Source organism: Trichosurus vulpecula, chromosome 4, assembly GCF_011100635.1.
Source record: "Trichosurus vulpecula isolate mTriVul1 chromosome 4, mTriVul1.pri, whole genome shotgun sequence".
Lineage (NCBI taxonomy): Eukaryota > Metazoa > Chordata > Mammalia > Diprotodontia > Phalangeridae > Trichosurus > Trichosurus vulpecula.
In genome coordinates this window covers 121,341,617-122,391,616 of record NC_050576.1, presented here as the reverse complement: position 1 = coordinate 122,391,616, position 1,050,000 = coordinate 121,341,617, and the positions used below count along the sequence as shown (strand labels likewise).

The 1,050,000-nt window shown below is 37.1% G+C and overlaps 2 protein-coding genes across 4 annotated transcripts; one reads left to right on the top strand and one right to left on the bottom strand.

Moving 5' to 3' along the window:
• Nucleotides 1-443,535: 443,535 nt before the first annotated feature.
• On the bottom strand, nt 443,536-721,944 carry SPATA17 (spermatogenesis associated 17). Its single transcript, XM_036754828.1, has 10 exons — nt 721,877-721,944; nt 689,909-689,998; nt 688,926-689,007; nt 651,290-651,340; nt 641,459-641,562; nt 577,800-577,923; nt 534,003-534,209; nt 527,976-528,124; nt 498,935-499,070; nt 443,536-443,616 (listed from the first exon to the last, which is right to left on the bottom strand). Exons 1-10 carry the CDS (start codon nt 721,942-721,944, stop codon nt 443,536-443,538), a joined length of 1,092 nt encoding a protein of 363 aa, XP_036610723.1.
• Nucleotides 721,945-722,251: 307 nt separating this feature from the next.
• GPATCH2 (G-patch domain containing 2) lies at nt 722,252-985,377 on the top strand. 3 transcript variants are annotated; one of them, XM_036754825.1, is made up of 10 exons: nt 722,252-722,437; nt 738,945-739,658; nt 758,423-758,484; nt 762,049-762,231; nt 762,731-762,810; nt 890,719-890,786; nt 914,482-914,521; nt 929,610-929,680; nt 962,858-962,946; nt 981,805-985,377. In XM_036754825.1, exons 1-10 carry the CDS (start codon nt 722,382-722,384, stop codon nt 982,023-982,025), a joined length of 1,584 nt encoding a protein of 527 aa, XP_036610720.1. In that variant the 5' UTR covers nt 722,252-722,381; the 3' UTR covers nt 982,026-985,377. The 3 variants fall into 3 exon arrangements, with proteins under 3 accessions (XP_036610720.1, XP_036610722.1, XP_036610721.1); XM_036754826.1 differs by lacking the exon at nt 722,252-722,437 and adding an exon at nt 734,604-734,620; XM_036754827.1 differs by lacking the exons at nt 890,719-890,786; nt 914,482-914,521; nt 929,610-929,680; nt 962,858-962,946; nt 981,805-985,377 and adding an exon at nt 762,942-763,560.
• The last annotated feature ends 64,623 nt before the right edge of the window (nt 985,378-1,050,000 follow it).

The window sequence follows — 1,050,000 nt, the reverse complement described above, 5'->3', positions numbered from 1 at the left end:
TTGGTGGAAATTCCCTCTATCTGTTATTCCCTCAAAATATAAAGCACATACATTTACACATAAATTATGTAATTAGATTAGAGAGCCCTATCATTAGAGAATGACCTTGATATTAGGACACATTGATATTTTAGGCGATGCCCTTTTAATTTTTGCAAATTTTTGACATTAGTTATGGTTCAGTACCAGTACCAAGATCATTAGTGTTAAGTCAAATACTTCTGTAGTCACTAGGCAGTAATTACAATGAATTTCCCAAGTATTTATCTATGTGTTTCATCTACAATTTGCCATCTCTGCACTCTCTTTCCCTTTTTCTTCTCTCCTTTTTCCCTTGTTTGGTGACATGGGGAATGTTCATTGACATTCTGTATGAAAGGACCATAAAGCCATAAGAAATGGAGGTGGAAAGGAACTTAGAGATAATCTAGTACAATTCTGTCATTTTATAGATAAGGAAAATGACATAAAGAGCAAAGTGATTTATTCAAGGTCAATTAGGTGGAAGTGTCAGATGTAGGCTTCAAACCTATGTTCTTTGATTTCAAACTTAACTTGCTATCCACTACACCAGTGATTAATCTACACAAATGACTAAGGGAAATTTACTGTTGTCATAGGTGTTTTGTGTGCTACATCAAGGGAAATTTACATATTTGTTGTTTTCTTTCAACCATAAAATTTAGACTTACAACCATAAAATTAACCCTAGGTTAATTTTTTTTAAATAGTTTTTATTGTCACTTATTTTTACACCACAACCATTTCCATTTAACTTGTCCCCCACTGAACCCTTCCTCAAGGAAAGTCAGGGGGTAGAGGGAGAAAACAAGCATTTATTAAGCACCTATTATGTACTGTGCCAGGCATTGTGCTAAATGGTTTATGAATATTACCTCTTTTGATCCTTACAACAACCATGGCAGACAGGCGCTATTATCATTCTTAGTATATAATTGAGGAAAATGAGGCACAGAGAGGTTAAGTGACTTGCCCACGGTCACACAGCTAGCAGGTCTCTTCCTGATTCCAGGTTCGGCACTCTATTCATTGTGCCACCTAACTTCCTCAAGAAGAGGATTTCAGAGAAGTTGACAAACACGAAACTGAATCTGATGATATATAATGCATTAAGCATCCATGACCCTCTTTTTCTATCAGGATTAGGAAGGTATATTTCCTTATCAGTACTCCAGAACTGAGATTGTTTTTCATAACTCATCATAATTCAGCTGCTTGGTACTATTGTTATCACTTACATTATTATAGTCATTATGTATTCTTGGTCCTGTTGTTGTTCAGTTGCTCCAGTCATATCTGACTCTTTGAAACCACATTTGGGGTTTTCTTGACAATGATACTGGAGTGTTTTGCTATTTCTTACTCCACCTCATTTTATAGATGAGGAAACTGAAGCACACAGGGTTAGGTGACTTGCCCACGGTCACACAGCTAGGAGGTGATGGAGGCCAGGTTTGAACTTAGGAAGAAGAGTCTTCCTGGTACTCTATCCACTATGCTACCTTGCCACCCCATTCTTGGTTCTCCTTTCTTCATTTCTTTATATATAATTTCTCTTGTTTGTCTGAATTCCTTATATTTGTAATTTCTGATGGCACAATAATATTGCATTATGCTCATATAGCACAATTTGTTCAGCCAGTTTCCAATTAATTAGCATTCATTCTGTTTCCAGGTTTTTGCTCCAGCAAGGAATGCTTTTTATATATAATGTATCTGTCTTTGATCTCCTTGGAGTATATGCCCAGTAATGTGATCAGTAGGTTAGGGAGTATGAACAGTTTTAGGGACTTTTCTCATAAAATTCCAAAATGTTTTCCAGAAAACAGAACAATTCAGAGCTTCACCAACAATGTATTTAGTGTGCCTGTGTACCGACAAACTCTCCAACATGGACTATTGCTATTTTTAAAAAAATATATATTAATTTATTTTTAGTTTTCACCATTCACTTCCATAAGATTTTGAGTTTCAAATTTTCTCCCCATCCTGCCTCTCCCCTCCCTCCACCCCAAGACGGCATGTAATCTGATACAGGCTCTACGTGTACATTTATATTAAACATATTTCCACATTAGTCCTGTTGTAAATAAGAATTTGAAAAAGACTATTGCTATTTTTAAAGTCATCTTTGCCATTTTAAAGGTGTCAGGTGAACCCACAGAGGTATTTCCATCTGCCTTTCTCTTATATCAGTGATTTGGGACAATCTTGTATAGAATTTTTGATCATTTGCATTTGTTTTTATGAAAAATATTTGTTCATATCATTTGACAACTTATCTGTTGGTGAAAGATGATTTAATTTTTTAGTGAGCATGTAAGAAGATTCTAAGATTATTAAATGTAGAAACATACAGAAATACAATTGTACGTAAAAATAAACTAATTAAAAATAAAGAGCTTTGTCATTTCTACACATGCTAATGTCTACTGAAGAGAAGGATAATGAGTGATTTAATTTATAAGGGTCCTATTTAGGACTCTTATATTTTACCAGACTTTTCTGGTAAAAGATAATGCTTTCTTAAAATGAAGCTTACATCTTGATTACAGTTGTTGCATGAAAATACTATGCTTCTCTTTTCTGTGAACATTACCTATGATGTATGACTATAAAGCAATAAGATGGATTTTTTTTAAACAAAGATAATTGAATTAAAGTATCCAAATGAAAATTGTTTTTGAAATGATCTTTGACTTGGAAGATTATTTAAAGAGGAGTTCCAAAAATGTCCTGAACAACGCAAACATCATTGAAATAAGTTTATGTAACTATCCAAGGTAATTTCTTTGATGGGGCAATGATGATTGGGATATATAAGTTTTTATATGTGTATTTAAAATCAGCCTCTCTACTTGATTATTTAATATACTTGTGAAATCAAAGCACATAGAAAGATAGAATGTCGGAGCTGAGAAGGACCTTAACTTCCTGCCCAACAAAGGAATCTCTACTACAATTATCTCTGATTAGAATGGTCATTCAGCCTCTTTTCATCAAAATAAGTTGCAGCTGTCATCGTTGATTAACAACGCAATTAGCAGCCTGAAAAAATATATGGCTGTAGGGTTATACCTTGAGTAAAGAATTCCAACCCTTTTAATATAGCCTTGCTCTACATTATAGTTGATGCTCTGCTTAAAGTTCCATAAAAAATGTTACATAGAATTATAACCTACTGCATGACATAAGATGTCTTCCTTGCTGGGTCCCAAACAACTATGGTTTGGAAAACCAGGAAGCAAAGGCAATACCAGAGACTAGAGTTCCAAGTGTCCAGAGTACTTAATGCCCTTTTTCCCTAAATTTGCCTAAATTTGATGCTTCTAGGCAGGGGAGAGATCATTGAATGAACTGGTGCAGATATCTTCTTCAACCTTAAAGACTAGTTGCCTTCTTAGGACCAAAAAGTGACCCCGGATTAGGCCAATTGCTAGGGTTCAACTGCTTGGCCTAGGTAGCCCCTGGGAAAGCCCCCACATTCTTAGAGCCCTAATGTGGGGGAAAAGAACTAATAAAAAGACTAATTCTTCACTGATACGCTTGAATAGCAAGGGTTAGAAGATTTTAGTTTAAAACAAAAAAGGTCTGAGATGACAATGGAAGTGCAAAAAGGACCCTGATAACAAATATTTTATTTATTCTTACCTGCTATTTAATCCTTATGCAGATGAAGATTTGATTTGCACATGATCCAGTGTAGCATGTATTTTCTCTGGAAATGCTCAAAATCTTTTAATTCTTATAGTTTGCTCTTTTAAATAGAAGAAAACTAAACTTTGAATGATGCCACTTCCTACCTGGAATCCTTTGGACTCCATTATACCTCCAGGAACCTCCTCCTTAGGAAACTCATTATCCTGATGGATTACATCATCCTTGGTACATATCTTATGAGTCCCCTCTGCCCTTCTGTTTGGAGGGCAGAGCAAAGAACTGCCCTCCCCCCCAAAACCTCTATTTAAAGAGGGTCCCCAGGACAACCAGCTCTTCATTTCCCAGCCAGCTATATACTCCTGTGGCCTGGAATCTATTATGTCCCTGTCCCAGGTACCTTCTTTCTACCTGCTTTTTTAGTTTCCTTTTGTGTGATGTCTTTCCTCATTAGATTGTAAGCTCCTTGAGGGCAGGAGTATCTTTCTTTTTCACATTTGTATACACACAGTGTCTAGCACATAGTAGGTCCTTAATGTTTATTGATTGCCTGAAAATGTCAATATGTTTATTTAGCATGAAATGAAAGCCAGTGGATAGAACTCATAGCACTTTATGAGCTACAGAAGAGAATACAGGGCTTGTTAGGAATGCTTGTCCCCATCCACAGATCCAAACTAGGTATTGTGCACATGAAGATACATATTTTCAATCATCTCAAATCTTTCCCAGCACTTCACAGTTAGACTTGATCCTCTTGTCTTTCAATACAAAATTCTAACAGAAAGGGAGGTCTCCAGGCAGAGGAAGTCTCACCTATCTCTCCACAAGAATTGGACTTTGCAGTTTAGACACACTGCCAATCACAGAGGTCAGTCAGTGTCATTTAATGTACCTTTAAGATCATCTGTTTACTGAATCACAGAATCAGAGCATTTCATAGCTAGAAGGGAAGCCACCTAATCCATCTCACAATGCTGACCAAAAGTTCCCTTCTACAATGTTCCTTTTAAGTAAGTCATCCAGCCTTCATTCGAAAACCTCCAGAGAAGGGGAACCCATTCATTACCTCATGAGGCAGCCCATTATATTTTGACAGCTCTTATGGTTAGGAAGTTTCCTCCTTACATCAAGTCTACATTAGCCTTAATGGAACTTGTACCCATTGCTCTTTTTTTTCTGACTTAAGGATAATGAGTCTAGTTCCTTTTCCCTATAACTTTTCAAATTCTTGTAAAGGTTGATCATGTGGTCTAACCAGGGAAGAGTAGCAATATTACCTCCATCATTCTGTATACTAGCCTAAAGTTTACATTAACTTTATTTTTGGTTGCCATGTCATCTTTTGGCCAGTTTTGAACTTTAGTCCATTAAGATCCCCAGATTGTTTTCAATGAATTGAATTGTCTACTTGTGCCTCCATTATATACTTCTGAAATGCAATTTTTTAATCCAAGGGTAGAATTTTTAAACTTTCCTTATTAAATTTCACCTTATTAGATTAGTCTTATCATTCTAAACTGTTGATATCTTTTCAGATTCTGGATAATTAACCTTAATCTTTCTTTATAAAGGCTAAGCTGAGGTTCTCCTTTCTTGTGAAGATTTTCCTTCCACCCCAACTATCAATAGTACTCTAGTACTCTCTCTCTTGTCAATTTATCTTTTCTTTATATAAGAGTAGAATAATTTAGATTAAGACTTGGACAATGAATTGCAACTGGTGAATTCTTGTTCAGTGTATTAGTTATCCCTCTCATCTTAACATTGTACATGCCATGTATGCCATCATCCAAAATCATTAATAAAAATATCAAACAGAACAGGGGCAAAGACAGATGATTAAGGCATTCTGCTAGAGACCTCCCTCTAAGTCAACACTAGCTTATTTGTGACCTGTTGGTCATTCAAGTAGTGTTGAATCTACTCTGCTATGCAATTATCTAACACATTTCTCCACTGTGCCCATTGAGACAGTGTGAGATGTCTCATCAAATCCTTTGATGACATCTAGGTATATTATGGTTCTCAACATATGAGCTACAAAACCTTAGGGAGCTACAGGGTAATTGTGAGGGGTCCATTGATTCATTTACACACCAAATACTATTATCAATTTCCTTAGTCCACACATACTAATTGTACAATTATTATCATGTAGAGGACCAAATTTTTTTGAGGGAACCTTAAAAGGAGTGCCATACTAAAAAAGATTAGGGAGCATTAATTAACAACATTCCCCTAATCTACCTAATCTATTGTCAATATGGTGAGACTAGCATGATGCGTTTTTGATGAGGCCCATGTTGGCTCTAGTGACCATCACATCCTTTTATACATGAGCACAGATTTTGTCAGGAATTTAAGTCAACCTTGGTATATCACCTGTGATGTGTAGGAATTATCTGCTTTCTGTTTTCAAACATCAGAACATCTGTCATTCTCCAATCCTGCAGAGCCTTTTTCTGTTTTCTTTGATCTCTCTACAATCATATGTCCTGGTACTTTCCAGATTCCAAGCTGTAGTTCATTTGAGCTCGGTCACTTGAATTAACTGAAGGCACTATCTCAATGCCTTGTCACACATGTCCTGGGTCATAACTTTTAGGCATTTTTCCCTTATCTGAAGATAATTCTCCTTGGAAGAGAAAGCAAGCAAATTTAAGAGTTGAATATTTCTATCTTCACCACATTGCCTATTATCATCCCTTGTACCAGGTGAATGGTCTTATTTCTTAAGAGAATCTCTGTACTGGATGGGACCTTAAAGGGCCAACTAGACCAATCCTCACTGGAACAAGTTTCTTCCTTTTCTAAACATGTCTGAAAAGTGGCCTCTGCTTGATCATCTTTTGGCTCCTGACAAAAAGTATTTTGTGGTTGTTGATATCATGGAAAGAGTGATGGATTTAAAATCAGAGAACCTGGACTGGAATCTCAGCTCCACCACTTAATACCTGTGTAACTTTGGGTAAATTACATCCCCCCTCTGGGACTCTGCTTCTCTGTAAAATGAGAGGGTGGGACAAGATGCTCCCTAATGCCACTTCAAGTTTGTAATCTGAGGGTTGTTTTCTTAGTGGTTGTAGTCAATTGAAGCTCGTTCTGGGCTTTTACTCTTTTTAAAGGATATGTCTCTGAGATCAGCCCTGGAAACAGCCTCTTTTTTTTTAAATTTGAAAATGCTTTTTCAGAAAAAGAACAGAAAAGCCATTTACCTTAGTCTTATAGCTAATAACTATGATCTTTCTGCCACAATTTGACACACTAGTTATCTTCTCTGAAATTCAATTATGTTACTTGTATATTTGATCCTATCCTTTCTGCCTCCAGAGTTGTACGTAAGAAGCAACTAGGTTATTTTATGCCTTTAACCTCCTTAGTTAATATCAGTGGGGCAGTCCAAGTGACTTAAAAAATGCAATATACAAAATTAAAAGCTTTTAAAACTTCCCTCAATAGTTTCCTTTTTGAGTGTCATGAAAGCTTTGAAAAATAATGGCATGCTCATATAAATTAGACAATATGCAAGCTTTTCTGCTCAACTCTATCAACGCATGTAAATATTGCTGACTATCATATCTCACCTGGAGCCTTACTAAAGTGAAATCTTCATTCAAGAAGCAACTTTGTGATGTGTCCAAGAGCACATTGAGTTGAGAACCTCAAAATTATTTTCATAGGTCACCTAACTGGAGATTTTCACCAAGATTCATTAATGTAAAAAAGTGAATTTATTAACAGCCATACTTTTTATTGCTGACTAAAAAAAAATTTAGCTCTTAAATCATTAGAGAGATGATTTTATAAAAATTTTATTTGATTACCTGCAAAAGGGAAATAATCCTATGTGATGGCAAGGCTATAGGGCAGGAGGTAAATAACCTTGCAGGTGCTCAGCTGGAGCCTTGCCCATTGTACAGTCTCTTTCACTGGAGCCTGGCAGTCACAGCTGGGAGACCAAGTGAGGATGAGGGCAAAGGCTTACAGGGAGTTGAGAACAATCCATCTGACACAGCTGGGTTTGTATTTTCATCATCTAATATCTTCCCCGAAAGTATTTAGCCTAGCGTCATATTTACCAGCATCAGGAACTCCTCTGATTCTGGTGATGTGATGGTCTCCTTCATTGGGTTGCTAGTGAAGGTTATTAATAGAGTGAGAACTCTATGTTATTCCATAATTAGAAATTTGTGGAGTACATTGTGTCCTAAAGAGTTCTACCATTAAAGATTCTAGTATTCCTTCCTCAACTGACTTTAGGTAAGTTAATGTGTCTTCCATTGAGTTAGAGTCTGCAGCAATGACACCAGAGATTTGATTCATATTTGTATTTCCAGGAGAATAGCAATGGCTAAGTCAGGCCTGCCAGAATTGAGCTGGTCATGTTGCTGGGGCCTATGATCAGTGATGAAAAACTGATCCTTTGTCTGATTGAAACCATGGTAACAAAATCATGACTCCAATACCCCTACCCCATATCCCTTTTTTAATAATTGAGGAGAAACACCCAGGGAGGACAATGTCTTCCAAGCAAACTAGCTAAGCTTTTTACCTTTGTCCAAGTATGTTATGTCCTCTACAAATCCTTCCCTGTCCAACTGGAAAAGAGGCAGTGGATATTCCCGATCTCCAGTTTTCTAAACATGTAATCCTCATACTTCTTTTTACTCAGTATTCTAAGATCTATTTGTGTATTACAGTAATACTGAGCTTATTAAATAATGAAAATAATTATTGTTGTTGTTCAGGTGTGTCTGACTCCCCATGACCCCATTTGGGGTTCTCTTGGCAAAGATACTGGAGTGGTTTGCCATTTCCTTTTTCCACTCGTTTTAGAGATGAAGAAACTGAGGCAAACAGAGCTAAATGGCTTGCCCAGGGTCACATAGCTAGTAGATATCTAAGACCATATTGGAACTCAGGTCTTCCTGATTCCAGGTGCAGCATTCTATCCACTACACAACCAACCATCGTAATGATAGTAATACCACACATGAAATAAATTCTTGCCCTTCTATTTTATCAGTTCATCCTTATGAAATCATTGAGGGAGATAATTATTACTAATCTATTTTACAGATGAGGAAGTTGAGGACCAGAGAGGTGGTGATTTTCCAAAGTCATGAAAGAGATTCCTAACAGAATCAGGATCTGAAACCAGGTCTCTTAAAACCCACTTTTGTCCTAGTGTTCTTTCTATCACATTTTACTGTTTTCACTTAATAGTTACTTGATTGTATGTTTGTGAGGTAATCAGGTCAGCCTTCCTCCAGGGGGAGGAGGGAGATATAATGCCAGAGGCAAGATAGTACAGTGCAGGTAACACCAGATGTGGCATCCTATTGCTTCTGTGACCTTAAGCTTCTGTGACCTTAGATCTCCAACTGCAAAATGAGAGCTAGGGATTAGATAATTTCTAGGAACCCCAGGACAGCTGGATGGCGCAGTGGATAGAGCACTAGAACTAGAGGCAGGAAGACCTGAGTTCAAATGTGGCCTTAGACACCTACTAGCTGAAGTCTGTGGGAATAAAAATGAAAGTTAAAAGTAAAGAAAGAAAATAATCTTTTAGTACCAAAAGAACCACTGTGTTATGGAATCAGGAAGCTGTGACAGCAAATATGGCCTCAGATATTTACTATCTTGTGACCCTGGGCAAGTCACTTAACCTGTTTGCCTTAGTTTCCTTATCTGTAAAATGAGCCAGAGAAGGAAATGGCAAACCATTTTAGGATCTCTGCCAAGAAAACCTAAAATGGGGTCATGAAGATTTGGACTCAGCTGAAAAGACCCAACAACTGGAACCCTTCCATCAGTATGAACTATGAATTACAATTTAAATATTTCCTGTAGAATTCTTCTTTTCCCCAAACATATAGAAAAATTCATTTACATTTATCTAGTGCTTTAAGTTCTCCCCAGCACTTCCCTCACCATAATACCATGCGGCAGGTATTACATGTACAATTATCCTCTTCTCTGGAGGAAGAAAATAAAGCTTGAAGAGGTCGTATCTTGCTAATGATCACTCATCTTCTAAATGGCAGCCTCAGGACTCAAATCCAGGTGCTTTGACTCCAAACCCAGTTATTAAATCATTATGGCCATTATTATGGGTAGGATAGAACAGGGGAAGAAATAAAGAGAGAAGAGAGCAAGTGAAGAGATTTCTTTTTCAAACTGAATCATTCATGATGAGGGAAGAATATTGTAGAGAAGACCCTAGTTATCCTATTTATTACTTAATGACAACAATACCAACAATTATATGGTACTGGGTGCCAGATGCTGTGCTAAGCACCTTATAATTAGTATCTCATTTAAATCCTCACAAACACCCTGGGAAGTAGGTGTTAGTATCTTTAGTTTACAAATAAAGAAACTGAAGAAACAAAGGTTAAGTGACTTGCCCAGGGTCACAAGATAATAAATGTCTGAGGCCATATTTGCTGTCAGGTCTTCCTGATTCCATAACACTAGTTCTTTTGGTGCTGAGAGATTATTTTTTTTCTTTACTTTTAACTTTCATTTTTATTCCCACAGACTTCAGGAATCAAGCAGGAATAGGCCTCAAAAAAAATGATAGAAAGAATATCATGTTTAGATACTGAATTACATAGTTTAAACTTAAAAAAAAGTCCATTTGGGCAAATTAGCATACTCAGGTAAACGGCAATTGAAATTAATGTTTTTGCTTGTAAAGTGGTAAAATCCTATAGTGGGTATGATTTGTAAATAACACCCCAAAATATCCCAGATAAATGGGGATAAACACAAGATAGTGCATTTTTTCCTTTCAGGGTGATGCTTAATCAATATTGAGAAAGACAGGGAATAGAATGTTTTCCATTTTGTTTGATTTAAAGTTGGAGCCATCTTGAAGTGCCTCCTCTTGCCATTAAGATAAAAAATTGGACAGTACAATCTCCTGGTCACCATATTTTTGACAATATGTTTCACACCTCATTTACCTGAAATCTATTGATATTTCAGAGTCAATATTCAAAGACTAACATCACATTTTTCACAGATATTTATCTGTATTCTGTTCTGTTACTTTTTGCCTTGCTGTTGAGAATAAAAAATTTAATTGACGAATCTTCCTCTCCTCCCTCCCCGCCCCCCAGGAGTGGAGGGATATATATATATATTTATGCATTTGCATGTGTACACTCACATAAGCATGCATGTAAGCATGCAAGCACTTTGGAGAATGCATTAGCTATTTATCTTTGACTTTATCTGGCTCTCAATGGATAATATTAATTCTTTTGAAGAACAGGTATCACTTGAATATTAACTATTTTTAATGAGATATAATACATTTGCTTGAGTTCCAAAATTTTTTGACATTAAAGGGTGTTAATTTGGTGATCATAAGGTACCAATATTATAATGCACTGTGAATCCAGAACAAGATTCTAATTCTGTCACTAATTGTATCTGTGATTATGAGACATCACTTAATCTCTCTAGGTCCTGATTTCCTCAAGAGAAAAATGAGGAGGTGGAAATAGATAATCTCTAAGGTCCATTTCTGTTCTGGAGCTATGATCCTATATTCTCTGAGGTCACTTCTAGCTCTGAAATTCTATGATTCTATGGATGTTGCAAATTTTTGTAAGTTTCTCTAAGATTTTATCTTTATGGCTAATGTTAAGATTTATGATACTGTGATGTTCCAGCGTTTGCATGTGTTGACTTGGATTTTTATATCCATTTGCTTATAGGAAAATGTGGATATTTGTATCTATGTATGTACAAAGATATATTTATCTTTACATCATACCTAGGATCCAGTTCTCCTACAAAGCCCTTCCCAGATTCTTTTTTCCTTCTATAAATCTATATAGGATCTTCCCCAGTGAATTTATAATAGCAACTTTTGGTAATAGAAGATGATTGATACATAGTTATAGACACACATTGTTTGAATTTCACTTGCTCCTCCAAAACTTGGAGGATCCTAATTCATATGAAGACAGAGAATAGACACAGAAAGATTGGTCACAGGGCAGGAGCAAAAAAGAAATCTGCATTCACGCTTAAGTCAACATGCATTTATTACATGCCTACTACGTGCCAGGTACTATACTAAGTGTAAGGACAAAAATATAAGCAAAAATAAAACCTGTCCTTGCCCTCAGGCATCTTTCATTCCAATAAGAAAAACTACACATAAAAGGAAGTTGAAAAGCCTTGACGCAGAAGAAGGGAGAAGATAACTGTGAAGGAGCATGATGATAGAAGTTTAGAGAGTCAGGACTGGGGGGCAGGAAAGGCCTTGAAGGATTGAGAATGGCTCCTTAGGGCACTTCCTCAAAATGGTATCCTCAGGAGGAACTCATTAAAAGGAAGAGAGGGCAACAGGAGCAGAGGGACCCTCCAGGGTAGGAAGGCAATGAGGCCGAGGTGAGAAATCTAGAATGCAGGGGTGGGGAACCTGCAGCCTCCAGGCCACTTGCGGCCTTCTAGGTCCTTGGGTGTGGCCTTTTGACTGAGTCAAAGTTTTACAGAACAAATCCTTTTATTAGGGGGATTTGTTTTGTGAAGTTCGGATTCAGTCAAAGGGCTGCCCTTGAGGCCACATGTTTCCCACCCCTGGTAGAGAGTCAAGAACAAGTGATGCCTCATTATAAAGTGAAAGTGGCCTTGGGTTTTCTGGTATTTTATTAAATATTTTTTCAATTACAAAGCATTTATTTTTTCTCTTTCGGACCTTTCCTTGCCCCAATGGAAAAGAAAAAAAGAAAAAAAAAACCCTTGTAACAAAGATGCATTGTCAGGCAAAACAAATTCCCATATTGGCCATATCCAAAAATGTGTATACTTAAATGGTAAAATGTATAAATGGCTTGATAAAGGAAAAGGAGATAGAATTTCTCTAAAGGAGACAATAACCCTCTTGTGTTAGCACTTCTACCTTGTTTTTTTTTTCCATCTTCAAGGCCATTTACTAACATTAACTAATTAGTATTCATAGCACCCCTGAGAGGTAAATATTATTATCTTCATTTTATAGGAAATCAGAGAAGAGAGGTTAAGTGACTTGCCCCAGGCCATAGAAGAATTCGGAATTCAAGCTGGAACTGAAATTCAAACTGCTTTTCTTAGCAAAGGAAAGAGTAAGTGAAAAAATTAGCAACATTAAACTTCTGTCACCTGTAAAATGGGGATAAAAATAGCTCCTACTTCAAAGAGTTGTGAGATTCCAGGGAGATAATTTACATACTAAGCTTTGCAAACCTTAAAGTGCTCAATAAATAAGATATATTAGTAGTAGTTGTAGTATATTTCTTTCTTCCTATATATACTATATAGAGCTTGTTTAACATACTGTGCCATGCACAGCAGTGCTTAATAATTCTTTGCGGATTTATTGCACATACAAATTTTATATATTTTTAGTATGCTTAGCATTTTAAACCTCATTTTCCTCATCTGTACAACAGAGATCATAATATCTGCAGTACCTTTTCCAGAAGGCTGTTGTTAAGGTCAAATGAGGTAATATATGTAAAGCACTTTGCATGTTTTAAAGAGTTTAAATTCTAGTCATTATGATTACTATTGTTGTATTCAATCACTGATGAAAAGAACCAAAAATCTCTTTGAAAAGCTGAACATCTAGTCTATCTCTCTTCTTCCAAGGGAAGACTATATATACATACATATATAAAATTCTTTCAGAGAAGAAGGTAGTTATCACATTGTTAGAGGTCTCCACAGGCTGAGATTTTAGATTCTTTCCAGTGACTAATGCCACTCAGGCTGTCTTTATTATGTTAAATATCTGCCTAATTCAGAAAAAAAAAAAGCTGATTGGCCATTAGTTTGCATAGCATGATAATTCCAAACAAATATTTTAAAAGAAGCAAATTTTTTTTATTGAATTTATTAGTGTTTTGATTATTGTATGCACAGGAAGTAAATACGTAGCTTAATATCTAAATTAAATTCTTCGTGTTTCCAACCTATTTTAATTTTTAAAAATTCAATTTTATTTTATTTTTCAGATCCACTTTCTTTCCTCTCCAACTTCCCTTTTCTTCACAACAGAGAAAATGACAAAAATAAAATTCCTCTTACAAACATGTAGTCAAGTTGTTGAGGGCGGAGTTTTGAGAGAGCATGGTTCAGGTGTGAAAGAATTCATCCAGACCTTCTTTTTTAGCCAATGGGAGCTTTTCATTTTACGTGAAAAAGCATCATGGTGCTCCTTAGCAAGAAAGCTAAATGAGACCCTGATATGGGGGAGTTATGCTTATATAGAGATGTTCAGGATGATGATGTAATTTTTAGGATTTCTTAAGGGGGTTGAAGATTAGGGACAGGATAAGGACAAACAGGATGAGGAAGATGGCTGCTTACAAGATAAGGAGATGAATGACAGGATAGGGAACACGGGATAAGGGAGACAAAAGCAATTCTTTTGGTACAAGTTGTATGGTATTTCAAGATAAGGGGAAAAGGGCTTTAAGACTCCCTTAGGTTACCGGATCTCAAGTTGCAGGATGGGCTACAGAACGAGCCTCAAACCTGCCTCAGGGGGCCTGTGAAAGTAACCCTTAACATTTCTTTTAACCCTTAGAGAACCATTTGTATTCACATCAAAGTTAACAAATTCATGCAATGGACACATTAAAAAAATGTCTTATCCTGTACTATGAGTCCACACCTCTTCATGAGGATATGAGTGGAGTATTTCACTATGCATTCTCTGGAATTTTTTTCCAGAAATTTGGTCATTGTGTTGATCAGAATTCCTAAGTCTTTCAAACTTGTTTGTCATTCATTCTTAATGAATACCCTTTGTTGTATCTGGCTTGGTGATAATAGATGGATAAGTTTTCTCCTATTTGCATTTTTAGTGTAATTTACAAAAAGATGTCATATACATTTCTTACATTTGGTGTCTTATTTTTGTTTGATAGTGGTATTCGTAAAACTTGTTCATTGATGTACTGGAAAAAAATCAGTGTAGCAATGGATAGTACATAGATTTGCAGTCAGGAGACCTGCTTTTTATCTCTCTCCCTGGCATTTACTTGCTATTTGATCCTGAGTAGGTCAAATAGCTTCTTGAAGCATCAGTCCCTTCATATTTAAAATGGGCATAAAGTATCTTCCCTATCTTTCTTACATGTAATTATGAGGATTTAATGAGATAAATTATAGGAAATCACTTTATAAACGGTGAAGTACTGTGTAATACAAGCTATTATGAAGGAAAAATCTATATTAGTCAAATATAGAAAGAGACAATTTCCAGATAATCAAGGTCAGAAAAAATGCCTAAATCCACCAGAATTATTGGAATACACATATAATGTGTATATGTATACGTACACACTCATATCTATATACATACTATATATATGCATAGTCTTGGTCTTCTGAATAGTATGGAGCTGGTAATTTCATCATATAGAGAAAGAGTTCTTAACTTAGAGTGCTACGAACTTGTGACACTATTTTGATAACTGTATTTCAATACAAGATTCCATTGCTTACAGTAAATATGCTGTGAATAAGTTCACTTACCTTGGCAGTATCCTTTCCAGGGATGTCCACATAGATGATGAGGTTGATACACACATTGCCATAGATAGCTCAGCATTTGGGAGGCTCTGAAAGAAAGTGGAGAAGAGAAGAGGTATCAGGCTTCATACCAAACTGAAGGTCTACAGAGCCATTGTGCCAACTGCATTGTTGTATGTCTGTGAAAACTTGACACTCTATCAGCACTGCACCAGAGATTGAACCGCTTCCATCTGAATTGTCTTAGGAAAATCCTGGGGATTACCTTGCAAGATAAGGTCCCAGACACTGTCTTGAGTTGAACTGTCAATATCAAATTCTTCTACAGAGAGCATAACTCTTATGGGTTGGTCATGTAGCCCGAATGCCAAATGTATGTTAACCTAAAAGACTATTTTATGGAGAACTCACACAAGGCTAGAGCTCACACAGAGGTCCAAAGAAGTGGTACAAGGACATTCTCAAGGTCTCTGTGAAGAACTTTAATATCAGTTGTGAGACAAAGGTGATGCTAGCACAGGACTGCCCAGAATGGTATGCCCACATCAAAGAAGGTGCTGTGCTCTATGAGCAAAAATGAATGGCAGTAGCATAAAAGAAATGTGAAATGTGCAAATCTAGAGACATCTCCATCCCAAATGTTCAAGCAGACTATTTATGCCCAACCTGTAGTAGAGTCTTCTGAGCTCATATTGGACTGATTAACCACAGTGTTTGACTGTGGGCAACATTGTGATGTTATTGGTCCTCTTCAAGTACAAAGGATAACAACAATCCTTTTTAATCCTATGCATTTTATTTTATAAACTTGAAATTATTATTCTGGAAGAAGTCTAAAAGACTTTATCAAACTGCCAAAGAAGTACATGACACAAAATGTTTTGAACCCTGGATATATAAAATTTCCAGGGTGGGAATTGCAAATCAGCAATTTCTGTACAACTTAGTTTTTTAGAGTTGACTTATTTGGAGGCATTGAAAGAAAGTTATATGCCTAATGTGGCAAGACTTGAACTCAAGTCTTCCTGATTCCTAAGACATCTCTACTCTACACTATTTCTCCTGTTCAATTTAGATAACTGATCAATTTCTTCGTTTCATTGTCTTATAAAGTCAGGTCACCAAACACTTTTGAGTAGATTCATCCTATCCCCGATACTGACATATAAAGCATTCTATTTCTCAGGCCATCTATTCCTTTTCCAAGGAGTGGGCCATTGTGGAGTTGTCCACACTCAGAAGTCAACTTAGTTGCCAGGCAGTCAGATAACAAGTAAAGGCAGCCTAGTTGAAAGAAAAGATAGTCAAACTGGTCTGACTGTCTTAAAGGTAACTATATGAAAAAAAAAAACATTTTGGACATGACCATCACCAAATCATTGACTCAACCAAGTCTTCTCTTTCCATTTCCAAAATGTTTTCAAGGATGTTTTGTTTCTGTTTTTATTTTAAAGCAGAATATTGCATATTACAAATTAGTGCTAAAGATAATCTAAAAGGCAAAGTACTCTAGTAAAATGGCTTTGCTAGTTCTAACTCACTAGCATAGCAGCTTTAGCTCACTTAAAATATGTCCCTTCAATGTAAAAAAAAAAAAGAAGAAAAACGATGGGTATTCACATGATTGACAGCCTTTCCAAATAGAAGTGTTGCTATAATTAAGCAATAATGTATGAGTGAGTGTACATTATGACAAATTGGAAGCTTGGTTGATTAGATTGAGCATATAAGCTGTCAGTATAATTATCATATTTTAATCATTTTTCTCCATTTTTTATAACAGCATTGTCTTCAGCCCCATTTGGTGCTTATTAGATTGATATTCTAAGAGGAATTGTACAACATAAAACATGTCCTTTAACAGGATGAACTTTAGATAAGACTTCAGTTATGTCTATAAACATTTATAATGATTGCTGTTGTGCATCTACTTTCTTCTGTGTGGTGCATTTCATTTTCATCCATGTTGAATTTTCCTTTCTAAAGAGAAAATATTTGAATCTGAGAATCTCCTCTCTCTGTGTATATATGTGTATATTATATATGTATAATATACATGAATATTATGTACACATATGTATATGTATATATTTCTTTTTTCCAAGGAGAAACTATTTTAACCTCAGAATACCCTACCTTATATATGTATATATCATTAGCATTTATATACATACATACATACATATTTACTACCCTATACACATATACAAACATACTTATACACCACACACCACATACACATACATGAATGCCTACATAATGCAAACCACATGGTAGGTATTCTATATACAGACTACATACCCTCCCCTCCATATCGGCATGTGTGTGTATATATACATACATACAATACATATATACATATATATGCATACACATAGGTATATGCGTATGTGCATATATATATACATATTTAGGGAGTATGTATATATGAATATGCACAAATATACATAGGAGAAAGTCTGGAATATGATTTTATTAATGTGGGGCCTTTCAGCGTGGACACTCCCTCTATGGATTTGGTTCACCGGCACTTAGGATATGAGAGAACTATCTGTTAGACTGAGCAGTTAAGTGACTCACCCATGGACACATAGCTAGTCTGAGTGAGAGGTAGAATTTGAACTCAGTGTACTCTTAGAATTCTTTAACAATGGTGCCTATTCTATTCCCTCCCTCTCCCCTTTCGGGTCACTCTTTTCTTCCTGAATTTTTCTGACACTATTCTCCTGAATCTCCTCCTACATGTTTGACTGATCCTTCTTATTCTTATCCTCTGCAGGGTCATCATTCACATCCCGCCTCCTATGTATAAGGGTACTTTGGAAATCTGTCATGGGTCATGCTTTATTCTCTCTTTATTGGTGATCTCATCAGGTCCATGGGTTCAAAGGTCATAGGAGCAAGGGACCAAAGATTTAGAGCTTGAAGGTCAGCTAGTTTAACCTTTTTCTACTAATGATGAAACCAAGGCCTAAAGAGGTTAAGTCACTTGTTGAAGGTCACACAAGTTGTAAATGTTTGAGTTGGAATTTGAATTTGGGTCCTAACTCAAAGTTCAGCAATCATTCCATGGTATTATGTCACGTCTTTTAGTTCAACTTTAATTTTTATGCAGATGACTTCCAAATAAGTATGTATATCACACCCCTTATCTCTCTTCTCTCCTACTCATCTAACTTTCCCAAATCTATTAAAGGCATCATCATTCTCTAAGTCACTTCAGAATTACAACCTTCAACTTTGACTCCCTCCTTCCATAATGAACTAGTTGCCAAGGCTAATTGATTTTTCATCTATAATATCTCTCCTATCTGCCTCATTTTCTGTATTCATACCACATATACCCTAATTCAGGCCATCACCTCTCACATGAACTACTGTGATAATCTCCAAATAGGTATCTCTATATTTATCCTCACCCTTCTGTAACCTGTTCTTCACAAAACTGCCCAACTTATATTTTGTAAGCACAGGTATGACCATATCACTGTGATGTTAATTAGGGTGGGACTTTTTTGTTGTCTTCTCTTTTGGAATGCTAAGGCAGTCATGTGCCTTTAATAAGTCTTGCCTTCCCTTGAATAGAGCAGGTAAAGGCAGACCTTTTGTTGTCTTTGTTTTGGAGTGCTTCTCAGAACTAAGGAATCTTTGATTGAATTGGGAGTCTTTGATGACCTGCTTACATTGAGGGAAGGCCTAGTTCACATGGGTTTGGGTCACATGGTTGTGATGTTGTGATGCCCTTTGACCCTGAAGAAGAGTGTGTGTGTGTATGTGTGTGTGTGTGTGTGTGTGTGTGTGTGTATATATATATATATATATATATTGTGTGTGTGTGTGTGTGTGTGTATATGTGTGTACACTCAGATGTTGGTATTTTGCCTTTGGGGGTTTCACCTATTAGAAGAATGTTGGTGATTTGGCCAGACAAGAGTAAGACTCTGTGTAGATGTCAAGAGCCCCCCTACCCCCTGCTTTGAAAAACCCAAATGTTGGTGTTTCTCTCTGGTAATTGTGTGTATTTCTACGGACAGGTAGAAGCCTATCTACTGATTTGTATTTGTTCCGTTTGTATAATGTATGCTTGTAATTTCTGTTTGTATTCTCTCTGAAGTTCAAAGTGCTGGCTTTTCCGCCTGAACTAAGTGAATGACATATATATGTTTAATTAAAGTAAGATTGTTAACTCCTTTAAGTTGCTTTCTTTAGAAAAGCAGATCAGAGAACTTGCGCTAGCAGCCCTCCTGTGTGTTGGTGTCACTGGCCTTACACCTCCACAGCAGCTTCTAGCAACATTGTTGTTACGGTCACTCATCTGTTCAATAAACTCTGCTGGCTTGAACAAAACCCCACATAAGTAATTAATTTTTGTAGTAATTGTGAAAGCCTAGTATGGCTTGATGGCTGGGATGGGAATGTAGTCATCTTTTTTCTCTAAATCACAAGTGTCTTGAGACAATTTTGGAAGTCATCTTGAACAGGGCTGACAAAAGCAAAATATTTATTATGTATAGGATACAACACAGTCTCAGATAATAGTATATGTATTTGTGCTTTGCCTGCTTGAACCACAGGAGGTTATATTGGCATAAAATACAATGGAAATTGGTAGAAGTCATTCAGTAAACAAACATTAAGTTAATCTTACTATGTGGCACATGTTATGCTAAGTGCTGATGATATAAATCAAAGAAAAAAGAGCCTTTGTCCTCAAGAAGCTTACAGCCTAATGGGAGAGACAACATGTAAATAATTAGGTACATGTAAGATATCTACTGAATAATTTCATAGGGGATGGCACTAAGCTGAGGCTTGAAGGAAGCCAGGGAAACTTGGGCACAGAGATGATGGGTCAGAGCATTCCAGCCAGTCATTCTGGCCATCCAGTAGAAAGGCATGGAGCAACGGTTCACAAAACAGCAAGTCGGACAATGTAGCTGGATGGCAATAGGGTGAAAAAAATACTCGAAAGATAAGAAGGGGCCATGTCATAAAGGGTTTCAAATGCCAAACAAAGGAGTTTATTTTTGATCTCAGAGTTTGTATTTTTCTACTTTGACTAGTTATGAGGGGATGTATGCAAAAAGAAACAGAGGCAAAATGATCTCCCTTCCATTGTGGCTACCTTCTTGTGCTCAAAGGAGAGAGCTGCGACTCTCCAGGTATGTTCTTATTTAAAAGCTTCAGGGCCTACATTAAATGTTTCCATCTATTAATTGACTACGTTGTGACTATGTTGTGTCGGTAGCTCAAAAGAAATGTGAGATGCACAAATTTCGAGACATTTCCACTCCAAATGTTCATATGGGCTATTTGTGCTTGACCTCTGGTAGGGTCTTCTGAACTGGTTCTGGTTTGGTCAGCCACACTCAGAAACACTGTACCTTAACCCCAACATAGTGATGTCATTTTGATCCTCTTCAAGCATGAAGGATAATAACCGTGTTGTGAAGGAGAATATTGCAAGAAAGTCAAGAAAACAATTCTAATTAATAAATTGAATTGAATAGAAGAAAATAACTTAGTAACTCTCCAGCTAAACTTCATCATGGGCTAATCATGGGAACTTGGTGAAAAAAAGTCCAAAGTTGAGGCCAAGATATAAGAAATCTTGAGAAGATCTTAAGACCTGTGTTCAGAAGTTGAATAGAGTTGGAAAATACTTCTTTGAGTAATCAAGTATGAATATAGAGATTTAAAGGACCCTTTCTATCTGGGGAAGGGTAGGACAGAGGCACAGGATGAAGAAAGTGAGTATGGCCAACAAAAATACCACACTCTAAGACATTTTGTCATTTGGAAGTTTTATTCTTTTAATCACTTACCTGAAGCTGTTATCAAAATATAGAGGCAATCTAGCATGAGTTTTACCTGAAAAAATAAAACCATGGAGTGGGACTAACAGAAGTCTAAACCCAATGGGGAGAGTTTCTCTTCCCTCCTCCTCCCTTCCACAGAACAGGCTGAGTAGGTACAAAGCTTATGAGAGAGACAGAAGGAGAGGGAGAGAGGGAGGGAAAGGGAAGGAGGGAGGGAGGGAAAAAGAGAGGGAGAGACAGAGAGAGAGAGAGAATGAATATAAATATTTGTTATTAAAAATCATTTGCCAGAGTGCATGTGTATTCAGGCATTTTTCTTAAGGAAAATAAGCCTTAAACAAACCTTTTGATCTGGGCTGTTGGTACAGTTTTTTTTAAACCAGAGGGCACCTTGGCACTGCATCTGCTACTAGCCTTGTTGGTCATTGAGGTCACTTGGTGCACACACACATAACACCTTCCTGGGGCTTAGATAAAGAAAGATTCTATTTTTTTTAAGCACATTACACTCAGTAGAAGTTATCAGAAATAACTGTATATTTTCCCCTGTTCTACAAATGGTACTTTTAGGTGGAACAATTAAAACATTAGTTTTGTCTTCGATAGAGTGCCAGAATGTCAATACAATCATGAAGAACTGAAAGTTTCAAAAGTAGAATGCAAGTCCTTATGTCTCACTGGGGAACATTTCTAACTTGGGTTAATAGTAAATATTAATAAATGGGTTAATTTTCACATCGAGGTTATAAAAATCTCTGCTCAAAAACCTTTAGGATTTGTCTATTGCCAATGCAAAAGAGTTCAAATTCCTTTGCCTGGCATTTGAAGCTCCCCACAATCTGGAACCATTCTACCTTCCAGCCTTCAATTGTACTATGTATTTTTCCTCTAATCCAATTGGACTTTCCACTATTCCCAAAGCATGTCCTATGCTTTGTTACCTTCATGAGCATTCTGCCTCCTCTGCCTGTAACATTCCTGTCTCCCCCTCAACTAATCACTCACTCAGTCAAAGAGCATTTATTAAACACGACTATGTTTCAGATGCTGAGGATGTAGACAAAAGTGAGATAGTTCCTGCCTTCAACTACTTTACATTCTGTAGTGGGATGCAACATTTCACAGAAAAAATAAATGTAGGATACATACAAAATAAAAACTAAGTATACTAATAGAAGGAATTAGAGCTTCTCAGAGGGTGACACTTGAACTGAACCTAGACTGTAGATACCTAGACAGTCCCAACAGCTGGAGTTGATAAGTTGATTTTAGGAAGGGAAGAGGATGTCTGTGCAAAGGTGGAGAGGTAGGAGCTGGAACATTGTGCATAGGGCACAACAAGAAGGCTGAAGCATTGTGTCTATAAGGGGCAAAAATGGACAATCACCTTAGAGAGGCAGACTGGAACTAGATTTTGTAGTATTTAAAATGTGAAACAAAAGAATTTGTATATTATCCTAATGGCAATTAAAGCTCTGTGAGTAAGAGAGAGACATGGTTAGAACTATGCTTTAGGAATATCAGTTTGGTAGTTGTGTGGAGGACAGGTTGGGGAGAGGAGAGGCCAGATGCAAGGAAGACCAATTATGAAGCTATTGTCATAGTCCAGGAGAGGAATGATAAAGGGTAGAAACAGGGTTCTGGTGGTGTAAGTAGAAGAAAAGGGACAGATGTGAGAAATACTGAGGAAGAAAAATCACCAAGCCTTGTGCCAACTGACTTCAAAAGGGCAGTAGAAGGGAAGTCAATGAGAATGAAGAATCCCAAGTTTTGAACCTGGGTTCCTCTCCTCTCCATTCTTTAAAATCCAAATGAGATATCACTTGCTCCATAAACCTTTCTCTTTTTGGATTTCACATAGAACTTTACATTTTTTAAAAACTCTTATCTGTATAATTTTGTGCTAGTTGTATCTTTATGCATTATATCTAGTCCAATTAGCTCCATTAGAGCAAGAAGTCTGCCTTATATAAACCTCCTGTCTCTGTCAGGATCTTGAAGAGGGATTTCTTATATGTCTACTGAATAGAGAGCAGTACGGAGATTGTATTTAAAGTGTCTTAAAACCTATAAGAATAACAAAAGAAATGAGCATAACTCAAATCAATGCAATGAAAAACCAATGATTCCAGAAGACTATGGATGAAGCACCCTACCCACCTCTGCCAGAGTAGTGATGGATTTAAAATGAAGAATAAGACATATTTTTTTTGGGACATAGCCAACCTGGGAATTTGTTTTGCTTAACTATGCATATTTGTTATAAGGGTTTCTTTTTCTATTTATTGTTCAATTGGGATGAGTGGGAGAAGGAGAAAGTAAATGCTTATTAACTGAAGAAAGAAGAAATAAAGATAAAAACACCTTCCAAAGACTGTGGACACTTAAAATGGATTAAATAAGCTAGGGAATAAAATCTAAAAAATTAAGCAGATTCAATCTGCTAATTTTTTTAAAAGCAAAACTATTATATTTATCACTTAATGAATTTTAATGGAAACCTGAAGCTAAATATCTCTTTTTTTCCTCCTTTATATCTTTATGTGTTTTACTAATAATTTACTCCAGAGCTGATGATATCAGTTTTGTGGCTATCAAAGCTGGAGTGTTCAGAGAATATAGTTGAAGTAAGGTTACACCTTTTAACATTTTATTAATATTCAACAAATGAACTTGCTAGACACCTCTTCTATCTCTTCTTTGACTCTCCTCCTGCCTCCCCTCAGCATTTTTATTCTGTTTTCTTCTTTATCATGTTTGATCTACCTTCCATTGTAGTTATTTATAGATTCATCTTACTTTCCTCCTACCCCTATGTGCTTATAAGCTCTTTGAGGGTACAGACTAAGTTTTATTCCCTTCTGAATCAGATACATTGCCTAGTACAGTGCCTTTATTATAGGTGGCATTCATTAAGTAGTTTTTGAATGTGTTCCATTAGCTTGCTGAAAATTTATAAGTTCTACATTTTGAAAACAAGTTTTCTGTCTATTCAGGATCACATAGATTCTCTCTGCAGAACTGAGTCTCAGTGTGCACCTTACAGTTCTATATTCAATAGAAATATACTTCAATATTTTTATTGACAATTTTTGCTTTGAAGCAGCAGAAAAACCTAAACATGAAATCAAAAGCAGCCCACAAAGTATAGTCCCTCAAAGTTATTATGCAAAACAGCATTCAACAGTGACTATGATCAATAGTGCATGTAACCTTACATTATGGTTTTTTTGTTTGTTTTTTTTTTGTTACTTGTTAAAGGTAAGGAAGGGTATGTTGTTTAATTGAAATCAATTAGCACCAACATTTTCTGTGGTATTTGACCTGAAGGTTTTGGTAGCTATTGTGTAAATTTGTTGGTTTTTTTTGGCTCTGCTTTCTTCACTCTTTGTCAATTTATATGAGTCTTCCCACATTACTCTGAATTCTTCCCATTATTCCTTCCTTATTGTTCATATTCCATTACATTAATGTCACGATTATTCAGTCATCCTCAATTGTTTGGTATAGTTTGTTTTTGACATGAAAATAATGCCATGAAGTGTATTTGAACAAATGAGTCTTTTTCCCTCTCATTAATTTCTCTAGGGTCATAAACCTTTAGAAGGATTATAGGGTCAAAGGGCATGAACGATTTAGCAATCTACATAATTACTAATTGCTTTCCAAAATAATTTGATTTATTCATACTTTACGTCCACTGAAATACAACCACAACCTTCCTCTACCACAATTTTAGGAATGATATGGATCATATCAAGTTCTCAGTATTTACAGTATTGATGATGGCTTCTTTCTCACTATTGCATAAAGGATACACATACACACATATACACAATACACATATGTAATATATATCTAAAATGTATATACATCAGCATTATAATGGGATTCATCACTTCCCTCATTTTAGAAATGAATACTCAAATAAGGTTGACTAAGGCACATGGCTAGTAGGTCTTGCAGTTGAGTTCTAAACCTAGGCATCTTAACAACCAGGCCAGTGTTCTTTCTTTTCTATCTCCTCTATAAGACACTTAACTGAGTACACACTTAGGGAGGACTATGTTTAGAATACTTTGGGGGGGGGGCTAGGTAGCCAGTGGATAGTACCAACCCTGGAATCAGAAGACCTGAGTTCAAATCTGCCTCAGACACTTACTAGCTGTGTGATCCTGGGCAAGTCATTTTACAATTGCCTCCAAAAGAACAAAGAAAAAAAGAATGCTTTAGTATGATTTTTTTCTTCTGCAAAGTTTAAGGCACTACATGATAACTTTTAACCCATATAACTTCTTAGCAGTAAAGACTTTAAACATTACTATCATGAAAATAGTAGGAAGAATGGAATCAGTAGGAAATGAAGGAAGGTGTGTAGGAAGAGGGAAATGTGCTTCAAATAAAGGAGATTCATGAAAGCAAGGAATTGGAATTTCACGTAGCAATAAGCAAAATATACAGTTATTTTCTGTCTATAACACAGTTAATTTAGAGTTAATGAAGCCAAAAACATAGTTTCAGTTCTTATTCTGTTGACTTTGGTATTTCATAGATGCGGAAAGCATTCCTGAACAATCAGGCACTCATAATAAACCTCACTGGTCCAAAGAGAACAAGTGAGGTAGTGTGGGTAATTCAAGACCCATCCATCGCTCCATTGGTGGAAAAAAATAACCCAGAAGAGCCTTCATTATAGCCAATTGCACCACCTTAGAGATGACAAAACAAGTTTGTCGAATAATTGGTCACCCCCTGAAAAAGTCAGTCGAGATGGTTGGTTGGTATCACATCGGACACATTAGTTAATCAACTGAATTTTTGACTCTTCAATCTAGGTCTTGGTTTCATTGTTGTAGAGAGTGGTGAGTGAAGAAACTCCTTCTACCAAAACAAAGAGAGAACTTTTGTGCAACTCAAAATCTTAGCTGTCTGGGAAGCTGAGAAGTTAAATAGCTTGCTTGTGGTTAAACAGTCACATGTCACATGAATCTTGACTCTGAGCTGGCTTTCTGCCATGTTGTTTCTCCCTTCAAATAGAAATATATTGAAGAGATACCACCTTGCTAAATCGTGAGCTCTCAATCTTACAGGAAGCAGAAAAAGTCATCGATTGTAAAGCCTTTTATCCCAGGACATTTATCAGGAAGAGGGAAAGCAAGCCATGCAGTTTTCATGAAGCCCACAGGGTATAGCATTAAAGAGACTGCTCATGGAGTGGTTCCCATCTCATATTGAACATTGACTTAATAACATTTTATATTTTTCTATGTTTGAATAAACATATATGTCATGTTCATCAGGTTGTAGGGGAAGCTAAGTGGCACGATAGAGTGCCAAGCCTGAAATCAGGAGGCTCATCTTCCTGAATTTAAATCTGGCCTCAGATACTTACTAGCTGTGTGATTCTGGTCAAGTCACTTACCCTATTTGCCTCAGTTTCCTCATCTGTAAAATGAGCTGGAGAAGTAAATTGCAAACCATCCAGTATCTTTGCCAGCAAACCCCAAATGGGGTCACACAAAATCAGACTCAACTGAAAATGAGTGAATAACAACAGTAAAAATAAAAATCTACTGGATTTCTTCCTGTATGATTTCCTACAGTTCTCGGTTCAGTGATTGAGAGATCAATAAAACATCATTGACAATAACAAGGTGAAGAATTCAGAGAATTACATAGCTTTCAATTTCACTTCACCTTATAGAACTGATCCAAGAGTATTACTGAATATAGTCTCACAACTTCACAGTAAACCCAAAGTTGTTCACCATTCATAACTAAAATGCTAATCAATTCAATCCCACAGCTCTAACTGTACAGCCTAATCCTTCAGCAATGGGAGGGAACAACATAATTAATAGTCAAAGGCCGTAAAAGTATGCTTACAAGTTAAGACTTTTTTTTAAGCATGAGACAACTAGGTGTTGCAATGGAAAGAATGGATCAGGGAGAAACTGAGTTCAAGTGTCGCTTTGACATTTATTAACTTACTATGACTCCATATATCATGAGTAGATGAAAGGTATCTCAGTGAAGGAGGCACTAGTATGTGGCGGGACCAGCAAAGGTTTTCTATAGAATGTAAGATTTGAGTCAAGTCTGGAAGGAAGCCAGGGAAACTTAAGAGGTGGAAGAGGTGAGGGACAAAGCATTTGCAGCATCGGGGACAGCAAGTAGAAAGGCATGGAGAGTCATGTTCAAGCAATGCAAAGTCGGCCTGCATATCCGGATTGTAACATAGAGGGGAGTAAAATATAAGAAGATTGGAAAGGTAGAAAGGAAATAAGTATTAAGTGTCTACTAGGTGCTACATGCTTGCTACAGTGTATTGAGCTTTACAAATCTTATGGGATCCTCACGACAACCTTGGGAGATAGATGCTATTTTTGTCCGTCATTTTACAGTTGAGGAGCTGGAGGCAGAGAGAGGTTGTGTTGCATAGAGCTAGTGTCCTGAGGTATATCTGAACTCAGCTCTTCTAGACTCCAGACTCAGGGCTATATCCGCTGCTGCACCACCTAGCTGCCTCACATTCTTTTGTGAATCCCTTTTGTTTTGTTTTATTTTGTTTTTACATCACATTCCTTTCTTATCCAGCAAGCTTCCCCTTGTAATAAAGATTTAAAAAAGGGAAAGCTGAAGAATTATGAAGATCCAGGATCAAGTCACACCTTTGACACATACTGTTGTATGATCCTGGGCAAGTCTCCTAATGTTTTAGCAGCCCATGGCAATTATCCAAAAACTATAAATTGCCAGTCTTTGTTGGGTGAAGACATTTCCTCACCAGGAATTTATATAAAACCATAGGTTTTTAAAAGAAAAAAAGGTCAAACATAATTCAACATACTAACCAATTTACCTACCATGTCTGACAGCATACACAAAATACCAATATTATTCTTATTCCACACGTCAAAGCTTTCTTCTTGGTTAATTCTTTGTGATTATTTTTTGAGAAGCCAACACCAGCGATATAGAAAAACTCTTCAAATGTCTACTGAAAGATTTTGATACTGAAAACTGATAGTTTCCAGATCTTCTGAGTGACCGATCAAAGCAAAAATTGACATTGCCAGTACTCTTAGAATATTAAGGACCTTGGGAATAAAAGCCTGCTTAGACCTCATATGCTACTGGTATTGTGACACTTAACTTTCCTGCCTGTAGAAAACCAAATGACGAGGTATCTCCCCCTTCTCCCATATCACTAAAAGGTGTCCTCTGCATGCCTTCTAAGAGAATTTAGGTTTTTCCAGAATTGGGGGACAGATTCCTCTTTTCCAAGCAGTTTCCTATGTCCTCCTAACAACATTATTCCACAGATTTGCTATTGAAATGAAATACTGCAGTGACCTTTTAATTCCCCTGACTTTTTTACAATCTTGGAAATTTAGCACAACAGCAGGAGTTTAATCATATTCACTGATGTAAAAGACAAAATAAGGCACCTTTAAATTCTGATAGAGATATGACCTCCAAGGTGTCAGAACCTTCAGAGACTCATTGGATGTCCCCAAGGACAGCTCAAGATGTGTTTCATGTGTTTCCCCATGCTGAATCACTATATCTCATAACAGATCTATTGAATTTTTATGTGCCCCCTCCCTCAATAGTCTTCCTAGGATCTGAATTAGAAGTAGAGAAAGGGGACCGAAGTTTTTTTTGTCTTATGATTATTTCCAATATTCACTTTTTCTATTATAGGAATGCTACTCCTGACTTAATACAGAATAATATTTGCTATGAGGTTTCAATGCTTTTGATTAGATTATGATAACCCTTTAGCCTGAAGTTGCTTATGTATGTTCTTTGTTTCTACTTCTTGAGGCTGTATCTATCTACATGAGGTTACAGCACCAAACTAAAGTCATAAAAATGGAGCCAATCTACTTGTTCTTCTGACTGCAAAAAACAACAGGTTTGACTGAATTTTTATTTAATCCAATTGTTACCTTGGTGCCTTGTTGACCACCTTAGTCTGTAAGTTTAGCTGCTTAAAAAGTTTCAGCCAAATACTGCCACATTTGGTATTTTTTTCATTTTAAAGTTTCATTGGCTGTGTCATTTCAGTTGATGGATGAGATGAACTAAGAAAAGGAAAAAGAAAAAAATTGTTCTTCACATTGCCCAGAGTGACAGAGCAGATCAGCTCTCTTAAATCCTCTGTCCATACAACAGCTGTGATCAGGGTGATTGATGAAGAATCCAATCAGCTCTGAGCTGCTTTTAGTGTCAAACTCATATGGAGAGGTGGTACATTCTACAAACACTTTTGACAGGTCAAAAGCTAACTGTTCTCTGTGTCTACATGTGTGTTTCCCACCCTTAGATGAACGTGGGTATACATCATTTTACAAGTGTTCTGGGGATTTTGAGCTTGAAAATGTCATTAGTAAAGCTGCTTATGAAAAGTAAACGACTGTGTATAATTTTTCGTAAATTATGTTCCCCAAATTTTTGATATTGATAATGCTTAAGTCTTTCCTGGAAGGGCTTATATCAAGTTATATTAATGGTGCTAAACCAGTTTGTGCAGTATTAAGAAAAGCCTAAATAATATTTGAGTCAGGAACACCCCTGCCCCAAAATCTGTATTATTCTTCTTGAAGTATAAATGTCAACATTATCCACCATCTTATTTTCAGTCTCACAACCTCTGATCCCTATATTACTAGTAGAAAAGAATATATGTCTCTTGACAGAAAGGTGATTGACTAGAAGTGTGGAATGAGACATACATTTCACAAGTGACCATTTATTTTGCTTGACTAGATATATTTGTTACAGGGGAGGGCTTCTGTTTGAGGGGAATGTCAGTCAGTGGGACTGATATGCAAAAGAAAGAACATCAGGGAAATATTTTAAATTGCATAGAATAGAAATATATACCTATAATATTTCACCAAAACTATGTAATACTTCACAGTCTTTTATTAATCAATTTCTTCTTTGTATATTAGAATATTTGTGTTTATTGAAGATTAAGTTTATAATAAAGAAATTTAAAAATAAAAAAGAGGACCTACACCTGCATACCACCTTCAGTACTTCAAGGATGAATGATATCATCATGATGTGTTCTCCTTTCATTGCCTCACCACAACCCTTCTATGCCTTAGTACATAGGCTTCACAAAAAAAAAAAAAATCTTTCACACTAAAGCCAATTTCTAACAATATCTCTCTGAATGTAGCTAGACTTTTTCTAGAGAATACTAACACACACAATTCCCTACCATCTCCTCCTTGAAGCCTTTCCCACATTGGAAAGAAATGTTTATGCCCTATTCACATAATTGTCAAGAGCCTCTCACCACACAAGTAAGACTAATAAAAGGTACTACCAATACACTTAGAATTTTATTTTTTTTTGGAGGTAGGGCTGGCAGAGGTCCAGGCAGAGAGAGCTGAACCAGTGATTCACTTCCTCTTCCAATGCAGCATAGCAACTGCTCCTCAGCTTAGCATTTTAGAGAGTTCTTGGGACACCATGTTAAGTAACTTGCTTAGAGTCAAATGGCCAGTATATCAGAAGTAGTATTTGAACCTATGGCTTCCTGACTCTAACATCAACTGTCTATTCACTGCCTCATGATGCCTCTATGCTTAGAGTTACCCTCTCTCCCCAAAATATTTCCATAAACCACTACTACAAATAAATGGTCTTTGGTTCTTAGTAAGATCCAGGTGTGATTTAAATGCCCTTTGCCTAACCATATAGATTACCATTTTTCTTAGTCAATATTATCTTTCCTGTTTAGTTCAATGAATCAAATGTTATTCAGATCAAAATAAACCAATGATGATATCATTGATCCACGAAGCATTCGAAAAGTGGTGGTAGGAGGTTAGGTAGTGTAGTGAATAGATAGGTGGAACTGGAAGTCAAGGTGGTTAAAATCCAGCCTCAGATACTTCCTAGCTGTGTGATTTTGGCCAAATTACATAACTTCTGTTTGCCTCAGGTCTCTCTACTGTGAAATGGGCATGATAATACTACCTTCTTCCAGGGTTGTTGTTTAGGATCAAATTAGATAATATTCATAAAGAGTTTAGCACAGTTCCTGGCCCACAGTATTCACTATATAAATGCTAGCTATTATTATTATATTATTATTATCATAAGCAGCTGTAATAGTATGGTAACATATTTAGTGAATTTATAGTCATCTTGATCTACGATAAATGCTTGAGTTTGATCTCGATTTTTCACATAAGATTCTGGGTCAATTTCAGATGAGCAAAAGACCATCTGTTCCCCTGGAAAAAACAAACAAAAACAAACCCCTCACCAAAATTAACGACAAGGCTGATGCTATTTTTAAAAAAGGCAACACTAAGGAAATGATGCCTCTATTAAATATTAAATAACAAAATATGATAGGAACAAAAATATTGATATTTTCAAATATCTGTATAAATGACATTATAAAAGACAGAAAAGCTGAAAGACTCGTGGATGATATTTGGAGTGCCACTGTTTTAATCACAATCTACTACTCAGAAATTTAGTACTGATTTAGATCCAATTCTATAGTTGTTCCTTATTTGTTTATTCTACTTTCAGCACAATGTATTACTTTACTTATAACTCATAGTAATTTTTTGTGGACTTGAGAAATTAGTTACTGATTGTTATAGGAATCCAATTAATTCCACATCCTTCCTTTCAAAAATTCACAATTTTTAAAAATATTCTAGTTTAAGGATTATCTTATCTATGCTTAGTATGCTTATCTATTCTCACAAAGTTATTTCTTTAAATCTAGGACAGTTTACTATCATCAATTTTTTCTCTGCTTGATTCTTCCCTTTGAGTTAGAATTTGCTAGCTGTGTGTGTGTGTGTGTGTGTGTGTGTGTGTGTGTGTTTCCTACTTCTTCCTTTCCTCCAAATCACCTATATCTGTGACTGGATGACATGGAGAAAGCTATTGTTGCTACATGAAGCCACTGACCAGTGGCATAAGGCGAGCTGAGGTTAATCAATCATACAATTTCAAAGGAAGCCCAAATGAAATCTTCCCAGGAAGTACAGTACCTGCTAGTCCCTCCCCAGTCCAGACACTACTGTAGATTATTACCATGCAGTACCTGCCCTTTACAATTTTAATTTTATTGCACAATGGGTGAGAAATTTTACTCACTTCAGGAAAAAAAAAGTTTCTGAGTACTTATTTGTGTGGCTTCCCCCAACCCTAACTCCCCAGGGAGAAGATTCAACCCTTGGGGTATTATTCAATCAAAGGGGATAGCATTAAACCCCTTGTCACTTTAACTGTTTTACAGGCTCAAAGATGTAGAGCTGGAAGGAACCTGGGAGGCCATCTAGTCCAATCCTCTAATTTTACAGATGATGAAAGTAAAACCCAAGGAAGTGAAATAATTTATCCAAATTTACATAGGTAATAGGCTTCTAAACTAGGATTTGAATCAAAGTCCTCTGATTTCAGAGCCAGTGCTCTTTCCATTCTCAATAACTCAGAATTTGACTTACAGAGAAGGGCTGGGGTGGGGGATACCAGAGTTAAGAGGGAGAGGGTCTAGGTGATTGGGTAAGGCATACCTGAACCCTCAGCATTTGGACTCCAGACAGGAGGAGAAATAGAAAATAAAAATGGGGGAAATGGCCTGGGGAAAGTGGACTAAGATCTGAGACCTCAGAAAATGCTACCTAGAGACAGAAGTCTTAGTGGAGTGAAAGAAGAAGTATAAAATCAAGACCTGAAAAAGAATAGGAAAGTTGAATGGAATACACTGAGATTTGGGACCCGGATCAGGGAGGGAAGGGGAGAAGGAAAGGAGAAAGAAAGAGAGGAGGAGGAGAGAAAGGAGGGAGGGAGGAAGAGAAGGAAGGGAGGGAGGGGAGGAGGCGAGAGGAGAGAGAGAGAGAGAGAGAGAGAGACAGAGAGAGAGAGAGAGAGAGACAGAGAGAGAGAGAGAGAGAGAGAGAGAGAGAGAGAGAGAGAGAGTAAGAGACAGACACAGAGAGAGAGACGGATAGAGGATTGTGAGATGTGCCTGAGTAGGAAGAGATAATTAGAAAATTTCCCTTTAGACTGAGGTTCTGTCTCTGGAGAGAGTTACCTTATTCAAAAGAAACACACTAGGTAAAAGGAGTTGGGGTAGGGCAGCTTTACATATTAAGAATACACACATGTCAGGCAGACAATAAATACATATTAAGTGCTTATTATGTGCCAGGGACTATGCTAAGCACAGGTGATATGAAGAAAAGTAAAAGATAGTTCTTGTTCTCAAAGTAAATCCAGAAACCGGAGGGGTATAGCCTGTTGAATATATGGGAGAAGGTTAGAAAAGAGAGAGAAACGAGTGATTTCATCACTGGATTACTATGGACTGGGACATAGAGAGAAACATCACAAATAGGCAAAAGAAATGCTGTAGTGATGATGGGAGACTTCAATTATCGGATATCTACTTGACTTCTATCCCTCTCTGCCAGAAAGTAGAGCAGCTAATAATTTTTTCACTTGCCTTCATGATTAGTTTCATCCTTTAAAATGTGGATGTCCGAAGGAATGTTATATTTTATATCTGATAACAAGGATGCAATTGCAAAGTAGAAGTGATGGGAAACCTGTGGAGAAGTGACCAAGCCATTCTGGAATTCCTGACAGAGAGAAGAAATTTGGGAATAATCTGACATTTACTCTAGATCTGGAAAAGGCAGATTTCAAAAGGTTCAGAAGAGAGATTGCTTCAGGGGAAGTTAGCTCAGGAGGGATAGGAGATGCTCAAAGACAAAATTCTGCTGACACAAAAGGAGACAATTCCAACAAGGAGGAAAAATGGGATTCTTCTGATAAGACCAATGGGTATTCACCAACTTATAATGTAAAAAGAAACATACAGAGGAAGGAAGCAAGGATAAGTAACAGAAAATGAATATTAAATGTGGCGCAATCCAATAACATATGAAGAATGCTAAAACCCAGAATAAGCTCAAGTTGGCAAGTGAAGCTAAAGACAACAAAAAAGTTTATTATTTTAATTGCTCCATTAGGAGGAAAAGGAAGATCAAAGAAAGGATAGGACCTCTGCTTGTGGTGGATGGCATAATGATAATTGACAACAGAGCTGCTCTGTTGCTTGATTCTTTTGTTTGTTTCTGTTTACTTTGCATAGAAGAATGGCCTTTATGCTATAGATGCTGAACAAAATGACTAACAAGGAGTCCCTGCCCAAGAAACACAAGGAGATAGCAAGAGAGCAGTTAGCTAGAGTGGACAAATTCATCCAGATCACCAAGAATATCCTCCTATCTTCAAAGAACTGGCATATAGAATTGCTGATCCACTGTGAGTAATATTTGAAAAACTGTGGAAAATTGGAGAGGTACTACAAGATTTCTGTTGCCACTGTTCAGTCATTTCAGTCACTCTTTGTGACCCCATTTGGGGTTTTCTTGGTGAAGATACTGAAGTGGTTTGACATTTTCTTCTCCAGCTCATTTTACAGATGAGAAAACTGAGGCAAACCAGGGTTAAGTGACTTGCCCAGGGTCATATAGCTAACAAGTGTCTGAGGCTGGATTTGAACTTATGTAGATGAGTCTTTATGCTTCCAAGCCCAGTGCTCTATCCCCTGAGTCACCTAGCTGCCCCTACTACAACACGAGAGAAGAGCAAATGTCCCAATACTTTTTTTTAAAGAAGGAATAGGACAGAGTCTGCATACTAGGCCAATGAAGTTTCCTTTAATTTCTGGGAAAATTCTAGCGCATATAATTTAAAGAGATGGTTGTTGAATATCTAGAAAGGAAAGTAGTGACAGAATAGGCAATTAATAGCAGTCAATAAATGATAGACTGATTGACAAAAAGCCAGCCAGCATGGCTTTATCCAGAAGAAGTCATGCCAGATATATTCATTTCCCTTTTTGACAAGATCACTAAATTAGTAGATGAGGGAAATTCTGCGGCTATTGTTCCTAAATTTGAACATAGCTTTGAATAAATAACTCATACTATTTTCATGGAGAAGACAACAAGAGAAATAGATTAGACACTGACCCAATCAGATGGATTCAGAAAACTGGTTGGCTGGCCAGATGCAAAAAGTAGTTATTAATAGTTCAGTATCATTGTGGCAGGAGGTCTCCAGTGGAGTACCACAGAGATCTGTACTTTTCTTTGTGCTGTTGAAATGTTTATCAGTACCTTGTATGAAGGCATAGATAGTAATATTAGTCAAATTTGCAGATGACACCAAGTTGGGAGGAATAAACTGGATGACAGTCCGGATCCAAAAGCATCCCATAGCTTAGAACACTGGGCTGAATCTAATAAGATGAAATTTAATAGAGACAAACATAAAGTATTGCATTTTTATAAAAAAAATCCATTTCAGAACTATATGATGGAAGAAACATGATTATGTAGCAGCTGTGAAAATATCGAGGGTTTTTGGAATACTACAAGCTCAATATAAGTCAACAATGTGATATGACAGTCAAAAAGCTAAAGTAATCTTGGGCTAGATCAAGCTACATAGTTTCCAGGAATAAGGAGGTAAGCACCATTTTATTCTGTCCTCATCAGACATCATCTAGACTGTGTCCAGTTCTGAGCACCATGGCTTGAGGACATTGATAATTAACAGACCGTCCAGAAGAAACAGGCAATTGGGATGGTGAAGGACCTTGATTCCATCACTCATGAGGAGCACGAGAAAGAACTGGGCGTATTTAGCCTGGAGATAAAAAAGACTTTGGGTTAGAGGACAATGCAAGATCTGTGTTCAAGAGGTTGAAGGGCTGTCATTTCGAAGAGGAGTTAGATTTGTTCTGTTTGGTCCCAGTGGATAAAAACAGGAACAATGGGCAGAAGGTTCAAAATTCAGGCATGATGTCCAGAAAAAATTCCTAAGTATTTAAACTATCTCAAAGTGGAATGGGCTGCCTCAAAGTGGAATGGGCTACCTCCTTCTTCTGGTAAGTCCTCAAGAAGAAACGGCCAAAAAATTTTCAGGATATTATAGTGGGGACTCCTAGTATAGATGGAATTGATGGATCCTGAGATACCTTTCAATTCTCAAATTCTGTGATGCTGGAAAATTAAACTTGTATATGACCCAAAGAAGATTTTAGGCCAAGCGGAGCCTATGTCAACAGAAGGGAGAGGGAATTGGAAAGATAAAGCTGATACAGGACAATATAGAAGAAATGTAACTGCACTTAGAATGAGAAGCTTGGGTCTGATTCCTTGACTGCCTATTCAAGCCTTGGATAAAGCCACTTATTTCTCTTGGATTTAGTTTGCTCATTTGTAAAATGAGGTTTTAATTAGAACATTCCTATGGTCTTTTTCAGCTTTAAATCCTTTGTTAGTTATGGGGAAGCTACATCCTAAAATGTGTTAGTTTATAAGAGTTTATAGATGGCATAGAGATGTCTTTAAGGGAATGTATGTTAAAAGGAAGAAGGAAGTATTTTTAATTTATAATAAATGTAGAAATAAGGGAGAACATCTGGGAAGCTGGTATTTGTAACTATCCTCCTTGATGGTCATTTGACAAACTATGATTCACTTAATCAAATAACTTAGCAGTTATGGCATTGCTTTGTGAGTTTACAGTTGATTATCAAAGATTTGATATGGACTTTGGATGATATGTATTGTTTACTCTAAGTTGCTATTCAACAGGACTAATGATTTAGGCATTTAGAAAGAAAATCTTTACAAATGGATATTCAATGCAAATTCCTGCAATACACTGGTATAAAATTTCCAAAAAGCATTGGCAAAAATTGCCATTGAAATTGCATGACTTATGAAAGGATAATGAAACCAAATGAGCAAGGCCAACATATCCTCTGGGAGGCTGTCAGAGAATGACAGCAATACCAAGATCTAGAGAACAATGAAATCCTATGGAGCAGAATCAGTGTCATTGGCTTATCTAGTATATAATTACAAGCTTTGGACTTCTTTCCAACATATTACTGAACATTTTCATTAATATCACCATGGATACTGGTAATATACTTATGGAAACCATGGATTTCAACTACTTTGCCAACATTCATCAACATCATCAAAAACATAATTTAAAGGCCTAATTATTCATTGATGCAGCATAAAAAAAGATCCACTTTTTTATTTCTAAGAACTTGGAATATATTCTTCTGCTACTGACCTACCTGTCTCTCAATATTGACCAGTGCCATCCACACATGGTCAAAACCTCATTGCCCCAGATCTCCAGATTTCATACCCATCAAGCCCTGGAAAAGTTAATCCATTTGTCTTTAGTACTCTTATCTAGAGCCCAGATATTTTGGTTGATTTAAAAAAATCTTTATATTTATTAAGACATTCAGCTACATCTGTCAACGTATACAAATTGCTACTAAAAATAAATAACGTCACATCTCACATTAGGAATACCAAGGCAGATAACTATAATGCTCACAAATATGAACAAAACACATGGACAGCAGAACAACAACAGTAAAGACGTTGACAGAGGTTCAAATACTGCCTTTATAAACTATGTAAGTTAAGAGTAAATGCATTTTAGGAGAGGAAGCTAAGAGTAGTATGTAAAGGGGTGGAGATAAGTCAATAAGCATTGATTAGGTTCTTACTGTGTGCTAGACACTATACTTAACCAATAAACAAGAATGACAAAGAAAACATACAAAATAAAACATCCCACAAACCAGATACCAAAGTAAATATTTACATTAGAAAAACCAACAGGTGATTAGCAGAGACAAAGGGAAGAAGAAGAATACATTTTTGCTGGGTAGTGAAGGGAAAGGTATTCTTCATTCTTCACGTGGGTTGGGGTCTGGAATCTGACGATGATATTGGGTGGTAATGACACAGCTCCTTACAGATCAGCCAATGTAGGATATATACAACTTCTAAAAGAAAGACCATCTCTGCCCTTGAGAAATTTATGTTCTTATAGGTAAAGACAGTACACATAGGAGAATAGTGTCCAGGGAAGAGATTTTCAGTCCAAGGAGTAACAGGTATGGTGAACTGATGCAGTCAACTGGCACAGTCTTCCTAGAAAATCAAAACTATTGTTTTGCTTAATGGCCCCAGAGCAAGATTTGCAAAAACAAGTCTATGTGGGGGCAGGGAATAAAGTAACAAGCATGATGGCAGATAGATGGTAAGTTGGCCTGTATGGACAGCTGGATGGAATGCAAAGTTGAAATGAACTTTGATGAGAGTCCTGAAACAAAAATTATTTTTACATCACAAAAAAGAAAAACAATTAAAAAGCAAGTGCTTAGGTTATATTTCATATCAGATTAGAGATGTCTATGATGCAACCATGTAGGCTTGTTGTAGACTTACAAGTCTCCCATGCATGCAAAACATATTAGTGCATGCTAAATATCTTTCTATTTCTGAAAATGCATACACTTCACATGCTCTGTATTTTTTAACCTATATATAATCCCTGAAGATATAGCTGGGTTAGTGTCCACTTATAATAGAGTTCTGTAATAAGGACCTGGAGGAAAATCACCTTAGAGTGAGATATCTGTGTACACAGCTCTTTTTTTCTTTAATTTCTTCATGAAGTATTATAATTGTCAAAACGATCTATTTTGCTTTTGTACTAATTTAATCTATTATGAGCTCTAATGTTTAGAGGTATGCTATTTCCATTATATTCATTATAGTTCACAATTATCTATTTTCTTTGGGGGGAAAGTCTTTCACACTCCAAGAAGTATATAGCCAGTGAGCCATTATATAAACTGCGAGCTGGTAGCTACACCAGTCCCATGTGAGAACTAGTGTATTGTAGTGGAAAAAGCACTTAAATCTTGTAGTCCCGGCTCCATTGATTTTAGGCAATTCACAACTTCTAGTCAGTTTCCTCATCTTTAAAATGGGAATATTAATAGTAGTTGTATTATTTTGAAGATCAAACATGAAGATGGGAATGTTTATCTGCAGAAGACAAGACTCATAGAGGCCATGATTGTGCCCTTCAAGAATTTGGAGGACTATCAGGATTAATTGACTATTAATTAATTAAACATTGTAGAAGGATTAATATTGTTCTGCTTGGCCATAGAGGACAGAGGTAGGGATAGTTGCAAAGAGGCAGGGTTAAGCTTCATGTGGGGAAGAATTTGCTGATTAGAGCTAATCAAGAGTGGAATGGGCAGCCTTTAGAGGCAGGGGGCGTCCCCAATTGGAAGTCTTCAAGTAAAGCCTTGATGGGTATTCTAGAGGAGATTTTTGATCAGATATGGGTTGGAAGAGATTGTTTCTGACATTCCTTTCCCCTCTGGATCTATGATCCTATGACCCTGCAACATGGGAGTGCTTTTAAAATAAAGGTTTTCACAAATCTATGTTGTTATCATTTTTATGGGGGTTTTTTGGGCTTCCATGATTATGTTTGCTTATATACTCCAGCCACCTCTGCCCTCCCCTCTCTAGTCCATCCTCCACTCAGCTGTCAAAGTGATCTCTAAAGTGCAGGTCTGACCATGTCACCCACCCCCACCCCACCCACTCAATAAACTCCAGTGGCTCCCTATCACCTCTAGGATCAAATATAAAATCCTCTGGCATTCAAAGTCCTTCATAACCTACTCCTGCCTGCTTTGCAGTTTTCTTACACCTCACATCTTCCCACATACTCTGTGATCCAGTAACACTAACCTGGCTAGTTTTCAAATAAGGCACTCTGTCTCTTAACTCTGGGCATTTTCACTGACTGTCCCCCATGCCTAAAATGCTCTCCCCTCCTCATCTCTGCCCCTTGGCTTCCCTGGCTTCCTTTAAGTCCCAGCTAAAATCCTACCTTTTATAGGAAATCTTTCCTGATCCCTCCTAATTTTAGTACCTTCTCTCTGCTGATTATTTCCAATTTGTCCTGTATATGGCTTGTTTGTACAAAGCTATTTTCATGTCATCTCCCCATTAAATTGTGAACTCCTTAAGACCAGGAACCTTTTGCCTTTCTTATCCCCAGTACTTAGCATGATACCTGGCACAAAGTAGGCACATAATAAATGTTTATTGATCTGCTGACTGATAAACAATTTATCATTGACTTCATCGATTCATTAAAACATTTAGGTACATGGATTTTTGGGATTATATAGATGACATCAGAATAAAAAAAACTGAATATCTTAACTTCTGGATGTGGCATCATTCTAGATATTATCTCTAAACAACTTTATTCAGTAGCTAAAGGAGTCTTGCAGCAAAATGGTATGAAATTCAGCCCTCTAGTCTGATAATCTGGTATTTTATAGGATAGTTCTTACATAGATTTGAACCTTAATTGTAGGATGCCAGTTTGTGAACATGCCCATCCAGTAGTGGAAGAGTACTCTTTGCACTAATTGCACATCTTCAAGAAAGGCACTCAGCTGCACTATTTCCTCAACAGCTCTGGGCCTGGAGTCGGGAAGTTCAAAGATAGCTGCAGACATTTACCAGCTGAGTGATGCTGGGCAAATCACTTAACCCCTGTTTGCTTTAATCCACTGTCGAAGGAAATGGCAAACCACTTCGGTATCTTTGCCAAGCAAACTCCATGGACAGTATTGACATGCTATGGTCTACAGGGTCACAGAGTCAGACACAATTGAACAAAAACAACGGTCTGTAGTATTTTACAATTCACAAACTACTATACTCATAGGAACCTTGTCAAGCAGCTAGGACAAAAATTATCTGTCATAGATAAGGAAGGCTTGGGGCAGCTAAATGAATTGGCTGTGGTTTCATCATTTGCAAGTGGTACATTTCAAACTCTAAATCAGTGCTTCTGACTCCTAATCCAGTGCTATGTCCCCTATACTATTTACATCTCAATAGAAGACATGGTCTAAATGGCCTCTAAGCTTCCTTCTAACTCTAAAAATATCTAAAAATAGTTCCATAATGGAAATAAGAGAGGCAATGTCATATAGTAAGTAGAATATTGACCTTGGAGTCAGGGAGACCTGGGGGTCCAAGCCCTTTGGTACATACTGGCTACATGGCCATGGGCAAGTCACTAAACTTTTCAGTTCCTGAGACAACTCTCTGACACTATAATGTGCAGAAAGAATTGCTGATCTGCAGTATTGGAGAGGGTTTCCACACAAGGAGTCCCTAAGCTGATAAATCCCAAGTCCGAACCAAAAAAAGAAAATAAATATTGCCAAGAATATTTATTTGGCTAAAAACCTCAAGAAAAATTTGTTTCTGTCATAATATTTGAAAATAAATGTTTCTGAAATATAACTATATGCCCACGAATGAGAGGTAGCAAAAAGCTTATTTCCAAGACAAAAAATAATTTGTTCTGCTGAGAACAAAATTTTTCCTCTAAAAATACATCAAGAAGTCAACATAAGACACAGAGACACATAAATTTGCTTTATCTACATGCCTTTTGGCTGTTTTTCAGTATTATTTTAAAAATATTTACTGACTGATCACAGGATGTGTCAAGTTCTGCCATTAAGGAGCTTATGAGATAGAGAAAATGTTTCTCTAGAAATGCAAAAGGAAAAAACACAATTGACTAAATGTAAACTCACAGAGAATTAAAAATGAATTAGTAAAACATCAAGAGACCTTAAGTTTTCTTTTATGACTATTAAATATTCATACAATTAACTTTGATATAAGAAGAAACAAAAGCTACATCAGAACTGAAAAAATTCACTATTATTTTTATTATTCTTTCAGCATTCTGCTTTAACATATGAAAAAAATTACATCTTCTTAACTGAATTATTAGAAAGATGTACATATGGCATACTGGGATAGAGAGGTAAGAATTCTCTCCCTCTACCTATTTAATGTACATAAGCATCTGAAATGCCCTTATGAAAGTTCAGTCTGTGAAGTCCCAATAAATTATGAATGCAATCTCCCTTGTTATATACATGGCGTAAATGTAGGAGACCAATAACACAACACAGCATATGACCATCTTCTCCATACACTCATTCAATTTAGAGCAATGGGGAAATGAGAAACAACCAGATGTTGAATCTTATGATACTATTACACATCTGCCACGATAGAGGGATTTATGAAATCCTAAAATGACAGGATCCTTTTCAAACACCAGCAGCATACTATATTCAGAGTGTCATTGTGCATCTTGGAAGAAAAATCAAACCACTACCACAAGAAAAGAAGAAAAATGTAGAGCCAAAGCTGTTTCTATACTTATGAAGTAAGATGTAGAATTGAGGTCATTACCTGGATTTTTGAAAATTGCCTCTAATTTTTATGATAATTCAGGGAAATTTGGGGAGATTTTTTGGCACAGATTATCTGATGGATTTTTTCACTCAATTCTTAAGTTTTCAGACAAAACACAGTTATTTTTTCCCAAGTGTAAGCAAGGCACTTAGTTTCTCTGATTCTCAGTTTTCTCATCTTTAAAAAGAGGATGTTAAGCTGGAAAATTTCTAAGTGATCTTATGATTCATGTGTTTGATAACCAACAAAATATAAAACTAGAAGTTAACAGTTAAAGAAGTTTGCTGTCCCTGATACTAATGATGTTAAAATAGGGTATTGGTATAATTTCTTTTAAAATAGCAATATGCGTAAATTACTCTTAGAAATTTGTGACATATTTTGGAAAACCTACTTTAAAAAATGGTAGCATGACTAAGTGTAGTGTCTTTAAAAACATAAAAATTTATTGTACAGGTGTCCTTGGTATTACTTTGTTTCACAGGAGTAGATTCTTGTTAATACAGAGTTTGATGTGTCACAATAAAAGGAAGCTTTGATTGACCATTTAAATAAGCTATATTTTGGAATGGAGGAGGCAATTCTCTCTTTCCTAATTCTATTGAAATTCCTTTTTGTTTTTATGAAAGGAAGGAATTAAAATTACATTACTTTTAAAAATCAAAGTTCAATATTGGTTTCTGAATGCTTTAATTAACAGAATATTTTGCTTGTTTATTAAAATAAACTATGAATTTTAATTTATTCTTTTGCGGAAGACATTAAAGTAATTCTACCTCAAAAAAAGCTGGTATAATGTAAAGAATGCTTGATCTGGACAAAAAAGATCTCCGTTTAAATTGTGACTACTACTTGTGTGACCCTGTACAGGTCACTTAACTATCTGAGCCTCAGTTCCCTCATCCATAATATAATTGTGTCAGATTAAACCCATGAGGTCAATTCCAGCTCGAAATCTATAGCTCTATTATTTTTCCTAAAAAAATAATCGATGTCCAAACAGATGCATATCCATTTTAACTTGGGAAATAACTACTGATAAATTCATTCTATTTGAAAAAGAATTTTTGAAACTAAAGCAATACTTAGAAAATTTGTTGTACGAAAGTCTGCTTTTGTGAGAAGTGCTATAGTAAATTCATTAGAAAAAGGGAAAATAAAATACAAAAACTGCTAAATAAGGCACAAGAAAGACCAATTTAAACACCTTAAGAAAAAAGACAAAAAAAATCCTGTATCCCTAGAGTGTAGCATACAGTAAGCATGCAAGTGGATTCTCCATAAATATTTTTGAATTGAATTATTATATGCATTAGTCTTAGTTTTGTGTTTGAAAGGTCAAATTTTCTTCCTCCTAGCACTTTTCCCTCCTATATGTGCTATACTGCATTCAGACCACCAGATGCCAGACTTCTACTGCAAAAATTCATTCAATTTGTACATGAAAACCTTTATTTTTTTTTATCCTTAGATTTACCCTTATTCTTTATTTATCACTCCTACCTCATAAGGCATGATTTAAAATGTTAATTTTTTGTATTTAATTTCCCAATTTACACATATTGAATTTCATTTTTGATCAACTATAAACCATATTTACAAATTTTATGTTTAATTTTAGAGTCCTTTAAAATTTGTGTAGCTCTGACAGACTTTATATCTAAGAAAATGATACAAAGCAGAGCTCAGCTTATATAATACATATTAATATTACTTCTAACCATCAAATCTAACATGAAGAAAGAGCTATGCTCAAAGTTGTGTGACAGGATTACTGAAATATGGGAAAAGAAATGGATAATTAACATGTACTAAATATCAAAATTATATTTACCCCTGATTCTAACAAAACAATGAATTTTTCTTAGTGCTTGGCCAAGAAAACATTAACTTCACATTTTATTAACCTGCTTCTTACATCAAATCAAATAATTTCATGGCCATTTTATTAAACATACATCATCTTCACCGAAATGGCAATTTATTGGTATTTAAGTCTATGTATTTTTGAAAAAAAATTTAAAAGACTATTGTACTTCTTCTTGTCATTTATTTTCATAAAAGCTTATGTCTTTCATGAAATATTAACATAATTACCTTTGTACTACAACTGTTTAATAAAGTCAGTTTTCCTGTGCTAAGTTAAACATGAGGGGTTTATTAATTCTTACATAATTTAAATCAAAAATCTTTTTCATATATATATATTTACATTCTGGTTTCTTTTTTCTCTGACCTAAAATATCAATGCATAATATGAGTATTTTAATAAACAAATACAGAGAACAGTTACATAATATTATACAGCAAAATATTAATAAACTATTAAATCCTATTGAAGTAAGAAATACATATATAAGCTATTTTAAAATACTCACCTTTTGCCTTTCCTCACTGAATAAATGTGCACTCAGTAGTCATCTAAGCTGGAATAAGATAGTCATTTTAAGAAATTTGTAACCCCATCTAGATAGGTAAATGGGGAAAAATTAAATTCTGTTCATATAATTAGGAAACATAAAGCACACATAGTCCTAATACTTGAGTTTTTAAAAATAAATCAGTAATCTTAAAAGCAAAATAATAAAACCAATGTTTCTGATTTGTGCTATGCACCTGTGAATTAGTAAATTGTTCTCTATATAAAATTAATTTGTATAATGTCATTCAGAAATGGATAAAGAAGGAATCTGTTAATACTACATTATGCTGGGTTGTGTGGCAGAGAAATATTTTATTAAAAATCAAATCTTAATCTTTTAAAAACATATTTACATTTTAGCAATGCATCAAAATATTTCACAGGACATTTTCCATTTCATTTTCTTCTCACCTGAAAAATATTGAATATAGAGAATTGCTAAGAATGACATTGAGTAGTTTTTATACTTTTTACCATAACCCCATGGTGTAGAATTAAGATTTATTTGGACTTGACCAGATTTCCTGTAGGCAGTGCAAATCACTGTTTGTTCTTAATTCAAGAAGGAAGTCTTTTTCTTGACATAAAAATGTCAAAAAATGTTCATAATGATATTTTATAGCATTATTGTAATTATTCTTTAAAAACAGTATTATAGAATTTTCTTATTCTTTCCCTTTCCAAAATAAGGAGTATATTTATAATTGATTTCTTCCAGACCCCCCCCCCCCCCCCTTAGCTATTGGTCTTGGATGCCCTTTTTAAAGTACCTCACTTAATCTGACCTCTTTTAATGATTATTCACATGTTCCTCAGTAAGTGAATAAAACTTTTCTTTCACTTGCTGGTGGGTACTTAATCCTCATTATTGAGAATATGCTGAAACCTTGAATACTTGTCAAAGATTCATTTTATAATCCTGAGGTTGGCTTGGCATTCCGTGATTTACACAGGGGCTTTGCTTACAATAATTGATTCATTCCATACTTAAAACCCACTGATCTCATTAAAATGACGGTAAGAGGTTTCCACTGTTGCAATTTAAACTTAAAAGAGAAAAAAAAGAGGGTTATTTTTTTCCCCTTGTGGAGTATTCAACACATGAAAGAATTAGGTCATACTATGTGTCAAAATAAAATCCTTCTAGCTGACCTTTCTATGTTCCAAAGGATGCCCTGGAAATATAAAATAGTGAAACAATTTTTTCCCTACATTTGCATTTTCAGGCTGCAGAATGTAAATATCACCAACCATGTTTTCTTTGTATGTGTTTGACAATAAAAATAAAAATTATTTTTTTTCAACATGAAGTGACCAAAGCAAAACTTTAGAGCCCTTATTCTATCCTTATTTATTCTAGTGAAAGAAAACAAATTACCTCTAAGAATATGAAGAACTGTAATTATAACTATGCAAAATAATAATGCTGAATATTTCCAATAACTGAATCATTTATGGAAGTACTTTGCCATATTCCTTTATTATCCATAGTAGTCTATAAAAACAAGTGAAAATGAATATTTTGACCAACTCCTAGCATTAACAACTTAATCTGTAAATTCAGTTCTTTTACTTTACACAAATGGAATAGGCCCAGTAAAGAGCATTTACATGTTTTACTTTAAGGTCCTTATTTTGTTGCACATAATAAGAAAAAGAAAAGGTACTAAATGAATGCACTAATTATTGCCATGCAAACTGGTTCTAGTTTTTATTTAATAAAAAAATTAAAAGATTATAAATAAAAAAGGATTTTATACAGCTCTTCCAGTAATATCATGTCATGTTAATTTTAATGATGCTTCATTAAAGTTCCAAGATAAGAAAAAAAAGGTAATTGTGGTTCATTAATATTGTAGTTCTATGCACAGCTGAAAAACATGCTGTAAAAAGTTAATAAGGAATTTTTTTTTCAAGAAATGGATCCAAATCCTTAAGACCACATAAAATAATGACTAGACAGAGGGGAATAAAACTGAGGAATCTCCTCCAAAGTTTTTTTTTAATTTTTTAACACCTTAGGGTTAATAACTATCCATACAAAATATTATATGTAGGTAATGAGCTGTATTTTGGTAACATTGAATTTTGAATATTCTTTCCAATTTTTAAGTTTATTTTCTTGTTTTGGATGAAATATTAGCTTTCCCATATCACTTAGAACCCAGAAGTCATCAAGTACTATACCTCATAATGTTTTAAAAGTTTACTTTAAAATATTTTGACTTTTAATTTCTCAAAATACTAACCCTCTAACCTTTTATGTCAATAAGAAACATAATACAGAATAATTGGTATCCTAGTATGACTGCCTTCTTTAAGGGCCAAGTACCTCTAAAGAAAATAATTTGCACTTTAACAAATAGACCTGCTTATTACCATATTCAGAAGCATGCTAACAATCCATATGCAATTATTTTAAAATATTTCAGTGTTTAAAAATGTAACCATAAAATAACTTCCTTCAAAGCATGACTATTATATGTTAAAGAATACAAATTTAAAGCCCTATCTTGTATTTTTCTCTCCTATTTCTGTTTATACTATTTATGAAGCCAAAAAAGTGCCAATATTTCTATTTTTCCCTCTAATCACTTCATAATTTTCTGGGAAACATTTCTTAAATCTTTATCTGCTTTAAGAAAGTTAATATTTATGTATACATGTTCTCTTTACTGAACACTTATGCAACAAGTAGACATTCAACATATGATGTTATTGCTACTTTCCAAGAAAAATCGTTATCACTGAGATGGATCTTTCTGAAATTCTCAAGAATTTTTGGTCATAGACTCAATCTCTCCATCTCATATTTTAAAATTTGCTCTTTTTATTCCTAAATAAGAGGAAAAATAATTGTTATAGCTATTTGTAATACAAATAAAAGGATAATTTTCCAGTAATAACAAACCATAAAATTCAATGATCATCAGGAAATTAGAAGGGTTTAGAAATGTATATCTTTTTCACATATAAAATACTGTCAAACAATTTTTCTGAAGTGGTCTAATAAGTTTTATGCCATCTCAATTTTTTAAATTAAAAGATCACTGATTATGATTTTTAGTATTTATTAAATACTATTAAATACAATTTGCTTTTCTTCTATTTCACAAAACTATATTGTACAGGTAAAAAAAAAAAGAATTACTAGTGTTACTGGATTGTTTTTGAAAGTTGAGAAAAGAATTGTAAAGACCTGCATTCAGTGCTGGTTTCCTTTTCCATCCTATTGATATGATGAGGCAGAAAGTAAACCTCCATGAAATGCTTTCAGATGTGAGAACAAAAAATCTTTCATGTAATTTATTTCTTTGAGAGAGAATATTCATGAGAAAGCCTATGGTTGCAAAACCTAAATAAGTACATATAAACTTAATCTATTAAAGAGTACAGTTATCTACTTACAAGTATACTTAAGATCATGACGAGAAAATTAAAAACAACTACACAACCTATTATTTGCTATCCTTGGCACTAATATCATATTCAGAACAAGTATTGTTTATAAAAATGTGAAAAATATATATTATAGTTATATCCCTAAACATCCTTATTCAATCAAATATTTCTAATTGCAGAATTCCCTTAGAAGTCACTTCAAAGTGGGAGAAGAGATACAAAATCGTTAAAATAAATATTAAAAAAATAAACAATTCACCAATAAAACTGCTTCCATTTTTTCAAACAAAATATGGGTAATCACACTTTTTTGTGCCTCCTCTTCTAGGTTTGGTTCTGTCCTATTCCTTCCCACACTCTTTAACATTATTTTTCCCTTAAGTACACTTTTAAATAGACAATCATAGGGATTAAAATGACAAAATAATAGATCAAGAAACATTAAATACCCAATGTTTAAGAGATCTTGGATTTGTTTTTTCCTTTCATGGCCACTTCTTTATTTTTCTGATTATCTTAATTCTCATCATCCCTTTAACTCTTTTCATTATCCTAGATACTATACTTCTCTCTCTCTCTTTCTCTCTCTGTCTCTCTGTCTCTCTCTCTCTCATTCTCTGTTTCTCATCTGTCTTTTATTCCATTCTTTCTGTATAAACTGTGTACATCAAATACGCAGTAACTCATGAATCTTACACTCTCTATGGAGAAATGTCACTTGTAATAAAAGTGTAGATTTCCTGAACAGCTCTTGGCTTTGTGGTTTGGTTTCTCTCTCCAAACCTTTGCCTTAGGCCTTAGGAAATTTTTTTTTTCAGCTTTCCTCTTTGCCTTCCCATGTTAATACCCACAGTAAAGTGGGTTGAATATTTTTTGATAACTCCAGGCTCAGCTAATGCTTCAAGCACTATGCAAAGTAGAAGCCTACTTTCTGAACTGAATTCAAAAGGGGGAAAAGTACCCCAAAGATGGTAGCCCCTAAAGGTGGTTATTAAAGAAGAAAATCTTTACTCATTTGCATAGCAAGATTTAATTTCCATCCCTTAAATATGACGAATTGCTGAGATTTTCTTCAGTTAATGCTTTTAACAGCTCCCAATAAACTTCATTAATCAGGCAAGCTCTAGGCCCAATGTGCAGCCTGGAAGCAGCTAATTTGCTTGATGAGCCCCCGACTTTAGTGAATAAACAGGTGGATAATCTGAGGGCTTTATGGCCTTAATTAGACTCTAATCAGTTCAGCGGTTGTTGGGCAAAAAAAAAAAAAAAAAAAAAAGGGAAAGAAAGAGGCCAGCGACTATTTCCCCCCCAGTCTGTTACTCTTTTCATTGTCTTGTCCACATCCTTATACAGGATGATGTGTAAGTCACAAAGTCACAGGCTTTGCTACTGGGCTTTTCCCTCCTTCAACTTAATTCATCTTCCTTCCCCCTCCCCCCCCCCCCCGAGTTCCAATACCCTCACTTTCCTCTCCTTGTCCCCCATTTTCACTCTCTTCCTTCCGTGTTTTCTGCCCAACCCCGCCTTCTCGGATTCTCTCCACTTTTTGCCTTCCTCTTATCTCCTTTTTCTTCCCATCGTGAGTCCTTTCTTCTCCTCTTCCCCCATCCCTTCCCTTTCCTCAGCAGCGCTCTCCCTCTCTCTCTTCTTCCTTTTCTTCTGGTATGCCTCTCTGGTCTCACTCTCCCTCCCCTCTTTCTCTGCCACATATTCTCCCTGTCACAGTTAGGCCGCCTGACAAATCACTTCAAGGGCAGCCTAACTTTGAAGGACAAGACAAAGCTTCAGCATATGGTCCAATCCCCAGATGTTTGTCTTTCTTTCTCTTCCACTCCCCTCTAACCCCCCATCCCCCCCCTTCACCAAGGTTGGTTTGGAATCCTTGCAATTCCTGTTATTTTCGTCTTCCTCCTACTCTTCTCACCTATCTTGTCCTGTCTTTTTCTACATATCTTCTTCGTTACTAACACCCCCGCCCCCAAGTTTGGCTTGGAGATGAGGGGTAGCTGTTACTCCCTTTATAGTCTCTTTTGTTTCTCCCTGCGTCTCTTCTTAACAGATGAAGGGGAGGTGGGGAGGAACCATCGGCTTTCTTTTAATGACTTTTAAACTGCACTGTTAAAGGAAGTCCCTTGGCCAGTTAAGAGGACTTGGATGTGGAGTGGGGTTGGGGGCGGGGGAGCAGGGGCAGAAGGGACATAGCAGCCGCTATTGGTAGGACGGGAGTGGGGGGTGGGTGTTCTAACCAGCTTGTGGAAGGAGAGTGAGGTTGGGCAAGGTGGAAAGCACCCCTAGAGGGGTGTCACTTAAGGCACTTTCGCCCCACACGACTGAATCAGTGAGAGCGGCCATTACCTTAGGCAATGAGAACTAACTGGCTTGCAGCCTCTGGGAAAGAAGCTCAGCGCTAGGACAGACAGGACAGGCTGTCTAGAAGGAAGGCGGCTGGAGAGTCTTAAGGCTGTCGGTAGCCGAAGCTGCGGCTGGATTTATGACGGGCATCCTCATCATTATTTAGGAGTGTACTACTAACATTACTACTACTAATAAAGAGCTCCCCACTAGCCCCCTCTCCTTGGGCCCCCATGAAGACAGACAAGGCAGCAGCAAGAGCTCTCCATGCCAAGAGAAATAACCCAGTGCTCCAAGAAGGAACTGCTAAATGACCACCAGCAGGAGGGGGGGAAAGGGAGCCCAACTCTGCGCTGTCGGGCGCGGCTTTGCAACAGCTGGGGGCTGCTGCACGCGGGGTCTGGGGTAGCACGGGCAGGGAAAAGCTGGGGTGTGATGTTTAGGGAGGGGAAAAAAGGAGGGGAGCTGTCCACCTGCCCCAGCACAGGGAGGTACGAGAGGAGAGCAGTCGCTGAAGAGATGCAGCGCTCACGTTAGCGCAGAACCACGTCTACACTTTTATCCCCGAGCCCGGGGGTCCAGATCGATTTGCCCGCGTTGCCCCTAGTAGCTCGGTCCTCCTAGGAAAGTCTTCCCGTTTCGGAAGTCCTGATAACAGCTGGGGCAAAGGGGTCGAGAGTGAGATCACAGTCCTGAGCCCAACCAATATGCAGTTACTTTGTTCCCCTTCTCTCAGACCCCTCCCCCACCCGCACCCTGCCAGTGATTGATCCATAAGCTCCAACTGAGCATCAGTTTTTCTTCCTAATCAGCTGGCTCTATCAATCTATTTATAGCCACATAACTTTACTGGCTAGGTCATCAAAGATAGGAGACCAACGACAATCATTTTCAGCAGTGGGGAACATCAAATAAATGGCATTGGGGTGTATGCTTGTATGCATGTACATTATCTACTGAGGTCTAATAGTCCTGGCAAAGCTGCCCACTTCCTAAATCCTTCGTTTTATTTTTCCAGAATTGTATTAATTGTATTGAGTAATTGTGGAAGATAGCAGTATTGTAGAGGAAAATAAAAGGACACCAAGATACGGAAAAAACAAAACAAAACAAAACAATTTGCCTTCTCTGACAATTTTCTGGACATATGACAGTGCTGAATATTGTAGAGAGGAGTTAAGAAACCACTGAGGGTTCGATATAATCGGTTCGATTTGATTTTTTAGGTTTCACATTCAAATGTATTTGTTTTTAATTTTCTCTCTCTCTCTCTCTCTCTCTCCTTCTCTCTCTCTCTCTCTCTCTCTCTCTCTCTCTCTCTCTCTCTCTCTCTCTCTGTCTCTCTGGATTGAGTTTACAATTAAATATGAGATTGTTTTTATTTTTTAAACTTTTGTTGGTCAGCCTCCCCCAAAATACCCATCCAATCCTTACTATTTTCTTAATTGATTGCCTCATTTAATTCAGTCATATTCAGACCAGTAACTAAAATCCTGTATAGGCTCAATGTGTACCATTAGCTAGATTTCCTAGATTTTATTCTTTACTACAGCAACAGAAAAAGAAAAAATGTCCATGGTTCTATACAGGAAGATTCAGGTAAAACATTGACTGTATCATAATAGACACCCTTTTACCACTTACACAAATTTTCAAGAAGTGGCTGAATTAGCAGAAAATTATTTAAACTGTGTTATCCTTTAATTGCAATTATTCAAAATTAGATTATAATATTAAATCAAGCATTTAAAAACGAGATTACTATATTAAATCAAGTGTTTCCAAAAATGAGAAGAAAGGGGGAGGGGGTGATTCTTTCAAAGATGAGGTAAATTATTTTGCACTGCAAAGCTAAGTTAGACTGTACAATATTTTAGGGCAAATAGGTTTGCACTGGCCTTTTGTTCTTTTTATGTGATCTAAAAGACCAAATTTCTGTTTGTAGCCAGAGAGAACAAGACATCTCAAAGGGATGACAATAGCTAGCATCCTCTACCTACCCAAACAAAATTACAGCCTAATAAAATTTTAGCTTGTATAGCACTGGCTCTTGAAGACCTCAGGCAGTTGTCAGAATCTGCTGCTTAATTTCAGGCCAATTGATTGTGATAGAATTTAATAATCAAACTGCATTTTTTTTTTCAAAATACAATGGGAATTTTCACCCCCACCCTCAAGTTCTGAAAATTCTCAAACTGGCCCTGGAGAAATACAAATGCACAAAGCGACGGGCGAAGCAGGCCCTGTGTTCAGCACTCAATCATTTCCTGTCACAGGTGCAACCACTATGCATTATCCTGCCATGATTGATAGAGTGGGTTTGTGCAGACTGGGGGAGCTGGGTAGACTCAGATGGGGTCCTGTCATTTGGGCTCCATTTCATACTACCTGTAGGGAAAAGGAGGGGAAAAAAACTTTCCTGGTATTGGTTCCTTAGGAAGGTTTGGGGAATTTTAGTTCTTCACATAGAATAGAAAGGTCTTATTTCATACAAGTTAAATGTATCACCCCAATTTCCTTATATTAATCCCTGTGCCTGGGAAAGTACTCACATGTACACCATCCCTCACTCCACCAACTGAACACATTAGATAACAGTCAATATGAAGCTATTACAGCAGGCATGGTGAAGCTATTAGCACTAGGAAGTTGAGACTTTTACTTAAATTGTATTCCTTTTAAATGATAACAAATAAAATTGCTTAAATGCACATTTCATGTATATGCCAAGGAGGATATATAAATCTAAACTTATGTTTGATTTATTTTTTACTAGGGAAAGAATCACATGCAAGAATGTACATGATCGTATTCCATTTTACCCATTAATAATAAAATCATTTGATGACAGATACTAGTCTCATAGCAGGTAATCAAAGAGGATAGGATACAATAAGTATACAGTTGAAATCTTTATCATATTTTTACTTCATCTGGAGACCAAATTTTTGAGGTTGCTGTAATCATTGAAGATCCTAACTAATTAATGTAAGAACAAAGATAACCACAATCTCACCAGTGTTATATAAAATTACTAAATCCACCAGGTCCTTTCTTTTGCAAATGGCTAAAGGCAAAATGATTTGCATAAGAAGGTTTCAGATTTTTCATGTGTAGAATTTCTTTCATTGGGACTATTAAGTGGTCTTCAATGATATCCACAGATGTTCATGTACCAAACTCAGCACTTTAATATTTTTCCATGTGGTTTTTACATGCAACCTGCTGGAATGCTTAAAATGATGGGAGGAATAAAAGGAAAATGAAATCACCATTTAAAATTTATGTTTAGATGCTGGAGACAATTTATTTTTCTTTCAAAGAACAAAATTTCTTTATCAATCAGATTGCCACTTTAAAATTGTAACATACAAAAGAAAATGCCTGTTTTAAAAAAAATTCAGCAAAATAAATGTCTCATAAGCACCAGTTTATAAATTACTTCACTTTCAATACTTTTCTAGGGATATGAAAGAAAATGAAGACTTTTAAAAAAACTAACAAATATTTTTATGAAAGAACATACCTGGAATGAGGGGAATACTTTTATTTCCTCCTCATAGGAGCAAATACATAATGGAGAAATGAACTCTAAATATAATGATTAAATGTTAAATAGTGAATATTTGGTTGCTCAGAGATTATTTTGAACAGTTCTGGAGAGATTTCTATCAGGAAGAATTGTACAAATTGATTTGGGAAGTTTGTTTACACACACTTTTTTCCCCCTTTCCATAAGAATTCAAAGTGTAAAGGGGCATATAATTGTGAATATTTCTAGTTACTTTTTCAATGATATGAAAACTAACAAATGCTATGTGATTGTGAATAATGTAATTTAAAGTAGTTAAAAATAGTATTTGTGGATAATGGCAAGTGTGACTATAAAACCATTAACTTCTGTCTTTTAAAACTAAAAACTTTCAAAATTTATTTGTACATTGCTTGTGTTCGCTCCTGTCTTTCAAAGCAGTAACACAAGGGAGGGGACTTCAGCTAAGTAAATTTTTTTTTCTACAATATCGCATCTGACGATGCAGTTCACTGTAAGACACTGAAATGTAAATTCATTACTTAAAAGTGCTTATCAGTATATCATAGCACACTGCAGTAGTACATCCCAGTGAATGGGATGTGAGTTCTGATTGCATTAACTCCAAAGCACAAAGCTATACTTAACAAAGAGCTCACAAATCAGGATATTCCTTTAACACCTCATTTATTACTGTAACATGAAAAATATCCCCTTCTATGAATTATGATATTATGGCATTAAGGGTCTTAGTCAAGAAGGAATAACTTTGTATACATAGTGAAATAATTGTGTAGTTTTCCTGCACAACAGAGAGACTTTTATGGATATTGTGTTGTAAGTTTACAATGCAAATAAAATAGATATATATCAAAACTAAGATGACTGAAGTTTAGGTGAGAAATATATAGGGGGGAAAATGTGGCAGGAAAAGGAAGAAATTTTGATTAACATTGAGAATACAATGCCAGGCATTCTTTTCACAGGGATTCATGAGCAGTCTTACTTGTGTCCGTTACAGACAAAAAAAGTGACTGAAAGACAAGATGAGACACAAAATAGGGAAGGCAGTGCAGGTTGACAGGCTATTGCCTTTATAAACATACAATAGACCCAGAGGCAAACCTAAAGCTGCCAACTTAACTACTAAATGAGTCTGCCAAATAGCCAGATGCTGCATCTGGAAAAACATTTTCATTGTCTTAGCAGCTGCTTGCTGTGAAGACCATCCCAAAAGGAAGCAAAAGAACAACTGATTTGGTTCTGATAATCATTATGGCTTTGCTAATGAAATGCTTTATGATTTTGTACTTGTGTATATTGAGAAACAAAAAAAAATACAGTAGTGCTTGATGAATGAAATCTTTGCAGAAAAGCCCTGTAAAAAGCTAGAGGAGAGAGATAAAGCATGGGAACTCTGTAGTTCAAACATAATTTTATTTAGAGTGCATTTTGGGTCGCATTACTTTATTTGTAATTTCTACACCTTGAGGCTCACACACTGCTTGTTTTTCAAGTTATTCGAGATTTCTACAGCATCCTGCTTTCAAAAGCCAGTATCCTAAATTTTGAAAGTAATCCTTTCTCCTGGTAAACTGGGAATGTTTCCTGCTGAAAAATTGACCATTCAGTAAGTTCTGACGTAACTTTATCACTGGGGCATCCAGTTCTCTCAACACGTCTCGTTGTATTACACTGTTTCCTGGTGGCAGTCACTTCTAATGTCATGGCTTACGGATTTGATTTCCCTAGGATTTGCAGGTCTATCTACCTGTCTAATAGTAGCAATACTAATAATAACCAAAGTATTGTAAGGCATTCTGCTCATCGCCTGCTGCTAACCAAACTTTCTAAACTTGACAGGCCTATTCATTTATTACCAATAGAAGAGCTGATAATAATATACACAGCATTATTTCCCAAGTGACAGCAGCATAATTAGCAATATATAGAACACAAAAAAGACATGACTCAAGCTCTATGACTTACATTCTAAAGAAAGGTAGGTGACATATCAGCAAAGGGAAATGTCCCCAAATCACAGCCATGGACAGACCTGGAGCATTAGTTTCTTAACTTCCCTGTCTCTTTTGCATTTTATCATTTTCCTTTCACCCAAGGATTACAGCAAGACAGTTACTCCAGATTTGCAATGCTGAATTATTGAGACATCAAAAGTAAAATAAAGTGGACTTCGTTGGAAAATAGTGAAATCTCAATGGCTGGATAACTGTCCTTTATAATCCCAAATGAACTGCCATGGTTATAACCTCATTTGGCAGAAGAGTACATCATATGTGTCTGATATGACAAAAAGATTCTAGGAGGGATTCATAGAGTATATCAAGACATGTCTCTTCTTCTAAGGAGACATTTTTTTCCTTGAAATACTTTATATGTATTTTTTTTGCATTGACATTGTTTAAATATTTAAATTTGAGCAAAAAATGGAAAGCTGATAAAATGATTAGAATATTTGAATCTCTATTTACAATTAAGTACAGAAGGCTTCCATACAAATGACTTAAAATGAAGGCTTTGAAATATATATAATATGTATGTATACATATATATATATATTTGTACGAGCTATCATGCCCTATATTTTTCATAATATAGAACACTGACCAAAGACATAGCTGCAAGACAGAGGGGTTTTCATTCCACTTCATATACTAAAGTACATTGTATGACCCTAGACAATTCACTGAATTTTTCCTTCTACTTCCTCATCTACAAAATGTGATAATACCATACTGCCAGATTCACAGTTGTGAGGAAACTGGTTTCCAAACACTTAAAGCAGCATACAAATATGAAATAGTATAATTTTTTATTATAATGTCCAAGAGTTTTGTATTTTTTTAGATTAAACTCTGTCAGAGGGTTTTGCTAGTTATGTGTGTAGATCAACATAATACAAAATTGTGTCCACAAGCCCACAGAAACAGATTCTATGTAAATGGAACCACATCAAGTACATAATAATTTTATTTTTAAAAAATTCAGGGTATATAGAAAGAATGAAAATGTGAAAAAATAAACATGCGTCAATTTATTGGGGAAACATTTTCTACATGGCTGTCTTGCAAGATTGATCAGTCCCAAAACAATTCACTCTTGGTTACTTGCTCATTTCAATGTTGCTGTATGTACTATCCCTATACATTCCATGGATCCCCTTTTTCTGTACTTTCCCTTTCCCACAAATGACAAAGAAGCAGGACAGATGGTCAGAAAGTAGCATGCACAGTGGGAGAATAGGATAAGTGACTTTGGGGCTAGGCAGATGTGAATGGTGTGACTGGTCACTCAGGGACTCCTTTACCAATCAGATGAAACCCAGCAGGCCCTGGCCATTAGACAACATACTCAAGGAATGGGGGGGGGGGAGAGTCTAGATGGGCTGCCTGTTTTGACTGTTTTCATGAGCTCTACTCAACTGGTTTGTCTGTAAATCTCCCATTGATTTGGCAAATCATGACAACTTTTACAACATAATTTACAACATAATTACAACATTCCCTTGGAGGATATGGTTTGGTCATTGAGACATCAGTCAACAAATGAGTATTTATTTAGTGTCTAACATGTGCCCAGAATAGTGCTTAGATAGTGAAGGGGATACATGAGAATTATATGCCCTATCTTTGACCTTGAGGAGTTTATAGGCCTGCTGTAGAAAAAAAAGAAACAACTAAAAATAATACATGGCAGCATACAGTTAAGTGCTAAATTGTGTGGTAAGGATTATAAGTATTAAAAGAGTTCAAAGAAAAGAGAGAAGTTAATATAAGCTGAAAGAGTCATGGAAGGCTTTTGGTAGAGAGCTGGACTTATACTGGGCTTGAAAGTATTTGAATAGTAAGAGAGGCTGGGGAGTGAGGTAGGGTTATTAGTATTGAAGGCTTTCCTAGAAAGATGGAGTTGAGAAAGGGAATGAAGTGTGATTGAGGAGACATTGAGGAGGTTGACCTAACTGAGTGGATTGGAGCCTTTAGGGGAATACTGGAAAGTAAGGCAAGAAGTGAAGGACCAATGATCTTCAGCAATGTGATAGGTACTAGGGAGTCATTGGAGGATTTTGGAGGAGGTTAATGACTTCAGGAGATTACTTTCTCTCAAACAAGTTGTATTCCGTCATGCAGATCCATATGGAAATAACTGGTATAGAATTGAGACATAAATCTGTCCCCTTTATTAAGTTTATATTTAACATATCAAAAAATGTTTGAGTGTACCCTCTACTGATGCAAGTCATAGATCACAATCTTCTACTTTTTAATGACTATGAGTTATTGTGACTGAAAAACTTTATCACTCAATGGATAACCTTTTGGTGACAAGCTTTCCCAAACTTAGTTTGGCTGGTCCTTGCATGACTGATATCTATTCTGTCATTGAAACTCTATTTAAAAGTCTTTCCAGCTTAATCAGAACTATCAGAGGTTGATCTTGGCTGGCATGGCCTTTAAGAACCCAAGCTAACATGTAAGGAATATAAAGAAATGATATTTAGAGCAAAAGGGAGGTGTATGTTTCCAACCTAAACTGTGTTGTATGTAAAATTTCAGGAACCCTTTGTATACAGAAATCTGTTATTGATATGAAAGAGAACATATGGCCTACCGGGTAATTTTTCACTGGATAATATTTCTTTCACCCATTTGGTAAATCATATATATGTGTATATATACATATGTATATGTATGTATATATTTTCCCCCTTCTTCCAAGATTCTGATTTGAAGTACTTGATTCTATTTATTCTTGGCCATTATGAAATTACCTATGCTGCAAGATGTGAGAATTAAATGAGCCGGTCCAAGTCATGAGTGGAAAATAGTCATAATTATTAATAATAGTAATAATACAACCTTAAAAATGCCCTACAAAAGAAGTTGCAAGGTAGACAGAACTTTGGTTTGCTGTTGGGCAGAATAGTTGTGTCTCCCAGTAGGCCAGGCAGACTGGCTGATACATCCAGAGGGGACGGGTGTCAGGCTGGTGCAGGTGTCACTGGCTGCTCGTGAGTGATTGCACCATCAGCCTCCTACCGCGATCCATCATGCGGCCCCAGCCGGTGAAGAATCACAGCCTCAGCAAGGTGCTGAGCCCAGCAACATATCATTAAACAAGGTTACCACCGGCAGATTTGTTCCCATGATCAATCTGGTCAATAACCGTTCCACCTCACGGTACAATTTTTTTCAACCCTCCCCCGCCCCTTAAAACATAAACAAGTATTATGAAAGCACTCACAGAACAATGTGAAGCTTTATGAGAACTTCATTTCTCCTGTGGCATTCTGCAAGCTTCTTTAAAAACCCTTATAAATCATGAAAAATAACCTTTACTACAGGAGATATCCTCAGGCAAGTGCTCTACCCTAATTCCATATTTTATTACCTGATACTTACCTTTTTTTCCAATTGATTACTGAATAGCAGTGGGGTAATTTTGTTAAAAAAATTATCCTGAAGTCTGCAGACTTTACTAGCTTCTCCTACTATTTCTACTTCTTCACCTTTTTTTTTTTAGTTTAAAGAAGGCCTTCTATGTAAGAGATAGCAGTAAAATATCTACTGCTTACCTTTATCCTAGTGTTTTCCTTTTAACTCTTCACATGCCTCATGCAGATCAACTGATTAGTCACATCATACAGTTGAAAACATTAGTTATCAGTGTTGAAAGCTTTCCTAGAAAGGTGGAGTTGAGAAAGGGAATGAAGAGCGATTGAGGAGACATTGAGGAGGTAGACCTAATAAGAGCACATCTTTCATTCTGGGGGATACTGGAAAGTAAGGCAAGACTAGAAAGGCAAATGATTTTCAGCCATGTGATAGGCATTAGGAAATAAGAAAGTTTCCTGAATTAATTTCAATGAAGTGATACAATCCAATTAAAAATGTCAACAAGGATTTGTTAAGCACCTACTAAGTGCCTGGCACTATCCTAAGCACTGGAGATACAAAGAAAGGCCAAAGATAGACCCTACTCTCAAGAGGCTCACAATCTAATAGAGAAGACAACATATATATATATATATATATACACATATATATATATATATATATATATATATACACACACATATATATATATATATATATACACACACATATATGAAGAAGGGATTTTTAATTTATTTAAACAGTTAGAATTTAGAAAATTGAACTGGAGCCTATTGGAGCATTACAAGGTCAAGATGGTCAGAATCAAGAACTCCTGAATTACAAAGATATGCTTCAATTGAGTCCAGTCCTAAATGTTGTAAAGAATAGCAAAGTCCAGAAATATAAGAAAAGTAGGGAAAGGGAAGGAAGGGGCAGCAATAAGTGAGTACTTTTCCAACTTGAAAGAGGCTTTCATGTTGAACTCATTTTGAGGTTTGGCTGACTTTCGACTTGACCTCAGGTGATCACTTATTCCTATGAAAAAGATGGAGAAACATGGGTACTACGTTGCTGAAAGGACATTGTTAAGCTTGAGGCCATCCAGAGAAGGGCGACTATGATGTTGAATGTCTTGGAATCATGACAAATAACTCTAGATTCAAGGAAATGGGGATGTTTAGCATGGAGAACTAGGGAAGCCAAAATAGCTATCTTTGGATGGATTATCACATAAAAGAGAAATTAGACTTATTTGATGACAGAGACACAACTAAGGCAGAACGACTGGGGCATTGTCCCAAAGTCTCTGAATTTAGAGAGTGAGGACAGGTGATCCCATCTTTCAGCATCATAGAAACAACAGAGTTTGGAACTTAATAAGAAACCTAGTTAAAACAGAAGGCTACCAGATATTATGCTGAGGTGGTGTCCTCTCCTCTCCCTGTTATCTCCTCTCCTCAGCACTGTGGTAGCCTCTCACAAGACACCAAAATCTGTCTCTCTGACACAGAATGGTATTCCTTCCTCCCCACTTCCTACCCTAACACTCCTTGTGCTACAATTAAGGGCCATTTGTTTCCTGGGTCATGGTTTGTGGAACTTGCCCCAGGCACCCAAATTCCTAGTTATGGCTATGACAGTAGGATTTACAATATAGGAGATTCTGCATTTAACCAAAATTATTCATACTTCATGGAAAACGCCTAGCACAGAGATCAAACAAACAGATGGTGAATAGATGAATCTATAGATGGTGAATCTCTCCAGATGTTCCTATTAGTAGATGACACTGTTGATTGCATGAAGATTCAGAACATTTTAAAGTCTGTCAAAAGAGATCCACATTTACTTTTAACTTTTACAAAGGTGTGTTTACTTAGTAATATACTAACATTTCCCCATTATTTCGAGGGCATGTTCTTTCCTACTACAACTTGATTTCTGGGGTAGTAGGTTAAAAATTTACCTTAACTTCTACATAGCATTTATCCTACCAAGTTCATGTCTGATGGGGCATGACTGCTGGGTGAGTCCTTCTTATTGACTTGGTTTCCACAGACTGCTCCTTGATCCTCAAGGCTTTAAGGCTATGCTGGCTATAAAACACCACCTGGATTTAAACTTCCAGATTTCTATGGCTTACCCTCTGAACCTTGAACTCTATAGAGGGCATAGATAAGATGCCATTAGTGAAATGTGTGACTAATAAAGGACATTGGCTGGCCATGTATGGAGGGCAAGAGATAATTAATGGACAGTCTTCATGATCTGATATCCAAACAATGTCAAGAGAACTTAAGAAAACCCCTCCACCACCACCCTAGCATATTGCTTGGATTCCCTGTGGGGGATATATGGGAAGACATGGACAAGAGACACATAGGATGAGAAGGAATGAATGCGTTACAATCTGCATCACTGGAGGTAGTAACCATAGTGATGAGATCCCCAATTTATTGAAGCATTTATGTGACCTCATACTCCAGATCAGGTCCAGTTTCCTTTCTCCCTGCCCTTAGTAGAGATGGGCAATAAAGGCGATCCTTCTTCATGTAAAAGTTTATCCAATACTTGGAGACCGCTATTGATTCTTTAGTGGCATAAGTAGATAGTTTCAATAAGGTGTCTATGGAAGCAAATTCATCCTTTTATTTCCCCAGAGTAGCACTTACTGTATTTCCGTCCTTTACTGAACTGGCCATCCCATATTAATTTGGCAGTTTGGAAGAACAGAACTCATTGTTTATTTTAAAAGCTCTATGTTATGTTTCCCCCCTTCCCCACCCTTTAATTAGTGTGACATATTTCCTGGCTAGGCATTGTAATTCAATTATTATGGGTCTTGGAGAATGCTCTTCAATTCACTATGAATTGTTATAGTGGTTTATATTTTTTATAGCTCAGATTGTTGCAGCACTTTATATAGATTTATCCTTTTCCTTTAGTATATTCTAACTCGTACTTATTTGTATACTTATTTGTGTACATGTTCCATGAATCCTATTAGATTATAAGCACCCCAAGGACAGGGATTGTGTTGTTTTTCTTCTCTGTATTCCCAGCACTTGGTACTCAATGACACTTTACATGCATGATCTCCTTAAATTCTGCTCCAAATTTTCCCATCTTCCAAAAGAGGAAACTGATTGCTTAACTTCCCATCCTCACATATGGATCCTATTTGCTCTTCCCTTACCTCATGCATCGTCTTACCTCTTGTTTACAAGGCTTTGTATAAACTGTCCTCTGTGTATACACTGTTCTCACCTCTGACTTCTGATCTTGGTTAACTCATGTGCACTAACATATTTTTTGATCATCCCAGATGTTAGGGCTTCACCTACATACCCAATGCCATCTCTCTCTCCTTTCTCTCTCTCTCTCTCTCTCTCTCTCTCTCTCTCTCTCTCTCTCTCTCTCTCCCCCACTCTCTGTATATATAATATATATGCATATTTATATATTTTATTTACTTATCTATCTATATTTTGTTTCCTCCAAATAGTAAGCTTCTTAAAAAACTATGTATTCAAATTCACCCCAGCACCTTGCACATAATAAATACAAGTTCTTATAAATTATGAATGAATGAACAAACTGACTTATCCAAAGTCACTCAGCTAGTAAGCAGCAGACCTAACATTCAAACTGGTCTTCTGACTCCAAATTCAACGGACTATCTATGCCATACAGTTTTTGAACCTTATTGGGATACATTTCTAGAAAGCATGCATCATGAACTCATTCACCTGGTCTTTCAAATCAAGTCAAACCAACAAATATTATTCCAGGCATTGTGCTAAATTCTGGGAATAAAAATGCAAGCAAGGTGAAAGACAGTTCCTTCCCTCAAGGAGTTTACATTCTAATGGAGGAAGGTAATACATAAAAAGAAGCTGAAAAGGAGGGAGTGGAGAGAAAGAAAAGAAAGTACCCCTGGTGGGGGGGGGGGAGGGGAAGTGACATTACAGAGAATCTGAGAGAATGAGTACAGCCCCGAGAGGAGTAAAGACATGATTGGCCTGGGTGTCCTTCTTAAAATGGGAGGAACCAGCCAATCAGAGAAAGAAGTCACAAGGGTGGAAGGTACTTCCACTTTCTAAGTCAAGGGGCAAAATGAGCTTCCAAGGTGAAGAGGTTTCTGGGGCATTGTAGAAAAAGCCTGGGAAAGTTGGAGTCTTCCAGAACATGGAGTATTGTCTTTATTGATACATTCATGAGGTGCTTGAGTCACTGCTGATATAGTTGAGAACATATATTATTCTTTCAGAAGATGTTATGTTTTAGTCTTTTCTGGTTAATATGATCTCCAAATTCTGCCCAGTAAGGCAATTTTCATAGATCAAACTAGGTGACAAAATGAAAATGTTATATATTGGTAGCTCTCAATTCATGATCATTTGTAGAAATTGGGAAAATTCATAATAGCTCTAGGTGTCATTCTGATATCTTCACATTTTTTTGCCCTGTGTTTTTAGTTTCCTTTTTTTCTTACAATTACCTTCATGTTGCAGATTACATTTTTATGTTAAGAAGAGGCTAAATTTGAGTCATGTCGGAGATATTTAATGTGGTTAAAACCTAGATGACTTATGGCCTAGATACAATAGCCATGGCAGCTTTGTAATAGGCCTAGGTGGTTTTCATAGTACAGTAATGTGAAAGATTGAAGGAAGCTATTGCTTCCATAGCATACTATAATTTGACTCAGGCACTGGATAGATAAAGTCATCAATAACTCAGCAAAAAGAATTTCATATCTAAACATTCATTATACCTGCAAAATGCCTGAGCTCCTTGGAAGAAAGGTGATATAAATACAAAAGCATTCTTTCTATTCTCTATTATTATTTTTCTTTGAGTATTGATATAGCTAATTCATTAATCTGGAATACAGAAAAAGAAATGCGAGAATGTATAAATGTGTTATAAATACAGAGGAACTAAAATTGTTTTTCCACAGTACTTGGAGGGCTGTTTGTAAAATTGTCTTGTATTCTCAAATACCCAAATGCTATTAGAGAATATTATTATTTCCTTTTAACAAAATGAAAATGTACTTGTAGTTTAGGGTACACTTGTCCCCAACTCAGGGTCAGTGTGAAAGTTCTCCTCCATTTCTCGTTTTTTTTAATATATGGAAAACAGTATGCTTATTCCCTTCTGTCCCTGGTGTAAACCCTAGTAGTGTGCCTCTCACAAATTAGAAAATGTTCTAAAGCAGTCCCAATTCATCTTACATAAGCTTTATTCTCTGTGGAAATCTTGTAGGAGAATCAAAGTCCTTTAAAGATTCCATAATGTGTGCTATATATTTAACTCAGCTCACCAAATATTTCTCATCATTTTGTCTGCTTTGATAACAGGGAACTAAATATATTGGTGAGGGTGGTTTTCTGAGGAGACTCTCCTTTGTCTGTGATAACTGCATTTGGCTCTTTTTACCCTGTGCTTCCTGAGTGATTGAGCCATCAGCAACACAGGCAAAGTTGCCACTGACCTCTGACCTTTACTGACTTGTTACAGTCTGCATTTGACACTTAGCAAATGCTTATTATTTTATTAATCTTCATGTATATGTCTTAGCTCCCCAATTAGAATATAATCCCCTTTGTGGCGGGGACTGTTCTGTGCCTTTCTAGTATAGTGCATTGCATACAGTAGGCTGGCCATCAATAAGTATTTATTGTTGATGCTGCTGCTGAACCAAATAGTTCACCATCCTCCTTAGTGTAGTTACCTCCAATTTGGGAAAATGTCCAGATGATCCAGACCTTTCTGGCCCAGACACTGATAATTCATACTCTGTAATTGATAATTCTAGAGAATTTTTTTTTAAGAAATTGAGCTGTCATTTTCCCATAGTTGCATAGCTACTGTATGTCAAAATAAACAAATCAATAACTACTGCCATGTGCTAGGCACTATGCTAAGTCCTGGGAGCACAAAAGGAAGCAAAAGACAAATTCTGTCCTAAAGAAGTTTACAATCTAATGGAGGAGAGAATGGGAAAACAAATATATACAAACAAGCTACAGGATAAATAGGGAAGATTATACAGACTGTTCCTTTATCTTCCTCTATATTCTTTGCACCATGTCTATTAGACAAAACATTCAAAGATGTCTGGTCTTGCTCCTTCTTGGGCTGTCACTAAGCAATCAGGGGGCCTTCTGGGTCCCCTAATTCCAGCTGGAAAATTCTCCCACAACCTAGCCCACAGCTTTTTCATCTCTTTCCTGCTTGCTCAGACACTCAAACCAAACTACTCCTATTTCGTCCTGAGCAGCGGGCACCGTTAGCAGCGAGGGCCACTTCCCAGCTTTCTGAGCTGGTCTCGGGCCTCTGTACATGATTGCAATGAGAACAGAACTCAGCAGACAAGATTAATGATTGTACTTATCTGTCAGAGTTGAAAAAACTTTAAATATATGTATGTTGGTTAGATAAGTTTAAGTGATATTTGTGTGGTTGAGAAACAAGGAATCTTTCATGTTATACTTGTCATAATCTAAGAATATTTTTGGTATGACCAGCTCATAATTCTGGTATGTGCCATATACCAAGGAAATAGTTAATCATTTAGTCATGCGGGGCTGAACTGAAAGCAGTCCGTTAGATCTGAGAACACTAAGAGAAAGAATTTGGTTTATGGTAATTTTTTCCTCAGCTAAAATGTTAGGTGACTACTGACCTTAAGGAGAACTAGTTTGTGCTACTTCATACATAAGATAATCTTTATAGTCTAATAAATACACCTTGTTTTGGCATGTTTATGAATGTACATCATCTTTAATAATGAAAGCTTATACTGAATATAGTGGGGATCCTGGTATAAAGGAATAAAAGAAGTTGATTAGTATTTTTTTAAAAAAGTCTTCATATGATAAGAAAAGTCTTTATGCTGATTTTTCAGCCTTTTGGGTTATTCTTTCTGAACCTTATATTCAAGACAGCTGAACAATTAACAAGTGGAAGATGAAAATATACAAATTTAGGATTGATATCAGGAGGGGAAAAAATTTCCTAAGATTTGGAGCAGTCCAAAAATAGAATGGGAAATGGTGGACTTGTTTTGTGAAGTGGTGGAATTCTCCTTATGGGATAACTTTAAGCAGAGCTAGATGAGTATTTGATTCCTATGTTAGTGGGGCAGTAAGTTTTTGGATGTGGATGCACAGTGACCATTGAGATCCCTTCCAAACATAAAATTGTAAGATTCCATAATTCCTTCTAAGGTTCTAATAATTTCTCCTTTAACATCGAATTCCACCTTATTGGTCAGAATCAAGTCCATAAATGCAGTTCACCTTGCTTTCATTTCTACCTTTTGAAGGGTACATTTATCATCAAAGCAAGAGAAAGTAGATTTTTTAAAAAGATGATACCAAAAAAATGAAGGAAAACACAAGCCCAACTGTCATAGCTTTCGATGCAAATAGATTAAATAATCCAATAAAAATGACAGAATAGATAAGAGAATAAAATTCGCAATCTAAAAAGTAAAAGAGACTGAATATGAGAGACCTATTTTGTTTTGTTCTTTTAACTATGCACCAGCGAAATCTTCAAAAACAGGAGTTGAGTTATGTTAACAAAGTAAAAATAGAAATTCACAATATTGATAAACAGAGGAATTGTACTATGCATAAATGAATTTAGACGAGTCAACATCAATACTAAATATATATGCCCCAGATGACAAAGCATCAAAACCATTTCTTTTCTCCCTGTCTCCTTTCCCCCCTCTTTCTTCCTCTACCCTTTCTCCCAACCATATTCCTTTCCTTGGAACAATGTATTTTATTCAAAGACAGAGCTACATGCTGTGTAATTATATTGATCAAGTAGATGGAGAAAGGAAAAGAATGCATCTTCCTTTGCAAATGCACCTCTACTCTGGGTATAGAGCAACAGCTATACTGTCAGACATGGTTGAATTGTTAGCTAATTTTACTGAACTGCTTTTAAAATTATCATTCTTTGTTACATGGGATAGATGTCTGAGTAGGGGAGGGTAGATGGATATATTTGGAAATGAAGATGATATAAAACCAAAAATTATAAAAAGGAAAAAGCAGCAAACAATTTAGAGGTGGTAAAACTCTGTTAACAATTGTGAATTAAAATATAATTTTTATGTTATAAAATAATATAAAAATATGTTACTGAGTTTTTTTTCTGAAAAAAATTCTTTAAAGCAAGTCATGAATTTTTCAGCTGCTTTGCTTTTAGCAAAAAGACATTCAGTCAATGTCTGGGAAGCTGAAATTCTCCATCAGTACTGTATTCTGCCTCAGGGCCAACTTTGTGATCTGTTTCTACAACTTATCCTCCATTGCCTTCTTCTGGTCTAGTGGTTGGCAATATGCCCTCATCACAATATTTCTTCTCTCCATTGACCCCTATTCAAGTGTTCTGTTTTGATATTTCTCCCGTGTTTGTTGATTTCCATGGAGAAATAGATCTTCTTAAAATACAGTATTACTTCCCCAATCCTTTTACCTAATCTAAGAATAAGAGATACACTTCCATTTTGCTGTACTGACATTTGTTGCATTCCACCAAGTCTCAGCTGTTCCTACAAAGTGGTAGTTATATCCTGACATTAAGATCTCATGTTCACTGTCCAATCACCATGCATTTGAGTAGGTTACACTCAAGAAAGTCAGGTAGCTAACAAACATTTATTGTTTATTCTGTGCCAAGCACTAGAGATACAAAGGAAGTCTGAGATAAATATTCTTCAAACAAGGACAATGAGGTATAGTGGGAAAAATAAGAACAAGGGCTCTAACAGTGTGAACATACCCCAGTTTTCAACTCTTTTTTTTTTTTTTTTTTGCTTTTTGGCAGGGCAATCGGGGTTAAGTGACTTGCCCAAGGTCACACAGCTAGTACATGTGTCAAGTGTCTGAGGCCGGATTTGAACTCAGGTCCTCCTGACTCCAGGGCCGGTGCTCTACTCACTGCGCCATCTAGCTGCCCCCAGTTTTCAACTCTTACACCCATCACTTGGGGAAGCAATTCCTATGGAGAAGGAGCCAGGCGTCCCCTCCAATGACCAACCAAGTGCTTGCTCATAGGGCAGGCAAGCCAATCTAGCTGGAGACAGGAGAGAGACAGGAGGCAGCATGTGCCAGGCTAGTAATACCACTCTTACTTACTAGATCACTACTTTACCACCATGTCCCCTCAGGTTGCAGTAAAGACAACCCAGGACCCTGAACCCAAGAGCCTTGAGAATAGTCATATTTTCTCCATAATGCCTGAAGACATTATCCCGAGAAACAATCCCTGTGGAGATGATGCAGGGCAACTATTCCTACAGGTGATATAGTCATTGCCACTGAAGACCCAGAAAAAAGTTCTTGCCTCCAGAGTCCTATCAAATGGTTAAACAGCAGAAATATGTAATTTTATTAGTGGAAATTACATTAAAGAAGAGGTATTACCATCTGCTTTTATGCTGCATCCTTGGGACCATGGGACTTTTCCATCTAAATTCATAGCTGAAAGAAGGCCATATGTGTTGTCTCCTCCATTAGAATGTGAGCTCCTTGAAAGCAGGGGCTGTCTTACTTTTCTCTTTCTATCCCCAGCACTTAGCACAGTGCTTTGCACACAGTAAGCACTTAAAGTGATTTTTTCCCCATTAATTCATTCAATCACTCCCTCAAAAGAGCATAGCTCTGGAATCAGAGGAACCTGGTTTGCAACATATCTCTGACAATGACTACCCATGTGACCATGCATATATCACAACTTTCTGGGGACTCTCCAATTTCTTCATTTACAAAAATGGGGAGTTTTAATAAATGACCTCTTGTCTAGGTCTTGGAGACTATAAATTGTCTATTTTTCTCTGTCCCAACTTGTAAAGGCATACATTTACCTGAGTGACTAAATGAGTAAGTAGGAGAACTTGTAATAGTGATCAGTGCAGTGCACTCATGCTCACACAGTCACAGAAAAAAAATTCACAAGAGGGAATATTAAAACTCAATTCCATGATGTGTTATCTAAACACAAATATACAAAGTTTAAGCAAGAAACAAGAGGAAATAGAGGTCCTAACACAAAGAGGCAAATTCGACTTCATGTTGATTGCTGATTCATGGTGGGATTAAATCTTTGACTGGATGATGATGCTAGATAAGTATGTTTTATTCAAAAGAAATGTCATAGATAGAAGGATGGGTTGGGGTAGCATTTATTAGAAGGTATACCCATGTAAAGCAATCCAAGAACAATTAAGCAATTACTATATGGCTATGTTAAGCTTTGGAGATATAAATACAAACCAACAAGGTAGTTATTATAATTGGTAAAAATAGTATCTAAAGGAGAGAGTCAGGGCTGATTGGTAGCTGAAGTAATTTCCTGCATTGGAGAGAATGCCTACTTTCCAGGAGGAGAAACTCAAGCCCTGTGTTGGCAATCAAAATGGGCTCTTAGCACTCAGTTCAACCAAGTGCCCTTGAAGAGTTTGGCCTTTGTTTCCTTGATTAGATTGGGAGTCCTTGGTGGCCTCCTTGCCTCAGGGGAGGGCCTAGTTTACATGGGTTTGAGTGGCATGTTTGGGATATCAGAGGCTTTTAGACCACGTGGTTTTAAGTCTCCTCTTTGTGACGATTTTAGGTCATGTGGGTGAATCGCATGTGTGACTCACCCTTGACCCCGAAAAAGATATAAAATGAGGGGTTGGCTTTCTCTTTCTCGGAACTCTGAGCCACAGGAGGAGTGGTGCATGACTCCGGGCCAGTCTTTGTCGAGCTCCCTGGCTTGTGAACTCAGATGTTGATGCTTTTTGGTAACTATGAATTGAGATTTGGTCTGTTTCTAATGTATCTTTGTATTTGTATTTGCCCTGAACTGAGTGATATTTGTATGCTGGATTAAAGTAAACTTGTCAACCCGTTAATGTTGCTTTCCTTAGTAAAGCAGGTCAAAAGAACCTGGGCTTTTGCAGCATTCTGTGAGCTGGTTGTTGTTGATTTTACACCCCCTCACAGCAGCTGCTAGCTGGATTGTTAAAACACCACCTTGAGGTCACATGTGGCTTTCTAGGTCCTCGGGTTTAGCCTTTTGACTGAGTCCAAGTTACAGAACAAATCCTTTTATTAAGAGGCTTTGTTCTGTGAAGTTTGGACTCAGTCAAAGGGGCTGCACTTGAGGACCTAGAGGGCCACCTATGGCCTTGAGACTGCAGGTTCCCTACCCCTGGGTTAGGGAATAAGTCTCTAGTGTTATCCAAACAGGTTTGACAGTCTACTTTGGCAGGGCGAAGCGGTATTATTGCAAGAGGGATAGCTGTAATTAAGCTTCCATATGAACAAACCAAACTGACAGATCCAAGATTCAATCCAGGTCTCCAGGCTATCAGTCAATAAACATTTATGAAGTACTTTCTATGTGCCTGGCACTGTGATAAGCACTGGGAATAAAAAGAGAATTTAAAAAAAATAACGAAAATAAAATAATGGCCAGTTCATGCCCTCGGTGAGCTCACTTTCTAATGAGGGAGATAACATGTAAATAACTAGATTTATTCAAGATATATAAAGAGTGTACATCACTACCATTACCACGTTGAGGTCCTTTATGGATGACTTCTTATGTAACTCTCTTGGCTCCTTTGTAGCATTTCTTAGCAATAAGCTGGAGAAGAAACTTAGTAGGTTACCCAACAGCATGTATGTATGTTTTCCTAGGGCATGGTCCTGGAAAGAGTGCTCATCTTGTCTGTCTAAGGCTATAGAGGAAAGTAGTACGGGGATGTGGGCAAGCAAGTACCCAAGGGAACTGATCAATGATGAAATAAATATATAGAGAACTAGGTGGCTCAGTTGATGGAGTGCCAGGCCTGGGGTCAGGAAGACTCATCTTCTCTGGGTTCAGATCTAACCTCAGTCAGACACTTGTTAGCTACATGACCCTGGGCAAGTCACTTAACCTTGTTTGTCTCAGTTTCCTCATCTGTAAAATGAACTGGAGAAGGAAATGGCAAATCACTCCAATATCTTTGCCAAACCCTAAATGGGATCACAAAGACTCAGACACAACTGAAAACAACTAAACAACAAGACCCAAAGGACTTTTTGAAGTGATTTTTTCTCAAGCACAAATTTACAACTATGCTTATATAATTCCCCTACTCAATAACATCCCAGCAGTTTCCTTTCACCTCCAGGATTAAATATAAAGTACTCTAATTGATAATTAATGCACTTCACAATCTGGCCCCATCTGACCTTCCCAATCATCTTACATTTTACTTTTCTCTATATATTCTACTATCCATCCATACTGGCCAACCTGCTGTTCCACATATATAATGCTCTGTCTCCTACCTCCATGTCTTTACACTTGCTGTCCCTCATGCCTGGAATGTTCTTTCTCACTTCCACCTCTGAGCTTCCTGGGCTTCCTCTAAGACTTAGCTCACATCCCTCTTTGTGCAGAAGGTCTTTCCGGATCTTCCTAGCCCTAAATGCCTTCCCCTCTGAGGTTACCTTCCATATATTCTGCATATATCTGGGTTATACCTAGTTATTTACATGTTGTCTCCCTCATTAGAATGTGAGCTCCTTGAGGGCAGAGAATGTTTTTGTTTTAATTTATTCATATTCCCAGTGCCTAGCAGATAGAGAGTGCTGAATAGGTGCTCATTGACCGACAGTCTGGGGACCTGATTTGAATCCTGGTTCTGCTACTACCTAGGCAAATATGGGCAAATCATTCACTTAATCTAGGCTTTGGTTTCCTCGCCTGGAAAGTTTAAAAGAGCTGAAATAGATACTCTCTGGGGTCCCTTTCCATTCTAAATGCTATAAAAAACTGCCAGTTGCTTGTCTGAAGCCTTATACCAAGTTATCACATCCTTTTTCTTGAGGATGTGAGTGCTTCAGAGGATTTTAACTTTGACATTGTTGAAGGAGAATTAGGGAACATAACACGGAGTTGCTATAGCTGGATCCAATTCCTGTCCTTTTTCTCCTTTCAGAAATCATTCCAACCCCCACCCCCAGGAGCCAGGAGATTTCAAAGGAAGAACATCTCTTTTCCTATCCTCTCAGTTTCTTCTTCCCCCATTTATCCATCCATAGCTTATTCTACCTTGGGTTACCTTGGCAGTCTTAGGGGCACAGATCAGGTTAATGGCATATTATATCAACTTAATGCAATTTATCATTTGTACGAAATAAAAATATCAAGACCATTCCTTTATTCAATTCAATTGTTTTGTAAATGGGATAATTTTATTTCCTAATATTGATAATGCCCAGAAGAAGACATTACCCTGATGGTATTTATTTTAGCCCTATCTCTCTGCCCAATTATACTAGTCTGAAGTTAGAGAGGTAAGACCACTGAGCTGAAGGAGCAGTTGCTGCTATCGGCTGTCTTAATGAGGCCATCAACCTCTCTTTTACTACAGACTCATTTACTCAAAAAGACCTTACTATATTCCAGGTACTCTGCTAGGTACTGGGAATCAAAAAACAACAACTTACATTCTTTGGGGGAGTTAGGAGTTACATTACGTACAACAATGAATATAAATGCAAGACAATTCAAGGAAAAGGAGAACACTGAAAACTCAAGAGCTAAAGAAAGGCTTAGGATGAGAACATAAATATAGAGTTGGAAGAGACCTCAGGGTCCAACCTCCTCATTTTATAGATGAGGAAACTGAGGTTTGAGAATATTCAATTACTTGTCTAAGTTACACAGAGAGTTATCATCAGAGGCAGGATTCAAACTCCAGTACTCCTAGAGTTAGAAGTTCTCTCCAGTGTATCATGGTCTCAGAGTTGTTCCTTGAAGGATCCTTAGGATTCTACAAGGTGGAATTGAGAAGGGACTATGTTCCAGGCATAGAAGGCTATAGAGAAGGCAAGAAGATGGACTAAGAAATGGGGCATTTGGGAGACAAACTAGTAGGCTTGTTTGACTGGAGTATGGAGTGTATAGCAGAGAAACATAAAATGTCTGGCAAGGTAAATTGGAGCCAGACTTTGGAGCTGATAAGTCATCCAAAAAGTACTAGAGAGCTGGTGAAAGTTTTTGAGTAGGAGGGTTAAGTTGAGAAGAACTGAGTGTTAGGAAGATTGTTTTGCCAACTGTGTGGAGGATGGTTTGGAGAGATTATAAATTGGGAGACCAGTTGTAGAATATTGTGGTAGTTTAAGTGAAAGATGAGAAACCTGGACTAGGATGGTGACTTGTAGAGAAAAAGGAAATGGATTTAAGTGATATTTGGTGGGGAGGGTGGGTAGAATTAACAGTTCTTGACAACTAATTGGATAGAGTGAAAAGGAAAAGCCAAGGACGATTCTGAGATCATAAACCTGGGCAGCTGGAAAGATTGTGGTGTCCTCAAAAGAAGTAAGTAAATTTACTGAAAAAGCATGTTTAAATGGAAAATAATGAGTTCTGTTTAGGACATTTTGAGTTTGAAATGATAACGGCACGTCTAGGTGGAGACATCTAGCAAGTGGTTGGTTTTCAGGACCTAATCTTGGAAGAGAATTAAGACCTAGATATTTAGATTTGGGAGTCATCTACAGAGAGAAGAAAATTGAGATCGATCACTCAGGGGAAAAAGTAAAGAAAGAGAATAGAAGACCTACAATAAAGCTATGGTGAATGTCTGGAGTTAGCTATCAGAGAAGAACAATGATTGAGAGAAAGAGACAGAAGGAATGTTCAGAAAGTTTTAGAGGATTGAACAATGTCATACAAGCCAATCTTTTCATTTTCTCCCTGTCAGCTAGTTCTTTCTCTCTTACCTGTAAACCCACCATACCTATGCTCCATTTCAGGCAAACTCCTAGAAAAAACTAGCTATACTAAATACTTCCACTTCCTCTTCTTATATTCATTATTAGCCCTTTGCAGTTGAGCTTCCAATCTCATCCTTCACTCCTTCACCTGTATTCACACTCTCCAACATTACCAATAATCTTTTAATTGCCTAATCTGATTTAAAAAAAAAACAGTCCTCATCCTTCTTGACTTTTTTGCATCTTTTGATATTGTTACTTACCCTCTTCTGGATGTTCTCTCTTCAACTCTACCAAAGCGATTTTACTTAAGTGCAGGTTTGAACATTTAATCTCCTTATTTAATAAACTCAAGTGACTACCTATTGTCTCTATGATCAAATATAAACTCCACTGTGGGGAGAGAGAGACAGAGAGACAGAGAAAGAGAGAGAGAGAGAGAGACAGAGAGAGTTGAAAAGACAGAGACAGAGAGACAGAGACAGAGAGAAAGAAACAGAAAGACAGATAAAGAGAAACAGAGGAGAGAAAAAGGGACACAGAGAGAGAAAGAAAAAGACACGGAGAGACAGAAAGAGACACAAAGAGAGCTGGAACCAGATACAGGGCCAGAAACAGACCAAGGGACAGAGAGACAGAGATAATGATCAAAAGGGCTTCTGGCAGAGATAAGAAGAAATGGGATCAGGGCACAAATAGAGAGTCTGGCTTTCTCAAGAAGACAGGGCTACTTCTTCCTTAGAAACTGGAGGAAAGGAAGAGAGAATGGAAGCTGATATAGGGGGTTTGTTGAGGTATACAGAAGGGCGGGAAATTGGCTTTAATTTCGTTACTAAAGGAGAAGGCAAGGTCTTCTCCTGAGCAAGGAAGGGGAAAAGAGTGTTGTAGGGGACTTGAAGGGAGAAGAAAATGTTTGGAACAATCACAGTGGGTAATGTGATAATGAATCAGGGTAAAATAAAAGCACCATAATGTAGGAGTGATGCCCTTTTTGAGATTAGGTAATGTAAATTTGTAATGGACCCAGTTAACACTGTTGTTGGACTCCCTCAGCAGCATGGGGTAGAAGTGGAAGAGGCGGATGGTGAGGATAACCCAGACTTGGGGTTTGGCAAGGCCAGAATAGCAGCAAGACAAGGGTACAAAGCAATAACAGAAGTTAGAAGATAGTCAACTCTAGGGTTAGACTGTGAACAAAGTGAAATGACAGACAAGGGTTGATGGGACATGAGAAAGGAGACGGTTGCATAAATAAAAGAAAATAAAACCAGAAGCTCTTGGATGATATTTCTGAGAAGTTGTGAACCATTACATTATCATTTTAGAGTTGTTTGTTTAATAAGGAGAGAGAGAAAGGGAGAATCAGGTGAGTCCTTGGGCAGTTCAAACTTCTTGGGTGCTCCTTAATCCCTACATTACTTTTCAATGTGTGTCCCAATGGAGCTCTTACTTATCAGGTCATGCTGTGAGTTGCCTGAAGTTTTGGGCACAGAAAACTAGGGGTCTTGAACAATGATGACTTTGTGTAGTATAATCAGTACTTAAGAGTGTGTGCTATGTTCTTGACAACACCTCTACTTTCTTTGTCATGCCTGTTTCGAAAAATCCAAGGACCCTAAAGCATAGTTATGGTTATTTCAAATTATTTGATATTTCAATGGCTCTGTTATTTCATTGAAGAGGGCCCTTCCTCTAGTAGTATAGACAATAACAAACATTTATATAGCATTTAAGTTTTACAAAGTGCTTTATGTATATTATCTCATTTGATCACAAGCTCATGTCTCCGTATAGGTCAAAATGCATCTATACCTTGTCATTCTACATGAGTTTATTTGAGGCAGCTAGGTGTGGTACCATAGATAGAGAGCCAGGCCTGTAGTCAGGAAGATCTGAGTTCAAATCTAACCTCTGACACTTACTAGTTGTCTGACCCTGAGCAAGTCACTTAACTTCTGTCTGCCACAGTTTCCTTGATTATAACATGAAAATAATAATGGCATCTACTTCACAGAGTTGTTGTGAGGATCATATGAAATATTTGTCAAGTGCTTAGCACAGTGCCTGGCACATAGTAGATGCTTAATTAATGCCTGTTCCCTTCCCCCATATGACTCTTTTCCGTGTGTCCCATAAATCCTTTATAGGGAGTTCATCAAAAGTAATGGTGGCTTTTCTCTAGGCCTCCTAACATTTAATGGGTGTCAGAGGAGTCCATGGGCAGCAATGAAGTTTTCTCTTCCTACCTGACTGGCCTACCTTCTTTTACAGTCATTTCCTTGAGAATAACTTCCTATGGATCTATTAGATTTTACAGAGAAAAAATGTACATTCCTAAAGAAGCACATGTTTCTAAAGATCTTACTAGGTTCCTATTTTTGAGTTTCCTTTATCTTATTATTTTCCTTATTGTGTGAATAGTCACTTTATAATAATAGCTAGCATTTATACAGCACTTTGTGGTTCACAAATGTGTTATGCACATATTACCTCATTTGATCCTTAAAACAACCTGGTGAAGTAGGAGTCATCTTTATATATCTTTATAAGACCAATATGGTAAAAGAGAGTGGATTTTTAAAAAAAGGGAAAAACATAACTAGAAGCAGAAGCAGGGTGGGGTAGGGAAGCCTGGGATATAATTGAAATCTGTTAATTCCCAAACCAAACCAGCCATTCAAACCTCTTCTTTCAACAGAAACTTGTGAGACCTGATATTATTTTGAAAAATACAATAGTTTTTAAATCCTTTTAATTTCTACTTTGGAGGGTTAAAAAAGCAGGAAATGGCTAAAGATCAGGAAGTCAAAGGAAAAGGAAATGAGAGAATCTGAAAACTCCCTAAATTGGATAATAATTTTCTTATTAATGAAAAAATAGACTGATTCATGATAGCTTATGGAGAAAGTTTGAAAATAAGCCAGTTGTTTCCAACATTTTTGAGCATAAGGATTCCTTTTTAATATAAAAAAATTATCAGCACTCCCATATAATTGTGCTATTAATATTTCTTTATTAAAAATAAGTAATAAAGAAATGCTACTATAAATTCAGTAATTCTTTTGAATGAATTTAAATGTCTAAAAGTTGTAACAGCATCTGTATACATTTTAAACACCTATTTAGCTAAATAAATAGCAAAATGATGCTTGATGGGCATATGGATTTATGGAATCTCTTCCAATAAATGCATGGCCATCCAGGGGTTTAGAACTCATAGGCTGGGGATCACTGGACTAAAGGGCTTAGAAGCTCTTAGGCAATAGAATAGGAATTCCCCAAATGCCTCAAATTATAGAATAATTATAAAACAGCCTTTATCCTTTTAACTATGATCTCTTTATGTTAATATGAAAGCATAAATTTATAGAGTTGTACAAAGCTCCATTTAAGGAAAAACACCTGATTGTAGAAGAAGTTTAGTACTTAACAGCTTTCTACTCTAAAGCATCTGCTTTCATTTCAAGAACAAAATTTTTGTATATGTGTGGAATAAATATTCATAATTACCTTTAAATATATTAACAAAATAATCCTGCTTACTCTCCATTAGGTCTATTCTCTCAACTATATCTAACTGAAAGTGAAATGAATTTAGTGAATTCTGCATAATCTCCTGTGGTTATTTGTCACAACCACCTCACAATTCAGCATGACTGTCATCCTCATCTTGGGGGAGGCTGTGCTGGAAAATTAGAGGGATGTGTCAGGTGGGGATTGAGTTCAGCACCATGGTCAGAGGTAGACAAAACCCATATACAGCCCTTTTCTACCCTAGTTAGACCTCCCCGAACTCACAGCATCTGTGAGTAGAACCATTCGGCCTACTCTGGCTTTAAAGGTGAATTCTGTAATTTTTGAAAAGGTCCTTAGAATCACATTGCAGAATTAAAGGGTGTATTATAATTATCAATATCAATAGTAATAAAAGTTTATTAAAGGTCATTAAAATGAAAGGGGATGGCTATAGATCCCATCAATCTGAATTGACTCCCTCCTCTTGTGTTAATTAGAAAACTCAGATAATGGTTCTATGGGGGAGTACAGGGGAAATTTAATTACGAAAGTTTAATGGGCCACTATCCACTTCCTGCCAGATTAAAAACTGATGATTTACACTATTTTAGATACTACCATGGGCTTTTCTAACAAAACATGTTGCAGAGGAAGGTAAGAGTTTGTTGAGAGTATTTTCCTCATTTTAAAGCAATGATAGCAAAAGCCAGATCGGCATCTTTTTTTTTCATAGAATAGAATATCATAGCTATGAAGCGCCTATTAAAGTATACAGACACCACTGCAAGCTGAGCAACAGTCGGTAAATAGGACATTTTTCACAAATTGCTCTGTTAATAGTAAGGTACATTATTTTGTTTTGTTTGGGGGGGGTTAAAATTTATTGATTCTAATTGGCTGATTTAAATATACAGGCCAAGTATAGCTGTATTTTTTGTCTTGTTTTCAGTTTCCTTTATATACATTTAATGAGTCTCTTTGCTTTTATCTGCTGTGTTATCACCTCATCCCCTTTTTTATCAATAAACACAATATGCCGTATATTCAGTGTTATGGTTGATGTCAAGCCTATGAGAAATTATATGCTTAAGTGAGCAAAAATCTTTGTTTACCCTCCTACTCTTCCCCCTCCACCACCTGTCCCTGTCCCCCAAATAAAACCAGACAAAATATTAAGCTTTGATGTAGAGGCCACAACTAGTCCCCAGACTATCACTGACTTCTTTGCTCTAAGACTTGGGGCAAGTCACTTTTCCTCAGACTATTCTTCTTTTTTGCTAAAATGACGGAATGAAGCAAATGATTTATAAGGTCTCTTCCAGCTTTAACACTCTTTGTGTATATAATAAATTTTTGTTGGTGTTCAGTCGTGTCTGACTTTTTGTGACCCCATGGACGATACTGTCCATGGGGCTTTCTTGGCAAAGATATTTGAGTGGTTTGTCATTTCCTCCTCCAGTGGATTAGAGGTTGAATGACTTGCCCAAGGTCACACAGCTAGCAAGTATCTGAGGCCAAATTTGAACTCAGGTCATCCTGACTCCAGACCCAGCACTCTTTCCACTGCATCACCTTCAATTTAGTTTGTATAGCTCTTGTTTATACATAGTTTGTTTGCATTGTTCCCTGCTCTCTGTCTGTCTATTAGGTTGTTAGCTCCTTGAGACCAGGGTCTGTTTTTTCTCTTTTCTTTTTTATTTAGTACAATATAGTTGCTTGTTTAATAAATACTAGCTGTCTATTAACATCGAATGAGGCAGCAATGAATGCTCACAGAATGTGTCTCCTCTGCATCGAAATATATTGTGCACAGAGTATGACGAGGCACTTAATAGATGCCTGCTGACTGATCAATTGATTGAAGAGGAAGACCTGTAGGAGATGAGGTACTCACAACAGCATTCATTGGTGTTACATGGAGGGATGGCATGTGCAGTGCAAAGTGCACATGCTTTGTATTCAGAACCAAGGCTTCAGTGAAGCTGTGCGATGCAACATGGGCAAGTGCTGCAAGAACAACCTCGGATTCATTATACATTTGATTTTAATTACTTTTTGGTCATTGCATTTTCAGAAACCTTTTATTGTTGCCAAGCTTTTTGAGACCCCATGGGGTTGTGACCCACAGTTTAAGAAGTGCTAGAGTCTAGATGCACCTACTTACAAATGATATTGTGCTTATTGCAACAAGACCTAAAATCCTACAAAGCCATCTCAATGACATCCACTTCTACATGAATTGGATTGACCTAGCAAATCATGTAGGGAAAACAAGTGTGTGAAGAACCCTATTGTCCAAAATAGGACATGTAATTGTATTGGCATAGTCTGTCTGTCTGTCTATCTATCTATCTATCTATCTATCTCTATTTCTCTTTCTATAATTATACACTAGATATACCAAAAGTCTTATTGCACTTTTAAGGTATTGAATCATATACATACAAATAATCTGAGTTAGCAGTCCATTTCGAATTGCATACCTCTCTCTCTCTGTCTCTCTGTCTCTGTCTCTGTCTCTGTCTCTCTCTGTCTCTCTCTCTCCCTCCCTGTCCCTCTCTCCCTCTCTGCCTTCCTCCCTTCAGATATATATTGCAGATGGATAAGGAATAAGGCCCAGAATTGAATGAGAGGAAGAGAACTGACTAGACATTTCTGAAAGCACAGAAGCTTTCAATAATCCAGAGATGCGCCCTGGTGCAAAATGCCATCTTTTATTGCTGGCATTCTTCATGTGATATTTGAAATTGTAAAACACCATAGACTTTAAAAAATAAAAATTGTAGGTACCTAAGGGTACACAGAACTATATGGTAGGCATAAGTTGTCTGCAGTCTTTTATCAATGAAGACTTCTGTGCAAGAAGTACTCTTTCTCCTTCTCTCTCTCTGCATGTATATATGCATACATACATATGTGTGTACGCACATGCATATACACATACACATACACATATGTACATATACATATAGATACATGTATATGTATACATATATACCTACATACCCATATCTACCATATATCTATTTACCTATATGCCTACATACCTATATACACATATATACACACACATATACACAAATACATATATCTATATCTCTCTATATACATACATACATACATATGTATGTGTGTATATATATACACACACATTTATACACATATACATACACACACAAATGTGTGTGTGTGTGTGTGTGTGTGCGTGCATGTGTGTATGTGTGTGTGTACTCTTTGATTTCATTGGTGTAAACTGATTTGCCCTTGGTGTAATGGCAAAGTGGGACTTCTTGTTGTCTTTTGTTTTGGATTGCTTCTCAGCACTAAGGCAATCAAGTGCCTTTGACTGAGTCTTGCCTTTGTAGGAAGGCCCACACTCTTTTGCTAGTTAAGTCATGTGTGTTGGTAACCAAAAATGGGCTCCTTAGCACTTAGTCAACAAGTACCCTTGACTAGTTTGGCTTTTTCCCCTGAACTGAATGCTGTTTGTACGTTGGATTGGAGTAAGCTTGTCGGCCCCTTCACCTTGCTTCCCTTGCTTAAGCTCATCAAAAGAACCTGTGCTTTCCCCAGTGTACCTTACACCCCCGCAGAAGCCGGATGGTTAAAAACAGCTTCCGTTGGAGCCAGAGGCTGCTACAGCTACAGCCACAGCTGAAGCTGAAGCAGGAGCTGCCGGTAGCAGAGCTGACCTACGGGAGGAAGCTGAACAAGGACTTGAGGCCAGTGGGTAATCTTTTTACCATAGAGGGGGAAGCATGATTTTGCTTTACACCATCATGCTTCTCTGTAGCCTCCTGGTTACTCTTGTGAAGCATACTTATTGGGCCTGGAAGCTTTTGATCAATATGTCAAAATGGGGATGCTGGTTCATGGGTTGGTTACTGTGGAGCCTAAATATATGCTTTGATTCTTCTGCCTCTTATCTTGAGAATTTTTTATATCCAGCGGTTCCGAACCTTTCAGACATATATATGATCCTCTTTGAGATTATAAACTCTGCCCTCCTAATACATCATGAGAGGTATGAAACCCTCAAGAGGTGTAAAACCCTCAAGAGGTGTGAAGCTCTCGGACTCTGAAGAAGTGTATATGTACTCTGAGGTTAGCATTTTGTTTGGGGCTCACTCTTTGGAAGGGTGTTGGTGTGGAGACTCTGGGTAGCCATTAAGGAGCCCCCTGGTTTTGAAAACCCTGATGTTGGTGCTTCTCTCTCTGGTAACCCTGTATGCATAGCTTTGGTCAGACAGCTAGAAGCCTGTCTGTTGATTTGTGTTATTTGATCTGTTTATATTTTCTTTGTTTGTAATTTCTGTTTGTATTTGCTTTGAAGTTCAGGGTACTGGCTTTTCCCCCTGAATTAAGTGAATGATATATGTATGTTTAATTAAAGTGAGATTGTAAACCCCTTAAAGTTTCTTTCCTTAGAAAAGCAGATCAAAGAATCTGTGCTAGCAGCCCTCCTGTGTGCTGGTGTTGTTGGTCTTACAGCTCCACAGCAGCTGCTAGCAACATTGTTGTTACACTTGACTGTATAGCTAGTATATGTCCAAAGTAAGACTTGAACCCAGGATTTCCTGACTTCAAGGCCAACCTTTTAGCCACAATAAAATATACCTCTCTCTTATAAAATATGTCATTAAGGAATCATATCATTAGAAAATGTGGTGAAAAAGTTGTTTAGCAAGAGGGGGGGATAACCAGTCATCAGCCTGAGTTCAGTGCTTGTACCCACAAAATGGTAAAAGATGTAGAGCAGGGTATCCAGCACGTTGAAGGAGATACCCCACGGGTGATTTATAGAAGGAGATACACAACAATCACTCCGGATATCCATGGTGGCAATCTGTGCCATTGCAGGGTATTTTCACATTAAGGAATTCACTGATTCATTGAATTATTTAAACTGAATCCCATGCTTTTATAAATCTCAAACAGGAGTGTAATCCAAGTATGTCAAGTTTTGGCCCTTCATGTGGATTGGGAGACAGGAGGGCTTGGTTTGAATCTTGACCCTGTCATTGGTGTGATTTTGGGCAAGCCACCTATGCTCCTCAGGCCCTCAGATTATTCATTTTTTAAAATGAAAGGACTGGGTTACATAATCCCTGAGATCTCTTCTACCTTCTAACATTCTACAATAGTAACTCTCCCTGCTTTAAGGGGAGAAAAGGGGTTTTTAGGTGGTATGCTCCAGTATAATGTTAGCTCCTTGAGGGTATCCCCAGCACCTAATCATCCCTCATGCCTAGCAGGTATTTAACAAATGTTGAATCGAACTGAGTTCCATTGTAAATCTTCATAGTGAAGCCCTTGGACTGTGTATGAATGAGAAAAATAAATTCTCCTGTACCAGATCTGCATATTTCTTGGATCCCTCACACTTGTGAGAGACTTGGACCTATGTAAGGAAGATGAGAAAAGGGAAAACTCACTCAGAAAAACCTTTTTTCAAAGATATTTCTCAGCCAGGAATTGATTTGTAGTTTTCTAGTGGTACTTTGTTTTTCTTGTGGAAGCAGATAGAAAGAAATGAGTATATAATTTTTAAAAAATATCAATTTAACTTAGCAAAACAAACGTAACGTTCATTTGGCAAACAATTCTAATTTTACTAAAACAATCAGGTTGTACCTGATTATTGCACAGTATTTTTGAGAGGGGGAAAAAAACTTTCCACCTGAGTTATATAGAAATGGAAGACGAGGTTTCTGTTTTGTTTTTGGCTTGGCACTTAGTCTATATAATTATTTCAATTTTCAGTCAGCCAATAACCTTTCTTGAGTAGCCACTGAGTGCATATCCCATTGTATTAGATGTTTTGGTGAATTAAATGGATTATCCCAGAATAGCATGTGCTTAAAAGGTGAAAGTGGATTAATCGAATGGCAAAGATTATGAAACAAGGTATAGTGGGAGATAGCAATTTGGTAAGTGGATATCAATTAGTGGATGACCTTAAAGGCTAGGATTAAGAGTTGATTCTCATGGGAAGGAAGAACTATTGCAAGGTTTGAAAAAGAGATCACATAGTTTTTAGGAATATTAAAGCTTAGAATGAGCTGGGCTTGGTGAGGAATTCTAAAGACAAAAAGTGGGGTGGGAGGGTTTTTCACCCCAATTAGCCATGTTGTGGAAAAGAGGAAGCTTAAGGGACATCAGAGGCTTTTTAGTCTAACCTTGTCATAATATAGATGAGAAAACTGAGGCCCAGGAAAGTCAAATAATCTGTTCATGGTCACACAGTTAATAAGCATGAGTGATAGGTATGACTGTTGCTTGGGTTGAATAGAATGCTGATAACCAATAGGGTGTAGGAAGGATAGAATCATAATGACTAATAGGGAGTTAAAAATAAGGTAAGAAGAGCGATAATAAGAAAGCACTTAAATGCCCTCGATTAGTATGTCACCAGTCCAGAACAACTACCTAGGCTACTGAAAGAATACAATTTTCAATAAGTGATATGACTAGAGGACAGGAGGACTGCCACCTCCTTTATTCTGAATCTTATGGCTTTCCCGATGTAAGATAAAATGACATAAGCCTTTGTGGCTACCATATCCCACTGTTGACTCATATTAAGATTTTAATTCAATAAAACCCTCAGATCTGGTTTTTAGATTTTTGTAATAAACTGGTAATTAGTGTCCTTGCCTCCAATTTTCCCCCATCTCTAATCCATCCTTTATAAATGTCAAATAATATCCTGAAGGAATAGGTCTAACCACATTATTCCCCTGCTAAAAATCCTTCAGTGACTTCGTACAGCCTCTAGGAAACAAAAATAAACTGTTTAGTCTGTCATAGAAGGACCCCTCCTTTACTGCCTAGTCATGAACCTTCCATCTTGTACTTTACTGATGTTTAAATGTAAGAATAGGACTTTGTATTTTTTTCTCCATTCAATTTCATTTTATCCTGTTAAGTACTTCATTCTAGCTTTTTGAGATCTTGACTCCATTAACTTGTGTGTTAGCTATACCTCCTAGATTCATGTCATTTGCAAATTTGATAAAGATGTTAACAGTAGCATCTCTACCTTCATTAAAGTCATTGATAAATATATCAAACAATAGAAGGACCAAGCACAGATTGGGGGGTGGAGGGGGGGGCGTTCCTGGAGAGACCTTCCTGACACCGTCTCATTAATGACTATTCTTTGAATCTAGTCATTCGACCAGTTCCAAATTCATCTACATATATTAGATGATGGAGGCATAAATGCTGGGAAGAGGCAATAAAATTATCTGGGTTATAAGGTTGTTAGGACATTAGACCTCTGGGTAGGATTTGAATAAGCAGTAAAGATAGGGAATAGAGACAGGTATTCCAGGAAGCGGTGGGGGTGGGGAAGCTATTCAACAAGCAGGCAACAAACATGTTTTAAGTACCTACATTGTGTAAAGAATTACATTCAGTCCTGGATACGAAAAGAGAAAAATAACCCATTTTCTGCACTGAGGAACTTACATTTTACTTGGGAGGATATGGCATGTACACAGATACATGTAGTACAAGGTAGGAAGTAGAAGAGATCCAGACAATGTTCCTTGGTAATCTATGAGAAGGAAAATTAAAAAAAAACTCCACTTGCTAGGAGGATTAGAGAAGGCTGTGAGAAGGAAGCTTGAAGGAAGATGAGGATTCTCAAAGACATATGTAAAGAACAGCAGGTTCCATTTATGGGGGGACAACCTGTGAGAATACTTGAAGGCAAGAGATCCAATGCCAAATTCAGGGAAGAGTTAGTGATCCAGTTTAGCTAGAACAAAGAGCTGATGAAGGTTGTAATGGGAAATAAATCTGGAAAAGTAGTTTGGAGCCAGACTGTGAGGAGGGGTGCTTAAGGGCCAGTCCAAACAGTTTATATTTTGTCCTATAGGCCATAGAAACCACTGAAGAATTTTTAGCAATGTTGTCAGACCTGTGCCTTCAGGAAATTATTTGACAGGTTTATAAAGGATGGACTAGAGAGAAGGAAAGATTGGAGGTAGGGACACCAATTGGTGGTTTATGACAATGGGACAACAGTGAGAAATGTTGAGGGCCTGAACTAGGATGTTGAGTGTGTAGATATAAAGAAGGGGAAACGAGTCAAGAGATATTCGAGAAATGATAGGATTTGGCTACTGATTTGATATGGAAGTCAGGAAGAAAAAAAAACCAAGATGACTCTGAGGTTTTGAACCTGGATAATTGAGAGGACAGTGATGCCAGCAACAGAATTTGGGAAGTTTGGAGAAGTCAAGGATTTAGAGTCATGATTCACACCCATTATGTCCAAATGGAAAAGGAGACTATCCAAGGAATGATGCAGAATAAAGAATTAGCAGAGCATAGTGACTGACGGGATGCAAAGGCCAAAGGGGAGAAGGAAAATCAATCATTCAACAAGTACTTGTAAGGGGTTTGCCAATGCAAGGCAGGACTAGATGCTTTGGGAGACCCGGAAAGACATGCCTACAGTAAAGGAGGTGAGATATAATCATATCAAAAGCTAAAGAAAACTTTAAAATGGGAATAACTTGGTATTAGAAGAAATGGTACATGGTTAAAAGACAAATTAATTCATACAGACAATAATTCTAAAGGAGCATGGAAGAAGAAGAGATCAGCTTTACTAAGCTTATTGCATAGTGCATTGTATTACAGGGCACCTACATGGCACAGTGGATGGAGGTTGGGCCTGGAGTCAGAAAGAACTGAGTTCAAATCCAGCCTCAGACAGTCACTAGCTATGTGATCCTGAGCAAGTCACTTAACTCTGTTTGCCTTAGTTTCCTAACTAGTAAAATGATCTGGAGAAGAAAATGGCAAACTACTCCAGTATCTTTGCCAAGAAAACCCCAAATGGGGTCATGAAGAGTCAGACACAGCTGAAACAAGTGAATAACAACAACCCTCTTCTGGCCCAAAGTCTAAGGAAAGATGAAAAGCAAATGATTAAACAACAAATTGTATTATACTGAGTTATATAAAACTCATCTCCTCTACTATCTCACAGGTTCCTTGAAAGAAGGAAGAGGATCCTTTTCATATTTATATCCAATCCACCAGAGTACCACCATAGTACTTTGCAGAAGGTAGACACTAAATACTTGCTGAATGAGTGAATCAAATTAGTTCACCAGAAATGTCTTCTCTCTAGCCTTTAATTCACTACCAAGCAGCTGTGTTTACTCATCATCAATTACAGAACTTTATATTAGCCTTGCTTTTAATTGTCTTTCAATAGGATGAGGGGAAAAATCATTGAGCTGCTTTGGCATCAGGTTTCTTTTCTTAATGTTGTGTATTTGTTCTACCAGCTTGGCCCTCAGTTCCTTTCATTTCTGTAGCTCCCCTGGTTGCTGGTTGTATGGGATTTGTTTCTCCTGCCTTTCTCTGCCCTTTAATATTTGTGTCATCTTGTTATCTGCCTCTGACGCATTGCTATATTGACCCTCCTGTTCATGTATGCAATGCTTCCCTAGTCCCAGTTCTATGTCTGGTCCACTTATGCCACTTAATAGATCTTTTTGTAGTGGTAAAGAACTGGATACTAAGAATCCATCACCGGGAAAGCCTGAACAAATTATAGCATGTGAAGACACAATGGAATAGTATTGTGCTATAAGAAATGATGAAAAGGTTTCTGAAAATCCTTGGAAGATTTGTACAAGCTGATGCAGAATGAAGTGGGCAGAACCAGAGAACAATTTATACAACACCACAAAGACAAACACCTTTGAAAGACTTAAGAAGTCTATTCAATGAAGTGACCAACCACAATTCCAGAGCACCAATGGAATGGATGGGTACAGAATGGGACACATATTTTTTGGACAAGGCCAATGCAGAAATTTGTTTTTTGATTGACTTTGCATATTTTTTTCAGGGTTTGTTTGTGGGGGCCAAGGTATGAGAGAAAAATAGATTTTTGTTCATTGAAAAAATATATTAAATTAAAAGAAAAAGAAGACAGCATCATGGCAGTGAAGGGAAAAGGAACTGGGTCACTGAAAGAACAAGCTGGGTCAGCACATGTTAGTGGGAGCCAAGAACAAAAGGTGAATTGATAAATTGTCAGTGCAAGTCAAAGGGTCAAGTAAATTGAAGATAAACCAAACAGGCAGAGAATAGATTGGCAGCTGAATGATCTTTTTCATGATGTCTACACAACTAAGACAGTCCTTTATTATAGCATTTGCAGGTGCAGGCCACATCCCTCTTCTGTTTCTTAAAAAGAACTTATTGCCCTGAAGTTGGAACAACTCAAGGTTGGTTGGTATCATAGTAAATGTATCACTTTGGCAAGAGTAGAGGATATGGACAGGAAAGTAATGAAAGATTGGACTGGAAAGGTTGATGGCAGTCAATTGTAGAGAACCTTAAATGTCAAGCTAAGTAATTAGGCCTTTACTTTAGGGGGCAAAGGCGAGTCATTTAAGGTTTTTGGTAGGGGAGTAAGTGATAGTTTAAGAATATTAGTTTGGCAGCAACATGCAGGAAGGAGGATGGACTGGAGTGGGAGAAATAAGAGGAAGGGAGAACTGTAATAGTTAAAGTATGAAGTGATAAGAGCCTGAGCTAGTATGATAGTAACAAAAAAGAAAAGCAAGAAAGAGATAAGAGATATTGAAGAGGAAGAATCAATAGAACTCGGTAACTGACTGGATAGTTGAGATGAAGGAAAAAATCAGAATGAAAGATAGCTCCAAGATTGGGAGAAATGTTGCCATTGAATGAAATAATACAGTTGAAGAGGAATGAGGGAAATTCAATTCAGCATCTATTAAGCAGAACTCTATATTAGGTGTTGACTGAGGAAGATTTAAATAAGTAAAACAGGGTTCCTAACACATCACAATGGGATTTATAATCTACTAAGGGGAAGATAAAGAGCTCAGCTTTTAGAGAAGAGGAGCAATCTTAGGTGATAGTGGAGCATCAACAGGGAAACTTTAGCAGGTCATTGAAAATGGAGAACTGAGGTCTGAAAAGGAGATCCTAAATAGAGAAAGAAGTTTGCAAATCATTTGCATATCAATAATAACTGAAGTCATAAAAGTAAAAGAGAGATCTCCAGTGGAGGCACATGGGAAAAGAAGAGAAGAAAGAAGATGACTCCAAGATCATATAGTTGCAAGACTGGTTTTTCCAATGGAAAAATTTTGAAAGTGAACTTTCTTTTGCCATGCTCATTCTCCATTACATTTTGCTAGTGTAGACCTTAAATAATCTCCTTTTTTTTTGCTTTTATTAACCATATTTCTACTCTGTCACCATTTTTATATCATTAATGTACACTTGGCATAAGCCATGACATAGTCAATAAAATAAAAAGTTATAATCATACATCAAAAGGACTCTTGTTTTATAATTGACCTGCATATTTATATAACCTAACCTTTCCAGGGCATCACTTATCCCACATCTCCAGCATTTCTGTAACACTGCATGCTAACGAGCACACGTTTACTTTGAAAATGCTAATTTGTAAGTTTGGTATCTCTACAAGGGTAAAGATGACTCTGCCTTTTCTTCATAAAGGTGAATTAATGTTTGTGTACCAAATGAAATAATTTAAGAATTCTTTTCATCTTATCCCATTACTTCTAATTCAGGTCACTTTGAAACATCAAAATCAATGGACTATTTTATCTTAACATAAATGCCTTTTAAAAAAATGAGACATTAAAAAAACTGAAAATTTCAAGATATGAAAAATGCAAGGAAAAGAGGATGTGCTAAAGTGAAACAAACAAACAATGTAATGTGTGCCATTTCCTTTCCTTGATAGGTTCTGAAGTCTCAAAGTTAAGAATTCTGCGTTAAAAATCTAGGGCTAGGTGTCAGTTCTAATTTAGGTGCAAGTAGACATTAACTATACATGCATACAGCCGCTTTCTGGCCTGAAGCTGTCTGTCTTGCTATACACTCCACTGTGTCAATTGCATGCCCTTGAACATTTCAGGTAGAAGGTAAAGCTTGGTATTACCACCAAAGAGGACATTAGGTGTGTAATTGAGATTGGAATAATATCCAAGCCATAGGATATACACAAATAACCTAACCATTCTGTTTTTTAAAAGAAATTTGGGTTACTTATGGAAAATGAAAGGTCTTCATGGAACACAATAAAAACAAAAACAAAAATGGTGCTACACTGGATGAATATGGTACCTGAGAAATTGCCTTTTCAAAGATTTGCAATATAAGATAATCACATTACAGAGTTTTTGATTTAAAAAATACTCAGTAATAAGAAAAAATATTATGAATTGAAGAAAGTATAAACAAGGGAAATTAATGAATAAAGCACCAGAGAGTTCCTTTTTTACAGGCAACCCAACCAGAATGAGGCAGGCAGGTCTCACAAAGTCAAATCAGTTTACCTTGCTTTGATTGTGAGACATAATTTGAGAATTTACTCTTTAGAATCACCTGCTAATGTTTATTGTTGCTGTTTGCCACCTTTCAAATACATTAAGCTTTCATTTGTTACAATGCAATATGATTTTGCTTTGCTTTTTCTCAGGTACATTTCTTTGAAATATTTGTTATAGTAGCTATCTAGTTGGTTGATTCTATTAAACTGTCTTCTTCTTTAAAATACCCTTTGTTAAAAAGGAAGTCTTTCAGGGTAGGGGAGGAAGGAAGCTACAAATTCATAAATTAATGTGATGTGAAAACAAAAAGCATCAATAAAACTTTTACTTTTCAAAGAGAAAATGAAGGGACAAGGAATCCTAATGGAGGACTTAAAGGAAGTGCCTAAAAATTGTTATGAATGTAATTCCAGTCCCAAAGACCCTTGGTAGGGGATTCTCTTCTTACTAGTCGAGATCAATTTCTACCACTTGGCTGATTGGAGTAATGTGTCATTTGTGTATTGAAATTAATTAATATAATTATAAGCAAGTTCAGTTCATTGTACTAATGTTCAATGTTAAATTTTTAATACAAATTTAATTTAAAAAACTGGTCCTGCTTTTTAAAAAATATGGTTTCAGAACTCCAAAACATTATGATAAACATTTGGAAGAGATTAGAAAGAAAATGTCTAATAACAAAAATTAAGAAAAATAAGAGTATAATATATAATAGTGAAATCACTTGATAGTGAAAATATATCTTTTGGTTTAAACCCCTGCAGAGAATGGGAAGGGGTGTGTGTGTGTGTGTGTGTGTGTGTGTGTGTGTGTGTGTGTTTACAGAATGTGATTTCTTTATTTAAGATGGTGTTTACAAAAAATATTGAATTCCTTCAGTTACTTTTGCAATCTGTGTATAATCATGAAAAAGAAGTGGATAATTGAGTTAGAATGGGGGTAGGGAACCTATGGTCTTGAGACCACATGTGACCTTAAATGCAGTTTTTGATTGAGTCCAAGTTTTGCAGAACAAATCCTTTTATTAAGGGGATTTGTTCTGTCAAGTTTGGATTCAGTCAAAAGGCTATAGTTGAGGCCCTAGAGGGGAAAGAAAACAGTTTAGCAAAACCAACCAATATGTTGAAAACGTCTGATACTTCATGCTCTCCGTTCATAGTCTTGTGTCTCTGAAAAGAAGGGAGAGGTACCTTCCCAAATCTTCCTTGGGGCCAAACTTGTTCATCACAATTTCAGACCATTCAGCGTGAATTGTTTTGTTGTGGTTGTTCTTTCCATTTATTTTGTTATAATCATTTTCTATATTGTTTTCCTGGTTCCACTTACTTACTTTACATCAGTTCATATATGTGGAGTGAGGCCTTATTCAACAAAAGGGATAGAAGCAATTACAAAAGATAAAACAGATAATTTCAATTACATAAAATTATATGAACTGATGCAGAGTGAGATAAATAAAATGAGGAAATCAATATATGCAGTGACTATAACAATAAAAATATAAAGAACAGCACCAATAACAAAAAACCTCCAACAATCCTGAAAGTAAATGACATGTAATTATAATGGCCTGGTTTTTTTCCTGAGATAGAGAGGAGAAAATATAACTCTTTCCTGCCTCTCCTTTTTTTGCAGAAGTAGAGCCTATGGATGTGAAAAATTGCATATACTTTTAATCTTGATTGACATAGTGGCTATTTTTGCCCAATTAATTTTTTTATCTCTTTAATTTTTATTCTTTGTTACAGAGTTTCTTTTGGTAGGTAAACGATTCAGAATGGATATATTTGGAAATAAAAGTGGTATCAAAAGATATTGATAAAACAAAAGCATAATAAATGTCTACCTATTCTCATCTTAGACACTGCTATGCTGCATACACATATATATTATATATATTGCATATATATAAAGCAGAATGAAGAATGCTATATCATAGCACAAGATAAGCACAAAGTTTTGGGTGAGAGCAGAGGAAGAAATGCTCTAGTTAGAGTAGGGAATATATAAGCAAATAGGTAGGTGAGTAGATAAATAGTTATAGATTAAATATAAACTCTTTAGCTTTTAAAATTCTCTAAAATCTGGCCCCAATATTCCAGCCTCTTTGGACATTACTACCCTTCTTATACTCTGCTATGTAGTCACAATGGACTTCTCTCTGTTCCTCAAACACCACTGGCCATTTCTAGATCTTTGTGCTGGCCATCTTGCTTACTCAGAATGTGCTCCCTTCCTCCTTCAACCTTATAGAATCTCTTTCTTCCATTAAGGTTCCTCTCAGGCACCATCTTCTGCATGAAACCTTCCTGGATCCCTCTCATTGATAGTGCCCTCCATCCCACACTACTTTGAATTTATCTGCTTTGCATATATTTGTATTTATTCATTCTGTATATATTTATATACATCCTTATTTTCTCATTTCCCATTAGAATATAAGTTCCTTGCAAGTAGGTAATATTTCTTTCTTTGTACTTGTATCCAGGGGCAGCTAGGTGGTACAGTGGATAGAGTCAGGATGATTCATGTTTCTGAGTATAAATTCTATCTCAGACACTTATTTACTATCTATGTGAGCCTGGGCAAGTCACTTCACCCTGTTTGTCTCAGTTCCCTCATATGTAAAATGAACTGGAGAAGAAAATAGCAAACCACTCCAGTATCTTTGCTAAGAAAACCCCAAATGGGGTCACGAAGAGTTGGACACCACTGAAATGACTGAACAACAATTTGTATGCACGGCGCCTAGGACAAACTCTGACATACAGTAGGCACTTAATAAATGGTTATTGATTGACAAAAAAGCATTTATTAAGGGGCTTACTATGAGATAAATGCCATATAATAAAATATGATGAGATCTCTACTCTTAAGAATTTACAATGTCATTGGGGCAATAAGACTGACACACATGAAACAGGAACATATAGTATATAATTACATACTGAGTTATATGATAGTAACTCTACTGTAAAGGACCATTGGTTTTTTTTGTTCTTTGTTGGTGAAGAGGGTGGTGGAAGAGGAAGAAAGGGAACAACATTTGCCCAATTGGACAGCTACTACAGCTACTCACAGATTGTTGTTTGTCCTTCATTCTAGAAGAGGACCAATGGTATCAGGAAGGTGATGTCCTGACTTGCGAGTGAATTGGATTTAAGTGAGGAAGGGCTATGTAAAGTCACCACTCTCACTCTCTCCTCCAGAGCCATCTTGGTCCAGTGGCAAGATATAGATCAGGAGTCCTGGAGATGGCCCCGACTGTAATGGCCAGGACACCCAGAGAAGGAAAGGATCATCAGTGGGATATAGTTATGAACTCTTAGGAAATGATCAAGACTGACATTCATTCTCCCCAAATAGAATATTCACTCACTTTTTGTGTGTAAGGAATACCAAGGACAATGCTGTTGTTCAGTCATGTCTGGCTCTTTGTGACTCCATTTGGGGTTTTCTTGGCGGAGATACTAAAGTGGTTTGCCATTTCCTTCTCCAGCTCATTTTACAGATGAAGAAATTGTGTTGAACAGGGTTGAGTAACTTGTCCAGGGGCACGTAGGTAGTATCAGGCCAGATTTAAACTCAGGAAGATGAGTCTTCCTGATTTCAGGAACTCTATCCACTGTGCCACCTAGCTGTCATATTAAGGACACGCTAATCAATAGCAACATTTTGAGTATGCTTGCTATGTACCAGGCACCCTACCTAAGCGCTTTATGATTATCACCTCATTCGATCCTCACAATAGCCCTGGGAGGTAGGCGCTATTATCATCCCCATTTCATTGAGGAAGCCTAGACAAACAGAGGTTAAGTGAATTCCCTAGGCTCACATGAGCTAGTAAACGTCTGAGGCCAGATTTGAACTCAGGTCTTCCTGATTCCAGGCCTAGCACTCTATTTTAGTGAAGCAGAATGATGTCTAAGAAGTCTGGAAAGATAGTTTGGGATGAAGGACTTAAAATGCCAAGCAGAGGAGTTTATATTTGATCATGGAAATAATAGAGTTATTGGAGTTTATTGATCAGAAGAGTGATATGTCAAGCCTCTGTTTTAGAAATATCAATTTGGTAGCTTGGTGGAAGATAGATTGGGTAGGGCAGAGAAAAGCAACAGGGAGACCAATTTGGAGGCTTTTTGAATGGTCCAGGGACAGCTAGGTAGTGTAGAGGATAGAGTGGCAGGCCTGAAGTCAGGAAGACTTGAGTTCAAATCCAGCCTCAGACACTAATGTGACCCTGGGCAAGTCACTTAACTATATTTGCCTCAGTTTCCCCATCTGTAAAATGAGCTGGAGAAGGAAATGGCAGACCACTCCAGTATCTCTGCTAAGAAAGCCCCAAATAGGGTCATGCAGACACAACTGAAACACAACAGAAGAGGCCAACTCATCTGTCCTGGTTTTGAATCTCTTTAGCATCCTGTTGGCTATCAGATTATCAATGTCCCTCCTAAAATATAGTGCCCAGAACTGAACACAATCTTGTCTGAATAAGGTTCAGCACAAGGAGAACTGGCGTCTCTCTTATTCTGAAGACTTCCTAGGAATGTTGCCTAAGACAGCTTCCATCTTTTTAGCAGCTGCTTTATATTGTTGATTCATATTGAACCAGTCTTTGTCCACATCAGACCATGTCTCCCTGATTCTGTACTTTGACAGTTAGATTTTTCTGTAGGATTGTCATTTCTCCTTATTAAAGTTCATCTTCTCTGGTCATTGGCTTCTTGTCTGCTGAGAGGGTGAGAGCTAATAATAGCTAGCATTTACAGAGTGATTTGCAAAGCACTTGATAAATAGAGTTTCATTTATTCTCATGGCAATCCTTGTGACATAGGTGATATTAGTAGCCCCATTTTAAAGATGAGAAGTTAAACCACTTGTCCAGGGTCACACAGACAGTGTCTGAGACCTCATTTGAATTTAAGTATTCTGGACTCCAGTTCAAATGTTCTATCCAGTGAGTCACCTAGCTGCTTCTGGTTAGAAAGAAGGTTCTCCTTAGGGCCATCTTCTCAGACAAGAGCCTTCTGAGCCTGGCTATCACTGAGGGCGATTGGCCACTTCCTCCAAGCTTCTTCCTCAGTCTTCTTCAGTCTTTCCTACCCCTCTGTTGCATCTAGACAAGATATGGCTCTTTGGACATAGCTTTAAGGAGTAGATTCTGAGACAGTAACATGCACAATTGTTTAATGAGAGCTTGAATCCAACCCTGTATGAGGTAAAATTCTCAGGTCATACTTTCCTAGGAGCATTCCACGTAAGAAACCAAACAGCATTATTCATGATGACAGTGTTTCACATGAATGAAGCAAAATGCCCTGTAATAGTAATTAAGATGGGACTGTTTGCTGTTCTTCTCTTAAGTACCTTTAATGATTCTGGCCTTTTTTTGAATGGGGCAGGTAAAGTGGGATTTTGCCTTGGAGTCATTGAATTGTATATGACATGACACTAGGGATGGGGAACTTTCACAAGCCCAGCCTGGGTGAGGTCAGACCCCTCAGGGCTCTGAATAGGATATAATTGAGGTGAGCTTCGTGTTCGACTTTTGGGCCATGCTCATAGAAGGAGTGTTGAAACTATGCGCAAGCTATAACTGTCCCCCAGCTTTGTAACCCAGACAGATAAGATGTTGGTGCTTCTCTGGTAACTATGAACTGTGATTTGAATCAGACAAGGTCTGTCTGTTGATGTTTGTAATTTCTTTGCATTTGCCTTGAAGTTTGGGGGGTTGATCTTTTCTCCCTGAACTAAGTGATCGGTATATGTATGTTGGCTTAAAGTGAAATTGTTAACCCCTTAAAGTTACTTTCTTTAGTAAAGCAGATCAAAGGACCTGTGTTAGCGCCCTTCTGTATGCTGGCATTATTGGTCTTACGCAGCCACAGTAGCTGCTAGCCAGATTGTCCTTACATGCCCATGAGAAGGTAACCAGCCATGGGGGTGGGAGGAGAAGGGGCAGTGTCCCTCAGACACTGACTAACTCTCAGACACAAGACTAACTAAGGTAGGGTGGGGTCAGTAGCATTGGCTAATGAGAACCTGCTTGTAACTGCATCTTAACAGCTATTTCCTTCTTACCACCTCCAGGATTTTGCTTTGGCCTCTTCTCTTTTGCTGGAGTGTTTGATCCTGAATTTGATAATAAAATTCATGGGGCAGGTATTATTTTTTTTTCTGAAGGATGTGGCTTTATTCATTAGATGCTAGTTTCCTAGGTGCTCATATCAGTGGGTGTTTCCTTAGGCAGCTAGATGGGACAGTGGATGAAGTGTGGGCTCTAGAGTCAGAAAGACCAGAATTCAAATCTGGCCTTAGACACTTAGTAGCTGTCTGACTCTGGGTAAGTCACCTAACATGCTTCTGTCTCAGTTTCCTTGCCTGTCAAATGAGAATAATAACAGAAAAAACAAGATCAAATAAGATACTTGTAAAGCACTTAGCATAGCGCTTGGCACACAGTAGGCACTTAAATGTTTATTCCCTTCCTTCCCCTTGTAAGCCATGTTTCACTGATCAGTTTTTAGGTTTAAGCTCATCATCTTAGCACGATGAACTCTCTGTGGATATGAATTCCGTCAATATTCTGCCATATGCAAATAGATTATCTGTCTGATGAGACAGAAGCTATGATGACACAAAATGGACATAACTGGTTGCAAAGTAAAAACTTCAAACATTTATGTGTGTGTTTATGTGGGTATATATGTTGCCAATGATAGATTTATATAATTTTTTCATGAATTATTTTCTCTCCTCTTTCCAATCCATTCTCCACAGAGCTGTTAAAGTGATTTTCCTAAAATGCAAATCTGACCATGTCACTCAGTAAAACGTCACTTGAAGCCCTTTATAATTAGGCTCTGTCCTAACTTTTAATCAAATTATTCATTACTCCCCTTCGTCCTTTCTGCAGTCAAGCAAACTGGTCTTCTTACTGTTCCTCATACACAACACTTCATCTCCAGTGCAGTGATTATGCAAGAGTACTGCTCTTCCAGGGTCAAGCAGGCTCCATCTGTCTCTCCTGGTTCTAGAGTACCCTGAGGGATTTGTGAGTGTCTTCTCTAATTTCATTGGCCCAAGCCCCCACTGGCTGTGTTTCTGCATTACTGGGCATCAGTAACTACTAATCTCAGTTTCATTATAACCACTTAACATCAATTAGCTTTAACAAAGATATATTTACTTCCAATATAGAGCAATAATAGAAGTACAAACACTCCGCACCTCCCCCCCCCCCCCCCCCCCCCCCCCGCCAGTACTTGGTCGGCCATTCCCTCCTATCTTTGGTCTCCAGGAAGTGTAGACTCAAAACTTATATTCTTACAAAGCATTGGTGTCACCTAGTTCATGTCCAAATGTGTCATTGCAGCGGCTGCTCAGACATTGTAAAGACCAGATGGTTTACAGACCAGAACTAGTAACAGAGTGTCTACACATGATCCAGTCTCTCCAAAGCATTTCCATTCCATATCATCATGACTCACGTGGGAGTAGACCCCTCAATATCTCCTCATGTGGCATATGCACCAGCCAAGCATTTTGATTCACTCTCTGTACATGCACAAGTTGTCCCCATTCCTGAAACAAACTCCCACCTTCCCCTTCATCTCTTATAATCCCAGTTTTCTTAGCTTAAGTACAATCTTCGTGAGGCCCCTTCCTGATATCTTCAGCTGTTAGTACCTTTCCAACCACAACTGATCTTGTGTTTATTGCACAAATATACGTGTGCATGTATGCTCGTCTTCCACCATGGAATTTGAGCTCCTTGAGGGCATTTTCTCTGACTGTCCCTCATTCTTACAGTACTCTCCCTTTCCTACTCCACAGGCTTCCTGTAAGCCCCAAACAAACTCCCACCTTCTATAGGAAGCCTTCCTATAACCCCTCTCACTGTCAATACTTTCCTTCTTTTAATTATTTCCTATTTACCCTGTATATAGTTTGCTTCATATATATTTGTTTGTATGTTGTTCCCCCTGCTTAGATTGCAAGCACCTTGAAGGTAAGAACTGTCTTTTCTCCTTTTCTTATATCCCAAGTGCTTAACACAGTGCCTGGCACAGAGCAGGAGCTTTATAAATGTTTACTGAATGAATAAATGAAGGTAAGGATTGCTTAATGTTTGTGTTTTTATCATTAGTGACTATCACAGTACCTGGCCCATGCTTAACAAATGTGCTTAATAAATGTTTGCTGATTGGTTGATTTTGGTGTGGTAGAGACACTTTCTAAGAGTATATTAGATACTTATCTTGTTACTCTGGCCAAGAGAATGATTTTGGGGATAAACGAGACTAAAGCTTTGAGGAGAAATACTTAGTTCATACCCCAACACTCTCTTTATCTTGTCTCCTAATTTACTAACCATCTGTGAACTTTGAATCTCCTGGAAGTCAATTTCACACTTTTATCTCAAACCCTCCTAGTCTCTGGTGCCCTAAATAAATCCTGGTGCCTTCCTAGCCAAACTTTTTGATTTTTACCTGCCTGGACTGTGCTTCAGACCCTTTCTCTCTCCTTAATAGTGATGGCCTTTGCTTTGTCTTGAAGCATGACCGACAGAGTGGGCCTACCTAAAGGTAGAATATTGCAATATTTCCTAATACCGCAGGAAAAATCTGGCCACCAACAAGGACTGAGCTCCTCCCTACCCCTACCTCTACTCCAGGAGGGGGGTCCAGAGACTAGAGAGCTCTGGTGGCAGCTGGTACAGACATCTGAGGAGTTAGGGGGCTTCATATGCTTTGTAGAGTGGAGTAAGAAGCTGCTACGTGGTGCAATAGTGTGCAGAGTGCTGGGCCTGGAGTTAGGAAAGCTCATCTTCCTGAGTTCAAATCTGACCTCAGACACTAGCTGTATGACACTTGTCAAATCATTTAACCCTGTTTGCCTCAGTTTTCTTATCTGTAAAATGAGCTGGAGAAGGAAATGGCAAACCACTCCAGTATCTTTGCCAAGAAAACTTCAAATGGCATCATGAAATAAGGACATGATTGAAAAAAAAAAAGGAACAGTAACTGATGGTTCATGTAGCAATTAGAGTGAGCAGCTATGGCTGCTTCCTCCATCAGATGGGTGCCAATGTCCCTTGGCACTCATAGCCTAGCACCACCAATTTCTTCCTCCCCCTTCCCCACCTTCTTTCTGTGGTCAGGCATATCTCTCTGGGATTCATGGTTCAGTGAAACTTATATAAATTGGTCATGCTTGTTAATACAAACAAAAGGTATCCTTTGTGGTTTTTACAACTCCCTCTCTCACAAAGATACCTTGGACAATATGGAGGACTTCTTTCAGGATTTCAAAACAAACAAAACAAAACCCTGTTTTAGAGATCAAGGTAATATTCAGATTTTCTGGGTCCAAGAAGGGCAAAGGATCATGGTAGAATATGTCAACATTCAGACCCTAAGTCAGCACTTGGCATGGAATAGCTTTACTCTGATGGTTCTGGATCAGTTTTTGAAAAGGTTGACTTTGCCCATCTTCATTGTGCCCAGGTGACTGCCAACTGGCCAAAGCTTATCTGGCAACATGTGCAAACTAACTCTTCCTTTCAACATGGGCCAGACTTTAGTAGACTTTCTAGCATTCTCCAGTCCTTCTCTAGAGCAGGTTTCATGACAATGACAACTGGCCCAATTCCCTCACTACTATGTTTGGCTCACCTTCGTTGCCTAGGAAGAAAATATTACCTGGGAATAGAGCTACCTTGACAGTCTGCCATTATGGTTAAGGGAGGAATAACATTCCCTGTGTCCATGCCCAGATCTGCTGCTTTTTTCATCCTACTCTTCAGCCAAGCTATTTCTGACTTAGGAATTCCTAGACCCTCCTGAATTTCTGGTCCTAGCTATGGTGGGCCTGGGGAACTCTGCAAATTTTATGGAATTAGTTCTGATCAGATCTCTACAATGAACTCCTTCAGGAAGACCTGCTCTACGTTAAGGTGAATCAGGTCATTAAATGTAGTTTTTATATCTGGAAAGCCTTAGGGAATTTGAACCATTCAGTGAGAGGTACCTGAGAACCTGGGAGTAAAATAATACTTCAACCCTATAAGATCAAGGAACCACTGCAGATCTTCTTTGGAAGCAGTACATTATTTCCTCTTACATTCATGGTTCCATACAGACTTATCATAGGCCTGTCATGTATCACAAGAGTACTATCTACTTTACCTCAAATGGATGTTCTCCAATTTGTCAGATAACTATTTTCTGGCATAGGCTGCATGGTTCAGGCCAATATGGCATGCTGGGTGAGATGCTGATATATTAACACAAACCAGGAAGTTCTGCTTTAGCAGGTTTTGAAATGCCAAATTAACTAACCTCTAAAAGACAGTGGTAGTATTACTAAAAAAACAACAACAACTAAGTGGCGTAATCAGAAGCCATATAGAAGTAGAAGACCATCATTTTCTTCTCACTCTTTCATATTTTGAGCCAGGCTGAATGCCCTCCAAAAGATCTCATTTGGTGATTCACCCTTAGTAACTGATCCATCTCTCTCTCTTTCTCTCTCTCTCTCTCTCTCTCTCTCGATGTTTTATCTTCTATTTTATTGACAATAAAAGACATCCATCATAAGCTTCCTCTTCTTCCCTACTTCATATGTTAAGTCTATATTTTTATCTATCCTCTTTTCCTTTACATCAGTCTTTGAGGAAGAAGGAGTCCATCTTTTCTCCAAGGTCAATATCTCTATCTCTACCTTCAATTACTTCCTCTCTTGTTACTTTAAGGATCTTGCCCTATCTCTCTTTCCTACTCCTTTAGGATATGCCCACCCTCTAGCTTCTCCCTCCCCCCACCTCTTGGAGACAGAATCAGGAATATCAGCAGTTAGCTGCAGGCAGTTACATTTTCAGTGTGAGAATTTATGCATTGGAAACTGGCACATGCTACAAATAAAGGTTTTGATTTATGTATTGATTATTGTCTAGAATTTAGAAAATCATGGATTAGCTCTTAATTACACAGATTAAACTTAAAAGTGTGTTTGTACATACATTTTCTGGGCAGAGACATGGTTGTTAAATATTTACTAGCATATCCCTGTTTGTACCCCACACATTAAAAAATCACTTCACTTAAACTCTGGTATCCCCTCAAAGTATTGTTCTATATAAAAATTCCCCTTTTACAGTCAGACTTCTGGGGATGGGGCGGGGGGAGAGGGGAAGACACATTCTTGCACAAACCAGTCATTGTCTCCATTTTCTCACTTCCCATTCACTTTATAACCTCTTGTACTCTGGCTTCCAACCCCAACATTCAAATAAAACTACATACTCACTTCAAGGTTATGACAATTCTGATGGCATTTTCTTAATTTTTATCCTGTATAAGCTTTCTGTATTTTTGGTTAGTCTTCATGTTCCTCCAGCTCCTTTCTTGAACCCTCTTCCCTTACTCTTGGCTTCCATGACACTATCCTCTCCTGGTTCTCCTCCAACGTATGTGACTGTTCCTTCTTGGTTGCCTTTGTTAGACAATGAATGAATGAAAAAAGCATTTATTAAGTATTTAGTTTGTGCAAAGAACTGTGCTCATAAGTTCTGGGGATACAAATAAAAAAAGTAAAACATTCTAATAAGGGAGACTGTGTGTGTGTGTATACATATACACATACATTCACACACATAGTATATATACATACACACATATATACATACAGTATGTACATATATACACATACAGTATATATATACACATACATATATGTATATATAGTATGTATACAGTTTATTAGAATGTTAGCTCATTGAGAGCAGGGACTGTCTTACTTTTTTATTTGTATCCCCAGAACTTATTAGCTCAGTGCTTTGCACGAACTAAACACTTAATAAATGCTTTATTCATTCATTCATGGTCCAACAAAGGTAACTAAGAAGGAACAGTCACATATGTTGGAGAAGAACCAGGAGAGGAGATACACACATATGTATGTATATGTATGTATACACATGCATACACACATATATACACATGTATGTGTATATATGTGTGACACACACACACACAATGACAGCTGGGCTGAAAGCAGAACTAGTGTTTCTGAGGGGTGATGCCACTTCCATGGCTTCTATGCTTATGATGGCCCATCTCTTGTCCCACGGATTGATTCTTTCCTACCCTCACCCCCCACCCCCATCCTGGATTGTGATACTTCTGTCTCTTTCTCTGAATTGAGGTGATCTTAGTTTCCTATGGATTTGACTGTTATTTCTGTACAAATTACTCCCAAATCTATATTTCTAGCCTTAAACTTTCTAATAATAATAAACAATATATAACATTTACATAGTACATTATGGTTTGTAAAATACTTTACACATATTATCTAATTTGATCCACAATTGGAATTCTACTAAATTCCAGTTTTTGTGCCATCAGCTGCCTACTAGACATCTCTTCTTGGACATCTGGTAAGAATTTATTAAAAAAAACCAATAATACAAAATGGAACTCTTGTCTTCCTCTCTAAACTGGTCCCTCCTTCAAGTATTTCTATTTCTAGTGAGGAAATCAATCAACTCATTGTTATCCAGGTTTGTAACCTTGAGATCATTTTTGATTCTACCTCTTTCCTGACCCCCCATGTCTAATCAGCTTCCAAATCTCATTGATTCTGCCTCCACATCTTTAACATTAATCCTCTTCTCTCTAATCACACAGCCACTATCCACCTTCAGACCTCTATTGCCTCTTTCTGTACATAATATCATTCATCAGTCCCTCCCATCCCCTGCCCCAACCCCACTGCCTTACTTTTTGGTTGCCCAGTATCTGGTGTCTTTCCCTTCCAATCCATCCTCTACATAATCAATCAATCAACAAGAATTTATAAAATGCCTCTTATGTACCAGACACTGTCCCAAGTGCAGGGGATTAAAAATGAAAGCAAAACCAGTGTCTGTCCTCAAGTAACTTAGGTTTTAAGGGAGGAGATGACATATACAAAAAGCAGTATTTACTGGACACGTGTAACTTTTTGAGAAGGAAAATGATATGGTTAGATCTTTTCTTTAAGAATATAAGCTTGGCAGCTGTTTGGAAGATGATTTAAAAATAACCCAAGCAAAATTTGCTTGCCCCAGAATTGGTAGAAGCTTCCCACAAATGCCATCTTGACTTGTCACTTATTCAAGGTCTAGTGAGGCATACTGGCAGAACAATGGTATCTATCCACTACTTTACTGGTACAACTGAATCAGTATGGGGTATAGTATACCTGACCTGTGAAAATACTGATGCAGAAATTCTTGGTGAGATCAGGAAATGTCCATAGCCACTGTAAAAGATGAAAGCTTTTAGGAGATAGGTGAAGAGAAATAATCTGCTGTTGGCACTCCTTGCTTCTGATCAAAAACATATCTATTGTTCTTCCAACTCCATTGCTGCAGCTGGTTTTCTGCTTAAATTTCAACCCTTTAGATTTATGCATTCTAGATGAACTCTTGTTCTGACCTGGTTGGCCTTCTTATTTACATTTCCTCAGATCCTTATTCAGACCCTTTTTCTTTCTCCAGGAGAGTATTGACCTTCTTTGGCCTCGAGTTGGTGTTGGAAGAAGATTTTCTAAGATACTGATGAATGAATAAATGAAAAAGCATTTATTAAGTGATTATTACGTGCAAAGCCCTGTACTATACACTGGTGATGCAAATAGAAAACCAAGTCAGTCCCTGCTCTCAAAGGGCTCATATTCTAATGGGGGGCAACAAAACATATAGGAGGTTTCAGCTGCAAGTCAGATGCGAAGGACCTGTGATCCTTGGGGTGTAGCATAAAAGCAGATGGTAATTCATTTTCTTTAATGTAATTTCCATTAATAAAATCATGATAGTTCTGAGGACTGTGGTGGCAAGAACAGAGAAACATCTTAGATGAACATGTATTTACTTCTCTAAAGCATTCCTTGATATCAATATTCAGTGGATTTTTGAACAATATAATATCTATAGCTGTGAATACAATAGTCTTGTGTATTTTTGCATAATGCATGATAGGACCTTGTCCGAACAATGCCTTTAAGACTGAATTTTAATCTACCAAATCACATGTGCAGCAAGTAAGAAAGAAAGGAAATCTTGAAGGAGAAAGATATCAAGGTGAGATATTTGGTTAATTCCTAATTATTCTTTAAGACCCAGCTTTTAAAATCTCACCTTTTTCATGTAGCCTTTTTTATCATCTTGGCCTACCCTAACTATAAATCTTATTGTACTCCAAATCTTTCCATCTTCTGAATTCTTAAAGCCAGGAGTGGGGAACCTGAAGCTTCGAGGCTACATGTAGCTCTCTAGATCCTCAAGTGCAGCCCTTTGACTGAATCCAAACTTCCTTATCATGGGATTTGTTCTGTGAAGTTTGGATTGAGTCAAAGGACTACACTTGAGGACCTAGAGGGCCACATGTAGCCTTGAAGCCACAAGTTCCCCACTCCTGCTTAAAGCATTCATTGTTGGCACCACACCATTAGGACTATGGAGTAGCTCCAATGTGGCTTCATATTCTTTGTTGTCCTTTATTTATGAGAGTCTGGTCTTCCCAATAAGAAGGCCATGACCATATGTGTATATGTAATTATAGAATTTCATGGCTAGAAGGGAATATAATAATTTAATATATTAGTATATTTAGTATATATATAATACATGTTATATAGTATATGGTACTACACATATTTAGTATAAATACATTTAGTATATGTAATATAGACATAATTTAGTTCAACCTACTTTTTGTCTCTCCCACATTGCCTAATATAGTATCTTGTACATACAGATATTTTTAAAAAATCATAAATCTAAAGCTATACAAGACCTCAGAGGCCATCCAATTTTTATTGATGAAATTATGGCCCATTGTGGCTATATGACTTGTCAAATGAGGAGCTGAAACTGAACCTAGGTCCTCTGACTAAGTCCTCGTTTAATGAATAAATGGCAGCTGTGGTGTAGTGGAAATATTGAATCATGGGTCCCAACTCTACCACTAATTACCCATGTAACCTTGGACAAGTCACTTCATCTTGACAAACCTCAGTTTTCTTAACTATAAACTAAGGATTTTGAACTCTTAAGATTGGAATTTAAGATTAGATCTCTTCTAGTGCTATGACTCCATAAAATGTTTGTTGGTAGATTTGAATTCTTGAAAGAATTAGAAACATTTTTCTTAGGAAATTTGGGAGGTTGATGTCTTCTCTATAGATTTTAGATTGTCTGGTTGCATTCTTCTTGTGAGAGAAGAATGGATTAGTTAATCCTTTGAGTTTTTTTCAAGACATAATTTTATACTACTATATATCAATTACTTTTGAGAGCTGATTGAAATGAAAATCCTTTGCTGAGTACTAAAGGATTATTTCTTTTTTTTTTTGTGAATTTCAGAGGAGCTGTCCCATACATGGTATAGAGGTTTCATTGGAATTGTCTCTAAGTTTTCGATGATTGTAACTAGAGTAGGTGCTAAATTGATTGTCACCAACTGACACTGACTAATTTTGAGTCAGGCAATTCCAAGCTCATTTGCTTAGAAAGCCCTGGAGTGTTTCACTCCACAAAAGTGTTGTTTTCACAAAATCTTGATAGGGAGGCCTTTCAACTAAAAACAAACCTCAAAGGCCTACCAACTGGCCTATCTGAATCCAACACAAAACATCATAATTGGACAGTGTCATCAATTGTCAGTTCTGATTGCCTTCTTTGCCTCCGGGTGCTACAGGAAAAAGGGGAATTTGTTATGGAAAGGGTTAACTGGATTTTATTATAATGTGCTCCTATTTCATTTCCCTCCCTTCAGCTCCTTCACAAAATGTTAATCTAATTGTGATACTATCACTTTGATGACAATATGACAAGACAGACAAATTTGATTTTATTCTCTACAGAGCAAAGCATATGCTGCTTGGGAGACTTTGACAGAGAGAAGGACATAAAACAAATGGAGTTCATGAATATACAATTTTTATTGTACACAGTAGTGACATCCAAACTTCAGAGAATAGGTGGGTGAGACTTATGCTTTACTATTGAGATTAATGGGTACGTAAAAAAGTGCCAACAGAGAGTACTACAGTTTATGTTAAAAATGTCGAAGTGGATAAGAATAATTTTCTTCTCAAGATGAATGATGCATTTAATGGCTGGAAGACATTCAAGCCCAGTAGCAGCTCTTCAAAAGTAATTTTTTGTTGTTATTGTAAATTATATAATCTTAACAGCAATTATAGGCCTGTTTAGGTAAAGGTCAAGTTAGTACAGAAGCTGGTTATAAAGTAGAGGGGAAATTGGTAAATGTATTCCCTTGTTGATAGCTTATGAATGATTTCTAGCAAGATGATTTTTTTGGGTAACTCTATTTCTAGTTTAATGTAATAGAGCAAGTAAAGATGGGCACACATTAACAAAGAGCAAATTAAATTTATCTAAGTAAACATGTATCTTCTAAAGGAGAAATGCTGCTGAAGTAAGGACAGCCTGAAGGTTAAGGAAGAATGCTGGGTAAACAGGACAGGCTCATTTCCATGGAAAGCAAAAAGAATGAGGAGAATAAGAAAAAATGTCTTGGATGGGTTGTAATTTCTCTCTCTCTCTCTTTTTTTAGTGTGGCTAATTATTGAGAAACAGATTCTACCCCTTTGGTCTCTAGGATACAGAAGAAATTGGATAGTGGTCTTCGGTTTCAAAAGTCCTTTGCTATCCAGCTCAAGACCATCTTTACAGACTGGTCTCATATTAATCCTCTCATGAATCTATATTTTAGCCAAACTACACGACTTACACGAAGGTGTGTGTTAGAATTCATGTCTCCCAAATCAGGAAACACTACAAAATAGGACAAATTAGGGCTTGACTGGTTGTTTTCGTGACTGTTTAGGCTTAAGAAAGGAAGAAAATGTTAATAATGCAGATTAAGCTTAAAAGTTTGTCATGTGTGCATTTTTTTATCCCTTGAAGAGACAGTTGTTAAATATTTACCAAAATACCAAAGCTTGAATGAACACCATACTTCCTATCTCCATGTCTTTGAATAGGCTATCATCTTGCAGGCTTGGAATATTCAACGTTTTCACCTCTGCCTCATAGAAATCCTAGCTTACATCAATACACAACGCTGGTGTCATCTTCTATAGGAGATGTCTTCTGGTGTCTTTAATTGCTAGTTCCCTCCCGCCCCCCAATTGCTTTTTATCCTGTATATCTATCTATCTATCTACCTATCTATCTTTCTTATTTATGGAATAAAACAAGTATTTCTATAATATAGTATAGTATACTATATTATAATATAATATAATATAGTATAGTACAAAACTGCAAATCTGTTATGTACAACTTGCTATTCCTTTTAAATATATAATAAAGTTATCATGTAATTTTCTCTTTTTTCTTTTTTTTCCCTTTTTTCCTTCCCTCCCCACCCCACCCTAGAGATAGCTACCACTAGATACAAATAGGATGTAAGCCAGGCCATCTCCAGTCATCCTGATCTGTATCTTGCCACTGGACCCAGATGAGGCTGGCTACCTTGCACAGCCCTCTCTCACTTAAATGCAATTCACTTGCAAGTCATGGTATCATCTTCCTGATGTCATGGTCCTCTTCGAGAACAAAGGACAAACAACAACAACAACTCTGGATGCAGATAGCATCTTTCTTTCTATGTCTTTTATAGTTAATTTGGGCATTTATAATAGTCAAAATGACTTGTTCACTCAAAGTTGTTCTTAAAACAATATTGCCATTAAAGAACTTCATCAAATCTATGATCCTGTGTATCTTTTGTACATGCTTATTTGTTTACAGGTTGTTTTCTTCTGCTAGAGAGCAGGCTTCTTGAGGGTTTCTGGCTGCTATTTTTCTTTGCATCTCTAGTGCCTACTAGAGTTCCTGACATATAGAAGGTGTTCAGCAAATGCTTATTGAATTAAATATAAAACTCTACTTCGAGAAATACAATCTTCAACCCACTGTCTACATGTAGGGACTAAAATGATCTAAATATCACAGTTAACAAGCCATTGTAGGTCAGGCTTGGCTTGGGTCAGACTGGTGCTTTAGGTTTGGAATTAGAATGAAATAAAGTTGTCAACAATCAATCAAGAAGCAGTTATTAATTACTTCCTATATAAGTGGCACCGTGCTAATCCCTGGTGATACAAAGAAAGATACTCATAGACTAGCTGACAGTTTTAAAAAGGAGCTTTGCTTAGTCATAGCAAGGAAAAGAATTCAACAAGAACAGGACATTAATTTAGTTGGGTCTAGCTTCCCTCTGTGTTGGCCACACTGGCTCCCCGGTCAGAAGGCTGAGGGAGAGCAATCCCAAGTTTTCTGACATCCAATATAATGATGTTCACATTCTACCCATGCAAATACCATATATTTGTCTATAGCCTTTCCTGCTTCATTTATGTAGGGGAAGGGGAAGGAAATGGCCATTGATTAAATGCCCACTATGTGCTAGGCTCCATGCTAAGTGCTTTACAAATATTATTTCATTTCGTAGTAGTACTTCTTTCCCACAGTGCCTTCTTCAGCGTTGTACATGGATAGCCATTGCAGAGATCCCCAGTTACAAATTCCATGCAGGTAGGTACAATGTTTTCTCATTACTGATTTTTGCTTGTACCTGATAATGATAATCAGACTATGATAACTCTTGCCCAGTATACTTCCTTTTAATTTTGCTTTCTTTATGAATTCTCTATTGACCCTCTCTCCTCCCTCCCCACCCAGTGCCCCATCCTACCAACTCCCCCCAGCAAAGTTTCCTTCTCTTCACTTCTGATCACCTACTAAGCAAAGTCTTCTTTATCTGGGTCCTCTGGTTTCACCACTAGATTCTAAATCAAAACTCTTCTCTGTACCAGCCACAGAAACCCAATTGGGTAATAAGAGCCATGACTACAAAATTGTAAGACTGATTTTCTGAATCAGAATGCCCAGATACAAACATATGTTATTCTTTTGAAAATTGGTCTTCCTTTTATAACATTGCCAGTAATCTGTATTTTTAAAAGTCTTTATATTATAACTAGTAGAGGCTTAAAAACCTGTTTGCAAGCATGGGTGGATGCCTATAAGCAGCCTAAGTTCTGGACTTTGTTGCAGGAAATCAGGGCATTTAATTTTTTTTTTGTTTCCCTAAAATAAATACAGTGATTTAATTGAAAGCATAACCTTTATAAAACTTGCCTATTTGGATCTATTTGCTTTTAGAGGACTGCTTGGTAGTTATTTCACAATCCCTCTGAAAGATTAGAGTGGGCATGGGGAACCTGTGACCTTGAGGCCACATGTAACCCTCTAGGTCCTCAAGTGTGGCCCTTTGACTGAATCCAAACTTCAAAGAACAAATCCCTTTAATAAAAAGATTTGTTCTGTAAAATTTGGACTCAGTCAAAAGGTCACACCCAAGGACCTAGAAGGCCACGTGTGGCCTTGAGATTGCAGGTTCTCCACACCTAGAACAAACTCCTTTCCTTGGCCACCACTCCCTGATTTGTGTCATATCCCCCAGTAGAATATAAGTTTCTTAAGCAAAGGGATGATTTCACTTTTGTAAACGTACCCAGGAACTTAGCACAGTGCCTAGTACATAGCAGGCACTTACTAGAGGCTTGTTGATTAACTGACTATATATTTTAGATTAAAAGGTAATTTGGAACTGTGATGGGGATTAATTAGCATAAGCAGTGGAAAGCTCTTACTCTAGCCTGGTCTTACATATACAACACAGTATTTTATGGGAAAGATGACATTCAAATGAAGCCTCAAGACACTTGCTTTGCTCCTCCATAGCAGTTTCATAAACAACTCGAGATTTTTCCTCATTGCAGATGCCACATTTTTCATATGGAAAACAACACATAGAATTGAGCAGTCAGTCAGTCCGTTAAGAAGAATTTTTTTAAAACTATATGCCAGGCACTGTGCCATGGAGTTATGAAGAAAGAAAAAAACAACCCATAACCTCTAGGAACTTCCATTATAATGGAGGAGATACCATGTAAACATTTAAATAGGCATATGTAAAATACAAATGGATTAAGGGAAAGGCAGTCTTAGAGGAGAAGGCTCAAGGGGCTGGGGAACTGGAGGTAGGCTGGGGTAGATGGGAAAGGCTTGTTGCAGATGGTAATGTTTGGTTGCCTTGAAGGAAGTTGGAGTTGCCAAAAGGTGGAGGTGAGGAGGGACAACATTCCTGTTATGGGAAACATTCAGTACAAAATCATGGAGATGGGAGATGGAATAGTAGGAGAAGAACAAGCTGGGTTGCATTTGGGAAATTGTACAGTGCTTTTAATGATCTCAAAATGTTGACTGCCAAAAACAAAACCTCTCTTTAACACCAATATTCTCCCACTCAGTAGAGATGGTTACAAACCATGACAAACTAAGAGGAGAATCAAAACTGAAGGTAAGCCAGAGGACAATGGGGAAATTCCAGGTGGGTATAAGAACACTGTTACCTATAATAATACATTCAGGAAATGGCATAAAAAGACATCTTCAGCATGTATGATTTTTTTTAAATACTTCAGAATTAACCTAATGACTAGGACTCTGTTAAGGATAGAATGGCCCCTAATTATAATGTATATTCAAAGTATGTATTGAATAGAGGACAGTCTTTACTTCACCCCATGGGAAATGGAAAAATCCCAATGGCTTTATAGAGCTCACAAACAGTTGAAAAGAGAGGAAGCAGTGTGGTTCAATGGAAAGAGCACTGAATTAGAAGTCAGAAAACTGGTTCAAAATAAGCTTTGCTCCTTACTGCCCCTGTGATACTGGGCAGGTCACTTAACATCTCTGGGTCTCTTTCCTTATCTATAAAATGGACAGATTAGAATAGATGACCTCTAAAGTACTTTCCAGTTGCAAACGTATGATCCTGCTTCTCCAGGGAGTCACAAAGCCCTCCAGTATTAGTGACTGGTTATATCTCTAAGGAGTATTGGCATCTTTGAAGAGCACTTTCAGAGAGAGCAATCCCTAACCCAAGACTCTGAATCTCAACTGGCATAATTCTAGTTATTACATCAGCCTGATGGCAAGGAAGCTTTATTTTAGCAAGCAGGCAGGTAGGGGCTATTCTATTATTTATTACTCAAGTGGTATCACTCAAGTTACCCTCTTTCTAAGTCTAGAATTTCTTGGATTTCATCAAAGGTTTGGGGGAGGGACAAAGAAAAATAAATTATAAATATACTCCAAGTAAAATAATAAAAGGGTCAAACTTCTAAACAATTAAACTGAAAATGGACTAGGTAATACAATTTTAAGAATAGATTTTTAATCAGCACTTTATGCATCACAGGCCCATTGGCATCATTTCACCACTGACTTTTTAATACTACTGTTTGACAGAAGTTTTGAAAGGAGAGGTGCATTAGACGGATTTTGTGAGAAATTATGAGTTGAATTCTCCTGATTCATCTATATGATCATTTCATGATGTTATTATCACATTTTTGAGCATTGTCATATAGCAGTGACTCCTAACCTTTGAGTTCTTTAAATTTCTCTGCTGTTCATATTCTCAGTAGTAGTTAATGCCCTTCACACACATGCACACTCCTCCTCATTTATAGGGAAACACCAGCATAAGAAGAAATTGCCTTCTCCCCCTGCTCACATTGCTGGCTGCCCCACTCAGATCATGTATACGGTCTTGCTGCTTGTTTCATGAACTGGCTTTAGCTCAGATTCTTAAGTGCCAAAGAGACAAATTTAGACTTTATGTGAAGAAAAAAACCCCAGACTTTCTAACTATCAGCAGTGGCCAAAAGTGAAATGGGCTAACTTTTCCCAACCTTCTCCATGGCATACTGTCTCTGTCGACCACCGCTTTCTGATAAACTGGATTCCACCCAGGGTTATTTCAGTTCTATAAGTCAGATTTTATGGAAACCAGTTGTCCATGCTATGTCCTGGCCTTTTTGACTCTATGCTAAAGCAGTGTGCCATCTTCTCCTTCACTCAGTGCCACCTGAACCTGCCTTTCTGTAGCTCCCCTTTGTATATTGCCTTTCTCGATTAAAATGTAAGCTCTGTAAGAGAAGGTATTCTCTTCCATTTGTATTTGTTAAGGTCTCTCTCTCTCTCTCTCTCTCTCTGTCTCTCTCTGTCTCTCTCTCTCTCTCTCACACACTCACACACACACACACAAAATCATTTATCTATTGGTGATAGGTTTTCCATCTCTGGAGATATTAGATAAAACCTGGATACTTACTGGTTATGTTCTATGGGGAATTTTTATTATGTTTGAGTTTAACTAGATATTCGAACTCTCTGGGGACCATTTCTGACTCTCACTTTTATGGAGCATTTCATTTTAAGTGGGAGCCTTCTCTTCACCTTGCTCTTTGCCTTTGGCCACCCAAGCTCATCATGCAGTGCTTTTTAGCATCACTGAAAAATATTGGTCCTGTATTTCATCTTCGAAGATCAATTAGCTAGTCTAATAAAAATAACCAGTATTAATGTGCTACCAGAAGAAGACTAGAGGAAGCGCTAATATCTACTCTTACCCAGGGCTCCCGTACCCTCACACATAATCACATACATAGAGTCTCAGAGTGTGAAGGAACCATGCAGATCACATAGGGCGACCTGCATGTGAACTCCTCTACAACATACCCACTAAGTGGTCATTCACCTTCAGGGCTTGTCATGAGGCTCTAATGAGATAGATGGAAAGAACTTTGTGAAAACTACATAAATTCTAATGTTGTTGTTTTTGGTGATGATGATGATCCAGCAGTCACTGGAACTGCAGACTGGTAATGACTTCATTCCTTGAGCCTTCCTTTCTAGCTGAGCTCAAGCAATATTTATGGAGCAATACAGGGAGGTGCTTGTAAATATTTAACAGATAGGCCCCCCAAATGTATACACGTGCACTTTAAAGTTTAATTTGCATTATTAATACTGTTTTTAAGTCTAAAAATCAACAAAAGAACAAATTAAGCCTTATTTGTAGTAACTGCTCCAAATTTCTAAGGTATAAATGCTCACAATAAGAACTGAACAATTGGCTCTCATGAGAGAGAAAACTAAACAACTGGCTGGTTAGAACTCACTCTAGACCACCCTTGCCCAAATTCTGCTTAAGTACCTCTGGTAATGGGGAACTTACTACTTCCTGAGTCAATCCATTCCAATTTTCACAGAATTACAGAATTTGAGAGTTAAAAGGGACCTCCATCTCTTCCAACCCATATATCACCACAATAATGTTCCAGATAAATGCTGGAACAACCTCTTTTGTTTTCATACCCAAATTTTACATTTATCCCTATTGGATTTCACCCTAATAGACTAAGTCCAGTGTTCTAGTCTGTCAAAATCCCTTTGTATTTAAGCTTTGTCATTCAATGTGTTATCTATCCCTCCCAGGTTGGCACCACCTAATGATTTTATGAGTACAAGCTATAGGCCAGCTAGGTGGTACAGTGATAGAGCACAAGGCCAAGAGTCAGGAAGACTCAACTTAATAAGTCCAAATCTGGCCTCAGACACTTATAGCTGTGTGAACCTGGGCAAGTCATTTTAACCCTGTTTGCCTCAGTTTCCATATCTATCAAACAAGCTGGAGAAGGAAATAGAAAACCTGTTCAGTATCTTTGCCAAGAAAGCCCCAGATGGGGGTCATGAAGAGTTGGACATGAAATGATTGAACAACAGCAATAATCTAGGTGCTAAGCACAGATTTCTGGGGTATTTCACTGGAAACTTCTTGCCTTGTTGACAATGAACCATCATCAAGCTCTTTGGGTCTGGCCATCCAGTTACTTCTAAATCCATCTGACTGTATTATTGTTTAATCATATCTCTTCATATTCTAAGGAGAGTATGAAAAACTTTATCAAAAGCTATGCTAAAGGTAGATAAACTATACCCACAACATCCCCCTTATATCTTAATTTAGTAATCTCATCAAAAAAGGAAACGATATTAGCCTGGACTGATTTGGGCTAGGATACAACTCTTCCGGCTCTTAATCATTGCTTCCCTGTTAATACAGTTTGGTCTTTTCAGAAAAATCTGAATTTTCCTCCTTGTTTCTCTCTTTGTTTTCAGAATTTTATTCTTGAGTTATCTATCACTTCTGGTCTGACTTCAAGTCATTTATTTTACTCCATGAGCCCCTGCCTATCTTTCCTTCAAACTCATCTATTTTCCCCACATCTAGGACACACATCAAACATTGCCCAGATTTCTTCCCCATCTCTATCATGAACTGTAGTATGGAGTGGTCACTTTCCCTCAGACTTCCAATCTTTTACAGTGAGTCAAGCAATCAATATTAAATAAAAGCACCTACTATGTGTCCCACTCTGTGCTAAGTTCTGGAAATGTAAAAAGAGACAAAACACAGTCCTTGTCCTCAAAGAGCTCACAATAAGCAAACAAATATGTACAAACAAGCTATGTACAAAATTAATTTGTTATTCACTTATTTGACTTGTATCCTACTCTTTGTGACCCCATTTGGAGCTTTCTTTGAGTGGTTTGCCATTTCCTTCTCTAGATCATACAGATGAGGAAACTGAGGCAAATAGGGTTAAGTGACTTGACCAGGGTCATCCAGGTGGGGTGGGAGAGAGAAGGGGAGAGAGAGGGGGCTAGGTGGGGTGGCTGGATAATTCAAGTCCTCCATTACTTGTATCATGCCTCTGTGCTAAACTTGGGATCTGTTTCCCAAACTCCTCACCTAGTTCATTTTTTCTCATCTAGGTAATCTGCAGTATACTATAGTAATAAAATAATTTCTTTTTCTCTTTCCTTGGTCTCACCCAAATATTCTGCATCGTTTCTCCCCCTTCCCTTTCTTGAATTTCTTCACATGAGTATGCCTTCTCAATATGCAATGGTACCCCAAACACATTCTTTTTATTTGCCCTTTTTTTCTTTTTAATATGGTACATCCACCAAGAGCCGCAGTCCTGTAATAAGTTTTATTCTACCAAGTCTCAGTGATACTCTCTTTCATTATGGCTTCTAGTTCCTCTCATTTGTAGCCTAGACTTTGGGCATCTATGTATAGCCACTAGAGCCCATGAGTTTTACTACTGACTCCTTTTTTTGGTGTGGTGGGGGGAGTCATTTCTTCCTGTTAATTTCTTTGCTTCTCAGATGCTATTCTTCCTTCTTTGTAGCTCCTCATACAAAATCTAACTTGCCATATACATAGGCAGTCTTCTCCCTTCCAAATCTTTTTCATTTAAAAATCTTTGCATTAGAATTGCAAGACACCTGGGTAAAAACATTTTACTTGCCTCTGTTAGTTATATTCCATCACTAGCCAGAAATCTGTCAACTCTGTATTACAAGCTGTGACACAGAAATCCAATTTGTATTATTCTTAGTCACAAGCTTCTTAGTCAAATGTTGCCTTCCCAAATTAATTTTTTTCTTCTTCATCTCTTTTTCCTCTTCTGATCTACCTTTAATGGTCAAAAGAAAGAAACACAACCTCCTTTCCTGTGGTCTTCAGCTTCTTGCTCAAGATGCGATTAATAATTGGCAATTCTCTTTAGGTTCCTTCAAGAGGTATCATTTGTGCCCATGTGAATCACAAGAAGTGGGTAGCTGTTAACTGTTTTGCTAAGTCTTAGGAGGCTCTCTATTACATGTTGCGCACTTTTTCCCAGAAAGACAACAAGCTTCTCTGTTATTTATCAGGCCAACCTACCTCACTACCCTTCAGCAGGAGGAAATCACTCATTACTCTTAGTCTTCTTCTACCCTTTATTGGGTGATTTTGTGCCCTATTATTTCTGTGTCTTAACTATATCATTTTTGGTAGGCTAAGCAGCTTCTCTCTGTTCAGACCAATCAATTTTAAAACTACTTATACATTCTACCTTTCCTTCCCTTTCTCTTCTGTATCAGACATTTCTATTTTCTATCATCCTGATAGGCATCAAGTCAGAACTCTTTTTTTCTACATTGAAGTCTTGCTCCTTCATCTTCCCTAACAGCCATCACTGTGGAGAGTTCTTCTCCAGGAACTAGATAAGCTTACCTTGGGAATATAGACAACAGCCTTTGACAGTGGCAGAAATACAAACATCATACACCCATTTCCTTGCCCTCCATAATGGTTGAGATTTTTAGCCTTGAATCTAGAAATGACTTGCAGGTGTTTATACCAAAACCCTAAATTTTTCATTTATAAATCATAAAAACCCATAGCTATTTATAGCCAATTTATCCTATACCAATTCACTCTATAGTTACTTAACCCTCTATTTCCACTTATCTTTTTTTTAGGTACCTTCTCTTCATCCTTCTTGAGTCTCCTTCAGGTTGTACTTACTAATCCTCTTTAACATTTTTATATCTTCCTCAGTTGTCCTTGATTTTGCTTCTCTTAACAACTTGTAAGTAGAAGCTACACCTGGTGATTTCTCTCCTTTAAATTTGCTTCAATTGGCCCCACATTTGGTCAGATTTCTCCTCCCTCAATTTAACCTCTGAATTATTTTCACTTGTCTAAACCCCTCCATGGGGTTTACACATGGCATTCTTTTCCTTCTTCCTTCATTGAAGCCCTTCTGTCATCTGCAGCTCTTTCTTTCACAACTTTCACTCTCAGAAGTTGGAAGCTAAAAAATTATTAATATTGATTACTTCTACCCAGTAAAGTGTATGGAAAATAAGATCAAGGTTTTCAAACTGTGAATTTCCTTAGAGTAGAAATGAGTGTAATCCCTATTATCTTAGCAGTGGAAATTGTTGGACATTATTCTGTTCATCATACATGGCCTTCCTTATACTTCCTCATGCTCCTTTGCACTGGCTGTCCCCTGTGCCTAGATGGCATTTATCTCTGCCTCTTAGAATCCTTCATTTCCTTCAAGACCCAATTCAAATGCTACCTTCTCCGTGAAGCCTTGCCTGATTCTTCCAGCTGCCAGTGCCTTCCTCCCATTAAAAAAATCACCTTAGATCTATTGTGTGTATACTATATTCATACCCACATACACACTTATATGTATATATGTGTATGTGTGTGTATGTCTATATCCATTTCTCTCTCTCTCTCTCTCTCTCTCTCTCTCTGTCTCTCTCTCTCCTCTCTCTCTCTGTCTCTCTCTCTCTCTCCTCTCTCTCTCTCTGTCTCTCTCTGTCTCTCTCTGTCTCTCTCTCTCTCTCTCTCTCTCTCTCTCTCTCTCTCTGTCTCTCTCTCTCTCTGTCTCTCTCTCTCTCTCTCTCTCTCTCTCTGTCTGTCTGTCTGTCTCTCTCTCATCTATAGTGCATGGTCCACAGTTGTTGTGATCGTTGAGTTGTTTTCAGTCATGACTGATTCTTTATGACCCCATTTTGGGGTTTTCTTGGCAAGGATACTGGAGTAGTTTGCCATTTCCCACTCCAGCTCATTTTATAAGTGAGGAACTGAGACAAAACAGGTTTAAGTGACTCACCCAGGGTCACACAGCTAGTATATGTCTGAGGCCAGATTTGTATGCGTGAAGATGAGTCTTCCCCAATTCCAAGCCTAGTGTTCTATCCACTGCATCTACAATCTGTACTTGATAAATGCTTGTTGATTGATAATGGCAGAATGTAAAGATTTTTTTCTCTATAAGAATTTAAATCTACTCACCCATCTTGTCTGGCATGATTTTTGTAAAGACAGATGGATAGACTAAATGACTCTGGAGCTTCCTTTCAACTCTATTGTTCAATTTTTTTCTATCAACAATTTCAATTTAAAAGAAGTAAAAAAGAATCACTTGACATGTAGGTGGGTCACGGCTGTGTTTTATATTCTTAGCAATTAATATTAGATTTTACTTTACTTTCATGTTAATAAAAATGGCTAATTAACTACTAATAATGCTCCACCCCCCATATTGATGTGCTCCTGTAAATGTCATCAGTGAAATACACACCTTTCTTAAAGACTGCAAGTTACTCTGACTGCAGCTATATCAATACTAGTTCAGCTAATCAATAGATTTTTATGGAATAAAAGCTGTTGTTTTCACATCTATAAGTCAGGGTCAACGTGTTTTTGGTTGGGGATGACAAGTAATTGAAGGGCTCTCAGCAGATGTGAAAAGGAGCCATTAACAGATGGCTTAGATAACTCATTGTAATTTTCTTAGCTCAATAGTGGTGGCATAGCAGTGAGGACTTTTTCTTTTTCTCTTGAATGTATGCTATCTGACCCATCTCCTTTTTTCTGATTTCTGAGCTAGTCTCTTCACCCTGAAGTAGGAAAAGTGATTTGTCCTACTATTTGCATATTTTAGAATATCCATCAATATCCGGTGCAGAGACAACTTTATATTTCAGCTGTGACAGAACTTTAAAAATGTCAGTTACATCAATCAACATATAGTTGGATTTCAAAAATGACAACTCCGGATGCCATTTCCTTTCCTTTTATGCTGCTCATTTTCTCCTCTTTGGCTGCCATCAGTTTCACATGTGCATATTCCCATTAACCAGGAGGTGTTCAGGGATACAGATGTCATCTTGTTGCTGTGAGATTTTAACAACCAGAGCAGACACCAACATGAGAGTGAGGAAGCAGAGGAGCTATAAAGGTGAATTTATGGAAGTATCCACAAGTATGTTTGGGGCACCAGAATAAATCAGCAGATGATCTGACATTTAGAATAGGGAGTTTCAATAAGCTCCTTGAGGACAGGGATTGTTTAATTTTTCCCCGTGTATTTTTCGCTCCCTTGCCCCTCAGCATCTCGTTCATAGTAGGCACTTGATGATTAGTTGCCAAATTGGGCAACTTCATGGTGGAAAGGTGATAATATATGTAAAGTGCTTTGCAAACTTTTAAGTGTTATATTAAATGTTAGATATCATTATTATTGCTCAGTTCATATTCTTGAACCACCCTACTCCTGCCATACATGCCTGGAGCTAGGTGGAAAACACTTGGACTGTTCAATAATATATTTGAACACGTTTAATAATCTCTGCCAGTGTATAGGGGAATAATAGGGCAGAATCTGACTTAATCGATCTAATTTAGGAGAATTTACATAAGCAGCCTGTGCATGAGTGAAACAAATCTTTGGCTCTGTCTAGGTGACGTCACAACATCTGATGATAAGTAAAAAATTCAGTCAATCATTCATATATTTGGAAACAACCATATGTTTTTCTCTTTCATTCCTTAATCACAAAATATCTACAGATTTTGTCAGAATCCTTCTAAGCTTGACTTCTGGCTTTACCATCCCAAATATCTGAGATGCATTGAAATAGTTTTGTAGGTTTTTTTTTCCTTACTCAAATCACCCAGTTTGAAATTTTCACACTTTTGAATGAAGCAGAGTCATCTGGCTTAGTTATAACATGAACACTGAATTTACTGTGTAGAAAGAACTCATTTCAACAATCCAGCCCAACATTTTGCTCACTATGCACAAGCACTGTGCTGGGTCCTGGGGATTAAATGACAAAAAGGAAACATTCCTTGACCTCAAGAAACTTACATTCTACTACATGTATACAACATGTACATTACTTAAGAATTACAAGCACTGACAATTAGGAGATGAGGAGAGGTATAGTGAGGTCATGCCCTGAAGGAAATGAGAGATTCTAAGAGGCAAAGCTAAGGTGGGAGTATTGAAAACTTTATACCCATTTATAGGAACATTATTGAAGTCATGGTCAATTCAGCACCTTTAGTCATCTGAATAACCCATTAAGTTTGCCCTCAACCCGACATTACAAAAAAGGAAAGAAAAGAAAAAAATACAGCTAAATATATATCCTAACTCATTCGATGAATTAGTCTGATTGATCCTAGTTTAATACATTTCTGTACTTAGAAGACATCTTAAAGAGCATCTATTCCAAACCTTTCATTTTACAAATAAGAAAACTAATACCCAGAAAGGTGAAATTTCTCTACCAATGTCATAGAAAAAGGTAGTATGGTAGAGATTCAAACTCAGGTCTCCTGACACCAGTGTTCCTGCACCCTGCTTTTGCATTTGAATGGAATTTTGTGGATTTAGGGATGAATGGAAAGGCACTGCTCTACCATTATCTTTTTCTTAGAAAATAACATCCAAGATAATTTAGGCACTTGGAAAAAGTACCTGGGGAGAAAAAAATATTGAACAGTTGTAGGATTGTTTGAAGAACTCTTCCTCTCCCCTTTCTCTGTTCCAAATCAGATATACATGGGAAACAGTGTAATATTTATTTTAAAATGTTTGCAGTTTAACAGATGGCTATGGCATTAACTATAAAGAGGACAGTTTTAAAACCCCAAGTAAGTGGGGTGATGGTGTTCTAAATCTAATGAAATGTGAAATGAGACATCAGAAAAAATGATCTTCTGCCAACCAGGCCAGTAAGCTACTTTATGTGACACTTTTCAAAAAAAAAGAACATTCTCACAATGTCTCCTAACAGTGTCTGAAGGGGGTGAAATGTCATTTAGGGGATATGAGTTCAGATGGAGAGAAATTCTGCATCTGTGACATGTTGTCTGCTTCTGTATGGTGGGATGCCACCTTCTCTCTGTTATTATGAGACCTGAGGCTGGTAAGTGATGAAATTCGAACCGCTTCCCCCCACCCCACCCCCATTATCCCTCAGTATTTATCTGTCTCAAGTTTTGTTTACTAAAGCTTAGGGATCATTTGAATGAAAGGTTATAAATGTCCTAATTAATTATCATTTCCTCCTCAATGCCATTTTCTATTCCAGACCATCCCAGTTGGATGGCTACTTCTTGAGCCAAGCTACCCAGTTAAATGGGAGTTTAAAAGGCATTTTAAAAAATTAGATAAACTCACAGTTGGTAGAGACCTTGGAAATTATGTTATTTAGCCCACAGATGACAAGTGTACTCTAAAGTGTTTCCAACAGGTGGGCATCTAATCACCATTCAAAGACCTCTCATGATGGGATCATTATGGGAATTCTCTGTGCATACATATTCTTTCAAGTCCGAATTCCCTTTGTTTTCTCATTGGAATTGTGTGTGTGTGTCATCAAAATTTCAGCCTTGAGAACATTCCATACCTGTTGGCCTGACTTCTATAAAATTTTAGACCTGGATCTTATCTTTTCCTTGAATGCTTTGAAGTCCACTTTCTTCAAGTTTACCTCTATATCAGATAATGTCCCAAACTTTTCTCTTCATCTATCATGAACTTTAAGAGGGAGCAGTCACTTCATGTCAAAGTTTCATTCATTTCTTCTTCAGCTACAAGATCCTCCTTATTGTCAGAAGAGAGTCCAGAACAGCACTTCTCATTTCTTTCTTTTAAAGAAAGTGAGGAAGATTTGAAGAATCTTTGAAGGATGTAACTTTCATTTGGGGAAGGTGAAAATTTATCATTCTGCTTTTAGAAGAGAGCTAGAGAAGATATGAGTAGTTGGAGACCTTCATGATAACATCATGCCTCCATGCCTCCATGCAATCCAGGTTTGTAATATATTTCCTGAACTTATCTACTTGTTACCTTTTTACTGGTTGAGCTAGAGTATACATTCACTATAGTATTTCCATTTATTCTTCCACTGATCATGATCCCAACATTACACCATTTTCCCATCTTCAAGTTGGTAGTTTCCCTCACACGAATGTAGCCTTGATATGCAATACTACTCTTCTACTGCTTGGTTCTAATCTAATTTGCTTCTTAAAAAGATGTATACTTTTATACTAATCTTCAGTCCCATTCTTTCAGGTCTCATTGAAACCCTTAAATTTGAATTTATCTCCTTGTGTTAAACTCTCTAATCTGACTTATTACCCCATGCTTTGTTCATAGGTACCTATGTCACCAGTTTAAGTGATCCCCTTTTTGGATATTGTCTGTAACGAATGTCTCTTCACTGTGATTCATAGGATCATGAATTTAAAGCTAGGAGGGCCATCCAGTCCAACCTCTTCATTTTACAGATGAAGAAATCGATATGATCACACAGGTAGTAATGATTGGCGGGGGGGAAAGGCTGGGGGCAAGCTATAAGGGAACTCTTCATTCAACTACATGTCATAATTTGGGCAATTTACCTTTTTATCTTTTATTTTTTCATTGTGGACCATTGAATCCTTCTCTATTGAACAATCCCTAGTTTCACCAAGGAGGCTCCATAGCAGCATTCAGGGTCATACTATCACAGAATCACAGAACGTCAGAGTTGGAATGGATCTGAGGCCATCTAGTCTAACCCATGTACAAAATGAACCCCCACTATAAAGCACCTGAGCAGTGTTCATCCAGCCTCTGCTTGAAGACCTCCAAGGAGGGTCTTCTTTCTATGTCTCATTTGGTGTTCTTTTTGGTTTATGATTTTAGTGGATATGCGTGAACAGTATTTTTTCCTCTCCTTGCCTTTTAAGTTTCTCTTCAGATTCACCAGTCTCTAGACAAATATAATTTGACTACACCTTATTAGATACCTTTTATCTCTGGCCAAGGGACTATTGTTCTTATCTATTGTTAGTCAGTCAACAAGAGATTATTAAGCGCTGACTTTGTGCCATCTATGGTCCAGAAATTCAAGTCTTATTCTCAAACATTATCTTCTAAATCAGCTGCTCACTTTATAAATATGTCCTTTTCTGAAACTCCAATATTTATTTAACAGCAGTGTTGATACCAGCACCTATACTCATAAAGTCTTCAGTTTTATGCCCTGATCTTTCTAGACCCTAGCAATCATTTCTAGGTTACACCTGGAGGTATCATGTTTCCTTACATGAATCACCAGAAGCATAAAATGGAATTTAGGATTGACGAGTCTGAAGAGACTCACCTTCACAGCCTAGAAAATTGTTCCAGAAGACAGCATATGTCCCTATTGTTTCTGCCATGTGAGCATACAGATAGATATATGTCATCCAGCTTACTCAACAATAATTGCTAATATTTTTATATAGCTCCTTAAGGACTGTAATGGACATTGCTTGCATTGATCCTCACAACAACCCTGCATAGGAGGTGCTACCTGTTTTGTAAAGAAACCAAAGCTCAAAGGAGTTAAGTAGCTGACCTAGGGTAATATAATGTATTCAATATATTCAAATCTAGGCCTTCTTGACTCCTTATATGGTGCTCTATTCACAAAACAACATAGCCTCTTGTACAACTTAGTAGGGAGTCTCACAAGCCACCATAATCTGTCTATTTTTCACTTGATGAATTCCAGACGGGCTCTTACCTGGCAGCCCTCATGGGTCCTATGATGTTCCTCCTCATTCTGCAGAGCACAAAAAGCTGCTTTCTCTTTAGAGGTTTGATCTCTATCCTCTCAGAGAAGAACACTCCAAAAGTTAGCGGTTGCTTCTCTTCTCCTCACCATCACATTCCTCTACCCTGCAGTTTCCTCACAAAATTAAGAAGATTCCTCTCTGCCATTTTACAGTTTAATTTTTTCTTCTATTTTTCTCTTTAAACCATATTTTTCATTCTCTAAAGCAATAATATATTCTCCCTTACAATTTGAATAATTGAAAAGCATTCTGCCAGCTCTTTCAACTTCTCCTTTAGCAGAGTGAACAATCTGCATTTCATGGATGTGTCATTATTTCTTATTGTTGGGCAGAATCACAAATATAGTACATTTTCTGTAGGTTACTTGAAAATTCACCTTGCCCTCCACCTTATTAAAACTCAGATGCTCTTTTTGCTGTGGCTCTTCTTCATAGTTCTTACAAGGTTAGAATTCTCCTGGCTAGCTACCATGTCAAACTCCCTCTTTCAAGTGCTTACTCGTTGCTCTGTGTACTTTGTTGCTGGGGGTTTCTTAGCAAGTCTTAATTTATAACTTATCTTCTTACCTTTCCCAGGATTTCCCCCAATTTTTCTCATGCTGTGTTGCTATTTGCTCAAAAGCATTTGAGCTACAATTAGAAAATTCACTCCAAAGCCAAAACGCAAACAGCAGCTGTCCTCCGTTGTCTGTTAGGTGTTTTTTTTTTGACAGAAGTACAATTTCTAACCAATTCTTGCTTCTTCCATTCCTTCCTCTCCTCTCATCATTGACCATTTTTCAGTTATTTGATCTACTTGCATCTCACCTCTTTGCCACATCAGCATCTTTACAAGCAAAAAGGGCAAAATTTGTAGTTATAACTAGTTACAACTGCAAAGCAAACAGCAAGCTTTCCCCAAACATAACATGTAGGGCGTACTATATTTTTACAGTCCTATTCAACAAACGCTCATCAAGTGACTATTGACAAGACAACAGACCAGGTCAATTGTTGGGGATTCAAAGAAGAGCACCTTTGTTCTGTTGAGCCGTTTCTCCATCCCAATATAGGTAGTGACTAGTTATAAGTACATCTTTAAAAATGCAAGGTCACTTTGCAAGTTACCTATTCTGTGGTAAAGTTTATCAGAAGACTGAGGGACATAATGTGTGGTAGTGGAAGAATCGTTAGATTGTCAATCAATCAATCGACTAGCAAGCATTTGTTAAACACTTGCTATGTGCCAAACACTCATCTTGGCATTGGGGTACAAGTACAACAATTAATCCTCAAGGAACTTAAATTATATTGACAAATACACATATTTTATATATGTATATTCATATATGTGTATATATGTTTATATAAACACACATGTTAAACATATATGTATTTATGTACATGTTATATATACACAATACCTATATAAACACTTTTACACTGTATGTGTAAAATTAATATAAGGTAATGGTGAGGTGGGGGGAGGACTGAGAAAATCTTTGTTTCATGTAGAAGGTAGTACTTGAGTTTTATTTTGAATGACATAAGGAATTCTGAGAATCAGAGGTAAAAAGAATGCATTATAAGTATAGGGGATGGCCAGAGTAAAGGAAGAGCAATAGAATATGGAATATCATGTGTGAGGAGCATCAAGAAAGCCACTTTGGCTGGTCCGTAGATGATGTGAAGAAAATATAATGATATATAGCATAATTTATATTATATCATAATATAAGAATATATAGGATGCATTCTTAATGTAATATACAGTATATATAATTTTATATTGTATTATGTTATGTAACATAATATATATATAGTATATAAGTATATATATTGTATATATGTATATAATTCTATATAATATGATACAACATATTGTAACACAATTCTATGTTATATATTAGATATTATAATATAATATGCTATAATTGTATATCTATCTATCTATCTATCATCTAATTCTGGGGCAGCTAGGTGGTACAGTGGATAGAGTCCCAGGCCTGAAGTCAAGAAGACTCTCAGATACTTACTAGGTGTGTGGCCCTAGGCAAGTCACTTAACCCTGTTTGCCTCAGTTCCTCATCAGTAAAATGATCTTGAGAAGGAAGTGCCAAAGCACTCCAGTATCTTTGCCAAAAAAATCTTAAATGGAGTCACAAGGAGTCAGACATAACTGAAATGACTGAACAACAATATATAATTCTATATTGTATGTAGTGTAATTATATTACAACATGATGTAATACAGTAGTATATACAGTATAATATAACAATCTAATACATTATTATATTATAGTAGAGTATAATGCAAGTTACATTATATTCTCTTATATTTTCTCTGCAGGACCAGCCAAACTGGCTGTGTTGCTACTCCTCATATGTGACATTCCATCTTCTCTTACTGTTCCTTTACTCTGGCTATCTCCCATACCTACAAGGAACTCTATTCACCTTTGACTCTTAGAATTCCTTATGTCTAATATATATGATGTAACATTTTATTATGTTACATTATATTATAATTACATTATTTATTACATATGAAAACATATAAGAAGGCTGGAAATGAAGGTTGGAGCCAGGTTGTGAAGGGTATCGAATGTCAGAGGAATTTGTGTTTGATTTCAGAGGCAGGAGAAAACTACTAGTATTTATTGAGTAGGTGAATGACATAGTCAGAAATGTACCTTATAAAAACACTTTGGCAGCTACGTGAAGGATTGATCAGAGTGCCAAGAAGACTAGTTAAGAGTTACTTCAGTAGTACAGGAGATAGATGAGGAGAATTTAAGTTAAGGTGGTGAAGCGGCTGAGCTAGCATGGTGCCCACGTGAAGAGAAAGAAAGAGACAGATATAAGAGGTGATATGAAAGTAGAAACAAGATTTGGCAATTGACTGGACATAAGGGATAAGGGCTTGTGGGAAGTTGAGGATAATGATGTGGTTGCAAATCTAGGTGACTAGAAGGATGGTGATTGCCCTCAATAGAAAGAGGGGTAGTCCTGACTATACTATGTGACCTTGGGAAGATATATAGGCACTCTGGAACTCATTTTTTCCCTGTTGAAAGGAGGGGATTAGACTCTAAATGTATGGAAAAATTACAACAAATATTTATATATAGGAAACTTTCCTTTCCATTAAAGCCATCCCAAAGTGGAGCATCTACTCTTACACTTCACTGGAAGTACCCAAATGACTAAAGTCTGGGTAACCATTTGTTGGAGATAGTGAAGAGGAAATTGTTGATCAGAAATGGTTTGGACTATGTTATCTGTGAAATTCTTTGTGTCTAGTTCTACCTCCAACCACTTTCAGCAATCCGTAAACTGAAAAGACTTTGACAACTGAGTTCTACTTCTGGCAGTACCATTAAGTTGCAGTGTGACCTTGAACAAATCACTTAAAGTCTCTAGCTTTCAGTTTTTTCATCTATAAAAAACCAGTTATTTTATTAGATGATCTCTAAAGTCTCTTCTAACTTTTTTTTTCATTCTGTTGCTCTTTGCCTGTATCAAAGATGACACACAAGCAGATATTTAGAGTTTCATGGCCTGGTTACTGCTGCTACATCCTCCACTTACTTAATCCCATTCCTCCCTGACCCCTGACCCCACCACCTACTGAGAGAGTCAGCAAGAGAATAACCACCTCTTGAGAGAGTCATCAATCTGTGTGTGGTTAAACCCTCCTTTCCACCCTTATTCATGAGAGTGGGCACCAAGTCACTGCCATCCTTCTCTTCACACACCAGAAGAAAAGGGGTCAGAACCTTGGCACATGCTGCTTTTGAAAGGTTGCCAACCCCTGTCTTAAAGTGTTCTTTCCACCCATCATCTGGCACCTTCTGCATGTGATTATCAGTCCACAACACTGCCCTGACTCTAGAAAGTGGTTCACAGTATTTTACATGTCTTTCTGAATGTGAATATCATGATCCCATTCATCAGCTTGCAGCAGCCCCTGTTTTGAGAACTTTAGATCATACTATTAGTCTGTTGATTAAAAGACCAATGTCATCATTCATTCCTTCATCCACCATTTATCATAGGATCATAAGAATTAAAGCTAGAAATCACCCAAAAGGTAATCTAATTCAGACCCTGAACTAGGGTCTACTTCAGAGTCCCAAACCTCAAGGAGCTTGTCTAGTTGGGGAGACAAGAAAAAATACAAGGGAATAATTAAATGAGTGTCAAATAACCACAAAAGACAGAAATACACGAGATGGCAAAAGGCAATGTATAATTAGGTGCCAAATGAATGGTACAGATAATAATTGTTATGGTTCATAGGAGAACAGATCACTGTGGGTTGTAGTGGTCAGGGAAGTTAATCTAATGACAGTGTTTGGATTTTTTTCTTGTGCTCATTAAATAATAGCCTAAAAGAGATAAGATGAAATTGGAACAGTTACATAACTTGCTTTCCTCTATTGGTGAAGGGTGGTATGTAGGACAGGGTGCTATCAAATTTCATGTGACCAGCCATACAGTTAAACCCCAGGACAATAAAATAAGCGTTATTACAAAGAGATGTTCCACACATTAAAAAAAAGATTTCTAAGGCCCAGCTAGGAGCTTTCTTATTTCAAGAAATATTTAAGATCAGAGGGTTAAAGTAGGAAAGGACCTTAGAATTCATCTAGTCCAGTATCCTTATGTACTATATCATATAGGAATAGCTTTCTTTAAAGCAAACCCAATATAAGTTTAATGGGGATTACCTACTTTGTATATGCTTTAGAAAGATCATTTTGGCAGTTAAGTGAAGGAGAGACTGGAGTGGGGAGAGACATAAGGCAGAGGAGACCAAGACATAAAGTGATGAGGGTCTGCATTAGGGTGGCAGTTGTGTCAGAGGAAAGAAGGAGCCACATACAAGAGATTTTGTAACAGTAGAAACAATAGGATTTAGCAACAGTTTGGATATGTGGAGGTGGGTGTGAGTGATGAGTCAAGGATGATATCTAGGTTGCAAGCCCAAGTGACTCAGAAAATGGTGGTACCCTCAACATTAATAGAGAAGTTTCAGAAGGAAGAGTATGGGAAAGAGAATAAGTTCTGTTTGAGATTTGTTGAGTTTGCATTTGAACATCTAGTTTGAGATGTCTAGTAGGTAGTTGGTGATGGAAGACTGGAGGTAAGGAGAAATTTAAGATCTAGACACATATATTTGAGAATTATCTGCATGGAAATGATAAATGAATCCATGGGAGCTGATAAGATTACCAAGTAAGATGATATGGAGGAAGAGAAGAGAGCCAAGGAGCAAGCCTTGGGGACACCCATGGTTAGAAGGTATTTGAATTTGTAGGAAACTGTCAAAAAAGGGAGGTGAAATTAATTGGCATGCCCTATCCTTGATGCAGCCATAGTGGCTCTTCCTTATTACTTAATTACTTTTCTTGATGTTTGACAATATCTTTAGTGATCTATTCTACACTCTTTTTCCTGAGGAACTGAAGTCACACTTACTGGACTATAGTTTGAAGATTCCACTTTCTCCCTGTTTTTTTGTTGTTGCTGTTGACAATTCAGACATTTATTCTTTTTCCAGCCATGTGGCACCTCTTTTATTTTCAATGATTTTTAAAATATATCACTGACAATGGCCCAGGAATCTCAGCTACCAGTTCTTTCAGAACCCAAGGAAATCATTCATCTGGGTCACATGTCTTGAATTCATTAAGGTTAGATAGGACCTTTCTTGTTACCTCTTTTTTATCTCGGGTATCAACTTCCTTTATTGTAATACTTCCAGGGTGAAAGTCATACTTTGAAAAAAAAAACCAGGAAAAAAGAATTAGGCAGTTCTTCCTTCTGTTCCTTATCAATTATCATCATATCATTCACTTCAAGTAAAGAATCTCTACCTTCTTAGATCCTCTTTTTCTTCCAAAATAGCTAAGAATTTTTTTAAAGACCATTTATGTTGTCTTTAGATTTTCTTTCACTCTGTCCCCTGCAGCTTTCCCCACTAACCTTCTCTGTTGTCTTTGGTGTTTGTGGGTTGAGAAGTCTGGTAACTATCACAGCTCACTGATTCAGGGTTCTAGGGCCTGTTCCACCCAGCTCCTGGTCTGGTTAGTCCTGCCACCGCCCACACTGGGCTCTGCTCCCCTCCACTCCCAGCTCTGTGTGCGATAGACCTCACCTAGCAACCATCCAGGCTGTCCTGGGCTGGAGCCCTGCTTCCCTCTGCTATTTTGTGGGTTCTGCAGTTCTAGAATTTATAGGTTTTTGGAGGGACCTGGTGGGGAGCTCACGCAAGTCCCTGCTTTCCAGCTGCCATCTTGGCTCTGCCCACCAGAATTTTATTCTTGACCATCTCCCATTCCTCTTTAGCTGACTTCTCCTGAATTACTTTATTCCATTGGATACAACCCAACTATCCTCTGAATCCTTTGAAATCTGTTTTCTCAAAATTCTGGGTACACGAATCTATGTCTAGATTTCCTCTCCTTTATCACAAACTTTAGGATAGCACAGTCAGTTCCTTCAAAGATTCACATCATTTCCACCACAGAAACCATTTCCTCCCTATTAGTGGAGATTCAAAATCTACCTTTAGAAGGATGAAATTTTCATTAAGTCAAAAAGTTATTCACTGCTCTGCTTTGGGCAGAGAGAGATGGAGACAGAGAGACAAAGACAGAGAAGGAGAGACAGAGATAGAAAGAGATAGAGACAAAGGCAGACACAGAGGGTGCTCCAGCAGATATTTGGATGTCAAGATGTGAGCTCTTTCCCAAACTCATCATCTATTTCCTTTTTCTGTACAAGTGGCCTGTAATATATTCCCATGACAAAAATCACTTTTGTATTCCCCACTTTCACCCGAGATATTCTGCATCATGCTTCTTCTCCTTTCTTATATTTCCTCAATTGAGTATGCTTTCTTAATATACAAAATACAATGTAGTAGTATGACAATGTAGTAGTCCAATACGGTAATGCTCTAATAACCCTCTTTTTATTTATCCCATTTTTTGGGATATGGTATTCCCATCAAGAGCCATAATCTAGTCATAGTTTTCACCTCAATAAATCTCTTTGGCCTATGAGATCAAATTCCTTTCCTTTTATCTTGTTTGATGCCTAACCTTTGAGCATTTATATATCTTTGCCATCTTTTGTTTTGTTTAAACCCTTTTTAAATTTGCAAGGCAACTAACAAATGCATTCTTATCAGCTTCTGCTAGGTATGCTTCAGCTTCTGCTAGGTATGCTTCATTTCTTTATCCTATATTGTAAGCCATGATCCAGAAATCTAAATCCCATTCTCAGAAGCCACATTCTTAGCCAGTTGTTCATTCCCCCAGATGAACTTTTCTCTTCTTCATCTCTTGTTGTCAATGGGCAGTGACAAAAACACCACCAGTCCCCCATAGTCTTTAGTTTCTTGCCTAAGATTTGAATAATCATTGGCTCATATCTTATTAGGATTCTTCTGGAAGTATCCTCTGTTCTCACATGAATCACAAGAAGTGGGTAGTTGACATCTCTTAATAAGCCTTTAATATCTTGGATACATTCCCTAGGAAAACAGTGGATCTCTCTGTTGTTACCAGATTTACAAATAGATACCTGAGAAAGGAATCATTACCAGGCAATTATCTCTGCCCATGAAAAGATAGGTCGAATACTTCTCCCTATCCCAATTCTTACTTATTGCCTAATGTTTTATTGGGGAAGTCCACAGGACAGCATTTGAACTGAACAACATCCCACAAAGACCTTTTCCTTATTTAGAATATCTTTTATAATTTTATAGTCTGCACCATATTATTACATACTTGTTAATCTAATATCTTGAAATGGTTCTCTAGTTGTTTTGTTGATAATTACACAATCCCCTCCCTGTAATAGGTTTGAAGCTCCTTAAACCATCATAAGATTATAGAATTAGAACTAAAGGGAGCTGCAGAAGTTATCTTGTCCAATCACCCTCAGCAAATCGAGGCTTAGAGAAACTGAGACTTGAATGAAGTCACACAGATAGCAAATCTCTGAGCTGGGATTCAAACCCAAATCCCCAGACTCTAAAAAGCTACTTCCACTTTAACATGTTCCCTCTCAAAGGTGGGGGCCTTGTCTTGGGTTCTTTTTAAAAAAAATCATCAAAATGGTAATAGCTAGCATTTATTTAGTGCTTTAAAGTTTGCAAAGCATTACATAGATATATGTGTGTGTGTGTATATATATATATATAGTTTTATTTGATCCTCACTAACTCTATGACTAGGCACCATACTTATTCCTATTTTACAGATGAGGAAAGTGAAGTTGAGGGGGTTTAAATGACTTGGCCAGGGTCATAGAGAGAATAAGTGTCTGAGACAGGATTGGAACTCAGATCTTGGTAATTCCAAGTATGGTACCCCATCCATGACACCACATAGCTACTCATTATGGTAATAGGTAGGTACTGTTTGAATGTTCATTGAATTACAAATATTCTGCAGAGTTTAAATCAGTGATTGAACTGAGAGCATTCCTGCCAGTAAAGTGAGACATTACACCTTTATGTATAAATCCTTTGTGTTTCAGTGCAAACTCCTTCACCTAGATGGGCTATCCATACTTCAGTGCTCAGATCTGTGTGATGCTGGGTTGTGGGAGGAATTCAAGGATTCCTTTCTTACCAAAGCTGAAACTGAGTCATCTTCCTTCTTCACTAATGCCAAGGTGGTTTACTACTGGTTCAGCCATGGGCTACTCTCAGTAGACAGTCTTGGAGAATATGAAAAGCTGACTTGGATGTCAATTTACAGCTTCTCCATGATAAAACTCATTCCAGCATGCAGTCTTCTCTGACAAAAGGATTCCTTAATTTTCCCATTCCCAGGTGGATTTGACAACATGCTCTTCAGGCCACATTTCCTTTGCTCACCTTATATGTGTGATTGGTGGCCAGCCAGAGATAACGGCTTATAAGCAAAAACTTGGTGCTCTGACTTGCCTAACTCTGATTGTTTCGAACCAATCTCCATCGAAGATTTTCATTTTACTTTTTATGACCATTTTAATTATAGTTTCCCTATCTCGGTTCTCCTAAATATGAATGAAGCAGGTGAAGTGTAGCCCAGTTGGAGCATTATACTGCTCAGTGCTGGTTACTATCTTTAGCAGAGATGCTGGAATTCATTCTCATCTCATTTGCTGAGCGCTCTATCATTAAAGTGTCATTGAGAACTGACACCACTTAATTTTAGCAGCTTTCAATTCTCGTTTGCAGCAAGAATAGCTTTAAATGGAGAGGAGTGAAAATTACAGGGAGAGGGATATTTTTACACCACACTCAGCATTTTATCAAACAAAGCAGCCTCTCGGGGAATAGGGGACAATACATTATAAAACCAAACTCTCCTCTGATGCTGGTAAATGGGTATTTAATCTTCCTATTGCAGGCATCCACTCTGATGAGCCTGTAATGAATATACTGTCAGGGACATTATCTGAGCTGTTGTGCTTTCCTATTTCCCAAAATATCTTTGGTTTTTATTTCGGGTGTGGTCAGAGAGAGAGAGAAAGAGGAAAAAAAAAGAAAGAAATATAACAAGCTTCCATGCTCAGCTGTCCCCTGCAGGCCACAGCCAAACCTGTACCTTGCTGCAAATGAAAGAGCCCTAGGGATTTTTCCCCTATTAATTGCATAATTGCTTTTCCTGCCAGTGTAATTTGAACCCTTGGGGGTTAAGAAAATCACTTACTGTGAAATAGTGGCAATTTTTAACCCATTCAGCTGGTGTTTCTTTGCCTAATTAAATGTAAAATGGCTGTCTGCTGGCCATGTGTGTGTATGTACTTCTGGGGTTACTCTGCTTCCTATGCTGATAAGGTAATCAAAAAGGCACCAAGTATTAAAATGTGGAAACGATTTTTCCACTTAGCCCTAGAGCACGGTGGTTATTTCTATCACTACTGTGTGCAGAAGAAAACTTCATTTAACCACAAGATTACCTTTACCCTCCTGCATTTCTCATACTTTAATATATTCCAGTGGGTGTGTGATCTCATCAATGTGGTTATTCCCTCCATCGGTGCAGATCACAGCCCATCCATGCCTTCTCATCCTCTCCAATTTGTGTACCTACCCTTTCATAGATCCTCCACAGATTATTCACCAAATGTACTAGAGGCCATCCTGTAGAGTGCTTTTGTAAATATTTCATGGGTGCCATTGGAGCGCTTGAGCTATCTCTCTGTTATCCCTCACTGTCACTACTTGATTGGCTCACCTCCTCCGAATCAATATATCCTAGTCTTGTAGGCTACACCTTACATGAAGCTTATCACTGGAAATATACTGCAGCCTATTTGAATCCACCATAAATGTCTCCATCATTCTTTGGGTCACTTGCAACTTAGATTCTGTGGAAATTGTGGTAGCTTAAAACTACACTAAGACTTTTGGGACACTCCATATTTGAAGATAAGTCCATCACCATTTATACATCTGCGGTTTCTGGGAAAATTAATTATTACATTTTATATTATAAAGCAACATGAATGTATACATATACCATTTCTATTATAATACACTATTATACTAGCCTGGTGAACTTCTTAAAGAATTTTATGGAAGTCTAAGGTATTAGCTATGCATGTATAATAAAAATTTGGACCCAGAGGCTGACTGACTTTCCAAGACTATATTAAAAAATTATTCAATTTATTCACTCATTCACTCATGCATTCATTTAGTCACTCCCTCATTGGTTTAACAAACATTTATTAAGCATCTACTATACTAGAAGCTGGGGCAGCTAGGAGGTGTAGTGGCTAGAGTGCTGAGCCTAAAGTCAGGAAGATGAGTCTTCCTGAGTTCAGATATGGCCTCACACACTTACTAGATAATGTCATCCTGGGCAAGTCACTTAATCCTGCTTATCTAAGTTTCCTCATCTGTAAAATGATCTAGAGAAGTAAATGGTAAATGACTACTATCTTTATCAAGAAAACCCCAACTGGGGTCACAAAGAATTGGACAAAACTGAAATGATTGAACAATAAAATCAGAAAGAAAGAGAGCTTGGAGGGAGAGATTGAACTTGGAAAGATCTGCTAAGAAGCTGCAGTAATTGTTCATATGGGTGGTAATGAGGGTCTTTAGGGAGCAAAGTTGTGGAACTCTGGGAATAGAGAAAGGGATAAATACTAGAGATGTTATGGAGGTAGACCTTATAGGCCTTGACAATTCATTGGAAATATGAAGTGGGGAACTAGAAGACTCAAAATTAGCATTACGGTCATAGACATGGGAGCCTGGGTGAATGGTGGTACCAAAGGCATAAGGAAGTCAGAAGGAAGATCATGCTTAGTGGAAAGAACAATTTTGGTTTGCGACATGTCAAATTTGAAATGCCAGTGAGACATACATGAAGATCAACATGTCTTTTTTTTTTTGAGGGAGATAGGCAGGGCAATTGGGGCTAAGTGGCTTGCCCAAGGTCACACAGCTATTAAGCGTGTCAAGTGTCTGAGGCCAGATTTGAACCCAGGTCCTCCTGACTCTGGGGCCAGTGCTCTATTCAGTGCACCACCTAGTTGCCACATCTTATATTCAGTTAGAGATGCAGTCTGGAGCTTAGAAGAAAGAACTGAAAATATAGAATTGGGAGTCATCTCCCAAATAGATACTCAGAGATTTGGCAGTTGAAGTAAAATTTCAATGGTAGGAGTCTGAAATTGATCTTGAATTGCCAACTTTTTTGGCACTTTTCGAAGTTATATCTTCATTCTATCAACAAAGGGTAGGAAGTAACTTCAGATCAAGTCATTTTTTCTGTTTTCCTTCCTTTATTTTCTTTCATATATATGCACATTTGTAGTTGTAGTCTGTGTATGTATGTTTCTAATTCTGCTGATTTGGTTTGAGTGTCAGTTTGGAGAGTTCTTTCCATATTTCCTTGTATACTTCAATCAGTAAATCAACATGCATTTATTACATGCCAGGCACTGTACCAGGTGCATTCTATTATGGGCAGTGACATATATATATATATATATATATATATATATATATACATATATATATATATGTATAAGTAAATAACATATATGGGTATGTATAGATGTGTATATGTATACACACATGTATACATACACACAAGATAATTTGGGAAGAAAGGATTTACACCTGGGGATAGAAATCAGGAAAGGGTTTGTGTTGGATATGGCTCTAGTGCTGACACTTAGAGAAAGTTAAGAGATTCCAAAAGCTGGAATTAGGGAGAGAGACAGAGAGGAAGAGACAAAGCTAGAGAGAGAGACAGAAACAGAGACATACACAGAAAGAGAGCTAGAGCCAGGAAGAGAAAGAGAGAGAGAGTGAGAGAGAGAAAGAGAGAGAGCATGCATTCCAGGAATGGATATAAGAGATGGAATGTCATGTTTGAGGAACAGAAAAAAGCCAAGCTGGCCAAACTTTAGAGGGCACAAAGAGACATTATGTTTAACAAGGCTGGAAAGGCAGGCTTGAGCCAGGTTGTGAAGAGTTTTAGCTGCCAAGCAGAGAAATTTGTACTAGGAGTTCCTGGAAGTAAGGGGGAGTGATTGGAGTTTATTGAGTTGGAATGTGACATGGGGAGAGCTGTGCTTTAAGAAAACCGTTTAAGTAATTGTGTAGTGGGTAGATTAGAGAGAGGAGAGACAAAGTAGGGAGACCACTTAAAAAAAAACTATTGCAATGGTCCAAGTGAGAAGTGATGAGAACATGTGAGTGCAAAGAGCTGGGCAGATCAGAGAGAGGTTATCAAGGTGAGACTGGTAAGACTTGATTCTTGTCATTTTATTCCATTAGATAATATTCCATTATGTTAAGTTAATTATGCTATAGTTAGCCAGCAATTGCTAGATATAGAGGTTATGTTTTTGCTACTACAAACGTAGCAACTACAGTTATGTTTTTACATGCAGGTCCTTTTTTATTTTTTACCTTTCTAGTATTTTTGGAATAAAGCATATCTCCAGCCTTTTGGAAGAAAAGCATAAAAATCAAATAGTTGGAGTCAGTATATAGACAGTTCTGGTTCTGTTGATTTTTCTTGGCATCAGCTTGTGAAGTCTTCCCACATTTCCTTTTGTAAGAGGAACATCCCATACTCCTCCCTCAATAATTATAAAAGACTTAGACTTCTCAATTGAATCAATCAATCAGATTACAAACTAGGTGGGAATAAAACCTATGTAAGACATCTCTATTGGATCCATCCATCAATCACAGGCATTAAACTAAATCTGAGCACCTGAATTAAAGTTGTTGGGAAGGAGTGGAATGCTTCTAGCCACTGGATAAGAAGAGGTGATTCTAGGTGTTTTTGGATTTCTTGAGGAGACTCTGTCCCTAAGGGTTTTAGATAAATAGCAATCTAGTTTGAAACTTGAGTATTCTAGTCTGACTAGCATAGAGAAAAGAATAATTCCAGCCAAGTCCCTAAGAGGGAATCCCTTGAGGTCGAAGGGAGAAGAGCCTCTGTATTTTCTCTCCCCTCCTTTGGCCAGAGGAAGACTTCATAAACTTTGAAAAGTCTGGAAGATTTTAAGCTGTCCTTAAGTGCCCCGGACATGTACTTGAAACAGTCAATGGCAATGTTCATGTTGGTGGCCTAATACAAATAACAATGAAGAAAAACAGCTTCATGATTCTACACACAACCCAGAAGGAAGCTTCACCATACATAATGGAAACTTTATGAGTGTCTCCATAAAGTGTGGAAAAAGGTTTTCCAGCGAAAGTACTTCCAGATCTACGAGTTACCCCATTTTGCCACATATCCCATAAACTCGAGCTCCCTTTCCTCTGAACACTCTATCTACTTGAGAGTACGTCCTTGGTTTGAGGGGATGTTTTATACCAACTATTTTTATTATACTACTTTAGCAAATACCAGTTTCTAAAAACTAATTAGGTCTCACTGGCTCATTTATATCAACTGATGATCATTGGAGGAATCACACTGGTGGGAGCTCATGAGATATAAAACTAAAAACTAGTCCCCAGCCCCATCAGTTTCCCCCAGAATACTTGTGTGAGAAGTAGTATCCACACACTGGGGACTTGACCTGCTGGTCCAGGTTTGGTGAGACTAAAAACTGGCATTATACTTGTATACTTCAATCAATCAAGGTATATTAAAGGTCACCTAGTTCCAATCCCTCACTCTGCAGAAGGGCAATTTGAGGCACAGAGTCATTGAATAATTTTACCAAGGTAGTAAGTAACAGTGCCAGAATTTTACACCAAATTCATTCATCTTTGCACACACAACATTTGCTTTAAATGCCTTCCCTTCTGTCCTCTATCTCTTGGAATATTTTGCTTCTTTTAAAACTCTTCCAAAGCCTTCCTTTCTAAATCAAGCCTGTCCTGATCCTACCAGCTGCTAGTGCCCTATACTCACAAACTTGCCTTTATTTATTGTATTTATATTTTGTCATAGGAAGGCAGTGCTGCAGAAAGCTAGAGAGCTAGCCTTGCAGCAAGGAAAGGACCTGACTGGCTCAAATCCCACCTCTGATGTATCATGCCTTTGTGTCCCTGGATAATTCACTTAAGAAGGTGCCAATTTACATTGGTAAAGGGAATTTCTTTACCGGGGAATTCCTTATAACAAAGAAAATCACAGGTCCAGTCCCTAAATCTAAATTTTCTTTTTTATGATTTAATATTTTATTTTTTCCTCAATTACATGTAAAAACTATTTTAACATATTTTAAAAAAATTTTAATTCTAAATTCTCTCCTTCCCTTTCTTTCCTCTCTCCCTCATTGAGAAGGCAAGCAATTTGACATAGGTTATACATGTGCAGCCATGCAAAACATATTTCCACATTAGTTGTTGTGAAAAAAAAACACAGGCTGGAAAAACAACAAGAAAAATAAAGTAAAGAAAAAGTATGCTTTCGTTTGTATTCAGACTCCACCCATTCTTTCTCTGGAGGTGGATACCATTTATCATCATAAGTCCTTCAGGACTGTCTTAGATCATTGTATTGCTGAGAATAGCTAAGTCATGCATTGTTGATCATTGTACAATATTGCTGTTACTGTGTTCTTCTGGTTCTGCTCATTTCAATTTGAATCAGTTCATATAAGTCTTCCCAGGTTTTTTGAAAGCATCCTGCTCACCATTTCTTATAATATAATAGTATTCCATCACAATCATATGCCACAACTTGTTCAGCCATTCCCCAGTTGATGGCTATCCCCTCAATTTCCAATTCTTTGCCACCATTAAAAGAGCCACTATAAATATATTTCTACATGCAGATCCTTTTCCTTTTTTTAAATCTCTTGATGATATAGACCTAGTAGTGCAAACCTATATTTTCAATATGTTCATTTATGTCTATGTTGTTCTCCCATCAATAGAATGTAAGCTCCTTGAGGGCAGGGATGGTTTCATTTTTGTCTTTGTATCCCCAGCACCTAGCACTATGCCTGACATACATACTTAATAAATTCTTGTTGATGGATAGGGCCTTTCTTTCACCATATGCATTTCATTTTTTTGTTAACACCTTAAGGATATGAGAAATAAGTATATATTTATCAGATTAAGAAACAGAGATGGAAAATTGAAGTGACATGTCAAAGGCCAAACAGTAAGCCATCATCAAGGCTAGACACAGAATCCAGTCCCATTTTGCCACCATCTAGTTGTTGGTTCACCAGAATGCATAAATTAAAACTATGCAATCCTCTCAGCCTCCTATGCCTTCTATGAAGTTTAGAGGTGAGCCTATAATTTTAACAATTATTAGCCATGTCAGAATTTTGGTATAACTTTTTCTAAGTCTCTAAAATGTTGGTATGGTGACTTAAAGCTAGTTAGAATGTTTCTGTTTCTGATCAACATACTGTATATCACTCCCACCAAGATTTCTTTTTCTTCTTTAGAGTAAACACTGTCATTAATCCTGTTGGAAGGATCCCTTAATACTTTTTGTCATCATGAAAATCAGAAGTTTGATAGCCTTGACTGCTATCAGGCCCTGCTATAGATACCCTATTTGGAGAGAGTACATAGTCAGCCTTGCCTTTGCATTCTGCACTGGCAGGCCCATTGCTTTCAGGATGAAATGTTTATGGTGACTAATGCAGAATCCTTTTCATCTCTGCCATCTCTCTTTAAGGGCTCCACCTGAATGTCACAGATAAGTTTCTTCCAAAAATTGCCTTGAATCAATAAAAGCCCCCTGTCATCTCCTTCCTGGGACAACATTGCTGAGGGAAAAAAAAAGACTGAACAAGCAACCTAGAAATCAGCACATTACAGTTACAGTGACACTGTACAAGTAGGACTCATGTCTCTGGACCCCCAGCTGATTAAACTCCACCACTTAATCCCTACAATCCATGCCAAAGGTAAAATTCACTATACAACACTCACTACCACTAGCAATTTTTTCCCATATAAATATCTGAAATGTCATTTTCTGCACGAAGTGCCTTCCTTCTGCGATTACCTTCAATTTAGTAGCTATATATCTTGTATGTCCATAGCTGTTTGCATGTTGTCTTCTCCATTATAATGGGAATTCTTTAAGACCAGGGGCTGTTTTTACCTTTATTTGTATCCCTAGCACTTAGCACAGTGCCTAGAACATAATAGGTGCTTAATAAATGCTTGGTGATGACTTGACTAAATCTTTATAGTACTTAATTCATTTCAGTGTGTGTGTGTGTGTGTGTGTGTGTGTGTGTGTGTGTGTGTGTAAAAGGAATCTGAACTTCCTCCATCTAAAGATGTTAGTATCTTATCTGTAACCTAAATCTTAATCTGAGAGATTAAATTACTTGTCCATGGTCACTGCTGTGATGTATCACGGCTACAGTTGGAACTAAGTCCTTCTTAAATCCAATACTGTTTCTCATCCATTATCCCATGCTGACACTCATTTTTTATATCTATATAGCTTACTCAAAACTTCCTTATTCAATCCTTGCTATGGGCATGTATAGAATATGGGCCAAGGAAAGCACCAATGGTAATGTTCTTTGTAAGCTGTGTTGGCACACTTTAACTACATTCTATGGATGCCTATGGCCCTTATATAGATTTTAACTTTAAGCTAGAACCTTTATTTTGATGTGTGGTCTAGCTTAATTGGAGCTTTCACAGGATTGAATGAATGATGATGTTCTCACTTTAATCTCATTTCTCAAAAGAAAGAGAAAAAAACTATTTGAAGAAAGTGCCTCCTCTGTGGTCCTATAAAACTCTGTACTAGTTAAGTCCCCCTCCTGGATCACTGTGTTGTCATGGTAGAGGGGCCTGCATAGCTAAATAAAACTATGAGCTATGTCATGTAAGATTATCCAAGACAGACAGGTCACAGTAGAGAGTTCTGACAAAAGGTGATCCTTTGGAGAAGGAAATGGCAAACCACTCCAGTATCTTTGCAAAAAAAAAAACCTCATGGACAATATTAAAATGACAAAAGATACTACTCTGGAAGATGAGTCCTTCATGTCAGAAGGTGTCCAACGTGTTACTAAGGAAGAGAGGAAGACAACTACAAGTAGCTGCAGAACTAGTGAAGTGGTCAAAATGAAAGGAAAAAGGAAGCTCATCTGTGGATGTGTCTAGTCATGAAAGGAAAGTCCAATGCCATAAAGACCAATATCATATAGGAACCTGGAATGTAAGATCTACAAACCAAGGTAAGCTAGATGTGGTCAAACAGGAGATCGAAAGATTAAACATTGACATCTTGGGTGTCAGTGAACTTAAATGGATGAGAAAGGGTGGATTTAATTTAGGTGATCATTATATATACTACTATGGGCAAGAATCACTTAGAAGAAATGGAGTAGACCGCAATAAAAGGGTGTCAAAGGCAGTAATGAGGTATAATCTAAAAAATGACAGAATGATATCTGTTCAAGTCTAAGGCAATCCATTCAACATTGCAGTAATCTAAGCACATGCTCCAACCATTGATGCTGAAGAGACCAAAGTTGATCAGTTCTGTGAAGACTTGCAACATCTTCTAGAAATAACACCCTTCCCTTTCCCTCCAAGAAGATGTCATATTCATCATAGGGGATTGGAATGGTAAAGTAGGAAATCAAAAGGTAATTGGAATAACTGGCAAATTTTGCCTTGGAGTACAAAATGTAGCAGGACAGAGATTAATAGAGTTTTGTCAAGGTAACTCATGGGTCCTCTCAAAAGGCACCTCTACATACAGATGTCACCAGATGGTCAATATCAAAATTAGATGAATTATATGCTTTGCATCCAAAGGCGGAGAACCTCTTTATAGTCAGTTAAAACAAGACTTGGATTATGAGTTCTTATTGCAAAATTCACTTTTAAATTGAAGAAAGTAGGGAAAACCATCAGACCATACAGAGATAACCTAAATAGCATCCCATATGAATATGAAGTGGAAGTGATGAATAGATTTAAGGGATTAGAACTAGTAGACAGAGTGCCTGAAAAACTATGGGTAGAAGTTTTCAATATTGTACAGGAGGCAGCCATAAAAAAAAACATCCAAAAGAAAAAGAATAATAAGAAAGCAAAATGTCTGTCTGATGAGGCTTTACAAATAGCTGATGAAAGAAGGAAAACAAAAAGCAAAGAAAAAGGGAAAGGTATACTGAACTGAACACGGAATTTCAGAGAAGAGCAAGGAGATATAAAAGAGGGTTTTCTTAAATAAGCAAAGAAAAGAAATAGAAGAAAACAACAGAATAGGAAAGGCAAGATATCTCTTCAAGAAAATTAGAGATATCAAGGGAATGTTTCATACAAAAAATGGGCATGATAAAAGACAAAAATGATAGACACTTAACAGAAGTAGAAGAGATTAAGAAGAGGTGTTGGCAAGAATACACGAAAGGACTACACAAGAAATATCTTAACATCACTGATAACCACAATGTTGTGACTACTGATCTAGAGCCAGATACCTTGGAGAATGAAATCAAGTTGGCCTTAGGAAACATTGCTAACAATATGGCTAGTACTGATGACAGAATTCCAGTTGAGTTTTTTAAACCTAAAAGATGATGCTGTCAAAAATGCTGCGCTCAATACGCCAACAAATTTGGAAAACTCAGCAGTGGATACTGGATTGGAAAAGATTAATTTACATCCCAATCTAGGGAAAGATAATGCCAAAGAATGTTCAAATTAACTTATACTTAAGATTCTGCAAGCTAGGCTTCAGCAATATGTGAACCAAGAATTACCAGAAGAGCAGGATTATGAGCATTGGATTATGGAGAAAGCAACAAAATTCCTGAAAAAGACCTAATCTCTTTCTGTTTCATTAACTACAGTAAAGCCTTTGACTGGTTGGATCACAACAAAAAATGTGGCAAGTCCTCATAGAGATGGGAGTGCCACATCATCTTACTCATCTCTTGAGTAATCTGGATGTGGGTCAAGACAACAGTTAGAACCAAACATGGAACAGCTAATTGGTTTAAGATTGGGAAAGGAGTACAACAAGGCTGTTTATTGTCACCTTATTAATTTAACTCATATGCAAAGTAGATTATGTGATCAGGCTTGATGAATCAAAAGCCAAAATTAAGGTTGCCTAAAGATATATCAACAATCTCAGTTGTGCAGGTGATACCACTGTGACTGCAGAAAGTAAAAAAAAAGAATTATCTTAATTTTTAGCCTCTTAATTAATTAATTAGCCTCTTGACAAGGGTGAAAGGAGAATGTAAAAGCTGGCTTGAAGCTTAACATAAAAAAACAAAGATCATCCCAACTGGTCCCATCACTTCCTGGCAAACAGAGGAAGAAGAAATGGAAACAGTGCCAGTTTTTATATTCTTGGGCTCAATAATAACCACAGATGGAGACTGCAGCCATGAAATTAAAAGATGCTTGCTCCTTGGAAGGAAAGCTATGAGAAATCTGAACATCATACTAAAAAGCAGAGACATCACCTTGCTGAAAAATGTTTGTACAATCAAAGCTGTGGCTTTTCTAGTAGCAATGTATGGCTGTGTTAGCTGGATTGTAAAGGAAAGCTGAGCTCTGCAGAACAACCTTTTCAAACTGTGGTACTAGAGAAGACTTCTGATAGTCCCTTGGACAGCAAGGAGGTTAAACCAGTCAATACTTAAAGAAATTAATTCAGACTGTTCACTGGAAGGTCAAATACTGAAGTGAAAGCTGAAATACTCTGGTCACATAATGAGAAGCTAGGACTCATTGGAAAAGACCCTGATGTTGGGAAAGACTGAAGGCAAAAGGAGAAAGGGATGGCAGGATGAGATGGACGGATATTGACATGGAAGCCATAAACGTGAACTTGGACAGATTTTGGAAGATAGTAGAGAATAGAAGGGCCTGGTGTGCTATGATCAATGGTATCATGAAGAGTCGGACAGGACTGAATGACTCACCACTCACAACTAACTAGTTAAGTCCTATTTCTTTGAAGAGAGCACTTAAAGTGATTTTAGAGAAGCAGTAGTAGTTAGGAATTGTTTTTACCCTCTTAAGAAATAGGCCTCAGATGTGTCATTAGATTTTTAAACCCACAATTATAGTCACCTTAACTTGGAGGATTTAATAGGGAAGACCACATCTTCCATTTCTTGCATTCTATTATCTGGTATTGTCTGATCTCAAAGCCCAAGCTGATTTACTTTGTGTAGATCTGGCCACAGATGTTCAGCTATGGAAGAGGATTTGGAAGAGGAAGAGAACTGGACTAGCAGATAAAACACTGGGTCAGCAGATGAGAGGACAGAGATAAACTATAAGAAGGTCCTCCTGCTTTAGAAGGTTGAGTTCAGCATGCCACACAGTGGAATTTAATGGGAGCCCCAGTATGTTTACATGCATAGGGGCTCAAGAGGTTGAAGGGACCTTGAAGGCCATCTAGTCCTGAATAAGAATCTCTTCCATGACATAGGAGAGAGTCTTCTAACTTGTGTTTGCAAAATTACGATGAAGAGGATCCAATGACCCTCAACACAGACTGTTTAATAGATTTTTTCCCTCGGAAATTCTGGAAAGCCATGGCTATACAGGGGGAAAAGTATTGTCTCTGGACTCAGAAAACTTGGGTTCAATTATGCTGTTGCATTATCCTCACCATTTCTATATGAAAATAATAACTTAAGGACTCCTTATAGCATCTCAGGGCACTTATGGATGGAGGTTACTTGAAGAGATAAAGAAAAAAATGGGCCTCCATCATGTTCTAGAGAAGAGGCCACAACAACCACTGTCTCTGAAATATTCAAATACGTAGATTTTAAGTTCAGTCCTTCATGTTGAGGTTGAATAACATTGGCTCTCTTAACCCAAGATTTACATATGCCTCCTCTCTCCCACCTCTGTTTTTTCAAGCATTAATTGGTGCATTAATTCTAGAAGATTTTCTCACATATAAATGCATTATGGGTAATATGCAAACTTCATTAACATTTCTACTTTTGACCTAGACAAGAATTGGGTCAGAAAGGACTTCTAGGAAATGTTTTTCTGACCCTAAATGTTTTCCAGTCTTCATTCATTCATTATTTTACTCTCCAGTACAATGCATGAACACCAACCGCTGGTGAAACATGCTAAAACTAAAGGGCTGAAAATAAATATTTTCCCCTCGTGGGCCAGAAAGCCCAACACAGCCCTAATTTCCTTCCATTCCTCAAAACCACTTCCTAATTTCTGAAATGAACATCTGTTTGGAACAGCAGGATCAGCTCACATACCCTGTTGCACTGTTTTTCATCGGTCATAGAACTGCAATCAGAGAAATCTAAACAACTTGTCTGTCCAACCCCTTATCACAGATTAATCTGCATAGTTAAAAGGTAGATTATACTATGCTACAACCCATACTACCCCTCTTTGTATTTTTCTTCATTTAAAAAGGTGGTGATCCAGTAAGATAATACATGCTGAGCTATTTGTCTTCAAGCAGAGTGCCTTTACTTTACATTGATCCATCCATTCCTTCTCAACTGCTCCCATTTTTGATCAATGGTATAGTTCTCTCTGAGAGACGCTTAAAGGTGAGGGTAGGGGGAAAGGGTACAGACCACAGTTACGGGATGAAGTTAATAGACAGAACTAGTTACCCTGGCCTGATTAACACTCAGTTCTAACCAGCTGAGCTCCCCAGTTAACACCAGTACCACAAATAAATGACTAAGCCATCCATCCACTTGGGATATTCTAAACTCTACTTGTTGCCTCAGTGTTGTACTGAATACTAAATCTGAGTTCAGCATTTCCTGTTTCATTCTTTTTGACTGCATCTGGCATCTGTGCCCACTACTCCTTTCTGAGCATACCAAGGAAAAGAATTCATTGAATTTTTTTTTAGCAATATCTACATTTTCTCTCAATTAATTACCCTTGCCATATGTTGGAGGTCTTACCATCTCTTTCACTGACCTTTGGCTCCTCGGATTCTTCAATTTTTTCTTTCTATTTTGTGCAGTCATCTTTTCATTAATATCTTTGCTTTTCTTGTCACTTCCTTCCATTCTCTTCATTTTGTTCCAGAATAATTTCAGTTCCTTGATTTTTTTTCATTTCAGCAGAAGGAGTGGCAATATATTTAGCCTTTGTCTTTCCTGTGGAGGGGAAGCATAGTATAGTGGGTAGAGAGTTGGCCTTGAAGTTAGGAAGACCTGGGTTCAAGTCTTGCTTTTGACATATACTGGCTATGTGACTCTGCGGAAGATGTTTAATCTTTCATTACTCTAGCCCAATGGTGTGAAATTCTAACATAAATAGTTCCCTGCTAGTATAGCAGGTTGACTTAGGAAACCACAAATTAACATGACCTATGTTATGTTTTGATTCATTTGCTTAAACATTCTCCAATTACATTTTAATTTGTTAGGGGTTTCACTTTAGGAAATGCAGCCCACAGGCTGAGGATTGGACACCTCTGCTTTAGGCAACTCTCTACGACAAGCTAAAGCAAAGGTATGTTGGAATTTCCTATATCAGTGAAGGGCAGCTAGGTGGAGCAGCAGTTACAGCACCAGGGCCTGGAGTAAAGAACACCTGAGTTCAAATTCAGCTCTGGATACTTACTAGCTGTGTGACCCTGGGCAAGTCACTTAACCCTGTTTACCTCAGTTTTCTCTTATGTAAAGTGAACTAAAGAGGAAAATGGCAAACCACTCCAGTATCTTTGTCAAGTAAGTCCCAAAGGCGATCACTGAGAGTCAGACACAACTAACTGACAAAACAACAAATATCAGTGAAATCATAGGATTAGTACCTATCCGTTTCGCCTGAGGATTTAAAAATAAATACATTAAAAGAAAGCTCTAGATTTCATTATTGGACTCCTCTGAACTGCTGACTGGATCAAGCCCTGGGAACACTACAACTATATCAACATTTATTATTTGCTCAAGAACATCCATGACTGCTCAAAAAGGGTTATGCTTACAATTGACACAAGCAAAACCAAATGGATGTTGGGCACCTATTGATTACACTATGACATACACTATGACATGGATGGGCAGCCCATTGAGACAATCTACCAGAGATTCTATCTTGGGTAGGCACTAAAGAGGGACAGTAAGGTAAGCGGTGAATTGAATAGGAGAGAAGAGACAGAGACAAAGGGAGAGGGACCAAGAGGGACAGAGAGGGAGAGAGAAGTTAGATTGTATTTGAGAGGTCATTGTAGAACTTTCAAAGATCTCAATCTAACTTTATATTTTTATTTTTTTAAATTTATTTATTTATTTTTAGTTTACCACACACGGTTCTACATAGTTTTGAGTTCCAGATTTTCTCTCCTCCCTCCCCCTTCCCTCCCCAAGACGGCATGGAATCTCATATAACTGTCATGTATAACTTCACATTGAATTAATTTATGCACTAGTCAAGTTGTGGAGAAGAATTTTGACCAATGGAATGAATCATGAGAAAGAAGAAACAGAACCAAAAAAAAAAACAACCCAAAAACAAAAACAAAAGAGAAGAGAAAAAGGCTAGCATGTAGTGCGCCTCGATCTGTATTCAAACTTCACAGTTCTTTCTTTGGATGAAGATAGCATTCTCCATTGTGAGTCCCCTGGAGTTGTCCTAACTTTATATTTTTAATTCAAAAATTCTTCTAATTATTTTTATGGCTGTGACTTACATGAAACGTGGAATCCCACAGTTTCTGAAGAATTCAAATTGCTAGGAACCCAAAGAGCTATGTAGGTATGAGCAGGTTGCAGTGTATGACCAATTTTGATTTGCGAATAGGAAGTGGTATAAAAAAATTTGAAAATACTATCTAAAAATATGTATATTTCAGAAAAGGAGGTGGTGCAGTAGTGTAGTGAGAGGGAACGAGGGAGGGATAATAAATGTGTATGTCTGATTCTCCAACAATGTTATACCCTATAACTGTGCTACAGATGGAATCTACAGACAAAATAGGGTATAAATGTCTATAGCACCAGTGACTCAGTCTCTCAGCTAGGCCTGTGAGAATCCCCACCCTTTCTTTGCATTTTGGCTCACTCATCCAATCTGCTCTCACATTAACAAGTTGCTAATTAGCAGACAACCATCACTACATATCTACATTCATACTCTCTTTGGGTCCCAGGAATAACCTTGTTGAAGAGAAATATACTTTCCCTACTCACCACTCTAACTCTTGAGCCTGCATCAAATGAATTTTTTGTATATACAACCAGCCACCCACAATCATGACACTTAGATTTTGAATATTTACTAAACAATTTTGAATTCTGAATATTTACTAAGCAGTAAGGCAAAACAAATAATATGATAGTTATTAATATAGTAAAGCAAATTTATAAATAATTTTTAAAAATATATCACAGTACACATATGGACCCACAGTACACATATACACATACACATATAGGCCCAGATCATACTCTCCTTCCCGCCAATGCATTCAATAGCTATGGCCAAGATTGGGCAAATATTAGTAGGAACCTTATTAATATAGAGCTTCAAGTCCTTACATCTGTATCACTGATCATTTTCTCTCCAAAACAGTACAAAATCCCACCTGAAAGCTGTGTTCCTTCATATATACATTGTAACAGTATATATTAAATCAAAATTCTTTTTCTATTCATACCAGACATTAGAATATTTGTCTATAATGGTGGCAATAACCCCCATTGTTTGGCAATCAATAAAAAATCTTCCTTTGCACAAAAAACATTTTTTTCTGCCCTTTTAATCATTTGCTGCTCCTAATGAAAATGGCCATATCTTACAGATGGATACCTTGAGTGTGACATTGGTACCTATCATATGTTACAGGACCAAAAAATTGATATCACCACTAACTTTCATAACAAAACATGGCTTATATATGTATATTCAGGCACTATATTTTTGAGTATTTCTGGGGGGGGTAAGTATGTCATGTGAAGTCATGTGAATTTTAAAAAATAACACATCAGAATTTTTTTACATATCCAACTGAGTGTTATCCCCTTCAAATTAGTCACGTTGGAGGCCATGCCCTATTTCCAATGATGCTACTATTGCTTTCTGATACTATGCCTTTTTTTTCTTTAGGAATTAATTTAGCATTTGGAATAGTTATTCCAAGTTACTTGGAGCTGAAAGTGGCAACTGAATTGTTAAGTTGGGTACTGGGCCCAAAATGACCATAAGGTAATAATTTTTGATGTGATATAAATTGGGTCTAAAGACAGTTCCCAAAAGAACTCAGATATGTTTTGAGAAATGGAAGTGTCACTGGACTAAGTACATACTTTCCAAGTACAATACTTTGAAGACTATATTCTTTTGGATATTTAAATCCTGGTTTGTTAATTTATTTAGTTTGTGGTTACCCAGAAATCTTTTTTTTGTCCATTTATAAGGTTCTGGCTTTAAGTAAATTATCCTCTTCACTTTGTCAGTGTAAAAGTAGGACAGACTATTTAAAAGGAAAAGGCCTATTCTTTATCTCTAGTCCTATACAAAATCTTTGTCTAAATACAGATATTAATCATCATTATTGTAAAAATTTTTATTATACAGATTCATTTGCCAGAGCTTCTTCTCTACCTTTCATTGTCCAGACCTAGGCTCGTATGACTGGGCCTCATTATTATTTATGGTCTTGTCTATTGGTAATAAAGAATAAACATGGAAAGTATGGTCAAAACCACACTAGTTGGGACTCCCGGGCAAGGGAGATAGTCATTCTGAATTAGTAACTAATAGCTACAATAATTCTTCCTAAATTTTATGCAGTTCTTTATAGTATGAAAAGGGCTTTACATGTATCTTTTAATTTGATCCTCACAACAACCCTGGGCTACAGATGCTATTATTATCCCCATTTTATAGAAGAGGAAATCAAGACTGATAGAGATGGTATAACTTGCTAAGTGGTAACACAACTAATAAGTATCTGAGGTGGTCTTTGAACCTGGTCCTTACTGACTTCTAGTCTTTATGCCACCTAGCTCAAATAGTTGGGGTTACAGAAGTAATTGAATGTAATTGTATTACTTTGGTTGTGTGTTTGTCCCTTGTTCTGGAAGAGGACCATGACATCAGGGAGATGATGACATGACTTGCAGTTGACTCCGATTTGAGTGAGGGAGGGCTGTGCAAGGTCACCAGCCTCACTTTCTACTCCAGAGCCATCTGGGTCCAGTGGCCTGATGTTTACCAGGATGACTGGAGATGGCCCGGGATACATTAGGAGACCCTGGCCCCTTCAGGATAAGGTCTCTTCAGGTTCTCACTTTGAGTGAGGTAACACCCATTAAGTGAATAGAAGTTAATCAGGGGATGGCCCCTTTAACCAAAAACTCAAAAAAAAAATCAAACTGGGAGGGGAAGACCCTCACGATTCCTGCCCAAAAGAGAAACAACTATTATTTAGTATTTACATTCACTCTGTGCTTGGAGAACAGGGATCTATTGTCCAATCTATGAGCTCCAGAGTAAGTTGGGTGTCCTCCAGTAGTTGGAAGAAATTAAATTTTGGTAAATAGAAGCTATGAGGCTCTGCTTTAATGAAGAGATAATAAAAAATTTATAATTATCATTTCAAATTGTATATTAAAAGACTATAATATACTTGCAAAAATGTTCCTTTAAGCAGGTTTTATATCTTCCCTTTTCCCAACACAATCCTTTTTACCCTATTCATTCGCACATAAACTACTCAAAATGAAACTTAAGCTAGACCCCTATCTGCATGATCACAATTTCTGAGTTTGCTATGTCTTATTCAATGGGCTTTTACAGTTTAGTAATTTAACAGTACTTTTCTGGGCTCTTCTCCATTAAAAAAATACAAATTTGCCTAGTATTTTGTCTATTTTTCTCCAAACATTTCATTTGAATGCTAAGTACATTCCATAATTCTGTCTTATCCCATTGTCCTTAAGAAAGCAAAAATGAATAGTAAATTTTTTGATTGCTCCCACCATCTCTCTATTTGCCATTAGTTCTTTGTGTGTTCCTTCAAAAATGCACCACAAGCAGATCCCTGCTCCCAGCAGATGGACATTCACTCCAAAGGAGAATTCTTGACCATTTGTTTCATTTATTTTGTCTTTCTGCAGACCTTTCAACTTGGATTTCGGTGGAGAAAATCATCCTTTATTACGAGTTGTTTCTTTTTTAATGCAACATTTGATGCATATTTTTTTGACCTCTAGAGTCAAGTATTTCTATTCTGACCCATCTCAAAAAACACTTCCTCTCTACATAAATAAATAAACCTGAAAAGTGCCTCAAGAAACCATCACCACGGAGAGTTTAGAAAATCATTTGTATTATCTATCATTCCTTTAAAAAATCAGTATCATCAGGAAAACTCATTCCTTGCCAACAGGGTTACATATTCTACCTCATTCTTCCAGACAAAACAATGCTTTCTATCTGACTGATTATGTTTTTTCATTGTGAAATTTTGATTTCCAAAATCAGCTTCTCTTCCTATAGAGTGCCATGATTTCAACTTTTCACCTAAAAGCATCTACTTTTCCCTCCTCCTTTACATTGCCCGTGATTTGATATAAATTGTGCCTGCTTTGTGATGAATATATCGTTGCTTAATTTTGGGTAACATATTTAGATGTTTGAACCAAGTTTTAAATGAGCTCAGGATATCTAAGCTCCCTCCCTCTTGACCCCTAGCTCCTTCTCTTCATTTTTTTTATCATGCTGCTGTTAGGGCATATTAGATTTCCCTTGGACCTTTTATGCAAAGGTTGATACATCAAACACGTAGTGTGCTGGGACTTTTCTGCATCCTATAAAAATGCACTTTGGTATTTGGAACAATTCATTAAAAAAAAAAGATGGAAACACACATAGGTATAAAGCCTAAGTGTCTCCTTTAGACTTTACTTTTCAAAGAATCCAAAAAGTAGCTTGGAGTGGGGGGGTGGGGTGGAAAGACAGAAAATTGAACTTTCCAAGATCAGTACTTAACATAAAAATTTCATCACAATCTTTATCATCTTGCAGTGGTTGCAGAAAAGGCCTAGGCTTCCTCCACCTTTAACTTCCTAAAGTCGCCAGTTTTACCTTCAAATCTGATGAAGTGTCAAAGTCATTTACCAGTAATGAGTTCTGCTGCAAATTTTATTTTGCTTGGAATTTAATTAATGGGCCAAAGACTTTCCATTGTGATTTGAGCAAATGAATAATAAATCAAGAAAGGAGATTTGTCAGGGAAGGAACATCTGTTTCTTACAGGCGTTACAACATGACTACAGCTTGGCTGTGCATTACCAGCACAAAGACAGTAGGAGTCCTCTCCAGTGAAGCTCTCTTCATTTATTGCTCCACTGAAGGTGAACAGAGAGCACTCTAATGGGCCTCTGGTGTTAATAAAAGCTTTGCGCTTCTCCAGTTTTGCTGTAGCTTCTTCCTGTAGGGTGCTACTGTCTGTCCTTAGTCCATGGTTTGCTGGTCCACGTCAGGATTCTGCAATGTCAGTACTTTATTGGATGATTAATAAGGGAAAGACAAATTCATAAGCAGAAACAATATGAAATTACCATCATATTAGTGTTCGCTGTCATGCTTTTTATTTTGGGGGGGGTGCGGTTTGTAAATGAGATCGTGATTGAAGTTAAGTACTTTGACTTGCACTGTCAAAAGCAAAAATAGGTCACTGAACCTGTTGGGCTCTGTCTCGTTAACCAATAAAAGACTATCTGGCTTAGTTTTGCTTTTTTCCATGCCTCCGTGGCACCCCGAACAAGTATCGGGGAAAAAAGAGAAAAATGAGAGTCGGATCTACCAAGGGCTTGCACTCACATGCGTGCAAAGGGGAGAGAAGGGGCGAAGCCGCTATAGTGCTTTCTTGGCTATTTATTGCCCGAACACATTTTGCTCCTATACACAAGGGAGGTTTAAGTACCCACTGGGTAGGAATAAATCGCCTTATGAAAATTTGCACTGCAGGGTTCAGGATGACCCTTGTGTAATGTTTATAATGTATGCAGAACACTAATGGCCGCTAATGTCATGCAGGAATAACACTCTGTCTTATGTGCTACACTTTTTTTAACCTTTTTTTGGGGGGGTGAAGCAGGAGAGACAATAAGAGGCATGTGTAATTTAACGATTTTTATACATTCCTGTGAGATGCCTCTGAGGAACGGTGCCCTGATGAAGAAAATATTTCACATCTCTGTCACAACGTGCAGCCCCCTAAACGATCCTTTCTAGCATGCAGCACAACAGGGCTTTGTTTGATATGGCATGCTTCCTGCAATTTGTATCGAAAATGGCCCTATGGAGGGAAATCAGCCAGTTAAAAAGTTTAAAACTCAGCCGAGTGAGAGAAGAATTAAGACACAGACAGCAACGGGAAGGGAAGTTTGTCTTGGATTGGTGGATGAGAGTATTTTTTTCTCAGTTTGTCAAAGGTCTTATGTCACCTAGGAAAGTAAAATTATTTCTGAAATGAATGTTTTGAGGGAAATATTTTCACCCTATAAATAACCCAAAGACCATGCCTTCCATCTCTTTCTTCTTAACACAGAAGCAACAAGGAACTCATCAGAATAAGGCAGAAGAGTGGGACAATTTTTGATGAGATATTCTGAATCTTACCTGCTACATTTCTTAAATATATTCCCTCCTTTCGATTCTAACACAGGCCCCCATGCCACCGGCCTGGATTATTGCAATATGACCTAACATTTACATAGCTCTCTAAGGTTTTCAATGTGTTTTACAAACATTATCTAGTATCTGCCCAACAACCCTCAGAGGTAGGGGCTATTATTATTCTCATTTCACCAATGAGGAAACTCAGGCAGACAGAGGTCAAGTGACTTGTCCTGGGTCACACAGGTAGTAAGTGTCTGAGAGAGTATTTGAACTCAGCTCCTCCTAACTCCAGGGCCAGTCAGTACTCTATCCACTGTACCACCTAAGTGTTCCTGCAAGATATTTTTAATAGTTCTCATTTCCATTCTTTCCTGTCTACAATCTCACCTTCATAATATTGCAAAACTAATCTTCCTTTTTTTCAGATTTTGTTAGGTCACTCATCTGCTCTATAAACATCAATGGCTTCTTATTGCTTTAACAAGTAATGTTTAAACTCTTTTATTGCATATTCAAGGACCTCCAAAATCTGATGCCACATTGTCTTTCTAGGTTCATCTTGTATACTTTCTCTACTACACTCTACACCTTAAACAAACTGGACTACCTCATGTTCTTTGAACATACCTTGAACTTTTCTGCCTCTGGGTCTTTGCTCATGCTGTTACCTGTGACTGAAATGACAGCACCCACTCCCCTCCTCTTGATCTAATGAATATTTTACCTATTCTTTAAAACTCACTTTAAATGTCATTTTCTGCATGAAACATTTCTTAGTTCTCTTTCTTAGTAATAAGCTTCCTGTATCTTTACATCTATAATAAGTTTTCCTCTAATGCACTTAGCATGCATTATTTTGCATCATAGTTTATAGATGCAGAGCTGGAAGGTATCTCAGAGGCCATTTATGTCTTTCTTGTATTGCTTACCAGATTTTGAGCTCCAGGAGAATAGCGTGAGAACCTGGATTCAATTCCTGACTGTTAGTTGCTACCCTCTTAACAGGACAGCTAGGTGTTGAAGTACGTAGAATGCCAGGCCTGGAGTCAAGAAGACTCATCTTCCTGAGTTCAAATCTGGTCTCAGACACTTTAGCTGTTTGATGACCCTGGGTAAGTCACTTAACTCTGTTTGCCTCAGTTTCCTTATATGTAAAATGAGCTGGAGAAGGAAATGGCAAACCATTCCAGTATCTTTGCCAAGAAAACCTTAAATGGGGTCATGAGGAGTTGAACACAACTGAAAAAATGACCCAACAACAACACCCTTTTGACACTGGCAAGTCACTTTTCAGGGTCTTGGTTTCCTCATTTGTAAAATGAAGAGGTCAGGTAAGATGATTTCTAAGGTCCTTTCAGCTTCACGTGACCTTTCTGACATCTAACACCACAATCGGAGCATAATAAATCTTTATTGAAATAAATTAAATCAGATTTAAATTCTTAATTTGTTCTAGAAACAAAAGCACATATATGTATGTATACCTATATGTTATCATGTTATAAACATTACTATTTCAATACACGAGTCTGTGGATCAGAAATGGTTCTGAAACTAGGCTTTAAGAATCATTACTATGAGAAGTTTAGCACAGATAAGTGAAAGGAAAAATTTATGGTCTTTTTGTTTCAGCTTATATTCAGTAACAGGTAAATATTCAACAGAAACTGAAGGGGCTGATATATTAAAAAAGGAAATACTGACTTAAACAGATAATAATTTGGAATTACATTTCTTTAAGATTTACCAATGACACAAGCTCATTCATAATGTCAAAAAAAAAATAAACTTAAGAGGAGGCTCATTTGCATTGCTAAACAATGGTAGACTAATGTAGCAGAAGGGGTGAATATGTACAAAATACACACAAAAACCAATAGATACAAAATGATTTGAGGGAAGGCACTTAGAGCTAGGGAGGGATCAAGGAAGACTTCATACAGAAAGAGGAGTTTGCATTGTGTCTTCAAGAAAGGAAAGGCTTCTAAGAGATGGAGGTAGGGAGGGAGTGAATCAGCCTCTGCAAAGGCATGTAAATGAGACAAGGAGTGAAGAACAATAAGGTCGGTTGACTAGACCATAGGGTTCATGAATGGGAGTAATATGTAATAAAACTGGAGAGGTAGGATGGGGACAGGTAATGAAAGTCTTTAAATGCCAAACAAAGTAAGCTGTATTTGAGCCTTGAGGTAATATGGAGCCAGCAGAGTTTAACTGAGGAAATGGTAAGTACATTAGAAAAATCACTTTGGTAGTATTTGAATTGAAATAGAGAGAGATTTTAGGCAGGCAGACAAATTAGCAAGATATAGGATAGGTGAGGGATGATACAGTTCTGAATTAGGATAGTGGGTATGAGAGGAGAGAAGGAGGCATATTTGGGGAATATAGAAATAGAAATGATGATGTGGGGGGGGGGGTTAGTGAGAGTGAAGAATCAAGGATGATGCCCCACTTAAAACATATGTATGACTAATTTTCACTGCTTAATCACCCGATAATCCCATTTGCTTTCTTCAGTGTGAACTACACCTGACATTAACCTATTATCTCAACAATTTACCCCATTCAGCAAACTATGAATTTACTCACTAATTCTTCTACTTAACTTTTCTCACTTACTTTTTCTTGCCAACTACATTCTCTTTTTCCATCTACTTCCTACTTTACTTCCTACTCTTTAATCCAATGGTGGGCAACCTGCAAGTGCTTAACATTTTCTATCCCCCTTAATTATTTTTGATTATCTCCAGCCAAAAGTAGAATCTGGACCAGAATCTGGGCCTGGATATGATTCTCCCTTATATTTTCTTCAGTTTCTCTCAAATGTCACCAAATTTCTCTTCCCCAAATTTAACACCAGACCTACTTTCCTATTTGAAACCCCTGCAAATCATATACATAATTTTCTTCTTATTGTTCAACTCAGTCCCTTGTCTCTTTTCCTATTCCTCCCACAAACTTATTTCACAGAAATCTAGACATATCTCCATTCTTAAAGAGCTTTTGTGCTTGTTAAAAGTTTTTTTTTAAAGATATAGTGCTTCCCAAAGCTTAAAGCAATCAAGGAACATTTCTAAAAGTTCTCCTGCATGCTATACACGGTGCAGGTCCTGGGATACAAAAGCAATAATTAAAAAGTCCCTGCCTTCAAGGACAAGAATTTATAGGCCCCAAGGCATTTCTATTCTACTTTATAAGATGTCATTTTGAGTAATTTTGTTATACTGCTACTAGGTACCTATGGAGAGCCACACAAGCAAGTACTTTGGGCAGGGATTGTTCATTTTTAAAAAAAATTTATTTAAAAAATTTAATTTTAATTTAATTGAATTTTAGAATTTTCTTGTTCTTTACAGACTGCATAGACTTCCACAAAAATCAACATTTCAGTCCACAAAGAAGAGCAGAAAAAGAGGACTGTATCTTTAGATGAATTACTTGGGGATAGTTTTCTGAATCAAAATGGCTCCTAGCCCTAATTATTAAGCTATAACTGTGATATAAATGGGATCTGCTTATTAGGGGTAAAAGGGAAAGAGGGATAGAGGTAAAAAAATAGGAAAGAGGGGCTTGGGAGATCTGGGTTCTGGTCCTTCCTCTGCTTCTATCTATCACTAATTTCTGTAGGCCTCAAGTTTCCTCATCAAGCCCTAGGAGGTTTATGAGTCTGCATCTTGAGTAAACCTCAGCTAAACACCCAAGCAGATGAAACAACTTCAGATCAACTTATTAACAAACCCATAGAGGTAAATTGCTATCTTTCTTATTTTTCAGCCTTTTTGCTTCTTTTTACACTTATCTGGCTTAATTCAGGCTCAGCTCCTTCCCCAGGCCTTGTGCAGGGGGACTCATTTGTCAAAACCCCCTTATAACATATTTCACAGGCTTAACTCATTTTCTTTTTCATCAGCTAAGCAATGAGGATGCGAAAAGAGACTGAAGACAGTCCCTTGCCTTCAAGGAGATTCCCATCTAATGACAAAAACCAACACATAAAAGAAAAGGTGAGTGAGGGTGGGGGAGGAAGGGACAAGATATTTGATTGGGGTTGAGAGAGTGTGGAGTCAGGAGTGGAGCCCAGAGAGAAATGAAGACATTGCTGGCCTAGACACTTTCCAAAAAACTGGGAGATCTGGGAAGAACCAGCCAATTAAAGGAAGGGCTATAGGATTGGCGTGCATTTTCAATGGAGTGAGAAGTGCAGGAGTGGAGTGAATTTCCAGGGTAAGGAAAGTCTCAGGGAGCAAAGTGAATTTCCAGGGTGAGAAAGCTGCTTGTAATCCTTGGTTTTTAGTCTTTTCCCCAAAATGCAGTCTAGTTCTGTTTTGCTCAGAGAAGAAAAAAATCCTTTCCCTTTGTAGTTTTATATAGGGAACCCATGTTTTTGAGGACTTGGACTTTCTTTAGTGTAAAAGGTCTATTTCTCCTTACCTTCAAGAAATATACTTCTTAGCCATGGCAATTACTAGGTTGAGCAAGAAGCTGATTAAATTCACCTTGGTGAGCAAGCCAGGTGTCTTCATGATCCAAGATGCTTCAGACTCAAGTTGGTTGTTTTAAATTTGAACTTAGACCTGTTTCATGGCTCCATCTTCCTGAGCCCCTAGACCTTTCCCCTTGGACCAATCCATCTTCTCCAGCACTTTTTTGGGCCGTATTTGGAATCATCACTTATCACTGAAGAGAATTTTGAACAGTAATTTGCCTATTTTCACCTTAAGCTGTTATAATTATGTTATTGTTGTCCTTTGTTTCCAAAGGGGATTAATGACATCACAGGGTGATGTCTTGACTCATGGGTAAATTAGATTTAAGCGAGAGGCAGAGCTGCACAAATTGGCAGCCTCACACTTTCTTCCGGAGCCATTTAAGTCCAGTGGGAAGACAAAAGTCAAGACGACTGGCTATGGCCCCAGCTGCTGTGGATGACGTGGGTGTCTTAGATGTCTCACCAAGCTCTAAGCATTCTACAATGCCTGCTTCAGCTGCCTTCATGGCCATTGGAACAAACTGTTCTCATCTATCCATTCCACTGGGGAAAGTCTTCATACACTCGGGGTAGACATCCTGTTAACTCAGCGATAGGTTTGAGGTTTCTTGGTTACCCTCAGTCTGGCTTACCCTGTCTGCTGTGATTGCTGCATGTGCCACAGGTGAGAGCTGAGTGCCAGGTGGACACCAAAGGTAGATGAGCTACCCTGAAAAGGACTCAGCGAGCCTTCACACCAGAGGTACTCATCCTTCTGGAACACCTCACACACATCATTTATGCTATAGATGATGTAAGATGTACACTTGCTTTGTGCTTTCGAAGACATGTGTCAGTGTGATACAGCTATTGGAGGGCTGGACTTCGAATCAGGAAGAGGTAGCTTCAAATCCTTTTTCAAACACACCATAATCATCATAGCTAACACTTATATGGCATTCTTTATGTTCCAGGTACTACGCTAAGCACTTTACAATTATCTCATTTGATTTTCAGAACAACCCTGGAAGGGAGGTTTTATTCCCATTTTGCAGATGAGGAAATTGAGGCAAATACAGGATAAGTAACCTGCTCAGCATCACACAGCTATTGAGTGTTTGAGGCTGGATTTGAACTCAGGTCTTCTTGACTCTAGTCCCAGCATTTTTTACCCACTGTGCCACCTGGTTGACACTTACAAGCTATGTGATCCTGGGCAAGTCACTTTTACCTCTCTGAAATTGTAATGTGTAAATGTGTAATTTGGGGATATTGTAGTAATATGTAATTAATGTGTAAAATGGGAATATTGTAGTACCTCATATTGTTCAAATGAGATGCAAGGTATTATTATTATTACTGTTGCTGCTGTTATATCAAATTCATATGATAATAAGCTGCATCATGATGAAGCTATACTTCAGGAATTCAAGGATCTGTGATTTCATCTGGTTAGGTTCCCTTATTTAAATAGTTTAAGACCCCTCTGCCCCTTATCAGGCAGTTTTCACAAGTTGTTTTAGCTGCAAAAACAATCAATTTGCCTAGAGCCAACCTGGTATTCGTTGCCTTCCACATAGTGGCTGCTTAATAAATACTTGTTGCATAGAGTAATGAGCCACTCCAGACCTGGCTAGGCTGGCCTTCAGAAGAAAGACTTATAGTTTATCCTGACACCCATACTTGGAACATTTCCACCTGGGCAGAATTTACCAAAGCTTGCCCTCTGCTGACATGGCCTTCAAGATGGCAGGATTATACTCACAACCCAGTGAATCCTCAGACTAGGCTCTAGTAGAGCAATTGAAGCAGTGCAGTATGAATTAATGGTAACCAAAGGGTTCAAAACATCTGCAATATCTCAGATACTTTTCTTGTGTATAGGACCACAGTTCAAGCAAGAGTATAAACTTATATACTTTCCGTGATTGTATATGAACTCCAGCAAATTTGGGACCAATTTGATTTTCCTTTCAACAACCCTTTTTGGCTAGTTATATTGCCATTTATTTCCCAAGATTTGGATGATAAGATTGAAAGTCACTTACATGGATAACAGTCACATTTATGCAGGATTGGGGATTTAGGAAAAATATTTTGCCAAAGGAGCTTACAACCTATAGTCCTTGATCATAGAATTTTAGAACTAGAAGGAACCTTAATGATTATCTAGACCAGGGGTGGGGAACCTGCTGCATCGAGGCCACATGTGGCTCTCTAAGTCCTCAAGTGTGGCCTTTTGACTGAACCCAAACTTCACAGAACAAATCCCCTTAATAAAAGGATTTGTTCTGTGAGGCTGCAGGTTCCCCACTCCTGAGACCAATCCAAACTATTTTAGAGATCAGGAATTAAGGATCAGAGTCATGGAATGTTTTGCTAGTTAAGCAGTAGAGATAGGATTTGAAGCCAGATTTTGATACCAAATTCAGCATGACTTTGCTTGAGTCATATAAATGTCAGTGATGGACTAATAATATTTCATTTCCCAACAAAATTTCCTCTGCACTGCCAAATAACTCCATTGGTGATCCTTTGGAACAGGGAGTTAGTGAGCTTTCTCCCTCCATGGCTGCTTGTTTGTACATAGTTGCATGTTTTTTTCCATGTGGTCACCCCCATCAGACTGTGGACTCCTTGAGAGAAGGACTGTATTGTAACTTTCTTTGTATCTCTAGCACTTAACACAGTGCCTGGCATATAAGGAGCCACTTAATAAATATTTATTAACTGATTGCCCCTCTGTCACCCACAAATCAGGAAGTCAGTCTAGTTGAAATATCGAGGCACCCTGAGGGAGAGACAGGAGGTAGCATGTGCTAGGTGACTCTAACCATCACCTTGACTGTCATCTTCCCTCATACTCTGATGTAGACACTGAATCCAAGAGCCTTGAAACTGCCAATTCTTCCAGCACAGTGCCCTCAGGTATCACCCTGGGAAGCAATCCCTGTAGAGATGCTACCTCACGACAGTTCCTGTAGACCTATAGCAAATGAAGACCTAGAAGAGAAAGCACTTGCCACCAAAGGCTAGCACTGCCATGTGGTTCAACATCAGGGAATGCTATCATTTCATCAGTGAAAATGGACATTAAAGAAGAGACGTTCCATCTGCTTTGCTGCTGCACCCTAAAGACCATGGGATCTTTCCCTCTGATTTGCAGCTGAAACCTTCTGTAGGTGTTGTCTTGCCCATTAGAATGTTAGCTCCTTGAAGGTAGAGATTGTCTTACTTTGCTGTTTATATCCGTAGCCCAGTGTTTTGCATATGTGAGTACTTGATAAATACTTCATTCATTTATTTATTTGTTAAACACATATTATATGCAAGGCATTGTGCTAAGGATTGGGGATAGAAAGAAAATGAAGGAAACAATCCTGGTGCTCAAGGAGTTTACATTCTGCCATTTAATAGGTATGCATGCCATGGGAAATCAATCAGAAAAGATAGGCTGAAGTCAGACTGTGTAATTCCAGGCAGAGCAGTATGTATTTTATCCGAGAGGCAAGAGGGAGCAACTGAAGTTTCTTGGGCATAGCAATGACATAGATTTATAATTTAGGAATAATAATTTGTATCTGTGTGGAGGCTGAGTTAAAGAGGGGAGAAAATGGGGGCAGAAGACCAGTCAGGCATTTATGGCAATAGTTCAGGTGAAAAGTAACAGAGACCTGAGAAGGGGTATTGTCAAGATAAATTGACAAGGTTTGGCTACTAATTTGAAATGAGTTTGGGGGAAGAGTTGAGGATGGCTCTAAAGTCATGAAGCTGGATGACTGGAAGGATGATGGGTCCAACAACAGAAATAATATGTGATGATGAATGAATTTTGGAAGAAAAATCTTGTTGAAAGATATGAATGATAAATGTTATAGCATAACTACTATTGCTACTCCTATAAATTGACCAAATGATCATCATGTATATTTTCAGCACCTACTATGTACCAGGCTCTGTTGTAAGCTCTGGGGATACAGAAACAAAGGCAAGACAAAGCTTGGAAGCTTGGATATTCTTAATGGCATACTGGAGGCAGATGGTTATTTAATTCAGACCCAGGAACCCTACAGTAGTAAGGCTTGGAGTCAGCTTCATTCACAGGTAGCACAGGTCTTCAAATAGAAACTATTTAGAGAAGGAACGTTAAAGGGACAGAAAGAGGACTAAATTATTCAATTAATATCTGAGACTTATTGTTGAAGTTCTAGGCAAACTAAAGAAATGGTAGGAGGTTATTTTGGGATTTATACCCAAGAGTTCCTCCTTAGGCTAACAGAACTGACTTAAAACCTTACTTTAGGAAGCACCTTTGACAAACCCTGATTATCTGTTATACACAATAACTTCTGAGTTACTTTTTATACAAACTTCCTTTATGCCCACTTTATGTCCAATAAGGAAAGAAGAAGATGATATGGCGTTAATGTAGCTAAATATTGATGGCGCACTTTAGGATCATCAATACAGCAAAGTTAATATCCATTTGGTCATGGAAGAAATATTTAATTGGTATTCCAAGATTCCTCATAAATTGTGGTGTTCAAAGATCTGCAAACATACAGCACTGCCAGGAGAATATTTGTGTGAAGTAGATTGGTGTTTGCATGGAGAAGCAGCTTGAGATTGTTAAGAGCACTGTATGATTTCCTAAACTCTATCCAGCTCACTGTCTTCTTTCTATTTAGTTCTTAGATCAACTCATTGTCCACTGAGAGATGTATGGCCCGCATAGATGTATGGACTGATTCAATGGACAGTTCATCCTACCACATAAAGTAGCTTGGACAATAGATATATTTCATCCTTGTGCTTTTCCCCTATGTGGATTGTTTATATTTACCTCCTTAGATCCGCACAGCAAGCATGTAACATAAGTATGATTATTATCTGCATTTTATAGATGAAGAAATTGAGGCTGACATGTATTAAATTACTAGTTTAGGCTTCCACAGATAATTTCTGAGAAAAGTCTTCTAACTCAGGTCTTTTGGACTCTAATTCGAGCATTCTATTCACTATACTACCTACCTGCCTTAAGAAAGAGCCTGACTCCTCTTTTTAGAGACCAGGCTTTCCAAGAGCTGAAGCTGGTCTACATGTATGGTCTGAATCCTGAGATAGGATACACCTCCCTCATTCCAATAGTGGTTCTTGTTACACTTGTATGCTGGTTCTTTCTCTTCATTTAGATGGTATGTTAGATCATAAACTCCTTAAGTTCAGAGGATCATATTGCTTCCAACTTCCACAGCATCCAAGATAGATGAACAATAAATATGAATGCTTAGTCAAGTATATGTTTCTATTATTTTGTGAAAAAATATTTTGACTATCAGGAGAATCACAGTATGATTTCATTTTGGCTCTATTTCTAAATTTATATTGCTTCAATGTATAACAAGAAGAGTGGTATTGAGACACACAAGAAATTACATGATAGCCCTTTCCCCCAAGATGGTGCTAGAGGTGAAGAAGGAAGCTGCTATCCCGCCCCCCCCAAGACAGAAGCCAAATCCAAGGCCTTGAAGGCCAAGAAGTAGGTTCTGAAAGGTATCAATAACTACAAAAAAGAAGATCCGAACAACCCCCACCTTTCAGCAACCCAAGACACTAAGACTGACAGCAGCCCAAATACCCTTGGAAAAGTGCCCCTCAGAGAAACAAGCTTGATCACTGTGCCATCATTAAGTTCCCCTCGACCACCGAGTCTGCTATGAAGAAGACTGAGGGCAACAATACCCTAGTCTTCATCATGGACATCAAGGCCAACAAGCATCAGATGAAGCAGGCAGTAAAGAAGCTGTATGACATCGACATGGCCAATGTCAACACACTGATCCAGCCTGATGGAGAGAAGAAGATCTATGTCTGACTTGCTCCAGACTATGATGCTTTAGACGTTGCCAACAAAATTGGAATCATCTAAACTGTGTCCAGCTATCCCACTCCACCTACAATAAAAAGTTTTCCAGTAAAAAAAAAATAAATTATGTGATAAAAGATTTTGAAAAATCCACTGATTTAGTTATATTGACCATAATGCATTCAGAGCCATAGCTAACTGTAACTGCACTTGGGGCAACTTCAGTGAATAGAAGGATTGGACATGGAGGTACAAAGAACAGTTAGGTAGGGACAGAGGATATTGCACCACAAAACCCATTCCAAGAAGATGGATGTGGTGGCCTAGAAGATACTCTCACCATGATTCATGGCTTCCATGGCAGCTAAGTTGCACAGTAGATAATATAATGGCCTTAGAATCAGAAAATCCTGAGTTCAAATCCAGTCTCTAGGCAAATTATTTAACCTCTGTCTCAGTTTCTTCAACTGTAAAATAATTATGATAATAATAGCACCAACCTCCCAGGGTAGTTATGAAGATCATATTTGTAAAGTTTTTAGCATAGTCCAGGACACATGATAGGCACTTAATAAATGGATAAAGGCATAGATATCATACTGATTGAATTTTTATTTCTCACCAAGCAGGTAGGGATAACTAAGACAATGGATGATAATTTCAATAGCTTTGAAACCCACTATGATCCTGGTGATTTTTGAAATAATCAGTGGACGAAGATGGCAGCTGGTAAGCCGGGAATAGCTTGAGCTCCACACCGAGTCCCTCCAAAAACTTATAAAAAATGGCTCTGAACCAATTCTAGAACGGCAGAACCCACAAAACAGCAGAGGGAAGCAGGGCTCCAGCCCAGGACAGCCTGGATGGTCTCTGGGTGAGGTCTATCCCACACGGAGCTCAGAGCTGGGAGCTGGGAGCTGGGAGCTGGGAACGGAGTGGAGCAGAGCCCAGCCTGAGCGGCGTGGACCAACAAGACCAGCTACCGGGCAGAGCATGCCCTAGCACCCTGAACCAGTGAGCTGCAGCAGTTACGAGACTTCTCAACCCACAAACACCAAAGACTGCTGAGAAGGTTAGTGGGAAAAGCTGCAGGAGTGGAAGGAGTTCACGGTTGGCTTCCAGCCCCGGGGGCAGTGGAGGTGGGGCAGCTACGGCTGTTGCTGCTTCCGGCTCCCGGCCCACCTGGTGGGAGGAATTAAGTGGCAGATCAGAGCAGGGGTGCACAGCCTGCCGAAGATCTAAGCCCAGTTCGGGTTGGGGGTTCTTGGGGAAGGAGCAGTGCTGGTGTGGCAGAGCTGGCACCTACCCCCCAAACGTGGAACATAGAACTCGTTAGTCTACAAGCAATAATACCCCACTGAAAAACTCAAAGGTCAAGTTAGCTGGCTGGGAATATGGCCAGGCAGCGAAAATGCACCGAGATTCAGTCTCAGACTTTGCATTCTTTCTTTGCTGACAAAGAAGACCAAAACATACAGACAGAAGAAATTAATAAAGTCAAAGAGCCTACAACAGAAACCTCCATGAAAAACATGAACTGGTCCCAGGCCATGGAAGAGCTCAAAAAGGAGTTGGAAAAGCAAGTTAGAGAAGTAGAGGAAAAATTGGGAAGAGAAATGAGAAGGATGCGAGAAAACCATGAAAAACAAGTCAATGACTTGCTAAAGGAGACCCAAAAAAATACTGAAAAATACACTGAAGAAAACAACACCTTAAAAAACAGACTAACTCAAATGGCAAAAGAGCTCCAAAAAGCCAATGAGGAGAAGAATGCCTTGAAAGGAAGAATTAGCCAAATGGAAAAGGAGGTCCAAAAGACCACTGAAGAAAATACTACTTTAAAAATTAGATTGGAGCAAGTGGAAGCTAGTGACTTTATGAGAAATCAAGATATTATAAAACAGAACCAAAGGAATGAAAAAATGGAAGACAATGTGAAATATCTCCTTGGAAAAACCACTGACCTGGAAAATAGATCCAGGAGAGATAATTTAAAAATTATTGGACTACCTGAAAGCCATGATCAAAAAAAGAACCTAGATATCATCTTTCAAGAAATTATCAAGGAGAACTTCCCTGATATTCTAGAGCCACAGGGCAAAATAGAAATTGAAAGAATCCATCGATCGCCTCCTCAAATAGATCCCAAAAAGAAATCTCCCAGGAATATTGTCGCCAAATTCCAGAGCTCCCAGATCAAGGAGAAAATACTACAAGCAGCCAGAAAGAAACAATTTGAGTATTGTGGAAACCCAATCAGAATAATCCAAGATCTGGCAGCCTCTACATTAAGAGATTGAAAGGCTTGGAATACCATATTCTGGAGGTCAATGGAGCTAGGATTAAAACCTAGAATCACCTACCCAGCAAAACTGAGTATCATGCTCCAAGGCAAAATATGGATTTTCAATAAAATAGAAGACTTCCAAGCTTTCTCAGTGAAAAGACCAGAGCTGAATAGAAAATTTGACTTTCAAACACAAGAATCAAGAGAAGCATGAAAAGGCAATCAAGAAAAAGAACAAGAAAAAGAAATTGCAAGGAACTTACTAAAGGTGAACTGTTTTGTTGACAGTCCTACATGGAAAGATGATGAGTATGATTCATGAGACTTCAGTATTAGGGTAGCTGAAGGGAATATGCATACATATATGTTTATGTATATATATGGGTGAATGTGTATGTATGTATATATCTACATATATATATAAAATATATATGTATATACACACACACATATATATATATATATATATATATATATATAGAGAGAGAGAGAGAGAGAGAGAGAGAGAGAGAGAGGACACAGGGTGAGTTGAAGATGAAGGGAAGATATCTAAAAGAAATAAAATCAAATTAAGGGATGAGAGAGGAACATACTGAGAGAGGGAGATAAGGAGAGATAGAATGGGGTGGATTATCTTGCATAAAGGAGACAAGAGCAAGCAGTTCTGTGGGAAGAGGGGAGAGGGTGGATGAGGGGGGAATGAGTGAACATTGCTCTCATCAGATTTGGCCTAAGGAGGGAATACCATACATACCCAAAGGAGAATCTTACCCCACAGGAAAGAAGAGGGAAGAAGATAAAAATAAATGGGGGGGATGATGGAGGGGAGGGCTGATGGGGGTCAAGGTAGTCAAAAACAAACACTTTCGAAAGGGGACAGGGTCAAGGGAGAAAATTCAATAAAGGGGGATGGGTTGGGAAGGAGCAAAATATAGTTAGTCTTTCACAACAAGAGTATTGTGGAAGGGTTATACATAATGATACACATGTGGCCTATGTTGAATTGCTTGACTTCTTAGGGAGGGTGGGTGGGAAGGGAAGAGGGGAGAGAATTTGGAACTCAAAGTTTTAAAAACAGATGTTCAAAAACAAACAAAAATGTTTTTGCATGCAACAAGAAAATAAGATACACAGGCAATGCGGTGTAGAAATTTATCTTGCCCTACAAGAAAGGAAGGGAAAAGGGGATGGGAGGGGAGTGGGGTGACAGAGGGGAGTGCTGACTGGGGAACAGGGCAACCAGAATATACGCCATCTTGGAGTGGGGGGGAGGGTAGAAATGGGGAGAAAATTTGTAATTCAAACTCTTGTGAAAATCAATGCTGAAAACTAAATATGTTAAATAAATTACATATGTTATCTCAAAAAAAAAAGAAATAATCAGTGGACATTCACTTTGGTTCAAACTAGTGACTTGGGAGACCATTGCCCTGAGTGGAGAATCTTTGAAATTCACCACTAAAGCAGCCAATACTACCTTTCCTATTAGTTCTAGGAAATGATTGGTGTTATTTCATAATTCAGTCACTTCCTGGGTTTTAGTAAAAAGGTATCCTTCTCTTCCTCCTTCTTCTTTCTCTTCCTCTTTTCATATTAACACATTATTCCATTAAAGTGAAGTAAGATTGAACTTGGTCATATTCAACCTAATATCCAAAAATAAGAAAATGAAGTTTTTCTTGATTATTATTAACAACCAAACCTATAAAATATTCCTTTTATATTTAATTAGGAATGAATATCAGTCATTAAAAGTAACTTAAATGAAATAGTTTGTTATCACTTGGCAGCAAGAGACAGGCAGTCATGATTTTTAGACTGAGAAATAAATAAAGAAACAAATTTTAATCTCATGATTTTGAAGATTTACCTCAAGAAAATTATTTTGGGCATAGAAGAAGAAACTTCATTTTGTTGCCATTTTTACTTTGGTAAATCTAAAATTATACGATGCATACTTCTATTTATCAGTTCTTTCTCTGGAGATAAATAGCATCTTTCTTCATAGTCTTTTATAGTTGATTTAAATATTTATAATGTTCAAAAAACGTAGTCATTCACAGTTATTCTTTGAACAATATTGCTATCATCATGTACAATGTTCTCTTGGTTCTTCTCACTTCACTCGTCGTTATTTCATTCAAGTCTTTCCATATTTTTCTAAACTCAACCAGCTCATCAGCTCTTATAGCACAGTAGTATTCCATCATAAATGGCGGATATTTGTTAGAGTCTTGTGCTTCTAGTTTCTTATTGAAAGACACACCTAGCTCTAATGACTGCATCACATACCTGTGCTAATTCACATGAATAGGCAAATTCTCCTGGCCCAGGGGTTTCATCAATTTCTCTCTGAGGGGCCTTCTCTTTTAGCATAATCTCCAAGTACCAATTCTTGCTTTGCAGAGTACTACTTTGGAATTAGAAAAAAAAAAAAGATAAATGGCACTATTCTTTCCTGGTTCTCCTCCTTTAAGTCTGATCTCTTCTCAGTCTCCTTTGTTGATTCTTCACTAAATGGGATGATCCCCAATGGTCTGTCCTGGATCCTCTCCTTTTTCCCCTTTATCCTAGTAAGAACTTGGTGATCTTTTTAGTGCTGTGGATTTAATGATCATCTCTATGCAGAGGATTCCCATATTTATATATGTCCAGACCTTATCTCACCCCTAAGACCCAGTACCTTATCACCAACTGCATTTTGGACATCTCAAACTCAATGTCCTGACAGCATCTCAAAACTCAGTGTCCAAAACTTAACATCTTTTCCCCAAATCTTTTGTTCTTCTGAACACCAATGGCATTACCATCTTCCCAATTATCCAGGCTTACAACCTTTCTGCTTTCACGGTATTTCTCTCCATTCACAGTCTCCACCCTAGCACATACATTGGAATTATAACAATAACCTTCTAATGGTCCTCCCTGGTTCAGGTCTTCCTATTTCAATTAATTTCTCCCTTCAGCTGCCAAAGTGATTCTCCTAAAGCCTAGATCTGTCCATATTACCTTCCTGCTCAAACATTTCCAGTGGCTCCCTATCATCACCAGGGTCAAATAGTGTCTTCTTTTTGCCATTTGGCCCTTTCTACTCTCCCAGTCTTCTTTCACTTTACTCCCCTCTAAAATGAAGCTGTACTAGCTTACTTTTTCCTCACACATGGCACTCCATCTGTCATTTCCTTGCCTTTGGACTGGCTGACCCCCAGGACTGAAATGCTCTTCTGGCTCACTTCTAGCTCCAGGCTTCCTTCAAGACTTTGCTCAAATCCCAACTTCTGGAGGAGGTCTTTCCCTCCTAAATTACCTTTCATCTACTTGGTATGTTCCTTGTATATCCTGAATTATTTACATGGCCCCTACCCCCATTAGAATGTGAGCTCCTTGAGAGCAGGATTTTGCCTTTCTTTGTGTCTTCAGTGCTTAGCAGAGTGCTCAGCACAGAGTAGGTGCACAAAAAATCCTTAGTGTCTGACTGACAGTGTTTTATTGGTCTCTGACCACTTTTATGCCATGTCTCCTCACCTGTAGCTCCTACCTTAAGGATCTTGTTTACTCCTAATTAACAAGCATTCTCCATAACTAGATGGAAGATAGCCATCTGCCACCCACCTTCCTCCCCTACACATACTTTCTACCTTTAGATATTGGAACAATAACCAACTTAACATTGTAATTCCTGGAAAGGACAAATAAAATAATTTCTCTATGGCTTCTCAGCTATCCCAGTGACTTGCCAGACAAAATTGTCCCTCTGGCTACTATTCCTTTATTGGTGTTTTCTTTCATTTTTTAAAATGTAAACTCCTTGGAGGCAGAGACTATGTTCGTTATGTGTTTCTCCGTGATTTAGTACAGCGCCTGGCACAATGCAATAAATGCTTATTAAGAAATTCATTCAGTCATTCCAAGTTTCATGAAGACTTACTGGATCAGGTAGGGAGACAAATCTTCATCATTTTTTCACTTCCTCCTGGGATCTTGCCCAGCATATTAAATTATTCTGAGTCATCTTGCATCATCTGCCCTAGAGTGAACTCTGTGAGATCCGAGAAATGCCAATTTGATAAGGAAGATAATGGACCTAATGGGGACACATAATAGGATGGTGGACCACAGAAATCCATGAGAAGTGGAGGGAGTATTTCATTGGGAATCCTAGCCTTTAAGAAATATTTGTAGGCATTCCTCAATTTCCTGGGGTATTACCTCACTTCGTCCTCAAGTTGTCCTAAAAGCAACTCTTAGTGACTTAGCATAGCACCCTAAGACTTCACAGTAATGACCAGAGGGAGCAAATACATTTAGCAACCTGAAGAACCCAATTGTTTCAGCCCTTCCTCCATCAGCAGAAATAGTTTATTATGGAGACTGACACCTCCAATATTGCCAATGGCACTATCCTTTTCCATGCCACATTGAACCCTTTCATGTTCCAGTCAATCAATCAATCAAAGTATTTATTAAGCACTCACTATATGCCAGGCACTATGAGAATGAAATAGATTCCAATGTTAAGGACCTTACATTCTAATGGAAGAAATAGCATGCACACACATTTCTTCTTGTTCAGCCGTTTCAGTCATATCCCCTTTGTGACCCCTTTTGGGGTTTTCTTGGCAGAGATACTGGAGTGGTTTTCCATTTCATTCTCCAGCTCATTGTACAGAGGAGGAAACTGAGGCAAACAGGGTTAAGTGACTTGCCCAGGGACAAAGTGTCTGAGGTTAGATATGAAGTCATATAGGTGAGTCTTCCTGACTTTTTCTTTGAGTTTTGGTTTGGGTTTTTTTCTGGTCTGTGTTTTATTTCACAACATAACTAATATGGAAATATGTTTTGCATGACTTCACTTGTATAAATTGCTTGCCTTCTCAATGGAGGAGAGGGGAGAGAGAGGGAGGAGAAAATTGAGAATTCATAATTTAAAAAAAATTAATGTTAAAAATAGTTTTTTACATATAATTGGAAAAAATAAATATTTTTTAAAAAATAAAAGAGACCAAAAAGAGGAAATGAAGAAGCAGATCATTCCAGGTATGATGGCTGGCCAGTTCAAAAGCACAGAAATGGGGGATGAGTGCTAATATGCAGGAGAGCAAGTTGTTTCTTGATCCTAAGTGTTTTTTTTTCAGGTGTACTCATTTCATTTGCCTTTCAGTGTTGGGAAAGATGCAGAGGGAGAGATTTTCCTCTCTAGGTCATAACCATTCTCAGTGATGAAGGCCTGTCTAGGTAGGAGAAAATGGCACACATTGCTCCTTACTCTACCCATTCCATGCTGGGCACCATTCTTTCAGCCCTCTGTCTTCACATTTAATTCAGTCCCTCCTATGAAAAACCTGGGCAACTACATCATGTATGGATACAGCACCACATCTGGATTCAGGAAGACCTCAATTAAAAGCTGGCTTCAAATAGCTACTAGCTGTGTGATCCTGGGCAAGTCACTTAACCCGTTTATATCAGTTTCCTCATATGTAAAATGAGCTATAGAAGGCAATGGCAAACCATGCTAGCACCTTTGCAAAAAAAACCTTAAATAGAGTCACAAAGAGTCTGAAACAACTGAACAACAATAACAAATGACAAGCGTATGCTCTTTGCTTTTTCTATCATTAGCTATCCTTGGAGCCTCATGGGCTAGGCACAGTGGAGTGGAGTAGGCATTGCATATAAATCAAAATAATTTTAAGGGTAAGAAAATACTGGCAAACAAAGAGGTAGGGCTCACAGAGGCTTCATGGAAGGGGGATATGAGATGAGCCTTAAAGTAATATAAAGCCCCACAAGGGTAATTTAGAGGACATTCTAGGCATGGGGGCTGTTGCATAATCATTTTTCAGGCATGTCCAACTCTTCATGACCCTCTTTGGGGTTTTCTTGGGAGAGATACTGGAGTGGTTTGCCATTTCCTTCTCTGGCTCATTTTACAGAAGAGGAAACTGAGCCAAACAGCATTAAGTGACTTGCCTAGGGTCACAAAGCTAGTAAGTGTCTAAGACCAGATTTGAACTCAGGAAGATGAGTCTTCCTAACTCCAATTCTAGGACTCTCTCCACTGAGCCACTTAGCTGTCCAGGCATTGGGCTACCTGCATGAATGGACAGAGTAGGGAGTAGAATCTTGAAAATTTGAAGGGTTATCATGTGGAAAAGAGATTAGACTGGTTTTTCTTAATCCCAAAGAGTAGAGTTAGAAACAATGGGTGAAAGTTGCCAAGGTAAATTAGGCTTTATGTGAGTAAAGCATTGAAGCTTCCTTAGAAGGTAGTGGGTTTCCTTTCACTGAAGACCTCCAAGCAAAAACTTCATGATAACTTGTTGGGAATTACTAGAGGGATTCTTCTTCAGATATTATTTGGATTAGATGCCTTCCAGAGTCCCCCTAACTGGAATTCTGTAATTCTGTGGGAAAAGAAGATAATCTTGTTTTTAGACATAGAGAGTTTGATGTATAGGTGGGTCTTCTAGATGGAAATGTCTTCAAAACACCAAGCAGGTCTAGAGAGTTGTGTCTTAAGGGGAAAGAGGGAATAAAACATGCATTTAAGTGCCTACTCTGTGCTAAGCTATTTATTTAACACTTTATAAAGCACTTGGCAAATACCTCATTTGATCCTCATAACAACCATTGGAGTAAGGTGCTATTATTAGACCCACTTTATAATTGAGGAAACTGAGGCAGACAGAGGTTAAATGACTTACCCAGTGTCATAGAGCTAATAGATATCTGAGGTTAGATTTTAACTCAGGACTTCCTAATTCCAGGACCAGAGCTCTATCCATTGCATTACCCAGAAGGTTCTGGTGCCCTGAAGAGAAGTGACGTTTGGAGAAATAAATCTTGGAATCAAATATAGATGCAATAGTTGAAACACTGAGATTGAATAAGATTAATAAGTGACAGATTGTGGAGAGAAAAAAAAAAGAGGATGACATTCAGAAACGTGGGAATCAGGTTGGTTTGACTCTAATTTCTACCAAACTGCTTTCCAATTTGCTAGTCCTTGTCAAAAGGATGATATTATCCCACTTATTTGGGTTTTTGTGTTTATCAAATACTTGCTATTGTCTTCAATTGAATGTTTTCCCCCTTATTTACTCTGTCCCACTGATCTTTTTGGTTTTTGGTTTGTTTTTTTTTAACCAGCACCAAATAGTTTTGGTGATTAATCTTTACCATATAGCTTGAGATCTAGGACTACCATTAATCACACTTTTAAAAATTCTTTTTCCTGAGATTCTATACCTTGTATTTTTCAAATGCATTGTTGAGTGTTTTATTTAGTTCTATAAAGTATCCTCTGGGTAATTTGCTTTATACAGGATTGTATCTTCCAATTAATTCAGGTAAACTTTTAATTTTATTATATTGGTATAGCCCAACCATGAGCAATGAATAACTTCAATTATTCAACTCCATTTATTTCATTAAAGTGTTTTATAATTATATTTATAAAATTCTTTTGTTCATGTTAGTAGGATGACTCCCACATATTTTAGGCACTTTGTAGCTTCTTTAAATGAGATTTCTCTATTTTCCTTTCTTCTTTGTTTTTATCTGTATCGTATAGAAATGCTAATGATCTGTATGTATTTATTTTACATCCTAATACCTTGTTGAGGACATTAGTTGCCTCAGTTTCTTTAATGATTTTCTTCAATTTGCTAAGCATACCGTCATAGGGATAGAGATAAAGACTGTGCCTGTCATTTCATTGTTGTAGGGAACTCTTAGATGAGGAAAATCTATCTACCAATGCAGGTAGGCTCCCTCATTCCCACTTATCCTCTTAGAGAACTGCCTAGAACACTAAAAGTTTGTGAGTTATTTAGGATTAAACAGTCATATGTGTCAGAGAGGACACTTGATTGAGGTATTGCTGACAAAAATAATAATCCATTATACTACTCTGTCATCTATTAAGAGGGAAATGTTTCCCTCCTTTTTGCTCATATTGATACCTTCATTTTTTCTATTATCTTATTGCTTTAGATAGCATTTCTAGAATTAAAACAAGCAATAGTGGGAAGGGGAGCATCCTCACTTTATCACTGTTCATACTTGAAAGAATTCTAGTGTTTCATCATTGTAAATCATGTTAGCTCTTGGCTTTGATATATGCTCTTAATATTTAAGAAGGACCTTTTCATATTTTGGGGTTTTTTTTAAAGATTTTTAGCATAAATGAGTGTTATATTTTGTTAAAGTTTTTTCCTGTATCTACTGAAGTATTGTACCACCTCCAAGCTGACTTCATCAATCATCACTTGCTTTGGAAGACTTGGTCCTCAGAGAGAAGTTGCTACTTCTTCCTTCATTGTTTGGGAATTAAGCCTGAGAGGCTGAGGTTCTCAGTACCATCTCTGACAAGCCCGCACCAGTGCAGTTTTCATTGATTATCAATCAGAGTTAATTAGGTCTTAGAAAAGGTATTTACTAAGCTGGAATAACAAGGACAATTGTTGTACAAACATCCCTCAAATGGGAAGTGCATCTCTCCTTGCATACACGAGGTCTCTGGTAAAAGTGGCATCAAACATCGAGAGCATGTATAGCCAAATGGTAAACTAAGCTACTGATTACTAGAAGTCCTTTAAAACACATTTTGGGGAATACTCATGAATTTCTCTTTAAGCGTTGCTATCCATTGGACTGTCTGAGGGTGTGTGCCTCTTTAGAGTACTGCAGCCATCTTTCTCTATTGGGACTAGTTCATCCTCAGTGGGTCCCTCAAGTCCCAATATCGATGGTGCCAACATACACTGAAGCTTCAGAGATACTGCTATTGATACCAATAGGAACTCCTGACTTTCTGACCTTTTGAAGTTCACAAGGTTATCACCTGGCCAATGACAATGGAGGAGAAAAATTAGCTCCTAGTCCCAAAGAGAAATTTCCTCTCTAGAGTCTTCGCTGTTATATTTGACCATAACTTGACTGGCCTACTGTTGGAATGTGGGCCTCTTAACTAAGATGCAATTAATTCTTTAAACCAGTTACAAAATACATCCCATGTGATTGCACCCATTTTCATTCAATGATAAAATGACATTATTCTTCAAAAGTTGATTGAAAACTTTTTTTCTATACATTTGATTTTTTTAAAAAATTATTTAATCCAGATGTCTGAGACTTCTGTGATTATATTCATTGAGGTTTCTATTCCCCTCCCTTTATATTAACCCTTAAAGCAGAAATAATCTCTTTTTTTGTCACAATGAAAGCATATAGCAAAACATTTTGTAAAGCTGGTGTATATATTATAGGATAATAGGATTCAGAACTTGGAATGATCTTACAGATTGTGTAATCCAACTGCTTTATTACAAAATATAAGGAAGCTGAGGACTAAGTTACTTGACTACTTTTTTTGAGGGGGGAAGGCAGGGCAATTGGGGTTAAGTGACTTGCCCAAGGTCACTCAGCTATTAAGTGTGTCCAGTGTCTGAGGCCCTATTTGAACTCAGGTTCTCCAGACTCCAGGGCTGGTGCTCTACTCACTGCACCACCTAGATGCCCCTAATTGACTACTTTTATTGATCTCTACTCATGACTTCCCTTTTTCTATCAAATCCCAGCTAACTTCTTATTTCCTACAGGAAAATTTTACCCAATCCTCCTTCCTGCTAATGCTTCCTCTCTCTTAATAATTTCTAACACCATATGTGTGTGTGTATATATATATATATATAACATATATATACATATATATGCACACACACATACAGATACATATATGTATATATACATACATATGTATATATGTATATACACACACTATATATACACATATACACACATATATGTGTATACGTATATATATATATATGAAAACAATTATATATATAGTTTATACATAATTGTTTTGATGTCGTCTTCCCCATTAGATGGGGAACTCATTAAGTGCAAGGACTGTTTTTTGTCTTTTTTTGTTTCCCCAGTTGTTGGCACAGTGCCTAGCACATAGTAGGTGCTTAATAAATGCTCACTGAGTTCATTCAAGTATTGGAGTCATGCAGAGATATAATTTAAATCTCACATGTCAGATTCCAGATGCATTATTGCTCTTTCTATTATGCCATATATGTTCTATTATAGATTTCCCAATGAAAACAATTAATACCTAATGATAAGAACATTCCTTTTGCCACAAAATGTGTAAAGAGTGAACAAAATTATAGCTTGAGATAAAAGGGGATTAAAGACAAAAGAGTACATCAAGCTTAGCTCTTGGTTCACAAGCGTTCATTGTGGAGCACTTCCCTACCAAAGCTCCCTGCTTCTGCCACTGCTAAACTTGTGTCCCTTTACTTTTTGAGGGGGGAGGGAAAGAAAATTGGGGTTAAGTGACTTGCCCAAGGTCACCCAGCTATTAAGTGTCAAGTGTCTGAGGCCGGATTTGAACCCAGGTCCTTCTGAGTCCAGGGCCAGTGCTCTATTCACTGCACCACCTAGCTGCTCCTAATTCATTTTTTTATGATGGGAACACAGTCTCATGGGAACTAGAACTATAGAGTCCTAGAACATCAGAGGTAGAGTCACATAAGCAAGAAAGTATTTATTAAGGGTCTACTATGGGCCAAATACTACACTAGGATCCAGAGATATAACTACAAAAGATGAAACAATCTGTACACTCAAGGAGCTTACATTCTAACAGAGGTGAGGTAGAGGAGGGGCTTAGAAATCATCTAATCTAGCCTCATCATGGTACCTCCTCAAGAAGTGGTTCAGTTCAAATATGCAAGGTGGACAGTCTGAATGTTCCAACGGTACCCTCACAATGGAGGAAGAAAACACGGAAGAAATTGAAAACTTTTGGGTAGACTCCCTGAGATGAAACTATGAGAGGGAATAAGCAAGAGTAGCATAGACTGAGCAGTCATGGATGGGTTACAATCTGTATATTTGAGGTAATATCCAAATCAAGCTAGGTGGTCTATTGGATAGAGCATAGAACTTTAAGTCAAAGTCCTGAATTCAAAACCTGCCTCCTGAGTAGGCAATACAGTCAATAAAAAATTTATTGCACCTATTTTATGCAAGGTACTATACTAAGCACTGGGATACAAAGAAGGTAAAAGTCCCTATTCTCTAGGAGGTCACGATCTAATGGGGGAGACAACATGTAAATAACTACACAAACAAGTTATATACAGGACAGATTAGTATGCATCAGCACAAAGAAGGCACTAGAATTAAGAGGGATCAGGAAAGGATTCCTTTTAGAGAGTAGAATTTCAGCTGGGACTTGAAGGAAGCCAGTTAAGCCAGGAGTTGGACATGAGGAAAGAGAGCATTCCGGGCATGGAGCAGTGGGAGAAAGTCATTGAGAAATGTTGTGAACTGGGAGATGGATTAATCTTGTTCAGGAAGCAGCAAGAAGGTCAGCATCACTGGATCAAAAGGTATTTGTCAGGGTGTAAGGGTAAGAATATTGGAAATGTAGACTGAGGGCCAGATTATGAAGGGCTTTGAATTTCAGAGGATTTATACTTGCTCTTGGGAGCCACTGGAATTTATGAGGGACAGAGATAGAGACAGAGACAGAGAGAGAGAGAGAAAGAGAGAGAGAGAGAGACAGACAGACAGACAGACAGACAGACACAGACACAAACACAGACAAAGAGACAGAGAGCTGGATGGTAAAATTTGCAATTTAGGAAGATCACCTTGATGATTGGGTAGCAGATGGTAGGTAGGGAGAGAGAATTTTGGGAGGCAGATCAGCCTGGAGGCTTTTGAAGTAAGCTAGCTATGAGGTGATGAGGACTGACACCAGGGTGGTGGCAGTGCCAGAGGAGAGAAAGGGGTATATGCAAGAGATGTTACAATGATAAAATTGACAGGTCTTGGCCACAGATTGCATATGGCAGTGGGAGAGGGTGGTTGTGAGGGAGAGTGAGGAGTTAAAGAGGATACCTAGGTGGTGAGTCTGGGTGACTGGGAGGATGGCAGTACCCTCAACAATAAATGGAGAGGGTTTGAGGGGAAAGATAATGAGATCGATTTTGGACATGTTAAGTTTAAGATGTCTACAGTAAATTCAGTTTGAAATGTCCAGTAGGCAATTAAAGACAGGAAAATGGAGGTCAGCAGAGATGTTAGGGCCAAGGAATGATCTGGATAAAGACATTTAGCAAGAGACTGAGAAGTTTAGTTTCCTCATTTGTAAAAAAGGGGATAATATTAGCATCTATTTCACAAAGTTGTTGTAAGGATCAATGAGATATAAAGCACTTTGTAAAACTTAAAGCAATATATAAGTGTTAGCTGTCTTTCTGTCTCTATCTCTCTCTGTTTCTCTCTTTCTCTCTCCATAGATGCATACATATATATCATATACGCACATATGCATACTCAAAGCTAGGTGGCACAGTGGATAGAGTGCTGGGTTTACAGTTAGGAGGACTCATCTTCTAGAGTTCAAATCCAACCTCAGATACTTACTAGCTGTGTGACCATAGACAAGTCACTTAACCCTGTTTGCTTCAGTTTCCTGCTCTATAAAATGATCTGGAGAAGGAAATGGAAAGCTGCTCCAGTATCTTTGTCAAGAAAAACCCAAACAGGGTCATGAAGTGTCAGAAACAACTAGAAAACTACTGAGCAAATTCTCAAATATATAGATGAGATCTACGTGTGCATGCATGCACTTGCACACACATATACATATATATACACTTCCGAGTATGTATATAGGTATATACACACACATATATATATATATATATATATCTGTACACATATATGTACGGATACACATAGGTATAGTTGTGTATGTGCATATGTATATGCTTTTATTTAAAGCTGAATACCAATAAAGGCTTAGTTAGATTAATAGATATCCAATAGAGAGTAGATACATAGCTCTCCAATAACAAAAAGTAGATAGATAGTAGATAGATCTCCAATAACAAAAAGAAGATAGATGATAGATAGATAGATAGATAGATAGATAGATAGATAGATAGATAGATCTCCAATAACAGAAAAAGGAGCATTTTGGTTATATCCCTAAGCTTTTGTGGTGAAACATCAACTGGATCATAGGACTATAGTAGCTGGATTGAGGAAAGACCTTAGAAGTCATCTGGTCCAGTCCTATGGAACTTTGTTAGCAAGAGAAAATTGAGGCCCAGAGTGGATACATCACTTCCCCAAAGTCATACAAGTAGCAAATACTCTAGTTGAGGTTGTTAGAAAATGAAAACTCCACTGGATTGATCATCATTGGTCTGACCCCTTGAGGTATTTTGGGTTGTTCTTCAGAACAAAGATTTCTCTGTATTTCTACATCTAATCTAGTGTACTGTCTTTTGACTCAGTTAAGGTTAAAGTTTAAAATGGTCCATCTTCTTAAGGCTTTAGACAGTGGACAAGAATTCATTTTATAGATGTCTATTTTGGAAGAGAACTTTATTGAGTGAGAAGTTTGTGTAATCATAAGCAGAAATTTTGCACTGATGGGGACCCAGTAATAGTTATAGGGAATATTAAAATTCATGGTCATGGTGGCAGGGATTACCATCTGGGCCCTGAGTGTCCCCAACATGAGGAATGCCCCCAGATTCCCTTGGGTTATGACCCTGGGTTAGAGTTATCTTTTCTATTTCAACCATGTCCTATTTGGAAGGGGATAATAGTGCCCGACAGATCTTTTGTTTAGTGCTTCTTATATATAGTAAAATACTGTAATTTAACAGCTTGCTAGGGGAACAAGAATTTGTTCCAGTTCCTGATTTAAATGTTTATGCTAATTGCTATTTATTGGCTCAGATGCAAATGATAGGTTGGCCAAAGTGAAATTTTATGACGAGCAAACTCCCCCCTTTTGTGCAAATTGAAAAAGTGAAACAAGAGGAGGATGAAATGAGCCGAAGATGGTCTTAATGGCTGCTTTTTAATGGGGAAGATAAAATTAAGACTGATTTACGTGGCCAACTCCCCTGTTTTCTCTTATCAGCTCATTTGGCAGGAAAAATGGAAAAGTAATTGTTCCTCTTTCAATGTGGGCCTCAAACCATTATTTATTGGCTGAAATTAATCGCTGTTTATCCTTCATTCACGTGGAAACCGCTCTATCAGCATTATGAACCCCAGCAACCCAACTAGTCCCTTGCAATTTAGTCGACAGCAAGCTCAGATCCTGATGAGGCGTGCCTTAATTTTCTGGGCTGTGGGAGTTAATGAAGACTCCTTTCTTAGGTGGACATATTTGTATTTCTACAACATTAATAACAAAGACCCACACTTTCTCTTCAGCAGAAAATAAACTTTTTTTCATCTAAAAATGGAGGGAAATGTACCTGGAAAAAAATTGGAGGAAGAAAGGGTGAAGCTGGGAGTTCACTGCTTCGAAGATATATGAAACATGAGGGATTTAGTAACCACAGGGGGTGGAGAGAGAAGCTCCTTTGGAAGTAAGATATCTTGAAAGCTATAAATTGGAGGAGACACTTTTCTTGACTGTTTCAGTCTTCAGTATTGATTGATTCATCTAATTGACAGCCTGCGGTTTATGTGGGACACCAACTCCTAGATCACCTCCCATTGTGCTTCAGAAGATCATCTGGGATTGGCAAGTCATAGTTTGGGACTCAAATCTTTGCCTGCTCAATCAGCAGCTTCATTGAATATTTACAGACCCAGTGTTTCTCCCTTTTGAGGTGGTGAATAAATAGAATGATAGCTTTATTCTGTGTTCAACTGGCAATGCAGTTGAACTGTTAGAGGATTATATTGACTCTAGTGAAAAGGGTATATTTACCCAATGTGGTTAATACAGATGTAGTCATTATTAAAGTTGATCTCTTCCATGTATTTCTAAACAAGTGGCTCTGATCGTAATTTTTGCCAAGACCTAATTCTTTTTTCATTTTAATTTTTTTCAGGTGTGGGACAGACCTGGGATTTCCTTGATATAGAGAACTTTCAGGGAAGAAACCCCGTGTCTCAAATCAGATCTGCAACTCATAGTCTGAGAGAGTTGTCTGAGGGGTTAAGTGACTTGCCCAGGGTCACACAACTAATATGTATCGGCAATTGGACTTGAGGTAAAAATACCCTGAAAATGTTTAGCAACCAGCTCTCCAGAAGAAAAAAGTACATGTGACATAGTTTTAAATTTAATCTGAACTATTAATATTTTCTCTATCACTTTCTTAAGTTTAGACAACCAATAAAACAACTGAAATTCTGATTTGTAATGTTTGGTGATTTCTGAGGTCTGAATACTCACTGAAAATTTAATAATTAGCTAAGCTCTCACAAACTGGCAGAAAAGCACTCCTGAATATATTTATTGCCTCCAAGATGCTGCTCAGAACTTTCTCCTTCCACCAAATTTTCATTCTTAACTTCACACGTATACTATAATAAAGTGAGATGCAACATAGTATAATGGAAAGAATGTTGGATTTGGAGCAAAGAAGATTTGAGTTCAGGTCCTATGATTGGAAGGAACTGTGTTATCATGTGCAAACCACCTCACATTTCTAAGGCTCAGGCAACATTCTAACATAAGCCTAAGTAAAAGAAAGGTGCAGTCTTCCTTGTGGCAGAGAAAGCTCCCACATCATTGAAGTCACAGGTTATAGTGTGCTAACTGTAATAAAACCATTACATTATAAAGAGCTTATCAGTATGGGCTCTTTCTGTATTGTTAACTCTTCTTCCTAACTTTGCTAAGCTCCATTTTCTTGCTTAGAAAAACTGCAAGGAGAATAGCAGATAGTTTAAAAGCGGTAAGGGGAAAAAAAGCTCACTCCTGCCCCTGTAATTCTCGACTTTCCCTCGGAAAGATTTTCTTGGGTTATACTTCACTATTGATTTTAGAGTCTATGGATTTTATAGGTTATCACTTTCTTTAAACTGTGTCCATTGATTGTCCATTAGAGTTTTACTGGCCTGAAAAACAACAACCTTAAAGCCTCTTTAAATCATTTGAAGCTGGCCGTTTTGATAAACAAAACCCAATGCTCAAGCCAAGTTTTCTCTAATTTAATGAAACAGAGAATTCCTGACTCAAAAGGAGAAGTTAAAGAAGAAAATACCACTGAGAAATGGCTTCCCATAGGAGATAGAGTAATCATACTTAAGTCACATTTTATGGTCACAAAGTACTTTCCCATGATTTATTTTACTTGAGGCTGATGACAGCTTTTTGTTAAACAAGGAATTAAAGCAGTACCCCCCATTTTACAGATGAGGAAATTGTGGTCCAAAAAGTGAAACAATTGACTCAAAAATCACACAACAAGTGAGTGGTAGAGTTGTGACTCATGCTTATTCCTTCAGACTTCAAATCTGGTGTTCTTTTCACTATATCACACCAAGATGTTGAATCCTCGCTCTTAAAGAGATCTTCAAGAACATGATGGATAGGATGCTCTTGAGAGGCTCAGTCAGATGACCCTTGGGAGGCCCTGTCAAAACTTGTTATCCTGTGATTTCATTTATTTATTTTTGTTGTGTACTTCTTTTGCAAAAGGCTAAATGTATGTAAGTCCTTCCCCCCTCTACTTAAGAATCTCTTGAAATGGGATTCAAATATTGACATCTATTATGCTATGCCTGTCTTGACATTATATTACCTTTTTCATCCATAGTTCTTCAGCTTTGGCAGAAGAAACCCTGCAGGTGACATTTATATCAACATTACTTTGGCTTTTCTTGCCTTTTTCCAGTTATATCATTAAATCCTCCAAGACAGGAATTAACTAAGAATCAAACTTTTTCAGTTATAAAAAAGCTTCTGTAATATCATTTTTATGATTAAAATGTTATTATGATATAAGATTGTTCTTAGCCATTTGAGCTTATTCTCATTAGTTTTTGTAATTATTAGAGTCCACTTAAGTAATTTATAGTTGGATCCTTAATGCAACCTGGCTAATAATTTAATGCTCTTTGGCCTTCCTGATGTTAATGCTTTCGACCTAAATTTCATGGATAATAGGGAATACACTCTGATATCACCACTCACAGAAGACACCAAAATTGTGAGAGACAGCATAGCATGAAGGAAAGCCCACCTCAAGCTCAGAAAAATCTTAGGTTCGATTCTTGCCTAGGTTAGATATTAACAGTGTCACTTAACATTTTAGTGCCCTAAGCAAACCATTTAACCTCTGAGCACCCTGGCAAACTTCTAAGCCTATATGCTAAAGAATATTTGCCTAGCTACATTGGTAGAAGGCATTCCCTTAAGAGTTCCCCGCACCAAATAAAACATAGGTCTGAACCATTAAAAAGTTATTTAGAATTATTGGTTGGATTTATAGCAAGTAATAATCAAACTGCCTTTCTGTAGAGGCTCCATAAAACTGAAGTTATCTTTTGAATTTTCAAAACAAGATTACTAAAGTTCAACATTCATTTCTTGAAATTGAAATTGCTAGTTATTCCCATTTTATGAATTATATTTATGTTCATGTATGCCTATCTGTTCAATCACTCAGTCATATCTGACTCTTTGTGACCCCATTTGTGGTTTTCTTGGCAAAGATACTGGAGTGATTTGCCATTTCCTTCTCCAGCTTATTTTATAGATGAGGAAACTGAGGAAAATGGTCTTAAGTTAGTGCCCAGGATCATACAGCTAGTAAGAATCTGAGGCCAGATTTGAACTCAGGTCTTCCTGAATTCCTCTGATGCAATACATTGCCAAGTCCTTTTTTGGGTTACTCATTCATCTTTGGTGTTCACCTTCATCCAACTCTCACCTGTGGCTCTAAGAAACTGTAGCATGAACAGCAGCCACACCCCAGTGAACCATCTAGGCAGAAGGGTAAACCATATTGAGGATAGCCAACAGGCTTCAAACCCTTTGGTAAGTTAGGGGAATGTCTACCCCAAGCTTATGAAAGTTCCCTGGTGGAATGGGTGGATGAGAACAGTTTGTTCCAACAGCCATAAAGGTGGCTGAAGGAGGTGCCATGGAGCACTTAAAGCTTGGTCAGGCATCAAAGATGCCAAGGTCATCCATTACATTCTGGGTCATCATCAGTCATCTTGACTTTTGTCTTGCCACTGGGCTTTGATAACTCATGAAGAGGGAGCGAGGCAGATAACTTTGTGTAACTATGCCTCACTTAAAGAGAATTCACACGCAAGTCAAGATATCATCCAGGAAGTTATTCGTCCTCTTCAAAAATGAAGGACGAACAACAAACATTTTCATTTTAGTAAATCTGTAATGCAAATTTAGTCTCATTTACTTATCAAACCACAGACAATCTTTCAGTGGATTCAGCTGAAAACTATTAATGCTGAAGGACTAAAGAAGGTAACCAGTCTGGGGCACACTGAGGTCTATGGTATACCAGCAAATCACAGCAAACCCATAAATCATGCTCACCTAGTAATCTGTTTGTTGGGTAAAGTGCTTAGTAGTGCTTTATCCATTCCTTTTCACCATTATCCTATACTTATCCAGGCAGAGGAGGTACTTAAAAAGCCTGTAGATCATCGGATATCACATTGAGAACTCCCAGGATTTTACTGCCCTTCTTTTCTGTAGGCCTTTATAATAGCCAGGAGAGCTTAACTGCAATATCACATTTTGCCAGTGGACATCATCAACTAACATACAATTAATTCCACCCTTAAAGCATACATAAATAACGTTTCTTCTATACTCCTGGCATTTCTATGTGTTAAAAAGAGAGCAATCCTACGGTAGGATCCAAAGACTAAGATATGAATTCTTCTGGTTTACTCCACAATCAGACATGGAGACCATTGGAACCACCTGTAAACCAGTATTAAAATTACTTAGTATTTCCGGTAATTTTTTCTTCCCCTGAAATCCAGGATCTTGACATTAGGAGCTCAGAAGGTCCTTAACGCAATGAAGTACTAGCTTGGCAAGCCAATCAATATCAATCAATACAGCCCCTACTAAATGCCAAACATTGTGCTAAGTGCTAGAGATACAAAAAGGAGCAAAAGACACTTTCTGCCCTCAAGGAGCTTACAATCTAATAATTAATTAGTTAGAAAAGATTCAGAAGACCTGAACAGAAGTCCTGGCTCTGAAATTGCCTGCTAGTTGGTCTACCTGCCTCAAGTCTCTCCTCACTTTAGGTCAATCCTCTACTCAGCTGTCAAATTAATCTTCCTAGAGCACAGATCCCCTAGAGCATACCTCCTATTCAATAAACTCCCGTAGCTCGTATCATTTCTAAGATCAAATACAAAATCCTCTGATTGGCCTTCAAAGCCTCCTCCTACCTAAGAAGTCTTCTTGATCCTTATCGCACCCACATGCTCTGTGTTCCAATGACACTGTCTTCCTTGCTGTTATTCATACAAGACTATGTATCTGCTGACTCCAAACCTTTTCAACAGTTTTTACCCCTGCTGTTTCCCTCCTTTTCTCTACCTCAAAGCTTTCCTGGTTTCCTTCAGATTTAAGCTAAAGTCTCACCCACTACAAGAAACCTTTCCCAATCATCCTTAATTTTAATGCCTTCCTTTTGAGACTACCCCCAATGTATCCTGTATATATTTTGTTTGGACACTGTTTCATCTATTAGGCTGTGAGCTTCTTGAGATAAAGGACTATTTGGGGGGATTTTTTTCTTTTTTTTCTTTCTTTGACTCCCCAGTGCTAAGCGAAACGCCTGACACATAATAGGTACTTAATAAATACTAGCTGACTGACTAATGTACATATGTATTGACTCATTATAGTTAAAGCCCACACAGACACCAATAAATCTATGTTATGTACACTGGAAAGATTTTTAGGGAGGATCAATTACAATCTCTCAGGGTGGCTTTTTTCCATGTGTACTCATTTTTCTTATTTTCGTGTGTGTGTGTGTGTGTGTGTGTGTGTGCGCGCGCGCTCTTGTTTATCTCTTTGAATACTTATACTTGTCAATGAAAGTTAAAATAATATTTATATTAAATAGTCAATAAGCAGCTATGGTGTTCTCTTCTTCCAATGGCTATTACTTCTTAGAAATAAATTCCTTAGACGAGTAGGGAACTGTTTATCATTTCATCATGTTTGAAAGGGGTAACATGACTTCCAAATCATTCAGTTTACTACCAGAGATTTAATGCCTTTGGTAACAGGGAGAATTTTGCTTTCAACAGGCTAGCCTTTTGATTACCCTTCTTTCCGAAAAACTTACTATTTCTGTTCTTTGTAAGTCCTCACTCTATGGAATATGATCATCTCAACAACCACAGCAAGCTACGAGAAGTGTTATTTCCCCACATGGTCTGAGATTTCACTGCTCCCATTCATATGGGATTATTTTGGCTATAGTCTCTCTCAGTTCTTCATGGCTGCCCTTGTAAGGTCTAATAATAGGAGATCAAAAAGAGAGGTTGTACTAGAGAATTAATATGTTTCTAAAATTAGATTTCTAGTCCATGCAAAACCTCAAAGGAATAGGGACAAGTGAAGGTGGTGAAGAAGATAAGCATCCATTTGACTGAAGGCCAAGAGGAAATGACGTGTTAAATTACAGATTTCTAAACAACTCCCTGACAATGATCAAACGTCTATTTTCAGTTTACAAAACCAACTATGACCTGAAGAAGTGTCAAAAGATGAATTCCATACATACAGGGAAGGTAGCTAAAAAGGCAATCTTCATTAGTCAGAACTCTTACTGATGGGTTCTATGTATCTTTAGCTCTCTCTCTCTTTTATAATCCTAGGAACTGTTTCTTTGACTTGTTTTATACCATTCACCATACCTACCTAGAAAAATGGTAAAGAATGCCTTGAGCCTGTTGTTTCCCAAGGAAAACCTGCAAAAGCATTGCAAATGCTTGGGAAAATGTATCCATTTTCTTCAGGGATATTTATAATTAGGAATTAGTACACTGAACGATAATGTCACTAGTAAATCCTAATGATTTTTTGAGGTAGTGAGATTACACAGTGAATAAAGATTTGAGTTCAAATCTGGCTTCAGACACTTACAAACTCTGTGACCCTTTGCAAGTAATTTAATTTCTGCTTGCCTCTGTTTCCTCATATGTAAAATGGGAGTAATAATTACTCTCCCAGGGCTGTTGTGAGGATAAAATGAGATGGGAGATTTGCCAACAGTAAAGTGAATTATACTTGCTATCATTTAAAAGAATGAGTACTCTGTACTTTCTTTTGCAGACAAAAATTAGCCAGTTATTTTAGTCCTCTATCTCTCCTGACACTTTTTAGAAAACCATAGCCTCTTCTCTTGAGAAGGTGCCAGTTCCTACGAACTGTCCACTGTTCAATAAATGTGATAGAATATTTAACACTAATTCAATCAAGCCTACCTAAGAGCCATATGTGCCCTGTCCACTGGACTCCATTCAGTCATCCTGATCATGGTAACATACTTAATGATCCACACTATGAGGGCTCAGTGGCAAGATCTTCAGGAAACATTGGATGGTGTATGGCCCAGATGTTACTGCAGTGAAACACAGAATATTTTTGTGATTTGCTTTGTGAAGAAAAATGGTAAAATCAGGATTAAATGTTTCTACATTTGAATCTATAATTGAATTATAAGATTGTATATTTAGAGTTAGAAGGCTAAATTGATAAAATGGCTCAGAAGAGACAGTGCGGTGCTGTGGATAGAGAGTTTGTCTCAAAGCTGGTGAAAGCTGGGTTCACCAGCTGTGTGACTGGGCAAATCATATAATCTCAGTGCTCTAGGCAACTCATTAAGACTCTAAATTGTGCGGAAGATGTGCCTTGCATTGGTAGGATGTATAGTCCCTTGGAAGTGCCCTATACCAATGAACTCACTAGCCTAGTCCCAAACCCATTTCCATCATAGGTAAATTATTTAGGCAGATATTGTTCTTCCTTGAACCCAGTTGATTTCTGGATTGGAATCATATGACCTAGGTTTGAATCTTTGCTTATCAACTTACCTGTGTGATCTTAAGAAAATCACCTTCTCACTCTCCATATCATTTTTCTCATCTGTTGAGCTAGATGAAATTTAAGTTCCTTTTCAGCTCTAAATCTATTGCCTTGTGGTACAATTAAATATTTTTGGACTGATGCCTTTCTATTCAGTACCACATGTAGCAATAATAGGCATATCAAGAGAAAACAAAAATTTGGATGAGAAAATAGATTTAAAAAGAACTTTTAGAAAAAGAAATTGAACAAGCATGAAGAATTTATGACCAAACAAGAGACAGAGAACATTACAGGACATAAAATAAATAATTTTGATTATATTAAATTAGAAATGTTTTGCACAAACAAAACCAATGCAGCCAAGATTAGAAGGAAAGCAGAAAATTGGGGAGGGGGGGTTACAGCAAGTTCCTCTGATAAAAGCCATATTTCCCAAATATGTAAGAACTGAGTCAAATATATAAGAATATGAGAAATTCTCCAATTAATAAATGATCACAGGATATGAACAGGCAGTCTTCATATAAAGCAATCAAAACTATCTATAGACATATGAAAAAATGCTCTAAATCACTACTGATTAGAGAAATGCAAATTTAAATAACTTTGAGGTAGCACCTTATACCTATCAGATTAGCCAACATGAGAAAAAGAAAATGACAACTGTTGGAGGGGATGTGAAAAAACTGGGACACTAATGCACTATTGGTGGAGTTGTAAACTGATCCAACCATTCTGGAAAGCAATTTGGAACTACACCCAAAGGGCTATAAAACTGTACCTACCCTTTGACCCAGAAATACCACTAGTAGATCTGTATCCAAAAGAGATAAAAAAGCAGGAGAAAGTACATATATATGTACAAAAATATTTATAGCAGTTTTTTTGTGGTGGCCAAGAATTGGAAATCAAAGGGATTTCTATCAATTGGGGAATGGCTGAACAAGTTGTGGTACATTATTGTGATAGAATATTATTGTGATAGAATACTATTGTGCTACAAGAAATGATGAATAGGATGCTTTCAGAAGAACCTAAAAAGACTTAAATGAACTGATGGAAAGTGCACTGAGCAGAACCAGGAGAACAATGTATGCAGTAAAAGTAATATTGTATGATGATCAACCATGAAAGATTTAGCTATTCTCACCAATAACAATAGAAAGACCCAAGAAAATTCCAAAGCATTTATTACAAAAAATGCTATCTGCCTCCAGTGAAAGACCTTAAAGAGTCTGAATGCAGATTGAAGCATACTTTTTCTACTTTATTATTTTTGTTTTCTTTGGTGTTTTCTTTGGCAACATGGCTAATATGGAAATGTTTTGCATTATTGGACATGCATGATGGGAGGGAGAAGGAGAATTTAAAACTCAAAAATTTTTAAAAATGAATATTAAAATTTTTGTTTACATATAATGAAGAAAAAAAATAAACATAAAAAATTACATTGTTGGTTTGGTGTTTCAGATATACCACACAAGTTTAAGATCTATTAAGGCTCTTCCTAAGAGGCTCCCACAGTAGGAGTTTAGAGGATGTTCTCCTTTCCTCAGAAGCCATATTGGCTTAGCTTATTCTTAAGTTGAGAAATAGATTTGGGTCCTGGGTTTCCTATCTTATTAGTATGTCAGAAGCCTATCTACCAAAAACAAAGAACTGAAATGTCTTTACACATTCAGGGGATGGAGAACCCTGGGTTAAGTAGAAGGTATACAAGAAAAAGTAAATAAAATTTCCTTGAATCTGGAAAAAAAAAACAAAGCTTAGAACAAGTTCTTCATTCACATTTCTCTATGAAATATTACTTATAATAATGGTACATAATAATGACAACAACAAGAATAACAACAAAAATTAATGTCTATGGAATACTGGTCTTCAAGTATAATTTTGGAATTATAAAATAGATGACATTTTAACAAAGATCTATACAATATCCAAAAAATACAGGGTCCATCACACTAAATTAGCAATAGGAAGATTAACACTTCTCTAGAAAAGGAGAAAGAAGATTGATGGACATCTTCAGAGAACGTAGTAAATGAGTCAACAGCTTATAGAAATAGTTTTGGGATAAGCAGACACAGCTTCACTTAGAAAAATTAAGGGAAAATATCTGTACATTCTTTTGTTGAATATATATTGTTGAATATAAGGGAAAGTGGCTTATCTCTGGATACAGCCTTTGAAATGGCTAAGATCCAATAATGGAATCAAAAAGCCCCATTGGGTAATAGCCACATGAACCCAGTCAACAAAACGTCAACAAAGAAATGTAAAACAAATTTTCTTCCCAGCTCTGTCCCCAATATTCTGGACTTCCAAATTATGTCTCTATTGATCTCTTGTATTGGAATTCCTGTTAAGGACTGGAGTCTCTTCACTCTGAATCATCTTACTACCCCTGTGGCCTGCTCACCATAGAACATCCCTTCACAAAGTGCTCTCTTTTCTCTCATTGGTGAGTTCCTCCTGGAGACTCCATTTTGTGAGGAGGAGCCACCCTTCCTGGACTTTAAAATCATGTGGATTATACCATCTTTTCCCACTTTCCAATTATCTATTCTTCATTATAATATAAACTCCTTGAGGGCAGGGACTGTCTTTCTTTTTGCCTGGCACTTAGTAAGTACTTAAGAAATTCTCCTTCCTTCCTTCCTCCCTTTCCTTCCTTCCTTCCTTCCTTCCTTTCTTCCTGCCTTCCTTCTTCCCTCCCTCCCTCCCTTCCTTCCTTCTTTCCTTCCACAAATTTGCTTGCAAAAACAGAAAAATTTCAGGACCAGATTGTTAACACCAAAAATTACAGTAAGGCTATCCTTAAGGAGGCTAGACTTAGTAGTTGATGTAAATTATGCAAAGACACAGTAAGAACTGTCCAGCACATCACTGCAATCTGCAAAAATTTAGCTCCTACAAAATACCTAGCAAGATATGATCTGGAGGCTAGAATTACACATCGACAGCTTGCAATCTTTCATTGACTTTCAAGACTAAAAAGTCTTCATGCTATAAATACAAACTTCAAAATATCCTGGACAATGTGACCAATAAACTGCAATGACATTGGGCCATAATTGCAGAGCCAATAATTGTTCACAATTGCCCAGATATATCTGTGTGACCCTGGGTAGATCACATAACTTTTGCCTACTTTGGTTTCCTCAACTATAAAATGGGGGAAATAACAGCATCTACCTCTCGGGATTGTTCTAAAGATTAAATGAGATAATATTTGTAAAGTGCTTTGGAAATCTTAAAGGTGCTATAGAAATGGTAGCCATTGTTGTTTTTCTCAGTGATATGGATACTAAAAAATTCCAAGTTATAAAAACAACTTTTTATTTACTCAGTAATTACTAAGCAAGATTCCCAAACATGCTGACATATTTCTGCTTCCCTTACAGATTATCACATTTTTTTAATTTAATTCTCCACTCACAGATTATTCATGTGCTGCAAACATAAAATAGACCCAAGTTTAGTGAGTACACTAGAGTATTTGACATCCCCATGGGAAACTTCCTACTTTAAATCATTCTACTATAAGAACAACCTCAAAAACAATTAATGGAATTTTTTTTCATGGACACTGTTTAGATTCCTATGGTTCTGCCTAGCCTTTCATCCATTATCATCTTTGCTAACTAGAACTGAGTATGGTTTCCAAATTAGAGAGTCAAATTAAAATAGCATATTAATCACTTGATATACATGTATAACATTAAGTTATATGTTCCTCTTTAAAAAATACATTAATTTCCTCATCTTGAGGAAACTTCCTACGGATTTCAAACTTTCACTTGTACTTGAAAAGAATAAAATTATTAATGTACTCAGAGGAAAGATATAGACTGAACGAAATCTTGGAGTTTGAATCTTGGAGTCCAGTGGAATAAACTGACGAAGGCAAAGCTTAAAAATATCTCAAGAAATATAGAGCATGAATCTATCAAATATAAATCTGTGGCTAAATATATTAAGCAACTTATTGTTATCCTAAGATGATAATTCAATGGGAAGAACACATTTAAAACAACTAAAAACAGATTAAAATGTATTTTCAGAACTGTAAAATGAACTAAAAGAGTCCTGGATAGTATACTAAGAAAAACTTGTACAATATTAACAACACAGAGAACCCATTGCCCCAAGGCAAGTGTAGAAAAATTGATAATTCACCAAAAATAAAAATGACAAAAATTGTGAGAACATATGATAAGTTGGTCACAAATCTAAAGAAATAACTTTGGAATAAAAAAATCACTTTAGTAAACAATAACAATTCTGGTGACAAGAATATGCTATTGGATTTGTTGCATGTTGCTAAAAGTGGTTTACCTCCAAGTCAAACCTATGACATGACTCAGATCCAACAGTGAAATAAAAATGCACTCTTCCCCTCCCCCTTACCACCATGGGTAATATTCATGTGAACTCAACTAATAATATGTTGACAAAGAAGCACTGAATAAAAGGCTGAGTAACATGTATTTGTTTTTAATGGAAACAAATAGTTGTCACATAAATTTTTTTGTGGAAATAGAGGAATTTTGTGGTGGAAATTCAGGACCAGGTTACTGCCACCAGAAACTACAGAAGAATTATCTTTAAGGAATCTGTACTACCCAATAGAGATTATTTAAGAAAAAAATAGAAACTGTGTGACACATCATTATAGGCTGCAAAAATTTAGTACCTTCTCAATGCCTAGCAAGACACAAACATTTGGATAAAATTAGACATCAAAAGCCCCATCTTTCATAAACTAACAATAATATTCTAGAGGATTCAGCAAATAAGCCACTAGATCTAGGCTGTTGTTACAGATTGAAGTATTGCCCACAAAAACCCAGACAACACATTTTTCCATAAAAAATTTAGAACATTTTAAATAGATACCACTATACCTAATACTCATAAACTCAAAATACAGAAATGTAGCAGAAAAGATCAGAATCATGTGGGAATGGGATAAGTTCACATCACACTTTATATACTTCTGCCATGAGAAATATTCTGCAGATGCTTTCAGTGAGCCTATAGAATATATTTCTTACATCTTGATACTGTTATTTAATTCCAAGAGGAAGCTATTTTATCTGCTTGGTCAATAGTTCATAGAGCTTTAAATATAAAAGAATAATAGCAAGATAGCAACTTGCACCAAGACCATTTCTATCTCAACATTATCCTATAAAAGATAATAATATTCTAGTAACTTCAATGCACATGATGCTTTAAGGTTTGCAAAGTGCTTTCCATACATTATTTCATTTAATTCAGGAGCCCAAGATCATACAACTGACTGTGATCTGAGTATGTAGTGTTTTGCATACATTACCTCATTTGATTCAACAGCCTTGATCATACAATCTTATCAGAGCTGCCAAGGTTATCCTTTGAAGCAGCTACTGAATATCCACTGCCAGAGGAAAGGATGCAAGACTTTAGTATTCTCTTAAATTTGTCATTTTCACAAACCGAAGGACTTTCAGACAAATGAAATTAGAGTACTACATCTGAAAAGAGACACTTGCTTAGAAATTATTTCAGAGACGGCCCACTAAATTTTAAAAGATTTTATTTGAAAGTACTTATTAGAGGGTTTGAGGGCATAAAGCATTATATTTATTTAGGCAAGTAGGAATAAAGAAAATAAAATCTAAATTTCTCTCAAGCGACACACAAGTAGTTGGATTATGGACAGATTTAAGCGTGTGTCCAGGTCACTTGGTGTGTTTCACCTTGAATGTTTGAGACCCAATTGCCCTTGACTTACCTTTTCTCCTGCCTCCTCATTTTCCTTTTCCTGGGCAGTTTAAACAAAACTTTTTTCAAATTTTTTTATTGTTTAAAGATTGCATATAACCTATACATTTCATTTTTAAAACCCTAGAATTTGGTAATTTCTTTTCTGTAATATGAAGAGTTATAGAAAATCAATCTAATTACAGGTGATATAGGGATGAGTGAGAAGCATTGAGGTCAGTACATTTGAATTAATTATAGGCTAATAATAATTAGTCTATAATAAGATCTATGACTAGATTTTCTCATTGGTTTCACATTCAACCTTCTGGAAGGCAATGCTTAATTTTGTGTCTTTGCTAAAACTTACCCTATTTGTAAAACTCACCATTTTTAAAGAGTCATTTTGCCCTCTCAAAAAGTCACCAATGGCCTCTGAATCACTAAATTAAATGTCATTTTCTTAGTCTCTATTCTCTTTAGTGTCTCTGTGGTTTTGAAACTCTCTTGAGTGTAATGACAATATTATCTTGATTTTCATCAAACCTCTGAGATGATGCCTCTTTCTTTTTTCCTTTTTCTATTCTACAAAGTTCTGAATTCAATTCCCTTCTCATCCCTTTCTCCCCTGGTGATTTCATCTACCTCCGTTTCTTTAATTACCTCTAAGCATGTCACTCCAAAAATATGTTTCTATATTTGACTCCTCTCTATCTCAATCCCTCCTCTACCCTGCCCCATGATATTCAATCATTTGCTAAGGTCTACCATCTCTTGAATATACCACCTTCTCTCATTTAATACTGCCACTACCCTGGTGCAAACCCTCATCTCCTCATGCCTGGAGTGTTGCAATAGCCTGTTGGTTGGCCTGCCTGCCTCAAGTCTCTATCCACTCCAATCTATCCTCAGTTTAGCCAAAAACAAAAGATTTTTTCTAAAGTAGAGATCAGATCGTGTCATGCGCCTATTGGCTCCCTATTACCTCCAAGATCAAATACAAATCCTCTGTTTGGCATTTAAAGCCCTTCAAAACCTAGTCCCTAGACCTTTCCAGTCTTCTACCTTCCAACCTTTGCACATTGTCCAATTCAATGACATTTGATCTCTTTGCTGCTCCTTCTCCATCCCTCAGCTCAGGGCATATTCACTGGCTATCCTTCATGCTAGGAATGTTCTCCCTCCTCATGTCCACCTCCTGGCTTCATTCAACTCCCAGCTGAAGTCCCACCTTCTATAGGAAAACTTTCCCAATCCCTCTTAATTCTAGTATCTTTCTTCTGTTGATTATCTCCTATTTTATCTACTTATAGCTTGTTTGTACATAGTTGTTTCCATGTTATCTCTTTCATTAGACTGTGAGCTCTTCAAGGACTTTCTTTGTATCCATAGAGTTTAATACAATGCCTAGCACATACTAGATACTTAAATACTTTTTGACTGATGCCTACCCCAAATTCTAGTCCTACATTTTCAATCGCCAAAGTCTACATTTAACAAATGGAACTCATCCTATTGCTATCCCCCAAATCATTTTTTCCTATTTCTGTTTAAGGTAACAGTGATCATACCATTAAAAGTAACACCATTCTCCCAGTGCCAAAGTTGAAAACCAAGGAGTCATCATTGGTTCTTTCCTCTCCCTATTTGAACATCCAGCCAGTCTCCAAGTCCAGTGGACTCCATCTCTTTATATCCTTCAAATGATACTGCCCTAGCGTAGGATCTCATTACCCTTCACTGGGATTACAATGTCCTAACTGGTCTCTCTGCCACCAGACTCCCCTTTTAATCCATCATATGCAATATCCCCCGATTAATTTTCCAAAAGCATGTTCCTGCTTCAAAATTTTCAATGATTCAGTAATACCTATTGAATAAAATTCAAACTCATTAGCCCAGCATTTAAAGTATCATGATTTGGGCCAAACTACTTTTAAAGGCTTATCTTTCTTTCTGCATCTGTGAGAACACAATCATCGCCCACTCAAAAAAAGAAAAAGAAAAAAAATAACAAACCCTGGCAGCAGTAAGGAGCTGTCCACAGCTGAAGCTCATTCAGAAAATTGAGAGGGGATGGGATGGAGTTATGCCCAAATAACAGGGCTCCAAAGGATGTTGGCATGGTCCCTGTGTTGAGTGAGTCAGATTGGAAATATAGTACTTAATAGAACTCAAACTAGTTTTAACACTTAGTTTCTTGGATTCTTGCCTGACTATAGACTATGTTTTCCTCTTTAGTTCTTTGGGATCCCAATGCTGCCTGCTGCATTACTGAAACTTCCAGGTCTTAGTCGTACTCTTGTCTCTGCTCACTACTTGCTTATTACCTTATAATAACTGATGATTTTGCTTTAAATAATCCCAGCAGTTGATTCTGACCTCTTACCATTATAATCTTTAATGGTGCAAACCACTATGCACAGTCCAAACTCTTCCCCTGTTACTGTAATTTTTAAAGGCCTCAACTGACATTCCTGGAAGTACTAACTCCTATGCCCAATCCTGAGAAAGTATATATTTTCCTTCTCCCAATCACATTGCTATTCCCTAGCCAAACTGTATTACTTGCTATTCCATGAACATCCACTTTCTTTTCCTTCCTCTAAATCTTTATTCACACCATTCATTCTTTCTGCCTTAACTTCTCTCTTTCCCACTTCCAGCTGTCAAGATCCTACCCACTGTCATGGCCCAGCTCCAAAACTACTTCCCCAATGAATTCTTCCTGCATACCCCAGTTAAAAGTGATCTATTCCTCCTCTGAACTAACACTGAACTTTTCACCATTCTTATGAAACATCACAAACTCAACTACATTTCTTGCTCTTTGTGTACATAAACATCTTCTCTATCCTCTACTTGACTACAGGATGTTTGAAAGAAGGTACTCTGCCCAGTTAATTTTTATGGCTCCCACAGTGCCTAGCATAGTGCTTTGCTTTGTTAGTGTACAAAATAAGTATTTGTAGAATGAGCAAAAGAGCAAGTTGTTTACTGACTTGAAATAAAAATTATAGATATTGGGGGTTACACACTGAGGTGAGCACATTTCCATAGCTCCATGATGTAGTCCTACTGAAAACAGTAGATTCCAGGCCCAAGAATTATCATTGTGAGCAAGGTTACTTGAACCTTTGCTTGTTAGAGATCCTAGACACCAGGCATGGAATGATATGGCTCAGTATTTTTCCAGAGCTTGTGCAATGCAAGGGAAATGAAGACTAGCCTCAAGGGAGCAGTCAATTGTCCTTGAAAAGTGTGAATCAACTTAGGTATCTCCAGGCTTTTTCAAAATTGTCGTGTGTGTGTGTGTGTGTGTGTGTGTGTGTGTGTGTGTGTGTGTAGATTTAAAATCCATCATCCAGTGGGTATTAATGGGTGCAAATTTGTGAAGGTAAAAGCACCCTAGATGGGGTAATGTAAGGTTGCAAGTAGCTATATGGAAAAATACTATGGTAATTTAAGACCTAAATTCAACAAACTTCATCCAGAATAGCTATACAGAGAAAGGAGGCACAGGGGAAAGAGGGGTTAATTTCTTCCAAGGACAAGAAGTCAAATTCAGTGTCTATCTCAGAGCCTGATAAGATAAGTGGTCACTAATACACCTTATTTGGTTGTTAAATGTCATCCCATTTAGAAGGCTTTTTCCCTATTGGTATTTTAAGTTTCTGAGAAATGCTGTTACTGAGACAACATGGAAGAGAAAAATCAAAGCATTTGCAAACACCTTGGAACTAATAGGGTGTAGGTGTGAAACTTTCCCTGATAACTTGCCCCATCTCCCCATCCCCAAAAAAGTATTATGAGAATAAGAAATGTGCCTAGGTCAGTTCTGTGTAAAGAAAACCGAGAAAAAGAGGCAATTATCTAAGTCCTTAAAGTTTTCTAAAATATGTTGCTTGAAATATCTAGATGTCTGAAGCCAAATTACTTTGGGTCATGGAGTTGGAATTATTGAGGACAACTGCCTCAATTTAACAAATTGTACCATCCATTCAATTCAGCAGAAATTTTTTAAGGGCATATGCAGGACATCATTAAAATATGTGTGTCAAGTTTCTTTTCACCTCCTGTACTGCTGCTCATCATATTTAGGAGCTGGGCATCCATACATCTGTTGTACATTACTAACCAATGTGGTCTTGCTTCTAAGCCACTGGTTTGAATGACTCCTAGTTGAACTGCCATTTAAAATTAAGTATGGTCTTAGGTATTTTTTTTAGTTCTTTATCTGTTTTTATTTTTGATGAAAGCGCTAATCTATTTAGGGAAACTGTAGGATACAGTGGAATAACTATCAGTTAGGAAACCTACTTTGTAGTCACCACTAAGGAGCTATGTAATTTTGGCAGTCAGGTGGTGCAATGGATAGAAGGACCTGGAGTCAGGAAGACCTAAGTTCAAATCCTGTCTCCTACATTTACTAGCTGCATAACTCTGGGCAAGCTATTTAACCTTTGTCTGTCTCAGTTTCCTCGTCTGTAAAATGGGGATAATATTAGCACCTACCTCCCAAGGTTGTTGTGAAGATAAAATGAGATATTTATAAAGTGCATCTCAATCCTTAAAGTGTTCTAGAAATGCTAGATATTATCAAAGTCAACTTATCTAACCTCTCGGGGCCTCAGTTTTCTCATCTCTAGAATATAGGTAGTAAAGGAGATGGTCTCTCATAACAATTTATGTACCTTCTTGCTTTCTATGGTAGTTGTTTCATAGCCTCCAGTTGATCTGTGATTGCATTGATTTTTATGTTTCCTCCAATGATGCAGCCCAAAATAGAATGATTAAATAAGTCTTTATTGATGTTGACCATGTCACTGGACCACAGAGTAAAGGAAGATACAAACTCACAGAAGCTAGAACTAGAAAAAAAATAACAAAGAAGTCCATACAAAAATGTCTCATTTTCTTATACCCCATGAGACATTTCTTGTAACTTTCTAGGGATAATGCATAGCTGTATAAGTTGGGAAAATGGCAACAGCTGGCTATGCCATTTGGGAGGGAGCAAAAAAGAGGTGGCTGGGTCTTGCTGAAAAAGGCAAGGAATCTCATAACAAGGAAGATGAATTAGCAAAGTTTCAAGTAGGAATAGATTCTTCAGACATTCTGTAACCTACTAAACCATTTTCAACGTATTCCACAGAAATCCAGCTGTGAAATGTACTAAAAAGGCAGGTAAGCTTTGAGAATAGCATTCTGTAAGATTCAAGGTGATATAGTGAGTTGTTGTTGCTTTTTCAATATATATATATATATATAATATTTCCCCTCATATCTATTAGATTTTCCAGTTGAGTGAAACATCAAGGTAGCATTTCCTAATTTAAGAACTGTTGTAAAACTTCAAACTCTGTCTTTATCTCAAATAAACAGTTGAAGGGTTTTATCTTTGTTATTTTCCAGTTCATGGTCTTTCAAAGAAAACTCAAATCTCATGGAAAATAAATACTTTTTGCACTTATTTCCGCCTTGTTTCAAAACTAATGCCTTCAACACTCTTTGGATCCCTGCATGGTATTCACCTTGCTCTCCTAATTTTATGTTAATTGAAAATATTGTTTTTCAATATTCAGAGGATCCCTTGTCACAACAGGTATAAATGCAACCTGGAAGAATGCAGACTGCAACCCTTTAGTGTCCACTTAGCAGACAGGTTTATTAATTGCTTTGGATGAAAAAAAGCTGTCATCGCTTATTGGCAAGTCTTCATGTAGTGAACTTCCCCAAGCTTAGTAGGCTGACACATGGAACAGTGTTGAGCCTATACCAAAATCTCTCTAGCTTGCTAGGTCCTCCTAGAGTTTATACTCTCTTGGCACAATAATAGAGAACCTAGGATTACCTACATACCTTAACCAAATGTGCAAGTAGTTCTTTAAATATTTGTTCTTATCTCAAATAATCAGGATTCCTTTGATCTCTAAATCTAAGGCTCCTAAAGAAGTAAGTTTGACTCTTTAAGAAAACTTTTAGGGTAAAAATTAGAACCCAGGAAGCCCACAAATTCTCCTCTCCTAGGTCAGTGATATCAAACTCAAGTATAGGGAGCCACCAAACCATAAAGGTCCCTTCAGGATGCATATGGACTTAGAAAACTATGTATTTACATTATCTATACTTTATTGTATTTTTATTTATTTTGGTAGCTATTTCCCAATTCCATCTTAATCTGGTTCCCTGACCCATGGGAGTGTTGTGGGCTGCATGTAGCTGCATGTGTTCTGCTAACTACCATTTGATACCTCCGGGAATCATCAGTTTCCTGGAGCTGTAAATCCAAAAGTTCAAAAGGAATGAATTTGAATGAACCTGATAACCAGTGGGCAGAAGTGAAAACTCTGGAATAGAAATTCTTGGGGTGGTACAGAATTATGTTACTGCATCAGGAACTCTGCCTTGATCTGACCTTTTCTGGGATGGAAGAATTCTTCCAAAAGCAGGGAAAGGTCATTGTGGAGAAACCATTCCCAGCATGGTTTCTCCCTGGCACCCTTCATTCAGGGTCTTTCCATTTCATTAGTTGGTACGCATCTAGTAAGAGCAACTGATGAAAATAAAAAAACCAGCAAACCAAAACAAAATAACAATAAAAATCTCCCTAAGTGGATACTCACCTTAGGGGAATGAGTTGGATCCACTTGCCTTTTGCAATTTGACCATGGCATTTTCATTTCAGCTAATGACTTAATTTTCTAAAACACAGGTTAGCTCACCCTTCAAGTTTGAAGATAACTGAACTCTGGCGAGAGTCAGACTTTCTCCCCCCATCTCCTTCTATCTGATGCAAAAGGTGCTCTAGTTAATCTTCTTTAAGGTCCTATTCACTTAATGGAAATGCTTAGCTGCATAATTGCTTCAAGCCTATTGCTATTGCAAATGGAAAATATAATAATCTAATAGTATTGTCTCTATAAGCGAATGAGAATTTCAGGAGTGGATGTTGGTGCCACCCATGTGATCTAGAGAGGTTAATGCAGTTAAAGTTATTTCACAGTCCATTAAGGAGCTTACGGTGACCCGGTGACCTTTGAGCCAACAACACGGAATCCATTATCATCACAATGGAGGAGCCCTGGGTTCGGCTGACTTGTCAATGGGCCCGGGAAATCCCAAGTTAGTACTTGGTTTAAAAAAATGCACTTTTCTTTCTGCTTCTTGGGTATGGCTATTAATATGCCCTCCTATAATTTGTAACATTAACATTGCTGAAGGTACAGAAAAGGACATTGAAATGAAGATGTCAAAACTGCTGACTTAGTTCAGTGCATGATAATATTGGCTATGTATTGAAGGGGCAGATATCTTAACAGGAAAGATCAAAATGAAGGTAGTCAAGGAACTGGGGGAAATTGATGAGAAATTATCACAGGTTGTGAAACTCATTTAGGCAAATAATAGTTTTATTCTATGTTTAACATTACATGCTATTTTAACGTTGAATATATGATTTAGCTAGAAAAAAACCAGGGAGTTTACAGGAGAAAATGATGTTCTAGCTTTGAAAATGGAAGTAATTATGATAGTTTCATTAAAACACTAACGTTTTATCAAACTCCCTCAGAAATCTGACACAAGATTTACAGAGAAGCGCATCTCAAACTGACAAATAATACCTCTAGACTGTAATGGACCATTCATCTTTCTGTTAGATTGGATTTGATGAAAGGTAACACTGTCAATCACAAATTAGAAACCTTATTTTGGACAGTCTCAGCTAAAAAAAAATAGAAAATTAGAATACAATATTTGTAGCAGAAAAGTCAGAAGTCTATTAGCATTTAGCTTTCCAAGGTTTGCTTTATCACATCTTTGTTGCTGTTTTTCATCCTACCTTCTTGATCTTGAAGACATATAATTCTCCTTTGGAGAAATAGCAGGCATAGGAAATTAAATGAATTTTGCAGAATGCTATATCACTGGAAAAGAAAGTATAGATCAAATAGACCTTATGTTAAGAAGCCATAAAAATAAAACCATTTGTGGGTATGAAATTTGAAAATGTAAACATAGGCACTCATGGTGCAATTTATATCCCTAGAAATCAAAAGGGAAATATTTAAAAATAATTTAAGAAAAGGCATTTAAAGGTAATTAAAGACTCCTGCAGTACATTTCATAGATAGTTATTGCTGACATTAGTTAACACATCTTACCTCATTTAAACACAATAAGGTTTGAAGCACTTATTACTGCTCCAAATGTCTGTAATATAATCACAGTAAAATGGGAAGCATACATATCTAGTTAATTTTCAAGAAGACACTGTAATGATTTCTTTTTATGGTTTGCTATCTGAGCAAATAATTGAAAAAATGTATTACCTACTTCTGATGATTCAAAAGAAAATAGCATGGTCAAGGAGTACTTCCTAAATAGATTTCTACCAGGGAACTTGTGTTTGGAGAAAATTATTCATGGAAAATATCTATTCTTTGAAACCTCATTGAAATATGCATTTTACAGTTTGGGGAGTTGAGAGAAAAGTACATAATGGTAGTTTATAGAAAGTTGAAATAATCATAGCAACTGAGGCATTTTAGACATGTCTTTCAGGATGCTAGAGTTAACTGAGTACTACTCCTATCATAATCTGAAACCTACCAGTTTTTACAATGACAACAACAACATTTATATAGGACTTTATTTGCAAAATGCTTCACAAACAGTAACTCATTTTATCCTTACAATAAGCTTGGAAGGGAGATGCTTTTATTATCTTCATTTTAGAGATGAGGAAACTGAGATAGACAAATAAAATGATTTGCCCTGCATCACACAGTTGGTAATTAATTGTCTGAGCCTAGATTAAAACCTAGGTCTTCCTAAATGGTAGCTTTTAATTTTTGAACTTCCAGTTTGTTAACATGAATTTTTAGCTATCTTTCTGATTCTTACATGTTTAGAGCTTTATTTATAGAATTTGAATCCAAGATTGTAAATAATTTAATAATTCAGTAAGTGATGACAGGTAACTCTGGGTAATTAGATCTGTAAGTCTTTATTGATTAGAAATATTTAATAATATATTTTACATTTATTGGAAGATATCTTTCATGTGTTAGCACTAAATAAAAGGGATGCTTTTAACTCCCAGCTGTCAGATTTTTTTTTAAATGTCAGAATCCATCTTTGATCTGGTTGTTTATTTTATCAAGTTCTACCTTAATGAGTTAAAATAAGCAGAGAGAAAGGAAAATGTCCTGCATGGCAGGATATCAAGAAATCAAGAAAGAAACCATTATTGCTAGATATCTCACACTAATTATATTTTTGAATGAGTAAATGACATGAAATATTAGTATGATTGGTAAGAAAGAATCAGTTGCCTACAAGAGGCAATAATTAATATTCCAAATAATTTTTAAGAAATACAAAACACTTGATGCTCCCCTCAAAAATCTTAGTATATATACTAAAGTTTATGCTTCTCACTTTCTATAACTGACAGATTGGGAGTACTTGTGAGAAAATGTAGTCAGACAATGAGTTTGCTTCTAATGCTTATTTTTTTTAATGCTGTCTACATTGGAGGTTTAATTTCCCCTGTGTTTTGTTTTCATGTAGAACACTCCACTAAGAATTTTCTATATTTTGAGGACTAAAAAGCAGTTAAATTGGAGACCCTGCCATGACATAAAAAGGGGGCTCTTTGCCAGATGAAGTATCTAATCTGCATAGGGGGAGGGGTTGGACTATAACTAATTGTCTATGTAAAAATCCTTGGAATTGCCTGAAGAGAAAGTTATCCCAGGAAGCATGGTGCATAAATGCTGCTCTGAAGTGAGTTTCAGACTTCAGTCGCCAAAAATAAACTGGTTCTTGGCTGAAAGACCTAAGTGCTATTGTGAAATAGATATCTCTTCTTGGCTTAGTCCCAGACAATATGTTCCCTTTCTGGGGGCTGATCAATGTGATTGATGGGATGTGTGAAATCCAGGAGGGAGCTCCCCTTTAATCAAACCCACTGTCCTCAACAAAAAGGCAGCTGTGGACTAACAAGTTCTTTAAGCCTTTCCCTCCAGGTCTCTGTAGAAATCTGACAACCCCAAAGAAGAAAGAGGTAGTTAAGTGACAACCACTAAACAAACAAACAAGCCTACCCACCCTGGAAAAGGAAAGACAACAGGCTGGGTGAGACATATGATGGCAGAAAACGAACAGCTGATACACTTTCCAAAAGAAACATTGACTTCTTTTAATGTCATTACCAATTCGCAAAAGACATCTTCATTAGCTATTTGCTTCTTGGACGTATTAATAGTTTCTCTCCTTCTGGCAGTAATCTACAGTAATTTACAGGCTTTTCTCTCCATCCCTCTCCCCCAATCATTTTCATGTTTACACAATAAACTGCATAAGATATGGTACTTTCTCCCAATCCTAACATATGAAGATAAAGTAACAGTGAGAGAAATAACCTGACGACTTCTTGGAAATGAAATTAGCTTTGTTGACATAATGCAATTATCTGTATAGTAAATTCTAAATACCAACTCGTTCGTTTTACATCACTGGTTTATCATCTTCTGATTTTTTTCCCTGTGCTACTAGTAAATGAAGACATAGATGTCAAGTCAGAGATTTTTTTGCCTTTCCTATGACACATTTCTTTGATCAGATAGCAATTAAATTGTTAATTCTCATTTCTTCTGCAAAGTAAAATGAATCAAATTGATTTCAGCTTAAAAGATTGACACCAGAGGATGATCTATTATTTTTAAAGGCTTCTGTTAATCATTGAAAAGGCTTCCAAAGTACAAATCTAAATTGGTTCACCTTACTACAATTTACTGCATTATTGTAGTACTTGCACATGATATTTGGGTGCCAGATTGTCAGCTAATTATGTCATAAGCAATCAACTAACAAAGCACGGCCCATTTTTGCCTGGCAAATGAACCTTGTTTTAAAATTATTCAGGGAAGAGGAAAAAAAAAAGAAAAGAAACCAAATCCTTCAAGAAAGACAGAGTAAGAGTTTTAGCTATGAATTCCATTTTAGAATTTTTTTAATTGATAAGTGTTGATTGGTAATGACATCAACTTTTCTATTTATAATATAGATATATACACATAAATGTATACATATACAAATTTATAGATTATAGAATATAGATAATGTAGATAAATATATTCATACAGATATGAATATACAGACCTATATACACATGTTTATGTATACAATATAGATATGTGTACATATTACATATTACAGATATGTTACATATGTATTTATATATTCATGTATGTATGAGCTTCATTCACAGACTTGCCATGTCCTGTAGTGATACAACATGGAATGGAGTCAAGTGGAAGATGGTATTATTTGGTGAATTTACAAAGCTGAACTGGATAACACAACCCCTCCTCCTCCTTCAATCAACTTTTCTTTCCTGCACCCTCCAGAGAATTGCTATAGCCAGGTGCAATGGAAAGAGTACTGAAATGCTGAATTTAGTATCACCAGACCTGAGTGGGCCTTCATTTCCTCCTCTTTGAAAAGGCCAAGTGGGTCTAGAAATTTAGGTCACCTGTAAGTTCCCTTCTACCTTGAGTAATAGTAATAGTATAACCTTGGCTCATATCTATGAGGCAGATTTATAAAATAAGGCCTGAATGCAGAATAATTCAGCACTCAGAAGGATAGTTATGAAATGACTTGTGCTCATGTCCTCATTAAGAGAAAACAACTCTCATACAGTGGGCTGGAGGTTGAACTGCCATCCCTGTTTTAGAAGAGGTCTGTCTCTATACCTTTCATGTGCCATTGTATCACAGATGAAGGGACCCCAGACAACACAAGGATAGGAGTTTGTGAGAAATAATATTTTGTCGAGCCAATATATTCTTTAGCAGCACACATTTAATAAAACAAAAGAAAGTCTGGGGTCATTCCTCTTAAGTTGTTCTCATTACTCTTTGTACTATAGAAAGGGCACATGATAACACATACAGTCATGCCTCCCATCTTGTTTCTTTAGATAGAGGTAATCTCCCAGAGTATTAAATAAGAGAACACTAGAGGTAGCAGACACCCAATGTTATCCTGGTTGCACTGCTGCCACGGGATGACTGCCACTTCATTTTCCTTGAGAGTTCCAAACTTCCTCCACTGCTGTCTGTGACAATTTCTGCTAACCGATCCTCTCCACCCCCCAAAAGCTGATCTTGACTTGGTTTCCTTACTTCCAAAACTGGGAAGAACTAAAAATCCCAAAGTGTTTTGTGGCCAACCAATCCCTTCTCAGAGGATGCTACACTATCATTTATATAGTTAAAGTCTGTGAAGTGCTACATATATTTTGTTTTTTAAGTCTAAATCATTATTTATTTAATATTTTTACTTTTCAGCATTAATTTTCATAAGAGTTTGAATTACAAATTTTCTCCCCATTTCTACTCTCCACCCCTCCAAGATGGCATATATTCTGATTGCCCCATTCACAAGTCAGCCCTCCCTTCTGTCACCCCACTCCCCCCATCCCCTTTTCCCTTACTTTCTTGCAGGGCAAGATAGATGTTTATGCCCCATTGCCTGTATATCTTATTTCCTACTTGCATGCAAAAACTTTTTTTTAACATCTTCTTTTAAAACATTGAGTTCCAAATTCTCTCCCCTTTTGCCTCCCCACCCACCCTCCCTAAGAAGACAAGCAATTCAACAAAGGCCACATGTGTATCATTATGCAAAACCCTTCCACAATACTCATGTTGTGAAAGATGAACTATATTTTGCTCTTTCCTATCCTATCCCCCTTTATCCAATTTTATCCCTTAACACTGTCCCTTTTCAAAAGTGTTTGCTTTTGATTACCTCATCCCCCTATCTGCCCTCCCTTCTACTGTCCCACCTTTTTTATCTCCTTTCTCCTTCTTTCCTGTGGGGTAAGACACCCAGTTGACTGTGTATGTTATTCCCTCCTCAGGTCATATCCGATGAGAGCAAGATTCACTCATTCCCCCTCACCTGCCCCTTCTTCCCTCCCAAAAGAACTGCTATTTCTTGCCACTTCTATGTGAGATAATTTATCCCATTCTATCTCTCCCTTTCTCCCTCTCTCAATATATTCCTCTCTTATCCCTTAATTTGATTTTATTTTTTTTAGATATCCCTTCATATTCAACTCACCCTGTGCCCTCTATCTATCTATCTATCTATCTATCTATCTATCTGTATATTCCCTTCAGCTACCCTAATACTGAGGTCTCATGAATCATACACATCATCTTTTCATGTAGGAATGTAAACAAAACAGGGACTTTAGTAAGTCCCTTGTGATTTCTCTTTCTTGTTTACCTTTTCATGCTTCTCTTGATTCTTGTGTTTGAAAGTCAGATTTTCTATTCAGCTCTGGTCTTTTCACTGAGAAAGCTTGAAAGTCTTCTATTTTATTGAAAATTCACACTTTGCCTTGGAGCATGATACTCAGTTTTGCTGGGTAGGTGATTCTTGGTTTTAATCCTAGCTCCAGTGACCTCCAGAATATTGTATTCCAAGCCATTTGATCCATTAATGTAGAAGGTGCTAGATTTTGTGTTATTCTGATTGTGTTTCCACAGTACTCAAACTGTTTCCTTCTGGCTGCTTGCAGTATTTTCTCCTTGATCTGGGAGCTCTGGAGTTTGGCAACAATATTCCTAGGAGTTTACTTTTTGGGATCTATTTGAGGAGGCGATCTGTGGATGCTTTCAATTTCTATTTTACCCTCTGGCTCTAGAATATCAGGGCAGTTCTCCCTGATAATTTCTTGAAAGATGCTATCTATGCTCTTTTTTGATCATGGCTTTCAGGTAGTCCAAAAATTTTTAAATTATCTCTCCTGGATCTATTTTCCAGGTCAGTGATTTTTCCAATGAGATATTTCACATTGTCTTCCATTTTTTCATTCCTTTGGTTCTGTTTTATAATATCTTGATTTCTCATAAAGTCACTAGCTTCCACTTGCTCCAATCTAATTTTTAAGGTAGTATTTTCTTCAGTGGTCTTTTAAACCTCCTTTTCCATTTGGCCAATTCTTCCTTTCAAGGCATTCTTCTCCTCATTGGATTTTTGGAGCTCTTTTGCCATTTGAATTAGTCTATTTTTTAAGGTGTTATTTTTTCTGTATTTTTTGGGTCTCCTTTAGCAAGTCATTGATTTGTTTTTCATGGTTTTCTCGCATCATTCTCATTTCTCTTCCCAATTTTTCCTCTACTTCTCTAACTTGCTTTTTCAAATCCTTTTTGAGCTCTTCCATGGCCTGAGACCAGTTCATGTTTTTCTTGGAGGCTTTTGATGTAGGCTCTTTGACTTTGTTGACTTCTTCTGGCTGTATGTTTTGGTCTTCTTTGTCACCAAAGATTCCAAAGTCTGAGTCTGAATCTGAGTCCGTTTTTGCTGCCTGGCCATGTTCCTAGCTAACTACGTGACCCTTGAGTTTTTTGTCAGGTATGATTGCTTGTAGAGTAGAGAGTACTTTGTTCCAAGCTTGAGGGGATGCACTGTTGTTTTCAGAGCTATTTCTCACAGACAGCTAAGCCACACCAGTACTCCTCCTCCCCCAAGAACCACCAACCTGAACATGACTCAGATCTTAAGCAGGCTCTGCACTCTTGCTCTGATCTGCCACTTAATTCCTCCCACCAGGTGGGCTTGGGGCAGGAAGCAACTGCAGCTGTAGTTCTGTAGCTGCACCACCTCCGCTGCCCCTGGGTGGTGGCTGAATGAAGAACTCCTTTCACTCTGTCCCTACAGCTTTTCCCACTAATCTTCTCTGTTTTCTTTGGTGTTTGGGGTAACTGTCACGGCTCACTGATTCAGGGTGCTAGGGCCTGTTCTACCTGGCTCCCAGTCTAGTTTTTCCGGGTGCAGCCCACGCTGGGCTCTGCTCCACTCCACTCCCAGCTCCAAGCACAAAAGATCTTACCCAGCGACCATCCAGGCTGTCCTGGGCTGGGAGGACAATCCTAGTCTCTGTCTCATTTCCCACCTGAGTTTGGCTCTGATGTTGGATCTTTGCATAACTGAAATCTCAACCAAACTTGAGATGATTTTATTTGAAGAATTATAGTCCATACTTGTCTATTCTTTCTGTCCTTTGTTTTGGTTAACCTTGTTGCTAGTTTTGTTTCCTTCAGGCTTAAGCACCCTGCACTTTCCGGTGACTGCCTAAGCATGTAGCGTTCTTGGAATTCCTGCCAGCTTGTTAAAGAAATGACTTCTGGAATGGGACTTTTTGGGGGCAGGGCCATCTCTACATCCAATTTCAGCATGAAGAAGCTATGGAAAATGAGACCTTCACCCCTCACCCCAAGATTTTGAGCCCCAATCGTTCAAGGGGGGTGGAAATGATGATAGTGTTCTGTTTACTTATTTTGTGTTATCCTTGCTGTGTTGTTTTATTGTTATGATATTATTGATCCTATGTAATGGATACAAGGATTTAGGGGTGGACATTTGAATTATTAATAATTATTTTGGGGATGATTGATTGAAGAGATTATCTTGCTGGGACCTAGGGGTGGATCACATTTGAATCGTAAACCAATATTTAGGAATGTCACCAAATGATATGTTTTGCTTTATAATGAATGATATGTTTTAGTTTCCTTTGTAATTGGATCACAATGTATGTTCTAGGATACATGGCTGATTAGATTATGTATCCTATAACAAAATCCATTGTGCTATGCACGCGTGGGTTCGAATCCCATCCTCGTCGCCAAATGTATTAGGAGGGCAGAGTTTATAATCTCAAATAGGATCATAAACATGTCTGAAACGTTCGGAATCGCCGGATATAAGAAACTCTCAAAGTAGAAGGCAGAAGAATCAAAACATTTATTTAGGCTCCACAGTAACCAACCCATGAACCAGCAACCCCATTTTGATATATTGATCAAAAGCTTCCAGGCCCAATAAGTACGCCTTGAAAGAGTAACCAGGAGGCTACAGAGAAGCATGATTGCGTAAAGCAAAATCATGTTTCCCCCTCTATGGTAATAAGATTACCCACTGGCCTGAAGTCTTTGTTCAGCTTTCTCCCGTAGGTCAGCTCTGCTACTGGCAGCTCCTGCTTCAGCTGTGGCTGTGTCTGTGGCTGTAACTGACGTAACTGTCGTAACTGTCGCTGTAACTGTCGCTGTAACTGCCTCTGGTTCCAACGGAAGCTGCTTTTAACCATCCAGCTTCTGCGGGGGTGTAAGGTACGCCGGGGAAAACACAGGCTCCCCCAATCCACTGGCCTGAAGTCTTTGTTCAGCTTCCTCCCGTAGGTCAGCTCTGCTACTGGCAGCTCCTGTTTCAGCTGTGTCTGTGGCTGTGGCTGTAACTGACGTAACTGCCGTAACTGTCGCTGTAACTGTCGCTGTAACTGTCTCTGGCTCCAACCGGAAAAGGAAAAGAGGATCTTCAAGCTGTCCTCTCCCCTCTTATAGAGTTTTTTGACATCATCAAGCACCGCCTGAACGACCAGGGCCGATTGGTTCTTGACTTGGCCCCTCCCCCTAGTGTAGCCGTTAACACCTCCCCTCAGCCAGCCCCATGACTCATCACACAGGAAGTTGTCTGGTCCTGCCCCGGAAGAGCAAGCCCCAGCATCCAGGGAAGCTCAATGAGGTAAGCTGAGTCATTCAAAGAAAACAAAGGCCATTCTGGCTACAGAGCCCTGCTTCCCTCTGCTGTTTTGTGGGTTCTGCAGTTCTAGAATTTGTCAAGAGCCATTTTTTTATCCGTGTTTGGAGGGTCCTGGGGGAGAGCCCTAGGCAAGTCCCTGCTTTCTAGTTGCCATCTTGGCTCCGCCCCCCTCTCAGATTCGAGATATATATATATATATATAAATTCATTTTATCTAGGATCTTATGAAATCTGTTTTTCATATTTGAAATATAAAGCAAAAGAAAAATTACAATGAATTTTTAATGTAACTGCTTCCCATGACACAGTTCTCCAAATTAGAACATATACAATTCACACGTACTATAAAAAAATGATGACAACAAAAGTTTACTAGAGGCCTATAGTGGATTCTGTGTCATTGACTTTATGTAATTTTATGAAGGCTAATATTCAAAATAATGAGTTATTCCATAACCTAGCCCAGCAGTATCTTACATATAATGCTTAATAAATATTTGCTGTTAAGTTGAATTCCTTGTATTCCTTATACCTGTTTGGTGATAGATGAGGAGGAAACAAATTTAGCCCTAGACCTACCTACATGCTGCTGGGGTAATTAAGATTTGAAGATGAAATTTGGGAGGTGACTATACCTATGTATGAACCACATTAATGATCAATTTATGATAAATTATCATTGTCTTCTAAAGGAGTAAAGGCACTGATGGTCCTGTTGAGGAAAGAATAAAATCACATATGACCACATCATAAATTCTGTTATACTGACAATAAATGCAAATGAGTTTCAGAGAATAGAGAGGTTTTTTACTAGACTGTACCTCAGACATGTAAGGGAAGTTACGACATTAGAAAAAGTTGGGTGGGAGGCATAGATTCTCAGAGGAACTAGCAAATGTAGGATTTCTTAACCTGTGTTGCATAGTTTTAATCTATTAAAATTTTTAATGTATTTTAAATACACACACATACCTTATTTTAAGAACTGTAATTCATTTAGTTGGTTTCCTTATGCTGATAACCCAAATACCTTGCTATAACAGGAATCTAAAATTCAAATTATGATTACATCTGATGAAAAATAAAATTTCTATGGGCAGCTAGATGGTGCAGTGAGTACAGCACTGGCCCTGGAGTCAGGAAGACCTGAGTTCAAATCAGTCTGCAGACACTTCACACGTTTACTAGCTGTGTGACCTTGGGCAAGTCACTTAACCCCAATTGCCCTGCCTTCCCCCCTCAAAAAAAAAGAAAAGAAAATTTCTTAAAACTCAGCCATATATAACATTTTGAATAAAATAGGCTGTCAATTAATACTTTGTTGACTAGAATGAAAGAAGAGAAAGAATCAAAAAGCATTTCTCAGTCAATATGGATTTGTTAAAAGCCTGAACAAGGCTCTGTCCTAGGTACTGGGGATTAAAAACAAGAAAACAATTCCTACTCTGATGGAACTTACATTTCCCTAAATATAAATAACTACAATGTAATTGAATACATGGAAGTTGGGGAAAGAGGAGAATCCAGAAAGGCTTCATGGGGAAAGTGATGCTTGAGCTGCATATTGAAGAGAAGGGGAGGCTGAAATGCAAAGGAATGGAGATGGACAATGGAGTGCTACATGTGAACAAAAGAGAAAAGCCCCATTTGGCTGTACCCCAAGAGTATGAGAAAAGGAGTATTACATAGTGTGGCTAGAAAGGTGCATTGCATCCAGGTTAGGAAAAGCTTTAAAAGTTGAACAGAATTTATTTTTTGTTCTAGAAGAAACAGGGAGCCACTAGACTTTATCAAGTAGTGGAATGATATGCTTGAATCTTCTCTTAAGGAAAATCATTTTGGATGCTATGTCAAAGATAAACTGGAGTAGAAAGAGACAAGAGGTAGGAAGGCTAATTAGGAGTTTATTGTATTAGTCTAGGTAAGAGGTAATGAGGGCTTGAGCTAAGGTGACTGTGACGGGCCTGGGGAGAGGGATGTTGTAGAGATAGAGAAATCTAGGTTTTGAGTTCTTATTGAATATATGAGGTGAAAAAGGAGAAAGAACTGATGATAATGCTAATGTTATAAACCTAGGAGACTAGAGGAATGCCCTGGACAAAAATAGAGAATGACCACATTAGAAACAGGGCTTTTGCTTGACCTATCTATGGGCTTTAATCCATTATATTCACAAAGGAATACAGTTTTTCAAGGTAATGAACAATTCCCTTTAAGCTAAAAAATACCAGTTTGCTTAAGGTATTAATGAGAGCTTCACTGAAAAAAAGTGAGATTGAAAAACAGTAGGGAGCAAATTTGGTTTGTAATGAGAGCAAGAGGAGAATTAACTGTGTTACAAAAATAATCAAAGCATTTTTGTAATGCATACTTTACACTCAGCTTCATTGAATACATCAAGCACCTTTGACCAAAGTGTTTCCATTAAGGACAAATAAATCTGGAAAGATGAATGGCAGCTGGAAGAGTGACTGGTTATACATAAGTCATAATCAATCAATCAATAAACAGTCAAATAAATGAATAAATAAAAAGAATATACTCATAGATAGGAGTTGTGCTTAATAAGAAATTATACAGTATGACAAGCAGAATGCAAATCAGCAGTGTTTACAAAGCAAGTTGGATGTTGAAATGCATAAATCAGATTAAATATGTAGAAATAATATATTAACCCTTTTATACTTGAAATTGGTCAGACTCTTACCTGAGTCTGAGGTTTAATTCTAGGGTCTCTAATTTAAGTGGGATCTGATTTCATTCCAGGGATACCATTTCAGAAAAATTGCAGGCCCTAAATGCCTTTCACCAATGTGTATCTTCAGTTTTCATGTTATTGAAGAATTCTTGAGAATGGTGTAGGGAACAGAAAGGTTAGGTAAGTTGCTGTGGTCACACAGCTAGTTTGTGTGCTAAGGAAGCCAGACTGGAATGCAGCTTGCATCTCTAGGTGAATTCATAGGTTAGGACCAAACCTCAAGTGGGATTTGTTAAACATAATTAAGTTCTAAGTAAAGCCAAAAATGCTATGCATGTATGTGACAAAAGCCTACAAATCAATTAAGGTTATTTGGTGAAGATAAAGCAGAGAGATGTTTATGATCAATAGTCAAGAATATTAAAGGTTATATAAAGAATAGTGTTCAAATGTTCCACCTACCACTGAAAATAGAACAAGAGGAAATGGGTTTAAATGGCATCAAGGAGAAAGGGGGTTAAATATGAGAAAGCCCTCCTTGACAGTGAGGAATTGTTATAATGCTAAAATGGATGAGTGGGAAATATCTGGAAATATTCTTCCCTGGAGAGCTTTGAAAATAGAATAGTTGCCTCTTGGTCCCCAATGGTTTTGATGCAGTCCTGTCCTGAGGCAAAGGGATAGAGTAGATGACCTTACAAAGTTTCTTCCAGACTTCTGAAACTGTCATTATTATGAAGCTTGTGCAAATTGTGCCAGACTATCAGCATCTAGAAAGAGATGATTTTTTTTGGATGGAGAAGTGAGCTGAGAATTTTTCTTATTTATCAATTGTACCTTTCCATTATATTTATCTTGGGGCCCAAGGACAAACATGTAAATGGCCCATAGAGACCTCCATTATACCTTGAGTCTAGTTGCTTGGGTATTTGATGCATATGTGTGTATATGTATACTACTACACATACACACATATACATATATATACATATATATGTATATATTTATGTCACATCTCTGAAACTGGGTTTCTCAACCTTGCCTTTACCCTCCTTAAACTTTTGAGATTTGATCTTTGGAAAAGAGTTAAAGGCATTATGTGAGAAAAATGTGTTGGTACTTTGAGTCACCTTAGATTCATGGTATCTTAACCTTTTTTGTGTTATGGACCTCTTCCGCAATTTGCTGAAGCCTAAGGAACTCTTTTTGAAATGATGCTTTTAAAAAGATATTTTATTTTCCCTCAATTACATGTTAAACATTTGTTTTTAAAGTTTTAAGTTTCAAGTTCTATTTCTCTCTCCTTCCTTCTCCTCCCCTCTCTCCGAGATGGTATACAATCAGATATAGGTCATACATATGCAATCATGTGAAACATGAAATGATGTTTCTAAAAGTATAAAATAAAAGACACAAAATAACAAAGGAAAAAACTAATTATGCTTAAATAAAGTTATCACAATACAAATTTTTAAAAAACGTTCATTAACCCCAGGTTACGAACCCCTGCCTTAGTCAAAACAAATATAGCAGATACAAAATACTATGTAAAATAAAAAGCACTTGCTATTATTTAAAGTTATAATCTGATTACCAAAACCAGAGCTTTGATTTCATGAGTTTAGCTCTTTTCTGATAAGAAAAAAAGTAACACAATATGGCATAATGAATGTAATTTGGAGTCCGGACCTGGTTTCAAATAATTAATCTGCCACTTCCTGCTGTAAAGTTTGGGTGTCATTTACATTCTCTGGACCTTGGTTTCTTCATCTATAAAATAATGGCACTGGATTAGATGATTTCAAAGTTCCCTACCAATACTAAATCTATAACACCAGGACAAGAAGAAAGCATTTTATGAAACTTTATGAGAGGAAATATTTGTTTGTTGGTTTTGATGTTTCTTTTTGAAGGAGCAACATTGATGTCAATATGGAAGGAAAAATCCCTTTGTGTGCTCAAATTTGATATAAATCATGTAACAGAGGTCAGAGCAGATTTGGGGGACAGGAACTCTATTGTATTAATTGTTGGAAAAGCTCAGGATTACTTAGCTTCAAAACATAATAAGGCAAATTTTTCCTGGTGCCTTATTTTATTTTGCTAATATTTGTTTTACATATGTAACTTCAATAAAAGACTATTTTAGCTTCATTGCTTCCCAGAAATTTTGGTATGTTCTTTTGTGATTATCAATTCCTTTCACATAATTAATATATCTGTGATTTGTTCTTTCATGTACTCATTATTTAGGAATTCATTTTTAAGTTTCCATTTAGTTTTTTTGAATTTGTTTTGTTTTTGAATTTTGCTTATGATCCCAGAGCTGATTACTATTTTTATTGCATTATGGTCTATAAAGGATACATTTAATATTTCTGTCTTTTTACATTTATTTGCAATTTCTCCATGCCCTTATGTATGGTCATTTTTATAAAAGTTCCATTTGGCTCCAAGAAATATGCATTTTTTTTGTGGTCCTTTTAAGAAAATGATGTAAGTCTGTTAGCTCTAACTTCTTTAGCAATTTGTTCAATTCTATATTTTCCTCTTTTCTAAATCTTTTTCTTTTATCCAACTCTGAGAGAGGAACATTCAAATCTCCTATTAATTTTTGTGTTAATAGCTATGTCTTCTTGTAATTCAGTTAATTACTCCTTTGTGAATTTAGATGCTATGACATTTGAAATATATAAATTTAATATTTATATTGATTTATTTTCTATGTTTCCTTTTAGCATAACATAATTTCTATGTTTATTTCTATATTGTGAATTTTTGTTTTTGCTTTGTCTGATTGTAACTTCTTCTTTTATTCACTTCATATCAGCAAATTTTGTTCCATCTTCTAATTTTATTCTGTGAGTGTCTTTTTTTTCCCAATGTGTTTCTTATAAGCAGCAGATCATGCGCTTTTATTTTCTTATCAATCTGTCATTCCCTTTTGTTTTACTGAATTGTTTAAGCTGTTCATTTATTTAAAGTTATGAGAGGTTAGTATTTTCATACATTTATGTATTCAGTGCTTTTTTAAAAATTAAGATTGTTTCTCCTCCTCTTTTAAAACAATACTTTGTCCCTACAATTATTTTTGCTTAGGCTACCTTAAGGCAACCCTATTCCCACAGGCTCTGTTCTTTTTATCTCTACCCTGTGCCCATGTTTTTGTTTTTGTTTTGTCATCTTTTTCTCTTGTTTGGAGTTTTACTTCACTTATTGATTCCATTTTTTCTTTCTTTGTTTTAAATTTAGTAATCTATTTTCCCTTTCTTTTTTTTCCTTCTCAGTTAAATGATTAGTCCAAGATCTTTCCTCTCCAACTGCTTTGGCTTTTTTCATTTTCTGCATCTTTTTCTAATAAAGGATTTCTCTACTTTGTTCTCTTCATTACTTTTCTTCCTTTGCTGTCTATTCCAAACTTCATTCTTTGACTCATTGTCCTCATATATATTTTGTTAGACTACATGTTCCTTGTGGAATGAAAGCTTCTAAAGTACCAAATTTGAGTTCTGTATTCTAAATCTAATGTTTTATTTTGGTCTCTTAGTATTAAAGAATAAAAGTCAGACCTTCCAGCATCTGACTCACTAGACTTGGTTTTTTCGAGTCGTCTCCACCTCTTTCCTTTTAAAACCACAACACACACGCACACACACATACACACACACACACACACACACACACACACACTTACTTTTCTGGGCACTGTGTATCTTGAATCTTACACCAACATTTAAAAGCTGTTCTTTTTAGACTCTGTCAGGTTCTCTCATTAGAATGTGAATAAATTTAATAAACATACAACTGCACTAAGTATGCATTTACCTCATTTGCATGTTCATTGATAGCACTAGGTAGTCAGTGTATCTAAACAGCTGTCTGCTCTCAATTTGTATTTGGATGTAAGTGAGGCTCATCTAGAGAAGTAGGCTGGCTCAGTAGCTAGAGAGATGACCTAGGAATCAAGAAGACCTGGGTTCAAATTTTGCTTTTGCTACATAGTGACTGTCTAACTCGAGATGTCATTTAACCTCTCAGTGCCCTCTCAGGTCTGTGAACTTAATTAATTTTATTTCTTATTATTTTAAAAACTAATTCAATATGATTGGTTTCCTTTGCAATTTGTTTTTCAGTCAATTTTAGTTTTGTCTGACTCTTCATGACACCATTTGTAGTTTTCTTGGCAAAGATATTATCTCTAGCTCATTTTACAGATGAGGAAACTCAGTAAAACAGGGTTAAGTGACTTTCCCAGGGGCATATAGCTAGTAAGTGTCTGAGGGCAGATTGGAACTCAGGAAGATGAGTCTTCCTCTGACTCCAGGCCCAGCATTCTAGCTACTGATAACTATTTATATCTATCTATTACTGTCTATCTGTCTTTCGATCTATCATCTATTATCTATCTATCTATCTATCTAGCACTGATATCTATCCATATTACCACCTCACAGGGTTGTTGTGAAGATCAGATGAGATACTAATTATAAAAAGTGCTTAGCATAATGCCTGGCACATAATAGGTGCTATATAAATGCTTATTATCTTCCTCTTATTTTATGCGTTTAAAACCATTATTTTGAGAAGGGTTTCATATACTTTACCAGTTTGGCAAAAGGGTCTGTAACACACACAACAAAAAGGGAAGAATCCTTGCTCTAGGCAATTCTCTACAACTACAAGCTACAGAGAAAGTACTGATCTACTTTGGTGAAGAAAGTACCTCAACAGGAAATTCTTCTGCTGATAAAATCTCAGGGGTGTGTGTGGGGGTGGGGTGAGGAGGGGCATGCCAGGGGAGATGTAAGTGAAGCCCCTTGGAAATGTCACTCTGAAAATAGAGACAAGGCAAACTCAGGCCATTAAGTCCATTCTCCTACTTTTAGGTGGACTTCGTTGAAAGCATTTCAGAGGGGGGGGGGCATTAAGCATTTTTTATGACCTCAAGGAAGGAAATTTTTTATTCTATAAAAAAAGAAAATAGATGTATGAAAGTGGAAAGTTGATATATTGGGGAAAATGTATTACTTTTAACTGAATAGAGATCCTGTTGAAATAACTTTTGCCCTTACAATATTCATTTTCTAATTGACTTTGGAGTCAGGCCGACTTGGCTTGAAGTCCTTCCTCTGATCCATACTGAGCTGTGAGACTCATGCAATTTTTGAAGACTAGTTATAGAGAAGCTGATGATCTACGAGGGTGAAAGGAATTTCATAGGTCTGGACCATATAAGTATGTATAAATGTACACACACACATATACATATACACATACACATATATCATACGTGTATGTATTATATATATTTACACATGTATATAAACATATGCCAGTGTCTGCTTACATGCATATAATAAATGTATATATTGAAAGAGGTACAAATTTGGGGGATAAGGAGCCCTTGGAAATATATACCACATTCACTGAGATTACATCTATTTCGAAAGGGCACCTAAGCCTCAAATGCAATCTATAGCGCTTTTTTTAATGGATTCTTTCTAAGTCCTTAAAGGCCAATGTCAACCTTATTCTATAAGGGTTAGATTCAAATTTTCCTGGATTGCTTCACTTTTTTTTAAGGGAAGGAAATGAGTCATGCAGATCCCGTTTTTTTTTTTAAAAAAAACATTCTATAATTTTATATTGTCCAGGATATGAGGAAAAGATAGATTTAAAAAAGAAAATGTATTCTGTCTATGTGTGTGTGGCCAAGGGGTGGGAGGGATTGTATTTAATATTATGAGCGATCTCATAATAGTCATATAATAAAATGTTTTACAAGGTAAATAAACATTTCAAATGTGAACCAGTTCACTAAACCACATATGAAGAGTAAGTTGGCAGAATATGTTTTCAGTGATTGTATGTTAATAGTAATGTTCACCGCGCAGTTAATACAGATTCATTGAAAATGCTTTCTGGGTGAATATCCCATTAAATCCAGTTTCAATAGAGTCACGCTGAAAGATTCCTCACTCTGATATGAGGTGGCACACTTGGGTGTGTGCTACAGATAATGTCTAAGGCACAAAAGCTGAACAGTGCATAGATTGCCAAATTCCTATTTGTCCTTCACATGAAGCCCATATTGACTGCTTCAAAAACTCTTTGTATGAGCCATTATTTTCAAATTGTTTCCAAACTTATACCCCAATTGAAAATTGGACAGCTTTTCAATTGTTCTTGTATTCCAATTGATTACCAATATAGTTTTTCAGAATTAAGAATATTGCTCCATTCTCTTCCCAGGCATCATGTTGACTCTGTGCAGTATTCATTTGAATATTGCAGTACAGTTGGGGTCTGACTCCAGTGTTAAGATAACACATGAGGAAATCAATTAGATTTATTATCTCTTCTCTTGACTCTACAGTATGTTTCAATGTGAAAAGACAACCCCGACACATAATGTTGCCTTAGCTTCAAGGACTTGTGCGATTAGCATCCAGACGTGGTTTGTGCTGCCACAGACAACGGGCTCAAGGTTTCAGATTTCTAGTCCAGGAAAAGGCAATTGTTATATGCTGGTGACATGTGTTTTCTAAATAAGAGTATACAAACACCATTGGGATGGATAGCAAAGCAAGAAATTTTTATTCAACACTTCTTAGATGCAAGGCACCTCACTAGGTGCTATGAGGGGCACAAAGGGGAATATTTTGTATCTCATAATTGGAGTAACTCAGAAATTGCTCTGAAAGTGGAATAAATAGTAGACATTTGGGATGGTAGGTTTGGGGGTTTGGGGAGTCACTTAACATTTCTAAAGCTCTTCTAAAATTTTTTTCAAAGTACTTTAAAAATCATTCAATAACCCTCGCAGCAGTCTGTATGTACAAATAGTAGCCACAGTTTATTGTGGGGGCAATTGAAGAATGGAGATTAAATGCCTTTTTCAAGGTCACAGCAATACAAATGCAAAGCTGTGCCTGCTACTTTTAAGTTTCCTGCTCTTAGTTCTGTGTTTAATCAACTGAACTACCTTGAAATAGTGTGTGTGTGTGTGTGTGTGTGTGTGTGTGTGTGTGTGTGTGTGTGTTTTTCCAGGGTCTCATTTTCTAGGAAAGAACTGGCCATGCTTTGTTAATTGGTTGTTTATGATATAATTAACTGATATAAAACTGCTGGAGTTCAGGCTGAAATAATATAACTGGGCTTCCACTATAGGCTTAATGTTGGTTATGTAAAAATGATTTTAATTCCTCTGTTATTGGTTTATTAAAGAACAGAGTAGCCTTTTATGAAATAGCTCCATTTAAAGAGTGAGGTGTTTTTAAATAGTGGGGAATGTTGTTGATTTATGAAAATATTTTTCCGGCAGTTCCCTACCCTTCATTTCTTCATGACCCGTAACTATTAAGTTCTTCAAGATCACACTGTTTTTTAAAAACTATTAATATTTTATGGAATCATAGAACATCAGAGCTGGAAGGGACTTGAGAGAGAATTTAGACCAAACTTTTTATTTTATAGATGAGGAAACAGACCATGCATATTACCCCTGCTGCTTTTTATAGTATGTAAGTATGACATCACTGATCCTGTTATACATGTGTGTGGTGTGGTTAAGAATCAGGTCATGATTACTAATAAGTATGCAAGGAGAAAATCATACATAGGCAGCTGGTTGGTGCAGTGGATAGAGCATTGGACCTGGAGTCAGAAAGACCTGAGTTCAAATTCAACCTCCAACAGGTACTAGCTCTGTGACAACCAGTAAGTCATTTAACCACTGTTCTCCTCAGTTTCCCCATTTGTAAAATGGGAATAAAATAGCACCTATCTTGCTGAGTTGTGAGGATCAACTGAAACAATCATTTTAAAACCCTTTGCAAATTGTAAAGTACATAAATATGTCCTACATATACCAAAAAGTATATAAACATATACTATATAAATACTACCTGTTATTAAGAGTGTCCTATGGCTTTTGGCTATATCATTGTTTATGGTATCTGTCGCGATGTTCCAGTTCTCTCCCTCCATATACTGCACAAACCTTTTACTCAAACAACACTCAACATTTATTTAGTCATAATAACAGATTCAGAGGTGGAAGGGTTCTAAAAGATCATCTAGTCTGATACCCTCATTGTATGGACAAAGAAACTGAGCTTTAGAGAAGTTAAGTGGTTTTCCCAAGGTCACACAGGTAATAAGTAGCTGAACTGGGACTTGACCCAGGCCATCTGGCTGCAAATTGAACAATCTTTCCAATGTGCCACACTGTGATTTTCAGGAAGCTTTACTCTATGTTGTCTTATTTAACTCTGACAACAACTTTCTAGGTAGGAAGAGAAAGCTTCATTTTATATATTAAGAATCTCAGACTCAGAAGTTAAGTAATCTGCAAAAGGAAATAGACTTAGTAAGTGGAAGAACTGATACCAAAAATCAGCTTTCCAATTCTGAGGTCATTACCTTTTCTACCATACATTGCTAATTTATTGTCATAATCCCACCAAAGGAGGGCTAATATCTATAAATGATTAGACAAATGATGACCCTGAGGAAAAGATAGTCCCACCTGGAGAGAGAGAGATGGAGCAGGGTCCAAAATGGAGTCAAACAAGCATAAACCATGAGGCAAAGATAGGATAGTACCAGAGGTTTTTCAGGGGGCTGACATACAGGGGTTGAGTAGAATGAGAAAACTGGTCATCACAGTAGAAATTCAAGTCAGAAATCAGTCTAAGAACTGCATTCAGATCAAGATGTTCAATGCCTCTGCACAGGAAATGTCAATGGACTGTCCTATTATTTCACTCTATCTCTGGAACTTCTCAGACCAAACAACTCTTCTTTGGCCTCTACTCTTCTATACGTGTTTCCAAATTAGATTATAAGCTCCTTGATGCCACAAGAAGTCTCATATTTGTGTTTGTATCCCCAGTATTTAGCACTGTTTTAGGCACAGAGAAATTAAAAATCATTTTTATTCATTTATTCATTCATCTGTTCATTTATTCACACATTCAATTATTCATTCACTCTCTTGTTTCCCACTCAATACGAATATACTTAGGCCCAATCTGGTTCTCTCTAATCTTTAATGTCCCCCTGTCTTCTTGCTCCTTCCCTGCTGCCTACATCCATGCCCTACTCCCCATCTGTTAAAAATCCTTTCTTAATCAATCGACCTCCTCTTGTGTAATTCTCCTTCCTTCTTGGCTAAGCTCCTTGAAAAAGCTGCTTACACTAGGTGCCTCCACTCACTTTCATCATTTTTTTCTTAACCTCCTACAACCTAGCTTTTGAACTCATCATTCAACTCATAGCAATGATCTTTTAATTGCCCAATCTAATGCCCTTTTGTCGATACTAATCTTTCTTGGGGACAGCTCAGTGTCATGGTGCATAGAGCTTGGGCCCAGAGTTAGGAGGACTCGTCTTCTTGAGTTCAAATCTGGCTCAGACACTTATTTGCTACATGACCCCGACCAAGTCATTTAACCCTGCCTGCCTCAGTTTCCTCATCTGTAAAATGAATTGCAGAAGGAAGTAGAAAACCACTCTAGTATCTTTGCCAAGAAAACCCCAAATGGGGTCATGAAGAGTCAGACATGACTGAAATGGTTGAAACAATCCTTCTTGACTTCTCTGCAGAATTTGACACTGTTGATATTCCCTCTTCTCTGGGTTTATATGACACTCCTCTCTTCCCAATCTTCTCCTACCTGTTGGACAAGTCCTTCTCAGTCTCTATTTCAGAGCCCTCATCCAGGTCATGCCTACTAACAGTGGGTGTTCCACAAAAGTCTGTCCTTGTCTCCCTTCCATTCCCTTTGTTTTTCCTTCCCCTCTTTTCCCTTATGTTTAATAGAAATAGGGGAATTGAGAAGATGGGAATTGAGAATATGGTTTGTGGGTAAGATGATGAGCTTGTTTTGGGTTACATTACATGTTATGGGACAGGGTGATATTCAAATGTAAATACTAAGCAACGTGTTATAGGTATAAAATTAGAGCTTGGTCAGGGTTTGAAATACAATTAGTAAAACTGAAGGGGTTATGGGACCTGAACCCCTAAAAGGAAAAGACCCTCAGTCCCTGAACTTTCTTACACATTTCAGCAACTGGGTCCTTGCCATTTGCCTAAAGCATTCACCCCATCCCAGTCTACACAGACACTCAATAATCCTTTTAACTGTCCATTAATTGTGGCCCTACCACTTAACTCTTTTCATTGTCTTTACCTGGCCCACCCCAGGCTACTTGCCACTCTTTAATCCCATCCAGGACCCCACCCCTGCCCTTTACCTCCAGACCACCCCAGGCTGCTTGCCATTCCTGAATCCCATCCAGATCTTCCCACAGTCTTTTTCTATATAAAAGAATAATCTTACCCCCATTAAATTGTGCAGATTCTTAGAACCTTGTCTGCTCCTTTTGGTGACACAATAAATCTTGTCTCTTGACTGAAAGAAGACTTGAATGGTCAAATTCTTTCAAGGTAGACCTGCCCTGTACCCTTGCATCTCAGAGTTTCCAGAACACCAATCTGCAACATTTCCACTCCTCCAGAAAAGTGGAGTTTCAGGAATTCTACCATAATGTTTTTCTCCTAGTGCTATTCCCTAACATTCTAGAGCTGTAGCATGTTATCTGATAATACATATTAGATTATTGTCATAGTATTGCTTCTGGAGTGTTTGTAGTATCCACCTCACCTGAAGCAACTATCTTCTTGCCCCCATATAGCCTCTATTCTGTTAATTCTGCCAATTTTTAGGTTTGAACCTCTTGCCCCCAGAGATAGCAGCTATGATCAGCATGACAATGTTAAGAGGTCTTGAACCCCAGCCTTCTGGAGGAATGAGAATTCAGACTGAACCCTAAAACAAATGGCAAAATTGGTATTACCACTGAGTTCTCTTGATGGCCTGTGTCCAGTGGAAAGAAGATTGCATCTCTAGCAACTCTGATTCTGTTTTATTTTGTTTTCTTCTAAGAGTCTAAATCCTAAGGGAAGTACTGTAAGGATAGAGGCTTGGATAGGTCAGTCAGTAAATAAGTGGTTATTAAGGACCTTCAGGCACTATCAGGCCTATCAAGCACTGTGTTAAGCACTAGGCCCACAAAAAGAGTAAAAAAACACAGTGCCTGCCCTTAATGAGCTTACAATCTAATGGAAGACACAACAAGCAAATAGGAAATTATTAGTTAGAATTAAGAAGGGATGGGAAAGGCTTCCTATAGAAGATGGAATTTTAATTAGAACTTGAAGGACACCAGGGAACCCAGGAGGTAGAGATGAGAGGGAGACCATTCTAGGCATGAGGGAAAATGCCCAGAGGTGCATCTTTTTTTGTCTCGCTTCTAGAACAACAAAGAGGCCAATATCACTGGTTTGCAGAATATGTGAGGGGGTATATTACTGTATTTCTTGGATGTAATTACTGACTTATTTTTTTTAATTCAAACTTCAGCTTTAACTCTAACTCTTACAAAATCATTTGAGACAATATTACAAAGAACGTTGTAAATGAAATTGGAAAGGGAGATTTGGCTTTTAAGCAACTTAATATAATGGATAGATTGTATTTGAAGTTAGGAAGGCCTGGATTTGAATCCTACCTCAGATATTTATTAGCTGTATGACCCCAGGCAAATTATTAAACTTATATGGGTCTGAGTTTCTGCATCTATAAAATGAGGGGATTGTATTCAATGGCCTCAAAATCTCTCCTAGCTCTAAATCTAAGATGCTATGAATGTTCTTTGTCTTTTCCTCATTTTTAAGTAGCAGATCTGTAGGGTTTTTTTGCTCAATCCATGACAGCTACATAATGAGTCATATTCATGATATTCCATCATAGTGTCCAATTTTTTATCAACTGATAACACTCCATATGCCTTAGCTATTTGTCTGAATATCCTGGGGTTTTCCTTTTTTTTTTCATTTTCAAAATTCAGAAGGCCATTTAGAACACATGCCAACCCAGATAAGGATCTCTTCTGTAACATCAACAATGGTCATCCAACCTTTCCTTGAAGACCTTCAGTGAAATGGAGCCTTCTACCTACCAAGGTCACAGATATGTAAGTTCATTAGGTCAATCAATGACAGCTACCTAATAACTCATATTCATGGTATTTCATCATAATGTCCTATTTTTAGCAACTGATAATGTCCCATATATGTCAACTACTTGCCTGAATCTCTTTTCTATTTTTTTATACCTATTAAGGCACTCTGTTTCATTTTTGGATAGCTTTAATAAGGTTTTCCTTATATCTATCCTAAATTTGCCTCTTAGGTCTCCACCGTCACCTCTATTTATGCCTACCTGGGGTCAAGCAAAATGGATCTAATCTCCTTTTCCTTGAGAAACCTTCAGATATTTATATTATCATATCTCTCTTACATCATCTCTTCACCAGGCTAAATACCCTTAGTTCCTTTGGCCAATCACAGAACGTCTTGATCTCTAAATAATTTACCATCCTCTTCTCCCTCCTCTTGCCCCCTTAACAATGTCCTTCCCAAAATATGGAATGCTACTCTAGATGTTATCTGAAAAACACAAGGTACGAGGAAATTAACTCTCTCATTTCTGGAAGTTTTGACTACATATGAGTTAAGGTCACATTAGCTTGTTTCATACCATTTCATGGGTGGCACAGTGGATGGAGTGCTGGACCTGGAGTCAAGAAGACTCATCTTCCTGAGTTCAAATCTGTCCTCAGACACTAGCTGTGTGATAGAAATGAACTAGAGAAAGAAATGACAAAGAAAATGGCAAACCATTCCAGTATCTCTGCCAAGAAAACACAAATGGGGTCATGAAGAGTAGGATACAAGTGCAAAATACCTAAAAGCAGACTACCATTTCATACTTTTTATACATATTGAGCACTTAGTACACTATTATCTCTAGATTTTGCTATCCAGCTGAACTTCCTCCATATTTTACTTATGAAGTTGATTCTTTGACTCAAGGTGTTAGACTGTGTACTATTAAATTATATTTTATTTCATCCAAAGTTCTAGTTGGGGAGCTTTTTGGAGCCTAACTCTGACATCAGCTGTGTTAATTTTGCCCTTTTACAATTTGTATCATTTACTATTTTATATTCATACTAATTATGCCTTTGTTCAGGTCCTTCTTAAAAATATGAAACAGCAAAGTCTTGGACCAGCCTCTGGGACGCTCTTTTAGATACCTTGTTCTATGTTAATATCAATCCATTAATGACTAATCTTTGGATCCAACCACTTCTGACATATCCTACTATTCAATCCAACTCCCCTCTTTTCTATTACCTAACTATAATATTGTCTCATCTAATTCTCTCTTTCCACAGGAGTGACATGAGAAATATTTTCGAATGATTTGTTAAATTTTAGTGAAATGATTTCTACAACACTCCCTTGATCTTAAGGTTAGTAAACTTGTTAAAAAAAATAAATGAGATGAGTTTGGCAAGGTTTTTCACTGATGAAATCATTCTGGGCCTTTATGATCACTTCTTCCTCTTCTATACGCTCACTACCCATACCTTTAATATGTTCTGTTTCTCTCTCCAGCAAAGTTAAACTCACTGGCTTATAGTTTGCATATTCTATTCTCTCCCTTTAAAAAAAGGCTGGATATTTTTCTACTTCTGTCAAGCCTCTCTCATTCTCCACAATCTTTCACAGATCACTGATAGTCACTCTTATATACTCTCATATATACATATATGTATACATATATACACTCATATATGACAGTCACATATATCATTTCTTTCAATACCCTGGGATGATATGAGTTAGAACCAGGCAACTTGAATCCATCAAAGGCAGCCAGGTATTTTCATCTCCCTGCTGACCATGAGTTTCAACTCTGTGTTGGCTATTTTTATTTTGTACTTCCCAGTCCAAGGATCATTATCCATGGCAGAATGAAAAAGAAATGTAAGTATTAGTTCTGCCTTCTCTGTCATCTTTTGCCACTATCTCATCCAATAGAATTTAAGGTCCTTGGGAGAAGGAACTTATATTTTTATTTTTGTATTCCTAGCACCTCACTTAATGCCCTAAAAATGTCAATTAAAAAAAAGGTCTGTGATTTCATAAACATGTGGGAACTCCCTCTACCACTGTAGACTGCAACCTATGAATGACAGAGGATAAATCCTAGAGTTACCTGGAGCATTTAGAAATCGAGTGACCTGCCCAGCACCTAAATCACTAGTAGGTGTAAGGAAGGATTTGAACAAAAGTCTTCCTGGTTTCAGACCCCGTTTGCTACCTCCAGTGAATAGCTAAAGAAATGTTTTGTGAATGGAACTGAATCTAAGACCCTGTACCTTTTTTGATGTTATTTTTCCCCTCTTACTTAAAAACAACCTTGGGGATGGGGAGAGTGGGGGAAGGGAAGGGAAGGAGAAAGAGGTTCCTTAACATTCTTTGCCAATTTCAGTCCTTTCTGAACTTTAATGCTCCTGACATTGTTCTTATGAAACCATAATACACCTTATCACCCTCTTTTCTCTGGGTTCACCTTGTTCTCTCTCTCTTTTTTAAAAGTCTTTTTCTTTGGAATTTTTCCATGATGTTTTCAGAATTTCATTCACGAGAACTTCCTATACCTCCCGGAATGACTTGTCCTGAAGAATTTTAGCCCATGGGATCGTACTACTTTTCTCCAAAGCCTTTACCATTGACTGTCCTCAAATCTAGTATCAATTAATGCCAGAGCATGCCCAACTTTCTTCTATTTCTCTATCATAGATTTCAAAATGGAGTAGTCATTTCCTGCCATCAGTTCCTTCTTGTTGGTAAGAATCAGTTACAGAATATCATTGCCTCTCATTGCTTTCTTCATTCTTTGAAGAAAGAAACTAGAATTCAGGAAAGCCAAGAACTTGTTAACTGGATGAGAGGAACCTCTATAAGATAACTAGATTAACGAAGTCCTATAATATTGCTCTATCATGCCTCTGTGACAGACTCATGAGAGACAGTGTAATGTAGAAGAAAGAGCATAGGATTTGGAGACAGAAGACATAGATTTACAACCCAGCTCTGCTACTTATCTGTCACATTGATAAAGCCACTTAAACTCTATGGACTTTTGTTCCTTATCTATAGAATGAAGAGTTTGGGCTAAATAATTTCTAAGATGCCTTTGAGCTCTACATTCTACTTTATACATGTTTCCAAAATCCTTGATTATTTTTCTTATATTTAGGTGGTCTGTAGTAAATTTCAATGACAATATTGCTTTGGGGTCTCTCTTCCATGATCTTTAGCCCAATGATCAACACTGTGCTTCTCACCTTCTGGTTCCTAGATTTGCTCATGCAACTTTACCTTTTTAATATAAAATGCTATGCCAACATCCTTTTTGAATGAATGAATTTAAAAAGCATTTATTAAGGTGACAGGCCCTGTACTAAGCACTGTGGATTGAAATCCAAAAAGAAAGATCATCCCTGCCCTCCTAGGGCTTGCATTCTAATAACAGAAGACAACACAAAAAAGAGAGTAGTGACCATTTAGGGGTGTTTTGGACAAGAAAGTCACAGAAAAGGTGAGTGTAGCCATAATATACAACTGACTGGCACATCCTTTCCAGGAATATTAGTGCTGGTTCCAGTATGAGTAGTGATGCTTTCTGATGAAAAGGGAGTAAGGAGAAAGCATATATAGGAAGCGGCATGGCATCAAGACGGCTGGAGAGAATTACCTTGGTCTGTCTTTACTCATTTGTCCTGTTACCTTTAAATAAGATATAACCTTCCTGAGACAGTAATAGGGTTGTTGTGGTTGTTAGTAGCTTCAATCCTGTCTGACTCTTTGTGACCTCCCTTTGGGGTTTTCTTGGTAAAGATACTGGTCTGAGCTGCCATTTCCTTTCTCCAGTTCATTTTACAAATGAGGAAACTGAGGCAGAGTTAAATGACTTGCCCGGGGTCACACAACTAGCAAATGTCTGAGGCCAGATGTGAACTCATGTTTTCCTGACTCCAGGTCCGGTGCTCTATTCCCTGTAGCACCTAACTGCCCACAGTAATAGGCTGTATCCTGTTTAATCTCAATGAACCCTATGAAGTGAAATTTGTATGCTTCCTTTAGGGTCCCCAGTTAAGCTGACATTATTCATAATTGGTCACTTATAGGTAGGCATCTGAGACTCAGGAAGGTTAAATGATTTACTCATGGTCACACAGCCATATAGAAAATGGTGAAAGCAGGATTCAAACACTGGTTTTTCAAACTCCAAGTCCAGTCTTTTTTAAATTACATTATTCTGCCTTTAATATTTAGAAAATAAATATATCAGTCCTCTATACGATCTACAATGCTTTTGCCGCTTTCTTTTCTTACCCCTGAAGTATATTTTCCAACATTCACCTGCCTCTTCCTATTTCTATCTTTGCATTAAAGTCACTGGACATTAAAGTCTGTGATGATTTAATTTGGAATATCTGAAAAACTTTTTCATAGCATTTCTCTACCTTATTATCCTCTGCAACAGATGCTGGCAAACAATTATCTTCATGGTAGTTTTTTACAGATGTGTACCATGAGCACTGCAATTGGAGGTGACCAAATATCCTATTCGATGATGCTCTTATGTAGCCAATAAGTATTGGGACAGGATTTGAACACAGAATTCTCCAGATGGCAAATCCACACTCTTTCTACTATATCCCACTTCTAAGGTACCTTCAAGTCAACTAAATTTTTCACCAGACCACATTAGTCAATGTGGTCTCCTGGACTGAAGGAATGTATGGTCTGACCTATATTGCCTAATTGATGAGAAAGAATAAGTACAGAAGTGTTTTAACAAGAACTGCTGTGTGATGAGCGGTGCTGGGACATTTACCTTCTCTCTTTCCACTATGGCACCCCTCTTATCTCCGAACCCATGCATGAAGACCAGATTCAGTCCTGGGGGAGCCTGGTCCCTTAAAATAGAGGCCTGATGGCTTTTTCTTAAGGCATCTAGTTGTTCAGAGTTGGAGTCAGAAATATCTAATTTCAAATCACCCCTGATAGACTTACTAGCTGTATGCTCGAGCAAGTCACTTGGGTTCTCCTAGGCTCAGCTTCTTCATCTGTACAATAGATATATTAGCACCTGTCTCACAAGGTTGTTGTTAAGATCTAATGAAATAAAATGCTTTAAAAATTTTTTAAATTTCTATAAATGCTAGCTATTATTATTGTCACTAATTATATGACAAAGCAAATCACTTAATTTCTCTGGGCATCAATTTCCCCACCTATAAAAGGTGAACATTTGATCAGATGTCTTGCAAGGTTCTATTTGGCTCTAACATTCTCTGATTGTAGGATCTCAGAAAAAAAATAATTGACCAACCAACCCACCTCTTGGTAGGCCATGTTTTCTCTCTCTGTTCTTGTGTAGTCATTTTTCCATCATGTTTGACTCTTCATGACCCAATTTGGGGTGTTCTTGGCAGAAATGCTGGAGTGGTTAGCCATTTCCTTCTCCAACTCATTTTACAGATGAGAAAACTGAAGCAAACAGGGCTAAGTGACTTGCCTAGGGCCACACAACTATTAAGTGTCTGAGGCCAGATTTGAACTCGGGAAGAGCACTCTATCCACTGAACCTCCTAGATGTTGCCTTCTAAGTTCAAACCTGGCCTCAGACACTTACTAGCTGTGTGACCCTGTGTGTGCCTCAGTTTACTTTTCTGAACTGGAGAAAGAAATGGCACACCACTCCAGTTTCTTTGCCAAGAAAACCCCAAATGGGTTCACAAATTTTTTTAGAATCCTTAAACATAAGGGTTTTTATACTCATTTGCTATAGAATAAGGACTGGGAGCTGATCTGTGATTGCAGTGGTATAGATGCAGCGCTGTCCAAAATGCTGCCTGCCAGCTACATGGGGCCCACAGTGCGATTTATGCTGCTGCCTACAAACATAAAAATTTACATAAACACTTTAGTAAACAAAGCCGAGCTACCGCACAGCTCTCACTAAAATGGAAAATCAAAATGTATTGTCTATCATTTCAATAAAAACCTAAGGTTGGACAGCTCCGGTATAGAGAATTCCAAAGTGACAAAATTCCCATCATCAATGCAATTCAGCATATTCTCTACAACTTATATTCTTAGAGTTGCCTAGAGCATTTAGATGATAAAAGTAATGCTAACAATTACTAGTATTTATATTTTAAGGTTTGGAAAGGATTTTACAAATACTATCTTATTTTATCTTCACAGCAACCCAGGGGCTTAGGGGCTATTATGGTCTCTATTTTACTGTTGAGACTGAGAGAGGCTAAGTAATTGGCCCAGGGTCACACAGCTAATGTGTGGGGTGGAGTTTGAACTTAGGGCGTCCTGATGCTAGGTTCACTTCTTTATCTTCTGTGACACCTTTATCTCCTGAGGCACCTTCCGTGCCTCATGACATGCCCAGGGTCACACAGCCAGTGGGTCTAAGAGGCAGGGCTTAAACCCACATCTTCCTGGCTCCCAGGCCAGCTCTCTCTCTGCTATATACACTGCCCCTCTCTTTAGCTGCTATAATTATGATAATTCATAACTATCAGATACTAATAAGTCTGGTCCCTATAACTAAAATAAAGCAAAGAATCAAGGATAATTAATTACATAGATAACTAAGATGAAACATAGATTGTTTTAGAGGGGTCAGATTTAAGGAGAGTAAGGGAGAAAGACAGAATTACTCAGATGAGTAGATAGTGAATTGGACCTGAAGTAACCAAGATTTAAATTCAGCCTTAGACTCTTGCTTAGCTGTGTGATCCTGGGCAAATCACTTCACACCTGTCTGCCTCAGTTTGCCTCTTTGTAAAATGAGGTTAATAGTACCACCTACCTCCCAGAGATCCTACGAGGATAAAGAGACACTATTTTTTGGACACTTTGTAAACCTTTAAGTGCTTTGTAAATGCCACTATTTTTATTATTATTCACAACTCTAGGCTGTTGGATCTTGTGAGGAGATATACCTTTAAAGTATATGATTAACTGAAGTGACTTCACTATCATCTGGATTTAAGTAATGACGGCAACCTGAAATCTTCCAGTTTTGTTTTTGTTAAAGGCCAAGGGAAAAGGAACAGGAACCTTGTCTCATAGGAATCCAATAGATTTTTTTTTTTCAAACCCACACTAAATGTTTATCAAGTAGTAAAAAAATCAGCATGGATAGCTAGGTGGTTCACTGGATAGCATTCTGGGCCTAGAGTCAGGAACACCCAAGCTCAAAGCCAGCCTCAGATGCCTGCTAGCTGCACCACCGTGGGCCAGTCACTGAGCCCTGTTTGATTTAGTTTTCAGAAGGAAATGGCACACTACTCCAGTTTCTTTGCCAAAACAACCCCAAATGGGTTCATAAAGAGTCTTACACAACTGAGAAATGACTGAACAGCAACAACAGCAAGGAAAGAAACAGAATGGTACAGTGGAAATGACTGGGTTTGGAGTCAGAGGACCAGAGTTCAGGTCTCACCTTGGCCACTGGCAACCTCAGATCCCGAATATGTAAAATGAGGGGATTTGACTAGATGATCTCCGAGGTTCCTTTCAGCTCCAAATCTCTTAAACTAGAAATTGCAAGTGGCCTACAAAGCCAGGAAGGCTTTACCTTCCCTTTTCAGCAATAAAGAAAACATCTTTGTCCCTGGGGAGAAAAAATACGGCACTTAAGTGGGGCTGTCTGGTAAATGGATTCCAAATGGCAACAACTGGTTACATGAGTAAATCTTAGATAACAGAGTTGTTGTATTTTGGGGTTTTTTAGTTTCTCTGTGATCTATACTACAATCTGTTTCGTCTGTTGCTGCTGACAGTATCACAAGGAACCTAGCCTGGTGAGATTGATTGGTACCTCCAACTTCCATTCCCTTACATAATGGATGCTTTCTTCCCTCTCCCCACTTTTTCCTTTTCTTTCTTTCTTTCTTTCTTTCGTTTTTTTTCCCTTTGCCTAATGATGTTACATTTGTCCTGCGGATGATGTAGAGCACGCTGCCCAGGATGAACAGCCCTGCTCTGCTCACTCCTTTCTTGGCAAGCTCTCACACTTCACACCAGCCCTCCTCGGCACCATTAATATTATATATAGATACCCTTGTCACAGATTTACATTCAGGGATCCGAAATCAGGACAGGAAGGGGAAAGTGTGCTTGTGAGGAGGGGGTGGAGGAAAGCCGGCTGATTTATCGAGAGGAATGTTGGAGAATAAAAAGGAGGTGATCAAATTTATATTAATGCCCTGACCTATATTCTTAAAATTGCCTTTCGTTCATTTTTGCCCTGAACATTGTGCTGCCTGCAGGGGAAAAAATTAAACACCATGGTGCCTTGGTATTTATTTATCCTTCTTATTTTCTGGAAAATCATTCAAGCCATCATCATTTTGTACGCTTATAAGCATGGGATATAGAGATGGATTACAGAGATAGACTGATAAGAGGTATATCTATCTATCCTCGTGAAGACATGTGCTAGATGGGAACGTGCTAGAGCTGGGATGAAACTGTCTGAGACACAGCCTTACTAAATTCTGTTTGCTCCTCATTTTACACAGTCTGTTTTATCTATATCCCACTATGACCTTTTGGTCGGCCAAAAGGATCTTGTAATCTCAAAATGAATCTCCGATGGAAGGTGACCTGTTCCAGGTGTGGAGAGGTATACTTACAAACCTTCAAAGCATGTCATCAATATTCTGGACCACACGTCCTCCACCCCTGCCCCACAATTTTCAAACAATTCAAAACTTAAAAGGTGTGTATTATTTATTGTTGGATTTTTTATGTTTTAAATCAACACTGATCTTAGGGAACCTTAGAGGCTATCTGGTCCATTCCCCTCACTCTACCAATAAGGAACTGAGTCTAAGTAGGGTTAAGTGTCTGGCTGTGGGCCACATGGCTGGTAAGTGTCTGGGGTGGGATTAGAACATAACTCTTCCTGATTCTAAGTTCAGTACTTTGTCTAATACATCATGTTCCTTCTCAACACCCTCGTGCCAGTTGAGGTTGGCAGGCAGATTTGGGTGTAGATACGCAGTTTTGCAAACTTAAAAGTACTACATAAATGTGAGCTATTTTTAAAAAAGCAGCCAAGAGGCTCAGTAGATGGAATGCCAGACTGAAGATGCATCTTTCTGAGTTCAAATCTGACCTCGGATACTTACTACCCATGTGACCCTGAGCAAATCATTTAACCCTGTTTGCCTCAGTTACTTCATCTGTAAAATAAGCTAGAGAAGAAAATGGTGAGCAACTCCAGTATCTTTGCCATGAAAACACAAAAAATGGGGTCATAAAAAGTCCGACATGACTGAAATTACTGAACAACAACAATATTTTAAAAAGACTCTCTGCATACATTTAAGTGGTGAGTCTATTTTGGTACCACTTCTTATTTGCCAAAGTAATAAATGCTGACTTCACAACTCATTTCACCATCTTCAGTCCAGAATCATTCAACATGGTGACTGTTTTGGCAAACTTTTAGCTAAATTGGCAATTCCTAGCATCCCAAAGTTCTGGAACTGAATGCCTAACACTGCCAGCTGTAGACTGGATTTCTGAATCTCATCGAGTTGTTACTTATTATTCAAAACTATTTCTTAAAACCAACCACTGAGTTCAGAGAAAAACTGAAGTTTTTTTTTTAAACTTCATTAAATTGTTTGGAGAAGTTCCCAGCTCTCATTTTCAGAGGTGTCTGTGATATTAACTCCCCCAATGAATCTCTGTAAAGCAGAAACATCAAACTCTGCCCTGCATGCCTCAAGAAGCTAGTAAAACTCCAAACTGCAGCCTGAATCAGATTAAAATATTACTGAGAAATGTTTAACAAAATAAATAGAAATGCAATACGACAACAACAAATGAAATTTTTTAAAAAATACAGTACAACATAATGTTAATATGTGGTTTTCTAAGTCAATATGTGGCCCACATATTTCTATTTGAGTTTGATACCACTGCTGTAAAGAGTCAGAATTCAAGTGAAAAGAATTAATGATAAATCTATCCAAGTAACTGATGCTAGGAGAGAATGCACAGTTTGGCTCAATGCTAAGAATGTTATAATCATTTTGGTGCTTCAGTTTTTCCCTTTGGGGTCATTTTTCAGTTGTGTCCAACTCTTCATGACCTCATGTGAGGTTTTCTTGGCAAAGAAACTGGAATGGTTTGCCATTTCCTTCTCCAGCTCATTTTACAACTGAAGCAAACAGGGCTAAGTGACTTGCTTAGAGTCACACAGCTAGTAAGTGTCTAAGGTCAGATTTGAACTCACAAAGATAAACCTTCCAGATTCCAGGCCCGGTGCTCTATCCACTGTGCCTCCTTGCCACCCCAAGAATTAATGCAGTCCCCAATCCATTCACACCTCCTCATATTGTGTAACTCTTTCCTGCGTTCTCCTGTGACTCTTTCACAAAAATGTGCCCAAAGTAATAGAGGACTTTTTCTAGGCCTTTCAATGTTCCTTTATTACCAGTTCAGAATTTCAGCAATTCATCCATGTCTCTACATGACCAGCCTGCCTCCTTTCCTGGTCCTACATTCCCTTAATGATATACATATACATATAGTTTCAGTAGTTGAATAGTTCAATAGTTGAAGACTGGACAGCAATGTAATGTTAGAGGTGTCTATTTGGAGTTCCCAGGGTGAGTTTAAAGGCAGGAAGCTAATGATTTTGGTATTCTGGTCAATGAGGCAGCTAGAGTGTTCAGTGGATAGAATCCTCAGCCTGAAGTCAGGAAGACTCATTTTCATGAGTTCAAATCTAGTCTCAAACACTTAGTACCTGCGTGAGCCAGGGCAAGTTTCATTAATTGGGGGTGGAAAAGTCTTCTTGCAGAAGGCAGCATTTAAGTTGAGTCTTGAAGAAAACCAGTCAGGACAGGGAAAATTGACTTTATTTTATTCCTTTATTTTCAATATAGTATTAAAATGTAATGTTCATGTTATTAAAATTTCCTAAATATTTAATTTTCTTTCATTTTAAAAATGTTTTTGATATATTTAACTAATTGTATAACAATGTTATCTTCCTTCATACAATTTCAGATTGATATCTAGGATGGTTAGACTGATTCACAGCTGAATTAGCAATATGTTACCATGTCTGTCTTTAAATAACATCTCTAACATGGACTATGCCAATTTAATGAGTGTGATGTGGAGCTTGGTTGTTTTTTTAATTGAATTACATATTAGTGATTTGGAGCAATATTTCAAAGAGTTGCTGATAATTTGCATTGTTTCTTTTGACAACTAGTTGTTCTTATCTTTTGACTACTCGTCTTTTGGGAAATGGCTCTTTGTCATATATTTGTATAATTTCACTATTGATTTTGAATGTCAAAAATTTAATAGAGCTATTTTACACAAAGATTTTTTTCTTAAACTATCATTTGTCTTTTTATTCTAGCTGCATTAATTTTGTTCATGCAAAAGATTTATAATTTTTTTAATAATCAAAATTGTCTATTTTGTCCTTTGTAATCACTTTTATCTTTTGCTAGTTAATGACTTCTCTTCCTAGTCATAATTGTGAAATATATACCCTTCCATTTTTATCTTTTTTAAAATTGTGTGACTTTTATTATTTGCATCATTAAGCAATTTGTAATTTAATGTAGCATATAGGGTAAGATGATGGTCTAAAGCTATCTCCCACCAAAGTACTTGCCAGTTTTCCATTGTTTTTTGTTGAATATGGAATCCTTCAACTAGGAGTTTGTGACCTTAGGTTTACTGAATTCCGAGCATTTAGGGAGCAGATTTTTGCGTAGTCCATTCCACTATACTATACTGTCTATGCTTATTATATGTGTGACCTTCGATAATTTACCTAATCTCCTTTGACCTCAATTTTCTCATCTATAAAATGAGGGGTTTGGATTACTAGATAACTTCTTAGGTCTAGTAAGCTCTAGATCTATGATCTTCTGAATGTAATCATGAATATTATTTCATACTGGTAAAAAAAATAGAAAAGCAGGCCAGTTAAATAGACTAGGTTGAAGCAAGTGAATATTGTAGCCCCATTCTATAGATATGTGTAGTCAGCTAGGTGGTTCAGTGGCAGGTCTGAAGTGCCAGGTCTGAAGTCAGGAAGACTCATCTTCATGAGTTCAAACCCAACCTAAGACTTACTATCTGTGTAACCCTGGGAAAGTCAATTAATCCTGTTTGCCTCAGTTTCCTCATGTATAAAATTTGAGTTGGAAAAGAAAATGGTAAACCACTCTAGTATCATTGACAAGAAAACCCCAAATGGGTCATGAAGAGTCGGATATAACTGAAATGACTAAACAACAACAACATGGATATTTGTGTATCTGCTTTATGACATAATTTGAGATCTATTTGTAATATGTTCCCTTCAGTTCTATCTTGAAAATTAGACAGTTTGTTCCTCTGTATGAATTTTATTATTTTGTCTAGTTCTATAAAGTAACGCTCTGGTAATTTGTTGTAGCATTTAATATATACATTAATTTAGACTGTAAAATTTTAAAATTATATGAGCATTTTCTAGTCATAAACAAAAAACAGGCCACCAATTATCAAATTTCATTTAGTTATATTATAAAATATTTTATAGCTGACTATATACAAGTCATGTTTTTAGTAAATAAATTATCTATGAGATTGTAGCTATTTTGAGTGGAATACCATTGTATTCTTTTTTGATCTTGCTACTTTGCTTAAGGTATTAATTATCCTGATTTGTTTCTTTGCTGATTCTTTGAGGTTTTCTAACTGAAACATCACATTGTCTGTAAACAGGAATACTTTTGTGGTTTATTCCTTTAATTTATTTCTCTTGTTTTACTACCATATTTCTCTTGTTTTACATTTACTACTACTACTACTACTACTACTACCATTTATAATGAAAAAGCTAACATGTATATAACACTTTAAGTTTTTAAAGGTGCTTTACACATGCTATTTTATTTGATCCTTCTAAAAACACATTGTGGTAGGTGCTATTTTTATCCCCATTTTTCATATGAGGAAATTGAGGCTAAAAGGAATTAAATAATTTGCCTAAACTAGTAAGAGTCTGAGGCTGAATTTGGACTGCTGTCTTCCTTAGTCTAATATCTACACTGCCACCTAGCTGCCTATGTCAAATAATAACACAGACAAGGCATACCTTTGCTTTACCATTTAACTTATAAAGGAAAAGATCCCAGTTTTTCTTCGATGTAAATAATACTGGCTCTTGATTTTAAATACATGATTTTCATCATATTAAAAAAGGGTCATTCAATGCCTATACTTTTTTGAGCTTTTGGCATAAATGAATAAGAGAGAGCATTGCACAGTAGATAGCTGTTTATGCATCCCTGGGCAAGTCAATCAACTCTCACTGTCCCAGGCAACTATTTCCATGACTACTATCCATTATGCCAATCTGTATTGATACATGGAGTTTACTCACAAGGTATTCCTTATACCATGAAAACACAGGTCTATCAAAAAAACATAAATGTTAATTTTATTTTATTGATGACTTTTCCTTCCTCTATTGATATAATCATGTTTTTATTGCCTTTTTTGTGATTAAAATACACTATTTTCTTGACGTTGAATCATATTTATATTGCTTTTTAAAATACAACTTGTTCATAACGAATGTTTTTTGTTATATTGCTTTACTCTTATTGCTAAAATTGCATTTGAAAATTTGGCATCAATAGTCTGTTGTAATAATGGTCCATAATTCTCATTCATTCCCTCTCTCTCTCTCTCTGTCTCTCTCTCTCTCTCTCTCTCTCTCTCTCTCTCTCTCTCTCTCTCTCTTTCTCTCTCTTTCTCTCTCTCTCTCTCTCTCTCTCTCTCTCTCTCTCTCTCTCTCTCTTTCTCTCTCCCCACCCTCCTCACATTCTCTCCTATATTCTTTTGTAGTTTGGTTATCAGGAAAAGAATTTGACAGAGTGTCTTAGTATTATAAAGAACAATTTTAGTAAAATAAGTATTAATTGACCTTAAAATGACTAATAAAGATCACTTAAAAATCTACCTTAACAAGTGTTTTCCCTCCCTTTTGGTAGTTTTTTTTAAACAAATTAACCGATTTCTCTTCCCAAAATGGGGTTTCTTATGGTCTTGTTTTGTTTATCTGGATATTTTATGGATAATTACCTTTAATATATCCCTCAGAAATCACCATAGATCTTTCCCATCCAATTTTCCCAACAATCTCTGGAGCTCTATATTTTCTATATTGTTTAGGTATCTGTTAGATACATCCACATCTGAATAAGGAATATTAAAATCTCCTGAAATGATTGCTATTATAAACCAGAGCCATAACATTTGATGCTAGCACCCGAGTCGACTGCTAAGTGGAGTAAAAAACATGTACTGGTGGTGAAGAGAACAAAATGTATTATAAAGTCAACTCTTGCAATTCCTAGTGAGAAAATAATTTTATCTACATGTAGTTAATAAAGATACTATTTCATTGTCTATGCTGCTTTTAAGCATTATATGATTCTTCATTTAATCTCTCTCAATACTATCAATTTTAATTGTTTTATTTTAAATAATGTTTTCAACTCTTCCTTTTGGGGAATCACCTGATGCGTAGTAAAGCTATTTTTCCCCTCACTTTATTTCATTATATATCTTTAAGTTTAAAGTTTATTTCTTACATACAGTACACTTCTAGATTTTATCTTTTCCTTTCTACCATTGTTTTTCATTTTATTGAGACATTTAATCTATCCGCATTAAAGAGTATGATTGTCAAGTTTCTATTTTCCTACAATAAGTTTTGTTATATTAATTTAATTTTTTCTCTTTTAAATCAGCATTTAGTTCCAGTGTTTTGTATTGCTTACTTTAATCGGATCATAGCCTCCTCTCATAGACTTTCTTCTCTTCTATTTACCCTACTCTAACTCAAATTACTCTTGTTAAATCTTGTCACTCTTTTCCATTTTTTTCTTTTATTCATTCTCCCCTTTCTCAATCTAGGTAAGAATGCAGTAGCATAGATTCTCTCTCCCTACTCCCATCATCCAATATCTTAGTCTGACTAACTTTGCCTGTAGAATCCCCCTCCAAAATTTTTTTAATTCATTTCCTTCTTTAATACTGCCTCTTTAGAGACACTAGAGAATCTAACCTCCCATTCAAAGGTTTTGAACTTATATATTATTTCTTTATTCTCCATATGACTCTCAGACAAATTGGGGGCTTCTAGGAGACAAAAGTCCTTTCTATCAATTCCAACTATTAAATCAAGCAACAAACATTGATTAAATGCTAACCAGTCACTGTGCTAAGCACTGGGGATTCAAATACAAGTAAAAATAGTCCCTGCTCTAACTAGCATTTGCAGCATTTAAAGTTTGTAAAATGCTTTTACAAATATCTCATTTCATCCTCACAACAATACTATAAGGTAGATGCCATTATTATCCCCTTTTTTACAGATGAAGAAATTGAGGCAGGCAGAGGTTGAGTGAGTTGTCCAGGGTCACACAGAGAGTACCACAAGATGTATGTAAATCATTAATGAGCTCAAAAAGAAGTCATTAAAATTAATTTCTTTCTATACCTGTTAAAAGAAGAAATATATTAAGGGTAAAGATCCAGAGTAAAGACTAGTTTCAACAACCTAACCATAATGTTTCATGAAAACCCATAGTTTTAAAAAAAACAAGCCACAAATTCATAAATCCCATTGAGATGTCCTTTTCCATTGCATGTCTTTGCACCTTTGCCTCCCATTGACATTTAATTTCATCCAGTTTTTTTAAAGGGTTGGATTCCAAAGCCCATATAATTTCTGTACATTCTAATAAATTCATTAGCCTCCAAAATCCGGAGAGGATTTTAGACTATTTGCAAAATATCTCTTCACTCATCCAAAAAAATCAACCGTAAGAACAACATAATAAAGATATTGAAAAGGAAAAAGGTTCACAGTAGGCAAGAAAACTATCAGTAAATGGATCCCCAGAAAGAAAAGAATACTTGAGGTGGGAAATTAATTCCCTGTAAATATAATAAAATAATAATAATAATAAATAGCTACAACTTATATAGCACTTTAAGGGTTGCAAATTGCTGTACAAAGTTATTTAATTTTATCATCACATTTCATTTTATCATCACAAAAAGCCTGGGAGTTAGATGTTACTATTATCTCCATTTTATGGATAAGAAAATTGAAGCAGACAAAGGTCAAGAGACTTGCCTAAAGTCACGCTGTTGGTAAGTATTTGAAACAGGATTTAAATTCAGGTCCTTTTGATTCCAAGTCCCACATTTTATCCACCGTGTTACCTAGTTGCCTGGCTCTTAGAATTGCCTTCCTGCCTCCCTCCCTCTCATTCTCTCCTCCTTTCCCTCTCTCCCCTCCACGCCTGGCACTTATTCTTAGAAATATGAATTCACATTAGAAGAGGTGGTGGTAGAAAGGTCTCTAGATAAAAATTCAAAGTGTCCCATCTCACTCTAAACACCTTCACAAATACACTCAACTTCCTGAAGCCAGATCCTTGTCCTTCTGAAACTGTCTTTCCTATACATTCACCCTCCATTCCGACTGTTTGTTGGGATCAAAATGCATACCCCTGCCCCTTAGAGTGGGAGGTAGTCCTAGAAAGCAAGATCCCTGAAGAATGAAACTTTCTTGAACTCACCACTAACTCTGAATAGATCCAACTGTGAAGTTCCATTGCACCCCTCAACTCTTAGGGAAGATGTCATGACACCATCCAAACATTCCACCTGAAACAGCGGAATCTAATTCCTCTTCTCCCTAGTTACTGTCAGTTAGTGATCCTTTTCTCCTCTCCTGAAGTCCCCCAAGCATGATATGTCATGCCCTCCCCCCAAGTCCTATCTCCTCTTAAGACTGGACCACACAGTCAGCATTATCTGTATTCCCCTTATAGCTCTCTTCTCTCCTCACCTGAAAAGACTTTCCTCTCTAATTTCCAACCTGCAAAATATTATTCTGTAATGAGCAAATGTAAGTTAGAGTCCAAAGACATATTAATTTAATTCTTACCTTACTATTGATGTGATTTTTTTACTCCCTTTGATGTTTCTCTTTGTTGTCTCAATGGTCCTCAAAGAATATGAGGTTTTCTTTTTAAAGTGACAGCCTTGTCTAGCCCTATAAACATGAAAGTATCAATTTTATTGCCTATTTTTTTGATTATTGTATTTGTTTACTTTGCTTATGTTTCTTTTGAATGATGAGCTTGAATTCCAAATGCTTTGATCAATTCTAATTTCTTTTGAAGGAATGGCTCTAATTCCTCCCTTTTGCTAAAAGTTCATCCTTTTCCAAATGTTAATTAAGCTCATCTTAGTATGTGTTATTTTGGAGTAGAAATTAATCTTCTTTGCTTTTTTTGGAATATTCCAAATTGTCCTTTGATGTCTCATAAACAAAGTATAATATTTTTATATGAAAGTCATTCCTGTGACTGCCTGTAATAATTATTGTGTGATGTCAAGGTCCTGAAATTTAATTCTGATGTTTAGGGGATTAAAATGGGTGCTTCCCCATGTCTGTGCCCTGTGGAGTTGTAACCAGAATGGACTTTGTTTTCTTTGAATGACTCAGCTTACCTCATTGAGCTTCCCTGGACACTGGGGCTTGCTCTTCCGGGGCAGGAAGCCCAGCGACCATGCCAGGAATCAGAGATCTTCCTGTGTGATGAGTCATGGGGCTGGCTGAGGGGAGGTGTGTTAACCTGGTCTATGCTAGGGGGAGGGGCCAAGTCAAGAACCAATCGGCCCTGGTCATTCAGGTGGCGCTTGATGATGTCAAAAACTCTATAAGAGGGGAGAGGATAGCTTGAAGATCTCCTTTTCCTTTTCCGGTTGGAGCCAGAGATGCCTACAGCCGAAGCTGAGCTGCCGGTAGCAGAGCTGACTGGAGGCCAGCGGGTAATCTTCTTACCGTAGAGGGGAAGCATGTATATGATTTTGCCTTATACTATCTCACTTCTCTGTGTTCTCCTGGTTACCCTTGTGAGGCGGACTTATTGGGCCTGGAAGCTTTTGATGAAAATATCAAAATGGGGACACTGGTTTGTGGGCTTGTTACTGTGGAGTGTAAATACATGCTTTAGTTCTCCTGCCTTCTGCCTAGAGGATTCCTTATATCCTGCGGTTCCGAACCTTTTAGGCACATATGAGATACTCTTTGAAATCATAAATTCTGCCTTCCTAATATAGGAGTCTATCAATCTGTCTTTTGCCCTCTACTGCCAATTTCTCAAGGGGAGTGTGGTGGCAGATAATTTTTTTCAATAACTTCCAAAATAATATATTCCAAATTTTTATCCCATGAAACTTTTCTTGAAGACTTGAAAATTCAAGATTATCATGTTGCAACTTATTTTCAAATTCAGTTTCTTTGACTAGTAGAGCTCTAATGTAAACTTGGAATCTTGTTGTCTCTTGTATTTGTTTAATTTTCTTCCACTTCATTTCAGGTACAAATTTGCTTTACTATTTTTCAAAGAATCTTTTTTTTCCAGAGTGGTTTTCCATCAATTTAGATAAATTTCATACTCTTTTTTTTTCCTTATTTGAGAGGATAATGATTTCTATACTTACTTCTATTTTGAATATTTTCCTTACTATTCTGAGTCATTCCAGAGGTGTTTTTTCAGTTCTTCAGTTATTATTTTGGTGAGTTTCTCTGTAGTTCCTATACTTCTCTTTTATCAGTGGTATTATGGTTATTTTTTTCAGTCCACTATATTAATTAGTTTTACTGCATACTTTTTGATTGTTCATTTTCTCTTATTATCTCTCTGTTGGTTTTTCTATAAAATTTTTCTTATGAGTATTTCATTACTATTGTTTCTTTTTTTGTTTGTTTTTTTTGGTGAATTTCTTGCTATTTTTAGGTGGTAAAATGAACTGGACTTAACTCTAATCTCTCACTCTGCTTTCATGTGAGAAGGTCCCCTCCTTTTTCATTTTAGTTGTTACAGTACTCCCCCTTTAGCTCATTTGGTGCCCTTTTAGCTATTAGAAAGTGCTGAGGGTTGGGATGGTGGTACTCTCAGTCTGTACCTAATTATTAACTCTACATTCTTACTGATAGAACCCACTACCAAGTCTCTCACTAAATTCAAATATGTAATGATTCACCTTTGAACTACTACCCATATTTTCAAACCCACTAGAGAGAGGACAGGTCTTTCTCTAGATTCAACTCAGTAAACACACATTAGGTATGTATTATGTGAAAGACATAATTTATTGGTGCTGGAAGTTGCAAAGATGAACAAGATAGAATCATTGCAGATATAAGACAAATTTCTATACTGCAAATAAGAATGCAAAAAAGTACACGGTAAATGTGTAAGGAGGAGAGACATTTGAGGTTTGTTGTGTGTCATGTGAGCTGGCCATTGAAGAATAAGATAGATTTCAACAACCAGCATTGGAAGAAAGGAAGGTGGGGATGAAGTTGAGGCATATAAGCTAGCATAAGCAAATATAAGGAAGTGAGAGAAAATGTGATGAGTTCATGGCACCATTATTTATCTACCTTTCTTAGAATACTATATGTACAAAGTAGAGTATAGATAAATTCCTGGTAAGTTGCAGCTGGAATGTAGTGGGACGGAAAGTAGTTTATACCTTTATTTATAGGAAATTAAAAGTCATTGAAAGTTACAAATTGATGAGTTTATAGGTATTTAGTAGGATGATCAGCATATAGGATGAAATGAATTCAAGAAAGACTCTAAGTAGAGAATTCAGTTAGGAGGCTGTTATAATAATTTAAGTGAGAGTTAATGAGGGCTTGACTTAAGTTCTTGTAACAGTGAAAAAGATACCATTGAGGAATCTTTTAATGACTCCCTATTAGGTACACAGTAAAATTCAAAGTTCTGAGCCTTCCATTTCAAGTTGTTTATAACTTTGGATTCAAGGTTTTATACACACACACATACATACATACATACATATACACATATGTGTGCATGTGCATATATGTGTACATATCACATAGATATGTATTGTGTATATGCATATCGATACACATGTATATATGTATGTGTGTACATATATGTGTATACATATGTGTGTATGTATGTATGTATTCCCTGACCTATTAATATTGGTGAGAGTAGGGACAGTTTCTTAAATAAATCTTGTACCTTCCCTGGTGCACAGCCCAGTACTTGATAGATACTGGTTGAGTTGAATTGAATTTTTGAGGTAACAACTCATCACACATTTGCGCATATTGTAAGACAGGAAGAATGTGAATGATAGCATGAAAAAAATACTTTCGTATTTCCATTCTAGGTTCACCTAAATGAACCCTATTTTAAAAAGCCAATGAAAAGAATTTGCAAATGAGTAAATAAAGGACTGTAATCAACCAACAGATTACTAGACTTTTTCAAATACTAGCTCCTGGTCTATTAACAAGTTGCCCCCATATACCTAATTTTGGTTTGTTTTAAATTTATTAGTTAATTAACAATTTTAATAAGCCTTTATTTTTTCTCCCTTCCCTTTCCCCACCTTGTTGATCAATTAAAAAAATGAAAAATGAAACACCAGCAAATGAATTCCCACAATGATCATATCTACCAATGTATGTCTCACACTGCATTTTAAGTTCATCATCTCTCTGTCAAGAGATGTGTTGCATGTTTCATCTTCAGTTCTCTGGACTCAGTTTATTATTGCATTGATTAGTGTTCAAATGTCTTTCAGAGTTGTTTTTATCTATCAAATTGTTATTGTACAAATTGTTCTCCTAGGCCTGCTTACTTTACTGTGTATCAGTTCATACAGATCTTCACTGTTTCTTTTGAAACTGTTCATTTTCATGATTTCTTATGGCATAATAATTTTCCACTGTACTCATATACCGTAATGTGTTTAGCCATTCTCCAGAGGGCACTCCCTTAGTTTTCAGTTTGGGGCTACTATGAAAAGATTAGCTATAAATATTTTTGTACGTATAGGTCATTTCTCTCTTTCTCTGATCTCCTGGGGGTATATGCCTAGTAGTTGTATAGCTGGGTCAAATGGTGTAGTTCAAAACTATTCTCTAGAATTTATTTACCAATTTATGGCTCCACAGGGTGATTAGTGTGCCCGTTTTCCTGTAGTCCCTACAATAATTATACTTTTTCTCTTTTGTCATCTTTGCTAATCTGATAGGAGCAAGGTAGAACCTCATAGTTGCTTTAATTTGCATTTCTCCAATTATCAATGATTTGGAGCATTCTGAATCGTTATTGATATCTTAGATTTCTTCCTATGAAAACTGCCTCCTCATGTCCTTTGATCATTTTTCTATTGTGGAATGACTCAGTCTTTCAAATTTGAATGAATTCCTTATATATCTTGCATATGAGATCGTTACCAGAGGAACTTGCTGCAAAGATTTTTCTTTCCCTTCTCATTTTAAATGCATTAGATTGATTCAAAAACATTTAAATTTTATAGAATCAAAATAAAAAGAAAACAGGCAGTCCTCCTTTTCACTGCTTCATATTTTGTTGCCCAATATTTCACCACTGTGCTCATTTGACACTACCTTAAAAATGCGACAGGGTAGTGAGTCAGCACAGTGGATAAAGCACCATGCCTGAAGTCAGGAAGATTCACCTTTGTGAGTTCAAATCCAGTCTCTGACACTTACCCTGGGCAAGTCATTTAACCCTGTTTGCCTCTGCTTCCTAATCTGTAAAATAAGCTGGAGAAGGAAATAGCAAACCACTCCAGTATCTCTGCCAAGAAAACCCTAAATGGAGTCACAAAGAGTCAGACACAACTGAAAATGACTGAACAATAACATATAATGTGATATCAAGGAAGACCAAGGCTACAACAAACTACCAAAAAAGGAGACTATAGCATCTCTACCCCATAGCAATGCATTGCACTATGATATATATATAGCTGTGACATCAGTTAGACCATTCTGGATCTAGTTCTCTTTTGATTGTATCCAAGATTGTCCATGAACATGTGAAATGTAACTCCAACTCTCAGACCAGATGTGTGTCTGTAATAGTAATTAAGGTGGGACTTCCCGCTGTTGACCTTTAATGATTCTGGCCTTTGTTTGAATGGGGCAGATAGAGTGGGATGTTTTTGTATTTCTCAGCACTGAGACAATTGGGAGTCATTGATTAATTTGTATCTGATGTGATATTGGGGGTGGGGAACTTTTCCACGCCCAGCATGGGTGAGGTTGGGGCCCTGAATAGGATATATAAGCACAGAGGTTGGCGTTCTCTCTAGGAGCTCTGAGCCCCAGCAGGAGTGGTGCATGACTCTGGGCCAGCTGTTATAATGAGCTCCCTGGCTGAACACTCAGATGTTGATAACTACGAATTGTATTTGGTATGTAATTCAGGGTACTGGTTTTTTCGCCTGAACTAAGTAAATGATATTTGTATGCTGGATTAAAGTAAGACTATTAACCCTTTAACGTTGCTTTCCTTAGTAAAGCAGATCAAAAGGACCTGGGCTTGCAGCATTCTGTGAGCTGGCTGTTGTTCTATGAGCTGCTAGCTGGATTGTTGAAACAATGTCAAATGACAAAGATTCTTTTCTTTGATGATGCTAGTGTAGTGACACCGCAATATTTTAATTATGGATTTGAAAGAGATTTTCTTCAGGATAATTGTTAATAACTTATAACTTGTAACTTAGTAACTTGTTAAGAAGCCCTTCATTACTGGGAAGCAAGTGACAGTTAAGTTGTAAGACCTAAGAGGCATTTCAAGAAACAGTCATCCTACCTTTAATATGAAAAAGCATTCACTTTAAAAATCAATAAAAGTTAAATTCATCTGCACTTGGAAATATCAGTTGATTGCCACTAATGCAATTAGACATACATTAATATTATATAAAATTGTACTGAGGATCCTATAAATGCATTTTTTAAAAAATACATGATGATTGTTTTATTAATCCAGCAATTCCAGATTAGGGAGTTATACTGAATTAATTTCAATACCCAGAATTCTTACTGGTCAACCCCGGAGTTGTTTTTTCTTTCCCATTTTATAACTACCACTAACTGCAGGTCTATAAGTTTACTCACTTCATTCAAGACTGCTTATGCCTTGAAGCATAGAAGAATACAGGAAACATTTGAACCTCTGGCTAAGAAAATTGAGGGACTTTTGGTTAATTTGTTATTGTAAATAATTCTTCCTTTAAGCAATAAAATATTGTGCATCATCAGAAAAAAACAAAGCTGTTTTAATAAAACTTCTGAAGCGTAATTTAAATTCGCTATCCCTATTTATGTCTCCATATCCCAATTTTCAGATTCTGATATAATAATAATGAAGTGATATTCATTCCGAAAGCTTAGCTTTTCCAGCATCACATGCTAACGTGAAGGCTACCAGAAAGTTGTAGGACATTTTCTGTTTCTGATTCTCTCTGACTGGGGTAGGGAGGTACTGTTCTCACCTTTTCCCCCACTTTAGCATCACCCGCATAATTCGTAAAGAATAAGAAAATTCAAATTCAATTTGATATTTAGTAAATTTCTGCTATTTACTTAATTCCCGTGATCTAATCTTTCATGTCACTTTAACTATAAATAAAAATGGTCATACCATTGATCTTACCTTTGCCTATAAGTATTCCACTTCCTTGTTCATGAACACTAAAATTCCTTTATCTGAACGTAATTTTTTATCAATCTATCTTTCTGTCTACTTTATGACACTAATCTCTGAGGAGAATGGAGTTGCCTCCAGCCCAACCTCCTACTTTCCCTCCTGGCAAGAATAAAAGTCTCCCTTGAAGAAGGGTGGGTGAAGAAGAGGCTAGAGATGTCTATTCTGCCTCCCTTCAAGCCACACAATGACACTCCCGTGCTACAAACATGGAGCCTTGCTATGTGCCTGGCCTCACCTCTACACATAGTGTCCTACTTCTAGCCTCTTCCCTGCCCACCCTTCACCAAGGGAGGCTTTCATTCCTGCCAGGAGAGGAAACAGGAGATTGAGGTCAGAGGCCACTCTGGTCTCCTCAGAGAGATGACTAGAAGTATATCTATCAGATCCCTTAAATATTCTAGGGGATATTTTTTAGTTCAAACTAACATCTGATCACTTTGTCATTATTAGAGAAGTGGACACCCATGCTCTATTTCCAAGGCCTGAATCCTTTTTCCATCAAACACCATTTCCACAACGAACACACGTAGTATAGGGTCAAGAAAGCCATTTATCAACATCATGGCAAAACAAAAATCAGAGAAGACCTACATAAAAGAATATATATTAGACAAGGCACAGTGAAGGAGCTCTCCTATGGGGAGATAACTCAGCCCAAGAGAGAGAGAGAAAGAGAATTCTAGATCTCACTTAAGGGTAAACTCCCCCAAGTCTCTATTGGAGCAAAATAGGGATAGGGTTCTGATGTCTCCACTAGCTCCTCTTGTGTCTGTCTTCCCAGAGTCTTCTTCAACAACCTGAAGTGGGGTAAGCTTCTTCCATCTACTCTCTCAAAGATGGACGCCAAGAGAACCTGAAGCAATCGACCCTTGAAGAGTCCCAAAGACGACTTGAAGCTGAGGAATCCTGAAGAGGACTGGAAAAAGCTGGAGTTCTCCCACTCTCTCCAATTCCACCCTGCCCCTCGCATAGGGCAGGGCAGTCATCTCCACCAATAAGGAGAGAGTTCTATAGTAAAGGGCTTTAGGACAGGGATTACATTTCCGTATTACCTTCCAAATATATTTCATATCTTGAGTGTATCTAGTTATTCCCTTGTTGTCTCCTCTATTAGAATGCAAATTTCTTAAGGGAAAGGGATGTTTTCTGCCTTTCTTTTTATCTTTAGTTCTCAGTACAGTGCCTGGCACCTAATAAGTGACATTCTTGTTGACTGAGTGACTGACTAACTATAGGCACCATACTGTGCTAGGTGATGGGTTGTAAAGAGAAAAGCATTCCCTACACTCAAAGAGTGTTAGTTCTACTTGGGGATACAGCATGTAAACAGATGAGGAAACACAATCTTGGTTATTATTTATGATTTCCAAAAAGCTTTAAACACTTTAGCTTATTTGATCTTCAAAACATCTTTGTGAAGTTTGTCCTACAGCTGGTATTCTTCCCACTTTACAGATGAAGAAACTGAGGTTGAATGACTTGCCTGTGGTCATATGGCAGTAACAATCAAGGAAAGGTAGGAACCTGGGTCCCTCCTGACTACAAGTACAGCATTACCATTCCTGCAACCACCTTTCATTCCTTCTAGGATGCAGTCATTTCCAAAGCCATAAACAGTCCTGGATTCTTTCAAGGAGAAATGATTCACAATGACACAACACACTTATTAAAAGAATGTGACATTTTCCTTGGTGCTTGGCAAGACATATATTTCAAAGTTTGCTTGAGTGTAGCTATGATCTTTAAGAAGTCTGGAGGAAGATTAACGTGTATTTGCTAAATATTTCTTATAAAATTAATTTTTCAATCGTGTTCTTTATATCGCTACAGTCTACATAACATGATTTAAAATTCTGGTCTCACGCGGCTAGTTCCAAAGTAGAGTTTTGATTAATCAGAGAATTGGTTTTAATCATTTGTTGCAAGGAATAATAAATGAGTGCAGCTGAGGACTCTGCAGCTGCTTCATGAGCTCTATTGGCCTCGCCCGGCTTCTCAGAATTTGACATACTGTACGCGCTGTGTTACTGTGTTCACCTAGTATTTAATTACAGGGAAGCTCAAGAATGAAAAGTAAAACAATGGTTTGGAAATGAGGAGTAGGAAAAAATACAAATTCAATTAACTTGCTAGTGTTCAGTCTAATGTAAAAAGAACAAAATGCAAAAATGGTGGCAAAATTCCAGAAGATGATTTTGTAGTGTTTTGGGATAACCAGGTCTTGAAATCAGTCTTTAGACCCTGAGGATCTCTGAAGCACATGGGATGTACCATGCTCATAAAACTAGCAGGCCCAACATTGTTCTAGCTCTGATTTACCTACAGGCACCTGCTATGCAAAAGAGAGGCTGTTCTTCTACATAAAGGCTATAAACCAATTTAACCAGCATTCATTAATTGCTTACTGTATGCAGAGTACTTTGCTGAGTGCTGAGGGAGAAACAAACTTAGCTAAGACACAGTTCTTTTCCTCATAAAACCTAGCACTTAAAACACAGCAGGACACCTTCTCAAATGCCTATGATAATTATTAGCATTAAATAACAACAAACATTTAAGTACAAAAATTTATTAAGGTAAGCTTGTCATTGCCTTTCTTTCCTACCTGCCTTGCTTTTATTTTGTATTTATTCTGCATCTATTTATATACATACATGTGGTCTCCCTGATGGAATGTAATTTCCTTTCATTTATTCTATATGGATCCCCAGCACCCAGTACAGTGCCTGGTAGATGTTGATTAATACTCTGCAAGGAGCAATTTACGTGCGAGTCAAGACATCCCCCTTGTGATGTCATTGGTCCTCTTTGAGAATGAAGGACAAACATTAACAATAATTTTTCCTCACAACATATCCAGTGAGGAAGATGGTGTGTTATTATATCTATCTTAAAAGGGGAACGAGATCAAAGGATCATGGATTTAGAGATGGAGGGACCTCAGAGGCCATCCAATCTAAGCCTCTCATTTCACATATAAGTAACTAAGGTCCAGTGGTTTACCCAATGTCACAAGAGGACCTTGGCAGGTCTACAATTTGGGCTTGGTTCCTCTGACTCCAAATGCAGCATTACTCCCAAAGTACTCTGAACTACCATTTTAATGAGATTATGCTGTACCTTGGATCCTTTCTTTTGTGACTCTTCTAGAACCTAACACTAGGTCACAGAAAATGCTTTTTTGGCTTTATAGTGTGAAGGGGTGACAGGTGGCTGTGGGACAGAGAAGGGAGGGGTAGATTTTCTCTGGGCTGTGAGCTAAAGAGTGATAACATTGCTTCCATACCCAACCTCTGGTCAGGCTCGCATGATGGGGTGATGCTTCTGAGTCTATATGGCTCCTCACACCTGTCTAGTGGAGAAAAGTTTCCTTGTAAGTTTCTAGGTTCCTGTTAGAATGGAGTATGACTGCTCATGGCATCAGGCTCATAGCTGGGTAGGACCTCAGAGACTAGTGTGTCCCAGTCCTTCATTTTATCTTTTAAATTAAATTTTATTTTATTTTATTTTCAAGGAAAGATCAGCCTTTTCTCCCTCCTATTTGTCTCCTCTCCCTCCCCCACCCCAACCTTGAGAAAGCAAGAAAAATAAAATCCCTATTACAAACATGTGTAGTCAGGTAATACAAAATTTCTCATTGGCCATGTCTAAAAACATACATCTCAATCTGCATTCTATGTCCATTACATCTCTAACAGGAGGTGGGCAGCATATTTCATCATTAGCCCTCAGGAACTGTGATTGGTCATTGTCTTGATGAGAGTTCCTTAGGTTTTTTTAATTTGTTTTAATCGGTCAAGATCTGTCTTTTCTCCTTCCTACCCAAATCTTCCCCTCCTCTCCATTAGGAACACAAGAAAAAACAAAACCCATTATAAACATATATAGTCAATCAAAACAAATTTCTACATTGGTCATGTCCTAAAAAATTTTGAATTCTGACTTCTTCACTTTTCTATCAGGAGGTAGGAAAAATGTTTCACTATTTAATCCTCTGGAATCCTGGTTGGTCATTGTGCAGATGAGAGTTCAGCATAATAGTATGCCATCAAATTTACATACCATAGCTTGTTCATCTATTCCCCAATTTCTGAGTACCCTCTCAGATTCTCACAATTTGCTGTCTTAAAAAGTTCTACAAATGTGTTTTTACATTCTTAGAATTTGTTTTACTTATGACAAATCCCTCCCTTAATTCACATCTAATTTCCTCCCCGCCTCACCCCCTTCTCCTTTTTCCCTCCTTCTTCCCTCTTGAGTGTAGGGAATCTAAATCATAATTTCATACTATGAGAATCATCAGTATGATATAGGGAAAGGGGAAAGGAATACACATTGGTTTAGTGCCTACTATATGCCTGGCACTGTCAAATATTTCATTTGATTCTCACAACAATTCTGGGAGGAGGTGCCATTATGATCCCCATTACAGTTGAAAAAACTTAGACAGAGGTTAAGTGACTTGTCCAAAATTACTTAGATATTAAATGTCTAAGGTTGGATTTGAATTCAGGCCTTCCGAACTCCAGGATCAGCCAGCACTCAATCCACTACCCTACCTTGCTGCATTGTGAATGGAGTCAGGAAACAGTGAGCTCATGTCCTGCCTTTCACATATACTGGTTATGTGATGATGGTCACATCACTTAACCTCCAAGTATCCTCAAGACACTCTCCAAAACAATCTCTCTAAGGTTACAGACAAGTTTCAGATTAAAAATTGCATAAACTGCCAATCTGCTTTTGTAGATGGAATTCTTTGCACGAGAGTTGCCTAAAGCAATGAAATCACAGATGAAAAACAAGGAAAAAAAGTGCAAGACACTGTTGTACATGTTGAGGATGTAAGAACAAAATGGAGGGGAAAAAAAGTAGCTACCCTCTTTTGGGAGGTAGGAGGGGTGAAGGAAGGAAATACAACATATTCACAAATATCAGGGACTGGCCAATGGAAATCCAGTCCTAGGAGCATGTTCAGGGGCCTGCATGAATGTTTGGTGAGCCTGCTTCCATGGACACATAATAGAGAGAGTTATTCTCAAATTCAAAGCATGTGCAAGTATTTTATGACTGTTTACTGTCTGTTTACTGTGTAGTGAAGAGGAGCCTTTTGATTCTCTACTGAGCTGGAACTGAGTGCGCAATTAGGCCAAAGCTGGGGAACTTGTGGCCTTGAGGCCACATGTGGCCCTCTAGGTCCTCAAGCGCAGCTCTTTGAATGAATCCAAACTTCGCAGTTGTTTTGCCGCAGAGGCATTTTGACGATTATCATCTACACTGTTATTATTGCCTTGCTGGTACAATTCCCCACCCCTGAATTAGACTGTCTCATTCCTCCCTCTTCAACTGAGAAGGAAGAACAACTATGGGCCTCTGAATGAGACAGGAGTCTTGTGTTCTTGCTCCCCTGTTAGCTGTCATGAACATGCTGGGTAAATGGTCTCCTAGGAAAGCCTGTCCATCTGACATTGGGCCACCTTCTGTTCATGCCTTATTTTTTTTGGTACAGAGCTCTGTGAGAGTTTGAAAAGTACAGGGACTGGAGTCCATACCAGCTTGTTACCCACCAAGCCTAGTGAAGAAGACAGTTCTGAGAAGTGACCTTCAGGATCCAACCCCAACTATGAACTGACCTGGCAAGATAGAAGCTCCATCTTCCATTGGCTATACTAGGAGTGAACTTGGGGGGCCAAATGCTTTGCAGTAATAACCTTAAATTGGAGCCCATATTTCCCCAGGTCCAAAGTAGTTAGAGGGGAAAGTGTCTTACTCCCCTTTCTCACCCCAGTCTGCTGACACATATTTGAACTTCTTGCCATGTCTTCTCAGTAAATATCACCTTGTAAAAAGCTAATTGATGGTAATCGTTCAAATTGATAGTGGTACACTAATCACTGGGTCACTGAATGATATAGAAGAGATATATAGCAAGACATGCAACTAGCCATCCCCCTGGGGACCTGACTCAAGAGTGAGTGTGACTCAGTATAGGTAACCCCTCCAGCTGATAAGTATTCCATACAGAAAAGTAAATAGAAGGTAATTAAAAGGGAATAAACACTAACAACTGAGAGGAACCAGGAAAGTTATTTCTTAATGGGAAGTAGAACCTGAGCAGAATTTTAAAGGACAGCTATGTATTCTAAGCAATAGAGGTAAGAAGAAAGTACTACTTTCTTGATAACAGTGCCCCACTATTAATTCAACCAATTACCATCAATTAGATTTTTACCAGGGGATATATACTGAGAAAATTGAGCAAGAACAGAAGTTCAACCTTATGCAAAGGTACAAAAGTAGGAGATAACGATTTTCAGGATTTTCATAGACTGGACACTTGAGTGCCAAAAAAAATCTTTGAAACCAAAGTTATTGGCATGTTACCTCATGCTTTGGCATCATACTAAAAATGATATGTTAATGCACACACATCAATGCAACCATCTTTTGAATTTTCTTTATAACAAAGGGAAAAGCCAAGAGGTAAATTCCATCACGGTATAACAACAATGTCGCTAGCAACTGCTGCGGAGGTGAAAGACCCAACAAGACCAGCAACAAGAGCTGCCAGCACAGGTTCTTTGATCTGCTTTTCTAAGGAAAGCAACTTTAAGGGGTTTACAATCTCACTTTAATCAAACATACATATATCATTCACTTAGTTCAGGGGAAAAAGCCGGCAGCCTGAACTTCAGAGAGAATACAAACAGAAATTACAAACATACATTATACAAACAGAGCAAATAACACAAACCAGTCTATCCATAGCATTATATAGTTACCAGAGAAGCACCAACATCTGGGTTTCTTCAAAGCTGGGGGGCTCTTAACAACAGCTACCCAGAGTCTCCATACCCACACTTCCAGTGAGTGAGAACCCCAAACAAAATGCTAACCTCTGAGTTTTTATACCCTGTTCAGAGTCAAAGGGTGTCACAAACATGCAACTCAAATCTATGTGAACTATGCTTTCTTGTTTCTTAAGCAGGTCATCAAAGACTCATGGATTTAATGAAGGAAACAAAGGCCAGACTCATCAAAGGCACTTGATTACCTAAGTGCTCCAAAAGAGAAAACAGCAAAAAAGTCCCACTTTAATTACCATTACACATGGCTCCCTCCATCACCCCCAAGATAAAAAGAATCATTCAGAGGACCATAGTACATAATTAAATTCTCTATCCTGAAAAACCCACAATTCCTTAGTTTACTTAAGTCAAACAAACAAAAAGGTTGTTCCTCCCAAATAAATTTAAACTGTCAATTCTTAGTGACTTGCCACAGAAAATGAATACCAACTGATGTTATACATCAGATACCTTTTTATAAAGAATTTTGTTTCCTCTGATGGGTCAAATCTATAGGAAAAAAAAGGACAGGAAATCAATGACTGGAGTAAGAAATGCAATAAAAAGTCACCTTCATCTTCAGCGTAGTGTTCCTTCACTTTAATCTTTGCTATCAGTTGACTTCTTATAATCTGTGTCCACTGCACCATGCACCCTAGAACTTGGTTGTATTCAAGTATAGTCCAAAATTCTCCAGGAACTATCTGCCTGGGTTATAATCAAGAGATCTGTTACAAAGGTACAATAAGGATCCTGTGCTCCAGATTCTCACCATCCTTACTTGGAACCATTCTCTAGAAAAATTTTGCCTGCTGTCCTACACTGCTCATAATTTCACCAGTCACCATGAAACCCCTAGTATCTGTTTTCCAATGATAAGCCACTTAGCACTTAACAATAATAAGTGACACTTGTGTAGAATGTCCTAAGTATTTTATATACACTATCTTATTTGATCCTCATAACAATCCTAGCAAGGGAGATGCTACTGTTATCTCTATTTTAGAAAGAGAGAAATTGAGGTTTACTGAGGCTACATGACTTGCCCTACAAGATCACGTAACTAATCAATTAACGTCTCAGTAGAGATTTGGACCCTGAGTTTCCTGAGTCAACTCCTGCATATTTCACCCCATTGACTCTAGATAGATGGACTAATTGTAAGTTACTACAGGTATCAGGTACAGGTACAGCCAATCTACAGGTATATCTCAGAGATACTGCAGGTTCAGCTCCAAACCACTGCAATAAAGTGAATATTTCAATAAAGTGAGTTACACAATTTTTTTGATTTCCCAGTGCATATAAAAGACTATAGTCTATTAAGTGCGCAATAGTATTATGGGTAACAAACCCAATGTACACACCTTAATTAAAAATATTTTGTTGCTAAAAAAAAAGTACTGACCATTATCTGAGCCTTCAGTAAGTAACAATCATTTTGCTGGTGGAAGGACTTGCCTTGATGTTGATAGCTGCTGACTGATACATAGCTATACATAGTTACCAGAGAAGCACCAACATCTGGGTTTCTTCAAAGCTAGGGGGCTCTTAACAACGGCTACCCAGAGTCTCCGTACCAATAGTCTTCCAGTGAGTGAGATCCCGAAACAAAATGCTAACCTCTGAGTTTATATACCCTTCTTAGGGCTTGAAGGCTTCACCCCTAATCAGCAAAAGTGTATGGGCCTAGGGCTTCACACAGAGTAAGACTTAATCAAGACTTGATTACTTTAGCATTCTCAAAGAGAAAACAGCAAAAAAATGTCCCACACTGCTTAACATTACACTCTACCCTTTCCAGGATCCTTGACCTTAGATCTTAATCTAGTCTAGTCTAAATGGCCATGGATCCTGGAACAAATAGAGGCATTATACCTGTGATCACATCAGGGAACTAAAGCATAACATTCACAACAACATAACAAAACATGTCATTCAGTGTCATTCCCCAAAATACTTGTTTGCAATACAAACTAGGTCACAGAAAGTTACAATCTTCTTTAGTAAATACAGAGTATCCAAGTAAAGTCCTTCTTGAGGGTGTGTTCTTCTCCACACACTGCCATTGAAGGTTTCTTCCCTGTACCCTGAGGTATGGGCATGCTTTAATTAGCAAAGTCCTAATGCAGACAAAAAAGTCCAAATAAAGTTCTCTTGGGGATATGTCCTTCTCCCCACACTGCTCAATAACTACAACAGTAACATCAAAGATCACTGATCATAGACCACATAATAGATATAATAATAATGAAAAAGTTTGAAATATTATGAGAATTACTAAAATGTGATGCAGACACATAACAGGAGTACATGCTGTTAGAAAAATGGTACTGACAGATATAGTTGATACAGGTTTACTACAAACTTTAAATTTGTAAAAAATGCATTTTCTATGAAGCACAATAAAATGAAGTGCAATAAAATGAGGAATATCTGTTTCTCAGAGCATACCTCAAAGCTTTTCTCAGGTTGGCAGAAACTACCAAAGCTTATATTCTGCCATTATAACTTTTGAGAATCCAGAGACACTTCCATACCATCAGGCATCAGAGTAGGACTTTTCTGTTGAAAATTTTAATTTAAGGCATTTTAAAAATTGAAAAGCTTTACATATAGGTCTGGAGAATTTTTTAGTGTATGCCTTCCTTCTCCTGAATTTCCCAGTGTTGTCCTAACATATGCAATATATACTCATTTGCTTCCTTTGGCTTTCTATCTTAAGTAGACTTTGGGCTTCATTTAAGACCTGACTTCCCAGGGTGTATTTTAAGCTATGTAGTATAGTAGGTGTGTTGAGGGAGTGGAAGTTGAAGGGAGGAGAGGAGGCATGGAGAAGTAAAGAGATGAGTGGTAGATTCCAGAATGATTGTTGGGTTATTACATAGTTTGGGCAACCCAGGAAGAGATGATGGTGGACAGACCTATAGACTAGGCCATTGGTTTCTCATACTTGAAATAGGAATTTCATTCACAGTCTGTAATGACTTTATCCAAATTTGATTATAACTTAAAGTAGCAAAATTTTTAATATGAAAAGTTACACTTCAAAGTTTCAGTAAAATGACTTCTGTTTTATCATATTACCAAATTAAGTAATCATACAGAGTATTGGATTTGAGTTCAGGAAGGCTCAAAGTCAAACCTCAGATACTAACTAGCTGTGTGACCCTGAGCTACTCACTTAACCTGTTTTGTTTTGTTTTGTGTTCCTCAAATGTAAAAGGGAGATAATCATATCACCTACTTCACACAGTTGTTGTGAGGATCAAATAAAATATTTGCAAAGTGCTTAGAACAGTGCCTGGCACATAGTAGGCACTTAATAAATGCTTGTTCTCTTCTCTCCACAAAAGTTACAATTTTCTCACAGCTTTCATGAAAGATCTTTTTCTATTAGCATAGAAGGCTCTCTCTTTTGCCATCTGTCCTCCTGAACTAAAAATCAAATTAAAAATGGAGGGAAATACATTAAGAAACACCTCCGGGGGTATGTGTATGGGTGAGGGGATGCCTCAGTGTAGAAGATATTACTTAGAGAATGATATTTCTTAGAAATCGTAATAAACAGCAGCCCTGTTTTAGAAATATAGACAGTCAAAAGAGTTAGAGGAAATATATCTTTATGAAACATTTAGAGATGGAAAAGAAGCCACTGAAATTTCCCGAAGAAATCTAATCCTGCTTGAGGTTTTGGTTGTATTTTTTTTTGAAAGGGGGATTAATGTGATCAAATTGAGTCTTTAAAAAGTGAGCAAATTTATTTTATTCAAAAACATTTTTAAGTGTGCTACTCAAAGAAATTATCCCTTTTGGAAATGGGGGGAGCAGTTTAGCATAGCTGGGATTAAGAGGAACCTATGGCTGGCTATCTGTACATGTATTAGTTTGGAGAGTCTTGAGAGGATAAATGGATAGCTCATCAGTAACCTTCATTGAGATTAATTCGCTCTAGAAGCCAGGGCATTTTGACAAACTTTTCGTTAAGGAACACATCAGGAAAAAGTTTTATGTGACAAGCAGCAGGAGGCTTTCATAAGCCTCTGATTTTTTTCTTTGGTTTTCAAGCCATGAATGGCTGAGCTTACTTCTGATGTTCAGAATCTCAACAGCACCTCAAAGAAGAATGAATCTTTCCCAAAGTCTACTTCTATAAGATTTCATGAATTCATCTCCCATATACCCCAAATTCTAGTAGTAAAATTAAGGAAAAATCTTTTTGAATAGGAGATCACCACCAGTGTATGTTAAAAAAATATGACTGGCATCCAAGAATCTTACTAATCTCTCACTGTGCTACAACTTCGACAAGGTAACTCAGTCCTCTGCCCCTCCTCTTCTCCTCTCTATCTTGTTTTCTCTCCTCCTTCCCCTCCACCCTAACTTTCCTCCCTGTCCCTCACTTTGGAATGTTCAGTAAAGCCCATTAAGGAATGCTTAATCCAAGAGGGTCTAGATGATCAAGAAAAATTAAGCTCCTAATAACAGCAAAATCGAAAGAAATTTGGACAAAATGACTCTCTGCATCACAGATTTTGTTTACTAGTGGGTAATTAATTCTCCACATATGTTGGGAACATCTGTCGCAGTGACCTGCCATCGTATCTGCGAAATGACTGCTGTGCTGTTCCCCCGCAGGTCATTAGCAACACTCTGAAAGGAAGCTTCTTTTTCCTGCCCCAAGCCTGGGCAACTTTCTTTTAGCCATGTAGTTTCTCCATGTAAGCTCTTTGGCATGCTTGCCCTCTACCAATTTCCTTTCCTGTCCCCGGCATCTTCCAACACCTCCTATTCTAAAGGCTATAGATTCTGAGCCAACAAAATATGCTACCTGGCCACCGGGACAGAACAGGAAATAAAAATGGGCTGGTAGATGAGAAGCCCACAGATTTTTTGCAGATGTTTACAACTTTGCTGAAGCCTCTTTAAATCCTATCAAGCATGGTTAACTTGGAATGCTTGCTGATGCTTCTAAATATGGTTTCTACATCTAATTCGAGAAAAGCTGACCCCTTGTACCCAGATGTTTTTAATGACCAAGGAGGTACTTTATATTTAGGGACAAAAGTAACCAAAATTGAAAAAAAAAGAACAGCAGTAAAAACGAATGAATTATAAAACGCATGTAAAAATGTTTCTCTTTCCACCAGCCATTCCATGGTTGGAGATTGGGTAACCAGAAACCAGGAGAGGGAAGCCTCAAAAGATCAATGCATTCCAACCCACACTTAAATAAGAACATTCCCTACAACATATCTGCCAGGTAGTCATCCATCCTTTCCTCAGAGACCTCCAGGGAAGAAAACCCTCCCTTCCAAGGCAGCCCACTGTCCTTTTGACTAGCTCTAAAACTTGGTAGTTTCTCCTTAAATTGAACCCATCTTTAACTCATTACTTCAATTCTTCCCTCTAAAATTAACCCCCTCCCCCAATTCTATTCCCTTTCTTCATGACAGTCTTTCAGATGTTTGAAGCCAGCTCTCATGCACTGGTTTCTTCTCTTCTTCAGGCTAGACACTGCAGTTCCTTCAACAAGTCCTCATATGTCAATGGTCTCAGGGCCCTCATTTCCCTGAGCCCCTCTAGATACTCTCCATTTTATCTATGTCCTTGCTAAAATGTGACACCCAGAACTAGACACCCAAGTTGCGGCATGGCTATGACAGAGTACAAGAAGACCAAACCTAGAAGCTATAGTATCCCTCCCTAGGTGGAATTTAAGAGCACATTAATTTTATTGGCTGCTTTATCACACTCTTTACTTATATTAAGCTTTCTGTTCCTTGAAATCCTGGTCATTTTTCATATGAACTCTTGTCCAGCTATAATTCTTCTATCTTGTACTTGTAAACTTGATTTTTTTTAACCCAAGTACAAGACTTTACATTTATCCATACTGAATTTCATCTTGATGGATTTGGGTATATGGTTCTAGGGTTGTTGTGTACTCTTTATGGCCCCCTATTGTAGGAATGACTACTGTAAGCATCACTAGGGATGAAGAGCTCTCAAGGTGGGAAGGGGTAGAATTTTTTTTAAAATTTATATCATCATTCAGTGGAAATTGTGAAATGGTAGTTCATAACTTGAAAGAAATGGCTTAAGAATATGGATTAGCCATTCCTTGAGGTTTTAGCTTTGAGCTGTTCTGGTAACCTGCCTCATTAGCTTGTCAAAATGGCTTCCTTTTCCTAATAAGACCTGGCTTTCTCTCTGTAGAAAGTTTCCAGGAGACTCAAAGAAAAAGGGTAACATAAGCACCCTGTTAAAGAGACATGCCTCCTTATATCATTCACTATCTGTCCCTAGTTCTGTCCTTTTGAGCAGGCAATACAAATCTAATCTCTCTTCTTTTTTTTTTTTTTTTTTTACATTTTTTTTTCCTTTATTTATTTTTAGTTTACCACACATGGTTCTACATAGTTTTGAGTTCCAGTTTTTCTCCCCTCCCTCTCCCCTCCCTCCCCAAGACGGCATGAAGTCTCATATAACTGTCATGTATAACTTCGCATTGAATTAATTTATGCTCTAGTTAAGTCGTGGAGAAGAATTTTGACCAATGGAATGAATCATGAGAAAGAAGAAACAGAACCAAAAAAAAAACAAAAAAAAATACCCCAAAACCAAAAACAAAAGAGAAGCAGAAAAGGCGAGCATGTAGTGTGCCTCAGTCTGTATTCAAACTTCGCAGTTCTTTCTCTGAATGAAGATAGCATTCTCCATCGTGAGTCCCCTGGAGTTGTCCTTGCCCCTTTAGGTTGCTGAGAGAAGCGCAGTATGTCAGGGTTGGTCCTCACGGAATCCACATATCTGTGGCTGTGCACAACGTTCTCCTGGCTCTGCTCCGCTCACTCAGCATTATGTCGTGTAGGTTTTTCCAGGTTGTTATGAAGTCTGCATCATCCCCATTTCTTATGGCACAATAGTATTCCATCACCTTCATATACCACAGCTTGTTCAGCCATTCCCCAATTGATGGGCATCCCTTTGCTTTCCAATTCTTGGCTACCACAAAGAGAGCTGCTATAAATATTCTTGTACATATGGGTCCTTTTCCCGCTTGCGTGATTTCTTTGGGATACAATCCTAGAAGTGGTATTACTGGGTCAAAGGGTATGAACATTTCTATAGCCCTTTGGGCATAGTTCCACACCGCCCTCCAAAATGGCTGGATCAGCTCGCAACTCCACCAGCAATGCAACAATGTTCCAATTTCCCCACATCCTTTCCAGCATTTATCATTCTCCTGATTTGTTATTTTAGCCAATCTGACAGGAGAGATGTGGTATCTAAGAGTTGTTTTGATTTGCATTTCTCTAATCAGCAGCGATCCAGAGCATTTTTCCATATGCCTGTAGATAGCTTTAATTTCTTCCTCTGAAAACTGCCTGTTCATATCCTTTGACCATTTCTCAATTGGGGAATGGCTTGTATTCCTATATATTTGGCTTAGCTCCCTGTATATTTTAGAAATGAGGCCTTTATCAGAGATACTAGTTGCAAAGATTTTCTCCCAATTTTCTGCTTCCCTCCTAATTCTTGTTGCATTGGCTTTTTTTGTACAAAAACATTTCAATTTGACATAATCAAAATTATCCATTTTGCATTTTGTAATGCTCTCTATCTCTTGTTGGGTCATGAATTCTTTACTTTTCCACAAATCTGATAAGTAAACTATTCCTTGCTTTCCCAAATTACTTAGAATATCAACTTTTACTCCTAAATCATGAACCCATTTTGACTTTATTTTGGTATATGGTGTAAGATATTGGTCTATGCCCAGTTTTTGCCCTACCATTTTCCAACTTTCCCAACAGTTTTTGTGAAATAGTGAATTATTAGCCCAGAAACTGGCTTCTTTGGGTTTATCAAAGAGTAGATTGCTAAACTTGTTGATTTCACCTACTTGTGTACCTATCCTATTCCACTGATCCACACCCCTGTTTCTTAACCAGTACCAGGCAGTTTTGATGACTGCTGCTGTGTAGTACAGTTTAATATCTGGTGTGGCTAAACCACCATCCCTAGCATGTCTTTTCATTAATATCCTAGATACTCTAGACCTCTTGTTTTTCCAAATGAATTTTGTTATTATTTTGTCCAGCTCAGTAAAAAAAAATTTTGGTAGTTCGATTGGTATGGCACTGAATAGATAGATTAATTTAGGTAGAATTGTCATTTTTATTATATTAGCTCGGCCTAACCATGAGCAACTGATATTTCTCCATTTATTTAGATCTAATTTTATTCGCGTGAAAAGTGTTTCATAGTTATGTTCATATAGGCCCTGGTTTGTCTTGGCAAATAGACTCCCAAATATTTTATAGTGCCTTCAGTAACTTTGAATGGAATTTCTCTTTCTATCTCTTGCTGTTGGGCTTTGTCAGTAATGTATAGGAATGCTGAGGATTTATGTGGGTTTATTTTATATCCTGCAACTTTGCTAAAGTTGTTTATTATTTCAAGTAGTTTTTTACTTGATTCTCTAGGATTCTCTAGATAAATCATCATATCATCTGCAAAAAGTGATAATTTAGTTTCTTCTTTTCCTATTCTAATTCCTTCAATTTCTTTTTCTTCTCTTATTGCTACAGCTAATGTTTCTAGAACCAAATTGAATAATAGGGGTGATAATGGACATCCTTGTTTCACCCCTGATCTTATTGGGAATGCATCTAGTTTATCCCCATTACAAATAATGCTTGTTGATGGTTTTAGGTAGATGCTATTTATAATTTTGAGGAAGGTTCCACTTATTCCTATGCTTTCTAGTGTTTTTAATAGGAATGGGTGTTGTACTTTGTCAAAGGCTTTTTCTGCGTCTATTGAGATGATCATATGGTTTTTGGTAGTTTTGTTGTTGATATGGTCAATTATGCTAATAGTTTTCCTAATATTGAACCAGCCTTGCATTCCTGGAATAAATCCTACCTGGTCATGGTGTATTATTCTCGTAATGAGTTGCTGCAATCTTTTTGCTAATATTTTATTTAAAATTTTTGCATCAATATTCATTAGAGAAATTGGTCTATAATTTTCTTTCTCTGTTTTAACTCTACCTGGTTTAGGTATTAGTACCATATTTGTGTCATAAAAAGAATTTGGTAGGACTCCTTCTTCCCCTATTTTCCCAAATAGTCTGCAAAGTATTGGAATTAGTTGTTCTTTAAATGTTTGATAGAATTCACATGTAAAACCATCTGGCCCTGGAGATTTTTTCCTAGGGAGTTCGTTGATGGCCTGCTCAATTTCTTTTTCTGATATGGGGTCATTAAGAAATTTCACTTCCTTCTCTGTTAGTCTGGGCAGTTTATGTTTTTGTAGATATTCATCCATATCTCTAAGGTTGTCAAATTTATGGGCATACAGTTGGGCAAAATAATTCCTAATTATTGTTTTGATTTCCTCTTCATTAGAGGTGACCTCACCCTTTTCATTTTGATACTGGTAATTTGATTTTCTTCTTTCTTTTTTTTAATCAAATTGGCCAAAGGTTTGTCAATTTTATTGGTTTTTTCATAAAACCAGCTCTTTGTTTTATTTATTAATTCAATAGTTTTCTTGGTTTCAATTTTATTAATCTCTCCTTTGATTTTCAGTATTTCTAATTTGGTATTTAATTGGGGGTTTTCAATTTGCTCTTTTTCTAGCTTTTTCAGCTGTATGCCCAGATCATTGATCTCCTCTTTCCCTATTTTATTCATGTAGGCATTTAGAGATATAAAACTTCCCCTAAGAACTGCTTTTGCTGCATCCCATAAGTTTTGGTATGTTGTTTCATTATTGTCATTCTCTTGAATGAAATTATTGATTGTTTCTCTGATTTGATCTTTGGCCCACTCACTCTTTAGAATTAAATTATTTAGTTTCCAATTAGTTTTTAGCTTATTTTTCCATGGTGCTTTATTAAAAATGATTCTTATTGCATCATGATCTGAAAAGGATGCATTGACTACTTCTGCTTTTCTGCACTGGATTGTGAGGTTTTTATGCCCTAGTACATGGTCAATTTTTGAGTATGTGCCATGTACTTTTGAGAAGAAAGTATATTCCTTTTTATCCCCGTTCAGTTTTCTCCAGAGGTCTATCATATGTGCCTTTTCTAAAATTCTGTTTACCTCCTTAACTTTTTTCTTATTTATTTTGAGGTTAGATTTATCAAGTTCAGAAAGGGGGAGGTTGAGGTCTCCCAATATTATAGTTTTGCTGTCTATTTCTTCCTGTAACTCCCTTAACCTCTCCTCTAAGAATTTGTATGCCTTACCACTTGGTGCATATATGTTAAGCAATGATATTGCTTCATTGTTTATGGTGCCTTTTAGCAGGATATAATGTCCTTCCTTATCTCTTCTAATTAGATCTATCTTTACTTTTGCTTTGTCTGAGATTAGGATTGCTACACCTGCTTTTTTTACTTTAGCTGAGGCACAATATATTTTACTCCAGCCTTTTACCTTAACCCTATGTGTATCCCCCTGTTTCAGATGCGTTTCTTGTAAACAGCATATTGTAGGATTATGGTTTTTAATCCATTCTGCTATCTGCTTCTGTTTTGTGAGAATGTTCATCCCCTGCACGTTCAGGGTTATGATTTCTATCTGTGTCTTTTTCTCCATCCTAATTCCCCCTGTTTATGTTTTTATTTCTCCCTTTCCCCTTCTCCTCCCCAACAAAGTTTTGCTTTTGACCGCCGCTTTCCTCAGTTAACCCTCCCTCTTTATTCCCCTCCCTTATCTAACCGTTACCCACTTGCTACTTCTCCTCTTCCTTCTGCCCTCCCCCCTCCCTTTTTCCCCCCTTTCCCTCCCACTTCCCGTAGGACAAGTTAGATTTCTAAACTTATCAGAGTATGTTATTCCCTTCTTGAACTAGATCAGATGACAGTAAAGCTCAAATACTGCTCTTCTCCCTCCCTTCTTTCCCTCTACTATAATATGTTTTTTTGCCACTTCCTTTGGTGTAATTTACCCTTTTCTACAACCTTCTTACCACTTCCCTCATAGCCCTCCCTTTATATCTCTTATTTATATTTTATATCTTTACATCAGTTAATTTATACAGGCATTCACAACCTATGTATATCCCTTTCATTTGTCACAATAGTTGTACCATTCACAAGAATGACTTATATATGTATATGTATATATATATATACATAAAAAACATACATAAGATGATATAATCCCACATAAAAATGTAAACAACCTAAGCTTATTGGTTAATGAAGTTTGTGGGGTTTTTCCCCCGGTTACCTTTTTATGTCTCTCTTGAGGTTTGTATTTGGAGATCAAATTTTCCATTGAGTTCTGGCCTTTTCATCAGGAAGGTCTGGAATTCCCTTATTTCATTGAATGTCCATCGCCTTGCCTGGAAAATTATGCTTAGTTTTGCTGGGTAGTTGATCCTTGGTTGTAGTCCCAGCTCCTTTGCCCTTCGGAATATCATATTCCAATTTCTCCTGTCTTTTAATATGGAAGCTGAGAGATCCTGAGTGATCCTGACTGTAGTTCCACGATATTTGAATTGCTTCTTTTTGGCTGCTTGCAGTATTTTCTCCTTAAGTTTATAGCTCTGAAATTTGGCTGTAATATTTCTTGGTGTTTTCAGTTTGGGATCTCTTTCAGGGGGTGATCGGTGAATTCTTTCAATGACTATTTTGCCCTCTGGTTCTAGGACCTCTGGGCAGTTGTCTTTGATAATTTCTTCGAAGATACTGTCAAGGCTCCTTTTTTCATCGTGGATTTCCGGTAGACCAATAACTCTCAAATTGTCTCTCCTGGATCTATTTTCCAGGTCAGTTGTTTTGCCAATCAGATATTTCACATTTTTTTCTATTTTTTCATTCTTTACATTTTGTTTTATTACTTCTTGATGCCTCATAGATTCATTAGCTTCCACTTGCTCAAGTCTAATTTTAAATGAGTTAGTGTTTACATTTTGCTTTTGAGCCTCCATTTTCAATTGGTTGATTTCACCTCTCAGGGTGTCCTTTTCTCTCTCTAGATTCTGAATCTCCATAGCCATTTCGCCAATCTTATTCTTTAGGGACTTGATTTCGTCAGTGGATTTTTTCTCCCTTTTTTCCATTTTTTCCATATTTTCTTTTAGCTCCCTAATTTGGTTTTTAAAATCCTCTTTTAGCTCTTCCAGCAGTGCTTTTTGGGCTGGAGACCAGATCATATTAGCTTTTGAGGTATCTGATGTATCTACCGTATCATTACTATCTTCTTCTATGTCGATATTTTGATCCTGCCTGTCTCCATAGAAAGAATCTATTGTCCTCGGTTTTTTTGTGTTCTTCTTCATGTTGGTTTGCCTTTTGCTGGCTTTACAACGAATTTCTATCTGTGAGTCTCAGGGCTTTCTGTCCCAGCTTTCTTATTCTGGGGGTTGTGAGTCTAGAATTATAACCTTCAGTTCCTGAGGTGTGGGGGAGGGGTCTGGCTCCCTGGCATCTCACTCCCTGTGGGTGCTCTCCAGCACTTGCTTTTCAGCAATGGTCTCAGCTGTTTGTTGTTTGAGCTGATGACTGGCGCTTCCCCTGGGGGATCAGGGTTAAGTCTGGGCTCCTGGCTTGGCCCCCTGCCGACTCTTCCCCTCTGGGACTAATGAGCTTCTAGTATTTGTCCTGTGAAGCCCCGCTACTCTCTCCTCTGTTTCAGTTCTCTTTTTTTTTTTTTTTCCCGAGGAATTCTCTGGGTGAGGGGGGGAGGGGTTAGAGCCGCTTACCTAGCCATTGAGTCTTCCGGAAGTTCAAGAGGCCGAGATCCTGGGTTTTGCAAGCGTCAGGACTGGGTGTTTTCGCGGCTGGTGGCGTTGCGCTGCCTCTCGTCGCTCCCAGAGACTGCCGTCCTGTGTTGGGAGGCCTGGGGATCTCTGCCGGTTTCGGCTGCCCAGCTTTCTCCCAGCCCGTCTCCCACGTGGATTTCCCGGCCGGCCGCTTCCGCCTTGGTCTGGAGCAGCTCCGCACCGAGCACTCTCTGCGCCAGCAGATTCGTTCCTCTGGCCTTTCAGACTCTCCCGGCTCAGAAATTTGCCCCACGCAGACTGCTCGCGGTTTCTGACTCTCTCAAATCGGCTCAAATTCACTTTTTTATGGGAATCTGACAGACCTTGTGAGAGAGCTCCGGTAAGAGGCTGCCTTCATGCGGCCATCTTGGCTCCGCCCCCATCTAATCTCTCTTCTACATGATATTTAAATACTTCAAGACTATTAGTTATCACATTCCACTAAGTAAGGAGTTCTTGATCTAGGGTCTATAAATCCATAATAGATTTGCAGTTTCATGTGCAATTATCTCTTTTTTATTCTACTATGTTATGGAAATGCTTGTTTTATTTCATACATTAAAAATGAAATCAATAAAAAATAAAAAATTTGATAACTTTCAATATAATTGGTTACCTTCATAATCCTCTGTATTTTATTTTATGTATTTAACATCCTTATTCTGAGAAGTGGTTCATAGACTTCACCAGAATGCCAAAGGGATCCATAATCCAAAAAGATTAAGAGCCTCTTCCCTGTCTTCTCTTCTTTAAACTAAACATCTCCAATCCATCAACTAGTCCTTGAACAGAAGGTATTCTATTCATTCTGCTCAATCTTCTTTTGATGTATTCCAGATATAAATGTCCTTCCTAAAACTTGGTCCCCAAGTTAGCATAACCTTAAATGTTCACCTCTCTTATTCTGGATGCTATTCTTCTATCAACATTGTCCAGGATCAAAATATTATTTTTACCAATCACATCACATTGCTTGCTATATTGAGCTTAAAGGCCCTTAAATTCTGAGGTTTTATGCACATGAACTGTTGTTTCGCTACACTTTCCCCATTCTGTCCTTGTACATTTCTAAAAATACCATATTTAGGACTTTGCATTTCTAGTACTACCCTAACCTTTACTTTTCTAACGGCCCATGGTATTTTCAATATGACACAGTTCAATTTGCACAATTATAATTTCTGCTTTGGCAAAGAAGTTCATGCTTTAAACTTCTGGCATTTTGAAAACAACTTGAGATTTCTTTCATCATGACAATGATGACTCATTATCTCTACCATGGAGTAAAAGTCTTTCATTTATTTGCTAAGATCCTTTCACACTCTACTGTTATGCTTTTGCTCCCTAGCTAGTGAGTCCAGGACAAAAATGACCACAGAGAAAACTAGATGATTTGTAGGAGTTGTTTAATTGAGTTGAATTGAGATAAATGAAACTAGAGAGAGCAAAAGAAATAACTTGAGTGAATTTCAGCTTTAAGCCAGGTGACAAAGTTACGGACTTCTGAGATGGTATTAGCAGTAGGGACAACAACCCAACATATTATTAAAAATGGAGGAGCACTTTTTGAGCAAGATGTTGAAGCCAATCAGAAATCAAAGAGCACATTTGCAAGTACGTGGCGGGTACATGGATTTTTGCTCCTCCCTTCCCAATTATTAACACGCTCTACCTCTTAAAATACCTTGGTAATGCTTTATTTTGATTTATGTTCCACTTCTATTCCCCCAGTAAAATGTAAGCTCTGTGAGGGCAGGGACTATTTTCTTTTTGTCTCCAGTGCTTAGCACAATGACATAAACATTGTAGATTGTTAATAACTATTTGTTAGATTGTACTGACCTTTTAGTGGGCGACTAAGTGCCACAATGGCTACAGTGCCAGACCTGAAGTGAAGGAGACTTATCTTCCTGGGTTCAAATCCATCCTCAGACACTTATTAGCAATGTGACCCTGGGCAAGTCACTTAAGCCTGTTTGCCTCAGTTTCCTCATCTGTAAAATGAGCTGGAGAAGGAAATTGCAAACCACTCCAGTATCTTTGCCAAGAAAATCCCGAGTGGGGTCATAAAAAGTCAGATACAACTGAACAATAACAACAATAACATTGGTCTTTTTCAGCCATATGTACACATAGACTACAATCACTTTCAGGTTGGATACAGGATCATAAGCTCATAGATTTACTACTAAAAGGAATGGCAGAGGTCATTTAGTCCAATCTTCACATTTTACAGATAAGGAAACTGAGTTTGAGATTAATTGACTTGCCCACTGTCATTGAGTAACAGAAATGAAATTTGAATCCAGGTCCTCTGACTTCAAAACAGCAATTCTTTCCTATCTTACACTGTTCCTCATCTTTGAAAATAGACAACTAGCGAACTACTTAATGTATAGCAATGATCTGCAAATGAGTTAGCTGTGATGAATAGAAAACTTCTGTTCTCAAATGAGTGGTTTATTTATTCAGATGACCACTTTTACATTCATTAAGTGTTGCTAATATATCAAAATGGCACCTGTTAAGCCTACATGGTAATAAATTATTTATTCACTAGATTTGTTCTCACTCAACAGGAATACTAGGACAAATCCAGCTAACAACAAAATCAACAACCTGGAAGGGTGAAGCCAAGATGGTGGAGTAAAGGCAGGGACTCACCTGAGTTCTCCCCCAAACCCCTCCAAAAACCCCTCCAAATTTAAAAAAAATGACTAAACAAATTCTAGAGCAACATGGAGTGAAACAAATTTCCAGGCCAAGGCAACTTAGAAAGTCAGCAGGAAAGGTCTGTTGCACCAGGGTAAGAAAAGAACACAGTCCAGCACAGGCTGCACCAGCACTGCCTGGCCACAGCAAACCAGGAGCAGTCACTGACTGAATCAGCAGCAGCAATGGTGGCAGCAACTGCTTCCAGAGCTCTCAGACTGCAGATGGTAAAGGGTCAAACTACTGGTCAAAAGGTGATTATAGGGGTCTTTTTGCTAGCACTGAGGCAGGACTCTGTTGCTTTGCCCATACTCAGACCCAGGTTGCAGTCCTAGGTGGAAGTACTAGGGTGAGGAGGAGCACTAAGCATAGCAGAGTTTGTGGCCACAGTGGAGGGGGAACCCTCCTCACAATTTCAGAGCAGAAAAGAGTGCTTGTGGTTGCTCACAGACTAGAGCACAGGCCAGGAGAGTAGCAAACACCTCTCCTTAGACTTATAGCTCCCTAGAAGTACCTCTGAAAACAGTTGTACAAAACCCTTGAAGCTTGGTACAATATGCCCCCCACCCTGGCAGCAGAGCCCTACCTTAACAAAGAGTTAAAAGTCAACTAATAAGCTAAGAAAATGAGGAAACAATAGGGAAAAAACTGACTAAAGTTACTATGGTAACAAAGAAGATCAAAACATACTCAGAAAAAGGTAATAAAGTCAAAACTCCTACATCCAAAGCCTCCAAGAAAATATGACTTTACCTCAGGCCATGGAAGAACTCAAAAAGGATTGTGAAAATCAAGCAAGAGAGGTAGAGGAAAAATTGGGAATAAAAATGGTAATGCAAGAAAATCACAAAAAATGAGTCAATAGCTTGCCAAAGGAGACATACCAAAAAAAATACTGAAGAAAATAACCCCTCAAAAAACAGATTAGACCAAATAGTAAAAGAGGTCCAAAAAGCCAGTGAAGAGAAGGATGCCTTAAAAAGCAGAATTGGCCAAATGGAAGAGGAGGTCCAAAGAAAATAATTCCTTAAAAATTAGAATGTATCAAATGGAAGCTAAAGATTTTGTGAGAAATCGAGAAAGAATGAAACATAACCAAAAGAACAAAAAAATAGAAGACAAAGTGACCTAGAAAACAGATCCAAGAGAGATAATTTAAAAATTATTTGACTACCTGAAAGTCATGATCAAACAGAAGAGCCTAGACATGATCTTTCAAGAAATTATCAAGGAAAACTGCCCTAGTATTCTAGAGCTAGAGAGTAAAATAGAAATTGAAAGAATCCACTGATCATCTCCTGAAAGAGATCCCAAAATGAAAACTTCCAGGAATTCTATAGCCAAATCTAGAGTTCGCAAGTCAAGGAGAAAACATTGCAAGCAGCCAGAAAGAAACAAGTTAGCTGTTGTAGAGTCATAGTCAGGATGACACAAGATTTAACAGCTTCCACATTAAAGGACGGGAGAGCTTAGAATATGATATTCCAGAGGGCAAAGGAGCTAGGATTAAAACCAAGAATCACCTACCCAGAAAAACTGAGTATAATCCTTCAGGGGAAAAATGGAAATTCAATGAGATAGCAGACTTTCAAGCATTCTTGGTGAAAAGACCAGAGCTGAATAGAAAATTTTACTTTCAAATACAAAACTCAATAGAAGCATAAAAAGGTAAACAGGAAAGGGAAATTATAAGAGACCTAATAAGTTTAAACTGTGTGCATTCCTACATGGAAAGATGATATTCATAACTCATAAGATGTTTCTCATTATTAGGGTAGTTAGGAGTATATATAGACAGAGGGCACAGGTGTGAGTTGATATAAAGGGATGATATCTTAAAAATAAAATTAAGGGGTGAGAGAGGAATGTATTAGGATAAAGGGAAAGGGAGGGGTAGAAAGGGGCAAATTATCTCAATAAAGGAGGCAAGAAAAAGCTTTTCAGTGGAACAAAAGAAGGGGAAGTTGAATGGGAGTGAGTGAATCTTACTCTCATCAGAGTTGGCTCAAAGAGGGAATAATACACATTCAATGGGTATAGAAATCTGTCTTATCCTACAGGAAAGTAGAAGGGAAAAGGGATGGGAAGGTGATGTATGTGAAAAAAGGAAGGGCAGACTGGGGAAGGGGTTAGTCAGAAGCAAAACATTTGTGAGGAGGGACAGGGTGAAGGAAAGAGACAGAATAGAATAAATGGGGGGGTTAAGAGGGAGGGAAATACAGTTATCAATAGTAACTATGAAAAATTTTGAAGCAAGTTTCTCTGATAAAGGCCTAATTTTTCAAACATATAGAGAACTGAGTCAAATTTATAAAAACAAGAGTCATTCCCCAATTGATAAATAATCAAAAGACATGATCGATTTTCAGATGAAGTAATCAAAACTATCTATACCCATATGAAAAATACTCTGATTGGAGAAATGCAAGTTAAAACAATTCTGAGGTACTATCTCATACCTATTAGATTGGCTAATAGGATAGAAAAGGTAAATGACAAATGTTGGAGGGGATGTGGGAAAAATGAGACTTTAATGTACTGTTGGTGGAATTGTAAACTCATTCAACCATTCTCTAGAGTAATTTGGAACTATGCCCAAATGGCTATAAAACCATGCTTATCCTTTGACCTATCAATAGCACTGTTAGGTCTGTATCCCAAAAGAGATTTACAAAAAATCAAAAAGGAAAAGAACCTATATGTACAAAAATATTTATAACAACTCTTTTCTGGGGGCAAAGAATTGGAAATTGAGGGGATGCCCATCAATTGGGGAATAGCTGAACAAGCTGTGCTATGTGATTGTGATGGAATAATATTGTACTATATGATATGATGAGTGGAACGCTCTCAAAAAAAACCTGGAAAGACTTGCATAGGCTGATGCAAATGGAAATGCACTGTGTACAAAGTAACAGCAATATTGCAAGATGATCAGCTGTGAATGACTTTTCTCAGCAATACAACAATCGAAGGCAGATCTGAAGGACTTAGGATGAAAGATATTATCCATCCCCAGAGAAAGAATTGTTGGTGTCTGAATACAAAGTGAAGAATGCTTTTTTTTTTTAAATTTTATTTTTCTTGAGGTTTTTTTGTTTGTTTTCTTTCACAACATGACTATAATGGTTATGTTTTGCATGACTACCCATACACAACCCCCATGAGGAGAGGAAGGAAAGGAGAGAATTTGGAACTCAAAATTTTAAAAATTAATGTTAAAATTTGTTTTTACATGTAACTGGGGAAAAATAAAGTACCAAATGAGGAAAAAAATAAACAACTTGGCATTTGCCCGTTTTCATATTTATCTGAACAACTGGGACTTTGATTCATCACACCAAGTACCTAGCTTCTTTGTTGGCCACTTATAGCCCATGCAATCCAGTCTATAATATAGGCAGCTCATCATTCTTGCCACATGATCCACCCAGTGTCTTTCTATAGGATAAACTGTCTCCAGCATGTCTGCCTCACTTGACCTGTACAGCTATCATGCTAAGAAGTTTATGAAGGGTTAAATAAGAAAATAATTAGGCTAAAAACAGAAAACAGAAATCTCTGAGTAGCCATCATCTACTAGAGAAGCAAAATACTATAGTAGGGGGAAAAATCCTTGCATCATCCCAAGACTTAGATTCAGATATTAGTTCTGCCACCGACTACCTTTCCTAACTTAGGAAAATAACAACTTCTTTAGCCCTCAGTTTCTTATTTGTAAAATTGAGTACATTGAATTAGATAATCTCTAAGAGGCCCTAAGTCTTAGGAATGTGTTGATCACTGACAGTTATGTGTTGTGACATATGTGTTCTAACACAAAGGGGCTATTGGATTGGTTTTCTTTCACAAAGCTTCCTTAATTCATTCAAAATAACGTTGCATAGCAAATGACCTTTAATGTCATTCATGGGTGAGGTTCCTATGCAGTTTCTCTCCAGCTGCCCTGCCATCAGTGGAATATCACGTGGGTTTCCTCTTCAGTAATAGCTCCATCTTCTCTGGGGATAACTCCTGTTTGTTTCTTGTCATGTGGACATTTATGTTGCTTCCCTCATCTTCTAGCATTCTTCATGTGGTGCCAGCTGCAATAGGAGCTTAGAGGATATCTCACTTATAGAGCCAGAAGTGAAGGCATGACGTCAAAGTTCTGTTATTCTTTTGCCCAAATTCTTCCTCTTATTTCCTCTGGATAGGAAATGTCCCTCCCTGTTCTATGGACTAGATTCATGAAGCTTTACATTCTATATGGCTCCCTCTGAATATAAAAAGGCCACCACAAAGGATATTCTGAGATAGTATTTCCCATCTTTCCCACCTTCTCCCAAACAGAGCTTTAGCCAAACTAAATACAAGATCATGCATTTTAAATTATCTTTGTGTTCAAGGGTATTCATAGAGCATTTATTCTGTCATGAAGTACTTCTCCTTTCCTTTCCCTCTCCTTGACTTTCCAGTAGAATTAAATAACTGAGCCAAGGCAAAAATATTTTAGTTTCCTACTCCATTTTCAGTTTAAGTTTCTTCCAGTACAATTAAAGACTGCTGTTCCCTCAAGTACCAAAAACTTAGGAAGAAGCTGTATGGTACGATACAGTGTGTGGGTGGGGAACTGACTTCAGAAGACCAGGGTTCAAATCCTTAATCTACAACTTATTAGCTCTGTGATCTTAATCTCTGCTAAATCTCTCTTGGCCCCAATTTCCTCATTTGTTAAAGGAGACAGGTGAACTGGATGACCTCTAAGGTCCCTTCTTATGTTCCTATGGAGATTCTAGGTCTCATTGACAGTAAACATAGTATTTACCAAAAAGCTGTAAACCCTTCATACTTCATGCCCATATCGTCATTGTCCATACTGAAACATTCATTATTTTAGAAACTATTCCTTATTTAATTTTTGAAGCCAACCACTCTTCTGAAGCATATATGTTATCCTTCTTTCTGTTATTAACACTCAAGTGTTTTTATCTCTTCTTGAAGAGTATTGCTTTTAATTGATCCTTTGAGTTCTGCTTCTATTCACTCTTCATCCCTGCAATATGTTTTAAGGACTTTGTAGAGGGCATGGATCCTCAAAGCTATTTTAACAGAGCACAATGACAGATCCCACCAGGCTCAAAAGGATTTCAGTTTGGAGTCTGTTATATATCTTGTGGGCCAAATTCAAAGACTCTACCTATCAGATCCGGACTCAAAATGCCTGTATTCTAGTCCAGTGGTGTCAAACTCAAATAGAAATGGATCCCTGTGGGCTGCATATTGACTTAGAAAACCATGAATTCACATGATCTATGTTGTGTTTTATTTTTATTGATTTTGTTAAATATTTTTCAATTATATTTTCATCTGGTTTAGCTACTCTATGAAGTTTTGTGGGTATGCTTGCTGCAGGCTGGCACTTTGCTACCTCTGTTCTAGACCCATAGTTCTGATATTTAGTGGCTATGTAACATTAGGCAAATCTCTTAACCACTCTAAATTTTCCTTAGTTGTAAAATGAGAGGTAGGACTACTCCCACTATCCACCTCACCAGCACAGGATAATTATGATGATAAATAAGAAAATGTCTGTATAAAGGGCACAGCTATTTGGACATAGTCACCAAATATCAGCGTAAGGTTTTCCTGACTCTTTCCATCACTGGGACATTTCTGGCATAGCTTTAGCTTCAACATGGCCTGAGGAGGTTGGTTAGGCAGAAGTGACATAAGAGGAATGTTGAGGAAAAAAGAAGAGGAAGGCTAATGTCATTGTAGCAATAGAACACACCACTGCAGCCTTTGAATTTATCCCTTTCAACCCAAGGCACTCCTGAAGCTTTGGCTTATGAACATCAAGTATACTATTTCTGTCTCTCCACTAGACTGTGGCAGTCCTCTCAGAGCTCACTCATCCCTCTTGGCAAGAAGCTCCTGCCAAGGAGAGTTTGTTCTTATGCACCAGGAAGGCTTGCCCTGAGATACCCAGGAGAGCACTAGATTTTCTAGAACCATGGGGAAAGAGCCAAAAAAAACATGCCTTGAGATTGTATTTATGCCTAGTGGCTTTTCCCAGGTCAATCAATGGAACTTCATGCATAGAAACCAAAGTTCTTGCTGCCATTCTGCCATGAGTTACCAAGTAATTTAAGCCTCTATCTGTGCTAGAGATAAGTTTTATGAAGGCAGCAAAATTCCTGATTTCCAGTTCTGTCTCTTGAAAGTAAAAAGAAGGTTAGTGGAGAGATGGTATCCTACTCTCTTGGGGAAATAGGTGGAGGAGAACTTTGATGTTAGGAGATAATGGAGCCTAATGTAATTTGAATCTACCTGTGATGGATATTTGAAATCATCATGATTTTCCTAAGTTAATTACTTGGTTTACTTTGCATTGCCATGTGAGATCTAAGTTATTAGTTAGCAAAGCTGGATCTAATGGAAGGAAGATTTATAGTGGAAAGGGGTAATATAAGGTAACAAGAATCTTAAAGTCTCGAATATTCTTGGCGAGTCATGACATGAAAACTCTGTCTTCATGGATACCATCTTCATTTCCTATTTTATTGTTGTTTTTTTCTGTTGTGTCAAGAGCTGGAAAAAATATGGTGGTACCTTTTCCTCTGTCTTTACTATTATCTCTAAAGTCCCTCTGAGCCTAGAAACGAGACTTTTTTTGGGGGGGGGGGAATTGTTTGTTTTGTTTTGTTTTGCCTAAAACATACTTAATCATGACAGAAACAGGTTATGAAACCGAGGGCAGGAAGTTTGCCTTCATTTAGATTCTTAATCTGAGAACAAGGACAGTTTTTTAGTCCCTGGTACACTGCTTTGTACATTGGATACAGCTGCCAAATGGTTATCGAACTTAATTTGTAGAATTATTTGGTTCAACTCTCTTTGCTATTTGAGAAGAGACTTTATGTCAGGCTTTCCTAACAGACATTTGTTGTGGTTTGATAATTTCTCATTAAGAATTAAATTAGTATCATATTAAAAAGTAATGAAACCAGTATTAATGCATAAGCCTTTTCTGATAAAGGTTTGATATCCAGGATAGATAGAGAGATAGGACAAATATGTAAAACTAGTAGTCATTTCCCAATGGATCAGTGGCCAATGATTCTGAATAGTTTTCAAGAAAAGAATAAAAATTATACATCGGTCAATAAATAGTCAATCAGGAAACATTTATTAAATGCTCATTATGTGCCAGGCACTGTGATAAGCTCTAGGGATACAAAAATAGGCAAAAGCTAGTTCCTGCTTTCAAAGAGCTCAAAATCTAACGTGGGAGACAACAAGAAAACAAATATGTACAAACAAGCTATATATAGGATAATAGGAAATAATTAATAATAGGAAATAATTAATAAAGATAAGGTACTAGGATCAAGACAGCTTCAAAAGGCTTCCCACAAAAGATGAGACTTTATTTGAGACTTAAAGAAATCCAAGGAAACTAGTAGACAAAAATGAGGAGGGAGAACATTCCAGGAATGAGGGGCAGTCAGAAAAAAAGCCTAGAGATGGAAGATGGAATGTCTGGTTCATGGAACATCCAGGAAGCCAGCATCACTGTATAGAAGAATGGACTGGAATGATAGAAGGAAGTTAGGTTATGAAAAGTTTTGAATTCCAAACAGAGGATTTTTATTTGATCCTGGAGGGGATAGGAGCCACCTGAATTTATTAGGTAGGGTGATGACAAAGTCAGACTTGTGCTTTAGGAAGATCACTTAGGTAAATGGAGGCTGGACTGGTGTGGGAAGAGACTTGAGGCAGGCAGACTCACCAGCAGGCTATTGTGATAATCAAGGCATGAGGGGATGAGGGCCTTTACTAGAGTGGTGGCAGTGCCAGAAATGAGAAGGAGGAATGTTTGAGAGATATTCCAAAAATTAAACAGATAGGCCTTGGCAACAGTTTGGATGTGGGTGAAGGAGAAGTGAAAGTTAGTGGAGCTAAGCACGACACCCAAGTTGCCAGCCTGAGGGACTGGGAGGATGGTGTTGCCCTTGACAATAATAAGGAAGGTAGGAGGTGGAGAAGGCTGGAGGAAAAGGTTATGAGTTCAGCTGTGTACATATTGAGTTTAAGATGTCTACTAGACATGCATCTTGAAATGTCTGAAAGGCACTGGAAATGTGAGATTGAAGGTCAGAGCAGGATAGATAGAGTTGAGAATCATAACCACAGAGATGGCGATTAAATCCATGAAAGCCGATGACATCACCAAGTGAGATAGTATACAGAAAGAAGACAAGAGGGCCCAGGAAAGAACCCTGCTGGATATGTACTCTAGATGAATTTTCACCACAGGAGACTGAGTGGTCAGATAGGTATGAGGAGAACCAGGAAATAGTACCTTCCTGAAAACCTAGAGTAGAGGGTATCAAGGAGAAGAGGGTGATCAATGGGGTGAAGACTGCAAGGAGGTCAAGGAAAATGAAGACTGAGAGAAGGCCACTGGATGTGTCAATTAAGAGATCATTGGTATCTTTTTGGAGAGTAGTTTTGATGGAATGATAAGGTTGTAAGTCAGATTGTAAGGGGTTAAGAAGAAAATGAGAGGAGAGAAAGTGGAGGCACCTATTGTAGATGGCCTTTTCAAGGAGTTTAGCCACAAAGAGCAGAAGAAATATAATCAAGTGAGGGTTTTGTTTTTGTTTTAGGGGATGGACATGTTTGTTGGCCATAGGGAAGGAGCCAGTAGATTGAAAATAAGTGAAGGAATGAAGGTGACAGAGGGGGAAATCTGTTGGAAGAGATGAAATGAAATGAGATCACTTGAGCAGGCATCCTTGATATGAATAAGGCCACCTCATCATGTGAGACAGAGGTGAAGGAGGGCATGGTGACAGAAAGCATATGAGTGATTTGAGATGAACCATATGAAAGATTGTTCCAAATCACAAATAAGAGAACTGCAAATCAAATAACACTGAGTTTTCACCTCACCTGCAGCATATTGTTTAAAATGATAAAAAAATAAGAATATTTCATGTTGGAAGGACTGTGGAAATATAGAATAACTTATACACAATTACTGGAATTATGAATTATTTCAACTATGTGGCAAAGCAACTTGGAATTATGCTGAGAAACTGAGAATATCCATACCCTCTGAGTGAGATTTCACATATACTCCAAGGAATCCAGGGAAGGGAAAGTCTTGTGTATAGCAAAATATAACATGACTTCTTATATTAGCAAAGAACTAGTAACATATTACATGCTCATTTAATGAAAATGACTAAACAAATAGTGGTAAATGAATGTAATAGAATATTAATGCAAAGGAAGAAATGATAACTATGAAGAATACAGAGAAGCATGGGAAGGCTTGTATGAAATGATGAAAAATGAAACAGAACCAAGAAAAAATACATCATGACTACAACAATGTGAATGGAAAGAACACCAAAAAAACAAAACTGAAGACTGTTCATTTGTTCATCGTAATGACCAACCTGGCTTAGAAAAGTTACATGAGAATATCTATCTTTTCTTTTGCAGAACAGAGGGACTACGGGTGTAGAATGTAGAACATTGCATATACTATAGGACTTGGTTAATGTGTTCCTTAGCCTTTCTGAATTATTTTTCCTTTTTTAATTTTGTGTGTGTGTGTGTGCGTGTGCTGGTGGGGGGGGGTTGGGGAAATTAATATAGGAAAATAAAGGTGATATGAAAACAAAAGATAGTAAAATATTTTTTAAAAAAGAAGAAAAAGTGTAAGCTTTTAAAAACAACTAGAAAAAGTAATGCTTGGTTTTGTGGAAATAACTATTGAACATTTCTTTTAACAAAGGAGTTACCTAACTATCATACTCTAATGACTTATTTTGTCAATGTTTGCTTTTAAATGACTAATATCCTCAGAGAATCTCTTTACAAATTAAAAACCAAAATATTTCTATAATGGTCCCATTAAAGAGCAAAAGAAAATGTTCACCATCATCCCTACCCCCTACCCACCCCCATCCCACCCCCCGCCCCACCCCGTGCCTGGTGTCTCTACATCTCCTTAGAACCATCAAAATATGAAACATATGCAGACTGTAGGAGTGTTTTGGTCAAACACTAGGTTTCTTTTTTTTGGAGTGGGAAGGCAAAGCAATTAGGATTAAATGACTTGTCTAAGGTCACATGGCTAGTAAGTATCAAGTGTCTGAGGCTGGATTTGAACTAGGCTCCTTTTGAGTCCAGGACCAGTGCTCCATTCACTGTGCTGCCTAGCTGCCCCTGAAACCCTAGGTTTCAAAACAACATTCTGGGTGCTATTAAAGTCATGTGATTTGATGTCTCTTTTACACCACCCCCTCCATAAGGCAAGGGCTGTATTCCCCCTCTTCTGTACTCTCCATATGGACCTCTGACAGACAGTCCCTCAATCTTGGCTATTCTCTTCCACACAGTTCAGCTATAAATAAAATGGGATTCACCATTCCTGTTTCTTGTTCCAGTCTCATTGCCTCTTTGAAGAGCCCATCCTTCTTGAAGTATGGAGGAATTAGGTGACATTACCAAAAAGGGCTCCTGGGCTAAAACTTGAAATTTTCATTTTTTTCAGGGCAAAGGTAGCTATATCATTGATTGCAGGGATGTGGGAGAGGGAGTCGCCAGTATGGAGACAACAAACAGCCTTCAAGACAACTCTCCTGTCAGAGAGACTGATGATAATACCCAGGAGGCCTGTATATAATTAGCTGTCATCATTTACTAGGCAGGTTTTCTTTACCACAGACAAAATATACATAATTACAGTTCAGTAAGAGAGGATTCATTTTACTGTATTTATGCATCTGTCAGGACTCTTAGAGCCCACAGAAAGCAAGAACCATTAGTTTGAGCTACAGAGAGGCAGTGGCTGGACTGAAATGGTCTAAGTGACATCCTCTTGGCCCTAAGGAATGGCTCATCGAGCTCTCAGGAGTCTGAAGAGTCATCTGGTTTATTAAGCCTATCCAGATCAAGGAATCTCTGTTCTACACAGAGGATCTTAGCAAAGAACAGTTCTTACGACTTGGAATCAAATTTATTCTAAGAAAGCCTTAGAGTCCATGTGGTACAGTGGAAAGAACTGGAGATCTTGTTTATAATTCCGACTTTGTTACCAATGGATTGTATGGCCATGGTCAAGTCCCATAAAGTCTTTGTAAGATCGGGTTCTCACCTGTAAAATATGGAAACTGGACTAGATGATCTTCCAGGCTCTCTCTAATGCTCTGTGATTATGATACTAGATTCCAGGATATGGGATCCTATGGCTCTTCTTCCTTTATAAAAGGAATCTAAGAAATGTCTCCGGGTCATCTAGATTTTTCTGGAGGCAGTATGGTAGAAGCAGGTAACAAGCATTGCGAAGCCCTTACTTAAATGTGTCAAACATCTATATTAGGAATGGAGGATACAAAGAAAAGCAAAAACATGTTCCCTGCTCTCAGAGAGCTTGCCTTCTAATGGAGGAGACAACAAGCATAGAACCATGTACAGTGTAAATGGAAAATAATCTCTAGGGAAGGCAGTATGGGAGGGGAGAGGGGAATGGAGAGGGATGTAACAAGGACCAAGGGGAATGATTTGGAGTCTGGATTTGTAGTTAAAGATTCATTTGAATCTCAAATGTAGTTTATTACTTTCATGACTTTGGACATCACTTGATTTTACTAGTTAATTTAACAAATTGAAGGCAGTTTTAACCCTCCTACAATCTCAGGCCTTTGGGTTGGGTAGTATTTCCAGACCATAGATACAGTAACTGGTGTAAGGAACATGATATAGAAAATAAACTATTATTATGCCATCATTAGAAGTAACATGGAACACCGGAAAAAGCATTGGATCCTCTGGAGATGTGGGATTAAATCCCACCTCTGATGCTTAATAACTATGACCTTGGGCAAGTCATTTTAATCATCCTGGACCTTAGTTTCCTCATACATAAAATAAGGTGGTTGGACTAGAGAGCTTCTGAAGCCCCTTCCAGGTCTAGATCTATAATCCTAAGTATTTCTTCTCCCATATGTGTACTTAATAAATCCGTAGGGTCTTTTTTTCTCTTTATTTTGGACAAAGCACAAGGGGGAAAGGATTGAGTTTCATGAGCAATAGATTCTCCCAATGACTCCTCAAATTCCATATGTACAAGTGTATTCAAAGCTCCCCAAAACCTGGGAGGATGCATTCTCAAGATAAATCATTTCTAATTAGTCATAATTTTGCATTAAATGTTGGATAAATGTCCTTTGTTTCATACTTAGACTGTCAATGACTATCAGTGAGAGTTGCAGACTGGAGCTTGTCATTAAAAGCAAAGAAAAATCAATACAATTTTTAATTAAAGGCATAATCAGATGAGGCTTCGAGACAAGGGATTCTTCTTGTCAGTTCATTTCCCTTTTAAACTCTTTCAAAAGTCCAGCTTAGAAGTTAACGGACAGTAGGAAAGAAAGAAAATTTTTATGTGTCTATTTGGGGGGAGAGGAGGGCAGAGACAGGTGGGGAAAAGTTGGAGATGGTAACCTTGTGTAGCATTTCCTCTTCGCCCATTCCCAAGGTGGATTTCACAGGAACAGGATAAGATATACAGATATTGTTTCTGCATGATATTACAAGGGAAACTTTTTTATTTGCAGACTAAGAAACAAGTGATGAACAGTTAAAAGAAACATTTTTGCCAGTCATTTTATTATGACTTGGAAACAAGAAACACAGATGAATTTTTCATGTTTTCCAACATGCTGCTTCTGATAATCTCAGGCTCCCTTACCTTGTGTTTTCTCTTTCCTGATCAGTTTAGTTTTCCCCTTCAAATTCAGGTTAAAACTGTAAGAAAGGCTATTGTAATTTCTGATTTTTGCCACTGATTTTAGACTTCAGGGCCAACTCTGATGAAATGTTGTTGCATCAAACATTTGGATTAGTCAAGCCTGAAAGTGATAGAAAACACATCTGGATCCCTTTCAAAATAACAAGCATTCCCTAAATATCTCCTATTCATTCAATCAATCAACAAGCAATTATCCAGAGTACTGTGTATGGGGATCACTGTGTTAGAGGCTGGGGAAATACAAAACACAAATGAAGCTTGGTTCCTGCCCTCACAGAACTCCCCTCCTTCTAGGAGACAAGATGTACAAACAGGTAGTTCTGTTATTTTCCAGCATTTGAGCATTTCCCACTTTCTCCTCAGCACACTGTGGGGCATGAGGGAGAAGGGGGAAGGCATATTTCAGATAATTTCAGTAGGTCCTCATCAAGCCCAATAGAATTGGCCAGCTAATAGTAATGCTTTTGTATTCTTCCCAGTGGCTAGTCTATTATTATAATATCAATATATCAATATAACATGAATATATTATATTATACTATTTTAATGTACTATATCATTATAATGTAACATATTATAAAGGTATTATGGGCAGCTAGGTGGTGCAGTGAACTTGGAGTCCAAAAGACTCAAGTTCAAGTTCTGCCTCAGACACTTACTGTGTGACCCTAAGCAAGTCCTTTAACCTCTTCCTGCCTCAGTTTCCTTATCTGCAAAACGAAGATGATAATAGCACTAACCACCAAGGGTGTTGTCCAGACAAAAATGAGATAATATTTAAGTGCTCTGCAAACCTTAAAGTGCTTTATAACTTCTAGCAATGATGATGATGATGATGATGATGATGACGACTAAGCACTTTTGAATAAATGATGAACAAATATTCCATTTGTAATAAAGCAGAGGCAGAGTGATTGAACAATGCTAGGGAAACTCAGCCCCCTTACGATGAACATAACCAGTTGGTTCAATAGTTCCCAGTATCCTCTGAGTGGTCAAGGTAGCTAATCTGTTGACAGATTTCCCATCCACTCATCACCCCCATGATGAAGGATTATTTCTTGTTTAAATCTCAGTACTTGTAGTATAGCCAACTTGAGTAGAAATAAAGGGATATAAAAACAAGATAAAGAATATGTGTACCTCATATCGAATGAACAAGTACCCATATGCAAAGCAGAAGCATAATGCACTAAACATCCAGGGGTGGGGAACCTGCAGCCTCGAGGCCACATGTGGCCCTCTAGATCCTCTAGGTCCTGACTGAATTCAAAGGGCCTAACTTGAGGGCCTAGAGGGCCACATGTGGCCTCGAGGCCACAGGTTCCCGTCCCCTGAATCCAATGACATCAATAGTACTCTTTTTTATTTCTTTCACAAAAAATATCAAGTTTTGAGATTTCCTCCTGCTATTAGACATGAAAAGATGCTTTGTGGTGGTAGTGGCCTCCCTCTCCTTTTAATTTTTAAGTGGATGGGTTACTCATATTCTTGAAACCACCTCATAGCTTGGGCAGACATTTGGACTCTACGGAGACAAATGATCTTTGAGACCGTAGACTATCACAGCACAGAAGTTTGAAATCTATTCAAACTCATGCATTGGTTCTATCTAGTATGCTCCAGGAAGTCTGTTAATGAAGTCATAGGATAAACTGTGGCTTAATGTTTGGGATAGCTTTAATGTTCAAAAATCAATGGCTCCCCATTGCTTAAAGGATAAAATCCATTAGCTTGTCACTCAATGCTATCCACAACCTGGTCTCAACCTATCCTTTTAGATTTATCTTTGGCTACTTCTACTAATCTACTCTGGTGGGTTCTGCCATATCACAGTGAGGAATGTAGTATCAAACATTTAGAGTTGGAAAGAATTTTAGAGGCTGTCAAGTCAAATCATCTCCCTTTTAAAATTCAAATGTTATTTTTTAATTGACAAGCATTTATTTTCATTCTCTCCCATTTATCCCTCACAATTAAGGAAAAGGAAAAGAAAACAAAACTTTTCCAAAAAATATGCATAATTAACAAAAATATTTTCATATCGATCCTGTCCAAAATACATGTCTCATTCAGTATAGTGAACCCATCACCTCTAAGGAAGCATAGCAACTCTTTTTGTGAAAGTGAAGGGGCTGCCCATCCACTGGGGAATGACTGAGCAAATTATGCTATATGAACGTAATAGAATATTATTGTGCAGTAAGAAATAAAGAGATGGTTTCAGCAAAACCTGGGAAGACTTGTATGAACTGATCCAGAGTGCAATGAACAGAACCAGGAGAAAAACTTTTGTTGTTTTTATCGTTACTGTTATTGTACAGTTTTTATTGCTATTGTTCTATGATAAATTCCCTCATTTTACAGATGATAAAATAGAAACTGATCGAGTGGCTTGCCTTTATCACAGTGTCAGAGGTGAGATCTGGACTAAAGTCTTTCTAACTCCAAGTACAGAACTCTATCTGCTAACTTGAACCTTACTCCTACTATGTATGATTCTACAACAGAGACCAGCAGCCAAAAATCAATTAACAGCTGAGCATTTATTTATGTGGCAGAGATCAAAGAGATGCAGAGGGAATAATCTAGCAAAAGCTCTCCAAAGAGGAGTTCCTAGCAAGTATCAGGAACTAGAGCTATCAATGACTTGTTGGAGCATCTTGTATACTAAGTGGGCTGAATATGCTTCCCCTTTCTGCTACCCTTGACTTGAACCTGAGAGCTTTCTTTTCTACCCAAGCTGATTTATTCATTGTTTTTTTCTTGGGCTTGGTGAACTTCCTGTCTCCCCTCTTTGTTCCCTTCATGCTTCTCGCTTGGAATAATGCCCTCCTCTTCACCCATTCAAAGCTGATACATTTTTATGATTCCTCAGTGCCTTTTAAGCCCTCCTGCCTCCATTAGAGCTCTCACCCTCCTCTCCACTTGCATCATCATCATCATCATCATCATCATCACCGTCGTCATCGTAATTCATATCATCCTTTAAGGTATGCAAAGTACTTTACATATGCAACAGCAACAACAGTAGCCAGTGTTTACATATAGTGTCTACTATATGCCAGGCATCATGCTAAGTGCTTTACAGATATCACATCATGTGACCCTCACCATGACCCTGTGAGGGGCTGTTTTTATACTCACTCATTTGGCAGATTAGGAAACTGAGAATGAGAGAAATGAAGTAACTAGCCCAAGGGCACATAACTAGTAAGCGTGTGAGGTTGGATTTGAATTCAGGTTTGCTCACTTCCAAATTCAGCACTCTACCCACTGTGCCCCTGAGGCTTCGTTATGTCCCCATGAGTCACTGGCTGTTTAAACATGTACTTCCTTGTGCCAGCTTCCTGGCATGGTACTGGTATACTGTCCAGGTTTCGCAGGCATACAACGATGAGGTCAGTACGACGACTCTGGAGACCTTCAGTCCGGTAGTCAAACTGAATCTGAATCACTTCCATGTGAATTGTCTTAGGATGATTTCTGAAGTTCACCTGGCAGGATAAGGTGATAGACACTGAGGTCCTTACTCGAGGACCTAAAGTGCCAAGCATTCAAACTCTGTTTCAGAGAGCGCAACTCCAATGGACTGGCTACACTGTTCGAATGCAAAATGTATGCTTGCCACAAAGACCATTTTACGGAGGACTCACATAGGGCAAGTGTTCACATGGTGGTCAGAAGTGATACAAGTTCACTCTCAAGAACTTTGGAATTGACTGTGTGACGTGTGAGACACTGGCACAGGACTGCTCAGGATAGCAGACCCACATGCCCATCACAGATGAGGCGCTGTGCTCTATGAACAAACCAGAATTGAAACAACTCAAAGGAAACACAGGATGCACAGATTTAGAGAATTCACCCCAAATGTTCACACGGACTATTTGTGCCCAACTTGCCGTAGAGCATTTCGAGCTCGTATTGGTCTGATCAGCCACAGTTGGACACACTGAAACATGACTCTAGCACAGTGATGTTATTTTGGTCCTCTTTGAGAACAAAGAACAATGACCCACCAAGCCACCTTGTGACATCTCTTGGATTACTAGTAATACTAATATTTAATATTTTGTTTAATAAATTATAAATTTAATATTTTTGTTTGTTTTAAGCTACTTGAGTACATGAACTGATTTTTATCTTTTCCCTCTTCTATCAAACAGTAATGCGTACATGGTAGAAGGTCAGAAGATATTCCTTGATTGATTATACCCAATTTTTCTTTCTCCTTCGAATTGATTCCTGATGTGCATTCAGAATTTTATTCTGAAAGAAGTATCTCATCTCTTTTCAGGTTACTTCCCCTGTGGAATTTTACTCACCAGGATGGTAACCTTCCTTCCTCTGAATATCACAAGGTCTGCTCTCTCAAAATCCAGGGCACATGTTAGACAAAGCCTGGCTTTCCTCTTCTCTATCACAAACTTCAGGAGAAAATTGTCATTTTCCCCTCGAGGTTTTTAGGATTTTCACACTAGCAAGCAGTTTCCATCAAGCAAGGCAAGGCAAGACTCCTAAATTATCTGACTCTAGCACGGTAGATATAGTGTTGAGCATGGAGTCCAGAAGACCTGAATTCAAATCCTGCTTGAGACAGTTACTAGCTACATGACCCTGGGCAAGTCATTTAAGACCTCTTAGTCCCAATTTCTTCATCTATAAAATGAGAATATAAATATTTGCATTCTCTTCCTCCCAGGGTTGTGTGAGAAAGAGACTCTATAAAAATCATTTATTAATATAAGACTTTATTACTAAGACAGAAACACATACCATCTTGATATTTTAAGATCCATCAGGGCAGGAATAAAAAAACACTTTGTATTCTTCCCATACCCTGCACTGTTCTGGGCCTGGAGGAAGTGCTCTATAAATGTTTATTGAGGCAAACTGAATTAAACCTAGCCTAGGACCTAACCACTTGGCTTTACAGCCTGCTCCTCTCATCCTCTTGTCTCTTTACCGAAAGATGGGAAGAAGAAGGGATTCCAATAATAGTGAGAATTTGTGTGTGCGCGTGTGTGAGCGTGTGTGTGTGAGCGCGCATGTGTGTGTGTGTGTGTGTGTACATGTTTCATCTTACGTAAGGAGCAGGATTTCTTAAAATTTCAAAAGCTAAGCTGACATACCAAACTGAGTTCAAGGGCCTTCCTGTAGGTTTCCAAACTAGAAAGAAAAGCTTTCCTTTTCTGACCACCTTGGTCTTCTGGACCCAACCTCCCACTGTGAACATAAAATAGGATGTTGGACTGGGCCTGAAAGAAGCAAAGAAAAGAACTGAGCATGGTTATATGTAGTAATTTATGCCATGGTAAGTCACTCTAATTACCTTCCCACCCCTACCCCACTCTACTCCCAATCTCTTACTTCAGACAATGAATAGCAGCAGTTCCGGAGAGTTTTTGCCTTTTGATCTCCTCTCTGATCTAATGCAATTGTCCACTGGCAGAAGCGCTGTGAGGTGCAGAATAAAGTAATGAAGTTAATCTGATTTCCACCCCACCCCCATTCTCAGGATCTACATGCCCTTATTGCATTAGCCTTCTAATGAGATTCTGTGCTTGCACTCTGGCAGTAGGACAGAGAATGTGTGTATGGAAGTGGGGGGGGTGGTTCAGTGCGTGGAGAGCATCTTCTCACTGGAGATTTCCCCCATTTACATCCCATCTTTAATGGATACAGACCTGACTGCCCTTGACTTGTAAGGTGCTCATCTCCCTTCCCAAATTGTATTGGGAAGAGAAATGGGAACACATACTCTGCTGGAGTAGAGATGGAAATACAGAGTGAGGCAGAACTGCTCTTTCCTCTCGTTTCTGGCTAAATGTGAGGCCCTGGTACAGCTTATTTCTACCCAATATAATCTGCTGCTTACAGAGAAGCAAAAAAGAGAAAATATCCTTCCATGCTTCTTGCTGCATCCTCCCCCAGTTCAATTCTTAGGGTGCTACATATTACATAACAATACTAGTCTCAAAAGATTTCTTTCAAGTTACTACATTTCCCTGCATGGGAAACATTCCCTATGGTTCCTCAGTCTGCCAAACAAAGGTTGTGTCAAAGGTTGAACTGAATAAGAGCCAGTCCTCGGAACTGAGCAGGACAAATAGAGATGCCTTCTGAGACATCTGCCCCCTTCTGATTGAACCCTAATTTATTCTCCTTTTTCCTGGGTGGTGAAAGAATTAGGCCTCATCAGAAAAATCCTTCACCCTGTTCCTCAAATCCTGGGTTCTTACTGTGCTATTTCCTCTTGCGATGTCTGTGAGGAGAATTCTGGTATTGTTGTGTGTTTTCCAGCAGTCTGGGGATTTTAATTCAGCTTCCCCAAATCACCCTGACAAATTACAGTGAAACACTTAGTATACTGCCTCTCTCAAGGTGGAAACGACTAACCAGACTGCTGTACCGTATTGTGGCAAACTTTAAAACTACCAATAAGACGCACGTATTTATAGAAATTGTTACATAAAATAGGTATCACTGCGTATTTAAGGGGATAACTGGCTCATCTAAAGAAACAAGGCTGGCCATCATATAAGAGATATACAGGCATATTCTAAAATCAGCTAGATGGTACAAGGAATAGAGTACTGTGCCTGGAGTCAAGATGATCTGAATTCAAATCTGGCCTAAGATATTTACTAGCTGTATGACCGTGGGCAAGTCACTTAACCTCTGTTTGCCTCAGTTTCCTCAAATGTAAAATGTAATTAATAATAGCTCCTACCTCCCAGGTATCAAATTTGATAATACTTGTCAAGTCCCTGGCACATATTTAATATTTAATAATTTAATTTAAGTATTTAATAAATGCTTTTTTCTTTCCTTTCTTTGCTTGGTGAGACCTCTCAAAGCTTACATTCTACTGGTGTAGTCTTCAAGAGAAAGAAAGGGAATAAGCATTTATTAAGTACCTACTATATGCTGGCCACTGTGCTAAGCACTTTACAAATATTATTACATTTGATCTTCACAACAATCCTGTGAAGTATGTGCTGTTATTTTCACCATTTTACAGAAACTGTAACAGGCAGAGGTGAGATGACTTTATTCAGAATCATATGACTTGTAAGTGTCTGAAGCTGAACTTGAATTCAGGTCTTATTGACTCCAGATCTAGCATTCTGGAAAGGCAGTGGACTAGGACTTCAGTGAAAGGCAAAAATGTGTGTGTGTGTGTGTGTGTGTATGCATATGTATATGTATGTATATGTGTATATATGTGTGTGTGTATTATATGTGTGTATGTGTGATATATATACATAACACCTTCTCCCCTTCCTCCACACCCCCTCCTCCCACTTAAAGGGTTCCCCCTTGAGGGACCTCTTAGGATTGCTAGAGAGTCAAGCAAACTCATTCCTATGAACAAGTAGTATATCAAGATACACAAATGTAAGCAGTATAACAACAAAAAATAAGAAAACAATTCTCAGTTAACCTCCCAAGAAGTAACCCACTGCCCAGGTCCCCCATGCTTAGGTTTATATAGTCCAAGTCTAATTTCAAAGGTTATCAAAAAAAATTCATTTTCTCTTTGGGGAAGAAAAAAAGAGGTGGAGGGGGAGGAGGAAGAGGAAAAAGGAGAAAGAGGAGAAAGGAAGAAAAGGAGAAGAAAGAGAAGCAGAAGAAGGGGGAGAAGGAGGAGAAGAAGGAGAAGGGGGAGAGGAGGAGGAAGAAGAGAAGGAGGAGAAAGAAGAGGAAGAGGAGAAAGAGGAGAAGGAACAGAAGTGGAAGGAGGAGAAGAAGATGGAAAAGGGGGAGAGAAGAAGGAGGAGGAAGAAGAGAAGGAGAAAAAGGAGGAGAAGAGGGAGAGGAAGAGGAGAAGGAAGAAAAGGAGGAAAAGGAGGAGGAAGAGAAGGAGAAGGAGGAGGAGGAGGAGGAAGATCTACAAAGTACTTTACATTCTATCTCTTTTGATCCTCACAACAACCCTGGAAGACAGAAAAATATCCCTATTTTGCAGATAACAAACCGGAAACAAAGTGAACTTAAGTGACTTACCCAGAGCCATATAGGTAGCGTATGTCTGAGGCAGGATTTGAACTCAGGTCTTCTAGACTCCAAATCCAACACTCTCTCTACTGGCCCACCTAGCTACCTATTACTATCACCTGGAGTTTACTCTGGGGAATTTCCAAATACACCTCATGTCAAGCTCTGAAAAAAGTGGATAATACTATCCCTTTCTCACCTCATCCCCCAACTCCTATAAACACTTGAAGTAATAATGTAAATACTGAGTGCAGAACAGCCCTCATTTTCCCCCAAGGAAAATGCAGAAAACACATGGAGGAATCCTGATGGCTCATCACCAATTAATAAACTTTTCCCTTAAAAGTAATTTCCATTTTTCCACTGCATCCAAAAGTCTACCACATTACAATTTTAGTCCTTTGACCTGTAGCACTGAGGGTCATGTGCACAATTACCTTCTCTCAACAAGAGGCTTAGGAAGTTCTTCTGTGAAAACACTGATTTCTAACCTGTAAAGTTGCTGTTACACACACACACACACACACACACACACACACACACACACAAAATCCCCCTTCTCTGTGTGCCTTTAGTCAAGTCACTTAGAGTTTAGTTCCTCAGCCAGTTCTCTAGACCTATGTTAACAAAGATATATTGATCATAATTGGTAAATCTCTCACTTATCACATAACTGGTAAAAATCACACACACACACACACACACACACACACACTTCCCTGCTTTATAAGCTCAAAGAACTACAGCTGGAATGTTTTCTAGGTCCAGTGCCCTCACTTGGCACAATGCCTGGCACATAGTAAGCGCTTAATAAATATGTATCCAAATTTTGATTACATTAAATTAAAAAGGTTTCACACAAAGCCAATGCAATCAAGATTAGAAGGGGAGCAGAAAGCCAATGTCTCTGATAAAGGCCTTATTTCTAAAATATATAGAGAACTGAGTCAAATTTTTAACAATACAAGTCATTTCCCAATTGATAAACGGTCAAAGGATATGAACAGGAAGTTTTCATATAAAGAAATCAAAGCTATCTATAGTCACATGAAAAAATGTTCTAAATCACTATTGATTAGAGAAATGCAAATTAAAACAACTCTGGGGTACCACCTTGTACCTATCAGATTGGCTAACATGACAAAAACAGGAAACTTATAAATGTTGGAGAAGATGTGGGAAAAATTGGAACATTAATGCATTGTTGGTGTTGTAAACTGATCCAACCATTCTGAGGAGCAGTTTGGAACTATGCCCAAAGGGCAATCAAACTGTGCATACCCTTTGACCCAGCAATACCACCACTAGGTCTGTATGCCAAAGAGATCATAAAAATGGGGAAAGCACCCACATGTACAAAAATATTTATAGCAGATCTTTTTGTGGTGGCAAAGAATAAGAAATTAAGGGTATGTCCATCAATTGGGGAATGGCTAAAACAAGTTGTGGTATATGAATGTAATGGAATACTATTATTCCATAAGAAAGGATGAGCAGGCAGATTTCAGAAAAACCTGGAAAGACTTCCATGAACTGATGCTGAGTGAAGTGAGCAGAACCAGGAGAACATTGAACACAGTAACAGCAATACTGTGCAATGACCGACTCTGATAGACTTAGGTCTTCTCAGTAATGCAATGGTCAAAGACAATTCCAAAAGACTCATGATAGAAAAAGCTATCTACATCCAGAGAAAGAACTATGGAGTCTGAATACAGATCAAAGCATACTATTTTCTCTTTTTTTGTTTTTTCTTTCTTGTGTTTTTTTTTCCTTTTGCTCTTATTCTTCTTTCACAACATGACTAATGTGGAAGTATGTTTAATATGATTGCACATGTATAGCCCATATGAGATTGCATGCCTTCTTGGGGAGGGAGGAGGGAAATTTAGAACTCACAATCCTATAAAAGTGAATATTGAAAACTAAAAATTAATGAATTACTTTTTAAAGAAAATGTGTATCTAAAGTCATACATTTAGTATCAAGTGGCAGAACCAAGATTCAAACTCAGGCCTTATGGCTCCAAAAGCAATGCTCTTTCCATGGTACCGAAAAGCCCCAGATGCTTTACATCATTCATAGTTCCATATGTATACGTAGCTGCATAAACAGGTTAGGACCAGCTGATCCAAGTCCATTTTCAGGCAGATGTGGCTCAGTTTGTTTTACCCTTCCTATGATGCTTAAAATCACACTCAGAGGAAAACAGTGATTGGCATTGTGGCTAAGACTCTGGGAGTGGTGGGGGGGAGTTTATATCTAATCTAAGGTCTTTAAGAGAAATCTATCAGCTTTGGTTTGGTCCTCAGTGGACAGATGTCTGTATCATAGAAGTACCATACATAATTCACTGCAAGAGAGCCCCAGAACTTAGCAAGAAGGCTAAATTACCTGTCACTTCCAGAAAAGGTGTTCCTTTTAGGTCAAGGTTGAAAGCATTGGTAAACCAGAGTGAAGGCAAGCTTCTCAGTCTACATGTGGATGCCAGCTCCTCTCATGGCTGTGGAGAAATTCAGCGGGGCTGAATATTTGCCCCTTAAAGCTGAGGGTCTTTTGCACAGCTAATTAACACATGACTGTTCTTGACTCTGATGGAGAAGAGGGAGATGGGGTTCATGTTTTTTAAGACCCCAGATTTCTTTGTTTCTTTGAGCTAAATCAATTGATGTGTGTAGAGGAGTAGTATTCTGTTCACAGGGGGGATTCTGTCAGAAGTATGAGGCATTATGGCTTACACAGAATACAAAAGAAAAAAAAGCCTCATTATTGCACAGGATGGGAAACTCGGGCTAGTTCTGGGCTGTGATTCTGACTTAGGAATACAGTTCAGGAAAAGCAAGTGCCATCTGGCTGTCGTTAAGCGGCTGATTGTGCCTCTTTCTCTGTGATTGACTAGTGATTGATTGACAGGTGGTAGAGAGGGAAGGGATAGAGCATGTGTCACAGAGGCACAGAATGCTTTGGATTTTACTCCTGGAGTGTTTTTGGAGCGTGTGCAAGGCATAATGCAGAGATTTCCCTTTTAATTCATCTCCTGCATTTCAGGGACTTTGCTTTTGTAGGAATGTGTTAAAGAATCAGTTGCACATTGCATTTTTTTATTGATTCTGATTTCACTAAGGGAAATTTCCCAATATTTTTAGTTCTATTCATTTCAACACAATTTCTCCTAAAACTATGAAGTGGGATTTTTTTCCTTTCAATTCAGCAAAACTTTTTAAGTGGCTCTTGTGCATAAGGTACTGTACTAGAGGCTAGGTGAAGCTAAGAACTTAAATAAGATGTGGTCTTTGTGCACATGAATGGACAACCTAAGAGGGAGTCAGGTGAAGAGAGAGGTCATTAGATCATAAATTTAGAGCTAGAAGCAGCCATTGAAGTCATCTAGTCCTGCTCCATCACTTCATAGATGAAAAAACTGAAGCTCAATCAACAAACATTTATTTTTTAAATATTTTTCCAGTTACATGTAAAAATAATTTTTAAGATTAATTTTTAAAATTTTGAGTTCCAAATTTCTCCCTCCCATTCTCCCTTCTTGAGAAGGCAATTTGAAAATATATTATACTGTACAATCATGCAAAACATATTTTCATGTTAGCCACGTTGCAAAAGAAAACAGACCAAAAATTAAGGAAAGTAAAAAAGAATTCTTTGATCTGCAGTTAGACTCCATCAGTTATTTCTCAAGAGATGGAAAGCATTTTTCATCATAAGTCCTCCAAGATTGTCTTGGATCACTGTATTGCTGAGAATAGCTACATCATCAACAAGCATTTATTAAGCACCTACTTTGTGTCTTGGATCCTGAGAGTAAAACAAAAACAAAATAATCCCTTTCCTCAGGGATCTCATAACTTATTTGTTATATAAATGGACTTGCACAAGGTCACTTAGGTGGTAAACTGGGAGAGCCAGGACTACAGCCCAGTTGTAGCCCTGTGTTGCGATACATAACTAGGTCCAGGAAGTAGAAAGGAATACAAAAACGAACTTAGTTACACTTCTTACCTTCAAGATCTCACAGGATGATGGGGGGAGTGGGTTGGACACATACACAAAAATCTGTAATCCAAAACAGATTGTGAAAAGTAAAAAGGAAAGGTCAAGAAATCCCATGATCCAATGCTATGAGAGCATTTGAGCTGGGGTTGGGAGGGTTAGGATAAGGGAAGGATATATGAAGGAGGTGGTATCTGAACTAGGTCTTGATTTTCAGTTTTGATTAAAAGATTGGAGTTGATTTTTTCCTTCACTTCTAACAAGGAAGAAAAATTTGAACACTTAGGATTTCAGCTGAGCTCCTATTGATTAGGATGTGGAAAAATTCTATCACACTGCAAAAATCACAGCACATCCCTGAGATCACTTCTGTGCTCGTGGAGGGCTCTCTTAGTTACAGCAAGGTACAGAGGAAAGAGAATTAACTCTACAGAGTATTTGGATTCATATCTTATCTCTGATTCTTTCTACCTGTGTGACCTTAAACGACTAACTCCATCTTCCTGTGTCTCAGCTTCCTCATTAGAAGGAGGTGAGGGGGAGGGTGAACTATGTGGTTTCTTGAGGTTCCTTCAGGCTTTAACTCTATGATACCAGGTGAGAATGTTTAGCCAGTTGTTTGAGGTGTGGGATTGGCGCTCAAGAGAGAGAAGGGTTGGATAGGTAGATTTTGAAGTCATCCACATGAAGTCAATCACAAAACCCCTAGGAGTTATTGAGATTACTGAGAGAGTATAGAGAGAAGAGAACACAGGACTGAGCCTTGAGATACCACCTGTGCATAAGGGGCTATATATTGACAAAGATCTCACAAAGAAAACTGAGAAACAATAGGTTCATTGGTGGATGGAGAACCAAGGCAAAGTAGTGTCATAAACCCTATGAGAGAGAGAGTGTGCTGATGGAAAGGGGACTCAAGTATCAAATGCTGCAGTTGTCAAGAACAGGACAGAAAATTGGACATTAAATTTAGCAATAAAGAAGTCATTTGTGATCTTGGAGGGGTGGTTTAAGTTAAGTAATAGGAATGGAAGTAGTATCTCAAGGGTTTTCAAAATGAATGGGGATGAGAAAGTAGAGACACAAAGTAGAGATAGTTGTCTTTTTCCATCTCCCTTAGGAGTCTGGCTATTTAAAAGGGAGGAGACATATGGAATAGTTTGAAGAGAGCAAGGGGCCAAGTGAAAGTCATACTTGCAGCCAATGGATAAAGAAAAATGGAAAATTAAAGCTAGTGAATGCTGGAATGGACAGGCTTCAAGAAGGTAACCTTGGAGAGGGGCTGGGTTCACATCCTATTTATGTCATGAAACGTGTCATTTAACCTCTCTATTACTTAGTTTCCTAATTATTTCAGTAAATTTACACCAACTTAATCCAACAAACATTTATTAAGTACAAGGCATTGTGTTAGATGTTAGGGCTATAAAGACAAAAGTAAATATGGCTAGCCCCAACAAATTTAATTCCAATGGAAGAACACTGTAATGGAAGGCTTGCACTAGGTGACCTCTAATGTCCCTTACGATTCTACATCCATGATCCTTAAATCCTATGACTTTAGCCTATGACTGAGGATTTTCATCATGCCATGGTATAAGCACCATGTCAATTGCTCCAAACAGGCCCTAGTTTTATATTAATCACAAAACATGTGATAGGAAAAGGAAAATAAAGGTGACAGGATTCATTTTTAAAAACTACTTCACTAAAAGTAGGGAAGAGGCAATGTGGTGACTAAATATCATTTTTGAGACTTTCAATTCATTACTTGGGGATAAGAGTTTTCTACCTGGGACCAAGATGATGACTGCTTCTTTAAGAAAAGAAGGTCTCCAAACAGTTTATGAAGTGATAGATCATATATAAATAGGTTGTTTGCTCTCCGTACAGATGCCATCATTACTAAGTACTTTCAGGCTCTTTGAGAGCTAAATAATTTCGTAATGCATCATTGAACATTTAGTTGCTTCGATAGCAGATGGTTTCAGGGGTCCATCTGCTCACAGCAATGTTTTCAACAAGCCCCCTTCACCTTCACCAAGAGGTTCAGAAACATTAGAATATTCATTCTTCACTACAGGTGCTGTTCTTTTGCTCCCTCTATATGAGGGAAAGGGGTCACTGTCTTTTTACAGAGAGAAGAAACCGCTGCTTTGGATACTTTCAGAAGGATGCCAACTATCAATGGTATGGGGACACTATATAATGGACACTAGTGGTTAGGACATAGTCAGACTTACCTGGATAATCAGTCTTTTCCTCTTTTTTTTTTAAGTGGGCAGACTCTGTTAAAAATGAGAAACCAGTCAATGACCCTCTGCTGAGCTCCTGCTATGTGCCAGACCAGGACCAGGTGCTGTCAGGTTTACCAGAGGATGTACATTTCCTGCTCTTGAGGTCACATGCTGAAAAAGGATGGAGATGTAGGGGGTCGGGTGGGGGAAGGAGGAGCACATATGAAGCAGGCATAAGAACACAAACTAAAAAGACATATGGAGAAGAGCAAACTGAGTGCCTAAGTGCCTGAGTGCTGAGGGGGATGGAAGGAAAAGTGCTGAGGGACGCAGCTAGATATGTTTCAAGAGTCCCTAATGTCCCATTACTTATGTGGTCATTCAATATGCAGGCAAACTGCTGGAGAAACATGATAGTACCGTAGCATGAGGTGAGTATACAGGCATCATTCTCTGCACATGCAGAGTTTTCTTTTTCCAAACTGGTGGGGGTGGGGGAGCCAAAGAGAGACACAGTAAACAAGAAACACAAAACATTAAGCAGAGGAGTTTTTAAAAACCCACAAACGGATAAGTTAGTTTCTTAGGGTGAGTCAATTATGCCCTCTCCCAATACTCTGGAATTCATAAATTTTATTTAGTTAACTATATAAATATATTTCCAATATTGGCTAATTAGGGACATATCACTTAATCACTGGTATGTCGGCTTGGGAAGCAATGAAACAACTGCTAACTCTGAGAGTAGACATGTCTGTGGGAGGTGAATTTTGTTCCTGTCTCTGCTAACCACTGGGGACAACTCAGGGAAGCAGAAAATAGTCTCTATTTTATGCGAACATAGGTTCTTGAATTTTGAACCTTGGGGCAAACCAATTAATACTGAATTCTGGTGCCTTGGGGAAAATCAATGTTCTGAACTTCTTTGGCTATGGCTTCGTGGATAGAGTGCTGGATAGCACCAAGTCAGGAAGACCTGGGTTTGAGTTCCATTCACTAGTTACAAGTTCCAACTTCTCTGTCCTCAGTTTCCTCAGCAGCAAAATGAGTAAGATGAATACCTATACTAGCCACCTCAACAAGATTGTTGTAAGGCTCAAATTAGATAATCTATATAAAATACTTTACAAATTTTAAAACACCATGTAAATGTCAATTATTACATTTAAGTGGTGATGTTTCTGGTGATGTTTGCCCTATAGTTATGATTATACAAACTAGTTTGATATTTTTGAAAATCTGAATTCAATCAAATAATCTTTTATTTGGGTAAGAGTCATGGATCAGTGATTTCCAGCTCTTTTGTGATAGTAAAAGATACCTCTGGTTACTTCAAAGGATGTTGTGGAATTCTGAACAAACTACAAAACAAAATTTACAGAATCATAAATTTAAAAATTGGAAGGGACCTTAGGGGTCATCTCATCCAATCCACTCCCCACTATATCTGACTAGTGGTCCTTAAGATTAAACTCAAAAGTCTCTGAGGAAGGAAATATATCTTCGTTTGAGGCAACCTACTGAATTGTTGGACAGCTCTAATTATTATCAACATTTTCTTGACATCAATCCCAAAATTAGCCTGTTTGCAAATTATAGGCTTGTAGAATTAGAGCTGAAAGGGACCTCAGAGCAAGACTAGATTCTAGTCCAATCCTTTCATTTTACAAATAAAGAAATTGAGGCTGAGAAGAGTTAAGTGACTGATTCCAAATTACGTAGATAATAAATGACAACGATAGGCTTTGAACCTCTGACAGCTGACTTCAAATCTCTATTTACACTGAACCATAATGCCGCCACCTACTGCTTATGATTCTGCCCTGTTGGGCCAAACAGAGCAATTCTGATCTTTCCTCCACGTGACAGCCCTTCAAAGGTCTAAAAAGAATTATCATCACCACTCTCCCACCACCACCACCACCAAGTCTTTTTTTTTCAGGTTAAAAGTCCCCTGTTCCTTCAACCAAACTGATTTTATCAAGAATTTTACCCTTTTTGCCCTTGTTTGGACAATCTGTAGTTTATCGATGTCACTTTCATTTTCTTTAATTTTAAAAAGATGCATAGGGATAGTGAGTGGGCCTGTTATTTCATTGGTGTACAGAACTCTTGGATGAAGAGACTCCCTCTAGCAATGCAAGACAGCACCCTCTCTGTGACCTAGAGTCTCAAAGGGTTGTCTAGTCATCCAACTCTGGTTAGGCTGCACGTGGCCCAAAACTCCTATTTGTGGTCAGATCCAAAGTAAAATGTAATTTAGAAATGTTTAACAGAAAAAAGAAATATACTATATCAATAACATTAATTTGTGGTTTTCTAATTCAGTATGGAGCCCACAAGGATCTATTTCTATTGTAGTTCGACGCTACTGGCCGTGGGCAGTGAGGTTGAATGACTTGTCCAGAGTCATACAGTATGTGTAAGAGGTAAGATATGAATCAACATCTTTTTGGCTTCAAGGTTAGCTTCCTATCTACTATATCATGCTTGCCTGGAGCCATCTCCAGTCATCCTGATCTATATCTTGCCACTGGACCCATCTGGCTCTAGAGGAGAAAATGAGGCTGGTGACTGCACAGCCCTCTCTCCCTTAAATCCAATTCACTTGCAAGTCATGGCATCACCTTCCTGATGCCATGGTACTCTTCGAGAATGAAGACAAACAACAACTCCATCATGCTTGCCTCTTTGAAAAGATGCAAACAGAGAAATAGAGATGGAGATATGGAAATGGAGATGGATATAGACAGATGGATGGATGCATGGCTAGGTAGCTAACTATAGATAGATATGGATAGGTAGATAGATGTGAGGTCTGATATCTATAATCAAACCTGTGGATGGGTAAATACATATCAGATGTGATATCTATCTACTCATCCATCTATCTATCTCACCACAGGATTGTAGTTCTAGAGCTCAAAGGTACCAAAGGGCCATCTAGTCCCAACCCACTTCTTTTCCAGATAAGGAAACTGATGCCCAGGTGTTAACTGATTTGTCCAAGTCCACTAGGGCAATAAGTGATGAAGCTGGTTTTAACACCAGTCTGAATTGAGGGCTTTTCCCACTGAACCATGATACTTCCGATATTTTTAGGAAGAGGAGCTAGATGTCAAGTGTGACAAGAAAAATAGTGAAACAGTGTCACAACTTCAAAAACACTAGAATCATGGTGCTAAATAACTGTTTTCTCACTTTAAAATCAGTTTCTTGCCATTGTTGTACAAAAAGAACTTAATTAGAGCTGCTGCTGAGGGCATCTGGGCATTCTACCAACTTCTCTCTTTCTACATGAACATACCTGTATTTTTTTTATTTCACCCTGTACGATAGATAAATCATCGCTTTGTATTTATCTTTGATAAAAATAATGTAAAATCATTCTGTGCAAGATTTTATCCACATTGTATTCAAGATTTAATGTTTTAACTAAAAACAATTATTTGCCTTTAAACACTCCAAATAAATGCTGTCCACTTGATTGGAGCCAGCCCAGCATTTGCCTGTCTGGTAAGAGAAAAGCAAGAAAAACACCATTTCTTTTCTGATTAGTGTAATCAAAGAGACAGTATATTTAATTAGATGTTGATTTTCTCTATAACCTGGAATGTGAGGCTAGCAGGTTATTGACTTGTTATTTTTATGTAGATAGTATAAGTATGAAAGGGCAGCTAGGTGGTACAGTAGATAGAGTGCCAGGCCTGGAGTCAGGAAGGCTCATCAACCTGAGCTCAAATCTGGTCTCACACACTTACTAGCTGTATGATCCTGGGCAAGTCACTTAATCCTGTTTGCCTCAGTTTCTTCATCTATAAAATGATCTGGAGAAAGAAATAGCAGAGCACTCCAGTATCTCCACCAAGAAAACCCCAGATAGGGTCATGAAGAATTAGACACAACTGAAAAACACCTTGACAACAATTAAATAAGTGTGAAAAAGACACGTGATAAAAGAGGCATAGGATTGTATTTAGAATATTAAGAAAACTCAAAACAGACTTTTTTTTTTTTTGCTTTTTGGCAGGGCAATCGGGGTTAACACAGCTAGTACATGTGTCAAGTGTCTGAGCTCGGATTTGAACTCAGGTCCTCCTGACTCCAGGGCCGGTGCTCTACTCACTGCGCCACCTAGCTGCCGCGTAAAACAGACATTTGATTAAAAAATTATGTGGGGTTTAAACCTCAGTCAAGTAGAAACCAACAAGCCAGGACCTTCAAAAATATAATTAAATGGGGGTTGGAAATTAAGACACCAAAGATCTTATCAAAACAAAACAAAAAACAAATTCAGGAGGATGTCTAAGAGTCAGTATGAATATAATTTGAATCTTCTAGATTATCTACATCCACAATAAAGCATAACATGGTTGGAAGAGAAAAGGGCTTAGCATCAAAAACTAGAAAATTCAATTAACTAAAATCTTACAACTCAATTCAATGCACATTTATTAAGTATCTGTTCTGGTTGGCACTGGGGAGATACAATTCACCTAATTGATTTGTTAAGCTCCTATTATGTATCAAATGAGATAATATTTATAAAGCAGAGTGTCTGGCACATAGTATGTGCCATATAAATGCATATTCCCTTCCCCTTATCCCCCTACCAGGCATTGTGTTAGGCACTGAGAATCCAAAGACCAAGTAAATCAGTCCCTGCTCTCAAGCAGCTCACATTCTATTAGGGAAAGAACTTGACCATTTGGAAGTCAATACAAAATACATACAGATTAAATACAAGGTATCTAGTAGCTAAAAAGATTAAAGCCCAGCCTTGATTCCCTTCCCAGCTCAGATCTTTCAAAGCCATATCCCAGTTGGGGATGCCTTCACCTCCCTCCCTGCTGCTTTTAGATTTCCTTTATGTGTTTTCTTCCTACATCAGAATGTAAACACATGAAGGGCAGACTCTATCTTCCTTTTTGTTTCTGTTTGTATCCCCTGTGCTTAGCACAGGGTATAGCCCAAAGCAAGCATCTAATAAATGCTTGTTTCCTTTATCCTTCCTTTTTCCCTCCCTCCTTTCTCTCCCTTCCTTCCCACTGCTCTGTCACTCTCAGCTCAAAAAACTTCAGCATCTCTCTATTGCTGCTAGGATTAAATAGAGATTGCTCACCCTGGCAACAAATGTTCCCTATAATCTCACTAGCCCCTCCTTTTCACGGCCTTATTTCACAGTACTCCTCTTTGTTCACTCCACGTTCTGGCCAATCTGGACTATGACATGTTTCCCAAACTTCTCATTCCATCTTTACCCCCTGCAGCAGCACAAGTCATCCTCCACGCTTGGGATTCCTCCAAACTTATCTCTGCCTTTGAGAATCATATCATCCTGGAACGTTTAGTGCAGATGAAAATGTCCTTTTTAAAGCTTCTTTGTCATGAGCCCCCTTTTCCTCATCAAATTACTTACATGTATTTGTGTAATTGTGTCCTCTGAGTAGAATGTAAGCTCTTTGGTGGGCAGAGTCTGTCTGGTCTTTCCTTTGCTATCCTCAAGACTAGAATGCAAATAGTAGGTGCTTCCAAAACATTTCTTAGACTTACTTAGATTGATTTGAAGATGTAGTACATTCCGGCAACTGGCCAGGGGTTACCTGAAACACAGAGGAAATACAACCTCATCACATCCAAATGCAGGAATTCCCTAAATATTGTGACAAAAAGCAGCTATTTCAGAGCCATAGTATTAATACTCTATCTTATTCCACACCCAGACTTGAAGTTAGGATTAACCTCCATCAAATCTTGCCTCTGACATTTTACTAGCTGTGTGACTCTGGGCAAGTCCCAACTTCTTTCAGGCTGTGAAACAGGCATTAATAATAGTCCTTAATTCACGAGGCTGTCGTGAAGATCAAACGAGATAAAGTAGCTTAAGGGCTTTGGAAATATTAAAGCACTGGAGAACTGATAGTTCACACCTTCTAAATGGCAGAAATATATTTACTTAAACAAGAGAACTTCATATTTAGCTAAAGCCAAGGCTTAATTAAAGTCAGTCAGAAGTTAGTTGGGAAACATTTCTTAATCATTTATAACCTGTCAGAAATTATGTTAAAAGACGGGGACATAAAGTAAGGCAAAAACAGCGGCTCTGCCCTCAAGGGGTTCACAATCTAATGCCGAAGATGATCTGTGAAGTCAGTGCATTTTAATGGCTACATCCAACACTAATGCCAGGCTTTCTCAAACCAGTTTCATGCCTCAACACCAAGTCTTAAAGTATTTACCGTATTGACTATATACTCTAGGAAGTGCATACAATTATGTAGGCTAATTATGCCATCTTTATTTGACTTCTGACCAGTGCAAGAAGGGCAGAATTCTCTAACTGCACTTTCCTGATCAACACATATCCATTTCCTCTTGGAAAGAGCTTCAAATCCTCTTATCTCTGGGATTATGTTACTTGAGATACAGCATAACCTCCAGCACCAAAAAGGAGATTAGTTACTGACTTCCAAACCATAATACCACACTTGGGAGATCTGATGACCTGATTCAAAATATCTTTACTTCAGAAGATGGGGAAAGGAAATGTTCCCTTACTATTGTCTGTATTGGATCCAGTGCCAATCCCCGGTTCCCTCCAGAATCCTTAGTTCTTGTTTGTCCCTGTGGCCTGAAGCAGATTACTCCACAGGATGGAATTATACACATAAAGTAAAAGGCAGAATGATGAAAGACCAAAACAAGTGTATCTGAAATAAGTAACTGAGCCCTCAACGCCTCTATCAGATCATTTTAATTAAATGAAGTTCTTCACTTTGCTTGCATAGGCGTAACTTTTGCCACAAGATTCAATTAGTGACAGTTTTGTCTATTAGCTATAATAATAATGATAACGGCAACAACAACTAATATTTATATAGTCCTTTACAAAGTCTCATTTGTTGTTATACCTGCAACAACCCCGGGTGGAGAGTGTTATCATTACTATGCCCATTTTACAGATGAAGTACCTGAGGCAAACAATACTTGTGTGACTTATCCAGGATTACACACAACTAGTAAGTGTTAGAGGCAGAATTTGAACTCAAGTCTTCCTGCCTCCAGGTCCACCGTGCCACTTGTCTATTGCTTCCTGGTAAAGAAAAGAGGAAAACAATGGAATGATGGTACTGGGTTTTTATGGCTTCAAATATCTGTGTAATTTAGGCTACAACCAATGTTTTGCCCTTAATTATCTATGCAGTTACAACTTTGTAGACCTAGCCTTAACAATGACGTTATAAAATTGTTTTCAGAAAATGTTTTCTAGATATTACAATATGGAAGACATTATCAGAAGCCCTAATTATGTTTATGCTTCATTGACAATTTTACATCAGAATGAAGCAACTGCAAATTTGAAGGTCATTAATGAAAAAACTATTTCTGCCCCTTAAATGAAAAGCACCATTGCCAATGCAGGGTTGACCTATAATCACAAAATGACTAAATTATAGGGATTAAATCAGAGGTAATTTAAGCATTCGGTTAAAAAATTAAATTGAACCACCCACCAATGTTTGTTTGGTTCTGTACTTAACTACTTGCTTTGGGCTTAAAATCATCATTTCTATATTTCAGTTACAATTGTATTTTTCTTATCATTCAAGATGAGAGGCCCACTGACAACCTCATCATACTAGTCATGAAACATATATCTAAAAAGTTGAAGACAAGTCAGCCATTAAGCAACATTTGCAGATATTAGGCAGTGGCAGTATATTTTTAGATGCTGTATCTTCTTGGATTTGAGGTTGGATTTTTCTTTTCCTAATTAGGTTCTGATCCGCTGCAAAAAATACCCTCTGAGACTTGCTAATAGTAATTGGAATCTTAAGATCTACATCATGAAATAATCTCTCTCATGCCTGCTTCACTTCATTTCTATATCACAGGAGTCCAACAAATCTCTCCTTCACAATATTTCCAATCACCCAACGTAAGGAGTCAGGATTACTTACTCTTCTGATGCCTCCAGTGCCACCCGTGTCAGACTTTTGCTTGAGTAGGTGATACTTAGAGAAGCTGATATCTAATCTCAATGGCCTTTGGGCCCTTTTTTTAAAGAAACAGCAAGAAAACATGCCAAGTTCTATATACATATGAATAAAAGTGGGATGTCAGTGCTTTGAAAGTGACCCGACAACCAGTTCTCCACGTGGGGTTTGGCATTCAATGTGGAAAACCACCAGTGGCAAGAACAGTTGCTACTTTGGATCTTAGGTCTCCTTTATAAGACAGCACTGAGAAATGGGTAATTAAGTTTTTAATTCCTTCCTGCAAAGGCATATAGAGGTCTAAGTTAAAGTGAATCAAATATGCTAGATCAATAACTATTGGAATAGAGAGGCAAGTTTAGGAAAATCTACCATTTACCAGGCAGTCCTTTGGAAAAGTAACAAACACACATCAACTTTTCTATGACAAAGACAATTCTTAGCCAAATTAAAAAAAAATAAGGACTGTATACTCCAGATTTAAACACAAACTATCTAGTATTAGTCTCTGGATACAAAAAAAAACAGTGGGTTTTTAGGCGCATTAAAAATGACCATAATTTTCATTAAATGATGCAGTTTTTATTAAAGAAAAAAAGTCCTCGCCGTGATAGTGTGAGGGGCAAACAGCATGGCACTTTAAGAGCATGAGTCTTTAACTGTGAAGTCGATGCCCTTTTTGCTGCTACAGTTTTAATTATCCCAGGAGTACAAACCAAATTTTGTTTTGCAGGAGTAAAAGGAGACTGCATTCTGACCTCTTCACAAAAGAAACGCATCAGTTGTTTCAGTGAAGTAAACCCGTTCGTCTCCTTATCTAAAAGTAGACCCTAGCAGCACAGAAACACTGGAGTCTAAGTAGGACCTAAGTCACCAAGAGTTATTCATTTCTTTATCCCTGCCCACCAAGTGTATTTGTTAATTGTCAAAGAGAAAGTCTACTAAAACAAGTCCAGACATCAAACTGTGGTTTCTATAAGACAAATAAAATTTGTGGGGTTTTTGAGAGGAATATTCATTTTCACAGTGCTAATATGGTTTTTTTTTTTGCTATAGAAAAATATTCGTTTAAGAATTTACTTACGGCAAAAATATTCCATGTCAATATGAACTTGGAGTTTAAACTGGCTAGTATTTTTGTATGGTATATAATATATTAAAAGGAAAAACTATAACCTTGTATTGAAAATCTGTATAACTGCCCATGTCCCTGTGGCTCATGGCAAAACCAAATTGCCAATTTTAACTTGTAACCTGATTACTTTTACATTTGGGGGGCTATTTTGCATCTGATGCTCTGTAACAAATTACTAATATTACTCAAAAATTCCTCTTTAAATAAAAGGAACATAATTTCATTTTGCAAATAATTTTAAGGAATCTTTGTTTTTACAAAATTTTATTGTATTCTGTGTGTATGAGCTTGCACAAAGTGCCCAAGTGGAATTCTTGAGGAGAAAATTACAATGCTCATTATAAAAAATTATGAAAACAGCTATCAGAGGTATTTAACAATTTAGGTTTTCTGCTTTGTTAAACAGAAAGGGACTATATGTTTTCAAGTCCCAATGATGCTTTAAACTTTACTTAAATGATTTGGGCTTGGTTCTACTTTATCTTTTCTTGGGAAGAGACATTATATTAGAATCTGTGCAATAGCCAGCCTCTGGTTCATTGCCTCCACATCGGGCTTCAAGTTCTTGGGGCAGGGTTCTGTTTTGATTTCTTTTTATTAATGGGAAATGCTGTTCACCTTTAGGTGCCATCACTCTCGTTCTTAAGCAGTCCAGCACACCAGCCTTTGCAACCCTATAACCTCAATTTTTAAATGGTGTGCTGGCTTCCCGTCTGAGTTGGGCGGCTACATGATTTTCTCTGCCTTCTGAGTTAAGAAAATTACTTGGTGCAGGTCATGGTAAAGTCAGAATTATGACATAATTGGAAGCAGCATGTTCAATTTGGGGGTAACCAGACTGTGTTAGGGGGAAAGAAGCGGGAGGGGTGTTTTTCTTTCTCTTGAACCATTTACACAAGTATTCTGTTGTTCCTTTTGGATAGAAACGAGACTTCTCAGCACCCATTTCGACTCCAATTTAATGAAGTTGTTAAAGTAGCAAGACTGACAGGTTAATTATCCTTTATAAAAGGGGGACAAATTGAACTGTGTCTTTCCATCATTTTTTGATATATCAAGAAGCTCCAGAGGTGCTCAGATGCCACTCTGGTGAATAGCACAGCTAATCCACTCTGCAATTCTGTCTTGACCCTGCTCTCCCCACCGGGGCCGCACTCGATTGCAGTTGGTTTTTGTTTCACATTCAACAGATCCCACTTTATTATAAATTCAGAAGGATTTTTTTCCCCTTCTCCCTCCATATGTTGGCTGACAGCTCCCCTGAAATAACTGATGGCTAAATTTAAACTCTGATGAAAATTAACCCAAGTGTTAAATGCAAACAGGAACTGCTTGGAAGAGAAAAGAGTTATCATAGTAGATGCCAAACAGTGGAAAATGTGTGTAAATTAATGGAGCCTCACTGGTGACAAGCTGTCAGGCAGTTTGATGGCTCTTGCTCTCATTTTAGTCCCACTGAAGTTGGCCAGAGGGCAGCATGGACAAGTCCTGCTTTTCAAAAAGACCGCGGGATGCTTGACAGTAACGGCTAACTAGATCATCGAAAGTTCATGGTCAAATAAGAGATTTTTTTTTTTTTTGCGAAGCTTTGCACTAAACAGAGTTCACAGACAGATGAGCTCTGAATGAGATATTAAATTGCAGGTGCAGCAAAAAATGGTCACAAAAGGAAAGGGGGGCCAGGGAGGGAAGGCAGAAAAATCACAGGACTGGACTATCGCTTTCAGATTTAAGTTAATATTCAAGAAGCAGTCTTGTTAATCCCAAATGAGCAGTTGACTTGAAAAGATTTTCCTAGTTAGAGAGCAATGTTTCACTTAATGGACGCATCTGGCGAAAAAAAAAATCATATTTTTCAGTTTTTCCAGACTAAATACATAATTTTCCTGGAAGCTCAATAAAAGGAAAAGAAAATTGAATTAATGTAAGTTCTTGTCCTGCAAATATTCCTATTTGAAATAAATGGCAAACCAAAGATAAATTCAACTCATAGATTTACAGAATATTAGAAATGAAAAGCCTATGGATTTATTATCTTTTTTTAATCAATGACCGGAAGGAAAAAATATCCTTTCTTTTTGTTTCTTTACAAAATGAAATGCAAAAGCTAACCGTGTGCTATTGTAATTATCGTTTTACATTTATGTTGTAACCTTAGCATGCTAAAACATATTTATGAATTTATAATTCATTATTTGATATTTATTGTTTATGAATCATATTTTATTATCATTAATTTAGTAACTAATAATTGTGAATAAAATGTTGTTGTTGTTCAGTCATGCCTGACTCTCTGTGACCCTATTTGGGATTTTTTTGGCATAAATAAATACTGCTAGAGCAATTAGTCAATTCCTTCTCCAGTCTCATTTTACAGATGAGGAACTGAGGCAAGCAGGATTAAATTACTTGCTCAGGGTCACACAGCTAGTAAATTTATGAGGCCAGATTTGAACTCAGGAAGATGGCCTGGACTTCTATCCATTTCACCACCTGGCTGCACTTATAAATAAAATAGTATATAATGAATTTTATCTTACTTTTCATTATTAACAAAAACAATAATATACACTCATATGAAAATTAAATTTTGTGAAGAGCTATTTATTATCTTAGTTAGCAACCCCTTGGGGTAGGTGTGAACAATATCTTTATCCTTATTTTATAAATGTGGAAACTGAGAATCAGAAAGGTTAAGCAATTTGCCTACAGTCACACAGCTAGAAACTGTCAGATGGAAGATTTGAGCTTTCCTAACTCCAAATGCTGCCCATCACCAACAAAAGATTTTTGTTGCTTTTATGCAATTAATTAAAATATCACAATTCTAATATTAAAAGATTGTCATTTGATATTGTGAATAGAACATTGAACTAAAAATCAGACTTGTGTTCCAGTCCAAATTCTGACCATGGGACCTTAAAATTAACCTGTTTCCTCAACTATAAAATAAATAGGCTTTAACAATACTCTGTCCACCTCATGGGTCTATAACAATGATCAAATGAGATAACATGTAAAATCGCTTATATGACAATATTTTCTATACTATTTGTTGAATAAAAAGCATTTCTTTTTCAGAAGAACATCCATTTGGAGTCAGCAACAATTGAGTCCAATTCTCAATGTTTCAGTGAAGAAAACTGAGGTCTAAAGGGTTTAAGTGATTTGTTATTGGTCATTAAGGTAGGAAACAGTGGAAATGGAAGTCCTGCCAAGATCCTCAGCCTCTAAATCTAATACTGAATATCACACCATGGGGCTGAGAATACTGCCCTACAGTAATCTTTTATTTCCTTTCTTCTCCCTTGCTTCCTTCCTCCCTCTCTTCCTTCCTCCCTTCTCTCTTCCTTCCTCCATAATTTCCTCTCTCCCTTCCTTATTTTTTTCCTTCTTTCCTTTCCTTCTTCCTTCCTTTCCTCTATTCTTTCCTCTCTTCCTTCCTTTCTTTTTCTTTTCTTTCTCTTTCCTTTCTTTTTCCTTTGTTAGCTTTTTCTTATCTTTGTCCCTTTCTTTTATTTCTTCTCCTTCCTTCTCTTTATTTTCTTCCACCTCTTTTACATATTTTCTTTCACCCCCTCCATGTCCTATTGGTCTTCCTACTTTTCTTTCTGATTTATTATCTTTTGGGGCTCCTATTCTGATAGGTATGGGAGGAGGAGGAAGAGAAAGTGGGAAGTTATAAGCATTTATATAGTGCATACTATGTTCCAGGCACTATGCAAAGTGCTTTACAAATATTTTCACATTTTATCCTCACAACAATCCTTCATGATAGGTGTTAGTATTGTCCCCATTTTACAGCAGAGGAAACTGAGATAAGCAGAAATTAAATTATTTATCTAGTGTTACATAACTAGTAAGGAGGAGAAAGGAGGGAAGGAAGGAGGGAGGGAATAAGAAAGGAAGGAAGTAACAAAGGATGGAAGGAAAAGGAGGTGGAAAAAGAAGAGGAAGGAAGAGGAGGAGAAAGAGGAGGAAGAGAAAGAGGAGGAGGAGGAGGAGGAGGAGGAGGAGAAGGAAGAAGGAAGAAGGAGGAGGAGGAGAAGAAGAAGAAATATATACCCACTATCTCAAGATAGAAAACACACCATGCCACTGTCTGGTTTTAATGATTTAAAATCTCCTGAGCCTTTTAGGTGCTATAATGTCCCATTGTTATTTCTTTGATTTGAAGATACGTCTCACTACAATGTAGGAATGTTGTTTGTCTCAAACATTCCCAATGATCACTGTCATTTATTCCTCCATGAACACTTCTGATTTTCTCAACATCCTCTGCTTTCTTAAACCCTTGGACTAACTGAAAATTTGAGATGAGGACTTCCGTATCTCTGGTTTTGTCACTTGTTACAGAGGACATCATAGCTGCAGCAAGGTACCTGCTTCTGGTCTTGGGAGATCCAGCAGTCAGATAAGGACTCATAGCCAAATCTCTCTCCCTGCCCATTTTCAAGGACCTACAGAGAGGTGATAGAAAGCTCTGTCCTTAGAGTATGTCCACAGGCCCCCTATGCATCCCCTGGCCATAGGCTCAAAAATACAGTAGCTGAGGTTCATCATCACAGTAGGGTACAATGTAAAGAGCATTGACCTTGAAGTCAGAATACCTGAGCGAAAATTTTAACTTTGACATAAGCTGTGTGACCTACTTCAAGCTGCTTAACTTCCTTATGCCTTAATTCTTCATCTGTAAAATGCAGATAGAAATAGCTATACAACCTATCTTGTAAGGTTGTTGTGATAATTAATAATTGTAATTATTATAATGTAATAATTATATAATATAATATATAGATTATATAGTATATATAATATATTATATAATAATATGTAATAATAATTATAATGTAATAATTAAAGCAACTTATTCAAAGTTTAAAATACAATATGATTGTGAATTGTTGCTACTATAATTTTCTTAGATTGGTGCAGGGTTGGGGAACCTGCGGTCTTGAGGTCTTGTGTGGCTCTCTAGGTCCTCAAGTGCAGCCCTTTGACACCCCTGCTAGGCTCTCCACCTTCTACATCACTAGAGTGTCTTAGAGTGTCTGACTTCTTTAATCTCCCCCAATAGCCCTGATCATTCTCTCCACCAACACAAATGTTCTTACCTTCTAGATTTGGAATTAGAATACCTTTGTACAAGGACTCATGATGGAAAGAGCTATCTACATCCAGAGAAAGAACTATGGAGTCTGAATGCAGATTGAGGCAAACTATTCACTCTCTCTCTTTTCTCTCTCTTTTTTTTTGGTTTTGTTTCTCCTTTCTAATGATTAATTCCATTGGTCATAATTCTTCTTAACAACTTGACTATTGTGTAAATAAGTTTAATGCAAAGGTATATGTAGAACATATATGGGACTCCATGCTGTCTTGGGGGGAGAGGGAAGGGGAGGGAGGGGAAAATATTTGGAACTCAAAAACATGCGAAACTGAGTGTTATAAACAACAAATAAAAAATTAATAAAAAAAGAATACCTTTGTACAAATCCTGGCTCTATGGTAGCTTCATGATCATTATGTAACCCCTCAAGGCTTCATTTTGCTTCTCCAAAAATAAGGAAGTTGATCTATATGAACTCTAAGTCTACTTTCAACTCTAGCTTTCTGCGATTTTGCAGTGTTTCCACGTCTCTTCTCTTGCCATGTTTTACTCCTAGAGCACCCTTTCTTTCTTGCCTTGTCAAATTATTGTATTGCAATGATGAGGCCTCTAAAAAAAACCCACCACTACAAAGAAGTTGTCCCCAACTAACGAGAAGAGATGAGGAATTCCTGCTAACATGTCTTTGGTGGTGATGGGAAAAGCATCTGCTATACCCAAACCCACATTTCAGTATCTGGGCAGAATTTAAGCATTTTTTGTATTGAATATGACACTCTAGCATATAAAGTGAATTTTATTTTTAAAAGATAAATTTCAAGAGCTGTCTACTAGGACTAAGAGGTGCAAATTATGATCCTGAGTTAGCCACTAGTCGGTTAGCTTTGTAGCACTGACCAAATCATTTCCCTTCACGGCCTCAGTTTCCCCATCTGTAACTTGACTAGATGATTTCTAAGAACTTTTCCAGTTCTAAAAATATATGCTTCTAGTACCTGTATTTAAATTTATTATCTAAAAAAGACAGCCTGTACAGAATTTTTAAAAGTCCCATAGAATAATTATAGGTTTATTATAGAGTAATACTATCTTTGTTCAGATCAGGAATTTCTAGATGCAGAGAGGTCAGTTTACACCTTCACTTTGCCCAATGAAGTTTCTTTTGTCTGTTTTTATTTTTGTTATTGTTGTTGTTTGGTGGTACCAGTGTATGGCTAGTTAGGATGTGAGAAAATTGTCACCAGCCTAGGGAGGTGATGTCCATAACTGGAAGTTGAATAGTACAAAGTCATGCAATTTTATCTTACATCTCTTTTATATTTTCTATCCAAGAAATACCATGAATCTGTAATGTAACAGATAAAGGCCAATATCCAAGGATAGTGCAATGTAAAAAAATGTCTTCTGTCAGGCGTCATTTGCTCTGCACATGCTAGGCTCCCACTATCAACAGTACCATCATCAAATGTGTGGGCTTTATTCACACATTCAAACACATAATCATATGGTTCTTTGATATCTCTATTATTTCATACTTTACTTTTGTCTACCCAATGAGATTGGAAGATCTCTGAAAGCAGAAACTATGTACTGTGTTTCTTCCAAATCCCTTTATGGAGCCCTCACTATTCTGTGCACAAGGGAAGTGTACAATAAATACCTGTTGATTTATTGATAATTTGAAAGGCAAATCTGCAAAAGGATGGGAAGGGGCATATACATATATATATATATATACACACACATATATGAAAATTAATTCCTATGTAAAATGGAAATTATTTTTAATCTACTGTTTTGTATTCTCTTCTTTAGTCCATTAGGGAAAATTACAGAGGCCTGATTTTATACAAAGAGAACTGTTTGATTACCTCTGAGTGGCTGGTTATCTATGGTTTATTTCTAATCCTAAGGTTGTGGTTGTAGTTCATCCTCCATTCTCGAAGAGGACCATGAGATCAGGGAAATGATGCCATGACATGCAACTGAATTGGATTTGAGTGAGGGAGGGCTGTACAAAGTCACCAGCTTCACTTTCTCTTTCAGAGCCATTTGGGTCCAGTGGCCATATATTGATCAAGATGACTGGAAATGGCCCAACTCTAATCCTAAGACAACTGTTAACAAATCTCCACATCGTACTAAAATATTACCCTCCTCAGTGATAATGTATATTCATAATTTTTATTACTCTAATCATTAATCTAAGAACAAGAATTTTTAAAGCACCCAATATTTGTCAGGTACTATGCTAAATATTAGGGGTTAGAGATAGGAATATGATTAGGGATAGTGAGTTTTTACTGGTATAGGTAACTCACAGATTGCCCTCTACCAACGCAGGAGGGCATCTTCTCCACAACTTGTAGTTTTACAGAGTTGGCTAGGACATTAATGTGGATTAAATAGCTGGCTCAGGTTCACACACTGGGTATGTGCCAGAAGTGGAACTTGAAACCGGGTCCAAAGCAAGCTCTCTACCCACCATGCCACCCTGTATCTCAGGGGACACAAAATTAAAAAAAATGAAATAGTTTCTGCCTTCAGAGTTTACATTCTATTGGGAGCATAGAACACTTAAACAAGGATGACAGTTTTTCTTCTCTCTTTCTCAAGCCATGTCATAGATTCTAGAACCTTATAGAAAGAATTTTTGGATTATCATCCCTATTAAAATTGATCAAATCAAGAGTGGATTGTTTTTTTAAAAAAAGCAGAAAACATGTACCATCATTTAATAAAGTACCCTTTTATAAAAGCTTACACTGGAAAGGCATCTCTTGTACCAAGATAACAAATTTGTTAATATTTCAAAATCACTATGACTAGACCCTGTAGTTTCAGATATTCTGCAATCAGTTTTACAAGACTTGACTACACAGAATGGAATGCTGTAAAGCAACTTCTCTTTCAAATACCGTGAGTCAAAGGAAGGATATGCTATCTCTAATTTTATCAGGTGCTGAATTCAAATCCTGCCTGTCACTACCTGTGTGACTGGACTAGCAAGTCACTTTTATCGCTCTGGGTCTGTTTCCTCATCCGTAAAATGAGGGGTTTGGAGTAGACAATGTTTGAAGTTCCCTTCAGTTCCAAGTTTTTGACTCTGTGATCTGAACAAGACATCCATAAAAATGGCAAGGTCATTCTCCCACTCAGTGTTCTCTTATGTGAATATAAACAGAATGGGTAGAAATAGAAATCAATAGGTTTGTTTTCTTAAAGAGCTTCTTATAGTATAGAGTCCTGCTTTTGGATTAAAAGAGTCAAATATTCTGTTCTTCATCGTGTCCTTTCATAAAAAAGATTGGAGGGAGTGAAGGGCAAAGGGGTCATGGGGATACTCTGATTCCTGGGAGATTTGGGGAAGAAATTGCTGGAAACAGACTGGGGCTGGGCCAAGTATGGGGGAAGCACTCCAGAGTGGGTCATGAATGATGGAAAACTGTAGACATCTGACGGCCGTATGGATGGCCTCTGCCATGCTAGTCAGGGAGGGGTTCGTCCTCAGTGGACCCATCTCCACATCACAGTTTGCACTAATTGGTGCTCTCATTGGCTGTCTCAGCAGGGAAGCAAGAGATTGGCATGGCTTCTGCAGTGCCTGGGCATGAGAGGGGAGTTCCCTCTGGCTGTCTCCAGTGGTGCTGGAGGGGCTGCCTGGTACAGCAGATGACTATGCTGACAGTCAAGCGCAGCCCTTACTCCAACCGTCCAGTGTAAGAAGTGATAAACAAAGTGGTGCCTTTCTTTTAGGCTGGCGTATTTCATAAGTGGGCATTGTTTTCTTTCTTAAATCCTAGCACAGGGAACTGAGGAAAAGGAGTATCTTACAAAGGAAAAAAAAAGATGAAAAGAAAGGAGAGGCAGAGGAAGGAAAGGAAAGGAATCAAAGAAAAATAAGGGGGAAGAACAAACATATCAAATGCCTACTATGGGTCAGACACCCTAAGCACTTTACAAATATTATTTCATTTGATCCTCACACCGACCCTGTGAGGTAGGTGCTGTTATTATCTCCATTTTACAGTTGAGAAAACTAAGGCAAACAAAATTAAGTGACTTACCTAAGGTCACATTGCTAGTAAGTATCTGAGGCCAAATTTGAACTCAGGGCTTTCTGACAACAGATCCACTATCTGCTACTCCACTTAGCTCTCAGGAAAGGGGAAAGGAAAGGGGATTGTTGTTATCTTTGCAAAACTGCTGTGAGGAACTTGCAAACAACTTGGAAAAACATCTGTTCAATGCCTCACTTGAGGTCCATAGTCAATAAATTGTTGAACGAATTCAACTTATTAGCCATAACTATCATAGGATCCTGTATGTTTCCAATGGAAGTATAGGAGATCTTTTACAAGAAGACATCCTTCAAGGATGCATTTTGTTCTGCAGGGCCAAATGTTATCTTTTTATTTGCCCATCTTTCCTCATTTACTAAAAGAAAAGGCCTTGTGAACCAGAACAATAAATATGGCAGAACAACTGGGCTGTTGTCCTAGGCCACTGAATTTTCAAATGTGGAAAACTTAAGTACATGCTCTCCTTCAGCAATATAGAAGTCATTATATTAACCAACTCATCTCCCATCTCCTTCTGTTCAACCGAATTTATCTTAATTACTTCTTGGACCATTTTCCCATTATACAACTGCAAAGTTGATGTGAAGCCATGTTGCAGGTTGCTCGATTCAGGTACCCAAATTCCTAGTAATGCTCTGTCAGGATCACTTAGGTGGTAATGTGGACAATGCAGCAGGCAAATGCCAAGGAATAAACATGTACATTGTTGGTTTTAGATGGCAGAACCAGAGCCCTGTGTTTCCATCTTGATGTAAAAAAAAAAACAAACAACTTTGCTTCATCTATACTACCTTTGTGTGCTTGTACAAGTACCTTCCCCCACCTAGACTTCAGTTTTCTTGTCTGTGAAATAAGGGGGCCAGTCACAGTTGTCTCTAATTCCCGCTACTGCTTGGCTGAGGGTGGTGGATCTCTCTGAGCTTCGGTAAGGCTAGAGCTGGTTGGGTGTCCTCACTAATTCCAGTACTAATATGGTGAGCCCTCACTCTGAAAGGGGATAGTGGGGAGCATTGGTGCTTAAGGTGGAGTATAAATAGGCTTAGGCCAGAAACAGAGCAGGTCAAAGCTGATCAGCAGTGGGATCAGATCCATAAGTGCCCATTAAACCTAGGTAAAATGGGAAAGAGGAAGAAGAGGAAGAGGAGGAGAAGAAGAAGCAAGGAGAGGAGGAGGAAGAGAAAAGAAGAGGGAGGAGGAGGAGATAGAGGAGGAGAGGGAAGGAGGAGGAGGAAGGAAGAGGAGGTAGAGGTGGAAGAGGAGGTTGAGGAGGAAGTGGAGGAGGAGGAGAAACTGGATTAGTGATCTCTATGATTTTTTCCAACTCTAAATCATATATTCCTGTAACAGGATTTGTACAGATCAAAACCTCCTGCTATTTTGTCACTGGAACAAGTGTTTGAAAGACAGTGTGGTGCCATGGAAAGAATGCTGAGCTTGCAGCTGTAGGACCTCAATTTTTGACAAATCCTGGCTCTGCCAGTTGCTATCTGCGTCACCTTGGGTAAGTCGTCTAAACTCTATGAGCCTTAAATTTCTTCTTCCATAATATGAAGGAGTTCGACTAGATGAGCCTTAAAGTCCTTTCTGACTCTAGGTCCTTACATCTGTGTTTACCCTATCTCTCTCTGGCTCTGGGTAGACAAACTTAATACAGAAGAAAATGGTTGCGGCTAAACAATTTGGTATAATTCCACAGCCATTTTCTTCCTTTACTATAGAAAAACCAAGTAATGGATCTGTTTATTTCCTCCATGGTGAGTCAGGAAGTAGTTCTATAAATTACAAAATGATCTTTATGCCTTAAAGTGTCCCCTATGCCTGAAATGCACACACTCTCTCCTTACCTCTTAGAATCCTTAGCTTTCTACAAGTCCCCCCCACCTCCCCGCACCAGAGGTTCTGCCTATGACATACAAGGAGTCTTATCTGATGTTCTTCATTATTAGTGTTCTATGCCTCTTCAAATTATGTTATTATTGTCTTATATTTCAACTGAGGAGGGACCTAAAAGGTCATTTAGGCTAAATAATGAGGATGATAAAAATAACACCTAATATTTATATAATGGCTACTATATACCAGGCACTGTGCTAAGCACTTTACAAATATTATCTCACAACTCTCCTGGGTGGTAGGAGCTATTATAGTCTCCATTTTACAGATGACGCAACTGAGGTTGTCTTACCCAGAGGAACAGAGCAAATAAGGATCTAAGGCCACATTTGAACCCAGATCTTCCTTACTTCAGAACTAATGCACTATCCACTGTGCCACCCAGTTGAGATACCAGACGCTCCACCTATCACCCAGAAGGAAGGTTAGTTGATGTACCCACGTTGTGCAATTAAGAAGTATTTAGAAATGTATTTAACCATTGTATCCCCAGGATGAATTAAGTAAACTCATTGAGGGCAGGGATTTCTTGTCTTTATTTTTGTAACCCCCCACCAATTCAAATAAGTAGATGTTTAATTAATGCTTTTTGAAGGAATGAAAGGACTACAGATATGTACATATACAGTAGAGCCTCACTCAAGAACCTAGGAAAGAAAGTGCTTTTTGATGCTGCCAAAGTAATAGAAACTACAGGTTTTGCTTCTGGAAGCCAAGACAGTGGAGTAAGTGGTAAATCACTATTACTCTCCCATATTCACCTACAATAGGGCCCCCAAAATAGGGGCCCCCAAACAAATCCTAGAGCACCAGAGCTGGCAAAAAGATGGGGTGAAACAATCTTCTAGCCCCAAAAACGTGGAAGATAGATGAGAAAGGTCTGTCTCACTTGAGTAAAAGGGGAATGCAGTCCAGGAGAGGAAGCATCCAAACATGCCAGCAGGAAGCCCCATCACAGCAAACCAGTGGGAGAACCTGAGCCCCAGTGTGGTAGAGCAGGCAAATGCCAACACCAGTATCCCCCCCCCCACTCCCATAAACCTCAGCATAGCCAGGGGAACCTGCAGACTCCAGCTCTGAGAACCACCATGTGCTTCAGCATAGCCCCAGGCAAACAGGCAACCCCCAGTGTCCAGATCAACTCCTGCTTCATTGTAGCCCTGGGAAAATGCAGAAACACTGCCACCAGCCTCAGCACACAACCAGACACTAGCAGTAGGGACCCAACTCAGCACCAGGTAAGCTGCCAAACGCCTACAGCCTCCAGAAGTACCAGCCACTCCCATCCCAACCCCCCCCCAGCACAGCAGCAGACACTAGGGTTCCCTGTGGGCCACAGGGCAACATCAGTGCAGCATGAGGTAAACAGCCAGGGCCTGCAGTTCCTGGCACAAGAAACCTGAGGCAGTGCCGCCTCTACCCTGGGATCAGAGCTCTAATTAAAAAGAAATGGAAAAGGCCAAAAAAGGATGAGAAAAAAAAACAATTGGACTATAGGAAGTTATTATGGTGACAGGCAAGATCAAGACACAAACTCAGAAGAAGACAACAATGTCAAAACACGTATGGCAAAACCACAAAGAAAAATGGGAAGTGGTCTCAAGCCCACAAAGAACTCCTAGAAGAGCTTTAAAAAAAGGAGCTTAAAAATCATACAAGAGAGGCAGAAGAAAAACTGCAGAAAGAAATGAAAGTGATATAAGAGAATTATGAAGAAAAGCATCAACATCTTGGAGAAAGAAAACTGCTTAAAAAGTAGAACTGGACAAATGGAAAAAGAGGTACAAAAGCTAACTGAGGAAGACAATTCCTTAAAAGTTAGAATTGGGCAAGTAGAAGCTAATGACTCTATGAGACATCAAGAATCAATCAGATTCAAAAGAATGAAAAAATAGAAAAGGTAAAATACTTCATTGGAAAAGCAACTGGCCTGGAAAATATATCTAGGAGAGACAGTGTCAGAATCATTGCACTTCCTAAAAGCCATAATCAGAAGGAGGATCTGGAAAGCATCTTGCAAGAAAATAGCAAGGACAATTGCCCTGATATCCTGTAACCAGAGTACAAAATAGGCACTGAAAGAACTCACTTATCACCTCAAGAAAGAGATCCCAAAATAAAAACTCCAAGGAACATTATAGCCAAATTGCAGGTCAAGAAAAATATACTTCAAGTGGCCAGAAAGAAACAATTCAAATATTGGGGAGCCACAATCAGGATTACAAGGATTTGGCAACTACAATATTAAAGAATCATTGAATGTAATATTCTGTAAGGCAAAGAAGCTAGGACTACAACCAATAGTCACCTACTTGGCAAAATTAATCATAATACTTCAAGGGGAAAATAGTAATTAAATGAAACAGAAGGACTTCAAGATTTCATAAACAGACTAAAATTGAATAGCAACAACAAAATTGAACTCCAATATCAAAAACCAAGAGAAGCCTAAAAAAATAAAAAAGGAAAAGAAAACATAAAAGACTCAATGAAATTAAACTGTTTACATCTCTACATGTGAAGATGATACCTGTAATTATTAAAAATTGTATCACTAGTAGTACAGCTAGAAAGAATATAAATAGAGGGTATGGCTATAAGGTGAATTTGAGGGAATGACAGAAAAATAATTAAAGGATGAGAAAGGACTACTTTGGGCATAGAAGGGAGAGGTAGAATGGAGTAAATTATTTCAGATGAAGAGGCATGAAAAACCTATTGTAGTGGAGAGAAAGATGGAGGGTGGGAAAGGGCATTTCTTGAACCTTACTTTCATCAGTATTGGCTCAAAGAGGGAATAATATACACAATCAGTTGAATACAGAAGTTCATCTTACCTGACAGGGAAGTAGGAGAGGAGAAGATTAAATAAGATGGGGGTGCTGACAGAAGAGAGGGCAGAGCAGTGGAGGTGGCATACAGAAGCAAAACACTGTGCGGGGGGGGGGGGGAAGGGTGGAAGGTGAGAGAGGACAAACAAGAGGAAAAATAGGATGGAGGGCAATGATACACAATTAGAAATGATAACTATGAAAGTGAATGGGGTGAACTCTCCCATAAAATGGAAGTGGATAGTAAGGTGGATCAAAAACCAGAATCCTACAATATGTTGTTTACAAGAAACAGGTTTGAAGCAGAGAAAGACACACAGAACAAACATAAGGGGCCGGAGTAAAATCTATTATGTTTCAGCTAAACTAAAACAAAAAAACCCAAAGGTAGCAATCCTAATCTCAGACAAAGCAAAAGCAAAAATGGACCTAATTAAAAGAGATAAATACATATTGCTAAAAAGTACCATAGACAATGAAGTAATATCAATACTAAACATATATGTGCCAAGTGGTACAGCATCCAAATTCTTAAAGGAGGAAGTTATGTGAGTACAAGTTCATGACCAAACAACAGATAGAGAGCATTACAAGGTGTAAATAGAGAATTTTGATTATATTAAATTAAAAAAGCTTTTGCAGAAACAAAAACAATGTAATCAACATTAGAAGGAAAGCAGAAAGCTGGGAAACAATCTCTACAACAAGTGTCTCTGATAAAGGCCTCATTCCTCAGTTATATAGAGAACTGAGCCAAATATCTAAGAATATAAGCCATTCCCCAGTTGATAAATAGTCAAAGGATATGAACAGGCAGTTTGCAGATGAAGAAATCAAAGCTATCTATAAGCATATAAAGACATGTTCTAAATCACTTTTGATTAGAGAAGTGCAAATTAAAACAACTCTGAGGTACCACCTCACACCTATCAGATTGGCTAATATGACCCAAAAAAAGGAAAATGATAAATGTTGGAGGAGATGTGAGAAAATTGGGACACTAATGCACTATTGGTAGAGTTGTGAACTGCTCCAACCATTCTGTAAAGCAATTTGGAACTATACCACCAAAGGGCAACCAAACTGAGCATACCTTTTGATCCAGCAATACCACTCTGTATCCCAAAGAGATCATAAAAACAGGAAAAGGACCTACATGTGCAAAAATATATATAGCAGCCCTTTTCATGGTGGCAAAATATTGAAATTGAGGGATGCCCATCATTGTGGAATGGCTGAACAAACTGTGGTAGATAAATGTAAGGGAATACCATTGTGCAATAAGAAATGATAAACAGGCAGATTTCACAAAAACCTGGAAAGATTTGTACAAACTGATGTGAAGTGAAATGAGCAGAAGCAGGAAAATACTGTACACCGTTATCAGCAACATTATGCGATGATCAACTATGAATGACTCAGCTCTTCTCAGCAACACAATGATCCAAGACAGAACAAAAGAGTCATAAAGGAATATGTTATCTCTATCTAGACAAGAACTGAGGGACTCTGAATGCAGATCGAAGCATACTTTTTTCACTTACTTTATTCTTTTTCATGTTTTCTTCTTCCTTTAATCTGTTTCTACTTCACAACAACTGTGACTAATACGGAAATGTGTTTATATGACAGCACATGTATAACTCATATCAAGTTCCCTACCATTTAGGAAGAGGGGAGGGGAGGGGAAGGAGAAAATCTAGGAACTCAAAATCTTGTAAAAATGAACGTTCAAAATTGTCTTGACATGTAGCAGGGAAAAAATGAAATGCTATTTAAAAAAACTATAGGCTTCCTCCTGATTTTTCATCTTCAGCTTCTGTTACCCTGACAAGAGAACTGTAATCCTTTCCTCCTCTCTTGAGTTTCTCCATACTACCCTGGCTTCACCACAGCTGCTCCCAGAGTGACTAGTATCAGGGAAGGCAAGGCCTCAAGTATAATGACCTACCCAACAGATACTGTCACCCTGAATCTGTATCTGGGTGCACAGAGAGTGCTCTACTCAGACTCAAAAGGTTTTGTTTGACTCTGCTATAGGGGGCATTTATTTTTGTGACCTTGAAAAACTGTGACATTTTTATGCTGTAAGAAAATAAGAAATTTGTGTTTTAGAGCAGTAGGAAATGTGACATTCTGCTATTAGTCCTTTCTTCAACCTATTACTCCCAGGAACCTCAAATAGAGCAAGGAAAAAAAGCAAGTGAAAAAAATGTTGCTAGGAGAGCTCCAATTTCTGTGCAGGCTCAACATATTTATTACACGAAGGCAACGTCTACATCAAGACAAGCATCAGCGTGAAGGCTGAAAAAATAATTCTAACACAATGCTAGTATGAACTCACATTTAAAGGGGTACAACCTTGTGAAAAATGAGGCAATATCTTGCCATAGACATAGCTTGCTTAAAATTCCCTCATCTTGAGAAAGAATAGGATCCCTGAATAGGATAGGACATGGCATCTGGAAGTTGAAATGTTCATTGGTCAGTTTGGTGTGGGAAAGAGAATTGATAAGAAGAAGTATGAATAAGAGATGGGTAAGACCTTATCAAAAATCTAACCTCTTCATTTATCCATGAGAAACTGAGGCCCAGAAAGCTTGACTGATTTCTCTAAGTTCACATAGCCAGGACTATTATTATAATAGTGTCCTAACTGATCTCCCTCCATCCAATCACTTTCCTCTCGAGTCAATCTTCCTCACAGCTGACAAATTAATATTCCGAAATCACAGATCACATCGCTTCAATCTCCTGCCCAAGAAGCTTCAGTGGCTCCCTATTTCCTCCAGGAATGAAATACAAAACACTTAGCCTTGCCTTCAAAGCCTTCCATATTTGATTCACACCTAATCTTCCCCATCTGCTACTGGACCTGGAGTCAGGAAGACCTAGGTCAAATCCAACCTCAGACATTTACTACCGTATGCAACCTGGGCAAGTCACTTATGTCTATGTCCCTCAGCTTCATCTCTGTAAAAATGGGGTACTGAGAGTACCTACCTCCCTGGGTTGTTGTGCCAATATAATGAAATCATGACTGTAAAGTGCTTCCCAAACCTCAAAGTGCTAGATAAATTCTAGCTATCATCAACATCACCATTGTTACTCCACAAACATTTGTTACAACTAACTGGCCTATTTGTGGCTGATTCCTGCCTTCTATTTCTTGGCTTGGCTATAATAGTCATATCAAATCATTACTAGTATTGCTTCTGGGAAAGAGAATGTCAGGCACCACCCTGCAAATCAACTCACTGTGTCTGTGATTCCCCAGACCAAAACCCTTCTCTGGCAATCATTCCTTATACAGACATTTCTTGCTTTACTAACTTTGTAGTATGCAAATTCAACTTTACTTTAAAAATTCTGAAAGAATGGCGGCATCCACCCAAAAAAATCTATGCTAACTTTACAGGTACAGCACTGAGCTGTCTCTCTCTCTGACTGTCTGTCTCTCTCTTCCTGTCCCTCCATTGCTCAACCATAACAACAAACAAACCAAAAATTACCCTCCAAGCGAAAGTAGAACTGAATACTGGGAGAGACCACCTCATCAGGTTAGGGGCCTGGCTTGGGACGTCCTGTGCTAAGAGAGGGGACATTTACCCTACTCGCCACCCACACATATGTCTGTTCCTTCTGTCCTTTCGTCAGTCTGGCGATGGGGTACCCACACGTTGCCCATCCTCTCCTGTCTGTGTTGCATCTGGCGCCCTACTGTCACTCACCACGTGTTTCTCCTGGTCTCGCTCCTCTGTCCACGGCGCCCATGTGTCAATGAACCTGTGCCTGCCCTCCTCCGCCACACATAACGTGGCTCCCCTTCTGCTTCCTCGCTCTGTCCCTTCCCCACATTCTGGGGCAGACTGGCCAAATGCATAGATCTGCAGAACCCTCCATTAGGTGAAGTGGGGACTATCTGTATTGTTGTTCCCCTCTATTAGGAACAAAGACTAATATATACATTGTGGGTGCCCAGTACTTTTCACAGTGCCTGTCACAAATTAAGTACTTAATAAATAATTTCATTTATTTATCCATTCATTCCCTAGACATTCCTTTTCCCTCCCCTCAGGCCTTTGCACACTCCATCATCCCTCTTGGTTGGAATGTAATTCTCACCTCACTGCCCTAGTCTTAGAAAGCCTAGCTTTCTTCAAAGCCCAGCTCAGGTGCTTCCCAATTATAGGAAACTTTTCACCTTTTCTATCCACCTGATTCTTATTGAGCTCCCTCTCCCTCTCCCTCTCGCCTCTCCCTCTCCCTCTCCTCTCCCCTCTCCTCTCCCTCTCCCCATGTCCCACCCCCTTCCCCTCCTTCTCATCCCCCTCCCCCTCCCCCCTCACTTCCCTGTCTCTTTCTCCTCCCTCTCTCCCTCCTCATATTATTATGAATTCACTTATGTTGTCGCAATGTCCACCTCTTCAGACAGGATATAAGCCCTTGAAACCGGGGACTGCTTTTTGTTTGTTTATTTATCTATGTTCTCTGCCTTGGTACATAGAAGGTACTTAATAAATCCTTCCTTTAAATTTCAGGCTCCACTGCCTTCTCCTACCAGAGACCTTTCTGGTAGCCATTGTCCTTGAAATTACTTGGTACTTACTTTTTATATTTCATATTTATTATCTATTAAGGTCTTCCCAACTCCTTACCACAAGAGTTCTCACTATCCTTAATTTCTTATACTCCAACTATTCCATCCCAGATTGGAGCCACATAGATTGTTCTTACAATACCAATAAGTCATTTTTGATGCAACTGGGAATTCAATTGTAGAGAATAATTATCTAAGCTAACAGAAGAAGGGCTATTGATTGGACCAAAAATTATGTTGGAGGGGGTGGAGAGTTCAAGATGGCAGATTAGAGGCAGCAACCCAGCTGAACTCTCTCAACATTCCCTTCCAAACAACTTTAAAATAGCACCTCAATCAAATTTAGAGCAGCAGAGCTAACAAAATGTTACGGTGAAACATTTTTCTGGCCTAAGAAACTTAGGAGGTTGGCAAGAGAGGTCTGTGACCTGGGAGGGGGCCCATTTAAAGCATGCATATGGGGCAACAATGGTAGCAGCAGCGGCAGCTTTGGGGGCTTGGATAACTTGTCAGAAAGAGTCTACCGGACCTGTTGGCTGCACTGTGTGCAGCTGGTACTGATTGGCAACACTATTGCTCACAGGCAGTTCTGGGCCAAAGTTCTAGGGCAGAGAGGAGTGTTTGTGGTGGGTTATAAGAGAGCAGGGACCCTGGTCTCAGTTCCAAGGCAGAGAGAAGTGCTAGCACTTGCAGCTGCAGGAGAGAGAGGCCCTGGTCACAGTTCCACAGCCTAGAGGAGCACCAGCGCTATAACAAAGGCTACAGAGGAGCAAGGGCTCTTCTGGATAAAGACCAGACTACAGATCAGGAGAGCAGTGGCCATACCTCTTCCCATGTCCTACCACCTTGGAAGCACCTAGAACTTCCAGACCTCCAGAACTAACTGAAAACAAGAACACAATAGAGCCTGAAGCTTGGCAGAGTGCCTCCCCACCCCCAGGTGAGCAGAGACCAACTTTAACATAAAGTTCAAAGTCAAGAAATAGGCTGGAAAAATGAGAAAACAACAACAAAAAGAACTTGACCATGATTAACTACCATAGTGGTAGGAAGACGAAATACAAATTCAAAAGAAGATAGTAATGAGAAAACAGCTGTAAAGAAAGCCTCAAATAAAAATTCTCATTGGATACAAGTTCAACAGAATTCCTGGTAACATTCAAGAAAGAGTGAGAGTGGTAGAGGAAAATTTGTGGAAAGAAACAAGAGTGATGCAAAAAAATTGTGAAAAAAGAATTAACGGCTTGATAAAAGGGCACAAAAATACAAAAGAAAACAACACCTTAAAAATAATTGGTCTAAATAGTAAAAGAGGCACAAAAATTTACTGAAGAAAAGAACTCCTTAAAAGCAGATTAGGTCAGACAAGTACTAGAGGAGATGAGGGAAAGTAGGTACATTAATGTCGTGGAGTAGTGAACTTGTGCCAAACATCCTAGAGGACAATTTGGAACTATGCACAAAGGGGCTATAAAATTGCACCTACCTTTTGACTCAGTAATACTACTACTAGGGTCTGTATCCCAAAGAGATCAAAGAAAAGGAAAAGGACCTTATGTACAAAAACATTTTACTGCGGCTCTTTAATAGTGGCAAAGAATTTGAAATTGAGGGGATGCTCATCAATAGGGGAATGGCTGAACAAGCTGTGGAATAGAATTGTGATGGAGTACTATTGTCCTGTAAGAAATGATGAGCAGGAGAACTTCAGAAAAACCTGAAACGACTTACATGAACTGAACGCAAAGGGAAGTAAGAAGAATTGAGAAATCATTGTACACAATAACAAAAATATTGTAATGATGATTAACTGTGATAGACTTGACTACTCTGATCAGTACAATGGTCTAAGACAATTCCGAAAGAATCTATGAAAAAAATGCTATCCATCATCAGAGAGAGAACTGATGAACTCTGAGTACAAATTGAAGTATAATTTTCTCATTTCTTTTTCTTTCTTTTTTGCAATGCGGATCAATATGGAAATGTGTTTTGAATGATTTCATATAATTTATATCATATTATTTGACTTCTTTGTGAGTGAGGGAGTGGTGGGAAGGAGGGAGAGAGAGAGAATTTGGAACTCCAAATTTAAAAAGGAGGGAATATCAAAAATAAATAATGTTTATCAAACGAAAAATCCTTAAATAAAACTGACAAAGTATACAAAATGTGTGTGTGTGAGACAGACAGAGAGAGAGAGAGAGAGAGAAAATTAATTAAGTACATGCTGTGTGTGCCAGGCCCTATTTAAGTCCTGAGAATATAGGGGTGGAAATGGTGGTGGGGAGATAATTTCCAGGAGGAGAGGTAGAAGTGAGGATCCAAGTGGAGACTTCATGACAGGAGATGACCAAGGTGAACTGTGGAGGCCTAGAATTGAGCAAGATAAAGGCCAAAATTGGCCTATCAAAAACCAGAAAGCTGTATTGCTGTTCAGTAATGTCTGACTCTTCGTGACCCCATTGAGGTTTTCTCGGCAAAGCTACTGGTTTGCCATTCCTTCTCTAGCTCATTGTTACAGTTGAAAGAAACTGAGGCAAAAAAGGTTAAGTGACTGGCCCAGGGTCACACAGCTAGTAAATGTCTGCACCCAGATTGAATTCAGGAAGATGAGTCTTCTATTTGGAGCTACACAATCTGTGAAAAGAAATTGTTAGCTCCTTGAGCATGGAATCTGTTAGTTTTTGTCTTAATATCACTACAGTTTACACACAGTGGTGTTCAATAATTTACCTGTTACGTAAATAGCTATCACATGAATAACGAATAAATGAATGAAAGAATGAAGGTAGCTCAGTTATTATTTGAACCTAGATTCCAGATAGGTTGGAGCCAGATTAAGAAGGACTTAAATGTCTGCCTGAGGAGCTTATAAATCTTCCTGGAAGGAGGGAGTCGTGTCTAGACCTGTGGATCAGGTAGTAGCACCATAGGCATATTCGAAGCCTTCTTCTGCTGTGCTTCTAAGTTCTTTATGGGATAAGCAGCAGGAGATTAGGTATTCTTTGGGGACCTCAAGGGGCCAGGGTCGGCACTATAGTCCCCTACGGGCTCAATTTGATGAGGATAGAAAAGACTATTACATTCGATGGCTAAAAACTCCCTTCAACAGCGGCTGCTTGCAGAAATAACAATAGCTGAATTTGAGCAACCACCCAGGGCAGCATCAGGAGAAAGTTGAAAGAATTAGTAGCCTAGCTGCCATGTCAGTCTGTGAACATGGCCTTCCTAGGAGGCGTCACAATAACTCCGACACTGGGAAAGTGAATTAAACAAAAGTGGGAGCCAGCTAATGTGCTGTTAGCGCACTGTGACAATGCGGTGTGACATTTACTTTAAAACTCATGTCGAAGTGGTTAACAAATTCTATTATAGCATTTACAGAACTGCATCACAGCTGGTCTTTCCGAAAATGACTTGTAAAGCTATTCTAAAAACGATGGAAATGGCGGCAGGAATGCCTTTGCCTTGGCCTATTGAAAATTACAGAGCTGAGTGGAAGGACCTCATTTCTCTTTCTCCTTCCCACCTGGACAGATCATATGACTTTGGTGAAATCACTTACCACTCTACAACACATATAATTCTCATTACCCTGTATTGCTCCTTGAAGTTCATGGGGATCATAAGACCCCAGATTTAGAGCTAAAAGGACCTCTGCAGTAACTTAGTCCCAGTCCATCAATTGTATTGGTTTTAAACTAACAAGCATTTATTTTTTCTCTTTCCTGCCTCCTCCCCAAAATTGTTGGAAAATGAAGAAAAACAAACCCTTATAATAATATGCATAATCAAGTTAATAAATTGCCACATGGGCTGTGTCTGAAAAAGATAGATCTCATTCTGTGTCTCGAATCCATCACCTTGCTGTCAGAAGGTGAGCAGCACCTTCATCCTTGATCTGGATCAATCACTGCATTGATTGGCCATTGCTTGGTTCAGGCTTAAGTCTTTCAAAGTTGTTTGTCTTTACAGTGGTGACATCATATATATTGTTTCTACTTCTGTTCACTTCATTCTGCATCAGTTCACACCAGTCTTCTAGGTTGCACTGAAACTATTCCTTTCATCAATTCTTCGAGTGCAATAATAGTCCATTCTATTCATATACTCTAATTTGCTCATGTGACTGAAGCTGAGAAAGGTGAGAAGAGGAGCCAGAAGAGATGCCTTCCACCTTCTGCTGTATGTGTTCCTTGAGGGAAGGCATTAAGGGTTTGGGCCAATTCCCATCTACCCCAATTTAACTTCCCTCTGCAGTGTGACATCTACCCCCTGTTGTATCTGCCTCATACCCAGCCTCAGGTTGGAAGAGGAGCCAAACCTTCCTCTGACTTCAACGCCTTTTGTCTCCTGCTTCACCCTTGCCCAGAAGGGAGGCTTCTAGGGACTGGTGGCTTGACCTCTATCTGTGCTAATGCAAGGCATCTTCTCCCTTCTGCTGCCAGCCTCATTTTCTCACTCCCACCCCCAACCCTAACCCACTACCATTGTGGAGAGCAAACCAGTGAGAAAAGAACAACTTCCCTTTTGTCTTCAGGCCTTCATCTCCTGCTGTATGAGAGGAAAGTTGGTGGAGAGCAGGACTTCCATCTCCTATTGTGCAAATTTGACTTCCGCCCCCTACTAAGCCATCTCCTTCCTGCCTTATCTCCAGCCTTCAGAAGGAAGAGGAATTGTGAAATAGGGAATCCTAATTGACCAGCTGACTGTATGCCTTCCATTGCCCATTGTGTTGTTTCCTGGTTTGATCTTCAGTCTCCTCTGTAAAAAGAAGTCGCAACCCTTCTATTCAATGAAAACATTGTCACATCTGGAATACTCTACACATCCCAGTGATTCTGAAACCCTGTAGGTCATCATCCAAACCTCATTCCCCATCCTCTACCTCCTGTTTCCTTATTCTCATCTCCCTCAAACTTCCCAACCCCAAAATTCCAACCAAACTCTACCTACCCCTTCCACTGTAACCTCTGAATGCTGTTCCATAGGTAAAAAACTTCCCTTCATCCTAAGCCTTAGTCTCCCATTCTTCTACCATCTAGTTAGTAATCACTAAAATCTGACTTCCTTGCTGATGGTACCATTTCCCTGGCCACCTTCTCCAGTACTAAATACACTTTCACTCATTCTCCTAGGCTTATTGGTTGAGATGAGAGAGTTGAAATAGTCTTTGCTCCACATTGCCACTTCCAGTTTCTCCTCCTACCTCCATCACACAGTAATCTCTTCTCCTTTGAGGTTCATGCCACTCATATGTACTACCCAGTCAAAATCCTGGTAGTTATTATTTACAGACCACTAGGTCACATCACTCCTTCCTTCCTCAATGAGCATGGTACCTAGCTCACATTTTTCTCTCCTCCCCAGCTCCTGCTCACAATAGAAGACTTCAACATATATATGACTCTCTTTCTAACACTCTACCACTCAGTTTCTCAGTGTACTCACTTCCCATGACCTCCTCCATCCACCTAGACCAAATACAAAAATGCTCATATCTTTGATCACGTCATCACCCACAAATGCACCAACTCCAGGTTCAAGAATTCCAAAATCCCCTTATCTGCCTATAATCCATTGACTTTCCACCTCTTGCTCTACCTTCCCTTATCACATCCTACTTTTTATCTATAACACAACCTCCTATTCCCTTAGTTCCTCAGTTCTCTCCTAGGCCATCTCCCCCACATTAGCCACTCCCTCCTCTTTTTCCCATTTTGAATCTTTGGTGAACCATTTCAACTCTATACTGTTCTCTGCTCTTGAGTCCCTGCCCCCACTATAATTCAGACAATTGTGGCCTGCCCACCCTCAGCTTTGGATGACTCTCACTATCCAACACTTTTACCCGTATACATGTACTGCTAAACAAAAGTGGAGAAAATCACACAACTGTTCTGACCAAATCTACTACAAATTCGTCTGACGTAACCTCAGCAGAGCCCATATTGCCACTGGGCAATTCTTCTATACCTCCCTTATCAGCTCACTATCCCATTCTCCACAGCAGCTCCTCCAAACCTTTTCGTCTCTCCTCAAACTTTTCATGTCTCCCCCTTCCCCCTCTCTCTCTGCTGAAAACCTTGATTCATGTTTTACAGGAAAAAAATGGGTCATTCTCCATGAACTCCCTCTTCTCCCTGATTCCGTGTCTCATATCACTCAGATCTCTTCCATTGCTACCTCCTTCACCCCTGTCTCATATGAAGAGGTGGCCTTATAGCTTACCAAGGCTAACCTCTCTACCTGCAAAAGTCATCCCATTCTATCCCAATTCCTCTAACACAGGGGTGGGGAACCTGCAGCCTTGAGGTCACATGTGGCCAGCTTCAAGAGATTGTCCTTCCATCATCCCCACCTTATCATTTCATATCTTCTGTCTCCTTCCCTACTGCCTACAAACATACCCATATCTCCCTCATCCTCAAAAAAATCTACCCTTGATCTTTCCATCCCTACTATCATTCTAGATCTCTTCTTTTTGTGATCAAACTCCTCAAAAAGGCCATCAAAAAGGGTGCCTCCACTTCCTTTCCCCTCCCTCAATTCTCAACCCCTTAAAACCTGACTTCTGACCTCATTCCACTGAAACTGCTTTCTTCAGTTATCAATGATGTCTTAATTGGCAAATCTAGTGGCCTTTTCTCAGTCTTCATTCTCTTCAACTTCTTTGCAGTCTTGCAATGTCGATTGCCTTGTGGAAATCCAGTGGCCTTTTTCTCAATCTTCAATGATTCAAATTCAATGGTTCAAAATGTCAATCACCCTCTTCTTAATAGTCTCTTCTTTCTAGGTTTTGGGAAAGGAAGGTAGTGAGGTCAATTTTGGACATGATGAGTTTAAGATGTCTATGAGACATCCAGTTCAAGATGAATTATGGTCAGTTGAAGATGTGAGACTAGACAGCCTTGCTCAGGTTCACACAGCTATTATGTCCTGGAGGTAGGACTTGAACCCAGGTCTTCATTGCCTCTAAACCAGCTCTCTAACCAGTGCACCACAGTCTCTCTAAATTTGTGTATAAGACAAGATTAATCTCATGTGGTGTGCAAAGGGCAGTATGGAAGCAGAAGTGAATAGAGGAAGGAAGACCTACATGGCAATGGTCCAAGTGGGTGTAAGAACCTGTTCCCCAGTGGCACCTGTGGGAATTCAAGAATATTTAATTGGCATGTACACCCATATTTACTTTTTAAGGTGAACATTTATTGAATATTCAATCATAAAACACATTATTTTATTTATCAAACCAGCTAAGACAATGAAAACAGCTTAATTTTAAAAACCCAACAAACTTTGCCTAAAAATATACAAAATTTAATCAAACCCTTTCTCACCACCTAAAATACAGAATAACCTTTTCAACCATTTCTTCTTGGCTAGATAAATAATGAAGTATTTTTTTTTCAAAATGGACACAGTTCCACTAGCCCTGCACTTGGACATGAAGGGCACGTTGTAGTGTTTTAAAATAAAATAATTTAAATTTCTTTTTCTGTACCACTTAGAGCTCTGGGTCCACATATAGACTGAGCCATACATGCAAAAATAAAATTAAAAAAAATTTCTAAGTGGACAGAGGAGTCAAAACCCATATGTTGGGGGAACAGTTTAGTTGATTTTTTTTTCCTGACATAACTGAAGCTGGCTGCATACCCTGGGCAGGAGTTAATTTGAGTCTCTTGGTAATGGGAAGGAATAGGACTTGTAGTCTGCTTGTCCCAAACCAAAATCCCAGTCTGCCAAATGGAAAGGCTATGTGAAAAACTGAGGCAGTTGAAACAGTATGGAAAAGGATCTTATGAGGGCCCAAATCACGAGACTGGCCTCCTTCCTCCCACACCAGAGCTCCTAGCATGCTGTAGAGAGGAAGAACTAGTGGGAATTAGGAGAGAAGCCTGAATAGCCATGGCTGCTGCCCACCCAACCCCTTCACCAAACTGAGAAAGCTTCCCCTCTACTCTAAGTGAGTTCCAGGTCCCATACAGTCCACCCTTGGGAGAAGGCTACTGGCACATTACAGTCACCCTGTAAGCAAGTCTATAGAGAGGAGGGAATACATGTAATAGGTGTCACAGTAGAATTGGTAAGATTTCCTCACTCCCACACATCTACCGAGAAACAAACCAGCAAGAGGTGTGGCAGGTCAGGGGTGAAGGTGGAGAGGAGAGACTGTAATGCTTTAGTCCCACAAAGAGCACAGGGGCTGAGTCATGTCAATAGGGTAAAGTCTAGATGAGCTCTAAGGTCTCTTCCGGGTCTGTAATCCTGATCCTGTGAATTGGTTTGAGGTCAGTTTCATCCTGTCTCTGTCAGTGATGTACTCCAGAATATCAGCCTTACCTTCTTTTGTTTAACCCCTCATCTATCTGACAAGTAGTGTGACGCTAAAAGGAGCCCGTAGGGTGTAGGATTAGAATGTATTTGCCCACAACTCTAGAACTGGCTGGCACTTGTATCCCATCTCACAGGTGAGAAAACTGAGGCAGTAGGGGGGTCAAACTGTCCTGTCCTAACACAGATATATCGCTGCATGGGTTTTTGATGTTCCTAGTTAACAGGAGCCATTCCCATGAGGCAAAGACAAGTAAGACTATTAGATCACTGTGGTCATTGAGAAATCCAATAACAGCAGATACTTTCATTAGAGATTTAATGTTTATAAGGCACTTTATGTACATTACCTCATTTGAGCTTCCTAACAACCCCATGAAAAAGCACATAGCTATCGTTATTCCCCCAGCTCCTAGTACTTTGCCCACCACTTACCTCATATGTACATTTTTTGTCTTCCCACCCTATACGATATAAGCTGTTTAATTTGCACCCTCAGCCCCTAACATACAGGAGGCCCTTAATAAATACTTATTGATTATCCACATTTTACAATTAAAGAAGCTGTTTAATTTGCACCCTCAGCCCCTAACATACAGGAGGCCCTTAATAAATACTTACTGATTATTCCCATTTTACAATTAAAGAAACTAAGGTTGACAAAAGTAGCTTGTCATACACACAAGTCAGAATGTGGATTCAGGTCATCCTGACTCTTGGTCTGCCTACAAGACAGAGGTGGATCCCTTCAGTTCCCCCAGGGACATGAGATTGCTCCTTCTGTCCTCTCTTGTGAGTCATTTTCATCAGGATCCAATTTCCAACCAAATATTGGATGTTGGTTCTCTTTTTTCTCAGTTGTATGAAGGATGAACCTTATCTATAACCACTGTCCTCCCTGACTTCTTTCTCCCTTTCTTCAGAGGAAATAATAGTATTCTTTTTGATGAATAAAAAGATGGTATAAACTTTGAACAAGAAGGAAGAGAAATTTTGATTTAGCTTCACATGAGCTGGTTCTAATTGATATTGGTAGACAGTGTCAATTAAACTGAATTTAGTGGCTCCATTTGATCTTAAGTAACTCACTGCACTTATGAAGTGTGAGAGTTTCCGCACTGTCCTGTGCGCAGGCTCTGCCTGCCCCACCAACTGACACTCCACCTTCCTCCAGTCGCTACAGCAAGTCGGGCTTCTCGATCTTTTTAGCTTTCTTGCCATCTGTTCCTGCTGTTTCAGCAGCCTCCCTGCTCTCTTCCCGCCAGGGCCTGTCTAAGCGAAAGGCTATGAGGGCCTCTGATGAGGTAGGCCTCAGGCCCCTCCATCATTCTGAGCCACAAGGAAAGCACCAGCTGTCTGGCTTCATTTGCATTTTCTCTCCCAAATAATGAAATTAGCCATGAGTTTCCTGAGGTGATGCAAGGCGCAAATTTCAGCTAGATGTGTCAGTGTGTGATAGGGAGAGAAGGGGAAGGTCAGGGAAGCATTTTGAGAACCATTCAAAGCACTCAGATGGACAAAACAAACACAAATTTTTAAGTCTTAGAAGTCATTTTAAAAGCACATTTGTTTGGGGGAAGTTGAAGTAGCCTTTTAGAACTAAAAGAACCTTGTCGTATCTCTGCTGTTTGTTACCTATGTGAAATTGGGCAAATCATTTATCCTCTCCAGGACTCAGTTTCCTTATCTGTAAAATGAGGGAGTTGGACTAAATGACCTCCAAGGTCCTCCCAGCTCTAAATATATGATCTTACATTCTTTTTTTCTGTGAGAGCCACAGGTAGCTCTTTTAGGGTATGTTAACAAATTAAAGAACACGGTAAGGTTGGGTCAGTTCTAAGTTACTGTATGTTGAATTGGTTCTATCAATTCACTAAATATTGGTCTGTGTGCAGAAATGTAAAGGGGGGAAAGGGAGTGGAGGGGAGGGGAGGAGAGGGGAGGGGAAGGAAGGGGGGGGAGAGGTGAAGAGAGGGGAGGAGAGGGAAGGGGAGACATGTTGTGTGGGTAGAACCAACACTTCGTACTTTATACAAAATGCTACCTTGAAGGCTCTTCTCCGGTGAGGTGACCCCCATGCATGTGTTAAAATCATACGCTATTCCTTGAAAGATGTAACAACAGAAATAATTCTAATTATCAATGTTGAGCAAGGCACAAAAGAGAAATGTGCTCACTGAAGTAATTTGTTTCTCTTATGGAGGACTTCTGGAACAGAGTACAAGTGAAAAAAGGATTCTCAATAGGTGATAAAGTCCTCCAGACATTCTTGTTTGTAGCTGACATTGTGCTGATTGCATCAAGTCCTAGAACTTTGCAGAGCTTCTAATGATATTTAGAGCCATTCAGAAGAGTTTGGCTTAACTATCCACACAGGAAACCCAAGCGGACGAAAAATGCCTGCTGTCCAGAGAATGATATGTAACTGGACAGAAAGCCCATCAGGACACATATCTTTTGTTATTATCATTGTTATTAGACAACTAACTAGGCCCAGAACTGAATATGAAGAGAAGGCTGAATTATATTCGGGAAATTTGTATGGTACCTTTAATGACCTCAAGTTTCTCCCTGAAATGACATATCATCTTTTAAATAATCAGTATTATGCTGGTGACACTATATGGGTTATGAGTCATAGAGTACTACAGTCTCTGATAAATTAAAGTTGTGAGTCATCCAAAGGGTAATGGAGAATTGAATCTTAGATATGAATAGGTGACAGCATATTAGCAACAAAAAATCATACAGGAGAAGCAGTACAGAGAGTATCATCAGGGAGATGTATGTTCAGAAAAAGAGGCAGGATGATTAGGTAGAAAGAGTGAAACAGAACCAATGGAGACACCTCATGTTCTGTATGAGTTTCCCCAAAAAGCAAATCAATCCAGAGAAAGGCTTCCAGCATGTCAGGTGCACCCCTTGTGGAGGATTTCCAGAAGAGCATGCTCATGACTCACGGAAGATGAAAAAAAAAAGAATGAATTGTAGTCTGGACATTGGGGTAACCACAGAGATGAGACCATAGGTCTGTCAGTATAATGAATTAACTTTCATTCAACTCATAGATGTAGATTAATTGTTTAGAGGAGTTAATTGATTAGTCCAAGATACATCTGTAATAATCTCAGAGCCTCCTTTGCACTTCTAACAAGAGAATTGATACAAAGAGGGAGACACAGTTGTTGGATTTTGAGGTTGGACATGACCTTCAAGATTATCAGCTTCATTTCATTTATTCTTCATTTTATTTATCCTTCATTTTAGAAATAAGCAGTCTGGAACCCAGGGAGTGGCTTACCCAAAGTGATTCAAGTAATACAGTAGTGGCAGAGCTGGGAAAATCATATGTCTATTTTTTTTGGGGGGGGGAAGCAACAACTCACTAAAATCAAGACATTCTCAAATGAACACTTCATGTGAATAAGAACTACCCCAGCGTGTCTTGAAGTGTCAGAAAACCACACGCACAAATAACACCAAAGAACCTGGCTCTCTCTCCCCTTGCCTATTCCCTTTGCTTCTTGGTAGTGATGTGGTCAGGACCACCCAGCACTCTCCAATCTCCTCATAGCAACAACAGTGGTGAGCTTCTCTGCTTCCAAATAATAGGATCATAGGATTAGGGCTCTAAAGAAACTTCAAGAGATCATAATCCAACATCATCATATAAGAGGAAACTGTGTTCCATAGCAATGAAGTAATTTGCCAAAAATTAGTGATAGAGGGGATTAAAATTTAGGTTCTCTGGCTCTAAAAGACTTCATCATATTCCTCTGGTTGTTGCCATTTGTCAAGAATCAGAATGGAAAAACCACCAAACCTCCTTGCCAAGGTCATCAACAGAAACATCAGTAGAGATCTGAATCAGAAGTCATAATTCAATGAATCCTGGCTTTCCTGGCCACATACACTAAATATGATCAAGAATATACTCAAGAGGGAAGAAGATAAGGACTTTGCTCTTCAGCTTAGCTTAGTACCTTTTTCCCTTCCTCTCACTGGGAGATGACAGAAAAAGTTTTAGGGCTGAGAAACTGAGGGACCCCAAATTCCAGAGCCCTTGATAATTTGCTAGAATAAAATACAATAAAATATTTACATGAAAAACTTCATTATTAATATTAATAATTTCTATTGTTAACAATAAATATTTAATAATTATTAAGCAATTGCTACATGCCAGGCTCTGTGCTAAGCATTGAGGGCACAAATAAGAAAAAGAAAGAAAAAGAAAGGAGCTTAGGCTTTAATAGGAATAGCTTCTATAAGGATAGTGACTAAGAATAGTTTAGCTACTAAAAATGAAACAGAAAGTGACATGGAATGCTTAGAACTTAGCTACAGAAACAGTCTTTGGTCCAAGCCGCAACGACAAGGAACTACAATTTTTAAAATGCAAGCAAGTCTGAGAGCACTTGCTAGCTAGGAGCAGATCTGTTCCATGTTCCAGAGAGTTTGATGCTTGGGGGAAGAAGTCTTCTTATGGTTAGTGAATCTCTTCTATGAAGGTTCTGAAAGAAAGACACACCATTCTTGGTGGGAGGAAAAAATTGAAAATAGTCATGGAGATGGGTCATTTGTTAGTTTTCCCCTGGGATTTTGTTTTGTTTTGCCCCTAATCAGATGAATGGGCATGCTAAGGGTTCATGTTTTCCAAAAGAGCAATAGAAATCCTCAGGAATTGAAAGCAAGAACATATGGGGAAAAAAGAGCACCCCACATAAGGACTCTAACTGAAGCCAGAATCTAGAAGCAAAGCTCCACAATGCCATGTGCAGTGGAACTACACTTGACAGAAAGCAGAAGCAGTCATGGGACCATCCTAGTGTTGGTGAGCAGGGGCCACATGATGACAGCAAGGAACCCTGCCCCTCAGAGATCCAACAGGGAGTGCACATTTGCAGAAGCTACACATCTGGTGGGGTTAGATGTCTGGCAGACTTGTTTGAGACCAGCACAATGACATCACCAGAAGACATAGGCAGTCCTACAGCAACTGAAGCTGTTTGTTTGTTCCCTACACATGTCCACTCTTCCTACATGTGTGTGGTGTGTGAGTGCGTGTGTGAGTGTGTGTGTGTGTGTGTGTGTGTGTGTAGTGTGTGTGTGTGAGAGAGAGAGAGAGAGAGAGGCCTATAGAGACTATTCTCTAGCTTAGTTCTAAGAAGTCTATGTCACTCTGTTTAATTTTCTGTTGCTAAACCATACCTAGTCTCTATCCATATAAAGGCTACTCCCTATTAGATTATAAATTCCTTGAGAGCAGGAACTGTCTTTCTTTTTATTATTTGTACCCACAGCAGTTAGCACAGTGTCTGACACATAGCAGGTCCTCAACAAATGTTTATTGTATTATATCGTATTCCAACAAATTGTCAAGGGCTCCAGAGTTTGGGGTCTCTCGGTTTCTCAGAACATAGATTTACAGCTGGAATGGATTTGGGGGTCACTAAGTCCAACACTCTCATTTTACAGATGAGGTAATTGGGGTCACTGGTTGAGTGACTTACACAGCTAGTTAGTGGCAGTTAAGAGTCAAAATTAGGTCTTCCTGACTCTGGGTGTACTTCTCTATCCCTTGGATATAGTTATAATGTAGTGTATATAACAATTATATTAAAATATTGTATAAATATAATAAGCTATGCTATCTATACATATCCTTTACTAATAGAAAATAGCAATGGTATGTTGTGTTTTTAAAAAACAGTTAATTACAAAGTAATTGCTACTTGGCTTGAGGAAGCATTATAGGATTCTGGGTAAGGATAGGTAGGCAGATTTGTCCTCATAGTTGCATTTCTTTTGGGCTTATAAGAAAATGAGTCTTGCTTCTAGAAGCAAGTGAGTAGAAGGAGATAGCCATGGAAGATATTGGTATAAGGGATAATCTGGCCTACCACAAAATGAAAGTCCACATATGGTTAATTGGGAAGTGACTCTCTAGGAAAGTAGGCCATTGTAAATGAGTCCTAATGGCGCTTACCCATTGCTTCATGGAACGTGGTACAATTTCCTTCTGGACATATGGAATACCTGGGAGCAGGTGTATAATTTGGTGCAAGGCATATTGTCTCAGGCATTATTTGTTTTGCCCAGGCCTTGGGCCCTAAGGGGTTGATGAGGCTCCACATTGTTAATGATTTAAAGCCTATACATCGTCCTTAGTCATGGAGACCTGGAAAGAGGATAGGATAAATGTACTACAGCCTGCATTGGGGGCAATATTACATAAAGCATTGTCGTGAAGGAAAGGGAGCTCTTCACATTTGATGAACTGTTTATTCCTTCATGGGCTGTTGTGGTTATTGACTCCTATGTTTCTGGTTCAGCAGGCACCTGGAGAGCTGCACCTGTATATCTTTGGTGTTCACTTATGTGCAGTGTGACCATTAAAAGAAAAAATTATGGGCCTCGATGAGTTGATCTCTTCAGATCCTCAACTTGCATTTGGGGCTAGTGTGCTGTTAGCCTAAGACACATGTCTGCTCATACTCCATTTTCAGATGTATTATTTTCATTAGTGTAATACCTTGACTTACTGATGATCCTGAAGATATGTGAGGTTGTAATACATGATTATCTATTCTGTGGTTTTACATCCTGAATAATCACTGTATACCTGATAGGAGCTGATTGGTAGTTAAGCCAAAGGCAACAGCTAGGGCTATCATAATTCTTATTGTCAGAATTATCACTTAACAGTATTATCATTGTGATTACCTTCATAGATAAAAAAGACTGGCAGGCAGGTGGACAGAGAGATAAATAACTTAGGACAGACAAGTAGACACAGAAAAAGCATTTGTTAAGTACCTACTATGAGACAGGCATTGTGCTAAACACTGAGGATGACAGTATAAATACAACTTAAACTCCCTGCCCTCAAGGTGCTTACTTTCTAATGAGTGAAAACAATATACCCAAGGGAAATGGAAGGGGTGGAGATGTGTGGGTGATGGTATGGCATGATGTGGTAGTGGCATGGAAGCAGAAGAGGCCTGGAGCAGGGCAAAATAAGATTCTTATGGGTCATAGGACATGGATTTAAAATTAGAAGGGACCTGAGAGATCATTGATTTTACACATGAAGAAACTAAGACCCAGAGAGGCAAATTATAAAGTAACATTCTATAAGTACTACTGTATAAAATCAGTTAAACAAGTATGATCTATACTGCCCTATACACAAAATCTTTCCTAGTTAATTCCATTCAGCAGACATTTAAGAACTTCAATTATGGGCAAGGCATTTTAAAAGGTGATTAAAATATAAACACAAAAACCAAGGAATCATCACCCTCCCTGGAGTTTACATTTCGTTTCATAGATAAAGCAAAAGATAAGCAAATCTAAGGTAAATCAAAGAGGGAGAAAACATGAATCATGGGAGAATCAGAGAAAGTTTTGGTGGGGAGGGCAACACCTGAACTGAGCCTTAAGAAAGACAAAACCCCTCAAAGTAGGCCATGAAGAGAATGACATCACAGGAGGAGGGTAGTTGTTGGGGTGGGGGATGGAAGGTGGGACATCTACTTGTTCAAATGCATGGAAGCACAAGAAAGAGTAGTAATATTCAAGAATATCTAATAGTACAATTTGGGCCCAATGTAGAGCCCATGAATTGAAGTAATGTAGAATAAGGCTGGAAAAGTTGATTGAAGCTAGATCATAGAGGGCTTAAAATTCTATACTGAGTAATTTGGATATGGGATGGATATCACAGTCATAGAATTGATAAGGAATCACTGAAGACATTTGATAAGAAAAGTGGCATGTTGAGATGAATTCCTTAGGAGAATTATTTTTGCAGTTTTGTAGAGAATCAGCTTCAGCAGGGAGAGCCCGGAAGCAAGGATACTAATTAGGGGGCTCCTCCAGTGATCCGGGTGAGAGGTGATAAGGGCAGTGACAGGGTAGCCACATGATCAGAGGGAAGAGAATGAATAAGAGTGATGTTATGGATTATAATCAGTACGGCGTCAAATTGTTTGGATGTAGGAAGTGAGGGGAAAAGAAACATCAAGAGTAACACGAAAGTTAGGTCCTCACTTGTAGTGGTGGTGAGTGGGAGGATGGTACTGTGCTTGGCAAAATTAGATTAGTTTAGAAGAGGTGTTGGTTTAAGGAGAAAGTGGATGAGATTTACTTCGGCTGCATTGATTTTGAAATACTGGTAGCATACATCATGCGGGCCTGTTAGGTTCTACACATTCTCTAAAATAGAAACTCAAGAGTACTTGTTCCTGACATAATTGCCCATATTTTTTCCCCTGAAATTCTCCCTCTTTGTTGTTGTTTATTTTTTGTTGTTTTTTTTTTTTTTTCTGATACTTCTGATTATATCACAGAGAAAACTTCCCTTAGCTAATCTATTCTTTCACATTGGGTAGGTAGGAGTAGCTGGATGGTGCAATGGATAGAGTATGGGGCCTGGAGCCAGGTAGACTGATCTTCCCGATTCAAAACTGGCCTCAGACACTTCCTAGCTATGTGACCCTGGTCAAAGTCACTTAACCCTGTTTGCCTCAGTGTCCTCATTTGTAAAATGAGCTGGAGAAGAAAATGGCAAAACCGCCCCAATATCTCTGCCAAGAAAATGTCCAATGGGGTCACAAAGAGTTGGATACAACTGAAAAAAGATTTGAACAACAATAACAGGCGGGAATGTGCTAGAGCTAGACTGGTGAAAGCTGATTGTTAAATTTTCATTTATACCTGGTAAGCATTTATACCTGGCAGGTGACAGGTATAAATTGCCAGATGAACAAATCAGGACTTCATTTATTGTTTTGTTGATTGTCCACATTTCAAAAACTAATGGAGATAATGTTAATAATAAATAATAAATTAGAAGTGCCCCTCCCCAAGAGCTGATAGTTAATATTTACCAGCATACTCCAGCTTATAGTTCCAGATTCCAAAATTGCAGAGTTGCTAATCTCTCTTTAACAAGCAGGTTCTACCCTAGTAACATGAGGATAGGATTGAAATTGGGCCAGCACAAGAGAAAGAAGCACTTGGATTAATAATTAATAATAATAATAGCTAACATTTATATAACACTACATGCCAAGCACTAGTTGCTAAGGGCTTTACAATTATTATGTAGTTTGATTCTCACAACAACCTTGGGACGGAGGTGCTTTATTATCCTTATTTTACAGATGAGGAAACTGGGGCAAACAGAGGTCGAATGACTTGCCCAGGGCCACACAGCTAGTAAGTGTCTGAGGCTGCACAAAATAGGCATTCTAAATGTCTGCTGCATTGCATTAAATAGGAAAGACACTGTATACTAATTTATTTTCCAATGAAAGTTGGGTGGGCAGCATGGATCATGTTTGTTTAACTGATCTTGTATACTCACATGGAACAAAAATGAAACAAAGCCCTCTCTGGGTCTCTGTTTCTTCATGTATAAAATCAAGACCTCTCAAGTCTCTTCTAGCTTAAATCCATGTCCTATAACTCCTAAAGGTCTTATCTCACCCTGATCCAAGCCTTCTCTCTTCATGCCATTACCACACCATGCCATACCGCTACCCACATAGCGCCCCTTTCCATTTCCTTTTATGTGTCATTTTCACCCATCAGAAAGTAAGTGCCCTCAGGGCATGACCTAGTCTTCTTGATTCCACACCTAGCACTGTGTCTAGTGTGCCATCTAGCTGCCCCAAGCACCCATGATGCCATGATCCATGACAAATTGTCATCGTCTATAGCATATGGTGAAAACTGAGGAGCCTGAATCTTTCAATTTAGAGGAATGTACATGTGTATGTATGCACACACACACCTATATATCTATATCTATACATACATACATACATACAAACATACACATATATGGCTAAATAAATACCTTTTCAGGCATCCATTAGATTATATACATATATATGTATGTATATACACAAGTATATATGTATGTATATACATACATACATATATACACACACCTATAGCTAAAGAATACCTTTTCAGGTGTCAGATTATATACATACACATATGTATATGTATATATGTATGTATATACTTGTGTGTGCATGTGTATTATATATATATATATACACACACACATATCTACATACACACACATATAGTACTATATATATATATATATATATATATATATATAGTATATATATATATATATATATATATATATATATATATATATATATATATATATGTCTTCTTGGAAAGTTCATTCCCCAAAGCGGTAATAAAACAATCCCTAGAGTATGGAGTAAAAGCATTTCTGCATATCACTTCTATTAAAGTCTGTGTGGCATCCCAGCGTACTTTTAAAGACAACAACAATTGATGGATGTAATTGCTGAGCCATTCTCGATGATATCTGAAACATCAGAGAAGAGAATCCAACTGTTAGGGATACACCAGGTGTGGGGAACCTGCAGCCTTGAGGCCACATGTGGCCCTCTAGGTCCTCAATGTGACCCTTTGACCAAATCCAAACTTCATAGAACAAATCTCCTTAATAAAGGATTCATTCTATACAATTTGGACTCAGTCAAAAGACCACACCCAAGGACCTAGAATGCCACATGCAGCCTTGAGACTGCAAGTTCCTGACTCCTGGGATACACCAAAAGGATGTCAAATAAAGATACACTTTGCATACATCACAATGCTGATGGCAACATTTTTTATAGTAGCAAAGAATTGGAAACAGAGTAGATACTCATCTATGAAGGAATGATTATATGAATTGCTATATACAAATGTATTGGAATATTACTATAGCATATGAAACAATGAATATGCAGAATTCAAAGGAAGACTTGTATGAATTGTTTCAGGGTGAGAGAAACAGAACTAGGAAAGCAGTATGCACAATGAGATAGCTGGGTGGCATAGTGGATACAGAACTGGGCCTATGGTCAAGGAGACCTGACTTCAAATTCAGCCTCAGGCAGTTACCAGCAGTGTACTATGGACAAGTCACTCAAAAACTGCCTGCCTCAGTTTGTCCCTCTGTAAAATGGGGATAATAGTAGCACCTACCTCCAAGGGTTTTTGGGAGGATTAAATGAGTAAATCTTAAAATTATTATTATCATACTACAGTGCAAGTGGAAGAGTTAGAAAACCAAAACTACCTGAGCACCATATAATTAGAATAACCACCCTCATCCCTGAAGAAGAGATGAAAAAACAGATCTCCCTTCCTTCTTTACAGAAGAGACTATGGAATAAGATATTACATATACTGTCAGACTTGGCTGAAGTGTTCATTAGACTTGTTGACCTACCTTTTCCCCTTTCACTTTTTTTTATAATTGTCATAATTTTAGCTTTGGTTTTGGTTGTTAGCTTTTGTTATTTTTGTTATCCAACAAGGCATAAAGTGTTATAGAACAGAAAGACTGAGAAATTAAGGTGATGTAAAAACAAAAACTATCCATAAAACTTTAAATTAAGAAAAGAAAGAAAGAACATAGAGAATAGGAGAGGTCCAGCATGACTAGAGAAGGGCAAATGTCCTGATTTTCAACAAAAAGAGGAGGCACTGATCTACCTGCTGTTCCTCAAACAAAGTACAATGCCTACTGACTCTTTTATGCTTGGAGTGATCTTTCTATGACTCTTCACCCCCAGCTTCCTTTGAGTCTCCACTAATATACCACCTTCTACAGGAGGCCTTTCCTAATCTTAGTACCTTAATTCTAGTACCTTCCCTGTGTTTAGTATTTCCAATTTATCCTGCCTATAGTTCGTTTGTACATTGTTGTTTGCATGTTGTCCCCCCATTTAGATTGTGAGCTTCTTTAGAGGATGGACTATCTCTTATCTTTCTCTGTATCTCCAGTCCTTAGCATAGTGCCGGGCACATAGTAAGTGTGTAATGTTTATCGACTAGAACTGAAAGAACAGAATACAAACTTTGGTATAGTGAAATTGACTTTTATTACTGACAAAATTCTATCTTATATTATTAGGAAGATTGTTATAAGCATTTTAAAAGAGAAGTAGTGTTGACTAGACACTTGTATAACTTCATCAAGAATAAATTCCAAAAGAAGTTATTTTCCATTTTTGACAAGGTCACTAGGTCAGAGAATATGCTATAGACACAACCTACTTTGACTTCAAGAAAGCATTTGATAAAGTCTATTGTGATATTCTTGTGGACGAGATAGAGAAATATGCTAGAAGACAGTATGGCAAAGTAGATTTAGAATTGTTTGAATGGCCAAACCCAAAAGTAGTCAAGTCACGTTGATGGCAGCTTGGAAATGGATGTCTAGTGGAGTGTCCCAGTCATCTAAACTTGGTTCTGTGCTCTTTAACTTTTTCATCAATGATAAATAAAGTCATAGATACTTAACAAATCTAAAAGTTTCAGAAAACAAGGAGAGATGGCTAACAGGTTGAATTACGGAGTCAATATTTTTTAAAAATCCCAATCATCTATGACATTACTTCTAAAATAAACTTTAATGATATCTTTTGAATTTTTTGCATCACCAGAATTTCTCCCAGTATGCTTTCTTTTCCCCTCCCCACCAATCAGGGACCCGGCTTACATAAACATTTTTCATAAAGAGCAGAAAAATATCAAAACTGGTCAATATATCAAAAAAATCTGAAAACATAGGCAATGTTTTGTACCACAGACCTCCTGCCTCCACAAAGGTGTGAGGTGGAGGGGTTTTTTCATGTTTCTTCTTTGGGGCCACACTTTTCTTTTGTTATTTTGCAGTATTCAATATTATTTTTATGGTTCTTTGCATTTCCATTTGTTATGATCACGTATATTGTTTTCTTAGCTATACTTGCTTCACTCTGCATTGTGTCATATAAATCTTTTACGTTTCTCTGTTTTCATCACATTCATTATTTCCTACAGCATAATCATATTCTATTATATTCACGTACCGCAATTTGTTTTGCCATTCTCCCAGTCAATGGACATCTAATTTGTTTCTAATTCCTTCCTACTACAAAAAGTGCTGCTAAAAAAATTGGAGGATTTTAGTGAATTGTAAACTCACTATGAGTCAACAATGAAATCTAGCAGGCAAAAAAACTAGTGCAATCTTGGGTTGCGTTATGAAATAGATAGAAGAGATACGTATATAAATTATAGTACATTATTGTGCTCTGCCCTTGTCAGACTGTCTAATTTTCTCAGCGAGTCAACATTCAGTCAGTAAACACTTATTAAGTGGCCTCTATATACCAGCTTCATTTTCACATCACATTTTAGGAAGGGGACTAATCATCTGAAGATCATCCAGGTAATGCAAAGGTGGAGTAGATGAGACTTTGTCTAAGGATGCTGAAATTGAGAGAGAATTTATGACGTTTGAATTACTTAAGAAGATAGATCCATTTTGGCATTATACCGAATTAGCAAGAATTAGTTAAAATAAGAAGTTGCTAGATGACCTGCTTCTTTCTCTGTAACATCCCAGGTGAATGCTTCCCCAACCAACCCTAGTAGACTTAATTCTACCCTAGGGGTCTCTCTTCTCATAGAGCAGCTAGGTGGCATAGTGGATAGAGTGCCAGGGCTAGAGTCAGGAAGAACTGAATTCAAAGTTGGCCTCAGACACTTACTAGCTGTATGACCTTGGGCAAGTCATTTAACCCTGTTTACCTCAGTTTCCTCATGTGTAAAATAAGCTGGAGAAGGAAAAGGCAAACCATGCTAGTATCTTTGCCAAGAAAACCTCAAATGAAGTCACAAAAAGTCTAAAATGTCTAAACAAAAGCAACAACTGCCCTCATAGCGAGCAAGACTTTGTCCCTCCAACATATGGCAATGCTGTTGGGCTCTCTTTAGTCATGAATCTTGTGTTCTAAGGCCTCTCCCCTCTCCTATCCTCCCATCCCCCCTAAAATTAATTTGCTTTTGAAAGTTTCCTTGACAATGTGGTTTGTGTTCCATGTTTCAGATATAACATGAAGTTTGTGTTCCAGTGGTTAGAATTTCTAGTCAAGGCTCCAGTAAAGGAAATCAGGATGATATCACATGTGGATTGTTAAAAGGACCGGGGAAAAATAAAAAGAAAGAAAAAGAAATTTACAGATAATTTTGCTGTATATTTGAAAGGAATAGCCAGCTATACGCAGTAGGTTTGCAGTTTCATGTGCATCTTTTTATTGCACAATGTTATGGAAATGCTTGTCTTATTCCATAATTTAAAAATAAAATAAATAAACATTTCAAAAAGAACTGGGGATTTTTAGCATAAAGATGGGAGACTTAAAGGGAGAGAGGCAGCTACAACAGTTGTCTTTCCTTATTTGAAGGGATTACATATGAAAAAGTGATCAGACTTGTTCTGTCTGGCCCCAGAAGGTAGGACTAGCAGCAATGGGTGACAGTTACGAAGAGGCCAATTTGGGATTGGTTTTTTACGGAAAAGCTCCAGAACAATTACAGTTATCCCATTATGGGATGGTCTTTTTGGAGCCCTTAACCTTGTTTGTGCCATGGAATTCCTTGGATAGCTTGGTGAAGTGTGTGGTCCCCTTCTCAGAACAATATTTTGAAATGTATAAAATAAGATAGACAGGACTACAAAGGAAATCAATCATATTGACGTGAGATGAATTTTTTCCCATCTAAGACCATAGACACCCTAAAACCTATGCTTGGGAATTAAGAACCCCTGCTTTACAGTCAGTGATTTTGCTTCACTAAATGACTTCAAGAAAAGCCTGACTAACCACTTGCAAGAATTATGGAACAGACTCATGTTCTAGTACAGATTAGACTGGAAAGCTTCTGAGGTCCCTTCCAATTGTGAGATTCTATGTGTCCATTTCTTTACCAGATTCCTAATTTGCCTGAAATAACTACTTGGGAGAATTTTGTCCTCAATAGCCTATGTAGTTATAATATTCTTTACAGTTTATAAAAGACTTCTACAGACACATTTCGAAGAATTTGTTAAAGGGAATATGAATAATAGAAATATGACTATAATAGCAAAGCATTATTGGTTCAAATTTGAATTCTCCGAGTTCACAAACTTTTAAATTTTCAGACTTGATTGTAAGCTTCATACCTTTCTTTCCAGCAGAAGTTTTTGTTTGGGTATGAGTTGGGCATTTCATCAGTAGGGGGGCACTCCCAGTATCGAAATCTCCTTTCCCAAATACAGATTAGGCATGAAACCCTCTCTGAAATTTGTTTTTCCGAGTTGCCTGAGACCCTGAGAGGTTATATGACCTTACCAGGGACCCATAGCTAGTATATGTCAGAAGTGGAACTCAAACCCATCTCTCTCTCCCAAGTCTGGCTCTCTGTTCACTCTCAGCCACTGCCACTTTTGTGATGAACACTCAATGTATCATGTATAAGTATGTACATCAGGCTTCTATATGTCTCTGGATATTTCTCCCTTTTGCCTTTCCATTTCACAGTCACCACTGGAATGTAAGATTTCTTCTTGACAGCTCTTCATGTCAGTCAAAAGTCTAGGTCAGACACTTATCAATTGACCCAGTGTTAAAGGTAGACACTCATTTCAGCATCTGTCAATAGCATCTTTTGATCCATTTATGCAAGTCTGCATCCCTGCCGTGATTTATAAGAGAGCGTGTGTGGACTTATAAAGGCAGGGAAACATTGCTGCAACTCTGAAAATCACCTGGCATATCTATTTGATGAGGAGGATCATTTCAAATAGAGAACCTGAAAGGTCTTTTGCGGTTCTTGGGGTACTGATGGTAGGGAACAAGAGAATATCTAACCTTCACCCACCTTTATTAAAGTATTTGAACATGAAGCCAAGTCATGAAAGTTAACTTTTTATACCTAATTCCCTGCGTCATTAATGCTCTAATCTTGTTTCTGACTGTCAAGTTAGGAAGACCTCCACCTGGCATGTTGGGCAAATTCCCAAGATATTCAGTTACTAAGCAGAGTTCTCAAAGTCTGTAGGCCACCATTGTCCCTTCTACTCCCAGGAAAAATACCCACACTCCAAGTCATCCAACAAACCTGCCGAGAGAAATGCTTCATGTCCCTCCAGGAATGTCCAGCCTGTTCCATCATCCTACTTGGGAAAGTACCAAGGGGCCAGAAGGGTCTCCCACTTGAGCTCAGCTGTGTCTTCACCTCAAGACCCCCATGATCCCTTACAGGGATAATGCCCATTTTTCTTTCCCAGGTGTTTGTCACAAAGCTGCCAATCCTGACCTCCTTGCAAGACAGGAAAAGAAATGTGAACATGTAAGAAATTCAGAGGGGCCTATGAAATTTCCCTGACATGCTCCTGCTGTGACACCACGGCAGTTGAAGAAGGCCTGTCATTGGGCTGTCAACCTTTAACCTCCCCCAGACGTATTTTGAAATGATGTGAAGAGAATTGCCGTGCAGTACCGCTGGCTCCTTCCAGCTTGGCGTGTCTGTCCTTGATGTCAGTCAAAAGTAGTTAACTGGCACCCACAGAGCCTAAAAAAAACTCTCTGAAAAATATCAGTAATGACTTTAGTTAGTAAGACTAGCTCTTGTCAAGTAATGACTTTTTGACATAAGGTATTGTTTACCTAGGCAACGTTCTCTTACTTGCATTTTAATGAGCCTAATTAATAATAAGTTAGGAGTCCACAGCTATTGCTTCACAGCTGGACCATATGCACTAATTACACTGAGTGTGCAAACTTCAAATAATCCGTTTGGTCAGAAGAAACATTTTAATTTTGGAAAAAACCTTGGTGTGTGGATATTTCTGTCTGATCTCCCTAAAGATGTCAATGCAGCAGTGGAGCAGATTTGCAAAGGATTAAGGCAAATATTGCCTTTTAAAACTCCTGCATGCTCTTTCTTCATCCCCCCGCCCCCAGTTGAAGGTTTCATTTTCTAAATGTTTCAGGAGGTTCAGGAGAGAATAAAGTAATAGACTTGCTTATGGTATAAAAGGAACTCTGTGCTTAGTAAAGCAGGATCCCTCTCAGGCTGAAGGATAATCACCAGTGGTTGTGGAAGGTCCTTTATTAATGGATTTCTTTCATTTATAAAGAATAAATAACCTTCAAGGGGCCATTTTTTAAGCTTATAAAGGCTGCTTTTATTTGTGGTCTGGAGCACCCTTTATTTCCCTTTTCCAGACCTCCAGCTCTCTTATTGCTTTTTTTCTTCTATTGCCCCTCAAAATATAGAATTAACCCTAAAGAAATCAAATGATTATCTGTCATCAATATCAGATTACCTCTCCCAAAGAAGGAGAAAAATGGCAGACCACTAGTCGAGCTGTCGAGGGTGTGATAGTAAGCTCATAGGAGCACAGCTTTAGAGCTGGAAGGGACCTTCATGGTCATCTCATCCAATCCCTTCATTTTACAGATGAAGAAATTGGGGTCACAGAGGTTAAATCATCTAGGTAGTACACAAGCAGAAGAACCAACAACAGCAATTGTAATGTTGATAACAATAATATAATAAAAATAACTTTTAGAGAGTATTTTAAGGATGGCGAAGTGTTTTACATATATTAATTCTCACAACAATCCTAGAAGGTAGGTGTTACGATTGTCTCCATTTTACAGGTGAGGAAAGTGAGGCGGAGATAAGTAAAGTGCCTTTCTCTGGGTCACATAGGCAGTAAGTATCTTAGGAAAGTCCTCTCACCCCAAAGGGGGCAGGGTCCTGTTGCCTCTCTTACCTTTCTTCCCTGGAAAAGTGTAAGTTATCCCATAGGCTCAGCATGATTGTTTTGGAGAAAATTCAGCCTAGTTTATAACCAATAAAAGTACTAGAGGAACTCTAGTTTTATTTATGGGAGCCCAAGGGTGAAGGCTTTGTGAGTAAGTCACATATAAAATCTAGAACATAAAGATCAGGCATTTTAGCTCCAGGACTGGCCGGAGGTACTGTCTGTACCCTAAAGAGCCAGACCAGGAACTGAGGGTAGAAGTCGAAAAGACGTGAATTTAGGCTGTAATATAAGGAAATACTTCCTGACCAGTAAAGGTGTCCAAAGTGGAAGAGACTGCCTGGGTCGATAGTAGATTCCCTCTCACTGGAGCTCTTTAAGCAAAGGCTACTGTAGAGGGAATTATTTTTCAGACAATGAACTTGGATTAAAGGGCTCTTAACCTGGGGTCCATGAACTTATTTTATTTTACATTTTGATAAATTGCATTTCAATATCATTGATTTCCTTGATAATCTTGTATATTTTATTTTATGTATCTAAAAACATCATTCTGAAACTAGTTCACCAAAATGCCAGAAGTCCAGAATATCCCCCCAAATGGTTAAGAAACCCTGGACTAAAACTTTCTGGGATCTCTTCTGACTCAGAAATTCTGAAATAATCTAGGAAAGTATGATTCAGTTGTATTTCCTCATAATTTGTAGGTTCATGGCATTTTAGATCTAGAAGAGAATTTTGAGGTCATTGAGTCCTTCACTCCTTGTTTTACTGATAAGAAAACCAAAATTCAGAGAGTAAAATGACTTCCATGAGAATGGCTTCCATGAAATGGAAAGAAATTCTTCAGTGCTTTTCTCAGGTAAGTTAGTCATTGGACTCCAACTGAGGTCAAAAGGAATTGTGGACAGGAAGTATTCAACCTGTGACCACCACTGAATAAAGGACAGGAGGGAATCCAAGACATCAATGCTACTTTGTTCCCTTAGTATAACTTTTGGACTTTGCCAGAGTTCCTTCCACCCATGTATTAACAAGACACAGTTCAAAGCAGAGTCGTTTTGGGCTAATTGGTCGATTCAGCAAGAAATGAGGGAAAAGGTGATACCGAGGCTAGGAGGAACCAGGCTGGCAGGGGAAGCAGATGCTCCCAGGAAAGGCCCTCAGCGTGGAAGTGCACCCTGCAAGGCACCATATGTGTGATGGATGTGACGGTGAGAGCACAGAAAACCTGAATGAAGGTGACAGACCTGCAGTAATTTGTTCAGGGAAAAAGAAAGAAAAATACATTCCCGGCATAAGACAAAGTGTGTGATAATGCCCACAAATACTCCCTCAACCACTTAGGGAATGGGTAAACTGTGGGGAGGGGGCTGAAATCTCCACAAGCCACCTGTCCACAGCCTAACTCAGTGCCTGGCACACAGTAAATATTTAATAACTGCTTATTGACTGACTGACTGATGTGTCCTGATCCTGTTCTGCACCTCCTTGCCTATAGAGAAGGAACCCCCTTAATCTGGTGACATTAAAATAGTGTAAAAAACTGAAATAATTGAAGCAACATAGAGAAAGTACCAAATCAAGATCGCAGAGTTGGAAGGGATTTGAGAGACCATCTATCCTCTGAGCTCCATGGATAGATTTCAAGATGTACATAAATTTGAATGGGAAAAATCACATTTTTATTTCAATATAATTGGCTTCCTTTGTAATCCTATATACTTTTGGCATTTAAAACATAAATATGAGTAGAGATCTACAAGTTTCATCAGACTGCTGAAAGAGTTCATGGAACAAAAAAGAAGTTAAGAATCCCCAATCTACTCCAACACATGTCCTAGACAGAATTTCTTCTACAGAATCCTAGTCATTCAATAAGCATTAATTCCTGACTACTTTCTAAGCACTGGTGATACAATAAAAGGCAAAAGATAGTCCCTTCTCTCAAGGAGCTCATAGTTTATTGGGAGAGATAACATGCAAACTATATACAAATAAGATATAAACAAGATAAATTGGAGATGATCAACAGAGGGAAGGCAATAGAATTAAAGTGGATCAGCAAAAGCTTCCTATAGAAAGTGGGATTATAGCTGGGACTTAAAGGAAGCAGGGGAAGCTAGGAGGCAGAGACAAAGAGGGAGAGTATTGCAGGAATAAGGGACAGTGGATGAAAATGTCCAAAGTTGAGAAATAAGAATCTTGTGTGAAGAACGGCCAGGAAGTCAGTGTCACTGGATAGCAGAAGGTGTGGATGAGTGTAAGGTATAAGAAGATTGGGAAAGTGGGGGAGGGGACCAGGTTATTTAGGGCTGTGAACACTAAAGACAGGATTTTATATTTGATCCTGAGCATGATAGGGAGTCACTGAAGTTTATGGAGTATGTGAGTGGTGGGGTGGGGAGAAGTGGTACGGTCAGACCTGTGCTTTAGGAAGACAATTGATAGCTGATAATGGAGTGAGGAGAGACTTGTGGCAAAGAAACCAACAGGCAAGTTATTGTAATACTGTCCTAATATTAGATGACACGAGTCTGCGCCAGGGTGGTGGCAGTGTCAGAGAAGAGAAGGGGGCATGTGCAAGAGAAGAAGGTAAAATCGACAGGCCTTGACAATAGAATGGATATGGGGATGAGAGAAAGTAAGGAGTTGCCATTCCATTTCTGTTTGCCCTTCTCCAGCAAGAGGGAAATCCACTATATGCTAAGGCATGTCACTGGATAACTCTAGTTCTTAGAAAGGTTTCTACTTTACAGCAGGCCTAAATCTACTCCTGCAAGTTATATCCATTACTTCTGGTTATTACCTCCAAGGCCAAGCAGAAAAAGTCTGATCCCTCTTCTACGTGATAATGACCTTTCAAATGCTTGAAATCTCCTTTCCACCCAAAGAGCTGCTACAAGATTTGAGATCTAGAAAGAAAATTATCCACAAGGGCGTAAGAGTCAGTTCAATTCCATTCAACAAAGATTACTAGGTACCTGTTAAGAGAGGCAGTGTGGTATAGGAGAGTCAGGAAGATGTAGACTTGAATCTAGATTACATACCAACTGTGTGACACCAGGCAAGTCATTTAATCTGCTAGCCTCAATTTCTTTCTTTGTAAAATGAAGATAGATAGCACCTACCTCACAGGTTCTTGTGAAGATCAATAGAAATAATAACTTAAAGCATTATATAAATGTAAGCTATTGTCATTGTGTTCAATATGTGGCCCAACCCACTTTTAAAGCAAAGAGTTGGCAGAGGAGAAAGGCTGTCTGTAGAGTAAAGGGTTCACTTTCATTCACATAGAGTTACTGTAGTTCCCCCTAAATAGCTCCTTTCTTTCCAAGTGGTTACCACATTGAAACAGTGAGTCCATTCCCTAACTGAATTGCCAAGAAACACAGATTGAACTCTATGAATAGAAAGACATTAACTAGATTTTTATTGAAGTAACTTGAAATAATAACTCAACCTATTCTTAGTAAGGTACATCATATATAATGGTGTATCCTTGAGAAATAAGCACAGCTTTTCTAATGTTAGGGAAAGCTAATCATATTACTCCTTTTCCTCTCTTCTTCCAACTACTCCCTTTCACAAATTGAAACATCTCTCTCTCTCTCCCTCTCCCTCTCTCTCCCCTTCTCCTTTCCCTCTTCTTCTCCCTCCATCCCTCCCTCCTCTCTCTCTCTGTGTCTTTGTTCCTCTCTCTGTCTCTCTTTGTCTCTGGCTCTCTAGTGCTCTCTCTCTCTCTCTCTCTCTCTCTCTCTCTCTCTCTCTCTCTCTCTCTCTCTCTCTCCCTCTGTCTGTCTGTCTCTGTGTCTCTCTGTTTCTCTCTCTGTCTCTTTGTCTCTTGCTCTCTGGTACTCTCTTGCGCTCTCTCTCTCTCTCTCTCTCTCTCTCTCTCTCTCTCTCTCTCTCTCAATGGTGGAAATGAAGGCTTCTCTACTTTACACCAGAGGAAATCTTTCCTGAGACAGAATTAAATGGACTTGAGGTTTCTACTCAGTGGTGTTCACTTAGATGTCTGAATGCTATTGATTACTTGTCTAATTTGTATTATTTCTCTTGGTCTCCCCAGACAAACTGAGCTGTTTTGCCATCTGATCTGCCCTCAATTATGCATTTTATGTTCTAATCCTTTTAGCCTCTGACAATACACAGAGGTCTCCTTGCTCAGTTCATCCTGCCCCAGCTTCCTTTCATAGAAGTCAGTGGGTTTGCTAAAGAAAGGCTGGAAAGTCATTGGCATCCCAATGCCCCTGCATCCTACTTACCCTCATGCTGGGCCTTGACTCCTTAATGCTGAGGTGAACTGTATTCCCAGTGGATGATCCAATTCAAGCAGATTTCTTTTTTAAGAAGTGACAGACAGAGGGAAAGAGAGGAAAAGGGAGTGGGTTAAGCCTCATCCTACAAAGAGAATGCTTCTTAAGGTCTGCTTCTTATATATGCACAAGGTTGTTATATATTACACATATATTATATACATTGTTATATTTATATATACATTATTATATCATCCGTCATGCATACTTATATACTTACATGTCTATATGTATATAGACACCTTGTATGTGTGTATAGACATACACTAGATATAATTATATATATTTATTAGTAGGTGGATTATCTTCTTTCTTTCCTACCTCATTTTTGCTAGTTGCTTAAGGGTCTCATTTCCAAGGAAGCAAGTGACGCATGCATCAGTTACTTGGACCAGTCCTAAGGAAAGATTTGCTGGACGAAGAAATTGAGACTGGGGGGAATAAACTGAAAGTTTGAGTAGAGAGAGGCTGTATTCACTTCACCTTCCCCTCATGACAGATAATCAGGAGCTGACAAAACATTTCTCCTTTTTCTTTCCCTCTCAAAAGCCAAGCTGAAGGAAGAGTCTTGTAAGCTAAAGATTTATTTGAGGTGGGGGTAGGGAGAACAACTGGAGCCCAGGAGAGAGGAGATGTAGCATTTGCCATCAGCCAGTAGGCATTTATTGAGCACTAGCAATACGCAGAGGTCTCTGCTGAATACTTTCAGAAAATACAACAGGAAGTCAAAACATATCTTTTCCTCCCGAACTTTGTTGAATTTACAATCTGATTAGGGAGACAGTCTATTCACAAATGGAATAGCTTAAGAAAAAAATGCAAAGCTTGTATCAAATTCAAACTAATATTATATTGACTAAGTGATTACATACACAAGGATTACTTGTGACCAGTGAGTAAGTGAAAATTGGTTGGGACTCAGCATGATACACTGGAAAGAGCAGTGGTTCTAAACTCAGAGTTCCTAGGATCTTGTTTCTGGTAAGTATGAAGGCAAGGGGAAATTTGCAGTGATTTGTTCCCTGCAGTTGCTAGTTCCTCCCCTCTTCCAGATCACTTTATATCTATTTTCTACATATTATCTATGTACTTGTTGCTTTAGACCATAGTGTCTTGAGAGTAAGGACTGGCTTTGCTTTTGTCTACATATCCCAGATGCCTAGCATAGTACCTGGCACATAGTAGGTATGCAATCAATGCTTGTCGATTGACCAGCTGATCACCTGCAGGCAACTATTATCTAAGTTCGTGATGATATGACAACAATAACAACAATAATCCTAACAACTAACATTTATAAGGAAAAGTAAAGAGATTTGAGGAATATCTCTCCACTGTCCAGGTGCTCTAGCTTCATTTAGTTTCCTGCCATCAAAATCCATACCTTGGTGTCAATCAGTTTCATCCTTCACAATTCTCTACCCCTGAATCCCTGGTCCCTTTGTTCTATTGCCACTCATACCTTTCCAAATTCCTACTTTTGTTTCTCCCTTTATTCTCCTATTCTGTCCCTTTCAAGCATGTTACTAAATGACAATGGAGGAAGTCATGAAACCATGCTGAACAGATCCACCAGAAAATTATGTTATATGATCTCAATGTGGCCGTTACTTCAGCATGCTAATCTTTTGACTATTCCACTCCACTCAACATCTTCTCCAAAGCTTGTGTTCTCCAGGCATATAAACAATAGCTCTTTGAGCCTCTATCCCAGCAGAATACCTTGTTTTATGCTTCATTTCAAATCACTTCTACATGATTTCCTAGTTTTATAGGAAGAGGTGGTCCTTCTCTTTACAAACATCAACCTTTCTACTTGTACCCTTCACTCTATCTGCCCCCATATTCTTTGGGAACCTGCCTCTTCTATAATCTCCATTCTGTTCCTAATTTATAATCTTTTCTTGTACACTGGTTCATTCCTTAACTGCTTAAAATATGCTCAAATGTCTACTAGCCTTTAAAAAAAACCTTCAGTCGATCCTGCTATTTCCTTAAATTATTCTCCAATGTCTCTCCTCCCTTTCACAGACAAACTATTCGCCGTCCACACTGGTTGCCTCCAATTTCTCACCTCCCACTCCTCAGCCCCTTGCAATCTGACTCCTTTCTCATTATTTAACTGAAACTGTTCTCTCCAAGGTTACCAATGATATGTTAATTGACAAATTTGATAGCTTTTTCTCAGGCATCATCATTTTTTTTAACTTCTCTGCAGCATTTAACACTGTTAACCACTCCCTCCTTACAGAAACTCACTCTGTCCGGAGGGCTTTTTTTTTTAATGACATTCTATTTCTATTGCCTCCAATCCACCTGACCACTATTCAGTTTCTTTTGCTTGCTCATCACCCATATTCCTCTCCCCATGTTTGTATATATACTTGAGATCAGTGTAAGATTTCTTCTTTTTCTATATTCTCTCAGTGATCTTATTTCTCCCATGGGCTGAACCATTACCTTTACACAGATAGCTCCAGAATCTATATATTCATCACTATATTCTCTTCTTAGCCCCAATCTTACCAACTGCCTATTGAACATTTCTAACTAGTCATCCTATATGTAGGTCAAGCTCAACATGTTTCAAAAAGAAATCATTGACTTTGCTCAATGAACCTGTTCTCTTCCTAATTTTCCTTGTTGTTGCTATCATTATTTAGTCATGCCCAACTCTTTATGAGCCCATTTGGGGTTTTCTTGGCAAAGATACTGTAGTGGTTTGCTATTTCCTTCTCCGGCTCATTTTACAGATGAAGAACTGAGGCAGATAGGCTGAAGTGACTTGCCCAGGGTCATGCATCTAGTAAGGGTCTATGGAAAGATTTGAACTCATGAAGGTAAGTCTTCCTGACTTCAGGCCCAGTGTTCTATCCACTGCGCCACATTTCTAGTCAGCTCTGGGGTGACTCCTACTACTCTTTCTCTTTCCCCTCTCTCACAATCGGTTGCCAACACTTGTGGATTCTACCTCTACATCTCACATCTATCTTCTTATCTCTACTGACATGGCCACCACTGTAGTTAAGACCCTAATTACTTATCACCTAGGCTACTATAATAGCCTGCTAATTGGTCTCCTGTTAGCCACTCTATCCTCCTGACAACTGCTAAAGCACAAATCAGTTTTTACTCAAGAAATTCCAGTAATTTCCTATTTTGCCTAGTAAAAAAAAATATTCTTTTACATTTAAAGTCTTTGCAACATGATTCCAACCTACCTTTGGGGGTTCCTTATGCTTAATTCTCCTTCACACAATCCAGACAGACTGGGTTGTTTGATATTTTCTGTTCACAACATTCCATCTCCCATCTGTATTCTTTTTCATAGCTGGACCCTCACCCCAAACTTTGAATATATTCCATCTTCACCTCTATCTCACAGAATCCCTGACTTCCTTCCTACCTTTCCAGTCTTCTCACGCCTTACTCCCCATCTCATATTTTATGACTCAGTGACACTGGCTTCTGAGTGGGAGGTGAGGACCTCTCATGGAATCTGGGTCTCAGCCTTTCTGTGAGTTGAGCGGGATGAATGGGGGTGGGGATTTTTTGACATAGCTTCTGATTGACGGCTAGGCCTAAGTTTCAAGTTACTAAGAATCACCTGAACTGGGTCCTCACCAAATAAGGATAAAAGTGTTCTTAAGAGTTGTTATTGGCTACATTAGTGTTTTTTTGTCCCTTGCACCTGGGTTAGGTTTCTTGTGAGATTGTGAGCCTGAACTCCACTAATGAGAGTGAAATTCAGTGGTGGGAGGAGGATGGAACAAGCTACGGTATATTATCATGCTTTACTTCCTGTACTGCACCTCTCCTACTAGTGGTGATGACATCCTTTCTCTCGAGATCGTAATAAAGAAAGTTTTCGTTTCTACTTTGAGAGACCTCTGATTCTTTAATTAATTGCTGGTGGGTGGTCCCACCCCACACACTTCCTTGCTATTCCTAGGACAAGACATTACATTTCCCAACTCTGTATTTTCATTGCTTGTCCTCTATGCCTAGAATTCTCTCCTTCCTCATCTCAGCCTCTTGTTTTCCCTGGCTTCCTTCCATGCCCAGATAAAATCCCACCTTCTACAGAGCCTTTCCTGATGCCTCCTTATGCTAGGGCCTTCCCTCTGAGATTATCTCCACTTTGCTTTGTATAGATCTTATTTTTACATAGTCGTTTGCATCTTCTTCCATTCCCTCAGCAGCTCTCTTAGATTATGAGTTCCTTGAAATCAGGGACCAGAACTTAGCACAAAGTCTGGCACATGGTAGTCACTTAATAAATGCCTCAAATTCTGCTGGATATTGGGGGTGAAACTCAGTCCAGGAGTTATGGGAATCTCTGATGAGTTAAACACTGAAGAGATAAACTAGCTGTTCTAATGACTAAGAAAATGAGGACTGCTTAAGGAATCAAAAGACTTCCCAAAAAGAAGGCCCTGGGAAGAACAGTCAGGATCCAAAAATGTCTTGACAATTTAGAATCATAAGTAATGCCTAATAAAATGAAATTTAATAAGAATAAATGTAAAATCTTATACTTCGAAAAATCAACTCAATAAGCATAGAATGGGGAAAATTTGGCTAAATAATAGGTCACATGGGGGGAAAATGAGTGTTTTAAATAAGGGTATCATAAGGCTTGAATGAGATTATGGAAAGCACTTTGTAAACCTTGAAGCACTATATAAATGTCAGTTATTAATAGTAGCAGTAGCAACAGCAGTAGTAGTAGTATTGTTGAGGTTTGGGGGTGCTTGAGACCCCAAAATACCAACACTCTGGGTCCTGCTCAAATGAATTTGACCCAAGCCTTCTTATAGCCAAAGAGAAACAACGTTTATTAAAGATTCTCCATATTAGGTAGACTTTTAGGGAGCCTCAGCATTTGTGATGCTAATGCCAGCAGGCCAGATTGAATCTGAGCTGAGCTAGATTAAATCTGAGCCCCTTCATAGAGGCAAGATGGATCTTATACACAGAAAGATTGTGGGAGGGATCTAGGGTAGTCAAGGAGTCTGGGGTGATGGGAGGAGGGGCTTGGGGAGGACTGAGGTGACTGGGGGACTGAGGTGAGGTCAGACTCCAGGAATGGGAATAAGGCTATAAAATAGCTGCAGGCCACCTGGAGAAGACTGACAATAGAGAGCTTTGGTGTAGATATTCTGATAGGATCAAGGGCTGGAAATGACTGGAGGCAATCTGGAGTTAACCAGATAATGGAGGTAGCAGACCAGAAGATTTGGGCATGAAAAGCCAGATCCAGTAGGAAGAATTCAGGGAGAGCTCAAGAGGGTTCCCACAGTCTATACTCCATCAGTAGCAGCAGCAGTAGCAGTAGTAGTAGTGGTGGTGATGGTGACGGTAGTCAAGAAGTAGTAGTAGTAGTAGTAGTAGTAGTAGTAGTAGTAGTAGTAGTTATTGTAGTTGTAGTAGTAGTAGCAGCCCTTGCTGCTGAAAAAAAATGTGTGCACACATACCTATTAGTTTAATCTAATTTATTAACACTTTCTTGAGTCTAGACAATCAACAAAACAATAAATCAAGCCCAGATTTCTGAGGTGTAAATTCTCACATTGAAAATTTAATAATCTGTTCTGGAAAGCCATTAGTTAGAACTGGGTCCAGTACACAAGCAGTTTAAATGTAATTAAACTTAGAGAGTCAACAGCACAACATACTAGCCAAAAAAAAAAATAAAAAAGCTAAGGTGATTCTAAACAGCATTAAGAGAAGCTTAGTCTTTAGAATAATGGAGGTAAGAGTCCTGCTGTATTCTATACCAGTTGGACCACATCTGGAGAATTGGTTTTGGTTCTAGGTACCACATTTTAAGGAGGACATTGATAAACTAAAGAGGATGGTGCCAGGATAGTGACTATGCCATGTGATGATCCACTGAAGGAACTAAAATGTTTAATTGGTTAAAAAAAAGATTTAACAGAGATAGATATGAATATCTTTCGTATAAAAGAGAGATAAGACTTATTGTGCTTGATCCCACAGGGCTGAGCCAGGAATGGTGACTAGAAATTGCAAATTTTAATTAAATGGAAGGAAAAAAATCATCCTCACTAGCACTATCCCAAAGAGCAAAGGTCCTCCCTCACTAGAGGTCCTCCAGGAAAGGATGAATGACTACTTTTCAGAGATGTTGTAGGAGGGATTTCTATTCATATACATACAGGTTGAACTAGTTGGCCTTTCAGGTCACTTTCAACTTTGGTATTCTCTAAAATTGCTATATCCAGAACAGAATCATGGGAAACTAAGCTCCTTTCCATACAAAACTTATTGAATTATAGAAGATTATGTGGGGTTTTTTTTGTTTTGTTTTGTTTTCCTGGGGCCAGGGATTGGGGGGAGGTGGAGAAGAGGGAGCTATCTTTTCACAAAACCAATTTAAAGTTTATTCAGCTCTTGTCCCTTCTGAGAGTGGTAGAATATGGGGGTACAGTTGTTCTGTGCATTTATTTGTTTCCCCACCTAGATCTTCTTTGAGAAACCTACTGAGGTCTGCCAGAAGAAGCTCGTGACATGTTGTAAGTTTAATTATGTTCAATTCATTAACACAATTAAAGCCATGAACAAATTTATTGACACAGCCAGAATTGCTTAGTAACAGCCAGTAAGTCATAGATTAAAGAAACGGCTTATTGTAGGTGTCTCTACTCTGGGAAAAAGATTGGAAATTCATCCTTCATTCTCTGGAACAGGTTTTGGGAGGCCAGACTGAAGGTGACTGCTAATAATTCATTGCAGTGATGGTTCATTTAAAAAAAAGATATTCTTGTCTCTCAGAGCATAAATGAAATCTTTGTGATTGCAAATTTAATTTTAAAACAATCAGTGAACCCAACTTGAGGAGAAGGTGATGAATGGCACACTTATCATGGCTTCACCTAGCCAGGAAATCCCAGGCTCTGCAGATGAAGATTGACTATTCTTTTTAGGGAAAGGCCCAAATAGGTAAAGCAATATAAAGTAACATAGGTGAGGTAAAGTTTACACTAAGTTTCAGAAAAGCAACTTTAGGGGTTGGGGCAGAGCCAAGACAATGGCGTATAGGCAGCAACCCAGCTGAACTCTCCCCACATTCCCCACCAAACAACTTTAAAATAATTCCTCAAATCAAATGATATAATGGCAGAGCCAAAAAAAACCAGAGTTGAATATTTTTCAGACCAAGAAAACTTAGAGAGGTCTGTGGAGGCTGGCCTGGAGCATGGCTGCAGCACCAGAAGTGGGCCCAGAGACAGTAAGGGGTCAGAAAGAGATTACAAGGGACCCTTTGCTGGCACTGGATGTAGCTGAGGCAGATTGGCAACTCTATTGCCCATACACAGTTCTAGGTCACAGTTCCAGGGCAGAGAAGAGTATTTGTGGTGAGTCATAAAGGAACAGGGGCCCTGGTCACAATTCTAAGGCAAAGAGGAGCACTAGCACTTGTGGCTACAGGGGGTCATGGCCCTTCCTGGGTAAAACCATAACACATACCAGGAAAGCAATGACCACACCTTTCTCCACACAACATCACCTAGGAAGCACCAAAAATTTGCAGACCTCCAGAACTAGCTCTGAAAATATAGGCATGAAAAAGCCTGAATCCTGAAACAATGCCTCCCTGCTCCCACGTAAGCAGAGCCCAACTCTAACATAAAGTTCAAAGTCAAGGAATAGACTGGAAAAATGGTCAAACAATCTTAGAAAGCTATTGAGGTGGCAGGGAAAGCCAAGATAAAAACTTAGAGGAAGAGAACAATGTGGAAAATGGCTACAAGCAAAACCTCAAAGAAAAATGTTAATTGGATACAAGCCCAACAAGAATTGCTAGATTTGTGGGAAATGGTAAGAGTAGTAGAAGAAAAATTGGGAAAAGAAAGAATGATGCAAGAAAATTATTAAAAGAGAAGCAACAACTTGGTAATAGAGTCACAAAAATTCACTGAAGAAAATAACCCCTTAAAAACAGAATAGGCAAAACAGAAAAAAGTGGTACAAAAATTCATTGGAGAAAAGAACTTAAAAAGCCAAATTGGTCAAATGAGGAAAGATGTACAAAATTTCACTGAAGAAAATAATTCCTTAAAAATTAAGATTGAGAAAGTGGAAGCTAATAACTCCATGAGAAATCAAGAAACAATAAAAGTCAAAGTCAAAAGAATAAAAAAATAGAAGTAATGAAATGAAATGGAAAAATGTGAAATATCTGATTGGAAAAGCAAATGACCTGGAAAATAGACTGAGGAAAGATAATTTAAGAATTATGGATCTGGGGGGCGGAGCCAAGATGGCAGCTGGTAAGCAGGAACTAGTGTGAGCTCTGTACTGAGTCCCTCCAAAAACCTATAAAAAATGGCTCTGAACCAATTCTAGAATGGCAGAACCCACAAAACAGCAGAGGGAAGCAGGGCTCCAGCCCAGGACAGCCTGGATGGTCTCTGGGTGAGGTCTATCCCACATGGAGCTGGGAGCTGGGAGCTGGGAACGGAGTGGAGCAGAACCCAGCCTGAACGGTGTGGACCATCCAGACCAGAAGCCGGGTGGAGGGGGCCCTAGTGCCCCGAATCAGTGAGCTGCGGCAGTTACCAGACGCCTTAACCCGCAAACACCAAAGACTGTGGAGAAGGTTAGTGGGAAAAGCTGCGGGAATAGAAGGAGTTCGTGGTTCGGCTTCCAGCCCTGGGGGCAGCGGAGGTGGGGCAGCTACACCTGTTGTTACTTCCGGCTCCAGGCCCACCTGGTGGGAGGAATTAAGTGGCGGATCACAGCAGGAGTGCACAGCCAGCTGAAGATCTAAGCCCAGTCCGGGTTGGGGGTTGGGGAAGGAGCAGTGCTGGTGTGGCAGAGCTGGCACCTCCCCCCCAAATGTGGAACATAGAACTCTCTAGTCTACAAGCAGTCATACCCTGCTGAAAAACTCAAGGGTCAAGTTAGTTGGTTGGGAATATGGCCAGGCAGCGAAAATGCACCGAGATTCAGTCTCAGACTTTGCATTCTTTCTTTGCTGACAAAGAAGACCAAAACATACAGCCTAAAGAAGTCAATAAAGTGCAAGAGCCAACACCAACAGCCTCCAAGAAAAACATGAACTGGTCTCAGGCCATGGAAGAGCTCAAAAAGGATTTGGAAAAGCAAGTTAGAGAAGTAGAGGAAAAATTGGGAAGAGAAATGAGAAGGATGCGAGAAAACCATGAAAAACAAGTCAATGACTTGCTAAAGGAGACCCAAAAAAATACCAAGAAATACACTGAAGAAAACAATACCTTAAAAAACAGACTAACTCAAATGGCAAAAGAGCTCCAAAAAGCCAATGAGGAGAAGAATGCCTTGAAAGGCAGAATTAGCCAAATGGAAAAGGAGGTCCAAAAGACCACTGACAAAAATACTACTTTAAAAATTAGATTGGAGCAAGTGGAAGCTAGTGATTTTATGAGAAATCAAGATACTATAAAACAGAACCAAAGGAATGAAAAAATGGAAGATAATGTAAAATATCTCATTGGAAAAACCACTGACCTGGAAAATAGATCCAGGAGAGATAATTTAAAAATTATTGGACTACCTGAAAGCCATGATCAAAAAAAGAGCTTAGATATCATGTTTCAAGAAATTATCAAGGAGAACTGCCCTGATATTCTAGAGCCACAGGGCAAAATAGAAATTGAAAGAATCCATCGATCACCTCCTCAAATAGATCCCAAAAAGAAATCTCCCAGGAATATTGTCGCCAAATTCCAGAGCTCCCAGATCAAGGAGAAAATCCTGCAAGCAGCCAGAAAGAAACAATTTGAGTACTGTGGAAACCCAATCAGAATAACCCAAGATCTGGCAGCCTCTACATTAAGAGATCGAAGGGCTTGGAATACGATATTCCGGAGGTCAATGGAGCTAGGATTAAAACCTAGAATCACCTACCCAGCAAAACTGAGTATCATGCTCCAAGGCAAAATATGGACTTTCAATAAAATAGAGGACTTTCAAGCTTTCTCAGTGAAAAGACCAGAACTGAATAGAAAATTTGACTTTCAAACACAAGAATCAAGAGAAGCATGAAAAGGTAATCAAGAAAAAGAACAAGAAAAAGAAATTGCAAGGGACTTACTAAAGGTGAACTGTTTTGTTGACATTCCTACATGGAAAGATGATGTGTATGATTCATGAGACCTCAGTATTAGGGTAGCTGAAGGGAATATGCATACATATATGTTTATGTATATATATGGGTGAATGTGTATGTATGTATATATCTATGTGTGTATATGTATGTATATATATATATATATACGGAGAGAGAGAGAGAGAGAGAGAGAGAGAGAGAGAGAGGGAGAGAGCGGACATAGGGTGAGTTGAAGATGAAGGGAAGATATCTAAAAGAAATAAAATCAAATTAAGGGATGAGAGAGGAACATACTGAGAGAGGGAGATAAGGAGAGATAGAATGGGATGGAGTATCTCCCATAAAGATGGCAAGAGGAAGCAGTTCTGTGGGAGGAGGTGAGAGGGCAGAGGAGGGGGGAATGAGTGAACATTGCTCTCATCAGATTTGGCCTAAGGAGGGAATACCATACATACCCAATTGGGAATCTTACCCCACAGGAAAGAAGAGGGAAGAAGATAAAAAAATGGGGGGGATGATGGAGGGGAGGGCAGATGGGGGTGGAGGTAGTCAAAAACAAACACTTTCGAAAGGGGACAGGGTCAAGGGAGAAAATTCAATAAAGGGGGATGGGTTGGGAAGGAGCAAAATATAGTTAGTCTTTCACAACATGAGTATTGTGGAAGGGTTATATATAATGATACACATCTGGCCTATGTTGAATTGCTTGACTTCTTATGGAGGGTGGGTGGGAAGGGAAGAGGGGAGAGAATTTGGAACTCAAAGTTTTAAAAACAGATGTTCAAAAACAAACAAAAATGTTTTTGCATGCAACAAGAAAATAAGATACACAGGCAGTGGGGCATAAAAATTTATCTTGCCCTACAAGAAAGGAAGGGAAAAGGGGATGGGAGGGGAGTGGGGTGACAGAGGGGAGCGCTGACTGGGGAACAGTGCAACCAGAATATATGCCATCTTGGAGTGGGGGGGAGGGTAGAAATGGGGAGAAAATTTGTAATCCAAACTCTTCTGAAAATCGATGCTGAAAACTAAATATGTTAAATAAATTAAAAAAAGAATTATGGATCTGAAAGCCATGATCAAAAAATAAACAGAGCCTAGACATTAACTTCCAAGAAAATTTCAAGGAAAACTCCCCCAATATCTTAAAACCAGAGTATAAAATAGGAAATGAAAGAATCCACCAATCACCTCCTGAAAAAGATCCCAAAAGGAAAACTCTCAGGAATATTATGGCCGAATTCCAGAGCTTTCAGGTCAAAGAGAAAATACTTCAAACGGACCGAAAGAAACAATTCAAATATCATGGAGTCACAGTCAGGTTCACATAGATTTATCAGTTTCTACATACAGGAGCAGAAGGCTTGGAATATGATATTCTGGAAAGCAAAGTCACTAGGATTATACCCAAGAATAATCTACACAGTAAAACTGAGTATAATCTATTGGGGAGGAGGGTAGGGGAAGAAAGAGATGGATGTTTAATGAAATAGAGGAATTTCAAGCACTCCTGATCAAAAGACCAGAACTGAATAGAAAATTTGACATTCAAACACAAGGCTCAAGAGAAGTATAAAAAGCCAAACATGAAAGAGTAATCATAAGGGACTCAATAAAGTTAAACTGTTTACTTTTCCACATGGAAAACTGATATATGTAATTCCTAAGTACTTTATCATTATTGGGGCTGTTACAAGAAGTCTACATAGAGAGAGGGCATAGTTTTGAGTAGATTATGTTGGAATGATCTTAAAAAATGAAGGGATGTGAAAGAGAGAAGATGGAAGAGAGAGGTAGAATGGGCAAAATTTTCTCACATAAAAGGGGTACACAAGGAAGAGCTTTTAGCGTGAGGGGAAAATGGAGGAGTAGCAGGAAACACTTAAACTTCACTCTCATTGGAGCTGGTTCAAAGAGGGGAAAAATATATATATACACACTCGGTTGTATGTAGAAATCTATATTACCCAATAGGGAAACAGGAGAGGAAGTAGAAAAGAGAAAGGACCATTGACGGCAGATTAAGAGGCAGTGGTTAGAAGCAAAATAGACTTTTGAGGAGGGACAGGATAAAAAGAAAGAGAAGAATAAAGAAGAAATTGGGATGGTAGGAAACACAGAGTTAGTAATCATAACTGTAAATGTGAATGGGAATGAGATGAACTCACTCATAAAATGGAAGTTCATAGCATAGTGGATTAGAAACCAGAATCCAAAATATGTTGTTTACAAGAAACACACTGTGTGTCTTGTAACAAAGGGCTGGAGCAGAATCCATTATGCTTCAGATGAAGTAAAAAAAAAACCGGGGATAGCAATCATGATCTCAGACAAAACAAAACCAAAAATAGATCTAATTAAAAGAAATAATCAGGAAAACTATATTTTGCAAAAAGGTACCGTGGACAATGGAGTGATATCAAAAAGTTTTACAGCAAGTTTCTCTGATAAATGCCTCATTTCTCTAATATATACAGAACTGAGACAAACTTATAAAAGGAAGAGCCATTCCTCAATTGATAAATGGTAAAAGGATATAAACAGGCAGTTTTCAGAAAAAGAAATCAAAGTTATCTATAGTGATATAAAAATACTCTCAGCGTTGTTTAAAGAGATGTAAATTAAAACAACCCTAAGGTACTACTTTACAAGTATAAGAAATGACAAATGCTAGAGAGAATGAGGGAAAACAGGTACATTAATGAACTCCAACCATTTTGGAAAACAATTTGGAGCTATGCCTAAAGGGCTATAAAGTTCAGTAATACCACAGCTGTCTCCCAAAGAGATCAAAGAAAAAGGAAAAGGTTCTATATGTACAAAAATATTTATAGCAGCTCTTTTTATGGTGGCAAAGAATTAGAAATTGGGAGGATGCCCCTCAATTGGGGAATGGCTGAATAAGTTGCGGTATATGATTGTGATGGAATATTATTGTGCTGTAAGAAATGACAAGCTGGTGCTTCCAGAAAAACCTAAGGACACTTATATGAACTGATGCAAAGCGAAATGAGCAGAACCAGGAAAACAGTGTACACAGAAACAGCAATGTTGTATAATGATCAACTGCAAATAACTTAACTGTTCTTAGCAAATAATGATCCAAGACAATTCCAAACGACTCATGATGAAAAATGCTATTCACCTCCATAGAAAGAACTGATGGAGTCTGAATGCAGATTGAAGCACACTTTTTTAAACTTTTTTTTATTATTCTTGTTTTTTTTTTAAATCTGTTTTGCTTCTGCAACATGGTTAATTTGGAAACGTATTGCTTGACTGCACATCAATTTTTTTTTTGCTTTTTGGCAGGGCAGTTGGGGTTAAGTGACTTGCCCAAGGTCACACAGCTAGTACAAGTGTCAAGTGTCTGAGGCCGGATTTGAACTCAGGTCCTCCTGACTCCAGAGCTGGTACTCTACTCACTGCACCACCTAGTTGCCCCTGCACATCAAATTCTACAAATACTCCACAGTCTAAATCAAATTCTTTGTCTTCTCAAGGAAAGGGGAGAGAAGAGTGGGATGAAGAGAATTTGGAACTGAAAATTTTAAAAAATGAATATCATTTTTTTGTTTTCATGTAATTGAGAAAAAAATTTAAAACAAACAGCATTAAAAGCATTTATGGCAGCTCTTTTTGTGGTGGTGTAGAGTTGGAAATTGAGAAAATGCTCATCAATTGGGGCATGGTTCAACAAGTTGTGGCATATGATGTACTATTGTGCTATAAGAAATGACTATGGTGGTAGTTTCAGAAAAGTATGGCAAGACCTACATGAACTGATACAAAGTTAACTGAGGAAAAAAGGGGGGATCATTGCATACAGCAATGGCAATTTTGTAATTATGATCAACTGCAAAAGACTTGCCTACTCCAATCAATACAATGATCCAAGACGATTCCAAAGGACTCATGTTGAAAAAATGCTACCTACCTCCAGAGAGAGAACTGATGAACCTTGAGTACAAATTTGAGCGTAATTTTCTTGCTTTATTTTTGTTTTGCTTTTTTTTTGCAATATGGCTAATACGGAAATATATTTTGCATGGTTTTGCATATATGATTGATATAATTTTGTTTAACTTCTCAGTGGGTGGGGAGAGGGAGGGAGAGAGAATTTGGAACTCAAACTTTAGAAAGAAAAGAATGTTAAAGATAATGAATTTTTTTAAAGAGAAAAGCAACTTGACAAGTACAAAACAGGGGAAGCATGGTTAAATGTGGACTTATCTGAAAAGGATCTGGGAGTTTAAGTGGACTGTGCACAAATTCATTATGATCCAGTAGTGTGATATGGCAGCCAAAAAGTGCTAATGCAATCTTGAGCTGCCTTAAGAGAATGAGAGCTTCTAGGAATAAAGAAATGATAGTCTCTTTATGTTTTGCCCCTCTCAGACCACATCTGGTATACTGTGTTCAGTTCTGGGCATGAACATTTAAGTCAGACACTGATCAATTTGGTGAAGGCAAGCAGTTAGGTGGCACAGTGGAAAGAGTGCTGGGTCTACAGTCAGGAAGATCCCTACCTCCCAGAGTTGTTGTGAGGATCAAATGAGATAATATTTGTCTAGGCTCTTTTTTTGATCACAGCTTTCAGGCAGTCCAAAAATTTTTAAATTATCTCTCCTGGATCTATTTTCCAGGTCAGTGGTTTTTCCAATGAGATATTTCACATTGTCTTCCATTTTTTCATTCCTTTGGTTCTGTTTTATAATATCTTGATTTCTCATCAAGTCACTAGCTTCCACTTGCTCCAATCTAATTTTTAAGGTAGTATTTTCTTCAGTGGTCTTTTGGACCTCCTTTTCCATTTGGCTAATTCTGCCTTTCAAGGCATTCTTCTCCTCATTGGCTTTTTGGAGCTCTTTTGCCATTTCAGTTAGTCTATTTTTTAAGGTGTTGTTTTCTTCAGAATATTTTTCAGTATTTTTTGGGGTCTCTTTAGCAAGTCATTGACTTGTTTTTCATGGTTTTCTCACATCCTTCTCATTTCTCTTCCCAATTTTTCCTCTACTTCTCTAACTTGCTTTTCCAAATCCTTTTTGAGCTCTTCCATGGCCTGAGACCAGTTCATATTTTTCTTGGAGGCTTTTGTTGTAGGCTCTTTGACTTTGTTGACTTCTTTTGGCTGTATGTTTTGGTCTTTGTCAGCAAAGAACGAACGCAAAGTCTGAGACTGAATCTCGGTGCGTTTTCGCTGCCTGGCCATATTCCCAACCAACTAACTTGACCCTTGAGTTTTTTAGCGGGGTATGACTGCTTGTAGACTAGAGAGCTCTATGTTCCACGTTTGGGGGGAGGGGGATGCACCAGCTCTGCCACACCAGCACTCCTCCTTCCCCAGGAACCCTCAACCCGGACTGGGCTTAGATCTTCAGTAGGCTCTTCACTCCTGCTCTGATCTGCCACTTAATTCCTCCCACCAGGTGGGCCTGGGGCAGAAAGTAACTGCAGCTGTAGTTCTGTAGCTGCCCCACTTCTGCTGCCCCCGGGGCAGTGACCAAATTGTGAACTCCTTCTATTCCCGCAGCTTTTCCCACTAACCTTCTCTGTTGTCTTTGGTGTCTGTGGGTTGAGAAGTCTGGTAACTGCTGCAGCTCACTGATTCAGGGCACTAGGGCATGCTCTGCCCGGCTCCTGGTCTGGTTGGTCCACGCAGCACAGGCTGGGCTCTGCGCCGATCCACTCCCCTCCGCTCCCAGCTCCGTGTGGGATAGACCTCACCCAGAGACCATCCAGGCTGTCCCGGGCTGGAGCCCTGCTTCCCTCTGCTATTTTCTGGGTTCTGCAGTTCTAGAATTGGTTCAGAGCCATTTTTATAGGTTTTTGGAGGGGCTCAGCGGCGAGCTCACACTAGTTCCTGCGTTCCAGCCACCATCTTGGCTCCACCCCCATGAGATAATATTTGTAAAATGCTTTGCAAACTTGAAAGAGCTATATAAATGCTAGCTATGGTGATAATGAGGATGATGTCTCCTTCAGCAACTACTTTTCCGGGGAAAAGATTGTCTTTCAAGATAAGTAAGACAGACGTTCATCATTAGCACTCTCTCCTAAGCAACACATAAATGTTTTGTCATGGCATCGAAAGTTTCCCTGTTGATAAGCTGTTTTCATAGTTACTCTATAGATTTAGCCTGGAAGTCAGCAGTTGGGGTCCTATAATTCTGTGTCCTTACATGTGTCCTAAGACATATGCAAGAGAAGAGGGAAGTATTCAAGAAGGCGTCACAAAGGACATAGTTGTCACTGAAGTTCTTAAGTCTCACCCATTTGGGGTGGGGATATTGTGCCTCTAAGATTCCAGCAGCTTATAGTACCATCCACTGCATGAGACCTCCCTAGGAAAACACACCATGTTGGGAATACAGACCCTTACAAATAGAAACACCCAGACTTATTCCCCGGAGCTGCAGCTCTTCCACAAGGAAGTCTCCCTTCTGTCAACCTAGTCATCAACGCAGTATGTGGGCCAATTTAGGAATGGAAGCCTACATTCATTCTTAGGTAAGCTGGCTATGAGCAGCCTTAGAAAGAGAGAAATTCTGGTGTACTTCTCAAGGTAAGTGGCAACAACTACTGTCTTTCCGACCCAAAGATGCCCCTGCCTTCCTGATACTGAAAAAATGATCAAGAAAAGCTTTCAGCATGTAAGCCTGAAAATCCCTATACTAGTATTTTAAAGAGTATTTACAAATGACTATTGCCTCCCTAAGAATGAGATTGAGGGATAACTCATTGGAGAAAAAAAGCAATCTTATTTCTCTGCAAAATCAGGCCTACAGGTACAAACTAATATTCATTGTGACTCAGCAAGGAATTAGACATCAGAGGACCCTATGATCTTACTGAAAAGTTAAAAATGTGAGACCAAAAGACTGGCTTGGAAATAAAACAAGTCTTTTAATTTCATGAAGTCAATTCAGTAGGACTGTATGATTTAGAAGCCAATCAATCAATTGATTATCACGCATTTGTTAAGAACCTACCATGTGTCAGCCACTGAGCTCATACTTAGGTTGGGAATACATGAGAAAACAAAACAAGACAAATCCCAGTCATGAGAAGCTTATATTCTCATGAAGGAAACAACTTTCTCTCTCTCTCAATCTCTCTCTCTCTCTCTCTCTCTCTCTCTCTCTCTCTATATATATATATATATGTATGTATGTATGTATGTATGTATATGTATGTATATGTATATGTATACATATACATATATACGTATATATGTACATATACATATATACGTATATATACGTGTATATATATGTGTGTATATATACACACATATATATATTTGTATGCACGTACACATATACACATATAGCCACACAAACCATATATGTGCATACCAAATACACATACAAACCACATATATGTATGTATGTATTTGGATTTATTATATATACCTCTTCTGTGTATATGTATATATTTATATACCTGTATGTATATGGATGTATATATTTATATGTATGTACACATATGGACAGATATATACACAGATACCACATATATGTATACCAGATATATATATATAGATAGATAGATAGATAGATAGATAGATAGATAGATAGATAGTTAGATATAGATATATATACTTTGTATATGTATATAGCTACACATAGCAAAGACAAATAAATACAAAGTGTTTAAATACAGTGTAGTTTTGCAGGGAAGGCACTAGCTGTTGGGGGAAGTCAGATTGAAAACACAAGAGATATAATAAATGTAGGAATGTAAATGTTTCCTTTCCCTTCAATGATGATACCTTATCTGCGATTTTGTAACTCTACCACATTGTGTGGGTGAAGTTGGAGGAGAGAAAGTTGCCTCTACTTTGAGTACTGCAGCACCCTGTCCAAGGTGGATGTTAGGTTGGTATTATTAGTTGATGATGAAGGTGAGCCGATGCAAAGAATTCTTGTTGTTCAGGAGTAGATAGGTACCATCACATTAAAGGAAATTCAGGGGAGATCAATAAAAATGATTAAAGGACTGGGAGGATTGATTTTTGAGAAAAGATTAAGAGAAATAAATGTGTAGTTTGACACATGGCCAAGGAGGAATATGATAACTCCGGTGGTTAAATGAGGTATAACTGTGGAATAAATGAGATGTAAGAAACTGAAAAGATTTCTTTTTCAAATGCATACTGAAGAAAATTTCAAAGCTAAGACCCTTAGATGGCAGAGGAATTTTCCTAGGGAAGGAGTAAAGAGCTATTTCTGGAATCACCTCTTATGTGGGCAACATGTATTTTGAAAAAAGGTATCAGTCAGTAGTTGTGGACAACATGACCAGGTAAAACTAAAATGTTTTAATTCTAATATTAAAAAATAACTTCACAGAATATCCAGACAATAAGCATTTATAAGCACCTACTATGTGCCAGGCATCGTTCTAAGCACTGGGGATACGACATGTGAGAAGACAAAGGTACAAATTCAGCCAACAGTCAGTTTTCACATTTAGATCAGGTACTATGAAATGAGGAGGAGGAGGAAGATGAATAAGATGAAGATGATGGTAATAGTGATGATGAAGATGAGGATGAGCATAATGAACAACAAAAATGTTTAATGTTCTGTGTTCAAATCCTGATTTTACCACTTGGTCCTTTGGTCTTTCTGGGCCTAAGTTTCCTCATCTACAGAATGAAGTAGATGGGCCAGGTGACTTCTAAGGTCCTTCCCTGGTCTAGAGATATGACTTATAAACCCTATGAATGAAAAAAAACTAGAAAGTTATCAGAATCCCTAAATCTGACTGCAGACAGGTTAGGTTCATGTAGGTGCTGAGCCAAGGAATGTAGTTCTATAGTTTTTATCAGTTGATCAATAACCACATATGAAGTGTCAACAACTTTATAGGCACTATGCTGAGTATTGGGGATACAAGTCCTTGTCCTCGAGGAGTTTATATTCAACAGTTGTCCCATATAAAGCCACTAAGCCCTTAAGCAGTGTGCTAGGTCTGCCCAGCTGGTCAGTGAACCGAGAGAAAAGATGAGTCAGTCAGTTTAATATGTTGGTGAGAACTTAACACATGTACCAGATAGCACTTTGCTGTATCTTTTTTTTTTTTTACTGTTTTTCATGTTTAGTTATGTCTTTTTACACTAGTCATCAACTAGCCTACATTTAATGTTCAACCAAATCTGCCTACTCATAATTGACTCTAGTTCTAATTTCCAAAATCAAGCACAAAATGTCTCATCCTTGTCCCACAGAACACCCCTTCAAATATTTGAAGATAACTGTTATGCTCTGCCCTAATCATTCATCCTTAACCTGTATTTGCAAAATTCAACAAGAAACATTTATATGCAGTCATTGTGCTAGGCCCTAGAGATATACAAAGATTTAAAAAATGACTCAATCCCTGTCTTTAAAGGGCTTACAATCTACTAGCAAGAACAGATACACAAGTACCGTACTTCACCGCATAATGTTGTCGTCGCATAATCATTGCACCTTGTTTTTTCAGTCCAAAAATTGGTTTACAACCTTTCATCGTGTAATCCTCACATGGCATAATTCTGTTTGTCACATTGCTTAAAAGGTAAATAGAGCAGAAGTGTATTCACCAGTGGCATATGGATATGCATTTATCTCTCTTACATTGTGAGCCATGAGTCTAGAATTCTCAGCATGTAAGTATGCATTGTCAGTATTCAATTTTCATATATATTCATGAATATTCCATGTATCCTCGCATCAAAGACAGCTTAGTAATAAATGATTTTAAGTAATACCAGCATAAATTTTTTTAAGCTTCATATAATGGTCGCACCCACTTTTCTGCAAAGATTTTGGCATAAAATCTGCAACGACTATGTGGTGAATTACAGTGAGCATAATACAAGATTGATTGTATTGAGGACAAGTGTAAGAAGTAGACAAAGTGTTCCTAGAAGAGTTAAGAAGAAAGGACACAGTTTTAGCTGTGAGGATCAGGATATGTTTCATGGAGAAAATGGCACCTGACCTAAGCAAGAAATGTAGCAGTAGAATCAATAAGATTACAAAGACAGATGACAATAAGATGACAAAGTAGGCAGCCACCTAAGACACAAAGTAGAAAGAAACCAAATGGACACAATTCAACATTACTTTTTATAAATGTATTCATTTTTAGTTCCAGTATAGCCCACTGGGTCCTCAGAGCATGGCTACTATATCCAATCAGAACTCTCGAGTTAGACCTGAGTGTAACATCTTTTTAATTCTATAGCTCACCAGCCCTCACCAGTGTGCTCCTTCCCATGATTATTGGTTGATTCAGTCAGTCGTAATCAGAAAGGATATTTACTAATGTGGTATGATGAGAACAGTTAATACAAAGCATCCCCTCCATGACACAGACACTGCTACCATCTACTGATCCTGGGCATGCTTCCTAGGCACCAGATGCAAATTACAATTCTTCTAGACCCTTTAAAGTTTAGAAAAAATCTCTGGCCAAGGAGGCATGGGTGCAAGAGAGGAGGGGTTGGAGTGGTGGGTGAGCTCCATCAATTCCTTCTCAGGCAGTTTGATGAAACACTCTCTTCTTTACATAGTCAGGCATTAGACTCCCCATTCCAAATAACACAAGGGCTTTGCACAGGCACCAGAGGACATGATCAAGTCTCTTAACCAATCTGAATAGGCTTCCCCAACTCACCTAGAGAGGTAACTATGCCTTGTTCACACCCAGTAAGCAATCTAAACATCTTCTCACCTGATAAATATATATGGGCTAAACATCTGGGATTATTTATATGAGATGAAGTGATTTGATCGAATTTACTCACTTAACCCCCACCCTTAGGCCAGAGAAAATAATTCTTTCCTAAAAATGTAGGATTTTATAACGTGTTGAAGCTTCTGTAGTACCACAGAGTGGCATGACCTTCAGTAACAGTAGTTTACATTTATAGAGCACATTACATCTCAAAAGCACTTCATCTACACAACTTCCTTTGATCCTTACAACCCTATAAAGTTAGTCAAGGTAAGTGTTATGGCATCCATTTTTCATATGGGGAAACTGAGACTTAAAGATGTCAAGTGATTTGTACAAGATCTCATAACTAGTAAGTGGTGGAGAGAGGGGGGGTCCTTTAACCAAGGCCTCCTAATTTCAGGTACAGTACTCTATTACCTCATAAACACTGCCTTGTCCTAATGCTGGTAGGAGAGTAATCAATTGCAGCAGCCAATTTGCTTTTTCTCCACCCATTAAAAATAATCCATTTCTATTAGTGCAACATGTGGATTAAAGAAATTGTATTTTGGGATGCTCGATAAGTATTCAGGCCCATCATTCTGACAGCAGATTGGATGATGAGGGAGCCCGCCAGTGAATTACCGCATCGTCTTCTGTTCCGGTGGCGTTTCCAGAAACGGCTTCTCAGCCAAAGATGAGTCATCTTTTTCTAGCACTCAGAGTTGTTTTCAGAAGAACCCCACATTTCAAGGCCATCATTCTTAGACTTCCTAGCTGAGGCAGCAGAGGAAATGACATCATCCCACCCAGGTCATTCAGACTGGTGGGTGGCAGGTCTGGCATGAATTTCATATCACCTGTGCAGTCACCTCCATAGGTCACAACATTTCTTTATCTTGTGTTACCCACATCCCCCTGTCCTTTACTATTTCCTTGCTAACAGTAAATTGGAAAAAATGGCCTGAACTATACCCAGCAGTTATAAACCTCCTTCAGCATATTTATTGCAATAATGAATGTATATAATCATAGAACAGAGGTACAGGCTCTATCTTTAATTATGACATATACATACATACTGTGTAGCTCCTATTTTTCACAGTATCTTCACGGTATTTGAGACCCTTTAATAGCCAACATAATAATAAAATGTGTAGAGGATAAAGTGACTGTGAAAACCTTGGAAAAGAACAGGGGTCTTTTTTATGATGTTGCTTTTCATTCACAGAATGGTGAGACTTAGATTTACTTTCTACTTGATTGAAAGGATGCAGTGGGTTAATATGCCAACTTTCTACTGTTCAAAGACTGACATAAAAAGATTCCAGTCTATAATAAACTATTTGTTGACCTCCACTGGGCATCGGTTAATGAGCAGGGCCTGGTATGTTTTCCTTACACAGAGATGATTTGGCATATTTTTAGGTGGAACTGGGCCATGACATGATTGGATAGCCAACATAGCACAGCTGGTTTAATTGATGGGGAGCTACCTGGGGGTAGCTGAGCAGGCCTTTGGGGGACAGCATTCACACTTGTTTTGGTAAAAACAACCACTTCTTTGAATACTGTGGTCCCAAAAGGTCCATTTGTGCCAGATAAGAAAGGAAGCTTCATAGGGACTTTTCATGTATTTTGGTAGGATCTGGTACAATAGCCTCATGGTTCAGGTTGCTGTGGTCTAGCCATAGGCAGTGCTACAGGCCCCAGAAGAGGCAGCAACAATCAGTATAGGCATGACATGAGTACGAGTGTAGGCAAAACAAAGCTCATTTGTGAGGGCTCCAAGGATGAAAGTAGGAAAGGCACCCTAACTAATACACGTGATTAGTGAAAATGGATACTAAGAAGATGAGAGTTGGTATCATTTGTGGCTCTGACTACCTTGGTCATGATTGTGGTAGATTAGGATGCTATGTTAAATAACAAACATAGATTAGCTGGGGCTTTCTGCAGATAGACGGTCTGGGGAGTAATGTAGTTGGACATTTGTCAAGGAGAGGTCTCTCCTTGGAAGATATAGAGGTTGTCCCACTACCCCTTGGTAGCTCTACAGATCTGACAGAATGTCTTAAAAGTCACTTTTACCCAGGGTTCTTGATGGAGTCTTGAAAAGTAAAGTAGAACCGTGCTCGATGTGTATTTTTGTAGAGGGAACTAGGTGGTGCAATACATAGAGTGCTGTACTTAGAGTTAGGAAGACACATTTCACATAATGTGTCTCCAAGTGTTCCATGTGTGCCAGAGTAGAAGCCATCCTAGAAGCGTGCTTCAGTCTAGTTGACACAGAGCTGGAAAGCATATGTGACAGGTTGTCTAGTCCAAAATCCAGGCATGATTACACTTTGCACTACATAGAGAACATATATAGTAGAGGTTGGAAAGGGGCTGAATTCCCAGGACAGGAATTCTCATTGGGAGAATGAAGACTCATGAAGCCATGTATATCCACAGTGTGCATGTATTTTTGTCCAGGATGGTAGAATTGGTGATAGAAGGCCAAGAAATGGTGGAGTAATGGAAGTCTCCAATGGGATTCCAGAGGAAGAGACAAGCCAGGGCAGCATGGAAACACATATGACCTTGAACCATTGTTACCTGAGCAAGCAAAGTAAGGAGAAGCCTGGAGTCTGAGAATGACTTGAGGAATGATCAGCAGTGGACAGTAGATACTGTCAAGAGCAGTTTCCAAGCAGTATCACCAAAGCCATGTGAATGGAAGGCTCTAACTGCTTCCCTGTGGCTGCCTATAGCTATTCCTGTCAAACTCATGAATCTTTTGAAGGACCTCATTTCCCAGACTACAATGAGGGTAAAGGATAAGAAGCTATATGTACTTATTCAGAAATGTGTGTTCTTTTACTATGCGTTTTTATTCTTATTAAATAATTTATTTTTTCAATGTTGTTCTTGTGTACCCAGGTGCACAGGCAGGTCAAAGGCTATAAGTATTTAGTAAGCACTTAGTATGTGTCAGGCAAGGGTAGCTAGGTGGTACAGTGGATAGAGTACTCAGGCTTGGAGTCAGGAAGACCTGAGTTCAAATCCAGCCTTGGATACTTACTAGCCATGTGACCCTAGGCAAGTAGCTTAATCCTATTTGTCTCATTTTCCTCATCTATAAAATGACTGGAGAAGGAAATTGCAAACCACTTCAGTATTTTTGACAAGAAAACCTCAAATGGGGTCACAGAAAGCTGGACGTGACTGAGAAACAACAATAAATGTGTCAGGCACCATGCTAAACTCTAGGGATTCACCCAAAAAGATCATACAAAAGGGAGAAGGACTCACATGTACAAAACAATATTTAGAGAAGTTCTTTTTGTGGTGGCAAAAAATTGGAAATTGAGGGGATGCCCATGAATTGAGCAATGGACTAACAAATTATAGTATATGAATATAATGGAATACTATTTCCATAAGAAATGATGAGCAGGTGGGTTTCAAAAAAACTTGGAAAGACTTACATGAACTAACACTGAGTGAAGTGAGCAGACCCAGAACATTGTACGTAGTAGCAGCAACATTGTATGATGACTAACTTTGATAGACTTAGCTCTTCTCAGTAATGCAATTATCTGAGAAAATTCCAAAAGATTCATGATAAAAAATGCTATCCACAGCCAGAGAAAGAACTGTGGAGTCTGAATGCAGATCCAAGCATACTATTTTCACTTTCTTTTTCTTCTTTCTCGTGGTTTTCCCCTTTTGTCTGATTCTTCTTTCATAACATGACTAGTATGAATATATGTTTAACATGATTGCACGTGTAAAACATATATCAAATTGATTGCAGTCTTAGGGAGGCTGGAGGGAGAGAAGAATTTGGAACTCAAAATCTTATAAGAAGTGAATATTGAAAACTATCTTTACATGTAATTAGAAAAAAATACAATATTATTTACAAAAAAGGGTCCAAGGTATAAAAATGGAAAGCATTTATTAACTATGGAGTCTGTGAGTTGGTGGTTTAAGGAAATGGAATGGAAAAGCAGTTATTAAGTGATTGCTATATAACAAGCCCTGTGCTAAGGGCTGAGGATTAATTTAGCTCAGTGCTAAACTGAAGACAATCCCTGCTCTCAAGAAGTGTACATTCTAGGTAGCTGAGACAACAAATAAAGGAGGATTCAGTTTCATGACAGAAAGGAAGGCGGCAAAAGGTTTGGTAGGCAAAGTAGTACAGCAAACAGTGAGGCTCTGAGGTCCTTTGTGAGTAATGGGTGGCGGAATCATCCTCAACCACTCACTGTTGGGGAGAAAGTAATAAGCCTAAGAATCAGAGTGAAGGGAGGATTTGGAGTTCTCTCCAGCAGAGGTAAGGATGGGACAGAGAGTGCGGAGGGAGGAGCATCTAGCATACTATATTCCATCACTCTGTAGGTCTGTTAGAAGATTTTTCTGGATATACTCTGTCTTTGGTAATGCCTATAGGGAGCAGAGAGACTTGGGGAAGGGGCAGACCTGCTTAATGGATGGATTTCACCGTATTCCAAAGCATCCACTTTTTGATCATTAAAGGAGCTTGTGGGAGGAAGATGAAAGATAAGCAAAGAAGGAAGATGCCTCAGCAAGAATCTATCTTGTCAAGTCATGCAAAACTGTGAGGCAAGTTTGCTGTGGTAGGTGGGCATGCCCTGTCGTCGGTGGTTTCCCACCATCTTCAAGGCCCCTGTATACCCAAAGAGTGGAAGGTTGCTTTTGTGAATGACGGTGATTAGAAATTGAGCAACAACCCCCTTTTTCTGAGAACTGATGAGTGTACTACAGGAGTAAGAGTAAGCTTTCATTTCTTCCTTTTGGCTATTAAAAGGTGGCCTACTCAGTGGTAATATCCCCAATAAACTACTGGACTATGTCTTGCAGTTCTCATTTCAGGAGAAGGGAGGAGTTATGGGGAAGAAGCTTTATTTTATTCTTATCAATGTCACCTTGAAGGGACCCTTTTGTTTTCCTTCAATGGTCTGTTCTTCAAATTCTTACTGTCTTTGTTACTTATTAATAATCCCTCTTGACATAAATAAGAATTCAATAGCTGCCAACCCTGACTTGGTTAGCTAATGATGGTATCAGAAAGTATTGTAGAGGGGGAGATGTCATTTCTTTTGCTTTTAAGGAAATGTTAGTCCCTTAGCCAGAACAGAGGAGAAGGTTTTGTCCCTTTTTAAAGGGGCTGAAGACTACTCCTAATCAAATTGTGTTGGGGGGGGTTGGGGAGTGGATGAAGAAGGCCCTCTGATTTCCCAATGAGATGAGGAAAAGTATGGATTTATCATCACACCTAAACCCATAAATGTAGAGAATGAAAGCCATAAAGATAAAAGTTTTAACAAGATAAGGATGGGGGAATTTGGCATTGAATGCACTGGGGGGATTTCCACTATTTTTTAGCTCAAGGTACTGATACTGTACCTGCTGAAGAGCCCTAAGGCAACTTAAGGCTACTGCAACTGGTTCTCTTAACACCTGAGTGAATTTACGGCTTAGCTTCATAGCAAATTCTCCCCTTCTCTTCTATACATATACATATACATGCATATGTATATGTATATGTATATGTATATGTATATGTATATGTATATGTATATGTATATGTATATGTATATGTGTATGTGTATGTGTATGTGTATGTGTATGTATATGTGCTTATGCTAACCTACTACTCTTAAATGAAACCTCAGTTTGTTTCTGTATAACTCTCCCCCCACCCCATTTGCTCCCGGTTCTACCCTCTGGGGCCAAGCAAAACAAGTCTAATTACTCTTCCACATAAAGATTATTGAGAACTTAAAGCCGATTATAATTTCCCCCCAGTCTTCTGTTCTTCGGGCTAATGCGCAAGTGGGTCTCCATCCACCCTAATTAAGTATAGCCGGCCCAGATCTCTTGATGGAATTGGTCAATCAATCAAAGGTATAAACTAGATATGAAAAAGACTTAGACACCTCTAATAAATCAATCGATCAATCAAAGGCATAAATTAAGTTGGAACAAGTCTTTAATCAGGGAGCGAAGCACTTTTTTGAGCCACTGGATAAAACAAGATGACCACACACATGAAAAGTAATGGGGGAAGGGAGCAGCTAGATGGCCCTGGAGCCAGGAGGACCTGACTTTAAATCCAGCCTCAGAAATTTGACAATTACTAGCTCTGTGACTCTGGGCAAATCATTTAACCTTGATTGCCTCGCCAAAAAACAAAGAAAGAAAAGAAAAAGAAAAATAATGAGATTTGTGGAAAGAATGTATATACACTTATACATATACATGTATACACATACATATGTATGCACACATTTTTACGTGTGTGTGTGTGTGTGTGTGTGTGTGTTTGTATGAAAGGAGTCCGGGAGAAAGTCAAGTTTCACTATGAGGAGGCAGACTCTACTTGAACCTGCAGGTAGAAGGCAGCAAATAGAGGTACGGGAGGACAACTTTGCGAACTTCAAAGTCATAAGTTTTGGACTTCTCATCTGAGTCAAATCAATAATGGCTAATGACTCACACCACAGACAAAAGAAAGGCAGCTTTAGGCCTTTACAAGAGAACTGGTCCTCAGAGCCCAACAGAGAGCTACACCTAAGGGGACTCCATGAAGGCAGAAAGCAACTTGAAATAATCAGGAGATATGAATTTACTCTTTGGCCATATTAGATCTCTAAGTTTAGACCCATTGTCATTAGGGCCCTTGCATGTGCAAAGGGGTAATCTTTCCAATTTTGGGAAGATGTTTCTGTAGCAACTGTCACTTCTATTATTGATTAGTAAAGATCCTTTTCTGACAGATAATTAACTTTTGGTAGTTACCTGATAATCAGTGGGAAACATACCATGTAGGAGCTTGTGAGCAACAGTACCAGAAAATCTCCAGGCCTTTAAAGTAATTTTTAGAGCTCTGAAATGAGAAGTAGTAAGGACACAACATACCAGCACAAATGGGGGTTGGGAGAATGAGTCCAGAGGGATGGCTAAAAAACATTTCCTTCAACTCATCTTCGTATCTGATAGATTTGAGGCCTTTAACCACTGTAGTTATGCAACACTGGAATATTCTTTAACTTAAGTTCCATTCTAAAATGTTTTATCCAGGATTAAGCATACTATCTTAATGAATGAAGAATTCAAGGAAGACTTCCTGAAAGAGTTGGGACTTGAACTTTGATCTTGAAAAAGACAAAACTTTTAGGGGACCTGAAAACTATCTTCAAATGTTTGAAGAATTTACCTAATTTAATGTGGCCCCACAGGGCAGAAGTAGAAGCAATAGGTTCACAGAGGCAGGTTTTCATTCAATATAAGGATAACTTCCTACCAGTTAAAGCTGTATGAAAGTCAAATGAGCTGCCTAGAAGTGAGTTCCCCATCAGAGGAGGTCTTCCAGGAGAGGCTGAGAGACCTTAAAGGTATTAATGCTTAGGTATGGGTTAGACTAGATGTCCTTCCAACTGTAAGAGCATAAGTTCGTTAGGATCACATATCTAGAGATAGGAGGGACCTAAGAGGCCATTTAATCCAACCACATCATTTTTCAGATATAGAACTGAGACCCAAAGAGGTTAGTGACTTGCCAAAGGTCACACAAGTAAGAATTGGTAGAGTTGGTATTATTCTTTGATCCTATGACAAAGGAGGTTGAAAGCACTGAGGTGAGAGAAACTAGTACCATTTAAAAACTCTGGACATGGACTTAAAAGGATGAATAGGCAAAAAGGAAAGAAAAAGGATATTCTAGTTAAGCCACTAGGGGTTAAAAAGGAGTAATATTTTAAAAAGTAAAATGAAAGGATGTGACCTACATATTCACAAATTTTATTTGTGGATGAAGACAGAAAGATTGTGTGTTAGAAGGGATATTAAGCATTTTTTTAAGTCAGGGAAGATCTGTGTACATTTGAAGGTAGAAAAGAAGAGATCATCAAAGAAAGAGAGATTCATGATGTTCATGAGTCCAGTGTTATGCTAGCCTTCTAAAGTGTAACATGATGCTACTAACTCCTGTTTAACTTATGATTCATGATAAGATCCCCCTCCTCTACAGGGAGAATTTTTGTGGTATTAGTGTCCAGTCAGTCATTGCCCATTCTTGTAATCAGAACATTTCACTTTCTCAAGCTCTAAATCATGCCACCTTAAACCTGTCTCTACCGAACCCCACCTTTTTTGATAGCTCATTTGTCAAGTTTGCTTTTTATTGGAGTCCTATTTCCTAGGGGTACCAACATCCCCACAAACAGTGCCAACTATAAACATGACAAATACATTCTCAATTCCATCACCTTGACACATATTAAAAAATATTGTCTCCAGGACTGCTAATTAAGGAATTACCCTTGAATTTCTCTTTCTAGTTTAGCTATAGGCTACTGGTTCCAGGGGGGCAGCTAGATGGCACAGCGGATAAAGCAACAAACCTGGAGTCAGGAAGAGGTGAGTCCAAATCTGGCCTCTGACATTTACTAGCTATGTGACCCTGGGCAAGTCACTTAAACCTGCTTGTCTTGGTTTCCTCATCTATAAAATGAGCTAGAGAAAGAAATGGCGAACTACTCCAGTATCTTTGCCAGGAAAACTCTAAACTGAACAGACTGAAAGGACTCAACAATAACAACAAAACTAATTGGGGGAGGATTCTAAGCTTGTTGTACTTATGATCCAGGCATATGTGTAATGTGTAAATTCATGGTCTGCTAACATGTTCCCAAAGATAGAGACTGGATCCATTTTGTATGTTGTCTTGCATGACAAATATAAATTACAGGCCTCATCAAGGCCTGAGAAAAATAAGAAGAAGAAAGATAAGAATAAGACTAACATACATTTGCATCTGCCAAGCTATTTGCTTATGTTATCTCATCTGACTTGCAGCAGAAGCAGAGCATGAGTTTAAGAAGATTCATAGCCTGGGACTCAGGTTCAAGACTCAGCTTTGCCATTTGGTAGGCACATTGAGCCACAGGACTAGAGCTGGAAGGGACCTCAGAAACCACCTAATCCAATGCTCTTAATTTACAGATGGGGAGACAGAGGTCGCGAGGTGTTAAATGATTTACCCAAGGTCACAAGGTCGTAAATGTAAGAGGTGAGATTTGAATCCAAATCCTCCTATTCCAGAGTCATTGTTTATCCCACTGTACCGTGGGAAAATTACTTCATGATTTCACTTACAGATAAGAAAACTAAGATTCAGAGAAAGTTAAATGACTTGCTTAGTCACAGCTCCTTAAGAGTTAAAGTTGGGATCTGAATGCAAATTTAACACCCTTTCCTTTCTATGATACAGCTTCAGACAAGAGCCACAAACATTAACTCCAGTTTAAGTTAAATAAAGAGAGGCATGGGGCAGCTAGGTGGTGCAGTGAGTAGAGCATTGGCCCTGGAGTCAGGAGGATCTGAGTTCAAATCCAGCCTCAGACACTTGACACATGTACTAGCTGTGTGACCTTGGGCAAGTCACTCAACCCCAATTGCCCTGCCAAAAATAAAAAAAAAATAGAAATATAAAAAATAATGAGAGGCATATTATTAGAAATGACAGGGATGCTACATCACATGTGTTTTGCCCTGGTCGGACAACACTTAGGATAATGTGTTCAGTTCCAGGTACCTTGTTTTAGGAAGGATATCCTCATATCCTGAGGATGATGACCAGGATGGTCAGAGGAGTAGAGAGCAGACCTTAGAAGGGTCAGTTAATAGAAAGACCTCTCCGCACCTCCATTTCCTCACCTATAAAATGGGGATAACAACATTTGTACTACCAACCTCATGAGACCGTTTGCAATGAGCATGCTCTTTAGAAGGCATTGACCTATAAAGCACACTATAGATTTGAGCTATCTCTAACTAAAGGATCTATTTCTTTATAACATACTTGTAGATTCACCCTACCAAAAGATGTGGACATACAAAGTACTGATGACCAAGAGCCTCTCTTAAGTTGTCAAAGGGCTGCCTGGGCCTGCCTAAAGTGTTGTGGCCATGTTACAAATATCATGCTATCATAACACCTAGACCTCCCCAGACCTCATGTACCTGACTTTGTGCACAGTCTGAATAATGGGAGACTGATTCAGTCTACACTCTATTGAGTAACACCTAGTTGGCAGATAGTCCAGCTGATCAAATACTAGCCAGCAGGCCTTTATATCTTTAGGGGGGATGTCCAAGTCATCATGTACTGCATGTCACCGCCGGACTGCTCCATGCCGAGAGGAAAGGCCACGGTAATGCTCCAGCTGTCAGACTGTGCCCCTCAGCTCTTAGGCGGTTAGTTCCAGCTCCTTTTTTTTTTTTTTTTTTGCTTGAAGCACAAAGACTCCATCTATTAGCAGTGGAGTGGCTTGAGCTGACTCACATGCACAGAAGCTGATTGATGGAGCATGATGCATCCCTTAATTAAGCAGAAGCTACTAATAAAAAATGAACTTGCTGAATGATTTGTGGGGTCCTTGCAGGGCAGCCATATGTGCCTCACACAGATAGAAGGAAGGCGTGCCCCATGGCCTATGCTAGTTGTATGTGGAGATAAGAATAGTGTTGGGGAAGGAGAAGTCTTAGGTGGGCCTATTATTGAGTCCTAGCAAGAAGAGAGGAAAGAGGCAGACATCAGAAACAGATTCTTACATATTTTGTTGCTTTGATTTGCTCCTATTTATCTTCTTTTCTGCCTGGAGACAGAGGCTTAGGCTAGATGATGATCTGAGCTGCCCTAGAATCTTGTAAGTCCATGAATCATCTGGCTGTGTCTTTAAAGGGTCTCTATGGAGGTGTCACCTTCAATATTCAATTGAAACTCATCTCTTCCCAAGCAAATACACTTTCATTCCTAAGGAAATCCTAAAAGGTAGTAGGACTACATTAGCCTTCTCTCCTTCAAGGTTCTTCTTAAAGCCCCTTCTCCTTTGAATGAGAAGCATCAAGGTTGAGTGGAAAAAGTGCTAGATTTAGAGTCATATGACCTGGATTCCAATCCTGATTTTGCCATGTATCCCTTAACTTCTCTATTCCTGAATTTTCTTTGTAAAATGATAGGGTTAGAACAAACAATTTCTAAGATCCCTTGTGTCTCTATACCAATGATTCTGTGATCTTCACAGAAGTATTCAGGATCCATGGGTCCTAGATTCCAAGGCAGTGCATCTCACAACACTTCTCCATATTACACATGTTCATGTCTATTAAATTGCCCTTTATTATGATTCTATATAACTCTGTGTCCCTTTTTCATGCTATATAGACTTGTTTTCTATCCCCTTCCATGTTAATCATTTTAGAAGACTAGCCCCTACTGGACAGCACCATGGACAACTTGAAAAATAATAGGCATGTTTTATTCTGTGCACAAACTATTTGCCTATAGTAAATGAAGGCAATGAAGAAAGATAGGAAACCTCATCTAACACTTCCACACCTATCTAGTCAACTGTAGCTTCATTCTACTATCTAAACAAAAAAATGCTTCTGTTTCTGGTTGCGAATTACAGGTCTGTGCTGTTTTTAATCTGCCTCAGAGGTTATTGGGAGTTGCAGTGCTTCTAGTCACACTGTATCACAGATTTAGTGCTAGAAGTGACTTTAGAGGTCACCTATTTCTCCCCTCAGGTTTCTTGGGGTAATCCTATGAGGTTAGGATTTTCTAGTGCTATCACTCATAAGCCCCAGCATGATCCCCAAAATTAATTAGCCAGTTGATATAAATTTATTTTTATGGTGGGATATTTATTTATGTGGTAGAACAAGTGGTACAAAAACAGCCTCCAAAAAAATCTGGGTCACAATTCTCACAAGCAACAGAGTCCAAGTGAAAATTGGTTCAAGCTTAGAGAGTTCCTTTGGCAAAGGAACAGTACAGTTCCTGATTGGAGGGAAGTCCTATTCTCCTTCCAAGGAGTCTTCATGAAATTTCCCTTTGGCAGAGCTCTCCGCACTCTGCTAGGTTCTGAGGGGTTGCTGCTTTTCCTCACTGTGTCTAGTTTATTTTCAGGCCATTGCTATCCCTGGTACATTGCTACCAGAGAGAGCTGTGTGGTCCAGTAAATAGAGTACTGAGCCTGCGGTCAGGAAGATAGGAATTCAAATCCAGCCTCAGCAACTTAGTAGCTGTAAAATCCTGGACAAATCATTACCCTGTTTGCCTCAGTTTCCTCAATCATAAAATGAGGATAATAACAGCACCTACCTTGTAGAGTTGTTGCAACGATTAAATGAGATATTTGTAAAGAGTTTAGCACAATGCCTGGCACATAGTAGGTGCTTTATAAATGTGTACTCCCTTCCACCCTACAAGCTATGATGGAAAATCCAAATCTTCCAAGCTTTCAAAGTTCACAAAGTCATCTTCTGTTCAATAGTGGGGGAGCAGTGAGGATGCAGAATTCAATCAATCCTCCTCTACTTTTTGCCCTCTGGTTATAGATGTAAGAGTTCCCCTCCTCACAGTGTCCCTGAGGCTGGACTATTAAAAGAAATTGCTGGACTACTTCTACTTCTGTTGGAATCACCTTCCCTGATAAACATAGCCTCCAGATTGTGTCTAATTCTTTCCATCAGTCATCAAATGGCTCCAAAAAAAAATATTCTTCCCCAGCTGATTAAGGACTCATTTGCACCCAGTTCATGCCTTTGATTGATTAATTCAATCAAATTGTAGAGGTTTCTAAGATACATTCACACTTGGTTTACACCTTAGATTGAGTGATTCTCTAACTCGGTCAAAGAGATATTCTCACCTGGTAAAGTTATCAGGGTATAGAACACCTTGTCAGCTATATTTGGGAAGAGGGGAATGGGATGCCCCACTCACATTGTGACTCTGATCTATCAAAATAGGACAGAAATACTTGTACTACCCATTTCTCTGGATTATTGCAAAGAAAGTACTTCATAACATATAAAGTCTTAACAATGGAAGCTGTTATTATGGTCCAAGTCTTTTCTTCAAGAATATTTCTGCATAGACCTCTACTGCCTTTCCACAAAGGAAGTATTAGTAAATCAAAGCCTATCAATTTTTACCCACCCTCAAGATGAGACCATCTGGCCCTGTGGCTCATTGGGCGTCTAGATGATGTCCTGGGTCTAACTTAAAGTGGATGCTGTTTAGAGCAGCAACTCTGTTTTGTATATTGATGAGCCCGTAATTGGTGACTAACAAACAATAAATATTCATAAAAGCTGACACGGTGATAGATCTGACATGGTTTTCCAAAGAGCAGCAGGACAAGTATGGGTTAGGAAATGGACAGGCCGTCTGGAACTGTGCTCTGCAGTCCCCTCAGGGAAAGTATCTCTTTGGGCCATTTCTTTTATGACAGCCACTGCAAAGTCGCATTGACGGCCACAAACTTGCAGCTTTCAGGTCACTCTGATTTTTGGTAAATGTGGCTTTTTCCAAAACAATGTTCTACCTTGTGTTTACAAAGTACCTACTATGTGCAAAGCACTGGGATACTTGCCTTGTCAATAATATTAGATCAAGGGCAATACATATATATATGTGTATATAGAGATATATACAAACATATATACATATGTGTATATATACATACATATACATACACAGAGACATATATATAAACATACACACAATATATATCAAAATATATCATTTAATTTATAAATTAACACCTAAGTGTTTTGTGATTACATACAAGAAGGAATGAATAAGACCTATCTCCCCACCCAAAAATAAAGATATACATGCTCCCTTAATTTAAATTCAAGTTAATTCAATAAATATTTATCTAAGCACCTACTATGTACAAGATGCTGTGCTCAAGGGCAAAGACTATAATATTTCTGTTTTTTTAACATCCAAATGAACTACCACAATGGGGATATATATATATGTATATATATGTACACACACAAAACTATATCATATATTACTTTATATATTAATATACACATTATATTATGATATAGCATATGCCGTAATATGTACACATACATTATATAGAAGATACATAGTAGTATATATAATGTAGTGCATAGTGTATATATATAATGTAGTATATAGCAGATATATATGTATGTATATGTAATTATGTCATATAATAAAAAATTATAACATACCATAATATATCTACTAAATAACATATTATGTATTAAAATATATAACATGATATATATTATAGTATATAGTGGATATATTATATATACAATAATATAAATATAATAAAATATTATAAAATACCATAATATATCTATTATATGTTATATATTAAATATATTTCATGAAATATAATGATACATGTAGTATATGTATCTATCTATCTATATATATATTTATGTGTGTATATGTATATATATACTTTGCTAATTAATGTGAGTGCCAGAGTGTTGGAGATGCATATCTAAGCCTGGACAGAAGAGAAGATTTTCTATCATATCTGTCCAAGAGTAAGGTGGTGTACCATTGGAGGAGGCCCGATGACCACTCATCCAGTATATTGTAGAAAAGATTCTTTTTTGCTATAGACTGGACATGGAAGTCATTTGGAGCCATCTCCATTTGGAGATTCTGTGAGGAAGTAGAGGAAGGAACAGATGTCATACCTAGGAGATTTGCACTTAGGGCAATTAAGGTGGATACAACCAGAAGAACTCACCGGAATAGGGTAAATCAGGGCCTTGGAGAGAAGCTTAGTTAGTGGAACCACAGCATTTTGGCAGATTTACTGAAAGGAACTTGCACAGGCTTATTTCCCTCTGTACCCTGTGAGCTCCGTGAGCTCATATATTTAGGACGAAGCTTTCTGGTTGTAGTTTAATTGTCTCTGAATACCTCTGTGTTCTTGCTCAGGTTGTGTCTGTGGCTGGAAGGTCCTCTCCCTCCTGGAGGGAGCTGGAATGTGAATCAGGATTCTTGAGTTCTAATCATGTCTCGGGCAGCTTATTAGCTGTGTGACCCAGGGCAAATCACTCAACCACTCCAACTCTCAGTTTCCTCATCTGCAAAAGGACTGGGGATGGGAGGGTGGGAAGTGATGATAAGAGCAGAAGGTTATTATAATAATACCACAGGATCATTGTGATTATCAAGTGAAATATATGTTATTTGCACTGTGTAAATAGATGTCTAAATGCCATCATCAATTAATAAATATTTATTAAGCCCTTACTCTATTCCAGGTACTATGCTAGGTGCTGGGGTACTGGTACCAAGAATGAAATAATTCCTAACTAAATTCATCATTATTCAACTGTACAGCAGCAGTTTCTAGATATAAGTGATTGAACTGATTTTCTGGTATGACTCAATTTCACTTGCTGTGGGCAGCCTGAGGTTTGGCCTCATCCCCAAAGTTCTAGAGAGCTGAAAGTGAACCTTGGAGCACATCAGGAAAAGTCTCGAACACAGCCTTTGCCTCATTCAGGTACCTCTTTCCCTTTTGTCCCCATCTCATGGTAAGTAGTAATATTTGGGTAGATTGCAGCTCCTTAAAATGAATCAACTACCTTATTTTAAGAAAATGCTTTCCTTTACCTCCTTCATCAATCTTCAAAAATCCTAAATCTGTGTTATGATTAATCCCTGAGAAGCAGTTTCATTGGAGTTAATACACTGTTTGCTTGGATCAAAAGAACTGCCCCCCTGGTGAGATCGTCTGTTGTTTTCTCACTCATTTTGGTAACAAATGAGCCCTTTAACTCCCTGGGATTAGCCTAGGATCACACAAACTGTGAGCTTAGGCATCAGACTCCCAGCCCTTCCTGTAGATTGAAAGGATACCCAGTGCTAGTCCACTCCAGGAGTAATCATTGCCATCTACAGCCTCCGCTGACATCTGCAAAGGGACCTCTCCATAGGACAATAGTGGAATGAGCAATTAATAGGAAGGAATTCACAGGTGCAGCCTCTAAATTGCCACTGCCCAATGCTGATTCTAACCTTGCCTTCACAGCTAGGGACTGATTGCCTGGTTCTTTCCATACAAAGCCTCTTTCTCAGAAGGCACAGCAATTCAAATGGGCATATAATGTTACTAGTGGAGGGGTTCTTAGAGACCATCTAGTGAAACCCTCTCAATTTACAGATGAAGAAAATGAAGTCCAGGGAAATGACCTTCTCAAGGTCACATAGGTAATAAGTAGCCGCTATAGAATTCATTGGAGTTCCTTTGAACAATAGACTATTTCGACTAAGAGAACATCAGCTGAAAACAGAATACCAGGTTCAAGTATTTCTTACAACATGGGTACTTTCCTCCAAAATGAGTCAGCCTCTAAGCAATTTCAAATTAGAATATAGGCATGAAGGATCAGAGCTCTCATAAAAATCTAAATCTCATAAAAATCCCCTGTCGGCTAAGGCATCATTTTAGCCTTAGATTTTAGGGTATGCTAATAGGATAAATACAGTTGGAGTCCCATCTTACCAGTCCTGAATGGTCAAAATTGCCCTTTAAAAATCCTCAAACTGCCCCAAAGTCAAGTCAGCAAGTATTTCTTAATCACTTACAATGTACCACACTCTGTATGAAGAGCTGTGGGCACAAAGAAAAGCAAAATCATTCTAAGGGGGAGAGATAACATACAAACAACTATGTACATGCAAGTCAGTCGATAAACATTTATTAAGCCAGGTACTGTGCTAAGTTCTAGGGATATAAAGCAAAGGAAAAGATAGTCCTTGTTGATGAGGAGCTCACAATCTCATAGGGAAGATAACATGCAAACAACTATGTACCAACAAACTAGATAAAAGATTGGGTGATCACTGCTGTACTCTGGCACAGCTGCTGAAGCCACACCTACTGAAGACCCAGAAAAGAAAGGTCTTGTCACCCAAGTCCTTGGTACCTTCCGATGGTTCAACATCTAAAAGCAATATGGTTTTATCAATGGAAAAGTCACTGAGGACAATGCATTGCCTTCAGCCTTGCAATTGGGCTTTAAGAACCATCAGATTTGCAAATGAACCCTCCTTTTTATATATTTTCTCCCCTTTCTACCTACAGTATGCCCCCAGTTCTTAGTATGGTGCTTTGCACATAGTAAACATTTAATTGTTGCCTTTTAATTCATTCATTCATTATACCAAGTCGCCTCTCAAACAATAGAATAAAGGTTACAGAGTGTACATTTGAAGAGTGGAATAGAATTTGATGGAGACATCAGAAGGATGGGCCTAACAAGAATGGGTTTGGGGTATCAGGCAGTAGTGGTAAGAGAGAAGCTCTGACTTAGGCAGCCTGAGGGAAGCCACAGTATAGAAAATTTGTAGCAATGTTCGGGACTGGGCTGTCCCTGGATCTGAGTGGTGGTCAAGGCAGGATCAGGGAAGTCCAGGGGTCAGCCTGATTCTAGAAAAATAGAGCCTGTTTAGGGGTTTGCTGGTGCCCGTTCTAATCTGCTTGAAGAACTGATTATTAAAATTTCAGTGTGAGCATTTACATCTCAGAAATCTGCAGTATCTACAAATCAGGATATGATTTACCGTTTTGTTGATTGCCTAGACCTCTAAGAAAGTCTTAATAATGTAGATTAAATTTAAAAGTATATACATACTCTACCCCCACCCCATATCCAGATTGTTGTGCATTTCCCAGAACTCCCCTGTATTACTCTATAAACTTTGCTTGAACTCAGTAGAAATGCAATAGAACGTTTAGGAAATGAAGCCATCATCAAACTGCAGGCCTGGTGACTACAGGATATTGATGATGACGATGATGATGATGATGATGCTAACAATACCTGGAATTTACATAACGTTAAGGTTGGCAAAGTCCTTTACATTTATTATCTCATTAGAACCTCACAACACCCCTGGGCCTAGTTGAGATACTCACTATCAGCCAGGCTAGCTTTTCCCCAGAACTCTGTCCAGTACTGAGTTGATTAACTTTCCCTATGGAAAACAATAAAATAAATTATTCTGTGTCCAAGAGCTGGTGGGTCAGATCTGCTTACTATAAAAATAATCCTATTTTTTTTCACCTCAGACTTACAAAAGAAAAGGAAATGTTTTTTTCTGCAAACAGAAACAAAATAAGGATGGAGTAGTTCTGCCTTCTTTACTATCCACTCTTCTCATCCTAGCCACTCCCAAGCAATGTTTCTCTCTGTGAGGCTAGGAGGGAATTTATTCCTAGCATAGAATATACCCTCTGCAAAGCCATAGAGGTCAGAGATGCAAGCTGAGTTTGAGGAGGAACAGCATGGAGGCCAGTTTGGCTGTAATTCATCCAGTGTGAGGAGGAGTTGTATGAAATATGTCTGGAAAGATAGGCTAGAGACAGGTTATGGAAATCTTTAAATATCAGTGTAATAAGGCAGCACGGTATAAAGTATAGGACACTGAATTTGCTATCAGAAAGATGACTTCAATACCACTTTCGACACTTAGTAACTGTGTCGCCCTGGGCAAGTCACTTAACCTCTGGGTTTGTTTGCTCGTCTGTAAAATGAGAAGGTTGGACTCAATGGGCTTTAAGTGTTCTCCCAACACTAAATCTAATCTATGAATTTTAACTTTATCCTAAAAGTAATAAGGAAACAGTAATAAAGTAATCAGTCTAATACTTTGTTCTGTGGCATGCCCAGAGTTTAAAGAGTTTTTATACACAAAGGCAAAATATTTCTACTATACCCCCAATATATGTATGTATATATACACATATATACATACATATATGTATATACATACACACATATAGACTTGTAGACAGCAACCAAATTAATAAATGGAGACAGCTTCTGGATAATGCACTAGGACTAGTTTTATCATCCAAATGATAAAATGCTTCCAACGGTTGCCATGGTCCCTTAGTAGCAATACCTCCCACAGCTTATCAGTCAGGCTGCCATCGTTTCTAAGTAAATGACTGTCCCTCTCCAGATGCCAGGGTCACCTATCAGGATCCTTCAGTACCATGGCATGGATCAAACCTCCTTTCTCACAAAGAGGAAGCAGTGGTTCAGGCCACACAGCCAGTCAACAGGCATTTACTAAGTGCTAGGCACTTAGCAGGCTAGTAGTAAGGAATAATTCAGACTATTCATGGTTGATAATGAAACATATATTATAGGAGGTAGCGAAAGATACAGGATAGAGAAAGTTGTTAGTAATTCAGTTACTCTGGGCTCCAGATGTTTGAGATTCTGGGATGTATAGTGGGCTTGAGCCAACAGAGAGAGGTTTATATAACCCAGGACAATAGTCAGAGATGACTTTTAGGTGGATTGTAGCTTTACGCAATTGGGGAGAGGGATTATGTGACAAGAAGAATAACAGTTAAGCAATACCTTATACTATATTGAAACAATGTCTGAACATTTTATACTGTAACAGCAGAGGAGCAGGAGATGCTGGGGCAGAGTTGCCCTCATCTGTTTCCCTCTCATATACCAACAAGGTCCTCATTACCACTTGACCTGGGACTATATATTATATGGTCTGGTCTGTGTGATCACGGGAGCGAATGGCACTTTTGCTCTTCTGAATTGATCAAGTGAGTCAACTAATTTGTGCCATATACCCAATTATCCTGGAATTGAATTAGCAAAGATTGTCTTATTAAATTACATTTAAGAGATGGAGGTTTGGAACACAGAGAAGGAGCTAGACAGAGACAGGCACACTCAGAAACCACAAAAATTAAAAAGAATGGGCAAGTCCCTGAAGGGGAGAGTGGGGTTGGGGGAAGGGGGAAATTTACAATTATTTTGCAAATATTAAAATCACATAAAGTTCAATATATCAAAGTTTGAGGAAGTAGGAAAAAAAGATATAGGCATGTATCTTGGGTTGTCAGGGCACAAAGCTAACAGTTATTCACTGGCCCTTTTACTGGCACCTTGGAAAAGAAGTAGTCTTCTAGTCCAATGTTCATCATAGAGCAGTTGGAAATTGAAACTGATGTGGTGAAAGAAAGAACACAGATAAGGACTGAGCATTGGGACAAAATCGTATTTGTGTTGGATGTTTTGTATATGAGGGCTGGTGTGGCAAAAGTCATCACTTGAAGAGACATTGAAAGTGAAGATTCAACAAAGGGCCTATAAGGGAGTGCACAAGGTCAGAATTTATTCACCTCATCTGTGTATTGAGCCTTGACCTAGGAGCAGGGCTGTCGGAAATTCGGGGGCATGTGGCCTACAGTGTGATTTATGGATTTATGCGGCCTGCCTACAAGCATAGAAATTTACATAAATGCTTTAGTAAATGAAACTGAGCTACTGCAGAGCTCTCACTAAAATGGCAAATCAAAATATATTGTCTATTGTTTCAATAAAGACCTAAGGTTGGACAGCCCTGATCTAAGAGTGTATGCAAGGCTCGAGGTTCAAATACTGCTCGACCACACAAATATAGCATATGTAGCATCTATGACAGTGGAAAAGCAGTAATGAGATACTGCTAATCAGATCTTCTATCACTTCTCTTTCCGGATTTTTCAGAAGAAAATAAGTACTTTGGGAGACAAAGGGGGTGAGTTACTATAACATTTTTATTTCCAAGTTTGATTCCAAAGAAGAACTATGAAAATATACCTCCCTCTCTTATTTCCAAAGGTAGGGTAGGGAGGAGGAATTGGAGTATGGATAGGGAACACTCAGGCAATGTAGGACTTGGTGGATATCCTAGTTAGTTTTGCAGAACTGTCCCCCCTTTTTAATCTATAAAAAACCATTCCTGTTTTAAGAATTATTCTATCAGAGTGGGATAGCAAAGAGTTACATTGGGCAACAAAGGTAATATAATAACTTAAGAGCTAAAAATAACCAAAATTAGTTTTGTGACTAAATGAAAGTAAGATAATGAAGTCGGGGGAGGGTGGGAGGGGAGGAATGGTGTATGCTAAACTGTCACACAAAATAAAATAAAATCAAATAGCTGAATATAGAGATGAAGGGGGCCTTAGATATTGTCTGGCCCACCCCTCTTCTTTCAAAAATAAGTAATTTGAGGTCCAGAGTGATCACTTAAGATCACACAGGTAGATATTAGAGGATACAACCACATTACCTGTCACATAGTAGGCACTTAATAAATGCTCGTTGATTTCATGCCACACATTTTCAAGCTCTGTGTCTTTTGGAATTTTCCTGAATGCTCTCTCATTTCCCCCAAAACCATATTAATCAAATATGGAACATCTTGTGACCTTGGGCAAATCCCTTAACCTCCCTTGGATTCAATTTCCTCATTTATAAAATGAGACGGCTTTTGAAGTGCCTTCTAGCTCTAGGGCTCTGATCCTATGAACTTTACTTCAAGCAGTCCAGGGAAGAGTAGAAACAAAACCCATACACAGAGAAGCAGGCTTTACCAGCTCTAGAATTAGGATCCTGTGAGGTAACTAACATTGTTTTCTCCAGACTCTGGTACTGATGAATCATTGAAAGGTGACATATCAGAGGGTGGGTTTTTTTTGGCATTGCTTAATTGCTTTCTTTTCCAATGAAATAAAGCTTCAGTATAAACTGAAACTTTTCCTTCCACCATCTAGCCTGCTATTAAAAATGCCACTCTCAATGATGGATCAGATTTGTTGATATATTACCATAGAGCTTCATTGCGAAGGTTCCTTTCAAACCCCTGCCTTTCATGAAATCCAGCTCTGAAGCCAAAATGACTTCACGGTACAAGCCTCTTTGCAAAGCATTATATCAGAGAGCCTATAACTGCTTTGGCAAAGCTAGCCCATTTATTTTCTCTATCTAATCAGCATCATCTCACCAGACAAATTCTGAAAGGACTTTTCATTTTTCTTCTTCATTTAGTGTGTCTTCAAGGATGATCATTATTGTATTGTATTGTATTGATTCCTGTTGACAACTCCAAGGAGAAACAGGAAAGACCTGAGCCTAGCATCCTAGCCAAAGCCTAGGAACATGATGGAGAAACTTGAATTTGCAAAGGACTTTAGAAATCTCTTGACATCATTCTTGGAGCAAAAAAGGGATTACAGGAGCGATGAGGTCACATTATGAAAGAATATCCTGTCCACAAAAAATATATAGGCTCCATTCACGGAACTTGTAAAAATGGTCTGAGGTGCAGTGTCAGGGGAAATGCAGACTAGATGTCCTTGTGTTTTTCTGAATGAGCCAGCAAAGGGCTCCCTGACCACGTCATCTATCTATTGTCTGGGAGCAATCATAGTTATGGTTCAGGTTTGGACCCAAGGAAAACATCTACATTCACCACTCAGATGGCACAGTGGATAGAACACTGGGCCTGGATTTAGGAAGACCTGAGTTCTGAGGCTTAGACACTCGCTAGCATGTGACCCTGGGCAAGCCACTTAGCATCTTCTTGTCACAGTTTCCTCACCTCTAGACCAGCGATCATCATAGCTGGCAGAGTGGTTGTGAGGGTCAAATGAGATAATACCTATAAAGCACTTGGCACAGTGCCTGGCACATAGTAGATGCTATATAGATGCTTATTTCCTTCTTCTTTCCTCCACCCCTTAAAAAGGTCATTTATTGACCAGTCGACTCCGCAGAAACATGTGCACTTTGCCTTCAGTCATCTCCAGAGGCCAGATTCCTGAAAGTACTGTGGAACCTTTCCGTACAGTATCTGCCGGCAGCTGTTATCACATCTTCTACAAAGAGAGGGAACGCTCAGCCGGACGGCTGGCTGACAATGTTATAGTTCATCTAGGCTATGTTACAGGGGCCTCTAGGTGGTGCAGTGGATAGAGTGGTGGACCTGGAGTCAGGAAGACCTGAGTTCAAATCTAGCCTCAGACAATTGGGCAAGTCACTTAACCTGTTTGCTTCAGTTTCCTCACCTGTAAATGAATTGAAAAGAAATGGAAAATCACTCCAGTATCTTTTGACCAAATAACAGCAACAGCAAAGGCAATGAATGTTACAGCTCTCCTGGAGTCGGCTGCCCTTATGGATTATTCTCTGGCTTTTAAACCCAGTGCAAGAATCTGCTGTCCAAAGCCAGGTAAGTAATTGAATACACACTTTTAGCTGAAATGCCAATCCTTCCATGAAGTTTTGCCTTATCCTCCCAGCTATTAGGGTCTCCTCCTAAGACTACATTGTATTTTTAATGTATTTTGGTCATAATTATATATGCTTATGTTTTCTCCCCCCATTGAATGTAAGCTTCTCGAAGGCAGGGACTTTTACATTTTCTTCTACTTTTATAGACCCTGAGCTTCGCACAGTGCCAAGCCTGGAGTAGGTGCTAACTTATGAATAGCAACATAAGTCAGCAAAGTTGTAGATCTGAACATCATAAAGCAGACATCATAAAGAGACACATCTTACAGAATTTACTAGTGGGGTCTCTCAGATAAAGTTCTATATACCCTTATAGTCATGTTACCCACAAATCCATCAGAACATAAAGCACGCGAAGTAAGGTAGATATTATATCAAACTACTTCTACCAAATTTGTATCTTAAGGATTGTTTCTGTATTGCTATATACAAGGCTTGAGGACAGCTAGGTGGCACAATGGATAGAGTGTCAGGCCCAAAGTCAGGAAGACTCATCTTCCTGAGTTCAAATCTGGCCTTAGACATGTACTAGCTGGGTGACCCTGGATGAGTCACCTAACCTCCTTTGCCTCAGTTTCCTCATCTGTAAAATGAGCTGGAGATGGAAATGGCAAATCACTCCAGGATCTCAGCCAAGAAAATGCTAAATGAGGTCACGGAGAGTCAGACACTTCTGAAATGACTGAACAAGAACAAACAACAACAGAAAAGACTTGACATTGTCACAGAACATTAGCATAAAATCTTGGAAGTATCATACTGTTTTATTGGTCTGAATGTGGCTATTATTACCCCCATTTTATAGATGAGAAAACTGAGGCAAATAGGGGTTTAATAATTTGCCCTGAGTCACACAGCTAATGTGTGTCCCAAGGTAGGATTTGAATTCAGGTCTTCCTGACTCCAGGCCCAGGGCTCTATGTACTGTGCTACTTACCTGCTAGTACTTTGCATGTTCTCTTCTCTATTAGAATGTAAAATCCTTGGGGGCAGTGACCATATATTTTCCTTTCTTTGTATCCCTAGCACTTTTTTGGCCAGGAACCATGAGGGTTTTCCCCTCCCAGTTTTTTTTTAATTAAAGGGGCCTTCCCTTGAGTAACTACTTAAAGAGGCCTATTTGCTGAATGGGTGTCTTCATTGCATCCTGGGCCATCTCTAGTCATGCTGATGAATATCTGGCCACTGGATCCAGATGGCTCTGAGGAGAAAGTGAGGCTGGTGACCTTGCACACCCCTTCCTCACTCAAATCAAAGTGAACTGCAAGTCATGTCATCAACTCCCTGATGTCATGGTCCTCTTCCAGAAGGAAGGACAAACACAAGCACTTAGCACAGTGCCTGACACAAAATAAATGCTTAATAAATGCTTGATTGATTGACTGACTGAAAATCATCAGATGCCTCTTTTATCCTTCCACACAAAAGAAATGCTTAAAAAATAAAAGATTTGCAAACACTCATTGACAAAGACTTAAATATAAGGAAGCAACTTATAACTCTTATACTCTCCTGGGAGATTATTACCTATGATATTAAAACAAAAAGTTTTGTAAGACTGGCGAAGAAGCATTTCACCTTCCTCCCCACTCTGCACTGTCAGAGAAGTTCCTTGAAGGTAGATGTCTTCTGGTAGGCCAGGCCTACTTATACTCTCCTGGGAGATTATTACCTATGATATTAAAACAAAAAGTTTTGTAAGACTGACGAAGAAGCATTTCACCTTCCTCCCCACTCTGCACTGTCAGAGAAGTTCCTTGAAGGTAGATGTCTTCTGGTAGGCCAGGCCACGGGTTTCCCTCCTCCTCCTGTCGGTGGCTATCTTCTCTAAAAAGCAATATAGTCATTACAGGGGACTCCTCCCAGAGTGTAGCTAGCACCCACAGAAACTCCCAGACACCTGAGGTGGCCACTCTTGAAAAGCATGTCTCTCAGATCACTGTTCAAGCATGAATGCCCAGGGAAAGAAACACGAAACAGAAGAGGCAGCCAGGGGCCGGGCTCCCAACTCAACCTTGCAGAAGAAGAGCATGTATCTGAAAACAATGAAAGTGTCAGGATAGGCAGCTAGACCCCATCCCTCTCTGAAAGGCCTAGAGAGTTATGTGCCATGACATAAGTTGCAAAGTGAGGAAGGGAAAGAGTACAAGGAGGCTGAGTTGCTCTCTTTAAACTGGCACAGGCCCTCCATTGGCCACCGGCAGCAAGCCCGCCATGGATTTGATGCATCATTCCAAGGCACCAAGTTCTTCAATACTAAGCCAAACACACATGGCCCACCAGAAGTGGATCAAGGTCTAACAGATCGGGGGTTGTGGGGGGGGAATCTCTTCCTTGTTCCTATTACACACACACACACATGCACACACACACACACACACACACACACACACCACTCTATGAGGATATATGTATATGTGCACTTATTTTATTTATATACATAATACATATATGCATAGATACACATTAAGTTACTTGCCATGCCAGGTAGAGACAAGGAAAGGAAGAGGGAGAATTTTAATTCAATTTTTTAAATGAATGTTAAAAATTGTTTTTACGTGTAATTGGAAAAATAGATATTATTCAAAATTCCCTTTGAATGGAAAAAGGCCCAGAAAAGTTCTATTTAAATGACCAGAATGTTAGAGAAACATTTGTACCAGGGTATAGTAAAACACTATCCATTTGCAAAGATGAAAACCTAGGTGATATGATGGAAATTCATAAAATCTTAAAGGATGTTGCTATAGTAACAAAGGGATTGTTCGATTCTTGAAGCATGGAGAGGGTAAATTTAGGGAAAAAAAGGCAAATACATAGCTAATAGTAAACATATGGAACTCATTGGACTCAAGGATGGTAGTGGCTGAGAAGACATGGTTTCAAAGAAAGTTTGGATTAATTCATGGTTGATAGCTCTGTTCATGGGTTTAGTGGGAGACAGAGATCTCAAGGGACTCTAACTTTTTACAACCCTGAAGTCAAGGGGTGCTTTTGGGTTTGGTCCAATTCTCCCTAGAGCCATGAAGATGTATTACAGTCCATGGTTATTTATTCTCCCACACTTCCAGATGTTCTGCAGTTCTAGGGACTTTTTAGGCGAGGATCATTCAGCTAGTTGCTTTTTAAAGTATATTCACGTTTCAGACTTTGTTACCACAATAATTTAAATATGTTGCTTACTGCCAAAATTAACTCACTGCTTCACTTCTTCCACACTGTTTCATTTAATTAAGTTTTCCAATTAATCATCTCTGAGTATTACACCACGTCCAGAAGTCCATATTAATAAAACTTCTGCTTACTTTTAAGGACTCAGTGGCGAGTTCGATTTCAGGGCATCGATCCATCTGGCCCTTCCTACCTCAGAAGAATTAAGTTGGGGAGAAAGTGAGTACCATCTGTTTCTGAACATTTCTTTCATGATTTCATGGTGGGAAGAAAGTTGATTCTAAGATCTCATTGTTAAGGTAGATTAAAGGAAAATGACTAGCTGGCCTACCACCTCATTCATGAGAAAACTGGTCATGAAGGAGAATGTCACTTTTGGGACTAAATACACAAGAGAAATAGAGGAAGAGAGAAGTTCATATATTTAGTCACAGAAAGAGGCACAGAAAGAGTAGAGTCAAGGTTGAAGTCAGTATTTCCTCTAGTTTAAATGAAATTAAGGAATAAAGCTGATTTTCAACTGTGTCCTTTATAATGCAACATCTCCATTAAAAAAAATATGTCTCTGGGAAGATACCAGGGATGGACAATAGTAGATAACTGGCCTTGCCAATGGATTTTTTAAAGATTTGGAAGTGCTCAATTAGTCACTTTGGAGAATTAGATTTCCACAATCGGGGCATGTGCTTTTCCACTTTGGGAAGGGAACAAACTGGCGATGGGGAATAGCTATGATCCTGTTCGTCTGAAGATTTATCTCTTGAAAACTATTTTGCCCATCCATCACAAGCCATAGGGTCATGGGTTCTAGCCTGGAAATCCAAGGGTTCCCTTTTACCTCACGGGCCAAATATGAAATCTTCTGTTTGGCTTTTCAAGCCCATCATGACCTGGTTTCTTCCTACATTTCTGGTCTTATATTTTATTCTCCTTCACATATTCTATGATTCAGTGACATAAGCCTCCTTGGTATTCCTCACAGAAAAAATTCCATCTTCTAACTTCAAAGCATTTTTATTCACTGTTTTCATGCCTAGAATAATTTCTCTTCTCATCTCCACCTTCTGGCTTCCTTCAAGGTTCAGTTCAAATCCTACTTTCTGCAAGAAGCCTTTCTCAGGCCCCCTTAATACTAGTGCCTTCCCTCTGAGATGACTTCGAATTGACCCTGCATGATGAGCTCCTTGTGGGTAGGGACTGCCTTTCTTTGTATCCCCAGCACTTAGCACAGTGCTGGGAACATAGTAGGAGCTTTACAAATGTTTATTGACTGACTTACAAAAACCAATAAGCAGGAACAAGAGAGAAAGAACAAAAGAGAGAGAGAGAGAGTGGGGAGGAGTTAGGAAATCTGCCTCTTCAGTTTTATATTCACTTTAGGATACAGATTACATAGATATCATTTTCCAATGGGAATAATATATTAAAAGTATTCTTTGTTCTTTCTTCCCTTTTTAGTCTGCCCTTATAAAAACATTTGTTCCTTCCCATTATATATATATCCTAGATAGTTGTGCAAAATGTTATTATGTGTGTGCATTGGGTTTAGACCAATTCCTTCCCTCAACTCTTGCAATCTACTGGAAACTGCACTCTCAGAAAATATAAATTTTCCTCTTTTCACCAAATCTGATGGTCTTTTCTCTGTCCCCATGCTCCTTAGCCTCTCTATAGCACGAAGCACTGGCATCTTCTCCTGCCTTCTCAAAAGATTTTACTTCCTTAAGTTCCATGATGCTTCCCTACCTTGGTCCTCCTGCCTTTCACAATATATCTTTTCTGTACGTTTTGTTGATTCTTCTCCAACATTCTACCTTCTAACTGCAAGCAAATGTCCAGAGTTGTTATCTCAGCCTTTTCTGGGGTCTCTGTTAGCTGAGGTGAGCTTTATCTTGCCTAAGACCAGATTTACATTTAACATCTTCCCAATTTCCCCTCCTTCTATGGGAACCTGAGACTGAGCTCCAGGGATTCTAATCTCAGATGGGTAAGATTTTTCTTTATGTTGCCTGGAAGCTGGCCTCCATAACGTTTCCAAGACATCTTTAAACCTTGCCACACTAAGTCTCCACCTTTCTAGTTCCTTAATGTGTTGTCTTCTTCTTATCAAAATGTAAGCTCCTTGAGGACAATGCCTGGACACAAAGAAGACACCAAAAACACTTTTCCATCTATCTATTGCTTTCTCTATCATTTTATCTATCTTTCTATCTATCCATCTATTATCTATAATTTTTCTATTTTATCTATTATTTTCTCTGTCCATCTATTTCTTCTCTTAACATTCTCTCTTCCACCAAATGAAGCCTTTATTTTGGAAATCTTTATTTCCAACCCTGAATTCTCCTCTGACTTCCTTTTCTAGGTCTCCGGTTGTCTCCAGGACATTCTTACTTGTATCATGGTTACTTTTAATTCAATCCTGAACAAGTAGTTTCCTCAAGTGAAAAAGGAGGATTGAATTAAGTGATGTCTACCTCCCAGCCCTAATATTCTACAAATAAACCAATTTCATATCCTGATAGAAAGGAGGAAGGGAAAATAGGAGTAACACCAAGGTGTTACCTACAAGTAACACCAGGATGACAGCACGTTGCTACACCACTATACCAGGATTGTATAGAGGCTAGGGATGCTACAGGACCCACTCCGTAACATCTATGATCATTCAAAAAGTAGGAGGTGAAATGAGAAATGACTTGGACTTGACAATGATGCCTACACTACGTACTTCATAAGGTTTTAGCGAAGAGAGTGATACTCAACAGGAATTGGCCTAGCCATTCATAGAAGAAGCCCTAAGTGGATGAAAAATTCATCTTTCCTGTACTGTACCTGAAGTTGGACAGGTAGTCCATTGATTTAATCCATTAGGACATATCTTTGACAGACAGAGTAGGTAGATAATAATAGATTAAGCCCCAAGTTGAGTATAGTGATAAGATATGAATAGATTGCATATGTCAAACTGCAACATTTTCAGTGATACATGGCTGCTCATTTCTACAAAAGCACAGCTTTTCAATGAAATGATTCTTCTAGTGATGCTATGTAGAGAAGCAATGTAGGGTAGGGATAAAGGGTTAACCTTGGAGCCAAGAAAATCTGGATTCAAGTCTGATATATAACACATGCTAGTAGGGTGAGCATGGTTAAGCCACCTAACTTCATACAACTAGAAGGATGGAGAGTAAAACAAACAAACAAAGAATACACACACAAAAAGACCCAAATCTCTACCTTCCCAATACCTACAGATTACATCATCTATTTCTCTCCTCACCCCTATAGAGCCCAACACAGTCCTCATCCTAGTGGACATCTATAATAACTGAGGTAGCTAGGTAGTACAATGGATAGAGTGATGGTCCTGGAGTCAGGAAGACCTGAGTTCAAATCTGGCTCCAGACACTTATTAGTTATGCAATCCTGGGCAAGTCACCTAACCTCTTGCCTCAGTTTTGTGAACTATAAAAAGGCGATAATAACAACACCTACCTCCCAGGGTTGTTATATCAAGTGAGTTAGCATTTGAAAACAAAAAAAGCACTTAGCATCGCGCCTGGTATATAGTGAGCACTTTATATATGTTTATTCCGTTCTGCTGAATAGAATCTCAATGTACCTGAATAATGTAGAGCATGTGCCCCCATATATGAAGAGAGGCATACAGGTCAGATGGAAAGGGATAAAGTTCTCTTGACAAGCGTCAGGAATCAGTGATTCTGATATTCCAAGAGGAATGGTCAGTAGACCCAGTTCTTGTTTTTCATGAACAGGATACTGTTTTTTAATGTTCAAAATCCAGGCAAAACTGGTAGTCAGAAGTTCCATAAAGAATAAGGTTAGTAAGCCATTCTTTCCTTACAAGTCGCAACCTGATTTCCTGGTGCTGACAGATGGATGGAAAGTATGTGATATGAGTGGCATTTTTGTAGCTTGGCAGTGGTTAGGTGCAGCTTTCACAGACCCAAAATATACCACTACCACTGTTTCTTTCCATCAGCAGGAGATGTTCAAGCTTCCAAGGAACAGGAATAAATATTCTTTTTTATTCTGAAGATCTTACTTTTGGCATTTGCTGAAGAGACAGAGCACATCAGGAAAATCTGCCATATACTAAGGTATAAACTACTGTCATCTAAGACCTTTTTGGATTCTAGGTGTTTGGTAACAGCTGTGAGATAACGTAGCCAGAAATAGAAATGTATGAGAGCTAAATCCTGTATTCCTTATTTTGTGAACTAGGTCAGACATTAAGTTCTGTCTTGCTGTTCATTGATGCTGCTCAGACTGTCAGGGTTACCATCGTGTCTGGTCGGTGCTCTACCATTGAGGGGCTAGCAGTCTAAGGGCAGTTTCTGTTCCCTCTATCTGCCCAGCAAAAGCTTTTAAAAAATGGAAACATTGCATCATAAAGGACACGATTGACAATCTCTTTAATTCCCTAATTTCATTTAGAGTAGAGGAAAGGATGACATCAACGTTGGGCCAGAACCCAAACCAGAGCATGCTCAAATTATTAAAAAGGTTAAGAACGTTTCCTTTCTCTTTCTCCGCTGTACTTCATCATGTAGAAATCTGTATATTCTTAGTTATAGCAGTAACCACAGAGGGCAGTATGGAATAGCCCATGAAACCAGAGTCCTGTGGCCAAGTTCCAAAGAGACTGAACTTAAAATCAGAAAGCCGGGTTTCAAGTCCTAGCTTAGGTGTGATTTTGAACAAGTCATTTTCCCTCTTTGGACCTCAATTTCCTTGTTAAATGAGAGGGAGTTGAGTAAATGACCTCTAAGTTTCCTTTCTTCCCTAGTATTCTGTGATTTTGTGTTGGATCACAAAAGAACCCATCTTGAGTAGCAGAATTCCTATTACCTTAAACAAACCTTCATTCGATAAATACTTGCTGGGTAACTACTATGGGTAATACATTGTGCTAGGCATGATAGAGATGCGAACATACATAAGCTATGGCCCTTGACCTCAAGAGGATGCACTGTAGTAAGGGTAATAAGACATAAGTACAAATAACTAAAATGCAAACTAAATGTTAAATATGTGAGAGAAGTACAAAGGAAATATTGTGTAAAATTTAGAGGCAGCTCGGTGGCTCAGTAGATAGAGTGCCAGGCCTGGAGTTAGGAAGACTCATTTTTGTGAGTTCAAATCTGGACTTAGACACTTACTAACCATGTGGTACTGGGGAATTCACTTAACCCTGTTTGCCTCTATTTCCTAATCTGCAAAATGAACTAGAAAAGGAAATGGCAAACCACTCCAGTATCTTTGCCAAGAAAATGCTAAATGGGGTCACAGATAGGCATAACTGAACAACATTAAGCAACAACAAGGTGGGGTGGGGAGGGAGATTTCCAGCTGGAAGAACAAGTGGAAGTTAAGTTCCTTGAGGACAGAAAGTATTTTGTTCTGTCTTTATATCCCCAATGGCTTTGAACAAAGCAGGTATTTTAAAACTGGTGTATTAGGGTTTAAGCATTATGTAGTGGAAAGTATATATATATATATGTATGTATGTATATACATACACACACACACACACACACACACACACACACACACACACACATATATTAGTGGAATGCATAGGATCACAGATCTTGATCCTAAAGGAACCTCATAGGCAATCTAGTCCAATACCCTCATTTTATCAATGAGGACACTGAATTCCAGGAAGATTAATTGACTTTTCCAAGGTAATATAGAGATTAAAGATCAGAGGTGAGTTTGTAGCCAGATCTTCTGACAACAAAACCAGACCTCTTTCACTGTCATATAACACCTACTGAGAAGGATCAAAGGATTTCAACAAGTAGAGATGGGGACATTGGCATTCTAGGTGTGAGGCATGATGTCAGCACAGTCATAGAGGTGGGGAAAAAAGGGGAAAATATTCAAGATATGTTGATTAGTCTAGTTTGTATAGACTGAAGTAAGTTGGATCCAAGTTGTTGTGAACTTCAAATGATGAGTTTAAAGAGTTTTGGCTTTATTTAGTAGATAATGATTCTACTGAAGATTCTTTGAAGAGGGATATGAGAAATTGCAACTCTGTCCCTTTATTTCAAAAGTAGGAGATTACAGATGTGTGAATATTACATATACTATCACATCTGGTCAATGTGTTGATTGAATTGGTTAAACTTTTTTAAAAAATCTCTATTAAAAGGAAAGCCTCCCTGATTAGGTGGGGGGTAAGGGATAAAATCAGAATTTAATGTAATGTAAAATTAAAGGCATCAATTAAAACAATTAACAGGGACATAATATAAAATCATTCATTTAGATTTTAAAAATCAATTACACAAGATGGTGGTGACATGGATTGAAACTAATTTGTATGAAAAAAAAAACCCAGTGGATTTTAGATGAACTTAAGCTCAATATAAGCAAATGTGTGATATGGTTACTAAAAAAGCTTAAGTAATCATAGACTTTATTGTAAAAGTAATACAGCCAGATCATTGTGAGTAATCATTGCACTATACTCTTCAGTGAACAGACAAATCTTCATTTTTGTGCTTGGTTCTGAGTGCCACATTTTAAGAGGGACAATGGGAAATGGAAGTGATGGGGGTATGGTCTCTGGGAGCCCTGTTGAACCTGATGGGGTACAGTCTCTTGAACTCTCCTTGAATCTTACCACTTGATCTGGCTTTTGCCTAAGGCCATAAGCCTTTCATTATCTAGGCCCAAATCTCTACCTGGACTAGCCCTCAATTATCCAGCTGCTTCCCACCCTTGATCCCATCAAAATCCCATTTTCTTGTTTCCTGAAGTCTTGGCCTCTAGTCACCCTGGTCCCATCAAGATCCTCCTTAGACTCCTCCTCAAGACCCTCCCTAAATCCCTCCTCTAGTCACCCCAGACTACTTGACCCCCCCCCTCAATCCCTCCCACAACCTTTCTGTATATAAGTCTCATCTTGCCTCCAAGAAGGCGCTCAGGTTCAATCTAGCTCAGTAGACTGAATCTGGCCTGCTTGTGAAAACGAGGATCACAAAGGGTGAGATTTCTTAAGACTATCAATTATGGGAAATCTTCAATAAACTTTGTCTTTTTCCTCGGCCCACCGAGAAGCTTGAGTGGAATTCATTCAGCAGGAATGGGCGTGTCAGTGTTTTGGGGTCTTAGGCACCCCTAAAAACACATGGTTCCCCACCTCATCATTTTCTTAAACCTCATCAGAAGCAAATCTACAGATGGGGCACTGGATGGTGAGGAGCCTGAAAATCATGGTAAATGGGAACATTTTGCCTGGAGAAGAGGAAAACTAAGAGGGACCATGTTGCTGATTTTAAAATGTTTGAAAAGCAGCCATGTGGAATAGAAGATAAGGCTTGAACCAATATCATTAAGTTGAAGTGAGGTCAATTTCTACTCTAGTAGAAAAGAGCTTCCTAAAACTTAGAGCTATCATAAAGAAACAGGCCATCTCATAAAGGAATGAACTTCATAACACTGGAAATATTTTAAAAATGTTTTATGATCATCAGTAATCTATATTTTAAAAGGTATTTTAAAAAGTGGAAGGGAAAGAGCAATTGGATCTGATGGCCTCTAGGAGCCCTTCTAACCATGATTCTGTTAAATAAAAGTTCAGACAACTAGGGGACAGCACACTGAAGACACAAGTGTGACCAGACTAATGCAAAAACAAAGTTTAAACAGTTCAAAAAGTTAGCTTAATGTTTGGCGACTCCAATGAAATGAACATCCATGTTTATGATGAAATGAGATAATTTGTGAAGTACTTAGCACAGTGTCTGGAAAATAGTAGGTGCTTAATAATTGCTTATTCACTTCCCCTTTCCTTATGACAGTATTCCCCTCCCCCCCTCTGCAAACTGCTATAACTGTCTAATAAAGAAAACAGCTATTGTGAAAAGGGGCAATGAAATTGACTTGGGCACTTGCCAACAGTGCAGGATTCAGGATTTGCCAAGGCTGGCTGTGGCAGAAAAAATGAAACACCAAAACATCCACATCGAATGTTGGAAACCAAACTGCCTGGGGATGTTTGGTGTCTGTTTGATGAGCTAATATCTAGTCAGCCATCAACATCTTTGCCATACAGTGAAGGAGAAGGGAAGAAAATCACACAAGATGGGAGATGAAAGCTTTGTAGCAAGAAGGGGGGAAAAAGCTCCTTGATTATACTGTGGGCTTTCTGCAGTCTTTAATTCTCCCTCCAGCCCATCTTTAAGCTGGCATGTGGGACGTACTGTAGATGGATGGTGATGCTCATCAGGAGAAGCACACACATATATCTTGTGGGTTGATTTTTTTATTTGCCAGCTCAAGAGGAGCAGGGAGATTTATTTGGAAGGATGGTAATGAAGGTGGGAAGCGGTAGTTATACTGCAGTTTCAGTTCTTGGTAGGTTATCCTCATATTTTCCCCTTCTCAAAGCAGAGTTCTACCCTTTATTTCCCATTATTTTCTTGAAGTGGGAAGCAATTCTTGGAGGAGCAAAATGTAGGCAAGAGGGGTGTCTGGGAATATACTACTTCAAAAAAAAATAATACTTTCTGTACACCCTCAAATGCTTAGCATGTTTCTATATATACTGGTAGTTTCCCTTCTTGCATACCTGAGGTCGAGGAATTAGATTTATCCCCTAGATGCAAATGGCCACCTGGGAATTAGGCCTTTTTGCTACTGAGCATGCAAATAGTAATCTGGAGATTTTAGCCAATCATAAAAAGATTTTAAAATATCTGAATCCATAGGTGGGTAGAGTGTGAGCTAGGTGCCCTGATGGATTCTGGGGAAGCTGAGACACTCTGGAGATAGATATTCCTTGAAGGGTTAAGGAAGATCCAAAAGGAATGCTCCCCCAGAACGTATAGCTTCCCCCCCAGGGTATATGGTCTATGCTGCCTGTAAGCCTACTCTACATGTATGGGTCTTTGGGGTCATATAGATCAAATATCTGAAAGTTTGGTGATTTTTAAAAACTTTTGGTCTAGGTATTTTGGTATTCCATTGGCATACCCAAAATATGTCTTGCCTTCTCTTATTTTAGGACCAGGAAACATTTACACACATGTATACATATATGTGTATTTATATAAGTATAGTTATACCTATATGTATACTTACATGTATGCATGTATATTTATGTATATTCTTTTACATATATAAATGCTTTAATGTTTGAAAAGTGTCTCATATACATTATCTTATTTGATCATCTCAGCAACCTTATGAGGTGATAATTATTTTCATTATTATCCCCATTTTACAGATGAAAAGACTGAGGCAGAGAGAAATTGATTTGGCGCTCCTTCCTAGGACTTTTTCAGCTTCAAATTCCCTAGTTAGTCAATTCTTCTCTTTTCACTTTCCATTCTTCAAATTCTCTAGGACCCCCTCAGTCTATTCTTCTAACTCAGACCCTACTCCAAAGTTAGAATTACCCTTGCCCTTGCCATTGCCTTAGGGTTTTACTAATTCCTTACAGAGCATACTTAATCACTGAACTAGGCAAGGAATGACACTGTTGTCATTCTCCAAGGACAGATAATCTGTGGCCCAACTATATAAGTGGCTTGCTGTACTGCCAGCACAGAAAAATCTAGAGACTATAGAGTTGTGTTTGAAAAACTAGTTCCATTACAAGGTGCATTTAAAATGCAAATATCAGAAATTCTTGATTTGGACATATAATGGAGGCAGTGGGCCTCTCCCCAGAAAGCATCTGAAGTCCCTTAGTCCTTTATTCCAGGTAGATAGAACACCTTTCAGGGTTCCTGGCTCAACGGATTGCCACCCCTGAGAATTATAAACTACCATAGTTAGAAGGGACCAGAGGCCATCTAGTCTAATCTATACCAAAAAAATAAAAAAGAAGCCTCTCCACAAAATTCCCAGTAAGTGGTCATCTGGCCTTTACTCGAAGCAATAGGATAAATTGGAAAAAAGGAAATCCATTCCATTTTTTTTGATAGCTCTAATTATCATGGAATTTTTTCTTTATATTAAACTTAAACATTTCTCTACAATTTCTACTGTATTCTATAAATTCTGCTCTGTGGTGGGGAGAGGAAGCAGGGCATATGTAAGCTCTTTTCCACATGATAACCCTTCAGATTCATGATTCATTCTGCCCCCCACCCCCGCCGCCCACAAACACACAACCCCTGGAGATCTTCTATTATCCAGACTGCAACAAATAAATATAGTCAAGCAAAACAAATTCCTGTAGTATTAATGTCCAGAAATATATATATATATGTATATATATCTATCTATATATATATATTTTTTTTCATATGTTAGCCATCATCTCTTTGTTTGAAGATGAATAACATTCTCCATCATTTGTCTGCCGGACTCACGGTTGATCATGATTCATGATATTAATCAGAGTTCTTAAGCCTTTCAAAATAGTTCATTTTACAGCATGGATGTTATAGTGTAAATTGTTCTCCTTATCCTGTTTACTTCAATCTGCCTGTGTTCACACAAGTCTTCCCCGGTTTCTCTGAAACTATCTCTTTCTTGATTTCTTACATCTATTTCTATTTCTATTACCTCCACTCACCACTCATAACCCAATTGACAGGCATGCCCTTAACTTTCAGGTCTTTTCATCTACAAAAAGATCTGCTTTAAATATTTTTGTACGTGAAGGACCTTTTCCTCTTTCTTTGATCTTTTTTGGTTGTGGACTTAGTTGCAGTACTGCTAAGTCAAAGGGAATGCACAGTGTAGTAACTTTTAGGCATGGTTCCAAATTGTTTTTCAGTTGGGGGACTAATTCATAGCTCCACAAAGTGTATCAATTTGAATGTTTTCTCATAGACCTGTCAACAATTCTCACTTTCTTCTTTTGTCAGCTTTGCCAAATGATGGACTGGTTTTCCAGGTCAGTTATTTATTATACAAGATATCTTAACAGTTTCTTATATTTTTCAATTTTTTTACTTTGTTTTAATATTTATTGCTATCTAAAGAGGCCATTAACTTCTGTTCAATCCATTCTAATTTGGGGTGAGTCTGTGACTTGGGAAAGGTTTTGTACCTCTTGCACTGAATTTTTAATTCTCTTATAAGTCTATTCTCCATAGCTGTCATTTATCCTCCAATTCTTTCCTCCAGTGCTCACATTTAATTTACAATATAATTTTAAAACTTTTTAAAACTCTTGTTTTATTTCTTTAATCAATTCTAATTGATCTTTTGGCTAAGCTGCATTTTTCTTTGAGGCTTTGCTTGTAGGTGTTTTGGTGTTGCCCTTCTCTTCTAGGTTTGTTTCTTTCTGTTTGCCAACTCATTCTTACTTACCAAATTAGCCCTTCTGCACTTCTGGCAGGACTGTCTTGGCCTTATATTGTCCTGGCCTGTCTTGCCTGGTGGCCTGACAATGGGGTCAGAGCATCAGTACTAGGGGCCTGTTCTGCTCTTAGGAGCTGACTCCAAGATCCCCTCTGCTATGTTAGAATGACAACACTGACAACACATTTGTCTCTGTGCCTGGGAGCTGAGTCTTAGACCTCGCCCCTGGATCAGTGATAAGATTCTTTCCTGTTCTGCTCTGTTGGCCTACCTCTTAGATTTCTTTGCCTGGGTTAGAGCAATAGCACCATGATTCCTTAACCCAGGAGATTAGCCCTAGGTGCTCCCTCCTGGGTCAAAATATAAGTATTACATTCCTGTTCTGCTCTCAGGATTCTGACTCCATGAAATTGGTCCACCTATGTTCCACAGTTCTTGCCCTGTTCACTTGCTTAAGAGTTGAATTTGTGATATTTTGCTGGAAAGATAAGCCACTGTAAATTCTCCTTAGATTTATGATTATCACTTAGCTTGGTGTTCACCTAAGATCTTTGTTCCTGAAGTTGTCTGAGGAGTTGGACTGCCCTGCTTTCTCTTCCACCACCATTTTTGCCAGTCTCTCTTGAACTTTGTTTTAAATGAAAGATAGGGACTTTCTGTGGTAGAGCTAAGAAGGGAGTACATTCTAGGGATAGGGAACAGGCAGTGAAAAGGCACCAAGAAATGTGTGAAGAACAGATAGAGCTGGTTAGGCTGGATTGTAAAGAGTGGATATAATATCTAATGAGGCTTGAAAGGTGATTGGGTTCAGATTACGTATTTAAAAGCTAAGTAAAGGAGTATATATTTGATCAATAGGAAGCTCCTAGAGTTGGTTTAGTAGAGGAGTCACATAATCAGACCTATGTTTAGGGAAAGTTACTTTGGCAACACTATGTAGGATGGCCTGCACTGGGGAAAGAAGTGACGCAGGTGTTGCTATAATTGAGATGAGAGGCAATGAGGGAGGGACTAAGGAGGTAGCTACATGAGTGGAGAGAAGAAGATATCTTGTAGGTAGAAGTAGCAAGCATTGACAACTGATTAAATATGTAGGGTGAGGTTAAGGGAGAAGTAGAGGATAACATAGGGGTTACAAGCTTAGGAAACCAGAAGGACAAAGGTGACTTCAACAGAAATAAGGGATTTTAGAAGAGAAGGTTTGGGAGGAAGATAAAGAGTTTAATGTTGGACATTCTGAGTTTAAGATGTCACTAGCATATCCAATTTGAAATATTCAATAAGTGACGTGGGACTGAATCTCAGCAAAGAGACTGAGACTGGATATAGTGATCTGGGAGTCATCTATATAGAAACAATAGGTAAAACTATGGAAGGTGATGAAGTTATTAAGAGAGAGTAGTAGGGGGAGAAGATTGGGCCCAGAACAGACCTTGGGAAATACTTTCATTTAGAGGGATGATGAGGGAGCAAAGAAGACTGAGAAAGTGCTATTTTGCACGTAGTTGACTCTTAAATGCTTTATGAATAAAGGAATGATTGCTGAATTAACAAATGAGTGAATGGCTGAATGAGCAGTCCTTCTGGTCCAACTTTTCTCTCCTATATGTATTCTATCAGACCATTACTCAGGAAGATTGATAAGCCACATAGGCAATTATGAAATAGGTCTCTATTTCTCCTACTCATATTTCATGCTTCTTCCATATAATCGTTTCCCTGCAAGAAGTACAAAAATCTAATTTCTGTTAGTAACTTGGGAATAAAATCCAAATGACCCCACAATACATTAAATAGCACAGGCTCATTGCAAGCTGGGAAATAAGTTAAGTGTAGAGCAATCCAAGCCTAGTAAATAACTATTATTACATTTCTTAATAGGGACTAGAGACTGGTAAGATTTTATAATCTTCTTCTCACTCCCTCTCCCTCTGTTCCCACAATGAGGTAGCAAATTAAGTTTACCCAAAAGCACAAACTGTACATCCTCCCTCTTCTCATCCCATTCTTGCTTCCCCTTACTCTATGATTTAGTCCAACAGGTATGTGTGGTTGACTCATTTCTTAATTTCATGATTCCTTAACATGGAATCTTAACAGATCACATTTTGCCAGGCATTACTTGAAACAGAGTGCTAATGAACTGCTCTGTCTACATCCTGTGGTTGTGAATATGAATTGGAGTCCTATCAATAGAGCTCAATGCACTGAAAAGTGATGGATTCTAATAGTATCAGCCCAGAGGTGATTTGCTCATTTATGAGCTAAAGTGCTAAACAGTGGTTGAAGGATAGTGCTATTTCTTAGAAGAGGCAAATAGAGCTCAAATACAGGAGCAAATATAGAAATAAACACAGTTAAATCCTGAGGCGGCAAGGCTTTATTATTTGGATATTGCAATCAGGAAAACAGGATAATAAATTTATGAGATAAAAGTGATGTAAGAGATCATTGAGTCTAACCTCTTCATTTTGCAAATGAGGAAACTGAGACCTAGGGATTTTCAGTGACATTCCCAAGATGGCATAGGTAATAAGTGACAGAGATGGGATTTGAACTCAGGTTCTATAACTTCAAGTTTAGAACTCTTTCTACTTCATAACACTGTCCCAACTTAATACAAAGTGGTGGCCATATAGGGTATAGCTTAAGATCTTAGTTGAACACATACCTGGAGGGGTGAGCAGAATTATACATTTAAATTGACTTAAGAAAGGGAGGTAAGTCAGATTTTCTAATGATGAAAAAGCACTTCAATTTAAATGAGATATTACTTATTTATAACAACAGTGGAAAAAGGGTTAGGTGTTGCCCTAAACCCAATATATTTATTAAGTATTCAGCAATAAATACTATATTTGCTAAGTACCTTCTTATGTGCAAGGGAGTGTGCTAGGGAAAGAAATGGTGTTAGGATTTCAGTAATATGGGGAACTTCCTCATGATGAAATACAAGAGAGGTCAAGTGATTTGTCCAAGATAAAATAGCTAGTATGTGTCAGAAATTGTCCTGGAACTGGAACTCTAAAGCCAGTTCTTTCATCACTACACCAATTCTTCTCTATGGGGCTGTGGAGAGCTTGAGGAAAAATTTTACATAGGAGGTGACCCCTAAGTTGAGTCTTGAAGGAAACCAAGGGTTCTAAGGGGAAGAGGTAATATGATCATGTATTCAGGATAATATAGAACTAAAGCCAGAGCTTTCACATATTAGGTAAGAGTATAAAGTATCATTACTAAAATTTTTAAGCAAACACAACAAGGTATACACATTCAAATAAATGTTTTCTCTTTAGAGCCTTAGGAAGCTAAACACTTGTCTGACTGTCACGTAGTTGACTTGGATCAGGAAATTGAGTTTGAATCCTGCCTCAGACATTTACTAGCTGTGTGGCAATTTGCAGTTGATTTAAATTCTTAGAGTGTCAGTTTCATCACTAATAAAATAGCTATGATATTAATGATGTATTACCTACGTCACAGGTAGGTAATTGTGAGGAAAATGCTTTACAAACATAGAAAATGGGAATTCTTGCCATTCCGATGCTGCTGCTCAATACATTCTCAGTACTCCTTTTTAAGGATTACTTTTGGGAGCCTGAATCACTTTCTTTCAATAGCCCCAGTGATAAGTTTTATTTTTGGAAAGAAACAAAGTAATGTGGAGCTATCCATCTTGAAATGGACAGTAATGGTTTTAGTCTAAAACAAGATGTAATGTAAATGAAGACATTGATTTTCATATATATCTTGATAAACTCGTTGTAAGGGCAATTTCAAAATGTTTGAACCAATAATAGCCCTAACAGCAGGTAGAGAGTATATTCCATGCAAACTCCTCTACTACCTCTTGTGACTTCTTAACAATGTGTGCTCTAAATAAGGTATCTTTATAACTAATACAAGGATAAGTCCTCACTGACCCACTGATGAGTACTCGGTTCTGTCGCTGATACAAGTTCATTATCTGTTTATACAACTGAAGTATACTCTTAGAGATTGACTTATATACAACGTCTCAAGAGTGCTAGAGAGGGGAAGGTGGGAGGGACTGAATGAAGACAGAGACTCAGTTCCTTGGAGAGGGGCCTACTCAATCATGATGCCTCTTTAGGGAAACACACATCCCTCATGATGGCAGTGATGGAGTAGAATGGAGTTTCTGGACCAGTCCAAGGACTTGGTTTAAACCAGGAGCTATAAGAGGTAGAATTGAGGAGCAATGAGTCAGAGTCATGATGAAGAGGAGAAATTCAGGACTTCATTAGTATGGTAAGTTGTGTGGACTTCACAGTCCCAAAGGGGAGAGGATAGAGTCTCTTGATTGTTATTGACCCTGAGTTCTTTTCCTGCTTAAGAATTTGACAAGGTTGGGGCTTAATCCCAGGATAACATTATGACTGCAGCAATTGTCCATGGAGAAGGGTGGTTGCTTGATTTCTCTAGCAGCAATGAGTGTTTTCCCCATGTTGGGTAGAAGACATATAGGATAATAAGTATTAGAAAATAATATGTAAGTTAAGTAGTATTATAAGTTAAAAAGATTGTGTAAGTCCCTGTCAGAGGGATTTTTGTGTGTTGATCCACTAAGAGAGATCATGCTTCTGTGTGATTTTTCTTCCTATTCTAGACTGAAATTTTATCACGCAATTATAGAATTTGCCTCCTAAATCAGTGAATTTATCAGTACTGACTTTTTTTTTTCCTCCTTAGCTGTTTAGTTCAGTTGGTTAGAAAGCCATACTAAAAGCACATTGAACATAGTCCTATAGGTGCTTGAGAAATGTTTGATGAACAATTGTTTGTTGAATGACAGAGAATAATGTCAAGCATTCAATCCCCGTGTAGGTCACACAATTCCAACTGTCTCTTTGCCGCAAAATTTTACATTTAATCTCAATCAAAAAGTCTTACTCATTTGTTCATTGGTTAGGAGGGGAAAAAGGTTAGAGATTCAAACTAAGATTGATTCTTTTAAAATTAATTTTTTAAAATTAAAAATTGATACTTTTTGTTTAACATTACAATCAGGTCCTGATATAAATGTTGAGCTAGCCCCATTTTTGCATATATATACACACATAAAATATAACCCACGTATTTTAAGGTAGCATTGGGTTTTATTATAAAGAGACTTGTAATTCTTAACAATTTTTCTTAAGAGTTCTTAAGAATTTGCAGTTCTTAATGCTATGTAAATATTAGTGATTATGCAGATCGAGCCCAGCTCTAGTCTAACTCCCAGCCTACCCTCTGTCCAGTACCCTACACTGCCTCTCACAAGTGTGTCAGAAGGAGAAATATCCTTAATTGCTTTTGTTCTGGTGGCAAGAGGAATTTCCATTTTGAGGGAAGCCAGCAGAAATGATTGAAGAAAAGAATGACCTGAAGGGAGAAGGGGGAATAGTGAACTTTCAAATTGGACCTGAGCATTCTGTACTAATTAAAATCCCAAAGAGAAGATCCTGAAAGATTGGCATTTGGGTTGTGAAAGAACCAGTTCAAGCACCAAGACTTTGATTAGAAGAAGTTGTTATTGAATTCATTAGAAATTCTGAGAAAATAAAATCAGAAAGATATTACTTGAGAACTGATAAAATAGGGGCAGCTAGGTAGCACCGTGAGTACAGCACTGGCCCTGGAGTTAGGAGGACCTGAGTTCAAATCTGACCTCAGACATTTGACACACTTACTAGCTGTGTGACCTTGGGCAAGTCACTTAACCCTAATTGTCCTGCCTTCCCCCCCTCCAAAAAAAAGAGAACTGATAAAATAATTAAATACAAATTCTAAATCTGGATGGACTTTCAAGCTAGGATATTTGAGTAAATAAAAGATTGAAAAGTTCAAAGTCTTTTGTCTTCAACATTTTTGACTCTAAAGCAGCATTGCTCCAAGTATGGTACACTGACTCTTAGGTTCAAGACTTTTTCAGAGGATCTATGAGGTCAAAACTATTTTCATAATATTACTCAGATGTTATTTGCCTATTAAAATACTCCTTCCTTTGCCAACTATATATCTGTGTGAGACCAGGTTTTCTTTATATACTTCCACCAAAACAATGTATCCAAACAGATTGAATTCAGAGGCAGATATAAGAAACTAGCTGTTTCCATTAAGCCAAACATTAAAGAGATTTGCAAAAATTTACAAAACAATACCACTCTTGCCACTGAGGGGAGCAGGTTGAAAATATAGTTATTTTTCATAAAATTATGTTAATATAAAATTAGTTTATTATTGTTATTTTTAAATGAATTAATAGGGGAAGGAGGTTGAGCCAAGAGGACAAAATAGAGAAGCACTCAGATGAGCTCTCCCAAACTCCCCTCCAAACAACTCTAAAATGATGCCTCAAATGGAATTCCAAAGTGGCAGAACCAACAAAAGGCCAGGTGAAACAATTTTCTAGCTTAAGACAATTTAGGAGGTCAGCAGGAAAGACCTATGTCATCAGAGTGATGGCTGAGCCTGGAGCCAAGGCACACATATGATGCCAGCAGCATGCCCTGGAGGCAGCTATATTGGCAGCAACAGAAACTTCTAGAGCTCTCAGCCATAGATGGTGGCAGTGTTGAACAACCAGTTGAAAGGAAATTGCAGGTGACCCTTTACTGGTGATGAGTTCAGGACCCTGTTGCATTGCTCACACACAGTTCTGGGTTGTAGTTCTCAGACCAGAAAGAACAATAGCACTTGTGGCAAAGGGGTGCCAGGATCCAGGTCACAGTTGAAAGGTGGAAAGAAGTACTTGTGGTAACTCATGGAGGGAGGAGTGACCTTGGGATGGACTCCAAGACAGAGGGGAACATGTACAATTGCAGCTGTGGGAGAGCAGAGGGCCTGGTCACAGTCCCAGCACAAGGAGGAGTGCTAACTCTGGTGGCTACAGGGGAACAAGGTCCTTTCCTGGGAAAAGACCAGAACACAGGCCAGGAGAGTAATGACCACATTTTTCCTTAGTTCATCCCATCTTGGAAGCACTGAAAACCCACAGACTCCCCCATAACTATCTCTGAAAACAGCAACAAGAAAGGCCTGAAACTTAAGACAGTGCCCCCTTCACCCTGGGAGTAGGGCCCAACTTTAATATAATGCTAAAAAGTCAAGAATTAGGCTGTAAATATGAGCAAACAACAGCAAAAAAGAACCTGACCATAATAAGTTACTGTGGTGACAGGAACATCAAATCACAAGCCCAGAAGAAGACAATAATGTCAAAGAAGCTATAAGAAAAGCCTTAAAGAAAAATGTGATTTGGATACATGGCAGACAAGAATTCCTAGAAGAATTGAAAAAGATTTTAAAAATCAAGAAAAGTAGTGGAAAAATTGGGAAAAGAAAGGAGAGCAATGCCAGAAATTTATGAGAGTCAGCAGCTTGGTTAAAAATAAATACTGAAGAAAATAACACCTTAAAAATCAGAATTGGCCATATGGTAAAATTAATAAATAATATTTAAAATTTATCAGCTTTAATTTCTAAAAAGTAAGTATCAATAATGTAAATAAACAAAAGCTCTTTGAAGTACTTAGTAATTTTAAGAATGTAAAGGTATGCAGAGACCAAAAGTTTGAGCAATGTTGCTCCAAATCAAAGAACTGAGGTCTAAAAAAAAATAAGAGATCTTAATTTCAAGTTCTGTTATTTTTTTAAAAGTGGTAGGGATAAGAACTTAATAAATAACACTTTAAAAACTCTGAAAAAACACCAAATGCTAAGAATTGTTTTAGATTATGGATCAGACAGAAAGAGGAGTTGTTACTAATAATAATATTAATAACCTCTTAATTATTAAACCTGTGACTGAAACATCATTAAGCATGCTGAGGTTAGTACTAGAGTGGAGATTTCAACTGTACCTTGACAAAGGGTATGAGGGTGAGGTAGGCAGTTCAGCCTTGCTAGGGATTTGGTCTTGGAATCAACACCTCAAAGAGGCTACTGATTTTCACAAATTCTCTCCTTCCTCCCCATGATACCTACTTCCTAAAAGCTTCAAATTGTTTCTTCTCACCACTTCTCACCCTCCCTCCCTACCCCATTCTGTTTCAACTATTCCCATGATAATGGAAGTATGAAGAGATCAGAGCAGAAATTGAAGGGGGGAATTAAAAAGAGGTAAATGAGATAAGTATTAAAGTCAGAATCAAAGAGATGAGGAAATGAAAAGAGGAAGGAGGGAGGGAGGGAGGGAGGGAAGGAAGGAAGGAAGGAGAAAGGGAGGGGAGGAAGGAAAGAAGGGGAGGAATGTGAGGAGAGGGAAGAATAAAAGGAAGGAAAGAAGGAAAGGAGGGTGGAAGAAAGGAAGGAAGGAGAGAGGAAAGGAGGAAAGAAAAAAAGAAAAAAAGGTAGGAAGAAAGAAAGAAAGAAGAAAGGAAGGAAAGAAGAAAGGAAAGGAGGAAAGAAGAAAGGAAGGAAGGAAGAAGGAAGGAAGGAAGGAAAGTCAAGAAAAAAGTGTCACCTAGAGAGATGCTTAGCTATGCAAGAAGACTAAGAGAAGATAGAATGGAATGGGTTTAAGAGATAAAAATGGATAGATTCAAATGTCACCAAGAGAGAAACTATAGATAACGGAGTTCTTTACAGAATAGTTTCAGAAGCAAGAAAAGGTAGAGAAAGAGGGGCAAGGACATGGGCTAATGCCAGGGCATCAATCAGTGAATGAAGAAATACGTGATTTAACAGCAGACATTACAGCTTAAGAAGTGAGCAGCATGATCAAATTGCAAAAGAGGGCAAGTGCTCTCATTGGCTGCCTGTAGCTCGCAGTGACATGTGGGAAAAAGATGATGTGCCAAGCACAGTGAGTATTAATGATGATTTTTTTAAGGGAGAGAGAAATGATTTTAGAAACTGGAGGCCACTGAGCTCACTAACCATAGATTATATACATTTCACCAGACTCTCAATTAGTTCTTCAGACTTTGTCCTCTATGTTTCCACCTTCTCCAGTAACTCCTTTTTCTAGGTTACTATGTTCCATTTCAAAATGCCTTTCTTTTTTATAGCAGAATGTTCTCTACCCACACGTCATTTCACCATGGGCATTTGGAAATAGAAGCTTCTCCCCACCCCCCGCCCCCACTCCCCTCCACTCCATCTTCCTTCTCTCATTATTGTCATATTTCTGTCAAGGTCATATCCATTCCTCTAGACACCCAAGTTTTCAACCTCAAGTCAACCTTGATGACTCTCTCCCTCACCCCACACATACCTGAGCAATTGCCAAGTCTTGTTTCTACCTCTGCATCCTTTACATCTGTCTCTTTATCTCAAGCATTCAGCCACCACTATCCTACTTCAGGCCCTCATTGCCTTTCACCTGGACTATTACAACAGACTTTTAATTGGACTCTCTGATTCAAGGCTCTGTCCCCTCTGTCCATCTGCCAAGATGATTTTCTTTTTTTCCCTTTTTTTAAAAAAATTTTATTTTAGACAAATACTAAAACTTAAATATATAATAAGAAAAAAGAAACATAAACAAATAAAAAATAAAAGAAAAAACTTATGTGCACAGCAGAACATGGGAGAGGATTTAAAATATATAACAATAACTTATCATTTCTATAAAGCTTATATATTAAATACTGTGCTTTAAGTTGAAAACTGTTCATCTTTCCTTTGTTTCCTTGTAGGTTTTCTTTTGTTCTCTGCTGTACACTTTTTACTTTGCTCTTTTTTTCCCCTTTCCTACCCACTCCCCACCACCTTAAGGCTACAACTGAGCATAGATATGTTTATGTATAGGTATTGATACATACATACACATATACATATATACACATGCATACATATATACACATGAACATATACTTCCCCTAAGAGATGATACTCCTAATCTTGTTTTTATCTTTGTGCATGTCTCTTCTTTCCTATTTCTCCTACCTCTTCTACTTTACTTCTACCTGCTACTTTGCCCTCCTATTACTTAACCTACCCCACTCCAGCAATCCCTCCCATTACCCTAAATCTAAACACCCCTTTGACCTGTTCCATTCCCCTCCCCTCTAAAGTTCCCTCCCTTATCCTCCCATTCCTCTAAATTTAACACTCTTCTATGCCCCCTTTTAACCTATTCCATCACCCTCCCCTCCAAAGATCCCTCCTTTATCCTCTCCCCCCTCCCTATCCCCTTAGAGTTTTATTTCTTTTTTTAAATTTAGAAGACTTTTATACTCTTCTAGATGTATATGTATTATTCCCTCTTAAACCCATTCCTGATGAATGTAGGTTTCCAGAACTAACAGCCCCCTCCCCCATCTAATTCCTCTGTATTGATTCTTCCTCTTGCACCTCCTTTGTATAGGATAATTACTTTTTTTATTTGTTCTTGAACAGTTTCACTTTTTAAAGTCATGTCATACTCAAGTTTACCCCAATCTTTCTTATAAGCTACCTAATTACTAGTAAAAATCTTAGACATAGTTTTACATTTTCCATACATAAAAGGTAAACATTCTATCTTTATTGAGTCCCTTATAATTGGTCATTGGTATGTACCTTATATCTCTCTTGGCTCTTGTATGTCAAATCTTCTATTGAGTTCTGGGTTTTCTTTTAACAGAATCCTGAGAGTCTGACAGTTGATCAAATGTCCATTTTTTCTGATCAAAATTATGCTTACTTTCTCAGCCAGAGGCCCGGTTCTTTTGCTCTTCAATGTATAGTGTTCCAAGACCTGCCATCTTTTAGTGGTGCTAATGCTAGGTCTTGTGGGATTCTGATTGTGGTACCATTATACGCAATTTCTTTTTCTTGTTGCTCATAATATTTTGTCCTTGATTTGGGGGTTTTGGAATTTAACTATAATACCCCTGTGAGTGTTCCTTGTAGGATCTCTTTCAGGTGGTGATGAGTGGATTTTTTTTTCTGTTTCTACTTTCCCCTTTTGTTCTAATGCTTCAGGACAATTTTCTTTAATTATTTCTTGTATTATTCCTTTTTTTTGGTCAGAACTTTCAGGTAGTCCAATTATTCTTATGTTTTCTCTTCTTGCTCTGTTCTCTAGTAGTTTTTCTTATGAGATGTTTCACATTCTCTTCTTTTTCGTTGTTATATATATATATATATATATATATATATATATATATATATATATATATATATATAATTTCTTCATCTCTTATAACTTCTCTGGCTTCCCCTTGCTCAATTCTGATTTTCAAGGAGTCATTTTCTTCCTTCAGATACTGGATCTCCTTTTCTAATTTGTTGACTTTCTTGTCATAATCTTCTTGTTTTTCTTATAATATTATTATTTTTAATTTTTTCCTCAATCTCTCTCATTTGATTTTTAAAGTCTTTTTAAAGTTCTTCAATGAGTTCTTTTTGGGCAGGTGACCATTTGACATGACTCTTTGGGATAGAATAGGTTTTATTTGTTTCAGTATCCTCCTGTGAGGATGAACCCTGGTCTCTTTCTCCTTTGCATGTGCATTTTTCAGTAATAACTTAGTTTTTATAATCACCTCTAGTCCTGGGATATGGGGGATGGGGATGGTGCCTCTGATCTCTGATCTTCTTCAGTTCTCCCCTCTGACCTTGAACTCAAACCAAGACCTCCAGCCTCCTGTAAGTGCCCACAGCCAGCAGCATCCCCACCCCACTGCTTCTGCACTCACTGGGGGTGTGTTGGCTCCTTCTCACCACACAGCTCTCTGCAGCACATCTGGGTCTAGTGTTTCTTGTCAGCAAAGGTTTCCTAGATTTTCCCCAGGTCAGATGCCCAACTCCCCTCACTGTCCCAGAGGTGAAAGTTTCTGTGGCAGCCCAGGCAGTCTCCCAACCCAGCTAACCCCAGGGATCGCCTCTTGTTTAAGCAGCTTGTGTAAGTTTTTACTCTTTTTTTGGCAGGGCAATTGGAGTTAAATGACTTGCCCAAGGGCACACAGCTAGTACATGTGTCAAGTGTCTGAGGCCAGATTTGAACTCAGGTCCTCCTGACTCCAGGGCTGGTGCTCTACTCACTGTGCCACCTAGGTGCCCCAGGTCTTTACTCTTCACAGGGAGGAAATCTAGTACTAGGATTTTTTCATCAGGTCTTCTCCAGTTGTCCCAAGATGACCCCTGTTCCACCACTACTTTTATTTGTTTTCACTGCTCTATGTTCACACAGAGGTGCTATTTTATCTCTTTTGTGAAGGAAAATCTTGAGAGCTTGAAATTTTCTGACCTACTCTGCCCTCTTCCCAGAATCCTCTCCCCAAGATAATTTTCTTAAACCATAACTCTAACCATGTCTGTCTCCCGCTTGATAAACTCCAGTGGATCTGTATTATTTCTGGGATCAAATACAACTCCCCCCATTTGGCATTAAAGGCTTTTCACAAGCTGACCCCAACCTACTTTTCCAGCCAAATTATGTAATTTTCTCCTTCACACATGCTAGGTCCCAGTCAAACTGAACTTCTCATTATTCTCTACACAGAATGCGCCATTCTGTTATGTTTTCACTGGCTGCTCTCCATGACTGGAAGAACCCCCTCCTCTGCTCCACCTCAAAAAATTACACGATCGCAGAATTTTAGACTTGGATGGAACCTTACAGGCCAATCCATGTAGACAAGGAATCCTCGTCATAACACATTGTACAAGCAGTCACCTACCATCGTTCTGAAGGCATCCAAATATGGGAAACCCAGAACCTCTTGAGGCCTTAATGGAGAGGAAAGTTTTCCTTTGACACTAGGTGATGCAATGGATAAAGTGCTGGACCTAGAATCAGGAAGACCTTGGTTCAAATCCAGTTTCATGCACTTATTGTCTATGTGACCCCATGCCTCAGTTTCCTCAACTGTAAAATGAAGATAATAATAGCACCTACCTCAAAGGGTTATAGTGAAGATAAAATGAAATAATATTTGTAAAATGCTTAGCATAGTGCCTGGCACATAGTAGGCACTTTACAAATGCTTGTTTGATCAGTTGGTTGATTTTTACCTTCCTAATACAGAAATATAAAACTAGTAGCAGTCTAGAGATGCAATTTCAGGTTGTCCAACTCCAAATCCTGTATGTTTTCTGATGACAATTGATTTGCATACTCCTGAAAAACAGAACTGGAAGGAATGGGTAGATATTTCTAGAGATGCATATTAGGCCTGAGGCAAGGAAAAACTACCAATTAAGAGCTCTTAAGGAGTAGAAGTTAGCACTTGAGGGAGCAATGGATTCCCTTCTTTTAGTCTTCAAACACAAGCTCACTGGTCACTTGTCTAGTTTGAGCTAGAAGAGACTTATTCTTGGCAATTTGGAACAATTGGCCTCAGAGTTCCTCGAAACTCTGAAATCCTATGATTCTATACATACTTGCTTTATTTTCACTTCTCATTTTTCCCTCTGTCCCTTTCAAGGTGTATACCATGATTTTTCACTAAAAAATCCTACACTTCTCCATCTTCAATGGTATTTCTTCTTTTTCTGCCACTCTTCTAGGCTCTCTGCTTTGTTTTGCTGGCTCTCCCTTCTGGATTCCTTCATGTATTATTTATATATTATAAAAATTAGTTCTGTTCCTTCTGTTATTGTCACTGCTGTCATTTGTATATGCAGTAACTGGACTAGACAGAAATTCTGTGAGAGAAAAAAAGATCTTGGGGATTTAGTAGACTGTATCTCAGTATGAATTGATTGTCATATGTTAGCTAAAAGAATGGGATAGACTGCTTCAGAAGGTAATGGGTATCCTCTCATTGGAGGTCTTCAAACCAAAATTTAGATAGCCACTGGTCCTGTGTGTTATAAAGGTGAGTCTTTTTAAGAAAACCGGGAAACAGGACACAGTAATAAAACAACAAATTGTTTGTAGCCTGTCTAAGAAAAGACCAATAGTTTAGTTTTTGCAGAAGTTTGTAACTGAGGAAAGAAATTCAAATGTATGTAAGCCCTTATGGCCCTAAGGAATTATGCATTCCTGACCTTCTCTTTATGAACTCTTCTCTCTTGGCCAGTAGTGCACAATTTAAATTATTCCAAACAGTTTTGAACTTCTTGGTCTGCTTTGCCCATGTTGTTATCTTGCTAAAGTTGGAACTTGAAGTACTTGCAGTCTACTCCTCCTCAATCTTCAAGACAATTATATTGTGTCCTTCACTTTATAGATGAGAAACTGAAGCCCAGATAAGTAATTTGCTCAAGGTCTCCTAGAGGATGATGGGTCAAGGCTAGAACTCAGAACTCCCATTTTCCAGTCTAATGACTTTTTCGCTACACCACTCAACTGTAACACCCCCATCCCATTAACTCGAGTATTCTATCTTCTCCCTCAATCAGAATGTCCATCCCGATCGGAAATCTAGTACATAGTCTCAGAGAACTCTCAGCCAATTAAGAATCACTTCTCATAAATTCATAGTATCCAAGGGCTGTCTTTCAGAAAACCACCCAGCCAACCTGTGGTCTTATGCTACCTCTCAGACTTATTTCACTTTTAACTTTAATATTGCTTTCAATTTTAAAATTTGATTCATAATATTTCATTAAAACAAAAGAGCAAGGTAGAAAAATAAGCTACATAAAATAGTGAAAGGGCATCTTCAAATTTTATTCTAGTTCTTCTAGTTCACTTAGGAACAGTTGGATAGGATATGTGATTACTGATATCAAAGTCAAAGGTTGCATCTATTTTGCGGGGCTGCTCACTTTGTTCTCTTCACTAACTAGTGACTGATCCACCTTTACCTGGTCAGCCATTAAACATGAGCTATTGGTCACACACAGGGACTGAGTGGCAAGATAGAGGGTAAGATTTAAAATCATCTTCATTCTGAAAAATAAAAATTCAAGCATACACATCCCACTCCTCGTTATATCTTCTTTATATATGAAGGACAGTTCTCAGCTGGTGAAAAAAGTAGAGGAAGGTACAGTAATTTTTCTATCCATTTTACTTTTGAAGATAGCTATATTTTTAGTAACAGTTTCTGTTACTAAATTAAAAATTTAGAATATAATAAATTCTTATTGTTAATTAAAATGACAAACCAATGATTCTAAATTTTTTCCTAATCTTATGTTACTTGCAGCATAGGAAACATTTCCATTCCTCATCCTTTCCCTATCTATTTTAAAAATCTCAAGGCTTGGGGGCGGAGCCAAGATGGCAGCTGGAAAGCAGGGACTAGTGTGAGCTCCCCACTGAGTCTCTCCAAAAACCTATAAAAAAAGGCTCTGAACCAATTCTAGAACTGCAGAACCCACAAAATAGCAGAGGGAAGCAGGGCTCCATCCCAGGACAGCCTGGATGGTCTTTGGGTGAGGTCCATCCCGCATGGAGCTGGGAGCGGAGCAGAGCAGAGCCCAGCGTGGGTGGCACGGACCAACCAGACCAGAAGCCAGGCGGAGTGTGCCCTAGCGCCCTGGATCAGTGAGCTGCTGCAATTAGCAGACTTCTCAACCCACAAACACCAAAGACAACAGAGAAAGTTAGTGGGAAAAGCTGCAGGAGTGGAAGGAGTTCGAGGTTCAGCTACCGCCCCGGGGGCAGCGGATGTGGGGCAGCTATAGAACTACAGCTACAGTTACTTCCGGCCCCAGGCCCGCCTGATGGGAAGAATTAAGTGGCTAATCAGAGCAGGAGTGAAGAGCCTGCTGAAGATCTAAGTCCAGTCCGGGTTGGGGGGTTCTTGGGGAAGGAGGAGTGCTGGTGTGGCAGAGCTGGTGCATCTCCCCAAGCATGGAACATAGTTCTCTTTAGTAAACAAGCAGTCATACCCCACTGAAGAACCCAAGGGTCAAGTTAGTTGGTTGGGAATATGGCCAGGCAGCGAAAATGCACCCAGATTCAGTCTCAGACTCTGGAATCTTACTTTGGTGACAAAGAAGACCAAAACATACAGCCAGAAGAAGTCAACAAAGTCAAAGAGCCTACACCAAAAGCCTCCAAGAAAAACATGAACTGGTCTCAGGCCATGGAAGAGCTCAAATAGGATTTGGAAAAGCAAGTTAGAGAAGTAGAGGAAAAATTGGGAAGAGAAATGAGAAGGATGCGAGAAAACCATGAAAAACAAGTCAAGGACTTGCTAAAGGAGACCCAAAAAATGCTGAAAAATACACTGAAGAAAACAACACCTTAAAAAATAGACTAACTGAAGTGGCAAAAGAACTCCAAAAAGCCAATGAGGAGAAGAATGCCTTGAAAGGCAGCATTAGCCAAATGGAAAAGGAGGTCCAAAAGACCACTGAAGAAAATACTACCTTAAAAATTAGATTGGAGCAAGTGGAAGCTAGTGACTTTATGAGAAATCAAGATATTATAAAACAGAACCAAAGGAATGAAAAAATGGATGACAGTGTCAAATATCTCATTGGAAAAACCACTTACCTGGAAAACAGATCCAGGAGAGATAATTTAAAAATTACTGGACTACCTGAAAGCTATGATCAAAAAAAGAGCCTAGATATCATCTTTCAAGAAATTATCAAGGAGAACTGCCCTGATATTCTAGACCCACAGGGCAAAATAGGAATTGAAAGAATCCACCGATCGCCTCCTCAAATAGATCCCAAAAAGAAATCTCCTAGGAATATTGTTGCCAAATTCCAGAGCTCCCAGATCAAGGAGAAAATCCTGCAAGCAGCCAGAAAGAAACAATTTGAGTATTGTGGAAATACAATCAGGATAACACAAGATCTAGCAGCTTCTACATTAAGAGATCGAAGGGCTTGGAATACAATATTCCAGAGGTCAATGGAGCTAGGATTAAAACCAAGAATTGCCTACCCAGCAAAACTGAGTATCATGCTCCAAGGCAAAATATGGATTTTCAATAAAATAGAGGACTTCCAAGCTTTGTAAGTGAAAAGACCAGAGCTGAATAGAAAATTTGACTTTCAAACACAAGAATCAAGAGAAACATGAAAAGGTAATCAAGAAAAAGAACAAGAAAAAGAAGTTGCAAGGGACTTACTAAAGTTGAACTATTTTGTTTACATTCCTACATGGCAAGGTGATGTGTATGATTCATGAGACCTCAGTATTAGGGTAGCTGAAGGGAATATGCATATATATATATATATATATATATATATATATATATATATATATATATATATATGCATATGAGGGCAGACACAGTGTGAGTTGAAGATGAAGGGAAAATATCTAAAAGAAATAAAATCAAATTAAGGGATGAGAAAGGAACATATTGAGAGAGGGAGATAGGGAAAGATAGAATGGGGTAAATTATCTCACATAAAAGTGGCAAGAAAAAGCAGTTCTATAGGAAGGGAAGAGAAGTCAGGTGAGGGGGAATGAGTGAATCTTGCTCTCATCAGATTTGACCTGAGGAGGGAATATTATACATATTCAATTGGGTATCTTACCCCACAGGAAAAAAGGAGGAAGAAGAGAAAAAGGGGGGGATGATAGAAGGGAGGGCAGCTGGGGGTGGAGGTAATCAAAAACAAACACTTTCAAAAGGGGACAGAATCAAGGGAGAAAATTCAATAAAGGGCGATAGGTTAGGAAGGAGCAAAATATAGTGAGAATTTCACAACATGAGTATTGTGGAAGGGTTATACATAATGATATGCATGTGGCCTATGTTGAATTGCTTGACTTCTTAGGGAGGGTGGGTGGGAAGGGAAGAGGAGAGAGAATTTGGAACTCAAAGTTTTTAAAAACAGATGTTCAAAAACAACAAAAAAAAGTTTTTGCATGCAACTAGAAAATAAGATACACAGGCAATGGGGCGTAGAAATTTATCTTGCCCTACAAGAAAGAAAGGGAAAAGGGGATGGGAGGGGAGTGGGATGACAGAAGGGAGGGCTGACTGGGGAACAGGGCAACCAGAATATACACCATCTTGGAGTGGGGGAGAGGGTAGAAATGGGGAGAAAATTTGTAATTCAAACTCTTGTGAAAATCAATGCTGAAAACTAAATATATTAAATGAAAAAAATAAAGTTTAAAAAAAAAATCTCAAGGCTCCTCAGACTAGAATTCTGTTTGTTTGGAGGCACTATTCAGAGCCTTGTTTTCCTAACAACATCAACAACATAAGATAATGCAATTTCACTACTCTCCCCACCATTCACCTGCCAATTAGGTATGAATTCTTTTTTAAAAAATGTTTTAAGAGGTTGCCTGGCGTAGTATTAATGCCCGCTTTGAAGCTGGGAAGATCTAGATTCAAGTCCTGTCTCTGAAGCATATTGGCTGTGTGACCTGGGGCAAGTCACTGACTCTCAGTGCTCTAGGCACCTTTCTAAGACTGGTAGTAGAGAAAGTGCCTGAGCTGGTAGATGGAAGACTCTATATGAATAAAATCATAGGTATAGTCTTTATCCTAAATTCAAATTTTTGGTTTTGGTTTTGTGTGTGTGTGTGTGTGTGTGTGTGTGTGTGCATGCATGTGTGTGTGTGCCAAAATTCTTATAGGAAATTAGTAGATGTATATTGTTTGTTATTGATTATTTTATTGCTATTTATTATTTATATTAGTAGATGTATATTATTTACTATTTGTCTTACAGAGAGTTAATGTATTTAGCTCAAATTATGCTCATTTTTAAGTCTTTCAAAAAATTGAATTATTTTTGGCATAAAACTAACATTGACTAAAATTCAATCCAAAAGGAAGAATTTTAGGAGATATTATGTGGGGAGGGGTGGTCTAGATCTGTGATTTCTTAGGGTAAGGAAAATCCAATGAGGAAAATCCCTCTCCTAATGCAAATTGACAATTGTTGGGCAATGTGTTTGGTTAAAGAGTTGCCTGGAGGCACCTCACCTAGGATCCTGCAACCAATATAAGTCAGAAGCAAGGCTTGAACCTAGGTCTTTTGTTGTTGTTGTTGAGTCATTTTCAGTCCTTTCTGACTCATTGTGACCCCATTTGGGGTTTTCTTGGCAGATACTGGACTAGTTTGCCATTTCCAACTGCAGCTTATTCTACAGATAAGGAAACTGAGGCAAACAGGGTTAAGTGAGTTGCCCAGGGTCACACAGCTAGTAAGTATCTGAGGTCAGATTTGAACTCTGGTCTTCCTAACTCTGAACCCAGAACTCCATCCACTGTGCCACTTAGCTGCCCTGAACCTAGGCCTACCTGATTTCAAATCCCACTCTCTATCCACTATACCACATTGACTATCTGGAAATTATAGGGAGCATGGTAATCATTAAGGAAACTAAAATGTTGGTGGGCTTGCTTCTGGATCTAAGGTCTTTCATTTCATTTCAATAAATTCTTCTAAACCCTAAAAGTAGTTTAGATAATCTTGTCTCTTTAAAGGAAGAATCTTAATGGTTAAAAATGCTTTTGTGATTTAGTAAATCCAGATGCATACAGTATGAAACAAAAGTATGTGAAAGGAAAGTGGTCAGTTTAAGAAGAAAATTAGGACGATAAAAAAGGGAGCGGGCTGATGTGAATAAAATCATAAATTTAAAATGTTCTTTTAAATATTAGTTCATATTGAACACTATCAGTGACTGAGACCCTAATGTTTTCAGTGATAGGTGGTTGGCATGGGTTCTGTTTATCTAGGCTCAGAGAGACAAAAGGAAAAAAGAGAATAATTAATCTGATAATGGTATTGCTATTTCTAATCGGAATGATGGGGGAATGTAGTCTAGCGTTTAGAAGGAAAACAGGGTGAATTATGGTGAAATAATGGACTACCTTCAATCAGGAGCAATCAAATAGATAGCTCTGAAAAGGACAGGTCCATCTTTATTGAACAGTTTGGTGCAGGTGTCCCTTCCCTACTAGCCTCCTCAGCACTGAGTGACAGTACTTTGTGTTATTTGGTGAAATTAAATCTCAACAAGAGGGTCCTCACTGAGGGTGAGTCTCTTCACTTACCAAATTAAAATCCTGGATATCCATTTTCTGAGGCAGTATGTAAAGACAGGTTTGGCCACTTTTTGCTACTTAGGGCACTTTAAAATGCAAAGGAACAATGAGCTATCATGATTTTCACCTTCTATCATCCATTGTTGTCTTTGTTAGCGATAATAATAGCTAGTATTTATATAGCTCTTCAAGGTTAGTGAAGTACTTTACAAATATTATCTTATTTATCCTCACAATGAGGATTATCCTCATTTTACAGATGAGGGCACTGAGTCAGATAGGAGTTAAGTTACTTATCATGGTCATACATTAAGGAAGTTTCTGATGCTAGTTTTGAACTCAAGTCTCCCTGATTCCAGGTTTATTTTGCTATCCCATATACTACCTTGTTTCTATAAAAGCAAGTTGAAGGCTTGATAACTCATTATTTTTCACTATATAATTGACATCACTAGGAATTATAATGTCCTAGGACAAATTAATTGCTTTTAAATGACCAGAATTAGAATAGTATAAGTCAAGAAATTGCTCCAATGAAAAATGAAGTATGAGGTCTCAAGTTACAAACTTTTGTTGTATGTGTTGTTTGAACTTGCACTTTCAAAGTTACCTTGAACTTCAGCTAGAAAGCAGTTAGGTCATATACTGAATAAAATGCTAGACCAGGAGTCAGAAGACCTGAGTTCAAATGTTGCTTCAGATATGTACTATTCAGTACTATACATAGTAGAGATATGCACTAAATGTACTAGTTGTATAACTCTAGGCAAATGACTTAACCTTTTAGCCTCATTTTCTTCATATATACAATGAGGCTGATCATTATACCCATCTCACAGGATTGTTGTGAAAACTAAAGAAGATCATATATGTAAAGTACTTTGCAGACTTTAAAGCACTATATAAATTGTTCTGGGCTGGGCCCGATGCAGGCCAATCCCCTGTTAGATTAGGCTTGCTATTAGAATAAAATAAGATACTCATAGGTTGTTTACCAGTTAATAATGAAAGGACAACTTCCCATTTCAATCCAGTAGCCAATCATCGGAGACCCCTGCAGCCCCTCACAGCTGTTTTATACTCAGGTGACAAAGAAGTGATGCCCATAGTCTGAGCCCTTAGTCCCCAGAACCAACCAAATCTTAAGGAAAAAATTATTTTGACTTGTATAGGGAAAGGGAGCAGGAAGAGTTTAGGATAGTGCTCCTATTACCTGTTAGCTATTTTTACTAGTATTATTATTGCTTTTGCCATTCAAAATCTTGTTCATACAGTCTCTCCTTTCACTCACTCAACTCCTCAAACCTTGAACCCCCTTCAGAACAAAGCATTCTGGTTTGGGGAAATTAGTTACCCAATGTCACATTCCAACAAGACAGCACACTTCTTCTCTCCGCTCAAGGATTTGAAACTTGAACTTTAAAACTACAAAGATAGATGTTTTAATTGGTTTGAGTACTCCCTCCATCAACACAAATTGTAATCCCACTATGCTAGAGTAAAGACTTTGTGAGTTGCTGTGGCCAAAATAATTGATGACCTAGTAGCGAGATTTCTCGTGCTGTGTCTTTCTGACCATAACTAAGCTGTGGTCTTCAGATAACGGACAATACATCCCCCAGATTGGCCTCAAAATCTTTCCAACTAGACAAGATTGGTCAGAACTTGTACCTTGTTGCTAAGATCTTTGACGAAAGAGGGTCATCTCTACTGAAGGAGAACTTTAATAGAGTCATGCATGTGCTGCAACATTCTGTTTTTGTCCATCATTTTACACTTCAACTAATTGTAACAACATGCTAACTGCAGACCAGCAATATGGCTGAGACATCCATAGACACTGAGACGGAGAAAGATCACTAGCTGTGAGGAATCAGTTTAGGCATTTACTGGTCTTCTCTGTTCCATCTGTAATGAAGCAATTGATCATGAAGCATTTCTTAGATACCTACTTTATCTAGGTCACTGGGGATTCGAGGACAAAAGGAAACAGCATGATCTCTTCCTTTAAGGAGTTTTACATTCTACTTGAGAAGGCAATACATATTCATAGAAAATAAACTTGAAAGGGGAGGCACTAGCAGCTATGGGATTCAAGAAAAACATCATGTTGGAGATCGTATTTGAGCTGAACTGTGAAGAAAACTCAAAGCCCAGATGAGAAAAGAGACAATTCCAAGCATGATGGTTAGCCTGTGAAAAGCCACAGAAATGGGAGATGGAATGTCAGCTGTGATCGACATTCCCATGCTTAGCACAGTACCTGGCACATAGTTGGTGCTTAACAAATGTTTAGTGGATTGGATTGAAGGCAGAAAAAGAAGTTCAATTTACTTGTATCATACAGTGTGTGAAGTAGAGTATTGGATAACAAGGATGGAAAGGTACAATAGTTTTAGCTTGTAAAGAGCTTTAAAGGATAGGGGAGCTTGTCCATATTCCACATAGCTACCAAAGAAATTTTCCTAAAGCACAGGTCTGACTGTGTCAATATCCCACTTAATAATCAATACAAGGTTCAAAGACAGCTCCAAAGGACTCATGATGGAAAGAGCTATTTATATACATGGAAAGAATTACAGAATCTGAATGCAGATTGAGGCAAACTATTTGCTCTTTTTTTTTCTCTTCTTTTTTGGTTTTGTTTCTTCTTTCTCATGATTCATTCCATTGGTCATAATTCTTCTTGACTATTGTGTAAATAAGTTTAATGCCAAGGTACGTGTAGAACATATATCGTATTCCATGCTGTCTTGGAAGGGAGGGAGGGGAAGAAAATTTGGAACTCAAAAATTTGTGGAACTGAGTGTTGTAAACTAAAAATTAAAAAAATCTAAACAATTTTTAAAAATAATTAATTCCAGTGGTTTGCTATTGTTTCTAAGATCAAATATAAGCTCTTCCATTTAGTTTTTAAAGACCTTCACAACCTGATCCTGACCTGCTTTTCCCACAACTTAACTCCTTGAGGGTCAGGGATGGTTTCATTTTTGTCATTTCTAGAACCTAATACAGTGGCTGGCATATAATGGGTGCTCAATAAATGTCTCTTGTTTAATTAAGTAGCTGATCGATTGATTTGAGAGGCAAAAAGGAGCCATCAGTGTTTACTGAGCAGGGGAGTGATGTGCTCAGACCTTTGCTTTAGGTATTATCACTTTGGCAGATATGTTAGGGATAAATTGGAAAAAGGAGGAACTCAGGCCAGGAAGATAAATTAGGAGTCTGTTGCAATAGTACAAAAGAGAGGCTATTAGGGCTGACCTTGGTTAGTGCTTTGGAGGTAGAATTGACAAGATTGAGTAACTGATTAGGTATATGTCATAAGGGATAGATTGGAGAATCAAGGCAAAGCTGGGTGACTGGAAGAATGGTTGTAGCCTCAGAATAAATAGGGAAATACAGAAGATGGGTAGATTGGGGAGAAAAGATAGTGAGGACATAAACTCCTTGAGAATAGAAACTGTCTGTTTTTCTCTTCTTATCACCAGCACTTAGCACAGTGCTTTGCACACAGTAGGTGCTTAATGCTTTTTTCCCCCTCATTCATTCATTCGTTCATTTATTCATTCATGATTGGGGGAAGGGTGACAATCTGTTAGAGAAAAACGGAAGGGCGTGGGCTCCAGAGTACAAGTAGAGAAGTTGATCTTGGTAGGAAAAGCACCACTTCATCAGACGTTGGAATGAAGGAAGAAGCAATGGAGAATAATACCAAGGGGTTTTGAAATGTAGAGTGGAGCAGAGGAGGGAGGGAGCATCTAGAAAAACGCCTCCATTTTTTTTCAGTTAAGTGTGAGATACGGCCCTCTGCTGAGTGGGTGTGGGGAAGGGGTATTGTGGGAGGTTCATGGTTTGGAACAGCTGCTGTGGGGAGTGTGAGAATCATCCTGGGAGGACTTAAGAGTATCACCTTGCTGTAGTCAGGGCCCAGTTAAGATTAATTAACATAATTATGTAACAGACCCAATCAGCACAGATGTATGATTTTGTTTCCAGGATATACTCTTCGCTCCCCTTTTATTCTTTCTCTACAAGGCTGCAATAACCTCTCTACCCCAGAAGCTCACACCAGGCCTGGTCTTCACTGGAAAAACTCCATGCCCCTTTTGCCTCTGCTCTGATTGTCTGGTCTATCCAGAATCTCCATGTTAAAGGGGATATCCAGACCACTCATCCACATTTTCCTTCCTCTCCAGACGACAATCCTGACTCTCCTCCAGTACATTCATATATGCGTGTGCTGGTGTTTAATCACCCCTTCCCTCCTTTCCCCCAAAAATTCCTCATAGAACACTTTTAAGTTTAATCAACATCATTAACACTTTAAGTCTAGACAATGAACAAAATAAATCAAACCCTAATTTGTAGCATTCTCTAATTTCTGAACCGTAAATGCTCACACTAAAAATTTAATAATTGGCTCTCGTCAGCTAGTTTGAACTGTTTTCTAGCACACCCCTGCTAGGTGTAAAAAAAAAGATTAGAGGATATTCTTTACAGACAGCTGCAGTTGGTAGGAGGAGGGTTGATAAACTCAGCCAACTCTGCATCCAGATGGTGGTGCCATAATAATCTTTGTACCTTCATACTGGTTGTCCCCATATCTGGAATGCACTCCCACCTTCACCTCTGCCACACAGATTCCTTCTCTTCCTTCAAGGTCAAGCACCTCCTTCCAACAAAAGTATTTCTCGAAACTTCTAATTGCTAGTGTCCTGTGGTAAATCAGGGTTTGCCAGTTTCATGGCAACATGGATTAGTGTTCCCTTAAATGCCATGGGACTATCACTATTTGATTGAACCCCATCTCCCTTGATATAGCTTCCTGGTCAACTAACAGCAAGGCAGATCCCACCTGTGTGGAGTCAGGGCCCCTGGATTTGGTTGATTTCCAAACTCACCATATCTTGCCCAGCTGATAGAGATGAAGAGACTGTGCCTAGAGAATGCTACAAGGACACAAGGGCTGCTGTATCTTAGTTGGACAACCTTGTTCTGTTAGGGCAAAGTCAACCTTCTATGAACTTCTTGATGATTCATGAGCTCCTCATTTTATCCCAAGATCAAGCTTAATAGGATGCCAGAGTTAAGGCCACCTCTACCACCTTCCATCTAGACTACATTATATTTAACTTGTATTTAGAATACTTGTATATATTTATATAGCATAATATATTTGTCTTCCCTCCTCCCTACCTCTTATTAGATTAAGTTCCTTGAGTGTAGGAATTATTTTGTTCCTGGTATTTTTATCTCCAACATCTAGAAAAGTGCCAGGCACATAATAAGGCTTAATAAAGCTCATTGATTCAGTCATAAATCAAAGAACATTTCCCTTTTCCTTTTGTACAAGGGAATAGTCCCTTATCTGTTCCCTTATCTGATGTGTTAGAAATACTCCCTTGTTTTTAGAGGTTCCAGGATAGTGACTGGTGGGAATGCCACAAGATCTGGGTTCTAGCCCTACTTCCTTCATTTATCACCTACGTGGCCCCTCTCAGACTCATTTCCTTCAATTGTAAAGTGGGGATAATGATGTCTTTACTTCTTGTAACAGAATTCATATAATTGTTATAAAAGCTCTTTGAGAACTATAAAGCACTGTCTAAACACAAGGTATTATTATAAGAGTACTGCTAGGTACTCATCATATCCATATCAAGGAAAATAAAGTCCATAAGTTTTGAAGTAGACCTGGAAAAAACAAAAACTCAAAAACAAATGCCATCAATCTCCATGGTGATTTTATTTATTAACGTTTTAATGGATTTTCCATCATTACCATCTTTCAATACCCTCTCCACAACAGAAACCTCTTTTGTAACAATGAAGTACAATTAAGCAAAACAAAGTGATACATTGACCATTTCTGTTAGAAAATGTCTTGTTGTCCACCTGCCTCCTTTTTAAGTAAAGTCCCAGCCATTTAGAGCTTCTTTGAGTATATGTTTTAAAATGCTGGTCTAAGACTAATTTCTGCCAAACTATTTTACACTTTTCACCAAAGTTCTGGGTGAAAAGGACGTTCTTCCCCTAATGGTTTGTTTTCTTGGATTTACAGAAAATTTGTTTGCTATATTCAGTTGTTTCTAGATTTGATTTAAGTCTCTTCCACTAATAGTTTTGATGATCATTGTTTTGTAATATATTTTGAAATCTGGTGATGCTAGAGCTTTCCTTCATTCCTTGAGATTCTTGAACTTTTACTCCCCCAGATGAATTTTGTTATTATTTTGTCTAATTCTATAAAGTAGGCCTTGTCAATTTGATTGGCATAGAACTACATATGATGACAAATTTAGTTAGTATAGTATTTTTATCCTATTGACTCTAGCAACTATAAACAATGGATCTCTCTCCCATTTGTCTTCCTTTGTCCTTAGAAAGATCATTTTGTAATTGTATTTCTATAAATTGTGAGTGTGTATTGGCAGATTCTCAGATAGTTTTTGCCTTTTAGTTATTCTGAATATAATTTCTTTCTCTCTCTGTGTGTATATGAATATATGTGTATATGTGCATGTGTGTGTGTGTGTGTGTGTGTGTGTGTGTGTGTGTGTGTGTGTAATCTCATTTGATCCTTACAGCAATCCACCAGTTAGGTGGTATTATTATCTGTTTTACAGATGAAGAAAGTGAAACTAAGAGAGATTGTGACTTGTCCTTGCTCACACTGCTAGTAAATGTCAGATGTGGTATTTGAATTCAGGTTCAAGCCTGGTAATCTTTCCACAACAACACACTGCTTTATGAGCAAGTCAATCCTATAGTCGGTTTCTTCATCTACAAAATGGATGTTAGTCATATTTGCAGCCTATACCTTAGGGGGTTATTGTGAAAATAAAGGGGGAAAAATGTATGTTAAGCATTTTTCAAAACTTACTGTACTAAATAAATTCCAGTGTTTGTGTTTAACCAACGGTACCTATGGGAGAATTAATTCCAAGTTCCAAACAACTGTACTACAAATTTTTGAAAAAACAACTTCTTTGTAAGGAGAAGACTCTTTAAAGTTGGAGTTAGAGGTCAATTGCACTAAAAAAAAAAACCCACTCCTTTTTCAGACACCACTTTGGCCCTGTCCCTAAAATCCTTATATTCTTTGTCGATATTGTTACAATGATTTGACATAAACCAACAAGTCTAAAACACCACAGGTATATTTGTATGTATGTATGTACATAGCTAAGTGACACATTGGATACAGCGCTGGGCCTGAGTCAGGAAGACCTGAGCTCAAATTGAACCTCAGACACCAGTAGCTGTATGATCCTGGGCAAGTTACTTATCCTCTGTCTGCCTCAGTTTCCTCATCTGTAAAATGGGAGACAATAATAATATCACTTACCTCGCAGGGTTGTCGAGAGGATCAAATGACATAACAATTGTAAAGCATTTAGTGTAGTACCTGGCACATAGTAATACTATTTCAATATTAGAGTATGTATGTGTTTATTGTGTGTGTGTGTGTATTATATATGTATGTGTTTGTGTGTTCATATGCACATATATGTCTGACTATAAAATTATGAAACTGAATTTTTAACCATCACTACAAAAACTGATGAATTTCGATGTCCATGTTGTTTTGAATGCAGTCACTTTGGAAAACTGTGAATTTATCTCAATGAGGCTGCCATTTCTCAAAGCCCTTTCGGAATTCCCTTTTTTGGAACTGCCTTCAGGGTTATATAAGTGATCCATTCTTGTTACTTGTTGAACCTTTTAAATTGGTATAGCCCACCTTGGCCACCCATATTATTCATGAAAATTGGCTCTGAATTACTGTTGGCTGTTCCGCCAAATCAAATTGACTCTGAGATAGTGATGATTTGTCACCAATTAGGGTATTCAAAAGCACATGCCACATACTCTGAAGCCAATCCCCAAAGAGGCATTCCAAAGATGCTTTGAGCAATGGCAGCATTGTTGGAGTAAGTGTTTAGCCTGCCAAGGTAATATTTGTTAATCTGAATAGGGATGCTATTCATTTGGAGGTATAAGTTCTGGTACGTTTGTCAAAAAATCCCTTGTCTTACTTTATAGTCATATCTTATGCACCTATTACTTTTTAGATTATTCCAGATCAAGCCAGATGGAATACACTGTAAAAATATTAGCCATTATCATCAGGATAACTTAATTATTGCCATAAGCTACTGAATATACCCATGTATTAGAGTATGTCATAAAAGGCTTTAAATAACCAAAAAGATGAAATCGTCTATGCCACACTAAAGACATTTAGCATTTAGTCTTTATATGATTATAATATGGCAATGAACTACTTGCTAATGATTTCCCTTCTATAGCAACAGTAAAATGTGTTCATGCAGGCAACTTTAAAAGTGAATGTGTTTATATGTAGTTAAGAAAGAATTGTTACATGTATTTTTTTTAACATAACCACACTGCATTGGCATAAGGAAATGGCTCTCTTCAATGTTTTCAACATCAGCTTTCCCCTGCTACAAATCTCAAAGAATGTAGGTCAAAATCCAACATTTCATGAATACAGGAAATACTTGCAGGGTCTCTCAAGTACTATCACTTAAAAAGACTAAATGCAGCTAAGTTTTCCCATGAGGACACATTATGAGCCTTCATGCTACCAGTAGTAGACTGTATCCAGAAGAAATGGTAATAACTAACTTCCCTAGGTACAGTGGGCGTTTGGTCCTCCATGAGGCCAATACATCAAGGGGTTCTGAAGGGGTCAACATGAGGCACCCAAGTAAAATTCCTTTCTTCTACCTGCCTCCACATCTTTAGGTGCCATTCTCTCCACACACAACGTTCCCCACACTCTTTCTCTATCATCTCTAAAACCTGGAACAAAACCATGTTAGGAAATTTCTCTAAGCCAATTCCATTCTATGATCATTTGTCTATCCTGTAGCTCTTGTTAATCACACAATTTTCTACCTACTAATATTCTGTATTATAAGTATTTTAAAAGTAGTTACGTGTGGGTATCTTTGGTCTACCTACCCAGACTGCATAGTTGCTAAAGTCAAGAAACACAGTTTTGATTTCTTTGTAATTCTTCCTAAGTCCTTAGTGCAGTATTCAATACTCAAAAAATTAGTTTGACTGATTTTATTGTTTGAGCCACCATCATTGTTTTCACTGTATTTTATAAACTATATTACCTAATATCTTCCCTCTGTTAGGATGAAGGATGGATTGGTGCCTTTAACTTTGTTCTAGTTCTATGCCTCCTTTAAAGTATGGTGAGGTCCATATAATTATAGATGAGTATATCTCTGTCAGTAGATAATCTGGAAAAAAATGCATGCCTCCATTAGGTTGGATTCTAAGAGGTGTAGGAAGCTTCTTTACTTAAGAATGTGATGATGACGTGGCTTTTAAAATGCATGGTAGACTGATCAATCAACTTTATTTGTGGCTTTGTGAGTTTATTACATTTTGAAGAGTTCTTCATGTAGAAATACACACCCTTACACTATCTCTCCAGCCCGTGAGTATGTTTTTCCATACTTCTCAAAGAGAACAAATGGTGGAAACACTGTCTGGAAGTTCTAGGAGGAAAAAGAGAGAAAAAAGGTTTAAAGTAGTTAGACATATTTGTGCTGTCTAAATTTGTTTCGATTACAATGAAAAGGCATAAAGATACAAATTAATTTTGATTTCAAAATTACAATCCTGCTCGCTAATGGATAGCAATAACATTTCAAGATCAGAAAGTCATTAGCTGAAAGCAAGTAAATAATCCATCAGTTCAATAAAAATGAAGAATACCCACAATGTGCAAGGCACTATGTTAAATTGTGTGATGATACAAAGGTGTACAAAACAGTTTTTCTCCTCTCAAGGGACCTACAGTCTATTGGAGGAGGCAAGACAGAGAACTAGGATATAGAATAGGACCATTATCATCATACCTATATTTGCAGGAATTCTGATCCAAGATGGGATACACTTCCATTCAAGATGAAGAGATGTTTCTATACCTCTCTATAAATGCTCTGTGTGTGACTTTTTCTTTTTCTATCAGCTAATTAGCAATAAGCCCCTCCCTTCAAGGAGTTTATATTCTAAGGTGGAAATGGACATGAACATATGAAGGTATATAAAAAATTTGTGTAAAGTAGATACAAGGTAACCTTATAAGAGAAAGCACTAAGAGTTGAATGATGGAAGAGGGGGTATAATCAGGATGGAGGGAGGAGAGGGAGAACCCACATAGTACCATCTATCAAAGGATATTATTTTCCAGCTATTTTGAAGGGTCTTTGTAGCTGTCTTCTAACCATCTTTCATTGTCTACATACCTTTCTGGGTCTAAGCAGTCCTGAGTGCATTCAAAAGATTACATTGAGCTTCCTAGTTACTATATCTTCAATGTTATTCAGTGTTTCTAGACTACAGTAGTGCATTGCTGACCAGCCTTGAGCATTTCCAATTCTTCCCCAATTTTATTTATGTAGCTTACTTTTTTACCCCACTGGTATTATGATTAAGAATATGTCATAAACATTTTCCTTTGGGAATATTTTCTTCGAATATTTTCTCAACTACTGCATTGATAAATTGTATGGCAGAGTAGAGAGTCAGCCCTGAAGCCAGGAAGTCTGGGTTCAAGTCCTACCTTTGACCCATACTGGCTATGGCGCTCCCTCTGTAGGTCACTTAACCTCAGTGCCCTAGGCAACTCTAAGATTTGTAAATTGCAGAGAGGGTGCTGACTTGTGTTGGTAGAGTTTCCTCACCTGGGACTTACCCACGACAATGAAATTACAGACCCAGTCCCTAGACCTCAGTTATAATCTTAGTTATGAATAGGCCTTATATATGGCTGAATTTTTTATTGCAGAAATACTTTAGAAATCATTTCAGCATCAACTATAGAAATCCAAAAGGTACAAAGCATGAAGGTACTAAAAGTACTTACTTTATTATGTTACAGCACTGAACTCTCTAATATTTGGAACCTGATCTATGATTTGTTTTGTGTAGGAAGCTTCCTGTGTGAAAATTCCTTCCCTTAATGTTGATCATCAACTCTAATCACACTTACACTGTTGCTGGAGGTTAGTGGGAGGTTCAGTCCTATAATCTAGTATTTTATCAGGGGTCAGTGGGACTTGTACCCAAGCTCTCCTGTTCTTAATGCAAATCCTCTGTCCACTAAACTATGCTGCCTCTTACCTCCTAATATATATATAATAATAACAATATTAAACTTAATCAGTTTTAAAATGAATCTTTATTTTAAAATACCCATTCCCACACACCTGCTATTTCCTTTTAAGGATACAAAGGTACTTTATGTTTAGTCCTTTAAAGTTAAGAAGGCCAGTGTGCTCTTCGTTCCTATCAAAATATCCCAAAAATGTGATGGTAGAGAAGGGTGGTAGTATTGCTAATTTCCATAGTATATTACCTCTATTGTTTAGTTTCATGTTTATGTTATAGTCTACAGATAATTAGGTATGAGCTGTCCAGAAATCCCTTACTGTCCTTGATACTGTTTGTTTTTTCAGTTTGAATTCCTATTTTCTTGCCCAGGGAAAATAGCCCTCTCCCACAGTGAATCAATCCAATTGGTATTTGATGTGAGAAGAGGGGGATGTGCCACAAGGGCTCCTTGGGCTTCATGAAAGCTTGCACTGATCACCATTTGCTTAAAATTGATTCTCATAGAAATGCAGGTCATTGTGACATGAGGATGTGTGTTCACTAGTGGCAATGAAACAATCTGGCCTGTGTTTGTGTTGTCTTGCTCATAAATAGAATTCTCTCTCTCTTTTTTGTCCAAAAAAAAAAACCTCACCAGCTTTTCTGAAAAATAACTTCATCAGGAGAGAAAACAAACTGGAAATGGTAAATCTAAATACTGCTGAAGCCCTCATTTGCCAGAGCAGACAGCTTTTACTATTAGGATGCCCAGCCAAACACAAATAATCCACTGCCAAAATGAGCTCCTTGGGACAATTTAAGAGTCTTTTGAAGTGAACGGCTTTTTGAGCTGGAATGAAGCCCAGGTTCATTTTCAAACCCAAGTCCAAATGACAAAGAGTAAATTTCCTGTGCCCCTCACCCCCTTAGTGTAAGATTACTTTGAGCGGAGCGCTGCACTGTTTATCTAGTTATTCAAAGCTATTTTACCAGTTACTCACAACTGAGCATTTAAACAACTGGCTAGGATGTCAAGAGGGAGGAGGGTTGGTTCCCTTTGACCACATTTTGAGAAACTTCCAAGAGAGAGAATGGGATAGGATCAAGATGTATCTTATAAATCTATTTTATATGCAAATAGTTTTTAAAAATAAAGGTTTTAGGTTTAAAAAATCAAAAGTTTTCCTTTAAGTCTAAAAAAATATTAATGACCTCCAGTGTCTGAAGCATACACACACACACACACTCACACACACACACACACACACACACACACACACATATATATATATATATATACATATATATATATATGTATTCAAAAAACTCTCCAGCATCTGAACAAAAGTTTTAAAGTTTGGGATCTTCAATCAATCAGTCAATCAAATAAGTATAAGTGCCTATTTATGTACCAGAAACCATGATAAGCACTGGAGATATAAAGAAAAAGCTAAAATAGTCCTTGTCTTCAAAGACATTAAATACTTGAAAGAAATTAAAACATTCTTACCAGGGTTTGAGTTTCTTTAGATAAATCTGAAATCATACCTGATCAGAATCTCTCTACTACCATTGTCTCCCAAATAAGTTTCTAAACTAGTCAGCACCCCATTAGCATCAAAGGTTCTTAACCTAGGTCCATGAATGTGTTTAAAAAAATATTTTGATTAATATAATTGATTTCCTTTGTAATCCTATGTATTTTACTTTATGCATCCAAAAGCAATATTCTTAGAAGATTTCACCAGACTACCAAAGAACCTCAGTCTCTCTCTCTCCCTTCCCCACCTCTGTCTCTGTCTCTATATCTCTCTCTACTCCCTCAATCCCCTCTTCTCTCTCTCCAGCTTTACCCATACTTTCAATGATGGAGGGAGCTCCTTGTAAAGAAACTTCTTCTAAAAATCCAGAAAGCAACTGTTATGAATAAAAATTTTAGTCACCTGGGGCACTGAGAGGTTAAGTCATTTCATTTGAGTATCATACAACCAGTAGGTGTTAGAGATGAAATTTGAACCAGGTCCTCTTAAGTCCACTCTGCCATGTTGATTCTCACTTTGCAGATAAAAAATGAGGCCCAAAGAAGGTGGATTTTCCCCAAGTCACATAGCTAATAAGTAGCAGGACCAGGACACAAATCCAGGACATCTTGATTCCAAAGCCAATATCTTTTCCATCATACCATATTGCCTCTTTGAATTGTGGTGCTGGAGAAGACTTTTGAGAGTCCCTTGGACAGCAAGGAGATCAAATAGGTCAATACTTAAAGAAATTAATTCAGAGTGTCCTCAAAGAAATATGGTTTGGCTTGCCATTAGAATACTGAGTTACATACTTGGATGTGAAAAGATATTTTCTGCCCATATGTAACATGTGAATGTAATTTGCTTCTGTTAAAAACTAGATGACAGTCAACTCTTGCTTCACTGGCATTATTAGAAGATCAATATATTATAGCATGTATTCTAAATTGTAGCTGGTCCAGAAGGCTTTGAAATGCATTTTTCTACTGATATTTAAATGTATGCAATGTTCTATCTGGGAACTTACAGCACAATAAAAAAACTACACTGTAAAGACTCAAAATAAACACACACACACACACACACACACACACACACACACATACACACACACACACACACTCCCCAGTCTTCTTAGTGCTTTACTTTTTGGTGTTTTTTTCTGGATGTAATTTTTCTTTCCTTTCACTTTTTTTGTACCTTTTCTTCCTTCTCTTTTCCATTAGACTTTCTTTTCTCCTGGAACTTTTGAAATCAGAGACAAGAGAATGCTATCATTTTCTTCACATCTATTCAATTTTAGAGAACATCAGCTCCATATCTCTCCCCTCCATCTGCAGCTCCACTTGGTTTCAACTCCACAGAACGAGATCCTGAGATCCTCTCTCAGGATAAATTGGTCACTTCTAATCTCATCGCCAGGCTACTAACTCAGACTTGAATACTCAGCTTCCCACCTCCTTCAGACTCTTCTCTCCTCTGATTGGAGGTCTGGAGGGTGGAGTACTAGACTCATCCCCAAACCTTCCTTTATATAGGGCAGACATTGGACTTCCAGACAACTACAGCCCTCCTTGGTTCCAACTCTATGGAACAAAATGTCTCTCCAGGTACCCCCTGGTGTCTCTACTTCATCCCCTTCCCAACTTTCTTTTGTGTGTTGTTTTCCTCCAGATTTTAAGCTCCTTCAGGTCAGGGGTTTATTTTTCTTAGTTGTATCCATGGCACTTGGCACAGTAGCTGGTACAAGTGCTTAATATGTGTTTATTGAATTGAGCTCCAAAGTATCAAAGTCTAAAACTAGGGCATCTAATATATCCTTTATATATAGTTTTGGCAAATACAGGTGGACATGATTTCACCTCTCTGAGAGCTACAGCCTTAGGAGCAAACACAAAAATAGCACTAGCTTACTTTTACACAGTAATCTGAAAGTCCAAATCTTTACGTATTGGTCGAATCAGATTTGGGATTTAAGGATGACAAACACAATTGATACAGAATTTTTAAAAATCAGATGCTTGTTCCATTGTTATGGGAAAAGTCTTGTGAGGAAATTTCCTCTGAATACAGATTAGCACCTGCTCTGCAATTTAAAAACTTAGAGATTTGCCTCAGACACTGAGAGGTTGAATGTCTTGCCAGGGCCAACTGGAACTCAGGTCTTCTGATTCCATGCCCCTGTCTACTATACAACACTATCTCTCCACAGTCATATTAAGTTGTTAAAGGGAAAAATGGCAAATACACATGAAGAAAGAGGGGAATGGGAAAAGAGAGGGAGAGGAGACAAAGACAGAGACAAATTGGCAGTCATCTAATCCAATATGTACAGAAGATGGAAACACTTGGGCTATGTATTTATACAGTTATATGTGAAACCTATTCTCCTTCTGGTTAGGGAATACTCCCATAGCATTTAGTAGGATTTAAAGAGCTTGATTGAAGAGAGTCTAAGTGTATTGTGATCTGCATGGAAGATAGTTATGGGAAGCATTCCTTCATTTATTCAACAAGTATTTATTGGACATTTCTTATGTTCAAGACACAGTGTTAGGCATGCAGGAAGATATGAAGAAGACTACACAAGTTGTGCTTAGAATTCAGGGGTTCTTTTTTACTGAATTTATACATACACACATATATAATTATTTAAATATAACTGGTTCCCTTTGTCAAGTCAAATCAACATGCATTTATAAAGCACCTACTATGTGCCTGGCACTATACTAAGTGCTGGGGATTAAAAAAAAGAGGCAAAAAAACCACAGTCCCTTCTCCTAAAGAGCTCATGGTCAAGTGGCGGATACAATCCGTAAACAACAATGTATAAATGAGATAGGAAAAATTTGACATAATCTTAGAATGCAAGCACTATCATTGGAAGGAAAGACTTTCTTTAAAGTTGGAATTTTATCTGGGACCTGAAGAAAGTCAGGAAAACTAAGAGACAGATATGAAGGAGAGAATTTAGAGCCTGGGTGAGTACACAGAGTGAGGAAATGTAGCCTCTTGTGCAAGGGATGCCAAGGAGATCCGTGTCACTGGATCACAGACTAATCTTATATATTTTATTTTATGCATTTAAAATCATGGCTCTGAGAAAGAATCCATAGACCTAACCAGACTGCTGAAGGAGGCCATGATACAAAAAAAAGTTATGACCCAAATTAGATAATTGTATAAGACTGATCAAATGTGAGGTATTAAGGAAATTTATCTGGAGGGAAAGAAAGACCAGGCTGAGGAACAGGCAAACTAGTAAAAGGCTTTGAAACAGAAAATGAGAATCTTAAACTTGATTTGTAAAGTGAGAGGCCACAGAAAAAAGGGAATAACATTAGTCAAAGGGAAGATAATGATCAGTCAAAAATTTTAATTAAATATAACATCTGCAGTATATTATATGCTTACAGTATCATCAACACTCTCTGACATGGTAAAAACAAAATATGCTGGAGATTTCACAACAAATAAGTATTTACTAAGCACCAACTATGTTAGGTGCTGGTAATGTAAAGAAAATGTAAAGAAATATAAAGAAAAAATGAAGCAATCTCTGCCTTCAAGGAGCTTACATTTTATTGGGGGATAATGACAGATTTGCCATGAGTAAATGCAGAGATGATATGAATTAATATAGAGTAACTTCAAGTAACTAATAACTTATTAGGAAGGTGTAGTGTAGGAAGAGACATAGATACTGTGCTTTGACTTCAGCAAGGGATTGTGGGAAGTGGTGGTAAGGTACAAGAGCCTTGCAAACATGACAAGAATGACTTAGGCAAAGGCAGAGGACAGAGGTGGAAGATGCTGGACACAAGAATACTTATGGCAGTAAAGCCCAGGATCTGAGGCTTGTGAAAAATGCATACGGAAATAAAGTGGAATTTTTTGTTATATTTTGGCAAGAAGAAGAAGAAAGATCCATTTTCTGTGGACAAACAATGACATGAAGCATAGGTATTCAATTCTAATGGTGCTTCATCATCTCCATCAACTGAACAAATATACAACGGGGAAGATATGCCTCATTAGCCATTCACATGAAAGACTTAGAAGACTAGAAGTTCTATAACTGAAAATAACACCATCCTCCTAGATATCTCAATTGAGGCTTTATAGTTGATCATTCTACACTCTTCCCTCTCACTCAAACTGCCCCTCCATATCCACTAAGCTGCTAAGCCTTTTCAATTCTATCCCCACAAAATGTCTTGCTTCTTTCTGTTTCTCTCCGTCCATGGCACCACCACAGTTTTTTAGGACTGATTCTTCTCAGTATTATACCATTGGAATAATCCAACCGATCTCCCTGCCTCAAACATCTTTTCTACTGCAGTCAGTTCTTTCCTGAGGCAGAAGTATGGCTGTATCATTCCGTTGCCCCTCCCCCAAACCTTCAGTGGTTCCCTTTTGGGACCAGGACAAAAACGGAAATCCCTCAGCTCAGAATTTAATGTCCTCTAACCTTTTTTTTAGTTTAAATCTTCAATCTAGCTTTCTGGCTTAATTTCTTATTACTTTCTACATTCACTCTACATTCCACCCAAACTAGAATGTTAGAATATTTTTCAACAACTTAGCATTCTATATTCAAAAGTTGTTCCCTCCGCCCCAGCCTGATATATAGTTGTTCTTTATCTCTCACTCCCAGAATTATTTATTTTAGAAAGCTTAGGTAGGGTGACTCCATGAACACTTCCATGCTCTCCTCAATTGTTTGTGATCTCTCCCATCTAAAATTTGTTGTTCTTGTTCAATAGCTTCTGTTGTGTCTGATCTTCATGACTCATTTGGGGTTTTCTTGGAAAAGATAATGGGGTGGTTTGCCATTTCCTCCTCCAGCTCATTTTATAGAAGAGAAAACTGAGGCAAACAGGATTAAATGATGTGCCCAGGGTCACACAGATAGCAAGTGTCTGAGGCTGGATTTCAAATCAGGTCTTCCTGAATCCAAGCCTAGCATTCGATCCACTGTGTGTGCCACCTAGCTGGCTCTGCTTCTAAAATTACCTTGCATTTAGTTTATCTGTGTGCATAGTTTATCTTTCCAGTGTAGTGTAAACTCCTTCAAGTTTTTTTTTTGACCTTGTAACTCCAGGGTTCATGACAGTACTTTGCACAATGAGATTTTTTTTCCCTTATTCGACCTGTGATTTCATTTGGTCTACAGAAGTCCTCATGAGCTCTGCAACTTAGGGAGTTTCTTGGGGGCCCTGGAAATTTAAGTGACTTGCCTTAGGTCACATAGCAAGTATATAGGAAAGGTAGAATTCACGCCCAGGTCTTCCTGATTCTGAAGACAGCTCTCTATGACTATGCCATGCAGTTTCTTAACACCTTGTACATATTAGGACTTAATAAATGCTTATCTGATTGAACTAAACTGAATTATTAGAAATGTTTCCCTACAAGCCAGTAAGTTTGTTGAAAGCAATGGCTATATCCAAACTAAACTTTGCATTTCCCTTAGTATCTAGCATAGTGTTCTCCATATAGTAGTTCTTTAATCTTTGTTGACTCATAGATCATCTATCAGCTTTGTTATGGAAGCATCTGTTATAGGATGTATCAAATTAGATGACTTCCATCACTCAACTTCTACAATTGTCTGTAGAAGAGGAGATTGACCATAGTTACAAGAGAGTTTTTGAAAAATATCATAAAGGAAAAATCAGCACATTGTATATTAAGCTCAAAGGAAAATGTATAAAGTTTTTTGATTTGAAGAATTTCATTTGAGAAGTTAGTGATACGACAATTTTTGGTTGAAGTAGAGAGGGGATTTTGGCTCAGATATGGTTGGAGATTCTGAGGTTCTTGTCAATCCTTAGATTCTGAAATTTTCACATGACGGTGTTGTCCACAGCCATGGGGAAACAAAGCACAAAGAAAGATCAGAGGAAATATAAAAAAACTGCTGCTTTATTTCATATTAACAAATATTTATTGAATGTTTATCATGTTTAAGACACTGAAATGAGACAGCTCAGGAGATGGCAGATTTTCTCACTGGAGGTCTTCAAGCAAAAACTAAATGATACATTGGGCAAGTTATACAAAGAATTCCTCTTAAGATACAAGGTGGACCAGATGGCCTTTGAGGTTCCTTCCAACACTGAAAATCAGCGTTATCTATTTGAAAATGCATTGTAGACAGAATGGTTATGTGACCTATTGGCTCGTTAGTTTGAACACAAGTCCTGGTTATAATTTTTATCTAGTTCACTTCATTCTTTTAAGATCATATGTATTCCTATTTCTATTTAATCTTCTTTCAAATGGTCAACAAAGGGGATTTTTTTCGAATCCATTCCCAATACTAGAAAAGCAATACAAGAAATAATGCTGTTTAGATGATGGGTTGATAATATCATCTTATATATTACACATTTTTGTATATGTATTCCTATGTGAAATTACAACCATAGGGAAAGATTAGGGTCACAGGTGTTTAGTCTGACTGTATTATAAAGGATAACGTATCTATACGTATGGGTACATCAGCTAAAAATAGGCTTGGTAACCACGTTTTGTCAGTGAGACCACTAATAGCCTAAATACTTTGGCTATTATTGGGCCTGAGAATACAGTTTCAAAATGTTAGTGTAAAACATTTTTTTCTTTTGAATTGGTTTTATATTAGGATACTTTGGTTTTTAGTTGTTTGGACCACCTATGTTTTAGCTGTAACTCACTAGAAATTATTTATTGTTGGTTAACTGTTGCATGAACTTATGGATTTGGATATACCACGGTCCCCAAAATAAATTAACTAACTTTTCTATAATACTTAAAAATTCACAAAGCTCAGTCATCACCCCAACCCTATAAGGTGAAAGTGACAAGTAAAGTGAGGCTCAGAGTGGTTAATTGATTTGCCTAGTATCACACAACTAAGTGTCAGAGCCAGGATTCAAATAAAGGGTTCTCCTAACTCCAAGCTTAGTGTTCTTTCTAGTATAATACACTAATTTCCAATAGTCTATGTAACATGTGTAGTCCCATCCCTCACCCTTTACCATGTTTGGCATTATAAAGTAGTTCCAACATATACTAATTTCCTGCCATTAACTAAGTGACATTAAATGAAAAACATCCATTCAATGCATACATTTCAAGAACCGAGCTGGTAGAACCAAAGGCAATTGAAAATAATTTATGTTAATTTGACTTATGATTTTGTTTAGTCTCTACAAAGGCAATCAATGGCATAATATAATATTGAATTTTCCCAAGCATTTATGAAAATAACTGTCATTTCATATGGGGCTTTATGAGGAAATATTTACACATCTAAGATGGTGATGCTTCACAAGTATAAACAGTTGTAAATAATTATTTTCAAGGAATTCCCATAATGTTCTAACAAACCTAGACCTTTGAGGTCATTAAGAAGAGGTTAAACATTAATCCAACTAATTTCTCCCTTCATAATTTTACAAGTACTGGTTGAAAACTTTTCCAGCTAGGACAAGAGCTCTGATATGCTCCAAACGACTACAACAACCACTTCTGTCAATACAGCACAAATGTCATTTTAAGTGCTCAAAATCTACTCAACTCCTCTAAAAAAGATTAATTTCTTAGCTCGAATGTTTCTTTGGGGTAAAGTTTTCTAACAACTGATACCAATTAGTGCACCTGGCACTTGTAGTCCAGAATGTAGGTCAGCATCAAGTAATAAAAAAGTATTGACTTTTCTCTGTCTGTAAGCAGCATGAAAGGGGTTTTGTGGCCTTGCTGTATATGAAAAGGGCTCCATTAATTTTACTTATTTCAACAAGGGCTGTCAAATTCTAATGCTTCTATTGCACCTTTCATACGAAGTGCATTGACACCAATCCTGTCCCTGTAAAGCTAGTTTACAATATTTCAGGTAGTGAATAGGGCTTGTCCCATAATTTTAATTCTCTCTCATACATTTAGCTCCCTTAAGCTGCCTTCTCTAGAGTGACATTTATAGGAAGAAAGTGATGGTTACCTATGTCTTCCATTGGTAATGCAAATGGTGTCTGGTTTCAAGGAGTAACTAACCAGACCAAAAAAAAAAAGTCACACAGAAATACTTAAATTTTTTTTCCTTTTAGCAGCTGGTGATTACAGAATGCTTTGGATGGGCACCAATAGCTAAAAAGATATTCATAGGGCATAGAGCCAAAATGGTGGTTTAGGGGCAGCATTCCAGCTGAACTCTCTCAATAAACTCCTCCAAACAACTCTAAAAGAATGCCTCAAATCAAAATTTGGAAGAGCAGAGCCAAAAACAAAAAGGCAAAGTGATACACATTTCTGGATTAAGAAAATTTAGGAGGTTGGCAGGAAAGGTCTGTGACACTGGGGTAGAGGCCAGTCCAAATTACACTCCTATGACAGTGGCAGAAACTATGGGCCTTATAAGTGGCTCCAACAGCAGCAGTAGCAGCTTTGGGAGCTGTCAACACAGTGACAATAAAGGGGTTTTCAACTGATAAGAAGGAGATCACATCAGAAGGAGATCATAAGGGGCGGAGCCAAGATGGCGGCTGGTAAGCACGGACTAGAGTGAGCTCCGTACCCGAGTCCCTCCAAAAACCTATAAAAATGGCTCTGAACCAATTCTAGAACGGCAGAACCCACAGAACAGCAGAGGGAAGCAGGGCTCCAGCCCAGGACAGCCCGGATGGTCTCTGGGTGAGCTCTATTCCACACGGAGCTGGGAGCTGGGAGCTGGGAACGGAGTGGAGCAGAGCCCAGCCTGAGCGGCGTGGACGATCCAGACCAGAGGCCGGGCGGAGGGGGCCCTAGCGCCCTGAATACGTGAGCAGTTACCAGACCCCTCGACCCACAAACACCAAAGACTGCGGAGAAGGTTAGTGGGAAAAGCTGCGAGAGTGGAAGGAGTTCGCGGTTCGGCTTCCAGCCCCGGGGGCAGCGGAGGTGGGGCAGCTACAGCTGTTGTTACTTCCAGCTCCAGGCCCACCTGGTGGGGGGAAATAAGTGGCGGATCACAGCAGGGGTGCACAGCCTGCCGAAGATCTGAGCCCAGTCTGGACTGGGGGTCCTTGGGGAAGGAGGAGTGCGGCTCTGACAGAGCTGGCACCTCCCCCCCAAACGTAGAACATAGAACTCTGTAATCTACAAGCAGTCATACCCCACTGAAAAACTAAAGGGTCAAGTTAGCTGGTTGGGAATATGGCCAGGACGCGAAAACGCGCCCAGATTCAGTCTCAGACTTTGGATTCTTTCTTTGGTGACAAAGAAGACCAAAACATACAGCCTAAAGAAGACAGCAAAGTCATAGAGCCTACAACCAAAGCCTCCAAGAAAAACATGAACTGGCCCCAGACCATAGAAGAACTCAAAAAGGATTTGGAAAAGCAAGTTAGAGAAGTAGAGGAAAAATTGGGAAGAGAAATAAGAAGGATGCGAGAAAGCCATGAAAAACAAGTCAATGACTTGCTAAAGGAAACCCAAAAAAATACTGAAAAATACACTGAAGAAAACAACACCTTACAAAATAGACTAACTCAAATGGCAAAAGAGCTCCAAAAAGCCAATGAGGAGAAGAATTCCTTGAAAGGCAGAATTAGCCAAATGGAAAAGGAGGTCCAAAAGACCACTGAAGAAAATACTACTTTAAAAATTAGATTGGAGCAAGTGGAAGCTAGTGACTTTATGAGAAATCAGGATATTATAAAACAGAACCAGAGGAATGAAAAAATGGAAGACAATGTGAAATATCTCCTTGGAAAAACCACTGACCTGGAAAATAGATCCAGGAGAGATAATTTAAAAATTATTGGACTACCTGAAAGCCATGATCAAAAAAAGAGCCTAGATACCATCTTTCAGGAAATTATCAAGGAGAACTGCCCTGATATTCTAGAGCCACAGGGCAAAATAGAAATTGAAAGAATCCATCGATCGCCTCCGCAAATAGATCCCAAAAAGAAATCTCCTAGGAATATTGTTGCTAAATTCCAGAGCTCCCAGATCAAGGAGAAAATACTGCAAGCAGCCAGAAAGAAACAATTTGAATATTGTGGAAACCCAATCAGAATAACCCAAGACCTGGCAGCTTCTACATTAAGAGATCGAAGGGCTTGGAATGCGATATTCTGGAGGTCAATGGAGCTAGGATTAAAACCTAGAATCACCTACCCAGCAAAACTGAGTATCATGTTCCAAGGCAAAATATGGATTTTCAATAAAATGGAGGACTTTCAAGCTTTCTCAGTGAAAAGACCAGAACTGAATAGAAAATTTGACTTTCAAACACAAGAATCAAGAGAAGCATGAAAAGGTAATCAAGAAACGGAAATTGCAAGGGACTTACTAAAGTTGAACTGTTTTGTTTACATTCCTACATGGAAAGATGATGAGTATGATTCATGAGACCTCAGTATTAGGGTAGTTGAAGGGAATATGCATATATATATATGCATATATATATGTTTATGTATATATATATAAGTGAATGTGTATGTATGCATATATCTATGTGTATATGTATGTATGTGTATGTATGTGTATATATATATATATATGTAAAAGAAAGAGAGCAGACACAGGGTGAGTTGAGGATGAAGGGAAGAGAGCTAAAAGAAATAAAATGAAATTAAGGGATGAGAGAGTAACTTACTGAGAGAGGGAGATAGGGAGAGATAGAATGGGGTGGATTATCTCCCATAAAGGTGGTAAGAGGAAGCAGTTCTAGGAGAGGAGGGAAGTGGGCAGGTGAGGGGGGGAATGAGTGAACCTTGCTCTCATCAGATTTGGCCTGAGGGGGAATACCATACATACTCAGTTGGGTATCTTACCCCACAGGAAAGAAGAGGGAGGAAGATAAAAAAAAAAATAAAAGGCAGGGGGATGATGGAGTGGAGGGCAGATGGGGGTGGAGGTAATCAAAACAAACACTTTGGAAAGGGGACAGGGTCAAGGAAGAAAATTCAATAAAGCGGGATGGGTTGGGAAGGAGCAAAATGTAGTTAGCCTTTCACAACATGAATATTGTGGAAGGGTTATACATAATAATACATGTGTGGCCTAGGTTGAATTGCTCAACTTCTTAGGGAGGGTGGGTGGGAAGGGAAGAGGGAAGGGAATTTGGAACTCAAAGTTTTAAAATCAGATGTTCAAAAACAAAAAAACTTTTTGTATGCAACTAAAAAATAAGATACACAGGCAATGGGGCGTAGAAATTTATCTTGCCCTACAAGAAAGGAAGGGAAAAGGGGATGAGAGGGGAGGGGGGTGATAGAGGGGAGGGCTGACTGGGGAACAGGGCAACCAGAATATACGCCATCTTGGAGTGGGGGGGGAGGGCAGAAATGGGGAGAAAATTTGTAATTCAAACTGTTGTGAAAATCAATGCTGAAAACCAAATATGTTAAATAAATAAATTGTATTAAAAAAAAAAAAGAAGGAGATCATAAGGGACCCATTTCTGGCACTGGATACAGCTGGCACTAATTGGCAACTTTATTATCTATATGCAGTTTTGGGTTGCAGTTCCAGGCAACATGGGCATGTCTGTGGTCAGTTACAAGGAAGCAAGGGCTCCGGTCACAGTTCCAAGGCAGCACAGAGTGCTAGTATTTGTGGCTGCAGAGGAACAGGGGCTTTTCTTGGGTAAAGACCAGAGTATGGACTAGGAGAGCAGTGACCATACCTCTCCCTGGATTACAATACCTTGGAAGCACCAAGAACTTGCAGACCCTCAGAACTAGTTCAGAAAAAAAGTTGCACAAAAAAGCCTGAAGCTTGAGACCTAGCCTCCCCACTCCCAGGTGAGGAGAGCCCAGTTTTAATATAAAGTTCTAAGTAAAGAAATAGGCTGGAAAAAAATGAGCAAACAGCAAAAAAAGATCTTCACCATAAAAACCAACTAAGGTGGCAGGGAAGAAAGAGAGACAAATGCAGAGGACAATAACATAAAAACAGCTATAATCAAGCCGCAAAGAAAAATGCAAATTGAACCCAAGCTCAAGAAGAATTCCTGGAAGAGGTCAAGAAAGTTTTAAAAGAAAAATTGGGAAAAGAAATGAGAGATATACAGGAAAAGTATGAAAAAATTAACAGTTTACTAAAAGAGGCACAAAAAGTACTAAAGAAAATACTATTTTAAAAAACCCAAAATTGGCTTAATGGAAAAAAAGCACAAATATTCACTGAAGAAAATAATTCCTTAAAAACCAGAATACAGAAAATGGAAAAAAGAGTCACAAAAGCTCACTGAAGAAAAGATTTTTAAGAATTACAATTGGTCAAGTGAAAGCTAGTAACTCCATGAGATATCAAGAAACAATAAAATAAAGTCAAAAGAATGAGGGAAAGGAAAAGAAAATGTGAAATATCTCACGGAAAAACAATTGACCTAGAAAATAGATCAAAGAGAGATAATTTAAGAATTACTGGACTATCAAAAAGCCATGCTGAAAAAAACAAAAGAACCTAGACATCATATTTCAAGAAATTATACAGCGATATTGCCCCCAATATCTTAGATACAGGAGGTAAAGCAGAAATTAAAAGAATTTACTTATCACATCCTGAAAGAGATCCTACAATGAAAACTCCCAGGAATATTGTAGTCAAATTCCATGGCTCTCAGGTGAAGGAGAAAATATTGCAAGCAGCCAGAAAGAAACAAATCAAATATTATGGAACCACAGTCAGGATCATCCAGGATTTAGTGGCTTCCCCAGTAAAGGAGCATAAGGCTTGGAATATGATATTGTAGAAGGCAAAGGAACAAGGATTACAACCAAAAATAACCTACTCAGAAATAGTGAACATAATCCTTCAGAGGTAAAAAATGGACATTACTAAAAAGGGCTCTCAAGTATTCCTGATGAAAAAAAAAACCCAGCTAAATAGAAAATCTGACATACAAATATAAGACTCAAGAGAAGCACAGAAAAATAATTATGAAAGAGTAATCATAAGGGACTCAATGAAGTTAAATTGTTTACTTTTCCACATGCAAAGTTATTACATATAGCTCCTAAGAACTTTGTCACCATTAAAGTAGTTAGAGTCTACATCAGGAGTGGGGAACCTGCGGCCTCAAGGCCTCATATGACCCTCTAGATCCTTAAGTGTGGTGCTTTGACTGAATCCAAACTTCATGAAACAAATCTTGAGATGAAGTTTGAATTCAGTCAAAGGGACACACTTGAGGACCTAGAGGGCCACATGTGGCCTTGAGGGTGCAGCTTCCCCACCGCTGGTCTACATAGACAGAGCAGATGAATGTGACTTGGATGACTCCAAAAAATAAATGAAGGGGTGAGAAAGAGGTCTGCACTGGGAGAAAGGGAAGGGAGAAATAGAATGGGGAAAATGTTCTCACATAAAAGCCATGCAAAGAAGAGCTTTTACAGTGGAAGGTAAAATGGGGAGGGAGATGGCAGGTAATGTTTTAACCTCATTTTCATTGTAATTGGTTCAAAGAGGGAAGTATACACACACATACATGCATATATATATATATCATGTATATGTGTATGCATGTATATGTATATATATATACACCTACATATATGTATGTATATATGCACACACATACATAAATACATTCAGTTGGATGTAGAAATCTATCCTACCTAATAGAGAAATAGGAGGGGAAGGGGATAAGAAAAAGGTGTCTGTGTGGGGGACTGGTTGATGAGAAAAAGGAGGGCAGATTAAGGGAGGCAGTGGTCAGAAACAAAATAAACATTTCAGAAGGACAGCATAAAAAGAGAAAAGAATAAATTATAAGAAAATGGGAGTCAGGGAAATACACTGTTAGTAGTCATAACTATGCATATGAATGGGATGAGCTCATGCAAAAAATGGAAGCAAATAGCAGAATGAATTAAAAACTAGAATCTAACAATACATTGACTACAATAGACATGCTTGAAACAGAAAGACATACACAGAGGTAAAATAAATGGCTGGGGGAAGAATCGAATACGTTTCAGATAAACTAAAAAAGGTGGAGATAGTAATCATGATTTCAGACAAAGCAAAAGCAAAGATACCCAATTAAAGAGATAATCAGGTAAACTACATTCTGCTAAAAGGTACCATCGACCATGAAGTTTATATGCATGTGTGTCTGTGTGTGTGTATTTATAGCAAGTTTCTCTGATAAAGACCTCCCTCATGTCTCAAATATATGGAGAACAGAATAAAAATAACAGCCATTCCGCAATTGATAAATGGTCAAAGTATATGACCAGGCCGTCTTCAGAGGAAGAAATCAAAGCTATCTATCATCACATGAAAAAATGCTCTAACTCACTATTGAGGAGCAGTTAGGTGACACGGTGGATAAAGCACTGGCCCTAGACTCAGGAGGACCTGAGTTCAAATTTGACCTCAGAAACTGGACACCTACTAGCTCTGTGACCCTGGGAAAATCATTTAACCCTGACTGCCTAGCCAAAAAAAAAAAAAAAAAGAAATCACTTACTGATTAGAAAAATGCAAATTAAAACAATTCTGAGGTGCCACCTCATACCTATCAGAAATGATAAATGTTAGAAGGGATGAGGGAAAATTGCTACACTAATGCATTGTTGATGGAGTTGTGAACTGGTCCAATCTGGAGAACAATTTGGAACTATGTCCAAAGAGCTACAGAACTGTGCATACCCTTTGACCAGTACTGGCTCTGTAACCCAAAGAGATTAAAGAAAAAAGGAAAGGACCTATATGTACAAAAATGTTTATAACAGCTCTTTCTGTGGTGATATAGAATTGGTAATTGACATAATTGGTAAATACTCATCAGGTGAGGAATGACTGAACAAGCTGTGGCACATGACCATGATGACGTACTATTGTGTTATAAGAAATTAGGAGAGGGATGGTTTCAGAAAAATATGATAAGACCTTTATGAACTGATGAAAAGTGAGGCAAGAAGAACCAGGAAATCATTGTGCATAGTAACCCCAATGCTGTAATAATGATCAACTGTGACAGAGTTGGCTACTCTGATCAAAACAGTGATCCAAGACAATTCCAAAAGACTCATGATGAAAAAATGCTGTCTTCCTCTAGAGAGAGAAATGATGAAATCTGAGTGTAAATTGAAGTATAATTTTCTCACTTTATTTTTCTTGCTCTTTTGGCAATATGTCTAATATGGAAATATGTTTTACATGATTTTACATGTATAATTGATCTCATATTGCTGGCTCTCTCATTGGGTGGGGAGGGAATGGGAAGGAGAGAATTTGGAACTCAAAAAAAATTTTAAAGGAAACATTAAAAATAGATAGTAAATTAAAAATTAAATTACTCAATGTTCACAAAAAGATATTTATAAAGTGCTATTAGCATAGTGCTTGTCACATATTAATTGATATATAAATGCTTATTCCCTAAAGAGATTAAGGATAAGGTTTTCTTTTACCATTTTGGATTCCAAAGTAAAATATTAATGAGAAGAAACACGGCATAGCAGGATGTGTGCTGGACCTTCAGAGGATTTGGAATCAAGTTCTGGCTCTATCTCCTATTAACCCTCTAATCCCCTGGGGCCAGTCATTTTAAATTTTCTGAATCTCAGGTCTCCCTCATAGTCAAACAGGAATAATAATATTATATTGATTTGAATACAAAGGATGTCGGACTATTGACCACATCTTCTAATACATATAAATTTAGAAGTGGGCCATAAATTTAGAGCTGGGAAGAACCTCAGAGGTCATCTATTCCAATCAAGGGTGTGCAAGAGCCACTTCAAGTCATGAGAGCTGATGTTTAATTCTGAGTGTGAGCATTTACACTTCAGAAATCATCAAATGTTGCAAATTAGAGCCTGTTATATTTATTTGAATTATCTAGATTTTTGAAAAAGTGATAGAGAACATGTTACAATGCAAATTAAACCTAAAAGTGATTTATAAGAACGTTTTAAAAAAATCTGGAGAGCCCATTGATAAACATTTACCTGTACGCAAATGAGTTCAACCCCTTCATTTCATAAACAAGTATGTGACCCCTTAAAAGTTAATGTCTTGCCCAAGGTCACAGAGATAGGAAAGTGGCAAACTTGGGATTTGAACTGAAGTTGTGATTTTATGGAAAGGCAAAAATTAGACACATCCATGCTGAAAAATGACATTAATTACAAACTAACTCAGACTTTATAGAAGCCAGATTTAGAGGAAATATTTCCTGTTAGAAACAGTATCTATACACATTAGCGTTGTTATGAGGATCAAAATAAAGTGCTTCCAAACAGGAAAGCACTAAGTAATTGGAAGTTATTGTTATTAAAGAAGATATGCATGCAACAAGTATTGCTATTTCTCTTCCTCTTTCTTGAAACTATGCATTTTTAATTTACTATGACGGGATCTAATGTCAGTTATTGACTGACTCGAGAGGAGGCCTGGGTGCCTGATATGTGTTCCTCATTTCCTAATTACCTCCTGTATATCCAAACAACATTGACAACAATAAACTCTCTAATTTAAAAAGACGACTGATTAAAATGAAGGGCAATTTTCTACTTACTTTAATGACTTTAAAAGTGCAAATCTTACCCTTTGAATCAACTTGTCATTAGATCTTAAAATAAAAAGTGATATTGCCTTGCCATCATAAAAGCAAGTTTATATCCTTCTATATGACACTTTCATCAAACAACTTTTTTCTACTTGTTAGTTTACTCATTTATTGTGGGAATGCATATGATAATGTGCTGTATAAAAATTGAGAAATTATTCTCACAGTGGGAAGTCTACTAACAACACTATTTTAATCTTATCTCTCAAACAGAGGCAGAAAACATATTAATTGCAGTTTAATTTATGCAACAAATATTTCATTTTAATTATGCTTAATTTATTTGTCAAGCTTTAAAAATGTGAATGACACTGACACAGTTCTTTCTCAGTTTTAAATGAAAGAATTGAAATCAAGTAGAGCTTCCACAAGAAATTGCAAAAGACTCTAATTACTGTGTATAGGATTTGAAAAATTGCTACTCTGACAGCCACAAAACAACATCTGGGAACATATGGACTTGAAATCTTATTTCTAAATATTTATAATTCTTAATAACATACAAAGGCATCATTAATAAATAGCTGAATTCTCACATGAAGGGATTTTTTTCTCCCCTAATTGGGCTATCAACAATTCTATGTTGAATTTTCTCTATCAAAATGTTCTTAAGTGGTCTCAGAAGGCTTCAGAAAAAACAGCTGTAAATTGATTGCTATTGTTATTACACGTACACATGTGTACACATGCACATACATTCATATGTTTCTAGAAAAAATGGGGCAAAAAATGTCAAATCACAAAATCTGCCCAGTATTATCCTTACTTTCATACTTCCAAAGATTTCATATGTATGGATACTCTACAAATTCCCACCATCCACATCTTAGTAGGTCCTCATCACTTGCTTTGAGCAAAAATATTCAGAGCCTGATGGCCAGCCTTCTGACAATAAGTCTCTGAACTAGTTCATTACAAGCTTGAAGGGCCTGCCAGAGTTGGAGTTCTGTTGATATGACTTCTAGAGCCCAGAGTCAACCTTCCCAATACAGTGAGGACTCAACATGGAATTACGGTGATTATCAGTTAAATTATTAATTTTTTTAAAAATGTTAAACTCATAAGAATTCTTACTTTTATGTACTCCAAGAAAAAGCAACGAAGTTATAGAGGAAAAGAAGATAATTAAAATAACTGAAGGGAAAGTGAGGCTAAAATAATCACATCATCTCCTTCCTTAACCTGGAGCACATATTTTAGGGCCAGTGGGAAAAATCATTAAGAGGTATTTTCCAGGTTATTGGGTTTCTGGACTTTTTGTATTTCAAAAACTTACTTTCAAAATGCACCTCTCTGACTTTAAAGTGTTTGAAGCGTGTTCTTCCTGGACCAGAGTAGCTGGGCCAGTGGTATTTGGCTTGACTCATGCTAAGAGAAATTGCTCCACAAGAAGTTTAGTTGTTTCCCTTCTGCACATTCTTTCCTTAATGGAATGGCCAACAGACCAAATAAGAAGACTTAGGGACCAGTGAGAAGGATTCACTGGTCTCCAGGAGTGAAAAGACTCTGCATCCTCAATAATCTACTATCAGCTAACTGCTAAAAATAAAGCAACTTGTTTAATGATCTATAAGTTCACCAAACATTTGGCTCACCTCAGACTTAAGGTGATCCTCCTTAGTGATCATTCTCATTTCTCAACTAGACTATTCGTTACACAGTTCCTTATTTCATTTTACTGTCCTTTCCTCCTGTCCACCCATTCTTAGCCATTCTAGTATCATTTTAACCATCCCTTCCTATATCACAGCTACTTTATGAGTTTTGCAAGTTTTGCTTATAGGCCATGCTTGGCAACAAAGAGCAACTAGACCACAAAACTGAAGCGACGATGAGTTGAGATAGGTTCCAGCACACAGGACATTTTGTGCAGGATGGAGCCTTTAACATAGTCTTCTTCTCATGTTCCATTGTAGTGGACACTGGAAATTCTTCCAGCCATGCAGATCAGCAACCTCTTCGTGACTTAAACTTCTTTTGTAGATATTCTCTAGTGGTGTCAACCCCAGTTTGTTAAAGGCTATTTTGGTCTAGTTGTTACTATCTATATAGAGAGGTTTCTTGCATGAACATGGTGATGGACTGTGTGTCTGTTTTTAAGGTCCACCCTAGCCAAAGTCAGAGGCCCATTGCTAGGCTGGTTATAAGATGAGAATTTTGCTAGCCCCAGCAACTACTGAAGGCTATTTTTCAATGGGACGTGATCTGCACTGGTGGAGGGAATTCCTAATCAACTGAACTGCACATCTTTAAAGTGTTGGAAGTATGATACTTTTCTTATTACTTCTTACTATTTCTAATTACTTTAGTAATCTGAAGTAAGTCGTTACTCCAAAGAGGGAAGAAGAAATAACAAAAGCATTGAAAATGAAACAGAAAAAACAGCACTGACAAAATGTAAACAAAATAAAAAATAATGTAATGGTTTACTCTGTATGAGTATGATAAAACCTGAAAGAAGAGACCAAACAAAATAGTGACATATCCTTAAATTGATAGTTTAAAGAGCTAATCAAAGTGCTAATGGCGTCTATAGAGTTTGGGGTAGATGGTAGGCTGCCTGTGTGTGTGTGTTTGTGTGTGTGTGTTTAGTTACTGCTGACTCTTTGTGACCCCATTTGGGATTTCCTTGGCAAAGATGCTAATTTGCCATTTCCTTCTCCAACTTACTTTACAGATGAGGAAACTGAGGCAAACAGGGTGAAGCGACTTGCCCAGGGTCACTCAGCTCAAGTGTCTCATGCCAGATTTGAACTCACAAAGATGAATCCACCTAACTTCAAGCCCAGCACTCTATCCACACACAACCTAGCTGCCCTTCTGCATTTGGGACATAACGTAAATTTATACCTGTTTGAGCTTTGTAATATATTGAACCACAGACAAGATAGTTGATGAAAAATCATGTATTTCATAATGTCAAAATTCTTCTCAAAGTACCAACACACACACACGCACGCGCACCCACAAAATGTTCTACCAATGTATTTTACTTAATATCTGTATTTGGATCAAAATTATAGAAGATGATCTATTTTCAGGCATAATATTCTTCCCCCACCCAAACTAAATTAAATTAGGAAAGCAATATGAATTTTCCCATAAGCTATTTCATACTTGGATGCCCATGAACTTTACTGAGTTTGAACTAAAAAACAAATGTGTGGGTGAAATTCTTGGAACGGTATTCAAAGTCTCCAGGGATGTTTACTTGCTGTTACCACTCAAAGCTCAGCTTTCTGCAAAACACTCTTAAATGAAGACCTGGAGGTGACTTGCATTTACTTAAGGCATGTAAATTAATGATGTTTATCAAATGTGACAAAATATTGATATATGATAAACCTAAGGTAAGAATTTAAAGTCTCAAAGGAAACTGCACTTAATACAAGTATTAGATAATTACTACATACACTGTAGAAATAAAGTACAAAAGTTTGAAAGGCTATAATAAAAACTGAAATAAGCTATCAATGTTTATTGCATTTTTAAATTGGGAGTACACTTGGCACATACTTTCAATGAAGGGAAAAGAACTCTCATGAACAAAATTGTATTCAAGTGCGTAGAATATTGACTTATTAAACCACACATCTTCTTTATGTTAAATCCTTTCATTGTTTAAATCACTTACTCAGAGTCATTCACATGCATCAGAAACAAAATCAAAAACCAATTATAATCACAGTAGCCAACACATAGCAGCCGATGACTTCCTGAGACTGTTAAAAATACTTTCTAGAATGGTTAGGTCAAAATAATGCAAATTGGTTCATACTTGGCAGAATCTATAGTAGAGTAAAACCTTTCCTGTGACAAACTAAACTGAGGGGAAATTTTAAATTACAGTAAATGTTCAAGGAAATCCTGTTTGGGATGTGTTGCATTTGTTTAATTTCCAGGTATATTTTGTTGTTGTGGTTTGATTAGTTCCTAAGATTTAATCTAAGGAAAGAGTTCTCCCAGGTTTGGAAACTGTTTCCAGCCATGCAGATCAGCAACCTCTTTGTAACTTAAATTTTCATAGAGTTTCTCCAGGCTCTCCTAGGTTAAGTGAATTTTTCTATAGTCATATAGGTAGGATATGTCAAAGGGAGAATTTGAACCCAGGTCTTTTTGATTTCAAGGTCAGTTTTTTATTTTAAATTATATGGAAAAATTCAAAAGACAGTTAACCAAATAGAGACTTTTGGTTACCAACTGTTGAAGAGATAAGAATGATTTAGAATTTGTACATCAACTGTATGCAAATTCTAAGCTGATTTAAAACAGCTGATTTCTTTAGGTAGGTCAAACATGCCTGGCACAATATTGTTTACGCGATTAAGATGCTTAATAGACCCTTATATCATGGATAACTTGGCAATTATCTAACTTTTATTGTTCAGTCTTTTCAGTCCTGCCTGACTCTTTGTGACCTCATTTAGGGTTTTTGTGGTGAAGATACTGGTGTGGTTTGCTATTTTCTTCTCCATCATCTCACTTAATAGAGGTCAAATCAATGATTTTTAAAATTCTACTTCTAGAATTAAGTCCTAAGGAGTTCTGATGGTCTTAACACCAATAGGCTAAAATATTTTACTAGGATATTAGTATCTTAACTTACATCTATCCCTTGATATCTTGAAGGTTAAAATGAATGATTTCAGTAGGACAAGCCTTTGAATTAAGCCTAATAGGGTAAAAGTATTTCTAAAAAATGGAAGGCATTATTGGTAATTCTTGGCTTAATGATAGCAGATTAGAGACAGCTTGATCATACCTCTATTTGAATTAGTGGAGCATGATTTATACTGATTGGAGATACATTTTCATCTTAGTTTAAGAGAAGAGAGGAAGAAAGTCATCAAAAAATTAAATAACTAAATTCTAAAGTTCTGATTTTCATTATAGATATATTTGCATAGAAAACAAAAATAATCTTTCCCAAGGAAGACATTATCTGTTATATGTCCATTTCTGCATTTTCCAAGTATACTTTCAGTACTCTAGTAAATTTTATTTTATATAGTGGGTAACAGAAAACCATATGTTCTGAGAGTAGAGACTTGGATGTCTGAAATTATTGTTAACGATTTCAGAAATTCATTCATTTCTGGGGAGCATGGAAATTGTCGGGGGAAAAAACCTCAAGCTCTTTCTGATTGGAAGGTGGCATTAAAGGGAAATGTTACACCAAATTTTTATTGCAAAAGCATAGATCTTGTCACTTCTTTACTCAAAATTCTTCATTGGCTCCCTGTTGCCAACAGGATAAAACTTCAAAATCCTTAACCCAGCACTTAAAACCTTCCTCCTCGTTGTTCCCAAGTCTGACCCACATCTTCTTCTTGGCCCCTGACCCCATACTCCCTCTTTGCTCCTGCCAGATGCTAGCTGTTCCCCATGCACAGCATTCCATTGATCTCTGCACATCGATCAGCACTGTTGGGTCCCCATGTCTGCAGTGTTATCGCTCCTTTCCTCCCCTGTAGAATCCTTCATTTCCTTGGAAGCCTCCAGATAAGCCTTCTTAAACGAGTCTTTGGCTCACCTCAGTTATTGATGCTCTCTCACTTTGGCCATTGCCTTGCATTTTGTATTTACTTCTCCAGGTCTGTGTTAGATGCCCCCAGCTCCATGAGAGCAGGCACGGTCACATTTTTGTCTTCGTATCGCCAGGGCCTTAGAGCATCTTGCACGAAGGAAGTGCTGAATATATTTTTTTTAAATGAATTGAAATTTCTGGGCTATTGCTAGGCCCATCAAGGAGGCTGGAGAAAATTTTTTTTTGCAGAAGATGAGACTTGAGGGAAGCAAGGGAGTCCAGGAGGTGAAGATGAGGAGGGAGATCTTTCCAGGCATGAGGGACACCCATGAAAATGCCCAAAAGCAAGAGATGGAGTGTCTTGTGCAAAGGAAAACCCAGGAGGCAAATATCACTGGACCAAAGAATATGGAGAGGGAAGAGAGAGGGACGGTGTAAAAAGGCTAGAACAGGAAAGGGCCAGGTAATGGAGGGTTTGAAAACCAAAAAAGTGTTATATTTAATCCCGAGGTAATAGGAAGTCATTGGAGAGGCAAAAAGATTCTGGAGCTAGCAGTGGGAAAATCAGTTTAGTCTTAGGGGCAATTGGTGTATCCAGAGTTCATTACTATAGACTGTGAAATTATGATATCACCTAAGCATTTAAATACCAAATAGAAATGAACAGTAGACTATTTGTTCCAGATTTCCACATGTGAGTATATAGATAGGTACATATATATATATATGTATGTATGTATGTATGTATATACATATACATATGTAGATATAGATATATGCATGTTTTATTATATAAATATTTGGGGAAAATGATCATTTTCCTTGTAAAATGTCAATTATCAGTATTATAAAGACTGAATTAGACAGGCAGAGTTACCTTTCTCTGGGGTATATGAAATAAACAACACTGAAGTGAATGGCATTGAGTACATGCAAAAAACTAAATACTGATGTCATAAAGACATAGAGGTCAAAACTTCAAAAATTCTGGATGTCCTTGTACAGTTGCTCCATCCACTGGGGTACAACACAATCCTTGTATAGGTTTTGTGATTTTCTGTGGCTCGACAACACTGTATATATATGCTGAGCCTTTAGAAGACACTTACAATTCACACTTACAATCTGATATCAGTCTCACTAACCTAGGAAAAGGCCCTGTATGTATATAAAAGATATTCAATACATGCTATAGACTAAAGATCTGTATGGGAAAATAGACATGTAAAATGATCTAGTTCAATTTGCTTATCCACTGATTAGATAAGAAGAATATGAGTTTCAAAGTAAAATTTGCCTTAATTTTCCAAGTCTGACTTTCATTTCTATTAGCAGTTTTCAAAGGTACATAGTGAAACCTTTGGATGTAAGGCCTGCCAGAGGCATGGAACTGTGCAAAATCCATGAATCATGCCAAAAGTGTGTTGAATGTTATAAGAAGAGCTATAGTCCATGAGAAAATAAGTGAAGAGCAAGACATTCATTACATACAGTGGAATTTGTCCCCCAAACCTAGTTCATATGACTGTAGCAGATATACAGTTCACAATAATAGTGATTCACATACACGCATGTGAATATGCTTTATTGCTACCTTTAGCTGGATTAAAAGCAATATATCAGGTTTTATTCTGGTGGTCCTTTTATTAGCTTTTTACCACTTGATCAGCTGATAGGGGCAATAATGAAATGTTTTTTTATAAACTAGAGTTTGCAAGTCCTGTTCTGAGGTTGTAATATTTCAAAAAACAGTCTAAGCTTTGGGGAAAAAACCAATTACAGAAACAGCATTAAAAATGCCAAGCACCGGGCAGAAGCAATTCTGGATCAGTTTAAAAAAGTGATTGATGAAACTCTAATCCAAGCTGAAGGAACAGTTTCACGACAAGCTGTGACCATTCCACACACTTCATTAGCTGCCATAATTAGCCTGGTGTTTCAATTTGTTAGAACTGGTGGGGACAATTTTCCTCAGAATGCAAACATCAAAAAACAGGGTCCCTCAGACTTCAGAAGGGGCTGATGAGAGGCTTTTCTAGTCTCTGTTAACTAAAAGATTAATTATAGCTGATGGGAGGCTGTGCTGTGATTGTCTCTCTGTCTCTGTGCATTACTTTTAGCATCAGAAGAAAGATATGGTTGACACCGCACTACTCAATCAAGCAGTTCTGCATTAGAGTACAAAGTATGTTTAATACACAGTTTGGCAATTGGGTTTGGGTTTTTTATTGATTTCTTTGTTCTTTTGTTTTCTGAGTTGGAGACCCTCACACCTATTTTGTCAAATCGGTGACATTCTCATATGTTGAGTAAGGGGCTGGGCTGAGGAACTTAAGGAAGCATTTCCTTTTGCCAGCCTAGATTGGTTAGAAAATTATTTTATGCTTATCTGTTACTATACAACTTTTTTTTGGATAGTTTTGTAATATCTTCAAGTCTATAACTAGTTTGTTTGTCATGTAATAAACAGTGGTTTCACCAGTATTTACAAGTGCAGCTCACTACCAAGCTTAAACAACCCAAATAATTGCCTATCCTATACCATGCACATGCAAGCAAGCATGTATATACATAGATATAAAACATATATGTATTGAACACATACACACATGTGTGCGCATGTATAATTCAGGACTTGGACATATAAATTCTTGAAAATCTAACCAAAATGGAAAAAAAGAACTGATGTCTCTACCTAACTTCCTTTGGAAATAAATGATTTAATTTACAATATGGATACATATGTGCTAATTTATATCAGTGGTTGGTAAGTTCTGTAACAATAATAATAATACTTTAATGTTTGTAAAGTCACCTACTAATATTGTCTCATTTTATCCTCACAATGTTCCTGGGAATGTAGGTGGTATTACGAATGACATTTTTACAGATAAAGAATCTGAGACAGATAGAGGTTAAGTGATACACCCAAAATCATACAACTAGTAAGCATCTAAGGCTGAATTTGAACTCAGTTCTTCCTGACTCCAGGTACAACTTTATATACCCTGTGCCACCTCGTTATCAGACAGGGCTACTCATAAAAGAAATTAACAATCAGCTACTGTTCAATATGGACCCATCAGAAAAATAAGGTTTTTCTCAATTGGCATATTATTTATCATTTAATAAGATTTATTAAAATCATTCTTTTTAATCTAAAACACTTTTTCCTTTGTATCTTAGCTTCCCAAGACTTTTGTCGTCACTATCACCTAGCCACAATTCCATTTGGAAATGACCAGATATGTTCTCAAAACATAACTCCTGTGATTCATTAGCAATCATCTCCAAAACAGTCTTTGATGTGTTCAGAATAACTTGATTAGAACCAAAGATGTTTCTAGATGATTTAACTGTGATATTGAGCTTAGATCAATCCTTCAAAAACTACCAAGGATTGTATGGAGTTTTAGATTATTAATTGTTTAATCTAAAGGAACAACATTCTTTTAAGTCAAAACACTTCATGCTTTTTATATGTGAAGAAGAAATGTAGGTTTGGAATTCATTTGAAAAATCTTTTCTCATATTCATTGATTATATAAAATAAAATCTAAATAAAATAATGGCAAATCATAGGATTTAGTATAGGAAAGTTTCTTAAAAGATAACATATTCCAATTTCATTTTGTAGACATGGAAACTAAGGCCTAGAGAGTTGAAGTGATTCGATCAAACTGGGAATAAAAAGCAGAGCTGGGATTCAAAACCCAGTCATTTGATTCTGAAAGCAATGCTCCTGTCATTATACCCTGGCTGCTTCATTCAAAGGCATTCTGAAATTCATGCTACTTTTTCATTTTGATTGCATAGGAAAAGTACAATGAAGTGGTATATGTGCATGTATGTACATCTACGTATGTGTATATGCATACATATAAAGCATGTGCATACACATCACACGTGAGTGCATATGTACATGTGCATTATACACATGTAAGTATATATACATATACACATATATTGATATCTACATACATATATGCACAATATACCTATACATACACACATACATATACACATACACACACGTACACATTGAGTGTTGAGGAAGTGGCTTCCACAGACGTTGCACAGTGGAGGGGCCTTTCTCTCCACATCAGAGTAAGTGCTGGTACTCTGTCACTGCTCCTTGTTTGCTTTGTGTATGGTAAAGAAAAAGCCTTCTGATGGCTGAGCCAAAACTGCACGTACATATGAAAGGTACCAACTGGCTGATTGATTTGTCTTCTCCTGGTAATTGAGGCAAAGAGTGCTTTAAGCCTCCAGATGGGTAGAGAGAAGTAATACCAGCGACCCACTCCCTTTGTTGTTGTTGTTGTGCAGTTGTGTCCCACTCTTTGTGACCCCATAGACCATGGCATGCCAATATTGTCCATGAGGTTTTCTTGGCAAAGATACTGGAGTAGTTTGCCATTTTCTTTTCCAGCAGATTAAGGCAACAGAGATTAAGTGACTTGCCCAGGGCCACACCGTCAGTAAATGTCTGAGGCCACGTTTGAACACAGGTCTTCCTGACTCCCAGACCCAGAACCATATCTACTGAGCCACCTAGTTGCCTACTCTCTTTACCGAGGCCCATATAAATCCAAGAGCACACAACACGGCTGTTTTTCTGTCCCTCTTGTGTTTCATTTTTCCTGATCTTAGGTCAGTGAGTTTTGGAGAAGAGTGAACTATGCTATGACTTTGTGACTTTCAAAAGATCAGAAAAGTGGCTAGACATCCAGGAACTGATACACATACCAGGGTTTTCCAGTAGCCAAGGTTGAGGAGAAACATAGGCCTAAGGGGCAGCCCATGGGATCCAGCCCAGCAATGAATTGATCCAGAACTAAGATGCTGTTTCCTACAAGCAAAGGAGCAACTCTGTCACTACTGCAATGGGAAGTAACCCTGTAAGAAAGTCGTACAGGTCGGGTCCTGCTAGCAAGGACAAAAGCAAATGTCATGTGGCAGATTCTTTGCGGCAACCTCCTTAAGTCTGATCCCACTGTCTCTGGTGCCTGAGATGGTGGAAGGGAAAATGTGTTCCCAGTTTGGGAAAAAGTGTTCATACTCTTCTTGCTACATATTTTTCAGTAAATATCTCTTTGTAAAAAGCTAATTAAATGGCTAATATTGGTGTGCTAATCATTGCTATTGATATTAAAATAATTTTAACTGGCCCAGACAAATAATATTGGGGCAGTAATAGCTGTCAATTGATATTGGCGAGAACTTGCAATGGAAACTCAAGTCAATAACATTAGAGAAACACTCATGACCCTTTCGGGGTTAGCTCTGGAGCCCTGAGGAGGAGATTCAGCCAGCCATGCTCTCGGCAGCCCACTAACATGAGTATGTATTGGAGTGTAAGTCCAGAATCTGGTGACATCAGGATAGGGAAATGGAAATAAGTTTGTAAGTAAAGGAGGAATCAGTGGCAACAGAGAGATTTAACATGCAAGAGAGAGAAGATGACTCTTTGATCATTATCATCATGATATATAGGTGGTACATGGCAGCTGACCTATTAAGCACCTCTAAGTTCGTACCATCTAAGGGCTAACAATCTAAAACTGATATTAATCACTGTTTTAAAATTAGAGGACGCAAAGACAAAAGAATAAAAATAATGAACAAATACAGGCACTACTAAAGTTTTCACTCTGTGTGCGTGTGTGTGTTTCCTTCCTAACGCCTCCAGTTAACCTCCTCCGTAAAATTGTAAATCATGGACCCTACCTATACTCTCACTGAACTCTTTGAAATTTGTTCTCCAGAAATTTAGGATACAAGATTAGAACTGCATATAATAACAATGGTGATGATAATGATATTTACGTAGAACTTCACTATTTGCAAAGTTCTTTACCAATATTTCCTCATTTAATTCTCACAACAACCCTGGGAGGTAGGTGCTATTATTTTCCACATTTTATAGTTAAATACTGAGGCAGACAGTGGTTAAGTGACCTGCCCAGGGCCATATAGCTAGTAAATGTCTCAGGTCAGCCTTGAACTTGAGTACTCCAAACTCCAGGCTTAAAGCTCTAGAACCATCTAATTATAAAACTAAAAATTAGTGCTCACTGAACCACCTAACTCCCTCTATTATTTCTTTCTCCTTATTATTTTCAATCAACCAATAAACATTTATTAAGTGCCTAATATGGGCAAGGCAGCATGCTAAGTGCTAAGGATACAAAAGAGACAAAATATAGACCCTGTTCTCAAGTAGCTTACAGTCTAATGAGGGGGTAGATACGCAAACAAATACACACAAAGCAAACTATAATCAGGATAATAGGAAATAATTTTAAAAGGGAAAGCACTGGAATTAAGAGAGGTTAGGGTAGGAGGGGTTTTAGTTGGGAAATCAGAAAGGGCAGTAGTCTGATCAGATGAGGTAGAATGTTACAGGCATGGGGGACATCCAGATAGCTGAAAGGTGCAGTCTCTTGTTTGAAGAACGGCCAGGGGATCAGTGTCACTGGATCAAAGAGTATGTATTGGGAGTAAGAAATGAGAAGAATGCAAAGTTAGAAGGGGGCTAGGTTAGGAAGCATTTCGAATGCCAAAGAGAGCATCTTATATTTGTTCCCAGAGGCAATAGGAAGCCACTGGAGTTTATTGAGTATGGGCCTAGACATGATCAGACCTGAGTTTTAGGGAAAATCACTTTAGTGACTGAATGGTGGATGTATTGGAGTGAGGAAAGAGGAGGCAAGCAGACCCATCAACAGACTACTACAATAATCAAAGTGTGAGGTGACGATGGCCTGCACCAGAATGGTGGCAGTGACAGAGGGAAAAAGGGAGCATATTTGACAGATGTTGCAAAGGTGAAATCGAAGACCTTGACAGCAACTTGGATATGGAGAATGTGAGATAGCGAGGAATAGCAACACCTAGTTTGCAAGCCTGGGGGACTAGGGTAGGGGTGGGGATGGTGTTGGGAGGTGGGACAGGGGTTAGGGGGAAAGATAATTATTTCTGTTTTGGACATAATGTTCATTGGATATCCAATCAGAGAGGTCTGAAAGGCAGTTGGAAATGTGAGATTGGAGGTCAGCAGAGGGACTGGGGCAGCAAAGGTAGATTTGAGAATTATCAACATTGAGATGGAAATTAAACCTATGGGAACTGATGAGATCACAAAGTGAAGTACTTATAGAGGGGAAAGAGAAGAGGGCCCAGGACAGAGTCCTGAGGGACACCTCCAGCTAGAGGGTGTGATCTGGAGAGGGATCCTGCAAAGGAGACAGAGGAGAGGTCACATGGGTAGGAGGAGAACCAGGAGAGAGTGGTGACCCAAAAAACTAGAGAGAAGAGAGTATTGAAAAAGAGAATGATCAACAGTGTCAGAGACAGCAGAGAGGTTGAGGAGAATGAGGATTGAGAAAAGACCACTGGCTTTGGCAACTAAGAAATGATTGGTAACTTTTAAGAGAGTAGTTTCAGTTGAATGATAAGGTTGGCAGTATGTGAAACAGGGGTGAAAAGAAGAAAGTGGCAGAAGGTACCTGAGTAGTGGGCAATGAGGAAAAGGAGAGAAGAAGTTCACAGTGAATGCCCTCAAATTTTTCTGCAAAATATGAAGGAAAATTCTCTTCTTTTGTACTAGGCATCCTAAGATTCACTCTCCATCCCTCCACTTTCCAAAGTCCCCACCATTTCTATTTCTGGAATCAGGCTATCCTTTTTGGTTGAATCAGATTCAGAATAATAGTTCTTACTCATTTTGAAGGATTAAATTATCATTAAGGAAAGTCAAGTATTATGGTGTTCTGCTTTTGACAGAAGAACTATAAGAGGTTTCAAAATAACTGAAGTCCTCCTATATCACTTTTCTACCATGGCTATTTCAAGGTTCTGGCAGTAATTTTGCTTCCAGAATTTCTCATTTATTTCCTCTTTCTGACCAGGTGATCTACAGCATGGTTCCAAACACTTTTATTTCTCCTTGCACTTATGTTTATCCAAACATTCACCACCATGTTTCACATGATGTTCCTGGGATCTCCAGGCTACCTTCATTATTAGTAATCTAATAAGTATTTATTATGTGTCTACTAATGCCAAGCAGTATCCTAGTGACTAGTGATATAAAGATAATTTTTAAGCCCTAGCCCTCAAGAAGCATACACTCTATTGTGTCAAAATAAGTCTATCGAAAATTAAAACCAAATATATACAGAGTAATTTCCAGAGGAGTGGCACTAATAAGTAGAACAGGCTTTGTGTATGGGGTGGCACCTGAGCAGACTGAACACTTTGAAGGAAGATAGGATGAATGAGGTATGAGGTGAAAAGGGAGTATGTTCCAGGCATAGGGAACAGTCTATCCAAAGATGTAGAGCTGAGAGATGGAATGTCATGCATGGATAACGGTAAACTGAGCAGCTTGGCTGGAATATGGAGTGCACTAAGTTTAATAATGTGCAGTAAACCTGCAAAGATAAGTTTTGGCTTCAGTCAAATTGTGAAAGGCTTTAAAACCAAAACAGATGATTTTCTATGTTATCCTAGAAACAAGAGGAATCATTGGAGTTCTTGAGCAGGGGACTGACATTACAAGAATGGTGATTTAGGAAAATCAATTGGGAAACTGTATGGAGGATGAATCAGAGTGGGGAAGAGATTGGAAATCACTTAGGAGACTCTAACAATAGGCTAGACAACAGATTATGCGGGACTGAGTTAAGGTAGTGGCTATGTGAATGGAGAGAAGGATAGATGTGGGATATATTCTGGAAGTAAAACTGACAAGCCTAAGCAAATGGCTGGAAGGGAGGGGTGAGGAAGAAAGAAGAATTGAGGATGACTCATAAATTGTGAATCCGTGTTCACAGGTGGAGGTGACCTAAACAAAAGCAAGGAAGTTAGAAAGAAGAGAGGATTTGGGGGGAACGACAATGTGGTTTATCTATAAAATATTGAGTTTGAGATATCAATGAAGCCCTCTTTTCCAAATGTCCAATAATGTAGTTTGTGATGTGGGATTGGATCTCAGGAAAGAGACTGAGGCAGGATACTACTGTTACTCTTCTCACAATATGATAGATCTCAATTTAATGTCATATTAATATGCACCTGCCCTCATTGCCATTAAATTTTTTTAAACTGTGAATTCAATTATTATGTTTTGCTTTTTTAAACATAAAAAGTTCAGGCATGAAGACTGCTAAAATGGAGAATGATAATAATTAGGAAAGCTAATATATTTCTAATTCCTAATTCTTTTTTTAATTTTAAATTTATTTATTTAACATATTTAGTTTTCAGCATTGATTTTCAGAAGAGTTTGAATTACAAATTTTCTCCCCATTTCTGCCCTCCCCCCACTCCAAGATGGCATATATTCTGGTTGCCCTGTTCCCCAGTCAGCCCTCCCTTCTGTCATCCCACTCCCCTCCCATCCCCTTTTCCCTTCCTTTCTTGTAGGGCAAGATAAATTTCTACGCCCCATTGCCTGTGTATCTTATTTTCTGGTTGCATTCAAAAACTTTTTTTTTTGTTTTTGAACATCTGTTTTTAAAACTTTGAGTTCCAAATTCTCTCCCCTCTTCCCTTCCCACCCACCCTCCCTAAGAAGTCAAGCAATTCAACATAGGCCACATGTGTATCATTATATATGACCCTTTCACAATATTCATGTTGTGTAAGACTAACTATATTTTGCTCCTTCCCAACCCATCCCCCTTTATTGAATTTTCTCCCTTGACCCTGTCCCCTTTCCAAAGTGTTTGTTTTTGATTACCTCTACCCCCATCTGCCCTCCCATCCATCATCCCCCCCCATTTATTTTTATCTTCTTCCCTCTTCTTTCCTGTGGGGTAAGATACCCAAATGAGTATGTATGGTATTCCCTCCTCAGGCCAAATTTGATGAGAGCAAGATTCACTCATTCACCCCTCACCTGCCCTCTCCCCTCCTCCCACAGAACTGCTTCCTCTTGCCACCTTTAAGTGAGATAATCCACCCCATTCTATCTCTCCCTATCTCCCTCTCTCAATATATTCCTCTCTCATCCCTTAATTTGATTTTATTTCTTTTAGATATCTTCCCTTCATCTTCAATTCACCCTGTGTCCGCTCTCTCTCTCCCTCTCTCTTTATATATATATATATATATATATATATATATATATATGTATACACACACATACATATATACATACATACACATTCACTTATATATATATTTATATATATATATATATATATATATATACATAAACATATATGTATGCATATTCCCTTCAGCTACCCTAATACTGAGGTCTCATGAATCATACACATCATCTTTCCATGTAGGAATGTCAACAAAACAGTTCACCTTTAGTAAGTCCCTTACAATTTCTTTTTCTTGTTCTTTTTCTTGATTACCTTTTCATGTTTCTCTTGATTCTTGTGTTTGAAAGTCAGATTTTCTATTCAGTTATGGTCTTTTCACTGAGAAAGCTTGAAAGTCCTCTATTTTATTGAAAATCCATATTTTGCCTTGGAGCATGATACTCAGTTTTGCTGGGTAGGTGATTCTAGGTTTTAATCCTAGCTCCATTGACCTCCGGAATATTGTATTCCAAGCCCTTCAATCTCTTAATGTAGAAGCTTCCAGATCTTGGGTTATTCTGATTGGGTTTCCACAATACTCAAATTGTTTCTTTCTGGCTGCTTGTAGTATTTTCTCCTTGATCTGGGAGCTCTGGAATTTGGCAACAATATTCCTAGGAGATTTCTTTTTGGGATCTATTTGAGGAGGCGATCGATGGATTCTTTCAATTTCTATTTTGCCCTGTGGCTCTAGAATATCAGGGCAGTTCTCCTTGATCATTTCTTGAAAGATGATATCTAGGCTCTTTTTTTGATCATGGCTTTCAGGTAGTCCAATAATTTTTAAATTATCTCTCCTGGATCTATTTTCCAGGTCAGTGGTTTTTCCAATGAGATATTTCACATTGTCTTCCATTTTTTCATTCCTTTGGTTCTGTTTTATAATATCTTGATTTCTCATCAAGTCACTAGCTTCCACTTGCTCCAATCTAATTTTTAAGGTAGTATTTTCTTCAGTGGTCCGTTGGACCTCCTTTTCCATTTGGCTAATTCTGCCTTTCAAGGCATTCTTCTCCTCATTGGTTTTTTGGAGCTCTTTTGCCATTTGAGTTAGTCTATTTTTTTAAGGTGTTGTTTCCTTCAGTGTATTTTTCAGTATTTTTTTGGGTCTCCTTTAGCAAGTCAGTGACTTGTTTTTCATGGTTTTCTTGCATCCTTCTCATTTCTGTTCCCAATTTTTCTTCTACTTCTCTAACTTGCTTTTCCAAATCCTTTTTGAACTCTTCCATGGCCTGGGACCAGTTCATCTTTTTCTTGGAGGCTTTTGTTGTAGGCTCTTGTACTTTGTTGACTTCTTTAGGCTGTATATTTTGGTCTTCTTTGTCACCAAAGAAAGAATCCAAAGTCTGAGACTGAATCTGGGTGTGTTTTTGCTGCCTGGCCATATTCCCAACCAACTAACTTGACCCTTGAGTTTTTCATCGGGGTATGACTGCTTGTAGACTAAAGAGTTGTATGTTCCATGTTTGGGTGGGATGCGCCAGCTCTGCCACACCAGCACTCCTCCTTCCCCAAGAATCCCCAACCTGGACTGGGCTTAGATCTTCAGCAGGCTGAGAACTTCTGCTCTGATGTGCCACTTAATTCCTCCCACTAGGTGGGCCTGGGGCCAGAAGCAACTGCAGCTGTAGCTGCCCCACCTCCGCTGCCCCAGGGGTGGTGGCCAAACTGTGAATTCCTTCCACTCCCGCAGCTTTTCCCACTAACTTTCTCCACTCTCGTTGGTGTTTGTGGGTTGAGAAGTCTGGTAACTGCCACAGCTCACTGATTCAGGGCGCTAGGGCCCCCTCCGCCCGGCTCCTGGTGAGGTTGGTCTGTGCCGCTCATGCTGGGCTCTGCTCCGCACCGCTCCCAGCTCCCAGCTCCCAGCTCCGTGTGGGATAGAGCTCACCCAGAGACCATCCAGGCTGTCCTGGGCTGGAGCCCTGCTTCCCTCTGCTGTTTTGTGGGTTCTGCAGTTCTAGAATTGGTTCAGAGCCATTTTTTATAAGTTTTTGGAGGGACTCAGCGGGGAGATCACGCTAGTCCCTGCTTTCTAGCTGCCATCTTGGCTCCACCCCCCTCTCTAATTCCTAATTCTAAATCCATCCATATTATCCTAAGGGAAACAATGGATGAAGTAACAATGCAAGATCTTTTCCCAATGTCACTTAAATTTAAGTTTCATTATTAAACGAGTATGGTAGAGAAAACCAGATATTCAACATGAAACAGTTAAATGACAGTGCATTGCTAGTTACACAATAAAGTACATACCATCAGATGTTCTCTTTAGAATGAATTTATTTTTCAAAGCTTTCTGGATCATTGTCAAGGAACCATATTTTCGCAGGGAGAAATTGCAGAACTAAAAAGTCAGGTTTTTGTGAAATGGTCAACTAATTATTGACAAACTCTTAAAAATAACTGTGAGAATGGATTTTGTTCCCATGAAAATATTATCATAGAATGGGTACACCCCATTTTGTTGCTTTCTAGTACTTTGTCAAGGTCCTAAAGCTTACCAGCAAAATTTGCCTCAATACTGTTGTATTTCTTTTTACATTCCTGACGATCTATGCAATTTCTTACACTTAATGTTTAATGTTGGTTTTTTTCCTAGTTTCAATCATCCTTATGATCAGAGTTGGGAAGAGGGATAGGCAATATGAGTAATGTAACACCCCCAGGATGCAATGTGAAGGAGAGCACAGGAGACACTTTTAAATAATACTTTTTTATTAATTCATATATTCTTTATGACAGAAAATTCCACTCTCCGTGGCCCATAGATTTTTATTTTGTCATAAAGTAAATGATAGGATTTCAGGATCATCAATCAATTGACACATTACATGGGTCACTGTGTTCAGCACAAGAGATGAAGAGAAAAAGCAAAAACCATCCCTGCCTTCAAGGAGTTTACATTCCAATAGAGGACACAACTCATACATAAATTGGTATATCCAAGATTGATGAAGAGTAGATAGTAAGCAACCCTAGAGGGTATAGCACTAGCAACTATAGGGACTGAAAAAGGCCTCCTAGTCTTGAAGGAAACAAGGGCTGCTAAGAGGTGAGATAAGGGAGAGCAATTCAGACACTAATTCTCTTTGTACAAAGACAGGAGATACAGCATCATGTGTGAGGAACAGCAAATAGTACAGTTAGACTATAGAGTGCATGGAGAGTAGTGATATGTGGGAAGACTGGAAAGATATGAAGAGATAAGGTCATGAAGAGCTGCAAATGCCAAACAGGGGAGTTTTATTTGATCTTAGACATTATAAAGAGCCAGTGGAATTTATTGAATGGGGGGGTGACATGGTGACAATTATGTTCTAGGAAAATCACTTTGGCAAATGTATGGAAGATAGAGTGCAGTAGTAACTAGCACTTATATAGTGCCTCAAGGTTTGCAAAATACTTCATATTTAGTATCCCATTTGATTATTACAATAAGCCTTGGAAGGAGGTACTATTATTATCCCTCTTTTACAGATGAGGAAACTGAGGCAGAAAGTTTAAGAGACTTGCCCACAGTCACATAGCTAGTAGGTATTTGAGGCTGGATTTGAACTCAGGTCTTCCTGACTATAGACCTAGCACTCTATTCAGCATGCCAATAATAGGTAATTGAAGACATGAGACTGAAGGTCAGAAGACAAGTTTGGCCTGCAAGAAGGACAGTTAATATTTCTTACTGTGTTATGGAGTTACTGTATTCTTCCTGACCTATTTTAATTTTCAGAGAGTATATTACTTAGGTAAGATTTCGTATCTCTCATATTAAGCCTTTATTCTCCTTCCAATTCTTCTTCTACAACTCTTATTTATCTTTTTTGTTTTAATATCATTTAATCTCCTTGGGGAATTCTAACAGACATTGTGGAGAAGTCATAACTATGAGGCTCTCCTCATAGCTCCTATGAAGTTATTCTCAGAACATTTACAAAGTTCATTTCCAGTTCTTTGTTATTAAAAAAAATACCGCTATATTTTGTGTATGTGGGACATTTCTTTTGATCTTTTTGATTTCCTTGGAGTGTGGGCTTAGCAATGGAATCTTTGAATCCAAAGGGTGTGGACATTTTAGTCACTTTCTGAGGATAATTCAAAATTGCTTTCCAGAATGGTTGAACCAATTCACAACTCCACCAGCAAGCATCCTTGTGATCATCTTTCCCTAACACCTCAAACAATGACCATTCCTATCTTTTGCCATGTTTGCCAATTTGCTTGGTGTTAACTGCTGTTTTGGGCTATGCTTTTCTTACTATCAGGGATTTAGACATGATATTCTTCATATAGTTTTTACAGCTACTTGACTGTGCCTTTAAATCCAAATCACTCTGGCTCTCACTGATTGGAAAATAATAGGTTCCAGTCCAAGCCTCACTTACTATTGTTTGGATTTTGATGGTTCAGAGTGAGTATAAATAGCAATTGTTTCTGTTCTGGACAGAAACTCTGAGGGTCTTCTCCTCCCCAACTGATTTTTTTTGTGAAGGCAAACTTTTGCCTCATTTCTTAACTACCTTAAATTACTGAATGGGTGTTGCCTCAGACAAACAGACCTGGGAAAGACTTTGGCTTGGAAAAGCCAAGGTTTCCCACCACATCCTAGACCATCACCAGTCATCCTGATTTACGTCATGGCATTGGATGATGTTGTAGGAAAGAGTGAGGTTGATGACTTTGCACAGCTCGTCCTCACTTAAATTTACTTGCAAGTCAAGATATCACCCTCCTAATGTCATTGGTCCTCTTCGAGAAAGAAGGATGAACAACAACAGTTGTTAAGTTAATTGAGAACTATTTGTTCATATTCTTTGACAACTTAATTATTAGGGCTTTTAGTCTTACATGTTTGCTGTTAGTTGGCTAAATATCTTAGTGATCAGACCCTTATTAAAGATATTTGTTACAAAAATTTGTTTCCCTCCTTATCTTAGCTGCATTAATTTTGAGCTGCAAAAGTTTTCCAATTTCCTGTAATCCAAAGTATCTGTTTTTATGGTTTATCATCACCTTTATTCCTTTTTAGTGAAGAATTAAACCCTTTGCCATATCTGCCAGAGGCACTAGATCTGGTTCTCTTTGTTTTTTAAAAAAAATGTATGGTCTTTACTATTCACGTCACCTACCATTTTTAGTTCATTGTGGCACACATACTACAATGATGTTGGTCTTAGACTAATTTCTGTCAGAAAGAAGACTGCCTTTCAGTTTTTTTCCAGCAAGTCTTGTCAAATAGAAAGTTTTTGCCTAGATCATTTATATTTTCAAGTTGACTATACAGTGGGTTGTTTGCATTTAATTATTTTTGATTCTTCCTTATCTAGTCATTTGTTGTTCAGTCATTTCAGGCATGTCTGACTCTTTGTGACCCAATTTGGGGTTTTCGTGACAAAGATGCTTGAGTGGCTTGCTATTTCCTTCTCCAATACATTTTAAAATGAGGGAACTGAGGCAAATAGGGTTAAGTAATTTACCGAGAGTCAAGCAACTAGTAAGTGTCTGAGGCTGGCTTTGAACTCTGGTCTTCCTGACTCTAGGCCTGGAGATCTATCTACTGTACCATTTACCTATCTTTCATTGATCTATTTTAAAACTATGACTAATACTTTTGATGATTCCTGTTTTATAATAAAGTTTGTCTGGAATTGCTAACCCTCTTTCATTTCTAATATCTTTTCATTTTTTCCTTAGTGTCTAGATGTTTTATTCCTACAAATGAATTTTGTTATTATTTTGTCTAGCTCTGGAAAGTGTGCCCTTAGTAATATGACTGGTATATCACTAACTATATAAATTTAATTTAACTAATGTTATTCACTTTCTTACTGGTATAGCTCAGCCATAAGTATGTAATCTACCTCCAGTTATGTAAGTTTTTCGTTATTTCTTTGAGGAACATTTTGTAATTGTATTTACACAGGTATGGGGTAGGCTTGGCAAGTTTACTCCCATACATTTTATACATTTCCTATTATTCCCTTCTGGATTTTCTTGTTGCTATTAGTATATATGTATTTTATTCTCATAAAGATTTTGTACAAATAAAAAATATTCAGAATGCTTTACAGTTATTGGTATTCATTCAGCTGCCTTTTTAAAAAATTAATACCATCCATGATTTTTCCCAATTTTTGAGAAGTCATATAGGCTTGGGTTCAAATTTTACTTCTGACATTTACTAACTTGGTGACTATGGGTCTCTCTGAGCCTCAGTTTCTTTCTTTGTTAACATTTCCATTCCATTCTTAACCCTCTCCCCCACATACACTCTCTTTTGCAGCCAAACTGGCCTGATAGCTTTGCACTTTCTATATACCATTCCATCTCACACCTCTGACCTTTTGCATATGTGGTTCCCCATGTCTGGAATATTATTTCCTCAACTTTGCTTTATAGAATCTTTAGCCTTCTTCAAAGTACAGTTTAGGTGACGATTCCTACAGGATGCCTTTCTTGGTTCCCCCAAGTTGATTGGGCTCTTTTCCTCTTGACATTATATTTCTTTGTATATATTTTGAATTTACTTAACTACATACTTGGAGTAAACCCCTTAGAAATCTAAAATCCTTAAGGGGAGGGATTATTTGCTTTTTGTTTTCTTTGTCTCTCCAGGACAATTTCTGGCACATAGTAGGTGCATATATTTGTTTGACTGAATTAAATTTCAAGTAATTCTTCTGGGACTGGTGTTTGAACCACCTTGTAACAAAAGGATACAAGCTACAAATAAAACTGAAACAACTTCTCTCAGAATACCTATAATATTTAGGTATGCCACAAACATCACTTCTTAATCTCTTTAGGGATAATCACGGATGAATCCTATTGAACATTAAATTGCATGATCACCAATAATTAAATCCTGTTGGGTTGCCAGTCTACCAGGATTGAAGTAATGCTCATTGGCACATAATTTGACTGAATGACACATTGTTATAAATAGTAAATAGCAAGATATCCAAGAATTTGTCTTATAGTATGTTAGGCTAAAGCATAGTAATTAAAAACAGTATGGGCGGAGGAAAGATATTGTAACACAGATTAAAATAATGAAGCAGAACTATGGCTCCCTTGGTACCAGGTACATCAAGTGAATATTTGGGCCAAGCAGGAAAATGTGCAGTTTTTGCTTTTGGTTTTGATTTTGTTTTGTTTTGATGAGTAAAAGCTAACTGCAGATCTGCCATCTCCTTCTACTCTCTTCTATGTTTTCCTCTCTTTTCCCTCTGTCCCCCTCAAAGAAAAAGATGGTGAGTGTGCCAAACAGTGGAGAATTATAAAAGTGTTATTTCTGTTTCATTGCCCTGTTCTCCTTCTTTTACCCATCATAGGATTTTACCCTTTCTTTTCTTTTAATCCCCCTTTAAAGCTCCCCCACCCTACCAACAATGGAGTTTTTTTTGTTTATGAATATGCACCTTCTTTATTCAAACCTCTCTCATCATCCACTCCCCCCATACCCACTCCGCTCCCTGTTAAGTTTAACATATCTCTATATCAGTTCTCTAGATGTTTTCTTCCCTCCTTTTTCTGGTTTGGATGAAAGTGAAATTCGTATGATATCTGTTCCCCTTCTCTGTGTTTGCATTTTCTTCATCTCATGTAACTAATCGTGTGAAATAGTAAGTTTCCTCCTCTTGCTCTTCCTTTCTTCCCTAGTATATTTACTTTTCTTTTCCTTGTCTTTCTTAAGAATATAAACACAAAACAAAACCATTCCCAGGTCCTCTATTTACCTTATTTAACTCCATAATCTTTGAGGACATTAGGCAATCCAAAGGGACACTTGGTTCTTCTCCCCGATTACAAAGTATTGTATAATCATGCAGTCCTATCCAAATGTCCAAATGTATTTATACTTCTAGTTTTCTCTTAATTCTTGTTTTATATTTTGAAGCTCGCTCTATTCAGCTGTCTTTTCATTAGGAATACCTTAGAGCCTTCCATTCCATTAAAGGTCAATTTTCCTTCTGTAGGAATATACTCAGAGAGTTGATATTTTATCATAGAGGCAATAGTGAGTAATGGAAGTTTACAGGGTAGAAGAGTGACGTGGTAAAGACTTTCACCTCGCTGAAATCATTTCAAAAGCTTTGTGGTGGACAGATTAGAGTGGGGAGAAACTTGAGTCGGGAGACCAGTTAGGAGGCCACTGAAATAGTGCTTGAACCAAGGTGGTGGCTGTATGAGCAGAGAGAAAGCATCGGATAAGAAACTTAGGAGATATTGTGGAGGTAGAAACAGCAACATTTAGCAACTGATTGTAGATGTCAGGGGAGGGAAAGTGATTACATGATTACAAACCAGGGAGAAGAGAGAAGCAAAAAAGTCGATGTAAATAGGCTGCTTTAAAAAAGACAAATAGTCTAGGCACAGGGGTAAGGAACCTGCAGCCTTGAGGCCACAACCCTCTAGGTCCTCAAGTGTGGCCATTTAAGAGCTGCACTTGAGGACCTAGAGGGCTTTGGCCTCAAGGCCTCAGGTTCCCCACCCCTGGCTAAGATGAAAAAAGTGGCATTTTGCCTTGGCTATCTTAAATCTGCAGTATATGTTCAGGATGCTCCTATAATCATTTTTGCTGTTTGATTCTGGAAATTCTTCAACTTTCACTAAATAAACTAAATAAACAAAAGACAATATTAAAATATTAAATACTACTGGAAGGAGGACACTGACGCATTTGAGGATACCAAGGTACTTGGCTGAAAGATCCATGCCTTCCAGCTACTGAAGAGGTGACAAAGGGGAAAACAAGAAGCCAGCTGAGGATGTATTCATGGTTTCCTAATCATCACTGTACATATACATATTTTCTCAGATTATGAATATTGTCTAATATTACAAGAAGTGAGAGAACAGGGGAATAAGATATATCCAGCTTCCTTACATATTCTGATGTCTTCTTCCTCCATTTGATAGCTGATCTACCAATAAACATCAGGTCAGCCAGTGCCAATAAACCAATTAAAATATGGCTATCTAGCCAGACAGACGTTTGTGGAAAGAGGAAGAGAATTCTCTTCCTTCTTACATTCTTACATGTCCCATAACAATTACTGAATCCATATTATTATAAAATTTCTGCATAAGCTTTCATATGTATCTGAAGATACCATCCAATAGCAGAAGTTGGGTAGAAAATAGAGTAGGTGAAGAAATGTACATGAAACCCCTGATATTATGCGATACTTGTCGAGAGAGAGAGAGAGAGAGAGAGAGAGAGAGAGAGAGAGAGAGAGAGAAGGAAAGATAAGAAGAGAAAAGAGAAGAGAAGGAGGAGAAAGGAAAAAAGAAGGAAATGAGGAGAGAAGGAAGGAAGAAAGGAAGGAAGGAATGAATGAAAGAAGGAAAGAAGGAAGGAAGGAAACAAGGAAAGAAGGAAGGAAGAAAGGAAGGAAGGAAGGAAGGAAGGAAGGAAGGAAGGAAGGAAGGAAGGAAGGAGGAAATCTGTGTAAGTGAGGAGGTGCCAAAACAGTTGTAGGCTATCTTTTACTATTCTAAGAAAAACCATCTTAAATTAGAAAACTAATTGCATAGAGTTTATACAGATGCTAGATTTGGTGGCCTTTGCTAGACAAAGAATTTAACTGCTTTTGCTCTAAAGTCAAAGCACAGCAGGGAAGATTGGTGGGTGTGGGATTTTCATAGACTGAGAAAGTTTAAATACAACTTTTCATAATTTCAAGAATCACAGTCTAGCTCAAAAAGTTCTAGGTGAATTTTATAGTGAGGTGATAAAACCTTAGGCTGTCAAACAAAAGTCTTTGTCCTCCACAATGGTGTACAGCTGCATATCTAGGGCAATCCTCTCACCTAGGGTAATGTAAATCTTACAGGCCTCAGAAGAATACATTTCCCTTGGTCTCTTTAGGGCTGTAGAGTTATTAATAATCAGATGTAGTGATCTTGCCGTTTCAGGCTTAATTGCCATTTGAAAACCAGAGGTTTTCAAGCTTGCTGTGCTTCTTGATGAGAATGTGTACACTCGTGTTTGGCCACCATCACTCCCAGTCCACAGTCTAGAGGCAAATGTATACAGGGATGTCCAGCTAATACATTTTGACTAATATTAGTTAGATTTTTCTTTAATTTTGGATATAATGCACCACATCTACTTTCATCCTCAGGTTCTAATCCAAGAGCACTAGACTTTAAGTCAAAAGAGCTGACAAAGTTGAAGTGCATTATTTATTAGCTACATGACCTTGGTAAAATTACTTAACTTCTTTGAATTAACTTCTTTGAACCTCAGGTTCCTTACCTATAAAATGGGAAAAATACTTTGGTGGGATTAAATGAGTAAATATATTAAAAGTGCATCATAAACCAATAAGGGTTATATAAGTGTACATTGTAATATAGTATAGAATTGGTAGGAAACATACACATGGGTGTATTTATGTATATGTGTATGTATACACACAGAAATAGGTCTGCATCTTTATTTTTTGTATACATGTGAGTGTATGTTTTTCCTGGAGCCTCCTATTGACTTCTGGCAAAATCAAAGAGAGGTGATCAGTAATAATAGGAAAGTGAAGTCCCCAGTGTGTTGCAGAGGAGAGAAAAAACATAAACTGAATATTTGATTATTGAAGGCCATCCTCATAAGAAAAATATTTTCCCTCAATTACATCTAATTATTTAATTGTTTACAGTCACTAATGAAATGAAACCACTCAAAACAAACAACAGTATGGTCTCTTTTTCAGTTAAGTGCATAATCATCAATCCATATATGTAGAAAGCTTCCTAAAATTATATGAAGCTGGTCTGTTGAAATAGAAAGGCATATTTTATCCCAATCAATGCATAAAAGTAAAATTATCCATAACTAAGGCATGTTTCTCTGCTGTACAGTTCAGCTGTAATGATCCCCACACACTGCACTTGCACATCAATTATGATAATCATAATCACGGTCGTTAAGCTGAATGTTCATTATTATCAGGATGCTGGTGACAGCAGATTCAATCATCGGGTGCCATGGGCAGGCAGTCACAGTCCCACCCAAGTTTCTGCAGACAGCGTTGTGCCACATTAAATCTATGATGTGTTCCACATCCCACTCCATCCCAAAAGCTGTAGACGGTAAAGGTCAACTTTATGTTCTGTGCAATATGCTTAGGTTCTCTAAATTAATTCTTTGGAGTGCTGGGTATTTTTATGCTTTGTAGATAATAAAATCCTGTTTGGGGCCAAAATGCCTGTGAAAATAATGAAACAGTGCTGCAGTCGTGTTGTAATTCACCTATAATAAGGCATAGGAGGAATCTATCAACAAGGACTATCTTAAAATGTCACTTCCTGGATTTTGCAAACAAGGAAAAAATGAAATATACTGTTAAAGGTGGTTGTCTAAAATGCATATGCAAATTCATTCCAATTCAGTTAAGGCCTGTAGACTATCATTTCTGCCTCAATAAGTACGAACATATGTGAGTGTTTTGATAACCAAAAGATTATAGTTAGTGCATTGGATCCCTAGCTTGTCCAACTGTTGAGACCTCTCAAAACACATTAGATTTGTGGCAACTGGTAGTACCCTTACTATGTTTATGCTTATTTTGAAATACCAAATGATAACACTAATAAGAGTTAACATTTATATAGCACTTACTTGGTACAAGTCACTGTGCTAACGCTTTCTAATTATCTCATTTGATCCTCACAACAACTCTGGGTGGTAAGAGCTATCATTATCCCCTTTTTAAAATTAATGAAACTGAGGCAGACAGAGAGTAAGTGACTTCCTCAGGGTCACAGAGGAAGTAAATGTCTAAGGTGGGATTTGAACTCAGATATTTATCAATGAAAAACTTTTTTATAGCCTTTGAAAATGTGACCTTTGATTAAGACATAGACCTATAATTTAAGCCATTTAACTTAAAAACATTTTATAAATGGAGAAACTAATCTGAGTAATGCTCATGACAGTTATATTATTTTCCAGGATTTTTGTTTTATATTTTAGGGGGGAAATTAAGTATCATACAGCCAATTTCCTCAATTTGCTGGATGTAATTTCTTTTTTAAATATTCATTTTTTATCATTGATAATTCATTGTGTTTTTAAAAAGTAAATAGAAATATTATCTAATACTTTCCATATTAATTGCTTTTATGAGGATGTGTTAATTAGGAAAAAAAACCTGAGACCAGCAAAGATGGCAGAATAGAAGGAAGCCATACAGCCTAGCTCTCCCTAATTACTACTCCAACAGAGACCTAGAAAGAGTACTTTTCTGAGTCATGAAAGCCAAAAAATAAATAAAATAGAATGAGTCATTTTTCTAGCTGACTATCAATGTAGGGCAATACACAGAGGTTTATAAATACTAGGGACTAGGTCTAGCCAAGAAGGTGTCATGATAAGGCTTATAGAACTGGGACCTGCTGCTGTGTGTTATGGCAAGAAGCAGTCAGAGATCTAGCCAGATGAAGCTTGAGACTCTCAGTGATCACGAAGAGGGGATAATTGGCAACTTTATACCTGTAAGTCAAAAGCTGGATCACAGGTACAGTATGATCACTGAGCAGTTAACTGCCACCCAGCAGTCTACCTAAGGATGCATACCAGGTCAAGGAATTGTCCTGGGTTTGAGGATATATTTTGGGAAAGGATCAGGAACAGAAGCTAGCATCAACCATGTGACCCTGGAATAGGGTCTTGATTTCAGGCCCCAGCCTAGTATGAGGCTTGTAGCTAAGTAACTAGGGCAAGGCACTTAGACAGACAGAACATGTAATTCTATCACTCTGAACCTGCAGATCCTTCAAGCTAGCTGATAGGAGATGGGGCCAGCAGGAGTCTCCCAGAGAGTTAACAAAAGGCAAATCTATAATTGTATAAAACAGATGCAAACTGGGAAAGGATCCTGCAAAACTCAGATCAGAAGGCAGCAATCAGACTTTGCCATAGATGAGACTGCGTTGGGTACACTGAAAATTTGTGGGTCTCTGGCCCAAACTACTTTTGAGATTCTTAAAAAAAATATAGCACTCAACATCTGGATAAAGCAGTATCAGGATGACAAAGGATGTAAATCAGGGCCAAATGAATCCCATGTATTACTATCAGAAATGCGCACAGCCTGGCCCCCATACAGAACCCCAGTTTGAAAAGTAAGATTGGAAGAATAAATGAAAAAACATTCCTACTATAAAGAACTATTATGTTCCAAGGATGCCCAAGACACACTCAGTAGAACAGAATGATTCTAAAACATTTATGAGAAAAGTCTCAAAGAAAAAAGCCAGCTTGGACACAAGGTCAACTAGACCTCCTAGAAGAAATAAAGCAAGAAGTTTTTTAAAGAATTCAAATTTTTTTTAATGAAACAAGACTTACTAAGAAAAAGAAACAGAAAAGAAATAAATGCTTTCAGGGAACAATTTGAAAAGAGGATAAATAGCTTAGTATAAGAGATATAAAACCTTATCCAAGTAAGAGACTTCTTAAAAATCAGAATGGGTCACAGAAAAGATAGTAATTCCATGAGAAAAAATTAAAAACATTAAGAAGTAAAAAAAAACTGAAAAATTAAAAATATAAGGCACCTCACATAAAAAACTGTTCTAAAAAATAAATCAAGGAGCAATAATTTAAGAATCATAGAATACTGGGAAGATATAAGAGAGACCCTGGATATCATGTTTCAAGACATTTAGAAACATAGGAGAAAGCGAGAACAAAAAGAATTCAACAATCAGCTCCTAGAAAAAGTCCCAAAATGAAAATTCTGAGGAACATCAAAGCCAAAATTCAGACTCCCAAGTCAAAGAGAAAATCTTGAAAGAAGCCTGAAATAGTTTAAGGACCAAGGATCTACAGTGTGGATTACACAGATTTAGCAGTTACCACTTTAAAGAAATGGGGAGCTTGGAGAATGATGATATTCCAAAATAAAATAATTTATAGGCTTACAATCAAGAATAATTTACCCAGCAAAACTAATTATAATCTTACCAAGGAAAAATGAAATGAAATATAAGATGTCTAACTTTAGGATAGAGTAGAAACTTTAAAATACATGTTTGGGTATCAAAAGAAACACAGATGGGTCAATATGAGTAAGCAATTGAAAAAGATTAAACAAAGACAAAGTAACATTTACATTCTAATCAGCTAAGATGATACAAATGTCCCTTCAGAAACCTGTCATCAGCAGTCAAGAATGAGTTAAACAAGAGAAATTGCCTGGGAATGGCTTTTGTTATATTTTGATTATCTTTAAAAAAAAGGAAATGGAGAGGAAAAGAATACACTAGAGAAGAAAGAGCTAAGAGGGTGGGGAAAAATCATCTTGTAATTAGCATGTGCATGTAGAAAACTATGAAAACATGGAAGAAGGAGTGGAAGGCATGAGCAATAATTTCATCTGAACTGGTCAAATGAAGATAGAATATACACATAGAGGATGATAAAGAAATAAATTTAACTTTACAGGGGAATTAGAAGAAAGAGGGAAGAGGATGGAATAAGAAGTGTGATAGATTTAGAGAGGCATTAGTCATAAGCAAAGAAAACTAAACACAAAGGGTAGATTGCAAAGGGAAAAAAATAAAGGAAATACAGAATTGAGGCTGTGATTGGCTTCTAGATGAGGGGGAGAAAGGGAGGGCAGGGGAGTATGAGGTGACTGCATGAAACATAGAGCACTGATGTTGAGCACAATCCTTCTAGCTCATCACCAGGAAGCAACAAAAGGGGAAAAAATGTAAGAGTATAAGATAGAGGGAAACAATCATAATTGTGAATGTAAATGGGATAAGATCATGAAATAACAGACTCTTCTTTAGAAGATTCTTTAGAATATATTGAATATAGAAAATATAGAATATATTGAAAAACAAAAACAAATAATATGAAGCTTACAGAAAACACACTTGAAACATAAATATTCACACAGATTAACAATAAAAGTCTGGAAGAAAATTTATGGAGCTTCTGCTAAACTCATAAAGGCAGATATAGCAATCACGATCTCAGACAAGGTAACCACAAAAACTGATGATTTAAAAAAGATAAACAGAAACTATATTATATTCAAAGGTACTGTAGACCATTAATATCAATATTTAACATGTATATACCCAATAGCATAGCATCTAGATAATAAAGGGAAAACTCAGTGAGTTACAAGAAAGAATGTAAAAATTTAATAGTGGAGAATTTCAATATCACCCCTTACAGACTTAGACAAATCTAACAACAACAAAAAAAGTTGAAATAAGTTTAGAGTATGTTTTCATGGAAACCTCATAAATAAATGAACAAAAGGAGAAATATTAAACACATCACTTACTGACCACAATGCAATAAATATTATATTCAACAAGGGCTGCTCAACAAACTACCACAAATTATGTGGAAAGAAAATATTAAACACCTACAATGATCCTGGGCAAGTCACTTCACTTCACTTCACCTGAAGAGTAGGAATAATCCTTATACAAATTACCTTATAGAATTTACCTGATTCGAGTAATAAATGAGATAATATAAGTGAAATGCTCTGTAAGCCACAAAGTACTACTTGAGTGTCATTTATTGTTACTATAAATAAGGCTGGTCTGCTGTTTGGTTTGTAATGCTAAATTTCTCAATTTAAATGTTCTTTTAAAAAAATTAATAATTTCTTAAAATGATTGGTATGATGATATTCTATATAAGCCGAGCTGTTCATTTATGTACATAAGAAAAGGATGGTTATTACATTGTACAACTTCAAACAGGAAGCAACATGCCTATTAAAGTAAATTATATCTAGCCTGAGAACTGGAAAAATTACATCATTAGAAGGAAAAGTATTAACATTGATTGTATATTTGTGACAAGGGGATTTTTAAAGGGTATTTCCAATAATATTTAGATTTAACAATCAGTTACAATCATCAATCAGATCTTTTCAGTCATTATATTATTTCGTAAAGGACACACAGATGTCATTTAGAATAGTGGAGGACTAATTTGTTAAGTGGAAGCTTAGCAGCCTCAAATAATTAATTAATTTTCAAAAGTAACCAGCTCATTCTAAAGTATAACTTACACATTGCCAAAATTTAATGAAAGCAAGGAATGTCCTGAGGAAAGGCTGCTAAAGGCCAGGTCAGGTCTTCTGTCTGTGCAGGAAGTCTATCACTTCCTGCCTCTACCTTATAATCAGCTTCCTCAGATGGAAAAACTTTGGATTGTGGTTACACTAGTGCCCTGATCGCCCTGAGCCTTCCTTCTCCTGCTGGCACAGTGTGTTTCCTGAGGAAAGATTGCTAGGGACCAGGCCAGGCATCTTCCCCCTGTCCCAAAGTAACTTCTTTCATCTATACCAGCACAAGGCATTTTCCATCTCCTGCTCTAGTCCAGCTTCCTAACTGGGATGTGGAGAATCTCCAGTGCAGAGAAGAGCAACCCTCCCTTCAACTTCAGGTCTCCCATCTCCTGCTACACCTGTCCTTTAAGGGTAGAGGAGAATGATTAACATTCTCACACCTGGTCATATCCTTCACATCCCAGTGACTCTGAACTCCAGTAGATTACCATCCAAACCCAACTTCATACCCCCTACCAACTGATTCCTCATTACCAGCCCCCTTCAACCTTCTCACCTCAAAGTTTCATCTTACACCCATTCAGCCCTTCCACTGTATTCCTCTGCAATGCTTATATGATAGGCAACATACTTCCCTTTATCTTAAACCTATTTCTCTCCCACTCCTTCCACCTATTAGCTCTTAATGAAACATGGCTTTCCTCTGGCTACCCTTCCCCATACTGGCTTAACCTTCACTCATTCTCCTCAGCTCATTGCTTGAGTCAGAAGGAGTTGGAATACTCCTTGCTCCCTATTGCCACTTCCAGGTTCTCCTCCTTCCTCCTTTTTGGTAACCTCTCTTCCTTTTTCTATCACCCAATCAAAATTCTGGTACCAGTTATCTACAGACCACCCATGTCACTCCCCTTCTGTCCTCAATGAGTCTGATATCTGGCTTGGAATATTTCTCTCCCTAAATCCTATCCTCATACTAGGAGACTTCAACATGCATATTGATTCTCTCTCAAAATACCCTAACCACTCAGTTCCTCAACCTACTTTCCTTCCATGAAGTACTCCTTCACCCCACTTCAGTCACACACAAAAATGGTCATATCTTCAACCTTGCCATCACCCAAAAATGCACCACCTCCATGTTCAAAAATTCTGAAATCCCTTTCTCCAATCATAATCTTTTGGCTTTTCATCTTTCTCTTTGCTTTCCCTTATGTAACCCTACTCATCATCATTACCATGACCTCCAACCATTGACCCCTCATTCTCTCCCAGGCTATCTCCTTTTCTCCCCATCTTGATTCCTTGGTGAAACAATTTAATTATACATTGTCCCCTCTCTTGAATCCCTAACCCTCTTATCGTATCACCAATTAGAACCAGCCAAGCCTTACCCTTTGATCACTCCCACCATTCATCTCCTTTGTGACTACCCATACTGCTGAAAGATGGAGAAAATTGCACAACTGTTATGACTAGTTCAACTACAAATTTACATGACATAACTTCAACTAGGCATTTATTGCTACTAGGCAAGCCTACTATATCCTCCTTTTTCACCTCTACCCCATTCTCCACAATGGCTCTTCCAAACCTCTTATGCCTCCTCAAACTTCCCATGTTTCCCTTGCCTCTACCCTCTCAGCTGAGGGCTTTGCTTTATATTTTACAGAAAAAAAAATTGCAGCTATCATCCATGAACTCCTTCTTGACCATTCTTCCTCACTTCCTATTGATCAAGAGCCTACCACCACTTTCTCCTCCTTCTCCTTCCCGTTTCATACTCCTTACCAAGGCTAAAGCCTCTATTTGTTCAAGAGATCCTATTGTATCCCATCTCCTCCAAATGTAGATATCTTAAACTCAATATGTCCAAACAGAACTCATTTTGTTTCTTAAGTTCTTCCCCACCCCCACCTCCACCTCTACCCTATCACTGTAGAAGCTAACACTCTTCCCCCACAGTTCCTCAAGCTCACAATCTAGGAGTCATCCTAGATTCCTCACTATCTCATTGTCTATATCCAAGCAATTGCCAAAGACTGCAAATTTCACTTCTGCAAAATCTTTCCTCTGGCACCACCAGCCCTCCAGGGCCTACCCTGATTATCTCACACCTAGACCATTGTATACAGTCATCTCACCACTCTAACCCATTCTCCTTTCTGCCACTAAAGTGATTTTTCTAAAATGCAGATCACATACACTCACACAAACACACACACACACGCACATGCACACACACACGTATACACACACACACACACACACACACACACACACGAATTTCCAGTGGCTTCCAATTTCCTATAGGAGCAAATACAAAATTACAAAATGCTCTGTTTGGCATTTAAAGTGCTTCATAATCTACCCACCTCCTACCTACCTTTCCAAGCTTTTATACCTTATCCCTTAACATGTATTCTTCCATTTAGTCACACTGGACTCCTGGCTATTCCACAAACAAGACACTCTATCTCTTGACTCCAGGCATTCTCTCTAGCTGTCCCCCATGCCTGGAATGCTCTCCATCCTCCACTTTCACTAATAATCTCCCTCACTTCCTTTAAGTACCAACTAAAATCTTACCTTCTTCAGGAAGCCTTCCCTAACACCTCTTAATTCCAGTGTTTTCCCTCTCTTAATTATTTCTATTTACCTTGCATATAGCTTCCTTTGCATGTTTTCTTTCCCATTAGATTGTAAGCTCCTTGAGGGCAGGGATGGCCTTTTGCCTCTTTTTGTACCCAAGAACTTAACACAGTGCCTGGCACATAGTAAGTGTTTAATAAATATAGAATTTACTGAATGCTTAATTTAAAACATATAACCATGTTAATAACATGTACAAGTGAGTGTATTTCTTTCAAGAAAATAATATTTCTACTACTCTATTAAATATTCATTTTGCATTTATAAAATAATTTAATTGCAACTTCTTATAAACTTAGTTAACAGGCTAAAAACATGGAATGAAGAATGTTAACCTTCCCCCCCATCTCCTTCAAGGTATCTCTGTGACTATAGAAATTTAAAATGTTTTCATTTAAAAAGCCAACAATAAGATATGGAATAGTCAAGAAGTAATTAGCCAATTGTTTACTTCCTTTTTGTTTCATGATTCATGACAAATATTCTAAAATTGTGAAGCCTTGAACTCCTTGACATAATATTCTATAGGACTGAACTCTTTCATTAGATATATACTGTTAAAAATATCGCAATGCTGGTAATAGAAATTTTTAGAAAACTATGCAGTCATTAAATGTCTTTGGAAGATAGCAATTTCCTCTATGATTTTTAACTATTTTTCCCCTTTGATCTATTCAATGGCTGATAGATATAAAGTACGTACATATATACATACACCTATACTAATGTACATATGAGTGTATAGAAAAGAGGTGTATGTGCATGTAGGTATGAATAATGAGCTTAGATCAGCTGGTAACAACATGATGCAAATAATAATATGAAATAGTACAAAGGACAAAGGATTTGGAATCAGAAGACTGGGGTTTGGATCTTCTGCTTATTATTTGTATGACCTTGGGCAAATCACTTAATTTCTTTGGGTCTCAGTTTTCTCATCTGTAGAATGGATTAGATGACCTTTGTGGTCTAGTCCAATTTTAATGCTTCTGTGTCCATGATCTAAAATGTTGAAGATACCAGTATGATCCCCATATGTGGGAAAATTGTCCTTTTTCTTTTCGTTGTTTATAGAGCTCATCTTCAACTTTCACACGATGACATTGCCACTGATCACAAGAGACTATGTGTCAAGTTAAGATCAATACCACAATACTAGGAAAAACAATTTCATTCATAGGACCTAAGAATGTGGATGAGCGATTGTGCATTATGAAAGCAGGAAGTGTGAATACATTATTTTTCAGTTATTTTTCAGCCTGTATGTTCTTTAAAAATGCTCTTCTATATTCTCACATTTACTTACTTTGTTACTTATCCATTTCTCAGGTTCTTCATCGTGGAATTGTTTTTGTCCATAAGAAATGCCATTATACTTGGTTGAAGAGTGAATCATTGGGATGTACTTTTCATTCTTATTGTAATTGGAAAACGGCAAAAATCTGAAAGAGAAAATATTTAATTTTGTTATTAAACAAGGAATCATTGAGGGGGCAGCATGGTATAGTGGAAAGCTTATTCAGCTTGGAGTCAGGAAGGCCTGAATTTGAATCTTGCCTCTGTCACTATCTGCCTAAAGTAGGAAAGTCACATAAGCTTTACATGCCTCAAGCTACTAATGAAACAAAAAGGAAGAAAACAATTGGATAATTACTTCTTGACCATCCCATATCTTATTGTTGGCTTTTTAAATGAAAACATTTTAAATTTCTATAGACACAGAGATACCTTGAAGGAGATTGGGGCGGGGGAGAGGTTAACATTCTTCATTCCACGTTTTTAGCCTGTTAACTAAGTTTATAAGAAGTTGCAATTAAATTATTTTACAAATACAAAACAAAGACTTAATAGAGTAGTAGAAATATCATTTTCTTGAAAGAAACACACTCACTTCTACATGTTAATAATATGGTTATATATTTTAAATTAAGCATTCAGTAAATTCTATATTTATTAAACTACTGTCTCATCTGAGGCAAGTATTTTCACCCCTCTGGGTTTGAACTGCTCATCTATGTAAGAATGAGATTAGGATGAGTTGTTTCTACCATCCTTTCTAGCATTACATTCACAGGTAGGTTGTGATCTTCATTGGTAAAAGAAGTAGGCACGCTGGTGGTTCCAACACTAATGAAATCATAGATCCTTCATTAAGGAATAATAAGGGATTGAATGAAAAATTGTCAACTATTGAATATTCTTAGTAAGAGTAAAACTTTTCTTCTTTTCAAAATGCCACTCCAAAGGAAAATGGATACACATGGTGTGGACAATTTAGCTAACAAAGATGCTCTGCTTCAATTATTTAAGTCATTCACCCAAGATTATAAGGAACATGAAGAGATCATACATATTATTCAGTACAGACCACTGGTTTTGTATGTATATTGACTATAGGACTAAACTTATCCAATATAGTGGTAAGGACAAAGAGCAGCACTTAATCATTGCTAATGATGACAATAACTTTGATGATTGACTAAATAATCACTTCCTTTTTCTTTTAGTTTTATTTATCCTAAGAATATCTGTATTGATATGGTTTGGTTCTTAGAAGAGTATGTCAATTTCTTTGGTTATTGACAAATATTTCACATTTTGAATAGCTATAGTTAAATTCATGTTCATAAAACTGTGTGATTCTCAAGATACTTTCGTCCTTTTTTGCTATTCCATCAATGTCATTGTAGAAAGAGAAGGGGCTGCAGAAGATTGAGGATCTTTTTCAATTTTTTTCTTTATTTCATGGATTGACATGGCCAAAGGATTCATCACCTAATGGCTACCTCTTGGTGATGAGCTTTGCTGCACATGGCTGGGTTTGTTTTTGGATAGCAGATTCAGTCTATTGCCAAGACTGATTTCAAAGCCTTTTTAACATGGTATGAGGTGGCACAGCTTGTGCTCTTTGATGTAGCCTTGAGAAACAAGTATCAACGTTCACAAGTCAATGAGGTATTAAAATAGTATTCCTTGGAAGATTATCTCTGAATATTAAAATAAAAATATTCTTAGACCAAGAATGTAGTGATAGAACTATACCTATTAAGTTTATTTAGCTCTTTTATTAGGCAATATTATTTAATATTTGGAGATACCTATATTTTGTGAAATAGATCACATAAATTCTGAAATCACATTGTCTTTTTTTTTGCCTAGATCATGCTCTAGACATTTTATTGTTGTGAAAATGAGATAAAATTCTTTGGAAAGCTCTTTGTAGTTCATTTTCTAGTAGAAAATTTTTTCATGCAAGCTTTAAAGGGGTTCCTTTAAGTTTATGTATGGGAGAATTTTTTTACATTAGACCTTATTTTAAAAAAAAAGGTTAGGATTTTCTTCCCAACTTAAAGCCTACTATGAAATTGACTGAGCAACATGAGGATTTCTGTCAAGATACAATCAAACATCAAGTTATATTTGTTTATATGATATGAAATGGATTTAGAAAACAACAAATTTAGGAAGAAATAATGGTTCCTTCAAATCTATTCTGCCAGTTTTCTCTCTTCTCTGAAACTATTTTAAGAGCAATCTATATTTGTAAATGATATTTTCTAAAAATGTCTACATGCTTAACACTACTTAAAATAACACAAATCCACACATACAGAAAACAGATATTCAAATTAAGCAAAGCTATGGAAGGTATGTTCTCTTGGGTCAGCTGACTCATATATGACAGATTATGGTACTTGAAATGCTAATTTGCACATGGGATAGACATCACACACATACACACACATATACACATGCACACACAAAATTAATGGGGCCCCAATGTCCCAGAGTATACAGAGGAGGTGCTATGAACCAGCTGCTCCATGTTCAGTTTTTATCACTTCTGAATTGAATTTTAATAGTACATTTTTCTTCTTTTTGGACACAAAAGAAATTTTTATTGCTGCACTAGATGGCTTAAAAGATAAGGCTAGCAGTTTGGGGATTTTCCCACCTGTGAATGAAATTTGGTTTGATTTTGCCCCAACATTTTATAACTGAATACGAATTCAGACTTCTGGAGTATATATTAATCATTTAAAATATTTAAATATGTGTTTTCAAATAAACTTTAAAGATAGAAAAGCAGTCTCTTTGAAGAATCATGAAATTTTATCCCTTTTAAGTATAATACATAAAATGATAGAATACATCCTTACCCCTTAAACAAATATCCTCATAGGCCTTTCACTACCCGAGTCATCTTCCTCTGGATATGATCCTTCTTCTCAATAGCCTTTCTAACATGTGACATTAGACTAGACACAATATTCCAGACTATCCTACCAGGGCAAAGTACAATAGAAGTCTCTCCTTCCTTGTTACAGACCTTACACACTTACATTAATGTGACCCATGATTGAATTAGCTTTTCAGTTGCCACACTATTTTACTTACTCATAATGACCTTAGAGTATACTAAAACCCTCAGATTTTTTTTCCTCACATAGGCCACTCTCTACCAAGTTTTCCCATCCTGTACTTTTGCATTTTATTCTTTGAATCCAAGGGATATCTTTATATTTATCCCTTTATAATTTTTAAATTAGATTTAGTCTAATGTTCCAGGCTAAAATATTATTTTGAGGTCTTTCTAATTCTATCATCCAAGAAAGGAGCACAGATGTAGCTTTGTAAAGGAGTTCAGTGGCCTTCTAGTTAATTTCTCTCATTTATCAGATACTAGCTACAAATCTCACCTCTATCTTATTTGCAACTAAATTCTGCAAATTCATTAGATTGTGAGCTCCTTGAAGGCTGGGACTGTTCCAGGCTGTTTTTATCTCTCCAGCTATTAGCTTAGTGCCTGGAACAAAATAGGTGCTTAATGCTTGTTGACTTATCTACTTAACTTGAATTTAGAGTGACCTACTTAATTAGCAATAGTAAAAAATTTCATAAGAACCTGGAAATATCCTTCATAATAACATTTTAGCAAAAATTTCAATAATTTTTTTGTTAACAGTCACATAATCTTAGGGCATTTAGCAGTATTAAAATACATATTTAGCTGCATTTTTAAGTTTTTTCACAAGTTTTCTTTGAGTCATCAGCTCAGTCAATAGCATTTATTAAGCATCAAGTTGTATAGGACTTTATTAAAGGAAAAAATTTAAATGATATAAAATATAATCCCTCCTCTCTAAAAAGTTTAGAGTCTTATCCAGAGACACCACAGGAACAAATATGCAAAAATATATAAAAGGAAAAAAAGACTCTTTATGTGTGTATTCATATTGGATTTATCCCTAGTATATACAAATATTATGGTAATCTTTTGAAAGTCTATCCAATGAAGTTTTTTTTAATTATCTCCACTAATAGAGATGATAGAAAATTATGGGTAAAGATGAGTAGGTTTTCATGTAGATGAATATTAGGGCATATGGGAAGCTAAGTTGTGTAGTGGATAGAGCACTGGGCTTGAAGTCAGGAATACCTGAGTTCAAATCTTGCCTTAGATACTTAATAGCTATGTGACCCTACGCAAGTCCCTTAACCTCTGTTTGCCTCAGTTTCCTTATCGATAAAATTGAGATTAAGAATAGCCCCTACCTCTCAAGTTTGTTATGAAGATCAAATGAGATAATACTTATAAAACATTTAGCATAATGCCTGGCATGTAGTAGGCATTATATAAATGTTGATATTTTTATCATGATTATATTTATTATAAATGTTGATACTAAAAACATTGTTTAATGTATATCAAATAAATGTCTCTCCTTTTGCCTTTTTTTCCTCTCTCCAAACTCCCAAATAGCCTGCCCCTTTTCTCCTCTCTATCAGCAGATGTCCTAGGGTCCTATTTTATTGAGAAAACCAAGGCCATCCCTCATGAGATCCTCTTTATTTCTCCTAATTCATATTTCAAAATGCCTTTACTTCTTCCTCCAGCCTCTTCTCTTTTACTTCTGTCTCTGTGAAAGAAGTGACTTTCCTTCTTGTTTGGGAGGCACAGGATAGGGAAGAGTATCAAAGGAATATTTTAGGGTCTAAGTTCAGGCATATCTAAAACAAAACACAAAATGAAACTAAAACCAAAAAAACACACAAATGAAATAGAGTTATTGACACATGATGTTAACAATTTGGTTTTTTTAAATTTTATTTTAGACTCAAAGGCCAGAACACAAATAAGAAACAATACATATAAACTTAAATATTGAAACTTAAATACAACATAATAAAGAAAAAAAAGCATGTCATGTGCATAGCAGAAGATAAGAGAGGATTCAAAATATGTAACAATAAATTTTCATTTCAAGAAAGCCAGTATGATAAATACACATTATGTTGAGAATTGTCCATCTTTTCTTTGCTTCCTTATGAGTTTTCTTTTGTTCTCTGCTGTGTACTTTTACTTTGTTCTTTTTTCCCTCCCCCTGACCCCAGAAGGCTACAATAAAGTTTAAATATGTTTCTCTATAGATAGAGTTGTATAAATATACATATACATATATACATACGTATGGAGACATATATTTTCCCAAAAAAAGCTGTACTCCTGATCTTTATTCTTCTGTTTGTGCATTTCTCTTGTTTCTTATCCCTCTTGACTCCTCTATTTTATTTCTACCCACTACCTTGCCCTCCTATTACTTGCCTACCGCCCTCCAAGGATCCCTCCCCTATCCTCCCATTACCATAAATCTAAACACCTTCCTATACCCCCTTTTGCCTACTCCCTCATTCTCCCCTCTAAAAATCCCTCCCTTGTCCTCTCCTCCCTCCCTATGCCCCTACCATTTTATTTCTCCTAAATTTAGAAAACTTTTATACTTTTCTAAATATATATATATGTATACACACACACACACACACACACACACACACACACACACACACACACACACACACATATATATATATGTATGTATGTATTCCCTCAAACCCATTCTGGATGAAAGTAGGTTACCACAACTACCAACCCTCCTCCCCCATCTAATTCCTCTATATCCATTCTTCCTCTTGTACCTCATTCGTATAAAACTATTACTCTTTCTAGCTGTTCCTAAATCGTTTTACTTTTTAAATTCATATCATAGTGAGGTTTAACCCAATCTTTCTTATGAACTTGCCAATTACTAATAACCATCTCAGACATACATTTTATATTTTACATAAAAGGTAAACAGTCAGTCCTTATGAGTCCCTTATAATCAGTCTTTGGTATGTATCTTATGTTTCTCTTGGTTCTTCTTCTTGGTCCAATCTTCTATTAAGTTCAAGATTTTTTGACAAATTCTTGAAAGTCTTGAGAGTTTGTCAAATGTCCATTTTTTTTTCATTCAGAATAACACTTAACTTTGCAGGGTATGATATTTTCAGCTGGAGGCCCAGTTCTTTTGCTCTTTGATATATTGTGTTCCAAGACCTGCAGTCCTTTAATGTCTCTGCTGCTAGGTCTTGTGTAATTCTGAGTGTGGCACCATCATATTTAAATTGTTTTAATCTTGATGATTTTAATATTTTATCCTTAAGCTGAGAGTTTTAGAATTTAACTATGATATTCCTATGAGTTTTCCTCATAGAATCTCCTTTAAGTGGTGATGGATGATTTTTTTTTCTATTTCTACTTCCCCTCTTTGTTCTAATGCCTGGGGACAATTTTCTTTAATTATTATTTTTATTATTATATCAAGATTCTTTTTTTGATCATAACTTTCAGTTAATCTGATTATTTTTATATTTTCTCTTCTTGATCTATTCTCCAAATCTGTTGTTTTTCTTATAAGATGCTTCACTTTCTCTTCTATTTTTCATTATTCATATTTTGTTCAATTATTTCTTGATCTCTTATAATTTCGCTGGCTTCACTTTGCCCAATTCTAAATTTCAAGGTGTCATTTTCCTCCTTAAGATTCTGGATCTTCTTTTCTAATTGGATGACTTTCCTTTAATAACCTTCTTATTTTTCTTGGATTATTCTTTTTTTAATTTTTTTTCAGTTTTTCCTCCATCTCTGTCATTTGATTTTTACAGTTTTTTAAGATCTTCTATAAATTCTTTTTGGGCAGGTGACCATTTGACTTTACTCTTTGGGGGTTTCTTTACTTCAATATCCTCCTCTGAAGATGAACCCCAGTTATCTCTATTCTTGTAATAGCTTTCTATGGCTGGATTCTTTCTCCTTTGCCTGTGCATTTTTTGTGGTAGTAGCTTTATTTTTGTAATCACCTCTAGACCTGGGGTAGGGGAAACGTTGTCTCTTACCCCAGATCTTCAGTTCTCCCCTCTAGCCTGGAACCAAAGCCAAATGTCCAACCTCCTGTAAGTGCCCACAGACAGGGGATTTCTGCCCCACTGCTTCTGCCCTCACCTGGCCTGTGCTGGTTCCTTCTTGCCCCCTTTGCTCTTTGCAGCACAGCTGGGTCTGGCGTTCCTCATAAGCAAAGGTTCCCTCAATCTTCCTGGGCTCAAATGCCCAACTCCCCTCATTATCTTGGGGTGAAAGTTCCTGTGTCTGGGGCTGGGGCAGCCTCTCAAACCAACTAATCCTAGGAAGACCCTGGTTGTGCCCCTGTTCTTCTTTGTCTCCACCCACACTTTGTTTGCCCTAAGGTGCTATTTTAACTCCTTTGTGGAGGGAAATTTTGAGAGCTTGGAATTTTATGACCTACTCCCCCATCTTGCCAGAATCCTCTCCCAAGAATTTGTTACAAAAGTACCCTGTACTACTACCTCAACTGAGTCCTTCCCCTTTTCTTCTTCAGCTATCCTTTTAAATCTCATTTTATTCCCTATTCTTAACAGAGGATTGACAGTCCTTCCAGATAGCAATCTATCCTCTATGCCTTTAAGGCATAGCCTTAAAACAAAAAGTTATTAAGTTTTACTTTGGAAGCTTTTTATATTGTTAACATCACGAATTCTCTCTTCCCCACTGATTTCTCTGAAATTGTTTTTTCATAGTTTCCCTCCTACTAATGTGGCACACTATCTCAGTTTTCTTTGTAGGATCATCCCTCCTCATGAGCATGGGTGTCTCCCAGGTATCTGTCCTGGGATCTTTTCTCATTCTCTAGTCTCATGGGATCCTCATCTGCTCTTTTTGACTCAAGTATCACCTCTGTGCAAATGATCATTCCTTCCTCATCTCTTCTCATAATCTTTATCTTCCCCTAAGCTCAGCTCAGGTACCACCACCTTTGGGAAACCTCCACTATTATTCCAGTTTTGAGTAATTCTCTCTATCCTCATGTTTCATTCTATTGTATTTATTTGTGTGGACATTGTATTTTTCTAGTGCTTAACCTGAAGGAAAAGAAGAATTTGGGTTTGTCCTCATATGCCCTACCACCAGGTTTAGTGCTTTTCACACAGTAGGTGCTTCATAAATAATTGTGCAATTAAATGGAGCTGAATTAATCATTATCATTCCAATTCATCCCTCATATTACCCTTCTTAATTACAGATTAATAGTCCTAAAATACTGCTTTTATTCTATGAAAAATCTACATTGGCTCTTTACTGCATATTGGATCAAGGTTAAACTTGTAACTCTACCATTCAAAGCTCTTAATAACATAACCCCACTTTATCCAACCTTATTTCATATGTTGTCCAACATAATCCTTCTAGAGCATTCTTTCTTCCTCTTACTACTGCCCACTCTAATACCACTCATCCCTATCAACACACACACACACACACACATGCATGCAAGCATGCATACACACACACACACTGCTCAATATGAGTGAGGGTGCCATGAGAGGATAGAGAAGGTTCAGAAATTGTCATTCAGTGGCTCTTATTGACCTTTTAAAACATGTTAAACATTTTTAAAACATTTTAAAACATCATCATCCAACCCTAAGGTGTTTTCTTCCCAAGACCCTAATAGAATGAAAAATACTATAATGCACAAGACTTATAATCCTAAAATGCCTGACAACATAAACTCAGACAACAAGGAAGACCACTCAAGAACACTAGATCTCCAGAATCTCCAAGAACACTATGCTCCGCCATTCACCTGCCTCGTTTGCTTTCCCTCTTTTCAAATCAAGTAGTGTCATTATGGAACAGAGCCATCCCAAAACACAAACCAAGACATTATAGCTCTATCTTTTTTTAATTCATTCCAGTTCTACAACATTTATTAAATACTTAGTACTTAGAAACTGTAGTTTTAGGAACTAGAGATATAAAGATAAAAAATGACACTTCATGTTCTCAGGAGTTCATTATTTACTATGGGTAAATTAAACATGAACACATACTCATAACGGCATAATACACATTGGTGCATAATAAGTGCAAAGAATTCCAAAGTACTCTAAGAAAATTTGAGGAGAGAGTGAATATTTTTGGATGAGATCAGAAAAGGTAACAGCGAAGAAATAGCTCCTGACCTAAAGCCTTCTGTCAGGATTTTATGATGCTGCAGGGTTCATACTTGCACAAAAATGTCTTCCCCATCCTGTAGCTACAGAGGAGAATGAATGATGAAAATTCCATGGCACGCATTTGAGGGCATTAGGAAGTAGTCAGCATATTTGTGTATATGGTTTTGAAGTGGCTACAGGCTGGCCTGGGTTCTTTGAAAGCAATATAATATAAGACTGTGGGATCCTGTATACATCCTTTTGCATACATTACTGTGACAATAAAATGAAAAATGAGTACTTAGGAAAATCAATGATTAGTTTACTTTATATGCCACATGGAATAGGAATCATGCCAAATTTGTATCTTCTTAGGAAAAAAATGCAAAGTCCAATAAGATCACAAACTTTATTAATAAAGAACGCAGCTTATAAACAACTCCCCCTCACTGCAATCATCGATAACATCCTTGGTATATTTATAGGATAAATTAACTTCTTTTTCATGTAGGCAGGGAAATCATCTGAGCTAGAAACTACTGCTGCTATTCATGTAAGGAACTTTGGGGGTAAGATGATATTGCCAAGGTGGTAAGGAAGGATGGAATAAGTATAACTTCCCACAGTAAAGATAGGAATAAACAGTAGAAGACAGAGGGCATGTTTCTAAATTCTGCAAAGGAGAATTGGGGAATCATTTTTTGAGGAGGAGGCAAAAAATGAGACAGTTATAAATTATTTACGTTGGAATAACAAAAGGAGAAAGACCTAAGGGAATTTTATGTGAACTAAAAATCTGTACAATTTAATTTCATGCAAATATGGCACCTGAGGAGAGAAATTTGGGAACTATCCAGGCAGTCAGTTATTCTATTAGTCTTTCTGTCTGTCTGACTGATGACAGATCTAAACCTTAAAAGAGTAAATATAACCATTAAATCCAAACTGGTCAAACAAAGGTTCATTTAATCTAATAAGTGATTAATAAGTCACAAGATATTTTCATAAATTTAGTCAAAATATTTTTTAAATTACAGTACTTAATCATTTCTTTTTTGTTTTGTTATTTATTAATTTTTTTCTTTTTTTAATTTTAATTTATTTATTTAATATATTTAGTTTTCAGCATTGATTTTCACAAGAGTTTGAATTACAAATTTTGTCCCCATTTCTACCCTACCCCCACTCCAAGATGACGCATATTCTGGTTGCCCTGTTCCCCATTCAGCCCTCCCTTCTGTCATCCCACTGCCCTCCCATCCCCTTTTCCCTCCCTTTCTTGTAGGGCAAGATAAATTTCTACGCCCCATTGCCTATGTATCTTATTTTCTAGTTACATACAAAAACTTTTTTTTTTGAACATCTGTTTTTAAAACTTTGTGTTCCAAATTCTCTCCCCTCTTCCGTTCCCACCCACCCTCCCTAAGAAGTCAAGCAATTCAACATAGGCCACATGTGTATCATTATGTATAACCCTTCCACAATACTCATGTTGTGAAAGACTAACTATATTTTGCTCCTTCCCAACCCATACCCCTTTACTGAATTTTCTCCCTTGACGCTGTCCCCTTTCCAAAGTGTTTGTTTTTGATTACCTCCACCCCCATCTGCCCTCCCCTCCATCATCCCCCCCTTTTTTATCTTCTTCCCTCTTCTTTCCTGTGGGGTAAGATACTCAATTGAGTATGTATGGTATTCCCCCCTCAGGCCAAATTTGATGAGAGCAACATTCACTCATTCCCCCCTCACCTGCCCTCTCCCCTCCTCCCAAAGAACTGCTTCCTCTTGCCACCTTTAAGCAAGATAATCCACCCCATTCTATCTCTCCCTATCTCCCTCTCTCAATATATTCCTCTCTCATCCCTTAATTTGATTTTATTTCTTTTAGATATCTTCCCTTCATCTTCAACTCACCCTGTGTTCGCTCTCTCTCTCTCTCTCTCTCTGTCTCTCTGTCTCTCTCTCTATACATATATATATATATATATATATATATACATACATATATACACACACACACACACATATATACATACATGCACAATCACTTATATAAATATATATACATAAACATATATATATATATGCATATTCCCTTCAGCTACCCTAATACTGAGGTCTCATGAATCATATACGTCATCTTTCCATGTAGGAATGTAAACAAAACAGTTCAACTTTAGTAAGTCCCTTGCAATTTCTTTTTCTTGTTTAGCTTTTCACGCTTCTCTTGATTCTTGTGTTTGAAAGTCAAATTTTCTATTCACCTCTGGTCTTTTCACTGAGAAAGTTTGAAAGTCCTCTATTTTATTGAAAATCCATATTTTGCCTTGGAGCATGATACTCAGTTTTGCTGGGTAGGTGATTCTAGGTTTTAATCCTAGCTCCATTGACCTCCGGAATATCGCATTCCAAGCCCTTCGATCTCTTAATGCAGAAGCTGCCAGATCTTGGGTCATTCTGATTGTGTTTCCACAATACTCAAATTGTTTCTTTCTGGCTGCTTATAGTATTTTCTCCTTGATCTGGGAGCTCTGGAATTTGGTGACAATATTCCTAGGAGATTTCTTTTTGGGATCTATTTGAGGAGGCAATCTGTGGATTCTTTCAATTTCTATTTTGCCCTGTTGCTCTAGAATATCAGGACAGTTCTCCTTGAACATTTCTTGAAAGATGAAATCTAGGCTCTTTTTTTGATTCTGGCTTTCAGGTAGTCCAAAAATTTTTAAATTCTCTCTCCTGGATCTATTTTCCAGGTCAGTGGTTTTTCCAATGAGATATTTCACATTATCTTCCATTTTTTCATTCCTTTGGTTCTGTTTTATAATATCTTGATTTCTCATAAAGTCACTAGCTTCCACTTGCTCCAATCTAATTTTTAAGGTATTATTTTCTTCAGTGGTCCGTTGGACCTCCTTTTCCATTTGGCTAATTCTGCCTTTCAAAGCATTCTTCTCCTCATTGGCTTTTTGGAGCTCTTTTGCCATTTCAGTTAGTCTATTTTTTAAGGTGTTGTATTTTTCAGTATTTTTTTGGGTCTCCTTTAGCAAGTCATTGACTTGTTTTTCATAGTTTCCTCACATCCTTCTCATTTCTCTTCCCAATTTTTCCTCTACTTCTTTAACTTGCTTTTCCAAATCCTTTTTGAGCTCTTCCATGGCCTGGGACCAGTTCATCTTTTTCTTGGAGGCTTTTGGTGTAGGCTCTTGCACTTTGTTGACTTCTTTAGGCTATATGTTTTGGTCTTCTTTGTCACTAAAGAAAGAATCCAAAGTCTGAGACTGAATCTGGGTGTGTTTTCGCTGCCTGGCCATATTCCCAACCAACTAATTTGACCCTTGAGTTTTTCATCGGGGTATGACTGCTTGTAGACTAAAGAGTTCTATGTTCCACGTTTGGGGGGGATGCGACAGCTCTGCCACACCAGCACTCCTCCTTCCCCAAGAACCCCCGACCCGGACTGGGCCTAGATCTTCAGCAGGCTCTTCATTCCTGCTCTGATCCGCCACTTAATTCCTCCCACCAGGTGGGCCTGGGGCCAGAAGCAACAGCAGCTGTAGCTGCCCCACCTCCGCTGCCCCGGGGGCGGTGGCTGAACCTCGAACTCCTTCCACTCCTGCAGTTTTTCCACTGTTTTTGGTGTTTGTTAGTTGAGAAGTCTGGTAACTGCCGCAGCTCACTGATTCAGTGCGCTAGGGCCCTTTCTGCCCCGCTCCTGGTCTGGTTGGTCCAAGATGCTCACGCTAGGTTCTCCTCTGTTCCGCTCCCAGCTCCCAGCTCCCAGCTCCATGTGGAATAGACCTCACCCAGAGACCATCCAGGCTGTCCTGGGCTGGAGCCCTGCTTCGCTCTGCTGTTTTGTGGGTTCTGCAGTTCTAGAATTGGTTCAGAGCCATTTTTTATAGGTTTTTGGAGGGACTCAGCGGGGAGCTCATGCCAGTTCCTGCTTTCCAGCCACCATCTTGGCTCCACCCCCCAGTACTTAATTATTTCTAAAACCTAAAAAAATATTATTTTAATATTTTGGCTAATGCATTCTAACCGGTGCAAACATGGTCTTGCAATCAGATAGACTTCTTATCAATGAATCAGTTTTCTTCATACCAAGACATTTTATAGTGATATTTAACTGTGAATGTATAAATTATGTATGTCAAGTCATTTTTGAAAAATCTTCATGTGAAATTTTTTAACCTTGTATGACAAAGAAGAGACCTCTTACTAGTTTTATAATATGTGTAATTAATAAATTGCCAATGAATTTATTTCTAGCATTTATAAAAATCTTTCTACTTCTAACTATTCAATTCACACTAATGGACTATAAAATGCTGTCAAATATTTTCATTTGTAATACAGAATAGTTTCATTTTCGAATGAAATGGCTGGTGAAAAAGTTTCAATACATTTTCACTCATTTCAATATGATACAGAAAAACATTTCCATTTCATACACTGACACATTTTTTTTCAAATTCAGGGACATAATAAGTAGACATAGATAAAAATGCCACGCTAAATGCTATGATAATATGAAAAGAACAAAGGCTTTGGAATTGGAGGACCTGGATTCAAACCCCTCTTCTAATGCTTACTGTGTGACCTTGGGAAAGTCAATTTACTTCCCTGAGCCTCAATTTCTTCATCTGTAAAATAAAAAGGGAAGGTTGGACTCATTGATCTCCATGGTCCCTTCCAGCTCTAAATCTATAATCATAGAATCCTACAGATATCATAAATACATCTACAAAGAAAAAAAATTATACAGTTGTCTCTACAGTCATTTGAAATGAATGCCAACTTTTTAAGGTATCTTTCATGGACTGAGCACTAACTGCAAATGTTCAACTGATAATCCATTCTCATTTCAAGACTGAATAGCTCTTTCATATGGGAACAGGAATGATTTGAAAGTGCAGATATTTTAAAAGTCCACAAAAACTATTGAAAAAGATTTTTGTATACTGTAATTAGGAAAATGAATTAATTATTTAAAGTAGGAAATTTCTAGATAATGATTGCATTTGTAGGATTATGTATGAATGCCAACTTGAATTCTAACTCCATGCATGCATTTCAGAATTATGGTCGGTGGCATCATTCCTCTCCAGGCTACACTAATGATTCATCTTACCAGGATTTTCTCTAACATGCCATAGAAAGCTCTTCATCCTGGACATTCACTCTACACATGGATGACTTCTCACATTGGACATACCTTTTACCTCTGTGTCCACTCACTCTGATTAGCAAGCTTCTCTGAGAATCTCCAATTTAGGAAGAAACCCTTCATTCTTCTCAGACTGTGCTGCTGGCTCATCCAAACAAGACCTACTTACATCTTGCCCTCATGCCAAGTACCTTCACCATCACCCCTTGAGGGAAGGGACTATAATTTTTCTGTTTGTGTTTGTATTTTCAGGGCTTAGCATAGTGCCTGGCACATAATAAACACTTAAGAAATGCTGACTGGTACAGTATAGAGTCCCAAATTTAGAGGTAGAAAACCTAGGTTCATATCCTGGCCCTGTCAATTGCTGAGTGACCTGGGAAAGTTCATTCAATATTTTTCCTGGGCTTTGGTTTCTCCGTAAAATGAGGAGGCTGAAGCAGATAACCTTTTTCTGGTTTTTGCTTTGTTTTGCCTTGCCAATGTTTTGACCATTAATATCAATGAAATTTTTCCATCATTCTCTAATCAAGACTTAATTTAACTGTCTGTGTCTGGCTTCCATTTCAGTGAGGAAAGTAAGGTTTATCAGATTCTGAATTTCCAAGTAGCTCTCCTCCCATCCGACACTGTAGCTATAGGAGACTAAAGAGAATGAAATTTTACTATGGCCAAAAAAGGGTTATAGCCTTGAGGAAAGCCTGAATTCCAGAAGTTAATTAACAGTCTATGTTACATGTGATTAATGCTTCTGTTTTTATTATGCATTTTACTAATCTGATTAAACCATGTGTTTAAATTATAACTTCAGGTGAAGCAATATGAATGGAAGGCAAAGAGAGAGCCTATGGCCAAGTAAGCGGGTTCTGAGACACGGAACAAAACAGACTTGTTCCTATGTAAGAATACAGATCAAAACACTGATTTAGCAATGGTGAGGTGAATGCTGGTTGGTTGAATATCATATAACTCAGGGTTAAGACTGTTTGCCCTTGATTATACTAATTATAGCTAGCAATGTAGCTTCACAATTAAGGATACTGAGAGGAACCTCTTTCTTCCTCCTTTTTACATTTTCCACAGCTGAAGAGTTCTCAAGTCAATAGAAGTAGTTCTGCAACACACAATAGTGCTATCATGCCTATTTGATAATGCGATGGTGTGTGCTATTTCATGGTGACTTGCAACATTTCATTCTCCTTCATATATAGACTGGGCACAGAGATTCAGTTTTATTTTGCTCAAGCCTGAAGTAGTTTATGGTAGATACAGTAAATTCTGCTCTTATGCATGTTTTGAAATCATGTATTTGTTCTAATGTGATTGATATGTTTAGGGAATGTTTTGAGCAAACTTGAATTTAGAATTTTTTTCTAGGTGATTTCTTCCAGGAGAACTACAAGAATGCAGAAAACCACAACACTTCATAGTAGTAGTTCATAAGCTACAAACCTTCTGGAGATTCACTTCCACAAATAATTTGCAAGTCCCTTTCAAGGTAAAGTGTCATATTTACTGTATATCTTCCAGTGCAATAGAAGCTGTGAGCAGAGAACAGCTGATTTGCACCAACTCCCATATTCACTTCCTTCCTTCATGGCCTCCTGGAAGTTCTGAGTTTTGCCTTGCACAACTCATTCCTGCTGGCCAAACAACCGCATGGCCACTATTTATTGTAGTATTTCTGTATTTGTTTACCATTTAATTCACTCCAATCCAATAAAAATTTATTAAGTGCTTACTATGTGCCAATCATAGTATTAAGTGTTGGGGACACAATTAGTAAAAAGAAAGACCATCCCTGCCCTCAAGGATCTTGTAATCAAAAGAGGGAGACAGCACTCAGAAGGAGACAGGGGAGGGAGAGGATCAGATAGGACACTAGGAGGCATCTTAATCCATGGAGATGAAACCAGCCAGGGCAGCACATACAAAATGGAGTGAACTGAGCCCAGTTTTTGCTCTCTATAAAGGAAGGCATTGGGAGGAACTTGATACTTCTCCACTCCAGCCTTCTGATCAAAGGGGAGATGAGGCAGAGGGAGTTGGTATCATTCAGGGCCCAAGTTTAATATGTATAAAACTGTACTATCACATTTTATTATGTCCTTAACTTTTTTTAATGTTTCACTGATAGTTTTTGAGTGTGGTGCCTCTAATCCCATGTTCCCCATAAGTTCTATGGTTTTTAATGTGGCATTTTGCAAAGAAGTGCTTTTTGGGAACACCTATGTCACATTATAATAGAACTGACTTTACATTTAAAGGTCCTAAGCAAGTAGCAGCCATATAAGTCTTAAAGGAAAAATAGGATTTATCTCATAATACATTCTTGTTAAAACTGGTAAGTTCCAGAAAAAGATAAATCATTTTTTCTCAATAAGACCACTGTTAAGCTCCTTTAAATAATAACTAATGCCATGCACAATGTAGAGAAAGGGGGAATGGGAAATAATGTATCAATAGAAGAATAGACATCATGAAAATGTTAGCACAAAAGTTAAAATATTTTATCCACAGCCTCCTTATTTCTAAAAACCTTATATACTATTTCATGCAAAGAAAATTCCAAATCTCTTTCAATAAGAGCAGTTCTTTTTTTCAGTTATGGTATAGGTATTTAGGGCTAAAATGAAGAAGGGACATAACATATTCATCCAATAACTCAGAAACATTTATGAGTCAGTAATTTTGGTCAAGATTTCAAGAACTATGTTCTTAATCATCACTTATACTTTGGCTATGGATACCTGGTCACATGATCACAAACTACCATGATATTGTGTGAAATTTTAAAAACTTCTCACAGAATAATTAATGGAATGGTCATGTCTAAGCCCAGCTTTTTTCAATACTACAAAACTACAGGCAATATACCAAATAAAGTAAAAGAACAACAACAGCAAAAGGTGAAGATGAAAGTTTTCTGCACAATGAAAACCTCATAGAAAACAAGAGTAGAGAGGTTAAAGAAATTAGGAGGCAAAAAGCAAGGTCCCAATGCTATGAATGAAAACATTGTGACAACTAAAGTTAATGAAAATCTCCAAAAGTAATAGAAATAGTACTACAATAACACCAACTAGTTTGCAAAAAAATGAGACTTTAACAACTTACACAAACTTTCAGTGGTTTAGAAATTCAATAAACAATTAAAGGAAGATATAAAGATAGACATTAAAGTTCTTAAATAACATTTAAAGGAGATAAATGAGGGAATGGACTATTTAAAAGAGTGAAAATCCAAAGAAGCAGAAACTATGGAAAGAAAGAATTGCAAAATCAGAATCCAACAAAATGCAGAGATAGAAAAGATATCAGGATAACATTAAAATATAATAAAACTAGAATTCTTCAAGTTTCTTCAAAACAAAACAAATGACCTTGAGAACAGAGCTAGATAAGATTAAGTTTGTCAAGTTCAGCTAATTAATGGAATTCAGATGTAGCAATATTTAAATCAACTGCAAAGTTTATTAAATAGTATATAAGACACTAATGGGATATTCACAAATACTCAAATGATGTGTCAGACATACTGTTCACTTCACTGCTTTTCCCAGATCTCCTTTTTGGCCTGGAATTGAAAAGCAAACTTGTGCATATAAGGAACTGAATGGTGGAAAGCTATTTGGTGTCCCAGAGAGCTAAATGATTCTGCCTGGCTCAAGGCTCTTTGAGAACATGGTCACAATGAGGTAAATGAAAAGAGGTTGCCCTGTTACCACAGACCCTAATTTAAAGTAAAAAAAATTCAAATGTTAGCATGGGCATGCCATATAGAGAAAACATTATATTTAAGTTTTAACAGTCTCTTCTCTCCTGGTTGTTATTCCCTTTGTACTTAATATTCATAGATGTGGATACTGTACTATTAAATCTTTTTCCTTCACTCTTCCATGGGTCAATAAAAAAGTCTCAGCCTGAAGAAGCCTGCATCAAAGACCATCTAAGAATTATTGGTCTCCAAAAAATAATAAAATGAAGTCTGAACATCTCATTTCAGCAAACATATAAGAAAATTGCCCAGAAGTATTAAGAAAAAAAGGGCAAGGTATACCTTGATGGGCTATAATCAGAAAGGGACCCCAAATTTAAAACACTCTGTAATGTAGTCTCTAAGTTCCATACTTTCATTATCAAATAGACTTTTGTAAAAAAAAAAAACTGAGGGAAGCATCTCAACTATCAAAAACATAAGCCTACTCATCAATGATAAGAAGTAAAATAAATCGCTATGACATATCAAAAAATCAAGAAAATTGGCTTTTACCCTCCAAATGACATATTCAACAAAGCTGAACATACTATTCTGTCAGTCAATAAATATTTATTTAGCAGTTATTATGTAGGAGCCACTATGCTAAGTCCTGGAGGTACAAAGAACAATAAAAAAAAATCACTGCTCTCAAGGATCTCACATTACAATGGCAAAGACAAGACATCAATAACTAAATACACCCAAAAGAGATGCAGGATAGATGGGACAGAGTAGATATAGATACATACATACATAGATATAGATATCTCCAGCAGAATCAATGAACTATCATTCTTTCAAAGAAAACAAGAGAGTTGGGGCCTTTGATATGCAAATTAAACAAATAACAAGAATGAAAAAAGTCAATGAGTATGAACAGACCAAGTGACAAATGGGTATTTATATGTGGCAGAGAGAACACGAGTCCTTTTGAAGCTCTTTTAGACTGAGGAGTATTGAGAGAGCAAAGATAGGTTTCTCTCTCTCTCTTTCTCTCTCTCTCTCTCTCTCTCTCTCTCTCTCTCTCTCTCTATCTCTCTCCCTCAGAGTGACAGCCTTGACATTTCTAGTGGAGAGAGGAGGACAGTGTCACAGATGATGGCAACATGACCACCCAGGATAGATTTTATCTTCCTGGTAAATGTTTGAAAATGAAGAAGATATTATTCAGACATAAGATGATGGTATGGAGTGGATAACTGAACCACATTTTTACCTGAGTTGGGAAACAAGGGAAGGAAAGAAGGAAGGAAGGAAGGAAGGAAGGAAGGAAGGAGGGAAGGAGGGAAGGAAGGAAGGAAGGAAGAAAGGAAGGAAGGAAGGAAGGTAGGAAATAAAAGGACCTGGATCTGGGTCTAAATCTGGGGTGATTGGAAAGGGAAGGGAAAGTATAGATGTATATGATAATGACAGTTGAAATTGGATTTCTCCAAGAAAAACAAACTGCTAATACAAAGTGCTGATTTTTTGAGGTTAAAAATTAATAGGATTTCATGGAGGAAAAAAACAAAGTTAACAACTATAACCTTCATTATGAATTATCTAAACACACATAGGATGTAATAGAATTTTATAACATGATTAGAAAATAGAAACAACAAATTGTCACATACAAGAAATGAACTTGAATGTAAATATACACAGAGAGTAAAAGGGAGGGACTTAAAAAATTACTTTTTAGCTGAATTTTAAAAATTGGCATTATAGTCATGACTCTAGATAAGGCATAACTGAAAAATGGATGCTGTCAAGTAAGACAGTAGGAAAACTACACTATGATTAATGGCACTCAACACAATGAAACAATTTCAATGTGTATATTACAAATAGTACAGCATTGAAGTCCTAAAGGAAAGGCTAATTAAACTATAAAAAAAAATCTAGATAAGAAGATGACAACTATAGCGGACTTTAATATGACTCTTTCAGACTTTAACAAATCTAATAGATGAAGAGGAAGGAAATTATAGCTCTGAATTGAAGGTTAGAAAACTAGATTCAACAGACCTTTTATGATTATTCAAAGAATATAATTTTCTTTCGATATTGACAGTACCTTTTCAAAAACTGATCATGTGCTAATGCATAAAAATTCATAAATAAGTGAAAAAGGCAGAAATATTAAATATATTCTTATAGGTAATAAAAATTAAAAACTGCAAACAATGAAGCAAATATGAGTAAAAGATGAAGACCAAAGTGAAAGATAAATAATGATAGTGTGACTAATTAGTAGATCAAAAATAAATTCATAAAAACAACATACAATTATATTGAAGAGAATAATAACAGTGAGTCAACATATCAAAATTTATGATGTTAGCTAAACACATTCTTTAGAGGACAAGTCATATCTTTAAATACCATCATTAACAAAGGAGAAAAAGAGAAGATTAACAAATGAGCATGCAATTAAAAACAGAAAACCAACAAATTAAGAATCCCAAAACAAGCATAAAATAAAATTTAAAAATCAAAGTTGAGAGGAAAACAAAACTGGGTATGAAAAGGTTATAAAAGTGTTATGCAAAATAGTAGCTGAATCATTAACTTGTTAATTAAGAAAAAGAAAAAACAAGATGAGAAGATCAAAAGTAAGGGTATATTCATGGAGTAGATTTTTTTTTTAAAAATCAGAAACTGCTATACTCAACTATATGTCAATAAAACTGAAAACTTAAAGTGACTGAATATCTACAGAAATATAAAGTACCCAAATGGATCCTAAAGAAAGTCTAAATAATCTTAATCCAAAAGGAGAATTTGAGGATGCTATAAAAAAAATTCCCAAAGAAGAAAATGAATGGGTCATAGGGGTTTAGTAGTAAATTCTACCAGGTACTTTTTTTAATAACAAATAATTGGGTTTTGAGGAAACAGACTGATTAATTCTTGTTCTGGGGCATGTGCCTCCTGTGTCAAAATAAGCTTTCTTAATAATAATTTTTAAAAAGAAATTTAGGAAATTAAATTCTTGGATTTTTAGGATCTTACAATAATTCTTATTTAATATTCTTTACAGGGAAGATTAAAGGTGGAAATGCTGACACAACCTTAACTCTACCTGGTAAACAGCTCTGCTATAATTTTGCCTAAACAGGGTCTATGCACTAGTGATTCTATCTCTTGTCTTCTTGTTCCAGCTCAGATAAAACAGAATTTATCTGCCAGTCTAAAGAGGACCATGAACAATTAGCTCCACACAAACTATACTATACCATCTGGCACATGTTTTGCAGAGCAACACTGATTTCGAATTTCCAAATTGCCTTTTAACTTCTATATTAATTTCCTACTAATAACTGATCAAAGTATGAACACCTGAGAAAACATATATACACATGATTAAAATCACAGAAATAAAAAAAGATTGCCATAAGGATATCTAAGCTTATTTTCAATGTCAAAAGAGAGTGATAAGGTTAAATTCCTGTAATTACTAAATTCAAGAGGATTTTTTCCTATAACTTTTTCTATATCCCAGGAAAAGAAACAGTTTCCACACTTTTCTTCCTATAGACAGTTTAAGAAGCATACCTATCTTTTAATCTACTAAAGTAGGTCTTACGGTATCAAAGAATTATGTGCATATGGCAGGGGCCTTATAATGTCCGAAGGCTCTCGAGGAAAATTAATATGGAACTTTGATTGGAGGAAGAAAGAACCTGGAGGATGCTAGCTCCATTCTTCCTCCCCAACTCCTATCCTCTTTCATCAACTGCAGCACTTTGGTGAACACTCTTCAGAATGGAAATTAAGTAGGGATTCCCTAATTTTTCAGGAGGGCTAAAAAATATTCTACAATTCCCCAAAGTCATAAAGAATTTCTGATACTAACTTTCCCCTCCCCTATTAGCTGCACAGTACCTAAGAGGGGCACGGTGCCAGGGGACACAAAGGACTGAGAGCAGGGTTTAATCTCCCTATGTTCTCCTCTCCTTTATCCCTGTCCCAAATGCCAAACTGTATTCTGAGGTCTATGCAATCAAATTTGCCTTGGAAATCCCAGTTGAATGGGATACTGACTGAAGCTACTAATTTAAGAAATTACCTATATACCCAAATGGGCAAATTCAAGTAATAGTTGGTGCACAGCCATGCTATGAATTATATTCCACAATCAGGATTTTAGATGTCACGTAAGACCATTATAATTTAGGTGGAATAGCTAGACATTATGCCTGGTATTTTGACTCAGAGGATTTTGTCTGCAATGTCAAGGCTACACTAAAAATGTATGATAGTCATAGTTATGCCACTAAAAATGTTCAAATGCATAGTTATGCTAATCACATACTTATACTGTAAACTTTTTTAATGTTCTGATGTCAGGAAACAGAGAAGTCCATGTTCACATTTTAAAACTAGGGCTGCCTTAAAAAAGAGTAGCGGACAAAAGGAGATCTAGTTCTTATTGCAAAGCAAAAGTGATAAAGGACTCTTTTGCAGACAAATTCTAGAAGTTCTTAATTATACACAGGCTTATTATCTGCATCCCCAGTGTTATAAAGTACCAGAACTTCATTAGAAAAATTAAGCTGGAAAAATGAAGGCACCACTTTGTAAATTTCCACTGGAAATTAGCTGGGAGAGGCAGAGGAATACTGGATCAAAAGAGGGTAATCATGCTTAACTGTGCCCTAGAGCACCCGCATGTATAATACGATTTGCTCAGTAACTACCTCTCCTATTACCGCTTGTTTGGAGTATTCTGTGTTAATGGGGTTAGCTAATTTAGTATTTTAACTTAAAAAGGCTCTGCTGATTAATAAATGTTGCACACTGTGCTAGTAATTAAAATAAATGGAAGAGTTACAAATAGAAGTTGAATTGTTAAGAAAACATTATCTGAAAATATATGATAATCCCTGTTTATCATAATACAGTAACAGTCCAGAAAATATGCAAATTGGTAAAATTGCAAAGTGTTTAAAAAACTAGACCTCTCAAAAAACTTTTGATATGTGTTAGATTCACAGGACTTCTCAAATATTCTCTCTCTCTCTCTCTCTCTCTCTGTCTCTGTCTCTCTGTCTCTATCTCTCTCTCTCTCTCTCTGTCTCTCTCTCTCTCTCTCTCCTATATATATATATATATATATATATATATATATATATATATTATAGATAGATAGATAGATAGATATAGATATAGATATAGATATATATTCATACATAGAATACATTTTTAAAAATAATACTTCTGATTATCATTTAACTCTGCAGAATAACACAACTTCTAAATCTTTCCCACAAAACTTATACTATGGTAATGCAATGAATCAAATATTGTATTTAAATATTGACTGACCTATTTGAATAAGACAGGATTAAACAGGCATAAAATCACTCACCCAAATATATTTTACTGAGTGTCCACTATATGCTACACTGATAATCTAGAGATAATGGTAGTAGAAAGTAAGCTTTGCCTTTACTGAAGGTGGAAAATTCTTAGTTGTCCTGGCTCCTGAAATGCTTTCACTAAAGTAACAGCCAACTGGCACACAGAAACAGCAAGCTTTTGTTTCTATTTTGTTATTGATTATTTAAAAGAATTTCCCACCTAATCTGTGAATATTTGTACCACATCATTAAAACATTAAAATAGTATACTTCATATACATATGTACATACATTTATATATATGCGTACATATACATATATACATACACATGTATATAGTCAAAAGTGCATTTTTGTCTCACAACATCACCATGAAGAAGGTAGTGAAAGTACTATTATCTTCATTTTACACAAGAGAAAACAGAAGTTAAATAACAAATCAAAGGTCACTCATCTAGCAATAAGTTAAACCACTTTCTGAGTCCAAAGCTCCTACAGTAATGCCTCTCAGACCATGGAACAATGCATGTTCAAAAGGATTCATAAAAGTAACATTTATTTGTGTTCAGAGTAATTAGAAATTCTTAAAATAAGAGATATTTGCATTTAAATTATAGAATAGAGAAAATACGCTTTGACAATGAACTTCATCGATTGACTAATGTATTTCCTAAAAAAAATTCCTGCAACTTGGCTCAGAACCACAAACTGAAAAGTAACTGAAAATCCCAGTGTTCCTCAGGGGTTTAGGACAAACAATTCTGATAATCTCATTTACACCCCCATCAGACATAGGAACTAGAACTGATGTGATTTCATTGGTACAGGAAACTAATGGGTGTGGAAAATTCCTCTACCAATACAGGTCAGCACCTTAAACTTAATATTTTCTTTAGTATATCTCTTGAATCCACCTCTTCCTTTCTATTTTACAAATATTTCCCTAGTTCAGGCTCTTATTCTTTCTTATAGAGTCCCCCAGGGATATGTATTTGGCTCTGTACTAACAGTCAGTCAATAAACATTTATTAAGAACCTACTGTGTCCCAGGAACTGTGCTAAGCACTGGGAATGCAAATACATATGGTAGTCCCTACAATCAAGGAGCTCACAATTTAATGGAAGAGACATCATTCAAACGACTACATACAAACAAAATATATTCAGGAAAATTTAGAGATACTCAACAGAGGGAAGGCAACAGCATTCTTAAGAGAGACTAAGAAATGCTTCTTGTAAAAGGTGAAATTTTTCTAGGCAAGGCTTGAAGAAAGCCAGGGAGGCCAGGAGGTGGAGATAAGGAGGAAGAGAATTCTTAGTACGAAGGACAGCCAGTGAACATGTTCAGTGATGTAATGTTGTACAAAGGGAACAGAAAAGAGGCTGGTGTCATTGGATCTCAAGATCTGGAATGGAAGGAAAAATAAGGTGTAAGAAGACTGTAAAGTTAGGGAAAGACAGATTATGAAGGGCACCAAAAGGAGTTTTTTATATTTAATTATGTTTGATTCTAGAGGTAATAAGGAGATATTGGAGATAAGGTGTGTATATGTGTGTGTATCTCTGTGTTTGTGTGTGTGTGTGTGTGTGTGTGTGTGTGTGTGTGTGTGTGACAGAGAGAAAGAGAGAGAGAGAGAGAGAGATCAAGAGTGAGAGAGAGAGATGTTCAGACCTGCATTTTAGGAAGACTGACTCTAAAAGATAGAAGACTTGAGGCAGGGAGAGACCAACCAGTAGGCTAGATCAATAGTCCAGGCATGAGGTGATGTGTAGTAGTTTCAGATGTGAAAACAATAAATAATATGGATAAAGAAAGGGATTTTTAAGAAAAAAAATATCAAAAACAATTTCTCACTTGAGAAATGATCCTTAAACTCAAGATATATACATAGACTTTAATTTCCCTTGTCTCAAATAAAAGAATACCCCTTAATTATTAATATTATGATTATTGATTTATTTTTAAGGAAAATTAGTGATTTGGGAGAGATTAAGAAGATACCACTAACCTACCCTTTCATGAGATGGGAGATCAATGGTTATTATACATCACATATGTTTTCAGACTTTTTCAGTTGTGCTGACTTTTTTTTCTCTCTAAAAAAATATTATTTGTCATATGGGTGGCTTTCTGGGAGGGTATAGAGGAAGGATACATGGGATACTATAGTGATATAAGAAACAGTAAATATCAATAAAATACATAAAAAAGAAAATTAAGATTTGGATGAGGATGTAGGTGGCATTTTGATCAAGTATTCAGATGACATAAAATTGTAAAGTTAGTAAACACATATTAATAACAGAGTCAGCATCCATAAATATCTTGACAGGCTAAAACAAAATTTTTTAAATAAATTTTACTAGTACAAAACAGAGGAGGTATGACAATTGATTTTTAAAAAATCTTGGGATTATAGCAAATTTAATATCAATCAAAAGTCAATATAGGAGCCAAAATAAAAAAGACCATGCAATGAGTTGTAGTAAGAGAATCAAATCAAGAACACTGAAAGCAACGGTCTTGTTCTCTGACCCAGCCAGACTACCCCTTGGTCATTATGTTAAACTCTGTCAAATGTTAGGAAAGACATTGATCATTCATAGAAGAGTGACTATGATGGTGTATCTCAAGACCATGTCATAATAGGATCAGGGGGAAATGGGGATGTTTAGCTTTGAGAAAAGGATACTTAGGGAAAGCATGATAGCTTTCTTCAAATATCTGAAAGGTTGTCAAGCAGGAGAGCAATTATGCTTAGTCTGCTTGTCTCAAGAGGGGAGAACTAAAAGCAGTAGGTAGAAACTGAAGGGAGGGAGATTTAAGGGAGATGGAAGGCACAACTTTAGAACTAAAGCTATCTAAAAGTGAAATGGGCTTCCATAGGAGGTAATAGTTTCCTTACTATCTGTTTATAAGGGAAAGTTGGATGACCACTTTGGGGGGAGGTTGTAGACAGGATTCTTGCTCAAGGGTGTGTTGGGTTGGATGGACTTGGAAAACCTTTCCAATTCTGAGATTCTGTGAATCATGCCTGATTCTAAGCATGTTAGAAGGAAGTGATCTCCCTGCCTCTAGACTTTCTCCTCTCCAGTCTAATTTGTACACTGAATAAAAAAAAAAGTTATAAAAAGAAATAAACATGAGTAAGTTAGTTGGGGCCAGATTGCAATGTAAGGCCAAGGAGTTTAAACTTTACCATGTAAGTCAAAGGCATTTAAAGATGTGAATAGGACAGTGATGTAATGAAAGGAACATGCATAATCTGGTCCCAACCAACTTATTCAGACTTATTTCTTTTGATTGTTGTCTCTTCATTCAAACTTTTCTCCCCCTATTTCATTACAAAACCTCTGCTCAAACCAAACAAGTCTACCTGAACATGTTTTGTCATTCAGACCTTAAAGGCTCATATCAACTCCCTTCTTTAAGAATTCTTCATAAACACTGGAGCTCACAGTTGTCTTCCCCTTCTCTGAATAAATAACACATTCTCAACCACACACCTTTGGCAATTACTTATTTACTATGCTATAAGATACATAGCCTTCTGAGCTCACATTGGTCTCATCAGTCACGGTCAGACACTTGATCCCAACATAGTGATGTCATTTTGGTTTTCTTTGAGGATGAAGGACAAGAACCCTTGAACTGTTCTTTAATATTTCATATAATAACAACACGTCTCCCCCAAAAGACTGAAATCTCTTCGAAGGCAGCCTATGGCTGTGTCATATACTGCTCTGTAATTCCTACATCATCAGAGATAGCATCTTTTGTGTGCAATGTGTGCTTAATAAATATTTGTTGCTACATTGATTAATGTGACCCTGGGCAAGTCCCTTGACCTCTTTGGTGTTCGATTTCCAGGAAAGGTCTCTTGCAACAGGTAAGATTTGGGCTGAGTCATAAAGGAAGGCAGGAGGTGAAGGTGAAGAAGGACAAAGTTCCAGGCATGGAGGAAAGACTCTGAAAAGGCACAGATTTGAGAGATGAAGAACTGTGTGACAGGAAGAGCAAAAAAGCTAGCACTGCAGGGCTGTGGAGTTCCTAGAAGGGAGTAAAGTATAAGAAAATTGGAAAGATAGGAAAAAGCCATCTTGTGCGAGATTCTAAAAGTCAAAGTAATATGTGATAAGGTCTTGAACTAGGAAGGTGGCAATGTGAATTGAAAATACTTCATGTCTTATTTTATTTTGTCCCGGGGATAGAAGTATGTGTTGCTATGCTTTAAAGCTAAGTAGCAAAATAGTTCTGGAATAGTTCTGATATGAAACATCAGTGATTGGTTGGAAACCCTATGAGCAATAGTCATCTTTTGAAAGCTGCAGGCCATGAGTTTATTAACTACACTTTGGAAAGTGAAAGCATTTACAAGTATTCCCCAGAAAGTAAAAAGCAGCTCACCCTGCTTTGGGGATAGCAGTGATAGCTGACCTTGTGCTTATCCATGAACATGCTCAAAGAAATTTAGATAAGTTTGTGTGTTATAATTGTTGAAGATAATAGCCATTTCTAGCAATACGATTTTATTTATTTTGATGCTTTATAAGCCTTTCAAACATCACAAAATAAGAAATATATTAATAACCTATCTCCTCAGATATTCATCACCAAATCAGACATTTTGCTTCATTCATTCAACCTTAATAGAATTAATCTGGTATAATCGTTTCTTAGTAAATCAAACCTAGCTATATAAAACCTTCATCTAATAGGAATTTTAAAAAATTACTCATCAAGTGAACTCAGTTATTTCCAAAATCATTTGCTGAACACTATAGCTAATTGGTACACTTCAAATAATTGTTATAAAATGAAAGTTTCATTGAAAATTACTTTAGCTATTTACCAAATATATTTAAAATATTATTTTATGAAAAAATTGTATTGATCAAGGGCCTCTTCAAAAAAGATACGTAATAAAATATGATTTTCTACATACCAGATACTAACAGAATAAAACATATTCTAAATGCATGCTGTCTGATAAAGTGCTCTCAAATGCAACTGTACTATATAGGAAAACTATTATAGATGGCAGAAAGTGGAGGAAAAAGGTTTTTTTTCCTTTTTCTGAAGGCAACAAACCACATTTTGTAATCTATTGTCATCTAGAGATGATGATAACAGTAATAATAAACTCATCACAAATTTTATAATTTTTTGTGAACTGTAACTATCCCTAAAATCCTTAAGAGAGGCCCCTGAGAGCTCTAAGCACACGAATTGAGACTACCTCGATGAAGCTGACAATAATTTGAAATTTTTACATGCCACTAGTTCCTCCTTTGTCTTTCTCAATTATGAAGGAACCAAACTCTCCTATTGCTTCAAACTCATAAAAACTATCATGTAATATCAAGTTGACCAAGCCAAAAGCTAGCTGCCATAAGGAATAATGGTACTGAGACTGTTTTTAAAATATCGTAACTCTGCCTTCACTCAATTATCCGAGGAAACATCGGTTTAATAATATAGACTAGATTTCTTTTTTGCCACTTAAAAGGCAACACTCTCTGCAATTTCTCTCTGAGTTGGGAGTTAGTGATTTAGCTTTGATATCCTCACTCATCTCATCAATGACATTTGCATCTTGAAGAATGCCTTCTGCTAGAAATATCAGATATGACAGTCGGTTTCCTTCTCCACCACAAGAGGTTCCAAGACTCGTTAGAAAACACAAGGCATTAGAAAGCACAAGGCACCAAACTGTGTTACGAAATATTGAAAACTCACAGGTTGTCATTGACACGGTTTTTCCATTCCTCCCTTTTGAGTTCCTCCTGGGCCTCTTTTAACGAATTGATTGATGTGGTCACCCGCAAGGTTGGCTGCAAAGGCTTGTAGCGCTGCTGCAATACTTCAGCGATATCTCGGAAGGGCCCCTGACAGGTACAGGATAAGGTCAGTGTTTTATTGGGGTGGGTTTCTTTTGACATATTATTGATGACCAAGGATGGAGAGTGTCTGGGAAGTACAATAAGTTTTCTTAGCTAAATAATTAATAAAATCAATGGCTTTTTATACAAATAAGGAAAAAACATGAAAGCTGATGTACTTTCTTACAGCAATGAGGAATGTTCTCATGGCTTCACTGTGGAAGTGGACATTTCCAAGAAAAAAAAGTCTGAAATAAGATGGAATTGTTTATTTCACTTAATCCCATAGTAACAAAAGGTCTTTTAACTGTTGAGTTGTTGTGGTTCAACTTGTGGCTTTACATGGCTTCATTTTCTAATTTAAAGAGCTGTTATTTATTTTAATTACATAAATATTTCTCTTATTTTTAATCTGTGAAGCCTTTAAAAAATTCTGAGTATGACCTTCAAAAATCTCTCCCATAAATGACAATAAGGCAAAAGCATGTGGATATTCCATTAGCTGAAAGCTTTAGAAGGAAGCTCCAATCTTACCTTTAACTGATAATATACAAAAATCTATCAGTATCATAATTTCTCAATAATTTTACAAATTCTTAATGGAAAAATCTATAGCTATATTGTTTAATTACTTAGATACTGATATTTACCATTTCATTACACACACATACATATACACACACACACACACACACACACACAGAAGAAAAGCCTATACGGCATTTAAAGATGATTTATACCATATCTTATTTTAAGTAGTAATAGTAATAATAATTCTTATAATAATATAATAAAAGTAGTAATTGGTACAAACCCACTTGTAGTGTAATTAGTACTACATTAAGCTCAATACAAATCAGTGGAAACTCAAGGTTTTGCAGTGTCACTAATTACACCTTGTTTTCTCTCCGTTTTCTTCCTTCTCCCCTTCCCCCCCCCCCAGCATTATTGTTGTTCTGTGAAAGAAGTAGTAAAACATTCTGAAAATATGAATGGACAAAGAATTCTAATCATGTTCCTTATTCTTAAAGATCTCCTCTTTAAATAGGTTATCACTAACAAGTCACAGCTGGAGTTACTGCAAGCACTGAGTGAAGACTGTGGGGCTAATAAAAAGAAATGATTCACGCCTCATTTATGTTCACTTATGTTTTACATTAATAGAAACCAATAATAGGAACCAGTTACCATAAAAGTCATGGACCGTAAATAACACAAATGGCAAATAAGTATCATCTAGTACTTTTCACAGCTGGACAGAAGGATTGCTATATTTGAAAGTAGTTAATGGATTTGTATTGGAACTTTACTTTTTAAAGATACAGGGACATGATTCCATGTCTCCTTTCAGAAGCATTGAGGAATCAAATATCCATATTTTTGTGCTTTTACAAGCTTTTACTTTTCTTAGTTCTAGAAAATATATGGGAAGATTGAATATATTTTGGGGATACTACTGACCAGACTTTGAAAATAGAGGGAAACAAGTTTCCCCAAGAAGTAGATATGACAGAATATTCACAAGCCACTTGTTAAGAATATCAGTTATTTAATTCAACAGTTGCCATATTGCCATATATAAAATATAATTTTCTTTAAAATAATTATTGAAATCACCTCAATGTAAGAAATTGACAATATAGTGGAAGAAAAAAATGACTATCAAGTGGCATAATGTGCTATCAAAGGATCATAGGTGTCCTGAGGAAAATTAAAATACAGATTTTTAAAATGTCCCACTCATCATACATTTTACAGTATGTTTTTCTTCTACAGAAACGGACCACTTCCTTAACATCAACCAATATTAAAAAGGAGTTTTCATAGCCCCCCCTTTTTTAAGGGGGTGGGTTGGTATGTGACTAAATCTGGAGCACCCAAATAGATCTGACTTCTTTTTTAGCATTCTTATTCTAATAGAGAACTAAAGTCAAGTTTTGGCCCACGTGTTATTTATAGTCTTTGCTGCAAATAATTGCTCTATCTCTTCTATTAAATTATGGCTATTCTAATATCTTAAGGGTTTAGGTGGAAGCAGTATGCATGTTCTTATTAATGTTCTTTAATGAAAAGACTAATTTCACTACTTTTGTCAAACTGTAACTCTACTTAATACAGCAATAAAAATGATAAATCAGATATATCAGATGCATTAAAAATTTTTCTTTTATATACATTATCTTACATATATAGTTCTTACCTATAAAATGTGAAACACCAGTGTCCTTATGAGAAAACTTATGGATAGTTAATTTTTCTACTTTTAAAGAGCTATAAATCTCATCATCATTTAAACACTACCCATAAGAACTAAGAACATTTTGGTTATTTAAAAAAAGTGTTTTAGTAACAAGAATAATTATTATAGTGCATGATATAGAGAAAAGCCAAAGTATATTATGTAGGCATTGTTATTATAAAGAAGTGAATTATGGAGAGAGAAAGTATATGCATTACTACCACCTTCTAGCTAACAGCCCAGACTCTGAATTCTTAGGAGTTTTCACTTCTGATTTCCCTCAATAACATCTTTAGAATATACATTACAGTACAAATGCCATCTGTCTGGCAAATCCATATGTGAGAAAGATAACTAATCCAAGTGAAGAAATTCTATTCAAGTTGATTTTTCAAAGAGCAATAAAATGACTAATAAAAACAATTTATTGAGTTAAAAAGACATGAATTGAATTCATCCAATGTGTATTAAATACTTTCTATGTGCCTGGCACTGTGCTGGATTCAGGGGATATAACATTTCTGCTTTCAAGGACCTTACATTATAGTCTAAATGTTCTATGCAATAAGGTGTTATTGTCGTTGTTTTTCAAATGAACTCTACTACTTTGTTTTTGTTTTTAAGAAGTAACATGAGCCATTGTATATAGGTCTGGTCTCTGAGTCAGAAAAACCTGGTCCCAAGTCCCATCTATGACATACTCTGGTAGACCAAGGGCAAGTCACTTAATTTCTCCATTCCTCTGACTTGCCAATCTGCATTGATAGATGGCTTTCCACACCAGGAGCTCCTCCATGCTTATGAAATCATAGGTCTGGACAAAAAAAGTTTTCTGTGAAGTGTGACTATAACATAATATTTTATAATCATGTTTTGTGTTTAGCAACTATTCAATACATATTTGTCAGATGGATCAGTGAAAAGACAAATACCAGATTTATATATTTAAATAAGTACAGTCCTTCAATGATAGACATATTTATTCTAACCATTCCACTAAATTACTAAATACATACATTTCATACCTCCTATTTTGAGACTAACTTCAGAGTTATGTAAGAAAATAAGTTGCAATGGTACTTGTGTGTCATTTTTAAATAAAAATATTAACCATAATCCATCAACTTATTAACTAGATATTACCATCAGCTTGATCATCCACTTTACTCACTAATTGAGATTCTAAATGGCTTTTATTTCTAATAAAAAAATCACTGTCTTCAAAAGGTCCAAGAGTCAAGATTTGTCACTATGAAAACACTCAAAATAAATATGCCAGAAGTTCCAATGACAATTTCAAAAAAGAATTCCAAATATATCTTTATCAAAGGCATAACATGCATATATTTTCCTAATGTTATTTTGAAAGGGATATAATATAATGGTCTTTTGGATCTCTACCTCCTGCATCTCTCTTATCTTGTCACGTGTGCCACTAATTCATGCCATGAGATCAAATCTAATCCCATGAATGGGATATTGAAAAAAAAACTCTCATGCAGCAGGATTGATTCATCCATAAATCATTCTTGTGGCTGGTCCTGTTACCACTTTGTTAACCCCAGGGACTAGCTTTCTTCTCTTGAACCCTATTCACTTTCTCCATTAATATTTTAGTATCCTAGATAGATTCTAGTATCCTAGATATCTGGTCTTAACATTGGTGTTTTCAACATTCTGGGTTTCAGGCCCTGATATCTACTGCCAGATTGGACCTTAACCTATCATCAATCCTTCTCATCTGTACTGATACTCAGTCTTAGACTTTGCTTTGTCTTCAGTTTGTTTTATTTTTGTTTCACTTATCCTTTCCCTTTTGATGGATCTCCAAGTCTTGAATATGTTTATCAGAGTCATACCCCCTACTTATTTCTCTCTAAAGTAACACCTTTGTTTATTCACCCTTATTCAGTCTAACCCTAGAGACCTACTTCAACTTTTGATCCTGGCTTTCATTGCTCTGAACTGCCCTGGTCAGTTCTTGGTTATGATATTGAGGTGTATATATTCTGGTATGTGTTTAAAATAAAATGTCACATTATTATTTTAATAACAGCAGAAAACATCCAATCTTTAGAATATCACTTCTTAAAAACCTAAGTCAACTCTTAAAATAATGAAGTTAACAAAAAAATCAATAAGATTTTCTCAACATGCTTTTGTACAGTATTGTGTTGTAACACAATGTCCAAGTCATACCATGCTTGGACAGGACATCAGACAAATAAGATGGTTATATTGTACTTAGTCTATCTACACATTGCTAAATATTGCTGATATCGCATGAAGGTTTATCTATGACTCTATGGTTAGAATTGTTTAATGTTCCAGACATTTGGTAAATTCTCTTTATTACTGTGTAATGCAAAACAACAACAACAACGACTGAATAAGCACATGAATTTCACCCCATCACACTACTGAAGACATTGTGTACATGGTCAAACTATTCCTATGAAGGGTGTGCAACACTAATTGCCACACCAATGAGTATGAAATGGCATGTGACCTGTTAAATATTCATTTTAAAATATTGTGCTTGATACACAGGTTGTAATTGGATTAACCCAGTTATTTCTTTTCCTTGAAATATGAATTCAATTGTGATAATCTGATAATGAAATATAAAAACAGGTAGTCAACTTTCCATCATTTATACCCATGAAAAGGAATAGTGGTATGGATAATTCCAAATAGCAAAGAATACAAAAGCAATTCATATGTGCCTTTAGAATTAATTTTTATATTGACACTAAGATATAGGTATTTCCATATCCTGAAAATTTACTTAAGAAAATAATGAATTTATATTGTGACTATCTAGATAAGAAGAAATTTGAAATCTCTCCAGGTTCTCTCTTTTGGTTCCCTTTCCAAATATTCTGTATTCTCCATTCTGACCTTTTAGAATATCAGATTGGGCCAGAGATATATATATATATATAACTCTCTCTATTCTCATAATTTACTTTGTTAGGAATAAGTAGTGAAGTATTTTGGATTTTTAAAATATTTATTCTCTTAGCTAAGTCTGTGTTGGAAGAAGTTCTAGTGACAAAAGTAACACTATTAATTGCAAATCTCCTTTCTTACAAACTTACCAGACAATAGCAGAGTTGAAAGAATAAACAAGGAATCAAAAGTTCAATAATAAATAGCTGGGAACCATCCTACAAACAACAAATGAAATAATCCGATGACCTTGTATATTTTGGTTGTGGATTATGCTTTGTCTTGGGCCAATCCTGATATTATCAAATTTTCACTTTTTCCTTTACTCAGACCCAATCTAAACAATATGTACATGAAGAATGGCTTACAAAATGAAGAGTGAAATTAAGTGTAATTTGACAGAAAATATAAACTCTTTGAAAATAAATCACAATAGGAAAAAATAGCATTCTAACAAATTTCTAGAACCTGACTGATAGTACACTTACGCAATTTTCGATAAAACAAAATTCCACCACAACAAAATAACTTGGAAAGTCCCTTGTAAAAGTTAATTATAAAATGATCTGACATACTTAATTTAAAATTAAAATTAGAGTATTTAAAATTAGCCAATCCTCCTAGCATGTTGCAAAGACAATGAATATTGGTGATGCAAATTAATAGAATTGTTACAAAAGAGCTATAAAGTACCTGGCACTGCTTCCTGTTAATGGGTGGTAAGATGTCTGATCGTGGAAAAGAACGCTTACTCGTGCAAGCAAGCCAGGAGGAAAGGTCTTCATAATCTGTCTGCTGCATTTGAGGGGCTGGAGATGTCATATGAAATGCCCTCACCTTCCGTAACTCAAACTCCATTGGATCTGGATCTCTAAATGGTGAGTTGTATATACCTGGAGTCTAAGATGAAGAATATTGTTTAATATTGTTAAACATATTTAATCAAAGGATAACTATACTCTAAGACCCATGTAAAAACATAGAGCTATGTTTAAAGCTATTTTATCCTATATAAATTGTTACATCCTAGAATTGGTGATACGCTGTTAAATTTTTAACATCTGACTTTCTGAAGGAAAAAATAATGTACAGAAGACAGACTTTTAAGCTTACCTCACATTATTGACATTTTCTCCCTTACTTTTCAAAAGTCTAGACAATCAACAAAACAATAAATTAAGACCTGATTTATAGTATTTGACAATTTCTGAGGTGTAGATGTTAACCCAAAAAATTGAACAATAGGCTTTCACAAACCCATAGGACAAGTCTCTAGCACAAGCTTTTCTGGAATTCTTTTCAACATCTGCCTCCCCTTGCTTAATATAAATTTCTTGAAAGTAGAGATTGTTTCACATTTTGTAATTCTATTTCTATTCTTGACCATGGTGCTCTGCTTTAACACCATGTTGCACGGTGTTAGTATTTGCAAAACAATGGACTGGAAAAGACTCTAAACTAATCATTAATCAGTTCCAATCACATATTGAAGTTATCAAGCCACAATAAACAAATCATAAGGTACTAGTCAGTCATATAGTCTATTATTATGTATAACCTTTAGGGATGAGCACAGTGTTGAGCACATAGTAGTCAATGAATGCTTGTTAATTAAGTGTTCATTGCATACATTATGCCCGCTATTTTTTTAAAAATTAAAAACAGTGATTAAGTCTAACCCTCTGCAATCTGGCTTCCAACCTCATCAATAAACTGAAATTGCTTTCTCCAAAGTTACCAATGATTTCTTAATTGCCAAATCTATGGCCTTTTCTCAGTCCTCATCCTTTTTGATCTTTTGACATCATTGGTCATCTTCTCCTGGATATTCTCTTTTCTTTGGAATTTCATATTACTTTCACCTGGTGTCCTCCAAGCAAGGGTGTGCTGATAAATGTTTAACACCCAGCTCTCAAAAAAAACCATACCATGACATGTTTTTATGTTTAATTTACATTATTGACACTTTCTTAAGTGATAACAATCAACAAAATAATAAATCAAGCCATGAATTTTTAGTGTTTGCTGATTTCTGATGTATAAATGTTCATACTGAAAATTTAACAGTAGACTCTGGAAGTCAGTTTGAATTAGCTCCAGTACACCTTTATCCCAATCTCTGTGTGAGGCCTTCTTCTCTAATCTCTACATATTCATCTGTTTGGTAATCTCATCATTTCCAATGGGTTCAATTATCTTCTCTATGAAAATGGTTCTCAGATTTAACCGACCTAACCTAGCACTTATCACCAACTGTCTATTAGGCATCTCAAACTGGATTTACATAGACATCTCAAATTCAACAAATGTCCAAAGTAGAATACATTATCTTCCTTGCCCAAAACATTCATCTCTTCTCAACTTTCTTATTAATGTTAAGAGCTCCACCAACTACCCAGCAGTTAAATCTCAGTAGCATCATCAATTTTTTGCTGGTACTAACCCCATATATTCCACCTGTTGCCAAGCACTGCCATTTCTATCTTCACTATATTTGTTTTATTTTACTTTAAAAAAAAGACCAAGTCTCCTTATGTCAAAATGCAGTAGCTACTCACTGGCCAGTTATAGTACTTACTGGTCTAGGAACTTTGAACCACTCCTTTTGGACCTTCCCCTCTTTAGGCAATCTAGTGGTCCCTGATCCTGGGTGCTCACTATACTGATGACAAATTTAGTGTAGACATCCAATCAGCTTAGACTACTGCAGCTCAGAATACCCACAGTCAAGCAATCTATTAGCCTCAGCCTCTGCAGCAGCAGAGACTACATGAATGTGATAGAGCATCTCTTGGAATCCCTTCTTCATTCACACAGTGACCACCCTGAAGACAGCAATTTAAGTTTACAAATGAGGTTGGAAGACAGATTGCAGAGAGTTAGAGTTAAGTGCAATTTGCAATTTTTTTTTAAATAACAAGCATAATAATATGCAATGAGCAATCAAACAACAATATTCATTGACTATGATATGTTCACAACTATGCTCACTACCACATGCCTGATCTGTTGTGATAGCCTGCTGGTTTGTCTACTTATCTTAAGGTTCTCCCCATTCCAGTTGATCCTCCACTCAATTGCCAAAGCCATTTTCCTAATGCTCAGGTCTGAAAAATCTTATTGTCCTGGGTATAGGGAAGTTAGAACCCCTGGAGGTAACTGGTACCAGGAGGAATGGGAGAACAGGGACACAAGAAGGAGATTTCTAGGCAAATGAAGAAGAATCAAAAAGGTCAACAAGAGAGGATATAGGCCATTAAGGTTGGGGAAAGGGGCCCTACCATGGGACAGTGGACTACTCTCTGACATCTGCCATACTTGTCATTGTTTTGAAAGTGAGGCATAATGGAAAAGGAGAATCCATGGGGTAAGTCCTACAAGGCAGCAGCAAAAAGCATCTCGAAAGTAGATCCTAGAATGGATACCTTGGAAGCTTCAATTGTATCCAGAATAGAGGAAAAAGAGACCAGATTGTAGATGCAATGAATCAGAGAATGAGGGTCTACAGTAAACAAAAAGAGAGGATGAATAATGAAGACAGTAAAAGAAATTCTTTTTGGAAAGGGGTATAAAAATGAAATAAAAAGCAAAAGGGGAGGAGAGGAAAGTACAATCAACTTCACTGAGAGGAAAAAAGAGGGGAAAGAAATATGTAACCAATAAAATAGAAGAGGAATAAATAAACAAAACCCTAAAGGGAAAAGGGTAACAAGCAAGAAAATGGGATCAAAAGAAGGGGAAAAGAGCAGTGGGAACAGTCACCTAAAAATTTTGAAGTAAAATAACTGAAGGAACATAATGCTGTGCTTACAAGCAAAAGAGGGGGAAAGTATGATTTGAAAAAAATTAGAAACAGATGGAAGAAAATATAATCGTAACTCATAACTTTATATGTTAATAGACTGAACAATCCAAAAAAACAAACAAAAAAAAGAATAGTACATTTGATAAGAGAACAAACATTATAATCTGTTGCTTACAAGGAACACATTAAATATAGGTATATATGTATATACATATACTTATATACACAAAATAAAACTGAGGGGATGGGAAAATTAATGAGCATCAAATGAATTTAGAAACCCAGGAGATGCCATCTTGTTCTCAGTCAAAGTAAAAAAATTTTTAAAAATAAAAAGGTACAAAAGTAAACTATATTATTTTGAAAAGAACCATAGAAAACAAATATCAGTAAAAAATATATATACATATATGCTCCAAATGCTATAGCATCCTAATTCATAATGGAAACATCATTTAAACTTTAAGAAGTAAAACAGTAACACAATAGTCACAGGAGACTTCAACATTCCTCTTTCAGTTTTGGATAAGTCTAACAGATAGATAAACAAAAGCAAAAATATGTAACTGAACAAATTTTCATAGAAACTAAATAGGACAGCAAAAGAATACATACAGCACCACATGAAACTTTTACCAAAAAATGATGTGTACTAGGGCACGGAAATACTAAAAACAAAAGTAAAAAGGCAGAGTCAATACATGCTTCACAAACCATAACGCAATAAGAATAAAAATTGGTTCAGGGATCACAAACAAAAGATATAGACCTAAATGGAGACTTAACAATGAAATCTTAAATAATGAGTGTGTCAAAGAACAAATCATAGAAAAAAATTAAATAATTATGTAAAAGAAAATGATGATGAAATAACAAGTCCAAAATTTCTGGGATGCAGCTAAAGCATTCCTCAAGGGTAAAATCATATCCTTACAATTACACATTAACAAAATAGACAAAGAGAAGACTAATGAACTTAAAATGCATTTTAAAAGTTAAAGAAACAACAAATAAGCAAACCTAAAATAAGCACCAAGATATTTTAAAAACTAGAGGGGAAATTAAAAAATTAGAAATGGAAAACCATAGAAATGAAAAATAAAACAAGTTGATTCTTTGAAGTGACTCATAAAAATGATAAACCCTTAGCTAATCTGAGTAAAAAGAGAGAAGAAAATCAGTTCAACAAATTAGAAAATGAGAAAGGTGAAATCACAACAAAACCAGAAGACAGAAAAAGAATAACCACAACACATCATGCACAGTTACATGATTTTTTTTAAATGCAATTTATTTATTTAACATATTTTGTTTTCAGCATTGATTTTCACAACAGTTTGAATTACAAATTTTCTCCCCATTTCTGCCCTCCCCCCCCACTCCAAGATGGCTTATATTCTGGTTGCCCTGTTCCCCAATCAGCCCTCCCCTCTATCACCCCCCCTCCCCTCTCATCCCCTTTTCCCTTCCTTTCTTGTAGGGCAAGATAAATTTCTACGCCCCATTGCCTGTGTATCTTATTTTTTAGTTGCATACAAAAACTTGTTTTGTTTTTGAACATCTGATTTTAAAACTTTGAGTTCCAAATTCCCTTACCTCTTCCCTTCCCACCCACCCTCCCTAAGAAGTTGAGCAATTCAACCTAGGCCACACATGTATTATTATATATAACCCTTCCACAATACTCATGTTGTGAAAGGCTAACTACATTTTGCTCCTTCCCAACCCATTCCGCTTTATTGAATTTTCTCCCTTGACCCTGTCCCCTTTCCAAAGTGTTTGTTTTGATTACCTCCACCCCCATCTTCCCTCCACTCCATCATCCCCCCGCCTTTTATTTTTTTTTTATCTTCCTCCCTCTTCTTTCCTGTGGGGTAAGATACCCAACTGAGTATGTATGGTATTCCCTCCTCAGGCCAAATCTGATGAGAGCAAGGTTCACTCATTCCCCCCTCACCTGCCCTCTCCCCTCCTCCCATAGAACTGCTTCCTCTTGCCACCTTTATGCGAGATAATCCACCCCATTCTATCTCCCCCTATCTCCCTCTCTCAGTATGTTACTCTCTCATCCCTTAATTTCATTTTATTTCTTTTAGCTATCTTCCCCTCATCCTCAACTCACCCTGTGTCTGCTCTCTCTCTTTTACATATATATATATATATATATATAAACACATATATATACACATACATACACATACATACATATACACATAGATATATACATACATACACATTCACTTATATATATACATAAACATATATATATATATATATATATACATATATATATATATACATGCATATTCCCTTCAACTACCCTAATACTGAGGTCTCATGAATCATACTCATCATCTTTCCAAACATACAGCCTAAAGAAGACAACAAAGTCATAGAGCCTACAACAAAAGCCTCCAAGAAAAACATGAACTGGCCCCAGGCCATAGAAGAACTCAAAAAGGATTTGGAAAAGCAAGTTAGAGAAGTAGAGGAAAAATTGGGAAGAGAAATGAGAAGGATGCGAGAAAACCATGAAAAACAAGTCAATGACTTGCTAAAGGAGACCCAAAAAAATAATGAAAAATACACTGAAGAAAACAACACCTTAAAAAATACACTAACTCAAATGGCAAAAGAGCTCCAAAAAGCCAATGAAGAGAAGAATGCCTTGAAAGGCAGAATTAGCCAAATGGAAAAGGAGGTCCAAAAGACCACTGAAGAAAATACTACTTTAAAAATTAGATTGGAGCAAGTGGAAGCTAGTGACTTGATGAGAAATCAGGATATTATAAAACAGAACCAAAGGAATGAAAAAATGGAAGACAATGTGAAATATCTCCTTGGAAAAACCACTGACCTGGAAAATAGATCCAGGAGAGATAATTTAAAAATTATTGGACTACCTGAAAGCCATGATCAAAAAAAGAGCCTAGATACCATCTTTCAGGAAATTATCAAGGAGAACTCCCCTGATATTCTAGAGCCACAGGGCAAAATAGAAATTGAAAGAATCCATCGATCGCCTCCTCAAATAGATCCCAAAAAGAAATCTCCTAGGAATATTGTTGCCAAATTCCAGAGCTCCCAGATCAAGGAGAAAATACTGCAAGCAGCCAGAAAGAAACAATTTCAGTATTGTGGAAACCCAATCAGAATAACCCAGGATCTGGCAGCTTCTACATTAAGAGATCGAAGGGCTTGGAATGCGATATTCCGGAGGTCAATGGAGCTAGGATTAAAACCTAGAATCACCTACCCAGCAAAACTGAGTATCATGTTCCAAGGCAAAATATGGATTTTCAATACAATAGAGGACTTTCAAGCTTTCTCAGTGAAAAGACCAGAACTGAATAGAAAATTTGACTTTCAAACACAAGAATCAAGAGAAGCATGAAAAGGTAATCAAGAAACGGAAATTGCAAGGGACTTACTAAAGTTGAACTGTTTTGTTTACATTCCTACAGTTACATGATTTAAAAAACCTGAAAACACAAAAGAAATAGAGAAATATCTTCAAAAATATAAAATTCCCAAACTATCAGAACACCAGATAGAGAGCTTAAACAAACCAGTTTCAGAAAAGGAAATCAACCTAGCTATAAAAGAACTACCAAAGAAAATAGATTCATTACCTGATGAATTCACAGGAAAGTTTTATTAAGTTTTTTTTTAAAAAAAAGAGTTAGTACCCATACTTCACAAAGTATTCTCAAAAATTGAGAAAGAAAGAATTCTATCTTGAATCCTTTTATGAGAAAAATATAGTTCTAATATCTAAAGGGGAAAATAAGACACAGAAGGAAAACTACAGTCCATTTACATTAATGAACATTAACACCAAAATTTTAAAGAAAATTTTATGAAATGGACTACAGAGATTTAGTAAAGAAATCATTCATTATGATCAAGTAGAATTTATAATAGGGATGCAAGGATGGTTCAACATTATGAAAACAATCAATATCATTAATCATATTAAAAACCCAAACATTCCAAACCACATGATTATCTCAATAGATTAAAAAAATTTGAAAAGTATAACACTCTTTTATGCTAAAATACCTTCAAAGTAGACATAAAGGGAGGTAGCATAATTAAATTAGAAGAACATGGAACAAATTACCTGTCAGATTTATGAAGAGAAGAATTTATAAATAAAAAACAGAGAGCATTGTGAGATGTAAAATGGATAATTTTGATTACACTAAATTAAAAAAAAAGTTTTGCACAAATAAAACCAATGTAGCCAAAATTAAAACGGAAGCAGAAAATTGAAGAAAATTTTTATAGTTTCTTGGATAAAGGTTTCATATTTCCAATATATAGAGAACTTTGTCAAATTTATAAGAATATGAGTATTCTCCAAATGATAAATGGTGAAAGGATATGAACATGCAGTTTTTGGATAGAGAAATATAGTAGCAATACAGATTTGAAGATCTTTCTCACCCATTAATAGGTCATGTGACCTGCTTACATCACAGAAAGCCTAAGTCACATGTGGTATGAGGAGGTTCCTGACAGGAAAAGGAAGTTAGGTCACAGGAAATGCTGAGAGAGAGACAGAAAGTGAGCAGTTATGGCTGCTAATGGCTGCTAATGGCCACCATTGTGATAGTTAGAACTGAACAGACTGTGACTTAGCTGTATTGTGAGTTTATTTTGGGGAAGACCCCAGCAGGGAGTCAGAGAGGTTTTGGGATGGCGAGGGTCCATGTTGCGATATCATGCATTGAATGTTTTACTGCTCTGATAGATTAGATAAATGGCTTGTGGGATATGGTTCTCTGGTGTCTGAATATATGGTTTACTTCTTCTAACTTCTATGTGGAGAGTCTTGTATACTTTGTGATACAGAACTACATAGGCATTTTGACAATTATCATCTATATTTTTATTATTGCCTTACTAATACAAGAAATTAAAAATATATCTATATCTATACACATATAAGCTATATTATACATAATATATGAAAATATATATGAAAAACATAAATGTGAAAAATGCTCTAAATCATTATTGATTAGAGAAATGCTAATTAAAGCAACTTTGAGATATCATCTCACACCTAAATATTGGATAAATGATAGAAAGGGGAAAATGATAAATATTGGAGGAGGTGTGGAGAAATTGAGACACTAATGCATTGTTGATGAAACTGTGAACTGATACAACCATTTTGAAGAGCAATCTGGAATTGTGCCCAAAGAGTTATAAAACTTTGTATACCCTTTGACACAGTAATACCACCATTTGCTCTGTTTCCCAGGGTGATTAGGGAAAAAAGAAAAATAACCAAATATTCTTAAATATTTATAGCATCTCTCTTTGTGGGCAAAGAACTGGAAATTGGGAGGATGACCCCAATTGGGGATTGGCTAAACAAGTTGTGGTATATGATTGTGATGAAATACTACTGTGCTATAAAAAAAGGATGAGTAGGTTGATTTTAGAAAAACATGGAAAGACTTGCATGAAATAATGAAGAGGGAAATGAGCAGAAGCATGGGAATGTTGTATACAGTAACAGCAATATTGTTCAAAGAATAACTGAATGACCAAACTATTCTGAGTATTATAAATATTCAAATCAACTACAAAGGACATATGAAGGAAGATGATTTCCAGAGAAAGAACTGATAAATAGATGTATGCATAGTATGGTTTCACATATATATGCATAATGTATGTATATGCATACACATGCATATATGTATACATGTATATGTACATGTGTATAAATACACATATATGTTGAATGATGGCTTTCTCTAGTGGGGAAGGAGAGAAGGAGAGAGACAGCTTGAAACTTAAAATATAACAAAAAATTAATTTAATTTTTAAAAAAATACCAAAAAATAAATGCAAAGAGGGACATTTAAAAAACATCATAAAAAGTACCCATCTAAAACCAGAAGCAAGTATCAAATATAATTGGGATACATTAGAACCTTTTCTAATAAATACAAGAGTAAAGTAAGGTTGCCCACTATCTTCACTATTATTTGACGGAGTTCTGGAGATGCTAGCAATAGCAACAAGATAAAGGAATAAAGGGAACAATGATAGATAAAGAGGAAATAAAACTATCTATGTTTGCCAATAATATAATGGCTTTCTTGGAAAAACCTAGAAAGTCAACAAAAATATTCATTAAAAAATTACTAGTTTCAGCAAAGTTTCAGACTTCAAAATAAATCCTCAAAATTCAGCAGCATGTCTACATGATAATAATAAAGCAAATGAAGGAACAATAAAAAAGGAAATCCCATTCCAAATAGCCACAAAATTCATAATAAAATGGAGGATCAACCTCCTAAAGCACACAAAAGACTTGTGTAAATTCAATTACGAAGTACTCCTTATAGAAATGAACAACAACCAAAATAGCTAGAGGAAGATTCAGTGCTTGTGGCAAGGCAAAGGTAAACATAATAAAAATGAAAATACTATCAAAATTAATTTACACTTTTAATGCTATACTGATTGTATTATAAAGGTGATAATTTGCAGAGTTTGATAAAATAATAATGAAATTCATTCAGATAAAAAGATTTAGAACATCAAGGGAAACGATGAAAAGAATAAAGGATGAAGGGGGAATAGCACTTCTAAACCTTTATAATTATATTATAAAACAGCAGTCACAAAAATCTGATTTATGTGTGTGTATATACATACATATATCTTGGATATCAGACCCTTATCAGAGAAATTTCATACAAACAGTTTTCCCATTCTACTATTTCCCTTCTTATCCTAGGTATATTAATGTTATTCAGAATCTTTTCAGTTTCAAGTAATCAAAATTATGTATTTTATTTTTTGTAAGTGCTACTATCTCTTGTTTGGTTAAGAATATATCTCTTGCCCATAACTATGAGAGGTATGTAATCTGTTTCTCTTCTAATTTTAATAGTATGATCTTTAATACTAAGGTCATGTATCCATTTAGAATGTATTGTGGAGTGTGGTGTAAGATATTAGTCTAAGCCTATTTTCTGCCAGAGTGCTTTCCAGTTTTCCCAGAAATTTGTATCATATAGGAAGTTTTCCCCTAGTTAACTTATGCTTTGCACTTCATCAAAAACTCAGTTACTGAATTCTATTGCTTCTGAATCTCCTCCCTCTAGTCTGTTCCACTAACCTATCCCTATTCTTTAACCAGTAGCAGGTGGTTTTGATGACTGCTGCTTTATAATATAAATTCAGTTTTGGAAAGGCTACTCCCCCTTCCTTCATCCTTAATTCTTTTTGTCATTTCCCATATCTTTTGGTTTTTTTCAAATTAAATGCGCTTTAATTTTTTCAAGCTCTGGAACATATCCCATTGATAATTTGATTGGTATAGCATTAAAAGTGTAATTAACTTCGGTGGTATTATTTTTATGTCACTTATGTGTGTGTCATTAATAGTCCTTTCCTTACAAGTCAAAGGATATGAATAAATAGTTCTTAAAAGAACTGCAAAGTATTCACAAGCACATGAAAAAATGCTCCACATCACAAATAATAAGAGAAATGCAAATCAAAACAACCACGAGGTTGTATATAACACCCTGCAAATTGTCAAAAATGGTGAAAAATTGTAACAATATTGGAGGGATTGTGGGAAGATAGACGAACAAGTATATTGTTGGTGGAGCTATGAAATGCTGCAACCATTTTGAAAAGCAATTTAGAATCATAAAAATAAAGTAACTAAAATGTCCATGGACTTTGAACCAAAGAGACTCAGTTACTAGGCTTATATTCCAAGGAAGTCATTGATAAGAAAAATGTCTCCATATATACCAAAATATTTATAGCAGCATTTTTTGTGATAGCTAAGAATCCAAAACAAAATAGATAGCCAACAATTGGGGAATGTCTAAACAAATTGTGGTACACAAATGTAATGGAATAGCATTGTGCTATAAGTAATAATGTGTATGAGTGGTTGATCAATGTAATAGATTAGGCATATAACATACAAAAGTAAGTGCCCACAGTAACCTAATATTTAATAAACCAAAAGACCTAAGCTATTTGGGTAAGAATTCACTATTTGACAAAAATATTTCTGTGAAAACTAGAAAGCAGTATTGGCAATAATTGGCCATAGATCAACATCTCCCATAGTATACTAAAATAAGTTGGAAGTGGGTACATAAATGGTGATACAATAAGCAAACTTGAGAAGCATAGGAAAAAACTACCTGTCAGATCTACGAATAAGGGAAGAGTTCATGACCTATTAAGAGATAGAAAGGATCATGTGAAACAAAATGAATAATTTTGATTTTATTAAATTTAAAAAGTTTTGCGCAAATGAAACCAGTTCAGCCAAAAGAAGGAAAACAGGAAAGTGGGAGGGGGGATTGCACAGCAAATTTCTTTGCTAAAGGCATCATTTCTCAAATACATAGGGATCTTAGCCAAAAATGTGAAAAAATAAAATAAGAAGCATTCCACGATTGATAACTAATCAAAAGATATGAACAGGCAGTTTTCAGAAGAAGATATCAAAGCTATCAAATTCATATAAAATGTTTTAACTCACTAATAATTATCAAAATGCAAATTAAAATAACTCTGTTGTACCACCTCATACCCATCAGATTGGAGAAGATGACAGAAGAGAAAAATGATAAATATTTGAAAGGATGTGGGAAAATTGGAACACTAATAAACTGTTGGTAGAGTTGTGAACTTATCAACTATTGTGGAGAATGATTTGGAACTGTGCCCTGAGGGCTATAAAACTGTGCATGCTCTTGGACCCAGCAATTCCACTCTTAGGTCTGTACCTCAAAGAGTCAAAAGGAAAAGAACCCACATGTACAAAAATACTTATAGTAGCTCTTTTTCTGGGGGCAACGGCTAGAAACTGAGGGGTTGCTCATCAATTAGGAATGACTGAACAAGTTGTGGTATCTGATTGTGATGGAATACTGTTATGCTTTAAGAAACAATGAAGGGGATGGTTGGAAAATCCTTGGAAGACTTATATGATCTGATGCAAAGCAAAATGAGCAAAAGTCAAAGAACACTGTATGTAGTAACAAGTACTGTAATGACAATCAATTGTGAAAGACTTAGCTACTCTGATCAAGACAATGATCCAAGATAATTCCAAAGAACTCATGGGAAAAAAAAAAGCTATTCACCTCCTGAGAGAAAACTGATGCACTCTTGAGTGCAGAAATAAGCATTTTTCTACTTTTCTTTTTCTTGCTTCACCCTCCCTGCCACTTCCCACATACACACAACATAGCTAATATGGAAATATGCTTTGTATGACTTCATATGTATAATGGGAATCATATTTCTTGCCTTCTCAATAGGTGAAGGAGATACTGCAGCAGGGGGAGGGGAATTTGGAACTGAAAGGAATTTTTTAAAATGATACATGTGATGAATACAGAGAAGCATGTAAAGATCTCTATGAAATAATGCAGAGAGGGGGGCAGCTAGGTAGTGCAGTGAGTAGAGCACCAGCCCTGGAGTCAGGAGTACCTGAGTTCAAATCTGGCCTCAGACACTTGACACCTTTACTAGCTGTGTGACCTTGGGCAAGTCACTTAACCCCAATTGCCGTGCCTTCCCCCCTGCAAAAAAAAAAGAAATTAAAAACAGAAATAATTCAGAGCGAAGTAGAGCCACAAAAACAATATTACACAGTAAATGCAACATTGCAGATGGAAACAACAATGACATACCAAAATATCCAAAGTAAATGCAACAAAATTATAAAGATCAAGTGGGACTTGAATGAAGGGACATGGCAAAGACATCCCCAACCTATCTCTTCATGGAGGTAGGAGGTCCATAGATGTTATATTGTATACATGTTTTGGAACTTTTTTACTCTACTGACCAATGTTTTTTTTTCCTCTTTCTCTAAAAAGATTCTACTTGTCATATGAGACGGCTCTCAGGGAGTTTCAGGGAGAGAAATACATCAGACACTATGGCAATATTAGAAACAGAGAATATCATTTAAAATTTATTAAAATAAATAAACAAATCTTTCACAACAACTTGGCCCCTTTCTACTTTTCCAGGCTTTTACACTTTACTCTCCTCCATTGCCATCTAGTAACACTGGCCTTTTTGCTCTCCTTGGCACATAGCACCACATCTCCAGATTCCACACCTTTGAAATGTCTCTCCTTCATGCCTGTAGGGTGCTCTCCTTCTCTCTCCTGCCTGTTGGCTTTCCTGGCTTCCTTCAAGACTCAGTAGTCTTTCCCTAATCATGACCAACATCACCATCACCCCACCAAGTCTCAGTGCTTTTCCTCTGAGCTTTCCTTCTGTTTACACTGTACATATCTTTTCATCTCCATTAGAATATGAACTCTTTGAGGGCAGGGAGCATTTTTCTTTGTTTTTATCCCAATGTTTAGTAGAGTGACTGGAACACTAAATGTGTTTACTAAATGCTTGTTGACTATATATAAAATATAACATTTAATGGTAATTTTATTGATGTGCACTTGTCATAAAATGGCATTAGTGTAAGTGCTTATGTTCAATTTCTGAAGATAGATCTTAACTTTTAAGATACCTGGACTATAAAATTCAGCAGGCTCATAGCTAATAGGTACATGCACAATAGAAGTCCCCAGCTGTATCCTTTAGTACCTGCGTGACCTCAGCAAAGTCACTTATAGTTTCTACATCTTTAAAATGGATAAGCTAGACTAAATGATGTCCACCTAAGACAGGAGTAAGGAACCTGCAACCTCAAGGCCACATGTGGATCCTTGGTTGTGGCCTTTTGACTGAATCCAAGTTTTTTTTTTTTATTTGGGGGTTTTTTGGAAGGAGGAAGGCAAGGCAATTGGGGGATTAAGTGGCTTGCCTAAGGTCACACAACTAGTAAGTGTCAAGTATCTGAGGCTGAATTTCAACTCAGGCCCTCCTGACTCCCGGGTCGGTGCTCTGTTTACTGGACCGTCTAGCTGCCCCTGAGTCCAAGTTTTACAGAACAAATCCTTTTATTAAGGGGATTCTTAATTTCTAGATTCTAAGGTCTCTTTGGTCTCTACCGTGACATGTGAATTATATACTTACAAAGAGAATGGTAGAAAATGACAGCCTCGCTTGCCTTTTATTCTCTGCATTACAATTTAGACTAACATTAAAAGTTTTCTTTTTATCCTATTTCAAAAAATACTTGTGGAATTTCTGTGTGATGCCACCAGTGTGCTGATGAACACTTAGTTGTTTTTGCCATGTTAAACTCAGGGGACCAAAAGTGCTAAAGATTCCCTAATTAGAATGTATACTTTTTTAAAAAAAAGTTCTGTTAAAACCCTTAAATTGGAGGCTTCAAAATTGTCATGGGGCTAACCTTTCATGGATACTCAGGGAAACAAAAACCTTCAGAAATTTCCATTTGTTCAAGAATTTATATTGAATTCTAAATTAGGTTTTTACTTCCAAAAATGAACACAAATATTTTCTGCAAAATATTTAAGATTTGTTTCAAAATATTGTTTTCAAAGCACTCCATTAAAAAGCCTTTTAAAAATTCTCTTTCTTAACACAGTTTCAACTGGCTTGCAAACACTTTGTGACCTCCTAGGATTATATTACCATAAGGACAATCCAATCACCTCCAACCTCTACTTGTTTTCTTGGACATCAATGGATTAGATGTCCTAAATAAGTAATGAAATTTACATCTTTAGAATTTCATCATATTAATAAGTTGGGTTTTCTTTGAGCTTTTAAATTTAATTTTGTAAAAGCACACCATCTAGAACAGTATTAAAGAACATAATCTACATCAATTTATATTTTGAAACTTCTTCACAAGCATTTAGTTCAAAGTATTGTTAATTTTAAAAAAAATGTCATTAAGAATACTCTAACTCAAAACTAATAGTAAAACTAAAGGACAAATCCATCTTGATTAATGATAGCTTCAAGAGACAGAGTTTGTAAAATGGGGATAATACTTCTCCTATTACCTCACAGCATTGTTGTGAGGTGAATGCTGTTAGCTATTTTTACATATTAGCTATAAACTATAGTAATCATAGATTATCATATTGATTTAAATACAATTTAACCTGGTTATGACTTATCTTTAAAAAAGAAATCTACCTTCCTGAACATGTTTTGATAATGAGTAGTAATTAGTGATTTATTAGCCACAATTAGTAATTTGCTCATTAGTAATTCTGATGAACAATCTTAGCCTTGGAGAAGTGATGAGGAAATGTGCTTTCCTTCATTCACTGGAGAAATAGAGAACTGTGGGTACAGAATGCTGCTCATACTGTCGCATACAGTTGATGCGCTAAATGTTTTTGCTAATCTTTTTTTCTTCCTTATTACAATAGAAAGCTCCTCAGAAGGAAGAAAGAGACAAGGAGGGTGGGAATCCAGGAATATACATGATGTAAAAACAAAATTCATGAATGAAATTTATTTTTAAAAATATTAGACAAATTAAAAGATGTTATTGTCTACAATACTATAACTGGACACTTTGTATTTTCATATTTACCTGTATACACAAATGATTGCTATGCACTAAATGCAAATAGACCTATAAACTCAATGCCTTCTTGTCACTGTATTTTAGTCTACATGGAGACATCACCTGGCTTCTACTTCTAATGTCTATTAGAGGCTTTTGTTGTGTGTGAAACCAAAAACAAGAATATGTGATTTTTATTGAATTTTTAAATGTATCAAAATTTTCCAGGGCTTTTGTAATAATTATTTCACCAATTACTAACTTAGGTCAAAGAAAACATTCCAGTCATCAAACCCTTTAGACATAGTTCCCATTGTTTTCTTTTTGGAATCATAGACAATGTATTCATTTTACTATAAAATTTATAGAAATTTTAACAGTAGAAAACAATTTCAAAGTAATAATGCCTCAGTTGCCACATTTCACAATGTGTTCTGCATTTTATAAATAGTGGTCTCTTGTTGCTTTTAAATATTACTGTGGATCACACAAGTCATAGTTAACCCTTTGGGACTACGACAGATTTTTCAGTTTTCACATTTTTCACAACTTAGAAGGGCTACTGCCATGCTAGCTTTCTGGGGACTTCATTTTTAGCAATAATTTTCTAGAGTGACCAACACTGTGGGGAAATCTGCGCTAACTGTTAAAAAAAACCTACAACTGAGTTATTTGCAGTACTGTCATGCTAACTTCCAACTCAATAAGACCAAAGAAATCTCAGGAGAGAGCCCTGCTAATAGCTTCTTACTGACCTTCTTACAACAGACCCTATTGCTAACGGGTGGCTCAGTGGTGACGATGGCAAAGGAGGTGTGAAAGTACTGATTTTTTAAAAGGCTATGATTCTGACTCATCCAGAGGAGAAAAAAGGAAATTAATTATACTATATAAATATATATGTGTGTACCTACACATATGTGTATATATGGGCATTATATATATATCTGTGTGTGTGTGTGTGTGTATTCTTTATTGTCCCCCATAAAAACCTCTATGAAGGGAACTCATGCATGTCCTGGCATATTAATTATGCTAAGTTGAGCAATTGCCAAATCTATCATTTGTTGCCCAATCATCCCTAGCATTATATTAATATTTTGCATCATTCTATGCTTTTAATAAGCTATGCTTTGTTTTTTCTCTTCCAACTAAGCACAGAACATAAAAGAACAATAAAACATGATTGATATGGAAAGAAATTTTGGAACTTGATATCATTCATAATGTTTCATGTCGCTCTTCTTGTTATTTTATGCCCTTTTCCCACTGATATATTTTGTGTTGCCCATGGAGACAACCACAGCGTCACTTTTCTTTCCTCTCCATTACTGAAGTTCACTTCTAAAAAATTCTATAACATTTATGCAGTTTCAAACTGTAAACTATGCTCCTTCAATTTCCAAGCATGGTCAATGGTGTCTCATCATTTCACAATATTCCACAAATGCAAAACTACACATATACTATGTGGGAATTATATTTTGGAATACAAAGACTGTTGTATGAGGTAGGAGACTGACTGATTAAGGGAAGGCTTGAAATGAAAATTTGATTTCTTTCATCATTTTAGTTTGCCAGGAACTGGGTGACTTTCTCCTAGTTCAGAAGTGATTAACTCTCAAAAACTACTGTTATTGTTGTCTTTTGTCCAAGAGGACCACAATATCACAAAGGTGATGCTACGACTTGCAAGTGAATTGTATTTAAGTGAGGCAGGGCTGTGCAAAGTCACCAGGCTCACTTTCTCCTCTGGAGCCATGTGGGTCCAGTGACAAGATACAGATCAGGATGACTGGATGTGGCTAGCATGCAGTGGGAGACCACATGGTATTTTTAAGCTAAGGTCTTTCCCAGGTCTCAGTTTGACTGAGCCCCATTCAGTGATTAAGGCTAGGCAAGAAGTGAGGCAAAGAATGGCCTCTATTACCTAGAGAAAAAAATAAATTTGGGAGGAGAAGACCCTCAGGGTTTCTGGCCAAAACTGAAACAACTGCTATTTATGTTCAGTCTGAGCAATCAAGGCCCAAACAATGGCAAGTAAGTTAGCCAATCAACAAGAGTCAGAGTGATTTCCGTTTAAGGCATGGTCCTTAAGAAAGAAGTCTAGCCCACAAACCCCAATATCTTACAAGGTTTCAGCGATCAAAATTAATACTCCTTTGGCTATTATTATTGCCTTTTTATAAATGAGGAAACTAAGGCTCATAGGGGTTAAGCAACTTGTCCAGGGTCAAAAATATATAACTGTCTTGGGCAAAATTTGATCTCATGTTTTCCTAAACTCCAAATTCATGAGGAAAACAAAGACAGGGAGAAGATAAGGTGAAAAAGAAAAGGAAGAAGAAAAAGAAAGGATGAGGTAGAGGAGGGAGAAGAAAGTAGGAAAGAGGGGAACAAAGGAAGAGAAAGTGAAGAAGGACTGGGAAACAGAGAAGAAAAGAAAGAGCATAAGAATAAAGGGAGCCAGACATAGGTTGTCCCTCTTCTGAGGCAGAGAAGGTCAAAATACATAGTATTATTTAACGTATCTGAAAGACCCTCTGTGTCTGAAAATATTTCCACTACCAGTATGCCAAGATTCCTGGAATTACCACTATTAACTTGACCAGTGCTAAAAAAAATGCAAATATGTTACCTGAGCAGGGTAACACCTTAGCTTTTGTGTTTATCAGTATTTATCCCCCAAAAGTAGTGTTTTGGAGGAATTAAGCAAAAGACAAATCTATTCTGATGGGGGATAGGAATTGGAAAAGAGTTCCCTAGGGAAGCAGGGGTAGAGTGGAAAGGAATGAGATTAGAGGCTGGAAGTCTTCCTACACAATGCATGCTGAGGAAGTATAAATAAAACAAGTGACAGTCACACAAAGACATAATTCCAGTTTCTAAAAGGAGATAAAAAGCCAGGCAAAGAACATAGAGCCAACCATAGACAAGTGCCAATGGGACATGAAGCAATAGAATTGTTAGAACTCTGTGGGATTAATTAGGGAAAGTCTCTCTGAAGCTATGTAAGTTAAAACTAAAAGTTTCTAAAAGGAAACTTCCTTTTAAAATATTTGAATTCTAAGTTCAAGGGAAACTCATTTAAGAATAAAGAAAAAACTAAGAAATCTAAGAATAGAAGTAAAAGATCTTTAATAACTAGAAAAGTAAAAGGCATAATGGAGAGTTGTGAATGAAATATTTTCTAAAGAAGGGACTGCTGAATCAACACTGACCAGTGCACTTCATCATAATTATCAGGACATAGTAGTGCCAAGGGATTTATAAAAATCCCACTCAGCAAATAATTGCCCTGCTGTTAGGAGATAGTCAGAGTGTTAACACACTGTCACAGTCCAGCGTTTAGTAAGATATTCAACATTCAACTACTCTTGCTGAAAACCAAAAGGAAACACAATCATTTCTCAGCTGTAGCAGTTTTGCTTCCACATGAATTCTACAGAATAGTCTTATTAACCCTCATGCATTGTTTCTCTGGAAGGAATAAGAACATCTTGGTAATATTTGGAATTTGCAAAGAAAACACTTGCAATAGATTTTTATCTGTACAAAACAAGTACTTTCCAATTATGCAAACCTCAAGTGTTTTTCCCCCTTCTTTTCATTTTTCCATGTAAGCAAAGTAATGAAATGAATATTTTGGGACAAATACTGGAAAAATTCAATCAATCAACAAGTGTTTATTTGGGTTTTTTGTTTGTTTTTTTAATTGTTACCGATTTTCCATTTTTCACTGTAACTGGCAGCAAGGTCTCCCACAGAAAGAGATGCAAGTATACAATTTCTTTCCAATCAGCCTAGCTCTGAAATAAGCATGCATACTTTCTTTAGGGCTTCTTATGGTTATTAAAGAATAATTACAGAGGCTACCAAAGAGGAGTTAAAAAGTAAAAAACAAAAGGAAAAAGCTATAAAGTCCAATCCTACCAGATTTTATTATCCACTTACTATGTACAAGGCATTGTGCTACATACCGGATGACACAGAAATTTTTAAAAAATTACAGTCCCTCCCCTCACAAAGCTTACATTTTACTGCAAGGCTAATAATTAAATACAAAATGTGTACAAAGAAATGGGGTATGGCATAGGGAAGAGTAGAGGTCAGGAAAGATCTTATGTAGGGGGTAGGGCTTCAGCTGAGCATTGAAGGGAGTGGGGAATATGAAGAGTCAGAAGTGGGTGAGGAAGAAAAGATAAAGTTCATTAAAACATTAAAGAGTCAGTCTGGACCTAGCTCTTATTGAGCCAATGGTCAAGTCAGTTTGAACTAGAGAGGATTTTAGCATTCTCAGCACCACTCAGAACTGGATCACAGAACCCCTGATAGAGGAAGGTCATCTCCCATCTGGACCCAAATAAAGCCTCCACTGGGCTTTTGACTACCCTTCACCCACTTTTTAGATGTGTCCTTCCCCATTTTCCTGGAGGTTCATTTGTTGTTATTCAGCCTAAATTTTTTAGAAGAGGATCAATGACACATGACGGGGTGATGACTTTGATTTGTGTGTGCATCGGATTTAAGGGAGGCAGAGTTGTGTAAAGTTGTCAGCCTTACTCTCTTTTTCAGAGTCATCAAAGTTGAGTGGCAAAAGCAAAGACAACTGGCAATGTCCTGGGACACAGTGTATAACCTCAGCATCATTTTTGTGTCTTACCTAACTCTAAGCACCTTACCACCTTCATGGTGATTGGAACAAATTTTTCTCATCCACCCATTCTGCCTGGAGAAATCTTCACATGCTTGGGATAGACATTCCCCTAACTCATGGCTTTGAGGCCTTCTGGTTACCCAAAGCCTGTTTTTCAGTCCATCTACTGAGATAGTTTTACTGGGGTGTGGCCCCTGCACATGATACAGCTTCTTGGAACCATAGATGAGAGTTGGGTTGACATGTGAACACGAGAGGTGGACGAACAGCCCTGAAAAGGGCTTGGCAAACTCCCATCAGAGGTACTGCTCCTCTCTGAATACCCCATACACACCAAAGTCTTATTTATACAGCACTGTACCTGCCTATGAGGCAAAATTCTCATTTTGGCCATATCAACCAGAAAGAGTCAATCTGTCCCCAAAGATTCCTCCCTTAGGCTTCAAGGAATCCTGCATCGCTCTTATTACTGTTCCTTTACATCCCAAGTATCTTAACGGCTTTGAATAGGAGGTAATCAACACCATGAGACCACTCATTCCTAATCTTCGATGAGTGCTGATACCTTGGCCCTACCTGGAGGTGGTAATAGGCAAACATTACACAGAAGAAGCAAAAGAAATTGTTGGTCCAGGGAACAAAATAAAGGTCAGCAAAATTAGATAATGAATAGGGAATAAAGAAAGGGAATGAACCCAAGCAAAGGGCTGTTAGAATTTGCCATTGCCCTTTCTTTCCAATCTCCTGGTTAAGTTGCTGATTGTGTCTGGCTGGCAGTAAATGCAAATAAATTCTGCCTACCTATATTATTTATTTTTACTTAAGCAAATTCATTAACTACTTATACCTGATTCCACTCACATTGAAGCTCAATTCTTCCACCTCTTTCTCTAAGTAATATCTTGGCCTAGTCCTCCTAAAGGGACTTCATAGAGCCGGTCTCTCTCATGCTCCATGGATCAGCACAGGATTGTTTTCTCTTTTTTCTTCTTTCTTTCCCTTTTTTTCATTCCCTTTTTTCCCTTTTCTTCTTTCATTCCCATCTGAGAGATTCTTTTAACTCAGTTCATCTGAAGATCTTGTATGACTGATATGCCTTGAGTCCAACATACATACATATATATGTATATATGTCCATATGTATGTATGTATTTATGTATTTTATAACTTTTAAAGGTATCACTGTGCTAAAATTTCCTTTACTTTTCATGAAAATCATCCGAGTGCCACCTCATCAGGCCTTCCCTCACTCCTCAGCTGGAGAAGCTTTAAACTATAACATGTAACTCTTCTATATTTAACTTCTAGCAGATCTTTTTTAAAAAATTTATTTAATATATTTAGTTTTCAGCATTGGTTTTCACAAAGGTTTGAATTACAAATTTTTTCCCCATTTCTACCCTCCCCCCACTCTAAGATGGCACATATTCTGGTTGCCCCGTTCCCCAGTCAGCCCTCCCATCTGTCACCCCACTCCCCTCCCATCCCCCTTTCCCTTCTTCTCTTGTAGGGCAAGATAAATTTCTATGCCCCATTGCCTGTGTATCTTATTTCCTAGTTGCATGAAAAAACTTTTTGTTGTTGTTGTTGTTTTTGAACGTCTGTTTTTAAAACTCTGAGTTCCAAATTCCCTCCCCTCTTCCCTCCCCACACACCCTCCCTAAGAAGGCAAGCAATTCAACATAGGCCACATATGTATCATTGTGTAAAACCCTTCCACAATACTCATGTTGTGAAAGATTAACTATGTTTTGCTCCTTCCTAACCTATCCCACTTTATTGAATTTTCTCCCTTGACCCTGTCCCTTTTCGAAAATGTTTGTTTTTGATTACCTCCTCCCCCCATATGCCCTTCCTTCTATCATCCCCCCTTTTTTATCTTCTTCCTCCTTCTTTCCTGTGGGGTAAGATACCCAATTGAGTGTGTATAGTATTTCCTCCTCAGGTCAAATCCAATGAGAGCAAGATTTACTCATTCCCCCTCACCTGCCCCCTCTTCCCTTCCTACAGAACCACTTTTTCTTGCCACTTTTATGGGAGATAATTTACCCCATTCTATCTCTCCCTTTCTCCCTCTCTCAATATATTCCTCTCTTATCCCTTAAACTGAATTTTTTTTAGATATCATCCCTTCATATTTAACTCACCCTGTGACTTTTGTGTGTGTGTGTGTGTGTGTGTGTGTGTGTATATATATATATATATACCTACATATATACATACATAGACACACACATATGTGTATATATATATATATATGTATACACACATATATATGCATATTCCTTTCAGCTACTATGATATTGAGGTCTCATGAATCATACAGATCAACTTTCTATGTAGGAATGTAAACAAAACAGTTCAACTTTAGTAAGTCCCTTATGATTTCTCTTTCAAGTACCTTCAAAGGTACCCAAGTACCTTTTCATGCTTCTCTTGATTCTTGTGTTTGAAAGTCAAATTTTCTATTCAGCTCTGGTCTTTTCACTGAGAAAGCTTGAAAGTCCTCTATTTTATTGAAAGTCCATATTTTGCCTTGGAGCATGATATTCTGTTTTGCTGTGTAGGTGATTCTAGGTTTTAATCCTAGCTCCATTGACCTCTGGAATATCATATTCCAAGCCCTTCGGTCCCTTAATGTGGAAGCTGCCAGATCCTGTGTTATCCTGATTGTTTTTCCACAATATTCAAATTGTTTCTTTCTGGCTGCTTGCAGTATTTTCTCCTTGATCTGGGAGCTCTCGATTTTGGTGACAATGTTCCTAGGAGTTTTCTTTTTGGGATCTATTTGAGGAGGCGATCTGTGGATTCTTTCAATTTCTATTTTACCCTCTGGCTCTAGAACATCAGGGCAATTCTCCTTGATAATTTCTTGAAAGATGATATCTAGCCTCTTTTTTTGATCATGGCTTTTAGGTAGTCCAATAATTTTTAAATTATCTCTCCTGGATCTATTTTCTAGGTCAGTGGTTTTCCAATGAGATATTTGACATTGTCTTCCATTTTTTCATTCCTTTGGTTCTGTTTTCTAATGTCTTGATTTCTCATCAAGTCACTAGCTTCCACTTGTTCCAATCTCATTTTTAAGGTAGTATTTTCTTCAGTGGTCTTTTGGAGCTCCTTTTCCATTTGACTAATTCTGCCTTTCAAGGTATTCTTCTCCTCATTGGCTTTTTGGAGCTCTTCTGACATTTGAATTAGTCTATTTTTTAAAGTGTTGTTTTCTTCAATATTTTTTTCAGTATTTTTTTGGGTCTCCTTTAGCAAGTCATTGACTTGTTTTTCATGGTTTTCTCACATCCTTCTCATTTCTGTTCCCAATTTTTCCTCTACTTCTCTAACTTGCTTTTCCAACTCCTTTTTGAGCTCTTCCATGGCCTGAGACCAGTTCATGTTTTTCTTGGAGGCTTTTGGTGTAGGCTCTTGCACTTTGTTGACTTCTTCAGGCTGTATGTTTTGGTCTTCTTTGTCACCAGAGAAGGATTCCAAAGTCTGAGACTGAATCTGGGTGTGTTTTTGTTGCCTGGCCATGTTCCCAGCCAACTTACTTGACCCTTGAGATTTTCGTCAGGGTATGACTGCTTGTAGAGCAAAGAGTACTTTGTTCCAAGCTTGAGGGGATGCGCCATTGATTTCAGAGCTATTTCTACACAGCCAGCTCTGCCACACCAGGACTCCTCCTTCCTCAAGAACCACCAACCCGGACCTGACGCAAATCTTTAGCAGGCTCTGTACTCCTGCTCTGATCCACCACTTAATTCCTCCCACCATGTGGGCCTGGGGCTGGAAGTAACTGCAGCTGTAGTTCTGTACCTGCACCTCCCCCGCTGCCCCTGGGGCGGTGGCTGAACCACAAACTCTGTCTCCTGCAGCTTTTTCCCACTAACCTGCTCTGTTGTCTTTGGTGTTTCTGGGTTGAGAAGTCTGGTAACTGCCACAGCTCACTGATTCAGGGTGCTAGGGCCTGTCCTGCCCGGCTCCTGGTCTGGTTGGTCCTGCTGCCTCCCACGCTGAGCTCTGCTCCCCTCCACTCTGTGTGCAATAGACCTCATCCAGCAACCATCCAGGCTGTCCTGGGATGGATCCCTGCTTCCCTCTGCTATTTTGTGGGTACTGCAGGTCTAGAATTTGTTCTGAGCCATTTTTTATACATTTTTGGAGGAACGTGGTGGGGAGCTCACGCAAGTCCCTGCTTTCCAGCTGCCATCTTGGCTCCACCCCACTTCTAGCAGATCTTATGCCAGAGAACCAATCTATTCTGTTTAATTTAAAGTTTCCCTCATGACTTCTTAGTAAAACGATGGAACCCATATATATGGCCAGCCAATCTTTTCTTTCCAGTCATATGTCAATAAATAATTGATTAACAAGCATTTATTAAGCATTTGTCTATTAAGCAGAGGTGAGGAAGGAGTGTATTCTAGGCATGAGGGACAGCCAGATAAAAGGCAAGAATGACAAGATGACTATATCACAGAGTTTAAGAAAGGGAGTAATATGCAATGATGTTGGACAAGTAAGTAAGGGCCAGATGGTGAAAGACTTTAAAAACCAAGCAGGGCAGTTGATATTAAATCCTGAAAGCAACAGGAAATTATTGGAGTTTATCTAGTAGGACAGTGACACGTACTTTAGGAAAATCACTTGAGCAGCTCTTTGGAGGAAGGATCGGAGTGGGGAGAGGAGATCTGAAGTAAGGAGCTATTGCAATAGAATAGATGAGGGCTTGAACTAGGGTCTTGGCTTGTGAGTAGTGAGAAGGTAATAAATGAGAGTTGTTGAGGAGGTAGTCAGAAGTGAGAAGATGTGGTAAGTGACTGGATATATGAGGGAGAGTGAGGAGTCAAGAGTAATGTGGCAGTTGGGAACCCAAGTGACTCATGGGATGGTAATAACCTTGAGAGAGATAAGACAGTTCAGAAGATGAAATTGTTAGACAATTCAGCTTCTTTATTCAATCTGGAGAGCTATTAAAATTTCCCAGGTGGATAAGGACATATTGTAAAGCCAAAGAGTTTCAGCAAAGAGAATTCTGTAATATCCTTTAATAACCAATTCCAGTGTTTTTTTTTAAATAAAAGCTATCACTTACATACTGCTTTAAGAATTATAACCACTTACTTTCATCCTCACAATAAGTAGGTAACCATTATTAACATCCTATTTTACCAAAAAGGAAACTGAGGTTCAGAGAGGTTAAGTAACTTATCCAGAGTCACACAATGAAAAAAACCTAATGAAGACTATGAACAACATAGGTAAAGTTGTAGGATATTAAATATTTTGATGTTGTTGTTGTTCAGTTGCTTCAGTTGTGCCTGACTCTTTGTGACCCCATTTTGGGGATTTCTTGACAAAGATACTGGAGTGGTTTGTCATTTTCTTCTCTAGCTCATTTTACAGATGAGGTGACTGAGGCAAGCAGGATTAAGTGACTGGCCCAAAGGCACACAGCTAGTAAGTATCTGATGCCAAATTTGACCTCAGGAAGTTGAGTCTTCCTGTCTCCAAGCTCAGTGCTCTCTCTACTGTGCCACCTAGCTACCCAGAATAAATATTTACTAAATTGAATTATCTTCTTTGGTATTCTCATCCTCCCACATTTCTTACATGCACACATATGTATTTATACATTCACATAAAATGCTGAAAAATACATGCTGAAAAGAGGTTCTGTGTTAGAAGAAAAATGGAAAAGTGTAATGTGACTTTATTCTAATTTGTATAGGAAGCATGTATAGTTGTTGGATATGTATTTTATTTATGACTAAAGCAATAGATGAATGATGAGTACTGTATTTCTATATAAGCATAATTAACACTATGCTAATGATATATATTCAAGGGAAAATAATATATGTAAAGTACTTCACAAACTTTACTGTTACATAGTGTTAGTGTCTATTTCTGTTATTAAGTAGCTTAGCAAAATGAAAGCTTAATTAGTGTTGTTTTAATTTTAAATGGTGGTGTTTGCCATATTTATTTTCATTTATAGAATGGTATATTTAATATTAAAATACTCATATTGCTATTTCATAGATCAAAATTATAGTATTTTGTTTCTAGATGTGTAAGTCTACATACATTACCAGACAGTAGAGCTATTTTAAAATACATGTGGGTTTGACAGCATTTTTTCCTGTTAGACAATAGGTTCATTTAAATATACATCCAATTTCAGATTCTATTGGAGATAAGTCAGGGTAGTAGGAATTAAGGCCCTACCTATTAATGAGGCCCATAGGAATAAAGTTATACCAGGACAAGACCTAGGCAAAATACAGTTTTTCTTTGGCACCATCTTCCTTTGCCTTCTTTAAAGATTCCTTCACCTCTCATGGGATCTCTTCCTTCCCAAGTTAATTGGGACCCCATACCTCTGTAAGCTTTTTCACATTGGTCTCTCTTCCTGAGGGCAGGTCATGTGTTTTGGACCTATCTTTCTGCTATTCCACCATCAAAACCTGCTTCAAAGTAGTTTGGAAAGAATCTGACAAACATGAAGCTTAACAGTGGATAATGCTTAACATTTTATACCTAAATTATTTACCTTTAATTTAATTGAACCTAAAGGAATATAAATCTAAGGGTGTAATCTGAGGCACTAGTGACAAATAATTGGGGAAGATACTCTGGAGTTGAGTACCTTCTCAGAACCCATATCATATCATGGAGGCAGATTCTTATTCTGTCTTTCTATAATAACATCCTCACGGTAGTGGTTATGGTAGTACTATTACCAGTTCAAATAGTAGCCTATATTTAAATGTGTATGAATATATTTATACTCATCATAAAACAATTATTAGTTCTAATGTATGCTATAAAATTTACATTAAAAACTAGAAATTCAAGGGGAGGGCTAAAAGCAGAGAAGAGCTAATAGATTTAAAATTTTAAAAACAGAATCCTCACATCTCAGATTTGAAAGCCACCATTTTCCTTCCTTCTTTTATCTTTCCTCCTCTCTCTTTTCCTTTCCTTTCCATTCCCTTCCCTTTCTTTCCCCTTCTCCAACTCTACATCCCATTTCTCTCCTCTCATTTTCTCTTTCACTTCAGATATGATATTATATGGATAACATAAGTCATTGTTGAGTAGAATACTACTAAATGTCAAAAGTAGGTAGACGATACAGTGAGTGGAGAGGCACAGCAACTGACATGACTATTAGTTATATGGAAAAACTGCCATTTCATATTCAAACTACTCGTAACAATGTTCATTCCTCCAAAATGAAACCAGTACAAACCATGCTTATTTACATTCTCATTTTTCTATCTCACTGTAAATCCTTTTTGATTGCACTACCTCTGTGAATCTAGAAAAGACAGTCAAATATTGAGTATACTTTCTGTTTTTTCTAAAAAATTTACCTACATTATATATGGCATAAAACCTTAAAGGCATTGGAGAAATTTGTTGTGCAACACTAGCCCTTAATTTACAGACCTAAGAAATATTCATACTAGTACTAGAGATCTTAATGACTGAAAAAGATTGACTGTTCAAAGAGACAATCTGCTTGGAAATAACCCATTTGAATGGTTGAATTGGTGCACCATATGGATACAGCATCAATCTTTAACATAGCTATGGGATACAGCATGCCTCAGTAGCTCAGCCATTGACTAGATTAAGAATTCTGTTTGGGATAGTATTGGGAATGTAACCATTGTGGCCATGTCCTTGAGATAAATAGTGGAGGATTAGTCCCAGGACTGGGAGCTTTCAAATGAGCCTTCAATAGCTCAGATTAAAGCATTTTAAAAATTCTCTAGGTCCTGAGGTGGGGCCTAAATATAAAGGACATAGGGGCTAAATTTGGAGGATTAAATACCTGGGAAGTAGGGATTTAAAGAATATAATATTTCTAGATTTATGGAAGACTGAACTACAGCTGGGCCTGACACATTTCATATTTGACAGTTAGTTTCCACATCTATATGCATGTGTCAGTTTTAAGATAAGCTAGTAATAGCATTCTATTTCATAGAATTATTGCATTCAATTTAAAATGTTAGTAAAGTGTTTTAAAAATGCACAAGTAGTCTAATAGAAGGACTAAAAAAAGTTCTCAATCTAAAAAACTGCTCATGGCTCACAACATTTGTATTGGCACTGGTCATACTTAAAAGAATAGCAGTAAGTATCACATACAACTTCCTCCTCAACACAGTACCAAAGACATAAGACAAAGAAAGAAATTGCTCATCAAGGACTTGGTAATCAGCAAAGCCTTGGGTCATTGTATCATCACATATAGTTCCCATGGTAATTTACGTCACTATGGGCAGATAATAGGATCATGAAACACATCAGACCAAGGAGAACTACAACTCTGTCCACATCAAGACCATACCTGTGCCAGAAACAGCACTGAAACTTCAGCTAGACTAAGAGGCAGAGCCTTGACTTGGAATGTTCTACTCACCCGCCGAGATTAGTGGAGTTGCTCCTATAACCTGATTCTTTAATCTGGACTCATTACCCACTCATTGTCCCAGTCCCAGTAATACTGAATTCCCCCTGTTGCTGAATTATAAACAAACTCTTTCCCAACTCTTGCTGCCTATTCTTATATCCCCACCCACCTAAGTTCTACCTCTCTAATCTAGTGTTCAAGGTCTGCTCACCCTTTTCTGCAGTGCCCTTTAGAATTCTCATTCTATCAGTAACAAACCCCCCTTCATTTTAGACTTGTTCCTTTAACATTCCTCCTAGTCATAGAGACCTACTACTCCCATACCCTTGCATCCTTGGCCATCTGCATTACTAGTTACACTTTCTCTCATAATCCCTGACACACGGTCCTGGAGGGGGAATCCAGTATTTATTGCTACTTCAAGATATCCTTCTGCCACCATCACTCAGCACCTTCTTCTTCGTGGTTCACTTTACCCAAGTTTATCACCTAATTCAGCTCCTGATGGCTATTATCTATGAACTCCCAAGACAAGCTCTTTCTCTCAATGATTTCAATGGCTTAATAACCATTTTTTGCATACTCTAATGCCTACTATACCATGGGACCTCAACCTACATATTGGTTTTCTATCATATACCCTAACCTCCTAGTCCCTCAACCTGCTCACTTTCCATGATCTAGACTGTTCACTGACTCATTTATGTACAATTATACCCTTGATTTTGCCTCACCCACAAGTGTTCTGCTTCAATGATAAAAAACCATGATATTCCTTTATATATAATAACCTCCTATTATTTGATCTCTCCTCATCTCTTATCAACCTAAACTGATTCTTCATGACCTCCTCTCTCCATCCCTCAGTTCTTTCCCAGGCCATCACCCTTGCTTCACCAATCTTGACCTTTTAAGTGAAGCTGTTCAACACAGCCTTATCTGTTACTCTCAAATTCCTTGTTCATTTAACACACACTGCCAAATCCCAACCCGGGATCAATCCCACAATTTACCTCCTTCACTTCTGCTTCACATGCTAATGAATGAAACTGGAGTCATACAATTATGTTGACCAAATCCACTAAAACGCATATTTTGTGATCTCAACTGGGCTTTCATTGTACAAAGCATATTTTTATTCACCCCCTTAATGATTCTTTATTTCAGTCACTAGAGGAGCTCTTCCAAACCTTGTCTTCTCTTTTTAAATTTCCCACATGACCCTTTGCTCTCCCCTCTCAGCTGATAATAATATTAATGACAATAATATCTAATATTTATGTAGTACCTATTATGTGCCATGCACTATGCTAAATACTTTACAAATGTTTTCTCATTTGATCCTCACAACAATCCTGGGAGGTAGGTGCTATTACTGTTTCCATTTTACAGATGAGGAAACTGAGGTTGTTACTTGCTCAGAGTCACAGAGCTAGAAAACATATGAGGTTGGATTTGAACTCAGGTCTTTATGATTCCAGGCCACTGCATGGACTGTGCCCCAAACTTTACCAAAAAATCAAATCCAATTGTCGTGAGTTCTCTCTTCTCTCCTTCTCATATCATATTCCTGTGACATCATCCTCTACCAGTTCCTCCTTCACTCCTGTCAGATGAAGGGGAAGTCCTTTTTATCGAGATTAATTCCCCTGTATGTTCCCTTGTTCCCATCCCTTCCTATTTTCTCCAGCAGTTTGCCTCCACCACCATTTCCCCTATCTCTCTAACCTTCAATCTCTCCTTGTGTTCTTTGTTTGTTTGTTTTTGGATGGGGAGGGCAGGGCAATTGGGGTTAAGTGACTTGCCCAAGGTCACACAGCTAGTGTGTCAAGTGTTTGAGGCCAGATTTGAACTCAGTTCCTCCTGACTCCAAGGCCGGTGCTCTACTCACTGCGCCACCAAGCTGCCCCTTCTCCTTATGTTCTGGTTGCTTCCTTGTGGCCTATTAACATGCCAAAGTTTTCCTTAGTTCTTAAAGAAAAACAAACCCCAACCAGACTCTGCCATTCTTCCTGCCTTTTTCAACCAAATTCCTTGAAAACACTACTTAAACTCATTACCCTTCATTTCTTCTCCCTTCATCCTTTACCAAAATCTCTGCAATTCGACTCCCAGTCTTAGAATCCAAGTGGAAATTGCTCTCTTCAATCTCACCGTCACTCCTTGAATTGCCACGTTTAATGGACTTTCCTCAAGTCTTTCATGCTTTTTGACATCGATGACTACCCTCTCTTTCTGAATACTCTTTTCCCTGGGTTTTTATGACATTACACTCTCTAGGTCCTCCTTCTCATGAGAGGGCAATTTTTCTGTATCTTTGGCAGCCATATACAACAGCCTGACTGTGGGTGTCCTCCAAGGTTATATCCTGGTGCTGAGTGGTATATAAGACACAAAGAAAAAAGAAAAGATCTGAAACAGGCTCTATGAAAAATGTGATAGGAGTCAATCATGGAAGAGTTAGAAGATACTCATGAAGCAATGAGGGCCCAGGTGAAATGACATAACATAAATCTGTAGTGAATTCATTCAACATAGTTCCTCTTGTGTTACCCAGCATCACACAAGTAGAAGTGGAGAAGACAAATGATGGGTGATAATTCAATTAGTCAATCAATAAACATTAATTAAGCACCTACTACATGCCAGGTGCTATGTTAATTGCTAAGGATACAAAAAGAAGCAAAACACAGTCCCTGCCCTAAAGGAGATCACCATATATTTCAGGGCTGAGGTTTGCAAAGGGATGAGAGAGCAAGACATCAGACAGCACAGAGTGAAACTTGTTAACTGTAATGTCAGGATTGAGAAGGAAAGAAAGTAAGGACATAACAGAGAAACTATAATGGAAAAAGCATGGATTGATGGAATGTTGGAGGGTGTGGTAAGGACCAAGCATAAGTTTAGAAGGGGGGAGATGCAGGATAAAAGATAACAGAGAGAGGAATTTCAGAGTTCTGGATCATGAATAAGGGGGAACTAAGTTGCATTTTGCACAAGTTGAGGACGTTGATAAGTCAGTAAGGTAGAGTGAGGGGATATTATGTATAATGAAGTCCCCAAGTACAAGGTGTTAGGCATCAGAAGAAAACCAAACCTCCTTACAGAAAGTCACCCAATTCATTAAAAAAGTCAAATTACAGAGCAAGAAACCATCTGGGTATTGTGCCTGATTCCTGGACAAGGTATAAAATTATAGCTACCAAAAAAGCATTAAAATAATGCTTCCACATAGTCTGCCTGAGCAAAAGCACTGGGATTAGTCTTGGCACAGACTTGTATATGTTGCTTGCAATTACTCCCTGGAAATGAAATTACTGGTGGCTGACCTCAGATTAGAAGTATGCCTCTCTCTGTACTTTTGTATTCAATACCTTATTCTGACAACTGCTATGCTAACATAGTGAATGACCTTACCCTCGATTCTACTCACTTATTTCAACCCAGATGATTTATACAGTCACAGGGATCACAAGGACCGTGGAGAAGTATCTTACCTGTGCTGTGCAGATTTTATTTTCAGTCACACTTTTGTCTATAACTGAATTTCTTCCTAATCCAAAAACGTCTGGGTTTCTCTTGTTTTATAAGAAAAGAAACAGGGCTTTAAAAAAGGCTTAGAATTAACAATAACAGAACCAATCATCAAGAAGCCAACTTTTAATCTTCATTACAAAATGATGTGGTGATTTGTAGGAGAGCTAAAATTTCTTTTATCATATACTAGGTACACATGGTAGATAAGCAGGTGACTGAATTTTAGAGTAGTTGGTCTAAAATGTGAAAAGCAATCATGGTAGAGCAGAAAGAGAGCTTGACTTGGAGTCAAAAAGACATGTTCAAGTACTGCCTTTGATACACACTGGCCATGTGACCTTAGGCACGTCACTGAATCTCTTAGTGCTCAAGCAATTCTCAAAAACTGCAAGCTTCAGAACCAATGCCAGTATGCATTTCTTGGTACAAGGTTTCCTTACTAGGGGTTCCCTATACTGGAAAAAAAAACAATAATTTCATTCAGGACAAAAGCAAAATTTCTAAAATATGCAATAATTTAAATAATCTTAAACAGGAATAAGAGGGAAACAAATGCCAAAATACTATGAAATTAATGAATGGGCATAGCCTTTAATATATATTTTGTCTTAGCTACCTCTTATTTTACAGTTTTTTCTTAAGTAGGTAAATAATTCATATAATTCATGCTCAAGAAAGATCAAAAGCATGATGTTGTGCAACAGTATTTGTTATATACCCAGGTATTTCGGCTTCAGAGATGGGGATAGGGGTGGGAGAGCAATGAGAGCTATTTAAATGTCTTGATTTCTTGATTTTACATTCTCAAATCATCCTCCCTTATCTAGCACTTAGTGTATTGAAAGAGAAGTAATGTTAATATTTAGGAATAGAGGAATATTTATGAGAATAGCAGGGCTTCCTGCAAAATAAATATATGATTGCTTTGAAAGCAAAAATAAGAGATATAGTCATAGATATGGATATAGATATTTTAACCATGGCATAAGGACACAAAGTACTAAAAGGAAGGTTGTCCATTACAGGAGATAATACATAGAATAGGTAGCTACGTGTCTTTTTTGTTTGTTTTAGCATTCTCTGAGTTAATTTAAATTTAACTTTTGCTAGTTATTCATTAGGAAATTTTTTTTGATTCATGGTGGCTAAAAGGTAGTAAAATTTTGGGGACACAGTAGAATTTTTTTTAACTTCATTGTTCTGTCTCCTGCAGGAGTTCTGAAAGTGAATAATAATTCCATCTGTACTATGTATTAGACAGGATAATAAAAACTATAATGTTAAAGGGAGAGGAAATAAAATATAAAAGGTAATAGCTAATTCATTCTCCATGCTAGTTCAGTCCTTGGCCTTTCCTGAGACTGCCACTAGAAACAAATTATATGGCAATTTTGTGATGCAGGCTGTTCAGTCTGGAGTAAACACAAACGACCAAACTTGAAGCCTTATCACTTAAACTGGGGATCCACAGATCAAAAGGTAAACTCTTATTCACTGAGTCCTCGCCCATGAAAAATTAAACATTTCTGACACACTATAAATGCCAACTAATGTCATTTTAGTCATCAGGAGAGATAATAGCTGGTTCTGCTTACCTCACAGTTATGTTGCAGGGATAAATATAGCAAAAACCCTTTGAGTTTTTCATATGGATGGCACGATATAAATCCAGTCATGAATTGGCTTGATTTCTGGCCCTGAAATTTCTTTGAGTATTTGTAAGTCAGTCCTCTTGGAGATAAATAATCTAATTCCACTTTTCTTATAATCATTGACCAGTTAAAGGACCATGCAGTAACACTGCTTTCATATAACTATAACACTTAAAATTTTTAGCTGTGACTAAATGTTGAATTTTTATAAATCTATGATAGTTTCTTTTCAGCTCAAGATAGAGAAGAACCAAGAAATGTAAAAAAAAAATGCTCATCTCAGATAACACAGTTATGAGGGTAATGAGAGATGAGTTCTCAAGAGATTTGGAAATAATTGTCAATCTTATTGTTTCTGGAAAAAAAAGATAAACTACCATTCTGTGTGTCTATTTTTTCCCCCTCTATAAAATCTTCATAAGAATTATCCACAGGGGGCAGCCATGTGGTGCAGTGAGTAGAGCACCAGCCCTGGAGTCAGAGGGACCTGAGTTCAAATCTGGCCTCAGACACTTGACACATTTACTAGCTGTGTGACCTTGGGCAAGTCACTTACCCCAATTGCCCTGCCTTCCCCCCTCAAAAAAATTTTTAAAAAAACTGTCCATAGATATATTGAGAGTTTCCTTGAAAAAAATTTGAGTAGGGAACAGGTGGACATTCTGAACGATAGTTCAGAGCAGACCATATTTTTATAGTACACAATTGACTAAAAGGTATAGAGAATACATGATTCTACTGTGTTCGTTGTTTTTCTTTTTGACCGTGGAAAGGAACAAGTATTTACATAGTACCTACTATGTTCCAGGGACCATGCTAGGTGCTTTATTATCTCATTTGATCCTCACAACAACCCTATTAGATAGATGCGATTATTGTTCACATTTTGCAATTGGGGAAACTGAGGCAAACAGGTTAAATGACTTGCCCAGAGTCATACAGCTAGTAAATGTCCTGACTATGGGCTCAGCACTCTATCTGCTGCACCCCCTAGCTGCCTCTATAAAAGCAAGTGAAGTTAGAAAAAAGTAAACAACAGTAAAGCAAAATGTTGCCTTAAAGCCTCTTCTCCAATAGGGGTCTTTGATAGATAGAGAGATAGATGGATAAATAGATAGATGGATAGATAGATATAGATAAGCTATAAGACTAGTCCTTCAGTATACATAACGTGGATAAACATCATGGACAGAATGAATTAGGCTCAAAATTAATCAAGAAGACAGTAAGTTGGGTTATGTTTGGGAAATTGCTCAGTGTTCTTTAATGTATAATGCTTTTAACAAAGGATCACCTTCAATGCCTTCCAGGGTTGCTATGTGGCTACAAGTCATGGAATACTATAATCAGTCTTTGAAGGGTTAAAGTTGCAAGTCACCTAAAAGATAATGCAGAAGACATGGGAGATTAACTAGCCTGCAACATACTAACATAGAATTGTACAGGAGAATTGGCAGATTTTAAAAGATGCCATCAGAGAGATGAACAACTAATTGAAAAACTAGTTGAGCACATTATGTAGTCAGTCAGTCAATAAACATTAATTGCCTACTACATTCCAGTGCTGGGGGCTCAAAGGAAAGCCAAAGAGAGGCCTTGCTGTCAAGGAGCTGATAGTCTAGTGAAGTAGTTAAGTCATAAAAGATGCTGAATGTTAAGGTATGGAGATGGGGTACCCAACATCGAGGCATGATGAAGTCCAGAGGAGAGCAGCTGGGTAGAAAATGAAAAGATGATTGATTGCACTAGGTGCCCTCCTTAAATGGAGGATCTGAAAGGAGCTATCTGTTGTCCACCCTCTAGGGAGGAAGACAAAGGTTAAAATTATAGTCAGATTATCTGTTCCACAGGTATTTATGCAAGGTTCAGCAATCTACTATAAGGGCCCTAGCACACTGTGTACATCCCTTGTGGAACAGCTATGGAAGAACATGAATAAAAGCTGCATAGGATGAGAAGGTATGGTTTATTATCTGATTGTTGGAGGGAGCAACAACATTGATGAGATCACAGATCCATTGGTATATTCAAGTAATATGAAAGCATTAAAAGATTAGGGGTTGGTCTAATTTGACATTTAGCCCAATTTGTGAAGCAGAAAAAAATTGCATTTAATAATGCTTTCCAACTTTTCTTGTAGTACCCTCATGATATCCACTCTCTTCCCAAGTACTCAAGATTAGCATACCTTAGGTATCAAGTACCCTAGCTTCTTAGAGCTCACTAATGGGTGCCCCACTCAGGAAAATCCTCTCTAGGAAATACCCCCAATACTTTGAACCTATTAATCCAACCTTTCTGTCATTTTTTTAGTCTCTGATGGAAGAATTAAGAGTAATGGATAGAAGGTGCACAGAAGCAAATTTCAGATCAGTAAAAGAAAAAGCTTTCTAATGACTAGAACCTTATATGATTTTGCCATCACTCAATGTCATTAAGAACTAGTTAGATGACCACTTCTTAAGGATATTATAAAGATGATTCCTATTCAGATTAGATTACACTAGATGACCCCTACAGTCTCTCCCCCTAGCTGTCAAATTGATAAACATGTGTAGGATGGAGCTAAACTACCTGGTGAAGTAGTTTAGACTGAATGGGTAATAGAGAAATGTTAGAAGTTTTTTGAGCAGCAGAATGGCATGTGAAGGAAGTATTTTGGGAAAATTCATCTATTGATCGTATACCCACTTAATTGGAGAGGGGAAAAGATTGAACATAAGGCATGAGTTAGGTAGAGCAGTTTATTTTATTTAAAAGTAACAGAAAGCTGTTGCAGTAAATTTTACTTAGAGTAGATTAGCTATTAAGACATGAGCATTAGAAATAGGAAGGAAGAGATTGCCTGTGAAAGACATTTTATTTTATTTCTTTAATTTATTTTTTATTTTTAGTTAATAACACTCAGTTCCACAAGTTTTTCAGTTCCAACTTTTCTCTCCCTCCTTCTCCTCTCCCCTCCCCCCCCAAGATGGCACATAATCCAATATAGGCTCTACATATGCCTTCACATTAAACTTATTTACATAATAGTCAAGTTGTAAAGAAGAATTATAACCAACAGAAAGAATCATGAGAAAGAAGAAACGAAACCAAAAAAGAAGGAAAAAAAGAGAGAGCAAATAGTTTGCCTCAATCTGCATTCAGACTCTGTAATTCTTTCTCTAGATGTGCATAGTTTTTTCCATCATGAATATTTTAGAAATGTCTTTGAACCTTGCATTGATGAGAAGAGCCAAGTCTATCAAAGTTAGCCCTTACAGATACCATGTGTCTGTATTCATGTATAATGTTCTCCTGGTTCTGCTTGTGAAAGACATTTTAGAGAAAGGATTAGCAGAATTTGTTCAGTGGGTATAATGAATGAAGATGATCATGAAAGATGACTCCAAAGTTTAGAGCCTAAGGAGAATGGAAAATGGTTACTACCATTAATAGTGGGACAGTTTGGAAGGAGAGCAGGATTGAAACTGTGGAAGCCATGAGACATGATCTGTTGCCCACAGGAAAGAGTATGGATGGAGAAGTGCAAAGGTGAGGGATACCTCAATTTTGGTGGCAAGAGGAGGAAGAACTAGAGAAGGAAACACAAAAGGAGCAATTAGAGAAAAGAGAAGTAAGCCAAATGCAGTGCAGATCAACATTGTGGAAACCAGGGGAGAAAAGTGTTATAATTATCACACTGTAAGGTTGCAAGTTATACCACTTAGAATCATTCTCATGAGTAGTTTTACTTAACTGTTTTCAGGAATCATAAGGAATTCAATTGGAGTGTGCACTATAAGGTTTCCAAAGTGTTTTTATTCATTATCTCATTTAAAACTCACAGTGAACCTGGAAGGTAGGTGGTATTATTGTCATCATTTTACAGTTTAAAAACTGAAGCAGAGAAATTAAGTGATTTAACCAGAGTTACACAGAAACAGGATTTGAACTCAGGTTTTCCTGATTCCAAGTCCAACATTCCATCTACTTTGGATGACCACATTGCCAGCTAGTTATGTATGCCATCTGCTTATGTCTGGGAAGAGAGAGCCAAGTTTAAGGTTTTGAATAATGTAATTTACTAAATTACATTCAATAATTAGCTTATTCTCTGGTAAGATCTGGTTTTATGACCATTGTTAAATATAAAAGACCAATCTATTGTAACCATATTATCATCAAAATAAACATAAAGTCTAATTTTCATATTTCAGAATTATCTTTCTTTACAAAAAGTGTATATAATTTAATTTAGGAAAGTAGTGGGTATCTTCATTTTTAAGAACCCTGAAATATCCAAAGCACTTTTTAACTGAAATAATAAAAGTTTCATTCAAATTAAGAAGATTGAAAGGTTCCATTTCTGGCAAATTAAAGAAATGTAAAAAACAATTACTCTACTAGAGCTCAGTTTCCTTATCTTTAATATGAGTGAAATCTCTAAGGGTCCATTCCAGCTTTAACATTAGGTAATCCTTTGGGAAATCGGAATTGTTCATTTAAAGAATAAACATCTCAAAACATGATAGTAGCATGAAAATAATGTCCAAAATTTGGGTTAACATTTTCATTTTAAATATTCACTCATTTACAAATTACATTTTAATTTATAAATGTATATATACAATTTACATTTAAAATCCATGTGCCAAATTAATACAGATATACATAAGAGGTGTTCTGCAATATAACCTGTTGTTTATATTTATTTATATTATATGCTATCATGTCAAAATAAAGGAATATCCAAAATAAGTCATTCTTTTAAATAATAAAGTAATTGTTATTCTGGGCTGTTCTGTGCAAGATACTACATATACTTCTGCAAACACTGGTTAAATTTGGGAACATATGGTTTCTCATTTTTAGTTCAGATCTTTACTTTTCCTAAGTTAAAGATGTTTCTCTAAAATTCTGGCACCATTTTAGAGGTAGTGGCTTTTGTTTTTGTTTTTTAAATGAAACTAACAATAAGCTTCTTTGTGCATTGCTACCAGTAGGTGGAGCAGACAACATAATTTATTACTTAAGAACAAGGGCATGGAAATCAAAGTATAGCTTTTTAAAAATAAATAAAGGGAAATCTGAAAATGAGATTTTCTTCAAATATCCCTGTGCATGCAACATTCTTTAAAATGTCTGCAATCATTATTTATCTTGACTTTTTAATTTCTTCACAGTTCAATGAACAAATTATTTGAAAAAACTGTAACAAGAATATCACCAATGGTCATATATGTGTGAGAAATTTAGTTTGACAAATTACTGAATTGACATAACTTTGCTAAATTATCAATTTTAGAATAGATATTTAAAGTTTAAAAATTTAGAATGGTATAGAGTTTTGAATATTAACTAGTTTCATTCAAGTAAAGATGATTTCTTTTCAGAAAACATTTAGAGGGACAAAAATTCTTCATGTGCTCATTTAATAATGGAATTAAATTCAGTCATGTTTTTACAGGCAAGGAGTTGCATAACAAGCAGTATTTTCTAAGAAATATAATTGACTAATTCTATTAAGTCTGTAGCAACAAATTAACCTTATTATTACTAGTAAATGATGATTGATTATTTATGCAAATATGTTAGTATGTTCAGTTGTCGCACTGAAATAAACATATACGAAAAGTATTTCAATATTACTTTAACTTTTTTAATTAATAAAGCCCCAAGGGATCTATTAATTCACTCATTGCAATATTGGTTATTTATTTGTGGTAACTTCTATTAATGTTAAAGCATTTACATGCATAAGGAAAAGATAATTGATACCAGTAACAACAAGTGTAGAATTTTGGAAATATTTCATTAAAAGAGGGCTAAATTTGGAGTCAGAGGATTTGGGTTTGAATCACAGAGTTTCTGCTTACTACTTGTGTGAACTTGGGCAAGTCACTTGTGGCATTAGGTCTATTTTCTTCTCTGTAAATAAGAGGGTTGGTCTAATTTTGAGGTCTCTTCCAGCTCTAAATATATCACCTGTGATCATTTGTATATTTCATTAACACTAAAAATAGAGTGAAAATAGAGTTTTAAAATCTAGTGCCAGTGTTATTGTTCTGGCTTTCAAAAATATGACCATATAAACTTCCAACAATAGATAAGGCATTACTTATTATAAAATATAGGTAACTTTGTTGTTTAAGATTTGCATAGCTAAATAAACTAAAAGAGGTATCATTCAAAATTCAGTATTCTTATGTTAAAATTTGAGAATCAGTCATTATTTCAACTACTTTGGAATTTATTCGCTGGGGGATAAACCCTTTTCTTATGCTGGACTAGTGAAATGATAGACTTTCTTTTTTTAAAAAGAAAGATTTAAAATTTGAAAATCCAAGATAGGGCATAGTAGAATATTACTTAGTTGAGTATAAAAGATAAATGTAAAATCCTGCACTTGGGTAAAAAAATTAAAAATACAAGATGTGAGCGATATGACTAGATTGTAGTCTACCTGAAAAAAAAAAGATCTTATTTTAGTGGACTGGAAGTCCAATGTGAATCAGCAGCAAAATATGTAAACAAAAATACTAATGTATTCTTGTCTTACATTAAAAGAAACATAGTATGTAGAAATCCAGAGGCAGCAAATCCCATTATACTTTGTTCTGATCAGTAAATATCACCAATAGTATGTTCAGTTCTGGACATTATAATACTAGGGAATCATTTCCCTTGTCCTCATTCATAGGGAATTATCAGCTCTCACTTGTACTACTGCAATAGGCTAATTTCTAAACCTGTTTCTAAGCCTCTCCTCCCTCCAATTCATTCTCCATATTAGTGCCAAAATTATTTTCCTAAAACAAGGATCTGGCCATATCACACTCTTACCAATAAATGAATGAATGAATAACTAACGAAATAAATAGGTGAAAATAAATTGTGGCTCCCTATTGCCCCAAGGAAAAAGTTAAAAAAAATCATTCTAACATTTAAAATCTTCCACAATCTGGCTCCCACCTGCTATTCCTCCTGTCTTGCTTCATATTACTTCCATTTCCACACTCTTTAGTCAATTCAAATCATCCTGTTAGCTCTTCCCTTTCCACAACATTGCATCTCCCACTGCCTTGTATGTCTTTGTGCTTATAGCCACCTGGAATGTATTTTCTCCTCATTTTTTAGAATCCCTAGCTCCCTTCCAAGCATAACTCAGGGACCACTGCCTCCATAAAAATCTTTCATGGTGCCCTCAATTCCTAATGCTATCTCTCTCTTGAAATGAATTTGTATTATTTACCCATACCTATGTTGTATTCCCCCAGATGAATGTATGCTACTTGAGAAGAGGAGCTATTCAGTATTTGTATCTGCCTCCCTAGCATCCAGCCCATCCAATGTACACAGAAGGCATTTAATGTTTGTTAAACTGAATCTAATCTCATGTCAAGCATTTCTTATGTGTTTACAATATGCCAGGCACTGTACTAAGCACTGGGGATACAAAGAAAGTCAAAAACTGTAGCTTCTGACCTCAAGAAGCCCATATTTTAATGAAGGAGCTAATATGCAAGCAACTATGTACACACAAAAAAGAGGATGAACTGGAAGTAATCTCAGAGGGAAGACACTGCCACTGGGTTGGTGTGTAGGGGAAATGGAGGAAGACCAGGAAAAGCCTCTTGTGGGAGGTGGGAAGGGAGCTGAAAAGTACTGAATGCTTCAAGAATTTGCATGTTATATTTGAGCAGAGGCCATGATGATTTTTACCATGTTGTTCCATTTTTAGAATACTTGTAGCTAAAGTTTGATGAACATGCAGAGCAGGATGACCTGGGTGAGAAAGGACCTTAAGATCATGCCATGTGAGGGCTAGTTGGAGGAACTGAGGAAATTTGATCTAAAACAAAAACATTTAGGGAGAACATGATAGTTTTCTTTAATGATATAAAGGGCTATCTTGTAGAAGAGGCATTAGTTGGATTCTGGTAGGCCCTAAAGAGGCAGATTTTGGCTCTATGGGAGAAAAAATGTCAAGAGTTACCCCAAAATGGAAATGCTGTCTTGGGAGACAGCAATTTACCTCATCAGCTAGCAAAGCCTGGATGATAACAAAAGATGGGAATACTAGAGGGGTTGTGGAAAGACAGGCACGCCAAAGCTTTATTGGTGGGACTCTGCCTCAGTACAACTGTTATGGGAAGCAATTTGAAATTGTTGTCATAAAGTAGTGAAAACATCCATAACTTTTAACCCAGAGATGCCACTGCTAGGTATATATGCCCAAAGAATTCATTACCAAAAAAGTTCCATACATCAAAATATTTATAGCAACAATATTTATGATAGCAAAGAGCTGGAAAAAATAGATATCCATCAATCAGAGAATGGATAAACAAATCTGATTACATGAATGGGATGGGATATTACTATGCTATAAGAAACAATGAATGCGATCAATACAGAGAAGCATGGAAAGACTTAAATGAACTGATGCAAAGTGAAACAGAGTAAGAACACAATGATCACAACAACAACAACAATGTAAGTGGAAAGAAAAACAACCACAAAACAATCTAAAATTAGTGTTGCAAAATTATACACAATAAGTTTTGTCCATTCTAAAGAAGAGACATGAGCCCTGGAGAGAAGGGGGAAGAGGAAGTTGAGGAATACTACATAAAATGTCAGTTTTCCACTCAATGTATTGATTATTTTAGCTTAATGCTTTATTCTCTTCTTTTTCTAAAATTTGCTATAGGGATGGTGAGGGAAGGGTGCAAGTGGAAATCTAGGTGATATAAAAACAAAAACATCAAAAGATAACTATTTTTCAAAAAAATAGGGCTAGATGAACATTTCCAGGGTGTATTGTAATGGGATTCTTGTTCTTATATAGATTGGACTTAGATTGTCTCTCAAGTCCCTTCCAACCCCAATATTAATTGATTCTATTCTGAAATCTTTAAGATGCCTTAGGAGCTCTAACATTCTACTCTTCAATAATATATGAACTCTTACCTTCATTTTAAATGTTCAATTCATTAAAATACATTATGCCTTGAAAGTTCTTACTTATTAAAAATCATATTCTTTAAGTGTTTTGTGTAAAATATTAAGAGGAAATATGGTGTGGTGGATAGAGTGCTGGCCCAGGATTCCAGAATACCTAGGTTCACATCTTGCTTTTAACACATACTGTGTTCAACTGTGTGAACACTGGCAACACTTTTAACCCCTTAGTTCCCCAAACAACTCTGTTAAGACTATCTGTTACAGATGAGTTGCAGATCTACAGTACATCAGTGGGGGGAAGTTTTCACACCAGGAGTTCCCAACACCAGTACAATCACAGATCTTGGTCCACCCATCCCACTTATAAAATAACATTGCCTTTTTACCAACAAAACTAAAACTATGGAACATCACCATTTTCCTGAATGCAAAGGTAATTCATAAATATTCAAAATCTGATAGTCAAATTCCTCTGTGAAAACAGAGGAAAAACTTGGATGAAGCAAACAGATCTGAGAAAAGCTTTACTTGAAAACCTTCCTTAAAACCTATTTGGAAACACAGTGAAAGGACAGAGAGACTCAAGCTCAGCATTAGCTCAATTAAAAAGAGAGAAAAGAAAGGCATCTTCCACTTAAGCACTCATTAGTTCTAGACAAGTCCAACAACACAACAATAAACCAGTCAAAATGAGTTTTGAAAGTAAGGTGATGCCCTTTTGTGTTGCGTTATCACAGTGGCAGATCAAACTGCTGACTTGGACGCTTTTTGCGAGCACCAGGCTCCTGCCTCTCTGAATCTGCTGTCACAGAATAGTCATGGTGCCTGCTCTTGCCTAGAGAAAAGCCTGAAATTGAACTCGAAGCAGTGTCTTTGTGATATCTTTCCAACAAGTCATGTCCCATTCAGCCTGCTAGTTTATCTCTGTCAGACTCGGGGCTCCAGTGGCTTGTGAGAGCTGCCAGGGACAGGTATACCGACCTGCTTTGTGCTGAGAAGGTAATGGATCTTTCGGGCTTGGTACTGCTTTCTCTTCTCTTCCTTCTCTAGGTCAGCTTTCTTCTTTTCTCGACCTTTCATCTCTGCAAACTCCTCCAGTGCTTCCCTGCATCAAAACGATTCTCTGTTACAATCAGTCAAGTACTTTTGAGGACCCATTATGTGTAGAAATAAGATCACATCTGTATTGTGCTTAACAGTTTTTATAGTGCCTGCAACTGACAATTTACTCAATAAAGTTAGGAAATAGACAGTTTGATTGTAAAGAAAATTATGAAAATAGACCTTACCTGAGATGATTAGATGACATAGTGATTTTAACTGTTCTAAAACAGATAGTTAAGCTACTAAAAATGTGAAGCCTTGATTTTATACTTAGGCACCTCAAATCACTATTTCCACAGGCAATGCCAATTTCAAAATTGGGCATCTATTTTTTGTACACATAATTTATTACCACTTAATCTCGATTAGCAATTATAATAATATCAATAAGAAACAGACGTTGTACATTAGCCAGCATACAAAAGATTGACACTTGGTTCAGTGATGTGTACAGACAGAATAAATGTTAAACTAGATGAAGCATTTCAAGCCTTTCTCATATGTTCAATAAAATTAAAATAATGAAAATATTTTACATTTGTCTCTCTGACAAGTATATATTCATATATTAATAGATCAAGTATGGATCAATAAACATGATGAGACTGGTATTTTGACACAATTCTATGTGTTTTGAGTTATCTAGAATTGTGAGCCCCAGGAAGACGAGGCCAGTGTTTTTTCTCTAGTAAACATTGAAATTTTCTCTGCACCTAGTTGGACCTCCATAAATATTTGTGGAAGTTTAAGTAGCATACCTAAATCAAACTTGCTAAATAAAAAATGGTTTGGAAAATTACTTACTACTTTTCCCAGGTCATGATATCTTTTCAGGTTTTCTTTCAGAATATATTTTTAAAGGTACATAATTACACACAATAGTAAATGAGCACATTTTAAGTAAATCACCCATGCCTTTGCCTCAAAGGTAGTACAAGAAAAGAGAATGAAAGGTGGAAAAAAATTCATGTAAGAAAAAGACATATACATCTATTTCAATCTGTAGAATTTTTTTCACAGTTTACTGTTAAAGGGTACTAATACAATATTTCATACAAGGTTACTTATGAAACATACTGACGTTTAAAAATCACCATGCTATGCTTTTGCAGCAGTGTAATTTTTTTTCAACATAAGATTAAATTGCAAAATAAATGAATTACTTGGAGTGGCATGGCCCCCATTTTGCTACCCTTCTCTTGAAAATTGCTTATTAATATGAAAAAGGAGTTAGAAAATAGCCTGTTTTACTTTATGCATAGTGTTTTGGGGGCCTCCAAGCCTGGAGAACTGGACTAGCTGCACATTTAGATTGTGTTGGCAAGCTGGTACAATGACCTTTCTGACCTGCATCTCAAGGCTATTATTAATCGCTAAGTAACCTGGTAAAGCCAAACAAATTTGTTTCCATTGAAAGGATCTCTATCTGTGTCTGAGAATTTGTGCTGTACCAAACAAACCTCATTAACTGTGTCCATTTTTGACAAAGAACTAGGAGTTGGAAGGATTGGTGACCTTTGTTTGTCCTTACAGTACACTATCAGGGCAGTTACATGTGAGCAAATGAGTGTTTTTAAAAGGAAAAAATCACTGCCTTTTGTTACACACAAATAATAGGTGAAGACATTACATGTTTTAATTTTTGTAAAACATTTTAAATGATTCTTTTGATTCTCATCATTATATCTATTTTTATGACCACTGAAAATAAAAAATAAATTTACATTATAAATTTAGTTTCCAGAAGTATACTTTTTACTGCTATCTGGCAAAGACAAAGAATTTTTGTTATCACAAAGATAAATATCATTATAAATTCCCAAATAAATACATAGATTAAAAATATATTTTTGCTTATGTAAGTTATAGTAATTTCACTTTGTAATATCATGGGATTATAAATGTGGAGTCAGAAGAACCTTTAGAGCTAGCTAGTCCAATTCCCACATTTTACAGTTGAGGTAACTGAGACCCAGAAAGGTTTAGTTACTTGTCCAAATCATAGTCTTTTCACTGAAGTAAATGTGATGAGATTTTAAATTCTTGGAAGGTTCTCCGTAAATATCAGATTTATATAATAATTGTGGATGAACCAAGGACTCAAATTCTAAACCATTAAGTGTATGGAAGCCAAGATAGCCAGAGAATTCATGTTCAGGAGGTAGGAAAGTTACAGAACAGCGGAATATACCTGGGGGATAGTAATATATGAAATGAATATGGTTAATGTGTCAGCTTACAGGACACACAGTACAAAAAAATGGGATCAATGCTTCAATATCATTAAATTCACAAAATACAATATGATACAATATAGTACGATACAGTTCACGCATCCAGAAATAATTTGTATAAAAAATAGAGGCAGGAAAGCCAGGAAATTTAAATACATTCATATATCAGTTAGTGCTGGTTGAGGACTCACTATATTCAAAGTCATGTTCTATTCCTTTTGAGAGACACAAAGAAGAATGAGACAGGATCTCATTGCTCATAGAGTTTATATGATTTAGAGGCAGCTGGGTGGTACAATGTATAGAGTGCTAGCCCCAGAATCCAGAAGACCTGAATTCGAATCTAGCCTCAGATGCTTATATATGTGACCTAGGCAAGTCTTTTAACCTCTGTCTGCCTCAGTTTTCTTATCTTTAAAATGGGTATAATAATAGCACTTACATCCTAGGGTTGTTGTGAGGATCAAATGAGATAATATTTGTAAAGCGCTTCACAAACCTTAAAGCATTGTAAAATTGCTTAAGTATTATAATTTCAGTAGAGGAAGCTATGATCATAACACAAGGTAGAATGTAAACTTCTTGAGGGCAGGGACTATTTTCCCTTCTCTCTTTGTATGGGAGATGAGGGAACCTATCAGAGTGCCTTGCACATAGTAGGCATTTAATACATTTATGTTGGATGAAATGCTTGCTGCAAACATAGTGTGGCAGGAATTCTGAGGAGGGATCAGAGATAGCACTCAGTAAGGAAGTGACATTTGACCAGGGCACTTTCCCTTAGATCTTGTTATAGTCATCATGATTATTTAGGTATTTTATGACATGGTTATTGAATTATACCATAAATGAAAACTTTTTGTGGACTACCCAGGCAAATCAGGAATTAATGCTAAAAATAATGGGCCTTTTATTAGGGCAACATTTCACCTCACACAAGGGAAGTTGTGTACATTGGGAGTGAGGGGAATGAGAATGGGCGGCAAGGTAAGGAAGGGGGATGTGAGGGGAGAGACACACTAGGATTATCGCAGTCACATGAAAGGCAAAGATTCAGCCAGATTTCTAGAGGAGAAAATGTATATAGGGTCCAGGTCTTGGATGCACTGATTTCCAGGTCCTGAAGAGGAGGTTTTGTGATCTAGGCAAGATGTACCCTTGTGTCTTCACATCCAAATTAGGTCAAGTTTTCAGTCACTCTTGCAGTTATTAAGTTTGAGATAACTGAGATGTCTTCTGCAACATGGCATCATAGTGGTGTAGAAGAGGGAGGACCAAGTGTTTTAGAGGGAGGGTGAGGCCTCACTTAAGGGTTTCTGACTGGTTTCCCCCTTGTAACATCACAGGCAGGGGGGTACAAATTGGCAAGAATGAATGGGGCATGGAAGTTTCCATCAAAGAATATTCCAAATATTGCTGGGAGGGAATTCCAAAGAAGGGGAAGGCCAGGAGTTTTAGGTAGGAGAAGGGACCAGTTCCAGAGTATAGAAAGGGGAGAGGAGGGAAGGGAAAGAGAGAATTTTTCTAGTTTTACCAAAATTTTGTGTTGGGAGATCTTATTGTGAAACTACCATGAAACTGTAAGACCTTGGACAAGTCCAAACCTCTCTGGGCCACAGTTTCCTCATATATAAAATAATGGTGTGGGTGAGATGATCCAGAGCTCTTAACCTTCTTTGTGTTATGGACCTCTTTGACAATCTGATAAAATCTGGGGATTCTTTCTCAGACTAATACTTTATATGCATAAAATAAAATGCATAGAGTTATAATGGAGATCAAGTACAGTGAGATATGGTTATCAGCATTTTCTAAATATTTCTAAATATTTTATAAAGTTCACAGACCCTAGATTAAGAACTTCCAAGTGACCAGACAACTTTTAAGATCCTTTCCAGGTCGTCATTGAGCCAAAGATAGCCATGTAAAAACAGTGTTTTACCAGAGCTCTCTCACAAGTTCCATCAAGATACCTCTAAAAAAGTGAATCTGAACAGATTTGAGAGAGTTAGAAGCCACTAGTAGACTAAGTGGGTAAATTTTCAAGCCAGGAGAGTCTGCAAGGTGGTCAGGATGGATCTGTAGGCTGAGAGAGTGCCCGGTGCGTGGAGCTGCACCAGACCACACCAAAGCTGAAGCAGCCGCAGAACCCAGCCAGCAATCCAGGCTGGGAGAACACTGGGTGCGTTAAACTGGTGGTGATCCCCAGGCCTCCCAGCCCAGGACTGGAGTCTGTTGGAGCTAGGGGGACAGCAGTGCAGTGCCTGCAGTCATGAGAACAACTACTTCTGGGGCTTGCAGCCCACAGTCTAAAGTTTTGAAACTCACCCTCTTTAACTTCTGGGAGCCATAATGACAAGGTAAAAGGGCTCTCACCCCACCCTTCCTCAACCAGATAATACTTCCTCAGGAGAAACCCTGAAATAGAGGAGCCATAAGTGGGCTTCAGTAGCCTAACAGTGGGAGTTCCTGAGCCCCACAGGGGTGGAGCTAGGAAGGGTCAACACTAGGAACCCAGAGGTGCCTTTGCATAGCCAGTGGAAGTGGAAGACACCAGCACAGACAATGGCTGAGACCACCAATGCTCTAGTGAAGCACTAGGTGAAGAGGAGACTTCTAGCTGCCAGACCACCCCTCCCCTACACCTCACAAAACCAGAGGCCATAGCACACAAAGCCAGTAACTAGGCCCACAATTCCCAGAACAAGAAGCCTAGGACAGAGCCCCCCTGAGACCCAGAAGCAGAAATCCACTTTAAAGGCAGGAAAAAGTTAACCAACATGAAAAAACTCTTGAGAAAACCAAGGACCATTGATTCTGTTTATGGAGACAGGGAAGATCTCAAAAGGGAATGTGAACTGGTCTCAAGCCCAAAAAGCATTCCTGGAAGAGCTCAAGGGGGATTTTAAAAACTAAATTAGAGAGGTAAAAGAAAAAAATGGGAAAAAATCACTGATGAGAACAAATCTTTAAAAGGTAAAATTGGTGAAATGGCTAAGGAGATTCAGAATCTAATTAGAGAGAATGATGCCCTGAAAAGTAAAATTAACCAAATGGAAAAGGAGGCTCAGAAGCAAAATGAAGACAACAATTCATTAAAAATTAGCATTGAGCAAGTGGAAGCTAATGACTCTATGAGGCATCAAGAATCAGTCAAACAAAATCTAAAGAATGAATAAATAGAAGAAAACATGAAACATCTGATTGGAAAAACAATTGAGCTGGAAAATAGATCCAGGAGAGACAATCTAAGAATTATTGGCCTACCAGAATGCCATGATGAAAAAAAGAGCCTGGACAGTATCTTCCAAGAAATCATTAGGGATAACTGCCCTTAGGTCCTAGAACCAGAGGGTAAAATAGTCATCAGAAGAATCCAATCAACCCCTGAAAGAGATCCCAAATTGAAAACTCCAAGGAATATTATAGCCAAATTCCAGAATTATCAGGTCAAGGAGAAAATACCGCAAGCAGCCAGAAAGAAACAATTGAAATATTGTGGAACTACAGTCAGGATCTTGCAGTTTCTACATTAAAGAACAGGAGAAATTGGAATATGATATTCGAAAGGCAAAGGAGCTTGGACTACAACCAAGGATCAACTACCCAGAAAAATTGAGTATAATTTTTCAGGCAAGGAGATGGACATTCAATGAAATAAGGGGTTCCAGACCTTCATGATGAAAAGGCCAGAGCTCAATGGAAAATCTGATCTTCAAATACAAAACTCAAGAGAGACATAAAAAGATAAATGGGGAAAAAAACAATCCTTGTTAATCAATAAGGGCAAATTGTTTACACCTTTACATAGGATTAATATTGTTTTATATATGTTATATATATTTATATATGTATGTGTGTGTGTGTATATATATATATATATATATATATATATATATTTCAATCTTGCAAACAGTACAGTTATGACAATTGAAAGGGATACGCATAGACTGTGGGTGTCAGTATAACTGATAAAATGATTAAAAAAACATAAGAGATATAAAGGGATGGTTCTGGGAGAAGAGGTAAGGAGGTAGTAGAAAAGGGTAAATTACATCACATGAAGAGGCACAAAAACATATTATAGTAGAGGGAAAGAAGGAAGGAAGAAGAGCAGTACTTGAGCTTTACTCTTATCATATTTGGTTCAACAAGAGAATAACATACTCTGATAAGTAGAGAAATCACGCTTGTCCTACAGGCAGTAGGAGGGGAAAGGGGAAAGAAAAAAGGGGGTGGTCAGAAGGGAGGAAGAAGTAGCAAGAGGAAAAGGATAAGATAAGGGAGGGGAATCAAAAGGAAGGGTAAGCTAAGAAAGGTGGTGGTCAAAAGAAAAAACTTTTGAGTAGCGGAAGGGAGAAGGGAGAAATAAAAGCATAAACGGGTGGTGGGGAATAGGATGGAGAAAAAGACACAGATAGTAATCATAACTGTGAATGTGAATGGGATGAACTCTCCCATAAAACGGAGGCAGATAGCAGAATGGATTAAAAACCATAATCCTACAATATGTTGTTTACAAGAAACATATTTGAAACAGGGGGATACACAGAGTGTAAAGGTAAAAGGCTGGAGTAGAATATATTGTGCTTCAGCTAAAGTAAAAAAAGCAGAAGTAGCAATCCTAGTCTCAGACAAAGCAAAAGCAAAGATATATCTAATTTAAAAGAGATAAGGAAAGATATTATATCCTGCTAAAAGGCACCATAGACAATGAAGCAATATCTTAATTTAACAGATATTCACCAAGTGGTATAGCATGCAAATTCTCAGAGAACTTAAGGGAGTTCCAGGAAGAACTAGATGGCAAAACTATACTAGTGGGGGACCTCAATCTCCCCCTCTCTGAACTTGATAAATCAAACCTCAAAATAAACAAGAAAGAAGTTAAGGAGGTGAATAGAATTTCAGAAAAGGCAGGTATGACAGACCTCTGGAGAAAACAGAATGGAGATAAAAAGGAATATTCTTTTTTCTCAGTGGTACATGGCACATACTCAAAAAATGACCATGTTTTAGAGTATAAAAACCTCACAATCCAGTGCAGAAAGGAATAGTCAACGCATCCTTTTCAGATCATGACACAATAAAAATTATTTGTAATAAAGGACCATGGAAAGATAAACTAAAAATTCATTGGAAACTAAATAATCTAATCCTAAAGAATGAGTGGGCCAAAGAACAAATCATAAAAACAATTAATAACTTCATTCAAGAGAATGACAATAATGAGACAACATACCAAAACTTATGGAATGCAACAAAAGCAGTTCTTAGGGGAAGTTTTACATCTCTAAATGCTTAAATGAATAAAATTGATTAATAGGAGATCAATGAATTGGTCATGTAACTGAAAAAGCTAGAAAAAGAACGAATTGAAAATCCCCAATTAAATACCAAATTAGAAATACTGAAAATCAAAGGAGAGATTAATAAAACTGAAATCAAGAAAACTATTAAACTAATAAACAAAACTAAGAGCTAGTTTTATGGAAAAAACAATAAAACTGATAAACCTTTGGTCAATTTGATTTAAAAAAAGGAGAAAACAAAATTACCAGTATCAAAAATGAAAAGGGTGAATTCATCTCCAATGAAGAGGAAATTAAAAAAATAATTACGAATTATTTTGCTCAATTGTATGCCCATAAATTTGACAACTTTAGGGAAATGGATGAATATTTACAAAATTATAAATTGCCCAGGTTAACAGAAGAGGAAGTAAAATAGCTAAATAACCCCATCACAGAAAAAGAAATTGAGCAAGCCATCAATGAACTCCCTAGGAAAAAATCTCCAGGGCTAGATGGTTTTACATGTGAATTCTATCAAACATTTAAAGAATAATTAATTCCCACACTCTATAGACTATTTGGGGAAATAGGCAAAGAAGGAACCCTACCAAATTCTTTTTATAACACAAATATGGTACTAATACCCAAACCAGGAAGAGTCAAAACAGAGAAAGAAAATTATAGACCAATTTCCCTAATGAATATTGATACAAAAATTTTAAACAAAATATTAGCAAAAGATTGCAGCAACTTATCATGAGAATAATACACTATGACCAGGTAGGATTTATTCCAGGAATGCAAGACTAGTTCAATATTAGGAAAACTATCAGCATAATGGAACATATCAACAACAAAAATAGCAGAAACCATATGATCATCTCAACAGATGCAGAAAAGGCCTTTGACAAAACACAACACCCATTCCTATTAAAAACACTAGAAAGCATAGGAATAAATGGAGCCTTCCTTAAAATTATAAATAACATCTACCTAAAACCATCAACAAGCATTATTTGTAATGGAGATAAGCTAGATGCATTCCCAATAAGATTGGGGTGAAACAACGATATCCACAAACACCCCTACTATTCAATTTGGTACTAGAAATGTTAGCTGTACCAATAAGAGAAGAAAAAGAAATTGAAGAAATTAGAATAGGCAAAGAAGAAACTAAATTATCACTTTTTGCAGATGATATGATGATTTTCTTAGAGAATCCTAGAGAATCAAGTAAAAAACTACTTGAAGTAATAAACAACTTTAGCAAAGTTGCAGGATATAAAATAAACCCACAAAAATCCTCGGCATTCCTATACATTACTAACAAAGCCCAACAGCAAGAGATAGAAAGAGAAATTCCATTCAAAGTTACTGTAGGCATTATAAAATATTTGGGAATCTATTTGCCAAGACAAACCCAGGGCCTATATGAACATAATTATGAAACACTCTTCACACGAATAAAGTAAGATCTAAATAAATGGAAAAATATCAGCTGCTCATGGTTAGGCCGAGCTAATATAATAAAAATGACAATTTTACCTAAATTAATTTATTTATTCAGTGCCATAACAATTGAACTACCAAAAAGTATTTTACAGAACTGGATAAAATAATAAGAAAATTCATCTGGAAGAACAAAGGTTCAAAATATCAAGGGAATTAATGAAAAGAAACACCAGGGAAGATAGCCTAGCCATACCAGGTATTAAACTGTACTATAAAGCAGCAGTCATCAAAACTACTTGGTACTGGCTAAGAAACAGAGTGGCGGATCAGTGGAATAGATTAGGTGCACAAGATGCAAATATAGCAATCTACTCTTTGATAAACCCAAAGAATCCAGCTTCTGGGCTAATAATTCACTATTTCACTAAAACTGCTGGGAAAATCGGAAAATGGTAGGGCAGAAACTGGGCATAGACCAATATCTTACACTGTATACCAAAATAAAGTCAAAATGGGTTCATGATTTAGGCATAAAGGCTGATACTATAAGCAATTTGGGAGAGCAAGGAATAGTTTACCTATCAGATTTATAGGAAAGGGGAGAATTTATGACCCAAAAAGAGAGAGCATTACAAAATACAAAATGGATAATTTTGATTATGTTAAATTGAAAAACTTTGTATAAACAAAGGGAATGCAACAAAGATTAGGAGGGAAGCAGAAAATTGGGAGAAAATCTTTACAACCAGTGTCTCTGATAAAGGCTTCTTATCTAAAATATACAGGGAACTGAGCCAAATTTATAGGAATACAAGTCATTCCCCAATTGAGAAATGGTCAAAGGATAGGAACAGGCAGTTTTCAGAGGAAAAAATTAAAGATATCTATAGGCATAGGAAAAAATGCTCTAAACCACTACTGATTAGAAAAATGCAAATCAAAACAATTCTTAGGTACCACATCTCTCCTGTCAGATTGACTAACATGACAAAACAGGAAAGTGATAAATGTTGAAGAGGATGTGGGAAAATTGGAACATTGTTACATTGTTGGTGGAGTTGTGAACTGATCCAGCCATTCTGGAGAGCAATTTGGAACTATGCCCAAAGGGCTATAAAAATGTGCATACTCTTTGACCCAGTAATACCACTTCTAGGGCTGTATCCCAAAGAGATCGAAAAAGTGGGAAAGGGACCCATATGTACAAAAATATTTACAGCAGCTCTTTTTGTGGTAGCAAAAAATTGGAAATCAAGGGGATGCCCATTAATTGGGGAATGGCTTAAACAAGTTGTAGTATATGAATGTAATGGAATACTATTTTGCTATAAGAAATGGGGAATATATGGACTTCATAATAACCTGGAAAGACCTACATAATATGATGCTGGTGAGGGGAGCAGAACCAGGTACACAACCACAGACATATTACTTCTGTGATGACTAACTTTTCTAGACTTGGCTCTTCTCAGCAATACAAGGTTCAAAGACAGTTCCAAAGGACTCATGATGGAAAGGGCTATCTACATCCAGAGAAAGAACTATGGAGTCTGAATGCAGATTGAGGCAAACTATTGGAACTCTTTTTTTTTTCTTTCTCTTCTTTTTTGATTTTGTTTCTTCTTTCTCATGATTCATTCCATTGGTCATAATTCTTCTTTACAACTTGACTATTGTGTAAATAAGTTTAATGCGAAGGTATATGTAGAACATATATAGGATTCCATGTCATCTTGGGGGCGAGGGGGGAGGTGAGTGAGGGGAAGAAAATTTGGAACTCAAAAACATATGGAACTGAGTGTTGTAAACTAAAAATAAAAAATCTAAAAAAAAATGATCCTTTCCAGGTCTAAAACTGAATGATTTCATAATTCTATAGTGTAGGTGGTACCAGTTGAAACTGACTGGTGAATCAGACCAGTCAAATGATTATGTAAAATGAAAAAGCATTTTTCCTGGAAGTTTGGAAAAAGTTTTCAAAGGATGATTCAAGCTCTGTAGTTTTGAGTTATACTCAAATATACTTTTACTGAAAAAAAATAATTTCATATTTTCTTGTATTCACCTTTGCTTTCTCATGACATAAAGATTTTCTTTTCTTGGTGCTTTATAATGATATGTATCATCTATCAGAAAAGTGGGAAAAGATTATTTTCCTCTATTGCTATTTTTTTACTAGTATCCTCAGTTCAAAATTAATTTTCTTCCTCAAACAAATACTGCTAGTAAAAAAGGGAAAAATTATCCAATTTCATAATTATTCTTTGGGGGTAATCTTTATTCTACTAACTATAAATATTAATGACATCATTCTATTATTTGTCCAATATCAAGTAAACATCAAATACTTCATTCACTATAAAATTAAATTAAAAAAATCTCCATTCAAGTAATTCCATTGCTAACCTTTGTTAGCTTTTTTTTTCTAAATCTTTCAAAAATTGATATAGCTTCCAACAAACTGTAAGGTTTTACTTTTTAACATCTCTTTCAGAAAAAAATTCTGAAAGTAAATTCTAATACTGATGGTAATATGCTATATATATAATAAAATACTCTGACCATTTAGCCCTAACTATTCATTGGATCTGTTGTTCAGTCATTTCAGTTGTGTTCAACTCTTTGTGATCCCATTTGGGTTGTTTTGGCAAAGATACTGGAGCAACTTGCCATTTCCTTCTCCAGTTAATTTTACAGATGAGGAAACTGAGGCAAACAGTTAAATTACTTGTCCAGGGTCACATAGCTACTGTCTGAGGCTGGATTTGAACTTGGGTCTTCCTGACTCCCAGCTTGGTGTTCTATCTACTGTACCACCTAGTTATCCCATTGATTGGATGTATTAACAGCCAATGTTTTATAAGACAAGATTTATTATAGAAGTAAAGAAGAGGTACCAAAATAAAAAAGAAGAAACAAAAAATTCTTGTGTTATTGTTTGAGGGAAAAGATACATTAATGTACTATTGATGGAACTGAATTAGTCCGAACATTCTGGGAAGCAAATTGGAACTGTAATTTGAGCATACCCTTTGACCTAGGAATGCTACCACTAGATGGTCACACCGTGTTACTGCCCCCAAATGAACAACATCTATGTTCAAGAAATCTGAAATCCTCTTATCTGACCACAATCTATTGACTTTCTCCCCACCCCTCTGCCTTCCTATAACAATCTTCCTCTTCTTCCACACTGTGATCTCTAATCCCTAAACTCCTCAGTTCTCTCCCAGGCCATCACCTCATACTAGCCACTCACTCCTCTTTTCCTCATCTTGACCTCTTGATGAATGACTTCAACCCTACATGGAGTCCCTAGCCCACTTACCATATGTCTGTGCTTTACCAAACCTCAGCTTAGGATCACTCCCACCTCTTGGCCTGCATATGTGTTGCTGAACAAAAGTAGAGAAAATCAAATAAGCTTTCAGACTTAGTCTACTATAAATTTAGGTTATAGAACCTCAATTGGGCCCTCACTGCTTCTAGGCAATCCTACTATACATCCCTTATCAGCTCACTACTCTACTCTTCACAGTAGCTCTTCCAAACTTCTCCTTACTCCCTCAAACCTCCCACCTTCTCAGCTAAGAACCTTGTCTCACATTTTACAGAAATAATTCAGGCCATTATTCAAGAGCTCTCTCTTTTAGCTCCTTCATCTCATATCATGCAGATGTCTTCTGCCACTATCTCTTCCTCACTACTGTCTCACATGATAAGGTGACCTTATTCTTCACTAAGGCTAAACCCTCCACCTACACAAGTGATCTCATTCTATCTTCTTTCCTCCAACAAGTTTGCTCTCTCTGTTATTCTCTCTACCACTCATATTCAGCCTCTCCCTGTTTATTGGCTCCCTTCTGCCTGAAATATGCCTATGTTTCCCCCATCTTCAAAGAACCCTAACTTGAACCTTCCATCTCTACTATCAGCTATATTTATTCTGTCTTTTGTGGCTAAACTCCTTGAGAAGGACATCTGTAGTAGAGGCCTCCATTTGCTATCCTCTCATTCTCTTCTTAAATCCTTACAGTATAGTTTCCAGAACCTTCATTTAACCAAAACTGCTCTCTTCAAAATTACCAATGATCTCTTTATTGCCATATCCAATGGTCTTTCCTCAGTCATCATTCTTCTTGACCTCTCTGTAGCCTTTGACCTGTTGGTCACCTCTTTCTTCCTGATATTCTCTTTTCTTTAGGTTTTTGGAACATCACTTTTTCCTGGTTTTCCTCTTACCTATTTGATTAATCTTTCTCAATTTTCTTTGCTGGATTCTCATCTATCCCATGGCCACTAATCATAGATGTATCACAGGGCTCTGTCATGGGCTCTCTTTTCTTCTCTCTCTAATCTACTTCACTTAAAAGATCTCATGAGCTACCATGGATTTGCTTATCATTTTTGTGTTGATGATTTCAAATCTAACTATCCAGTGCAGCCCTAAGCTCTCTGTCGACTTCTAGTCTCACATCTCCAACGGCCTTCTACTCATCTCAAACTGGATGTAGACATCTGAGACTCAGAATATCCAAAAGTGCATTCGTTTTCTTCCCCCAAACTCTCCACAAGTCCAAACTTCCCTCTGCCCTTGAGAGCACCACCACGCTCTCAGTCCCCCAGGCTCCTAACCTAGGTGTCATACTTGACTTGTCATTTTCTCCCACTCTCCCTCTGTCATATACAATCTTTCACCAAGATGCATCAATTTCACTTTCCACAACATCTCTCAAATATCACCCAGCATGAGCCACACCTGGACCAACCAGACAGGGAGCCCAGCGGAAGAGGCCCTAGTATCCTGAATCAGTGAACTGTGGCAGTTACCAGACTTCTCAACCCACAAACACCAAAGACTACAGAGAAGATTAGTGGGAAAAGCTGCAGGGGACAGAGTGAAAGGAGTTCAGGGTTCAGCCACCACCCCGGGGGCAGCAGAGGTGGGGCAGCTAAAGGAACTACAGCTGCAGTTGCTTCCGGAGGGAAGAGGGGGCAGGTGAGGGGGAATGAGTGAATCCTGCTCTCATCGGATTTGACCTGAGGAGGGAATACCATACACACTCAATTGGGTATCTTACTCCACAGGAAAGGAGGAGGAAAAAGATAAAAAGGGGGGATGATAGAAGGGAGGGCAGATGGGGGAGGAGGTAATCAAAAACAAACCCTTTCGAAAAGGGACAGGGTCAAGGGAGAAAATTCAATAAAGGCGGATAGGTTAAGAAGGAGCAAAATATAGTTAGTCTTTCACAACATGAGTATTGTGGAAGGGTTTTACATAACGATATGCATGTGGCCTATCTTGAATTGCTTGCCTTCTCAGGGAGCGTGGGTGGGGAGGGAAGAGGGGAGAGAATTTGGAACTTAAAATTCTAAAAACAGATTTTCAAAAAAAAAAGTTTTTGCATGCAACTAGGAAATAAGATACACAGGCAATGGGACATAGAAATTTATCTTGCCCTACAAGAAAGTAAGGGAAAAGGGGAAGGGAGGTGAGTGGGGTGACAGAAGTCAGTGGGGCTGACTGGGGAATGGGGCAACCAGAATATATGCCATCTTGGGGTGGGTGGGAGGGTAGAAATGGGGAGAAAATTCGTAATTCAAACTCTTGTGAAAATCAATGCTGAAAACTAAATGTATTAAATAAATCAAAAAAGAAATAAAAAAAACTGCGTGAAAAAATTTTCCATATCATTAATAATTGGAGAAATGAAAATTCAAAAATTCTGGGGTTCTACCTCACAACCAACAGATTGGCAAAGATGACAAAAGAAGAAAATGATAAAGGTTGGAGGAGCTAGGGGAAAACAGGTACACTGATTCATTGCTGGTGGTGATGTGAATTGGTCTAGCCTTTCTGCAAAACAACTTAGAACTATGACAAAACACAATTAAATTGATCATTCCTTGTTGCCTGTTCCTTGATTCAACTAGATATACACCCCACAAGAGACCAAAGAAAGAGGCAAAGGATCTGTATGTACAAAAATATCTACAGCAGCTCCTTTCATCCAGATAAAAACTGGAAACTAAGAATGTTGCCTATCTATTGAGGAATGGCTACACAAATTGTGGTATATTGATATAATGGAATTGCCCACAAGAAATGAAATGGACAGTTACAGAGGAAACCAGAAAAACCTCTTTGATATGAGACAGTGTTTAAGTCAGCAGAATTAGAACAATTTTCACAATAACATTATAGAGAGAGGGAGAGAAAAAAACTTTAAAATTTAGAACTCTTATTTATGCAATGGTAAATCATGAGTGCAAAGAAGTAAAGGTGAATCATGCCACATACCTCCTGCCAGAAAGGTCATGGACTACAAGCATTTTGTTGTTATCATCATTGTCATCGTCATCATCATCATCATCACACTGAGGTCAATGTGTGAAAGAGATAAATGCTTGCAAATTTTTTAAAAGGAATTTCCCTAGAGTTACTTTGAGTTTCATCAATAGCCAAAGAGTAAAAGATGTATGACTCTCTTCTTTGGGGTCAGCCTCTCTACTTCAAGATAAACCTGGTTGATATAAATCCAGAGGGGAATTCCTTTGTGGAAAAAGCCCCTTGGACCATGAGTTGGGTGTTAAATGTATGAGAAAACTTCCCTTGCAATTAATATAAAAGAAAAACAGACTATTTAAAAATATATATTGATCATTTACCTAGGAATGAGGGGACATCTTAGAGGTTCATGAGTTGTGACAGGTTTCTCTTTAACTGATCATGTGTTTCCTCCCTTTTTGAAAGGGCCATCCATCTTTGTAACTCATATGAGTTTGTTCTTAAAAAAAACTTATATGCCTGCCCTAGTGTGGGCTGAGTCTGGGCATCCATTTAGATTATCTTATATATTGCAAAGATCCATTTTTGAAATTTATAGATTGCCCAATGGGCCTCTACAGGGACCCTTTGGAAGAATTTTTACCTCAGATATTTTGTTCACCTGAGAGTGAGAGAGTATCTTCCAGGTTATTCCAGGTCCTGAGTCCTTGTTGGGAATGCCCCATATCCCTTGATAGCCAATTTGGGACTAGATTTTTCCTCTGGGGGAGGAGTTTTTTTCTGTCCTTTTCTTTCTCCAATGGAAAAACTATTTTTAGTTCTTATAAAACTTGGTAAAATTTTGTATTCTTGTTAAGTTTGTATTACTATGTATTAGGATGTGAGTATAATCACAAGGCTGGCTATTTGTGGTAGGTTTGCATCCTCACAAAAGAATGATAATTTGGGAACCAAGGATAGTCTGCATGGACTTCGTTAGAATATTTTAATGGAAGGCACTGGGAAAGACAATCCAAAAATGACAATGCTTGGGCTTCTGTAGGTCTCTGGAGAGTTAGCCAGGATGGGAAAATTAACCAATATGTTCAATAGCATTCCAGTTTGCTTTGCTGGCACAGCAAATATTTAAATGGGATGATGTGGGGAGAATGTAGCAGCAGTAAGTAGAACACTGATCAATCAGATGAGTCCTCCCAATCAACTCAATGATATTAAAGCAGATGTACTTTTGTCAGAAGGGGCCACATCTCATACTGTCAGACATGCATTCTGGTCCCCTGTTGAAAAAAAAGGGCCCTACCTCCTTGATGATAATTCCTGAGATTGGTCCCTAGTTATTGGATTTCATTCCTGATGATTGGTAGACTATGGCCAAGTAGGACAGATTATTGTTAGAGGAAGTTCTCATTCAATCCCTTCACAACAAGGATTGAACTATGACCCCTATGCTAACTATGGCCAACAGACCAAACTGAGCCCACCACATGTTTTGGTATAGCGTACTAGCTAAGAATGGAATAATAAGAAAGACATTCTACCATTCTTAGCTCACAAGCCATACAAAAAAAAGAGCTGGGGCAAATTTGGCTCACAGTCTATAATTGGAAGGCTGCAATTTCCCAGTCTCTGGTCTATAAGAATGAAATGTGGAAATAGCTATGTCCCTCAGTACACTTTGCTTCTGCTCTCACCCTTGCCCTAGGATTTCCAAGCTGGAATAAAACAAGGAGAAAGGAGAATCTCTACCCTTATTCAGTAGCAACAGAAATGACAGCAGGAGCACATGGCAGTGGAACACTTGTGCTTACTCGGGCAAACCTATAACTGGAGTCCCTAGACCTCTCAGTTCTGGTTGCCTTCTTCTGTCTTTAGGTTTCTTTTTTTTGTTTTTCTTCTTTTTGAGAAATGTATAGTGAGTAGTGATTTGGGGATATAAGTGTTTCAAGCCTAGGGGATTATTTTGTGCATAATGAGTTTTAAATTGGGGTATCAACTACATAGAGGGAGATCTCCTTAACAGCATGCTTCTTAGAGAAGAAGAGACTCAGCAACAGGAAGACCATCCTCAAAGACTGAAGCCTTGTCAAAGCTGAGATCTGAACCTTGCTTATCCTTAATGTTAATTACTGATACTCACTTACACAGCACAGGTCTGGAATGGGGAATGTCTTTTCAGCCATTACTCAAAAATATCTTTGTATCCAATGACAGCATAATAAATGTAATGGGTTATGTGAGTGCATCTTGTTTCCTATATTTTCATGTGCCTTTTTGAGTTCTTTGGATGGTACATGATTAAAATGCTGCTCTGTAAGCTGAAAGACCTGAGTTTAAATCTTTCCTCAGACACTTACTAGCTGACTCTGACCAAGTCATTTAATCCTTATCCAATTCAGATTTCTTACTTGGAAAATGGGGATAATAATAGCACCTCCCTCCCCAGCTCACTGTGAAAATAAATTGAAGTATTATTTATTATTAGCTTTGCAAAACTTGAAGTATTATCTAAATGCTATAAGGATTTTATGGTGGAGGAGATAAAACTGTCCCATACCTGATACTCATATTATCCACTGAATAACTTCATGGAAGGAGACTATACTACTTGTACATATCTGTCTTTTGTTTTAGAGATTTTCCTGAAGAAATTCAGGCAGCAACATTAATGAGCCAAAAAGAACTTGAAAACTTTGGAGTCGAGTTCCCAGCATAGTACCAGTCTGAATGAACACATTCATTTTAAGGGGATAGGGGCTGTGCAGTTGGGTGTCTCTCTAACTCTTTCTCATCTAAAATCTAACAGAACTTCACAAATGAGATTTTCATAAACATAAAGAGATTAAAGTTAAACAATGAATTACTAGAATATCCAAGAACCTGAAATGGAGCGGCTCATTCCTTAGTTGAGTGGTCTAACCATCAGAATCTATTCCCCGGGGACTCAAAGAAGTTCCTTTTAACTGAGAGAAGAATTGAATAGCACTATCAGATGGTCACTGGATTAACTTTTTACTCTCAGGAAAATCTGACTGCTATTGATGAGAATATTACTAAGAATATGTAATTATATGGTTCCTGGAGGGTACTTATAATTGAATTATAAGGTGCCTTGTGAGCATTCTAGGCAGTGAGAGGACACTTTACAGATTTGTCACAGTCCAGAATGTGAACAAGACACCTCATAATTCATACATAAGTACACTTAAAGAAACAATAGGATTATATTAAAATATTCTTCTTTTAAAAGAAAATGAAATGAGGTTTTTTCAAAGAGGTTTTAACATTGTGAAATTTCTTATTTTACTTAACTCCATCATACCTAGGCTGTTAACACTTCAGAAATAAAGAGAAAATATGAGAAGAGAAAGCAAAAGAAAATACACCAAACAGGTAACCAATAAAATCAGATTTGTATAATTATCTAGTCCATCATGGGCACCTAGTGATATTTGCAGACTATGACATAATTCATTACTTTTTGCTAGCTAAAAAAAACCAACAGAACTTTGACTAAATGCAAGTACATATATGTGCAACAAAATGTATGTGAATTTTATTTTTTACTTCAAATTTTTATTTATATGTTTTCTCAGGTATAGAAGAAAGTTCCCTATTGTGCCATCCTTATATATTCTCTCATGCCACAAGCTTTTCACCCGGACAACAGCCTGCAACTTCATACTTGCTACTCAGCAGTCATGATGGCAAAACTAGGCAAGTCCTTACAGTTCAACAATATGCCAGACTTGGCACTTTTCACAGCCTGATTCCAGTATTGTTCCAGACTAATCCCATATTGCTCTCTTTCACATACTTTATGTTTCAGCTAAACTAGCCTGCTCACCATTGTGTAAACTTGACATTCCATCTCTTATTGATGTGCCTTTGAATGGGCTGTTCTCCATATCTGGGATGCACTCAAAGCTTTCCTCACCATTCCTCTTAGAATACTAAGCATCCTTCCCAGCGAAATTCAGGTACCACTTATTAGCTTTTTCTCATACCCCTATTAATCAGTGCTACCTCCTTAATAATTTATCTAGTATTTACTAATCTGCATACTTTTTGTGTCCCCCAGTTAAATGTAAGATTCTTGAAGGCAGGAAGTATGGGTTTTTTTGTCTTTGCATCCCCAGCACCTAGTTAGGTGATTTAAAAAAAGCTGGATCCACTACTTTGTAAGGCATTTAATTCTATTTCAGGATAGCTGTAATTATTAGGAAGTTTTATTAAGCCCAAATCTGCTTATTTGAAACTTCTACCCATTGCTTCCAGTTCTTTCAGAATACATAACATCCCTATGACTACAGCACTCTCCTGATATACTCTCTACTTACTGTATGAAAAAAGTAACAAAATTAGTCTGGCAAGTACTATTCTTTTTATGTTTAATTATATTTTTATTTATTTCATTAAATATTTCCAAATTACATTTAAAAATTTTTAACATTTATCTTTTAAAATTTTGAGTTCAAAATTCTCTGCCTTCCTCCTACTAAGAAGGCAATGTGATACTAATTATTAATGTAAAGTCATGCAAAACATATTTCCATATTAACCATGTTGCAAAAAAAAATACAAAAAAGCAAGAAAAAACAAAGTGAAAAAATATGCTTCAATCAGTATTCAGAGTTCATCAGTTCTCTCTCTGGAAGTGAATACTGTTTTTCATCATGAGTCCCTCATAAATGTCTTGGATCATTTTCTAGATTACAGTAGCTAAGTTTTTCACAGTTGATCATCTTACTTGCTATTACTGTGTATAATGTTCTCCTCATACCGCTTACTTCACTTAGTATCAGTTCATATAAGTCTTTCAAGGTTTTTCTAAAACCATCCTGCTTGTCATTTTTTATAGCACAATGCTATTCCATCCCAAGCACATAATAGAGTTGTTCAGCCATTGCCCAATTGATGGGCATCTGCTTAATTTCCAATTCTTCTTCACTATAAAAAGAGCTGCTATAAATAATTTTGTACTCATAGATGCTTTCCTTTCTCTTTGATCTCTTTGGGATACAGAATTACTAGTGGTATTATGGGGTCAAAGGGTATACACAGTCATATAGTTTTATGAGCATAATTCCAAATTGTTCTCCAGGATGGTTGGACTAGTTTACAACTCCACCACAAGTACACTAGGGTATCTATTTTTCCCACATCTCCTCCAGGGTTTATCATTTTTCTTTTCTGTCATCTAAGCCAGTCCGATAGGTGTGATTTTGTTGTTTTAATTTGTTTTTTAATTTAATTTGTTTTGTTTAAATCCACAGTGATTTAGAGCATTTTTTCATTTCACTATAGAAAGCTTTTATTCCTTTTCTGAAACGAATTATTCATATCCTATGACCATTTATCAATTGGGAAATGGCTTTTATTTCTAAAAATATGGTTCAGTTCCCTATATATTTGAGAAATGAGGCTTTTGTCAGAAAAACTTGCTGTAAAATTTTTCCCACTGTTTGTGGAAGCCTAATTTAATGTAATAAAATTAATCATTTTACCTTCTATGATTCTCTCTCTTTCTTGGTCATAAATTCCTTCCTTAACCATAGATCTGACAGGTTTTTTAATTCTCCCTTAACTTTAACCTCTAGTACTAGGATCTCAGGAAAGTTTTCCTTTATAATTTTTTGAAATGTGATATTTAGACTCTTTCTTTGACCATGGCTTTCAGAGTGTCTAATAATTCTTCAATTATCTCTCCTTAATCTGTTTCCCAGGTTACTTGTTTTTCTGATGAGATAGTTCCTATTTTCTCCTATTTTTCATTCTTTTGACTTTGTTCTATAGTTTCTTGGTGTCTCATGGTTTCTTAGCTTCCATTTGCCCTATTCTAATTGTTTTCTTCAGTGAGCTTTTCTTCTCAAATAATTTTCTTCAGTGAGTTTTTGTACCTTTTTTTTTTACCATTTGGCCTATTCTGTTTTTTAAATCAGCTGTTAATTGTCTTTTCATAATTTTCTTGAATAGCTCTCATTTCTTTTCCCAGTTTTTCCTCTACCCCTCTTATTTGACTTTTAAAATAATTTTTAGCTCTTCACAGAATTATTTTGGGGCATCTGTCCAATTCACCTTTTTTTTTATACTTTGAGGCTTTGTCTGTAGCTGTTATTATATCATTGTCTTCTTTTGATTTTATGTATTGAACTTCCCTGTCACTATATTTGCTTTTAATGGCAAAGTTCTTTTTTAGTGGTCTGTTAATTTTTCAGCCTATTTCTTGACTCTGAACTTTATGTTAAAGTTAGGCTCTGTTCCTCAAATTAGGGTGGGGAAGACTGTCCCAAGCTTCAGGCTTTTTTTGCACTGATGTTTTCTGAGCTAGCTCTGGGGGTTTGGAAGTTTTCAGTGCTTCCAAATCACATGATCCAGGCAGAGGTGTTGTCCCTGTTCTTCTGGTCTGTGCCCTGGTCTTACCCAGAAAGGTCTTACCCTATACCTTTGAGACTGGAAGTGATACTATTTCTCAGGGTCTCTGTTGCCTTATAACCTAAAATACTCCCCTCTGCCCTTGAATTGTGATCTGGAAGTGGGTATAGGCAATGAAGTTGACAAACACCATCCAGTCCTGCACCCAGTGCTAGCATATAGGTCCCCTGCAATCTCTTTCTGACCAATTGCCTGATCCCCTTACGATATTTGATTTGAGAGCTACCAAAGATGCTGCTATTGTTACCATCACCAAGACCTACCACTAGTGTTGCATCCATATGGGCTCCAGGGCAGCTCCCCACCCCAGGGTCACAGATCTCTTCTGACCTCTTAAGTTATCTCTGGGTGGAAGAATGTCTTACTTTACCTTTTGTGGGCTCTGCTATTCCAGAATTTCATTTGAGGCCTTATTATAAAGTTGTTTGGAGGGGAACATTGGGAGAAGTTGGATGAGTGCTTCCTCTACTGAACTATCTTGGCTCCACCCCCCAGAAGCCATAAGTTCCATTCTTGTGGAAGTCACACTGGATACTTGTGATTATAAGCTCCTTTACTCAGTCTTCAAAGTCTACCCTTTTAAAGATAGGTCCTAGAAATAAACACTTATTATGGGCTATGCTAATCATTGGGCAAACAAGAAAAAGCAAAAAATACAGCGTTCAAGGACCTTATATTCTAATCAAAGTCTAATTTAGTGACTTATAGCTTTTAGACTCTGTTATTTGCACTTCTGTAGTGCAATATAATTCTTCTTAAACACAAAGTGAAAGAAAAATTAATATTGCCATGGTCATGCAGCTGCATGGATATAGCCAACTAAGTCTGCATTTGTCTGTCTATATTTCTACCTTTTTCTCTGTTAGACATTGCTAGACAATTGCCTGGACCTACAAGTGAGTAGTAAAAGATCGGGCTGTATATCATTTGGGAAAGGATTACACTGTGCTTTCTCAGATATAAGTTATCTGCTGCTGCTGCAAAAGGCCATCCTTTTAACACCATCACTCTATTCCACTTGTGTTGAGCATAACACAACCCCACTATACCAGAGGGAAAAATTGTAAATGACTTAAAAGATAATGGAAAAATGCATGGTGTGTTAAATTACCAAAACTTAGTTGGAAATGAAAAATGGTATACAATCAAAGGAGGTGGGGAAGGAATTCTTAGAGATGTAAAAGGAAAACCAAGAGATTATGAGTTGAATGGACCACTAAGCCATTCCATCTGTCCTGCAGATGAACATTCCTAAAAATATGTTGCCTCTCCCGATTAGAATGTGAGATACTTAAAAGCAAGGTCTAGCTCATTTTTCTCTTTATATGCCTGGAGCAAAGTATTTGGTGCCTAATAAGTACTTAAACTTATTAAGCCCAGAGTTTCTCCCACTAGGCTACCAATGTGATTTTTCACAGTGAGTGGCACATAGTAAGTGCTTAATAAATGTTTGCTAACTGACTTGCTCTCTTTCAAGAATTATCCATTGTTTTGTTTCTGTGCTAATATTTCTCTTGCCTTCTCCCCCCAACTCCTGAAGCAAGATCATATAGTAGAAAACAAGATGAGGTTTGAAATCAGGAAAACTGGGTTGAAATTCTGCCTCTCTGAACCAGTACCATAATTATGTGACTTTAGACAAGTCACATAATGACTCTGGGCCTCAGTTTCCTTATATGTAAAATGGGAAAAATTTGACTAGATAATTTCTGAGGACATTTCAATTAGTAAATTCTATGATCCTCTCACCCTTCTTTCTTTCCCTCTCCCTCACCAATCTCATCATCAACCATGACTTCATTGATCACATTTATAGGGATGATTCTCAAAACTCTATCCCTTGTCCCAAATTCTATCCAAAACTCTAGGCCTACATTTTGAATCATCTTTTGGATTTTTCACTTGAATATCCTATCAGTACCTGAAATTTAACAGTCAACAAGCATTTAGTAAATGCTATGTGCCAGACACCATGCTAACGCTAAGAATACAAATAGAAAGAAAAACAGTTCTTGCCCTCAAGGAGCTTATATTCTATGGGGTATATGGGGTGTTAGGGGAGAACTAGTACCTCTGGTGTGAAGGCTTGCTATGCCCTTTTCAGGGCTTCTCATCCAATTTTGGTGTCCAACCAGTCACCCAACTCTCACTTGTGGCTCCAAGGAGCTATAGCATGTGCAGCAGACAAACCCCAGTAAAACTGTCTTGGCAAATGGGCTAAATCAGATTCAGGACAACCAGGCCTCAAACCCATCATGAGTTACAGGGATGTCTACATCACACATGTGAAGATATTCTCTGGAAGAATGGGTGGATGGGACAATTTGTTTCAATGGCCATGAAGGCAAGTGAAGTTGGTACTGTGGAGTACGTAGAGCCTGGTCAGACATAAAAGATGCCAAGGCCATCCATTGCATCCCAGGCCATTGCAAATCCTGACTTTTGTCTTGCCACTGGACTTCAACGACTGGAAGAGAGAATAAGGCTGATGACTTTCTGCAACTCTGCCTCACTTAAATTCAATTCATGCTCAAGTCAAGACATCACCCCATGAAGTCATTGGTCATCTTCAAAAACAAGCAACACCAAAACAGCCCAAATGAGGAATATGGTAGAAGATGTCTGGAGTACAGTCTGGAGAGGAATAAGAATGCGGCTGGCCTGGTAACTGTCTTTAGGCTCTAGAAGAAACAACTGAATTAGGGGATATGGACACAGGGGCAGATGGTACTTCCAATATGTGAATTTCAGGACTAGAGTGAGGCTAAAGAATGAAACACTGGGATATGGTGGAGGTGCAGCCAGAGTGGGACCAGTATAAGTGCTGTTGACTGCTTAGTTAACCAGATTCCCTGCTCATTAATGTGTTCTTCGATCTTTACTTTTTAATTGTTCTTCTAGGATGCATTTCTTCAGAAATTCAGCTCCCATAGGATCTTTGTTCCAGCGAGAGAAGGTTCTTTGAGTTGTCCAGCCTAGCATCCTTATACAGCAGCAAAGTGAATTTATAATCATTCAAATTTGCCTCTTCAATATATTTCTAATCTGTCTTCTCATCATCCTTCATTTGCTCTATTTTAGCAGCTTCTTACCTGGTCTTCTTGCTTTCAATTTCCCCTTTCAAATACATCCTTCTCACTCTGCCAGCACCATCTTACAAAAACACTGCTTTAAACCTCTGCTCAAAAACCATAAGTGGCTCTATACTGTCTGCCTAATAAAATATATAAACTCCTTATCTGGGAAATCAAAGCCCTCCACAGACTGACTCAAATCTTTTCAAGCTTTGTTTCACACTATTCTTCATCATCTCTCATTATCTTCTTACATTTTTTCCATTTGATACTTTTGTTCCTGCCATCGTTCACATGCTGAATGGCTCCCCATCCCTTCCTTCATGCTGTAGCTCAGGTGTCATCTCCCAGAAAATCTTTATTGTTACCCTCAGGTGAAAGTGTCTTTTCTCATAAAATTCCTAATGACACATTCTTTTTGTTCTCTTCTTTGTACTTATTTCATTCTTTCTTGTAATATCTATATCTATATATGAAGCTGCATATCTTGATATATAGACATATACTATAATATATGTAATACATCTGTATATTACAATATACTGTATATGTAATATGTCTATATCTATACAGCTTATCTCTCACCTCTATTACATTGAAAGTTTCTTAAGAGAAGAGATAGTACCTTATGTTATCATTGTACCTCTGGTGCCTACTGGGACTGGGACTTGAACATAGTAAGCACATAATAAATATTTTCAGCACTGGCACAATTTGGACCATAGTACTTTCTAGATTAGTAACTTCATGTCATCATCAAAATGTTCTTGGAATTGCAAAGAGATTTTAGATTCAAAATAGTAGATCAATAATTATATTCATTGAATAGTATAGATAAGTACAGATAATGGCAAAAAAGGCCTTTGAATTACATTAATTGATTATGTATCATTGACTGACACTTGTATAAGCAGATTGTCACTTATCAAAAATAAGGAGATATGTAAGAAAAGTGGTTAAAAAAAGAATGTCATCAAGGAAATTTGAGAGAAAAAGATGGGCCACCCACATGGTAAGAATGAGGACATGTAGTGTAGACAACCAAAACTTATCTTTGATGCTGTTACAGAGGTATGCAGAGCCAGCTTGAACTAGACAAGAGCCAATTGTAAAACTTTCAGTGTGAGCATTTACATATCAGAAATCAGTGAAGAATACAAATAAGGACTTGATTTATGGCTTTGCTGATCATCTAGCTTAAGTGATGGGGGAAATGTTAATAATGAAAATTAAATTTAAAAGTTATAAGTGTGTGTATAATCGGTTTTTTAACCAAAAGCTGGTTGTTAAATACTTATCAGAATACCATTGCCAATGGATTATATGAGCACTCTATGACAGTGTGAGTAGAAAATCAAAGATAAATAAGGGTGAGATACTATAGAGACAAAATTGGCAGGACTTGAATTGGACATGGGATATGAAGAAGAGAGAAGTACCTAGTATGATTAAGGTCACAAACCTGGATGACTAAAATAGAAGCACCTAATGCAGAATTAAGGAGGTTTCGGAAGAGAGCAGGTTTAGAGGAGATGATGGGTTTTATTTTGGGCGTATTAGGCTTAATATTCTAATAGAATTCCCATGTAAAAATGTCTAGTAGGCATTTGGTGATGTGAGATTGGAGCTCTGACAAGAAAATAGAGTTAACTATATAGACATGGGAATGCAGATGTGATTTATGAATCTCTATGAAAGGATGAGATCATCAAGGGAGACATTATAAAAGGAGGAAAGAAGACAAAGTGCAAAGCCTTGAGGGACACTCATGCTTAGAGGGTAGAAGATGAATGCTGACCCAGCAAAGGAATCTGAGGAACAATTAGATAAGGAGAAAGAGATCCAGGAGAAAAGAGTATCACAGAATCCATGAGAGGAGACAATATTCAAGAGGGAAGTTGATGAATCATATAAAAAACTGTAATGAGGTTTAAGGAAGATGCAGATTGAGAAGATACCATGGGATTTAGCAATTAAGAGATAAAAGTAAATCTGAGAGAATGAAATGGTGAAATCAAAAGTTACCTTGCAAGGAAGTGAATAGAAAGTGAGATTCAGAAGTGATGAGTGTAGGTTACCTTTTGCAGGAGTTTAGCAATGGAGGGGCAGAAAGATATAGGATGATAGCATGAGGGAATTGCAAGATTAAATGCATGTTTTTTTAAGGATAAGGGAGAATTGACTATGTTTGTAAGCAACAGGAAAAATATCTAATAGGGGAAAACTGAACAGAAAAAGAGAGGGAATGATATGGTCATAGTTGTATAGATGGACTGGAGAATTGAGAAACTAAAAGTAGGGAGATAATTTGGATGATGACTTAGCATGGGTCTTCCCCAGGATAAGAAATATCTCTTAACTGGAGACAAAGGAGGAGAGAAAGAGTAGAGAAATAGAGGCATTTTGAAGTTTGCTGTAAAGGATATGAAGGAACACATGATAACCTTAATTTTCTTAATAAAATAGGAAATGAGATTGGTCATTTGATGTAAGATATAGGATAGAGGTAAATTTTGAGCCTTGAGAGAAAAGAAGTTTTAGAACAGCTACTATGATGAGTGTGTAAAGTACTTGTCAAGATCATAAAAGAGATGTATAACTGATTCTCAGTTAAGGTATGTGTTTGTATATTCAGTCAACATACACAACTTAGATCCCTAAAAAACTCATTATATAGGATATATTCGGGTATATAACTTCTTCCAAAAACATTCACAAATTCAAAACTAGCACACTGAAGGTAGATGGTAGGGATGACCTGTGTTGAGAATTAGTTGGGAGTAAAGAGCAGAAAGAAAAGAGGAGTAGATTCAAACTACTACATACATAGCTACAATATCAAAACTGAAAAGAAAATAGGAAGGCCAGAGAAAGGGCAATTGAATGGGAGAAAAAGGAAGTTTGAAGGGACTAGAGGTTGTGACAAGAATAAAGAATAGTTTAGTAAGAGTAAAGCAGAAGAAATTAAAGGCAGGAAATTGTTGTTAGAAAGAGGAATTTCAGGATTTGGTGTCTTAGAGTTAATAGAGTCTGGAGTCCTGGTAAGGTCAAAAGTTTGACCACCCTTGGGACAGCTGAGGCAAAATGAAGATGTAGTTCATGGGAGTTGGGAAGACTAAAGTGGGAGGCCAAAATATTCAAAGTAGCATTAGCACAGTCACTGAAGGCCCCAAGTATATGGGGAAGAGTTGAGCAGAAAAAGAAGGAAAAAAAAGATGGGTCAGATACCTAATTTCTTGTGAAAGAAATTTCCCTCCTGGGAAAGACAAAGAAGACCTGAACAGAGTGATATAGATGGATTAAGAGAAGAGAACTTCAGAAATGCTTAGTTATTGTAGCAGAGAGATGATTTGGAAGTGGCACTGGAGTAAGGAGTTTTGTAGGGAGGGCATGGAGGGGGAAAAGAGAACAAGACTAGAAAAGTCTGGCAAAGGATGAGATAATATGCAAAGAAATTTGGGTTTCTGTGAACATAAGAATGTAGAAAGTGTGTGAAAAAAAGAAACTTTAAATGAAGGAAAGCTTGTTATAATGGGTTATATGGTCAAAAAGGTACAGTGGATGGAAGAAGAAAAGAGGGAGGAAAGGGACTGGGGGGAGGAAAATTTTGCCTTTGCAAATGATAACAAACTAAAGGAATTAGGGTAGTTCTTAGCTCGTTTTTGTATGTCACAGAACCCTTTGGCACTCTGGTGAAATCTATGGATTTACGGATCTCTTCACTGAAGAATGTTTTCTAAAAACGTTAAAATAAAATATGTAGGATTACAAAGGAAACCAATTATATGTAAATACAGATGTCAAACAAATAATCATATATGTATATATGCATGAATATAATAAATATATCTATATACATGAGAGACGAGAGAGAGAGAGAGGGAGAGAGAGAGAGAGAGAGAGAGAGAGAGAGAGAGAGAGAGAGAGAGAGAGAGAGAGATCACCAACCTCTGGATTAAGAGAATAGAAAGTGGAAGTTTACTAGCTATAGGACAGGGAGGTATAACTTGATTGGCTACTCAGTTGACCAGATCAATAGTAATGGCTATCTTGAAGGTCATATAAAAAAGACAGCCATTAATTCCAGTCAGTATATGGCTAGAGTGGCTACTAGTGGGAGTAGCAATCATGATCTCAGACAAAGCAATAGCAAAAATAGATGTGATTAAAGGAAATAATCCAGGAAACTACATTTTGTTAAAAGATACCATAGACATTGAAGCAATATCAAAAAATTTTACAGCTATTTTCTCTGATAAAGACCTTCTTTCTCAAATATATAGGGTACTGAGTCAAATTTATAAAAATAAAAACCATTCCCCAATTAATAAAGTGGTCAACAGATATGAACAGGCCATTTTCAGAAGAAAAAATCAGAGCTATCTACACTTAAACAAAAAAAAATGCTCTGAATCACTGTCGATTACAGAGGTGCAAATTAAAACAGCTCTGAGGTAGCACATCACAACTATGAGACATGACAAATGCCAGAAGGGATGAAGGAAAACTAGATACACTAGTGATTAAATGCTCTAATAAACTCTTAGTGGGATTGTGAGCTGGTCTAAACATTTTGGAGAACAATTTGGAACTATGCATTATAATCTGAAAAGGATGAGTTTAATATTTTTGCTTTTCTGCATTTAACTTTAAAGTTTTTATGCCCTAATATGTAGCTAATTTTTGTAAAGGTAAAGGTAAAGGTGTATTCCTTTCTATTCCTATTCAGTTCTCTCCAGATATCTATCACATCTAGCTTATCTAAGATTCTGTTCATCTCCTTGGCTTCTTTCTTATTTGTTTTTGCTAGATTTATCTAGTTCTGAAAAGGAAAGTTCAAAGTACCACACTATTAAAGTTTTGCTATTTCCATCTGTAATTCATTTAGCTTTTCCTATTAAAATTTTCCTTTAAAAACTTGATGCTATAGTATTTTATGCCATTTTTTGCTTTTTTTTACAATATGGCTAATACAGAAATGCATTTTGCATGATTTCACAAGTATAATTGATATCATTTGTTTGCTTTCTTAGTGTGTTGGGAAAGGTTTGGAGGGAGAGAATTTGGAACTCAAAATTTAAAAAGAAAAGAATGTTAAAAATAATTAACAAATTTATCTTGAAATATTAAAATAGTAATGACTGGACTTGGCAACAGATTGGATATGGTAGGTGAGAGAGAGAGTGAGGAATCAAGGATGATACACGTTGTGAGTCTGGGTGATTGGGAGGATGGTGGTACCTTTGACAGTGATAAGGAATTTGGGAAGAGGGGAGAGTTGGGAGTAAAGATCATGAGTTCAGTTTTGGAATTATGGTTTTAAAATGTCTATGGGACATCTAGTTTGAGATGTTTAAATAGTAGTCAGGAAATGTGAGACTGGAGGTCAGCAGCTATTGGCAGAAAAGTTAGAGTAGATTTGAGAATCATTAGCAAAGAGATGACAATTGAAAACATGGGAGCTGATGATATCACAAAGTGAAATAATATAGAGCAGGAAAAGACGAGAACTCAGGATAAGCCTTAGGGGAATCCCACTGCTATTAGGAAGGACCTTGATGAAGATCCAAAAACGGAGATAGAGAAGGAGTGGTCAGACAGGGAGAAGAAGAATCAGAAGAGAGCAGTGTCATGAAAACCTGGAGAGAAAAAAAGTAACAAAGAGAAAAGAGTGGTAGATACTATCAAAGGCTACAGAAAGTTTAAGATGGATAAGGATTGAGAAAAGGGCATTAGATTTGGTAATTAAGAGATCAATGCACCAATGAACCCTGAATGCAGATTGAAGCATACTTTATTTTTATTGTTTCATTTTGTTTGTGTTTTCTCTTGCAAGATGGCTATTATGGAAATATGTTTGGTGTGACCTCACATGTACAAACAAAATCAAAATTGCCTTCTCAAGAAGGGGTGGTGAGGAAGAAAAGAATTTGGAATTCAAAATTTGAAAAAAAGATTGTTAAAAATTTTTCACATATAATTGGAAAATTTTTAATAAAATAAATAAAAATGATTAAGAAAAAAAAAAACAAAAAAGAAATCATAAGTAACTTTGGAGATAGCAATTTCAGTTGAGTAATGATGTCAGAAGCCAGACTTCATAGAGTTCAGAAGTGAGAGGAAAGGAGGTGGAGGCATCTATCACAAATGACCTTCTCATGGAATTTTGCCACAAAAGGGAAAAAAGAAATAGGATGATAGCTAGTGGGGTAGACCTCATTGAGGATGTACATGTTATGATTACTAAAGGCAAAAAAAGAGCTATAATCAAAACAGGTTTGAGAACAACTGATCTAGTTGAATAACTGTGGAGGGGAGATTTCCCCTTGAGTTAGCCCTGAACTTCTTTTAACTTAACACAAGGAACTGCTGTCCCAAGGAGCCAAAAGCAGCGGTCCATAAGTTGGAAGTGTAACCATACCAGACAGGTGGACAATTGGAGCAGGAAGCTGATAGTGCAGACCTTTGCTGCTTTTATTTTCCCTTTTGAGCTGTGCCTGGGGCACCAGTGTTGGTAGTAGTATGTCTACCCTTAATTCAGCAGTCTGGCCACCTCCATATAGTGGACTCTTGGTTGTGATAAAAGGATCAAGTTTTTTAGATAATAGTTTTTTAGATAATAGTTGCTGGCAGCAGGCAGTGACAGAGAATAAAGGGTTCTGTGTTGAAGCAGACTCTTAACCCAGGTCCTGGGAGGAACTGGAGTGAGTTATAGAGCCCAACACCTATTCTCCTGAGACCACGGATGATGTAGGGAGACATAGGTGTCTCAGTAAGGGTCAATTATTTAATGTGTCAGCAGGACTTCCTCTTTTCTCAAAAGTGGGAATCCCCACCTATCTGCCCTTTTGGAGGCAATAAAGAGTTTAAGAACACTTTTCTCTCTCCTTACTCATAAGTGTTTTTGTGATTTGATTAAGCTACTGACAGGTGTGGCAAACCCCATCAGAGAAACACTATGTAAAAATATAGCTTAAATATAAGAAACTCCAAACACGTAGACACTAACTTTAAAGCATTCTAGGTTAGTTGCCTGAATAATTTATCAGATTATTCAGAGTCCATGTAGATGGGGATATAAAGTTTTCAGCAGGTAGATAGTTCTATTTTTATGATTTTGCATTCGTGGATTACCTACCCCCAAATTCTACTAACCCCAATAATAATCTGGACTATTTTTAATAAAATATTTGAGCTAATAAATTCCTGATGGTACCTTAAACAATTCCTCTAGGAAAACTGTTAATTATTTGTGGAAGAATTTAAAAAGAGGATAAACACAGTTCATTGAGCGCTGGAGTCAGAACCAGGAAGACCTGGGTTTGAATTCCATGCCAGACAGTGCCTGCCTGTGTGACTGTTTGGAAGTCACGTGGCTTCTCTCAACTTCACTTTTCTCATCTGCAAAATGGAAATAATAATAGCACCTGCCTTATAAGAGTATGGGGAAGAATAAATGAGCTAACTTACATAAAGCACTTTACAAACATTAAAGTGCTATATATGGTCAAAGGATATGACTAGTTCTCAAAAGAAGAATTGTAAACGACTAAAAATCACATGAATGAATGCTCCAAATCACTAATAAGAGAAATGCAAATGACAACAACCATGAGGTTTCACTTCACACATTGCAAATTGGCAAAGATGACAAAAGATGGGACTACTCAATGTGGAAAAGGTTATAGGAACACTGGTGTATTATTGATGGAGCTGTAAATTAGTGCAACCATTTTGAAGATCAATTTGGAATTATGGAAATAATTGTGACTAAAATGTCCTTACCCTTTGATCCAGAGATTCCATGATTGGGCATATACTCCAAGAAGGCCATTGATAAGAAAGTCTCCATATAAATGAAAATATTTATAGCAACATTTTTGTGATAGCAAAGAATTGAAAACAAAGTAAATGTCCATTGATTAGAGAATGACTAACAAGTCAGGCTACATTAATTCGATGGAATATTATTGTTATCAGAATGATGTGATGAATACAGAGAAGCATGAAAACATTTATATGAACTGATATAGATGAAGTTAAGAAGGGCCAAGAAAACGATATACACAATGACAGCAACAATGTAAGTATTATAAGCACATAAAGACAAAATCAAAAGTGAATCTGCAAAATTATAAAGAACAAACATAGCTTGAAAATAGATATATGAACTGATACATCTACTGCAACCCTCCGTAGAAATGGAAAGTCCACAAGTTTTAGATACTGCACATATTTTCAAACTTTTTTTGATATATTGGTCAATTATACTTTTCTCCCCTCTATCTTTTTGTTTTAGTCTTTAAAATACTATTTGTTATATGTCATGGCTCTGGGAGGGGAAGGAAGAAGGGAACTAGGGAAAGCTATGATGATATAAGAAACAAAAGACATCAAAAACTTATTTTTAAGAGTAATATAAATGCTAGCTCTTCGTATCAATCACGTATTTCAGATGACTTACATATATAATACTTATGTGACCTTGGGCAAGTCACTAAATGTCTTTGGACTTCAGTGTCCTTATCTGTTTAAAAGGAAGAGATTGGACTATAAATCTTTAAATTCCCTTCAAGCTTTAAATTCTATGATTCTATTATCATAACAAAACAATCATTATTATTATACTATTTCATACTCTGTAAGAATGTAAGCTTCTATCCCTGTAAAGGATAAAATTGTTCATCTGATGTGTGTGTATGTATGTGTGCATGTGTGGTCTTGTAGGGTTTGGCTACCAATAGTTGAAACTGCACTGGATCTCAAAAATGTTTGTTAATTAATGTTCCATAGACTGTATTTTTGAAGAATTATCAAAAAAAAAAGAACTAAGTATTGGGGAAAATAATAACATGACCTCCTTTTGATCACAGAAAGAAATATTCCAACTGCCACATTATTTTTGCAACCTATTTTGCATAATCTTTAAAATGATCAGATGCTACCCACCATTCGAAGTATGCTCAAGAAAATAAATTTTCCTTCTAGATCTAATCAAACAACTTAGGTAAAAAACATTTTCTTTACAAGATTTTCCACTGAAGATAAAAAGTTTCTCCGCAAAATGACTTTAATTTTTACTATTTTAGACTATTCTTTAACAAGAAAGAATAATTATATAAACATTAAATAATGATCAATTAAAAGAGACACCAAGTACAAGAGGAATAATAATATCTTGTATTTACATAGTACATTCCTTCTAAGGGGCTCAAAGTGCTTCACAGACATTAATTCATCCTCACAACATCCTAGTGAGGTTGGTAAGGGGCAGGTATTATTAACAAGGTCCCTGTTCTTCTTTGTGAAATGAAATGACTTTACAGATGGTGACTTTGAGACACAGCATGTGGGCTGTCCTGCTTGAAGGTAGATCAAGACACAGTGTTTTCCATTTCATTTGCATACTTTTGCAGTGATTCAGCTGTCCTCTACATTACTGTACTTGTGTTTTTGGTTACTTTCACAGTTGGCTAAGATTAAGCCAAAATTCATGCTTTTGCAATTCAAAATTGCTACAAATTTCTTTGCAATTGTTCAAAAATCACAAAATATACCATATAAATGTTTTACCCTTATTTTAAAGTGATATAAACTCTGCTTTTGCTTGAAATCTATTCCATATGGTCCAGTGACACTTTTCAACTGAACTTGATGTTAGCGTAAGAACATGCCAAAAGTATTTGAAATCTAAAGCATGATGTCAGTTCATTTTGTAGCATGTACTGTTTGCAACCTTAGGAAGAATCCACAGTAGCTCTGGAAATCAATGAATTAAACAATTATTTTATAAAGAAGTCTAAAAATCATTACCACATAAATCTAAAGACCCAACCCTATTTCTAGATAGGCTAATCAACTGATCAATGAAACAGTGCTACCAGGAGTCTGAGATGAAAGAAGGAAAAGGAGTTAGTTTCCTTCTCTGTCCATGTCAATGTCATATCCTAGGAATGGAAGAAAAGATCACGAAAGGAAGTAAAGTAGGAAGGAAAACAGAAAAAAAAAAACTATTAAGAGTATTTCAGAAGGCTTTTTAATTTACTCAGAAATATAAGGAAATTAATTTCCTTCATAAGAATTACTATAATTACTGCATCTGGTATCACATTGTCAGTATAAAAGCTTCAACTTTGTCACTAAATACCTCTTGATTCCCCGATAATAAAGACAATGAGGTTTAGTTTTTGTCTATGGAATAAAATGTAAATGGAATTTGCATTCTCTTGCTAATACTGTGATTAAAATTGGTTCTAATCATATATTTCTCAGTGATGGGTTTTTCTTAAGGATTAAGATGATTTTGAAATATAAATCAAGATAGTTTGATCCTTTAACATTTTACACCCATCCATTAGGATATATTTGAAAGGCTAATCCTGTTCTTTAGGACATAGCTTTATAACTTATTTGCAGTAGTAACATTCTGTTTTTGGAATTACAAAGGAGGAGTTCAGCACAAATAAAAGATGCTGAAATGAGATATAATGAAAATAAAAATATAATTAATATAAAGGAAAACAAGTGATAGTAAAATGTTAACCTGTTAATTTCTTTTTTGACTGAAAATCCAACTTCACATTTTGCATTTTTGCAATAAAGTGAATATAGTATAGAGAGAATTTTCTTTATTAGTTCCTCTTTGAGAAGCCTTTTTCTATGTTTACTTTACTTTTTACTTTATTTTTAATGTTATAGTAGATGATTAATTCTTAAAAATAATCAAATTCTATATACACATACAAAGTTGTCTTGCAAAACAGAAGCACTGTTATTGTTAATAAATTCAATATGGTTGAACTATATACATATATATACATATGCCTATATTTGTTATCATACAGTAATTTAACAGGATTATACAACATATAAAATTATGACTTACAAATTAAAGTCAGCATCTTTTAAAAGTGAAGAAAACATGCTAAGTTTTAAAAATAAGATAGTCTAGCTAAGTTGTGTCTTATGTAAAACCTACAAATAAAATCTGCAAAAGTTACTTCAGCCTCTTAAGCAAAATAATGCTTATGGAAAAAATATTAGAATGTATGTTGACATTTGGGGCCTCAAAAACTGAAGTTTAGTAGCTTTTTAGTAGCTTTTTTTAAAAAAAATCTTACAATAGTATTTAATATGTATAATATCAGACAGGCACAGAGAAAATCAAATTGTGATCATTAAATCAGTGGCAATCAGAAACTTATATTTTGAAAATTAAGTTTATTAATATGTAATCTTTAGGTAATCATATTTATTCTCCTAATTTATACAATATTTATGATGTTCCACATGTCCTTGAAATAGGGAACAGGGACACTATAGTATGAAAAAGTAGCCTAGCTGCTGGAGTTCATAAATTTTGTTCAGCTTTGGATGAGTTCAAAGAATTGCCATGTAAGAAAAGCCTTACAGAGGGAATTTATCTGATTATGGCAGTAATAATTACCCAGCTGTTTATTGCAGATAGAGAAATAATTCATGTAGGCAATAGGCCGTGGTGGCAATGACACTCTGCATTTAGTAAATATGCAAACTGTTCACTTCTAATTAACCAAGCTAGAGGATGCCCTTATTAAATGTATAAACTAAAAGTGCCTTCCTGACAAGTGATGAATTGTTACATTGCACAAACTCTTGCCACAGAATTATTGGAGTGAACTTGGGGCTTAACTTCATTAAGAGATCTTGTGGGATAGTTAAATGAGGATGGACAGCATAACAAGGCCTACCTGACAGCCAATGATATGTGAGACCTGAATGAAACTGCACCTTTTATTTTCTTCCTACTTTACTGTTAAGATGGACTATAGATAACTTGTGAAACTGCAAAGTTAATTTGAGTTTGATCAAAGAAAATAAACCAAAAACCATAAAAGCTAATTTCCTAAGAATGTATGTTGAAAATATATAGTTGAAAATTTACTTTCCAAGTTAATCTAAATGACCACCATATTATGATCATGGAGATATGAGTTGATTTTTAAAATTATTTTTTATTTCATTAACTATTTCTCAATTACATATAAAAAATCAGTACTCTTTTTTAAAAAAAAAATTTGAGTTCCAAATTCTTTCCCTCTGTTCTGCCCCTCCCTCACTTTGAGAAGGCAATTTGATGATTATACATGGTAAGTCATGAAAGACATATTTCCATATTAGCCACATTGTAAAAGAAACCACAAATAAAACAAAGCAATAAATATAAAGAAAGTTAAAAAGTATGCTTCACACTGCACCCAGAGTTTATCGGTTCTCTCTCTGAAGGTGGAGTTCATTTTTCACCATGGGTCTTTTGGAATTATCTTGGATTATAGTCTTGATTAGAGAAGCTAAGTCTTTAACAAATTGATCATCCTTAAAATATTGCTGTAACTGTATATAATGTTCTTCTCATTCTGCTCATTTTACTTCACATCAGTTCATATTCATTTTCCCAGGCTTTTCTGAAACCGTCCTGCTCACTATCTCTTATAGCACAGTAATATTCTATCATAATCATATACTACAACTTGTTCAGCCATTCCCCAATTGATGGGCATCACCTCAATTTCCAATTCTCTGACACTACAAGAAGAACTGCTATAAATATTTTTGTACAAATAGGTTCTTTTCCCTTTTCTTTAATCTCTTTGGCATACAGACCTAGTAGTGGGGTTTTTAGGCCAAAGGCTATGCACAGTTTTATAGGTCTTTGGGATTAGTTCCAAATTATTCTCCAGCATGGTTAGTCTAGTTCAGGACTCCACTAGTAGTGAATTAGTGCTTCCAATTTTTCCACATCCCCTCCAGTGTTTTTCATTTTTCTTTTATGTCTTATTAGCCAATCTGATTGGTATGAAGTACTATTTCAGAGTTGTTATAATTTGTGTTTCTCTAATCAGTAGTTATCAAAAGCATTTTTCCATGTGATGATATAGCTTTGATTTCTCCTTCTGAAAACTGCCTATTCATAAACTTTCACCATTTTCAACTGAAGAATAGATGTTATTTTTATAAATTTGGCTCAGTTCCTATATATTTGAGAAGTGAGGCCTTTATCAGAGAAAATTGCTATGAAAAACTGCCTCCACCATTTTCCTACTTTCCTTCTAATTTTTGATTCATTAGTTTTGTTTGTGCAAAAGATGTTTCATTTCAGGAATCAAAATGATCTATTTTACTTCCTGTAATCCTCTCTATCTCTTGTTTGGTCATAAACATTTCCCTTATCCATAGATCTGAAAGGTACCGTTTTCATGTTTCCCTAGCTTACTTAAAATATTATGGTTTATGTCTATTTTATCTATTTTAAACTTACTTTTTATAGAGTGTGAGATGTTGATCTAAATCAAGTTTCTTCCAAGTTGCTTTTTAGTTTTCCCAGCAATTTTTGTCAAATTGTAAGTCCTTACACCTGAAGTTTGGATCTTTGGGTTTCTTAAACACTAGGTTACTATGGACATTTATTACTGTGTATTGCATACCTAATAAATCAAGTACTGCTAGGCCACCTTTCTTAACCTTTATTTCATTGATTCCCTTTATATTCTTGACCTTTTATCCTTCAAGATGATTTTTGTTATTTTTTTTAGTTCTCTAAAATAATTCTTTCTTAGTTTGATTTATATAGCACTGAATAAGTAAATTAGCTTAGGTAGAATTGTCATTTTTACTCTATTGGATCAACCTACCCAAGAGCAATTAATATTTCTCCAATTGTTCAGATTTGTCATTATCAGGGTGGGAAGTGTTTTATGATCATGTTCATACAGTTCCTACATTTGTCCCGGTAGATAGACACCCAAGTATTTTACATTGTCTCTGGTTATTTTAAATGCAATTTCTCTTTCTATCTCTTGCTGAAGGGTTTTGCTGGTAGTTTATAGAAATGCTGATGATTCATGTGGATTTATTTTATATCCTGTAACTTTGCTGAAGTTGTTAATTGTTTCAACTACTTTTTAAAATTGATTCTCTACTGATGGAAGAGCTCAAAAAGGAGCTTAAAAATCATATAAGAGAGGTAGAAGAAAAATGAGGAAAAGAAATGAAAGTGATGCAAGAGAATTATGGAAAAAAGACTCAATCACTTGGAAAACTACTTAAAAATTAGAATTGGCCAGATGGAGTAGGAGATACAAAAATCCACTGAAGAAAACAGCTCCTTAAAGAATATAATTGGCTGAATAGAAAAGAAAGTACAAAAGCTACTTGAGGAAACAACACCTTAAAAGTTAGAATTGGGCAAATGCAAGCTAATGATTCTATGAGATATCAAGAATCAATCAAACAAATTCAAAAGAATGAAAAAAGGGAAGAAAACATAAAACACTTCATGGGAAAAACAACTGATCTGGAAAACAGATCCAGGAGAGATAACATCGGAATCACTGGACTACCTGAAAGCCATAATTCAAAGGAGTACCTGGACAGCATCTTTCAAGAAATTATCAAGGAAAACTGCACTGACATCCTGGAAGCAGAGGGCAGAACAGGCATTGAATGAATGCACTGATCACCTCAGGAGAGCAATCCCAAAATAAAAACTCTAAGGGATATTTTAGCCAAATTACAGAATTCTCAGGTCAAGGAAAAAAATACTGTTAAGTGGCCAGAAAGAAACAATTCAAATAGCACGGAGCCACAATCAGGATTACATAGGACTTGGCACCTGCAAAATTAGAAGATCATAGGTTATGTAACATGATATTCCAACGGGCAAAGGAGCTAGGACTACAAACATGAATCACCTACCTGGCAAAATCAAGCATAATACTTCAAGGCAAAAAAATGGTCATTCAATGAAAGGAGGATTTTAAACTTTCATAAAGAGAAGACTAGAATTAAATAAAAAATTTGATTTCTAATATCAAGACCCAAGAGATGCATAAACAGGTAAACAGGGGAAACAAAACATCAAGGATTCAATAGAGCTAAACTGTTTACATCCCTACATGGGAAGATGATACTTGTAACTCTTAAAAATTGTATTACTAACAGTACAGAAAAAAAGGAATAAATATAGACAGAGGGTACTGGGTATAAGATATATCTGAAGGAATGACATAAAAGAAAAATAAGGGATGAGAAAGAGAAGTAAAGTGGATGTAGAAGGAAAGGAGAAGTAGAATGGGGTTAATTATCTCAAATGAAGATGTGAGAAAGACCTATTACGGTGGAGGGGAAGATGGCAGAGCGGGGGAGGCTATGGGCATTACCTGAACCTTACTTTCATCAGTATTGGCTCAAAGAGGGAATAATATGCACAATCAGATAAATATAGAAATCTATCTTATCTGACAGGGAAGTAGGAGTGAAGGAGATTAAATAAGGTGGGGGAAAGGTGGAGATAGAGAGACGGGGAGGGCAAATCAGGAGAGGCGGTAGGCAGAAGCAAAACACTGATGATGTGGGAAAGGGTGAAAGGAGAGAGAAGACAAAAAGGAAGAATAGGATGGAGGGAAATACACAGGCAGTAATCATAAAGATGAATGTGAATGGGATGAATTCTCCCATAAAATGGAAGCAGATAGCAGAATGGATCCAAAACCAGTGTTCTATAATATGTTGCTTACAAGAAACACACTTGAGGAAATACGTTTAATATGATTGTACATGTATAATCTATAAAATATAGCATGCCATCTTGGGGAGAGGGGAGGGGAGAGAGGGAGAAAAAAATTTGGAACTCGAAATCTTATAAATGTGAATGCTGAAAACTATCTTTACACGTAACTGGAAAAAAATGCTATTAAGGAAAAAAGAAATGCACTTGAAGCAGAGAGACATACAGAGTAAAGGAAAAACTAGAAAGACTTGTACCAACTGATGCAAAGTGAAATGAGCAGAACCAGGAAAACACAATAGCAGCAACATCATGTGATGATCAACTATGAATGGCTAGGCTTTTTCTTAGCAACACAACGATCAAAGACCAGTACAAAGGACTCACAAAGGAAAAGGCTATCCATATCCAGATAAATAGCTGATGGACTCTGAATGCAGAATGAAGCATTTTCTCCCACTTACTTTATTCTTTCTCATGTTTCTTTTTTTTTTTTTACTTTTGATCTGTTTCTTCTTCCATGACTATGACAAATATGGAAATATGTTTTACATGATAGCATATGTATCAACTATATCAACCTGTCTACCATTTTCAGAATAGGGAAGAGGAGGGAGGCAGAAAAATTTGGAACTCAAAATTTTGTAAAAGTGAATGCTAAAAATTTTCTTAATTTGTAAAAGTGGGAAAAAATAAAATACTATTTAAAGCAATAGAAATGATTCTCCAGGGTTTTCTAAGTATAAAATTATATCAGCTGTAAAGAGTGATAATTCTGTTTCCTCATTGTCTATTTGTATTACTTCCATTTCTTTTTCTTGTCTTATTGCTACAGTTTGCAGTTCTTGCACAATATTGAATAATAGTGGTGATGATGGACATCCCAGTTTCACTTTTGATCTTACTGGAAAGATTTCAAGTTCATCCTCATTACCAATAATGCTTGCTCTTGGTTTTAGTTAGATAATATTTATCATTTTAAGAAAGGCTTCATTGATTCTTATGCTTTCTCATGTTTTTAATAGTTGCTATATTACCATATTACTATGTTATTATATTATAGGGTATTATATTGTGTCAAAGGCTTTTTCTGCATCTATTGATATAATTATGTGATTTGTATTGTTCTTGTTACTAATATGGTCAATTATGCTGATAGCTTTTCTAACATTGAATCAGCCATATATTCCTTGAGGATATGTTGCTGCAATCTCCTTTCTAGTACTTTATTATATATTTTTGCATTGATATTCATTAAGGGAATTGGTCTAGAGTTTTCTTTGTCTGTTTTTGCTCTCCCTGTTTTAGGTATCAAAATCATATTTATGTCATAAAAGGAATGTGATAGAATTCCTTCTTTACCTCTCTTTTTTTTCAAATAGTTCACACAGTATTGGGAGTAAATGTTCCTTAAATACTTGATAGAATTCTTTTGTAAATCCACTTTTTTCTTAAGGAGCTCATTGGTGGCTTGTTCAATTTCTTTTTCTAAGTTAGGGCTTTCTATTACCTTTTCTGTTAAGCTCAGCAATTTATATTTTTGTAAGTATTCATTCATTTCACTTAGATTATCAGCTTTATTAGTCTATAATCAGGCAAAATATCTCCTAATGCTTTAATTTCATCTTCATTGGTGGTGCATTCACCTTTTTAATTTCTGATATTAGTGATGTGGCTTTCTTCTTTCTTTTTTTAAATCAAATTAACTAATGGTTTATTTATTATATTGAGGTTTTCCTCCCTATAAAATCAGCTCCTACTTTCATTTACTAGTTCAATTTTTTAAACTTCCAATATTTTGAATCTTTAAATTGATTTTCAAAAATTCCATTTTGGTGTTTAATTGGGGTTTTTATTTTTATTATTTTCTTGGGGTTTTTTTGGTCGTATGTCCAATTCCTTGATCTGTTCTTTCTCTCTTTTATTAATGTGCACATTTAGAGATATAAATTTTCCATTCACTACTATTTTGGTTGCATCTCACAAATTTTTGAATGCCCCATTGTTTCATTCTCTTTAAGGAAAAATTGATTGTTTCTATGAACTGTTTGTTATTTGACCCACTCATTCTTAAAGATTAGATTATTTAGAATCCAATTAACCTTTAATCTAGGGTTCTATGGCCTTTTATTAAATGTAATTTTTACTGCATTATGATCTAGAAAAGGATGCATTTAATATTTCTGTGGGGTTTTTTTGCATTTGGTTGTAAGGTTTTCTTGCCCTAAAACATGGCCAATTTTTGTGAAAGTGCCATGTACAGCTGAGAAAAAAGGCATGCTCCTTTGTATTTCCATTTAGATTTTACCAGAAGTCTATCATATCTAAATTTAAAAGATTCTATTCATCTCCTTGACTTCTTTACTGTTTATTTTATGCTTAGATTTATCTAGCTCTGAGAGAGGAAAGTTGAGGTCTCCCACTAATATAGTTTTACTGTGTAATTCTGCTTGTAGTTCACTTAATTTTTCCTTTAAGATTTTGGACACTATGCCATTTGGTGCATATATCTTTAACATTGATATTACTTCATTGTCTATGGTTCATTTTGGAAAAATTTAGTTTCCTTGCTTATCCTTTTTAATTAGGTCTATTTTTGCTTTTGCTTTGTCTGAGATCATAATTGCTACCCATCTTTTGAAATTAACTGAAGTAGAATAGATTCTGTGTCAGTATCTTATTTTAGCTCTGTGTATTTGTTTCAAGTGTTTCTCTTGTAAACAACATATTGTTGGATTCTGGTTTCTAATTCATTCTGCTATCTACTTCCATTTTATGAATGGGTTCATCCCACTCACAGTTACAGTTATGATTACTAACTATGCATTTTCCTACATTCTATTTTCTTCTGTTCATCCTCCTCTCTATCTTTTTATCCTGTCCCTCCTTTAAAGTCTGTTTTGCTTCTGATCATTGACTACTTTTATCTGCCCTTCTTTTTATGATCCCTCCCCCTACCCCTTTCTCTTATTCCCTTCATCTCCTCCTTCCCTGTTGGGTAAGATAGATTTATATTACCAATTGAGTTTATGTGTGTGAATACATACATATGTGTGTATGGATGTGTATGTCTGTGTATGTGTGTGTGTATTCCCTCTTTAAACCAATTTAGATGTGAGTGAGGTTCAAGTGCTGGTCCCCTCCACCCACTATTTTCCCTTCCACTATAAAAGTTCTTCCTTGTGTACCTCTTTTATGTGAGATGATTTTCCCAATTATCTTTTTCCCTTCCTCTTTCTCCTAAGGGATCCCTCTTTCTTGCCAATCATTTTTTATATGATCCCAACATAATCAACTCATTCCCACATCCTCTTTCAATGTAGAATCCTTCCAACTGCCCTGATAATGATAACATTCTTAGAAGATTCATGTATCATGCTCCCATATTAAAAGGTAATCAGTTTAACTTTATTGATTTCCTAATGATTTCTCTTTCATGTTTGCCTTTTTATGCTTCTCTTGAGTCTTGCATTTGAAAGTCAAATTTGCTATTCAGCTCTAATCTTTTCACCACAAATGCTTAAAAGTCCTCTATTTAATTAAATAACCATTTTTCTCCCTTGAAGGATTATATCTTGTTTTGCTGGGTAGCTTATTCTTGGTTGTAATCCCAGCTCTTTTGCCTTCTAGAATATCATATTCTAAGTCCTCTTCTGTAATGTGGCAGCTATTAAATCTTGTGTGACCCTGACTGTGGCTGCATAGTATATGAATGGTTTTCTTCTGACTACTTAAAATATTTTCTCTTTGACCTTGGAACTTTGGAGTTTGGATGTAATATTCCTGGGAGTTTTCATTTTGGGATTTCTTTCAAATGGTGATTAGTGGGTTCTCTCAATTTCGATTTTGCCCTCTGGTTTGAGGATATTTCTTAAATTTTCCTTGATAATTTCTTTAAATATGATGTCTAGGCTCTTTCTTTAATCATCACTTTCAGATAATCCCAAAATTCTGAAATTATATATTTTTTCTACTTTCCAGGTCAGTTGTTTTTCCTAATGTTTCATGTTCTCTTCTATTTTTGTTCATTCTTTTGACTTTGTTTTATTGTTTCTTGCTGTCTTGTGGAGTGATTAGCTTCTACTTGCCCAATTCTAATTTTTAAGGAATTATTTTGTCCAGTGAGATTCTGTACCCTTTTCCTATTTGGCCAATTCTGTTTTCAAGGTGTTATTTTCTTTATTATTTTTTGTACTCCTTTTACAAAGCTGTTGTCTTTTCATAATTTTCTTCCTTTGTTTTTATTTCTTTTTCTGTTTTCCTCTACTACTCTTATTTGATTTTGAAAATCCTTTTTTAGCTCTTCCAGGAATTCTTGTTAGGCACAGTGTGTCCAATTCACATTCTTCTTTGAGGTTTTGCTTGTAGCTGTTTTGATTTTATTGTCTTCTAAATTTGTTTCTTGATTTTCCCTGTCAACATAGTAGCTTTTTTATGGTCAGGTTTTTTTTTTGTTATTTTCTCATTTTTCCAGTCTATTTCTTGATTTTGAACTTTATGTTAAAGGAAGTAAGGAAGGAAGAAAGGAAGGAAAGAAGAAGGAAGAAGGAAAGAAGGGAAGGAAGGAAGGAGGGAGAAGAAAGGAAGGAAAAAAGGAAGGAAGGAAGGAAAGAAGGAAGGAAAGAAAGAAGGAAGGAAGGAAGGAAGGAAGGAAGGACGGAAGGAAGGAAGGAAGGAAGGAAGGAAGGAAGGAAGGAAGAAAGGAAGGAAGGAAGAAATGAAAGAAGAAAGGAAGGAAAGAAGAAAGGAAGGAAAGAAAGAAGGAAGGGAGGGAGGAAGGAAGGAAGGAAGAAAGAAAGGAAAGAAGAAAGAAAGGAAAGAAGAAAGGAAGGAAGGAAGGAAGGAAAGAAGAAAGGAAGGAAAGAAGGAAGGAAGGAAGGAAGGAAGGAAGGAAGGAAGGAAGGAAGGAAGGAAGGAAAGAGGGAAAGAAGGAAGGAAGGGAGGAAGGAAGGAAGGAAGGAAGGAAGGAAGGAAGGAAGGAAGGAATGTAGGAAGGAAGGGAGGAAGGAAGTGAGTAAGGAAGGAAGGAAGGAAGGAAGGAAGGAAGGAAGGAAAGAAGGAAGGGAGGAAGGAAGGAAAGAAGGAAGGAAGGAAGGGAGGGAGGGAGGGAGGAAGGAAGGAAGGAAGGAAGGAAAGAAGGAAGGAAGGATCATTGAAATGTTTTTGTTTTTGAATTGCACATCAATTCTTCCAAACAAAATCTTCCCCATATTACTTCCCATGACTTCCATTTAATTCTCCAAATGATTTATTCAACTTTATATCATCAAATGATAGACTCTTACAAGTTCGAAGGGATCTCAAGATATGTGAAATATAACTAAATGGGAATTTATTTTACATCACAACATACTCTTCTGCTGGAAGACCTCCAGTAAGAAGGAATCTAATACCTTCCAAAGGAAGGCAGTTCATTTTTGAATAGCTTAAGCCGTTAGGAAGTCTTCTCTTACAAACTGGCTAAATCAGCAAATTGCACCCATGGCCTCTGGTTTTATACTCTAGGAGAGAGATGCATTTTCTCTGGCTGTCCCAAATACCTGAAATGCTTTTTCTCCTCATCTCTGCTACCTGTCTTACCAGGCTTCCTTCAAGTACCAGCTAAATTCCACCTTCTACAGAAGCCTTTTCCAAATCTCTCTTCATTCTTGTGCCTTCTTCCTGTTGATTTTTTATTTTAATCTTATCTATAGCTTATTCATATACAGTTGTTTGCACATTGTCTCCCCCATTAGATTGTGAGCTCCTGGAGGGCGGGGACTGTCTTTTGCCTTTCTTTGTATCCTCAGTACTTAGCACAGTGCTTGGTACATAGTAGGTACTTAATAAATGCTTATTGACTGACTGACTGATTAAAATATGATGTTCAGTCCTGAACACACTACTGAAGAGCTCTTCCTTTGGTACCAGTGCATCTGGATTTTCCTCTCAGATCTGCTGCAGGCATCACCTCTTCGGCTCTAATTAATACAATGAAGGGATAATGTTGAAAACTAAAAATAAATAAATTAAGGGACTAGATTAGATGACCCTGAGATCTCTTCCAGCTCTCATCCTACAATACAGACATGATCCAGATATGACTAACTTAGTGCTGAATGTTATGTTTCTCTGAAAGTAGCCTAAGATGACATGAGCTTTTTTGGATGAAGTATGGCAATACTAACTAGTACTGCATTCACAATTCACTAAAATCCTCACTTTTCCCCCCAAACAATCCCATCTCCTGCATTTTGTATTTGTGAGGTTGAGTTTTATACCCTACTATAAGACTTTAGGTGCAACTACATCATAACTCATCCAGATTTGTCTCATCTAGTCTACCAATCAATCAATAAGCATATAGTAGGAGGTGTTCTAGAGGTTGGAGATGAAAAGGGGAAAAAATCATCCCTGCACTCAAAGACCGTATTTTCTATCAAAAGAGACAATATATAAATATATGTGTATATACAAAATAAATACAAGGTAATTTGCTAGGGGAAGGAGTGAGCACTAGCAGTTGGAGGGATCACAAAAGATAGTGATACTTGAACTGAACTTGGAAAGGAACTAGAGATTCTAAGAGGTGGAGGTGACATGGGGAGTTCCATCCCAGACATAGGGAACAACTCGAAGACATAGAGATGAGAGATGAAATGTCCATGTGCAAGAAGCAATAAGAAGACTAGTTGGACTGGACCACAGAGTATGAGAAAGGCAGTAATGTGTAATGAAGCAGTGAAGTTAAGCCGGAGCCAAATTGTTGAAGGGACTTAAATGTCAAACAAAGGAATTGGAATTTGATCCTAGAGGCAATTGGGAGGCACTGGAATTTATATATCAGGGAAGTGACATAGTCAGACACAAGTTTCAAGAATAGCTTTTTTTTAAAAAAGTCTATATTTATCTATCTATTTATCTATCTATATCTATCTATTAAATTTTGTCAGCAAATGTCAATAATTGGCTCACAGGCCAATGTACAGTTTGCAGATTCCATCTGCAGGAAGTTTTTGGACATTAGGACATCATTTAGCCTTCTCCAATTCTAAGATACCCCTTTAATTCTCTAGTATCTTTCAAAGATCACTAGTAGTGGCTACGCAATGATATCTACTGGGTTTGTTCTTCATACTTGAAGATGTAGTTCATAAGGACTAAGTGAGCTGAGGGCATCTAGGGGCTCTCTTACTAGCTTCCTAATTATCTTGGATTTCAAAATTCTCTATTTGCCATTTTGGAAGCATTTGTAGTCCAAGAATCATTCTCCCTGGCAGAGATTACAGAAAGAAAAAAGAGTTGAGCAGTTCCAGCTTTTCCCAGGTGTGGATATTACCGCTTAATCTCTCCAGATCAGTGGCTGTGCCCCTCTCGTCAACGCTTTTCTTAGAACAACCTTTTATTTGGTTTTCCTTAGGTTTCCTAAGCTCATTCAGAGCTTTAGCATTCCTGACACTATTCCTCCAGGATAATGTCATACTTTTGAAATAAGCTTCCATTTTTCTGCCTTTGATCTGTTTTCTGTAGCTGTCTTTTAAAAATCCAGTTCCTTTTTGAATTCCCTGCATGTGTGTGTTGATATCTGGAAAAGCTTCCTCTTTTCCTTCTCATTGGAATTGGTTCTCTTTCTGTCTTTATATTTTTTTAACTGAGATTTTCATCCTTCCTGGACTATGTGTATTGAATTTTAGTCCAGGAGAGCCTACCTGTGTTTTCTCTGAATTCTTTGAAATCTGCCCTCCCTAAAATCTTTGGGGTATATTAGACTATACCCATCTTTTTCAATTACCAAAAATTCTGAGAAGGGAACATTACTTCCATTCAAGTTTCTCATCCTTTCTGTCCTCCAAATCAGCTTCTCCTTTTTAGTGACTAAATCTAGAACATGATTTCCCCCTTTTGGTTCTTCTACAATGGATGCATTTATAACTAAGGCAAGTCAAGAAATTATTAGCTACTCTGCTTTTGGCTCAGAAATCAATCAGCAATTGTCCAGATAACTGAAATCCCCTATCATTACTATATCACGCCTCCATGACTGGCTTGCTATCTCTTTACCAAACTCCTCATCTACTTGGGTTGTGTTCTTAGGTGGAATTTTAGTTCATGGCAGTCTTCCTATCCTCTCTCTGAATCCTTTTAAATTTTTGCTCCTCAATCTATGATATACATCAGACTATTCATGGCTTTCCTTTCCTCTATCACAAATCACAAGGTGTAATGGTCATGATTTCACTGAAAACCCCTTGCTGGTTTGGCAGGTTTTCAGAAAACAGTGAATTATCTAAAGATCCATATTTGTATTTTCATTCATTTTCTCCTACCCAAAGGGGATCTCAGATAAAAACACAACTTAAAGGCAATTCCTAGACATAATGGGATATTCTTCTTTATCAGTTATAAATGTAATTTTTATATACCCTTTAGTGAAACACAAAAAGGAGTCTGAAAATAGCTTTTAAAATTAATTACCCCACAGAACTTAAAGCATTTTCAGAGATGTTTCTTATCTATATTGGATACTCAGGCATTCTGATTTAAATGACTGCAACTATGTTAAATACACTGTGCAAAGTGAAAGCCCAACACATGTTTTTGTGCAACTCACTGAATGAGTTAGTTGTCCCATGTTACAAGATCAGATTATTGGGCTTAAGCCCATTTCACAGTCATAACAATTCTATGACTCCCAAAACCTCTGGTAATTTATATGACATGAACCACCCCCTATACACTCAGAAGCACTTCACACTTGCCACCACTTATCTATAGTTATAAAATCTACAAGTTGAAAGGAATTTGGAGATCATCTTTTCCAACCCAAACCTGACCAAGTATCCCTTTTACAATGACCACAATAAGTAGCATTAGGTCCATTTTTTATGACTTTCAATGAGAGGAATTTATCTCCTGAAGCCAACAGTTAATATTCAGTCAACAGTCAGACAATAAGCATTTATTAAGAGCCTACTATGTGCCAGACACTGTGATAAGCAGCCATCATACTAGTGTGGTACATTTACTTCTCCTCATGCATTTTTCTTTCCCATGTGCAGATTACTGGGTCTTAGAATAATAAATTAAATATTTACATTTATCAAGATTTTGTCCTGGCAGCTTCCCCAGTGAAGATATTTCACGAGAATTAGTTAGAGCTTATAGCCTTTTTGGACAGCCAAACAGGTGATAGTTGTAAACTTCTGCCTGGCCCTAGAAGCTGCTGCCCATACACCCAAAATCATCTTTTCTGGGTACTCTCATGTACATCGGTGTTCTACATTTCATTCAGGTTTGAACAGGAAACAGTTCTAAATGTCAGCACTTGGATGTCCTCTGTTATTGATACGACAACCTAGCATTGTACTTTCAATCTGCATGTACTGGAAAACTAACCCATAATCCATTATTTCCTTTGCATTCTACTTCAATCTCTTAATAACCATTCTATGCTCCATCAAAAAGTCTAGATTCTACTTCACTCATTGAGTAACTATATTACATTTCATCAGAAACACATCTAGGGGCCAGATCTCACAGCAATGTCCAAACACAATCATCTCCAGTATGTCTCCATGCTGGAACAAGGGTAGAATTAATGAATAGAGAGAGTTATAGTTTAGCATTGGGATACAAATCCAGAATTCAAGAGTTTTAAAGGTGAGTAGGAGGTGAGAAAGTAGAGGCAATGAATGGATTATTCCAGAAGTTTGACAGTGAAAGGGAAGATAAATATATGATGGGTGCTTAAAAGTAAACCAGGGCCAAGTTATAGTTTTTAAGAATGAATTATGCCTAAGCAACACAGAAGGGAAAGCCCCAGTAAATGGGAAGAGATTGAAGAAGAGAAAAAGAATGATCCAATTAGGAACAATCCTAGAAGATCCAATAAGGGATATGATTGAGGAATAGGAAGAAGGATTAATCTTGGAAAGGAGAAAAGCCATAACTTCCTTCAAGATAAGGGTAAAGTAGGACATGATGGGTGAGGGTGTGGAGGGATTTTGAGGTATAGAGTAGGAGAGAAGAAGGAAATAACAACAGATGACCTCTATTTTCTCAGTACAGTAGGGGTAAGGACTGTGGGTGGTAAGGAGTAGCACTTGTAAAGTGGTAAGGAGACAGGGTGGGGTATAGGAGAAGCATTGGGGATTTAAGGTTAGAAGAGGAAGTCTCTAACAGTCATTAGAGAGGGTAAGACAAAGGGTCAATCAAAGAATAAAGGAAAGCTTTCCTGTCTGTCAGTGAGAATCCAGCTGAGATTAAATAATTCAAATTTGTAGTAGTCCCAGTTGGTATAATGGTATGACTTCCTCTAGCTCAAGCGTAGAGGTTGGAGAAGATAGGTGACTAAGATGACCCAGGGTTGATGATTGTTATACAAGGATGGTAATAACCCAGAATACCTTTGGAATTACCCCATTGGAAGGCAGGATTAGGCCCTAAAACCTTACATGGTTCCAGATTAGAAATCAGGATGTCTTGGTCATAAAGTACACCATGCTAGTTCTGGCCTAGCATTCTAGCTTATTGAGATCATTTAGAATCTTAATTCTGTCCTGTATATTAGTTATCATTCCCAGATTTATTAGTATGTTCTATTCTGTGCTCACTTTCTAATTACCTGGAGAAAAAGAATTGACCTATGGTTTAAATGCCACAACATGTAGATAGCTTTAGTCAAAGAATCAAAATTTAATCATGCAGTTGGCAATTGACATTCTGTGTAAATTCTTATGATATAATAGCACCAGCAAGCTCATTCATGAGAATTGATGTCCATTTGCTTACCAAAGATTGAAAACTGCCTCACATAAAATAAAATGCTAATGCCACTCTATCATAGGGAGTTATAGCCCATGTTAATTGCTTTTGATACATCTTCTCATGTTTCCATTTTGCCAACCAACACAACTTTTACATATTTTCCATAAGAATTCTGGACATGTTTAACCTTATTCTTCAAATTAAAAGAATGAAGCTATTTCTTTAAAACACTGTATCAAGAAGTTAATTCACTCTTTTATTACCTGAAGACCATGGGAACAAATATACATAGTAATAGAATATATTAAAATTAACAGAACTGTTTTTAGGTTTTAGCCTTAGATTTTTTAATCTACTGCTAGTAGAGGCTGTAGTGTTTGAAAACCATTGCTAGAATATCTTGAATTAAAAAAAAAACTAAGAAGAGTTAAGGCCACTGGGTAGAATTTATTCATGATTTCATTCAACAAATATCGATTGAGCATTAAATATTGTATGCAATCCTTGTGAACAGCCATAAGGGTGATACAAAGAATAAGCCACACCTTCTGCCTTCACAAAACTTACAGTGCATCTTAGTATTGGGGGGAGGGGAAGGAAATGTAGAAGAATTTGTCACAAAGTAATTTTCCCCCAAAAATAAATAAATAACTGAAGACCAATTCACTAGCCTTTTGTTTATGGTGCTACTGGCCCCAGTTCCTCTCCTCTCATCCACAGCTTGCAGCCATCATAGCTGCTGAGCTACTACAGTTTTAAGTACAAACTTTTGGAGTTAATGACTTGGGGTGTCATGAGCAAATTCTAGCCCCAAGACAAGTTGAGCTTCTATCTCTCCTATCATTCCTACTCGTAGTTCTACCTTTTCTATAGCCTATGGTTATGTAAACCCAGGAAGCTCTGTATCCTTGGGGACTACTGAAGTTTTAGGCACTGAGTATTGTAGTTAACCTCTTGGCACTGTCTTAGGTTGGACTCCCTTCCCCCTAAGTAGGAAGAGGGTAATGAATCAGACTAGCCCAATGGGCTCAAGAGAGAAGGAAAAGGGACAATTGTGGAGAAGATTTGACCCCGGAGTACAAGATTTTTGAAGAATATGAGAAGCATGATCCTGCTTATAAATGACTAATATGATACAAAAAAAAGTTAACAGAAGGGGTCTTAGAAAAAAAGTAGGGAAGAACCAATTGTAAAGGTTTCTCTCAAGAGTCTCCTTGGGGACTCCCTCCAACACCTTTCCTGATCAGTCCCCATAAGGCATTCTGGAGACTAAGAAATGTCAGTGTCAGAGAAGAGGGTGAGGTGCAAAAGAGCTGGATTGGTACAGCCAATCAACAGTGGGCTCTTAATCTTCCTGACATAGTGTCCTAGACTCATTCCTTGAGGGATAGCAACATACTGTATTCAGCTGATGATGGGAGACACTATAGAACAGGTAACAAGGGCTGGGGAAATAGGGTGGGCATTTAGTATTAGACTCTCAAGAGGAAAAGGGTTAGTGAATAAAAGTACATTTACAGTAAGGACACCATGGAAAAATCAGCAGAGAGATCGATATAGAAAGACAAAAAGATGTTTGAAGAGAAAAAAATAAACATTTTAAGGAAAAAGTCATGAAAATCCCTTGCAAATATGAAATTATTACACCAGATTTTTCAAGTCCCTTTAGAATAACAATGAAGAACCTCTAGAATGGTTCTGAAGAGCTACTAAGAATAAAACAAAACTATCAAAGAAATAAGGATAAAAATTATAAATCTACAGGGGACAATCAGTAAGTCTAACAAGAAACTAGAAAATCTAAAACAGAAACTCCTACTATTCATAGTCACAGTAATATCTGTATGTCTACATGTAGATATATTTCCTTGCAATAATTTTATTAAAATTGTTTTATCAATATTCATTAATGAATTTAGTTTATATTTATCTTTCCCTACTTTGTACCTCTCTGATTTGCATATCAGGACCAATAAACAAACTTTATTTAGAAAAATAAAGTTCTTGGATCTCAAGGAAAAGAGTGGGGGAAAAGGAGACTAATAAAGGGGACATAGCATTACAAGATCTCAAAGTATATTGTAACAGTAGATTCTCTTTTTTTAAAGGAATGCTAGAATTACAACACAAAAATTCATAAAAGGAAAAAAATGAGGAAAGAATAAGATTAGAAAAGCATATGAAAGCTCTATAAAACAAGACTGCTGAACTTAAAGATGGGATACTCAGAGATAATAACCTAAGATTAGAGATCTTCCTAAAACAGTCATGAAAAAATTACAAAAAGAACTCATAAAGAAAAATTGCATAGAAAATACGGGAAGCTTACAGTTGAGTATAAAACAAGATAATTGGGAGGAGACCAATACTAAGAAGCAACAAATTTGACACAAAACTTCATAGTTAAGCCTCAAAACTACAACCTCAAGGAACAAACTTTGCAGGTGGTAGGGGGCGGGGAGAGGCAGGGAAGGCTTCATACTTCAAGGTGAACCAATCAGAATAATTCAGGGATAGTCTGTGTGTAAAAGAAAAAACCAAAGGGGAAAAAATAAATATGAAAGGTTTCAGAGCAAAAAAGATCATTCAGCATGTAATAACCTCTCAAAAAGCAGAGCTTAAATATCAAAGAAAGTAACTGAGAATTCAGATAAATGGAAGAATTCAAAGATTTCCTTAAAGACAATCCACAAATCAGTCAGATATTCAATGTGCAAATTGACCAAACAGATGAAAGTTAAATACTTTCAGATAGCAATGAAAGATTAAGCAATGAAATCTTTGTTTTCATGTGGCCAGGGCCACACAAGGCTGGGAATATAGGATAGGAGAGTCTTTTTGTTTGTTTTTTCATTGTCTTAAAAAAATGTTAACATCTAGAATGTAAGGAGTAGAACAATGGGTTCAAAAACCTAAGAAGTAAATGGTACAATGGGAAAAGTTACCAAAATACAAAATGAACAAAATGAATTCACAATGACAGGAAATTTAAAAAAAGAATTAGCATAAACTACCTATTTACCAACAAAATTAGGAGTTTGTAAGTAGTTGATAATTACAAACAAAAATATAAAATACCCAAACTAATAAAACAAGAAATAGTATTCTTAAATAACTCAATCTCAGCAAAAACAAAAAAGTCATAAATGAATTGCTGATGGACTTTAAAATGATTTGTCAAACATTTAATATCAATACTAAAAAACATTCTCAAAAATATAGACTACCCTACCAAACTCCTTCTACAAGACATGTATGGCCTTGATTACCAAATGTTTGATATCAAACCTGGGAAATATAAAGCAGTGAAAAATAACTATAGACTCATTTCACTAATGATTATTGATACAAAAATTTTAAGTAAAATCTTTGCAAGATAATAAGCAAAAGAATTTACTAAGCATTTTCTATGTGCCAGACATTGTGCTAAACACTGGGGACATAAATACAGGCAAAAAAGAAAGTCTTGTCTTTGAAGAACTTACCTTCTACTGGGGGACCACAACACACACAAAAAAAGCTGAAAACATGAGAAGGATGGAGAATAGAGAATAGAGAGAGGAAAAGTATACAAATGAAGGGAATGGTAATGTCCAGAAAGTCAGAGCAGCAGCCTTAATGTAATAGATAGTTTTCAAGTATTGGAAAAGCTATTGTGTGGAAGAAGGAATGGATTGGCTCTTTTTGGCCATAGAGGGTAGAATCAGAAGCCATAGGTATAAGTTGCAAAGGGGGCCATTTTGACTTGATGTTAAGAAAAACTTCCCAGCAATTAGAACTGCCCCAAAGTAGAATCAACTACCTGGGAAGATCATGGGTTTCCCGTCATTAGAGGTAAGACTTGGGTGATTTCTGGCCCAGAAATCTCTCTATCATGCCATTCTCTCTCAAAGCATGGAAACAGGAGATTAACTGTTTCATTTGGGAAATAATTTATCTACAATGTAGAATGTATGGAGTGGAAAGCAAAATGAAATAACTCTAGACAGTAGCTAAATTGGAAAAAGATTTGGAGGACTTTAAATGACAGATTGAGGAAAGTGTATTGATCCTAGAACCAAAAGGGGGGCCCAGAAAGCTTTTGATAATGGGAATACATGGTCAGATGGATTATCCAATAAAAATACTTTTAAATATGGTAATTAATTCTGTCAAGATCATTATAAAATTTAAAACTGCTAAATACATAAAAATTGAGGTAAAATTCAATGTCCAGAATATTTCATTATCTAAACTCTATTAGAAAATTAATGTGTCCAAAATATCAACCTAGTTTTTATAAGCAACAACTTCAAAGCACAGTTACCATTAGGAGTTATTAACAATCAACAACTACATTTCTTTAAACACTAAAGGAATGTTATATTCATTTTGAACTTCCTTCAGAAGTAAAGAATGTTAGTTTTTTTCTGTACTCCAAGGTAATAATATTTTATTAATGTGACCTATCTGTAATTCTGTACCTAATTTTTAATTTCATATCATCATTTTCTTGTTCATAACCTGGGGCAGTTTTTGCATATCAGGCTAGAGGTTATGAGTGTACATGTCTACCAAGTGCATACTCAGCCTTTAAATTAATCAAACCAATTTATCTTTGTAAGAGGCCCAGTCTTTGTAAGAAAATATCTTCTCCGAGATATGTTGCATAATTTACTATACTATTAACTATAGAGTAGATGAACTATGGCTTTTAACTATACAAAGTTTAAGTCCAAGGTCGATGGAGGCTTGCAAAATTTGAATAACCTCACAGAATATACTTAAATAGGGCAGCTTAGTGGTGCAATGGATAGAGCATGGGGCCAAAGTCAGAAAGACCTTGGTTCAATCTGGCCTCAGACACTTACGAGCTGTGTAACCTTGGGCAAGTCACTTAACCCTGTTTCAGTTTCCTCATCTGTAAAATGAGCTGGAGAAGGAAATGGCAAACCATTCCAATATTTTTTCCAAGAAAACTTCAAGTGGGGTCACAAAAAGTTGGACATGACTGAAACCACTGAAAAACAACAACTGTTGTACCAGAAGCGAGAGAGACACACCACAGAGTATAAGTTTTAAGTGGAGAATTTATTAGCCGGCAGCCATTGGGGTATGGCACCACAAATCAATGGCAAATGTGTTGAAGCGAAAGGGTAGTTTATATAGAGAATTTACATGCCAAGTCACAGGGTGGTCTGGGGGTACAGGAACAAAGGTCCTGGCTGATCAAAGATTCAGTCAGGTTATCCTACTAGTGGGATAATCTCATTTACATTCCTTGGTGGAGTCATGGAGCCCCAGGGATATCTGCTAGAAAGGGTCTGCCAGGTTATTCTTCAGTGGGATGGTCCTATCTATTGACATTCCTTGGTGGAGTCATGGAGTCCCAGGCGGTTTGCTAAATGCCAAAGATACCTGAGTCCATTCTTTCTGGGGGTGCTTGTCAGTAGCTAGGGGTTTCTCAGAGTTTCCTAATTTTCCTTGTATTACACAACAATATACTTAAATACTTTCAAAGAGCTATAGCTTTACCAAGACTATTACTTTTTCCACCAATGTAGGTTGTAACCCCTCCACATGATAGAATGTGGTTTCAAGAGCCACAGTGGATAAAAATATTTACCACATGATCACCAACCTTTTACTCGTAAGTCTCCCCACACTTAGTCAAGCTTCTCCTTTGATAAAAACAGAATCAACCATTGCTTCAGAATTCAAAACCTTTCCACTTGGTAGGATCACTAAAACTTGTGTTCTTCAGGCATGACCTTTGAGACTTATGCCACAAAATGGCATTCTATATGGAGTTGAGTAGAGGAAACTCTAATTTAGCCTATTTGCCCCTGAAAATTACTTATATTTGTCCAAAGGAAAGAGGCTGGGTTAAGTTACCTCTCGAAAGCACTTCCAAATAGTTCATTTTATAATGTCTTAATACTTGCTTACAGCTTTTAAAATATTTTCAGTTATAAACAAATAAAAGTGACCAGCATAAACAACAGATCTGGCCTGAGATGAAAGGTTGAGCAATAACCAATCAATAACAACAAGGAGCATTTGTTAAGCTCTTAGGCCCTGAGTATACAAAGAGAGAAATGAAATAGTACCTGTCCTTATGGAGTTAATATAGCATCAGAGGAGACAAAAATGTACATGTAAGAGTATGCCCCTTTCAGACTTCAGCAAATTTATAGGATATAAGAGGCAAGTAAGAGGAACAATAACCTATAATGGCAGGACTTACTCAGAATGCATCTACACCTAGTGGAGGATGGGATCTTTCGCATGAGTGAATCATTTTTCATGCTTACTCTGAGTAAGCTCATTTGTGTCTCATAAGAGATAGGCTACTTTGAGCAGTTCATTTATATGTGAAAATACTAGAAAAGACATTGAACTTGCCCCCAGGTGATCTTTTTCACAGTCATTCATTTGCATGGACCACAGACCATAGACCAATAAGAGAAACTTACAGTTTAAAAAATTGGGGAACACTTAACCTCAGAGTTAGTTAATGATTATTGGGCAAATGGCCATTGCCTGGTTATATAGCCTACCCTGCAAAGATGAAGACTCGGAAAACGTGCTGTATATTCACCGTAAGTTAGGGTGATGTCTCTGACTGAGAACCAAGAATTATTAAAAAGAAAAAAGTGAAAATTCTGGTCAACTCCTCCCTAGAAAATGGCAAGCCTGTGAACCAAGACACTAAGGGATCAGGTTCTAAGAGAACAACAGTATTCTAGCCAAGGTTTGCAGCTCAACTATCTGTCCAGGAAAGATGCCATACTCTGTGAAGGGCAAGCCCCATTGAGCTAACCATACAGAAGAAGTATCCACTAATATATTTAATGAGGACTTAATAAAGAGAGGAAACATATTGAGGACAAGTATAATCCTTATACACGTGCTCCACTGCAATAATCTGTGCTTACTCTCCCTTTTGGCATGGTATGTATTTGCGGGAGCATATGCACTGAGTTATATGGGAAGGCAGTTTGTAATTACTGTTCTTGCTACGCCATTGGAATAAAAAACCTTTGTTAGCAGCTAGCTGAATCTATCGGCTAACTGTTCATGGGGAATATACCAGTGTAGACTTCTGAGATACAGTTTTAGAAGTAGCCACCCTAAGAGAACACTTGAACTTTCCAGTTTGAGTACAAGTTTGAGGGAGTAGCCAGAGAGAGTGTTTATGCAAGATAGATATAAAATAGACACAAGGTGATTTTGTGGGGAGAGCACTGGCAGCTGGGGGAATCAGGAAAGACCTCATGTAGAAAGTAATGCTTGACCTGAGTCTCAAAGGAGGCTAGAAATTTTGAGAGACAAAGATGAGGACAGAGTATATTCCAGGCATGAGGAACCCAAAGGTACAGGTGGAGTATCATGTATGAAGAAAGTGTGAAGTATGGAGGGGAGCAAAGTGTCATATGAGTGGACATATAGGTTAGGGATAGTTTGAGAAGGGTTTTAAAGGCCAAACTGGAAAGTTTATATTTGTTCCTCAGTTTTCTGAGCAGGGGATTGATATGGTCAGACCAGACCTTTAGGAAAATCACACTAGAAGCTATGTGGAGGATGCATTGGAGTGAAAAAAGATTTGAAGCCAACAAGATGCTTTTGTAACAGTCCAAGTATGAGATGATGAGGACCTAAACTAGAGTGGTGACTAGATGAGGGGAGGGAAGGAGACAGAGGCAAGAGGTATGATTTGGCAACTTACTGGATATGTGTGCTAAGACTGAGGAATTGGTGACCACATCAACTTTGCTCACTAGGTTTGTGGAAGGATGATAGTACTCTCAACAGAAACAGAGAAGTAAGTCAGCATTTATTAAGTGTTCCCTATGTGCCAAATACTGGGGGTATAAAGGCAAATGCTAGTCTCTTCCCCTGAAGAAAATCATATGTCAAGAGCTAAGTACACACGGAATCTATACAAAGTAATCTGAAAGAGAAGGCAGCAGCAAAGGCTGAGGGCACTGGGAAAAGCTTCCTGACCTAGATGGGGTTTGAGCTGAAAATTAAAGAAAGCCAGGAAAACTCCAAGGCAAAGGTGAGGGGGCAGGACATCCAGGCATGGGGGGCCATCAGGGAAAAGGAGGGTGGGATGGTAGATGAAGTGTTATGCTCAGGGAACTGCAAGCTTCCTCATGTACTGAATCATAGAGGTCTCGGGAAGGAGAGAGAGGTACGGAAAAAGATTGGAGAGGTAGGAAGTGTCTTAAGTTATGGAGAGTTTTAAATGCAAATAGAGGATCCTGGAGATAATGGGGAACTACTGGAGCTCATCGAGCAGAGGGAGTAACATCTATGCTTTGGAAAAATTACTTTGGCAGCAAAGTGGAGTATGAATTGGGGGGTGGAAAAAATAGGGTAAATGACACTAGTTAGAAAGCTATTGCAGTAGTCCAGGCAAGAGGGTGCTGAGAGCCTATACGATGGTGGTGGCTGTATGAATGGCGAGAAGATGACATGTATGAGATTTTACAAAGGCAGAAGTAACGATATTTGGGAGTGTATTGGACATGTGAGAGTGAGGAGATGAGGATGTCACTGAGGTCGCAAGCCTGGGTGATTAGGAGGATTATACTGCCCTCAGTAGTAAGTAATAGGGGAAGTTTGGAAGTGGGAAAGCTTTGAGAGCAGAGATAATGAGTTCTGTTTTAGACATGTTGATTTTGAGAAGCTTCAGTGACATCCAGTTGGTAGGCTTGAAACTCAGCAGAGAGATGAGGACTGAATAGAGGTCAGGAAATTCTTCTGCATGGTGATATTAATTTAACCCATGGGAGTTTATACAGTCACCAAGTGAGAGAATGTGGGGGGGAAGGGGAAGAGAAGAAAGCCTAGGATAGTGACTTGGGTTATAGCCTAATCTCAGTTAGGGGTACCTTTAGAATACAAACAGGACATAAAATAACCATTCCCTCATATTAGGGGGAAAAAACTGAAAATAAAACACCTTAACATGGTGCCTTGAAGCCAATGTTCCACAAAAAGAGGAGGAGGGGAGCTTGCTTTCTTGGACCAGCCCTCGGCAGCACTATAGCTTCAGTCGGGTCATTCTTCCATGGAAAATCTAAATGGGCCCTGAATTCAAGTTTTAAATTTCTATTTGGGAGAGTTATACAATCACTCATAAAACTAAACTCTGACTCGATAACCCTCAAAGAGGACTTTTAAAGTCCTGTACCAGAACTGCAGAATCCCAGTGTGAATCATCTGGGAAATCAAACCCTTCTGTACACTCATCTCAAGTAACGGCATACCTACAGATAAAGGGAACAAACTGGTTTTTAAAAGAAGAATTGGGGCTACAAACCATTAGCAGAAGTGGAAGATAGCAAAAATGACCTTTCTTTTAAGGGCTCAATATAAATATTGAGACGGAGAGGAGGGGAGAAGAAAGGAGACATTTGTCAACCATTTGGCATCACAGCCAAGGAAGGAGCATGAATAAATTCATCAAGTCCCAATAGCAAGGTGAAGGAAGTGTTGTTATTCAGTTACATACAACTCTTCATAACACCTTTTGAGGTTTTCTCAGCAAAGATACTGAAGCAGTTTGCCATTTCCTTCTCCAACACATTTTATAGATAAGGAACCCAAGGCAACCAGGGTTAAGTGACTTGCCCAGGGTCACACAGCTAGTAAGAGTCTGAGTTCAGATTTGAACTTAGGTCTTCCTGACTCTAGGCCCAGCACTCTAGCTACTGTATTGCCTAGTTGTCCCAAGTAAGGGAAGGGCATTCAGACAAATAGCAAGTTCTGTCTATACAGATTATGCCTTAGGCAGATCAGTGAACAGAAAAGACTCCCTTGCTTGTGGTTCTATTTGATTTTCGTAGGTAGCAGTACCCTTGCTGGGGATCAGCTCCTCCCTCTTCTCACCTAGATCTGCCATCCCAGTCTTCCCCATATTGTGTGGCTCCTGCCTCTCATGGTGTTTCAGAGTCTCCCCTCAGCTGGGAAAAATCCCCCTTCCCGACAGCTCCCCTGCCAATATGAGGTACGCATATTTTGCATGGATCTGTGATTTCCATGATATGGAGAACTACCCCCATTCACGCATGTTGGCAACTCCTCTTTAACTTACAATCATAGTGTTTGTCTGGGACATTGAGAAGTTAAATGGGTTGTCCATGGTCACACAGCTACTGGTGTTAGAGGCAGGAATTAAATCTAGGTCTGCCTGACTCCAATCCTGATCTTCTAGTGTTCCATACTGAACAAGATATAACTGATGAAGATGACAAAAACAGACATGAAAAGCTGTCATCTATATGTTCATGTTATTTGAACTCATGAATGAGGAGGAACTAGAGTTTGTTAGCTAAGCAAATAATTCAAATCATCTGATTTGTATAATTAAGCTGAATTTTCAGTAAACACAAATTAAAAGTACTAGCATATCAAATTGATAGCAACTAAGATATTCTCTTTTTGGCCGCTACATGATAGTTGGTAAAATGCAATGGAGCCTCCTCACTGTAAGACTGTCCTGGGTGCAGGTGCTATTTGCTCTATAGGTAAGTATGTTATAATGAGGTCCCTTTCATAGTTCAGTACCTAAGCCACAAAGTCACAGAAACATAGAATCTCAGACCTCAGACCTCAGATCAAAGACATCTAGAGTCATCCTAAGCTGAAGAGTCAGTCATTCATTTTTGCTTGAAGACAGAGTGAGGTGAGATTCATTACCTCCAAAGCCAGACAATCCTACCTTGTAATAGTTACAATTGTGAGGAAAATTTTTTCTTATTTCAAATTCAGATTTGTTGTTCAGCAACTTTCATCTATTGCTATTAATTCTGTTTTCTGAGGCCACACAGAACAAATCTAATCCCTTTTCTCAAATGTGTAAAGGCAGCTATAACATCCTCCCCTAAACCTATTCTTTTGCCAGCTAAACATCTAGTTCCTTTAAATGATACTTGTATGGTATGATCTCAGGCTCTTCACTTTCCTAGGGGTGCACACGAGAGGCTCTCCAAGTTATCAGGATACTTGTGAAAATGTGATGCTCAGAGCTTAACACAATTTTCTAGTTGTGCTACAACCAGGACAAAATACAGAGGAACTCCCAGCTCCCTTGTTAGAGCCTAAAATTGCAGTCACGTTTTTTGGCAGTCATGTTACCTTAGTAATTTGTATTAATTGTATAGGCCACTGAAATCTCCAAATCCTAATAATATTAAAACTAGTGATCTAAGTTGAGACTCACTTTTTAAAAAATTACAATAAAGCTGATTGTGTTTAGTATTAGCTATCTGTGGGGAGTAAAACTGGTTCTCCTAGGGATTTTGTAAGATAGAAGTGATGACTGTGTTGATATCTAAACTAAGTATTCTGAATTTTCCTAATACTGAATTAAAAGTCATTTATAGCCAAGTTTTACCTGCAGGAGGTAGTTAGGAGTAACTAGACCTCTTATGTATCAAAGAACATTAAGTGTTACATGTGTATATGGGAAGGAAATAAGCATTTGTATAGTACTCACTATATGCATAAGTGTGTACTACGTGACCCTAGGTAAGTCATACAAATGTTCACTGCCTTAGGTAACTCTCTAAGACTATAAATTGTAGAATAGTTGCTTGTCTAAATTGGTAGAAGAATTTTCCTCAATCACAGGTCTGAATTTACGCACACAGGCACACACACACACACACACACACACACACACCCCTATAAAATGAAGCGTACACCTCCTCCCCCCCCACACACATATTCAATGCAATTCAAACCTATCAACCAAATTCTTTTAAAACAATACATTTTATAAACCAACATTATATTATATGTTAATGGCATGTTAATGATGTTAACGTTAATTTTATCTTTAGGCTGATGACAGAATTAGAACTTCCTTAAAGCATTCTTAAATTTTTATTGAGCAATTATTCAAAAACAAAATAGATCATATTTAGTATTTTTGAAATTTCTATATAGGTAATAGGAAGGAAACTAGGCAGGACAAAGTGAAATTCTTGTTGTTGTTAAGTCATTTCAGTCATGTCCAGCTGTTCATGACCTCATTGGGGGTTTTCTCAGCAAATGTACTAAAATGGTTTGCCATTTCCTTCTCCAGCTCATTTTACAGATGAGGAACTGAGGCAAACAGGGTTAAATGACTTGCTCAGGGTCACACAGCTACTGTCTGAGGCTGCATTTGGACTCAGGTCTTCCTGACTCCAGAGTCTGTACTCTATGCACTGCACCAAAAAGCTGCCCTTAAATTGAAATTACTATTATGATTTACTTTTTTTTTAAACATTTTTTTGCATGGTGGAAGGCAGGGCAATTGGGGTTAAGTGACTTGCCCAAGGTCACACAGCTAGTACATGTCTCAAGTGTTTGAGGCCGAATTTGAACTCGGGTCCTCCTGACTCCAGGGCCGGTGCTCTGCTCACCACGCCACCTAGCTGCCCCTATCATTTACTTTTAAATAAGATTTCACTACTTTGCTTTTGTTTTCATCACCTGATTGCTTGATTGGTGTCAGAAATAGCTCTCAGATATTCCTTCAAGTAATAGTAATTAAAGCAGTACTTCCGGATCTTATATCCTCGCCACCGCTTCTGAATCTGTTTATATAAAAATGCAAATTTTATTACATTCAATACTGTTGGGAAAATAATGGTGCTCAAATATTTATTATGTTGAAACAAAGTAAAAATAAATGTGGATTGGAATTTACATCCAATATAATCATGACTTTTCATTTATAAGGTAGTATATTAATTTGACCAAGGTTTTAATTAGATTTATTAAAAATATTAGGTGAATTATTGAATATTATCATGCATTCAAAATATTTTTTGAATAATAGTTTCATAGTATTCTAAATTCCTAAATTAATCATTGAAAGTAAGGAGGAGGAGGAAGAAAACTAATACTTATATAACACTATGTGCCAGGCACTTTGCTAAACACTTTACAATTATTATGTCATTTGATCTTCACAATAATCCTGGGAGGTAGGTACTATTATTATGCCTATTTTGAAAATGAAGAAACTGAGACAAACAGTGCTAAGCAACTTGCCCAATCACATAGCTAGTAAGTGTCTGAGGCCAGATTTTAACTCAGGTTTTCCCAAGTCCAGACCAGGCTCTCTATCAACTGCACTGCCTAGCTGCCCCAATAACAAATCGAATGCAGCAAAGATTAGAAGAGGAAATCAGTTAACAGGTGAGGGAGGGGGGGAGGCCAGAAATCTTTGTAGAAAGTTTTTAAAAAGGTCTTGTTTCCAGGATATTTCAGGAACTTATTAAGATTTATAAGAACGAGTCATTCCTCAATTGATAAATGGTTGAATGATATGAATGGTTTTCAAAGAAAGAAATTCAAACTATCAATGGCCATGTGAAACAGTTCTCCAAATAACTAAAAATTAGAGAAACATAAATTAAAGCAATTAAACGGTTCTACTTTATATTCATCATATGGGCAAAGCTGACAAAGAAGGAAAATGACCGATTTGGGAGGGGCTGTGGGAAAAGTCATATTAATGCACTATTGGTTGAGCTGTGAATTGCTACAGCCATTCTGGAAAGCAACAATGCCCCCAAATACTAAACAGTGCATATCTTTTGATCCAACAATACCACTACTAGCCCTATACCCCAAAGACATCAAGGAAAGATCCAAGCTTGTTCTCAAAGCAAACTCCAAGCTTCTCCATAGATTGGATCACAATAGGTCCCTGCCCAAGCTCCACTTAATGGCTGTATTTTGGGCCCTCTTGGCCTAGAGTGAATGTCAATGGTAACTGTTTCTCTTTGGAACAGCAATCCTGAGGGTCTTCGCCTCCCAGCATGATTTTTTTTGTTTTTTTCAAATTAAAAGGGCCATCCCTTGACGCACATCTTAAAGAGGCCTATTCACTAAATAGGCCTTACCTCACTCTAAGTGAGTACATGAAAAGGTCTTAGCCTAAAAAGGTCCAGGGTCTCCCATGCATCCTGGGTCATCTCTAATCAAACTGATGTATATCTGGTCACTGGATCCAGATGACTCTGGAGGATAAAGTGAGGCTGGTGACCTTGCACAGCCCTCCCTCACTCAAATCAAAGTCAACTGCAAGTCATGTCATCCATCATTTCCCTGATGCCATGGTCCTCTTCAAAAACGAAGGACAAACACACGACCTGTGATGAAGTAGTTTCTAGCTCTGGTTACCTAATTCCTCTCATTCAGAATACGATCTACAAAGGCTTCCAAAATATATTCTACTTCTCTTGGAAATTCATTCCTTTTCAGTTTAGCTTGACCCCATATTAGCTTGACCCTGTCTTCTCCTTGCTCCATTTTGGGAATGAGCTTGGCTCCAAAAAAGAAATATGAGAAGAAATCTCCTTTCCACTCCTTTATAAAAGTGGCATATCCATCAGTGTGAAACATTGCATATAATGTCATATTTTTTTCAGTGTATTAGTTGATGTTGCTGAACTCTTTTTCTCTTAATTTTCTTTTTTTTAAAATTCTTTGTTATAAGAAATGTTTCTCTAAGAGGAGGAAGTGGAGAGAAATAAGAAAAAATCTAGGCAATGCAATAACAAATTATATCAATAAAACCTATTAAAGATAAAATGTTAGTAGAGAATTCTTTGAAAGTGCTTCTGCAACACTCAGGTGTGCTGCCCCTGAGTAAAATAGCATGGGAGACATATGAGAGGAACACTCTACCGAAATTCACCCACATTAAAGTGCAAGCAGACAATCATCAAGTGAAAAAAGGTATAACAAGGTCTTTGTTTTGTTATATGGGACAGACGAAGGGACTAGGGGGACAGAGAGGGGCACACGAACTTAGATGATATCGGGAGTAAAAGCATAGAAAAAGGAGTCAAAAGATAAAGAAAAAAAGCTGAAAACTTCAAAACTTGGCCTAAGGTTTTCCTGTTTACTTTTAACTGTGTAAGGCCCAAAAAGTTATATGTGGAAATGTTTTGGACTTTTGTGAATTTGTATAATGATAGTTCTGTTTCACAATATTTATGCATTTTAAGGAAATAAATACTTGACAATAAGGTAGCATCTTTTCTTGAGGAGACATTCAGGGAGGCAATCAATACTATTGTTTGTTGTGTTTCAGAAGACCTGATTTATCTAACAAGATCTAACCTGATGCCGTATTATGATAAGGAGTTCCCCCTTATGACAGAACTTCTACAGCACTAACTGTACTACTTCCTTTAACAATGTGTGGCTTCTTGGACTTTTAATACATGTTCTTATACCATTGATATTCGAGTATTGTGTCAACATTTGAATATAAATTTTACTTTTGCAAGACAGTGCAAATTTTAATGATATTTCTTTTTGATTCCAAGGTGAATAAGTTAGTACTTCCAAAAAATGACTGGTGTGCATGCCCTTCAAAGTAATTAGCAACTTTCAAAAGTGATTGGTACAAAACAATTATTATCATTGATCAGCACTGAATAGATAATTTTAAACAAAGTCATTGTGTGCTCAGCAGATTACAGCTTGTTAACGGGCAAGTTCTAAATGACCTCTTAAGCTAGTCAAATCAATGATGCATATTCCTCATTAAGTAACATCAAAATGTAAGTGGTCTTATAAATAATGTTTATTTTAAGCGCTAAAACAAATGGCAAAACCTTGATACACCAAAAGCCATCTGCTTATAGAAAGATTCCCTCCCTCATTGAGTTTAGTTTTGTTGCTGAAAATTCATAATCACTAACTCATGTGAAAGCAAAAATGTATCCTTCCAATATTAAAATTATTAAAGTAGAAAATTACTCTTTAGCAATACAACTAATATTTACAACAACGCGTACAAGGTCAAAACCAACAACAAGGGATCAAATGCTAGATCTCTCTCTCTCTCTCTCCCTCCCTACCTCTCTCTCTCTATCTCTCTCTCTCTCTCTCTCTCTCTCTCTCTCTCTCTCTCTCTCTCTCTCTCTCTCTCTCCTTACTTCTATTGATTGCTGCACTCTCCATCTCGAATTGATTTTCTGTGACTTCTTTTCCCCTTCAAAATTCTTCTTGAATGGGATGGTGGTGGCAGGAGAGGAGAAAGTGAAGGAAAAAGAAAGAAAACTTCTGATTTCTAAATCCTCATGAGTAAAGTCCTTGTTGTTGTGGTGGTTTAATCATTCAGTCACATCCAGTTTTTTGTGATCCCATGGACCATAGCAAGGACCCACGATCCCAAGGACCATGGCCTTCTATCCTCCACTAACTCCTGAAGCCTGTCCAGGTTCATGTTTCTTGTCTCTATGACACTATCTAACCATTTTATCCTCTGCCATCCCCTTTTACTTTTGCTTTCATTTTGTCCCAATATCAGAGTCTTTTCAAATGAGTCCCATCTTCTCATTATGGAGTCAAAGTATTTAAGCTTCAGCTTCAGTATTTAACCTTCCACTGAATAGCCAGAATTAATGTCTTTAAGTATTGATTGATTTGATCTCCTTTCTGTCCAAGGGACTCTCAAAAGTCTCCTCCAGCACCACAATCCAAAACCGTAGATTCTGTGGTGCTCAACTTTCCTTATAGTCCAACTCTCCTAGCTATACATTGCTACCGGAAAAACTAGAAGGTGATGTCTCTGCTTTTAGTGTGTTGTCTAGATTTGCCACAGCTTTCCTTCCAAGGAGAAATAATCTTTTAATTTCATGGCCGTGGTCACTGTCTGCAGTGATCTTTTAGCCCAAGAACATAAAATCTTCCATTGCTTCCATGTTTTCTATTTGGGGTTCATTGCTCTTTCTTTTTTTAATGTTAAGCTTCAAGCCAGCTTTTATACTCCCCTTTCACTCTCATCAAGAGGCTTCTTAATTCCTCTTCACTTTCTGCCAGCAGAGTGGCATCATCTACATAACTGAGATTGTTGATATTTCTCCCAGAAACTTTAATTCCAGTTTTTAATTCATTCAGCCTGGCATTTTTCATGATGCACTCTGCATATAAGTTAAATTAAAAAAAGGTGACACTCTATAGCCTTGTCATACTTCTTTTCAAACCTTAAACCAATCATTATTTCATATTTGGTTCTAATTATTGCTTCTTGGTGCTAATATAGGTTTCTCAGGAGACAAGTGACATGATCTGGCACTCCCATCTCCTTGAGAACTTGCCACATTTTGTTGTGATCCACACTGTCAAAGGCTTTAGTGTAGTCAATGAAGCTGAAGTTGATGTTTTTCTGGAACTCCCTTGCTTTTTCCACAATTCTGAGAATGCTGGCAATTTGGTCTCTAATCCCTCTGCCTCTTCTAAAGCCAGCCTCCTCTTCTAGTAATTCTCAGTTCACATATTGCTGAAGCCTAGTTTGTAGAATCTTAAGCATAACCTTGATGGTGTGTGAAAAGAGTGCAATTGTTTAGTAATTTGAACATTCCTTGGCATTGCCCTTCTTTAGGATGAGAGGGTAGACATCTTTTACAATCCAGTGGCCACTGCTGAGTTTTCCAAATTTGCTGGCAAAATGAGTGCAACACTTTAACAGCATCAGCTTTTAGGATTTTAGAAGATCAGCTGGAATTCTATCACCTCCAATAGCCTTATTGTTAGCAGTGCTTCCTAAGGCCCACTTAACTTCATTCTCCAGGATGTCTGGCTCTAGATCAGTAACCACGCCATCGTGGTTAGTGGTAATATTAAGATCTTTCTTGCAAAGTTCTTCTGCGTATTCTTGCCTCCTCTTCTTAATCTTTTCTGCTTCTGTTAAGTCCTTAGCAATGTCTTAAATGAATGTTCAATATTCAGTGGTATGATTTTTACTATTCTGTTTTCTACAGAAAAATGTAACTAAGCAAAGAAGGCTTTTTTTCAGTCTTTCTAGTCAATGTTTTTAAGTCATTGACTATCCATTCTTTCTAAATTCTAAGAAAGCAAGTAAAGTCTGAACTTCAAATTCACTTACAAATGCACAGAGAGTTAAACTAAATGATCTCTGAGTCCTCTTTCAACCCTAAAATTCATGAAGCTATGAGAAACTATTTTTTGCTGATTAAATAATTAATTAATGTTTGCTTTAGATAGTTCAAGTTAATGATACACTAGAGTTTTTATTGCTGCATTTACACCTTTTTAGTTCAGTGGGACCCCCATGTGTTGTCATAGGAACGTAGGGTTTAGAGTTATACGGAACATAATAAGTATATAGTCCAGTTCCTTAATTTTTCAGACGAGGAAAATGTGGCTCCAGGAGGTTAAATGACTTGCCAAAGGCTACCCAAATATTGTGCAGTGGCTCTGAGATTTGAATCCAGGTTTTCTGATTCTAAGTCCAGGCTACTGTCTCTTGTGCCCTGCTTCTAACAGATACTATACACAATACATGGATGCTATAAATTTATGCCCATTTTATAGGATTTGGAGTATAATGTTGACATTCCAAGTGACTGTAGAAGTTTATAGCTGTATCTTTGCTTTACAACATTCAAGGCCATGTCTCTGGTTTTGTTTTTTGGAGGGGGGGAAGGCAGGGCAATTGGGGTTAAGTGACTTGCCCAAGGTCACACAGCTACTAAGCATGTCAAGTGTCTGAGCCTGGATTTGAATTCAGGTCCTCCTGACTCCAGGGCTGGTGCTCTACTTACTGTGCCACCTAGCTGCCCCTTCTGATTGTTTTTGATGTTGAATTCCTTATCATAAATTATACAATCTGTATTGTGATGATCTTTATATTAGGATTTATTAGAATTTATTGTTATCAAAAGTGTGAGCTATTTTTTTGCTTGAACATAAAAGAATTTAATTTTTCCTATGTTTTTCTGTCATTACCTGCCAGGTTCACTTTCAAATGCCCACATTCTTTTTTTTAATATATATTAGTCATTTATGTCAGCATCTCAGTGCAACTCATGTCTATTAATAGAGAGAAAAGAATCAAGTTCTTTGAGATCTCCTGAGGAGCGTGAAATGAGCATTTGGAACAGCTGTTACAACTAACCTATCACTGACTGACTAGGTCAAATAGCTTTATGTTTGTTTCTTCTTAATTTAAGGGGATCCGGCGGCCTCAAGGCCACATGTAGTGGCCCCTCAGTGTAGTACAAAGGTTCAGAGGGCCTGGGTTTGAAGCCCAGGCCTGCCACTGTCTAATTGTGACATTTTGAGTAAGTCAATTCATCTCTCTGGGCCTCAGTTCCTCATCTGAAAATTTAGGGCAAAAAACTAGATGACTTCCAAGACCCTTCCAGCCCTGCATCTATCATCAAATGATTCTATGTATTGAGACATCATCAGAACTTTCAAAGGCTTGTAAGGAAGTTTCACAAGAAAAAAAAATCTCCAGAGAAAACAAAGACAGGAGAAATAATAGGAAGAAACACAGGGAGATCGAGGGCAATCTGATCTAAGAACCCTGAAGTTCTAGTTCTTTTCTTAAAAAAAATTATTTAGTACTTTATTTTCCCCTAGTTATATGTAAAAATAATTTTTAACATTTGTTTTTAAAACTTTGAGTCTCAAATTCTCTCCCTTCCTCCCTCTCCACCCCACCCCCTTCATTAAGAAGGCAAGCAATTAGATATAGGTCATACATGTGTAGCCATGCAAAACATATCCATAATAGTTATGTTGTGAAAGAAAATATAGACAAAAAAATTCAAGGAAAAATTTTAAAGTTTTTTAAAAAGTATGCTTTAATCTGTATTCAGACACCATCAGTTCTGTCTCTGGGGACGGATAGCATTTTTCATTGTAAGTCCTTCAGAGTTGACTTAGATCTTCGTATCGCTGAGAATAGCTGAGCCATTCAGCACTGATCACCTTATAATATTGCTGTTACTTTGTGCACAGGACATTTCACTTTGCATCAGCCTGTGAAAGTCTTTCCAGGCTTTTCTGAGAGCATCCTGCTCATCATTTCATATAGCACAATAGTATTCCATCATAATCACATACCACAACTTGTTTAGCCATTCACCAATTGATGGGCATCATCTAAATTTCTAATTCTTTACTCCCAGAAAAGAGCTGTGAGATGGTATGTGAAATGTTGTTTTCCTATAGTTCCATATATATATGAAATGTCCTTTTCCTATAGGTCCTTTTCCTTTTTGTTTTTTATCTCTTTTGGGATACAGACCTAGTAGTGGTATTTCTAGGTCAAAGGGTATGCGTAGTTTTATAATCCTTTGGCTATAGTTCCAAATTGCTCTGCAGAATGGTTGGATAAGTTCACAACTCCACCAACAATACATTAATGTCTCATTTTTCCCACATCCTCTCCAACATGTCATTACCTTTTCTGTCCTATTAGCCAATTTAACAGGTATGAGGTAGTACCTCAGAATTGTTTTAATTTGCATTTCTCCAATCAATAGTGAGTGGGAATATGAAGCTCTAGTTCTTAAGAAGCAGTGTTTTCTGGGCCCAAGATTTCTCTAATACAATCTAGACCTCACCAATAACAGTAAAGCGACCAGGGTTTCTATGTTCTTTTCATGACCATGCCAAGAAACCCAGGATACCCTGCGCTAATACAGATACTACCCTAACATCCTGCCTGCCATGGATTAGGTGGTTTTGAGAAATAGGTGGTAAAAGTATTTGCAGCTGAACTTTAATTCCTTGCTACTTAGATTCTATTTTAATTTGGTTTTTTTTTTTTTTTGCATTACATATCATTTTCCTATTTGGTATACATGGGGAAGATTCAAAGGAAAATAGATAGATAGATGAAATAAACTTAAACACCTACTATGTGCTAGGCATCGTGCTAAGCACTTTTTACAAATTTTATCTCATTTGATCCTCACAACAATCCTGCAAAATAAGTGCTATTAGTATCCCAATTACACAGTTGAGGAAACTGAGACAAACAGAGGTTAAATAACTTGTCCAGGGTCACACAGTCCTTTGGTTCTCTCCTATTCAGTATCTTTGTCAGACTTGCATGAAAATACAGGTGACATTTATTAAATTTATGGAAGACATAAATCTGGGTGTGATAGATGACACACTGAATGATTTTAACAGGATCAAAAAGATCTCAACTAACTGGAACAATAAATAAACTAAATCAAACAAGATAGAATGTCATGGGGATAAATGTAAATAAGGTTTTGTTCCAAGCTTCAAAAAACCATTTATACAAACTGAGTTATTAAGGGTAAATTAGAATTTTTTTGAGACATGGCCAGATAGTTGATGAGAAAATTATTTTGTAGTGTCAAGTCAGTGGAACAACAGTTTCATTTAATAATGTGAAGTATTAAAAAAAAGAAGGCTGATTTCAAGACCAACAATACTTGTGATCTTTGTATTTAGCTGCGTGGATATATTACAGCAGAGGACAACTCTTCAGTGCTTTCAAGTTGGTCATTATGAGTTGATGTAGTCAACTTTACCACTATGCAGCCAAACTTGTAATGACGCTACTTGAACTTAGGCTATTATTCAGACAGAACACATGAAGTCCCTCTGTAGAATGCATACCCAGTCTTTCCAGCATGGTAGGACCCATCAGAGCTGACAGTCTACTGACATAGCCTTCAAGAAAATCGGGTCACCTCTGTACCATACTGAATCATAAGAACAGATTTTTAGTAGTTGGTCCAGGAAAAGTAGGTCCACTATAAATTGGTCCTGGTTTAATAACTTCTGGATTATTGCATTCAGTTTTGTACACCATATTCTATGAGATACATTGAACAATTGTAGCATGGCCAGTGTAGGTTGACCAGGATAATGAGAAGACTTGAAATTCTGCATATACAGAATAGTTGAAGGAACTAGGAATATTTAGCCTATAGAATAGAAGACAAGGATAAAGATAACTTTTCAAATATGTGAAGAGTTATCATGTGGGAGAGGGATAATTTTTATTCTGTGTGACCTAAGTTATATGCCAGTAGGTTGGGTCCAATATAAGAAGGAACAAACAAGCAATTAGAGCTGTCTAAAAAGGGTTGCCTTGTGGAATACTGTGGTTTTGCCACTAGAAATAACCAAGCTGAATGATACTTGTCATGAATGTTTTGAAGGGGACTTATATATTTAGTAGAATTTGGAGCCTATATGACTTTCTATTTCTTCTATTAAAAGAAGCTTTATTTCTCATATCTAGGGTATTTCTCTTACTATGTCTTTGAAACACAACATATTAAAACACATACATTTATATGATTTATATCTTGCCATAATTTTTAACAACGCTCAGATTATTTAGTATAACTTTAACTTTTTAACTATATGATATTTCCTCTCCTTACCATCAGCATATCAATCAAGTTTATATTATTCTAGTTTGCTCATTTTATTAAAAGCAAATTCAGAGCACAATTGACTTTTCATTTGTTTAACAAGTGAAGAAATATTTACCCTGACAGCCATTTCATTGTAGAAATTCATCTTCATAGTCAAATATGCTGTCTGTGAATCAAGAAAAAAAAAAGATGGCATACATTTCAGTTACACAGAGACAGTGCTCTTATTTTTACATATAAAAGATAAGAATCTTTATACATAATACATAATAAGAGTTCTAGGCTTAGAGAGAATAAAATCAAACTTTGTATTGAAGAGATAGGCTTCGTAATACATAATGCAGGCTTAACCAGAAAAATCTATGGTAGTCAAACTAGGAGCTAATGGAGATATATGATCATAAAATGCTCTCCGCTGAGTTTGATAATCAATGGTGCTCTACTGAGAATAGAATAACAAAGCAGAAATATTCACAAGTGCTGGTGACATGTAGTATTGTATGATTTATTCACTGGGGTTCTTTTAGCCAAAACTCACAGAAACATAAAAGGAATTCATATTTCAAGACGTCTGGTTTAATGAAAAATTCAAAGAAATGCTGTCTTCAGTCGAAATCGTTCAAGGATACGGATGCAGTGATGGAGCAAAATTGTGCCTTCCAACCATCTGTACAAAATGTTATGTACTTAGCTGCCTCCTGAGTAATCCTTGGGAATTTTGTTTCATTTAATATTCATTTTAACACCATAAAATCATAAATACACTGATATCATGTTATAGTGAATCCTCTGATATAGAACACTTCCTAAAGTCCCAGCTTCTTTCTAGTAAAATCAGATCTTTCTACTGATGTAAAAAAATCATGGGGATTGTGAATATTCATTTGGTAACATAAGTTTTTCTAATGGCTATATATCTTTAAACTAAGTCTCAACATCTGTTCTACCTTCTAATTACAGATATTAAATTAACATAATTTGCAACTGTATCATATAAAAGTAAGACATAAGTAGTTAAACTCTTGTGTCTGTCCTTTTCAATGCTATATACAACTTTATACATTTTCCTTCATTCAGTTTTTGCTCACTCAACAAATTAAATGTCTAGTATGTGTCTTAGGTGTCTAGAAATAATCATAGGGGGAATGCTTTAACTCATACTGAGGTGCTCCCCCATGGCAAACAAGAATTCACTATAAAAGGGTTTCACTATAATTAGTGTTATTTGAATTGCCTGGTCTGATCGAAAGCAAATTGTCTGTGGAGAGCAGCAGGACTGGATTATTTATCAACAGTCTGGGCAATTAAGAAACAGTTGGCTGCAATATGTTATTTACAAATGAACACAATGATGCTACTTCATTTTAAATTCTCTTTCTTCATTACATCAAGCAAAGCATAATTCTTGTAGCTTAATTAAGGTGAATTTAAAATACTCCCTTTAATATTGTATTACTTCAACTAATATTACTGCAAACATAAAAAAATGAAATATTTTTAAAAGAAGAAGCTTATTGGAAATCTGTGCTTATATGTATTTTTTAAAGTTGTGTAATGCTAGGAAAAAAAACTTAATAACACCAGCCTTTGTTTCTTGTCCTTCTGACCAGAGCTTACCAGAGGTAACTGCTAAATTCCAATGTGTGCGTCTGGTGTGTGTGTGTGTGTGTGTGTGTGTGTGTGGGTATGTGGGTGTGTGGGTGTGGGTGTGTTGAGAGGGGGTAGTATTCAACATTTTTGTGTTTTAAATGTAAATGTAAATATGTAAATATCTGCAAATGTAAATATGTAAAAATGTAAATGTCCACTGAAAACTCTTAAATTCTGAAAAGTATAAAATGCTCTTGTATTCTATACTACTAAGACTAAAAGGTGATATGACCTTGGAACTTTGGAACTCTGATTTTTTCCTGTGCTTATAGGTTGAAAAGGAAATTTTATTTCAGCATATGTTTCTAATATCAGTACCATCACAGAGTAAAAGAAATATCCTCAAATAGTTCTTTAGCACAGATGCTTTGGGATGAAGGCAGCTTTGGGGGAAAATAATTATTAACTTTATTGAATAAAATATAAGTGAGTTGTTCTGATAAGTAAGAAATCATTCATTCACTATTCCAGATACAACTCTCATTAAAAGGGAAAAAAAGAATAGAAAAGAGATTTCCCCTCTGCAGCTTAACAAAATGGTATCAAAGTAAAAAGTAGGAAAGCAGGAAAGACAAGTAACAACTACATTTCCTTTCTACCTTCTGGTAAAAATCTAATAACTTACAGTTATGTAACACTTGAAGCATTTTTCTCACAACAATCCTTTTTGTGTAATTGTTTGTGTAATTATTAACTCCATTATACAGATGAAGAAATTGAGGCTCAGAGAGTTTAAGGTGAAAGTAGGATTTGAAGTAAGTTCCTGATTCCAGTTACACCATGTACAATTCACTTACAGTGAAAACATAATTCTTATTTTCAATATCTCATCATACTTTTTCTTTGGGACTTTGTCTTCCTGACTGAGTCTTCTAGTTTTCCCAACTGGAAGTACACATTACATTAATGAGGCATGATCCCACTGATGAAGCTCTGGAACCTTTGACATGCTCCAACTGTGAATGGTTCATACCTTCCTTAGTCAATATGTCTTATCGCCACCTCCATCCTGGAAGCCCATCATATTGAATTCAGTATAGACACCCAATCAGGTTTAGCCCTACTGCAGCTCAGAACTCCCCAGTCCAAGCAATCTACCAGCCTCAGCCACTCTAATACCCAATACCAGGGATTGTAGATATGTGCCACCACACTTAGGAATATCTCATACTTTTTCAAATTCTTCCTTCGAATTTGTGTACTAAATGTTCTCCATTCCACAGTGTCAATTAGATAAAATGTATACCAGCCATTAATACATAACCAATTTCTCCAAACAATAAAGATATTTATATCCCCAATAAGAGACAGCATAAACTAGTAAATAGTCTCAGAGTAAGGAAAACTGGAGTCCAAGTCTAGCCTCTTACACATGGTGGCTGTGTGATAATGGGACAAGTGACTTAACCTCTTCAGTACTCTATGCAACTTTCTAAGACTATGGGTTGCAGAGAAGGTTCCAGACTGCTTTGGTACAGGGGTTTTTCTCTTCTCAGAACTCCTATATGAATGAAATAATAGGTCCTGTCCTAATTTCACATAAACAAAATATTCAGTGTTTTTCTTTCCAGATATTCATTGAATTACATGTTGCAGAGAAGAATGAGTTTCACAGGCCATCTATAACAAAATGTCCCTCATTGAAAATTCCCTCTATATTATTACCAAGTAGTCATCTTGACATCACCCAAAGACCTAGAGTGACGGAAGAACATACTAACTACTTCTTGAGGCCATTCATTTTATTTTTGAATAGCATAAATAGTTAAGAAGTTTTCCATACATCAATGTTAATTATTCCTTTGTGTAATTTCCAACTATCGCTCTTGATTCCTCTCTCAAGCAGAACAGTCTAGTCTTTTCTACATAGGACACTTCTAAAACTTGAAGACGACTATCGGATCTTCCTCTCCCTCAAGGGTACTCATTCAAGGCAAACATCTCTTTCAACTTAGGTTCATGTGGAATTTTGGGCTGTTTCCTCATTACCTTAATTCCCTCCTTCTGAATATACTGCTATGTCCCCTCTTAAAATATAGCACTTAGAACAAAACACAATACTCCAGAGAAGAATATAGTACAATAATCTCTGTGTGGGCATCCCAGAAAAGTACAACCTAGCTTTCATTTTAGGAACTCCAGTGATAGGGTCCTAATTACTTTCTAAATCCATTTGTTCTGATTTTGGACAGTTCTGTCAGGAACACTTTTCCTTACAGAGACTCTATCTGCCTTTTTGCAACTTCTACCCATTGCTCTTAGTTCTACCAAGAAGAAAAGTCTGATTCTTGAATGTGAAAATCCTTCCATTAGCTGAAGACAGATATCTTCCTCAAGCTCTTCCACAAATCTTCTCTTCTCCAGAATAACTATCACCACTATCACCACTCCCAGTCCCCTATGCCCGCAGGCTATCAACCCAGGGTGTCATACTTAACTCTTCACTGTCTCTTCACACACCCCCTTCCCACCCAGTCCAATCTGTTGTCAAGGACCATTGATTTCACCTTTGCCTAAATCAGCCCCAGATGTTATTAAGTTGGGTTTTTTTCCCTGCCATATCACACATTTTGAACTTTCATCCCCCTGAAACACTCTAATTTTTTTAGATGAAGTATAGTCTAGCCATTTGTATTGGCAACCAAAAATGGGCTCCTTAGCACTTAGTCAACAAGTGCCCTTGACTAGTTTGGCTTTTTCCCCTGAACTGAATGCTGTTTGTATGTCGGACTGGAGTAAGCTTGTCGGCCCCTTCACCTTGCTTCCCTTGCTTAAGCTGATGGAAAGAACCTGTGCTTTCCCAGTCAACCCCTTCACCTTGCTTAAGCAGATTGAAAGAACCTGTGCTTTCCCCGGCGTACCTTACACCCCCGCAGAAGCTGGATGGTTAAAAGCAGCTCCCGTTGGAGCCAGAGGCTGCTACAGCCACAGCCACAGCCACAGCCGAAGCAGGAGCTGCCAGTAGCAGAGCTGACCTATGGGAGGAAGCTGAACAAGGACTTGAAGCCAGTGGGTAATCTTTTTACCATAGAGGGGGAAGCATGATTTTGCTTTACGCAATCATGCTTCTCTGTAGCCTCCTGGTTACTCTTTCAAGGCATACTTATTGGGCCTGGAAGCTTTTGATCAATATATCAAAATGGGGTTGCTGGTTCATGGGTTGGTTACTGTGGAGCCTAAATATATGTTTTGATTCTTCTGCCTTCTACTTTGAGAGTTTCTTATATCCGGCGGTTCCGAACCTTTCAGACATGTTTATGATCCTCTTTGAGATTATCACACATTTTGAACTTTCATCCCCCTGAAACACTCTAATTTTTTTAGATGAAGTATAGTCTAGCCATTTCAACCTATATTATATCCTGTGAAGATCCATTCATAAAACCTTACACTTAGCATTATTATTACATTTCATCTTACTAGATTTAGTTCAATGTTCTAGTCCGTAAAGATGTTTTTAAATATGATTCTTATTTTTTCTGTATATCATCTATGCCCTCCCCAGATTTGTGTCAGTTATGTGATAAGAATGACACATAATAGGACTTTACCCAAGAAATTGATGAAAAAAAAATATTTAAAAGTATAGGATTAAGCCCTGGAAAATTCTAATGGAGACTTCCTTCTACTCTGACATAAAACTGTTAATGGCTAGGTCTTCAAGTATGATCATTCAACTATTTCTGGATTCATTTCACTGTATTATGTTCTTCCCAATTGTGCATCCTTTCTATAAGAATAGCATGAGAGATTTTATCAAACACTTTCTAAAACGAAGGTAAACAACATTACTTTTATCTATCAGTTTAGCAATCTTTCCAAAAAAGAAACTGGTTAGTCTAGCACAATATAACCCCATTATACTACTGGGAGCTCCTTGAGAGTAGGGGCTGTCTTTTGTTTTTCTTTGTATCCCTAGTATTTAGCACAGTGTCTGGCACATAGTATGGGCATAAGAAATGCTTATTAATTGATTGACTAATGAAGTTATGATAGATAGCTGGGACGCTACTTCTACTTCTTGATTCTGTAGTAAAAGATTGTGATAGGAGTGAGAGAAATAAGGACTTGAGCTGAATAAGAAGGAAATTGTGTAGATGATTTAGATGGATTTATACTAGTGAAGGAGTCAGGAGTTGAATTTGGGGAGGAGAAATTTGGTGAAACCTAGGAGAAACTGAGGAAAAATTAAGGGAGAAAAAGGCACAGATACTGGTCCATATTCTAATTCCAGGTTGAAAGTTGAGTTGGATACTGGACATTTAAAGAGAATATAGCAAGATTAAGGTGGTATACAGCAGATCAAGATTAAATGGGCAATTTTGTTATATAAAATTTTAAAAGTTTTTGCACAAAATTAAAAACAGGGCTCTAGTTGTGAAAAGCTCTTAGACTTAGCTAAATAAAATAAAAATTTTGCTAATACAAAATGTTATTTCTATGGTAAGCATTTCTAGGACTATGTTGAATAATAGTAGTGACAAAAGGCATTCTTTATTACTAGTTTTATTAAGGAAAGCTTATAGTGTCTTAGACAGATACTTCTGTTCATATTAAGAAAAGATCCTTTTACTTTTAGGCTTTCTATCAGTTTAAAACTATGGCTTCCTTACAAATATTTTATTTGAAATTGTTGTATTAATGGTTTTCCTGATAATGGTTTATACATTTTTCTGCCTTATCCCACCCTGGTTTGAAAATGAGGCCCATATCTATATCATAGAAAGAGTTTCCTAAAATGCCTTTTTTACTCTCATTTTTCACAAACTGTTTAGGCAGCATAGCAAGTAGGAGGTGTACTGAATAGTGTTAGGCTTGGAGTCAGGAGGATCTGGCTAAATTCCTGTTTCAGACACATTAGTACACTAGCTCACTTGTAAAATGTAACCTCAATCTGAAAAACTAAAATAATAACCACCTAATTCACAGATTTATAGTGAGGATCAAAGGAGATAATGTATAAAAAAAGTATGTTGAAAAACTTAAAGCACAATACCAAGCAGCCAATGGCAAATCGGAGAAAAACCTGGAATTTTGAGCACTCTATGAGGGGAAGCTATGAGAGGAGTTTTTTTGCTATGGCCTCCAAGCTGCCACTCAGAGGGACAGAAGCGACTGAGAGTACTGATGAAGTTAATCTAGGAAAGTGAGATTTTGGATGGCTGAATCAGTCATGCCCCTGTGGTCTTAAGAAGTAAGAACAATCACTGAAGTCATCATTCTTGGAAGTTAAAATGAACAAGCTATCTCCATTGGTTTTTTCCTTTGCACCTTCTCTAGAAAGCAGCAAGGCAGAGAGCTGTGTCTATCCATTCCCACCCCCCACCAGTAATGGCATCTTGAACTGAAGCAATTTAGCTTCTTTGCCCAACAGAGAGCAAGTCCAGAAAATCTAGCTGTGGAATTAGGTTTAGTTGCAGTCAAGAAGTAGGCCCAGGGAACCCAGCAAAGTGATATGCCCAGCAGAGACATCGCATCCAGGGAGAGCAGCATAAGGATACCAGAAGAGAAAATCTATAGGAGTCCTAAAGTGTAAGAAAAGTGACTTACTGTAGACATGTGTTCCCTGTGTCTGTGCCTCTCTACTAGTGTGTTCTTTGTGCACCCATTTTTCTCACTGGGTTATATATATTTATGGAATAATATGCCCATGTTTATAGGGGACATGTTTTATTCCTAGTTTATGCTATGTCATTTTGGTAAATGCCTCTGCTTCAAGTTAAGTATGTCAAATGTCACACTATGAAAGGTGAAAATACAGTGGGAGGGTGTGGGAGGAGGGCGAGAGATAAATTTAGGATTGTAGATTCACAGAATATCTCAAATATGGAGAAGTCACCCAATGGGCTACCCAACAAACATCAGCTGGGGGTGACATGCAGAAATAAGAATAGCAACAACAACTAGCATTTGTATGGTGTTTTGAAGTTTGCAAAGCACTGTGCATGTGTTATCTCATTTGATCCTCACAATGACCCTGTGATGCAGGTGCTATTATCATCCCTATTTTACAAATTGGGAAACTAAATGGATCTTTATGTTTTAGTACCTTTCTTATAAGCAGCAACTTACTGGATTTTGCTTTCTAATTTAATCTGTACCATCTTCCATTTTATTCACAGGTTCAGGTAATATTCAAGGTGTTAATTGCAAATTTAGTCTCCATATAATCCTGCTATATTTTTCTCTATGGCCTGTTATTACACTGGTATTCTTATTCAATGCACGTTAACTCTTACTGCGGGAACTCCAGGTGGGAAAAAAAAATGCCCTCTATTAATGCAGATCAGGATCTTCTGCAACTAATACTCTTATAGAATAGCCTCAGGCATGAAGAGTTTAAGTGATTTAATTAGTCAAGTACCCAACATGTGTCAGAGAGAAGAGTTGAAGCTAGGTTGCCCTGACTCTAAGGCCATCTCTCTATCTACTATGCCACATTGCTTTCCCTTTCTTTTCAATACTTAAGATATATGAATCAAATGACACAGCTTCTAAATATTTTATAGAAAAACAAAATAAATTATAAAAAGAAATAGAATAAAGATATAATAGTAGGGAATCTCGATCTGTTACTATCAGGACTAGATAAATCTAGAAAAAGAAAGAAAGAATTTCCACAATACTCAAGTTGTTTCTTTCTGGCTGCTTGCAGTATTTTCCTAGGAGATTTCTTTTTATGAGAAATCAAGATATTATAAAACAGAACCAAAGGAATGAAAAAATGGAAGACAATATGAAATAACTCTTTGGAAAAACCACTGACCTGGAAAATAGATCCAGGAGAGATAATTTAAAAATTATTGGACTACCTGAAAGCCATGATCAAAAAAAGAGCCTAGATACCATCTTTCAAGAAATTATCAAGGAGAACTGCCCTGATATTCTAGAGCCACAGGGCAAAATAGAAATTGAAAGAATCCATCGATCGCCTCCTCAAATAGATCCCAAAAAGAAATCTCCTAGGAATATTGTCGCCAAATTCCAGAGCTCCCAGATCAAGGTGAAAATACTGCAAGCAGCCAGAAAGAAACAATTTGAGTATTGTGGAAACCCAATCAGAATAACCTAAGATCTGGCAGCTTCTACATTAAGAGATCAAAGGGCTTGGAATGCGATATTCTGGAGGTCAATGGAGCTAGGATTAAAACCTAGAATCACCTACCCAGCAAAACTGAGGATCATGTTCCAAGGCAAAATATGGATTTTCAATAAAATAGAGGACTTTCAATCTTTCTCAGTGAAAAGACCAGAACTGAATAGAAAATTTGACTCTCAAACACAAGAATCAAGAGAAGCATGAAAAGGTAATCAAGAAACGGAAACTGCAAGGGACTTACTAAAGTTGAACTGTTTTGTTTACATTCCTACATGGAAAGATGATGTGTATGATTCATGAGACCTCAGTATTAGGGCAGTTGAAGGGAATATGCATGTGTATATATATATATGTTTATGTATATATATAGGTGAATGTGTATGTATCTATGTATCTATGTGTATATGTATGGGTATGTATGTGTATATATATATGTGTGTGTGTGTGTTTATATATATATGTGTTTATATGTATGTGTATATATATGTGTATGTATATATGTGTGTATATATATATATATGTAAAAGAGAGAGAGCAGACACAGAGTGAGTTGAAGATGAAGGGAAGATATCTAAAAGAAATAAAATGAAATTAAGTGATGCGAGAGCAACATAGCGAGAGAGGGAGATAGGGAGAGATAGAATGGGGTGGATTATCTTGCTTAAAGGTGGCAAGAGGAAGCAGTTCTGTGGGAGGAGGGGAGAGGGCAGGTGAGGGGGGAATGAGTGAACCTTGCTCTCATCAGATTTGGCCTGAGGGGGAATACCATACATACTCAGTTGGGTATATTACCCCACAGGAAAGAAGAGGGAGGAAGATAAAAAAAAAAGGGGGGGGATGATGGAGGGGAGGGCAGATGGGGGTGGAGGTAATCAAAACAAACACTTTGGAAAGGGGACAGGGTTAAGGGAGAAAATTCAAAAAAGCGGGATGGGTTGGGAAGGAGCAAAATGTAGTTAGCCTTTCACAACATGAGTATTGTGGAAGGGTTATACATAAAGATACATGTGTGGCCTAGGTTGAATTGCTCAACTTCTTAGGGAGGGTGGGTGGGAAGGGAAGAGGGGAGAGAATTTGGAACTCAAAGTTTTAAAATCAGATGTTCAAAAACAAAAAAAGTTTTTGCATGCAACTAAAAAATAAGATACACAGGCAATGGGGCGTAGAAATTTATCTTGCCCTACAAGAAAGGAAGGGAAAAGGGGATGAGAGGGGAGGGGGGGTGATAGAGGGGAGGGCTGACTGGGGAACAAGGCAACCAGAATATAAGCCATCTTGGAGTGGGGGGGAGGGTAGAAATGGGGAGAAAATTTGTAATTAAAACTGTTGTGAAAATCAATGCTGAAAACCAAATATGTTAAATAAATAAATTTAAATTAAAAAAAAAAAAGAAAGAAAGAAGTTAAGGAACTGAATAGAAATTTAGAAAAATTGGATGATAGATATCTGATGATCATTAACAGAAGTAGAAAAGAGAATATATGTTGTATGTATATAAATATATATGTATATCTATCTATATATAGATGTATGTGTGTATATGCTGTACATGACATATTTTCAAAAACTGATTATGACTTAAGCCATAAAACCTCACAAGTACCAAGATGTGGAAATATTATACATATCATTTACTAACCACAATGTAATAAAAATTATGTTAAATAAAGGGTCACTAAAAATATTGAAAATCTACTGGAGACTAAAAAATTGTTTAAAATTGCTAGGTTCAAGAACAAATCATAGAAATGATAGTGAATACCATTAAAAGTAATGATAACAATGAGAAAACAAATCCAAATTTTTGGAATACCACCAAAGTAGCCCCTACGGAAAAAATTCATTTCTATAAACACTTTTATTAACAAAAAAAAGAGAACGAACAGTTCAATGAATTGGCAATGCAACTAAAAATACTTAAAAAAATTTTTTTCAACAAAATAAAAACTTCAATTAAAAATCAAATTAGAGGGTGGAGCCAAGATGGTGGCTGGAAAGCAGGGAAGTGTGTGAGCTCCCCCCCACCAGGGATGCTGTGGAAACTACAAAACAACAGAGGGAAGCAGGGCTCCAGCCCAGGACAGCCTGAATGGTTGCTGGGTAAGGTCTATCACACGGAGCTGGGAGCAGAGATGAGCAGAGCCCAGCATGGGCTGCACCATGACCAACCAGACCAGGAGCTGGGCAGAACAGGCCCTAGCACCCTGAATCAGTGAGCTGTGGCAGTTACCAGACTTCTCAACCCACAAACACCAAAGACATCAGAGAAGGTTAATGGGAAAACCTGCAGGGGACAGAGTGAAAGGAGTTTGCTGTTTGGCCACCACCCTGGAGGCATCAGGTATGGTGCAGCTCTGATGAGAGAACCACAGCTGCAGTTGCTTCTGGCCCCAGGCCCACCTGGTGGGAAGAATTAAGTGGCAGATCAGAGCAGGAGTGCAGAGCCTGCTTAAGATCTGAGTCACAGTCTGGGTTGGCAGTTCTTGGGGGAGGAGGAGCACTGCTGTGGCAGAGCTTGCTGTGTAGAAATACCTCTGAAAACAACAGCACAGCCCCTCAAGCTTTGGACAAAGTACTCTATACACTACAAGCAGTCATACCCCAACGAAAAACTCAAGGGTCAAGTAGCTGGCTGGGAAAATGGCCAGGCAGCAAAAATGGACTCAGATTCAGACTCAGACTTTGGAATCTTTCTTTGGTGACAAAGAAGACCAAAACATACAGCCAGAAGAAGTCAACAAAGTCAAAGGGCCTAGATCAAAAGCCTCCAAGAAAAACATGAATTGGTCTCAGGCCATGGAAGAGCTCAAAAAGGATTTGAAAAACAAGTTAGAAAAGCAGAGGAAAAATTGGAAAGAGAAATGAGAGTAATGAAAGAAAACCATGAAAAACAAGTTAATAACTTGCTAAAGGGGACCCAAAAAATACTGAAGAAAATAATACCTTAAAAAATAGACTAACTCAAATGGCAAAAGAACTCCAAAAAGCCAATGAGGAGAAGAATGCCTTGAAAGGTGGAATTACCCAAATGGAAAAGGAGGTCCAAAAGACCACTGAAGAAAATACTACCTTAAAAATTAGACTGGATCAAGTGGAAGCTAGTGACTTTAAGAGAAATCAAGATATTATAAAACAGAACCAAAGGAATGAAAAAGTGGAAGACAATGTGAAATATCTCATTGGAAAAACCACTGACCTGGAGAATAGATCCAGGAGAGATACTTTAAAAATTATTGGACTACCTGAAAGCCATGATCAAAAAAAAGAGCCTAGATATCATCTTTCAAGAAATTATCAAGGAGAACTGCCCTGAGATTCTAGAGCCAGAGAGTAAAATAAAAATTGGAAGAATCCACAGATCACCTCCTCAAAAAGATCCCAAAAAGAAAACTCCTAGGAATATTGTCACCAAATTCCAGAGCTCCCAGATCAAGGAGAAAATACTGCAAGTAGCCAGAAAGAAACAATTTGAGTATTGTGGAAACACAATCAGGATAACACAAGATCTAGCAGCCTCTACATTAAGGGATTGAAGGGCTTGGAATATGATATACCAGAGGTCAATGGAGCTAGGATTAAAATCAAGAATCACCTACCCAGCAAAACTGAGTATCATGCTTCAAGGTAAAATATGGATTTTCAACAAAATAGAGGACTTTGAAGCTTTCTCAATGAAAAGACTGAGCTGAATAGAAAATTTGAAGCTGCTGCTGTTCTGATCACCACCTCTGAGGCCCATGGCCAGAGTTGCTGCCCTCTGGGCCATCCTCTACCCCAGTGTCATAGATTTCTCCTCCTAATCTCCTAAGTTGTCTTGGACTGAAAAATGTTTCATCCCAACTTTTTGTTAGTTCTGCTGCTCCACAATTTAAGTTGAGGTATTATTTTAAAGTTGTTTGGAGAGGAATGTTGAAAGAGTTCAGGCTGTAGTGCTTCCTCAACTCTGCCTTCTTGGCTCTTCTCTTCTACCTCTAACTCACCTAGTATCCTTACCTTGACCAGTACAAGTCTTATTTTTTCTTCTATTTTTACTATGTTATATTTTTCTATTTCTTTTGTCCATTTCAGAAAACAGTGTGGTTTATGAATTCCCATCTTGTTCATATTTCCCACTTCTTTGCTTAAATGATTTTTCTCTTGGATCCAGATTTCGAGGAATAAAAAAATCCATTTTTCTCTGTCCCCTTTATTTCTTCAGGGTATTTTAAAAAAAAAAACTTTTGTCAAGCCCATAGATGATCTCATTTTGTTTCCCCAGTGACCCCTTAAACCTGGAAGGCCCTGAGTGAGTGAAAAATACTTACTCAATGCTTGCTATACTCATGCTAAACACATATACAAAAGTGAGAGAATTTCTGTCTTACATTCTAAAGAAAGAGACAAGAAATACAGGGGGCTGGTGACTAGAGATGGGAGGTTTGACCTGGAAAGTTGTAAAGACAGTAAGCAAATAGTAGAGTAATTCACTGACAGACAATTTCCAGAGACAATGTGGTCATATTGGCTTGATTATACTTCTCAAAATGACAGATAGAAATTGGGGGTTGGAAGAAAAGGAAGGGAGGGTTATGCTTTTTTGTTTGCAGGGCAAAAGTCGGTTTGGGTAAAGATGAGGATTCACGGTTCCAAAGAGTACAAAGCCAAGAAGTTTAGCCACTAATAGGTATGGTCTTTGGCAGTCTATTTTGGAGGATGGAGTAGTATTAGCAGCTCACTAAAAACTAAAATTTACAAGAAACATTGAATTATGTATGCCCTGGATCATAATGTAGTCTTTTCAAGGTATTTGGACTTGTTTAGCTTACATAAAGTCCTTTTATCTTTGGTGTTTGTATTACAAAAACTCTGTTCAACTCTAACTTATTCAAAAAGAATACTTGAAAGTCACTGATTCCATTAAAATTTCATTTCCTCCTATAATGTTATGTTCAGGACACAGGATAAGATATTCTAGGATGAAAACCCTTTAATTTTCAGTATCATGTTTTCCAGGGTTTTCTTTCATTTTCCATAACTTGTGAGTAGACCTGGGCTACTCTGAATAGTGGTCCATGATAAACAAACTATCCTTTTTTGGATACCTGAATTTTTAAAAATTTGATCTAGAAGCACTAAATATCCTATATATTTAATACATTGCCACTATGCCTTAAAGTGCCAATGTTTCCTAGCAATTTTCTTGAAGGATTTACTGAAATAAGACATTTAGACTTTTCATTTTATCAGGTTTTTTGAGATGTGTATAATTTCTTAGTGGGGCAGCTAGGTGGTGCAGTGGATAGAGCAACAGGCCAGGAGTCAGGAAGATCTGAATTCAAATCCAGCCTCAGACACTTACTAGCTGTATAACCCTGGGCAAGTCATTAAACCCTGTTTGCCTCAGTATCCTCATCTGTTAAATGAGCTGGAGAAGGAAATGGTAAACCACTCCAGCATCTTTTCCAAAAAGAGTTGGGGACTACTGAAATGACTAAACAACAACAAAAATTATTTCTAAAAGGTTTCTCATAAAACTCTATCATCCAAGTCAGTTGTCTTTCTTAGGTACTCTAGTTGCCTAAATCTATTTTCTTAGCATCTTAAAAATCAGTTCATAAGGTCTATCAATTGAGAATCAGAAGTAGAAGTGATATCGAGAGGCAACGTCTTATGATGGAAAGAGAGGCAACCATAAAGACCTGGGTTCAAGTTCTGCCTCCATTACATACTGGTTTGGTGACACTGAGCAAGTCACTTAACCTTTAATTCTAGGCAACTCTCTAAAATTATAACTTTCAGAGAAGGCAATACCCTGAATCGGTAGAGAGAGTTTCCATAGGTGGAAGTTCCTTGTAAAAAGGATATCACAGGTCCATGCCCTATCCCTATTGTCAATGGAGTATACTATAGGCCATGCAAGAGTGTAGGGAAGGCACTAGATGAAGAACTTGGGAAGTAGGTCACAAGCCTGGGACAAAGGCAAGGTATAGTAGTGATGAAGAAACTTTATCTATGAAGACTATTTACTTATGAAGAAACTCAACACTTCACACAGGTCCTGGCATTTAGTAGGCATTTAATAAATATACACATTGACTTACTGCTCTGGAGAACAGATCCCCCCCCTCAAAATGTAGCTAATAATTTTTTTACTTGCTTTAAAGATAATTATATCCTTCCAAAGCTGGAGGAATCAAAAGAGGAAATTCCATGCTGGATATGAGTGTACCGACAAGGAGGAACTTTGCTGAGGTTGAAATGATAGGAATCTTGAAAGGAGGTGATCACTTCATCTTCATCATTACTTCTGAGTTTGTGATAGAAAAGGAAAGGAAAGCCAGGAACAGTCTGGCATGTATACTGCATTTTGCAAGAACAGACTTCAAAGCAATGAATACATATAGTTGGATCTTATGGCCTAAAATTGTATAGCTAAAGTCAGCCCAAGAGAGATGGGAATATCTGAAGAACGAAATTCTTAAGATATCAAGAGGCACTACTTCCATGAGGAGGAAAAGGAGGAATTATCCAAAGAAAAAAGATATGGATACACAAAGAACTTACCAACCAACTTAAGATTTTTAAAAGGCATGTACAGAAAATGGAAACAATACCCATAAAAGAGGATGAATACAAAACATGGCATAGTGGCAAAAGTGCTAAACTAAAGTTCAGAATACTCTGAAGTCAGTCAGGAAAGCTAAAGAGCTGTTGAGCTCTTTTCACTGCCTCATGGTACAGTGCAAAGTGTATTGGATTTGGAGTAGAAGGACCCAGATTTAGATCCTGCCTCTGCTGCTAATTGCCAGTGTAACCCTTAGGCAAGTCTCTCTAGGCCTTGATTTTCTAATCCTTAAAGTGAGGAGCTCTGACCACATTAGACTCTAAGGTCAGTTCCTCTATTGCTATAATCCTATGATGTTGCTGACCCTTATTTTGGATGCTGGACCTTATGTTTCATATTCATTTGGTATCTCATAACTAAGCCTAATCCAACTATATGTCTGAAGGACAGCTTTAAAATGGTAGAATCTCTGATACAGAAGGGACTACACTGGCAATTAGCAGAAGAGGCAGGATCTAAATCTGGATCCTTCTACTCCAAATCTAATAGCTCTAAACACTTGTCTCCTCTCATGAATAGCCTATGGCCCTGAAATAATTCTGTCCTGAAGCCAAAACCATGATGAAAACCTAATAGACTCATCCCTCAATGATAAACTCTCACTAGGTCATAGTTTCACCATTACAGTGATTCTGAACATCCCCCCCCATTCTTCATGACATCACTCAAACCCTATCCCCCATCCCCCACTGCACAATTGTGTTTATTCCCCTCAACCCAACCCCTTCCAATGTCCCGCTCTGCAAGTAACCACCTCTTCCACTGTGCTCTCTAAAATGCCAACAAAAATAACAAGACTGCTTTTATCTTAAATCTTTTCCTTTCCCACTCCTTCTATCTTCTGACTTTTACTGAGAACTGGCTCTCTCCTGATGACACAGCCACCTTGACTTCCCTTTCTAGCATGAGCTACACTTTCACTTATACTTCCGCCCTTCAATTTTCAAGATGGGGGATTAGTTTCTCCCTCTACAATTATAACAGGGTAACCTCTCCTCCTTCGAGGTTCACTCAGTCTACATATACCAGTCAATCAACATTCTGGTATCTATTGTCTATCCCTCTGGAACACATTCAAAATAAGAGTAATGAAGAGTTATTGTATTGGGATACAGTAAAAAATTTCTCAGGCACTTGTACAATTTTGGTTGACCACATTTTAGCAAAAGCTGGATTAAGATAATAATGAAACTAACAAAAAAGATAAATAAGAAAAGAGAACTGGGAATAAGTAAAAAAAAAAAACAAGAGATAGAAAAATTGGAAAAGAACGGCCTAGAAACTTAACTGACACAGAGGATAATCAAAACTACTGCTGAAATCTTAATTTTCCCAGATTTCATGTTAAAAATGGAGTACCATGTAATGGAAAGAATACTTAATGATAAACTCATAAAAATTATTGCCCTTGGATATTTAGCCAAATAGTGAACAGTTATTACTCATTTAAAAATATTAGTTAACTTGAGACATTACTGAAATATGTGATCATATAATTTTTGTAAAAAGTTAGTGTAATCAAACTTATGCTTCAGGCTATGAAATTATGACATAATGTCCAGAAAGTACTGCAAAGTTTTTAACACTGGTATCATTGTATCCTTTCAATACTATTAAATTTTCCTCAATGGATCTTTGTCAAATATCAGAAATTGTCTCTAAAACTATCAAAGAATCCTCAGACAATAATTGTCTCTACATTTTCTTTAATCTTCATTAGATGATCTCATACTTTCAAGGTGAGGTTCATTTTTCAGTGAAGCAATATGCAATGACTTATGTGTGTCCATGTAAATTATATCAGTTTTAGAATATAAGATGTGGAACAACTAGAACGATGGTAACAATATACGGGTTCTCAATAAATAATGCTTAGAGGTCACCTATCTTCTTTAAACTTCTTTTAAAGCATTCAAATACTGTATTCTAGAGATTTGAGTTCAGAAGGTGATTTAAATGGATCAGTGACATCATCAGCTCACATCTCCATATCATCCACAAATACATGGTGTGAGACTTTGTCAGATCCTTTGCACATCTTGAACTGGATATTCGGTTGGTATCCCAAACTCAACATTTCCAAAACAGAACTCATTATCCTTTGCCAAAAAGCCTTCCCTCTTACCAGCTTTCCTATTGCTATCAAGGGCACCAACATCTTTTTCAGCTTTACAACTTCAGAGTCACCTTCAATTCTTCACTATGCTCCAACCTTACTCAAATCTCTTTTGTCAGAAACTGAATCTTTGCTTTTTGTTTTGATCCATTAGCTGTAGATACAGAACTAAAAGGAGTACATCTGTATTCAAACAGACAAACAAATTTATGATCTCATTAATTTCAATTTAGTAGTACTCTCCAATGAGACAAATTTCAAAGCATACATACCTGCTCATCCTGTGTGATGCTTGTCCATATTCTCTAATAAGTTCATCACAAGGATCCACTCAAATTGCTGGAGACCTTTCTCATGTTCTCCTGACATCACAAGGGTATTGGTGGAGTACTCTGGCTATCCACCTGCCATTCTTCCTCACCACATTTTCTCTTCCTATTATACAATTCCTTGATGACATTTTTACCTCTCTTCATCTCTGAAGTTCCTCATTGGTTATATGCTAAAGGCTGCTCATATACCTACTGAAAATTAAGCTGGCAACTTGACAATGAAATCTTTGGCTATGAAAATCCATGAAACAAAGAAAAATAAAAAACATCATTTATGCCTTTATCCAAATCATTGATAAAAAAATATGCTCAATAGGCTACATACAAATTCCTAAGTACTCCACCAAAAATATTCTTTAAATTTGACATCTAACCATTAATAACGACTCTTGGTTTAGCCATCCAACCATTTCCAAATCTATATAATTGTCCTATCATCTACTTCACATCTCTCTATCTTTTTTTTGGTTAGTAAGTCAATAATTAAGTGCCTATTGTGTGCCAGGCTAAGTGCTAGGAATACAAAAAAAAGGCAAAAAAAGGTTCTTTTTCTCAAGGAGCTCATGGTTTAATGGTGGTGACATCATAAACACAGCTCTGTACAACATGTGTGTTGTAAATTGAAGATAATCAACAGAGGGAAGACATCAGCATCAAAGGAGATTGGAAACGCCTTCCTGTAGAAGATGGAGCTTTAGCTAGGATTTGAAGGAAGCCAGGGAAATTAGCAGGCAGAGATGAGGAGAGAAAATTCCAGGTTTGAGGGATAGCCAGAGAAAATGTTTTTTCACGAGCACTACATGCTAAAGTCTAGGGAAACCATATCAACAGCATTTCCCTAATAGAGTCTAGTTAGTAGCTCTAAAGTTTGTATGGCATGAAGATAGAGGGCTGGCACTGGAATCTGGCTGGCTTATGACACATATTGTACTGGGTACACTTTACCTTTCAGTACCACACACAGTTCTCTGATACCATAAGTGATAGAGGAGTCACAAGTTTGCTTCAGTATAAATAGTTTCAATATGTGAAATTCTTCACCTACTTCAATTAGATCACAGGCATAGACAAAAAAAACATGCAAACAACATTGTCAAAAAGTGAAGTAAAGTTAATCTGGTATGATTTGTTCTTCATAAAACTGTTAGAAATCTATGAGCAAGGCTTCCTTCAAAAGACACTCACTAAAGATTCTTTTCTTAACATGTACAAGGATCTTTCCAGAAATCAAGTCTGATCTCTGGCCTGTACTCTCCACTTTCTTCCTTTTTTATAGCAGGGAAAAAATTTTGTCTTTCCCCAAACCTTCAGTACCTTCTATTCTCATTGATCTCTCAAGGATCACAGACTAGGGCTTAGTAATCATGTCTACCAGTTCTTTGAATTTTAGAAGATATAGTTCTGCTAGTCCTGTTGACTTGAACTCCATCTAAGGAAGACTCAGTATTCTTTTAAAATATCTACTTATCCAGAGTATAAATTCCTTACTAGCTATTTTCACTTTGTTCTTCCAGACCACAGATCATTTTCCTTGGCAGAGAAAATAATTAAAATGAGAATTGAGTACTTCTGTCCCTCTCTCTGTGTAGTCCATAATTATTATCTAACATCTATTCTGAGCAGCAATTCTTTGTTTCACCCTTCTCTTTTCCCCAATAGAGTTTTTTTAAATACTCTTTTTTGTTGTCTTCAAGTTTTCATCACCAATTTCAACTCATTCCAAGCTTTAGCATTCTCAATATTATTCTGACCGGAACGCACTGTTATTTTGTATTCATACTATGTTACCTTCCTATGCTTCCATATTCAGTGTATCTTTTAAAAATCTAAGTTAGCTGGTGAATCTCATTTGCATCTTCATCAATCATTTTTAGACAACTTGTTTTCCTCCTCATTGTAAGTACTTTTCTTTAAGTCTTCAGAATTTCATCCCTAAGGATGTCCCATTCTGCTTAAGTTGAGTTCCCTTGCCAAATTTTAAGTTCATTAAATCCTATTTCTCCCTTAACTAAACACTTTGAAATCAGATCCCCCAAAATCTAGGGTATATGACAAACCCCAGCTTTTCTCTCTGTCTTCAAAAATTTTTAAATGGAGTGGTCATGTCTTCTAGGTTCCCATCAGCCACTAGTTCTTCCTTGTTGGTAAGAATCCAATCTAGAATAGAATTCTCTCTTGTTCTAACTTTTAGAAGTAAAAAAAACTACTATTAAGGCAAGGGATAGATAGAGAGATAGATAGATAGATAGATAGATAGATAGAAAGAAAGAGATATAAATATATATGTGTATATATGTGTATTTGTGTGTATACATGTATGTATAAACATATAGATATCTATCTGTATCTATCTAAACACACATGTGTATATATGTATATTATATATATATAATGTATATACATGTATATCGAGAGAGAGAACTATTCTTTTAGCACAGAGAGTACTCCAGCAAATTCCAGAAACCTAAAGTCTCCCATCACTTCAACATCATGTCTCTGGGCCAGGTAATTGTTTTCTATTTCCTCTTTTTTCCCCAAGCAGTATGTAGTTATACTTTAATGACAATTTCACTTATCTTTCTACTTCCACTGAGCTTCATTCAAATGCTTTGCACCATGCTTTTTCCCTTTAGTTCCTGGATTTCCTCAAAAGACTATATCTTCCTAATAGGCAATGCTACTCAGCAACCCTTTTATATATCTCCTATTCATTTTGAATTAGGTATACTATTCCAGAGCCATAATACAAATTATAATCTTCTCAGCATCTCAATGTGATACCTCTCAGTTCAAATTTGCTTCTTTGAATTAGGATCTCTAATTCATCTTTGTACATTTGTATACAGATATTCGAGGCTATGGGTCTTATTCCTGACTCCTTTCTCAAATTTTTTTCTCCTTTGAACTTCTGTGTATCTCTATTACTAGTCTTATATTAGCTTTACTCTCTATAGTATCTAGTTTGGTAGATATACACAGGCAGTTTTCTCCCTCCTCTTTCCTTCCCAATTTATGCCTCTCATTTAGCATTACAAAACTCCAGAGAAATACACTTTTATCAAACTTTTTTTTAGAATATTCCATCCCTGCCCAGGAACTTGACGTTATAATGTTTTAAGTCATAGTCCAGAAATTCAAATCCAATTCTCAGGCATAATTTTCTTAATGAGTTGTTAATTTTTCTAATCTGTCTTCTCCTTCTGATGACCTTCAATTGGCAGTAGTGATGCAAACAGCACCTGAATCCCCAAGGTCTTATGCCTCTTACCCATGACTATTTAAGCATCTACTGTTGAACAGTCTACTGTTACCAGCTAGCTAGTATCTCCTCAAAGAAGGTAACTTTGTATGAGTTGTAACTTAAGATTTTGCAAAGGATTGATGAGCAGGCTGGTCTTAATAAAGCAAAATAGGAATCAAGCAGTTTCATCATCTCCCCACTGTCCATAACTTTCTTTCTATCCTTCATAAGCAAGAATTCTAGCGCTTATCTAACCTTCTGCTTGCTCCCAACGTAACACTGAAATGCCTTGTTTACTGCCCCCAGCTTTTACCACTTGCCTTAACTCACACTAGAATTTTCCTTCCTGACAATAATATTAGAGGATCTTATACTCTTTTATATTCATTCTCAGGTACTTTGTGTTTGTCTCTTTGACATGTATTTTTAAAATCTGACATTCACAAATTCCAAATTCTGGCACACTACTTTATATACTCTCATTGCAACAAAAGTGTCTTCTTGGGTCTTTCATCTCACTCAATCTAATTTCTCCTCTAAAATTTCAGGATATAGAATCCTGCCTATCCTGTCTCTGAACTCTAAAATGTGCTCTACAACTTCTGTCATTTCCACTTAATGAATACTCCTGATAGGAGTGGTACTTGAGCTCAGCTTCAAAGGAAGCTAGAGATTGTAAAAGGTGGAGCTAAGGAGGGAGTTTAGTCCAGGTATGGGGAGATAGCCTGTGCTAAACTATAGACATAAGACAGAGATATATGTGAATAATAAAAGGAAGACCACTCTGGCTAGATTCTAAAGTATATGACAAGGAATTGGGTTTAATAAGCCTGGAAAGATGTCAGTTGAAAGCAAATTGTGAAGGGCTTAAAAAACTAAACAGACTAATGTGTATTTGAGGCAAGAGACTAAGGAATCTTGGAACTTGCTGAGCAGGAGAGTGACAGACCTGTGTTTTAGGGATATCATTTTGGCAGTTGTGTGTGTGGAAATAGACTGGAGAAAGGAAAGACTTAGGGAAAGGAGAGAAGATGTTATGCAAAGGGAGAGAAAGGAATAGGCTAGAGATGTAGTGGTAGAATCAAGATTTGGCATATGTGGACAGAGAGAGAATGAAGAATCAGAATGACTCTAAGCATGCAAACACAGGTGGCCAAAAAGACGGTGCTACCCTCAACAGAAATAGGAAAGTTCAGAAGAGGGGAGGCATCGGTAGGAAAGATGAGTCTTTTTTCAACATGTTGAATTTGAGATGCCTTTGGAATATTCCTTCCGAAATGTTCAGTAGGTAGTTGATAACAATACTAGAATTTAGAAGGAATGGGACAGAGCCATGGAGTATACTCACAATTAGGGGGCAGGACATAGATGATGGTCAAACAAAGGAGACGGAGAAAAAGAAGTTAGATAGGTAAGAGAATCAAGAGAGAAGAGGTGACAGATGGCAAAGTGGATAAAGTCTTGGACCTGGACTCAGGAAGACCTTAGTTTAAGTCTAGCCTCAGACATTTATTAGCTATTAGTAGGTACATCACTTAACCTCTCTTTGCCTCAGTTTTTCTCAACTGTAAAAATGGGAATCATAATAGGATCTATCTCACAGAGTTGTTGTGAAAATCAAATGAAATATTTGGAAAGCTCTTAGCACAGTACCTGGCACATAATAGGCACTTAATAAATATTCGTTCCCTTCCTCCAACAAAAAACTAGAAAGGAGAGAGTAGGCAAGAGGAGAGGGTCATTTAGTTAACAGTTAACATCAGAAAGAGCAAGAAGGGATTGAGAAAAGACCATCAAATTTAACTTTGGAGGGAGCAGTTTTAGTTGAGCAATGAGGTCAGAAACCAGATTGTAAAGGGTTGAGAAGTGAATGAGAGGGGAAGTAGTAGAGACAAAATGTAAACTTTTCACCCTCCACAAGGGGTTTGATTAAGAAAAGGAGAGATATAGGATGATAGCTTCAGAGGACATGGTATAATCAAGTAAGAGGGGTATTTTTTTAAGGTAAGGAAGAACTAGGAAAATTTATAGGCAGTAAGGAAGAAGAGATAATCAAATATTAGCTTCCTCAGTCTCTTAAGACACATAAAGGAATCAGAACTGTTAAGGTTCAGACTAACCAAATTTGAGTTAACTTCTATGCCAAGGACAAGTTAAGGAGGAGGTACCATCAGGTTTACAAGACCTCATGGCAGTGCCAAAACATGCTGGAGATCTGCTGAACCTATTTTTTCTGTTTAAAATGTAAGTATCTTACCCCCAATATCTCTAATTCCATAATTCCCTTTGTGATCTTAACTCAATAACTCAGCCAATACAATATAATAGAAAAAGTACTGGATTATGCATCAAGGAATTTGTACATTTCCCATTGCATAGGTATAGGAAAGAGAAACTGTGACTTGCACATAGGTTTTTTGGTGGTAGAACTAGCAATGCCAACTCTAAAATTCAATGACTCCAATAACTTTATTCCAATGACTTTGATTTTGTTTTGTGTTTAGATTTCAATCTAGTAACCTGACCTTGATTACTGCCTTCTTGCTTTTGTTTCTGCTTAACCCCACTAAAGCTGCTCAGAAGGAAGGGCTTGAATCCTTTTGCTGTCAGAGACTTTGTTGTTGTCAATTACCTATTAGTTAGCACTGCTAAAAATCAGCGCTATAACCTGTAAGTCACAGGATAAATGTGATGAGGGCAAAATCAAAGGAAAAAAGTTACAACTTATTAAATAAGATTGGCATAATAAATTAATTCAAGAACCTAGTCCTTTATCAATATTGAAGCCTCTAATTGTGGCAAAATTGAAAGTCACTCCGAGCAGTCAATCAAATGAATGACCTGCTTCTAAAAGTGATTCCCTGAAAACGGGGATATTTTTGGGACAAATTATAGTTGGGCAAATGAAAATGATTAAGTGAATAGAAAACATAAAAAACGGTATGAGGGATTTAAAAAAGGGAAAGATCATTTTTGGTTGGGGGGAAGAGAAACAGCAAAGGTTTCACATATTCATAGAATTCATTGTTCAAAGGGACTTCTGAGGTTATCTAAACAGACCCATACTGTACGAGGAATTCTACCACATTACCACAGACAAATGTATCTCTAGCCTCTACTGGAAGATGTCTCATTTGTCACCTTCTAAGGCAGCTCATTCCACTTTCAGAAAATTATAAAACAAATTTAATTCTTTTTCCATATGTAGCCCTTTCAAATGTTTGAAATGACAACAGATGCACTTTCATTACCCCTCCGCCTACCCCCAACCAAGAACCAATATTTTCCTGAGGCTAAGTATCATCAGGTCCTTCAACTGAATCATATGTCAAGGTTTCTAGCCATGTTACCATCGAAATCTCCCTTCTTTAGATGGCCACAAACTTATCAATGTCATTATAAAAATGGGATGCCCAGAAATGAATATAACACTCAACATGGGTAGCACTGAGACATACCTCCAGCCCTTTCCTCAAACAGGGAAATTGACCTACATTTTTGTGTCCACATTCATATTAGTTGGTACTGGCAGAACCACAAACATAGTGCACTCTTTGTAGGTCAGTGGAAAACTCTCCTTTGGACTATATACTTACTGGAATTGAGATTTTTAGTGTTTTCTGCCTCTTTCTACCATGTCTTGTGGTCAATTCTCCTGGCTAATTGTTAGTCTGTTCCTAGAACCACAGGATTTGGTTGCTAGGAATCCTTAGAAAGGAACTCTATTATAGGCATTTCGTCCTTTTGCTGGGACTTTCTTTGACTTTTCTTTTGGATCAGACAGATATATGCTTTTAAACTAAACTTCATTTGATGTGCAAATCCCTCACCAAAACCTAATGTGAATGGTAGATGCCTTCAATTATTGTCTGCAAGAAATTTTTACATAGAAATACAACTTACAGTCACTTCTTAATTCTTCCTTTCTCTTTTTTCACCACTTGCCAAGCTTCAGATACTTTCTACCCCGTCTAATCTCTTCACTGTGTCACAGAGAAGGTGGCACCTGAACTGAGTGAGTCTTGAATGAAGAGATGGATTTCAACAGTCAGAGATGAGGGGTAAGTCCATTCCAGGCAAAGGGCATAGTAATGAGCAGTGGCTGAAGAAGTTAGGATGAGATTGGGGAACAAGTAGTCCACTTTGATTAGAAAGTAAAATGTGTAGAGAGAGAAGTTAGAAATATGTCTGGGCTGAAGATACATTAGGAAATCATTAGCTTAAGAATAATGGTTGAGGCTGGAGTAGACAAATTCTGATAGAGATTATACTGAATCCAGTTGTGTGTATATTCTCTTCACACTTTCTTATCCTTTTCAATACTTATGGATGTTTTCTCATGTATCCTCAATAGAGGATCAACCCAACTCACTAGAGTTATTGATCTTGTTTTCTTAGCATTTTGGCCATACCAATACTATTCAGGCTATCCTTTTATTTTCTTTCAATCCTACTACATGATTAGCCTACCTCCTTTTGTAATAATGTCTTTTGTGTTACTTCTCACTATCAAGGCATCCCTTATAACACGGAACCATTAGTATGAGTTTTTCCATCATCTTTTCTGTTATTTGTAATTTTAATTTTCACAGTTTGTGAGGCTCTATAATTCAAAGCCATATACCATCACTGGAGGAATGTTGACATTGAAAGGATAGACTATTGTAGCATTAAGCAGTTTGGGATCACTGAAAACACTATGCTATGTTCCATGTACAATCCAGTCTGATACTTATTCAATTTTGAGTCCTGTTAGGTGTCCATCTGGAGCACTTGACCAAGATATGCATATTATTAGACTCATTTTATAGACTCCCCATCTAAGCCTATATGATAAACTGGGCAATAAATATTTTTCAATTACTTTAATTTTCTAGTATGGACAATTTCTTTTGCATGGCTATAAATTTCACTAATGGAATGCTTTGTAGTGTGATGGTACCCAGGGAAGTTAGTATGTCATTTAAAAATAACAAAATTTGGACAGCCTCCCCATCAAAAGGGAATCCTTCTGTTTGAACTTCATGTACTACATTTTTCATGATACCAGGAAACATCATCAGTGAAAATATATCTTTGAGAGCACCATAGATACAGCTTTAACCCTATGTTGTTCAATACTTTTGTCAATAACTTGGATGCTGGAATAAATGGCATGCTTATCCAATTTCCAAATGACATCAGCCTGAAAAGAGCCAACACACTGACCAACAGAACCAGGATCCAAAAGCTACTTGTCAGGGTAGAAAAACAGGCTGACTCTTTATAAGATTATAAGATATATAAGATTAAATTTAATTGGGGTAACTATAAAGTTTTATATGTGGGTTTGCAGATGTCAACTTTAAAAATATAGGATTGAAGAAGTATAACTACATAACAGTTTTTGTGACTAGATTGAGGATTTTAGTGAATTTCAGCCCCTATATCAGCCAGTAGTTTGACACGATAACCAAAAAAAACTCCCCCAAAACCAAAAGCCCTAAACTGAAGCTACATTCATAAAAGCATAGAGTCTAAAAATAAGGATATAATAGTCAATGAACTCTACCTAGTCAGAAAATATCAAAAGCATTATGTTCAATTACGGATGAGACATCTTTAGAACATCCTTGACAATCTAGAGTGGGCATAGAGAAGAGGGACCAGAAAAGTGGGGGCAGTGTACATCATACCATTTGAGGGTCCACTAAAGGAACTGGTAATTATATAGCCTAGAGAAGAGAAGATTTGAAGAGGTCAGGATAAATATTGTCAAGCATTTGAAGAGCTGGCATTTGAAAGGGGGATTAGACTTATAGCATTGCATAGAAGTAGGAGAAAGGTAGATTTCAACTGAATATAAGAGTTCTTCTAATAAGTAGAGCTATTCCAGAAAGGAATGTGCTGCCCCATAAGCTGCTTACAGAGGTCATCAAGGAAAAGGCTTGGGAATTTTATATAAGAGATTCATGTTTTCGGTAAGGCTTAGGTAGATGACCTTTATGATCCCCTCAGTATCTGAGATTCTGTAATTCTGATAGTTCTACTTTTTCACTATTTAGAAACTTATTGAGAAAAGAATTAAAGGGGATTTAAAAATGACACAAGACCTCCAAAGAAATTATAATAAATAAACCTCTTTCCCCTTAAGTTTTAGTTTCTCCTAAAATCTTTTATCATTGTAGTAACAATTTGGCTAGCAGCAGCTGTAGGGGTATTAAGACCCAACAAGAACAGCCCATAGAAGGCTGTTAACACAGGTTCTTTGATCTGCTTTACTAAGGAAAGTAACTTTGAGGGGTTAACAATCTCACTTTAATCCAACATACACATATCATTCACTTAGTTCAGGAAGAATAGCAAGCAACCTGAACTTCAGAGCAAATACAAATAAATTACAAACATCAACAGACAGACCTTGTCTGATTCAAATCTCAATGCATAGTTACCAGGATTTCACAAAGTCCCAACATCCAGGATTACAAGTTGGGGGGCTCTTAATAGCTGCCCAGAGTCTCTTCAAGTCACACATCACTCTTCCAGTGAGTGAGAGCCCCGAAAGAAAACATCTAGTTTCTTCAAAGCCTGGGGGCTCTTAACAATGGCTGCCCAGAGTCTCCACATCACCACTCCTCCATGAGTGAGATCCAGACAAAATGCTAACTTCTGAGTTTTTAGACTCTCTTCAGGGCTTGAAGGATTCACACCTAATCAGCAAAAGGGTATGAGCCTGGGGCACTACATCTAGTTAGCAAAAGGGTGTGTGCCTGGAGCTTTGCACCTAGTAAGACTTAATCAAAGGCCCTTAATTAATTTAGCATTCTAAAAACAGTAAAAAAAAGTCCCACCTTAATTACCAATATGCTCCACCCCTTTCCAGGATACTTGGCTTTATATAATCTTAAATAGCCATGGATCCTGGAACAAATAAAAAGCATTATACATTGTGATCCAATCAATCAGGGAACTAAAAGATATCATTCACAACAAAACAAAACATATCATTATCATTCCCTAAACACTTGTTTACAATAAAACATGATCCACCTCTAGGTCCCAGCAAGTAACAATCTTCTTTAGTAAATACAGAGTGTCCAAGTAAAGTCTTTGAGGGTGGGTCCTTCTCCCCACACTGCTGTTGCAGGCTTTCTCCCAGTACCCTCAGGCACGGGCATGCTTTAATTAGCAAAGTCCCAATAAAAACAAAAAGTCCAAATAAAGTTCTCTTGGGGATCTGTTCTCCCCACACTGTTCTAGCCCCTGATTCCAAGTCCTGAGGGCTGGGCAACAAAGCCAATGGGGGGGGTCCTGAGGGTCTATGGCACTTTGCCCCCCCCACCATAGCCAACTCCACCCCTCCTGGGTCCCAAACAGTCCCAGGGGAAGGCAACATAAAAGCACACTCAGTGCCTGGCTGCAAAGTTTCCATCTTGCCCCAGGGCTGAATTCCAAACTCCTGGGTTCCTGAGCGTCCAGCTTTTGCTGACCACTCCTGGCTTTTGCCAGAATCCCAATGTAGGCAGTTCTCCAACTTTGCATTCACCTCATCAAAGTCGGTTCCAAGGCAGCTCACCACTCTCACCTTTCCAAAGTTCTCATTCAAGCAGTCTTCTGCTCCATCTGGGTCAATATGTTGGCAGCCACTATCTGCTTCCTCTCTCTCCTCACCAGACTCTCCTGCCAAATCTGCACAAAGTCCATTCTCTAATTTTTCTCTTAAGTCTGTATAAAAGTAGTTCTCTGCTGTTTCAAAACTCTACATATAATACAATCTCAAAACATTCACCCTTTCAGTACAGTCTAGTGCCAAGCTAATAATCCACTCAAGCCCTGGCTCCCACCATCCACACCTCCCCCAAGCCTCTGCTTGTTTTCCTCCCACAGCTTCTGCTCCAGCCTGTCTCCTCCAGAGTGCTAGTGGGGTAGGGAGAAGGAAGGAGAAATTATCTCCCAGGGCCTCTGCTCTGGGCTCCCAGGAAACCACTCCCGTCACTGCTACTTGCCTGGTCTCCTTCAGGCTTCTGCTGTTCCTGGGGCTCCACAGAACCATAGCCACCACAAGTACAAAGAGCAACCCAATAACTGGGAAACATTCAACCACCAACTCAGTACCCCAAAACTCCATACTTTCTTTTTAATCTGCACATCCTGCACAACTACGCCATTTTGTATCAGCAATTCGGCTAGCAGCTGTTGTGGGTGTGAAAGACCAACACAGGACCAGCAACAAGAGCTGCCAGCATAGGATCTTTTGATCTGCTTTACTAAAGAAAGTAACATCAAGAGGTTAACAATCTCACCTTAATCACACAAATATCATTCACTTAGTTCAGGGGGAAAAGCCAGCAACCTGAACTTCAGAGCAAATACAAACAAATTATAAACGTACATTATAAACAGACCAAATACAAACCAACATCTGAGTTAGTAAATCCAGGGGGCAGTTACGACAGCTTGCCCAGAGTCACAGGCCACTCTTCCAGTGAGTGAGAGCCCCAAGGAAAAATGCCAACCTTTTGAGTTTATATATTCTATTCAGGGTCAAAGGGTGTCACAACATGCGACTCCCCCATGTGACCTAAAAGCATCCCAAATATGAGACTTAAGCCCACATGGCCTAATAGCCTCTGGTGTCACAAACATGCGACTCAAACCCAAGCAAGCCAGGCTTTTCCTTGAGACAAGAAGGTCATCAAAGACTTCTGATCCTTTCTTTGATTGGAAACAAAGGCCAGACTCTTCAAGGGCACTTGATTAAATAAGTGCTAAAAGAGAAAACAGTAAAAGAAAGTCTCACCTTAATCACTGATACAAGGAGCCAGAAAAAAAAAGGGTTCAGGTACAAAGGAATCATAGTCAGGAATGGACAGGATGATGAGATTTAGGAGTTGGGTCATCTGAAAGAATTCAAGAGGCAGATTTTCTCCTAGTCAATAGGGCTTTACTGATGCAAAAGCAGTGGGCTAGCCCTGGAAGAAGAACTAGCAATTTACAGAGGGACAGGGGCTTGCTTTTATACACAACTTTTGAGCACCTAGCCAAGAGTTCCTACTGCATAGTTAATCACAGAGAAAAAGGTGTCAGGAAGGGGAAGCAGGTGTGCTGGGTCCAATTTTAGGATGTGATCACAATACAAGGAACTTAGCTTCCAATATTTGTTGCAGTACGAAGGGCTAATCATGTATACAAAGTATGAGCTAAGGAAGCAAGGTTTTTGTTATCTGATAGAGCTTCCTGTTAGTGGGCAGATTTAGACTAGGCCCTCATAGTTGCTGGGAAAAGTTAGCCTGAAAGGTTCCCATTGTTACTGGGCAAAAGTCAGCCCCATCATTCCCCACTCTTAACTATTGATAAGAGAAATCATTCAGGACCATGGGCAGTGGTCACTTCTTCAGAAACTACTTCTTGCTGACAAGGGGCATAGAGGTGTCCTTGAGGAGGAGAACCAGATGGATGTGGGAATTGAAGTCTGAACTTATTGCCAGTGGAATCCAAGGCAGGGGCACTATACCACTAGGTGACATGGTGGCCAATGGTTGGTACCCCAGAAACTGGAGATAGAATTTCTGTATACAAGAAGACATAAGACACATTAAGAAATTAAACAACCATGGCCCCAAAATTAGAAGCAATAGGAATAGAAGGGGAGTAAAATGAGGCTAAAGCAGCATCCAGGGGATGAGGAGAGTTTGGAACAGGTATCCTTGTTGCATGACCATCTGCAGGTGGACAGCCAATAGTCTAGGAGACATAAATCTGACAAGCAAGTTCAATATGCAGGGCCCAAATATAAGGAGCATTAAAAGTGACGTCAGAATAGAGGAAAACAAAGAAAGACTTCTGACACACAGGATTATCTGATCTTGGTATTTCCTCAAAAAGTATCACATAAGATTCAGCAACTATAACCATGAAGAAGGGGAAGGCATGAAGTAAGATATTCCATAAGGCAAAAGAGGCATATATCCAAGAATTACTCATCCAGAAAAACTGAATATAACATTACAGAAAAATGGACCTTTTATGAAATGGAGGACTTCCAAGTATTCCTGATGAAAAGACTTCAGTTGAGTAGGAACTTTGAAATACAAACAGAAAAAGGCAAATTCAAGTGAGCAATCAGGAAAAATCTTTATAAAGTATTTACATTCCAATGTGGGGAATAATATAAGCATCTCCTAAGAACAGTAAGGGCAGCTAGGTAACACAGTAGATAGAGGGCTTGGCATGGAGTCAAGAAGACTCATCTTCCTGAGCTCATATCTGGCCTCAGATACTTACTAGCTATGTGACCTTGGTCAAGTCACTTAACCTTATTTTCCTCAGTTCCTCATCTGTAAAATGAGCTAGAGAAGGAAATGGCAAACCTGTCCAGTATCTTTGCGGAGAAAACCCCAAATGGGGTCATGAAGAGTCAGACACAACTGAAAAATGAACGAAACAACAACAAGAAGGGTAACAGAGGTTATAGGGGAAGTAAAATTAGATGGAGGGCCTGAGAATGATTTTGTTGTATTTTTATGATATTAAAAGAAAAGAAAGGGGAAAGTATACACTATTGATGAACACAGGAAGCATAAGGGGGACTGTTTTATTTTTTATAATCAGGAAGTGCAAGTTGAAGTCTATAGATGATGAAGGGGAACAAGTAGCCATCAGCTGAACCTCATTCTCATCTGAATTAGTCAAAAGAAGTTAGAACAAACATAGACATAAAAAAGCCTGGTGAAAAAATACATTCAATTCAACAGGGGGAAAGAGGGATAAAGGAAGAGAGAAAAGAGAGTATATGAAGAAGGGTGGGGAGGGAATAGTCATAAGTAAAACCAACCTTAATTCAGAGTATGGATAATGAAGAGAAGTTCAAAAGCAAAGGATGGGAAGTAAAACCCATGATTGGGAGTTGGGGGAAGAAGTAAAAACTGTATCAGGCATAGAACATTGGCATTTAGCACACTCCTGTTCCATACTTCTATTCTTCTCTGTAAAAAGCAGGTTGAAAGTAACGAGAGAAAAGATATAAGAAAATAGGTTGGAGTAAAATATTTAAAATTAAAGATTTTGCCCAGGCAAATGCAATGTAGCTAAGATTAGAAGGGAAACAGTTAATTGGGGGAGGGGTGAGTCTGCGGCATGTTTCTCTAATAGAGGCCTCATTTCTAAGATAAATAAGATGATTCAAATAAAAATAAGAGCCATTTCCCAATTGATAAATGGTCAAATTGAGATTTCTCAAAGGAAGATATCCAAGTTCTCTAGAGCCACAAAAGTTAAAAAAATAATAAAAAATGCTGCAAATAATTTATCATTAAAGAAATGCAAATTAAATCAATTCGGAGGCATCATACAACCTGTCAGATGGGCAAAGTTGACTGAAAAATAATGAAAAATGGAAAACTTCAAGAGGCTGCTGGAAGACAGGCACATCGATGCACTTTGTAGCTATGAATTGGTACAATCATTCTGGAAAGCAATTAAGAACTATGCCCTAAAAGTTACTGAATTGTACATAACCTTTCACCCATTAATATACCTACTATATCTATACAGAAAGAGGAAAAGTCCTATATGTATAAAAATACTTCTAGTTGCTTTTCTGTCATGGCAAAAAAAAAAACTGGAAACTAAGGGGTCATACACATCATTTGGGGTCTGGTTGAACAAATTACTATATAAATATGTAATGGAAGTATTGGGGCTTAAGAAATGAAGAAAAGGAAGATGGCAGAGTAAGAAGTAAGTTGCTCTCATCCTTCCTTATTGACTTTTGAAAACAAAGAAAATATTGCCCTAGGAAAAACCCTGGAACAGCTGAGCCAGCAGAAAGATGGGGTGCAGCAGTCTTGTAGCCTAGGAAGCTTAAGGGATTAATGGGAAAGGCCCCTCTCACTCTGGGGTAGGGGAAGTAGTACAGGATGAGAGGCGTCCCAGAAAGCCAGTGGCAAGCCCCACCTCAGCAAACCAGGGGGAGATCCTGAGCTGCAAGGTGGTAGAGCAGGCAAGCTCCAATACCAGGAGCTCCTGAGGCAGGGAAACCAGTAGACACCAGCTCAGAAAACCACCAGGTAAGCTGGCGTTCTCCAGCAGCCAAATTTCCTGGTGCTTCAGCACAATTCTATGAGGCAAAGTTCCAGGGTAACAGACATCCTCCAGCAGCCAAACATTCCAGTGCAAGACCCAGGTGAGCAGGAGCCAAACATTCAAGCACAAGGATGGGCAACCAAGCATCCCTCAGAGGTCAAACTCCCCACCTCCACCCTGAGAGTTTCAGTGTTGCTGACCCTAGCTCAGTACCAGGTAAGCTGCCAGGCCACTACAGCCTCCAGTTACCAGCACCTGAGGCCCCAGCACATAAAGCCAATGACCAGATGTCAGGCTCCTAGCATAAGAAGTTTGGGTCAGTGCCCCTTGCACTCCAGCAGGAAAGCTCAACTCTAAAAGCCAGGAATTAGGCAAACACCATGAGCAAAAAGCAGAAATGGACAATGACCATAGATTCTTATTAGAAGGACAGGGAAGATCAAGGCACAAATTCAGAAGAGAACAACATTGTCTATATACCGGCATCTGAAACCTCAAAGGGGAATATAAAGGTCTCAAGCCCAACAAGCCTTCTTGGAACAGCTTAAGAAGGATTTTAAAAGACAAATAAGAGAGGTAGAAGAAAAACTGGGGAAAGAAATGAGAGGTATGCAAGAGAGAGTCAATACCTTGGAATAGAAAGGACAAAAATGGATTGTAGAAAACAAGTCCTTAAAAAATAGGATTGGCCAAATGGAAAAGGAGGCACAAAAACTCACTGAAGAGAAAAACTCCTTAAAAAATAAAATGGGCCAAATGGAAAAGAAGGTACAAAATCTAATAGAAAAAACCCAATTAGTTAAAAATTAGAATTGGGCAAATAGAAGCTAATGACTCTATAAGAAATCAAGAATCAGTCAATCAAAAACAAAAGAGTGAAAAAATAGAAGAAAATATAAAATACCTCATTGGTAAAACAACTGATCTGTAAAATAGATCCAGGAGAGATAATTTTAAAATTATTGGTCTATCTTAAAACCATGATGAAAAAAAGAGCCTGGACAGCATCTTTCAGGAAATCATCAACGAAAACTGTCATGAGGTCCTAGAACAAGAAGGTAAAATAAGTCCTTGAAAGAATCCACCAATAAGCTCCTGAAAAACATCCCAAATTGAAAACACCAAGGAATATTGTATCCAAATTCCAAAATTACCAGGTCAAAGAGAAAATACTGCAAGCAGCCAGAAAGAAACAATTTAAATATCATGGAACCACAGTTAGGATTATGCAGGATCTTGCAGCTTCTACATTAAAAGATCAGAAAGCATGGAATATGATATTCTGTAAGGCAAAGGAGCTTGGATTACAACCAAGGATCAACTACCCAGTGAAATTGAGAATAATCTTTCGGAGGAGGGGATGGATATTCAACAAAATAGGGGACTTCCAAATCCTCCCGATGAAAAGACCGGAGATCAACAGAAAATTTAATCTTCAAATACATGACTTAAGAGAGACATAAAAAGGTAAACAGGAAAGAAAAAAAACAACAACTTGTTATTAATAAGGGCTAACTGTTTACATCCCTACAAGGGAAGATGATGCATGTAATTTGTGAGAACTATATTGTTATTAGACCATTTAAAAGGGATACAAATAGACAGAAAGCATGGGTATAAGTTGATTTTGATGTGATGACAAAAAATCTAATTAAATGTTGAAAAAGAATTATACTGGGAGAAGAGGAAAGGAGGAGGCAGACAAGGGTAAATTACAACACATGAAAAGGCACAAAAACCAATTACAGTAGAGGGAAGGAAGGGAAAGAGATGAACATTACTTGAACTTTACTCTCATCATATTTGGCTTAAAGAGAAAATAACATAATTAGTTAGATATAGAAATCTAACTTACACTATACAAAGTAGGAGGGGAAAGGGGAAAGTAAAGGGAGGGGATAGATAGAAGGGAGGGAAGAAGTAGTAAGGGGAGAGGGGAAGAAAAAAGAGGGGGCTAATAGAAAGGAGGGCAGATTGAGGGAGGCGGTGGTCAAAAGCAAAACTAGTGAGGATGGAAAGGGAAAAAGGGGAGAAAAAAGCATAAACAGGGTGGAAATAGGATGGAGAGAAAGAGACAGTAATCATAACTGGTGAATGGGATGAACTTTCCCATAAAACAGAAGAGGATAGCAGAGTGGATTAAGAACCATAATCCTACAATATGTTGTTTACAAGAAACACATTTGAATCAGAGGGATACACGCAGAGTAAAGGTAAAAGGCTGGAGCAGAATATATTATGCTTGCTGAACTTAAAAAAAAGCAGGAGTAACAATCCTAATTTCAGACAAAGAAAAAGTAAAAATAGAATTGATTCAAAGAGATAAGGAAGGAAACTACATCTTGCTAAAAGGTACCATAGGTAAAATTGCATACCCTTTGACCTAGCAACACCACTTCTAGGTCTGTATCCCAAAAAGATCATTAAAAATGGAAAAAGGACCCACATGTACAAAAATATTTATAGCAGCTCTTTTTGTGGTGGCAAGGAATTGGAAATTGAAGGCATGTCCATCAATCTGGGAATGGCTGAACAAGTTGTGGTATATGAAAGTAATGAAATACTATTGTGCTATAAGAAATGATGAGCAGGCTGACTTCAGAAAAACCTGGAAAGACTTATATGAACTGATGCTGAGTGAAATGAGCAGAACCAGGAGAATACTATACACTATACACAGTAACAACCACATTGTGATGACTGACCTTGCTAGACTTAGCTCTTCTCAACAATGCAAGGATCTAAGACAACTCCAAAAGACACATGATGAAAGAGTCTATCCACATCCAGAGAAAGAACTCTGGAGTCTGAATGCAGATGGAAGCATACTATTTGCTCTCCTTTTCTTTTGTTGTTTTGTTTTGTTTCTTCTTTCTTGTGGTTCCTCCCATTAGTTCTAATTCTTCTTTACATTATGACTAAGGTGAAAATATGTTTCATATAAATATATAACTACAGCCTAGATCAGATTGCATGCTTGTCTTGGGGAGGGGGAGGAAGAAAATTTAAAACTCAAAATCTTATGGAAGTGAATGTTGAAAACTAAAAATAAATTAATTAATTACAGAAAACCAAAAAAAAAAGAAATTCACATCATATCAAAAATATATAAAATATTTTTCTAAAAAATAAAGTTCTTATACTTTTTAATTCTTTAAAAAAAATTAAGAAAAGGATGGTTTCATCGAAATTTGGGAAAAGATGTATGGATTGATTCAGAGTAAATGAGTGGAACCTGAACAACTTATACTATAACATCAATATTGTATAAACATTCTGAAAGACTTGAGAACTCTGATCAACATAATTATCAATTATGATACCAGAGGATTGATGATGAATGCTACCCTCCCTCCTGACAAAGAGATGATGGACTCATATGCAGAAGGGAAAATCAAGTGGTAAAGGAATGAGCATTTATAAAGCACCTACTATGTGTCAATCACTGTGCTAAGAGCTTTTTACAGATAATATCTCATTTGATCTCCACAACTCTGAGAAATAGTTGCTGTTATTATCCGTATTTTATAGTTGTGGAAACAGTTGACGCAAACAGTCATTAAGTGACTTGCTCAGAGATATACAGCTAGTTAGTGTCTGAGGCTGGATTTCATCTCAGGTCTTCATGATTCTAGGCATAGTACTCTATCCACTGTGCCACCTATCTGCCAGAATGAGATATATTTTCACACATATCCAATAAAGGAATTTGTTTTGCTTGACTATTCTTTCTTACAAAGGTTTTGTTTTTCTTTTTTCTAGAAGGGAGAGGGTGGGAGGGAGAAAAAAATAAATGCTTGATAATTTTCAAAAATTAATTTTAAAAAGGACAGCTAGAACTTATTTATAATGGAATATATTAAAGAAATTTATATTCCAGAATCTAGAGTTGTTGTATGACAACTTTTATATTATATTAGCTATGAAGTATTAGGATCTTCCTCCAAGTAGTACTTCACATGGTTTATTAGCATGTTCTAAAATCCCCTTGTTATATGTGAATACATTTTATTTAGTCATCTGCTTATTTTTAATTTTCCTTCTCTGTGCATTTTTATTTCCGTAAAAAGACAATAATTTGGCTTAGATGCAATTAATCAAAAACAAATGAAGAACAAATTAAAACTATTGTAATAGAAAATATTAACAAATTGAAAAATTAGTGAAGCAAGCAACTGATTAAAAAACCTTCCAATTATGTCTTCAGAAAAATATATATTTTTCTTAATTTCTTAAGCCTCTTAGCTGAGTTTTAAGCTAGTTGCTTATCATACAATGCTGCTATCTTAAACTCCCTTAGGGGAATTAGATGACTGTGATCTGCTATGTGCCTCGAGGCAAACCTCAAGTATTTCAAGGTTCATTAGGTAAGAAATTTAAACCAATAACACAGAGAACAGTAGAAGATAGAAAAATTGACTCATTTTATTATTTTTAGAATTAAATTAAAGTAAGGGATATCAACCCCAAAACTGCCCATATTCTCTTTTTAGGTATATTTATATAACTATTCAATGTCATATGTAGATTTTCAAGAAGGGTGGAATGCTCACAAATTTTGTCAATTTAAAACTATTAGTTCATAAGACAACAGTTAATGATTTACCTTCTATGGTATAATTTAAAAGATTAATTTATACTGTTACCTTCACCATTTGTTGATATTGTTTTCTTCCCATATAACCTCTCCACCATTTCTGTATAATCGTTATCATTTTGTTTAAATACCTGAAATGTTAATCATGAGACAATTTTATTTTTTTAAAAGTTTTCAATGATTTTTTAGAAAAAAAACTCATTGCTGAAATTTTAGTTTTCAGAGTGTTTGCATAATATCAACTTTAAGAGATGTATGGAGCCATCTCTGGGGTGGAAACCATTTTTTTTGAAGGCAGGAGGATTTCTTTGTCCTTTCCCCACAGTCATAACTCCATAAAGCCAGGCCATAGTAATAGCAACAACATGCTGTGGAGTCAGACCAGATTTCTAGGTAGAGTAGTGGAATCATAAACTGTCAATTTTAAACTATGAGTACTAGATTCAATTAGTTACACTATATTATGTGATTTAAATGATCATGTAAATTATATGACATTAACTTTATCATTTGCCAAATATAATTAAGATTTTTGAAGGCTTATTTATAAGTAGAAAATGTCAGTATTCATATTTAAGTCTGTTCACATTTCACCTACAGCACGTAACTACAATAAATACTATAATTAATGTTTCCATATTTATCTAGATAGCCATACCATCAGTTTGTCCCACTGAGTTTTCAACTTCTGAAAGTTATTGGAGAGTCCTATATGACTTCATCTATTAGTTGCACAGTTCATCTACTGTCCATCTTTCTTGCTATATGCCCCAACCAACAGTGACAAACTGTTAAACTGATAAATCTGCCATTTGTGGATTTCTAGAGTTCCTCAGTATGTCAAATCAACACACTTAGTTCTATTAATGAGGAAACATCTCAACATTAACATGTATTGTTTTTCTAAAAAGAATATTTACTAGTTTACTCTTTATGACATAAAGGTTTAAAAAAACCAAATAACTGCACAAATTCCAAAGTTATGTACTTTATATGATATAACTGAAGTTTCATTGGCAAAAATCAATATACCTGATATAAGCTCGTACTCGACATCCTCGAAACCAGCTCTGTATTTTAACTGCCGCGTTATATTCCTTTTTTCTATATCCATCTACAGACCTGAAAACATTGTTTTAAAAAGCATTCCATTAGCAACTGACATTTTGGTTTTGACACAAAGTCAGTCTGTTAAACTTAATCTTTACTTTTTTTCATTAAAATAATTACAATTCAAATGTCATTTTTTAATAAAATTAAAATACTAAGTAAAGAAAGCATTTCAGACATCACATATTTCAAAATGAACCTTCTTCTAAGAGGTCATCTGCTTTCAACAGCTTCATATTTTTATTTTTATAATGACCTTTTTTGCAACTAATTAATTTGTAAATATTTTTTATCAGGAAATAGAAAGGAAAACATATTTCACTATTCTTTTAGGATACAAATATAGATGTAATTAGGAAAGATTCTTTAACTCCAGATAGTTTGATTTCACTGCTTAATTCCTGAAAACAAAATATGAAAGTCATGAAGTTCCGCATTTTCCACTCCAGTGAACAACTGAGTCAACTACTCCTAAGTAAAATAAATCTATTATATAATGTCAGTCTAAATATAATCCTAAAAAAGGCCACTGAAGTTAAATGAGGAAGAAGGCAATGCTCTGACACTTACAAAGGATATACTTAATCATATGTTGATTAAATTGGAGAGTTTAATTGAGGCAAGTCTCTTAATTTTATTCACCTACAACATACCTACCCAAGTAAGCATTGTAGAATTGCTCTGGTCACAACACAGTAAGCTAATAGACAATTCCTATGCTCCCCCAAGTAATCCCCTCCCCTCCAAATATACATCAGGTAATTGATTACTTCCAGCTATTCTCCAAGTTTGAGAAGGTAAGAAAGGTTAGAAGGTTGTAAATCATGCTTAGCCCATTTCCACTTGCTTACCCCACCACAGACACCACACACACACACACACACACACATACACACACACACACATATCCCAGGGCTTTTTTCATTTAAATTCTTTTTAATTGTTGTTCTATTTTATCTAGTACTAAGCACCCAACTACATAACAGACCTGGTTTGACTGGGTTGAAACAATGAAATAAATTGCTGATTTCAAATTTAATTTTTAATTTCTATGGAATGAAACAGTCCTATTTTACCAAAAACAATAGTAAAGCTAGCTAGCAGCCTGGATTTTTGATGACTTGTCCTCAGTGGACAAATTTCATTCAGGAATTAATGCCCTACCCCAATCTACATTGAGCTGGTGATAGGATAATTCATAAACTGATTCAAAGCTTATTTATTCATGGGATTTTGGAGGTCTTGGGGAAAGAATCCTTTAGCCCACCTTTGATGCATTTGGGATATAAGGAAACCAAATATTTTAAACTACTTTGAGTTAGATTTCTCAGTTTTCATCTTTCATTCATGGCCATTGGGTTCATACTGGAGACTATAGAGAATTTGGTCACATATCTAGCTTCTAAAATTTTCTCTAATGCCTTGGGGTCTACACCTATGTTTCAAATCTACTAGTTATTTTAGCATAAGCGGTATCTGGAATCTGAAAAGGGAGAAGACTGAAATAATGGGAAGAAAGATTCCTTAAGAAATATAGTTCTTCTACAGCTTTAAGAGTACTGTAACACATTCCTATTTCAAGACTGCTTCTTTTAGTATGAGTTATTTTCCCAGGCTTCTCATTTTGTCCTTTGTAGGAAATGATTTTTTGAACAGGTCCTAAAAAAGATTCTAAGAAGAAATTTTTCTTTGGGGTTAAGTGATTTAATTTTAAAAAGTTATTCCTAAATCGTAACAACAATGTTGCTAGCAGTTGTTGTGGGGGTGAAAGACTAATAACAAAAACACATAGGAAGGCTGCTAGCACAGGTCCTTTGATCTGCTTTTCTAAGGAAAGCAACTTTAAGGGGTTAACAATCTTACTTTAATTAAATATGCATACACCATTCACTTAGTTCAGGGAGAAAAGCCAGCACCCTGAACTTCAGAGCAAATACAAACAGAAATTACAAACAGATCAACAGGCACTCTTTTATAATCTGTCTGACGAAATCACAATACATACAGTTGCCAGAGAGAAGCACCAACATCTAGGTTTTCAAAGTGGGGGGGCGGGGTGGCACTGCTTCAATGGCTACCCTGAGTGTCATCAGCAACACTCTTTCAATGAGTGTGCCCCCAAAGACAAAACGCTAACCTCTGAGTTTATATACACTTTGTCAGTGTTGAGGGGCATCACAAACATGGGACTCAAACCCATGTGAACTAGGCCTTCCCTTGACATAAGCAGGTCATCAAAGCCTCCCGATTCAATCAAAGATTCCTTAGTGCTGAGAAGCACTCCAAAACAAAGACAACAAAAAGTCTACTTTGCTTGCCATTACATTTGAAAGGCGAAACTCATCAAAGGTACTTGATTACCTCAGCATTCCAAAAGAGAAAACAGTAAAAAAAAAAAAATCCCACCCTAATTACCATAACATAAATCAGGAAGATTAAAGAGAAAGAAAAAAAGCTTTAAATTGGATTCAGGAAGCTAAAAAATGGCCTGGTAGTGATTTTAAAAAAAAAGAACACTTTGATCACTACATGTTGCAAAAATACAAATAGATTTTCAAGGTAAGATAACCAACATTAAGCCTGATGGTTTTCCTTTGTAACATAAATTTTATACTATGTTGAAAGTATGAGAATGATCAAATAATGGACAGAAACTGTAACTCATTGGAGTGAGCAAATTATGAAGGACAGAGTGATGACAAAAATAACAATTCTTATTCTTCTGTTTTCTTTACCAAAGAGAATTGGCCATGGACTGGGAAGGATAGAACAAAAGTGGTTAACCAGAAGCTAAAACCAAGATAAATAAGGAATGTAAAGAAAATACCTAACTGTTCTCAATGAATTCAAGTGTCAGGTGCAGACAAACGTCATCCCAGGGTACTGAAAGAAAATGGTAGATGTAAATGACAAAATTTTTTGGAGAATGGGAGCTGAGCCACAGGACTAGAAAAGGACAAATGTTCTAATATTCAAAATATTCTAATATTCACTTTTCTGATATTCAAATACAGGGTTGGGTTCTTTAATCTATATGATGATGAATATGAGTTTGATTCCTGATAAAATTCTGAAATTATTACAAAGAGTATGGTTTCTGAGCTTTTAGAAAATTAGGCTGTGATCACTTAGGATATAAAGAAAAAATTCCCTATAGGACCTTCTATGCTTTGGTAAGTAGTAGGTTGCTGATCACTTGATATCTTCATACTGGGCACTGAATGATTTTCTGGGGATGATATAAATGAGATTACTGTTCAAGTATGGATTGGACTAGATTAATCCATCAATCAACAAACATGTATTAAGTACTTACTATAGGCCAGGCACTGTGCTAAGTATTGAGGATGCAAAAAGAGGCAAAAACCAGTCCCTGCCTACAAGGAGTTCACAGCCTAGTTGAGGAGACAACAAATATATACAAGTAGGCTGCATACAGGATAAATAAGAAATAATTAACAAATTAGTTCTGAGATCCCCCTCAAAGCTGATATCTTATGATTCTATTATTCTTGGTTAATGAAGTATATCTGCATATTCCCCCAAGAAATGATAGTTGAGCACTACTTGAATAGGCATTGTGCAGAGTGCTATAAGACATAAAAAGGTATATAAAAAGCTACTACTCTTGAAAAAGTTCAATCTAGTAGGGGCAATGGACACATGGTATTAATTATCAATAGAAGGATAAACTTTATATCATATGACTGGTAAAAATAAAATGCTATGAAGCCAAAAGAAGGTAGAAATAAATCCCATGTTTTTGGATATGAAAAAGGTATAATTTGAGCTCAATGTTGACAAGGAGGCTATTCAGTAGAATTTTACTAGGCATATATAGAGGCAAGGAAGTTTTAGGTAGAAGAAAGCATATATGCAAAAACAACCAAAAAAAGGAGGTGGAGAGTGGGAAAATGTCATATGTATTCAAGGCATGAAAGGGAGTTCAGTGTGGCCCCAATTTAGGATTTGCATGGAGGGCACTTAATGGGAGATAAGGCTGGGATCGGATTGAAGGGGCCTTTGAATCTCAGAATAAAGCAAGGCAATCTTTCTCTAGGTCCCTAATTGACTTACGATCCCATTTAACACAGTAGCTTTCCCCTTTCCATCTTTCCTCAAACCTCCTATAGCTTCTCCTTCCCCCACCTTCTCAGCTGAGAACTTTGCCTCATATTTCCCTGAAAAAAAATGGAATCTATTTGATGAGTTCCCTCTTTCCCCCTCCTCCTCATCTCACATTACTAATATGCCTCCCTTTTGTGATCAAACTCCTTAAAAAAATTATCACCATTTCTTTTCTTCAACTTTCTTCTCAACTCTACCATCTGGCTTGTGACACTATTATTCAGCTGAAACTCTTCTCTTCACTCTAATGGCCTTTCCTCAATCCACATCCTTCTTGATTTCTCATCAGCCTTTTATACTGTTTATCACCTTCTTCTCCATGATACCTTTCTCTCTAGATTTCCTTGATGTTACTCTATCCTGGTTCTCTTCCTATATCTCTAATTCTTTCCTGGATCTTCATCTGTTGAGGTTTTTAGGGGGTTAGGGGTGCTTGGGACCCCAAAATACCAACATGCCAGGTCCTGACAAATGAAATCGACCCAATCCTTCTTACAGTCAAAGAAAAACAAAGTTTATTAAAGATTTGCCCTGTTGGATAGAGTCTTAAGAAATCTCATCATTGGCTAGACTCTTAAGGAATCTGAGCATTTGTGATGCTAATGCCAGTGGGCCAGATTCAGTCTGAGCTAGATTGAATCTGAGCACCTTCATGGAGGCAAGATGGGTCTTAATATACAGAAAGATGGTAGAAGGGATCTAGGGTTGGTTCTAGGGTGAGGAGAGGAGGGGTTTAGGGAGGGTCTTGAGGAGGAATCTAAGGAGGATCTTAATAGGACTGGGGTGACTAGAGGTCAGACTCCACCGGATTAAGGGTGGGAAACAGCTGAAGGCTACCTGGAGATGACAGAAAATGGAGGGCTAGGGTAACAGATTTGAGTATAGATATTTTGATAAGATCAAGGGGTAATCAGACAAGAGAGGGCTAGGCTAGATTATTTGGGCATGAAAAGCCAGATCAAGTGGAAAAACTCAAGGTGGGCACAAGGGGCTTCCCAGAGACTGTGCCCCATCACATCCAGATCATGCCCCCCTGATGGTCTTTCCTAGACCATCTTCTCTTCTATGCTATTTGAGTTGGTGGTCTCATCAGCTTCCATAGATTCAGTCATTATATGTATGTTGATGAATCTCAGATCTACTTTTCTAGCCCTCCCCTCTCTCCCAACCTTCAGCCTCGTAACCCCAACTACTTATTAGACTGCCTATCCATCTCAAGGAGAAGAGAGGGTGATCAGCAGGATCAAAAACTGATGAGAAATGAAAAAGGATGTCACAAGACATTTTAAATTCAACATGTCTATTCCAAAAGACTCATGATGGAAAATGCTATTCACATACAGAGAAAGAGAAATGGAATCTGAATGTAGATTGAAGCATACTATTTCTTCTTTTTTGTTTGCTTTTTCTTTCTCATATTTTTTCCCTTTTGTTCTGATTCTTCTTTCACAACATGACTAACGTGGAAATGTGTTTAATATGATTGTACATGTATAGCATATATCAGATTGCTTGCTGTCTTTGGGAGAGGGGTTGGGAGGAAAAATTTGGAACTCAAAATCTTGTAAAAGTGAATGTTGAAAACTATCTTTACATATAATAGGGAAAAATAAAATACTATTAAGTAGGGAAATTTTTGTTTTAAATTTGAACAAATAAATTAATTAATTAAATGTGTCTGAAAATAAACTCATTATGTTTTCCCCAAAACTGCTCCTTCTTCAGAATGCCTCTATTATTGTTGAAAGTATCATCATCTTCCCAGTCACCCAGACTTGCAATCTACCTGTTATCCCCAATTCTTCATTCTCTCTTACCACCCATTATCTACTCTTTTGGTAAGTCCTGTCAATTTTACCTTTGCAGCAGCTCTCATATATTCCCTTCTGTCCTCTGACTTTGCCACCACTCTGGTGCAGGCTTTCATCAACTCACACCTGGACTCCAGCAACAGTCTTTTGGTTGGTCTCTAAGCTTCAAGTCTCTTACTACTCTAGTCCATTCTCTAATCAGCTGTTAATCTTCCTAAAGTGCAGTCTTGTCCATGTCATGGCCCCCTCCCCATTCGATAAAATCCAGTGATTTTCTGTCATCTTCAAGATCAAACATAAAATAATCCATTTGGCACTCTAACCCTTCAAAACCTGGCCCCTCCTACCTTTCCATTCTAACATGTTAGTCCCACATACTCTGTGATCCACTGACACTGGCTTCCTTACTATTCCTAGTAGAAGACACCCCATCTCTGGTACTTTAGGCATTTTCATTGGCAATCTCCCAAACCTGAAATGTTCTCCCTCCTATTCTCTGCCTCCTAGCTTCCCTAGCTTCCTACAAGTCCTAATTAAAAATCCTCCCTCCTACAAACAGTTTTTCCCAATATCTCCTAGTGCTGGTGTTTTCCTTTGGCTAATTGTTTTGAAAATAACCCATGGGGGAGAGGGGTGGAGCCAAGATGGTGGCTGGAAAGCAGGGACTCAATTCAGCTCTCCCCCAGGTCCCTTCAAATACTTGTAAAAAATGGCTCTGAACAAATTCTAGAGCTGCAGAACCCATGAAATAGCAGCTCCAGCCCAGATCACCCTGGATGGTTGCTGGGAAGGGTCTATCGCACGGTGCTGGGAGCAGAGCGCAGCCCAGCATGGGCCACACCAGGACCGACCAGACTGGGAATTGGGCAGAGCAGGCCTTGGGCCCTGAATCATTGAGTGATGGCAGTTACCAGACTTCTCAACCCACAAATGCCAAAGACAACAGAGCAGGTTAGTGGAAAAACTGCTGGATTGGAGTGACAGTGGTCAGCCCTATCCCCAGGGGCTGTGGAGGTGGTATAGTGCTGCAGGCCAGCAGCAGCAGGAAGCTCCTGCAACTGCTTCCAGAGCTCCAGCTGCAGCTGCTTCTGGCCCCAGGCCCACCTGGTGGGAGGAATTAAGCAATAGATCAGAGCAGGAGTGCAGAGCTCGTTTTTCCCTGCTTGGATATGGGTTATGGTCCTGGTTGGTGGTTCTTGGGGGAAGAGGAGTGCTGCTGTGGCAGAGCTTGCAGTGACAGTGGAGTAGAAGTAGCTCTGAAAACAACAGCGCAGCCCCTCAAGCTTGGGACAAAGTACTTTCTACTCTACAAGTAGTCATACCCTGACAAAAAGCTCAAGGGTCAAGTAGTTGGCTGGGAACATGAACAGACACCAAAAAAGGATGCAGACTCAGACTACAGAATCTTTTTTTGGTGATAAAGAAGATCAAAACATACAGTGAGAAGAAGTCAACAAAGTCAAGGAGCCTACATCAAAAGCCTCCAAGAAAAATATGAATTGGTCTCAGGCCATGGAAGAGCTCAAAAAGGATTTAGAAAAGCAAGTGAGAGAAGTAGAGGAAAAATTGGGAAGAGAAATGAGAGTAATGCAAGAAAATCATGAAAAACACGTCAACAGCTTGCTAAAGGAGACCCAAAAAGACACTGAAAAAAATAACACCTTAAAAAATAGACTAACCCAAATGTCAAAAGAGCTCCAAAAAGCCAATGAGGAGAAGAATACCTTGAAAGCAGAATTAGCCAAATGGAAAAGGAGGTCCAAAAGACCACTGAAGAAAATACCACCTTAAAAATTAGATTGGAGCAAGTGGAAGTTAGTGACTTGATGAGAAATCAAGATATTACAAAACAGAACCAAAGGAATGAAAAAATGATATTTCACATTGGAAAAACTATTGACCTAGAGAACAGATCTAGGAGAGATCATTTTAAAATTACTGGACTACCTGAAAGCCATGATCAAAAAAAGGGCCTAGACATCATCTTTCAAGAAATTATCAAGGAAAACTGCCCTGATATTCTAGAGCCATAGGGCAAAATAGAAATTGAAAGAATCTACCAATTGCCTCTTGAAAAAGATCCCAAAAAGAAAATTCCTAGGAATATTGTTGCCAAATTCCAGAGTTCCTAGGTCAAAGAGAAAATAATGCAAGCAGCCAGGAAGAAACAATTTGCGTATTGTGGAAACACAATCAGGATAACACAAGATCTAGCAGCTTCTACATTAAGGGATCAAAGGGCTTGGAATATGATATTCTGGGGTCAAAGGAGCTAGGATTAAAACCAAGAATCACCTACCCAGCAAAACTGAGTATCATGCTCCAAGACAAAATATGGATTTTCAATAAAATAGAGGACTTTCAAGCTTTCTCAGTGAAAAGACCAGAGCTGAATAGAAAATTTGACTTTCAAACACAAGAATCAACAGAAGCATGAAAAGGTAAACAAGAAAGAGAAATCATAAGGGACTTACTAAAGTTGAACTGTTTTGTTTACATTCCTACATGGAAAGATGATGTGTGTAATGCATGAGACCCTTGTCAGCATTATGGTAGTTGAAGGGAATATACATATATATAGACAGAGGTCACAGGGTGAGTTGAATATGAAGGGATGATATCTAAAAATTAAAATAAAATTAAGGAGTGAGAGAGGAGTATATTGAGAGAGGGAGAAAGGGAGATATAGAATGGAGTAAATTATCTCACATAAAAGTGGCAAGAAAAAGCAGTTCTGTTGGGAGAGAAGAGGAGGTGAGGGGGTATGAGTGAATCTTGCTCTCATCACATTTGGCTTGAGGAGGGAGCAACATCCACACTCAATTGGGTATCTTACCCCACAGGAAAGTAGGGGCAATGTGATAAAAATAGGTGGAATGACAGAAGGGAGGGCAGATGGGGGAGGAGGTAATCAAAATCAAATAGGATTGTCCCTTTTGAAAAGGGACAGGGTCAAGGTAGAAAACTGAATAAAAGGGGACAGGATAGGAGGGAGCAAAATATAGTTAGTCTTTCACAACATGACTGTTATGGAAATGTTTTGCATAATGATACACGCGTGGCCTATGTTGAATTGCTTGCCTTCTTAGGGACGGTGGGTGGGAAGGGAAGAGGGGAGAGAATTTGGAACTCAAAGTTTTAAAAGCAGATGTTCAAAAAAAGAGTTGTTTTTGCATGCAACTGGAAAATAAGATATACAGGCAATAGGGCACAGAAGTCTATCTTGCCCTACAAGAAAGTAAGGTGAAAGTGGATGGGGGGAGGCAGTGGGGTGACACAAGGGAGGGCTGACTGGGGAAGAGGGAAATCAGAATATAAGCCACCTTGGAGTGGGGGGGAGGGTAGAAATGGGGAGAAAATTTGTAATTCAAAATCTTGTGGAAATCAATGCTGAAAACTAAAAAATATTAAGTAATAAAATATGGAATTAAAAAAAATAAAAGTTTAAGAAACAAAAAACTAAACAAAACAAACAAAATAAATTAACCCATAGGTATCTAGTTTTGGAAGGGAGGGGTTCTGCTTGTTCATTTGTTTTTTTCTGGGCAGTTAGGTGGCTCAGTGGATATGGGTCAGGAAGGTTTATCTTCTTGAGTTCAAATCTGGTCTCAGACACTGGATAACTGTGTGACCCTGGGCAAGTCACTTAAAACTCTGTTTGCCTCAGGGCACACAGTCACTTAATAAATACTTGTTGACTTGACTAAGTTAGAGAATTGGAAAATTCTGAGGGTCTGAAGAGGATGAGCACTAACTAAGGAGATAAGGAAAGGCTTCCTGGAGGAGATGGAATATGACCTTTGCTTCAAAGGATCAGTAAGAATTCAGTAAGTATAACAGGGATGGGGGTAGGGAGTGAGAGTCAGAGGGGTATTTTAGTCACAGGAAACAGGAAAAGACAGGAGGCCTAGGAACACAATTCATATTTGAGTGGCAAAGTACAGTCAATTGTTACTTGAAAAAAGAGCTTAGATGAGGATAATATGAGATAAGGCCAAAAGAAAAGGATGGTATGAACCTATAGAGGAACTTCACTGCCAGCAGGGGAGTTTGAATTTTACTGAGTAGGCAATAGGCATCTACCACGTGTGAGCACAGGAGTAATACAACCAGATTTATCCATTAAAAAAAGATTATTCTGGCAGAAGTAAAAAAGAATAGACTGGGAAGGGCTGGAGGTCTATGTAGAATGATCTCTAAGAATGCTACTCCAATAATATATATGTAGATGAGAGTAGGAATTGGTCTTAGGGAAATAACTATTGGAAAAGATAGCTGGAGATTGATGTAAAAATATTATGGAGATAGATTTGACAACTAGGTAAATGAATGGATATGAGAAGTAAGGAAGAAGGAAGTGGCAAAGCTAACCCAAGTTTACAGCTGATGAGGTGCTTGTGCTTGGACCCTAAATTCTAACAGCCTCTGCTTGGGTACCTTTGCCTGAACCCCAATTCCAAAACACATCCAGTTCTCATAAAACATCTAGTTCTCAAAACATATTCTGTCTCAGGCTGTTTCTCTCTAGTTAAAGGGCAACATGACCTGACTTATCTCTGCTTCTTCCTTCCTAAACAGCTATGCGCAACTATAGATTGATTTCCGGATGCTGATAACTGACTATACACTGAGTCATAACCATATTTACTGTTTACTGAACTTTCTAACATGTGTCTTAGAGATAGTATTTTGTCTAACAAGATACTATATGAGAAACTATTCCCTTTAACCCCGACCCACAGTGAACTTAGTGACATTTCACAGTAAAGACCACACCCCTAGTAACCCCACTGTGGGCTATTTCCTAGAGAACTCTGGGTAATACGCCTGTGCAGTAGATACTAAACATGCATGTTCCTTTAAGAACTAACCACTCCTTGAACACACCCTAAACCACTCCCTAATCCCACCCCCAAACACTTAACTGACATGTCCCCACCCCCCTTAATCCTCTATTAACTTCTATAAAGATTCCCCCTGCACCTCTGTATGGTTATAGGTTCCCTAAGAACTCTTGCCTGCCAAAAAAGCGTAATAAATCTTTGCCTCCTTGACTTAAAGAATGCTTGCATTCATGAATTCATTCCAGGCGGCCTCACCCTGGGAACTTTGGTTTGGGATCCCTGCATCCCTGGGTTTCTTCTCCCCTTCTACACAGCCATTATAAAACAGATGAATTATGGTGCTATAGCCAAAAAATAGTGGTCAGAAGGAAACATGTTTAAGGGAAAAGATAATGTAGTAGATTTGGGATATATTACATTTCAGGTAGGATATCCATGTAGACGTGTCCTAGAAGTTGGAGACCAAGGTGTAGAGCTCATAAGAGAGATCCAGTCTGGATATATAGTTTGGAGAATCTGTTGCATAGATATGGTACTTAAAATTATGTGAGTGAATAAAATAAATAGGGGAGAATAAAGAGACTGTGGAAGAGGACCTAGGAAAGCTTCCTGGAGAATTGCCACGTTGAAAGGTTAGGAAGATGGTCCAGCAGAGGAAATAGAAGAGGAACAATTATAAGGGTAGGAAGGAGACCCAAAACAATATGTTGACTATGAAGCTAGAGGAAGACAAAATGTCTGATTGCTGGGGATGATCAATATTGTTAAAAAAAATTGCAGACTTCACGGATGAGTACTAAAAAAAGGTAACTGGATTTGGCAATTTGGAAGTCACTGGTAAACATAGGTTTCAATAGGTTTATGTAGTAGAGGTAGAAGTCTTATTGTAAAGGATTTAAGGACAGTGTAGAAAGTAAGAATGCAGAATCATCCATTGTAAACTTTTTCAAGTTTAGTAGTCAAAGGAAAGAGAAATGGGAAAAGGGAAAGAGTTGGATGGTATAGAAAAAAAAAACCTTTTAAGATTAGGGACACCACCATGTTTATGGGCAGACGGAAAACAGCTTTTGCTATTGAACTAGGTGCCATTAGACTATCCAAGAAAGAAGTTATAATGGAATTCTTTAGAACTCAGGAAAGATATTAGAGCTAGACGTTAAGATCTGGGAATAGGCTGAATGAAGGTTACAGCTGAAACTGTGGTAACAGATCAGATCAAAAGGAAAAGTATAGGAAGAAAAGAGTTAAGGACTAAATACTCTACATTTCAGAATGATAGATAGCATGAAGAAGAATCATAAAGAGAAACACAGATAAGGAAGGGTGAAAGAGGTATGAGAACCAGGAGAGAAAAGTACCTCCAAAATTAAGAAAAGACTTCCAAGAATAGCCATATGTTCAAAAGTGTCAAATGATGGCAAAAAATAAAGAGGGATGAGACCTAACAATATTAAATTTGGCAATTAGGGTCTGACCTTGGAGTGAGTAGTTTCAGTAAAGCAGTGGTGGCAGAAGACATATTGCATTTTATTTAGAGATGACTACTGGGGAGGAACAGTGTGAGTTTACTATCTTTCAGAGCAGGGGTCCTTAACTTTTTGTCTCATGGACCCTTTTGGCAGTCTGGTAAAGCCAAAGTTGCCTACATTCAAAATGGAAGAGAAGGCTCAATTTCAGTTAGAAGTTAGTGAAAATAAAGATGTCATTGTTTTCCCATCCCAGTTCATGGACCCCACCAGGATGTCCATGAACTCCAGACAAAGAATTCCTGCATTGGAGGATCATGAGATTATTGATCTGGAGCTGGGAGGAAATCTCAGAGGTTATTGAGTCTAACTGCTTCATTTTTCAGATGATGAAACTGGAACCCAGGGGTTGGGGTGAGAATGGAGGGTAAGTTATTTTCCCAAGTTGGCACAGATAGTAAGCATCAAAGGAGAGATTTAAACCCAGGTCATCTGTCTTCGGACCGGTGGTGTTTGGCAGATAAAGAAAAAAGAGGGAAAGAGAATAAACGAGAGACAGACAGAGAATGGCAACGTTAGGAATCAGAAGGGTTGAAGGAAAATATTTATTATTATAGATAAAGATATGTTTGTAGTATATGAGCTATCAATCACAAGTGGGAAACAAATCAAAAACATGGCTCAGAGATGGAAAAGATAAATTCACTTATCAGTATTCTGTATATCTATAAGGAAGATATAGTTGCATTAATTCAAAGAGAGGACATAATCATTTCATTCTCTAAAGTTGTTATAAGTTTATGAGGCCTTCAGGAACGTGTTATAACAGGCTTTTACTATATGTATTAAGGTTCAGAGAATATTATCTTAATCATATCATACCTGAAAATATACAATAACAATCTTTTATAATGGGTTCTGCGGTGCTTTTCAACACTACTATGCTACTTGTCCAACTTCATTGTGAATAAAGCTTTTCTTTTCCTAAAACTTAACTTCATTATTTGGGTGCTGTTCTAATTTTGTATTTTTCACATTTTCACATTGAATTTAAAATGAGGTATGTTACACTTGTTTTGATTGGACCTGTGGCATAACTGTGGTATAGTGGGTAAAAAGCTGACCTTGAAGCTAGGAAGCTATAGTTTCAGGTGCTACTTCTGACATGTGTTGTCTATGTGACCCATGGAAAGTCACCTTACCTCTCAGTGCTCTAGGCAACTCCCTAAAATTATGAACTGCAGAGAAGGTGATTGCTGATCTTCATGGCAGAGGGAGTTTCCTCACCTGGGAGTTCCACCTATCAATGAAAGCACAGATCCAGTCCAGTCCTCATCTCTATTAATTGCCTCTAGGGAGCAGAACTATAACCAATGGATATGTTACCTAGAAGCATACTTCCCTTCAATTTCAGAGGAAAAAATAGCCCCCAAATATATAGCTGTCCAGAAGTGGGCCTGGGCTGCCTTTGGAGGTAGGAAATTTTCTCATCTCAGGTGGTATTCAGACAGAAGCAAGATAAGCAGTTGTACGCTGCAGGCAGAGGTTGGACTAGATGACCTCGAAGGCAATTTCCAGCTCTAAGATTCTATGACTGTAAGTAGACACATATTTTCCTACCCAGGTGACAAATTATTATGTATAGTATGGGAGAAATAGGAATTGCCAGAGTAAATGAAATACACAGATAACCTTAAAACCTCATTTGAACCAGTATAGTAGTTTCAACCCCTTCCCTACCCAAACTTCCACTATTGTCACAAATAAGTAACCACATTGCCAATTTTGAGTTTTATATCCATTTATCATGCCTGGTTGAAATGCAAAAGTTCAGTGAAATGCCGAAGGACAGACCGTAATATTTTTATACAGTTTTTTTTAAGTGTTAGATGTTTTATCTTTTTTTTTTTTGTGAAGAACCTTTCTCTACCAAGGCAGATCAGCAACTCTTCAACCTTCGGGTTTTAAAGAGTTGCCTGGGGACACTTGTCTAGGGTCACAGTCAGTATGTGTAGGAGGCAGGTCTCAGGTTTTCCTGACTCTAAGGCACTCTTTTTATGCACTATTCTATGTTGCTTCTCTGTACTTTGGGTACTAATAGATAAACTGAGGCGATTGAATAAGCAAGTTATTTCATTTATTGAAGCTATTTGTGTCCCCAGGAATCTTAGATAACACGGGGTGAAGTAAATAAAAATAAATAAAATACAAGCACATCCATTGCATTAATAGGCTTCTCTAAGTAAAAGTAGGCCTTAAAATAATTTGGTAGGTAAATTACTGCTAAGTTATAACTTATCTGCTGACACATGAATTTTATGCACATTTTTCATTTTTCTATTGCTTGAAAAATGTAGTTTCCAGATACTTGGGTTACCACTGGGATACTGAATACTCATACCAATATGTCATGAACTTCTACACTTTTTATGTTTTAAGTGAAAAATGTGGGTAACACTTTATTTTAATGGTATATTAATTAGTGGTAAATTACAATGGAAATCCTATAGCAGTGCATAAAATATGACATCTACATGAATACCAAATAAATTCATTATGATCAGTATTATCACAATGAATACTAAATGAATTAATAATGATGAAAGATCAAAAGAATTACCAGTAGTGTAATAAAACATGAAGAAAAAGCTGGAAGCTTCTAGTCACTTAATCACCCACTAGAAATAAGTACTATAACCTACATAACACTGTATTTGTGAATGTGAATCTTTAACAGTCATAAATTCACTGAACATAAATATAATAAAAACATAGTTAAACTCATTGCCAGTAATATACACATACAACTTTGTGCACATACTGATTCGGAACTGGAAAGGAACTTTTGAACTCTCTAGTCTAACTCCCTCATTTTAGAGATGAGGAAACTGAAGCCTAGTGAGTGGAAGTGACTTATCCAAAGTCAGAGAAGGAAATAAAGATCAGAGTTGGGAGCTGAACCCAGATCTTCTTTCACCTAAGGTAATAAATATTGTGATTCTATTGTTCAGAACACCTTCAAACTGTATGATCATGAATCAAAAAGGAATATTTGGTGCTTAAGATTTATGAATGCTTACTCAACATTTATAAGCACGTTTGAGGAGCTGTATTTATAGGCCAATTTTATGTTTAAAAAAGTCATTTTTGGGTTTGTGGTTGTTGTTGGGTTTTTTTGGTTGGTTTTATTTTTTGCTCTCCAACCTTAGCCTGGTCTAGGGAAAGAGTATCAGACAAGAAAGTAGAAGTTGTGGGATCGTCATGGGCATAGCCCTGAGAATATGATTGTCACTTATTTGTGAATCCCAGTTTACTCAATAATAATAATTATACTACCTACCTCACAGTGGTTTTTTTTGAGGAAAGTGTTTTGCAAACTGTAAAATAATATAGAAATGTGAGTTATTGTTATCATTAGGGTTTAAATTTTAAATGCCCAAAAGATTCTTAAATTACTAGTTCCTTAAAGTTAGGAATTATGACTAACCTATATTCTAAACTTTTAAGAAATCCCATAATAGAACTTTTCACCTCAAAATTACAGAATCTCAGAGTTGGAAGGGGTCTAAGACACCAATTGTTCACAGTGGCTCAACACTGACATCTCTCTTTTTGGTGGGGGGCAGGGAGATGTGCCCAAGATGCAATGCATCTGGGTCAAGTGACTTGAATTCATTAATGGCTCTTTTCCCACCCAATTCAAACAGCAGATCTATTCCTTCTTTGATCCTCTTCTTCCCCCAATGTAGTTTTTAAAACTTTTTTTTGGCATCCTTAGCTTTCTTCACCAGCATCAGGTCATTGTGAGCCTTAGCACGTTAGATATTATTTTTAAATGAACATACACCATTGTGCATTTGTATTCTTTTGCTGGCCCTTTCCTCTGCCTTCGACACATTATTTTTTTAACATCTTAAAGTTAGTTGGAGTTCCCTGTACAACCATATCCTCTCTTCAGACAACTCCTCCTTTTTCTTCTCACTGAAATTGCTTCTCTTTGTGTCTTCACAATTTATTTTTAAGTGTTCAATCCCTCATAGACTGACTACCCCTGTAATATTTTAGATTGTGGTATTCTAGCTATTCTTTCTGATTTTTTAAAAATTTCTTCCCTCAAATTCTTGGGTTCAAGTCAGACGAAGCAAGATTTGCTCTCTTCCCTTCCTCTATCACAATTTCTCAGTTGGAATGGTCATTCCCCTCAAGGATCCTAACATCCTTATTCTAATCACCAGCTGCTTCTTGGTGAAATCTGATTTCAAATCAAGTTTCTCTTTTCTCCTCATTTTAAAGGATGAAGTTATTATTAAGGTAAGTTAGAAAATGATCAGCAGCTTTCCTTTGAAGATAGAGAGAGGGAGGGAAGAAGGAGGAAAAGGAAGGCAATGAGGAGGAGAAGAAAAAAGAAGAAAATGAGGAAGTAGAAGAGGAGAAGAAGGAAGAGGACCAAATAAGCAGATAAATGAAGTCTCCAATCACTACCATGTCATGGCTCCTGGCCAGGCTTGTAATCTATTTTCTCTGCTCCTCTTCTATTTCTTCTTTATGTGTAAGTGGACTGCCAAAAAATATGATGATGTCACTTATGTTTTTGCCTCCATGGAGCTTTATTCAATGTTTTTCATCATACTTGACCTCTATAATTCCTAAATTTCTTCACATGAATATCTTCTTTATATGTTGTCATTCTACGGTCCTCCTTTTCTTGTTAATCCTATTCCTTTTGAACAAAGTACATCCTCTTTCAGAGCCATATTTAACATCTTGGGTCATCACTTCAAAAATCAGTGATATTAATGAGGTCATACATACTTCCTTGTATTAGGATCTCTAGTGTGCCCCAATACCTTGCCTTATTTCTGTGCTGCAATGTGAAGTCATGGATTTTTTTAAAATGATTTTTGTTGATTACTCCCTTGGAATTTGTACCCAGTAAATTGTTGATATCTCTGCTATTCTTCTTCCTATGTTTCCTATGTCCTCTACAGTATCTAGCTTAATGGATACAAACCGGATGTTTCCTCAGAAGCCTCCCAGCTCCCATTTCTTTTCAGTAAAAATCCCTTCTGATTAGTTTTGCAAGATTCTAAAGAAAATTTTTTTTTTTACCAACTCTTGTTAGGTGTTCCAGCTCTGCCCAGGACTTCGTTTTACTCCTATGGTTTAAGGTATGTCCAGAAATACAAAACCCCTTTTCAGACACTATCATCTTAACCAGCTGTTTACTTTCTAAATCTCCCTTTCTCTTCTGATGCTCATTCCTTCAACAGCCAATAGTGATGAGAACAGCACCTGTACCGTATAATGTCTTTTAAGTTCTTGGCCAAGAATTCATAATCTTTAGCAATGCTTTCTAGATACAAGCTGTTAATTTAATTTACACTCTCATGAATGTTGAATCACTAGATGTAGCTAACAGTCATCCAGTTTAAGTTTTAATGAGATTCTTTGTCACATCCCAGATACATGCCCCCAAAAGACGGTAGCACTCTCTATTGTAATCAAGTCAACAAAAATGTGTCTCAGTACCCTTGGCACGGTTGCCAATGCTTGTTTTGTTTTGTTTTTTTTTTTGTCTTTTGGCTCTTATTGGACGATCTCTTACCTGATGGCTAGTGTGGTTTCATAGCATCATTTTCTCAGAAGACAAATAGCTACTTTCTCTATAGAACAACCAAACCTCCTCTTTTAAGAGATAAGTAGTCTTTATGATTCCCTTTCTCTCTGTTAAGTTCTTCCACACTCCAGCCTCCTGATACTGAGCTCTCTTCTCCTTTCTCTTTAAAGAATATTATTTTTCTTTCTCAAATTGGTATCTTGATATTGAAGTACTTCTTCCATTAATAATAACAGCAACTGAAAGAATACTTCATCATTCCTGATAACCTGAAGAGAGGAGATGAGTCTCTTTAGCTCCTGTACCTTTTCTTCTAGTACTGAGATTAACCTGCATTTGTGTATTGATAAAAATCATTCAACCATTGCAGGAATATAAGCATCATACATTCTATTCAGATAGCTCCAAAATTATCTCTGCTTCACATACTTTCTGCTAAGTGAGAATCTCACTTCTTTGTCATTCTTGCTAGTAGTTCCAGAGGAAGATTGCTGTATCATGTTATATGTAGTTATCTTCAACTTTAGAATTGTCATATGTAGTTATCTTCACCTTTAGATTTGTCATACTTCTCACATTGTTAGCACCTCAACAGTCACACCCAATGTCCTTTCCCTTGTTTTATAAACCATTTACTATATTTATAAATTGTCTTTAAAAACAACTTAGCTCAATGCTGTAAGCACTTGCCAGATGCCTTCTGTGTGTAAGACACAAGGACAAAAACAGTCCCTTCAAGAAAGAAGTATACATTCTACTGTGGGATACAACATGTAAGCAGATAATTAATTACAAAACCTAGCTAATGATAAGATATAGTGTGGGAAGGATGGGCAAGACATAAAGATGATTTTGAGATTGAATGGTAATGTCCTCAATGGAATTAGGGAAATTTGAAGGAGGGGAATCACTTTGGGCAGCAACATGGATGGAAAACTTGCATCCTTATTTTTACTACACTATAATTGCCTTTTTTCATTTCCTTCAGTTATGAATTTAAAAATAACAAGATTATTTTGAGAAGGGGTCCACTGGTTTCATCAGGCTGTGAAAGGAGTCCATGAGGGAAAAAACAAGCTATACACAGGATAAATCAGAGATGATCAACAGAAGGAAAGGAATAGAATTAAAAGGCATGGGAAAAGCTTCCTATAGCAGGTGAGCTGTTAACTGAGACTCAAAGGAAGCCAGACAGCAGAGAAGAGAAAAGAGAGCATTCCAAGTATGGGGGACAGCCAGTGAAGATGTCCAGAGTCAAGGGATGGAGTGTCTTGTGCAAGGAATGGAAAGATGGCCAATGTCACTTGATAGAAGATACATGACAAAGTACAAGGTATAAAAAGACTGGAACATTAGGGACAGGGTGACTTAAGTTATGAAGGGATTTGAATGCCAAAGGGGATGTTGTAAGCAGATAAGTAAATACAAAAGCTGGCTAATGGTAAGATATGGTGTAAGAAAGGCAAAAAACTAAGGATAATCCTGAGACTGAATGGTAGTGTCCTCAGTAGAATTAGGGGAAATTGGAAGGAGGGGAACCACTTGACAATTTCAGCCTTAGATTGGTATAAATGATTCAGTTGGTAGGAGTAACCAAGAGTTGATCTTAGAGGTGGTAGGGAGCCATTGCAGTTTGTTGAACACGGGAGTAACATAGTTGAATCTGCACTTTAGGAAAATCACTTTGGTGGATGAATGGAGGACAGATGGGAGTGGGGAGTGACTTGAAGAAGAAGGTAGAAACACCACCAGGCTATTCCAGTAGTCCAGACAAGAGGTAATGAAGGCCTGCACCAGGGTGGTAGCAGACTCAAGAAGAGAGAATGAGGCATATGCAAGAGATGTTATGAAGGTAAAAGATGACAGGCCTTGTAATCTACAGAATTCAAAGAAGTTTGGGAATGGAATTGGTCAGAGGGAGAATAATTTTAGAGTTCGGGATTTTTATATAGAATATTTTCTACCTTGCTGGTAAAGTAAGGATCCTAGAGACTGTGCTCAAGGAACAAAATAAGACAGCCCCTGGTCCTCAAGGAGCTTACATTCTGATGGGTTTTGGGGAGGTAATATAATATATACACAGTGAATGGAATACAAGATAAGTGTAAATTAAATGCCAGTTAATTGGGAGGGGCAAAGTACTAAGAGATGAACTTACAGGACATGGCACTTGTGCTGAGCCTTGAAGGAAACTACAGATTTCAAAAAGCAGATGTGAGAAGGGAAGAGTATTCCAGGCTCAGGGGTAATGGTGGGCCTTATACTGTGCAAAGTGGGAGTGGGAGATGGGTTTCTGTTTACAGCAACCACTTGGTTAGTAAGTCCATTTGGCCAGAATGTAGATTATGTGATGAGATATAATATGTAAATATGTACATAAAGAAAAGATGGAGTCAGATTGCAATGGGCTTTTTTTTAAATGTTAAACAGAGGATTTCTATTTTATCCTAGAGGCAACAGGAAGCCACTGGAGCTTTTTGGGTTGAAGTGTGACATGATCTGGCTAGTGTTTTAGAGCTTCATTTTCAGAGCTTCATGAGTGATACTTTGAAGAGAGGAGAGGCTAGAAAAGAGATGCAAAAGTCTAGGCAAAAGGGGATGAAGGCCTAAACTAGTGTGGTGGTTGTATGAATCAATAAAAAAAGATCTCAGTTATCAGTAGGAAGTAGTAGACTTCTTCATCCCAGCTATGATATTTGAGTGCAAAGTATCAATGATCCTCAGTCCATTGGTTTCCTCAAAGTTACTCATCCACCAAATCTATCCATATTCTTGCCCACTTTATCAACTTCTCCAAACAACATCTTTTATGTTCTATTAACAACTTAAAAGCAGTGTGGTATAATGGATAGATAACTGACAGAGAAGCCAGGAAAACCTGTGTTCAAGTCCTACCTCCAATACATAGTACTGACAATATGACCATGAGCAAGTCATTTGTCTATGCTCTAGCCACTTCTCTAACACTATAAAATCACAGAAGAGGCACTGACTTGCATTGGTAGAGGGAGTTTCATCAGCTTGGAGTTCCTTATAACAAGTCAAGTCAATAAAAACACTTAATAAGTGCCTCCTCTGTGCCAGGCATCAGGCTAAGTGCTGAAGATACAAAGAAAGGAAAGACAATTCCAAAGAAGTTAGGTGGACATGAAATCACAAGTCTAGTTTCTATCCTCCTAACAACTAACTTCTCCTTAAATCACCCTCCACCTTTTAGGCTTTTCCATCTTCAATCCATCTCAAGGCAACAAGAATTTATTAAATGCCTACTAAGGGCCAGGCAGTGTGGTGAACTCCAGGGACAGAAGAAATGCAGAATAAAACAAAACAAAAAACACTCCCAGCTCTCAAGGAGCTCACAGTCTAATGGAGAGACAACATGAAAACAACCACATACAAACAAGACACATACAGGATAGATCAAAGATAATTAACAGAGGAAAGGCACAGGTAGAGAAGGGGATCAGGAAAAACTTATTATAGACAGTAGGATTTTTAGCTGGGATTTTAAGCCAGGGAAACTAGGATATAAAGATGAGGAGGGAAAGAATTCCAGATATAAAGGAACTCCAGTGAAAATTATCTGAGTCATAAAACACCCTTCATAAAAATAAAAATCTAAATAGTTAGAGAAATATTAATTGCTCATGTATAGGCTGAACCTATACAGTAAAAATGATAATACTACCTAAATTAATTTACTTATTCGGTGCCATGCTAATTGAACTACCAAAGAACTATTTTTCTGAGCTAGAAAAAATAAGAAATTCATTTGGAAGAAAAAAATTCAAGAATATCAAGAGAATCAATGAAACAAAAACATAAAGGAAGAAGATTTAGCAGTACCAAATCTCAAGATTACAGTGCAAATCAGTAATCATAAAAATAATATGATACTCAACGTAAAATAGAGTGGTTGATCAATGAAATAGATTAGGCACACAATATAAAGAAGCAAATGAATACAGTAACATAGACAAGAACTCATGGGCAGGTAGGTGGCACAGTGGATACAACATTGGGCATGCAACCAGAAGACTCATCGTATTGAGTTCAAATCTGGTCTTAGACACTTACTAGCTGTGTGACCCTGGGCAAGTCATTTAAACCTGTCTGCCTCAGTTCCTCATCTATAAAAAGGGCTGGAGGAGGAAAAAGTGAATTACTCCAATACCTTTGCCAAGAAAATCCAAAATGGATTTGAAGAGTTGGACAAAACTGAAAATGCCTGAACAACAACAAAAGGCAAGAAGTCACTCTGACAAAAAATGCTGGGAAAACTGGAAAATAGTCTGTCAGAAACTAAACATAGATCAACATTCTCATACCATATAATGAGATAAGATTAAATAGGTGCATGATTTAGACATAAAGGCTGACATCATAAGCAAATTATTGGAGCATGGAAGAAATTACCTGTCAGATCTATGGACAAGAGAAGAGTTCATGACTAAACAAGAAATAGAGAGATTCAGAGGAGGTAAAACAGATAATTTTGATTACATAAAATTAAACAGTTTTTTCACAAACAAAAGCAATGCAGCCAAAACTAGAGGGAAAAATGTAGGAAACGGGGAAACTTTATAGCAAGTACCACTGATAAAGATTCCATTTCTCAAATATATAGAGAACTGGGTCAAATTTATAAAAATAAGAGAGACGTTTCCCAATTGATTCTGTGTGTGTTTGTCCTTCGTTCTCGAAGAGGACCATGACATCAGGGAAATGATGACATGACTTGCAGTTGACTTTGATTTGAATGAGGGAGCGCTGTGCAAGGTCACTAGCCTCACTTTCTCTTCCAGAGCCATCTGGGTCCAGTGACCAGGATGACTGGACATGGCCCAGGATGCATTAGGACACCTTGGCCCTTTCAGGTTAAGGTCTTTTTCAGGTTCTTACTTTGAGTGAGATAATGCCCATTCAGTGACTAGGCCTCTTTAAGAAGTGAATTTTGGGGAGGTAATCTAGGTTAAGTGACATGCCCAGGGTCACACAGCTGGTAAGTATCAAGTATCTGAGGCCAAGTTTGAACTCAGGTCCTCCTGACTCCAGGGTCAGTTTCAGTTTTCAGAGGAAGAAATCAAAGCTATCAATAGTCTTGTGAACAAATGCTCTAAATCACTAATAATTATATAAATTTAAATTAAAACAGTTCTAAGAAACCAACATATACCCATCAGATTAGCCAAAATGACAGAAAAGGAAAAAGAGAAATGCTGGAAAGGATGTATGAAAATTGGGACACTAAAGTACTGTGGGTGGAACTGTGAAGTAATCCAACTATTCTGGGGGACAATTTGGAGCTGTACCCAAAAAGCTATAAAACTATGCATACCCTTTGACCCAGCAATTCTGCTACTGTGCCCCAAAGAGATCAAAGTAAAAGGAAAGGGACCTGTATGTACAAAAAATGTTTATAGCATTTCTTTTTGTGGTGGCAAAGAATTGGAAACTGAGGGGATGTCCATCAATTGGGGAATGGCTGAGCAAGTTATGATATATGAATATAATGAATATAATAAAATGTTGGGCTATAAGGAACGATGAAGGGGACGTTTTCAGAAAAATATGAGAAGAATTATATGAATTGATACAATCTGAAATGAGCAGAACCAGGAGAAAATATAAATAGTAACAATAATATTATAATGATAATAAACTATGAAAGACTAATCTAAAACAATTCCAAAGGAATTACTATGTAAAATGCTATCCACCTCCATATAAATAACTAGTGGACTCAGTGAATAATGAAGCAAATTTCCTTTCACTTTATTTTTCTTGATTTTTTTCTCCTTTTACAACATGGTTAATGTGGAAATGTTTTATATGATTTCATATGTATAATATGTATCATATTTCTTGTCCTCTCAATGGGTAAAAGAAGGAGTACAAGGAGAGAAAGAATTTGGAACTGAAAAGAAAAATAAACATTTTTTTAAATGATAAGAGCCAAGAGATGGAATGCCATGTACCTTATCCTTCCATTTCTTTTTCTTTTCACTGCTAGGTAGCACCATGGATAAAACACCGGGCCTGGAATCAGGAAGACCTGAGTTTCAATCTGGTCTCAAACCCTTGGCAAATAACTCAATATATGTTTGCCTCAGTTCCTTCATCTGTAAAATGAGGATAACAATAGCACCTGCCTCCCAGGGTCTTTCAAATGAAATAATAATTTTAAAAGGCTTAGCACAGCACCTGGCACATAGCAAGCCCTACATAAATATTAGCTAGTTATTATTATTCTTTCCTTCACATCTTTCTGTTTTCTAATCCATTCAGATCTTTATGTCCCAATTCTTCTCTATCTTCAATTTATCTTTTTTTCTCCTTCCATTTCTCCAAAATTTCCCTTCCTCAAATTCAATCTTTAGCCTTCCTCAAACTTTCTAAGCCCTTTTCATCAATTTTATAATTCTATATTCCCCTTGAGCTCTTTCTCTCACAAAGGCCAGACTTCCTGTCAACCTCTCAATACCTTTTCATTCTAAAACCAGATTCATTGTATGTATTTCAAGTGCAAATAATAAAAAAATGTAAATTTAAAATGTATAGAATCACAGAATCTAAGTTTGAAAAAATCTTAGAGGTCTTCTGACTGAAGCCATACCTGAATTCCCTCTAGTACAGACCTAATAAGCAGTTTAATGAGGAGGACCTACTGTTATATATCCTCATATAACCACTGCCACTTTTGGATAGCTCTAACCTTTTTCCTTATATTAAATCTAAAGCAAAATATCTGCATCCTTCATATATTGCTCTTATTTCTTCCCTCTTGGGCCAATGAGACAAGTCTAATCCCTTTCCCACTTGATAGCTCTTCAAATGAATTTGATAAGGTTCTTCTTCTCTTGGCAACATATCTCCAAGCCTTCCATAACATAATCTCCAGGCCCTGCTCCATCTTGGCTGCCTTATACTAGATGCACTCCCACCTGCCAATTTCCTTTTAAAAATGTAGTGCCCATGATCTAGGGGTAGAATCTCTATGAATAAGGAGCCCCGTATCTCCATTGGACAGGCAATGCCAAGAACTGCAGGGAAAACAGTGCCCCTCAGGCCATAAGCCCTGTTTTCAGCTCAGCTCCCACTGCTTTGATTAGATAACATGGACAGTGCCTCTGTAGGTGCTGTGACCATTGGCTCCTCAGCAGTCATAGTTACTGAGATACAGAAAAGAAAGTTCTTGATAACCAAAGTCTTTGGCACTGTCAGAGGTTTATTATCAGGTACAGAAATGTCCCTCTGCCCCAGTGGATACTTTTAAAAATTATATACTATTATCTGATTTTCTGCTGTACCATAAGGTCTTTTGGGCCTTTCAATCTAACTTGCAATTTAACTCTCCTATTTGTATTGTCTTCCATCAGAATGTGAGATTAAGAGCAGGATCCTTCTTACTTTTTTATTTGTATTCCCAAAATACCTAGCAAGTGTTTAATAAATACTTTTTCACTGAACACAGTACTTCAGAGTGGGTCTGAAGGACACTGCTTCTTTAAATGCATTAGCTTTGGGGATTGCCATGTCATACTCATATTGTTGACTGTATTGACCTTTATAGTTGGCTAAAACTCCCAGCTCTTTTTCACACAACTATCTGTCTAGCTATGCCTTTCCCATATTCTGACAATGATTGTTTTTTTTAGCCCAAGTATAGGACCTCTTATTTATTTCCATTAAATTCCATCTTACTGGATTTAGCTTATCTTTCTAGCTTGCTGAGATCTTTTTTTTTTGTATTATAAACGTTATCCAATGTGTTCAATAACTCTCCTGACTTTGTGTTTCTTCAAAGCTGATAAGCATGCCATCTATTACTTTATCCAGCTCTGATTAAAATGCTAAACTACACAAAGGCAAGCACAACTTCCAACAATACTCTGCTGCTCCCTCCATAGCTGACCTTTCACTCTTGATATCCCTTTTGGTCCAGACATTCAACTGGTTCTACATCACTGAAATGCACTCTTGCCAAGCCCCAGTTTTTTATCTTTTCCATAAGAATAGCATGAAAGACTGCCAAATGATTTGCTAAAGTAAAATATGCCTGCAACTTTCCCCCAATGCACAAATCTCTTATCAAATTGCATGTTTCAGAGTTGTGAAAAATAAGGCTTGATCAGTACTATATGATATTAGAACTGGAAGAGACATAAACATCAGAGAACTGCAGGACTTACAGCTGAAAGGGATCTTACAGATCAAGTAGAATTCCCAAATTGTAGAGATGCAGAAAACCAAGCCCACAGAATTGAAGTGACTTGTTCAAAGTCATAGAGAGAGTAAGTAGCAGAGCTAAGATACAAGGTCAAGTTTTCTCACTTCAAATCATCTAGTATATTTAAAGATGAGAATACTGAGACCCAGAGAGTTGAGTGACTTGTAAAGTGTATTGTGGAAGAGTTTTGACTTGATTTAGAAGAATCTAGGGAGCTACTAGAGACTTTCGACCAAAGGAACAAAATGATAAAGGCAGTTTTAACGGAAAATTCACCTAATAATAATATACAGAATAGATCTGAAGGGGAAAATGTAGTGTTGGGCTTTCAGAGACAAGAATGTTGAAGTAACCCATAATAATAATAATAATTATGAATAAAACCCACCAGCATTTATGCCTAGTATGTTCTGTGGACTACTGTGGGTACTGTGGTCACAAATACAAAAGTGAGGTAGTTCCTGACTTCAATCAGCTGACATTCTAATGGGGGCAATACAAAAAATTCAGGCATACGTCAATACGAGATATTTGTAAATACACATATATATGCATATATATGTATATACATATACATATATTTCAAAACATCTCTATTTGTGACACTATTTTTATCCTGATTGATAGCATGATAATTTTCCAAAATTATCATGCTATCAATCAGACTAAATATGGTGTCACAGAGATAAGTTTTGAAAACAGCAATAGGATCTATTTACTACTCCAAACCATCTGCACCTATGACCAGAAAGAAAAAATAGTCAACAACTCCTCAATAAAGCAAAAAACAAACAAAAAACCTCCAGTAACTATTAAAGCAGGAACAAAAAACTAAATAAAGCCTATGTTCCATGTTCTAGAGAGTTAAATAGAAGCAGTTGAGATTCCGATTCTTAATTACACAAAATGTGTGTACAACTGAGGCTTATGCAGTCTTTATAAGTAGTGCTTTAAGAATTTGCATGTGTAACCATAAATTTCTTGTTGCTATCATAATTATAATTGTTTTTACACAATGTATTGCATAATTACCAAAGTATACTTCGCAAAAATATTCTTGAATCTGCTTTACCAGATAGTTGAAAAAAATCTAAGATCACATCAGTGTATGTGCTCCCTCAAAGCCTCTTGATGGAGATGATGATGATTATGGTGAGGATGATGACTAACATTTATATTGTATTTTAAGGTTCGCAAAGCACCTTAAAGATATTATCTCACTTGATCCCCACAGAAATCCTGTGATGTAGGTGGTATTATTTTTCCATTTTAGAGTTGAGGAAACTGAGACTGTTAGGATAAATGGCTTTCCTGGTGTCATGGAGTTAGTAAATGCCTGATAAAGGTTTTGAATTCAGGCCTTCTTGATCCTAAGTCTAGCACTTTATCCCAAATTGCCAAGAGAAAAAACTAAAGATCTAGGGGTATCCCTTCTGTGGTGAAAGAAGGAAATAGTAAAGGCATTAATATTTATCATGTTGGTAGAAAACAGATAAGCATAAGAAATTCATATATTTTTAGAGATTTAAGCAAAGGGAATTCTAAGAAAATGCAGATCTTAGTTATGAAAAAAACTAATAGAATCCTAGGATTTAGTGCTCAAAAGGGCCTTAGAGACTATCTAGTACACGCCTTATTGAGGAAATAGAGACCCAGAGAGGTTATAACATGTGCAGTCACAGTAAGTGGGAGAATCAATATTTGAATCAATGTTCTTCTAATTCTAAATCAGAGAGGAAATCATGGACCTGACCAAAGTTTTTAAATAAATAGTCATTTGCTGATCTAGAATATCAAAGGAAATAATACAAAAAGTCAGGAATGAATGGGAAGAGTATTTCAGATCTCAATCCATATTATGAAGATACTATTATCACAGAGGTAATCATCAAAACCATTTGGTATTAATTAAAAATTTAAAAGTAGATTAATTGTACACACTAAACAAGGAAGAATTAGAAATATTTAAACTCAATGGCCTAGTGTTTCATAAACCCAAGAACATAAATTACTCAACCTAGGAAAAAACTCCATGTTTGAAAGAAAGTGCTGCAAATGCTAGAGAGAGGTCTAGAAGAAATTAAGTTTAGACCAACATTTTATACCATATTTCACAATAAATTCAAAAAGGATACATGACCTGAATATTTAAAACCATATATCACCAAACTTAGAAGGAAAGCATATATCTTTCATTGATATGGGCAGGTGAATTCTTAACCAAACAAGGGACACAGGCAATTAAAAAGAATAAAAAAGAGCATTTACTTTATGTTTAATTGAAAAGCTTTCACATGAACAACATTAATGCATTTAGGATAAGAAAATATAAAGTCCAATGGGAAAATATTTTTGCATCAAATTTATCAAATAAGGGTTTGATGTCTAATGTACAGAGATAACTAGCATATGTAACACATTATAATAATAGCTAGCATTTATATAGTGCTTACTATGTGCCAGGCACTGGGCTAAGCACTTTACAAATATTATATCATTTGATCCTCACAGCAATCCAGGGTGATGTTACTATTTCCATTTTACAGATGAGGAAACTGAGGCATACAGAGTTGAAGAGATTTGCCCAAGGTCAAAGAGCTAGTAAGTGTCTAAGGGAGATTTAGCTCAAATCTTCCTGACTCCAGCCTAACATTCTATCCACTGTGCCACCTAGCTTCTATTATGAGTATTATTATTATGATAAACCCCTTGAATGATATATAACATAGATGACATTATGCAAAATCATAAACCATTACCCAATAGATAAGTGTTCAAAGGTTATGAAGAATTCCAACCTAATAACAATTAAATAAAAAATGCTCCAAATCATTAATAATAAGCAAAATTAGAATCAAAACAAGCCCACAGTTTCTCCTCAAGATCAGCAAATTGACAAAGATGACAAAAGAAGTCAATGTGGGAGAGGCTATGGAAAGATAAGCACACTAATGCATTTTGTTGTTGCTGGAACTGTGAATAGGACCAGCCATTTGGGAATATATTTAGGAATTATGCTTAGAAAAGGACTATACCCTTTGACCCAGAGATTCTATTGTTAAGCACATAACCCAAGAAAGTCAGTGACAAAAAAGAAAGGCCCTATGGACATTAAAATAAACATAAAAGAACTTTTTATGTTAACAATGAATCCTCAGCAGCCATTGGGGGGAGAGAATATTATCCAGTGTAAGTCAAAGGAAGAAGAAACAAGTAGTGCGTGGTAACTCCCTGCTATGACTGTTCTTGGATTTGCAAATACAAAGAGGTATGCTCTTTTCCCAAGGATATGACAAAGAACTTGCAAGATGTATGAAACTGGATGACTACAAGTCATTTTTGGTGATAAATAAGGGCACAGAATATGTGTACAGAAGGAATCTAGAAAGCATTGCCAAAAAATTATAAATTATTGGGTAAAAAATTAAAGATATTAGAGTGTAACAAGTACTATATCTATTAATGCTTCTAACGAAGGCAAGGGCTTTAGAAAAAAAAGACAAGTCTGGAAATTAAACAGCTGGCTAAGAAGATGGTGTTTGGGACAGGTATTCAGGTTTGTGACCCAAGTTTAGAATATAGAAATGACAGTCTCCAGATCAGGGATGAAGTATACCTAACAAGGATTGGTATGAATGTATTGGCTGAAGTCTTGTAAATCTAATCAAAATGCTTGCTTAAAATGAAAAGGTAAGGGGAGGCAGGAAACAACCAGTTTTTATCTACTAAGATAGAGAAAGCTACAATATAGCAAGAAGAATGGCAGGGGAGATATCCATAATTATAGGAGACAACAATTTAAGAAAAGTATCCAATAGTAAAGCCCTTGGCCTCAAATGCAGATACACAGAGTTATGAATAACAAGCAAAACAAATCAAAGATTCTAATGCAAAGACAAATTTGACATCACAGGTGACACTGGAATTAAAATTACGTGTCATCTAAAGACCAACAAAGATGATGGGCCTATGTATGCTGCAGCACATGACCAATCATGAATTGCATTGGAGAACCAGATATCATCATAGAGAGATGTATGCCTGGAAAAGAATGAGGGCTGGCTGTCTAGGAAAATAGGAATAACCAATGGACAGACTGAATGCTCAGTTGGTAAACATGTAAAGTCTTAAGATCTAAAGGAAAACATTAGCACTTTTGGTAGACCCCTTGAGAAAGAGAGTACAGATTAAACCAAGTGTTATACAGGATGAAAAAAAAAGGTGAATGAGTTACAATCTGTACTTTGAAAATATGGATCTGAAAGGGTATTACTTATTCAAAAAGAATGAGAAAGGCAAAAAGTTATAACTAAAATACCACTGTATATTAAGAAGATACATTGATATGATAAAATTCAGGAAACAATGGGAAGAAATGGGAAACATGGCAGAAAGCATATGAATGAAGAGTCTGGTCAGCAAAAGAGAAAAGGAATGAAGAATAGCAGAAAGCAATGGACTTAGAATCAAAAGATCTGGGAATACAGGATTTAGACCTGGAAGGGGCTTTAAGAGCATATCTAGTCCAACACTCATTTTACAGATGAGGAAACTGATGCCAATAAGGTTCAGTGACTTGAACAAAGTCATATGGGTACTAAGTAGCAGATCAAGGATTTGAACTTAAGTCCTTTGATTCCAAACCCAATGACCTTCCTAGTGGATTTGAGTCCTGGCTCCAAATTTTAATACCTCTGCAATCATGGGCAAATGATTTAACTTTTTCTGGGTCTCAGTTTTCTCATTTTAAAAATGGGGATAATATTATACTATTTACCTTACAGGACTGAGAGTCAAATACAATATAAATACAAAGTTCTGTACATATATTGAAGTTCTCCTAATCTACAACATTGGGCCTAGTTGCTTGTCATAAGTGGTAAATTATTAAACTTACTGAAATTTATAATACTTCTATTTCTGGCTCTTAGCTCCCATCATTGATTTTGTGTTTTTAAAACTCATTTAAACTAGGTACAGTACTGTAAGTAAGCATCTATATGACATAATCTGAGGAGTTCATTAAGAGCCTACCAAACCCCAAATATCTCCCCCGGCTTAAAAGGGGTTCATACATTTTTTTTTGATATCTGGCCTAAAATTGATTTAATTAAAATCAGTTCTTTTGGTTAGACAACAAAGGTGGAGCATTTGCCTCCTCCCCCTAACAATTACAATGTATATTAACTGAGGAGTTGGAGATCTTGGGGGAGGAGGTAGTGTCCTTCTATAGACCTCTCAGAAGAACATGTCTACTGATAGCCTTGGCTTTGCTGGTCTCACTTTGAAAAGCACAGAAGGATTGCCGCGAATTCCCATTATCCTTGGTCCCTGGGAACGGACTAAGAAATAGATCAGAAGGTTCCATTCAGGATGCCTCCACTGGTAATAGGCTAGTCCCGAAGGACTGAGGAACTGAGATCCAGGAAGGGCAAAATCCAGGCTACAGCGGTGTCAGAAATGGGTAGCTGGAGCTTGTAGGAAGATTTCAAGAAAATGGGGGCGCTGATGAGGCAGAAAACAAACCACTATTTTTCTTGGGAAGGCCCTCATTTAAAGGGGGCACATGTGGTTCAGGGTCTTGCAGACCCCAGCCTCTTCACTTAAACCTCGTCCTTAAAGTTATAAAGGTTCCACGAGCTCCAGAAGACAGGAGGTGGGGGGCCCAGGGGAAGGAGAGAGAGAAAAGGGAAGGGAATTCGATCATAGTTACTATAGATTTATGGCACTGGTGGCAAGAGGCTCCGATATCTGGCTGGAGACCTGCTGGCTAAGTTTCTCGTCCGTGCCTTACCTGTTCCTATAGTAGTACTGGCTTTCAATGAACGGGAGTCGATTTTGCAGAGTGACTAGAGTGGCCATGGCCTTCCCCGCCCCCTTGGAGCACAACTGATGTTACTCTGTCCCCATGGCAACCGGGTCATACCATAGCCTTCCTTCAAGAAGGGCGAGCTCCCTCTCCCATCTTCCTCTTTGTCTCAGTCTTCATACCACAAAGAAAACGGCCTAAGGGCTCGAAGCATGGGCCTGATTTAATCCTTCGGTCTGTCGGGCTTTACAACTTCAGAGGAACATTTTTAGGGGCTTTTGATCCCCGCGAGGGTCCGTGGGGGAGGATGCTACTTAGTCTCGTCCGGCTTCCGTTTTCCGCTAGCCTGCCGCTTCCGGAGTCCCCTCTCAAAATGCTACGCCGCGGACGGAGAGCGTCTTCAGGTACCGGTACCGGAGCCGGAGCCCAAGCCGGAGCTGGAGCCTCCTCTTGGGCCTGAGTCTCGGGGCCCGGCTCCCGGGTGTCGTTAATGTTCGGGGCGGTCAGGAGCCAACCGATCGGAGCTCGAGCCACGGCGAACCGCTGGTGAGGCTGGCGGGCCCAGGGACAGGGGAGAGGCAGAGACAGGACTGGAGGGACGGACGGTGACCCGAGGCCACGGAGGGAAGGAAGGGAAGGGAGCGTCCAGGTGGGAGTGACGGGGCTCTGGAGGTGATGCCCGGTGAGGAGGAGTGGAAGGAGGAGGATGGACTGCCCGAAGACATTGGCCTTTGGCTTCCCCTTCCCCTCCCGAGGTGGAAGGAAGTTTGAGGAAGATGAGACCGTACTTGGAGGAGGGCACAGGGACGAGCAGGACGCTCTTGACTCACCAAGGGATACTTGTTGATTGCTTGAGTTACACGTTTGAGGGATTTGAGGACGAATCTTGGAGCGGTTCATCTCTCTGCAGTTGACAAGAGTGGGGACTTGTGTTTTTGGATCCCCCACCTCTACACCCAGTCAAATAACACTTAAGTGCAAGTGTAGAGCTGGTAGTTTTCTGAGACAGTCAGCAAGCATTCATTAAGCATTTACTATATGCTAGGCACTGTACTAAGCTTTGTGGGAGAAGGGAGCACCCAAGAAAAGTAAAAAACAAACAAGCGGTCCCTGCCTTCTAGAAGATCCCATGCTAATAGAGACAACATGTAGATAACTCCGTGCACATAGTCAATTAATGAACATTTTGTTAAGCGCCTGTTATGTGTCAAGCACTGTGCTAAGCGTTGGGGATACAAAAAGAGGCCCTCGAGCTTGTGGTCTAATGAGGGAGACAACATGTAAATAATTCTGTTCACACAACCAATCAATATTTATTAAATGCCATCTTTGTACTAGGCCCTGTGCTAACCGCTGGATATACCAAAAGCAAGGCAAAAGACCCTCCCTAACCTTGAGCTTGCATTCTAGTGGGGGAAACGTAAATAATTCCATCTACACAGTTAATGATCATAAACGTTTGTTAAACATACACCGTGTGCCAGTCACTATGCTAAGTGCTGGAGATACAAAAAGAGGCAAAAGACAGCCCCTGCCCTCTAGGAGCTTATAATCACCTACAGTACACTATCCGCTGTACCACCCAGCTGCCTGAAATTAAAAATGAAAACAGTCCCTTCTGTGAGTGAATTCACGTTCTAATTGGGAGAGACCACACAAACCGGGGCCCAAAGAAGTTATGCCTTGGCCAACTCCTTAGTGGCACAGCCATTAGAACGGTTCTTAGCTAGAACATATCTCTTTTCTCCCAGCCCAGTGCCCTTCCTACTACACACTGCCGCTACACTGTGTAATTTCAGAATTTAAGTTCCAGGATTTTAAAGTGAGCTCAGTCTTAGAAAAAGTAATACAGTGTAAATGACATTAGTTCATCTAGTCTTTCCTTCCAGGTAAGATCTACCACTTATCTACCTAGATGATCCTTAGGCAAAGCAATTCATTTCTTTGGTCTTCAGTTTTTTTCATCTCTAAAATGAAAGTTTGAGGGTAGATGACCAGATCTTAGCAACCACTCTAAATGATATTGTCCAAGGGTAGATGTAAGCTCTATTTTATAGATATGGAGACAAACTCCTAAGGAGACTTGCACAAAGATTCACAGTGAGTTCAAATCATAGCTAGGAGTACACACCAGATCTAATTCTTCCCATTCTGAACTCCAGGTGTCAGAACTCCTTTACTCAAGTTTCTTTGTACTAAGAAATCAAACATCCAGTTCGTAATTGCTAAGATAATATAAAGTAGATTTAAAGCTAGAAAGGACATTAGAAGTCATTTGGTCCATTCTTCTTCATTGTACCTATAAGTGACTTGAAACCCAGAGAAGTTAAATGACTTGCTCGCTGAAAGTCACATAATGTCAGAGCCAAGATTTGAACCTAGGACCTCTGACTTGAAAGCCAGCTACCATTGTGTGGTGGTTAGTAAACAAATGTGACCTTTGCATTCATAGAATTTGAGAGCTAGAACTAAACTTGCAGGTCATCTAGTTTAACTGCTTCATCAAAGTTAATAGAATTGAAAAGCATTTATTAAGTATTTACTGTGTGCCATGAGTGCTGGATATAAAATAAAAATAGTAGGTAGTATTTATGTGTTGCTTTTAAGGCATTTTAAATGCTTTACATTATTACCCTTATAACAACCCTGGGAGGTAGGTGCTATCTTTATTCCCATTTTACAGATGAGGAAATTGAGCCTGAGGAAAGTTTCCCAGGGCCCAGCTAGTATCTCAGGCTGGACTGTCTTGGTTTTAATACTCCTTTAGAATCAGGTATTTCTAACTTAAGTCCCACTCTAGCCACTGTACCACCTAGCCACCTAAAATAATCAAAACAGTCCCTGCTCTTAAAGAATTCACATTCTAATTAGGGGAGACTACACACAAAGTGAGGCTCAACGAAATTGTGCCTTGGCCTATTCCTTAGTGGCACAGCCGCTGGACCTATATTCATAACTAGAACATGTCTTTTCTCCCATCCTACACATTTTTTGCTGCCTCACTCTATAATTTCATAATTTGAGTTCCAGCATCTTAAAGTGAGTTCAGTCTTAGAAAAGTATTCCTTTGTGTTTGGAGAGGTAGCATGATGTTATAGAGTAAAAAACTAGCCGGGAGACCTGGGTTCTGGCCCCCATTCTGCTGCTTGACTCGTGTGACTTTGGGCACATTACTTAACATAGTTTCCCTACCTGTAAAATGGTTGCCATACCTGATTTCTAAAGTTTTGTTTTTAGCCCAAAAGTTCTGTGACTATATGTTTTGTTTATAGTTAGCCAGCTGCTCTTAGGTAATAAAAGATTATTGACTTAGCTGAATTGATTTCTGATCTTTCCAGCCCAAGGAGGGTTAACTCAGGAGATGTTAGCTAGTTTTGCTCTCATCATGCTCAGCCACTAAGCTAGTTTAGGTTGGCTGACTCGAAAATCTGTTTTTATGTCAGTTTCAAAGTCTTGAGATTAAAAATTCATTAAAAAAAGAAAACACAACCTACAAGTTTTCCTTTATCAACGTAGAAAAGACGTTTCATTTGGTGTATGTATTTGTACAGTCTTGAAACCAATTTAGAGTTATAGAGTCCTTTTGTTTATTGTTTCTTCTCTCCTTTAGTGAGGTGGAACCTGGATTATATGTCCGTTTCTGTTGTTGCAAAGCACATACTATGATAGTATTGTTACAGTATATTTTTGTAGCTCTCTTCACTTAAATCGTAATTACTACCAAATGCTAGGTACTCAGACATTGTTGATAAATCCCTAGTGTCTCCTCTCCAAATTCCTTTGACAAGAAGACAGCTCATATCCCATTTTAGGGACAGGTAAACTGATTTACAGAGAGGGTCTGATAGACTCCAAGTAATAGAGTTTTCTAGTTCTTTCATCCAGTATGATTCTATGACTTATCTTGTAGGATATGTGTGTGGTCTAAATTTTGATCTAAAAATATATTGTCCATTAAAAAAATTAGGCACTATAGATGATTCTGCTTTTTAAAAGAATGACCCCACCAAGTGTCCATTATTGTAAAAACCACAGTGAAAGTAAGATTTAGAATTCACTTTAATTTCTTAGTACTGTTTCCCTTAAGAAAGTTTTAAGATGCTAGTTTCTCGTTTGAGGGTTTGAAAAGATGTAATTTCCTTTTAATTTGGGGGAAATATCAAACCTACAAATTTATTAATATAAGGAGAGGAAACTACTAGTGTAGATATCAGCACCTGCCCTTGGTATCATATAGTCTTTTTGAATTGTATGAGGTGTTGAAAGGTTAAGTGACTTACTCAAAGTTGTGCAACCAGATTAAATTTTTAAATGTTTCTGTGCTGTAATATCCAAGTTTGGAATATAGTTTAACTTTTTAATTTTGATTTTCACATCTAGTCATTTTTAAAATAAAGTTGTTGGGTTGGGTGAGGGATTTTTTTTTTTGTCTTTTTGTTTTGTTTTGTTACAGAAATGCACCTTATTGTGAAAAGTTTTTGTAACTTTTGGGAGGTCTTAGGCTATATTTTATTAATATTACTATCAGACTAGTACAAGTTGAGCTTTATTATTTACATTTCAAACTATAAGGAAACTCAGACATGGTGCAGTTAACTTATTTGACCAGTCTGATAAGAACTTTTGCTCCTCCAAACTGACTCTCCTTGTTGACTTCTGTAGTTTTTGTCACGGGCATCATTTTCCAAATTTTTGATTCTCAGTGTGGCCTTTGATTTCCTCCTTATCCCTTAGTCTTCCTACCCAATCATGGCCTTTCAGTAGTAGTAATCTTAAATCGTTATGCATGTTAATAATGATGGTGATGATGATGATGATGATGATGATGAGTGATAATGATAGCAGCTGCTGTTTATGTGGTACTTTAAAAATTTCAGTGTTTTACATATTTTATTTTATCTTATCCTTGCAATTTAACATACCTCTGAAGTAAATATTATAGGTATTGTGATTCCCTTTATTAATTATAAATAAACTAAGATTCAGAGAAAAGAAGTAACTTCCCCACAGTCACATAGGCACCAAAAATTACAAGCAGAATTTGAACTTAGCTCTTTGCTAACTACAGGATGAGCCAGGTAGTGGTTAGACTACTGAACTTGGAATCAAAAAAGCCTGGGCTTGATCCTCTGCTTTGTGACTATGAGCAAGGTATTGAAATTCTCTAATCCTATGGCAACTCTCTTAAGACTTTAAGTCATAGACCAATTACTTTCTGTGTGCTGTAGTAGTGGTAGTTCCCAAGTTCCCACATCAAGGAAATTGCAGTCTTCAGTGTATTGACAGGATATCAAAATTCCCTTCACTTGCCAAGAAGCTACTTCTTCTGGACCTCCTTAATTATAATTGTGATGCTTCAGATTACTGGGATAGCTTTTTAAAAGATCACTTCTCTCAAGTCATCATTTTCCTAAAATGTTAATTTCATCATGTCCCGTCACTGCTAAGAATTAAAACAAACTAATTGACTTACCACTCTGCTATAGGACAAAGTTTACAATCCTTAATTGTGCTTTTAAGTCTTTCCACAGGTTAGGAAACAAGCTATGTTTTCCACCTTATCTTTCATTATATCTCAACATGAATCCTTAGGGCTACACAGAGGCCAACATCTTATTCACTGTACCCTAAATATACCTTGCTCTTTCATTCTTGATTCCACACTTTGTCACTTTTGTTCCCCTTGCCTGGAATGCCTTCCTATGCCCTCTGCCCAATCAATTTGTTTTTCTAATTTTCTTTTTGTGTATGTCTTGTCAATAGAATTCTATCTCCTATAAAGGAACTACTTGTATCAAGGATACTTTATATCTTTGAGAATGCCTAATGGTACTGTTCACATAATAGGCACTCGGTAAATTTTGTTAACTGTGTACTAGGGTGGGATACAGTATTCTTTTAATAACATTTTACTTTAGTAGCAAAATTGGAATTAAAAAACATATTTGTTATTTATTTAGTCAGTACTCTAGACATTTCTAGAGTTAATTAATACAATATGCAGACTGGCTTAGGCTAAAGAAAGAAATCTCAATATACCTACTACCAGAATCCTAGTAAACTTTGAATAACTTAATTTCTTTTAGTTGAATTTAATTTGCAGGAGCTGGGAAGATCTGAGTTCAGATTAGTTGTTGGACATTAGCGGTATGACCCTGGACAAGTTACAACTTTTGCCTCAGTTCTCTCAACTGTAAAATGGGGATAAGAATACCACCCACCCCCCATGGTTTTTGTGAGGTTCAAATAAAATATTTGTGAAGTAGTTAACGCAATGCCTGGCACACAGAGTAGGTGCTTAATAATGCTTTTCCCCCTTTCCTTCCTTTTTTAAATTTCCTTTTTCCCTTCCTTCTTTTTCTCTTTATTTTAAACATTGTCACTGTACCCTAAACAGACCTTCCTTCCATCTTTCTTTCTTTCTTTCCTTCCTTCCTCCCTCTGGTTGCATCCCTAACCTATATCGCTCTTCATTTTCCTGGATAAAAATTGTCACTCATATTTCAAGTTAGGTACACTCCATCCTTGGCCAGGACCCCGTCGTTGCTGTCTTTTAAACTAGGATACAAAAATCCAAATCCTGTTATCAGCTATTTTTAAAAAATAACATTTTATTGATTTTCTTTGTCTCCCCAATTTTCCATTCTCCCCAGCCTTTCGCTATTTCCCTACTTGTAGTCTTAAGTCTTCTCAGAGGGTAACGTCTTATTCGTTGTACCCTGAACATACCTTGGTTATTTGTAATTCAGAGCTTTTGCCCATTTTGATCTCTTTGTCCGGAAAGCCAAAGTAAAGCCTAGGTCTAACCATGTTATCTGTCTACCAAGCAAACTCCAGTGGCTCCCTAGTATCAATTATAAACTCTTCACAGTTTGACTCTTTCCTGTCTTTCTATTCTTATACACACGGCTCCCCAAGACAAACTTTGTGGTACAGCCATATTTCGTTGCTTGCTATTCCTCCTTCACAATATCTCATGTCTCTGTGCCTTTGCATTCTCCTGTCCCCCATGGCTGGGAAAGTCTCCTTTCTCACCTCCATCTCTCAGAACCCCCAGCTTTCTTTAAGACTTAATTTGAGTTACTTCCTGCAGGAAGCCTTTGGTCTCTACCAGCTGTTAATGCCTTTCTTTCTAAGGCTCTACCTTCATTCTCTTCTGTATTAACATGTTGTTTGTTGGTGGTGGTCGTGGTTGTTGATGTTGAGTTGTTTCAGGCCTGTCCAACTCTTCATGATACCATTTGTGGTTTTCTTGGCAAAGACACTGGAGTGGTTTGCCATTTCCTTTTAATTTTACAGATGCGGAACTGAGGTAAAGAGGGTTAAGTGACTTACCCAGGGTCACACAGCTAATAAGTTTTTAAGACTAGATTTGTATTTAGAAAGATGAGTCTTCCTGACTTCAGGCCAGGTGCTCTATTCGCTGTGATAACCCAGCTGTCCTATATTAACATGTGTGTGTATGTGTATGTGTACATATACCTGTGTGTATGTGTACATATACATATGTATGTATATGTAATATAACTTTATGTGTGTTTTTATGTACTTCCCTCCCTCCACCTTAGAATGTAAATTCCTTAAGAGAGGGATTTAAAAAAAAATTGTATTCCCTGATGCACAGTTATCTGGCATATGGTAAATGCTGAATAAATGTTTATTGACTGATACTCAGATCACTTCTTCAACCCAGTTAGTTTGGGCCAGGATTAGTTAGACACTGTCTTCTTAATTATTCACTTCCCAAATCTGACTTTCTTTCATGAGCTTCATCTTTGATAAGCAGCACTGACTTTAAAAAAAAAAAACAACTATTTCCCTGTGGTCTTCATGTTTGTTTGTTTGTTTTTTTACCTAGCACTTTGTGCTGCTTAGAGTTACTTTCTAATCTTTTGCCACTACCATTTGTTTTCTTGTGAATCTCACAGGGGTAGAGAACCTGCAGCTCTGAGGCTACACATGGCCTTCTAGGTCCTTGGGTGCAGCCTCTTGACTGAGTCCAAGTTTTATAGAACAGATCCTTTTATTAAGGGGATTTGTACTGTGAAATTTGAATTCAGTCAAAGGGCTGCACTTGAGGACGTAGAGGGCCACATGTGGCCTCGGGGCCACAGATTCCCCACCTCTGCTAGGAGAAGGTTTGAAAAATCTTGGAGGAGATTCTCCAGCAAGTCCAGGATGCCCTAGAAATACAGCTAACCCTTCTATTATTAATTTCATAGCAATCAGATAGGTTATCTGTCTGTTGAAGAAATGAACTGTTTATCTTTTCCTGCCTCTTTCCTTAACATTTGGTAGGCTTAGTATTAATGCTTGAATTTGAATTCATATGACTATTAGTAAGGCACTTTGATTTTTCCTGATCATGCTTTTTTTGTATTATTTTATATCCAATGGTGGTGGTGGTTGTCCCACTTAAACAACAACCAAATGAAATCAGATTTATTCAGTTATTAATATATGGAATAGGGAGAGATAAATTACACTGCATTTTACTTTGGGCTGAGCAATTCATTTGAATTTGAGGTTTATTGAACATAGTTGGTATTTTGCTCTTTCCACTATGCAGCTGGCTCTTCTGGCCATAACTTTCAGTTCTGTTCTATCAGGTGTCAGGGGGCATCCATTTAAAATGAGTTTGATCTTGATAGCATTTGTCATGCTGTTGGCACTTTTCCCATATGGGCACTTAGATAACAGTAATCACCAAAGGCCATCAAAAATACCTTGTCCATATTACAAGCTTTCTGAGATCAGAATTAATGGGTACCTAGAAATTGTTTGATAACTGACCAGAATTTATAAAGCTTTCAGGCCCAATGCTAAATAATTTACAAGCTGAAAGTGACTTAAGAAAAAAAAAAACAAAAAAATGAAGTTTTCATATCAGTTTAAATTGGATCTTTTTTTTTTTTTTAATTTATCCCATGGGCCTCAGGTCATGTAGTCAAATTGCTTCACTTTACAGTTGAGGAAACTGAGGTTCAGAGAGGTCAAATGATTTGCCCATTGCCACATAACTCATAAGTAGTAGATCAGGAAGGAAGGAAGAAAAGAAGAGAAAGTAAGTTCTGCTTTTCAAATCTCAATCATAAATGGCTTTGACTTTTCCAAATTTGTGACATTTCCAAAAGGAAATTAAAATATGATAATGAACCTTGTGATCCAATTGTGTCCTTGCTAACTTGAAGAGGGGATAACTTAGCTTTTCTTTGGTACTTATTGAGAAAGTTAGAGATACTGGTAGGATTTAATATTTCATAAACTTAGCACACCTTTTGCTCCCCAAGTAAGTAATTAGTTTTTGTGTTTTTCCTTTCTTCTCAAAACATAGTTTCTCTTTTCTGTTGTATTTGTATGTTAATTGGAGATGAGAAGAATAGAATTGCAATGTGATGACAATTTGTGATGGTGCTGCTTGCTATTTTAGGGAGAAAATGTTTTAAAATGTCAACTGAACTCTAAATTTTAAACTATCATACAAGGCTGTAGACATACTCAAATTTGTGGGTAATCCTTATGCTTTAGAGTGGAGGTTGGCAAATTATGGCTTGGGCTGTTTTTGTACAACTTGCAAGCTGAGTGGTTTTGTGTATTAAATTTTTTCTGTCTTTAAAAGTACAAAAACCATTCTTAGCTTGTGAGACTATACAGAAGTAGGGGACAGCTTGCACTGACTTAGTTTGCTGACCCCTAGAATAATTATAATGATCTCCATCTATATTGTAGCCCCATTTAAAAGGTAATTAGCACCTTTTGGATTGACTGTATAATAAATATACCCTGTGCTTAATTTTGTTCCATAAAGAATAGTGTTATAAAATTATAATATGTCTTTATGTTTACTTTTGAATTGATGCAAAGGACGAACTTCCCACTGAGATATGTTCACTAGATTTTTTTTTTCCCTCAATAATAATTCCTAGTGTTCTGATCAAATATCATTAGGTCGATTATGGTACTTCTGAAATAATTAGGTGGATTTTTTTTGAGTGTTCATATTTAGGATTTTCACAGATCAAACACTGGTATTTCTCTCACATGATCCCTTATATATTTGAATGAAAAAAATTTATTAGCAAGGAGCTTACCAGTACATTGGAGCCTGGGTTGTCTGCATAAATCTCTATGTAGTCTGGGTCATGATTTTTTTTTTTGGCCAGGGTTTGGGGGGTGGGGACTGGAGGGGGTCTAAATCTGTAATTTCTACAATTCCCAGGTTGTAAACTCTGTAAACTGATGCACATTGGTACTTTGTCTGTAGTTTATAGTTTTAAGGAGACATCTGAGGGCACTGAGAGAGCTGAGGGATTTGCCTATGGTTACATAGCACATATATGTCAGAGGAGTAGTTGAACTCAGGCCGTTCTGATTCCAAGGCTGGCCTTCCATTTGCCAATCTTTTCGCTCATAATTGTGGAACAATAGATTGTATAATTAATTCCATATTCATTGATTTAGTGAGCATTTAGGAGGTCACTATGTTCCAGCCTGTTTTAGACCCTGCATGTTTAAAGACAGAAGTGAAACAGCTAAGCAGAATGGAGGCAGATAAGTAAATACAGGTTATAGACTAACTTCTGGAGGATGAAGGGGTCAGGGGAAGGGACAAGCAGCTGGAGAAGGATCCACTAGCTTCCATGGGGGAGCATGGATCAATTGAAAGTAGTCTGGCTCTAGAGGCAGAAGATCTAGGTTCAAATGTGGCCTCTGCTACTTCCTATTCATATGACCTTGGGCAAGTCATTTAACTTTACTGGACCTTAATTTTCTCATTTGTAAAATGACTAGAATCAAAGATTGGAAATCAGGGCTGCCACCTATTTTTGTTTAGCTAGCCACCTAACAATGTTTTTAAAATTTTCAATACAATAAAACTTTAAAAATGTAAAAATTCTTCTTAGCCGGGAGCTGTCCATAAACAGGTAGCAACAGAGTTTGTTGACCTCAGGACTGTGGATCTGAAACTGAGGCCCCTTCCATTTTTCAATTTATGATCCTTTGCTTTTGTGCCATTTATATAAACAATTCATAGATGTAAGTATAGGGGATGACACTTGAGCTGAGACTTAAAAGAAGCTAAAAATTCTAAAAAGAGACTGAGGTGAGGGGAGAATGTATTCTAGTCTTAAGGGAGAGAGACACAAGAAGAGATGAAATGTCAGCTTTTTATAGGCAGCTGAATGGATAGAGTCAGGAATAGAGTCAGTGGCCTAGAGTCAGGAAGATGTAAGTTTAAATCTCACCTCAGATAGTTACTAGCTGTCTGACCTTGCACAAGTCACCTGCCTCAATTTCCTCACCTTTAAAATGGGTATAGTAATAGCACCTACCTCATAGGGTTGTTGTGAGATTCAAATGAAATAATATTTGTAAAGTACTTAGCACAATGCCATCATAGGTAATATGTAGTGATAACGATGATGAAGAAATAGCAAATAGGCAGTCTGATTTGACTAGAACATGAATTATGGAATCTTTCTTATTCAGTTAGTTCTTTTACTTATAATTATATTAGAAGAGAAATAAATTTCAAAAAAAAAGAGAGATTAATTCCCTTAGGAATTCTTTTTTCTTCTAATGATCCACTGAAATACTGTAGTCAAATTTTCTAAAAGTATGAACTCTGATGCTCCCTATGACTATCCTGTTTTGTGAAAATTATTTTAGGAAATTAGCACGTCCAAAAATATCTTTGAAAATGCTGAAAACTTAAAAATTTAGTACAAATCTCAATATGTCCACCATAGTTATATTTGTCATGGTACTAAATGTTAGACTAGCAGGACAGACATGTAAAAAATAGCATGAATAAATGTTAGACTAGCAGGACAGACATGTAAAAAATAGCTTTAATTATTGAAATATTCGAAAATTATATACAAAGCAATTCAAAATCAAACAGAATTAACAGGGCCAGTGGTGATGGTGAGTGTGCCTGTACACATTGGTTTTTAGTTTAAAAAAAAATCTTGTTTACCATAATAGTCTGTTTAGATACCACTGTAACCTTAATTTCTCTAGCAAGTAGGCTACCTGTCCTATTGTTAACATTTCCAGTGTTAATAAATAAATTACTTATTAATAAATTGGAAGACTTTTAACATATACTTTAGTTTAGGAAGGAATTATACTAATTAAACAATTTGAATTAAATATTGGAGGATTCAATTTGTCTAGTTTACCTTTACTTGCCTATCTGATAGCTTAAAAACTGTCTTAGTGGGTTTAATTTAACCTGCTATAATAATAGTTTAAGATCTTTCTTCAAATTTCTTTTCCCCTTTATTCCTTGGCCATGCATGTTAAAGAGTGTAAAACAGATAAAAGTCATTCCTTGAATGATACAAAAAAATACCTTCTTTTCAGAGAAGTTGGCTTTATTTTTGCTACACCTTGATTAAGGGTTAAATTAAAGAAAAAGTGAAGAAAGAAGAGATTCGTAGATTATTGAGCTAGGAGAGACCTCACACCTCATCTAGTCCAGGGATTCCTAACCTTTTTTGCATTTATGGGCCTTTTCTCAGAATGCTATTTTAAAAGCATAAAACAAAATGTTTAGGATTATGAAGGAAACCAATTATACTAAAATATAGTTATTAAAATTTTTTTAGAACAGGTTCATAGACATTAGGTTAAGAGCTCCTAACCTAACCTAATCAAATTCCCTCATTTTATAGATGAAGAATCCGATGCTCAGGTTGTGACTTGCCCAGGGTCACACAAGAGGTAAGTGGTAGAATATGGATTTGAACTAAATCCAGACCTCTTTCTTTAGATGCTGCTTTTCCCTCTGGGTAAATAACAGAGAAATGTTAACATATTAATAGGAATGGTTCCTAGGTAGGGTAAATGTCTTTATCTGTATAAAAACAAATTTTATAAAGTATCTAGTCAGTCAACAAGTGTTTATTAAATGTTTACTATGTATCAGGCATAGAGCTAACCATTTCAGATACAAAAGAAGGCAAAAAACTGTCTCATATCTGAGGGACCTAACATTCTACATGATTTATAAAAAAAACCTCTTTACATACAATATGTACACAGTTTAAATGGAATCTTAGAGGGAAGGCATTAGTAGTAGAGTTTGGTGGGACTAAGAAAGGCCTATAGAGGGTAGGATTTTAGTTTAATCTTTTCTCTGGAATTTTTTTTTACACTGAACTTACATATGAAAAGGGCATTTTCATACAGAGGAACACAGAATGAAAATTCTGTATGAAACTAAATCTCCAAAACAACTCACTTGTTTTTTAAAAAGTATATAACTTCTAAATGCTGCTTTCAAAATTGTCCTGATTGTGCTTCCTTTTGAACTTTCTTCTGTTCTCTTCTTTGCATTAAAAAGGTAACATTGATTCTCATTTTCTTTCTCCCCTTCCTCCTCCATCTTTTCCCCTTCTCTCTCTTCTCCTCCTTCCCCCCTTCTCTCCCTTCTCTTCCTTCCTCTACATCACTATTGCTAAATTGCTTTGTATTTCAAATTTCCTACTTATTTCTGATCTTTTGTTTTTCTCAGAAATACTTGACCACCCTCTAGTCTATTATTTATTCTTTTTTGTAAGTGCATCAGTTTGTCTTGGAATATTGCTCGTCATTTATAGTAAAAGCAACCAGATCTTATGTGATCTTGATTAAAGGACCTTAGTTCTTAACTACTTTTTTTTTTGTGAATGCTTGCAGTGTTTTTTCTGTGACATGAGAATTTGGGATTTTGGCTTTGACATTCTCAGAACTTTTCCAAGATTGCTTTTGAACTTCACTTGGAGAAGCAATAGTTGGTTCTTTTTATTTTTACTTTGCCCTCTGTTTCTAATGGATCTGGGCCATTTTTATTTATGATTTCTTGAAATATCATGTCTAGCTTTAAAAAAAAAAAAAGCTTTCAGGACTTAAGTCAATGAGTTTTAACTTGTTTCCCCTTTACCTATTTTCCAGCTTGTATATTTTTGATATGAGATAGCTTAAATCTTCTTCTAATTTTCCAATCTTTTTATTTTAATTTAGTGGAGTTGGTATTTGCCACAGAAAGGGCCACCTCTTCTTCCAAGTTTGGAGCAAGGAGGAAAGAGTTGGAATTGAACTTAAGGTGATTTGAAATATAGAGTTGAACAGAAGCAAGGACATTCCACAAACAGCCTCCTTTTTTTTTTTTTTTCGATAAACTATGTGGTGAGAGGGTGAAGGAGGGACTTGAGAAGGTTAGGCATCTGAGCTAAGGGCTCAGTTGTGATCATATTATACTAATCAAATGAAATAATAAATGCAAAATGCTTTACAAACATTAAAATGTGTCATATAAAAATTATGTATTATTATAGAATTTGCAATAGACCTAGTCAGCAAAGTTGTTTGATTGCTTCCATCAACAGAGTCAGCAGCATGAGTGTAGGAGTGGAACAGACTGGTTGATGATAGGAGTAGTCCAGGGTTGGGATTTGTCAAGGGATGAGTTGCTAGGACATAGGGGTAAGAGACTTAAGGTAATAGAATACAGTATAAAAATGGATTGTTTATGTAGAGTCATTATTTTGAAATGAGAAATGTAAGGCCAGATTGGGGTGATGGACTGGGAAAGCAGGAAGGGGTAGAATAACTGGAGTTTGTAATATTGGTGGAGACTAATTTTAAGATGCGATATAATGAGAGATGAAAGGATATGAGGTTATGGTCAGAGGAATATTGGAGACCTTTAACAAAGCACTTTCTTTGTGTACTGAGTATAATTAATAACATTATACTATACATCTGTACTCTACTGATATAAACATTACTTAGTAAGAATATTCTCCATATACTATCCAACACTCAATATAATGTAAATTTTCAAAATTAGCCTTGGTTACTATCTTTCAGAGACATTTACTTATAATTATTAAAAGTACCTGTGAAAAATAACTCTTGTCATTATATTCTGAAATACATAGATTTGAACTTAGAATGTTCATATTTTTAAGGTTTCCTTTTTTGTTAACTGTATCACAAAGTCATATTTGAGAAAATGTCTTTAGGATAAAATGTTGTTTCAGTATAATGGCCTCTTTCTGATGCTTCCACCTAACTGCCAAAGCAAATGAAATAAATGAGTTATTGATCTTGTGATGTTCTCTTATAATGACTTTATTTCTGTCAGGCCAATAGATGCCAATTTAACCTGAGAGATGTTGTTGAAGCAGCTTGACATTTACTGACTATAATATTACTTTACTGTTAGGAGGGATCCTCCTGAGTGTGGACATTCAAAAGAGTCCAGTTAGTTGGGAACCAAGACAGTGCATGATTTGAACAATAATAGTTCTTTCATAAATGAAATTTTTCACATGTATTTTAGATTTTTAATTTATTGGTGAAACTGAAAAAATAAGAAATTTACAATGTATTCAATAGATGAACAAAATTTGATTGGCATAGTAATGGATTGGGGCTTATGCTAGTATTTGGTCATTTAACTTACAACTGACCTGTTGTATAATGTGTCTCTCTTTTTCTCTTGGTTGAGGGGTACAGTATTACATTCATCTTTCACAGTTTGATTGGGGTCCTATAAAAGATTTCTGCTTTGAGCCTTTGGCTTTAATCCGTTTATCTTAATTACATTGTCAAGTTACTTTTCATATGATCTGATTTTAAAAGTAGCAGAACTCAATTGCTCCCAGGCAGTGTTAGTGATTTTGACTTTTCTTGTTTGAGGAGACCCCGAAATACCTTTTTTCATATTTCTGTGACATTTGACAAGTCACTTAACCTCCTTCTGCTTGAATATCCTGATTCTTAAAATGAGGAGGTTGGACTAGATATCCTAGTGTCCTATATGGTCTCTTCTTGTTCTTAGACTGATATCTTGGGACCTATAAAAATAGTTTAAACTAAGTTGAAACACTGGTAAATCTCCTGTTACCATTTGAAGCTGAGCATTTACTCAGTAAGAAAAGGTATCAGCAAATGAAAAGTAACTAATGCCCTTTCTAGACCTTATTTCTGTGGATGTAAGGATGGATGCTTAGGTCGTTAGCTTTTGAGGAGAATATATTGAGACACAACTGTATTTATTAATTTATATAGAGTGTTTCAATTTCTCTTTGTGCCTCTGTGACTTCAGCCTGAATTTATTACAAAGAAGAAATGTGGTTGATCTCTAGTAAACAAATTGAAGTAAAAACACTATGAATAATTACCATATTATATGTGTTAATAGTAAGAATTAGAAGCATACTTATTACCAGACAATAGCTAATGGGGGGAGGATCATTTATTTGGCTTTGCAGTGTGGCGAGAAACATAGTTGCCTACAATTCATATTGTCCTGACCCTTGAATGATGTAGCCTTACTGTCTCTGTAGTAATGTTTTAAAAAGAAAATCTCAACTTCGGTATGGAAGATTTCTGATTATAAAGCACAGTGAAAATATTGAGCAAATTTAGACCAATGAAAATATAGATTCAACTGAATATAATTTCTGTTTCTATGATTATGTCACTCATGTGATTATTTGCATAAGGAAAAAAGGTGATCAGTCCAACTGTTGTCTAGCTACTGTCATCCTCCATGGTAGCAAAAAACTATTGGTGTCATGAAATGTGTAGAGGAGTCTGTACTTTCCTTCTGACCTAGAAAGAAGTAGAGGTGAGCAGGGAGGCTGTCTCTGGTGTGGAAAGAAATTGGCTTCAGGTGACGTGTGGGAGAAAAGGCTAGGCAGGATAAGCACAATTTCTACTATTGTGTAGGTGGTTTAGTTGAGGAAAAATGCACAACATTGGAACTTTTACATTTGTGTCACTTTTAATCTATTTTAAATGGTTCTTTTATTGTTTAATAAGAGAGCCACTAAATCAGAAGAGAAAGGCACTTAAAATTGAATCATAGTAAATATGTAAATGTGCAAAATCTGTATTTCATACCCTGACATGGAAAACAAAATAACTTTACAGACATTTCTTTATAATGACTTAATGTTGTATTTAGTTCAGTTCAGAGAAAGAGTCTGATTGGCACATACAATTGAATTATTTAGGTTGATTATTTCCTATTTTTCTTCCTTAAAATTTGCAGGCATTTTAGTCAAACTATGGAGGAACTGGTTCACGATCTTGTTTCAGCCCTAGAGGAGAGTTCGGAACAAGCCAGAGGAGGATTTGCAGACCCCGGAGATCACTCTCGAAGTATGACTTGTCCACTGAAACGCCAGGCAAGGAAAAGGAGAGGGAGAAAACGGCGGTCCTATAATGCTCATCCTCCTTGGGAGACAGGCCACTGTTTAAGTGAAGGTTCAGACTCCAGTTTAGAGGAACCAAGCAAGGACTATAGAGAGAACCATAATAATAAGAAGAAAGATCACAGTGACTCTGATGACCACATGTTAGTAGCAAAGCGCAGACCATCATCCAACCTAAATAATGTTAGAGGTAAACGACCCTTATGGCATGAGTCAGATCTTGCTGTAGATAATTTAGGTAACAGAACTCTCCGTAGAAGAAGAAAGGTAAAGCGCATGGCAATAGATCCACCATCTGAAATCTCTAACCCACTGACACTGACTCAACAGCATGAAAATAGAGATCAAGAAATGGACAATGACTGTAGATCTTACCAACACCAGGAGTTCAGTAAAAACAAAGTAAAAAAAAGGAAATTAAAAATCGCTAGACAAGGACTGAAAATCCAAGATGATGGAGTGGTTTGGGAAAGTGAAGAATTGGTCCAAGTCAATAAGGATAAAATGGAGTATGAAGAACAAAAAGGCTCAGATGAGATCATGAGTGAAAGGTGATTTTATTTTTCAAATTCTCTTAAATATGAATTATTTGTCCTTCATGTTTTTCAGTTTCATTGAATATATGTGCATTTTACTGAAATAGTTTCAAAATATATCTTAAAATATGCTAAGATTTATATAACTTTAATTAGTAAGTGCATATTTCTCAATGTGATAAGCAGTTTAATTTGTTACAATCCTTTTATTAATTTTATCTGCAAAGTTTCTGTATAAAACAGTCCAGTTTCTGTATAAAACAGAATTTTCAGAGTCAGTTACCTAATCATTTATTTGCTTACTTTTTGACAACTTTTATGTTTTGATACTTAATGATCACAATTTATCAGAGCATTCTGATTTTCTAAAATCACAAATAGGTAGACCATCTCTGCTCACGTTGTGGAATGTACACAAAAAGTCTAGAAGTTTCCAGTAGTACTGATCATCTATAAGTTGTAAAGTCAAACTTACAGCATAGAATTTGCCATTAGAAAAGAAAGGGGGGAAAAGTGATCAGTTGGCAGTTGGTTTCAATGATCCATTCTAGACAACAGATTATAATTGCCATAATTATAATTGTTTCTAAACAGATTATAATTGGCACAATTATAATTGTTTCTAAACTCTATTTTTATAAAACAGAAGAGGTAAGTCATTCTTCCACTGCACAAAAATACTGGTTCCTTTAAGACCTGGAGAGGTTTGCCTATGTGCATACTGTTCAATATATGTGTGTGTTACAGTTGAATGTAGAGCCGTGGTCTTGCAGATTTAAAAAACAAACTGGGGTGGGGCAGTTATAGTTCGACTTACATCATTGTTTCCTAAGAAGCCTCTTTTATGACTTGGAAGCATGCAGATCAAGCACTGAGCATAATCTACTGATTCGCAGAAGCAAAACATACACATTCTTTTCAGCTTCTCTTTTGCTTTGCTATTTGATAACACAGGAAGGATATGCAGAGATATTCAGAGAAGCTTATTATGGTCTTTCTAGGATTTATTCTAATTGAAAACCTAGATTATTTATTTGTTTTCAGTCTAGATTTCATTAACATAGGGACTCTAGTGTGGAAACTCCCTCTTGGCATGCAGGTGGGCAGCTTATCTGCTGCTTGTGGAGATAGACACATTGAGGCTCATAAAAGGTGCATGACTTGGCTACTCAACTAGTATGTTTCAAAAGCAGGATTCATACCCAAATCTTTCAGTTCTGAAGCCAGCAACTTGATAGATGCTACCATAATGCCTCTTGTGTGTTCACCTTGTTCTTGAAAAGACTTGACACTGACTTATCAATTACTTGGATGAAAAGCAGAGTTATATTTCTAGAGTATTTTGTTATGTTACCTGGTCTCTTCTTAAGGAATGATAGCATTCTTGTACCAATTCACTTCAGTTTTTATTCAGTAAACATTCAGGTCTGTTGTGTGTAGAGTACTATAGTGAAGTCAATATTATCTTTTCAGTAGAATAATCATGATATTAATAATTCACTAACTGTAATGGTGAATAATAGTGCCTTTACAAAGCAGAGCAACTTTGTGAAGGAGGTATTATAAGTATTATCTTCATGTAGCAGATGAGAAAACTAAATCTTGGAGATAGGAAGCAATTTGATTGTGGTTATGTAGCTTATAAGTGTGCAGGTTAGTAAAAATCCTCTGCTAAACTAATGGTCTTTTTTTTTTTCAGTCTTCATAGTACTTGGTCTCTGAAGCTGTTGAAAATATTAAGTTCTCCCTTTTGCCTACTCTATCTTTTCTTGGCTTCAATGACATTACTATCTCTCAGTTTTCTCCCTACTTATCTGACCACTCTCTCAGTCTTCTTTTCTAGATCGTCATCCATTTTTTGTCCCTTAACTCTGGGTGTCACCGAGGCTTTGTGTTAGGCCTTCTCCTTTTTCTCTTTACTTCTTTGGGGATCTCCTCTCTCTAATGGGTTCAGTTTGCATTTCTACACAGATGACTCCAAAATTTATATATACAACCTCAGTCTCCCTTCTGAGCTTGTGTACTGTATTTCCAGTTGCTAGATGTTTCAAATGAATGTAATTTATCTTGCCGCAACCAAACCCACTCTTTTTCAAACTTTCCAATTCATGTTGAGGATACTATTGTTTTAAAAATCACTTAGATTTACTTATAAGAATAATAAATGTTTTAACACCCCTCAAAACTTAATCCATTGTTTATGCTATGATTGAGAGGAACACATCGTTTCAGGCTAGTCTCCCAAGATATGCCTAGCTTGAGCCCAGCAGCAGAAGAGAAGGGCTCTGTGGTGAGAGGGATTCTGCAGGCAAAGCCTAGCACAAGAACAGCCCTGTGGTCTCTTGAAGGAAGGATCTTACCTGGTTTACTGTAGTCCTGGGCAGGCCCTGCCTGTGCCATTCAGTTGCAGAGTTTGATCCAAGCACAGGGTATAGAACTGAGGTACTGTGATGGATGAGATGATCACACCAAGGAAAATTCTGAATATCATCAGGAAATAACATGATTTGAGAAATGCCTTTGGGATAATGACCACATAACAAGTCAGGGTAAAGCTGAGGGGAAAAAAAGGTCCTAGTCATAAGGATTACAGGAGTGCCTGGAAGAAATGAAATGAGACACAGAATGGAAAAGGTGGAGAGGAAAGAATGGTAAGGAAAATTGACACCTGAGAACAGATGGAGGAAAACTTCACCTAAAAACCGTATATCCTGAAAATTAGAATGAGTCAGACAGAAAATGACTCAATGGGAAAATAAAACCAAAAGAAAAAAATATATTAGAAATATATCAAAAACAACTGATCTAAAAAATAGTCCAAGGAAGAGAGAATTATTGAGTCTAAGAATTATTGGACTATATGAAAACCGTGATTTAAAAAAGAAAAGTATGGATGCCATATTTCAAGAAATGGTAAATGAACACTCAAAATCAGACCTGAAAGGGCAAAGTGAAAATATAAGGAATCTGCTAGTGACCTCTGGAAAGAAGCCTCAGAATGAAAAATCCAAGGAATTCTGTAGTCAAAATCCAGAGCTTCCAGGTCACAGAGAGAGTACAACAGGCAGCCAAAAAGGAGTTCAGGTACCAAAGAGCCATCATAATGGTCACACAAGACTTTGCAGATGCGAAGATAAAGGAGCACAGTGCTTGGAATGGGATATCCTAAAAAGTTGTTTTTGATGTCTTTCTCATATGTTTTTTCTTTTTTTTCTCTTTTGATTTTATTTTCTCATTGAGTTATTTTCTGTCTGACTCATACTAATTTTCAGGACATTCAATTTTCAGGTAAGGTTTTTCTCCCTCTGTTCCCAGGTCAAAGATAAAGCCTTACAACCAGTGATAATTGATCTACCAAAACTAAGTATAATCCTATGAGGATGGGGGAGGGATAGAATGAATTTTTAAGAGAGTAAAAGATTTCCAAGCATTCATGATGAAAAGGCCAGAACTTAGCAGATATTTTGAAATGGAAACAGTTGACATTTATACCTAGAAAAATATACATACTAGTTTAATTGAAAGAGAATACATGTGTATGAATTGTTCACATATTAATAGGGGAATAAGAAACATATGCCATTAGAATCCTCATATCTTTAAAGGTCATGGAGAAAGGTAAAAATGACAGATAATTGGTGGATGGCTTTGTTGTGTTTTAATGGAGGAAGACAAAAATGGGATGGCTAGAGTCCTAGACTGGAGGAGGAAGAAGGGGAGAAAATAACTATTGCGTAATAGAAGTACATAAAATTACATATTCGTGGAGGAATAGATGGGAAGAGTGGGTTTCCCATGAACCTCAGTTTCATTGCACTAAATAAAGGAAGATTGAACACAATTTCTCTCTGTCTCTCACTATGTCTTTTTCTTTGGCTATGTCCCCTCCCCTCTGTCTCTCTGTCTTTGTGTCTCTCTGTCTCTCACACATATTTCATTGCAGGAATATATTAAACTCAAAATGGAAGTTGAAGAGGACAAGGACAAGGGTGGAGATAGAGGGAGGTCTAAGAAGGAGGCAAGAGAGTTATGGGAATGCTTACAAGCAAAATAAAACTTGAATGTTATGGGGAGGAGCATGAAGTGAGATTTAAAAGGAAAGGAAGAAAGAGTATAAACATGGAATTGGGATGGGTGAAGTGGAAGAAAAGAGCTGCAACAAAGAAGGAACAGGTTATTTCACTTAGAAGACCACAGATTACCTCTGTTTTACCACCTTCTTGTTTGTGAAGGTGGAGGTAAGGGAAAGGCATGGGGATCAATGAGGAGAAAAAATACAGGAGGGCAGGATAGACACAATTTAACATTCATTATTGTAAATATGAATGGGATAGAAGCACCCATAAAACAAAAGACCAGAAAGGGTTAGAAAAAAGAATCCAGTACTATATTATTAATGTATAAGAAATACACTTGAAACACAAATAGACACTAAGGTCTTCGAGATCAGAGACTATCTCTTACCTTTCTTTTTATCCCTGGTGGTTAGCATAGTGTCAAACACATAGTAAGCACTTAATGCTTATTGAATAGATGATTTAAAAGAAAAGCTAATTGAACTGGAAGGAAAAATAGATAGTAAAACTATAAGAGTGGGGTCGACCTTTCAGAACTAGACAAATCTAACAAAAAGAACCAAGAAAAAAGTTAAGGACCTCAATGAAACTTCAGAAAAATTGTAACAGACCAATCTCTGGCCGTTATGAATGGGGAGAGAAGAGGATTTTTATACCTCTCAACTAAAAATGGCACCTCTATAAAAATAGTGTATAAATTGGAGCATAAAAACCTCACCAAAAATACAGAAAAGAAGAAATATTAAGCACATCATTTGCTGATCACAGTGCATTAAAATTATATTCAATAAGGTCTCTTAAAGAAAGAATATGGGAGTATCCATAATCATTGGCTGAAATACTTCACAGTATTTATTTACATTAGTATGACTTATTTACAAAACACTTTACTAATTTCCTCTCTGATGTAGGCCTGATTCCATCTTTCTTAATAGAAGTTGTCACATAGTTGTTAACACAAGATGAAATTCTAATGACCCCCTCCAAATATAGGTCAGTTATTTATATGTGTAATTTATGTTTACTATATGTGTATATATATACACATATATATGTTTATACAACAAATTCACAACTTGTATTAATTTTTTTAACAGCCTACTTATATGGTTACAAGGTAATAAGGCATATTTGCTGAGGAGGAAAAAGGTTATGCCAAATAGTCCCTAGGGTATAAAGAGCAATTCATCAGTTTAAAGATTATTGAATTCGTCACCCCAGAGTGCCATAACACTTTTCTCTCTTTTATTATCACAAAGTGTTTGACTTAGTTCAGCTTTTCCAACTTGTTCATGTATTGAAATACATAAAAGAAGTCCAAACGGTGAAAATACTTAAGTGATATCTTCCAAGAAGAGAGTTCATACTTGTTACGGTTCTGCTGGCATAAAGTCATTATTGCTCCTGAATTGAACTGAGTTTTGGTTTCAGATCATAGAGGGAGCTATCCCAAAACATTGTATAATCACTTGAGATATCTAGATGAAATAAGGATATATGACTCTATTGAAAAACATATTAACTACTTCAACTCATGGAAACTTTTCCCAGTGCTAGCAAATGTTTTTTGAACTCAAGAAATGTAAAATTCTTAACTTGCGCCAAGGAAGAATAGAAATTAAATACTTTGCGCTAGAATTCAGGAGCCAAATAAAAGCATTGGATAAATATAGAAACACCTATGCACTACCCTTGATGTAAATTTATGTCATGGATGAATGGATGACAGCCAATTTAGAAGTCCAAACAAAAACTCATAAAATGTTAACTAAATCAAGCAGCTTTATTCCTCATTTTAAATAAAAGGAGTGGAAAGAATAGAACTAACTGGAATTCTCAGAGCGTATAGTAAGATAGCTTAAGGCATAGAGAAATATCTTGGGGACAAACTGACCTCTTTTCCAAAGCCATAATAAAGGCAGACAATAGGTATATGCCACTTAATTTGTTGAATACTGTTCCAGACAGTGCCTATGAAAATACCTAAATTTCTAAACTATATTAAATGAAAAACTTTCAGGATATAATGACATGACAGAAGAAGTTAAAACTATTTAGAACAGGATAAAGTGCATGTCATCTCTGTTTTGTTTGCTATTTGAATTCTGAAGATGCTTTCACTGTATCTATAAAATATAAGCTTATATTCTATCTCAGTACTCTTTCTTCAGTTACAAAAGGCAGTCATTTTATTCACCTGTACAATAGTCCCTATAAGATTAAATATGAAAGAATAATAAAAGGGTAGTAATTTGACTTTGTATTGTTTCTATCTGAACCCCATCAAAAATGAGAAAAATGAAATAATAGTGATTTTAATCATCATATCCTTTGTTTTGTTTTTAAAATTTGATTTATTTAATATGTTTAGTTTTCAGCATTGATTTTCACAAGAGTTTGAATTACAAATTTTCTCCCCGTTTCTACCCTCTCCCCACTCCAAGATGGCTTATATTCTGATTGCCCTGTTCCCCAGTCAGCCCTCCCTTCTGTCACCCCACTCCCCTCCCATCCCCTTTTCCCTTCCTTTCTTGTAGGGCAAGATAAATTTCTATGCCCCATTGCCTGTGTATCTTATTTTCTAGTTGCATGCAAAAACTTTTTTTTTGGTTGTTTTTGAACATCTGTTTTTAAAACTTTGAGTTCCAAATTCTCTCCCCTCTTCCCTTTCCACCCAGCGTCCCTAAGAAGTCAAGCAATTCAACATAGGCCACATGCGTATCATTATGTATAACCCTTCCACAATACTCATGTTGTGAAAGACTAATTATATTTTGCTCCTTCCTAACCTATCCCCCTTTATCCAATTTTCTTCCTTGACCCTGTCCCTTTTCAAAAGTGTTTGTTTTTGATTACCTCCACCCCAATCTGCCCTCCCTTCTATCATCCCCCCTTTTTTATCTTCTTCCTCCTTCTTTCCTGTGGGCTAAGATACCCAATTGAGTATGGATGGTATTCCCTCCTCAGGCCAAATATGATGAGAGCAAGATTCACTCATTCTCCCTCACCTGCCTTCTCTTCTCTTCCTACAGAACTGCTTTTTCTTGCCACTTTTATGTGAGATAATTTACCCCATTCCATCTCTCCCTTTCTCCCTCTCTCAATATATTCCTCTCTCATCCCTTAATTTGATTTTATTTCTTTTAGATATCATCCCTTCATCTTCAACTCACCCTGGGCCCTCTGTCTCTCTCTCTCTCTCTCTCTCTCTCTCTCTGTATATACATATACATATATATATATGTATATATGTATATACACACACACACATACATACGCACACACACATATATATATGTACATACACATACACCCACCCACCCACCCACACACACACACACATATATATGTGTGTGTGTGTATATATATATATATATACATATATATATATATATATGCATATTCCCTTCAGCTACTCTAATACTGAGCTCTCATAAAATATACACATCCTCTTTCCAAGTAGGAATGTGAACAAAACAGTTCAACTTTAGTAAGTCCCTTATGATTTCTCTTTCTTGTTTACCTTTTCATGCTTCTCTTGATTCTTGTGTTTGAAAGTCAGATTTTCAATTCAGCTCTGGTCTTTTCACTGAGAAAGCTTGAAAGTCCTCTATTTTATTGAAAGTCCATATTTTGCCTTGGAGCATGATACTCAGTTTTGCTGAGTAGGTGATTTTTGGTTTTAATCCTAGCTCCATTGACCTCCGGAATATCGTACTCCGAGCCCTTTGATCTCTTAATGTAGAAGCTGCTAGATCTTAGGTTATTCTGATTGTGTTTCCACAATATTCAAATTGTTTCTTTCTGGCTGCTTGCAGTATTTTCTCCTTGATCTGGGAGTTCTGGAATTTGGTGACAATATTCCTAGGAGATTTCTTTTGGGGATCTATTTGAGGAGGTTATGTGTGGATTTTTTCAATTTCTATTTTGCCCTGTGGCTCTAGAATATCAGGGCAGTTCTCCTTGATAATTTCTTGAAAGGCTCCTTTTTTGATCATGGCTTTCAGGTAGTCCAGTAATTTTTAAATTATATATCCTGGATCTGTTTTCCAGGTCAGTGGTTTTTCTAAGGAGATATTTGACATTGTCTTCCACTTTGTCATTCCTTTGGTTCTGTTTTATAATATCTTGATTTCTCATCAAGTCACTAGCTTCCACTTGCTCCAATCTCATTTTTAAGGTAGTATTTTCTTCAGTGGTCTTTTGGACCCCCTTTTCCATTTGGGTAATTCTGCCTTTCAAGGAATTCTTCTCATTGGCTTTTTGGAGCTCTTTTGCCATTTGAGTTAGTCTATTTTTTAAGGTGTTGTTTTCTTCAGTATATTTTTCAGCATTTTTTTGGGTCTCCTTTAGCAAGTCATTGACTTGTTTTTCATGGTTTTCTCTCATCCTTCTCATTTCTCTTCCCAATTTTTCCTCTACTTCTCTAATTTGCTTTTCCAAATCCTTTTTGAGCTCTCCCATGGCCTGAGATCAGTTCATGTTTTTCTTGGAGGCTTTTGTTGTAGGCTCTTTGACTTTGTTGTCTTCTTTAGGCTGTATGTTTTGGTCTTTGTCACCAAAGAAAGATTCCAAAGTCTGAAACTGAATCTGAGTGCGTTTTCGCTGCCTGGCCATGTTCCCAGCCAACTTACCTGACCCTTGAATTTCTCAACGGGGTATGACTGCTTGTAGAGTAAAGAGTACTGTGTTCCAAGGTTGGGGGGATGCGCTGTTGACCAGCACTACTCCTTCCCCAAGAACCCCAAACCTGGACTGGACTTAGATCTTCAGCAGGCTCTGCACTCCTGCTCTGATCCGCAACTTAATTCCTCCCACCAGGTGGGCCTGGTGCCAGAAGCAACTGTAGCTGTAGTTCTGTAGCTGCCCCACCTCTGCTGCCCCTGGTGTGGTGGCTGAACCGTGAGCTCTATCCCCCTGTCCCCAGCAGCTTTTCCCACTAACCTTCTCTGTTGTCTTTGGTGTTTGTGGGTTGAGAAGTCTGGTAACTGCTGCAGCTCACTGATTAAGGGTACTAGGGCACACTCCGCCGGGCTCCTGGTCTGATTTGTCTGCGCCGCCCACGCTGGGCTCCGCTCTGCTCCATTCCCAGCTCCGTGCGGGATAGACCTTACCCAGACACCATCCAGGCTGTCCTGGGTTAGAGCCCTGCTTCCCGCCACTATTTTGTGGGTTCCGCAGTTCTTCTCTGTTGTCTTTGGTGTTTGTGAGTTGAGAAGTGTGGCAACTCCCACAGCTCACTGATTCAGGGCGCTAGGGCCTGCTCCACCCGGCTCCTGGTCTGGTTGGTCCGCACCGCCCGTGCTGGGCCCTGTTCCGCTCCCAGCTCCATGTGCGAAAGACCTCACCCAGCAACCATCCATGCTGTCCTGGGCTGGAGCCCTGCTTCCCTCTGCTATTTTGTGGGTTCTGCAGTTCTAGAATTGGTTCAGAGCCATTTTTTATGGGTTTTTGGAGGGACTTGGTGGGGAGCTCACATTAGTCCCTGCTTTCCAGCCACCATCTTGGCTCTGCCCCCTTATCATCATATCCTTAAGGAATCCTCCTATCTTAAGATTCTAGTTAATTGCAACTTCAACCATCCTCCTCTGCCCCACTTCCCCAAACCTCAAGTTCGCTTATCTTCTGATTCTGTCTCTACTGCTTTCAAAAATCTTTATCCCTCATTTTTTATTTTTTAAATTATCTTTGATACTCAATTTAATAAGCCAAATGGGATTACCCTTTTTGTATTAAAAAGTAGAATAATGAGGATCACACACAAAACCACAAATCTAGTATGTACACCTTTTCTTATTAAGTATGTGATAGTTTCAGTAGGTTACTTTTGCACTGACCTAATTCCATTTCCTGTTCAACTTCCTGCTGTTCACTTTTCTACATTTAAAAAAATGCCTTGATGATTCTTTTTTTTTTTTTTTTTGACATTTTTGACAATACCATTTCTATTCCCTCTCCTTTCCATTCTCCTCATTGGGCAAGAAAGTAAAGAAAACCCTTGTAACAAATGTCCATAGTAAAGCAAACCACTTCCACACATTAACCATGTCCAAAATATGTATGTCTTATTCTGTACCTTGAGTCTCTATAATCCTTTAAAACCATTCACTAGTCTCCACCATCCCCTCAAGCTGTCAGCCTATAGCTCTCCTTCCTTTTTCACTTAAACTCTTTTGTCTTCCATATTTCAAAGGCACTACCATTTGTTCAGTCTCCAAGGTTTGTTATAAGTATTATTCCCAGCTCCTCACTTTCCTCACTTCATACAGTCAGTCACCTGCTTAATCTTGTCATTTCTATCTCTACAACATCTTGCATTCTACTTGTTTTTCTTATTCATATAACTACCACTTTAGGTCAGATCCTCATCACTTCTTGCCTAGATTATTGCAACAGCTTTCTAATAATTAGTTTCTCTACCTCTTAGACTTTTGCACCATGCTCCAGCTGCCATCTCCCCCCTAGAACTTCCCTTATAGCCTGGGGCCTCCTAATTCTGGAATCTCCCTATGTCTCTGTGACCTCAATCTGGAACATACCTCTGCCATGCTGGCCCCCTCCTCCTATTGGTGAGTTCCTTCCAGGGACTCCATTTTGGGGAAGGTCCAAGGTCAGCCAATCTTCATGACCCTCCTCGTTCCACTTCTGACTTTCTGGACTTTGACACCATGCCTTTGCATGACTACCTTCTCCTTCTTACCCTTGTTTTCTAGCCCCCTTTTTGTGTTTTGGCATTCTCCATTAGAATGCAAGCTCCTTGATGGCCAAGACACTTTCTTTTTCTGTGCATTTATATCCACAGTGCTTAGCATAGTGCCTGATTCATAGAAAGTACTTAAAAAATATTTGTTGCCTTGCCTACCTTAGGTCTTCCCCGACCACATACTGCTGCAAAAGTGATTTTCGTTAAATATTTCTTAACTTCACTGGCTCCCTTTTGCTATATAAACTTCTCTGCTAAGTTTTAAACCTTTCACAACCTAATTCTGACTTTTTTTCAGCCTCACTGAATATTGCTTCCTTTCTGCTACCCAGCCCAAAAGGCCTTCTCTCTGTTTTCATGGACCACCCTGTATCTCTTTTGTCTGTGCCTGTTTCCTAGCCAGCTTCCTCACTTGTAACTGTTTTCTTCCTCACCTGCACCTCATGGAATTCCTTTCTTTGGAGACAAAAGCTCAATCACCACCTTCTGCTTGAAGCTTTCATTTCCCCCAATTGCATATCCTCCCTCTCAGACTACCTCTTACTCAAACATTTTCTATTTCTTTATATTCTCTTCATCTTTATTCTGTATATAATTAGCTATGTAGTTTCTTGTTCTTTGTATTTGTATTCCCCAGCATCTGACACATAGTACAGACTTAATAATTGCTTGTTGATTGACTTAACAGCCAATGCCAATTGTAAAAGAGGAAAGCATCAGCAACTTCACTGCAAGATGCCAGAATGCTGAAGACCTAGTGTAGACACAACCTGGTAGCTAGAATGATAAGTCAGAAACTTACTACCTTTCGTAAAATAACAGTTGATTAATTCCTATGTGATAATTATAGACCTCAAAATATTCTTGAGAATTCAACCAATAAACTTTACTCAAAACAGAATTTTGTCACAAACAAATCTTTTATACATAATCACCCAAACATAACATTAATCAACAGAAGAACAATGTTTTAAAATAAATTTGCCAAAATCTCCAGCTATGCAGAATAAAAGGTTTTAAAAATAAAGAAACCTAGTAGAAGAAATCAAATCTGTGTGGTAACTATATGAAGTACAGTAAATCATCCCACACTTCATATCTGCCACTGGAATTGTCCTGAAGACACCTTCATTGAACCCACAGATGTTGAGGTGTTGTTACTGTATAGTCACCTTATCTGCCTGTGCAATAATCCACATAACAAATGCAACAACAACAACAAAAAGGACAGCGACTTGTCCCAAAAGCATTTCTGTTTAAACTCCACTAAAAAAATATAAGGAAGGTGACGTCATAGCATTTATATATGACTTTAAGGTTGGCAAAGCACTTTACATACATTGTCACCTGAGTCTCAGTTACCTTGGAGTCATTGTTACTCTCTCCCTCATCCCTCCCACCCTCCCTACATTTGTTGCCACCTTTTCTGTTCTAGGATTACACCTCTGATTCCATTTTATACTTCTAGGCTCACTACCTTAGTTCAGACCTTTATCATATCTCACCTAGGTCATTGCAGTAGTTTGCTAATTGTTTTTCCTGCTTCCATCTGACCCCTCTTCCATCTGTATTCTTCAAAACTACCAAAATATTCTTGCCTTGGCACGGTTCTGACCATATTACTCTCCCACTCAAACATTTTAGCATTTTTTTTGTTGCCTCTAACATAAGTATACTTTCTTCTGCTTGGTATTTAGGGCCTTTCATAGCCTGGCTCCATCTTTTCTCTCCAGCTTTATTTCAGATTATTCACCTTCATGTATTCTGTCATACTGACCTACTACCTATTTCTCTGATTCCTTATCCATGTGCCGTATCTGTGGTTTTGTACTTGCCTGTCCCCCCATTCCTGGAGTGTATTCCTTCCTCACCTCAGGCCCTTATAATAACTTGAACTTGCTTCAAGTTGCAACTTAAGTACCATCTTGAGCTTGAAGTCTTTCCTTCTTAGTTGTTGCTATTCTCCCACTCTTCAAATCATGTATATTTAGTTATCTGTGTATATGTTGTGCCCTCTCCCCCAACATAAAATAAAGCTCATTGAAGGCAGGGTCTATTTTTGCTTCTGTGGCCCCCAGCTCCTGGCACTTTGCCTGGCACAGTAGTCATATAATTGATGATGAATGAATTAAATGATTTAAACTTAGAACTACTATTAGAAATTTAGTATTTTTTCCACTGTATCATTCATATGAAGTCACAGCAATCATTCATATCCAAGAATCATGACTGCATTATAACCAATCATTTTTAATCCATCTGAATTTTAAAGTAATAGTCTTTATTGATTGATGAAAAAAGTGCAAAGACTGTCAACTTTTGATTATTCATTGATTTACTTCTCACCATATGGATTTAGAAGTGTCATATTTTTCTTTCTCTTACCTTTTTGTTTCTTAGACTGCCAGGGTCAATTGAGGTGAAGGAGAAAGTTTATAAAACTAGCCATTCAAGGAGTTTACTAAGTGCTCCTTAGATTCAAATAACTTTTACTGTAAGCAACTTTGCTTTAAGAAAGAAGAAAAAAAATATTGAAATACTTGGCTTAACCAAAAATAAGAGTATCACTTTTTTCCCTTTCTAATACCAAGCAAAGCACCCTGCTCAAAATAGATATTCAATGAATGTTTGAATATAATAGTAAAAACTTCTCAGGCTTCATAACTAGCTCCCTGTCGCCTCTATTCCGACTGAATGAAGGAAGTGTTTGTAATTTATCAGCCTCTGTAGAAACTAGATAGGATATGTAAATGCTAAAGTGAACCATCTCCCTTAAACTAATCTCATTGTATGTCATCAGACATAAGTAGGAGGAAAAAAAATCTTATATAGTGGAAATGTATATGCTAAGTACCTTGGAATACTCTAGGTTCCAAAACAAAAAAATTCCCCTCTGTTTCTTTTTAAATACTTTAAAAAAATATGACTTTGTCAATCCATAATAAACATATTTCCATATACAAAGGATAGAGAAAAGAGATTTATATATGAAACCATGAATCTCTTATGTGTAGCTTATTAAAAGAGAAGCTTTTAAAAACAGTTTATTCACTGCCCTGTTCTTCTGAGCAACAAGGGGGAAAAAAGCAGTGTCATCAAAATTAAGCTATCTTCTGTCTGTTGTAAATGGTACTCGTGATTACTTCTTGTTTAAAGTGGGGTGGGGGGGACAAAATCATGGGAAAATCTTTTAAGTCCTCTTCCTCTTGAGTATAACCCCAAGCCAACATTAAAGAAAACCAGTGTCCGGGGGATATATTCAAGAATTGAGCCTGTAACTTCTAAGTCCATTTTTATATGTGTCAGCAATTGATGGGGGAGAACAGAGCGGGGATGTAGTTAGTGTTAAACTACTTCTGAAGAGGTTAAAGTAAAAATGATGATAGGTATGGAAACCATAGGTTTCTAGGGGTGCTCGAGACCCCAAAATACCTACATGCTGGGTCCTGCCGAAAGAATTCGACTCAAGCCTTCTCAGCCATGGGAAAAGACAGAGTTTATTAGGGATTCACCATAATGGGTTGTCTTAAGAAATCCCACTCTTTGTGACGCCTGTTTTCACAAGCTGGCCAGATTCAATCTAAACTGAGCTAGATTGAATGTGAGCTGAGCTAGATTGAACCTGAGCACCTTCGTGGAGGCAAGATGGAGATTATATACACAAAGATTGTAGGAGGGGTTGGTGGTCTGGGGTGACTAGAGGAGGGGTTTAGGGAGGGTCTTGAGGAGGAGTCTAAGAAGGGCAAGATGAGGTCAGAGCCCAAGAACCAAGAGAATGGAATTAAGGGTGGGAAGTAGCTGAAGGCATGGATATAGATAGTATCAAGGTTGGGAAGTAATTGAAGGCATGCATATCTATAGTAACAATAGAGGGCAAGGTTTAGGTAGAGATTTGGGCCTAATGATAATGTGAGGCTATAGTCTCTGGGGAAGGCCAGATCTAGTTGGAAGATTCAAGGACAGTTCAAGGGGGCTCCCAGAGACTGTGCCCTCATCACTTCTGAATAATAAACACTGACTAAGCAGCAGCAAATCAGATTCAGGGGGCAATAGACACCTCATATTCAGTGTTCTTAAGGAGCAAGTAAGTATTTGAAACTTAGCGGCACCTAAACCTTAACTAATATACCTGAAAGCCTAGAAACTTAGTTTCAGTTTTGGGGAAGAAAATCTTGTTTATTTCATAAGGATCATATTCATTTCTTATAATAATGGTCAAAGTAAATATTAAATAGAGAGCTAGCCTTGGATTGAGGAAATGTTGGATTCAAGTCTTGCCTCTGACATTCATCGGTTCTTGTGACTCTGGACAACTCCCTTGACCACCCAGTGCCCTGGGAAGATCTTTTCAGAGTATAAGATTCAGAACAGATACTTAACTGCATTGATGGAAGGAGCTCCCTATTACTATGATCTTCATAGATCTGAATCAGTGTAAGCCTAATACTGTAAGTGCTGCAAGTGTACAAAATAAGTAGAGATCTCAAAGGAAAGCCTTAGAATACACATCCTGGAAGGACCCCAGCATATTAAGGGATCTTAATTCTCACATAGAAGAACAAAGTAACTGTTAGAAAATGAGAGACATGTAGAACATGGAAAAATTGAAGGGCAGGTTTTTTTAAATGAAAGTTGGCTATGTATTTGGATGTTCATAAATTTAAGGCTAGAATGGAAGTCATATAATCCAACACCCTCATTTTGTAGACAAGGGGATGAGCCTAAAAGAGTTTCAGACCTTTGTGCAAAATCACACATGTAAATAGCGGAGCTAGGATTTGAGCCCATGTCCTCTGACTTCAGATCCAGTACTCTTTACTGTCTCTCCTGTTGATGCTTTGGGTTGTTTGGTTTGGTTTGGTTTTGATACAAAAGATATTTACTAACAAATTTCTCTCCATAGTACATTCTTTAGAAAGTTAAGCAAACTGCCAGATACTGACTGTGACCAATGTCCAATTACTTTCCACTTTTATATGATTTCAATTGTTAGCAGAAAGGGAGAATGTATCTTTAACTTGCATAGTATTTTGTCAACATTGACTATTGTATTTGAACTGAGTTGTATTGCTTCTCTGTATTGGCTCTGTTTGCATTGATGTAGTAATTGTGTAGGTTGTTTTCTTTTTCTACTTCATTCTGTCACTTCTATCACGTCTTCCTGTGTTTCTCTGATATCTTCATTTTTTCACTCTTTACAATGCAATAATATTCCTTTACATTTATATATCAGTCTGTTCATCCATGTCTCAGTTGTTGTACTTGTTTTTTTTTTTTTTGAGGTTTTAGTTCTATAAAACTTGCTTTGTAATTGTATGAGGTTGTATGTATCTTGGTAGGTTGATTACCAGATATTCGATGCATTTTGTTATCTTAAATAGAATTTTTCTTCCTCTCTTCCTTTCCTTTTGTTAATAATGTATAGTAAAAGAAACTAATGATTTTTGTGGATTGATCTTCTATATTGTTAGTTTGCTAAAGCTATTGTCTATTTGTTTTGGAGAGCAATTCTTAAGAATGCCCAGCTAAAAGCTAGTAGAGAATAGACTGTGTACACACAGGTGCTAAGAGTGAAAAGTAAGGGATTAGTAATTATGCACCCTGATTGGTCTTAGAGTTACAAAAGGAAGTGAATCTTGATTTAAGCCATCAAGAAAATAAAGTATTTAGAAATATAGAAAGATGAGGAGGGGTATTTCAGGTGAAATAGCAAGAGCAAAGATATGGAGGTTAAAATGCATGTGGTATATGCAATGAAGGGAAGTGTCTGTGTAAGGAGAGAGCCATCATTGCTAAACTGTTGAATTCAAACTTACTGGCTCAACAAAATAGAAAAATATTTGGGGTTTTTTAAGTAGAGTAGTGGTTACATAGATTAAAGGAAAAAGAAACTGGAGTTAGATCAGAAAACTATGATAATAACCCAGATTTGAAGTGATAGAAGTCCAGATTAGGATGGTTATAGAAAGGAAAAATCAATCAAAGAGTAAAAAATCATTTGGCTTTGTTGACTACTAGATATAGGTATCTAAATGATGGAAAGGGGGAAGTAAAAAAAAAACAGTATGTTCATGCCATTGGCATAATTAATTGGCAGATTGAGGAACAGAGTCAGTTTAAAAGAAGATTTGCTTGAAAGGGAGGGAGGTCATTGATCTTACAGGTTAGATCTTAGTTTTAATGGAGTTCTGCTTAGATGCATGATAGAATAAAGCCAATTCTTGAATTCCAGATGATTGCATAAAAAAAAATCAACTTGCATATGTACAGACATGAAAAACACAAGGCAATGATTCAAAAAAGCTGTTATTTTTATCATTATGAGTACTTGCTTCAGTGCAGCTCAAAAACCCTTCGTGCCTAAGTTGATGTTTTCATGATGTGCCTGTGACCAAAACAATTAATCACCTGGTGACCAACATTTTGATTATGAGCCTCTCCAAACTTTGCTAGGCTGGTCCTCGATAATGGCATTATAATTCCCATAGGAGCTGTAATAAAAGCCTTTTCATCTCGGTAGGATCATCTAGAACTTGTAGTCCACTGAAATAACCTTTGAGGGTTATCCCTGCCACATTGAGGACTAGGAGGATTTGGTGGAAACATGATGCTATAGTAAAAATAAAGAGTAATATTTATTTTATATTGAATTTTATGTGTAGTATTGACTTCAGTGATTAGGAATCACTGGGGGAACAATGTATTACAGTTACTTAATTTGTGCAAGACAGATGTGAAGAAATTTGACAGTTTTTGTGGGAAGAATAGTCCTATATAGTAATGAATGACATATTTCTAAGTTTCATAAAGAATTTAAAAGACTAAGTGAAAGCAAATTGTAGAAGCCAAGTAGCAGCATTTTTTATTCAGCAATTAGTAGCTGGGTATAATTTGCATCTCCGTTGATTTTAAATTGTTTCTAAAACTTAGTTTCAGTTTTTAAAGAAATTATACTAGATTTTTCCAAGCTTGGGTACAAAGCATGGTGTATTTTCAAAACTAAGCCTTTGCATTAAACAAAATCACTTGTTTTGCTATTGTCATTATCATTATTTTCAAATTCCAAATTACAGTAATGAGAAAAATCAAAACACTTTGAAAGCATATTTCTTGAAGAGAAAGTCTTTTCCCATTCAGAGACAAAACCCACTGTTGCCAGATAGCTATAACCTCATCCTGAGCTGTGTTTTAACTAACCTGACCACACAGGTTTCTCATCTCCTAAAAGGGACTAGAACTTCCGTTAGCACTAATGGAAATCATTTATGTGCATAAAGAAAGAATACCTATTGACTTTAATTTATGTGTTAAATTTTATTGTATGTATTCTACGGCATATCAGTTCTACTGTAACTCTAGAACTTAAACAGAAGTGATTTGAACCTGTATTTTTCTCCCATCATCATCATCATATCGGTCATACACATTTTTTCAGGGTGACCTTAGGTTTGATTTAATGGATTATCATTGTTGTAAACTTTTTTTCTCTAAGTAATAGAAATGCAGTGAATTCTTAAGTAATGTATTTTCCAGAATATTTGCAAATATTGTTATGAAAAGTAATTCCATCTCCAGGCCCTTGTATTTCATGTGCTGAAGAAAGGCTTAGACTGCTTTTGATTGAGATTTTTCCCATTTTATTGAGCAGTGGTGTTCCGGGATCAAGCTGAATTGCACAGCATAAGAAAAGAGCAATGAGCATTTGATGGAAGCAGATAATAAAATGCATCAATTGTGTCAGCACCTCGTTGCAGTCACATCTGGCTTACTGTCAGGGTCCCATTAGATTCCTGTGGTTTTATGTGCCAAAAATAATATGCTCTGTAGTTAATGGAACTAGGATATTTGCAGTTTGATTAAAAAAAATCATCTTATTTTCTTTCAGATCTTTGTCAGGCTTAAGTTCCATCTGAGCACTGCCTTGTCTCTTTAAAATTTTACGACTGAGAGATCAACTGTTCTTTTGATCCATTTCTCTCTTTTTCCCCCCCTTATTACAGTGACTCCAGCAGCCTCAGCAGCACTGATGCTGGTTTGTTTACCAATGATGAGGGAAGACAAGGTACTGAAATGTCATTAATTTTCTCCTCCTCCTTTTGAAAAAAAAAGTTGTGTACCTTACAAGTTATTTTATGAGTTGATGACTTATATAATTCATCTTACAGTAAACATATGGCTTAATAGACTTGAGGTTTCATTTCATGGCTAGTCTTTTAGGTGCTCTGAAGGTATCTTCGTGTCCTAAAGCAATTAAATCCCTTGATTATCTCCTAAAGCTAGTATGTAAAACTTATAATATTAGGAAAGATTATCTTTTTTTGTTTTTGTGACTAGTATTCTGAAAGCTTTGTGTACCTCAGTCTTTTCAGTTTTGTTCCTCTTTTAACAAGTTCACAAGAGAGTGGTTCTCATTCTCTAACTGATTACAATTGTCTTTAAAACTGTTAAGCATTAATATAGCTGGATTTGCAACTCATTTGTCATTTTTATTCAGCTGTGACATTTATTCCTCCTATCCATTTTGTAAGTAATTAAATGATTTTCTTGAATTCAAAATTCTAAACCACGAAACAGAAATAGTGTTGTCTGTCTGACAATTTTTGCATCTACCTTGTTTAAGAAATTCTTGGAAACTTATTTTCCTGAATTTTTTTTTATTTTCACATAACAATATTTTAAAACTACTCATCTTAAAGAAAATATGGAATAATCTAAATCATTCATTAGGATGTATTTAAAAATCTCACAAAAATTTTATCTTGTTGAAGTTACATCTAATCAGTCCATCATTACTAAGAAAAAGTTTTTTTTAAAAAATTCATTTTAAACATTTTGTGGTTTTAAACAAGTAAATAATTTCATTACAGCTTTGAAAACAAACTGGAAGTGTTACGATATCACATTAACTCTTTTCCAGCCCATCTATCCCTATGGTGATACATTTGTAGTAAAATGATTGAAATGATCATTAGTTTTATTTCTAATATAAATTATTTGTTCCACATGAGTAGGCTTATGGCTAATTTCAAAGGTAATTTTAGCCCACTTGTAAAACTCATGAGAACTTTATTTTGAACTTAAACTTTTCAACAAGAAAGGTAGCAGATTCCAATAGCTAGGAGGGAACTCTGCCAAGTTTCTTTCCACCTTTAGATAAAGGTTAACTAAATTATTCCCAAAAGATGACTTTCCCCAGATCAGATCCCTATAAATTTTTATTTATGTTAATTTTTAAAAATCAGCCTTCCAAATCTTTTAAAGATTATTAATCTTTGAGAAGCACAGAATAGTTTAAGAAACTTCTGTCTTTCCATTTTTTTTTTTCTGTTACTGTGTAAGTATTTATATTTTTAGTCATGTCCAACTCTTCATGACCCCATTTGAGCATTTCTTTGCAAAGATGCTGGAGTGGTCTGCTATTTCCTTCTCCAGCTCTACCACTAGTAAAAGCAATAAGTGTATACTCACTAACATAATTCTTAGTGACAAAGTAGCAAAATACTTTAAAACTGTAGTCAGTGATACATAATTCATAATAAGTTTGCACTCTCAGTGACAGATGTCTTGATTGTCCTTTTATTTCCTTAATTACATGTAAAAACAAATTAACATTCATTTTTTTCTGATTTGGAGCTCCAATTTTTTTAGCTCTCCTTCCCCACTCCTTGAGAAGGCAAGCAAATTGTTATAGATTATACATGTGTAGTCATGCTTAATATATTTCCATGTAAGCCATGTTGCAAAAGAAAATAGGCAAAAAAAAGTGTACAAGAAAAATAAAGTTAATTGATCTCCAATCAGACTCAATCTTTTCCATTATTTCTCTGGAAGTGGATATCATTTCTTTTTAATCATAAGTCCTTTGAAATTGTCTTGGATCATTGTATTGCTGAGAATAGTTAAGTCATTCATAGTTGATCATCATGCAGTAGTGTCGTTACTGTGTACAGTGTTCTCCTGGTTCCACTCCCTTCACTTTGTATTGGTTCATATAAGTCTTCCCAGGTTTTTCTGAAAGCATCTTGGTCATCATTTCTTATAGCACAATAGTATTCCTTCACAATCATACACCACAGCGTGTTTAACTCTTCCTCAATTCAGGCATCCCCTTAATTTCCAATTCCTTGACACCATGAAAAAAAGCTGCTATAAATATTTTTGTACATATAGGTGGACTTGACTATTTGTAATATCACTCATTCAAATGTAGTCTGACACCAGTGGTTTAGTTCAATATCTTGTTTTCTAAAACTGACTTACAGGACTGAAGTGCATCGTTAGTAACAAATCACAAATTATTTTGAGTTTACTCAAATTTTTTTTTTAATTAAAAATATTTTAATAGCCCATTTGAATTATATCAGTGATTCTTATTATCTGATAAAAGAAGAATCTACATTGGTCTTATGATTTAATTGGTATAGGAAAGTCCCTCTACCAATTCAGGTCAATTCTTTTGCAACTTATAGTCTCAGAGAGTTGCCTAGAGCACTGAGAGGTTATGAGTTCACCAAGGATCACATATACTTTAACTCAGGCCTTGTGGTTTCAATGCCAACTTTCTATCCACTATGCCATGCTAACTTTGTATTATTTCTTACCTGTTAAATTTCTCCTCATCTTAATGAAAGTTATTAAGTTAAAATCAAAAATTGAGTCTTCCTCAGACCTTTCTTAAAGAAAAAAAAATTATTTGCAGTTGAGATTCAGGGTGACTTTCTGTGTATCTTTAGTAAGATAAGACTTTGAAATGAATATAAAGGTTGAGATGATTTTCATGGAAGCCAACATGAGTAAAGAAGGGTCTCTGAAAATCTTAGAGGGATCTTATGAAGTCCCAAATTTCATTTTAAAATACTATATGCTTTATATTTTTACTAGTCATCTGTTTTGCTCTGCAAAGTTACATGCTTAGACATTTTAAAAATCTCATTAACTTTCATTTCTTGTCTTTAAAAAAAGGGGAAAAATCATTACTTTCACTAAAGAACTATTTCTACCTTAATTTTAAATTAATTGTTTCCCTTGATTTAGACTTTTAAATACTCTTACACGTCATACTTGCTAGTTTGTGTTTGTGGCAGTACAGAATAGTGTTTCTCAATATACCCATGCTACTGTCACTTTTCATTTAAAATCAACTTTTTCAAAACTATTTCTTAATGAACTTAATCAGATTAATTTCATTTAGTCACATCTGTTCATGATTGTTTCCCCTTTTACATTCCATACAAATCATGAAATTAAGCTAATTATATACCATTATCAGCTGCAAAGAACGAGTTTCACAGTTTTATACCTTTTAATTCCCTGCAGGAGATTAAGGCTTGTTTTTTCTTAATATGGAAAGGGTAGTAACTTAAATGGATTTCCCTGCAGTTATTGCCAAAGGATTAACCAGTTTATTATTGTTTTTCACATTTCTAAATTGGTTCTAAAACATTACATTTTATGTGTTCTTATTGATGGCAATGCTTGTCATGCCATTAAAAACCATTCCTGGAATGGAGCTGCTGTGTTAAAAGAAAAATAATTTTGTGTTTTTTTTTTTAATAGGTGTGCATTCTCTTGATGTTAAACCTGAATCTTTGGGGTTGGGGGTTTATGGTTTATTATATTTGTACAGGTGATGATGAGCAGAGTGACTGGTTCTGTGAAAAGGAGTCAGGCGGGGCATGTGGCATCGCAGGAGTCATTCCCTGGTGGCAGTCAGAAGAGTCCACGGAACTAGGAAAAGAATTACCAGATCCTGTCTTTCAAAGTATCTTAAGTGGCTCTTTTCCTCTTATGTCACCTTCAGGCAGAAGAGGTCAGTAGTACTCAGATCCTGAGAGGTAGGCACCATGCTTTGTAGTCCACACTCAGAGGTGAAATATACACTTGACTATCTTACTTTAGCCCAACTGGTTCCTACCCTCTCATTTTCCAATGCCTTATATTGTTGCTGCTCACTATTGGTTATAAAAAAAAATCAACTTTCACTTGCTCTCGTTTTCCTTGCTATGTCCCTATAATGGCAATTAGAATTGAGGTCTTATGGAAAGATGTGAGGAACATCTTTGGAAAGCATGAATAGACGGTTCTGTCATAAGCCAAAGAGTACTCAAGAGTTGACTATATTAGAAATCCTCTTTCAATTTCTTCTAATGCCTAATAGATGAATTTTTCCCACATACATGTTTTACTTTCATTTATTTTTCATTTTACACGTGTGTATTTCATTGTTTTTTGTATGTTTGTATGTCTTTGTATATATTTCTAGTCTCCAACTTCTGCGTATTTACTGAATTGAGTTCTTTTGATTCTAGGTTTCCAGGCTAGACTCAATCATCTGCATGGAATGCCCTCAAAGAACATCAAAAAATCTGGAGGAAATTCTACTGCAATGGTAGGCAATTTTTTTTTTTAATATTAATGATCAGTATTTAGAAATGTTCTTCTCTTTCTGTGGAATAAAAAGCCACATCCTCATCCCTTATGTCTTAATGTTATAGCTAAAAACAATCCGTTTTCTTGTAGGCTGCAAACTGGACCAGTGAGATTCCCCTATAAACCAAATCTTCTAATGCTAATTAATTAGTTACCGTTTTGAACATCTGGGGAATGACATTCGAGGGAACCTGGCTCCTGTCCTCTTCCCTGGAGATATACTATTGAAGTCAGAGCCTGTCTGGTGGAAATATGAGAATGTTTTGCTCAAGGACTGGTATTCTTGCCTTTTAGTAAGAAACGAACCAGATTGAGGAGCTTTTTTAGTAATGTAGGTTGGGCATGAGAGGAGGCAGAAACTACCATAAATGAATTTCTACAGTTTTTATTCCACATTTCTTTTAAAATTGAAACTTTGTATTACTTTCTTTGCCAAAATCCTTCCTAGAGTTAGGAAATTTGCAGCTCTTATCCCTGATCCAAGAAATCTTTAATGTTTTATATTATGACTAGTGAAGAATAAATCTATATATATTTGAATTGTTCTAAGTGAAATGTGACTTAAGTAGTACATTGGCATTTATGATTTCATATTAGGTAAAGAGTTTTAAACAGCATCATTCAGATCATCTGAGTTCTTGGGGTATTTTCAATAAGTGTAGAAGAGTAGTAGACAGGAACATTCTCTTTTTAATAAAGTTCATATTTTATACAAAATGTATATCCTATTTGGATAATTGGCTTTTTACCTCTGTGTTTATTGAAAAAATATTGTAAATTATAGCATTGTTTTATTGTATTATTGAAGTAGTCCCTGTACTCTTTTAACCAGGGAATTGTCATGCTGCACTAGTAAAGACCATAGAGTGTAGTGTAGAAACTACCAGCCTGGGGAATATTTAATATTACCTGGAGCTTTCAGTTTTATTTTTTATCTTAAAAACTGATTTGAAAAAATACTGCCTTTCCCCAAAGAGATTTTTGGGGTTTAGCTAAAAATGAGAACTACTCATCATGTATCCATAGATCTGCAAAAAATGTTGACTGGAAATATCTAAAACCTTTATGTAAACTAATTTTCACTGAATTAAAAAAAAAAAAAGTGAACAGTGTGTTGGCAGATACATCCTCTACATTTTGCCCAGCATATATATAGCAGTTTGCATAATTATAGTTATAATTGCATCAAAGTAATTAACATTTATTAAATGTCAACAATTTATGGTAATCATTGCTTTAATATATTTTTTACATTATTTTATAGCCAAATTGTCATAATCCAGAAATTAAGATCAATTTGAATTATTAATTCAAAAGAAATTTAGGTCGAAATTGCCTTTACCTTACCTTTATTACAAGGAGAAAATTTAGCACAAACAATACTTCAGAATGTTTAACAATCAGTCTCCTTTCTTATTTCTTGTGGAGGCTGAGTACAGTTGAATCATAATTATAAAGCTGCTCCTGCAACTGAATATTTTTTGCTTTTACTTATTTAAGTTGAACACTCTGATATTTTAAAGTTAATACAGGTATTTAAAGGTAAAGTAATGTGGTTTTGATAATTGCAACCTATTTTTGTGTAGCCCATTATGTGTTATAGACTGGAAATTCAGATGATTACTTCTGAATTATATATATAAAAAAGAAATTTTTGTGTAATGACTTCCTTCAGATCTGAATAAGACACTTTAAAACCTTGACCTGTGAACTTTGCCTTACTGATCATGAATCGAGATGAATGCTGTGTAGTTCTTGGTGCAGTTCTACCTATTTTTATTTTTGGTTCACTGCTTGCTTGAGCATAGCTGGGATTTGTAGCCCATTTTCTAGGCTTATTGCAATCTCACTCTGGTATTTTATAGGAGCTATTACAACTGATAGGTTAGCTTCATGGTATTGATGATACATGGCTTAACTATACTAAAAGCTGCCTTCCCCCTCTAAATTGTAAAAAGGTGATTAAGTTTCAGTTGATGGAGATATACTGTATATGTGTGTTTATAACGGGACTAGTGCATTAGGTCATAAACTGTTTCCCTGGCCTAGTTTTTTGTATTCAAAATTTAGCCGAAGACAGTGGCTCCATCTCTTGCATTTTACCCCTTCTCTTATTTGTAAGACATCATTTTGGGGGTTTTTAGTGATATAATTTTCTTTTTAATAAAATATATAGTTTGGATAAGAAAGTTCTGAGTTCAGATTTGTGAAGGTGTATTAATATTAATTGTTCCATAATATTTTACTCAAAATCTTTATTATTTAAAAACTCAATTATTTGAAAAGTTAAGGCATACAGTATGATAATCTATGTAAAATATGATAAAATCCCACAACAGAGATAAGTTTGCTTTTAAAAAAACATTTCTGAATAAATCCAAAGATATGTAACACTGACTCATTGAACAGAATGACACCTGATTCTGTTCAATCAGTGATTGAACAGGCTAGGTAAGGATTTTGTAAGAGGGGTTATCATAGTTCCTGTGAAAGACAGAGGGAAAATTCTTGATTATCATATTCATAGAAAACAAGAGTTCTTAATCTGTGGTCCAATTTCAGGGGACCTGTGAGCTTGCATGGAAAAAAAAAATTACGTCTTTATTTTCACCAATCTCTGGTTTCCTTTGTAATCTTATATATCTTATTTTATGCATTTACAGTCATTATTCTAATCTGTAGGCTTCCCCAAGCTACCAAAAGGGTCTATGACACAAAAAAGGTTAAGAACTCCTAATGTAAAGTAAGAAATATTTGAGCATTGGTTAACAAAGGGATGAGGGGAATTTTGTAGCAACAGTAAATAAAGTCACTTATAATAGCTAGCATTTATATAGTTCTTTAAGGTTTGCAAAGTACCATTATGTGCTAGGCTCTGGTCTTGGGCAACTTCAGCCACATTTCAGTTAATTTCATCTTTGTTATGGATTGTGCAGACTTATTTTGATATATATCAAATTGAAACTCCACGTACTAGTTGTCACAATACAACTTGTATTTTATGCCAGACTCTTCTTAGAAACTTTTATTTCTGTTTTTGTCAATTATGAAGTTATTCATTTAAAATAGTATCCATACTGTCATAATAACTGACCTCTAGATAGATCAGAGTTTTAAAATATAATGAAAAAACCACATAAATAAGATGGAGTAAGAGTAAACAGGAAGCCTTGAGTGTTATATACCGAGAAGAACAAGTATTGTTCTCTTATCGCATTAAACACTGAGTTAACAGGAACCCAAGGAAACAGAATCCTCAAATAATGTTTCTCTCTCTCTCTCTCTCTCTCTCTCTGTCCCCCTCTCCCCCTCTCTCTCCCTCCCTCCCTCCCCCTCTCTCTCCCTCCCTCTCTCTATCCCTCTCCTCTCCTCCTCTGTCTCTCTCTCCCTCTCTTTCTCTCTCTCCCTCCCTCCCTCTCTCCCTCCCTTTCTCCCTCTCTCCCTCCCTCCCTCTCTTTCCCTCTCTCCCTCTCATTGCCACAACCAGTTTTTGGAGGGGAAGGGAAGTGGATGGAATAAACATTTATTTAGCATCTACTTTTTGCAAGGCATTAATTATGCTGTGGGATATATATATGTGTATGTATATATATATAAATGTCCTCAAATATTATCCTCAGTTTATAAGTATAATCCTTTATAAATATTGATCCTCACGATAATCCTGTGAGGTAGGTGCTATTATTATCTCCATTTTACAGTTGAAGAAACAGAGGCAAACCAAGGTTAAGTGACTTGTCTAGAGTCACACAGCCAGTAAATGTCAGAGATTGGATTTAAACTCTGGTGTTCCTGATTCTAGGCCCAGCACTCTCCACTGCACCATCTAGCTGACTTTAGAGGGGTGATATAAGTGAAAACTAAACAATAGAGATTTAAGGAAAAAAAAACTGTTCAGGCAATGCCCTGTGTTAGTTTGTATTCAACTTCCATACTGTCTACATTATGTCTCATGTGTTGTTTAAAATGGACGTGTAGTAAGAGTTTTCTTAATCAGAGATTTACTTATATGCAACATTTTAAACTTTCACTAAAGCAAAATAACAATTTTCAGCAAGAGTTAAGGGAAAGGAAGATACGTTTTCAGTTACTTTTTTTTGTAAACATTGAGCTAACCAGAATATTCTGAACTTTACTATAGTTGATTTATTCTATTGGTGATATCACATATATCTAGCTCTATCAGTGCCTGGGACTGGACTGACTGAAGCAAGAAATGGGAGTTGGAGGAACAGTGAGTGAGTAGGTGAGTGCAGCAAAAACTAAAGAAATTTTTGCCAAAAATGAAAATAGAAACATGCATTCAAAGGAATTCGTTAAGCAATTATGTGGTAAATTAAATAGCATGTTGGACATGTATAGTTAGAAAAAGACCTGAATGCTAATCCAGCTTAGGACACTTATAGCTATGTGACTTTGGGCAAGTCACTTAGCCTTTTCCTTCATTTCCTCATCAGTAAAATGAGCATAATAATAGCACCTACCTCAGATTTGAGAGGATAAAAATGAGTTAATTGTGAAGCACTTTTCAAATCTTAAACTGATATGTAAATGCAAGCTATTTTGATTATCATCAATAAGCCTGGTTTATTAAAACTTTATATTATTAATTAAAAATTTAAAAAAGCAGAACCAAAAAATTAAAAAAAAAAACAAAATAAGTGCTATCTACAACATATAGAAGTAAAAGTGAGTGAAAATGAACAGACAAATGCAGAATCCTGATAGAGACTTAGAGGGAATGGCCAAAATTAATTTATTTAAATGTATGTCGTTGTAAAATAAGTTTAATCGTTTTTATTGATCTTTAATATTGTTTGTTATAAATCATTTCAAAAAAGGAAGTTTACATTCTTTAAATTTCTGCTTTTAACCCATCGTGAGATTAGGAAATTGCCTCAGTATTAAGGGCATCTAGGTTCATAGCTGTAGGTAGGGACATTAAAGGCCATGTAATATAAATCTCTCAGGTGAGGAAACTGAATCTAACAGGTAAAGTGACTTGCCCAATGGCACACAGCTGGGAAATGGCAGAACCAGAATTTGTGCCCAGGTCCTCAGATTTCAAGTCCAGAACTATTTGCATTCTACTATGCTAAATTATACAGTGGTTAAAGGAGGTTTTCGTTTTTAAATTATATGGTAGACAACTCAAGTTTAAAAAATTATATATTCTTTTGTGTAATTAAAATGAGAATACTTAAACAAATGTTCCAAAGAAAACAAATTGCATTGTTATGATTTTTAAAATTTGAAATATTTATCAATTTAAAATCCTTACAAATATCTGGAAATAATTCCAAATGATAATGTTTAATTTAAACTGTCATGGTATATAAGGAACCATAAAAACCTCATCGATTGATGATCTAATAAGAATAATAATTAAGCACCTAATGTGTGTCAGACACTGTGCTAAACACTTTCCAATCATATCTCAATCAATCCTCACAACAACCCTGGGAGGTAGATACTATTATTATCCTTGTTTTATAGGTGAGGAAAATAAGACAAACTGAGGCTAAGTGACTTGCCCAGAATTACAAAGCTAGTTAGTGTCTGAGTTGGTATTTGAATTCAGAACTCCAGATCTGGGCTTGTCTATTCACTGCAACACCTAGTTTCCCCTGTACTTGTTCCACATCTCTTTAAATTTCCAAATGAACTGATCTTTGTCACTAACTGGTAAATAAAAAGTATATACTGGGTATTTCTGTTAGGATTTAGATTTTAATATAGCATGGATTTCATAAAAAGTTTGGGATTTGTTTGGTTTTTATTATTGTTCTAACCAAGTGCCTGATAGAATCCCATTTTCAACTTTTACTTTATACGATTGCTTCCTATGTAGTTAGAAAGTGATATTTAGACTGAGTCATAGCTGTTTATAGAATGGCCATTTAAAGTAGATTCGGTTTTTACTAAATGGACCATATAAACCTTCCTTTTAATTTATTTAATAAACTCATGATCTCATCAGTGTGAGTATTCTCTCCACTTTTGTGGACTATAGAATATATATATAACTTTTCTTGTCTGCTTCTTGTCTCATGTCCTTCCATAAACTCTCCACAGAAAATCAAACTTCCAATTCTTTTAATACTTTTTTGGGATACTAGTACATTTCAGGCTATCCATCTATTGTCCTATGAACTTGATAAATGGCTAGGCCAGTTTGGTTTTTTGGTCATACATGTAATTAATGGTATTTTTATGACATTATTGGTAATGTATTATGGCCTATTTGTCTTTTTAGAGTTCCTTTGTTAGGGTAATTTAAAGTAAAAGAACATTTTTATGTGATGTCAAAGATTCTATTTATATTATTAAAATAAAAATTGAATATACACATTTCAACCAGTTATGCTCTTAATTGCAGTTTTATTGTGTACTCTCTGATGGAGCTGTCTACTAAGTGACTTTTTTTTTTTTTGAAGGGGAAAGGCAAGGCAGTTGGGGTTAAGTGACTTGCCCAAGGTCACACAGCTAGTAAGTGTGTCAAGTGTCTGACAGCAGATTTGAACTCAGGTCCTTATCACTTCAGAAGTGACATTTATATAATGCTTTAAGTATCTGAGGGTGAGATTCAAGCTCAGGTCATATTGATCCTAATTTATGCTGTCAGAAAAGTGTAACATTTCAATGTTAAGTTAATTTGTATATGTAGATGCTTATTTATAGCCTTAAAATATTTTGGAATACTTTGTAAAAAGAAGAAATATGTACATATGTGTGTCTGTGTGTGTGTGTGTGTGTGAGAGAGAGAGAGAGAGAGAGAGAGATTTAGGACTTTATTAGTATAGTAAGAATGATCTCAAAACACAAATATTAGTGGTTTTCTGTTTCTCTACTAAAGAGCTTACACTACCTTAAATTAATTCATAGCCCTTATATTTGAATGTAAAGTTAGTTTCAGATCTAAAGAGCTTTCCTAATATCTTTTTCAGGGTAGAATGTTATGCTCTGTTCAAGAGTATAGTGAATTGAATTATAGAAAAAATAGGTATATGTTATTTTTGAAGGTGATTATGATTTTGCTTGGTAAAATATTTGACCAAACTGTCAAAAGTGACATCATACTCGCATATGCTGCATGTTACCAACATAGTTTAATGTATTTTCTTTATAAAATTCTGTGGATGTCAGCTCTGAAATTAATTAGGGTTACTTTTTCACCTTATACTCATACTCTTATATCATCTTTTTTTTAATAAAGCAAGTCATTTATTGACACCACTCAGCTCCCTCACCTTAAAAATATTTCCATAGATTTTAGTCTATTTATTTTATATCCCTAATTTATATTAGAGACAATTATGGTTAATACATCAGCTACATCATGAAGGACTTTCTCAATAAACAAGGGGATGGCATTTCAATTAGAACACAACAGTCACTTTCTACACACTACTTTATTTCATGGTATGAATAAAAGTTAACATAGGAAATCCTTGCAGCCTTCTATTGTCAGATGCCCAAATGTACAACTCAAGATAGAGCCATTTAAGGATCCCCACAAGCAGAACCTGAACTTTTTGTGTGTAAATAGTGTATACCACATCATACCCACTCTTATCCTGATTTCCTTATAAAGATGAGTATATTTAGGCTTCACAGGAGTCCAAACATACTTGCTCCTGTACATTATGGCTGCCAGCAAGGGAGGGTGCTGCTTTGGAGCCTGGGCTAGCAGGAAAACTCACAGTTCTGAATAAAAGAAAATTCTGGGACATGAGTGATATCTAAAGATTAAGGGAAAAAATAAAGAATATTCTGTAATTAAAAATCTGTAAAATGTTTTAAATTCAAAATAAAAAGCTATAATATTGTCCTTTGTATACTTATTTTTGAGAATATGTAGAATTAGGCATTTCTTTAAGAAATGCTCACATTTCTATAGTAATCTTCCATTATATCCTTCTTCATATTAGAATTGGCTCTCATTTTTAGGTGTTAGCACTTGAAGGTGAGATAGTTCATCTAATTTGGTGGCTATAAACTAAGTGTCAATGAATAATGTTTAAAACTTACAAACTTCATTGTTTTTCCTTAGATAGTAAGCCAAAATTAATGCAGTCCCACAGGCCTTCTCTTCTCTCAGGCCACAGATACCACAAATAATATTTCTTATCATTTGACAGACTACATCAGCTGCAAAATACAATTTTCATTGTAGGTTATTTTTCTTAATAGCTTTTGTCTTTTATCACCTTCATTTCCAAATATATTCTCTCATCTCCACTTCCCAGAGAACCTTTCCTTGTGACAAAAAATTTAAAAGGAAGAAGAAAAAAACCAGGTCATCAAAACTAAAAAACAGATGAATCAAGTGTATCTTATATTTCACACCCATAATTCACCTTCACAAAAAATTAAAGGAGGTACATTTTTGCTCTCTTTGGTGCCAAGATGGATCATTATCATCATACAATCATTCATTTTCTTTTTATTGGTGATGATAGCCTTTGCATTTGTATTGTGATCATATTTATATATACATATATTCACATATAACATGTATATACATATATGTATTTCTGTGTTTATGCATATATATCACATTCCAGACATATGTGTGTTTTCCTGATTCTACTTCATTCTGTGTCAGTTCATATGTCTTCTCATGCTTCTATGTATTCTTCATATTTGTCATTTCCTAGTGTGCAACATTCCCTTACATTCATGTGCCAGAGTTTGTTCAGCCATTCCTTAGATTCTGAGTTATTTTAAAACACATAGTAAGTGTGAGATTTTAGCTATACATACATGCTTTGTATTTAAATATTTAATTCTTAACTGGATAGTGAAACATAATTCTTTTTGAAAGGGCCCCACATATAAACAAATTTGGCCTGCCATTTCTTACTTTTTAATATATATTGTATCTTCTCCTTTCCTTTTCTTCTTAAATGTTTCGACTAAATGCCATAAGTGTTGTCTATACCGCTGTGGCCAGAAGCAGAATAAAATGTAATTAGGAAATTTTTAACAAAATATAGAAAAATACAATACAACATAGATACTATTAATTTGTGGTTTTCTAACTCAATGTGGAGTCTGTAAGGATCTGTTTATATTTGAATTTATTGGTCTTGAAGACTATTCAAATGACCCTTAAATACTTGGTTCAAATCACTTCGTGGCCTGTCGAATTCCAAGGCTATATCCCAGAACTTGTCCAACACACCTTCGTATCACATCTGAGTCCCTTGCATTACTCAAAGGGTCATCCCAGAGAATGTGGTTAGTTTAATGGAAATCCATCTGAATTACTGGGAAAAGTACTCAAAATGCAAGGTGTTTTGATAAATCAGGGGTATTATATTGGAATACAAAGGATAATACTATAATTAATGTTTTTTACTTTGAATTTCAACAGTTTTACAGATTCTTAATTATTAGTTGGAAAATATCCTATATTGTTATCCTTAATCCTTAGTATCACTAGTGTCCTGGAATTGAATGTGTTCAAATTCTTTTTATCCTGAGAGAGGTCATTTAGGCAATTTGCCAATTTCCGTAGATAAGAAGATAATGTTATGTTGAAATAATTCTTTTTATTATAATTTCATAAGGGCTTCAAAGTATAATAATTTCTGCTTTCATCTTTTTCCTTTTGTAAAATACTCCTGGATAATCTTTCTGTGTATGATCTGAAGATATGAATGTACTTAGGACCAGTTTCAGAAAGCTGAGGTTGCAGCACATATTCTGAGTTTCTATAAATGTTTCTCATATCGATTTTCATGTTTTAAAACTTGCATTCTGCCTGATGTTCTATGAATGAAGCCCTCTATAAATATGTCCCACAACTGTACTGTTTTCATTCGTTGATATTAAGACTACAGGTTGAAAACCATTTGACTCTAAAGAAGGAGACAACATGACATCTTTTCCACCTTGCCCTTTAAAAGGGTGGCGACATTGCCAGAATATCCATTATTTTTGTCATCCAATTCAAAGAAACAGAAATGCTGCAAACATTTTACTTTCTAAGAAGCTTCAACTCTGGGTTTCTGCCTTTTATGTTGCTGATAGAATTATTCTGATGGTCTATAAAACTCAGTTTTCTAATTTGCCTTCAGATATGTCAGATATCTAATATCAGAAAAGTTCAAAATCAATGATGGGTAGAACACTTCCAAGTAGTATTTAACAAGCACTTACTTTACTGTAGTTGCCTGAAAATCCTCAAACTGAAGGTCAATTTGAAGAACTATGAATGTACATGGAAGTCATGTAGATTGAAGATGATTTTCTGCCATTGCCAGAAACATTGCCCAAGGTAATGTTTACAGGTTATCAGTTACCTGTAATCAGCTATGTTGAAAGGAAGCACTGATGTTTCTAAATTGACAACTAGAACTTTAAACCAGCAAAGGTAAAGTTGATAACTTTTAAAACAGTTTTTTTTTGGTTCAGAATTGGCCAGAGCATGAACAGTTCTCAGAAAATAGAAGTGGGTGTTGATCCTTTTTGGAGGGGGGAAAGCCGGGCAATTGGGGTTAAGCGACTTGCAGCTAGTAAGTGTGTCAAATGTCTGAGGCCGCATTTGAACTCAGGTCCTCCTGACTCCTGAGCCAGTGCTCTATTCACTGTGCCACCTAGCTGCCCCAAGGGTGTTGATCATTTCCACATATACCAGAGAAATTGGTTTGAGATCTTGGAGTATTTAGAAACACAAGCCATAATTTTCCTCTTGAGTTTTTTATTCAAATCATTTATTGGCTGACCCAGAAATTATCCCACAAAAAGTATCTTCCATATTATTACTTTTCCTAACATCCAGACGACTTACCTTTTAGGTCTAAATTAAACATGATCTTAGAATTGGTAGCAAGTATTTGTTCTTTTTGAAGCCTTTCAGTTTAGTGAAGTTATACATATTCTTGACTCTTCTTACTCTAGAAATTATGAAATTATATATCAAAATATAAAGCATCACTTTATTTTTCAGGATCCTTTTGTGATTTCAGTTTTTCTAGCTCTAACTTTTCTAATATCACAGAAATACCTAATTTGTTGATTGAATTAAAACACACATGGCCTTCATTTAGTGGATGTTTTCTACTCTTGTTTTAAATGTTTCTTATTATGTTACTTTTCTTTAGAAAAATCTTTGAAAAGTTTTATGAGTTTTTTTCTTGTTTCCAACTTAAAATTTTCTTTTAATAATTTATCCTTTGTTCTCTCTCTCCTCCCACATTATCAGTCATCAAAGTCCATCACTCCTTTTGTCAAGTGTCTTCCAATGACCCCTTCCTTTATAGTCCCACTGCAACTACTCAAGTTTGTATTCACATCTTATACCTGAGTTATTATAGCTGATTCCTAAATAGTCTTCTAGCATTCAGTCTTTCCCCCTCTTCATTAAATCTTACATCCCATTGACTATAAATTTTTCTAAAAATTCACTTGCACATAAAAATCACTTGTTAAGGGAGCTTGAGTGATTTCTTCTCATTTATAGTATAAAATCTAAACCTTAGTTTAAGTTAATTCAAGAAGCTTAGAAGTACCTATCATGTGTCAGGCACTGGAGATATTAAGACAAAAATAAAACAAACCGCTGCCCTCAAGGAGCTTACGTTCTAGGGCTAGAGTCAAATAGTACTCTATAATTTGGCCTCTATTTATATCTCTACCTGATTTTCCTACTCCTCCTTCCTATGTACCATCTACTTCAGCTTGCGTTTTAAAACAATTTGCCCTGACATGCATTGTACAGCCCCATCTTTGTCCACGCTGCAATATTCCATTTGTCTTCTCTGATGAACACTCTGCTTCCCCTAAGGTTTACCCTTACTTTAAAGCCTTACCTGTAGCCTCACTGGAACAAAGCTTCCCTATCCACTCCATTCCTCAGTGATCACCTTCTATGAATTCCATCTTCAGTATATTCAGTATTCATTTGACACTTAGTCCATGTTTCCTAGTGGTGTTATTAATTTTTAGTATATAGTGTGAACTGAATAAATGCTGATAACAATATCTAGTGTTAGCCTCTATTTTTTCAAGTTCTATTTCTCTCATCACTTTAGTATTGTAGCTTCCAACAATTTTACATTTCTTTCAAATATAAATCTAAAGGTATTTATTAATTTTTAATGTCTTCTGACAAATACAGAGAATTTTTCTATAACTGTTATGAAGAGCCTCAAATTCAAACAGCTTCAATGTGTATTTCATAGAATCAACATTTTAGAGCTTGAAAGAAACTTGGAGATCATTCCCGTCATTTTACAGATGAGGAATCTGCGGTCGAAAGAGAGAAAAAGATTTGCCCAAGGTCATCATTCCTTAGAGCAGGGTTCTTAACCTTTTTTGTCTGTCATGGATTTCCCCGGCAATCTGAAGAAGCCTGTGTATCTTTTCTCAGAATAATGTTTTAAGATAAAATGAAATACATTGGATTACCAGTGAAAACAAAGGTTAGTAAAAATAAAGGTGTAATTTTTTATTCCTAACCATGTTCACAGTTTCCCTGAAATCTGCCTACAGATTCTGTGGACCCTGGGTTAAGAACTCTTTGCCTTGAGTATTATAGATTAGTCATGACTGTTCTTCTGTAGCAAAGTATATCATTGTATCTGGAGTCTAATGGACACTTGGGGAGAGAGTTGTTATAGAAATGATACTGATATAAGCAGAGCCATTGAAAATAATAATGCCATTGTAGCTCCTCACCTATTTCAGATATCTACTTCTGCCTAAAATAATTTGAGACATAATTACATCTTGATATATTCACCTCAGAGAAATAAGAATAAAAAGATGCCAGAGAATTTTTATAACTGATTTTATTTTTTAATATGCCTTTAAATATATAAAGGATGTCCAGAAAGGCTTAGTAAAGTTTTAAGCTTTAGTAGCTTTATATTTATATGTATGTACACACACACATACATATACACATACCTATTATCTCAAGAATGTTCAATTAAACAATATATAATACACACATCATGAATGCATATCATTTTAAGAGCATGATTGAGGCTGGATCCATGTTGTCTTAAGTAATAGAATTGTTGAAATCGTGTGCTCCAGTCTCATCATTTTAAAGTAGAGAAAACTGGCCCCTAATGAGCTTAGGTGAAAAGGCTCATTAGTGACAAAGTGAATTAGAGCTCATGTCTCCAGCTTCTAGTTCAGTGATTGTTGCTCTATAACTGTAAATTATTGTTGTTCAAGTTGTTTTCAGTCATGCCCAACTTGTGACCCCATTTGGGGTTTTCTTGGCAGGGATATTGGAGTGGTTTGCCATTTCCTTTCCAGCTCATTTTACAGATAAGGACACTGAGGCAAACAGGTTGAAGTGTACAGGGTCACACCTCTAGTAAGAGTCTGAGGCCAGATTTGAACTCAGAAAGATGAGCCTTCCTGAGTCCAAGCCTGGCACTCAGCTGCACCACCCAGCTCCCCTATATAAATCCTAGTTTGTAATTCCAAATCAAATTATTTGTGGATATTTGTACTACATGCTTTGCCTTAGAATTGTTATGGGAAGGGCTCATCTGTAGTATAACCTTTAGTGCCCATTTCTTTCCAGTAGAAACTGTAGGGGCTACCATGTAGTTTGCCCCAGTTAACATATATGTACCTAATACTGTAAAAGTTGTCTTCAAAACTTTGGGTTACCTATCAGTAACAGTGGGCTGGTATCTGAATTGATCTCTTCTTCCTTTGTGTGTTAGTCTAACAGCCCTTCTATGTTTATAGTCACTTATCAGATAACTTTATATGGAGCATAAACATGAAATCAGAAGCAATCCCATACCAGTGTTAGCATTATCTTGTATATACAGTTGGTATACTTAGGAAATATATGTTGATTTTGCTGAATTGGGGACATAATTGAAAAACATTGGGGAGATAAAGGAAAATATCAATAAATTCCCCCCTTTAAAGAAAAACTATGAAATATTAATTACTCCTTCCGTATACTTTTGATAACTTTTTGTTTTCACATATCTGATTTTCTTAAGACTTGGTATATTTGTATATAACATTGTAATTTGTATAAACTTCAATAATTGTACCAATATTTGAAGTATATGTTTAAAGTCTTTGTTTGGTTCTTGGTAGCTTTTGTTATATTTCTAACTGTTATAGGTAAATTAGTTTACTACCTATTCTCTATATCTGGAATTTTACTTCCTGCCCCTTTGGATTTATACAGTTGGGTCACTTTATGTCCGCAATGGAGTCTTTTCTTGCCATGTTTATATTCTTACCTTCCTCCAAAACACAGCTCAAAACCCATTTTGTTTTTGTCTTTGTATTTCTCTTGCCTATAGGAGGTACTTAATAAAGATTTGTCCAGTTCAGGGATGGGGAAGCTGGGGCCACAAGGCCATATGTGGGCCTTCTACGTCCTCAAGTGCAGCCCTTTGACTGAATCCAAACTTCACAGAACAAATCCCCTTAGTGAAAGGATTTGTTCTATAAAACTTGGACTCAGTCAAAAGACTGCACCTGAGAACCTAGAAGGCCACATGTGGCCTTGAGGCTGCAGGTTCCCCACCCGGGGACTCTAATTGTTTTTTTATGTACACAAGTATCATTTAACAGTAGAGGCAACTCTGTCTTCATTGAACAAAAAACTTGGTGAAAAGTACAGTGGAAAAACTTGACTTTATAAGTAAATTCCATTGAAGGAGATACCATTATATTGAAGTATTCTGAATGACACAGTTATTTTGATAATCTCATGACCATGTTTTGTTGATTTGGTTAAGAAAAATTCTCTACTTTGAATAGTTTATAGCACAACAGATCCTTTCTCCTATTCCTAGCCTTTATTAGAATTCTCATAACAAAATGGAAAAAATAGCTCTGTGAACTGTTTATAGAATAATTCTAACTTGCTAACTCATGATGAAAATTAAAATTCTTCAGTTCAATTAAGTAGACATTTTTTAGGTGCTACAGAAAACTTGGCTACGTGTATGATGGGACGGATAAAAATTTAAATACAACTTTCTCCTACTTTCATAGAGCATATAGGGACTGTAATAGGGCAACATGATTCATTCATATGCAAATAACATTGCAAAATAATGCAGAAAAAGTACACATGTATTTTGTATATAAGATGTGCAAAGAAAGTATTAGGTTAGGTGTGATAGTAGATAGGTCGTTACAAATTCAGGGAGAGGAGAGAGAACCAAGGAAGGCTTTTTGGAGGAAGTGGCAGAAAGCGAGAATAAAAAATAGCTTAGTAGACCTGCATGTAAGCTTCTCATAACACTTCTTTAGTACCTACTTTTCAACTACATCCACTCCTTTACCCATAAACATACAAGCAGATGCCTAGCCAAAGGAAACTTTATTTAGCTTAGATTTCTTGAGGAATGATAGTTTTTGATATCTCTGACAGTTTGAATTTTAGTCTACTGACACACAGTGGAAAAAATAAACTGCAGAGAACAGATATCTGAATTTGATATAACAGTATTTGTAGAAATTATTGTCATGATAAACAATATCAGTATGATACTTTAGATAATTAAGGGGAAAGAGATAGATAGATAGATATGCAGATATATATCTATATATGTGTATATATATGATTATTTATTTTTGGGGAAAGGGACCCAGAACTGTGATTTTATTTTTATAGTTTTCCAGTGCAGAAGCTTTTTACCAATACAAATACTTCTCTGTGTTGCCTGAGGCCCTGAGAGGTAAGTGACTTGCCCTGAGATAAGTATTCTGTGTGTGTCAGAGGAAGTCTTAAATCTGGTTGTCTCTGTTTTCTCTAATCTTTAAACATATTAACTTTTTTTATCCTGCTTTTCTAATTTGAATATAATGTAAACTTATCTTAGGAATTGTTGACAGTGACATCAGTTTTGTCAGTGAGTTTGGAAAGGCACAAATTTTATACCCTCAAAGAATGAAAAAAAGCCAAATCCTTTCTATATCTACCTCTCAGATTCTGGTTGCATTATTTATCATGTATTTGAAGTAGGTATAAGCACTTACAAGGTCCATGAGTTTGTCAAATAAAATTTTGTAGACTTTCATCTTATTTGTTTCCAAATTACATCAACTCTTTTTCTTCAAAAAAGAATATATTGATATTTAATAAGACAAAAGGAAGATAGTTGAATTCAGTGTCCACTGTTACTTCCCAGATAGTTCATTACTTAGCATCTATAAATGGGTGGAGAAAGGGTAGGTTAGAGACCATTTTGCTTGAGTCCCTGTAACTTGTTATTTAAAAAAAACAAACATTTACACAGGCTTCAAAAATGGATCACAAAACTGAAGACCTGATTTTACTATGTGGTTATAATAACACTTCTTGAGCACAAATCATTATTGGCAATATGCTGTTATCTACTCATTAACTACATGTCCCATCTTTGCTTCTTGAGTCACCTAAAATGTTTATTATTCATTGATTGTGCATTCCATTATTCAAAGCATATAATACATTGGAAGAATTTTGGTTTTAAAAATAAGAATTTTTATGTCAGGGAGCAATTTGAGAATATTGGGGAAAGTACAATATAATTTCCCAGAGATAGTTTCATTCATTCTCTTCTTACTGTTCAATTTGAGGCCCTAATCATTATTCATCTAAAGTTCCTGTCCAGAGTATATTTAATAATGGATGGGCAAGCTCTTGAGTTAATCTAACTAATTATCTATAATAGGCATTCTTCATCCATTTTTTTTCCTGTGTAGATTGTTAGGCCGATCTCTTAAGTGGTAGTGGGTCTCATTGACTATTACATTCTGGAACTTGCTGTAATCACTGAAATGTTATCTGCAAACTGGAGTATCTGGAGGACCCCCCTTCAAAAATGATCCCTTTTACATGTAGATTTCTTACAGCATATTGTCTATGATAATGGTGAATATTTTTGTTGGACATGTATATCAACCCACTTTACATCTTGCATAACAGAGGATCTTGAGCAAAGCTACATCTGTGTTTGTATCTGTAAAAGAGAGTATGCATACACATGGAAAATACCTTGTTGGAGAGCCTTTAAGACTACATTTTGCTCTTGAGTACCGTTCACCTTTCAATCATTTGTGTGATTATAAAGATGTGATCTGCTGTAGAAAATAATGAGTAAAAATTTTCCTGTTACTTTCTCATATTTTCATTAAGCATGTATCCATTTTGATCATTTTTAAAGGCTTTTTGGAAGTGAGAAAGTAGATATGGGACAATAATTAATGATACCTTCTTGATCACCTCTCTTTTGGTTTCCCACCTGTAAACATTCAATTAACTGATCTTTCACCCCTGGCAAGCCAGCTGACATACTAATGAAAGAATCAAATCAGTATTAATGGTGACTTAATAATGGTCAAGCCCGAAGGTGGGAATAGGGTAGTATGGGAGAAGGAAAGTTAGAAAATATGGTTTAGGGTTAAGATATAATAGATTTTAAGGTTTAAATTATTTGTAGCCTTTAATACATATATTGTCTATGATTTAAAAAAAAAAATTAGAAAGCATAAAAGCATAATTAAACACATACATCAAACAACCTCATAAAAATCAAATTGAAGAATCTTTTTTTAAGATAAATTCATTATTTTATTTTTGGTATTTGTCTATTTGTGCATTTATTTATTTATTTATTCATAGTTTGCAACGTTCAGTTCCGCAAGCTTTTGAGTTCCAAATTTTCTCCTTCTTCCTCCTTCCCCCATCCCTAAGAAGGCATGCAGTCTAGGCTCTACATACACGTTCACATTAAACATATTGTCACATTAGTCATGTTGCAAAGAAGAATTAGAACCAATGGAATGAACTACAAGAAAGAAGAAACAAAACAAAAGAGAGAGAAAGCAAATAGTGTACGTCGATCTGCATTCAGACTCCATAATTCTTTCTCTAGATGTAGGTAGCATTTTTCATTATGAGTCTTCCGGAGCTGTCTTAGGACCTTGCATTGCTGGGAAGAGCCAAGTCTATCAAAGTTAGTCATCACACAATGTGGCTGTAACTGTGTACAATATTCTCCTGGTTCTGCTCCTCTCACTCAACATCAGTTCATATAAGTCTTTCCAGGTTTTTCTGAAGTCAGCTTGCTCATCATTTCTTATAGCACAATAGTATTCCGTTGCATTCATATACCACAGCTTGTTCAGCCATTTCCCAGTTGATGGGCATCCCCTCAATTTCCAGTTCTTTGCCACCACAAAAAGAGCTGCTACAAATATTTTTATACATGTGAGTCCTTTTCACATTTTTTATGATCCCTTTGGGTACAGCCCTAGAAGTGGTATTGTTGGATCAAAGGGTAAGCACATTTTTATAGTCCATTGGGCATAGCTCCCAATTACTCTCCAAAATGGTTGTATCAGTTCACAACTCCACCAATAATGCATTACTGTTCCAATTTTTCCATATCTTCTCCAGCATTTGTAATTTTCCTGTTTGGTCATGTTAGCCAATCTGACAGGTGTGATGTGGTACTTAAGAGTTGTTTTGATTTGCATTTCTCCAATAGTGATTTGAAGAATCTCTTTAGAAAGAAGTCAACTAGTTGTAAATTTGGTAATCCTTTTTGAATCAGCAATCTGTTTACAGTCAGGTGCAAATTAGGAGAAAGGTAAAGCTCAGAAGAAGATGCTGCATATAATTATAACAATCCCTAACTGACTCTATTTAGACAAAAATGGAACATAAATAAAAGAAAAGATATTGACACAGACTGTCAGCATTTCTAAAAGGAAAATTAATGGAGGAGCAGAGAGAAGTTAATATAGGACCTTGGAGAAAGGAAAGAAATGAGAATGAAGTTGTGTGTTTGACACCAACTTCTTGTGTAAAGTTGTGGACAATAGCACAGCACTAATAATGACAAGGTCCTAGGTTCTGGTGAGTTTCCTTTTTGTTTTTTGCAATTATTTAATTTATTTAATATATTTAGTTTTCAGCATTGATTTTCACAAGAGTTTGAATTACAAGTTTTCTCCCCATTTCTACCCTCCCCCCGACTCCAAGATGGCATATATTCTGGGTGCCCCGTTCCCCAATCAGCCCTCACTTCTGTCACCCCACTCCCCTCTCATCCCCTTTTCCCTTCCTTTCTTGTAGGGCAAGATAAATTTCTACACCCCATTGCCTGTATATCTTATTTTCTAGTTGCATGCAAAAACTTTTTTTTTGGTTGTTTTTGAACATCTGTTTTTAAAAACTTTGAGTTCCAAATTCTTTCCCCTCTTCCCTTCCCACCCACCCTCCCTAAGAAGTCAAGCAATTCCGCACAGGCCACATGCATATCATTGTGTAAAACCCTTCCACAATACTCATGTTGTGAAAGACTAACTATATTTTGCTCCTTCCTAACCTATCCCCCTTTATCCAATTTTCTCCCTTGACCCTGTCCCTTTTTGAAAGTGTTTGTTTTTGGTTACCTCCTCCCCCATCTGCCCTCCCTTCTATCATCCCCCCTTTTTTATCTTCTTCCTCCTTCTTTCCTGTGGGGTAAATTACCCAATTGAGTGTGTATGTTATTCCCTCTTCAGGTCATATCTGATGAGAGCAAGATTCACTCATTCCCCTCACCTGCCTCCTCTTCCCTTCCTACAGAACTGCTTTTTCTTGCTACTTTTATGTGAGATAATTTACCCCATTCTATCTCTACCTTTCTCCCTCTCTCTCAATATATTCCTCTCTCATCCCTTAATTGATTTTTTTTACATATCATTCCTTCATCTTCAACTCACCCTGTGCCCTCTATGTATATATATATATATACACATGTATATACATATATATGTATATGTATATATACACACACACGCAAATACACACACACATATATATGCATTCCCTTCAGCTACCCTAATACTGAGGTCTCATGAATCATACACATCATCTTTCCATGTAGAAATGTAAACAAAACGGTTCAACTTTAGTGAGTCCCTTGCGATTTCTTTTTCTGGTTCTTTTTCTTGATTACCTTTTCATGCTTCTCTTGAATCTTGTGTTTGAAAGTCAAATTTTCTATTCAGTTCTGGTCTTTTCACTGAGAAAGCTTGAAAGTCCTCTATTTTATTGAAAGTCTGTATTTTGCCTTGGAGCATGATACTCAGTTTTACTGGGTAGGTGATTCTTGGTTTTAATCCTAGCTCCACTGACCTCGGAATATCGTATTCCAAGCCCTTCGCTCTCTTAATGTAGAAGCTGCTAGATCTTGGGTTATTCTGATTGGGTTTCCACATTACTCAGATTGTTTCTTTCTGGCTGCTTGCCATATTTTCTCCTTGATCTGGGAGCTCTGGAATTTGGTGACAATATTCCTAGGAGTTTTCTTTTTGGGATCTATTTGAGGAGGCGATCTGTGGATTCTTTCAATTTCTATTTTGCCCTGTGGCTCTAGAATATCAGGGCAGTTCTCCTTGATGATTTCTTGAAAGATAATATCTAGGCTCTTTTTTTGATCATGGCTTTCAGGTAGTCCAATAATTTTTAAATTATCTCTCCTGGATCTATTTTCTATGTCAGTGGTTTTTCCAATGAGATATTTCACATTGTCTTCCACTTTTTCATTCCTTTGGTTCTGTTTTATAATATCTTGATTTCTCATAAAGTCATTAGCTTCCACTTGCTCCAATCTAATTTTTAGAGTAGTATTTTCTTCCATGATCTTTTGGAACTTCTTTTCCATTTGGCTAATACTGCCTTTCAAGGCACTCTTCTCCTCATTGGCTTTTTGGAGCTTTTTTGCCATTTGAGTTAGTCTATTTTTTAAGGTGTTGTTTTCTTTAGTATTTTTTTCTGTATTTTTTTGGGTTTCCTTTAGCAAGTCATTGACTTGTTTTTCATGGTTTTCTCTCGTCATTCTCATTTCTCTTCCCAATTTTTCCTCTACTTCTCTAACTTGCTTTTCCAAATCCTTTTTGAGCTCTTCCGTGGCCTGAGACCAGTTCATGTTTTTCTTGGAGGCTTTTGATATAGGCTCTTTGACTATGTTGACTTCTTCTTGCTGTATGTTTTGGCCTTCTTTGTCACCAAAGAAAGATTCCAAAGTCTGAGACTGAATCTGAGTGCGTTTTCACTGCCTGGCCATGTTCCCAGCCAACTTACTTGACCCTTGAGTTTTTCGTGGGGGTATGACTGCTTGTAGAGTAAAGAGTACTTTATTCCAAGCTTGAGGGGATGTGCTGCTGTTTTCAGAGCTATTACAGCCAGCTCTGCCACATCAGTACTCCTCCTTCCCCAAGAACCTCCCACCCCAGACTGGACTCAGTTCTTAGGCAGGCTGTGCACTCCTGCTCTGATATGCCACTTAATTCCTCCCACCAGGTGGGCCTGGGGCCAGAAGCAACTGCAACTGTAGTTCTTTAGCTCCCCCTCCTCTGCTGCCCCAGGGACGGTGGCTGAACTGCGAACTCTTTCACTCTGTCCTGCAGCTTTTCCCACTAACTTTCTCTGTTGTCTTTGGTGTTTGTGGGTTGAGAAGTCTGGGAACTGCCACAGCTCACTGATTCAGGGCACTAGGGCCTGCTCCACCTGGCTCCTGGTCTGGTTGGTCCACTCAGCCCATGCTGGGCACTGCTCCCCTCCTGCTCCCAGCTCCCTGCGTGATAGACCTCACCCAGCAACCATCCAGGCTGTCCTGGGTTGGAGCCCTGCTTCCCTCTGCTATTTTGTGGGTTCTGCAGATCTAGAACTTGTTCAGAGCCATTTTTTATAGGTTTTTGGAGGGCCTTGGCGGGGAGCTCAGGCAAGTCCCTGCTTTCCAGCTGCCATCTTGGCTCCACCCCCCCGGTGAGTTCACTTTGATGTTTGGTGACTGCATTCTGACTTATATGTAGCCAGGTACATCTCAAATATATGTTGTGGAAACAGGTTATCCATTGATACATTAAAAAAAAATTCACATATGTGGTCTAAAAAATTTCCATTACAAATAAATCACATTTAAACAAATGACATTGTAGCGAAAAATTCTGTTTTAAAAATTATTTTAGTAAAGCTCACCTTTTTCCACAGTAAGATTATGTTACTGTTCAAACAGTAAATAGAAATCAAAAAGCAAGAATGCATAAATCGGCCACAATCTATCACAACTCAAGTCAAAGTATGTGATGGGTGAGCTGTATTTTTCTGTAAAAAAAAAAAAAAAAAAGCTGTGTGTGACTATCCTGCAAAAATAATTAATTTCTCAGACTGTTGTAGTACTCTAGGGGAATAATAATAATAGCTGACACTTCTGTAGCAAGTTTTAAGTCTTGTCAGGTGTGTTACATACATTATCTTATTTGAACCTAACAATAATCCTGTGAGGTAATTCCTAAAGATAACATCCCCATTTTGGAGATGAGAATACAGGCTCAGGAAAGTTAAAATCTTGTCCATGGTCAAATATTTGAAACCAGGTCTTCCTGACTCCAAATCGAGTACTCTGTCTACTGTGCCACACTACCCCCCCACTCTGTGCACCCGTTAGTGGTTTTCCTTTTTATTTGTTTGTGGTATCCGTGAGCTTCATATTCTTGACTAAAGGAGTTCTGACTTTTGACCGCATTTGTTCTGAACACTTTAACATCATAAGATTTAGAATTGGAGGGGACTCTTGGAGATAAACTGATAGAGACATCATTATACAAATGAAACAGAACCAGAGAAGTGAAAATTATTCCCTAAGTTCACACAAGAGCCAAAACTTGATTCTGATCCTCTGGCTCCATTGATTTTCCCATTATTACCATTTCCATATATGCTGTAGTTATAGAGACAGGCCAAAGATCACTTCTCTGAAGACTGGAATGTAATTGGAGCAGTACAAATTCCACTTTAAAACTGAGGCTACAGGGGTTCATTGTAATGAAATTTCCAGGTCCTTATAGTTTCTAGCATTAGTATTTGAAATTTTATTATTATTTTTTTATAATCATATAATAAAATAATATTTTATTATTATTTTAACATATAAATGTTAAAAAGCAGAACAAGAATTAATTGGGAACAAGATGAGGCATATGTGATACCAATCATCCTACCATTGGATTTGTACTGAGGATTTTTTACATAAGCCTCTAAAAGATAATCTTAACATCCTCATATTTTTCTGTTGTTAAGAAGCTGACAGTTTAATGGTAGGATAGCATGCAAACAACCATGTACAAAAAAGATATATGCAGAATAAATGGGAAATAATCAGCAGAGGGAAGGTCCTGTAATTAAGAGGGATGAAGAAAGGCTTTCTGTACAAGGTTTGATTTTAGGTTAGACTTTACGGAAGCCAAGAGGCAGAAATTAGGAAGGAGAGCATTCCAGGCAGCCAGCAACAATGACCAGAGTCAGAAATGTAGTTTTACTCAAGGATGAGCCAGGAGGCCAATGTCAGTGGATCTCAGAGCACATGGGGGCATAGAACTTAGGTATACAAAGACTTAAAAGGCAGATGGGTGGGTAGATTATGAAGGGCTTCGAACAAGGAACAGAAGGTTTTACATTTAATCCTGAAGGTGATGGGGGGCCTCTAGAACTTGTGGAGTGGTACTGGCTGGGGGGGGGGCGGGCAAGGGGAGGTGAAGGTGACATAGTCAAACAAAATTTACAAAGATCACTTTGACAGCTAAGTTGAGGATAGACTGGAGTAGGGATAGACTTGTAGAGGGGACACCAACCAGCAAATCATTGGCATAGTCCAGACCTGAGGTGATCAGGGCTTATACCTAGTAGTGGCAATATCAGAGGTGAGAATGGAGTGTACGTGAGAGATGTTACAAAGGTAAAATCGACGAGCTTTGGCTGCATATTGAATATGAGGAGAGAGTGAGGAGTTGAGCATAACACTGTTCTTTGTAAACCTTGGTGACTGGGAGGATGGTGATGTCCTTAATAGTAATAGGGAAGTTTGGAATGGTGGAGTGTTTGGGGGGGAGGGGAAGAAGGAGTTTCAGTTTTAGACATGTTGAATTTAAGGTGCCTAAGGGATCTCCAACTTGAGATGGCCAATATGCAGTTGAAAATGTGAGTCTAGATGTTAAGAGAGGGCTAGATAAGTAGATCTGATTCTCATTAGCATAGTTGATAGTTCAGTCAATGGGAGCTGATGACCTTACCAAGTTTAATAGTACAGAAGGAGAAAAGAAGAGGACCCAGGGCAGAGTCCTGTGGAACACCCGCAGTTAATAGACATAACTTAGAGGAAGATCCAGCAAAGGAGATTGAGAAAGTGAAGTCAAGATAGGTAGGAAAACCAGGACAGAGTAGTGTCACAAAAACCTAGAGAGAGTGGAGTAATTGACACTGACCGAGGCTGCAGAAACATCAAGAAGGATGAGGATTTGTAAATGAAGAGATCATTAGTGTCTTTGGAGAAAGCAGTTTTAGTTGAATGATTAGAGAGTTAAGAGAGTGAAAGGAAAGGAAAGGGAGACACATTCTCAAGGAATTTAGGTATAAAAATGTGAAAGATGGGACAGCAGCTAGTGAAGGTGGATGTATTGAGTGAGGAATTTTTGTGGATGAAGGAGACAGAAACAAGTTTATAGGCAGTAGTGAAGTAGCCAGTAAATAGGCAGAGACTGAAGATTGAAGTGACAAAGAGGGCAAGAGAGGGGGCAGTCTGCTGGAGAAGATGGGATGGACTGGGTTCACTTGTGTATGTAGTAAATTTTGTCTTGGCAAGAAAGACTATCTCATTATGTGAGGATAAAGGACATAGTGAAGCAAGGCATCTGACTAATGGGAGATCAGGAGGAGGAAAGAAGACGGAGCTCTCAGCACCTGATTTCATAGTAGGTACTTAATAAATGCTTGATGGCTTGCCTTGTCTCTTTTACCTCCACAACATCTCTAGAATTCATCCCTTTCTCTGTAGTCTTACCACACTTACCCTAGTTCAGTTCCTTGTCACATCTTGCCTGCATTATTACAATAGCCTCCTAATCAGTCTGTCTTCTACATAGCTGCCAAATTGATAAGTACAGATCTGTCACTCCCCTGCTCAAAGTGCTCCTGTGACTTTACTTCTTATCACCTTCAGAACAAAATAGAAAGCCTTTTATGGTGTAGCTCCTGTATACCTCTTCAGTTGTATTACCCATTATTCCTTTTTGCAGACTTTCTATTTCAGCCAGACTGGTTTACCTGTTATTCCTAGAACTTGTTTTTTTCTCTCCCATTGCTAAGCCTTACCCAGGTTGTACCCCATGCTCAAAATGGGAGACATTCACTTCTGCCTCAAAAACACCATAGCTTCCTTTAAAGCACAGTTCACTTGTCAGCATCAATGTGATGCTCTTCCTATTCCACTTTTTTTCCAGTGTCCCCCTGACCGTTACTTTGTACTTAATTATTGCGTATTTTGTACTTATGTGTGTAGGTGTTGTTTCCCTCAATAGACTGTACATGAAAAGGCAAAGACTGCTTTGTTTTTGTCCCTGAATCCCCAATACATAGTATCTAGCCTGGCATTTAGTGGGCACTTACTAAGTGCTTATTGAATAAATAAACAAAGCTGATTCAGCCATATGTTGTTCTAGTTCTTTTAGTTTATATTTCAGGAGAGAGTGTGGTGGAATAGAATGACCAGTCCCAGCTCTGTGACTTATTTAACTGTGTGCCCTTAGAAGGTCATTTGACCTTTTAAAAAATGTTTTCCTTTGTAAGATTAAGGTAATATATGTGCTTACCTCTCAGGGTTGTTAAGAGAACCAAGTGAGATACTGTATGTGAAAATGCTTTGTTAACTGTAAACTCAGAAATTCCAATGAAGTGTACTATAATGCTAGAAAGTCAGAGTATTTAGCTACTGACAATAAGATTCAGATTTGCATAGCCCTTTCCTTTTTACAAAGCACTTTCATCAAAATCATTTGTTAGTGGAATTATTTACTCCCCATTTTACAGAGGGAGAAACTGAGAGCTATACAAGTAAAGTGACTTGCTAATGTCATAGCAAATAAGCGTCTCTACTAGTATTCAAACCCAGGTCTTCTGACTCAAGTCTAATGTTGACCCTCACAGGCAAGACGTATGTTTCTCTTGCTTTTTTAAAATGATTCACATAAACTTTTTATGCTGCTTGCACTTGTAGGGCACCAAAATGTCCAAACAATTCCATCAAAAATTTAGTCTAATCATTGAATAAAAAACCATATTTTTGTTGTTCAGACAACCAATGAATAATTCCAGCCCATTGTTTGACTTTATTTAATTTTTTTCCCAGCGTGTAGACATGACCTTTCTTCCTTCCTTTCCATACCATCACTCTAACACCCATTCAATTCAATTCAGCAGTCATTTATTAAGCATATACTATGAGCTAGACACTGTGCTAGATAGGCACTGAGGAACACAAAGACAAAAATGAAGCAGTCTCTGCCCTTGGAGTTTACCTTCTTAGGTTCAGTTCAATCCAACAGTCATTTATTAAACTTATCTACTATATGGCAGGCACTGTGCTAGGTGGGCACTGATTATACAGAGACAAAAATGAACCTTCTCTGTCATTGGGGCTTGCTCTCTTACTTGGAGATTGTGAGAAAATATGCAAATGCAAATTAATTTCTAGTTTGGGAATTGTTGGGGCTAAGGGTGAGAAGAGTTAACAAGAAAGGCTTTCTATACGAAGTGAAACTTGAACTGAGCTTTCATTGAAAAAGGCACAAAGATGAGAGATGTTGATGGAATGTTATATGAAAAGGATGGCCAGTGGACTAGTTTGACTTTTGCTTGGGGGGTGGGAGAGGAAGGGGAGACATAATGTGAAAGCATTCTGTAAAGATAGGTTGAAGCCAGGTTATGAAAGACCAGATAAATTGCTGTGTGCTAAATTCTTTCTCCCTCAAACTTTATTTGAATGGTGTGATCCTTGTTGGTTAACTCTTACCTGTGTTAATTATCGCCCCCCTTCTGCCTTAAAACACTAAATAAAATAATTGCTGTTAGTATTATCTCACTTTTCTATTCTCAGTTATAAACCTATATTCTCAGTTATATTCTGAATTCTCAGATGTATACCAAATGATCCCTGTTGCCCTGAAAATACCTTTTTTTAAAAAAAAAATGAGAGATTTGCTTGCCTCTGTGGCTTTAGCCTCTAACAACTACCCATTTCAAGGTTTGATTGAGTTTCAGTTCTGTAAGAAAACTTAGGGAGAATCTTATTTTGTCTGATCCTTAATTTAGCCTTGTAAATGGTTTCTAAGACTTGCCCTCAACCATAATTTAATGCAGGCTACAAAGTTGGCATTATCTTTTCCAGATTTATCAGTATCACCCCTTTTCCCTCTTAACCAGTCACGTTCCTTAAAACTAGTCCCTAGAACACTAACCTATTACAGCCCTGGAACCTTTCAAAACAGATGTTCTAAACCAATTCACTTTTTTTTTTTAATTCACGAGCTTAATCCTTGATGACCATCTTCTTTCAGTGAAGCTTTGTAATTGATATATATTGATATATTTGTTACTCAAATAACTTTTCCCTCTTTCTGGACTTGGCATTCCATAAGGTAGGGACTGTCTTCTAAAAAATAACACCTCCAACCATCTAGTATCAATAATACTTATTACTAGATAGTTACTTATTCAATCATTTACCCTTAGGATTTCATCACAAAGTGCTTTTTTTGTGAAATGCAGTATATCATTACTCTTATTAGCATATATATATATATATATATAGTCTGATTTTTATAAGCATGTCTTTATTTTTCTGAACTCAATGAGGGCATGAGCTCGTTTTTCTAGTTACCCTAATCATCTTTTTAAGTGGACTAAGACATGAATATGTTAAGAGACCAGACAGACATTTTTGATCTTGTGTGGTTTATGGTGTCACAATGCCTTGAGTGAATTACAGACTTTACTCATTTCTGGGCCATTTGCTTTACATATAGATTAAACATAGATAATTACTCATCTGACAGGTTACTTTATTACTTTGATGTATCTCAAACCACCACACACAGCTATCATGTTACTATTATGACTACCTTTATTCACTTTTGGCTTTGTTTAATCGTAATAATAGGTTTTACAAGTTATATCTAAAGTTAGAAAAAACTTGATTTTATATTTTAAATGATCACTTTAAGTGATGACTGTGCCCTGTTTTTTTATATTGATTTAAAGAATGAAATATCTACTTTTCTCTAATAAAATCAGTCCTTAAAGAGAATCAAATCCTTGTATGAAGCATAAAACTGAATTCTGTTTCTGCTTTAAAACCAAGCAAGGAAACAGTAGCTACTGTAGACTAATAACAACTTTCATGATTGCTTTGCTTCTCACTTGAATTAAGTATAGAAACAATGACTAACATTAATTTTTATATTTGTTGAGATCATAAGTGTGTCAGAAATAATGCATCTACTTAAGCATTTTAGTTGAAATTATTTTCTCTTGATATAACTGCAGTTTAAATTATTTTTGAAAGGTGAGTACTTAGAAATTATGTGCACGTTAATATTGCTTATCTAAAGATATAAACTGAGAGGAAATGTGATAATCATATAATATTTCTCCATTTTTTATCTTGGATTTTTATTTGTTCAACATTAAGATGTTCCTAATTCTGATTTGGGGATTTGGGGTGAACTTTGCTTGTTGTTTTAAGTTCATGCTGTCCTCCTGAAAAAGCAAATGCATTTCATCTATGCAGTGCTTTTTATTTAATTTTATAGTTTTATGGTATCATATATTAAAGATTGCCAAAAATATAGAAAAATTTTAGAGAGCATTTTTGGGTTTGATGGATTACTACTCTTGAAAGGGAAACAAAACACTAAATATTTCTAATCCCGCATTATTTACCGCATGGGTGGTTAAATGCTACTTTAAGCCTCATAAAATTAAAAGGGAGAAATCTGCCAACTGTAGCAGGAATTGGATTTAGGAAGAGTGGTACAGAGCCAAAATATTGCTACAGAATTAAATGTCAAAAATCTTCTTTAATAGTAGATATATAGTTCACAGTGCTTGGTTATGATTAATACATTTAATCTAAATCACTGAAAGTTGCTCTCTCCTTTTCCATAAAATACAATAGGACACAAATCAGTTTTACTGTAGGTGGATAACAATTGGAAAATAATGCATCTTCCCGCCCAATAAATTGTCAGTTATACCTTTTAACTAAAATCAATTCATCTTTCCAAAATTTATTGCAATTTCTAATAATAAATCTTCTCAAATGTTTATTCATTTGCTTTTTGATACATTTGTGCCACTTTTGCTATGGTCTGATGTTTTCTCTTTTGATTCATTGTAAATTAGAAAATCTATTTTGAGTCAATTTTCTAGTTAAGAAGTTAAAATCTATAACCCAGCCACTTTTTCAGTCTCCTTTATACATTTTAATACCCTTGAACTTGAACTTAAATGCAATCCTGTAAATTCTGATCAGAAGGTGATTAAAAGACTTTTCAATGTAACTTCTTAGTAGGGGCCAGATTCATAAAACAACCTCTTAGGATGTTGTTAGGTGCTTGTTGCCATAGATCCATTTCTAATTCAAAAAAAAGAGAATTATTGCAGTGTTTAAATATGTAGGTCTAAAGAGTATCACTTCCCATATGTAACTAATACAAAGAAATGGAAATGCCTTATTGAATTAGGTTCTGACTTTGTTCATAAGTAGAACCCCCTTTCATTGTCATTTTGTAGCAGAGACTCAATAATTGTATTAAAGAAAACATGAAGTGTCAGACACATGTCTATGAATTTTCCCCTATTACTATCCTCATTCCCTGTTTCAGATGGTTAATGTTTTCTAAACATTTGAAATCATGTTGATTTAATGGATTTTAATGTTATAAGCACAAACATTAAGAAAGACAGGGACTAAATATGAAATTTCCATAATGTGATCATAATTTAAGTGATTTTTTTAAAGGGATTTTTTTTTTAGTCCTTTTGTGTAGGTAAGGTTTAGCCTCCATACCCTTCTCTTTATGTGCTTTTTAAGTTCTTCTCTGGAATAAAATATTTTGGTCTTTGAATTTTAATATCAGTTATAACTTTTTATCATTTGAAGTTGGACCTCCTTTCAAATCCATAGTAGGTTGGAAAATTCTTATTTCTTTTTCTTTTATTTCCCAGTTGGCATCATTCCAAACTTAAAGAATGAAAATTAGAACAAAGTTTATAAGGTCATAGCATTTCAGAGCTTGAAGTGACCTTCAGAGACCACTATTCACATAATCACAAAATTTCAAAATTGGAAAGGATTTCAGTAGTCATGATGCCCCCAAAGAATCATTTCTACAACAGATTTGACAAGTAGCCATCCAGACCTTGCTTGAAGCAAACAGGTGTCTTCTTGGGGAAAGATCAAATAATAATAACAAATTTTACTTCTTCATTGAAAAATAGTGTCAAAAGGTTCACTGTAATCTTACAACTCTCAATGTATCCCATTCCACTTTTGGATAACTAATAGACTAAAGTGGATTCTTTGCAACTTCCAACCATAGCTGCCAATTTTGCCCTTTCATTCCAAAGAAAACAAAACTAATCCTCCTACTTGATAACACTTCATATACTTGAGCATAGTTGTTATGTCTTCTCATCTTCAGACTCTAACCATCTTTAGTTTCTTTAATCTTTGTATGGCATGAAGTCAAGACCCAACATCATCCTGGATACCCTCCTCTTTCGTAAGGACCACCAATCTGTACATAAGGCTCTCTGCTAGCCATATATTGTCTTAATTTGAAAATGTAATGGTATACATGTTTCATTTTATTTTTATTTATTTTGTTAAATATTTTCCAATTATGTTTTAATCTGGTTCAGGAACTGGAGAGTGTTCATGCAAGCAGGCAATGTGGCTGACACCTCTGACCTAAGACATTTATTGGAATGTTAAACAGCATAGAGCCTGGAGATTGAATCATGAGTAACTCCTCTTTGGGTTTGGCCAGTAAACAGCTTTCAAAAACCATCTTATTGTATTGTTGTCTATTCTACATTTCTCAATATTTTCCATAGAAATAACATGCTACTTTATTAAATGTTTTGCTAAAATCTACCCAGACTGTATCTGTAGCACTACCTAGATACATCAGTTTAGTAATCCTGCCAAAAAAGGAATTAAAGTTGGTCTTGCATGACTTATTTTTGATTAAGCTATGCTCACCTATGTGGCTTCCTTTTCTACATGTTAATTAACCATTCTTTGAATAGTACACTCCAGAATTTTGCTAGCTATTAGAATACTGGAAGATGTAGTTTATCTGAACTAGGAGAATGAAACTTATCAAGAGAAAGTATATGCTTTCTTAATGTCTCCACCCAGCATGCTGGAAGCATGATGTCTTGAGAATACCAATGGAATACTTGGGCTGCCCACCTTTTATCTCTCACCATCAACATATAAAAAGTCCATCATTTTTTTTCTATCATACATTTCCCTTAAAATACCTTTAACTCATGTTCTTTTAGGTTCCTAATTTATTATATAACAGCCTGCTTATACCTACTATATGTCTTTCCATTGACCTCTGTGTAATGTCCATTTTCAGTTCTTCAAAAATTATTGTTTTCTGTGTTTCATAGGTGTATAGCACAAGTAGAATTTTTTTTAATAAAATAGAAACCTTTGTTTCTTGTAGAAGTTTAGGGCAGTTAAAAGAATTTTGTGATATTATGAAGGCAATTCAGCTCAGTGTCCTGTTTAATTCTAGACCCAACTCATTGTCCATTTTTACTATCTGTGTCCACGTCTACATATTGGTGTCCAAATTGTATAAGCTGTTTATCCAACTGCATGTCATAGACATTCTTTATCCACTTGTTTTTCCTATGTGTAGTCCAGTCAAATTCTACATGTGTCTTTGTAGAAGTTCTGCAGTTTTCTAGGGCTTGATATAGCCAGCATTTTGTTATCAACAAAAAGAGCATCTTGAGGACCTTGCCATCCATAGGTAATCTTTCTTCAACTTGAACTTTGTTGCACATCTCCTCCAGCTCAGTGGTGAATATCTTTGGGGAGCATACACTTCTCTGCTTTATATTTTGCCAATTTTTTCTTGCAATATGACCAAAAAAACCCCCTTTTTTTTTGCCTACATCCTTCATTATGCAGCTAAGAAAACTGACATCCAGAGGATATTTAAGGGACTTACTCAGTTTCATATGAAATGCAAGTGTCTGAGCCATCCTGCATCTTTCCTTCATTTAGTGGCCTTGTAGTATAGCTGAAGCAAATTTTGAAATTTTAGACATGGAATGGATCTTAGAGATCATCTGTCCTAGCCCCATTTGTTTAGACAGAAGAAGAGCTACAGGCCTACAGAAGTTAGAGGGGATTTGCCCAAGGGCTCACAATTTAGTGGCAGAGCCAGGATTAAAATCATTTTAGACTTGGAGAGAAATTATACCATATCACAAGTGGGGATGAAAAGAACATAACCATAATTTAAACCACATCTGTTAATTACTTGCTCATAGTAGGCACTTCATTTGAAGTGCTAAACTGAATTATTGGCCTGTTTGCATAATATGTAGTACCTGGGTTGTTGAAGTGATTTATTCAGAATTTTTTAAGGACCATTTGTATGAATGATTTGAAATGTGTTAATTGTGTTAATTACCTGGTGAAGCAAACAGGTGTCTTCTTGGGGAAAGATCAAATAATAATAACAAATTTTACTTCTTCATTGAAAAATAGTGTCAAAAGGTTCACTGTAATCTTACAAAATATTTTATGTAGATAAAATTTAATGTTCTTTTGGTTTGCTGAATTCTGTTTGCCTACTATAAATGACAATTTTAGTGAACATTAACAGCTGCAGTTATAGAAAAATTGTCTTCCAAATTAATAAAAGGAAATACAGTCAACAAATCAATCAACAAACATTTGTTAAGCATCTGGCAGGTACAAGGCACCATATTAGGTACTTAAGATAAAAAGACTAAAATGAAAAATCCTTGACCTAAAGCAGCTTATATTCTATCAGAGTAGACAACATGGAAATAAATACAAATTGGAGGATCAGGAAAGTCTTCATGGAGAAGGTAATGTTTAAGTACACTTTGAAGGAAAGGAATTATTTGGGTTCAGGTGAGGAAGGAAGGTCATTCTAAGCATGGAATGACAGCCTATAGAAAATATATATATGACATTATTTGAAGAACCAAGGATTTGGGATTTCAGTTCAGTTGCTCTGAGTATACTATTAGAAACATTGATAATCAAAGCTGTATTGATAATTTCTTGATTGGTTCTGTTTCTTATGTGCTTGAAGTTCATGTTTCATTCAATTAAAAAGAAAAGCAAACTGTTATTTGCAGAACAATGTGGTAACTGTGAGCATGGAATGCTATAGATACTGTTGGTTTTCCTTAGCTAGACTAATATCTTACACCGTATACCAAAATAACATTAAAATGGGTTCATGATTCAGGAATAAAGGGTGATAGTATAAGCAATTTGGGAGAGCAAGGAATAATTTACCTATCAGATTTATGGAAAAGAAAAGAATTCTTGACACAACAAGAGATAGAGAGCATTACAAAATACAAAATGGATAATTTTAATTATGTTAAATTGAAATGCTTTTGTGTAAACAAAGCCAATGCAACAAAGATTAGGAGGGAAGCAGAAAATTGGGAGAAAATCTTTGCAACCAGTGTTTCTGAAAAAGGCCTCCTCTCTAAAATATACAGGGAACTGAGCCAGATTTATAGGAATACAAGTCATTTCCCAGTTGAGAAATGGTCAAAGGATATGAACAGGCAGTTTTCAGAGGAGGAAATTAAAGATATCTTTAGGCATATGAAGAAATGCTCGAAATCTCTACTGACTAGAGAAATGCGAATCAAAACAACTCTTACAACTCTTAGGTAGCACATCTCTTCTGTCAGATTGGCTAAAATGACAAAACAGGAAAATAATAAATGCTGGAGAGGATGTGGGAAAATTGGAACACTGTTACATTGCTGGTGGAGTTGTGAAGTGATCCAGCCATTCTGGAGAGCAATTTGGAACTATGCCCAAAGGGCTATAAAAATGTTCATACCCTTTGACCCAGCAATACCACTTCTAGGGTTGTATCCCAAAGAGATCACACAAGTGGGAAAAGGACTCATATGTACAAAAATATTTATAGCGCCTCTTTTTGTAGTAGCAAAGAATTGGAAATCAAGGGGATGCCCATCAATTGGGGAATGGCTGAACAAGTTGTGGTATATGAAGGTAATGGAATACTATTATGCTATGAGAAATGGGGATGATATGGACTTCATAACGACCTGGAAAAACCGCTAAGTGAGCAGAGCAGAATCAGGAGAACGTTATACACAACCACAGATATATGGATTCTGTGAGGACTAACCCTGATAGACTTTGCTCTTCTCAACGACACAAGGTACAAAGACAACTCCAAAGGATTCGCGATGGAGAATGCTGTCTACATCCAGAGAAAGAGCCATGGAGTCTGAATGCAGATTGAGGCACGCTTTATGCTTGCCTTTTTTTTCCCCTTTTTTTTCTCTCTTTTGTTTTTGTTTTTGGGGGTTTTTTGGTTCTGTTTCCTCTTTTTCATGATTCATTCCATTGGTCATAATTCTTCTTCACAACTTGACTAGTGTGTAAATAAGTTCAATGTGAAGTTATACATAGAAGATATATTGGATTCCATGCCGTCTTGGGGAGGGAGGAGGGGAAGGGGGGGAGGAAAATCTGGAACTTAAAATTATGTAGAACTGAGTGTTGTAAACGAAAAATAAAAAATCTAAAAAAAAAAGATTAAGGATTGAGAAAAGGCCATTAGATTTAGCAATTAAGAGATCTCTGCTAACTTTAGAGAAAGCAGCTTTGGTGGAATGGTCATGTTAGGAGATAGATTGTAAAGTGTTAAGAAGAGAGTAAAGGAGAAAAAATGGAGGCATCTGTTGTGGACGAATTAATGAAATAGAAAGACAACATAGGAAATAAATAACATGTCGTAAGTGACTTATTTGAATAGCTAAGGGTAGGAAAAATAATCTGAACTTATAGATGCTATAAGTCTTACAGTCCTTGTGTACAATCTTAAGTTCTCTCCTTGACTCTCATTCAGATATTGTTGTTTGTTCTCGACATGACATCAGGAAAGTTATCATAACTTACAAGTGAATTGAATTTAAGTGAGGGAAGGCTGTGCAAAGTCACCAGCCTCACTCTCTTCTCCAGAGAGAGCCATCTGAGTCCAGTGGCAATACATAGATAGATCAGGATGATTGGAGATGGCCCCAGATTTCTCAGGTGTCAGTTTGATTGAGGCAACACCCATTCAGTGATTAAAGCTCTGTGAGAAATGAGGCAAAGAATGACCTCTTTTGCCTAGTCAAAAGAAAAAAATCAATCTGGGAGGGGAAGACCCTCAGGGTTTCTGGTTGAAACAGAAACAATTGATCTTTACACTAACTCTGAGCCATCTGGGCCCAAACTACAACCAAGTGAGGCTTCGGCTGGGACCTATTGTTGGCCAGTCAATGAGGGCCAGATTGATTTGGGTTTAAGGCATGGTCCGTAAAAAAAAATGTAATCTATAAACCCCAAGATATCTTGCAAGGTTTCAGCGATCAAAATTTAAATTTTGGGGGCAAAGCACCTGCATGTAAGGGTATCATTCTCTATGTGGACAGAAGGAGAGGAGGGAAGGAAGGGAGGGAGGGAGGAAGGAAGGAAAGAAGGAAAGGAGGTAGAGAGCTGTGTTCCCCAATTGGAACTGGCCAGTTGGGGCAGCTACTACTACTTACAGATTGTTGTTTGTCCTTCATTCTCTAAGGAGACCATGACATCAGGAAGGTGATGCCATGACTTGCAAGTGAATTGGATTTAAGTGAGGAAGGGCTAGGTGAAATCTCACTCTCTCCTCTGGAATCAAGATGTCACCACCTTGAGAGACAAATAGTAGTGATTGACATTTGGTAATTTCGTTTGTTCTATAACAAGGAAACATGCCAAATGGTCGAATTTTCTCTTTTATGAGAGTCCACTATAGTTTATTCTTATGCCTCAGAAAGGGAAGTAAGGTAAACAATTTAGTATAGCCTTCAAGATTTTTTTTTTGTTTTTTGTTTTTTTTTTCTTTAAAGTATGGTGCTTTTATTTATATTTTTCCTTGCTGGGGGTTCTACTAGTGACATTTTTGACTGTCATTGTATTTATAACCCAGAGGTCCCACGTGACCTTGATAAAACAAGATTATTCCATAGGGTGACAAAGTTGATGGGCTATTTTGTAAAACTAACTAAGCCAGACACACACCTCAACTCCAACTTGGCTAGAGCCAGATGTATTAAATGCAAACAAATGAATGCATTAGAAATTTTTTAACAATTTTTTTTAATGGTCCAATTCCCACAGCAGCAAAGAGCTGAAAGGACCTTTTGACCACATTTAATCTCCAGGATATCTAAGATGGGAAAGTTGCGTCTTGGTACCCTTCTCCATGAAGAAGGACCATTGAAACTATTAGGGATCTCCCTGGGCAAGTGGCCTGGCACAGATTGACTCGGAAGAAGCCTCTCTTAAAGCTTTGTTCACATCTTCCATCTCCATTTAAGAATTGTCAAATCTGAATGATTCCAGTCTGTATATTTAGTTCCATTTTCCTTGTTAGTAAATAGAAGGATTTTTAAACTGTGGCTTTTCTAGATTCACTGAATTGAAGCATCTTTCTCTCTCATTAACTTTATGATTAACTTGCTAACCTGAATAGTCTTATACTTAAAGCTTAACTTTTTATATTTTTCCTAAGCCCCGTTTTAGTCAAGTGTGTACATTTGGTAACCTTTCTTTAGTCTTTAACTAGTAAAAAATGTGCTTGCCCCTTCTCTTTTACATGATATCTTGGTATCTTTATTGATCTAATATATGTATTTGTTCAGCATACATATACACATGCATATATATGTGTATGTACACATATGTGTGTGTATATATGGTCATTTTAAAATTTCTGATCACATTCTTTAAAAGTCTTAACTCATATACCCCAACCTTGTTATTTGTGCTTATTTTCTTTTAATCTTTTCTCCTAGCCACATTCTTTGTACAGGCAAGTGAAACTATTTACTGACAGTACAAAAAACTTGTTCTCTTTTGCTTTTTAAGCTGTCAGATTTCCCACTGCTCAGACGTTAAGTCTTGACTTCTTGACTTCGTTAAGTCGCTTTTAGCTTTCCCTTCTATTTGCCAAGATACATACCTTTATTTTTTTTTAATTTATTTAACATATTTAGTTTTCAGCATTGATTTTCACAAGAGTTTGGATTACAAATTTTCTCCCCATTTCTACCCTCCCCCCCACTCCAAGATGGCATATATTCTGCTTGCCCTGTTCCCCAGTCAGCGCTCCTCTCTGTCACCCCACTCCCCTCCCATCCCCTTTTCCCTTCCTTTCTTGTAGGGCAAGATAACTTTTTACGCCCCATTGCCTGTGTATCTTATTTTCTTGTTGCATGCAAAAACATTTTTGTTTGTTTTTGAACATCTGTTCTTAAAACTTTGAGTTCCTAATTCTCTCCCCTCTTCCCTTCCCACCCACCCTCCCTAAGAAGTCAAGCAATTCAACATAGGCCACATGTGTATCATTATGTATAACCCTTCCACAATACTCATGTTGTGAAAGACTAACTATATTTTGCTCCTTCCCAACCCATCCCCCTTTATTGAATTTTCTCCCTTGACCCTGTCCCCTTTCGAAAGTGTTTGTTTTTGACTACCTCCACCCCCATCTGCCCTCCCTTCTATCATCCCCCCCATTTTTTTTAATCTTCTTCCCTCTTCTTTCCTGTGGGGTAAGATTCCCAATTGGGTATGTATGGTATTCCTTCCTTAGGCCAAATCTGATGAGAGCAATGTTCACTCATTCCCCCCTCACCTGCCCTCTCCCCTCCTCCCACAGAACTGCTTGCTCTTGCCACCTTTATGGGAGATAATCCATCCCATTCTATCTCTCCTTATCTCCCTCTCTCAGTAAGTTCGTCTCTCATCCCTTAATTTGATTTTATTTCTTTTAGATATCTTCCCTTCATCTTCAACTCACCCTGTATCTGCTCTCTCCCTCTCTCTCTCTCTATACATACATATATATATATATATATATATATATATATATATATATACACACACACAGACACACACACACACACAGATATATACATACATACACATTCACCCATATATATACATAAACATATATGTATGCATATTCCCTTCAGCTACCCTAATACTGAGGTCTCATGAATCATACACATCATCTTTCCATGTAGGAATGTGAACAAAACAGTTCACCTTTAGTAAGTCCCTTGCAATTTCTTTTTCTTGTTCTTTTTCTTGATTACCTTTTCATGCTTCTCTTGATTCTTGTGTTTGAAAGTCAAATTTTCTATTCAGTTCTGGTCTTCCTCTATTTTATTGAAAGTCCATATTTTGCCTTGGAGCATGATACTCAGTTTTGCTGGGTAGGTGATTCTTGGTTTTAATCCTAGCTCCATTGACCTCCAGAACATCGTATTCCAAGCCCTTCGATCTCTTAATGTAGAGGCTGCCAGATCTTGGGTTATTCTGATTGGGTTTCCACAATACTCAAATTGTTTCTTTCTGGCTGCTTGCAGTATTTTCTCCTTGATCTGGGAGCTCTGGAATTTGGCGATAATATTCCTGGGAGATTTCTTTTTGGGATCTATTTGAGGAGGTGATCGATGGATTCTTTCAATTTCTATTTTGCCCTGTGGCTCTAGAATATCAGGGCAGTTCTCCTTGATAATTTCTTGAAAGATGATATCTAGGCTCTTTTTTTGATCATGGCTTTCAGGTAGTCCAGTAATTTTTAAATTATCTCTCCTGGATCTATTTTCCAGGTCAGTGGTTTTTCCAATGAGATATTTCACATTATCTTCCATTTTTTCATTCCTTTGGTTCTGTTTTATAATATCTTGATTTCTCATAAAATCATTAGCTTCCACTTGCTCCAATCTAATTTTTAAAGTAGTATTTTCTTCAGTGGTCTTTTGGACCTCCTTTTCCATTTGGCTAATTCTGCCTTTCAAGGCATTCTTCTCCTCATTGGCTTTTTGGAGCTCTTTTGCCATTTGAGTTAGTCTGTTTTTTAAGGTATTGTTTTCTTCAGTGTATTTTTCAGTATTTTTTTGGGTCTCCTTTAGCAAGTCATTGACTTGTTTTTCATGGTTTTCTCGCATCCTTCTCATTTCTCTTCCCAATTTTTCCTCTACTTCTCTAACTTGCTTTTCCAAATCCTTTTTGAGTTCTTCCATGGCCTGGGACCATTTCATGTTTTTCTTGGAGGCTGTTGGTGTAGGCTCTTGCACTTTATTGACTTCTTTAGGCTGTATGTTTTGGTCTTCTTTGTCAGCAAAGAAAGAATGGAAAGTCTGAGACTGAATCTCGGTGCATTTTCGCTGCCTGGCCATATTCCCAACCAACTAACTTGACCTTTGAGTTTTTCAGCAGGGTATGACTGCTTGTAGACTAGAGAGTTCTATGTTCCACGTTTGGGTGGGAGGTGCCAGCTCTGCCACACCAGCACTGCTCCTTACCCAACCCCCAACCCGGACTGGGCTTAGGTCTTCAGCAGGCTGTGCACTCCTGCTCTCATCCACCACTTAATTCCTCCCACCAGGTGGGCCTGGAGCCAGAAGTAACACCAGCTGTAGCTGCCCCACCTCCGCTGCCCCCGGGGCTGGAAGCCTAACAGCGAACTCTTTCTACTCCCACAGCTTTTCCCACTAACCTTCTCCGCAGTCTTTGGTGTTTGTGGGTTAAGGAGTCTGGTAACTGCCGCAGCTCACTGATTCAGGGTGCTAGGGCCCCCTCTGCCCAGCTTCTGGTCTGGATGGTCCACGCCGCCCACGCTGGACTCTGCTCCACTCCATTCCTAGCTCCCAGCTCCCAGCCCCGTGTGGGATAGACCTCACCCAGAGACCATCCAGGCTGTCCTGGGCTGGAGCCCTGCTTCCCTCTGCTGTTTTGTGGGTTCTGCCGTTCTAGAATTGGTTCAGAGCCATTTTTTATAGGTTTTTGGAGGGACTCGGTAAGGAGCTCATACTAGTTCCTGCTTACCAGCCGCCATCTTGGCTCCGCCCCCCACATACCTTTATTTTTAAACTATTCAGAGCAGGATGTGGTGGGGCACACCATTCATCCCAGCTGGTGAAGAGGCTGAGGTTGGCAGATCTCTTGAGCTCAGGAGTTTTGAGCTGCAGTGGGATGTGCCCATCAGCTGTCAACACTAAGTTCAGCAGCCTCCAAGAGTGGAAAGCCATGTAATACCCATTAATAATAACCTTTGCATTTCTGCATGAGACCAGGAGACCTCATCTTTAAAAATAAATATGTATGCTTAGAATTCACCTTGTCCTTTAAAATTCTTCCCAAACTGACCTCCTTCTAGCTGTGTCATGCCAGTCTCTTAAGCAGTATTCCTTATATGTAAACATAGTTCTGTAGTCTTTTTTTAACTACTTGTATCCATATATTTTCATGCTGTATGCATTCTTATTGTCCTGTGTATTTGAGAAACAACACCATATGAGATGGAAAACACTATTTGGAATAGGAAAACCTGTGCTCAAGTCTTGGCTCAGCCAAGTAGTTAATAAAGATATTTATTAACTGTCTGACCTTTGGCAGCCCTCTTACTTCTCTGATAATCAGCTTCCTTATTGTTAAAATAGGGCTAATAACGCTTGTACTACTTGCCTAGAGTGGTTATTGTGGGGAAAGTGCTTTGTAAACTTTAATAGGTTTTATAAATGGAAGCTATTATGGCATCTTATAACATTCTGTACAGTGGCCAATTAGTGTTGAGTGACAACAATTTATGTTTGTGCTATGTGTCTTGTAATATAAACTTATAGAGAAGAAGGTTATATTTCTTTAAAGTGTTTGTATATTGCTTTCTATCAAATATATAATTCACATAGGTGCTGTTGGTGATGATTTTTTTAATTTAAAAATTTTAAGAAAACTTAAAAATTAATCAAAATATTTGGAAATAATTTTTTAAAAACTATTTACTGGAGCCTTTATACTCTAGTTATTCCAGTTGTTTTAATGTTAATAATTAAAGTGATTCTCTTACCAAAAACACTTAAGAAAAATTCCTTTTATATGTTTGTCCTTTATATCAAAAGTTGTAATTACCAATGATAATTATCACTGTATTAGGTAGGACATGTTGAGGAAATCATTAGTGCTTGGAAAATATTGTTATTTGTTATATTCTATCTTTTCCTCTTGCCAGTTTGCCCCTTCCACTTCACGCCACCCACCACATACATGACTCTATCATAATTAAAAACACCCTGGGTAATGGAGCTTAGAGCAAACGAATTCCTGTCACATTTGAGTGAGTTCTGCCCACCCACCAGCCTTCTTTAGCTGTCTTTCTTTTTGTTTCTGACCTGGCTGTGTTTGTGGATTGTTGCCTTTGGATTACCCTGGTCACCTCCGGGTTAAGGATCTCAGCTTGATTAGCCTTTTGATTACCCCTTTCATATCTTTGTGTCAGCTACTGGACTATGACTGATTTATATGTCCTGGGTAGCCCTAGTGACACTGCCCTGTGGGGGAGGAGCTTGGACAGTAGCTAGAATTTGTAGATGTCCGTGTTATTTGTACCCCTTAAATGTTCTTGTCTTGCTTACGAATAGCCCTTATATGTAAGCCCTTCTCTGCATCTGTTTGGTCTGTTACGGTTATTTTGCAATGATCATAGCTGCAGACATAGTAGGTTAGTTGTATACTAGGCATTTATTATTGGTAGTCCTCTCCTACCTTTAATGCTAAACATGATTTTAGGGGATGTTTAAGATGCAAATCAAATAGCCAGGTGTATGTGACATGTGGGAGAGGTATAAATTCCGAAATCACCAGACCATTGTATAATTCTATCTTGCTGTTTACTCAACTTCATTTGTAGCTTGCTGCCTTATTTTTTTGTAAGTTTCCCAATAGACACAATTGACCATAATGATTATTATCATTGGAGTGTCTGTTCTCTAGGTATCAGAATTCAGTGATAGTTTTAAATTTTATTTCATCACTGAAAAATCTTAGTTGGTAATTTCCTTGTATAGTTAGAATGTGATTTTTTTTTCCTTCAGTTTAATAATGTGCTGTGCTGTATCAGGAAATCTTTGAAGAAGACTCCATAGTTACCACCAGCCTTGTCCTCTAAGGAAAAAAAAAAAGCAAGGCAGTTGATAGCCACAGCGTCTATCAAGTTTTTCACAGCTCTCCATTGCTCGTAAAATCTAGACTGTACTTTGACCACAATTCACAATCTTCACTTTTCTCTTACATGAATTTAATTTTACTTCATATGGCCAAACTTCTAAGAATGGCTTATCTTTTTAACTAGTATGTTTTTGAGTTAAATGGTATAGCCTGATGTCAGTATACTTCTCAAAGTATTAACAGAATTATGCAAAGACGCAGTGTTGAATACCCCCATTCAGATTCTTGTGTATATGGAGATTCTAGTTTCCTTATACATTTTATTTCATGCCATGAAAATTAGTTAATTTTATATTAAAATAGTAGATTATAGTGGGCATTATTTCTCTCCTATAGAAGGAATTTGAGTCCAATTGGCCTTCCAAGAAACTTGTCCAAATAAGATCCAAGTGCAGTAATTAGGAACATTAAGGCACTGTAAGGCACAACTGATGATGCTCATTTTACCTTTTCAGTGATTGCATTTTATCCAATAAAAGGTGTTTAGCATGTTTAGGAAAATCTAATAAATGCTTCTTAGATAATGTTTAATCCTTAGTGAGTGGGATCGATTCTCTACATTAGCCTTATTCTGACATGGTATACTTGAGTGATTTTCTTTCTGTTGGAGGGGAAAAAAATCTATTGTAGTTGAAAGATTTAAGCTTTCATCTTTTGCAGCTTCTACACCTTCTTTCAGACTCAGCTAATCTTGTTAATCACAGTTTGAATATGTTTTTATACACCATTGTTGGGTGTGAATAGAGTACTGAATATGTAGGAAACAGAGCCAGCTATTCAGACTGCCACAGATCTCTCTGCTTCTGGACCTGCTGGCTGAACATTTATAAAACCCCTCTAGTCATACTGTGTAGTTCTCTCCACACCTGTCATTTTATTCTACTCTTTGAGATGATATGACTTAATCCATTTTCTACAACTGGGCAGTATAATGATTGCAGAGAATTCATACTTCAATATATGACTGTAATTTTGGGTTTTTTGTTTTTGTTGATTTTTTTTAAGAACTTTGCTACTTCTAACAACTAGTAGCAGTTGTGTGTGTGTGTGTGTGTGTGTGTGTGTGTGTGTGTGTTTTAATGAAATTGTCCTACCTGTTTTCTGAATTTTTGTCTCTGGACTCAATACATGAAATATTTTTCTAAGATAAGTTAGGGTGTATTTATGGTACTGGGACCATGGCACTGGAATAAACCATGGTTGACCTGTCACAATCAGAGTTATCATCATCATTGTTATTATGCAAAAAGATTTGATGAATTATTGCATTTGAACTCAATATATTTTACAAGGAACTCTTAACTATTTTTTCCGATTTTTTTTTTAGTAGGGAATAGAAAAGGAAGATGAGAAGTAGGAATACCAAAGGAAAGATGAAGGTGGTGATTACAAAAATATTCGTTCAATTAAAACTGCCACATTAACTCCTCATATTATAAAATAACTTTACATAACTATTCTTGTTCATTGCTGGTTCTCACTTCCCAAATCACAGGTGCTTGCAAACATGTTTTAATGAGGGAGCAGCAAATAATAATATTAGTTAACATTTACGTATCACTGACTGTGTGCCAGGCACTGTGCTTTACAATATCATCTCATTTTATCCTTACAAGGTAAATGCTACTGTTATCACTATTTTAGAGGTGAGGAAACTGAGGCGAACAGAGGTGAGGTGACTTGCTCAGGGTCACACAACTACTAAGTTTCTGAGGTCATATTTGAACTCAGATCTTTCCTATTCCAGGCCCAGTGCTCTATCCACTATGTCACTTATCTACTCCAGATAATACAGAAGAGATCATTTGTCAATAAGTAAACTTGAGAAATTAGAAAAACAAACATGACATTTATCAGCAGCCAACATAGCTGAAGCAGGCAAGGCATCCTGAAAGTGGTGGGCAGTAACACCTGGCTGATCAAACCACTGCCATCATCTTTACTATCAGCTTCCCTTAAACCTGGGTGGAGACAGCCCCAGATCCTGAACCCAACTGCATTAGAAATCACAGTTCTCCCCAGACCATTGACTTTGCTTTTCTCTCAGTCCACTCAGCTGTAATAGAGAAGAGTATCCAACTCCACTACCAACTGCCAACACTCTGCCACCCATGAGAAGGAAAGCCTAAGAGCCCTGGGAGTGACAGTGCTCCCTAGCCATCATCCCTGCTTCCACCCTGTCCCCATAGTCATCATCAAGGGGATCGACCTCTGTATAACTGCCTCTGTGGGTGCTACATCCCCTGCCACCTCAACAGCCACAGCTACTAAAGACCCTGAAAAGAAAATACATGCCACCAAAGTCTCTGATACTGTCAAATAGTTTCATATCACAAATAGATAGATAAGATTTTAGCAGTGGAAATGACATTAGATATGTTGCATTCCTATCTGCTTTGCCTTAGCCTCCTGGGGACTATTGGACCGTTCCATCCTACTTGCAATTGGAATCTCCTTTATTATTTGTTTTACCACCTCCTTCTCCCACTCAGCACACATGAGCATGCGTGCGTGCACACACACACACACACACACACACACACACACACACACACTCTGAAATGGGAGTTCTTTGAGAGCAGAGACTGCCTTGTTTTTTTCTTTGCATCCTCAGCACTTAACACAATTCTTTGAACATACTAAGTACTTAAATTCATTCATTCATTTATTTCATAAACTATCTTGTTAGCACCAGAAAAGAATAAAAACAAATAGAGTATAGAAGATGATTTTGTTTGCAAGCCTTTGTACTGACTGCAGTGAAAAACTCAAAGCAGGAAGTGAAAAGCAGGTCGTTACTTTAGCTATTTAATAACTAGAAAATTCAGTTGCATTCTTCCTTTGTATATAAGGAAATATGCAAAGTTATATAAGATATTTAGCAAATATAGAAATAACAGCCTCTAGTATTTATACTTAGCTCATATCCTTCTTTCTTTCTATATTTCATATATTTTTTACAGAAACTACTTATATTTTTACATATAAAATTTAGTTGAAGTAAAGACTGGTGACAGCCGTATGCTGTTTACTAGTAGAAGTCTGGCATAGTTACGAATTTTTGCCTCTTTTTAGTGTACTTATCTCATTTTATTTTGTATTACAACTGTTTGTCTTATATCCACTACTAGATTTTAATCCCCTTGCAGAGTGTCTTTTTTATTTACATTTTCGGGAATGTTTAGGTGCTTAATGTTTTTAATTGAATGAGGAGACAAATTTTTTTTTAAAAAATCAAAATAAAAGTATTTCAAATAGTTTCAATGAATATGTGATTTTAAAAATACAGATGCAGTGTATTTGCTTAATTAAAGAGATACAAAAGCAGCTACTGATTGATGGATAATCAGATATCTTTTTTTCTCTGTGGAAAAAATGTTGTCATCTTATTTTACACAGTGATACATTTCAAAGTGAGAGTAATGATTACTATATTTTTTTATACCCTGATGAATCTGTGTTGTAATAAAATTGTTTAAGCAAACCTACATAAAGATGAACAAAAGCATGGGATTTGAAGTACCAGAAGAGAAGGTGAAGCGCTGTTAAGTCATCCATAAAGGATGATGATTACGGCATACAGCAGCTTTGGGAATAATTTTAGGGAAGCAGAGGGAACATTCTTTTAACGTCTCTCATTCTTACTGTAAAGAATTCTATGTAACAGCTTAGTGATTGTTGGGTGCAAAAAGTAGTCAGAACTTTTGATTAGCAGCAGGTAGGTGGTGCACTGGTAGCAGGCTTTGAAGGTTTCTCTACTCAAAATTCAACCTATCCAACAGCAATGAATATCTTTCAGAATATTTTGAAAAGACTACTTTGTATGTATTTAAAAAGTTAAAAAAAATCAAAGTTCACAAAGGTTGTTATTCTAGCATTCCCTTTTGAATATTGACATCTCTCTGATCAGTCTTCGTTATGTCTCAACAAACTCTTGATAATTTGTATGTGTTAAGTGTAAAGATTTACTCTTGCAATGTGAACATTTTTAAGTGAAAATATCTCCCATTCTGAATATTGATTTACACATCTATATGTCAATTTTAAGTTGAGACAATTTTCCAATAAGTTAAAAAGATCAAATAAGACAGGTTAAATTTACTAGAGTTGAGTTTTTCTTATCTGTTATTGCTCATCTGTCTCTTTTTCTGGATAACAATATTATTTTTGATGATTATATCAGCAGTTTAACAAAAAAGATCAACCTACTTGGAGTTCAAAGTGAAATTCATCTGAATAAATTATAATTTGGTAGCCTTTAAATTTTTTTATTTTTAGTTTTGGCTTTTTACTCCCCTCAACACTTTTGTGACGAAGCTTTTCTTTAGTCTTTGCAATATTTGCATTTATGTGATTTTTTTCATGAAATAATATCCCTACGTGTTTGCCTCTGTTAGATTCTGCATTTAAAAATACATTCAAAGAAATAAGGTATTAGCTACTGTGAACTTATATAAAAGCAACATTAGACTGTTTCGGCACATTAAAATATGTAGATTTCCATGAGTGGGCTCCCCTTTTCACTAAAGCCATGGTCTGCCATAGTTAGAAAATGTAACCAAAAAGATCATTTTAACACTGGGATTTTACAAGATAAAACTACATGCGTGTTGGCATCTCTTGACTAACCAAGAGTATCGTTTCTCATGTCCTTAGGGTGACAGAAGCACTCAGTCTCTCTGTTCACTCACCCTAAGAAGGCAGAAGGCGATGCATTTGATTAACCAAGTGATGCTGCTGCACGTCCATTGATTTACAGAGTAGATGATAATTTTGCATAGGTTTTTCAAGCTGACACAAATCAGCTCTTGTCTATTATATTACATATCATTACTCTGAAGTTGACTCTGGTAAGTTGAGTCCTTATAGACATTCATAATGTTGGAATAAATGTATCACATGGGAAAAGTTTGGGTGGTAATGTTTTGTTTTGTTTTAATACCAAGATATTTAACAGGTTAAAAAAATATGATATACTCATGTACAAGGAGAATAGAAATTTGGTAGCATTTTTTTCATACTTAATAAGTTGGGACAGAAGGGACTATTTAGTGGACTTTATCAAGGTGGGTCTCATTTCTACCTGCTTCACTGAATCATTTCATGAATTTGAGACAGAGACTCAAATCTGTGTTTTGGCTTTGCTACTTCCAAAGGGCAGCTGGTAATTCCTGTCTGTTCAGTAAAAATTTTACATTCATAGCCCATATTTTCACAGATGGTTTATAAAATTTAACTTTGGGCACTCTGGTAACTAATCATTCTATAACAAAAGTTTTAAGTAAAATCTATATAAAATAGTTATAATTCAAAATTTAGTTAATTTAAATTGAAATGTTCTGGTCTAATTTGAGGAATTGGAGTAACCTGCTTTTTTTTTTTTTAGTTTCGCCTCTTTTTTTTTTTAGTTTTGCCATTTTTTAAAAGACAAGATATATACTTTGAAATATGAATGCAGATTTCACTATTAAAATACTTATATTGTTCTAAAATACAAGGTGTCCCTAAAGTAAAATTTCTTTGAAAGAGAAAAAATATGTATCAGCACATTTGAAAAAATAATTACACAAAGTCGACATAAATATATATGTACTGGAATTTTAACGTTTTGATTTCATCAAACAAAAGTGTTTGATTAATTTTTGTTATCACTATGTCTTCATTACATTAAATGTTCTCTCACTAAGAGTGTAAAGGTTATACTCCGGTTTTATACAGGTCATCTTTGAGAGAACAGTTCAACCCATATTTGTAACAATATCGTATGTCTTTATAAAATAAATTCTTTAAGAAGTGTGTAGTTTGAAGGATTCCTTTTCCCTCCCCCAGTCTTCTTTTTATTCATAGACAATTACAGGTTGATGTTGTTATTGTGCTATTAAACTGATAAGTGTAACCTGTTATGTCACATGCCTTAGAAGTAGTTAATGTACTTATCTGTTAGTGAATATTAACATTTGTTGGTCTGAGATTTATAGCAGTTCATTCCACATAGCATATTTCAAGGGTTTCCCCCCCTAAACTTTCTTCAGCAAAAATCCGAACAGCAATGTTGGCTATATACTCAGTCATCTGCTTAATCCTTATCCCCTTCGCATTGTCAATACCCATCTAATTCCACTTTAACAACAGTAATTGGCTGATGGAGTAGAAGATATAGATTTGTTTTCCTGATGACTCCTTGACTTTTTTTCCTCTGGTAATACTAATAGAATTCCAAATCCGTACTGGTGTGATCATGTCATGAGTAGGTCAACAGTCATGTCAAGGTCCTATTGGAAACCTCATAGCCAACATCTTAATTTAGACTTAGCTATCTTTTTCTCTTGTATGTGCAATTGTAAGCAATTCTTCCAAGTCCCAGCTCTCATTTCATTATAACAGATTTCATTTAATTCAAGGGAAGGTAGTTCTGCATGTGAATCATTTAGACTCACTACAATTTATTAAATACAGTTGTATAAAAAAGGTATTTTTCCTTTTTAAAAGTTATTTAAGGAATTTAAAGGAAAAGGGAAAACATTGCTTTTATTTCAACTGTATTTTGTTAGGATTTATGAAATTTATAATGATGAAATGTAAAAAATTACGGGGATGATTTAAGTCCCAAGAGACAGTGGTGGCATGTGTGTTTAAATACAATCTACTTTTATATGCAAGCTGCATGTGGCCAGTGTTCTGCTTATATTTTATTGCAAATGCTTGGAGAAAAGCATGCAACAAGGATAAGTAAGAAATATAAAATATTTAACCTAAGTGATAATTTTAATGATATAATTCTAAAGAATCCTTCATGTTGAAGTATTAAAACCTCTTATTACTTTTTCTTTCCCCTGCAAATAATTGTGATTACTAAAAATAATTCTATTATGCTAGTGTTTCTGTATATAAAAGGGCAATTTCAAGGAATTGAAGGAAACACAACAAATATGCATTTTGGTTAATAATTGATTATTACAACCTGGAGTTATTAGCATCACATTTGAAGAACTAAGAAGTTTGGAAGGATATTAGCTAAAGTGAAGAGAAGTAAAGATCTAATGATTGTCATTTTTAGCCCTAAAGACTTTGGAAGCCAATTCTGAAGGGAGTTGACTAGTACAAAAATCTTCTTCTGATCACTGTTTTAAGCTTTTATGTTTTGTTGAATTTATTGCTTCAAAAGTTGGTTATTACTTGGTGTGCATTTGCACTGCAGAAATATTTTTCTCATGTTAGCCAAAGCATATATAGAGGCTATGCACATCTAATATGAGGTATTTATTATCATACTAGTAGGTTTCTGGTATTGACATTTATATATTTGGAAGGCCAAGACAGTCAAATTGGAAAACACATAAAATTTCAGTAACAGTTCTTCATGTTGAATGTATTGGCTATTAACATCAGTTTATCTAAAATTTAAGTCATATGACATTTTGACCAATAAATCCAATAGATACACAAAATTAGCTATGTTGTCATTAATTAGCTATGCTATTATTATTTTTTTGTCTTTCTTCATTAATACTATTTGCTTATTTTGCAAAATAGCTTAGTGATAAAAAAACCTAAATTGGTCCCACTTTGTCTGAAAACTAATTGAACATACTTCATTTCTTTAATGAGATCAGTGCTTATGACACATTTTTCTTTAGTAGTGATAGTTATGTAATATAGTACTTTCCAGAGGATTAAATGAGGGAAAAAAATAAGAATTAAGGAAAGGTACCATGGTGTAGAGGGAAGAAGCACTGGCTTTGGCACTATTTAACATTATAACCTTGATCAGGTAATTTAGTCTTTTTGTGTCTCTGTTTCAAATTTATAAAAATGGATGATCTTTGAGAAGCCTACTGTCTCTAAAGTTATATGATTTTGAGCAAGAAATTTTCAAATAAGATCTGTATAATAGTTCCAAGCTTGAAAGCAAGTTTCTTTTGTCTTATATGAATATTCAAAGAAGAAGTGGCATCATCAACATACTTCTTTAAATACCATTTATAGAGCTATTTGAGGAATGCAAAGCACTTTGGAAATATTATTTCATTTTATCCTCACAACAGCCAAGGGGGAGGTGGGGCAGGGTGCTATTATTTTCTTCACTTTACAGATGAGGAAACTAAGGCAGAGAATTAAGTGATTTGTCCAGGATTACACAGCTAGTGAATGTCTGAGGTGCAATTTGAACTCAGCTCTCCCTTCCTCCAGGACCAGTGGCATATCCACACTTAACATCTTGCTGCTTATTACATTTAAGTCACTTTCATGTGTATCTTTGTGTGTCGTTCCCAAGGGAAGGACTTAGCTCCACTGAGTATCCATAAGGACATTATTCCACACTCTGTGTACTGTAGGGATCTCTACCAGATTAAGGCAAGTCCTAAAGATTTAGAAGATCCCCAAGGAAATAGATTACCTCCAGTCTCCTCCCAAGACTATCATGAGCATCCTAGTCTCAAATTTTATTTCTTGTCCCCCGTGTTTACCTGTCTCAACCACCTCTTTTCAACATTGAGCAAACCATTAACCTAAAGTATTAGGTTGAAAAGACACAAATACACTATATCCCATCTCTATTGTCCTTCTTATTCACAGATCATTCCTAAGAGTGGTCATTATTGGTATTAACCATAATTTCTATCTTGGAGTCAACAAGACTGCCCTGGTTTTTCTTTTTCTCTGTATCTCTCTTTTTGGGGGGTGTTACTGAGGGCTATCAATTTCATCATACATAATTTCTGAAAAGGGGATCAATCCTCTCATGTTAAGTAGTCTTATTTAGGCAAATCAGTAATTGAATTTTGACCATAACTTGTTCTTTATGTACTTGAATCAGGCAGTTAACATTATTTAAACATATTTCTGTAGTATAATTAGCAGCCAGAATAGGTTGTTCCCAAAAAGGACATCTACCAGTTTTGACACTGAGAATTAATTACAAGTGAAAAGACAGATTTGTGCTCCGGCTAGAATTAGCTAGCAGTTCAAAACATAGCAGTCACCTTGGAATCTTATAACAAAAAGTGACACCCTTTCTTTTACTGTGGACTAGATGTAGCTTGTGAAGTTTATTTAGCCAAATCAGCTGTTTGTCAGCTCTATCTATTCAGTTTAATTAAATTTAGAAAATAGTTTTTGGTTCCCTTTGACCATCGCAAAGTTCATGGTTATTGAATAATAATAATTCACCCTCATCCTTAAAAAACACATTTTGTATGTGTTTGTGTCTAAATAGGTCAGATAGTTATCACAGCTCATTCATTGTAAGTGGAAAAGGGTGACATTCAACCTTTCTACCCACTTTTAAATGTAGTGAAGTTTCAAAAGAATATGCCTTTTAATTAAAGAGCTGAAAACTGTATTAGTCCTTTGCATGATATGTCTCAGACAAAATGCTGGCACTGTATTCTCCTGATGTTCTAAGTGAGCACAATTTTTTAAAAAATTCTTTTAATGCAAGTTTACTCATTCCAAGACAACAAAGACCCCCTCCAAATATCTTACATTGGTTAATACAGAGAAACACTGTGATAGTGGGTTAATTTTGAGTGCACAAAGAGCTATTGGAGGGTACAGAGAGGGCATCTGGTGGATAAGCTTCCAATATGATGAGAATGATAACAGATCTGCCACTTGTGCAAAAGACAAGGAATCTTTTACAGTATTTGACTTTTAAAAGCATGTCATTTTATTTGTTTTTTTAAAAGCATATTTTAGATAAATGTGGTAAGAGTTTTAACAAGAATATTCTTTCCTTGTGATCTTCAACTAAAAACACAACTAAGATATTTCTAAGTTTCTCAGTTTCAAGATGTTTAGGCCAGTCCTGCGCCTATTTTAAATTAAAGCATAAATGTGTATTTAAAAATGGAAGGTTTTTTTGTATTGGTGATTTTGAGTATTTGGCAGTATAATTAGTGCTATCAACATTTACTGCTTAATACTTTTTGATTTTTAAAGAAAACTGTTCAACGTGTGTATTGTGACTGTGTTACTATGGTCTACTCAGATACCTGGAAGTCACATCCTGACCACAAATCAGTTCAGTCCATTCCAAGCATGGAGGACAACCTGTACAAAGTCACAAAGATGGGAGATGGGATGTCATGTTAGAAATAACAGGAAGGACAATATAACTGTGCCACAGAGTGCATGAAGGAGAGAAATGTATAATCATGCTGGAAAAGCATGTTGGGGCCAGATCTATGAGGTTTTTAAATCCCAACAGTAGAATTTACATTTTATCCTAGAGGTAATAGGGAGAAACTAGAATTTCTTACTATTTGTGGGACTAGAGAGAAGGTTATAGAGCAGTAGAAGGCATCATCATCATCGTTGTAGTCATAGTAATAGCCTTTATATTGCACTTTTAGGGTGTGCAAAGTGCTTTACAAATCTTATCTTATTTGATTCTCACAACAAATCTGGGAAGCAGGTGCTATCATTATCCCCATTTCTACACTTAGGCAGACAGAAGTTAAGTGTCACAGGTTGCAAGAGTCTTTGGCAAGATTTGATAGGTCTCCCTGATTCAAGACTTGCCAAGTGATTAAAAATATGGGGGAGAGTGGAGAGGACAGAATGACTCAAAGTTTCAATTCTGGGTGATTTAAAGAGTGGTAATGGCCTCCAATAGAGATAGGGAAATTTATAGGAGGGGTAGGTTTGGGAAGAAAGGTAATGAGTGTTTTCATCTATGTTGAGTCTGAGATGACATGCATTTCAGTATATCTGGTAGGCAATTAGCAATTTAGGACTGAGTTCAGGAAATAATCCAGGGCTGAATATATAGATCTGGGTGTCATCTGTCATGTCAGAGTAGATCCAGCATTCCCTTATTTTCTGTCATAGACTCTAAAATAACAATAGTTCTCCTGTATTTCATTGTGTCATTTGACAACAGAAATGTCAGTCATTCCATCCTTCAATACTCCCAAGTGTGGCCTGAAACAAATTAAAATATAACCGGGAAGTATTTAACAAAATAAATAAAAATGCAATAAAATATAGGTAATATTACATTTTTAAATTGAGTCAATGTGCAGTCCACAGAGATCTATATGTATGTATTATGACCCCCATTTCTATTTGACTTTGATACCATTCTTCTAAAGCACCCTTGTGGAGTAGATGATAATAGGTGACTAATAATTGGCGTTTGAACAATTCTAAGAGTGTTGATTCATAGATAAATGGCAACCCTGAGGTAGGTTTATAGAGGTATAACAAAGAAGGTAGGTGTTAAAATATATAATGTGAGCTTAGACTGTATTATTGGCTACAGAATCTTCGTAGTATGGGAACCAGTAGTCCCACTATAGTATTCTGTATTCTTCTGTGACAATTGTAAATTGGTGCTTTGATAAGAACTTGAGATAAAGATTTGAGAAGATCATCATATTATGGCTCTAGAATTGGTCATCTTATCTAAGCCCCTCACTTTACAGTTGAGGAAACTGAAGCCCAGAGAGTTTAAGCAACTTACCTGAGTTGCCTGAGGTCACACAGGTAGTTAGTGGCAGAGCTAGAAATGAAACTATAACTCCAAATTCAACATCTTCGACTATACCATTCTACTTCCATATAGCAATTGTAGTTGAAATACTAGATGGGATCTGTTAATCATGAAAATGAAGAAGGTGAGGAGAAGATTAATAATTGAACCTTAAAGAACATAGTTAAAGGTTAGTAAAATACAAAAGGGGTAATAAAGGAGCAGTCAAAGCACTAGGAGGAAACCTATGAAGTTAGAGTGGTACTTTTTTAAATGAAAGTTTTATTAATTGGGGTTTTTTTTTCAAGTAAAATTTCCCCTATATCCCTTCTCCTTCCCACTCTCAGAGAGACATCACATATAACTTTTTTTAAGAAAGAAAAAGAAAAAAATTAGCAAAACAAATCAATATTTTAAAAAAAAATTTGTGGTGTCCCTCACCTATGCATAGAATAAGGGAGTATATTCTCATATCTCTTCTTTGGGGCCAGTCATATTCTTTATAATTGTGTGACATTAATTTTTTATTGTTTTATAGTGCTTCTTCACATTTATATTGTTGTCATCATTGTGTATATTTTCTTAGCCCTACTTATTTCACTTTGTATTGATCTCTTTTTCATACTTCTCTGTATTCATCATATTCATCATTTCTTACAGCACAGTAATATTCCGTTACATCTATATATATACTAACACTTGTTTCCCCAGTTGATAAGCATTTGTTTCCTGTTCTTTGCTACTACAAAAATTTGGTGCAGTGTTGTTAAAACAAAACAAAAAAAGAATAAAGAGCAGAAGACATTGGCTTCGACAAGAATGAGGTTAGTCATTCTTGAGAGTTTATTTCCAGTAAGCTGGTGAGGATAGAAGCTAGATTACAGGATAATTAAACGTGGTATGGGAAAAATGGGCTATGGGAATAATTATCTCATTCAAGAAATAAAGTAGGTAAGCAAGATTGTAGCTGGAGAAAATAAGAGGTTCAAGTGAATATTTTATTCCGTTTCTTGTTTGTTTATTTACTTTTGTTTTCACCTTGATGGGAAAAGTACATTAATGTTTCTGGGGAAACAGGAAAGAACTAGTTGAGAGGGAAACAGAAAAGATCTTAGGGATAGAAGAGATAAGTGTGTGGATTTCCAGGAATTAAGAAGGGAAAGGATCTTATTAGATCGGTTTGGGTAAATATGCTAGAGTGAACCACCAAGAGCATGTGTGTAGAGACATGTTAAATATGAACAAGCTGGTAACTCAAGCTAGATGGTTTAGAAAGCATGAAACAAGATAATTTCTGAGAAATAAAAAGAGACATGAGGGTATAGCAAGCAGAGGAGAGGAGATTGTGAAACTGACTCTGAGTGGGGTAGGTTTGAGGGGACTTGTTTCTTGCTGGGGACTTTTTGAGGGGTAGGGTTGGGATTGAGCATGGGATTGGGATTGACCTCATGTAACTACCTTTAAAATTCAACATTTTTGTCCCAATGTCATTTGTTTATTGGAAGTTTCAGAAACAGAAGAGACTCAGTTATGAAGATAATCCTTTCTCCATAAATATCAGCAAATATTATTAATAATTTGAGTTCAGTACTATAATGCTAAGTAGGAATTTATTTTTCCTGTTACTCATATAACTGATAAATCAAAAGACAGGTCAGATTTGCCAGGTGTTCATTTGAAAGTGGTAGAATAAGCATCTCACCAGAGGATTTTGATTCCTTAGCTTAAATAAAATAGGGCAAAGCTAATTTTACTTATTGTGATTTTCTGCTTAAAAGATTTATCCTACATTTAACATGCAACCACCAAAATAGTCCAGAATATCACTGGCCCCCATTATATAGACAATGGAGTTTTTACCGTAATGTATTTTCTATAGGCCCCAGGCTTAATGTCTTCTTTTTTGATAGTTGAACAAGAAAGATTTGTTAAAATGGAAAACCTTTCCTAACTTTAATTCTGTCCCTGTTTTTTCATTCCTGTGATACGGTGAGAAATCTAGTGATTGAGTTAGGGTCAGAAAGAACAGAAGAACTTAGCTATGTTTCTAATCATGGAGATGTTATAGCTAGTCATTTTAATCAACTCTGCATGCACATATTTCATTTCAATCTTTAAGGAACAGCATCTAAATTCTTGTTCCAAAAAAGAATACCAATGCTCAAATGAATTTTGAGCTACCGTAGTTACATCATGCCTGTAGTATTATTTTGATCCTAGTTATTTTCAACATAAATTTAGTGAGTCTGCAAGTCTCATTTGCCCCCAGGCCAAATCAAACAAACTAACTGAAGCAGAAAGTACTGATTTCATGTCAAGTCTAGGGATATTTTATAATTGATGATGTTTTATTATTTTAAAAATTAATATAGAAGCCACAGCAAGGAAAAACTAAATGTCTTCACCAAGGTTATATGGTAAGCAAGTAAAATCTGTTCTTAGCTCTACCACTGACTTTTTAGGTTATTATTGTTATTATTGAAATAATGCTAATAAGAGCATTTGTGTATCACCTTAAGGTTTGCTTTACAAATGTCATCTCATTTTATCCTTCCAACAACTCTGGAAAGAAGGTTCCATTATAATCCCCATTTTTCAGATTAGGAAACTGAGGCAGGCAAAGTATAAGTGACTTGACCAGGTTCACATATAGTAAGTGTCTGAAGCTGGATTTAAAATCAGGTCTTCCTGCTTCTGGGTTTAGCAGTCTATCCACCATGCTACCTAGTTGCTATAAATTGGTTTATTTGCCTGAAGTTAGATTAATTAAAAATGAAGACTAACCAAAATTGTAGTTCCATTCTCTTGGGCTTCTGGTAAGGCTCTTGTCTCATTGTGTAAAATTTTTTTCGAAACTGAAGTGAAACGTCAGTGAAAGATGTGGATTCATTTTGAAATTTTTGAAATTCTCAGCCAACTGTGAGATGTTCTATATGAGTTACATATTACAAGAATAATTCATTTCTTAGGTAGGTGAATACCAAATGATTCAGTATCTTAAATGATGAACTTACAAGATTTAAATTGTACTATGAATATATTTGCTGTTAGCATATCCCAAGAATTTCTAATTCTGGCTTTGCAGCACCTCAAAGTGTTTCAAGTTATCTTTGACTTGTGAAGCTCTTAAAAATTCTATAAATACAATGTTTTTAAATTTTTTTTTTATAAATGAGATATAATGCTTTATATACTTATACATCATCTGACTGGGCATTTTCCTCGGCTGTCCTCCATGCTGAAAGTGCACTCCCTCCTCATCTTCATCTTCTGGCTTGCTTGGCTTTTCTAATATCCCAGCCAAAATCCCTCCTTCTACAGGAACCCTTTCCAAATCTGTATTCATTTTATTGCCTTCCCTCTATTCCAGTTTATCCTGACTGTAGCTTGTTTGTATATAATTGTTTCATATTGTCTCCAACCTCTATTAGAGTATGAGCTTCTTGAGAGCAGGAAGCTTCTTTTACCTTTCTTCATATCCTTAACACTTAGCACAGTACCTGGCAAATAGTTAGCACATAAAATTTATTGACTCTTGACAGTGTCTTATAAAGTACTCACTTGCCAAGGTGGGTGGGGGTGGGTGGGAGGAGATGATATAGAAATAGGGGAAGGGCACTACTGTTGAAAGAGAAGAGAGGAAGGCTGAGGGCAGATCCTTGATGCTGACTATTAGCAGGTAGTAGAAGGAAGAACCAGCAGATAAACAAAGAAAAATGGATCGAAGAGAAGAGTAGTAGAATCATGATAAAGTAGTATACTTAAAACCACAAGAAGGGATATTAAAGATATGGTCAATATCAAATTCTGAGGAAAGGTCAAAGATAATAATGACTGAATAGAAGCCATTGAACTTGACAATTAGTAAGTAATTGATGACTTTGAAGAGAAAAGTTTCAATAGAAGGATAAGGACAGAAGTCAGATTTCTTTTCTTTGTTTGTTCATTTTTGTTTTTCTGAATAGGTATGTTCTGTACCCCCCACCAAAAAAAAAAAAGGCGAGAACAAGAGAGAGGGAGAAAAAAAAATTGTTTCACTCTGCTCTGTGTTCATCAATTCTCTGTCTGGAGGTGAATACCATGTTTTATCATGAGTCATTTGAGATGCAGTGGGTCATTGTGTTGGTCAGTTAGTAAGTCTTTCAGAGTTGATTATCCGTATAATATTGCTGTTACTGTATAAATTGTTCTGGTTTTGTTCATATCACTTTGAATGAGTTCTTACAAATCTTCCCAGGGTTTTCTGACACTATTCTTTTCATCATTTCTTACAGTACAGTAGTGTTCCTTCACATTCATGTGCCATAACTTGCTCAGCCATTCCCCAATTTATAGGCATCCCTTCAGTTTCCAGTTCTTTGTCACCACAAAAAGAGCTGCTATAAATAATTTCGTACATATGGGTCCTTTTCCTCTTTACTCTTTTTGGGGTATAAACCTAGTAGCAGGGCATAGTTCCATATTGCTTTCCAAAATTGTTGGACTAATTCATAGCTCCACTAACAATAGATTATTGTACTTATTTTCCACATCCTCTCCAGCATTTGTAATTTTCCGTTTTTGTCATCTTGGCCAAAGTCCTTAGTAGTTCCCCTAAGTAACTGGACTCAGTTGCTGTTAGCCACCTGGGAAGTTCTGCAGGTTCAGAGCAATGAACTGCTTGAGTCCCCTTTGGTCTTGCTTTCTTGCCCTAGTTATTCCACTTCAGGTTTCTGTACAGTGCTAAAGATTAGAACTGAGTCTCCTCTCTGCTTGTGAACTCAGATCCACACAGCTAAGATTTTGGTACTTGTTTCTTGCTCCCCCTCTCTCTCCTCTCCACCCTGAAGTTGTGCAACAGAGCTGCCAGCTGTCATTCATTCCTGTTCCCAGTGCTGGTTCAGGAGTCTCCCGGAATCTCTTTCTATTCTGGTGCTTCCTACCTTACTATTTGGCCTCACCCTCCTTACAGTCCCTGAGCACTGGAATGCTTCTAACTGCTGCTGCTACTGCTACTGCTGCTGCACTGCACTCCTGCCCCCTTGTCTGTAGATGTATCTGTCAATCTTCCTAAGATGTCATGGACTGGAAAAATGACTCACTCCCTTTTTTTTTTGTTTTCCTGATCAGAATTTGGTCTGGTGCATTTACTAGGTGGTTGTGCAAGAGGTGTGTTGGGTAAACTGGGTAAAAACACTGATGCTTTTTCCACCATCCACCATCTTGACTCAGCCTCCCAGAATTCAGATTTCAAGGAATTGAAAAATAAGTGGGAAGTGGGAAAATGGAGTTAGCAAATATATACTACTTTTTTTTCTGGAAACAGAGGAGCAAAAAGGAATTTTAACTTGAGAATCAAGAAAAATATTGACTATAATAATTGACCCATTGGATTATAATATAACTGAAATTGATATGATACTTTAAATTTGACAGTGCTTTTTTCCCCCACAGCAGTCTCATGAGGTAGTAATACTTCAAGTATTTTTATCTCTGGGGCAGCTAGGTGGCACAGTGAATAGAGCACCAGCCCTGGAGTCTGGAGGACCTGGGTTCAAATTCGACTTCAGACACTTGACACTTACTAGCTGTGTGATCTTGGGCAAATCACTTAACCTCATTTGCCTCCCCTCCCCCCTCCAAAAAAAAAGATTTTTATCTCATCTTGCAGATGAAGATGCTGAAGGTCAGAGAAGGAAAGTGACTTGCCCAATGTCACAAAACTAGTAAGTGTTGGGGTCAGAATTCAAAGTCAAGCACTTTCTCTACTATATACCACATGCTGCCTCCATGGATCCAGGACAGAAAAAAGATCTCAACAACTTAATTGTTGGGCCAGACTAACCAAATGAAATTTAATAGGGATAAATGTAAAGTACTACATGAATAATTTTTAATAATGAGCTATATAAGCACAGAGGGATAACTAGGCACCCATTAAAAGAGTTCTGAAGGATTTATTGGACTTTTAGTTCATAGTGAATCAATAGTGTGACTTCGTGAAGTCAAAAAAAGTGTCATCTTTGAGTATAGGAGAAGCACAGAATTTCTTATGAGAGAGGTGATAGCTTACTGTATTCTGATTTGGTCAGACAACATTTAGAGCAGGAGTTCTTTACTTTTTTGTATCATGGACCCTTTTAACGTCTTTTAAAGCCTATGGAGCCCTTCTCAGTGTCAGAAATGGTAAATTTCAGTTAGAAGATAGTAAAAATAAAATTCTAATTTATTTTCCTCTATCCAAGTTCATGAATTCTATGCAATCAACTTGAGAGGTGTGATGTTAGCTTTTCTAAGTAGGAAGGTTCTCATCTGCTGAAAATGGAGAGAAGGAAGCAAAAGTAGCAGAAATCACGGAGGAATTTTGGCATGTGGAAGGGAATCGAGGGAATTTACATTGGAAAGCCTCAGTCTTCTCAAATAAAGTTGTAGGAACAGCTCTGTGCTGAGAGAGGTGAGCTTGGGTGGAGATGGTGGCCTGAGGAAAGAGGATATTATGATAGGTTGTATATTATACCTGCATTAATAATATTTTTTAATTCTCTTGCAACAGTGAAAGATTAGTTGATTATTTGTGACATTTTTTTTTCCTCCTGAGAATCACTAGACACCTTCACTATAGTTCTTTCTGTATCATGCCTGTTACCTTCCATGATATCTGGCTTTACAGATATATCTGGTCGTTATTTTTCTTTTACCTTTAAATTTAAAAGTCAAGGAGTTACCTGCCACATACCTTCTGCTTAGTCAGCAGATGTGGTCTTCTGCCTCTTCTCAAGATGCATGGTCTTGAGCACCCTGAATGGAGTCAGAAGGACCTGGATTTAAATCCTGACTCTGCTAACTTACTTCCTTAGCAAGTTATTTCCCTTTCATGGGCCTTAGTTTCCTTCCAGTGAGTGGATTTCATTGGATATCTGTGATCCCTTTCTGCTATGAATCCTGTAAGGATTTAAACCATGATCCAGAAAAGAAAATCCTTTCTTTTGATACTATCTGTGTAGCTTCACTTGTCACATCTTCCCTTCTTTTTCATAGTCACAGTTTTCAAATGGAAGTTAAAGGTACCAACCACTGTTACCTTTTAGTGCTTTAGCTTATTACCCAGAACTTCACAGTCACTAGAGATATCATTACATTACGTGAAATTTCATCAGAGGATTTAAATCTGGAGAAGTACCTTAGAGATCACCAACTCCAATATCGTCATTTGATAATAGAGGTAACTTGTGCCAAAGAAGATCACACCTCTAAGTGACAGAGTCTGGATCTGAACCCACTTCTCACTTCAGGTCCCAAAGTTTTTATTATGTACTTGCTGTGTACTGGGCACCAGGTTAGAGGGATACAAAGAAAAAACTAAATAATACTTGCCCTTTGAGTTTGCTGCATTCCACTGTGAATCTACATATTCTTATGTAGTGGTTAGTTGGACAGAAAATGTTTGACATTCTCTTTGACACAACTTGGAAACTTGCTTCAGGAAGATGCCACATTACCAATCAGCCAATTCATCTCTATACTCATATGTCTTCTGCATAGGTAGAATCACTACTTTCACCAATCTTCTTAGGCATAGTAAAAGAATTCTTGCTATTTGTTAGCATTTGCATATCTTCCTTAGTATTCTGTTGACTCTGAATTGTTGTGGCTTCTTCATCTTCCAAGGACAGACTTAGTATAGTAGAAAGTGCTGGCTATTTAGTTTGCGATTTAGTTTCTTATTCCATAATATAAGTTTTGGACTAGATGACCTCTGAGATCTATTTCCTCTCTAACTATAATCCTGTGATTTTTTTTTTCATTGATATGCTGGTACAGTTTTTTCTTTGTGCCCTATCTTCTACTCTTTAATTTTTGAGTGACACTTCCTTGGAGTCTTTTTCTTCCTTTCTTCCTTCTTGTTTTATTTTTTATTTCTGCTTAATTACATAGCATCATTTGGTTTAGTAAAAGGCAGTATATGAGGGCCACAGGATGACTGTAGATAAGCTCTTGCCACTTATTATATATGTGCCCTTTGGTAATTTCCCTTTCTGGGCAATGATTTTCTCATCTGTAAAATTAAAAAAAAATCCAAGACAAACAAGGGTTTAGTAATAGAACACCCATCTTCTTTTAAAATTAAATTGCATTTTTTCAATATATAAGAATTTATTTTCTCTCCTTCCTACCTCTTCTCCCTTCCCACCTCCCAGAAAAATAAAAGAAAAGGAAAAAACCCTATAGTCCAGCAAAACAAATTCCCATATTGATCAGGTCCCAAATTGTTTGTCTCAATCTGCATTCAAAATCTATCACCTCCCAGAAGATGTGTGACATTCTTCATCATTATTTCTACCAGCTGACTTGATGAATTCAAGGCACCATGCCTAGATGAACTATATCCTCACATCCTTTTTAAACTGACAGTTGTAATTGGTGAGCTTTCTGTTTAATAGGAATGGGTGCTGTATTTTGTCAAAAGCTATTCTAGCATCTATTGAGATAATCATATGATTTCTGTCGCTTTCGTGGTTGATATGGTCAATTATGTTGATAGTGTTCCTAATATTGTACCAACCCTATTATAGAGTATAATCTTTGTGATATATTTTTGCATTGATATTCATTAGGGAAATTGGTCTATAATTTTCTTTCTCTGTTTTAGCTCTTCCTGCTTTAGGTATTTACACCGTATTTGCACCACAAAAGGAGCTTGGTAGGACTCCTTCTTTGCCTATTTTTCCAAATATTTTATATAGTATTGGAATTCATTGTTCCCTAAACGTTTGGTAGAATTCACTTGTGAACCCATCAGACTCTGGGGATTTTTTTTTTTTTGAGGAGTTCAGTAATGGCTTGTTCAATTTCTTTATCTAAAATGTTTTTGTTTTTTTTTTTTTAGGCATTCTCTTTCCTGGTCTGTTAATCTGGGTAATTTATATTTTGTAAATATTCATCCATTTAGTTCAGGTTGTCAGATTTTTTGTCATATAATTGGGCAGAATATTTCCTAATGATTGCTTTAATTTCTTCTTCATTGGTGGTGATTTCACCCTTTTCATTTTTGATACTTGATATTTAGTTTTCTTCTTTCTTCTTTAATCAAATTAACCAGTGGCTTATCTATCTTATTGTTTCATTTTATAAAACCAGCTCCTAGATTTATTAACTGAGTTGTTTTCTTTTTTTTTTACTTTCAATATTACTAATCTCACCTTTGATTTTCAGGATTTCCAGTTTGGTGCTCAATTGGGGATTTTTAATTTGTTCATTTTCTAGTTGTTTTTTTTTTTTTAAGTTGCATGTCCAGTTCATTGATCTGTTCTTTATCTACTTTGTTGATGTAAGTATTTAGAGAAATAAATTTTCCCCTAATTACTGCCTTGGCTGCATCTCATAAATTTTGGTATGTGGTCTCATTGTGGTCATTCGCTTTAATGAAATTGTTGATTGCTCCTATTATTTCTTCTTTGACCCACTTATTCTTTAGGATTAGATTATTTAGTTTCCATTTAATTTTTAATCTCTCCACTGTCCTTTGTTGAATGTAGTTTTTAAATTGAATTGAATGTAATTTTATTGCTTTATGATCTGAAAAGAATATATTTAATATTTCTGACTTTCTACATTTGATTTTGAAGTTTTTATGCCCTAATACATGGTCAGTTTTTGTATAGGTACCATGTACTGCTGAGAAAAAAAGGTATAGTCCTTTCTGTTCCCATTCAGTTTTCTCTAAAGGTCTGTCATATCTAACTTTTCTAATATTCTATTCACCTCCTTAGTTTCTTGTTGATTTTTTGGTTGGATTTATCAAGTTCTGAGAGAGGACAGTTGAGGTCCCCCATTAGTATAGTTTTTCTCTCTATTTCTTCCTGCAACTCACTTAACTTCTTTAAGAATTTGGATGCTACACTACTTGGTGCATATATGTTTAGTATTGATATTACTTCATTTTTTTAATTTAAATTTATTTATTTAACATATTTGATTTTCAGCATTGATTTTCACAACAGTTTGAATTACAAATTTTCTCCCCATTTCCACCCTCCCCCCCCACTCCAAGATGGCATATATTCTGGTTGCCCTGTTCCCCAGTCAGCCCTCCCCTCTATCACCCCCCTCCCCTCTCATCCCCTTTTCCCTTCCTTTCTTGTAGGGCAAGATAAATTTCTACGCCCCATTGCCTGTGTATCTTATTTTTTAGTTGCATGCAAAAACTTTTTTTTTTGTTTTTGAACATCTGTTTTTAAAACTTTGAGTTCCAAATTCTCTCCCCTCTTCCCTTCCCACCCACCCTCCCCAAGAAGTCGAGCAATTCAACCTAGGCCACACATGTATCATTATGTATAACCCTTCCACAATACTCATGCTGTGAAAGGCTAACTACATTTTGCTCCCTCCCAACCCATCCCCCTTTATTGAATTTTCTCCCTTGACCCTGTCCCCCTTCCAAAGTGTTTGTTTTGATTACCTCCACCCCCATCTGCCCTCCCCTCCATCATCCCCCCCATTTTTTTTTATCTTCTTCCCTCTTCTTTCCTGTGGGGTAAGATTCCCAATTGGGTATGTATGGTATTCCTTCCTTAGGCCAAATCTGATGAGAGCAATGTTCACTCATTCCCCCCTTACCTGCCCTCTCCCCTCCTCCCACAGAACTGCTTCCTCTTGCCACCTTTATGGGAGATAATCCATCCCATTCTATCTCTCCTTATCTCCCTCTCTCAGTAAGTTCCTCTCTCATCCCTTAATTTCATTTTATTTCTTTTAGATATCTTCCCTTCATTTTCAACTCACCCTGTGTCTGCTCTCTCTCTTTTACATATATATATATATATATATATATATATATATATATATATATATATATACACACATACATACATATACACATAGATATATACATACATACACATTCACTTATATATATACATAAACATATATATATATATATGCATATTCCCTTCAACTACCCTAATACTGAGGTCTCATGAATCATACACATCATCTTTCCATGTAGGAATGTAAACAAAACAGTTCACCTTTAGTAAGTCCCTTGCAATTTCCGTTTCTTGATTACCTTTTCATGCTTCTCTTGATTCTTGTGTTTGAAAGTCAAATTTTCTATTCAGTTCTGGTCTTTTCACTGAGGAAGCTTGAAAGTCCTCTATTTTATTGAAAGTCCATATTTTGCCTTGGAACATGATCCTCAGTTTTGCTGGGTAGGTGATTCTAGGTTTTAATCCTAGCTCCATTGACCTCCGGAATATCGCATTCCAAGCCCTTCGATCTCTTAATGTAGAAGCTGCCAGATCTTGGGTTATTCTGATTGGGTTTCCACAATACTCAAATTGTTTCTTTCTGGCTGCTTGCAGTATTTTCTCCTTGATCTGGGAGCTCTGGAATTTGGCGACAATATTCCTAGGAGATTTCTTTTTGGGATCTATTTGAGGAGGCGATCGATGGATTCTTTCAGTTTCTATTTTGCCCTGTGGCTCTAGAATATCAGGGAAGTTCTCCTTGATAATTTCTTGAAAGATGGTATCTAGGCTCTTTTTTTGATCATGGCTTTCAGGTAGTCCAATAATTTTTAAATTATCTCTCCTGGATCTATTTTCCAGGTCAGTGGTTTTTCCAAAGAGATATTTCACATTGTCTTCCATTTTTTCATTCCTTTGGTTCTGTTTTATAATATCTTGATTTCTCATAAAGTCACTAGCTTCCACTTGCTCCAATCTAATTTTTAAAGTAGTATTTTCTTCAGTGGTCTTTTTGGACCTCCTTTTCCATTTGGCTAATTCTGCCTTTCAAGGCATTCTTCTCCTCATTGGCTTTTTGGAGCTCTTTTGCCATTTGAGTTAGTCTGTTTTTTAAGGTGTTGTTTTCTTCAGTGTATTTTTCATTATTTTTTTGGGTCTCCTTTAGCAAGTCATTGACTTGTTTTTCATGGTTTTCTCGCATCCTTCTCATTTCTCTTCCCAATTTTTCCTCTACTTCTCTAACTTGCTTTTCCAAACCCTTTTTGAGTTCTTCTATGGCCTGGGGCCAGTTCATGTTTTTCTTGGAGGCTTTTGTTGTAGGCTCTATGACTTTGTTGTCTTCTTTAGGCTGTATGTTTTGGTCTTCTTTGTCAGCAAAGAAAGAATGGAAAGTCTGAGACTGAATCTGGGTGTGCTTTCGCTGCCTGGCCATATTCCCAACCAATTAACTTGACCCTTGAGTTTTTCAGTGGGGTATGACTGCTTGTAGACTAACGAGTTCTATGTTCCTCATTTGGGGGGGAGGTGCCAGCTCTGCCACACCAGCACTGCTCCTTCCTCAACCCCCAACCCGGACTGGGCTTAGATCTTTGGCAGGCTGTGCACTCCTGATCTGATCCGCCACTTAATTCCTCCCACCCGGTGGGCCTGGAGCCGGAAGTAACAACAGCTGTAGCTGCCTCACCTCCGCTCCCCCCGGGGCTGGAAGCCGAACCGCAAACTCCTTCCACTCCCGCAGCTTTTCCCACTAACCTTCTCCACAGTCTTTGGTGTTTGTGGGTCGAGGGGTCTGGTAACTGCCGCAGCTCACATATTCAGGGTGCTAGGGGCCCCATCCGCCCGACTCCAAGTTTGGTTGTTCCACGCCGCTCAGGCTGGGCTCTGCTCCACTCCATTCCCAGCTCCCAGCTCCGTGTGGAATAGACCTCACCCAGAGACCATCCAGGCTGTCCTGGGCTGGAGCCCTGCTTCCCTCTGCTGTTCTGTGGGTTCTGCCATTCTAGAATTGGTTCAGAGCCATTTTTTATAGGTTTTTGGAGGGACTCGGTACAGAGCTCACTCTAGTCCCTGCTTACCCGCTGCCATCTTGGCTCCGCCCCCCATTACTTCATTTTTTATGGTACCTTTTAGTAAAATGTAGTTTCCTTCCTTATCTCTTTTAATTAGATCTGTTTTTGCTTTTACTTTGCCTGAGATCAGGATTGCTACTATGCCTGCTTTTTTTTTTTTTTTTACTTCAGCTGAAGCTTAATAGTCTTCTCCAGCTCCTTACCTTTACTCTGTGTGTCTCTCTCTGCTTCAAGTGTGTTTCTTATGACAACATATTATAGGATTCTGGTTTTTGATCCACTCTGCTATCCCCTTCCATTTCATGGGAGAGTTCATCCCATTCCCATTCACAGTTATGATTACTGTGTATTTCCCTCCATCCTATTTTTCCTCCTGTTTGTCCTCTCTCTCCTTTCCCCTTTTCCTTCTTCACCTGTGTTTTGCTTCTGTCTACTACCTTCCCCGATCTGCCCTCCTTTCTATCTGTCTTCCTCCTTTACTTGATCTTCTTCCTTCCTACTTCCCTGTGGGGTAAGATAGTTTTCTATATTCAACTGATTGTGTATATTATTCCTTCTTTGAGCCAGTACTGATGGGAGCAAAGTTCCAGCAATGCCCATTGCCCCTCCCCTATCTTCTCCTTCACCATAATAGGTCTTTCGTACCTGTTCATGTGAAATAATTTACCCCTTCTACCTCTCCCTTCCTTCTATACCTAGTGTACACCTCTTTCTCATTCCTTAATTGTTTTTATGTCATTCCCACAAATTCACCTTATACCCATATCCTCTGTCTATGTATATTCCTTCTAGCTGTATTATTAGTGATATAATTTTTAAGAATTACAAGTATCATTTTCCCATATAGGTACATAAACAGTTTAGCTCTATTGAATCCCAAATGTTTTGTTTTCCATTTTTACCTATTTATGCTTCTCTTGGGTCTTGATATTAGAGATCAAATTTTTTTAATTCAATTCTGATCTCCTCATGAAAGCTTGAAATCCTTCTATTTCATTGTATGACCATTTTTTTTTTTGCCTTGAAGTATTGTGTCTAATTTCGCTAGGTAGGTAATTCAAGGTTGTAGTCCTAGCCCCTTTGCCTTCTAGAATATTATGTTCCATGACCTCTGATCTTCTAATGTTGCAGCTGCCAAGTCCTATGTAATCCTGATTGTAGCTCCCTGATATTTGAGTTGTTTCTTTCTGGCCACTTATGGTACTTTCTACTTGACCTGAGAGTTCTATAATTGGGCTATAATGTTCCTTGGAGTTTTTATTTTGGGGTCTCTTTCCTGAGGTGATCGGTGGATTCTTTCAATACCTGTTCTGCCCTCCAGTTGCAGGATATCAGGGCAATTTTCCTTGATAATTTCTTGAAAGATGTTGTCCAGGTCCTCCTTTTGATTATGGCTTTCAGGTAGTCCACTGATTCTTATATTGTCTCTCCTGCATCTATTTTCCAGATCATTTGTTTTTCCCATGAGGTATTTTACATTTTCTTCTATTTTTTCATTCTTTTGAATTTGTTTGATTGATTCTTGATGTCTCATAGAGTTATTAGCTTCCACTTGCCCAATTCTAACTTGTAAGGAGTTGTTTACCTAAATTAGCTTTTGTACTTTCTTTTCTATTTGGCCAATTCTACTTTTTAAACAGTTGTTTCCTTTTTCCAAGCCGTTGACTCCTTTTCATAATTCTCTTGCATCACTCTCATTTATTTTCCCAGTTTTTCTTCTACCTTGCTTGCATGATTTTTAAGTTCCTTTTTGAGTTCTTCCGTGAGTTCTTTGTGAGTTTGAGACCACTTCCCATTTTTCTTTGGGGTTTTGCCCATAGGTGTTTTGACATTGTTGTCCTCTTCTGAGTTTGTGTTTTGATCTTCCGTATCACCATAATAACTTTCTATAGTCAGATCCTTTTTTTGTTGGTTTTTGCTCATCTTCTTTGGCCTTTTTCCTCTCTTTTAAATTTGAGCTTTGCTCCCAGGGTAGTAGGCCCACTGTCTCAGGCTTCCTGTGTAAGGGGCTGCAGGCCCTGGCTGTTTACCTGGTGCTGTGCTGATGTTGCCCATGGAGGACCGTCTTGTCTGGTTTTGTGCTGAGGGGATAGGATGATGGATGGCTGGCACTACTGGAGACCATAAGGGTCTGGCAGCTTAACTGGTGCTGTACTGGGGTCCTAGTGCTGGTGTCTGGCATGTACCAAGGCCAGTGGGGAGTTTCTGTGTTTCCCCAGGATACACTGAAGCATGTGTTTGCCTAACCACTGGAGGTTGCCAATTTCCCCAGGGCTATGCTGTAGCTCCTGGTAGTTCTCAGAGCTGGAGTCAGCTGGTTCTCTTGGCTATGCTGAGGTACATGTGGGGGTCCTAGTGTTGGCATTTGCCTGCTCCACCAAACTGGGGCTCAGGATCTATTGCTGGTTTGCTGAGGTGGGCCTTGCTGTTGGCTTGTTGGGATACTTCCTGTCTTGGACTGCAGTCCCCTTTTACATGAGTGAGACAGACCTTTCCTGCCAATCTTCCAAGTTTCTTGGGCTAAAAGATTGTTTCGCCCTGTTTTTTTGCTAGTTCTGCTCCTCCAGGATTTGTTTTGGGGGTGCTCTTTTATGGTTGTTTGGAGGTGAATATGGGAGAGTTACTGCGAATTATTGCTTACTACACCTAACGCTCCTGGAAGTCTCTTCTCTAAAAGACCTTTTAATAGGAATTCAAGTAGGCCAGTATGGAGCAGAGATCATATAATAAAACAGTGAGAAATAAGACTAAAAAGATAGGTTAGTGCCAGAATTTGTAAGCCCTTAAATGTCACTATAAGTAACTTGAAGTTGTATCTTTTGTGCATTATTATTTATTTGTTCTAGCTCTCCAGGTTTCCATAACTTGGGTTAGTAAATCAGCATAGTGTAGTAGAAGGAGACCCGGATTTGGTATCAGAAAATTTGGCTTTGAATTCTAACTCTGCCAGTTACTAATTGTATAAATGACCTTAATCAAGACATGCCATCCCTATGGGTCTTGGTTTCATAAGCCATAAAATGACAGGATGATACTAAGTGACTTCTAAGGTTCTTTTACATTCTAAAATTCTGTCAGGAAGTCTCAAATGATTTTTCTTGGTTAATGTGACTCAACAGAATTATATCACAGGCAAAAATTTAATGTAATCTTAGGCTGTGTTAGGGCAGCTGCACTGTGCTTGGAATCAGGAAGGCTCATCTTCATGAGTTCAAATCCAGCCTTAGACACTTGCTAGCTGTGTGACCCTGGGCAAGTCATTTAACTCTTTACCTCAGTTTCCTCATCTGTAAAATGAGCTGGAGAAGGAAATGGCAAACCCCTACAGTATCTTTTCCAAGAAGGGAATCATGGAGAGTTGGACATAACTGATACAATTGAACAAGGACAAATAGGTTCCATTAAGGTAGTCATGATATCTAGAATGAGGTAGGTAATACTCCTGTACTCCAAGGCCCTGGTCAAACCACATCTATAGTATTATGTTCAGTTCTTGGCATCACATTTTAGGAAGAACTTTGATATCTTGGAGAATATCCAGAAGTGTACCATAGGGATCATAGGCTTTGTTAGCTTTATAAAACTAAGTAGAGATATATGTGTTAGCTACCCTCTCTCTGCTGCCAAGTTTCAACCAAAGAAAGTCTGGTAAATTTAATCCTGTGAATAAAACTTAAGAAACTAAGTGTGTTAAGGTACTCTTAAAAATATGGAAAAATGAACAATATGTGAGATTTAATGTTCATTTGTAGTGACTACATAGTGGTTAAAAAGATGTAGATTCTAGTTTTCATAGTATGTAATTTTTTGAGAGTACAGAATAACCTAGTTTTCACAGACACAGCTGCTGCTTACCGCTGTGAAAATTGAAATAAAACCACTGGAAAGTAGCTCTTGTTTTTTCTTTAGGAACTTTCTAAAATTACATCTAGAGTTTTGTATTTCTAAGTACAGTTGTCCCTTTTATTTTAAATTATCTATCCACATTTCTCAAATAGGGTTAGATTTCTTTTTGTGTATGTATGTTAAGCAAAAAAAAGTTTATAAGTATGTTTAGCTTTACATAGCTGCTTGGAAAAGGCAAAATAAGCATTTCTAGAACCCAAGTTCTTAGTAAATAATAAATTGGTAAGTAAAATAACAATTAAGCGGGTACATCATTTAATACTACTATGTTGGGTCTAATCTAAATTCTAATATGATAGGCCTATAAAACATATCACTGAGTTCTAGAAAGCCCTCTTTTTCTAGAACCTGGTACCTTGTAGAATATATTTCTTCTTCCCTTTTTATACACCCAAACCCAGTGTTACAGTCCTGTGCTTTGGTGAACTCTAAATTCAAGCTAAGGACCTTGTGTAAATGCAGATCCTGAAAAGGAAAACACATAGATGAGGTTATTTTTTGTTTTGTCACAGCAATTAGATCTCAAAATTAAGTATTCCCTTTGATTTTATGTGCCTGAAATATACCCTGTGGTGGTACCTTTTTAACTGCTATGTGTACTTGCTGAATATAATAATAGTCATCTTAGGACTTGGCTGTTAAGACACCTAAAACAAATCAGAGTTCTCATCTTGATTTGTTGATAAATTATAAGAGTTTACCCTTAGTTTCTAAAATGAGTTCTTATCCTTGATCAATCAGTACAGGAGCACCTGCTATATTATTTGATTGTAAACCAATGAAAAGTTTTAGTTAAAATGGAAAAATAAAGTACTATATCAAATTTCAAGTGTGCTTTCACAGAGTTGCTGGAAGCGAAGCACTGAGTCGATGATGTAATATGTGGAGTCAAACTGAGTATTTGCTGTACTGGAGAAAACTAATGGAAACATTCACTTGGGGTAAGACAAATGGTATTAAATGAGAAAACACACCATGAATTGCAAATGGAGCTGAGTTAATTTGTTGCTACAGTAGTGTTGCCCTACTGTTAAATGAAGGCTGTGTAATTATCTTGCTGGCAGAGATAATGTCAAAACCTCATTTCTCCTTACATGCCTCGTTTTTACATGAGAGCTAATTGAGCTGCAAGGTGACAACTGATTATATATGGCTATCATCGGGTCCTCTTGCTCAATTTGCAAATAATGTTATCCTTTTTAAGTGATGATTTTTATCACATGTCAAATGAGGTCTTAAAGAAACTTTTTGAGCTATTTGAGTAATTTATATTTTGATATCTCTAAGTTATTCTGAAATATACAGATAAAATGTATCAATTATACACATTTTTAAGGCCCTTTCTGTTTCTACCCTTGACATGTGTTTACAGCAGCATATAGGAGAGACCAGCATTTGTATTTTCTTTATAGCAGTTAAGGCTTTAATTACTTCTAATCAAATGGATTTCAGTGTTTTTATGTCTAAGCTCAAGAAGGAAGTGTACATTCTTAATACGTGAATTTTCAGTCATTAAAAATTGTAGGGGAATTTCAAAACTTTTAAAGTATGAGAAAAAAATGCATGTTTAATAAATTTCTAATGGAGAAAACTCAAATTTCTTCCTTAAAGATGCTTAGGTCTTTGATCATCAAATACACCCTATGGCTCTCTTCTCAGAATACAAATTTTGTTTCATAAAAGGTTGAAAGATAGTTTATTACTCATTTTCATTATCCATCCTTCGTAGGTTTTCCTAGGAAGATGAAATTTTCTCTTACAACATTTAGTGTTTATTGGACAATCAATGGACACTTACTGTACTAATTAAATATTTTGATTCCAAAGTGTATATTAGTAACAGTCCCTGGCTAATGCACTAGACAAGACAGATGAACAAGTAAATAACAAAAAAATGTGATTACAGATTTACCAGAGTGTATTAAAGACACATTATGGTTGATGTTGGCAGAGAGAATCTCCTGTTCTAATCTGTGGTTTCTCACTGAGTGAACAATGAGTTGTGATTTAAAGAATTCCAGGGTGGGATGAGCAGTAGGAGGGTTTATTCCTCATAAGTAGGACAGCTTACATTTTAGAATAAAAGTCCATCTTGAGTAATGTGAGGGTGGTGGCCAAAGTGTAGCACACTTGAAAGTTATCATCATCTGCCTGGTCCTCCCTCACATACCTATTTTAATAGTGATAAAGAATTATCATATCAGGTTAGGAGGAGTGGTGAACATTTGGTTGAGGTTATTATAGGATGAAGTCTAAATGAGAAGTGGTAGAAATCTTCTGGGATTTCAAGGTTCTTTATAATCTGGCCTTTCCTTCACTGTCCAGTCTTTTCTGCTGCTCCCCAGTTTCAGTCAGGCAGGCTTCATTGTTCCTGGTACTTGGGATGACTCTTTTCTTCATTTAATTCTCCTTATTTGGAATTCCTTGCCCCTTGCTATCTCCTTTCAAAATTCTGCTTACCCTTTGGGGGCCTACTAAAATTCTAGCTCTTCTGTAAAACTTTCTAGCATTCCAGCCCCAGATATCTCCTTTCTCTGAATTGATATTTTGCCAAATAGCACTACACATTTACAATTTACAGTGATGTATTAATTACTTGAGATAAGCAATAACTTTGATATTTCACCACAGTTGTGATACATGTGTGCTTCTAGTAACAAAAGGCAGCCTCAGAATGTCTGAGCTTCACCAGATCTATCACCTCCAAAAAAAAAAAAAACCAACAACAAATGAGCTAATTTTCCAAGAAATGTTGCAGCAGTTGTTAGTATGGGACAATCAAGTGTTTCAAGGAACGTTCAAGCCCACAATGAAATATAGTCAGTTGTACCAAAGGGCAAAAGGAATGTGTTTGAAAATGAAAAATGTCACCAAGAACTAATAAAGTATTGAAATGGAACAACCTAATCAATCCTCAAAAAATAATCAAGACTTTTAGAGGAACTCCCTAAGCTGTAAGGGTTGTTATTGTTTCCTCTATAGTACAACATAGTTTCCTTGAAGTTTTATGAACAGTGAGAATACCAGTAAAAACCACAGTTAATGATGAATGGAAAAGTATTTATTTACTGCGTTCTAAAGTGCCAAGCACTTGGTAGATGCAAACGGTACAAATACAAAGTGAAGTCCCTGGCCCCAACAAGCTCATTTTCTAAAAGGTGAAGTAGTACATATAAGCGGATTGTTACCTGAACAGACTATTTTGGTTTGGAAAATTACAGGGATGGTTAGTGGAACCAGAAGGGAAATAGAATGGCATAACCTTCCAGGAAGAAATGACAGGATTGATTTGATTATGATTCCAGAATTGGAAGCAGGGTATGTGTACAAGTATGTATAGAGCAACATGGTGACTATGACGAAATGTTTGGAAACTGAAATGAAATATTTCTGAAACTGGCCCTAGATGTACTCAGTGACATTTGCTATTAAGTTGTTTTTCAGTCATGACTGAGTCTTCATGAACCCATTTACGGTTTTCTTGGCAAGGATACTGGAGTGGTTTGCCATCTCCCTCTCTAGCTCATTTTACAGCTGAGGAGCTAGGGTAAACAGTGTTAAGTAACTTGCCCAGGGTCACACAGCTAGTCAGTGTCTGAGGTCATATTTGAACTCAGGTCTTCCTTACTCCAGCGCCAGCACTCTATCCACTGTGCCACCTACCTTTCCCCACTCAGTGACTTAGGTAATCACCAGCTAGCACAGTGTGGCTTCAAAGCATATTTCACCTATGTGAGGTTAAGTCCTCTAGCCTTCAGTTTCTGGTCCAGGTGACGTGATGTCTGGTTTTACTTCCAATAGGCCTGGATGTCTTCATACTATTAGGAAATGATGGACTCTAATGAGTCTGTTCATATATTGAAAAGCAAAAGTGTTTTCTAATTACAGAAATTTCCAAATTGAAATAGGATACTTCAGCATGACCTTGCACCATGCCACATGTTACAAATGATTTAAGAAATTCATTCAAATAATGGAAATAAACATACTTCATTGCCCTGGGAACTTACCCGATTTAAACCCTATAGCAAATTTTTGGGCTTTACTCAAAACTAGACTTCGAAAAAGGGGCTAGTCATCAAATATATGTGGTCCTTTGTAAAAATTTCCAAAGAATTAAAGATAAGACTATATTTGCAGAGGAGTGAGCTCATTAGTTCTAGGTAAATAAATAAATAAAAGATGTCTCACAAACTCAAGTTAAAGGCTATGAGAGCAGGACTCCATCTCAGTGTTGTATATGGTAAACTTGTAGAGTTAGCTCAACCGATTGTTAACTCAAAATTTTCAAAGCAGAGACTTGGTAACAGGAGCATCAGATAACACTTTGTACCAATTAAAATGTTGGAAAATCCAAAGCATTATTGAGAAGCAAGGAAAAATATTAAGAATATGAAAGCACACATGGGTCGATGAAATTTATCTGTTATATAAGGGAATTTCAGGAACTATCATCTTTGAAGTATTGCGTTCTTTGTGGACTGAAATCCCAAGTGTAGACAGTTACATCAGTGGAATTAACAAAAATGGGCTCAAAGGTAGAAACTTCCAAAGACTTGAGGGAACATTATCAGCCCTTTAAAGAACACTGGTATCAGAGCTGTGAAAGAAAGGGCCAACTAACTGCACCCCTAAAATTTCATGCCAGTTAATTTTGGCTCTGCTGACTTACCTAAAAACCATGCCTTTCAAAACCATCTGATAGCAAATTGTAGGGGATACAGACAAAGCTTGATCATATCTCCTGCCTCCAATAAGCCCTCACTTATTTCTCTCTCTCTCTCTCTCTCTCTCTCTCCCTCTCTCCCTCCCCTTTTAAAAATTTCCTAATTCAGGAAGAACTGGTGAAACTTAAGCCAGGCTCAGAACCTAGAGAGAGAATCTTATTTAAGGTTTCCTGAGCATGGAATCCAAGGTTGCAGCTACCTCAATATTTATTTTTGACCTGGAACCTAGCAAAAATGATTATCCCAATGAATCAGTGCTGAGTTGGCCAACTAAGATTTCACCACAATAAAATAAATTAGAACTGCACAACACAGTCTTGTCTTGTTTACTCATGTCAAGTGAGATTGACCAAACTAAGTATTTTTATATTCAACTATATGTAACTTGTACTACCCACCAATTACTTATATTTTAATAAAATAAATTTTTATATAGGAAAGAAATGAATACACGTGATGTATTGATGACCCAAAATGTAAGACATATATATCTTGGGTTTTCTTCATATGCATTACTAAATTGTGCCATCAACCTTTGGGATAGTTTTGTCTGGAAGTTGGAAAATGTACTAGATAATTGCAAGATCTTTTCTAACTTTGTGATATACAGTCTTCCCTCGAGTGGTATTCAAACAGTCTTATTCCTGAGCCCTTTGATAAGAATTGAATGCATCTACAAATTAGTGCTACAATTTTAGTCCAAAGAAATAGTATTATAACATACTTCTGATCCAGGGCTACATTCAAAGAGCACCCTTCATCACTGCCTGCCATCAATGCCCCGTGGGTACGTCGTTTATCAGTGACATATGTAAAAGACCTTTGCTTTAACCAGAAGTATTTGGGCATTTGGTATCTCCTGCAACCTGACACTAATGCCAGTTGTAGCTGCCAGGTTGTGGGTGCCCCTTGGGTTCCTGGTTTGACTCTGGCACTCCCCGGGATTACCTCTGTGCTTGTGTTGTACAGAGCAAATGAGAACTAGACCCTTATCATTTAAAGTAAATAGACCCAGAAACTTTGGGTATGGACTAATTGATCCACTCAGAATTCAGGTTGGTTCCAAACCATATGAATGAACCAAAGGGGTCTGGTCCAGTTCTAATCTATCTGGAAAAAACTCAAGAAGTTGCTTGTTTGGTCCCTGTTTCATAAAGACCAGCACCCACAGAACCAGAATGTGTACAGAAGTCTTTTTCTGGCCCTGCAGTGGACAACTTTGGGGTAGCTCAAGAGCAGAATGGGTTACTTAGCTTCACCCCAGTCTTCACCCATATCCTCCAAAGGTGCCTTCCTACCTGCTCTTTGTTGTTATTAACTTACTTTGATTGTCTGTTGCTTAGAGAAGGATAATTTAAACCCTTGTTGGGTGCTGAAACGTTGTACACCTGTTAATTGCTATTTATTTTACTTAGGCTCTCTGTTAGCCACAATAGCCAGAGGGAAATACTAGGAGAAAATGGAAAAGCTTTTAAGGGTCTGAGAATATTGAAGATAGAGTAAATATAGAAACTTGCAGATCGCATCTTGAAAGTGAATGTAATACGTATCAAAATTTGAAAATTATAAATGGTAAAATCCTGTGCCATGAAAAAAAATCAAATCCATATTGAGCCAACTGTGGTAGAAGTGCCTGAAATACGTTTAAAAAGCAAAATGACAAATGTCATTGTAAATCCTCTGACTGCTTGAAGTGCCACATATTTTTCAGTTTTTACTGCCCAAATTTAATTTTATCTTGCAGCGACTGCTGTGCATACATTTTCAGATAAACCTTTTTCTGCAGGTCTAATGACATCAGAGCCCCTCCTGTCAGCAAAGCAGTCATGTTTATTATTATTTTATTAAGTTTTGTAGCAGATGCACAGTTACCCCTCCTCATGTCTTATGTTATAATTTAAAATGTCTGTTTTAATGCTTCATGGCAATAGGGGAAAAAAATCAAATGCCTAACTAAAATGACTGAAAAAATAGAGTGTAAAAAGTGGATTCATTGCATGCATCTTTACAACAAATTTTTTTTTCTCTTTACAAAATACACTGAATGGGATAACTTGTGATGTAAATACTTACAGTTTCCCTTGCCAGTTAAAATGATGTGCTTATTAATTATGTTGCTTTTTGCATTAGACTAGCATTTATCACCGATTATAAGACAACCTTCTAAGTTTAAAAATAATCTTTAAAATGGATTTGCCTAATATGTTAACGGGCAAAAGAGAAACTCATCTCATGGGTCTGAACAAAATGAAGAGAGCTGAAAGTGAGTTGTGTCCAAATTTAAAATAAAATTGTATTCAATAAAACTTAGTTTTAATTCAAAAACAGAAGCAAAAAAAATCACAACAAAACCAGTGTCTTTGTGGCTTGTATTTTACTTTGCTTACAAAAGTGATATTTTTGTCTGTAAATCAGAACACTAGATAGTATTGTAATTAAAAAGATTTCTTGCTCTTTTAACATATTACAAGTGTTTTCTCTATAGGTGCAAGAAAGAGAAGGCAGCTCACTCACCAATAAATGGATAAAATGAACACATGGCATACTTTTTCAGAAAAGTTACTGACTTCTAAATTAAAGATAGGCTAAGCTTGTCTGGGATCTGTTTTATCACTAGATACAGAAGACTGAGAATGAGATTACTCACAGAACTTGAGAGCTGCAACATTTCTGTACCCCTTATCTCTTGTGTCTTTTGTGTTTTATTTGGTGTTTAGAGAGTGTAAAGTGGGTGTTTCCAGAAGGAATGGTTGATATCTTTGAAATGGGGTAGTTGAGGAAGAGATGAGGGCAGTTGAAAGATAATTGCTACTTATTGGCCCAGCTAAGTATAGCTCTGCTTTCCTCTTCACACCATGATAATAGCTATTTGCTTTTATCCGGTGGAAGGGAAATAAGAAAGATCTTACTGCTTTCAGGGACCTCAGTTCACTGATTTGACCAGGAGATGTGGGGGCAAGGAGGCTGACCAGGATTGTAAAATTTTTATATTTTAATACAACATTTATTCTGAGTACTTTCCTTGATATTTCGTGCATGTCCTGCTGATTCAGTACTTTTCATTCTGACTGACAACAGCTGTATCTTTCTCACCTGTGCCTTCCTTCAGAGGTGAGAGAGTGAAGGCATTGTTGGGAATCTTGCTTCAATCACTTATAAGCTGTGTGAAACTGAGCAAGTCACTTAAACTCTCTGTGCCTCAATCTCCCCAAACTTTAAAATGGAATATTATTACCACCTACCTCACAGGGTTGTTGTGAGGATCAAATTCGTTTCCACATGAAGTACTTTGCAAATCTTAAAAGCACTGTATATATACTAGCTATTAATTGTCCACCATAGTATGAAGGTAACCCTAGGCTGCTGAAGACTTTGAAGTAAGACCAAGATCTCAGTATATTTATACTATACCCAAACTCAAGATTTTCTCCTAAATAACTCTTTTTGCCATGGTACCACCATTTTCAAAACCTTAATTATAACTGATTCTTCTCTAACCCATGTTATGCATATGCAGTTCCTAGCACAGTGCCTGGCACTTAGGTACTTAAAAATATTTGTTGATTGAGTGATGTTGACATTCTCAAGTACTTTTGATTCTAATTCCACACTATCTCATAACTGTCCTTTATCCACATTTACACTGTTATTTTTCATTTTGTTGCTATCTGCCTACACTTTTTAACAGTCTTCTAATAAGTTTTTTCGTTGCCACTCTTCTCTTACCTTGAATATATCTTTCACAAAACCAAACTGATATTCTTATGCATAGATTGGTCATTTCTCCTCTGCTGAAAAATCTTCAATGGCTCACTGTTGCCTACAGATTAAAATTCATACTACTTGACTTGACTTTCAGGCCCTCCACAATCTGGCCCCAACGTGCCTTCCCAGCCATCTCATATTATCTTTTTTTGCATGCTCCATGCCCTGGTTAACCTAGGCTATTTTCTGTCCCCCGAACATACTGTATATATTTTCCACATCCATGCCTTTATTCAGCATAATTCCCAGTGCCTAGAATGGCCTCCTGTTTAATTCTTTGTTTGTTGAATCCTTGAAGCCTTCCCATTTGTAAGGTTTTCCTCAGATTTCACTTAGTACTTTGTTTTTACTCTCTACAACAACAAAGAAATATTTAAGTCCGTATTGTGTGTAGAACATCTTGCTAAGTAATGTGGAAGATAGAAAATTTAGATAGGAAATGAGTCCTACAGTATTGGAGGATATAATCTAGTGATACTATGTATTATTTGGTATTGTAATGTATACATATATACACATATGTATATGTATGTTTGTTTCTGTGCAATAGAGAAGTAAGAAATAAAGTATTGTGTAAGGCCTGAGAGAAGAAGGGTGTTACCTGTGGGTAGATCAGAGGAGTAATGCTTGAAGTAGTTGGTATTTAAGCAGGGATTTAAAGGACAAGTAGGATTCAGTAGAGGTACCAATGTAGCGAAGACAAAGATGGGAAAGTGTAGGATATGTTTGTATTATACTCTCTGAGGGTAGAGACTATATTTTATCCAAATTTTTAATATCCAGGTTTAAGCACAATGCAGTGTAACTCAGGTTATTAAGAGATTTTTGTTGAAATGGAAAGGAAGGAAGGAAGTGCTTACTATGTTTAAAACACTGTACTAAGCACTGGAGATATAAATAGAAAAATAAGATAGTCCTGGCTCTCAGGCAGTTCATATTCTAATGGAGGAGATAATAAATATAGGTTTTCAGCTGCAAGTTAGTCCCCATGATACTTACGATGGAATGGTAAAGCAGATGGCAATGTATCTTTAATGTCATTTCCACTGATAAAATCATATATCAGTTTCTAATGTTTAACCATTTAATGGTGCCAGAGACTTTGAATTTTATTTTCTGAGTCATCGTAGCTATGGTTACCTATGATTCTTGGGGCCAGGTGGGCAACAGGACTGGTGGTATAGATGTTGTTATTCCCAGGACACTTAAGCTTACCTAAGTTTGGAGATTAGATAATTATGTTTGCCACCAGGTAATGGACATATATATATATATATATATTTTTTTTTTTTTTACTTACAGCAAATCATGAAATAGTAAAATAAGTTTTAGAGGTTACAGTCTGCATCATTGGGCAGCCTATACTGTTGAAATCACAATTGTTCATGTGCTGAAATCACAAAATATAACTGATAAAGCTAATTTCTCTGATTTATGGTATCGTTTGTTTTGGAAATAGCATCTGTAGTGCTGCTGATACAACAAACTATAGCATCTCTATTATAAATATTTGTTTACTCGAACTTTAACTGTTCTGTTAAAAGCCAGTATACACTTATTTACTTAAAAAAGAAATTACAAGATGGAATGAAATATCTCTGTTGTATAACGTATAATTATATTTTGACTTTGAAACCACTCAATACATCTCCCAGTTATTATAAGATATTAAATTTGAATGTCTTAAAATGACAAAATCATAGAATTTTATGGGCCTCATTAACTCTATTTCTGGCCATCAGCCTTGCTTAAACTTGAACAGAATCTTTTTTTTTCTCTCTCACGAAAGTCCTATGATTTTAAAATTGGTTGAATCATTTTAAACCATACAATTTTAATAAATACTTATTTAAATTGAAAAAAAATACCTATAGTTTTCTGGATTTTGTTTGGTATCTTAGCATTATAAACAACTTTAAAAGTCATCTGGTCCAAGGACTATCTGAAGTAGGAATATTTTCTATAACATTCCAAAAACTTCTTTCTAGCCTCTCTTTGAACACTTCTAGTAGTGATGGGAAGCTCACTACTTACTGAGACAACTCATTCCAAAGTTCTCCCTTATTCTGAGTCAAAATCTGGCTACCTGTGACTGTCATCCTTGTTTTGGACAATATTTCTATTTATGTAGCTTAAAGTTACTTTAGCCATTTCTTCTTCTATTTCTTACTTTTATTAAGCTTTTGAAAAGAAATTATATTTTACCCCACTGATATTAAGCTTACAGTCCACCAATAACCCTCCAACTTTTTTATATTAAATTCTGACATGTTTTATCTTTCCCTTGCTGTTGGTGTTATTTTTGAGATCATATTTATCCTTATTAAATTCCATCTTCTAGGTTTTAGTCTTCTTAGTTCTACCTTGTTGAGATCTTTTTTTTTAATCTTAGTTCTCTCAGCCATTGTATTAGCTATATCTTCTAGCTTTCTAGAATCCCTAGTTATTCATCTTAAGTGCTATTTCCTTTATCAGATCATTGTCTTTGTTGATTATGCCTCTATAGCTACTAATGCCTCATATCACTCCCAGATGTCTTGCATTTATTTTGTAAATATTTGTGGGGGGGTGGGGTGGGGTGGTATACAATACCATAAACTTCTGCAGAAGGTGGAATTTGAGCTGGAACCTAAAAGAAGGCAGGGAAAACTGATAGGCCAAGCATTCCAGGTATGGACAACAGTCAGTGCAAAAGAACAGAAATGGGAGATGAAGCATTGTACCTAAAGAGAAGTAAGTAGGTCAATGTAACTACATCATGAAGTTAGCCAAGGGGAATAAAGTGTAAGAAGTCTTCAAAAGTAGGAAAGGGCCAAGTTAAATGCTTTAAATGCCAAATATAGGACTTTATATTTGATCTTCACTATAAAATATAAGCTTCTTGAGGTAAGGAACTGTTTCATTTTGGTCTTTTTATCCCCAATGTCCAGCACTTTGCTTGGCTTATAATAGACTCTTAATAAAAGATTGTTGAATGATTGATTTACTCATTTGTGCAAGTTAAAAATTTGCCTTCATCCAAGTGTTTGAGGGGAGGGGAATATTGAATAGAATTTGAAGCAGTCATTCTTTGCCTGTTAAAAGGATTAATGGTTTGTAATGAAAAGCGTACCAAAAGTTGTTTATTATATATTATATTTTATATTTCCTTTGGCTAGCCTACAGAGGAAGGGAAAAGGAAGACAAACATCTCTTTTTTCACCTAGCCTTCTGATATCTAAGTTAGAACCTATAATGGTTGACCAAGGAGTTCAGTCTTTGAGTCAGCCATCCTACTGGAAAGTAATTGATTTTTCGCTTTGTTACCCTACTGTGCCCTTTAAATGTACAGTGGAAAAGACATGCCATTACATTCCGTTTCCCCCCACCTCCAGATTTTTAGACTTACTCTTGTCACTCAGGAGGAAAAAAAAAAGAAATCTTTTCTAACTCCAAATGTTTTCTAACTTCTCACTGGTTTACTAGGAAACCATTGAGGCCTATCAATGAAACACTTTTCCAAAAGAGAACTCAGAGCAGAATTTTCTACTTAGAATTGTGATCCTTGGTTTAATTTTGTTTCAACAATTTCATTGGCTACTGTCGGATGTGGAAAAATAAAATAGAAAGGCAATCTTTATAAATGGTTGTGTTTTATACTCCATTAACATCCAAACTTAGTTCTGCATTATTTGTCAGGTTGATTTTTAAACAGGGCATGAAACAACAAAATAGCTATTTCAGTAAAATCAAAGTGCCTGTAACATCATGAAAACCAGATAACAAACAGACAGTGCTAACTTGGATCTAGGGGCATGAGGAGAAGTATTATCTTTAAACACTGTATATGATGTATAGACTAATAAATGAATCAGATGTTTATATATATTGGAATTATACTGTATATGATGTATAGACTAATAAATGAATCAGATGTTTATATATATTGGAATTATATAAACTCCTGAACTTTGAAGTAATTTATACAACATATTGAATGCCAGCTAGTAGTGTAGCCAGAATCTCACAAAAGCATTCCAACTCTCTGCTTACCACAAATTATGGAATATGTAATTTTTAAAAATCTATTGCTGACTTAAGATTTAATGTTCAGCCAATAGATGCTTTCTTTTACAATTGACTTTTTCTCATAATCATACTGTAGTGATGTTCAAATCCACACTGCATGGATTAAATTTCTCTTAAGTAGAAATTAAATGATTTCTTGTTGATATTTGAGTCCTAACTACATTGAAAGTTCTATCAAAATACTAGTTTGATTTTTTGAAGATTAGGGTATAACAGATTATATGAAGAAAATGAGCCTTGCTAATGGTTTTCTGCATTATTGAATCAGCACATGGTAACTATAGCACTTTACAGTAGCAACATTACCATTCAAATGGTAGGAGTTCTAATAGTTTCATTACTTAGTTTCATTACTTCAGTCCCACCATGCTAACAATTCAATGTTTTGCCATAATGCATGTTATACTATTGTTAAATTTAAGTCAATTATTGAATAATAGCATATTAGGTAATTTCTAAAAGAAATGGTATGAAATGCAGGTAAGGATTGGTATTTTGCACTCACTGGTGGCTGTCATGACATGTAGAGCTCAGAGAACACTGGACTGCCCTAGGCACTGACCTCATAATTTCCAGAAGCAGGTGGAGGTGGCAATTATAGCTATGGCCACTATCTTGAACTTTCTGTAGTAGGTGATGAATTGCAAATGGCTAGACCCAGTGCACAACAATAAACTCAAATAAATCTTCAATGTGTAATAATGACAAGACTGAAAGACTGGCAGCTATAACAAGGCTGCTGTTGTCACCCACTTTGCTGTAGCCTTGATATCCATCATTATCAGCTGGAGCTAGCTCAAGAGCTGGACAAGAAGGTCCGAAGAAGGATGAGTTGTTTGTGCTGAAGCGTCCAGTTGGTCCCATCTGGCAGAGAGTAAATGGGATTTTTTTGCCTGTTCACTAGGCCAGAGCTGTCCATCATTTTAGGCAGATATCTGATCACTTCATGCTGAGGAACAATATGGCTTTGCATTGTTTGGTATACTTTTGGTTACTTTGTTGTTATGTGGGGAAACTGTCATGCTTTTTCTCCAAAACTTATGTTTCTGGTTATAGTATTAGCCATTATTAACATGCAATCTCCAAAATGATATAAATAAAACTTAATGCAGTATGAATCAAATTTGCAATCTTTATTCTGAAATGCAGTAGGGTCTTCAGTATTTTTGTCTTTATGTTACATATACTGTTCCATCAGTATACTATAAATTGCTTTTAATATTTTTTAAAAAGTAATACAGATAATAGAAGTTTTACTATAATCTTGCCTATAAAATGTTGAAATGTATTTTCATGATAAATGTCATATTTATCATCCCATACAAGGATGTTCATTGTTCTGTATATTTTACTATTGATTAAAATAGCTTATGATTGCTGAAGATTGTGGATTTGACCTAAAAAAAATTAGGAGAAAAGTTCTTGATAATGAGAAATACATATAAACTGCCACTATACCTGCCAGACTTTTGAACTGAATACTACTTAAGTTTAACAAAGCTTATCTTGAATATTCTTTGGTCCTTAGGTGTTTCATCAAGACAATAGGATAAATCAACATAGCATGTTAATAAGTGACTCTCAAATTGCATTTCTCTTTTAGAAGTCTTATAGTTCCTTAAAACAGTTTATTAAGCCTATATGATTTAATTTGGATTTTTCCTTCCCTTAATTTATTCTGTATTATTTTCATAATAAAGAAATAAGAAATTTAATAAGCATTGAGTTATTTCACTGAAGTTGTAACCAGGACTATTTTAAATAAAGATCACAAGCATACTGTTTAATATCTTCTGTATATCAATATTTTGCCTGTTAGGGGACAAAAATTTAGGAATTCCTTTTTTTTAATAGGCTAAAATTCCTTTTAGTTTTATTGGTTTTTTAAAGTCAAAATAAATTCATCATCATACTGTTGAACAGTTCTTTTTAATTGTTTAAATTCTCTTTAAAATATTTAAATAAATGACTAATTAATGTATTCACAATGACTAATTCCTAAAATGATTAAAATTCCTCAAATGAGTTCGAGATTTATTTGTAACCAAGTGAAAGGTCATTCTTTTAGCCTAGGTCATACAACATGACTTCATTCATTTTATCTTTATTTCATTATAAAGCTTGAATATTTAAAGCAACAAATTCTTACAGATTCCTTGCATGTCAGTCTCTTATTCAGATAACAATTTCCAAATTAAACCAAAGGATATTATATTTCATCTCTGTAGACTTAGCTTCAAACAGCAGTGGCCACCTGAAAATATATGTCAAGAACACTGTTTTCTCATATTGGAATTTAGGCAATTTGTTTTTAGACAGTGAGCTGTTTTCAACCTATTTTTGGAGTCCCCCTGTGGCCTGACCATTCGTTCCAACATAATTTATGGTGGCACTGTAACATATGGACTTTTCATCACTGTCCAGCTGAAATCCTCTGTTGGACATGGACATTCTTCCCTTCCCCCTCCAGTGGCTCCCTCTGCTACTCATACCTTAGCAGCCTCTAGAGCAGGTAAACTAATGTTGAGTTTTTATAAGACCTGGTATGTTCAACATGATATGAATTGTTAAAATATATAAGATATATATTGTCCTTCCTACTTGAAGATGATGTTTATAATATAATTAATGCGTAGTAAGAAATGTTTTCTGTACCATGTGTTTTACAAATGTGAACACTGTACTTTGGTTGGCAGCTTTAATAACTTGGTCAAGTCAATAGGATTTCTTTATACTGCTTTTAAAATTTCTTTAAGATGAAGAAATATAATTTAAACCCAAATGGTCAATCTAGTTTTTAGAAAAAAGATCCAGCAATATATTATCAGTAACATCCTCTATTGCATCTTAGTGATAACTATAAATCAGTTACTGTAAAATGGCATCTATGATGTTTTAATGGTAGGAGCAAAATTGATTTATCTTTTTTTATAAGACTATTTGATTATTGTTGGAAATACTCTGCTTGTTTAGTCTACCTGTCAACAGGTTTCTGGCCCTGAAACAGTTGTGGGGAAAGAAGGGATGGCTCTATAAGCCATAGAAAGAGCTCATTCAGTCTTTATCTGCTTTCTTCTATACTCCCACCCCGCCTACACTCAGGAGCAGGAATCACTTCCAAATGTGACACTGTTTTGTCAGAATAGATACTTAATTTATTTTTAAAAAAAAATATTAAGAAATGTAGAGGACATAGAAAGTGACGTGGCCCACACAGAAGTCAAATAGGATTTAACAGTTGAATTTCCTTTTGAGAACTTTATTCTCCTAATAATTATTCGCAGCTGTTTGGGTGGGTGAATGCTAGATGGACAGGCAGCTTAGCGTATGGGATAGAAAGATGGACTCAAAGTCAGAGATTCCCAGGTTCAAGTTGTACATCAGCGACATATTGAACGTATAACTCTGGGCAAATCCCTTAACCTTTTCAGTGCCCCAGGTCTGCGACTGTGTTTGCAGAGACGGTGCTGACTTCCAGTGGGAGAGGAAGTCCCTTACTGGGAACTCCCTACACAGGTGAAATCATAGGTCTGATAAAGAAACAAATAAATGATAAGCTTTAGCGTGAAAAAACTCCAATTATTGAGACCTTGACTGCTACCTCAAGACCTGACCTGTCTTAGCTTCTGAAACCGTTATCCACAGACAGCCCTAAAATAGCAAAAAGTAAGTAATGAAATAGAACCAGTGTCTTGTTTCTAGTCAGGTCCCGTTTCTCTTCACACCAAGGCCTCAGCAGCTATTATCTGTTATCTGAGAGGTGACTAGTAATAAGTTATGGTGATTCTGAAATAATGTTAATTTAATAAAAAAGAAACTAAGCCTTTCATTCACATTTTCCACGTATGCCTATACTAGGTCCTTGATTTCTATAGTACTTTAAAATTTAAAAGTGCTTCCTTTCAACTACTAACTTAGAACTAGGACCAAGAGTCTCTTCCTAATTTGATCATGTCACTCATCTCTTCAGAAATCTACAGCAGTGTATAGTTGCCTCAATTTAAGTACAAACAATAAAATGATGAGTTTTAAGGTCCTCCACCAGTTTTATTCTTCCCACCTACAAATTTAAACTCATTTATTTCAAATTACTCTCTTGGTTTGACTCATCAGAAAATTTTTTGCAATCTGTGAATTATTTGCTGAATCCCGTCTCTGAACTCTCACTCATATCTTTTCTGGTAGCCATATACATGCCCCTATTTTTTTTTTCTTTAAGCCGTATCTTCCTACCCATCAACTGTCAGCTCCAGGAAGTCCTCCTCAACAAGTCTTCCACTCTTTTTCTTATTATCCCATTCATTACTTTCAAAACATATGTATACATATTAGTCTTGGCTTGTGATTTCATCAGTGTAAGAAATTCCCTGTGAGAAGCTCCCTCCACCAGTGAAGATTCAGCACCTGCTCTGTAACTCAGTGTTTGAGAGCTAACTGGGGGCAACTCAGAGAGATTAAATGACTTACCCAAGGTTGGTCACATGGTATATGTCACAGCTGGCATTTGAATGCAGATCTTCCTCATCACTCCAAGACAAGCTTTCTATCCACTATGCCACATTCCTCCTGGTCCTCTCTCTCTCTCTCTCTCTCTCTCTCTCTCTCTCTCTCTCTCTGTGTGTGTGTGTGTGTGTGTGTGTGTGTGTGTGTGTGTGTGTGTATGTGTGTGTGTAGTTGAACAAGCTGCATTTGGACTCAAGGAGTTCAATGAAATAGTGGAAATAGCACTACAGAAAACAAACATGGGAAGGTCTCCAATGCCAAAGGACGTCTTGCTATAGGAAACATTTGAGGACACTAAGGAACTAGTTCTCAAAAATATCTGAAAGAGGAAGACATTGATTAGAAAAAATCATCAAGTCCAGTATTATGACCAAAAGAGCTGACTTAAAAGCAAAGCCTGCTCTCTCAATTCTCACTCTGTTAGAAGAGAAAGGCAAGCTTTTACAGATACTCTAAATAAGTCCTTATTGTTTATGGACACAATTGACAAAAAGCCTCTGTGCATGTTGTTAATTCACTGCAAAAAACAACATCGACATTCAGTTCAATAGAGTTGAGTGTAATCTTTAAAGATGTTCTTTCAGCAGGATGTCCACCATGAGCATGTTAAGATCATACAAGGTTTCTTTATAAATATGGATATCCCAGAAGCCTTAGTATAGCATTAAGCTGTTAAGGGATAAGCAAGTCAGCCAAGATTGGTCCCATAGTATATGTCAGAGATGGCACTTGAATTTAGGTCTTCCTTCTCTCTCCAAGACCAGCTTTCTATCTGCTTTGCTGTGTTTCTCCTGCCCCTCTCCTTTATGCTAATAAGGCTTAAAACTGCACCAAGCTTTTTGGACATCCTGTATGATAACAGAGATTACTTGGCTCAATGATACTCTGATTATCAGTATTAAATTAGATATCCAAACAGGGAGAAATATGTTGGCATTCGCCATCCTCATGGAGGATATCAGGTACAGAGTTCAAATAGAAAAAAGGAATCAGCATAGAATAGATGATAAAGTTCTTCTTAGAGGCCGTGTTTGTGAACTATTACTATCCAGAACTACAGGAATTTATACTTTCATAACTTAAAGCCAGTTTTATTTATCTATTTTAGTTAATGTATATTTGATTTAATGTTCTAATATTACCAAGTTAATGTTTCACAAAATCAAATTTTACAAAATCAAATCACAGTCTATTCTATATAGTCTTAGGTGCAAATATATTTTCATCACATTGAATAAAATGTGCCTAATATGTAATTGTGACTTTGTAATTATATATTCTAGTAATATAATTATCGTAAATACATGTAACGAAGCAAGTAGGACATGCAATAATTAAGACGTTCAATTATGTGATTAATGTGTGTAATTACATAACAAACAGTCTCAAACTTTCTGGAAAATTTTTGCTGACATGGACAGATGATAATTTTTGACACATGCATCACTTTGAAAAGATCTCTCACAATAGAGATTCACTTTAATTTAGACCTAGTTCTTTAGTTGCTGTTTTAAAACTTTCCTTCCATAATTCAAAGATGTTAACAAAAAATAAGCCTGTATCACTAGAAGGAACATTAATAAAATATAAAGCCTTTTGGCTCTTAGAAGCCATTGGTACAAATGCTGATTAGATCAGATCAAGGGCAATAAATATTGTAGGTTAATAAACTGAAGTCTTCATCAGTTCACCAACCAGCATTCAAGATTTATATCATATTACCTGGGCGACTAGGTGATGCAAGTGGGTAGGGTGCCAGGCCCAGAGTCAGGAAAACCTGAGTTCAGATCTGGCCACAAACATACTTACCTAGTTCTATGACCCTGGGCAAGTCACTTCACCATTTATGCCTGAGTTTCCTCATCTGTAAAATAGCTGGAGGAGGAATGGCAATCCATTCCAGTATCTTTGCCAAGAAAACCCCAAATGGGGTCACTAAGAGTCAGACACAACTCAAATGACTGAACAACAACAACAATAATCTGTAAATGTTTTCCATTAATAACTGAATTTATTATAATTTATTAATTTATATAATATGTACATAATTTACTTTTAATTTTCTAATGTCCTTCAATTTAAATAATTATGACTAACATTTATATGGTGCTTTAAGGTTTGCAAAACACTTTATTATGTAATTTTACCCTTACAACAATCTTGAAAGGTATTATTATTATCCCCATTTTACAGAAATTGAAGTAGACAGAGATTTAGTGACTAGTAGCACAGCTCCTAAGTTCCTGAGTCCAGATTTGGAACTCCGGTCTTCCTGACTAGGCCCAGTATTCTGCTCCACCTAGACAAAGTTGGAGTTGGAGAGTCCAGATTTGAATCTGGCCTCTGCTAATTAATACCTATGTGAACTTAGACAGCTCCCTTTCCCTCTCAGTTAAGAAATTCCCCTCATACTTTATTGAGAAAAACGGAACTTCACGTGAGAGCTTTCTTTTCTCCCCACCTCTGCATTCTCTCCTGTGTTACTCTTGTTACCAATGAAGAAGTAACCCTTCTCTCTAAGATTATCCCCTATACATGTATCTTTACATGTACCTATTTTTCCCCACTATCATCCCATCTCTATAGTCTTCTTTCTGTACCTCTATATTGGTTTCTTCCTTACTGCCATCAATCACATAACTGCACATTTTAATTATTGTATAGACCAAAATGCAGCAGCCCACTTTTCTATAGCACATAAGGTAGTTTTTGTTCTTCTACTTCTTTGACTTAAAGTTAACTAACTTTTTTTTTTGGCATTTGAAAAAATATCTATCCATTTTGCTTTGACACATCAATCCATTTCCCCTACCCACACCTTTATACCCTATACCTTCATATAACCTTCCTTTTTTTGTTTTTTAAGAAAAAGGTTAAGCAAAAATGTCTGATAAAACAATTGCACTTCATAGCACATAGCATTGGTATACCACAATTTCTTCAGTCATTCATTAATTGGTGAGCAAAGAATTAGTTCAAAGATTTCTATTATTAGTGCTATTAGCGTAAATAGTTCTGCTGTAAATATTTTGGCACATATAGGATTATTTTGTGAAGTTCTATTTTACTTATAAATTTAATATTGGTATCATTGAAGCAAAATGTGTGAACATTTTCATAACTTCTCATGCATAATTACAAATTGTTTTTAGAATAGTTGAACCACTTTACAGGCCCATCAATATAATAAATACGTCATTGTGCCTATTTTCCCTTAGCTTTTCTAACAATTACCATTTCCATCTTTTGCCATCTTTTAGTTTTCTAAGTTTGAGGTAATATACCAGATTTTTAAAAATGTATTTCTGTTATTAGTGATTTGGAACATTTTTCATATGACTTTTGATAATTTATATTTTTTCTTCTGAAAAAATGTTTATCATATCCTCTACTATTCTATTCAGGAAAGATTCTTTGTTTTATAGATTTGTATCATTCCCTATAGGTACTGGATATCAGACATTTGTCAGAAAGATTTCATTTAAATATTTTCTCCTACCCATTACTTTACTTCTTATACTACTTTGATTAGTTTTTGTATATATTTTATGTAATCATTTTTTATTTTGTCTTCTTAAATTTCTTCAATTAGTAAGTGAACATGATAAACAACAAAAATATGAACTTTTTATATATAGAGAAGAGAAAAAGAGAATTGTATATGGCGCCATGAATATTTTGCATGGTTTGTAGATTTATATTAAATTTAATACTGTAGATCCAATACTACCCTGTTTCCCCTTCTGAGGTTCCTTTTGCTCTCTTCTGTGTGTGTGTGTGTGTGTGTGTGTGTGTGCGCGCGTGCGTGCGCGTGTGCGTGCGCGCGCGTGTGTGCACGCGTGTGTGTGTATGTATGTATTTTGTTTGTTTGTTTGTTTCACTGTCACTATCTTTCTACTCCACTCCCCCCAAATCCCTACCCCCACCTGATAAAAAATCCTTTCATAATAAATTATTATAGTCAAGCAAAACAGATTTCACACACAGGACATTTACAAAAGTGTGTGTCTTACATCACTTCTGATATTTAGCTGCAAACAATTAGGAAGCATGATGGATCATTAATCCTCTGGAGTTATTTGGTACTTAGTCTTTTATTATTACCTCTATCCCTTATCTGCATATGAATTTTTATTTTAACCATAGTTCTAAAAGATAGAACCTTCTGCTTTCTTATTTTTACAGAACATTTTATATTCAGATTGCTTATACATTCAGAATTTATTATAGTACATGGTATAAGATACTGGTATAAACCTATTTTCCACCAACTGCTCACCTTCTTTTCCTCAGTTCTTATCAAATAAAGAAACCTTTCCCCAGTAGTTTATGTTCCTGGATTGACTGAACATTGGCCTTCAGTGTTCAGCAAGACATATTTTTATATCTTTCTGTCTTGTCAGTCCTTATTTATTTTCTTTTTTTTTAACTAGTATCAAATAATTTTCATTATTACTGCTTCATGCTTTAAATTGAAATCTGGTAATGCTAGGGTCTGCTTTAGTCTTATTTTTTTCATTATTTCTTTAGAAATTATTGTTCTTTTTTTCCTCGAGATGAATTTTATTATTTGCTTAGTTCTATAAAAGTGACTCCTTCCTGGTCTGATTGACATGGTACTAAATTTGTAGAGTATTGTCATCATTTTTATTATATTGGTATAATCATGAAAATTGAATTAACTATTTAAGCCTTCTTTTGCTTTTGTAAAGTTCCTTTTGCGTAAGTCCTCTGTTTGTCTTATATAAGATGACACAACATTTCCTTGGCCATCCTGTATTAGTTGTACTTTTTTCTCTCAAGGCCCTTTCCCACTCCCAACATACTGATCCTGGAGAGGGAGTCAGAATATTTCTTGCTTCCCTCAATATGTATACATCATATACAATATATTTGCTTTGGATGATTATTCTTAATCATTTCAAAAGCTGAATTTTATTTTAATTTAAAATTCAACTGGAGTGTTTGAAATTTTTTCTGTGAAATAGATTTCAATTAAATTTATCAGTTCTCTGACATGTGAATTAAAGGGTAATTTGATTGCCTATAAGCAATGTTTGCTGTGTTAATAGAGGCAGCATGGTCTAATAGATAGAGTAGGAGATTTGGAATCTGGAAGAACTGGTTCAAATCCCACCGAAGTCAGTCAGTAAGTCTTTATTAAGCTATGTACCAGGTACTATGCTAAGCACTGGAGAATACAAATTAAATGAAAAAGACAGGCAGGTACCACTCTGTGGGATGGTGTTAGTACATTTTAAAAGAGAAACAATACTTGTCAGTTATTTCGCTTCTTTTTCCATCACAGAAAATGATGCTCTTGAAAGGCTGTAAATCATTAAAAATGTAGTATAGTAGAAAAAGCACCGTATTTGAAGATGGAAAACCTACTGTTAAATTCTCATTCTTCTGCGTTCTCATTGTGGGTCTTTGTCTAAGTTATTTATCTATCCTAGGGCTTAACGTCTTCATCTATAAAATGAAGAGATTGACCCAAATGGCCTCTGGATTTCCCTCATGCGCTAAATGTTGTGATTCTAAATTGAAGTCCAAAAAAAGGATGTTATAGGAATTCCAGTATCTATTAAGCCCCTGTAATATGTAAAATATTATGCCGGTACAAGATAAAGTTTAGATAAGATACAGCCCCTGCTTTCATGAAGATTATAATCTTTAAGAGGATAAAATACAAACTCATATACTTAATAATATTACATAGTAAATGCATTTTTGTTTTTTGTTGTTTAGTTGTTTCAGCATGTCTGACTCTTAATGACCCCATTTGGGGTTTTCTTGGCAAAGATACTGGAGTGGTTTGCCATTTCCTTCTCCAGCTCATTTTACAAATGAGGAAGCTGAGGCAAACAAGGTTAAGTGACTTGTCCAGGGTCATAGAGCTAGTAAGGGTCTGAGATTAGAATTGAACTGTGACTCCAGGCCTGGTGCTCTATCTGCTGTACTGCCTGAGTATTATGCTATGTGAGCCCTAAAAAGGAAAATTGTTAACATGCAGGGGAATTAGGGAAGAATTTGTGAAAGTGATAGATTTTAAATTGGGTTTCAAAAGATGAGTAAAAAGTAAATAGGTGAAAAGGGGAAAGGAGGGCATTCTAGGCATAGGGAACAGCAAACAAATGCATGGAGGCAGGTAAGTATTTCATGCATTGGGGAACAGAGTAGTCTTGTTTGGCTAGTGTGTGCATTGAATAGAGGAGAATAGTATGAGATAACACTGGAAAGAAAGATAGTATGAGAGTGTATAGGCATAATTTTTTTAAGCAGAAAGCTTAAAAAGTTTTGAGTTCAGGTTTCCAGTCCCAGATATGTTACATGTGAAGATAGTGAAAGCACTTGAAGATCTGATATCCGGACTACTGTTATAATCTTGGAGGAGAAGTACAAAATGAAACCTATATTTCATACTTATCCAGGTCTCAATTTGTTTTGCTTCATTTTAATTGTTTTTTTTTTTTTTAAAAGGATAGCAGTAGGGGAGAGGGAAGGTAGATGAGTTGTTAGGAACTGATAGGTATTTTTTTAAAAAAAGAGAAAAGAAAGAAAGAGTACCAGTAGTTAGTTGGTTTAAAAAATACCAGGAGAAGAAAGTTCAAAAGGGGACTCAGAAAGAAGCTAGACATAATCCTTATTTGTTGTTACTCACATTTTTGAATGTTTATAGTTATTAACGATTGTTAGGTCTTTACATTTTTTTTAATTTTGGAGGGGGAAATGGTAGAATGGAATGGAGTGGAGATAGGCAAATAATATTCTTATTTTTATAAAGTGTTTGGAGATAGTGCTAATGGAGCAGGCATTCCAGAAACTATGGGTGGTAAACTTGATATTAATTTCACATGAATTTTTAGTTGGGTTACTAAGAATATTTGTGAGCACTCAGAAAAGAAGATGGTGATCGTTACGAGCCAGGGTGGTTTTGCTTAGAAATCATATCTAAGTAGCAATCCCTTTTTTGAGAGTTACCAACCTAGGCAGATCAGGGGAATGTCATAGACATAGTATACTTGGAATTCAGCAGGGCATTTGACAGTCTTAAATGATAGCCGTTTGGATGGAACAATGTGGGTTGGGCAATTCCGTTTCAATTAAATAAACATTAAATGCTTACTGTGTGCAGTGCAGTGTGCACAATGATTCTACAGTTAGATAGTTTCATTATTGGTCTTCATGCCTCCCTTTCCTCCCTGTTCCAGTCCATCCTTCATATTGCTGCTAAAGTCATCTTCCTAAGGTACAGGGCTGAGCAGGTCACTCTTGTGTTCAGAAGTTTTCAGTAGCTCCCTATTGCCTAAGATAAAAGATATAACCCTCATCCTGGCCTTTAAGGCCCTTCATAATCTGACTCTAGTCTACCATTTTACCTATATTTCATGTTATTCCCCTTTATGCAAACTTGACAAAACCTCTCCCATTGACATTCATTCACTCAGCTCTAGAATATACTGCCTCTTCATCTCTTTCAGAATCTATATCTACTTTCAAGAATCAGTTCAGATGCCACCTTCTTAATATAGCCTGCCTGGGAAGACAGCATGGTATAATTGAAAGAGCACTGACCAAGGTTCAAATGCTACCTCTATTATTTATTACCTTTACAACCTTGGGCAAGTCATTTAACCTTCTTGACTCAGTTTCTTTATCAGCACAATTAGGGGATTGGAAGTTTTGGCCTTTGAGGCTCCTTCCATCTCTAGGTATATTTTCCTGTGAAACAACCCCTGGCTGAAAGCATCCTTCTTTCTTCAATTTTCCTCCAGTACTTTTGTCAGGATCACCTTTGCTCTCATCTCCCCCTACCTTATGTTGTGCCTTTCAGCAAATGTCTTATCCTCTGCAGAAAACAAATGTAACTCTTCAAGGACCAGAGCTGTAATTTTTTTATCTTTTAAATTTTTGTTTCCTACTTTATTTTAGCACAGTGTGCATACAAAGGCATAATTTAGCTTAATTTGTTGAATTCTTATTTTAGTTGGTATAGCAGTGTACTGTATTTCAATCCTTTTACTCTATAGATCACGAAACTTAAGAGCAGACAAATTCACTAACTTGCTTAAGGCATAAAACTAGCCAGAGCCAGGGCTACCACCTAGATCTCCTAGTCTTATCTACTACTGAATTCCCATTTAATAAATTTTTTAATTAATTACATAAAAGGGTAGGTCATATATAGCGTGGCATGAAGTTAAAGAGACTCAGACATATAATAGCTATGTGACTATAACCCCTCAGTGCTCAGGGAACTAAGACTATTAAGTTATAGATAATTGTTAATCTCTATCAATGGAGAATTTCCATACTGGGAGTTCTCTACACTAATAAAAGTCACAAATTTGGACAAAAAATATTTAGAGCCTCATGGTAGGTGCTGTGGAAACATTGTGGACACAGTGCTTAAGTAAATAACTAAATTCAGCAAACATTTGTTAAATACCTGCAATGTGTGAGAACATGATGGCAGGCTTTTTTGATACAAAGACAAAACCTGATCAGGCCTGCCTTCAAAATGTTTACAGTCTAGCAAAGTATAATAGCATTGAACACAGTTAAGTGAGAAAGATAATTTTCGGTAGAAAAAAGGAGTAACATGGGAGGGGTGGGAGGAGAGAGATCAAGGAAGGCTTCATGGGGAATTGCCTTCAAGAGCAGAACCTTGAGAGGCAGAGACGAGAAGGGAGTACATTTTAGGAATGAATGATGGCTTTTGCAAATGTGTGAAGATAGAAGACGGATTCCCCTGTTTCTGTCAGATAGCAGAGTAGCCCAGTTTGTTTGGAATGAAATGTGTGTAAAGGGAAGAGCAATGAGAAATAGATGGACAAATGAGTTAGAGCCAGATTGTTAGAGAACCTTAATAAGTAGGCCTAAAAGTTCATACTTTCTCCTAGAAGAAATTACATGCTACTTACATTTTTTGATCACAGGACGCTGTAGTCACACCAGAGTCGTAGGAAAAACAATTTTCACTGCTGGGTGGTGGATGTATTGGAGAAGTGAGAGAATAGAAGCAGGAGAACCAATTAGGAAACTCTTACAGTAGTCTATGCAAGAGGTGATCAGAACCTGAACTAGAATCATGGTAGTATGAATGTAAAGAATCATTAGATAGTACAGAAGCTGTGGAGGAACAATCAACAGGACTTTGTAAGCAACTGGGCATAGAAGGTGGGAGAAAGAGAAGAATGAATGAATGGACATGTATTACTGCTTGCTGTGGATGCCATACTAAATACTGAGGATATGAGTCCCTGCTGGTAAGGAGCTTACATTCTAATGAGGGAGACAACATACAGAAGTTTCAGCTGCAAGTCAGACAAAAAGGTGCTGGCTCCTTAAAGTGCAGGGTAAATCAGATGATAATAACTTCTTCTTTAATGTTTAAATTATAATCTGTTTCTAATAAACCATTTGCCAGTGCTGAGGACATTTGTATTGAGGAATTTCTTTTTCTAGGTATTCAATAGCTTTGGTTGTTGAGGAAACAGTGGTTTCAGCATCTGCTGAAACAGTTTCTTCATCTCATTTTCACAGGGGTTGGTTCTCAGGATCATGGCTGTAAGGAGTAGGCTGGAAGCAAGACTGATGATGGGAGATGGGAGGGAGGGGGTAACTTATCCCCAGGGCTCTTGGGCTTACCTGTCTATCTGTAATTTGTCAGCAGTCAGTGTCGGTGGTAAACAAGATGGACCCATTCTCCACAGGGACTGCACTCTTCAATTATGGCTGGAAGCTAGGCAGGTGCCCTTGGGTCATTGGTGTGCCCAGGGTTCTTAGGTCCAGTGTAACTCCTCTGTTTGTTATTTGCCAACTTGGTCCCTTCCTGCCTGTTCAGTCTTTTTACATAGTGTTGTTACATATTACTCCTTTCCATGTACTTTATGACTTACCCATAGTGGCCTCCTTACTGCTTCTCACACATGATCTTCCATCTTCCTGCCTTTTTATACTTCCATGTCTTAGAATCCCTAGTTCCCTTCAGGACTCAGCTCAAGCACCAACTCCTGGAGTAGTCTTTTTCTGGTCTTGCCATCCGCTAGTGCCTTCCCATCTGAGGTTATCATATGTCCACTTTCTATCTTTCTGGAATGTGTATGTCTGTTCATGTTGTCTCTGTGTTGGTAAACAAAATGGGCTCTTAGCACTCAGTTCAACCAAGTGCCCTTGAAGAGTTTGACCTTTGTTTCCTTGATTAGATTTGGGAGTCTTTGATGACCTCCTTGCCTCAGGGGAGGGCCTAGTTTACACATGAGTTTGAGTGACATGTTCGGGAAATCAGAGGCTTTTAGACCACATGGGTTTAAGTCGCCCCTTTGTGATGATTCTAGGTCACGTGGGCGAGTCACATGTGTGACTCACCCTTGACCCTGAAAAAAGATATAAAACCAGGATTGGCTTTCTCTTTTTCCAAGCTCTTACCCACAGCCATGGTGGCACCCGTGACTCTGGGCCAGCCCTTGTTATGAGCTCCCGGGCTGAACCTAGATGTTGGTAACTATGAATTGTATTTGGCCTGTCTGTCGATGTTTGCAGTTTGTTTGTTATTTGTTCCAAAGTTCGGGGTGCTGGATTTTTCCCCTGAACTAAGTGAATGGTATTTGTATGCTGAATTAAAGTAAGCTTGTCAACCCCTTAACATTGTTTGCCTTAGTGAAACAGATCAAAAGAACCTGGGCTTTTGCAGTATGCTGGTAGCATGCTTGTTGGGCTTGTGTTGGTCTTTCACCCCCACAACAGCTGCTAGCCATATTGTTGAAACAGTCTCTCCTGTTAGAATGTAAGCATCTTCAGGACAGAGATACTTTTGCTTTTGTCTTTGTACTTGTAGCAAATAGTATAGTACCTAGCACATAGTAGGCATTTAATAAATATTTGTATAAATGCTTATTAACAGACTGATTAATAGTCTCCCGCTTTTAGCAAATCTACTTAATACCAATGGATATATACATTTTCTGCTATCGCTGTCCAAAATTATACCTAATACTCAATGCATCACTATTTTATGCCTCCTCTATGGCATTTCTCTTCCTATAGTTCTATTATCAGAAGCAGAGATCTAGGCAGAAATGAGTTCAGTCTGTATTCTAAGACCAGATATCATAAAAAGGTGTAATTTCCTCAGCAAGATTCATAAAAGAAATAAAATAACTAATCCTTCTGTATATTGAGGCAGTTGTCATAAAAATATTCTCTCAGAGTTTTTGTTTGTTTTTTTTTTTTTTTTACTTTTGGTAAAAATTATACTTTTCTCCAAGAAACAGTTTGGGGGCAAAAAGAATATTTTCACATATTCTGTCTTCCTTTTGTGTTTCTAGAATCAACCTTTATATATGAGAAACAGATGAGATAGTGGGCGGCTTAAAACAGAAAAAATCTAAGTAAACATTGTTCTAAAGCAATTTATTTTTCTTTCCTCAGCTTTTTATCTTAATGAAGTTAGGGGTATATATTTAGATACGATTGACTGTCATTTAGTCCGCAAAGCAAAGGAAAAAAGTAATAGGGAAAAAAAAAATCAGTAGTCCAAATATTTAGAATTCCTACCTGGCTAATGCTTCATAAGTTTAAGGTTCTGATATTTCTGTTATAAATATAACAAGTCATAAACATTCTATAGTACTTGGAGTAATTATTGAAAATCAACCTGGCATGGTGATTGATGCAGGCCTGTCATTTCTGCTCCTGAGGGGAGTCAGAGGCAGGTTGATCATTTGAGTGCAGGAGTTCAGAGCTGCAGTAGGGCTAAAACCAATCCGGTGTCCATTCCAAGTCTGGCACCAATATGGTGGGCCTTCAAGAACATAGGGCCATCATGAAATATCCAAGGTCTGAAAAACAGAGCCAGTCAAAACTTCCATGCAGATCAACATTGGGATGGGGCCCTGTGCTTCCAGTCTGGGTGAGATTAGGAGACACAATCTGAAAGAAAAGTTAGTCAGTAAGCATTTATTAAGCACTTGTTGTGTGCCAGGCACTGTGGTAAACACTGGAAAAGTTTGTTTTGTTTCTGTGTTTCTTTTTATAAATCATAGACTTTCTTCCGGAATATAAATGTTTAAATCGAAAGAATGTTATTCAGTCATTTCAGTCATATTGACTCTATAATTCTACTTGGGGTTTTCTTGGCAAAGATACTGGAGGAGTCTGCCATTCCTTCTCCAGCTCATTTTACAAATGAGGAAGCTGAACAGAGTTAAGTGACTTTCCCAAGGCCACACAGCTAGCAAGTTCTGAGGCTGCATTTGAACTCAGAAAAATGAGTCTTCTTGACTCTAGGCCTGGCACTCTATCCATTGTACCACCTAACTGCCTAATTTAAAGAGTGAGTACTCTGTGTGGGGCTGCTGAGAGAATATTCTCTATAGGTCAGAGATAAAACCTGACCTGAAGATTCAGAGGAACCTAGAAAAGGTCCATAACCTTGTAATTTTGGCGGGAAAGTACTTAAAAAACATGCCCACCCTGTTCATCAATTGAGAACCCCAACCTGCAGCAATACAAATCTAGTGCTACTAGTTGAAGGGAACAATGACTTAAACTGGTATTTGTCATTTAGCCTGCTATAGAAGGGGACCTACCTTCCTGAAGCATTTTTTTTTAACGTAAGTATTTGCCTACCCCTTGTGAAATTGCCCCTTGACCAGTTATGTTTTGTTAATGCTTTATCAAGCAAAAAATACAAGAGCAATATTTAAATTGGAAGGTTTTTTTTTAATTAATCCTTTTTTTTTTTGCCAAGTTTTAGCAAGGAGTATATTTTTATAATCCAAGGTATTAACTCAAAAATAGGCAATTTAAATTTTAAATGACAATTCAATATAGAGTAGGCACGTATAGATATATGAAAATGTGTATTTAAATACATATAAAATGTATAAATAAACAATATAAATAATCAAGAAATCACATCTTTCAGTGTTATCTATTGTCATTATTCCCCATGCATTGAGGCTCTCACTATGGCTATTACTATAAAACGTTCCCTAAGTACATAAAGGCTCTGATCGTTAAGATTTTTATTACCAGCCACACATACAGAGCTGCAAATTGCCTTGTTTCAGATTTATTATGTATTACTCCAGAAATTCTATAAAGATCAAAAGAACTGATTACAATGTTGACCTTTGCATTAACTCATCTGAATTTAAATTCAAGTGTTTGATTTGGGAAAATAAGTCCATTTATCATAGGTCTGCTACTGAGGGGATTGTGCAGCTCTGATTGGGAGTGCTGAGACCAAATTTATTTATTGAGCGTGGGCTTGAAAATTGTTTGTAGGACAAGAGGAACAAAAGTTTGACCTGCCGTTGTATAGTACCAGGGGAACAATGTGGCAGTTGCCCTTTTCAAAATTCAGGTAGTCAATCTGTTTCAATCTTGTTGATAGAGTCACCAGATACTAATAGTTGAGAAAATATATACTATTTTTGAAATGTAAACCATTCTTTGATTTAAAATCAATGGTCCTTCTTTGACTGTAAAAATAACCAGCTCTTCAGTACAAAGTTTATATTTTAAATACATGTTGGAAGTACATTGGGATTCCTTTATGTATTTTAAGATAGTCTTGTTGAAGATTACATTGTCTATATACATATATATACATATATATATATAATATATGTGTGTGTGTGTATACATACATACACACATATATTTATATTTATATGGATGTTTTCTTCATGTCTCTTTAGGAAAATAAAATGAAAATAAGTTTAAAAAATTTGAGATGCTAATAATTAATATTTTCATCTGTAGAAGTCCATGTTTAAATGGAAAGTTGCCCATAAAATGAAATGGAAAGGGGTACTACTTAGCAAATATGCAAAAGTCTCGCCTCTGAACCCACACAAACAAACCTTTCTTTGCCTCTTATGATTGATTGGAAAAGCAACAAAAAACCCACCTTGGTAGCCATTTGGGTACCAGTAACATCAGACAGTTCCTTAGAAATAGAATTGTAGAGTTGGAGGGGACCTTAGAGATTATCAATCAAAACCATTTATTTTATAGATAAACAACTGAGTCCAAAAATGTGTAAGTGATTTGACTAAGGTCATAGAGGTACTTCTTTCAATTTAACATGTTTTAATTTTGTACAGAAGCCACTGACCACTGGACTTAAGTTGTTAGAGCATTGACAAGTACTATTATATAAGACTTCCCATTCCCCAAAAACATGCTCCATACATTCCTTTTTGTCCATCCCTTCTACCTCAGATCACTTATGTGCATTTATCCATATGCTGAAATCCTATTAATCCTTTAAAGGTCAATCTAAAAATACTGTGTGTTCTGTGAAGCCTTCCTTGATTTTTCTCTTTTGCCACTGGCTGGAAATTTTCTTTCCTGCTTCTGAACTTCCATGGCATTTTGCTTCTTTTTACTTAAAACATTCTGCCTTTATAGTATTCGTTGTATGTATGTCCTCTGGCCCTTACTGGACTGTAAGCTCACTGAGAACAAAGAACTCTTATTTGTCTTTATCTTTCCCACAGTGTCTAATAGAGTTTTGTAAATAGTAGATACTCAATCAACATATGTTGAATAAATAAGTATTTCATGGGCACAGAAAGCATCCCTAAATTCAGCTGACCTTCTTGCTATTTATCATAAAGGCATACCATGAGAAAGAAATCTATCGTTGCTGCTAATAGAATAATTTATGACTCATTTGATGGTGTCATTTTTATAAAGGAAAGATATCTCAGGCATCTTGGGCTTTGATGCAGATTTGGATTAATAGGGATTATGAATGACTCCGTTGAGTAAACATGACTTTCTGATAATTCATTAATTCTGTTAAGTCCATTTTCGACGATACCAACAAGTAACCATGATTCTGTAATTACTATAGCCCATACTATGACAGAATTTAGAATTAGGAAGGATATCACAGATGTGTGTGCGTGCGTGCGTGTGTGTGTGTGTGTGTGTGTGTGTGTGTGTGTGTGTGTCCACAGAGCAAAAGGGGGAAAAGAGAGAGGTACAAGTAAAAGATGTCTACCAACTTTCTGGCCAGCAAGAACAGAATTATTGTGATACTTTCCAGTGACAGAAATATGGGATTTAGGAAAGGCAACTTATTTAGGGAATTATGATCCAGAATGGTAATTAGTTCATTCTTGAGCTTTGTTGCATTTGAGCTAATCTCATAACATCCAAACATAGACAACAGAGCCAGGTGAGGGTAACCAAGGTTAGAGAAATTTGGCAGTCATCTGTATAGAAATGGAAGGCATGTGGGTATTTGGCTCTTCAGAGGGGCTTCTGTAAAGAAAGAACAACAGATAAATGTGGAGAACCTTGAGGATGCCTGTAGTTAGAAGGCAAGAGATAATGTTTGGTATATGCATACAGACCCATATCTTCCTGGCAGGCAGACATTTAATCCTGTTAATGTATCATGGTAATAAAACATTCACCTGCCTGCTTTTATGTGAAGTATAATTATGCTGGTTTTTCTCCTATAGATATCTAAAAAGTTATCTTCTTCCTGTTGATATCTATGTAGGATTTGAAGATACTAATTTATATTAAAACAAGAGTAGTTGATTGGAAACAGATGCAAAAGCACCAGAGTTTGAGCAGAAAAATAGATGAAATGAATGAAAAGAACTGTGGAGACATGGGTGTAAAGAATGGAAAGAAATGTGGAAATAGAGTCATCGAGTTAAACAGTATTTACTCTGTGCCAACCACTGTGCTAAGAGCTGGAACAAAGAAAGTCCAAAATAATCCCTGCCCTCAAAGACCTCACATTCTAATAGAGTGAATATGTGGACCACCATGCGTATACAAGATATATACAAGATAAGTTGGAGTTGATCTCAAAAAGAAGTCACTAGCTATGGGAAAACTAGGGGGTAAAAACTTTATAGGAAGTAGAATTTAACCTAAGTCTTAAAGGAAACCTATGAATTTCAGGTAGAAAAGGTGAAGGCAGGAGTTACGTATTATTTAATGTCAAATCGAACTGATTAAGTAAACTATATTCCACTTATGTAACTTTTTCTCCACATAGCATGCACTCAAATTAGTATCCCATATCTGTCCTCCCTGTAATAGTCAAATGGCTTAAAAAAAAAAAAAGCTGTACAACTGTTTCCTCTTCACCTTTTTGTCCTGTTTCCTTATGACTTCCAAAACTACTCTCTCCATGCTTACTGACAATCTCTTTAATTACTAAATCTTCTGGTCATTTCTCAGGGCTCTTGACTTCTCTGTAGCATTAGTCACTATTGGCTATTCTTCTGGTTTTTCATGATAGCTGTCTCCTGGTTTCCTCCTACTTGTCTGACTGATCCTTCTCAGTCTCTTTTCCTGGATCCTTATCTGTGTATCTCTACCTAATGGTGAGTATCTCCCAAGGCTCTATTCTAGATTCTCTTATTTCTTCGTATCTTCTCTGTTGGTGATCTCATCAGTTTCTATGGGTCCAGTAATCTCAATGCAGTTAGCTCATAGGTCTATACATCTAGCCCTTGTCTCTATTTTATTCCAGTATCACCAACTACTTATTGACATTTACACCCAGTTAAAGGCATATCAAATGCATTGTATCTAAAATCGAACTCATTTTCTTTTTCTCCAGATGTCTCTAGTATCTCTCATCTCCATGTCCTTTGCACAGGTTGCCTCCTATCCCTAGAATGAACTGCTTCCTCACTTCCTGGAATACCTGACTCCCTTGAAGATTCAGCTTAAGTGAAACCTCCTATATTAATTCTTTCCTCCTCCTTATTTTTAGTACCTCCCTCCGTCCCCTTTCCTCCCCCCCAAAAAAAGAAATCATTTTATGTTTAGTTTTCACCTATTTTGTATTGATCTATCCCTGTACATATTATTTCTCCCCAGAGGAATGTCTGCCCTTATAGGGAAAGGAATATTTCATTTTTTTCTCTTTTTATTCCCAGTGCCCATAAGTGTCTTAGACATAATAGAAGCTTAATAATAATAAAGGCTTGTTGTAGGAACAAATGATCGTGCCATGAAATCTCACACAGTAGTGAAAGTTTTTACTCACTAATAAGTGGCCCAATCACATACTGATAATCTGTTATATATGAGGCTCTAAGAGACATGATAGGGGTTAGGCTACAATTCTTACATTTCGGTCCAAGTGAAAGAATCTTCCTTAATTCTTTACTTTTTTTCTTGTGGTGGTGGCAGAAGAGGCCAGCAGGTGGCCATTTTGTCACAATCTGTAAATAATTTAATAGAAAGGAGAAGCAGTTTGAAACAAAATTTGCTTTTAGATGTAAAATAAATTTATTTTGTTGTATAGATTATAATAAACTGATTCTAACAGGTATATTGTACTAGCCAGCATGATGAACAGTTTTTAATGCTCAAGCTAATACTACATGCACCACAAGAACCCTCATAACAATTCCAAACTTCAACTCTAGCAATTGAAACAAAGTTATTAACCTGACAGATAAGGAAAATGCTATAGATATAATTTACCTAGATTTTAGAAAAGCTTTTGGCAAAGTATCTTATTTTCTTATATTAAAGGTAGAGAGGTATGAACTAAATGACATTAGATGGATTCAAAACTGGTTGAATGGCTAGATTCAAAGATTCAGTAATTCAAGTTAATGATTCAATATGGCAGGAAATTTCCCATGGGTACCCTACGTAGGGGAGCTATGTTTGGCCCTGTAATATCTAACTTTTATCACTGTGTTAAATAAAAGCATACATGACATGCTCATCAAATTTACAGGTGACACAAGGAAAGCTATGAAGGATAGCTCAAACAACGAATGGTCAGGATCCAAAAAGATCTTGACAGGCTAGAGCATCAAGCTCAATCTAATAACATGAAATTTAATAGATGTAAATTTTATACACTTGTGTAGAAAAATTTAACTTCTCCGTATAGATAGGGGAGAAATGGTTAGTATTTTTTTTTTCTAAAAAAAAAATACCTGAGGATTTTAGTGATTTTGTTGTTGTTCAGTCATTTTTCAGTCAGGTCCAATTCTTCATGACCCGCTTTGAGGTTTTCTTGGTAAAGATGCTGGAGTGGTTGCCCATTTTACAGTTGAGGAATCTGAGGCACTGTTAAGTGACTTGCCCAGGATCACACAGCTAGTAAGTGTCTGAGGCCAGATCTGAACTCAGAAAGATGAGTCTTCCTGACTCCAGACCCAACGCTCTATCCATTCTTCCACCTAGCTGTCCTTTTAGTGAACTAAAAGCTTAATATGATTCAATAGTCTTACATGGTAACCAAGAAAAGCTAATGTGATCTCTGGCTATATTAAGAAAGGCACAGCCTCCAGTAATAAGTAGGTGATAGTCCCACAGTATTCTATCATCAGACATCATTTTGTGTATTATATCAGTTCAGAGTATTTAAAAAGGATATTGAAGTAGCTTGTGAGACCTTGAGTTCCTGACATATGGAGGAATTGGGAAATATTTAGCCTAAAGAAGAGCAGACTGAAGGGGAACATGCTAGCTTTCTTCCTGAATGTGAAGGGATACACTATTGAAGAGAATTAGAGTTTACCTGTTTGGTCCCAGAAAGCAGAACCAGGATCAATGGGTAGAAGTTACAACTAGCCAAATTAGAGCTCAGTATCAGGAAGAGCTACTCCTTCACCTACGCATGTTGTCTTCGTATTCAGTTGCCAGGACATCATTATTTTGTAAAATGACAACATTGGCTTCTGCTAAAGGCCTCCTTTGCTGCCATATTGTGCCATGGAGATGACTATCTCTGGCAGATCCTACTAAGCTGAAAAGATTAAGGATAAGCCAGTGTTGAACTGTGTCTTCCATCTAAGGACTAACCTAGTTAAGTTTTAAAAACCTCATCCCCAGAAGATTGACTATGAGGTGATTTGATCTGGGGGCAATGAGGTACACAACAACTGATTACTCAATGCATAGAGGGATTTGTCAGTGGAGATGGTACTTGCATCATGGAAAACACCAAGTTTTTGAACCAGTAAAGTAAGAAGATGACTGTGGACAGTGATAAATATCTGTCAGTATGGGTGTGGCTGATTAGAGCAGTGTTTGATCAGCAATCCTTTTTGCATTGGTAATTCCATTTTGCTGCTGCAGATTCTCTTTGCAACTCTGCCTATTAAACTTTAAGTCTGCTGGAAGCCTTTGATGAAAAAGAATTCCTCCATTCCTGATTGCTGCATGCTAGGCTGGACTTTCCCACAGTCGCCTTTTACAGTTATACTACATTAAAGCTGTGTTTCAGTGAATCCTTAAAATATTTCTTCTAATCTATTTTCAATCTTCCTACTCTAGTTTATTATATAGAAGTGGTTTGATATACTCTAGGAGAAGCATTCAGCACTCTGGCATCATGGTTCATCATTGATTGCATTGATTAGCTCTTGATTCTGATTACTTCTATTGGTGGTAGGGGTGGGGAGGAATTGAGTCATATTTGTTGTTCCTGAAAGCAGTAACTTGTCATTTATCCAAAACATCTGATCAATGGACTGAATTCACTTTTCAGCAAGTTGTGACACTGGGTAAATATATCCAGTGTTTGGTCAAGAATGGTACCCAAATAAAAATGGAATAAATAGTAAAGCTGGGAAAAGACTGTTGTAAAGTTAAGATACCTAAGAGATTCTTTTAATTAGGTTAATTCATTTCATTTTCAAAGTACCTACATAATGTACTATATTGACCTTATTGATAGTAAATGGCAAGGATTCTGAATTTATCCAAATGAATAACTTCTCATATCATATTAAACTATTAGCCTCCCAGTTGCTCTTCTATTTTTTGTAGTCAGACAGCTTATTTTAATGATGCAACTACCCTTTACTATCCATATACTAAGCACCTACTGTGGGCATTAGCTTGGCATTAAGTGGAAACGATGACACAAAAATAATTAATACATGCTCTGACACATGTATAATGATAAAAATAATTACAGGATAGATACAATATAGCATAAGAGAGAAGCAAGTATTATATGCAAGGTCTAAGGAATGGAAAGTTGTTTCAAACTGAAAAAATATCTGTTACCCTTACAAATTCTTGACAAAACTATTAGAATAAACTCCATGTGGTATTATGCTTGAAGATGATGAGAAATTCAACTAATACAAAACCCATGGACTTACATGTTTTAGTCACGTGTAGAGGAAAAAGAGAGAAGGGGGGGGAAGAAAGGATAGAGAGAGAAAACAAGAAGATAGAGATTATGCTTTGGTTTTTTTTAGTTGTTTTCAGTTGTGTCTAATTCTTCATGATCCCTTTGGGGGTTTTCTGGCAAAGATACTGGTGTGGTTTGCCACTTCCTTTCTCCAGGTCTTTTATAAATGAGGGAACTGGGGCAAACAAAGTTAAGTGACTACATCTAGTAAGTATCTGAGATCAGATTTGAACTCAGATCTTCCTGATTCCAGGCCTGGCACTGTATCTAATGTTTCACCTAGCTGCCCTTCGAGATTACACTATCATGTCAAGGAGAAGGTATGTACATAAATATGATACAAGGCAGAGAGACAAGTTACTAGGACAAAAGATAGGTTTAATCAATCATCCACACCAATCATAGTAAATGGTTGTCCAAGCTATACTTCAAGACCCTTAGTAAGGTCTTTGAAGAATTCTAATTATTAGTTATTTGTGGAATCAAAATTTGCACCTCTGAATCTGACATCTATTGTTCCTAGTTCTTTCCCTGGGGCCAGGTAGAACTGATGAGGTCAGGGAATTATATGTTTTTTTGGGGTCAGGACCCCAAAATACCAGCACACTGGGTCCTGCTTGAATGAATTTGATGCAAGCCTTCTCACAGCCAAAGAGAAGTTTATTACAGATTCTCCGTAATGGATTGTTTTAAGAATTCCCACCATTTGTGACTCTCGTTTTCACAAGTGGGCCAGATTCCATCTGAGGTAGATGGAATCTGAGCACCTTCATGGAGGCAGGTTGAGACTTATATACTCAAAGATTATGGGAGGGATCTAGGGTGGTCCTGGGGCGTTGGGAAGAGGGGTTTAGGGAGGGTCTTGAGGAGAAGCCTAAGGAGGAGCTTGATGGGACTGGGGTAACTAGAGGTCAGACTCCAGGAACCAAGAGAATGGGATTAAGGGTGGGAAGTAGCTGAAGGCTACCTGGAGATAACAGACAATATAGGGCTGTGGCTAGTTTAAGGGTAACCGATTTAGGCATAGGCACTTTGATAGGATCAAGGGTGGAAACTAGCCAGAGGGCTAGGCTAGGTTAAGAGTAACCTAGCCTAGAGATTTGGGCTTAGCAATAATGAAAGGCTTATGGCCTCAGGCAAACACTTCATCTAGTAGGAAGATTCAAGGGGAGTTCAAGGGGGATCCCATAGTCTAAACCCCATCAGAACAAGTCTAATTTTTTTTCTTTGGGCAGCTGTTCAGACACACTTAAAGATAACTGTCATTCCTCCCTACCTTCATCCAAGTCTTTTCTTCTCCAGGATAATCTTTACTTGACCCTTCAGCTAATCCTTTTATGGCCTGATTTCTAGTCCCTTTCAAGTCCTCTAATTATGCTCCTTATTGTCAATAAACATTTATTAAGCACCTACTATGTGCCAGCCTGGCACCATGCTAAGTGCAACATCCTTCCTAAAATGGAACCTAGAACTGAACATAATTCAAGATCTGTTTCCATCAGAGAAAAATATAGCAGGATTATCATCTCCTTCATTCAGGATACTACAATTCTCTTAATCTAGCTTGGGGGTTCTTTAGATGTTTTGGCTGCCATATTTATGGGGTGCTTGTGTTCAAACCCTCATTCTAACAGCCTCGCTTGGGTGCCTGTGCCTGAACCCCAATTCCAAAACCACATCCAGTTCTAAAAACATATTCTGTCCCAAGCAGTTTCTCTCTAACTAAAGGGCAGCGTGCCCCAGCTTATCTCTGCTTCTTCCTCAGTAAGCAGCTGTACCTATCTATAGATTGATTCCCGGATGCTGATAATTGACTGTACACTGAGTTATGACCATATTTGCTACTTACTGACCTTTCTAATATATATCCTAGACATAGTATTTTGTCTAACAAGACATTAGATGAGAAGCTACATAGAGATTCCCCTTTAGCCCTGACCCACAGTTAACTTAGTGAAGTTTCACAGTAAAAACCACACCCCCTAGTAACCCTCCTGTGGGCTATTTCCCAGTGAACTCTGGGTAATACACCTGAGCAGTAGATACTAGATGTGCATGTTCCTTTCAGAACTAACAACTCCTTAACCACACCTTAACCACTCCATAATCCCACCCCAAAACACCTAATTGACATGTTTCCCCCCAAAACCTTTTATAAAAACTCTCCCTGCAGCACCTGAAAGGTTGCAGGTTCCCTAAGAACTCTTGCCTGCTGTAAAGCATGAAATAAACTTTGCCAACTTGACTTAAAGATTGCTTGGGTCCGTGAATTCACTCCAGGAGACCTTGCCCTGGGAACTTTGGTTTGGGATCCCTGAATCTCTGGGTTTTTCCAACAATATCACAGTATTGACTTATATTGACCCTGAGATTAACTAAAATGCCATTCTTTACTTGTAAAATTGGTTTCTGAACTCAAATATAAGACTTGAAATTATTAGGGATAAATTTTATCATAAGATCATAGCAAGAAAGCAAGAAGCTTAGAATTCAGCTAGCCTAACCCCCACATTTTACAAATGAGGAGACTTGTGTCCAAGAGGGGAATGAAGTGAATTGCCCAAGGTCACAGAGTGACAAACCCAAGATTCTAACCCAGGTCCCCTGTCTCCAAATACAAAGATTTTTTCCACTGTCATACTTCCTTTTTTTGTTTAAAGATTAAACCCATCATTCTAGTATTTTAAAATCTTTTTGGATCTTGACTCTGTTATCTAAAACATTAGGTATCCTCCCCACCTTTTATATCATCTACATATTTTATCAATATACCCTCTACATCTTCAAGGCAATAAATACTAATGTAAGTAGCACAGAGCCAAAGACAGATCCATGGGCCATGCCACTAGAAACCTCTTTCAGTGTTGACATCAATCCTTTAATGACTAATCTTTGATTCTGATTATTCGAACCAGTTCTGAATCCATTCAAATTTAGTATCATATAGCTCCCATTATGTCTGCGGGATAATGTGAACAACTTTGCTAAGTATTTTCCCAAAACCTAGTTATACTTTTTTTTAGCTTTTTCTTGATGTAATAGTTTTATTAATTCTGTCAAAAAATAAAATGAAAATACTGTCGTGACCTATTCTTAATGAAAACAAGCTGGCTCTTGGTAATCGCCACTTACCTACATTTTAGGTTTTTGACAAGAATCATAATTGATTTCACTATTCTATACCTTATGTGAAAGTAAAAAAAAGTATTACTAGATTTCTGTTTTTTATTGTTTAATCTTTTAAAATGTATGTTACTCCATATAAATTTTTGAAAATTACATAAGTACTTCCTCTGACTTTCTGGAGTTAATTAGCATTTATCAGGTACCTACAATATGCAGGCACTATGCTAAGCACTGGGAATAAGAAGTTTTGGGGTTTTTTTGAGGGAGGAAGGCAAGGCAATTGGGGTTAAGTGACTTGCCCAAGGTCACATGACTAGTAAGTATATCAAGTGTCTGAGGCCAGAATTGAACTCAGAGTCTCCTGACTCCAGGGCCAGTGCTCTACTCACTAATAAAAAGTTTTGTTGTTTTTTTTAAAATCCTCACTCTCAAGGAGCTCATAGGAAAAAAAAAATCATTAATTGATGAAGAGCTAATACAAAATTATAGGAAATATATATATATATTTATATGCTTAGCTGTATTACATATATAGTTCATTTTAATCATCTTTAAAATGGGGATAATGATAGCACCTAGGTCCAGGCTTATTGTGAGATTAAAATGAAATAATATTTGTAAAGCAGTTTGTAAGCCTTAAAGCATTATATAAATTCTATTTATTAACTAATTTTTTTATATATTTCTCAAAATGGGAGGTATAAGGGGTGGTATAATTAATAGTTGGTGTAGTACAAAAAATAAACCTTTGATTGAATCTATACTAATACCAAGTGTTTTAGGTCCTTCAGCTAAATCATCAATTGCTAATGTACCCATTCTAACCTTTGTGCACAGTCAACATTTGTCCTTTAATCATATCAGAATATTCATTGGATTTTCTTTACCTTTGAAACAAAAAGAATTTTTAATATTGGCTGTTATTTGTTTTTCACTTGATGTTAATGAATCCTCTATGAAGCACCAATGTCAATTTGATACAGGAAAAAAGAGGGATGACTGGAATACTTCATAAAATCCTGGACAGTTCAAGAAGTGTACTGGCCAATGATATACATTCCTAAATTAGAAATTTTTGAGAAAGTTATTCCTGAAGGTAATATATGAGAAAAGAAAATAGATACTTCAGCCCCTTAAAATTGAATTTACCAGCAAAGAGATTTTCTGTGTAATTTATAACAAATCTGTAAAAGCTTCACAAGTCCCAAAGTAAGCTTTCCTGGTGGACATTGTAGAATTTTGTTACTTTATTTTGAGCAAGAAACATTTATAACTCTACATAGCCACAAACATGCATATTGAATGTGATCATCATACCTTCTACACTATTTCAAAAGAGTCAAAAGTAGTTTATGGTTAACTAACATCTTTTGATGGGTTACAGTCTTCCTTTTCACTAAGATTATTGAATTTAAGGGTTTTGTTCTTTGGAGAAAAATCTTTATAAAACTACGAACCAAAAACAATACACTCTGTGAACTCCATTTTCTGAAATTCCTTATTTTTCCATCCTGACTTTTAAAGACAGCTAAAAAGTCACAATGCATCCAGAAATTCTCACATATTGTCTGATCTTAATTAATAAATCGAACATGGTTTTTAAGAGATTTTGTTTGTACGAGATCCAAAAGACATTTTAAAGTAAATTCTTTGGCAAGGGGCTTCCTTTATATGCTGTGTATTTTAGGCTAATAATAAGGGCTTATCCTGGGTCAGTATGTCATATCCCAGTGGTATCTAGTGAGATGGAGGGTTATCTTATATGTCAGCTAGATAACCCTGTGAACAGTTTTGAGCAGGCAAGATAATGGGACTGAATTCTGAAATGAGAATAGAAATATACTGGAATACTGTTAAATATGAGAACAATAGCACTTTTTTATGAATGTAGTAACCTTTTGATGTAATTAGTAATATTTGATGATAATCCTTTTTAATAAGGTACAACTTAAATGGTCAGAAAGTGGGAAGGAGGAATACGAACTCAAATATGCAATTATATATTTAGAAGAATCTAAATCAAAAATTGCTAATAGTTCCCTAACATGAAAAGAATTTCAAGAACAGTACTAATGAGAGATTTCTAAAGGGCTTTGTACATAATGAGTCTTGAATTAAATGTTTATAATTAAAATATTAAAACTTCTAAATATTTTTATTACTGTTTTCTTATTACACCAAATTAAGCATTAATATAAGAAATTCAGCAATTTACAGCAGGAAGAAAATGGTTAATATTGATCAGAATTGTTTGAATGGACCCGATGTTTTTAAAAAACCAATTGTATCCCTTTATAACAGGTAAATTTTGAGTAAATTATTATAAATCGGCATGTATACAAATTCTTAATGAAAAAGAAACACTTAACAGTAGCAGTAGGTTACTCTGACATCATACAAGTAGTCTTTTTCATTGAGCATACATTTAAGGTTAGGTTTAAGTCCTTGTGCATAATGGTTTTCTTGTTAAAATATAAAGAACATTCTCTTGTTTTCCTGAAGCTTTCAATAATTTTACAGGTAGGATATGTTCCCAAAAGCTTTAGTGACTTATGAAACCTTTGGTCAGCCAGTAGAGGCCACTCACAGCTTGCTACTAAAACTAACCACTGAATTGCAACTCTCTGCTGTCTCCCGCAAAAGAATAGAACTGAGTATTGTTGGAAGCATAATTTAGTTTTCAGTTTTCTATTGTCTCATGGAACATTCATTGTCATGGATCTACATGAGAAAAGTTGCTGTATTTATTTTTAATAATAAATTGATTAATCTTTTGTATTAAAGCATTTGAATCCCTTATTAGTAATTTATACAGGAAATGTGAATTTATGCTAGTAATAATTAGAAATGGGCTTATTCTAATAAACTAATAATTCTAAACTAAATAATTAATGCTGACTTATTTTTAAATGAAAAACCTGATAAATCTATAGATTTTAGGGTAATGATTTGGTTTATATTTCAGCAGCAGTTGCTAATAATACCATACATATAATACATACATGTGCATCTCTACATAGTATGTATGTTTATTTTACAAACCTATATACGAGTATAGTATAATTTATATCCTGAATGGGCTTTACTACTATTCTCAGGCTTTGAAGCTCAGCTTTCACATCCCTTCGGACCACCCAACCTTTCTGTCCCACCTCTCCTCTAGTGCTGTACTCTGGGAAAACTCTAGAACCCCACAGCAGTTATCATAAGGAGTGGGAGAGGAATAGATTGTAAAAGAGTATATGATTCTACTATAGAACCTTCCCTGGGATGTGTCAAGCCCTAGAGGTTTCCTAGAGGTCTGAAATAGTGGTTTCCTTGACCCTTAAAGTTCTGGCCTTTGTATTTATTTTTCTCTATTAAGGGGTGATTGTTAGAGTGGAAAGAGCAACAAACTAAGTAAGGAGACCTGGAATCTCATTCCAACTTTGCCGCATATCTGGCTTTATAGTCTTGAATTAGATATTTGAGCTCTATGTGAAACAGCATATCATTTATAGAAAGAGAGGTAATAAGGAAAAGACACTAGATGTGGAGTCAGAGACCTAAGTTGGCGTTCTGGCTGTACCACTTACTAGCCCTGTGACAGAAACCAGATGACTTAACCTCTTGTCACATCCTCCATTTCCTCATCTAAAGGATAAAGACTATAATATTTGTATTATGAGCAAAATGACTTGCAGACTTTAAAGCATTATATAAATGTAAACTCTAATTATGAGTGTTCCTCCAGATCTACCGTATCTGCCTAATTCATGGATAAAGAGATAAATGGAAGATTATTTCTTTCCTTCCTTGTAATTTAGTAAGCATTTATTGAGCAAGTACCATGTCCAATTGTTATGTTAAGTTGGGCAGGAAGACACGGACATAGTTCTGTCTTTCCATATGTGCTACAGAAAGAAGAGCAGTCAAGCTCACACAGTAATCCACAGGAAAGAGGATCAAAGATGAGATACTGGCATAGACCAACAGTTCACGCCATATACCAAGATAAGTCCAAAATTGGTACATGATTTAGACATAAAAGGTGGTATCATTAGGGAAGCATGAAAAAATTTATCTGTCAGATCTATAGATAGTGGAAGAGTCTGTGACCAAACAAGAGCTAAGGAGAGGATTACAGAATATAAAATGTATCCTTTTGATCACCTGAAATTAGAAACTTTTTGCACAAACAAAACCATTGTAGCCAAAATTAGAAGGAAAACAGGAAACGGGGGGGGGGGGGGGAATTTTATAGCAACTTTCTCTAATAAAGACCTCATTTCTCAAATATCTAGGGAACTGAGCCAAATTTATAAAAATAAGTCATTCCCCTCTTGATAAGTGGTCAAAGGATGTGAACAGGCAGTTTTCAGAAGAAGAAATAAAAGTTATCAATGGTCATATGAAAAAATTCTCTGAGTCACTGTTGATTAGAGAAATACAAATTAAAACAACTTTGAAGTATCACCTTATACCTATCAGATTAGCTAACATGACAGAAAAGGAAAATGACAAATGCTGAAAGGGATGTGGAGAAGCAGGTACACTGATACGCTATTGGTGGAACTGTGAACTGGAACTGTGAACTGGTCCAACAACTCTAGAAAATAATTTGGAACTACGCCCAAAGAGCTATAAAACTCTGCCTGCCATTTAACTCAGCAATACCACTACTAGGTCTGTATGACAGAAAAGACCAAAGGAAAAGGACGTATATGTGCAAAAATATTTATAGCAGTTCTTTTTGTGGTGGCAAAGAATTGGAAATTGAGAGAATGTCCATCGATATGGGAATGGCTGAACAAGTCGTAATATGTAATAATGATAGAATACAGTTGTGCTATGAGAAATGATGAGCCAGATGGTTTTGGAATAACCTGGAAGGCTTATATGAATTGATGCAAAATGAAGTGAGTAGAACCAGAAGAATATTGTATACAGTAATAGCAATATTGTAAGGATGATCAGCTGTAAAAGACCTAGCTACTCTGATCAAGATGATGATCCAAGACAATTCCAAAGGACTTACGATGGAAAATGCTATTCATATCCAGAGAGAGAACTAATGAACTCCAACTACAGATTGAAACATCCTTTTTTTTTTTAACTTTATTTGTCTTGCTTTTTTTGGCAACATGGCTAATATGGAAATGTGTTTTGCATGACTTCACATGGATAAATGATATAATATTGTTTGCCTTCTCAGTGGGTGGAGGTAGGGTTTGAAGGGAGGGAAAGAATTTGAAGCTCAAATATTTTTAAAAATGAATGTCAGAGATGAGATGCTGGTGGGTATTAAATTAAACTAAAGACTTTAACATGGATGGTAAAAATAACCCAGGAGTATCATGGAAACTTGTTGACATGTGATTCATGATTGTAATACATTTGTGGAATACTACTTATTTAGAGGAATAGATCAACTAGGAAAGCCATAGTAATAATATTTTTGAAAAATATATTGACTGATGAGATGATTCATGACCCTGAGTGTTTCAGGAGAGGAGAAGGCAATTGTATAAGAATCAAAGGAGAGATAAAGAGACAGTAGAGTGCTAAAAAAGTATACAAGATTCTAAACCAATTGAAGGAGTTGAATGATGAATTCCTAATAGTTTTCAAAGTTTACAGGCTGTCATTATAATGGGGAATTTCAACTCTCTGGCCTAAAGATCTTACTTCAAAAATCAGAGAAGTTAAAGATTCATTTCTTGTGGTATTAATAATTTCATCTTTAAGAAAGTAGAAGAGATGAGGAACACTACTATTCTCTACGTCATTCTGGGAAAGAAAAACTAGTTGTTAAAGTAGAGGTGACAGAACCTTGTGAGTTAGTGACTGTGCCATTCCTAAAGTTTATAATATAAGAGGAAGGTAAAACTTACCATAGTCTGGCTTGTTTCCTGGGCTTTAAATAGGTAAAATGGATTTTAAAATGTTAGAATCCTATAACCTAAGACAGTAAAAGGAAAGCTGACCCAAGAGGTAAAGAATACTTTCAAGAATGAAATTCTGATTACATGATCATAATTAAGTCCATTGAAGAAGAAGGAGGTATATATTGGAAGTGGGAGAATGGCTAAACAGACTCAGATTTTAAAAGAAGATACGCAAAAGACAGAAACCAGGATATGTAATAGTTTAAAATATAAAAGTTTTGCAAGGTCCTTCAAGAATAGTGTCAGGAAGGCGAAGATCCATCATGGACTGAGTTTTTTGACAAATGTCGAAATGATGCAAAAGAGCTCACAAAATTACATTTGAGGAAAGTAAGATCAAAGAGATTGTTGCCTGGGATGTGTGGGGTATGATAATTACCAAAGACAGCAGTTGGATTTCCTCGACCCATGTCTTTGTTTTCTTTACCAAGGGAATATCTTCAGACTAGAAAAGACAGAGGACAGAATAAGAAAAGTGAAGAAATGGTAAGAAATCATGTAGTTGCCTCAAAATGAGTTCAAGTCACCTGGTCCAGATGAAATATATCCTACAATATTAAAAAGAAAGCCACTTCCAGATGTGATTCCTAAGTCATTATTGGTCTCTTCTAAGCAATTATGGTGAATCAGAACAGTGCTGATAGACTGGAAACTGGCAAAGGTTCTCAATAGGCCACTGAGCTTGATATTATTTATTCCTGATGAAATTATAAAACAAGTTGTCACAGATGTCCATCAGTAAGCATTTATTAAAGCATTTACAGCGTACCAGGCACTGTGATAGCCCAAAAGATGAATAGAGAGTTCTTAGGAAGAAAGAAGGTAAGCATTATGAAATATCATGGGTTCATGAAGGATCAGTCATCATAGAGTAACTTCTTTTTCTTTTTTTATTGGTTTGCCAGACTAGTCTATTTAGGATCAGGGAACTGTCATAAACTTGATATGGACGGTATATATGAACATAGTATATACAAGGCATTTGGCAAAGTTTCACAGTATCTCTGTGGACAAGATGAAGTTATGTGGGGAGAGAGAGATGGATTCAGCACTGGTTGGCTGACAGAACTCAGAGTATTGACTAATGGATTTATAGCAACTTAGAAGGAGGTCCCAAAAAGAGTTACTCAGGACTCTGTTCTGTCCAACATTTTTATCAGATGAAGGCTTACCATACTTACAGATGACATGCTCCTTAAAGGATTAACTAAATATAATAGCTGACCTTGTAGTCATTTTAGATATATTTCACGTGTACCTATACTTATATGTGTACAATATGTGTACATACTATCTCACCTGAGATAATTTAAGCTCTTTGTTTTATGTCGATATATTCCCAGCACTTGAAAAATGTCTTGATTACCAGATTCAGATCCAAAAACATTTCCTTAACCTGAAATAATACACTGACTCTAACCAGTTAAAACTTAGTAGAAATCAGTGTAACATCATGCAATTATGCAGTTGTCTGGTTTTGATTTTGTTTTTGTACCCCGAGACCAGGATAGGGCAAGTATGGCTAGAGAGCTGGTCACGTGAAAAAGAGCTAAGACTGTTAGTGGACAGAAAGCAAAATGTAAATCTATAGTTTAATATATTGCCAAAATATCTAATATAATTGCAGGTTTCATTATTAGCCAAATGCCCAAAAGGTGACAGTTCCACCATACTCTTCAGATGTCAGACCAAATCTGGAGTATTGAAACCAGCTCTAGCAGGTCCTATAGTCTAGAAGAGACATTGGCAAAACAATGAACTTAAAACCATACCCTTGAGAACCAATTGAAAGAACTTAAGACTCAAGTATTCGAAGAATTAGACGTTCTCTTCTTCCTGCAAGACACAAGTAGAACCATTGTGTGGAATTTAGAATGAAGATTTCAGATCAGCGTTGTATAAAATTTCTTAACTGTTGGGAGTGGCTAAAAATGGAATGGACTACTTTGAGAGCGTAGTAAGTTCATCCTCACTGAAATTCTTCAAGTTGTAGGGCCATATATTGTGGATTTTTGAGAATCATGATCTGGGTCTGAATTGAACTCTAACCTTTCATGTCCTTTGCTAAGTTTAGGATTCAAAAGAATGAAAGAATGAATGAATGAAGCACTTATTAAGCATGTGCAAAATGCTGTGTTAGCTACCATCAGAGATTGTAAACCTTCATTATAGGAATTGAGTGTTCTGTTTTTCTTTTACTCATTTTGCCAAAGCGTTAATAAACATTTTTGTTTAAGGTATTGTACTTTTCAAAATGCCATTGTGAAACGTTAAGCTTCAGTCTTCATGAGATACTGTTTGGTTCAATCAATGAGCATTTATTCAGTGACTACTTAATGAAGATACAAATTTAAAAAGTAAAACAATCCTGAAGATGGCGGCTGGTAAGCAGGAACTAGTGTGAGCTCCTTACCAAGTCCCTCCAAAAACCTATAAAAAATGGCTCTGAACCAATTCTAGAATGGCAGAACCCACAAAACAGCAGAGGGAAGCAGGGCTCCAGCCCAGGACAGCCTGGGTGGTGTCTGGGTGAGATCTATCCCACACGGAGCTGGGAGCTGGGAGCTGGGAACTGGGAACGGAGTGGAGCAGAACCCAGCCTGAATGGCGTGGACCATCCAGACCAGAAGCCAGGCGGAGGGGGCCCTAGCGCCCTGAATCAGTGAGCTGTGGCAGTTACCAGACTCCTTAACCCACAAACACCAAAGACTGCGGAGAAGGTTAGTGGGAAAAGCTGCGGGAGTAGAAGGAGTTCGAGGTTCAGCTTCCAGCCCCGGGGGCAGTGGAGGTGGGGCAGCGGAGGTGGGGCAGCTACAGCTGTTGTTACTTCCAGTTCCAGGCCCACCTGGTGGGAGGAATTAAGTGGCAGATCAGAGCAGGAGTGCAACAGCCTGCTGAAGATCTAAGCCCAGTTGGGGTTGTGGGTTGGGTAAGGAGCAGTGCTGGTGTGGCAGAGCTGGCACCTCCCCTCCAAACGTGGAAAATAGAACTCTCTAGTCTACAAGCAGTCATACCCCACTGAAAAACTCAAAGATCAAGTTAGTTGGCTGGGAATATGGCCAGGCAGCGAAAACGCACCCAGATTCAGTCTCAGACTTTGGATTCTTTCTTTGCTGACAAAGAAGACCAAAACATACAGCCTAAAGAAGTCAATAAAGTGCAAGAGCCTACACCAAAAGCCTCCAAGAAAAACATGAACTGGTCCCAGGCCATGGAAAAGCTCAAAAAGAATTTGGAAAAGCAAGTTAGAGAAGTAGAGGAAAAATTGGGAAGAGAAATGAGAAGGATGCGAGAAAACCATGAAAAACAAGTCAAGGACTTGCTAAAGGAGACCCAAAAAAATACTGAAAAATACACTGAAGAAAACAATACCTTAAAAAACAGACTAACTCAAATGGCAAAAGAGCTCCAAAAAGCCAATGAGGAGAAGAATGCCTTGAAAGGCAGCATTAGCCAAATGGAAAAGGAGGTCCAAAAGACCACTGAAGAAAATACTACTTTAAAAATTAGATTGGAGCAAGTGGAAGCTAATGATTTTAAGAGAAATCAAGATATTATAAAACAGAACCAAAGGAATAAAAAAATGGAAGATAATGTGAAATATCTCATTGGAAAAACCACTGACCTGGAAAATAGATCCAGGAGAGATAATTTAAAAATTATTGGACTACCTGAAAGCCTTGATCAAAAAAAGAGCTTAGATATCATCTTTCAAGAAATTATCAAGGAGAACTGCCCTGATATTCTAGAGCCACAAGGCAAAATAGAAATTGAAAGAATCCATCGATCGCCTCCGCAAATAGATCCCAAAAAGAAATCTCCTAGGAATATTGTCGCCAAATTCCAGAGCTCCCAGACCAAGGAGAAAATACTACAAGCAGCCAGAAAGAAACAATTTGAGTATTGTGGAAACCCAATCAGAATAACCCAAGATCTGGCAGCCTCTACATTAAGAGATCGAAGGGCTTGGAATACGATATTCCGGAGGTCAATGGAGCTAGGATTAAAACCTAGAATCACCTACCCAGCAAAACTGAGTATCATGCTCCAAGGCAAAATATAGACTTGCAATAAAATAGAGGACTTTCAAGCTTTCTCAGTGAAAAGACCAGAACTGAATAGAAAATTTGACTTTCAAACACAAGAATCAAGAGAAGCGTGAAAAGGTAATCAAGAAAAAGAACAAGAAAAAGAAATTGCAAGGGACTTACTAAAGGTGAACTGTTTTGTTGACATTCCTACATGGAAAGATGATGTGTATGATTCATGAGACCTCAGTATTAGGGTAGCTGAAGGGAATATGCATACATATATGTTTATGTATATATATATATATGGGTGAATGTGTATGTATATATCTATGTGTGTATGTATATACATATATATATATATATATATACATATATATATAGAGAGAGAGAGAGAGAGGGAGAGAGGGGACGACACAGGGTGAGTTGAAGATGAAGGGAAGATATCTAAAAGAAATAAAATCAAATTAAGGGATGAGAGAGGAACATACTGAGAGAGGGAGATAAGGAGAGATAGAATGGGATGGATTATCTCCCATAAAGGTGGCAAGAGCAAGCAGTTCTGTGGGAGGAGGGGAGAGGGCGGATGAGGGGGGAATGAGTGAACATTGCTCTCATCAGATTTGGCCTAAGGAGGGAATACCATACATACCCAATTGGGAATCTTACCCCACAGGAAAGAAGAGGGAAGAAGGTAAAAAAAATGGGGGGGATGATGGAGGGGAGGGCAGATAGGGGTGGAGGTAATCAAAAACAAACACTTTGGAAAGGGGACAGGGTCAAGGGAGAAAATTCAGTAAAGGGGGATGAGTTGGGAAGGAGCAAAATATAGTTAGTCTTTCACAACATGAGTATTGTGGAAGGGTTATACATAATGATATGCATGTGGCCTATGTTGAATTACTTGACTTCTTAGGGAGGGTGGGTGGGAAGGGAAGAGGGGAGAGAATTTGGAACTCAAAGTTTTAAAAACAGATGTTCAAAAACAAACAAAAATGTTTTTGCATGCAAGAAGAAAATAAGATACACAAGCAATGGGGCGTAAAAATGTATCTTGCCCTACAAGAAAGGAAGGGAAAAGGGGATGGGAGGGGAGTGGGGTGACAGAGGGGAGCGCTGACTGGGGAACAGGGCAACCAGAATATATGCCATCTTGGAGTGGGGGGGAGGGTAGAAATGGGGAGAAAATTTGTAATCCAAACTCTTGTGAAAATCAATGCTGAAAACTAAATATGTTAAATAAATTTAAAAAAAAAATAAAACAATCCCTACCTCTAAGGAGTTTACATTCAAACAAGGGAGATAGATATATATGTTATATACAGTATAAATATCAAGAGAATAAAAACAAGTAATTGTGAGGCAGCTAAGTACAAGATAGCACCATGGTGTTAATTTAATTTTAATATAAACAAAAGATATACTGTGATTTTTTTTCCTGTTTATGAAGTATTAAATTTCTTAGGCCAAAAGTATGGTTTTTTAAGAGCCCTCTGTTTAGTGTGACTTTAATACAGGCAAAATTTTAAATTGTCTATAAAAGTAAGTTTCAGTGTTTTGAATCATATCTTTGAGCCCATTTTGTTGACTTTTCCCTAATACTTCTCACTTATATAGATTTAACACATATTTGTTGACCATTCTCTGGGGAACTTATTTAGGGTCTACTATAATTTAAAGTATATTTCAATTCAAAGAAATACTATCAGATTAAGAATCACAAGAAGTAGCAGCAGACTTCTGGATTTTGATGAACTGGCAAGGAGTAGTTGTACCATAGAAACCTAAAGCCTAGAGAGAGGGGAAATGTGATTGAATAAGCATCAAAGAACTATAAGAATGTCACATTCAAGAAAAACCTTCTTTGGAATGGCAGCCTGTCACCTTCTGTGATTATCATGGTAGGCACTAGAGCAAGAGAGTATTTGAAGGGTGAATAAAATCATAATAGAAAAACATTTAGGGAGATGAGGAAGGACTATTGTTAGGTGAAAGGAGAGAGATGGTACCTTTTTACATAGCTAAAGAATCTAAGGTATAAATTCAAATTGAAAACCACCCAGCATTTATAAAGCTTCTTGTTATTCCTTTTTATTAAAATTATTCTCTCATAAAATTTGGCCAGATTTGGGTAATTATTTTCCTGGATGGAGAAGAGTAGGGTGGAGATGGAGAAGATTAAAGGAAAAGAGTCAGAGATATGTCTCTAAGACCATACTTCAGAGAATTTGGTTAATAAAGAACTAAAGTCAGATGTAAAGTAATCTATTTCTGCCAGTCTTGTGAGTCAGGTTATAAAATTAGTGATAATCAATGGTTGGTAAGAATGAGACATTGCTTTTAACAGAACTAATAAACTGTAAGGAATAGATTTTTTCCCTCTTTAAGGACATTTAGCTAATTTTTAAAAGTTATTTGATAATTATGGACCTTAGGAATTATTACAAGTGGCATTATTGCTATTTTATTTAAATGTGTTTCTCTTTCCATTATAAACACCTGTTTATTGTGATTGGTATCTTAATTGTTTTTTAAAAAAATCTTGGTACATGAAACTTTGACTGTGATCTTAATATATAAGTACATACTAAAAGAATTAGTCCCACTTCAGAAACTAAGTCCCGAAATACAAAATTACTGTTATTCTGGATCTTACAACTATATACCCTGAATTATCACCAACCATATTTTCTTGAGTTAAGGTTATAAGACAAATAATTTTTGATACTGATTGTTCCATGAGTATTGAAAGGTTTGTTTGTTTTTTTTTAAATCAAACCTCCTACTAGAAAATGTAGTTCCTATGTCTAATAAAGTATATGATCTGATATGTAAGATTAGTTTTACAATAAACAATAGCTAATTATGTAAATAGTTGTCTCCAAAGTAGCAACAAATAGCAAGGATTAGATTGTAGAATAGCTTTTCCATCTGTTCTTACCAGATATAATTAGTTATTGCTTGATAATCCTCACAGGATTGAGTATTTCTTTGCCTGTATATTCAAAGGAACATAAACTTGTTAACTTTTAATCTTTTCCCAGAAAATATTACTGTCTCTTTTTGGAGAAAATCCAAACATCTCACTGCACTGTACTATTTACCAGGATTAATACTTTTGTCGGACATTAAAATAGATCTTTGATAGATTATAGTTCTGTAGATTATTCGGTTCAGATTTTTATTGTTTTTTTTTTTATGAATTAGTTTTCTAGGGGGAAGTCCTTTGAAAATTTTAAGATATTCCATGACTTGGCCTGCTCCCTTCTCCTTCTGTCCCTTTTGCCCTGCCTTTTCCCCTACTACAGTAGTAGAAGAGGAAGGACTGTCTTGTGTCTAGGCCTCAAAGTATATCTTTTTTATACCCAACAGAGTTAGTCTACTTAAGACTCTTTAAACTCTTTCAAAGAATAATGCTTTAAATTGTTTTTAAAGCAGAGGCTACTTTTATACCATAAATCCCCTCTGCTTATTTTAGGATCATAAGATTTAGGTGAAAAGGACCTTAGAAATCATCTACTTCAATCTCCTCATTTTTCAGGTGAGAAAACTGAGCATTTAAATTCAGTTTTAATGATTCCAAATCTATTGTTCTTTCCACTATATCATAGTGCCTCACTATTAACTTTTAGTTTTCCTTTGTTAGGTTTTGATATTTTGTTTGTATTAGTAATTCCAGTTACTGTATTCTTTCTCATTTTATTTCATTTTATTTTTTAGAATAAGCTGAAGATATTACCTGCTACTAAAATCCTTTTGGTTACCATATTGAAAGTTTATAGAACAGTGAAGTCTAATTATGCTTTTCAGCAGAATTTAATATGTCTTAGTAACCTTAGAACTGGATCCCCAGTACATATTCGGGAATTTCTCAAAGGCCTTCATCATAATAGATTTCAAAACAGTACTATTTCAAGTGGTTTATTCCTTATCCTGTGGCTAGCAAACTCCCAAATCATATTCTGATCCAGTTTATGAGCTCCTATAGCCTTTATTGCCACTCTCCCTCGGTAACCCACATAACCAAGGTCATAATTTTTAACATTCCTTTCACTCACCTAGGTGGTGCAGTGGATAGTGTGCCAGGCCTGCAGTCGGGAAGATTCTTCTTCCTGAGTTCAAATCTGGCCTCAGACACTAGCTAACTTTGTGACCTTATTAAGTCACTTAGCCCTATTTGCCTCAGTTTCCTCATCTGTGAAATGAGCCTGGGAAGGAAATGGCAAACCACTCCAGTGTCTTTGCCAAGAAAACCCCAAATGGGGTCACAAAGAGTTGTACAGGAAAGAAAAACAAAACATTCAGGCAAAATTGTGCAATCTCTATGGTCTTGAACACTGAAATTTTGCTTTCTAATTATAATCTGCTTTTTCTTCACTTCCTGCCAAGTTGCTGAACTAGAGAAGTCACAGAATTATGTCCAGTGAATCCAGTTCAGATTCATTTTATCTGATCCCACTGCACTCTTATTGCTTCATAGAAGTTCTTTTGTTCTTCCCTGATTAAATCTCACACTCCCAGTAATAGCTGTTTGTTGCTTTCTCCTCCCTAACCTCTCACATCTAATTATGTCCAAGTCTTGGTATTCTACTTCCACATCTTTCTCATCTCCCTTTTCTCCACTTATATAACAAATATTCTAGTTCAGGATGTTTTAGAACTCTTGCCTAGACTATAATTCCTAGTTGGTCTCCATACACCATCATTCTCTCTTCTCTTCAATCCATCATTTGCAGCCAATCTCAGTCCTGATTGGGGATCATAATATTGTTGCTAGACTTAGTGCAGAGATCCTGCAGCTCAGAACTACCAAAGTCAAGCAGTCTACCAGCCAGAGCCTCCCCAATAGTAGGGAATACGGGAGTACCCTACCATACCCAGCCCTGTTTGACTTTTAAAGCTCTTCAAACTTGGCCCCTTCCTATCCTTCCAATTTTCTTCCACTTAGCTACCCTTCACATATTCTACATTAAGAGAGAATTAATTTCTTGCTGTTCCATACACATGAAACTGCATCTGCCTCCAGACTCCATAAACTTTGCCTAACTGAACCCCAAGACTCACCTAAAATCCCACCAGCAAGAGCATTTCCTGTCCCTGTTCCCTCCCCCAATACTGCTTGTGCCTTCTCTTAGGAATTAGCTCTCATTTGCTATATACATATATATTTACATATGTTTGTGTGTTTCTGCCATTAGCAGAGTCTCCTTGAGGGCACAGAATGTTTTTGCCTTTCTTTGTATCCTGGACTTTAGCACAATGCCTGCACATAGTAGGGCTTAATAAATGCTTGTGGACTGATTGTTTTAAAATTTGAATTTAAAATGACAATAGAGTATTACTTCAATGCACTATGGGAAAAACACTATAAGAGTATCAAGTAGATAGAAATACTTAAAAATTTTCCTTTGATGCTGTAAATCTTTTGTGTTTTTTTCCAGCAATTGAAATGGGCTTAGAGATATATATGAAAAATCTGAGAAATTCACTGTCTGATTGTTTGTGACTAGATTGAAAGCTTACATTTATATTATTGTATAAATTAGTTACAAATTCAGTGGTATTATGTTCAGATATATTGTTTCACTTGGCAATTTATCACATGGGTTCATGTGAGATTTCTTCATTTATTAAATTTTGGATTATGTTTTTCAAGCCAGATCAAGACTTAAACATTTTTCCATAAGTATTGCTGCAGGTAAACAAGCAATTTAAGTCCAGAAAATAGCTTCTGCTTCTGTCAACATGTTGTTTATTTTTTCCATGAGATAAAAAGTTCAGTTTTCTGATATTTGTACCAAGATAAAGTCAGTAAACAAGATTAATATAGTGTGGAAAAGGTTGTCAGCAGCCCTGGCAAAGGAAATAAGTTGCCTGTACACAGAACATACTGTAAACTGAATAAAAGTGTCAGGTCCACCATGAGATAATGTGATCATGAACCTGTAACAAAGCATGACATAGGCCCGGTCGGCTTTTCTCACAGCCACAGTGTAGAAAATGGATTACTGTATGCCAGGGATACCCCCTGGAATAGCATGAAAACTTCATTTTGAGATGAACACTGGAGGTAGTCCTGGAGTAGAGCCACATGTTTACCTATGGTTCCCAAGTAACCATTCGGTTATTAGCATCAGCTGCAGTGAAAATTTAAGATGTTGTAATTTTGCAATTTTGAAACCTCTTTGCCATCAATCTTTTTACCCAAATGAAAGACAATATCATTCCAGTTTTGTGTTCTTCATTTTTTTTAAGCTATCTGCTGCATCACCATGCCATTTTAAATCCTTTACCTTGAGTGGTACTTCTATAATTACAGGATGTTGACCTGAGTGTAGCAGACAATACTAGAAATTCACAATGTTTTGATGGTGTCCATACTTGCAAACATGTACTCTGATACAGTAAGGGTGAACCTATTCATCTCATTGTGCAATATTACTATTTCTAGATTCGGAATGTGTAGATCTCACAAATCTTTCTAATTAATAAAATGTAAAAGGTTTTCTAAGGAATGCAAGAAGTGAAGTAGGTAATCAAGAGGGCATTCTAGATCCTATGCCTTCTTGTAATGGTTTGATTTGAGTCTGTGAATAGAGAAATAAAGCTTTCTTTTTGTTAGTGAAATGCATTTTGTTTTTTATAAGTGTAAAGATAATATACATTATTTCTTAGCTTTTTCAATATGTAAAAAAGAACACATTTGATGATTTAAGCTAGTGTATGCATTTAAATGTGTGCATTATAACAGGCGTTACTTATATTCATAAATGAACTATGCATATAGTTCTATAAAATACAAGGTGGTCAACAAAAACCTAATTAAGTAAAACCATTTTTTTCCAAATAAAGTTAAATATATGATCAGTGGAACAATGTTCTCAAATAAAAAGACTAATGGTTTGGTTCTCAATATTATAAAACATTATTTTAAAATGTACTTTTAAAAAATAGTCCCAAACTACAAACCTATAAGCCACAAAAACAGTAAATGCCCAGCTCATAGAAATGGTCAGGCTTTCATTCAGTAGTTATTCATTAGATTCTGAGAACCTTTTTTAGAACATTTTCTTCTGTGTTATTTTATCCATTTTAGATGTCATGTAGTCTCCCATTATTTACTGTCTCTTTACAAACTCCTTTATAACTCTTTTCTTCCCTCTTGTTTTGTTTGATCTCTTCAGGTTGCTACATCTGGCCCAGTAAGTAACAAGAGAATGGTTCACTTTTCCCCTGATTCCCATCGCCATGAGTGAGTATGCTCTATCTATACCATATATCATTATTAGTGACCTGCATGTATATAGTCTTTTCAGAGTGTTCTGATTCGTCTCACACATACAATGGCAACTCAGTGTACCTTTTAAAAAGTGTTTATTATATAGTGAGGACAGATGGTGGAATAGAGGTAACCTAGGATGCAGCTTGTTCCTCACAACCCCAAATAAGCAAGAACAGAACCACAAAATGCAGTAAACTACGGGCAACAGAAAGAATATAATAGAAAGAAGTCAACCCAGGATGATTCTTAAACAAAAAATAGCTGAAGACCAGTTTCCCGGCCTCTGCAGGGGTTTAGATCCTGGGTGTGCTTTTTCCTCCTCCTTACCTTCCATCCCATCCCCACCCACCAATCTATTCACACTTAGAGACTCTGTGACTTGCCCCTGAAGGGATGCACTGCATCCCCAATAGCAGGATCAGTTTAGACATGGACTTGGGGGTAAAGTCCTGTGGGAAGCCCAGGTCACATGGCAGGTTAAGATAAATGAAATAGACCAGACCCTAGACTTTTAAGAGGAAGGAAAGGGAGTAACTGTGGAAAAGTATAGAGCCTCTGGCACGTGGAAGTGCTTCCATTTTTCAAGGGGGACCAGAAAGATGCAGCACTGATTACAGTTGTTTAATACCATACAAGACAAACAAGCAGTCAACATAAGGACAAAGAGAAAGGTGGCAAAGGGACTAAATTGCAACAATTTCTGAGTACTTCATCCCAGCAGTGGCTCAGATTCTCCCCATTCTCCTCCTGTCCCCCCAAGGTCAGCCATGGGGTTGAAAGAGAGGCTCTAATAATGGAACAAATAGAAGCAAAAGTACTGGTGGTGATAAGCACATTTATAGCAAGAAAATAATAGAAAAATCACCAGAGCATCTGTAAAAGATCACCAAAAGTTGCCTGAGCTATAAGAACCAGAAAATCAAATGAAAGAGCCATCCCAATGAACAGCTATTTCACAACAAAAGAGTCTGTATCACAACCCTCAGCAGAAGTTAAAAGTATTACAATAAATTCTGCAATAGCCCCTACAACAATGTAATAATTCAAAGAACCTCAAGAATGGTGGAAAAGATAACTCAGAGAAGTAAGTGAAAATTTTTTCCGCTTAATAGTATTTTATTGCCAATTATGTGTAAAGATAGTTTTCAGCATTCACTTTTATAAGATTTTGAGTTCCATTTTTTTTTCTTACTCCTTCCCCTTCTCCCCCAAGACAGCAAGCAATCTGATATAGGCTATACACGTACAATCACATTAAATATATTTCTACATTAGTCATGTTGTGAAAGAAGAATCAGAACAAAAGGGGAAAAAAAGAGAGAGAAAATAGTATACTTCCATCTGCATTCAGAATCCAGAAAATATTTTTTTTAAATTATAGAAATTTGAGCTCTTAAATAAAGAAATCAATAAGACTGACCAAGAATTGAAGTCAACAAGCATTTATTAAGTCTTTATTATGTGGCAAGAACAGTAGGTACTGGGGATACAAAGAAAAAAGCAAAAGCAGTTCCTACTCTCCACGAGCTCCCAAATTTAATGGGGTATACAGTCTGCAAACAGCTATAACTAAAGATATATTCAAGATAAAATGGAAGTGAGGGAAGGTACTAACATTAAGAGGTCCAAGAAAAGCTTCTTTCACTAAGACTTGAGGGAAGCTGAGGAAGGCAGGAGGTAGCAAGGAGGATTGAGTGCATTTTGGGGACAGGCAAAGAAAGTACACGGTGGCAGCAGATGAGAACCAAGAAAGTTAATGTCACTGAATAGTAGAGTACATAGAAGGAAGTAAAATATAAGAAAACTGCAAAAGTAGAAAAGGCACCAGGTCATGAAGGGCTTTAAAAGCCAAACATGATTTTATATTTGCTCCTGGAGGCAATAGGGAGATGCTGGAGTTTATTGAATGAGGGGAAGAGGGGTAGCATGGTTAGACCTGCACTTTGGGAAGGTCACTTGGACTGCTAAGTGGAACTTGGGTTCTATTCTATACATACTGAGTGTGAGGCATTGAATTCGAGATGTCCAATAGCCATCTGGATATGTAAGATTGGAGGTCAGGAGAAAAGTTAGGGCCCAATAAGTAGATCTGAGCATCACAGAGATAATTGAATTCATGGGAGTTTATAAGATCACCAAGCAAAATATGGTAGAGGGAGAAAAGAAGAGGGCACACACCTTGGGGCACCTCCATAATTAGCAGGTATTACCTGATTCAAGATCCAGCAAAGGGAACTAAGAAGGAACAGACAGCTAGGTAGAAGGAGAATCAGATGTGAGCAGTTTCACTAAAAGCTAGAGAGGAGAGAGTACCAAGAAGAAAAGGGTCATCATCAGTGTCAAAGGTTGTAGAGAGGTCAAGAGGGGTGACAACTGAAAAAAAAAGGCCATTAGGTTAGGCAATTAAGAGATCATTTTTAATTTTGGAGAGAAGTTTCAGTTGAATGATGAGGTCAAGAGCCAGACTACAGAAAATTAACACAGTGAAAGGGAATAATGCAGAGATACCAATTGTAGATGGTCTTCTCAAGAAATTTAAACATGAAATGGAGAATAGATATAGGATAATAGCTTTGCAGAAATGGGCAGATCAAGTGAGGTGGTTTTGTTGTTGTCATTTGTTCTTTGGGGTTTTGTTTGTTTTGTTTTGTTTTTTAGCTTGAGGGAAACATGGATGTGTTTATAGGCAGCACGGAAAAGCAGCCAGTAGACAGAAAAAGATTGAAAACTAATGAGAGTGCAGATGATATAGGGAACAATATACCAGAAAAGACAGGCTAGAATGGTATCATTCATATAGAGCCTTAGCAAAGAGAAGCTAAACTCTTCATGTGAGATGTAAAGGTAGAGGGGGAAGACATCTGAGTGATGTAATAGAAGAGAGAGTTCTTCATGAAAGGCAGAGCCATAGGAGCCTTGAAGATGGAAAAAAAAATGGTTCAGAAAAGCTTCTGTGGTGAGTGAAAAAGTGAATCCATTAGGGAGATATAAAAGCATTGCCTTGCTACAGTGAGAGCCTAGTTGAGCTTAAGTAAGACAGATTTGAGGTAGACCCAGTCAGCAGTTCCATGATTTTTTTTCCCAACTTTATTCAGGAGCTCTTGCATAGGAGTGAAGACAGTAAATGATAGGAGTGATCCAAGAGTGGGGCTTGGCAAGGCAAAACAGATGTTAGGATAAGGGGCAAGTGACCTAAGAATAGAAGATAATATGTTTGAACTGGCTCACCAAGGGGTTAGATAGAGAAGTGGTTAGTGCAGAATTGATGGCCTGGTAAAGAACAGAGGAGCTGAAGGATCGGAGGTTATGATGAGAACAAAGAGTAGATAAAGGATTGCAAAGCAGAAGGAAAGGTGGAATGACAAAATACTGTGATCAAGTAAGAGGATTTTGGAGTTCTTGAACATGGTAGTGGGATAGCTGACAGTGACAACAAGGTCGAGTGTGTGACCATCTCTGTGAGTATCTGAGGTAGGGTGGAGGAGCAGGTTAAAGGAAATTCAGGGAGAATTGTAAAGTTAAGTGTTCGAGGGAATAGCCATATGTACGTTGAAGTTCCCTGGTTTGAAGGTGGGGGAGGAAAGAAAGATTCTGAACAAGGCACGGAATGCATGGGGGAAAGAAGGAAAGTGTTCTAGAGGTAGGTGGATCACAGCAAGCAGAATCTTGACCAGGTGGTAGATAAGGACTGAATGAACCTCAGCAGAGAAGTTATGAAATGATGGTAATAGAGGGACAGTCCGCCTTGAAAATTAACAGTGGGGAACAAGAGTGTTCTGACTCCCCCACAGTGACTAGTAAGTTAGGGATATGAGCGAAAGTGCAGGGGTGTCGTCAGGAGGGAGCCAAGTCTCAATCAGAGAACATAAGAATTTAGGACCAAAAACAAAGATTCTCTCCAAAACAATAGAATCTTTGAAAGGAAAAAAAAAGAGGACAACAGACCGCAAAAATGCAAGAGAAGGAAAATTAATGGAAAACCAAATCAAAAGACAATATTTGAAGAACATATGAATAACAAATTGAAAGATAGAATGGGAAGAGATAATATAAGGATTATGAATCATTTAAAAATAGAAACAAGAAAAACAGATCCTTAATAACAAACTTTAAAAATCATGCAGAATATCAAAACTCGTAAGGTAGAGCTAAAGCAGTTCTAGCAAAAAAAAAAATAAATCTCTAAACATATTCATCAACCAAAGAGAGACAGAGCAAATAAATAAATTTAGCATGCAATTTTAAAAACTTGAATAAGTCAATCAGAAAACCCCAGCTAAATAACAAAGTAGAAATTCTGAAATGAGCCAGTCAATAAGCATTTATTAAGTGCCCATTATATATACTGGATACAAAGATACACTGGATACAAATACTAGATAGGCACTGGAATACAAAGAAAAGCAAAAGACAATCCTGTCTTCAAAAAGCTCACAATTTAACGGAGGAGACAGCAGGAAAGAAATATGTGCAAACAAGCTCTATACATGATAAACAGGAAATATCTAAAAAAGAGAAGACCCTAGAAGTAAGAGCAATTGCAAAAGGCTTCCTGTAGAAGTCTGGAATTTGAAGGAAGCCAGGATAGCCAAGATGTGAATATGAGGAGGGAGAACATTCCAGACATGTAGGACAACCAGAGAAAATGCCCAGAGCCAAGAGGTAGAGTGTCTTGTTCATTATTATCCTCCTACTTTTAAATGAGGAAACTAAACACAAAAGTGAAATAGCTTGTCAATGATCACACTCTCGTCTCCTCACTCAAGGTCAGTGACTATTCAAGTCCAAGCCCAGGGACCACCTCTACCATGTCTTCTCTGATTCACCTAGCTAGAATTTATCTTTCACTTTTATCTTTCAGGCCATTGTCTGACCTTTCCTAGGGACTTAATTATCTTCTTCAAACTCATAAGCTTTTTCCCCAAACCCTTCTTACTGTTGTTTTTCGGTCATATCTGATTCTTCATGACCCTATATGGGGTTTTCTTAGCAGGATACTGCCTACCATGTGCCAGGCATGATGCTGTGCCCTGAGGATACAAAGACAAAATGAAATAATCCCTGTTTTTAAGGCACTTATATTTTCTCAGAGTAAGAAAAAATATTTCTGAGACCCAATTTCCATTCCTCCTTCTCTTCTTCCCCCTAAGCAGAGCAACTTAATCTGTAGTCAAAATCCATGCTCTGATCTTGCAGTATCATTACTACCCTTTGGTATTAAATAAACCTAAAGGAAAACAATCTCTGTATTATTTATTTTTAGGAACACTTCACTATATAGTAGATAATGATCACAGGACTTCTTGATCTGACTGTGTTACCTGCAGACTTGAGATTTTCATATTCAGAATTTAACTTACTGTTGTTTCCTTTTTAGATCTGTTCCTCCTTCCTTTTTCCATTTCACTGGATGGTAGGTACTACCATTCTTCCAGTAATAAAATTACAGATCAGAGAGTTAGAAGGGACTTTGGCTTACATCTAATCCAAACCTCTCCCATAGATGAACAGGATTCCCCTCTATGACATCCCAATAAGTGGTCATCCAGTCTGCCTGAAGATCTGCAGTATTTGGAAAATAACTGCCTTCTGAGCAGCCCATTCTATTTTTGAACAATTTTAATTTTTTGAAAATTTTTCCTTATCTCGAAGCCAAATCAGTTTCTCCAACTTCTACCTATTGTACCTAGGTCTGCCCTCTGGGACCAAGCAGAAAAAATCTAATCCTTCCTCTGCATTTGAGTAGAACTATCATGTATCCCCTTCTCCTTGCTGGTATCACTATTTCCTATAACCAATCCTTGCATGTTGTTACCTAGACTCAAAGCTCTCCCCTTTTAACCCCACTTCCATTTAAGTCCTGTTTATTCTATCTCTAAAACATATTTTCCATTACATTTCTATGGCCAACCTCCATTCAACTCAATCTCTTAGGGGTACCAAACCAGTCTTAGTTTTAAAATTTCCATGGAGCTCCTAATTCAGTTCAGTGGGGAAAGAGTTAATCATAAAAAAATGTTGCACCTAAATAACTTTCCTACCATGGTACTAGGTTACTTTGCAACTCATCTGAAGGAATACTTTTATAGAATCTGTTGCTAAAGATTTTTAAAGCCAAAGTAACAAATTCTGAGGAACCCTACAGAATATTGCTATAATGAGATTTAGAATGTACTCTGAGTTTAGTGTGTTGACATTTTCATAAAAAATACCTTGCATTGTAGTCATTGCTTTGCATACAGAGTAGTAACTCACACTTTGCATAATTTGTTACAGTACTTAAAGCCCAAATTTTAATATGTTGTAGTTTTTTTAAAGGGAATTGTTCAGTATGTTACTATGAAATAGTTATTAAATAAATGTAAAGCAGTACATAAAAAGAGTGGCCTAAATATTTTACCTTAATCCTTCTAAGGAAGTTAATTTAGTATCTGATTTCCTACTAGTGAAAAGAACAAATTTCTTGTTAAGTTATTATAGTATTTCACTGAGAATGCTATCGCTTTAAATATTTTAACAAGAATGAATTCAGATTTCCAGTAACATTTAGAAATCTCAAAGCAGGGTCACTTTCAAACTTTTTTTTAATCTTTTGTTGTATATTGAGACTCAGAGTTATTTATTAATAACTTAATACCTGGAGAGTTCTTCTTTTCCTTTACCCTTTTTTGGTTTTGTCTTGTTTCTATCAATATCATCTCAATATTTATTCCTTGAATACAGAATGGAGAAAAATTATTTAATATTTAAAACTTTAGTATTTGAATAGATCCATGATTTCATCAGTATGCATATTTTCCTAGTGATGCCAAGTGAAACCCCAGTACATTGTTTCATTCTACGTCTTCTTTACCTGTAATTTTCCATTAAATCCTCCACAGACAATTGGCAAAACAGGGTGGAATTCTTCATATTATTCTTTATAATCTGATAAAAGTGACTCACTGCTATAATGTTGATATTTTGTTTCTGTTTGTTTTCCTCCTGTATTCATTCAGAGCCATATAAGACACAGTGCCTCACACACGCACAATACATGATTAAATAAATGCTTGTTAAACTGAATTCTGTTGAACTAATTTGTTTTGTAGTCAAGAAGACAAGAAAAATAAATGAGCAGTTAATAATAATACTAAAATATTTAAGTAATAAATCAATTTAATTCCCTTAAAATTTAAGTACCTACTGTGTGCTAGGTACTAGGGATATAGAGAGAAAGATGCCTAAATCACTACTTTCAAGAAGCTTATTGACTAATGCTGAGGGAAGAGATAGATAGATAGATGAGAGAGAGAGAGAGAGAGAGAGAGAGAGAGAGAGAGAGAATGAATCACAATAGAAAGGAAAAAGTGATAAATGCAATAGAGAAGTGATAGGTCAGAGAAGAGGAAAAAATAGGAAAGACTTCATGAAGAATGGGGAGCCTGAACTGGGACTTGAAGAAAGGAACTTCTACAGGTGGAAATATATGTGGGGAGTCCATTCAAGGAATGAGGGACAGCATGCGCATACAAACACTGAAACCATTAAAGGTCAGACAAGAACTACCAAGTCAGTCCATTATAATTTTTAAGCACACAGTATGTGTCAGGCACTGTGCTACATGCTGAGGATACAAAGAAAAACAAACAATTTCAGTCCCCAAGGAACTTACATTTAAAAGCATTCTTATTTGATTATATCATAGAATAAGTGAAAGGAAGTAACTTTATTTATGAAATAAAGTGAATTAGCACCATAATAGTACAGGGCAATAAGAGACATAAAAGAATGCAAAATTAATTATTAAGTGATATATATAAAACCATAATTTCTGTAGAACTATAGGCCAGTATATTAGTGAACATCAATTCAACAATCTTAAATAAAATCCTGTCAAACAGACTTCTGCAATTCATCCCAGAAAACATTCATTATGACCAAATTTAAGATTTAAACTAGGGATATAAAAATGGTTCAACATTAGGAAAACAATCATCATAAATAATCATGTTAGGAAAAAAGTATTCCAAACTACATGATTATCTCAAGGGATGCAAAAAACAAAACAAACAAGGCTTTGACAATGTATAACTCTTTTATGCTTTTAAAAATAAATGTAGGCATAGAAGGACCTTTTTAACATCATGAGAAGGATTTTAAACCAAAAGCAAGCATCATATGCAGTGGTAATACAGTAGAAGTTTCCCAATAAACACAAGAGTAAAAATAATGCCCATTCTGTCCTCTATTGTTAGATATAGTGTAAGAAATGCAAACAGTAAGACAAGAAAGAAATTAAAGACATAAAAATAAGCAAAGGGAAGACGTTTTTAAATCTCTATTTGCTGATGACATCGTGGTTTTCTTAGAAAATCCTAGGAAGAGGGGTTTCTGGGAAGATGGCAGAATAGGTCAGAAAATTCCATGCTCTCAGGATTTTTCCCCACAAAAGAGATAAAATGGGGCCTCAGGGCAAAACATAGGTAAAAATAAATAAGAGTAGGGGCAGAACTGGGGTCCTCCTGGGATAATTGGAGAGCTTCTGAAGAAAAATCCCAGGAATAGGTTTGTTTCTTGTGAAGAGTAAACACCTCCAGGCTAGGTCCTAGATCCGCTTAAACAACAAGTGGCAAACCCTAGGGTTAGCTGGGTTGGAAGGCTGCCTCAGCCCCAGCCACAGGAACTTTTACCCCCAGGACAATGAGGGGAGTTGGGCCTCTGAGCTGGGAAGGTTGAAGGACCCTCTGCTGACAGGAAATGCAAGACCCAGCTTGCTGCAAAGACATGGCCAGGGATGAAAAAAGTAACCAGCATACACCCCATGAGTGCAGAAGCAGTGGGTTGGAGATGCCACTGTCTGTGGGCACTTACAGCAGGCTGGAGGTTTCGGTTTAGGTTCCAGGCCAGAGGGGAGAGCTGAAGGAGGATCAGAGGCCAGAGGCACCATCCCCCATGCCCCAGGACTAAGGGTGATTACAAAAATTAAGCTACTACAAATTACCCAAAAAAATGCACAAAGGAGAAAGAATCCAACCATAGAGAGTTATTATGGAAATAGAGAAGACTGGAGTTTGTCTTCAGAGGAGGATACTGAAGTATGTCAAATGTTCACCTGCCCAAAAAGAATTCATTGAAGAACTTTAAAAAGACTTTAAAAACCAAATGAGAGAGATTGAGGAAAAACTAAAATAACTAAATAAATAAGAACAATCCAAGAAAAAGAAGGTCAACCAATGTCCAGAATCTTAAGGAAGAAAACAACTACTTGAAAATCAAAATTAGGCAAGGGGAAGCCAGCAAAGTTATAAGAGATCAAGAAATAATAAAAAAGAAAATATAAAGAATGAAAAAAATAGGAGAGACTATGAAATGTCCCATAAGAAAAACAACTAATCTAGAGAACAGATCAAGAAGAGATAACATAAACATAATCAGACTACATGAAAAATATGATCAAAAAAAGAATCTTGATACAATAATACAACAAATAATTAAAGAAAATTGTCCTGAAGCATTAGAGTAAGAGGGGAAAGTAGAAATAGAAAAAACCCACTTATATTCACCTGAAGGAGATCCTAGGAGGAAAACCCATAGGAATATTATAGTCAAATTCTGAAACCCCCAGCTCAAGGATAAAATATTATGAGCAATAAAAAATATTTAAATATGGCAGTGTCACAACTAGAATATGCAAGACCTAGAAGTGACAACACTAAAAAGACTGCAGGTTCTGGCCAAAAATATCTTACCCAGCCAACCTGAGCATAATCTTGAATGAAAAAAAATGAACATTTAATGAATTGTCAGCCTTTCAGGACTTGGTTTAAAAAACAACTGAACTTAATAGAATATTTGACATACAAGAGCCAAGAGAAATATAAGATACTTACCAAAGATTAATTACAAGGCACTCGATAAGGACAAACTGTTTAGGTTTTTTGTATGTAAAATGTCAAATGTATATCTAAGATTGTTATTAGTAATTGGGTAGTTCATATAAAAGACTGGAGTAGACCTTAGTATATGACTTTAAAAAGTAAAGCCAGTTAGGAATAGCTAAAAAGTGTAATTATCTTATGCAAATGAAGTATAAGAAACAGAACCAACACAGTGGAATTAGATGGGGGAAGAGGGCTGTTATTTCTGGAGACCTACTTTCATCAGGAATGGTTTCAAGAAGGAAAAATGCATATGTATCTAGAAGTGTATAAAAGTCTTCTAAATCTAGAAAGAAATGAAACATTAAGGGGATAGGGGAGGGGGAGAGGAATCTGTAGAGGGGAGGGTGAGGGAATATGTCAATAGGGGATTATAGAAGGATGTTTAGATTGATGGGAATGGGAGGATAAGGTGAGGGATCTGGGGCAGGGTGGGAGATAGGCTAAGAAATAGGAAGGCAAGGTAGCATGTAAAGTAGAGGAGTCAGAAAGGATAGGAAATAAGAGATACACACAAACACAAAAACAAAGATCAGGAATAGAGTTTGTTAGGGAAAGTATATAAATATATGTATATAGCTGTATCTAAATATATATCCATGCTTAATTATTGCCTTCTGGGGGTGGGGGCAGAGAAAGGGGGGAAAGAACAAAGTAAAAAGTGCACAGCAGAGAACAAAAGAAAATTTACAAGGAAGCAAAGATGGACAGTTTTCAACGCAATGCATAGTATTTATTATGTAGGCTTTATTGCTATATATTTTGAATCTTCTCTTACATTCTGCTGTATACATTACATGCTTTTTTTCTTGTTTTCTATTTAAGTTTCAGTATTTAAGTTTGTAATTTTTCTTTTATTGTGTATTTAAGTTTTTTTTTCTTTTTTTATTTAATATACTTCGTTTTCAGCATTGATTTTCACAAGAGTTTGAATTACAAATTTTCTCCCCATTTCTACCCTCCCCCACACTCCAAGATGGCGTATATTCTGGTTGCCCTGTTCCCCACTCAGCCCTCCCTTCTGTCACACTACTCCCCTCCCATCCCCTTTTCCCTTCCTTTCTTGTAGGGCAAGATAAATTTCTATGCCCCATTGCCTGTGTATCTTATTTTCTAGTTGCATGTAAAAACTTTTTTTTTTGGACATCTGTTTTTAAAACTTTGAGTTCCAAATTCTCTCCCCTCTTCCCTTCCCACCCACCCTCCCTAAGAAGTCAAGTAATTCAACATAGGCCACATGCATATCATTATGTATAACCCTTCCACAATACTCATGTTGTGAAAGACTCACTATATTTTGCTCCTTCCTAACCTATCCCCCTTTATTGAATTTTCTCCCTTGACCCTGAACCCTTTCGAAAGTGTTTGTTTTTGATTACCTCCACCCCCATCTGCCCTCCCTTCTATCATCCCCCCTTTTTTATCTTCTTCCTCCTTTTTTTCCTGTGGGGTAAGATACCCAATTGAGTGTGTATGGTATTCCCTCCTCAGGTCAAATCTGATGAGAGCAAGATTCACTCATTCCCCCTCACCTGCCTTCTCTTCTCTTCCTACAGAACTGCTTTTTCTTGCCACTTTTATGCGAGATAATTTACCCCCTTCTATCTCTCCCCATCTCCCTCTCTCAATATATTCCTCTCTCGTCCCTTAATTTGATTTTATTTCTTTTAGATATCTTCCCTTCATCTTCAACTCACCCTGTGCCTGCTCTCTCTCTCTGTCTGTCTGTCTGTCTCTCTCTCTCTCTCTATATATATATATAGATAGATAGATAGATAGATAGATACATAGATATATATACACACACATACATATATGCATACATACACACTCACATATACATATATATACATAAACATATATGTGTATATATATATATATATATGCATATTCCCTTCAGCTACCCTAATACTGAGGTCTCATGAATCATACACCTCATCTTTCCGTGTAGGAATGTAAACAAAACAGTTCAACTTTAGTAAGTCCCTTGCAATTTCTTTTTCTCATTCTTTTTCTTGATTACCTTTTCATGCTTCTCTTGATTCTTGTGTTCGAAAGTCATATTTTCTATTCAGTTCTGGTCTTTTCACTGAGAATATTTAAGTTTTAATATTTAAGTTTAAAATTTTTAAAATGTAAAAAAAAGAAAATCCTGGGCAATCATCAGTGATAACAAATTAAGGTAATTAATAGTTTAACAAAGTTCCAGACTACAAAATAAACCCACAAAAATACTCGGCATTTCTTTACAGCATGTATCAAAAGACTTTGTGCAGTTTTAAGCTATTAAATCATAATAATACTTTTGATTATAATACATTTGATTTATACATTTGATACATTTGATTATAATACATTTGATCATAAGACTTTTAGGACGATTTGTATAATAATAACTCAAGATTCAGTAAAAGGGAGATGCAATTCAAAGTAACTACAAAATGCATAAAACATTTGGGAATCTAGCTACTAAGGCACACAAAATACTTGAATAGATTGAATTGCAAAGCACTCCTTAAAGAAATAAAGAGTAACTTAAATAGTTGGAAGAATAGTTAGTGTCCCTTGTTGGACCCTGCCAGTGTAATAAAATGGCAATACTACCATAGTTATTTTAATTCTACCAATGAAACTATCAAAAGGATACTTCATAGAGCTCAATAAAATAATCACAGTATTCATTTGGAGAAACAAAAGATCTAGAATACCAAGGGAAAGAGCAAGGAGGGGGAAAGTTAAAAATGAAGTGACAATGGTGCTTCCAGAACTCAAAACTGTATTATTTAAAGCAGCAATCACCATAGCTCTTAGGTCTTGGTTGAAAAATAGAGACGTAACGCCTGGCATCATGGTACAAAAGGATGGGGCGAAACAATTTTCCAGCCCAAGATAACTTAGAAGTACCATAGAAAAGGTCTTTCTCACTTGGGCAAAAGGAGAGTTCAGCCTAGTGCAAGCAGTGTCTGGGCAAGCCAAAGGGAGGCCCCTAGCCCCAGCATAGATCAGTAACCGAGGCCCTGTGGTCCAGCCTAGCAGGCCAGTGGCACAGATGACCAGCTACGTGCTCCAGCTCCAGCGCAACAAGCAAACCACCAGCCCTAGAGCCTCTGGAACAAAATGCAAGTCACTAGCCCCAGAGGCACAGCAAACCAGTGACCAGGCCCATGGTTCCCACTACAGGAAGCTTGGGGCAGTGCCCTCTATGCCCTAGTAGCAGAGTTCAACTTTAAAAGTCATGAAATGGGCTGGAAAATGAGCAAAAAACAAAAAAGCACTGACCACAGAAAGCTTACTATGGCAATAGTGAAGATCAAAACACAAACCCAGAAGAGAACAGTGTCAAAATGCCTACATACAAAGCCTCAAAGAGAAATATAGTTTGATCTCAAGCCCAAAAAGTCCTCCTAGAAGAGCTCAAAAAGGCTTTTAAAAATCAAGTAAGAGAAGTAGAAGAAAAATTGGGAGAGAAATGAAAGTCGTGCAAGAGAATTGTGAAAAAAGAGTCAACGGCTTGGTAAAGGAAGCATAAAAATTCACTGAAGAAAACAACTCCTTAAAAGTAGAATTAGACAAATGGAAAAGGAGGTACAAAAACTAGGTGAAGAAGAAATAACTCCTTAAAAATTAGAATTGGGCAGGTGGAAGCTAATGACTCTATGAGACATTAAGATCAATCAAATAAAATCAAAAGAATGAAAAAATAGAAGAAAATGTAAAATACTTCATTGGAAAAAAATAACTGACGTGGAAAATAGATCCAGAAGAGATAATTTGAGAATTATTTCCGGGGGCAACTAGGTGGCACAACCCTGGAGTGAGGAGGACCTGAGTTCAAATCCGGCCTCAGACACTTGACACATGTACTAGCTGTGTGACCTTGGGCAAGTCACTTAACCCCAATTGCCCTGCCAAAAAAAAAATATTTCCAAAAGCCATGACTTTAAAAAAGAGCCTGGGCAACATCTTCAGGAAATTACCTAGGAAAATTGTCCTGATCCCCTAGAACCAGAGGGTAAAATAATAATTGAAAGAATCTACTGATCACCTCCCAAAAGAGATCCCAAAATGAAAACTCCCAAGAATATTATAGCCAAATTCCAGAACTCTCAGGTGTAGGAGAAAGTACTGCAGGCAGCCAGAAACAATTCCGATATTGAGGAGTCATAGTCAGGAATACACAGGATTTAGCAGCTTCTACATAAAAGGGTTATAGGGCTTGAAATATTCCAGAATGCAAAAGAGCTTGGATTACAACGAAGAATCACCTACCCAGCAAATCTGAGAAAAATCTTTCAGGGTGGGGCAAATGGATGTTCAATGAGATAGGGGACTTCAGACATTCCTTATGAAAAGAGCTGAACCGAACAACAAATTCAGTTTTTAAGTACAAGGTTCAAGATAAGCATAAAAAGGGTAAACAATAAAGAAAAAAACATGTTATTCAATAAGGTTAAACTGTTTACATCCTTACACAAGAAGGTGATACTTATAACTTAAGAATTGTATCTCTGTTAGGACAATTAGAAGGAGTATACATAGGCAGAAGGTGCAGATAGAAGTTGACTTTGAAGGGATGGCATAAAAAAAATTAAGAGGAGAAAAAGAGGATTGCACTGAGAGAAGAGGGAAGAAAGAGGTAGGATGAAGTGAAGTATATCAGATGAAGAGATGCCAAAGACCTATTACAGTGATGGGGAAAAAGGGAGGTGGGCTTACTTTCATCGGATCTCGCTCAAAGAGGGAATAAGATATACAGTTGGTTATAGGGGAAGAGAAGGTGAAGGGGGCAAGAAAATAAGGAACTGATAGATGAAAGGGCAGATTGAGGGAGGTGGTGGTCAGAAACAAAACACTAGTGAGGAGAGGGTGAAAGGAGAGAGAGAGAGAAGTATAAACAGGAAAATTAAGATGGAGGGATGTACACAGTTAGCAATCAACTGTAAATATGAGTGGGATAAACTATCCCATAAAATGGAAGTGGATAGCAGAGTGGATTAAAAAAAAAGATTGCCACAATATATTTTTGCAAGAAACACATTTGAAGCAAAGAGACACATAGAGATTAAAAGTAAAGACTAGAGCGGAGTCTAGAGAAAACTGAATGGAGATAGAAAGGAATATACCTTTTTCTCAGCAGTACATGGCAGCTGCACAAAAATTAGCAATGTATTTGGGCATAAGTACCTTACAGTAAAATGCAGAAAGGCAGAAATATTAAGTGCATCCTTTTCAGACTATGTTGCAATAAAGATTATAGTTAATAAAGTGCCATGGAAAGATAAATTAAAAATTAATTGGAAAGTAAACAATCTAATCCTAAAGAATGACTTGGTCAAAGAACAAATCATAGAAACAATCAATAATTTCATTAAATAGAATGACTATAATGAGAAAGCATACCAAAATTTATTGGATGCAGTCAAAGCATTACTTAAGGGGAAAATTATATCTATAAATAAAATTTTTATATCTACAATAAAATAGAGAAAGAACACATCGATGAATTAGGCATGCAATTAAAAAAGCTAGGGAAAAAAAAACCAAAGGAAAAATCCCCAATTAAATACTAAATTGGAAATTCTGAAAATCAAAGGAGAGATTAATAAAATTGAAAGAAAGGAAACCATTGAACTAATAAATAAAATTAAGAGCTGGTTTTATTTTTAAAAAACAATAAAGTAGATAAACCATTGGTTAATTTGTTTTTTTGACAAAGAGGCAATCTGAATTACCAGTATCAAAAATGAAAAAGGTTATTACTTCACCACCAATGAAGAAGAAATTAAAGCAACAATTAGGAGCTCTTTTGCACAATTGTGGGCCAATAAATCTGACAATCTAAGTGAAATGGATAAACATTTACAAAAAATATATAAATTCCCCAGATTAATTGAAGAGGAAATAGAATTTAAATAAACCCATTTTAGAAAAAGAAATTGAACAAGCTATCAATGAACTCCCTAAGAAAAAATCTTCAGGGTTAAATGGATTTACAAGTGAATTCTACCAAACATTTAAAGAACAATTAATTCTAATACTATATCAACTATTTGGGAAAATAGAGGAAGGAGTCCTACCAAATTCCTTTTATGACACAACTATGGTGTTCATAGTCATATGAAAAAAATGCTCTAAATCACTATTGATTAGAGAAATGAAAATTAAAATAACTCTGAGGTGCCACCTCAGACCTATCAGATTGCCTAATATGACAGAAAATGATAAATGTTGGTAGGGTTGTGGGAAAATTTAGGCACTGTGTTGTTGGTGGAGTTATGAACTGATCCAACCATTCTGAAAAACAATTTTGAACTATGTCCAAAAGGCAATCAAAATGTATACCCTTTGATGCAGCAGCACTGCTACTAGGTCTGTATCTGAAAGACATCATAAAAAAGGAGAAAGACCTACACATACCAATATATATATTTATAGCAGCTCTTTTTGTGGTGGCTAGGAATTAGAAATCAAAGGAATGCCCATAAACTGGGGAATGGTGAAGAAGTTGTGGTATATGAATGTAATGAAATTCTGTTGTGCTATGAGAAATGACAAGCAAGCAGATTTCATAAAAACCTGGAAAGACTTACATGAGCAAAGTGAAGTGAGCAGAACCAGATAGAACATTGTGCACAATAACAGCAACGTTGTATGATAATTAACTATGTGATTGACTTAGCTCTTATCAGCAATACAGTCATCCTACACAATTCCAAAAGACTCATGATGGAAAATGTTATCCATATCCAGAGAAAGAACTGATGGACTCTGAATGCTGATTGAAGCATACTGCTTTCACTTTCTTTATTATTTTCATAGTTTTTTTTTCTTTTGTTCTGTTTCTTCTTTCACAGAATGCTTAATATGGAAATATGTTTTACATAATAGCACATACATGACCGATATCAAATTGCTTACTGTCTTAGGGAAGGAGAGGGAGAGAGAAAGAAAATTTGGAATTCAAAATTTTATAAAAAGTCAGTGTTAAAAAAAACAATAAAATGAGGAAGGCAACAACTCTAATAAGAATTCGTGGGAAAATATATAGCATTCTACGAAATTTGGTCATAGATCCACCTCTTATATGCACAATAAATTCAAAATAGATATAATTCCTTTATATTAAAGATCATACCATAAAAATTAGAAGTGAAGAAGATTATATAAATTTATATAAATTTTACAGCAGGAGATGTATTCTTAATGAAACAAAAGAGAGATAGTTACAAGATAACACGTAATTTGGATTACACGAAATTGAAAAGCTCTGATAGCAATAACATATGCTTCTAGAATACAAAATAAAATGATTCAATGAAAAAAATATTTGAATCCTATTTCTCAGATAAGGGTTTTCTAATCAAAATATATAAACGACATATATATCTATACATATGCACACATCTATATGAACATACCAGTTTTATATATGTAAAGAGAGAAATATGTAAATAGAAGATCAAAAGCTATTCCCCAATAAATAAATGGTCAAAGGATATGAACAAATGGTTCTCAAAAGAATTACAGTCTAATAACAACCACATGAAAGAATGCTCCAAATCACTAATAATAAGAAAATAGCAAAACAACCCTGAAGTTTCCTCTCTCAGCACATTGGCAAAGATGACAACAGATGGGGTTATTAATGTTGCAGGAGTTGTAGAGAGACAGACACCATAATACATTGTCAATGGTGCTGTGCATTAGTACAACCATTTGGGAAAGCAATTTAGAATTTACAAATAAAATGACTAAAATGTCCATACCCTTTGACTCAGAGATTTCGCTACTAGGCATATATCCCAAGGAAGGTCCATGATATGAAGAAAGGCCCCATATATACCAAAATATTTATAGTAGCTTTTTTTTGTGGGAGCAAAGAAACAAAGTAGATGACCATCAATTGTGGACTGGCTAAGCAAATTATGATACAGCAGTGTAGCAGAATATTACTTTAGTGTAAGAAATAATAAAGAGAATAAATGTAAAAAAATACAGAGAAGCATGGAAAGATCCATATGAACTGATACAAAATGAAATAAGCAAAACCAAGAAATCAAAATGTGCCACATTTCTGTGACAGTTTAACTAGAAAGGAGAATGAACACAAATTACAAAGAACAAGAATGGTCCTTAAAAAAATAATATGAGAGAATACTTCCCCTTGTTCCTTTGTACTACTGGGAGGATCCACAGGCATGGAACACTGCATATATCTTCAGGCCTACTTTATGTGGGTTTTTTCCTGTATTTTTTTCCTTCTCTAAAAAAATCTTATGTGATATGACTCTCTACGAGGGGGAAGGAGAAAGAATACTGGAGACTTTAGATGATATGAAAATGAGGTATCGATAAATAATTTGTTTTTAAAATAAAAGTAATCAGACTTGTGAGAATGGTGTTAGGAAAGCTAAAGCCCAGACTGAACTGCTTGTGAATATCATTTAAAGGACCAAAAGGGCAGGGAGGGAGGTGGCACAGGTAGGGATGCTGGGTTTATTGTTTGTTGGTTGCTGTGGAGTGGAGAGACACCTATGTTTCATCAGTTAAAAATTAATTATAACTGACACATAGAAAACTTTAAGGCTTGTTACTTATATTTCCTTTTCTTTGATTCTCACAACTCCCAGTGAGGGGAGAGACATTGTAGTGTAGTTAAAAGAGTGTTGCATTTAGAATCAGTTTGACTCCCAGCTCAGATTATACCAAACTTCATTTCCTTCTTCAGAAATGGCACCAGCAATGCATTTAGCTATGTTTCACATTATCTTCATGATAAAGTAGGAAATGTGGGAGAGAGGATAGTATTCTTTGTATTTGAAATTAAAATATTCATAGTGTGTGTTAATAGGCCTAATTCAGCCTAGGTTTCTGGTGTCAAGGCAGCATCTAACACAGTCCCTTGCACTTAGTAGGTTCTCAGTACATATTTCTTAATTTTTAATTGAATTTTATTTTTTAAAATGAAGATGCACCTTCTCTCCATCCCACTTCCTCATAACCCCTAGTTGAGAAAGCAAGAAAAACAAAATCCCCTATTATAAACATGTTAATACATGTTTGTTGAATTGACCAAACTCTGTCCTTGGCTGTGTTCTTTGGAAGGTTTTAATCAATGATTGGGTGTGCTTATCAAATTTCCAAATGACATGAAGCTTGTAGAGAGAGCTAATACATTACATAACAGAGTTGGAACCCAAAAATATCTCAATGAATGGAAAAGTGGCCTGAATCCAGCAAGATTAAATTTAATAGGATAAATCTAAAGTCCCACACTAAGGTTACATTTTTTTAACCAAACTAAACAGGTACAGTATAGGACAGTTTTGACTTGGCAACAACTCATGGCAGACTTCTGGGGATTATTGTTAACTATGGCTTATTTTAGGCAATTATATAATGGTTCAATTTAGTATACAAACATTTGTTAAATACCCACTAGGTATAAGGCTCTGTTCTAAGTACTGAAGATACAAGGATAAGAAAAAGAGAAAAGAAGAACAAAGAAAAGAAAGAAAGAAAAAACCTTTGTCTTCAAAGGACTTGCAGACAGAGAGCGAGAGAGGGAAGGAGGGAGGGAGGAAGGAAGGAAGGAGGGAAGGAAGGAAGGAAAAGAAAACAAAGAAAGAGCCCATTGTATACTCTTTGAATTCCAGGTCAGGACTTAGTGAGATTGAGATGGTGCAGTTACTCCCTGAAACTCTCCCCACCCCAAAAAAATTTTAAAACGTTTTGCCAGATAATAACAGCATTTAGCCAATTAGTAAAAGAACAAGACCCTTTTATGGTTTGACCTACAACGGATCTTGGTTTAGGATATCCATGACTAAAGTCTAAAGCCTCATCGACCACTTAGGGCCAAAGTTATAGGCAGAACTCGTGGTCCCCACCTCACCTGGCATATTAGGGTTAACAAAGCATAATTTTAGTTTTCATAACAAAAAAAGTACCCACTATGCCCTGGTTTGACCAGATCACATCTTGTGTATGGTAGGCAGAATCAGTGTTTTAGGAAAGATGCTAACAAAGTAGAAAATATCCAGATTAGGCTAAGCAGAATGGTGAGGTAACGCAGAACTGTTATATTCAGTTCAGTTCAACATTTAGTGCCCACCATGTACAAAGCACTGTGCTGAGGGTAGGGAAGATAGAAAGCTAAGTAAGGTATTCTGCCTTCCTTCATAGATTTCACAATCTAATAGTGAGGGTACACTAAATAAATGACTAACATAAAATGGAACATGAACATAAGAGATACAATATATAATTTAAGGTCTGAGAGGAAAATCATGGAATCAAAAATTCTCAGAGATGATTTAGTCCAGTCCCTCAGGTTTTATAAGTCCAAATGTAATACTCTTCACTGTCCCAAGGTTCTTTAAAATACTTTGCCTTGATCCTTCAGTTTCTGTTGTGGCCACCAAGACCTATTTCTTTTCCTGGGCTTGCCATCATCCATTCCTTATACTTTCCTTTTGTGCACCTTCGATACTGCCTGTGATCTTGGACAAATGACTTAACTGCTCTGGGCCTCAGTTTCTTCATCTAAAGGGGTTAGAATAAGATGGCCACTGAGATACTTTCAAGCTCTAGATCTACCAGTGAATCAGTAAATATTTATTAAGTGCCTACTATGTAGCAGGCACTGTGTTAAACACTGGTGATACAAAAATAAGCAAAAGACCGTCCCTACCCTCAAGTTGCTTAAAATTTACTGGAGGCAACATGCAAATAAATATATACAAAGCAAGCCATACACAAGATAAATGGGAAATAATTAACAGAGGGAAGGCTTCCTGTAGAAGGTGGGATTTTATTTGGGACTTAAAGAAGCCAGAGAAATCAGTAAGCAGAGTTGAGGAGGGAGACCATTCCAGACATGAGGAATAACCAGAAAGAATGTCTGGAGCCTAGAGATGGGATGTCTTGTTCGTGGAACAGCTAGGAAAAGCCAGTGTCTAAATTAAAGAGTATGTGAGAGGGAGTAAAGTGTAAGAAGACTGGAAAGGTAGGAGGAGGCTAGGTTAGGAAGGGCTTTGGATGCCAAACAGCATTTTGTACTTGCTCCTTAAGGTAATAAAAAGCCACTGGAGTTTATTGATCAGACCTGTATTTTAGGAAAATCATTTTAGTGGCTTAATGGAAGATGGATTGGAGTGGGGAGCTTACCCACCAACAGACCATTGCAATAATCAAGGTATGAGGTGATGAGGTCCTGTGCCAGAGTGGTGACAGTATCAGGAGAGAAGGGGACATGTATATATTTCCCCAAATCACTGCTTTTGTAAAAAGTCATTTTTGGGCTAATCCACTTAGTATTTAGTATGTTTTATTCAACATCTATTTTAAAATCTTAGTCCAAAGATTTGGGGAAAAATTATTTCAACAGTAAAAAAAAAATCTATTTTAAGCAATATTATAGCTTTTGAAAGAGTGTGGTCTCTTGTTCTTTTGCCTAGATGTTAAATTACCTGAGTTCACAGGAAATACTATCCATTTCTACCACCTGTGGTATTACACTGTAGTTGGAAAACAAAAGGGAAGTAGAGTCAATTTTCTTATAGAGGTCTAAGTTAATTTTCTACTCATGATTGGCAAAAAAAGTCCTTTTCAACTTTGTATAAATCTCAAATATTTAGTCTGGTAGAAGGGACACTAAACTAGAAATCAATAAAATCATGATGCCAGTGACTCATACCCTTTTTCCTATCATGTTGAGCAATGATGTCAAATTCAAAAGAAATAGGGACCACAAATTCTTACATAAGCATCCCTGCAGGCCACATATTGACTTAGTTTTAAAACATAATGTTATCTGTTTTATTGTATTTTTTTTATTTTGTTAAATATTGCCCAGTTACATTTTAATCTAGTTCAGGCAGCATCTCTGCTGTAGAGGAGCTAGGTAACAGGCTGATTGATACTAAGTAGTAGTACTATTGCTGGCCAGTTGAGACCATTCACCTCTAGAACTTACCTTTGCATACCCAGATAGTACCTCCAATGAGCTCCCAGTCTGACTGAGAGATATAGCTGACTCTCAAATGCTTGTATTGAAGGTTTCTGGCTGGGTAGGTAGTTCTTTAGGAAAACTGAATTTTCTGTAACTAATTGTAGTCCTTTTAAAACTGGAAGATTTTAGTTCGGGCCAGAGTTCAGTGACCAACCCTGATTTCTGTATTACTTCTTAGTATTGTTTGTAAAGAACCCACATGGAAGTTTTCTTTTCTGGCCTGTCCAGTTATTGACTTCAGGTCCCTGAGTCATAATCTACCACGCTAGACAAAACAACCCACTTAGATCATTTTATCTAGTGACAACACCATCGTGACCATACCCTATGACTAGTCCTTACTACTTCAAAGCAGCTTTTAACCCCATCATTGATGGCACTTCTGCCTCCCAAATACAGGCTGTTATGCTTTATTCACCCATAATGGGTTCAAAGGTCCTGGAGTCTCACCCAGGGCCATTTGAAGGAGACTAATGCTTCTCTTTAAAGAGCTGTTTTCAAATGGCATGGTCCTGTGAACATCACCCCAGGAAGCACTGAGTTTGGAGTCAACTTTCCTGGGTTCAAACCCCACTTCTCTAATACCTGTATGATCTTGAAAGTCACTTAACCTCTATGTGACTCAGTTTCCTCACCTCTAAAATGTGAAGATTAGACTAGAAGTCCTCCTGACTCTGTATCTTTGATCCACAAATCCAGTGGCCATGTTCACAGACCATAGTCCTAACCCACAGAACCAAGAGGAGCTTAAGGGGGTCATCTACCTGAACGTATACCTAAGAAAAAATCCCTTCATCATACTTCAGGAATGGCTATCCAGCCCTTGCCTAAAGACCTCCATTTAAGGCAGACCGTCGCTTTCCAAGGGAGCACTTTCCAGTTTTGTATTAAACCTTGTTATCATTATATCTAAATATCCCTCTCTGCAGCTTATGCCCATTGTTCCTAATTCTGCCTTCTGGGGCAAATTAAAACTAGCCTAATCCCTCTTCTGCATGACAGCTTTTCACATACTTGGAGACAGCTATCATGTTCTCCTTATGATTGTGGAGATGATATAGTTCCAGTCTACTCAATCTTGGTCTGAATCCAGAAAAATTAAATTATTCTTATTAATAAAGTATAAGAATCAACATTAAAACCATTGTTTTGGAGACATGAACACCCATGCTACTACTCATGTCTCATTTTGGAAATGCTTCTTGATGTTTTCAACATAGAAATAGATTTGAATACAGCCTTCCCAATGAATTAATAATGTGTTCTCTAATTATGGCATGTTGCCTGCAATGTTCTTGTACACAATAGTAGGTTGTTGTTGTTTTTTTTTAATATAGCAGTCAAAAGGTCATAATTTGTAGTAATGGTGTTATAATTAAGGTTGTGTCAAACAGCAACATTTGTGTGTTTCATTTCCAGAAAATTCATAAAATATTGAAATTTATACAGACTCAATAGTTTGTGTTAATGTAATTAAGTAGAAATGTAATCTCACTCAGTTTGCTTTAGCAATTTGAATATTGCTTGGTTATGGACATTTTCACATTTCCAAAAGAAGTAGTATTGTTACAGAGTTACGCAAAATATCCATTAAAATAAAACATAGTTTAAGGCTGCATTTTCCTGGTAGACAATAAAATACCCAACAGCACATAGAGGTGGATCTGTGACAACTAACAGCATGTGCTTTAGTCAAGTTCATGCCTAACCCCTTCTTTTCTTTCTCCTGCAGTCATTGGTTTAGCCCTGGGGCCAGAACAGAACATGGCCAGGTAAGACATACTCTGAAAAAGAAAGAGTTCACACCATCTATTTCAAGATTAAATCCTTACTTTGATCAGCTTTATGAGAATAAAAAACATAAATCCTCCCTCTGTTGGTTTTAAATAGAAGAGATTTGTGATGTCAGCAGCAGTGGCAAAGGAAAATTCTCTTTTGGCTAATTCACTTAATGGAATGATTCTCGATAAAGATCAGAGTTCTGACTTATGGTAGATTATCTTAGTAACTGATTTGACCTCAGTAGTAGTTCTTTGGGTCTCAAGTTTTATCAAGACTTCATTTTTTTTTCAAAAAGCAAAGTATCAGAAGTATTCTAAAGAATGCTTGATTTTTAGTAACAACAAGATAAGATAGATAGCAAATAATTTGAACTTGAATGGGATATAGAAATATTTTGCTAAATTAAAGATATACTACATTCATAGATGGTTTCTTTGGTAAAATCACTTATTCATATGTATGACTATGCAGAACTTGATGATAAAACTGGAACTTGTTATTTAGTTTTAATTGACTGCATATAAAAGTAACCTTCTTTGTCCCTTGAATATGCAGGTTCTTAATTAGAAGCAGGCTCATGGAACTTGGGGCAAAGTTAGTAATAAGTTTTAAAGTAAATACGTTTTTGACTTTTCATTGTGTTCCCTCAAAGTACTGTGCTTAGTAGATGTCAAGTCCCAGGAGAAGATCTAACTTACCTGTATTCACCTTTTGAACTGTTCCCTCTGCCATCAAAAGACATTAATTTTGTTTTTAAAGTGTACTTATTATGGGAAATCCTTTTTTAAACGGGGAGGTGGGAATACTGAAAAGTATTCTTTAATAGTTGTTTAAAGTTTATAAAATCACAGGACAGATCTTTTAACTTCCATCCTTTGATATCTCATCAACACTTCAAACTCATATATTCCATAGGGAGTTTATCATCTTTCTCCCTAAACCTTCTAACTTCACCACTTCTAACTGTGGCACTACCATGTTCCCTATATTCCAAGTACGTAACCAGAGCTTTTGTTTGTTTTTTGCAGGGGGGGAGGGGAAGGAAGGAGGGAAGATAGAAACATTACCAAGGGAGATTAGAAACATTACCATGCAGTTTATCATAAAGCCAATTTTAAGATAAGTCTTGACCTAGGAAATAGTCTTTGTTTTTATGAAGTTTCCTTTGATTCTTATCCTAAAATTTTCAGGTGGCATATACATCTGACGTTAAATGTTAATAGGGGAAAGTAGCCTTATTTAAGAGATATGCTGACTAGGCTGAAAGGTAAGAGCTATAACTTAATACTTAATTTTCCCTCTTTATTCAAGCCACAAAATTCAGACCTTCCACCTTTCCAGTCTGGTGATGTCCCAGCATGTGCAGTGCTTGTGATGTTACATTCATTGCAGGGTTCTTCTGCCAATGGAGGTTAGGTCAGTTTATATTTTCTCCAAAAATGCATGGTTTTAAAAAACTGATTTTATACCCTTTGGGAATCATTTAAAGTAATACTAAAAGCACCATGTGTTTTGGGATAAAATATATCTTGATATCTCCAGGCAATCTTCCTTCTCCAAAAAAAGAATTATATCTGTAACTGGGAAAAATAGTAAAATCATAAATCGGGTTTTGTTTACATTCTTATTTTAAAAGATAAACATTTATTGAAGTTAGACATTATCTCTTGATGACTCTATGGTCTTCCATTTTAATGTTTCAATAACCACTGCTCTAGAATCCTTATTTACCTTGATTTTTGGCCATTCTTGGCCTGCTAATAATTTTCATCCCAGGACAACTCCTACTCTCAAGTTTTTCACCCTCTGCTTCTAGAAGACTGCCAAAAATCAGCAGAAAAGGAAAATAGCAAATTTCAGCCTTGACATATTTATAACCTTAGGTAGTCTTTGATACTGCCTGACATTCCTGCTCCATCCTTCTTGACTCATTCTTCATATCGACTCTTCCAAACCTTTTCCTCTCTCATCAAACCCCTACCCACATACCTGCCCTCCCCCATACACACATATTTACAGCAGATGGCTTAGCCCCTTTATTCTCTGAGAAGTTTGAGACCATCCAACACGAATTCTCTCAGATCCCCACTTCCATTCTTCAAAATTTTACCACACAGTCTCTATTCCATCTGGTAAAAGAATTATCCCTACTCTTTGCTAAGATTAATTCCTTTATCTGCATCACTGATCCCATACTCTCTTGACCAGAAGTGTCAAACTCAAATCCCAAGTATATCCACACCACATTAAAATGTAATTGGAAAATGTTTAGTGAAATAAATGATAATGCAGTGTTGCTCAGTTGTTTTCAGTTGTGTCTGACTCTTCATGACCCATTTTGGGTTTTCTTGGCAAAGATACTAGAGTGGTTTGCCATTTCCTTCTCCAGCTCATTTTACAGATGAGGAAGCTGAGGCAAACAGGATTAATTGACTTGCCCAGAGTCACACAGCTATTCAGTGTCTGATGAGGTTTTAAACGCAGGAAGTCTTCCTGTCTTCAGGGCTGACACTCTATCCACTGTGCCAACTAGCTGCCCTTTTAATTTCTAAGTCAATATGTGGCGCACAGGGATCTGATTCTATTTGCGTTTAACACCATTTCTCTTGGCTACCCCAAGATTCTCCAGTAGTTCTCATATCTTTCTCATTTATCCATAATATCTCCTCATAATCTGGCTCATTCTATATATAAACATGTTCATTTCCCAATTCTAAAAATCCCAACTAGCCCATTTCTGCTACCGTCCTGTCTTCTTTCTTTTCACTGCTCTTCAAAAAGCAGTCTACACTCAATATCTTCATGTCAAAACTCTTCTATTTCTCCTGCTTCTATTCATCATACTGTATTATGCTGATAAATATCACCAATGACCTAATTACCAAGCCAGTGGCCTTTTTTTCAGTACTTATCCTCCTTGACCTCTTTATAGAATATATCGCTGTTGACCATTCCCTCCTCCTTGGCTTCCTAGGCATCACGCTCTTCTGGTTCACCTCTTAAACATTTAACTGCTTCTTCTCTCTGATTCACAGACTTGTCATCTTCCTTGAGAGGGATGATAATATAGTATGAGAATGCTGATCTTAGAGGCAGACCACCAACACCTTTGTTTAAATTCTGTATCTGATGCTTATTAGCTCTGTGACCTTGGGCAAATCACTTATGCTTCTGAGCCTCAGTCTTCTCATCTGTAAAATGGAGAAAATACCTGTAGTACCTACCTTACAAGTTTATTATAAGGCTTTATAAACTTTAAAGCACTAATATCTGTTATTATTATTTCTGACCTCTTATAGGTGGTAATTCCCCATAGTTTTGTCCTTTGTCCTCTTCATAGTCACAGAATTTTAGAGGTAAAAGAGTCTTCAATAGCCATTCAGTCTATGAATGGCCGATCTACTTCCATACTGGAAGTGAATTTTCATTATAATATATCTGACAAGTAGTCATCCAGGACATACTGAAAGACCTATAAACAGGGAACTGACCACTTTCTGAGACAGCCATTCCACTCTATGGAAAGCTCTTAATTTTTAAGAAGTTTTCTCTGACATCAGGTCTAAATTTACCTGTTTGCAAATTTTTTTTACTCCAGATTCCTTCCTATGGGGCCAAACAAAACAAGCCTGTTCCCTCTTCTGAGTAATAGCCCTTCAAGTACTTAAACAGAGCTATCATGTTCCCCTTGAGCCTTCTCTTCTGGCTAAACATCCCTAGTTCCTTCAACTTATATATGGACTCAAACTATAACATGGACTCAAAGCTATTCTCTGTCTTAATTGCCCTTCTTTGGAAACTCTCCAGCTCATCAGTATTTTTAAACTGTGATGCCCAGAACTAAACACAGTATTCTAGTTATGGTCTGACTAGAGTAGAGTACAAAAGGATTTTTTTTCCTCAGAAGTTAAGTCTCTGTTAGTATAACCCAAGACCCCTTTAGCTGTTTTGGTTGCGACCTCACACTACTGACTCATCAAGTGTGGAGTCCACTAAAACCCAAAGATCATTTAAAGACAAACTTCTGTCTAAGTACAGAGCTTGTACTTTTAAAGTTGATTTTTTTACCCAAATATAGGACTTTACATTTATCCCTATCACATATCATCTTATTAGATTCAGTTCAGTCTTCTTGCCTGTCAGGATATTTTTAGATCTTGACTGTCATCCATCTTATTAGTATCCCTCCCAGCTTTGTGTCACTTGCAAATTTGATGAGCACATCATCTTTGCCTTTATCCAAAATAATTGATAAAGATGTTAAATAGCATAGGACCAAGCACAGATCCCTGGGCCCCTCCACTTCTACCAGGTTGACATTGAATGATTAATGACTGTTCTGAGTTCAGCCATTCAACTTGTTACAAATCCATCTAACCGTATTACTGGTCTCCATCTTTCCATCTTGTCCACAAGAAAAATGTGAGATACCTTATCAAATTCATCATTAAAATTTAAGTAAATTTTATCAATAGCATTCCCCTCATCTACAAATTTATTAACCTTGGGGGAAAAAAAAGGAAAACGAAGTTACTTTGGTAACTAACCTGAATGAAGAAGCCATGCTGATTCTTAGTAGACACTGCTTTCCTTTCTGGGTGCTAACCAGTCATCTTTCTCATTCTAGAGTTCTTCCCTTGAATTAAGGTCAAACTCACTAATCTATAATTTTCAGACTTTTTTTTTCCCTTTTCTTTTATGAATATTGGGACATTTAACCTTCCCCAGTCTTGTAGTACCTCTCCAATTTTCCAGTCTTTCATATAAGGTTGATTGCCCCATACGTGGTCTTCCATTGAGAGTAGCTCAGCAGTCTTATCTGCCAATTCTTTTAGAACCTTATTCACACACACGCACACACACACACGCATGCACACATGCGTGCACATGTGTGTCTGTATGTATATAGTTCATCTGCTTCAGGGAATTGCTATTCATTAGGCCAATACAATGGTTCAAGCCTGGAATTGTAATGTAGTAACACTCTAAACCATAACACATTTAACAATCTTTACTAAACCATAAAAAAAGGATTAATAAAAATACAACAATAATTCAGATGGCTGAATCTTCCTTTGGACTCTTGATTTGTCATACTAGCAACATCAGTAAGAGAGTTATGCTGACTTTGAAGGCAGTGGGAATTCCGTCAAGCCTAAGGAGCAGTGACTTCTCATATGCTGGGCATTTTATACCTCAGGCAACCAGGAAGCCATGACAGTTGTTCAGGCCCTAACTTCTCAGACCAATCATTTCTGAAGAAGGCCTCCTTGTCACCTTAAAGAGAAATTAGCCCAGCATATGTAAAACAGATGCTTTTCCTACCACAGGCAATTAGGCCCCTTCTTAATATTTTTTTACTTATCTTTGTTATCACCTAACACCCTGTTAGTGATTGTTGTTCTGTCATTTCCAGTTCAGAGGTCATTCTTGTGAAAGAAAAGAAAATCTAAATAAGAATAATAAAACCATTTCTTTTGTTTATTATAAGACTATATATGCCTCACTCACAGTTGTCTTCTATGACCTGCCTTTGTTTCAAACAAATGCACATTTTTTAAAAATTAGTTTGGATAGTGAGTTCCCCATGTACCAAATCCATCTCTTCATACAAGTCCCATTTTTCCTCATCAATGGAATTGTTTCCTCGTCTTTATAATTTAATTCTTGTGCTTCAGTGATTCCCCCCGGGCTGAAATCCCCTGAAACATTTTAGTCTATGATATCCTACTTGATCTTCTTTTGAACTCTTTGAAATCTTTCCTTCCAAAATCTAGGATGTTTCTTTGTCCTCAGAAGAATGATATAGTATATCCATGGAATTTATCAGATGAGAAATCTATTAAGGGTAAGAGAAAGACTGTGTCCAGATTTCCTTTCCTTCTCTATTACAAAGTCTAGGAGGGAGTAAGTTTATTTCCCTCAGGATTCTCTTCATTTCAAACCTAACAACCAGTTCCTCCATTTAGAGTCAGATCCAGAATAAAATTTCACCATGATGTTCTCCCATCTTTTGAAGGATAAAATATTTATTAAGGCAAAGCAAAAAGTCTTAGCTGTTCTCCTTTGTCAGAGACTGTTTCACGTATCTGGATAATTGTAGCCACTCCCCACCCTCATTCCTACTCTAGGAATGGGTGCCAAATCATGATATATTTTCCAAACTACTCATCTATTCCCTCTTTATGTGATCTGTATTGTGCACTGATGAAAAAATTGTTTCTGTTTCTATCTCCATTGATCTTCACCCAAATACTCTCTATTAAGCTGCCTGGATTTCTTTACATGAATTATTGTTCAGTCATTTCAGTGGTGTTTGACTTTTCTGTGACCCCATTTGGGGTTTTCTTGGCAAAGATACTGGAGTGGTTTGCCATTTCATTCTCCAGCTCATTTTACAGATCAGGAAACTGAGGCAAATAGGGTTAAGTGTCACAACTAGTAAGTTCCTGAGGGCTGAATTTGAACTCAAAAAGATGAGTCTTCCTGACCCCAGGACTGGCACTCTATCTGCTGTACCACCTAGCTGCCCTACATGAACATATCTTCTTAATGAAAAATGCTACATACACACACACACACACACACACACACACACTTTTAACCTTTCCTATTTCTTTTGAACATGGTATGTTTTAATACAGTATAGGAGCTATGGAGCTATATCCTATTACGTCTCAGTGATACCAAGGCTACATTGTTGTGTATTAAAATCTCTAGGTCTTGTTACCTAAACTTTGGGCATTTGAGGTCAGAGGTTTTGCTATTATCCTCTCTTGGATTTTTGTCTCCTGTGCATATGTGGCATCTCAATTCCTTCATTGTAGTTCTTCTGTCTTTGGTGTCCAACTTGGTCGGTATATACAGGCAGACTCCTCCCCTCCCACCCCCATTCTTTTTCATTTTATGCCCTTTTGTGTAGATTTTCAAGCCACTCAAATATATTTTGCTTGACTTTGTTAGCTATACTACACCCCTGGTGAGGAATCTGTCAACTTTATATTTTAGGCTATTGTGCAGAAATCCAAACACCATTCTCAGATACCACCTTCTTAGCCAGCTGTCCATTTCTCAAATCATTACTTCTCTTCCTTATTCCTTGACGTCATTGGGCAACAGCAAGGAAAACCAACCTGTGCCCCCGTGGTATTCACTTTATTACTTTATAATCTTTGGCAATATTTTAGGTTCCTTTTGGCATTATCTTTGTGCCCATATGAGTCATTGTTAGTGGGGAATAGTCATCTTTTTCTAATAAGACTTGTGAGGTTCTGTTATGTCTTATATACATGTAATGGGAAGACAGCAGATCTTTCTGCTGTTTTTAATTGGTCAATAAATAAATAGACAAGGAATCACTAAGCACCACTATGCTTTAATTCTTCATTTCACCTTGACTGGATAATTTCTCACCTGATAGCATTAGTGACTCTACTCTCTCATTCTTTGGAAGACAAGAAACCATTCCTTCCTTCCATCCAGCTCCCTCTTCAATAGGTTCAAAAATGATTTTTTTTTTTTTGCTCCAGGTGTGTAATTGTCCTTTTTCTTTCTTTTCGCTTGTAACACTTCTTATCTTCAACTTCCCAACAATTAAGTCTCCTCTTCTCAATCCTATGTCCCTTTTTCCTCATTTGAATCTTTTATCCTGGTTACTTTAAGAAGACTTCCTTGTTCCTAACCACCTAGAGCAGGGCTGTCCAACCTTAGGTTTTTATTGAAACAAGAGACAATATATTGATTTGCCATTTTAGTGAGAGCTCTGTGCTAGCTTGGCTTCCTTCACTAAAGCTTTTATGTAAATTTCTATGCTTGTGGGTGGGCTGCATCAATCGCACTGTGGGCTACATGAGGCCCCCTAGGTTGCGTTTTAGACAGCCCTGACCTAGAGCATAGAGAGGTATTTTTTGAGTCTTTTCATCTTCTCCTCTAAGAGGGAGATAAGCCTACACTTTGAAGACAAAAACATCACACTCCTGTGTCAAAAGTTGCAAATATTGCATACCAAATTCACCACTACTAAATTTTCTTCTGTTCTCCAATCCAGTTGACGTTTCAGCCATCCCCCCCCATTGAAAGTATTGTATCTCACCTCTAAGCACCTAGTTAAAATATTTATAGCCTATTTCCATCACTTAATAATTTGACTAACATTCCTCAAGCCTGATAGTGCAATGAATAGTGTTGGGCTTGGTTTCAGAAAGACCTGAGTTCAAATCCAACATACACTTATGAGCTGTGTGACCCTGAGCAAGTCATTTAAACTCCCTTATTTAGTTTCCTCATCTGCAAAATGGGGATGATGATAGTTCCCTATCTCCCAGGGTTGCTGTAAGGATCAAATGATCTGGCATATGTAAATTGCTTTTCAAAACTTAAAATGCTATATAAATGCTGGTTGTTATTAGCTATAATTTTCTTTCCTTAGCTCAGCAACAACACAGCCATACCCTATCTTCTTTTCCCCTTGTACCATATGTGTCAATAACTTGTACCACCACCCCCTCAATCTCTCTACACCACTATTATCTCTACAGTAAAGTACATGAGGGTAAGGATAGTGCCTCATATTAAATTTGCATGTCTTCAGTACCTGGCATAGTGCTGGGCATATGGTTGGTACCTGATCTTTCTTGAATGAAGTAGTTTATTACTGAGTTAACAAGTCGGTATATAAAAGTATTGACTAAGTCCTGGTCTTTGCTGTGAATGCAGGATCACACACAATACAAAACATTTCTATTATCATCAGCAACAGCCTTAATCATAATTTCTTATTTCAAACAAATGTGAGGAGAACTGCAACTCAAATTCTGATTCATTAATTTAATATTTTTATCCTGTTGTCATGGTTAAGCTGTGGACATAACAACAATGAAAACAGTTAATATTAAGTGGCAAAGTTCTCCCAACACTATGCTAAATACTGTAGGTAATATCAAAGAAATGTAATAGCATTTACATATCTAGGCAGCTAGGTGGTATAGTAGATAGAGTATTGGACTTAGAATGAGGAAGATGTTAGTTCAAATCCTGCCTTAGACATTTACTAGCTGTGTGTGACCCTGGGCAGGACTCAGCCTCAGTTCCCTTATCTGTAAAATGAGAATAATAATAAGCACTTACTTCACAGAGTCGTTGTGAGGATCAAATGAGATATAACATGTAAAGCGATTTGCAAACCTTAAACTGCCATATAAATACTAGCTCTTAACTTCATCATTATTACTAGTCCTTCTCATGTACACCATACCTAAGCCAAAGTGAACTTACTGTTCTCCAAAGGACACCTGGAATGCCCTCTCTCCCTTCCCCATATGCATCTTTTGAAAACCTGTCTTCATATCCAGTTCAAACGCTACCTTCTCCATTAAGTAGCTAGAAGTGATCTTGAATAAGGGCATACATTGTTTGCTTAACATATTTGTAGGTGACACATACATAAAGTACTTTATAAAACTTAAAACTCTATATAAATACTAGCTGTTACTATGAATGGATAATTAACATGTTGGATAAAAGAGTCAAGATCTAAAAGTATCTCAGCAAGTTAAGTCTGTTGAGTCAAATCTAATACAGCAGAGCTAAATGGAAAAGTTTGGTTCTAAAACAGTTCATTTAAAAAAGATTTGGAATTTTAAAGAAACTGGAAGTTCAGTATGAATAACTAAGTGTCATGATACTCCCCCACTAAAATTGTTTGCTTGTTTGTTTTTAAACTAATGTAATTGGCTATGTTAAAAGACACCAGGAGTAATGCTCGGGAGTAAAAGGGTGGTAATCCTGCCTTACTCTGCCCTAATCAGACCACATGTAGAGCACCATATTCAGTTCTGAGTACCATATTTTAGGAAGGACATTGATCAGTTAGTCAAACTCCAAGCATTTATTGAGTGCTTACTATGTGCCACGTACTCCTAAGAAAACAAAGACAGAAACTTGACAAATAAGTATTTAAAAATATATATACAAAAAATTTGGGGGTGGAAGCCATCAGGAGGAAGCAAGGAGTTCTTGTAGAAAATAGTGCTTAACCTGCTGAGTCTCTAAAGAAACAAGGGATTCTAAGAAGTAGAGGTGAGGAAAAAGCACATTCCAGACATGGAGACAGCCGATGCAAGACGCAGAGAAAGAAAACAAAATATCCTGTGTAAGGACCAGCAAAAATACAAGTTTGACTGCACCATAGTGTGTGTGAAGGGGAATAATACATAAGAATTCAGGAAAGATTGGGCATAGCAAAACTGTGAAGGCCTTTAAATGCCAAACAAAAAAGTTTGTATTTTATCTTAAAGGCAGAAGGGAACCATTGGATCATATTGAATAAGCGAGTTACATAGTCAGACCTGTTCTTTATGAAAATCTATTTGACATCTAAATGGAACATGGATTAGAAAAGTGAAAGGAAGACAGAATAGAAGCCTATTGTAACAATCTTAAGTTAGTGATGAAGGTCTTAAATAAACCGGTAGCTATGTGAGTAAAGAAAGAGTAACAGAGGTAAAATATGTTGTAGAGTTAGAAACAACAAGACTTTACATTTATTGTTTATATGGGAGGTGGAGGGCAGATGGGAGAGTCAAAAGTTGATGACACTAAGGTTTCAAACCTAAGTGACTGGAAGGATAATTGTGAATTGGAAGGCAGTAGGGAAATTCAAAAGAGAAGAATGTTTGGGGGTAAAGATAAAAGAGTTATATTGTGAATGTGTTGAGTTTGAGATGTCTATGGGACATCCAATTTAAAATGTTTAATATGGTGTTAGACAGTTGGAGAGGCATAACTACTCCCAAGTGGAGACAAGGTTTAGCATGTAGATCTGGGAGTCTTCCGCAAAGAAATGATAATTAAACCCATGGAAGCTGATGAGGTTGCCAAGCAAGAGTATAAGGAGAAGAGAACTCAATACAGAGCACTGGGGCACATTGTTAGGTAGCAAAACATGCATCAACTAAGAAGAAAGAGTGAGAAGGGTAGGAGAACCAAGAAAGGACAGTGTCTCAAAATTCAGTGGAGAAAGAGAATCTATAAGAAGAGAATGGTCAACACCTTCAGAGGTTAAGGATAAGAATCGAGAAAAGGTTATAAGATTTGACAATTAAGAGAGCATTAGTAGTGTTGGAGAGAGTAATTTCAGTTGGGTGATGAGGTCAGAAGCCAGACTGAAGAGAGTTACGAAGTGAATGCAAGAAGAGGAAGTTTAGGCAAAGAGTATACACAGCATTTTCTAGGAATGGCAGTGAAAAGGAGAGAGATAGAATGATAACTTGAGGGAATGGTATGGCCTACTGAAGATTTGGCAGGGCACAGGGCAGAATTGGACAGGTTTGTAGGCAACGAAAAGAACTGGTAGATAGGGAGAGATTAAAAATTGAAGAAAGATCATTGTGGGGGCAATCTGCTAGAAATCATAGGAAGATTAAGGATAAATTGGAGAGTAACCAGATTAGAAAGGGCCTCTGGATTATGCATGCTATATAGGGTTTGGTTATGATCTGCTACATCATGTTTTCATTACCAGACTTTTTAGGGGTATACAAATGCTTTGATATTTTAATAGAAACACAGGTTTTCTTTTTTTTTTAATTAAATTTAGCATTTATTTTATTGAACTGACCAAGTCAGCTCTGGAAGGAAGAGCAGGAGGGAGGAAAGGAAATTAAGGAAGGGAAGGAAATGAAATAAGGAAGGATAGATCAGGTTTTTACTATATTCAGAGCACTAGGTATACATGTCAAGGAGGTCACCTTCTAATGGGTGAAACAACACATATGGGAGGTTTTGGCTACAAGTCAGTTGGAAAGGCTCAGCAGTCCTTAGGTTTCTGCCACTGTTAGCTGTGTGGCAATGGCCAAATCATTTAACTACGTTGAGCCTCTGTTTCCTTAACTATAAAATGGGAATTCTACTATCTGTTCTGTTTCTGTTACAGAGATGTTATGAGGATATGTGGGAAAGCAATTGGAAAACTTAAAAGTACTATATAAATGTAAGCCACTCTATTTAATCGTGTTATCTGTATCTTCCTCACATATTTAAATTGTTCTAGATTTTGTGTTATCAGGATAGATTTCAATGAAATTCTTTACCAGTCTGTCTTTTTAAAAAACAGACAAAGCATTTTCAGGCTGCTTTTAAGGGAAACATATCCTTATTTAGGGTAGCTCAACAAACTAGCCATTTAAAGAAAGACACATTTCATGACAACTTGTGAAATGTTTTTGTAGTCATTTATGAGTCAGATCACTCTAAAATTACCTCACTTCTATAACACTAACAATGCAGCAGTAGAGTGAAGAAGAGAACCACTTAGGAAAGAAGGATGGCTTAAATCGTTAGAAAATTTCAGAAGTTGTTCAAACAGAATTACCTTCTAAATCAGTGATTGTGGCTTGATTCTTTTTTAATTGTATTTTTATGGCCTCGTGCCCTTTTATAGTTAGTTACCGAGAAATGTAAGGACATAATGTGCATCCATTCCTGGCTTCTTTTATTCTCTTTATCCGTTAGTGAAATTTGGACTTTCCTTTTTTCTTTTTTTTTAACCTTTAGAATAGAAAAATTGAAATTCTGCCCTATATGAAGATTCATCATATGCAGTATGTATTTTTACATAGTTTTGATTGTAAATATTCCAAATAAAATGCTGATCAATTCAATCCAATAAGTAGCCACTAAGCAACTGCTGTATTCAAGGGACCACATTAGGCACTGGAAATCAAGAAAATTATTAGAAAATTATTGAATGGGTGTTTCACACAAATCTATTACATAAAAAATATCACTATCAACCATTTAGTCATACATCAAAATCAGGAGACAGAAGAAAGGGGTGTGTGTGTGTGTGTGTGTGTGTGTGTACGTGTACATGTACACGTGTGCGTGCATGCAACAGAAGTCCTCATCATTCAGTGAAGAGGTGTCAACTTGTTTAAATGCAACTGCATAGTATTGGTATTGAAGAACACTCAGCTTTCAACTTTTCATAATTACAAATTTTGCCATCAGAGAATCTCATTATTATTTCAAAATGTTTTGCTTTGGTTTTTTCTCTGTTAATACACATGCAGGACTGCAAACCAGTGTTAAAACATCACTATGTATTCTTATTCATCAGAGTGTTATTCTCTTTACCACTATGGGGAGGGGAGGGGGAATGAAGTAGGGTTTTTGTTGACATACCAGTAATTGCCCATGTCACATATGGTTTTCTTCCCACCCCCCTGACCGCTACTGTCTGAAGCAGACACTATATATGGAAGTGACAAAGGAATTAACAGTTTTCTATTGGAAACACTTTCAAAATGATGGGTTGCCATAGGATGGGTACTCTTAATTTTTCTCTATAAGTGGTAACAGGTGTTGACTTTGGCCTCATATTAGCTGTCTCAGGTTGACTTAGATTCAACTTTCAGTTTATCTCTTTTCATTTGACATCAGTATGTTATTCCTGAAACAAGTTAATGAAAAATGGAATATTTTTGGAAATTTGACCAAGGTTCAAGGTGATAATTCCTTATCTAAACAAACATCTGTTGATGGTAATAGATTCACTGGTTAGCATTCTTCATTGAAGTTTACTGACAGCTCAGAGTGTATTACCTTAGCAGAACCCAGGGTATAAATACTCCTTTTACCAAATTGTTTCTGTTTATTTTCACAGGGTTTTTATTTAAATTTGATTCTAATTATGAAGGAATCATCATTTAGATCTTGATATTTCTCTTCTGTGGTCTCTCTGAGATTTGAGGCAATTAGCTACATTGTGATCGTGATGACTTTATCTTAGCTATCATCCTATGTGGTACCTCGACTTGCAGGGTGCTCTCATTAACAAACAAGAAAATAAAAAGTGTTCCACTTAGCTTTTGCGTTAACCAATTTGGAAGCAATGACAGTAACATCTTACATTTTTTATATTGTACTTTTGTATATTAAAGACTCTCACATTTCACTTGATCTTCCTATAAGCTAGGCAGAGCAAGCAGCATTCCTCTTTTCCAGGTAAAAAAAGCTGAAGCTCAGGCTTGTAAGATAACTAGCCCCAGGTTGCATAGCTACTAAGTATCTGAGTCAAAACCAGAACCTAGGTTTCCTAAATTCTTTATTCTTTCCACTGGAGACCCACATACACATGCATGTACACATGCATGAAAGATAGCTTAACCTACAGATTCAATCATGGGATTTTATAATTGGGAGAGACTTTGATCCAACTTTCTCATGTTATGGGTCAGGTTGTGACTTATCAAAAGTCACACAGCTAGTTAAAATGCAGAACTCAAGTGAGACTACAGGTCTCTTGAATCTCAATGCAATATACTTTCTTATTATATTGTATTATTATTCCTAAAATATAATAGCACATGCATTTTTAAATTATCACTTTTATATTAAATTTTTACCTGAATTTATGTCTAAAGAACTATACTTAGATATAACCTCATATTGTCAGTAGTCATATTTCTTCATGAATGGTACTAGTAACAGTTTTGATTGAATCAGAAGTAAACAGAGGCAAAGTTGTTTGGAGAGGGACAGAATGTTAAGGTATTTTGAAGTACCAGTAATCAGTTTTTCCACTTCCTACCATCAAGTCTGTGATTAATCTGTATGAAAGGGTTTTTTTTTTAAGATTTTTCTTCAAAACATTATACTGGTGGGTACTAAGAGGGTAGCATTAGATGCTTTTGTTGTCAAAGTAATTGGTGACAAGGCCTCATAAAACTCAGAAATAAGTATGATGCTAGAGTGTGTTGGCCAAAAAAAAGGTTATATTACTTTCTCAGAGGCACTCAGGAGAAGCAAAATTAAAACCAAGGTTCAGACCTCCAGCCCCATCCTGTCCATTAAAAAACTGAAAGGTCAGTCAAGCCATCAAGCATGCATTGAATTGCCAGATCTTAGCAACATTTTTATAAGGATTACAGTAGTATTTCTGGCAAAGGTAGCCTTTCCTTTAAGCCAATGTGAATAAATTAATCTTGCCCATGTAGAGGATAATAGTATTTTTTACTTGCAAAGTAATATAACCAAAATGTGCTTGTTTTTATAACTGTGTCTTAACACTTTGTATAGCTTCAGCTGCTGAGAGATAACCGATCAGAGCGAGGAAACAAGAAAAACTGTTCTGTGAAAACTGCAAGCAGGTGAGAAAGTTTGAAATCATGTTTTCATTTTCTCCTTAAGTTATATGCCATTGTTTCCCAAAGAGTAGAGTAAAGGTATTGTAATTTGAGGTTTGGGTTGTCTTTTAAAAAAATACTTATATTATGCTATTAATTGTTTATTAGAGTGCACCTAGAAGGTTACTACTAAGAAAGAAGAAAGTATTTTATTGCTTTAATATAGAAATAACTGTAAAGAACAGATTTTAACAAGAAAATTTCTATCTCATAGATAAGCAAAAGCATTTTAGATCATGTCAGTATAATTATTTCCTTTGAAATGATGTATAAGTTCAATGAAGTAGAATTAATCTTACTCCCAAACTTATGTGGCATTGAGATCTATATTTTATTTGTGAGAGGATTAATATGAGTATTCACTTTGTAAATGATTTTCATTATTAGCAAGAGTGAGCAAACAGTAATGAAGACATAATCCCCTTTAAAAATAGGGTAACTTTTGATTCTTGCACATTAAATGCTGTTGAAGATGGTTACCTTTCTTTTCTTAAGTATATAAAATTTGATCTTACCTTCTAGTTTATAGCACAATATGACTATTCTCACACTTTTCATTCAGTATTTTTCAAAAACTAATTTTTTATTTAAATAAATATGGTCACCTTTGGGAAAATATCTAGAACTTGACAAAGAAGTAGTTCAGTCAAGAACTATCTCCCTGACGTTTGTACTGATTTGACTCCTGTTGTGGAACCTGCTTGCACCCCAAATTTTGGAAGGACCAATACTCTTGGGGTCTTCTGCTCATAGGCTACTAAAGTATCCCTGCAGAATAAAGAAATGACATTACATCAGAAAGAATTATTTAATGAAAATTACCAGATATATGTACTGTAAGAAAAATTTTTAGGTCAATAACATGTACAACAAGTCCAAAGAATCTATCAAATGCATTTATAAGGCATTTCTAGCTCAGTGCAAATATGGACATCTGTCCAAAAATGACTCTTAGATAGTGAAAATAAGATACTTAATAATGACCCCAAATGTAATACAAAATTATTTCTAAAAAGAAGATGGCAGTGGATTACCAATCAATATATATCATAGGCCTAGCAGAACCTGCTTTATGGTCACCAAAGAATCATAGGAAAGCCAAGAATTGCTTCTTGGTCCACCTTGAAGAGAAGCAAGTGAAAGAGACTGTGCTTCCCTGAGGAGAGGAAAAAATTATAATTCCCAGAGAAAACTAGGCAGAAAAGAGAGCGAGGTCAAAGTCAAGAAGCTGCTTATCTCCTCAGCCTAAAGGAATGAAGAATAAGGTCAAGAGAGAAGACCAAAAGGCCTCTATCTTTATATTTATACCTTCAATCCATGATGCGTTATGGACTTCTCATTATTAAAGCCTTATTGTTATGACTGGAACTAAGCAAAAGAACGGTAGATTTTCTTATGTCCCCCATACCCAGTTCCAACTACCCAGAGGTCAGCTTGCTGTCACTTGTTAACTATGATGCACCAAGAGTGGCTGACCAGTAAACTCTGTAAAAGTTTGGTGTGTTGATACACTCCAACATATCATGATGAAGCAGACAAGCTCCTAACTTTCTAGCAGTCAGACAGGTAACATTCCATCTTTGAAAGAGGTTAGAAAGCTGACTTCATGGGGTTTTGTGGCTTTCTCTAGCTACATAATTCTGGCCAGAGGTCTTGTAAACTGGGTACCGTAGAACATTGCCAACAGTCCACTCATATAAAAGAATAGTTTTTTAATAAAATATGGTAAAGAAGACATGTTAAAAGATACAGAAGAAATATAGCAAATAGTATATAGACCTCTACAGTGGATTGATCAAACATAAAATAATTCAGTATCATCCATAGAATGTTTCTGTCAGTTACTGAAAGGTTTTGGCTGTTCTGCAGTGTTTCTCATTCATAAGTCTAGTCCCTTATGGTACCATGGTTCCTGATGTACTCACTGTCAAAATCACAGACTGTTGCCAGTGAAGTGCAAAAAATTTTAAGCTCTTATTCGTATAGTACTTTAAGATTTATAATACCATGAAGTAGGTAACATAAGTATTAGCCTGTTTTACAGATGAAGAAACTGAGGGTCTGAGAGGTTATATGACTTGCCCAGGCTTACCCAGCTAGTAAGGATAAGATATGGTGTTTGAATTCAGGTCTCTTCTCTCCTTGCCAGCCCTTTCCATAAGACAACACTACCTTTTAGCATCAGAAGATTGTGTCATGGAGAAAATTTAATCCATCTGTTCTTTATATCCCTTCATTTAGATAACAAAAAGGACTGGTTTGTAAATTAATTTTAAAATCTCTTACTTGACCTGTAGGAAACTTTTAGCTCAACAGTATATAAACATCATCAGAAATCTCTATGAAATAATCATCTTATAGGTAGCTATTTGCTAATTACATGCTCACAACAGGCAGGGAAACTTTGAGAATTATGGGCCACATTATAATCAGTGAACATCTCTAGACTGAGTATAAGACAAAGACAGCCTTCTACATACCAGCTTGTACCAAGTAATTTTTTTATTGTTCAGTCATTTTTTAGTTGTGTCCAACTCTTCATGGCACCATTTGGGATTGTTTTGACAAAGATACTTGAGAGGTTTGCCATTTCCTTCTCCAGCTCATTTGACAAATGAGGAAACTGAGGCAGACAGGGTTAAATGACATACCACTAACATAGCTGGTTAAATGTCTGAGACCAGATTTGAACTCAGGAAGAGGGGTCTTCCTGACTTCAGGCCTGGCACTCTAGCCACTGTGCCAGCTAGGTGCCCTGTATGTGTTACGCACAAAAAATTATTGGCAACAGAGTTCAAAAAGAAAACTTTAAGTTGCTCTGCTTTAACAGCCTATTTCTCTAGGCGAATGAAAGATGGAAAAGGGTACCAATGTGGCATCAGGTTAAAGGTCCTCAGGAAAAAAAAGCTGGTTTCTTTATGCTTGCAATAGTAGTTAACAAGACCAGATCTATCACTACCTATGGGTAATACTCAATATTAAATAGCAATATAGGATCATCATGAAGGAAGTCTCAGAATGTAAGGACCAAAGGAAGTCTTGTCTTCTTGTAAACCCATTTGTTGAGAAAGAGAGAGAAGGCAGCAATAAACTATGCAGATATTTGTGTTAGGCTCATCTGAAGTAGGACAACTTTTAACTGGGTACCTAAATAAGTATTGTTGCTGGGTTTAGTGTATTCCTTAAACCTACGTTATATACAAGTAAGTGCTTTTTTCTGAAAATGTCTCTTAAGGCCTCTAGACTGAGTGATATGAGGCAGTACCAAGAGCTCTTTTTGTTGTTTGACACAAATTCTGTGGGTCAGCCTATCCCTCTTCTACTCTCTCAATATTTATGTAGCTAACTGTATTTTCTTCCTGCTACAAAGAGGCTACCATCTTCCAGCTCCTTAAAATTACAGCCTAGTTGGGCAGGGCAGCCATGGTGGGAGTCCTTAGGGCCATTTCTCTCAGAAGTTTACCGGGCATCCACCATTTATGCAGATTAACTACCCTTGTGTCAGCATATATAGTGAGAGTCTTTTACCTGGCAGCCATACAACAGCTATTCTCAGCCTGAGCTTAATGCTCACCTCCTAGGGTCCAGTTCCATATTCACAATACTCACTGTCAATTTCATATCAATGAGTGTTTTTCCAAAGATGTGTTGTTTCTAACACTGTTTATGGACAACCCTCCTCCATGATAGACAGCCCTATATTAAGGCCCCATCTGAAACTCAAATAGGGTTGGAAAAAATAAAACTCCACCCCAAGTGGTTTGTCCAGTGGCGAGAGCAAGTCCCTGCCCTCCCCAAAAGGTCACTGAACTACAGATACTCATATGGGACAAAAAAGCTTTCTAATATGCCTGGATAACCTGAAAGCACCTATTAACTGTAACAGCTGCTAATGTTGAAACATCTTTTAAGAAAAAGTAACTAGCTGAGGTTTAGGGAATCACGTCATCCCACAATACACCAGAGCCATGGAGTCCTGGGAAACAAAATAAACCTACAAGCCAGCTGAGAGTGTAGCAGACAGATATGGCCCTGCTCTTTGCCATCAAAGGAGTCAGGCAAATTATTAAACAAGAGATAGAATTGGATGCAATACCAGGCTGCTCTGCAAATAGCAGCTATGGCAGCACAGCAAATGACATTCTGGTTATACATGAGACTTTTCAGGTGCACCCACAGGAGTGAGCATCTCAGTTTCATCATCTCCAAATCTAGATATAAAGGATACTAATATGAGACAGTGTATATATGTATGCAAAGATGTGACCGTATACACAAGGACAGAAAGGCATTATTCCTTTTGTATTCTTTGGATATTTCAAGATTTGGTTTTCAAAATTTAAATAATTATAAATAGTTTTTGATGTTGTTTGATGTTGTTCAGTCAAATCCAAATCTTTGTGACTTCATTTGGGGTTTTCTTGGCTTAAATAGTTTGCCATTTCCTTCTTCAGCTCATTTTACAGATAAGGAAACAGAAGCAGTCTTAAGTGACTTGCCCAGGGTCACACAGCCAGTACCTTTCTGAGGCCACATTTGAATTCAGGAAGATGAGTCTTCCTCATTTCAGGCCTGGCACTCTATGCACAGAACCACCTAGTTGCCTCATTATAAACAGTAATTCAGCAAAAACAGACACAACAAAAATAAGAAATCACCACAAAATCACAAACCCCAATATTACTATATAATCCTAGCTATTTAGAAATTTTAACTATAATGAACTACTAAGAATAATAACTTCCATGAATGCCTAATAGTAATAGTTTGTTCACTATAACTGCTTTCAATCTCTTGCCTTTTTACAAATGAAGAAATACAAGGTTTTGGTGGATGGCTTTTTTGGCAATATATATACAAGACATATGATTCTCTCATTCTGCTTTCTTCAAAATGCAGTTTCTAAAAATTTGAATTCATTATTTGTTATATTTCTTATGCTTACCCTTTTCAATGGCATAATAAATTACATTGATTAACTTGCTGCAATCCAAACATCTTCCTGCCTGCCACACTTCCTCTCCACTACTTTCAACTTTTATTTTTGGAAAGATCATATGAATCAGTTGACCTATGACTCCACTCATCATAGCTTGCTATTACTTCCCAAACCAAAATGCCCCTCCTCAGCACTTCTTTATGTGAAGTCTGCCCCTCATAAATATAAACTCCTTAAAGCAAGGAACTATCTTGCTTCTTTTATTTGTGTCTCTTGTGCTTTGCAAAAAGTACTAGCACATAGTTAAGTGCTTAATAAATGATTTTTCACTCATTACCATCTACTCAACCATTCCTTAACTATTTTATAGGTTCTTTACAGTTTTTCAATATCACAAATAAAGCAATTAAAATATTTTTGCACAGCAAGGCCTTTTTACACTTAACTAATTCTTTAATAATGGGATCATTAGGTCAAAGGACAGAATAAGTTTTGTAACTTACTGTAGATTGCCAAAAATCCTCCAAAAAGATTATTCAAATTTACAATCCTATTATTAGAGCAATAAAATAAATTTATACCATGAAAAAATTGGAAGAGAAAAAGATCATTTACCATTCAGAGATATAGATAAGGAATGAATTCTTAACCAAACGAGAGATAGAGGCAAAAGATAAAATAAATCACTTTGATCACACAAAATTGAAATGTTTGTATGAAAAAAATCAACATACATGGGATAAGAAGAGTAACAGTAAGGAAAAAAATATTTTATATCATGTGTTTCTGATAAGTGTTTGATACTCAAGATACATAGATAAACAACTAACAGAAATAGATAACCAAAAAACATTCGCCATTGAATAAGTGGTCTAAGAATATGAACAATTCTCAAAAGAAGAATTGCAAAATATTAACAAACATGAAAGAGTGTTCCAAATTACAAATAATAAGAGAAATGCAAAGTAAAACAACTCTGAGATATCACTTGTTACCCAGAAAATTAGCAAAGATGATTTTTTAAAATGACATTAGTCATTGTTGAAGGAGTTGTAGAAAGACAGATACACTAGTAGAATGTTGGTGGAATTGTAAATTGTTATAAGCATCCAGCAAATTACAAATAGAATTATTAAAATATACTTACCCTTGGACCCAGAGATTCTACTGCTAAGCATATGCCCCAATGGTCTTTGACAAAATGAAAGTCTCAATATACACCAGAATATTTATAACAGCAATTTTTGTGATAGCAAAGAACTAGAAACAAAGTAGATTTCCTTCAGTTGGGAGATAGCTAAATAAATTGTGGTACATGATTATAATATAAAATTATTTTCCTCTAAGAAATCATAAATATGATGAATATAGAGAAAAATTTATGAACTAACACAACTCCTCTCTACCTTTCTACCCCCTCTTCCACCCTTATCTCTTCAATTTTCATCCCCCTCCCCACCCCTTCTCCCCTTTTGTCTTCTTCGTCTCATTTATTCATAGTATTGTTTATTCTCTTGGCTTCAACTGTCACCTCTGCATAGATGATTTCCAAATCTCAATCTCCTTTCTGAGAAAGAAATGTACAATTTACAGTTCTGCCTGTATGTCTGGCAAGCACCTGAAAAATCAAAATGTCCCAAACTGTATTTAGTGTCTTTCCATCAAAACCTTCTTCACTTTTGAATTCACTATTTGTCAGTGGTATCCTAACCACATACAAGATTTTTGTCAGAACCATTTTGTAATTATCTTTGTAAATGTTATTTAGGATGTTAATAAGTTAAAATGTTAATGTATACTCTCTGTATATTAACATATATTATATGGTCTCTATAAAGACCATAATTTGTAGAATTATTGCTGATCTCCATTGTTAGAGAGTGTATCCTTACCCACAGTTCCTTTCACCAATGAAATCACAGGTATATATGTATGTATCACATATATGTGTGTATGCATGTGTGTATATATGCATATATGTACTTAAAATACACAAATACTTGATGATCTTGTCATTGCTTGAAATGATATTTATCTTTTTATTCTGCATGGTCTTCACTAGTAATATATAAAAATATAGATTATTTATGTAGTATTACATAGTCTGCTGTGTTTTATATTTTGATTATTTTTCTGGGTATTTTTTTGTCAACACTCTTGGATTTTCTAACTATACATCTTATTCATCTGCAAAGAGAAACTTTAACCTCTTCACTACTAATGAAAATTCTTTCACTGTCTTTATCATACCATAATTAGCATTTCTAAAATAATGTCAAAAAGAATGCACTAAGAGTGGACGATCTTCTTTTGAGTTTTTTTAATGGCAATGTTTCTCATGTTTATTCCTTACATATAACGTTGACTCTTTGTTTTCAAAAAGAACTTATTTTATCATGTGAAGGAGAAAAATATTCCTATCCCTTTTATTTTTAATGTTTTATCATGAGTGGTTGTATTTTATTCAAGACTTAGACAAACAAACATGATTGAACTTGAGAGTCTAGTCTGTCTACAAATGCAATACCACATTTGTTTTTAATCTCTCTTTGAAGGCTTATGTCTCTTACATTAAAATTCTGACAGTGACTTTTAATAGATTTTTACATACTCATTGTTCTACTCAAGTATTAACTGCTTAACTCTCCAGGATTTCACTATACTTCATACTGAATGGATTTTTTTCAATTATAAGCTTTTTTCCATGAATTCTTTGGAGTCTTGTTGTTCAGTCATTTCCGACTCCCCCATGGCCTCTTTTGGGATTTTCTTGGCTAAAATGCTGGAGTGGTTTTCCATTTCCTTCAGTTCGTTTTACAGATGACAAACTGAGACAGACAAGGGCTAGGTGACTTGCTCAGGGTCACACAGCTACTAAGTGTCTGAGGCCAGATTTGAATTCAGGAAGATGAGTCTTCCTGACTTCAGTGCCAGGCAATCTATTCACTGCTCACATCATCATTGTGATTTTGCTTTCTTTTTTTCATAATTTGTCCTGCTTTCTTATGTTCAGATTTTTGTAGTTGCTCAGGAAATAGAAAAATACCCCCCCTCCCCGACATTCTAGCAAATAATTGGAGTCAAGTGAAAGCATTTTTATTCCAGATATTGGCAAGTTACTTTTTAGACAACAAAGCATTTATTAGGAACCTTTTTGTACTAAATGTAAATAATGTTTTGTAAGTGTCAGACTTTGATATTGTTCTTTAAAACTGTGATTATCCAGCTAGATATCATCAGATGACATCATAAATCCCTAATGTTGTTTGTTTTCTTTTCTGGTTTGATCTGTTAGTAGTTTGGATAGATAGAATAAACAAGTTATTTTTCAGTTATTATTTCTTTATTGCTGCCTTAGATTGCCAACTAGTATTTAAAAGCGTCTCCTCAAATGAGAAAATGCCAAAAGATTTGACAGGAAATTCAAAACAAACTCCATTATTGCTTTAGATTAAAAAAAATTTCACTTCAGCTTGCTTGCATCAGGGTAGAAAGAAATTCCTATTTACATTAGAACAGAGCTCATTCGTTTTCATCCAATGATACAGATCACTGTATTTTGTTACACAGATGTGACAAATAGAATTACAGCTGCTCTTTATTTGATCTTCTAAAGAGACAAAGATGTGCAAGGATTGTGCCTGCTCCCTTTTTCCCACAGTGTCATCTGTTATTTGGGAAAGACTCCTAATTTGTAGCAGATACAAAACTATTTGTTGCGTTGCAGGTTTGCCAAAAATAAATGAAACCATTAATTACTACATTTTTGAGCAGCTGTTAATAAATTGGGATAGGAAAACTGTACATTAAACTACTGGTTAATTACATGTACTATGTTTGTTTAATGTAGCTTTTCATAGAAATTATAGTATCAACAAAAGGAAATGATCCCGTATTTAAGTGACTTAAGAGTGAAAATCTTATATCTTTCTATCTGTAATGTCAGCATTCTGTTAACAAATTATTATCTTCTCTCATGCTCAAAACATAATCATATTCAAAAGCCAAATTTAGATGGACATTCTCTTTTTAGTTTTCTAACATAATAGCTTTTCTACATCTAATTTTTAAAATACTAAATTATTACTATTTTAGCACATTCACTAAGGTTGTTATTGTTTCCTAGTTCTAAAAGACTTTTATTAGACTTAAAGTAACAAAAGTACTTTTCTCATTCTACCACTGTATATGTGAAACTGTTAGCAAATATCTATGTATTTTCTTTATTTCATTTTTATTGGATTTTGTGCTCATTAAAAACATTTTAAGATTTTCTAGATAAGTTTTTAAGATATTTGTAGTAGAAAAGGTAAAAGAAATAGCATTTAGAAAACCATTTTAAGTGATTTAACTAATCTGTTTCACTTTACAAGACCAAATTGTTGCATCAAAAAGTAGCACAATTCACAAATTACTAATTTCTTCCCTCCTGTCCTTTTGGCATCATGAAATTCTAACTTTGCCTGCCAAGATTTTAAACTAATGATTACAGAATGTTACTTTAATTTGTGATTATACTAAATGAAATTAGTATGAGCCAATTAGATTTTTGAAAGGTTGGTATTCAATTATATCATTTGATCCCAAAGAACAAATTTGTCATTAAAAAAATAAGTTATCAGAATCTGGTATTTTTTAAATGAGAAAAGGGATCAACTAGTCCCTAGGTGAAGTACCTGTATGCCCTGTGCCTAAAATCCAGTAGACAGACTGCTAGATAATTTAGGATTACTAAATGAATAGACAGCTTTTCACCACTAGAGTTCCTGTTAAATTTAGCTATGGTCAATAATGATTAAAAATAGTTTCCATCTGAAAGCTGCTCAGTGACCTGTAGTCAAAATGTTTGTGGACCTAGGTCCATTTCCTTAAGGACATGTGTTTTTTTTTTTTTCACCGTTGGCACATTTCAAATTGATTCAGTGATTAAATAGGCATGGACGTTGAACTTAACCTTTCAGTCTCATAGATGGTTTCCCTAGGAAATGATTAAGGTACATCTGCAGGATGATAGAAGAGTAGCTTCTGGGGCTGATATTGCATGGTGCATATTGGTAATACAGACTTATGTAATTTAAAATAAATTTTACACATTTGCATATGTACAAAATTACTGTAACAAGAAAATTGAAAATCTTAATTTTGCAGTATATTAGTGTTAATATTTGGAGTCAACAGAACATAGAATACTAGCTGCTACTTGAAAGGTTTTGCCATGATACTCATAGAAAGAAATTCACTTCTTTCATTTACTACATCAAAAATGGGCTTTCTACCATAAAAGTGTTTATCAAAGTGTCACTTTTTCCTATGTGCAGCACAGGGTTCTTTTTTTTCTGTTTTTTTTTTCCATCTCTTTAGAACTTACTAGCCAGCTCCATTAGCTACTACTCTTTAGATGAGTATAGTACAGAAGCCCAAATCACATTAACTTATCAAGTCTATTTTCAACTGCTTCATATATCTTCATAGTAAAGAAGGGAGCCAGCTAAATCGTCTTACAGTTTAAACATTTAAGATACTAAAAAGTGCTTTGAATTCCTTTTTAAAGAGGAATGTAGGATAAAATTTAGATCTTCAACAGTGAGCTACTATTGATTGCTGCTAATTTTCTCCTTTTTTTCCTGTTACACAATTGGAAGAAATACTGACATAGTTGACAGAATAGCCATTACATGTCCTTAAAAAAATAATTAAATACATATTTCACAATCAGAGTTTTACTTCTGCATTTTCCTTGTAGAAACAAATATTTTCTCCCTCGTTCCTTAGTGACTTGTTTGCGTACCAAGATATTGGCAAGGATTTGCCTTTGTTTATTTCATATACTTTTGATCAATTCCAACTCATGCCCAATTATATTACACTAAATTAACATAATTCAACAGATGTTGATATTTAAATGTTTTCTGGCATTCAAATCTTGGACAGCTGTCTTAGAGCTTGGGGAAAAGGCAAACATTTAGAGTTAAATGCTGAACATATGCTTAAATTACTAATTAGAAACAAGAAAAAAAACAATGCATTATCCTTTCGGAGGACAATAAACCTCAGATACATATTTTTCTAAACTCTTTTCTCACCAAGTTATAGTCAAGGGGTGTTTTGAGACTGGTGGGGGAGGAGTTGTGCTTATTAATGGAGAACTAAATTTAACCTCAGATAGGATTACTTAGAGATGTTCATCATGAATTTGTTTACTTCAGGTGAATCGTTTTTGTATCCCCTTAGCACCTAGCACAGTGCCCTGCTCAATAAATGTCCTTAGAATTAAATTGAACATTACCTTCTGTTTGGGTTGAGCAACATCAAGGCGAAGGGAAATTCCATCTGGGACTACTCCTAGTGCCCTCCATCACCACTTTGGAACTTTCAGGATTAAACTGAAGCCCCATACCAAGTCTTCCCAAGCCTCCTCTACTGCTAGTACTGCTTCATTCCATCTAATAATCAAAAACAGTAAAATATCTTTTAATAAAGAAAATAAATGCCTTCCATACTTCTTTGTCAGAAACATTACTATCAGTTAAGTTTAGCAGACTATATAATAGGTTTGGTCAAAGATCTAAAATATACAAAGGAATCCTTTTTTATTAAAGTGGTAGAATGAATAAGTATGTAAATAACAAGTATGTAACAATTTACCCACTATGAATAATTTGTTACAACAGTCCAACAAACATGAGACACTAATTTATTGGTGGCATTCGCCTATTTCTTTTTTTTAAGAAAATAACAACTAGACATACTTGGCCAATTCACATAGTACGAAGAACACTACCCAAAAATCAAGAGGCCTAAACTCTAATCTTGATGAGAGGCACTAACTATCTGTATGAGCTTGACTTCTCTTGAGCCCAGTTTGTTTCTAAATGGATAGGGCTGTGCTTAATTTTCTTCCAAAGCATAGGGTCAGACACACAACCCATGGGATGCATTGCCCCTGTGCTCCCTGAGTACTGCAGAACCAGATTAAAATGTAATTGGGAAACATTTAACAAAATAAATAAAAATACAAAACACAAATAATGTTAATATATGGTTGTCTAAGTTAATATGTGGCCAGAAAAGATCCTTATTACAGTTTAGTGGGCCCACTTATATTTTAGTTTGAAACCACTGCTCTAAATTCCTGTAATTCAGGGAGTTTCAAAGTCTGGGCTGTAGACCACCAGCATTCATAAGTTGGTCTACAAGTGGGCTATAGTGTTAATATGAATAATAGTTTTACCATTTACTAATACTAATTCATATTAGTAATAGTATTAGTTAATAGTTAATTTTTTTCAGTAAATTATTATATAGTAATAATGGTACTGGGCACTGTGGGGGGAATAGAAATATGTATACTACACAGATCTTACACTTTAAGAATTTGCAGTCTAGTAGAAGAAGCAAGAGTCTCTTTTGCATCTCATTGTCTCTACCAATCAAGCCCATCTGTATTTGTAGCTAGCATGGACTTTTTAATAGGGTGTATACATGAGAATATCATATTGAGGTGGGAGACTTTTTGATCCGGCAAAGTAAGTGCTTCTGAAAAAATTAACTATAAACATGGTAGTATGTTCTTGTCTCTATAACTCTCTGACAATTATATAACTATGAAGATTTGATAAAAAATAATAAGCAAAAATATATTCCATCCTCATATTATCTTCAAGGATACCTTCAATTCCTACATAAAATGAAAGTCAGCCTGGTGCCATCAAAAAAACATTGGGATCAGAGTCAGAGGAGCTGAGTTTGAATCCTGCCTCTGTGAGCAAGTCACTTAACTTCTCAGGGACTATGTTTCCTCATCAGTAAAATGAAAGGAATGGACTAGATCTGGAGTGTCTCTTAGTTCTATATCTATATGCCTATGATCGCAATTCATTCTGAAAATGTAGGCATATTGTTTAACAACTGTGAATGATAAAAAACACTGCTTGTGATCTTCACTATTTTGTAGTCTTCCACTGGCTGAGATATCTTTAACAATCATCAGTCTTTAAGTGCTTTTTGGAATAATATCACCTCCAGAGTAGACTTCTGCTGTACATATTTAGTCAGAGCCAACAACTCTTCTTGGGTTCATGTTGGTTAGTATCATTGCCACTCAAAGCATATCGGATAAGTGAGTCAATAGAGTCCAAATATAGTAGTTAGAATATTGTCAATAATGAAAATAGATCACTATAGAAATTCTAACATCTCCATTCCATTTCATATCTCCAGTTTTAGTGGATTGGGAATTCAAAATGAATGCAAAGTGCAGTATACAAGCCAAAAGAAAAAGAGTGTTATTAGATTACATTAAAGGATTCATGGTGATCAGGAATGGGGAGGTAATAGTTGTACTTTATTCTGACCTACTTAGACGACATACAGAGCTGTGTTCAGTTATGGATACCTAGTTTTAAGAAAGATGCTGATTAACACATAGAGACATAAAGAAAGACCAGTATGGTCAAGGCCCTTGAGAGTTTGCCATATGAAGATTAGCTGAATGAACTGAGTGTTTCACCTGGAGGAGGGAAGACTGTCAGAGCTCTCTTCAAGTATCTGAAGCATTGTCATGAAGGAAAAAGGGATTAGACTTGTTCTACTTACTCTAGAAGGAAGAACTAGCAGTATGTGGAACTGAGAAAGGATCAGACTTAGGTTTGATGTAAGGAAAAACTGGCTAACAGATTGCTATCCAAAAATGAAATGGGCTTGACTTAGGAAGTATTGGGTTTCCCCTTACTGGAGGTCTTCAAGCAGAGGCTATCACAATTCTTGGTTAGAGAGCCTCTAAATTCCCTTCTGCCTTTGTTGATCTCTCATCTCTCCAGTTTCATCTACAAATATTTGTGTTGGTCCAACTTATCTAGATTTTATGTCAAGTTTCTAAGGGTACATTTTGCCTCAACTATTGTTTTTTATGTTTTGTGTGTGAATGTTGCTCTCAGTATTTCATAGTCTTCTAAGAATGTTGTTTTTTTTTTGTTTGTTTGTTTGGTTTTTTTTGCAAATGAGCTTGCATTCCAAACTACTGTTACCATTGGTTGATGTTTCTGTGTTTTATGAGGGGTTAAGGATTTGTTGGCCCAAAGAGTTTCTGGAACTTTTTGGTCTCATTGTTGTGATGAGTGTTTTTCACCATTTAAACTTCTGTATCATTAACAAATCTCTTCCTATCTCTTAAGATATAATTAATTTCCACTTTTATGATGGTATGTTGTTGTATACCACATTCATGGCCTTCTAGCTCCCTTCTTGAACTAACCTTAACAAGCATGTTTAGTCATCTGCCATATGTCACACATTGTGCTAACACTGTGGACACAAGGACAAAAAACTCTATGCCCTCAAGAAATTTGTGTTATGCTGAAGGGAACACCATATAAGAATAAGTAAATTTAACTTATATACAAAGTAAATATAAAGTAATATCTTTGCTAGGGGTGGGAGGATAGCAATAACTTTCTTAAAGTATTCATAAAAAAGAAAGTATTCATAATGTGTAGATACAAAATTACTCTGGAATCTGAAAGTCCTTGAACTTTTTAATTTCTTTTTTTTAATTTATTTATTTAATTTATTTAATATATTTAGTTTTCAGCATTGATTTTCACAAGAGTTTGAATTATGAATTTTCTCCCCATTTCTACCCTCCCGCCCACTCCAAGATGGTATACATTCTGGTTGCCCTGTTCCCCAGTCAGCCCTCCTTTCTGTCACCCCACTCCCCTCCCACCCTCTTTTCCCTTCCTTTCTTGTAGGGCAAGATAAATTTCTATGCCCCATTGCCTGTGTATCTTATTTCCTAGTTGCATGCAAAAACTTTTTTTTTTGTTTTTGAACATCTGTTTTTAAAACTTTGAGTTCCAAATTCTCTCCCTTCTTCCCTCCCCACCCACCCTCCCTAAGAAGTCAAGCAATTCAACATAGGCCACATGTGTATCATTATGTAAAACCCTTCCACAATACTCATGTTGTGACAAACTAACTGTATTTTGCTCCTTCCTAACCTATCCCCCTTTACTGAATTTTCTCCCTTGACCCTGTCCCGTTTCAAAAGTGTTTCTTTTTGATTACCTCCTCCCCCATCTGCCCTCCCTTCTGTCGTCCCCCCTTTTTTATCTCCTTCCTCCTTCTTTCCTGTGGGGTAAGATACCGAATTGAGTGTGTATGGTATTCCCTTCTCAGGTCAAATCAGATGAGAACAAGATTCACTCATTCCCGCTCACCTGCCCCCTCTTCCCTTCCTACAGAACTGCTTTTTCTTACCACTTTTATGGGAGGTAATTTACCCCATTCTATCTCTCCCTTTCTCCCTCTCTCAATATATTCCTCTCTCATCCCTTAATTTGATTTTATTTTTTTAGATATCATCCCTTCATATTCAACTCACCTGTGCCCCCTGTCTATATATACATATATATGTGTGTGTGTGTATATATGTATATATATACACACACACACATACGTATATATATACACATACATACATACATATATATACACACATATAAATAAATACACACACACATATATATATATATATATGCATATTCTCTTCAGCTACCTTAATACTGAGGTCTCATGAATCATACACATCATCTTTCCATGTAGGAATGTAAACAAAACAGTTCAACTTTAGTAAGTCCCTTACAATTTCTCTTTCTTGTTTACCTTTTCATGCTTTTCTTGATTCTTGTGTTTGAAAGTTAAATTTTCTATTCAGCTCTGGTCTTTTCACTGAGAAAGCTTGAAAGTCCTCTATTTTATTGAAAATCCATATTTTGCCTTGGAGCATGATACTCAGTTTTCCTGGGTCAGTGATTCTTGGTTTTAATCCTAGCTTCATTGACCTCCACAGTATCATATTCCAGGCGCTTCGATCCCTTAATGTAGAAGCTGCTAGATCTTGTATTATTCTGATTGTGTTTCCACAGTACTCATATTGTTTCTTTCTGGCTGCTTGCAGTATTTTCTCCTTGATCTGGGAGCTCTGGAATTTGGCGGCAATATTCCTAGGAGTTTTCTTTTGGGGTTCTTTTTCAGGAGGTGATCAGTGGATTCTTTCAATTTCTGTTTTACCCTCTGGCTCTAGAATATCAGGGCAGTTCTCCTTGATAATTTCTTGAAAGATGGTATCTAAGCTTTTTTTTTGATCATGGCTTTCAGGTAGTCCAATAATTTTTAAATTATCTCTCCTGGATCTATTTTCCAGGTCAGTGGTTTTTCCAGTGAGACATTTCACATTGTCTTCCACGTTTTCAATCCTTTGGTTCTGTTTTCTAATATCTTGATGTCTCATAAAGTCACTAGCTTCCACTTGCTCCAGTCTAATTTTTAAGGTAGTATTTTCTTCAGTGGTCTTTTGGACCTCCTTTTCCATTTGTCTAATTCTGCCTTTCAAGGCATTCTTCTCCTCATTGGCTTTTTGGAGCTCTTTTGCCATTTGAGCTAGTCTATTTTTTAAGGTGTTGTTTTCTTCAGTATTTTTTTTCCATATTTTTTTGGGTCTCCTTTAGCAAGTCATTGACTTGTTTTTCCTGGTTTTCTCGCATCCTTCTCATTTCTCTTCCCAATTTTTCCTCTACTTCTCTAACTTGCTTTTCCAAATCCTTTTTGAGCTCTTCCGTGGCCTGAGACCAGTTCATGTTTTTCTTGGAGGCTTTTGATGTAGGCTCTTTAACTTTGTTGACTTCTTCTTGCTGTATGTTTTGGTCTTCTTTGTCACCAAAGAAAGATTCCAAAGTCTGAGACTGAATCTGAGTGCATGTTCCCAGCCAACTTACTTGACCCTGGAGTTTTTCATCGGGGTATGACTGCTTGTAGAGTAAAGACTACTTTGTTCCAAGCTTGAGGGGCTATGCTGTTGTTTTCAGAGCTATTTCTATACAGCCAGCTCTGCCGCACCAGCACTCCTCCTTTCCCAAGAACCGCCAACCTGGCCCTGACTCAGATCTTAAGCAGGCTCTGCACTCCTGCTCTGATCTGTCACTTAATTCCTCCCACCAGATGGGCCTGGAGCCAGAAGCAACTACAGCTGTAGCTCTGTAGCTGTACCACCTCTGCTGCCCCCAGGGTGGTGGCTGAACTGTGAACTCCTTTCACTCCCCGCAGCTTTTCCCACTAACCTTCTCTGTGGTCTTTGGTGTTTGTGGGTTGAGAAGTCTGGTAACTGCCACAGCTCACTGATTCAGGGCACTAGGGCCTGTTCCACCCAGCTCCTGGTCTGCTTGGTCCTGCTGCCACTCACACTGTGCTCTGCTCCCCTCTGCCTCCAGCTCTGTGTGCGATAGACCTCACCCAGCAACCATCCAGGCTGTCCTGGGCTGGAGCCCTGCTTCCCTCCACTATTTTCTGGGTTCTGCAGTTCTAGAATTTGTTCAGAGCCATTTTTTATAGGTTTTTGGAGGGACGTGGTGGGGAGCTCACGCAAGTCCCTGCTTTCCAGCCACCATCTTGGCTCCACCCCCGGAAGTCCACTTTTTAATTTCTTAATGCCAAATATTTTCTGAAATAAATTTTTTACCATCCTTCCATGTCACCGTTCACATTTAAATCAATATTAAGGAATATGTTGACTTACTTTGAAGTATCTTCTCAACTTCTTCCTAGAATTTGTCTGTTTCTTCATCCTTTACGTGAGTGTTGGTGCTATAACACATAAATTATGATTATCTTCTTGATAGTCTCTTTGCTTAAGCTTAAAATAGAACTGCAAGTTTATGATCAAGTATCCCAAGCATTACATAATATTAAGTGTGCCTTTGGGGCACATGATAAAAAGAACTCTGCAAACTCTTTTATAAATTACTTTTAGAAAAATCTTCTAGTTCACTGCAAACTTCCATTATTCATGGAACCATCACATCTAACTGTATGATTCTTAGCACTCTGCACCAATTTCTGTTACTCTACAATTATCTCTGTGGATTCAAAAGGGGGCTACTTAATATTAAGACCTGTTCTGTAATTTTTATATCACTTTCCTAGGTTGAAATGACCAAAATAGTCATCATTTAATGTCCAACATTCTCATGATCATTTTCTTCACAATTAGCTAGTCCTATCTTCAGATAGCAAATATAGGACCCGTATGCAAAGTCCCTAGAGCTTGGTAGAACCTACAAGACCTTATACTTTGCTTATAGAGCCTTTGAAATTCCAGGTTTACCTCCATCCTGTGTTAAGATATCAGAGTAGCATTTTTGTGGAAATCCATTAACTTTAGTGAGTTTGTTTTTTGTATTGTAGTAGCAAGTGGTCTGTGAAATAACAATGTTTGAGAATCAGTGGTATAATAGAATTCACTCTGATGGTATTCTGTTGCCATATTCTATTATATTGGTGTTCATGGCAGACTTGTATGGAATTCATTTAGTCCTTATTAGCTAGAGATAAATCTAGGATTTTATTCCTTTTGTACTGGAACAACATGTCAAAGTGGGTATTAATACTTAGAAACTGTATGGCTCTGTTTCACTTAACAGTTTGGAGAGGGAGGTATATTACTGTATTCATATTATAATGTACAATTTCTTTTTATCCTGAAGCATGAAGGAGAATTACAAATATTAGTTAAAAATTGAGTGGACATGATGGCTAAACTAGAGTAAGATATTTCTCCATTATTTTCATAATGACTCAGTACAGTTTTACTTTGGTGAGTCTTATTTGTAGGTCACATATAAATTACATCATATGTTTTCTTAAATTTAGTCTTGGTTTCAAGCCATACTTAGTGTCTTGTGTTTTGAAACAGTAGCCGTTTGAATATTTGGGATTTTATTTATATACAAAGAACAATTCCTTTCTAAAAATGCATCTAATGTAATCACTCCTATCATTTGATATTTCAAAAAAAAAGGTAAATATAAAAAGAAATATAAGGATGTGCATTTTTATCTAAACATGCATTACACAAGTTAGAAATGAAAACACAGCTCCTTGTCTTTTGCAGTATAGAATTCTGTCTTTTTTAGTAGTATTTCTAGACAATGCAACTTACTGTATTCAACCAAGAAGTAAAGAGCAATAAATAGAATAAAACATCTTATTAAAATTATCAAAAACCTTTTCATCCAAAGATTTCAGTGGGGGAGGAATGGTTGTGCAGGGAACCTCAAACATGCTTAATATTCTGTTAAGTTATATAATGAAAATTCTTAACAGCAAGTATTTGTGTAGCATTCTTAGATTTGCAAAACATTATACAAATATCTCATTTGATCCTCACAACAACTCTGAGAAGTAAATGTATTATTATCCCCATTTTACGGGTAAAGAAGCTGAGTTACACAGAGGTTAAGTGACTGTATTAGGTCATGCAGCTAGTGTAGCCTAATGTTAGATTTTAATTCATTTCTTCCCAACTACAGATTTAGCACTCTATCCAGTGTGCAACCACACTAACTTAATTATTGAATACTTTGCCTACTATTGGGCATTTGTTCAGAATTCTAAAAAACCTCCTAGTACCATATTTAGCTAACATATAGACTTAAATTTTTGAGTTTCAGAAATATTCATGAAGTATATCATTAAAGACTTTAAGGAAGTGAATGTCCATTCTTTGACCAAGCATCATCATATTATAAAATTTACTGAATTTTTTGTATGTCTTTATATATTTTCTCCCAGTAAAGTTTCAAACTGTCATAAAAGAAGCATTTTGGATTTAAGTGAATGCATGTGTTATAAATCCACTAGATGTAAACATTTAAATACTTACCACTGTGAAGACAAGGAAGTGGATCAGATAATTTCTATAGTTCTTTTCATGCTTAAGTAATCATTTAAAAATAATACAGAGCTCCAACTCAGAGTAAAATAATCACTGGCAACAAATTATCTGCCACAGCAGTGATCGATAACATAAAAACACTAAAGCTTCTACTTGATGTCTCTAGTTATAATTGACTGACCACAATAAATTTTCCACAAGTAAACATTAGTTTATGGCACTGTGCTTGGCACATAGTAGAGGCTTTAAATAAAATCACACTATGCACTTAGTAAATGTTTATTAATTTAATTATACCTGTTAGGTCACATAGCAGGACAGCCTGACATAGATTAGATGCCATGGGAGTACAAGCAGTCAGCCTAAAAATTCGGTGAATTGAGATAGTAGTATGGCAGACTAGACAATTTGTAGCCCAGGAATTACCCTTTACTGAGGTATTCAGACTATAGGCCCTGTCTCCTTTGCTGGATCTTCCTCCAAATCACACTCTCTAACTGTAGGTGTCCCTCATGACTCCTGGGACCTACTCTCTTCTCCCTCCACACTGCTTCACTTGGTGATTTCATTAGTTCCCATGGATTTAATTAGCATCTCTATGCTGATTATTCTTAGATCTGCCTTTCCTGCCCCAGTCTCTCTGCTCACTTTTAGTGTGGTATTTCTAACTCCCTTTCAGACATCTCAAAATGAATGTCCAGTAAACATCATAAATTCAGTATGTCCAAAACAGAACCCATTATTCCCCCCCCCCCAAAAAAAAACCCTACCCCACCACTCCTATCTTCCCTATTACTGTGGAGCAGCACTATCCTCCCAGATCCTCAAGCTTGAAACCTAGGAGTCATCCTAGATTCCTCCCTATCTCTTAATCCCCTTACCTAGTCCCTTCCAAGGCCTATTGATTTCACCTTTGCAGGATCTCTAGAATATGCCACCTTCTCCCCACTGATTGGTGGTGGTTGTCCTTCGTTCTTGAAGAGGACTAAAATGATATCGCTATGCTTGAGTCAAGATTCTGAGGACGTGTGTCTGAGGATGGCTGATTAGGCCAATACCAGCTCAGAATGCTCCACCACAGGTCGGGCACAAATAGTCCCTGTGAATGTTGGGGTGGATACTCCGAACTTGCGCATCCTGCATTCCCTTTGAGCTGTTTCAATTCTGCTTTGCTCATAGAGCACAGCACCTTCTCTGATGCGGTCCCGTGCCAGTGTCTCCCATGTCACACAATCACTTCCAGAGTTCTTGAGAGAGACTTTGAGAGTGTCCTTGTATTGCTTCTTCTGACCACCATGTGAACGCTTGCCCTGTGTGAGTTCTCCATAAAATAGTCTTTTTCGCAAGTGTATGTTTTGCATTTGAACAACATGGCTAGCCAGCCCATCGGAGTTGTGCTCGCTGAAGCAGAGTTTGAATGCTTGGCAATTTACTTCAAGTAAGGACCTCAGTGTCTGGTACCTTATCCTGCCAGGTGATCTTCAGAATCTTCCTAAGACAATTCAAGTGGAAGTGATTCAGTTTCCTGGCGTGGTGCTGGAAGACTGCCCAGGTTTCACAGGCATACAACAATGAGGTCAGCACCACAGCTCTGTAGACCTTCAGTTTGGTAATCAGTCCTAATACCTTTTCTCTCCCATACTTTCCTTCCGAGCCTTCCAAGCACTGAGCTTGCTTTGACAATGGATGCGTCAACCTCATTATCGGTCTCCTCTGATAGTAGAGCAGTGTACTACTATACCTCATTCCTGGACTCTTACAATACCCTGGCTGGTGGGTCTGCATGTCTCAAGTCTCTCCCCACTCCAAACCATTCTCCATTCACCCACTAGCACGGTTTTCCTAAAATACAGGTCTGATCATTGTATCCTGCTACTCACTAACCTCCAGTAATTTCTTATTGCCTCTGGGAGCAAATACAAAATCCTCTGTTTGATATTCAAAGCCCTTCATAACCTAACCCCCTCCTGCTTTTCCAGTCTTCTTACACCTTACTCCCCAGCACATTACAATATAGTTGGAAAGATAACACAAATATATACAAATTAAGTGACATTTAGAAGTTAAATAACTACTCAGGACAAACATAGAAAAACTGCTGTGAGGATAGACCTGATGTTGACCTTAATTGTGAGAGTGATAATTGTTACAGGATAGAAAAAACAAAGACTCAGGGACGACATGGTAGGAGAGATGAGGTTTAAGCTGGGCCTTTAAAGATACCTAGAATGTATACAGGTGGAAAGCAGTATAGAGGGGTCCTTAATTCTCAAAATGCTGGCACATTTCAAGCAAGCAGAATAAATCACTAAAAATAAGTGTATGAGGGGCACTTGTTGCTATGATATTAGTGTATACTCGTATATTGATTACTAAGTATATAAAGTATTCAAGTGTTAGGGCAAATTAGATTGTGTTAAACGAACTTGAATAGTGATATCAGCACCATTGTAAGCTTATTTAATTGAAGTACCCCCAATAGCTTTTTAGAAACCCTATAGAGTAATTTGCTGTATAAAAAGGTGAAAATTTTTCCAGATGTCAGAGTAACCTCACTCACCAAATTCTAATTACTGCCTGAAATGCATGAAATGATCACCACTACCATTCAGGAATCATTTATGTAACATCATAAAGAGGCACAAAGTATAAGCTGGCAAATGGCTTGACACATTACAAGCGCAAAGAGGAGAAGCCTTGAAATGAGCTGTTCAGGGAGACAAGGTGTATGTTTATGAACATTTCGAGGCATGATGTGATTAGAGTACAATAGTCACGTTGGGCCTCAGATAAGGCATAGAACACACCATATGTGGGGAGGCTTATGCTTCTCAAAGCAGGAAGCACACTGAGGTAACAGGAAAAAATGTTTGGTAACAAGCTTATAGGAGAGTATTGACGAGAATGTCATTTTCAGCAATTTGATAGGCTTTTTAGTAAGAGCTGTTGTCCTTTCATTGAGGGTTAGAAATAAAAATGAGTACTTAATTCTCAAATGCTAGCACATTTCAGACAAACAGACTGAATCACCAAAAAGAAATTTGACCTTCTTATTGAGTACTGAAAGAAAAAAAGATGCTCCAAGCAATCCTGATTATCTGCAATTCAGCACCACCTTTTCTAGATATGATTATAACAATAGTTATCCTTTTCATGTATTTATCAAGTACCTGTTTTTATTTGACGTTATTCTTGGCACATCATACAATTATAACCCCTACTCTCCAGGAGTTTGTCATCTAAGACAGACCATAGTGACATATAAAAACATGACAGGGTCCTATGAACGTATCAGTGAGAAACAATGAATAAATACATGAGAAGTGAGGTTTAGTATTTACATTATTTGTGTAGAATCCCTTCTGTCCTTATTTTCCAATGCCCACTGCAAAGGTGGGAAGGGTCCCATAAGAGCTAAGACTACCTCTCCCCTCAGGATTCTGTCATTGGGTAACCATGAGGGGCTAGGATTTCTAATATTCACAAGTTCTCATCTGGTGTGCCCTGGCCAATAGTAATCAACAGTTAGCAACAGTTAGCTTTTACAAGAAAGTATTTACTCCAAAGGAATAAGCAAAGCCAGAAATTACAGGAACATTCCTCCAAATGGAGAACATTCTATTCCTTCGTCCTGCCCTCAGTCCCTGGGAAGAATGAGCTCATACATAAAGCACAAACATACACATGTAGGGAACAAATGGGACTAACTGCTCCTGAGTCTAGGAGGCCCTTTTCTATCTTCATGAAATTCCCACCAAGTTCAATGCAATGTACAAGTTGCTCCCATGCTCAGGTAGGCTGCCTCTTTCTAATATGCTGTATTTTAGCCGATAAGCTATTGCAGTGCTGATCTGGATCAAGCAAGTTGTTCAGCTGCTGTACTGGCTCCACAGCAGACTCACCTATGGCTGCTCTCAACCCCAGTGGTCTCTGCTACCAACCTCAGTCACTGAAAAGACCTCTGATGGCTCTTTTAAAGCTCACAAAGTTTTAACATGATAAATGCCATCTCCAGAAACTCATCCATCTAAAATCTGGAAAGAATAAACACAAGAGAGGCAAAAGAAATGAAAGTATCATGCATTCACAAACATATAGCAGCTAGGTGGAGGAATACAACTTGTGATTGACCTTCCACTCAGCAGCTCACAGCAACACATTCTAAACTCTTGTACGCATCCTCAGGTTTGGCTCATAGTCAGTCCTTCCAGCTCCTGTGCCAACCAGAAAACTCTTCAGTACCACACCATACCTGCCTTCCGGTTACTCGGCACTTAGCACAGTGATTGGCACATAATGAGCGCTTAACAATGCTAATTGACTGACTGAATCTATTCCTTTGCATTCCCGTTCATACTCTCCCAGTTTACTCTTTATGTTTTTTGCTTCTTTCAAGATTCAAATCAAATCCCATCTTCTATAAGAGGCCTTAACTGGTTTTCCCACTCACCCATCCACCCACAATTACTAGGCTTTTTTATTTATTATATATTATGTATTATATATAATATTATATGTCATAGTATTATATATTATACATATAATTTATATTTATATAATTTATTAACATATAAATTTATGTAATTTATAAATTATATGGTTTATATGCCTACTATAGTCCAGGCATTGCACTAAGTACTTTTTAAAGCAAATATTTAATTCTCAGCAACTCTACGAGGTAAATGCTATCATTATCCCTATTTTAGAGTTAAGGAAACTGAGGCAAACAGTGGTTAAGGGATTTGCCCAGGGTCACACAGCTAGTAAGTATCCGAGATGGGATTTGAACTCAGGTCTTAGTAATTCTAAGCTCAACTCACTATCTACTGAGCCATTGAATATATGTTCAGTGATGAAAAGCAAATAAACACCAGACCTAAATGCATTGTTTATGTCTCCCAATGCCTTATAAGAGCAATGTAATTTAAATTATGTACTTTATTACCTACTATATGTCACCCAGGCTACAAAGGAAATAAAAAATAGAATTCCTGTTTGCAGAGAGCTTAAATCTAGGTGAGAATGCAACACTTATGTACATAAAGAAGTTTCTGAACAAGATGTTATTTTATCAGCACTGAATTTGGATATAATAAAGTACCAAATGTAGGATGAATTGAGAGAACAAGAAAGAATCAAATCAATGCCAGTTACTATTCACCATATGTATTCATATCTAGATGCATAAAATTTGGCCACTTAAAAGTTCCACAACCTTTTTTCCTTGAAAAATTAACTGTAACTTCAGAAAGTTTGAAAGGCATACAGGCATCATTGTATTGGATAAATTGCTTCTATACATTATTAATGCTTTATGCCACACATTGCAACTCAGTAAAGCTTTCAGAGTTTCTATTGAAAATTAATGTTCACATGCTTTTAAAAAGATTTTTCTTCAGCCCTTTTCATGACCACATGATGTAATAATGATGAATGAAAGGAGGTTTTACAACTTCAAGAAGTTTGAAAAACAGTGATGTTTAAGGGGATATGTATATATCATTATTGTTTGCCATACATGTCAGTAACATTTTACCACTTAATCAGAGCTTTCTGTGTCTTTTTTTTTCCAAGAAAGTTGAATGACTTTAAAAAGTTTGAAAAGCCTTAATTGGATATATATACACATTCAGGGCTTTTCAAATTTCTTGAAGTCACAGAACGTGCTTGGGGAAAAAATGCAGTACTTGAATTGTCGTAGGGTTTTGTTGATATTCATATATGGGAGATCATAATAATTAGCCCTCACTATATCCTGCCATATTTATTTAAATTATTAAATTAATACTTAAAATCCTGCCCAGTTTGAACCTTTTATATCATTATTTTGAGTATATGCGAAGATATGTTAGAACATCCAGAGGAGAGACAGAAGTAACTTTAAGTGAAAACTAATAGAGAATTGGAGGAAATATTAAGTTTTTTTTTCCTTCATAAACAAAAATTGTACTCTTGAATTGTCATCAGTAGGATATATACTGTACTAAACTATAGCCATGATTTGTGATGTGCCATTCTACTCTTATCCATTGAGAACAAAACATGCATTTTATGGTAGTTGCAAATTTTTTTTTTCTGGAACCAACCCAGACATCTAAGAGCCATATTTATTTTTCATCTCTCAAGAAAAGAAAAATAAGTGTGGAGGGAAGTTCAGTTGGGAAGGTAGTAGAAGTTAAGATACAAATTAGAGTACCAGGCATCTACAGAAAGTTTTCAAAGAACCCTTTGGAAAGACTCAAGAAACCCCCATTGTGTCCAAATGTCTCTCTCCTCAGTCAGAACTAGACTATTAGTAATGGCAGATAAGAAACCAGAAGAAACCACCAGTACCCCCAGGACCAGTTCCCAATGCTGCCAGTATTAATAGTCACTTCCCAGGGCTATGGACTTTTTCTTAAGTGATGGTGAAGCCAAACATAAATGGGAAAGAGCAGAATAATCTGCCCCTTCAATATTAACTGTTAAGATTACACTAAAAAATCTAAGTGTCATGATGACACTACTGGAATCTTGGTGACTAGAAGATGAGGACCCAAAGCCCCAAGGTCTTGCCAGTTCCCAATATGAGATGATTAGCCAAAGTTTACGAGTGTAGCTTGTAGCCATAGAACAGTTTTCTCTGTGAAGCTTGTATCAACCATAGAACCTGTACCTCATACCATTTTTCAGTATTGAACTCTTTGAGACTGGAGGAAAGTAGTATAAATAATGACTAACTCCAATAATGTGTTCACCTTTCAGATAAATTTAACTCTCTATCCCACCTTACACACACACACACACACACACACACACACACACATTTCATTAGTCAACTATAACTTTCATCAGTACTTAGTGTTAATGTATTGTACATGAGCACTTACTGAGCCTGCTGGTCATATATTTACATTTTCATTTAAAATAAGCCCAGTTAGCCAGTGTCTTTTGAACACCCAGCCTAGGTAGGTCCCCATCTGGGCATCATCATAAATAATGGTTACAGTTCCAAATATAAGATTATAAGATTATGGTTTACATATCTATGTGTGTATATACACACATATATACATGCATGTATATACACATACATATACATATATGTGTGTGTGTATATATATAAAATATATACATATTTGATTATAGCTTGGAAGCTACTGGATTTCATTCAGCCTATTATAGTGGCTCAAATCCTAGATGTCTGTTTGCATGGTGATATCTCTCCAACTCTTAACATACCATCACAGCCAAGTACCAGGTAAGAGATGCCTAAGACAGAGCTGTCCCCTAGTTAACTTGCACAGTCTCAGAGAAAACAATTTAGTTATTTTGTGATTCAACCAGTTCTTACTCTTGTGTTTACTAATGTAAGGGAATAGCTATGCCTTTTAGTTGTTCCATTTAATGTGTTGAGACAAAGTGCCACAGAGACATGGAGGGGTGGGGGTAGTACTGAGTCAGTTCTGACCTACTAGAGCAGGTTCACACTAGCCTGGCTTTTGCAGCCCCTTTACTTTCCTCTGCCACAGCTTTGCTGTGGTGATGACACTTGCAGGCCTGCTTCATTGCTGTGCAGCTGATGCCCTGTCCAGGCTTATATGTTTCTAACTGACAGTGAGTATTCTTGCCAAACGCCAGGGACCATAGTCACATCTGTTTGTCTCTCCTCTGGAGCTTGTCTGAGGCTGCTTGGGAACACATTTTATCCAGAGGGCAGCTTTAACTAGGTCTAATACTCTGAAAAGCCTCTATTTGCAAATGCATACAATGAGGCGACAAGTTCCTGTTGTCTTTCCTTTAAAATTATTCCATCTGACACTGCCTGCCCCAGTCCCTGTCAGCCCCACGTCAAAAGCCAAGTTTTCAGGCAAGGTGGTCTTAACGAGTTTTTATTTTTTTCCCCTCCTGATAAAATGCCTAGCTTCCCACCACATCACTATTTATAATGATAGCTTGCAGCAAGCCATGAATGAAGGAGATGAATCTATGTGGTTCTTAAGAATAAAAAGTAAAAAGGCCGCATTCTTTTCTAGTTCTTTGTCTTTTGATTATAGTATTAAGAAGCAGGTTTGGGAATTTAGCTATGATTCAAGGGTCAGAGTTCCACCTGTTCCCCCATTATTGCATTAGCAAAATTTATTGATATCATACCAGCACATCCAGGTTTAGGTTTAAAGTTGCAGCTGAATGAAGGTGCCTGGCTCATGTAACCAGATTAGTTCTTTGTCCTCTCGTCTTAAAGATACATGCTTATTCTCACCTAATAATGAATACAACAGCATATATGAAATAATAAATCCTTAGCTTTTCCTTCCCCAAGCAGTCACAATGAATAAAAGGAGGTATTAGGACTTCAAAAAGTTTGAAAAGCAGTGATGTTCAAGGAGATATGTGTAGATCATTATTATTTGTCATATATATCAATAACTTTTTACACTTAATCAGAGCTTTCATTTGCAATGTTGTGAATGCACTGATACCGTTTTATTGTTAGTTTCACTCAGTGCCCAATGGCAGAGTCTTCTCTAGTTTTTAATAATGTTGGGTCTGTTCATTTACAGTACAAACTATAGTTTTCCTTCTCAGTACCATAGCAAAAAGATAACCACTATCACCTTGACTGGTGATCTAAGTGTGCTGCTTTTCAAAGACAAATGATTCATTTATGTTGAAAGAACAAGGCTGCCTTTCAGACATTCATTGATTTTAAATTAAAAAGTAACTGCTATGTTCTACATGAAGGGTGACAACAATAACAAAGTAGTTCTTACTTAGTGTTATTTGTTACAACTCTATTACAGGTGCCTCAAGGAAGAAGGGGGGTGGGGACTGAGTCTGGAGTACCTTAATCTTATTGATCAATAATCCAGATATCTCAATGCAGTGTAACAGATAATCAATTCTTGGTAAAATTACTCAAACACAGCTGGAGCTGTTGCTCCTGTGGCTTAGGTCTTCAGGTTCAGCAGGCTACTTTATTAGTTTCTATATTTCATCTTTCTTGCATTCTTGTCCATTAGCTCTGCATAGCAATACTGCAGGGAAAATCAAATCCAAATATTATTCTTCCTTTTCTTTCTTTCTTCCTTCCTCCCTTCCTTGTTTTCTTTTTTTTTTTTTCTTTCTTTCCTTCTTTTGTTTTCTTCCTTTTTGGACAAGCATTCCTAAGAGTGGTAGTTGTTTTCTTAATCTATAAAATATGGACGGAATATATTTGAGTATAAAAGAAAGTCATCTACTCTCCCTTTGCACTATTTGTACACCCTGCCAGCTATGTTTTAATAAAGACTTCATTAATTCAAATTATGTGATTCTCAATTTTTGATCATTTACACTGCTAAACAAAAGTGTATTTTTGTAGTATTTAGAAAAACTGCATTTTCTAAACAAGTTAATAGGAAAAACAAAATGTTTACTTAAAAGAACTACATTTCACCCACTTCTGAACAATTCCTTTATTTTGTAAACAATATTGTATAAGCAAAAGCAGTACTGTTCAAGCTAGTGTTTGGGGTATGCTAATTTCAAATCATCCTTATTTTTTCATTTAAGGAGACCTCTACTGGGCAATATTTCACTAGCAACTAGGTTGAGTTATTTTTAAAGTAGCAGAGCTAAATTTTTTAATTCAAATCTTCATTAATTCAAACTTTTTTCCCCACATGGTCTATATTAGTAAACTTTTGTGTTTTTCTCTTAGTACATGTATTTGAAGTATTGAAATGTATGTATTCTGAATATTATGATTTCTTTGTACACCTTGTAGTACTTAGTAAAGTAGCACTGTATACCCCCACCATATTTGTGTACTGAATTCGTGTTGAATGAATTATGTAACAACCCCATAGCTTAGCAAATTAACTTCTAATTCCTTAAACCAAATGTCTATTCTGTTCATAGTTTTATCTTAGTTAATGGTGCTGTTAAACAGTTTAGTTAACTCATTTTAATTAATGGCTCTGTTAACAAAATAATTTACAATGTTCTTACAACAAAAATATTTATACTTTTATTCAGTTTTTTTTTTAATTGAATCTAAGTACTTCATGGCATGCCAAAGAAATCAGCCTTACTCTGCATATGAAAGGTGAAGAATTTACTATTCAAGTTATTTTATCTGTCATATATGATATCCCTATCAGATATGTGATAAATGAAATGACCTTTTTTGAGTTTTGAATTTACTCTTTTTCTGATTTAGCCAGTTATTTGTAGCACTATATATAGACATAGCCTTAAATTGTATCTCTTTAAAGCACATTCCTTTGGATGAGAGAATTTAAAGCTGGGTGGGACCATAGTGGTTATTGAGTCCAGGGTTTCTTAACTTAGAGTCTATGAACTTTTAAAAATCATTTTGATAACTGTATTTCAGTATCATTTGGTTTCCTTTGTAATATTATGCATTTTATTTTAGGCATTTAAAAGTGTAATTCTGAGGAGGGGTCCACAGACTTTACCACGGTCCTAAGATGCAAAGAAAAAGTCAAGGTCTAGAATATTGGCCTTACTTTATAGAAGAAGCAGATGAGACCCATAAAGTAAAAGTGATGTGGCTTTCTGTCACACAGGAATTTTTCTTTAAACATGTCTTATAACATTTTTCAGATGAGAAGTTTTGTTCAAGTAAAAAAAAGTAAATCAGACAATTGATTGTATTATTTTGGAGCTTCTACTTATCACTGTAAATTAGAAATTTCAAGGTATGAAATTGTTTTTAGAGATTATATTTAAAATATCACTTTGACTCCCACAACAATGAAACATGAAAATCCACATGATTACATTCAATTCTTAACTCAAAGCCAATGTAAACAATATTGTCCTCTGGCCAATAAAAATCATCTATATTCTGCCTACCTCATAGCAGGTTGTCCTTAAATTGCAGGTGGAGGAAATTTTTATTCAGGGCTAGGTTAGATGGCTACCAGGGTCCCTTTTTTTTTCTGAGATCATGTTTCTGTGATCATAAAGTAGACATAAATTACCATACTTTTGCAAAATGAGGACATTTTATTCCTAAAAACTCAGAGAAATGAAACCCTCACTTTAAATGAATGAAACTCCAAAAACAACTGAATAAATTTTTTGCATAAAATACTTATTATTAATTTCTTCCAAAAATATGAACTGAAATTTTTTATTCTACAATTTGCATACCTTTCTTATTCTTTTTTCTTCTTTCTTTTTCAAGACAACTTTTTTTTTAATGAGGAGGTATTATTGCTTACAAGTGAAAAAGATGCAGCCCAGACATCATTACCTTTTCCATTGCAGTGAGAATGTTTACAAAGCACAACGTGAAATAGAAATCACTTTGGCTATTTACACCACCTAGATTAACCAGATAGGTAATAAACTTTCCCCCTCTAAACCTAATCTAAGGAATATCCCAGTATTTGAAAGTGTTGTTGCATATTTCAGTCAATCATTCCATCAGTAAGCATTTATTAAGCACCTACTATGTGCCAGACACTGTACTAAGCACTGGGGATACAAATAGAGGCAAAAGACAGTACCTTTCCTCAAGAAGCTCACAGTGTAATAAGGAAGATGATAAGAGCAAATATGTACAGGATAAATAGAAAATTAATAGAAAGAAGGCACTAGAATTAGGAAAGGTTAAGAAGGGCTTCAAAATAAGTTACTTGCTTCCAACTAATTTGTAATCACTTTTACTGTTGGGCAATACAGCCTTAAATCTAACCTAAATCTCTGAATATTTTGAACTTATTTTCTCTAGATCAGTCCATTGTAGAGACAGAAATTAACTGGACATATTTCTGTTTACAATATCTTCACACATTTGCATAGGTTTTAATTTCCTCAGCATTTTCTTTTGAACAGATATTTTCAAATTATATATTAGGAAAACTAAGAACCCCTTGAAACAATGCTATGAGTTTTTTGGGGTCAAGTTTGGTTCTTTTGCAAAAGCACGGCAATTTATGTTTGCTTTGCGTTCAGAGGAACACAGAATCTCAGAGTCCCATCTATTCCAACCCATACTGAACGAGAATTCCCCTACTAGCCTTTTGCCTGAAAATCATTAGGAAGAGGGAATCCACAATTTTCTGAAGCAGCCATTCCATTTTGGGACAACTGATTATTAGGAAAGACAACATAGTACAGTGGATAGAAGGGTGATCTTGTAGTCAGTAAGGCCTGCTTCATTCACATACTGGATATGTGACCACGAGCAAGTTACTTGACTCTCAGGGCCCTGAAGGAATTGATAAATCAGCACTACTCTCATGCTTATAAAATTACAAATCTGTACACACACACACACACACACACACACACACACACACACACACAAAAATCTGTCTTGCTGCAGCTCCCCCCTGTTCTTCTTAGTTCTTTCATCTAGAACAAGCTGGAAAAGACTGCTTACTCATATAATTGTCCTTTTCAAAAAAAGGGGGACAGGGGAGAATAATTACAATGTGTTTAGTCTGGTGTCTGGCACATACTACATACTTTATGTTATATATTATTTTTATTATTATGTACATACAAGATATGTGTATATCTAGTTATTTCCATGTTATCCTCACCGTTAGACTATATACTCCTTGAAGGCAGGGACTGTTTCCATCTTTCTTTGTATCCCCAGTGCTTAGCACAGTACTTGGAACATGGTAAGGATTTAATAAAATTTTTTTGACTAAGTAGGCCTCGAAGATGCTAAGACAAAAATGAAAAAAAAAAGGAATGTTTTTAAATTCAGTGTATTAATTGCCCTGCAAATAATAGACAATTTAATATTTTTCAGAAAATTGAATTGAAAACCAAAATTAGACATCATAATCTAATACTGCCTATTTTCAAGTATAGTAGAAGACTAATTTCTTGGTTAGTACCTATTGTTAGCCTTACAATCCAGTATCATCAACGTTTTCCTGAAAGCAGTACCAACAGTGCTGACATTCAGCTTACATTCCCTTACCTGGCCAATGAACTATTAACTTAAGGCTTCTCCTAGTTTGGATTAAAAGAAGGAACATTATGATTTTCCTTTTGTCTCTTTCAGCTGTTTTAAATGAATTCCCTGTTGCATAATATCCTAAAAGAAATTGATCATGTTTTTCCTGTAATAAATGTTGTTCTGACAGTAAGGCATTAGTAACCAATTGATAACCTAGCAACAATATTGTGATCTCTTTAGATAATTAATCTTAGCTATTTTCCTGTCAGAAGCAACAGTGTTTGATTTTATGTTGAGCTAGAAAGATTGCCAGTTTTGAAAATTAAAAAGCATTCCTTTTATATTATTCATTCCAGTAACAATTTATGATGGCGCATTTAGCTGCTGAACGCTTGTCAACAAACGTAATTATGTTTCGATATAAACAAGATTGGTGGCTTTACTATGCAGCTTCATCTTTGTTGAGAATGTTTTGATTTAGGTTCAGATTATACAAGCTGTGTATTTATGTGTCATATTTTTCCTCCTTTGTTAATAGTTTTCTCTGATAATTACTTATAGACAAACAAGTATGCATTTAGGATCCTTGTGCATGGGAGACATCAAACGGAGGAGAAAGGCTGCACCCTTGCCTGGACCTACTGCAACAGGTAAAATTAAATTTTTTAATTCTTAAATATTTAAAGGTTATAAATTCACCAGAATCAAAATATAGTCAATTCTCAGTTACCTGCACTGGAGAAATAATGTATTTACAGCAAATCAAGAATAATAGCAAATAATGTTACTAAAAATCTTTCATATTTGGTTTTAGAATGTATTAGGTCATCTTTAATCACCAGAACTTTCCTCAGTTAATCACTAAATAATAAATCAACAAATATTTAATGAGTAATATGCATACCGGGCATTATAGTAGGTGCTGTGGAAGAATAAAAGCCCCCTCCAATAGTTGGCCATCTGATTGGGAATACAAAGTTTAAACATATGAATAATTAAATAACAGTAAATACAATTACCCATCACAAAGGAAAGTATAAGATAGCCTGGATTAGGAGAGAATACTGGGTTATGAGTCTAGAAACCTGGATTCTAGTTGCTACCCTGCAATTGGTGAGCTTTGTAACCTTAGTCAGATCTTATCTAGACCTCTGATTCCTCATTTATAAAGTGAGAGGTTTATAGTGGAGGAACTCCAAGGTCCTTTTCAACTCAGTAGTTCTAGTTCCATGCAAATGAGTAGTATTGACAGCAGATTTCAAAGGAAGGAGAAAACACTATGGACCAGAGCATTTTCATGGAAAATGTCAGAATTTGTGATAGGCCTTAAAAGATGAGTGCCTGGTTTCTAAAACCAGATCCCGCACCAATTTATACCTGAAGGACAGATTCAAAGAACATATTGGGTACAAGAGAGAAATTAACCGAGGATTATGATTTTGCCTGGGTTTACAATTGACATATGAATTATATGTGAATAATCAAAAGTTAACTATAATATATTTGCAGTCCAACAAATTAGGAATCTGAGAAAATGTTCCTAAGGTAGGCACTCAATTAGTTGTAAAGAAAATCTGTTGTTTACTGACAACCTTTCTAATGTTTCATCTCCTTTTGTCTTTGTTTTTTATTTTGGTGGAGAGGAAGTAAGGTGGGAAGGATCCTTAAAGGGAAAAAAAAATACTTTGCCCTCATGATTTATCAGTTCAATTCGATAAATATTGATTAGGTACCTACTATATAGTATTCAGAGCAACTCAGTAGGAATAAACAATGATATTCATTCCTAGGAATTTTACTCAGAAGCAACAGAAAATAAAAGATGGAAAACAGAAGAATCTCTATTTAGAACTGTATGGCCCATACTTGAGAGTTTAAAAGAAAAACTAACTGGAGTATAAAATTAGTATAACCCAATGTAAAGTTATTACTAGAGTAAGCAGTCTAAAGGGTAGCTAGGTGGCGCAGAAGATAGTGTGCTGGGCCTAGAGTCAGGAAAACTCCTCTTCCTGAGTTCAAATCAGATACTTACTAGCTGTGAGACCCTGGGCAAGTCCTTAACCCTGTTGGCCTCAGTTTCCTCCTCCGTATAATAAGCTGGAGAAGGAAATTGCAAACCACTCCAGGGTCTTTGCCAAGAAAACCCCCGATGGAATCATAGAGAGTCAGACATGACTGAAAAATGACTAAACAACAAGAAAGTAGCCTAAAAAGCCATAGTGTTTTGTTTTTACAAGATGTGGTTATAGGCTTTATATTTAAGAGATCTTGTATCTGTCAGTTAAACTGTTCAGGAGAAAAAGCATGTCAGTATATGCATATGTGTTTCTGTTTGTCATGACATAACTATACCTACATCTATGTATATGCATATACATATATATATAAATATAAAGTTAAATATTTATAGAATCAGTAAATTTTAGATTCAGAAAAGTTCTTAGAGATCATCTAGTTTCACCCCTTCTCTTTAGGGATGTAGGAACTGAGGTTCCAAAAAGTACAACGACTTTTTCAAGGTCATAAAACTAATTATTGATAGAGCCAAGACTAGAGCCAGGTTTCCTCCACAATGACACTTCACACATAACTTAGTATACATGAAAATGCTACAATTCAATTTAAAAAAAAAATTAGTGTACCAGCTAGGCACTTTGATAACCTCATGGTAGAAGCAATAGTTTCATAGATAAACTCATCAATTTAAATAATCCTTTAGGTCAGTATTCTGCAGAATGCCTTCATGCTCCCATTCCAGTTAAGTAGTCCCCTGAATTCCCTTATCTTTCAGTGTTTTGAGCATTCGTGACAGAAGCTGACCAATAACAATCTCAGGAATGCTCCTGACACGCCTCAGTGGCATCAGTGAGGAGAAGGAGACTACCTGAGTCAAGTCCTAAGACTTGACTTAGCAAAAGGAAAAGCAAAAAGGAAAATGTCTAATGGTTGAAGAGAAGATGATAAAATTATTTCTACAAGGTGCTTCCAACTCCCTGACTCACTAGCAGCAGAGTATATCATTTATAAGAAATTGTGGGTATAAACATTCAACTTTACCCTGAAACTCTTCTTTATTCTTTTTCCTTTTACTTGCTCACAGCATTTTCACCATGTTATATTTTGGAAGTTAACTCTTGCAATTTATTTACAAATCCAGCTTTTGATAAAATTACTGTATATTTTACATACCTCTTTCAGACATCCCAATTTTGTAGTCATTTGAATATTCTTTTAAATTATTCCAAAAAGAGCATAGTGGAGAAAAATGTGTTTGAATTTTCTTTTTCAGTCATGTGTTTTACAATCATATCTAACTGTTCGAAGTTTTGCTCTGAACAGAAACAAACCACTATGAAATATACAGTCATATTAAAGGGAAAGAGAGTGAATTATTTAAAAGTACTCCAGTTAAAGTAGTGGATAATATCTCCTAATGCCATTGAATCAAATCACAGGTGAAGATAATTATCTAAAGTCAGGTGAGAAATGCTTTTGCATGAACACATTTTGAAAAAGCATTGATGGTTATGAAGATTAGTTCTTTTTCTTTGTCTTCTACTCCCTGTAATTATGATTTTTAAATTCCAGAATGATATGGTATCTGGTTTCTGTCAGACAAAGCATAACATACCAGATACTCTTTCGTAAAGGACCAAAACCACATTAGCATGAGGAAAAAAAATCTACATTTTGATTTTTAAAATCAAATAGATATTTTATGGACTGTTTCTTTCCTTAAAAGACCTAGATATGTACAGTCTTTATAGTGTCTCATTTCACATTAAACTTAAGGTAAAAAATAGCCACATGAACATCTTTTTTAGTTGAATTAGGAAGCAAAAGTTAAAAGATTTGACAGCCTGACTATAGATTGGTAATCAGCTCAGATTTTATGTTTGAAATACCATGCAGTCAAACAAAGTGGTAAAAGCATTTACCATAAGATTGGTTAGAAAATCTGTCATCGGGTAGTTTAGCTTCATAATCCCAAACTGTGTATTTGGACAAAATTGTATAGCTCTAAAGATAGAAAGTGGTGCTTGGTACATACAAATGCTGTTCATTGAAAGTAAGATTTACAATATTGTATTGTTATTATCCTGCTACAATACATTGTCATTTTTTAAAAAATAAACACTTTTGAAACTATAGCTAAACATGACTTCAGATACTGTATGAGGCTCTAGCCTATCTGGCCATGTTACTGGTTAAACAATTATTAATTGTGACAAGAACACCAAATTTATTTCAGTTCTCTGCCTTATTTACTGCTCTTTCACCTTTGTATTTTGTATTGACAAAGGAAAATGAATATTGATAAGTTAGCTATTGATTTCTAAATTTATTGCTTGTTCTCTGCCTCATTCAAAGTCACAAACCCGAAGATGGTGTGTATATTAGTAACAAAGGATGTAGATTTACTCTTATAAAATTGTGAACTATTGAAGCAAGAAAGTTTGCCAGCACAATGCATTTTATAGTTTGAAAAATGTCATCTGTAAAGGTGAAGAAAAGCAGTGAACAAAATATGAATACTATTAAGTTCTCTTTTATATAAAAGCTAGTCCACAGCAGCAGCAATGCTTTTGGTTTGCATCTTGTATTTTTAGTAAAATCTCTTTTGGGAGATTTGAAAATAAATTCACTGCCAGGGTTGGGGGGTTGGGGAAGGCAGAGAGGCGATGGATTTTGTCCATGGTAGCTATGAGACTTTCTTTTACCATATATGAACCTGCTGAATTAAGGTAGAGTTTTTGTTATTGGCAAATATCACCCTTTCTCATTCGGTTTCTATTGTGTAAGCAGCAAAATACTGTTATAGTAGAAATACTAATCACAGTCAACCTTTTTTCTAACCATATTCAGTTATGAAACTGACATCCATTAGATCATAATGCTGTTAGTGTAGATAGCTGCCATTGAGGGTGGCTCTGCGGCTTTTTTCAATAACTGACTGCTCTTTTGTAGAAGGTGTCATTTCAGATGTTGAGTGTTTTGAGGGGAGGAAGGGATGACATTATAAACTTTTTACTCCATGCCTGATTTAAATTATATTATAAAATGCCCTTTGTAAAGGCAAGAGTGAACAACATGCTATTTAAAGTAATAGTTTAAAACTTTCTGAAAATGTGTATTTTTAAATGATGACTCACAAATCAAGACTTCTCATTCACAGTTAAGTTCCTAATCCATTTTGAAGTTGTGCTCCTGTAATTCAGACCTACCATATGAATTGTTATTTTCTTTCTTTTATTTCTAGAATTATATGATCATAAGACAACAATAGAGATCTCATCCGTGCCAGGATTTAATGTAGGCAGAATATCCAGGATTCTCTTTTTTAATCTAGTGTTATTAATTTGATAAAAAAAATTAATGTTTGACTTGGCTTACATAGATTTGGCAAATGTATAGTAATTCAATTCTTGAATCATGTCTACACAAAGATACTAAATCAACTTTTTTAGCCAAACTTTTTTCTGCTACATTGGGAGTCAGTTCTCTCCAATCAGTGTAAACTCTAAAGTGCAGTAGAAAAAAAAATCATCACAATTATAAAATTGGAAACAGTCAACTTTGTGCTCATATAAGGGAAAAACAACTTAGTTAAATCTCGTCAAAGGCTGAATAAGTATGGCTCCTGTCATATATGACCTTGAAAAATAAATGGCTACTTCATCTCAGAGCTCTAATGAATAAGCAGAAGGTTGTACATAGACTGACATATACCCTAGACTTGAGGAAAGGAGAGGTAGGATGTCGTGGCTTGAGGCTCTAAAATGGAAGCTAACTAAAAGAAAGGAATGGGGGAGAACAAATAAAATTCTGATGACACAGTCACAAACGAGTCTCATAACCATAGAATCTCAGAGGTCATCAAGCCTAACCTGTATCTGACAAGGAATCCCCTTAACAACATCCCAGAAAAGATGACCATCCATTTTCCGCTTGAGGGCTTCTAGTTGGAGCCTTCATTGCCTCCTGGGGCAGCCTGTTTCACTTTTGAATCTCTCTCGTCATTGGAAATTCTTCCTTATTTTCAGCCTAAATCAACTTCTTTGCAGCTCCCTACTGATCCTAGTCCTGCCTTCTGGGGCCGAGTAGAAAAAGTTTAATTCTTCCTACTCACAAATTCAAATGCTTAAAGACAGCTAGCATCTCCTCACAGTGACACACATACCTTGTATTCTCATCTTACCCCTAAATATCCCTTTCTACCCAATACTTATAGTATGATCTCCTCTGGACCTACTCCAACTTGTCACTGTCATGCTTAAAAAGTGGCACCAAAGTGGAACACAATGCTACACAATACCATCACCTCCTTCATTCTGGTCACTGCCTCTCAGTTCACAGTGTTCTTAACTGCCACACTGTTGACTCATATTGAGATTGTAATCCATTAAAACTCCATGATAATTTTCTCACAAACTTGTCTAGCCTCATCCTCTCCATTCTATTCTTTTCTAATTTGAGCCCCAAAATTAAATTTTATATTTATTCCCTACAGAATGGTATCTTATTTAACTTCATCAATCATTCTAATCCCTCCAGTTCGTTTTAGATCCTGACTCTGCTTTCCGAGATATCTACTGTCTCCGTGTCTATAAGCAGCTCCTCACCTGCCTGAGATCACGTACTCCAATTCTATCATTTTAAAATATATTAGGAAACTGAGGCCCAGGTGAGAGAACTGACTTATCCCAGGTAGGTCACAAGGCTTTGGAGATGTTTAAGAGTCCAGGTCTTCTGACTCTAAAGTCCCCATGTGCTTTCGATGACAACAGGCTGTTTCTCTTTCAAAAACCAAGAATTCTCAATGAACTGAAACTAGGATGTTAGGCATAAGTAGCCCTGAGAGGGCCTTTAATTATTGAGACACTTTCTCTTTTAGGCCCAGGAATTTATAAGGTTTCTTCTGAGGCAGCTAACCTGAGCTTTGCACCTGGGAGTAGGTAATCAGAGCACCTGGCTAAGGTAAAGTGTGAATGGACAGAGGGAATCAGAAGTAGGGCAGATCTCAACAATCAGTGCATTATAAATGAAATCAGAGATAACTTACAAAAACATATTTTGCTGATTTTGATTTTTTCTTTCTAAAAATATCAAAGGACTGCAGTAGATGTTCTTTAAAAGTAATGACATCATAGTAGTTTGAGACCTTCCACACTAAATCTTTGTTCTTTAAGAAAGCCTTATCAAGCCTCAGTTTTTGAATGTTTCAAAGATTGACCATTCTTTAACCTTGTAGTTTTTTTTTTCCTTTTACAGACACTAAATTATTATTTGTAATAGCAAACATGCAAAGAGGAAATCCTAAAACTAAGAAATCAACTCAGAGCCTCTACAGAGATTCAATTTTTGGTCACTTACTTCCTTTTAAAGACTAAAATACAGCGACTTTTCCAAATCTTTTCATTCCTTCTCAAACTTCCTATGGCTCCCTCTCCCCCTACTGTCTCAAGTGAAAACTTTGCATCATATTTTACAAAGAAAATTAAGGCCATTCACCGTGAGCTCCCTCTTCTCCTCTCTTTCTTGCCTCTTATCACTCACGTGCCTTCTGCCACTGTCTCCTCCTTCCTCATCTCACATGATGAAGAGGCCTAACTCCTTACCAAAGCTAACCCCTCTATTTGTTCAATTTCTTTCCATCCTGACTCCTCCAACAAATTGTTCCTTCTGTCATCCCCACTCTTTCACTTATTTTCAATCTCTCCCTCTATACTAGCTCATTTCCTACTGCTTACGCATATGCCCATGTCTCCTCTATCCTGAAAAAAACCCTCACTTGATGTTCCCATTCCTGATAACTATCATCCTATATTTCTTCTGCCTTTCATAGCTAAACTCCTCAAAAAAGTCATCTATAATAGATGCCTCTATTTCTCCCTTCTTACTCTGTTATTAACTGCCTTAGGGGTTCTTAACCCCATTAGGTCAGAAGTTTGGCTTCAGATCTTATCACTTCACTGAAACTGCTCTCTTCAGAGTTGCTGGTGATCTTTTAGCTGCCAGATCCAATGGCCTTTTCTCAGTCCTTTACCTCTCTGCAGCCTTTGACACTTTTGGTCACTCTCTCTTCCTTGTTGCCCTCTTCTCTCTAGGTTTTTGGGACACCACTCTCTCCTGGTTCTCCTACTACCTATACGACCTCTCCTTCTCTGTCTCCTTTGCTGGATCCTTCTCTAGATCACACCCTCTAACTATAGGTGTCCCTCAGGATTCTCCCTGGGCCCTCTTCTCTTTTCCCTCTGTACTACTTCACTTAATGATCTCATCAGCTAATTGTAATAATAGCATTTAAAAAGCATTTTAAGTTTTATAATGCACTCTATGTATCTTCTCATTTGGTCCTCATCAACGCTGTGAAGGAGTGCTGTTATCCACATTTTATAAGTGAAGAAAGCAAGACTGAGAGAAGTTATATGACTTGCCCAGGGTCACACAGTGTCTAAGGTAGGATTTAAACTCAAGTCTTCCAGTCTCCAAGTCCCACACTCTATCCACTGAACTGCTTCACTGCCTGATATATATATATGTACTTGATTTGGGTGCCTACAAGTTATAAAAATATTCTCAATTATCAAGTCAATTTTTTCATTCTTCCTAGTAATTTTAATCTGCTAGTGATGTCAAAATATTTCCTTCCCTCAAAATCTATTATATTCCAAGGATCTCTGATTTTGTCAGTGGGAGTACTTCCTCTGTTAATGCAGCTCATAATTCCCAGTACCCCTTAGTTACTGCTCTTTTTAAGTTTTCTTAGGTCTGAAAAGGTCATCATCCTGCCTGTGAAAAGCCTTCTGATGATGAGCCTCTCTAAATCTAGCTGGATAGATCTAAGCTAATCTAATAAGATAATTTGAACAGTAGCAAATTTAAAGATTTATCCTTGAAGGAGTTATTTTCTTTTTTTTTATTTTTTTTTATTTTTTAATTTAAATTTATTTATTTGACATATTTAGTTTTCAGCATTGATTTTCACAGTAGTTTGAATTACAAATTTTCTCCCCATTTCTACCCTCCCCCCCACTCCAAGATGGCGTATATTCTGGTTGCCCTGTTCCCCAGTCAGCCCTCCCCTCTATCACCCCCCTCCCCTCTCATCTCCTTTTCCCTTCCTTTTTTGTAGGGCAAGATAAATTTCTATGCCCCATTGCCTGTGTATCTTATTTTTTAATTGCATGCAAAAACTTTTTTTTTTTTGTTTTTTGAACATCTGATTTTAAAACTTTGAGTTCCAAATTCTCTCCCCTCTTCCCTTCCCACCCACCCTCCCTAAGAAGTCGAGCAAATTAACCTAGGCCACATGTGTATCATTATGTATAACCCTTCCATAATACTCATGTTGTGAAAGACTAACTACATTTTGCTCCTTCCCAACCCATCCCGCTTTATTGAATTTTCTCCCTTGACCCTGTCCCCTTTCCAGAGTGTTTGTTTTTGATTACCTTCACCCCCATCTACCCTCCCCTCCATCATCCCCCCCCCCTTTTATTTTTTTTTCTTCCTCCCTCTTCTTTCCTGTGGGGTAAGATACACAACTGAGTATGTATGGTATTCCCTCCTCAGGCCAAATCTGATGAGCGCAAGGTTCACTCATTCCCCCCTCACCTGCCCTCTCCCCTCCTCCCACAGAACTGCTTCCTCTTGCCACCTTTATGTGAGATAATCCACCCCATTCTATCTCTCCCTATCTCCCTCTCTCAGTATGATGCTCTCTCATTCCTTAATTTCATTTTATTTCTTTTAGATATCTTCCCTTCATCTTCAACTCACCCTGTGTCACACATATATATACACATAGATATATACATACATACACATTCACTTATATATATACATAAACATATATATATATATATGCATATTCCCTTCAGCTACCCTAATACTGAGGTCTCATGAATCATCCATGTCCTCTTTCCATGTAGGAATGTAAACAAAACAGTTCAACTTTAGTAAGTCCCTTGCAATTTCTGTTTCTTGATTACCTTTTCATGCTTCTCTTGATTCTTATGTTTGAAAGTCAAATTTTCTATTCAGTTCTGGTCTTTTCACTGATAAAGCTTGAAAGTCCTCTATTTTATTGAAAATCCATATTTTGCCTTGGAGCATGATACTCAGTTTTGCTGGGTAGGTGATTCTAGGTTTTAATCCTAGCTCCATTGACCTCCGGAATATCGCATTCCAAGCCCTTCGATCTCTTAATGTAGAAGCTGCCAGATCCTGGGTTATTCTGATTGGGTTTCCACAGTACTCAAATTGTTTCTTTCTGGCTGCTTGCAGTATTTTCTCCTTGATCTGGGAGCTCTGGAATTTGGCGACAATATTCCTAGGAGATTTCTTTTTTGGATCTATTTGAGGAGGCAATCGATGGATTCTTTCAATTTCTATTTTGCCCCGTGGCTCTAGAATATCAGGGTAGGGGCAGTTCTGAAGGAGTTATTTTCAAAATGATCTAGAGAAAGCTCTTGTGGACTACAAGCTCAATATAAGAATAAAGTGCAGTCAGAAAGTAAATGTTGTCTTAGGCCCCATTAAGAAACTACATGTACTGGACCACAAAAGGGACTAACCAGTTCTGCTGTGTCTGGTCAAATGATATCTGGAGTAGAGTGTTCAATTCTGGGTGCCACCATTGATAGCTTCCAGAAATGAACAACCAGGATGGGGGAAGACCTTGAGATCATGCCGTATGAAGCATGGTTGAAAGAACGGGGAATGTTTATCCTAGAGAAGATACAATTTCCTGGACATATGACAGCTTTCTTCAAGTATTTGAAGGACGGTGTATGAAAGAGGGATTCAACTTGTTCTGTTCATCTGCTGAGGAAAGAACTAAGAGTAATGAATAAGCAGTTCCATAGAGGCAAATTTAGCCTTGATAGAAGGAAACACTTTGTAATATTTATACCTATTCAAAAGCATAGTGGGCTGCCTTGGAAGGCAATTGATTCCCCTTCACTGGAACAAAGGGTAGGTGACCACTTGCCAGTTGTACGGTAGAGGTCCTTTTTTCAAGTATGGGTTGGAGTGGACAGCCTTTGAGGTCCCTTCCAACTCTGAGACTCCGTGATTCTCTACAATTCCTTAGACAACCAATATATAGTCCAACACTGGACTTGTATTTGAAGCTTTTCCAACCTGGTAAGAGCTGCCAGAGCTTGTGCTTTCCTGGAATAACTTGCAAGAACCCAAAAAATGTCATGTACACCTGGGTAAAATAGGTATTAATAGGCAATTCTCAATTGTTGTTCATTTGCTTCAGTTGTGTCCAATTCTTCATGATCCCATTTGGATTTTTCTTGGCATTGCCTTCTCCATCTCATTTTATAGTTGAGAAACTTTTAAAGGTTAAGTGACTTGCCCAAGGTCACGCAGCTAGTGTCTCAGGCCAGATGTGAACTCAGGTAGATGAGTCTTCCTGACTCCAGTCTTAGCACTCTATCAATTGTACCACCTAGCTGCCCAATTCCCAATAGACCTGTTTTATTTAATAAATTGAAAATTGGTTTTCTGATAGCCTATTAATCAGTTATTTTTTTACTAGCCAGTACTCACATATATCTACAATGTAAGATAACTGATTTTCATATTGATGGCCCTGAGGCACCTGTAACATTCTTCTGATACATCCAAGAAAGGTTAAATTTTGTTCAATACAATTTTAATGTGAGGTTTTTTTAAACTCTTTGAAAATTGGTCATATGTGATATATGATTGTTCTCTTTGGCTTTTCTGATACTTCTCTATTAACAAAAATGACTAAGTGGAAAAATGAGATAGTAGAAGGAACAATGCCCTAAAAGGCAGGAGATACAGATTCTAGTGTCCTCCAGCTGATGAGTTTGGGCAAGTCCCTTAGCCTCTCTGAATCTCCACTCCTCATCTCATGAATAAAAGGACTAGTCTAAATGACTTCCCAAGTCCCTTGATGGTCTGAAAGGCTGTGCTTCACCAAAACACCCTATTGCTCAATTACCATAATGCCAGATCATTTCTGATAATGTTTCCTAAACATAAAACCATTTTAGCAAACAGTCATTGGTTACTGAACTGCAAAAATTCAAACTGCATTGAAAGACTCTTTAATGTCTTCAACCCTTCCCTCTAAAAAGCTACCAATTTTAGATTGAATATGCCTTAATTGAAAGTGAGTGCTGAACATTCTCAGAAGAAATTATTCTGAACTTTTTACCCAATAAGAATCACATGTAAAATTCCTACATGATCACAACTCATAATAGCTTTGTTAGTAGTTTATTTTATCGAAAAATGAAATAATAATAAATTTGGCAGGAATACTGTGTAACATGTCTTGCTCCTGTCTGAATTTTGGTATCTGTTTTTCTCACATCTGAAGCAATTCTTAATAGTATTCCTTGACTATTTACCAGTGAACAGAAACTTGTCCCTTCAGTAGTTATCACAGACATATAGCATACAATATTAGTTTACAGTTTTAATAATGTTAGTGGTAGATTTGTATCTTGCAACAAAACAAACCATGTATGGCCCTGCTAGTACAATAGAAGCAGTAGAAAGAGCAGGTAGGCATGAAACACAAAATGCTTTCTAAATCCTGGGTCAGGAGAAAGGGAGACTGACGGCTCTCACTGTTATAAGGGAACCAGCATGTATCACCTCCCCTTCCATTGGCTGTTTATCCAACATCGATACAACACTTTAGGAGCCAAATTACTAAACAAGCTGCCAATTAGGCTTGCAGTCAGCTGGATAGATTAGTGGCTAAGAGAGACCGATACAAGATTTTCATCTCTTGAGCCAATTACGCAAGTGAATTACCATCCACAATGCTCTTTGGAAGATTTAAGGAGAAAAAAGACTGACTCCGCTGTATTAGACATAAGTGAGATCCAGCATAAAGAGGGTGAGGGATGAGCAGACTATGTATTGCTAAAATTGCCCAAGTAAAAGGAGAGCCTTCTAGGAAAGGACTTAAAGGATTTAGCACTGCTAGGAGTGATAGAAAAGGAAATAATAGTTGTGGAGTACTGTGCTGAGACTGAGTCGTTTCACTCCTAAATCTTAATCTTATAAAAAGAAGGATGAGAGACTAAAAGGAGATTTCAGCGTAGTATCATTTTCCATGAAATATGAAGTTTCTAGGTTTTTCGTTTAATGATCCATAGAATTTTTTTTAAAGGTTGAGTATTTGGAGACATGTGTTTCTTCTCCCCCATCTTCTCTTTGTTACTTTTTTCTTCCAGCTATAAGAAATTTCTTTAAAATATATATATATATGTATGTATGTATGTATGTATGTATGTATGTATGTATATACATACTTAGTAGTTCACCTAAATGAAACTATCATTTAAAACAGAGAATCAAGTTTTGATCATGAAAATAAAAATACAAGCGCTAGGCCAGTATACATACACATGGGCTTCCATAATAGGCTTCTAAGATTTTTGCCAGAATTTTACAATTAAGATACAGAATTAGGTTGCCCATGCTGGCCTTCCCATTCATGATTGAGAAAAGACCACAATTTCATAATTCTAGCCGAGATTTTTTTGAACTAGGCTAATGTTATTTCTTAAGTATTAAACAAATTTTAAGCCTGAACTTTTGCAAGCTGTTGTATCCAAAAATGATTAAACAGATGTGTAGCCTGCAGCAACATTAGACCTCTGATCTGATTTTAGCTTACAGATGGAATTAAATTAATTCATGGCAATCACTGTAAAATCAAGGGTATGGTACTGAATGCTAGCGTACTGTTTAACCAGAACATACCTGTATCAGCAGCTGTTAAGAAAAAATTACGTGCCTTAATTTTTCATGGAAATCTGCCTTCATTGCCACCATAAACATCGTTTCAAAATAAAAATTTAATTGCTGGTTTTGTTATTATATTAAGCAAGCCTTTTGACAAATGACTTGCCCTTGTTTTGTGCACTTAGAAGGTTCATGCTACCTCTTAAAATTTTTAGCACCTCAAGTACTCCGTTATTATTTTTATGCATGCTTTTTGGTCTTTGGCCACAAAGAACAAAGTCAGTCAAGGATTTTCTTTTTGCCATCAGATTCCAGCCATTGCAAACTACTCCTTATATCAACATTTTTTTTAACCTATCACATTGTGACCCTTGTCCTATCTGGCAAATCCAGCAGTCAAGTTGAGCCTCAGGAAGCCATCCTTGGAAAGACTATATAGCAGTGCAAACATTGCAGCAAATGAAGATCTTATTTAGTCTTCAGTCCTAACAAGTATAACATGCAGGAAATATAAGTAAGAACCCAAATAAATTAATTCATGATGAATATCTAATTGGTTATTATAAGCAAATTGTAAGATGCAGCTTGTCATAGTGAATAGTGCTGCAATTGGAAGCAAGAAGACCTGGGTTTGAATGTCACATTAGCTGTAACCCTGGACAAGTCACTTAACCTCTGTGGACCTTTGATCAGTTCCTTAGTACTATGTTCAAAGTCATAGCTGTGTTGGAAGGCAATCTATATTTGTGGAGGGATTTCCCTGCTCTGATAAAATCACATTTCCTTACAGTAATTTCACGTATGGTCAAATTATGGATGTTTGGGGCACATCTGTAACCTTTTGAGGTCAACATCATGCTCTCCAAAATATCACAGCCAAATACTGGAGTAGATGGTCCATCTGTTCTGGCCCAATGTGGCATTTCTTTTAAGCCTTTTAGCTTCATGGGGAAAAGAAAGCAATTTCTTTTTCTTTTGTTTGAAATGTGTTTCTCTGAATTTAGCATGACTTAGAGTTTTTTTTTTGCTAGCTAAATTTGAGGTTCTTTTCTTTTTATGAAGTGGCTTCTATGGACAGACTCTTGCTTCTGGCTAGGTCAATACCACCATATCCAAGAGTAATCCTTTCCAGAGGCACTGTGCCAGATACACCTTTTCCCAGAGCCCTAGCTGGCCAATCTTTGGTCTGCTCCTGGCATTCATTGTTGGAAGCTGTGCTTGAGGAGATGTGTTAGGACATTTATTGCTACTAATTAGGAAATAAAAACTGTAGGAAAAAAAATTAAAACCAAATAAATCAAGACCTATCAAATGTTCCAAGCCTAAAAATTGACCTCAACTATCCAAGGATATTCTCTGGATACTAAAAACCTTTATTAAAATGAAATTAATTCTCTTCTGTAGTGGGGCGGGGGTGGAAAAAGGAAGGAGGAAGAGGTTTATATTTTATGTTCCTTCAGCATTAACCCCTTCCCATTGCTAGAACCAATCAATAAATTAGCATACCTTTCTTAAACAATACTAGCAATCTAAAGCATTAATTCAGCCCAGATGTCCTACTAACATGTGTAGTAAAACCTTAAGTTACTGAAATACTTTGGAAATGAAATGCTCTTTTTAAGTGAATTTTCTGATAAAGTGAAGCTTAGATGATCCCTTCATAAATATAGCTTACTGAACATAATTTCACATTACTTTGATGATTAAGCTTTCTGTAGTTCATTGGTTTTGTTGTTTTGAACATCAGCTGTCACAGTGTGGAATTGTAGATAGTGAAGGTACAGAGTGGTAAGTAGATGCTTTTCTCTTTATCTACAGATTTACTATTGATAGAAGTGACAGGAGTGGTGCTTGCTGATAGGAAAGGTAGGGGAAAGGTGCTGAAAAGGAAATGCTACCAAAAAGCTATTGGAAACAGGACTGTGGAGGTGAAGGGGGGAGGGTGCTACCACAGCTCTTGTCCATGTTCTCATCCCACCGTAATTGTGGAAAGGAAACTACTAAAAGGAGAGAGATGTGGGTAGAGAGGGGAGGTAAGATTTCAGGAGTTTCCTAACATACCTATTCCTTCCACCTCTAGACAAATGTCACTGAGCCAAAGACCTGACTCTACTCCTTCCTTATATTCTGTTGACATTTAAAAAGTCAGTCTCCCAACCATCTAAGTACCCAAAAACTCTATACCAAGCACTCTTCTCTCCCTACATTAAGCTCCTTGGTGATCTCATCCAGATTCAATTAACACTATACATATGATTCCAAAATTTGTGCATCCAAACCCAACTAATTGCTCTTCAATTCTAGTCCCGCATCTTCAAGTAGTAGTTGAATAGGACCATCTAAATTCCCAAGTACCATCTCAAACTCATCCAGACTGAGTTGATCATCTCCTATAGGCTGCTAGATGGCCCAGAGGTTAGAGTGCTTGATTTGGGGTCAGGAAGACTTCATGTCTAATCCTTCCTCAAACACCTAATAAAATTGAACCCTGCACAAGTCACATAACCCTCTGCTGTCTCAGTCGCCTCCTTTGTAAAATGATAATAACATCTCCCTCACGGAGTTGTTATGAAGACCAAATGAGATAGCATGTATAAAGTGCTTTCTAAACCTTAAAGCACTACGTAAATGCTAGCAAATTGAGTTGTTAATTCACTCCCCACCCCCCAAAAAAAACTGTCTTATTTCTTTTGAGATTACTCTCTGTCACCCAGGCTAATAAACTCAGTAAAAACACTGACAAGATCTTCCCTATCCCTCCCCATATCTAATCAGTTGCCAAGCCTTATCAGTTCTCCTTCCATAGTATATCAGTCCCCCTCTACTCACCTGACCACTTTTGGCCCTCATTACCTCTTACTGGAATTGTTGGAATAATCTCCTGATTTTCTTTTTCCTTCCTCTATCCAATCCATCCTCCATACAGCTGTCAAAATAATATTCCTAGGGGACAGGTCTAATCACATCACTCCCCAACTCAAGAACCATCAGTGATTCCCCATTATCTTGGGGGCAAAATACAGACTTTTCCACCCGTCCCTTTAGTCCTACCACAGTTTGGTTCCCATTTCCCTTTCTAGCTTTATTTCACATTGCTTCTCTTCACACAATGTTCTCGCCAAACTGTACAACCAGCTGCTCCTGATCTTGATATTCCCTTTCTCTTTCCTTTTTCTGTGGATTTGTGCCATGCCCATGATATATTCCAACCTCATCTCCTCTTCTCAGAATCCTTGAATTTCTTCAAAATCAGCTCTGGTGTCTGCCACCTCTGTTGTGAAGCCTCCACCAGTACTTCCTGCCAATGTTCTCTCCCCTTCAGATGACTGTGTGTATGTTATATTCACCAAGTGGAATGTAAGCCTCTCAAAAACAGGGTCTGTTTCATCTTTGTGTTGTTGTTGTTCAGTCATCCCAATTCTTCATGTCCTCATAGCACACCAGCCCCTTCTATCCTCCACTATTTCTCTAAGTTTGTCCAAGTAATGTTCATTGTTTCCATTATATTATATATCCATCTCATCCTCCCCTTTTCCCCTTTTCCTTTTGCCTTCAGTCTTTCCCAACAACATGGTCTTTTCCAATTACTCCCATCTAATATTATGTGGCAAAAGTATTTAAGCTTCAGTTTGTGTTTGGCTTTCCAGTGAATAGCCTGAATTAATTTCTTTAAGCATTGACTGATTTGATCCCCTTGCTTGTCTAAGGGACTTTCAAAACTCTTCTTCAGCACCATAATTTAAAAGCAGTGATTCTGTGACACTCAGCTTTCACACTGGAAAAACCATGGCTTTGACTATATGGACCTTTGCATCTAGATTTGCCATAGTCTTACTTCCAAGAAGCAAGCATCTTTTAATTTCATGACTACAGTCACTGTCTGTAGTGATCTTTGAACCCAAGAATGTAAAATCTGACACTGCTTCCATTTTTTTCTCCTTCCATTAGCTAGGAAATGATGGGACCAGTTGCCAAGATCTTAGGATTTTTTTTTTTTTTATGTTAAGGTTCAAGCCAGCTTTTATACTATACTTTTTCCCTTTAATCAGGAGTCTTCCTAATTCCTCGTCACTTTGTGCCATCAGAGTTACATCATCTGCATATCTGAGATTATTGTTGTTCTTCCTGGCACCCTTAATTCCAGCTTTTGATTCATCCAGCCTGGCATTTCATGTGGTATACCCTGCATATTGGTTAAATAAATAAGTTGACAATATACAGCTTTGTCATACTCCTTTTCCAATCTTAAACCAGTCAGTTGTTTCATATTCACTTCTAACTATTGCTTCCTGGTCCACAAAGAGCATCTTAAAGAGATAAGTAAGATGATCTGGTACTCCCATCTCTTTGAGGACTTGCTATATTTTGTTGTGATCCACACAGTCAAAGGCTTTAGTGCAGCCATTTAAGCAGAAATACAGATGTTTATTTGTTTTCTGGAACTCCCTTGCTTTCTCCATAATCCAGCGAATGTTGGCAGTTTGGTCTCTCATTCCTTTGCCTCTTCAAAACCAGCCTGTTCTCCTGGTAATTTTTGGCTCACATATTGCTGAAGCCTAGCTTACAGAGTCCTAAGCATGACCTTGCTGGCATGTGAAAAGAATGCAATTGTTCAGTAATTTGAACATTCCTTGGCATTGCCACTGATCTTTTCTAATCCAGTAGCCACTGTTGTGTATTCCAAATTTGTTGGCATATCGAATATAGCACTTTAACAGCATCATCCTTTAGAGTTTTAGATAGCTCAGCTGGAATGCCATCACCTCCACTAGCCTTATTGTTAGCAGTGCTTCCTAAGGCCCACTTGACTTTGTTATCCAGGATGTCTGGCTCTAGATCAGCAACCACACTTTCATGGTTATTGGTGATGTTAAGATCTTTCTTGTATAATTTCTTGCCACCTCTTTGTAATCTCTTCTGCTTCTGCTCCATTTTCTTTCCATGGGGTTTTCTTGACAAAGATACTGGAGTTGTTTGCTACTTCCTTCTCCAGTTGCTCACCTTTTGTCAGAATTCTTCACTATGATCTGTCTGTTTTGGGCAACCCTGCATGATGTTGTTCATAGTTTCTTTGAAAAACACATGACAAAGCAGTGATGGGGGGGGGGGGGCAGGGGTTGTGTTTAAATATATGTTTGTTGAATCAGAATGACAGTTTCCCTAAAGAACCAAAAAATAGCTAAAACCATAAGCCCTGGCGCTGACCAACAAATTAAGAACTACTGCTATAAGAGAGTACACTGAATTCATATCTCAGATGTTGCTTTTTTTTCTTTTTAACAAATGCATAATGGTTTATTCATCAGTCTTTTCAGTCTTTCTCAAGCAAGGAGGGAGAAAAATCTTAGCAAGTTGGGCTCTAGTTAACTGAAGTTTTACAATATGCTTCCTTTTTTACCTGTCATTGAATCATACCTCATAGCTATTGAGATGAAGTACAAGAAAGGCAGAGCTGTGCTGTATCCATGGCAAATAGATGAGTCTGGGAGTTCTTGAGATTATTGGGGTTTTGTTTTTTCTTCTTAATCTGTCAGGGTAGGATAATTAAATTGTGCTTATTTTATTATTTCCAGACTCTACCATGTAATACATATGCTCAGCTTTCACATTCAAGTTCTCCATGAGGTCAGTGCATACAAAAGCAGCTTGTTCCAGCTTCCTATCCAGTTGTAACAATCAGAAGAATATTTGTCAACTGATGCAATCTTCTTGTCTTCTCATGGCAGTACTGAATAATGTTGTTTTTATCATTAATGCAGGACTTGTAGGTGAAAATGCCCAACCAATCCCAGAGACCAACATTGGAAACCGAATGCTTCAGAGCATGGGCTGGACACCCGGGACGGGCCTTGGAAGAGACGGCAAGGGGATGTCTGAGCCAATACAGGCCATGCAGAGACCCAAAGGATTAGGACTTGGATTTAGCCGACAAAACACCACACCACCAAGTAATGTCCCCAAATCAGGAAAATCTACCTAAGAAGATGAGGGTATGCTTAGGATATTTCCCACAAACCTAGTTCTCAATTTACAATATAGCTTCCATTTATGAAGCAACAACCGACATGCCTCAAATCTGCCACACCAGAGTTCCATCGGTGTTTAGTCCTGCCTCAACAAGAGGACTCAAATTCACAATTCATGGTGCTAACGTGGAATCCTAATTATACTTGTTTTCAGTATTTTAAATCAATATCTAGTGATAAAATATAGCCCATTTTTTTCATTGAGATTTTTAGAAATTAGCAATTTTAGACACCCTTGCCTGGGGCATGTGAGGAACATGCATATGCAAATATGTTTGTTTAATTAGGTTTTTTTATGTTCTTCACATTATCCAAAATGCTAGTTTACCCAAAAGACTAAGCCCTAGACAGTTACTTCTTTGGTAATCATGATAGCTTCATGTTCCTTGAGTTTGACATTTTGTGAAGATTTGTTAGTAGGGTGACACCCATCAGGTTCCCATCCTAGGTTGACATGGTATAGAGTTTTTACACTTGACAACCAATTCCTATGTATTTTCCTAGGAAATTAAGACAGAAATATACCTTATCATCTCTTGATAAATGATCACCACTGAGTGCCCTCAACACTACTGAAATGCATCTTTTTATGCATTTTTACCTCATTTAGGACCTAAAATGAACAAATGTTGAATGAAAAGCATATTTTTAAATTCACCCTGACTGAGCCGTATGATCTCTTAATTTAGACCGGCCTCTACCTCTCTTCCCCTTAAAAATTTTGTTGTAAGATAATTCAATTGTACCAAACTGATTTTAAGTTGTGATCATTGCAGCAAGGCCTTAGAATAAAAATTTGCCTCGAGTAGTCCTGGAAATTGAGAGATTTCTGACGGTAGCCTACCCCAAAATATAAATCCTGAGATATTCAAGGGAGCAGCCAGACAAGTGAAAAGAACTAGCTGGTCTTTTAAAATCAAACAGGACAGGCATTTTAATTATGCACCTAATTTAGTATCCAACTATTCACTGATCATGTACTGCGCTAAATAGGAGCAGGTATGCAAACATACTTTTCATCTATATAAAAAATGCTGTGCTGTGTTCTGCCCTGTTCTCATTGTTTTTAAGGTAATATTAGTATTAGTAATACTATTAAAATGATGATGAGTTTTTATTGGATGACTAAATGCCAGGGTAGTACATTAGGAGGCTTCTCTCAAACTTTTTCGTAAATAACTGATCAGTCATCAGAGAATTTAAAACACAAGCACACTCAACCTACCACTTCCTCATCCTCTGAAGGAGATAGTGATGATTTGGAAGAGATGGGACTGTTGTTTAAATGCCTTGAAAGTTTTGCCAAATACATACATTTCTTTTAAGAATTATCCTCTTTTGAATTTGGGATGGGGAGTGCCCTGAGAATAGAAAGGGCAGGAGGGGGAGGGGAGGGAGAGGGTGATGATAGTTTGCTCTTTTGTGCTGCTAGCCAAATATTCATGTTGCACAAAGGAACTGGTTTATTTATGTACTGCTGTTCAATGCTGTCCAACAAGTGTGTTGTGTATGTGCGTGTGTATGTGTGGGTTTATGTGTTTTTAAAAAGGGGACTGGGGCAAAATGTGTCTATGGCTTTAAAAAAAAAGTAGCATATAACATCCTCAGCCATGCTGGAAAAAGGTTCTAAGAAACGTCACTGCCTGAGAATTGTACAGCTCTAGAATTGTGAAAATCTCAGTTTTGCAGGTGATGGTAGAATTGTCCTTGTGCCTAAGTGACCAAGATTTGACAGATAAGTGTTTTTCAACTTCACTGTCTGGGCTGCAGAATTCTAGAGAACTCAGTCACAAAAGGGAAAAAATAGCTTGTGAACAACTGTTCTGGAGGAAATCTGCAGTTGTTTATAGCGGCATTCGATCTTAGCTGTGGGTACTTGTTTTTACTGCTGTGTCTGAGAGTATATCATTTCTTCCGCACAAAGTGACTGCTCTGAAGACTTAGCATGGAAGCACACACAGTCCTTGTGGGCCTTGTAACTAACCATGGTACCTGTGACACAAACATGATGTTGTTCATACTGTCATTGAATGTAAAATAGGTGTCATCCTTCAGAATTGATACACCCTATGTGGCACACCTTAAAAACACATGTGAACCAAAGTTCAGAGCGGAGAGATGGGAATATCCCAGATCTCTGCTCCAGAGCCTGTATCACTTCACCATGATGGTCCTATGGGAGAAAGATACCCAAGGTGACTTGTCAGTGTTCAAATTCAGGTCTGAGATGTGAAAGATTCTGATTTTAAATCAAACCTCTTCTGTTAAAGCACAAAGCACACTAATTGAGATGATGTTTAGACATTATCATGGTTTGGTGGGTTTTGGTTTTTGTTTTCAGGGGGGTTTTTGTTGTAGGATTTTTGTTTTGTTTTGTTTTGTGCCATTTATAAGTCCTATAGGACCAAAGCATTCAGTGGAGTGTGGAATTTAGAATGACTTGTTTGTCTTGCCATAGGAAGGTAGCAAGATATTTTCCCTACGCTGCCATCAGACAACCCTTCTTACCCTTCTAGTCGAAAGCCTCTTATTGGCCTAGTTGATTGCATTGAAAATCTATATGGAAATTTTAGAGGATTCAGAGACCTAACAATGCCTATTTACCACTACCCTTCAGATAGCCAGATTACCCCATTCTCTGGCAATGGCATTGAGAGTTTTGTCACAAAATGCATTTGAGTTCGTTTTCCACAGATTTTTTTTCTATCACTTAGTGCTACCAAATTGATCTGTGATAGTACTGCACATTTCAGTTTTTTTCAGAATTTCAGTATATTGAGATTTTATCACATTCAAATATAGTAATCTTTATTTTAAAATAATATGGAATGCTTTTAAAAATCCTATTGCTATCTGAAACTAATTGGATCATCTCTATATTTGATTACATAGGCCTTCCAATTTACACCATGGCATCTACCAACAGCAAAACCATAGCTATAGCTGAGGACATGTGTGTATAGATGTATGTGCATGTGTCACTACATGTGCCTTCTAATAATAATGCATTGTGTTGCTATGTCTATCTTCACACTATGTACTGATGTACTTGTCATTAATTGAACAGTTGATTTAACTGACAGCAATTTTACTTTGAGCAAATATTTGAAGAAGAAAAATTACTGTTAACATGCTTGTTTTAAACATTTCCCTCTACATTTTTTTTCTGTAGAAATGGTTGAGATTGTTATTCTAAAATAAAACTTTATGGGCAAAAATGGTTTTAAAGGTGTATAGAAGGCTGTGCTAATATTCAACAAGAATGGAAAAAAATAAAGCATAAAAGGCATTTTCTGGTTAAGCACATTTTTGTTCTTGAATATATCCTTTATACACGTTTTCTTTCTGCACTAAATATATCAGAAATTTAAAGAAGGAACACTCTGTGCAATTCAGTTAGATTATAAACTCCTCAAGGGCAGAGCTAATGGCTTGTGTTTCTTTTTTATTGCCCAGTAGAATCTTTATTACAATCATCTGCCCAAAGTGGCATTCATTAAATGTTTGTCATGAAATAATACCTTATGAAAACAAACAGGTTCTAGCCTTATATGCAACCTTTTCAGCCATTTAGGTTGGCTTAGACAATAATCCTAGTAAAAATAACTGTTGTGACTCTAGTTCAATTTTAATTTATTGATCATGTTCTTGCACAGTTGTCAAACTAGTTGGGACTTAACCTGTAAGTGAATGTGTAGCATTAGAAAATATAATTTTTTGTGTTTGCTCTCCTCTATCTGGCATTATTTTTATACCCCAGCTGTAGCTATAATCAACTTAGCAAATCATCTATAGATTTGGTTTAACACAAAAATTATGCCATTCATTGATAAATCTAATCAAGAGTTAACTATTACATTTTTTACTTTAAAGTCATCTACTCTTACCTAAAAACCCAGACTATACTCCTCAAATGGGCAGAAGTTAACAATGACATTAAAATTATAGACTATAATATAGACAGTATTGAATGGTATTTTTTAAATGTCACTGAAGTACTATCTTGCTGCCTCATTGTGGTATGGAAGTGACCATAGGTTTTTAAAGGCTATGTCAGTTGAATACAAGCCTGGGGTGATTCTACCAAGTTAGAAAACTTTTAACATAAACTTTGCAATAGACTTGATATCTCTCAGCCTAGCCAGAGGACCACCCTAATTAAGTATAAAAGGGTTTATCAACAGTAGACAGAACACCAAATGAGAAAGTATCTGGTATACAGCAATTCGTGAAGACCAGTCCTTAAGATGGGAGCATGTGGTGAGAAGGAATTTGCATTCTTCCCTGGGAAAGAGAAGTATCAACCCAGATAAAGCTAGGATCCTTGAACTACTGTATTAATAACATATCCTTATATCGCACTTTTAAATTTATTAAGCACTTTACATATGTTATCATGCAATCTCACAATACTTCTATTAAGGAAGGGAGTTTGATCATACTTCAATAGATCTATGATCTCATTAATGTCTAGATTTCTCCAATGGAGATCATCACTCATCCATATCTCATCTTGTGCAATTCTTCTTATCTATATCCTGTAATTCCACCAAGGATATACACCCAAGTGGTAGAGTCCTTCCCCTGGATCACTTCACATAATATGAGTACCCATGGAGTCCCCTCAGACTATCAGTTGGTTATTCTTAACTCTCACTATGTGGCCTGCTCACCCCATTTCTGTTAATATATACATTTCTGTTAATACATAATTATTGTTGGTAGAATATTTTAGCTAATATCTACATTAACTTTAGTTAATATTTTAGTTAATACATACTATTAATTAACTTTAGCTACCACGTAGACTTACTTAGTTAACGCATACATTTCTTTTAATTATTGTTGATAGAATTATGTTGATTCATAGAATACTTAGCTTATTCACACCTGCAATATGTCTCTCCATTGCCCTTTCAGTGACCTGCAACAATGATTCTTCAGAGTCAGTGGTAGTCCGTGTTTTGCAGCCATGTAGCACACAGGAAGACCATTAGTATTTTTAAAAAGTTGGAGGAGGCCTTTGTTTCAAAAGAGAACTTTGTAATTAAACACACTGCAAAATTCCAAACCATGATACAATTAATCAGTCAAAAAGCATTTGTTAAGTGACTGCTATATGCCAGATAGAATACTATTTGCTGGGGAGACAAATACAAAGACTGAAACAATCCCTAACTCATAAGGAGCTTGCTTATATTCTAATGAAGAATCAACAAGTACACATTTAAGTACAAACAGAATGAAATCCAGCCCATACCTCTCCCACTCAATTGCAGATTTAATTATGAACCCAGTTCATTGCCCATCTTCAATGTCTGCATCAGGTATACGTATTAGCAGTTGAATGAGATATCCATCGAACACACCACATTCCTAGTTTGGACAATAGTCAATAAAGCACAGCTCTATCTTATATCCTCCATAAATTTGAGTCAATTGTGTGGCTGTAAAATGTAATGTGCTATACAATATCATTTGCAAACTGTTCCTTTTTTCATACTTTTTATCAAAGATGTTCTCAATAAGTATGTAGATTATTCCAATAAAGATTTTGCAGAAATTGGAAAATATGTACATGGGTGGGTAGTTATTGAGGTTTTCTTGATTTCCATTTTCAGTAGTAATCATGTCCATAATTTTTCTGAGCACTTGGTATCCTTCTTATAACTGTATTGAAAATAAACCCTTCAAAAACCTCAGAAGTGTGTCATTTGCAGCATAGACCTCTCATGTCTAGACTAGGCTTCTTTGGTCTAATTCAGATACTCTTCACATTTTAATTTACTTTAGTGTCATATAAACATAGTGGTTCCATGATTATAGATGAAGAAAATAGTTTGTTACAAATGTCTTAGTAGATCTTTTTCATAGTCATCTGTTTGTTATCTTCCTTCCAGATTTGTCCATAAATCATTCAGGGTGATCCGGTTTAGTTAGGTTTCTTGCCAAGTTTTCTGTCACATGGTTTATTCTCTGTGCTGTTTCTTGCTGTTTTATGCTAATATGTTAATTATCTTCCACAATCTTCCTCGGTTAGGTTTTATAAATTAGTTTATGTTTTTAAAAAGTGATGCCCTACATGTCATCCTCTCTACCCATTTGGAAAGTAGATCAAGGGTTACTACATAAAGTGATCTCTGTGCTCTTTTGGTCTCATCATCATAATTGATTTAATGGTTAAACTTCCTTAGGAAGTGGTGATAGTCTATGTAGCTCAATTCTTTTATTCATTTCCCATTTTTCAGCATCAACAGCTAATTGAAATATGGTCAGGATGGAATTATTTAAATTACATGCTATATCTTCTCCTTTTTATTCTTCTAATTTGATACTGATTTTTACCTTTGCTCTAATAAGTCAGTGTTCTAATAATATGAAAGTCAGCAGATTCAGAAATGACCACGGTAAATAACCAGCCATTTCCCATCAAAATTGTAATTTGTTTAATTTTGTGGACCTTATTCATATTCACGGTGTCCAGTGCCACTACCACCCTTGACCCCAACTCTCAGTAAGTATTCATGATACATAGGTGCTAAGCATCCATATAGTCTACAGTTGTTTTCATGGTATCCTTTTTATAAATACCCATCCCATAAAATGTTGATTTGTTCCCTTCAGAATCACAATATAATCAACTCGGTGTTATTGTGATCCCAAGGAGGAACTATGAATCATCTTCCATTTAACTATGACTTCCTTTCATCTTCTGCTTTCATTTATTTTTATATGATTCAGTTCCTGTGGTTGTATATCTATTAATTAGTCTCTGGATGAAGATTTTACCTTTACAGTAGAGTTTTCAGTAATGGTCTAAAAGCTAATAATTTTTAGCATACTCTCATTTTTTCTCCTCTTCTTCATCACCATCACTGAAGAAGTGGAAAGAAGGTATGCAGGGCTGAAGTTCATTTTGATTTCGTGGGTTACTAATTATCTAATGATCAGCCTGTTAATGAGACTATGTACTTAAATAGGCTAACAATTAAAGTATAAACACACTCTGTCACCAGTCTCATGCTTCTTTCCAGCATGGTATCAGAGTTTGTAATCTAGACAGTCTACTAGAACCCAAGGTTACCATATTGTGGCTTTGGTGTAGAGCTTTTTGGAGGATCCTAATATTCTAGTATATTGACATTCTAAAATGCCTCATAATTCATTTTCACAAACATCTAAATGCCTACTGTCTACAAGACAATGAGGTTACAAAGGAGCTTCCATTCTACTTGGAAGTTACAACTCAGATAAATGTGTTAGGGTGTGATGGAAGCCAAAGATATATCAGACAAAATACTCATGGAGTATTTGAGGATGGAATGAACACAATCAGAAGGGGGGAATTGGAGAATTATGAATTTGTCCAAAATGCTATGAATTAATGCTCAAAAAATGCCTGTGTTACAGTGAATCCTTAAATGCACAGCTTTGTTATAAAATATTCACCTGAAAGATTTGTGAGTATATGAAACTGGGAATATTTTAACTTCTATATACATCGGAAATTGATTGATATGCTTAAATTAGCAATTCTATGGCATCATGGTCAGCTGCTCCGCTATTAAAATAGTTTGAACTATTTGCTTTCATCCATTTTTCCTTTAGAGATATGTTGATTAATTCACTAATTCACTTGGTAATTTTTACTTTATACCTACCACTCTCTTAAGCGTTTTTAAGGTTTTGAAATTGCTTTCCTCACAGCAACACGGTGGGGTAGACGTAGTCTCATTTTAAGAATAAAGAAACAGACTCAAATAAATTAAGTGACTTGCTAAAGGTTAAATAGCTAGTTAAGTAAATGTCTGAGCCAAGATTCAAACCAAGACTCCACTAACCATACTGCTACCACTATGCCTTTAATTTGAATTATTACCTCTTCTTAGGTTCCTTCCCTTCCTTTAGGCTATTGTACTATCCAGAGGGAAATACAGGTTCTGCATGGGTTAGCTTACCTTTACCATGAAGAAGATGTAAAAGGAAATAAAAAGAATCTCTTTACAATTTAGTGTGGTGTAATCCATGAGAAAGTTCCTGTTTGTCATTCTTTCCCAATTGTTTCTATCTCTTTCTCTTACTCAGTACAGCTTGTAGTTATACATGTTTGTTTGTCCAGCTAGCCAAACCCATTGTGTTTTTCCGAGGGCCAGGCAAGTCTTTAAACTCTGCCTTAATTCTAGCTTCTCTTAAGACATCTTTCCATAAGATTCCACTTAACCTATAACAAAGAGACCACTTGTTATCATTGTTCATATTAGATACTTGGTGGTTTCAGTTCTGCATTTTAGGATGTCTGCATTGCTCAGCTTTCCATTTGCGAATAGGGATTGGTAGAATTTAACATACTTTCAATAGGAACTTGAAAAATGAGAAAGCAGCATATGTGTTTCTCTATCTATTCTAAATTAGTTGCCATCCCCAGGTAGATGAAATGTGTATTATCATTAACCAACTTCTTGTCAAGCATTGTGCTCTCAGGCATACTTCCTGATTTAGGCCTATCTTGATATGTGATTTAAACTAGATAATGTATTTATAATATTGGATGTGTTTTTCCTAGCCTCGTGAGTTCACAGGTTTGTGCCTGTTATATAAAACAATTAGGTTTTTCTTGAGTGACAGGCTAATAGCACCAGACAGAACTTTATTCATCATGGAACTATAGAGTTTGGAGGGTGGGGACCATTTTTCAAGATGCTTAAAGACTCCTATAACCATGCAGACCAAACAGTCTTCATTTTAACACATTTTCCCAAGACACCTTTGCAGTGACTTAAATAAATGGGCTACTGAAGGTTTCCTCATTTGTCAATCAATGACCCTTTGAATAATGAATTCTGGTTATGATAAATTGGATGAAAGCTTTCTGCACTGTAAATGCTCTTCAATATTGGCAAAGATGAGGTCAACAAACAAACTGTCAGAGAAACAGATTTAAACTTCAACTCACAGATCTCCCGTGCTCATTTCTATTTGAATGCAAAAAAAGAAAAACCATAAAATTCACTTGTTAACTAAAGATGTGGTAGGAATAATTTTTTTTATTTTATTTTCAATTCAATCAAAATGATGATAAGCTCTCTCCACTTCTTCCCCTCCCCACCCCTGGCCTTGAAAGAATGGGAGCAAGAAAAGGAGAGTATGACTGTATTTGATAAATCAGCACCTAACAAGAACATTGAGGACCTTTTAAGGACAAGGTACTGTAATGATGTACTCTCAAAGGGATCTATAGTCCCCTTTGAAGCCTTTCCTTCAAACCATTTTATCTGATGCAATGCAAAGATCCCTTAAACTGCATTATTCACCTCTGAAGTGGAGCTGTTGGATTGTTTACATGAAAGTCAATAAATCCATTTTGTGCCCTATTCTACCTTTATGTAAACCTGGTGCTTTTTTTAGTTGTCTTCATTCTAATAAGTGGTAAAGTGCTGTTAATAGCTCACTTAAGGTGCCATCCATTACCATGAGTTACTGCTAGAACTAATTAATAGAGCTGAAATTATTTTGTAATAAGAAATTGAAGTATTGCAGTGTTTTTTAAAAAAAAAATCACCTTTCATTGGCAATTAAGGTTTAATAATGCAAATAGCTCAATCGTTAATTTTTTTTGAGCCACAGAAAAATTTTGTGACATATACTATTTATGCCTAGCTTGTTCCAATTGTCCTGCCTACCCAAACCATGAAGGAAATGGAACAAGTAAAATATACCCAGAACACAGATTGAGCTACGGGTGATCTTGTCTTGGCCAGCCACACTTACAGATTTTTTTCTGATAAGTGTACCTAGACAGGACGAGATGATTTCTTAAAGTCCCTTTCAGTTCAAGTATTCTCCAGTTCAAAAGATACATTTTTTTATATGACCCATTGCATTATCAGTCAGAGTCACATATGCCATCAGTCATCCTCTTTCCTACTGAAAAGCCATGCTTCTCATAAACCTGCTTTGCCTTTTAAATCTTTTCAAAATGCTCATTGAAACATACATTCAGTTGTATGTGATATTAAGGAGAGGTTTATTATATGTTTGTTAGGATTTTTCCCCTAAAATGTGAGTAGGATTGTTGGGGTGAAAGGTTTGGGGTTTTTTTTTCCATCAGTAGGTATTAAATACTCATTTATTTAACAGGTTTGCAGTAATATACACCCAACTGACAAGTGGACCATGAAGGCTCCTTCTGCTGGTCTCCTACTAAGCACAGACTCATTACTTTACACACCTGACATTTTAAGTAGATCCAGATTTGTCTCCAGCAAGTCAGTGCCATTAACTGCCAAGAGTATGATCTACTATTGCCACTTTTGGCTTTATCTGTACATTAGAGTTGTCTTCTGTCTTTGAATTGTCAGACAGCATAAATCACTTTCTGATTCACAGACCTCACTTGCAGTGTTGTATAAGACTGCATCATGATTATGCCTTAATTTTTAGTGTGAAGTTACTATCAATAAAACTCATCTTTCTGATTATTGAAGATTTTGAACATGAGATTTTAAAATAATTGTCTTTAGCACTTCTAGAGTTTATAGTGCTAGATTTTCCAGTTATGTGGGTATTTAATTCAATCAAACCTACTTTCAGTCATATTATAAGAATACAGAAATTATCTAACTTAAATTTTATGTTAGTTCCTTTTCACTTATGAGAACTTCAGGATTCTTCCTGCGTATAGTATCTATTTATAGATCATTAGATGTCCTGATATCTCTTTTTCCTTTTTTTGGAAAAGGGGAGAAGATGGAGAAGTAGCATTCAAGTGTACTTTGGGCAAGTTGTGATAAACATAAAAACGAGATTGGGTTTTTTCCCCCAAAAAATTAGCAACATAAGAAGTGGGAGAGAGAGAAAGGCTAGGAATCAAATGGTCCAAAAACAATGAAAAGATGTTCAACAAAGCATTTTTTAAATGCTCAGTAGAGAACAGAAAGGACAGAAAGAATCATAGACAAGCAAGACAGCTTTGAAAGTTATATGTTGAACTAGCTCTACATTTTTAAAAATAGGAACAAGCTGTTTATAACATGGAACCATAGTTTCATGTACAATTCTCTTTTTCTTTTCTACTACGTTTGGAAATGCCAATTTTATTTTATGTTTTAAATTCAAAACAGTCGATAAACAAGTAGTAAGTACTTACTATGTGCCAAGCACTGTGCTAAGCACTAGAAGTTCGGTTGGCAACAGACTTGTAATAGTGAATTTCTTAAGATGGATCTCTTACATGCTAGAATTCATGTGTATGTTCATATTTGTTGGGGTGGGAGAAGTCTATTATATGATCTTCAGCTGATATAGAATGTGCTTAATTTCAAAATATTTTGGAAAGCCCATGTTGTACGCAGGGTACCTAAATGGATGTGTTTTACTTGGAAGTGTAGGATGAAGGTACTAGGTTGAAGGTGGGAAACAAAAATGTTTTTAAATACCACGTGTTACTATCTTTAGGTAGCATTCAGGAAGATGGGTTATATATTTTTAAGGTTTGGTGTCATGGTTACTGACACCTTGGAGAACACACAGCCTTTGTTGCCAGAAGTCCCATTTCCTTTCAGCTTCATAGTGTATTTGAGCTATTTCACCATCATAGGACAGCTTAACAAAATCAGCAAACAATTGTCCAGCACACACCAAGGAGCCTTGTTGTTTTGACTCCCACGCCATTGTATTTCTCCATTAGGTCTCTTAACAACTACACCAGAAACAAGCGGCAGATTCCGCCCCCCCCCCCCCAACTCGGTGAGTAATTGTCTGCCCAGCAGTGACAGATGTGCAATATAGCTGCTTCTTCAGGAAAAAATTAACAGTTTGTCCAGCATGTCAGCTCGCTCTTTTTAGTGCTTCGGAGGTCTTGGCCCCATTATGGATGATTTAGAAATTGAGGCAAGCAAAGACCAGCTGCCTGAGTTGAAAGCCTTAGTTAGTAGGCCTCATCTGCATTCCAGGATTCACTTACATCCAGAAATTGGTAGAGCCCCTCTGGCCACAAGATGAGTATGGGCTGACAATGCCTTGATTTGTTGAGAGAGAGAATAAATGGGTTTTTCAGAAGATGAGGAAATATCACCATTACTGGCCAATTTACAGCATTTTATCTGTTCTTCAAACATGTCACTTTTGTTATTGTTGCATGGTAATTACATAGTGAAACGGAAAGAAAACAAATTCTGGTTACGTATTCAGATGGATTGCAAAATCATATAATCCTGATAAATGCCCATTTATGATACACACGGATGAAAGGTTCATTTTAATTTTGAATAGCTAGCACATCCATAAATAGGATATAGGATTAAATCCCACAGAATCTGATTACATCAAAGCAAATGGTATTTTTCTTCCCTTTTTCGGGACCAGGAAATTCAAGGAGTGCCATAAGGTATTTTCACAAACAGGATTTCATGAGCCAATATAAAAAGTGGATTGGGAGCTGCATTTAAAAAAAAGAAAGAAAGAAAAACATCCTCAGCAGGTGAGATAAGACACTCATCTTGTTCCAGGGGTTGGTCTTAAAGGTGCCTCAAGAATCTCATCTCTAGCCCCTGTGCTGATATGTATTCATTTTGAAGGAATGGTATGTTTGAAACACAGATAACTGGACACTTCTGGAGGCTCTTCAAAAGCTTAGAAATTAAAGGTCACATTTTGTTTTGTGGTTGCTTCTAAGACAATATTCCAGAAATTTTCAACCACCGTTTTTGTAATGATCTTCCTAATGTTAACATTCCATCCCTGCCATACCATTTACCAAACTACACGCTCACTAAAATCCATCTTGAGATGGGGAAGAACAATGCCATTCTTTAGATGTCTTTTCTATAATCTCTCTTCTAAGTGAAAACTACTCTGGAGTATCCCTCTTTCTTTCCCAAACAATTGCATCCTGCTCATTTTTCCTCTTTACTTCTCGTCCTCTCCTCTCCTCTCCTTACATTCCCACTTTTTCCCTACCCATGCTGATGTCCAAATTCACATGAAGTAGAGAACTGGTCGGAGTTGTCAGCAGGGGATTTAGAGCTGGAAGGGACTTCAGAAGCCATTAGTCCAACTCTTGCATTTTATAGATGAAAAGAACAGAACTAAGAAGTTTAAGCGATTTGTCCAAGGTCTATCATTAGGGCCCAGATCTACCCAAGTTATTGCCCTTTCTCCTCTCCTGCTTCCTCCCGGTGCTGCCTCCACCTTTTCTCTCTCTGCCTCAGTTTCCTCATATGTAAAGTAAGTATAATCATACCCACCACACCTACTTTACAGAGTGGTTGAGAAGGCCAAATGAGGTAATGTCCCACTCAGGGACTTGCCCTGAGATAGAATTACCTTGTATCAGAAGGTGAGTATCAATACTCAATTCAGCCACTTGTAACCCATATCAAGACTGGGCTTTTACCCAGCTCCCAGTTATACTGATGACTCAAGTTCCCCGAAGGGACCTAGCTATAAATTAACCTCAGGCTTATAGGGGTACCTCTGAGTGTCAGTGGGGTTTCCTTGAATGCTCTCAGCTCAAGTCCCCATTCTGGTGTGTTGGCCCAGATAGCAATCACCAGTTACAACTAACATCTCCTCTATAACATTAACTTGGTGAATAGTGCCCAACTATAAATTTGACCAATTAATATCAATTAACTTTTGCAAAATGACATTTATAACAAAGGATCTATCAAGAGCAAGAGTTACAAAGCATGTTCCACCAAACCATGGGCATATTCCAGCCTCTGGCTCTTCAATCTTTGGGGAAAGTGAGCTCAAACTTACAGTGCTTACTACAAGGCGTCCTACCAACCAGGTTTACTTCTCAGTGAATGAGTGGCACTCTTACTTGAAGGATGGGGCATCTCAGCTGCAGTCATCCGCTGCTACAATAGGTCAAGCAGGTCACTTGGGGCTATGTTGTTTCTACCCCTAGCTAGGCTGCTAGAAAGCTCTGGAATCAACTCCAGTTCCTGGATCTCTAGTGATTCACTCCTCTGACCTTTACAAGTTTACAAGGCCTTAGCCATCTCCAATGCTCCTTAAAATAAAGAAAAGAATAGACACAAGAGACAGAAGTCACACCTGCACCATGTGCTTGGAACTTCCTGGTGACTGGGTGAGGGAGAGCCAGAGGCCTCTCCCACACCTGGAGCACCCCTGCAGTTTGTGGTGAGAGAATAATTGTTTTGGCTGGCTAATACCTTTTGTAAAGATAAAATAATTCCACCTTAGTAGCCAACATAAAGGTTCCTCTTCCCCATACAGTAAGTTGACAGTAAATAGTCAGTATCTGCTCATGCTCCAAAGTACACATGGAGGTAGAAGGTAGGGATTGCATCACTGGTCGGTTTCTCAATGTCCATTACAAATCTGTATCTAGTCATCCCCAAACCATGCTTTCTCCCATCAAGCCACTCACCAAAATATCAGGACTGACCCAGTATGGCCATGTTGCCATTTGTCCAATTATGTCTGACCCAATTTCCTCACCTCTTTCCACTTCTTGTTAAGGGACTAATAGTCAAATCAATATTATCATTGCTACTGGCAGGGGTGGTACAATCTACTGTGTGGCTCTATTCATAATCCTTATAACTGCCATGCCAAGGTCGTTGGCTTAGCTGCCATTTCCCTTTTCCCACTATGTTCTTTTCCCCCTTACAGAAGCCCCTTGATAGTCAGGACTGTCACACAGTGCCTATTAGATAACAAGTGTCTTATAAGTGCTTAGTAATTAATTGATTGATAGAGTTAGGTAACATTTTGTATACAGTCGGTGCTCTGTGGTTTTTATTAGCCAAGAGCCATGCTCACCAAGCCATTTTTCAGGACCTATTAGGAACTTCTCTTATGGGGACTACCAGTAGAAAGACATAGTTTAGCAAATTGTGCTACATGACTTTAATGGACTGCTACTGTGCCATAAGAAGCATGAATATGATGGAAACAGCTAGGTGGCACACTGGGCCTAGAGTCAGACGCTAGCTGTGAGCAAGTCTGTTAACCTCTATTTGCCTCCGTTTCCCCATCTGTGAGAGGGGGATAATAATAGCACCCACCTCCCAGGGTTGTTGGGAATATCCATTAAGGTAACATTTGGAAAGGGCTTAATATAGAACCCAGCACACGTTAGACACTGTATAAGAGCTAGTTATTAATTATTACAGAGAAGCATGGAAAGACTTACATGAATTGATGTGAAGCAAAGTTAAGAAGAATCTACACACACACACACACACACACACACACACACTGACTACAACAAAACAAGAATAACCACCACAAAATAAGAGAGAATAAACATTGAAAAATTACACAGTAGAAGCGGCCCCAAAAAAGAGTTATGAGAAGACAGTCTCATCCCACTACTTTGCAGAGGAGTGTGAAACATTATACATACGTGTGTGTGTGTATATGTTTCCAGACTTTCAGATATATTAATTTTGCTTAGTTTTTTTCTTCTTTTGGAAAAAATGTTATGTGGGATGGTTGTCCAGGAGGGATAGAAGAGGAAATTCAGATGACTGATATGAAAGCAAAAACAAGCTTAAAAAATAAAAGACAGTTATTTGGTTTGGGCTGCAGTTTGGTGCTAAGATGGGAAGGTAGGACTCGGGTCATCTGCCCTCTGGGGCCTCCTCCATTTCAGAAGCATGTTCGTAACTTATATAAATGAGACTGGAAAGCAGTGGGTGCTTGTGCCCTCCTAGGACTCTTGGAAACTCAAGGCCAGTTTGTGCCCAGTAGAATGAGTCCTTCCAGGAGCCAACTCTAAGTCGCTTATGGTAGAATTGGCCTAGCTCAGGCTTTAGCCAGTGTAACTCTGTGTGACCTTGCTCTCTGTGAATCAAGTCCCCTGACTGATAAGCCTATCTCCTCAACAGCATCCACAGAGAAAGCCACCTTACTGTCCTCCCCTGTCATCCTGTTTGTTCCACCTAAACTCAGTCAGATTCTAAGAGTGCTGAAGAAAATTCTCACAATATGGCATGGACATAACCCTTACCCAGGTCTCAAAATCAAATGTCATTAGGTTTCTAATGAGAAAGCAAGTATGCTTGTTGAGTATCAGAACTGTATAACCTAATGGAACAGATATATTGCAGCATCTGTCTTGGTTGGTCCCCTGGGGGCAGGTCCACTGGTCAGCGAAAGAGACTCTTTTCCTAAGCTTAAGGGAAAAAATGGACATGTTGAACAAAAGAGCCAGAATGGCTTAGGAAAAATAAAACTGAAAATAGCCTACCTAGAAATCCTGAAGATTATACAGGACTGGTTGGCCAAAGGCTTTGGGAATATTGAGATCAAAGCCATGCTTCAGATCTCATCACGGCTAGGTGGAAAAGGGACAAGAGTGAAATAAAGTCGTTCAGTCTTGCTGTGAGAAACGTGTTAGAATTTGTAACATCCAAAGGCCAAGATTGTTACTTTATCATTACTTTTGTATTAATTACTTGCTTTAAATATAGTTTTGTGATGTCATTTTGATTTTAGGGAAAAAAAATTTTTTAAAAACTTTAATGAATGGTGATAAAATACTTATGAACCATAGTTCACATCTTTTCCATTTCAGATTATCCCCTTCAATTAAGATTTGTCCAGGAAAAGAGAGTTGTTTGATGAAACACAGTTACAGATCTCCGGCTATAGGCTCAAGACTCCACGAATAATTACAGAATTAATACAAAACTCAAAAAAGAGAATGTCTGTAGTGTTGACTGCAAGCCAAGATGAATGCTGTTTTGCTAGCTAAAGATGCTTTGTTGAAAATATCTAAGGCAAACCTCTCTATAAAGATTTTTAATTGAGATTTTTCATGAAAAGATCAGATTAGACCAGGGGTTCTTAACCTTTTTAGTGGCATAGGCCCCTTTGTCAGTCTGGTGAAGCCTCTAGACTCTTCAGAATGTTTTAAAATGCATAAAATCAAATATGCAGATAACAAAAGAAACCAATTATATTTTTAAAAAGATACCAAATATTAAAAAAAAAACAAACATGTTCACAGAACCTTGATTAACAAGATTATTGCAAGAATTGTTACCCCAAGCGGCCACCCTGCCTTATTTTAAAATCTTCTCAGAAGCAAATTAGACACATAAAATCATACACATTGTAAAGTTGTGAGGTACCTCAGTAGACATCCCTTATCTCAGAGTCCCCTGACATATAGTCATCCCTTGTCTTCTGAAAGACTTGTTGTTCATCCTTCATTTGGAAGAGGACAATGACCTCATAGGGTGAGTTGTGCTTGACTGGTGTCTTGACCTGCACTTGAACTGGATTTAAGGGAGTCAGAGTTGCACAGTCGGCAGCTTAATTCTCTTTTCCAGAGTCATCGAAGTCCAGTGGCGAGTCAAAAAGTCAAGATAACAGGCAGTGGCCTGGGATGCAGTGGATGACTTTGGCATCTTTGATGTCTAACCAAATTCTAAGTGTGCCACAGCACCTGCTTCAGCCACCTTCATGGCTGTTGAAACAAATTGTTCTCATCTGCCCATTCTGCCATGGGAAGTCCTCACATGCTTGGGGCAGACAGCCCCGTAACTCACTGACAGGTTTGAGGCCTGTCAGGTACTCTCAACCTGATTTAGCAGTGAGTGGAAAACCATTATCTCTAAAGACAGCTCGTTCCACTTTGGGGAAGCTCTAATTGTTAGGAAGTTTTTCCTTCTGTCAACCTAAATTTGCCCATCATTGCGCTTGATTCTGTTCTCTAGGGCCGAGCAGAATAAGTTTAGTGTCTCTTCCAAAATACAACTTTCAAGGGCTTCAAGACAGCTATGATGTTCTGCCACCTCAACTCTCTTTGCCAGCCTTCTCCCCTGCAGACTAAACATTAATCCATTCTTTCAAGGAGTATGGCGTGGACTCATCACCTTCATCACCCTCGGTGTCATCCTCTGGACACTTCCAGTTCATCAATGTCCTCATGACTACAATATGCCTCAATTTCTTACCACCCAATTACATAAAGACTAAATTTGTTAGGTCAGTTGTTACATATCGTATTATTATTTTAATAAAAACCATCTCTGATAGCAGAGAGGTAATTGTTTAACATTTCTAATTTAATAACTAATTTAACATTAACATTTCCTGTTTTTCTATTCTAAACCCTAACTTAGGGTGAGCAGAATTGGCTCGAGTCATAAAAGTCTCAAACTGAATATTCATCAGGGAGGCCATGTTGTATAGCAGGAAAAGCATCTGATTTGAGGTCAGAAGAAGAGTTTGAATCCCATCTCTGCCATTTTCTAGCAGTCTGTCTTGGAGTCATTCACTTCCTTTACCAGCGCCTCGATTTCCTAATTTAAGAAATGGAGATGGTAATAATGCCTGTAATACCCACCTTGTAATGCTATTAGGCATAACTGACATAATGCATATAAAGTGCTTTGTTTTGTAGCTTTTGCTAAATATAGCCATTTGTTTTAACAATCTGGCTAGCAGCTTCTGTGGGGGCGTAAGATCCCCCCACAGCCAGCACCCAGGCAGCTGCCGGGCATGCTGGGAAAGCACAGGTTCTTTTTATCTGCTTAAACAAGGAAAGCACGGTGAAGGGGTTGACCAGTTTACTTTAATCCAGCATTCAGTTAGTTCAGGGGAGCATACAGGCAACATTCATTTAGTTCGGGGGAAAAACCAGTACCCTGAACTTCAGAACAAAATACAAACAAATTACAAGCATCAACAAACAGACCAAATACATATTCATTCACTTACTTCAAGGGAAAAAGCCAGCACCCCAAACTTCAGAACAAAATACAAACAAATTACAAATATCAACAGACAGACCCAATACAATTCATAGTTACCAACATCTGGGCTCAGCCCAAGAGCAAGGGCTGGCCCAAAGTCATGCTTGCCACTGCTCCCACGCCAACCGGAAAAGGAAAGAGGAATCTTCAAGCCGTCTTCTCCCCTCTTATAGAGTTTTTGACATCATCAAGCGCCGCCTGAATGACCAGGGCCGATTGGTTCTTGAGTTGGCCCCTTCCCCTAGGTTAACACCCAATAGGGCATGGCTCTGGAGTCAACACCTCCCCTCAGCCAGCCCCATGAGTCATCACACAGGAAGTTCTCTGCTCCCCGGCATGGGTCTCTGGGCTTCCTGCCCCAGAGGAGGTCACACAGGAAGTTCTCTGCTCACAGGCATGGGTCTCTGGGCTTCCTGCCCCGGAAGAGGAGCAGCAGGCCCAGCACTTAACAAGGCCCAATGAGATAAACTAAGCCACCCAAAGAAAACAAAGGCCATTCTGGTCTCATGCCATTTGCCTTGTTTTAATAGAACTATGCCATGCGCTATTTTCCCTGAGTAACATGCTATTGTGAATTAACCGCTGGACCTGAAATCGGAAAGACCAGGCTTCAAATCCTGCCACTTACATTTACAACCACGTTTCTTAACTGACAGGAGCCTCAGTTTCCCCTCATATAAAATGAGGATTACAATGATGGGTTCCTTTTGTTGTCTAGAAGATTGCTTTTCAGCATGTTGTCGTGCCTTGGGTCCTGGAATGGATTGAACAAGAGGTCCCGTCTACTGAGGTCCCTTCCAACTGGAGAAGTCTTTGGTTCTATGAATAGTGGCATCTCCTAGAGATGAGGCTCAGATAGACAAAAAATTCTTGACAATTTTAAAGGGATAAGGTTACACCTGTGCTTTCTGTAGTATAGAAACTCCCATATGAGGACAGTCCCTCTATCGGTGCAGGTCAGTGCCTTCTCTTGAGCTAATAGTTTTAGAGGATTGCCTTGAGCCCTCAGAGTTTCATTGATTTGCCCAGGTTCACACAGCCAATGTGTGTCACAGGTGGGAGCAGAGCCAAGGACTTCCTGGCTTTGAGACTGGTTCTCCATTATATCACTGACTTTCTATGCTAACATCAATGCCCAATCCAAATGCCCCCTCTTATTAAGAATTAAGACTGAAAACTACTTCCCTAAGCTTTTCCTTTCCATCTCATACTTAGTCTTTATCACAGAGAAGCACTATGGTGAAAGAACCATGGTCTTTGAACCAGAAGATCCGTTTTTGAGGCTTTTTCCTGATACTTATTATCTGTGTGATCTCAGGGAGGTCCCATAAGTCTTTAGAACCTCAGTTTCCCCATCTGTAAAATAGGGATAATAATCATAATAACATACTGTCTAGCATACATGTTTACTGTGAAGTAACCACATGTGAGCAATTATAACCATCAGGTTGGTGGGTATCTATATTCCTGGTTGCCAAAGAGCTGGTGCTTTCTATGACTGTTTCTCTAAAGACCAGCCACCACTCCTTATAGTGCCATCCTACCTCTAGCCAGCTAGAGTGGAGATAGAAAGATAGTAAAATTTACTTCAAATTTACCAGCATTTATTAGGCACCTACTATATCCAAGGCCCTGTACTAGATCCTGAGGGTAGAAAGATGAAAACAAATAACAGTTCCCTCACCTCAAGGAGCTTCCCTGAAAACCTATTACCCAGGCCTCCCCACAACCTACCCTACCGCTCACTTAGAAACAAAGAGAATCATATTAATCCAACAAATATTGATTAGTGAAATTCAAATTCCTGTTATAGACCATTTATGAGAAGATGTAGATATCACTATATCTTAATTTAAGTGAACAAGCACTCCAAGCGAGGCCAATAAAGGGTGATTTAGTAGAAGTCCTTATGGTGCCTGCTTTAATGAACAGATGAACCTGCTTTAATGAATAAATTTTGAATTTACATGTGAATTGCATATATGTAAATAGTGTTTCTAAGTTATTTGGGTTCCTTAAAAGTTTATTCTCTCAACTAGTTTATTTCCTCCCAATAATTTACTTAATTACCCTATTTAAGAAAGAAAATTATAATGCTGCAAAGAAAAAACTTCAATAAATGTCTGAATTATTCACAAATTCTAAATTAGTGAGATCCAACTTTTTGAGACTTGACCAAATCACAGTATACACATTTCTTGACTTATAGGGCCCAGCTCTTCTGCCCCTTTTCTAATAGGGAATCCACTTGGCCACAATGACAACATAACATCATGACCTTGGGTTTGTATCAAAAGTATCACTTCCCAGAACAAGAAAGAGGAAAGTGATGGCTTTTTCTTTTTTAAGGGCCTGGGGTCTGGTGGCCTTAATTCTGCCAACATTTTGAAGAATTGGAGTGGGTTCTGAGAAAATAAAGACAAATGATTAAGAGGCTGAAGGAAGTGACTTTAAGAAAAACAGATGAGATGAATGGTGTAGAGTTCACTAAATAATGACTATAGACGAGATAAGATAACCTCCAGAGGATTAAAAAGGAATAAATATCCAGAAAGAATTATTTTGAGAGATACCCTTTTGTTCTAGTGTGGGAAAAAGTCTGTATGTGATGGCTTGAAATTTAAATAAAAGAAGGAAAATAGGATAAAAGGAAACAAAAAGACAATGATTTGTTTTCATGAAAAATGGCTTCCTAAGCAAAGGAGTAACTATTGAGATGCTTTATTCTAAAGTGATTCAGGTCCTCAATGGGTGTGCTAAAAGCAGCAATACACCACAGTCCCAAGAAGGTAGCAGAAAGACCCTAATTAGCCTAATGGCTTGTTTCCTCCATGAAACTGAACCAAGTAGTCATTGGCAGCAGATGGATCATAGGATTTATTAGGGTTTTCTGGGTGGCTCTCAATTAGTGTACTGTGTTGTTGATTGGCAGGCTTCTGTTTTGATGTTAATTTTTGTTATTCTTCCACTCTTGAGTGGAACTGTCAGGACCGTGACACTTAGCAACAGTCTGGAGGGCATTTGGGCAAACAACAATCTTATAGCAGATAAAAAAATCTAATTATTTCAATACTTTGATATTTTTCAAAGATTGCCAGTGATCCAGGAGCCAAAGCAAATGATTTTTTTCCAGTCTTCCTCCTCTATTTTTCTGCAGTGTTTAAACCTGTTGACCCTACACTATCTTCTGTTGGCTTCAGAGAAAATACATTCCCCTAGTACTCCCCGACCTCCTCTAGTGCTCCCCTATCTCCTGTGTTAGCTTCTCAAACTCTTCCTGATCATTTAAGGTGTATGTTTCCCAAGGTTCTATACTTGGCCATCCCCTTCTGTCTCTACATTCTCTAGCTTTGCAATCTCATTCATGCCCCTGGTTTCAACTATTACCTCAAAAATCTCTATTTCCATCTCAGACTTCTCTTCCAAGCTCCAGATTTACATCTTCCAACTGCCTTTACGATGGTTCCACCTCTATGTTCCACCTGCACCTCAAACTCAATACATCAGAAATGAAACTGATTATCTTTCCTCCCCAATGAGCTCCTTTTTCGGATATAATTATCTCTGTTAGTGGTACTACCATTCACCCAATCTCCCATTTTCAAAAATCTGGACTCGTCTTTGACTCTTCCTCTTGTTTACTTCTCATATGTAAGACGTTAATGGGTCTTTGTAATATCTCTTGCAACCATCCCCTCTCCTCTGTTTTTATTGCCACCCACCTCAAGTCATCAGCTCTCATCTGCTTAGACAATTGAAATAACCTAGTAATAGGTTATCCTTGTACCACTCCTTGTACACCTATACATTATTCATACTGCTGCTCTTCTGGTGTTCCTCATTCAACAATCTGTTCGTTTCACTTCTCTCTTCCAAAATCTTTAGTGGATTTTTACTGCCTAGAGAGGAAAGGCCTATGTTGCATACCTTACAAAGTCCCCTAAAATCTGGAATCAACCTGCCCTTCAAGTCTGGTCTATTTCTTCCCTCTGTGAGCTCTGCACTCTGATTAAACCAGGCTACTCTCTGCAAACTTACTTCTATATCTATGTCTTTTTCTTTCTGCCTAGATGTTATCTCTCCCCCTCATTGCCTATTAAGTTTTTACTCATTCTTTAAAGCTTGATTCAAATGCCCTCTCCTCCATGAAGTCATCCCTGATCCTTCCCGGCACCCCATTCCAGGCACCCTGGCACCCCAAATTTTTCCCTCTTAGGCCTCACATAGCAAGTTGTTTTACACTTCTCAAATGTACTTGATATGTAGTATTTTATATTATGCTTATATATTTGTACATATCCCATCACCTACCATATAGCACAGTGACTAGAGCTTAGGCCTTGCTAAAGAACCAGTCAAGAAGCCTTGAGTTCAAATCCAGTCTCAGATACTTGATAGCTGTGTGACTCTCCCTAGGCAAAGGGATTCTATCTGCCTCCGTGTCCCCATTCATAGCATTGGAATAAGAATGGTACCTACCTCCCAGGGTGGTTGTGAGGCTCAAGTGAGATTATATTTGTAAAGTCCTTAGCACAGTGCCTGGCACACACTAGGTACTTAATAAATGCTTGCTTCCTTCTTCCCTCCCCCTTTTCCTTCATTTTTTCCCTTTTTCCTTCCTCCTTTCCTTCCTTAATTTCTTTCCTTTATTCTCTTCCTTTTTTCCTTTCTTTCATCCTTCCTTTTTGACTCTAGCTAAGACCAAGACCTTTTTCACTCTACCACACTGACTCTCAAATCTAATTTCCTAAGTTGAAAGATGGTCACAGAATTCAAAAAACAAACTATCTTCCAAGTGACAACAGGAAACAATGCACTTTCAACCCTAGGAGGAAGCTATTGGGCAGGCAGAACTGTGCAGCAGACACCCCAAGATTCAAACCTGATGGTGACCCCATTACACTGATTTAGAAATGAAGCATGTTCTCATCCAAGATGTTAAGAAATTATTCTGGAAGATCAGAAAGGATAAATCCCTCCTTTAATTCTAAAATGGATGCTGTTTGGCCTTCTTAGTTCACTGTGCCATGGGTTATCTGTGTCTGCAGAGCAGAGGATGCTGGGCAGACTCTTGAGAGGCTTTAGCAAAGCCCTGCCTGATCTCACTCTCTGCTTGGTGCCATCCTGCTGCCCATCTCCGCTTCTCTCCATCTCAGGTAGCCCCATGAAGATGTCAGCACACAAGCGTACAAAGTGGCTTTTGAAATCTGAATAAGCACTCAACTATCAGCTCTCAAATTGTGGTTCATCACAATAGAAATTAAAAAGAGATCACTTTCTTATTTTATTTCATTGGCAAAAATCCTCCATGGTACCAAAACCTTTCTATAATAAGCTGTTGTCGGAGACAATTGTCTCAGAAGATGGCCTCGTGTTTGATTGCAGGGTCTGCAGACACCAGACAGTAGGAATGCAATGCTTAACCTTCTTCACTTATTGCCTGCTGATGTACAAATATAGGATTTGGCAATTTCCCCTAAAGCCTTAGCATCTCTCTCTAGATATGCCCACTCTGGGAGGTGCTGGAAAAGCAACTTTCCAGGGGCACCAGGGCACAGAGGAGTCCAGTAGAGCTGAAATCACAGCCAAGGTGTGTGGCTGCCTCATACATAATCTGCCTGCAAATGCACTCTGATGCACCCCCTTGCTACAGTTGATCTTTGGACTCCTCACCACTGAAATAAAAAGCAACCCCACCAAATCCTCATAAATTCTGAAAAGAAGCAGCTGGTAGTCAAAAAGACACCTTAATAACAGGAAAGAAAATAAAGCCATAGCTGGGTACAAAAAGGCTTATAAGGAATTATTGCAAAGAATAGGGATCGGATATATTTTTTTATCATGCAAATCTAGAAGAGGGGGGAATTTAGCATTGGAGAACTCCCTCTTAAACTTAGCAGAGAGCTAACACTGTATCACAATACTCAAATGATCTTAAGATGTTCCTGAGTCTCCCACAGAGAGATAGAACACTGTTCATCTCACCTCTTAGGAAGAAAGAATCTCAATTTAAGAAAATATGTTTTAACACTCATTTTCTATATAATAGAACCAGAGCCATCACTAGCAGTTATTGTCCCTGGGGCAAATTTAGTTGGTGGTGAGGGATGGCAACATGATACAGTACAGACAAGAGCGAAGTTGCTAGTTGCCTTTGGAAAGTGGTCAGCTCATTCTCCCAGAGAGTTTATTGCTCCTCTCATGGGGAAATGGAGAAGGTGAGCCCCAGGATTGAGGGTTAAAACGCTATGTAAATGAAGGCTTTAAGGATCAGATGATCCTTGAGTTAGGTAGCCAGATGGGTAAGTGTTTGACAAATTGAGGTTGGGGAGTTGAGGCAAAGGGCACATTCCAAAGAAGGGGAATAGAGTGAACAAAATCAGTTTGGTATGAGCACGGAGCAGGCTCAGGGAATGAGACCATCTAGTTTGACAGAAACATAGGAAGGATTTAGAGCTGGAAAACACCCTGCACGACACCTAGTTCAATGTCCTGATTTCATAGATGAGAGAAACTGAGGCCTAGAAAAGTTAAATTTGCCCAGGGTCACACAAGTCATATGTGGCACAGTCAGTATTTGAACCCAGGTTTGACTCCAAATCGATCATTCTTTTCATTACACCAGACTGTCTCCAAAAAAAAAATCACAGCCCTAAATAAGGACATGAATCCTGAATCCTGGAGTTGAAAGTGTCTTACACTATAAACTCAGCTCCCTGAGCATTCTAACTTAAGAAAAAAAATGTCATTTGTTTCCGTAGTCTTTCTAAACCTTGAGATATCCTATCCATTCATTCATCATGTTTGCTACAGTAACACCAAGAATTCATTCATACACTCCATACACACATTTGAGCTGGTAAATATTTACAGCTTAGTCTCTATTTGAGACTTTTAAAACAACAATCCGCAGCTTTAGGCAGCAGTGCCACCACCCATAAAAAGAGCAAAATCATTTTCCCAATTTTCTGTGTTGTCCTTCCCTATAATGGCTGATTTTTTTATGTTAATGTTTCTATTGTTTTAATATTCTTGCTTTTCTCATTCATATTCTAAGAGATTATTGTTAGTGCCAACTCATTTGATTTATCATTTAGAGAAAGCACTTGTTCAAAAAGTCAGCACTGGATATTAAATGATGATTGCCTGCAATGAATTTCTTCTCAACATCTGCAAAGACAATTTTGCCTTTTCTTCTATCACTTAACTCTAAATGAGAGATCTTAAACATACTTAAATAGGATTCATAATATCTCGCCTGCCGAACAGTTTAAAAGCTTGGGTGTTAAAAATAGTAAAAGTTTTTAGTGCCTATTTTTTCTTGGTTGAAGAAAAACATACATGTATGAGAAGGGAGCATTTTAAGAATGGACAGAACACCTTTCCCCTAAATCCTCCAGGACCAAAAACAAAAGTAAAATTATTAACTAGCTCCTTGAATGTCATGCTATTCAGCTATTGCTTTACAAGTAACTTCTTATTCTCAAAGACTGCATTTTTCTTCCTGAACAAAGAATATAATCAGTCTATAACCAGGAAGAAACTGACCACTGCATATGCAAAAAGAGAGGGCCTGAAATTTTCTCACCAAGGTGCGGTTAGATTTTCCTTATGAAAAAACCTCCGCCTGATGACAACATTTAAATCAGAAATGTTTCTGTTTTAACTCCAACAGTATTCTCAAGAAGCACGTCCCAGAGTTAATTCCTGCCAATTGGCTATGGCTTAATAATGTTGATGTTGTGACAAACAGACCATGTACACATATGCATGCGTGCACAAACACCCACAAGCATGTCTTTTCCAAGGAAAGCATTTTCTACAGACAGCAAATATTTCATTTGCTTTCTTCTTATAGACGCAATCTTCCAAAAACAAAGATTTGTTTTGTTGGCAAATAATTTCAAAACATGTCTGGTCCAAATGTTGCTCCCATTGTGGGTGCAGCTGATATTTTATTAAGGATTGAGAAAATGGCTAGAACATTTGCCCTCCTTTATCTTCATGGGGGAAGGACCTCCTGGTAGGCATGGGTGTTTTTTTATGGATTAATAATTTGAATGTGAAAAAGATCAAAACTTTTTTTTCTCCTGCAAACATGTGAGGCTGTTAGTCTGGATTACACAATTAGCATTTAATTCTATGTTTTGTACTATACATTTGGTATAGTATAAGGAAAATTTGACTCCAAAATAACAAAGTCTTGGGTTCAAATCCCAACACTGATACTATGTGACTATAAACAAGTCACTTTAACTTCTCTAAATATTTGTTTCTTCCTCTCTAAACTTTTAAAAATAGGGTTTTAAAAACCCTATTTCACTTGACCCTATTAAAAGGGTCAAGGAAAAGCATATATGTTAGCCACGAAACTTTATACACCCTGGAACACTATATAAATGACAGATGTTCCTCACAATTTCCAGCCATGGAGACCAAGGGACCAGCCAGGAGATTCTGGTCCTACAAATCCTTTAGCAAAGGACCAGAGCACGTGTGGCCCACTATTTTTTATGTAAGTAGTATTTTATTTTTTCCAATTACATGTAAAGATAATTTTCAACATTTTTTATAAGATTTTCAGTTCCAAATTTTCTCTCTCCCTCCTTCCCCTCCCACTTCTTCAAGATGATGGCAAGAAACCTGATATAGGCCATGTATGTGCAATCATGTAAACATTTCTACATGTGACCCATCATAAAAGGTCAGAGCTCAGGTCCATATAACATTGTATATATGTATATACATGCATATGTATGTGGTATATATATGAATGTATGTATCATCTTGCCTCCTCAACTAGATCCTTGAGGTGGTAGCAATTGGGACTTCTACTCTATCTTCTCTAATGCTAAGCACATAGTAGGTGATAGATAATTAAATAGATTAAATACCTGTGTATTTTTCACATATCATATTAGCAAATGTAATTCTTTTGACTGTTTTAGATGTTGCCAAAGTAAAAAACAGAAACAAAAAAACTAGCTTTCAAAATAAAATTGTTCTACCCACACCCAACTTGGATAGCTTGGTAGACCAGCCAATGATAATTGCCCAGGGAAATTGATTAAGGTAAGCTGCTAGGCTTATACCTAGTATTATCCCTAATACCAGTGAAATTGATAAGCAAGGATGAATAACAAGAACCAGATTATTCAGCTGATTTCTAAGTTACCATGCTTAAAAGAAAGACATTTCAAGGAATATGGAAGAAAGTTATATCATTTTTTTTAACTCTGTGGTTCAATGAAAAGCATACTGGATTTGCTCAGAGCCCCTGGGCTTGAATTCCTGGCCCTTTCCACTCATGATCTGCTTATATGACGTTGGACAAATTGCTTACTCCTCTAGCCTGCAGATGCAACGAAGTATGGATCAATCCTCTGCCGCTTGTGCTAATTTTGGCCTAACAATTAACACCAAGAAAACACAGGTGCTCCATCAGCCACCACCACACCATCCATACATGGAGCCATCAGTTACAGCAAATGGAGAGGTGTTGAATGCTGTGGATAAGTTCACTTACCTTGGTACTGTACTTTCCAGGGATGTACACATTGATAATGAGTTTGATACCCACATTGCCAGAGCTAGCTCAGTGTTTGGGAGGCTCCAAAGGAAAGCATGGGAGAGAAGACTGATTACAATACTGAAGGTCTACAGAGCTGTGGTGCTGACCTCATTGTTATATGCCTGCAAAACCTGGACAGTCTACCAGTGCCACGCCAGGAAGCTGAATCGCTTCCATTTGAATTGTCTTAGGAAGATTCTGAAGATCACCTGGCAAGATAAGGTACCAGACACTGAGGTCCTTACTCCAAGTAAACTGCCAAGCATTCAAACTCTGCTTCAGTGATTGCAACTCCAATGGGCTGGCCACGTTGTTCAAATGCAAAACATACACTTGCCAAAAAGACTGTTTTAGGGAGAACTCACACGGGGCAAGCATTCACATCGTAGTCAGAAGAAGTGATATAAGGACATTCTCAAGGTCTCTCTCAAAAACTTTGGAATTGATTGTGTGAAATGAGAGACATTGGCACAGGACCTCTCAGCATGGCGTGCCCAATGAAAGAGGATGCTGTACTGTATGAGCAAAGCAGAATTGAAACAGCTCAAAGGAAATGCAGGATGCGTGGGTTTGGGGTATCCACCCCAAATGTTCACGCAGACTACTTGTGCCCTTCCTGTGGTAAAGCATTCCAACCCTGTGTTGGCCTGATCAGCCACAGTTGGACACACTGAATCTTGACTCAAGCATGGTGATGTCATTTTGGTCCTCTTCCAGAATGAAGGACAACAACCAGTAAAATCAGGGGCTGGACCTGATCTCTTGCAGCTCTACATCTGTGATATGGTAATCTTGGGTTGATCATTCCAAACCTATTGTAGTAGTAGTGATAAAACACTTGACAACAATGGTGACGATCATAAAAGGATGTGTATGGCACTGTTAAGATTTACAAAGTCCTCTATATTTGTCATTTCTTTTGATCCTCACATCTATGAGGCAGGTGCTATTATCATCCCAATTTTACAGATCAGAAAACTGATCCTGGTTAAGTGTTTGGCCAGGACATGCATTTGGGGAACCTATGGACCAATCTGGGCACTATACCTTCATAATTAAATGGTAAAGTTTTTATGAAACAAAGTTCCTCTTTAACTTTTCTTTTTTATTAAATATTTAATGCTGTTATAAAGATACCTATCCCAAGTATATTTCATACTCCTCCCCTGGCCTAGCCCCCACAAAAAACCTGTAAATAATTGTTATATGGGATGACTCTCTGAGAAGTTGAGGGGGAGGATGATATTAAGGAAAACTATGATTATGTTTTTTAAAAGGCATTAATAAAAACTTATTTTTAAAAAAGAATCACATCAGGAACCCTGGCTATGAACAAACTTTGCTACCTTTATTCTTTGTATAAGCTCATGATCACATATTGGGACGGTTTCTCAGAGACCAATTAAGGCCATGAGGCCCAAGGTCCCTTTCTCTATGAGAACAGGCTCAAAGTCAGCCGTTGGAGGGAGTCAGACTCTCTCCACATCCTTTCCTTTTTCTCTCTCCTTTGCCTTATCAACAAATTATAATGTTCAAAGGATAAAAAGATAGGTTCTAGAACAGATAACAGCACTTTTCTTCCCCAACGATGACTGCCCTAGAACCTCTAAGAAGCAAAGAAAACCGACCAGCACATAACTGAGCTAGGAATTTGGGTGTGTAAAAGGGGGAATCCAGGAAACCATGTTTAGAGCTGCTGCCCTGCCCATGTTCCCCACCCCACACACAGTACAATAGATGCAGACCTGGAGATGTGCAAAAACTACCCCTACTTCTAAAAGGAATATTCATTGTCTCATTTAACATACATTTAGTATCTCCTCTCTTCCCCGGCATGGATGCTTATTTACTACTGCATTTGAGGCCACAGCGGATAAAAAACGGGATTTGGATTCAGGAAGACTCAGACACTTCCTAATTGTGTCATGTCACTTCTTTGTGACTAGGTTTCTTCATCTGTTAGATACTAATCTATTATAGTAATTCTTATCTATTAAATACCAATACCCTCATAAGGTCGTTGTAAGGATCAAATGAGATGACCTAGGTAAAGTCCTTTGTAAACTTTAAAGTACTACATAAAGGCTTATTATTATTATATGGAAAGGTACTTGACCCCACATGTAGGAATTAAAATGGGTAGGAGAAATTAATTAATTTTTCTTGTTAGCTTAAGGTGGAAAATCCTACAGACCTAACCCTGATAACACCAATAATAGCATCAGGAAAGGCCTCATGTAGGATATAGCACTTGAACTAAGCCTATACCCTCATTGTTCACATGGGAGTGCCCGGGGGGGGGGGGGACTATATTTTGAGCCTTTCATCCTGAAAGAGGGTAAACTCTTTGTAGCACATAAGCCATTTCAATCTGAGTTTGTAAAAGGAGACATTAATGTTGGAGAAAGAACCATTTTATAATGCTAACTGTGACACCAGGAAGAAGGAGGTAATGGGATGAGTGGTATAAATGGTGAATGGAGCATGGGCCCCCTGTGGAAGTGAAAAGTCAAGCCATGGGGACCTTTTCAAGACCCACTTAACCACATTTTGACCTAGGACAAGGGCGCTCGAGGACCCTATGGTTAGGCCTTCATTCTGCAGTGGTCTTGAATAAAATGACGATCATTATTGATCCAACAGGCTGTAATGGCTTCTCCTGAGCCCTTGGGGTCTATTGTGTAAATGTGTACTTAGGGACTCTTAAATATAGCTTATTAATGGCTCGAGGGCCATAACTGCTCTGAAAGAGCCATTACAGTCCATGGTGTAAATCCTTTTGGGTTCTCACATCATTGACCATCCTGTCAAAAGCTTCCACACATGCTCATTGAACCTGTGCTCAGAGTAATGGGTGATGTTTCAACTCCCTCCACCCCTCAAAAGAGTTAGGACATCAACCAGTAACAGTAACCAAGTAATCCTATCCACTGAAAGAGCTCGTTTCCTTCTTTTTCTGCTTTCATAGCGTGCAATGGATTTTTTAAATAACTCAAACTCTTTACAATGACGCATTCACATGCAAATGAACAAAACCGATTCTCTCAAACAGCAGTGATCCATTTATTTCTGTAAAACTTTTTATTGATATCTTTTGTTTTTTATATCACCCTCATTTCTGAATATATTCCTCCTGCCTCTCCTCCCATCCCCTCTTAGCCATGTAATCTATTTCTACAGGCAGTCGAATAGTGCCTAAGATTTGCCAGATACTCAGTAAATATTGATGGGTAATGAACTCGATGATAATTAACCCAGAGCAGTTATATAAATAACTGCCTACAGTTTTGATATGACTGCTCATTAATATTCAATGATAGAATGGCCACAAATACCAAGTCTGTCCACCTGTCCAATACCAATTAGACAAGCATTGATTAAGCACCTATTATATGCAAGACACTATGCTGGGTGCTGGGAGTACAAAGATAAAACATGAGAAAAAAATTAAAAATAGTAACTTATCAAAATTCAGTCATTGGTTGAGGCTTCCTTTGTGTTAAAATTCTACTGGAAGGATGTGTTTTCCTGATTCATTTGAACCCTAGGAAACTAGCATTTAACTGGTGGGAATTCCTAGAATCCTTTCAGTTCAGTAGCCCTCTCAATGCCCTAGCCAGACATGTGTTCTTTCATCGGGGAGTTCCAATAAGACACTTACTGATGCTAAACCGTGATGCTAGGCATGCATTGATCTCATCTTTGCTATTTTACAAACCTAGTCTAGGGGACTGAGCTTCCAAGTCCAGGGATGTGTTGCCTGAGGAGCACACAGAGGTTTAAATTACGTCTTTTCAATGCATTCCGGTATAGCAGCCTAAAACCCCTACTTGGGTTGTTTGGTTTTTTTTTTTTTTAAACTGGCAACCTGCCTCCCACGAACAGAGGAAGCAGATTGCCTCTATGCTGAATACTTAGACAAGGTACTGATTTAACAACAGTGGACAAGCAGCTGGGAGCTGGACTGTCAGCCTGTCACACACTGACAAATCTGTTGTTCATATTCAGGCAGGATGTTCCAGTTAGATTGCCATCAGTATCATCCATCTATTCCAGGCGTGCGAGGAGTACCCCCGTCTACTGCATGCCTGTAGACCAAAAGCTTGTTATTACATCTTTCTGAAGGATCTCTGCTAAATAACTCATTTGCTTTTTCATGACGGGGGCCTGGTAATGAGACAAGGGAGATAGCGGCTTCAATTTTTGTTTCTCTTTCCGTCTTCCACACCCTAGAATGGTGTGTACTCGTGGCAATTGAAATTTCATATAACGTACATGAACTCATAATTCTAAATGGTTCCAAATCACTATTCCTAATTCCACAAAACAAAAGGAGGGGCAAATATAAGAGAATATCACATTGAAATACCATGGCTTGAAAGAAAAAAAAATCACTGGAATGCAGCATTTTTTTTAAAAGGCAGCTCTGACTTTCAACATGATCTTTCACAAATTTCCCCTATAGCTGTAGAATTTGTAACACTCAGAAACTCTCTCTGCAGATTCATTTCAGGACCGAGTGTGAAGCCCACCTGAGACTGAATTTACAACTCCCCAGTCAAGCGATATCTATATTTATATCAGCCTTTGTAAATCAATGAAATATATTTTCTTTTTCAAATGTAGGCATTCGAGGGAATTTAGAGAATGATGGAGGGTAGAACCCAGAGGCACCAACATCACTATTCATTGGTACAAATGTAGAAGAATTTTGTGTAAGGCATTCCGATTATGACCGTTAGAGATGATTAATTTATGTCATCTATGCAAATGTATACATTCCCCGTCGTCTTTTCCTTTTCTAACCTCGCATCTTAAAATTAAGAGAAAGGACCTGGAAATGACCGATGCTAAGACCTCAATGTGGTAGAGCCCTGGACTAGTTTGCATTTGGGATTTTCCTACGTCGGTTTTTTCCCACTTGCTGTGGTAAGGCTGAAGGCTCTCTCTTCCAAGGAGATATGTCTGGGAAAGGTGCATTCCAGGTAACTCACTCCACAACCCACATAGTGAAATCCATCCATCTCAGATGAGAAACAACAGCACTACAAACTAAAGGTATAAATCACCCTGAAAAGAGTCATTAATGGTAGACTGGTGTCTTCCTTTTTTTAAGAAAAATGCACAGAAGCGTAACATTATCAGTTGCACACTTCCCTATAATCAGTGATTTAATCAGTTCATATCCCTTTTCAGGCTTACATATTCATTCTGGCTTTATAAGCAGTCCCTGTCTCCCAGATTCTTTGATTTCTGAGTTAAGAAAAAGGCAATCCAGTGAATTTTTGAGATTCCAGGTTGAGGTAGAGAGTTAGAAAAGCAAACAGGGTAGTCTGGCGAATGTCTCTTTTATTTTTACTGGATGGTTGGTCTCATATGAGTATTTGCTTATTTTAAAAAAAAGAACATCAGATTACTATGATTACCACAAAATCCCCTAAAAATTCTTAAGAGAAAAAAAAAGCTTTCAATGAAAGTAGAGATAGCAACACATACATGCTGAAATTTTGACTTAAAGGCAGTGGTTGAAGTCAATCGCCTAAAAGTGTAAGAAAAAAAATATGTATTTCAAGCCATATTCTGTCATCTAAGAAATATTGCTTCAGGAAAGAGAAACCAAGTTAAAAATGGATCTAGGTCTGCTTTCGGGCTAGTATAACTTAAATCAGCCTTCAACAGGAAAAATCTCTCTGGGGCCTATAAATGCCTTCTCCTGTTGGTCTAGCTCAGTTTTAGGACAACAAACACTTGTATAACCAAGTGTTTTACTCTGTTATGATCTGTTACCTACATTTTTATGGGTCTGAATGAAGAGAAGAGAAAGACCAATTCTGTTTAAATCAAGAGTGGAGATTTAAATAGGACAGACTGATTCATACTTGGAAATGAATTTTGTCCAAATAGAAAATAAACCATAAATATTCAAGAGGATCAAATGATTCTTTTCAGCTTTAATAACATCCACTTTTGCTCCTTTATGTACTCTCAAATTTTAAGATTGTGCCTGTTTTTGATACAATAATGATGGTCAGCTCCTCATCTTTATACAATTGTAGGGGGTCCTTTTATTCTCCCCTGAACCCTCAGTGATTTTTGATTGACAGAAAGATTACCTAATAAACCTTCACTACAAACTAATTAATCACTTTGAATACAACACTGAATTGGCAAGCATAAAAAGGCAAATGAGATGGGTGTTGAAGACCATTTTCGAATGACCTTAGTTAAAAGCCAAGTACAGACTTAATTTTTCTTTACCAGTTCATCCTTCATGCTATCAAGAAACTAGTTGAGCTGGATACAATTTGCCACATGACACCTTCCACCCCGACACCCACCCTCCCAATGATTTTTACTTGAATGAATCAAACAGTGACAGGAAGAAGCAATTACCAAGTATTCACAGAGCACCTAAAATATAAATGTACCAATATCACTTGTTGGAGGATAAACATCAACCGTGGGGATGTTTATAATCAAGTAGAAAGAGCCTTGGTTTTTGGAGTCAGAAGAGCTCTTTTCCCATCCTGGATCTGTCACCATTCAAGTCCCTTCAGATTCTAAATCTACAAACGTCTTTTTCCCTCACCATCTTGTACCTTCCTCCTTTCTGAAGGGAAAGGTCAGGGCTTGGATTTTTTTTCACTTAAAAAGCATTTCTTTTTTACCCTCCTATGCCCCTGATTTTTTTAAGTCAAGAATGAAAAGCTATTGTAACAAATAGACATACTTAAGCAAAATAAATCAAAGATTGGCCCTGTCCAAAACACTATATCTCATTCTGCCTCTTGAGTCCATCAGCTCTCAGGAGGTAGCATCCTTCATCAATATACCTCCGAAATCTTGGGTAGTCAACACACTGATCAGAGTTCTTAAGTCTTTCCAAGTTGCTTGTCTTTAAATGTTGTTATTGCATAAATTGTTCTTCTGGTTCTGCTCACTTCAATTTATATTAATTCAGAAAAGAAAGGGACTGTTAATGCCTATCTTCTCTTTAAAATAATTGTGACTTTGCTTTTTCTTTAATCTTTAAAAATGTTTCAGAGGATCCCAGGTTGTAGATTTCTAGCTGTAAGGAACCTCAGGAGTCATTAATGCAACCTCTTCATCATATAGATGAGGATACTAGGGACCAAGCAGGTTTAGTGACTTCCCTAAGGTCATAGAGGTACCACAAATTGAGCCAAATAAGTGCTATTTGTTTTACCAGGAGAGAATGTGCCTCCATTCTATGAAGGCACCCTGTATACAAGGGTGTGCTAAAAGTCAGCTTAGATAGGCTTGCAAGAGCCAATTGTTAAATTTCGATTTATGCCTTGGAAATCGGCAAGTGCTACAAATCAAGCTTGATTTATTATTCGTTGATTGTCTAGACATAAGAAAGTCATGGAGAAAATGTTAATGATGCAGATTAAATTTAAATTTTGTCAAGCATTTTTGGAGAATTGATCGTTCAACACTTACCAGCTCATGCTTTTTTGTACCCCATGAAATATGTTTCCCCAAGCTCAAGTTACTTTAGAAGGATATTCCTGACAAGTGTTATGTCTAAGCTCGGAAATTTGTCAGCACAGTTTCCCCCCATATCACCTTTTACTCATCCAGTGAAGTATCACTCATGTGTTCCTTTAGATACAACTACAATTGGGGACTTAGGGGCAACTAGGTGGTACAGTGGATAGAATGCCAGGCCTAAGATCAGAAAAACTCATTTTCCTGAGTTCAAATCTGGTCTGAGACTCTTACTAGCTGTGTGACCCTGGGCAAGTCACTTAACCCTGTTTGCCTCAGTTTCCTCATCTGTAAAATGACCTGGAGAAGGAAATGGCAGACCCTTCCAGCATCTCTGACAAGAAAACCCCAAATGGGGTAATGAAGAGTCAATCACAACTGACTGAAACGACTGAACAATTGCAACAGTATAATTCAGAATTTGTATCTGGGGAAAAGAAGGGGGAAAGGAGTGGGGAAAAGCAGTTGACTGCTGCATAAAACTGAAGTTTGCTGAATGTAGATGGAAAGAAATATGCTGCTTGCCTTCAAGAATGAGGTGGGGATGTTTTGATACAATACTTATAAATCCTTCCTTAATAACCTCCTGCTGGGCAGCTGATCCCAAAACACAGGCTGGACAAGCTAAAACCAGTGACATGCTAGGCTTCTACCTCTGAAGCTTTTGCCAGTGACACTTCATTCCCATCCTACCCCGATCCAGCCTGCCACCCTCTATGGTTAACTCCACTTTCCACCTCCCTTAATCCTTGATGCTCACCTGGTTCCTGAAAAATAAGAAGAATGAAAAACAGGACAAGCTCTGAAAAGAGAGGTTAAAAAAGAGATTTCCTTCCCCTTTTACTCTACACTCTTTGATCACTGTATTTCTGTGGTGTTTGGGGTGAGGTTGATACTGTTGTGTCTGACAGCTCTTGTCAACCCTTGGCTGCCTGCTTGGGATCATAGATCCAAAGGTGGAAGGGACCTCAAAGCTCTCTCTCTCTCTCTCTCTCTCTCTCTCTCTCTCTCTCTCTCTCTCTCTCTCACACACACACACACACACACACACACACACATTCATTGAGGCATAGGGAGGATCTGTGATTTGCCCAAGGTCACACAGCTTCAGAAGTTGGTCTTGGACCCACTTCTCTGACATCAAAATCCACATACCTCAATGGCTATACTTTGTGTGTGTGTGTGTGTGTGTGTGTGTGTGTGTGTGTGTGTGTGTGTATGTACATATGCATGTATGTATACATGCATACATATGTCTAGAAATCTGTTGGTTGAAACACAAGTTCAAACTTCCCTTCTATCCATCAAGCAACAATTTTCCAAGAGGTTAATAAATTGGTGACAGGGCCAGTAACCACTTTTTGTTTTCCTCTCTTCCTCCATCTCTCCTCTTTCCCAAGTCTGGCTTTCCCTTCCTTCCACTCACCCCCAGATCTAAGAAGACTTTGTTCATTTGATTCTCTCCCCCAACACAAACACACACACACACACACACACACACACACACACACACCTCCTCCAAGCCTCTCCAAGAGAGACACAGAAAGGGAGAGGGGAATTATTTATTGTGTGCCTGTTTAAAATGAAAGGCTTTTACATTTTAATGAGCACTAAATAGGCACGAGGAAATATTGTTCATTAGCTGTAATCTGCGGAATTGCTTGAGTGAACTTCCTTTGGAGGCTGCTCTAAACGGTTCACTCAAGTAAGGCAGTTTGTATGGTAATTAAGGGAGCGTTTTTCTGTCAACATCTGTGCTGCTATTTATAACGCTGGAGGTATCTTATGGCTCCACCAAAGAGCATGAGGGATAGGTAGGTAGACACACTTGAAAAGTAGGATTTGCTACTTTAGTTGATTTTAGAAACAGCTGGAAAGATTCCCTTTCAACTCTTTCCCCTAGAAAAGCTCTTTGCTTCTCTATGTCCCCTGCACGAGTGCTCTCTCTCTCTCTCTCTCTCTCTCACACACACACACACACACACACACACACACACACACACACACACACACACCAATCATTTCTGTCCATTCTTTCTTGGTAGGAAGAATTATCTTTCTGACATCTTTTCGTTAATCATACCCCCCTTCACTTGGCGGCTGGGCAGAGAGATTCAAGCTGCTCAAGAGATGAAAAGGGCCCCTAATTTTGTCCACTGTCTCTCCACCATCCCTCTCTAAAAGGATCTGTCCCTACCACCATTCCTGTCCCATCCTCAGTTTACTAACTCAATCAGGTAAGATCAGGACCATTGTCAGTAGGGGCCCTAACACTTCTGCAGCCTTCATAAGAACTGTCTTGTCAAAATAGAGACGTTAATAACATCACAAAGGTAGTTTAGGTACTTTGGATTTTGCTTTCGTTTAGATAATCTAAGCTTTTCTCCCTGATGTACACTTTAATAACAAGCTAGGGAAGAAATGTCATTAAAACTTCGTGGCAGAGCACAGACAATTAGAAGCATCTAGGAAAAGACTGATCTAAGGAATCTTGGGAAGGAATGAAAAGTGGTCAGCAGGCAAATCTTACTCAGTGGCATCCTAGTCAATAGGGTTGTGTTCAGGAGGGGATACTTGAATTAAAATGTGGCTTTGCTTATAATTAGCTCAGAACTGAAGCTGTATAATAGCAGTCTATTGTTTTAAAAATACATAACCCACTCTTCATGTGGGACACAAAAGGCTTTATAGGGCTTTTCTCTATGTAGTGTGATTGACGTAGCAGTGGATTTGGCATTAGAAGACCACAGATTTGGAGCTAAAAAGGACCATAGATCTAGAAGAGCCCTAAGAGGCCATTTGCTCAATCATCCTCCCCATTTTACAGCTGAGGAAACTGAAGCCCAAGGAGTTAAAGTAACTTGCCTAAGATGAAGAGCTAGGTGCTCCAACTCCAAAGCCATCACACATTCCACCAAATTGTCACTTACTAATTGTGTGGCCAGTGGAAAATTCCTCAATCTTCCTGAGCCCTGATTTCCTCACCTGTAAAGCAGATAAAAAGATATTTGCTCTACTTATGTTACAGAGCTGTTAATGAGGATTAAATTAAATAATTATATAAAAAGCTTTCTATTGCAATATAACCTCTTTAAGGGAAGTCTCTTTGTTTTCTTTATCCTTACATCTTCCTCAGCTAGCACATTTGCACCTTTCTCTGCTAGGTTATTACATTCAGTTGGCAATTAATGTTTCTTAAATGAAAATGTGAACCCAAATTTCTTTATATTAATCCACAAAAAATAAAGACTACGTGAATTAATCTTTGTCCAAGCCCTGCCCAAACTCAGAGTGTGTCTTCTGAGTAATTAAGCAGGAGATGGAACTTTGAAAGAGAGACCACAAAGAAGGGAAGAAGAATAATGGTAGTTGAGTATAAGCCTATCCCCTCCCTAACTCTCAATATCAGTTGCCTTAAGAGAGATACTAACAGCCAGGGAATACTGCCTCCACGTAGATAAATCCAGTAGACTTCCTCCCTCCCCAGTATTAGAGAGTCAGATTAAAGATCAATTTCAAGTGAGGATGATGACCAAGCAAGGGGATAAATATACTACTAACAGCCCCAGGAAAATTAAAATTGACCCCTGCTATCTCTCTAAGACCACAAGTAGTGGGTGATAAATGAGAGAAAGACCAGGTACCTTCTGGTTCATGCACTAAGGGGTGAGGAAAATAGGCATCCTATGAATCTCATTTTCATCCGATTGGATAAAAGAAGATTGAATACAATTACAGATATGTATGCACACACATTTGGGCACACACAGATCTCAGGATAGAAAAATAGATTCAAAAGGGAAATAGGGCTGAATACAAAAAAATGGGGTGGAGAGGGGGCTAAGGGAGAGTAAGATAAGGGAGGGAATAGAAGCAAAACAAGATCAATATGGGAGGGAACAACATGAAGAGAGGATTAAAAAGAAAGAAAGAAATTAAAAACATGAGATTAGGGAAGAGAAGACAAGAAAAGGAAAAGACAGAGTTGTAATGGAGTAAACAGTCCATTTCACTTAGAAGGTAAATTCACTTCTACCACTTTTATATTTTTAAAGAAGGAAATGGGAGTAAATAGAGGGGGGAAATCTGAGAGGACAAGATCAAGGGAAATACAAAATCATCAATTATAATTGTGTACATAAATGGAATGAAATAGAAGAGGATGGTAAAATGGATTTTAAAAAGAGAATCCCACAACTTGTCATTTACAAGAAATTTACACTTGTAGCACAAGGATTCACAGAGTGAAAATGAGGAACTGAAACAAAATGTCTTATGTTTCAGCTAAACTCGAAAACAAAAGCTGGGGGTAGCAATCATAACTACAGATAAGGTTACAATAAATGAAGAAAAGGTAAATGTAAAAATGATAAGCAGGGAAATTAAATTATGCCAAAAAGCATTGTAGAAAGTAGGTCAATATCAATACTTAATATATATGCCCCTAATAATAATAATAGTAATATAACCCATAAATACTTAAAGAAAAAAATATTGAATTGGAAAGAGAAATGGATAGTAAAACCATAATAGTGGGAGCCTTAATATACCCCACTCAGACCTAGACAAGTCTAACAAAGATAAAATAAAATTTTAGAAAAAAAAATAGAAGTGATAGATATCTGGTGATTACTGAATGGGAACAGAAAGTAAATTATACACTTCTCAGGTGTCAGTGGCATCTTTAGAAAATTGACTGCATATTATAAAGACTCCTCCAAAAATGTCAAAAAAACAGAAATTGCACATTGTTTACTGATCATAATTCAGTAAAATTGTATTCACTGAAAGGCCCTGAAAGAAAAAATTTTTCAAGCAATTGGAGACAAATAATATAATTCTAAAGAACTGATAGGTCAAAGAACAAATTATAGAAGCAACAGTAAAATTAACCAAAGAAAGCTACAATATGAAGCAATACATCAATATGCCAAACTTACAGGATGCAGCAAAAGCATTTCTGAGAGGAATTTTTTATCTTTAAAACTTTCATCAGCCCAAAATAACTCCTTTCCAAACACCATCAGATATCTAGTGATCTATAACCTCTCCTTTCTCAAAGTCTATTCTCAAATCATTTATCACCTTAATTAAAAGGGCTATCATGAAAAAAGCACTGAATTGGACCTGGGGCTTATATCCTACCTGTGATAATTTCTTTGGAACCATGAACAACTCACTTAACCACTCAGAGCCTCAATTTTCTCAAATATAAAATGGGTCTAACACTTGTAGTCCTTACTTTTCAGAGTTCCTGGAGGATCAAACCAGATAATGTATATAAAGGAGAAAGGGGCAAGACTTATCCATCCCCAGATAAGAAAATTCCCTTTGTCAGTGAAGATCAGCACCTTTTCTATAAATTATGGTTTTAGAGAGTTGCTTAGAGAACTGAGATGTTAATTGATTTAACTAGGGTGACACAGCCAACTTTTGTCAGAGGTGTAACTTGAACCCAAGCCTTCCTGTTTTTGAGGCCAGCTTCCTATCCATTATTCCACACTGCCTCTCCTAATGTATATAAAACACTTGAAAACCTTAAAATATTATATAAATGTTAGCTACTACTAAATTATTGTTAATATATTTATTAGTGGAGATCCAAGCTTTCAGATAAAGGTAGGAACTCTAGCAGTAGAATCTCAGCCATTAGTTAGTCAGTGGGGACAAGAGAATTTTGGGAGGAAAGGAGAATTTTATGTTGAGAGATTAAAGATCATGAAATCACAGTACAGCCAATGGACCTATGTATAATGCCAAGTTTATACAGACTGATTTATCACTTATTGAGGGAACTTATGAATAGGAATATAGCCTGGCCAACTCAATCATTTCAGTATCAACTCTGTGTGGAACTGATGGGGGATGAGGATAAGAATGAAGATGTCTATAGTGCTGGGATGGGGATAAGAATAAGGATAGAATGAGAATATGGTGGAGACAAAATCAGGGAGAAATATGAGAATGTGTTGGGGAGGGTGTCTATATCTGTTGCCAAAATGGTGAAACTAATCCAATTGCCAGCAGAAGTCATATTCCCCATATTTCACTGTCACTGACTTATATATGCCTATATACATATATATATATACACATACATACATACATATATATTTGTGTGTGTGTATGTGTGTATACATATATATATACATATATACATATATATATATATATGCCTATTATTCACAACTTGGATGAGGTTATTTCCAAAGTACCTTGATTTCTAAGGTTCTATGATTTTATGACCACAGCAGGGTCAATTCAATATTCCTAACCCTTTATATTCAAGTGTACCACAGGATGGTGACCCAATTTCATCAATATGGTCAAGTAAACCAAGGTCACCAATTCCATTGTTTGGTTACTTCAGACACCCATCTAATAAGAGACATAATTCCTTCTTTGTTATTCCTATTAGAGGGCCCTAACCAGGAGAAGACAAAAGGAAGAAAAGGGTTGTTATCAGAACTCTGTCACTAACAGGAAAATGTAAAGAAGCAATGTTGATGATTGCCAATCTTCCTTTCCCTTGGAATTCTCTTATTTCATGGGATCAAGTAATGAGACATAAATAAGACCTAGAGCCTTTCCTGCTTTAAGGAATAGTTGATATTGAATATCTTAAATTTGGAAATAATGCTACAGTTTAAACAAAGTTACACTTCAGTACTTTAGAATGTCATTTCATCAATCATTTCATCAGTGTAGGTTGTTGCTACACTGACCCATGCCAGAGTGGACATGGTCAAAAAATGTCACCAGTTGTTGACCAACCTTCTGGTAATGATATTTTACATACTCAACTAGACTGTTTCTGTGGCAACTGGCATCTCTTGGTCAGTACTTAAAGCCTTTCAAACTTGGTTAGACTTTTCCACAGCTTCTTCTCCACTGAAAACCCAGGGTCACCCATGACAATCCATATCATGATAAGGAATCAGAATAGGACTTCACTGGAGGTAAAATTTGCATATTATATACATAAATACGTAATGTATATATTGTGCATTTAATATATACATATATAACACTTTTATATGCACGTAATTTGTTATATGTACTAATAGATAATCTACATAGTATATGTAATATATCTTTACATTTAATATATAAGATATAAGTGTAATTATATATTATATGTTTAATATATACATAGATTTATTATGTATTCCATGTATAATACAAATGTAATTTAAACAATCCCATATGTACATGTAATTTTATATATAATTTTTAAATTGAGAAATCATAAAGATAATTTTTTTCTCACCAAGGTCTGGAAGTGAACCTGGATTCTCAGATTTTATATATACATACATATGTACATATATACACACATACATAATGTGTGTATGTATATGTATGTATATGTGTATTATATGTGTGTATATATGAATAAGAGGCCATATGGAGTAGTGAATAGAGAGCAGGCCTCAGATCTTAAAAGACCAAGGTTTAAGTCCTGCCGTCGACACAAACTGGTAATATGACCTTGGACAAGTCATTTAACTTCTCAGTGCTCTGAGGTGCCAATCTGAGTTACCATGGGGCATTCTCTCACCTGTAGGTTGCTTATATCAATGAAATTACAGATTTAGTCCCTATACTATACCATATACACATACACACAAATTGTGTGTATGTGTATATATACATAGATAAATGTGTGTTTATGTGCATAAATATGTTTTTGTATACATACATATATACATACATACATAGCACAGTGGATAGTGATGAATATGACATCAAGGAGACAAGTTCAAACTTGGTCATGGACACCTACTAACTATGTGATTCTAGGCAAGTCAGCTGCCTTACTCAGTTTCCCCATCTGTAAAATTGGGATAGTAATAGCACCTACCTCTTCGGGTTGTTCTTAATATCAAGATAATATTTGTAAAGTACTACACAAACCTTAAAACACTATGTCGATGTTAGCTATTATTGTACTCAATTCTTGCTCAGCAGCCAGAATTAAAAGGCTTTCTGTTATCATGTAATCAGCTGACAGGAAATAGTTACAGAATAAGTACACATGCTCTAAAATGGTACCACTGAGGTCCTTTCTTGAGATGAACTGCCAAGCATTCAAACTCTGCTGCAAAGAGTTCAACTCTGACGGGCTGGCTATGTTGTACAAATGCCAAATGTACATTTGCCTACGAGACTTTTATGAAGAACTTACACGAGGCAAGCACTCACACAGAGGTCAGAAGTCATACAAGGATACTCTCAAGGTCTCTCAATGGATTGTGAGACATGGGAGACACTGGCACAGGGCCACCCAGCATGGCATGTCCACATCAAAGAAGGTGCTGTGTTCTATGAGCAAAGCAGAATTGCAGTAAAAAGGAAGCGTGGGATATGCAAATTTAGAGACATCTGCACTCCAAACATTCATATGGATTATTTCTGCCCAACCTACAGTAGACTCATCTTGGTCTGATCAACCATAGTCAGACACAGTGTACCTTGACCCCAACATACAGCTGTCATTTGGGTCCTCTTTGAGTACAAGGCCAACAATGGACTAACCAAAGTGGTTGGCATAGTCTTTCATTGAACTTGGGAAGCAGCTTCTCTAAGCATTCACGTGGATTGCTACCATACAGAGTAGACCACATGTGCCCAAAAGGCTGGGACCTCATTACTCAGTGCCCCCACTACACTTATAACAACCTATCAGTCTATTGTTCAACATTTATTGATATAAAGATAGATATGAACTCACTTTTCTGATCAATTTAAGCATTATTGTTGATATCAGTCATGATAATTTTTTTACTCATGTAAACTTACTCATGTAAACTTTACTCATTTTACTTATATTATTAAATATAGTATTTTATATTTCTGCTGTTTTATCAAGACTGTACTTGTATTCGATTTGTAATTGATGTTTTGATTCTGTAGCTATACCCTGAAGTAATTTCAGCGAAAAGACTAATTTTGTACACCAAATAAGTAAATAAATGAATATAACAAACTCTCAATGATTAGTGACAACTGGCATAGAGGAAGAGCACGGGCAAGGTAAACCCATCTGTTTTCACCCGAAGTACCATTAGTTTAAATCATCTCCTAGAGAACAAAGAGAAAAAATGATGAATCAACAAATTTCATTTCCTCTCCTCCTCTTCCTCTCTTGGGAAGGGGCTGAAAGACAGAAAATGCATAAAAGCAGTAGAAAGAAAGTGTACATGGCAACCCTATATGGAAATCTTCCCACTCTAAAGTGATGTGGGCTTTGCAGCATCATTTGGGCACAAAGCTATGTGAATTTCAAGTTACTCTGCCTAGAGATATGTGGAATAAGCACACCCTTTAGGAGGTACCTGTGAGATAGTTTGTTGTTGTTGTCCAGTTGTTCAGTCATGTCCAGTGACCCCATGGACTTCATCATTGGGGTTTTCTTACCAAAGATACTGGAGTAGTTTGCCATTTCCTTCTCCAGTGTCCCCACTTTACAGACGAGGAACTGAGGCAAATAGGGGTTAAGTGATTTGCCCAGGGTCACACAGCTAGTATCTGAGGCTAGATTTGAACTCAGGTTTTCCTGACTCCAGGCCCAGTGCTCTATCCGCTGTACCATGTGTATACAGGTGGGCTTTGTGGCATCATTTGGATCTAAGCCAATGTGAACTTTGTAACCTCTGCCTGGAGAAATGTCAAATAAACCCTTTAGGAGGTACTTGTGAGATAAGCAGACTACAAGAATTTTGCTAAAGTTACTATAAAAGACAGGAAAGGAATGCTTAGTTTCTATTTAATCAGGAATCTGGTCTTTTTCTGCTTTTGCTCAAGTTAAGGGTACCTTGGAAATGGCGTCACTATCAGTATCCTTTCAAATGTGGCACTTTGGTTGAGTTTAATTGACCCCAAATGGTTCCTTTCTGTTAGATAAGCATGTGTCTGGCTATCCAAAAGAAGTACAAATTGCCCACATATCTTTGTCCCCATCATCATTTGACCACTTTTAGCCAAGTCAAGTCAATTCCTAAGCTCCCTACTCTGATTCTTTCCAGAAAGATTCTTTTGATTGGGGCATCATTGCCTAGAAACTCATCATCCATTCCACTAAAAAAAAAGTCAAGAAATAGTCAAACATATACTGATGTCTTATGTCCCTAGTGAGACTGTGAACTCCTCTGGGGCAGGGATTATATCTTTTAATTATTTGTATCATCCATCAGCCCCATATGGCTCATTTCCAGAGTGGAAACTCAATAAATATGTGTGATTCAAAAACTAAAATTACAAGTGACAAATCAATATCTAGAAATTTTGGAGCCCAGGGCAAATGACCTCAGATCAACTTTGTAATAAGTGATGTGAAACTAATACAAGAAACAATTAAGGCAATTTTAGTTGTAGGAGGGGAGATCTTGGGACAATAGGCCCCCATGGAGGAACAAAGTCCTAACAATGTCCTCATGGGGTCAAGCCCAGGACAATGGATCCAATTCTGAAGAACCTGCCTCACACCATCTGGTATCATTTAATTTTAGTTAATTTCTTGCTAACGTGCTAAGCTTAGTTGTTACTGTGCTACTCAGAGTACAAGAATTGTCAAATGGACATGTAAGAAATTTTTACATTGCCAAATATTTTAACATATTATTTTTCACCCCATAAATTTTCGCTTGCTGGGACAAAGTGCTGATCACCTTGTCATAGTTATGGCTCTGACTAGTGGTTATTTCTTAATAAGCAAACAGCAATATATATTCATGTTGCAAGGCTGTCCCCCATGTGTTGCATAGGAGTGTCATTGTGTGGCTCAAAAGGAGACAGAATAGACGTCTCCATCCTCTTCTCTCTGCTACCCTTCTTCAAAAAAGATTTTTAACTCCTGCCAGGAGGGGAAGGAGGAGGTGGGAGCCAGAAGCTTGGCCACTCAGTTCTCCTCAAAGAGAAGAGGTATTGGGTTAGAATTATATCTATCTGCTCCTATAAATAGTGTTAATCTAGGGGATATAATTTTCAGATTCAAGCTAAGCTTCTAATCACTATTCACATTTTGCTGGACTGCTATCATTTTACATTGGTTCTGTAATGTCTCCCTTCATGGCAAATGTTTTCTGGCAAGCTAGGATAAGGCTTGAGCTCATCTTCTTGGTGGTGGTCATTTGCTTTAAGAGTACTAGAGTAGTCACCAAGATTCCTCTCCTTGCCTCCAGTAATTTTCTTTTTTTAAAATTTTGTTTAATATTTTTATTTAAAGTTTTGAGTTCCAAATTCTATTCCTCATTCCTTCCCTCCCTTCCCCGCTCCCTGAGATGGTAAGCAATCAGATATAGGTTATACATGTGTAATCATATGACTCATTTTGTACAAGAAGACTAGAATAAAAAAGAAATGAAAGAAAAAAAGTGAAAATAGCATGCTTCTATATGTATTCAATTAATATCCATTCTTTCTCTGGAGGTACATAGTATGCTTCATCATTAGTCCTTTGGGATTGTCTTGGGTCATTGTACTGCTGAGAATAGCTGTCATTCACAGTTCTTCATCAAACAGTATTGCTGTTACTATGTACAATATTCTTCTGGTTCTGTTCACTTCATTATGCATCAGTTCATGTAAGTCTTTCTAGGTTTTCTGAAATCATCCTGCTCCTCATTTCTTACCACACAACAATATTCCAATAAAATCTTTGTAATAAGTGATGTGAAACTTTTTTAGCCATTCTTCAATTGATGGGCATCCTTTTGATTTCCAATCCTTAGCCACTACAAAAAGAGCTGCTATAAATATTTTTGTACAAATAAATCCTTTTTTTCCTTTTTTGGGTATCTTTGGGATATAGATTTAGCAGTGATATTGCTGGATCAAAGGGTATGCACAGTTTCATAGCCCTTTGGGCAAAGTTCCAAATTGCTATCCAGAATGGTTGGATCAGTTCACAATTCTATCAGCCATGCATCAGTGTCCCAGTTTTCCCACATCCCCTCCAGCATCCAACATTTTCCTTTTTTTTATCATATTAACCACACTGATACGTATGAGGTTGTACCTCCGAGTTGTTTTAATTTGCCTTTCTCTGATCAATAGTGATTTAGAGTGTTTTTTTCACACGACCGTAGAAAGCTTTGATTTCTTTGTCTAAAAACTGCCTGTTCATATCCTTTGAACATTTATCAATTGGGGAATGACTTGTATTTTTATAAATTTGACTCAGTTCTCTGTATATAATTTTGGCTGCATTGGTTTTGTTTGTGCAAAAACTTTTCAGTTTTATATAATGAAAATTATCTATGTTACATTTTGTACTTCTATATCTTCTTCCTTTATCCATAAATCTGATACACTATTCCATGTTTCTTAATTTGCTTATGGTATTACCTTTTATGTGTAAATCATGTACACATCTTGACCTTATCTTGGTATATGGCGTGAGATGTTGAGCCATACATAGCTTCTGCCATGCTGTTCTCCAGTTTTCCTAGCAGTTTTTGTAAGATAATGAATTTTTTTCCAAAAGCTTGGATCTTTGGGTTTATCATATACTAGATTATTATGGTCATTTACTATGATGTAGTTTTTACCTAATCTATTCCACTGATCCACCACTCTATTTCTTAGCCAGTACCAGATTGTTTTGACAATTACTGCTTTATAATACAGTTTGAGATCTAGCGTAGCTAGAACACCTTCTTTTGTATTTTCAATTGATTTCCTTGATATTCTTGATCTTTTGCTCTTCCAGATGAATTTTATTACTATTTTTTCTAGCTCTATGAAATAAGTTTTGATAGTTTGATTGGTATGGCACTGAATAGATTAACTTAGGTAGAACTCTCATTCTTGTTATATTGGCTCGGCCTACTGTAGCAACAATGTTGCTAGCAGCTACTGTGGCTGTGTAAGACCAAAAACCAGCTCACAGAAGGGGCTGCCAACACAAGTTCTTTGATCTGCTTTTCTAAGGAAAGCAACTTTAAGGGGTTAACAATCTCGGTTTAATCAAACATACATATATCAATCACTTAATTCAGGGGGAAAAGATCAGCCCCCTGAACTTCAAGGCAAATACAAACAGAAATTACAAACATCAACAGACAGACCTTATCTGATTCAAATCACAATTCATAGTTACCAGAGAAGCACCAATATCTATCTGGGTTACAAAGCTGGGGGTGGGGCAGTTATGGCTTGGCAGAGTCTTAACACTCCTTCCATGAGTGTGCCCCAAAAGTCAAACACCAAGCTCCCCTCAATTATATCCAGTCGGGAGCCCTGAGGGCTCTGACCTCACCCAGGCTGGGTGTGTGAAAGTTCCCCATCCCCAGCATGACATCATATACAAGTCAAGCACTTTTGATTGCCTCTGTGCAGAGAAATACTCCTCAACAAAGACAGCAAAAAGGTTTCCCACCAATTCAAACAAAGGGGAGACTTCATAGTCTTAGCATCCCAAAAGGGGAGAACAGCAAAAAGCCTGATTGCTGCTATACCTACCCATGGGCAATTAATATTTTTACAATTGTTTAGATCTGACTTTATTTGTGTGAAAAGTGTTTTATAGTTGTATTCACATAGTTCCTGGGTTTGTCTTGGCAAGTGTTTTATATTGTCTGCAGTTCTTTTAAAAGGAATTTCTCTTTATATCTCTTGCTGCTGGAATTTGTTGATAATATATAGAAATGCTGATGATTTATATGGATTTATTTTGTATCCTGCAACTTTGCTAAAGTTGTTTATTTCAAGTATTTTTTAGTTGATTCTCTAGTATTTTCCAAGTATAACATCATATCTATCTGCAAAGAATGATAGTTTTGTTTCTTCATTGCCTGTTCTAATTCCTCTAATTTCTTTTTCTTCTCTTACTGCTATAGCCAACATTTCTAGTACAATATGAAATAATAGAGGTGATAATGGGCATCCTTGCTTTACCTGATTGGATTTGGGAAGGCCTCTAGCTTGTCCCCACTACAGATAATGCTTGCCGGTGGTTTTCAATAGCTATTATTTATCATTTTAAGGTAAGCTCCATTTATTCCTATGTTCTCTAATGTTTTTAATAGTAATGAGTGCTGTATTTCATCAAAGGCTTTTTCTGCATCTATTGAGATAACCACCTCTGGGAATTTTCAACCAAAAGACCTAGGACTGTCAAATTCCTTGAACTCACAAAATGACCTCCAAACCTCAACATATCCATCTCGGGATCCATACTCTTTTGCTTAAATTCAGGAAAGAACAAATGCAGAAGAGGCAACCCAAAATCCAGGACCAGACTTCTCTAGGCTAGATATGTGCTCACACCCTCATGGTGACTGAACTGTCAGATCTCTTCTTCCCCCAGTCCTTTCCAGGAAAGTCTAGAGAAAGAGAGCTAGCAACCTGTCACCAAGAGAGCCCCAAGGGAGAAGGAACTCCCATTTTGAAGGCCCGCAAAGTCATCAGTTTTTCCTACTAGGTAGCCAATAAGGAAATGTTGTCTCATCTATCTTTCTCTCAAAGGACAAGAGACCTTCAGCCTTGAATCACACATGGCTGGAAAGAATCAATGACTTTGTCTTCCCCAAAACACCCAAGCACTGAGCTAACATACAAGACTGACTAGAATTAGGAAGAAAAGCTTCAAGTACATCCTATTAACACTTGGTTACTTGAAAATAGGAAGAAGGTTTAAAAAAATTTTTTTTAAATTTTTTTTTAGAGGAAGCATAGTGCGATGAAAATCACACTGGACTTTGTGTCAAAAGCCCTGGCTTCCAGTACTGGCTCTGCTATTTACTAATGGTATGACCTAGGGTAAGTCACATCTCTCCAGGCTTCAGTTTTTCTTAACTTAAAAATTATGGAGTTGGAATAAATGATGTCTCTAAGGTCTCATACAGCCTATGAATCTAAGTCGCTTGAAATTGGTTATCATATTGCTTGATTGAGCTTGTATATTTTCAGATAGACTGGGTAATTCAATTTCAAATGTTTTGACTCTATCTCTGCAAAAATGAGCTGGGGAGTTTCCTTGATACTGGTTGTTATTATTTGCCATAGTTATTTAACATTTATTTGGTACAGGATAATGTGTGCCAGGCAAAATACACACACACACACACACACACACACACACACATATGTATATGTATATAGTATTGCTTATACATTTTTTGCTGTTGTAGGAAAATGAGATTTTGACAATTTTAGGTGACATAAATAATCATCAAATCAGAATATTTTTGCCACGTTGGGTAACATTCAGCAGTCGGCTTTATCATATTTGAGTGTCTGTGAGTATCATAGCACCAACATTCATCATTAGGACACAACAGGGCATAGTTTACTGTTCCCTCAATATATCCTGCCAATGTTCTGCACAAGCATACTGGACCTGTGATTTTGTTGGTGTGGTAACCACCTCCACAAATGCAAATCATAAGCCATCTATGGCCTGGAATCTCCGAAAGTTGCCTGAGGCTTAGAGAGATTGAGTGACTTCTCTAGACCAGGTGGTTCATGACTGTCAGAGGTCAGGTTTCAGCTGAGTGTGACCCTGAGAAGTCACTTCACATCTGTCTACATCAATTCCTTCAACTTTCAACTCCAGCTTTCTGTCCATTCAGGGCCACACTGGTTCTCACTGTAGGTACTTAATAAGTTCTTGTGGGGAAGCTAAGTGGCACAGAGAGACTACTGGACCTGGAGTCAGGAAGACCTGAGTTCAAATCTGACCTCAAACATTACTAGCTATGTAACCCTGGGCAAATCATTTAACTCAGTTTGCCTCCATTTCCTCATCTGTAAAATGAGCTGGAGAAGGAAGTGGCAAACCACTGCAGTAGTTACCAAGAAAACCTCAAATGGGGTCATGAAGCATCAGACACCAGTGAAATGACTGAACAATAAGTGTTTATGGACTGCCAGAATATAGTCAGTACCTTCTGAATAAAGAATGAAAAAAAGGAAGGCTAAATCAATTTTTGACTATTGGTGCTTTGTTTTTGCTCCTCTTTCTGATTGTCTACCCTTTTGGTCAAATAATGACTTTCTCCTCTCCCTGTATGACCGACATGATACTGGCAGCACTGATGGCAGCTATGAATATGCCAGCGTGGTTCTGAATTGCAAAATATAACAGACTCTCCACATGGAAGACAGAACCAAAGCATTTATTCAAACACCTGAAATCCAAATCCATGATGCAACACGATAACAATGCAGGGGGCACCACCATCCCCAAACCCTCTTCCTGCTGAGGCCTTCCTTCAAACAAACACTCACAGCTAGCTGTCTGCAACCTCTCTCTCCCACAGCTCTAACTGCTCTGACCAACTTCCTTCTGCAGCTCTGCTCCACCCCTTCCTGTTCCACCCCTTCTTGCTCCACCCCTTCCTCTTCCACCCCTTCTTGCTCCACCCCTTCCTGTACCACCCCTTCCTGCTCCACCCCTTCCTGTGCCACCCCTTCCTGCTCCATCCTTTCCTGTTCCACCCCTTCCTGTTCCACCCCTTCAGCAAGCTCCTCTCACCACAGGCTTGATGTGATTTAGGCTTATGTATGACTTAAGTAGGTCACATGTGCCTATTAATGAATGGGAAAGATCTTCCCATTAAGCAAAAATACATTAACAATACACTGCCTTACTAAATTATATGCTTCCTGAGGGGAAGACCAGGTCTTATTTGTTCTTGATTTTCTCACAAGGACACACTCTTACTTAGCACAGTGCCTTAGACATAGTAAGCGTTTAATTAATGTTTGTTGCATAAGCAATAAAATAATCAATTTAAAACTCAATATATTCAACTACTTGTGGAAAATATTGTGAGTAGATATATACATACATACATACATGTATGTATGTATGTATATTTGTGTATATATGTATGTATATGTGTGTATATATGTATACATGTATATATACACACATATACGCTAATGGACCACTAAAACCTAGTCCTAGGTGGTTTTTAATACATTAACAAAATTGTCTCATGTTTAATATATATTTTGTTCCCCAAAAACATTTATCACTTTTTTGTTCTCTAAATAATCACAGTTAATAGGTGAAAGATGACATTGTTAGTCAGCAAACATTTATTAAGTATTTGCTGTGTGCCAGGCACTACACTGAGCTGTGAGGATTCAAAGAAAGGAAAATATATGACTTGTGCCCGCAATGAGTTCATATGCTAATATGGGAGACAACTTGAGAATAACTAGATTGATACAAGATATCTATAGAGTAGATTGAAGGTTATGTGAAAGAGGGAAGGCACTATATATGATTTCTAAGGTCCTTTCTAGCTCTCAAACTTAATTCATGTAGAGAATCTGAAGCTAGTTATACCCCCAAACTATGTGTCCAGGAGAAGTTTAGCCATCGGAACCTTATATTCTTGGTCTCTTGGTCCGTACATGCACATGCATCCCCACATATATGCAATTCTTTACTTTAAGGGTCTCTCCCATGGCTTTCCCATCATGATAAAGAGAAGATATAATCTCTGCCCTATATGTGCTTACCATCCACTAAGGGAGACAGGACCAATATGTAAAGAATGTAAATATGAACACCTAAATATAGCAATTTTTAAAATGTTTATGAAGGGCAAAGGCAGGTCAAGAACACTGCTGATGGGCTGGAGAATAAGGAGGGAGGGAACGGTGAAACTATTTCATAAGACCAGGCTCCAAACTTGATAGTCTTTTACTGGAGAGTACCAAGGATATTATCAATATACTGCCGTCCCGGGACTCTGTTCCAGGTGGCTGGTAAAGTTTTAAAGACCACCACATTTGTGCTGACGTGCTCAGGCAGAATCATCCTCTTTAGTGTCTGTTCCCATGATCACTTAGATATCTCAGCAACTTAATAGGCAGTCGATACTTAACATGTAAATGAGACCATTCCATGAGGAGGCAGAGTTTACATCCACATAACCAAAACCCTCAATAGTATAAAGGTTGGACTGCCTACTGTAGTGGACAGTGTCCCAAGCCATATTTTGGCAGAGAAAGAAGAACTGACAGGCAGGAAATCAACCTTTCCTATGCAATAAGACACATATAATTCCCCATTCTCTTCAGGCACAAAGTACAGAAAGAGAGCAAGAAATAGAGGGGATTCCTTAGCCCAGAAATTGTTTGGGGAGACAAATCTCTGCCCACATCAAATAGGAAAAGAAACCTTTCAACTACAATTTCTTTTTGCTTTCTTTGAAAAATAAATCTGTAAGACAAGGTCATGGTGTCTTTTGACTTTGCTTGAATGTTAGGGGTAGGGGAATTATGACTGTGGTATTAAAATAAAATATAAAAGAATTTTTTAAGCTTGAGAACTGGTATTTAAAAAAAGGAAAGGAAAATGAGAATTTAACCACTACTACTGACCCTATGCATAAGGCAAGAATGTAGTTTGAAGTTTCAGTAGGTCAAAGGATCTTAGCCTTTTTCTGTCTGGTAGTCTTTGGCAGCCTGGGGAAATATATGGACTTCTCTTGGGATAACATTTTTAAAAGTATCAAATAAAATACTTAGGATTATAAAGAAAACCAAAAGTTAATAAAAATAAAGATGGACCTTCAAAATATATCCATGGACCCCCGTGGACTTAGGGTTAAGAACCACTGCTTTAGGTCATAGGCTATACCCAGGCACACAAGGAGTCTACATTCATTTAAGGTTATCAAAATCTGTGCTGTTTGAAGACTGTTTAGGAAGCATCTGGTATTCTTTTTTTAATCCCAATTTATTAATTAATTTATTTTCTGTTTTCAACATTCACTTCCATAAATTTTAAATTTTCTCCCTCTCCCTCCTTCCTCTCTCCCCAAGATGGCATGCGATCTGATATAGGCTCTACACATACATTCCTATTAAACACATTTTCACATTAGTCATGTTGCATAGAAGAAATACAATGAGTGGGAGAAAACATGAGAAACAAAACAAAACAAAAGAGAAAATAGTCTGTTTTGCTTTGCATTCCAACTCCATAGTTCTTTCTCTGGATGTGGATGGCATTTCCTATCATGAGTCCTTTGGAAATGTTTTAGGTCTTTGCATTGATGAGAAGGGTTAAGTCTATCAAAATCAGTCCTCGCACGCTGTGGCTGTTACTGTGTACAACGTTCTCCTGGTTCGAGCATCTGGCATTCTTAATAAAAATCGAAGGCTTCTGGGTGATATAGATGAATTGAAAGGAAAAGAAAACTACATGCTCCGGAAGTCATTATTACCCATCATGGTGGCAAAAACCCATAATCCCTGCTTGCAAAGAGGCTGATGCTGGCCAATCTCAGGTTCAGGAATTCTGAGCTGCAATGGATCAAGCCCATAAGGTTTAGCATTAATATGATGAGCCCCTGGGTATATGGGCAGAGGAAAAGGAAGGGAACCAGCATTTACTAAGTGCTTACTATGTTCCAGGCACTGTGCTAAGCACTTTACAAATATTATCTCATTTGCTCCTCACAACAACCCTAGTAGACGCTATTATTATAGCCAATTTTTTAATAGTTGAGGAAATTGATGCAGACAAAAGTGAAGTGACTTGCCCAGGGTCACACACAGCTAGTGTATGTCTGAAACTGGATTTGAACTTAGTCCCAACTCTAGGTCCTACACTCTGTCCTCTCTACTACCAGCTGCCCCACCAGAAGGCCTAAGAAAGAGTGAACCGGCCTCCATCAGAAAAGAGCAGGTCAAAGCCCCCTTGCCAAACAGAGTGGGATCAGGCCATGAAAGATTTTTGCCCATCCAGCCTAAAAAAAATAGGGAGACCTAGACTTGAAAAAAAATCACTTTTTTATCTTTACATAGAGCTTTTCTGTAGATTTCCATTCTCTCTCTCTCTCTCTCTCTCATTCTCTCTCTGTTTCTCTCTGTCATTTTCCCCCTCTCTCTTCTTCTCTCTCCACTTTCTCTCTCCTTCTCTCCCTCCTTCCCCCGCTCTCTTTTTTGGTGGGGTATCTTCTTGGCACAGAGACACGACACCAGTCATAGCATAATGAATTCATGTGACCAGCTGCTTTCAGAAGTTCATGTAAGTAGAGCTAGCAGTCATCATAACAGCTCACTTTTATGAGATTCATGGTTTATAAAGGGCTTTCCTCGTGACCCTATAAGGTTAGCAGGAACCTGGACTTGGACTAAAACCTGGGCTCTCCTTGATTTTTATTTAAAAATGAATTTTTCTGAACATCAAATTTTATTAGGTTTCGAAAGGAGCAAATTACCTAGTGGATAGAGGCTAGGCTTGAAGCCAGGAAGAACTGTATTCAAATCTTGTCTTCGACATTCAGTAGCTATGTGATCTTGAACAAGTAAATTAATATTTATGTATTTCAGGAAACTTCCTAGGACTTACTAACTATTTCACAGACAGGTCAAGATCCGCAATGGTAGAAGTAGTTTCTACACTGGAAGTTGCTTATACTGACAAAATCAAGGGTCCTTCATAAAATGTTTCCTCAAAGAACCTTCACATGCTCCTTAGAGGCATCTAGATGGCTCATTGGATAAAGCTCAGGACTTAGAGTCAGGAAGATCTGAGTTCAAAAATTACCTAAGACACTTGCTAGCTAAGTGACCCTAGGCAAGTCATTTAACCTCAGTCTGCCTCGGTTCCTTAAATGTGAGATGGGGATATTAATAGCCCCTACCTCCCAAGGTTGCTGTGAGCATCAAATGAGATATTTGTAAAGTGCTTAGCATAATGCCTAGAACATAGGAGGTGCTTCCTTGGGGTATGCAAAATCAAAACTGATTCCAAAAGTTATTCAATGTTGACCCATAAAAAGACTAGGTGTCAACTTGTACTGGCAAAGGGGTTTCCTTACCTGGTAGTTACCTATACCAATAAAATCACAGACATAGTCCAAACACACACACACACACACACACACACACACACACAGACACACATTTTATATGTATACTAAGAGGTTAAATGGCTTGACCAGAGTCACATAGCCAGTATGTGGCAAAGGCACGACTTGATCCTTGGTCTACTTGGCTAGGAAACCAGCTCTTTATCCACTGTGCTTTATTGCTTCTGTGTGTGTGTGTGAATGCTTGCTCACATAAACATATGCACAGAATGTTTAGATAGACAGGTATCTATTTACCATATACATATGCTTTTTGGATATTTATATATTATACATATTTATATACACAATAGATAATATTGCATACCTATTGTGTATATATGATCCCTCTATAAATAAATATGTATATATAACATATACATTATAGATATAAATATGGGGATAGGTGTATCTTCCATTCTAGATTAGATTGTAAATCCTCAAGGACACAGGCAATGGCCTTCATTTCTTTTGTATTGCCAACAGCATCTACAACAGTGCTGGGTACATATTAGGTACCCAATAAATGCTTATTGACTGAATAAATTAATTAACAAATTAATATATCAGTTAATTCCATGGATCACTCATTAATTTCATGATAAGATAATATAAATTACAAGGGCTGAGGGGAGACACTGATCAGTCACTAAAGGAGTGATCAACAGAGGGTAAGGTTATAGTGGTTAGGAAATGATTCTTGAAGGGAGAGAACAATTGCTATAGAGAGACTCTTGAAAATCTTCTCATGCAACTACTTAAAGCATTTTCATCTGAGTCATTGTCTCTGCTGTCCTACCTTCTAATTTTTCTCTACTCAAAACAAAACAAAACCTGGTCTCTTAACAGTAATTAATTTACCTGTGAAAAAGTGCCTCCAACCTAGGGTTTAGATGACCTATAAGTAACCTCTTCCATTTTACAGGTTGAATGGTTCTTCTGGTTAGAGGAGGATTGACTGTGACACTATGAAGCCATTAGCCCTACCCAGAAGAGTATGGAAGTAGTATTACAGACCAAATAGAATGAGGCATCTATTACAATTATGTTGCTTGAAATTTTGTTCCCTGATAACTTCTGCATGGTTCTGTTGATTTTAACCATAATTCATAAAATATTTAATTCAATTTTAGGCTTACTCTTAGAATTTATTTCTTTGTTATTTGCTTTTGCAAAATGGCAGCCAATAAAAGTTTTAATTGGGCATTCCTTCTGTTACGCTAATGAAATTTGGCATGTGGTTAGGGATTATTAAAAGAGGAAGAAGACATGCAACTGCACTGAAGTCTACAGCTGTCAATCAAACTAACAGTCAATATAATCGTTTGATATTAATATCATCTATGTATCCAGCCATGTCAGTATTGTCCCTCTTAGACTATGTACTACTAAAGTCAGGCACCCAGACGATTTCCTACTCTTCATACAGTTTCTAGCACAGGTTCGTGAGTGGACAGGTGCTAAAGGATTCTTGATACTGATGCAGACTAAACCAAAAAAGGGAAAATGTGGGAGAAAATTCAAAATCATATCCTAATAAGTGTCTTTAACCTTCCAACTGTTTCTAAAAGCATCGAATGAATTTCATCCTGTCTTAGTGATTACTCTAGATCTTATACAGCTAAGATCAGGAAAGAAAAGGAGAAAAAAAGAAAAAGGAAGTCAGGGCATGATTATATTTGAATGTTGGAAACCCAGCTGGCACAGATGCCATTTACTGCTGTTCATGAATCATGAGCCACTTAGATTTCAAATACTTGGATACCATACATTTATACTTTTGTACAAGGATAGAAGAAAACTATAAACAGCAAAATATTAAATACTGTTATATACTATTTCGCACATCATTTTATGGATAAGCAAATAACACTTTTCATATTTAAAAAATGTCCATGCTGAATAAGCATTGTCAATGCAATAAAATCACAAATACATCAGTGCTAGGCTGTGGACAACAAGTGGGGCATGAATGTAGACCAAGGAGCTTAGACTAGAATAACCAAAAGAATGGAAAACTGGTTTGGATCAGTAGAAGGCGTGTCAACAGGATAGCTTTAGGATCAAGAGTTGGTGGTGACAGGAGAATCAGAATTCTCAAGCAGGAGTTCACACAGGTATCATGGGTCAAAGTAAGGTAGTAGGGCAGAAGTCGCCGTAGATAAGCAGATACTTAAATATCTTAACTATCTGTAGATACTTAAAACGTCAAGTAACTCTCACAAATCATACTGAGGTTGCATGAGTTACAGGCAGCAGGGTCAGTCGGAAGTACTGGAGAAGAAGGATGTGGATCAGAAGTACAGGTGCATAGAAATCTAGGCAGAGGTGGGAAAAAGTCAGGGACTGGACAAAGAGAGACTAGGCAGCAGCAACGGATTGATATCTTGACCAAGAGTCTTGGCACTGTCTGTCTACAGCAAGAAAGAACCTTGAAAGTGAGCCAGAGACTTTTACAACTATCTACCAAGGACCCAAACTATTCCCAGAGTACGACTGGACCTGAGCCAAGGTGTTAAGGCAAATTGAAACATACAACTGGAGTTGGACATGGATGACCAAAGAGAAAGGTAATACCGGACATCCATTCAATTTAACATTTATTGAGTCTATAACCAATATTTAACACACTGCTAGGTCCAATGGGAAACATAAAATATATGACGTAATCCCTTCCCTCGAGACTCCTCTGATCTTTTAGGTAACTTAGGAATAGGCGATTTAGGAAAAGGCTGATAGAAACATGTAGAGAATTAGATAAGCAGCTAGTTGGCACAGTGGTTGGAGTGTTAGGCCTGGAGTCAGGAAGACCTGAGTATAAATCCAGCCTGAAACATTAGTTGTATGACCTTGGGCAAGTCACTTAACTTCTGTCTGTCTCTGTTTCCTCATCCACGAAATGAAGAAAATAATAGCATCCATGTCCCAGGGTTGTTGTGAGGATAAAATGAGATAATATTTGTGGAGTTTTGCAAAAATCCTAAAGCACTATATAAATGACAGCTATGATTATTATATAAAAGCAAAAGAAATGATTCAAGATAAAGAGATGTAGCCCAGTCTAGAGTTGGAGTCAAAAAACAGCTAAGTTAAAATCCTGCCTCTGACATTAATTAACTGTGTGACCATAAATGAATCAGTTAACCTCTCTGAGGTGGTTTCCACATCTGCAAAATGGGGCTAATCCTACCTATGTTATCTGCCTCACAGAGCTGTTATGAGGATCGATGAGACAATGTATATAAAGTACTAGATAAATGTCAGTTATTATGAAGCACTAAATGATGTATAATTATAATCCTATCCTAGTTTATGTGCCCAGTTTCAAATTTCACCTTACTCATTCATGGTAAGTTATATAAAAGTTTGGGTTTTTTTCTCAATTAAAGGAGTAAACACTCATGGCCATATACTCACCAATTGTATTTGAATGTTAAATGAGTGAGTAACGTATTTCTTTAATGATGAACTTTAATAAAATATAAAGTAGTTTAATTTTTGGAAGAACACTCATCTGGAAAAATACCACTTTATCATCTGCTAAACCAAAGCATCCTAGAGGAGATAATTAGCCCCATTGAATCATCCTTGAACAAAATAATTACATTAATAAAATACTTCATGTACAAGTCTATAGATTTTAGGGTATTGGGGGGGGCATTTGTCATTTTAAAATAATTTCAGCTCACTGTTTACATTTCTGGGCTTATAGCAAACATTGTATTTCTGTGGTGGGATTGTAAATGCCCTCTGTGTAGCCATTCCTTTAAAAAAGTTAACTATTTTATGATCATAGCATGAATACATCTTGCATCTTCATTAACCAAAGCCATATGCAACCTGTTTATTTTACTTTTGTGTGAGACCCTTTGAATTTCAAACATTCAAAACACCTTAACTGGGCAATAAAATATCTTCATTTTATGGAAACTTGATTAATTTCCAACCTCAAACCTCTAAATGCTTATAATCATATCATGCAACAGAATCCTTTCCTCACATTAAAAAAGCATTAGTGAAAGTGAGTTTGGGAGATGGGAGACAAAAAACTTAGAATACAACATGGTGTCTACCGAGCATCATATAGAAAAATATACTATTTTTTTTAAAAAGTGGCATGATGCATACCAATGAGATGGTGATTGAAAACAGAGACATGAAGCAGAAATAAAATCTAAAGGAAGCCCAATCATGGTGCCAGTCATAAAGGCCTTTTCAAACACGGTTGCGTCTAGAATTATACTGTTAGCATTAACTACTCTGCTAAATGTAATTTCAGAGCAGCTTGGCTATGCTGGGACCAATAATGTTTCAGCAGATGTTAACAGTGAGGGAATTTAAAGATTACAGAGTTTCATGGGTGTAGTAAAGCTGCAGTGGGAACAGAAATATTACCGTAGCTGTTATGTTCTAAGTGCATCACATTTACTGACAAGTAATACATGAGTGATAGTGAGGACCAAGGGAATGGAACTTTATACTTACTGGTCAGCAGCATATAAATTCCATAAATTAAACAAAGTTTTATGTATTCTTCTTTCTTTTCAGTCTGATCCTCCTCGAAGGGCCTTTGTTTCATGTTAATTCCATCATCAAGGCATTGCTCAACCATACTGAGCTTTTTAAGAAAGGCATTTCCTTAAGTAGTCTTGATGTCTCCCTCTCCGTAGACTTCCAGGCTTCTTTGTTCTTTCTGTGATCTCTGTAATGTCTGTGAAGAGTTTCACGCTGTGACAGTTTAAATCATATGCAATATTAGTCTCCAGCAAAATGGAAGCGTCTTAAGGGCAGGGCCCATTTTTCATTTTGCACAATGCTTTTGCACACAGTAGGTGCTTAATAATGTTTATTGGTTTGGATATTTTATACATTCTGTCCTTTCCCTTATAAGAAGCATTTTCACCCCTTCACCATTTTCACTTTCCCTTTCTTTCTTATGTGGCAAATATCTTGGCAAAAAATAAAATGCGCTAATTTTTTTCTTACCTTCTAGCTCCGTAACGTAGAACAATAAATGTATCCTCTGAAGTCAGAGAGTGGAATACATGTGGATAAGGGAATCATCTTCCTATATGTGTGCATATAAATGTATGTACATATGTATGTGTGTATATAGATATATGCATATGTATATATGTATACAGGGTTGTAAATATACATACACATATATTCTTTATTTATGGGATCTTTTCTTCTGTGCAATTATTATATCCATGAAGCACAGCATATGATATATGTCCACTCTGGGGCAGCATCTTCCACAGTTCTGAGGACTCAGAAGAACTACAGATTACTGTTATTTTAAAAATCAGCCCAGGAATCTGTAGAACATTCTCAATACTTATTCTTTGCTTACATCTGGAATTTGCCTACTGGTGTTTGTTTCTTTTGTTTTTTTTTTATTTTTTCCAAGTATTGAGAGCCAGAAATTTAGTTCCAATTATAATATGGAGCTTTAATGAACTAAGTGATTAAATCATACATGAAAAAAATCATTCTCTTCTTTGCCTTTTGAATTTTTATGCAGACTCTAAAATTTAACTTCAATGCCATCTTTTCCCCAGGAGTTGATATAACATTTTCCCCAAACCTCTCTTAGGCATTTATCATAGACTCATCGAATCTCAGGATTAAAAGGGGCCTCAGAAACCACTGATTTCAACCTTAACTGAACAGGAATACTCCCTACAGTAGGCCCAGCGAGTAGCTGTTCAGACTTTAACTGAAGACTTCCAATGAGAAGGGAATCCACTGCCTCCTAAAGCAGCACATTCCTTTCAAGAACAGCTACAAATTGTTAGCAAGATTGTCTGCAAAATCTGCTCCCTGGGGTTAAGCATAACAAATCTCTCAATAAACAAGTTTTTATCAGTAATTTGAAAGAAGGCAAGGATGATGATATTTATAATGGGTTGGGCCTATCTCAGGCTGGTTGTCTGATAGTATAGGTCTAAAAAAAAGGCACTCTTTGGTCATTCAACAATGAACAAAAAGAGGTTTACTTAAGCTACAGCACAGAACTCAACAAGAATATAGCACTTAAACTAGTAGAGACCACCACATACCATCTTGCCTCAGTCCACCCAGTAAGCAGGGCAGAGTTCTTGAGGACCATAACAGTAGACCATACACTCTGGAAGGTCCTACCAAACTGGAAAGCCTTCAGAAAAGAGCCTGGTACTACACTGTGTCCATCATCCAAAGATTGGATTGGCTAAGTTGAGAAATATATAAGGTTATAAGGTCACTTATAAGCCACCCTTTGATGAAAACCTTCAGCTACAGACACTCATGACAACCACCATGCTGAGGCATGGATGAGGGTGGTCCATGTCAGCAGAATAAGGGCCTCCACCAGCAAAATCATATCTATTTTAAAATGTTTTTTAAAAAGTTAATGGGGGGTGCGGAGCCAAGATGGCAGCTGGTAAGCAGGGACTAGAGTGAGCTCCGTTACCGAGTCCCTCCAAAAACCTATAAAAAATGGCTCTGAACCAATTCTAGAACGGCAGAACCCACAGAACAGCAGAAGGAAGCAGGGCTCCAGCCCAGGACAGCCTGGATGGTCTCTGGGTGAGGTCTATTCCACACGGAGCTGGGAGCTGGGAACGGAGTGGAGCAGAGCCCAGCCTGAGCAGCGTGGACCATCCAGACCAGAAGCCGGGCGGAGGGGGCCCTAGCGCCCTGATTCAGTGAGCTGCGGCAGTTGGGAGACTTCTCCGCCTGCGGACACCAAAGACTGCGGAGAAGGTTAGTGGGAAAAGCTGCGGGAGTGGAAGGAGTTCGCCATTCGGCTTCCAGCCCCAGGGGCAGGGGAGGTGGGGCAGCTACAGCTGTTGTTACTTCCGGCTCCAGGCCCACCTGGTGGGAGGAATTAAGTGGCGGATCACAGCAGGGGTGCACAGCCTGCTGAAGATCTAAGCCCAGTTCGGGTTGGGGGTTCTTGGGGAAGGAGCAGTGCGGGTATGACAGAGCTGGCACCTCCCCCCCAAACGTGGAACATAGAACTCTGTAGTCTACAAGCAGTCATACCCCACTGAAAAACTCAAGGGTCAAGTTAGTTGGTTGGGAATATGGCCAGGCAGCGAAAGCACACCCAGATTCAGTCTCAGACTTTGGATTCTTTCTTTGGTGACAAAGAAGACCAAAACATACAGCCTAAAGAAGACAACAAAGTCATAGAGCCTACAACAAAAGCCTCCAAGAAAAACATGAACTGGCCCCAGGCCATAGAAGAAATCAAAAAGGATGTGGAAAAGCAAGTTAGAGAAGTAGAGGAAAAATTGGGAAGAGAAATGAGAAGGATGCGAGAAAACCATGAAAAACAAGTCAATGACTTGCTAAAGGAGACCCAAAAAAATACTGAAAAATACACTGAAGAAAACAACACCTTAAAAAACAGACTAACTCAAATGGCAAAAGAGCTCCAAAAAGCCAATGAGGAGAAGAATGCCTTGAAAGGCAGAATTAGCCAAATGGAAAAGGAGGTCCAAAAGACCACTGAAGAAAATACTACTTTAAAAATTAGATTGGAGCAAGTGGAAGCTAGTGACTTTATGAGAAATCAGGATATTATAAAACAGAACCAAAGGAATGAAAAAATGGAAGACAATGTGAAATATCTCCTTGGAAAAACCACTGACCTGGAAAATAGATCCAGGAGAGATAATTTAAAAATTATTGGACTACCTGAAAGCCATGATCAAAAAAAGAGCCTAGATACCATGTTTCAAGAAATTATCAAGGAGAACTGCCCTGATATTCTAGAGCCACAGGGCAAAATAGAAATTGAAAGAATCCATCGATCACCTCCTCAAATAGATCCCAAAAAGAAATCTCCTAGGAATATTGTCACCAAATTCCAGAGCTCCCAGATCAAGGAGAAAATATTGCAAGCAGCCAGAAAGAAACAATTTGAGTATTGTGGAAACCCAATCAGAATAACCCAAGATCTGGCAGCTTCTACATTAAGAGATCAAAGGGCTTGGAATGCGATATTCCGGAGGTCAGTGGAGCTAGGATTAAAACCTAGAATCACCTACCCAGCAAAACTGAGTATCATGCTCCAAGGCAAAATATGGATTTTCAATAAAATAGAGGACTTTCAAGCTTTCTCAGTGAAAAGACCAGAACTGAATAGAAAATTTGACTTTCAAACACAAGAATCAAGAGAAGCATGAAAAGGTAATCAAGAAACGGAAATTGCAAGGGACTTACTAAAGTTGAACTGTTTTGTTTACATTCCTACATGGAAAGATGATGTGTATGATTCATGAGACCTCAGTATTAGGGTAGTTGAAGGGAATATGCATATATATATGTATATGTTTATGTATATATATAAGTGAATGTGTATGTATGTATATATCTATGTGTATATGTATGTATGTGTATGTATCTGTATATATATATGTGTGTGTTTATATATATATATATATATATATATATATGTAAAAGAGAGAGTGCAGACACAGGGTGAGTTGAAGATGAAGGGAAGATATCTAAAAGAAATAAAATGAAATTAAGGGATGAGAGAGGAACATACTGAGAGAGGGAGATAGGGAGAGATAGAATGGGGTGGATTATCTCGCATAAAGGTGGCAAGAGGAAGCAGTTCTGTGGGAGGAGGGGAGAGGGCAGGTGAGGGGGGAATGAGTGAACCTTGCTCTCATCAGATTTGGCCTGAGGGGGAATACCATACATACTCAGTTGGGTATCTTACCCCACAGGAAAGAAGAGGGAGGAAGATAAAAAAAAAATAAAAGGGGGGGGATGATGGAGGGGAGGGCAGATGGGGGTGGAGGTAATCAAAACAAACACTCTGGAAAGGGGACAGGGTCAAGGGAGAAAATTCAATAAAGCGGGATGGGTTGAAAAGGAGCAAAATGTAGTTAGCCTTTCACATGAGTATTGTGGAAGGGTTATACATAATGATACATGTGTGGCCTAGGTTGAATTGCTCGACTTCTTAGGGAGGGTGGGTGGGAAGGGAAGAGGGGAGAGAATTTGGATCTCAAAGTTTTAAAATCAGATGTTCAAAAAAAAAGTTATTGCATGAAACTAAAAAATAAGATACACAGGCAATGGGGCGTAGAAATTTATCTTGCACTACAAGAAAGGAAGGGAAAGGGGAATGGGAGAGGAGTGGGGTGACAGAAGGGAGGGCTGACTGGGGAAAAGGGCAACCAGAATATAAGCCATCTTGGAGTTGGGGGGAGGGTAGAAATGGGGAGAAAATTTGTAATTCAAACTGTTGTGAAAATCAATGCTGAAAACCAAATATGTTAAATAAATAAATTTAAATAAAAAATAGTTAATGGGAAATTATGTGGCAAACAAAATAACTTGACAGAATCTCAGAGCCTCATGGTTGGACCTGAGAGGACATCTAATCTAAACCAAGAATATTTACAACATATTCAAGTAGTTATCTAGCCTTTCCTTGAAGATTTGCAGGGAAAGAGCCTTCCTAGAAGGCTGATTCTATGCTTGGCTACTTCTGGTTGTTGTATACATCAAACCTCAATCTGCCTCTTTTCAGCTGTCTTCCATTATTTCTTGGTCTTCTCTGAGATGGCCAAGCAGTACCGGCATACCTTGTTTTATGGCACTTTGCTTTATTGTGCTTTGCAGATATTGTGTTTTTATAAATCGCAGGTTTGTGGCAACTCTGCATCAAGCAAGTCCATTGGTGCCATTTTTCCAACAGCATGTGCTCATATCATGTTTCTATATCGCATTTTGGTAATTCTTGCAATATTTCAAACTTTTTCATTATTATTATATCTGTTACGGTGATCTGTGATCAGTGATTTTTGATGTTGCTATTATAGTTGTTTTTGGGGCACTACAAACAGTGCCCATATACAATGGCGAGCTTAATCCATAAATGTCATGTTTGTTCTGACTGTTCCACTGACCAACTCTCTTTGACTCCTCAGGCCTCCCTATTCTCTGAGACATAAACAATACTGAAATTGGATCAGTTAATAACCCTAAAATGGCCTCTAAGTGTCCAAGTGGAAGGAAGAGTTAAACTTCATTGTTATCTTATTTTAAGAAATTGGCACAGCCACCCCAACCTTCAGCAATCACTACCCTGATCAGTCAGCAGGCATCAACATAAAGGCAAAACCTTCCACCAGCAAAAAAATTACAACTTGTTGAAGGCTTGAATGATGGTCGGAATTTTTTAGCAATAAAGTATTTTTTAATTAAAGTATATACATTGGGGTTTTTTTAAGACATAATACTATAGCAGAGTTAATGGACTACAGTATAGTGTAAATGTAACTTTTACATGCACTGGGGAAACCAAAAAATTTGTGTAATTCACTTCATTGCAATATTTGCTTTATTATGGGGGTCTGGAAACTGGACCCTCAATATCTCCAACATATGCCTGTATATCAAATCCCTCTTCTACATAACAACTCTTCAAATACTTGAAGACAGGTATAGCGTTCTCTCCATTTCTTCTCTAAGCTAAACATACTCATTTCTTTCGGTCATTCCATAGGTGGCACAATCTCAAAGCTATTCACTGTCTTAGTTATACACCTTGACAATGTCATTCTTAAAATGTAGCACTCGTAATTGAACATAATACTTCATATGTATTCTGACCAGAGCAGACTACAGTGACACTCTCACTTCCATGGTCTTAGACATTATACCTCTCCTTAATGCAGCCTAAGTTTATATTAACTTTTCTGACAGCCACATCATGTACTACACTTCAGTCCACTAAAACCCCCAGATCTTTTTCTATCTAGCTATGCCTCCCCCATCTATTCTTTGATTCCACTTGGTCATTAAAATGTCTATGCTCCAGTCTGTTGATTTTCTAGTGATCTGGCCATAGACATAGAGACATGTTTTGCATTGCCTTTTTGAATCCCAAAGTTGTCACATTTCCAAATAGGCTATACCTAGCTAACTAAAAATTAGATTTATTGGTTTTTAAGATGCTTCATTAGGAATATTATAAATATTTAAGTTAAAAGCCACTCAATTTTGTTATTTATGCCCACATTTACCAAAAACAAATGTTACCACAAAATAAACTGGATAATTAAAGAAATGTCAAGGATCACAACAGATTTTTTTATTCCAGTGATCTCTAAATTGGAGGTTTGGTCACTTAGGAGACCATGGCGTAAGTCCAAGGGGTCTGTGACTTGACCCCAAATGGTGTCTTATCAACCAATCAGATATTAAGAAGATGAATCTCATCCTACCCTTCACCCATATCATATGAAATAATATTTGTAGAGCTCTT

What these genes read in the sequence shown, in the direction of transcription:
- SPATA17 (XM_036754828.1), bottom strand. Translation starts at nt 721,944, where the DNA reads ATGGCCACTCTAGTCACTCTGCAAAATCGACTCCCGTTCATTGAAAGC. An exon ending in GACACCAATCAAGCAATCAG is followed by an intron (nt 577,924 to 641,458) that starts GTGATGAAAACA and finishes GTTTTGATGCAG; the next exon opens with GGAAGCACTGGAGGAGTTTG. An exon ending in TTAACAGGAAGCAGTGCCAG is followed by an intron (nt 528,125 to 534,002) that starts GTACTTTATAGC and finishes TGTACCTGTCAG; the next exon opens with GGGCCCTTCCGAGATATCGC.
- GPATCH2 (XM_036754825.1), top strand. Translation starts at nt 722,382, where the DNA reads ATGTTCGGGGCGGTCAGGAGCCAACCGATCGGAGCTCGAGCCACGGCG. An exon ending in GATGAGATCATGAGTGAAAG is followed by an intron (nt 739,659 to 758,422) that starts GTGATTTTATTT and finishes CCCTTATTACAG; the next exon opens with TGACTCCAGCAGCCTCAGCA. An exon ending in GAGGAAATTCTACTGCAATG is followed by an intron (nt 762,811 to 890,718) that starts GTAGGCAATTTT and finishes TGATCTCTTCAG; the next exon opens with GTTGCTACATCTGGCCCAGT.